Source organism: Passer domesticus, chromosome 2 (assembly GCF_036417665.1).
Source record: "Passer domesticus isolate bPasDom1 chromosome 2, bPasDom1.hap1, whole genome shotgun sequence".
Taxonomy (NCBI): Eukaryota; Metazoa; Chordata; class Aves; order Passeriformes; family Passeridae; genus Passer; species Passer domesticus.
The window spans coordinates 42,357,843-43,287,041 of record NC_087475.1 but is presented as its reverse complement, the minus strand read 5'-3'; the positions used below and the strand labels follow the sequence as shown (position 1 = coordinate 43,287,041).

Sequence of the window (929,199 nt, the reverse complement as noted above, 5' to 3'; positions counted from 1 at the left end):
CTGAGGGAGCTGGGATTGTTTAGCCTAGAGGAAAGGAGGCTCAGAGGAGATCTTATCACACTACAAATACCAGAGAAGAGGTTGTACAAAGGTGGAAGTCAGCCTCTCCTCCCAGGAAAGGAGCTACAGAATGAGGGGACACAGGCTCAAGTTGTGCCAAGAAAAGTTAGATTGTATATCAGGTGTAATTTCTTCATAGAAAGGGTTGTTGCACATTGGAATGGACTGCCCAGTGAGTTGGTGGAATCACTATCCCCAGAGATATTTAAAAGACTTGTAGATGTGACACTTAGGGACATGGTTTAGTGGCAGACTTGGCAGTGCTGGGTTAACAGTCGGATGGACTCAAGGATCTCAAGGCTCTTTTCCAGGCTAAATGATTCTGTAATTCTTGACTTTCAATTTTTATTTTCTGTAGATGTATCTGTGTTTTTAAATGTACTTGTATCTCCTGGGGAAAAGGTACTGACTGGAGTACTTATTCTCATAACTAATGTCCTAGCACTTTAAATAAACATTTCAAGGTGACAACTTTTCCTCTGTGTAGCTGGTGAAAGAGAAAAAGAAGCATCTGTTTCCTTGGAAAGCAAATATCATGGTTCCTTTAATGAATAATAAAAGATTATGCATAATTACAGCTATGTAAAAGGTTACCTTTTTATTTCTTTCTGTAGATAGATATGCATATAACTACTTTACTACTCTGTACCTGTATATTTATATGCTAAAATAATATTCTTGCTGAGATTATAACAGGATTTAGATTAACCTGGTGAAGATTTCAGATTAACCTTATTATTTCCATATCATCTTCTCAGGATAATGAATTAAAATATGTAATTGAAGCTATCTCTATTTTTTTTCTTTTATATTCAGTTCTTCTCTGAAATAATTGTGTAAGCATTAATCTTATTTAGAAAATTGTGTGCTTTTCTATGTGCTCTGAGTCACAACTGATTATAATAGGAATTAAAATAAAAGTTGTTTCTAACTATATTGCACTAAAAAAGCAAGAAAAATCCATATTTTCTTCTTGAAAATCTTAGAAAAATTAATTAAGTTTTAATTCTTTCTTCCTCGTGGTATATGAATAAATTTTGGGAGAAAATATTTGCATTTCAGGCAGTTAGAAACTTTATCTATTTATTTTAGTACTTTTTAATGTGAAATGCTGCAGACAGTATACCTGGTACCCCATGAGGCTCTTTTCCAGTTCGCATTGAGGAGGAAGCTCATGCTGAGCTTCTGTGGCTGGGAGGACGCGGTCGATGCCATCCCATCACCCCTCACAGTGCAGAGGGCTGTGCTCAGATCACCTGCTGTGCATGCCTAATTTAGGTGTCACAACGAAGTCTCTCCAGGTTTGTCAAGCAGTCCAAATCAATTGTTAGTGTCTTGAATGTAAGTCACACGGAGGTCTTTCTCTGTGGCAGTTTCTGATTTTCCTGCTCCTCTCAATGTCACTCTCTTTCCCATTTGAGCTGCTACAAGAGCTTACAGGATCACACAGTGAAACTAGTCGGGGTGTTTCTGACTCAAAGGATCTCCTTGATCCAGTTCACCTTGCATCTTCAAAGACAATGCTTCAAAGACAATGGATGGTGTGGCCATAGTGCTCCTGGAATTTTAGCCACATATTTATAGCAGGTGGACAGAACATTAGGGACAATAAAACCACTTAACACAGAAACATACTGCAAAGTTGTTTTCATAACTGAGTTATGTACAAGTATTCGTACTTCAGTATGCAAAGCAGGATATGGCCATTAAAAAAAATCATAGTAAAGTCTAATTTTATTCATGCTACACATGAAAGTGTGTAACAGATCTCTTTTGCTGATGGGCAAAAACATACTGCTCAATACATACATCAGTGTGCCTTACCATGAGTAATTTCTCTTCTTTGTCCCCTGTATCTGTCTTTAGGGGATCAGAATTGTATAGAATGTGCTTTCCTGTTTAGTTTCAGTTCATCTTGTTTATAAGTATAGCTAACACCTTTGTGATGGCTGTTAAAAATATTTTTCCTGTCTGTTTACATCCCTGCTTTTTGGCAGACAGAGGTGTTCATGAAACCCATGTATTTCACCATCTGTATTTAAAAAGCCCAAACAAACACAGTTTATCAACTGAAAAAAAAAAAATAATAATACCAGGCCTTCAGAAAGGTAAAAAGCAACATCATCCTGAAGCATAAAGGTTACTTGTCATGTATATCTTTAGCAAGCTATAAAAAATATGTTATTTTTAGTTTCAAAACAATACTAGACTGGAAATTAGTGCACGGGCCAGCTCCTTCTTTTAGACATTTGCAATGCTACTGAATTCCGTGGATATAATTCCGTGGATATAAACATACTTTGACTTTGTATTATCTACATGCAAAATTGAATTGATGCACTTAATACAATAAGACTGTTTTCAGAAAAGCATCACAAAATTACAGGTAATAGCAATTTGTATTTCTCTGCTCTCTCCTGGTTATATGCCATACAAATAAAAAATTTAGAAAATAAAGATTTGTATTGTGAACACTTACCTCTCTGGCTCTTTGGAAAAAGCATGAAACATGTAACTTTGTGATAAATTTCAGCATTTCAGTAATCTAAATATCATGGGAAAGAGGAAATTACATAGTTTTAATCTTTTTTTATAACTTTATAGTCAGCCTTCCACTCTTTGTATGGGTCATAAAACTGGCAATTTCAGAATGCAGAATAGGGGTTATGTTGGGTGGGCAACATCTGGGGTGCTTCGAAGGGAAGAATATTACATTGATTCTTTATTCTCTTGCACTTCAGGATTGACTTTGTCATTATGTTTGCTAATATGCTTTTATACCTTTGCTCTTCCTTCATTCATCTGTTGCTCCAGATTACCTCTGAATCTAATACATATGGTGCCATTTACATATGTTAGATGCTACCTCTTGGTTCTCTTTGTTACCCTCAAAACTATTTTTTTTTTCCTGCTCCAGAGCAGGTCTTCTTCAAAGACCAAGGGTCTGTTGTTTATAGCTATGGGGTCTCCAGTAGCAACCCTGTTCCCCATTCTCTGGCATCCCATGTATGTTCTTCCTCTACACCACAATTTGTGTCTGCAGTTCTCTGCTCTTGCACTAAGCCTCTATTTCTCTGTGTTATAACATTGTCTTAGAGCCATAAATATCTCATTCTGCATGGAATGGCTCCTTGTTACTGCTATCTATATAAAACTATTCTTGTCCCATGCAAAGGTAAATGAAAGTAAACCCAATTTTCCATAGTCATCAGGTCAGTCAGGAAAAAACCTTCTTTGTCACAGCTAAAGTGAACAAAACAAAGCTGCAGGCAAGTAAGGAAACATTCAGACAACCAGTCTGAGAAGTGCCAGTCTGGAGGGATTGACAGCTCCATGCAAAGCCATAAGGGCCACTTTAGCCATGGCAGTGCCATATTCCAAGGCTATACATTTATACAAAGATGGTCTGAGACATCTGCCTCAGCATGGCCAGACCAACTGAGTTGTCAGGATCAAAGGGTCATCTTGAAAGTGTGATTCCTCTCATTCTGAGAAAGGAATCTAGGATCACATATGTTTCTTTTGGTAAAGAAGAGATTAGTTCAGGGATATCTAAAAATTAATATATGAATTTACATGAGAAAAAATTTACTTTTATGATGGGATTCAATCCAGATAAGTCCTTCAAACTTTTCCTTCTAGAACAAAAACTTCTTAAGTGTTACCTCTCTTCATTACTTGCACAGGGAATTTGAATACCTAACATAGCAGGACTAGTCCTCTACATCCCTTGATACCAAGGCACCATCTAGATCTGCTGTATAGTCTTCTACAGCAGCATGGGCTTAAAACTGTTTAAAGCTTGAAACTAAGTAAAAATAATTATGGATGTAAAAATAATTACGGAATAATTTGTTTTTAATGTGAGAAAGGCAGGGGAAGGTACTCTCCATACATTTCTGGAAAACTACTGGAATTTCAAATAATATTTAAGAGTTTATAAACCCATGAACATAATTGCTTATCTAAGCAATTATCAGTTCTGTTTCAAATATAGATACATAATAACAAAGAAAATAAACCATTCTGTACGATAAGCAAGGGAAATTTGCTTGTGCCTAATAAGATTTTATCTTTAGTATTACTTTAATGTAATGAAAAATCTTGAACTAAAATTTACTGATTTACAATAAATTTACTAATTGATCAACAAAATCATAGCCAAAAACCAAACCAAACTCAAAACGAAACGAAACCAAAAACAACAACAACAACAACAAAAACAACAACAAAAAATCCTTCAACATGACATTATTCCAATACTTAGAAATCTGTGATGGACATCCTGACAAATCTCATTCCTGCTCCCTAAGTGGTTTCTGCATTTTAAGTGCAATTGTTCCCAGATAAAATCCTGACACAGTCCAGAGAGAAGACAGCAAGATTTCATACTCTCTGTGAACAAATTCACTGTCTCTGAGCTCGGATGGTGGAGAAGCTTTTTTGTTATTGCTTCTAAAAGCTATTGTTGTCCTCCTAGAATGTATCATGTCTGCTCCTGAGTTGCCACAGCTTACAGCCTAGCAATTTGCAGAAACACATTAGGGTCTAAATTGCTGTGGCACGGACAAACACTCATATCACTGCTGAAAACACAGAGATCTCCAGGATAGAAGAACCTGTAATTTCTCTGGAGGTAGTGGAAGCTCTCTTTTAATGGGAATCAGAGTTCTCAGTATTGAAACTCTAGCCAAGCACTGCTTTCACATGAAATTAGAAAAGTAAAATTGTGTGATGTACATATATATATATATATATATATATATATATATATACACACTTGCCTGTATACCTAAACAAGCAGATAATGATCAGCAGCACAGTCTTTTTTTGGGTTTAGGGGTTTTTTTGTTTAACAAATGGTATCTTTAAGTCATAAAATTATTTTGGAAGAGAATCTTTCTGTTTTAGAAAAAAAGGCAATTTATAACTGATTGAACACTCAGGAAAGAAAGATGATAAAAATATTTATCTTTACATTTTATTGCTAAAGCAATAGCATACTTCATAGCTATTTCAGTTAGGAGCCCATGTACCAATATTTAACAAAAAAGCATTGCTTCATAGTGCATGAAAACATCTGGTTTCAAAGGCTGTCATCTGACTCTGAAAAAGATCCAATGTTGTCAATATCCACTGCTCTTATTTTTCCCACTAAAACTTAAACAACAGTGGGCAAAAGTAGTAATTAACATGCAAAACAATGTTACTGTAAATGTTTTTTAAATCCCTGCACAAATATGAACTCTATCTATTCTCTGGAAAAACAGATGAAAGCACAGATGTATAAACACTAACTGGTATGTGCATAGTTCATCCCCACAACTGCATAAGCATTTTGCTTTCCCTCTCACATTATACCCTATTGCTCTTTTTGCATGCTAATTTTATCTACTATTCTATATAATTGTCAATTTCAGCATTTTTTTCTAAACTGATTGTAGAATTGCAGAGATGTCAATTTTTTGCAGGTTTGTTCATGGCCTCTTGAAGGGGTATCCCAATGTTATTAGGCTTGGAGAGTCTACTTCAAAAATTTATGCTTAAAAAACTACTATGATGAGGGAAAACCTCATGACATTGGATACAGGATGCTATTGCTGGCATGCAAAACTCAACCTTTGCTTCCATACAGATACTTTATTTAACATCAATTTCTAATTTTAATTGACTTCAGGTGAGAAATTAGAAGAATCATCTAAATTCAGAGAACTGAATTTATTAATCAGATTTCCTAATGAGGCAAATGGGAAAAACATTTAAACCCCAAACCTGAACACCATGTTTTTCATATAGACCTGGATATGTTTAGGGAAGTGATTATATGATTTGGATTGCCTCAGCTAGTGAGGAGCTACATGTCATGGAACAGAGGTATTTCCCAGTCATAACAGTTCAAAGCTGCTTTCAAACTCCATGATCCAGCGCCCAACTTACAATTTCTGATTCTCCTACAATGACTCTCAGAGGATATTTATTGCTCAAAACTGTTTAGAAAACCCATTGTTAAATAGGTATCAAACCCTTGAGGATAAGCCAAGTAACATTGTGGAATTTCAAATAGTTCAGACACTATTCGATCTCAGAAGAAAAATAACCTCTTTTCATCCATTGCTAAGTGGCTAGATAATTTACACTCTCCATATGATACATATTTTTTCAGCATTAATGTTTGGCATTTCTGTTTCCATACACTATCTTCTTCATCGCAGTGATTTTTTCCACTTTCACTCTACTTTCATTTATTAAGGTAATACCAAATATCCTATGAGAGACCCTAGAAATGAACGACAAATTTAATTCTGTGATATGCCAGCCTTTTTCAGGGAATGTTGTCACAGGAGTCAAGGAACTGAAAAGGTGATTAAGAGCTATTTCAGCTTTAGTACATTTAAGCAAATAAGGAGCACCACCATTTGCTTTATTTGATAGCTTTTTGCTGGACAACATTGAAGAACACTGCAGGTTTAGGCACTCAGTGACTAGTGCACTATCTGATTGGCAGTTTCAGCAATGAGGCTGAGGTTTGAGCAAGCAGCAGCTGAACTACACCAACCTCTCTCACTGATTCATTCAGAATGGAGCTGGAGAAAAGTCTTTGACAGGGTGATGTCAGGAAGCCTGCAGTGCTGCTGTGGATGTTTGTTCAGTGTCTAGATAAAAGCCATTGGATTCCTGCACTGTTGTTATGATCCGAATAGAAGAGACGCCCCCGCGCGAATTAAGGTGCAAGCAAGAACATATGCCAAAGTCACCAGTGCAAATTTTATTTAAGAGAAAATGTGAGATAGAGACATAGAAAGAAATAGGAAGGGGTGGGAGAGAGGGGTAGAGAGAGATATTAAGTAAATATATCACCACCACAAGCAGCATTCTGCTGATCCCTGAGTCATTCTTCTGGAGGCACCATGTTTATATAGTCCATGTCCTGGGTATGCATGGGGTGAAGATGCCATTCCCATAACTAGAGATGGCATGTGCATAAGCATTTTCTTCTTTTTCCAACAGCTTGCCACAGTGGGAATTTTTTATCTGGATGCTAACCAAACTTTTAACTCCACTAGGCCTGCCTTTAACTCTATTAGGGCTGGAATTAACTGTTTCCTGCTGTGCACTATTTGTTTACCTCAAGTTCCATTGTGGTGACTTATATTATGCGGACAGTGTTTTCAGACATGCAATTGCATTCTTTAAGTCCTTACAACTGTCAGTTTGACACATTTCAGAAAAAAAAATGTTTTATTGAAAAGACCCATAAAGCTATCAAATGATAAGGCAAAATTAAATTTACATTTCATGAAGGTTAGTAATTATCATTTCTCAAACATTGCTAGATGTTTTAAACAAAATGCTCTTGAGGATCTGTGATCCATGGCACATTGTATTGAAATGGCTTTGCATCAAAACCCAACACTGGTTTTTCACCAAATTATATCTTTGCTGTATGATATATGTGCATGAAGACTCTCTCAGATTGTGAGGTTAAAAAGAAACTTAGCTTTGCCCTTTATTTCTCTTCCCTTCAGGCTGTATCTCATTTTTTCAAAAAGCTTCAAAATAGTGAGTCTCTGAAAAGAATTGAATTTGTCAAATTCAAATATCCCTTTTAATGTTGCCCTACCCTTTATGACACAGTAAGTACATTATGAGATCTTATAGACCCTTTTTCATAAAAAGACTCAACTTGAAAAAGAAATTCCATAGCACAGTGTAAGCAATATCTAGTTTCTTGTGCTGACAGCCTCGAGCAGATAAAAATTCCCGTAAAGCTCTCTCTTAGCACCTCTAAGAGAAGAAGCTATCTTCATTCCTTGATGCCATACAGGCACATGGCCCAGATTTAGATGATGAAAAGAGTCATGTATGAAATTACTCCAATCCAGCATCCAGGAGGCCACGAAGAATGTAATAGCAATCTTTTTTCCACAGATTAAAAATTATTGTACCCATAACTTGCAATGTGTTCTATGAAGTCCTATTAATTTCCAGATGTAGGAAGTTACTAAGGTGTTATGTGTGGGATCTGGGATTTTTCTGAACTGGTTAAGTCTTTAAACACAAATATGTAGTACTTGGTATTTCCTCCCATGAAAAGACTGAATTTATTTATTGTTTGTCTATGGTAAGATTATATTTAATCCTTAACACTGTGTGCATTTAGTCAGTACTCAGGATTTTTATCATACCTCCTGATCTGTTTTATAGTTCATGTTTTAATTAGAACTTTGAAAGCATGCTAAGGTTTCTCTCTACCTCTGAATGTCAATTTACATTTATAGTGGGGCATTGTGAATGGGTGAACATTTTAGAATATCAAAATAGTCCCCTACTCCCAACTACAGCTAAAAGGTTTTTGAGAAATAAAAATAAGCTTTAAGAAAATTTATCCACTACTTCATTTGAAAATAACTTAGAATAACAGGATCAGTGTGAAAGGCTTCTGGCTCCCAAGCCTACAAACCACTAGATTATACGCAATCTTTCTAGACACCATTAAACTGCACTTCCTCCAATGCACAAGGTGCAGCCTAACTCACACAGCCCTCTATTCTACACCAGGGAGTAATAGCTTAGCTAATAATGAAGTTAAGAAGACTTAATTTTTATTCAGTGGATAAAAAAATTTGAGTTCTTGAACAAAGACTTAAAGAAATCAATTCTAGAAGGAAAATTCATATTTCTTTTCCACCAAAGATCAAAACTTCAATGATTTGGACTTGTTTTTGTCTTGTTCAAAGGAAGCATACTATTCACAGAAAACTACCATAATAAAACTTGTATTTTTAAATCTTTGAATGAATACCTTGTCAAAGACCTTGCTGGGAGTGTAAAATAAATTGAACTTGTTGGAGAAGATATAGAAGTCATCTCACCTAAGTTCATTCTTCCAAAAATAAAGTATTTGGTCCAAGTTTGTCCAAACATTCTCTCAATCGTCTGTGAAATATTTGTAGCACATTTTAATACCATGTTATATGACAGGAAAAATGAACTGCCCCCTGGAGATGCATATCTCCTTCAACTCTCTCTAGAAAGAATTTAGATGACTAAATTACATAAGGTACTGAAGTTTTTGGATAGTAAATAAAAAGACTCATCCCTACCTCACATGTTCAGCAGGAGTGAGAGAAGTAACACTGCCTTAATGACCACAAGGAATTCAAAATATAATTATTAAAATTGTTTTTAGAAAGGTGATTATTGTTATTATGCAAGGAAATTAAATTAATGATAAATGTAAGGGTTAAAAATTTTGCTGCCTTTCCAAGGTCTAAAGACTAAATAAAAAACACTGACCTAACTGCGTCTATGAGCTCGGGTTTTGTCCAATCTGTTGGTTACAGCCAGCCAACTCTGCAGCTACATCAGCCCCACAGCAGTAATGACCTGGGAACAGGACTTTGGATTAGCTATATTCATGAGGACATGATTTGAAAAGGAAAAGAAAAAAGAAACCTGGCCTTCCAGCTTTCAACAATTAGCTTTGCTACAAACCCAGTTTGACAGGAGCACACATAAATTCTGCTTTCTGCTACTAAGTGTAAACTTAAAAAAAAACCAAAGACATTTCCAAGGGATATTAATGGAGATGGTCTGGATCTAAATGGGAAGGTTGGTGCATTTTAGATCTTTGTTAATGAAATTAATGAACAAAGCCATAATGTGTAATGGATTAAATATTACATTAGCAGTCCATTTCCAAAGGATTGATGAGCTTCTTTCTTGTTTCAGACACTATTTACTACTGACAAGTAAGACTGGCTAAGAATCTGAAGATCTGAACATGTCTCATTTTGTTTTCCAAACTGTAATATAAAAAGCACCAAATCCACCACAACAAACAAAACAAAACAGAAATAACAAAAGGTTTTTGCTCGTAAAGTTCTGCTTGAAGCAAGACTACAAAGATGCTGCCCCAGGATATGATTCAGTATTGGAGATGCTTTATACAAAGGCTAATGAGCCTGTACTGAAAACACTATTTGCCAGTGGCAAAAATAACAGTAATTCTATATTACTGCTAATTTGCTGGCTATTTTTCTTCATTCAATAGCTGATAAATTCCAACAGTGTTGCTTCTAGGGAAATATCAATTGCTATGAAAATGGCATGTAAAAATGTCATAACTCTAAGTGCTTTTGTGACAGGATTATTAATATTTCCAATTCATATTTATCATTGAAGATACAAAAGTTAAACTTTTCCAAAACATTGAGTCAAGGAAATCTGTTTGCTTGGATATAGAAATTAAGAATAAAGAAGACAACATGATAATCCAAAATGGTTTTAATATTTTGAAGTGATTTTTAGTTTAATTCCTTAAGAGAAGGAAAAAGGCTAATGGCTTGCCCACTCCAAACAGAAAAATGTTCCTGAAAACACCACTATCACGAATATCTTCTCAAAAGGTAAATAATTTTTTTATTTCTGTAAGATGTGCTTTTTTAAACTGTTGCTACGCTTAATGAAGGATAATTCCCTTAAAAAAAAGAATATAAAATTTAGTGGCAGGAAGTGGTTTTTATATCGAGCAACTGTTTTACTAGGACAGAGTAGAAATGAGCAAAGAGAGTTATTTTCATTACCCTGTGTTGTATCTCCAAAAAACTCTCTCTGTTAAACAGTCAAGATCAGCTTGTACAAAAAACATAATGTGAATTTAATGATACATACTAAGCAATCAATTTTTTATTGGAACAGATTGTTTTATGTCTAAATTTAGAGACCCGTCTCTGCCAAAAAAGTACAGTTGACAATGTATTTTCTTCCTTCCCATAAAAGTTACCATATATCCAGGGAAATTTTTTTTGTGACACCTATTAAGAGCTGTTGACAAATGAGAGAGGTGTGGCAGCAGGAAGGAGAAGGGTGGGAAGGAGAGGATAGAAGGGAGAGAGAGAAGGAGAGAGAGGAAAATTGAGAGGATGGACGGGGCAGAGAACAAAAGAGGGAAAGGTAGAGGTGAGTGAAAGGAAGGGAGGAGAGAAGGTAAGGCAAGCAAAGGCAAGGAAAGTAAAGAGGACAAAAGAAAGAAGGGGAAGGGAGAGGAGAGGAGAGGAGAGGAGAGGAGAGGAGAGGAGAGGAGAGGAGAGGAGAGGAGAGGAGAGGAGAGGAGAGGAGAGGAGAGGAGAGGAGAGGAGAGGAGAGGAGAGGAGAGGAGAGGAGAGGAGAGGAGAGGAGAGGAGAGGAGAGGAGAGGAGAGGAGAGGAGAGGAGAGGAGAGGAGAGGAGAGGAGAGGAGAGGAGAGGAGAGGAGAGGAGAGGAGAGGAGAGGAGAGGAGAGGAGAGGAGAGGAGAGGAGAGGAGATTTCTCTTGACCATCTATGTCAGAATATTTTTCATCATTTCCCTTGACTATCTATGTCAGAATATTTTTCATATAAACATCCCACTCTCTGGATTTTGTTAAGATTTTGCCTTGGTGGTATTGTGAACAACTGATATTCTATTGGTTGATAGTGCATTTCACAGAATTGTAGACTTCAACAAGTTTAGAAGAGACCTTCTAAAGGTCATCTCGTCCAACCATCAACACCACTATTCACCTATAATCCCTAAGCCCACGTGCCACATCCAGACGCCTCTTGAACACTTTCAGAAACAGTGACTGGGTCATGTCCCTGGGCAATTTGTCACAATGCCTAACACTCTTTCTGTGATTTTTTTTCTAATATCTAATCTGAACCTCCCTTAGTGCAACATATGCCATTTCCTCTTTTCCTCTTACTTGAGTCATGGTAGAGTGACCAATCCCCACTCAATGAAAACAATTATATCTTTGATTTTAAAGCTAATGACATTCTATAAGCAACAGTAACTTTTATTTTCTCTACACATTTACACTGTCACAGAAGAGAGCCAACCTCCATTTTCCTTTCTCTGCTGCCTTCAGAGGTAGGATAAGCCTATTAATTAGGAATTCACTGGCACCTTTTATATTTTTCCCTTTAGGACCTACAGTGGATGGCTAATGTTGCAAGATGTCAGGTAACATGGCACAAAAATAACATATTGCAATAAAAGAGACAAATAATACAAAATAAGATTTAACAGTTTTTATAAAGCAGGTAAGACTATATTAAATACTTTGAGGATGAATTTAGCATACGTATTATAGTTCACAATCCAAACTCCTGTAAAAAGCAACCACAAAATCCTATAGCTCCCTCATGAAATGGAAATACAGAAAATGTTTCAATAAAAACATTTATCCTTGGATAATAGGTTAAAAACCCCCTATATTTTCTTTTTTTCAAGTAAAATGAAAATGTCTGTTGAGTTGTCTAAAATTTTAAGCAGTGTGTTTTGCCTGTTTACTTTTGACTTAATTAAAAGCTCTCAAAACATTTGTGAATCCTTTTGTTTGTATTTCTTGCATACGAGATATTGAGACAAGGAAGCTGTGGTAGATAACATGATGAACCCTATAAGTGCTTTCCATTTTGTGTAACCAAGATGTCTAGGGATATGTCTAAACAGCAAACTAAATGGAGATCACGGATTTGATTGAAAGAATTCCTGGCCAAAATGGGATACCTGGATGTGCATCACATGTGACACCGGTGAAAAATACTGAAAACATCTCTTTCTCCAGGGTGGCATCAGTTTTTCCACTGCTCAGCACACTTCAGTACATTCACCCACAGATCAGTGCTTCTTGGAAGAACCAAGTGACCGCACGGCACATTAAAGGTCTTCCTAATAAATCTTAGATAAATCAATCTAAGGATACCTTTCTGCCAACTTATTTGTTTGTTTTCTAATATAGCTTCCTGGTTCTGAAGACATCTGGGTCTCACAATAAGGACACTGTACATTTTGCAGATTCTTAATCTCTATTATCTGCATAGTTTTCTTTCAGTCATACTCTATTTTTCTGCTTACTCTATATTTCTGTTGATACATATCTGTCCTTATGAGATCCTGAAAAAATTAAATTTAAAACAGAATATGGTGTTTGCAAACAATGAAGGTATGTAGCATTTGTGGGCTTTTCTTCCTTCTTTTGTTTTAAATATTTTCTCTTTCAATTGTCATTTAGAAGGAAAATTTGCATTCTGTTTGTAAAGACAGAAGTGGAAAAATACAAAGTAATGTGCTATTACACAGGATGTACACTGCCTTCCACCAAAACTAAACTGCTATCACATTTAGGACTTCAAGAACAGCTCCCATTCCATATAACATCTGAAAAATATGACCAAATTTTTTTTTAATATGACTTCCAATTTGTCACATATTCAAATTATGTACATACACCTGCTTCATAAAAATCTACATAGCATCAAGGCTGTTATATATTGTCCATCTTACATTTAAAAACTACAGATTAACACCTTTGTCACTATAAGGTGATTTTTTGGTAGAAAATAAATGTTATCAATACAATATGAAAAATTAATGTAATGTGATTTCACTCTTTAATAGAAGACACAAATCAAGCAAAGTCAATCAAATACAATTGATTTTCAAATAATAGTAAGACACAAGAGAATCAGGTAGTAACAGCTCACTGATCTGGTACAAATACTGGTATATCATCATATTCATGAATTCACCTACACTGTTTGTGGATTCCTCTGTTACATTGTAAAAGAAAATCTCTATTCTCTGCCTTTCCTTTTATTCACTTATCAGAATATGGCAAGATATGTATTACTGCAGATACGTCTCGACTCCTGATGTACAAACATAAAGAAAAGAGATTGTTTTTTCCTTTTGATCCTTTTATTCTGCAAGGCTCCCTTACTGAAAGATTTCAAGTTTTGTCATATTATCTTTTGAGCTTACCTCCATTTGCAGCCATAACAGTTGTTCCTGGTAACAATCTACCCATCATACATGTGCTCCCTTATGTAGTTGCTCTTCAATAAAGCATAACACTTTTTTTTTTTCTAAATATGTTCAAATACACCAACTTCTGGTATTTGCTTTGCTGTTTTATTTCAGTTGTACTATTTACCTCATTTGCTCTTTTTTTCCTTCTATACTTGCTCAGTGTGATAAAGCGTGATCTGCTCTCTTCCTGTCCCCACTGGCAGTAAGGCTCCCTAAGTGCCGTGTGGGACAGTGTCCTGCTGAAAGTGCTAACCTCCTCCATGTCTGCAACAGCACATTTCCTCTGCCTCCTGCATTTTGGCTAGTCAAGCAGTGAGTCATGTCAATTTGTTGATTCCCTGGAAATTCAACCAGGTAAAAATCAACACTTGGTTTTGGTCTCAGTACCACTTTCTCTGGCAGCAACTGCTTGCAGGAGCAGCGCATCAGACCTAGAAATGCACAATATCCCCATCTTAGAATGGGGTTGGTTGTAGCTTGAGAAATTAGGTTAATGAGGATACTCACAGACCCTAAAGGACATGAAATTGGACCCTCATGGTTTGTAGATGTAAGAGTCCTTCAGAGATCCATCATTCTAACTGCTTCATTGCCAAGTAAGAGTGAACACATCACCTGTCATCACAGTCTCTGTAGTCAACTGGTACCCGTGGTTCACTTACCATCTCTGGCTCTTGAAGAGATAAAAATGCACAGACACAAACATATACATCCCTACAGGACACTGGGATTTCTGATATATGCCTGTCTTCACCTAAAACGCAGTTCCTTGCACAGTGTGTGGAATTTGAGGTCTTCATTTGTATTACACAATGAAAATAGCTACTCAAAAAAATTTGCAGTCTTAAATGTCAGGCATTATAGGAAATTTTTAAATGCCTATTTGAATATTTTACTCCAAGAATCAAGAACTTGGTGTTACCTTTAATTTGTTTAATTTGTCATTCATCATATCAGTCCCTTCGTAGAATAGTATAATTTTCTTTTAGAGCTCCTTCAGAATCAGAGGGAGGAAAATTCATCACACCTAAAGCTCTAAATGCTGTACCTATTTTCTGTCTTTAGACTGTGATCTTTCCATCAGCATCCATCTTTGGAAGTCTGACATGCTGACAGTAAAATTATCTTGTGTTTTGTCATTCATAAACTTTTTTTTAATCTTTCTGCAATATGGTCACTGACTACCCTAATTTAATTTCACATTCACCCTTTTTGAAGCACTCTATATAACTCCACCTTCTCTGCTACCTCTCATTTTTATTTCTTTCTGTTAAAATCAAAGAATTTTTGTCCTGACACAATCCACCATTCATGTTCTATTAAACAACATTCTGTGTTGCAAGAGCAAGCTGATAATAATCTGCTATGTGACCTTCTCCTTTGTCAAATTGCTCCCTGAACCCCACTTACACTGTGAGAACTGTTCTCCCTGCTAAGTGTATTGTTATGTGCTTCCATTGTCCATTACTTGCATTCATTGCAATGAATGTACCTTAATGGTCTGTACAGCACTACTATAATGAGTACATTTTTTGCATGTCTTGGCATTCTCCATGGTCACTGAAATCAGTATTTTTTTTCTTTTTTTTTCTTTTTTTCTTATTTTTTTCCAGGGATTCCAGTGCTTCAGTCCTTGAATTAGGACTTTTTGCTTACTTTCCATGAACAGCAACTTTGTCTTTTGGATATGACATTTGCACTCAATGTACTATTAGACACTGGGCACCATGTGGTAGGGTAAGTCATCTCAGCAGGGGAGAAGGAAAAAGAAGGGAACATTCTCTCCATATTTTGAGTGAAACCCTGTTAAAGATGGATGTACTTAGAGGACACTTATAAATGTCTTAAAGAATATAAAAAAGGGCTGCCTTCTTAGAAAACATGGTCACTGAAAAACTTTACCATAGTGCATTAGGACACTTTAGCAGAAAATCGTTCTGCAAAAGGTGAGCATCTTATTGACATACCTGTCTGGTACCATTTGGTCTCTTCAGCTGTTCATTAAGTAATGCTGTTATTTTAAGTGTTGGTACTGATAGTATTGCTCCAAGTGCTCTTGTTTGAAATGTTTCCCCATAAAAAAAAGAGAGGCTTTTCATCAGATAAAGGCTGAAAGGGAAAGAAACAGGAAGGTGAAATAATAGTTAATAAAAATGTTAATAAATAATAACTAAATAATTACTTAAAAGAGTAATTTAATAATCACCATGATTTTAGCTGAAACAATCTTCGTTTACATTGTCTAGAATTGTCTAGAATATGGGTTCTGCTATATCAATTCCTAACACATATTGCCAATTTTTAATATTTATAAATGCTTTAAAGTGTATTTTGGGGAAAGGTGAATTTTATATTATGAGTTTTCTTGTTTTTCATATGCATATTTTAACAAGGCTTGAGCTGGCATTTGATAAACTTTACTTCCTTGAAACATTTCTTACTAGAATACGTGATTTTATTTGGTGTTTTGTCAGAATACAATTTAAAGTAAGCCCCAAAGTGAACTCTATTTGAATTCAGAGCAATTTAAGATCAGGCTTATGCGTTAGGTCAATATCATAGAACAGTTTCTTCCTTCTTTACAACAGCTATCATTTTTTTAAATTGAGTGTAAAGTAAAATTTATTATACCCTGTGTGCCTATAAGCAATCTCTAGTGAATATGATTGTTTATTCAAATAACTGTGTTTTCCTTGTCCATTTTATTTTGCACTCTTTTGGAACATTACAGTGGAAAAAATTTCCTGGAGAGAGACCTAGTTCATGTTTTATGAGACAGACAACTTCCAGAATTCCTTTTGAGCTTTGCAAAATTGAGCATGGGAGAATAAAGTTGTCAGGTGTCAGAGCAGTGGAGCATTTTTTCCAGTCTGGTTTGGAGGATGAAACCACATGGTGCTGTTCTGGGAAAACTGATTTTTGTCACTGTAAAGTGCATCGTTATTATTCAGTCTGATTGATCAAGGTAAGTATATTCACTTCATTTAGATCAAATAAAGTCACAAAAAAATTATTCTGTGCACAGTCAGGTGCATGCCATCTATCTAATCTAAAACATTTTTCTATTTTGTTACAAAAAAAAGGTGGACTGGTTGCCACAACACAGATGTAGTAAGTGAGTGATAACTAACTCAATGACTTTCAGGCTGTATGAGCAGGAAAAATTAAATAATAGGAGAATAAAAAATAGAAAACCCCTAAATCTTGCAAGTCACATGGAGGAAAAGAGGCTTTTCATAAAATTTTATTTGAAATATTGCTGGTATTGGTAAATTAGGTGTCCCTTCTGCCAAACTGTTCACCAAGTTTGGAAAGCTGATGGAAGATTTTGATATTATCAGAATGACTAGTTGAGAAATAGTAAAATTTAGCTATTTGGAAACAACCTTTATTCATTCCATTATTTCATTAGACAACTTTCAAAGAGACTTGACACATTGTAGGATTTGGCTTTGGATATGAATAGAAAATTTCCTGGCTCCTGAAGTGCTGGATTGAAAGACAAGCCTGACAGAGTTCAAGAAGGGTTTGGACAATGGTCTGAGGCACATGGTGTGGTTTTATGGGATGGTGCTGTGCAGGTCAAGAGTTGGACTCGATGGTCTTAGAGGGTTCCTTTGACTCAGCACATTCTTTGTGACTCTTTGATTCTGTGATTATGGCTATAACAGTTGAGAGGAAGTGCCAAACATGGTGAAACTACTGTTTATCCACAGTGATGAAATTCCTAACAATAATAATAATAATATTATTTTGTGCTTTTATGGATGCCTGTATGAGTAAGAATATGTTTTCTTATGAATATTTAGGTCAAGAAGGGCTTATTTATGCTTCCTGGCTTGGTCTGGTGTTGAGAGCTTTGTAACAAGCTGGCTCCGAGCTAAAGGTCACAGTGAGATTAATTTGACTGAGATAGAGAATGAGGGGAGTTGCCATTCCAATAAAACTGTGTCCTTGTCCCACGGATGAAGTAATGCACAAAACAGGTGGTAAAGCAAAACAGCTTGGGAAAGTAGTAGTAGTTGCATCAAAACAGCATGTGGATAGCTGATAACTAATTAGCCAATGGTGAGCTGGGATTTTGCATTATGCATGAGCTAATTAAAAGGTGTATAATAATTGGCGATTCAGGAATAAAGATGAGACTTGTAGATCATCATCTGGTGAACGAGTCTCCCTTCTCCGTCAGACTGGTATATTTAATAAATAACTCTGTTGTTTCCACTGTGAGGAAGATGGGGTGAGTTTGACAGGGAATGGATGCAAAGGGGCCAGGAACAAACCTTACAAATGTTAGAAGGTGTAGCTGGTACACTTTTTTAAGAAAGTTAAGCAGTTCAGAAAAGTACAACCTCATTTATTCTTACCCAAAACATGGGAAAACAGGAAAGAACAGTCCTTGATACTTTATTCCAGCCAGACAGTAAAGGCAAAAATTTAGAAATAAAAAACCCTACTTGAACAACTAGTTTATGATTAGTCTAGCTATGTCAAGAATAACTGGGTGACCGATTTTATTTAGCTGTGTTTCCTGGTGTCAGTATGGATACAATAAACTTTCCTCCCAGTAACTTTTACAGTGCTGTGTTTATTAAGATGAGAACAATAACACACTGATATTTTAGTTATTACTAAGTAGTGCTTACTCTAAGACAAGGGCTCTTACACTTATTACATTGCCCTGCCAGTGAGGAGGTTGCTGCGCACAAGAAGTTGGGAAGATCCATAGCCAGGACAAAAGGAATACTCCCTAGGAAATGAATTTAAACTAGGGGAAAAGTTGGCCAGAAGCTGCTGCTCAGAGTAAGGATGGAAACTGTTCAGCAGGAGGTGAGCAATTGTGTTGTTCATCACTTCTTTTGTATAATTCCTTTGTTGTTGTTTGTTGTTAGTTGGAGTAGTAGTAGTAGTAATAATAATTATTTTCTGTGCTATTAAACTGTCTATCTCAACTCCTCACTCTTTTTTTTTCTGATTCTCTCCCTATCCCACTTTAAGGCCAGGATCTAAGAAAATGAATGTGTGGAGTTAGCTGCCTGCCATGTTAAATCATGGCATCAGGATATAGATGTTTTCTTCACCCAATATGGTCAACAGGTTGTGATCTTTATACATAATTAATCTTTTTAATCTACGGATGTCCTTTAGTATATCTCATCCCTCATGCCATGCAACTTACCTTAAAATAAAATAAAAAAAATTAAAACAAACCAACAATTATAACCAAAAAAAGCCCCCTCAAAATCTTCCAAAAGCAAGTCTGTATAGCCTATGCAGAAACACGCAAAATAAGTAGTTTGCAAAAGCTGATCAGTGATACACATGGCTTATGACAGATATTGTTTAAAGATTGACAGTATTTCTATATTTAATATTTCATATAATCAGGATGAATACATAAATGAGTTTTTGAATATTTTTTTTGCATGACATGAATTGTTAGATGTAGAGCTCCTATTAAAGGAGTTTTTCATTAGGCTTATCATTCTGAAATTGCTGCAGCAACTGCTAGCACTACCAGTGAACAGCGAAATTGAGAAGGGTACAGCTGATAGGTTTTACCCTTTATCAGCCTCATGCTAATTTAATGCAACACAGAATATTATTTGCATTACTTCAAAAGTAAAAAGATGCTCCCCATGGGATTACATCACTATTAGACATTTCTTACTCTATTATGTGTGAGTCAACACAGCATTAAAAACAGGAATTGTACAAACTTCATTTGTGATAATAAACTTAATGAGCAGCACTAAGAAATGTCTGAAGAGCTGAATTATGATGACATAGTATTTGCAAAATAGAGCTTTGTATATTTTTTTGTATGGTGTTTCACTAAAGACATACCAGCTTTTTTGGCATGCAATGGAAAATAAGAATACCAATGTGCATTTTAAACATCTGTCATGGTAGGCAATCACTGGAAGAGGAACAATCTCTAAAAACATGCAAGATGCAAAATTAGAACACTCAAACTTGTTACTTTTGAAATAAGATGGTTATAGTGCTTTGTGATATTTTCTGTTGCCATCAGTAAAATTCCTCAGTTTTACTGCACATCAATAACAGGGAAAGGAAGGAGTAAAATAAATACAGATTTATTTCATTAGAAGATGTAATTATAATAGCCTAGTTTATTTAGTACCGGACAGAATGGCTGAAAATGCTGGTACACCAACCAAAGTGAATGGCACCTAACTTGGTCATTATAGAAATAACCCCAGAAAAAGCCAAAGAAAAGTCTTATAAAGATTTATATGTAGAGGCTGGATTTTGCCAGGTACCCCATAATCCTTATGGATTCAGCCCCGACAGGGATTCTCTCACACTGAAACTACCTAAAGTTGAAAATTTTAAAATAGTTTTGGTTTTATTTTTCAAAACTGTAACAGACTTTAAAAAAATAAAAATAATATTTCTTTTTTTACTTATTGTGTCTGACAGTCTTCCCTCTGTCATTTCATTTTCTATTTTGATGTTTATAACCACACTCTCACTGTCCTCATCCTTTTGTTCCCATTTCTGTCAATCTGCTCTCCACACACATAAGCACATTGTCACCTATTTGCTCTGAATGAAAGAACCAGCATGGTGGGCCTTGGACCTGTCAATAATTTATATTGCACAGCAAAAAGGAGTTGATAAATACTTGTGATCTCTGTAAATCACCTTGAAAACTGATTATATCTAGGATGATAGAGATCAGAATGACCTGTAAAACTGCATTTGGGGACAAAAAGGTGAAACGAGTTTTCCTAGTATGAAAGACAAACCCATATTTTTTAAAATTTCTTTCGTAGAAATGTTTGTGCAACTTCACCTGGTATGGCTTTTTTCCAGTCACTTCCCCTAACTAATATTCTATTACTTCTAAGTTATCGAGTAAAAAAAAAAAAAACAAAACAAAACAAAAACTATCAAAACGAAACAAAACTCCGAAACCAATAAACAAGCAAAACCCAACAATGCCATAATACGGAGAATAATTTCAGATGGCTTTGTTCACCTGTGATTTTGCTGCTGGATATGTACGTCTTAATTTTTTCTAGTTGTGTTTTGCTTTGTTTCACAGAACTTTGACAAGGCTGTATGTAATGAATCAGTGTCTTCTGTTCAATATCAAATGTTTCTGAAATTTACTTCTTTGCTTTCCTTAATTTGTTAAACCCATTAACTATTTTTCTTGACACAAATTAGTCTGTCTTGTGTAGAATGTGCTGAAGACAAAGAATTCTTGAGTGGAATACACACAAGGTACTCATTTTCGACTGAAACAGCAGAAGGCTGTAGCAGATATTCAGTAGGGAAAACTCTAAAGAAGCAGTTGTGAATTAATGGAGCTGTGATCTTTGTGATCTATTATGATCTTCTAAAGACCCAAAAAATTATGTGTTATAAAGTAACAAACACAGTTAACACTATTGATGGTAATCACAAAAGAAAAGCTAAAAGCTAAACCGTATGATGGGATATTTTTAAAATTTGCTTCTCTGATTCAAGGTTGAGATCATTTGGCACATGACCCTTGTTATTTGTATCTTAATTACCTCTGCCCATGTTATAGTGATAAAAGCTTTGATCTACAAACTTTTCATTTAGTTCATCACCAAATTCCATCTGTGTCAAGCAAATAAAAGCCACGTCTACACTACTGCAAAAGACATCTTTTCTCTGGTTGTTGTGTCTTGAATGATCAAGCCATACCCCAGCCACATAGTAGGACAAGTTATTAGTGTGTAAAAGCCTTCTCCTGTACTCCCAGTTAGACCAAAGTGGATCTTTGGAGCACAGGAGACATCATCTGTTAAAGGAGTACATGCCTGCTTGTCCAGGACACCAGGCTTCGGAATGCAACAACAGCAAGGCTGGTGACAGCTGCAGAAAGCTAAAAGACAAGGACCAGTGCTGAAAAAAGCCAAAAGTTTCTTTTTTCTCTGCATACATGCTTTGAGTCTACTGTAAGAGAAAGTGAGGGCAGGAGCACTTCAGAACTCCAGATTTAATTACCTTCACTCTGAAAACAAACAAGTAATGGATATAGGGTAACAAAGAGCAGAAGTCAATCTGTGCTAGAATGGAGTCAAGAAGGGTTGTCTCCTGTTAATAAACAAATGATTTACACTATTTCAAAAATTTCTGTGGTACATCTGCAGTGCAGACTTCCCTAGGGAAGCTCTTCCATATGCACAAAAGTGGAAAATATTCAGATGCTTTTTATTAAGTAAGAAAACATGTAAAGAAGGACATACTGTATCAATGTCATACCTATAGCCCTAATTTTGCTGTAATGAGATTAGATAAAAAATAATTGTGTCCAGGCCCAAATTTGCCCTATTCAATGAAGCATGGCTATCATATTTTTTCCTAATATTTATCTGCTGTTTAATATCAGGTGCCAAAACTCTTCTGTTACTTTCTTGTACCAATATTCTTTTGATTTAATGACATGACATCCAATGGCATGGGTTATCCCTTGGATCTGTTGGGATCAGCTGTACCAGCTGTTTTCCCTCCCATTTTCGTGTGAGCCCCCAGCCTTCTCACTGACATGGCTGCATGGGAAACAGGAAAGGCCATTACTCTGCGCAAGCGCTGCTCAGCAGTGGCTAGAGCAGAACTGGCTTATCAACACTTTTTTCAGTATAAATCCAAAACAAAGCCCCATACAAGCTACTGTGAAAAAAACTAACTCTAGCCAAACTAGTTTTGTGGCCAACACCAGGACACCACTGCACAGCAGGGACAAATATAATGCTGTATTAGCAGAATACAATTTTTGAGTGTACACCATGCATAGGGACTGTTATCATAATCTGCCAGTAGCTAAGTATTTCAGATTTATTAACTTGTTTGTTCATCTTCAAACCTGGTTAGGGAAACCTAACAAGAGCATCTTTTTTATCTGTTATGACTGATAATCTTGGGGAGTTTTTTATATGTCATTAATATATGTAGAACTATTTAGATAATCCTGACATGAATTTTACAGCAAAAAACAATGAAACTAATTGTTTCATTCTTGCTTTTGTTGAAATAATAAAATTATACTCAACAATATTAATACCCCAATTCATAAGCTTTTGCTTTCCAACACACCAACCCATATTTTGGAATATGTAAGTATATAAAAACTGAGCTACACTGTGTCAGTATGATGCAATTCTGGGAAGTCATCCAAATTTGGGAATGCTAGTTTATATTTATACTAGCACATAAAAAATGGACAGATAACTCATTTAATAATCAACTAAGAAAAGAATATAACCAAAGAGTTTGAAGTTGAGACTTTGTATTTTACAAAAATGATGCAAGAGACTTTCCTATTTCCTTACTAATAGCACCAAAGTTTGTATTCTTTGAAAGACCCTTTTCCATTTACAGTTGATTTATTAATGGGCAATACAGCTCAAACAGCTTTTTATGCAGCCAAGATTTCTTCTACACAGATATTAAAATTTGTGGACAGAAGCAGCACAAGACAGAGTGGTGTTGTCTACAGTTTCAAATTTGCCATAGCAAAGCTGCAATTAAACAATGTCTCATTACTTGCAAAGTCTTTTCAGTCTAACAATCTTTCTGCTTTGGTAGTTTAGTGATTTCCTCTTCCTGGAATCCAAAGATTATTTGAAAAGAAGCAGACAGACAATTTGTCTTTGCAGGAGGAGCAGATTAGAGAAACAGTTTAGAAAGGATGAACTCTGGAAGTGGCAGATTTGAGTGTCTAAAATAATATTGAAAATTGTTTTCAAGAACATGCAGGGCAAGATGACGAGTGTCAGCAAATAAACATGACAACTCCAACGGGGAGTCATGAAATGGCAGTAAAAACACCTGGCAATAGTACCCAGAAATCCCAGAACTTCCAAATCATAAATTTGTAACAACTGACGAAGTAGCAAGATACTGAATGTGCAGCCACTCTTTCACACATCTGTAGCAGGTTACTTGGCACGGGAAATAAGCTGCAACTCAGGTTATCTTGTTACTGAGCATTCTGCCTTTCTGATATTTGTGCTTGTATGATACCCGGAATACAGTCCCACTTTTCAGGTTACGTTACCATTCACCGAGGTTTTACCAATGAATCACCTTAAATAATATACTTGGCTTAAATACAACACACAGTAATTGAAAATGGTTGTCTCAAATCTTCTGTTCAGCCCTTAAACTATTTCTTGCAACTGAAAGGGTCATTATACAGGAAGAAAATAATTTAATCTTCTCAAGTACAATTTGGTCTGTGCAGATCACCCCTGTCAGAAGATGAAATGCACGTGTTTTATTATTTTTGCTAGCAAATGAACGATAAAATCCAGACTTTAATCCAGAGAATAAAGTCCTCTGAAAGCATAAAGGGACAAAAGTCACAAGTGCTCTATACCTAAACGTTTTGGAATAATATACTGAACATAATACACACATGCACACACAAAATTCAAAACTCAGTAACCTCCAATAAAGATAAAATCTAAAGTCTTTTTTTGAGAGTCTAATAAAACAGAAAAGAAAAAAACCCAAAACATTGGATGAACTTGACTCAAATCATCATTTGTTTCTTGTCATGGGGTTTAAATTAAATTCAAATCAATTTCTGATCTCATCTTCCCATCACATTCTGTGAGGGCATTTTGAACCTGAGGCTAAAATTGATGGAACCAATAATGTGTAGAACAACTTGCGTTACCTTTAAGAAGGCTTGTGCATATCAAAGCAATCAGAAGATAAAGGGCTGGGGACAGAGACACACAGGAGAAAATGGTAATAGGGCTGCGTATTGTCTATTCTTTGGTAATGTAGTTTTTGTGTTACATTTCATCTCCCAAAAATAAATGTCATTTAAAATACTGAAATGACCAACAAGTAATGAGAAACTGTGCCCTGGATATATGACTAAAGCATAGGTGAGATGGGGCAAGAAAAAAGAGGAAGAGAGTGAGAGGGGAGAGGTAGCTTGGGAAAGGAGGAGGGGAGAGGGAAGAAGAAGGGGAAGAGTAGGAAAGGGAAGGATTATTTCTAGTTCTGCTTTCTAATTCTGCACATTACAGTGTGCATCTAATAATGTTATTCCATGTACTGTTTGAAACTATAGAAGACACTGACCTCATTAGAGAGGAAATCAGGAATAAGACATCTGTATGGTGCATTTCAAGGTTAAGAAAACCGTAGCAGATGCTATACAGCATAACATGGATGGAATATCATTTTAGCAATATAATTCAAACTGCGGGTATTATAGTCAAATGGGAAGTTAAGAATGCCAGTTACATTTTGAAAGCGACAGAAAGAAGCTGAACCTGAAGGCTTTATTTCCACATTAATTTCTGAGGAGTTATCTATGTACTGCAGCAGCTGTATATGAATACAGGATTCTGAATCCTATGTTATGAATCATTGAATGTTCTGATAAGCAAGGTAAAGGTGGTGACTAATTATATACAAATGCCTTTTTATTCATTACAAACTTAGAAAATGCATTTATTAGTGAAAATAGATGTTGTCATGGGGAAGATATTTACATCAATAGAGACAACTTATAGTGAAAGTTACAGTACAGAAGGAAAACATGACAAGGTATGTGTATCTCAGAAATGTACTGCAGAATGAAATAAGGAAGATAGCAAGTGAACTGAATTTGTTAATGGTAAAGAATAAAAGTGACATCCCAGGTGCTATTTTACATCAGGACTCTTCTTTCCCTCTTTTTTCCCAATTTTTGTTTAAAACCTTTCATATGTCCATTTCAAGATGCTGAAAGAGGATTTCCTAACTTTTTTTGTGGAAATTACTTCAATTAGAGTAGTCAAGATTATTAACTTGTGTAGACTAACCAATGATCCTTTAAAAAAACCATTTTTTTTGTGTGCTGTGTACTTTGCTCTGCTTCAGGAATATTGTTTTTATGTTAAATAAAACCTTTTTATTTTAAATTATCTTCCAGAAATGCCATTCACGGTATTAAAATGGTAAATGGACAAAGAGCAACTGTTCCCTTTAAATGGTCAATATGGCAAATGCAAAAGAGAGATCTCTTTTCGAAATTTTGTTGATTTACAGGGCCTGAGTATCTGACCCAATACAGAAATATTTGTTTCTTTGATTTTGCCTTTACTTTTGTCATGAATAAGGAAACATATGGGAAAAAAAAAAAATTGGAAGTCACCCAGACTCTTGTTTTCTCCAGATGTTGCTCAGGAATGCAGAAGGAAAAGAGAAAGAAATTGTTGTTAGAAATAAGGAAATAATTTACAAACAAAAAAGCCAAAACCACCATTCCCATGAAACCCTGCAATAGAAGTTTGGCCTGCTCAGAAACTTCTGGGTAATTTGAGATTGAACAGTAACTTCAGAAACGCAGAAGTAAACATCAAAGTGTACTTGAGGCTATATTGTTAATCATGCTACCAATCTCATTTATATTTTTCTCTTGAAAAAGCTTTAATGGGAATGAAGTTGTTACATTCTAAGAGATACATTTTAGGCAAAACAAAAAATAGATTCAAAATCAGCAGAGCTTACTCAAAATCACAAAAATGCTTTTCCCTTTTCTGAAAGAAGATGGATTCAATGGGTGCAATGTTCCCATGTCTTGCAAAGTTTTGCAATAACTAATGGTGAAGACAGAAGGAAATGTGGCTATGGGCAGAAAAGTCTTACACAGAAAAAAACCACAGTAGAAGCACTATCCTAGTTCAGCACAACCTGGAAAACCAAACTCTAAAACAAGTAGAGGGAACTATCTTTTCAAAGTGCTTAAAATGACCAAATAACTATGAAAAATATGAAAAATTATCTCATTCAGATTTTACACAGGATTACCTGAGTTAAATTTGGGGTTCAACCTCAAAATCAAGACTTAAAGACATGATTTGCAACTGAGTTGCATATTTACTCTTTTCTGTCCAGTACAATCAGTATATTTCTTTGCAGGCCATTGGTAAAAAATACTCCTTATTGAATCATTCTTTTTCTGCTTATAAGAATGGGCCAAGGTAATGAAAACTTTATGCAGGCCATTTTATCTTCCTAAATTAGGTACTACCATATTTGAAAAGCAGTTGTTAATTGTGAACCATGGGTATTCTGATAATCTAACTCTTCTGCCTAGGTTTTTCACAAAGTCAATATAGAGAAAAAGTAGCTTTGATGTTTGAATCTTTTGACTAATCTAAATTAGATTACTCGAATGAAATCATCTGGGCAACACCTCTAAGAGATTAAAATTCAGAAAGCCCAGAAGTTATTAGATTGCAAACTGAAATAATATATTTTGGGGGAAAGTTTTGTTTTCTGCTTTATGGTTGTAAAAGAGATTCTTTCATATTACTCAGGAGTTAAAGCATCAGTGAGGGACATGTTATTCCTTCATCAAGGTCTGCATCTTTGTCTCTTTTTGATACTGCAAGTCCTCTGTTGGATATATAGGTATGTTGCTTCAGTGCATGGCATGTAAAGGATATTCTTTTAATTCTCTTAGTCTACAGACTGCTAGTTATGTCATCACCTAAAAAAATCCATGCTTTAGCTTACTTGAGCACTTCTTATAATGCCTGCAGCAATGAGACAATTTTAAAGCCGACCAGGCTATGTCTCAAGGGTAGACCGTCTGTGTTGTTAGCTAGGGCTGAACCTCCAACCTTCCACTTCTGACCTCAGTGCAGTCAGAACTATTTTGCCTGGATCTAGCCTACTGGAATTAATCCATTTGCTAGCAAAGCAATGGATGGCTCAGAATTCTTCTGCTAATCTGGAGCTGCTCTGAACCTTTTTTAAGATATTCAGCAATTTACATGAAATCTGATTTGTCTCATTTAGGTTTTGAGAAACTAGAAGTATAAGCCAAAGAGTAGTCAATATCTCGTATTTGCCTTATGCTTCTACAGTTGTTTTCCTTACCCTCTGCAACTAGAAAGGAAATAAAATCTCTCGTGTTTCTCAAAGATTCTTCTTACATGGAAGATGAAATCACACTCATAGAGGCCAGAAAAGATCTGCTGATGTCATGTAGTCCAATCTCTTACTCAGAGCACATCCAGCAGACCATGTCCAGTCGATTTTTAAATATCTCAGAAAACGCGGGTTCCACAGTCTCTCTGGAAAGCCTGTTACAGTACTTGACCACATTTATGGCATTTTTTTCTTACCTAGAAACATTTTATTTCATTTTCTTATGCTATTTTCCAGCTTGTGTCTGTTTTCTCTTGCTTTCCATCAGCATACCTGAAAAGTTTGACTCTATCTTTACTTTCTTGCATCAGGTGCTTGTAGGTCTAGCCCTAGCCTCTCTTCTCCAGGATCAATATTCCCCATTCTTTCAGCATTTTCCCGCATGGTGCATGGATCAATCTCCTTAACAATCTTGATATTTCCCTGCTGATCTCACTCCAAAATGTCTTCCCTTTATGTCTTGGCCTCTTCTGTGTATGTTCTTAATCAAAATAAAAAAAAATATTCAGTCTTTTGATTGAAGTCTTCTTGGATTGTTTACCAGGAAGACCTTCTGCTCACCACTCCTAATAGAAAAGGGGTTAAACATGCTTTTTTATTACACAATGTGCACATGTCACAAAAACTCTTGAAGAAATTGTCCCACAAAGTATTTTGAACAAATTAGGCTGAATTAGTCTGAGTATACTCAGAATATTGTATGCTTTTATTCTTCTGATTGTTACATACAGCAGAATTACTGATTCATTACAAACATACATATATGAACAACTTTAATTTGAATTTTCCTTTAATTTCAGTTCAAGTAAGCTAGAATAGCTCAGACTCGTTGGAGCCAAAGTTTAATGAAGTGCTATAGCTTAGGCTAGTTACATTATTTCTAAATTTAGCTCTAGTATTAAACACTGAAATAATGGGGTGTTTTAACAGCATCATCTTAACTATTGCTAAATAAATTATTTGTATGAGCCTACACAGAATGCAAAACAGAAAACAACTAAAAAAGGGTCCCTTTTACAAATCAGTTGCAGTTTTAATAGCCACATTTCTTTAAACCAAGAGTATACTTATTCTGTAAGATTTCTGGATTGTGAATGCTTGGTATATTTAATGAGCTATGAGACTCCATAAATTTTAGAATTGAATCATACAATCACAGAACGATTTGTGTTGGGAGAGACCTTAAATAATGTCTGTTTCAAACCCCCTGCGATGAGAACAGACATCTTTGAGCAACATGGTCTATAGTAGAAGGTGTTCCTGGCCATGGTAGAGGAGTGGCAAAGTGAATTGTCTTTAAGGTCACTTCTAATCCAGGCCATTCTGTGATCTCTTGCTCTAGTGACAACTTAAGTGAGCCATATATTTACACAGCTAAAAAATCAGTCTGATCATCTAGTCTTCCTATATGATTTGTATAACTTTCATGTAAATAATATCACAGTTATCCATTACTCCAGAGAAATGCAACAAGAAATCAAGGGGTTTATAAAATAATTTATTGATGTTTTTTAAAATCATATCTAGACTCACAATCACAATAATTTACTATACAGTTTCTGCTGTCTTATTTATATTAACAGACTCTACCTCTGTAAATGTTACCCCCATTAAAGTAAAATTTTAAAATACAAAACCCCCAATTTTTTGGTAAAATCTGCAAGCAGTTCTATATCCCAGATGATACGCCAATTTGAACAGTGGTTATAATGCAAACCACTTAGTATTGACTCTGAGTTAAGTATTCTATTGATAATAGTAAATATATCATCTATCATATCAGAAGATCTGCAAAGAGCTCAGACAACTGTAGAAAATTGAAAAGTTTGATTTAGATCTTAATATTAGTTGAGAGTACAAGGTTTTACTGTTCAGTAATAGGTAACCAAAATGTTTTATCAACAAAACAAAGCATGAAAATATGAAAAAAATTAGATCTGACATTTTTTACATCTGATTTCTACCAAAAACATTTGTATACTTGATCAAGGTTTGTGTAATCTCTAATGGCAAAATTTCTTTTTTCCTATGTTACATTCTTTACTGGACAGAAACTCAAGGCACTGCCAGGTGATAACTTGGTCATTTTGTGCAAATGAAATGTCTATACAGTAATTTCAGATAGCTAAGCTGAGAAACATCCCATCTAGTTTTGGGCAGATACTCAAGGTGCTTCTTCTTTAGCTTGATGTTGATTCTTTCCAAGACTATGCCTGAAGGGAACACAAACCTGATGCTAAGATAAAATACTGCCTTTGGCTCTTCTTCAGCTCCCTGGACAGAAAGGGGGAGCCTAGAACATTAAATGCACAATGGTATGATCTGTAGGCAAGATTTGGCCAGGACAGCTCATGAGAGTTCAGTTTCTAAGAAATTAATTTAGAAAACCAATATGAAGTGAAAAAATAAATATAATCTAAGATTAGTGTTCTGGCAGAAGAGCTTGATGAGCTTCAATATTAAAGGGAAACTCAACTTTTCTTCAAAAAATTGTTTAAAGAGTGTAGTTTATGTAGGAAAATCATGCATCTTCAAATGTTCTGCTGGTTGTTAAGGTCAAAATTAAAAAGCTCTCACTCAAAGACAAACCGCTATTTCACAAGACCAAAAAATTAAAGAAGGCATAATAAATAATGAAAACATTTAGTTACACAGCAGTTTCAAAGCAGTAATTCTCAGACATGAGTCAGAAATCCCCTGGAGAGAAGCAAACTTCACTTTTTAAATCACCTGTTTCTTCATCTCAGATTTTGAAAGGACAGACTGTTAAGAAGGGAGATGTTGTATTGCATCTGTTCCACAGGGATCATACTGCAGCTACTTCCACCAGAAAAAAAGCTAAAAGTAGTTGCACTAGTACTGAAGTTCAATATTTAATCTTTGAAGACCTTAGTTAATTGAAATCAAAGAGGAAGGTGAATACTAAATATTGAGTTAAAGATTCATGGTTGAACATATATTTAATTAAATAAATATTGTGTTCTATATATCATACCTATTACAACTATGATACCTGTTGCTATGAAGGTGCTTAAATAATTAATATTTAATATTGAAATAATTAAATAATAATTTATATGTCTAATTACTAATAAAGGATAGCCAAAAATCATTCTATTAATAAAACTGCTTCATTTATTAAAAACTCTTTGTGCTCTTTTCTCTGTCACTCTATTTCAGACATTTCATGGAATTTCAATGTTTTTTCTTTTATTGACAAGTTATTTTGAGATGTAATAGTAAAAAATAAGTAATGCATTTAAAATTACTAATATTCCATGCACTGTTTACTTGATTGTAATATATCTATGCCAATTTTATTTAATAAAATGTTAGATTACTTTTTTTATTCTGCAGAAACTGCCATCTTATTATTTTCAGGGAAAACATAAGTCAAGAGAGATTAGTACTAAGAAGGTAATTTGTAAAAACTAATTAGACAAATGAAGTAGTAGTTTGGGTTCTATTCCCATTTCTTTTTCCATAAATATCTGTGTTTTTCAGAGCATTCTATCTTACTACACTATGTGTTTGTTCTTGCATTTTTCAGTCGTAGAGTGAAGCAAACAAATAGGACTGAAATCTTTTATTTGAGCTGCTGCCATGTGATAGCCTACTGTAGACTGCAAATAGCACTGGTTCAAATCCCACTTTTGTGAGTGGAATAAGAAGGAAACTTGCAGAATTATCATATAGACACGCTATCTTCCACTTCTCGGGGTTTGTGTGAGGCTTTCTAAGCAAGTGTCTCTTATTGGAATATTGAAAGCTTGCAAAATAAATCTCTCTGTAACTGAACATAATCTCAAAGTTCATGATTTCAAATTAAATTAATTCAAAATAATTCTAGGCTAATTCATTCAAATAAGTACTAGTTTATAGTTTTCCAACTGAACAGGCCCTTTCAAGACTCAAGAATTTGAGTCTCAGTCACTAGGGTTTGGCAGAAGAGTCAGAAATAGAATTTTTTTGCTTTAAAATAATGCAAGCAGTTCATGAAACACTGCATCCTTTCATCCATTTTAATACACATACTAATCTCAGTTTTATGATTATGTACAACTGTATGTGTTGAGACAAGTCCTATGGATTAAAACTTGTTCTATTTACAGCATGTGACTTAGGTGCAAATTAATATATCCAGCAACAATTTATTTTACACATAAATTCAGTTTCAAGTGTAATTCAGAAATTTCCTTCCTATAGCTGTTTTCAGAAAACATATACGAAATTGTCTGAAAGACAGCTGATAAGGAAACAAGAAACCAATACAGAATTATCAATTTGATTGAAATATTAAAACCCACAATAAATAATTATGTGTTCCTCATATATTTTCCCATCCTGAATACTGTAAGCATCTAAGTTCATTATCATTATCTAATGATAATGAACTTATCATTCAATCAAATATTTGAAGACATTGTTATAGTTACCTTTTCACTCCTGGTGTGTTTCCTTCTCTTCAAGTATTGACAATTCTTCAATTATTGCAAACAGCCTTCAAGGTAATGAGTGATCAGAACCTTTAATCACAATTCTGATTGCCCTTCTTACAAGTTATCATTGTTACATCTACAGAAAAAGACTTGCAGTTTCATGCAGGATGAGTCTAAGACACTGATTTATCTTTTAAAAGCAAAACTAACAATCTAAGGCATTCAAAAGCAGAAACATCAGTGAAGTCTGCCTTTCCTGTCTGGAAAAAAAAAAAAAAAGGCAGACATCACTCACACTCCTTTTTAGGGCAGACAAGAAGGCAGACTCACTTCAAAACCTGGAAAGGCTATGGGCTAAATTCTCCAGGAAACCTTGGCAAGGCACATGATGAACAAGATATGAGGAACCATGGGCAAACCATGCCTAAGGGTCTGTTTGTCAGGGGTGGGACCAGAAAAAATTCTGTACCTCCTACCACTCCCCTGCAAGCAAGGTGAAAATGCCTGAGTGAGAGCCTTCTGAGGGGCTAAGGTGACAGCCAAGTGCCTTTTATTATATGTAAAATAATTTAACATTCAGCATAACATCTTATGTCGCCATAAGAGAGAGGGAAAACAGAAAATTGATTTTCAAGTTCGTATTTCTGGTTTACAAGACCCAGTTGCCACAGAGGTCATATTTAAGCTATGTGAGAATGCATATGGGAAGAACCCAATCCCAATGATGTTCTCCTTTTTAAAAACCTGCTAAAAGTTCAGGAGCTATTTCAGATTCAGGAACAAAGTCCTATCAAAAACTTTTTCAAGCTAAAAAATGATAAAATATAAAAGCTTGATTTCCCTCTCTTTTTTTTCTGAAGTAGATAATAAAGCTGAAAGAAAAGTCTATCTTTTTTCTGCTTCATGCTAGTCTTAAATACATACAATATACTAGTCTTGATGAAAACCTCTTATGCAGAAACATTTTGTGGAAAAATGCAAAAGAAAGTCCTTTTCATAATCTTTCAAAATTAAACATAGGTTTGAACTAGAATTAAAATGGATAAAATTCTTATCTGTGGGCATCATTAACTTCTTGATTTCATCATTAGTCCCTGTAGTTATAGGTTTCAATATAGCAGGCATTCCTGACACATCTTGTCTGATCTTCAGAGCTACTGCAAGAGCAAAACCAGTGTTTCAGAAAGTTCCGCTTTGTTCTGTGAATGAGCCTTTTCAGATAACTTTGGAACAGGTGATCAGAACATAAGACAATTAAATTCTGTTCATTGTGTAATGCCTTGGGTAATTAAAAATAATTGAAATATTAGTAAGGAGAGATAGTCTTATCTGAGAAGGTATTTTTCTAATGGACTTTTGGAATGAAATCATCAGTAACAATTTGGACATCTGAAGATGTGTCAATACCTCAGCTCATTTCAAGAACCTCCTCACCTCCAGAATTAAGCGATCAAGGAGAAATCTCTTTCATACTTTTACTTTCTAAGGAGCTGCACTAAAATGGGTATACTTATGTAATAATAATTTATCAAATTCTATATAGAACCTGCATAATGCATTAAAGGAAAGCACATTTTTTAAATCATATATAACTCAGCAATGCACTCATGTATAGACCTAATTTTTAAGAAAGCGGCATTACATATAAACTTCGTCTTCTACCTATATATTTGATTTTTTGGCACTTTATTAATCTAAGTGCCAAAAATATTTAGTCTGATTATACATCTCAGTGTATTTCAGGTATCAAAAATGTTATGTCTTGTAGCAACTCCACTGGTAGGTTTTCCCTTCTGCATATTTTTTAGGTTGGAAAATAAAGTTGACTTACTTCACACAGAACATCTCAAGATAGACACCAGAGGCAAATTAATATTTGCAGGTTTCCTGTATCTCATATCTTCCTATGAGATCTTTCCTACCTTCAGACTCTGCTCGGTATGTGGTACTCTGAACATCTGACACATCCTTCTCTGACACTTTGTGAGGTAGTTGTACATCAGCAGCATACTCTTATGGGGACTGCTACCACTCTCATCTACTTCAGGGCTAAGCGAAGCCTCCTGGTGCACGTGGAGTTACTGGGGTCCTTGTCTTGACATTGCTCCCATTGCTCCTCCACTCCTCAGCAGGCCTTAATGGCTGTGCTGATACAACAGTATTCAAATTCTAAATCTTGGAAGATTATTTGGTCATATTGGAGGCACAGGGTACACGGGGTACTGAGGAATATTGTTGGGAGCTTGGGAGTAGAAAGGGCCAGTGCTTCAGCTGTGAGGTAGGGGCAATTCCCACGAAGAAATGTCTAGCTCATTTTAGAAAGGAACTAAAAGGGAAAGAATTGAAGTAAAGCTCTCTGAAGCAAGGGACTCAGGGAATGAGGATGGTTTCCTGGGTCACATGATGGTGGTGACAGAGATTGCCACAGCTGGTCCAGCTGTCGGGAAGGAGCCATTTACCTCTTCTTGACCCCAGAGCTCTGTCTGAAAAACGGAAACAATAATATTGCACTATAAAAGTTTGAAAAATGCAAAATATCTGATAGATACTTCGAAATTATGCTGCTACTGTAAAAAAAAGAAGAAAGTGCTTTTAATAGTGAACAATGTTTCTTTATCTATGTTATCAAAGCTATTTAGATCTCAGGTACACTAAGTCCCATGTCTCCTACTCTGCATGTTTGGTTCCCATGTGAAAAACAGCATGAGACAGTGGAGTTTTAGAATTCACTTAGAATGTCAGTGGATTTGGAACTGGGAAGAACACTCCGCAGAGAATTTACAGTGTCTTATTCAAGAGCTTAGAACACTCTTGTACATGGAGTAGGTAATAATATGTGTCAGCTTTGAGATATTTTGGGGAGAAAGTTTCAGTCATAGTAAGGCTGGGCTCCACATTTTACTTTTTTTCCTCCAGCTAGTGCAAAAGAAAGGATAGGAAGCAAGATAATCTTTAACACAAATCTTGAAACACCAAGACTTTCAAAGGAACTATGACAATTGTGATGTGTACTGAGAACACACAGATTTATTTCAATGACTCACTTCCTGGTACATTGAAAGAAAGTATTTCCTGTCGGGAAAGATTAAATAACTTTTTATAGAGAACTACAGAAGGCAAAAACAAAAAAAAATTGAAGTTGCTTAAAAAAAGTATTGTATCAGGGTGTTCCTCTACCCACAGTAATTAGAAAAGTACTGCACGAGCCAAGAAGAAAGCACCTGTTTTTAGGGAAAAAATAAACAAATAAACAGACAGACAAATGTTTTCTTTTATAATTAAATAATTAAATAATAATAACTACTCCATTAAAAATATCTATTTCATTAAAAATGTTCCCAGTGAATATTTCCCACAAAGTACACTAAGATTTATGAGAAGCAGCTGATGTCTATATTAATATAGCAAATACCAACTCAATGACACAGAAATTCCTTCTTTGCATCTCATGGAAGTACTGTATATTGTGACATTTGAAAGAAATATCATAAGTGAAATTAGTCACAAACTTTCATGTGAAATTTTTCAATTTAGAAAGTAATGATTTATTGAAACAATCTCTTAATAAAATTGTCACTGAATTTTCTGGGTAAAAATAAATTTATGACTGTTAAAATTTTATAGCTTTTTAAAATCTATTTTCAAGTCTTCAGAAAAAAACACTTTTAATATCAAAACATAAATTAATTTATGAAGTAAGAAGTAAAAGCCAAAACTCAGAAGAAATGTCTTAGAAATAACTATAGCAGAATGTTTTGATTAATCTTTACAGATGTTTTCTTTCTTGCACTTTCATTATGACATATTTCTCATACATTCAGTGTTTATTTCCAACTCAGAAAAAACAAATTTGGTTCTTTAAAAGTGGGTAACTAATGTTATTATAGATGCCCTATTATTTTTCCAGATAGTTACATGGAGCTAGAATCATTTAAGGAGAGGAGCAGCAAATGGGTACTTGAAAGAGCTCTGCAAGTCTACATTTAGGAAACAGAATCCTGCTTTTTGAGACCATGGTAAGCAAAATTACTTTATGAACATATGTAAACACCCATTCACATTCAACTATGTTACTTCTCCTGACTTCCGTTTTCTTCTTCTCAGAAACCAAATGTAAAGCTGCACTCTCCTTAAGTGTAATGCTAAACAAGCAAGGGAATTTGCATAAAGATTACTACTTCTACTCTGATCAAGTTAAAAGAATGTTTCCACTGTTTGACTATTTTTAAATACTTTATTATATTGATCCAAGGTTTTGATGGGTATGACATGCAAATGAAAACTTTAACATCACAGTATTATTCTTTACAAAGTAAGAGGAAAAATCACCAGGAATTAAGGAGAAAAGCTAAATGATTCTGAAGAATGTTGCTCTGAATTTAGATGTCATATCTATCCATAATTTGATACTATTAAATACAAAATTTCAATATACAAGGAAATCAACTATTGGACCTCTCTTTTTTGTTTATAGGAAGAAAAAGAAGTAAAAATATTTGCAATAAATCAAGTAAAAAACCCCAAAACAACAAAAAAAAAACCCTGGCCTTTTTGTGCTTAGTGGTTTGTGTTGTTCATAAATGTTTTCCTTATGAGTATCTGAAATTAAAATTGGAACAGTTAAAAAAAAATATTTTATGCTTACATCAATGCTTGCTACAAATCAAGACTGCCTGAGACCAGTACTCATATTTCAGCCATAGCAAAGTAAAACAAAACAGAAATACAACATTAACTGTAGAAACTTGTTTTCATTTTACCTTTAAACCTACTTTGTTTCTAGTAGTTTACCTTTTTAAGGATTTATCTAACCTTAATTTTAAACAGACCCTTTCTTGGATGTATATGTGTCTCAAATACAGACATGGACACACATATACTGAATCAGCAAAACAACTGCCAGTGCAATCAGAAAGAGTTAGAAGGTTATCCTCACAATAACCAGATCACTCAGGAGAATATTGTAATTGCAGAAACCAGCATTATAATTCCTCAGAACCACAGAAAATATGAAAACTATGAAAAAAAATTAAGAATTTGTTAATATTTTCTTCCCATTCCTTGGAAAAAAAATGTTTTGCAACTCTAATTTTTTTTCCTTGAACAATTTGAGAAGATCCAGTTTATTATGCACTAAAAAATTAAGTACATCCTCCACATTTGTTTCATTCAAATTAATGATTGCTCGTAACTAAAATCCCCAATCTTAATATATATTTATCTTCACTTTACATAGAATTGCAACTTGACAATGTAGTTTTTAATGTCTATCACAGGCCAGCCCACAGTTCTGTCTCAGCTTTTAGCAGCTTTGGACAACCGAGAGCACAGCACAACTTTGTAGGGCTAACTTCTATTGTAAACTGTACAATACTGATATATTCAGATATCCTCACTTGTTCAGAACTAAAAACGAGACATGTATTTCCAAACAAATAAACTTCTTTTGTAAATGTAGTGCCTTTCCAGTCAGAAAAGCAAAGCTCCAAGCCTACTAGCATTTATGACAGGTTTGACAGAAATAAAAAAAAAAAAAAACAAAAAGCCTTGACTGTGTTTAATAAAAGGATAAATGCTTTACAATATGCACCATTATATCTATAATGACAAACAAATGTTTCTAAAAATGTACTGGAACTGAAATAACTTGTTGAAGAACTTGAAGGTCAGTTTGATACAAGGGACTTAGTAAATGAAAGCAGTCACATCGCCCACAGAGTTGTCTTGTCATATGTAGTATGACATTCCAGCACTCAAACACTTCTTTTCTAGCAGAATGCATCCTTGATTTGTCAGGAATGTGACACACTCTATTAGAAGAGGATACTAGCAAGTGTCTTCACAGAGCAAGTTCTGCCGAGCAGCCTGCAGAAGTGTCACATTTTGTTAGAACTGCTACCCTGTCCTCATGTCTCATTACATGTGGAACACTATACTGGAGGGTATCTCTTAATGAAATTAATGCTGAAAATGAAACAAAACCCGAGATGATTGCATGACAATGACACAATACCTCTGCCTACTTTAGAACATGTGACAGGTGAAGGTACATATCTCATTATTTCAACTGTCTTCATTGTATTATAAGTGTTTTTGATATACTTGCAAATCACTTTAAATGATTGCAGAAGAAAATTTTCCTTTTGTTGTTGAATTTACATAAACATGCCTGAATTTACTATTCTCCTTTCCCTCTCCTTTATATTTCTCTGTCTTTTTAACCTTCTATTGTGACTTTTTAGACAAAGGCTTCTTCTAGTATTTACATTCCTTAGCTTGCCTACGCTGGCTGGAATAATCTGAATCTAAAATGCTTTGGAACTCACTGGTATCTCTCACAATATATTAAAAGGTAACAACAGGAAACAAAGGAGAATATAATACAAAATATAGGAAGGTCCATAATACAGTTCTAGTCACACTAAAGTTGTTCTACCTGAATATTCTATGTGGCTGTTTCAGAGTTTTTCATTCTTGAAAGAAGGATCTGTCCACAGACGTGTCTGATAGATCATATCTAAGACAACATTCAGGCTGGCTTTAGTAATGTCAGAATGTTACTAGAGCTCCTGAACAGAGTGACCTTCATCAGCAACAGCTACTCTTTGCAGCATTTAGGCAAGGAAGTGTCGTCCAGCACCTTCAATGCAACAGATCAATCCTGGGGGAGTTGAAGGGCATCCACGAGTTGCACAAAATGGGCTGATTTGTATGGTCTCTCTAAATGACAACTCCTACTGCTCTTGGATTAAAACAGAACCTTTGGTTTGTCTTGAGAGAGGATTTCTTGTGTTCTTGTGAAACCCAAATTCACCCAAATAATGTCCTCTTTCATCTACCCTACACTCAGTTTGAAAGATTGTAATGGAGGGGCAAGCATAGAGAAGACTTCCTGTTGAAAGTACAGCATTCAAATGCTAAGAAGAGATTCACAGCATAAAAGGGATCTTCAGTTCATAGTGTGGTGCTTAAAACATTTTGCCAGCCTGTGGACCCCTGGATTCTGTTCCTGTTTTGTGCTCTACTTTTAAGAGTCATTGATTTTAAAACACACATAGTGGTTTAAAAGAGTGTCTCCCATCTGGGTTTGTAGCCATTAGGATACTTAATAATGCTTTGGGGCCTTTAGTTATGAAGAGGGGCAGTGAAGTGTTCTGGCACTGTTGTTAAATAATGATATAGGTTCTTTAGGTTTTAAACTTGGATCCTACATGGCTCTGTCCTACTGAGATAATAATTTATGATAGTCATAATCTTTGTTATCATCATGCAATTCATTTCATTTTGCTCTTAGCTCAGCACTCACGATTATAACTTTTATAAAGTAATTTTAGTTAGTATTCTGCAGGACCTTGATTCAGAAGGGCATACAGGAATGGGAAAGAGGATGTAATATAATACTTTAAAATTCCAGCTATATTTTCCTTGGTTGTTTAGCTCATTTCCTTTTCTACTGAGTCAACATATGTATTCTGCTGGATGCTTTCTCTCTCCTTGTCTTACACAACATGGGAGGAAAGTAATTTCACAGTGTACAGCATATTTTCATCTGTTGTTTCTCAGGTAATGAATGAAGTTATGCACACTTGTCATTTATTCAGCTTGCTCATATGTGTTAGATTGTACTGTTTGAATAATCCAGTATGCTACTTACACTCCTGTAGACAAATCAGAGTAGGTAAGCGAGTCTGCAGAGAGACATGCAACTGTCAGTGAGTTGCTATCCTCTGAGCAGAGGTTGTGAACAAAATGGAGCCCCTAGTAAACTAAACATGTAAAAATGGTGCAGAAATTCAAGATCATTCCTATAAAAGCTGTACATCAAGGGATTCACAACAAGAAAATTTCATTATGCAATTCTCTCAACAGAAAGGTCATAAGATTTTAGAAGATAGTACTACAGAAACATGACAATTGTTAGGCCAGTGCCTCTCAAGCACAGCATTTTTAAATCAGAAAGCTAACTACTGTTCTAAAAATACAAAATTTATCTTGTGCAATATTGGAAAAATGGGTTTTATCTACATCATACAAAAAAACCTAAACCTAGCATGGGATGCTTAAATTTTGTTTTTGCATTTTTCCATTTAAATTGTTTCATTGCTGTTTGTGAGCACAAACTGTTTAGTGAACCACTTGCTCAGATCCCACAGATCACTGATAATACAGAGACCATGAGTTGAGAAATAGCCTTGGATTTGCCTACTCCTGCACCTCCTTTGATTAGTCCTACTCAGATGAAGAGTCACAAGTAAACCTAGAGGAGTTATTCTGGTTTTTGCTAGAAGCTGTCTGAGGAAGCAAGGGACCAAGATCACTGTTCTGCTAAATTGTTATTGCATACTGCTCATCTTCACGCAGATATACAAATACACATGCAGGTATTTCACAATATTTTTTCTTCAGGTTTGATGGAAGCTGATCAGTTAAATAGGTGCTCTTTGTCACTTGGTCCTAATATATTAATGGTCTCTTTGAAAGTACGAAGGGTTTAAAATATGTAAAATGCACCTATATCATATTACACCTGATCCCACGTTTAGAAGTGCATTTCTGCAACTATGAAATCCATTATTTTTCTGACAGACTTCATGGAAAATGAACTGTATTCTTATATCAAAGTAAAGAGGGTTAGCAGAAAGATTGACATTCATGTGAATTCATAAAGTACTGGAAACTAATAATTATTTCATTCTATACTCAATATATTATGAGATGGACTTTTGTACTGTTTTAACAATTGTGCAAGAAATAGCATGACATGAGGGAAATATTTCCTGTTAAAATCCCCATAGAGCTCATTATACAGATGAAGTGATTACAATTCTGAAAAAAAGAATGAAAAATTAGCCTGAAAACAAAAGTGAATATCACATGGGATTTGGCCTTATGTTTTAGGGCTTCTTTTTAATATGTTTTTGTTTCATCATATTTTGACATTTCTGATAAGTGGTCATCACTAAAAATTTATTCGTGGTGCCAGAGAAAACTTGGAAAGCAGCAGAAGGGCTGAGAGAAGTGTTATATAGAACTCAATAAGCTGAACTGGTGTTTTGGGGGAAAGTGGATTTTCATATTCTCTTCAGTGACACTTTTAATTGGTAATTCTATAAAACATGATCCTTACTGCAGTCACAATTTCAAAATATGAGGGAAAAAAAAGAAAAACAAAATAAAAATACTACAGTATTTTCCAAACACAAAACTAAATTTCAGGTGGTAAGGGAAAAGTATTTATAAGATTTTTATTTCTGTTTGTGACTTTGCTTGTGAAATCTAGGACAATTGATTCTAAGTGACCCTGATTGAGCAGGGAGGTTATACAAGATCACCTTCAGAGGCCCCTTGCAACCTCAATATTTCTGTGATTCTGTTGTTAAGAACATTAACTACATTTGTGTTTGACACAAGTCAATGAACTATAGATTTTTTTATTATTATCATTTCTCTTTAGTTAACTGTAAGGACAATTCAGAGGAAAGTCAAATTTGTGTCATTTACTCTGTTCAGAAAAATGTGAGTAGCCAGGGCGTATAGCTGGACTTATTGTGAAGATGCCTTTCAATTCCATAAGAAATGGGGTTTGGTATGACACAAAAAAATGTTTTCACCTCAGCAAAATAGTGAAGTATTCTTCAACAAAGTGAAATGGTTATGAAGTGCAGAATTTCCCTGTCACATTCACTTGCTTCAAACCCTTATAAGGACTTTTACATAACGTGATTCTGAATTGCTGCAATGTAGGAGAGAGGAAGAACAGTCTTACAGTCAATTCATAAGATCTTTAGAAGGCAACCACGACCCTCATCTGCCTTCATCTATATTAGTAGATCAAATTAGTAGGCCAAATGTATTCATATACTGTTATCATAATGATTTTTCAAGTTATTTTCATAGTGAATATATTTATATAAATACATATATACATATAAAAGCGCTTAATGATGATGTGAAAAAAGATAAAAACCTTTTGACATAAATTATAAACTATGAGAATATTTTAATTATTTTTAAATGTTTTTTATGGATTTCATTTTAAATTCTGTTTATTATACTACATTACGCTCACTTGTCTATGAATGAACATTTTATTATGCTTAGTCATATCTATATCCAAGTGTATTTTTTATTTCCTATCAATATTAATTCCCTTTAATCAGTATGGAACACCATTATAAATAAGATCAATTTGTATTAACATATTAAGAATATATTCTGTGTAATGCAGTAGCACATTCAGGCACAGCACCATCAGCCTGTTGAAGGAAGTGATTGTCCCCATCTCCTCTGCCCTCATACAGCCTTACCTTGAATAGTGTTTTGGGCACCACAATGTAAAAAAGACATTAAGGTCTTGGAGGGTGTCCAGAGGAGGGCCATGAGGATGAAAGGCCTAGAGGGGAAGCCACATGAGGAGCAGCTGAGGTCACTTGGTCTGTTCAGCCTGGAGGAGACTGAGGGGAGACCCCAGTGCAGTTACAGCTTCCTCATGAGGGGAAGAGAAGGGGCAGGCACTGATCTCTTCTCTGGACAGTGACAGGACTGAGGGAATGGCCTGGAGTTGCATCAGGGGAAGTTCAGGTTGGATATTAGGAAAAGGTTCTTCCCCCAGAGGGTGTTTGGGCACTGGAACAGGCTCCCAGGGCAGTGCTCACAGCACCAGCCTGACAGAGCTCAACAGGCATTTGGAAAATGCTCTCAGGGACAGGGTGTGACTCTTGGGATGTCCTGTGCAGGGCCAGGAGTTGGACTTAATGATCTTTGTGGGTCACTTAACATTCACCTAAGGGATTCTGTAGTTCTCCAAAATACAAGTATTGAAAGATTTTATGTTAATGCATATCATATATTTTTAGGGTCAGATTCAATTCACCAAACAGACTTCAAGTGCCATTTGAGCTTCTGTGGAATAGTCCTCCTGGTCTACAGACATTTTAAAATCTATCCATAGATCCCATATCAGCCGGCCCTGTGTAGATAGCTGAAAAGCACATGAATATTCAAAATGGTACTTGATACCTGTATACAGGCACTCAAATCTTAATCTAAAGTTATTGTTCACTTAAGCACCTGCCTTTCTATTACAGAGGGAGCTGGCATCATTTCATCAGTTGGATCATTCTGTAGACTACTGGCTGTAAAGCAGTTGAAAAGACATTGATGACTGACACCATTCGAAATACCATACTTTGTTCTATTCATCCTTTACTCCTGCAAAAGACATGGGACTTCTGTAGACCTCTTGTAATATTTGTCAGTGTGACAAACCAAAAGGCACTGAGAGCCTTTGAATGGGCATCTGAATCAAAACTAAAATCTTCTAAAAATACAGTGGTATCTTGGACACTAGCTTGCAAATTGACACCTAAATGTAGGTGTCTAAATCTTTGCAGCACCTCCACATTGGGAGTTGTCTTATTTTCTCCATAAAGATGAACACAAAAAAAGCTGGTTTAAAATTGAAGACATTACATTTAATGTGTCTACAGTGCACAGTGTTTGTGTTACTGTTGTGTAGTCACTGGCTAGCAAGTCCCTATGAATTGAAATCAGAGCATCAGCTCACACTACACAAAATTATTCTTAAGACAAAAATTATAGTAGAATGAAAAGTAAAACATAATCAAAACTGTTATTAAAACTATCTCTTTTACAGGAAAAAAGCTTACTTGTAATGCAGTCTAAATTTAGATACTGTTAATTACAGATCCAAGATTACAGGAAGCATTAAGCATGGAGACCTTCTCAATTACATTACAATAAATTTCTCAATCACTTTGCCTAGAACTCCTTATTTTTATCTCATGGAATTTGTGCTTAACAACATCTTGTATCTGTTGGTTTAAAAGCAAAAATATTTCTTTTCTTGTTTATTTTAAATTATCAAAAGATGAAATTTATTTTATCAATTCATCTTTTGAATTTCTTGTTCAATTTGAAGTAAATAGGAAAGTGAATCTTTTATTCATTATGCTAGATAGTCACCACTTTATATGCACCACAACAACTAAAGTATAGTAAGTACCTGCAGCTGTTTTGTAGCAGATGGTTATAGTCAGCATCTGATTTTTTTTACTGCTAGCAAGTGCACAGCACTTGATTCAATGGCCCAATTAAAAAAAAAAAAAAAAACCAACCAAAAACCCACAGATCATTTTAGAAGATTGAGTTTGTCTTGTCTTTCTTTCTTTCTTTCCTTTCTTTTCTTTCTTTCTTTTCTTTCTTTCTCCTTATAATTTCCCCATAGTTTCATTGTATTGCATGCTCATCTTAGTTAAGATTTTTGGCATTGATATTTTTCGGCATTGATATTTTTCAGGACTCCTGCTTGATAGTTTTTAAATTAGCATTGTATGCACCTCCTACAGATATCCTCTCCTCTGAAGGGAACTTATGCTGATATTCTTAAGACTTCATTTCACACCTTGAAAAAACTTACAGATGTTTCCATCTTGTTTGGAGAAGAGCTGGGAATCTGGAAGATAATAATCATGCTAGATTTCTTCCAAGCACACGATAAACCTAAAAATGAACCCTTTTCACTGAAACACTGGAAAATTAGTCCAAGCTACTTTACTCAGCTTCAACCCCATTCCACTTGGAAGGAAGGTGGGACTCAGATTATGAGAGGTTGCTCTACAACCTTAAAAAATAGTCTGTAGTCAGCTGTAGATCAGTAATGAGAATTAAAGCTGATCAAAACTATATTGTTCTCAAAGCTGTTTTTTTTAAAAAGTTTTATACACAACTGCCTATAAAATTGTTTATCTTAATTGTATCTCTGTAGTTTCAACAACATTTTAATAAAATTTTTAAAGTTTCTTGAGAATTCAGTTATTACTCCCCCTCCCACCCAGTAGATGAACTAACCTAACACAGAAATCAAAATCAGGATTCTATTATGGAAGCTGCCACAATAAATTTGGGAAGAGCTACTTTAAAAAGTAGCTTACTATCTTGGAAAAATATCTTATTATCACTTGGGAAAATGTGGTACTTCTTTGAGTTGGATTTTTGAGAAAATATCCTCCAGAGGTCCTTTCCAAGTAAATAACTTATGAATCTGTGATTCTAAAGCCTTTTTTATCTTTCAAGGAGTTTGTGACTTAATTGAACACAAATCACAAGGGCCCATCCAAGAAATAAAGTAAGGATCAGAGGAAAACAAAACAAATTACATTATGCAATGGTCTTCACATGCAAGTCAGGGAGAATGATTACAAGGAAAGTGAGCTATAAGACTAATTTGTTCAACTGGAAAATTATATCAATAACTGTTCCCTGTTTAAATCAGGGTTTATGCACAGTTGAAAAAAGGGCAGACTTGAGTGCAAAGTCTTGTGACAGGACTACTGAGAGCTGTCAGGCTTGTTACTTCACTGACAAATCCACTGAAACTCAAGACTACTACTTCCAAATATGTAAGGACCCTGGCAGACACCACTGCATTGGCTGGTCTTATGCAGGCTTTTAGTACCTTATTTAGTGTTGTGTGGATTAGAAACTGGGCATAAAAAGAAGAGAGATTATTTTCCCTTCTTTTCATAGCCTTCTTTTGTCTTTAATGAAAAGTGGACACTTCAAAATTCCTTCAGAATCAGAAAGACCTAAGCTTAAGTTTAATCTTCCCTTGGAATTTCAAAATATGATGACTGTAATAGAAATATTTTTTTCCTTTAAAGCACGTATCATTTTTATGCTGTTCTCATGTACAAGACATAATTTACTATCTTGCATAACAATACTCAACCCCATTGATCTACTTGCACTGTATCTTCCCATCACCGTCTAGTTAAGAGTAAACTAAATAATTTCATTCAGTAGGAGCAGACTTACTTGAACATGGTTCTCTGAAATTGTTATGGGTGCTTGAGTGATAATGATTGGATGACCTACCTACACTCTAATAATGAACAGACTATAGAAAGTAGTACAGCATATTAAATTGAGGATATAAATCTCTTTCTATTACTACTGTCTTCCTCAACACTAATGGAAAGTTCAGCTTTTTATGGCAGCTTAAATAAGAGCTGGAAAATGATGGAGCAGGCAGGATTAATTGAATGCCCAGGAGATATGGCTTTTGCTGGTCTACCTGCTCATGTTGGTCTCCTGGACTCAACTTACAGTACATCTGTGCATTCACCCTCTATTTAAATTGCATATTTGTGGTAGATTTGGATTAAGATTTTTATGCCTTTTTGACAAGATTATTTTTCTACAAATATCAGGACCCATTATTTTGTTAACATTAAATGCTTGTGTGTAAAACTCAGAATTTCCATTTAGAATACTTCCTCAGTCTGTAACTCTGACAAATCAGCAGAGTCAGACAAAAAGTTTTGTTTCTGAAAAAAGGTTGTGGTGGTTCTGGGTCCACTACAAAACTGTCTCTCAAACTTTTTCTTTAACTCCTCAGATGCATAAACCCTCATCAAAACTTAATTTTCATACATTTACACTGAATAATATCCCATCTGATGTGCATATAAATTAACTCTGAAGAAAAAACACAATTTTTGAAGATTAAAAGAAACAACTATATTCAAAGCTGTCAGTTTACTGTTTTATAGAAGCTTTTCTGACTTTTTTCCCCCAGGGTTAATTTGGCTTTGGTAATAATAAAGGTCTTTGCTGCCTTATTAAACTCTTTTGTTGTAGTATATTGACTTAAGGTTTCACACCAACAGTCAAGGTAAAAGTTAATTACTATTCAGTACCTTTAATTGCAAGCTACAGTTCAAATACTTCAGGACAAGGTAAAGCAAATAACACTTGTCACCAGTAATTACAGCCAGTTTTTACCACCCTGTCTTAAAGGCACTTCGCTGCTGCTTTCTTAAGAGGTCACAAAAGATAAATGATGAAAAAGATCACACTTCCCAAATATCCAAATTATACTTCACTTTGGTAAATCTTCTCTTATCTGCAATTATGCTTACATTCACCATTAAAATTAAGACAAAAAAAAAAAAAAGCCCTTTTATTCTTCTGTTGCTGTGCATTTGAAGAAGCCTCCAAACAATTAATTTTTACTTACCATGTAATACTCACATACCTCACCAAAGTCTGAGTTTAGGAATAATTTGGTGGTTGTGATTTTTTTGTCTTTAACAAACTGCCATAAAGACCTAGCAGGTAAAGCACACACTTATAAGAAAAATACACAAGAGAAAAATAAACAGAAAGCTGTATAAAATGAAATGGTCAAAGGGAGACTGGCATAGTTTCTAAAATTCACAGATACCTCTTTTTCTCCTATGAGCTTATGTGAAAAACATAAGCAAGTAAATGGAAGAAGAAAATTTACATCAAGCTGTTTCTTAATTGAGCTTTAATGGATCCCCTTTGAGACTCAACATAACAGAGAAATTCATATATAGTCTGATTTGCATCTGTGCATTGAATTGGCTCACAGGTGTTTACCTTTGCTGTCTAGCAAAAACAGACCGTTTTTATGACTGGCTGGCAACCTAAATCTTCCTCTCATCTCTTCTAAGAAGCATAGCCCAGAGCTTCAAAAATGAGTTTGCTGATTATTCTCTGTGAAACATATTTCCCTTTAATATCTGCACCTAAGAAGTACACTTTTTTAACTGTACCTTGTGAGTTTCCTCACAAAGTATCTGTGATGTATATCTGAGGTAAGCTAGATAGTTACGAGTAGAAAACAGAAAATAAAAAAAAAATCTCTGCTAAACAGGCTCTATCATCAACAACAGCTTTAGCTGCTTACTAGTGATTATAAATTCACAGACAGAATTGAGTGTGTGGTTTCAAGGCCAGTGTCCAATGAAATAGAGAACATTGTAAATTCACATTTGCAATATATTTGTCATTTTGCTGTGTGTGCTGGTGTGTTTCCATTGCACACACAGCAATTTAAATGATTCTTGAAACAGCCTGATCTGAAAAATTTTCATCCTGTTGGGAGATAAAATACTGCAAAAGGGATAGGTAGAGCTGATATTGCCATTGCAACCACTCCGTGTCTAAAGAGAATACATTTGTGTGCTGAACTTCCCTCGCTTAATGGCCACAAACTACACGAATTTCCTGCAATTATTGGCACCTCCGTATGAGGTTCTTAGTTGACTTTGTTCAGATCATTTAAGGTATGGTCTGCTAGCACAAGCTCTTAAATACTGCTGCACATAAAAGGAAACCTACCTAGCTTTTGGACTGGTCAGTGCTCATTTCCTTGGGTCATTTCTTTCCCTTGAACTTTCACTGGCCCCGACAGCTCAGCTGTCCAGAGAAAGGAGTTAGTTGCAAGCCAGTCTAAAAGAAATAGCAGGACATATTGGCAGGTTTAGAACCAAAATGTCCTCTTCTTATATGAGGTCTTTTGAGTGCTTTTCTTCAAGCTTCATCATCTAACTTTATTTTGAGATTATTTAGGTACCTGAGAGATTCAAATCTACAGTTAATACTTTGTTTGAAAGGACATAATTTCACCCAGTTAAATAATCCCTATGAAAGTCTTTTTGATGCAAACATAAATTGAAAGTTCAGAAGAATTGCTAGAGTTAAATTCATTTCATAAATATAGGACTAATAGTGATTTGGAATTGTGGAGATCATCACGTTTTTATATATATATAATCTTAAATATGTCTTATCTATAGATTTCTTTGATTTTTCCATTAAAAAAATAAAAATAAAATTTGTGCAGAATTATATGGGGTCAGATCCTTGGAGAAGAACACATGTGAAAGTTTGGAGAGGAAGGGAATGTCTGTTTATCTAGGCATTTAAACTGTATCTTTGTTAGAGATGTAGAAGATGTTTGTATGTCAAGCAGGAAGTATTTAAGTTAATCAGTTTATTGAAAGAGTTTTATTCTAATGGATTGTCAAAAGCAAATAATAATGTGTTTTAACTGCAGTAGACAACTAGCATAGTTTCCTTAGAGATCTGGAGATCCCAAGTATTGAATCCCATTAATAGTTTTCATTTAAGTAAAAAGAAAATCACGGAACTGGAAATGGAATCCAGAAGTTTAAAACTAAATTATGTGACTGCAAGAATTTTGAGCTTGTTTTCAACACAAATAAGTGAAGGTGCTGAAGGTGCTAGTCTCAAGTCCTGGCAGTAATCAAAGTAGAATGTGTTTCAGGTGCTAAGGATGTATTATAATGCCTCTGCCAATTCAGTACTTAGATAAAAGATATCAGAGTCATTGTTTTCTTAGTGACTAAAGTACATTAAAAAAACAACTTTCAATAATGTGTACCACAAGCATTTTTAGAGACCTAAAAGTATCTTTTTCCTCTTTCATCTTCCTTGCTTTTTATATAGAGACAATCATGCATAAATTGTCCAAAGACTTGGACATAGATTAAGAGAATGAAGAGATCCTTGAAAAATAACAGGATTTAAGATGGCACACTAGTCTCAGACTCAATTTTTTCATCCTGTGAGTTTCTATGCTTCACCTTTGCTGCGTGAGACTCTTCAGCACCCACAGCAGATTAAAACTTACATGGTGCTGACTACACACCAAATGCGAGCACAGAAGAGGTATCAACAAATCTGAGCTGATGCCTTCAATCACTGGTTTGGTTACACCAAGTGCTTTGTCAGCAGAGCCCCCAGTGTGCATGCAGAGCATGGCAGCAGAAAGTGCTTTTCTGCCATCATAGTCCCACTAATCCTCTCAATGACATAAACTAAGTATGACAACGACTCTGTCAGCATAAATGTCTCTGCATAAGGTATTTTTCTAGCATAACAGTGTTATGTTTTCTAACATAACAGTAAGGAGTGAGATTTTTTCACACCCTCCGCTATGAAAGCTCTACTGATTAAAATTATGAGCGTTATTTTGATGGAGATGCAAGACTAAGAAATCAACCTTAAAATAGCTAGGAAACCTGTCTCTCTTCCATCTGCCCAGAAAAAAAGCTGAGATGGCAGGAGCAGGATTTGTGAGCCACAGAAGAATCAAGATGAATTTTTTGTGGGGCTGTAAAATTACATGGTCATGTCAGTCATGTCACCCTCATTTGAAGATGATGTCAAGGAGTTTGGAGAGAATTAAGTAGTGTTTGGGGACTGTAATGATGTTAATCTGCAGTATGTTTATCAAGATACTCCTTTCTGTATCTCGATATAGTGGAAAGTTGTTTTTAGGAAATTGTCCATATAATGTAAGCTCTTTTCCATTGCTTTCTATAGGACACCACTGGGCCTGTTGCCATTGCTCCAAGTAGACTGTCAGTAACAGTGCTCTGTAGTATAAACTGAATTTATTATGAATAATAAGAATAAATTATTATAATGAACAAAAAATTATTTCATATCTTTCCAGTCTAAGTTACAAAAAGTGTGTACTTTATTGGTACATGACAATAAGGTAAAATAATGTATATACTTTGATATTATATATAGTATATGGGAAGATGTGCATATATATATCTACATCATGCCTCAAGATGCTAAGATTTAGATAAATTTTTAGACTAATTCAGATAAGCATAAAATGTAATTTTGCTGGGAAAACCCTGATGTTCTACTCCCTTAAGTGACAGATCTATTCCACTAGAGATACTCTAAGGTCTGAGCCACAAAATTTGAGCATGTCAGTTAGTGAAGTTTTTGTTATAATTACCATTATACTCAAATATACAGCCTTGTACCAATACATTCAAGAGAGCACAATTTCTTCGCAAACAGCTTTTTTTCATATGCTGCATTTAATTTTAAACCTGTAAAGTATCTTCCTAAGATGCAATTGAGAGATTCTTCTGCCTAAATTAACGGGCAAAAAAGGCCACATACTGAAGGTAATAGTATGGATTTTATTTAGCATTAAATGTGAGGTAGAGAGATAGAAAGAAATATAAAAGTAGGAGGGGTGGTTGAGAGAAAGAGAGCAGGGAGAGAGAGAGGTCATGAGAAGATAGTTAGAGATTCTTCACCCTGGGCTCCCTGGTAGCAGTGGTCCTAAAGTTGTTCAAAACATCTCAATATTTATACATTTTTCAAAACAAAGGAATTAATGTCCAAATAGTTCTCTTATTCTATTGGCTGAATGATTCCCTCCCTTCTATTGCTAATTAATCCCCATGCTCAATTTTTCTCTTCTTGTGAGTTGGTGGGTTTCTGAGTCAGCGGGTGTGTGCTTGGCAGTCATGATCTACTCCTGGTGAATTACCTTTTACTCAGCCTGAGCTCTGTGTCTTTACATATCCCTAGAATAATTCTAGCAAAGTTCAAGCATTTTGCCCTCATTGTCTGCAATTACAGTTCACATTTAATAGTTCTATTAAAACACATTTCTTTATTCATAGCATTCACTCAGATTTTCAATTTTCTGCATGTTTGCCTTTGACTTCAGGTGCTTTATATTAACTATTTGTATTTATTTAACTTGGCATGGCTGTTTTATCTGCAATTCATATACACTTAATTACTGCAATTAGGTGATTGAACTTATGAACTTGAATGTATCACATGGGTAGGAAGTAATAGATTTTCTGGCTTGAGTGTTTCCTTCTTTGTGTGTTTTCTTCTAGACTGCATATTTATTGCCTGAGTAGCTGTTCTAGTCATTGTTATTCTCCTGAGAGTCTTCTGACACTACTGCCACATGTTCGCTCACATGCAGATCTGGCTTCTGACACCTGTTCACTAAGGACTCTTCATTTCAGACAGTGTCTAGTAGTATAGAAGTTGTTTTTACACTCAGACTATACAACCAGCTATTCTCTTCTCGCTGCTCATCTCTGGCTCAATATCTCCTATATCGCAGGTTACAGAGGTAAAGAGGTATTCAAAAGTAGAACAGAAAAGTTTGGTCTTCAAAATGCTTTATTACTTAGGATACTGCCTTAGGAGGGGACAGAAGAGATTGAGACTCCTCCAGGGAAAGCTGATACACAAATGTGGAAACTTAGAATCTTTGTGAGTTATTTCAGACTCTCATTCTCTAGAGCATGAATAGTAGAGAATAGACTAGACTAAACTAGATGGGAAGTAGAACAGAATGGGTTGGAAGGAACCTTAAGATCCTCTAATTTAACACCCCTACCATGGTCAGGGACACCTTCTACTAGATTAAGTTGCTCAAAGCCCCATCCAAGCTTGCCTTGATCACTGCCAGGGATGGGGCATTCACAGCTTCTCTGAACAATCTGTTCCCATGCTTCATCACTCTTACACTTAATCTGGGATAAGCCAGTCCTTTGTGTTGGGTGTGGAAGGTCCTTCCTCAGCTGGAGGATTTGCAGCATTCTCCAGAGGAAGCTACCTGATCTCTCCCTGGCCTAGAGATGATAGTCTAAATACCAAACCTCTGAGGTCTAAATCATCACCTAGTGACAGATTCCTCATGAATGTGTCTAGTTGGATAAATTAATCTTACCTTTGGCTGATAGAATATACAATAGATTGTCATTTAATGAGGCACTTAACTGTGCTATTCATCCAGTTAAACTAATATATTGTTGTCAAGAAATTATTGCCTTTAATGAAAAAATGTATGGTCTTGAATGCAATACATAGAAGTTTTTAGTAAAGTTTTTATTTTACTGCTGCAAATATTCAATGTGCAACTTCTCTTACATTTTTTCATGTTGTATTTCTAGACAAAGAATGGGGCATTTTTAGTTCTCTATACATAAATAGTGTAGTAGCTTAGATAATACTGCTTTTATTGTTAATACATAATTATGAAATGCTTATCAACACTCTTAAATTAGCAAAGGCTTACTGCTTACAAAGTTCAAATCTTTCTTCAGGGATGCACAGGTGCTTTTCATTAGGTTTAACAATAATTTTAACATCAATAAAATCTCAAGTGCACCAAGATTTGCGCTAAGTTACTCTGGCCTGCATTTCAGGTTCAGATTTGAAATTACATAAACAGACAACAAGGTCATTAGTCACTTTAAAACGTGGGGATAAAAGGAAAAGGGAAGGGCTGTCCTTAGGTCAGCTCCTCCTAGTGTTTGAAATCTGTGGAAATTCCTGCTACAGCTTTAAATCTCATGAGCACAAAGAGTATATATTGTACATTATTCATCCTCAGAAACAGAGCTGAACAAAAGTGCCCTCCTGAAGAGCTCCTCACATGAGAATGCATAATTTATATTTGCACTGCACAGCACAGCACAATGCCAGGCAGAGGCTGTGTCCCAGCTAGCTCTGAAATGGAGGCACCTTTGTGCTGTGCCTCTGCCTGCCAGGGGTTACCTTAGTGTACTTACGTTGCTTTCAAGGTCTAACGTAGCATAAATCTGCATTCAGAGTATGGTACTGCACTGTGCAGTCACATTGCATCATTTAGAGCTAGCTGAGGTGTTCATAACACTGGGTATTACTTCTTGTTAGCTTGTCTTTAAAGCCCTGGAAGCCTGGACTGAAGTCAATTCATCTGAGACACTTGACACCTCTATTGGCTACAATGACAATGTTATGCCATAGTGTGATAGTATTCCTGAATGCAATTTCTTCCTAGAAAGTAGAAATGCCAGTTCTGTGGATGGACATTGCTCTTGGTTCCCTAATGTGCCACATTAAGGAGAATCTTGAAAATCATGGACTGTTAGTACAAGCATGGTTTCCATATTGTGCAATAAGAATTTAAAAGAAAACTTAATCTAATTGTTTCCTTATGAATATAATCAAGTAGATTTTTAATTATATTTCAATAATTTCACAAGAACATGTAGACTGTTTCTTTTTCATGTGCATGTAGCTACAAGATCACCATTCTATCAGCATATTTTATATTATATTTAATAGAGCTTATTAGACTCCATTATCTGTCTGTTCCGACCAGGTACAATGCCAGCCTTGCATGTGTGTTTTGATTTGTATCTTCTGATCATGGTTGTTGGGATGGTGTCCTTGTTACAATCTCTGTATGTGAGACAGTATAGGCAGTATTTTCTTGAACTGCAACAGGAAAATTTTACAATTCACTTTCAATACTCTGTCTCTCATTTCTTATAACAATTACTTAAATAAATATTTCATTTCTCATATCTGTGGAGTTATGATTTACTTTCATCCTGACAGAGTATTGTTCTCGTTCTACTAGTGTTGGAAACACTGTTCATAACTTTTTCCTCCATCAAGTAGAATTTCTACATGTAATCTAAAAATGAGATACTGATGATATATGTAATAGATTTTTTGCATGCATTATTGCAGGCAATAAATAGCTTAGTGTCTACTGAAACCTTTATAAAAGTTTCCTAATTGTTTCTGGGAATGCCACACAGTATCACTTTTAAATTAATATTTTTCAGGAACCTATATCTCTTTCAATATGCCTAAACATCGACAACTGCTATGATCTGAGACTACATGAAAGATTTGCACAGAGCTGGCAGACAAATATGATGGTAGACGATGTGGGCAGGCCTGCTCCTCTGGAGAGGCAAAAAAGGGCCGGGCATCATGTTTCCTGATTAAAAAAATGACATACCTTAAAGCACCTGAAGCAGTCCCTAGCTGTTATTTTGCCATGCACTTAAAATATTTGAATAACTGTAGTTTCAAAACAAGATTTAAAAGCTTAAATCATTTAAAATTTCATACATTGAAAAGTATTACCATAAAAGAAATTTTATGAGTATTTTACACTAAATACTTTTTTTTCCCCTTGGATTTTATTAAAATATACAGGGCAATGTGTCTTGTGTATTTATATGCATTAGCCACTTAATGGAAAAATATGCACAGATTATTTCTGCAGTAAAAAATTTACACATCTGAAAAAAAAAAGTACACACCTTTGAAAATTAGAGATAAAAACTATGTATCAAACAGTAACCAAATAAGCCTGTGCAATTCTACTTGTACAGGGACAACTGAGAACAAAGTTTTTCTTGAGAATGTTGGAAGGTGATGAGATGTATTATAGATTAAATAATTACAATTAACTTTTTCCAACAAAAAATTCTTTACTACAATAAATTCAGTATTTGATCTTGATGTCCCAGTTCTGTACTGAACTCAATTTATAGTTCACTTAGCACTTCTGAAATGTTCTGAAATGAACCATTTATACCTGCGACAATGCTCTGTAATTAAACTGTTCCATGATCTCTGTTACCTGCCTTACAGAAAGGTTCAGGAGCGTAATTAACACTCTTTACAATGGCAAAAAGAGTTATTAATCAACAACAAAATAAACACATGGAAACAATTGTAAATTAATAGGTTTAGCAATTAATTGGTGTGTAACATGAAGACCAGTAAAAATTAGCAGCTGTTTGAGAAATTACTGTAAAAACACTGCAGTATTTTTACATTTCTTATATCAAAGGTAGACTTAATTAGCAAAGGTGATCCTAACAGCAAATTCAGACCTAATAGTCAAGAGTCTTGTCTTAGGTAGCTAGACAAACACTGCTGACTTAAATTTAAACACAAAGCTGAATATCTGGTTGGTTAGCATTATCTCAGTCATTTTATTTGTTAATACAAATGATAATCTTGAACGGTTTATATTTATATACTGAGAGGTATCTCAGTAGTCATGTGGGATTTAAAGCATTTTTCAACCAGCCTGTAGATTCAACTGTAGGTAAAATGAATATATCACCGAGCACAAATTTTCACTTGACTTGACTAATTTCTATTATAAAATTTTAATTTTCTAGGTTTCTGCGTAAGGTCATAGCATTTTTTATCTAAATTGTTTGGGTGGAGTTTTTTTTCTAAGTTCTTTTTCTGCGTTTCTTGGCTTTTGGTCTACAGATTTCATAGAATGAGGGCAGAAGGAAGTACTACTGCCTACTTACTGTAGTTAAGTGCCCTTCCTGTGCTTTAATATTACCCTGAGTTCATTGCCCCTGACATGAACATGAGCCATCGTTTCATTAATGGCCTTATTGGGAAAAGGCCAAGGCTGTCATCACAGGGGTTCTGTAGCTCCCTTCCTTTCTAGAGGTCAGGCTGTGTTCAAAGCCAGTGGTGATATGGTGCAGCTGCCTAATATTTCAACAAATCAGTGGGAGAGGACTGTGGGTGGCAGAAGGAGCTCATGGAGGCCTTGCTGGGGGCCTCTACCCCACAGCACTGAAGCTGCACTCTGCTCAGACCCACAGTCATGGCCTTTGCCTGAGCTGTGCTGTGGGTATGGCCATGCAAACCTGCTGGCTCAGCTCCATGTGCCCACTCCTGCAGACAGCACAGTGACTGCAGGGCTTGTCTGACCACAGGAACAATCAGTGGTCCTGCTCTGCTCTTTTTGCTCACATAATGCTGGGCCCTTTCCTCCCCAGCAATAGCCACTGCCCTGTCTACCTGTCTTTGAAATTGGCAAAAAAGCAAAATCCAAACTGGGTACTGTTATTTTATCACAAAAGTGTCATACCTTCTAGGTGATTTTTTTCACAGGCAGCTCAACACAGCTAACAGACACCACTTTTCTTCCAAGTCAGCTAACCCACTCTTTTATAGCACTCATCCTTATTGGACACGGCTGTGTCCTAATCTTTGGTAATTAATACAGCTGCAAATCCTGTAGGGTGGGATTGCCTTCTGCACTATCTCTATTCTCTTACATTCTATTCCCCCACAGCAGGGAGTAGGGGCAATAACATTGAGAGGAGCCACTACTGCTCTCACCACTCAACTCCTGGGTTGGGAAGTTTTCCTTGCACAGGTGAAGAAGGGCAAGGGCTTAAATACATGTCCTGAACAACGAAATGAGGAGTGCTCAGTGAACTACATGGCAGGTAGCTAAATCATTGTCCAAAACTGCAGACCACCGTTTCTCTCACTAATGATTTACCAGAACTACTACTTTTCCTTTTTACCTTTTTCCTTTTGTATTTGTCTTCTCATCTCCAGATAAAATAATCTGTTATTGGTATGGTGTTGTCATTCTCTGGCATTCAAAAATCATTCTGAATCATAAGGTAAAAGCAGCTCTGTTCTGCTTTTGCCTTTAGTCCTCTTGATTTATGTATTAAAGCTTTTCTGTCTGATAATTTTTTAATTTCATGTTTTCTTACCTCTTTTTGGTTAGAAGCACACATTCTTAGGTAATAATAGAAAGTGAGAACATAGGAAATGAAAATAATTGATTTTATGAAATCCAGTGGGTCTGAGTAATGGTTGCATGGACTTTGCTGGTGTAACATTTTGGAAAAATCCTTTACCCAGAATTATACAATGCTTCCTCATCTCTACTATGCCATATTGTTAACGTTAATTTTATTTTCTATGAAAAAAGTTTTCATTCAAGTACTTGTCTCTCCTATGCACTCAGCATAGGAGTCATTTTGTCAGCATTCAGCTGACAAAAGGGTTGATACTCTAAATGATTCCATATTTCTCTGAAATTGTTTAAAGCCAAATCAGCTGAGTAGACAATGTTTATGTAGACCAGCTGATGATGCTGTTACAAGAGAATCTATTTTTGCTTTTAGCCTCGCCTCAAACATGAGCTAGCAGCAGCTCTGCCAGTCAAGGCAAATGTATAAAAATAGCATAAAACTGGAGGTTTGTAAAAAAAAGTTTCATTTTAAGTGTCTGTCCGTAAGTAAGAGAAGATACACACAGAAATTAGATGTTAGATAGGTTCCATTACATTTTTAAGTGTGCAATGTATCAGTTTTATTTCCCTGGAGCAGTATAAAAAGAACACATTACATGGTTTAAAAATTTGGACAAATATTCTAGATATAATTACTCAACTTTGTGAACACCATAATAATCCATTATGAACATGGTATCCTGAACAAAGCATTCAGTCTCTTTTTGTTGGTTTGGATTGGATTTTTTTTTTTTTTTTACAATAAAGGTATACAGTTAACACATAGGTTCATGTTGTTCTAATTGTGGTTTTATGAAGAAATAAATAGTTAAACATTCAATCACAAAGAACTGGGAAAATTAATAGTGTCAACAACAGGTCTCCCACAACATCTGGAAACTTCTTCCTCCCTCATATTTTATTTTTAGCAGCAATTTTACTCCAGTGTCCTGGGGTGCTTTGAGAGATCTGGGCTTGAATGTTCAGGGCACACAGGGGACTCAGAGGTCCACACCAAGTGCACACATAGTAGGGAACAGGACTGAGAATAGAGGAACTTCCCATTATTATTCACTGGTGCACCCATTTCTTCAATGCCCCTGTTACCTATGGGTTGGTTCTCTGTTGCATAATCCTAAGTATATGAACATCAGGGTTATATATAAAATGCTATATTTTGTTTTAATTTATAGAAGTTTACTTTTTCCTATTCTGTATTTTAAACTCTGTTTGGTTTTGTCTAGGAATTACCTAAAAGCAAGATAATATGGAAGTACAATTGGGAAATGATGGGAATATTTATTTCATTTGATTAATACTTGAACTCTTTTTTTCCTTAATACAAGTACAACCAGTGATTAGGCTCTAATGAGTGCAATCTGATTTAAATATGAATGAGAAAGTTTTTGACACTGTAACTTTTAAAAATATAGTCTGTGTGACCAATATTCCTAATTTTCGTTGATCTCTTTATTTTTTTTACCAGAGAAGTTGCCTTGTTACAATAAAAAAAGTTTAGGGATAACTTAATCTCTTCTTTTACCTGAATATCTGTAATGATTTACTTCCTTGCAAAACAGTGGATGACAGTAGATACAAATGAAAACCATTAATCTCTGTATAACGGATGCCAAGTTTGGACTGTATCCAGGAAGTATCTTACTTAAATATACTGGTCAAGGCAAAAATCTTTGAAAATTACTCTTACTAAGGTTTTAATACAATAAAATAAGAAGCAGCTGTCCCATTTCTTCAAGTTACCAGAGAAGATGTGCCTTTCCAAAATCTTTATGTCTAAATTCAGGTGTAAGCATTATATGTTGATATCTTTCCACTTTAATTATCTTGCTTCCACAAAAAATGGATGGGTAAACAGTTAACATTAGTAGCAACCAAGATCAAAACATGTACAGCAGATGCAGTAATGCTCATTGTTGCAAATAATCATCATCTGGATGATTTTATTGAGACTACTCTATTTCCTGCATGCTACATAAGTCCATTGAATAGGCCTGCACTTGAGTAGGGTGTTTGTGGGGAGTTTGGAATTGGGATTTTTGATTTGTTTTCTTGTTTGTTTTGTTTGTTTGCTTTTGTTTGGGATGGGTAATTTATTATTTTTTTTTATTAAAAATTTTTTTCACTAATTCCCTTCCTATCTCTGTAGATCAATGTAAGTTTTCTGTTGGCTAATATCTCACACGTTTATCTTATAGATACTTGATTATTCGGGTCCCATGACAAAAATGATCAAGTGTTTCTGACTTTAGACATTGCATCTTTGGCTTTGACTTTGTGCATGGACACTCGCATTTCCATGTGCTGTTCCACACACATTTTATGCTGTCTGCCTAAGAGCAAATGCAGGGGGCCAGTACATGGGCTTTGGTCGAGTGCAGTGCTAATGCAGTTGGACTGCTTCTGGTCTGTGAGATAGGTCTTTCAAGCTGGGTTAAGTCAGTTTTGTTGGGTTTTGTTTGGTTGCTTGTTTTTTGTTTGGTGGGGTTTTTTAATTCATGTTTATTTATAAAACTAAAATGGCCTTGGGGTTTTGTTCTTATTCTATTTGAAGCAGTCTAGCTTGGACTTACAGAAAAAATATGTACCTATATGTACTACTTTTCTTTCCTAGCTAGTGTTTTCTTCCTTCCTCCTTTCAAGCATGCTCCTGACAGCCTTACAGTTGATTTTTCAGTGATAAAAGGCCATAATGACTTTCCACAATTTTTTTTTCTAGGACTATGATCATTTTTTTGAATGTGAAGGAGTCCCAGAATTTCTGTGAATCAATATGCTTAGTTCCTCCATTAGCATCACTAATTCCATAAATTCACTGAAATCTGACCACTTCAAGCCAAAAACATTTGGTAACATTTGCAGAACTCTTTTTTTATTCATATAATTCATTTAAATTTACTTTTTAAAGGTTATTCTCTATTAAATCATTACAAGGCTATCCAGATCAGTATAAACTTAACACTGTTGATTTCTAATCACTTAGCAATGAAATCTGCCAGCTGTCATAAATCTGAATAGCCAAGGCTATTCAATATTAATATTATTATCAGTTTCATTTGTTCTCCAACACTGTGTTTAGGAAGTTAAATACTTCTGTAATGATACTGTTCCCAATTCACCATCTGTTGAATGATGATAAGTCTTTATAAAACACTTACAGCAAAAATTAATATTGAAGTATTCTATGGTGATTAAAAAATTGCTTTTTTTTGAGACATCAGCCCCACAGTTTCACAAACATGTCTTTATAAAGATAAGGGTGAGAAAACAGCCTAAAAGAAGATTGTAAACAAATCAGACAATACTGCAGAAAATGTAAATCAGAATACGCTGGTGAAAAAAGCTAAAAGACACAGCCTAAAAAATAAGGAAACTTATTAGGATTGTCCAAAATCCCAATAACAGAGAAGTAGGAATCAAATTCTTGTAACAGCAAATTGGATACTCTGCTTAAACATGTTAGAAAGAAAATGAGAGACAACACACATTCCTAAATTACCTAAGACACATTGAGGATCTTCAGGAAGTACTTCAAGGATTATCTGCTTTTGCATTTTCTTGCCTTAAAGTTTCCTTTGTAATATTTTCTTTAACATAATGGTATTTTTTATTTTTAATCCCCATCAGCACAGAGCAGTTTTTTTGAGATCTGACAACGTCATATTGGTAAAAGAAGAATGGTGGCTGGGTAAGCAGAGAACTCGTTCTCCAGCTGAAGCCTGATACACTGCTCAAGGGTATTTGCCTAATTAATTTCTTTATGTTCTCTCAGGCTTATATGAGGAAGGAGGGTTCTAGAGACCTGGTACATCTGCCTCCAGATACAAAGGATCATTTTGGAGTGGGACTTCCCAAATGTCTAAGTTGTGGAGGGCTTTTAAATGTTGTTTTGACAGACAAAAGGAGTCTCAAAATGACTGGGATGTATCCAGTACAATGGACGTGAGCAGACTCATGAAACAAAACAGTAAAATTTCCTTTGCTATTTTTTATTCTTTTGTCCCCAAAAGATTGTCCACTATTCTCATATTCTGTGCACTGGTGCTTCTCAGGCAAGTAGGATTCTTGCAAGAGAGTTTCTGATAAAATGAAATGTTTAACAGAAGCATCAATTGGAATGAGTGATAAAGGAACATCCATATTTTCAAGAGCTAAATCTTTTGAGATCAAAATTCCTGAAACAAGCTAATTTGTCTTCAAAATATGCATTAAACATAAGCCTGTACTATTTTCAGGACTCAACCTCTGTGTCAGACATAGATTTCCTAACCTGCTGTGATAAAGCAATTACCTCAGGCTTTGAAGTCAGCTATGAGAAACTTTTTAAGGATTCCATAGTCTGGTGGAGACATCTGGCTGGAAAACAGAAATTAGTGCAAATTTATTGCATTAACCTAAGAAATATTTGAGCCAAAACCCTCAACAGAACAACTGATACTCTTTAAGGCTGAAAATGTATTTCAGAAAGTAGAATGTCTATAAATACAGTGGATGTTTAGACTCTAAAAATAAATGAAGTTATTTTGAATTGTCTTTTCTTTTGAATTGTCTCAACCACCTTCTGTTAGCCACTGACTATAAGAAGCCACTGAGATAACTCTCCAGTAAAATGTAAATGCTATTTATCCAATTTGTGTTTTACCTGTTGTATTTTGTCTGACAGATGGAGTTAATTTTCCCCATAGCAGCTCACATCCTGCTGTGCTTTGGAGTGGAAGCTGGAAAGGTGTTGGCAACACACACCAGTGTTTTGGCTTTGACTGAGCAGAGCTTGCATACCATCAAGGCTGTATCTCCAACCTTACTCTCTCACTCCAGGAGGCTGGGAGTAGGCAAGATCTTAGGAGGGGACACAGCCAGGATATCTGATCCCAGCTGGCCAAAAAGTTATTCTATACCATATGGTGTCTGCTCAGCAATAAAAACTAGGAGAAAAGAAGTTGGGAGGCAGGGGGGTGGCATTTGCTATTATGATGATTGACTTACAGGACAAATGTTATGTGCACTGAAGCCCTGCTTCCAGGGAAGTGGCTGGACATTACCTGCTGTTGGGTAATAGAGAATAAATAATTTGGGTTTTCTTTTCTTCCACACACAGCCTTTTTTTTTTTCCTTTATTTATCTGCCTTTATCTTGAACCATGGGGTTTTCCTCATGTTTTCTCCTCCACCCTGCCCTGATGAGGAACGTAATGACAGCACATATTAGTAGTCCAGCCAAAATCAACACACCACAGTACTTTTTGGCTCACAAGCAGGGACATGAGGAATTTAACATAAGGCAGCGGCAAAGGGTGGAATGTATTTGGGTTTTGTGGCAGGATTTTGGTAGCAGGGTGTCTTCTGTAAGAAGCTGCTTGAAGCTTCCCCTACATTTGACAGAACCAATGTCAACCAGCTCCAAGACAGGGCCACTGCTGGCCAAGGCAGAGCCCATCAGTGATGCTGGGATGAAGAAGGGGGAAAAGCCCTGTGAAATTCAGCCAAAGGAGAGAGAACATGAGAGTAACAGCCCTGCAGACACCAAGGTCAGAGAAAGAGGCAGGGCAGGAGGTGCTCCAGGTACCTGAGCCAATTCCCCCACAGCCTGTGGTGCAGACCATAGTGAAGCAGCTGTGCCCCAGCAGCCCATTTCATTATCATACTCTGATTTAATTGACACTAAATTAAACTAATTTCTCCAAGTAAAGTCGTCTCTGCCTGTGACAGTAACTGGTGAGTGATCTCTCCTTGTCCATATCTCAATCCATGAGCTCTGTGTTTTTTTCATTCCCTTTTCCAGTTGAGAAGAGTGATAGAGTTGTTTTGGTGAGTGCCTGGCATTCAGACACCTGATATTATTCTTCCTTTATATTTATTAAAAGCAGAACAAATATATTCATAACAGCATGAGAATCCTCCTGATACAATGATTTTCAGATACACTAGTTGGGATACATTTTAAACTTTATTTGCTTTTGTCTAGAAATTACCTAAAAGCAAGAAAATACTAATGTGGAAGTTTAATTCAATTACTAGATTTTTTTTTTTTATGATCTCTCTGTGTCTCACTTATGAAATTAAGCTTTCATATACAGTTTAAAATAAATAAACCCCCATTTTCAGAGGGTTAAATCTTAGTGAGAAAGATTTCAGCTTTACTGATATTTGTAAATTTTTCCAATTTTTTCTTTTACATTTGTGTAAACATTTTGTCATAGTGCTTAAAGCAATGTATCTTGATTTCTTTCTTTCAAAGAAAATTAAGAGTCAGATGATGCCATCTGTAGAAGATAAAATTCATAATCTGTAACCCCCTCATCTACTAAAAATATATTACAAACTATGCAAAGGCAGCAAAATACCAAACTCCACATAAACCCACAACAAAGCAAAATTAAACCCACAATTATTTTCTTAATCTGCAAATACACTTTTATGGAAAACTTAAAGGTTTTGTGTCTTCACTAACCAAGAAATCAACCATTTCATCTGAGCAAATATATGGGAAAGATGAGATCATAGATGTAATCTGAAAGATTTCCTCTTTACCTTCAGATTTTAAACCTTCTTCAATCCTTGGCTTAATCCTAAAATTTTACCCTTTTAACATTCCTTTTCCATAGATTTTTAACTTGACCCATTTTTTTCCCACCATGAATGACTCCTAAAATAAATGTTACTATTTTTTCTTTTAAGTAATCTAACCCATTTCCCTTCTAAAATTTCTACTAACAGTCAGTGATGGTGACAGGACTATACTAGAGCTTTCAGAGATTATTTCCTTTGGGTGGTTACCTTTTCAGAAGCAGAATAGCTTAATCTTTACTTTTTAATTTAGTGATTAACTGAAGGTTAAAGGTTGATTCAAAGTCTTGGAGCTGGTTCTATTTCCACCAAAAAATTGTTTCAATGAACAATTAATTATTATATTACAATGATTTCATAGTTTTGATGGAAAGTATTTTTTCTTAAGGCAAAAAAAATCTACTAATTTAATTATATTATTATATTCATAAGGGGCTTGTTTAAAATCTATATTTGGGGTGACATGCCAGTTATGTGAGACTGCTATATTGTGTGTGCTTCTTTCTTTCAGATAAAAAGTATTCAATGGACTTCTCTAGTGGAACTTTGGATAATCTATTTTTCCTTTAATCTCCATTTACACAGTCTCTGCTGGCAGAGAGAGGAGTTGATATGCAATTAGCTATTCACTTAGAGCACCTTTGAACTTATCACCTTGCTATCTTAAGAAAAAACAACATGATAATAAAAAAGTGTCATTTTCTTCATGCTGTGCATAACTGGTAGTTACAAGAGAGGTGCACAGGCTAACAACTCTGAAAGAATCCTTATTTTCTGAAGTGAATCTGTTGACCTTGAAATATGGTGAACTATTTCTAAAAAGCATTATGGACTTTTAAAAAAAATGTTAATCGCTTCTGAAAAATCTGTGCCTTATTTTGAAGTGACTAATGGGTTTCCTTGAAATTAAAACTTTTAGCTCTCTGTATCTTTAATTTTTAACTGTATACATTTAAAATTTAACTTTTAACTTTATACTTATAATTTTTAAGTGTACACTGTGTCAGCTTTTAGTCTAAGTGATTCAAATGCTACTACCAGGCTGAAAAAATACAAATAATCTAATATAATTTGATCTTTTAAAAGCACTATTAATTTTAGATTAAAAAGAGTTATGTATTTTCATCAATTGTAGAGGCAGAATGTTATAAACTTCTGAAATTTGTAAAAAAAATTGTATTCCTCTGATTATTGGAAACATAAGAAATTAAAAAAATTTGATAGAATACTTCAGGGCTAAAGAATGGACATTTGGGTTGATCCAAAACCATAGGTTTTGACTCTGCAGTAATTTTTAACAAGAAATTGTATCTAAGTACTCTGCTTTAAACTTGACCAAAAAATTTTGTTTAAAAAAGGAAAAAGAACATAAACAACCTCGACAAGGAGATGAACCCAAGTTGGTTTAGCAATACAAGCTTGCTTACATGGTTAGCATGAAAATCCTTTTGCCAATACAAGAGATAAGGGAGTGGGCTAAGCTGGTTGATAGTTTTCCAGGATAAACTGAAAAGCTTGAAGTGTACATAAAGACTGGAATCTGGGGAAGGTTTTTGACAAGTCTTACATATTTTACTGTGTGTTCACTTTTGTTAAAAGGCAAGTCTTCAGGGAATATCTCAATAGTGCTAACAAAGTCCAGTCCCTTGTATAATTGATTGAGAGAAAGGCAGGATCCTTCTTTGAATCACCCTCTGTAAGAACCCAACTTTATAGACTAAATTAGCAGCTGAGAAGCCTTTGTCTCTCTTCATTGACTATTAAAGAAGAAATGAAGATCAGTGTCTCCAAGCACAAATTAATCCTTAAGAAGACCTTTCACTTAATTGAACCATGACTCTAGATGATGTCACATCGTGGGATGGTTCTTCAGTAGTTCTTAATGCAGGCAGCCCTGTGTGACAGCTGGTTCTAGGGACAGAGCTGCAAAAGGATGGGCAGAGGGAAAAGCAGGATATATCTTGGACTGAAAGGAAAGGACAAAAGCAGTGTATTTCAAAATTATGAGAACTGAGTGCTTTGGAGCACAGGACTCATTCAGAAGCACAGCTTCAGATTGTCAAGCCTTTCTGCTTGTTTATTCCAGTTGTGTAGAGAGAAACAGGCCTGTGAACATGTTTTTTCTAAATAACCAATATTGTACTGAAAAAATACACAGCTACCACTTCCAGAGGATCCAATCAAATGTAAATTAATTGCATATGCTTATGGCAAATATTTTCAAGACAGCTGATAATCTAAAATTTGTTTTCAACATGATTCTATGAACTTAGAGCTGCATTGAATGTTTTCCTTCATGATTGGAAAGATTGAAATGCTCTGCTTTGGATGTTGTTTTCTTCTGAGGCAGTTGGAATAAGATACATTTTTAGTCAGTGATACAGGAATTTGGAACTGCACTGAATATGCATTCAATCGCACACAGAGAAATGAAGGCTGCTTTCAGATGGAAGGGATTTTTCTCCAGTGGCACTCAATTCTGCATTTTTATGAAAATACAGGGGTGAATGTATGATGTCTGTAAGCAGTCTTAATAATCCATGTCTCTGACACAGATACAAAGATTTTTATACATATTTTTCCTGCTAGTATATCCTGTCAAGACACTCACTAATTACTTTCAGAAAATAAGCATTTCACTAACAGCAAGGTCACTTGCATAGAAATTTTCATATTTGGTTATATCTATGCTTATGCAGGCAAGCTATAATACATGACAAATTCACCAGGTCACTGTATCCATGATTCACCAACCAAAATAGCCGTCCTGTGGAACTGTATCATTACTGACAAAATTTGGGAAGTTTTCTTGCCAGACACCCTAACCAGATAGGTTATAATCATGTGTCCCACTACATCAGGCTATGGCTACCAGCCACCTGCTGTGGAAAGCAGAAGCAAAATGTCAAACCTGCAGTAGTCAAGGACTTTAAGCTCTTGGTTCTGCATCAACTAGGACTCCCTGCTGCCCATAAGTGAGCTTCTCTTTCTGACTGGAAATAGGATTTCATTCTGACATCCTGAAGTGCTCCTATTGCACATTTTTGCTCAGCTCTAGAAAGGTCATTTTGTGCCAACAGAATAAACCCTTACAATAGAAATACATTATATTCTATTTAGAACATATTTATACCTTTTTAAACCCTTAATTGTACAAGAAATAATATACATTACAAAATTATCATCTTTTGATATCATCTAATAAAATACAAAGTAAATCACACTTCAGTCTTAAGATGTGTAAAGGATATAATTAATGGTGCTAAAAGTTAATGACAATTATTTCATTGATGTAGGACTAATATTATGCAGCTCTTTATGTTCCTCAGTCTGTTTATAATAGGATGTGTGCGCCTTTACCTGCAGGAGAACATGGTTGTAAGCAACAAAATCATGTTTTTAAAATGATTTTTTTTTTGTCAGGAATACTAAGACAGACATCATTCTGTTCTAACACAGTTCTTTTAATGATTTTGTGTGTGTGTGTGAGTGTGTGTGTGTGTGTGTGCGTGTGTGTGTGTTATTTAGCCCAACAGTAAACATATTCTTATAAAGAGTCTCAAGTGACAATTTCAGTTATTAGTAATGCTTATATTATATGACAGTATTGTGAACTTTATTAATGTCTCAATTTGACTGGAGTTGATCTGTTAATCTGAGTGCATAACTATGGATAATACTGGGAAGCCTTGCATATCAAAAAATAGTCTTTCTCTAAAGAGATAATGCTCATGACTAACTAAGATCAATTAATTGAAATGAAACAATGACATTTTCTCTGTTTATTAATGAACATTGATTTGTTGAGTGGCTTCAGACATCTAATGCCCAGTCAGTTTCTAAGTAATTAAACAGCATTTGAATAAAGGAAAGAATTTTTGGACTATGAAAAGGAAAACAATGGACTACATTCTCTGCATATGTTTGTATGACTGTAACTGGGAAAAAAAGAAGACAATAAATTTAGGAGTAATGTATATGAAAAGGAGAAATATAATGTGTTGTATGATTCTTGGGTGTTTTATCAGCTATATCCCTAAGTCAAAACAACAGCTGTGAAAATGAACATATTGAAAGTAACAGTCTGTCCCATTTGTAAATTCCTATGTTAACATTCATATTAGAGACAATCACTTTATTTCTTAATAATAAATTTTAACAAACTTTAAAAAGACTATATATCAAAGCTCTTTCTGGACTATCTTTGCTTTTCACTGCAGCAAAAAGCACACTTTTTAAGAATTTATCAGCAGAAAAGAAAATAAATATAATAAAACCTGAGCATGTCTCAGTGGAGATGAGTAAAAGTTAAGTTAATACAACAAACATTACATTGAACTAAGTCAAGTCATTGCATGCTGGAAACACTTGAAAAAAGTCTCCACTGAACTACCTCCATATTTAAGCCTCTTTGAACTACCCGTGACAATGGTGGAGACATTGTCCCAAATGTGGGCAGCACCAATTCTCACACCAAGGAGAGGTATTTCTGGTCTTCATTCTAGTTGGCACAAAGCTGGGTGGTAACCAACAAATGGCTAACTTACCTATCATCAAAACCTTACACTATTTATACAATTTAACAAACAGATGCATTGGCATTTATTGGTTGTGGGGTACATAACTGTTATTAATGAGAACTCAAACCCCTATTTGCCAGCTATATCTCTCATTTCCCATGCTAATTAGTCCTCACATGCAGTTCTTTCTTCCATTTGAGTCTGGGGTCCATTTTGAGAAGGCAGTCAATAAGTTGGTGGCTACAAACCCACCCTTCCAAGCTTACCTTTCCCCCAGCTACTGATCAGTTCTGCTCCACAGTGCACCACACACTCCTGGTGTCTCATCCAGACATCTTGGGATTGTCCTCACTCCTCCTTAAAACCAAAGGTAGCCGAGTGTACAGTGTTCACAGTGCAATTGCTTTGTCATAACTGCTCATCTGTAGCTAATGACTAACAACTAAAAAACCTGCAAAGTTTGATCTAAATCTTTAGGGGCTCAAATCTTGCAGGGCTTGATATCAGAAATACTCCCTTTGGTACTGCTGCTGGGCATCAATTCTCATACAATTGACGTCAAAATAATCAGGACTGTTGCTCACCTGAAGATAAACCCCTTGCAAGCAACCATTGCAATGCACATTGAATAAGTTTCTTATAAGGGAAGACAATAAAATGGCACAAATCTCTCCATTCTCATATCTGTGCTGTGGTTCAACTCATCCTATATAAGTGTCAAAACCAGAATAATTCTTCCTAAAAGTGTTCAGCCTGGACTTAGGCATCCAAAATTAAGAAGTATATATATCACCCTGTTGGAGTTTGAAACAAGTTCTATTTAGGCTGTTCCTCTTACTGAGTATCTACCAGCAAGGAAGTTTTTTCAGCAGTGAAACATTTTGTCCTGGTGGGTAGGATATGTCTCACTTAAGTTTAGACAACAACAATTGAAGTAGTTTGCAATGCTTACTTAAGAGTTAATAGAGATAAATAGGCATCTTGAATCAGACTCATTGCCTATGAAGACAGTCTGGACAAATAATCAAATGTAGACATTCTAATTCACTTAAGGAAGGATTTAAAATGCCTTCCTGATTGCAGATACAATGTTTGCAGTGACAAACAAAGGCATCTCTCTTTTCTTTTTCCCTCTCCTCACAAATTCTTATTCCTCACTATATTATGAAGATACTTTGCAGTCCTATTAAGAGTGATTAAATACTTGCTTAAGTAGATAATCAATGTCTGCTGAGACAAATTACCTTATTAAAGAGAAATTTAATTTTAACCATCTCCAAAAATTGGGACATAGTATAGAATAAAAACCCAGGGCAGCCATCAAGGTCATGGTCAGAATGAAATGCATCAGTTCAAGCATAAGCAGAAATAACTACACACAAACAGCCCAGGTAAAAGTAAAAAGCACAGACATGGGGGTAATTTATGTCTCAACACAGGCAGAGCAAGACTATGTTTTATGAATCTCTTGCTTAACTTTAAATGACCTCTTCGCTCTGCAATTAAATTATCCAGAAAGGAAGAACATTTAATTCATTATAAGAGGGAATGGGTTTTTTTGCTATGCTAATGACAAGGCTTGTACTGAGACATAATCAGTTACTTCAGCTGACTGCTTAAATTCCAAGTATTTTCTTTCTCTCTGACTAATGGAAGTTACTTTTTTTTTTTTTATGTCTTCAGACATCATCTGATATGTTTCTTTAATGACACCAAATTCATCTGACATTTCTCTCCCTCTGGCATACAGGTGGCTCCCAAAGAAAACTTTTTAATGAACCCTATTTTGTGCTTAAAAAGCAAACCAAATGATGGGTAAGAATTTGTGTACCATGAAACTGGACAAATCCTGACATTTTCTTTGTTCAGAATCCTTTTGTGCATTAATAATACCTTGATAAGAGCTGGCTGTAGGGGTTAACTTGAAAGTCACAGCTGCCCAGACATTATCCTCCTTGATTTTAATGGCCCAGAGGAAAGGATTGGATCACAGAGGATGCACCAGAAATTCAACTCTCAGCTGATCTGCTGGAGGTTGTTGGCAGGTCTTTGCCTTTTAGTCTGTCTCAGCCCTGCTCAAAGGATGAGAACTTCTGCAGAGAGAAGATACAAGATCATAGATTCATACAATCATAGAATCATTTACATTGAAAAAGACCTCCAAGATTGGGTCCAACTGTTAACAAAACACTGCCAAGATTACCCTGAAACCATATCTCTAAGTGCCACATCTCCACATATTTTAAATACCTCCAGGGAGGGTGACTTCCCTGAGCAGCCTGTTCCAATTCCAGACAAACCTTTCAGAGAAGAAGTTTCTCCTAATATCCAATCTACATCTCCCCTGGTGCAGCCTGGGGCTGTTTCCTCTCATTCTGTCACTTGAGACTTGGGAGAAGAGACTGACACCATATCACTGTAACTTCCTTTCAGGTTGCTGTAAAGAGCAGTAAGGTCTCCCCTGAGCCTCTTTTCTCCAGGGATTTTTTGGAATTGCCCATGACTCTGCATTCAGTACCTTAAAATTTCACTTCCCCAAATTCAGATCTCCTGTGTACCTCACAGCCTTGTAACTTCTACATCTGCAAATGGATGTGGCAGCAAATGAATAAACAAAAATCAGGAAAGGTATTTGTGTCTTTCCACCCATACACCACCTGTGATTCTCATGTCTTTAAGGCTTTCTATAGACAGTGTTCAGAGGTAGACGGTGAAGGGAGCACATCTCACAGGATCGGATGGCATCGTTGTTAAACAACTGGCTTCCACAGGCTACCTGCAAACTGATACTGCTTAAAATTTAGAAATAAGAAGGTTGTTTTTCTTAAGGCAGGAGATGGCATACAAGACCAAAAATTTTAGTCCGCAGCTTCCCCACATATTTTGGCATAGATCGCCACAGCCTCTGACACTTTAAAGTGAACTAAGGCAACGTTACAAAAATACACCTTTTGTCTCTGATATTTGTACAATCAAGGTCATTCTACAACATGGGTAGAAACTTCTAAAGGCTGACAGATAGAATAGATACAATTTTTTACACCTGTCTGCTGCTTCTATTGCTTATTTCTATAGGGAGATGTATCTTACCCATGCCTCCATCTGCAGAACTATCACCTTTACACTGATTTCTGTGACAGAGAACTCTGATAACTGGCAGATCCATTTGCCTTCAATCAAATGTACAGATGGGAAAGAAACTTTTCTTTTGAAGGCTTAATGCTTGGAATAATAATCTTTTATTTGAAGTTTCACGGAATAATATGGCTATATATGATCTAGAATACTGATATCTCCTTCTACTCCTTCTCCCTCTCACACAGTATCTCCCTAATGTATCTCTTTTTTTAATATACTTCAGTTATGTTGTTAAGAAGATGTAGTCTGTGTCTGCTTTTATTAGGCAGTGGATGGGAGAGGAGGAAAAGACTCTCTGCAACAAACAGGCACACAGAATGGTTTTTCATGAAGTTATCAAAAGGAAATATTTGAACAGATTTTGGTATCATTTATGAGTAAAAGCATGTTGAGCAATAGACAACTGTGATCTGTTGTCCAACAAGTGAATAAGATAGAGGCAGATGGCAATACATTAACTCTGGCGTGTTTGTTCCAAGGAGCCCGGTGCCAGCTGCACTCACCAGAACTTCCCAGTATTAACTTCCTTCTCCTTCATTGCCACATGCCACCTAGTGACTTAACACCGAACCACAGCTTTAAAGCTACTAACACTGAGAATTACAGCGTGCCGCGGGGACACGTGCGTGTTTCTGAATGCTTAAGGACGTAAAACTGGCCATGGAAACAGCTGAATGCAGAGCATGAAGCACAGATTTACTCTGAGAGCAATTTGTCTCCCAAGGACAGAGAAGCAAAACAAAAAAATCTGGTGTACCTGAATGATGCAAATTTTTGTCTTTCAGTACTTGTGGATGTGGAGCACTAAAACAGAGATCAGTAGATTCAGCCATTAAAATAACAACAACAAAAAAAGCAAGCCAGCATATCTGCTAAAACAACAAAGAATAAATTTAGTCAATGTCTAAAAATAACAAACATTCCCTTCTGACTTGGACTCCCTAAACATTTTAGTTAACTTTCTTCTTAATTTCCATATATTTTAAACTCTTAAAGTCGTGATTTTAGTCATATGAGTTCTGGGTTTTGGGTTGTTTTTCATTTTTACATTCTCAGAGAACACAAAAAGTGGTGAAGTGCACCTCTTCCTGACTACAATCTAAGGGCAGGTTACAGATATATTTTGCTTTTTGAACACATTATCACACTTCTTACAAAGAATAGTGAGGGTATGTTTTTTGTTGGCTAAAATTAGAGATGTTGATATAGTTATTTTAACAGCTTTACCAGTAACAGCAGCCCCAGAAACTGATTCTTTGTAATAGCTTTAAAATAAAAACTCTTGTGCTTCAGCAGGTAGTTCTAAGAAGAAGAGATGTGGTGATCTCTGGATTCTTCCTGTTAGGAAACAAAAAATCCAAATAAAATAACACTATAGGGTACTAGTGATGCTTATCAAAATACTGTGTCTGCTTTCTCTCAAGTGTATTTTGATTGAACACTGTCTGAGAGGTTCTTCATTACACAGGCAGTCCAGACATTAGAGATTCAGCATGACTTTATATAATGCAGATCAGAAAGCATTTGATGGCAACTTAATATTTGAAATGCAATGAATAATTCACTATGTGGATCCAGAACACCATTTTCCAACTTGCTACGTTAATAAAATTAAACTGCAAGGAATTATTGTCTCAAGACAGAACAGTATACCAGACCAAATCAAAATGGCATTTATCATACACAACTGTTAAAAGATCTTGTAAATGAATACTTAATATATTCTCCTTTGAGGGCATGTTACTGTGTGACTGGTTACATAGTATTATGCCATGTTTGTGAATAATATTTTTTTCATCTGAAAACTCCTGGCCTGCTACCCTAGAAGAAACTTCCCTAATCAGCATCAGGGAAGCTGAGGTCATAAGAAACCAAGGAACTGTTAATTATTTCCCTCTTGCCTGATTCACCTGCAACCACATAATAGTCAAACCCGCCTGTATTATAACAAGATTTAGAAATTCAGATCTGAAATATTTTTTCCTGCTCTGTGGGTTTTTTAAAGGTTCATGCATACCATGACTCCACAGTTTTAATGATATTGCAAAGTATTTGAATGCTTACAGATGTTCCAGGCAGCATTCCACAAACAGGAGTATCCATAATCCTATGTCCTGCCATGAGCAAGTGTAACTGCATTTTAGAATTTGACCACTTGGTCTTATTTGCGCTGGATAGGACCAACCAAAATTCCTTTCATTACAGTATTTGAGCTCAAGTCTTCCTCATCTATGAAGTCTAAGGTTTACAAACGTACCTAACATGTAATTCTGAGAGTAGATAAAAAATTCTCAAACTGAAAGCAAATTTATAATGCTGCAAACAACCTGGACTGGTGCTACAGACCTAGGCTGATGTTTTATTAGTATTGACAAAAGAAAGAGTGGGGGACAGGAAGTTTTGTGAAAACTTAGGCACTGATGGCAAACATTCAAAATGCTAGTTTAATTCAGAGGCTAAATATTCTCCCACAACTGTTGGTTCTCCTTCAGCCTGTCATGGGTATCAGCCTTGATAAATGGGAGGATAGGAATGATTCATCCTTCCTAATGCTGTGCTATACAGCCGACCTCAGCCTCTCCTGAGAGTTCCTAGAGTCTGCTGAATTTACTGGTATAACCTATGGTTCATAACTAAAATTTTGAAATAATTTTTTTACTCCAACTTAAATATGTTATATATATATGTATCTCAGTGAAGTGATATCAGAGAAGCTAATGAGGGCAACAAACATTGCTTTGTGAAGGGAATCTGCCTTTGAAAGGCTGTTTGTTCATTTGGTGTTTAAAAACCATCTGTTTTACAGGAGCAGGCAGCAGCACACAGTGTAATACACCACAGGCTGTCAGTTCTGTATTTAGTAGACAAGGACAATGCCACTCTAATTTTAATGATAAGCTATTCTCATTGAAGCTAGACAGAACAGCTTCCTCCAGCTTCTTTGCAGGTGTGGCAGTTTGGAGAAAATCTCCCAGGGTTTGACAAACTAACAGTTGTCAATATCTTCCAGAAACCTCACAGAGAAAAAGAAGAAGGAGAAACAGAAGGAGAAAGAGGAAGAGAGAGGTTTTCTGCTTTCATTACCAGCTGTGGCAGGAGAATAGGATCTTGAGCTCCTTGAAGCCTATTTACCCAAACATTGGAGAGTTTTGCCAAATTATAAACAAACTGTGGCAAGTCTTGCTTGGGATCTGTTATTTTTTGGTTCATGGCAGCAGCATTGTGTCTCACTTAGGCCCTCAGAGGGATGAAATGTAATAATCCTTGTAACAGTGTGAAACTGCATGTCAAACTACCAGGGAATCACTTTATTTGCCTAAAAGGTAAAGTTCAGACCTTTTTACAAATAAGTAGTAGGTTATTAACATGATTCAGGCCACCTATTTTTCCTCAGTCCTAAAGAGGAGCTACATGTTGTCTGTGTTGGAAAGCACAAGAAGCTGGGGAGCAAACTCAAGCACTCTCTCACATAACCAAAAACACCCCACTAGCTCACTATTCAACTATACCAGCCAGCTTTTTTCCACGATTAAACCTGAATTGGAGGAGGGATGTAGTCAATTCCCAAATACATAAGGATAAATCTACACTAGGGTTGCTTTCCTCCCCTCTTAAATCTTTCAACACAGTCCAAGGACACCATGCAGTCTCAAACACACCTGAAGCTCTAATCCCTTCCCCAAGGCATGCAAACAACACCTTTAGTATCTCACTAAGACACCACGGGTGAGCTGCATCACAGCCCTACACTAATTCAGACACTCCTGGTAGAAATGGAGGTGTGGGTAGTGCAGACTGTATGCGTAGACTGTATGTAAACTCTGTGGGACCATACCCTATAGGGAAGTCCAGTCTTCCCTTTCTACACTACCCATGTCCAGGACATTTAAAATAAATTAATCATGCTGTACTTAAGGAAAATTATCTTGCTTGTGCTATGTTGCAGTTCAGTGATGGAAGTGGAAGAGCCTAAATTGCTTTTCAGCCTCTGCTGCTTAGGATAAAACTGGAAAGCTCAAAGCAAGTTCACATGAAATGTAACACAGCCTGGGAACACAAAATACACAAGTGACACTAAGTAAATAGCATCAGAGCAGTGTGAAGAAGGCACATCCCAAAGATCTAACCTTTTTTCAGGTGGCAAGCTTGGAGTTAAGGAATAATGCCATCTACCACAAGTGACTAGTTACATAAAGCTTGTGTGTGAAACTTTACCAGGCTGTGTCCTAAAGAAAGTATGAATTGAAAAGGTGGGTTGTATAAAATGTAAAGAGTACTAAATAAACTGCTTTTAGGCTGACTCATTATTAATATTCAATATCACTACTATGTATCACTAAACATACACATTAGTAATCTAACACTGAACAAAATAATATGCATCAGTTAAGAACATCAAATGGAATCAACATAACAACCATGAATAAGTGTTTTCTTTTTTAAATACAGTAGTGTAATGCAGTTTAGGCAGAGAAAATTAAACAGTAAAACATAGCAGGGAAACAGTGTATTAATTATGCATTTACAACCTATGATGCTTACTATATCAAAACAGTAGATTTCAAGGCACAGTAAAGGGCTGATGTAAATGAACAAGTTGTGGTGCAACAGTTTCACTCATCTCACCTGATTTGTGGTAGCTGCTTGAATAGAGGCTCTTAGCTGAAGTAACTCTAGCTAGCTTAGCCTTGTCTCATTAACTTTCTACACTGTAGGAACTTTTTTCATGTATCTGAACTTTCCCGTGACACCTAACTTTCAGGTTAATGCACAGCACTGAAACATCACAGCCAGAGAGTTACAAAAGCTTACCCAGATTTAAAAACATGAACATTATTTTAACCTATATTGATGGAAAGAAGATGTTTATCTGGGAAAAATAATCAAACCATATGACAAAGTGAAAGAAAATCAAAAAGACAGTGAAAATATGCTGCACATATTTCACTAAACCAGGGGATATTGTGGTAAGAGCAGTGCTCTCTAACACTGTTAAAACTTCTCACCTTATGAAGCTGTCTTTAAGGACACAACAGAAGGACAGGATGCTGTCTAGAGGGAGAAACTTGAGATGTGAGCCCACAAGAATCTCATGAAGTTTGGTGTGTCTAAGTACAAGATCTGGGTTGGAATGGTCCCAGATATGGGTACAGATTGGGGGAATAAGTGATTGAGAGCAGCCCTGTGGAGACGGTTTTGGTGGCTGTCATGGATGAAAAGCTGAACATGAGCTGACAGTGTGTGCTCACAGCCTGGAAGGCAAATCACAACCTGGGCTGCATCAAAAGAAGTGTGGGCATGAGGTTGAGCAAGGGGATTTTTCCCCTACATTGCTCTTGTGACACTGTACTGTGTACAAGTCTGGGATCATCAGCAAAAGAAAGATGTGGACTCGTTATTGCTGGTCCAGGAAAGGGCCATGAAGGTGATGAGAGGGATGAAGCACCTCTCTTATGAAAACAGATTGAGAGAGTTATGGTTGTTCAGCCAGAAGGAAAGGAGGGAGAAACCTCATTGCTGCCTCTCAGTACCTTAAGGGGTCTTCAGTGGTAAGCATTCTATAACGTATATAGCTTCAGTACTTTAAATAGCCCACTGTTTTTATATTTTTTTAATAATTTATTTAGACAAGTCAGCCAAATCTTTTATACTGATCTCTATAGCTTTGTTTTCTTCTCCCATAAATGCAGTCTCTTTTTTTCTGCAACACTACTGCATGTGAAAATTTCTAATACATGGCACCTTCCTCTTAATCCCTCAATCAAGATGCAAACCATCTTCAGATCATATTTTGAAAGGATATTCTCTCTGAAATAATCCTTAACTGGCATCGGCATCTATTAGCTACCCAGAGAAGTTTTGATTTTCCCAACAAATCTAAACTGTTAAAAATATGTGATTTTGCGCTAAGCTAACTATATTTTAAATATGCATTATTTAAACTACCTCCTGTTATGATATAAAAAAAAGTTTTTAGAAGACAACAGCACTTCAGTGTTACCTCTGTAGAACATTTCTGTAGCTGTTCCTTTAAGTAAAATGGACATGGACCAAATGAAAATATTTATGTCTAAGCAGAACCTCGCAAAAATATTTTATATATGACTAGGAAAGGAAAAATGAGCAGGGCTTGGAAGAATAACAGCAACAAGAGATATCACTATCAGAAATAAAATTAAATGTAGACAGGAACATCAAACAAGAATGTTGTATTATAAATAACCATGTCCCTAACTGAATTCATAAATCAGACTTTACTTATCTTTAATCTCTCTCTTGAGCATTGTAGATGTAGCATCAGCTGCCTAACTACAGCCCTGACTGGCATTTGATCCCTGGGACAGTCTGGTCAGCCTTGAAGCAGTGCATTCTTCCTCGCATTAATCCACGCCCTGGACCAGATTGAGGCTTCATTTCTACTCTAAGCCATATCTCTTCCCAGGCTGCTTTCAAATGACTTTCCCAGTTCACCTCAAGAAAAATTTTGAGGCTGTGCATTCTGCAGGGTTCCTCGGCAATTGTCATGCAGCCAGCGCAGTCCACCCTGGCACCGGCCCATTAAGGCTCCAGTCGTGCCTCCAAGGTCTGCCCCTGTCGGCATTTCATCTTCAGCTCCCACTTCAGCCCAACTGCCTCTGCCAGTTCCATGAGCCTTGAAGGTCACTTGGTCAATAAAAAGATCAAAAGTGAATAATGAAGCCTAAATGTACAAAAAGGCAGAGGAAGAAAGCAATACAATTGTATGGCAGGAAATAACTGACACAACTTTTGCCAGAGAAGTGGTTATAATGTCAGTTACAGCTAATAAATAGACAGCTGCCTTTATTACTTACAGATTTCTTATGTATAATCTTAGCTGATGCTTTCCTTATCCATCTGCAAAATAAAACAAGTAAACAACTTGATTTCATTTTTTTCATCTCTCACTACCATTAAGAATCTTATTTTTTGCCCTTAAAATAGCAGTATTGGCCAAAAATATTCATTCTAAGTGCTCCTGCAAACTCCCTGCTTCTCTGAATTCCTTATCTGACTACCCATTCTTAGCTCAAATATAAACAATTTGTCTTTCATAAAAACTATATGTGTACATTGAACTGCATTTTGTGATATCCTGAATACCTAGCCATCAATACATTCAGGCAAGCCCCATAAACTGTTCAAAACATCTGTTTCTTAGCACTGTTTGTTTCAAGTTACCTATAACTGTTAATTATTGCTGAAATACAACTAATTCAAAAATGAATGATAGAAATAAAGGAAAGCTTGTGCACAATAGAACTGAAGAAAAATCAAACCCAAAGATTTGTCTCCTGTTGTGCATTACCTATTTTTAAAACAACACTGACATGCCTTCTTTACATTAAAAAAAACCTTTGGTGGAAAATTATCTGAACTAATTGCACCACAACTTTAATAATACTATACCTATAAATAACCACATTAAAGTTACATTAAATTAAATATAAAAAAAGAAAGTTCTGATTTATTAGGTCTCTAAGTGGTGAACTGCTATAAAGTCATAGAATAGAAACAATGATCAAGCTAATAAGTAAAAATGAAGTATGGAAAAGAGAGAAATATAAGATGAAAGAAAGGATTAAATATACTACATCTAGGTTCATTAGTTCTTAATTTAAATTGATAAATACTGTATGCACAGATTTAAAACAATAATTGCCCCCAGCATAACAAAAAATCTGAATGCAAAAGTTATGCACCTCTATCCTATTTTAAGCACTCCTCTCTAGTCCTTCCCAATCTGCAAAGTCATTGGAATGAAAGCTCAAGAAATACAAGGAACTCCTGGAGCAAGAGGCCACAAAGATGATGAGAGGTCTGGAGCACCTCTCTTAAAAGGAGGCACTGCTGAATCTGGGCCTGTTTAGTCTAGAGAAGAGAAGACTAGGAGGGAATCTCATCAATGCACATGAATACTTCAAAGGTGTGTGTCAAGAGGATGGTGCCAGACTGTTTTCAATAGTGCCCAGTGACAGGATGAGGAACAATAAACTAAAACACAGGAAGTTTCACCTCAAATGAGGAAGAACTTCTTTACACTGAGGGTGGCAGAGCACTGGAACAGGCTGCCAAGGGAGACCCTCTCTGAACATTGTCAAAACCCACCTGGACACGTTCCTGTGTAACCTGCTCTAGGTGACCCTGCCTTGGCAGGGGGATTGGTCTAGATAATCTCCAGAGGTCCTTCCCAACCCTAAAAATTCTGTGCTTTTGTGTTTCTGTGAATGAGGCAACAGAAAGTAATAAATATTAAATCAAGGTATTAGGTTTTGAGGAATGTTTTCAGCAGAAGTCATATGAAGAACATGACATGTCAATGGAAAAATTTCACTAACAAATGTAAAGAAGAGTGGCAGTTTTGTCATCAAATTTTATAATGTTGTGGATTGAAGAAAAAAGAATATACAACAAGACTTAAAATCACTTAGTTTTATCAAACCAAGTGTAAATGAGAAAAAGACAAACCATAATAGACACGTACTTCAGCTACATGTATCAATAAAGAAATCCAGCATCAGGATTCCTCTGTGGATTATCACATTTTATGACTCTTGGAGATTATATGAACTTTGTGGATTCTATTTAATTTTATTCTGAAGTTAACTTAGCCATTTGCTTTCCTAAATGAAGTTGTACCTGCGTTTTGCGTATCTTCCCCATAACAGAAGACAAAGATGCATTTTCCTCATGTGTTTCATTATTATTAACAAACACATTTGTGATCAGTTTTTGATTAACAAACATATTCAGTGATCAGTTTTCTGCATTTCTTCCTAAAGCAAAGTAGTGAAAAAGGCTGCCAGCAGTTAAAGTACTTCAACATTAGTAGTCAATTTTAAATAAATGAGCACAGGAATAAGGTCTTGATGCAACTCAATACCTAGGGCTGGACAATCTCAAAGTGAAGTGGAAGAATTATTTCACGAAGCTTAGTGTCCAATAAGGACAATTTGACAGCAAGAATGCAGATATTTGCTAAATATGTAAAATGAATCTTCACTTGTTGCACATTCTATCCAACAGATGCCTTTGTCCTGAAAGACTGAATATTATGTCAGTGAAAATAAAACAGACTGGCTATCTGCACTATATTCCTATATTTTTCAAAATATTTTTCTGCCAAAACACAAGTAGAAAAATAATTTTTTTTAAATTTTGCTTTATTAGTGGAAAGTCTTGAATTGCTATTTGAGACAACAAACATCAAGAATATTTGAGCCAAACAAATTGCCATATCGGAGAACTGCAAGAGTTAATCCCATAATGAAAAAGTGTGTGTAGGATTAGAGCAAGATTGCACCAAGTTATTTGACAAGTGAACAAGAGTCAACTCCTGAACTTGGAACTCAAGTAATGTATTTTCTGTCTGGGCCTTAACATCCATGACTGCTGAATACTCATTCAGAAAATTCATGACAAAAGACTAATTCAGTCCTCTTACAGTCACTTTTGATAGATGAATAGGTTTTATTCTGACACAGCCATTAAAATCAACTTGGAAAATTGAAAAAAAGAGCGCTTTTGATTGTCATATAGACAGTTGTTCTCTGATAGCTCCAATTCCAATTTGCAAACGTCTTTATTGCAGACCTTCAGTTTCCTTGCCATTTTATTTGCAAGATTAATTAACAAACACACATAATGAATGCATAATTAACAGATGCATTTGCTTTTATGTTACTGTAGATATGAAACTTCAGGAGAAAACCATAAGCTTATTGTAAATGTTATGGAACAAAAGGGTAAGCACATACTTAAATGTCAAAAAATTATTCTCAGTGTGTCTCAAGGCAGTTTTAAATGCCTGGTTTTGTTAATGTGATTAATGTGCTACCTTTGAAAAGATATTCACAGACAAATAGTGTGGCAATAAATTTGATTACAAGTATCTAGAAATATTTCTGGTTCTGTTCTTGATTTACATTAACTCTACCTCTAATCCCTGACAAAATATTTGTCCTTTAAAAGTTCCAAAATGCAGATTCTGTAGTTTCCTCAGTATTTAAATTGGGACATTTTCATATTGTAAAGTAAATCTCTTAAATTAAAATGAAAGCCCACACAGTCTGTGTATTAAACAGATGGAAAATGTTTTTCTTCACATCTAGCACTCGCAATTGTACCTTAGCATGCTTGCACTGCATTACGGGAGCATTTCACTGAAGGATCATTACAACTGCAGCCTTCTGGACTCTCTCTACCTGGTGTTTATCTACTCTACAGTGAAGGTGAAAGCATTTCTGCCTTGACCACACAGAAAAGAGCAAAAAGGGGTACATCCTGTGCCATTGGGACAATTTTCCTATTTTTATTTCCTGATAAAAAATGATGATTACATTTTTTGCAATTGTGTTACATTAGTTATGTTTGGTGCGCCAGCTATGGCTGGGCTATTCCCCTCAGGGCAGAAGCCTAGCAGGGAATGCCGGCCGGCCAGGATAGCTCACGGAGGTCCAGGATCGCCCAGTGGGGGGCTCAGGCAACCCAGGCAAGCTATAGTGATTTGCAGCTCAGCTCTTTAGTGATTTCAGCTCTTTTAGCTCGCCTGGGGCCGTCGGTACTGCTGCCGCAGCAGACGCAGAGAGAGAGGGAGCAGCGCTGTGTGGGTTCCGCAGGGTTCTTTTATTGGGGTCTCCGCGAAGGGTCCAGTGACAGCTCTCCTCTCCCGAACCGGGCAGAGTTAGGGGTTTTTATACCTTACAGGGGTATTGAAAACTGTCCAATAGTAAGGGTCAGGGGAAAAGTGACCTATGGATATACAGGGAGATAAACAGGGTCCCAAAGGCGGAAGAGAGGGGTTTCTAAAACCTTAGTCATGCTGACTTTGGCATTTCCTAGTTCAGGCTTCTGATCTCCAGGGAGGCCGTGCAGGCCCTGTGCCTGCTACAATTAGTCACTGTTGTTTATCTTCGAGCTTAATACATTTTTGTATAATGCTACCAAGGCTAGCATTCTCATTTCAGTCAAGTAATGCAAAATTTGGAGAACTGTTCCCTCTTTGAATTCAGGATCAGTTTCCAAATTATGCAGTTTATCAAGAAAATTATGGGTTTAAATCTTATCCAACAGTGTGCTTTGAGAAATTCCAAGGTGATAAAGATATATTTTCCTCTATCTTTAGTACTGAGAATTTATTTTTCCAAAATGAAATATTTAGACAATATTCTAAATAATGGAGATAGAAAAGAACTTTTCTGAAATAGCACATTAATAAGGTGATATATGATCAATGTTAGTGCTCAATACTTAATTCAGCAAGGAATGACACTTTGGAGTAGTCAAAATAATTTACTAATTTAGACTAATTTAAATAAAAACATTAAAAGGTCTTGTTTTCAGAATTAGTTGTTCTGTCTTCAAACCAATATATGTCATATTTTAAATTAAGAGTTTTAACATACTGTTTCTTTTGAATATTTATCTCCATTTAAACCAGAAAGAGCTCAATAACTTGAAAATGAAACAAATGTTTTAATATGACAAAAAGAAAGTGCAGATTAGTCAGATTATCATAGTTATTAGTCAGATTAGCATAGTTAACATGTTTCAAAAAGAAAAGGGAGGAAACACAGCAGTTTGACGCATGAGAAATGTATTTCCCACAGCTATTTTGATAAATATTTAGTATTAAACAAACATTTTAAAAATGTTGCCTTATTTAACTTACATATTATATTTTCATTGTCACATCACAGTGTTGAAATCAGACAATTTCCATTCACATTTTTAAAATACTGGTAATTGTAAAATTAGTATTTTTACAGTCATATACTTGGACAGAAACCATGTCAGATATTTTGAATAATATTTTTAATAATACAGTTCAATTCTAGGATCAAACATTAAGGCAGATATAACTAAGATAATCATTCATTTTCTTCTTCTCTGTTCTCCTAGTAAATATTCTGCTACTGCTACCTCAGAATAAATGTTGCAGTTAGTCAAATAAAGATATAAAAGATTTTATTGGAATAAATAGAAAAACAATATCATAAAATCAGCCCAGTGTGCAAACACTGCTGCACCTTTTGTGGCAAGTCTTATTTAATTATGGACTGACTGTTGAATTTGGAATAGTGACAAACAACAACCAATTCACCACAGCAGTAGCTAATTCCTCATCATCCATTCCTTTTGTTCCATTTGCTTTGGTCTGAGGACTCACCTGCACACCCAAGCAAGCGACTCTCCTTCCACTATCACCACTAGAGGAGCAAGGGCTCCTTGGCAAATGGCAACAGGGCTTTTCCCTGTCCCAAGCCCTGTCAGAGCAGTGACACAGCCGTGCAGGTGACAATCCCGCTGTGGGACACAGGAGCCCAGCACATCTCCCAGCTGCACGTCTGGGAAAGCCTTGGGCACCTTCATGGCCCTTACAGTTGCCACTGGGCAACCTCTTTTGCGATCACAGGTGCAGAAAAGGAGACTTCAGTGAGTTCTAACAGTTCTTTTGGTGAGAGACTAGGACTGCAAAATTACCTGGGGAGCTAAATGTAGCTCAAAAGCAGTCAGAGACAATGCAGTCAATGCATTAATTTATGCATTTTAGTTTTATAATTTCAAGACAGCATTATGAACTGGCAGCAAAGTTTTCCTGCATTTAATAGTTTCAGATGTTTGCAAGGTGACTGCAGTCATTTGGTCACAGTGAAGAGAGGACGACTGCAGGAGCACTAGCCAGTAGTACAACAATTATCTACAACTGAAATATTTGCCACAATTGATTGTGTAGAAAAAGCAGATATTTATGAATATTTTAGGACACAAGTCCTAACATTAAAAAAAAGTTTGAGTACAGGTCTTCATCACAACAAGAAAGGCTTAGCCATGACCTGGGACTGTACATTTACCATATAATAGACAAGTAATATGTGGTTATTCCTGGGAGCAGCAATCTGAGAACTTAGAAACACACTGTATCTCTGTGTGGCAATTAATTCAGCTAGAGTCTTGTTAAACTAATGTGCTGCTCTTTCCTGAGTGCTGCTGATACTGACTGCTTTGAATTGTTCTAAGGAAAAGACAAAGGACCATTTATAGTTAACCACCTATGGAAATGAACGGTGTGAAATCATGAAATTAATTGCTGAATTCCTACATTTCACTTCTTAGATTTCAACAGCACCTTCCCTTGAAGATACCATGAGCTATGTAAGAATTTGTAGCTATCATCAACAGATCTTATTCCCATATAAAAGCAGAGCTATTTCCCATTATGATTTCCTCCTGGAAATACTCCCTGCAGGAGGATAAACATATGGTAAATGTGAAAAAGTTAATTGCCTATATATTGGCTGTAAAAGTTAATTAGCTGCATAGTCTTCCATATATTGGTATTTTAACAATTTACCTTCAGATGTCAAAACTGATGCTTTCATTTTCCTAGGTCTGTTACCTCAAAATTAGCTTTCAAGAAAGTTCAATGCAATAAAAAGATCTTTCTGTCCAGAGACTGCATGCACCTTACAGAGTAGTTACACTCTTTTTGTCAGTCGTCCCAGTGAAAAGAAGTTCATCCTTGGGACTCTTTGCACCTGATTGTGAACAGTCAGTCAAAAGCTAACCTGAAAAAAATATTTTTTAAGCCAAGTCAGTTGCCTGAAGAAATTGCTTGTCTGGCCATATAACCATAATAGCTCAGGAAGAAAAGGGAGAAAAATAGTGTCAGACTTGATTTGTGTGGCCCTAATCCACCAAGAAGACACATCTTAGTTCTCATATTCTTTTGTTGTGACCTCCTGTGCTCAACTTTAAATTAGTCTTGTATCCAGACTTTAAGCAAGCACCAAAACATGGAGTGTGTGAGAGAGAGGAGAGTTTCAGCACCCAAAACCCCTTAGGACAGACAGTGTGTCAAAGACCAAACTGAGATATGCACATACCTGGTAAGGGCCACAGCCTTTTCCAATTCTCATGCTGTCTACAAATACAACACATGGCTAATATCAGGCAGAAAACTATCACTCTTCTTCATTAAAGGTCCTGTAGGACATACCAGATTTTTGAAATTCTGGATAGCAGAACAGAAACTTTCTGTAGACCCATGCCCTTTGAGAGTCCTTTAGTTATGCTTCTGGGAAGGGCTGCTTAGGTAGGACGATGTGGATCCCACTGAATATGCCAGATACTTGAAAATGAGGCGCTAAATCATCTAACACTGTACCTTCTACTGGGTTTAGGCCCTACCATTGTCTAGAATCCAAATTTTGATACAAAGTTGGTGCTTTTAATTTTGGCACCATTCTGAATGTCACACTGATCAAAATTCTGGGCAATGCCAACAAACACTGTCAGGACAGAACTTACAACTTAGCCCTTCATCATGTGTGCCACTTGTGTTTTAAACCATTGCTTCATGTCTTTTATGGACTGCTCTAGCTAGCTGTTTCCAAGACAAAACTGCTGTAGAGACAGATAGAATCAAGAGGCCTGGAGGCAAGACAGTCTGCATCACTTGGCTCTGATGTTATTTTTAAATATTATAATAACTTATTATAACAGTATAATAATCAATTGTTTCTCTTTTACTTACTGGAGCCTCTGGACCTCTCAATGAGACTCCTGAGATTTTTAATTAGCAAGAAATGGACAACCTAGATAAAGCCTGGTAAAATTAGGTCTTTGGGAAGGTTCTTTACTTCTCTTTCTTTTGAGAAAAAGTTGAAAGGGTACTGCAATTAAAAAAAAAATATTTTGCATTTACAATGGTTTTTTTATGTAAAAACATTACAGTAGTTATGAATTTCATGTACCTGTACAACATACACCTGGAAGTTCACATTTCCTTTGTGGCTAATGGCTTAGCCAATGGCAGAACATGCTCCAGATCACCACATACTCCTCCTGATGTCAGTTAACTAATTTTTTCAGATGGAATAAAAAACACTGGAAGGTACAAGTTCTTAATTTGGACTTGACCTCAACTTTCATCAAAGATGGAACTTCATTTGTAATAAAATTTTTAAGAGTTAATAGGAATTCTCTTCATAATTTCTTCAACTTCACATGTATTTTTTATACTATTGATAAATGTTTCTGCAGTTACGTTTCAAATGAAAACATTATCCCATCAGAATCTGAAAACTCAAAGACCGAGCATCTTTTCCATTCCATTAGATGCCTTAGTTATCATGAAACTGAGAAAAATAAATGACTATCACTGACTACCCATCTCTTAACACCACTGCCTCTAGTCTGACTTAACTAGCTAGCAATTGCATTATAAGTGCTTTCTGCAGATTTTAATTCCTTCTTTCTATGCAGATTATTCCCAAAGAAACAGTAAAATTTTCTAAAGCACGTTAACTCTGTTTATTTCTGCATACTTGAAACAATTCTCATTAGATCTTATACTCAATTCCAGTAAGCTTTTAAGGAATTTACATAGCTGAGAAAATCTTCCTTTTTTACTGCTCCACTGGCAAGTCTGGAGTACTGTAAAATGATCTTGTGATAGTCAAACAAAGCACTGACCTATTTGTTCCATATTTGCTTGTCTTTGACAAAGACATGCTGGACTAGAGACAGTTGAGTCAGAAGACAAATCTGGACCAGCATGAAGAAAGGCTTATTCTTCTTAAATCAGTATAAGGCAAATGTAAGTGCCCAGGTGCAAAATTAAGAGTTGGCCATCTCTACAAGTGCTTACAGCTGGGCACTACTTTGTCTACATCTGAGGGTTTCACCATCAAGTTGGCTTTGCAGCAGCAGCAACAGCACTTCAGATCCCTGCAAGCCCAATGAAGAAGCTGTGCTTTAAACACATTTTGTACACAGACCAAAGGAAAATTATTTCCTTTAAAAAATTCTAAGGATGAATACACCCACTAGCATACCAAACAGATGTAGGTGATCTCCTCCATGAAACTAAGGAGTGATAAATCCACATCTTAAAGCTACTATTTAAGCATCAAGAGAGAATCTAGTTCCCATTCTATACAATGAGGATGTGGCAGTATAGAATACAAAGGTGAAGAGGCTGTGGCAGTTGAAAAATATAAAGTTCCAGGGGCCAGAAAACAAGAGATGTTTCTTCACTGTGAGATGATGCTCTCAATTAATTTTATCTGAGCAGGGAATAGACTCCAAACTTTTTATTTTGTGGTTGAATGGTTTAATTATTTTGTGAAAGAAAGACTAGAAAGTGTGTCACAGCCACATCCTCCTGACCCTTCATCAGCTCACTGGAGTCTTTCAGTCCTCCAACAAGAAGTCTAGTTAGGACCTTCACAAAAAACTGATTAAACAAAACAAACAAAAAAATCCAACCAACAACCAAAAATGCAAGTCCCTGTACGCTGAGATGCTGAATGTAAAGAGAAAGCCCCTAACCTTCAGTAAAAGCTACCTGTCCTACAGATGGGCTGTGGGAACCTGTACGTCATTCTGTTATTAATTGCTCCTCACAAACACACTTGGAGGAGCCCCCAAAGCGCTAAAAGCCACCGTGGTCAGATTATCCTGAATTTGTATGTGTCAATGACTTTTTAAGAAACAGAGGCTGGTTCAATCTTTCCCATGAGTGATGTAAAAGATCTTGTGGGTTTGCCAAGTCAATCTGCCCATCTCCAACATGAAGGAAAGCTCTCCTTCTACTGCCTGGATGAAGTCCTCAGGTACTATCAGTAGAGATTTGTGACCAATTTCAGGGTCTCAAGAGAAGGCTATTAGCACCTCTCAAGAGAAGATCAATTTTATCAATCTCTCCTCAGCTGGTACATATTTCTGTAGGGTTACTGAGACTCATTACCAAGTCAGGCAGGCAAACAGGGCAGGTAGCCCCAAGATGATCTAAAAGCCCACTATCATAATTCAGAGAGGATACTAGACTGGGCAGAATGGGACAGAGATGCAGATCAGAAATGTTGCCTGAAGGAACCAAAAGCTGCGTCGTAAGGGAGTTATTAGTAAGCATTTATATATTATTTTGTTTTGCTGGAACATAACTGAAGTTAGTAACATTAGATCCAGCTGGTCTAGTGCTTGGACACTTTGACACTTTGAACTTCAGAAAGCTGCCACTGGACTCTGGGTCTGATATTTATTTCCATGCCTCTAGGTTCGAGAATAACGGAGCTATTAATTCTTGCTGGTTTTGCATATTATGGATAAACATGATCTTATTATAAACTGCAATTTATTTGGTTTAGCTGTATTTCCAGAGTGGAGGCTAATCTTTGCTTTTGATATGCTTTCCCTGTTTATACTTCTACATGCTATGAGTCGGACAGTGTGAATGTAGAGTACTTGAGTTATTGAAAGGCAGTCAAATACTCTCATCCCAAGTCATCCAGCTGTAAATCTGAAAATATAACTTGTATTTATGTTGAGAAACACATGCATATTCTTAAATCTGAGTGCTTTAATTGCTGTAGTATTATTACTGGCCATGTTGCCTTTTTGACTTCTATTTGTCGTTTTATTGGGAGACAGTAGTGAAATGGTTAGCAGCATTGAACAGGAGCTCCTAATGCTTGCATCTCATAATCACAAAAGAAAACCTATTTAGATATAATTCTCTTCTTTATTCTCTTTTTGCCCATCGTGTCTTTCAAAGCAGCTATGTTTTCCAAAGACATATGTAAAAATAATGGCAGTAATATTGATCCTCTGTTCCAAATTCTTAAGTACCATAATCATTCTAAGAAATATATTTAGGTAGGAAAAGATCTCTTCCACCCCCAATTTGATTTGGGCAGGTAGTCTGGGATTGTTTTGCAGTTCAGGATGAAAAAAAATAACATCTGAGATAGCAACATTTCATGGATGTCTAAATAAAACACTCTTGTTCTAAAAATAGAAAGTGCATATGCAGACTGCACAAAAAAATAAAGAAAAACATTATTTCAATTCTTGTTAGGCTGACAAACTAAAAATAAGTCACTCTCAAGCTAAAATTGCTTAAGTATTAGTAAGGGGTAAAATCAATGCTGAACTGAGAGTAGCAAAACCCCAGAAACTCAGAACTAATTTGTTTTCCAGAGTTTAGGAAAAATGGAAAACTGAAATAAGGTGCAGCTTATCATAGGTACAAATTTGTTTTTAAATTTTTTTATTATTTTCTTTTTACTGAGATGCACAACCTTTCCACTCTATAGTAAACCTGCTAAATTTAGAAGCTTGCAGAATTATTATGGATATTACATTTTTTTAAAAAAAATATATTAATACTTTTTGAAGTAACTTTTTGGACAAAAAAAGGACACTGATACCACTAGGGCTCTATTTGGAAATATAAAACTGTCAGATATAGGAAGGAATAACTTTCTTGTTGGTGTACTGGTTTATCATTCCTTCTATTTATAGGCTGGTGAAAAACTCATTCTATTTGGTCATAGAAAAATGAAAATAAAATTCTTAGGTTACATCTACGAGATTACACATTTGACATGAATGGGATCAAGCTGTGTTTTTTACTTTCCTTGTTGAAGAGTTTTGGCAGGTCTCACAGTTAGTATCAACAATTTTTCCAAAAGGATCTACTGGCGCTGAGATTGAATTTCACAATTCATCGTGGCCCACTGCTGATGCAAGTTTGTGTGGCTCATTGATTGCTCCCTGTGTTAAACATACTTGGTCATGCTGACTTTTTCCCAGCTCCTTCAAATCATGATGTGATGCATTTACTCCTATATATTTCAACTTTTTTATTTTATGAACTATGATGAATAGGGAATTTATAAAGCTAAAATAACAGACATAGGAAAGCAGGAAAGTAAGTGTGATTTGACGAAGGTCAACTGTATGGTCATTTCAATTTTCAATAATGTGTCTTAATTTTGAGGTTTTGATTCAAATCTTGGAAGGAATTAAGATTTTGTACTGATTTTGTCATTTCAGAAGGTCAGTTTATAGGAAGGTCAAGATTCAGCAGCCAAGACCATTACTCTTTTCGCAATTTAACACATATGTACAAAAATTCATAGTTGAGTAAAATGTTATCTTCCAGTTTTTCTGTGCTTCCACCTAACGGCAATGAATGAGAAAATAAGCTGACAAAATTTTGTGAATATTTCTTGATGAATTTGTTTTTATTAAACCATAAAATTATTTCAATATAGATATTTTTTCATGTTTTTCTTTAGAAAGAAGGATATTACTACATACTGAACTCAGAATTCAGATGACTTCTAGCTGCTGTAAATATTTGGTTTATTTTATTTAAAGACCAAACTATGCTTATACTTTGGAAGATGGGTATTGTCAAAGAATTTCCAGTTATTCAAAATCAATTCCAAATAGGAGAAAAGCAAATATTTAAAATTATGTTAAGATTACTTTTCTGTATGTACTATCCCCACATATTACTAGAAAAAAAAGGATCTCATTCTTTTAATATAGAGTGAATGTTTTTAATAATGTGTTCTGCTTTCTAAAGATAGAATCAGGCTAATCAGCTTGCTGAAGTTTAATTTGTAATCTGGTGATGTCCATTTTGCATATTTGGATACTATTTGCATAAATAATGTAGCTCCTATTATCAGCTTTTCCCAAAAGATTACAAAAATAATAATTAATCCAATTTACATGAGGATAGAGATAGTTACCTGAGCATATTTTCTTTTTTTCCCCCTTTTTTTAATGATAGTAAAAAGCATTTTTCTTTTTTTTTTTTTTTAGATTCACACTGTACCCTTACAGTATTGTGTTCTAATAAGCATTGTTGTTTGAAGTTTTCAAAGATAGGGCTCAATTCCTTCAAAATGGATTATTCTGTGATTACATTGCCTGGATATTGACTAATATGAGGCACCCATTCAGATGAAAATAAAATCTTGGAGTCCTGAGCCCTCTCAGCACTATAAATAGCCTCCTTTTGGTCTTATATTCTCACATGCTCATAAATGAGAAATTTGTGGAACAGGTTAACCCCACTGCTGTGTTTGCCTTTGGAAACTGGATTTCTCTTTTATTTATTTTTTAAAAAAAAAAAATTTTGTGCTTCTGGATATCTCTATATTCATGTTTTTCAAAAAGGAAGTGCAAGGCTATATTAAAATTTGTGGGAGTGAAATAGCAGGGTTTGATAGATTTAAATCCCTGGATGATTGACAGGTACCATCTTCACATTCAGCGTCACTGCAGTCACAGAGCTGGAGAGTTTCAGAGAGACTCAAAAAAAGATCGTACCTGAAGGATTGCTTCTCCCAGTACTAGCAATAATAACCCTCAGTTTTGTCCTCAGGCAACACACATGAAAACAAAAACAAAAGTAAAAAGGAGTACATAAATTATTTACAAGTATTAAACATTAAAACAGCAAAGGGATTTTTTTTTTTTCAGGGGATTTGATGTGTCAACAAAATAACAAAAAAGGAATAACAGCCTACTTTGCTGTATTCTCCTACTGACATCCAAATTGAAGGGAAAATGGCAAGGACAGAATTTCTATAGATTGTCTGTATGTAGTTACTTGAGCTAAAAATGTGGGTGCAAATTAGTGTAACTCAATCCTTCTGTTACATGCGGTGCAACCTTTTTCCACTGGTACACAGGTCACATTGTTTTGTGGGTTTATGGGATCTCTCACTGCTTTCCCAGGCATAACAGAATTGGCTATGTCTGAATAAGTAACTTCTCCTGATTTTTGGCAATGTCTGCATGTCACAGATATGAAGCAACTAGCAATTTTATCCTGCTGCAGAGATGGAACAGTTGGTGCACAGGGCTAAGCTGAATCCAGCACTGTTTGTAGTGGCACCAGGTATACATCCCTTAGTGTGAAGTCTCCTGGTTTTGCCTACCCAGACAAGATCTCACTGTTCTGTTATTTTTGGGTCAGACCTTCTGTAGTGTCTCTTGTACTGTACTGGTGGTTACTGTGATGGGCTGGCCCCTGAGATTCTGCAAGGATACTGGAGCAGACTGATGAGACAACTTTCCTAATGCCAGCAGAAACAAGGTTTTCTAAGGATGTGAAAAGAAGGCAAATATGCATGTCCACCTCATCTTTCTTTAAAAGGAACTTATTCTTTAGACAATGTACTTTTTTGCCAGTCTCGTTCATATGGCATTGTGGACAATTAAGCATGAATCATCACAGTCTTTGACTTTTTTCTTGCCTTTAAAAATATCAAAAGTGTTTTTCTGTACAGCTTTTTTCAACCTGCCGTTTATAATTCCTGTTCCTTTCCTGAAAACTCAGTGGGCTCCCTCCAATACCATGCACAGTACCAAGGCATTTCAGAGATGCTGCACCCTTCTACCTGATTCTTCTTCCCTTGCCCCAGATTTTCCCAGACTGCTTGCTTTTGGTGGCATTTTTTTAGAAGGAAAGCAAGGAGGCAAGTTTTCAGCAGGAGCAGGTCGCTGAATAAATAGGTATGCTGCATTGTTTCTGACGGACTAATACTCAGAGGGGTAGGACGTGATGGAAGAATGATCAGGTTTTGGCAATTATGTGGCAAATAAACGGGTTTTCTAGTTAATAATCTTTCCATGTGGAATTGTGGAATAGCTCCATGTTTATAAAGAAGCAATTATCTTGTCTTATTGGTGTAATTTACTAATGATTTTTCATTTAGTCTAACATTGAATGAAAAAAGCTAAAATTGCTTTGGTTTAGAATAAATAGAGATCATTTTATTGGAATAAAATTGCAGCATGGATTTTAAGATGTCCTAAGATTGGCTTTATTAATAAGCAATGCCTTTTCATGCAGCAGATATATTTTACATTCATCTGTTGTGTAAAGACTTATCTCTGGAGAATTGTCTCAGCTTGCTTATTGGTCTGCCACTCGTCTCATGTCTGAAGTAGTGTCCTGATTTCAGCCAAGGACAGAGGGAATTTTTTGCAGTAGGTGTGAGGGGCCAGAGGCTGGAGCTGTGTGGGAATGACCGAGACCCTACTGTTATCTGGTGTTACCTCATGCCATTGCCAAAGGATGAGGAAAGGCACTCTCTCTCCCTGCCAAGAAGAGCATTCCTTTCTGGTGAAGCAAGTGGGGTGAACAGAGTGGTGGGGTAACACTGGTCCTGACTGGAGGGAGTGGTTTGGGTACTGTGGCTGTGGTGGGGTTGAGTTCCACACTCTTTCATTTGCACACTTTTGTTGCCAATATTGTTGCTATTACTGTTTGTTTTCCTATCTTACTGCTGTTTCCAGTAAACTCTTCTAATTTCAAACTGTCATCTTTGCATTTTGTGTTTCCAGCAGGAGAGGAAGCGAGTGGTGGCGTGGGGGTTTTTTTTAGCAGGACTACTAAATTGGAGAATGCCATTCCTAACCCACAAGTACCTCTGTGAAGCTTCAGCCTGGACTACAAGGACAAAAAACCAAAGCATGTGAAGCCAGAATAAGAAGATGAATAGTATATTGTCAAATATAGTATTTGACAACAGGGCAGGACAGAATAAAGGTAACAGGGCAGAATAAGATTCATCTTCAGTAAGATGAATCTTTACTTGTTATTTTTAACTGTGGTTTTAGTCATAGCTTAGTTTATTAGAAATTTAAATTTTTGGTCCTTTTCTGCATTATATGCTAAAATAAAGCACCAAAAGGAAGAACCCTACATTTGTCATGATTTTTAAATAATATTATTTGAAAAAAAACCCAACAAACCAACCAAGAAAAAAAAACAAAACAATGAAAATATCCAACCAAATCACAGATCCATGACTCCTTGGAGGGACTACGAATGTCTTAGTTGTGTCATTTTAGGTGGGTTTTTTTAAATGTTAAATTATAATGCTTTCTGAGTTTTGTCCTGTTTTGAGCCTTAAGTTGCTGCAGGATAGTACATAGCAGCACAGTAACCAAGGCAGGTTAGAACTTCAGTCTGTTCTCCAAAACTCTCCCTGACAATGCTGACATTGCCAGACATTCCTGGAATTTGTCATTTGTCATATGTTGGTTAAGCTGCAAATGCTCTCAAGAGCACAAATCCAGCATGCCAGCAAATAGTGCTCTGCTTTTGAGTGTGGACAGTAGAGTCACAAGCATCCCTGAGCAGCAGTTGCAAGGAGAATTTCTAGAAGGCTTTGAGATACTGAAACTCCTAGGGATGAAGCAGGAACTATATGTCTGAAAGCCAGAAAAAGTTCTTTGAATGAGAAGCATTGTCAGAACTAATAAAGCAACAACAACAGGGTTAATTTCCTATTTTATACTGCCTTAATTTTAATTTCATTTGCTCAAAAGAAGAATAAAAGAACAAGTGAGAAAATTCAAATGAATTATATAAAACTTGAAGGCTGCTTAGATCATGAGAAATAATGTACATGTAAGCTTTTCAAATACATCTATTAAGTATTTTTTCAAGACAAAAAGACGAAATACAAAAAAAAATTTTTTTAGTGGTCTTCTAGTCTTAAAAACATGAGGCACCCATTAGTACCTTATTTCCTTATTTCAGTGAGATAATTTCATGCATGCACTGTGTGGCTTGTACACATGCATTTACTTGGAATATATGCAGAAATTGTGTTGTCAACTTGTTGACAAGTTATTTCCTACGACTTGGTATGTGTTCGGGAGGCTGCAAGTGTGGCAGCCAGAGTGAGCCTTGAGCTTTAGAAAAATCATTGGTATGTTTGATTTGCAAAGTTTGAGAGGCTTTACTTGGTGTAAAGAGATTATTTAATAATGTGTGTTTGCAATTATAAACATGAAAAACATAGCTCGGTGTTTCCAGGTTTCCTATCTGTCCCAATGACAAATCAAGTCCTTGGTTTTACTCATTACAGATCCTGTGTATTTTTACAGAATTTGCATTATGCAAGTAGGTCACCAACAACCTCAAAGTTTCTGTGCTGTTTGAATCCTGTTGTGTGAACAAAAAATGGAAATTCATTTGAAGATATGTGATTTGCTAAAGGGGTTTGGGAAAATCATGAAATTATGCAAATGTTTTGTGCTGTACTGCATCCTTTTTTTTATTCTTTCTCTCCCTTACTGAAATAAGATTGAATGGTCAACATGGTAAATTATCTGAATCAGCTAATATTAAATTTCTGTTAATTAAACTGCTTTACAACTTTACCTAATGATTTTTATTAAGGTCAGCTCATATTTTTCATTGTTGCTTGATTAACAATTCTATCTCCCCATTTACTAGATGAACTCTGAATGTTCAGTAAAAGGAAGTATTTCAAAGTATCCTGGTTATATCTTTTAAATCCCCCCAGTCTATTTAACTGAATCCACAACGTATTTTATGTCAATAAGTGATAGTCTTTACAACCTCACAGTACAGCCAAGGATAAAATGTTACATGGATATGAAGTAAATTGATTTGAAATATTGTTCTGTTATGGCAAGAATGAGTTACTGGTGTTTCTCTCAAGGGTTTGATTTTGTGTGTTGTCTTATGCTGCCAATGTATTTTTACATTATGTACTGCCCAGTGAGTTGTTTTCTGTTATCTTCTTATTGCTGACTGAAACATAGCAAGTGCTGAGTTAAAATTTCATTATGTCAGACTGTGTCAGGTAAGTGAATAGTCTCTCTGTTGTTTTTGTTGTACTGAACACATATTTGAACCGCAAATTGTAAGAACAGGATAAAGAAATCCCAGCCTCAAAAAGTATTCAATATTGCCTGTAAAAATTCTCAAAAATCAGAGAACCCAAGACTGACCAGGTGGTTCAAGTCTGTCTCTTCTCAGCAGACAAAAGGGAAGTGTCGCTATTCAGGATAATAAGGAGTAGGTGTGGAAAGATGTATAACAAGTTTTCTGATTTGGGACTGCTGATGTCTCTAAAAAATCTTTCCTGTACATTTTTAATGCACTGATTATCACACTTCAGCTACTGGATTGCTTTGCAAAATCATATTTCATAAACTGATTAATCTGATAAAATCTGTTTTGTAAAGCATAATACTCTATCTTTTGACCTATTTTAACTATTACCTTTAACTCTGAAAAGGTTAGTGTGTTAATATGTGACACATTATAACAACCTGGTACTGCAAGCTGCAGCCGCCGAGGTTACAGCAGGGACAGATGGTAAATTATCTGAATCAGCTTGCAGGGAAAAGTTTAGGGAGGGAGTGGATCTGTGTCAAGAGGATGCTCCCTTTGCCACCACTGAGGGGAAGAGAAGAAAACTTGACAGAGGGCTGGGTGGGAAGAGGAATTGTTCCCTCTCCCATTATAGTGACTACTGGCTATCATGTTTTTCTGCTGCTTGGCATTTGTTGACAAAAGAGGCGCTCAGACTTGCTGGCTGTTCGTGGAAATCCAGCTTGCTTTAATTAGGATGCATTCCCTTCAGTAGGGCATATGCATAAATCCATATTTTCATTCAAGTTTTCCTGGGTAGAAAAACAGGATGCAGGCCCACCTGTATCATAGTAGCCCTTTTCCTTCTTTTTACATTTTTGGGTTTCCATCACTTCTTTTTTCTAATGTATGATCAAAGTTTATTTTGTGACATTATGGAACTGCAGAAGGACATCAGTTGGGAGAGCGACCTATGCTGGTGATCCACAGAGTGGAAAGAGCATGAGAGAGAATGGGGTGGGAGTAATGAAAACACCTTTGGTTAATCCTCACCTTGAGGCAGAGTGAGATATATGATTACATCCTCAGGAAAGATGAAAAAGAGACATTTAAGAAAGACTTAAAGATCTAAAAAAACATACCTAGCAGAATTTGTCCAAATTCTCTAAAATGTGCACAGTATGAAGAAAACAAAAGCCACCTCTTGTAAAAGACTTTAAAAAGTGGGACTTCTCCCAGAACAAACCATACTATGTCTGCTAGGCAAAAGTATGAGAAAGGACAATGAACCCTTGTTTCGCACGACAATCATGCTGGATTGATCAGGCACAAAAAACAATGTAAAGTGTGCTCTGCTGCTGGGGTAATGTTTTCAGTCACTGATGCTCTCACCTGCTCGCTGTGAGCATGTCAGAAGGCTTCACTCTATCAGGGAGAGAGAAGGGGCTTACATCCACCCTGGCAGAGCACATGAATATGATAAATTCTGTTTTCTATCTGTGAAGAGGACTACTACCACTGGTAGTTTCTGCCACAGCTCAGTTATAGGCAAATGAAGTCTTAAAAAAAAGTGAAAGCAGGAAGAGTGCTGCCAATGTAAAATTTATTTTCTGTGTCTCCTGTATCAAAGAGATGGGATGTAATCATTGACACTTGTGCCTGTGTTGGAACTCTGAATGATTTTTAAGTTGGGATTTGGTGTACTAAACCACCTCAGATGAGTAATAAAATTGAGATGATTTAACACTATGTACTTTTGTTGGCTGCTTTAAATAGGTAAATATTTGTCAGTAAAACTGTCCTTTTCCAGCATCTGCAGAAATATGCTGTGACTCAAATGGCATTATTCTACCACCCACAGAATGTTTTTTCTCAGAGATCACAGAGATTAAGATGATAAAAACATATTCTAGTAATAAATATGTTACAGGAACATTTCTATTGCATGGATGCTAAAACTTGAATGAAAAGAACATCTACCTTAAGCACTTTTTTTTCCACCCCCCAAAGAAGATTATCTCCTGCTTTGTTTTTTTAATGAAGGTCTAGCAAAGAAAAGGATTGGTTCATCCTTTATAGTATGACTTCTGAGGAATAAATATTTTTTCTCCATTTTCTTCCTGTAATCCAAGGTTTTGATCTCTTGCTGTGAATATTCATTTTATATATTTTCAATTGTAATAGTAAAATGAATATTGTTATTAGTCTGTCAACATTTCATTTCATCAGCATACTCCTTAGTGAGAAGTAGCATCTTGAATGAATTTAAGACAGTTAGTTTTAAAAGGATTTTTTTTTCCTGAAAAGTTATTTTTTAAGCTGATTAAACTCTGTACCTTATGTTTTGTGGCATTCACAGAACACCATCTATAAGAAAACCAGAAAAGGTTTTCTTATAGATGGTGTTCTGCCACCAAATAGCTCTGATCTGATGAAGTGTGGCCCCCCAGAAAGAATATTAGTTCCACATATATTACATGCAGTCTTTTCCTTCAAAAGTACAAGATGAGAAAACAGATACTGGGAGCTTTATACAATGAATGACTTATCCATTTATGTTTTGTGGAATGATTTAGGTGAAAATGTCTGGATTCACTCATCAACTAAAGTCACTAACATTCTAGATTTGACCATTTGGAGATTCAGATGTATTTTGTGATTTAATAGATAAAGCGAAGTGGAAATATATGGGGTCACAGTGTGAGGTTGTAGAATATGTCACTAAAGTTTTGTAAACAGTGATTTAAACTGAGGTCACTGTCTTCCTATTCAGATACTTTATGTAAGCAACATCATCTCCTATTGAGCCTGAACATCCTGACTCCTTTGGAAAATAACTTTTCTGTAAAATTCCCAAGTGCTAATTCTTTAGCCAAGATTTGCTAGCTGCAGAACATCTCACCTACTGCTAAACTAATACCTTCATAAATATTTCCAGGTACAGGGCTGATGGTTATTTTACACAGAGAATATTTTTGCAGTGATCACTGTCAGGAGAGATAGGGTCTGATTAACACTGGTCACCTTTGCCAGCTGGATCTTTAATCACAGACTCTGCAATAAACAGAGAAATGTAATCAATAAAATTGCAGATACTATGAAGAAATATAGGTGGGGACTAAAAGTCTGTTGATAAAATCTGGTGATTATTTCTCATCAAGATTTTAAGCTGTTACCTTCTTTACCTGTAGCACTACCTAGCAGAAATGAGTGGCCAATTATTAATAAACATTGCAAAGGAAAAAACCTAATAGATTCTCTAAGCTATGTTTTTTAAAAATTACTTTTATTTTCTTGAAGTATCTTTTTTTCTGTATGTATTTCTTCTGCTTCTTACCATGGGTTCATTTGGTAGACAAATGAGTTATGCACACTAATTAGAAATTTGCACCATTCCTCACTATAACTTCATTGTAACTTAACATTTCAGGTAACCACATAACTTAAAGCCTTTCTAGAAAGTGATCAATTACTTTCATTTAACAAACATATTATATATATGTTTTGCTTTTCAACTGATAACTAATTTTATCCTATTATTATACATAAATTTTATATAAAACCCCAATTTCCCAAAATTTATAAAATAATCTAACTTCCCTATGTTTTCTTAAGTCTGAAATTTCTTTTTCCTCCCTCATTTTTTTTAAGTCTTGGAGAAAAGAAACCCCAATCCCAAACAAGAACAACAACAAAATCAAATAAAACTCCCATGTACTAAATGTGGTAAGTGACATTTTGACTTACAACTCTTCTGTTTCTTTTCATAGTAGTTGCATGCAACCGTCAAGGATTTTCAGGGAAAGAAAAATGGATACATGTCTTAAGTTTGACTCGTTCATTAGCCAAAAATTTAGGAATAAATCTCTCTATGTAAAAAATGCCCAAACTCAGATAAGAATACAAAGTTAATATACAAATTTAATTTAATGCATCATGTATAGAATACATGTTTGAAAACTTTAAACCTAAAGCATAATTTTAAAGAAGTAATTTTATCATTCAAATCACCTTTGAAATGAAGGAATGGCACCATTTCTCTTGATGATTTGGAACATATTTTCTTGATTTTTTTTTATCAAATAAAAAAAAATATGATAATTATGTCTATAGCTTCATAAATTCATGGTAAACTGTCATTCTTTTCTGAGAACAATTTACCATTAATAATCTAAGCCAGCAATTTGAGCATAAACTTCTTAGGCTTCAGCATGGTTTCTGTAAGGACAATTACAGGCATATTTGCAATATTCAAGGCAGTATTCAATAATTTGTCATTAATTATCTTTAAACCAATATCCTAATATATTTGAATGTTCAGAAACCTGACACTATCTCTGCAGGTGCAAAGCAGAATTCTTTCTTGTGTTATCTGTGCTTGCTTCCACATTTATTTTAAAAAATATGCAGTTGTGGTTTTCAAATTCAGATGATCTGCCACTTTTATGAGAGCACATAAACATATTTCTAGAAGCTCTGCAAATGTATTTCAGGGATGAATTCAGTATAACAATGGAGTTAGTGAGTGAAATCTTTCTTACCCACCACAGCAGAAAATGTACACGGCATGGGATTCATCATGCTCATTTTCACTCCAGTAATCACCCTCTATTTCAAAGTGCCAGTGTAACTTTATTACCAACTAACAAAAAAAAAAATAAAAAAAAAAAAAAATCATGTGGTGGACAGGTAACATAAGGGGTATGGAAATGTGCTCTTCAGCTAAATACTTGCATGTGCCTTACACGTCCCCGGTGTTTTGACTTATGTTATTAAGTCCTTCGCTTAATCCCTGCATTTTTGCAAGATGTGCATGGTTTGGTATTCAAGTGATGTTCAGACTTGTAGATTAGAGATATAATGCAGCGAAGCTCTGCCCTAAGCTTCTCTGACAAGATGGTATGAAGTTTTTAGGTTGCATGCAGATGTAGTCCTTGAGTTGATGCGCAGAAGGGAATTTCTAGGACTCAGGACATGGACAAACACAACTTCAGGGGCTCCTCAAAGCTCTTGGGTGTAGCCCTAGGGATTAGGGGCATGACACTTCCTTATCAGAAACAAGGGCTGGATGGGTTTGGAACACTGGTTTCAAATAAACACTTGTTTGGAACACTGGTTTCTTCACTGAAAGAATGCACAGACTCATTAGGAAGAGGAATGGACACATTCTAGCAATAACAAGGAATCTTTTTGCATTTTCATTCCTTTTCATTCTTCACATATTTTGTTCTATTGTCTGGTTAGATATGGAAGGTGCATTAGCCCATTCTATACATGTCAGTTTTTCTAGTTGTTACTATCCATTGTTTGGTAATATGCTTTTGCCTGTTGTTACTTATCTGAGTTTTCTCTGGCTATTGATCTGCAATTTTTCAGCAGCTGGAGTCATAAGACCTCAGTAAATCTAAACTGAAATCCAAACAAAAGGACTCTGCACGTGGATGGTTTATGTACACCCAAATGCGATCTACCGCACGTGGCCAGGCTAACTATACAACATTTAGCATATTCATTTAAACATATGCAATTTGCATACATCTAGTAAATTACAAGCAGGGACAGTATCTGTGAGGAAATAAATTGCCATAGTTCTACTGAGATTAGAGTATTTTGATTTTTTTTTAAACTCATGATTTCTGGAAGAGTTTTGCTTGATTTTTCAAGCTTTGCTTTTTTTTTAACTTTGCATTTAAAAAAAGAAAAGATACATGATGTAGGAAAAGCATCATAAGATGATTCTGTAACACTTCTCTGGAAATAACAAATTTACAAAAGGATCTGCACAATGTATGTGCCAAGATACCAAGGCTCACTTAAACTGACATTGAGATACGTGTGCTTTCTAAGGAGGTCTCCAAAGCCACTCTTAAGAATTGTGAGCTTTATCAGTTGTGAATTTTGCAAATATTTATTGTGGTAGTATTTATACTCATTTTAACTTGAAAGCAAGCAGCATGAGGCCTTTCTAGGTAGACAGAGGAGCACACTTATTAAGGAAGCATAAGAAAGGTATGAGGTAAAGCTTTTTTCTTGAATTGAGAAGAGTCCAGTCACCACATGTGCACTGAAAGAAAATAAGATCCAATTAAAAAGTCCAGAAAGAAAAATAAATAAATACAGAAGGCTGGATTCTAGGTGTAGACATCACAGCACTGCTCTTGTGCTTAACCTCAAAAAAGTATGCACCAGTTTCAGTCTTCCCAAGCCAGTTTCATTGTTCCAGTTCCACAAGCCACAAGAAAGAAGCCATCACTGTCATGCTTGTGACTCCTATAGGTGACATCTATCCTATGGAAGAACAAAGAAATATGGAGCTGAGTGCCAAGATATTTTCAAAATTTTCAGAATTTTTTTTTCTTTGTACAACTTTATTTCTCACGCAGGAATTAGAATATCACATTGAGGACTTGGAATTATAGAATAATATATGTTACAAGGGAGTTCAGAAAGTCATCTGCCCCCCCTTCTCTACTGAAAATAGCAATACTGAAGTGTAAGAATCACAATTTTTTTTCCAACAATAATGGAAAACAATACAAACAGGCTTAATGACTTTCTGCATATTCATCAATCTTCATACACAAAACTCCCACTGGAATTACAGATAACACAGAGAAATTTCTTTTACATTTTTTTTTTTGGTTTATACTTAAGGAATTGATACCTGAGATTTTCTGACTGCAGAGAAGCTTCTCTTCAGAGATTTGAGGCTGAAAGCAACTCCAGAGCCACAAATTTCTAGGCTCTCTCTTCAGCACTTTCTCTTTACTAGCGAGCAAAGGGTGCAACCCTGCTGTCTTCACAAATACACAACTCTAAGACTTTGCCAGACAACTCAAGTGTGTTAGTCAATTATCTGTGCCTTGTCAGGTTAGGCAAATGGTCTTTCAAAGGTTGCCTGGAGGCAACTGGCCACCTGTCATGCTGCCTTACGTGCCCACAGGGTCTTATGCTCCTTAGGTGTCACTGGGGAACAAACCATTCATAAGAAGTAGATAGATTGATGGTTCCTATACTAATATTCTTCCCTTTATCTGCTGCGTTCCCACAATCTCTCTACTGTGTTTTATCTGCTTTGGAACGGATGTATTTTTAAGGGTCGCAATTTTGTACTTGCTGCAGAGGAAACTGCAGTGGGAAATCAAAGTGTCCCCTTTTTATTTTTCCTTTTTTTTTTTCTTTCTTTTCCTTCTTGCTTTCTGCAAATAAACTCCTGCCCTTCCCTCTCTTAGCACTCTTTTGAAATCTTAACATTAAGACACTGAGCTCTAAGAAGAAAAAAAAGGTGATGCTATGGTTATACTAATGATAATTTTGCTGACAGAGGTGAAAATTATCAAACGAAGATAAGCTGTAGCATTTTGATGAAGGGTTCATGTGAGGACAATAAAAATAATCTCCAGAGAAAAAGGCATTCTCCTAAAACCTGTGAGCCTGGAAATAAAAATAAAGCATCTGAGTTGTTTAACAAATGCACATTTTATAATTAAAGCCAGCTACTGTCTGAAGATTGGAGGGAAGCTGAATACAATGTCTAAGTTTAACAGAAGGGTTAAAGGTAATGCTGGGAACTACAAAGCAGTGTTGAAGCAGTACAGGAAAAGCTAGCTGCCACTAAATTAACCAACAAAGAATTGAATAAGGACAGATCAATACCCATAACTGATTTTTCTGTATCAGAACTGTAAATCAACAGAACTCCCTGAACATGAGCATTGTTAAGAGAATACAGACCTTTTCTTTGTAATATCTGCAAAAAGTTTTCTGAAGAAAGTGGGGAAAACTTTGCATTAATTTTTTTTCCCTCTCTAAGATTGGATTTGTAGTTTCCTGAACAGCAACATAAGGTTATTTATCTGAAAAGTGTGCAGGTAAATATAAAAGAGAGTTTATGCGAGCCTTAGGAGAAGCGATTCTTCTATTTAACTACATATGTGGGATTTAGTGTCCTGAGGACAGAAAAAAACCCCAAAAATCTAAGACTTATACACTCATATTATATAAAACCTTCTGAGTTTTGCCATTTAAAGGTCAAACAGACATGAGCTGTGTTGAATCAAGCTACAAAGTACTTCTGGGACTTAGGAAAGTTTCCCTTCCATGGAATACTACTCAGGAACAAGTCACAAGGAGTTGAAAAGGAGTTGATATGGAGGAACTGTGCTTTCCCATGAAGCAAAACATACTTTTAGAAGGAAGTGACTGTTGAACCAGGGATCTTGTAGAATACGGTAATTCCTGTGAACTGCCCTGACTGTGGGAAGTGGAAAAAAGGATAGGTTTTGACAACCTCTGTAACACTCGCAGGGTGTAGTTGGTAAAACTGGAGGTTTATGAGGGATTTACAAGGCATGAATATCCAGTGGAGCTCTGCACTGCTTCCTGCTGGAGGCTGCATTCATTGAAGGCACCTTATAAAGTGGTAATTTTCCCAGATCCAAAGATATAAACATTTACTTTATTTTTAGGTTATCTTCTGTTTTAGGTACCTAAGATCAAAACCAAATTAAGAACGTAATGTTTGGATGGTTGTATTGTCTGTAACCAGAGGGTAGACCTAAAAGGCTGTATCTTTTCCAACAGTGTCCCAAAGCACATGCCAATGGAAAGGGCGAATTTCTACAGATAATGTTTCATCTTGGCCATTTAGTTGCTGAACTTATTCCTGAGCCAGAAGTCAGCTGTGTATTTAGCAATTCTTAGATAATTTCTTTTCCATTGTCTAATCTCCCATGGACCCAGGTAAATCTGTATTAAACATCCACAGGTAGCAATTCTTTTACATGCTATACAATATTTTGATTATGGCATGTCATGCCCATGCATGACAACAAGGTGATGACATCATTCCATTTAGAGTACCAAGGAAAATGAAATTACATTACTGTGCCTGAGGTGTATCTTCCTTTACTCTTCACGTTTCTTGCCTGTCTTTAACTAAGAATGTGGCTTTTCTTCTTTCACAGCCTTTCAGAACACGTGTGTGTACGGGAATGAATGTACCATTGCAACCTCCTCCCACCCTTCATTTGCTGATATTCCTAAAATATATTTTGGTTTAGAAAACTGAAAAACCCAAGAAGACTGACAAGGTAAGCATGCCAAGAAATAAAAGAAAATTTACTCTCCAGCAAAACTGCAGCTATTATCATAATGCACATTCCAAGTCAAGTCTAAGATGTCCCGTATTTTTGCTGAATGTATCAGCTTGTGTGACTCGTTAGGCTCCCATTCATTATGGAAATAGACCAGTAAATTACAGCTTTTGCAAATGAAATCATTATAGCTGTAACTTACAAAATATATTAAGCCCTTTGATCTTTGTCAGAGAACATATCATATACTTTTAAACACATTGCTCGGAAACGGTAATTCAGAAACTATAAACCTTACATTCACAGCTTTAATGCATATATTATGCTGTATATCTATATCAGAAATAATGCCCATATTCTGTCTATTGAAAATTATCACCTTAAATTTCAGCTGAACAGAAAAAAAAATTATATTGCAAATTGATAAAATATGAATGAAAATTGTCCCCAATGAATACCTATGGGTTTTAGCATTACTCAAGACTATGATCTAAACATAGCTACCTTTTTTTCTAGTGATAAGGTATTGTAAATTAAATAAAGCTAATTTTTTTTTCTAGTGATAAGATATTGCAAATTGAATGTTTTGACTCTGTGATTTTGCTTCAGTGCACTCTGTAGTTCAGTATTTTATACATCGAGGTTTAGGCAGATTAAATGACACTACCTTAAGTAGATAGGAAAAAAAAAATTAAGAAAATTTATGCTATGAACAACAGCCCCGGATTGTTTGCAGTAATCCTCATCTGAAAGGAGTGACGGTTCTGTCCAGGTATTTTGATTTACCCATTCAGTTTCTGTGCATGAACTTCAACTATTTGTTCACAAAAGGTTTCATAAAATGAACAGCTAATATAAAAAGCGGCTATTTTCCCAAAATAGCATAGCCTGCAGATTTCAAGAGCAACCACTACTTCTTATTGCCTGTAATTAATATGACATCACTGATTACCACTTATAAACCTTTTTTATGGGAGCCTAAGCCTCCTATATTATGCATAACTGAGCATATGGAATCTTAGATCATTTTTTGCCTTCTGTCTCTGAAAATTTTCAGAAGAAAGAAAGCTAATCATATTTCAATATTCTGTGTATGTAGCAGGTCTGTTTTCTTGGCCAGGAATCTGAAAACATTTTCTAAGAGGACTTACCTAGCAGCTGTGTTGACAATTCTATTTTTTGAGTGCAACTTCTAGAGAAAGATGAGTTTTTCACACCTGTGCCTCTGGAGCTCACTTCTTGGAAACAACTGGGCTTTGCATTAATTTTGCAGCAAACACCAATCAGTACAAAGAAAAAACCTAAAGTTTCACCTTCTAGCACAGACTGCTATATGGAGAAAGTTTTTCAATGAAGGCTCTGGACAGAACATGAACAGTTAAGAGGCACCTTTTGATGCTGCAATGTATGCCTTCATTGAACTTCTTTTTGGTAAGTTTTACTGGGATAAACTCATAGCTCAGTTTCAACCTCATTATTATGCAGCTAATAATTTCTGGACTTTTAAAGAACAACATCCACCTGGAGAAGACATTGTAGACCTAAAAAAACCAAGTGCCTTCATACCTCTCCTCATGGTAAAACGAGCATGTTTGGATTTCCCTTTTGGTGTGCAAAGCCTAGAGTGTGAGTGACTTGGTCCTCAATATCAAGGATGTGTTCTGTTCTCTAAATACTTTGGCAACCTGTGTGTGGATGGATCTTCACCTAAAATTAAGGCAAAATCCTAAAAGCCCTCCCATCCCCAGAGCAGCTGCAATGGTGCAGGGCTGGTGCTGTGTACAGAAGCCATCGTTTGCCCCAGAAATAACTGGAATGTCAGAGCCACTTCCCCAACAGGAATTCTGTCAGACATCTGAGAATCTTACTGATTATTTCCTCAACCAGTGAAACATTAATGATAAAAATCCATTATGTGAAAGCTGCAAATCTACTGAGTGCATAGGTTTAATGGAGAATGGAGAAGTCAACTTCTCTTTTTTGTGAAGCTGAGTTATGGAGCGTTTTGACATTTGCCAAAGCTTTATTGTCAAGTCAGGTGAAAGATGCTTTTGTCTATGCAGTCCCCTTAATACCCATGACAACAAGGAGAGTTTTTTGATAACACCTGAAAATAAATCAGCGTATCTTTCAAAGTAACATCATTTATCCTGTTTCTAAAGGGAAATAACTCAAAAACATGAAAAAAGGAGCAAAAATTCCTTCTACAATCTCAATCTCATACCTATGTACTACACTGTGTAGTACACTAAACATTTAACATCTATAATCGTGTTTTTCCACTATGTCCTTGAATTGTTTGGAGCTCAAGATGAATGCTGCTTTGCAAATGATGCAGCAATTCAATACTTATTTTTTTCCTTATTGTTTAGAGGTTCTGTAAGTCCTTTACTGCATGCCACGAAACTGTCTCAGCCACATAAGGTGTAGTATTCCAGTGGATGAAGGAAATAATGTTGGCTGCTGTTCCACTTTCAATTGATGTTTTTATTATGATTGGGTGTGAATGATTCGTTTTAATTCATTTTTTATATAAGTGTTTGAAAACAAAGGTTAAAAATCATGTCTTCTATACTTTTTGCAGATCTTTAGGATAAACTTTGCAAAACAATCAGTTAGTAGAACTTGAAATGAATGAACACGTATTTGGAATAACTTGAGGAAAAAAAAGCCCACTTGTGGTAAACGTGGCCAGCAGATACATTGCAAAGTCTTCATTCTAAGCAATCATCTATGTTACCACATTGAATGTGTTTGATGAAGGGGGCTCTCCAAGAGAGTAAAAGATTGATTTTCAGTCTGACTGCCAAGTATGAAAACTATTAAAAATTTATTTTTAAGTGCTATTATATCTTTCCAGAAAAATACAAAAGACACAGAAACTTTCCCCGGTGATCAAAATATTCCATACAACTAAAATAAAAGGTTTATTTTCATGCTTATGCAAATGAATTGAGTTGTTGAAAAGTGCTCCTACCCAAAATTAATGTGGGAAAAGCCAACATTTTACCCAACAACTTAGCAGTCTAAGCTCTCTCACTGATGCACACCAACTCAAGAAGAAGTCCATCTCTGCCAGAGAATGCTTTAAGTTGGAAGATGCTAATCACCATGTCCAGAGGAAGGAAGGAAAGCTTTAAAACAAAGTTAGAGATCTTGTCATGAGTTGTGAAACACACTAGTTTGATGGTTTATTTACGTGGTTCAGCTGGAAAAGGATGAATATGATGTGGCCACCTCAAACAGTCCTCTCCTTTCAGGACTCCTGTGAGTCCTGAAATAGGAGAGCTTTTAGCTCATGCCTATGATCTGCCTGGCAGAAGGTGTTATGTTTCTAAGTGATTGCTAAAGCCACTGGCTTAGAGTGCACTCCAACCTGGGCTTTCTTTGGAGCTCCTCCACTTGGTAGAAAATTAATTACAAGCATACTGAGTACACAAAATGATTCTCCCATGTGATGAGTAGGAGATTTGTTGAAGCCAAAGAAATACCCGTGTTTAAATGTGAGCTCCTGGAGAGTCAGGCATTCCTTCCACATTCAGGACTACAACACAACTGGCTGTCTAGGCCATTTGCATCTGAGGCAGGATTCAAAGGTGGAACTGAGCCTGAGCTTCCCATAGCAAGTTTCCCATGTTATATAAAGGTTAGATCATGCTGTCATTGCCTTATGCAAAAGTCTAATTACACTAACAATGGCATGAATTCAACCGGTATTTGCAAAAAATGCAGGAGTGAACATGCTGCATTTTTTTTCTGGCAGATTTACATTTTTCTTACAAAACAATTACCTAGAGACATCTCTAAATTAATCACAGGATCTCTTTTGCTCTTTTATGATGATTTGTGCACTTCAAAACAGTTTGCTGATTTTTTTATTTGCATATTTGAATCTGTGTCAACTGATTTTCCTGTGGGTTGGAGAAATGCTGAAGATTGGATTGTGGGGGAGTGTGTCATGCTGAATATGTGGTAAACTAATGCTTGGCTTTGACCACAACATAGAAGACAGTTGGAGCGATCCAGAGGAAATGAGGTAAATTTAACATTTGTAACACCCTTCTGATCCTGTCCTGGGGTGAACTGAGTGCATCTTCCATGTATCTTGCACACCCTGAGATCTTATATACAGATCTGTCAAAACATTTCTTCACAGTAAATACACAAACCATGTCTAACTTTTCACTGATACGGGGCACTAACATGTACTAACAGCTTGTTCTTGGTAGTGGGCTGGTTGAGACAATGAGCTCTCCATTTGTAGGTTGTTATAGAGGGGTTCACTTGCATCCAGTGCTCTGGTGGAAGTGATAGCACTTGACACTGTTGCAATACACACAAATACTGCTTACCCACTGTGTGCACAAGCAGTGTCAGAGCAGCATCATTCTGTTGGGGAATGGGAGGGAAAAGGAGAGGGAAGAAGAAGGAATGACAGTGTGGGAGAGGTAAACCCAGGAAGGGAGGCTGGAGGAACACAGAACTCCAGGTGTGACCCAGAACTTACACCGCAGCTAATGTGACACCCCAGCAGCACTGGCACCCAAAAATTCCTATCTAAATGTGAAAGTATCTTGAATTATGATATGTTATGGTACTGCTCTGTGGCTTCTCACTGATAAGTCAGTCTGCAAGATCATGGTCTTTTATTTCTTCTGTTGGGCCTTCTTCATTTCATCCCGTATCTGACACATCTCCCTCTATACTTTGGACAAGCTATCACACTTCTCTACAGTACTCATAAAAAGCACTGCAATATCTTTTAAAACTGTAAGTTTTGAATTTCCTACCAAATACTTTACAGATTATTTTTCTGTCTCCCAACCCAAGACAAATTAACCTTGCAGGAATTTTCTTCACTTCCCCCATTCAGTTTTTTGCAGATGCTCATTTGCGGAAAGGAAATTTATGGTTTTGTTCCCCTGCTCACCTCTCCTAGGTTGGCAGGAATTATTCAGGTCAAGGACTATCTTTCTTGTTTTCTCATTCTTTGTGTGATGCACAGAAACACCTTTCCTTTTCTTTTTCCTTTAGACGATGGACTAATCCTCATTCTAGCTTGTCAGCTCAGTTATTTATGTGTGCAACAAACAATAATGGGGAAAAAGTATTTAAGGGGCCAGTCTAACCCTGGTACTACAGAGAGCAATACTGCCGAGGAGTAGTACCTTTTTGACGTCTTGCTAGCAGGCAATTTGTAATTTTGGGTCCAGGAGCAGCTGGATTTGTGGTGAGGAGGAAGTTTTCAGGGCTGAGGGTGCTTTTCCTTCCTTCTGCCAGAAAACAGCGATCCATGCCAGGATTTGCTTTCTGCTCCTATATTCAGGATTTCTGCGATGCAATGTGTAGCACGTTTCTCTCTCTCTCTCTCTGTGTGTGTGTGTGTGTGTGTGTGTGTGTGTGTGTGTGTGTGCGTGTGTGCATGTGCCGCTCTCCCTCGCTGTGTCTTGTCTCCAGGATTTCTCCCTGCCTGGCTCCGGAGGCTGCTCCAGCGCTGCGCGGAGCAGAGGTTTCCCCGGCTCCCGTAAATACAGGCACACGCATCCAGTGCACCACACGCACGCACACCACACACACACAGAGGCACACAGGCACGCTCCGAGCCGCTGTCCAGTCCATCCCCACGCCGGCTGCTTTCCCACCGTCTCCATCCAGCCGGGCAGAGGCGGCAGGCACAGCTCCGCGGCGGATCGCGCTGACGCTGCCCCGGGACTCCGCTCGCAGCAACGCGCCCGCGGTTTCAATCTTCACAAGCTTCAGAGAGATTTTACCTTCTTTTTTTCCTTTGCCTTTTTTCTTTTTTTCTTTTGGTTGTGTGGTTTTGGTTTGGGGTTTCCCCCCGCCTTTATTTTTTTTTTTTTTTTTCTTTTGGCGTGGGGCGAGCGCTCTACGCTTGGAGAAGGAGCCGGAGGGACAAGGCTACCGCTCTCCTGCCCCCGCCGCGCGCGCATGTGTGTGTGTGCGCGCCCATCTCCCCCCCGCCTCGCAAAAGTTTGCCTGGGCGGCCGGGGGGCTCCCGGGCCGCCGCCCCCGCAGCCGAGGGGCGCGGCGGAGGCGCGGCGGAGCGGCGGCGGCGCGGGACTTGCGCGCCGCGCGGGAGTTGCGCTCCGCGCCATGCCGGCGGCGCGGGGGGCTGCGCGGCGCTGCGCCCTGGCGGGGCCGCTGCTGCCGGTGCCGCCGCCGCCGCCGCCGCCGCTCCTGCTGCTGCTGCTGCTGCTGCTGGTGCTGCCGGTGCTGCCGGCCGCGGGGACCGAGGGCAAGGCGCGGAGCTGCGGCGAGGTGCGGCAGGCGTACAGCGCCAAGGGCTTCAGCCTGGCCAGCGTGCCCTACCAGGAGATCGCAGGTGAGGACGGGGCCGGGCGCGGCGGGGAGCGGGCAGCGGCCGCGGAGCGGGGCCGGCGCTGCTGCCGCCGCCGGGCTGCGCGCACGCCCCAGCGGAGCGCGGCCGGGGATCGCGGCGGTGTGAGCGCGGAGCGGAGCGGCTCTGCCGGCCCCGGTGGCACCGGGGGCTTCCCGGAGGAGCGTGTGTGTGCGTGTAGATAAAGATTAAATACATACAGAAACTAAAGGGGTGGGGGGTTAAAAAAAAAAAAAGGATGACAATGACGGGGATGCAGGTAGGCTCAGCCGCGTTTCTGTTCGCTGGCTGAAACTTCTTGAGAGTTGCAGCCGGGCGGCGATAGGCAGCGGGCAGGTCCGCAGTGGCGGCTGTCCCCGCTGCCGCCCTGTGTGGGGGAGAAAACTTTGCCCTCTGCCCGCGGGCACAGGGCGTGAAGGAGGCGGAGGAGGAGGAGGGAGAGGAGGGCAGCCCTGCTCCCCTCCGCGCCCCTCCGCGGAGCCAGGCCGGGCGGGTCGCCCCTGGGAGGCGCCTCCGCCGCAGCACGGATGGAGCAGAGGCACCGGCTGCCGGGGAGAGGCACCCACACATATCCACACACTCCCGCCCGGCAGCCCCGGCAGCCTGTTACTTGGCTCTTCCGTCTGTTGAAACATGCCTACAACAGGTTATATCGCAACCCGCCTACGAAGGTGTTGGGAACAGTTTTTTGTTGTAATTATTTTCCCCTACTTTTCCATACAACATTATCGGTATTGCATCTTGAACACTGAATGAATAAAAATACGTTTGGGGCTGAAATTCACTTAGCGATCAGAGAGCACCACAAAAAGAGAGCTATTATACGTGAAGATATGAGCCTAAAGGCTGCTTAAATCGGACTGCCTGAGCCCTCAAAAAAGGTTTATGCTTCGCCACTGGCACTTTGCTGTTAGGTCCTGCTATTTGTAGAGTGAATTAGATGCTCCTCGGTTTGCTCGCTTCCTCTTGAAAGTTGGAAGCAGTAGATTTATCTTCCTTGAGGTGAAATAATGCCACAGTTATTCACTGTGTAACATTTAGCACTTTACATGAGCAATGATAAATGTAGAAAATCTGAGGACAGCGAGGCTGTAGTTCACAAAGATACAAGGAAGGTTGTTCCATGTTGCACCTTCATCCCTCAGTCTCACTGATTCTCTGGTCTTTCTGTGCTTTTTCCTGTAATTTATATTCAGGTTGCTCATCAGTTATATGAAATCATGAAATCTCTCCTGTGAGCCACAGATCCTTTGAATATGCAGTCATGCTTTCCCTTTGCTCACTGTTACACCAGCTGCTTTCAGACAGAATGGTAGGATATCCTCTGTTACATTAGAAAAAGAAATTCTAGTAAATTTCAGGCTTCTAATAACTTTGGGTAAACACTTGTTGCTTTCAGCTCACTGAGAAGTTTTATTGTTTCATGTATTTTCTGAATGTACAGTGCAAAGTTGACATGCAACTTTTAAGTAAGCCTAGCATTTACAAGTTTCTGTTGACATGTATCAGTACAGAAAGACTCAGAGTAATTTAATATTTAATAGTAGTTCGATCCAAAATTACTCCACAGTTTCCTACTAAGTTTCATAAGTAAATCTGCTTTTATGATTAAGTACATGATTTATGGGGGAGTGAGTTATTTTTCTGAGCTTCCTGTTGAAAGAGTTTGGTCTTTTTGTGGTTTATCTTTCTTATTTCTAGTTAGTATATCAGCTTTTGAGCAGTTCTGTTTGTAGCTGTTCAAGTGATTTGTTGTAAGACTAGGATTGCTTTAAAGTGTGTTTCTAAGTGTGTTCTTGTACAGTGCTGCAAGGTGGGGTAATAGCTGTTTATTCAGCATGGGCTCTTGTTAATGTTAAAGCTCTGTATTTGCTGCCTGGTACGATGTTGGAAATGTAGTTAAAGCAATCAGTGGATAGGTTTGAGAAGTTTTTTTCTTCTTCTTTTTTTTTTTTTCATTCTGTCTTTTTTCCATCATTCTGACTTGGTTAAGGAAGCAATGTGTTAGTGTTACAGAAGTGTAGTCTGTCAAAGGCCTCATGTTTTAAAGGAGTTCAAAGAACTTTATTACAGTCTTATTTCTGAACAAACATTGTATTTTAAAAATATTTTGCATCAATGTCTTAATAATATGACAATAAATAGTAGTACACTGTGGTTTATGTGTTTTGATTTAACAGTAGTCATATTTTTTGTTGTAGTTTGTTTAAAAGCTATTTTCTAGCTACGAGTTTTGAAAGGGTAAACTGAAGACTGTGTACTGAGGCAAAGTGTGTACATACTGATGTAAAGAGCTGTGAAGAATCTGTTTAAATTATAGAAGCTGTGGACATAGAGGGATGTCTCTGTTGAATGGAACTGCAGTGCAAGAGACTTGTTAGATAACTTCTGTAACATTGTTTATACTGTCACTCACTTTTGCACAGAGATGGTAGAAGTTACAGATGAAAAAGGTTGTCAGTTTTCGCTCTGTAAGGAAGAGTTTTCCTACAGTATTTTGTTGCACGTGAAATATGTTGAAGTTGGCAGTAATGTGACTACAGTTGTTCACAGTACTTTTACAGCAATGCTAAATTGTTCTGTGTGATTGTGTAGAACATATTTGTAATCATCCTTCTGTTTCTGACGTCTTGTCTAATAACCACATTCTGGTGCTGTGACCTTCACTAGAGTACAGCACATAAAGTTGTTTTCTGATGTAGCTTAGCAAAGCAAGTCCTCAATAAAGGAACTTTACCTGGGAATGGGGGCAGAGGAAGAAAATTTGAAGTATACTTGATGTGCTGCTGTGGGCTTAATTCTGTGCATTAGTCACATACAGGGTGAGTAGCCAGAGCTTGCAGTGTGTGCTGGGCTCTCCTTGTAACGGGCTCCTCCCTGAGAGGAGCTACTCAAGGCTGCTCTCTAAGTGGAGTATCCTGTGGGTTAAAAAGAGTTCTACTGTGAGACTCAGGTTGCCATGACCCAGCATTCAGGAGTGTTAGTGGAGCTCCTGAGGACTTTGCAGGAAATATTTTGCTGTAGGAAAATCTGTAATTTGAAAGTCAGCACACAACAGCAAAATCATAGAATACATCTTTTGGCAGTACTTGTTTAACTCCAGCCGTGCCTTCAGTAACTCACGTCGTCTTAGAGGAAGCCATGAAAATGAAATGTCAAAGTTGGATTGTGCCCTTGCCTCAGAATTTTCTGAATGAAAGTGAATGTCTGATTGTGTAAAGTAGTATATGTGTCTGCTTTGTGCCTTTCCACTTCCAAGGTGAAGGGTGTGGGGGTTTTGTGTGTTGTGGTTTTGCTTGGGATTTGGTTTTTTGTTTTGTTTGTGGGGGGGTTTACTGATATGCTTTATATGCTGAATAATAGTTTATTCAGATAAAAGCTAGAACTGTTCTGATAAAGCATCCAGCAGTAAAGATGTTGAATTCTAAATGCTGTGTAAGAAGCATGTGAACTTTGTTCCCCTGCACAGATGATGGACGAGGTGAGATTCTGGCAGCACAGTCACCATAGTCAAAGTGACTGAAATGAAAGCAGAAGCAAACCCTTCATTTTGAAGGTCAGGAGTCACTTGAAATTGTGCTTTGATGAATAGGCTTTATACTGGCATAATACAGAGGCGTTGACTGAAGCGAGCAAACGTTCATAACACAGTTGCTTGTAGGACCTAAGTTGTAATAATAACAACAATGATAATAATAATAATAATAATAATTATCATCATCATACCTCAGTAGTTACCCATGCAATGGAGCTGTTAGTTCATGTCAGATGTTCCCAAGATATTCTTTCTGAATGTTTTGCTTTCATACTCTAAAATGAAGTAATAGATTTACAGAATAGGGAAAATCTTCCTGACTGAGTCTGTATTCAAGTACTTGTTCATTAATACCTTCTTTTACTGTTTCTCTGCTGCCCTCACTGAGAGCTATGTGAAGAAAGTGTCTGTAGACCAGGAGGTAGATGGGGATTCACAGACAAACACCTTGTGAGGTTACCTCATCAGTGTTAAAAAAGAAATAGCCTCGCTAAAATAAATACTATATTCAGTGCAAATTTGTGAAATCTGTTTTGGGCCTTTATACATTAATTCACTCCTGATCTCCATGATAGCAGTGAAGATGAACATAGAATATCATGTAAACTTTAAACTTCCTTTTTGTTTGAACACTGTTGTAGTTGTATCCTCCACATTGTGTGTGACACCCCTCTCACCTCTGTTTGCAGTTGCAGTAATTGCATCATCATGTGTCTCTTTGGTCACCTCTCTTTATGGCTTCCCTTATTTTCCAGTTGTGAGTGCATGGTGCATGCTAATAAATTGGCATGTGCATGTAGGTAGGAGGAAGTGCAGCTTTCCTAAGACCTATCTTTGCAGTCACTTCTGTACATCTTTATTGGCTTGTATGTGACTGATGGCCTTAAAGGGAATACAACTTATGTATACACATCTAAAACCTAAAGGTGATGTTTGTAAGATCAGGGCCTTTGAGAAGGAATAGCATGTTTTGAATGCTCATAAATAATTCAATTTTGAATGAGAATTTTATATCTCAGCATCTGGAGTTTCCCAGTGTGACTTTATGCTAGAGTATTTTGGAAAGAGGGACTTTAAAATAGAAAAGGCAATGCTTTAATAATAAATGTAATTATGAACTTCAGTGTGTAGTTTCTAATCACCTCTTTTATTTCTGTTGTCAGTCTGATTTATAATCAAAAAACACACCTAAAGTATAATATTTTCTACATGTCTAAGTGCTAGTGTGTTAAACTCTTCTAAAGCTGTATTAGTACTTGTTTCATCATATGCTGAAATACTCCTGAGATTAGGTGGTGTTCAGACACCAGAGGTCAAGCACTATGTTAAAAGCTCAGGCCATTCTTTTTTATATTACTGCAATAAAGAATATATTCATTTCATTTATATTACCACTTGGCTCTCATAAAAGGTCAGTTTCAGCTGAATGTACAATTACTTGCAAATGGCAAATCTTATAACAAGCGATCAACAATAAAAGCTTTTCTGGGTAATTTGTCTTTAAAACTACTACCTGCCATTTCTTTTGAATGACTTGAGCATCTTGCAGTATCACTTGGAGATATCTGTCTTATTCCCCATGATACATGTAAGAAAACTGTGCATACTAATCTTCCTTTCTGCTTAGTAAAGTAAAAATCCATAATTACATTAAAATTTCTAGTTGAAATAACAGGCTTGGTGCTTAAAACACCATTATGGTATCAAAGTATCAGCACTCCCATTATTAGCAGAATGAAATTACTTTTCTAGTGAACTATGACTGTATGCCCCCTTTTGTACCTGGTTAATGGGTGCTATCTCCCTATGAAGGGAACCCACATTCCATGGTTTTGACTGTTCATGCTACCAGGCATAATTATTTTAGCAGTTTAAATATGTGTAAAAGAATTAACGCTTCTTCAGAAATTCCTAAGAATAGCATATAAAGGTTGGTGTTTAAAGGCAAAATTGTTATTATGCTAAAGAGAGAGAATACATTATAAGATGCAAAAGGAATTTAAAAAGTGTTGCAGATGGCAAGAAACCATATGCTGGTAAAATTCATAGCGCTTTATTCCTCTGTATGTAAAAAAGGTCTAAAAACTTACTGAAACCAAGATTTGCTTTCTTCACTACCTATTGCTCTAGAACTCCAGCACACACACAAAAAATGAGCTCCCCTGATAAGAACATTTCTAGCTCTTGTTATAAGAGGCTGTCACAAAGACCATCAGCTCTCTCCAGCAGGTTTCTTTTGGCTAACGTGACCTTTTCCTTGCAGCAAAGTGGAACAGCAGCACTTTATTCTGTTGAGCAATTGTGGAACACAGAAGACACATGGCATTTGGAGGCAGGTGCTGCCAAAGATGTGCTGGAAGAGGTTCCCTCTGACTGCACAGGTGACAGCAATTTGTGTCCTACTGTGACATCCGCCCAGCAGAGCCATTCTCTGTGGGCAAAGTCAGGGGTTGTGGGTCGTGCTGGGAGGGTTGCTGTCCCCTCCAGCCCCTGTGAAACCTGAATGTGCAGGGAGAGGCTCTGCAGCACAACTCCAGCTCTGAGATGGAATGGAGATCTGCTGGCCACTCTTTCTGGTCCTGATTTTCAGGGTTGGGTAGAGGATCTGCTTTCAGTGCACCAGAATGAAGCGGCCAGGGCTGCTTCTACTCCTAATGCAAACAGCAAATTGCTCTCCAGCTCACCTGGCCTGTGAGGTCTGTCACCTTGTGCTTCTAATGGCCTTTTAACTGTGTCTCCAGCTGAGCAGCAGATGTAAAGGGTTCTGAGCATCTCGAGCTGTTTTTTTTTTTCCTCCTGAAAGAAGCATTTCTACAGATGCTCGACAAACAGTGGAGCCGTGAACCTGCTCACTGACCTGTTGAGTTTAAAATAGCAGGGCAAATCTCCCCAAAATAAGTGGAAGCGTCGACTGCTTTTAACGGGTGCTGTGGAGTGGCATTAAATAAGTTTGCTTACAGAGTAACACACAGTATCTCTGTGTGTGCATGTGTGTGCATGCAGAGGTAAAGTTATGGCTTTTACCTGGGGCAGCTTCAAAGTCACATTTAAGGACTGAAAGAGCTAGAGAAGTTGCACATTACCAGAACAGGTGCTTGCAAACCAGGTTGAAACTTTGTTTTATGGGCCCATCTGACCAACACCTGAATTCAAACATTAGGCACAATAAAGAACTACACAGGACTCGCTTCATATATGTCAGAAAGATCAAAGGCTAAGTCAGCCATGCTATTCCTACTGTTTGGGAAGTCCAATTAGTTCAAGATTGATGCTTGAGTAAGCAGTAGGTCCTATAACCTGCCTTGTAAGTCAAAAGCCAGACTTCTCTGTTGCCAGAAACAGTTTCTTTGCCAGTCTGCGCAGCTCTTGATGTGTTTGTAATAGTAACAACATATTTATCTGATGTTTTAAACCATGTTGAGTTTCTAACATGTAGGATCATCTTTTTGGCATTTGTATGAGTTGGCCTTGGAGGGAAGTCAATGCATGGGGTGAGGCTTTCGTACATCTCAGTATCAGATTGTGATGTGCTACAGTGGGAGCGTGTATGTGGATACTGCTGTGGCTGGAGAACTGTGGAGGAATGTGGAAGTACTCCAGACATGACAAAATAAAGTCTGTAAATGCCTCACTATGGTTCTCATATCAAATGTCTGTGAGTGGTTTCTGAGTTATTGTTGGTATCCCTTACAACCTTGGAGTTTGTCTTTTAAAGCAGTAATTAATACAGGAACTAAAATGGCTTTTTTTTTAGCAGGATTTATGTTTTAAGAAATGAAGCATAACAGTGGGGAGCAGATCTTTATTGCAGTGTATTGTCCTACTAAGGATATGTATTATCCTGCCAAAAGTACGACAGTACTTTTTGACTGATGGTCACATGGCCAAGGAGACTCTTGTCATATCCTGTGTACATTTCCTGTAAGTTCTTTCCAGTTCAGGATTCAGGTTTCCCGTCTTCAGGAAATATTTCTCTGAGATGCTGATCTGAACTGAAAAACTGATCTGACAGCAAATCCACCAAAAACCATCTTGAAGTTGCTCAAGATGGTATGTGGGAATGTGAGAATAACTGAAGTCATGATGAGAACATGGGGCTCACAATGTTTTGGTCTCCTTCAGGGAGATGTCTTACAATTTTGTTGAAACTGCTAGAGAAAGATTGTCCATCTTTTCTCATGTGTCACTGAAACACAACATGGCAGTAGTATAGTGTTCTTAGCAGTATAGTTCAGAAGAAACCATTAGTACCTGAACATTCTTGGATATTATCTGTGGATAGATAGAAGGCAGGAGACTAGAGATAGTGGTGAAAGTAATCTCACCCCTAAAGAGTTACAGCTGTGCCAATTATCAAGCATTAAGAACAAGCCTGCCCTTAATAGGCCACAGCTGGATCCAATTAAGACGGGTATTATAAAAGAGCAGGTTGGTCAGTCGAGATGAGAGATGGAGTTTGTTGGCTCTGCTGAGAAGAAGGAGTCAGTGCTGTGAGGAGCTGCCCATGAGAAACCTGGGAGAAGGTATGAAACCATTGCAATAGACGGCAACAATTATCTCCACATTTGTTCTTGGCTTTCTAACTGCATCACCATGAACTCTACAAGCCATACTAGCATAGTCATCTGTTCTCCAAAACTGATGGAGCTGAACATTTGCCTGGGATGAGGAAAAATACTTAGAGGATGTTACTACCTTAGGGAAACTCTTGTTTGTTATCATGTCAGTGTGTGATAGTTAATGTGGTCAGTTTAGTGGGTGTCTGCTGATTTTATGGCATGTTGAATTTGGTGTTAGGAGGCAAAGGGATTAGGTTGTTAGACCTCATGTTTGTATACTGTTATTTATTGCTGTTTTTGTGTTTCAAATCTTTTCTACACCTGAGGGTGCTCATTCCCAACTCTATGCACCTTTGACCTTACAATTGTGCTCACAGTAGCACTGAAATAGAGATGGTTAAAAGCAGTGGCAAAATGCTTCTTTGTATGTCCTAAGTATCCAATTGTCAGCCATGAAACTTCAGATGTTGAACAATTTCTAAATGCCTTCCAGTTTCTAAGTAACCTTGTTTTTAAATGAGTGCTTGTCCTTATAAAGTGTAAACAATGTAGTGACAAATCAAAGGCAAGGGCTTGTGAACAGCAGTGTCCAGTGGCTCAACCTGATCTGTTTTTTATCTTTTCTCCTAAACTGATGTAGTGTTTCAGAGGGAAGGGAGCTGTGAATGCAAACAGCAGCTTCATCTTCTTTTGTTACACAGAATTGATTCACAGAGTAAACACAAAATATGAATATTTAGTTCTCTGATATTAGCTTTTTGGTTTTACAACTTTAGCACATAAGTAAATGCTGCAGATAAGCAATTTAGGCTCCTTGGATGAGAATAGATATATATCATTTAATCTGTCAGCACTCTGTTGTAGAGAAACATGGAAAATACCTATTGAATAGTTTCTCACTCAGGCCATTTTCCCTTTAACCAGTTAGAATAATTTTGAGTTACAGTATTCTTATCTCGTCCAATCTTTGCATAGCATGCATATATTTAAATCTGTTTCAAAAATTTGATGCCAACTCACAGTAAAACATTCGTTAATAAAACAGTTTTTATTTTGTGAAGTAGTCTATCCTTGCCTATCAGTCCTGTTGCAAAATAAAGCTGGGAGGACAGGTGATGCAAATCAAAATTGCAAAGTAAGTTGTGTTGGCTTGACCTAGAATTTTAGGTAGTTTTGAGCAGAAAATCAAAATCTAATTTAAAAATGAAAGTATTTAAAAGAGTGGCAGACGAGATGTTTATTTATTGAATTGGTAACAAGCAGGAGCAGTATTCCATGACCATTACTATTCTGTACTATGTTTTTGTGCTGACTGTGGCCTGGCAATAAGCACTGTTGATGGAATACCTGGAACTTAGCTAATATTCACTGATTAAAGACAAACACCTGTCTTTGCCATGTAGCATGGCTGATGAAGTGGAAGGACTTCCAGAAAGGACTTCCTGAAACTGAATGCTGAAACGGTGATTAGCTTGTTCTTAAAGCTGATCTTCAGAAGTCCTGTACTGTTCCTTAAATGAGAACTCCAAAGCCTCTTTCTTCTTTAACTACTGAGACAGCATACTAAAAGCTGTGTTTGAATTGATTGTAGTCAGATTGGCTCTGAGGCACGTGCACGCTTCTGTTTTTAGTTTTTTGAGTTAAAGGCCCCCCTCCAAACCTGATTTTTGCCTATCTGCCTCCATTGAATGCAGCTGATGGAGGAATTTGATTGAGGATTAATTGGAGAGGTTCTTTTTACAAAAGTAAATAGAGCAGTAAATGATCAAAATTTAAAATTGCAATTTAATTGTGAGAAGCACTGAAGAAATGCAAGGAGAAAACAGTCCTATCTCCAAAGAGGTTCCATTTTACATTTATTTCAGTATTTCTTCATGACTTACAAAATCATAATGCCATAGTTATGTACGTACTGTTTAAACATTTCTCTTTTACATAGACATCAAATATAATACAAATAAATCTGCTGTTTAATTTTTCAGTTGTCTTTCTGAAAGACGCCAGCTTCATATCCTGGTGAGATTCAACAGTAATTGATGGATCGTTTGTGGATGCATCTTTGTACCTTGTTAATTAGTAATTTAGAGTTTGAGTTTGCTTTTTAAAGCTGCTCCAGCTGGACACCGTAAATCATTGTCTAAAGCACAGTCTATGCTCAGTACAGAAACTGGCCAAACCACTAACTCTTTCCACCTTGTATACCAAAATCTGGTTGCTGGCGAATACTTAAACACATAAATACAGATCAGTGCTGAAGTAAAGCTTTTTGTATCTGATGATTGTATTTAAATTGCTCCTCTCACAGTCTGCCCAATTCTGTCTCTTCAGCCTAGAGGAATCCATGGAAGTATTATGTCCACAGTGTATGAACATATATATGTATGTATATGTATATATATAAACCCCTGTACCCAAACAGCTCCTTAGATTCAAAAAGTCTGTTGAGATTGTATTGCATTCTGAGGCATAAGTAACAGTATGGATAACAAGTAGATTACAAATTTGGATTATAAGCGAGGTCCAATTGGCTTTTTAATAGTCACATCATTTTCCTGTCATTGTTAGTTTTTTTCTTCTTTGAGTGTTCTAGAGTAATTTCCATTTTTCAGTGACAGGATGGTCACTGATGCCATTACCTCCATGCCTATTAGACCTCCAGCTAAATCTGATTTTGACCAAAGAGGAAATACTACAGAAGTTCCCAATCCATTTCAACTGTAAGAAGAGCAAAAAGCCAACTCAAGATGAAGAAAATTCTGCACTTAATTTGGATTAATCCAAATTTTATTCTGTAATGCCAAACAAATCTGATATCAGTCCATAAAATTCAGCTGGGTTAAAGAATCATGTGTGTCACTTTGCTATTGACTTATAAACTTTTAGGTTATTTTTATAGTTCTTTCATCATCATTATTACATTTATTGTACAGCATGGACAATAAACCTTTCTAGAAAGAGTAACGACATTGGTAAATTAGGATCATCATCATTTTAGTGGCTGTTACCTAAATGCTCATCTTTTTGTTCCATTCTGTGGCTTGCCTGATGTTTGGAGCCAATCAACCTGTTGCATCCAGTGACTATCCAGATGAGTCATAAGAAAAGGACTGACATAGCAAAATAAAACTTCTCAAAATGGATATTAAGGTTTCTATACCTTTATGTAAATCCAATATAGGGATATAGAGATACAAAATCTTATTCAGTTGAAACAGGCAAATATGATATGAGCCATTTAAAATTTTCAACAATAAGCATTTTGGGAAGTTGATACTAACAGCTAGCAGCCACATTTTCTGATTAATACATATTTGTATTTTTGACACGCTCATATGAAAGGCAAATTTATAAACATTACCAATATTTATTCCACAAATATTTGTCTCATTTTTATTTCACCCTGCTGCGATCTGCAAGTGCTAATCATTGGAACCCTTTGGAGCAAAGGAACTTATCAAGTTGCATTAGATATAACAGGAACAAAATATTCAAACAAATTTTTGTGGAAAAAGTGTCTTGGTTGATCTAATTTTACAAGTGAGCTGCAGGCATGTCTTTCAACATGAGGAGTTAATTTGCAAAGGCGAGTTATAGAATATATTCTGAACATTTTTGCAGTTCCTTACAGGGAACTTCTCTCTTCTAAATTGTTATTTTCCATTCTATTCACACCACTTCTTGTTTATGCTACACAGACACATACATACATCCTCATTTCAAAATAAGAAAAAAATAACAGATAATTCAGTTTTTAAAGTTACTTGTCATTGCAGAAATACTTATTGCTTCCACAAAGAGCTTCCACTGTTTTTACTGGTACAGTCCCTTATTTTAGGCAGCTTCCTGCCTTGCAGGATAATTTCTCATACGGGTGCTTAAGGCTACAGGATACAATGCATGAGGGAAGTTAGAACAACTGTAATCAGCCAGTGAATGGGAGGTAGGACAAAAACCCGGTGTGTGATGCTTGCTGATGAGTGAGAGAGTTGAGTCCTCCCTCCACCTTTTGAGACAACATTTTCAAGGCAGTTTTTTTGGAGGGATTGCTTCTTTTTGAAGCAATTCCATGTGCATTAATAGTATTGCATAATAACAAGAAATAACGTGAGAGTGGAGGGGGACGTTTTACAATATGCATGCAGTGATAGGACAAGGAGCAGTGGCTTTAAGGTGAAAAGGATAGGTTTAGATTAGATATTAGGAAGAAACTCCTTACTGTGAGGGTGGTGAGGCACAGAAAAATGTTGCCCAGTAGAGTTATGTATGCTCCATCCCTGGAAGTGTTCATGGCCAGCCTATATGGGACTTTGAAGAACCTGATTTAATGAAAAGTGTCCCTACCCATGGCAGGGGGTTGGAACTGGATAATTTTCAAGGTTCCTTCCAACCCAAATAATTTAACGAATCTATGATTCTGTGTTCATTGAGACAGAGAGGATGCTTTATGTGCCTGTTTTTTAGCACATCGCAGTTAACTATTGGACGTGCACATGATTGTTGTTGAAGTTGAGTTTTGGGTAGGCTGTAGTTCCAAAAATGGCCTGGTCATTCCTTAAACATGTGCATGAAACAGAAAACATTCTTGGAAGATGTTTTTATTTCCCTGTTAGTGGGAGTGGGTGGTGGTGTAGAACAGTTCCTTCTATACCCTGATGAGGGGTTTAACATTTTGTGTTCTATAAATATGTATTTTTTAGGAATATTAATATTTTAGGAGTAATACTGCAAAAACAAACAAAAATGTCCCATGGAGAGTCAGCAGCAGAAATCCTGGTGTTGTCTGATAAAGATGAAGCTGTTCTCCTAAGGAGTTCCACTAAGGTTAAGGTACAAGAGAGAGGTCTTGAACATCCTGTGGGTTCTATCTGTTTCTGCTACAAGTTTTATTTTCTTTATGAGCCTAGATATAAACTTGGTACTGGGAATAGTAGCAGCTTTAAAACTTTCTCCTGGGGAAATTGTTTGACTTTTGAAGCACCTTAGAAGGTTGCAAAGGTATTGCTGGCCAACAGGCACAAAATAATTTGATATAAAACTGAGCTCTGGGTTGCTGTTGGAAACCACCAAGATAATAATAAGTCAGTTTTAGAAAAAAACAGGTTCATTATTTTTTAATTGGGCTGCTCATCAGAAATGCAAGAGGTGTTCCAAATATCATGAAGTTTAAGGAAATTAAGTTCTGATGAATTCCATATAAATAACATGATGAATCTATTGATTATACAATGCTGACCCTCCTTTTCAAATGTCTTCTCAGGTGAAAAACAACGCAAACATCAATTTAAGCAGTATACAAATACAAAATCAAGTAAGTACTTAAAATGAAACTTTAACAAGACCAAAAGCATTTTGGCAAGATTATTTCAGGGAACAGTTAAAATAAATAAGAACAGCTTTCCTTTGTGATTAACACCATTATATTCTCATTCATTTATGACATTATATTAATTCAGGATATTATATTCATTCAAGACTTATGCAGCAATTTTCAGAGGAGCAGTGTAACAACAAAATTAGAAAAGCAATAAAAGACACAGAACTAATAATACATTTGATATTAAGAGAAAGGAGGATGCAGAGTGGGCTGGGAAGATTGGGGCATATCTACATTCAGTTTGCTTCAGAGCTCTGATGTAGGAAGTAAGGAAGCATTTCTTGTGCAGTTACATGGACATAACAGTGACAGAGGAGGTGGGTATTTGGTGGAATGCTGATGAGTGGACTTACAAGGCTTTCTGAGATTAGTTTTTTACTTTCAGTGTAAATTCTCTTCTTGTTGCCATCAATCCTGAAAATAAAACCAGGATAAAAACTCTCATAATTTTGTAGTCATTTCATAGGGGCTTAGTTAGTTAGTACTGAACTCAAAAGTGAGCATGACACTTCTATCACTTATCTGACTGTGTGTTTGTGGGTGACTAACAACTGCCGCAGTGTTGTGTGATGTCTTTCTCAAAGTCCCTCCCCTTAGTGTCTCGTCTTTTTCTTTAGTCCTTCCCTGAACATCCCCTAGGCTTTCAGCATCTCTGCATCCCCCCTTTAGCACATCTCAAACAGCTTGATACAGTCTCAAAATGCTCTTGCCTCTGCAAGCATCCTGTCAGCAGTCCTTCACTTCTCTACACAATTACCCTGTTCCGTGTCCACAGCATGCTGGGGGAAGAGTTTCTTTCTTTGACTTCTTTTTTTTGTTTAATATCAGATACAACAATCTCATCAAGAAATCATTCTTCTTGGGCACTCATGAGTAGCTGACTCAGTGTCCTCTAGTTTTCACTGACTAGGTTACTAGAATTCTTTCACCTTTATTGTTTATTTGGTCCTTCCCAGGAGTTAGTATTTAATTTGTGTTGCCTTATTATAAAGATAACATGACAGTAGATTTCCAACAGCTTCGCTCCATGTTACTTTTTCCCAGTTACTTGATCTTTTTGTTGGGTTTTTTTGGTGTATGCCTATGTCCTGGCCCTGCCTGCCCCCCTCTCCCTTCCCCTCCTACTTTTTAAAATTTCTTTAGTATTGTGCTTCTGCAACTTCAGACTGTAGTTTTATCCGCCTGTAGTTTTATCTTCTGAAAAGAAGATACCATTTAGTGTGGTCTTCTTATATTTAGGGTTTAGACTCCTTTCAGTGAATTTTCTGTCAGCCTTTTCTTGGAGCACTTTCTGACTAAAGCCTGTCAAGATTGTTGGATTTTAGAAGGGCCATGACTTCTTTCTTTTCCCAGAATTTTATTTTCTGTACTATTTATTTTGGAAGATCATTTTCTTGAAAGTTAAGCCATATGTAAGAAACTCCTGGTGATACGGAGAGGAGTCCAGTCAGTTCAGTCTTTGAGAAGGAACAAAGCAATGGGGAACAAAAGTATGAGGCACACAAGTTTGCTTCTGCAGAGCTGTGTAAAAGTAAAGAAACACAGGCTGAGTTTTTCAATATCTGCTGGAATATAATACATAATAACTAAAGTAATATTTTATAATTTTTGCATGTTTTAATGCAGCAATTCTGCTTAAATTTGGGCTAACAGAGTCTTGTTTACAAGCTCTAATTTTACAGCTCATCTGTAATTAGTATTTTATTTTAGACTGTGGAAGTTAAAACCCATGGAATTTCTTTTAAAAAAATGAACACCACTAGCTGTCCATCCATATTCTTGCCACAGCAGAGGTCCCAGGAATTTTCTGCTAAAATTCTCATGTACTCACAAGAACTGCAGAGTCATCCTTTGTGAGCCAGCAGATGGGGCATCTCTGTGACAGCTTCAGGTAGGAAGGAGATGGCAACAGCTTCACAGTGGTCCCCTTGCTCTGCTATGAGGTGAGTAATGAAAAAAATCATGGAATGTTTTTTTAACCATAAAAATCACCTAGTTCCAGCCTGCCTTTTCTTAGGCTGGGACACCTTCCAGTAGACAATGTTGCTCAGAGCCCAAACTAAACCGGCCTTGAACAGTTGGAGGGATGCGGCAGTCACAGCTTCTCTGGGCAACCTGTTCCAGTGTCTCACCACCCTCACAATGAAGAATGTCTTCCTAACATCTAATCTTTAGATTAGATATTTCAATTTAAAGCCATTCCCCCCTTGTTCTGTTGCTGATGTCCTTGTAAAAAGTCCCTCTCCAGCTTTTCTATAGGCCCTCTTTAGATACTGGAAGGTTGCTATAAGTTTTCTGAGAAGGCTTCTCTTCTTCAGACTGAACAGCCCCAGGTCTCTTAGCCTGTCTTCACAGGAGAGGTGCTTCAGCCCTGTGATTATTTTCATGCTGTCCTCTGGACATTATCCAGCAATCCATGTCCTTCATATGAATCATTACTGTAATGAGCTTCCCCTGGCATCTCATTCCCCTGGCAGCACTCCAGGAACCAGTGCCTTGCAGCCCACCTACAAATGATGTGGTGTGGTCCAGGTGGGTCAGGATGCCTTACCTGACCTGACTTTCATTGAGTGACAGCACCTGTTGCCTTGTGAAGTAATTTAATACTGTGTGGAGTAGAAGAAGGTATTGGATTGGTTTGGATTTGGGTATAGGACATGACTTCAGATAAAGATGTTAGGAATGAGAGGTTTATTGAACTTTTTCTTCCTCACTTCTGGAGGAGGGAGAAATATCAATAGCAAACAGTTGTACAGATGTATTTTTGCTTCTCAATCATCAACAGTTTGGGAAGAATACAGGCAAAGGACAAAACAAGAAAAAAGCAGCCGCGAGGTAGAAGTGACGGGGTGTGCTGAAAAGCACTGCCTTTGCCATTCTGCTATAGGCAGAAAAGTCAAAATCCACATCAGAATGCAGGAATGAAAAATGACAGCCTCTAGACTGAAGCCTGACAAAATTGCAGTGAATATAAGCTAATTCAAGCAAAGCACTGCTTATCTACCATTTACTGTGATATTGACTCTTAAGATGAAAATTGTGATACTGTATTTGGGCAGTGGAAAATTAGGTTTTTTTCATTAGCATGACAGTTTTTAATGTAATTATTTCATAATTACTCGACAAAGTTTAGAGTAGGGACATTTACCATTGCCGGTAGCTTTTTCATCTTATCAAATTGCACTGAAAAGGAATCAACATAATGAAATCTAAAGATAAAATTAATATGAAATTGCAAAAGATTTGGCTTTTTTGATTGTTTTGTTTTGATTTGATTTAAACAGATACACAGGCTTTGACAAAAAGGTTTTTCTAATTAAAAATAATTTTAGAAAAGGTACAGTTTCAGAGTAATGCAATGGAATAAGTTGCTGCTGCCTAAAAGTGTGGAACACCAGAGGTAAGTGCAGCTTCAGTCTAAATCAGGACTGAGGAAGCACATAGTGTGTGGCACCACAGGGCTCACTGATATATTTACTACTGCTCTAATCTCCTTTACTGGACTGCACATGGCCAACAGGCAAAAACTTTATTTGTTGACATTTTTTATGTTAACTGTGCTTTTACTAGCAGCAAATAAATCCAAAATTAGGAAAGAAACACCAAAACAAGTTTTTTAATAGTGTAAATAAAATGTGATTTAACATAGTAGCATATTGTGACTATAACCTGATGTGAAAAGTATTATATCAGCAAAATTATTCTTATGTTATATTGTGGGGTTGACAATAAATGGTGGTAAGGACTCAAGGACTGAAATTGTGAAATATAAATTGTTCATGATCCTGTATGCAAATAGTGATGGTACTCCTTGACACTGTTTTTCCCTGTGACTAATTTTCATTTATAATCACAATATAAAAACCCCCCATGGTCAAGATACAGCTATTTTAGTAACTCAGGTAGGCAGAACAGCCTGGAGTTTTTTCTTTGGCATCATGCAGTAGAGCAAGGAAATTGCTTATTTAAAAATGAATAATCCACTTATTCTTTACAGAAAGTTGGTAGTTACCAGTGATGCAGATTCTGTACATAAATGCAACAAATACACTTAATGAACCAGGTATTGTGATGACTGTTGCTTAAAACTTATTTCTTGCACTGTGGCACATGAGCAGATACTGGTAGAAAAAGCTATACTTTGAACAGAACCAGAGCTGGATGAAAAACCAGGACAGAAGTCTGTGAATTGGGGCTGAGATATTGATTTGATAAAACCAGAGATATTTGTATTTCTGTATGATGCTAGGGACAAGTAAAAGGGATGGATCCAAAAATAATGTACTTGAAAGCCCATTGGCGATAGGATCAAAAGGAAAGTAAATGGGAAATAAAGAGGAGAGTGAGGGAGACGAGGTGCTCCGTGACAACGTGCAGCAGCTTGTGGAGGTGAAGGAAATGTCATGTGGCAGCTTCCCTTCAGATGTGAGTCTTTAATCTTTTTTTGCATTTTTTGCACATGAATTCTGTAGAATTTTATTTGCTTTCAAAATTTCACCAGGCACAAGTGGTTGTTGGAGTATTTCTGACAGTATTCCTAGTGTTTGAACTTCATAGTTGTCATTAGTTCCTTCAGTAAATATTCCCTGCTGTTGCTTTGATTTTCATAATTAGTCACTCTCAGTCAAGTACGTTTCTCAAGGACTGAAATTGTGAAATATAAATTCTTCATGATCCCATAATGAAAAGACAATTTTAAAGGTTTTGATTCACAGTATATGTTTCAGCTAAGAAAAGAACTTGACTATGTGAGAAAGAACAAAGAGCCAGGCTCCAAGATACTTCCATTTTAGTATGGTTTAGGGAATTTTTTTATACCTTCTTAAGGTATCAAGATACCCAAATACTTGAAAAACTTGGAATGGATTTATGAAAGATGGAAGTCTGTATGCTATTTGTGAGGTGCATATTTATATATATAATGTCCCTCTATCTATCTATCTACAGATGATTAAAGCAAAGCTGTTAATTTGCTTTCATTTGTGAAACAATATTTTTTTACTATATATATGACATCAGAAGGTTTCAGCATATGAAGTGATGTGTGATTCTAGCAAAAAAAGGCCAAGTGAAGTGAAAGGTGTTGTTCTACTCATAAGTGAAGGCTACATTGCAAGTATTTGATTGCATGCAGATCCAGTAATACACTTTTACAGAAATTATGAATATGCAGACCTCCAAAAGGTCCTAGAAGGATTTTATCAAGGATTTAGATACTACAAGCTTAGAAAGCAGTTTGAGGCAGTGTCTTTTTAAGAACCCAAAGATCTCTGTAAAAAACCCATAAAAAACAGCTCCCCTGCCCCAAGGAGTTGTATTGGCTGTTCTGAGGCAGAAACTTCAACTTGCTAGCCATGAGAGAGGAGTGCTATTCTCCTGTGTATGTTCATTACACAAAAAGAAGCGTTTGTCATTTTGAATCCAGCTGGATTTAGGCATCTGCTTAATCAGGTTTATGAACCTGGTATTTTGATGTGTGGATATCCTGCAGTTTCCCTTGGAAATCTACAGATTTCTATGGTCTTTGTTTTCTTTTTTCTTGTTATAGTACATGACAAGAAAATAGATAATATGTGTCTTTTTTTTCCTTTTCTGTTGTAGTAAACTTCTAGTAAATGGAGAAGGGAAGACTTCTAATTAAGATGTTCTACATAATTCCCTGGAAGCATTCAGGGAACATACCTGCATTAGCATTTTGGTATATGAATTAGGTACGTGCTTTTGAAGTAAAGCTCCCCATTGTCTCTACTTGCTGTGCTTGGATTCACATTATAAAATGATCTTGGAGAACACAAGGTGGACTTTTTTGGGGGTAACCAGACAATATGCTCCAACCATTTCCAGATAATCAAATTCCTCGTTCCAGATCAAAATAAATCCAAACCCTTTAATGGGTACAGTGTGGATGTCAGTTTCTCATCAGCCATGCATTACCCTAAGGAGCTGCTTCCATTGAACTGCTCTGCTTGCTTCTGTAGGTGCAAGCATGAATTTCTTCAAAGCTTTCCCTCTTTTAGCTACAGGGTGAGTCTGGATCCTCAGCAGAGGTAGTCAGAATCACTTTGCTGCAGGAAGGTGCCTAAATTTGAGGCACTGAAAGCTCATATTAGCTGTCTAAAAGCAGGTGATATAAATACTGTTCATAGTGATTGTATCATAAAATAGAGCAAGGCAGTGCAGGCAGCAGCTGTGCAGCACCTCTTACTTCAGGTCCCTCTGGGCAGGATTGTGATGGGGATTGCACCCCCTCTGTGCTAATCCAGCTCTTGGCTGTTTGTTGTTTTAGAGAGATGTGATAATATTACCAGAAAAAGGAAACAATAGAAAATAGGCAAAATCCTCCTTTTTTTTTTTTTTTGGAACACACCCTTCCCCACATTTCAGCTGTTTGTAATCACTAGGCTAGTGCAAAACAAATACTTTGATCTTGTACTAGGACTACGTAGTAAACCTGCTAAATTGTTTAGAGCATTTAACTCCGGGTTTCTAGCATGTTCTCTCAAAAGCTGCTTGGTAAATCTTGTCTTACTGTCAATTTAGACATTATTTCTCCCTCCCAGAAAACAGAGACATCTCAGTTAATTCAGAGAATACTTTATAAATTCATATTTCTTATGTCAAGGCCATAATAAATCAAGTATGGAATGGTGCAGACTTATGTCATGTACTTTTTCCATTACTTTATGATTTTCTCAGCATTTCTAGCATATATTTCTGCTTAAAACACCAAAAATACTAGCTCACCTCTAAAATAGAGGAAAAAACTTAAAAGACACTATGCCAGCATACTATTAGAAATTTAGAATTGTAACATCAAACATTAAAAATAGAGATAACTACGATTGTTGCAGGAGCTTTGTTTGGCTACCTATGAGTAAAGATAGTCCTAGAAGTATACTCATGCACAAATCCTCATACAGGATCACTTATTGTACTTAGGCAATTAATTATTTTCTCTGTTGTATACTATATCTTATTCAAATTCTGTTGTGAAGATAAGCTATAGCTCTCATAGCCTCTTCTCTTACAACTACTATTTCTAGAAACTTAATTAAATCCTTTTATTTTCATAATCTGTCCTGAGCTATTATTTTCCTTTTACATGTGAGAAAGAAATGCATTTTAAAATATTCAGATGCTCAACTTGTGTTGTAAAAGTACTTAGCACTTTGTATTTCCAGAGTGTCACTGACTGGCTTTAGCTGCAGTCTCCAAGCAGCTCTTCTGCATAACAGGCTCTGTTGCGTCTGTTTTTGGACACCAGGAAGTGATTAATGTAAATGGAGAATCATTTGTGAAAGTCTGGCTGAGATACAGGAACCTATAGGAGGAGGAATGCTACCAAGCAGTTCTCCATGGAAATGCTCTTGCTGTGATACTCGTGAGATTTTCATTTTTGTAGCTGCAACTCTCATCTTGATTCACTAAGCACTTTCCAAGTTTGCAAAAAAAAAATAAAACAGCTTTTATCCTACAGACTGAACACTACCCATCTTGCTTACTCTAAACCTGTACCATCCACCATTGTGATGCAAATATGTGCAGGACAGTAGGTATGGGGTTTTTTGTATGAATGTTTCCTTTCCTGTCTTCATTATATTTTAACAAGACTCCTTAGATGCATATCAAAGGTACTGTGCAGGTGTCTGAATTTAGGCTTTCTTATTGCCATGTCAACTTTCTGTATAAAATTTACTCTGCATCTTCTTCCCTGTGGTCTTTGTTCTGCCCAAAACACATCTTGATTCCTTTTAAAAATTCCTTTTTGGACCTTTCCTGGTATTCATACAGTAGCAGCTTAATGGAACTGTATAAATATAGGTAGGAAATATTATTGAAATAATTCATTCATTAAAAAATGTGAGATTAGATGCACACTGAAGTATTCTGTGACTTTGACTGTTGATAGGATTGGAGCTTCAAACGATACCCAAAACAGCACCACTGGATACACTACAGCTGTCTTACCCTAGCAAAGTTAGGATGAACCCTAGAAGCACATTTACAAGAAAAAAACCCCAAACACCTGGTGTAGAGTTTGATTCTCTTGAGCATCAGACTTTGGATTCAGGTGCATAAATTCATTAAGAGGGTGGTTTGGGATTTGACTCGCAGGTCCTCTTCTTCATGAAGCCTATTCTGCTGCAAGAGTGTTTGTCACTGAGGGCCCAAGAGACAGCAAATGTGAACACAGGGTTTGCCTGTGGAGTGGAGTTGTCAGCAGAAAGACTAGGCAAGGCACGGTTGAAAAACGAATGTTTGGTTTATGTCTGAGTTCATCTAGAGAGGGGAAAACCACAGTTTGTTCAGATGAAGTGGCAGCTGCTGAAGCACTGCTGTAAGTGTATTCAAGTGCCAGGTTCATATGGGACGCAGACTTATTTTAAACACTCCATGAAAATGAGAACAGTTCTTCAAAGTTGAAAGCTAAAGCATTCATTTATTTTAAATGTTTCTCTTGGAACGATTTAGTAGACTAGACTCTTGGTTTACTATTGAGTAGTTTATTATTATTTCTGTTTCCTTCTGAGGGTTGCTTTAGATATTGTACTGCAAAGTTCAGAACTTCTTGAAAATTCCAACAGAGAGAGAAGCCTGGCTTATCTCCTTCTCCTTGCTGTTTAGTGATGTTACAGCTGTGATTGAATTACATGAGATGAAGATTTGGCAAGGTTTAGGAGACATACCATATTGTGATCCCCCTCATCTAATATCTTTGACTTAGTACAAAACTCTCCTGTATTACTGATTACCACTTTTCCCATTTCACATATCTGCTTAAGAAGCTTTTTTCTTTTTATTTTTTCAGTCTTGTTAACGTTTTGTTTTCAGTGTTCTTGGGAGCATTTTGCATTCTAGTGAAGTTTGCAGCATGGAATGCAGCTTCTATCTGTAGTACCATGACCTTGCACCAACCAACAATGTGCTGTCAGTAACAGGTGTCACTCACTGGCAACAGATGCTCCTCCCTCATAATTTTACCCAGCTCCACAGAAACTGCTAGCTCAGATGGATTTCCCAGAAGCAGAACTTTAGTGTTGAAGGCTTAATTTCAAATTATAATTCTAAAATGTGTGTGCTGCCCACATCTAATTCCATTTGTGCCTTCCCTGACTGCTGAAGAAATTTTATCTTCTCTCTTCTCCCGCCCCTGTTTTCTGACATAATTGTAGTAGCTGCTGCCCCAGTAGATTTCAAGGAGCATACTAGAGGCAAAAAGGCAAACAAACAAATCAAAACAAAATAAAAAACACCCTAATATGTTTTTTCCCTTTAGCTTCCATCCATAATCCCTATAATCACAAACAACTGAATATAGGCAGAAACATCCTGAAAAGGCAGAAGTAAATCACAACTAGATGGTTTAGTCCAAGACATGCATACAGCAGACAGTATTGGTAAAATAAAATATAAGGCTGTCTTTTTTTCTTTTAATTCAAGTTTCTTAACCTATTTAATCTTCTCAAAGACAAAGTTAACTCATAGTATTCTCTATGTCTTTGCTGAATATACCATCTTGTTGAAATTGTGCAGATGTTTTGCATTGTAAGGTTACATAGTAAATAATTTTCTCTTTTGCTCTTGTTTCTTGCTGCCTAATAATTCCTAAAATTCTATTTTGTTTTTAACATCTGTTGGGCATGAAGAACAGTAATCAAAGGGTTTAAATTGACTGTTGATACTAATGAAAGTTGCAGCAGTCCATGACTTTCTGTGGTTAGAACTGTCCTTTCTTGCCCTGCATGCGCAGTACTTTGCAAGTAACTAATCTGAATTTCATCTGTAATTTGTTTGCCAAGTGATTAAGTATTGTAAGATCCTCAAAGACAATTTTATTTACTCTTCTTCTGGTTAATTCTTTACTATCAGACTTTCCTTTCACGTACCATTCTCATTTCTCAGATGGTAAAAAAGAAAGTTCAGTGTCATGAGACCAGAGAGAAGTTGATGGGAATGCTTCCTTCTCTGTTGTGAATAGTGACCCTTTTATTCCTAATGTGCTTCATGTCTGCTAGCCAGTTGCCAGGCCAGATGACACTCTTGACTCTCCTCCCACAATACTCAGGTTTAAGGCTCTTCTAAGTATGCTATCTGAAAGAAGGCTTTTGGAAATTCAACTCCTTTTTGCAAATCAGTTGCATCATATGCAAACTTTATTTACTCTTCCAGAGAAGTAGTAATTTGTGAGACAGGACTTGTCATGCAATCAACCATTTTCTGCTCATTTGGTTCCTTAAGTAAACTTTTGTTGGTATATCTGATACAGAAGTTTGGATTCCTCTTGTAGTGTTTATTAAGCAGTACATACTGCCTCTAAACTCCCTCCTCACTAAACTCCGTCTTCTGAGGGAGATTAAAAAGCCACCTCTTCTACATCGGCAGCCTTACTTTGACACAGAGCTTGATTTTACTGACAAAACCAGTTGCATTATGTGCTTTCACATCTTAGACTAGTTTAGAGTGCAGTCCAAGTTACAGAAGAAAGAAGCAGAGATGTCTGAAGAATTAGGAAACCACTGTTTTGTGGGCTGAGCATTACCAGAGATCTCATTATTCATTCAGAGGAAAGTTATGTCAAACAGGAAGCTGAACTCATCCCAGTCATGATTAGGCATAAAAAGTGCAATTCCTTTTAGAAAAGCTAGAATCGTACACTAATCTCCATGATAAATAAAAAGAAACATAGTTTTTAGAAGACCAGTGGGAAGGACTCGTTGTAGATACATGACTTAGCACAGGAGTAGGAAGTGAAATTGCCACCCTGTCTTCCAAGCATGTTCAAAGAAAAGCTTTTTTCTTAGAATTGACAATATTAAGTTTAGTCTTAGGGTTGCTTCTTTTATTTCAAAACAGAAAAGTGAAAAACTTGGAATGTTTTTCTTATAGACCTATGAAGAGCAGAGTGAGCTCCCCAGAGAAACCACTCTAAGGAGATCCGTTTGTCTAGAGAAGTATGGTCATGGTCTTCAAACAAACATCTTTTTAGAAGCTGGAAGCATTCACCAAAAAAAATATGGGATCACATTATTTATTCAGGTGAATACTTGCTGTAACTAATTTAAAATTAATTTTCAAAGTAAATCCAAATAGCTTTCTTCCTTTCAGGTAAGCATCAGAGCTTTTGTAACAGCACTATCAATCTGAGGCACAGGAGTCATGACTTCTATTTGGAGATCAATGGGAGTGAATACATGGCTACCAGTACAGTAATTTACTGTTCTGCTATTGGTCATACCAGGTAGAGGAAAATAGAAATTGTATATTATTTAGAAAGTTTGTTTCAAATTTTCATACTGGAGTAGGAACTTGCTTTCCAAGCAAGATAAGTCTTTCCAAGCTCATAACTGTGAAAAATTGCTCCACAGTTGATTTATGGACCAGTGTGATGGAAGGTAGAAGTGTATAACTGTGCTTACTTGGAGATTTCCTTTCTTCAGCAACAAAAGTCTTCAGATAGAATATTCTAGAATTGCTGTGTAGAAATATAGAGATTTATGTTCTGAAGTAGTAGAAAGATTTTTCTTTTTCCTCAGTTCTTTTGTTATTTAGTAACATTGAATTAACTTTTCTGTGAAAATGCTGATACCATGCAAAACTTGAGGGAGTGAGACATGGTGTCATTTGTTTGTCTTCTTGTAGGGACCAATCTGTGTCAGTCTTAAGAGGCTTGTGAATTTCTAAGAAAGGGAAATTTCATTGTTTTTTTCTGATTTAGGGTTTCCATACTTTAACCTGTTTATTAAAAAAACCCCACAGGTATGTGAGGCCCATTGAATAGCCCTACATCACTCTTAATTCTTTCTAAGTGCCTGAAATGATGGCACTAGAAGACATATGGAACTTTCAAATGTATATAAACTTATATATCTGTTTCTGGGAGAATTTTATGACAATATCCAACTGTGGTGTGTTTGCTTTGTTGAAGCTTTTATTAAATGGCTTGCATGTATGGTATTTTTCCCCCTGGACTTCCACCTTCCATCCTTTGTCAATAATGCAGTATGTTAAACTGGGGATTTAGCCAGCATTAATGGTAATCTGCTTTCAGTGTGTTTTTATGTGGCCACATCTGAAGTGCTGATAAAAAGTTACAAGTTCCACAAGATGAGGACATAAAAGATGCAAAATCCAATCCTCTACCTCCTAGTCTTTTAACCACAATATTATCTGAATCAAGGACACTATCATTATGTGCCATAAACCCAGTATTTTTAAAGACTATTTCCCAAAGTAATTCTAACAGATTTGATAGATGTAATCTTTTTACCTGGTCATCACCTACCAGGGGTTTTGAAATATATATATATATGTCATTAGACATAGTAAAATAGTGAAAGGGAGACCCAATGCTGTAGGTACTACAACAGCTATCGTGGTGATCTGGGCTCTAGGTGAGCCTTTCTCAGGAGTACTGCAGCACAAACTAGTTGGAAAGCTACCATGCCTGGTAGAGATTAAAGCAATTGCTGTGGCTTAGTACAACAGGTATATGTCCTAGCCTAGCACAGAATGGTTTGTCATGATGGAGTCTAGTTAAGGCGGTTTAAAATAGTCTTGGAGCAAGAGGCTATTTAAACACTGTATAATTAGTGCTTTACTTCACTACATAGCCCTCTATTTTATTCTGTAAGTTATTTTATTTTGCTATAAATGCTAAATCCCAAATATATGGAGAGCACTGCTAGGTGATTTAGTGGCCCTAAATCTTTCCCCCTAGCACTAACACTGAAATTTATCCTCCTTCCCCAACATTGTGATAGTGCTGCCCCCCTCCCCCTTTGACAGTCAGCTGAACACTCTTTCCCTCTCGGGAGGAAATACCTCTCCTTGTTTTGCTTTTTTTTTCTGTCAGTATTAACACTTCCCCTGCAGTCCCTCCTTTCTTGGGCATCTTTTCTACCTTCCAGTAAATATAACCTTGATCAGCATCCAGTCAGTTAATTTCCAAAGAAACTTCTCTTAGTCCTCAGCAACTTCTTTAATACCAGCTCATGAAAACAGTTCATAGTCTAAAATAAATCTAAAATCTTTCTTCAGACACTGTGGAACAATTGCTCTCATTTACCCATATTTGTGAGTGTAACAGGGGTCATGGAGAGGGACCAGATATCCCTTGTGGGTGGAATCTTCACACTTGCCCCCAGTTTGTAGGGTCTTGGGACCACTAGACAATCCTTGTATAAACACTTGTCCTGAATCAAAAGATCCTATCCCTAGTCCTAGCCAGCAGGACCATGTAACTCTGTGGCTAAAATGCTCTGAACTGGTCACTTAGAAATAGACCTCCTAATGGTTTCCATTAGGAAACTTTGGAATAGATATCTATAGGTTTGTATATGAATATGTACATACATCCATACATATATGTATATATGTGTATCTACATATACCTATATATCTAAATGTGTGTAGAATCATACCTCTACTATGAAGACAGGCTGAGCAAACTGGGGTTGTTCAATCTGAAGAGAAGGCTCTGGGAAGACCCTAAAACAGTGTTCCATTACCTAAAGGGGAGCCCCAGGAATGCTGGAAAGGGACTTTTTACAAGGGCGTGTAGTGATAGGGCAAGGGGAGTGGCTTTAAGCTGAAAATGGGTATCTTTAGATAATATATCAGGAAGAAATTAATTTCTCTGAAGGTAGCGAGACACTGGAAATGGTTGCCCAGAGAACCTGTGGATGTCCTGTTGTCACCAAAACCTGGGAAATAGACTCTCCAACCAGGCTATTATGCTAGAAAGTTGACATTATTCAGCACTGAGGTAGATGGGGATTGCTCCACCTAATATGTACACCAGTTGTCAAAAGTTTTGATTACTTATGCATTTTAGTAAACAAAGGAATTAGTGTTCACTGGAATTAGTATTCACTAGATAGAAGTTAAAAGTTCTCTTGGTATTTAGTATTCTAGGTTCTATTGGTTTATGATTCTCTCACTTCTCATGCTGATTAAGTTTACATGCTCAGTTTCTCTCTTCTTTGGGGTTGGTGGGTTTCCTGGATCAGTGGTCTGTGGGTTGGTCACTGCAGATCCCCACTGCCAGAATTACCTTCTACCCACTTGGAGCTGATTTCAGATGAATTTCTTCCTTATTTTGGGAGTCCTGCCAAATATCTTTGTTGCCCATAAATTCTCCATTCTTTGTGTCCATTATCAGAGTTGCATTCCTTCTTCCTATGTTAGCCTCCTCCCCCAGCTCTCAGATCACTGGAGCATGTCAAGTCCTAAGCTCTAATTTGTAGCACATGGACATCACTTCGAGGCTGCTTTGTTAGCTGCTATGGCTTTCATGGACTAAACCTTCTTCTTGGTTAGGTCCCAGCATTTCCCTCCAGTGCTGTATGGGCTCTTTTTTAAAATAAATACAGCTTGTTTGGCAACACCATCCCTAGGAGTGTTCAAGACCACACTGGATGGAGCTTTGAACAATCTAGTCTTGTGGAAGATGCCTTTGTCCATAGCAGAGGAGGGTCTTTAAGGATCCCTACAACCCAAACCATTCCTATGTTTCTATCATATATGCAACATCAAAAGATAGTGTTTTCACCTGGGATGCCACTGGCCACAGATCAGACGTAGTAGGAAGGACCTCACTCATCAGGCTGAGAAAATAAATGGCTAAAATCCCTTTTTTTTTAAGGCAGGAAATATATCTAAGAAACTCCTCATCCTTTCCTTCTTTCTCCTGCCAAAACTTTTTTACAGAGAAGTCCTCTCTGCCTCTTTCTCTGATGCTGGTCCCTTGCAGTTTTCTTAGCAGGCAGTCAGAGTTCCTTGCCGATTTCTGGAACCAGCAAAGGGTTTGCTGTAGGATCAAAGCTTCTTTAAGGGACTCGGGTGCAGTGCTTCACTGACCATTATTGAAACCAAGTTAACTGTGGAGGATGGATCTTCTTTAGTAATGAAATTACCAATTTTCAAATACATAAATTCTTTGAGAAGAAATGGTTTTTAGTTGCAGTGAACTTGTGAGCAGCAAAAATGCATACCTGTGATGGGGACTGTGCAGGCAGAGCGAGTACAGTGATGTGTGGTGTTCTCAGTGTAATGGTGTTTCATACATGGATGCTACAGCTGGTGACTGCACAAGAATGAGGTTAAAAACAGTGAAATGTCTGACGTCAGGTAATGGGATGGAGATCAGAAAAAAATTTAATCTAGTTAGACCAGTTTCTTGCTAAAAGGCTGGACAGGATTCCAAATTCTTGGTGGAAATCTTGGAGATAGGGAGGGTGGTGGAGGTTGTACACGTCTCAAAATTTTATTAGCTTGTTTTAAATCTTCTCTCTGTCATATACTAGCTCAGCTTTTAAGTATGTACTGTATTTCTGTGCAATGTGCTGGAGAGATTTTCCTCCCCATTGACAGGAAACTGTTGGAAAATGCTTCTTCTTTCTTTCCTGTTTTTTGTTGTGCTGATTCTTAAAATATCCCATTCTAAAAAAATATGGTTTTTATTCCCTGGATGCCTTTGAAGTAGTTCATTGTGGGGATGGACTCTCTTAAATGTTTCAGTATATGTGTACTGTGTTCCTTCGTCAGGAATTTCTTCTTGTTTGTCAGGTCACCCAGCCAGTGTTTCCACTTTAAGGACTAAATAAAATGTCTGTAAAATATAAATTTGCAGAAATGGGACCTAAATACTGAATGATGCATTAATTATATACAGAATTAAGACTGTGCTCAATAAGAGCATTCTTTCCTGTTACAGCCTCTCTGAAGATTTCATTGCTCTTGCTTGTTGTCAATACTGATTCTCCCTCTGTGAATTGAAGCAGACCCTTGATAGTTTGGTTACATGGAAGAGATTGTCTCCAAGTAAAAGCTACTGCTGTCCTGAGCTAGAATGTTCTGTTTACTCACTGAAGAAGTGAAAGGATTACTTTACTTTCTTCATAAGGTTCTTGGAGTAATGATTCAGTGGCTGCTTACTTCAGAGTTGTGAAAAAGCAGTTCCTGATGAGACATGTGTGCTTAATTCATAACAGAACCATTTCTAAGACAATTTGTAAATATTTTCCTGGGATTAATGGACTTAATAATATGACTTTCATTCACAGAAAAGTGAATTTTGTGCCTTTTCTTTTGTATAAAAAATATAATGACTCAACAGAGGTTCTAAGCTATGGCACAATATGTGGGTTTGGAGTTTCTTTAGGTCTTTAAGATTATATATCTTTAGCTTTTATGCACCTTAGAAAACAAAATGTTAAAGCAAGTGCACAACCTCAGACTGGAAAAAAATAATGTAAAAGTAAAACCAAGAAAGTCTGAAGGTGTAAAAATTTGTGAAATGTACATAAACGTAGAAAAAAAATCTTGATTAACTATCAGTAATGCAGGTGTTGTATCTTTCCATATTTTATTTCTGAATATTGATAAACCATTTTAGCAACTGGGAATATTCACCTTCAACCACTGTTTTGCTTCTGTATATTTCTTGGCAGTGGCTCAGTAAATTAGGTCACAGAGGTTCACCCATTTTTGTCTGGCAACTCTTCAAAGCCAGCAAGTCCACAATCACAAGAATACACAAGGAAAACCCTTATCACTGAGTCCCTCAAGTTAGTGCAAGTCATAATAAACCTATTGGGAAACCCACCTTGCATTGCCTCCATATTTATTTAGGTTAGGCAGGTGCTGGTGCAGCTCAGCTGATTGCAGGAGGTGGAGAAGAATTGCATGACTGTTGTAATTCTTCAGTTTCAGCCAGCGGGTCTTAAAATGGCAGTGTCAATGGGCAAGCAATATTAAAATAAGGCAAAACTAAGCAAACTTCCTTCTTCACCAACAAAAACCATTTAGGAACACAGATTTCTCACAAAATTGAAGTGATGATCTAATGTCAGTTTTTGCAACAAGATGGAATAAAAACATACCCTGTGTCTACCTTTAGATCCCTTTCAAAACCATTTGAGAATAGATGGAATTTCAACAGAATTTTCTATGATTGCTTGCTGTGAATAGAATGCACTGCTTTTAAATGGCAAAAAAACTCTGTCCCTTCATATACATGTGTAGTTCCTAAAAAAAAGAGATGTCTCTATAGAAAGAAGTTTATTGAAAAGGTTTTCAGGTGCTGAGAGGCTTTGAAAGAAATGGTTGATGAACCATTACTGGCGACCTAAAAGCTGTGCTTTCAGGATGGAGTTTTCAAAAGCTCTTATTTGGAACCTCCAAAAAACTTGTGGGAACAAAAGTAATTATCTTCTGAAAATCTGCCCTAAATATATGAACTTTCCAGGTACCATTCTGCCCAAGAAAAGCCTGTGTGACGACTACTGATACGCCCTTACTCTGTCATGGGGCTTTTCTGCATTCTGCAAGCAAGTGCAGAAATGGAAATTGCCACAGCATCCAAGGACTGTCATAAAATTAAAAATTAGCAATTGAACTCATGTGGAATCAACTCAGTTTTCGGTTGTCTGCTTCTGTCTAACAAGCAAAGCGTGTTATTCCTTCATGAAAATGAATTTCTAGTGTAATTGCTTTAATTAAATGGTACTAGATCACTAGCCATATAGAATAAAACCACTGCCATATTAGACATTCAGGAGCATACAGACATTCAAAAGAGCCTTGGGCAAAAGTTGAAATTGTGGTCTTTTCTGAATTTGTATTTATTATTAGCATCATCACGCAAAGCTCACTGTGCCTCCTCAAAATACTGCAAACTGTCATTCCTTCTTCCTGAGCCTCATCTCTTGGGGAGCCCTGGGCTGTATTTATGATTTCTTTTTTTCTGGCTTGGTTGTTTTTGTTTGGTTTTTTTTGCTCATTTGTGATTTTTTTTCCTTATTATTTAAATTTCTCAGTATTTTTTCTAACTTGAAATGTTGTCATTGCTATGGAGACAGTGGAGTGCATAGTGGAATGGCCACTTTTGGTTGGATTTAATAATATCTGGGAGGACCGTGTGAGGTCCATTTATAAATTATAGCAGCTTGAGAATCTTTGTGTATGATAGCTTGGGAAATAGAGCAGATGTATTGCCCAAGTTCAAGAGCACTTGATTAAAATACTATCCAGAGAAACATACTTACTGGAGTGCAGTAACTCTTAGTCAGTGCTTAAATTCCATTTTCCTGACTGCTAGATCCAACTGTCGTCTCTCATTCTCTATATGCATCATGAAAGCTGCATGAATGTGTTGCTGTTTCTCCCAGCCTGATAAAGCCTGGAGCCTTGGTCAGTGACACTAGGTTTCATCAAGTTCTTGATAATAAATGTATCACACAATGAGAGGAGCAGTCAGTACCTATTACATATATTTTGTAGTGGTTGTGTCTTTCATCATTACACTATGCTTTGTGTTTATCTTTTAACTCCTCATGCTACCTGAAGTATTTTGTCTCCTGCATTATGTATTGGGTTTAAAATACTATATTGATAAGTATTTAAATATTTTATAAACATACAAGCTTTCTAGTTAATATTGTTCTTGCTCTTTCTGCTAGTTGACATAGATTATTTGCTCTTTCTAGACAGGAAAACACTCTAACTCTGAGGATTACTCACATGGGCTCCAGCGCTCAAATGGGATCCACAAAGTGCAGAGGACATTCAGTGGATTTCAGTAAACCTGTTGTCTAATCATGGGGGAATGATGGTAGCTGTGGACTGCACATCAGCACCCATTTTTCAGCTATCCTAACTTTCTAAGATGAAATCAAGTATGCAGCAAGTTAAATACAGTATCCTACAGGCCTCAGTGTCTGTAAAAACCCTGTCTGCAGATCTCTCTTTCAAGTGCCACTGTCAGTGTCACTGCTTTTATTCCCAGCAAATATATATTTTATTCCAAGCCTTCTGTACTTTTCACGACTGCTAATTCTGTCTCTTTTATAATGTTGTTATGTTATCTATTTCCGTGGATGGCTTTTTTAAGGAGGCTGGAAATAAAGTTGCTTTTCCCATCATGAGAAGAATTTTTAAAACCCAAGAAACCAAAACACCCACAAATAAAAGGAAGATTTGGCTTCTGAGGTGCTGAGCATAGCCACTGACTAATATTTAAATGTCAAGATTAGAAGTTTTGTTAGCAGCTCTTTATCTTGTCCTCAAGAAAGTATAGGCTGCAAGGGTGAGAACTGAGTGCAAGGCAGCAGAGCTGCTTGGGGCAAACACGGAGTCAAGGGCTTTAAACCTGCCTCTCGGATCTGTCTAGTGCCTTATGCTCACCAGTTACTGAATATATTTCATAAACAGTTATGGCAGAAGGATCTGGAGCGTACTTCTCTCTCACACAGCTGCTCTACCCTTGTAGCTACAGAATCATGCTCTTTTTTTCTTTCTCGTCTTGACTAAGGAAAGGCTGGAGGGAGCTCTTTCCCAGCCAGAATAATGTACAGCCCATTTGTGAAGACACTTTCCAGGGAAATTAGATGTTGCAGATAAAGCTTCAGTTCTCCCACCTCAAAGAAGCAGTGAATCCATTAGACAAGTGTATGTAGGGGACCTGAAAACATCAGATGGATTTTTACCAGTGCTGCCTGAAGGAAAAGAGTGATCCCAAGCACATTTTTAAATGAAGGAGTTTCTTCATCTCAGGAAAGTTGCTTTTATATCTCTGTAGTGATCTAGAGAGAGATAGCACTTAAGATATGTATGGGTCTCCTTTGCTAATTGCTGGCTACTTTTGGGCAACTTCAGCACAGTTCTCTGAGGTTAATTGGATCCTCCATCAGCCTGGATTGGGTATCTGCTTCTGTCATAATACAGTGTACAGTGTAAGGAGCTGTGCATCCCATACCTGATTTCTCTCTCAGGTCACATAGCCTGATGCTTTGCATAACCTGCAGAGTAGTAGGAGACAGCAGCTTGAATTGCAGTAGCCAGAGAAAGGAGCTGAACCTGAACTGCTATGTCTGAAAATATCCTGAGTATATCCTTGACTGAGAGTATATCCACTGAATAAAGATTCTGAATTTTTTTCAAATGCTATTTTGGCTGAGATGTATATCCATCCATAGCAAACTTAAGTCTTATTGATGATTGGGATGCTCTTAGTTATTCTTTATGGATTACACCAAGACAGTCTGTTCTTGTATAATGCCTGCAGACTACAAATTGGATATAGGCTCAGCTACATCCAGCTACTGAAAAAAAAGGGGAACCAGCACTTTGAGTTGCATTTTAAATCTTGGTTAACACTGTACTTCAGATGTGCTTGATCATGATCCTGTCATAAAAATATCTAATGAATTCAGTTTTTCATGGAAGGTAGGCAGGAGATTATGAACTTGATTTTTATGTTTCATTTTAGCTAAATGCTGGTTTCTTTGCATTCCCAAACCTGGAAAATATCTGTGGATGTATTAAAGGGATATTTTAGGCACATAGGAACTTTCGAATAGTAAAATTCGATTGCTTGAGTAAACTTTCATCTGAGTTCAGGCCTTCTGGATTACTTTCTTGACTAGAGGCAATTCTGTTTTTTACTGAGCCTTATTTAACTGCTTGATATCCTTCTTCACTTCTTTTAGTTTTTTTTCGATTTGGAGTGACATGAATTAACCTTAAAGTATGCCTACAAATGAGTGAATTAATACCTAGACTACGCTAATGGTGTTGCATTTACTGCTGAACTAGGAAGGAGAATTAGGTACCTTAGTGTCTGCCTGTCTGTGATCTGGCAGCAGGCTTAATTGGACAGCAGCAAGCTCCTTGAATTAACAAGTCCTGCTGGCAGCACACACCTGATTCCCAGCATGAGCAGAGGGGATGCAAGGGAAAAGAGATCTGACCCCCCCCCCCCCCCCCCAAAAAAAAAGAAAAAAAAAAGTTGCTGCAAAAATCAGAGAAAAATGAAGGTATTTAGGTATTTTTTTTCCATTTTTAATTTTTTTTCCCTTCATAATTATTAGGTAATGATCAAACATTAACTATATTTCAGGAGCTGCTAGCTGAGAAATACTTTCTAGATTTTGAAATTTTTTGGCAGAAAGCTCAGAATTTGTATTTTTCTTGTGAAATCTTGGAACAGAACAGTCTCATTTATAGTAAACACTGACAGAACATTGGATATATAATGAACAATTATGCTACTTTGTGTAACAAATAACTTTTTATACCACTTTCTTTATTCAATGTATGGATTTTGACAGTGACTTAGTGAGTATTTGGTGGTTTTTGAAGCATTTTTCACACAGGCAAGGAGAAATTATGGCATAGATAATTATGCTAGACCATGTCAAACTAATCACTCAAGAGCTGTAAAAATGGTTTTGGTGGAGGAGTCCCAGTTCTTTAACCATTATGTGTTTCCTTGGCTGTGGAATATAGGAAATTAAAATGATTTTCAGCCTTATGTCATTTTTATCTGCATCAAAAAGCTGAATCATTCAATATGTTAGTTAGTTGCAGCTAAATGTGATGCTCATAATCTCCTCCTGTATCTGTGTTTGTCTGTGTATATGTATGTGTAGGACTTCTGAACCTGGTAAAATTTTCAATGTATTTAAATGTAGGACATAACCTTAAAAGCTGTCTATCCTTATAATATAGAAACTTATAAACTCTCTATTCCACCAATTTACTTTTCTCTTTTGCTATAGTATGGATTTTGTATGCTTTTGGTTTTCATTTAAACTGTTCCTTATTTTTGTTTAATTTTTCGCCCTCATCAGCCTGGTATCTTGGCTGTCTAGTTAAAAGAGAAAAGGCCTAAAAAAACCAAAATTGAAGAGGACCAATTTCCTGTGGATTTATGTCCCTTGGTTAATAATTGAATTACAGAGGTCTTCTTTTATCTCTGAGTATGCATATATTCTGGTGATGGTATGCTGGCTGCCACACTTGACAGCAGAAATGGGCTGATAAGATTGTTAGCACCCTGCATGTTAATACAAGGATCCTGGTCTCTCTTCTCTCCAGCAGCTGCTGCTTTCAAAATTTATAAGAGTATAACTATCTTTGAGATTTCTACCTCCTCAGTCATATTTAGTTGAAATCAGGCTACTTAGTTCAGAAATTACAAGGAGAGGACACACAGACTGTGTTATATTGTTGCTCAGTCTTGTTTCCATAGGAAACCAGGCTAAAAACAGCCTGAAAAAAGTCAGCTTTATCTTTTGCTAAAAAAAAAAAAAAAAAAAAAAAATCCCCTCCCAATTTGAATGCTGTAGATCATAAGATAGTTGAGGACACTCAGGAGAAATTACTTTAAGGTAAATTAGTTTTATTGTATACCTAATCACATATCACCTTCTGTTAGAAAGAAGCTTTTCACCTGACCAGGAGTAGGTAGGAGTAATCCAGCTGTGGAAAGCCTTTCCTGCTCACATATTTCCATGTGTTCTCCCATGGATGAAGCCTGACATTGTGTTACATGCATCTATGAGGAGGAAAAGTAGAGGAAGGAAGGGAGGACTACATAAAGGTAAAACATTGTTTCTTCTCTACCTGCTGTTGAAGACACAGATAAGTCTTTTCTTCTGCCTGCACTCTGCCTCTGTTCAAAGCTCCATTTCTCTACAGGTGTGCAGGGAACATTATTAAACTAATTGGAAATACATGATGAAAGAAATCAAAGGTACAGCCTTCCAGTTTCATACTGCAGCAAGAAAAAACCTTGGTTGTAGAATTTAATATAATACATATGTCAAAATGAAAGAAGGAATATTTGCCTAATCCTAAAAGACCTATCAAAATGCAGCATCCCACAGAGATGCATGATTCGGGAAAGAGGAAATTCTAAGAATAGTTTGACCTCAGAATACTATTATATACAAACCAGTGTGGAATTGTTTAATAACATTACTTTGGACATCTCACGTCATATTTTCAGGATAAAAAAATAAAAAAAAATTACCATTAAAACAATTTTTAATGGTAAAAATGAAACTGAATTAAATGCACTCAAAGTCTATTTGCCAAATACAAATAAACCAATAAATCAATAAATCAAAGTAGAACAGCTTAACCTGATCACTACAGAATTTGAAGACTTTTGGTTTGGCAGGCTTATTAGCACTTGTCTAAGTGCTAATTTCTTCTGTGTTTTTTCCTGGGTACAACATCTTTTTTTTCTGGTCTGTTAGTGAAGTATGGAGTCTTTGGAGTAAGTATTGGTCACTCAGGTCTCACAAAAATAGCATACATTTTATGTTCAGTACATGTAACAAGCAAGCTGTACATAGACCAGCTTACTACCTACAAACACATGCAAACTAAAAGCTTAGCAAACTGAAAGCATGCCTACATTTTTAGAAATTCAAATAATGATTGTTTATATAGTAATACATTCAGAAGTATAAAGGTCTGAAAATTACCTAGTAAGTGAAAACACTCTTAAATTGAATACAGCCATAGATAATCCCCCTAATTGGTATTGGATGGGCTGAGTGCAGTTGGTTGTTTAAGGGTTAAGCATCAAGCCTCAAGTGAGTTGCAGTTACCTCAGCTCCTTCTGTAGGCAGTGGAGAGAAAGGGGCATCTCCAGAATATGGCTCATCCTTTGCTAAGTGTGTGACTGGCATGAGTGTGGGAAAGAGTGAAAAAGAGAGATAATCTTATTCTGAAGATAGGGAGAATTTAAAAAAATTGTCACTGCTTTTAAAGCATATGTTTCACCTTTAGAGCTGGAGTTCATACATGTGGTGAGTTTTTCTGTGACATCTGTAGCGTGTCACGTACAAGCACATTAAGATGTGTTTAGGCAGTGGCATAGGAACTGTGTCAGGTAAGGGGTTTTTTTCTATAGCATTTTGCAAATGGACCAAGGTTATGACAAGATGCAGGTAGGATATATCTTTCTCTCCAGGTTGCTCAGTGATAGTTTGATTGGCTTATTGAGTTCTAAAAAGCCTTTTCCTCTATTATTATTTAATCAAGCTTAGTACTAGCAAATATATTCAATAGCAGTTTTACTATCTGAGGAGCAGACTCTGATTGCTGATTCCCACAGTAACACATCCAAGAGATCACATTATGACAGACACCATTTTTATTTCATTGATTGAGGACAGTAATGAGGTCAAAATCATACGTCTAAAACTGGTTCATTTAAGCTTCTAATGAGCTGTGTGATGTGTAAGCTTTTTCCATGTCTTACAGTATAGACACTGTGCAGTAGGAAAAATACAGATAAGCAAAACATCTGAAAGAAGGACATAATTTTAAAGGCTTAATGTTTAGAATTTTTTAACCATTCTAGTAAATCCATGGTTGATGAAGTAGTAGTAACTTCAGTAACATGAGGCTGCAATGCCACGCTAGCTTGCAGCCAGAAATGATTGGCCACCATCACCCAAGGAAGGTAAGTGCACTTAAGCATGTGTTTATGGAGTTTGTTGGTGCCCACTGGTCACACTCTGTATGGTCAGGAGTGCCTGTTTGGAGACCTGGGAGGTGCAGATCAGAAAGCAATGCTGTTGTTGCAGTCTCATACAAGATGTGATTAAAGAGGTAGGAGATGCTCCTAGGACAACTGAGGGCAGGAAGCTTCCAGTACCAGGGAAACAAAGCCATGAAAACTAGCTCTGTGCAGAAGTATCACGTGCATGTTTTTATTCATTTACTTATCTGTGTGCCATTTTTAATAATTTTTCAAACTTTATTGTAAGATGTTACAACACAGGCCCTTACTTATTTATCCATTAAGAGACAAGTGTGTTCATTTACCAAATCAATATGTATGTAATTTTTCAGGTATATCACTCAGCTCTTACAGGTTTGCATTCCCTTGGTGTGCAGTTTCTAATGGGCTGGTATGCCAGTTATTGCTACTGAACTGAAATACATAAACTTTAGTATATTGCAGTAGAACTGCAGATATGTGTTACTTCGGAAGAGCTTGTCTTGAAACAACCCTTCCCTTGGTTTGGTATCTTGCTTCTTGAATTTATGGGGTGTAAAACAGTCTGTGAAATTAATTACAGCTAAAAGAATTGCAGTTCAGCTGTATTGTGTAGGCTAAAACCTGCATTTATCCATGCAATGTAACAGCTACCCAGGAAGTCTGGTCTGCTAGTCCCAAAATACTAATGGGTTCATTCAAATGTTCCAAATTCCATGAAGAACAAGACCAGAGACTCGTTTTGTTGGTATTTTATCTTAAAAGTAAGAAGATAGTAAAAGATCTGTATCTCTCCAGTCTTAATAGTTATAATAAGAACAATTAAAAAAAAGCCAAACCAAAGCAAAACCAACCACCAAGCCCACAGGCTTGAAATTTCTCCAAGTAGTAACACTGTCAATGTCACATCTGCCACTATTTGTCTTTAAAATTACTTCACCACAGTATTTTATTCTTTATTCTCTTCCCTTCCCATCACTGCTTTTTCCCTGTCTTCTAAGGAGATCTCAATCTCCTTATCCAAACTTTTTTCTAGCAGCTCGACCTGACATTTTTCTCCATAACTCATCTTTATACATTTTTTTAAAAATGTATTTCAGGTAGATATTCTTGACACATGTTGTTTTCCTCTCAAATGCCAGTTGTAGTGTGGATAACAAATTAAAAACTGTTTAAATTCATGTTGATAAATGAAAGTCAACAACTGTTTCCTTCACCTATTTTCTTTGGGTGATGGATTGTAATGCAAAATATATTAACTATTTCAGTACTGGGTTTCAAAACAATTACATTATGTTCCAATCCTGAAACCTGCTTTTTGCATTTAAAAAAATCCCATTGAATCAATGCCAAGTTGACTGTATTTAGCTCTTTGGAGAGGACTTCTGAAGGCCTGTCTTGCAATGTAGAGCCAGGCTGTCACTGTTTGTGTTATACATGCCTCACTGATTTTTGTGGGACCACAAGGCACTGGAAGATTTCTGTCCTTAGGCAGCATACTAGCCATTATTGCAGGACCATTCTGTTTATTTCAGCCTCTTCCTGTGCTTTCTGTGTCCAGGTTACCAGCCTGACCTGCCACAGAGGCCAAGCAGAAGTCATCCCCTTTCCTGAGCAGGGCCTGGACACAGGGCAAAAGGAGAGGAAGCAGCCAGTTCCATTGTGACAGAAAGCTGCAAGACCAGAAAAAGCCTGGCATTTTTGTGGTGGTGTTTTCCCCATTGCCAGTTTTTCTTTTTGAAAACTCATTAACATTGTAAGTTCATTTGCCTCTTTATCCTTGGCTCTCCACACTTGAAAGAGGAGAGGGAAAATTATGAGCATTTTGAGCCAAGCTCTCTCCAGGCCTGAGGAGAGGTCCAGGATGATTATGGATGAAGGTGGATGTGTTGGGTAGGGATGTAGATAGCCTGAATGTTTCCAGGTGTGGGGGATCCACCACTTCTCTGGGTAATATGTTTGAGTCTTCACCACCTCATTATCAATTTATTTTTTCTTTTCTTCTATATATTATGTAACAGCTCTCTTTTAATTTAAAACCTTTGCTCCTTGGGCTATTGTTACCAGTCCTACTAATGTCCTGATTAACCACAGTGGCTTTGAACGAGGGCACATTCAAGCACTGAGGGACTTCTTGGAGCATCTAGTTGTCAAATCCATTTCCACAGTGCGTGTCAGGAGAGAAATCTTCCAGAAAAGTTTGTGTTTTGTTCAGAGGCAGTAGTTTTTTTTTTCCTGCGGAATGCAAAAAGCAGCTTTGTTGACACATTTTGGTTTGCTGCTGCTCCAGAGTGTGAAGTGACAAGTTATCTGATGAGACCGGAGAGGAAATTTATAAAGCTATTGCATAGCAAATCTTTTCTGCCTTTTCTGATCTGATTTCAGTCTGGAATGGAATATCGGAAAAATTGCTGCATACTTAAACAACAGACGTCAACCAGATATAAGTTTAAAGATTTTTTTATGTGGAAAATTTATTGCCAAAATTTGAAATTCCCAAAAATAAAGGAATGCCGTAGAAGATTTTGAGCAATACAAAGGCTGAAACTTCCCATCTCCATTAAATAGCTCCATGAATTTGCTTTTAGCAGTGTCTCTGGAAATAATGAGAAATAACACAGAAGATTAATGACAGTGCCATTATCATAGTGCTGATTATAATTGGATACACATTAGAATAGCTTCACATTGTGATTAGCTGTTCAGATTAGGATTATTATAGGTTTAGAGTTTTTGAATTTTAAAAACTTTTACCATGGTAGTTAGTTGCTTTCTGTGACATATTTATCATAGGTTTACCAAAATTTAACAGAGAGAAGTGAAACAAAAACTGTTCTTCCTTTGTGCAGACTGCTGTTTTTTCATTTTCTGTTTATACACTTATAGAAGTGTCAGAGTAGTATACCAATAAAAAACCCTTTTGTATCATACATGTTAAAGACATTCGTAAAATCACTGCATGTCAAATCACTCTTAGTAACAATATCTACCAGCTGTAACAAGATTATTACAAGGCTTCTGTTAATGATTAGTCCACTTGCCAGCTCCTTTGAACTTACTTTTAACATGTGGATATGCACATGTAAATTTGTATTAGTAAAATCTTTCTTGGTTTCTAAGAATTGCTGGAGAGAGACAGAGTAAGAGAGACAGGTGGCTCTAATATTGCACAGTTTGTGTCTGAGTGTCACGTGTATGATCGGGGATATAATTTTTAATGTATTCAGCATAATACAAGGTAGATGTTTTTCAATAAACATGAAAATGCTTTTCTCAGATGTTTCCTTGCAGAATTTTAATTTAGTTGCTAGTAATTCCCTGAATCCTTTGGAAACCTGTATTTTTCAGCTACGTTAATCTCTACCACTCTGTTTTCAAACTCCTGTTTTCCAAGGGGAGTTCAGAAACACAGCAGAAAGTTTTAACAACCTTATTGGAAAACTAGTACTAAACAATACCATAAATTTTACCTATCCCCACCAAAGCGATGCTTCATATGAAAAAGTATAATAAACTGGTAATTCTTTAGTGTGAAGATACCATTTTTCTCATGCAAACTTGCTTTTGAATAGAAATACAGTCCTTCAAAGCATTTTTATTAATAGTTTGTTTATGTTCAGAGAACTATAGGGAATGTATATAAAGAGAATTTTAGAGATTTGTTAAAACACTGTATTACTAGGTCTTACCTCCTGAGTAAGCATGTCCAGGATCTACCACAGTACGAAGATTTTGTGGTCCCTTTTGTAAATATACTGTCATATTTTCAAAATAATGAACACATTTTGCCCACTTACATTTTTTTTATCCTTCATGCCTACCCCATTGTCGTGGTTTAGGAATGACATTCCAAGACATGAGCTGCTCCTCCCCCACCTTCCTATGGGAGACAAAAGGCAGAGATTATGGGATGAGATAATAAAAATATATTGGAAGCAGCAATGAGATAGGAAAACTATAATGGCAACAATATTATAACAAAAGTATACAAGGAGAGGTTGATTTACACGCAAAATTGCTCACCAAGCCTAGGACAATGAGAAACGATGGTGGACAGGCCCTACATGATCAGTTGCAAGCCATGCAGCTTCTTCTTGGAGGTGGGAGAGTCCCTTTCTCCTGTCCATGACACAGGGTGCTGTCAGATAACGCAATATCTTGTGTTATCTTGGCTGTGGCCAGATGGCTCCAGGCTGCACCCATCATGCCCTCTCACCCTGTACTTGGTTGAAATGAAGACATCTATTCAATCTATGTGGCTGTCAGACAAAACTATTCCAAACAGGATCCATTATGAAAGAGTATAGACTCTTCAATTTGTTTTCTGGTCCATGTACTCCCAAGATACTCCTAGCTTTTGTTTGGCAGCCTTTTTTTTTTTTTTTTCTTCTGCTTCATGATCATGTTGCCACCTCCTAATCTTCTGGGCTGGATTTCATAATGAGTCACCTAAAAGGTGAGCATCCTCTCTAAAACAGTAGTTGAAGAGGAGAGAAAAAGACGGACATCTAGTGTGTATGATTCATCCCACCTCAGATTTCAGTTTTAGTTCAGTATGAATCATGAGCTAAAGATACTCTCACTAAATGCAGAGAAACCCTTCATGACTGGCTGAGGCTAGACATCTTTTAGATGTCTGAGCTGGATCAGTTATGTATGATGGTCTGTGATAACTTCAACACAAAGACTTTCTTGCTTCTCTTGGCCACAAAGACAGCTTGCTTGTGCAAGGCAATAAATAAACCTGTGTGAAGTATTCTGCCAAGCAAAAAAGTTATGCAAGAGCCAGAGCATCATTGCCTTTATTCTTGCATCTCTCTTCCCTCTTCACAGGGCCATGTGGCACCAGCAATGCTGGAATTGTCAGTCTACTGAAAACATGATTGCTGTCAGATTTTGAAATAGCACACCACACTTCTAATAAAATATTTTTTTCTGTATATAGAGTTTCTCTCCAAGATTATTCTTGGGATAAAGTGGTGGATTTAACCTAACATGACAGCCTGCAAAGGGATACATGGGAAGATAGAATACTGCTATCATTCTGAATAACTGAATTCAATACAAAGAATCTGCATCTAGAACTCTCTGATGTTTTTCACAATTTTACAAATTTTTCAGCCTTACCGATGCCTCACATTGCAGAAATGTTTATGAGTTTTTCCTATTGCTTTATATATTATTACCAACATAAAATATACTATTTAAAACTTAAATAATTGTTAGACTGTGTAAAATAATGTTTTAACATCGGCAGATTTCAAATAAGTTACTATTTTTTTAAACTCTTGGAGAGCTCATTCTTGTCTCCAGAAGCCTGGCAGCTTGTTTAAACAGTGCCAGATTATTAACTAACTTCCCAATTAAAATCAGCACTTGATAGTTAAATGCTGATACTAAATTGATAACCAGTTATGATGTGAAATGACCTTGCAGGTTCTATACATAGAACAGTCTTCTTTGTACTTGATGATGACATTTTAAAGTATTGCTGTTTTAGAATTTGCTATATTAGAAGCAGGAACTTTTATTTCAATATTGAAGCATTCATTAGATACAGGAAGAATTTCCTGTAGAAATATAATATTGCAGATAAGAACTGTCTAGAACTGTAAGCACTTTAGGTTTTGAATAGAGAATATAATTCTTTTGGGCAATATTATGTCTAGGTCATCTAAAAGTTGTACACATACAAAAGAGTGCATCTTAAATATCAGTTAGCCTTAGAGCAGCTCATGATAAGGTAACTTTAGAAATCAGCACTTAGAAGAATAAACTTAATTCTTACATAGCAACCAAAAATAAGTCCTATCTAACTTGCAGTTACAAGAAATAATGATGTGTTGGTATTTCCCTTTAACCAGGCAAATGCTGTCATTCCCATATTAAAATGGTCTCATCTATACTATTCTAATTTTCCACTAGTTTGCAAATACTTGAAGACTAGCACATAGTTAAAAAAATCTGTAGCTACGATTTTTTAATCTCTTGTGCCCGGATGATGGCAGGGGATCAAGACAACAAAGCTTCATGACTCTTGTCTGTCAAGCGAGCTGTGGGAAGTCTCTGTAGCCACAGTCATCTGCACTTGAGAAGTAAAATACACAACCTTAAACCAGAGGTACTCAACCTTTCTAATTAGGTAGAAAATGCTTTTTAAAGGGCCCTAATGACTTCGTTAAGAGGCACCCTTTAGGTGAGCAACACTAGTAGGAACTAGGACAGAAGAGGGCTACAGAGCTGGAGATGTTCTCATGGCCATAAAATATGGTAACTTTTTCTTTATTCAGGTGTTTGCTTAAACCCCTTTGGAGTAGGTGGTGTCAATTTTAGCTTTTAAGTGTGACACCTGAGTAAAGTACTTTTTTCTGACTTTCCATCACTTTGCAGGTGGCAGCATCTGTTTTTATGTGGTGTCTTGTGCTCTTCACTCATAGAATATCCTTGGAAGAGATAAGAGTTGGAAGAGGCCATCAAAGTCCAACTCCTGGCCTTGCACAAAACCACCCACAAATCAACAGTGAAAAAGTCATCAAACCTTAGTCTTTTTATTACATGTTAAATGTGCTGGCATGAGATTCAATATGAGGTTTGTGAAGCCAGTGGGATCTCTCCAAGCTTTCCTGGCAGTGCTGATCTCATGGTTATAATTTCTTCACTACCATTGCTACAAGGTCACCTGGAATAAAGGTAATGTGAGCATTTCTGTCCTGATTGTAAGGAGAGCAGTGTGCACTGTGTACAAATGTTCTGTTCCCAGTTGTGGGTCATCAGCTTGTCTTTCATAGTAGTTGGGAGTGTTGTTTTGGTTGGCAGAGAGATGGTGTTCATAGGAGGTGATCAAAAACTGTTCTTCAGTTTCTATATGAAAAATTATTTTTTTAAGTTTGACACAAATTTGGAGTTTTCTCTTGTAACTGACCTTTGGTATGTGCAATTAAAAAGCTCTGCTTGTGCCAGGGTTTGTTTTTTTAAATTTCTTTTGAAAGTCCTAGTTCTTTTTATGCTTAGAAAAGAGAGCTGGTATGTTCTATGTGCTGGTTATCTTTTTTATTTTTATAAGTTTAATTTTAGATCATGTCCGTATCCATACATATATTATTCTGTATTGCTGTTTCATGGAAATATGACAGTACTTGTGCTTGGATTAATCAGCTCATCACTCAGTCATCACTCATAATTATGCACAGTAAAATAACTTCATGCATTTGCGTCTGCATTTTTTTAAAAAATCCATTTAAGCCCCAGGGTGAAGCCACAGCCTCCATAAAGATATGTTGCATGTCTGTTTAGAAAGAAGAATATTTAAATTCTGTTTAGTTTTGGGGGTTTTTAAGAGAGAAAAGTGTAAATATAGCCATACAGATAGAACCACAAATTTGTTTACTTAAAAAAGCTGAAGTATTACATGTTTTGGATAATCCAGATTGTCTGTCCAGGTGACTGAGAGTATTCTCAAGAGACCTGTTGAAAACAGTTTAAAAATATAACAAAAATGAATACAGTATTGATACAGAAAAGTATAGAAACAACTCTATAAGGGAAAGCACTTGACACTGACATTGGTGAAGCTGCAGAGTGCTTGTTTGTACTTTCCTCCAAGTGGACGAGCAGGCAAATTACTGGTAAGGGTGATATAGAACTGAGAGATGTGGAGACATACAAAATAGTAGGGATCATTCAGCATTACTTTTGTGGAAGAACGTTGCATCACTGAACTCTAAAAGTTTTCTGAAGGAATTAAAGGAGCATGCTGAGAAGTTTTTGTGTTATTAGTAATGAACAAAGAGAAGTGTTGTATCACCTGCAGGCAGGCCCGTGGACATCACTACGAGCTCCTACAGAGCAAAATAACTGAGTGGTGTGCTTATCTGCTTTAAGAAAAGCAGATAAGTTGGTCACTACTCTGGGAAGAGATAAACTGATATAGGACTGCCATGGTACTGAGGTTTGCATCAACAATAACAGAGAGGAATGAAGGAGAATACAAATAGTTTGACTGTCTTCATGAAAAAATATTTTGAAATAGTTTTTGTTTCAATTTTTGGAATTACTTTTGCTAATATCATTCTCATTATTTGGGATGTAAAATGCATGTAAGTTGGTGGAGATAATTCTCCAAGGAGCGTTCTCTTCTTTCTTCATATGGTAGTTTACTGTCCTTCCATGGTTTCAAATTGTAGTGAGATTTAAATATAGCAGGTATTTTACTGTAATCAAAACAGCAGTGGCTTCAGTGTAGCTGAAGAGATTGATGAAGGAGGTCACAGTTCCTGTAGTACAGAGGTTTATGTGCAGAGCTCTTCTACCCTTCCTGTACTTGCATATACGTGTCATGGAGAATGTTGCTGAGATGCCTTCTTCAATTCATGGCAGAGAAGCTTGTTGAAACAAATCCTAGGAGGGCACAAATTCTGTTTTTCTTGATGTTATGCCCTATGTTATTGTCAAGGTTGGACTTGAAGATCTAGGAGAGCTTTCCCAACCTTAATAATTCTGTAATTGTATGATTCTGTGATTATGTCTGTGGTGGTTTATAAAAACCAAATGGTAATTAATCTTCAAAGAAGCTGTTCCCCTTCTCCTTGCCCCTCTCTGGTGAGAGAGGGACAAAGGCAGAGACTATATGTTGAGATAACCTTTTTCTGAAAACAAACACCAATGGAATGAGAAAACACAGTATCGCAATAATATTAATAACAAATGTGTACAAGAGAAGGTGCTTTACACACAAAAAGTGTTCACCACCTCTACTTAGTTCTGTATGGCCGCCAAGACAAAAACAAGATGGTGGATGCTCTCCATTGCTCATGTTCCCCATCCCTGAGCCTGAGACAATGAAGAATAATGATGAACAAACCTCCCAAAAGCCAGTTTGTCCATTCTGCACCACCCAATTCTGGACCACTGGGCTTGGCTGTGGCTGGCAGTATTTGTCTTTCCTTATCTCCACTTGGATTCGGCTCCACCAGGCTTGGGCTTGTCTCCAGCTCTCTCTGTTCCCCATGTCTGTTTCCTGCACTGACACCCCAGGGCTCCCCTGGGCTCAGCTGTGTTTGCCACTTAGAGCTGTGTTCTTCCTGAGGGAAGTCTAAGGATGGGCAGCAGTGGGAGAAGAATGGAGTCTGCAAGGCTGGTAATGGCAGTTTCCCTTGGAAGAAAGAGGAATAAAATGGCACTGCTTCCAGGGCGTGCTCACTTTTTCTTCTCCCTGAAGCTATGCCTCAGGGATGAGTGGGTGGTATAGAATAGCAGTATAGCCACACCCACACTGTTTTAGGCTGTGGCCCTTCTTGGCAGGTGCAGGCATTCCTAGGACAGGTCATATATCATACCTGATCTAGGATTAATCTTGGCAAACCCAAATGCTTGTTCTTGTATTTCCAGTACTCACCTGTAATGCTAGCTGCATTAACCTTTATTCAGAAGTAGTACTCTTTCCTCATGTTCCTCCAGAAAGTATCTATCGGGAAAAAAAATTCTGTTTTTTGAAGCGTCCTTTGCACTTCAAATTATTGTCTTCAAATTCATTACAAGATTTGTAAAATCTTTCATTGCAACATTGATTGCTTCATGTTTTCCTTATTCTGATCTATTCTTTTTACTTTTTTTTTTTGTATTTTTTTAGATTGTAGATTTTTAGAATGAAATAATATAAACAAAAGTTATAAATCAGAATGTCCTAATTGTGAAATTTTACTAAAACTTCTATTGCATATAAGTCATAATGGAAGAAAGACTATATATTTATCTGTTTAGGAAAGGATTGTTGATCTGTCGGCACCAAAGGCCAGTGTTTTCTTGAATGCTCCTTTCTTTTATATGTGTACTTTATAGTAATAAATAAATAAATACATTCAGTTTTGATAATATAAGAAGGAAAAGCCAAGGTAAAATTTTGAATTAGTTATGTTATGGTATACCATCATGAATTTATTTTCAGCAAATTACTGTGAGTGTTTTTACATAGGCATAGCATACTTCCTAAAATGTACTCTAGTTATATGCTGGTCTGGACTTTGCTGGGATTTATTGGTTTTTTTATAAATACTGCTATTTATAGAAATTGTATTAGTATGTTGCTGCATTTTCATTTACATTTGATTTACTGGATTTACTCAAACTGACTAGGTACTTTAAACAAATAATTAATCAGAATCCTCTGCTGTTTGCAATTTAAGCAAAAAAAATTGAATTATTTCCAATCTTCTTGGGTAATTGTGTTCAAATATTATTTTTCAAAGTGTAAATTACAACGGTGAAAAAATACTTTTTAAAAAGATTTCAATCCTGATATTATGTAGGTGTTATTGGTTTAAATGATGTTGTCTCTGAAAGGTGAACAAGTAAAATGCAGCAAATCTAGTTTCAAGACTGATCCCTTAGATTTAAATTTTTTGTGATACTTTCTGTTCAGTTATATCAATGGCAATTCTACTGATTTTCCAGGAATTTAGATTACATTCTTTAGGAACCAATTATTCTGAAAGTATCGGCCCATTGCGCTGACCCATCCCTTGGTGACCCTTCTACTTATTTTTACCTCAGACTCAATTTGACCTGAACAACACAAAAACAGATTTTATATAACATGATTAAGGGGAAATTGCACTGGGGGAGGGGGAGGATTGTATTACCTGAAGTGGTAGCAGGGTAAATAAATACACTGCTGATATCTCCTGTTAGCTTTCACTGCTTCATGATTTGTGTGTTATGGCTTAAAAAAGTAATAATAAATAAAAAAGGACACAAAAAATGCCCCTTAGCAAGACCAATTGAAAAAGCCTATAACTGCAAGTTCAGTTTGGTTATTTTCATTGTGTAGTACAACAGTAGTTGTTGGTTGCAGTTAATGCTCTTAGGCAGCAAACACTGATCTGCCAGCATCTCTGTTGGTTTGATGTAAGGTTGAGAGCACAACTGTTACTTCCAGTAACTGGAGGGAAGTTAGAATTCATATTTTCAGTTCCTATGAACTATACAGAAGGATTTTAACCTCTCAAATCCCCCTTGTTTGGTTTGGTTGTATAAAAATAAAATAGACACTGATTTTCTTAGAGTTGTTGCAGGTTTTTCTTTTTCCCCATCTGCAATGAAACACAATGTTGAAATGGACATAGGACTTGTGCACAGGATTTCAAGCCATCATGCTTAGCAAAATGGGGCACCAAAATGTAGGACAAGGATGATGTCTTGATAGCTGGTCCCTGAAGTTGGCCTGGCTTTGGCTTATAGAAGGTGGTGAAGCCCACTAGAGGGCTCACAGTGTGTAAAGACACCCAGCTTTCCTGTCAAGTCAACATCTTCCCTGTACTTCCCTGCAAGATGGGACTGAGCTGGGAAGGAACCCACTAGCATCTGCAATATAGGCGTAGTGAGTACGACTAGAGAACTCTCAATTTGTTTTAAGGAGTACTATTGACTACAAATCCCCAGTACTTTGGCGAGTGTACCAAGCCTCTGGAGTACCCTTGTACATTCTGCATGCACTGGTGCACATGGCATTGTCCCTTGCCAGCAGCAGTTCAGTTTTCTGCTCTGCCTTCTACCACAGGATTGAAGATTCAGTAAAGGCTTTATTCAGCTTCAAAATAGAAATCTGAGTGTGAACCAGAGGTCCAGGCTTCTTGTACAGAAAGCACACTATTAGGCAAACCAGTCATCATGGCCAGGAACACTAATTGGGCTACAGTAAAGTTAACACAATGAGTATGATTCAGTTGGCTTCAGTGGTGCCATTTGAGATGCCCAGATACTAGTTTAGCAGGTTATGTGTGTCCTACCTGCATCAGCTGTGTTGGAGTGGTTTGGATTGCTATAAAACCTTAGAACACAACTCCAGTGGAGGCAGCTAAAGCAATTGCTTGTGGTCAGCTGGGTAACTCATAGGGTTTGGTAAGACATTTCTAGACATTATGACTAGTAGAGTATCTATCTCAGTATGCATACAGTTTCTAAGCAACACTAAAGCAATTTCTTACAATTTCTTTCTACCCCTCTACTGGTGTCCACCAAGAATAAATTATGCACATGCTTAATTCATAAGTATCTTTGGTATAATAAGTCTTTGTTTATTATCAGAGCAAAACATGTTGCTGGTACAGTGAGAGGACTGGAGCTCCTTATCGCAACTATCCCAACTGTCTTCCCCACAACCAAGGTAAAGATAAGCAGTTCTTTGGAGAAGACTTCCTATTTCATTCAGGATGGCTATATGCTAAACAGGTGCAGTGGGTTCATCAGGACTGACAATACATTAACACCTTTGTATTGTATACCAACACAGTTTGGCCTTCTTGACTAAAAAAGAGCATCTTTTTTAGCCAGAAAAGCCTTACATATCTTTGAATAACATTCAAAGTATTGCCACAATAATTCCAAGTCCCTCTGCTTCCATCTGAAAATTGAAATATGAGTGCTTGGAAAATCTATAGATGTTGATAAGTATCTAAATGTTTATACATATATATAATCTGATATGGAAAGGCACTTCAGATATCAAAGTAAGACACAAAGAGCCATGGTTAGTTTGTTCCTATTTATACTAATGATACTATTTTAATTTTTAATGCTTTTTCTTTACAAGAAAAAGCTGCTGTGTACTTAGAAGGGAGCAAAACTTATCTTAAGTATCTTCTAAACAATTTCTGCTTGAGAAAGAAAAGGATTTCTAAGCCCTGAAAAAAGCATTTGGAAGCATATGAATGAAGAACTAGAATAAAGTCAGGATAATCCTCTGTCCTTTATTATGCAGAAGGTCAGATTAGAGGATCACTGAGATCTTTGTGGCTTTATAATCTATGATTAACATTAATTTTTAACTGTGTGCTTTGTATCAGTTCTCTGCAACAATCTACTTTTAAAAAAACCCAAAAACCAAAACTATTCCTCCTAAATAAAACTTAATATATTTCTTAATTAATAAAATTGTTTATTTAAACAAAGAAAAAGTACTAAAACCTTGACACTTTTACTTCTTTTTATTTTTCTAAATAAAGTGAAAATCAAGAAGAGCACTACTCAAAAAAATATACTTTAGTGCATACATTCTGAAAGACTAAGAGAGTTCAGGGTGTCAGGAGTCAAGCTCCAGTCTGCAAATTTGATTTTAACACCTGCCTGATTTTAACACCTTGCTTCTGCTCCACCTGCTCCAAATAAAGACAATGGACACGTGGCACTTAGGGATAGTTCAGTGATAGGCTTGGCAGTACTGGGTTAACCTTTGGATTCAGTGATCTTAAAGGTCTTTTCCAACCAAAATGATTGACTCTATGACTAATTCTCCAGATGTGTGTTGGGGTTATTGCTTCCATTATGCAGTGCCTGTGCCGGTTAAAATCAGTAAATTCATAGCAGAGTGGTGCACCTTGAAACATATCAAGAAGAGAAATAATAAATACATAAGCCAATAGTAAAAGGACCTACATCTTCCTGTAGGAAGGATTCATCTCTCCATCTTTCATCCCTGCTGCCTTTGTTTCTGTAGTTTATGTCTCTCAGAATGTTTCTATTACAACTAGAGTTATAAATGTAATTCATAGACAGTGATATGATCAACGAATTGCTTTGCATTTGCTAAGTTTCTGTCAAGATTTCTGGCACTGATTTGTCATTCATACACCCAGTACTTCCACATAACTTTTTTGTGTCATCTGTCTTCAAGAATCTCAGATGAGCTTGGTTTACAGGGTTCTCAGCCATTTTTTAGCTGCTGCTCTAGCCACTGCCAGTGTTTCAGTTACCCAGCTGCTACGAGTGGGATAGCTGCATCTATGCTGGTGAAATACACACTTTCTGACAAACTTTGTCGTTTCTGCCATCACAGAATTCTCTCACAGTTTTGTCCCATTTCCATTGGTCTCCTTTCCTACCATGTCTTATCTTTCTCCCAGTTCTCACTGTATTTTATCCCTTCTGTCCTCACTTCCACTTGTCATAGATTTTTTCCTGAAACTTCATTTTCCTGCTTGCTTGTTGGATAGTTCTGCATGTGTGTACCATTTTGCTCCCTGCAAAGCCACCTTTACATGTTGACCAAAAACCTGTTGACTAAAAACTCAGCCACAAGATAATGAACAAGAGAATTAGCAGAATTTATATAAAAATGTAGGTGATTCCAGATGGCTGGCTGATTTGTAAAACCAGCCAGTGAGTGCCTTAAGATGTTATGGCAATGAATAGTTTTTGAGTTTTTTGTGTAAACAAGTTCTGGGTTTGGAGCTGGTGAGCTGTATGAATATCAACTGAGACGCTATTCGGGACTGTGCACAGACAGCAGTGAGGGGGAAAAGAAAAGCATAGAAACAGCAAGAGAGTTTGTCCTGCATGCCTCTACCTTTTGGCAAAATTGCACTTTTACACTGGTGATGTTGATTTGTGATTCTTAGCAACTCTACATTAGCAGTCCAAAAGTCTGCTCCAGAGTTAAGGTTGCCAAGGGCATTTTCAGCTCCTGTGTTCAATTACTTTAAACTCTCATACAATACAGTAGTATATTTTATAACACCAGAAAATGATGAATTAAAGTAGTGTTGACTTCAGTTTATGAAAAGCACTTCCAGGTATGCCCCAAAATAATCCAAGGCTGCCCTCCTGAATAGACAGGTAGTTACTGGGAAAAGCAATAGTTGTACAACAGTACACCTAAACAGCAGCGGATTTACTTGTGTTGTGTGTCAAGTTTTCCAGTTCAGCATATGCCTTGTTTGTTATCCAACTTCACAGTATTGAGCTCAGATGTACTGAAGAGTGGGGGATTGGTTGAAGGAGCTTGTCAGTGCTGTGAATAAACATGGAAGCCTGAGGCTTCAAGTTATCATCACCTAAATACGAGTGTCTACAAGTGAACTCCACGAGCAAGGGCAGATCTGGACTCAGTTACGTTGGTTTAGGTGTTGAATACTATTTGAGCTGTCCTGCCATATCTGAGGCAGGAATGTAGGGCTAATGAATGTGACAAGGCCCAGATGGAGGTTGGAGTAGTGAACCCATGCTTTCCTCTGTGTCTTCAGGTGCAGAATTTTTTATCTTGAGTTGTAGTTGAGGTAGCGCAGTTCATCCCAGTGATGGGAATCTAATAAATACTAATGAAACTTAGAGGTCTTTGCAGAGCCTGTGTTTTATCATCTCCATGCATGTGTTAAGGGTGCCACACAGCTTCTCAAATTATTTTAGATGCTTGTATTGAAGTGTTTAATTCTGTCCATAACTGTTTATAATAGTGGGAACTTGTGCACCTAAATGTATATCAATGAAGACATCTAAATTTATATCAATGAAGAACTACATATGTCTGACAGTACTAAGATTCCATATCACCAATAAAACTAGGGTGTCATGTATAAATTGGGAAGGAATACAAAGTAGTCATAGCAATGATTGAGATCTCTGCAATAACATAGAGGCAGTTAAGGAAAATATTCTTGAGCAAAGGAGAAATGATGAAATTTGCAAGGGCTGTTTGATGAGTGTTAGATTTAGAGTGGAAACCATACTTAAGTGAGTGGCTTTCTTTTAGCTTGTGCCTAATGCACTCCTCTTGATTTCACAGTGATTTCTTTCCCCATGTTTTTTCTAAACCATTCTGCAGCATCTGAAGTGGAAATGTTCTGACCCCATTATTAAAGAGGGCAGAATTGAGGTTAACATTGTTAAATATTCTTTCTTTGATTTTTCTAGAGGCTTTTGGATATTTTAGGTCAGATGTGACATTATTAGGTGACCCTGACTGTGCATGAGCTGGTGGGTTAACTTTAGCCACAAATCCCATGCCCACCCTGTTCTCTTGCCGCAGAGTCCATCCCCTGCAGCCTCTCACATCTACACAAGCCTTGGGAGCATACCCAGTACAGTCAGAAGTAGTATATTCCTTTTTGTGCTGATGCAGGAAATATCTGTTCTTCCCTTTGTTCCCTGTAGTTGTTTGAAAATTGTTCTGATGGCCAGAATTAATCCTTTTTCTGCTTACACTTTTATGTCTACTTAGTTTTTGACCTTCCTCTTTTGAGGTGAGGAAGTGGTGTGAGTACGTAGTGTTTGATGAACTAAAGAAAAGAGACAAAGAAATTACTGAGTGATATGAGGGGTGACATACTATGTGCAGGAATGGAAGGGAAAGGGAAATTGTTGTGACAGGTACATCTCACATGTCCAGACTCACTCTCCCCTTCATACTGTCCTGTGTTGTGCTGGCCATAACCATATCCCATGAAGCAATTGCTTTCTAGCAGTTAGAAGAAAAAGGGAAATTGGGGTTTCTTTGCTCTAATCACAGAGCAAGAAATGATTCTCACAAGATATGCTGAAACTGATGCTGAAATTAAAAAAAATAAGACAAATAGTATTTCTAAACTTGTATACATTAACAGTTTCATGTTTGTTTTTTAATATTTGTAGTTTTTCTCAGCCAGAATTACTAGAGAGCAAAGGCTAGTTTTGATGGGCTGTAGATACAGAGTATTTCTGAAAATCTACTTCATCATGATAATAACTATCCTGGATTTTGAGCCCTGCCTCGCAGCTTTGTGGGGAGTCCTAAGTCAGGTTCACATTGATAGAAGAGTATGATGTTGCTTTGTCAGTATGGCAGTGGAAAATTATTAATGATCTCTTTTGAAAGTGCTTGTGTGCAATTTAGGTGTGTTTCTTTAAAGTATGTTCTTGTATTTTTATACAGTTTGTTTGTGGAAGGATTTTGTATTAATATACAAAGTATCTTTTGAGAAAAAAAATAATAAGACAAATCTGGATTTTTAAAATAATCTATTTAAAACTTTAAATTTCAGATTCTTGAATATATATGCAGTACTGAACACTGGAATATTTTCATGTTTAATCATCTTCTTTATTGCACTATGTTGCCTTGCAGAGAACCATAGTAGTTTATGTACATGGTGGGAAAGGGATACAACCATTCAATTTTAATCTGGAGGGGAAAAAAACCCAAACCAACCATGTGAATACAGCTATAGCATGTTTTCTTGTTGTGCCTTAAAATAAACATTTTCAATTGCATCATGAATTAGGTTATTTCAGCATCAGTAATATAGTTATTCATACCAGGATACAGGCTATGGTCTCAAATGATAGCTGGCATTTTCTCCATTCTCTCAAGACATGATACAGAGAGCTTCGATCATTTTCTTTTCACACAAGCAGGAATTTCCCATCAGTAGCTTTACAAGGTTATCTGTTTATAATCCCTCCTCACTTCTTGAACATAATTTTGCTCTTAATGATAATGCTGAATCTTCTTGTAAGGATTGTCTTCAGCTTTTGTTAGAGGGGTTTTAAGTAGGGTAATAAAATCTAGTGATGTGGTCATGGTTGTGTACTAAAAGCCTAGAGTACGACAACTTCTGCCAGAAGCAAAATTGGAAGCATTATCAATGATGATGTTTTGTAAGATAAGATGGGTTTAATTATATTTTATAAGCATAGATGAGGAAAAAATGTACTTGTTAACTACCATTTCATTCCATTTATTCACTACCCTTTGTCCAGTGTACTGTATATATTTCACAAGAAGCTCTCCAAAGACAATATTTTGAAATTAATTATTGTTATGGCCTAGGCTTTTTGCTTTTTAAGAAATAGCACTTCAGAGAATCCTTGGACTTTCTAAGGGCACTGCACTGTGAGGCCCTATGATGCAACGACGCTTGCAGGACAGTAAAATTGCAGATGGTGCTTTTTCCTGTTTACACACCCTTTAGAAAGAAAAGATCAGTGAAACTATTGCTTAGCATCTGGTTGTTGGCTGTGTCCAAAGGGGGTAATTCCTATTACTCCTTGTCAGCAAAGAACTGCTTTGTTGAATTTGATTTTTCTGAATTGGTGATGCACTTCTTGGTTTACCTATTTTCCTTCCCCCTTCCTGAAAATGCTAGGTCCATTAACTGTTGTTCAGTGAATACTTTTGTTACCTATTTTATGTTCTGCATCATAAAGCTTGCAACAAAAGGTCTAAAATTCTCAGAAAATATAAATATTTTTAGCAGGGATGAAAGACTACTAGGAACTAAGTAAGTTAATGCCTTGATTTTTCTTCTTATAATTTGATAAGTAGGTTAAATTTTGAACTCTATCTTCACAAAATATTCCCAGTGTATTAGTTTATACAGCACTCTTCAGATGAACACTATGTTTGCCAGAAGTTCAGCTTCTGTTGGCTAAGCAGTAATGGTAGCAAAATAACAAAACCCAAGAACACTTCTCACCTTACTTTAGATGGCTGCATCAGAGATAAACTGTAAATGACTTGTAATGGAAATAAATAACTGCCTCTGATTTTTAGCAGAATTCCAGGTTGCTCCAGTTGATCTTTGGTGATCTGGTCATCTTTAGGACGGGATGCCTTTTTCCCTTCTGTGACTGGAAAAAGTGCCTGTGATTAATTCCTTAAAGGTAGATGTGTATGGCATAGATATTGGGACAGATAAATTCCCATTCCAAACTTCATGACACTTCATTAAAGCTAAATTATATTTTGCATAAATAGAGGCAAATAGACATACATAACCTATATTTTTGTGCAATTTAGGAGATATTTTTCTTCTTACTAGAAATTCTATTTAAAGATGAGTGCTTCTGAAAATCAGTTTTCAGTATGTTTATGGGAGGATTGATTGAGTTGAGCAGATTCTGCATTTAATGACAAAATAACTTAAAGTTATAATATTTTCATTCCAACCTAAGCCTACTTTGTAAAATACTTTAAATATTATTGGAATGCAAAAGGAGGTTATTATTAAATGAAATGGAAGTGTTTTAGTGACACAGAAGCACTAGGTAGTAAGCAACAGAGTATGGATAGGGAACTAAATCAAGATCCACACTCTTTTCCAGAAAACATAAAAGATTACAAGCTCCTGTTTTTTAAGAATGTGTACATCAGGTTAAATACGGTATGAATGTAAACAAATTAGCAAAGTTTATATTACTTGCATCTTCTGAAAACTTATGGCCATGTGTCAAATATATGTGGAGAAAATGACATGTTTAGCTTTGAATTAAAAAAAATTATTTTAAATCACTTTTTCCTCTTTTTTGAGATAAAGAAGAGGGTTTTTTATGGAATACTTGAAATTAGAATGAATCAAATGCAACAAATTGAATTCTGTGATTACATAAGGTAGCAATCATACTTTTCAAACAGGGACCCTGAACCAAAAATATGTTTTAGGAAAACTCTTAAGGTTATTGGCAAAGCCATTCATGTAGATACCAGAAAGGTCATGTTTTTAATGTAAGTTTAGTTTAGTAGACATGTCTAGCAATTTGAAATTTCTTCAACAAGTTGTTTTTTTCCAAGTTGACAAATTCCAAGAGCAGCAATTTTCAAAATGTCTTCTGGCTAAGTGTGAAACTATGGTAAAGCTTCATATATCAATAATTAAGTGTCCTTTACAAAATATTTCTAATCTATCAAGAGCCATCAGAACCCTTTCTGCAGGGGAAAAAAACTGCATGGCTTGTCCCTGGTCTTCCTGGCTGTCCAGGATAAACAAGGTATGAGCCAAAACCCATGGAAGTTACCAGAAGGATTCCCTTGTACCTCAGCACCTTGGATTTGGCTTTCTGCCTCTTGACTCATCAGAACTTGCTGCATGATTTAATTAATGCTTATCCAATGGCAAGAAGCTTTTCTGTGCAATGAAGAAGAGGAAGTAGCAGCATTTCTTCTTCAGCGTGGCCTGCTTTCCTCTCCAAATCACGCTGTGCTTTTCATCTTTCAGGAGCTGTTCCCAAGCCAAGCAAAGTGGTTGTAGTGCTGATGGAGGCATTGCTTTTCTCATCAGACTGGCATGTGTCAGGTTCTGGAAAAAAGGAATAGATGAATATGGAGTCTTACTTCTCTACTTCATTTGAACATTTCTTGGCCTTCTGGTTGCCATATGACAAGCTTCTGGGTTGGGAAGGAGCTTAGGTATCTAAATCAAACCTGACATTAATAGTTCATGTTTGATTTTGTGCCCTTTAAATCACAGAATAATACAACAGCACAGGTTGGAAGGGACCTTGAAACACCATTTGCTCCAGTTTTTAGCAGAATCACAGATTGCTCCACTTGATCTCTGTAGACCTGTAATACTGGTCCTTATCATAAACACTCCCATTGACTGATTTTTAACTACCACTTGTTGAAAAGACTGAGACTGTCCTCTGGTGCAGCATCAAGGAACTTTTCACAATCACAGAATCTCAGAATGGTGATTTTCCACATGAATCTGACCCAACACCAGTTGGTAGCATCGTACAAGTGGTGTAGCAGCATGTGGCCATGCTACTATCAGTCTGAAGCCTTCATTGGGTCAGTTTTGTGCCCCAGCTGATAAACTTTAGTTCTCCATTGCTGGTGTCCCCAGGCAGATTGTTGCAGCTCTCTGTAAAACCATTCTACTTTGCTCTCTGGTGGTAAAACCATTCACCTGGCTTGAACCAGTCTTTGCATCTTCCTTGATACTGGTACCTTTAGCTCATGTTCTGCCTACAACTCCATGTAGGCATTTGCTCATTTGAGGTGTGCTCAAGCATCTGTCTCTGTCTGTCCATCTGTCTATTTGCATGTTGCTCTTACTGCTGATGGATGTATCATCTTCTAAGCCACTATTATCTTCATTTACAATTATGTACTGCAAACTGGCAATTTTGCATAAATGTAACATATATAAATGACATACATAAATCACATAAAATATGACACTGCAGGTTTTTGACAGACCTGTATCTACGATCCAGTTAACACAGGAAACATTTATAAAGCATCCCAGAGAAGTTTTCAGTTGAAGTAAAAGACCGGAGAAAAACTCTTTGGAAACTGAAATTAAAAAACTGGTGCTCTATGATGGAGAAAAAATTTACAGGGTATTAAATATATGTTTACTTGTAGTTTTATGTCTTGATCATATCATTAATGAACAGGATACAAATAAAATTTTCTTCATGCAGTCTGGACTACTGAATAAAAAATGTACCTGCTTAGGGATCATTCTCACCCCTTCTGCTAACATCAATCAAAGGCTAAACATTTTTTGTAGAATCAGATGTGCTTCCTAATAATCATTTGCATGTAACTGTGCACTTCTTCACTTGATTTGTGTGAAGGTTCAAACATGGATCTTGTTCATATATGCACTGATGATAAATTGGGTTAAGGATTGAAAGGAGCATCTGATCTTATTGATAAAAGCTTGTTGGTTTTATTAACAGCTGAATACTTCCGCTGCTTCAGATGAACGCTGCCTTAATTCTCAGGGCATTTTACTGAAATGAACAGGCTTTCCTCCTGAAAGAAGATGACAAATATGGTAGAAAGCAGACCTTAATTTTCCCTGATAAGATGAAAATATATCATTTATTTTATACTTATTACTCTAATTCTCCAAATGTTTTGAGAAATAACAATAAAGCATACATCCTTTAACAGATTTTACTAGAGTGTATATATGCTTTGCATGTATATTTGTGCAATTAGCTGCTGGAAGTGGGCAGCAAAATGGCTATTACATACTCTCCTTTCCATATGAATATGAATTTCAGAATTAAATTTAGCTTATTGCAGAGGAAATGTGCTGATCCACTGGCAGAGGAGTGTCATCGGTACGAATGACTGTCGGCTCCTCAGCAGAGCAGGGTCAGTGGTAGTGCTGGCATGGTGGCCAGCAGCAGCACCTGAGAAGCACAGAAACACTGGCAGCAGAAGAAGAGAGGCCGGGCAACACAGAAACAGTATTTATTCTCAGAGAGAAAGATAATAGATTTTAGCATGGCTTTTTAATTATTATCTTTTCTCTTCTGAGATCATGCATGAGAAGAAGAGTTAAAACATACTCAACCTGAATCAAAAGATAAACAGAGTCTACTTGGCACCAATCTGCAAAGGGACTAGAAAATGTCCTAGGATAGAGAGGAGAACGTCCTGGCATGTATGCATCCAGCCTCTGGTACAATGCAGGCTTCTAGTTCAATGGCACATATGAAAACAAATTCACTTTCCTTAATACTGATTTAGCCTATACTCTGTAAGTCTTGGCCTTCAAAAGCTTTTAATGCTTTTTTTCTGAATCTACTCCACTCTCTTTCATCAGAAAAAAAACTATGCTAGTCAAAAAGACATGTAATTTATGCAAGTAACTCCTGAACACTCTCCTCTCTTAGGAGTTCTCAAGGCACTAGCCATAGCCGCTGCTCCCACTAAATTCACAAAATTGTAGTACTCTAAATCCCCCATCATCTTTCTCTCAGAGGAATAGGAAAATGTATGAGTTTTATTTGATACTATTCTAATATTTAAGATACTTCTGTGGAAATTCCACCTTGGACAAAAGCTTACTGCAGTAATAAAAAAATGGAAAAAAGCATGTCGGAAATTATGTGCAGCTCCAATGAAGGGGATAATAGTTTATCCCCATCCACACAGGAATAATAGTTTATAAAACTTCCATAATAAACTTCATAATGATGTTACTTTTTAAATCACAAGTTGGACATTACATGTAAGTACTGTGATGACAGTACTTACAATATTTGTCGACAGAAATCCTGCTTTGATGCGTCTCGACAGGCATGAGGTGGAATGGCTCACAGGATTAGAAATGGGATAAAGAACAGTAAGCTTTGCATTCGTAATTCAGGAATGTCTTTTATTAGTACTTCTTATTGGTATCATATAATTTGGGGGTTCAGGTAATTTGCCATAGAAGCTATTGTATGTAAGCAAATATTCATATTGCAACTCATAAGTTCCTCAGGCAGCTGAGATCATTAAATCACAGAAATCTAAAGCTCAAACTGTCTTGAAGAAATCATCTAATTCATCACCTCTGCTGAAAGCAGGATCAAGTACATCCATATGTGACAGATGCTGGTGTATATTCTGTTCCTAAAGTGAGAAAGCTTTTCCTGAGATCCAACATAAATCTTCTTTGCTGCAAATTAAGATAATCTCTTGTTATCTGCCATGGTCACAAGGAATAGATGGTCCTTTTTTTTCTACTGCAGCTTCTGCCTACTCTACTCAAACACCTCTTCCCTTGCTCCTTCCTGCTGCCACTTCTACACATTGTGAGCTTCGTTTGGCTTTCCTTCACTAAAATTGCATGTTTTGGTCTTTTAGTGTCTTCTTGTTTTCATTTGGGCCCTTTCAATTAGTCTTCTAGGCTAAATTGCCCCAAAACAGTGACAGTTCTCTGGAAAAGGTCCACCAGTGATAAGTAGAAGAAAGTAAATATTTCCAGTGTGTCATGAAATACTTGTCAGTTAATAAAGCCAAAGGACCCTGCTTTTGTTCTGCAGCAGTGACATGTACAGGTTGTCATCACTCATACATTTAGGGAGACATTTTAAATCCCCACGCCCTTTCTGTCCTTCTGCTGAGCATCCAGGCTGTTGCCATTTGATCATTTGTTGTTATACTTGACACCCTTCCCCTAAACCCCCTTTTCTTTAGTGTCACACTTGGGTCTGTGGCAGTAGACTTCTTAGGCTCACCAGGTTTCTGTGGCATTCTGGTTGTCTGGATGATTTTGCAGAACCTTGCCCAGAGTCAGTGAACACTGTAAGCCAAGTCTCCTCTGCACCACTGCTGCAGGAAGCTGGGTCAGAGCAAACTTGGGTGGTTGTGGTTACCCAGTGTCCACAGCTCAATGAAGAAACAGCAGCAACATTTCTTGCGTTGTTTTTCAATGTGTTTTGAACACATTGTGGTCTGGGGCTATGCTCACTTGTACCATGTAGACATTAGATTTGTTTGAGAGATCCTGTGTTTTCTGCCTGGCTTTCAGATGCTACATCTTGTGGCCAAGCAGGGTAGGCTGCTCCTGGTAGGTCTGTGTCATATCTGTGAGCCTTGTCTTGTCTCTGGAGACTTAGCGTGTTGGGATACCCAACCCTATTTAAAAACAAATAATATTTGCCATGACTGGACTTTTGTTTTCTCACAGTGTCAAAATATACGTATGTATAATTTGAGACATCTGGCACATTTTCTTATTTTCCTCAAAAGTGGATAAAGAAGCTTTTGCTCCAGATTTTTATTCTTACATGTTTTGTTAAGATCAGCTGGTAAAGATTTTACATTACCCCATTAATTTCTTGGAGTCACATTATTTAAAAATAAATATTATTTGGCCTAGATACTAGAAGTATGCTTTGTATTTTATTTCCTCATCATTATACAAAAATCATTGTGCACAAAACATTTAAGTAACTTAACTGAATTATTGTTAGACTGAAATGTCTTATGTACAGAGTTGTGACACAGAAGTAAAAATTGAAATAATTAATACAAGATAAATTTCTACTTTTCTCACTTTAATTTTTGTTTACCTTTGAAAAGAATTAAGTGCTTTCAGAAGAGATCCTTTCAAACTATGTATAATCCCTGTGTTGTAAAGACAGTCAGCAAAGCTGATAAAGATAATTTTAGAAGTGAAGCTGAGTGGCTCAGTTTTTGCTGTGAAAGATGTAACTTCAATAAATGAGAAAATTTATATGTGGCTTGTGGGAAGAACCTTTTGATTTAGTTGAGGCAGTTGTTGCTGATCTTACAGTTTAATTTCTTAATATAAATTGAAACATTCCAGTAATTACATGTATGTTGATATTAAACCTTTCACTGAAGATAGTAATCATATTGAAATAAATACGTTGCACAAGGATAGTAAAACTTGAAGTAGAGTTTTTTATGTTAATCCAAAATGAATGGCTAGAAATAAGTTGAAAACCACTTATTTTTTCAATATAATTTGAAATAATAGGGATTGTTTGAACCTTTTTTATCAGTATGGCTCCAGAATACATGCATTAATTTTAAATCCCTTTGACGATGATTGCCACAGGAAATTAGCCTTTATTATTGCATTGGCCTTATGCAGCTGAATAAAGCTTGAAAAAACAAAGATCAAAAAAGAAAAAAAGTACTTTTCCTACTACATTTTCACTGCCTTCTCCATTGTTTTTTGATGGAAACCATTCGTTTACTTCTGGTGAAATTGCTTCCTTCTGACTGAGCAGTGTTGTTAAAGTATGTTTGGGATTAAATGAGCTAGCTATATATTGGGTAGATACTGCTGAGGCTTAGAAGTTGGAATCTTTTAAATATTTGAATGGGGTCCTATTACTGAACCTGAGAAAGCTTTGTCAAACATTAGGAGTTACCATGCATATAAAGAAATTTTTACCATGCCAAATCACTTTTGGTTTCAAGCGTTAAAACTCCATGTAAACTAAGGGGAAAAAAAAAAAGAGCAGAGGGACATCTGAAGGTAAATTAATACTGTGCTTCTTGGTATGTTCTAAAGTATGGCTGAATTTTATTTGCAGTGTCTTCACTGTTTCTTCTGAGACATTCATGTTTACAGACTTTTTAAAGCACCTGTACAACAGACATAAAGCAAAACATACTGTTGTCATTTAGCAAATTCTGAGAACCTTTCTACCAATGTACTGGGGAAGTATTCATGGGAAAAAAAAAGAGAGAGACCAAATGTAGTTCAAAGGACATTTTCTGGCTGCCTTGGTGGGCTCCAGCCCTAATTCGTATTCTGTGAGCTGTAGTGGGAAAGTGTGACTTATGACTGATGAAGTGGATTAATGTTACTATATTCAGAGGCTTCAAAAAATCATTCTGTCTGTGGAGACAGTGGATTGCAGTCTGGCAGGTGGTGGTGGTGAAAGGGCAGAGAGCCCTCTGGGATGTACCATATTCAGACAGTTAAACAACATAACAGGCTGTCTTCGGGTTCCTGGGTCCCATCTCACCTGTCATTTGTTTTGACTTCTGTTATTTACTCATTTCCAGTGGTTGGCAAAATCCTTGCAAAATACTTTAAGTTGTACATGCGTGAGGAAAAAAATAACTTCATATGATACTTCCTAAAAAAACCTCAGTTATATCATGACCTTACAGACCCTTACATTGGTTCTAGTGCAGCAGTAAATATTCAATTTTGCAAAGAAAAAAAAAATCGTTTTTCTGCAAAGATAGTTGTGCATTTTAGATATGGGTGCCTCAGTTTTACATTCTTCATTGTGGTATTATGCCATAGAGATTATGTTTTAACAAAGATACTTCAATAGTAAAGTTTTCTTTCATTTTTACTTACTTTACTCATGGTTTAGGTAGAATGTTAAGTTTCTCTTTGCCATAACTGGAATATTTTAATTATGAGTCCTAAACATATTAGCCCCTGGCAGGTATTGCAATTGCCTGGAGGAACTTTTTGAAGAGTTTTAAAGTGCAGTGTTGGGAGTAGATGGGTTTGCAGTATCCCACTTTCCCTTTTGAGCTTGACTTTGAAATGTACAAGGTTCTGTGTTTGTGCACAAGAGTAAATGTTACTTTCCCTGTTCAGCAACTGATCTCACCCAAGTGGAGGAAAGGCAGCTGGCAGGCTGGGGGCATGGCCACACTTCAGAGGGCTTTCACTAGCCCAGGTTGCTCAGGTGTCCCTGCCCATGGCAGGGGGCTGGGACTAGATGATCTTTCAGGTGCTTTCCAACACCAACCATTCGGTGATCTGTGATTCTGAGTTTGCCCCTACCTGTAGGACGTTCCAGAGAAAACAGACTTTCAGCAGTGGGTAATGGAAGGATGAAAAGCAGCTGTCACAAACTGCAGTGCAAAAGATTTCAGCCAAGTATAAGGAATAGCAATAATTTAGGGAAAAAGTGGTTTACAGTGAGAAAAAAAAACTGAACAGGGAGGCGGTGAAATCAACTTCAGTCTATTCCCTGGAGAATTTCAAGCCTGCTGACTTGAAGCACTGAGCAATCTCATCCAGTTTTTCCATTAAGTGCTGTTTTGAGCAGAAGCTTGGGACTAATCCCCTCCAGAGGTCCCTCCCAGCCTCCATCTCTCTGTGGTTCTTTGAAGGCAGCTAGCAGGAAGCCTCTAGAAAATGTAGTTGAAAATATGAAGGGGGTTTGCTCTCACTTTCTTTAACCTGCTTAGGGAGGACATAACATGATTTATTACATCAAGAAACAGAAAGTGCAGATCATAATAAAACCAATAAATTATAAGAGAACAAACTAGTAGGGCTGATGAGTCAGGTCTCATTGCAAATAAATCTAAGAGAAAAGCATTTACAAGCACTGGCAGTTCCCCCCAGAAATTATATTTAAGGGAGAAGCACAAACCATTTCAATACTTGTGAAGCCTAGGAAGTAGCTCCCATAAGTAAGCCTTGACTGTAGTGGCCTAAGGCCCAGAGGAAAAAAAAAGCCCTCAGAAAGTGGAAACTAGGTCAAATTACCAAATTATTGTAGATGAAGTAGCACTAATAGGAAGGGTGATGAAACTAGAAAGGCCAATACACAAAATTATGCATGAATAAGAAAAAGGACATAAAAGGCCTATGCCATAAATGGCATAATTACTAAATAACTTTATAAAAACATTAATCACAGCAAGGTAAATAAAAAGGTTTATATGCTATCAAACAGTGAAGGAAATAAATTGAAAAATGGTATTAAACCTGAAAAAATGTTTCATTTCTTTCTCGGTTTTCCTTAGTTGGAGCTACTGTGCATTAATGCAACTACTAAGCCTATGAAAGGGCTAAGATGTGAGATTGGAATGCTGAAAGAGCTTCCTGATGAATATATAGAACAATTACATATTTGAAAACAATCCAGGTTTAATGAAGTTTATTGTACAATATTTAAGTAACTAGATGAAGCCTTCTCAAGATCCATTAGCAGTTCTCAGTAGTGAAGAATGGAGAAAGTTTCAGAAAATTCAAGAAGAGCTGACTCAGTGCCTGCCTTCATAAACAAGAGGAAGGAAGAGCTGTGGAATTGCAGACCCATCAGCATAATTTAAATGTCATAAAAAAACCCCAAACAACTGGAACAAATAAATCAAATTAACTGTAAGCACCTGCAGAATAGTGGGGAGATGAGTTATAGCCGAAATGAATTTATCAAGGAGAAATTATGTAATTCCAGTCCCATATCCTTTTGTGACAGAATAACAGTTCTTGCAAGGTGATGAACCAGGAGATGTCATCTGTCTTGACAAGTAAATCTTCTGACATTATTTCACATGACATTTTCATAAGAAGGTGTAAAAAAAAATACATTCTATTATGTGATCATATAATTAGTACGGAAGCTGTGCAGAGTGTGTTGTTCCCTGTCAAGCTGACGTGTGTCCTGTAGGAATATGCCCTCAATCTTGTACTATTGCACATTTTTAGTAATGGTGTGGACAGTGAAATAAAGACTAATCTAATGGAATTTCCACTAAAAATCAGTGGGAGAGAAGGATAATCAGCAACATGGATGAGAATTCAAAAATGTATAAATTTAGAAAAACACCAAACCACTAAACACCACAATTCTATGATGACGTAGGCAAGTTCTTATTTTAAGTGAAAAAAAATCCTAATAGAAATACAAACACAAACATGTTTAGAATTGAACTTTCAGTGACCTGGGTTTCTCTCTTACAGTCATTAATGTTGACTCCATTATTGCAATGATAACTCTTAATTTCTTGTTTTTAAGAAAAGTTTCAAGTAATGTAAATGAATACTTTTACAGTACATAATTCATTATGAAGGTACATAGGGGAAAATTATATATAGATCTTCCAATGTCCGTAACTTTGATCTTATTACAGGTGTTTCTGTAAGAGAGATGGAATTTAAGCTTTTGAATTTTAGGAAAACATACTTTGCCTTTTTCCAAACTTAGCATCCAGCACATTTTCATCCTACCCTCATAACATTTTGATTTCTAGATTTTTACAATCTTTCCTGTGCTCCTCTTGAACAATTATGCCTAGTTTTTATAGTTGTTGAGTTCAGAATACAACATCACAATATTTTTAATAACTAACAAAAAACAGTTCAGGTAACATAATTTTTTTCAGTCAAGAGTTTTCAAAAATATATTCCTGAGGAATGTTAAGGGCCCAGAATTTTTATCGAATCTTAATAGATACCCTAGAAATTCTCTCTGGTGGATGCAAACCCAGATTTTTTGGGCATGAATTTTCACCATTAGTAAAAGACTGTAATAATCTTTACATCATTACAGTCTTTTATTAATTGAATCAGTATTAATTCTGTTAAGATGATATTTATATATATGTGGTTGTTATAGACTTTATTGTTTACATTTTCCCACTCCTACACATATACTGTCATTGCTTTTTTTGTCCTGTTTTCATACTATAGCCAGCTTGAGCAGTGTATTTCCAAGAGATATCTCATATAAAATACAAAAGAAAAAGTAAAAATTGCATATTAAGCTTACCTAGACTGAAAAAGGTGCATCAAATAAAGCAATACAATTTGCTGGTGCTCTTAAATTTTATTGAAGCTTAGGTAACCTTACTGTAATGTGAGCAAAGTAAGAAAATTGTCAATATAAGAATTCTGCAGTCTCTGTTCAAGTAAATGATAAATTTAGAAAAGAGGCATTATCTCTGGTTCATATTTGTTAGTTAAATATTCTTTAAAAGGAGACAAAGCATTCACTTCTAATTGCTCCATATTTGAAGCCAGGGCAGCGGAAAAAGGGTGAATCAAGGTGCTTTCCTTTTACTTTCCTGTTCTAGAATGTATGTACATGCAGACAGTTGAACATTTTTTAGAAATCTTTGAGCAGGATGTGCAGAGAACCAGGAAGAGAAACCAAAAGCTCACTGGTACAGTCAAGAAGAATTTTATCAGATTAGTGACATCCAGGTTAGATTCTGGGACCTGGATTTACATCACCCAGTTTTAGATATGAAGGTATCACACCTCATTTAAGTCAGGCTGGCCACTGTCTGTAAAAAAAAATCTTTCAAAAGTGCAGTATAGAGACCAGGCACCCCCAAATAAATACATAAAAATAATGGTGTTGCTCTACGATAAGAACTTAATCATTAACAATTCCCTTGGAATTCGTTTCAATAAAGTTAATCATGAAGTACTCAGTTGGGATTAATATGGATGAAGTACTTAAAGGATTTCAGTGTTAATTGACCATTATAATGAAATGTCTCTACAAGAATTTTGAGCATGAGAGCATCACAGTAAAGATGGCTTGGTGTAAGTTAGCTGTAGAGCTACAGAGGTGTGAGCATGCGATTTAGATCTGGGGATGGTTCTACATCCTTACTGCGCGAACTGAAATCCACGTGTAACGTCCTTTGTGGTTTGCTTTGGAACTTAATTTAAGTTGCTGGATCAATTAATGTACATCTGTTTAAGTCAGTGAGTGCCTGTGCATAAAGAGATGGTAAGTTTGACCAGCAGGAGTGAGGCATTTACAGTTAAATTACCTAGATTTTGCAGAAGTTACCAACCACGGGCTTTTGAATGTTGCTTTGCTTTGAATTGAATTTGTCTTGAAACTAAGCCACATAGGGTCAATATGGATATTTGAACTGTGAAAATTGTCCTTTTGATTCAGGTACAGCTTCTTTCATACTGAGCACCTGTCAATGGGCAGTAGATTCAGATAATCTGAAATCAAAAGGAACTGTGGTGGTAATAGCTGCAAGTGGTTATCTCTAAGGTTGCAGATTGGTTTTATATCTACCTCCTTCTTTTGATTATCTCATTCTCATATCTTACCGAAAATATCTCTTGGATTGTGCAAATTTAAGATTTTGTGAATACATTTTTTCAATTCCTGTTTTGGAGAATCTTCAGTGAAGTTTGAGGTCTTCCTATGAAGTGACACTTTTTACCCTAAGGTCATTATTCATCTTCTGTCTTTTATGATTTCTAGAGAATTGGGGAATGTTTGCAATTGTCTGAATTCTATCCGTTTTTATAGACTAGCCAAAGGTAGAAATACTCTGTGGAACAGAATACAGAACAAAAATTACTAACCTTAATCTGACTTGCATCTACCACATGTCACAGTGTAGTGCTCTACAGAGGCACCAGCTGGTATCCCAAAATGTATATTAACTGCAACAGCTAAAATAGCCACCATTTGTAACAGAGGTATTGAAAGAGAAATGTGCTTTCCAGAACTGAGGTTGAAAATGGTATGGGGGGGAAATATAAAACTAGTAAACTCCAAAATTCATGCTTGGCAAGTCATTGAGGGGATTTTTGGAGGGTACTAGAGAAGCTAAAAGAAGAGGTTATCAGCTGTTTTGTCCAGAAAACAGAAAGATTATAGGGGTTTTTTTCCTCCATTATTTGAAAGGCAGTCTGCAGTTTGTATGTGAGTAAGAATATATGTGGTGCTCTGTGTTTTGGGGCTGAAGTAATGGAATTTGTCTTTCGCAATCGAAAAAGCTGGAAAGCAGACTAAACCCATAAAACATTAGTGTTCCTTTGTTTTGAAATCTTTTGCATTTAATTGTGTAGTTGTCAATCTTATGTGATTGACAGCTGAGAAGAAACCCGAGCAAAATTCAGCACTTGCAATGTTGTGATTAAAAACAAAATCAGAAGCTTAAGATTGCGCTTTTTAAAAATTTTCTCAGTTATCAAAGTCCATGGGCAGAGCAGAGTGAGCTGTCCATTTCTTTAATAGATTAAACAATAAATACAAGTCTCGTCCAGGGTGACTAACCTGAATTTAGAAATTTTAGACAATAATTCAGGTCAGATTTGGTATAGTGTGAAATATTATTTAGGAAAGCAGAGAGCACTATTTATAGTTTTCCAGATTCCCTACTTTACTCATTTTGCCAAACTCCTTCTCTACTGTAACATGGAGCAATAAATGTTTCAGGTTAGACTTTATGAAGAAATGAAGCGTTAAATTGCATTATGTTTTGTATTATCTCTGTCTGCCACTAAACAATGCAGCATCAAATTGAGCTCATATGTACAACAGCTTTTACTAGAAAAAAACATTAGTTCTGATAAACTCATTCTGTAAATGGCAGGTTTTCTGACTCATGCAATCTCAAGTTGTTTTTTGCTGAACTTTGTGAGTGTGTTGCACAGGATTGTGAGCCCAGGTTCATTACTTTTTGAGGTCTGTGAAGACACTTCATTTAGTGCATCAAATGCAGTCAGTCCTCCAGTTCCTGGGAGCTGCTTGGAATGAGGAGGGAGGATGCTGTGGTCCAAGTTAATCGTGCTTGCTGTAGCATTCCATTGAATGTCCTCTAATATTGTGGGCCCTTACTGCTCATTTGCTCTGTGAGCAGCATATATATATATCTATCTATCTATCTATATCTATATATGCACACACACACATATATATGTATTTTATATATATTATATATATTATATATATATATATATATATATATATATATATATATATATATACACACACACATATATGTATATGTACAGGCATCAGTGCTAACAGCTCCAGTGCTGGATGGCTGCTGCAGCTTTCATCTTGTGTCAGGAAAGGGGCTACAACCCACCATATCCTGATGAGGAGATATGTGACTCTGAAAGTCAAAGCAGCTGAGCCAAGAGTAAGAATTTAAAATGCATTAGTTGGGCAATGCAAAGTCCCTGTTTGTTAAATTAAGTAGTCTTTCTTCTGAAGAAACTGGTCTATATCTATCTGGTTGCATGTACATATGTATTCAACATGTATTAAAGATACACTCAACTGGCTTAATGTCCCATCTAGAAAAAAATGATTTGCTGTGGAAAAAAAAAAAAGGTGTAAAGACCAGGCTGTTCACTTCCACTAAGCCCTTGCAAATGTCAGAGCAATCATACAGCTGTTGTCTGTAGTTACTCCTTTATCTGCCCCTAAGCAGGTCAGTCTCCCCAAACTGCAAGAAGAGCAGGATTTATTCTAGGCAGATAAATAAGAGGAGCTGGAATTAAACCCCTGACTGTGATGTACTGTTTAATATACACTCTGTCCATAGTGACTCACAAGTTAGAGATGACCAATTCCAGTCATCCCGAGTACATTATTCTTCATTACCACCCATTTAAAGATTATTACAGTGTAAGTAAAAAGGACTTCTGGAAAGAAAGAGAAATGACTGAAACTTAAAACGGTAAGCACACAGAGGTTTTTATGTTTCCTTGCTCTGTGACACTTTTCAGCGGCCCTTAGGACACTTTTTCTTCCATTAAGCAAATCACTTGCAAAAATTTGCTACATCTTTCACCTCTGGAAATGAAGATGCAGGGCTCTATATCTCAGGTCACAAAAAGAAGGACCTTGAAAGCCTTTTCTTGACAAAATCCTTTCAACCTGTGGGAGAGGAAGACATGAAAATAAATTTACATTGGTTTTCTAAGAAGAATTTTCTTTTTCACATGTCTTTCTGCTGGGCATGTAATTTTCACAACTTCTTTATACATGTTCTAGAAACTTTTATTGTTTTCAGTTATTTCAAAAAATATTGGTAAAGAAGCCTATTAAGAGCAAACATATTGGCCAGCCGTACAGCTATTATTAGAAATTAAAAATTGGTTTTTATAAATAAAAACCTTGTAGCAAAATCATGCTCTGGAACCTGCAGTACTTGAGCAGAGAACCTCTACTGATGGAAACAGTTTAACTATAAAACAGCTGTGTGCACTGATGGCTGAAGAAATTCCCATTTTAGTGTAATGGCTCATATTGTTGAAAAACTCCACTAAAGATGATGAAAAAAAGAACAGTAAATGTTTTTTTATTATAAAATATGATTAACTTTTCACATGATTGGGCCATATGAAAGAGATGGAAGAGGAAAAGGTAATTTAAAAAATAATTAAAATTGATATTTGCTGAAGGTTTATTACCTTGATTTTTAATAAGGTTTTCTACTAGCTGCTCTACTCCCTGCTGTTCCAGATTTTTCTGCTAGAAATCAGTCACAGATTTTAACAGTAATTCACCTGTCACCAGGAATTTTAATTGTCAGTATGATCATTTATTAAAAACCAGAGGTTGATCTGCCTTCTGCTATGCAGGCTGCATTTCCATAGATTCAAATTAAAGCAATTGTGCAAGCATGTTTTATACAGTAGAAATAATACAGCGGGAAGAAAAACTGCTGTGTATAGATAATTCTCTAGTGCTAGTAATGCTGAGGGTGGAGATAGCAGTGAGGGGGTCTAGTACTATGGGCTATGGTATACACTGCCTTGGAGGAGCTTCTTTTGTGCCACTATGGATATTTGAAAAGTCTTTTCACTGGAGGAGACAATGCACTAAGGAAGAAAAGGGACTTTTAGAGAAGCTGCCCTGTATCCCAGCTCTGCTCAAGGCAGAAATAGGGCAGGAGCTGGATAGGGACAGCTCCTGCTCTCCTGAGCAGAAATGTTTGGGTTTGGGATTTGAAATCCACAATCTGGTCTAAGAGACCACATGGTTAAATATATATGTTGTCACCAATAAATGCTGGAACTACGTTACTTTTTGCAGGGTTTAAAATGAAAAGGACCCATAATGAGTAGTAAATAAAGATGATATGTTCTAGTAAATAGTAAATAAGAATTACTATTTAATAGTAATAGTAGATTAATATTTAGTAAATCATGAATTTTTAAATTGAGTAAATAGTAAATGAAGACTAAATCAAGATCTTTCATCTTTTAGTCTTGTTCTTTAATCATGGGAAAATAACTGTTTCACCTTTTCCTATATTAATTAATACTTAAAATATAATTTTAGTACCAAACCTGCATGTATAAGGAAACATGAACTCTTTCTAACACAAGCCATTCTCATCCTTAACTTTACTTAAGGCACCTGCTTGGGTCGCTGTCTCTAGAAGGGTACTTTGCTGTGAGCTCTGCCATTAGAAGAGAGAATCACAGCCTGAGATGCTTTGAGAAAGACTTGTATATCCATCTTCACTGGCCCTAGAAGGAACTTCAGGTCTTTAAAATTCAAACTTAGATGGCCCAGATTTTGTAAATGTTGGTCATTGTAGCCACATTTGGGACACTGCACTCTGTGGCTCTGTATGGAAATTTTTATTCTCTACATTTTCCACCTCTTTCCTGTAAGTTCTCCTCTGTGTTGACAGGAACAATGATGAGAGAATACAAGATTATATAATATATTTTCAAGGCTTTATACACAATGATGACTTAATGAAAACTATGCAAGTATTCTTGAGAGCAGAGTATCTCTTTGCTCACTAATGAATGGAGAAACCAGCATGCACATCCAGCCATACAAAGTCTGAGACTGACTCTGAAGCTTGTTAATTTATGGCGATTGCTGGTCCCTCTTTCATGTTCTCATTACAACAGCCTTAACACTGGTCTGATTCTGCTAAATCAAGTGGAATCACTGAAGTTAAACTGCATCAGCACAGGTGCAATCCAACACAGTCCTTTGAAATCATACAAAGGTATTTAATTAAAACAAATAATTTCATATTAAACATGAAAATGATCAGGTATCATTATTTAGTGACCAAGAGTCTTATCTTTTAGCATAATCCTCTGTACCTGTGGATGTTATAACTTTCTGTAGAAAAGGCTTCCTTTCATGGTGGACTTGGTGGAGTCCTTTCTAGAACCAGAAGTCTGCACTGTAATAGAAGGATGATATTGAATGTGAAGGATTAAAGCACTCCTGACAAGTTCTCAAGAAATGTGAATGCAAAGGACAGATAATAACCAACAGCTAGGAGAGCTGGTATTTAACATCTTCCAGCAGGAACCTCTTTTTTGAGGTTTTCTTTCACCAGAGATCCCCCACCTCTAGCAGAGGGGATTATTTAGGCACTATAATTTATTTAGGCACAACTGCCCTATGAAATAGAGTAAAACTCATCTGATGGCCTGAATTTACCAAGTTTTGTGTAGCAGGATATTTAAACTGCAGAGTCTAAAACATCCCTTCAGCAGAGGTTTGTGTTAGACTGGCAACACTGATACCCAGATAAAAAATACTACTCTGCAGTGTGATGTCTGGAGCCTGCAGAATACAGAATGAGTTCAAAAAGCTTCTCTTTTCACCTTTGGACACTCACCAGGTTTATGTTTTCCTCTCTGTTAGTGGACATTCCTTTTTGTTGTTCTTTTTTAATTCTTTTATGCTTCAATAGGTTTGTCTTGCAGTATACACTGAGGCCAGGTTCACACACAGTCACTTGGGTGACTTCCAGGCCCTCAGAATTTCACTTAAGCAACAAAATAATCTAGTTCTGATCAGGAAAACTATGTTATTCATGGAAGTGGTAGTTTGGCAAATTCAAAGAGGAGCATTTATTAAACCCTCTCCCTTTCAAAGTCTGGGTTTAAATTAAAACCAAAGGATTCTGTAATCTGTTTTATTATTTGTATGGAGCATTGCTTCAGTTAAAATTAAAAGGAAATGCCATTAAATTAAGCAGCAGTCTAAGTCATTTTTATATGACTCCTAGCTCTTAATAAAAACATAACTGTTCGTGTAATTCACTATGATGTTGGATAGCAATAAAACGTCTTCCTCATTACAATCAATACCTATGAATAGCAAAGACCTGCAGCGTGCCATGGCCTTTCTCAACAGGCAGCCTCACTTGGTGGTGAGGCAAATTGCTATCGTCTCATATGAAACCATTTCAACATCACCCTGAGCTTAATAGAGCAGTCTTTCATTGCCTGTTAACAAGCTGAGCTATTGCCAGGAAGTGTTTAAACTGACAAATGTTGTCAACGCTCTTTCCTTGCAAAGATTAATCCTTTTGGGGTGTGTAGTGTGTTAACATTAGTTTGATTTCTATCAAAACATGTGTTGATTATTTTGTTTGACAAAGCAGTCTGTTAGTTCAGGAGGACACAGAAGGTCTCTCACTAACAACAGGCAGGTATGAGCACACCCTTGATAAGTGGAAGTCCCTGTGTTTGTGCTTAAATTCATCGTAAATTCAGGTGCAGATGCAAACGTTAGGGGCTGCATTGTGCAGCTCAGCCCTGTGCTCAGAAGTTGTTCATGCAATATACAAGACTTTGCTATTATAGTAGCAACCCACATATATCAAATGTGATGGAGTGACAAACGTCTCGTAAAGGCCAGACGTGCTGACATTATACAGGCATTTATACTCCTGTATGTACTTGCAGCTGCACAGAATGCATACTGATAATTGCATACATAAAACAGGACAAATGAAGGTACACGATATTTATAGAGGTTTTGTGTGAGGTGAATGGTCACATAAAGAAATTCAGGAAAAGGATTGTTGCATTACTCTGTGTTCTGGAAAGGAAAAGATCAATCCAAAGAAATTTGTTAACAGGAGAAAAATGAAACGTAGGCTTTTTGGGAACATACATCAGTTTTATGGTTTCAGCAGTTGGGGTTATAATACGGATGAATTCTTTGTGCTGCAAGATCTTCCAAATTCCAGAAATGGTCAAGCAGACTTTGCCCATCTGCGTTCCAATTTTGTAGTGCTTCCATAGGCAGTTAAGAGACAATAAGAGGCAAAAGGAAATACTGAAGAAGAATACAGGCTGGTGTGTGCTGCTGTAGGCACCTTCCTTCTTTTTTATTTTATTGCAACCATAATTTATCACAAGGTAACCCCTTTCAACTCTCATGGCACAAAGCTGTGCTGTACTTATCCTGCTGCCTCTTTTGCTGAGTGTCTTCAGGTAGACCCAGTGGATAATACCTATTATTTTTGAGTGTCATAGTGTCATACTCTTTTTGAGTGTTGTGATTTGGCTTCTAAGTCTTACAATTAGGATTTTACTTTTAGGTAAATCAAATGGAGTTGGATGTGAAGGGAAAGGATGATGCAGTTAGTTGTCTGGACATTCTAATTTCAACTGGTTTTCATGAAATAATTAGCAATTTCACAATATCTCTTGAACTGGAACAGTTATTAGGCTCTTCAGATAGAATCTTCTATTTTCATGAAATCCAGAAGCAACCAAAAACCCCCTTGAAATAAAGTAAGAGCCCCCTTGAAATAAAGTAAGAACACCCTTGAAATAAAGTAAGAAGCTGTCCTTGAGTTTTTGCTTTTTCATTCTGTTTGCCAATATAAACTTAAGTTGTAGCTTTTCTGCAACATATAGTTAGTGTATGGGGAAAAGTTACTTTTAAAATATAATATATTTATGCTTTTCTTTATGTTTTTCTTTATGCTTGAAAGAATGGTTGGAATACTACAGTGACTAAAAAGGAAGAAAAATAATTAATTAATAATTTTCTGATGCCAGCTGTGGCTTCAAATCCATATTTCTTGCTACTATTCTCAAGATACACAGACCTAGAAATACGGTTTCAGAGTAAGAAAAATAGCAAAAATATAAAGAAATACAGAATCTCACAAAGTGAGGGATTGTCTTCTTTTTTACTTGAAAAATCTCATGGAATCAAAAGCAGGACAGAGCAGTGCTCTACAGTGCCCTGAAAAACAGTCCTCCTCTATATCCTGGAGAGGGAGGATTTTGCATCAAAATCAGGCTCATGCTACAGTAAGTCTCAATGCAAGCACTGTATTAGTTGAGACATGGGGAAAATGAGAGGAGGGAGGAATGAAAAGGAAAACATACAGGAAACTCCCACTTAATTTAAGACGCTTCCAAATTACCAAGTTCCTGAAATAACGTTGGAGACAACTCTGAAATTTCATGCATTCTAATTACGTACTGCAAAATAGGATGAAGATTTTTCAAGAATCTGTTCCTGATTTTCCCTTTCCACGTCTGCGAAATGCAATGATTGTTAAATGTACTGCCCTCTAGATCAGGAGACCAAGTTCAATTGAGTGCTGTCACTGCATAATAACAATGTTCTTCTTCATCAAGCATTTGTTATTTTGTGGGCCAAAGGTTTCCTGTTTCCCTGAGCTGTGGGGTTTAGCACAGTTGTGTCAGTTCTGAGAATTTTATGCAAGAGTCAGTGGTTTTGCTCCTGATATAGACATATCAGAATGTTTAACTAGCTATACTTCATGCAGCTCATGAGAAAAAATTGGGCACACATAATTTAATTTATAGCTCTTTACAGGCAGGGTTTGGAAGATAGTTTCCAAAATGCCAAGCTGTTTTGTTTTTTTGGAAATAAAAAATATTTTTGCTAGTTTATAGCTTTTTAACTGAAGGTGTAAATGAGAAATGGCCCAAACCAAATGATAAAAAATAATGCCTATGGGTACACCACGTACATAGAACGTACAGGGTTAGTATATTCTAAAAAGTTTACATACCAGTGGGGATGAAACCAACGTTTTTGTCATCTGGTCCTCATGACTATTTAAAAAAAATGCAGAAGGCGTTTCTATGTAATATACCATAAAACAGTTTGGAAGCAGAAATCTTTTTGTTCATAATCACATAATTGTACTTCTGTTCCAAAATGTGTTTATCCGTACTCTGAAGCTTTGGAGTCTTCCTTGTTATAAGTCCTGGACTTCTAAACATTTACACTTAATTTGAGCAGATTTTAATTTTTGTAGAAGATTCTAAATGCTAAGCAGAAGCATTTTCACCGAGGATTGCATTTGCTGTAAAGGAACAGCAAATGAGTGTTAATACCAGTGAAAATATTTACACATGGAGAATTTTCTTGGGTTTTTTGTTAAGTTTGCATAATGTCTCTGGAACATTTCTCCCCTTATCTTCCTGCACCAGTACATTAAAGCCTTGCAGAACAGCAGGGATGCTGTATTGGCATTTGCATTGTGTTAATAAAATTATCATCAGATTCCTTTTGTTCCAGTAGATCTCATATGATCTTTCTTAATAGCTGAAGAAATAAAATCAGCTTGCTGGCAAAAGGGAAGGATTTGCTGGGAATCAGAGGGTGGTCGTAGCAGAAGAGTAGTGCTAGGGGGTTTAATCCAGATCAAATAGAAATCTCAAAAGCGTGAGGAACATGGACAAACGTAGGAGCTCTGTCTTCTGAGAACTAGACTGAATCCCTTTATTGAAGTCTGCTCTGATAATTGCTTAAGAAATCTCTTTTAAATTTTTTTTTACTGCATGCAGGTGAAACTTCATTAATTTAAAAAGTGATTAAAAAAGGCACCCATTGTAGTTTCAAGTACTTTGTGGTCAGTCTTTAGGTTTTGCTGTTTTATGCATTAATCTGTAAGCAATGTAGCTGTCTATAAAAAGGGATATGCAAAAAATCCTATGGTTTGGAAGCAGATAGCTGAAACAATATACCTTTATTTTCCTGCTTCAGTCGTTTAGTATTGTTTGGAGAAATAATTCAGCAGTGTGATTAAAAGAAAATATATGCACAATTTAATGTGCGTAACCAAGGTAATGCTGAGGTCTGCTAGGAAGGAAGAGGATTTATTTTGGAGCCTGTTTATAAAAATGTGTATTAATTGGTATCTCAGGATTGTGTCTGAAATTCAGTTTCCTGTTTTGACTTCCAGTTTCCCAGAATCTGCCTGTGTGAGAGCTGAATCGCTCAAAAATGCTGACATTAATTTTTAGGCTTTGAATCCAATTTTGAAGGAAGCTTTTACTGCAGGGAGTTGAATTAGGGCCTATAAACTGTACAGTCTGTGATGACACACGGAAAAGATGTGGTAGCTTTTTATAATAAGAGCTTGTGTTTTCAAATACTTGACACTTTTTGAAAGTTTAAAACTGTAGGTTCTCTTTCAATTGTCCTCTGAATTCTTTCTGCCCCATGTATACTTTGCCTGGTTAAAAAAAAAAATATTCTGTTCTTCTCTTCCCATCTGGAAATATTGAGTGGAAACATAAGGCTGTTTTACTCATAGATAAGTGTCCAGGATTTCAGAACAGGTTTCAGGGAGAAGTTAAAGGTCCAGCCTTGCACTGAAAGGTTGAATTTAGTGCTGTTAAAAGGCATGCTGTCCTGTTGCATTGCATTTAGGAATGGAGTTGCAGTAGTATGTTCCAAAATGTCTGCTACTTTTCTTCTCATTTTCATTTAAGGATTGTTTATCATGGCTGACTCAAAATCTGTAGCTTGTGGATCTCAAGCAGACTTCTGCCCTTTCTGTAGTCTTCTGTTTAGCTCTGATAGTATATCTATTAATTTAATAATAAGAATGCAATCGTGAGCAATGGTCATGCTGGAAAAACTTGGAACTGTGCAATGGCATGGCTTCTGAAATTGCTGCCTAAAATCAGATATTCACATCTAGTGTTTTCAAGGTCAGCCATCTGAAGCAATTACATCATTTTGCATTGATGAAATATTGCATTAATAATATATATATGTTGATGAAGTGTTATTGACAGTCATTGGTAGCTTGCTTTTGCTGCTACTGCTAAAAACTGTGTATGTCTGCAGACTTCTTATAGCGCAGGTAAACAGTTTTACATAAAAATTCAGTGATCACATAGAGAGCTGCTTACAAATATGTTAACTAATGATTCAATTGTGTCTCATTTATAAAATATGAGAAGGCTTTTTTTTTTGTGAGATAAATTCTTTTTTTTTAGGGATTTGTGGAAATGAATTCATGATACTCAGTTCACTAAACATACTGACATAAATATAATTTTGTTTCAAGCACAAAATAAGTTGTCCACTTCGATGGGACAGGTCTGGTGGGAGGTGACTCTGGCTCCCTCAGGGTGGTTGGAACTAGATGATCATTAAGGTCCCTTCTAACCCTAACCATTCTATGATTCTGTGATTATCAAATCTGTCATTATAGAAATGCAGTGAGCAGATCTTAATCCATCTGTTAAGAAAAGATCCAAAACCAGCTCCTTGGAGTGCTTTGGATTCCCCAGTGTAAAGCTCTGTTTTATAGTCACTGAAAGACACATCTTCATACCTCAACTGTATTGCTGGAAGCTGTGAAGCTGATCTAGGTATTTTTTAAGACTTTTTTTGTGGTACTTTGAATATTCTGAAATTGTGTGGAAGAGATAAAGCATTTGTTAGCATGTCACAATACCCACTTAGAAATCTGCTAAGCAGTCCTAGATGAAAAATCCTGGCAAGTACGCCTAGCTCAAATCTGTGTAAATTAAAAACGTTTTAAAAAAGTTGGTTCCCATGCTGTCTATTTTGCATGTTGTAAATGTTTCTAAAAACTGATCAGTAAGTGAAAGAAAAAAAAAAACACTTTGTTTTTTGATTTCAGCATTAAAACTGAAAGGTGTCTCTATGTCCGTATACATTACATAGCGGATTATACTTTCTACATGCCATTCAGGTTCCTGTTGAGAGACACTGCTTCCTAGCAGAAGTGTTTGTTTTATAGCTACCCTTTCTAGATTATGAGTAGGCATCTGGATAGATTTACTTGTTTTCCTTCAGTTCCTCCTGCCTTATTAACTTTTACTTTTGTAGGACCCAGTTTTACTCTTCCTCCAACTGAAACAGACATTTCCTTAAGGGAGCAAAAATAACTGTGTTGAGTCAGGTAGCAATTCCTGTGTTTGATGGTTACCTCTGAGTGAATGAGATGGGCTCTTGCACTGCCCTCCTGTCTGGTGACCTGCTGAAAAGTGTCTCCAGCCAACAGACTTAATGTTTTCTTTGTCCACTTATGCCATCTGTGAATCTATGCACTAAGAATGCAATTGATGCAAACATGTATGTGTAATGTATGTACACACAATAATGTGTGTACACACAATAATGTGTGTAGTTATTACTGAGTCATGATAGTTCCTAGACCAGTGATAGCTATCCACTTTGAGAGGACAAGCAATTTCTATCCTTGTCGATCTCTACCCTATCTTTTCTAAATATACCATTCTGAATTCCATGACCCAGTGATGAATCTAAAATCTAAGAGATAGCTCTAAGGTTCATAACACTTGAATGTGTGTTAACACAAAGTGTTGCAGTATGAAAACTGCAATGGGAATATGTGAATAACCATAATTTACTCTTAAGGTGTCTGAAATGTTTAGACATGAAATGATGCCATAGTTTAACTTAAGTAGTAAGAGAGTGAAGAGGACTTGTCTCAACAAGACAGATGAGGGAGAGTAATGTGGAATGACAGCACTAAATTCAGCAAGATTCAGCTGGAAAGTGAAAGAGATCACAGCATCTTTTGTTTATACTGTCCTTGCTTGCCTTTTTGCCTTTTCCTCAGCCAGAGAGGTAAAACATGAAGATCCGTGTAGTGTACTGTGCACTTCTGGGGGCAACCTCATGAAGCAGATTAAGGGACCCCATTAGTGCTTGTCACATCATCCCATTGCGTAGCACTGGAGAGCCTGGTTTAGTCCCTTTCCCTCTTCCAAGCTAGTTTGAAGATCTCTCAATGAGCCACACCTAGTTCCTGTACTAGAGATATTTCTCCCCTCTGAATATGTGCATTACATCAGGTGTCCATAGGCCAGGTGTTGAGTAGGTCATCCCCTGGGTATTTATCCTATTTGAAAAGTTAGATTGTAAATGTAACTACATTTTTTTTTTCAAAGAATGCTCTTGTGTACCCATTCCTAAGTAGCACATGAGATTTAAATTCAGATTTGCTGAGGACAATTTGGTTATTGCCTATGGGGATTGCAGTCAAAGGTCATGTCTGACTGCAAGTTTGGGAAGATACTTTTTGGTTTTTTTTCTATGCCAGGAAAGCTGGAAAATGAATGAGTTATCCTAGAACTAGTTGGAAACATGACTGCTTCATATTTATACATGAAGAGAGCAAGAAAGGAATACTTCTGGTGATCTGAGGGGGAAAACATTCACTAAATTCTTAAAGTTACTTGGAATTCTCATGAATGCCATCAGGTGCCCAAGTTTTTAAATTGCATACTTTAGGAATCCAGTCAATCATATTTCAGTAGTGCTTTCTATCTGTACTTTTCACTTTATGCTCTAAATAGAGGAATGAATTTGTACTTAAAGGAAGACTATAAACATTCTGATTGCCTGTAACAGGAGTGATAGATTTTATGTTGTATATTTTGTCAGAGAGTTTTCACAGGGACCCTTCCCCTCCACAGTATTTTAGGATTTTATGGATTGATTACTAAAGCTAAAAAAAAAAATAAATCTGCTACATCTTGCTCTTCTGTCAAATTGATATATGTACTTCCAGGACTTTGGTGAAAGGAACTTTGAGATACATGAAAATGGACTGTTCAAACTCTTCCTTCCCTAGTGTAAAGTGTATGTAATTATTTTAATAAATTTTTGGTTTTTACTATGAAAAGAGTTATATTATAGAGAGGTGAATAAGCAGATGAAGCAGCACTTAAAAGGGATGAAGAAAAAGAAGTTGCACCCATAAAGGCACAGGGTCAGAATCTGAGGAATGCGGAGGTTGTGTGTTTGTATGGGAAGGACTACATCTCTTAAAAAATTTGATGAAATAGTCTGAAAGGTGAAGATACATTCTGAGTACAGGGAACTAGACTCAACACTTGAGACAAGTTATAGGCTTTATATCTGAGGATGGAACTATTCACAGATATAGAGAGAAGAAAGTGAAGATCTCACAGGCCAGAAAGTAAAATTAAGAGTTCTCTTTTGAGCCATTATTATCTTAAGTCAGCAGTTAAGACCTTCTTGAAATATATTGGTATTGTCCTAAAGCAAAATTAGAGAAGTAGGAATAAAGGCCAAAAGGGGTGATCCCAAAAACTATAACATGACTATATGTAAAGAAAAAAATCTTGTACCAGAAGCATTTGAAGATTAGGAGGGTGAAAATTAAGCATTGATTTTGCTTTTGGCTAAGAAAAAACATAAACATTCTTTCTGAGAAAGTTGTGTGAATATATGGACAGTAGTTATGCTGAAGTAGAGAAGCTAGAGACACTAAGAGTAATTAGAGAAAAATAAGAACTCAGAGATAACTATACAAAAATGTTTAAGGTGCTGGCATCAGCAAATGTAGGTGGTTGATTATGACTTGTTTCTGTTGCAGTTTTTATCAAACTGAAATGACTGAACATTTGGACAGATAGGCTGTGCCTAAAGAAGTTACCATATTAGTCTTTTGTCTTCAAATGCTGTGAGAAGGACTGGAAAATAGCATCTGCAAGTATTAGTTTCCTTCATATTGCACCTCCATGATCCAGAGCACTATTAAGTACACTACTACTACTACTACTACTACTATTGTTAATAATAGTAATGATGATGATGATAGTAACAATAACAAGAGCAACTCTGTTGGCAATAAGAACATATAAGTGATAGCACTGGATGAATCTGGAGAGACCAGTTGCTGAAGGAAGAGTGGAAGTTCTAGGGAGCATAGAGTGGTGTTTGTGTACTTGCTCAGCCTCCGGCAATTTATAGCTCTTAGGGTTTTGTTTTTCGTGTTTTATTAATATTTCTTAAATTAATTTATTCTATGATTTGGGCAGCATTGCATTTCACATTTCAGTGAATTAGATGATGGGCATAGCCTGACATAGCCAGTCATTTTTCTGTGGAAATGATAGTTACAATCTGACATACACCTCACTTGTGGTCCTCCCTAACTTCTCCTTGCAGCAGAGGACTTTCTTTTAAAGATGTTGTCTCAGTCCATTTGTTTTTGCATGATTTCCTTGTATAAAGTACTGTTCTTTTTCTCTTACTGTGATTTACCATGTTCAGAAAAGGCAGGAGAGACAACAGGATTTCAAAGGGTGACCAAAGATAAGGGTATCGTGGCTTTGTTTTGTGAAAGATGAGAAAGTAAAAGATAGTTCTTACAGAAAAGATTGTGTCACTGCATGTTCTTTTTACATATCTTTGTAACTTTGGACTTTAATAACTGTGGTTACATAGCTAAATACTTGTCAGATTTCAAAGATTTGGTCTAAGAATCAGTATTTTAGTGTCAGACTTTAAAACCTATTTAAAGCAGTTGAATGATGTAGGACATTTCATACTGCTCCGGTCTGGAAATAGAATGAATCTGCTTTTTTTTATTATTATTATTTTTTAAGAGGGATTTTGACTGTGTTATTTTAAGTAGCTTTAGTTTTAGTTAGTTGGTTTTATTTTTTAAAAATCTGTTAAAGCTTAAGCTGAGTCATTTCTCAGGAGTGACTTTCTGAGTGTTTTTTTTTGAAAGCAAACTCATTACTGTTTCTTAAACCAACTGGCTTTCAAGTCCATTCTACAGCCTAACATTCTACACTGTGAAGCAGCTAATGTGCTATCTGAGCACACAGTGCTTGAATATCATATAACAGCAAATTCTTCCTTCTATCTTACTTTGGTGGAGTTGATATCTCTCTTTTATTTTTCTTTTCTTTTTTTTTTTTTTTTTTACAGGGAAGTTCTATGTATTTAATTGGAAGTATTATAGGGTAAAGACTTGGAGAGGTGAAGAGCGTTGTGTGCTTTGGAACTCTGCTTTGCCATCTTTGCTGAATCACAAATATGTATCCAATGCTCCCAAAGTCAGGGTATATGGGCAGTCCAACATAATGTATTAAGAATTGCTTAGGATCTCCTGTGCTTTGTCAGTGAATGTTGTAGTGAGCTAAATTTAAGGAAGCTAAGTCTATAAAACCAATCAATCTCTTTTGAGCAAGATGTGACAGAAAGAGCACTAATCCATGGCATTGATAGCAGATAGGCCCTGTACTTGAGTGAAGTTAGCAAATTCACTTCGGTATTGATAAATCTGGTCACATTGATAAGGAAATGTTTTTGAAGCCATACACTTCCAATTTTGACTTTTTTCCCACTGCTTCAAAGAAGTGATATGGCTAATGCAGTCAGAAGTCTGGTTTGGTTTCGTTTGGTTAGGTTTGGTTTGGTTTGGTTTGATATGAACTCATAAATACTAATTCGGTCATGGAACTTTAGCTGAGTCATGTCCATGTATTTTTGGTTATATCCACATTTGGCCTAAGTAAGCTGATACAGGGAAGCACCATGTTGAACAGAAGATGTGTTTGAAAAATACCTCTCTCCCACCAACAGTGGGACTGCCAGCTTTAATGTGTTACTGGGAATCAAAATGAGAGACTCTAATGTAGGACACAAAAAGCTTGAAATGCTATGGGATTCATTCATTCTTAAAGAAACAAAACCCCTCTTTTTGTAATTTCAGTGTAGGAATCTTCATTTTTGGTAAACAGTAACTGTAGAAGTAAGGAGAAAGCAAATATAGTGGGACTAATAAAATATATAGGAACTAAAGATTAGTATATGAATAACATGACTTTCTTTATGTGATCATGAAAAACACAACAGCCAGTTTTTTCACTCATTTAAATGCAAAACAAGCTATGTAGCTGGAAAAATACATTGCCAATAATAAAAGTCAATGCTGCAAAGTAGCAGGCGTTGCAAATTCCTGAAGCTGTCACAAACAAAGGATGGATAGTTTCTGCCACATGTATAAGTTACTTGAAGAGCCTCTAGTAAACGTTTGTACATACAAGAAAAATGGTATTTGGATCCATTTATTTCCATGTCTCTTAAGGTCATTCTTTGGAGATACTGAATCATTTTCATTGTGTTCAGCCTGTTTTAGGGTATTTTTATGTTAGCTGCCAGACAACACTTAAAATTAATTTAAGGAAGTTGATAACATTTGGTTGTATTTTATTGACAGAATATGCTTGATTTATAACTAGCTGTTCTATTAACACCATGGCAATAATAGCCTGTTTGCTTGGAGGGCTTTTAAGTTATATAAAGCAATTATTTTACTTTGCTACATACAGAATCTGTAAAACTGTTAACCTACAATTTGAGGAAGTCCTTAATCACTTGGAAACTCCTTAGAGGCAGCAGAGAACCTGGCAAAGCCTCTGAAGATTCTTACCACATATGTAAGTTGTTTCCTCAAGGCAGGCAACTTTCCAGTTTTTTGTAATGACTTGAAACTGTCATTCTGGGGTATTTTGTGTTTTCTTATGCCCTTTTTGCATTATTTTATAACCTGCAGGAGCCAAAGTGATGGCCTGTAGGAGGGTATTAAGGCCCCTGGCTCATGTTCACAGATAGTTTTCAGCATAACTAAAAATGTTTATTTTTTTCCTTAACTGCCATACCTAACACTCAGCTTTACTAATGTAAAGAGCTGTTGCTTTTAGCTTAGAAAATACACAGAACTGTGAAGACCAGTGGAGTGGGAAGGTTTCCCTTTCTGCTAACACAGGGTTCCCTGTGAACTTCCAGCTGTGAGAGGAGTGTACAGCCAGGATGATCCCTGCTTCAGCCATTTCAACACATGCCATTTGGAAGCATTCCCCATGCAAGCCTGAGTCCTGGTTTTTAACCCCCTGAAACACTGCTTTTTGGTGCTGAATTCTCAGGTTTTCTCTACTCTACTACACTGTAATCACATCTATCATGAGAAATTCTCTGTTTCTTTCATTAATGAAACTTTGCTTTTCAATACAGAAAAGTCTTCTAAGTGGTGAGTTCAGTTGCTTCTGCAGATTTTCTGAAAAGCATAAAATCACATTATTAAAGTCACCCAGGTGTGAAAGTACTAGATATTGCTTGTATTTTTATATCTCCGTCTTCAAACAGAAGATAAGCTTTGAGAAAATTGTCTGCCACCTTTTTGTTCCTGTTTGAAATTGTAGGATGTGGCTTAAATATACGAGCATATATGGGTGAAGCACTAAAAACACTGCAAATGGATCTAGACAAGCTAAATTAATTTGTCTTGCAGTTGTAAAAACTATCAAGTGCTATTAAAAGCAATGATCTGAAAAAAAACCCAACAAAAAAACAGATACACGTCATGAGATAAGGCAGTGAAATTGTCTTTTAAGGTAACTTAGTAGCATTGTAATTTCCATCAAGAAAATTGAATGATTATTTGATTTCTGCATATTCAGGAGCTGGTAAATAACATTTTTTTCCTAGTGCCATGAAAGAATACCCATTTAAAAACATTTTATGCATACCCTCTTGTATGATTTTTTTAAGATTTCTTTTTTCTGTACTGATGCTTTTAAGTAGAATAAATCAGAATTTCTAATGAAAAGTAAAATAGTTCTGCAATGGTTTAATAACAAGAATAGAAAAAGAAGTTATTTTATTCTACTCTGAATGTGCTGAGAGAAAAGTCTACTTTTACAATACTGCTTATATTTTTACACTATCTGCATATAGTCAGATTATCTGAATATCTAAAACACATATATTTCTGGGAATTGCTTTATAGTTCAGTACAATTAGATGTTTCAAAATGAAAAGTACTGGTGTAAAATATTTACATCAGACATGAAGATAAACCAACCTCTAAAATTGCCTCTGAACATAATGGTGCCTATAATTTATTTTCATGTTTGTGGTGCTGTGAGAATCACTGTAGGGTCATTGTTGGCCATGTGCTTAAATGTTGTTTCCAGTATTGCTGCTTTTTGATCTGACATATATAACGCAATCTTAAAATCACTGTCAAGATCAATTTCTACATGAGGGCACTTGTAATACTTTTGTGCATACCTTGTGGAGGAGATGGTATTTTCAGAAAGGTATTCAAGAAGGACATGATTTGCATTGTCACTTGAAATATTCAAGTATCTTGTCTGCTAGTCATATCCTGTTGGAATTTTTTTGCACCCTTTTGTTCTTGGCATCTCAGCTATGTGTTATGCAGCTCAGAAACCGTAACACAGTTTTTGGCATTTTTTAAGTAACTTTGATTTTTTTTTCTTTATATACGCATCATTTAGTGAGCATATGATAATTGAATTCCTACAAGTTTTCTTTTCAAGTAATTTTAAAATTACTCAATCCTTTCTATGATCAAAAAATATGAGAAATTATGAGAGATACTCTAAAATAACATATTCTTTGGAAGAATTTTGAAGAAATTCTATGAATTAATTTCACATCTGTTAAACATACTGTTCAAGTGAGTAGCATGATAAAATCAGTTTTATTGCTGACCTCGATATGTAACTTTTAGGTGAAAGAGCAGCAATCTGTCTCATGTGGAAAGCTAAAACAGTAAAGGCAATACAGTAGGGTGTTTGAGGAACGGGCACTTTCTGGTGCTGTAGCCCAATACAAACTTATTTCTGTACTTGAAAAAACCAAAAAAATCTGAAAAAATGTAAGTTAGTGTCCTGGCCAGGTTGTGCTCTGATTCTTAAGTCTATTTACTTGCCTCCCACTACATGAATGAACCCATGGACCAGGGTGGTTTGCTACCTGCAGATCTCTGCCAGAAATGGATCTCAACCTGCAGGATCCATTACCAGAAGCAATAGCCTAGCACACTTGTTACTGCTTCCAGCCAGAAGCTACGTGCCTTTTCCAGCTGCTTTATTTGGAATTACAGGTTTCAAGCTCAGTGCCATCCTCCCTAATTAGGAGGCCCTGAAGATCTTAGCCTGAGGGTTGTTCAAGCAAAAGCTATTCTCCAGCACAAACATATTTTTATCTCCAATACAAGTCTGCTTTCAGGGCCTAACTGCATTTAGTTATTACAGTCATACACATTTAGCTTTGGGCAAACACTGTGAGCAGCATTTGTATTCAAGACAATAGGCACTCATCAGTGTAAATTCCTGTCTACTATGCAAGGTGCATCTTTTTGATCTTTTAGAAAGAGCTGGAAAATAGGATGGTATTTGCAAACGTCTTTCAGCAGAGCAATGTCAATAAAATAATCATGTTGAGACCAGTACGTGGAATCGACTTCTTGGAGGGGCCACGGGGATGGTTATAGGTGCAGGAATGAGTTGTGTAGCTTTTGATTACCTACTCCGAAGCTCATAGATGAGAAATTGTGCAAAGGCTCAGCATCTCCAGGGTGTATCAGTCTCTCATTTGACATTGCAAATTGAAGGTTTTCCCACTTTTTTTTTTAATTCAATGTGTGTGGAAGCACTTTGTGCATACTTTGCCTTCAGCACACTATTAAATACATAAAGGCAACAGTGAAATGCAATTGCACTGCTCTGGCTGGTGCATGTTAACAAATGGGAGTAAATATGAAGTTTAATTTCTTACTAAAGCATTGTTTCACAGGCTGGCTCCCCACAAACACTTCCCGTGCAGAGTTTTGCAGATCTGCAGTTTGCAATGTTTAATGTATCTCTCTACTGTCACTGCTGCCTAGCCACACTACTTCCATAAATCCATAGAATTCTTATTCTTCTTATTATTATTAATCTATTGCATGTGTTTGTTGTTAATCAATTAACTTCAGCACATTGTGGTTTTTGTTTTTTGGATTTTGTTTTTTAGTTTTTTTAATACATCTGGAAGAAGCACAATAATGAGTATATGTAAATCTTGTCTCCTTCCTAAACTTTGCTACTTAGAATGCAGCCTTATTCAAAGTTCATTCTTTTAAGAACCTTATAAAGGTGTCAGGATGTTTGTGACGTACAAATGCAAGTGCTGTACTCAGAGTGATAGTGCAGAATTGCCATGCTAAGCTTATGATTCATTTAAAACCTGGTTTTAATATGAGAGAGAAGTAATCAAGAAGCAGAAATGAGAAAGTAATCCAAATGAAAAAACAGGGCAAGGAAAAAAAAAGAAAAATACTTAATGGAATATATCTTTTTGGTGCTTTCCTTTTTAGAAAGTGAGTGTGTCATATGTAAGAAGAAGGAAGCAGTAGATTGGTAAGTCCACTGCTAGAAATACAAAATACAGGTTTTTCTGGTATCAAATTAGGATCTTCAATTTTAGTGATAGGAGTCTTCTTTGTTGTACCTTATGTAGGAATTTAACAGTGCTTCCTTAAGCTGCAGAGAAGCTCTTAAAAATAAACCTTCTTTTGTTTTCATGTTATTATATTTCTGTAAGTTTCAGTAAAGTATTTTTCAGGGAAAGGCTTCTTCTTCAGTGACCATAGAGGAGAGAAGCTAGTGACGATACAACAGTTGTTGGACATAGATTTTTTAAAACATGACATCTAATGATTGAGACTGTTTTCATTTGGTTGGTTGGTTGGCTGTTTTTTTCAGTACAGTGTATCTGTTTAGCTACAGGATGTATCCATTTTCTCTTTGAAATTTTTACATGTGAGTTCTGGAATAGAAGAAGTTCATATTTGAATTTGTTCCTATATGTATTAGACAAAGGTAATGATTTAAAAATAGCAAAACCCAGGAGATGTGTAGTTTTACAATGCTTGGACATTTCAAAGCACAAGACAGTGGCATAAGAACATATTCAGGTTCATACAAGAGTGCACCTAATATTCAGCCAATTCAAATCTTGAATAAAATGGATTAGTAATATGGTATTGACAACCTAAGGAAGAGTCTAAACTGGAAGTAACATCGCACAGAAATTTTTCCAGGGCTTCCTGAGCCATAATGGTAGTTTTGTGTTGAATGATTCCAAACTAAGCCTTTTTTCCATTAATTTTTCCTGTCAGTTTTGAAACACTGTAAAAATTTACAAGTACTTTCTCACCTTAATTTGCTGTGTGATACAAGTTACGTTTGTTTTCCTTCCTTGTTTTTTCTGGGGTTGTGTTTTTGGTGGTTGGTTTTGGTAGTAAGTCATTCCCTTACTCCCTGTATGAGAAAAAAAGAATGAACAGTCTGTATGTACCTTCTTCAAACTGCTTTGAATTTAAGAGACCTCTATTATATCTCTCTCCTCCATTTATCTCTCATCCAGCTTGAAGCATCCTTGACTGTTAGGTAGTTCCAGGTACAGAAAAGCGTAAAGAAGATTAATATGTTAGGTGAAATTTAATAACTCAAAAAGGCAAAGCTACATATTTTAAGCAGCTGAATTAAAGAGATCTGTTGGCTTTTAGAATTCTCTCAAGCATTATTAGCTGGTATTGCTCACTGGAAGTTTACTCAATACTGCAGTGCTCATTTAGGAAGTGTATACATCTGTAAGTCTGGTCTTTATAGTTCTTCCTAGAAGTATAGGATTGATAATAAGACACAGAAGATCTCCATGATTCAAATGTGGTCTTTGTGATAATTCAAAATCTAAAAAATATCAGAGAGTCCTTTAACTTTTCCCTTTGACATGCACGTACCAAATAGGGCAGGATTATCTTATATACACTGAAGTTTATTAACTGACATGGTGTGCTATTAACAGTGTTGCTTCCAAATTTGATGTTACTGATAGGGGCTCTATTACTTAATTTAATTGTTCAGACTTCATGGTTTGGACACATGTGTCTGATAGTTCCTGTGAAAATGTAGATGGAAATCAACAATGAGAGTAGAAGGACTAAAAAAAAAAAAAAAGAACTTTATTGGATTTTAAGGTTTGGGGGTTTTTAACAATACAGAGTAAAGCAGAATTAGGGAGATTATGTTTGTTGGCAGATGTCATGCAGGATTTGCCATTTCCATGTTCCTCACTTTGTGCTGGATCTTGTTAAACAAATACTACTAAGCTCTCAGTTTCCAAATTTGAGCTGGATTTTAAATACAATGTTTCCTACTCTTTCTGTATATAATCTTATGGTTTTATGGATTCTGTGGAAACACAAAATATGGGAAGGTGAGAAACAGAGTTAGTCATTCCGCACTTCTTGTCTTGCTGTGATTCCTTACCACAACACATCCTTCTTGGGTGTGCTGTGGGAAAAATGATGTTAACACTTTCCCCCAGCTCTTTGGAGAATTTGGAGATCCACACCTTCTCTGAATGACTGTGCTTTGATGCTAAGTATTGTGACATGTATAGTGGACAAAATACTTACTTAAAAAACAAAACAAAACAAAAAACCACACCAAACTTTGGACCATGGCATTCTGTGATACTTGGGTTCGGAATGAAATCACCCAAAACATCTGGTCTGGTTGGAAATGGGAAACTCTCCTTATTGCAAAAGTCTGCTATGGACATCTTGGACAAGACTCCCCAAACCACTCTTCTGCTGGCTTGTGGTACTACTTGGCAACCCCAGTGCCTGCATGGTGCATTTTCAGGCGCTATCTCAAGTGACATAGAAACACCTTCCAGCCATCGCAAAAGAATGTGCTAAAGACTGTCCTGCCAGGACATTTCTGTGTCTGTAGCAAGTTTCTACAGGCTGTTTTCATGTGGCTTACCTACAGATGATGGGATTAAATCCCCAGTAGGATCCAACTGGGAGACTATACTCAGGACATTAATCAAGACATTTAAGCTCACAAATTGAACAAAGCACTGAAGGAACTGCCTGGGGGAATCTCTACAACCCTTTAAAATTCCTCCATGGAGTGCTCACTTACCTGCAGTTCTTCAGTCACATAATTGATTGTGACAGAAGGTGGCTCGAAGATCAGTCAGTCACTTAGCTTGAAGTCAGTCCCTTGTCCCCAGCCAGTCCATTAGCTCACCGGTGTACAAGACTGGTCTTGGAAGTCCTTAGTTTCTCAGGGAATTCGTTGCTGGTTGTGAATGAAGGCACAGCTGTGATATCCAGCTGCAACGGTGCAATGGTGGATAAACTTGAACATCATACTTGAAGTTTAACTTCCATAGCTTGTGCCCCCGAGGAGCAGCAGGGAAGGTGGCTCATCAGGAAGGGACACGGAAATGCAACAGTCAGGGCTTTCTGCTCCTTCAAATCTCCTGCAAACTCTTTCCTAATATCTGCAATCAAATGGCTGCTCCTTCTGCAAACCTAAAATACTTCGGTTTCTTCCATTTTATTCACTAATGTGATGGTGTTTCTATTTTTAGCAACTGTAAAAAGACTCAATATCCCATCAAAGTCTTTCCTCAGGACCATCTGTGTTAAGGGAAAATTCTGGATTGCTCTTAATTGTAGAATTGCCAGGGTTGAAAGGAACTTTAAAGATCATCAAGTTCCAGTCTCCCTGCCATGGAAAGGAATACCTTTCCTAATAGTTACACTGGCATTATTGGAGGTCTATCTTCAGGTTTAGAGGATTAATTAGATAATGGCTGGAAGTTCTTTTTGCTAAATTAAGTGAGTTTTGCCAGTTATCAGCCTAGTGGGTGCAAAAAATTGTGAGTATGAGAAACAGCAGTGAAGTCTTTTAGGGCTGTTACATCACTGAGGGCACGTCTCCTTGTTTATCTTGAAAATCAGTTTTGGAATAAAATGCCCATTCTTTATGCTGGTTTTGGCTAGAGTAGAATTAAATCTTCATAGTAACACAGATAGTTAAGTCTGTGTTTTGGATTTGTGACCAAGACAGTGTAACAACAAAGTCAACAAAATAACAGTGGTGTATTTTAGCTGTTGCTGAGCAGTGAGCAGGCTGGGGGTGGGGTGAGAGACAGAAAAGGCTTTGTCCCAGGACACAGCTGGGACAGGTGACCCCAGCTGACACAGGGGATATTCCCTACCATGTGGCACCCACCAAGCTTGGCATATGAAGCTGGGGAAAGAAGGAGTAAAGGGAGAACATTGGAGTAATGGCCTTTTCTAATCCTAATAATCTGTTCCATGTGGTGGAGCCTGGCTTTCCTGGAGATGGCCAAACACCTGCCTGCCCTTGGGAAGGCGTGAATGAATTCCTTGGTTTGCTTTGTTTCTCTGCATGGCTTTTGCTTTATCTATTAAACTGTCTTTTATCTTAACCCATGAGTTTTCTCAAATTTACCCTTCCAATTCTCTCTCCCATCCTGCCATGATGGCAGCATGGGATCTAGTTGCTGGCTGGGGTTAACCCACAACATTTCAGGCAATTGCCTCCCTACTGAAATTTGACCCACGTTTTATTTAGGATTTTATGGAAACCTACAATTTCCCATTTGCTGCTTAAAATCATGGTTCTTTAACTGTTAGATTGGTGACAAGATGCCATGTATGGAATATTTGTTATCTCAAAAAATATCCTGCAAGCCGTGTATTCTTCTGGGACTGTGAGCTCCTATTTACTACACTGAGCTTCAGAAACAGGCTTGTAACATGCCACAGCTGAATTATCATCAGACAGGAATGCTGGTTAAGTGCATGCCTTCCTGTCAACAATTTTAGTTGACGCAGTAACTTTTTTTTTTAATCTGAACAAAATTTAAGTTTAACATAACCTGGAAAGTTGACCTCTTCCTAATTGGCTGATATGCCTGGGAAATGCTGTAGCTTGTATGCCAGAGAAAAAGCACAAAGTCTGCCAATGAATATAAGTTGATAGGAATTACCACACATGTTTGCCTATATTAAGAGTATGTCTCTGTAAGAGTGTGCCTGTGATATATTTAAGCAATTAGCTGTATTTCTGGTCCAAAGGCCTCTATAACTTTGTCATTTTTTTGTTTTGTTTTTCTTTGTGTTGTTTTGTCTGACCAATCTCCTTGTAATTTTTTTTTATTTTTATTTTTAAACAGATGATCCCAGTCTTGCTGCTGTGTCACTAATTAGTTTTGTTGCTGAAGTAGCATGATCTAAGATAAAACATTCTGTACTTGAAAAAAGGACATCTCACATATGCTTCACTATTACTAGGGACATACTCCTGTGCATTTTTAAAACCTGTACAAACCCTTCCTTCAATTGCCAAAATCTTTTGAATTAGGGCAGAATATACTTACTGGTCTGTGAGGCTTTTTTCATTATTGATTTTTTTTGTATACGTACTTCTAATGAGTGGTGGTATAGCAATATTAAATCTTGGCAGCCCAATTATGCAACACTTTATACAAAATGCTTCCAGTGTCCCACATTTCCTAACTTGGATAATAACATCTCGTAAGCAGTTTCAAGTTCACAGCCTGCAGCCAGAACTCCTTGCATACATTTTTTTCCTTCCTCCTCCCCCATTCCATATGATTGGGGTCCTCATGTGCCAGCCCTCCAACTCACCGCCACGCTTTATCCTGCTGAAGTGCAGCATCTCCTGATTTTCCACCTCTGCTTCCTCCATTCCCACCTCTCTCTCCCTTGCTATTGCAGCACCAAGGTGAGGAGCTCCATGTAAGCATCCTTCCCTCCAGTGCTGTTTAAACCCCTCCCCTTCTGTTTTCAACCTCCCCACCTCTTTTCAGGGTTCTTCTTTGCTCCCCTGTTGGGATGTCCAAAAACTCAGAAGTACCTCCATACAACAGCTTTCCCTGACACAGATTCCTGAGTCTGCCTCACTTGGGTCATGTGGAAATCTCCCATTCCCCATGTCCTTAGAGATGGTGACCATGCAGAGTGGTCTCTCAAGATTCATTCAACTAAAAGATAAAAGGTTTTCTTTGGACAACTCATTCTTTTCTGACACTCTTCCGCCATTTTTCTGCTGGGAAAGGGAGACCAAAGTTTGTGTTAGTGCCTTCTAGTTTTACCTAAGACAGTGTTCCTTATTGAACAGAACTTTTTTTCTCTAAACAAAGATCGTAAAAAATACTCCCATAATAGGCACAAAATTTGAGGTATAACGTATGAATCTGTAAAGTAAGTTCTTAAAAGTCATGAAAATTTTGTAAATATGAGCAAAAATGAAGATTTTATTTTCTGTCTGTGTATATTTTGGTTAAGCTGTTTTCACTGAATAATGTAATGAGAGTAATAATATTTGAGTGAAATTGCAGTTGTTTTTTATAAAGAAATGGAGGAAATCTGGTTTGGATTGAACAGCCAGAAGAAGACACTGAGTAGATAAAAACTGCATAAAGTAGAAATCCATATGGGGTGATAGGAATTGATCTGACACTTATTGCCAGAAACATAAACATGAAAATGCCTCCCACAAACACATCTATACTTGCAAATACACCAAAGCAAATATGTCAGCATATAGAACAGAAGAAACTTTGGTTTTTTTAATTGATGGTAGGACAGTTGCTCAGAATACAGATGGTCTCAAGTAAAATAAAGACATTTTTCCAAGCCTAATCTAATCTAGCATTGACAGCACTGGACAACTGTAGTGCTTAATCGTAGCCACTGCAGAAGTGCTGAAGCTGGCAACATCTCACACCAGCTCTGGAGTCATGGGATATAACATACAACTAAGTAATTTAAAAGCAGTGCAACTGAATTTGTATGATGCCACATCCAAACAGTTTTCCTGCTGAGAAATCTTTTATTTTAGGTGTAATGTTACGTTTTTATTAGAACATGTGCACCATACTGAGCTGCCTCGAGCAGACACAGGAGCTTGGTCAGCATTAGCTTCAGGACCTCAGTGATTTGCAGCATGGTGGAAGGATGCCCTGTGGAGTCCCTTGCTTTTACATTAGAGTGTTTTCTCTGACTCTTCCAAAAAAAGATGTGTTTATTGAGTGTGCCACTGAGAAGTCAGTGTGATAATACTTCCCTTTACTTTCATATTTATGATGAATTATGTTATCAATATTCTCAACAGTTAATTGCTGTTAAAAGTCTCTGAGTCATCTAAATCTGAAAAGAAACTTATTTTCTGTTCTCCAGCAGAACATTCATCTTTGCTGAACTGCATTTTGACAAGACCTCCACAGTATTTTTCACTCTCACAGGACAGTGTCCCACTGGGAGACATCAGCAAGATAAATACTGTACTGGGAAAAAAATAAAGCTAAATTGTTTCTCTTTATGTTTATATTAACCTTTGCATTTATCTTCTCCCCTCTAACTCCCTGATTCAAATTTCTCTGCCTGTCATTTAGCATACAATGTACAGAATCTTGTAGCACAGTGAACTGGGATGTGAATCGAATTGTGCAGAGAGCCAGGCTTTTGTGATGGGACAGTGGTTCCTGAAGGACACAGTGATCTGTGCATTGTGTTTCTATGTAATTCTGCTGTGACTAGACAGATGGGTGGCTGTAAATGAAGTATCTTCCTATTCCCTCTGAGATGTATGTGGTAATGTCCTTCTTTAGATGTTCTGTCATGGCAGTGCACACAATTAGCTACAGAATATTAGTTACTCTGCAGGATGCAAATCAACATCTTTCTGTAAGTGTGGTAAAGGCACAAACCTATCAAATGGTATCAAGCTTGTATTAGTGATTTGGTTGTTCATCAGCTGAGTCTGGGGAAGAGAATATAACAAATGGACAGTCCTATGTTTGTTTGCAATGAACCACGATTTAATGTTTTCATCTCCTTGCCCATTTAAATGCAAAAGAGCACATTTCACTTTGCAATATACCACATACACTTATGTACAACTCCAATGAAGTATCAGTTTCTTCCAAAGCTTCTCATTGAGATGCAATAGCATCACAGTGGAGAATGACATTGTGGTTAAACACCAGTAAGGATCTAAGTCAGAAATAAACTCTTCTTTAATGTTCTTTATATAAAGAGAAATACATTCTCCTATTAACTTTAATATTTTTTCAATCATGAGGATTTCCCTGAAATTCCTTGCAACCCTAGCTGCACCAATAGGTGTTTGACTGTTAGGAGGTACCTAGGCAAATTGTTTTAATTTAAAAATAGATGAGTTTGATTAAACACCTTAATCTGATATGTGTATGTAAAGAATGACCTGACCTCTGTCAAAGATCATCAACACACTGTGGACCTGTTACTTTGTTCTTAGAGAAATTTTAACTCATTTGTGTTGTTAAATCTGAATCTGAATTCCAATTTGAATGCCCAGGTGCGTTGCACTCCTGAGAATTAAACTCAACTGGGACTTGGAACCCAGAATACGACCTAATATCGAAAGCACAGAAGGCCTTTGATGGCATCTGTAAAATTCCTACTTTTCTCACTTATTGTGAAAATTTAGCAATTCTGTTCACACTTATTTTCTTGTGAGCCATGTTATGGAAAGTTCTAGATCACTCTTCTTGCATCAGTTCTGTCTTAAGCTGTTAAGGCATCTCACATTTCTCAGACAAAATAAAATTAATAACCCTCTGGAGGAGCTAATTTATCTCTATTGATTTTAAGGTAGCATAGGGATGACAGGCTAGACAAAGGTGTCTGAACGCTTGTTGTATAAATTAGTGTTTATAATACTTAACTTTGAATGCAGAAAAATTGTTAATGACAGCAGTCTGTGTCTCCATAATCAACTTTCTGTTAGCATTTCTTGCAACAGAAAAATATGTTTTTCCAAAAGCCTGAGTATGGCTTTTGGAAGGACTATGTCACCAGAAATTCTTAAATCATAATACAAGTTCGTAACATTCTTTGTTCAAACCATTTTTCATTGCATGTGGCAGTACCCATAGCCCTAAACAGATCTTCCTCTCACCCACTCCTAGATAAGACTTCTGAATATTTAGTTCTACTTTAAGCTTTCTCCTGATGTGTCATGAATCATTGAAATTTTGCATCCAAATATTGCAATTTACTTCATATTAAGCCCTAAAAAAAGACAGACAATATTATGCTGTTAACAATCCACTTTTTTCTTGCTTCTACAAGAACTTGCTGATGAGTCTTGATGATGTTGTAAAAGTAGGAGAGAGAAAATAAATTCATAGCATTTGAAATGAAAAGGCCTTTGTGAAATTGAATCTTCAGCATGTTATGCCAGGAAGGGTCTTGAGCATTTACTCAATACTTCTGGAAAACCAGAAAACTGCTCTTCATGAGAAAATCAGATAGAGGCCTTTTATAGCAATGCAAGACAAATTTTAAGACACTTCAGGGAGTCTAAGAATGGATTAAGCAGTTCATTTAAAGATCCCTATTACACTCTCCTTTTCCTGTTGGAAATTTTGATTGAGTGACTCCTAGTAGGTTAAAGTCACTATGATTTCTAAGCATTTCTCTATTTTTTCTTTTTTATATTTACTAACAAATCTGTCAGTGTTTTGAGGTGTTGGTTGGTTGATTAGTTTGGTCTGTTTGTTTCTTGCATGCCTATTTTGCAGTATACTTGCGTTTGTTTTGGAAAAAGATTCTGTTCTGTGATTGTGGAGACAAGTAGCCATGTTTTGAGAGGGAAAAGTGTTCCTTGTAATGATTAATTGTTTTTTCTTCTACTTTTTTCTTCTACTTAGAGTAATATTTGTGGTTGTCCAGTGGGTAAAGAAAGCTTTAGCTTTATCCTACTTAGTTACATTCATGCAACACTGTAAAATTTCTTTTAAGTTCCTTCTAAGATTCTTCAGTTGACACAGCTCTTGAAAGGGAATAGAGTTCACCCTGGCCCCAAGCTTCTCCCAACATAGATAACACTGAAAGCAGTGAAGCAGTGTATTAACTTGAGCCTTACCATCATCTTGTGTTGGATTTTCTTCTTAAAAAAAATCCAAAACCAACAAAACAAAAACACCAAAAAAACCTCCCAGAAAACAACAATAAAAACACCAAACAAAACAAAATCTTCACTGAAATCTAATAATTGCTTCCTTGTGCTCTATTTTTTTTCCAGCTCTAGAAAGGTCTTGAAAGCAGGAATGCTGAAACAGAAGCACCTGCAAGAGTTCTCTTAAGAAATTAATTTTCTCTGTGCATAACAGAAGTGGTTTCTCATGCAGTCTGTGCTTAAATTGATGAGAGCATGGCAAACTCAAATCTACATTAGTAAGAATAGAATATGTAAAGCTCTTAATTTCTGCAAGGATCCACTGAATCTATTCATGTTCATACCAAATTAACACCACCTCAGTGTTCATTTTGTATGGTAAAGTCAGTGTGAATCACTACTTTGAAACAAACTGGGTCTATTTCCATTCAGTTTGAAGATGGATAAATTGCCTCACATAAGTTTTAAATATGTTGCTTCTAGTATAGATAGTGTACATAAGCTTTGTCTAGGCATTACTAACCAGGCTAAAAGTAGCAAGAAGTCATCCAGTGATTCTTTACTTAATTCTTTGAATGCATATAGGCCTGGTAGTGAGTATACCCTGCTGAATTTGTCAGTACAGCCTTCACATTCATTTCTCTTGCCTGACAGCAGCTTTATTCTCTTGCTTGGTCTTTGGCCAACTCAAATTAACTGCTTAGACTGAGGCATCTATAACAAGGATTGTGCCAGATATGCATAGTATTGGCAAGTTTTTGGAGACTGCCTTGTGCCCTAGAGGTCTAACATGTTTAGCTGATTAGGAGTGACTGTTAGGAACCCCATTCCTGATCCCTACAACCATTTTTTTTCTGGCTATAATTCAAAGAAAGCTCTTCCTCTGGCAAAAGAAAAAATAAAGAAAAGGAGGAAAAAAAAGGTTTCAGTTGGAACAGCCACATGTCTCTTCCTTTGAGTGTCAGTGTATTATGAATAGATGTCTTTTATAAATATAAAATCTGTTAAAGAACTGTGGCAAGCTCAATTTTGTATCCAGATGACTGACTTACACTGTATTCATGAAACATGATTTCTGAGCTTTGAAGTTCAAGTTATAGGTCACTTCCATTAGCAAATTCAGAACAAAAGTTTGACTAGCATTGGTTAATTCACAGAAAACTTTTAAAGTTGTGACAGGCAGTCTGCTGGTCACTTCATCAGCTCCTCTGATGCTTTTCTACTGATGCCTTTGATAACAGCTAATCCAACAAAGGTTTAAAGCTGTTTTCAAAGTCAGCTTCTCTTTTTCTCAGAAATCACCAGATGCTGCTTTGATCCCCTTTTGCACCTCTTGTCTTTTAGTCTTATATAAAATTACTGTGTCTGTTTTGGAGTTTTTTAAACATGCTGGCATCTGCTCTTTTGTGGTTCATCAGAAAAACCTGCTCACAGTTTTATCTTCTTAAAAATAAATTCCATGACTCCTACCAGCATTTCCCTTTCTTGATGCGAGAAGCTAGCTAGTAATTAGAGTCCTGAGGATCCTTTGTTGTAGAGGAGAAAATGACAATAAGGTTGAATCTCTCTTTGTACTTGCTTTGTGAAATAAATAGGGTTGTGTCAAAGTACTGTTCCTGAAGCTCAGTATGTAAGATGTGCTTTTATTCACAGATTCCATTCTTCCACCTGGCTGCTTTGTTGCCTGCTGCCTCTGTTTCACTCTGCATTTTTTTAATCACCCCACCTCAGAGATGGGCAGGCCTTTACATCATCCAGAAGAGCTGTTGAAGCACCGTGTCCATCTCTGCCTGGCACCTGCCTTTGCTCAGGGAAGTGGCCTGGGTTTGTCCTGCCCTGACTCTCCTGTTTCAGCATTCTCCTTCCCAAGAACTGCTCAGGGTCTGTCCCAGCTGTCAGGGAAATGGAGCTTTGAGAACAGCTCTCCAGTCCCCAGTCATTTCACCAAAGCATAACCTACCTGAGAACCTCTTTCGGGATTGGGCAAAATGATCTGCAAAGGTCCCTTCCAAGCTCAACCAATCTCTAACTAATTCTGGGATTGTCATCAAGCACTGTAGAGAAGTGGGAAATGTGGCTCTTAGCTATCCCCATAAAAAGTGGAGCCAGATACACATCTCTACACAGTGACCTACTGAAGATCTAATTGCTCTTAGCAAAACACTGCCTTTCTCTTTGTTGACAGCAGTGGAAATGTCCCAGCTACCTCCTTGTCAGCACTTCCTTTAGGTTGCATAAATCTCCCTTGATCTCCAGGTATAGATGTAGGTATTGGAGTAGTATATCTGCATAAATTTGAAGGGACATCTGATTTTAAGAGACATGCTTAAATAATTCCAATTACACTGTGAAACAGTGGACCTAGGAGCTGTGTATCTTAATTTATATTCTCATCCGGTCTGATGACTAAATAAATATGTCTTCATCCCCTCCTTCATACCTGAAATTTAATCTGTTCATTTGTTTTATTCTTCTGGTATTCTGCACATTTTTTGGTATTAAAAAATTGTCTTAGTTGGTCTAAGTAAGGGAACAAAATAAAAAGCAAATGCTAAGTAATCTGTAGACAATTTAGAGTATAAAATTATATAGTTTAGATGAACATTCATAGCATTAATTTCTTTTTTCATAATACCCTATCTTGATAATTTAAGAATAGAAAGCAGATTGTAAGTTATATAAACTTATTTTCAGGATTTTTCTGTATCTGTAGGTAATATTTGAGTCTTGAAAGCAAAGCAAAGAAGAAAGAAATTTTGCATTCCTAAGACACTTCTGCTATTTCAAAGTTTTTCCCGGTACTATATTGGAGTATAACCAATATCTTTGGAATGAAAAGAAGAATATAAAGATGATGTTGCATATGTGAATCAGGGAGAACAGCAGTATCAACCTGTCTCAAACTTCACATATGAGCTCTGTGACCAGCTGCTTACTGGCCATAGATCTATGTGTTGCACCTTTTCACAAGGCATTGTAACTTTGCTAAAAGCAGCACCTCATCCCTCTGGAGAGTTTTGGTTCTGCAAGCCAAATGAGAACTGAATTTTGATTGAAAATTCTCACTGCTTTCATCTGCAATATCTTCCTTTGAAATACCAGCCTAATTGAGCATAGAAAAATGGACATCCATGCTTTTATCTTTTGTTGCTTTTAAATATGTTTTAAGTATAAGTTTCACATGCTACTACCTGGAAGAAAGACAAAACCAAAAGCTGCTTCTTCAAATTCCCTTGTGTAGTTTCTCCCCAGTCTTTAACTGGTTTTAGTCAGTTGTTCTGTTTCCATGGAGCTGTATGAATTAGTAGATATCTGGGTATGGAAACAAGAAAAGAGGTACAAAACCAGAGCACGTATCTTATCTGACATTTTCAGAAGAAAAACACTATGTTTCCTTTCACTATCAGGAGTGTAAAAATGGGCACGTCTTGAGTGTTTTGAAAGTTTCAGTTACTCTTCAGGCAGAAGGATCATTACCAGAGCACTTCAACACAGCTCTTTTCTCCCCATTGAATTGTAAGTGCTCAGCAGATTATGGCAGCTGAAACAGGGTCTAGACTTCATCCCTTTTGTGGAGAGCAAAATGCTTCCCTTTCAGCAAAAATAACATTAACAATACTTCTCTATATTTGTGATACTTTTATGATCTTTTTGTTGTTGAGGACACTGTTTGTCACACAAGTTTCCTTGTCATTCAGGTATGCTGTGGCATGATCACAGTGGAAGGATTCATCAATCAATCAGTCAATCAATCAATCAAGAAATCCATCCATCCATCTCTGTATGCCTATGCAGTGATTCATCAGTTAATCAGTGTGCTTATTTAATTGCTACTTGCCCCTTAGCAGGTTAGTAAAAATGCCATTGTGGGCCCCATAAATTAAAAATAGTATTGTGCTAATATAACAGCAGTTGTGATTAATCATTCATAAATTCTTATTTGTATGATTATTCTTCTGACTGTTATGTAAATGATATTTAAACCCTAGGATCTATTTTTGGGAAACTTAATGACAAAGAAAGAACTTCAGTTTAATCTGAGGTGAATTGAATCTTCAAAGAATAAAGTGACAAAAATAAAAAGAACCGTGATCCACATCCTATTCTTTTCTTCAGTCCATGGACCATTACATAGTGAAAAGGTTAACCATTTACCTCTAGAATAACAAGCTTCAATTTTTTTCTGCTTTAAAAATGCATTTGTTCTCTTCTCAAGTACTTAAAACTACACAGATGACTTTTATGTCCTTATAGCCAACAATACAGAGACTACAAAGAAAGCAAAAGGGTGGGAGTTGTACCCATTAAAAATAATTCAGGACAGAAATACCTAAGTAGTGGTGTCAAAGTAAGACTCTGTCTGTGTATATTTGTGCTTTTCAGTGATTTTCTGCTGATTTTAGTAGGAATTATCTCTTGTAGCAAGGTAGGGCTCTCCCTGCTACCCTGACACTTCCACCCATGGAGGATGCAAAGAAACCCAGAGGTATTTTATTGCTGCCACATATATAAAGGAGGCATACACAATATTTCTGTATTTTTGGGATTTGGAATAATAACATCTGGAATGCTGGAAGGTACTAGATTTTATACAGGGTGAAGACTGATCTGGGTCCTTTATTCATGTGGACAGTGTGGATAATTTCTTCAGCAGTATTAAGGTGCCTTTCAGGCCAGGGCATGTCCCTTGATCCAGAATCCAGAGCTATAGTATAACTTTGTCTTTCAATTCCATTTTCCTTTTCCTTTATATTCCTCAAGGAAAAATGACCAAAGTTTTCCTGAAAATTGCATCAGCTGCTCAAAATGGCATGTTTTAATTGCACTCACTTCTTAGCTCTCATTAGTTCCTGGAGAATTTTATCAGAAATCCAGGTTGATGGAAAGCACAAAGTGCTTTGGAAGAAGTGTTAAAATGACACACACAGTAAAGAAAAGTATCTGCTGGACATAGTGGCCTAAAATGAGCTGAACAAAGGAAGATTTTCATCTGCTACTCAAATTTAGTTTTGCCAGCTCTCTTAGAGTGACTATCCACAGTATTTCCACTACATTAAAAGCAGTGAAGACCTGATCCCCAGGAATACACTTCTTCTAAGACCTGGCAAGTACTTCAAGTAATACAGTAAAATTAAATCTCTTCAGTGGGAATTACCAGACCTATAATGGGTACATGATTTTTATGAAGAGTCTGCAAAATCTTACCTGCTTCTTCTTCTTTGCTATGATATATGCATGCTGTTTTTCTAAAAGAAATGCATAATATAACTATGTTATAGGAAAAAAACTAGGTTTTCTCTTCTTGATTAAAAGAAGCACCTCACATTTGTCCTGCACTGCCCAAAGTGCAATTTCAGGTCCTTCATACGCTCTTCTTTTGAATTAGAAGCACTATATCTTTTCCCACTGGCAGCACAAGAACAGTGGAGTTTTGGTTTTTCTTCCTATCAGCATTAGAAATAACTCTTTTTCCCCAGCTGCAATTTAAAGGAAAAAAGTTAGAGATATAATGTAATTACCAGCACTGGAGTCTTGCCAGGATACTGGGCCTCTACTTCCTTGAACTCCTCAAAAAAAAAGTGTTCCAGGACCATCTAATTATAAGTAACCAGGACCATAGTTCCATATCTGGCATGAAGGACTCTGCCTCTAGCAACACAGATCATCAGTATGGGCATTTCCTCAGAACTGACTCAAAATTGCCTCCTAATGACTCATATTTTCTGTTGATTTTGTTAGTTTGAAAGTTTTTTAATAAACTTTGTGATGTATGTAGAGCTTGTCAAAATATCTTAATGACCAACATATGTACATTTTACAGCACGCTGCTTTGCAGTCGGTAAAACAAGATCAGCCAGTACACATAATCCAGCCTACACACCTTAACACCATTAAGGAGTGTACTTACTCCTGGAGTGTGGAAAATTCAGGACAATGTTCTTTTCTTTGTTCATGTGAGTTCATGTGATAGAAAGTAGAATGAAAATGGTATTTTAATTGCAAGGAGTTTTAATGACATTCATGTTTGATAAACAGTTACAAAGTAAACAGAAAAGAACTGTAAGTTAGAAACAAATATCCCATCATATTATCCTGGCTATGAAATGTGTCAGAGACTCTGTTTTAAAACATATTGAGAAAAGTTATATCCATGCTCCAATAGCAAAGCTGATCAACATCAACCAATAAAAAAACTTAATCCTGTGAAATTTGAATTTCATTACAAGTTTGGTATAGCAAGCCGTTACTCCTGTGCAAAAAAAGGACTCTGGTATTTCAAAGAGGAGGACAATAAAAAGAACCAACCAACCAACCAAATAAACAAAAAATAAAACACACACACAAAAAAAAAAAAAAAAAAACCCAAATAAAACAAAAAGCCCCAAAGGAAGTAAAAAAGGAAATGGAGTGGGCTTGCTCTCATAATTATTTTTATAATGTACATCAAATAGTTGACAACATAGAATAAATAAAACATGGTTCATCTGTCAGTTCAGTGAAATACCTTTTTAAATCTCTGAGATGAGGTGTCTGGCTGGAAGGAAGCATATTTTTGTGAAAATCTTCCCATCCTTAACTATAGAGGTCTATTTTTTATCTGCAAAACGGACCACTGTTAATAGAATATTAATTGCAGAAAGCCTAAAAAATATGTTTATATACATACTAACTAATTAGAGGAAAACACAGAAGTTTTTAGATAGAACATGTACTTACTTATAATTGATCTCATTTTCATTAATATGCAGAAGATGTGGTGAAATCAATGATCTGCATGAGTAAATGAAATCAGCATCAACATGCTGACTTCATCAACATAAGAACAAAATCATCAGCAGCAAGGCTTAGTGAAAGTTGATTTTTGAGGTTGTTTGCCATTTTAGAAATCATGCAATGTATGTTTTCCTTCTCTAAATTTCCTGTCAAGCTGTTAACTATATAAAATAGGAAAATCCTAGTTAGTGGATGCCTGGAGTGAAGGAGGAGGGCATTTCCATTATTTTCCTGTGTCAAGGACTGTGCATAAGGAGGTTCCTTTTTTTCATATGAGGAATCTGTAATGATTTTAACCCTCTATTTATTCTTCTTCCCTGACTATTGACTTAGCTTAAGTTGGGCTTGGTTTGGGTTTACAGTAAGTCAGCTTCTATACGTGTAAGGCAATAACAACATACTCTTGTGTAATAACCATTTAAACAGTAGTTCCATCACTTCTGTAAAACTGGTTTAAGACAGCTGTGGTAAGAATATTGTGTCTAGTAAGATTAGAGGCTGTGTGATTGCCTTCAATATCTCTTGAGTTTTTGGCCAGTGCTCAGTGCATTAGAGCCTTTTTGAGGTGATGTCGAAGTGCAGGAGACATCACTACCCTTAAAAACTGATCATATTGTCTTTGGCTTTAGAATTTAGAAGGATCAGATCCCTAGTTTATACTCAAAGTCCTTTAAAGCAGCTTGCTTATATGAAAATAGAACAGAATAAGATAGTATTTAAATTTAATAGGGTTTTTTGGCAGAAATTTGCTGTAGCAGTATGGTTATCCGGGCAAATTCTTTTCTGTTGTATCAAATAAATTTAGATTATATTCCTCTTTGTGGGGATGTCAGGCTGAATGCAGGTCAGAACATGTATTCACAGATGTAATTCTCAAATTTTCAGGATGTATGTAGGTGGCCTTCTGTGAGGGTGACCAAAATTTAACAGGCTAATAACAGATGAATAGGAAAAATGGCATTCAGCAGAAATGCAATTATATGTTGTGTAAAAATTTTAATAGTTTCAAAAAAGAAGCCTGACAGCATGATGTTATAGGGATAGTAATACCAAGTGCCTCCATATGCTTCGTTGAAATAAGGGTTGTTTTTGTTACTACATTGCTGACTTTTAATCAAACTATAACCTAGTTTTGGAGCATTACCACAGTAATGCCCCACAAAGAGATTTAACTGGAATAAATATATGTTAGGCCATTAACGGTTCTTTTGCTTCACTGGATGAGCAAAAGAAAAGGGCAAGTAATGAAAGATGGGCTTTGATGAGGGGACCCACCTCCTCATTTAGTCAGCCAAGGGTTGTTATCCCTTTATTACCCTGTAACTTGAGGGCAAGTTCAGTGAATAACTGTGGAGACCGCTAGGAGCTATCATGGAGAATTTATTTGCCTCTGAATAGAAGGTGGGTGCAGTAGGGTAGAGGCTGTGTACTTCAAAATGGGTAATTCTCCTTTTGCAAGCTTTATAATACTATGTTTATTGTTTCCTAGTACATCTCCCTAGACTGTTTTTTGTTGCCTTTGTGCCTCTTGTCAGGAATAAAATTTATAGAAGTGTGGCCCAGGAGAACCAGTCTTATTTTGTGTAGTGACTATGCTAGCGGCTCAGAGTATTTCTGGAGATTTGCAAAAAACAGTAAAATCCACAACTCTTCAGAGGCTAAAGATCTGGTGACATTTTTTCCTTTATTGCTATAAAATACAGGTAGCTGTGGTAAAATAGACTCTTTCTTCTAGTGTTTTAACTCCAAAGCAAGTCTCATAAAAATTTGTAAAAGCCAATTAGTTAGATGAGTTGCTACATCCCAGTTTGTCAGTGCGAGCTTCTGACTTTTTAGGAAGCAGTTATTGCTCGTGCATTTTCTGAAGTGTAATAGACACCTTGAATACAAGAGAAAAGCTTGGTCCTTGCTTTGAATAATGCATTATATGAACTTAAAAGACATGAGAAGATACGATAAGTTAGAAAAGAGACTGATACATTAATTCCATTGTGGATGCAGAGACATTTATCCTGAAAGAACCTGCTCAAAAAAGTGGAAATAAGAATTTTGCTCAGTGTTTTGAAGGCAGACATGGGAGAGAGACAGGGATATCCTTTGCTAGGAGACAGTTTATATTGGATGTGAAAAATATCTCTAAGTAAAGACGCAATTTCTAAAACTCCTTTCACCAGTACTCTTAGGTAATTCACATGTCCTGTGGCTGTGTTGTGTTGCAGGAGTGTTTGTGAAATGTATTTTATTTATTCAAAGTGGAATTAATCCTTGAATTTTGATCTGCTTTAGAGGCATGCAATTTCCTTACCAGCAAATGCAAATGTCTCAGAGAAAGAAAATTAAAACCCATAGATGAATATGAAAGTATCTTAAAAAAAAAAAGTTTTCAGATACAAAGTCAGTGGGTTCAAATGGTCATCTAGGCTTAGGTCTGAGTCATGTATTTCTCTTGATTTTACTTTGGTTACCATTCAGTATTCTAAATACATGGGATCTTATTGTGACATTGATACTATTTACTCAAATAAATATAAATTGACAGTTGCAATACATTTGTGTGCATTTATACCAACTAACCCATCCTTCTAAATAATTTATCAAAAGGGAGATTTTTAAATGAATATTTGTTTCTTCACTATAAGGTTTACTCTCAGAATTCAAATACTGCTTTCTTTCCTGAAAAGTGTAGCATTGTTGAAATATTGCTGAATGAATCTAAATCCTCTAAAAATTCTAGCTGAGTAAGTCTCTGCTGAATTTAATCTAAAAAATAAATGTTTCCAGATACACAAAATATTCTTGTTCATAGATATATTTATGGCCTAGCAATGCTCCATATTTATGACATGAACTCTTAATGAGCTTGATATACAAAATCTTGTAGTCCAGTCGATGTACACACTCCCAAGTATTTTTTTATATGTTCAGCTGCATTCAATAAATTACAAAGATTCTGGCACTATTTTTTAAAATTTGGTTTATTAAGAAGAAAGAATTAATATGCACTTATTCCTTTTAAAGTACCTAGACATTATTTAAAATGTTTCTTTCAACTCCTAGCTTTTAAGGCATACATTTCCATTCTGCTTTTCTTCTAGTTTTCCTTTCTTCTTTCATCTTCATTATTTTAAACAATTTCTAGAGGCAGTAGCAGAGGTTTCTTGTGATGTTATTGATAGCCTTGAGGGCAGTGTATGGAACAGCAATAGGAGATATAGTCAAAGGTAGAATTATAACTATTTTAAAATTTAAATTACTTGATCTTCCAAAGGACAAGCAACAGTCATTTACTAACCATGAGCTATCAGTGGAAAGGTTATTGTGGTGGTTTTTTTAATTCTATCCCAAACTCTCTGTGGCAAAGAGTTGCCTAAAGGTATCTATGAAGCTGTTATCCTCTGTGTTGTCCTGGTGAAGAAGAGCAATTCCTCAGTGAGCAGTGTGATCACCTAGTGGTAAATGATCAAATCAGTAATGGAAGAAGAAAAGAGAAACCCCTGAATGTATGATCAGGCATTATCTGACACTACCAAGTCATCATGACCTTACCTTTCACATACTCATTGGTTCAGCTGTTGTCATTTGTAGGCAACATCTGCAAGGGTAAATGCACATGTTCCTGAAGCTTTTCCAGCTCCTCAGAGGAGGAATGCAAGGTGGTCTGACCCATGCCAATCACAGTTAGGCTCTGCTGAAGGGGAGTGATGATAGAGTGTGAGACAGTGCTTGGCTGTGGAGATGTCTGAGCCCTGCATGTTGCCCCATGATCCTACTAGCATAACATTTATCATGTATGTATAAGCATTGTGCATGTGGGAGACAAAAGCTCTTGTCAGTTTAAAGTATTATTTTTCATTACAGTGTTTTTACAGCAACATGTGGAAGGTACCGTGCTAAAAGCCTGGCAATCCACTTTTTCCATATGTTGAAAGTAGAATCCAGTTGCTCCTGTGCTACTCTGCACTGTGCATAACCTCTGCTAGAGGCACTGAGTTGCGTTCCCGGTACTTATGTTTTAAAGCAAACAGCAGTGGGCTGCTGGTAGTCATTCTCATATTTCCCAGGTCGGCTGCTCCTTTACATACTTTACATACACTCACTCCCACAGGGTGTGATTAAGGGCAGCAGGAGATGGCATTTCCCCAGTAACACTGTGAGCAGTGTTGGAGCTGTTGGTGGAGCTCATTGCCATCATTACCAGCAACCACAATTTTCCTACCGTGGCACTATTCCCCTGCTGCTGTCCCTGACCTTTGTTGTGAAACCCTCTGCTCCTACCCTCACATTTTACAGAGCTGCTGGCAGAACAGATACATTACTTGCACAACTGGTTCCTGCAGCTTCAGTGGAAAAGGATGCCTTGTATGTGTTGGCATTGTCAAATAAATCAAATGCTTCTTTGTGAAGTGGTGTTACGTTACTTGATTCTTAGGCTCTCTGGTGAAGCAAATCAAAGTGTTTCTTCCCTCCAAGGTGAACCCAGGTGCAGTTCAAGAGAAGCTTCTTCCTGAGGACAAATCATTCCTCAGCCAGAACTATGCCAGGTTTGGTTTCCTCTGCCCTACACAGTCCTCTACACCATCCCAACAGGCCATGTACTTTGAAACACACCATATGTTCTGATGCCATATCCTTCATTCCCTCAGCAGCATGCTGTGTACACACCGTTCTGTGCTGACAGATTGCACGACAGCCTTCCTGTTATTTCAGGTATTCAAACTGAAACATCTTAAAGCCCAAACAATTATTTCTAAAAGGCAGAAAGATGGCATGAGCAAGTGGGACTGGGCTGTGGGCTGTCATACTTCCAGCCCAACCAAGAAGTTTATTCACTGCATGGCCTGGGGCACAGGGATGTTTAGCAGAATAGATGTAGTTTTGTCCCTAACTGGCAGATGCAATTAATCTATCTACTGCAGGATATTTACTTGGACAGTGTAGCTCTGTTAGCAGCATGATGCGAAAAAGTGTATTGTGTATTAGAGGGGGAATATCTTTACAGTGACTCCTTTTTTTCAGCTGTCCACATTCCAGTGTAGGTGGCCAGTAGTAGAAAGATCTTCTTAGACCTCCTCACCTCCTTTATATCAGTGGGAAGAAGTAGGGCTTGCAATCCAGACCTGAAAGAATAGCTGCTTTGAAGTCACGCTCATACATTATGCCTTTTAATTGTCTGATTTTCATAGAATGGGTTGCTCTTGCATGTCCGCAGGGCATACAAGGTCACTTTACGGTGCATCATAGCCCCATAGTGCACTCAGAGGGAAAACCACTCATTAAAAAGATGAACACTGCCTGCTTTTCAGCACCTATTACTATCAAGATGTCTGAAATATGCAACGCACATTCTTAATGGGTACTGACGAAGTACTTTAAAGCACACTGATGTTTTAAATGTATATTTAGACTAATGAACAGGATGTAGCTGAAGATTAACCTTTTGAGTCTATCAAACCAGTGGTATAGCCCTCTCTGCTCCTGAATCCCACTGTTTTCTTTCTTAATGTTTCGTCCATACAGTGATACATTAGGGAGATAGTGAGGGTACAGCCCTCCATGAAGCATCCCAGATTATAGAGAGAAAGAGTAATAGTTTACCAGGGTAAAAAAGAACCTGCATATTAATGACATAAAGGACAGATTATTCAAATTATGATTTTGACCTCGGCAGTGGTTTTGCAAGAATGGCATTGTAGACCTCCATATTTCATGTATCTTCCGTATTTTTCAGCTAAAACTTGCTTAGCTGGGGAGTGAAGTGATCTTACTCTTCTAGATCAGCCAGCCCTACTGACTCTGCCCCAGCTCTGCTGGTCCAGCTGAGCTTTCTCTGGTAGAAACCCCCTTAGCAGTAAGAGCACTTAAACACCTACTGCTTACCACCCCTATTTACCACCACCCAGCTATTTGTAACCTTCACCTAAGGGTTTATTTTCTGCAGTTCCTGTAAAAGCCCACTGCAGGGTTACAGTCATGCTCTCACTGTACTTGATGGATGGGCATGAGAACAATATGTTTAGTGATGCCTTGAGTAGGACTAGCAGGCTTTGGGAAGGTGTAGATAGAAGGGGAGTTGATATTGATGGCAAGGCATGATGTGAGCAATCTGTCTGGGATTTTTCTGTCTCTGTGGGAGAGACTGAGGGCACAATTTGTCCTGGCATGCAACCCACATGCACACACTTAGTTGGAAAAGAGAAGGGAACTTCAAGTGCTTGACACTAAAAATGGAGAGAGAGCCTGTTCAGTCTGAAGTACTGTTAGATGTATAAGTCCAAAGTAAGAGTTCCATGTTAGAGTCTTTTTGTCTAAATATGAGTGGGGGAAGATCAGCTCTCCTAATTTCTTTTCTTTGTTGTTGAAAGTTAAGCGTTCTTGCAAATTTCTAGACCCTGCTTTCTGATACAGTTCACACTTCCCTGTACTGCTGTGTGTTTGTAAAACAGGCCATGCTGGGACTTCTAATGCTTGGATCACCTGTTGTAAATGCATGATCACACACCAGGATAACATGATGTGGAAGACTGCCTAGACCATCAGTGATATTGGGGTTCAGGCTACTTGGAGATAAGCCTTGAAAATATGTGAATTGGTTTACTTAGCTCTCTCCTTTATTTGTTATCTTAATAGAACTTTTCATCACACACACACACACCTAGTTTTAGGAATATTTTTGATATTCTCAAATGAGGAGATAATCTGCCCTAGGCCTGCTTAGTAATAGCTGACAGAGACAAGAATTTTTAACAGACATTTTGTGCTTAAATGTAAACATTAAATTTTGTGTTTTCTTTATCACTGCAGAGGAAAAGTAGAAGTGGTTTTAGAATAGGCATTATTAAAACATGTGCCCTGGGGACTCTCATGCTAAGGCTCGCTGTGGTGGATCATCTGTGTGTTTGAATTCTCAAAGATACAGAAGTAGGAGTCTTGTGACCTAGCTGGATCCCTCTGAATATTAGTAAAATAGCTCACAATATATTAATAACTGTTTTAACGGCATGGGGCTTTTACATTTGTTGTGATAGTAAAACATGAACATTCTAATTAAGTACCTAAACTCTTATAAAAGTATATATGTGATATTCTTATCCATTTGTTTTTTAAGGCAGGGAACAGGAGGGGCTTCAGTAGTATTGCATTCACTGGATATTTGGGAGTTACATTTACAATATTGATGTTTATTTCCAGTATCTCACATGCTTAATGAATAGTTTTTCTTTATGCACATTTTTCTCCTAATTACTTTCCTAATAAAATGCAGAAGATATATGGGGTTTCTTTTCAATCCCATTTGTGTTATCTTGTATCTTTATAAAAACCAAAACAAGCTACAGAGAAAAGGTCCCCAGAGCATGCAAATTTCATTGCAAAAAAATCCTATTGCAAAAAATGTCAGTGAAATTGACACAAAAATCAATATGAAATTTGGATCTTTCAAATTCTTCTCTTGCATTTTGAAAAATTGTGGAAATCTGAAATTGAATCTGAAATTGCACTGAAGTTTTGTAAAATAGTCATACCAATATATCTTAATTCCACAAAATCTACTTTTTTTTTAAACTTACACATGTTGTTTACTGATAAGTTTAATGTAATTTCTGGATAAATGTCCTATTTCAAGCTAGAAGTATTAGAATTATTTTGTTGCTGATACAAATGATCATTTACTTTACCAGAAATTGGTGTTTCTCATTTAGTCTCCTATCCTTTGCAAATCTGTGTGAAGTTATTTACAATCTTCCATACTTCATTAACTGAAATGATTACCTGCAGGCTTCAACTATTTAGTCAACTTTCTCTTGCAGTACACTAATGAATAGATCTACTCAGCATATTGACATTAACTATCTCGTTCAGAAGAACAGTATTTTTAAATACCACAGGATTTTAATTTATTTTTTTATTTACTTGATAAGTGACAGTCTCACAAAATTATTATTTTTAATACTCTTTTGCATGCTAGGCCACATTTTGTTTGCATCTTTTTCTAAAAAGAAGCAGGCACTCTACTGTTGAGTCTGTAATGCAATACAGTATATATTCACTGCAGAGGAGTAAGAATATTTTCTTTGTGCTGAATAGATAGACAAAAAGGACTTCCATTGAAATAGGGCCTTAATCCATGATAGTTGCATGAGTCAAAAAATGTGTTTTTGGCTTGGTTTGATTTTAGTTTTTTTGCAGCTGTGAGCACAAGGACTGATCTAATTTGTTCCAATAGCCTGTCTCAGGAGCTATGGACACTTCTCCTTTGTAACGATGTTGCCCTTATATTTCTTCCATGATTTGAGGTTTCATGGCATAACCAAATCTGTAGTGAATAATCTTTTTACAGAGCTATCCAAGTATCTGATCAGCACTCAGTAATTTGCTGCACTTAAGGTTCTCACTAGGGATTTCCGTTTCTAAGGATCAGTTCCTGAAAAATATCTTCAAGAGAGCATACAACTCCTCTCCCACTGTTGAAGACTGACAGGAAAAAAAAAGCCACTGTGTTTGTTAACCATCTCTTTTAGATAAGTATTTCTTCATTTGAATGTCACTTACTACATTTTCCCAGGTGTATTTAAAAAACTCTCAAACTTACTTTGCCATTAGTTTTGTGGTATTGTTTGTCTTGTTAAATACCGTAATCTGTGACATCCATTTTCTGTGATCTTCATTGCTCTTGATAAATCCCTATGTCTGCACGGTTCTACTTTCTTTTTTCTACTTCAGGGGTCATTAGGAATTTTAGTCTGCGCAGTGATTTTAAGGTGAAGGAAATAGGAAGAGAGGTCATTGCTCGGCAGCAAACTCCTTATTAAGGGAGGAACAGAGTAAGGTAAAAAAGCATGTGCAGTAGTTGCCATCATCATACTTCAACCTTTTGCTTTTTAAGTTATCAGTTCATTTCAGATATAACTTCCTCTCATTGGAACAGTACCTTCTCTTACAATGGGAGCAACTCTGGGTGTATATGAAGTTTGTTATCATTGATTTCTTAATGGTCACTCAAAACCGGCATCATCAGAAGACTTTAGATAGAAATTGCAAGCTTGTTACCCAAATGATGTGCAACTAATGTGTGATTTATTTTACTCAGAGCTCCATTTTACTTTGGTTTACATTTTCTACTTAATGTCTCCTAACTGGTATGGATGAAGGGGAGGAACTGTATGAAAAATAACTGGACAGTTTAATATCTTGACCAGTTATTTCTTTCTTTATGTCATGCCACTATATGGCTGATCTGATCTGAGTCATGACATTTGCATGTGTTGAATTGATGGAAGGAGTGTAGGTTGCACTAGTACTTCTAAGGCACTAATATTTCTCTTCCAGGAGAGGAACCTTAAAACCCACCTGGGATCCAACAGGGATGTATCATGTACACGGAAGAGACAGTAGGTTGAACCTTTCCTACTAGCTCTGGTTCAATCTTGTTTTGGGCCTGAATTAGTCAGTAATGGGGCTCCTGTGCCTACGCCTTGCACTTGCTCACTCTGTAAGAGAACTTTTGGCAGAGCTCCTGCTGACAGGGGCCTTTGTTCTGCTGTCACTGAGATTGAAACCTGCCTATAAACGTGACAAATGTCTCCCAGGCGTCATTCCCCTGGCTTCAATAGAGTTACACAAGGGATGATTTTGGACATTTTCAGCAGTACTTTGTGGTTTTAGTACCTGTATGCATACAGTTTGGAGCACGTATTTAATCTGCACAATCAATTTGATAGGTGTCCCAGAAAGATAAGTCACCTTTTGTCAGAATTATTGCTCTGTATATTCCACAGTTAAGAGACTATTAAATCATTTTCTCTAAAAGCTTAACATTTTCCAACTTTGAGACTTTGCTTCTTTCAAGGAAATATAATGTCTAGTCCAGTATATTACAATTTTTTCCCCTTTTTTTAAAATAAATTCTTGAGGAACTAAATAATGCTGTAGTTGGTTTAGGACCTACAACAAACACAGTTTATTAAGCCAAAGACCAGAAATGCAAAAGTTATTTTTTTCTTGGAGTGATGTGTTTCAGGGTATTTGTTAAACTGTTGTCTGATATCCACCAGTCTTGAGAATAAACCCAATTTCCATATCAAATCCTCTGTATGCGACCAGAGCCAGGAGAAAGCTAACAATTAAGCAATTAAATGGGTGTTGAGAGTTCCTGTGACTGAGCTTTCTCCTTGCCCTCTTGTAGTTTGCAATATGAATGTACTCAATTATTCAATCACAAAAGCTTTTAAGCTTACTGTGTCTGGACACAGTGGGCATTTTTAGGTCTATGAAGCCAAGTCTCAGGTTCAGAAATCCTTTCAGTGTCCCCTTCTATCACTGAATAGCAATGCCTCAGTTCTGAAAAATAATTTCTGATACTTCTTGGTCCTCCTAAGGGTTGCAGTCAGGTTTGTGACACTCTGGAAATTCAGCCTGATTTATTACCGTAAAGATCACAGGCAGTAAAATAAGGCTTAGCAAAGGTTTATTCACTGATACTTTGCCCTTAAAACATTAAAACATTTTTTATTATCCCATATTGTTCTATTGCTGGCCCTTCAGTGAGTGTGATGGTTGCATTTTGGGCATAGGAGACACCAATGAGTCCTTGCTTCCTTTGAAGCTGTTGGGAAGCCAGGAGTGCTTGGACTTGCCTTTAAAGATACATTTTTTTAATACCAGCAGCTGTAAATTTGGGAATGTGCCAAGCAGTCCTACTCATAATATTCCTCACACTGCCATCTATAAGAGCAGATGCTTTTTTGTTGTGGTGTTTGTTTTTTAATATTTTCCTTTTTCCCAGGAAGTTCAGTGAGGAAAGAGCAGTAGTAGCTTTTAGGCTATTTTTTAGCCTTTTCATAAATGACCAGTGTGATTTCCAGGGTTGAGAAGGTGCTTAATGTGTTTTCAAGGTTATATAGGCCTGCAGAGTCACAGTGTGCCAACACTCCCATCTCAGACTCACAAGATACAGCAGATATGAGGGCGACCTGTGCTGTAACACTTGCTTCTCTTCCTATCAGTGTTACAGCCCCTAAATCACTCTGAGCTGGCTGAAGAGTGGATGTACTTCATCCAGGTACAGGGTGTGACAAGTCAAAAAATTTATTGCTTTCAGTGAATTTTTGTCAGAAAACTGCAAAGGAACAGTCCTAGAAACATGATAAAGAACTTAAGGAGGCAAAGCTGCTGGAGCAGAAGTAAAAGTTTTGTGACCATTAGCAGCAGCAATGCTGACTATTCATTAGGATTCTTCAGCTCACTGGTACACTGCATGGGAACAGTTTATTTTGTATTCTGGGTTTAATTACCGCATTAGACCTTAGACCTCTCAGCAAATGAAAGCTTCCTGCCATTCTGACAGCTGATTTGATAGCAATGATTGTTAACCTTGAAGGCACCTTAAATGACATTTGAATAGTGTTTATGGATTTATGCCGCTCATCACGCTGTTTTGCTCGCTCTCCATTAAAACAAACGAGACACCTCCAGAAGCCTGTATTGATTCTTGACCACAGATCCTGGCCCTGCAGGATACCAGTCTATTCTTCAGAAAGGTCATGCTCTCTCAGAAGTCTTTTTTTGCAGAAAACACACATTGCACTGCAGCCAAGAACTACGCAGATGACCACATAACCAAGTTTTAATGAAGGTTACTGTCCTTCTGCTCTTGCTACATCAATAGTGCAACACCTTTTAAAAATGTATGCATACAGGATTTTTTCAAATTCAGCTTTATTAGTCTAACAAGTGGCAGACATATTAAACCTGTTGTCATTTTGTACATGCTTCAGTGAGCTCTACATGAATTTTAGGAATAGAAACATGTCCCTTGAATTGAAGCTTTTTTTCTGTTGCCCTTTAGCTCTGCCAGGCAACACTTCTTCCTGTGTCTGTAATCTTTTCCTGTTTATGTTCTATTTCTTCGCCCTTGAAAGAAAATACTGGGAGAAGCTACTACTCTGATCGCTTTTGACTCACCTTACAAAGGAGAAATGTACCTTTTTAAATTCTTCTGTGCTTTGGAGAGGTTTGAAGGCTTTTCTGCATTAAATGTGCCCTATAGACATTTGCATCTAGACTTTCTTCACAATTAGGAACTCCATGTTGAAATAAATGGTTTGTGAAACATATTTTACCATACAGCAACACATAAGAGTAAACAAGGCAGAAGAAAATAGACAATCATATTAAAGATAAATACCTTCCTGGATTTTATTTTTATTTCTCTGTATTCAAACTACAGGCATTTCAGCTTTGTAGCCTCAGCTTTTTCTTCCTGTAAGAGGCACTGCATTACCCATTCAGACAGCTCCTAATATATCCCATCCCAGTATAAATTTAACCTCTCATTTTCACAAAAGAGATGACTTTGAATTCCACTGTAAACTATCCAGACACTTCTGATGGACATTTCAAAACACAGGTACATTTTTGGCTTTCTAGGCTATACATACCAGTCACGAAAATGAACCCTTCACTTGTATGGCACAGATTCTGCTGCAGGTGTCTAGATAGATGTCAAATTATGTGTCCAGTTCTGGGTCCCTCAAATCAGGAAGGACATTGAGGTGCTGGAGTGAGTCCAGAGACAGGAAACAAGCTGGTGAAGGGTTTGAAAGATAAGTCCTATGAAGAGTGACAGAGGGAGATGGGGTTGTTTAGCCTGGAAAAAAAGGAGTCTCAGGGGAGACCTTACGATGTTCTACAACTGCCTGGTTGTAGCCAGGTAAGGGTCAGCCTCTTCTCCCAGGAAATCAGTGACGTGACAAGAGGACATAGTCTCAAGCTGTGCTAGGGGAGGGTTATGTTGGGCATTAGGAAAAATTTCTTCACAGAAGTGGTCATTGGGCATTGGAATGGGCTGACCAGGGAACTGGTGGAGTCATTGTCCTTGAAGGTATTCAAGAAATGACTGGACATGGCACTTAATACCACAGTCTAGTTGACAAGGTGGTGTTCAGTCATGGGACTCAATAACCTCAAAGTCCTTTCCAACCTAATTGATTCTGTGAGTCTGTGATAATACCATTTCCTAAATTATTTTATAATCCCATTCCACTGCACTAACAAAATCTTCAATATTCTGTCAAAACAAATTTAGTTTTCAAAAGAACTTACTAGTCCTTAAATTACGTGTCCCAATTGACTGTTCAAGTTGGTGATTCTTAATGCAGCAGCCACTGCTGCATAAAATGGTATCAGAGAATGAGTAGCAGTACTCAGGATGTTGAAGTTTGATATTCAGAATTACTGACTGCTAGCTCTTTACTTCTGCCAGTGCTTTTTACCATGCATTATCACTATTTTTAAATATTATATTAATTATAATACTAAGATAATTTAGAAACACTTTATTTTTTTTACAGATGTACTAGCAGGTTTTCAATTACTATGCAGCAGTAGGCTACAAGTTGGTCTGCTAAAATTTTCTAAAATCTGCTTAAAATTGTTGCTAAAGCAGTATCTTGGAAAATATCTTCTATGGATGGCAAGGCATGTTTATTGTAGAGTTTTAGAGCAGCCATGGGCATATTGCAGTTCCCTACTAGCAATCAGGGACCTCTGTGACCTTTTAGTAGTGTTTATCAAGCTTAGTCCTGAAGTTTTGGTGTAAAGCAGCTATCAAGAATGAAGACAATGAACAGAAGTGTGTGAGTGTTGATGAATAAAAAGAAAAAATTGTCTACTAGGCAACAAGGAAACAGAAAAGCATTTTCTAGAACATGTTCAGGTTAGTTTTCTTATTTTGATGTTGTAGTCAAGCAAAGAAACTTAAAAAAAATGCTTCTACACTGATAACACAAGTTTGTGCAGTTTGATGGAACACAAATCAAGAAAGTAGAAAGTTTCTAAAGTTATTTTTTCTTTAAAAAGTTATTCCAAAGAAAATTATTTTGAACTGCAGCCTTTATATTTTCCATCTGCTATCTATATAAATATGTGTTCATTTGTTTTGAAACTAATGATATCATTTCCCTATTTATAATAAACTAATGTGATAAGTGTAGTGAATCATGAGTTTTATTTCCCCAAGCTCTGAAGTCCTTTGTATGTAAACTGAAGCAGTTGCTGATATAAACAAAATAATCAAAGCTACTAATCTGAACATCAGGCCTGAATTAAGGCCATTAAGTAAAACAATAACATTAGAGAGCTGAACTATAATTTACTTTAAATTAAATTAAATTGAAAATGTTAGCATTATTATGATGTGAGAAATTAAATACTTCTACCTTCTAGATATGCACAAATGCTGGTGAATTTTTGTAACTGTTTTTTATTGTTATTGTTCTAGGAAAAAATGCAGTGAAACACAGGTTTAAAAAAGCAGGCATTATACGTGATTCCTGCCTGTTGAATAACGCTGTTATAGAAAGATGAAAAAATGGGGAATAGTTATAGATCGCAAATTGCTTAAATCAAATATTCTTAGAGAAAAACATTATTGTTTTCCTTTTCTACATAGGGCTGCTAATTATGGTATAAAGTTAGCCAGTTATGGTTAAAAAATTCCCAATTTTAAAAAATTTTATAAAATGAGTTTATTAGAAAATGCTGAATTTACCTATGAACAATAATGGAGGAAAAAAAAAAGTTGGTCATTCTTTCATACTTTGGTAAATTAAAATATTCTTTCACTTTTAACCTTTAACTTTGAATTCTTTCACTTTTATATATAAAAATATAAATTATATATAAAATATAAATTATTAAATATATTAAATATATTATGAAATACAGGAACATGTTTCTCTTTTCTCCCGCAGTTATTTTTCTAACCAAGAATCCCAAGCATTTTTCAACCACACTTTTCAGAATTTTAAAGAAAAATTTTGAAAATCTTGAAGATTTCTCAGATATTTGTTCAGGTTGCTTTATACTTTGGGGTATGGGTAACCATATAATTTTAACATTGGTGACTGGCTATTTGTAGAAAGAAAGAAAGAAAGAAAGAAAGAAAGAAAGAAAGAAAGAAAGAAAGAAAGAAAGAAAGAAAAGAAAGAAAGAAAGAAAGAAAGAAAGAAAGAAAGAAAGAAAGAAAGAAAGAAAGAAAGAAAGAAAGAAAGAAAGAAAGAAAGAAAGAAAGAAAGAAAGAAAGAAAGAAAGAAAGAAAGAAAGAAAGAAAGAAAGAAAGAAAGAAAGAAAGAAAGAAAGAAAGAAGAAAGAAAGAAAGAAAGAAAGAAAGAAAGAAAGAAAGATTATTTCTATGTAGAATTCAGAAACAGTTGTTTTGCTTCTAATGTTTCCCAGGCTGTCCCTTGGGATAATGCCAGTGCAGGCAAGCTTTTCCACCATCACTTCTGTGCTTAACAAAAAACAGTGAAACTCTTTTGTCAAGAGGATTGGTCCTTCTGCTCAGAATTTGGCCATGCTGCAGACAAAATGTTTATGTGAGTTGGGGAAAAAAAATCTGTGGAGATCATGTTGAAACAAAAGGACTGTTCAGCTGCAATCACAGCCTGCTTCTCTTTTCCTGGTGACATAGTTGTTTGAGGCATCCAGTGGTTTATAAAATTCCTCTGGTGTCTCCTTGACTCTTCACAATCCTTTCCAAAAACTCTCAGTTACACACTGGAGAGATGTCTGAGAATTACAAAAATATCCTTATTAAAAAAAAGCCACCTCTGTCCATGGCACCTGTGATAACATGTAGAGGCTTGCACGTGGCTTGGTTAAATGACAATTTACATTGACAACACAGGCACAGATTTTTCTTCTGTTGCTATCCCTACTGCAGTTTACATTGTGAATCTGCTTCCAGTGTTACAAATAAAGCTAACATCACCAGATTAAAAGGTACAGACAATACTTAACTGGAAACACTGCACAAACATTCCTGGAAGTGCTGGGTTAGCAGTTGGACTTCATGATCTTGGAGGCCTTTTCCAACCTAAAATGATTATATATTTCTGTGATTCTGTAACATAAATGTGGTGATTATATCCTGCCAGCAGATAAAGGCAAATTTGTAGAATTGGGACAATAGCTCACTCTTAATAAATGCTTTACCTAGTTGAACCTCAGTGAGCATGTTTGCTCCTTTGTATGAGGAAGGCAATTATAATCAGTGAAGGAAGCATTGACCTGCAATACTGAAACAACCATGCATTGTATGTAATTAGTAATAAATGTAATAGTTAAAATAAGGAAGAAAAAAGAAGGAGTAAAATGGAATAAGTGATGAGAATAATTAAGTATCCTCTTCTAATAGTTATGTATTTACAATTGATTTTTATGAGTTTCTCAGAAGAAACTGAATTTGTCTGGCCAAATAGAAATTAGTCTTCTGATAAAAAAAAAAAAAAAAAAAAAAAAAAAAAACCAAACAAAAACTATATGACCAAACCATACGACCAAAAGAAAAACTATAAAGACCTTATGTCTTTATCGCAAAAAATCTTTCATCTATTTATTTATTCTTTGCACTTTTTATTAGTCTTTCAGATGAGGGAAGCACACCAGGTCATGATGCTCTGAGCATGCTGTTTCTATACACACCTTGCACATCAAGCAGCCCAGAGGCACTGGAGTTTGTGTGCAGCAGTTCTTAGTTCTGTAGATTCGTCTTGGGCATTTAGGAAAGTTGCTGGTGACATTTAAGAGACAGAGTCTTTCTGGGGTCGGCAGCTGGAGGCCACGAGGGTTTGGTTCCCTGGGACATGCACCAGACATGTGTGTGCAAGGAACTGAACTGAACACTTGCTTAATACTGAGGAAAAAGCATGACCCTTGAGGTCCAGGAGTATTTAGCCCATGGCTGACCCTGCCTTGGGGTGGTGGTCAGACAGATCTTTGCTGTTTCCTTCCAAACTGAATTATCATGGGATTCTATAGAAAGAAGTTAAATTTTGCTTTTGCACTGGTTTCTGATTACAGAATATCTAGGGTGGAGATGTTCCTGAGATTTGGGTATTAACATAGAGTTTAAATTCCTAGAGGAGACTGTCCTTCAAGCCTGCTTGTCTTATTTTAGTACTCATGTTTATGCATAAGTGAAATTAGTGACTCTGGGATTATGCACGGATTCTACATCACTCTTGTCCCCTCTGCTGGGATACTGAAATGAATGGTTTGTGCTTTTCCACTGAAACCAGAATTATATGTTACAGTCCTTCCAGTCTCTGTTGGCAAGCCCACCCAAACACTGCAAGAAAGGCACAGGCAAGACCTGTCACTGGTCAGCAGTAATGGTTTCCTCTCACTGCTGCAGAAAGTTATCTCAGATAAACAGCTTGCTAACTCTATTTCTTTTAAGTGCCTCGAGGAGGATTGCCGTCATACAGCAGAAAAACTTCCTGGAAGGAAACGACAATAAACTAAATTGAACTGTGCTCCTATCGTGAAAATACAGCCAATATGAGCAGTCAGATATGCTTAGTTAATTAATCACTGCCTGATGAATGGCATTCTTCTGTTCATTTCTTTTTAGCTGAGCAATAACTTGGTCAAGAGTGGATTGATATTTTCAAAAACACACACCTGAATTTTCTAATATCTGTAATTGACTTGTGGATAAAGTGTAAACTTATTTCTGCTAAAAAAAAGAAATCACCTCATATCACTTCAAATAATTGAGCCAATAAAAGCAGCAAGAATGCTGCAACTGTAAAAAACTGAAACAAAGGGTACTACTACATTGTGCACGAGGGCAGTAAAATGTCAGCAGAAACAAATAGTTCATACGGTAAGTATTTACAGAGCAGAGGTGTTTCACACTCCTGGTCATTTCTGATGTCAGCAGTTCTGCCAAGATGTGCACAGAGGGGCCCTGTAGGGATTGCCAGAAGAGATCTTGGGAGGCCAGGAAGATAAGCTGGGTCATTTTAATGCCATGCCTGCTGTCTTCAGAGATTCTTTCTCATCCTTAGAGAATGGTGGGTTATGAAATAAGTAATTGTCATCACTATTAAAAAAAAAAAACAAATTTCAAAATGGTGCTATGGAAATCTGTGTTTAGTAGTTAATTGGTTGTATAGGGGAATATCAAGGGGAAAAAAAACCTCTAAACTACTAGATATTATATTTGAGATTATAGACCTTGCTGAAATCTTTTTCATAACTCAAGAGAAGAGCTTAAAATATTTTTTTAATCTAAATATACTCAGCTTTCAAGTAATTTGGACATTGATATTCCTTTTTACTGAGAATTTTTAAAGGAAATGTTATAAGAATTTTTATTTTCATAATGGTGCCAGAACTCTCTGTCCAGGATCTGGCCTTACTACTGTGGGGTAGAAGTTTAAGGTACAAGTGCAATGTGATTCTTTAATAATTTTATTTGCTGTTCTAGGAAACTTTATACAGTGATTTAAGACAGATATATTTGTGAATGACATTGCTGTTTGAACACTCTTACAAAAGTACAGAAAGTAACATGCTCATTTTAGCAAATGATGACAATTATTATAGACACCTTGTTATTTATTAGACAATTTTGAGCTTATTTTTTTATTCTAACAAGTAAGCATTCTCATAACTTTAGTGATAAAGATATATCTTTTATTCATTTGAGTAAGCATTCTCATAACTTTAGTGATAAAGATATATCTTTTATTCATTTGAGAAAAAAAATGTTTGATATTAATCTGTTCTGGTGTGCTTCTGGGTTTTGCTATACCATAAAGACATATGGAAATAGAAGACTATTTAATCACAGGTAGATAATTAATAATATCTGTAACTAAGCCAAACTTTTTGGGATGCTTAATTATATTTTTTTAAAATAGGCAGTTTGAGGTCAGTGAAAGAATTCATGAATATGGGTCAAAACTGGTGAGCAGTTTTCCCCAAGACATAAAAAAAATTTAAAAGCCCCTCATTTTGTGAAGACATCTCGAAGTTCCATAGCAAAGTATTTTTAGCCACTAGCTAACAATCTAACTAATTTACTTCATTAAAAATCTTTACACAAAACTTTTTAGGGAAATCAGTTACACCAGATGTTGGTTGGAAATGAAGAATGTGAAAAAGGATTTTAGTTGTGAAATTGAAGACAAGGCTATCATCATACTGCAATGAAAATTAAGCAGTGCTTGTTTTTTCCTAGTTTTAGAATCACAATACTTAATACACTGAGCTCCTACCCAGAATGTTCAATTAGCAGATCTCAATGCATCTAGTGAGGATTTAATTGCGATTACATTAATTCCATCAAAAACCTCTTAAAATAACCCAAGTATTAAAAATCTAAAAACACAAAAGAAATCAAGGAAATCTCTAATGAGACTTTAGGTCTACCTCCTGAAGGCAATTTCTGCCTGGGACAAATTTTGTGCAGAGGTTTTTTCCAAACTCTCAGAAGCAGGGGAAAAAAATCTCATGCTTTGTCTTTGTAAAACCTCTTTTGTCAGCGTCTTCAGGCAAAGGCATGCACATCAAAAAAAAAGATCTGTGACCACACATTTAGTCTTTAAAGCACTAATCAGAAGTTACATATATAAAAGTAACTGACTGACCACATTGCACTGCTGAACATTCTCTCTGTACTAATTTCTGTACTCATGATTTATCTTATTTATCAATTATGCTTGAAGCTTGCAAATAAAAGCTATCATTTATCATACTGGTAATACAGGTATTATGCTTGACTGTGAGATCTCTCAGCACACAGTGTTGGCAAAGGCATGAGGCAAAGTGGGTCCAAAAGTATCACACATACAAAATACAGCTGCAGAGTTACGGAAGCTTGTAAATTATGTTCTACTGTGAGAAGAGTTCAGTTAAGCAAACCTTTTTTCTGTATATAAATGTTGTTTGTAAAGATCTTTCATCCAGCTGCCATATGAAGGACAAAAATGTAAAATCATGTCCCCTGCTGTCATATTCTGGACTTTGCTAATATATGAAGACTAAGGAAAATAAACTAATGGGAAAAATTCTGTTTATGGCCTATATTTATTTTTCTCTTAAGCCACTATTTACCTATGTAATTTACCTTTGTTCTTAAAGCTTTTTCAGAGCCATATCTTTAAGTAATATCCACACTGCACTTCAGAATAACTCTCTAATGCAATTACACCTCAGTTAGCTAACATGTTCTTTTTTTTTCACTACAAATAACAAAAAAAATATATTTCAAAACAATATCTAGGCAGGAAGTCCATCACAACATTCTTGGGATATTAGTAGCAACAGTATTTTTTGTGCCTGTTAGAAACTTCGGCCACCTTCAAAAATCTAACTTGATACATTTGTTGCTTCATTGTTGTAAAATCTTGGTAAGTTTAAGATGATAACCTGATTGTAGAGAACTCTGAAAGGAGGTTTATTCAGTCACACAGTTTTCACACTTGTGTCTGAAGCCCACTTGCTAATTTCCACATGAGTTTAAAGCATAGCAGAAGTCTCACAAGTCAAACTCACAAATAGGGGGTAATTTCATTGGTAGACAATAAGGAATTACCCAAAATTTATTACATTGGTGCAGTATTGGAGAGAATTCAGCCTGGCAGTGTCTGGCTGTGCAGTTTTGCCCACTGCACAGCACTCCAGTGGACATGGAGAAGGAGGTAAAGCTTGCTGTGCTGAAGGAGAAAAACACAGATATTCTGTAGTTCCTACTGCTTGCAAACAACACGTTACTCTTCAGTGCTGTTTTTCCAGAGGTACCACAGAGGTGCACCTGGCTCCAGTATTTATATGGAGTCTATCCACTGGAGTGTTAACTATATGATGAGCATAGAGCATCATATTGAAGTGTGAAGTGGCAGGAGTTTATTAATTCAGGTGTGGGCAATTCAGGGAGATCAATAGGTTCCTGACCACATAATTGATTGTGGGAGCACCAAAACACTCTGCTCAATTACTATTTTTGTTGCCATCTGCCAATTTTAACGGCTTCTCTGGGTAGTCAACTGAAAGCCTCTTTAAAATTAATGTATAGGTTACAATCTGTAGGTCTTCCACAGGTGATTACCATTTGAAATCAAGAGTTAGGCCAGAAATCAATTTCCTCCAGGTTAAAAAAAAATACTAATGAAGAAATGAGCAAGAAAAGAAAAGTCTTTTTTTTTTTTTTTTCACAATGATATTTTATATGCAATAAAAACTGTGGCGTGGTTAGGGATGAAACAACCTTCATACACAAATATATCCACAATTGTTCTGAGAGCCAGTTCATGTCATTTAACAGAAGTGAAAAACCAGTGAAAAAATGCCTCTGCCTCTGTCATTTATTGGAGATCTACCTGTTGAGCTATTCATAAAGCAAGCTTTATTGGTGAAAGACGTAGTTACATATTAGGGAGCTCATAGCCTCAAGATCTGGTGTAGAGCTGTAATTAAAGTGAATACTAAATGAAGTTCATTCAGCTTATTTCATACACTATGCCAATGATTGATTTTCACACTCAGGCTAATAGAACAGTTTTCATCAGTCCTGCTATTACATTACTGTTAGAGCATTTTAATTTTTTTTTTTCTTCTGATATTATAGATTTAATAGAATTTCTGAGTCTCTTTTCTTACTTGTAAATTTCAATTTAATTGGATCATGAGATCTCAATATTGAAATTTTAATCTTTTATTCTTTGGAAGTAGAACTGCTTTTTTTGTATTCCCACCTCCTCAACTGACTAACCTCAAAAGGGTAATAAATGCTTTCATGATGGCAGATATTTGAAAAATTAAAAATGGCTTAAATGCAGTCAGATGGTTCACTTATGCTTTATGAAGATTTAAAAAAGTCTCTGTCTTTTTAAGTGAATTTGCAAGTCTGCATGTTTGTGTCACAATTTTTAATGAGAAGATATTTTGTCATGTTCTTTAAGTGAACCTCAGACATTGAACAATCAGTATGTGTTTTTAACAGTTCTCTTGAAAACATGCTTTTTATTTTTTTAATAGCACAGATGAAACTGGTTCATATCAGAAAGATATCAGACCAAAGAAAAATAAATTATTTCAGACTGATTAAAAATTTAGCAATGATACATGAGATGTTGTTGGCTCTGAAAAATCAACTGATCAGTCATGTTGTATTGTCAGGGACATATGTATGGAGAACCTGCATATTTGTTTACTGAAAAAGTAGCAGGAAAATTCCTGTTGTTACATTGCTGTGTTATACATAGTATTCTTGTTAGAGTGTCAGTCAATGCTGATATCTTTTCCTACAAAGCATTAAAAGCAAGAGTTCTCAAAGAGTTGCATAGTAATCAATTAATTGAAATAATGTTGAAATAGTATTTTGATTTTTTTCAAAGCATAGGCATCATGAAGCAAAGAGATTTAGAAGTGCTACCTGCAATGTCATCACAATCCAGAGCATAGATAGAACACCCTGCATGGTGAAAAAACAGAATGTCTCCTTTGGAGTCACTTGATCTCTGTGGTTTATAAACCATGAAAGCTGAGAAAGTGCTGAATGAGAGGGGAATGTGTGTAGGCATTGAAGATAAATTCTTCAAAGGGAATACAGATTATGGATTGGCTTGTCTAAAAAGTACAAATGATCACTGACAAAAGGGTTTTCATATACTAAAGCAAAACATTTTGTGCTTCATTCTAAAGACCCTGGCACAAATAAGAAGGTAAAAACAAAACTAAAAAATATCATGGCTCACACGGTAAGTTTTACAAGACCTGAGAGTAGGTTCTGTATTCTTTTCAGATAGATGGAGAGAAATGAGTCTCGGTATGATTTGGAGACTAAGCTATGCAAATGCATTGGGAATATCATCTGTGCATTTGCCAGAGGAAGTAGCATGACCTTTTCAAAAAGTATTTGGGTCTGCTCCCCAGCTTATGAATGACACAAGACCATCTTCATGTGTGTTTGCAGATTGTATTAGAAGGTGTTTAAAATTACAAAGATGTCACTGTTTTGAAAAATAAAGCAAAGGAATTTAATCTTTTAATGTAAAAATTTGCACCTACATGATGCAATTAGCTGTATGATGTAATGTGAAGGGAAATACTGAAAGCAAAAAAAGTCAATATATTTTTTTAGTGATTGTATGTCACAGCTATGAATAGTTTGGGTTCCTTGTCCAAGAAATAGCTGTAACATGATACAAGACAGCACAGCAGTTCAACATGATCAGTAAAAGGGAGAACACTTATGAGCCTGTTTGTGTTTTCTCTGAGTTCCCTCATGGCCATCTCTCAATTTCCACAGCTGCCTGCATCAGGAAGAGATCTTTGCTTTCTAGCCAAGGGACACAGGGAGCCTTGGTGTGCCTGCTGAGTTTGACCAGCAGGACTGTGTTGCTGCTGCAGAAGTGGCATCTGTGCCCTGTGTGCTTCGGTGCAACGACTGCCTCATGGCTGTGTCTTGAAGTCCCTGAAATAAAGTGAAGGCCTAAATGCAGCTCAGCAAAGTGCTGATTTCTGAGTGGAATGGTCAGTGCTGCATTGCCTGTCTTGAGATGTGTCCTGAGAAGCGCAGTGGCTCAAGGTCTGGTGGTAAAATGTCAAAGTGCAGTGGATAGAGCAAAGGAGCCACATCTACAATCCCAGTCGTCTGTCCTCCAGGACTGGAGAAAGGGAGATCCTGTCGACTTCACTGACAAAAGGGGGTCTCAGTGAGAAAGTTAAAGATTTTAAAAAAAAATCAAAGAGAACATCAACATAAACCAAGAAAGAGATTGCTCTTTGTGGATTACCTTATAGACTGTAAAAATGCTTGCCATGGGCCATTATGGATACCAAACCTGTGCAAGAGTGCAAGGGGCAATTTCATTAAAAACCTGATGAAATGTATTCCATCAAGAGTTTCTCAATGCAGAGGTGTCATCCCAGAATTGGGAAACCTGTGTGCTGCAGAAACACAAGGGCTGACTGAGTGTCATGGGTGTCTCTCTGTGTGCTTACCCGAGCCATACAGTTTGATTTTGGACATTGTTGGAAACAGCTGATAGGGCTAAATAGAGTGGCTTATGTTGCTATGTTCAACTCTGTCAAGGTTTTCTCCTGTGTATTTTGGTTCTTCAGATGGAAAAGACCTTTGTTACCTGTGTTTGCTTTTTGCTGAATTTAAGAGGGAACTCCTTATCTACATGACCCAGAAGAAGATACTGCAGTAATTATTTAGGAAGAAGGGCAGACCTGAGGGCTGCACTGAAAAGGCTACAGAATTTTGAAACTGTGTTTCGCAGTTTTCTCTGGGAACAGAGAACTGTTTAAATTAGTAAAAGAAGATGTCCTGTGGGTAGTTAAATGAGGAGCAGACACTGGGAAAGCAGCAATTGGTCAGTAACAACTCTAGTATGCCCTTGGGCAACAAAAGTGAAAATCTGCTTTCCAGAAGATATGAAATGTGTTTTAAGAAGAGGAAAGGTAAAGGGGCATGAATTTTACAGAACATGGAGCAACTAGCACTCCTTTTCTTGGGACTGAATTTTGGGAAAAGATGTCTCTATACGTCTTTTGCTTTAAATCAAGTACCTCAGTTATAATGTGAACAACACAGGACATCCTTTAACTCAAAATGTTTGTTTACAAACTTTTAAATACATTAATTGTGGTAGCAGTTGTAGATTTAAACAATACTTAAAGTTTTATTTAATATTTAGTATTGATTAAAATATAAAAGTGAAATAAGTTTACAGCCAAGGCCAGCTTGCAGACACAGACCTTTAAAGTATTAAAAACTTATTTTATTTAAAGTTTTAAATACTTTCAAATACTTAAAAGTATTTTTTTCAAGCCATCCCAAAAAGAAAAAGATAAAGTACCTCATATTCAGGAATTCTGAAATATTCTGAGTAATTATTTGTCATAACACTATGGGGATAATATATATGTTCAGCACACATGAAAATCAAGTGTCTTATTGAGGATATAATTGCTTTGTATATTTTTCAGTGGAGGACATGTGCAGCTAACTTCAGAAAGGTTGGTAAAAATCTTATTCAAGTTTTTCTTGGTAGTTAGGCATCCAGATACATTTTTTAATTGTCACTGTGGGACCAGCAAAATAATCATAAGCCTTTTAAGGCTCTTAAGTATTAGAGTACTTAATCATAAGTACTCTAAAGTACTCTTGAGAGTTAAAGAAGGCATGATGTATGTGGAAAGTGATGTATGTGTCAAAAATGGACAAAAATGAGAAAAAGAAACTTTCAGTATAGAATTCTAAAAACATATTTCATGAAATGAAGGTTCCTGAGAAAGTTGGTTCGCTAGAAACTAGAAGATGATTGCAACAGACAACAAGATGGATAGATGCAATTAGCCATGGATTGAGGAGACAGTAAATGAAGGTGTATGTGTCGTTTCCTGAGCACCACAGTAAACATGGAGCAGGCTGTCAGGGAGACTGCCTGCTCTAAAAAACGTGAACTGAAAACAGCTGGAACTAACTTTAATTTGCTGCCTCATAAGATGAGATGATGCTTTGCTTTTAATATTATGAGGATGTAGCTGTAGCTTGCTTCAGTTAATGCAAATATTCAGACAAGTTAATATAAGTACAGTGAAGACTTACCAAAATAATAAATTAATGTGCTTTTGAAGTAGTCATATATTGGTGTATTTAAAAGGAAAATATGGATGTAAAAAGAACGAGATTTTCATGTAATTTTTATATAATTTTATATTTGCAAGAAACCATTAAAAAAATGGGAGGAAAACAGGTTTCTGAGAATACAAATATGAGTGTAAGTCAGGAAGGCTCTTTGGAAACAACAGTGCCAAGCTAGGAGATTTTTAATATTTTTTTCCTGTAAAAGTCAAAAATGTACATTTGTCATTTAGAAAATAGAGAAAAAGAAAGATGCTCTCAGGCAATGGGTCAGAGAACCAAATCCAGATGTAAAGTATTTGCTATGCTGTCAAGTTTAACTGGTGATTGAAGCAATTTATCTAAGGTTGTTTTCATGTTTCCATTTTACTTTATTTTGAGTAATACAATTTAAAATCCATCCAGATACTTTTCCCTGACATAAGAGGAGGAAAGGCTAGGTAAACATTTCATATCCTAGAGGCTGGTATCATGAATTACAGGCTTTAGTAAGGCCCAATAAAACCCTTCCTATTCTGACCCTGGTTGTGCATCTTCTTTCCAGCACTGCAATGTTCCTGAGTTTGGAAAGTGCCTGCTGGAAAAATGCATAGAGTTTTGTATATATGTAATGTCAGTTTGTTCTCATATCACGTTAAATCCTCTCTTGGTGTTTCCCCAAACCATGATATTCAAACTCTGTTTTATAAGGGCTCAGAAGGAGGAAGATGTCTGCTGGGATGGAAAAAATCTGTCAGTGTCAGTGCCTAAAGTGTAGATATCATCTTTTGCTTTGGAGTTCTCATCTCTCTGAAATCCTGGCAGATTGGCTATTTTAGGTCAAAATGCATTTAGTACTTCAAGGTAGGTAGGGAAGTTTCTTTCCTTGTTCAGCATGTGTTTGTTCAAATGCTGGTTCAAAATGTTGTTTTGTGGAAATTATTACCCACAGAACTCCCAAACTTCCTTTTTTTCCTTTTTTAATACCCATTGGGAAACCTGACCTCATTCTCTAAGACTGTTCAGTATACTAAATTTGTATCTACGTTTTCAGACTGTTTAATAGCATGAACTGAGCATCATGATGCAATTTTATTTGGTGCTGTAAAAACACAGATGGAAAAAGCAGGTCCCCAAAATATGCAAAAGACAACTACCAGATGGACAAATTTCAGTTGTGGAATATAAGGACTGAATTAGCCAATGCAAGTTCATATTGCTGTCAGAGGTTTCACTGCAGTCTTGGGTTAGAGAGTGACTTAAAATTAAAGGTTGTTTCTAATCTGAAAGTGTAGTTGGTAGGGTGAATCTGAGGGTGATGCTGGTGAATCTGGGTGCAATTTGACTCTCAAAAATTGTCCATCTGTGCAGTTTCTAAATTTCTGCTTTCTAAGTTTTTGTGGTCTTTCTAAATGTGTAAATGGTTTCCTTGCTCAAGTTTTGTATTCAGATTATGATGTGTCATGAATTAGTAGCAAAAAGAAGAAAGCTGCAGGTTGCCTGAGTGTTCTGAAGGCAAAATGAAGTAGAAAATTAAAGATATTTATCTCCATTATTCTGTTTTAAACATATTATTAACAAATCTGAAGGTACAAAGAAATTGATAAGTTATTATTCAGACTGTGAGAGCAATATATATTTTAATAGGAAGAAAAAAGTAGCCTACTGCTTGCATATTGTGATCCTCTCTGCTTTTTTTCTGGAATAAATGAGATTGTGACTGTTCTGTGCACATCCCTGCCTAATCCAAGCAGTTGCTAGATGCTGTGATGTGTTTTCATAGCAGACGGTACCAGTTGATGCCAAGAGAGAGGTCAGTAATAACCAAAGTAGATTTCCAGTGACAAGCAAACATGGATTTCCTCACAAGCTCAAACTATTAATGACAGTAAGCCATGAATTTTTCAAATATATCAAAATGATAGGTAAATTTTAAAGGAAAAAAAAAAAGAGAGAAAAAAAAGAGAGATACAGTAAAAATTATACCTGAATATGTGATGTGTGGCATGACATTCTTATATTCAGTGCTGCTTCCCTTGCAAGCTGCACTCAGTGAAGAGCTTGTTATAATTTGGTTGACAGCTTTTTCCCTGCCTCAGAAGGAAAGCTGTAGACTGTTTCTCTGCTCTTGGAATCTCTAAGTCGTGCTTGCTGGGTAGGTTTACAAACATACTTCAGCAGCCAGTACTCCAGACTGTCTCCATGTGTGCTGATTCTTCTGCTCTTCTTGTGGGACCCCCAGAGCCCTGGAAATGTCGCTGGTCCTGCAGGGACCTCAGAGGGAGTTGGGTGTTACCAAGGAGTCTCCAGGACATGAAACCAGGTCTCTCAAATCTGCTGTCTTTTGCTTGCTGATTCCTCATATTAACTCAGTGAGTATTTGGTTCCTCAGTAAAGGAAGGATGCTAGTCATGTGGGCTAGAAATGCTTTGAGATCCCTGGGCTCAAAACCACCCAAAACTTTTCTGTCTCTCTAGGCTGCACGCTGCCCAAAAGACAGAAACATAGACCATTGTTGAAAGTATTTCCATGTTTTACCAATGCATTAGTACTCATTTCTCTACTTTTAGAGAATTAGTAGCAGTTGTGCTTAACCTGCTTGTTGTCAATTCAGCCATCTCAGCTGGCATCTTTTTGTCAGTGTATGTTGACTGCCCAGCTGCAAACAAGCTTTCTTTGGTCAAAACAGCTATGAGAATAACCCCTGAAAATTGTTTCAGCTCGTATTGTACTGATTCAATTACTGCATATTCTACTGTTAAATGTAATTTGTAAACCTTGGTTGTAATGTTCCATATTAATACTTTAAAAATACTCTAGATTAATTGTTTGTTGTCGAGGAACATTGGACTATCAGGTAATCCTGATGGATTAATGTGTTTGTTATAAGCGTAATGAGGCATATTTTACCTGAAAAGGTTTTAATTAGGAAAGCATCAGAGGTTTGTATAATGCAAAACCATTAATCTGAAAATTAAATCATAACAAAACCATACGAACACACCTCAGCAACTCAAATTTGCTGTAATTATAGAAAATTACATAGTCTGTTTAATACATAAATTGCAAGATAATGAAATTAGGGGTCATCTGTTTGAGTAACAGTGATTGCTTTTGGAAAAGAGGACACTGGTACACACATGATGGAGTGGAAAAAGGATTATGATAAAAGCTTATCAAAGAGTCTCTGCTGATGCTTGTAAGTTGAAAAACACAAGCATGATCTTGAATATTTCTAGAAAGACATTAAATCATAATAATTGTAGAGTATACTGCAGTGCTCACAGTATGTTAGATTGAAGAAGTTTTGGCAATTCTAAAACAAAGATGTTTTATAAATGGTCTCAAGGATCATATTCTGAAAATTATTTTCCTTTATTCTAATTTTTTTCAGTAATAAAATGCACAAGAGAAGGGCAAAAATTTCACTAATGGAAGGAGTGACTTAGTGACAAGTAACTGACTTTCAAAGAGAAAGGCTAAATGTGCTAATGATAACAGTTAAAAGTGTTTGTTCTGTAAACTCTATATTGTTTGCTTATTTAATGAAAATCATTTCTTTGAATATCCAATTAGATCGCAAAATAATTACTGTTTTGTATAACCAAGAGAGTTCAAAAGACCTGAGATGATTTGTAGCTTTTTGTTTAATTATCAGGGGTTGACTACTCGTGAAATTTGTTCTGTAGCTTCCACACATCTTGTAGAGGTTTTGGAAAAGTTGGTGTATTTTTCTCTGTAGCATAGATCTTTGAAAAGCAATAAAATGTTCTGTCGCTTTTGCCCAGGTACAGTGACCTAGGTAAGAAAAATGATGCAGCAGGTGACCTCAGGCAAGGTTTTGGGACTCACTGTGATTCTGATGCAGGGCCAGATTCTGAGTCACTATTTCCTTTCTGCACTACACCAGTGGTTAATGCCCATGTCCAGATGTTCTGCGGCTTTATCTCTACTGCTAACCTAAGCAGGCTTGTATTTTATTTTGGGGGATAAGAGTAAAATATAGTATCTATCCCAGTGGTCTAGATACTATCAGCATTGTCTAAACTTGGCAGGTTATTGAAAAGCTTGGCATAAAACAAAGACTTTTGATAAGTTTTGACCACATTCAAGACAAATTATCTGAAGCTGTGTCAGCAGCTGTAATTCAGCTACACAGTAATGTGCTACATATTTGAAATTACTAAATCTGTAATACTGATTATCAGAATCCTTTTGTAAGTTGTAAAGGGATAGCATAACTAGATACACAGCATGCAAATCCTTGAAAAGAATGAAAATGTCTTCAAAGGCCTGGGTTTCCTTTCATGTTACAGCAGATTGGTGGAGCACCTTCTCAAAGTACATATTTTTCATCAGAAAGAAAATTAAGCAATACGGTATCAGAATTCAATCTTTATACATAATTTTCCTTACTTTAAAAATGTGTGTGTATAAATATACACACACACATATATAATGTATATTATATACACATTTTTCTTGCCCACTACAAATATATATGTATACTTAGACATACTTTCCTAAATCAAGTAAAACCCATTAAGTGGAAGGTGGCATGTTTTGAGATTGCAAATGATTGATCAGAAGAAATACAAGCATGAAATCAAGAGACATTAAGAAGTATTCTAAACTATACAGTCTGGTTCTAAAGACATCACAGCAGCTACACAAACATAATTGTATTAAAATGCCTTGGCACAAAAATGCTATCTCAGCATATTACTTTCTGAAGACCTCTTGCCTTGTAATATTGTTACAGAACTGCCAATGCAGTAAGTTCTTTGAAAAATCATCCTTCAATATTTTGTATGCCTCAGTGGTTCATATGCCAAATGAAATTACCATACATGCTGTAACAGAGGAGAAAATATTTTATTCATTGAACTTTTTATGACAGTGCTGAACGGTATTTATTTTCAACTGCTAATTTTTTTTGCTTTCCCTTATTCCATTCAAATCAATCATTCAAGCTTATTTAACTTAGATAAAATGACTAATGGAAAGGAAAGGTAAAATACTTAGGTATCACTATAAAATTGTACATATGTTTAAAATGTATACATAAACATATGTATAAAATTACACACATATACAATGTATGTGTGTAAGATCTCTCCTCTGAATATGTTGGTCAGCCATTCAAATATTCAGTGTAATGGTATTTCAATTTCCTGGAACGTCGTAGCTGGTGTCCAGAAAGTCTTGGTGCTCACATTGTACCTCTGTAGTATCTGTGGCTGGCTCAGGTACCCCAGGGCCTCTCAAGCAGGACTACATGCCTGTATTTAGGTGGATAATCCAGCACTGGAGTTTGTAAGGTGGAGCTGAATTGCACCCAAGGTGGCATTATTTTGACACACATTATCAGCCTTTACCGGGAGCAGATCTGTGGTCAGGCTTTCTGCCTTGGTCATAGATACATCTGGTTGATTTTGGGGTGCTCTGTGTTGTTTGTATTGTGTTTTTACAGCACAGTTTTTCTCAAAGTGATAAGCATGATGGTAGAACTTAAGCAGATAAAGAAAAGGTGTACAGTTACATCATGCTTGGGAAAACTAAGAAAATTGTCAGCTAAATTACAGAAATATTGGATGATCACAACTGCTTTGAAAAGGACTGAGATTTCTTGTGTGTTTGTTCAGGTTGCCTACTTTAGGTCTATAGCATTTATAATGGGTTTAGATTATTTCATCCTGATGAGCTTCAATTTTATATATAAGCAGTAATATTGCTTCCATTTTTTCTACAAACCACAGCACCTGAGAGACAGAGATGTTCAGCCTCAATATCATGATTTGGGAAGAATTTTGATTCTTCCACTCACTAATGGAAATAAAAAAGAACCCCAAACAAGGCTGAAAATTGATCCAGAATACACAATTCCTACATTATTTCTTTTCTTTTTTTTTTTTTTTTTTTTTTTTTTTTTGGTCTGTTCAGGGTACTCATGGTGATTTACATGGTGATTCATTTCTCCTGAGTACCAAAAAATGGGCCAGCTAAGGTCATACAGAAAAAGTTCAAACAGGCATTGGTAAGGAAGAGAGATAGAAATGATGTTAAAATTATGTGAGTTACTATGTGAATGCAAATTATTAGATATTCTACAATTTTTTTTCCTTCCTTTTAAGGAATTGTCTCAGTTTAGAGACAAGCTTAGGAGAAAAACACTCTAGAATTAATGTTTCCTCTAAAAAAGGGTTCCAACAATCCGTTTCCACCAATAAGGAATGAATACTAGTGGATGAAAGTGAAAAAAAACCCCAATTGTTTATCGGCAAATGGGGTACCCACACAGCATGGGAAGAAGGTAAATAAATGCTAGTTATTGAACTGTCAGATCCGTCACACACACATCCCAGAAAAAAAAAAAATCCCAAAATGCCAGGGACAAATGGCTGCTGAAGAGCCCCAAAGCTCCCTCCACACCCACTGTAAAGATGCTGCAACCATTTTTGTACATAAAACAGACCATCAGGGTCCACCAGACCACTATCATTAAATCGCCCCAAGACAGAAGTGTCATAAATATTATAAGAAATCTTAAGTGCAGAGAGCTGCTTTAGAACTTCATCACGTGCATGTTTGTCCATGATGCCTTCAGGACAAAGTGTTAATCAAATGTAGTAATGTTTATTGCTGCTTTAGTATTTTTCTTCTCTCATTTGCGTAAGATGTCTCCTGCACACTTATTTAGTCTAGTTCCTCCAGGCTAGTGACATGTTAAAGTTGCTACAGAAAGGTAATAAAACATATGGGTTGACTCTGCATAGTATTAAATAAATTGATTTTTTTTTCTTTCAAATCAACCAGGGGATATTTATTTCATTGTCTTCCATTAACAGTTACATAAACAGATATTCTCAGTCTCAGATCTACAAGATGGTCTGTCCCTTTTTTCCTTAACTTACTTTATTTCAGTCTAGACTATAGTTTATTTGGAAAAAAATTCTGTCTTGCTAGATGGTAGCTCTGTGAGCCTCATCTTTAAATTAAAAATTTATTTTCTCTTTAGATTAAAAATTTATTTTCTATTCCAGTGTAATTCTAATGTTGACTTTTCCATTAGAAGTAGGATTTTAGGTTAATGTTAAAGTAGACAATATATCATGAATAATTTTAAAGCTTTTGGGTCATCTTGATCTTGTCCTTAGCAATGAAGGGTTTAGCACAGGATGTAAAACTTGACTAAGAAGCAGATGGACTCTTCATAATGCAATGTGCATCATCTTGTGTCATCATGGCCTGAGCTGAATGAAATTGTAAACTACATCATGGACTGCAAACCATACAGTTGTATTTTTATTCTTACTCTTCCTATCAGTTCAGTTCTCAGCCATCTGGAACTGTGTATGAGTTCATATAAATTCTGAGTTAAAATTTGACAGAAAGCACTGACTCTCCTAGGAGGAAAGTTTTGTTACTAGGAACTGTTCCTCAATTAGCCTTCTGTACACCAGTTTCCTTTGCTCATTGATTTGGGGTTTGCATATGCAAATGTCAGCCTCCTGTAATGTCTACAAAAATCTGTGCACAGGTCAACCAGGGATGAGTGCTTAGCCTTCCCTGTCAGTCAAACATGGATAACTGGAACATGCAAGTGTTTCATGGACACCAGTATTGGTTCATAACCTTTTGACAATGATGTAAGTTTGCCTTCACAGCAGTAATTGAAAACATGTCCCAGGAACGGCAGCTAAAAAGAGCTGCATATAAAAATAGCAGCATTTTAGAGTTTCCTCTCAAACCAAAATATTCTCATGCCTTTAATCTTTTCCAAAAGCCCTTGCCACTTTCCCTCTTTAGGACAGTTTATGAAAGAGAGTCAGACAAAAAAAAAAAAAAGAGGAAGTAATCAGAAAAAGTCTGTGTTCAAGGTCTTAAAATTTAAACAATTTGTGAATCTACATCCAGAAAATTCCATAGCAAATGTAAATGGTCTAAAACAGAGAACTGTATAATAATTAATGTAACTGTAATAGATATTGGAGAAACTCAGGAATTTATGGTCCATTTGAGGTCATTTTAGAATACACCTTAATTACAGAGAAGCAGTCAATCAGCTAAACAGCGCAGTTCTTTGAGCACTCCAGAATTCACAGTACACACCAAAATGTGATGCCCATCATAATTCAGATTGTTGTCTTTGTTTATATTGTTGTATTCATGGACATGGTTAAAAAAAAGAGAAAGATATTCTACTGACAAAGTTATTTCTGGTTATTTCAGAGAGTAAAATATAAGTAACAGGTCCAGCAATCCTTCTAAATATAAGTCTATTCATATATGCAAAGTCTTTATGTAAAGATTAAAATGTTTTGTTTTATAGAGATTTTATACTAAATACACTAAGATGTACCCATTAGAGGAATGTAATGTGTGGAAAAAATGTCACAGAATGGTTCTGTATATTATTAATAGTGAAATAAAAATATTCAGGATGACAGGACAAGAATGAAAGATGGAAAAACTGTGTGCAGTGTGGTAGGCAAAAAATGTGAGTTTTCATAAATTTGTTTTTATTTTTTCCCCTGATATTTTTCATTGAAGAATAGTTCTAAGATGCCTGAAATGTTGTCAAATGTAACTCAGAGTGTCTGAAAAGTTCACCACATGCTATATTTTTACATTATTTCTTGAAGCTTCAGAAAACACTATGGATGCCTGTAGACAGCCATCATTTAGCTCTCCTGGGAGAGTAGCAAGAGTAGATCACATGTAGACATAATGATGCTTTGTTGCCAAAGGAAAGCATGTAGACAGAGTTTACAGTCTCCTGGATCTCAGCAGTAAAAATATCTGTCATGATCTGTGTCAAGCCTTTCACACTATCCTGATTGTTCCAGATGAACTGGGAAGATATTTGGATTTCATGCTTTAACTGAGAGAGGCATTTTCAGCATTTTTTTGCTAGCATCTTACTGAGGTTATTTGTCTACTCACCTGGCGAAGTTCTCAAACCTGTCACTCATGAGACTCTACTTAGAAGGCATGATTAGATAGCCCCTAGAAATGAAAGATGTAAACAGTGTCATAAATGATTACTGTCTCCTGAGACATCCTCATCTTGCCAGAGGAGTAGAATGTTGCAGCTGGACAAGTGCAGCCTCATTCTTGATTTCAACCGTGATGACTTGCAAATACAGGAAATAGGTAAACATGCTGTGTCCGGAGGGCACATAAATATGATCCAGTGATAATAAGCAGCAAGTCTCATTCACTATATCTCAGAAACAGTTCTTCTTTATAAAAATTCAAGGTGAGATAACAAGTGGCAAAATGCCTGTAGCATGCTTAAGGCTGGTACAATGTTTTCTGTTTTTTCATTTGCTGGGTATCCTAACAGACACCCAGCAAATGAAAATTTATAGATTTGCTGTGTCTTCAGTCAAAATTAAAGGTTGTATGGCCTGTTAGCTCTGATAGCTGTTAATAGATTTAATATTTTTCTTTTTTCCCTTCATTTCTCCAAATTGTCACTTAAATGCAGGACCTTTAGTTTTCTAAAATAAATGTAATTTTTAAAGATAAAGGATGAAATCTTGGCCAACAGAGTTATCTGTGACTGCAGTATACATATATAGGATGTATATCAAGTTGCTGAGTCTTCCTTTAAGGACAAAAGTACAGATTCTGAAGCAATTAATAGAGCACCAGGAGGTATTAAAAGAACATGTTATTTATTTTTAGCAGCAAAACACAATGAAGAGTTGTAGAATGCACCAAATGCACCAAAGAGAAAAACCATCCAAACTTTAGATTTCCTCAGTCTTATCACTCTAGGAGACTTGAAATATGGAGTTCTTTTTATCTTAGAGCAGGTTTTAGTTTGGTTTTAGCCTTTTAGCTCAATGTATTCAGCAGGTTTTCAAGATTTCAGCGTTTACAGTCAGGCCAAAGATCATGATAAGTTCAGCTGTTGTATTCAGCACCTGAAAGGAAGTTTTTTACATAGAATCACAGAAAGGATTGGAAGGGACCTTGAAGATCCTGCAGTTCCTGCCTCCCTGCTGTGGGAAATGACATCTTCTACTAGATGCAAGGTTGCTCAAGACCCCGTCCAAGCTGGGGTTGGCCACTTCCAGAGATTAGGCATCCACAGCTTCTCTGGGAAACCTGCTTCAGTGCCTCACTGCCCTTACAGCAAAGCATTTCTGCCTAATATCTAATCTAAATCTACTCTCTCTTAGCTTAAAGCCATTCTTCCTTGTCCTTGTAAAAAGACCCTCTCCAGCATTCCTGTAGGGGTCCTTTAGGAAGTGAAAGGCCACTAAAAGGTCTCTGGGGAGTCTTCTCCTAGATGATCAGTACCAACTCTCCCAGCCTGTATTCATAGGAGAGGTACTCCAGCCCTCTGATCATCTTTGTGGCCTTCTCTGGACTCATTTCAAGAAATCCATGTCTTTCTTGTGTTGGGTGAATTTTAATGCAACCCAGATAAAATGGGAATGCAAGCAAATTTACAGTTTTCTAATAATATTCCTAGAAAATCTGATATACCAGAATGTTAACTAGGACAGACCTGAAAACCAGCAGGAAAGATTAACCGATAGTTTTACAGAAAGTGTCTTTTGACAAAATATGAGTAAGAATCAACTCAGCCTTAAACATAATTAGTTTAAATCTGTAGGGGGAAAAAAGGCATTCTAGAATTTATTTTGATCTTTCATGATTCATTAAAAAGCCTTGACTTGCTTTCCTGTAGAAATATACCTGAAAAGATGGACAGCAGAATGACAGAGCTGTTCAGCTTTTTATAATTTTGTCTTCATCATATGAGGGAAGAGTGTGAGTGTGTGAATCAGCACATAGAGGTAGCCAAGGCAACCACCAAGCCAGAGCAAAAATGCGAGGAGTAGATTTATTTCATTACCTTGCTGGCAATGCTGGGCAGCAGAGACACATGGGGACACAGGCTCCCATAGGCTTAGTTCATCCCAGCACCAAGCACTGGGGAGAGGCAGACCTCAGTGCCTGCCCCAAGATAACAAAAGGCTTCCATGTGTCTGTGAGAATGTGTTATCTCTCTACAAGAATTCTGCTCCTCAAAACAGGCAGAGGATAAACCACATTAAGCATAAAAAGTGGGGCTTTCCCATGCTGCATTTTTATTTATATACAATTTTTAGCATTCCCAGCTGCAAGGTTAGTTAGAGTGAGACTATTCCCTTCTCCTCACCAAATCTTCCAGTTTTAACCCTTTCCTCCCAACAATGAGGTTGAACACCACAAAACTTTTGGCTTTTCTGTGTTTTTGTTCAGAATTGTGGTTGGATTAAACACTTCTGAATTTGATAGATTAATAAATGACACAGTCTTGAGGTGATCTTTTCAGATCTACCCATCAGCTTTAGGTGTGTTCCCACTGCTACTGTTATGAGCTGCTTTGGGCAAAGGTTGATTGTTGAAATGCTAGTTTGTGGTCTGTGAAACTTGAAGCAACCACAGCAACATCAAATTCACCTTTACCTTTTTCCTTAGGGCTTAAACTTCAAATCCAGAAGTGGAAATGGTATTGTGACTCTGCAAGTCTCAGTTATAATGTCGCATTTAGTGGTGGAGACTCCATTTCCTAATATCTGTATCCTCCTATGGAAGTTAAAGCTTTATACTGGTTTTCACTCATCATCAGAAATAAATGGCCAAACTTTTTGAGTTAAGGATGGGTAGAAAGAGATCTAAGATCTACACATTTATACTGTGCACATAAGTATTCTCATGACAGTTACAGATATCAAAAGGTTCCTAGAGTTGTAATTTTTATGTGTGTGGGGGAAATCACTGTAAATCCATACATTTGTGTATAGATGAAGAGATGTCAAAAAAGCCATCATTACATTCAAGAGGAAAATTATTCAGGACACCATCAGTGCACAAAAATGAGCAAGAGGAGGCTATTTACATTCTGAAATCAGGTGTAAGTTTTTTACTCAGTAGCTTTCAACCCATCTCTTGAAATGAATTACTCAACAATATTGTGGGTTGCCATTTATTCTTCCTTTTTTTTTTTTTATTCTCTACTGAGAAGAGAAAAGAACTATGGAACAGTTATTTTCATGACACTGAACAGTTGATTTTTGTTCCTTTTTCTACTATATGGACCACTGTAGTGATATATAAATAAAAGTACTCTCCTCTAGAAAAGCCAGAATTTAGGAAAACAGTAAAGCCCTTTTGTTCAAATGAATGATGAAAATGTCCTTTTTGTCTGGAGATTTTAATGGTAAATCTTCTTTCTCTGTTCTTTGACATTTAGCTGGTAAATTCAATAGCTTTCATTAGGAAGAAGGTACTATTTCTGAAGAAGAATGTGACTCTTACTTTCCTTTTGCCTTAAAATTTGGCACTGGCATTATTTATACTTTTATCCAATAAAGGGAAGCTTTCTGGAAAGTGATTCATGTTCTGTCTGTTTAAAGAACACAGTGGCATATACTCCCCTCAAAGGGAAAAAAAGAAGGGTTTTTAGGCTTTTTTATGTCATGTCTCTACTCTTTATATCATTTTAATGGTTCCTTCAGTTTTTATGAAATGGAAGCGTGATTGACTAGTCAGCCTAAAACACAGCGCTAAATATTATATATGAGCTAAATAAGTTGATTGTTATTTTGCCAACTAAATGTCTGAAAAATATGAAACTCCCCATTGTGATCATCTAAGGAGGAATCTCATTTAGTCTCTGAGCAACCTATTGCGATGCTACGTTTTGGTTTTGTTTGCATTTATTGCCAGAAGTGAACTGAAGAAGTACAAAAAAAATCAGGAGACAAAAACCAATATTTTAGGGAAATTAATTATTGCTTTAATTTAAATAATAGTTCATTCCTTCCATTTTTGAGGTTTTTTTAATAGATGGACCTTCCTTCTCCAAAACAGTGGGTTGCAGAGGCAAAATGCATTCTTCCTTTATATATATCCTCATGGTATAGCAAGAGTTAATATTGGCTGTTTGCCTGCTGTTTTCCTTTTCCAAAAACACCCCTTAAACTTGCTAGTTCCTTGCAAATAGTAAGGAAATAACAGAAGCCTCCAGACACACAACAGGCTAAGCTAATTCTAACACTTGAGCTACCATATTTTTAGAATAACAACTGTAGTAGTCCTTAGGACAGCAAAACAAGGGAAAGATTTTCCAGCTAAGGAAAGAAAACTCTTGCTAAAAGGGTAAAGGCTACTGCTGTAAATGAACTTACTTGCAGATGGAACTTAGGTGTTCCTTGTGTGCAGAAGAGTTTTTTAAGGTCTCTGTGGAAGAGTTAACAGCTGCAGGGTTCCAGTGTTGGTGAAGCTGGGCATTTAGTTTCTGTCTGCAGAACCAGACTACCAGTCAACTAGAAAAATTTTTAAAAAATTGGACCATTAAGAGAAATGTTTCCTTTTTAGGGAATTAAAATGCACAGTATCAAGTTTTGTATACAACTGAGTTGATTAATCTTTTCTTCAAAGAAAACTGCAGGGATTATGTAATCATGTGACTGCAGATGCCAGTGGCTCTAAGGAAAACATTAAATACTATAAACCCACAGGAATGGCTGCCCTACAGCAGAGACTGTGAGGCCTGCATTACTTCAACTTAAAACAGGAATTATCAATTAAAAGAGTTTCCTGAACCAGAACATGCCTTATTCTGCTGAAGAAGAAAAATTCACACCCTTTTGCATGAGAACAGAAATGGAGGAAAAGGCCAAAGTTCACTGGAATCCTAGAAGGTTCTTTAGGAAATCACAGAATATTTGAGTTTCAAAGGTGCCTCTGGAGATCAACTACCCCAACTCCACTTCTCAAACCAAGGTCAGCTACAGCACATAGCTCATGTTGAATTTTGAGGATTTTTGAAAACAGAGACTCCACAAATTCACTGGCCAATATGTGTGAGTGCTTTGTCACCCTTACAGTGAGAAAGTAATTCCTAATGTTCAGAGAGAACCTCCTGTGTTTCAGGTTTTGCCTATTGTCTCTTTCATTGAGCACTGCTCAGCAGAGCCTGTCTCTCTCCTCTTTACACGCTCCCTTCAATTATTTCCATTCATTGATAAGATCTTTCTGAGCCTTCTCTTCTTCGACAGTCCCTTCTCTTCAGGCTGAACAGTCCCATTTCTTGCAACCTTTCCTTACACAAAAGATACTCCAAAACCTTGGTCACTTTTGTGGCCATTTTTGAACGTGGCAACTTTCAAACTGCTAGGGTTTTCTCAAGGACGTATATACAGGTAGTAGTCAAAGCCACTCTATAAGGCTTATTGTAAGAGGAGTAAGGCAAATTACAAATGCTTGCTTTTCAAGAATCAAACTGTATCTTCATTAAGTTTTAATGTACTGATAGACTTTGCATGCTGTTAAGCAGTCTTTTGTCACTTGGAAAGCCAAAAGAATGGCAGGGTGAATTTGGTGAGAGAATCTTTTTGTGTCTGGGAGGAAGCAAAGGAAAAGTTATTAATTCATAAAGAAGGCAGGGCCCAGACTTAGCATCGTTGAAGCTCTTTCAAACTCTTTCTTAATTCCTTTTCAAGGAGTACTGAGTTTTGAAATGAGCTGTGAAGGGTTCATGTATGGATATGTCTAAGACTCATATCAAGAGAAATGTTCATAGCTTCTTGCACGTTTAAAGGGCCTTGTAAATCCCTGGTTCTTACTGAGAGTGTTTATTTAAAAAGGGCTTAAGGTACTACTTTTTCCTGAGGTGAGCACACAGGAGAAACACAACAAAGTGCTCAGGAGGTTGAAAAACCAAACTTTACTGGCAAACTTTAGAAGGTCAGAAAGTTGGCAAAATTTAAAGCAAACATTCAATCAAAACAAAGCATTTCACAAAACATTGACTTAGCAAACTCTAACCCATCCAACCTTAAGCAGAAATAAGGAGCAGTAAAGGACAGAAATAGATAAAGAGAGAAAACAAGATACGGCAACTGCTTCTTGGATCCTAGCATGGATAATGGAAACAGTGCTTGATTGTAGAAAGTGAAGGATTTTTGGATGAAGCTTAACCAGATTTTTTTTGCAAATCCTATGTGTACCACAGGAATGAACTAGAATAAATGTGTAGTGAAAGCTTCTTAAAACTCAACAGGAAGTGTTTTTCTCTTCAGAAAACCTTGTTGCAGTGCACTGAATTGCTAATGTAAAAGACAATGTGCTTGCACATGCCCAGGAACTAATATTCTGTGTCATCCACGGACAGACCATTTGAAGGTGGAAATCCCCATCTTTTTAAGAGAGACATTGACCAGGTGATGGATCATTTGTAGTAGCTGCTGCTTTGTAACTAAAACAATACAAAGTGTTCAGATTAAGCTTGCAGGTTACAATTCAGTCAGCGCAGAAGGTGACTTCACAGCATGTGGGCCACTGGTTGATTTCCTTCAATACTGGTGGTGTACATTTGGGGATATGGTTTGTTTTCTTTGCAAATGTTGACACTGTTAAACTAATGATCTGAGTAAATTTAACATATTTATGTGTATGAGTAAATATGTACATGCACACACATACTATAGACACGTGCACACCAAACATGCTGTGGTGTTCATAAAGCACTCTACTCTGCCTTTCTTCAAGTGTTTTATCACAGAAATCTTGCTGAAGGAACTTTTGCTGGTGCACGTGAAAAAAAAAAAATCAGTGTCCTCAAACAGCTGTTTCTATGCAAAATACATTAATGTAGTTAATTAGTATTGACCTTTTAGAATATTCATCATGCCATTGCTTTATTATCTTGAAAGTTCACTTTAAAGGAAGTATAGCTGGTCCTGCAGGGAGAGGCTGAAAGAAAACACGGTTGGGTTTTAATTTTATGCTAAAGTAACTGGTTTCTGCTGGATAGCCTTAATTTGCATCATCATTATACATACCATATTTATTTTGTGCTGCTGTAAACTTTCTTAGACTATATTATTCTTTAGATGGTTACTGCAGTAGAACACGAAAGTTGCTTTTACTGAAATGGCTCAGTAGTCATACTTTAGCATATTTTCATGCAAAACCAAATGTTTTCATCCAAATAAGCAAATGAATGAAGATTCCTCAAATACCATCACCTGTCCATTGAAGAATAATCATCAGGATTACTATTAAGAGTCTATTTAATACCTTATGTGAATAATTGCTTATGAGTGTTCTGTCTCTTTCTGTAAAGATGCATGAGGTTATTGTTGTTGTTTACTTAAGTTTCCCTGTTTTCTGGTAATATTTTTCTAGAGCTCTACTGCTCAGGCTTCATCTGCTGTTTTAGAAAGAAACTCAAGCATTATTATCTAATAATAAGCCTATCAAAAAAAGAACTGATGCAGGTCATAGCCATGGATATTTTTTGGTTTTCCCTGTTTAGCTGTTCCACGTGAAATTGAAAAATCTTTGACAAACTGTTTCTATATCCAAGTTACAAACAAGAGGTGCAGACAAATGACTGAAAATCTACATGGATTCTTATATATATATTCCTCTTTTTCAGAGTTTTCAGAGTGCTTCCCACTGCATAAGAGGCATGCACCTTGCAAAATGCTAGTCTGGGTTACTGCAGTTTTAAAATTAGTACTGCTATATTTGGGTTATTCTGGTGCATCTTGCCTAGCTAGCTGGTGGCACTACTAATTTTTCCAGTTTACAAGTTACTAACTACCAAAGATAGGTTTAAGGAACAGTCACATCCAAACAGTGGCCATCTCAACAGGGTTAATTCAAGAGCTTGATATTTATCTATGAGGTCATGTAGTGAAATAAACACATTTGTCTTGTTTTCATATTAGTTTCAAGTATATTTGATAATCTCCAAGCTACCATAAAAAATGCATCTGATTTTATAACTGTAAACAGAGCCAGTGAAAATTCTGCTCTGACATTTTTACACAGGCTGGAGAAGGAATTATTCATAAGTCAAAAGGCTTGTAGTGGGTCATGCGAGTGCAGGAAGCGACAGTGTTCTGCCGCAGCAGTGTTTCCATCTCCACAGCAGCTGCAGGACAAACTTCCTTTGGATGGGAGGGCTGTCTTTATCATCTCGCCAATAAGTCAAAGAGGTAAATAAATGTGGGAATTGGGAAGAAGTGAATGTGTATATAACTCCAGGAGAGCACACAGAGAAATAGTCTATAAACCCAGTATGTTTAATTAGGAACAGATGCTCATTAAGGACATACAGTGGGAATGGAGGACAGCAGGATTCCTGAGACTGCGTCTGGGAACTGGATATACAGAGAAATCTGTTAGATTGGGTGTTCATTCATATAGCTTAAATATAGATTACTGTAAACATTTGCAACTGTTTTGTGCTTTACATTTGCTTTAAAGTTTTGTTTGTTTTTTTTATTCTACCCTGAGTTAAAGAAAATGTTGAGGTGTGTCAAAATGCTTCTCATACATTTTAAGGGAGGGGGAAGGCTTGAACACAAAACCTGGAATGCTGGAGACAGTTTTTATGATATCCTGCCTTTGCAACAAGTTATTTTCAGGTTTGACACATAGGCATAACTTGTCTCTGTCTGAAAATCAGAATCTCAGAAGCCAGGAAAGGGACTTTCTCAGTTACAGATAGGTGACATTTGGGAAGGTTCTTTTAATGTGAAAGTAATAGAAAGTTCACATGAATGTCCCAAACCACAAAGGTCCTTATAGTTGTTCATACTTGAAAATAGAAATACAGCCCTTTACTAAGTGTATTTTCAAAACTTACCACAGAGGGGCCACACTTTGCCCCGAGCCTCTGTGTGCTGCTGCTGTGCTGTACAAAACCATTTCGGCTGAACCACATGAGAGTAGAAGTGGGAAATTTGGGCAGAGCTAGGCAGGTAAATACAAGGATGCATAGAAATACCCATTCCCCTGAACTAATTTGTTCTGCAGTGTGTGGTTTAGGTTCCAGCATCAGGCATGAAATAAAGCATAATTAAAACTCCTAACCTGATTTTGCCACTGCTGTTTCTGCTACTGCCATTCATACTGTCCAAGGATAATTAATCTCATTGATGGAATGGAAGTGCTTTTTAGGGGGATGCAAATTCAATGCATCTTACTCAGCACTTGTTCTGTCATAAAGGTAAGCAATCTCTGACTGTATGTGAAGAGTTTATACTTCCCATGGGCAGTAAAGAAGTGAAGTTTTATCTAGTGTCGTGCTTCTTTCTGTACCTGATGATTAATGTGGTGGTAAAAACTTCATGCACACTTAATCATTCATAACCAAATATAACTGATTCTGTGCTGCTAAAAGCTTCAGCATTTATAATTAAATGACAACAGTGGAAAGAAACCTGCAAAATCTGGAACTAGACAATTTGAAAGCTTAACAATAATGTTTAAGTGTTCCTCCATAATGCACAAAGGTATTTAAGGGCATTTCTTGGTGGGTTTTATAATGAGGGAGGGACAGCTCCTTCACAGTATTTTCTTGGGTACACTCTGTTTCCTTGGCTAGGGATTAAAAAAAACTGGGGCAGTGTAAGAGCTGCCTAAACATCTTTACAGAAATACATATTGCAAAGTTTGTTTGAAGCCATGGGTATGAATTTTCAGCATGTGAGCTTGAAGAAAATGCTCAAGAAGACAGATTGTTGGCTGTGGAGATTGTAATGGGGAGGGGAGGGGCAGTCTTGAGATTCTGCTTTCTCATCTAGGAACTGTCTTTTACTAAATTATGTTGTTTGTTTCATCAGAAATAAATTATTGCCAACATTACAAGACAGTCCTATCAGTTCTTCCTTCACCTGCCTCACCTTAAAAGAGAAGGAAATTTAACTTTAATCTCACAGCATGTGAGAGGGGGCTTCAGACTGTGAAGGACTGGATAGAAGCATGAGCATGTTCTCAGGTCACAACCTGAGTACAAGCTCGGATTAGTAAAAAGACAGTTCATGAATTTTGGCTAAATTTAGATTGACCTTCTCTTTCTCATAAATTCAAGAATGGAGATTCATTATTTTTCAAACTGTTCCTTCCTGTAACTTTTATGATTTAACATAACTCATCGAAAGTTGTTTATCTTAGATAAAAACTGAGCATTACCTAAAACATATATATGTATTTAAGGCAATTTGCCTATGGATATAAACTGTTTTCTGAGCATGTTTGGCATTATACTTTCAGTATTTTCATATAATCCAATCAAAGAAATGAATAAACCCACTTTTAAATTCATGTCTTTAATCAGGCTTTTTACTGTTCACTCAGCTGGGAAGATGTCAAGCAGTTACCGAGGGGAATAAATTACAAGATGTTTCCACCTTGTGGGGTTGGTTTTTTTCCATTTTTTTCTTTTCCCCCAAAACAGGTGTAATAGATGGATCAGTGGTCTAATTCATTAATTCCCTGAAGCTTGAAAGAGATATCTTAGGGCAAAAGAATGTGGAAGCTATCCAAAGCAATGCAGTATTCAATTATTTATTTGCCTCTGTCCTTAAAAACTTCTCCAGTTCCAGATCTTCCCATTTCTCTTATATAATTAATGGGAGTATAAAATACAGCTCAGAGAAACTTGGCTGGATTTGAAAGCACGTGTACTTTTTGTTCACCATAGGAAGTACATAGGCATATGCACACCAGCTTCTGCTTGTTTGGTCAGCAAATACTTGATGTATGTCATGTGTTTCACTGTGTCCTGAAAGCAAAGACACCTGTTTCACCAAACACATTAGCTATAATGGCAATTTGCAGAAAAATATCTGCAGAGATGTATAAAATATGTTATAAATTTGCAACTGTGTTTATAATGCATTTTTTAGGCCTAAAGCATTATTTTAACTTAGTCATTCTGCGATAGACCTCAGAAAGTGACATATTCCTATCAGTTTAGTCACCATAGGCAATGCTTTCAAAAGGAACAGAAATCTTCACTCCAAAATACAGGATGGATGATGGCATGTTCTTGGAAGGTAAAAGGTTTGGGTATATTCTTCTGGTTGAAGAGAGTGTTGAACCCAGATCCTCCATTTAATGGTAGACTCCAAGGTGAGAACTATCACTGCGTTCATCAGATGCTTCTTGGCTTCTTTTTCTTGAAAAAAATTAAAAAATCAACTAATTGCCTCAAGTGAGATGTGTAAAATCATTGTGTGTCATTGTAGAAATTTCAAGTTGTTCATCCCACCCTTCAAAAATCCCCAAATTAGATACTAGACCCCATTTCTTTTCTGCTTTTGTTTGTTTTTTAACTTGTCATAATCAACAATCGATAGATGCCTTATTCCTAGACACACTCTTTGTCCTCATCAGTGGGAAAGCCCAGGTCAGAGTTGGTAGCTACCAACTCACACAACCCATGCTCTGAACCAACTTGGCATCAGACTGTGAAATTAAAACTCTCAAAATTCAATGGCTAGACTTCTGAAAGCATGTATGTGCCAAAGATTATTTTAAATGTCAGGTTTTGTATAGCTGAGGATGTAAATATAACAAATGTCAGCTGAGGATATCACTGTTTGATACCTGTAGAACTTTGGCTCCTAAAGACACAGGGGACTGTGAAAAGCATTGACTTGTGCATCCATTCAGGGCAGGAAGTTGTAGATATTTGTTATATTATAATAAAAGTTAGCCTGGTGTCAAGTAAGACTTTAAAAATATAGCAAATGATTGTGAACTTTAGTTTTTAGTTTTTATGAATTTTTTTTAAAGTTAATGTTGGAGATAGATAAGTGTGATAAAGAATATTTAAAACATTGTTACTAGATTAGTCATGGATGTCACATATATTATTACACATACTGAGAAAAAAATGTGTGTGTTTATGAAATTAATTAACTGATTTGTAGACTAGGACTTCTGCAAGAAAAATAAAAAACTAAGTTATATGATAGGACACAGAATGCACTTTGTATTTGCATTCCCTGTGTAGTTTTAGATAAGTAAAATGCAATATATATAGCATTTCACTACTGATGAAGTCTTCGGTTTCTAGAAGTCACCCATCTCCAGTAACTGAATACTGACCAGTCCAGCTGGGGATACTTACATACACTGTTTGCCACTACAAATATTTCAAAATGCAGTGCATGCTTCTTTCTTCTATCTAGGAACCTGTGATATAAGAAAATGTGCCCATGGATAAATGCATTCTGTTTGAAAGCATCCCTCTCCCAGGCTCGCTAGACTGATCTGCATAACTCACAAGATTCTCTGCAAGGAGACAAATGTTCTATTCAGGTCGCAAGGACTTCTGTTTCCTTAAAATTCAAGTCCTGTTTTACACTCTGATTTACTAATCTGAGCCTTTCAACAGGAGAAAATGGATGCAAAAATCATACTATTAAGTATGGTAAATATAGTAATTTATAGGATTCAGCCCTTGCAAGTTTCCTATACAGAGGTTAACAAAATTACTTATTTCTCTGTGTCTGAGGCTGATTTAGTACTAGAAACACCAAAGTAAATACAGTTTGCCCTTGAAAAGTGCCATGGTTTAGGAATGTAAGGCAGTATCTTTATTTTGAAAACTGTGTGTGCTCTGTGGATAACAGGTTTCTCAATTTGCACACATTAAGTAGACCTTTCATGTTGTTTTGAATGTTTAGTTTACAGTAACCCAGGTCATGACGTGTGACTCTGGGAGCAGAGTAAATGAAAGCACAACTTTTCCTTCCCGTTTGTGAGAAAAGAAAGAGCAGGGAGGAGGGTGCCTTAGCAGCTGTCATTGCCAAAGATTATTTAAAAGCTGTAAAAGCCTTCATTTGCCTTCAGGAGTTGTGACATATGGTCAGAAATAGTTTGATGATTTATTGTCATCTTTGTTGGATGAGATTCAAAGTGTTCTTTAACAAGGATCTTGTCCCTCATCATCCTTGGAAAAATCCTTCAGAAATTGTAAAGCATACAGAAAACAGACAGAACATCTGAGTTTTTAATGATTTTTTAAATTTTTTTTTTCAGGAAAGGCATTAAGTAGGGTTACCAGATGAAGGAAAGGGAATATTCACGGTAAAAGTGAACCTTATTTTTCACTTGCAATCCATTTTTTTTAAGTGAGACCATTTCATCACATGCATTAATGACAGATTGTTCCCTACACAGTTAATTAAAATTTCAGGTGCAGACTGTGCACACTACATGTCACAAAGCCATCCAGTTGTGATTTGAAAGCATAAAGCTTCTCCATGCAATTACAGCTATCCATTTTGTCTGGACCCCCCTTCCCCAATAGTTAGCAGATGAGTATTTCATTTTTGAAGGCATGATGAGACCTTTCTGCCCATAAAAGCCTATCAAAACTTGTGTGGCCAAGAAAGCACCGGGAAGGTACCAAATGACAGGCTGCATGATCAAGCAGAGTAAAGGCTAATAGCAAAGGGAAGACAATTGCCTGAGCAGAGAAATACTTAGAACCAAAAATAGCCCCAATTGCAGGTCTGCAAATGGTAATGGACAAATCATCTCTAACTTAATTTTCCAAGTTGAAGGTATGTGGAACAGTGCTGTGCCTGCTCTCATTCCCACTGCCTGCTACACCTGTGGGGATTCAGAATAAAGCCTGACACAATGAATATTGAAGGCACATTGATCTCTAGGTATATGAGGTACCAGTGAGATATGGCAAAGGGCACCTTTCTCATCCCTCTCAAATTTTGCATAAGTCAGACTGATTTAAGCTTTAGCTGAATAAAATCCTCCAATCTTAGCAGGCTTGACAAGAATTTATTGTGTTCAGCAAGAGAATAACATGGAAACATAATACTCCAATCATATTTTTAAAGGTAACTTCACAGTGTAAAGTTATGGTGCTTGCATGGTAGAATTATAGTTACTTTCAGATTCAGTGTCCTTGGCTGTTTTCTGAGTAACAATAATATATCACATAAGTGGGAAGTGACTGTTTACATATGTAAAACTTCTCACTGTCTCGTAAATTCAGGATGCTGCCACGTTGTTGCTCACAGTGGGAGGAGGTGGAAGGCACCGTGCACGCCTTTCACACTTTCATGATGTGTGAGGACCATGAGGAAAGTGATCTGGTAGTAGTGGCGGGTGGAGAAGCCAAGTAAATTCATTTTCACCAGGGCTTCTTGGAGCACTTGGAAAAAGAAGATCAGTAAGAGGAAGACAGACTTGATCTGACTCTTGGACAGGGAATTTTATCACTCCTTTGATTGCGTTGCTGTTGTCACTCATCCTTTTTGTAGGAGGGAAGGTATGACTAACTTCTTGTCATGCTCTTTGCTGTGTCTCCAGGTAGAGTGAAATCTCAGTCAGAATTACATAAGAATAAAACCACTCATTCCATTTGCAATCCAGGAAAAAGGAAAAAAAAAATTTTGAACAAAAACTATTTCATCTATGTTCATCTTTTATGTTCTGGCTACATAAGTGATGACAAATTAGGTCTGTCCAGAGCTGTCCTCTGGCAGGGTGGCCATCACACATATTCAGTTCTCTACCTCAAGGTGTTGCTTCACAAAACATGCCCATGGACACAGTGGCTGCTCTGTGCCACTCCTAACTCCATTTTTTCCATACATGCCACTGCGGAAAGGAAAGTGGTCCATAATTGTCTTGCTTTGGGGTTTTTCTGTGTTTTTTACCTGTTTTAGTCTTTCTTCAAGTGCCCCAAACTTTCTACAGAGCTTCATTCTTCCTGGCAGGAGGTATATTTTCCTGGCAGCAAGACCTTCCTAACCCTGAGACTGTATTTTTTTAGTCTTAATTTGCATAAAGTTGCAAAAACCTACCAATGTGGGGCTTCCCATCTGCTTGCACTATTATCAGTGAGTGGTAGGAATAACACAAATGTTCAAAACAGAGCTGCCAGACCTGCCTGAGATGCTCCTCTCTCACGCAGGGGCTGCTGCAGTGCAGCAAGTTGAAACCAGACTTCCAGGCATGAGTGCCCCTCACCACTGTGAAAAATGCACCCTTCCAGTCCATCCAAGGGTTCAGACTGACAAATGTGTTACTGGAGGAGCACAAATGTGGTGGGAATGTCACCATCGAGCAGAAGTCAAGCAGTATGGGTCCTCAAAGAGTGTCACTGGACTCCTGATTGTGTGGGCAGGGAATTCCCTGCTGTTAGAGGCATGGCTGTGCCAAATACCTGAGTGTCAAGGCCACTGGAGAGGGATGCCATCCTAGTGCCCATCTCCACATCAGAACTATGGAATGGAAATCAGGAAGGAGTTCCTAGTAACAGAGAAGTTTTCTGCAGAGTGGGAGGGGAACCAGCCTTGATAAGGAGTAAAATGAATCCTTTTCTTTCCACACCCACATTCTGAATAACTAGGATGAGCTATCCAAGGTGGTAGTGAAGCAGCCTCCACTGCTGCTTTTCTTTGACATCAGAAGGATGAATCAATGCAGGCCCATGTATGGTGCCTCAGAAATTGCTCCAACAGGATATGCCTCGCGGTTTCTGAGATGCAGAACTAAGCCCTAACAGTTTTCTGAATCACTTGAGATTTGTTCCTTATTAGTGCTAATTTAAATTTTCTCGAGAACGTTGGTAGTGAGTCTGTCACAGGCAGAAAGTCATCCTTTTTATTTTTAAGGATGGAAGGATTATACTTGGAAGGAAATCTTAGTCCTTTACATTTGATTTTTACATGAATCACTCAGGTACCACTCCATTATTTAAATTAACCTTGTTGCTACAGTTACATAGATATTCATGCTCTCTGATGGCTTTTAATTCCTAGTCTATCTTCAAACACCTATTTTTGAGCACAGAGCCGAGGCATATATATGACATATACCAGCTCAAAAGTATTACTGGGAACTTCTAATAACCTGTCCCATGGATACTTATTGTCTCATTAAATAACTTATGAAAAGGAGTTTGAATTATCCACATTAAATGATAGCTAGGAGACCTGCATAATGAATTTATAAGTTTATCCTAATCAAATGCTGTTTTCCAGATATAATTTCTTGACTGAGCCTTGGGCTAAGGACAGCTCAGTAGGGGTCTAATTATAGTGATGCTTCTAGTATGAGAAATAGTTGCTTTCCCTTATGGGAAAGTTTCTGTAGACTACTAGGTCAAGATAATGAAGCACTGTTTGTAAGTCTGGAAAACTGCAAGTAATAGCTGCTTTTCTTAGAAGCTGATGTGGATGGTTTTGAGGAAGTTTGTGAAATACTGTGAAGTACTTGTCATTGCTTCCAGAAAGTATTTCCAGTGAGTAGGATGTACTTTATTTAATATACTGCATTAGAAATGTCAGCAGGCATGAGAATAACAGATCATGTGGCTGAAGGAACTTATTGCTTCTAGAAGAAAATCAATATATAACCATTAAAATAAAGCCTCTTTTCAGTATAATGGGGGACAACATTTTCAAAGAGTCTATAATATGCCTACAAAATGCATTCACTCCAAGAATAGGTGCTATAACTGATCTTGCCATTCAGGCACCTTAAAACCCTTTAGTCTCTTACATTTTCGGTTTACACAGTGAGCTGTAGGTCTGTAAATACAAATGAAAATGGAAAATTCTGTGCACCTATACAAATAATTAATTCCATTGTTGTGCGTACATTTTAAGAAATAAGCAGAATAATAGAGTTAGACTCTGAATCTGTGGCATTAGGCATTTTGAAGAAAGCTGAATTATGTGGGTTACAGAACATTGGAACAATCAGGCATTTTGACTTAGGCCTTAACTGCTGCACCGCTATTAGCATGTTGCATACCAGAGTCAGGGAAGTTTTCTTTCTCTGGTGTGAAGACATGTGGTCTCAGAAGAGGAAAAGGCAAGCAGATCTGTGTTTGAATCCTTAGGTACTGATTTGAGGCAGGGTTCTGCAATTATTTTGCATGGCTTTTGTTGCCACTGCATCTATTCTGTTTTCAGTTTTAGTTTAGGGAATAGCTTAATATAGTGGTATCAGTGGAGCATTTCTTTCCCATTAAACACTGCCATAATTTGCAGAACCGAATGTAAAGTTGATGAAAAAATACTGGTATGTGGTTTTCTAACATCAGCTATAGTTGATTATAGATTCCTTAAGAAAATTAGGAAGGCAGTCAGAAATTATGAGAAAACAACATGATCTTCCCAATAGGTAAAAAAAAATAAACGTCAGGGAAATTCTTTCTTACTATTGATTTGGCTCTGATAGAGTCTCCCATATTTTTTCTCACATCCCATGTCATTGAGAACTATTTCTTAGAATAGGTTTTAGATAAGTTGTCTGACTCAATCCTTCTAATTGTTAGAGAATGTTGGGGTAATGTTGACTTTTGTCTAACAAAATTACAAAATTGGACCTTTGAGATGTGTAGGCTTCAGTTTCTTTTACCTCTTACTGGAGGGTGTAAAGATAAAAAGGCTGATAAGATACAGGGCCATTAGCAGCTTGGAATGCAGGGCAGTTTTCTGATTTCAATACATAACCTGAAGTGTATATGAGGAGAACAAATGCAAAAATAAGAAACCACATAAATACAGTACAAACTATTTTATTATACTCCCAGAATTCCTGCTTTACTCCCATAATTCCTGCTTTACCTTAGGAATTCTATGAATGGTCATTTTTGCTTCTGTTCTACAATCAATGAAAAATGTACTTGTAAGAGATGGACAAAAACCTCAGGAAAAGGAAAGTGGAAAAATGGAAAATGAAGTCACTTATGTTAGATGAGCATAAAATAGACACTTGATCTTTGTTTTGGTGTTTTTGATAGTCTTCCTAGGACTTCACTGCACAGTTCTGAGGGTTTCTTTGCTGCAAAGTTTAGACCACATGCAATTTTGACGAACTATAGCTCACTCCTCGCTGGATTTGAATGTCAGTAAGAGCAGTGGTGACTTAGCATTTGACATTTTAGTTTAAAGAAATTTGAAGGTAATTAGTGTATGTTTTTCTCCTTGGTGCCCAGGCAGAACTGAGCTTTGGAGATACTGAGTTTTGAAGCAAACCCATTTTCTTTCAACAGTATGAAAAACACACTGATGTGTGAGTCTCTACAGTACAGGCAGGTATGAGTAACCCTGTCAGATTTACTCTTTCAGCATTCAGCAGACTACTTAAGGAAAGATATTAATTCATTTTTAATGTTAGGAAAATACAGTCATTAAAAAGTAGATAACATAAAATGCCAGAAATGCTTTTAACATTACACGAAGTGCTCTACTTGCCTAAATAGCTTGCTACTTTTGGAGATCTAGATATGCTGTGGTATTAAATATTAAAATAGAGGTTGCTTTTTAAAATGCAGTGTTTCTTATCAGAAAAACAGTTTGAGCAAGCAGTGCTGTTGTATAATGCATGATGTTGCTAATAAGAGAGTCTTGGAAAATAATTTTTCATGCTGTAAGAGTGACTAGTGTTCTGAATAAGAAAGATTCTTTCTCTGTTCATGTTCTCTTAACATATATATATAAGAGTACTGTCAAGCTGCATGGAATTATAAATTTACAACACAGTCTGAGTCACAGGAGGTCCATTCTGGGCTTTTATCCTGTTTTTGTTTATTTACTGCTTATCAGCTCTGTTATCTGGCTATGCATAACCTTGATTGGAAAGTCATTCTCAATGAGTCGTTATCAGCACTTCAGTGGTGGTTTATATGAATGTGTTGGAAGGGTTCTGCAGTGTCTGTACTATGTCTGGTGTTATTTAATATTAATGGTATTGATTTGGATGAGACAATAGGAGCAATACTTATTCAATTTTCCAATGATACTAACCTGTACACAGTTGAGCCTTCAACATCAAAGGAAAAGACTTAGCAGAAATGATTGGGAAGAAAATAGGGGGAATATAAACGAGAAAAGGAAATCTGGGAGAAAAAGCAGTGTAAGTACAGGCTAGGGAAATGTTGATTATGAAAATGTACCATTTTAAAGACAAAGATTTTTTTTTTATAATAAAAGTAGAAAAAGTCAAAATGGCATGCCATATTGCCAGAAAAATCCCGAATTATGTAGTGAGATGGGTGCACAGAAGCACTTTTGGAAATATACATATGTCTATATATATATATATATATATATCCCTTGTGCTGTGAGGCAGGGACATTTTGTCCAGACTTGAGTATAACCAAGTAACAGCAATTGGAGATAGGCTATACAGAGCAATAAGAATTATGACACCTGTGAGAAAAGGTGAAGGAAATTTATGTTTCTCAATTAAGAGAATAATCTTCAAATACAAAAAAAAAATAAATTCAAATAAGTTCTCAAAGTTTACAAAAGGAAAATTACATAGGCATTTCAGAATCACAAATTTTCTAATACTAGGGCAATTGAAGCATTGGAGTAAGAATTCGTGAGCAGATTAGACAAAAATCTTTCAATGAAGGCACAGACGCTGAGAAATAGGAGATGGATGAGAGTGATGTGTTTGGTTCTCAGAGAAAATTCATCGTCACAAAGAGCAGTTCTTGTCTACCCCAGATACCATTCTTCTTCTTCTTGCAAAAGACAGTAAGCCAAAGTCTCACCTCAGGATGGACTTTGTATTGATTAGAGTGCCCAAACCTTGACTTCATAAATCAGTGATGTTTAAACTTTACTGTGATTGTTTAATGGTAGAAGTATGTGTTAATAAAAATTAAGTAGTGTAACTATGTGGGCTTTTTGGGTGGGACTTTGTATTCAAACGGAGAGGCAAACACACTTTTTATCTATTCACATGTGGTTTTAAGGAAATTCCCAAGGCATTTGTAAAATTTTCAGACAACATAATAAGACATGTGAAGCAGATGGGAATAATGTATTTGTTACTGTGAAAGTCTGTGTGAATTTTTTTCTCCTGTGGTTTGGTTTGTCTTGGTGACAGCACAGTGATATGGCTTGAGAACAAGTACAGTAACATTTTCCACATTAACCAATAAATGATCACTATCATAGAAAACTGAGGGGCTTCAAATAGGCCATGTGATAACATGGAGCTAAATCACTTGGGAGGAAGGGATATTAGACTGAAAGGATCTGCCTTTTTTTTTTTTTTTTTGCCCTTGACTTGTCACTGACTGAGAGTAAAATTTTTTGCCCAGGCTAACTCTTTAGAAAGTAGTGCAAGATGCAAACATGCATCTCACTGCATGTTTAACAGCATGACCACCCTTGTTCCACTGGGTACTCTAGGGAACTATTATTATTTAATAACAAAAACAATGTAAGGCAGAAAAGGAAAGGCTGTAAGGTGCAATACACATGTAGTCTGGTTAAACATGAGGTCTTGCAGTGAAAGACTAGTACTATTCAGCCAGAATCTGTTTTTGCTTATTCCCTTTAAAATATTAATATCCTTCACTTACAGTGTTATTCACAGCAACAACAATAAAAAGGAACTGAATAAGATTTTTTGTAATACTGACTCCAATAGTCTGCATCTATTTCTTGTGTCATCCAAGTCTTGTTATCTCTCATCTCTTCTAGCATTATAAAAGCATTATAAAACACTTTTTCATCTATATATTTCAATTGACATGCAAACTTAATGCTTTAACTGTTAACACTGGACATTGTGTGATAGCTCAAAGAAGGCAGACATATCATCCCCCGACCATTTTATACATACTGGTTTATATTTACATTTTGCATGCGTTTTTGTTCTGAATCAGAAATGCTAATGTGATAGTTTCATAATGTATTGGTTTTAAAGTCTGTAATTCATAGTAAACATAAATTTTGCAGTGATCCATTAGCGGCAAGCACTGTAAGGGAAAATTTGCCTGCACATGAAAGGGATGAAATTCCTTGAGACAATTTTTGGTTAACAAAGTTCCCTCAGTATAATATTCAGGTAGAGTAGCTTTTCTGAATTATTTCAGTAGACTAATGCTTCCAACCTAATCAGTTTTGCTGATTTAAGTGGCCCTCTTGGGAGCCTATTGTGAGTCACAGTCAGGATTTTCAGATAGGACAACATGTAGGCATCAATAATATTCTGGATTCTGGTGCATTCTTGACCAGTACTTGAACTGTAAAGCATTAGAATTAACTATTCAAGAAGAATATTAAAGTTTATAAGATTGTATTAACCTTCTGTGAAAAGAATTCTAATTGGATCTGAACTATATAAAAATAATTATATAAATATCTTGGCTTTTATATAGCATATAGCATTTGGAGGAAAGAGAAGAAATTCCAGAAGAATAATTTGCAATTATACTGTCTGTTTTCATTTGTTTCTTTCCAAAAATTAGTAATACTGATACATGGGATGGGGGTGAATGGAAAACCTGAGATCTTTACTAATGGTTGATTGAATATTTACTACTGCTAGTGTGTCAGCACAGGGAGATCTAATATTCCACCTAGTCCAGTTTTCTGCTGCACCTTCGATCTGCTCACGATTTTTCATTAAGAAGACAGGGGCTGACCTGCAAGTTCAATTTCAGTCTTCAACTAGCCTTTCTGAATTGAATGAAAACACAGTGGCTGAGGAGTCCTGTGCTCTCAAAATAGGTCCACTGACACTGCATTCAGTAGGACTATATCAAAGTGGTAATGAAGCAAGAAGCTTTTCAGATCATACTCTGACTAAAGTCTTCAAAAACTGACAGATTTCTTAGGGGAAATATATCTCTTTTCTAACATTTTGATATTGCTTTTAAAATTTGGATGGTACTTGTACAAGGTTTTTTTTTAAAAAGGCTCACTGTTTCAGCCATTCATAATTCAAATTGCTCTCAAACTTTTTAATATATAATAAAATTTCTCTCAAGATTAATGTTTACTTTCTGTGATAGCCACATACTATAGACTGTTTCAGCTTGGTGGTTTTACCTTCACATCAAGTGCCAGTTGTTTGAACAGTCTTGTATCTTGCAGTCACCATGAATAACTTCGCACCATAATTCAAGCAACTATAATTTTAATGTTCAAGCTTGAAGTCCCAGCTTCCCTTTACAGTCAAGGAAGAGGTATTTCCAGAGAGTAATTAATCTCATCCTGAAATAGGTATCTGTGGGGGTCAAACAAATTTCATTCAGGAGAAGTATAGTTGTCTTCATTGTTGTATGTATCCAAACACCAAATGTGGATATTTAATTTCTAGATGTCCAAAATGAGAGAAAATAAAACTTACCCCTTTAGACAATCTGTACTACACAGAGAAAAAAATTTATTTATTTAACAGAAAAAGCCTTACCTGTAATTTCAGCTGTGTTTCTTGGTGGCTTCATTACTCATTGGCTGAATTTCTGATGAAATCATACCTTGTACTGAGAACAACCTGCAGTATTCAACAGCTGACAAACATTCTGATTTTCTGCTCTGAATTATTGGAAGTCGCTTATTCCCAAGATTATATCGTATGCCTGTGTTGATGAAAATTTTTCATGGCCAATTTCCAAAGATGAGAAAGTCATATTTTTGTTTTGTATCAACAAAGGAAGTAGGATTTGATTTTCTACTCTTTCAATTGGTAGTCATTTACATGTGTGCCAAGAACAGAACTTTAGCAAGTCGAAACAGTTGGCTTGATGCTGCTCAGATCTGTCAAATCTCATGCACTGAGCATGAGAGTCCTGCCCTTCTGTTTTGATTATTTTCCTGTCCTTCTTTACCACTATATCTGTGCTTTTGCCATGTGTTGCTGTGGTCTCTCTCCTACTCCATGAGTCCCTGCACAAATGCTGCACTTCCTGGTCAGGGATCTACTGACCAGCTGCAGATACAAAATGAGTCAATAGAGAAATAAATTATTATAAAGTACCATACTGCTGCCAGGGCATTTCTTGTAGCCTGGTTTTGTTTCAAGGGACTGACAAAAAGCCATTTTCCCTTTTTAGAGCCCTGTGTGCAGTTGTGTAGATGTTGTGATAACATATAGAACATATATAACTTATATAACATATATAACGTGAATAATTTGCTATAATATTGTAGGAGAAAGCTAAGAAAAGTGTACATTTCTCTTTACTGCAGAGATGAAAATGGCAACTAAAGGTATAACAAAGACTCCAGTGACTCAGATCCAAACAATTTTCTGAGATTTTATGGCAATACAGATATAAAAAAAAAGAAACTAAAGTCTTTGATTCTCTGTGAAACAGTACATTTATGATGTTTTCCCATATCTAGGTAGCAGTATGTGGCTGAAAGAGGCCATGAGATGTATGAAAATACAGAAAAAAGAAATTGGTAAAGGAGAGAAACTGAGAGAAGTCCCTCAATTCAAAGCAGAACTACTGCATAATCACCCAAGACCCAAAAGCATAGCTGTTCAAAAGAGAAATCAGGGTGAAATCTACCCACAAGAAACATTTCTTCTGTGCATGAAAAAGAAATAAATGGAATGTTCGAATAATGGAAAAATCTGCATATTCATCACTTATATGGAAATGAAATTTGCTATGCAGTCATGATAAGACCTGCATTTCAGTAGCATTGATAAGCGAATGTCAAAGCATACATTTTTAGGAGACAATCTGGTTACTTTGGCAACTCAAGCAGTATTAGTCACTTCTGATAAAGCATCCTTCTTTCATTACCACCTGTGGCCTTTGTCACTCTGTTTCCTAGTAACATCAAGTTGTTTTGATAAAAAGTAATTAACATATTCAGTTGTAACAAGACTGTACATAAATTTGATGGTTCTTTTTTTTTCTTTTCAAGACAGCATAATGAAATTGAAAAGTAAGCTTTGTTTCTTCCTCTTTTTTCCTAACCAAGCTGAGCAAATCACACTAAATTACTGAATCATCTATATATCGAATCCCATTAAAATAATATAATTAGGTTTAAAAGTGCTAGTTAGGATTGCTGCTTTGGATCAGGGGATATTTGATTAACAAGGAGAAAAAATAGCCTTAAGTTATAATGAAATAAGAAATTATTATTTTGCATCTTTGAAAAAATCGCAACAATTCAGCGATGCAGAAAATATTTTAAAGTCCTTTCAAAACGAAATTTTGAGTGATTTCTGTTGTAAATTACCATGATTTTGTTAACTACTTTTTAAAGTCCTGATAGTCCTAGGTCATGAAAAACACTAAGTTTTTAAAAACTTTTATACAAAAAATATTGTTAGATTTTATTCAGATGATGACTCATGTTGACACACAGAAAAAGAAAAAAAATACAGATTACTGTGCATATAAGCATGTGCTAGGGACTCTGTTTCAAGATGTAAGGTTTTTTCCTTGCTGGAGAAAAAGTCAAGCCAGAGAAACTATACTTCTCATGGCAGCAGCAATTCCCTGCATTAAATTACTGATGGCTTCAATATATTACAGAATTTCAGAATGGCTGAGGTTGGACAGAGTCTTTAAAGAGAGTCTAGTCCAACACCTCTGCTTCAAAACAGTCAACAAGAGCAATTTGCCAAGGATGGAGTCCAGCTGGGCTTTGCATAATGTCAAGGTTGGAGTCTCCACAACCTCTCTGGGCAACTCCTTTCACTCACCCTTTCAGTAGAAGGTTTTTTTACTGTTTAAACAAAGTGTATCAGTTTGTGTTCTTTGCCTTTTGTTCTACAAATGGACACTGCTGAAAAGTGTTTGGCTCAGTCTTCTTTACTCCTGTCAAATCCCCTGGGAAGATCACCCTGAACCTTCCTTCTCCCGTTAAACAGTTGTGGCTCTCTCAGCCTCTCCTCATATGACAGATGCTCCAATCCCTTAATCATCTTTGTGGGCATTTGCTGTACTCCCTCTTCTGTTTCCATGTTCCTCTTGCACTGGATAATCAGAACTCAACACAGCACTCCAGGTGTGGACTCACCAGGGCTGAGCAGAGGGCAAGGTCACTTTCCCTCAGCTTGCTGGCAACACTCATAATAATGCCCTGGGAAGCTGTTGGGATTTTTTTTTTTTTCTTTTTTTTTTTTTTCTGCAATGGCACACTGCTGGTTCTTATTCAACTTCTTGTCTGAAAAGCTTCTGGCCAGTCAGCCCAGTCCTTCCCCACATACAGGACTTTATTTCCCTTTCATGAACTTCATGAGGTTCCTGTTAGTCCATTTCTTCACCCTTTGAAGTCCCTCTGGATGGCAGCACAACCATCTGGTGTACCAGATAATCCTCTTTGCTTCTTGTAATCTGCACATTTCCAAAGGGTTGTCCCATCATCCAGGTCATGTCTTTGCTGAAGTCAAGATAAAATACATCATGGTTCTTCCTACATCCAGAGTTCTAGTACTTTCACTTTTGAAAGTTACTGTTTTGATCAAGCATGCTTTTCCCTTCATAATTCTATGCTGACTACACCGTCACCTTCTTGTTCTTCCTATGTTTAGAAGTGGCTTTCAAGATTGTTTGCTTTATCACCTGCCCAGATACTGAGGTGAGACTGGAGGACCCCTGGGTCCTCCTTCTTGCACTTCTTCAAGGTAGAAATGACATTTGCTTCTTCTGTGCCTCAGAAACCCCTCTGTGTAAAAAAAAAGATTTTTGAGAGAGGTTTTGAGTGGTGGCAGCCATCTCCCTCTGCACTCATGGCTGCATCCCATCCAGACAGAGACTGAGTTTAAATGTTCCCTGGCTTGATCCTCCTCCACCAACCTTTCATCTTCTTGTTCCAATAGGTCTCAAGGTGGGGATTAATGAAGGCTGGTCTTACCAAGATCACCTTGTCAAGGTTAGGAAGGTGTTGAACACCTCAGCTGGTGTTCAACACATGGGCCCATGTGCTATGTCACGAGGCACCCATTCCCATTTGGCAGTGGGCCCACACTTTTTCATTTGCTGTTGATAGACCTCTAGAAGTCCTTGTAGCCTGACCTGCAAGTTTTCAGATTCAGCTTCAGATAGGGTCTTGAGTTTCCCAGAAAATTGTACCTTTATTTGAAAATGGCTAAAATCTTTAGAAGAAAAAATTATGCAAAATATGTTAGTGTATACGTGGGTGTATATTTATGTGCATTAGTGTTTGTATATGCATATGAACCTGTATATATTTACATTGGTAAATTCTAGTGGCTATTCAAATATTAAAATAAATGTTGGCCAATTCTACATATATCACAGATTTCAGGGGGCTAAAAGAGACCCTAAAAATTAGTGCAGATAAAAGAACTGAGTTTTGACTGGCCACCAGATTTCTGGTGTAGCAAGAAGTAACTACGCGATGTCCTTGAAAGGTGACCTTCCTGCCCTCGAAAAGTTGGTGTCAAGAAGGGATTTACCCTTGGAATTCATTTGAAATTTAGATAGGTGTAATTCAATTTGTAATGTGAAAACAGCAACTCAACAACTAGTTAGTCAATACCTTATATGTTTAGGTACTATATTTATGGAACACACAAAATAGAGAGTTTGTGTCCCTATATGAGTGTGATTTTGTACTCTAGAGTGTATTAGAGTGTTGCCAGTATATATGCCATTGATTATAATCCAATAGCACACATAAATAGTGCAGAGAGTTAAAAGATTTTTTTTCATTTTTTATTTTCAGATATATTAAATGTTTTCAGTTTGCCAGTGTTTCATTTTGAGAAAAGTGAGAAAATTTGAATATGTTTATTCATAAAATAAAGCACTCTATTAAGACATTGTCAAAATATTTACCATTTTATGATATTGCATGATTTTTTGAAAGCTGTTATACACATTTGGTTTTTATTTTCCCTTTTTTTTTTTTGATTTATTAGTTGCTAGAAAGTCCTGCAAATTGTGATCATGTCATCTTCTGATCGGCATCTTTTATGAATACTCAATGATTTTATTTATCTTTCCAGAAATTTGTCAGTACATGCCTACTGAGATTCAGCACTTGCTGGATATTGATACTGATTGTGCTGGATTTTTTTGGTCTGCAACTGAGTTACCAAAGACTGAAAATATTAAAAAACAAAGAAACCTGTGAACAGTCTACCTGAAACCTGTACAATGGAATGGGATAGAATAAGAGTTCCTTTTGATGCTGCTGCTGAATACTGTTTATTTTTAAATACAATTTATTGCTACACTTCCATGATGAAATAGTTTTCAGAAGTCTGATTCTGAATTTCCATGTCTTTGTGCTACTTTTTTAATTACCCAGGGGAAAAAAGAGTCTCTGTATTCTTTGGAAGAATGAAAGGAAACAGGTCATTTTATGTTACAGGAGCAAGGTAATTGCTTGCCATTATCACTTTTATTTCATATTGTTAATAATTGGAAACATAATGGTATTTGTAGTAACTATTAAGTAAGTTTCTTAAAAAAAAAAAAAAAAAAAAAAAAAAAAAACAGAGCCAGAATATTTTTTTTCTAACTAGATATTTCTCATTTTGAACTATTGCTGCAACTGAACTGCAAAGAAGTGTAATGCAATTTGTGAATTGTGTACAAATGTTACACATTATTTCCAGAAAAGGAAACACTGCAATTTTAATTTTTCACAAGCTATTTCTTTCACTCATAAAATATAATGTAAATTTCTAGTCAAAATCTGTTAAAAACAGAAATACTAAAATATCAAATCAGTAATAAATCTTTCATAACACAACAAAAAATGTCATAAATGTTATGTAGCTCAGACTTGATTGTTGTCAAGTCTTTGAAGGGTATGAAGGGTATGAAGCCTTCTTGGCTAGAGAAAAGGACTAAATAAATCAAATAAATTGTTCATTCCAAGTTATTTCTAAGCTCTAGTGACATCATGGAGAATAATTATTTTTATTTTTCAGGCCAAACTAAATTCAGTGCATTAATATTTGAATTTTATATTCTGAATTAATTGAGTCTTCATTAGGAAGGTCAATGGAAAAAAAACAATTTAAGACCTTGGTCCTGGTAGCTTGTACTTAAAAAGAGGCTCTTGAATCCTTTAAACTAGATTCTTCCCAGTCTAAGTCACTACAGGAAAGGCTGGTGAAAGTTCAGAGTAATGTTGCAGCAGTGATAAACATGGGAACAACTTCTACTCAGCAATTGAATACAAAATTTTTATGTTGTTTTACACAGGAAAAATCACTGGTTCAAATATGACTGAGATCAGCAGAGGTCCATACTGTCTGTGGAAGTATTGACTTTGGGCCTGAAGCAGTTAGGAATGATTCAAATGCACACTAGCATATGTTCAAAAAGACATATTTTTCTTCTCTTTTCTGGAAGTGAGCACTGTGCTTCAGTTCATCTAATCTGTAATCCATTTAAATTACTCATTTCGTCTAAGTTGTCAGCTATGTTTTTGTAAATAGGAGAGACAGTAAGGAACTTCTGAAAGCAACTAAGTTATCCCCATTAACTACAGAGAGATTACAGTGATGGATGCATATATATATATATATATATATATATATATATCTATCTAAAAATCTGGCAGAAGAGAACCAAAAGATGCTCTATTGGGTTTGTATGGCCAGTTTTTGGTGGGGGCGGGGAGGTCTATAGGGGTGGGTTCTGTGAGAACCTGCCAGAAGCTTCCCCCATGTCTGGCAGAGTCAATGCCAGCAAGACATACTATACAAGATATAATTATGGTTCAGGACTTATAATTGGAAGCAATAATCAAACAAACTTGTCAACCTCAAGCAAACCAATCTCAGTATTGGAAAAATGTTTCCCATTAGACTGGAAATTTTTTTTTAGCAACCACTATTTTGTGGCAATAAGCTCAGGTACACTTTTAATTCAGAAAATAAGTTACTTAAATAAGGTAGTAACTACAGTACTTACTTTTCCAAAGAGTAAGGGGATGGGGGAAGAATTGAATATTTATGTATTTGAGGGGAAATGCTATTAATATTCCATAATTTAATATGTCAAAGTTAATAATTCCTATGTTTATCCATTTGAAAATGATCATTTCTACATGTGTTCCTATAGAGGGGCTGATTAACTTCCCTCTTATGTTTCTAAGTCCTATTTCATTGAAAGGAATCCATTCAAATGCCACTCTGTGTTGAAGCAGAGATTTGATTTAAAAGCTACGTGTACTAACAGTCTTCAGGTTTTCAGCAGTAAAAATATCTATTATCAAAAAGAATATCTGTGCTTTGAAATGTTTTTCTTTCTCAGTAACAAGATTATTTTTTGGTTTGAATTTTGTTTAAATAAGTGAAAGTATCTCATGGACAATATTTACAAAAGGAGTGCTGAAGACAGGGATGGCATCAAAATAATGAGAAAACAGCTGAGTATGGTTAATGCAGATTGAGAGGCTGTATTCAGGGGCAGCAGGGCTTAGGAAATCTGAACTATAAGTAGTTGTTTAGAAAGAATAAGGAGTCTGGTAGGTAAACAGATACTCAGCTTTATTCTCCTGTGTTCCTGGGAGTTGATGTAGTGGAACAGAGTACTCTGCTGGGATCAAGGAGAGATGACATGGCCATCATCAGTAAGATGAGATGCAGCTGACTCAAGAAATTTTCTTTGTAAATAAATCAGCCTTCCAGGCTAAGAAAGTAGTTTCGCAAATACTCTGTCACTGCAAAAACACAATGCTCCTGCCTCATCTGTGGGTATGGTCAAACTCTTTGATGGGCAGGAAGCTCATTTATCTCCACTGACTGATAAACAGGGAGTACCAGCTTCAGGAGGCCCAAGCGATGAAAAAGAGCAAATAATGATTTTGGGTGCCCCATTCCTGGCAGTGTTCAAGGCCAGATTGGATGGGGATTTTGAGCAACCTGATCTAGGTGTCTCTGCCTATGGTTAGGAGGTTAGAACAAGATGATCTTAGGGTCTTTCCCAACCCAAACCACTCAATGATTTTATGAATGAAACAAGAAATAAAAGATGAATAAGTTTTTGTTTAGAATTTAGTATATTATGGTTTTACTACTTCCTCGTTAGGTTCTGATTTGGAATATTTCTCTACACACTTTTGAAAAACATGCCAGAGGAAAATACAACCAAAAGTGAGAAAATTTGAATTGCAGTTGAGTGATGCCAGAACAGCAGTTCATAGCTAAATTACTTTCCTGTTTATTTAATTTTACTGGTTTTGTTTTCTTGGATGGAGTTAGATGGAATTGCCTTAACTTTACATGCTAGCAAAAAGTACTGTTAAAAACTAATAGGAATTGTATACACTCCTGCTTACATTTCCCCATTTCTAGTGTAATGGGTGATGGCAACTGGAAAATTGATGTTTAGACATGACCTTAAAAGGCTGAAGCTTATGAAACTTGTGCTCTTTAGCCTCTCTATAACTGACCAAAATAAAATTTTAAAAAAGGTAGCAGAAGGCACATAAAACTAAAGTGATTATCAGTCCTTTCAAATGAAGGATAACGAATTAAAATAAAGCTAATTAATCTATATTTTACTTATAACGTTATGTAGCAATAAGAAAGTACACAATTATGATCTATAGATTAGATATTACTTTTCAGGAAAGAGTTTATTAGAGGACAGTTATTAAACCTCACTTCTCAACAGCTGTTAAAAAGACAAAATCTATGGGATTTTTAAGAATGGCACCTCAAAAAGAAGCATTACTATTCTAGTATCCAAACAAATGTTTTGCCTTCATCTTGAACATTACATTCAATTCTGCTCATATCTAAGTTAAAAAAAAATAAAAAAAAACAAGCCACATTAAAAAAAAAAACCTAAAAAACCAAACCACTCCAACACCACAAAAAAGCCCAAAACCAAAACAACAACCAAAAAACCACACAGAAACACCCCTAAATGTCTCATAAGTGTGCAAAGGTGCTTGGAAAAAGATCATTAGAAATACAGACTGTCATGTGAACAGAATTATTAAGAGTATTCAACATTGAAAGGAAATTATTGATTCAGGTCAAAGTTGATGCTGGAGATCTCTGTAATAGATGGAGAAAATAGCCAGGTCATTGTGGGTCATCATGTTTTATTGTACAAGGAAAAGTTATTGACATTCAATTAAATTGTTGGGCATAAAGTTGGAGAGAAACACAGGTACATTTGTCACAGTTGGAAAAGTGTTGAAGAAAAGTATTGCTGTACACTTCCCCTGCTCTTATGCTTCTCCAAGTAATCTGCTGTTTAATGGCCTAAGGCTCTGAAGGTTAACTAGCTCATAGCTCCTATCCATTTTTGTACTAGTCCTTCCAGAGCAGATTGGCAAAGTCCCTTCTCAGCTCCATGTGGTGCTCCTGTGGCCCTAGCACACAATTCTTATCTTGTGTCTGTGTGCATGCTTTTTTTATTTACTAAGAGTGTCTGAAATAACAAGGACTGCATTGTAACCTGCCAGGCTCTTCAGGTGTACTGCAGAGAATACGGGTTGCATGGCATCAGCTATGGAAAATAATTACTCCCTCTACTCTGCAACCATAAGGAAAACTGTGTCCACTTTTAGGCTACCCAGTGTAAAACAGACATTGTTGTGTTGACATGTCATCTACCAGGACCCTGAAGCCATCTTCAGGATTGCTGCAGTTGCATGTTGTTGTTGCACTCTAAGATGAACGAGCTTGTTATTTGTCTTTGCCAAATTTAATGAAGTTTATGATGGCTTTTTCTCCATCTCTCTTTCTGAACAGTATCTCTGAAATTAAGCAATCACATGTTCCCCCACCTGCCATTTGTTAATGTACTGGAGGTTTGTTCTGAACAATCATTCACATCACTGACAAAGAGCCATTGAGTCATTCAGCTGAGTCATTAGCCTCAGAATCAACTCTTGAGAAACAGTACCCCAGACTTGTTGCCTGTTAGACTTTGAACTATTAGACTTGATTCTAATTTGCACAGCCAGATTTTCATCCACCCTGCAGTTTACTAATCCAGCCCATCTTCGCCCAGTTTGGCCACAAGGAGACTTGTCAAAAGCTCTACTAAAATAATAAAAAAAAACTTTCCAATGCTTCCTCCCAACCAGCTCCATGATCCGCAAGGCTGTTAACACCTCACAGAAAGCAATCAGGTTGGTCAAGTGCAGCTTGCTCTTTGTAGGTCTGTGATGGCTATCCACAGTCACTTGTTGTCCTTAATGTCTTGGAAATGGATCCGCGGGGACTTGTTCCATAAACTTCACAAGGCTTTCATATTTTCAGATTAAATGTAAATGAAAGTAAAAATTCCCTTCTAAAAACTCTTCTTTCATCCAGGTAGCACTGCTTCAGACATATTCTAGCTTACATTCATCTTTTTCTTTTTGTAAATAATGAATTATGCATGGAGTATTCTAGATAAGGTTAAATATTATTCTTCACAAAGTTGCAATAATACTTTCCTTCAATTCTGCAAATACATAGTGTGACACATTATATATGCATGCTGCAGCCTTCATTATGCTGGCCTTTTTAGTTATCCTCTCTTCCATGAGTAAACCTATTTCAGTCATGTATTTTGCTATTCCTCTCAGTAATATTATTTCCTAATTGTGTTACCTGTCTTCCTAACTCTGTTATTTCTGAAGATTTACATCTCACTCTATGGTATTCATATCTTCCTGTCTTGTTTCTTGAAAAACATTCTTGAGTGTATTTCTGCTCTTATTGCCAAAATCACTATTTAAAATATTCTTAAGGAACTTATGAGTAACTTCCTTCCAGCAAAATATGGTGCTTTTCTCCCTTGAATTAATTTTGTCTCCATCTCAATTACTGTCATAATAAATGTTAAACATTTATGTAAAATGTTAAACATTTTATGTAAACTTGTTGTCATCTTATTGCAAAAGTTTCATATCTTCTTGGTAAGTTCTCATGGGCAGCTCCTTGCAGTACTGATCCCTCTTCCTCATAGCACAGCCAAGAACCTCTAACTAACTTCTCCACCAGCCAACCTACTCTTTTATAATATCCATCCTAACTGGACCTAGCTATTAAGAGCAGGCCTGTTCCTAATTCTTGGTAATTAGTGCAGCTGTAATTCCTTAGGGGTGACATTGCCTTCATCATTATCTCTTTTCTCCTACATTCCATCTGTCCACATAAACTAACAATTTTTAAAGTGTTATGTATAACGCTTAAGGAAATTTTAAAAAAAGTTTGTATTTTCCAAAATATATTAATATTTTCTAAATAATTTATTTTCTAGATGTAAAGCCAGTCTGACCTCTATTCTTAGCCCATAAATTTTATAATATTTTTTATTGCAAGCATTCTTTTAAAAGATTATTTCTTTCAAAAATTACTCTAAAACATACTTTTTAAACATTCATCTTTCAGGCATATACATTCTTACAAGTCTTTCTTTCTCTTCCTCATAAGTTTTATGATGTCTAGTCATGTGAGACACTGTCCAATATACTGATATTTCTTGCTAGACAAGTGAGACCATCACAAAAAAGCAAGATAGAGAATTACAAAGTTTCTTCCTGAAGAAAATCTGGGATTGGGTAGGAGAAATCAGTGGGATAGCTTTTGTCCCAGTGAACATTGGCAAGAGGAGGCAAATCTGCCCTCAGTCAACAGACAAGTCAGATCTGTTGAGGAATTTGTCTTGTTTTCACTTACCTTGAAAGACTGAGAACTACTATAACTTCTTTAAACCTGCATGATGGATGCACCTATTTGTCAGACCCCAGAGGAGGTTTAGGGGACAGAGAGCGTATGTGTGAGTGTCAGGCTTTTCTCACTGATGCCTACAAGTGCAGCACAGTAGTGTGTTGTGCTTGTAGCTACACAGATGCTGGGTACAAACTGAGACTCCACCCAGTACCAAGCTAGGACTGGTTTAACTGGCCTCACAGAGCAGGCAGGATCACAGGGGTGAAGAGAAGTGGTATATTGCAGATCTCAGGTCTGTAGGCATGCCTGGGATATCTCACTGAAGATCAACACCTGAAATTTAACAGGATCTTGACCCACACTTACCAAAATATGTACATTACTTGGCATCCCATGGCTGTGCTAGCAAAATGGCAACAGTGCAGGTATACCAGCAATAGCATTTTGTCCTTAATTAATTCAGGGTGAGTTTCACCATTTAGGTCAGAGACTAAGACACATCATGATTTTGAAGAACTCACCTGGCATTAAAATATTTACACTTCTATTTTCTGGAATTATTAATCAGCAATAACATGCAAATGATAATAAACAGAAAATATGTTTGAGAATTGCTTTGACTACACTTCCCAGATGCCGTTTTCGCATATAAAGAAATCCAGAAAAAAAAAATCAGAACATTTCCTTGTGGCCAAAACAATATTATCTTGCTAGCTTTTCTGACAAAATACCAGCTTATCAAATTTACATTCAAACAGTGAAGTGGAAGTAAAAGTAACAGGGTTATTGGGTTCTTTTATAATTGTGTGAAAGGAGCAATCACGTCACTTTATGAACAGCAAGTTCTTAGGTCAGGGAGCATTCAGAGACAAGTCATAAAATAAAGAGCAATATAGTGAGGATTTCAGTAAAATAGTAGAATCAGCACTTCTTACTCTATTTAACTGGAAAAGGATGAGGTCTGCCTTGGGAGCTAATGCTTCTTAACAGTATTTGGGCAGAGAGCCAAGAGGAAAATGCATTTCAGAAAGAAAAGGACAGACCAGTAGTTGGTAGGATAGGTAACCACAGCAAGCCACCCTAAAGCACCTAAATCCAGGATTTTAAATTGAGCATGAATGAGACTTTGAAGCCCTTGTGGCTGAAACTGGAAATCAGTAGTGTATTTATCAGATTACTAGTGAAACTGAAGCTTGAATTTTAGAGATCACTTACTCTATAATGCAAAATTGAATTCATGTAAGTAACCTAACTGGTTAAATAGAAGTGTTTTTATAAAAATACTGGCCTTGATACTCAGATCTGCATGGGTTTTGCAAGACGTAACAGGAAGATATATTGCTTCAAAGATATGTCCATCCCTGTACAATGCATGAAGGGTTCAGAAAATCATTTGTCAGCGTGTTCCTGCTTTGTTTCATTGTGTAGTTTCTTTATTTAAAATGTATTATAAAGAGCAATCCATTAAAATAGCCTAAGTATAAATGCAGATTAATCGCCCTTCGTCATTTTCTTCCTCAAGTTGTTTTCAACTTTAATCCAAGATTATAAGTGCTTTCATAAAAAGCAGCAAACATAACTTTTTAGGCATACTTTAGGGATTTTTTTTTTCTCAAATGCAACCTAATTTCCCAGTTCAAACACATATGAAGAGCTGTTGGAACAGAAATCTATGTTCATGCTGATGAAAATCTTACTGTAGTAGCAGTAAGTGCTCTTACGATACATAAATAGCAAAGGTAACACCTGAAAACTGCTGGTATTAGAAAGAGTGATAATTGGGGAACAAGATAATATTTGAATATTTATTTCCTTTTAAGAAATATTTGCCATTGCTTTTGGCTCCCTAATAGTGTTGGACATTAATTAACTTTGACATCAAGACTAATTTTGGCTCTTACATTTTGGTCTTTTTAAATAGATTATGTTTTGTTTGTCTTTATTCATATGCCTATAAGCAGCAAACACAAGAAGAAATCTAAGCATTTCCAGTCTAAATCCATCCTTGGATGCCTTGGACATTGAAAAGCATTTTAACTTTCATACCTTTCTGTCAAATAACAAGTCCCCTAATATGTTGCACATTTCTTTTTAGAGAGTCTTACGTGATTATAGTACATGTTTTCACTGTTTTAATGCAGAATATTTACCCTACCATTCAAAAACTATGCATTTTTAAGATAAGAATTTTTAGGCATTCAGTTAGTATTAATTTATCTTGAAACCACATTATTTTTTTCTACAGCAAAGTCATAATAATCCTTCAGTCTGCTACCAATAGTTCTGTTTTCAGAGAGAGACTCAAAATAATCCTGAATGCTACATATACTTCAAAGCACCATATTACCTCCTTAATATCCCAAACTGCATTGCATCTTATGCACACTCTCCCTGAAGGAACAGTATCTGGATCATAGAAGACTATGATGTAATTTCTCATTTGGAAGAGAGGAAAAGAAAAAGCAGCAGCCAACATTGAGAATTTCACAGCATCTATAATTTTTTCTTCTGCATAAAGGTGCAGTTTTCCTTGTCATTGAAAGTGATCATATAACCATAGCTGTCACAAAAAAAATAGAAATAAATAGGCATATCTGTCATCAGTGGGTCTTCAGAGTTGAAAGATTCACAGTACTCTAAATTACTAGTGATGTTTTTAAACATTATTATCAAGTTCTGATTTTCAAAATTGCCCTGTGTTTATTTGCATTCACATTGAAAGATAATGAAAAATAATGCAAGCAGACTTTCCTTTTTAAAGAATTTCTTGTGGGTTCATTATATTCTCATGATAGTAATTTTCATACTAAAGTGTATAATCTATTTTCATTTTTTTGCCACTTAGTATCCACCTTACTCAAATCTAAACATCGGTCCTTTGATTTCATTAATTTGTGTAAATCTGCACAGGCACAGGAAGAAGCTAACATACAGCTGTATCAAATACATGTTGTAGATAATGGGGAAACCAATAAATTTCTTATGGTTTTCTCTTGGGAATGGTGCAGGCATTGCACTCTTTGTTTTTTCTACAAGGAACCAAACAACAAGGCTGAACAAGTACCTAGAAATTTTCAAGACTCTAATGTTAAAGTAGATAATTATCCCTGGATTTTTGGCCCTCTCCCTCATTTAAAAAAATACTGTGTATTTTCTAGCGAAATATTCTGAAGGATTGTCATGATTTTTAAACGTGTTACCCTCATATTCAGTTTTATTTGTCTCATGGCTTATAAAGACTTGAACTGTTCTTCATTTTGGGAAAAGTATCAAAAGCTACTAATCCAGATCTTAGTAGAGGTCTTAAGGGATAAATGTACTTATCTCTCCTGATTTGTATTGTAAGTATGCTATAACCTTTCTGCTGAGATCAGCTGCTTTACAGGTTCATCTTTCATTATCTTCTTAAGTAAACCATTAAGGAAGCAATTGATTATGAGAGATTGTATAAACAGCTAAATTTTGAACTTTTTTAGCTATTATTTCAGATGAGCTGTATGTATTATGCTGCTAGAACAATTGTGAAAAAGAACAGAGTTTAACAATCCTTTCTACCCATTTTATTCAAAAGAAATATCAAAATTAGTTATGTGGCTTTATTGTTAATGTTTCTTTTGCTTTACAATTATTTTAAAAGATATTCAGTAGGCACAGAAATAGCATGCAAAAATATTCATGTGTAAACAGTAAAAATTAGTTTCACAGCAGTCTTTTGTATGCACCTGTAGGAGAAATAAAACAATACTTTAAGTATGAGAGAAAATTACAAGTATTGCCCATAAACACTCATTTAAACAAAGGCTCTCATTTTATAAAATTGTCTAAATATTTTCTAATCATTAGCTTTTTCTCCATAGGATTTCCTGTGTATTATAAACTGTGGTGCAGCACAAATGCTTGAATGCTGTCATCATCTGTCTTACATAAGATGTTTTATATATCTTACATGTCTTACATATGTCAAGCTGTTCCATAGAATATAGTTTTAGGAGGAGAGACTGATAGAGAACGAACCTTTGGCATTAAATATCCTGCCTGGAATTCAACTCATGAAACTTTAGGCAATAAACAGACATTAAAGATTTCAGCAGTAATTTAGTTAATAGAAAGACTTAGCTGATGGCAAAGAAATAGAAATAGCCTGTGTTAAAGGACTCCATCCAAAAGTGGTCATCAAGAATAGGTTGCTGTTGTAGGTGTTGGCATTGACAATTAACAATATTTGTACCACTGAATATGGGCGAGATATATCCAGAATGAATAATGTGACTACCAGAAGAATTTGGATCAGGTTCAGTTCTCTACCTCATGCAGAGGTAGAGAACTAAACTTCTCTTTCATCTGGAGTAACTGTCCAGTTAAATACTGACAAAGAAGCATTTCTTAAAGCACATACTCACTTCAGTCATTTAAGGAACACAAGGGGAGGAATACTGAGCTTGTGAGCCCAGCAGTGGTTATCCCTGTGCCAGAAACCTGCCTGCTTGCTTTGCTCAGAATCTGCAGTCTGAGTGTGCTCAGAATGGGAGGCTGCACAGCTGGAAACACACCCGTGGGACTCCAGAGCCCTGGGGAGGTCATGTACTGCTGCTGTTAGGCAGCACTGCTCTCTGGGTTTTGAGGAGCTTAGTTTTCAATCTAGGTATTTCAGAAAACGGCACCTGAATGCTTATGTCCATTTGGAACATTTGCATCCCTCTGTGTTAATGAACTGAATTTGTTCTACCACTTTCCTAAATCAAGTGAGCACAAAAAGTCATTGTTTGACATATTATTTCTGATTTCTTTGGTGTGGGATTTTTGGCATACCTTATTGCATTCTGGAAAGATGATCATAAGAAACTGTATTATTTAGTCCCTATCAAAAAAAGGACTGCTTTTTTTTGTGTGTGTATTTTTGGTGGTTTTGTTTGTTTGGGCTCTTTTTTTGGGTTTGGGTTAGGTTTTTTGGCAGTTTTTTGTTTGCTTCTTGTTGGATTTTTTGTTGTTTTGAGGTTTTTTGTTTTGGGGGGGGTTGTTTTTTTGGGGCTTTTTGGTGTTTTTGTTTTTTTTTTTTTGTTAAGGAAGTACATCCAGCGACTGTAAGTATATTTGAATATGTCTTTAACAAAGAAATAGGCAATGGGACAGCTCTTTGCTTTGGCCACTAAAATCAACAATTACAGTTTAGTCATTGAAATTGTAGACTATACTGTAGACTTGTGTGTGCTTCATGCAGTCATCTTTACACCCTGAGTTCAGGAAACCTAATGGACTAATTTTGGATGGTGCACTTGAAACTAGGAACACATCAGCTTAATGCTTCTGATTGCGTCTCTTACTCTTCAGTCCTCAGTGATGGTTTTGGAGAGGGTCTTGGGAGGCTGGGAACCATCACTTAACATAGGTCCCCTGTCTTGACATTTGCAGAATATTTTGACAGCCTCATTTCTTCCCTCAAATAATTTCATACTGAGTATTCAGAAGGATAGCAATTCTCCAGCTAATCTTGATCTCTCACATTAATTTTATTCTCAGTTGCCAAGCCAAGGACTATTTTCCTTGGCTACATTTTCTTTAGTCCTACACCCTAGTAAGCAATAACAATAAAAAATAAGTATGGGAAGGTGAATGATAAAGAACAAAATAGCATACAGAAAACTAATATCTAGTGGAGCAGTTCAGATGTCAATATTTGGTGCCATTATCTTCTCTCTCAGATCATTAAACAGCTGATGATACTGAAATGGAGCAAAGAACTGCTTTGACAGTATTTTGTCTGTAACTATTATGTTTCCCTTCCTAGACCATTTGCAAAAGCATTGGGTGGATTTCTTTCTTGCCCCAAGGAAAACTTCCTTTACAATTTAATAAGTAGATATTAAATGCCCAATGATTTTCAAACTTTCTGGATATTTATGGGCTGAGTCACTACTAAAAGCTTTACAAATGTATAGACATTTGAATAAAAGACAGCTAGGGTTTACTTTTCCATTTTCTAGAGAAGACAGTATATAAGAAGCAACAAATAAATATTGAATGAAGCATGTGAGTTATAACTAACTGGGAAATGAAAACACTGAAGTAAAATGGTAACAAAGTAACAAGAAAGGTAAAACTATGCCTGTTAACTGCAATAGTACCATAACTAATGGAAACTCAGTCTGTAAAGCTGTGATCTAATAGAGTAAAAACTTACTTTAAGATGGACTTTCAAAAGAAACCTGAGATATTAAAGAAAAATATATTTAGGAGCCTGTATGTTAAAGAAGGAAGTGCCTGGAAAGAGCAATTATGCCAGGAATTTCAGGAAAATGCCAGTACCATTTGGGGCTGGATTTAAAACCAGTGCTGGAGTCCATTTTAGGTATAAATCAAAGTTTTAGAATATAAGTTTTTACAGTGAAAAAATGATAGGGTTCCTGGCATATAACATGGTGTTGTCATCTAAATTTCTCAAACTGTCAGTGGGACTGCAATGTTTGTGTCCTTCTCATTCTCACGTGTCCTTCCCGTTTTCAGTGAATGAGTACAACTCCATCAAATTCTGCTCATCTCCTCTCTGTCCCATGTTTCAGAAAATACTAGCTGGATTGTTTCTAAGAGGTCTTTTAGCCTAATGTAGGCTTAGCGATGCACTAAACACTCTTGTAAGGCTTTATGAATGAACTAAAATTATGATATAAGCAAGAAATTACATAATAATAAACTGACCTACTAGATAAAATTTGGAATAGACAAAATTGCTCCCCAAATTGAAAATAAGGAACTTAGATTATAAAAGTGCAGTTCCTTGCTTTAGAGCTGTTGAACTGAAGAGATAAATAGGAAAAGAGTCTCCCCCTCTGGAAACCCCAGCCTTCTAGAAGGAACTTCAAAGGTTCATGTTCCCCATTTTGATCCAACAGAGTCCTATACTTGTAAAACTGCACATGTAACCTTTTATGATTTCACAATTTGCACAGACAATCTATTCCTGTATTCAAATAGCTTTACTCTTAGAGAATGTTCATATTTCTTAACTAAATTTTTCTTGCTGAAGTGTAGTAACATTATTTCTTTTCTTATACACTGAGGGCATGGAAAGTAGCTTATTTCCTTTCTCTTTACAACTGCTTCTTAATACTGGAGATCATTCTTATATTCCAGTGATTTTTCTTCTATGAACAACAAATGTAGTTGTTTCTGTAGGTTATGATTATTAGACATCTGGGTGCTACCCTGTAGGATCTCTCTAAGTGGGCAATTTTTTTTTAAATGCGAGGGCCAAAACTACTCTGTAGAGATAACAGGCTTTGCCAATCCAAAAGAATTATTCCATGTGGCTTGCAAAAATATTTCTCTTTATATGTCTCAGTATGATAGCCTTTTACCACTCAGCTGGCATTGACAGCTTGCTGTCACCTGAGAATTCGTTATATGCCTTAGATTTTTCCTTTTACAGCTGCCGCCCTGACACTTGTTTCCCAACTAGTATTTTTGCAACTTTTTTTTTTGCCTCGCTGGAGAGCATTGCATAGGGATTTTTTTCGTAATGAATCCCATCCTCTTTCATTCAGACCACTTTGTCAGTTCTTTGGTTTTGTTTTCTAAAACATTTTTTCATTTTGATGCCTGTGAATTCAATAGATATATTCTCTGCTCTGTCACTATGTTGTCAATTAAGTATGAGGACTATTGATGTAGTGCTGTATCTATATCTGTTGACTGTCATATATGTTCCAGTCCTGCAATGAACTATTGATAACTGCTCCCTGAGTGCAGTTCTGAAAGGGATATTGCATGGGTCTAAGAATATCTTTGTCTGTAACATTCTTTGCTTAGCAAAATGTCTCTTGGAGCAATGACAAAAGTATTTTTTCAGTTAGTGTATTTTCTGCTTTTTTATAAGGCCTTATTCTTAGAAGGAAAATTGAATTGGTTTTGTTCTTGATAAATATGTGTTGGCTGCTGTTCAACTTCATGTTATCTTTCAAGTTTCTAAAATTCTTAATTTCTTCCAGTATCGTTTCAGGTACTGAACATAAGTTGAGTAGTTAGTTTATAATTCCTTTTCTCTTCCTTTTGCCACTTTCTAGAGATTAAGGTTGTGCTTGACCTTTTTAAATCTCATGAAATGTCATTGTTCTCTCAAAATTCTGAAAGATAACTACAAATGCTTCTGACATTGTGGTAGTCACTGTTTCATGTACTCTGAGGCAAAATTCCTGAGTTTCAGTTGATTTGGCAACATCTAATTAAGCCAGATATTTCCTCCTCAGTTCTTTCTCTGTTCTCACCTGATTGCTTGTCCCTCTGTTAAAAATGTTAGCTGCCTCATACATATCAGGTAAATGCAGTAACCACTTCAGATTTCTCCAGTAGCAATGGGATAGGCTGGCACTTAGGAAATCAATACAGACTGATCTTCAGTGTTCTTGTATCTCCTTAATCCAAATCTGAACCCCTGCTTACAGATGGTTTTCATGCTCAGATAGGACTAATCTCCCTCCAGAGAGCCATCAAAGATATTTCTAAAAGCAGGCAGAAACTTCCTCAAGGTCCCTGATAAAACGTTGTTGGTTTCATTTTGCTGATTTTTTTTTTGTTGTTGTTGTTGTTATTTGGTTTTTGGGGAATTTTTGTTTGGTTGGGTTTTTTTTTTTACTGAAGTTCAATCGCTGAAATTAAGCATATCTCTAAATTTCTAAATTGTTATTAAAGTAAGACTGTGACTCAAGCACCTCCTTGGAGGTACTCAATCCACCCGCCTAACATAAATGGTCAGCTTTTTCTGATACCTGCTGCAAAATTCAGAACACAGGACTTTGGTCTTTGAGTGTCTGCTCAGTTCAGGTACCTGGTACCAGCTGAAATGTCCTACTGCATCCTGCTTGACTTCAGCTGCTAATTCAGACAGTCACACATCTCCCCTGTGTCTTCTCTCCTATTTGATAGCTCATGAAGATATCTGAGGCATGACAAAATGTCTCAGATGAAGCCTAGCCCCTACATTTAGGCAGCTGATTTCACACACACACACACACACCCACACACACCCACACACACACACACACACACACACCCACCCACCCCTATAGCCTGTAAATTAGGTGTTTGATGTATAAATTGAATCCCACTCTAGATTTCATAATAATATCATTGTTACTGGTTAGAAATAATCCTACTTTTTGTGAAAATGCTTGCATGCCTTTTCTTCAGAAACTGTTCTATGATTGTATGTATTTGATTATTTTCCTGTATTCTTTAGTACTATGGAAATTAAGTAAGACCACCCTTCCCCCAGGCTGTTTCTAAAACTTAATCTTCTTGCTGCTCTTTTGTACACTAAAGTCATAATCCTGTATTTGTGGTGCCTGAACTGGTTACTGTGGAAATAATTACACTGTTACAAACCTGATTAAGAGTTCAGGTACAGAAGCAGGTGGAGAAACAAACAAATTCTTGGAAATAAATATTCTAACTTAACATTAACATCCTTGGTAAGGAATAAATATTAAAACACAATTTTTCTAAAAAGAATATCTTTTTCCAAATTTCTCCAAGATTTAGGATTCTTTTTTCAGCCATCATCAGACTCTTTTTTCCCCCCCATAATTTTATGTATCTTTAATAAGATAAAAAGAAACAAAACAGAGTACAATGAACAAAAGTCTTTCTAATATATATTCTGAAGTGATACAAAAAATCCCTGAGCTACAGTTGCTGCTGGCATGAATTATTTCTCTCCTCTTGCTGCAGATTAAAATATCCAAAAGTATTTTTCTCTTAATCCCTTTTTTCAGGTTAGTGACTTTTTTGAGAAAGCATATGGTTTTCTTCATGTGTGATAAGCCTAAAATTAATATGAAAAAGAATTTAAAAAAAAAAGAAAGTAAGACTAGAAAATAGAACTTTAATAGAAAACTGCAATAGGGAAAAAATTTTCTTAATTAGCATCCCAAAAGCACTTTTTACTTTAGGTTAAAATGAGTAATGTTGCTCATTTATCATAGTATGTAAATAATATTGGCAGGCCTATCTCTTGTATGCTGAGAGCTCCACTGGATATTCAGTCACAGAGGTTTACACTAAAACACTTTGACAGCTTGCAGACATTTTAACCCAGAGACAAGTATCTCTGTGTGACCACTAATGATTCTGATGCATGGAAAAGCAGCAGTTGAGCTGAAACAGTAAGAGAAGTAGATAAAGCTACTAAATTAGAACTAGCAATCAGATTCTTGAGAGCATCGCTTAACAGTTTCTCTGTAGTAGGTGCACACACTAATTGTGAAGCCTGAGATCCAGACTCCCAAGTGCATATCATTTATTTGTACATAGAAAGTAAATCATGTTGATGTCTTGTGCATTACTTTGGCTAAATGGGTAAGTCAAGAGGAGATGAAGTCTGAGGTTTTGTTTGATCAGGTGAGCTTAGCAAACAAATGTCGGAGAATGAAAGCTTTCAGTAATAGCCTTTAACACTTAACTGAACTGACTGATCAAGTGTAATTAACATGGAATCCAGATTTAAATACACTGCATCCTCCAACTGTAAAGGAATATTACATGTTCTGTTTGAGAAGGAACCGTATTCAGCAATCCACTGAACAATAAAGGAACCTCTTTCCAACATGGAGGAATTTACATTGCAGTCAGGTTAACTTCTTCCTGTTCCTTTGTTCCCTTTGGTTGTCAGAATCTTTGCTCCTCTGTACCTCTGTTAGTCTCCCGCTTCTGTGTCAGTGCAACTTCAGCTCCAGCTGTAGATGTTTTGCAGACACGCACAAAGAATGAGTCCCAGGGATCGGAGAATACAAAGACAAAATGAAATGTGAAGGCTGGAAAGAGACAGAATCTAAAAAATGTGGGAGAAAGGGGCTGTTATGAGTCATCTGTGTTTCATCTGTGCAAATTTATATTCTGGACCAGGCATTAAAGACAAACTTCTGAAAATCATAGCAGTTTAAGCTGTGCTAGGCTCCCTCCTCTGTTGCTGGTCACAGAGCAAGGCTGTATTTCTAGTCTTAGAGTTTGTGTAGCAGCACCTAATCACTATAAATCTGCATCTTTCAGACTGTGCTGGCTTAAAAAATCTCTACAAGTTTCTGTGTAAATTACGAGACTGGAAGATTTATTTATGAGGAACAAACTTTAGCTTTCCTACCAATGCATGTAGCCAATGTAAAATTTCTAATACTCGTGGAGCAATAGTGACCAATCTTCCTTCCTCAAATTTCAACAGCCTTCTTTAATGAAATCTGTGCGTAATTGACCAAGGAAGCTAAAATGTGGAACAAATTTCAGTTTATTGACTGCATTGGCAGTCAAGTAATATTGTCACACCTTTATTAGGAGCATGTTTGGCTGTGGAGCACCTACAGAGAAGTAATAATCTGAGCTCCTTTTAATTTGGAATGTGTAATATCTTGAATATGTAGTAGATCTTGATTTATCAGTTCCTGGTGGAACAACATGAAAAGACTAGGCCAAACCTAAATATAAATATAAATATAAATATAAATATAAATATAAATATAAATATAAATATAAATATAAATATAAATATAAATATAAATATAAATATAAATATAAATATAAATATAAATTGAATTAGTGTAGATAAAATATATTCTTTCTTAAGCTGTGTACCAAATTTTCATTTAAGTTAAGGAAATGTTTGGTCGTTGCAACCAGCTTGTTCACACATGCCTTAATTGCTCCCTTGGGATCTTGTCTGTAATTTGTAATTGCTGGCCCTGGTTGTCAGTGGTGCCTTTTAAATTTGTGACTTCTAGCATAGCCAAGAGAAGGTTCGTCATTAACTTTCCCATCACTGCTTTCATTTTGAGCCTTCTGATTTTTCTTCTTTTTTCTTTCATTTAATTTTATCAAAGTCAAAATGAAACAAAACAGCTCATTATTGGTTAGCAAGAAGTGCAGTCCAGTAAGAGCCCATCTGTAAAGTGCAATAGTTGCTGCTGCGGATCTGATGTCTACATTATATGCATTTTCAGGGTGTTTATTTCACTTGTACTGTAATGGTTCTGTGGACTGTATTTGTCTTAGATATTTATGGTAAAGTCTTGGAGTGCAACTTTTCCCTTGCTGCAGTTTAACTGGAAGGAAATGCAAGTTGTGCCTGTTGTCTGATGTGTGACATGAACCAAAGCATCACAGGTGCAGAGACTGCAATATGCTATTCAAAATTCTCCTTCCTGGTCCAAACCAAAATGCTAAAGGAGCACACCCAAGGACTAAATGTGTAGGATCTCAACAAGGCAAAAATACCTGAGGAGTAAATGCTCTTTTTTCAGAAGAAAAAAGATCCCCTGATTGTTGATAAAAGCATAGCAACTCCAAAATGTCAGCCTGTGTTCAAGGTGCTGTTCAGCTGCGTGTAGAGTCATGCAACAGCACTGAAAAACTTGCTTAACTCTGTACTTGGTGGATGGTGTTTTGCTCCACCTTGAGATTGCTAGAAAATGTTTGCTAGGCACCACTGGAAAGCCATCTTTCAAGTTATGGTCATTAAGCAAATCACATAGCTAGGGAACTCTGAATCTCCCAGATCTATTGAAACTGAATTCATGGTACTCAGCTTGAAAGAGAAAAGGAGTTTGTGACGTGCTTGACAAAAATGGTACAGTAATGTGACAAGCATGGAATGACCTGTCCACTGGTTTGATTTGCTGATAGCCTGCAATCTGGGTGCTTTCTGAGCAGGAAATTGCATCTGTGTCAATATGTTCTGCAGACATCTTATTTGTCCAATAACTCCTGAACCCTTATAGAATTTTTCCACTCAAATGAAACGTACCAATGAGCCAAATACAGAAAATCTGCTTTTTAAAGTCAGATTGACTTGATGCTTTCTGGTTTTTGTAACATAGGACGTGCCTTCTATAGCAAGTAGTACAGTGGAATGAAAGTGAATATGTAGAATGAAATTATTCAGGCTGATGACCTGATATCCTACAATATGCATTTGAAGGGATTTTACATCAAGCTAACTGTAGTCTAGTTACATGCACACCTGTTAGTGGTTGACTCATTTTAGGTGAGTATATGGAGTGCATCTTTCAGTTTATTTTCCTTTCAAATAATCTATTTCATGTGGATTGAAGCTCTTCTGTAGTGTGAACCAAAGAGTATATTTGGTTCAAGTACTCTCCAGATCAAAACAAAACACTGATGTATATTTACATTGCTGGTAAGAGTTCCCTGCTCTTCTCTCTGTTATTTGTCATCTTCCAGATCTGCCTCACAATTTCCTCAGTAATCTCTTTTCCTAGCTGTAGAGTCCTAGTTTATCAATTTCCTCCTTGTATGAAAATATTCCATTCCTTCTAACATTTTTTTGTCCCCTTCTTAATTGTATTGTCTCCTTGGGAGCTGAACTGCAAATGTCAAATCCTTCACCACTACAAGGCCTCTCTGACTGCAACAGGGTTGAACAAGGGTTGCCCCACTTGTGGGAACCTGGAGTCAGTCCCTGAAAATGAAGGTTTATCCTGTTCTTGTTCCTTAGCTTGGTACCTGATCAGTGTGGAGTAAAAGCCTCGTTCAAATATTAGGACAAAGTGGAGGAGAAGTGGAAGGAGGCAGTCAAGTAACTGGCAATTTGCAGGACTAAAGTAGCAAAAATGACAAGGGAAAGTTAAGTACGTTACAGGTAAGGGAAAAGGAAAGGCGAGAGCAGGGATGTCTATAGTCCCATATTTCTTTCAGAATGTCATAGAAATAAACAATATTCCTCTGCAAAATATCTGTCAAACAGACTTCCAAAATAGCATCCTGCTTGCACAATTGATTCTGTTAGGTTGTGCCCATGTTTACTGCTTGCTTTGAAGCAGAACTGAAATTGTGGGTAGAGCTCACAGGTCATCCCCACGTGTTGCACATCAGAGAGCTGAGTCACAGAGCTGTTTGTATTTTCAGTGGAAAGCAATAAAATCTTGAAAGCATACCCTCTCCATAAAAGCCTGACTCAGGTGCAAATAGCCAAATAGAGTCTGCCCCTTTTTGGAGAGCAAGGGCTGTTACCAATGACCTGTCCTTTGGATCAGTTGGTTTCCATGTCCTTGGTGCGAGCACTCAGTCCAGGGAACTGGATTCATCTTATCTGAGATAAAACTCTTGTACTAGATATATCATTGCAGGGGCCACAGTGCTATCTGTTTTGATTAGCTGATCCTGTTCTGTTGCTCCAATTTACCTGTTAGCATATATGTACCCTGCAAAAGCAACTGATAATTAGCTTGAACGTCCAGTGCATCTAACATTTAGTGCAGGGCTCATTATGGTTTCACAAAGCATATGTGACATTTACTTTCCTTTGTTTGTATACAGCAAAAAAAGTGACTTTTAAAAGAGCATTAGACTCCTGTAAACAGGGTCTGGAAAGGCTTGAAAGCCACATCCTCAAATGTTAGGAAATGTCAGCATTATGGCTGCAGAAGTGCCCAGCAGTCACAGCTGCAAGTCAGTTAGAGCAATATGACGCATATTAAGTGTAATGCTCTTAAAATTCAGGTGCTGCATAGCATTAAGAAAAAATGTAATGCAAAGTCTGGATGTTTTTCCTTTCTCTTTAGCAAAGTGCTAATTGCTGTTAGTTCTCTAGCACTTTCAGAGCAAGTCTGGTGTAAGGGAAGTGGGTATATACCGTGGCATAGGCATAAACAGATAGCTCTGTGAGTTTTACCTTCTTGGTCATGGGGTAATCCATACCAAATTGCAATGACCATTTTTGAAGTACAGCCAAGCTATCACAGGAGTTAGAATAGCCCTAAATAAAAACCAAGTTGTTCTGCTGTGCTGATGTGATCGTATCTGCCCTCCTGATGGAATTGTGCACTAATGCTGTGAGGGCACTGCTGCTTGGTTATGGTTTGATGTTCTTGAGCCCCACCAAACACAGACTCCACTGGCACTTCCCATCCTGAGCCTGTAATTTATTTTTCAGTTAAAAACCACCTTTTTTTATTCATGACTCCCAAAGTGAGCCCATTGTGCCCATATTTAAACATGTGATCTTCCTGTGGTATTTATATTCTAGCTAAGATGAGGGGAAGATAATAGAGAAACGGGCAAGGGGCTGATGTTCTCAGATTCTCTATTATGTCTTGATATTTTTTCCAGCACTAAGATTATCTGAATTGACAGTATCATCATGTCAATTTTTCAATCTCTTTATAGACATACTGTGGAATTCTTAATTTTGCCTAGCAGTACGATTAAGCACAGCAAAGTGAGCCAAGAGTTTTGGCTTGAATTTCTCCTCTTGTCTGTAATTTGCAATTTGTATTAATGTTCCCAAGATGGACTTTGCTGTAGTGGACACAAATTAAAAATATACACACACAAATTAATCTAAATATTATTTGGGTCTAATGGGGTTTTTGGGAGTAGTAAAATGCACAGTCTATGTCAGGTTATGAAGGGGCCTTCAATCAGAATTTTTAAACAGGCAACAGAAACATATGTACTTTTTCAGAGAGACACTTCTAAAAAGGATGTTTAAATTAATCTTTTGTTTATGTAGTTTCAGAACAGAATTACAAATCAAATTGTTCTGAATACTTTTGTAAGTCAATTAGAAGACATCTAAATATTTTTTGTGTGGAGATGAAATTTCTGTGATCTCATTTTAATTTGCCATAGTAAATTGACTCTTTTTATTTGCTTCTGGTTTGCATAATAGATACTTCTGCTCAAACTGTTATCCTGCTCTAAAGGAGGGTTTGCAGATGGTATAAGCACTTTGATTTTTTTCATGACATATTGGCTGAAATGCTTTCATAAGGCAGTATAAAGATAACATTTTGGTAAGCACACTCATGCCAAAGAATCAAGGTGTTTTTTTAAGATGTAAAAATCTTAATTGCTCTTTCACTGTGGATGTTCAGGTATAATAATTAAAAAGAACCCCATATTTTTGATTTTGTCTGTTTCTTTCCATTTTAATCCACTGTGTAAACAAATTCAACAATCCATATTGAAAAGAAATCAACTTTGTGGGAAAATATATGCTATACCCATTCATCTAACAATACGTAATCCAAGTGCCAGACAATGTTGTAGCAAGATGCTACAAGAAGTTTGCTCTAACCAGAAATACTTGGTATATCAAGCATCATACTTTTTTTTTCTTGTACAACTCTTTTCTATCTTTTGTTTTTTTGTCTTGATGTGTTTCTTTATTTGTTAAAAAATATCTGATTAGAAAACCTCCTGTAACATGAAATTACCATTTAAATCTGCTTTGTTAAAACACATGCTTTTTAAATTACATGCCTCTGTTCTTCACAGTCTCCTGACAGTTTGACTTTCACATAAATCTCAAGCCGTGCCACCCCAGTTTCATCAGTGATGTCAGTCCTAAAGCCCAGCTGCTCTTCTGTCACTTTTGTTGTGTCTTTGCATGCCTCTGCAATGCACTGATTATGTTCCCACTGAAACACATCAAGAACAGCCATCTGCTTATGCAAACACAACAGGAAAACCTCTCTCATCTTCCTGTCGCTTGAAGCAATTCTAATACCATGTCTCTGCTTTCTTGTTTGTGCAAAAAAGTGAGTTGAAAAGGAACAAAATATCCCCAAGTTATTGCCTCAAAGTATTTTCCAAGGTTGTCCATTCTTAATCCAAAATTTTCATACTCTGAGTGTGGCCATTCGGCCTCTCACCAGGGACTTGCTTCCACTTGAACAGCAATTTATTATTCCCTATATAGTCCCAGAGTGACTCTGTAATATGTGTGATTCTAAATCAATCTCTTCATCTTCACAACAACTATATATGCAAAAGTTTACCAACACACCCTGGCAGAGGTGATTATACCACCCCAGCCATGTCATATTTTGGCTTGCATTGCTTTTTCTCATATAACCAATGCCAATAAAATAAATAATGTATTTTAATACTGTTGACAGAATCATCTCTATCTATGTTTAAAAGATTCTGTAGCTGTCCGGTCTGTTGGGTGAAGAACTGCTATTGTCTGTCATCCCCAAAACAGAAAATCAGGAGGTCAAGTTAGGCCCAAATATATTGCTATTCTGGAAGAGAGTGGTACCCCAGATCTCAGGGGAGACCTAATTTGTTTTCAGAAAAGTGACTATGGAACTTCTAAAAAAAGTGTGTCCAGGAAGAAAGAAGTGAGAAAATTTAGATTTGAGGGAACAGTAGGAGTAGATAGATGTCTTAGAGAAGATCCACAGAGGCTCCAGCTACCCTGATGCCATAGAGATATCCACAGCTGTCACCACTTCAGGATATAGAATAGTGCATCCTTAGGGACAGGACCCTTCCTCAATGGACACATGCTCACTGTCCAAAAGTGCACGTAGAGGAGCAGTGTTTGCTGTCACAACAGAAAATTGTCCATGTAAGAGAGTTATGTGGAGATCAGAAATCCCTTTTTCAAGGGGGCCTGGGGGCAACAGCTGCCCTTTTTTTTCCCCAACACTTAAAACTGAAAAAATGTACTTGCAATAGTCAGGCTATCATCTTAAATGGACAGCTCAGGTATTTTGTGGGACCGGGTATGCCAAAAGAGAAGGGGTTCAGTGAGGGGATATCCTAATGCCATCTACTAGTAAGAAGGAAAGTTCATATGTGATGAAGGAATTATCTCACTATACAAAAAAAGTATTTAAAAACAAGCTTCAGCATGCAATCAATGCAAATCTTAGAGTAACGACTGAAACTATTCTTTTAAAAAAACAGTGTAGTTCCAAATACATATTTTTATTTTATCTACTTCTCAACATTAATCTTTCTTTCATTTTCTGTTATTTTATGTAATCAATTATATTACATCTAATTATGTGTTAAGTGTAAGTACAAGTCATCAGAGAAGTAGACCTTTTAATTACAAAATAATTATGAAGTTATTGTGGTGTAAAATTACATTCATCCTCATTAAGAATACCACACAGGGTATGCATAAGCAGAATTTCTTTTGAAGTTCAGTATTTTCATAATTTTAAAATGTCAAGAATAATTAGTCTAAATTATATTTTTCATTTCCTTACATAACGGAATGCTTACAAAATCTCAACATGGGACTGTATAGTTGAGTTTCATTTTGATTTCCTACCATGGGAAAAAAAACGCTTGACACAAGAGTCAGAATTTTTTGCCTTTTCAAACTTTTAGCTTTATATAATTATTTTCAAAATGTCTTTCAGGAGGGTCAAGTTTGCAGCAATATTGAGGTATAGCTAGTGCTCAAGATCATGAAATAGTATCTGGCATTTTGTTTAGAAAGGCAGTGGCATGGAGCTGCAGGACCCACTGGAGAGCTGTGTGTCTGTTCTCCCAGCCCTGCTTTGAAACGCAGCCACTGCAGCCGCGCACTGCAATCCTCAGAGCAGTTATAACCGGGGATACTTCTCAGCAGCTTCAAAGAGCAGGTCCAAACCAGCCCACCAGCAGATGGGCTTCCTGACTTGATGTGCAGAAGATCCCCAAACCCCTGCCGTCACAATTTGTTTTGTTCCTACTGGCTACTGTATTTCAGACCATGCTCACAGTTGACAAAAAATTTACAGCAAGTGATTAGTGTTGATGAATGTTTGTTACTCTTAATACTTTGTTGCATACCCTTATTACATCTCCATTGTGGCGATTCAAGCAAACTTTTTAGTTAAAGATTTGAAAGGAAATCATTTGGACTGAAATCCCCATTTTGTAATACATATGAGTTTTGAAGCATTCAGGGCTGTAGCTTTGTTCTAAATGTGGGAGTAGCAAGAATTGAAAGTTTAATGGTGGTTGCTGTCTTAAAAATATATAATCTAAGTAATAACTTGAATGGTTTCAAACTGAAATACAAATGCCCAAAAAATAGCTGTAATAGTAATATTTTAATTGTTACACTAATTTATCTGTGATGAAAATCCCAGTTTTTATTGATAGTGATTTTCGGGATAGTAGCCTTCAGCTATCATTTTGAAAGAACATTTTTGTACAAACTTCAAGGAGTAATCTCAGTCTTTGACTCTTTCAGAGGGAGTTAACTTGTTTGGCATATTGTGCAAAGAGATAAAGCCCCTCATTAAGGAAAATAAACAAAATTACCATATTGCTATTTCTCTGTATACCAGTACAAACCTTTCATCTAGGACCCAGGGCAGATTACATTATCATTTGCAGATATGAAGAGAAGAGTTAATAACAAATTTTTGGTGACTGGAAATTAAGGCTTTTTTTTTGTTTTTTTCATGCATGTTTATGTGGATGAGATGCCTAAAAATGATCACAATATTACTGTGGGTGAGCAACTGTATTTCCAGTTTTTGTGGCAAAGAATGAGAAAGTAAGTGTTCAAAAATGCCAAAGGTTCACTGAAAGAAGCTGGATAACAACTTGTCCAATGATGATTTCAGGTGTGATTATGATTATAATTGTTGTTGTCAAACATTTACTTCAGTAAAAGTAGGTATGTAGGTCAGTGAAAACTTCATGACAGATTTGATCTAACCTGGGAATCACTCACGCTGTGCAAAAAAGCCCACCAGAGAAATAAAATGAATGAATGAAGGAAAACTATTATTTCACTTGCTTGGCTGCCAAATAAAGAAATACAGTGTTCCTGCATTAAAGCATTGTCTGATGTATTTGATATTCTGTAGACACTCTACAGTAAAAAATTTATGCTCTCAACAAATGGGTTTTTTCCATTTAGATGGAATCTAGACCAGTTGGGAACCTGCCCTGAAGGTTACTGGTTAACACAGTGCTAATAAGAAGGGGAAAATGTTGAATAACATGTTTTTCTCTTAAGAGAAAAGCTGGTTTTTTCAGTGATCTTACAAGGGAAGTGTAAAGAACTATGAAGGAGACAAAAAGTGAAATCAAATCCTTTAAGTGAAAAAAAAAAAAAAACCAAAAAACCTTTAACAAAAGTCTTCACAGTAGTTTGCTGGAACTGTCAGTTGAGAATGGTAAACGAAACCAATCACCTGCACTAATTGTTTTGCACTGCTTGAAATATATATTTGGAGGAAAAAAGCCAAAACATACAAAATCAAAAAATAGTGAAAGATACATCTGGTACCTTGAGAAGTTCTTTTTTCTGTAGAAAAAGTTGAAGATGAAGGATGTTTTTTTAAATTAGCAAACACCTTTTTTGTTCTATTTTAGCTTAGCTTCTTTATAAATTTAATGCAGTTGAATCTTACTGAAAAAAAACCCAAACAAACAAACAAACAAAAAAACCCTGAAAGCTTTGATCAGTCTTTTGAAAGGTAAGCCCTATGTCAGTAGTATGAAGCCTGGGTTTTGCTTACTTTAACCTGCCCTGCTGGCAGCTACAGCTGATGAGTTAAAGTGGTTATATAATTCAAATTTTGCAATTTAAGCTGAGTACTAAAATGCTACCAGTAGAATTTTCTTTTGGGTACAAAAAAATGGTTTTGGTAATGACCACTCAAGCCTTTTAAGATATTATATTTCATATAATTCTGCTTGTCTCTTGAGTACTTTTGAGTCTCTAATACTATTACTTGATCTTTCTGATAGTCAAAATTCTGTTATTCGACTTCTGACAGTATTAGTATAGAAAAATGATTGGCAATGAGCTTGAATCTGTCATAGAATTACAATTTTTTTCTTTTAGTAATGAATGAAAATCACATAATAAGCAAGTATGTTTCAAAGTGCTTATTAGTGCCCTAATTATACCTAAAAGCTTTTAATAGTTGTAATAAGAAGTTGATGATTTGGTGAACTGATTACCTTCTGCAAACAGTGCTTAATGGACCAGTTTTGCTTCAGTTTTCTGACTCCTTCTACTAGGAAACTTACTACTTTAAGGCTGCTTTAAAAACCTTGATGATAGAATGATAGAATGACCAAAAGCTTACATTCTAGTGTAAAACTTAGATTCTAGTTTAATTAGAGAATATACACATATACATGGTCAAAGACAAACTGACACACAGGCTCATGCATATATGTGTACATCCATGCACCTCTCAATGAACACATATTTCTGTGATCAAAGAGGAATTTAGATAACATCTATGATATCATCATCATGTGAAGTTGAAGACTATAATAAAAGACTGCATGCAAAGGAAGTAGTACTTGTAATATCCAGACTGGTTTGGATATTGATGAAAGCAAAATCCCCATTGTTTAGAAGAGCACTTATCGATGGGAAGAGTTAAGTGACTGAAAATCTATTTGGTTTAGTTCAGCATCCCCAAAGCAGGAAGATGCATGTAGAAAAACTCTTGGAAAAATTAGAAATAAAGGAAAATCATTAACGTTACAGTATCTTAAATCCCTGAAATCCACCTGAGGCACTGAGAATTGAGATGAACTCTACATTTCAAAGACGCTATAAAGTTTGAACACCATTAGCTTAACTTCTGCCAAACACCCCCAAAACCTAAGATTCCACCTCTGCTTGTAACTATTAGTATGGCAGACAATAATGTTAACAATAAATAATGACTGCTCTTTTGCAATGGGGAATTAGTTGCACAGAACAATATCTTTATTAACTACATTTTTTAAAAGCTGAAAACACTGTGCAAGGTCTCTTCATAGACCAGTCCAGGGTATGTGTGGAGCTCAGGATGAAAACTAGATGAGAATTTCCTGGCTATAAATCAAAACAATAAATCAAGTTGAAGTCTGCTACGTTTGTGTCAGTGGAGAATATACACATCAGAGGTAGAGAACCACCCATGTAAAAATGCATTTGAGAATGCCTGCACATTTCTTTTGGGTTCTCCTTAACCTCTTCATCCCACAAGTGATGTAGTGTTAAAAACAACAACAACTTGGTGTTTAATTAACGGCAAATATGCAACTTTGTGGAATTCTGAAGAGTGGATTTCAGAGTAGAAGGCTTGCAACTAAACTTCAGTTGTCCTGTTCCTGGACCAATGTCCTTTGTTCAAAGCATGAACAAAGCATATTGGAGAAGTATTAGCTGTCTACAGGTCTATCCAACAAATAGGGAGAGTCCTCTTTTTGGAGACAGACCCTGATTCTGCAAGAACAAGGACATCAGCACAGATAGTGATGGTTTTGACAATGCTGCTTCTTCACTGTCTTAACTGCTGCTGCTGGCTATTTCACTGCCGTTCATAAAAGGCTTTGTTTATTTTCTTTATTTGTAACTGCTACTCTACTGTGATTTAAAAAAATGTCTCTGAGTTGATAACTTACACCCTTCAATATGGGTGTAAGAAGCAAGAAAGAGAAAGTTGTAGATACATGATACTTGCAGGCAAGTAGAAGGTACTTCTTGGATTTAGGGAAATGTTCTGGTTTTGGCTGGAGTAGAGTTAATTTTTGTCACCATGGCTGGTATGGGATTTATTTGTGCTGAATACAATGTTGATAATGTAGAGATATTTTTGTTATTGCTGAGCAGGGGGTTACACAGAGCCAAAGCCTTTTCTGATTTTCTTACTGCCACACTGGTGTGGAGACTGGGGCTGCTTGGGAGGCTGGGAGGAGATACAGCCAGGACAAGTGGCCCAAACTGACCATGGGGATAGTCCAGACCATAGGACATCATGATCAGTACATAAAGTAGGGGGAAGAGGGAAGAATGGGAAGAATTTGGAGTGATTGAATTTTGTCTTCCCATGTTACACATGATGGAGCCCTGCTTTTGTGGGACAAATAAATTCCTTGTTTTGCTTTGTTTGCCTATGTGGCTTTTGCTTTTCCTATTAAACTATCTCAACCCATGAATTCTCTTGCTTTTACTGTTCCTGTTATCTCCCTGGTCCCACTGCTGGTGGAGCAAACAAGCAGCTGTGTGGGGCTTGAATGCCGCCTAGGGTTAAACTGTGAAAAGTTATTAAAGTATTTCTTTTGGTAAAAAAAGAAAGATAATTTTGTTGGACTAATCTCAACTGATATGGCCATTATGATATTCTGGAGAAGAGAATATGTCTCATTTTTTTCAGGAAAATGTATTTGTTGATTCATAATGAAATAAAAAATAATCAGAGGCATCTGTTAAAAGTGTAGATGAAGCTTAATGTGGTAACCATACATGTATATTCTGCAACCTTATGAGAGACCATGAAGGAAAGCATTGTTCAGATGTAGCTCTGAGAGGGGAATTTTCAGTTGGTTTTTTATTTTTCTTTTTCTACATGCACTTAGAACTGGATCAGGAAAAGAAAATAGTATTTTGCAATTTTGTAATGTTTTTTTGTTTCCAATGCCTTCATATCAATCTAATGACACTGTTTACTGGTGAATTCTATATGCAGTACAAAATTGGTCAAAGTGCCAGACAGAGGATTCAACTTCTAAGCCTGTGGAACATTCTCTTCTACCTGAATAATCAAAGCACAAACCTGAGAGATGTAAAAATATGCTTTCTATATTTATGCCACATAAAATGACACTTTTTTTTCTTAGTTAACTTTTTTAAGACAATGTAGAAGTGTGCTTTATATAGAGAAAATACCATATTGCAAGGAAAGTATTGAATATGCAGGTTCCCAGAGACTGTTTTTGCAGTAAAATAAATAATTTGTTCTGTAATAACCAGTGCCAGTTCACAACATATGTACTAAAATGTGTTAAATTACAGTTTACTATATTATCCAAAGAACTTTTTTCCCTCATCCAGTGGGATTGTTCAAAACTCTTTTATCATATATGATATTATGATTTTTTTGTAACTAATAATCAATAATCAGGAATAACACTGTTACACAATACCTTTGGCTAACATGGATGGTATTTTATTTCCTGGCAGGCAGAAGAAAATAAGGTTTTAGAACATAACTGATAGCTATATAGAAGTAGTTTTAGAATGTGTATATGGGTTTTAATTTTAAAATATTGTTGCAGTAATCTAAATGTTTCATAACTTTTTAATGAAGAGTCCTAAATAGTCAGAATTTATTTATACAATTAGTCATAAACTTTCAGAATATTCTGTTAAAAAAATAATCCCTCCGTCACTTTGTCATGTGGCTGTAAAGCTCCATCATCAACCATCAAATCATAGTCCTAATCTATAATAGCAGAGAGCCATTGGCTTTTGTTGGGATAGTACAAATTGAGGATAAGAACATTTAATTTTCAATCAAGTGCTATGTGCAGACTGCTCTGCACTGATCTCCCATAAGGTAGTCTAATATAAAGAATTACAGTTTTAGTTCTATATTTAAACAGTATTGACAGTGAGATGTACTTACAAGCAATGAGGTATACTTTTAATATATCATCATACATATTATTTCAAAACAGGACTTAAAAAATTATGTGTTCATGGGGCTGTCTTTTTTTGTCTGTGTAATACTCTCAGTGAACATCTGGAATTTACCATATTTTGCATGAAGATGAAGTTTTTAAGCTTTTTAAAATAAAATAAAATGTTCAATGGAAAAGAAATTGCCATGTACCAATAAATTACAAAATATACATAGTTTCAAATTGTTCACAAAAGTTGCTGTAAGTTACACTGCAACTCTTATTTTGATGTTAGGAGTTAATGCCAAAGTACTGTTGACTTTAATGGAAGCAAAGTTGGCTTCACATCTGTTAAGGCAATGCAAGCTAAATAAAATAAATTAAACAATATCAAGAAATCTGACTAGGGAGTAGTGTTGCACCAAGCAGAACTTTTCCTATTAAAAAAAATCAAGGCAAACACAGAAATTTTGGAGGTTGTGTAACATCAGAGGCAGCCTGTGAAACTGTCTTAACTGACTTATTTAAATTTTTAACTTAACAAAATAAATTTAATACATTTTAAAAATTTATTTATAGTGATCCTTATAGCAGATGAGTCAAAACAAAATATTACTCTCAATTTTTTATGACTATCCAAATATAAAAAATAATTCTTGAGACCTATGTGAAATTATATTTCCATTGGATTAGTACACAGTAAATAGCATTTACCTTAAATTTATTTATTTATGAAGAATTATTTTTTTAGCATTTTTCCCATGTGTCTTGCTTTCTTTTCAGCATACTCATTTATACAATTTATCCTATATTGTCAAAACCATGAGTACATCCTCCAAGACCAAAACTTAAACATGTCAGTAGAGTGCTGTTTATTGCCACAAAGACTTTGCCTTATGGTGTTGTCTCTTTTCTTTTTTTGTCATCTACTGAATAAACAGGTTTTTGGTCTTCACTGTTTCAGTAGTGTTAGATGACAAGCCAGCTATTCACCACTGTGCCTAGGAAATACCAACAATTTACCACTGATAGAACTTTCTGATCTTCTGAGAATATCCAGGTTTGCATGTAAACACTTATGAACTGAAAGAACATATGTAGGTTTCTCTCAGCTGCCAGTATTTTGCATTTGTAGTGCAAATTTGCTCACATTTGATTTTTGACATTTGTGATTCTGTATTCTTACCATGCCAATGTAAATAAATACATGAACAATCACCTAATTGCTGAGAAAGAGCAAATTCTCAGAAAAAAAATTCCTTATTGCTGTGTAACTCTGAAAACAAGTCTTCATTTTCTGCTGAGCTTTATATCAAGGTTAACACAAATGAAAAATGTTGCCTAACCTCGAGATTTTTTACAGAGCTGGTTGTCAAAATAATAACAGAAACATATTTTTTCTCTGTAGTGACTGAGACATAATTTAGTAGTTAGACAGTAACTGGTGATCCAGCATGATTCCCAATTCAGGGACAGAATGTCAAGGAAGCTTTGGAAACTTCCTAAACTGTGTGGGGCTCCCCACAGAACTCTTGCACTATACCTGGGGAGATGTTCTTCTCCTAACTACCAGGACTTGCATGTGTTTGAGTGTTCATTGATTGAGAGTGTTCACACAGAAAAAATGTATTCCAGTACCTCACAAATTGTATGGGCTCACAAACCATCATGAAATGAAATCATAACCTTCTCAAGTGCTGTATATTCAAACTGGGCAATATAGGTTTCTTTTTAGATATTTCTTAAGAGAACATAGTCTCTTATTTGCTTCCTTGTTGATAGCATGGTTTTTGTTTTAAAATGTTTATTTTAGTTTATTGATATGATCTTTTTTTTTTTCCTCTACCATTTATTTCTTTCTGAATGCTTAGCAAACTCCTCCTTCCAGTGCAGGAACTTGCAGTAAATACAAAGTAAATAGAGTTTTTTGTAATGCCTTTAAGTGCCTGAAGGAAATTATATAGAAAACTTATGCAGGTTTTTATTTTTTATTTTAGAATTTAAAATCATTTAAATTCACATTTCAATACATTGCAAACTGAAAATATCTTCAACTTTCTAATGTTTTTTAAAAATAAGTTTGGACCAGTATTAGCTTTTACTTTCTTGCACTTGTATTCTTCACAAAAATACTTTGATATGAATCTTTGCACTTTGCTCTGGGAAGATGCAAGTCCTCATAAATTTATTGTTTAAGACACCATTTCCAAAAAAAGCCAACTAATCTTTTATCTAAACACTTCTGAGAATTACCTGTCAATTAAATTGAAATCATCCAGATCCTCTAATGTGTAGTGGATGCAAAACTTTAGGCAGACAATATGTGAAAACTTCTTTGCAAGTATGATGCACTCTTTTGTTTCAAGGACAGTGAGATAAAACAAAAACAATACAATAATTTTCAACATCAAAACAAGTTTCTGAATATTTATGAGACACGTAACATGGATAGAGGTGAGCCCAGTAGACTACCACTTTAATAGACAGCTCATTTTAGTCAGATGTAAAAAAGTTTAAAAAGAATTGAAAATGTTCAGATCTCCCTTTTATTTAAATGTATTGCTTAGAATGAATTGCAGACCAGTCCCAAGTGAATATACAAACTGTTGGCTGTTTTCTGAAAGAAAAATGGAAACAGTACTATGAGCCAGAAAGGCAGTTTTTCCAAGGTGGCATAAGGAGAAAAATGCATTTGGAAAATATTTGTGCAGAAGGGGTTTCAGAAAGTTGAAGATCTTGAAAACTGGTAAGAGAAAAAGGTTTGCAATCTTGTAGGTCTTTCAGTTTTTCCAGTGAGTCCTGCCAATCATTGTATCTGAAGTCTGTTCTACAGAATGGAACTGAAGATTCAGACCAGAAAACTCTTTTCTTTCTATTTGCATCAAATATTACTCAGTTAAAAAAAGTTCGTACACTGAGAAGAAAAATACCTCTTTATTTTATCCCATCAATTCTTGGGGAAACTTAAAAGCATTTTAATTTAATTTGTGAGTGAAGCGTACAAGGCAGCATTGTCGCTGAAGATTTCTGCAATAGCACTACCAAAACCATGGTAGTGGAAATCTACCAGTGGAAATGGTAGCAGCATGGAAATCTTTGCATCTTGTTCAGACACTGTCCTTACCATGAAAACTCCTGTCTTTATTTTAATTTCTTAGAGGCAGAAAATTGTGATTAAGGAAAATAAATTTTAGTTTGCAGCAGTACTAAAGTATATTATTTTAAAATACTGTATGATGAGCTGTAATGTTTTTACCCACAGCTTTTATGAAGACCTACTTGCTTTAATTGTAATTTAACAGCTCAGTTGCTTGGGGGATGTGTGGAGATACATTTGGGTTTTTTTGAGTATCTGTCTAAAATTGAGCTTTAATTCATATTTTTAAAGTTTCATCTTGCTACCATTAGGTAACTTACAATTTCAAAACACTAATCGTCCTTGAACTTAGCAGAATGTGGCAGATTTCAGTGAGACTTAGTAGTCAGTTTTGAAGATTGAACGGATATGTATGTAGGGCAATAAGATTAAGAAAGACTGTATATGAAGATTTTATTGTATTTTTGAAGTTCTCTGTATTTGGTTCTGTTCTTGTGGTACACTGATATATAAGAACACAGATCTGAACGTGCAACTGAGGGCACAGGCATCAATCACTAAAGTCAAAATATCTGAATGAGATTTTTTAAATGAATTCTAGAAATCTGGACTGCTGCAGATTACATCTAGAAAAACATCACCACATTTTTCACTTTTCATTGTCTCAAAAAAAGGCTAAATTTTGTATGAAGTGTTATCTGCTAGCTCTTCTTCAATGATTTCACTTCTCTTTTTCACACTCCATATGTCTGATTTGTCACCCATATGCACTATACAAGCTTGCTGTTATCCTCTTTTGGCTGTGTTTTGGCATGAAAAAAAAAAAGCTAATTGACATAACCTCTTAAAAGTTGCTGTAGAAACAAGGGTTCTATGGAAAAATACCAATGTATTGCGTTCACAGCAAAGCTGTGCAACACTGAGCAAAATCTTGAAAGCATAACTACCAGCTACAGTGTGTTTGTGGATGTGGGTGTTGCAGAGTGATCCTGCAGGAAGGACAACTGACACTTCCTAGAGGTCTCCAACTGTAAAAAGCTTCTTTAAGATCCAAACCCTTCATCCTGACTCTGGATCAAACTTTCTTAAGAACCATGTCTGAATCAGGAAGATGTAGAAGACCAGGAGATATGTTGTGCTTGTCTGCCTGGCTTAACCAAAAAACTGCTAGGCAAATGGGCTGATATGCAGCCCCAAAGTATGTGGCATAGTCAAGCTCATACTCACATTACTCTACCTCTTTAGGAGCAGAAGCTGCCTTCTTATCCCACACTTCATGTTCCTTAACCTTCATTCTTCTGCCATCCCATAAGATGATAATGCTGTGGCATTATTGGTGCATTTATTCAGGTGACATTATTTCAGTTCAAAGTATCTGAAATAATATGAGGTTTTGTTCTGTCTAAATAATTAGTGTGATTTGCTTTTATATTCTATTTTAGTTGAGAGCTTATGAAAATTAAAATAGCAATGATATGGTTCTTTCTGGACAAATGTTACATTATTTATACCCTCATTATTAATACACTTTGACTGTCTCTTTCTTTTCATTTCCCTTTCTTTCAGTCACTGTTACCTTCTCATATTTCAAAAGCACTAGACCTTTGACAATTTAATTACACTATCCAAAATAAAACTGAGACAATCTAACGGTTGCAGTCCAATCCTAGTTAAGTCTCATAGTTATGCAAACTTATGCATTGAGTAAGTGAGTAAGTAAAGAAAATTTTTTTGCATTTTTTAGAGGGTTGTGGGATCATTCAAACTTGCAGAACGGCAATTTAGGCACATCAGAGCTGAAGATTATATTAGCTTGACTCTGTGAAACAAAAGGGGTGAACTTTGTTCATTTCTAAGCAGCAGAAATAAAGCACAAAAATGATCATGCCATGCTACGGGAACATTTAATAAAGTAAGATGTAGTCACTTGGGGAATGTCATGGTACCATTGTATTTCTTTGATCAATCCCACTTTCACTGGTGTGGATGTCATTCTCTGTAGTACTTCTACTTTTCGTCTAATTAACCTGTTCTGATGATACAGCCCCTTGTAAAGGATATTCTGCAACATTCAGAGACCTGATTTGCTCATAAAATAACTGACACAATTTCAGTTTGATCATTTTGTATTTAGAGTGTGTCTTGTCAAACAAGTCTTACATGCTATCTCAACTCTGAATGATGTTTCAAATTAGCATTAAATCACTGATTGCTGCTTCTCTTTGCAGTCTGTACTCACAGATCTCCAGCTTGACATGAAGTATGCAGCATCTACCTTTAAAAATGCAGGGAGCTCACTTCTTCATTCTAGAATTCATTCCTGATAGAAACAGACTAGTTAAAGCTTTGAACTTTTTTTTTTTTATTACTTATTTCATCTTTCATCTTTTATTACTTATTTCATACTTATTTCATCTTACTTAGATCTTCATAGATCTACTATATTGCAAATCAACTTAGAATTATTGTGTGACCTTACAAGATTCTGTCACTAGCATATGTGCCTAAGTCTTTATTATTATATGGCTTGCATTTTTTAATCTTTTAAACAAAATTTTATGATAGTGGCAATAGTAATAATAATTTCAGATTGTTATAGGAACTTCAGCAGGAAGCTGATCACACTGGATTTCTAGTTTCTTGCTCTGGAAGCTCTTAAGTATCACTTGAATGAAGAAGACAGTGAAGGTGCTTTATTTGCTGTTTTCTTACATATCTTAGAAATCAATACATTAAGGTTGCCTTAACTGAATTTATCATCTGATCATGAGTAAGTAGTCACACATTTATGTGTTATAACAGGGAAAGGTTGCATCAAGGGCTGTAATCATTTGATAGGTGAATCATTCTACTTCATTGTATGCCAAATACAACTTTAACTCTAAGCAAACATGTTTGATTCATTTTAGCTCCTCTTTGCACAAATCATGAGTGTGGAGCTCATGATCACATCCAAATTGTCCTGTATTTTTGTAGCTGTATAAAAGGAAAATCAGTAATTTGATAATCAATAAATGATGAGTAATAATGCAATTATAAATTTAAACTCATAATAACAATAAAAATATTTTTTTCAGCAGCTTGTCCTAATTAGTTTTAATGCTGGCAGTTTTTATGGGTGAAGGGCTCCAGGTGTGTAAGTTATCACATCGAGTTTAGTGGTACTTTGAGGTGAAAAAGTTATTGCAGAATTTATTACTGTCATTGTCATCATCATCATCATAATTTAAGAGTTCTTGTTAGATGTTGTGGGTAGCTTTCACTTTTTAGGAAGTAATGTTATCCTGTGGTAGTTACTTTATGAGTTGTCAGATACTAGTGAATTATTAAATGACAGCACAGAGTAGCCTAGATAGCTGTTTTGTGACTTGTTTTTAATTAGTTTTTGTGTAGTTTTAGAACTTGGTCTGAGACCATGCAGCATTAATTTTGTATGACAACTCCATTAAGATAGAACTTAACTTTTGTGTTGGGTTTGCATGGCCAGGTTTTGGTAGCAGGAGTGCTCCAGGGGTGGTTTCTGTGAGAAGCTGCCAGAAGCTTCCCCCATGTCCAGAAGAGCCAGTGGCAGCTCGCTCCAGGGCAGCTCTGCTGGCCAAGGCCAAGTTAATCAGGAATGGTGGTGGCACCTCTGTGATAACATATTAAACAATGGGGAAGAAAAGTTGCTGTGCAGTTGTAATGGGTGCCAGAGAATAGCAGAGTGAGAGCATGCGCCAGGAAAAACTCTGCAGACACCAAGGTCAGAGCAGAAGGAGGGGCAGGAGGTGCTGCAGGGGCCAGAGCTGAGATTCCCTGCAGCCCCTGGTGCAGCCCATGGGGAGGCAGCTGTGTCCCTGCAGCCCATGGAGGTCCATGGGGATACAGAGATCCACCCTCAGTTCATGAAGCAGACCCACATGGAATGCCCAAAAGATGCCCATGGCTGCCCAAAAGAAGGTTGTGAGCCTGTGGGAGGTCTGTGATGGAGCAGGGTCCTGGCAGGGATCTTCTTGCACTTCATGGGGGAGGAGACAGAGCTGGGAAGGAGGGAGAGGTTAGGGGAAGGTGTTTTTGAGATATATTTTACTTCTCATTAACCCGCTCTGACTTTGTTAATGATAAATTCAGTTCATATCCCCAAACTGAGTCCGTTTTGCCCATACTGGCAATCAGTGAGTCCTGTCCTTAACTCATAAACTCTCTCCTGTCCACTTGCAGAGAGGAGTGATAGAGCAGCTTTGGTGAGTGTCTGGCATCCAGCCAGGATCTACCCACCACAGCTCTAGATACTTTGCAACCGTATTGTGAGGAAGGCTAAATCTATTTAAATGTGCTATATAGATTTTAAAAGGCATTCTGCTCTGTGGAAGGGGATTTAGAGTGTTCCTAAAGTGATGTTAAAAGAATGCTGTAGTAATCTGATTCTCCCTTTAGGACATTAATCTTTTAACAGTAGTATCAGCTAAGATTGGCATTGATAATTCAATCACTCAAGTACTTGCGTTTGCATTTGGCAGAAAATGGCTGGAAACATCTGCAACAAGTGCTCAAAACTACTGTTGCAGTTGAGCAACTGCTGTCACTGAATGGATGTAGAAAATAGCCATAAACTTTAAAAAAATATTCATTAAACACAGTACTCACTGGGCAATTTGGGAGCTGCACCACATTAATTACACTACTTAGAAATTGCCTTGAAATAGGGGCTTTTTTCCTTAGAAAACAGTAGACAAGAAAACAAATTACAAAAGTTTTGGTATTTTCTGTTTAATCAGGATGTAAAGGATTTCCTTTTCCTTTTTTTCACAAGACTTTTAGTGAAGTTAATAGCACCTGCATTATATTATTCCTCATTATAAATCTATAAATCTCTTTCAGAAACATAAAATGCTGTGAAACCTGTCAACTGGTAGTATATTGTATTTATTAGGATCATGAATCCCTAATTTGTAATTTAGAAAACTGCCAGCTCAGTGAAGACGTTATTTACTGGCAGATGTGTATATTTTGTGTATGACTTTTTCATAAAGCATTCTGGCTTGTTTGCTGATGACTTCTTTTGCAGAATGTAATTTGTTGCCTTATCTCATAAGCCCTCTATGAGCACACTGATCTTGATATATTTTTTATCACAGAAGCAGCCAAACCACTCCAATTTTTCAGAGAATGGCTTTCAGCAATTTCAAAAGAAGAAAAAAAATCTTTTTGTCACTACATGCTTTTAATTGCATGCTCATTGTTGTGTAAATCTTCACAACTTGTCCATACTATTTCCAGTTTGATTGTGTAAATCACCACCTCAGAGCAAGGTTCCATCTCCTGGGTCTCCTTATTGCCCATGAGTCAAACCAGGAAAGAGAGACTTTGCAGGCTGATGTTAAAGGATTGTGACGGAGTTCTGCAGTAACTTATAACACATGTAGAAATGACAGTGAGTGGAGATGTACTTTTAGATGCTTTGCACATTTTATCACGTAACTTTTCCTTTTGTCCTTGGTAGTTGCAGACATTACCTTTACTTGCATGTACTCTGTGAAGGCTAGGAAAGACAGTTTGATGTTTTTCCACCTATAGTTTACTGGGCGTATTCCTTAACTGAAACTTGTCAGTCATCTTTTACAACTCTATTTGTGATATACAAGGAAAATACAGTATCTGTTACTTACTTTTGATAATCAATGCAGACAGTGATAAGGAAAAAGATAATATGAGTTTTATTAGGACATTTTCTATTTTAAATAATAGTAAGGACAGTAAAAGTCAATACTATTGCTGAAAATGCCAACTTTATAGACTTTAGAAATTACTAGTAACTAATATTTGAAGAATGATATATTGCCTAGAACTATTTTCTTCTTTACAATTTTTTTGCCAAGGTGAAGAAACCAGAAATATTCTAGACCCAAGATTTTAGGCCTATATTAGTCCAACAGAGCACCAAAAAGTGCTGTAATATAATTACTACTAGTGCTGTTGGGCCCGGGGTTGAAATATAGTTCACAGTTGATTAAAAAAAAATCTCAAAATATTGCTCTTTTCCTAAATATACATGATTCATATTGGAATTATGTGCATGTTGCCTAGCTTTTATTTTAGAGATTTATTCTTGCTGTTTGCAGGGATTTCTATAGATAATCACAGTCACTCCCTATTAGGGGTGTAAATAAGCACCACTTTTGACCAGATGGCACAATCCCAGAGCCAGAGGGTTCTCTCCAAAGAGCAGGAGAAGGGAGGAAGAGGGTAAAGGAAGGCAAATTCAAACAGTTTAACCCAAAGCATCCAGGGAAGGCAATGGGCCCTTCCACAGCGAATGAGAAATGCTTACTTTTAGAACTTCAGAGACAATAACAAAACCTGGAATCATCATATCTACATCTGCAGATTTATGAATTTTATAGCTGTTTATACCAGTTTTTGGGATAAGGTGGGCAGTCATTTGAGGTTTGTACAGACATCCTCAGAGACTTCTTTACATTTTTACCTGTCATTACTGTTATACCTTAATTTGGCTCCATCCATGCAACGTAGGACAGGGAATACTTTATTCTGAGTAGCTTCTGAGAGAAGGAGCTAAGAGACAAATGTACTCAAGCTGATCTGAGTTCAGACAGATGCCTCAGAGTCTTATTTATACTAAAGGCAAAAAGCACAAAGGACTTTGACATACTGTTTGCCAAATTTCTTTCTGGCTCAATCTGCCAGAGATCTGCAAAGAGTTTTCTCCAAGAGACAAGTACTCACTTTGGGTAGTATATCTCAGCCAAAGTACACAGAGTAAATAGTAACAGAGTGCCTCAATATTCTTTATAGGAAACAGACCGTTTAATCATAATGAAGAATTATTAAGGTTCTTCAAGGAAAATATGATGCCTATCATATCCTGAAGATGATTTTCTTTCAATAATTTTTTTTTTAAAGTTTGGTTGTTGTTTTGGGAATTTTGGGTTTTTTTAGTGAGGCTTATAAAATAACCACAAATTAACAGGAGGCTGGTCACTGCCAGTCAAAAGCTGTGATTGTACTAAAGAAATGGGCCCCAAAAAAGTATATTAAGAAGGTAAAAGTAATTATCTAAAGGACTGATAGAAAGAAGTATAGCTTATTGCTTTATTCTTCTATATTTAAATGCTTTGATTAACTTTGTAAAAGTGCACCAAAGCCTTTTAATTTACACAGTCAAAAATGTCCATTCAAAAATGTGATTACATAAGAGAAGACTTCAGACACCTAAAGAGATTTCCTTTCAAGCTGGTCTTTAATCATAAAGGTCAAACCTTTAACATTAAAACACTTGAAGAGCGAGAAACATTCAGTTATTGATTTTGAAGACCCTGAATCTTGCCAAGTATTTCAGTCCATAGAGGGTATTGATAGAAGTACAATAATAAAAAAGCTAAAAAAAAATTGTTCAGACTCATTTTGTGTCTAAATGCAGGGGAAAAAACCAAAAGAAAACCAAACCCAAACAAGAAGTCCCACAGGAACAAAAAACAAAATGCCCACTCTGTAGGGCTAACAATAGATTAGATCTCAAACACTATTGGGAATAGTGGAAAAGGGAAGTTGTTGTGGCTAGCTGCTATCCTCTAAAAAGCTTTCTTTTTCCTTTTGGCAGTGATTACTGTGGCTGGATGATATTATGGAAGCATAGTTTCTGTTAATTAGAGTGAGCTTTGAGTTTTTTCAGAGCAAACAGTATTCTGCTGGAAAATATTGATTGAAAAAACACCATGATGTAGCAAACAGGTTTTTCTATTACACTGCATTCATTACACTGCCTACATTCTCAAGCTTGCAGCCTCAGCAATGCAGGGCACACCTGCCCTGTATCCTCCTTCAAGCTGGGAAACCACTTAAAGTCAAGGACGATGTCATGCCTGCTCTGCCAACACCTCTGAAGCACCCCTCTCTAATTCATTGTTAGAATTATAGAATCATTGGAAAAGACCATGAAGAGAGACCAACTGATAACTCAGCACTGCCAAGGCCACCAAAATCCATGTCCCTAAGAGCCACATCTGCACATCTTTTAAGTATGTCCTGAAATGGCAATTCAAGCATTTCCCGGGGCAGCCTGTTACGGGGCTTGACAACACTTTCCATGGAGAAATTTTTTCTAATATCCGTCTAAACCTACACTGGCACAACTTAAGGCCATTCCTCTTGTCCTGATACTTGTTATCTGGGAGAAGACACCAAATTCCACTTTGTTATACCCTCCTTTCAGGCAGTTGTAGAGTCTATCCTGAGCCTCCTTTTCCCCAGTCTAAACACCTGCCACTCCCTCAGCCATTCCTCACAGGACTTGTGCTCTAGAGCCTTCATCAGTTCTGTTGCCCTTCTCTGGACACACTCCAGGATCTCAAAGTCTTTCTCCCAGTGTGGGACCCAGGACTGGACACAGGACTCAAGGTGTGGTCTCACCAGAGCTGAGTACAAGCAGACAATCCATGCCCTGCTCCTGCTGGCCACACTATTGCTGATACAGGCCAGGATGCCATTGGCCTTCTTGGCCACCTGGGCACACACTGGCTCATGTTCATCTGACTGTTGACCATCACCCCCAGGTCCTTTTCCAGTGGGCAGCTCTTTGGCCAGTCTGCTCCCAGTCTGTAGCAGTGAGTGGGATTGCTGGGACCCAGGTGCAGGAACTTTGCCTTGTTGAACCTCAATACCACTGGCCTTTCCTATCCATCCAGCCTTTCCAGATCCCACTCTAGAGCAGAGGGATCCTAAAGTCAAGCAAAGCAACAATCCTTCCTGTCAGGATTTTTGTTTGAAAATGGGCTAATAAATTAGCTCAAGACCTCTCCCAAAATTTCTAGGTGATTTTCCCTTAGAAGCATGGCAGCAAGCACCTCTAACCATACATATCAGTGCTTAGGTCCTTTTTGTTAAGGGATATAGCTATAGCCCTTAGAAAGAGACAGACTCATGGAAAGAGACAGAAACTTAAAAACTTGACTGAACCAGCAGCTAAGAGAATTTCTATCTCCTATAATGTAGAAACCTCAGAGGTTATGAAAATTGACAAGCTCTAAGACAGCACTGGGCCTGTAACAGGAAAGAAACCATGTAGTCCATGCTCAGGAGCCCTTCAAAACTTTCCAAACTTCTGCTGAAGAATGACAGCACTTCTTTCTGAACCACCTTTGGTCCAAACCCATCCCATGCAACTTTAGTTGCACACACACCAACTGTGTCCCATGCCCATGAGTCCAGCTTGTCTGAAAGATGGGAGGATCTGGACACCCCCACCCAGGTTCTACAAGATGTGACAGCAAGTTATTGAAACTGAGAATCTGAAAGCAGTAATTAGCAGGATTTCAAGAATGTCAGGTCTCACTGCTGAACCCTGAGATTCCTAAGGAAATATAATTTATTGAAAACATTTCAGAATTTCTTGCATATTCATAAAACATTTGCCTATCCATGGTTTTAATAATGTAGAATTTCTATTTGCATTATACAGCTGACAATATTCAGTGAGAAACCTTTGTTTCATATTGATAATTAGAAGCTTTGTAATTCAGAGTATTTTTATGCATGCTTTAACACATGGTTATTTTCAGTTCCATGAAGTTAAATTTGTCACATAAGTGAATCAAAACAGTCTGAAAGTAGTCAATAGGAAAAAAAAATCTTTCATGAGAGGACTTCCCTCTGGCACATTGTCTCTGGATGTCTGTACTGTATTTCTTCCTCCTGTCTCAGCTGGTAGGCTCTATTATTGAAGAGTCATTTCAGCAGCGTTGATTTTCATCAGAGTGGGCAGAAATGGTCTGAATTCCTTACTTGCATAAGATTTACTGTGGGAAGTCACAGTACATTCTCTTCTGCACCTTTAGGAAAGACCTAAATACTTATTTTTGTAGTTCTAAGACTCTCTCACCTGAAGGAGAGGCCACATGCAGATAAGTCACCCACCTACTGTGGTATCTTCTACTTGTCTGATCAGGTGGAGCATCTGGGGAAGTTTTTCCCGTGACCCCTGGGAGTCAAGGCTCCCAGAGTCACTGCAGAGTATTTCCAGCTAGGACCGATGAGCTATGAGGCTAAGCAATAGATTGTTACCATCAGTGATAAATCACCTGATAACTCTCAGGTTAGTAAGACTGACTCTCAGTCATCATTTAGGTCAGGAATTAGCTGATTTTCCTTGTTTTTTCATCACCACCCTCCAGTTCGTCACATTTTTCCTGTAGGGTTTTACACCTTCCCACATCAGTAGTTTTCTTGAATCTCCTACAATTCTGTGTGCCTTGCTTCCAGTACCTTATTTGACTTTAGCAGGGACTTTCCCACGTTGTAGCAGCATATAAAGTCAAAGATACAGAAACTTGGAGAAAGTGCTTTGCTTCTTGCCTTACAACTTGTGTCCCAGTAAGTTTAATGCTAAGGAACTGGTAGAGGCATTTTGCTTTTCACAGTGGATGGCTCCAAACAGAAATTAAAGGACAAATGCTAGCATTTCTGGCCTTAAATTTCATGGGTAGACCTTGAGTTGGTATGATAACAGGACTCTCAGATCTTTACAAATTGTAGCTTCTCTTTTTGTGCTGTGTTTTTCCTGAAGGAGCTAAGAAAAAGATTAGGCTGAAAAATATTTCAATAAAGAGTTTATGGCGGAGGCACCAAAGTATTAACCACTGGTGTATCCATTACAGCCTATGACTTATGACCAACTCAACATTATCATGTTTGTCTTCCTGAGCTGTTTCTGTGACTGGCATTGCAGGAAAGCATGTCATTATTAATCAGAAGACAAAAACGTAGATTAATCTATTTAACGGTAGCACAAAAAGGTTTCACTGGGCTGATTGAAGGCATCAATATAAGAGAATAAGAGGAGAGCACTTGGATTAATGACTCTTAAACAGTTGTTGTTAAGTTTAGTATTTTAGAAGCATGGATTTTATGCATGACAATACAGTGATTGGCAAGGGATCTGCACAGCTTTAAAATGCCCTTGACAATTCAATCAAATGGCATGACTGTATCCCAGTCAGCTTTAAACTTTGATGAATGTATATTAGTAATGTTATAACTATCTTAAGAACTGATTTGGGCAGTACAGCATACCCAGTTAATCTCAGGAAGCTAAGTCCAGCACACTCACCTACTGCAACAGCATTTCCGGGGGTATATGACCTAAGTGGCATAAATCTGTCTTTGATCCACCGTGTGCTGCAGTCACATTTTTGGGTTTCAGTTTTACATGAAGAATGTTGATTAAAATATTTATAAATACATGAATGTGTACAGTCTTATCCTGCTATCTTAATCATTAAATTGTTCTGAGGGCTGATTAAATTTAAAGCCTGCCTTGCATTGTGTTTTTTGGTCATGGTAAAGAAATGTGCTGCTTGTGTTCTACTTCTCACTATAATGCTATATGAGATATTTCTGCTGTTATAGCAGGGAACATAATAAACAGCAAAAATCAGTTCAGGGGGAGGGGGATTTGGCTGCTGTTCCCAGGTGGAAGCATGCTTTGAAATCAGAAAATTGCAGCCATGTAGCCCATGAGATGATGAAACTATTGGTGCTGAATCACAGCCTTGCTGTTTGCTTTCCACAAGGCACTGAGCACAAAGCCAGTAATACACTCTCCAAGAAGTAACTAGAAATTCTTCTCACAAACTGTGTTATCAAAAAACAATTTGTCTGACTGTGTATGCTTGGAAAATAAAATGATCCTGAGCGTTGGAGTAGTGGTACTGCTTCTAGTAGTTTAGTTGGGAATACTCAAGGGACTTCAGTTCTTTCTTTAGCATCTGTGTAGTCTTAGTCTGAACAAGTTTGCCTTGGCCTCAGCTTCGGTAACTTATTACTGAAATCTTCCCAAGGACAACAGGGTCAGGGCTTCTTGTAAATGAATGTTCCCTGTGGGACCTGTAATGAAGAGACTGTTAACTAATTATCAGTCTGTTTGGAAGGCATTCATCTTTTAATTGACCTCAAAGAAATCAAGGAACAAAAGGAATCTGAGCAAAGATGATTTGAGTTCTGAGGCAAAAAAATGAGTCAGTTTTATTCTTGGGGTAGATGCACAGGTTTATTGGAGCCCACCAGACATAAAAGGTTTTCAAGTTCAATATTCCTTTGATTAAAATTAGGAGAGCTGTGCCTGATGGCACGATCTGTGTGTTACAGACAGGTTTCCCTCCCTTCCTCCAGCTGTCATTTTCTGTGCAAATATTGCTCCTGTCATCACTTGTCAGGCCAATATTACGATGGAATTAATTTAAAACATAATCTGTTTCCTTTTAGTTTGAGAAGGAAAGTTCAATCTGTGACTTGAATGTCAGGTGCAGTTTTACAGAGGCTGCTTGCAGGGCTGTTATACCCCACAGAGAAGATAATTACAAAGTCAGAAGGAGCCTTAGGACTTTTTGGTTAGAGAACAGGCTTTTGTCCAACAAAATGATATTTTAATTTTTGCTGTTTGAATATTGCCTGAAATGCTAAAATTCATGTTTCTAATTTATTTTTAATTGCTAAAAAAATTAATACAGAAAACATGATAGTGCTGCTTGGGTTTTTTTTCAAATTAAAGATGATTGTCAGTCAAATTCTTCTACAGCACTGTTTCCTGTTTGCAGATGTGTGACGGAATGTTGTAAGTGTATTGGAGAACTATAGCTTTCACTAATAGAAAATTTATAATGTGATCATTAAGAGTTTCCTATGCTCCTGATTTCACCAGAGAACTTAAATTGAAAACTTCAAAAAGTTGGCATTCAGAATCTTCATCACCCATACTGAAAATGATCCAAATCTCAAAACAGTGGGCAAGGGTTAAAGTTGAATGAGGTTTTTCTTTCAACTCTAATTATCATTGTTTTTAAAATAATCTTTTACAATAATAAAAAACACAGAAAACTGGGTGGTCACAGAACCACAGAAGAACCCACTTTGAAAGGAATGCTGGCAGATCATCTGGTCTCAGGTACTGAGGGAAAGGGAGCCCCCTGTCCAATCAAATCTTGAAAACTTCCAGCAATGAGGCATCCACCATGTCCCTGGGGAGGTTGTCCCAGTGACTAGTCAGTCAGTTCTCACTTTAAGAAGTTTCTTTCTTATGCCAAGATGAAAATTCTCCTGGTACAATTTGTATCTTTTGCCGCTTGCCTTCTCCATGTGGGTCCTTGTGAAGAAAGATACCGCATCCTCTACCTTCCCTTTAAGTACTGTAATACCTTGATTGGGTCCCACCTGAGCCTCCTCTTTCTCCAGGGGAAAAAATACACCTGACTCTTTCAGTCTTTCCTTACACTCCAGTCTTTTGATAATCTTCTTGATGTTCCTTTGGACCCTCTCCAGTCTGCATCTTTCTTGTGTTGTGGGGATCAGAATGGGGCACGGTGCTCCAGGTGCAGTGTGACAAGCACGGAGCATAGTGGGATGATCATGTCTCTACCTCTGCTAGAAATGCCCCTGGATATGCAACCCAGTATCAGATTTGCATCTGCTGCTGCTGCCGGGTGTTGTTGTCTCACGTTGGCTGGGTGTCCCCCAGGAGCCCCCATCCTTTTCAGCAAGGCAGCTCCCCAGCCACACAGGTGTCAGCATGTACTGGGCTCTTTTACTGTTCTGTTCCAGGTGCAGGACTAGATACTTGTCTTTGTTAAAGCTCATACTGTTAATAAATTCCACTGCTTTATCCACAAGTGGCTGAATATGTGCAGGTCTGAAGCAAGTATTTCAAGTTTCAAAGAGCACAGCTAATGACAAAGCCAAATCACATCAATGTAACCTGCAAGATGAAGAATGTAGAGATACCTTTTCTTCTTTTAGGCTCTGTTGATGCATACAAGGTGATCAAGTTTGAAAGCACATCTTTAATTTACCCCTTTTATTTAATAATTTTTATTCCTTGCTGGATTTATGAAGCAGGGTGGTTACTCTGTTTCTGTTTTCCCCAGTCATACAGTTAGTCCTACCATTCTGTGAACAGACCACTATCAGGGCTTTAAATTTATGATTAGAGTAGAAACTATAAAATTTTGACTGCCTAAGAAAGAATTGCTTCCAAAATTGCTAAACTTGCAACATGACCCATAAAAAATTCTGCCTGATAATAAATATGTTATGTGATAATATTTCCATTTCTAATGATATAACCAAGGTGTTCAGGAAATCTGGTGGTTAAATTGTTGAGGGTAATGTTATATTCCATAGGGTTTACTGATCCTTCAGACTGTATCTTCCTCAAGCAGTTACCACTCTCAGATCAGTTCTGGCATTTTGATATGCAGTAAAAGCATTTATTCAGCTTCAGAGCTGTAAGTTGCAATTTTTTAAAGACTTCTGAGTTTTGTAGCACATTTTAAGGACACCAAACAGTAATACATCTGAATATAAAACAAGTGCTTTATAAATTGCTTTATCACACTTCAAAGCAGCATTGCCAGCAGGATTGCCAGATTCAACTGCAAAACTTGCCAATTTGGATCATGTGAAGGCAGGTGTGAGATTACAGCTGTAATAAAACTGAAATTGAATACTGGTAGCTGAATTTGTAGTAGGCAATTGATTTGATTTATATAACATAGGCCACATGAGGAGAGATATGTAGGTCAGCATCTTCAGCTGGAAACAGTGGATAGAAGAGTTGTGGTAGGTCGCTGGAAATATTGAGTTAGTAGCTGTTCATCCTGGCAGAATGCTGGTGCAGTGTAACTACATTTGTGTCAAACTCGTTTGGGGAGACACCATTTGCAACAAGGTAAAACTAGTCAGTTATAACCAATGCCACTTGTGCCATAAAAATCGTTGCTAAAATTAGCATAAGAACCTAGACCATATGGAGTTTCCCAGGGCAAGAACTGGTACATTAGTTATGAGCACATTTTCAGCCTGCAAAATACTTGAGGTGTGTAAATACACAAATTAGTGATTAAACACTTTCTATGGTAATAGAACAATGTTTTACAAAATGCAAATGGTAAATGATCCAATTCAAAAAATCAGAGGAAGTACAATCAAATTGTCCTGCAGAGTTATTCCCAATCCAAACAGCCCCTTAGGTCACAGATTTGCACAAAAGAAGAAAAAAATTCCAAAATGAAGCACACAGCCCTTAATTAAAAATATCCAAGCTAACAACAACAACAAACCAAAAAACCAAACAAAAAACCAATACACCCCCCCCAGCAAAACACAACGTAAAAACACAACAAACAAACCCCCTACTTTTATGTTAAGAAAAGTGTGTCCTTTTTTTTTTTTAACAGGGAGTGAACTAATGACCTGGCAATTCCAGCATTAGTTGGTGGTTTGATAATAACAAGGACAAAACGAGAATCATGCTTTTAAAAAGGAAAAGAAAAGATTAAGCATACAGAAATTACTTTGTCAGAGAGTTTCCCTTTGCCCTTCCCAGGAACGCCCATGATCTTTTGTCCAAGTTATGAACTTCTGGAAACTGCAGTCAGTCATGGCCAGTAAAAACATCGCAGGGCTTATGAGCAAAACTTTCAAAAGCTTTATTTTTACAAAATTTACTTGAACATCTTAAGCATATAAATATTCCATTGGTGTGGATCAGTGGAAAATGCTTTTTCTTTTACTTTATCTATCGTCAGACCTCATCCTCCAGTGTAGGAGAGAGAAGGAAGCAAAAATCTTGAAACAGAATATGAAAAGTAGCAAAATATTTCCATTATTATTTCTTTCTACAGAAAGTTGACAGAAAATATATGGACAGGGAAGAGAGAGGAATTAGAAATGTCTTTTGTAGAAAGACATTTCATTATTCTACAGCAAATTTTTTGTGATGAGGGCAGTTGGCTAGATGATTTAGGAAGACATTTTGTCGGGAGAAAAAGTCAATGAGATAATGTAGGAGTTGTGAGTGTTTCTGATAAATGTGAGTTTCTACAGTCAAGAGCCTCATGAATGAAGGAATAATCAGTGAACTAAAGGGAAGAAACTTAATGAAAATACATGTAAAAGAAAGCAATGCACTAGGAGTCTGAATGATTTTGTAGCAGGCAAAGTGAGAAATAATTTTTGTAGCAAAGCAAAACTAAGACTCTAAATAAATCAGAGGAAGAGAAAATTACTATTCCTTCAAAAATGACCATTCAATACAATTTAATTTGTCATAATACTCAGCCTAATATAGTGTCTTAGAAAATTTGGACTCATGGCTGTTACTTACTAAGCACAGTGCAATGATTATTACTATTACCAGCTTATAACCTGACAATTCTGAGAAACAAACAGAGCCAGACAAAAAAGCATAAGAACTTCAGATGAAGAGAGAAGAGAAAAGTGAATTTTATAAAAATTCTCAGTTGCAATGGCACCAGACGTTATTATCATAACAAAAAGCATAAACTATCGCTCTGACTTGAGCTGGGAAAGTAGGTATTTTCAATAAGGAAAAAACCCCTGGATTTATTGAGGAAAGGGGGTTGCAGACATTATGGATGGGGTATTTTTTTATTTAATCAAGCACACAGCACTGCTTCTAATGATACAATATTTCAACTTTACTTGTCTTTCTGACATCTAATAAAAACTCACATTGCTGTTACTGAAATAACCTTTATTGTTTCTTATTATGGCGCCTCCCTTACCTGTTGAATAGTTGCAGTTTAATGTGACAGAGATGTAGAGGGTAAGGCAAACATTAGTCTGCCACTATCTTTTATGTTTGACAGCAGCTGGCTCACCAGTCCCTGTATGTGTTGTTTATGGCTTAGATGTGTGACTTTGAGGATAGAAAGGAATTAATTTCTTTGTGGTGGGAGGGTGTAGCAGACACGGGAAGCAATCCTTACAATATTTTGATGGTCATGGGATATATTTTTTTTCCCACTTTTATACAAAGTTTTATATCATGGTTCATTTGGACATGACTGGGATTTGTAGGTAGTACTGCCCAACAGTAACTGATAATAATAAAATGATCCTTTCTGAAGATGTATAGCTGTGAGCTTTTAAAAAGTCTTGAGGCTGCTAAAAGAAATCTCATGGCATTATAATTCATATATTACGAACTCTTCCAGAAAAAACAAATTAAGATGGGGTGAGGAGTCAGGGTTGAGGAATGACTAAATTTCAAGACTTAAAAGACTTCATTCGAGAACAGAAACATAAATTCGAATAAGGTGAGGGCAAACTCAAGACAGTGTTTATTCTAAGCATGTGCAGACCTCTTTTTGATTCTGTCTTCAAAATGATGCAGCAGCTAAATGTATTATACCCCTGGGAAGCATAAAACTTAGGGCCTGCTTCTCCTCACTACATAATAAGAATGGTGAAAAGCAGCCTTAAAGTAGATATAAATTGCATTTAAGTCTTCTTTATGGCTCAGCAGTGGTAGAAAGGAGCCTCAATAGAAATGAGAATCAGGTCCCCGGTATTTATTTAACCCTTGGGCTTTGTATATCATTTTATTTGCACCTTTAAGAGATTTGCAGAGGGATTTTTAATCAGGATTCGGTGTACAGAAAGCTAAATGTTTTCATTGCCTTACAAGTAACTTTAATCATACAGGCAGATCATTCTCTTTATTTCTCAAGAGGAAATGGTAAAATTTTCTGCCTTTGTACAAACCAAGCTAAATGTTTCTGACACCCTTAGTACAGTGTCAATTGGAAATTCACATTTTATGTAATAACAGACCATTTTAATTTCATGAGCTGAAGAATTGGTTTCCACGTGCAAATTGTACTAAAGAAAGCAATATTGTCAGAAGAAATGGCAGAGTGCTTCAAGAGATAAATCTATTGAATTAAATAAGAGGCTTTCATTACTTTTTACATTGCATTTCCATATAATATAAGCATTAATTAAACTCTTCACTGCTTTTTCCTATTCAGCAGAGCACTTGCTCAGTCTGACAAGAAATGCTGCCCAAGAAAACCCAAACACAATCATTAAAATACACTTAAGAAGAGGGGAAGGAAGGGGAGAAGGAAAAAATGTTTTGGTGGACTTGGGCAAGTGGGACCTGGCTACAAAAATGCATAATTTCTTTTGTACAGGTTTTGACAACAAATGCATAATTTTTGTTTTGCAATTTTTGACAGATCCTGTGGCTTGTAATATGTCATCTCACTAGATATTTCTCCAGGCAATTTGAATACAAACAGAAAGCAAGCAATTGTTTTTTTTCAAATTTTAAGTATGCTTCAGTAAATGTGGAAGGCTTCTTCAGGGTGGGAGAACACTTTTGGTGTGAGGCAATTTTACTTTTTGAAGTATAAAAACAACTCTGCAACGTGTTTCTCCTCTCCCCTGTGAGAAATACCCAGCCATAGCAAAGTTGTTGATACAAATTCGAGATGTCTCCTGTCAAGCTCTTTAAGTCGAGCCTTAAAGAGCTCCCTGGGTAGCCCACAAAAACTGAAGACCCATCATGTGTGTTTTGGTTCTGGCACATTTCTATCTGTAATCAAACATTTCTAATTTCTTATTTTCTTGTGATTCCAGGGGAACATTTGAGAATCTGCCCTCAGGAATATACATGCTGCACCTCAGAAATGGAGGACAAATTAAGCCAACAGAGCAAACTGGAATTTGAAAACTTAGTGGAGGAGACAAGTCACTTTGTACGCACGACTTTCGTATCCCGGCACAAGAAGTTTGACGGTAGGCTGGATATAATTTACTTATTTTCAAGGTTATTGGATTTAAAAGCCATAATATCCATAATAAATTCCAATGTTCTTTTCTTTACAATTAGATATCACATTTGCAGTTGTCAGTTTTGCTAAGATAAGGGTTAATATACAGCTGGTATGCTTATCAGCCTTGTGAGTATTGCCTTTAATTACAATGACATCAAGAATCAGACTGTTAAGTGCCTGCAGGCTTGGCTAATGTTGAAAAAAGAGATTAGATATGCATAGAGAGGTTTATAATTTTTGTCTCCTAGTTTCAAATGCAAAATTTAGGTTTGTAATTATGTTCACTGTTGCAAGATGAACGGTGGATCTCCCCTGATTTTTGTTATTGCAGAGCAGTATTTGTGTAGTCTGCCTTTCTATAGCCTTAAGGCTGTTGTTTTTTTCTGCATGATCTTCTTGTCATGTACAGAGGCTCTAAGAGGGCTTCTGGCTTCCAAACACTAAGGCCTCAAGTTGTGTTTGAGAGAGATTATCATGCAAACCACTTAAGCAGTACTGAACACATCTACTCTACCTATAAAGAACAGAAAAGAGCAATTTGAGGGTTTTATTTCCTTGTGATCAGCCTTTATAAGATCTTTTCAAGATCAAGGTTATGGTGTGACAATTTGCTAAGTGTTTGTCTTTGATACTGAACATTAAACTGTTTTTATGGTTGTGTCCATGTTTTCAAATTATGGTTTTATCTAAATATAAAATCTGTATTTGTATTGAAAGTGTCACCCTGAGCATTTCTGCATGTGTAAGTTGAAAAGAGTATGGCATTAAGAGGTGTAAATCAGCATTGCAAAGGGAATTGCAGAACTGCATGTGGGTGGAAAGCCTGAAAATAGGTGGGTAAAGCTGGCTAACCCCAGGTAATGGATCATATGCTGCACACATATAGGAGAATTGTGGAAGTGTTATTTCTGAACTTGGAAGCTTGCTTCAAAACTCTTCAGTCCAATTCAGAAAGAAGTGAAAACTCCTTAGGGTAATTCTGTATTATTATCCAATTAAAGATTTTTTTTTTCTAATATTGATTCTCTCAATGTGACACAGAGGAAAAAATGAATTATAAGAAAAGGGAATGGGAAAAGTGTAGTATGAAGATGAGCTGGAGGAAAGTCTCTAGCAGATCAGATGCTAATGTAATTTAGAGAATGTCCTTGGAAGGTGGGCATGACGGTGCACTGCTCTGATGTGATGACTTCCGTTTTTAATGTAAAAGTGTAATCTTTTAAAGTAGTGGATTTAAAAAAAAACTAGTTGTTTTCAAAGGATCTTTAAAAAATCGAGAATTTGTATGTAGTATTACAGGATGAGTGTGCAAACAGAACAGACATTTCAAACCATCTAGAGCATGCACAGGGCTTTTTTTTTCCTAGAAGGAAACCGGGGTGATTGCTGGTGTTCAGTGACCATGCAGCACACTGAAAACACTGGGCTCATTGACCACAGAGCTCAGACAGCACTTTGCTAATTCTTTGCCAACTTCAGGCCTTTCTGTATTGTACTGAGTTTAAAGACATTATGGCTTTTTCAGTAATCTGAAGTTCTGTGTTTTAATACTGATGGTAAGGTATGGCTTAAAGTTCCTGACTGGGTGTAAATACTCCCCTCTGGGATCTGCTCCACAGAAAATTGGAATAAAAGATTAAGTTGTTTCTTCTATCTTATTATTGATGTTTTAAAGAGAATTTGCAATGTGATTTCTTATCAGAGAGCATTTGAACTTTGTGTATGCTTTCAGAATTTCAATGCTATTTTAAAGCTATTCAAAATTTGTTCACTTGTATGGAAAAACTGCTTATTTCCAGAAGGGCAAAGACATTAATAGAAAAATATATTCACCTAATAGACTTCCAGTGTAAAATCAGCTAGATTTCTTGCAGTTTAAAATGCTAAGATGCTTTTCCATATAAAACAATAGCTAATGTCCATTTTTTAGCTGTTTGAGCATAATCCATTTTTTGTTGTTTTTTAATTTGGTACTGTGATTGCACAAAGGAATTCTGATACATGATTCTGCCATTTAATGATAGTACACCACAAATAGCAAAACAGATACAGCCAATTGTGATGATTTTATGGAAGTTTTCTTTATTACCTGTGCAACAAATATATGAATATCTAAGTAATGCTGAGATAGATATCAGTGTTGGTCCCTTGAGGAGTTAATTTCAACTGTAGCTGCTGCCAAGCTCTTTTTTTGTTCAGATGTTCATATAATTTTGAGAACTCATGAAAGTACATCAAAGGAATATCTTGTAGATTTTACAGTGGTTTTTTTTTAATGCTGTACTAGATGTCTTAGGGTAATACTAAGTTTTGCAACATAAGACTTTTTAGAGGTGTGCTCTTCAGATTTTTGATCTGACCTTCATAAGCCTTATCTTTCTTAATTTGTTTTCTGCCCCACAACCACAGAGCTTAGATATGATAACTTAAGCATAGATATGATGTTAAGATTTCTATTTTGAGAGGCAAATTGAGATCTGTTTTCCTTTTCAGGATTTTTCCCAGATTCCTATTCATGATCTAGTCTAAAAGGAAATTCAATCTACTGTAACTTGAACAATGTCTATTTAGCCTCTGATGAGACAAACATTTTTACACAGAATCACAGAATCTGAGCATGGCTGAGACGTGATGGGGGTGGCTTTGTCAACCCTCCTGCTCCAAGCAGGCTCAGCTATCACAGATCATCCAAAATCATGTGCAGCTGTATTTTTAATATCTCTATGGATAGAGAATGCACAGCATCTTTGAGCAGCTTGTGTCAGTGTTTGACTATCTTCACAATAAAGTGTTTTCTTGTGTTTACATTGAATTTCCTGATTTGTTTTGTTTTGTTTTTCTTAGTTTTTACCCATTGCTGTCACTGGGCTATATATCCCCCCACTAGATATTTATGCACATTGATGATATCCCCTGTGCCTTCTCTCTTCTCTTCTCTTCTCTTCTCTTCTCTTCTCTTCTCTTCTCTTCTCTTCTCTTCTCTTCTCTTCTCTTCTCTTCTCTTCTCTTCTCTTCTCTTCTCTTCTCTTCTCTTCTCTTCTCTTCTCTTCTCTTCTCTGGTTTGAACGGTCCCAATTCTCTCTGCCTCTGCTTTTAGATTAGGTAGTTCAGTCCCTTCATCATCTTACTGCCCCTTGCTTGGATTGCACCAGTGTGTCCATATCTCTCTTGTACTGGGGAGTGCACACCTGGACCTAACTCTCCATGTGTGGCTTTATCAATGCTGACCTGAGATGAAGATTCCCTTCCCTCAGCTTGCTGGCTACCTGTATATTTTCTGTGTCAGTTTTATATTTTGTTTCACCTAAAGTGTGATACTTCCAAATCTATACAAGAAATAAATGTTTGTAATGATTAAAAGCAGAAGTAGCTCAAGATTAAATTTGTAACAGAGATCTTCAGAAGTTACTAAACAATTTGGTGCCATTTATGATCAGAAAAATTATACCTTTCTTTTAATTGCCTATCAGTTCTTGTATCCTTAAGCCCTTCATAATCTTTCATTTCCTACTCATTTGTACTCCACATTTCTACAGATCTGTAACTGTATTGGGACTTTTGACTGCTCCATTCTTCTAGATGCATTTGTTTCTCATGGTATATGAGATTCAAAGATGTCTCAGAACCAAAGATCTGATAATATAATTCTTCCTTCAGTTTCCATGTTCTAGACAAGTGGTATACATTAGCATAAGTCACTACACAACACAATGCCAGCTGCCAGTTTTTTCTTGGCTGAGCCTTATGTGCAGATGTTTACATCTGTATTGCCACCATCATATTGCATGTTTGTCATTGCATTGACATACAGGATGGTCATTTCAAGCAAAATCAGTTTCTGGGATTTCACTAATAGGTGTGTGAGGATCCACAGAATCTTCTCCTAAGAATTTTGCCAAATAAATAAAGCCTTGAAATGAGGAAAGTTACTATGAAACAACAAATGGTCCTGGCAGAGAGCACAATACCTGTTTCAGCAGTGGGACACACATACCTGTCCAAACACTAGGAAAAGAAACAAAAAGCCTTTCCAGCAGATAGGAAACACACCGAAAGTGAAAAATTCCAGCAGATGTGAATTTTTCTCTTACCTCAAAGTTTTGTGTAATACTAACCCCTATGAGCAGACACTTAATGATCAGCTGTTTCCTATTCCTAACAACAGACAAGTAATCATGCTCCACTTCTTGGACCTCCACCGTATACCTCAAAGCAGCTTAAAATATATTATGCTCCCAGTGTAGCTGTAATAGTATCATCTTATTATCACCAATTCCCTTGCATAGTGACATTGCTGAGCAGCTGTTTCACACACAAGCCAATTTCTTTTAAGTATTGCTCCATCAGCAACTGAAACCAGCCCAGCCGGAAGGTTTTGCCATGAATGTTAATGAGGACACAAGTAGCTGCTGTGTGACATTTTCTCACTAATCCTTTGAATAAGCATAGGGAAAAATATAACAAAGAGTTTTAATTTAAGCTAGATAGATCAGAACCTGATAAAAGACACACTGTCTCTTCATTCTCATTAAAAATTACACTAGCATCTTAGCAGTGGTGTTAAAAATGAAGGAATGTAAGAATAGCTATCATGAACTTGAATGGATATGGATAGCCTTCAGCAGAATGTGTGAGGCATGATGCCTTTTAAGGAAAATAACCTGAATAGCCTAAGGACCAATCTGCAGCTGCATTGATCTATCATACAGTGTCATCATTCCCTGTGCTCCTTTTATTTGCAGTCTAGGAGAACAGTGATCCATACCCATTAGTGCTGCTCACATATATCTTACAGTCATTACCAGCAGCACTGGTGTAAATTACAGGGCAGCAAAGAAAGTTTCACAGATGATCTCCCATAATAATACCTAAAAGAATAGCTAACATCCCAGACATCCTGTATTCCCTTTTCTTGCACACTTTATGAAAGAACTTGGAGAAAAATGGCAAGTTTGAATCTTTCCTTGATACTAGAGCTGAAAAAAATATGTTTTTTGAAGTTGGTTTCCAAAAATGTAAGAACTTTTCAAATGGATGAACTATTATAGCCAGGTATAACTGTCTCTAATTAAACTTGGCAAAAAAAAAAAAGTGTGAAAAGTGAAATAAGGGAGGTGCTTGAAATTGCAATACACTGAAGTTCAGCTTCATGATCAGTGTAAGTCTTCTGCCTTTTGCTCCCTCTTCCTGCTATTCTTGCCGTCCAGCCAGCCAGCCTACCTTGAGCTACAGCTCATGCCTACAGGCTCACTGACCTCTGTGGATTTCTGCAGAGGAGGGGGAATACAGCAACGCAGAAGGACACTTGTACACTGGTGCTGTTGTGGTCAGCAGGTAAAGGATGGCCTTCCAGCAGGATATTTTTTAATGATCTGCTTTCCATGCATCCAAAGTGAAAGGGCAGGGTTTCCACATGAAGATTTTTGGCTTGATTGTTTGGTTTCTGGAAGCAGGAAGTCATGAAGGACTGCCTTTTCAACAGACCTGTTTAGGAGGCAGGAGGCTTCTCCTGGGTGTGGGAAAGTCAAATAAATAAATACTTACATTATTCTAGTGCTACCATGCCCGAGGCAGCATATAGGCTACACCATACCAAAGCTGGATTACTAGATATTTTGGGGCTTCCTTCTGGGCAAGACGGTTGTGGTTTGTTTGTTTGTTTTACTTTGTTTCTTTGACAATATTTCAGTGTTGCTTTGCAACATGTTTCAAATGCAAAATCCACTGCAGGATAGGTGGATTTTTTAAATCCACAACTACTCTGCTTTAACAATGCTAGCAGGGCTACAGTTTACAATTCATCTATTGGTTTAACACACTGCATAACTTCTGTGTTTGCCAAAATACAGACCATAGAGCAAATAGAAAACTTAAAGAAATGCAACATCTGTTGACTTGTAGCATGTAACGGCTTGCAAGCCTTCATTGGACATCTGGCACAAGTTTCTAAGCATTAAAGAGATTCTTAATAAGAGATACCATACCTTAAATTTGACAGGAAACACAAATTCGAAAATAAAATATTCTACACCTGATCAAAATCCTATCAGAGCTGATGGTAGTCTAAGGGAAACCTCTATTGTCGACAAACAATTTTGGCTCTAATCCTGTAAGATTTGCCTTGAGATTACTGTTTATCAGTTTCACATGTTATGTCAAAATTTGTGAACTACATTAAACCAATTTTTTCATGTTTTTAATTAACCAAGAGAGGAGAAGTGGCAAACCTACAAAACTTGGATAGGAATGATTTGCCTAGTTATAAGAACAGTTTTCAGTCAGGGATGCTAATTCCTGTCACCTGGCCAAGTCCAGTACTGAAAGGCAACATTCTGAGATTGTGTGTCTTCCGCTCACTCCCTGCAATTGGAAATGCACTTGCAGCATTTGGATGGGCTCTGCTCTTCCTCAGTTTCATTTGCTAAGTGCAGCTGGTCAGAGGAACAGTAATATTTGAACCAGCTGCATCAAATTTATGAAGCTGCAAAGCAAAGAACAAGCTGCTACCCTGAGCTGGAGTAGGTGGGCATCACCCACTCTCAAATAGATCTCGTTGGAAAACACTGTGCAGGTGTAGCCAAATCCAAACAGGCTTTGAGAGGGCAGAATTTGAGAAAGCAGAATTTGCCTTGCTGGTGGTTAGATATCCAGAATATAAAGCGTTCCTGTAGGTTCCCTGGGCAGTCAACAGGGAGTGAAGGGGTGCAAGTCACATTAGTGTAAAGTTTACACCTCAAATAAGTCTGGAAAAATCTTTCCCTGGAGTACATATTTCTGTGGATGGATTAGAAAGGGTATTTAGTTATGACATAGATGCCTATACTTTGGACTTATGCATTTGTTCAGATAAATTCCACCCCAAGGAACAGAATAAAGGAGTGAAACATCTAAAACACTTCTGAGATGCTCCTCTGTGGGTTTTTTTGCCTCTTTTGCAAAAGTCATCCTGTCTTTTTTGGTTTTTTGGCTTGTTTTGTTTTGCTTTGCTTTGTTTTTGTTTAGTATCCTGTAAGGAAAAAGACATTTAAAATACTGAGACAGGTAGGCACTATAGAGGTCAGTCATTATCTTATGCTGGTTTAAAAAAACCACTATCCTGTTGAATTCAAATGACATTTAATCTTCAGCAAAGCTCTGAACAGTGTATAATTTTTAATATTTTATTACGAAAATTGTTCTCTAAGTGTCCAATCCTTTAAAATATCAACCCATAAGTAAAATTACTGATTTACAAATACTAAACCCCTGCGATTAAAGATGCTTCAGATGCATGTGGACAAGAATAGAATTTACATGCTCCATAATACTGATGTCTTCTTGCAATTGTCCAAAGGAGACGGTCTTACCCCTACGTGATTCTTTCTCTGATGGTAGCTGCTTACCTGACACACAGCAAGGACAAAACCATGCTGTGAGAATCAAAAATAGCCGCTGTACATAAAACCCAAGCTATGAAAAAATGCCATACATACATATTGTCAGCACTTTGGATAATAGGAACTGTAGCCTTATAATTTCTCATTTGTTGTCCTCAACCCTCATTAAATACAGAAATACTGTTTTTTAGATTAATCTCATGGCTGTTATAAACAGGCATTGTTATCTTTTTGCTGACCTTCTTTCCCTAATTCTTTTGCCTGTGCATCCAAACAACTGGGAAATTAAAAGGAAACTTAGTGTATCATGAAAAGGTTCCTGTAATACTGAAAAATGATTTAATGACTCTCTGTTTCTCTGCTTACCTAAAATACTTTTTAGAGTTTATTTGAAATAGTTTGGGGTTTTTTGTGGTTTTTTTTTTTCCTTTTACCTTTGTTTTATGTTTTACAAGAAAAAGATGGAAGTGGATCTTTTTCTGGGGGGCAGTATCTGTGGTGACTGTCACTTTTTCTGGGAGGACAGTCACTTTCAGCAGTAATATAGGTACAAAAGTGAGCTGTATGCCTAAACGCTTGTGTGCCATAGGAATACTTCTAGAGACAACTTAAAAGAGGCATAGGAATGTCCACTTGTCCTATACTTAGTGGCAACTATGAAAATTGCATACATAGATCTACCAGACTTCAGGAAGGAGATAGGGAAGATGTGGCAAAGACGCATCTCTTCTCAAGTCTTCCTTGCTTGCTTTACATCAGCTCTCGTTCCATACTAACATCTGAGAGGTAAAAATGAATATATGCTGCCTTGACTCCCCAAGTGTAATCTTGTCTGTGTGGGTACTGGTAGAAAGTAGCAGCCACCCTTCTCTTCATGGACAGCTCTGCTGGGTGCTGGTGAGGGCTGACAAAGCTGGTTAGTGCCACACCATGGTCACCACCAAGTTGGTGTTAAATGTGGCATCACCATAAGGAGTGCAGTTTCTGCTGGCCAGGCTGTCACAGGTAAAATAAACACAGATCACAAAGACACAAACCCCACAGATCACAAAGACACAAACCCACAAACATATACTACAGTGTTTCTTGCTTGTTTTACTGTGCATGAACATTCAGATATTGTTTCTGAAAACTTTGAACTTAAAGCAATGCATGGCACCTGTATTATTGAAATATTCCAGTTTTCCTAAATACCTTGAAACTCTAAATTTCACTGATTCTCCACAATGTAGGTTTTTTTTGTGGATTATTTTACTGAATATTTCTGATACAGTTCCCACTCATTCAATTCTTAAGATTTTTACATAAACAGGAATCTTTATTTTCAACTTTCTCATCTTTTCAAAGTTATACTGAAATGCTTTTGCTTAGTGTGTTTATTGCATATGGATCACATGTTTACTCTGGGATATTGTTTGTTGATATATATTGTTTTTTAAGCTTTATCAAAAATAAAGCCTTTAATTTTCTTCTAGTTGTAACCCATGTACTTTATGCATTCAGAACGACACAGCACTAAAATGTCAAGTGTTTCAGCAGTGCACGGGTCAGTTACCTGTCATTAACAGCAGAAACTGGAAGGGCAAAGCATAGAGCAGGAGATGAGCTGACAAAAGCTGGGGGGGAGGGGGACAGAGAGAAAGGACCAAAAATACAGTGTCATGAGCTATCTGTTAAACTGTAGTCATGTAAAGAACAGTATATAGCTTGCAGGAACAATCTGAGTGGTAACAATGCAGCTTCTGTGGAAGAGTCTTCACACTGGTGATGGTGGACACCATTGCTGCTTGAAATCTGCTTTGAATCCCTACAAAGACTCTTAATAAAAAGAAAACCAAACCTTAAGCCCTGAAATATATCTTCTTTAATATATGGCAGATTCTTAATTTAACATTCCTGGGTGAAATTATTTACTGCAAATTGATACTCCTCTTGTGTTATTATGGGAGCATCTAGAAGCCATTCACCATTCCTGAGTTAGGAAATTCATCAACTCACAGCTAAAAGGCTGTCCTTGCTCTTGAAGAGCTATACTCATAGTGAAAACATTAGGCATATATAAAGCAGGAAGGAGGTGAAAACAACTCATTCCAGAAATGTAGGACACCTTCAGTCAATGCAATCTCAGCAAGATCATGTCCAGGAGAAGGCAGCAGCAGATACTTGTTGAATGCTAACATCAGTGAGTGGGTACAACGTATGCGAATTAATTTTTACTCTGATAAGAGCAACTGGTTTGCACAGGTGCTAAAACTGTGCTGAGGAAATCAATTCTGTTGTTATCTTCTTTTCCCTTTTTCTGACATTGAAGCAGTTTCACAGGGGATATGCAGCTTAAGAAAGGCATCAATTTATACAAGCTTGTTGTATAAAAGTTGAACCAAAGTTTGGTAGGTGGAAGACAAGGTGATTTCTGCTTGATGTGAACTAGTTTTTGGAGCATGTAAAACCTCTTAAGGGAAAAATGCAATAAGCTTTCAAAGCATAACAAGAAATGAATGTATGTGAAGGTATGCAGACTAGGAAATCTACTGTAGCTATTGAAGCTAAGCAAATATAGACAATCTGGGCTGTTTAATTTTCAAAGGCTGGAAACAATTGGAGAAAGCACCTTTTTCAAGCACCACAAAGCAAGAAGCAAGATTTGAAGCTGAAATATGTATTTCATGTATACAAAATACTATACAGATTTAATTTTGAATTTCAGTAAAATCAGGTATTTTGAAAGATTTCAAATGAATGCTAAAGGTTATTTTCAGCTGAAAAACCTATCATGTTCCGGTTAAATGTGAAGAAACAAATTATTATCAAATCTTTTCCAACAGTATGTTTTGTGGTACAGTGAAGTTCTGTGAGTTTGTGAAAAAACATCAGCACTGCATTTTTTAATTTTTACAAGTTTCTGATGTTAACACTTGGTCAGCTTTACAAGCAAATCTGAAACACTCCCAAAAAAGCAGTGCTTTTTTCAGTGTCTACTGTTGTATGCATCTCCATAAATTTCCTGGGACTCCTACAAGTAAATAATAAATTAATTTAATATCTCATTAAATAACTTGCAGGGGGAAGCTTGTCCCACCTTCTAGGGTAGATAAAGAAGTTTCAGTACAGGCCATGAGCTGAAGATGCTTTTAGGCTATGAGGAATGGATCCCAGAGCCTCAGATATCTTGGGATCATTTTTGGGCTCTACCCAGACCTGGCTAGGTGGGATCTGCTGCCTAGTGAGCTACAGCTAGTGGGGAGCTACAGCTTTGAAATTACTCTGCTTCTTAGTTCAATGCCCAGAGACATCTTTTTCCTACATGTAGTTGATATTTGGAATTCAGCTTCCTTTTTTCATAACAAAGAATACATGATACGACATTTTAAAAGGCCACTGTGTACTTGTAAGCATATTTGTATTCAGCTTCTAAAAGTTGTGATTTATTCATTCACAGATTGAATTTTAAGTCTAAATAAAGACATAGAGGCTGAACCATTCTAGTCTAATTGTATATCAATGAGAAGTTAAATAGAAAGTGAACATTAAGGAAATTTAAATTAAGAACTTATACAGCTTAAATTAGAAATTACCCTACAAAAGACTTTTCTACCCACCCCCCCCCCCCCACCACATTAGTAGCATCACACTTCTTGAATAAATATGGGCATATCTTTAATATTTTTAGCAGTCTAAGTGTCATGTAATCTCCATACAGATGGAGTCATTGAATCATGACCTGTCTGCATATCCTTGTACAACAACTTCTTTTTATGCCAAAACAAAATATGATGAAAATAAGAGATTTTAGAAAATGACAGAGATCTAGAAAGAAGTTTCTAAATGGCTTATCACCAATTCTCCTTGTTGTGGGAAGGAAGGCACTACTGGTGTCAGGAGTCTGAGTGTACCTGAATTCTCTTTTTCTTTAATTTTACATCATTCTTTGAAAATAAAGAAATATTGTTGTTTGTTCGAAGTAATAATCAACCAGTTCTAACAACAGAGCCAGAGAGAAAGTACTATACATGCCAGGATAATATCGTGCTCAACTGTTCAAAGGGAACACTAAAAGCATAGTGATTTATTTGGATTTTCTGGCATCTTACATTCCTACATTCTCTTCCTTAATGTGACTGGCTTTTTGAACTGCTTTCTTTTGCATGCATGGAAATCCACGGCTATATAAAACTAGAGAAATCCTTGTTCTGTTCTTAGCCCAAGGATAAGCCTGTGCTGGGCCTAAGTATACACAGGCTTAATGCCAGGACTTTGCATGGGGATCAACTACATTTTCAGCTAATGCTTGAAATAAAATGCAACAAGCCAAAGCAGTGTTGTGCCCACCATTTACAAAAAAAAGCCCTTTGAAATGAAAGTCCTTATCCTCACCTTCACCTGGGCTGTGCTTGTGATTTATGTAGCTGTGCTGCTGAGAGGTGCATTTCTCAAGCGTGATCTGGTTTTCTACTTACGCATCAGTAAGTTGCTTGCTGAAACTTTATCACTGTTGCAGTGCTGTGCCTAGGAGGAAATGGTTTTGTTCATCTGGTGCATGGAAGAAGAGCAATGCAGAAGAGGAAGGGAAGTTCAGAGGTGAGAAAAGGACAGATGAGACCTGACTATACTTTTATGGTGGCCTTAGCCCCATGAAAGGATGGGTAAATGTTGAAACCCGAAGGCCCCCTCTGCAAAGGTCTCTCACTGAGCAATTCACGGGGCTTAACTGCTCTTGCAGCCTAGGGATTTATTTGTTTAAATTGTCAGGATCTGGTGAATTGTCTAAAGGTATGAGCAGGAGTAGGCGGCTGTTGCCTGAGGATTGTTTACCAGCAGGGAGTTGTAGTTGTTATGGAATATTATCTAGGACATAAATCTGCCCCCCTCCTGGCACCTGCTTTTCCTCTTCAACTCGGAAGAGACTGCAGAATGCAAGTATCTGTAATTAGGCCTTCAAATGCACAGCTTGAAAGGAAACAATCTTAGCACAGCATAAAGACAATAGCACTTCCCTGGTTTGACTAAAATTTCTAAATGTCTTAATCTCCTTAATTTGCATCTCTAATGATGCTTTTTGCAAATTCCCTAAATAGAAACTGTGTTAATATGCAGATTGACAATGCCCTTATTGATACTCTGCATTGTATTTGTTTATTTTTTGCTATTTTAAGCATAGCCAGGAAAGCTATAATCCATATTTTATTTTGGAATAGCAATGATATGAGAGGCTTTTTAGGTAATCTCTGGAACAAAAACATATACAACATTATGGGGGGAAGGACAGAACCAGTTACCATTTACAGGGATGATCTGTGCATCCCTAGTGCAAAGTAGTGCAAAATCCCTAGTATAGCTGTGCAAAACAAGGTATCCCCAGATCAGGGATTTGCAGTTCTCAAATTAAGATTCAGGTGATAATATTGCTTGTGAGCTTGTGCAGTGCTTTTAATTTTACATAAAGAGATAAATATTGATCTTTCATTTTAATTGTTGCATCATTACTAGACCTACAGGTAGTAAGATAATTTTCTGATGGCTAAAGGCTGCACAGATAAAGGGAAAAACAAGTCATCTTGTAAGAAGAATATTTTTAGATCAAAATGTTAGAATTAATTTAAAATAACAAGCTTCCAATGAAAAGTTAAAATTATTTTTGCTTGCAAAGATTTATGAGCTACTGCCTGAAGTTACTCTTGTTTGAGCCAATGACCTTTGTTTTCTTTGCCTAAGACTTGTGTAGAGTTTCTGAAAATTCTATTTAACATCTCCTTTTGCTGCTCAGGCCTGATATTGTCCCTACTTGAAATTTCCTTCATGATAAACATGTGTAGTCTGGTTATAGTTAAACTCTTGCTGTTCAAGATTGTAGGTGCTGAAGCTTAGGGTCAACCACAAGACCACCTTAGTTTGGTGATGGTCATGCATACCACCAGTCAACTTTAAACCAACTAAACTGGCTTAGCTTGTAAAATCAGCAAAAAAAAATGCACTGTGGCTCCTTCATATAAAAGAATGGGGTGGAAGAGATGAAACGACAATGGTGAAAATTGAGTGATCTGTCCATGTAGTATGGCAAGTAACTCTTGGACATGAGAGCAAAACACTGTCAAGGGAGTAACAAAACTAGGAGATCAAAATTTTGAGAAGGAGATAGGTGTTTATGTTCATCTGTGACATAGGAATAGCAGATTTCAAGCTCCTAGGAAAGGGCCAGACACTACTCCCACAATGCCTTAGCACTTAGTCTGTTTAAAAGACTTCATTAGACTACCCAGAAAAACAGCACACTATCAAATTCTCTAATAGACCATCTGTGAACAAGTGCAGCAAGTTCTGCAACAGCTAAAAGGTTTCTTCTCAGCTTCTGTTTGCAAAACATGTGTGAGTTAATGGAGTATCACATTCACATGGTGCATTGACCTGGAGTCTCTTCAGGAAATAGATCTAGGTTTTATGCAGATGTACTGTGCTTTACAATGGGAATAGCCACATTTTCTAATAAGACAATAGTGTTATTTGTTATACTTATTGCTATTTACTATGCTGTTCCTTCTTGGAGGGCAGTTATCTTTCATATAAGTCTCATTTCTTTTTGTTTGCCAGCTTAAGTACCAAGTAATCCAGGGTCAGGGCAGCTCAAGATTTTGAGTAATGATGCCAGTTTGTGTGACTAGGGGAAAGAAAATAACCTGATTTGTTTCCAAAGAGTTCATTGTCATTTGGGAAGGAATTTAGAGATCAGTTTAGAAATGTCTAGATAGTAGAGCACTTCCAAGGCCATGTTCCTTGTGAAAGCATGCTTCTGAGATTATTCACACTGATAGTGAAGAAACAGAACTATTTCTGATGCTGCTGTAAATCTATCTGTAATATTTTAACTGTTGATTATAGAACACACTTATGGATTGTCAGGATTTCCTGTTAATGCCTTCGTGTCTTCTTTGGTGACATATGAAGGAAGGATGAAAACAGGTTTAGCAATTATAATTCGACAGCTAAATAAACATGGTCTGAAAATTGCTATCCCCTACCTATCCATTATCTAAGAAGGCCATTATGATTTTTAGATCCATTTTCTGAACGACAGGCTTTACTTTCAACTCTGCATCCGCTTCAACCTTTTTGAGATTTGGACTCAAAACATTTTGTTGAAAAGAAAATTTATAGTCAGATTTTTCAGAGCTGTGCTGCATTGTCATATTTTAACCAAACACATAATTCTCTTTAGTCACATAGGAAGACTTCATACAGATTATTCACAGAAGGATGAATATGCAAAAGATCATTTTCCCAGAATGACTGAGATGGAAATCATGTGTGTTAAATGAGAACATAAATCACAGATCTCTAAATCTTTGAACGTTGATGATGCTAACTTTTAAACAGTGAAACCTACCCAGATATTGACAGATCTTTTGTATATAAAAATACCTCAGATATATTTTTCACTCCCTTTATTTTTATTCTACTATTTATATATTACCTTAGATTTTCAAAATAATCTAAATCAAGGTTAGTTAATTAAAGTCTTCTAACTTCTCTGTGAAATGAAAAAAATTCTTACTATATATATTGCATATATTCTTACAATATGTATTGTACTTAAATTCATATAATTATAGAGGTGATGAAGAAACTGAGGCATCTAAAGGCAATCTAACTTGCCTGATGTCACGAAATTTGGTAGTGACAAAATTGCAAATGGAACAGTCTGTTTTTCATCTGCATTTTCTCGGGCTTTATATATACGCCAACCTTCTTGATGTTAATGCCATAAAATTTCTAGGGAAAACATGGTTTTTCTTAGTTTTCATTGATCCAAGCTTTTGCTGTAAACAAACATTCTTTTTTTTTTCTTTTCTCTTATAAGTTTGAATTTCTTTTATAGGCACTTCTTATTACTTTTTAGTAAATTACTTTCAGGTCAGAATTTTGCTGTAGAAATGTCCAGACCTATACACAATATTCAGTGAGTGCACCATGTTGCAATAATATAGGTTTCTTGTGTGCAATATTTTTTACTTTATGAAATGAAACTGATTTTTTTCCACGCTGCTACCGTGTTACAACTTCACATTACATTTAGGTAATTGTCCCACAGGTATTCCTGTTAAAATTTTTCTCATTAGCCTTTAATGCATTCACTTGCATTTCTCCAGATAAAACCTACTTCACTAGTGACTGCCAGCTTTTATTTTCAGTCATTACAGGCTTTTTGTTTTCTCTCTATATAAGTTGTTGTAACACCTCCCATTTTCAAATAATCTTTACAAATTTAATTACTGTGCTGCTTAGACTCTCATTCAGGTGATTATTAGATGATTCATTTGCGTAATAAAACCCCTATTCTTTATCTGACACAAGCTCTTTGGAATATACTACTAACATCTCTAATTATGTTGCTGAAATTCTGCCATAATCTCCTCTTGTCATTGATCTTTCAAAACAACACTGCTCTCATATCAAATTTCTGCTCCTCAACTTCATGACAGCTTCCCACAGCTGAAGTGGATCATTGAACCCCAGTTATTTATCAAAGCAAGCAGGCTTCTTTTTTTTTTCAGATCTGTTACCAAATTGCAGTAGACTTGCAGCCTTTTTTAGATTCATTTCTCATGAAAACATTTAAGGTTGTCTGTCACTAAAAATGTTTCCAGGAATACCATTACTGCATTGACCACTCTATTTTCTGGTTATTAAAGTGCCTAGTGTATATCTCTAAAACAGTAAAAGGCTACTCATACTTAATTTCCTCAAACTTTCTCCAAAATGAACAAATAAATCCATTCTTTCACTAGGACTAGTTGGGTTTTGATTTTAACCAATGAATTCTGCCCCAGGCACCAAGACATGATCCTGTAGTGAGCTAACTGTAAATTAGGAATATTGAAGTTAAGCATATTTTTCAGCACTTCTTATCTGCCAGGCAGAACCTCCTGACTATAAGTTCTGTAGGTAAGGACTTCAAATACAGTTTATCTTTTAAAAATTTTGCTGGTAAAATTTGTTGTGGTAAAAATATTTACTATATTGTTATATAGAACTGGAAAACCAAAGTTATATCTAACAACAGTGAAAAGTTCAGTGAAAAGTTCAGACCTAATTATTACTCCTCTTAAGATTTTCTTTTTCATAAAGGCAAGAGAGATCTGCCTTTTAAACTGGAGAGAGATTTTATGGTTCTGTCTTCTGGTAGGTGCATGATTTCCAAGATCCAGCTTTGTCCATAAATTTCAGAGGTGGAAGAAAGGTATTGCTTATCAACGCATGCACTTAGTAGAAAAGATTCTGGCATTTATTCTTTCTCCCTCCTCTCCAACTATGACATGTTATTTGTTATTATATACTCTAGGAATGTGTTCCCATACCACAGGTATAGAAAAGTGGCAGCTGTTGTTGAATAATATTTTTTGAATGATAAGGACACTATCTGAGAGAACTATTACATTAATTGTTTCCTTGATGTGATATAAATAGTTGTGATTGCATACTCAGGATGTCGACATACCACGTAAGACAAACAGACAAAACAGTTAACAAAAAATATTTACAGAAAGAATAGAAAAGAAAAAATCAGCCATTTCATCCCCTTAGTGAGTCCAGAGGCAAAATCAAAGGTGTACCTAGCAAAGCACAGGTATGGTTATGAAGATGGTTTTCAGCACAAAATTCCAGAAATATGGAAAAATGCATGTATTCTATGTCTTCAGCAGATGAAGATGATAGGAAATTTGTTTGCAGATACTACAAATACACCTGAACATCCATTTCCTCAAGTGACAGCATAAAATACATGTTATTAGTTTGCTGGCTGGCCTAGCACCTGCCTGTTACAGCACTTAACTCTGAGCTATCCAGCATCTTAAAGCCTTGTTTTCTGAGGACTGATGGGAATTGGATGTCATTTTCAGCCTTTTCTCTTTAAATGTCTGTGCAGAGAATGCAAAGCTAAATGTTTTTCTATTCCTTGTACAGCCTGAAGATGGCTTATTAGTGAAATGATTGATTTATGCTTTGACCTTTAATGCTCAGTTACTGATCTGTTTCTCTTTGCCTCTGAAAGACAGAAATGCATCCATGTCTTATAAAGTAGCCCTGACACAAATTCAAAACCTGCAATTTTAAATGGAAACAATGAAACCTGGTATTTGAAAATGTTCCATGAAGGATATCTTAATGAAAGTGATGGCATTAACAAAAATACCAACAGTAATTACTTGGATATACCTTTATGTGACCTGGAAAACTGTCCCAGATGTAAATGTATTGCATATAGCTCTATAGTCTTGTAAGAATGAGCAGTTGTTATCATTCACACAAAATTGCGGTAAGAAATGCTTTTAATCAGACATCATAACAAATGTGTAGAATATCTGAATGACTCTAAAAACACTTTCTGTCTTTATTACTGAGTAGTTTCAAGTTAGTTTTACTTAGTTTGAAGGCTTGATTTCAGAAATAAAAAGACACTCCCAAAGAATGAATGTGTCGATATTAAAGAATTTAGTATTTCTGTTGCTGCTTGTTAATTTGCAAGTGTGATCTTCAGAGTCTTTTGCTATCCCTAGAAACAGCACTGTGAAAAAAAAAAAAAAAAAAAGAATACAAATCTAGGATGTCCTGAAGTGCAGCAGGTGTTAGCTGTGTCATTTCAACATCAGTTTGGGGCTCAACAGCCTTGCAGGACTGAGATTGTCAGTTTGCAGGTGTTAAATTTAAAAGACTGTGAGGCCAGCTGCATTCAGGCACCACAAGTGTTCACGGCAGGCATTCGAGGGCAAATCATGCTTGAGCAACCTGATTGCCTCTACAGCTAAATGACTGGCTCTGCAGATGAGAAAAGAGGCGTGGAGGTAATATACCTTGACTTTGGTAAGGGTTTTGACACTGTCTCCCACAGTGTTCTCATTTGATAGCTGAGGAGACCCTGGCTGCCTAATCTGATTGCTATGTGAGTAGAAAATGGTCTGGGCTATCAGGCTCAAAGGGCAGTGATCAGTGGTTCCATGGCCAGCAGGCAGGTGCTGAAGAGAGGGTACCCAGCACTCCAGGGGACGAGTGCTGGAGCCCTTACTGTTCATCTGTGACCTAGGTGGTGACACAGAACACACTTTTTACACGGCACAAAGTTAAGGGAAGTGGCTGTCATTAGGCATTTGAACTTTGGTCCAAAGGCTTATTACAGCAAACCTGTCCATGCTTTTTCCAGAAGCAGTTCAATCACTGGCCTATCACTTTCTGTTAATTAAGGTATTTATGTTGGCTGCTTTTGTTCCCCTTTCCTGATGATTCTCTTTCTTCTTTACATGGGACTTAAATGTTAAAGGTTAGTGTTAAGATCCAGTTATTAAAATTATGAGAGAGATGTCTGTGCCCAAATTAAGGTACAAACAAGACCATATGCCAAAGTCAGTAGTACAGGTTTTTTTAACTGTGAATGTGAGGTAGAGAGGTATGTGGGGAAAAGAGAGACAAGAAATCAGAAAGAAAGAGAGCGACAGAGAAACAGATCAAGTAGAAAAGAAAAAATCACACTCCATGAATCTGGCAACATCCTATTGGTCCTTCAGACTGGGCATGAAGTGATAGAAGGTCCACCAAACACCAGGTCCATAGGGTTTATATTATGCTGAGAGTAGGTGGAAAATATCCCCATGAGTCTTTGAGCCCTGCTAAGATGTTGTAGCCATCTCTTATGTCAGTGTAGAGTTGATCATGGCCCATAATACCCAACCAGCTGAGATGAAGACCCTCATCCTATGTGTGATGCCCCTGTACTAGAGAGGGGATAACTTGAGTGGTTACTACAAGTGGTCAAATGTTTGAGTAATTTAGCAGTCCAGTCTCTCACAGTCACCCTTCTCACACTAGACCTTTTCCATTTATATTAGTTCCTTGTCCTCTGTACCTTTGGTTCCTCTCCTTCTCTCTCCTTTTCTCCCTCTCTTTCTCTTTCCCTCTCTTTTTTTTATTCTGAATGGGGATGTCAGCCAGTGTGTGGCTGGCTTCATCTGAGCAAATTGTCTCAACTCCCTTGATAGTGGAGGGAAATAGGAAGTCCCGGGGTACAGCATATTTCCTAATTTAGAACAGGTTAGATGAATACATCTTACAAGTGGCTCCTTTCCTCTATTGACTGTGCAAGAAATGAAGATGAAGCATATCAAATGCATGACACAGGTATCTAAAGTTAGGTACAGTGATATCACAATATATCAGAATGATCACAACCAGAAAGAATGATGTTGCCACTATCCCATGATAATAGAAGCTATTTCTTCTTCATGTTTTAAGGACATGTCATTCCTTCCATGTTCAGAATCCTCTACCTAAATTTCTGTGAGGGCTTTTGTTTTTTCATGTTTTTGTTTTTGTTTTTTTTTTTCTAACTCATGGACACAGTATATGGGGACATTACTCTGCTTCTATTTGTGCATATATCAGAAGATTTCAGGTCCTAAAATTGCTTCTCATACTCAAAAAACTGGTTGAAGGATGACGGTACTGGATATCTCACTGTTGGATTTCCAGATGCAGGAACAGAATAGATTAAATACTAATTTTCTGGTTATTTTCTTATAGTCTTTTACATTGCAGTTAACACATTAGCCTCTGTTATGTTGAATACTATCAATGCTCCCCAGTCTGAGAGATATTATAATGCATCTGGCTGGTACAAAATGCTTCTGCTGTGTTTTAAGTATAACATTATGCAGCCAATGAGATTTTAATGGCTCTTTATCACAGCTGGACTCCAGTAATAAGTGCATCAAGACTTCAGACACATTCTCCTTATATGTGACTGAGGACAGTGAAGGAACCCAAATACATGGGACATATAATAAGATTATTTTGATCTACAATAGAATAGCCAATGCCATAGCACTATTTTCAAGCTCCTTGGATTTAAACTTGGCTCACTTCAGATTGTAATGCAACAGAAAATTGATATTAGGCTAATTTTATAGATATAGCAGCAAACCTTCAAATTTTTTCTCTCCAGATATTCATGAAATCTCTGATCATTGAGCTTTTTCAATCACAAATGATAATGAAGCCATCTGCTTTAGAGATGTAATAGATCATCAGGTATCAGGTTTCCTATTCTTTCAGATTTCATTAGAACTACAATTTCAAAGAGGAGAATTTGACCTAGAATTTTTTTATTAATTTGGTGACTGTTTTTTGACTTTTTTATTGTAGGTGTTTAAACCCTTTTTAAATCATCCTTACTGCACAAAATACAGATTTGCGTGCATGTGTGGGCACAAGCTTAGGTCTATTGTGAAATAACATTGTATAAATATGAACACATTTGTCTTTCACTTTTATTGAAGAGTATGGAATTGAAAAAGTAAACTTAGAGCAATTCCTGGCCTGCAAGTTATTGCATGTTTTAGATCATTGAAATAAAAGCCATTTTCAGTGACAGTGTAAACAAAGTTAAATGTGAAAGAGCAACTTAGCTCTTTTCACATTGCATTTTACAAAACAGCCTGATAAAAGCAGTTTTGTTCTACCTTTTATGAATATCATGTAAGCAACACATTCAGAGATGGTTGCAAGTCACAGAAAATACAGGAAAATCTCTCAAAAAAGGAAAATTTCTCATCTCTTTTGGTAAACAGTAATAACTTTACCTCTAAGGTAACACAATTCTCAATGGTTCATTCCCATTTAACTCATTGAGATATAGAACTAAAGGCTACAAGGCTGTCTATTTTGCATTTGGCTTCTTGGTAAAATGTTAGAGTGTGAAAGTAGAAGGAATTTGATGCTGTAATGCTGCTGTAGAGTAATGCTGGATGCTACACTGGAGGTACTTGATATTTATCTTTCTCAGAAACAATGATGCAGGTATGTATTTGGGTTAGCCCCATGTTTTGGACTCAGGAAGTGTCTACATTCATATTGACTTAGATTTTCACCACAGAGAAAAATATCTCTTAGTCCTTTTTTGAAGAATGCATATATGAATCTATGTTTATCTCTTCTGCATAGCAGTGTTGTCTGGATGAATAATTTCTGGGTTTTGTAGTTTGTTTTTTAGTTGCTTTTTTTTTAATAAATGTGTATTCTGTGTAAAATGCATAGAAGGCATTTTACACAGAATGCATAGAATAAGTCTATTCTATGGTATTTTAATGTTTCTACTTTCAGTCAAATTTTATGCCCCCAAGCAGTGCTGGTGGCAAGTATTGCAGAGCTTAAGCATTACTGCTGTGGCTTCTCCAGCCCATCCTGTCAGGAAGATTCCACTCTTCCTGAGCAAGGAAGGGCCTTTATTCATTGTAAGGGTGGTCTGCCCTGTGGGAATGGCAGAACAATCCTGCACAAGCCTTGTGCACCAGAAGAGACACCGAATATTTTGAAGTCCATACCATAACTGACAATATGATAAGTGAGTATTTCATGAGAGGCAAGGTGGTCAGTCAGTGTTTATAACACTGCTTTTATGACTTAAATTAACCAAGCCTCTGCTTCCTTACAACTTCTGAAATAGCTGGGGTGCTTTCTATGAATAACACCCTAGTCTGAAGGCCATTTTCCCTTGCCTTTCTTATTGTTATATATTGTTGTAAGTAGTTTGACTGGAAGTTAATGCTTAACCACAGCAAGGTGTTCTTCTGCAGGACACAAAAACAGAGAGGTTAACATATTTTTGAAAATGGTACTTTAATCTCTTACCCCTGGGAAGCATAATGTAAAAAACAAGAAGCTCTGTCCTGGCTGGAGCTATCCATGCTCATTGTCCACAGTACTTATGGCATACAGTGGCAGTGTCATTCAGCAACCAATATTATAAAATTCAACATTACAGACTTTTCTCACACAAAAATCAAATCCCCTTGAGGTACCTACACGTTTCCCATCCCTCTACATTACTCATAATCACAATTGTCATGGAATGTGGGGGAAAATGAGCAAGTTTTTGGGAAAATTCTTGCTTCACTGATTTGGAAGTTCACTCCTGATCAACTACAAGATTCTGTTAAAGTGACAGAATATTTGCAAGGACATTTGCATTTTGGCCTTAAAGGAAAATTCTGTTGTTGTTTTTTGCTTTTTTTTTTTTTTTTTTTTTTTTTTAATGAAAATTTGGATTTAGGAAAATACACTGTAATTAAATTGTCTTGTTATCTGCTGTTTGCTGTTATGCTAAATGGTTATCAAAGTTAATCAAATATGTTTAAACTGTGTTGTTGAGAAAAATGTTCCCATGGTTAGCTTTTTATTCTTTCAGATTCTCAAGATGTTATTTTCCCTCCAGATTGCACACACTGAATTACAAGGGGGGGAATTCACTCACCTTACAATAGACATGTGTGCCATTTGAGATGTTTCAGCATTCCCAAGACACATGCAGAGGTTAGGCAAATATGATACAAGTGGAAGGAACAATTTCATATTGTTGAAAATAATAGCATATCTTTATATTTCAGCAACTGATTCATATGCTGAATGTCTGCTTATGAGGAACATTTTTTAATAAATACTCCTCATGCCCTCTGAAATGCCACCAGATACCTCTTCAAAAGGACATGGTTGAGACAGTTGTCCCATGTAAGCCTCATTAGCTCTGTGGGGACAACTTAAATGTGCTAAAAAACCTCAAATGGCACCAGACTCCTCTACATTAATAACTGAAGTGAGGATCAGCTTTTTCAATGCAGAATAAGAGATAAGGACTGAAAACCTAGGAATGATGGTTATCTTCAGCATAAATGGAAAAGGCAGTTTCTCTGTGATCAAATGGCTAAAGAAAGGATACATCAGCCCAAAACACAGCAGACAAGGTTTTTGAGGTGTCTGTGGAGTAGTCAGGTGTGCCACGTGGATTTACCAGCACATGGCAAACACAGCACAGCAGAAATGGATTGACATTTCTGTTTTGGATTGGTGAGTATGGAAGGTATGAAAGTTTCAGCTGATGTCTGTGGAATATTTACATTAATACCAAGGAGTCCCATGCTGAGGATGCTGCAGTGAATCCAAACTGGAGTTGTCTAAGCTACATTAAAGAGCTGCAGCATCCAAGGACATTTGTCTGCATGCCATTCTTCGTGTTGTGGAAGATGGAGAGGTGGAAGTTAGATACTACTTTTCAAGCTAGAGAGAGTAAAGTATGATCTCAGAGTCCTGAGCCGTGGAGGTCAGGAGGATTAATAACTTAGAGCAATAAGCAGTAGGGATAAGCCGGAAGGAAAGTAATGAGAAGAAGACAAATTGGATGTTTTGAGATTTTTTTCGTCAGTAAAAAAAAATGGCAATAAAATAAATCTTCTTGAGAAGGTGGGGTTGCTCATCAGTAGGAAGCTAATTTGTGCTTGATTATACCTGACATTTTTTCTTCCTGAGTTTTTTGGAGGGATTTTTTTTTTAAAAGCAGTGTTTATTTTCCTGCTCAGATTTGAAATAATGCATTTTCACTGATGTAAAAGCCAGAATATGCACGTAAATGGCAGCCTTTCAACATCATCACAGGAAAATTTCATTTTCTCATCCAAGGATGATATTATTACATATACTTAATACTGAATGAAGTATAAACCAGAATATTTTATTTAAATGCAAATTTTAAAAAATGACTGCAACAGTATCTCCGAGTTCATTTAGTATCAAAATGCTGTTATTAGGTAAAATGGATAAACACTTCACCAAACAATAACTCAGTTTCTCTCTCTCTCTACATATATATATATATATATTTTAACATAAATTTTTTGAACTAGTCTAAAAGCTAAACTAGTCAAAATATCTTTATTTATGAGAAGCAATTTTTGAACAGAACATAATTCTGTAAGTATTTAATTTCATTTTGGATTCTGTTTGAGAAATAAAAGTATGAATGTTCGGTGCCCTTGTATATGAGATATTTATCAAGGAAATTGCCATTGGTATATCTGCCAGAATGGTGCAAGGACATTGCTTGTCTTAATCCCAATTTCCCTCCCACTGATTATTACTACATATTTTCCTTGTTCTTGGCACCTGATATTGTTTACTTGATGTTGGAGTTAATATTCTGAGCTAGAAAACAATTTTTGTGTGTTAGTTTGTTGATTTTGTGGGGTTTTTTCGTGCATTTTTATTTAAAGAAAGAAGTATTTTGACTTGTTGAACCCAAATGAGGACTCATCCAAGAGCAATAAAATAGTAGTGCTCCACTTTTTTCTAATTTTTTTAAATTAAAAAAGATGCTTCAGTAATAGTTTCTGGTATACTAAAATTAAAGTAATTAAAGTAATTAATGTACCACTTTCAGTACTCTTTTCTTCATTCTGTTCTTTTTCCAGTACTCATAAAGCTGGTGAAGGGTCTGGAGCACAAGTCTTATGAGGATTGGCAGAGGGAACTGGGGGTGTTTAGCCTGGAGAAAAGGGGGCTGGGGAGAGTCTCTATAACTGCCTGAAAAAAAGCTGCAGCAAGGTGGGTTGGTCTCTTCTCCCAGGTAACAAGGGACAGGACAGGAAGAAATTACCTCAAGTTGTGCCAGGGTAGGTTTATATTGGATATTAGAAAACATTTCTTCATTAAAAGGGTTGTCAAGCCATGTGTCCAGTCTGCCCAGGGAAACACTGGAGTCACCATCCCTGGAGATATTTATAAGACATGCAGATGTGGTACTTAGGGACATGGCTCAGTGGTGAGCTTGGCAGTGCTGAGTTGATGGTTGGGCTCTGTTAAGGATCTTACCCAAGTTAAATGATTCTGTGGTTCTAGTCTTAATTATGACACTTCTTCAGTGTGCTGCTCACAGTCATACCTGGTGTTTTCTATTTGTCATTTTTAAATTGGGATAGTATTTAGTAACTTTATTAAACCCATGACACACCTGGGCTGAAAGAGACTGCTGAGTACTGCCAATGCCTTTTTCCTGTCTTTAATGATTCAAGAACCACTTTTTGGTACTAAAAAGAATGAAGTTGCTAAAATTTGATGCTTTGCATCTGTAAACAGTAATTAAACATCTGTGAATAAGTGTACATTAACAGACTAGCATCGAATTTAAACAAAAAATAGAACAGTGTCATTAAAACACAAATTGTAGCGATGCACAACTATAAAATTCTTCATTGTTGTAAAATAACAATAACAAAAAACAGCTGCCTTTCAGAGGGATTAGTGTTGATGTCATTACAGCTTTCTCACTTTCTCTGTTTTGCAGTGGCATATGATGGTCTACTCCTATTAACTCTTCATCTGGCACCATTACTGGATTTATCATATGCCAAGTCTTATAAATGCACATACCTTTAATGTAAAATCAGTAAATCACTGGGTCTGCCACCCATTCCTGTGAGTAGAGACACATTTTGTTTAGAAAACAAAGCCTTCAGTAGATGGCTTTGAGAGCCTTGTAAGAGTATCCTCCATTTCTTTTGAATTCTTCAAGGATGGGTGGTTCAGCATCTGACTCCATTAGATATCTGAGAGGGTCCAATCCTTATGTAAGAAAGATAAATAAATATCTTGTTGGACCATAAGGGAAGCTTTACAAGACAAAATAAACCAACCAAACAAACAAGAAAATAACGCTAGACCAACAGTGTCTGTCATAATGAATATTGTGTGACAAATATTCTTTGTTCTAGCAGTCTTTTGGAGAACTGCAGTATATATGATTATCTCCTGTTTGTGTGTCATTTTTTCCTTTATTTCTTTAGAAAATCTAAATCAGTGCTTGGATCAAATAATGAATGAATATATTTCAGTAGCAATGACTACAGTTTTCAAGTGTCAGGTAATCTTGACACATGACATTTCTCAGAAACCTATTGCAATACAAGGAGCAAGCAGAAGCAAAAGGAAATAACAATTATGCTGTGAAAAGTTATAAAAATTGTCATTAATGAATGTCTTTGGCATAAACAGTCTTGGCCTTGAGAATTTGAGTCCAATCTTTTTACAGTAAACAGCAGTCTTTATACTTATATCTTTGAATTATTTCTTGCTGTACAGGCATGAAGAGACGATATTAGAAATACCTGTGCTTAGGAGGGGACCTTTCAAATCCATGGGTTTTGCTTTCAGTTTATTAGGATAACACAGATTAATGTTTGAGCCAACTGTAAGCTGCTAACAGCATCTGTATTATAGAAAGTTCTGCAACTTATCGAAAAACTTCAAGCTTCATAAGCTCTACTTAGTAAGCTCCTGTTCTGTTATAAATTACCAACTCCAGTATTATTGCAAATCCAAATAAACTCCCTGGTGATTACAGATTACAGTCACAAATCCAAAAGGTACAGCACAATATACTTTTCTTAGCTAAATTAATTATTTCAGTTCTGGGCATCTCAATAGTGAGAACTGAACCACCAGCTGGCTAATATGTAGAGTCAAAACATTTAGCAGCAGGTTTTTGCATTAGTAACAGCAAGAATCCATTTCACAGAAGACAACAGAGAATAAATGATTCTCATTTTAAGAGTCCTTAAGGCTATAGTGCTTTATCCTCCTTAAATGTTCTGACTAACTAGCACCACATGATGTCATCAAGATTAATTTTATGTAGGTAGTTTCTTCTGTAGAAATACTGTGGAAATGTGTACAAGACTATGGGAAGTAAGAAAGACAGAGGAGAACAATTCATGCAAAATAAAATTTTCCAGCTTCATAACCAAGCCTTATAAGTCTTTGTTCTCCTTGGAGTGTGAAGAAATCTGCTTTTTCTAGTTGCTGATGTTGTGATTGTAAGCACAAGTTCCTTCAAAGATGGAAGGAACTAAATTGTTTCCTGTTCTCAGAAATTTTCTTTTCCATGAGTCTGTATATAGGCTAGACTTTTTTTAGAGAGGAATTTGCAAAGAAATGATACAGCTATTTTTTAGAAAGCATACAATGTGCAATGCTGGTTTTCTATTCAACTGGACTATCAAAATACTTTGCAGATTGGGTTATGGTGAAGTATTTTGGTTTTGTCCCATCCCCACACTCCCCACCTCCCTGGAAAAATATTTTATCACATAATTTGAGGAAACGACATTAATTGTAAAAAGCCTTCTTATTCAATGGCACAACCAGTAGTGCTTTTACTATCTGAACTTCCAATGAAGTCAAAGGAGGCACAAATTTGTTCTGTAAGCATCAGTGTCCAGTTTCATTGGGAAAAGAGACCCTCCAGAATACCCAAAACTTATCAGAATAGTAGGTATGACACAAGACATGTTACAGACATTGATGAGTCTGATTTGTTTCATGTTGGTTTTTTTCATGAGGTCCCCAATCCAGGCTTGTTGCAATTGACAGGAATTGGTCCATTAATTGCAATGGAAAGATAAGACACAGGACATTTTGGAGACCCACATTCTTCTGGTGTGACAGTTTGAGGCTAGGAAGATTACAGTAATGCATTTCAAATGACAGTAGTTGCCTGTGATAAAGAAGTTGAACTGAGTGCTTGCAATTTAGCCAAAATCATTGGTGGATGTTGTCATTTTTTCAGCTATACAGTGAGATAAACTAGCTCTCCACATCCACTGCTTTTCTTGCCTGAGCATAACTTAGCTAAACACACATAGAAATGTTGGACAGTCATCTACCTGCCTGTGTCAAATTCTGTCTGAGATGGCCTGAGTGTTCCAGGATATATTCTCCATTATCTCAATGGTTTTAGCAACTGGTTATCAGCAACCAAATTGAGACCCATAAATTTCCCAGATCTTCATTTAATATAACAGGAGTCTTCCACATTCCCAGACGATGTCACAAGTGTGTTGGGGCGTTTTGAATTAGACCTTTTATTAGACACTTGCTGTAGCGGCATCTACATTTATATTTTTCTTGTCTAAGGCTAATATTGGTGTGGGCACCAAGAGATGCATTTGGTGATTTAATTTAATATATTCAGAGCTTGATATTCCCTAAAACTCACTGTAGTCAATGAGGAAAATAAGATCTTACAAAAAGAATTTCAGACTAGACATATTAAATAGATATTTTTTGCATATTATGCAGAAAACCTGGAGCTAAGATGAGCAGAGTCATTTGTCCAGCTGGAGTCTTCGAAATTCCCTGGATTATCTGTGACATTGTTATGGGACTGACAGATAAACCCCAGGTACACTGGAAATCTACAGTATTCTGACATGGTAGCTAGAAGCCAGGCATAACATTTTGAGGGGTGTCAAGACACTAGAAACACTTGACAGACACTATGTCCAGGCATTCTTTCCTCTCACATGTAAAAATTTCCCCTTCCAGCCCAAGCCTTTCTATGAATCTGTGAAATTCTGTTGTCCCAGAGAGACGCCCCAAAGAATGGTGCAATTTATGAGTGCAAAGCCGTTATCTGCTGACTGATACACACAACAGATAACTGGCACTAATGAGCTGCTAGGCTAGACACTAACATGATTCTGCAATGAGATATCCTAGGCTGGGTATCTCAGCTGGGTGAACACTCAGCCTGTAGATGTGGGACAGGCTGATGCTCAGCACTGCTGGGTTACCATTTCTGCTTTTTGCCTTTGTGATTTATACCTTCCTATGTCAGATTTTCTTCTTCTCAAGTCCTTCATCAGCTAAACAATTGCTTATTAATTGCTCAGCTGTCTCTGGTTTTGCTTTCCTTATATTGCATGTCCTAGCTAATGAACATTTCTCCATCAGGCTGGGGCAAACCAGTCATGTCTTATAGAGAGCAGTCTGCCTGGGCTCAGGATTACAAAATTGAGTACAAGGGCTCCAGGAGAGTTGCCTTTTTCTGGAAGTTAGCTGTAGGCCAGGAAGAATACCTGGCTGAAATAGTACAGGTCAGTATTCCTCCATATGCTAGTTCTATGATTAGTGCAGTCCTAGTGAAGTCACTAGAACTTTGTCCAGCCTAAAACTGAAACTCTGAAAAATTGTGTTTGGAAATCCTAATTTTGGAGCAACATTGATAAATTAATTGTACAGTTATTCTTATTGAAAATAGTTGCAGGAAGGAATAAAGATATTTCCTCCTTTTTTTTTTTTTTTTTTTTTTTTTCTGAAGAACACTGTATGTATTTTAAAACCAAAACGTCACAGTGAGAAGTACTGGCAAAGAAGAAAATGAAAATATTTCGGTGTGACAAAAATGAACAGGCAAATCTTTAAAAATATGTTCAAAACAGTATATTCAGAATGCAACTGGTACTTGATGTAGCTGACATTCCTCTAACTATTCATGAAATATCTCTACAGACATTTTTTACTTGACAGAGGAGTACTGTTTTGTCTGTTAAAAGAAGGGTCTGGGAATATGGCACGAAGTGCCAGTGATTATGATTACATTTTCACTGAGAATAGCAATAATTAATATATTATTTGTTTATTGTTTTATAAACTTGCCTGTGTAATACCCAAATATGTGCAGCTTAAAATATTGACAAATTAAATTTTTCCCACAACTAACCCACTGGCTATGAAATTATGATACATAGATGTATTAAATAAACTTTTCACAGAACATTAGAAGAAGTGGAATCTGATGGAGGCGTTTATTAAAATAATTTTCTGGCCTACTGTTTGAAAACACTGATGGCCTGGCTTTTATTTTCATCACTGGGAGAGGACATGCTTCCATTTCATGAAGAGTGGAATGGAAATTAATGGAAATTTTTTATTTTGCTATGGTATTTTTACCAGGATTATTTTTAATGTTATCATAATGATGTGGATATTATTATGATCTTTTTTCTTATATTTTGTTTTACTCCATAGATGTAGAATATGTTATATAGACATCCAGATAGATTTCAGAGTTGGGGAAATGACAAAGCTTAAAGATGTTTTGATTGTGCAGGGACAAAAACATCAAGGGCAAGATGCTGTGTTGCTTAAGCATGCACTTTTATCTCACAGGAATCAGTGGGCTATGGAAAGATGATTAAAGTATTACTTGCATGCATTCCTTGAAGATGAAATGTGGAATTCTGGCCTAGCCTGTCCTGTCCTATTCTAATCACATTTATAGTTTTCCCTTTATTTGAAAGGTGATTAGACAAAATATGTGTGGGGAGGATGCATCAGTTGAACAGTGTATTTTTTTCTGCAAATTTTTAATGAATTTGAAAATTAATAGCTTTAAATTGAAAATTTTGAATTAAATATTTTGTGGGGAATTTGGTTATTTTAAAATGTTTAAAATAGTTTTTCTGAGATTACAAAGCACTAAATAATCTCAACTTAAAATAAAAATATATCACTTTATTTTGTTTTATTTTTTTTTCTTTTCTTTCTGAGTCAAGTCATTTACTTTGCTTTGAATTCAAAGAATGTTTTGCTTTAGATAAACTTTGTATTTCTCACAAAATAAAGATTAATCCAGTGCTTACATTTTGCCAGTTTTAGCATGCTGAACTAGTTTGCCAATTTGATGGGTCAGTGTTTCAAATATGTCAGGGATTGAATCCCAAAGTCAATTTTCCAGATATTTGGGCAATAAGACACTGGAAGGGAATTCAGAGCTTCTCTGGGAAAGATAAAAAAATCTGAAAATTAGTGTTGTCATTGAATGTAAAACATTTCCAAATATTGAAATAGAAGACAAAGATGAACACCAGGTGCAGGAAATCATAGTAGATAGATGTTTAGAGCAAGAAAATATGTGAAGAACAGAGACTGTGGAAGGATACCCTGTCCACCTCAAAACCTATGTGGCCAACATTATTCTTACAGCCTTTCAAAGAAAGGCAGCTGAGAACTTTTACTCCGCTTAAACAGATTTGGTGTTTCATGCAAATTTTTTTTTTGGGCAAACCCAAACCTTTCATACCAAGCCAGAAATATATTGTGAGCATGGTGCAAGGGTTACCAGTTAACCAAATAATTGTTGCTCTTCCAGGTACAGAAAAGAACACAATCATAGAAAAATAGCCCAATACTAATACAATTTAAAATGCTACTCTCCCAGTAGGGGTTCATGTGTAAATGTGCCTCTTTTCCCTGGGGATATGCTTACCCTTCCTCTGCTCCTCTGGTTCTAAGGGCAACCAGCACTCATCTTCCTCAAGAGTGACATCAGCATTGCAGCTTTGTACTGCAGAGGGCTGCTGCAGGTGCTGGGCAATGCTTCCTCCATGGTCCTGTTTTTTCTTGGGAGGGTATTTGCTTGCAAGTTTTCCTAAATCTTCTGTTGAGTTTACTTGCTTTTTCTTCCTTCACTAGGTCCCAAGACAAATACATAAGTATTCCTGACCTTTGCTTGTTGTTGCTCTTGAACTGAAGTCAGCTTTACCTAGCTCCTGAGTCTGAATCCCTGTAGTGACCAGGAGCAAACCATTGGTGATTTATTTGTAAGTCTAGGGCCTGTCTTATCCTCCTCCTATATCAGCACCTTCACAGTCTATGCCACCATCCTGTGCTTGCACCACTCTACACAATGCTTTATTCTAGAGTCAAAGATACTTTTTTTTCTGTGCCATTTATGTTTTAAAACCATGGATAATGTTAATTCAATACAAAACTTACTGCTTGCTCTTACTATCCTTTAATCACAGGGGTGTGTATGTGTGTGTGTGTGCGTGTATGAGTCAACATTATGATAAATTTTTCTGTGCCACCACAGATCTAAAGCTAGCTAGAGATAAACCAAATCAAGGTCAAGGCTGGAAAGGTAATCCCCTATCAAATGGAATAATGTCACAATCACTTTGCTAAATGAAGAAATTAAAATGTTAATTGTAATCTAATCCTGGGCTTCTAGAAAAACAAAATAAGAGACCCTTGTCCAGTTTTGACTCCTCTAAAGAAGAATGTATCTCATTTTGGTATTTTCGGTCTCAGGACAGAGAGATGGAAAAAGATTTTTAAAAATTGCACTAATAAATGTCAAATTAGCAGATGCTCAATGGGCAACTAACAGCAAATGCTGGAAAAATGCTTTCAGAGATACAGAGAGAGCTGTAGATCAAGGCAGTGAAATCAGATCATGGAGTTAGACTATTGTAAGGAAGATTTTAAAGAATATAACAATTTAGCACACCACTTATATAAATATTGAAGATCTGTAGTGTGTCTCCTTTCTCTTTCATATAATTGTGTGCAAATCCGTTACATCATTAATATTCCATATTTATATGTCATGTGGGATTATATGACAATAAAATGATGACCATTTGGCCTCATACAGAAAGCAAAAAATAAAATTGAAAATCTACAGATATGGAGTGTTTTTAAACATATCACATAGTTTTATAGAGAAAAGTTTTTTCTTTAAAAAAAAGGTATAAGTCAAAATGAAAAAATAAAATACTTATGCTGTTGCACATAGGGGATTTTGGTTCCTTTTCCATTGCTTAACTCAAGTTTTTCATTATATAGGTTTCATATTTAGACAGTCTCACCTTTGGATAAGAGAAGGAAGAAGGCATGGATTTGATATTGAAGGAAGAAATTTCACAAACATAGAAAGTTTACAAAGTAAAATCCCTTAAGCCATTTCAAAGGGCCATAGTACCTTAAACTCCAAGAAGTTAAAGCTTTCTGATAGTTTTGACCTTTTGGTTATATTTCTCCAGAGTGTTATCCCACTGTAATTTGTTTTTAGAAGGATAAAGAAAAACAAGCATCTCATGCAGTTCAACAAACACAGGTGTAAAGCCCTGTGCCCTGGGAATAACAACGCCATGGATGAGTATAGGTTGAGGAAGGACTGAATGGAAACCAACTTTGCAGAAAAGCACCTGGACCTGTAAGACATCAGCACACTGGAGCAAGCCCAGCGAATAATTAGTAAGATGATTAAAAGGCTGGAGCATTAGAGATATGTGAAGAAGCTGAGAGAGCTGGGACAGCTTTGGCATGGAGCAGAGAAGGTTGTGTCCAGGGGGAGGATTGTATCAACTTGTACAAAGTTGAAGGGAGGGTGCAAAGAGGATGAAGATGGTGCAAAGAGGCTCCTCTTAGCACCAGGACTAGAGGCAATGGGTGCAAACTGAAAGAAAAGAGGTTCCCTCTGGATATTAGGAAACACTTTTTGACTGTGAGGGTAACCAAGCACTGTCACTGGGTGCCCATGGAGTAGAGTGTCCATGCTTGGAGACACTTAAAATTTGTCTGGACACAGTCATGGGCAACCTGCTCTAGATGGCCCCACATGAATAGAAAGGTTGGTCCAGTTGACCTTGAGCAGTCCATTTAAACCTCAGCTATTCTCTGATGTTGTGATCATAGTGCCTTGATGTTGGTGATTTGTGCAACTGTCTCTTATGTAATGAGAGAAAAAAGAGTAAAATTTCTGAAGAGTTTTTAAAAGGCTTTTTATAGGAAGTCTTTGCCAACTGTTGACACTTGAATAAAATTTCCACATCACAGCAAGAAACTAGAAAGTATTTTATTATGAAGGAACTTTAAAGGTAAAATACTATTATCTCCGCCAATGCGGGTTTTTTGGGGTTTTTTTTGCTTACTAGAATGTTCTGTGATAGCAAAGGTACAAAATGAAGTTGCTGTAAGAGATCCAGAATTCCAGGATGTACAGCTGCCCATAGATGGAAGTGTGTAGTCATCTGGTGATCTTTCGGTACTCAGAAGACTGAGTACAACTTCCATCAGCACTTTTAGTTTGGACAAACAGCTTCAGAAAATGCAGTTGTATGGATAGTAATCAAGATTTCTCAGCAGTATTTTGTACTACAATTGTAATTTTGTGCTGGTGTTCTATATAGCAGAGATTTTTGTCTGATTAATTTGAATGAAACAGCTGTTGCTGGGTCAGAACAAGCAAAGTCAGAAATTGAAGCAGGTCCCTTCCATCACACTGTGAAATACAAGTATTCTCTTTCATCTTATAATTTAAATTCTTGTGAGAAAAGTTCCAGGCGAGCAAGGAATAGATGTACTTCTATAGAAGTACAAAGTAGGTACATTTAACTTTGAATGTCATGCAGCAAAAATGCTTTTCAGTGTGTCTTTCAATTCATGCCAATTTGCATTAGAAAAGTGTCTAAGTAGTTAACTTATTTAAATAAGAGCTTTGAAGAGAGGCTCAAAATTCTGTATAAAAGATAGGTATTCAGCAGTGTTTACTGAATTAAAGAAAGTATCTTTCAAGAAGAAAATCTATTTCTTCACATATATGCTATGCCTGAAGATTTATTATGGGGACACTATGCTGAATGGTTGAATTTGAGTTGATAATTTACAAAGACAAACAGTATAAAAGTAATTTTTAAAAGGCTGTGTAATTAAGCATGTCAAAAGCAGCTCCGGTAATATTTGGCTTTATTTTTGTAACTGTGTTTATTCATGGAAATGAAGGTTGCTGAGAAACCACAAGATTTTAAATTTAGATTTTAAAATTTTTAAAAAATATATTTTTTTAAAAATTGGTTAAGTTTAATTATTATTAATATGACCATTGTTGAAAGAGTCTCTTTGAGACACCACTTGTATTTCAAAAAGATAATTAGCAGAGCCCCATCAGTGTATATTAAATATTTGTGTTAGTGCATCCACTTCAAATGTAAATACTGTTTTGAAGAAAAGCTTGCACACTGTGAGTAGATGATATACACGTTTGATTGTATCCTGTTGACCCCATTTTGATGGGACATTAACTTCTATTATGCAGTTCACTTGTGTTTCGCCTGACACATCAGCTGCAGTCTGTAGTAAAGGGTCAAAGCTTCACAGAGTATTCAGATAATATAGCCAAGATTTGCTGGGAGATCAAGACGAAGTATTTTCTCTGAAGCACAAAACAGAATGGTTTTAGTGTAAATAAAGTTGTGCACAGAAGCATGAAATTGAGAAAGTTCTTGAAGCCTCTGGGAATGGAGGGAGCTAGTGTTTCTGCCACATTTGACACCCTTGGTTGGGTGATTTCTCTTTAAAATGGGGTGAAATAGGATAAGAAATCAAGAAGTGTCCATTATGCAGACCCTTTAATTTCTTAGAAGGCTGTAACATTGAGAGCCAGTAAAATGCATGACCAAAGGAAAAACTATTCTCTCAGTAAAATATTACCGTGACATAAAGTGTATCAAGAACTTCGCTGCAGTTTCATTTTAGCTGGTAGAGGTTTTGTTGTTTGTTTGGGGTTTTTTTTAATAGAATATATTTTATTACTAGCAAAATTCCTATTATTAGTGCTCTTTTATTTTAATTCTCTAAAGCAGTTCAAAAGTAGTACTTATAAATTGTTTCACAGAGCTTTGAATGGGTTCCTTGTTGACTAGGCATGAATCTTCAGCTCAGCTAGAGCATGGAATAAACTAATTAACCTATGTTTTCCAAAAGAGGCAATTTTAGAGTGTCTGAAGAAAATGCATCTGTTTAAAGTGATACAAGGTAGCAAATGTGCAGGGTGTTAGTTGGAGAGAGCTCATCCAGTTGTAGATTTAATCTCGAGAGATGTTTGAGGTCCTAACATGTCATTCAGAATGGATAAGCAATAATTCTAAATGAATTAATTCATAATAAATGAGAATTTTTGAGGTTCTGTGTCTTGTATTTTAATAAATAGAGCTTATGTTCTTAATAGTTTTGTTTGGAAGTCAAGATAAATATAAACTTATTTGCTGGTCTTCTCTATAGGCTTTCTGCCTTTATTTTGGAACATTTCACTTCTTGGCATCTAGCCATGCATGATTTTTGGGAGCTTCAAAACTAAAAATTCTGTGATCACATTGAATAATAAAATGTAGATGGCTTAATTAGAGAACCTATATGTTGCAACCTAGTACCGTTTGAATTACAAAAAACTTTTTCAGCTTCCAGCTCTTACTTGAGAAAAGCATAGTCCTTGTTATAACCCATGATGTAAGGTCTCATGTCTTGACTATCACAGAACATTGCAAATAACACTAGACATCTTTATTTAGTCACCTGAATTGACATCAAAGTTATATTACACTCTTGGAGAAGGATAGAGTTGCTTATGTATAGGGAATGTTATTCTTCGCGTGAGATTCTAGTTGTAAACTAGAAGGCTCAAATTTAGTTGTGTACTACACAGGTGCTTGCAAGCAAGACAAGTTCTGACTTCCCATCCCAGTCAGAAGACATCTAGCAAATACAGGCAATAGATTCCAACAACCTATTTATTAGTGTCAAATCAGTGCGCCTACTTGACATCTCAGAAGGTAGTAGACACTGCTTTGGTAGTTGAAACAGGAATTAGCTGTCAAGGCACTGACTGAATTGGCCAAAGACACCTTCTGGTTCCTGTACAGAGGTGTTTGGTGTTGCTTAAGCCACTGTAGGCTTTCTGGGACATTTTTCCAGGGCTGCCAGATAAAAGACAGCATTTATGTCACTTCTGGAGTAGCAGCTGAAGGGCAGGTGGGACACATTACTAAATTTCAAATGGTGCTGATTACTTAGGTTCAGGCAAATTTATTAAAATTTTCATCCCTGTTGATGAAAGTAAGAGCCAGGGCATGTAAATAAATATGGGTATCTTTATGTGAGAGTTGGATTTCATCCTTCATGTCTGGATTATTTTGCTCTATGACACTGCCTGTCCTTTAGCTGCCAGCCCAAAAGGACATGAATCTCTCAGAGATCTTGCATTGCTTCAACCAGGATCATGCCAATATCTCAGATAAAGGGACATATTGAAGGGCCCTAGACACTTCAGGCAACTGAGGGAAATCTTTAAATATATATGTCAAAGAAGTGATAATATTTCAGGAGCTTCACAATCTGAAAGTGATCCTGAATTGAAGTATAAAGGAAATAGTTTGTAAGTATTAGTAAGCTTGTTAAAACCTCAGGGTATTTAGAAACCCTAAATTTTTTTATGGGGAGAAAAAAAAAATAAAATCAGTGTTACATACCTATACTTAAAAAATAGTAATTGCAATTCTTAAAAGTGTTATCTTTTCAAAAAATTAGGTAAGTCAGGTGTCCCCTAGGTAGAATTTACTAAGATTTTCGCAACAAAAATAAGCAAACCATCATACACAATATATGTGAAATTCACATATTTGCTTACTTTGTAAACAACTCAAGATTCTATTACCTGAGAAATAATCAAATCAAAACACTAAAGACCCAAAAGGAAAGAGACTACTATTCCTTACAGAAGTGTTACTATTTAAAAAGTTAAGTGATAATCTGGAATACTTAAAGAGCACAAACTGAGGAGTATAAGGACAGGTAATAGTTTTCCCACTAAATGAGGGGTTCAGTGCTGCCAGCTTCACTCTTGGCTGTATTTGCTGTAGCATTCTCTGTCAAAGTACTTAAGAAAAGACTTGAATCTTATCTGGCAACATACGAGAAATGAACTGTGACTTTCCTAGAAGGTATTGGAAAGAAAGAGCACTGATACCAGTGATTTTTCTAGACAGAAGAAAAGAGTTTGTGTTTGAATAAAATGTTGATACCTGGGTACACTATTTAGCGCACATGCTGATTTTCATGTTTCCTGATAGAGTTGGGCATTTATTATTTATTTATTACATAACATGCATTGTTATTGGCATGGTGTCGACTAACTGAGAATATTTTTTTTTACCTAGCCAGAGACGTTAAAATTTTAAATAAAGATAGAGAATTTGTGAAAGGAGAAAAAGAAAATCAGATATTGATATGCATAAAAATAGATTTGAGTATAAGGACATTGCTTTTTCTGAGTTCAGCGGTCTGTGTCTTTTACTTCACAAATACTTGCCACCATAAGTACCTGTCAAGATTCCAAGTCTCTGGCAGCATGAATTCTAACCTCAGACGTTCTTTTCCTTTTGCTGCTACTTGGAAGAGTCTATGGTTTCATTACATTCCAGCACAGAGCTACTGGAATGCATTATAACCCATCCATTACTAGTAATTTCAAATTGCTGCCTATTTCACTGCAGTTAACCTGGCAGAAAGTGCCTTAAGTTCTCAACAGTCCCTTGCCTTTGCCACATTTATTGACTTTGATTGATTGGCTAAGTGTTTTCCATGCTCCCATGTCCCTGTTGGTTTTGTTCCTTTGAGTCTGTCATAATCTCACAGATGGACTCTATGGTAATGATTTGGACTTGACATCTTTCCCGTGTGTCCTGAGGTTTCTGGCATGCAGCATTTAGCTTGGTACAAAAGCTTGGCTCCCAGCAGCAGCTCCCTCCATCGTACAGACAGGATTCAGCTATACTTAGCTGCTTATCTGTAGGTGACTTTAGACCCTGACTGGCATTTGTAATATACTGCCTGATTTGCAAGCTGTACATCTGTCTTTCGACAAAAAGGATCACTTTTATAATTAGACTACAACTTATTTTCATTACTTATAGCAAAGCTTTTCTGGTAAAAATGAGGAAAAATAAATCCTCTGTTTGACTACAGAGGGACTAAAATAAATCCACAGTGTTTGGCGCTGATCTGATAATTTTCCATTTGTGTTTTGTTTTCATTTCCTTAAATTGGCTCTTTTTAATACTGAATTAATGGGCTGTCTCTCCCTTGGTCCTAATTTCTGCATCAGAAATTCTGTTTCTAATGCCACACATTGTTGTATTTCCAAACTCCTGCTATTCTGGCAGATGTGATTTGATACCGTGTGTGAAGGACTTGGATCAAAGTAGACTTTTATTTATACAAGGCGGGGAGACTATATCCAGTGAGACTCAGAGGCTTATCCTTATTCATTTAGTTTTAGTTAAATAATTATGTTTTGATACACAGTCTTTAAGATTCTTTATTCTTAAATGGGAATTAGAAAATCGTGCCTAAATGACTTAATAGCATGTACATTTTCTGCTTTTTCGTTGCCTGCTCTGCATAGGAGCAATCTATAGCCCAGTTGCCTGTGGCTGGAGTCTCATTGTTTGGAGACTTCTGCCACATTGCTATAGAAAGCCTGACTCCTCTGTCAGCTCACTTTCCACTACAGGGATTCTCAGGAAATAGAAGCATTGATTATACTAAGCCTTCTCAATCTCTTTCATAGCAGGGGATGACTAAATAAAAGAGTATGTGAGTGCCATGAGGTGTTAAAAATGTGTAAGCCCTTCCAGAAGGTTTAACTCTTTGGTGATGCAATAGAGCTGCTGCTGAAAAGAGACTGGGGTGTCCTCTGCAAGCTCTGCATTGCGTGTCTTATATTTGTAAGTGCATGGAGATATCTACTGTTGGCTGTAACAAACTTCAAAATGTCATCTCTAATCTCGTGCAATTGTTTTGTTCTGCTCTGTGTTGCTTTGCTTTGAATGGTATTTTTTAAAGCAATGCCTTAATCTGAATTGCTTTCAAGGTAGAGAGACACAGATGGCTGTGAACTGATCTTGTTAGACTTTGTTAAAATAAAATGACAGATGTACTTTAGAAATTGAATACAGGTGCTGCAAAGAGAAAGTTATTACTTTGTACCTGACTTTGTCTGGAGACAGCTGGTGCTACAACTTTTTGGTGTCTTGTTGATAATGGGGATTCAGACATTTTATTTATTTTCATCTGATATGTCACTTTTAAAATATAGTTAAATGACTCTGAGGATGTTATCAACTGTAATAAATAGGAAAGGACTTGATTTGCCAAGTTGCAGAGTTGCCAAGTATTGTAGATTCTCAGAATCATACCATGTTTTAGGTTGGAAGGAACCTTAAATGCCATCTAGTTCTACCCACCTCTGCCATGGATAGAGACACCTTCCATTAGACCAGGACCTCATCCAACTTATCCAGCTTGGCCTTGAACACTTCCACAACTTGCAGTGATTTCAGTATGTTTTTTGTTTTGGTTTTTTGCGGTTTTTTTGGTTGGTTTTTTTTTGTTTGTTTGTTTGTTTTTTGGGGGGTTTTTTGGGTTTTTTTCGGGGTTTTTTTGGGGTTTTTTTGGTTTTTTTAATGGAGTACCTCAAACAAATAAAAAAATAGAGTGAAAGCATTTTGTTCCAAGTATTTTTTCTGAATTTGCTCCTGAGTCCAGACTAATCAGTATAAACATAATTAGGCATAATGCCTATATATATTTTGCAAAGGAGATTTTTTTTTTTGTATATTGAAATACTGAAAATTAAATTCTTCTGTACATCCTTCGTGGTACTTCATATCATATCTTCAACTCCTATTTAACTTCTTACCCTGAACAGAGCTAACTACAAATTAATACCTTTTATTAAACCAATTCAGGAAGATTTTCTGGGACTGTGTGCCCATATGTCATCACAATTTAATCAGGAAAAAGAAAAAAAAAAAAAAAGAAGAAGAAGAAAATATGTGTCTTTTGTTAGATTGACTGACTTAGCTGACATGTTTGAGTGGGTGCTTGAACATGTTTAGATGTGAACCAGAAAGAGGAAAGTGAAAAATTAGCTAGTTGTGTTTGGTTGTGTCATTCTGCTAACCAGTAAAGTAATTTGAGAGAAAAGGGTGTATGACAGTTGATGAAAGAAGGGCAGGTTAATAAAGCAGAGGTGGAAAGATCATTATTCTGCATGGAGCTGACAGAAGCAGGTGGTGAATGCCTATGCAACATTCAGGGCTATCTGGCTGGGTGTCACTGGGAAAAATGGAATGTGCAATATCTTTATTCAGTCCATAACTTTTACTGTCCAATATAAAAAATGAGTTTTAGCTTCCAGGCTCATATGTTAAAGGTATTTTATAGGTCTCACTTAAGGCACAGAGAGAACAGTGATAGACTGTTTCAGGAAAAAATGGTGTCTGATGACAATTGGATGTTTCTGTCCTCTGCCAGTTGGCTTTTCTCTCTGAGATGTAGTGTTTGTTTGGTTTCAAGTGTATGGCTTCTACAATGACATTCTGCACAGTGACTGAAATGTGTTACAATCTGGGATGAATGGCTGTAGGGCATGTAGCTTTTGATGACTATGTGTCCAACTATTTAAATGTTAGCTTAGAGTGTAAATTGAAAAGTTTTATTCCATAATGGTCTCGTGTCATTGATATTTGTTAGTTTTGGGCAATTATCCCTCTGATCGTGTTGCGTAAAGTTAAAAGATGCTTTTTAGTCTAGGAAAGGGCAGAATGCAGGAAATTTTCTTGTGATGCATGAAACTTTTCTGGATCAGTTGGTACAGCTTAATTACTTTTTTAAAAATAGATTTCAGAGAAGAGTAATAGGTAACACTAAAAATGCTCAGTTAAATTTGCTAAGAAAGTTTTTTCATAGCAGAGGGCAGTAGTATAAGGCTATATAGAATTAATGTATAATTTAGATACAAAGATGTTCTAAGATACAAACCTGTTTTGCCAGGGGAGTACTGGCTGAAGGTCATATTGTAGTTATTAGAATCACGGAATCATAAAATGGCTTGAGTTATAAAGGACCTTAAAGATCATCTAGATCCAACCACTCTGCCATGATCAAGGACACTAAATCAGGTTGCTCAAAGCCCCATCCAACCTGGCCTTGGACCCTTTCAGGAATGGGGCATCCACAACTTCTCTGGACAATGTGTTCCAGCCCCTCAGCACCTTCACAGGAAAGAATAGCTTCCTGATACCTAATCTAAACCTACAATTTAAGCCCTTTGCCCTTGTCCAGTCAGTACATGCCCTTGAAAAAAGTGCCCTTCTGTCTGTAGTCTCTCTTCAGGTACTGGAAGGCCACCTCAAAGTCTTCTCCAGCCAGAGCAATGGCATCTTTCCTCATAGGAGAGGTGCTCCACCCCTCTGATTAACTTGGTGGCCTCCCCTGGACTTGCTCCAACAGGTCCATGTCCTTCTTGTGCTGGGACCCCAGAGCTGGATGGAGCCAGAGCAGAGGGGCAGAATCCCCTCCCTGTCCCTGCTGCCCTTGCTGCTTTGGATGCAGCCCAGAACATGTTTGGCTTTCTGGGCTGTGAGTGCAAATTGCTGGGCAATGTGCAGCCTCTCACCCACCAGCTCCCCCAAGTCCTTCTTGGCAGGGCTGCTCTGGATCCGTTCATCCCCAGCCTGTGCTGATACTAGGGGTTGTCCCAGTCCAGGTGCAGCACCTTGCCCTTGATCTTGTTAAACCTCCTGAGATTCCCATGGGCCCATTTCTTGACCTTGTCCAGGTCCCACTGGATGGCATCCTATCCCTAAGGTATGGCAACTGCATTGATCAGTTCAGTGTCCTCTGCAACCTTGCTGAGGGTGCACTTGATCCCTTTGTCTTTGTCATTAAGGATTAAATAGCGCTGGTGTCAGCATGGACCCTGACAGACACCATTTGTCACCGCTGTTCACCAAGACTCTGAGCCACGGACCTCTACCCTCTGAATGTGACTCTCCAACCGATCCTTACCGAACTGTCCACCAATCAAAACCACCTGTCACCAGTTTAGAGGGAAGGTTGTTATGGGGAATTGTGTCAAAGGCTTTACAGAAATCCAGGTAAATTACTTCTGTAGTGCTTCCCTTGTCCACTGATGCGATCACTCGATTACAGAAGCTCACTAGCTGGGTTAAGCAGGACTTGCCCTTGGAGAAGTCATGCTGCTGTCTCAGATCACCACCCTGTCCCTCCATGGCACAGCTTCTAGGAGGATCTGTTTCATGACCTTCTCAAGCACAGAGGTGAGGCTGACAGGTCGATAATTCCCCAAATACTGTCTGTTCTAATAAGGTAGTGTTTTCATAAAATCAAATGCTCTTATGTTGCTTTTTCTTTGTTTTGTTGGTGTGGTTACTGGTACTATAACTGCATAATATTCCAAGAGAGGCTTACAGGTGTTCAGCTGTGCACTGAAATTTAAGAAATATCCTATTAATGCTGCAGAAAGACCTCAGGGCAAATACTTAAATAGTTAAAATGAATGCATCGGAAATGATCAGTCCTCTTTGAAACATAGCAGCTTATTAATCATTAATGCACTGAAGTTTATTTAGAACTTAGTATATAGAAATTGTGAAATTCTTATTTTGTCTTCTAAATTTTCTTGTATTTTTTTCATTTGATAGAAATCAACATCACTTACATTTTTAAAAAAATTAAATACTCTTTGTGTAAAATGCTGAAAGTTTTGAAATAGTGGTAAAAAATATATTCTCGTTACTGAACTGTCTCTGATAATGATGCTGGCAGCTCTGGATAAAATAATACACTTGGGGTAGTGCTATGTCTCACTGGGTGTTTTAATTAACCACTGGAATTAGCAGAGCTCTTTGAAGCACTGGTAATGCAATACCTGTATTCATAAGCACAATAGATAAAAAGAACCCAGAAGTTATATTCAGTTTTCCACCTAGGTTTGGTATAAGTGCTATAGATCAGGAAATACTACAATAGAAGGAAGATTATCAGAAGCTTTTTTTTTTTTTTTGGGGGGGGGTGGTTTTGTTGTTTGTTTTTTTGTTTGTTTGTTTGTTTGTTTTTAATTCATGATGATTGGTAGTACCTAAAATCTGTTAATGCTAGACATAAATTATTGGGTTGTAACTTTCTATTTAGTTTAGCTGTATTTTTCAGCCCTGATTCATAGTTGTTATGCTGGGAATAATATTTCCAACTAGAAGGAGGCAGAAGTTGCTTTTAAGCCTGTTCATTAGTCACTTTGAATATTCTTTGTTCCTGTTTCTAAAATGATAGCATAAAATCTGTTTCCTGTAAGGCTAGTGATTATAAAAAGTGAAACTAATTTTTTAGTAATCTCACACTGTTCTTAATATGTGTCTGAATTGGCCTGTACCCAGCAGCTGAAGACTTGCTCTCCTTTACAGTTGTTACCTTTCCCATTACCCACAAATGCTTTAAAGGATTTAAGGGAATGAATATTAGTAACAAAAGCTTGAGAAGTAGTTTACTTGTTAAAAGTGATAATTGAAAAACTCACCATCCATCTGAATTCTAAAATTACCAAAATTAACATTTCACTATGACAAATCTACTGCGGTGAAGCTTCTGGAAATTAAGAGAGGCAATGCAGTGCTCAGTAGTAACCAAACAAATGAGGAGCTTCAAGGCAAGCTCAAGGAGGTTACAGAGAGATGCATGTTCACTTAACTACATCTAGTACACTTCAGACTCTGGATCTCCGTAAATGATTAAAGTGGTGATAAAGGCCTGATATAGGCCTTTGAAGTTATAATGATAATAATCTTTTAAATGTCATAGATAAATGGCTAGGGAAAAGGCAGGAAAAAAGTACATTGTATTTTTAGTTTCTTCACTGCATTCTTTTACATATATATAAGTGTGTGTGTAAGATGATGGCTGGGAAGAATTTTTAGCAGTTGAACTGAAGGTCAACAGCACCAATTCACTCATTCTTGCCTTGGAAAATCTTAGCCAATTTGACAGGATTCACACCTTCTAATCCCCTTTAACAAGGATGAGTTTAACACTGCATTCTTGCCTCAATAATTTCATTAAAAACAAGAGATTGTGAAACCAGATTAGAGTTGCCCATAGCATTGAGATAATGCCAGTATCATTGTAAAAGTTTATATCTGTATCTGCTTTTGTATGAACACAACATACATCTTCTTGTTGGGAAAGTTACTTAAATTCCTTAATAATGAAGGTCACCTGAGCCTGTGGTTTCAGGACTCACAAGGACACTGCTTCATACTCTTTGATCTGAAGTCCTCTGGAGTTACTGGAAGCCTTTAGTGTAATTTCCATTTGACTCATATGCTGTTATAAGCTCTTGTGTAAAGAAATTAGAACAAACAGTTACTTTTCATTTTTTTAAAGTGTGATGACTGTTGGCAAATTCAGTTTCAATAAAAAGGAAGACTGCTTTGGGAGAGAGATTTGAGAAAGCCGGGTGGATCTAAGTACTGGCAAGGAGAAGTGGGCTTGAACCTTATTCTTTTCCTTCTTTAACTCAGCCAGGATCATTTACCATCTACTGCTCTTGCCTTTCTAGAATATGATACCATGACTGAAGTGCCAAAAGGCTGTATGCATATTGTTCTAGACCATGACTGTTGGCAAATGTGTTTTGCTTTTGTGGAATTTGAAGATTACTTTGGAGGCAAATGTGTCTTCACTCATATTTTTCAAAGGGTTTTTCTATTTCTTTTTTACTTTGCCTTTTCCGTTTACCTTTTTCTTCCTCTGCTCTGTTATGCAGAGCCAGGAAATTTTCTTTGGTCCCTTCATATTTCATTAATTGTGACAGTGTGCCTCAGGAGGCTGCATCACTCCAGGTAATTTCATCAGTGTCAAAATGGATGTTAGCCAGTGGCCTTGACACTGCAAGTTAATCTTTTATGAAAGATTTAAACAGACAACAATAAGGTGTGGGGTGGTACCTTTATACTTGACTGGGCAGAATTCAAATGTTAAAAGCATACAGCATTCTCTATAGTGGTTTTCAAATATTCTTGAATTTCATTTGCAACAAGAAACATACTTTGAAAAATCAAAGCTGTACTGGTAATTTTCAGTGAGTTGTCAAATTTACATTTCAGAATCTCTCTTTCTCTCCCCTTGTTTGGATGTAATGAAATGCCATAAAGTCTGACAGTCACCCATACATACTAATATAATAAGTGCTTGAAAAATAAACCCACAAACTTATAATAAAAGTGCTGACTTTTATTTCTGAAAGTGCTGTGTAGTAAGCACACAAATGCAGTATTTTATTTATAGAGTAAAAAGCTTAATATTTGAAATGTGACAATACTGAAAACAATTCTGAGTCTTTACAGTATTTAAAATGAAATGTAATTATATATTACTTGATTTATGTAATTAATACAAAAGACAAAAAGACTTTTACAACTGAGATGCCTGTGATGTGTGTTGCTGGAATTTTGTATGGTTTTTTCCCCATTTTGTAATAAAAATGCATCCAAAATGTGCCTTTCTATGTAACATTTCAGAATATTTTCAGTAATAATCTGATTTTTTTGCATGTCCTGATAATTCTTCAGATAAACAAAGAGACAAGTGATCTCAAGTTGCATAAAAATATCTGAGGGTTTTTTTTGCTACACTTCAGTAATTTAGTTTCATTCATTAAGTTTGTTTTCTGTAATAATTTCCACAAAGTCCATTAATTACAAATTATCTGGGTGTGCAAATAAGGACTTACACAAGCTTATCTCATTACAGAATGAAACTACAGTAATTTTTTTTAAGGAAACTCACTGTACAATAGTTTGCTTCTTTATAGGCATCAGTAAGTGCTGGATGTGCAGCCCTACTTGATTAGGGCTGTAGATGCAGGGGAAAAAAAAAAAAAAAAAAAAGGTGAATGTATGTTCAAGATAAGATTTTGTTTAAGAAACAGATGTGGGTTTTCAGTCTCCTTACAAGGTTCTGTTCATGTAACTTAACTTTATATCAAGAGCTGTCTAAGGTTTAAAATAATAATTATAAACTATCAAATAATAGAAAAACAGTCCAGATATATATTATCTATGTTATTTAGACAACTGGCTTCCAGGGGGATCTCAGAAGATGAGACAGAATGGTGACTGGAGGACCACTTTATCCGAAGTATCATCTTTTGTATCTGCTGTCTTACTTTATGTTTTGCCAACTTGATTTACATACTTAAAAATAATTTTCTTTTCATCAGTTTTGATTGCGAGACTAACTTTAATATGGGGCCCCTGTTTTTGATGCGTTAATAAGCCTCCATCTGTTAGAACTATTACTGTTACATTAGTTGGTTGCTATGGAAAAATTGTTCACAGTGTGTCTAGGCCTAAAGAGTGGTATGTACCCATTGCTGATCTGAACAGATCCCTTCTTTTATTAATTACCCATAGCACTCACTTCAAGAGCACTGGCATCTTGTATTTGAATCTCAGTTTTGGATATTTATCCAGTAATTCTACAGTCCCCTTTTACACCTTCAAGCACAGTTATGCTACACGGATTTGCTTTTATTACTATAACGTTATATTTAGGTAATTATATCAGTGTTAAAAGTATCAATGTACAGTAATGACCATCTCTTGTAAAAGATGGGAGTTTTTGTTTTGATGGTCACAAAACCAGCAAGAGAGCTTTAAAGTATGCCATATCTATTTTGAAAAGCAGTATGTATTTGTAGTTAGTCCTTCCACCAAAGTGACATGTAGCAGTAGTGTGAGAGGATACGGAACGTGACAATTCAGACTGAAACCCATGTCCAGCTCACCCAGTGAGCTGTAGAGCCTGTTGACTGACAGATGAATGACAGCAGTGAACAAGGAGCTTTTGTGTAATCAGGCCCTTGCTGGGGCATTCTTTTCCCTTGTAAGTCTGTTTTATTACTACATTTTCAAAAGACTGGACAAAAGAAGATGCCATCACAAATCTTTCTTCCTTGGAATTATTTACTTCCAAATGTAGGCAGGTGAACATTACTTGTTAGCATGTGATATGTGTGCATTTTCAGGATGTTTGGTCATTTTCTGGGTGAAAGACATTCACCCAGATTAAACTTTTATCTGTATAAGTTATATAAGGATATATTAAAACTTACTTAAAAATAATTAAAAACAAAACAAAAAAAATATAATTTCAAGTGGTACGGATATAACCCCTCACTATGAAGCTTCTGATTCAGGTATTGCTGACACCATGCAAATCACATTCTGCCTTCCCATGATGAGTTCCAGGCTCATCACAAGACATCTGTAAAAGGAGTTTTCTCTATCCAATCCTCCTCTTCATTTCCTATATTGAGCTCTTAAATTTTCATTGTTGTGGTTTATCCTTTTGACATATTTATGTGTGAAAATAATACTGTATTCTCTCAGCTACTGCAATTATATTTACAATTTATATCCATTTTAATGATGGAAAGAAAGACACAGAAAAACAGTGATTTTTCAAAGAACAGGAAAAATGAATGTGTGTTTCACTTGTTTCTAAGGGTGTAGAGAATTTAGTAGCAAGAATGGATATACTTCCATGTGTTTTAAACAAAAAGTCAGGGGAAGAAAAACCCAAAAACAAGAAAACAAAACTGAAAGAGAAATTAATCTGCCTGGGCTTGACAACATCCAAAGCATAGGTGTGTAAATATCAGCCAGTTCCCATGGTTTCTTTTAAAGTCAGCAGAGATAAACATTCCAGAGAGTAATTTATCTTACTCTTCTTAGATGCCTTTATTAGCATGAGATTAATTTCCCTTTGTTGTTGATTGTAAAGTGAGACTAGAATGACTTGTTGAGACTTAAAAGCCCAATGTAGAGATGTGTAAACTAGGGCTAACTAATCTGTCCCATCATATAAAGCAGAAGGCAGTGTTAGACGGTTAAGTCTGAATTTCTACATATTACATTTCACTCAGTAACTGAATCCAGCAACTTCAGCTAAAGCTGACATAAAGCTGAGCCAATATTAAGGGCAGCTTTAGCTCATTTATTGCAAAGGGTCCTGTCATCATGTACCAATCTGAATTCTAAAACCTGTATTATAATATGCGCTTCCACAGGAAATGCATAAGTGAACTCAGCCTTCTATTTTTCTATCTCAAATCCTGAACTGTGACATAAATTGTCCCCTATGCAAGTGATCCAGGTTTTCTGATTATAAGTGATGAATGTAGCTACTAACACCCTCTTTCATTCTAGTTGTTTGTCTTTCCTACTTGTCACCTGGTTCCAGATTTGAAATCATTGTTGGAAATAATTGCTCAGCTTCAAACAGTTTTTTGTCCATTGCATGTGCAGCAGCTTTGTTCACTCCCAGACAATAACTTTCAATAGCCTCTCAATATACCATTTCCAGGTTTAAGGTGTGAAAAATTCCTTCTGAAAGCTATGGGTTTTAATCTATTTTTGAGAATCAGGTGCTCTGAGAATCAGGTATTTTAAGTCTCATTTTCTCACCTTCAAAATATTGCCATATTGAGAATCAGTTAATAACAAATGCAGCAGCTTAAATCCTGTCCTATTGATCTCTCATTACATTACATCTGTTAAAAAAATCTCTGTATTAGCTTTCTGTAAAATTTCTTACAGACTTAAAAGTGGCTCTTTTTCCCCCTTAGAAATACTTCCACAATAGTGCTCCAGGTACGCTGGGGCTCTCTGACCACTTTTTACCACATGTGACTAGTTTCCATACAGGCATGTATGCATGAGACTGTTCTTTTAAATGTCCTCATTATCAGCTGGATTTACTTTTTTGCAGCTGTAACTTTGACTGTAGAGTTAGCCTATGATCCAAATTTAGCAAACTGACACTATCCTGTCTTTCCAACCTGCATGTATGAAAAATATGCTGGAGATTTTTAATGAGTTTTTAGCCTGCCAAGTACAAAGTGTCTACTGTGAAGAAAGCCATTGAAGTCTGTGATTTTAGTACTGAGAATATCTAAGATTTAATTTATGATGTAATAGTAATCAGACAAAATCACATGACATGTTTTGGGTTGGTTCTTAAAACGTGCAGTTTCAGTAAATCATGGAATTTTTCTGCTATCTGAGATATGGGAAATTGAAAAGATTGATTGATCATCTAGTATTATTGTCTCAAAATATAGGATCATTTAAAATATGCAACAGTTACAATGATCTGAAGGTTTTCCCAGGTAGACAGCTGATGAGCTTCCTATGTCTTTTTTTTTTTTTTTTTTAATTTCTCTCATTGTCTGTCTTGCTCATTGTCTGCCTTGGTTTTGCACTGGACTGCAAGTATGGCAACATTATTTTTTTTCCTATCGAACAAGTTCAGCCAAATTCTGACTCCTCCTAGCAGAGTTTCACCACTAGAATGGGCACAAGCTGCCTGCAGACACCTATGCAAATTTCAAATGTAGCATTCTGGCTTTGCTTAACTAGGATTTGATGAACTAGATAGCTTGCTCTTGTTCAGCCTCCTCTTCATCCTCTGGCTTGCTCAGCTTTCACAGAGCAGCACAGTCTTTCCCAGCCTCATCAGCCATCACTGCCACATGTACAGAAGGAATGCAGTGGTATTTACAGCCCTTTCACCCCTGGTTGCTATCCTACTTGATAAATATCAACAGCTATACACACTTGGAGTCATGGAGTTCATCAGGGCTCAGGTTTCTGCCAAACTTCAGCCCTGCAGATAGTATTTATGTGAGTATTGCAGGACACAGAGAGAAACATTTTATGAAAAAACATTTTCTCCTCTTTAGCCTTTACAGTATTTTAGTTACTGTTTTCCCTTCTTTCCTTTTACTCAAGTTCTGATCTATTTATTCTGACATAAGAATTGCATCTGTCAAAAAGCAATCACATTAGCAGCCTGTGACATGGAGAGAGAGGGGATTTCCTGTGGCACTTGCTAGTAGAAAGCTCTCACTTGGAAGACAGCAGCTTTTCCTTCCCCCTGGCAGTAGCTGGGGCACTATTGGGAAAAGTAGATGCATAGCTATGGGGAAAAACAAGGATCTACTTATGACTAAATGAGAAATATAGAAGAGTATATTGAATCTACCAGGTCTGTATATCTTCAGAAGTCAAAGAAACCCAGACAGCCACATATAAATCAAAATCAGAAGTGTTGGGGGGAAGATGATGGTGGGCAATAACAGGTGGTAAGTAACAAATAACATAAATTCAGGAGAGGGTTAACAGAAGGTTGTCTGTCAGCTGGTCTGGTTAGTTCTTATTTAGCTGAAATACAAGTAGCTGGTACATGTAGGAAGTTATGTTTTCTTTGACACAGCAGTTCCCTTTCTACTTGTCAGTGTATTCTGACTTCCTTTTCAACTTAATTCATTTGCTATTTATTTATTAATTCAAAAGACAATGTGTTTCATGCTAATCAATAAGAATGGTAATACCAAAATATCTATACAAATATACTTCAAGGTGATTCAATGAGATTTGCTTATGTTTACAGCTAGTCAATATAAACATACAAATGAGAGTATAGGTCTGTTTATAGTTTGTGATATGAATTTTTACATATAAATGTGAAAACGCTCTAATAAAACTATAGCTGTGGACATTAAGGATTTTTATTTGGAATTAGGTTTGAGAATACCTAGCATTAAGGAATGCTAAATTAAGATCTGCACACATGAATGATAATACAGTCTTTGCTTTTATGATCATATACATTTTTAACAGAAGCCTTTATCAAATGCCTTGTTCTCTCAGGCTGCATTGAAAGAAAATGCTCTCTGTAGGATGTCTGATTCATTTATTTCTGGTTAGAAGATGTGTAACACTAGAGATGGAACTGATGACTGTGAAACAGAATGATACCACTACTAATGCAGCTATGTTAAAAGTAGTATCTATATAAGTAGAAAAATTAGACAAGCTTTCAGGAAGATATGCCCTTTTTCCATTCTTAAATTGAAGCAGAAGGTTTTAAAGTTGAATACTCCTGTTGAATTTGTACTATTTGTACAACTTCTGAGAGAAGTGTACCTTCTGAGAATGTACAATTTCTCAGATATCTCTCAGACCATCTCTGTAGGAAGAGGAGGCCTGCAGAGCAGAGAGCCACAAGAGGTAGTAAACTAGTTGTCTCTTAGGGGAAAGAGAGAAAGAAAGATGAAAACATGACAGAGTCTGGAGGGAAGAAAAAGGAAATTCCTGGAACCTACACCTAAATTTCAAAAAGATATCTTTCATCTAAAGCGTGATATTTCTATCTTTCTGGGTACACCAAGAAAAATATGGGGTCAGATTTGAAGAACTATTATATTTCCAGTTGTAGAGAAACTCAATTAGAACTGCTCTGATGATGACAATGTTATAAATTAGTGTATGAACAAGTCAGGTCTCAAGTGATCAAAACTATATACCCAAACCTAGTAGGCATCTTAGTAAAACTGTTAATTTTCAAGCTGAAAAACGGCTGTAACTAATTGAGTCTTATGAATTTCTAGTTATGGAGTTTTCATTCACCTTTCATTCACTATAGCTAACCCACCATGGAAACAGTCCTGAAGAAAATAATTTTACTTTCCATTCAAGCTTTGAATAATGTCTGCTAAAGAAGGTATGGGGTCAAACAGACACCAAATAAAGAAAAGAACAAAAAATACTACCTTGAATAGCAATATATACAACTAAAGATTTAGAGGAAGAAATATAATGAGTCAGGTAACTGAAATATTATGATGGATGTTTCAAAGAGGCTGTAAAGTTGCATATGTATAGGCAATTTTTCTGACAAACTTCTGAGTGCTTGAATACATAACTGTGACATTCTGCTCACAAAGGGGTGTGCATACTGCAGATTAATAGAATTCTGCATATTTCTAACTTCTTAGAAAACATTCTGCCATCTGATCAGCTATAATTGTGTTGGTAATGAATTAGGATCATCACCATTTTTCCAAGCAGTGCCACAGACTGCTTCAGCTTCAGGCAGTAGAGTAAGAAGTAGAAGTAGTAGACTATGCACCATGTATGGATAATGTGACATAAGGTATCCAGAATATAAAGATAATAATGATTTTTGAAGTTCAGTTACTATTTCCTTAAGGAAATGTACTTTACTGATTAGGGCACTTCTGCCCATATAATGTTTTTATGCACTTCACACCTCTTGTCAGTCAAAATCAGATACTTCATTGCATTAATCCCATGTCCTGTGATGAACATTCATTGTGCTTAAAACCTTGTAGACTAAAATCTCACTCTAAAGCTCTGATCTTTGACTCATAATTACAAGTTGTATTAGAATGTTTCTTTCAAAATCTTGGAAAACTGAAATTATTTTGCATTATGTTTGGTACTAGCCAATTGTTCTGGGAAATCTTTTTTCCCCTCTTTAATCATATAATCCATCACTCTCACCCCTCTTAATGGGTGAGATATCAGTATTTTATTTGGGTTATTTTATGGAAGGAGGGAAGCCTCTTCCCAATCCCTTTAAATCCAATTTGTATTTGTTTTACTTTGCTATATGCAAACAGGAAATTTTTTAATGCATTTATTATTTTGTGTGCTATGTACCCTGCATGTTAAAATGTAAGTCACAATGCAATGAGAAAGAGTTTAATTCAGAGAATTATTAAATATATCAATTGCCTAAAGTAATATCCAAATTGTTGTCATGTTTGAGTTTCATCTTCTTCAATGTTACAGTCTTGATTCAAACAATATTATAAAAAGGGGAAGTAACCAACTGGAATATTGTATTGAAATTTAATAAATAAATAAATAAAGTAACAATTGTGTTACAAATCCACTCTTAAATAAACTGATATTTCTTTTGTTAAGAAGGCAACATAAAGACATTATTAAAGGCTGCTTAACGGACTCCTAAATCAGTCTATTTCCATCAGCTTAGCAAAGTGCCACAAATCTCTAAAGTTGCTGAACCATGACGCAAGAGAGCTATCTCTATTATGGAACAAAGATGTGCTGCTAGCATCAGATGTGTAAGTTTTGGTAGAAAAAGCAGTGGAAAATATTACCTGTTACAGCACAGTGTATCTACTAAAGATCACAGAGCTTAAGCCCACAAAATTCAGTTAAATATCCAATCTGGCCTTTAGGTCTCTCTCTTGGCAATATCTGAGCCTTCAGTAGATCTCAAGACCTCCAATGCAGTGCAAATATTTGTCTATAAAGCTGTATGTGACACCATAAGACTTGTGCAAGACATTAGCTGGATAGAAACATTTGGAAGACTAGGCAGCATGCCAAAGGAAGGAAACGGTGTGCAGTCAGAAATGCATCAAAGGAAGATTATTTAGATGAGATGTGCAAGATGTCATTTTGGCAAATACTGCCTTTTGGAAGAAAAAGAGGGGGAAAAGAATTTCAGATTCTTTGCCTAGAGAGGGGAAGAGATTTCTTTCAGATCCCAAATTAGCAACCAGTATGATCTTGAATTTTTGGGGGGCATTTATGTCAAGAGTCAAGCATTCTAGTTATGATAAGCCAAAAATGCTGTATGGAAAAAACTCTTCTTCTGGCAGTTGCTGGTAAAAGCCACCCAATATTTCCAAAAGCTGAGGTGGCTTCATGATTCCCTCTGTGTATCTAGCATGAAGAGTAGGTGGTAGCAATATTCTGAAAATATAATTATAAAAGGGAATATAAATTGCAGACATGCATTAAATCTGCATGCTCTTTCCTGTCCTCCATGTTGCACTCATTTTCACATACCATGATGTACTGCTGGGTGAAATCAATCTTATTGGGGATCATAGTTACTCAGTAAGAGAGGGACTTTTAAAAATGCTGCTCCAAATTTGAAAGTAGCTCTTCAGGAAACTTGTGTGTGATGGACAATTAAGCAAAGAAGGTTACAAATGTGATTTAACACTGCTCTTCAGTACCCTTATGAACCTTTCATGTTTTCATTTCATTTCAGAACTGTAAAGTTGGGTAAGCCTGATGAGGTTTCAGGAAGATTTCCAAACCCCTGACATTTATTGCTATGGTCTCTGAATCCAGGTGTAAATGTGCTAGTGTATGTTGGCTCATCCAGACTTTTGACAATGTCTGGGATTCGTTCAGTTCCTCCTCCTGTGTGTATTCTGGCAATGCCAGCGGGCTGGGCAACCATATGCTCCTACATTAATTTTGGCAAGGCTAGCACTGCTTCAGTGAAAATTCCACAACACATTCATAACATAGAGCCCACTGATGTCCCAGTGGTGCTGCTGGTGACATTGCTTTGGAATCCTAGAAGTAAGGCAATGGGGATCTTTTTTTTTATGGTCTTGGAACAGGGAGTATGGTTTGGTTTTTTGGGTTTTTTTGGGTTTTTTTGGGTTTGTTTTTTTTTTTTTGGTTGTTTTTTGGGGTTTTTTTTGGGGGGGGGGGTGTTTGGTTCTTTTGTTGTTGTTGTTTGTTTGGTTTGGTTTGGTTTGGTTTTTGTTGGTTGGTTGGTTGGTTTGTTTTTGTTTTGGTTTGGTTTGGGTTTTTTGCTAGTTATTTCTACCGAACATGTAAACTCAAAATCTTAGTTTTGCCTTTGGATATGAAGTGTATTACAAGTCAATGCAGTTGAAGCTATACCTTGGCTGTCAGAACCAGTGCTGTTAGTGAATTTCCTGGGATTTAAGATAGAAAAGGCTTAGAGTTTTACTGCTTATCCTTGTTCCTATTAAAGCTAAACCTCTTCTTTTTCTTAAATATCCTTTCACACAAAATAGGCTTCTGTCCATAAAACTTTGCTAGTTGAACTACATTAACTGTTGTTCACATAAAAAGATACAAATAAATCTGGGAAAAGGATTATTTTAATAGTATTTCACAACTATCTAAAGAGGTCAGATGGATAAAAATGAAATTTTGATTGATGAAAAACCACTATGTCTGATTCAGAAAGATTCCTTATCAAATAATGATGATAATTGATACTTTCTGTAAAATAATAATGATTTCTGAAAGCAAGTTATACAGCAGAGTGGGGAAAAATATAATGGATTAAACTGTTCTTGTAGATTTCTACTTTTCCTGAACAATGCTGAACATAAAAACAAATTCAGATTGACTGTGGGAGCTGTGGTTTATGACTTGGTCTCTAGGTGTTCATAGAAAGTGATTTCAGGGAGCACTTTATTTTAAAGGTATTTCATTCTTAGCATGTCTCCTTTGAAGGTAGTTTTTATTTAAATAAGAACTGTCCATTTTATTTTATTGTACATGTAGTTAAGAAAAAGGTAGCATTTTCATGCTGTATGAAAAATAATGCTACTGAGAAGCTGAACATATACTTGAAGAAACTAGAAAAATCTGGTTACTGAAGCATAATAATTTTACTTCTTGGCTTGGCTTTTACTGGAATGTGAAGAAACCAGCAGTGTGTCTTAAAACACCGTGGAGGGTGTTTTAAGGGATATCTTGGAACTTACTCTTCTCTACAGAATTCCACTCTTTGCCAGAGTTGTATAACATTAATGCAAACATTTTCCTGGCTACCTGATTCACTTCCTTCTCAGTAATGGAAGGTACAGACTGTAGCAATCAACTTTTTCAGAAGCACGACCACTGTTGAGAAGACTAGGCCATAGCAAAGAAGCAGCATATTCTTTCTGTTGGAAGAAAGATATTCAATTGCATGGTTTAGTATCCATGGTAATGAATATTTAAAGAATCTTTCTGAAGTTTCAGAAAGAAAAGAAATGCACACTGTATTTTTAAAATGTTCTTTGTTTATTTCTTCAACACAAAACATTTGCTTTTAACTTATGCGTAGTACCTGGAAGGAATGTCACTCATCAATCCTCTCTTGAAGTTGATCCAAATTTCTTAATTTGTGGAATGGCTCAGAGAGGAAAATCTACCTGACATTTGTCTCTGCAAATTAATGCAAGTTTTAGTGTGGTTAGATAAAATCCAGTTTCCATATATGCCTTATTAAACTAAGGGGAACTGTAGAACTGTATTTTCAAAAGTGTAAAAATGTCAAAGCAAAAATGTGCAATCATTCAGAGGAGCAGAATATATAGGTCTGCCATCCATGAGAATTATCTGGGGTAAGAATATTATATTGACCTTCCTTCTCTGTTAGGATTTAGCACCACAGACTTCCAGCTGACATTTTCTTGTATTTTAAGCTCTTGCTGTTAAATGGGTACTGGCTCAAGACCTCTTAGGAGTAAGGCTGTGAGAGTCATTGAATCTTCCATTTTGAGCACAACAGCTAGAGAAGTATGTTTAGTCTTGCTGTCTTCCTCTATTGCATAACCCCACTTTTAATCATTTTTATTTTCCAGCAAGTAGCAATGACAAGGACTAGTGCGAAATTCACCCAGAGATATGTGCTAGGCTGGGTGAATATTTGAAAGAAAGTCTTTGGAACCACAACTGAACCGGTCATTTCCTATTAAGTTTGAATTTTGATTTGTAATATGAAGTAAATCTTACCACTGAGCATTGAAAATGAGGTTACACAGGAAAATATTTGCTAAGATATATGTCTATTTTAACTAGTACTGAGAGCAAAATAAAGGTAAAACCCATTCTCTGTGGCTGGGTAGCTCTGTCCAATATAAATGAGTTTGCAATTTGCTAAGCCATGACACTGAGGAATAAGGAACCATAAAATGCCTTATCACAAACCAAATGGAGTTCATCGAAGAGAGGACAGACTCCACAGCATTTTGTGACTTTACAGGGTGGAAAGGCAGTGGCTAGGTGACAGTCTCTTATCTGTGAGGTTATAGATTCAGAACAGAACACTACTCTTCAAATTGTGCTGAATATCTAGTGTGTAGCTTATGAAGACCAAAATTCCCCGCAGTCAGTTTTCTTTCAAATCATTTCAGGTTATTGTTCAATTGCCTAATTTCCAGTAGTGAAGCAATTTAAAAAGGAGTATATTAGGTGCAAAATTCCCTTGACATTTTCTTTCTCCTTGATTCTGTCCTTATAATGCTACTGTTGATTGTTCCTTCTCTGACATTTATTTTATTACCTTTGGTAGTTTTATAATTCTGTGAAGAAAGTAACAGGTTAACAGGTTGCCTCTCTTAGTTTAATGCAGTATTATGTTTTATTAGCAGCACTGCTTATTATTTGGATGAAAGATGTTTATCTTGCTTCCTGTCCAGAAAATACATGTTAGTTAAATGATGGAAACCCAGTGGGGTAAGCTAGTCTAATTCTCAAATGTTTATATTAATCCAAACAGGTAAATTTGTTTAACCACAGTGATGCATCCACAGCCTCAAGTTAGGAAGAACTGGGACCTTTCTCTAATTAACAATGACCTTAAGAGTCTTTATGTTTAAAAATGGATTAAAGATAATGCACTGCTACGCTCAGTAAGTCAGATTCAGTTCATGGGAACTCAAAACAAAAATGGGGGTGATACATAATACATTTTTCTTTAGTTGTTTTAATAACAATGAAGATACAGCCTTCAAAACTTAATTGGGAAATCCAGAGGAGCACAAGGACATTTTTATTTCCAGAAGACTGAATTGGATTACCTTTTTTGTTTTCTTGCTTTAAATTATCTATATGATTCCACATAGACTGCCCTGTGAGCTTTCAATTTAAAAGAAAGAAAGAAAGAAAGAAAGAAAGAAAGAAAGAAAGAAAGAAAGAAAGAAAGAAAGAAAGAAAGAAAGAAAGAAAGAAAGAAGCAAACAACAAAAACAAAAAAAAAACAAAACCAAAAATAAAGAAAAACCCCAAAAACCAAAACCACAACCCTTTGGTTTTCTCTATTTAATTGTCCTGTGGTTTAGTCTTAACACTGACTTTTGGAAGCCATAATTTTGACTTCCAAACTTCAGAAGGCATAATTGTCTGTTGAAATACTATATTTTCCCAAGCATCTTATGCAGTTTGATTTATCAAACCTTTTTAAGTCCCATGAGGTCTTTTTGCTTGTGAGAGCAGTGAAATATCTGTTTTTTTCTATGGACAAAAAGGAAGGGGAAGGGGAAAAGGAAGAGGAAAGAAAAGGGAATGGAAGGGGGAAAGGGAAGGGAAAGGACAGGAATTTTCAAATAAAAATATCCCACTATTTTATGTGCTTGTCATCTCTTTTTTCTTTTCCCAAAAGCTGTAAAGTATTTGGAAACTCCATTCCTTCCATGAAAACTACCAGAGGTACCTCTGTGTGTTGTATTTTACAGTTAAATGGCATCTTAACTCTAAGACAAATATTCTAAATATAATTTTGAGGAATGAATGTTGTTCAGTATCTGCATTCTTTCTATCTATATATTTTTATCTATTTAAAAGGATAGGCATTAGCAGTCCCTTTACTGAAAATTTTATTTCCTCTCCTTTAATGTATAGAACCTATTGCTCAACTGCACCATAGATGTATTTGAAAATAGCTTTTGAAATGAGCTACTGTGCTTATTGACTCTAACATACAGATATTCTAGTACTTGAAACAAAGTTCAATAAAATATTTTTTATTTATGTTCTGTTTTCTCTTCTTAATACATAAATACATCACTGAAAGGATTTGTTTTTCTCCAGTCATCCTAAAGGTATAGAAAATTATGCTTCTTGTATTTTCAAAAAGGAAGATGAGTTTTTGGAAGATTTATCGAGTAATTTTCTGAGCTCCAGTTTCCTGAGAGGTTCAGCTGGTTTTGGTATTTTAGACACATGGGAGAGCTACCAACTACATACAGCAAGTTGAAGGAATCTCAGTGTCAAAGAGCAGAGAGCCTTCTTTCAACTGGCTCCCTAGTCTGAAACTGTTCAGTCTGCTTTAGTTCCTTACAGCCTGTGCAGAGCAGGACCTTTATAGGCACGTATCTCCTCCTTATCTACACTCCATAAATACACCTCGATGTCTAATGGAGAAACAAAATGTTTTCCAGAGACTCTATACTTCTTCTACCCTTGGAAATTTTCAGAATGTTTTACAGACACAGAAAGGTATGATTGGTGATGCATAAATGTGTGGCAGCACCTTTTATACAAAAGTGAAGCTTAGCAGGAATGAGGGTGTCAGAAGAGGGAACAAAAGCTGACTGGGATGTAGGCAGGGTGTGGAAAATTTTCACACCTTCTCTTAGAGAATTTTCATTGTTAAAAAAATGTATTCAAGTGCTGTTAAGCTAAAGAAAGAGTATAAAAGGAAACATGAAGCTGTGACACAGTAATTAAGGAAAGAATCTATAATAAAGGACTTCTAGTGGTACTTGATGGTAGAATTAACTTTTGTATATTATATAAAACAGTCATGGCAGAAAATATAAAAATCAATAACTATTTCTAACCAGTTTAAAAGAAAAATAAGTTCTCTGAAAGGTTTGCCAAAGATTGATGTGTATACTGATGGAAGCAAGTGAACAAAGAGTTTTTCCCAAAGTCCAGAGTATAGTATCCATTCAAGTTCCATAAAAGCAAGGATAAGAAAATACTGAAGAGATGCCCACTGCACAATGTTTCCCACAGCCTGGCTCAGACTGAGCTTCAGCATGCTGGTTTGCCTGGACCTCCTTGTCTTTTAATGTTCTAATAACAGCAATTAAAGCTCATTAAATTGTTCTTAGGAAATAATATATAATGACATCTAATATATAGGTACAAAATCTTCTTCTAGGCTGTCATCTTACCGTTGTTTGACAGGTAACATTTCCTAGAGCAGGTGACATATCTAAAAACCTATGCCTACAAACATAATTACTTCTTTTATTTCCCTTTGTGGAAGGGTCTTCAAAAATGTTGAGATCAGGGGATTAAAAAAATAAATAATGGCAAGGAAATATTAAAAAATAATTAATAAATAGTGGAATTGGACCGTAATCCAGCAGTCAGATTTTTATGGCTACATAGGTGTCCCTGTAGAGATCCTGCTGTACAAATGGCAATTTGTCATGATACAACTTTAAAAGGCATCAGGGTGTTTTTTAAACAAACAAAGTTTCTCCCTAATTAGACAAAGTGATTGAATGTAACAAAATGCATCTTAATGCTATTGAGATGACTTACAAAAATCAAATAAAAATCATAAATGAAGATAGTTCTCTAAAACCTGAAATGTTGCCCAGTTCTTTAAACAACTGAAGTCAGTCATACTGTGTATGGCCACAGGCTTAGTTCCTGTAAAAAGAAATTACTGATATTTAAACCAGATTAATTGCAGACTGGTGTACTTAGTAAATTACATTCATTTTGACTCTTATTCATCTTTATCTGCTCTCTCAAAAAACTCTCGACCCATCATGTAGGAAAAATATATTCTTTCACTGAATTTTGGGGCAAGGGATGTGCTTCTAAACTTCTCTTGCTCAGACAGCATAGGGGGTTGAGGTCACTGTGGCTTGTGACTTATCTCCAAGGGAGAAGAAGCTACTGCAGTAGCAGGAGGGTTTCAGCATGAAGGTTGCTGTGACCAAGAAAAAAGCAGAGATGGAGAGTTCTGTAAAATTCCTTCCAAGGAGTGGACAAGCAGAAGGGCTATGGTGGTGCTCCTAAAAACATTGTTTAAAAAAGAACATTTTTTTAATACTAATAAATTCTGAAATAGCATTTGGATGACTTAGGTGTTATAAGAGTAGTGTATTATAAAATGGGGCATATGATTCTACATTATTCAGTACCTTTTCCTAACCTGGGAGAAAATTTAAAAGATAAAAAGAAGCGGGAAAAAAAAAAAATGGAGATACAAAATAAATATAAAAAATAACCATGGAATGATCAGTTATCTTTGATCTTAGAACTGCAGTTTTATTTGAGGAGAATCTGCTATACTTTAGTTAAATATATTTTTAAAATTCCTTAAAATAAACACTAAATATTGTTACTGCTAGATGCATCCTCATATGTAATGACAGTGAAAAGGATCTTGAGGTCAACCTTGAAAATTAGTTACCAATGTAGGACTACAGAAGGAGTATTACTTAGTATTCAGCATCAGTGACATTGTGGGTCACGAGATTCAGTTATGGTGATGATGCTGTAAAAGCTGTTGATGGAGGTGAATTATGAGAGGATTAAAAGAATGGTTAAATTCAGATTTATCTCTCATATTATGAATTTAAAATAGTTCTCTAGTTTAACAAATGAAAAGTGAAGGGTGTCTCATTCTAAGGCTCAAAAAGAATTTGATCCAAACTATTTTGGGCAATAAACAGTTCTGTAATACAGCAGAAGTAAAATAGCATGTACATGGAAACTGAAACTTTGATAAAAAATCAGTCTAGATAAAGGCAATATACTTCCACATGAAGTCTGTGGGAAAATGTGTTCAGTGATATTGTAGTTACTCCATGACTTCAGCCACGACATTTCTCTCAGACACATACAATAACCCTAAGGAATGAAGCTCTTAATTCCTGAATTACTGCATGACTTTTTTATAGCCTGTGTTATGAAAAGACCAGATGACTGTAAGAGTTCCTCCTGGCCTTTAAATCTTAAACCTCTGTGAAGAGGACACTGAAAGGAGAGTTCACAGATTTTGGAACTGACATGGAAATCTTAACCCCATGAAAAAAAAGTGAATGAATTATTGGTCTGCTGAAAAAGACAAAAATTCACTTGTATTTGCTAATTTCATCTCACATGCCCAAGCTTTTTAATTATAGCTCAAATACATAGAAAAAAATGACTGCTTTTTGCTGATCAGCAGAGCTCAACAGCATGTAGTCATTTAATTAAATTTGCTTCTAGATCTGCCTTTATTACTTGTGTTAGCTAAAATCAAAAAAGGATTCATATTTGTAAAAAAAATCACAATTATCAGATGTCAGATGGATTTGTGGATTTTTTTTGGCTGAATTAAATAATTTCCTGTTGAAAATTTCTTAGAAAGATGAGCTGAGACATTTGAAGTTTTTGTCAGGAAGCTGAGGCTGTCTGGTCAAACTTGCACTTTTCAGATGGTGTTGCTGCTGTGTCTAGCCATGGTTTATACATGAACAATAACTAAATTTTTACTATGTTGCTCATGATCCATCAAACATGAATGTAGATACAGTGAATTAGTGTTTCTTACATAAAAAGAGACAAGTTCAGTAGTGTTTATTTTCCTAATTTGATGAGCATAGTTTCTCCAGTAGTAGCAGAAGTACTGATGTAAACCAGGAAAGAGACTCCCATTTTATGCTAATTAAAATCACCTTGACAACTGAAGAAATTCTTTTATAAAGTTAGAATTCATTTACATGTAATTAATCAAAATGTTATTTGAGAAGACTTAAATTCATTTCAAGGAAATACACAAGTGTTATTTCCTCCTTTAAAAGTGTGTTTGAAGCATTGTATGAAGTGCAAAATTTTTGCTAGTGACGCAGGTTTCCAAAACTTCTTTTCTGTAAGCAAATGAAAAGGCAGTGGGATGCTTTTGCCAATGATATTTTAAAAATCTTGTTAATTAATAGCTATTTTCTCTTTTATGGAATACTTACAGCATACTTAATGACATAACCAGATACATAAGATAATTCTAAAGATCATGCTATTCAGATGAGCATATTTAAAAAAAAAAACAAAACTGCTATTTATCTCCTACAACAGGATTTGCAACCTATGCCACTTGTTTACTTTCCACAAGCCCACAGTCCACAAGATTGAAAAATCTATTGAAAGTCACATGTGAGTGAACCCACTAGCCTTTAATGTGCAAGAATACTCATCAATCATTTCTTTATCCCTTCTTTGTTCTAGTTTTACCACCTAGGAGTGAGTGCTGCATGAGTATTGTTATACACAGGATTACCTGTTTCAGTGGCTGAGCCCCTCAGAGTTAGTACTGCTATATGAAAGCCATGCAATGCACAGCCTTCTGTAGTTTTGCAGCTTTTCATGTTCAAAGTAATGTCTGCCCCTCCCAGCTTAATTTTTTCTGTGATAATCCAATAATTTTTCATAAAGCCTAATTAATTTTATGGTTGGATATAGAGTTAGTCTTTTGTTGTTCTGTAGAAACAAGGCAGGCTTCATGGTGTCAGAAACAGTTTGTAATTCTAAACCAGGTGTAATATAAACAAATAAGATGTGTCAAGAAAGTGGAACTAAAGCTTATTGGAGAGAATATAATTTCACATTCTCTTTAATGTGTCAAAAACTTTATTGTGTCAAAAGAAAGAGCTATATAGCTGTCATGAATGGGCATTCATGGAAGAATAGAAGTTGTTTTCTTCTCTTTTAGATCAAGATTTTGCAGTACTTCACACTGTTTCCCAACAATCCTCTGATCCATAATCAGGTACTGCATAAGAGTATTGTCTTTGTATTAAGTCACTTAGTAGATTTTTATTTCCACCCATAGGGCTCTTTTTGATGATAGACAGGTAAAATTGGGTCAACAGGTTCTAAAGAAGTGCAAATGAAGGAAAAGGACCTCCCAAGTATAGGAAGGAGAATTTAGGGAAACTGTTTTAAAAGTTTTCCCTTCTGTTCCTACACAACACTAGTGAGCTTTCAAAATAAACTGAACATATAAATATGAAAACTAAATATAATCATCTATATTACCTTCACTGAAATGTGGCTATTCCAGCAGCTCATGTCATCAGTATGAAAAGATTGGCAGGAAATCAATTCAATACCCCTTTGAGCAGCAACCAAGTGTATTTGCAGTTACCAAAGGCTAAATTCCTGTATTTGTCAATGATACAAGAGCTGATGCCTTTAAATGAAAACATGTAGTGCAGTTTTACTTAAGTCAGCTTGGCCAGCTCTGGGATTGTATTTCACACCTGAAATAAGACGTCCCCCACATCACCATCCTGATGCTGCTTTCTGCATCTGACAGGTGTTTTATCACAACAGAGGAGAAGCCATACGGCTGGGCACAGAGGTCTGTCTAGCCCAGAATTTGTCTTGACAGTTGCCAGTAATGGATGATTACAAGTGTGGGACAAACAGTGATCACTCACCACCTTGTTTAGGTTTTAGCCCACCACAGAAAATAGCTGTACTGCAGACTAACATACTGCATTTTGACATATTTTAAAGCTAGTGCTTTAGAAACCACAGGTACCACTTCAGCTTTTTTCTTGAGCAGTAGGAATGCTGACAGCAGCTGTACACTGAAATCTGATCTAACCACTGTACAGTCCCCCTGTTTGGCAAAGTGTTAGCTGCTGGTATTTAGGGACTCCTCATTTCTATTTATTTTTTATATGATCTGCTTTTGTAAGTTGGACTGAGTAATTTTCCCCCCACAGCTTCTAATGATAAACACCAGCTGTCAACAGTGAATGCAGTGACATGAGAAGCATACAATGATTTTCAAGACAAGGTCAAATGGCAGGTAGTTAAATAATGTAGAAAGGATAATCTTCTGAACAAGCAAAAATCTGAGGCTGGCACAGTGTTTTTTGCAAAATTTGCAATCACCAGATGGCAATGCAGAGGTCAAGCTTCCAGACGAAATATATCATGTAGCTGAATAAATAATTTGTGTATTAATGATACTCTATGAAAACTAATTTTTGCTATTGAGGTACCTACTTGACCTTGTAATGTTACTGTTAACACTCTTTAAAATTTTTTGAACACTTTTTTTTAATTGTTGTTTGAGTTGCTTTATAAGGTACTACTTGAAATCATATGCTGCTACTAAAGTAAAAAATTATATTGTTACACATCTATAAAGGTCTCATGATTTTGAAACCTAAGACTTTCTTTTCTGTGCTGGTGTGTGTGCTTAAAAGTGTCTTATGATGGGAACATGACAGAAATCATATTCTTGAGAATGTAAGCAAAATTTAGCTGCTTCTGGGATTTTATCTGGCCAGTCTCATGTCTTTCCTGGCACATTCCCTTTTCACTTGCGCCTGGCTTTCTGTGTTACATAGTGTCTCTTGAGAAGTATTCCTTTACATTGTCCAAAAGCCTACTTTTAACCAGCTAATAAAATTAGCAAAAAGATTTTATACCACTTTAGAGCCTAATTTCAATTTTCCCTTAAGCATGAGGTTCTTTAAATTTCTTTAAATTAACAGCACCACACTTATTATGCAAAAGTTTAATTGAATTCAGTAAATATCTTTTCATTACTCCTTTAGACCAAAAACAAATTAATGTTTCTCTAAAGTGAACCTCTATGTATGTTAAAAGACATGCAGTAAAGTGATAATCTAAAATCAGTATGTAACCATAGAACCCACAGTGAGCTGTCACAGACATAATAATATAACACTAGAAGATTTTTTAATGGAAATGTCAAATACAATTGTATTAATAGGAAGTTAGCTCCCTATGACGATGTGGGTATAATTTCATTTTTGGTTGGGAGCTTAAAAGATTCCTTTCCATTTATATATTATATTTTAATAAAGGAAATTAAAACATCAATCAAAATCAATGCTGAAATCATGTTGAACTTTTTGAGGACCTAGGCAATGTAGGAAAATTCACAGATAACGCTGCCACAATATCCAGAGATTAAAAACAGTGACACAACCCCCAGGAGTTGCTTGCCTTCCATGAATTGTCAGTTGATGAGAGATGAGGTGATAGGAAAGTGAAATATTTCTTCCCAGTGAGCTGAAGGTGTGATATTGACTTTTGAAGGTGCAAAGATAACTTGATTATACTGAATTTATTCTGAATTTGCTTTCTAGTTTTAAAGAGACAATCTCCCATTGAGTTAATGGAATACTAGTAAGCAGAACCTCATACATATATTACATTGTTTTCAACATCCAGATCATTCTCCAAAAGTATGGAAGGATTTACAAATTAGTGCCACTACGCTGATTTCAAAGATTACAAAAACTTCTTTGACCACCCTGACAGAGAAGATAGTTTTGAGGATGGGCTTCATAGCTATTTTACTGTTCGGATAATAATCTTATGACCTTGCTTTTGAAAAAGAAGTATGAAGAAGTGGTGAAATTTTTCTCAGTAGCCAAAAATAAATGATGCTGCATTCTTTCTCTGCAGTCTCTTTGTACTAGTCATATTCCTTCTTTTAGTCAGAATAAAATGTAGGATTTGCATCCAGAAAAACAAGAAAAAAATTCAATTATTGAAATTTTTGCAATTATCAAATTATTGAAAGCTTGGAACATATAAAACATACTGCCTATGAAAGTCAAGTAGTTAGGTAATTTAGAGGAAACTTGTTGCAAAAATGACATTTTTCTCTAGTACTAAAACAAGTCTTTTGCAATACCAATGTTAGTAGCTACAACTTGTTCAAATGCAATTCATTATTATTTGCCTTTTTGTAACATTCAAATAGGAAGAGCAAGATCCATCTCACTGAAATAAAAAGTATGAATTGTATTGTAATGTTATGTATACCAAGAGAAGCATAGAAGGTGTCATCAGGGTCTAATATTACTATTTCTGGCATTTGAAGATGACCTCTAGTAGTTTAGTATGTGACATTTTTATGAGCATTGCTAGCTGGAAGCAGATAAATTTTTTTATATATGTCTGTCTCTGCTGAAAAGGTTTGAGACTTTGAATTAGTTTTTACTTTATAATACATGCTTTTTTGCCATTGAACTTGTTCCACAATTCTTTCAAACTGAAATTTCAAACAACCTGATGGTAAAATAATAATTTGGTATTGGACATACATTTCCATTGCTACTATCAACACTTTTAAATTATCTACTTATTAGCATAGATTGTAAATTATTGAAAATCATGTTGTAATGAGAAGGGCATTCTTGTAAGCAATACTTCTATTTTCATACTTTCCCTTTTATGATCTTCGCTGCTGGCTGACACAACTTGTGTGTTCCTGACAATCCTGAGCTGGTAAAAAGGAACTGGGGCAGGAACAACGGGATTCAACTGATGAATTTTGTATCTTGATTTTTTGATTAGAAGACAGTTTTTTAAAACTCTATTTCCTCCACTGTTACATAAAATACATGCAGATCACATTTTAAGATCTAATAGATGAATCATTATCTAATTATCTAATAAGGAAACATTATCCTCTTATTTATTTATTTCTTTATTTTAATTCTATGTCATCATATCTATTTTCCAACTAAAATTGGCAATGATTATTGAAAAAAGATGAACAGGATAGAATTGTAGCCTCATTAGAAGTAAAATTCATAGTGATTTAATTACTCTGTTTTTTCCCCATTTATACATTTTGATGAACTTTATGGCCCTGAGACCTCAAATGAAAGTCCTAAAGAATGAAGTCTTCTATTTTGCTAAAAAATACTTATAGTACAGAAGGAAAAAAACATGCAAAACACAATAATTGAAATTACTTTCTCTCCTTTGCAGTACCTGCTAAGAGCAGTGAGACAAAGCAATGGAAGGAAGATTTAACCCAGCAGTGCATTGTGGCTAGTGTGGCTGCGGATAGTTGGAACCTGATGGAATGCTTTCAGGGGCTGTTAGCTTTTGCAAACCTTCCTCATATAGAATTGTGGTGACGGGGATATTTACCTTCAAATTTGCAGATTAAGATTTATACAAGAAACATTTTAGCATTAGATTGCTATGGACATCTAATCAAGTAAGTCAGTAGGAAACAATCAACTTAACATTTTAATCTGACATGTCAGGGAATTCTTTCAACCTCCTGCCTTAAAACTAAAAACTAATTATTGTTAAAGCCTTTCTGTTGCTCCAAAGCAGATTCTCTAATACTGCCAATAGTGTCAGTCTTTCTCTCTTGACTCAGTGTCGAGCCTGCATGATCAGTTTTGGGTGACTAGTGTCAATTATAGGAAAAGCATAATTAGCAAATTTATCCAAATCTCTTTTGTTAATCAATGTGCACCAATGCATTCTTTTGAAACTGGAATCTTGAAACATAGGAATGGTGTTTTCAAAAGAGTGATTTATAGCCATATATGACACCTTTACTTAAGATACTATTAAAATACTTTATGATACTGTTTTTAAATATAGAGGTTTTTCTCCCAACATTTATGATAATTTCCCATTTTTCATTTATGATAATGTTCACATTTGACTTTCTAAAATTCAAAATTCTTTTCAGATATATTTTTCTCAAGATTTGTTTTTCCTTTCATGGAGCCACACATTAACTTTAGGTATAATGGTTCATTATCATGCTGGAAATTAAAGAAGTAGCCTTCCAATATTTAGTCGAGGTTTTACATCTTGTAAAAGAAAAACATGAGAGCAAGAAAAAGTCTTTGCTGTTGCATGATGAGTTAAATAGCTGTATGAATTCCTGAATGTTTAAAGAATACAGAAATATAAGGTCCAACTTGCAATACAAAAGATGAATCTACAAAGAGATAATTATCAGTTCAGAAAGACAAAATGACAAACAGTTGTGAAATCAGGCTGATTTAAAAGAATAATCAAAACAAAAATAGTAGTTTCCTATGAAAAACGTCACATGAATAGTGAGTATGTAGGCAAAAGTGTTCACTTAATGTGCTTATTAAAAAATATTTTTCAAAATGAAATTTAAAAAGAAAAATATTTTCATGGCATTGTTTCTTTTAATTACCCCTTATTCACATGAAACTGAAAAAAATTAACTTGAAAGCAACTGAAAACCAACAACAAAGAAACATAAACAAACAAACAAAAACTTTTAACAAGGTAACAGAATCAAACAGCTTGTAAACAAAATCATTTTGTAATCCTGAAATAAAGCAAAGATAAGCAAACCTAGTGGCATCTTACTGAAATTCAGGCTAGAATACGGTTAAATATATGCTGGGAATTATCAGGAAAAGCCATTCTTTTACCATTTTCAGAATATAGCTCATGTATGCTCCAGTTATGCTGATTTACAGGGTAGGATGTTTCAGGAACAACAGCCCTGTTCCACTGCCATTTCATCTGTCAGAAATGTTTGCACTGTGTGGCGGAAGGGATGTGGTTTAGGCTGGATAAAAATCACACTTTTTCCTATTTCCCACAGAGGAAACTGTACAGTCGAAGTATAGTTTCTATCTTCATTTTCTTCTGTGGTGAAATCCTGACTAAAACATGGCTAGAATTTTACTTTATCATTCACTCTGGGACTATCTGGAGTGCGGGAGATAGCAAGGGAGGAGAAGTATGTAATTTTGTGGTGGTTATGATTCTGTACTTCAAGGTAGTCTATAAAGCGACTTGAAAGGATGCAAGGAAGTCTCAACTCGTTTCATACACTGAACCCTGTATTCACAATTCTTCAGAAGCAAAAAGTTTCTATCTTCTTATCTGCCTTTAGCACCAAGTGGCTAAACTGGCTAAAATTTTAACATGCATGGTCTCACCTCTAACTGAATACATTTTGTTTGGCAAGCTGCCTTCACATCCTTTGCAGTCACATTTTTTTTCTATGGTTTAAGTGTTTTTAGTTGTGCATAGAGAACATTTATGTACAAAAATATCCTTGTAAAATGGGTAGTGTTCTCTTCTATTTTTATTCCTTTAAGACATTCTAAATATAAATGCACAGAAAAAAATAGAAGTAAAAAGGCACAAGGAAATAGAAAGCAAGATAAAAATACTTTATCAGCAAAGAAGATACTGAGTCAGAAAAGTGGAAATTATACTTCTTGTCATACGTCACTCTGAATCTTTGGAGAACACTTAGATAATATTGTGATGGGCATTAGTCTAAGAATACAAATATAATTGCTATTAAAATCCATCAGTGGAATCCATCCACTTCCTTTATATAAGAAACTCTGGTTTAATTTATTAACAGTTTCTAGGGTAATAAAGAAGTAAGAGAAAAGAGAAAGCTCTTTTTCTTCAGTCAGCATTGTAGTTGGGGAACTGAGTGAAAACGCACACTTTGTTCCTATTGTAATTTGTAAACATATCATTACTAAGTCTTATACTTCAGTTATTGGTATATCCAAGTAATTAGTGTTAGTATCTCAGAAAATCAGAGCATCCAAGGGTGTTCTAATTAAACAGTTCAAAGAAGATCTGAGGGCACTGATCTAGGACATAATACAGGTAAAATTTATAATGGAAGCATATAATCATATGCTTGGGATCCAAAACAAAGTAATCATCATCACATACACAGATTTCTTTGTCTGATTTTTTATATGTTCGTATGGGCTGCGTGCAACTAGTGAAAGCTATATACCTTCCTTGTTGGTTTGAAACAAGGGGTTAGTCTGAAACTGAGCCACCACACCTGGTGCGTTTATACTTCCCAAAGCAGCATTTACAGGAAAAACTGCAAACTTTATCTAGGCCACTGTCAGAAAGTGATGAATGAGGTCAGTGATGGTGTAACCCCAATTCTTTTCCCATGGGTGCAATTGGCTCCCTTGGAAGCACTTGCTAGCTGGTTTCAGAATATACAAGGGTTCCTACCAAATCTGTAGACTAATAGCTTTTGCAGGACTTCTGAAATGTTGTCTTGTCAACATTGAATTGGGAATATTTGAAACATTGAAGGCAGCAGTGTACTGTTTGCAAGATGCTATATAGGACTACATGTCATTAATAGACATAGGAAGTACTGCTTGTTAATGTGTGAACACGTCAAAATTCCCTCTCCTACCAACTTTTAAAACTATCATCTGCATTACAGTAAATCTGAAATTTGACATTTGAATAATTTTAAAGCAGTCTGCTAGCTGCTTCTCATGACTTTTTGAAATACCAACTTTATGCTATAATCAACGGAGTTGTGATAAAAATTGCAGAGAGAAACTGATATAGCAAATTTCCCATAACATTAACTAATGTACATTTTTCTCAGCTGTGAAAAGTAGCAATTAACTAGCCAATCTTGTATATGATTTTTGAGTTTCCCCTTTGGTAGCAAGAGGCCATATTTATGCAGTAGCATAAATGAAGTACAGGCAAATACAAAATGAAGGTTTAGTTTGCATTTTGGCTGTAGTCAGATGAAAGTTTAAAGGAGATTAAAAGTTCAAAAGATTTTAGCACCATAGGACCTTAAATATAGTGCTCCTTTGTTGTGTTGATTTCAGATCAGTGTAATTCTCTAAGTAAAATGGGTGTTTATGTGCCGAACAAAACAAGAGTAAATACTATTTTCTCTGAGAAGTCCTACGCTGGAATAATGCATTTCATGTTCATACAATTTAGGTCCACATAAGGTGTCTAAAAAGCATCAGTATTGTAAATAAGCATATGGAAAATAAGTGATGTTGATCTATGTTTATGTATACAAAACACATCTAAATTCTTGTGATAATCAACTTTGTATTTACCAATGAATAGCAATGCTCCCTAACTGTGCTCTACTGCTAGGAATGTTTTATCATTGCCAAAAACCTTAGCTTTACAAGGAGAAAACAAATCAGATGATAAAAAATTAATGCATTCATATAGTGGCCCTTTTTGTCCCTACCAAAGAAATGAAGCACCAGTTAATAGTACTTAGGAAAAAGGAAGAGGGAGGGAAAATGTAATTTCACTGCACTATCCATTAGCAGGATAGTGCAACAGAAAGATGAGAGCATCCTTTGATTTCTTCCATGCCTATGGAGGAAACAAGAGAAATTTAAAGTGAAATCAGTATCTCTGTTTATATGGTGATCATGTAGCTTTTTAAAAGGAATCTTTAACGGATTTTTTTAGAGTACCTTATCGTCTTCATTCAAAATAAAAAAGCGCAATGCAAACAAAACCCAATCAAAATAGATAAATCAAAATTAAAAAAAAAAAAGTACTGATTTTTAACAGGTTGATGAAGGCCAGAGTAAGTTACTTTAAAGTTATCTCCAAAGGTACACAACATTTTAACTTCCACCCTCTCTTTTGGAAGATTTTTAAATTTAAAAAAGAATGAAAAAATAAGGAAGAGAGGAAAGAAGGCAGACATGACTAAATGGAGGTCAGGTCCACATCCTGCATTTCCAAAGCCCTTCTGACTGGTTCTGCCAATTAGTGATGTGCACTCTGTGTCCAGGTAAAAGCTGCAGCAGTCACCAAAAGCTCATACTCTGGTACTGTTGTGCTCTGTAATGCATAAGGGCAAGTATGATTATGTTGTTATCAGTATCAGCAGATTCAGATGTTAACTGACAGAAATACAGTGAAATATTACTTTCCACAGCAAAATAACAACAGGTAGAAGCATCCTTTGTGATGCTGAAAATTGAATCTTTCCACCAACTTTTAATAAATTCAGAAACAATGGCACCTTTTTGTTGCTGAATTTGCTTTCTGTTGGTCTTATTTTCTTCTGTGAAAATGTAATAACACACCCTACACTCTTTTTGCAGGATGTTTGTGTGTTTTGGCAATGTAAAAACCCTTTTCACCCCCCCACCCAGTGGCATAGAGCTTTGCTTCATTATCCCAAATCTTCAAAATTGTGGTCACTGGGAAATGCCTGGCTTAGTTTTCAGCCTCCTCACTTTTTACTCAGTTCTGCATAGTAGTATATATTGATGGCAAATAGATTATCTGTTTACTCTTTAAAAAAATAAGGTTCATATTCTCAGTTTATGTTCTGTTTCACCTAAGAGATTGCTCACCCTTTTGTGCTGTTGGTATAGGCATATATATATATATGCAATGTACAGTCAGATGGAAAGTATGGAATTGAAAGTCCTTGTTCAATCAAATGATGCTGAAGATTAATGAAGAGTTCACTGTTCCTGTTCATTTGTGTTATAAAAGATCTTCAAATTACATATTCTGACATCTAGAAAGATTTTATTCAATTTTTTATTGAAGATGAGACCTCATAATTTTAAAATCATTCCTAACATTTTTTTCTTCTATTTTAACTTGCCCTTTTGAATGCATCTCTTTCTTCCTGTACTCAGCCTTTTTGTAGCAAGTCCCTCGAGTCAGAAAGAACCAACATGACCTTGAACACATATCAAAGCAGATGGAGTAAATTTACATAGCATCATGCAGTTTTCGTTGAAAATATATCACCTAGTGGAAAATGGGGACCTACTTGTGCCCAGACAACATGAAATGAAGGATAGCTTTGGCCAGAGGTCTTTGACATATTAAACTGTTCTTCATGAGAAATTACAACTTTTTGTGCAGCCTTTTTTTTCCCTCTGAAACTAAAGTCACTGGGTTGGTGTGCTGAAAATGTGGTGCTCAGTGAGACTTATACACAAAGAAGAACCACAAAGTTTCTGGAAATCTGGGCTATCTGACCTCAGATTTTAAAATTAAATGGCTTAAATCAGTCCCTTTTTCCCATTGCTGCCCCTCTTTCCTTAGTGCAACATGCACACACCAATAACCAAAATAGTTTTTTACATTTATTTTCATGGTCTCTTTAATTAAATGCAACTGTGAGCTTATATATTTTTTCCTGCTGACTGAGGACTGCAGCAGCAGACTGACATCATGATGTGTGCTGGTGTATACCAGTTGGGTGATTACAGACCTTGTGAAATGAGTTGGGATAAAACCTACATATTTTTTTGTGTTAATCCCACTACACCACATGCCCTTTAGACCATACTCAGTATCTGGAATATTTCTGGTGTCAGAAAAACAAGAAGAAAGCACGTCTCCTGTGGCTACACAGGGTATCCCAGAAGTACCTCCAAAATCCGGTTGTGTTATGAAGGTTCAGATAGGTCCAGCTGGCTCAAGTCTGTCTGTGATTAATATTATTAGTAGCAGGTGATCTCCCACTGCGTCTGATGTCCATAGTTCCTCAGATATTTGGAGAGAAGAAGAAAAGCCGAAGATGTCACAGGTGGGTGAGCAGGATTAGATGCAGTTGAATCAAGTCAATGAAGACTGCTAGCTTTGACACAGTGCAGTTGTGTGTTACATCAATGCAATGCCTCAGCCAGTCAAAAGCATAGTTGGCAGAAGATAGCACACTGAAATATCTACACCAGTTTTGGGGTTTTTTATATGCTTTGGCTATAGTGGTAAGGAAACAGAAATAGGCAATATTTAGCAGCTGAATTGTGTGCATGAAAAGCTACAGGGTTAAGCACTGACCTTCATTTTGGGTAACTGTCACCTTTTCCCCTGTGGGCTGACTAGAACTTATCATTTTGCAAAAGGGAGTGTGGAAACTGCTCTTTACACTTCAGGTCTTAAAAAGTGAAAAGCTGATATATTAATGTTATAGGTCAGTGGAAGCTGTCAAGATTTGTGACAGCCAGTGCCATTTACAGATGTCTTGCTTCTGCCTTTGCTTTTGTTTTTTACTCTACTCCTGAAATAGGAGGCAACCAAACATAGTAGAGAGCTCAGTTTTCGGCCAACAGAGTTGTATTTGTGTAGTAAGTATACTGAGCTGTAGCTGGTTATTCCTGCAGGATATAAGGGAGATAAAATTAGTGTTCTTCTTGAAATAGATTGGTACAGATGTTTCTGTGTTATAGGTACTTTAAAACACCAAATGCCAAACTCCTTTGAAACCAACAATGCTTGTTGTAGAAATTCTACACAAGCAAATTGTGTACTGAAGAGGAGGAATATGACAAGAGTCTGAGGATTATTAGCATATTTGAACAAATCATTTCTTGTTTCAACATATTTGGCTATGATATGATGTTTTCCTGTGCAGTTTCTGAAGTAGATTAACACAGATAGAGACTGAAAAATACATTTAAAATTCTGTGCAGGTTTAACATTAACAGGCATTCGAAACAGAGAATAAGTTGGTGCTGGCTAATCAGGTACTCTCTCTATACCAGGCATTTGTTTCTTTTAAACATGTAACCCTGCATTCTTTTTCAGGGTACATTAAATTGGTTAGTTCTGGCAACAGTATTGAATTGTCTCTATTCTATGAGGATCTCATCCAATACCCAGTAAAGACTGGGATGAGATACTAACAGAAAACTGGCCAGCTCCCCCAAGACTCCATTTCTGTAAGTACCATCTGAAGAAATGAACCTGGTTCATGGTTTTGTGGGGGGCAAAAAAAGCACTTGGGAATTAAAAAAATAAGGAAAAAAGAAAATGTATTTGTGTCTCATTTGAATTTTCTTGCAGAAAGAGCTTAGAAATTCCTACCAATTGAAAGATTTGGTAACTTCATAAAGATATTGGAAACTACTGCTGTTTAGCTATGTCACAAAGTTTTCATGTTTTATCATGTTTTCATGTTTCATGTCTTATCCTGGGATAGATCCCTTTTCATTAATTGTTCTTCACATAACTATTTATCTGCCAGCAGTTATTTTTATTATGTCACAGGCTTCCAGGGAGCTGAACTTCTGTGGTAAACTAAGCTGTCACAGAGGCAAATATACTTTTGTATTTATATTTTCTTTTATTATTTTATCCATGTAATGCAACTTTACCCCGGCACAGGTATTCTCCACTCTTAATCAGAGAAACCTTTAAGACAGATTGTGCTGGCCAGAGAGTTGTGGCTGGTTTTGACTTAAAAGAAGATGGGTCATTTAGACAAAAATCCTTAGGAGGGACATGAAGACAGAACTGATACTTTGCTTATTGCGGGGAATGAATGTGTGAAAAACTCTGAACTTCATTGTTGCTAGTGGGGGAGAGGAGGAGGAGGAGGAAGAGCAATTTCAGCATCTTTGTTCCTTGGTTTCTAGCAGTGAATCATGTGTTCCCTCTTTAGAAACTTAAGCAATCATGGACTGATGTCTTCTTAAAACTGTGAAGTGACAGCCCCATGAGCAGTTGGTCAACTGCTTCAAAGAGAATAGAATTTAGTCAAATTCTGTCAAAGTCAAACTGAGGCCCTTCTTTATCAGGTTTATGGACAGAACAACATCAAGGCCAGAGCTTGATGAGTGGAAGACCAGTGAGAAATGACAGGGATTTTCTATCCTGTGCTACCCTGGCCTGGGAGAGAGCAAGGCTGAGCCTTATAGACAAAGCAAGAGAGCTGAATCAGAGAGAAGCACTTCTTGTCCCTGGGAACAAGTGACATGGACTGCCTCACAGCTATACTGCCTATGACTTCACTACCTCCCACACCATTCCCTTCTTGCAAAAAACTGTTTTTAACAGTCCAAAATGGAATAAGAAAGTAGACTAATAACAAGACAATCTGGGTGTCTGATGACTTGACTTCCTTGACCTTTTATTTATGCCTTTATGCCTGGCCTCAGAGGGACCCTAATGTCTATATCCCCAGCTGCAGCTGACTCATCTATTCAGGCCTTCTCGGAGCCTCTCTTCTTCCTAGGTAGTCTCTTTGCCAATCACATCACTTGACAGTGCATACCCCTGCCTCAAGTACTTGGACACATTTCAACAAAAGAAGTTTGGCTGTTGCTACCATGACAGCTTGACTCTGATTTCATTTTGTGAGTCTCCATAGTATCTAGATGTATTTCATCCTCTGTGCTTCTGTGCATACCTGTGCTGGTATGCTTTTTCATCTTACATGCGCACTTTTGGCTATGATGTCTTAAGGACTCTCTTTATAGAACCTAGAGTGTACTTCATCACATTAGAGAACTGGCTAGATTTGGTAACCTACTAAGCCTTTCCCATCTCTCTTACTAAAAAGAAAATCACCATTTTCTGCAGCTACAAGTTTATGTTCACCTCTGTGTTGAGAATGGAGATCTGTATGAGCACCCTTCTTTGTTTTGTAAAGGTTTCTTAATCATCATCAAAACTATTGTAATAAAAGGTCAGGGCAGAGCCTGGTGGTTTCCATTTGGAAGAAATCTTGTTATGTAGCTCTGTCTGCAAAAGGACCTTCTACATCTTCAATAGCAGCACTAGCCTCATAACCTGCAGCTACACTAATGTAAAGAAAAATTCCTTCCTCTACTACATCTCTTCCTTTGCTACAGGAAATTACCTTTTAAGCTTTAAACATTGACATTGTCCTGTAGTCTTTTGTGTTGCTAACACACTCATCATAGCAAGTGCCACGTACTGTGCTTGGAACAGCACACACTCTTAGAAATTTTTTTCCAGATAGCATCACTGTTCCTGATCTCTCCTCTGTAGCCCAGGACAAAAATGTTACAGTGCAGTGGATTAATCTGCAGGGTTTAGAGCATCTCTTATGCACAGCTTTGTAGCCCTGAATGACAGCAAGACCTGCAAGATGTGGCCAAGGTAGAGCTGTGCACTCAGAAAACTGGCCAGCACTCTTCCTGCCTGTGGGTTAGTGGTGACATGTAGAACATTTTATATAACCAAAGACAGCCAAGTTTCAGAATCTTCCTCCAAAGAGGCATCAGTTTCATTATGGATTTCCACAACTCAGGGGTTTTTAGGAACACTGTACTACTTTTATGGGTATTGTAGCCAATTTGTGATGGCCAGTGAATCAAGAAACCCAGCAGTTCTCTCCTACTTCCAGCCATACTATTTTCCAGCACTGAGTTCTTGTACCAGGAAAATCTATTGCTCACCAAATATGAACAAATACAGTTGTTTGCTTGGATTTTTTTTTCTTGAGAGAACTCATTGAAAGCATACTGAATATTTTTAGACACACATAATAATGAGTATATGTAGAAATTAATTAAATTATCTTTCTGAATAGGATACTAGCAGATTAAAACATAATTATGAAGTCAAATATAATTTTCAGTACATAGATCAATTTTTAATTGCTAGACTAATTAGAGAAAGACAAGAGACCTTTGAAATCATTTGACTGAACAATTAATCAAATGCAGGGTTTGCATTTTTCCACTCTGGTCCCTGTTCCTTTGCAATTAATACCAGTCTTCCCATAGTCATATAATAGAAGCTTTTGATTTAGTCATTTAGAAGTTTAACTTCTTGAATAAGACCAATGAACCATTGCATTAATATGCTAATTGAAACTGTAAGGGGTCTGGAAATTATTAAAGTCTTAAAATATTTATTGCTGTTTTGCTTTCAGCCAGTGCAGGAAGTGAGCACAGAGTCTAAGTTTAAAGATTTGGTTTTGAAAAGATTTTAAAATGGGAAGAACTTTTAATAGTATTACAAAAAAACATTTCTGATTTGGATATTTCAGCTGCTTGAATATTTTTGACTGAAAAAAGACATTCCCAGTTGTGTATAATTTAATTCCTTTGGGATGTTTTTGCTAATTAAGCAAGCTGAAATGTGAGACAGTGTCATGCAGCAACTCAGACCTTTTTCTCTAACTATGAAAAATAACACAGAATGTTGAAGAATTACATGATCTATTGTAGTGACAGACTTTTCCATCAGTCCATAAATTAGAGTGTCTATGAGGCTCTGCCAGAACTCATGAACATCATAGGGTACCAACATTTTACAGAAGGAGTTATAATTAGATCACAGAGATAAGTTTGAACATAACATATTTTACAGCTATGGGAAAAGTAGCTGCCTTATGAAAATCAGGATCAGGTTGAGTTTTGAATTTCTTTTAAAAACTGAAAATTAGATTGTATTTTCTTAACAGATTTTGAATAATCTTTGGCTTAACAGTCAGTTCTCTTAAACAGCAAATAATTACTTAAAATAGGCACTGTAGGATTCACTTTCATTAAAAGGTACAACTTAAGGTCCTTTAATCTGGTTACATAAGACCATCTCTACAGAACTGTCTCCTTTCTGAACCTGTTTGAAATTGTACACTTAATATACAAGGATCATGCTTCAGCTCTTGCTGGTTTGTGAGAGGTGGTGCCTTTTTTCAGAGGGAGATACAGGTGTGCTGGTTTGCAGATTGCAGAGAGGGAAATATAAGAGACAGATGTTGACTATGATAAGGAGATGATGATGTATATATGATTAATATATCACTAAGTATGTTTTGGGACAGTTTGAATGACCTCTTTATTCAGATTAAAATCATGTGCTCTAAATAACAGTAGGCTTTTAATTTAATCAGTGTTTGTCTTTATACTGCCAGGACTCAAATGAAAATGTCATGGGCATTTAGTTTGATGGGACCTTGCAGCTACTACATCATTCTTGTTACAAACAGTAAATGACTCCATATTTGACCTTTCCAGCTATATCCAGTTACACTGTAGACAGAAAAATTATAGGAGTGTAAATGTTGTCATTATGTGCTTTGATAATACAAATCAAATCCTAGTTTGTGGAGATCAATTACATTGTTATCCTTTAATGCTATCATTTGTTGTTCACATGAAATCATAGCCCACCCTGATTTCATGAAACCAAATTTAAATGTATATGAATATATATGTATATGATATGTATACTATTTAACATAAATGCTGTGTGTCAGTTATGAGTGAAGTGAGGTATCAGAAGTTTGATATCCCAATACAAGATCTCTCATAAACCCAGCAGAAATTACATGCCTTGGAAATTAATTTCCATGTCTTGACTTTAAAGTCTTGACTTTTATTGAAATCCAACTTAAAAATAAATTACAAATATAAGACTTCATCTTACTTCAAAACACATATAAAAACATGTTGTTCATGACAGAATTTTGAGATTTGTGGTTTTTTAGTCCAACATCATTCAAAATCTATCTTGATAGACAGGAAAACCGCAGTCAGCTTCATTATGTCATGAGAGTTATATCATGATATATGCATAATTCAAGCAAACCCCCTATCTTTTAGGGGCTAAACATACTGATAGAGCTTTGATGCTCTAGTAGAAGTCAGCTGAGTGTGCACCTTTGTGACAATGCAGCCTGCTTCTAAAAACCTAAGCGACAACTTCTGCAGTCTCATAACATGCCACTACCTTGGATAAATGGAGGTGTCTAAGGGTAAATGCACACTTTTCAATTAGCCAAATCTAAATTATGTCATAGTTAATCAAAATCCAGAAAAGGTTCAGTTACCTAACCACAAGGTCAAATGCCATATGGTCTGTTCTTTGATACCTGTTCTCACACCAGATATTTCTTCAGGGTGTTTTTATAGATCTTGAACCAAAGTCTTGTGTGACTGTTCAGGATATGGCAGGGTTTCTCAATTGGCACTGGAAGCCTGCCTTTATAATTAAGAGAGTGACTCATCTACTTGATTGTGGGAGAAAGGATCCCTACAAATGCTTCCAAAGCCAATTGCAAGAAATGGGTAACATAAGTGAAAAAACTACACAGGGTCCTATTTTTTTTTTTGTCCTGTTCTGGACAAAATTTCAGGACATTTAATTTATAACTTTTGCCTTTTTTTCTCTGCTTCTAACAGAAAACACCACACCACTGATCTAATAATTTGTTTTCCAACCCAAATTATAGAAAACATTATGATTCTTGAAAGAATTTACTTCATACCAAGTGGGGTTTTTGCACAATGGAATTTTTCTTATTCACCATCAAATTTCTTTTTAAAAAAATATGCTTATGCAAATCACTTTTACTTTATATCTCCTTTCATCTTCATGGCTCTCATTTGAAACTCTAATGCAGATAAAGAAATATTTCAATCATAATGCACTGTGTGAAATTTCAATAAGCAAAAGAAGTCAAAGGGAATTTAAAATTGGACAACCAATCATAAGACATTAGTTACTGAGAATACAAATGCAGTGATCACAGAGAGGGAGAATGGGACAAATCACTTTTCTGAGCTAAGAGTTCTCAGAGGTAAAAACAGAGAGGAGGTTTTCCCTGGCCTTTCTGCAGATAAAGATTTTTCTTTTATATATAAAACATGCAATTTTATCACTCAATCAATTTTTCCAAAATAGGGTCTTTGGAAATACTTCTGGGTTTCCTTTTATCTTGAGATGATGTAGAAAGTCACTGTGGGCAAAGGGACTGTCATGACACTGTTTATGCCAGAAGTATAGGAAAAGAGACTAAATCATGAAATGTCTGAATATATTTATAAGGTTTTCAAGAGACCAGAAAATAATAAAGTTCATGCAGGCTTTAATTATACAATCCTTCTGTGAGCATTGTCAGACTAAATACTGCAGTAGGAGGTAGATTTGGGTTTTGGGTTGTTTTTGGGAGTTTTTTTTTCTTTTTTACTTTAATAACATGAAAGAAAAATCTATTTAAGAAAATATAAAAGCATGAGTTTATGAATTTCAATTAATTTGTATTTGACAAAATTGTTTTATGCTATTTATTCTGAGAAAATAGTCTTCCTAATTGCTTCAAACTTAATAAGAAGTTTGAAGAGTACAGACCTCTCTAGCTCTGCTTATATGGATTTCTCTCTTCAGATTAAATTTGAACTTGTATAATATTGAGAAAACTTCAGAGGTCCTGTCAAATACAATAGAACAGATGCAAGTTAGGTACAGATCTACTTAAAATCATGAAAATACTCTCTAAAAAGACAAATACCATATGTCTGTATCAACAGTTTGACGTGAAGCTATTCTTCATTTTAATGTTTCTCATTATAACATCTTATATTTTATTAGTGTTTAAAAAGTTTAGTTTTTCATTTACTGAGGGAAATCTCATAGTTTCTTTCCTTCCATGCTTTTCAGTTGTGATAAAAATGAGCATAACTTTGTGTCTGTGTTGTTTTAAGACAATTTAAAGAGGTGAGAAAATGGCATCAGAATGAGAGATAGGTCAGACTTAGCAGAGTGATGTCTGGGTTTTGCAGCCTGCACCCACATAAATGCAGAGTGCATGCCTATCTTCATGATGAATTGAAGAGCAGATCAGAGTAGCTACTTCCTGCTGCTCAAACCATTCCCTTCCCTCTTCTGTGGCATCATCCTATCTTACCCTGTATCCTCCATCAATCCACAGCTAAGCCTTCTAGAGCTGTACTAAGGTTATACCAATTGATGGCTTCATAAATTTCTCTCCCTTTTGGTTAACTTTCTTCAGACAGATCTTGACTCACAGCAATAAGAATTCTCCAGCAGAAGAACTTACAGTTGAAAGTGCATTCTGTGTTTTCCAAGATGAAATAAATATTGGAGAAATAAAAGTAGAGGTCTAGAATGGTTAGTTTTTAGTTTAGGATTGTAGAAAGATTTTATGAGCACAGACTGAATAATATGAATTATCTGTCTCTTGCTGGGTTTTGGTGCAGTGGGCTGTTCTGCTGTGCTTGTCATTAAGCTTTCTTCTGCCATATTAATAATGGAGCAGGGAACTTCAATGTAGAACTCACTTAACCTGTTCCACAACTTGAAGCTTTACAGTTGTTCTGGTATAGAACTGAACTCCAAACTCATCAAAACAACTTCTAGGCAGCAAAGGTAACTAGGACCATGCTAATGAATTTAGAGTGCTTTGGGACTTCAGGTGTTCAGATTTTTTTTTTTTTTTGAGCTGGTGCTGCACCAGCTTCATGTTATCTGTCTCCTTTAAGGATGTTTTATATGCTTCTGTACCATTTAAAAATACTGAATATGCTAAAGGAAATGGGATTGAGTGCTCACAAATATGTTTGTCATAGATTAAAATATGAATGCATGATGAAATACTGCTTTAAGAAAAATAAGCAGGGTTCCTCTGTTCATTAATTAAGAGGTGAAATGCTTTTGGCTGATTTATGAAGCTCTGGAGTAACACCCAGATGTGTAAATGTGTATATGCACCACTTGTGGGTGAATTAATTTCACCCACAGTAGCTGAAGAGAGATATCTAAAATATAGATATCTGCATCTGAGTTAATCATGCTTACTTCCTCTTAGAATCTGTGGAGAGCAACAGAACTTCTCTAGTGTGATTCACTGCATCCCAAAATAGTCTTCTAAATCTGACTATAGGATTGCACTGACTGTTTCTCCCCATAAACCATACAAGAATCCTACAGTGACTAGAACGGATATAAATTACATTGCACGTATCTTAGGTCAGAAATCCCATCCTAAAGCACCAAAATAGATTCTCTCTTAGCACATATTATAAGGGTCTGAGTTTCCCTGGAAATAATGTGATAATGAATAATCAGTGTAGGCATCAAAATAACTAATTAACTCTATAACGATAACATGCCTGCTGTGCATTTGCCGAAGTGCTTATAATAATGCTAACTACTTTTAACCTTTTTTTTTAAATGTATGTTAGGTTTTCTTCAAATTGTATTGAGAAGTTTTCAAAGCAAAATACCTGTACCACGCTGTATCAATGTGGTATTGCTTTCAAACAATTCAGGTGGGTCAGCTTGAGTGAATCTGAGTGCCTGTGATGATAATAGTATTGATAATAACATTATAAAGCAGTAATACGTAGCAAAATTAGAGGAATTGTTATAAAAATGTGGTAAAGGACTGTGTGATTTTTGTATTCCCTGCTATCTGGACTAAAGGGTGACTTCTCTGTTAACAAAGATTTCTGTCTATGCTGAGGTAACCTAGGACTAGGCCATATCCCTTTTTTTCTCACACATACTTTCCCAGTGTTGAAGTAGTTGATTCAGGGATGGGATCATCTTTATGAAGAGCAGCATGGTTCATCAAAAGAGAGTGAGGAAGACTGTTTCCAGAACAAATAATAGTGTTTATGAGTGTATTGATTATTTATTTCCAGTATGCAGGATTATCTGATTTGGAAGTATTATTCCAAATTTATGGAATTCAGGTAAAGAATTTAAGTTTAAGGCGGGTATGTCTAAAAGCCTTTCCCTATTGGAACTCTTATTTTAGAATAAATTATTTCCTTTTAGATCATCTATTTGTCTGCAGAGAGCATGAGGAGAGTTTAGGTTAGTAGTTTGCAGTGGGTAGCATAAATATCCCTATTCACTGGAAATAGCATGCCCAAGGCATGATTAGGTGTCTTAAGGCCATTCAAATTACTAGGAGTCAGTACCACATTAATTTCCATATGTATTATCACTTTCCTCTCCAAGCCTGAGTTGGGAAACCTTGAAAATTATGCCAAGAGCAAAGTGATCAGACTTATAGAATTTAGGGTTATAAATTATCCAGAATGGGGCATGAACTACCTCTTCAGGCAATTGTTTATATTAGAGAGTTTCTTAGTGGTTCTCTATCATAGGATGGAGAGTTTATTCTTTCTTTTTCCAGTACGCTTTTCAAGCTTATCTACCTACATCTCACTTTTAGCTGCTTTCCTTTTCTTTTGCTGAGTGTAGTTAACATAATTTCCTGGATCCTTTTCTATACAGGAAAACACTGCTGTTCTATATACAGTCCAGCAGTGATTTTGTGCACTTGAGTTCAAATACCTCAACTTCTTTTATCAGTGTCTGTCATGAGATTTTGGGGGGAGGGAGTGGGGGGGGGGGGGGTGGTGTTTGGTTTTTTGGGATTTTTTGAAGGTTTTGTTTTTTTGTTTGTTTTACAAAAAGGACAAATGGCTGCTTTAGACATTGCTTGTCATACTGGAGAAATTAACACTGAAAATACAAACAAGCTGTCTTGTGGTGATTGTAAATCTCAGGGGGTTGAACTAAAACTATAATGTGTTTTCATAATCATTGCATAAAAGAGAATGATGATAATGATAATGATAATAAAAGAAGCCTTGGGAATAAATGATAGCTAAAATGATTTTAATCTCTGATATTAAGTAGTCTCCTAACATCCCCTTTTAACATTCTTTCTCATAAATCCTATACCTAGTTTAGAGCAATGACAGCATTTTTAAAAGGAAAAAGTCTTTGGCTGTAACCAATAATGTAATAAACAATGATAGAGATTGTGTCTTGTCCAGTCTTAAGATCCAGTATTTATATTGCTTAGTGCCCAAGCAGAGAGCACGTCAGTTGAGTGAATCTTCAGCAGAAATCAATATCTGCTTTGTATACAGAGGTAAATATAGAAAGGGTTACAAATAAATGAAGTGAATACTAGAACTCATATGGTTTCTGGCTGAATTTGCTGTCAGTCAGTGCTGACAGTGGTGCTAAAGTTTCCTATTACAATCAGGATTTTCAGTAAGTTGCGTAGCTATGAGACAGATAAGGCGGATATTAGCCTTTTGAAAGTTTTATCAAGCTTTATTTATAGCCCTTTCCATGCCTTACTTTCTTGAATTTGAAGTATTACTCTCCTTATGAGAAGGGTGAAGTTTTCTTATTTTCTTATTTTAATAGCAGCAAACTTCAATAAATGGGAAAATACCTTATTATAGATAACAATCAAAATATGTGCAGTGTTTGCTGTGCATTTTCCTACTGAAATACCTAAAAAACATGAACATTTGATTTCAAAAGAAAAAAAAAAAAAAGAAGTAAAAATGTCATTATGAAAAAATTTATAGTGCCAGAATATTTTGCTGGATTATTTTCTAAAGACTTATAACATAATTTACGTGCTGAACCAAATTTTCACTTTTTTAATTGAAATCACTTAATATACTTAGCCCCTCTCTTGCACTCTCTCTTTAAATGCTTATCTTCAGTAAATAGATTCTATAGACTTATTTAGTTTTGCCTCCGAATAGCAGGTTCTATCCTTGCAGCTTGAAAGGGTGACTTTTCAGGTGCCATTGTGCATTCCTTTTGCTACTCACACCTTTGGAAACCTTCTCTAATAAAGAGTTTTCATTATTTATTGTAGCTGATATTTCACTGCACAATGTTACACTAATAGAAATGCACAAATAAAAAGATCTCTTTGCCTGGTAGTAGATGGAAATATTAAAAGTAAGGCTTGCCTTTTGTGTTAAAATAAAACACCTTACTGCTTCACAAAAGCTCCTGTAATTGTAATGTGTGGTAACATTTGAAGGATGAGAAGACATTTCATCTGGATATGCTATCAAAGGGATTTTACTGATACCATAAGTGAAAAGGGAAAAATACTGTGAAGTATTAAGAATACTAAATCTCTTCAGAGAAATCAGCTCACTCATCTAATGACACGTGTGGTTAACTTTGGAAAGAGAAATTAACAAATACCAAATTACTCTGTAAACTGAAGTTGCCAGGAAATAAATGCTTTCTTGTGGATAAATCTCATTCTTTTAATAGGAAGGGGAAAACAGCTCATTCTGTGGTGTAGCGATGCCTTTTCTGCCCAAGTGGTCAGAGCATTGTGTTTCTCTCATTAACTCTTGCCACTCTTCAGATATACTGTCTGCACAAGGGACAGAACATCAGGTAACCTGTTTTCCAAATTGAATCTGTTCTTCTGTTGCTGTTGTGATATCCTGCCTGATTTCGGTGGCCATGGTAAATACTGATTTTTGTTAGGGAATGAAGGAAAAATTCCACAAACAGATTATCTTCTTATACCAGCCACAGGCAAGCCAGACTAAAATATGAAGTGTTTTATGGAGCACTAAATTGAAACTGTCTTCACTAAAATACAGTCAAATGACAGTGCACAGGCATGCTTTATTTTAGTTCATTTCCAGTCTGTCAGAAAAAATTGGGGATATCAGTCCTCCTCTTCTTTTGATTATTCCATTATCAAAAGAATGGGGAGTGCCAGAAACATACATGTTGATTTAGTGTTGCACTGATGAAACCATTCTGTTTGTGTGATGTGTCATTTTTCATTGCTTTCTTATCAAGGTGTTTCAGCTGCACCCATCCCACGTCTTGTAATTGCTTCAGTTGCTTGTGGCAAAGTTATGTCAATGTCAATTGCTAAATAACTTTTGACTGCTCCATGTTGGATCTGTTAAAAGAGAAAGACAGTGCAGGATGGACTTTTACATGCTGATGGTGTCATTCTGGGTTGCAAATGAAGTCTTTCTACCAAAGAACATGACTGCTAGTAAACATATTAAATGTAAAGTATTAAACATGAAGCCCTGGTAGAATGCTTATTATAGTGAAAAAATACCTGTATGTTAAAAATAGCTGTAAAGTCATGTGATGACACATCCATAGAATATCCAGTAGAAATCTGAAGGCAAACCTTGTTACCCATACTAGGTAGAACTCCTGAATTTCAGCAAAAGGTCTGTCCCCAGTTAAGACTCAATGGACCCACAGTGGTCCCCCAAATGCAGAGATAACACTCATTTGAGCCCTGCCCACAGCCATTCCTGCACTGCTTTGAAATGAGGTGGCCGTGCCACAGGATAGGGTTGTGCATCAGTGGTAATTAGCAGTTACTGGAATGTGGAAGCTTGTTCCTCCTGCTGTGTAGACAGCTGCTGAAACAGATTTGGGAAGACACCACAATTTTTCCTGAAGCCCATTAGGTACAGATTTCAGATTCTTGTATAAGCTATACATTATTTTAAAATCATATATCCAAATTAAAATTAAGTCTAAAAACTTAATATATCATGTGTCAGGCAAATTAACTCAATATAGTATTTCTCTCTTAAAATAGTCATGTTAAGTATTTAGCATACCAAAATACAAGGTCATATGTGTGCTTTCTATAAGAAAGAGATAAGCACAACTAACTGGTTTGCTATGTGACAAGTTTAGAACTAACAAGTTGACCATCAGTTCTCAACTTACATTTTTCAGTGACTTTATGTCAGAAAACCAATTGGAATATGTTACCAAAAATACCATTTTTGTACCGCTCTGAATTTTTCATACCTTTGACGTTTACAAACTGCTGCAGCTCAGGTAAGACCAAACTCTGCTCAACATGATTATGTTTAGGAGCCAAGAAGTTCTGACATGCCAAAAACTGGGGTCCCAAGCTGTTGAGAAAACATGGCAGCAGAGGCAGATATGGAAAATCTGTGGGAGGAAAGGCAGAGGAAAAAAAGTAAGGGGCAATGTAAGACTGGTTTTCAATATCTGCCTTTGCTTTGAAGGTGTGCTTTGTAAGTATATTGGGTGCTCTGAAGTCAGAAAGAGAAACAGATTTATTGACGTCACCACCACTGGTGTGACCATCTACACCATTCAGTTACCTTTGCTGCTAGCAGTTCAGATTTTTTCTACATTCTGGGTTTGGCATAGCTTAGGACTGAAAGCTGCTCAGATTTTGCTTCAGAGACCCTGAAGACTGAAAGAGAAATTAACTGACCCTGAATCACTAAGTTGTCAGGCTGATCACAAAATAAAAATAATAAACAGATAATCCTGCAGAATTTGTAGGTGTCTCTGCACCCTTGTTTGAGAGGGAGAGAGCTCCTGTGTGATGGAACCCACAGGGCTTGCTGAATACCACTCTTCCCTGTTTTCTTCACATCCAGTGGGAGACACTGCATTTACAAAGTAGCTCTTGTAAGTAGCTCCTTACATTTACTGTGAAATTTGGGACTGATTAAAAATTATGCTCCCAGGCCATCCAGGGTCAGTATGACAGCATTGCCTTCTGTGTTTGTGCTTAGCAACCCACTGGTGATGCACAAAGTGCACACAAATGATCTGTTCTCAATTTCCTGATGACACCAGAAACATATTCTTCTTAATTTCTCCAAAACAGCTAAGTGTCTTTCAGAATCCACCAGTTTTTATGTAACCCACTATTTTATTTGCAGGGCTCCACGAAGGAAGCAGTGATGAATCTGACTCCATGTCCTTAGAAGGCTAATTCATTATTTTATGATACTATATTATGTTTAAAGAATACTGAACTACACTATACTAAACTATACTAAAGAATACAGAAAGGATACTTACAGAAGGTTAAAAAGATAATAATGAAGATTCGTACTTTTTCCAGAGCCCTGACACAGCTTGACCATAATTGGCCAGTAAGTCAAAACAATTCATATGAAACCAATGAAACAATCACCAGTTGGATAAATAATCTCCAACCACATTCCAAAGCAGCAAAACACAGGAAAAGCAAATGAGATAATATTGTTTTCCTTTTTCTCTGAGACTTCTCAGCTTCCCAGGAGAAGAATCCTGGGCAAAAGGATTTTTCCAGAAAATTTGACTGCCACAATCCTCCTGGAGACCCATTTTAGTTTTTGCTGTTGTTGTAAATTATTATTGCATATATGTGGAGCATATGTTATCCCCTAAAGTAAAATCAGTAGTGCCATTGAAGGTACTAATGTAAAGACATGGACTGTGTTCAGGACCCCTGAGTAAGGATCTATGTTTGTGCCCTGTTGACAACTTTTCCACACTGCAACAACATTCAGGATCCTGTTGCTGTAAGAAATAGTACCATTTCATACTTAGATGATCTTTATATCCAAAATTAACATGAAAAAGGCCAATAGCTTCTGTTGCCAACTTGGCAGAAATTTAAACTTTAATTACAGGAAGATATTTTAAAATTCCTTTAAAACTTCTTTTAAAAATCGTTCTGAATTATAGGCTTGTCATATTCGTTCCAGACGTGTGGTTTCTAAAAGGATATCCTTCAGTTTTTAACTGAATAGAAAATAAGTATTTCATTCTGTCTTCTGTGGCAGGATTTCATTTTTGATTGTTCATTTAGCATTTCTCTTAAGTCTTCAAAAGTTCCTCATTTCTGATCCATGAGATCTTACAGAAACAAAGCAAGCTATGTCAGTTGGTCAATACAATAAAATATTTTTATTGTGTTAGTTGCTTTCAATTTTCTGTATTCTTTTAGTCCCAGAGTTCCACGAAATTTTACTTTTCAAGTTTTATAGCACTTAACTTTCCCATACATTGACAGTATACATTGTGCACTTCAGTGACTTCAAGACTAATTTTGTGTGCTCAATTTTCTTTTGATTGCTTTGATACCTTTTTGTTCACTTAAATCCAGTTAATAGTATTGATTTTTTTTTTTAAGTCAATAGTTTTAGGACACATTTTCAGTTCTATGCTTGAATAAACTTTTTTTTTCCTGGTGATTTTTAAATGCCTTGTTTATTTTGATGTGCAAAAATTTGTACATGCTCCAAGATGTCTATAAAGATTTTGGAGACTAAGAGAAAAATGAGAGATGTAGGTATCTCTTTCTAATCTGCATCTACTTTTAAGCTAAAGAAGCTGTAAGGACAATCATATGTTTTGTTTCTTAGACATATTTCAGTCTGCCTTATCAATAGTTTTCCTACAAGCTATGAAAACACTTCAAAATTTTAAAAATGTTAAAAATATTTTGTTTTAGTTGCCTGTCTTTCACGTAATATGAACTTCTCAGCTCTTCAGAGTGGTTGATAGGTATTTCTACAGCAGAGGACTGAATTTCTCTTTCTTCTTAATTGTTGCCCTCACAGGTCCAATTTGTCATTATCCTTCTTCTGAGAGGGAAGCATTTAAAAAGGTGTAAAATGCTGAACAGATGTGGACATTGATGTCCTTTCAATAACCATAACTGAATTAATAAAACTTTGCTATAAATTAAATATTAACCTTCATGTATAAGATTAATGAATATAATATATTGTTATAATTTTAAGACCTTATCTTTAAAAGATGAATAGCAAATTTTTAGATGTTGTGTAAATTGCATAGGACAAGATCTTGTAATTGTTCCAAACAGCAAGAAAATTGTAGACAAATACATATTTTATTGCATGTTGTAATGAAGTTTTGAGGATGACTTAGTAAGATTTTAATTATGATTGGAGTCACACATTTTAGCCTTCCTTCAAGATCAGGCAGGAGGGATGTGTGACGAGAGAAATCAATTATGCCAGTGCTGTGGATTTATGCTGCTGTCACAGAAGCTGCATCTACACTGTCAGCTTGAATCATTCAATTTTTCAGTCCAGAAACCTGTTCTTCCTGGTTGTTCACACTTCATGCATGCAGAATCACTCCTGGAATCCCTTTTGGAGAGGACCAACCATGTTCTGCCTGCAGATAAGCATCAGCAAGGTCTCTCTGCAGGCTGGCCCATGGATGGCTCCAGCAGGCCAGGAGGGCTGCCATGCTTTTTGGTATACAGCTGTTACTTTCAGCTTCCAGACACCAAATCAAAAACTTGACAGGTACCAAGGAAGCCATTTAGCATGTCCCTTCCATATAGAAATATTAATTTTTAAAGAATTGTAAAAATACTGCTACAATGCTTCATACCCTGAAATTAAATTGACCTCAGATAAGTCCTTTATGACGGCTGGTGTCACACAGCAAGAGAAATGCTATCCATGGTGTTCTGAGTATCCTGAAAAGGCTTACCTGGCATACCTATTACAGCCAAATTATATATAGCCTGGAGATGCATGCAGACTAATTCAGAAAGAGCAGGATGGGCTTGAATCATTCAGGACTCATTTGGTTAGGGGAAGGGTCACTCCCTGGAGCATATCACAGGAATCACATGACCCAAATGTGTACATATATCTATATATATATCTGTATATGCTTATAAACAGAAGGGCAAAGCTTGGGTTTAAAATTCTACAAATGAGGCAGGCATGAAGAACTGAATGGTTCTTTTTCTTGCATTAAGAGTGAAATATCAGTTTCATGGGCATCTAAAAAATTCATAATAATGTAAATGTGACTTACATTTTTAGAGAACTTTTAGACGTTTTCCCTTCCACCTGTGATTTTGCTGTTAGTAAGGTTCATTTGCTCATCAGAGGTAACAATAAATGTTTCACCAGATTCATTAACTTAATTAACTTATGATGATACACTTGTTTTATCTATAGAAGCTGAGCCAGAACCAACCCTTAGACATCCAGAGAGAAAATAGTTTATCTGGAAGTAAGAACACTGATCTCATCAATGGATCAAGAATGGCAGGTTTTTGGCAAAAGCTTAGAAATTCATGTAGAAACATATACTTCTTTTTAAGTATGTAGGGCTAAAATTAGCCAGTTAATCTTAGCAGACTATTAATAGTGCTCCTTAAACATAGTGCTAAGCAACAGTGCTATATATCACCACTGATTACCATTAAACTGTTTTAAAATTCAGTACTAACAATTTAAAAACATTGTATAGAAAAGATTTTGATTAGAAAGCAAACAATGAGGGAAAGGCTGCAGAGAACCTTCCTTGGAACATGTCTAGGACAGTGGCTGCCTTGTTCTGATTGTTGAGGTGATATAATTTGCAGGTGTCACTCTTTTGCTTCATAACTTTATGTTTCTGCACATGTACTTATGCATAGCTTAGTGCCTTGACTTATTTATCTTTAAATTTCACTAGACAGAGCATGAATTCACAAAATAAACAACTTCCTGAGCCGACTAACTACAACATATATATTTACATAAGTATATTTTTTTTTCTATTTTGCATGTGTATAGATGTTTTCTATAATAAAAAAAGATTTAATAGATTAAAGTGGTGGATGAGGAGAAACTCGATGTCATAATCCATTTTCACTTTGAGAGAGACAAGAGACTCCAATGAGATACTACATAAGTGGCTGGTAGCAGTAGGATATCAAGCATAAGGTTCAGAAATAACTTCAGTAATGTCAGACTAGTAATTGAGAAGAAAGATTTCCATACTTGAAGGTGATAAAAAATTATTGAGGCTATGTAAAAAAAAAAATAAAAAAAGGGTAGAACCTCAAAGAAAGCTAGACAGATTAAGGAAATGGAACCATGGTTTCAGATAAGTTCACTGCTGAGAAATGCTAGGGAATCTGCTTAAAGAATATGTGAGGTGTTTAACTGGCTCAAACTTAATTGCTCTAGATTTAGTAAAAAGAGGAGACCAAAAGACCTAATAACTTATGTTGAAGAAATCAGAGAGAATAATGGAATGGACTAGAGCTGATAAAGCTATTAAAATTAAAAATTGAAAAAAAAGAGCTACTCCCATACAAATGAAAGGATTAAAATTCTGCAAAGGGAAGGGAAGAAGTGATAAAGACAGGTAGAATACAGGAATACAGAAATTTTCAGAAACTGTGGATAAGACACAATTATCTGTTCTATACTTTAGAAGTTGCAAGCTTAAAAAATAGTAAAATTTGGTTGAAGCAAAAAAATAAAGATTGTCTCAACCTAGAAACTATATAGGTACATTTTCTTTCAGTTGTCCCAGGGAAATTGAATTTAAAACTGCAAGAAATGTGTGTATATGTTTGCAGAAATCCTCACACTGGCAGTGGTTTACCCAAATTATTATTCTCTCTGTCTCTTTTGTTTACCAGCCTGGGAACTGTAGCAAAATCTTGTGGCATTCATCATCACACAAGTAGAAGAACAGCAGACTTTTGTTGCATGCCACAGAATAAAAGTCATAATCTAATAGGGAGAGATATTTTTTTCCATAAATGTCCACACACAGACTTATGTCAGCTTAGAACTATGAACTTTATTTGCAGATAAATGAAAAGTGAAAGAGAAGTTAAATTTATCCAATAAATTGTTAATTTTAAATGAGAATGCCTTAACAGTATATCACCTTTATTCACTGAAATTGCATGTGAACTGAAAATATTTTATATGAGTGGGAAACTGATAAAATTTCCTGCTTCATAGTTACAGTTTTTATGTCTGTGCATGGGCATATTATTTTCCCCTTCCCTTTCTTTCTTTCTTCCCATGTCCACAAAGGAAAAATGCTTGGGCCCACCATCAGTAGATGTGGAATGTTGTAGTATTTTCAATCCTTATTTCAATAACTCTCCCAAAAAAAATGCCAAAAAACCAAACCCAAGCCCAAAGCGTGCTTGCTGGCTCTTTGAATAGTCCTTGGATTTTTAAATCTTAAGAGAAAACTTTAAATATTTACAAAAGCACAGTGTATTATAAATATATAAAAGAATAAAAGAGGCATTTGCATAAATCTATATATCAGTTGATATTGATTTCTCTTTATGTTTTCAAAGGAGCTTTAACAGTAATCAGAATAATAAAGAAAAGTCAATAGCTGAGTCCCCAGCTTTTCTTTTTGCTGCCTACTTCAATCATGCCTGAGCTGAATTGGTTTCTTATTTCTGTTTTAAGAAAATTTTGCTCGTCTGTGTACAGGAGAAAAAGACGTTGTTTTGAAAAATTTGAGTTATTTAAAAATTATTAAAATATTAAAATTATTTAAATTATTAAATGTTTGTGAAAATTATTGAATCATTTAAATATTAAATAAGTATTAATATTATTAGTTATTTAAAATCTGAGTTATTTTAAAATTACATTTATTCTATCCATGAACCCCAAAATATTTATAGCTATAAATACTTTCATCAGGTTGTGTTGGAAGTTATTTGCTCCTGTTTCTTTTACACATAAACATGAAAAGTGTTATCATGATGAACTCATTCTTCCTGATGTCATCATTGTGAACCACTGTGGACCATGTATGACAACATACTCGTGAAGAAATATGTTCTCCATAATGTATTATTTATATGGAAGTGTAGATTCACTTTTCTATTAAACACCTGGGAGCCTGAAGGGAAGGCCTGGGATTTGGTTTGCCCTGGTAGCCTCAGGACTGGACATCCTCATCTGTGCTTTGAGAGGTGCAATTGCCCCCTTTGCTGCTCCTTGACACACACCTTGCACCAGCACAGAGCCCCCTGCCAGGCACCCTGCAGCCACCTGCAGCAGGGTCTCACAGGGCCTCAGCCTGGATTTTCAACACCAGGGTGAAATTCTGCATTTGAAGAAACCATTTTTGTGTGCAGGAATGCACTGCAAGGCTGCAGACCAGCTGTAGATATATTGGACATTTTTACCCAGAAGGAGCCTTTTGTGTGCCTTCTTTGTTGTCTCTAAAAATACAACTCTGGGAGCAGAGTCCTTTAGATATTCCATCTAACAATCTTCTTTTTTTTTTCTTAATTTACTGGGTCAGTCATCTGTATGCACACTACAATACAATTAAGGTTCTTTATATATTCATTACACAATTATTTTTCTTTATGATGTAGGTATTGGTGGGTTTGGGTACTATTTTATTAAAAAGGGCAAGTTTAAGAAAAAAGTTTATTTATTAAAATGTATATTAAAAATGTTAAGCTTATGCTGTTAATATTCTAATAGCTGAGGCTGAGGTATTTTTGTCTATGAAAATGTATTCAAAAGCATGCAGTAGTTTGCTGCTAGGCTTAAGGTATAAGAGTTTCTGAACAGTCTGTAATGAACATGTAATCCAGGAAAATTACTCATTCTTAAGCATGGGTTCTTTAATACAGTTTTGTAACCTCCTGAATATGGTGAGTGTACTTGAAAGGATAGAAATCATTATTTCCCAGAGACATAAATGTTTCTCTTGCTGAGACTTGGAAAATTCTGAATAATTGGGGATTAATGGAATAGATGGGAAAGTCATAAACTCTTCTGTTACACACAGCTTAACTCATTAACTACCTGGAATGACTTTATGGAAAAGACACTTTTAAACTTCTAACTTTTAGAAGTTAGAAGTTTAAATTATGATGACCATTTACCATATGAGCTTGAAACACAGTATTGATAAATATTCTGATTTAGAAAGATATTTCCACTGAAGAAAACATATGCAAAGATGCTTAAAGTAAACTGACTTGAAGTTCAGCTAGAAGTAACTTAACTGAAAGCATGCCAGTAAATTCTTCTTTGGTTTAGGGAAGTTTGTACACCTCTGCTTTACACTCAAGTATATGTTAATTTTTTTCCTAAATATATGTGAAAAATCACATGCCTAAACCAGGGACTGCTGCCCATGCCACACAATTTTTTATGGCTAATACACATAAATGAACTAAATTTATTTTGCTTTTTTTAGGGAATGACACCATGCATGAGAAGGAACTAACTTTCCAAAAAGTGTCAAGCTCTCAGATGAAACTTTCAACAGGGTAGCACTAAACTCAATTCCAAACCATGTTGTGCCATCAGAGGACATTTCATGATTTAAGAAAAGTTTTTCTTTTCCTTGACAAAACTTGATCCATTTCCTTTTCCCATCCTGATGCTTTGATTAGGGAACCCTACAGAAAAATTGTTACTGCCTTATTAATTCTGGAGGGTCACTTGACTTTTTAAAATTTTTATACCTGCAAATATTACTCCCAAATTGTAGCTGTCCTGACAGCCTTGAAAATTTTTTAATATATATGATGGGACAAGAAATCCTCATTAAAGAGAAGATTTTTTTTTTTCTTAGACCAGCTTTGAAGGTTACTAAATAAACAGATTTTTGAGAAGTGAAATCTGTACTTATCAAGACAGCTTGTTCAGAATGTGACATTTTATGGAGCTGGTACCACATACACTGGCTTTGACTGTGCTCATCAGATGGCTTACCCCTTTGCTGCTGCATCAATGCAGAGTAGCATTTGGGAGGCCTTTGGATCCGTTTCTCCTTTGTCATTTGAAACTTGAATTGAATTTAATTTTACATTGTTTTGAAAATAGCAATCAAGACTTCAAGTATGAGGACATCATAAAAGGGGGTTGTTAACATTTAGCAGAGAGCATTTAAGGTTTCTCAAGTGCCACTACAAAATATTCTAGAAATTGATCTACCCAGTATGGTACCAGCACTATAAAACTAATCTATATAAAAAAGAAATAAATTAAGGCATGATTGGCAAGAGTTGAGCAAGTCTGGTGATGGATAGATGACAGACAGACTGGTAGAGAGAGGTGTACACATGTGCATGCACATATGAGCACATGAATGTGTCCTGCTAGGTGTCCCGTTATGCATTTCATTTTAGCACTTTGTGTATGTCTCTCACCCCTTCTCTTTCTGACAGGAGCTTTTGAAGATATTAACTGCATAGAGACTGCAGAAGCATCAGTATTTCCTGTTAAAAAAAAAAAAAAAGACAAAACCAACAAGCAAACCATCAAATTTTTAAGCTGCTCTTGCCTTGATAATTCACACTTTATAATTTTTATTAGGATTTAAATTCAAAGGGGACTTTAAGACTGCTCTGTGCAGGTCTATGATTGCAATAGAGAAGAGTATTGCTAAGAAAACAGTCAACAATGCTTAAAACTGAAAATAAAAATAAGCCTTATCTTTTTATTTATTTTCATATTTTGGATCTTGTCTTGTTTCTTTATATTTGAAAACGTGCAATCAGTTGTGTTCCAACTACAAGATTCTCATTACTATTTGAACCAGAAAAAAATCAAATAAAAACAAATAAAAAACAAATTTAAAAAAATAATAAAAGAAGCATGTTCAATCTAGGAAGATTTCCTTTTAATCAAAAAAGGGCAATAGTCTATAATGTCTTATCAATTTCCAGATTTTTCAGAATATAGAACAGAAGAACACTGATATCAACCTTAACTTATCTGTCTTCAAACAACTGGATAAAAGGATAGAAAAGGATAGAAATAGGAAATAGGAAAGACAAAGTGTGTATAAAAATAACAAGGTCTGATCTGAACAATTGTCTGCATTTCTAAACATTACAAATGCTAGTGGTAGTGCACATCTGGACCTTGTATCAGTTTCAAGTAAAGGGCTTAGTTGCACCCCTCTTTATTATGTGTTGCACATGTGATACTTTCATAGAAGACGTAAATTGATTTAGAGAGTTTGATTAATGTTGGGAGTTGATTTATTGGCTTTGCATATATTTTCCTAAGTATCTGTGTCTTTTTATTTCACTCTATTTCTTCAAGCATCCCGTATCTACTTCTTTCTTAGAAAAGTTCTAACTTCTTCCTGCATCTGTTTTTTACTGATTTAACCACCAGGTTTACCCAAGTCTCTACTTTTGACTAATAACTATGTCTGTACTGTATAAAGCATGGCCGTAGGGTGGATGTGAGAACTGGAGTGCTGCTCATTCCTGGCATGGTTCCTGCCCCTACCACCTAGTCCTTTCTTTGCAAGACAGTGTCCCAGACCTGTTTGTGGAGAATGCCTGAAGAGCAGTTCCCAGTGCATGGTGTGAGAAGGATTGCACCAGTCCTGGCTTTCTGCAGCCTACACACTCCCACAGCAACACCAGTAGTGTCCCACCCATCCTCATGCTGCCCTCTGGCACTTGGAAAACAAATCAAAAACATAGCATGGTTGGGTTAGAAGGGACACTAGACATCTCTAGCTGCAGCCCACCTGATATGGACCAGGACTCCTTCCACTAGACAATCCTCAGATTAAGTCTTTGCTATAAAAATGTCACTCTAGATGATGGAACATCAGTGCTCTATCATACAGTTTGAAATGAAAAGCCCCACCCTTACAAATGGCAGTATAATGTAAAAGAGCAGCAACCAGATAACAACCAGTAGATGGGTTTATGCAGTATGTCAGTTTATGCCATTTGTCTTTAAGGGCAGAGGACTCTCTGTAACCTTGTTTTATTCAGCATTGTAGGTATTGCCTCTTTGTGCTCAGTGGAATTAATCCTATTGTACTGTAAAAGCCTAATTTGGATTAGCTGAATTCTGCTGCAGGGGAGGCTATTAGCTGAGTTTGGTTGAGGTCAGTCCCACTCCAGGTGCTCTGGTTCTCTTGCTATATGTTTTTGTGTGTTTTTTGTTTTGTACAGAGGTGGGACTCCTAAGGGCTTTTACACAGTCCTTTACAATAGCTATTTGGATTTCTCCTGTTGGGAGAACTGTGCTTTTTCAGAAGTGTTCCTTTGGAAAGTACATTATATACTGCGAGTCTGCTGGTAACCGCCGTATTTCTCTGTTTGTACAGACGAAGGTTTGCCCTTGCTTGAGAATGGGAAATTCCAAAAACAAATTTCCAATTGCACTGTCTCAGGTGTTGAATCTTATCTTATTGGAACAAATGTACTGATAAACCCCTATGGTGTGGTCTCGGGTTCAGCAAACAGCTTAGTTATTAAGGTTAAGCAATGCACCTGAGAGATATGCTAACGTCCGCCTCATTTTAACAAACATAGTTTGAACAGTTTTGCAGTCTGAAGACACACTGGGTTAGACTGGCTCACACAGAGATGATTAACAGTTGGATCTAGCACTTGAAAATACAAGGGTCTTTTGAAAAATTATTTTAAAATAAGAGGTTTATTAAGCAGATATCCTGTAAGCAAAAATGCTTACAATCCTCAGGTTTACGTACTATATATCTTTACATACATGTAATATTTTAACTATATTTTTCTTATTATACTTTACTTTTGTATATTATGTACATTTTTATTCATAAGTATTTGACTTAGTAACTAAAATATCCTATTTCTTTTCTTAGTCTGAATAAATACTGAAAAATATACAGCTTTATTATGAAATTTAAATTATGTAGCAATTCAAAAAATTCAGTACTGAATCTGGTGCAAAAAGTAAAAGATTTTCTAATATTTATGCTATGTCAGTGGTGGTATATAAATCCAGAGCAAAACTATTGTAGCAGGTAAAACACAAGTTTTAAAACTTTTAACATAATGTTATTGTGTGCCTTATTACAGAAAACATAGCTACACTCTAACAAATATTGATAACCTCAGTTCTTAAATAGCATTCTTTTGAGTGCTAATTCTTTCTTTAAAATATTCTTGGCTACAGGGAATTATTTGGCAGATTTCTAATGTCTGATGAAGCAAGATATCCTTCTAGGCTGGAGATATGACAGCATGAATTGCTGAAGAGCAACCAAATCTTCAGTTGTGTAAAGAGAGGATATAGATTGAACAGTAGTTTCCTAAAAAATGCATAAGGGAATTCATCAGTTTTCATGTCTGTTTGGTTCTTTTAGACAAGTTGGTCTTTTACATAAAAAGAGGTGATTTTTTAATTGTCAAAGCTGCAGAATAACATCAGTCTCCAGTCATCAAAATAAACTGTCTTCCTGCCATGCACCTGTTGTCAGAAGGCAGCTGAGGAGTTGCACAAGTTTTGTTTTCAACCTCTGCAACTGTTGTACATCAGGATTATAGATCAGTAATGTACATTATCACTCCAGTGTAACAGAGCAACACAAATTTTGTAGGCATGACCAACCACTTTTTCATTCTTGATGGACTTGCTTTAGTGACAGAGGCTTGTCCACGAAGATGTTGCCTTATTACAGTGGGGAGATAATTTTAGGACAAGCAGACAATGTCAGATCATCATCTATCAAGAGTATATTCTTCTCATCAATGTTGGTGATATTTTCATTAATTTTTAAAATTTTCTTTACCAAGGAGCAGACAGATATTTTCTAAACTGTGGATCAAACTAACCAGTTTTGGACATGTGCTTTAAAAGAAAGGCAATCCTACTGCAGCTAATTTTTCCCTGTATCTTTCCTTAGCACATTCCTCACTGTATGTATACCATTCTTTTCATGTTAACATGATCTTTTCCTGGGCGTTCTTTATTTATTTATTTTGGTTTTATAAGAAAGGGGACTTTTGGAAGAAGAATTTAAACTAAAAGTACAGTTTCTTCTTCCCTGAAGAAGTATACTGCTCTTTTAATTTTGTAAATTATTTATCTATGTGCTTAGCTGTGCACTGAACAACCCATTCATTTTATTGATGCACCTTTTAAGAATGTTTAAGAACAGCTACAATATATTTGCAGAAGGAGTACACAAGTTTCAGAACAATATCTTAATATTGTATGCTTTGGGATGCTGAAAAGGACACCTGAGTGGGGAAAGCAGTTAGCTTCTTCAAGGAGACAGCCATGTTTTCTCCAGGTTTATTTTATCAAAGGAGAACACTCATGCAGGCAAAGCTTAGAAGAAGCATTTGTAGAAGATCAGTCAATAGCACTAATTGGAATTTAAAAGAATGAACAGATGGTCTTTGTGTGACTGGAAGTAGCAGGATAAAAATTAGCTCTTGTTTGCTAAGACAGCTCAGAGTCGAGAAAACACACCTGTTTATTTTTCTGATAACAGAAATATTGTTCATACAATTTTTATTTACAATTATCTTTGCAGTTAAATTACTCTGCAGTGTTTTAGTCCCTTTTGTAATCGGACAGATAATCAGCTTTAAACTACTTAATATTATTCATATAAGTGTTTTTCCCCATGGGTCCAATAACATTATTCATAATATCAGAATAGCAAGGTGATCTTTCCAGTTTCCTTAATCCTATTTACACCATATGGCAAACACAGTTTGACTAGAAAAACAAATGCTATATCTTCACAACTGGAAACAGAGTTTTCCAAGCAATAGCAAAGGAAGTTCCAGTTTTCTCTAGAAGATATTGATGATAGATCCTCATATGGCTTGTCTTCCTAATGAAAATTCCCTAAAATCAAAAGAATAGGCATTAAATAGCTTTCCTCACCTAAGCCAGTACACAAGTGGTGCTCTGACAAAAAAAGTTTCACTCTGTATGCCCCTTCCTAAAAGGCATCTGCCATCAAGGGGTTTGCTGTGGTAAGGCCTCAAAGCAGTCCTTGGAATTTAGTGGAAAGCAAGACCCAATTCCAAGGACTTCTAAGCTCATTTTGAGTTTCAGAAACCTGAGAAGTGTGGCTGCAGCATGGCTTTGTTTGGAAACAGATTGCTTTGTATGTTCAAATGGCCTTGTGTGCTAAAGTGAGTGAAAACAACTTGACTACACAGCAAATACCATAGTATTTAACTTCTGACTTTGAAGCACAATTTCAAGGAGGAAGATAAAATAGCATGAATTTCTGGGTGCCTCGCTGAACTCATGAAGGTCTTCCTTTGTTGCTTTCACACTTCTGGAAATTTTGAGCAAGTTGGAATTGTTACTACAGAGTTTTCTGAAACTGCATTTTCTTACTGAAATTGTTCAGGATATAAAACTTGTCTACTACCTTACTCATGGCTTTTAAGAAATTCCTTCTAGTTCATATTTATTTTTTAATTCAATCAGAATTTAACATTCCTAAACAATACCTCTTAAATATGTGCAATTCAAAGCTCTCCTGAGCTCTGGGCTCTTTTGGCATGAGGGTCTATAAGAGGAAAAAATGCACATGTATTGTCCCTTTTTGACTAGGGAACTTCCTTGAATATGCCTTTAATCATATTTCTTAGTTTGCCTTTTCATACTTTGTTCATACTACTCAAGGCATTTTCAAATGTAATAAGCAGCAAATAATAGTAAATGCTATGTAACAATAATACAAATTCATAAATAAATTTTATCTTTTCATGGGAGTTGTCTGCCATACTTGATAATAAAATAATGTTCTAGTCATTAATTATTAGAATTATATGAAGATTATATCAGTTAGCCATATAATTAACCAATTAGGCATTAGAGCATACTTTTCCTTTAACTGATTTCCTACATTTCTTTTACCAGTGTCATGGTCTAATTCCAGCTGTCTAAGTTCTGAGGTCTGATTTACATTTCACTGCATGAAAAAAACCTTGATTCCTAATACAAGTATTATTTCTAAGACACTGCATATTTTAAAAAAATGAAAACCGAATACTTTCCAGCTCACAGAAATTCCTCAGTAAGAAAACAGTTAAAGCTAATTTATAATTAGATCAGTGTCAGTTAACGTGGCAAAACTTCATGGTTCTTTGAATCATTGGTCCCATTTCAGGCAAACAGTTCAGAAATCTGGTCAGGAGCAAATCAAAAATACATATCATGCCTTCAAGCCAGGAAATATGTTTGCTATATAATTTACTAAACTTCATTAAATTACTTACAGGCATGGGTAGGAAATTGTAGCAAAAAATAAAAAACCAAAAAGCCACAAAAATACCCAAAAAACCTAAACAAAAACAACAAAAAAAAAAACCAAAATGTCTAAAAAAACAGAATAGAACAAAAGTAATTAGAAGACACTTTAGCCCCGCATATGCCCCACAGAGCTTAGCAGTTGGAGACCAGCTCACACTGTGAGTGAATCTCATTTAAGCTTCCTTATCTTGTTTTGGAAATTAGAGAGTGAAAAAAATATACCTTGTTGATAGACATCAGACTACATTTCACCCCACTGAAAATTTTCCTTATCATATGCTAAATCTTATTATCCATATGGTTGTCATTTAGGCCATAGCTAACCCATTTATCGTTTATTGTTCTTTAATTTCATCCATACATAACAGAATTTCAGAAAACTTAATTCTTGTCATTTATCACTACAAGTAACAAGCATAAAATTAACTAAAAAAAACCATAGCTTTGCACAGATGGCCAAGTGCTGTCGGGTAATGGTTCACATGTTGTCTTTCATCACCACCTCAATGTATATTGCCTCTTAAGTAAAATATAAATACATATGCATAAATGCATAAATACTGAAATGCTCTCATCTGCCTGGCATGAAACCTGATTGTGCTATCCAGATCAGCTTTTTTTTTTTTTTTTTTTAATCCACCGTATATCTACAGTTCTACAAAGCACTTAAGTCAGAGATAAAATTAAGAATTTAATTTATTTAATTAATCTATGGAATTACACATAGGATAGAGGCAAAATGTATTCAAAATTGGAAGCTTTCCTTTGAAAGTGTTTGGATCTTAATGTTAAAAATGCCTTAAGTGTTTTATTGAATCAGAACTGCTAGGGAGAAGTTCAGAGAGCAAAGTAATTACCTCCTTCTTCTAAATTTGATACTGTTCCATTTGGCTCTACACAGCAATCATGATGGCTTGCAGGAATTCTTGACAGATAGAGAACCCATCCAGTCAATTAAGTAATTATCATCTCATCACTCTTTGTTTCACTTATAGCTCATTTTTGAAAATAAGTTTATATTTTCAGTCTCTTTAAATGCTTTTAGCAGTGCTCAAAAGATGTTCTTCAGCAATTGCCCATGGGATTAATATATGCTTTATGTATTATTTCCATGGTAACTTGAGATAACAGGAACAGGGGTTTATGCTATGTTACATCCATCTTAATTTAGTTTAGGACATGTTGTTTTTAGGTGTTTTTTCCCTAGGATCCGTTTTCATTTAACAAAATATTAAACAGCCTGTAAAATGAAGATTGGAAAGGTAAATGTCCTTTAATATATTACTGTACTGAAGTCCTTTTTCACAGTACATTTGCTTTGATCTTAAAGTAAAATAAAAGGAACCTTTATTTTTATTATTCTTATTTCTAGCAAAAACTGGTATCTCTTGTAAGTGTTCTGTGATGATTTGAAATTTATCCTGAATATCTTGGAAACTTGCTTCTTGACCTTCTTTTCCTGTGCTATTCATACTTAATAAAAGTACTAGTAATGGACAGAGGAGACTTTTTCTAAGTGAATCCAAAAGCCGATTGCATTGATAGATTTTCAGGAGACATCTTCAGGAGCATCTTTGTTTGCTTCTTTTGAAATTACAGTATTGAAACAGTTTTCTCTTTCTTTTCTGGCTATATTTTGGCTCCCAATTCTACACAGAATTACTTATATATATATATATATATATATATATATATATATTTGTGTGTGTGTGTGTGTGTATGTATGTGTGTATCTAAATGAGACTCCCTATCCAGCTACTGTGGTTACATAGTATTTTTGCACAGGTAATATAATATTCTCCAGAGTCAGACTTATTCTTGTTTGCTTCATATTTATATCCTTTGGTCAAACATGTATTCACTTCTAAGTACTACTTCTAAGTACTACATGTATCTACTTCTAAGTAGATTCCACATGAAGTATTGAGATAATTAAGAAGCTGTAAGAAATGAAGCTACAAGAAATGAAACCAGCAAGTACTACTGTTGGAGCTAGTGGCATGCTAGCAAGAGACATTCATTAAAAGATCAGGTTTCATTTCGCTGTTTGCACGTGTTGCCCCATAAACATTAAGAAATACTATGTCACACACCATACAACTTCATCATGAAGCTGTCAGGTGAAAAAGCACGCTTTGCAGATCCAGAAATGTACTGGATGGAAGGCATTTTTACAAAATATCAATAGAATATATACTTCAGGGAACAGTTGTGCTGTGTAGAGACAGAATTACATTATAGTCATCTCCATTAAGTTGTCAGCAGTCACAGATTGATTCCATGAAGTCATTTCCTGTTTGCAACAGGGGGAATAGCAATCAGCTGTATGATGGAAACAACTGCATTTAGTTATACAGAAAGTTAACTTATCAGCAGTTTAATGCCAATCGCCATATCTCAACTTCAGAATATTTGCATATTTCCTTCACAGTGGGGCCAGTTTTCACTGGAAAGCCTTGTCGGGTATAAATAAAATAACACTTCATTTTGAAATTCTAAGTGATTTGGAATTTAGGCTGGAATTTTTCAAGAAGGGTAAATGAGTTAAAATTAAAGCATTTTAACAAAGCATTTCAAACCTGAACCTGAACTTCTCTTATTGTTCTAATTTCTGTAGGGGAAATACACTTGAAATTCCTAATTTGTTGATTCTTTTTTTTTCCATCTTTGAAGTGTTCCTATATGTTTCTTACTCACTACTGTTTTAGAATGCACTGATTTTGGCACATAGCTTCAAGCCTGGGAAAAAAAATGTGGTTTTGGTTGCAGTAGGAAAACATGAAGATAGCACTTTGTAGAAAGCGTTTTCCATAGGAAATGATACCTTCATCCATAAAGATACTTCTGGCTTTCCTCATGTCCCTTCTCTTACTACTTACATCCTCTTCTCAGTTCTTGGTTTCACTGTTTCCTCAACTTGGTGCCTATAAGGGGACGATGGAAAGGCTTGAGTATATTTTTTCTCATTATATGCCCTTTATTTTGTGTTTCCTTCTCATGTTGTATTTGGGGTTAAATAAGGGACAGAAGAGCACAGCTGACATACAGGCTCACTTTCCTATGGAAAATGATCTCTCATGAGTAGTTTTCAAAGGCAAAGTCAGGAGCTGAACTTCCATGATCCTTAAGGGTCCCTTGCCTCTCAGGATATTCCAGGGCATTGAAAGCAGGGTTATGACCTGTCCATGGTTATTGTTTTGGAAAAGTAGAGGAAAGAATCAAGATAATTATCAGTGGAGGCACCACATTCATATATTGCATATCTCACAGGACCCACAAGGTTTCATGGTAAAGCAAAAAAACTAGTACCAAACAGAATATCAGAGAAAAGGATATCAGAGATTTTTATTTTCTTTTTGAGTCATTGTGAATAGGTCTACTGCCTATCCAGAAAAATATCTTCGTTGAGCAAAATGAAACTTCAACATGAGACTGAAATCAACAGAAACCTAATATTTTGTTGCTTTACTTAAAACATTTGATTTAGCTATTTCTTGGAAATTCATGTTTCCTTGTTCATGTGCAGGCAGACTGAGAATCTACATTAAATTTCTTCAGTTTTGTGAAATGCAATTTTTGTTTGTCCTGAGTTTTTTCTAAAATCATAGTTAGGTGGTAATTATTAACTTTTAACCAAGGTAACATTAAAACAACATGTGGGATTACATTTTCTTTAAAGTGCATGCAAACTGACTACAGACATCTTCCAAAGATCACAGGCTTGAAATAATTTGATTTCACATAATCTGTGCCTTTCAAAATGACTGCCTCACTCTTTTATTTGAAAAAGCCACTAGAGAAGGCATCTGATATCTTTTATCATGTCTTTTATCATTCTATTTATCATAGAATCATAGGAGCATTTAGGTTGAAATGAATCCTTAAGATCATTAAGTCAAAAATTCCAGCATTTAAGGGTGTGTGATGAAAAGTGGCAGACCTGGATCATCTTACCTGCATATTCTATGAGAATTTAATTTCGTATTTCCCAGGTCTGGAGTAAATTCTTCTTGAAGCTGAGCCTTCTATTATCAGAAATGTAAGTTATATGGGGCCATGAAGTGATGTCTCTGGAATCCTGACTTGGTAACACTGTATGCAGATAGCAAGATTGCCTTTCAGCTCCTGAACCCTCAGAGCAAAGAGCAATGGATGTCTGCAGTGCAGATCATAACAGAGCATGGCATTTCTCCATGGGACCCTTTCACTCTCATAGCTATTCCTTTTTGGTGCAAGGATTGTGTGAAATATCTTGTTCTTGCACATTTAATGATTATTGTACCATGTGAAGAGACAAAACCAGCTTGCTACTGCCTGCTGGAGAGCATAACCCAGAGGAGACCTCCAAAGTCACCCCCACCTACCCACAGCAACCACAAATTTGAGCTGGAAGTTGAGGAATTCCTGAGGAACTCTGCATTGTGCCATGCCCATATAGATAAAATCACCTGAGAATTTAGGAGTCAAGAATTTAAGCATTTACTAAATGTACAAAAAAATATTTTTTCATAACTCTGTAATTTTAACTGAATGTGGGCAGATCTATATTAGCAGTGACAGAAATTCCTCACTGACACAGAGACTATGCAGATTCCTCTCCACGTCCTTGCACTAGGCTGGAAGTGGGATCTGTATTTCCAGTTTCAACTTTTCTTCGAGCTTCTAAAATTATTTCTGCCCTCTATATTTTGTCTTCTATATCATCTTTTGGGGCCACTCTTACCTGCAGTGCCAAGTCTCGTTCAGAGATATTTACTACCATTTGCAAAAGTAAAAGTGTGCCACTAATTCTCCCTAACAGTGTGACCTCATTTGTATATTGAGAGGGTGCTGCTGCTGCTGCCAGTACCAGTGCTTTCCTCCTGAAGGTGACAAAATGCCTTGAAGATGCTAATGAAGTGCAAGTCCCAACACCCCTGCATGATAATAAGATAACTTAATTCTACAGTATTGATGGAAGAAGTTCAGGTGCAGAGGGACCTGGTGGTTGTCTCCAAAGGGCATAATATTTTGAGATGTAATAACTTATAGGGCAAGATTTGAACAAAGGCTTCTTTGTAGCACTGTTTATTCCCATCATAAAAAGATAGTACTGTGGCACATTCTTGATGTGAGAATGTTTCCTGCTTTTCCAATAATCTCCTGCAAATTCAAATGCATATCAACATACTTTGAATTGCCAAAAAATTAGACCTATTTCCATCATTCTTCTTCAGTCTAACTTAAATGAAATTACATAAATCTTCATCTCCATCTGTGGAGATTTTCAAAACCTAGATAAAGACTGGATAAAGCTCAGAGTCCATAACCTTACCTGACTTCATGGATGACCTTACTTTGAGTAGGAAATTGGACTAGAGACCTCCCGAATCTCCCTACGTACCAATGTTTTTGTGCTGCTTGCTATTAGAAGTTGCATGCATATGACAATTACATACATGTATTATTAGCATAATATTGTGTGTAGGAAATGAATATTTAAAATAGGGATAATGGAGAATGCATTATATTTTATTGTTATATAACCATAATAGTGGAACTTCTTGGTCTTATTGTAGAACCTCTCCTGCATTAAATAAGCATATTATTTAATTACAACTAAAATCTTTCCTAATGAAGACAGAAAATTGTTGTGCAAGCTGAAACTAGAGGATGGCTCAGAAACTATTCTGGGTACCTGTAGTGCATACTTTCAAGTTGATTTTAAAAAGATTAGGAAATTAAAATCAAATTATAATTAATGGATTGCTTCCATAATAATTGTAGAATATGTTTTATCGGTGAAGTTTCAAGAAGTTATGCATAACATTTTTGTAATGAGTGTAGATGAGTTTACATTGGGTATAAATTTATCATTAGCTTGCATCATCCAAACCCTAGAAGCCTAGAGACTGCAGCCCAAATACCATATCCTTTCTGCAGATTAATGCATTAATTGGCACACAGTGTACATAAGCTTATTTATTTAATGAAGTCTGTGATGGTCTCTGTGGGTGAATGCACACATTAAAATATTGAACAACACGCCTAATACTTTTCCTTCCCTTAATTCTTAGAACTTTTTTGTATTAATTCGTGATTATTTTCTGAACTCTTCAAGCTTAAGGCAGAGCTAATCCATAATAAGGAAATCCAGGGAACCTCTGGAGTCAAGGCTGTGCTCTCTGTTTCTCAGCCTGACTTGCACTGTGTCAATAGGGAACTGAGAAGAAGCTCTCGTGACACTCTGTGAAGTTTCAGCAGATGAGGATGCTGCCCTTTGTATTTAAAAGATGATTTCACCTCCTGCCTGTATAGGAAAGCTAGCTTAAAAGTCGGCTGTCTGAGGGTGAATAACTAGATCCAGGCTCTTTTTCAAGGTCTTTTCACAGACAGGAAGACAAAGAAAAAGACCTAGTGCCCCCATTTGAATGAGCAGTTCACAGTGCAAAACTGCAGCCTGTCAATCTAGGAAGAAAATTCTGCCTGTGAAAGTTGCTAGAGAAATCAGTACAAAGAGACTGCCAGTATAGTAGCATACTCCAGAAAGTAAAATAAAGGAGAAGTTAAAGGAACAAAAATGTTCCTGCACCAGGGCATGCATGCACTGCCAGTTGCTGTAGCATGTTACTTGCAAAACTTTATCCAGAGTTTGACCTCATTTAGGGGTGAATACTTGTATCAGGATCTGTTTGTTCTTCAGTGAAGGACTGTAAAGCATCTGAGAAGCTACCAGGGAAAAAAATAGGCTGACTCTGATAAATCTCAACTTTATCATCAATCCTCAGTTGTCCAAGTAAAAGCAGGGAGCAGTATCTGATTTTGTTTACACCAAAGAGAGAATATTTAGAAGAGCTAAAAGAGAAAAACAGAATGCAATACGGTTTCCTCCTTTGATTTCACTTACATGAAATATTTATAACTTGCATTCACTTTGTGATTTCCACTCATGTTGAAAGCGTACAGCTGAATACTGATGTGAAAAACATAGATGTTAGTATTTGTCATCTTGTGAATGGACCACAGTAAAATCTGACCTCCTGTCTGTTGTCTGGTTACTTAAGTGGAACTGTTGTGGGACAACCCTGCATACAGAAAAATAATTGAAATGCTCTAATTTTTAGCATGTCTTATATATTTTTAGCTTGTCTTATATATTTAGCATTATATTTGATAATACTGACAGGACTGTAAATACAGGGTATAAGCACAGTCCAGATCATGGCCATACAGTTGTGGCCAGCTGGAAGCTTCTTTTTCCTAAAGGGAGAAATTTGGATGCTGTAGCTCCCCCAGTTGGAGCGTGCCTTGTTCAGGCACTGAGCAGCTGACTGCCCAGCTTGGTTACCCTATCCTGTTCATTAGATATTCTATGAGTGCATCAGGACAATATGGATATTAGTCTGCAAAGAACCCGTGCCTGTTTAACACTTAACAGACTTTCAGGGTCAGGTCCAATTAACTTAAAACCCTGGTGGCAGCTAGCAAGAAACCTGTGTTGGGGCATTGACCTTGAAGAGGTTGGCTTCACAGCAAGATTTAACGATTTTTTTTTCCTCAATAAAGAGCAAGATAACAGGAGGTGAATACAATTAATGACAAAATTAATCTTCAGCGCAGATTCTCTTTAATGTTTCTTCTGGCACAGCTGCACCAGCCCAAACAAGGTTTTCTCCTACCACCTCTAGTTTTCCTCATTTTCCATGTGCAGCTCTGGCAACTGTGTCCTTCTGCCTTCCACAGTTTCTCTCTTTTGCCTTCCCCTACCCATGGAGAGGAGGCACAGTGACTTTCATTGAAAGCCCTCTGGATTTGGAATATGCAGCCTGAGCAGCCTCCTAACTCCTGGTTGTTTGGTAGCTCTTCAGAGAGCAGACCAAGAAAGAGCAACAGGCAACAGAAACCACTGGTCTGCACGCTCCCTTCAGGCAAGGTATTTGGTCCCCATCCCCCTGGGGATTAGAGGGTTTTGTTGGGATAGGGATGACTTCAAAAAGTCGCTTCATGGATCTCATGTGAAGATTCTCCAACCCACAAAAGGATCCTGTGGTGGTGCATGAATCTCTCCTACTTTTTTTCTGTAGCAGCCAGCACTTACAGTATAGATCAATAAATTTCAATTAGCTACAGGGGCTTAAAATAACCAGGCTTAAAATCTGTAGAGCAGCTTTTAGCACTTCCCTTTGTCATTTTTTATCTTTAAAAAAAAGCTTTTTTATCTTAAAAAGTGAAAGTGAGGTAGAAAGTATAAGTATAATGCAGTTAGATGAAAAAGTTTTTCATTTGGTTTCTTTCAGTCTTTTTACTAGTACAATTTTGGTTTAACAAGACACCACTGTGCTCCTGTAGAAAACCAGCATGCAACAAGCAAACTGTTCTTTGCAACCAGCTGGGCTTGGTGGGTGTATTTCTGTTTTCTAATGGGATTAAACTGGAGATCAGACTACACATGGGCTGAGGTGAGGCTTTATACACAATACTGTTGGACTTTCTGCTCTATCAAATAAAGCTGATATGAAAGGTTTAGCAGAGACATTGCATGTGTTTCTCTGAGAAGAGATTATTAAAGGAATAGGAGAAATAATCAAAATCCAACATTTACTTAAATGGTGGGTGACATAAATATTTTATTTCATGGCTACTGGCATCTTGCATTTATATCCTGGTCATACCTCTGACTTTATGGAAATTCTTATAAAAAACTAGAATTTATCTTTTGACAATTGACACATGTATTAATTTTCTTCTGTTTTTTAGAGCACCAACTTGATAGCTGGGCATCCTGCTCTTCATGAGGTTTCCATAGTCTCATGGATCTGACCATCTAGAGACTTTCAAAGGAAATAGGTTTCAGCACAGTGGAGAGCTGCTACTGTGGGGAGTTGTTTTTTTCTTTTTCTCTAGAATGGGAAATCTTCCTTCTCGGGATTTATCTTCAGTAGGATCTTTCTCATTGCTGGATATCCCCCTTGAGTTAGAAAGGCAGAAGCTTAAACAACAACCTATAGTAACAACACTGTACTACTTAATGTTTGTTTCTATTCTTTCCACTTGAATGTATTTCAAAGTTCATGTAAGTTTACCATATGTCTAAGTAAACTTTGGCAAATAGAACAGTGGATCAGATACTAATCCTTCTGAATTCTCATCATGATCCTGTAAATTTAAAATGGTCCTTTGTCCTTAACAGGGTTTGTTTTTTTTAATGTAGAACATAGACAATAATTTGTTGACATGGATGGAGTATATTATATTGAGGAAATATCCATATTAGCTGGCAAAACTGAGTCACTATCCATTCTAATCTCAGGTGGTGGAGGGAATAAGAGTGACATGGTGTCCTTTCCTATCCTTACCCAAATTCCATTCCTCACATATTTTCAAAGGCTGTGTCTGTTGATATTTACTGTTGTTTCACAGTTTCCAAATCACTGGTCTCAGTACACTGCTTTCCATTTTTAATAACCCACAGCTAACTGAATCATCAATTATCAATCAATAATGTTCCCTTATCTTTGTTAAAAACATGCACATGGTTGTGTTATTTGTAGTATGGCAAGTTTGCTGTTTCTGAGACCCTTTGATTTGTCATGCTGGGTGAAGCACCAGTTGTTTAGAAAACAGTCTCTGCCTCCTATTGCAAAAAAGCCACTTACACAAAGAACTGCCTGCAATGTGTGGATAGTGGGTCAGTGATCAAGCCAAACTATACTTCAAATTTATGTCTCAGAAACTTTACTATTAATAATTTTTACTGTCAGGTTTTAATATCAAAGAAGAAAGTACAGCACAGTGTTTTAACACACTCCAGAACACTTTATTAAATAGCATTGCAGTATGCTGTTGTAAATTGAGGTCAGGAGGAAGGGTAGCAGTACTTTACAAGCTTAGGAACACAGTATTTTGGCATACTGCTGGGATAAGAGTCTCTTTTCCAAGAGTGTTTGCAGCTGGTAATGTGTTGTGGCGTAACCCCAGCCTGCAACTAAGCCCTAAGAGCCGCTTGCTCACTCCCCCACCAGTGGGATGGGGGAGACAACCAGAGGGGTCAAAGTGAGAAAACTCATGGGGTGAGATAAAGACAGTTTAATAGGTAAAGCAAAAGCTGTGCACAAGCAAAGAAAAACAACAAATTCTTTCACCACTTTGCCTGGACAGGCAGGTGATTGGCCATGTCTAGGAAAGCAGAGTTCCATCACAGCTCATGCTGAATTGGGAAGATGAACTCCATCACTCCAAGCATCCCCCATTCCTTCTTCTTCCCCCAGCTTTATATGCTGAACATGATGTCATATGGTGTGGGATATCCCTTTGGTCATTTGGGGTCAGCTGTCCCAGCTGTGTCACCCCCCATGTCCCTATGCAGCCTCAGCCTCCTCATGGGTGGGCTGAGGAGAGGAAAGGCCTTGACTTTGTGCAAAAATTGCTCAGCAATAACTAAAGCATCCCCTCGTTATCAGCAGTTTCCAGCACAAATCCAAAACACAGCACCATACAAGCAACTGCGCAGAAAATACACCCCATCCCAGTCAAAACCAGTTCACGCTGCAATCAACTACTCCAGCTCATTATGACAATGACAATAAGAATAATAATAATAAAAAAAAACCAACAAGTAATTATCAGAGATATAGGTAAAAACAATGATTTTGTTTATTTCAAGCAATAAAGGCATCCAAAAGGGATCCCTGGGACACCTGAGGGAAGAAACACTAATGCTAATTGGCATGATTTAAAAAGATGACTCTGTTATTGCCAACAGTCTAATTAAGTCATTATCTCCCCAATGTTGAGGCAATCACACCAGTTATAATTTTAATAGATGGTTAACAAGGTATGCCTCAGTGTACAGACGTATATACAAGAAGATAGGCTAGAAGAAAGTGAAAACAGCTTTCTAATAAATACATTCTAGCTACATGTCTATCTTTTTATGAAACACCACTCCTTAATGTTATTTGTCTGGTGAATGAGCTTCATTATATTTTATGCAAATATACAGAAGCAATTTGTCATGAGACCACAGAAAACCAGCAAGAGAAAACAAAACTCTACTTATCCTTAATTTCACCATTTCTCACATTAAAAGGTTTATATTTTTAGAGAAAACAAGTAGTTGTTAAAGGGAAATAGTTTTGTCTTTTTTCCTCCCTACACTGTATGTTGGCTTTTCAGCAAATGCCACTATATTGAAGATCTCTTTCTGGTATTCACCCAGAAATTTTCAAGGCTGTAAGAATTAAAAAGCAGATGTATTTACTCAAAGATTTGCTGCAATGCTTTCCTCACATCTGTTCTGAGTACACTTCCCACTCTGAAAATGTCCTATCAATAGCATGCATTTTTACTAAACTATTTAAGTGTCCTGTAATATGTTACTTCTGCTCTCACCAGCCTTTTTGCTAAATCATATGTCCTTCAAATGAAGAGTGAAGGAAGAGAAAAAAGACTATATATAAAAAATATTTGGTGCAACTCAAAATACCCATTGCCGTAAGGATAGGCTTTGAGAGAGGAGAGAGCCTTTAACTTTAGTAAGTGTTTGGAGTGCATTCTGCTCATACAACACTGAGATGCTGAAAGTAGCAGTAACTTTATTTCCATTAAAGAAGAGAGTTCTGACCTTGAAACAGGATTTTCTTCTTTGCAAGGGTTGTTCTTGCCCTGTGTGGCCCTTCTGCTGCACACTTTGCTTGACATTTGTCAGGAAGGGGACAAATACAGCCCCCAATACCACAGATATTCTGCCACCCCAAAAAGAGAGCCCATCATGGTTTGTTTGTTTCTTTACCAAAAATGCTGATGCTTTGAAATCGAGACTCTTGTTTCCTTGTGTCACACAAGGAACAAATATCTGAATGACAGGGGGAGTAGCCAAAAGCTCCAATGATAAAGTGTTCTTTCTCCATGTAGAGATCAGAGGTTCAGTCTTTACTTTGAATCAAGCAAGGTACAAACAGAAATGTATACTAATCTGTTTCCAGATTTTTAGATGTAAAATTCCTAGAGGTCAATTTCAAAAATTCTAAGTGGTCTTATTAAACTAGAGGGGGGGGGGGGGGGAAGTGGTGCCCTCAAAAAGACTGAAGTTTGAAATTGCATGTTTAATTCTAATACCCAGTTATTTTTGTTTACACTTTATTTCGAGCAGAACAACATAAAAATACTAAAGATGAGCTTTTGAAAGACATCTCTTGTTTGCTTAACTGTTAGCTGCCAAGAGAGCTAGCAAATTTGATAGAATTAATTCACTTCCATGACATTACTACAATTTATCTCTGGATGGGATAAATGGGCTTTAGAAAATGACACTGCCAGGATTGGATTAGGACAATTAACTTGCATAAGGAGTCAAATCACTGACCTCTACTTTGCTTCACCTCTCCTGATTGCCACAATCTACTGGTAGAAAGATGGAAGTGATAGCCTTTACAGAGCAGAGCAGATGAGTGCTCTTGTACAGAGAACAGCTTTTGAGGAGTTGGATTTCATGTGCGTCACTCCTGTCACAATTTACTGCTGTCTACTGCTACAGCAATTTGCATAGGGGAGATTTTTATATAGCTTGTTAAAACAAGTGTAAGGGAATCACAGTTAGACAGGAGACTATATAACGGGAATGTTAACAAGCCAGCAACCTGTCATTTGCTCTCTGATAAGTTTTCGTAGTAATCTTAAAGCATAAACTAGTCATAATCTACTATGTAGAGAATAAACAAATATCATACTATCCTTTATTCCACACAAATGCCTCCAGCTCTGGAAGAGTAGCACTACTGTAAAAAGGAGCCGGTAAAGCAGAAGCCATGTCCATGCAGTGGTTCTCCCTGTCACTGAAAAATTTGCCAGTGTGCTTTGCTGGTGCCTTCAAAAGGAGAAGGAGAAGTAGTAAGGAGAGGAGGAGAGTTCTGCAATTGCAAACACAGTCAGGGTTGAATTTCCATGAGGTGCCCAGCTCTAGAAGTGTAAAAACTTGCACAATGTGGATGAAATAATAGTCATTTTAGCAGGAGTTTAAAAAAAAAGAAATCACAGTTGGATTTCAGCAAACTATTTTTATCCCTTGATGTTAATACTTTTCCTGTAGATAGTGCATGTGTAACAGAGGGATACAAAAAATTATATGCTTTCTGATGTTTGAACCACGGAATGCTGTGGCTGATTGGGGAAACACGTCTGTACCTTATGTAAGGGGACATTTGTAAAGATTTCTTTTTTGCTCTTTTGTAGGGCTGTAATTAATTTCTTTTTAGTTTAGAGAGGGATTGAGCTATAACTTGAATCTAACAGTTCTGATATTCATAGTTGTATATCATGACAACTGCTGAATTTTGACTCCAGGAAACAGTTTCTCTTTTTTTTCAGAAAATGTGTCCATTCTGCTGAGAGGAAAATTCCATTCTTTGGGCAAAGGAATCCCTCAGCCTTGCTGAAGTTCCCTGCCTGGTGGGCCCTCAGTGGCTCTAGAGCACACCTGCCCTGCTATAGTTTTGTTTATGCAACTGCTCTGTAGTAAAACAGTTTCTTTGGTGAGCTTGTTATTTTATTTATGTACTTGGAGGGGAGCCATCCTCCACATTCATGCTGTCACAGCTCACTTGCCCCATGACTGGTGTTCCTAGTCCTAATCTCCAGCTAGAGCAGTGCACAGCTCGTGCTGTGTTAGCTGCACACACCTGAACCTATCAGTTAGCATCTAGTATGAGTGGCCATAATACAGAGACAAAGTACTTCCCAACACCAAAGCAAATTCTAACTTGTCATTCAAAGTTAAACCATGACTCCTTTCACTTATTTCATGCTGTCCCATAGATCAAACATCTTGGGCTTGATGAGAAAGGAAGGATATGAAATTATGTTAATCTCTAACCATTAACAACTAACTCCCTGCAGCTTTCAGCTTTCTGGTGTGGGCAGCACCTGTACTCTGCAAAGTTTCACACCTCTCAGTGATCTCCTAGATAAACCACCCCCTGCACTGCCTGGGTGCACTGCAGCTTTGTCTTTTCCTAATCACACTTTGGGATTTACATATGATGTGCAAACGTGGGGAATGGGTCACTTACTTTTCAGAAGTGGTCTAATCCAATATAGCCACCTTAATGAAATTCTAGGTATGCTGGTCCTACTATTGTCATAAAGTGTTAGGAGATTGTAGGAAAATATGACCTTCTATAAAAAGCTCTCTAAATTATCTTTCTGGAGCTTGTAGGGTATTACTGATGATTAAAAAGGGAAAGTGGTTTTGAGGCTTATTTTTTTTCCATAGAAGTTTTTAATTGGGAAAGAATTAGAGCTCATGCTTGTGTTATTCTTTATTAAGTAAAGCCTGTAAGAAGTCACTTATATCCTAGATGATTATTTTGAAGGACAAAATTTCCACAAAATTGCACTTCAGAAAACAGTTTTTCTGGATTCCTATTAAACAGAAATAAAATAAATAAAAATACATATTGACTGTTTTTGATAAGGGGACATACTATAGCCAATACCTAAAGGACATTAGCATAATACCTTCAAAATATGTGAAGGGTTGTATAGGCATGCAATAATTATGCTGCCTTGGAAACTTAGAAATCCACCTGGCTGCCAACAAGTAAGGGTCAGAACAACACACTGTGCTCAAGGATATGTATTTATATGTATACATTTGCATTTTAAAGTTACAAAAATGTTCATACACTTCAAAGATCCACAACCCACTTAAAATTGTATTTTTTTACAGTATGTGAGCTAATGCAATTTAATTGCTACAGTTAAAATACAGGCTTCTTTCTGAAAGAAATCTAATTATGACAGTGACCTAATCCTTAATTTCTTCTTTCTCAACTGTTGACATCAGGTGGCACCAGGGAAGGTTTAGACTTGAACGTTAGGAAAAATTTCTTCAAGAGTTGTCAAGCACTGGAACAGACTGCCCAGGGAACTGGTTGAGTCACCATCTCTGGAGGTGTTTCAAGATGTGTGGATGTGGCACTTGCCGACATGGTTTAGTGATGGACTTGTCAGTCCCTGGTTAACAAGGACTAAATGATCCTAAAGGTCTTTTCCACACCAAATGATTTTACTAATATTTGAGTTGTCATCATTTGTACAGTGCCTATAACAGTCGTGGCCCCTGTTCCAGAGGTGTTTAAGCACCGGGAGAATTTATACAGTTATTCATGGTAATTATAGAAGATGTGTGCTTAAGAAAGCACAGTGCAACCGTTGCACAACACATGACTAGGGCACTGCCAGTGGTAAAACAGTAACAAACAAATGGGGCAACAGCCTTGTTTTAATGTACTACATTATGAGATGGGAAAGATAAGCCTGAGTGCAAGCAGATAAACAATCCAATACTCCACTGGGATATTGTGCATCAGAGACAGAATGCAGAGCAGATCCTTTGAGATAAGAGTCATCTCATCATATTTCTTGAGTCTCAGCAGAAAATGAAGAGCAGTACATTTAAGCATGCAGATAGATAAGCTGAATTTAGAAACTGTGTTGAATGTCAGCAAGAAGTGGATAAGGTAGAAATATGAAAGTAGGGAGAACATGATTTTCTCATGTTCTTCATGCACTAAGGCAGAAGAAAATCTTACCCTATGGCTATGTTCATCTGAGAAATATATTTATTATGATCAAATGCAGTCTTCCTTATATGTGAAAACCTGCAAATATTCGCAGACCAACTGCACCATTTTGGTGTATGGTAGATTAAACCATATATTTAGTAATAAATGTTTTTAAACATTTTATTTATACAATTAATTGCATCACCATTTATGAGATACATTTGGGGAGAAAAAAAAACCCCTACCAGTTATACTTTGAATTTTCAGCCTTTGAATTTTTAACTGATAGTGGTGGTAAGCCAATACAACTTCAGAATATTTTAATGGTTTCATGAAATGCAGGGAAAAATGAAATAAGAAAGTAATGACACTTCTTCACATTTTCCATTTCATTTCCTCCATAAGAAGAAATTTGAGACCATTAGCTGTTAAAGTGACCTGCATATGATAGAATCATTAAATGGTTTGGATTAGAAGGGACCTTAAAGATCTTTCTAGATCATCATATCCATAGCACCTGATACTTATTTCCAGTAAGATACTGCAGATTATTCTCACATAAAAGGTTAAATATGTGCATAAGTGTTTGCAGGAAAAAGGTATTAAAATGTGCACTTTGTGTGCCCCGGTAGCAAACCTTGAAGAAAAATGAGACAGAAAAAATTCCATTCTTTAGACCTTGCTGCTTATCTGGCAATTTTTAGTTGTCAGTTCATACAACCAGTCTGGAGAAACACTGTCAAACAGAAGGAGAGAAATCAGCATTATAACTATTTGGAATATTTCTTATCAAAACTTATAAAATTACAAAGAAACAATCAGGACCAACGTCTCACTGCTAATACATGATTTGCCTCTTCAAGGTTGAATGCACTTTGCTCTCAGTGATACCAGAAGAAGGATACTGAATTATGTGCCTTTTGCCATAGGTGAACAGTTGTTCTGCATCAGCCAACACACTGTTGACATTCTTGCATGTTAAACCCTGCAGATATTGTTTTCAACCCACCGCCCAACACAAGTGATCACACAGTCCATTCTCACCTGCAACTAGCAGTTTCCTCATCTTAATTTCCCTCCTAAAACATTTTAGAATCCCCAAATCCACCAAGTAAAATATCTTTACTTTTTTATTTTGAAGACAAGTAGATGAATTCAAAAGCATGTGTAGAAGCATGAGCTGCAAAAGCTCAGTGCAGAAGGCCTCTGATTCTAGTAGGTGTGATAGGATTTTATGTAAGTATAAATATTTTCACTGCTTTTGTTATAATCAGATCACAAATGGAAGATGGATCCTACCTCCTGCACTTCTGCCTTTAGAGTTCTCCTCAGAAGAATGCCGCAACAACAAAACACACTAGTTAGTGTATGTCAGACTAAAATGTTTGATTTCTTAATTGCTGTACTGTCTTGGTACATTGTACAGAAAGCATTCCAGCCTTCAAGTGTTTTCCACATATCTCAGTGTCCTAGTTTTATTCCTTTGTTTGGTCTGGTTTGGCTTTGAAACTAGTCTTATTAAATATTCTTTTTTCCAAATTAAGCTATGACTTTCTCTTTTCACATCTACTTGACAGAAGAAATTGAGAACATTGGTTGATCTGTCTAATGAAATATCTAGGTAACAGTGTGCCAATCTTTCAAAACACATCTTGTGAATCTGCATTTGCCTGATGAGGTTTGCTTTCTTTTCTTTTCTTCCTGAGCCACCACAAATACAGGGGAATAACTTGACTGCAGGCACAAACCAGTCTGTCTAAGGCTGTAGGGTCTTAACATAAAAAGACTAAACCCAGTGCAGCTGGTGGGGATTTTCCTAAGGCACTTACAGCCCTCATCATGCTAATATACTGCAAAACACTTAACAGCTTTATAGGCAGCATACTTGTTAGACATAGAGCAAAGTCCCCAGTATATGAGAAGATGCCATACAGTTTGTGATAGCAGGAATGGGCACAGCATCAAACCACTTTTCACACAGCTGTGCCCACACAACTGAGCAGCTACAGCCACTTCAGATTCAAACACTAAGACCCAAGTCTCTTGTGATAAGCTGCCATCATAGAAACTACCTTTCTCCTTTAATTAAACATGACAAAAGAAAAAAATCTCTTGCATTCTGGTGTTCTACAGATTTTCTAGAATAAAAAAATCCTTTCTACTCCACATTTTTTGGGTAGTAATGCTGATAGTCATTACTGTAAGAGGTTAGCTGAGAAGGACAGCAACATTCACTACTCCAGTTGTGTCTAGTTTCCTAGAAGACTAAATAAATCAAACAGATGCAGAAGTGAGAGAAACAGGGCGGAAAATACAGCATAAGTGGTGAGGGCTGAATTGTGCATCATTGCTTTTGAAAGAAAGACAGGTATTACACACAATCTAGTCAGCTAGTCTGACACTTGACAAACTTGTGGTAGTGTCAAGCTTTTTGAGATATTATCATTAGCTGCCTTTCTAGTGATAAGCTTATTGCAACTGAACAAAAATAGAACATTTTGAGAGGCTAAGGCTAGCAGTCTCGCAATGAAACGGATTAGAACTCATAATCTGCTGTACACGTCTGTTTTGACATTGCCTGTTAACAAAGTGTGACTACTCAGCATGTAGCTGTGGTAGCTGAAAAAGAGATATTTTGGCCATTAGCAAGAAACAAAACCCACTGTGCTGAGTGTTTCTAGCACCCAAGTCTATGAAGAAAACCTGTACTCTTTTGTTATTGTGCTGTTTATCACATCAATAAGACACTGAGTTGGTGATTGCAGTTGTACAGAGCTCTGGTCAACTCTTTCTCCCTTCTTGTTTTACTTGATCGTAATTTTACATGTATTTTCCACTGCAGTGTTTTTCATGCTGAATGCATACATGTTCAGGGTTGCTGGTGTGACTCTGCAGCTGGAAAGGTTTGAAGATGAGAAATATGAAATAAATATGAAAAGGATACAGGAAAGCAAGTGAAGTTAGGAACCTAAGTGTCACCTTTCACATAAAGCTGAAGATCTGACTGAGGCAGGCAAAGAGAAGCAATCCTCTATGTGCTTTTTTGGTTTTGGTCTGATCAGGTCGTTTCTAAGTGTAAGGGTGAGGAAGAGTGGTGTTAGGTTGGGTAGGAGAAAAGATAGAAGAAACTTCAGGAGGTGGCAGGATCTCTGGGCATTCTCATTGCTTTACTGTCAGATTATAAAACCTGATGACTGGTACACTCCCTCCTCCTTTGTTCACTCATTAGATCCTATATTTTATATAAATTTAAAGTAAATATAAACTCATTTCATAGCTATTTGGTGATAGATGTTAAAAATTTGGCTTGGGTTTCGTATTGCGATTGCTAACTGACTTTATAAATTACTTCCTGCAAGTAGATGAGTTGGGGATTTTTGTTATTTCGGACAACTAAAAGAATTTTTCAAAAATATAGTCTCCTTTAGTTCTCTGCTGTGAATTTCTCTACAGTTTCATTTGAATACAGTTAGAGTAGACACCATTTCCTCTGTAGTCTCTCTGAAAGACTGGGAAATAATCCAACCACATGCAAGATAAAACTACTTAACAAAGAATAAACCCAAGTTTAGCATTATAATTAGGTCAATGTAAAATTGACAGAAACCCAACATAATGACAGCCCCTAGGTATTGGATTCAAGACAGAAAAGTATGCCAACAGAAGAATGCTTGCTAAAACTGAGAGGGGAGAAGACACCTAGAAGAATATTCTGCCTGTACTCTGAAGCACCAAGCCACCAAGTCCTGCAAGAGGTCTTGCTGATTCAACAGGTGAAAAGTCCAGGAAAAATAATTGCCATTATAATCCCTCTACTGAAAATAGCAGGGAATTCTCATCAAATCATGTGAGAAGGCCCTTTGTCACCTGGAGAGAGGTAGACTGATGGAAAAGCTTTTAGCTTTTTATATGTTTATATATAAAGTGATATGTTACTTCTTAACCCATAGGTCCCCAGAGAGGTTATTTGCAAGCAAGTCCAGAGCACTGGCTAAAATGTAGAGAAGGGATAGACTACTATTTACAGAGAAGAAAAAAGCTATTAAAAACCTGCAGGAGTTATAAAAGAACTATCAGAGGGAGGATTGAAATTATAGTATAGAAGAAATGTTTTGTTATTCCACTCCAACTAATAGTGAGAGAGTCTGAAATTGAACATCAGCATCCTTTATTTTTTTAAATTATTTTGACGTTTTGAATTCTTGTTTCTATAAGTTGTAAACACTTTACGCAATGAGTCTTGGGTATATATAATACTCCTTGTCATTGGGTTAGTACATATTATTTTTATAAAGTCAATTATTTCTGGACAGGATGTTTCATGACCATTTTAAGAACCTCTTAAGACTAACAGTCTGCTGGGATTAAATGCAGCTTTTAGCTCTTCCCAAAACACACCCTAGGCCTGTTGTGTTTGAAACCCCAATTGATCAAATCCCTCTCTACCCAAGCCTGAGACTTGCTTAGGAGTGCACTTGATCTTTATGCTCTCCTTAATATTATGTCTCCAGCTGCAAGCAGTATTAAATTCCCTTTGTAAAATCAATAATGATAAAGGAAGCATGCAAAGATGCATCATCCATGTTTCACTCCAATGAAGCACCCTGTCCTTCTATTTTTCTGTGCATCACTGCCTTAAATCTCAACAACTTGAAATGCCATGTCATTAAGGTATCAATCTGACTCCTTCTGTTTTATAGAGATATGTAAGATTTGTGGACAATAAGGAGAAATCTATAAGCAGAGATTCATGGTGAAGTCCAAGGATAAATAAGTATGTCTAACTGTTTATTTAAAAGATTGATTTGACGGAGAAAAAGATCTCTATTTTGTAAAAAAATTAAAGAATTTAAAAATTGAAAATGCACAGGGTCAAGAATTAAAGAGACACAAGCCAGGCCATAGAGAAAAAGGTTTATCCTTAAAGTAAATAGTAATTCCAAATTTTCTGCTTTCTGAGAAATGAATGAAATTATTTAATCTCTGGCTCACTCCAAGGTTTATTACCCAGTAAACATATAGAAATATTTTAGGGAAAAAAGTAAAAATTAGTAATAGCTTATTCATTTTTCTCTAAGAGCCACTGGAAAAGCTGTATATTCTGTGTTTATTAATAAATGAAATTATAGTTAATTTCTTGGTTTAGCTTGGAAGAGATCACCTTTTTCTGTGACACTTTTGATGAGAACAAACCATCTCGCCACTAGACAACCTTCTGCTGGAAATGATTAACACTCAGAAATATAACAAAGCAAAGAAAAATAAAACAAATATGTTTTGCATAGCTTTAGTTTAGCATAGTAGTCTCAACTTATATCTTCTTTCACAGCAAGGCTATATTTTTGTACTTGTAAAGGCCTCACAATTTTGACAGAATTCTAACAACCGTAATGCATAATTTACTTTTCATTATAAATTTTAAAAACTTTCCAAAGATGTAAAAAAAAATATTGGATGCTTTTTCAGTGTTATAAATAGATGGAAAACAAACCTCAAGATTTTTAATACTTCTGTTATTTCTTTGAGACAATTGTATTGTGCATGACTGGTGTAGGGCAGTATCTTTTCACACATTTCAGTATCAATGCATGCTAGTTGTATTCATGTGTAGTTGCTCACAGCTATAATTATATTTCTTTGCTTTTTTGTTGCTGGTTTGGTCTGGCTTGGTTTTGGTTTTGTTGAAGGATGGTGTCTTGGTGTTGACTTCATATCACATGTACCACAACATGCTAGAGACAGAAATAATATAAAAAATCTCCAATATAAGACTATTGTCTCCATTCAACACACTGAAAAAACACTCTTTCAAATAGTGTATTTTACTAGTATTGTGTAATTAATGTGTTATGTGTCAGTAATTTATGAACACTCACATATTTGTGAAATATGAAATCATTTTCATCTGGGAGTTCGAAACATCAGAAGTGTGTTATTCTGCATCACTTCAGCATCTAGACCAGTATTATCATCTTTAAAAATCAATTACATGCTTTGTGACATCAAAAATTGCACAGATTTTGCCACTAACATAAACCAGGACAAATATATGTGTATTAAGAGGATCTGACTCCCAATATAATCTATCCATATTGTTTCATTAATTGAATAAAGTATTAAGCTTTGCAAATTGTGATTAATTTTAAAAGCTACCCTAAAATAGCAGTATTATATTGCAAATGGTAACATCTGTCCTTCAGACTTCAATGTGTGTAATCTCTAGTGCCCAAAAACATTTAATTGAATTCAGCTCAGCAAGTCACACATACAAATTCTGTATTGGCTGAAGTGCTTGCTGGATCAAGCCATTGTTTGGCTTGAATTACACATCCAAATATTTGTCATTTTGTTGCCAGTTTCTACCAAGATATACCCCAGAAATACTGACCTTATTTACAGGCCACTTGCCATTTTGTCCATTTCACATCAAACCAAGTGTCACATACGTTTAAAATATTTACACTTCTTGAAATTGAATTTTACTTTATGATGTGACTCTGTAGAACCTTATGCAGTGAATAAAATAGCTAAGTTCAAAGTTAAGATGGCATACATGAGTACACTCATAGCATCAGGCTTGGCATTTGTTCTTGTGGAGGAATAAGAGTAATTCTGTTTCCTGACTTGTGTTTGAGTCACTGCTGTGCCTATCAATAGGGAGCTTGTCTAATTATTCTCTGAATTGACATGAGGCTTGGGTTTCCATCATACAGCTGATATAAATTCACCACAGCAATATTGTAAAATAGAGGCACTATTTCTAGTAATTAGTTCCAATCAAAGGGTTATTCCCTAAACTGCACATACTTGCTTCTCACAATCTATCAGACCAGTTGCCAATGGACATAATTCTGTTTGCTTTTCATTTGTTTACCTGGTCCCATCACACTGATACTTGTAAATATTTGTGAATCAATGTTTACAAGCTCTTCCACAGGGCTTGAGTCTAAATCTTACATGATTCTTGGACAAATTATTGCACATTATGATAAGCATTAAAAATTGACTATTGTTAATTTACCCTGCAGTCATCTTACATTCTATTAGACATATATTAAAAATCTCACTTGGGCAGTCTTCGAGAAAATCAAGGTTGTAAGGTCACAGATTTCATGTTCAGCAAACCCCATATTAGTTACAGAAGAGAGAGCCTGCAGCTGTGCAAGATCTTGTGATTAGGGGTTCTTTTGAGATCAGCCATTACAATACAGCATTTGCATCTTGAAACTCTATTTTAGTAGTGGTTTCTTAAGGTTAATCTGTACAGAAACTGAGTTTTCTTCAGCTAATTTTTATTCAGTGAATGACCTGACTTGCAATGCTGAAGAATCCTTAATCAAGTAGGTTTTGCATTCCAAGTCTTGATGTGAAAAAGAACTGGTCAAGTTTGAAAAGGAATTTTAGATTATTTTCTCTCTCTTCCCTGGACCCAGAATAGAAAGATAAATTATTCCAAATCTCATCAAGGGGCGTGACAATTACTGCTAAGATAGATACTTGCAGTGACACAGTTATTAGGAAATGTTACAGCATGACTGGGCAATGTACCTTTCAAACCTACTACAGAAATTTGTGAATTAATGCTCAAATCAACACAGTAAACTTTAATACATTAACCTGTATCTAGTCTTAGTATTTGAGATGGAATTGATCCAGAAATTGTTTTGTGAATATTAGAAGGGTCTTCATGAAAAAGTTTTGTTTGTTTATTTTAGCTGGAAAATCCAATTAATCAAAACAGAAACTCATTATTGGTTTGTGCCATTATAAAAAGGTTTTCCTGGCACAGCCTTCTCAGCTCCACAGTGGAATTCCTGGTCAAAACCAGGATGAGTAATGAGAGAGAAACCGTATTTCAGTCTCAAGCTGTGCCAAGAGAAATGTAGGTTGGATATTAGGAAGAAGATTTTTACAGAAAAGGTGATAAAGTTCTGGAATGGCCTGCCTGGAAATGTGGTGGAGTCACCATCCCTGGGTATGTTTAAGAAAAGACTGGATGTGACACTCAGTGCCATGGTTTAGTTGAGGTGTTAGGGCATGAGTTGGACTCAATGATCTTGAAGGTCTCTTCCAACCTAGTCATTCTATGAATTCTGTGTGGAGGATTGCGGTCTCCAACGTGAGAAGAGAATGCCATGATGAACATATTTGTTATTCTGGATTTGTTTTTCCAGGTTTTCCTGCTGAAACCATTCTACTTCATGTGCCTCATCAGATACTATTTTTTGAGTCAGAATCATCAATGTGCCAAATAACTCCCCTGCCTACTGAATTTATCCTTAATAAGTTTATAAGTTTTTCAAAAAGGAATAGACAGTATAAATAAAATAGATCCAAATCCCATAACTTCATCAAACGGAACATCTCTGAATGGGAAAACAAAACTGGACTTGGGCCAGCCAGAGGCAGCAGGAAGCATTGGTATTATTCAGATCATACTGATGGCTGGAAACAGCACATCAAAGCAGTGATGGCAGTAGGACTGAAGCAGAGAAGTTAACTCAAGTGAAGATAATACTGTATGACACCTGAGATAGCAAAAAATTAAACTCAACCTAATTTGACACTGTTCAAAATTAGTCCACTTAATGAGGATTCCTACGCAATGCCTTTTCAGCCTTCAGCAATGACTGCTCTAATAAGGATTGCTGCCATGTATTATGCCCCCGACTTTATTTCCCAGCCTTCCTTTCTTAACAGATTGAGGCATTTTTGCTGACACCCATTGATCAAGATTTTTGCTCTGCTCTCACGCAACAAAATATGAAAGAACTTGAATTTTGGGAACTAAAGCTCGAAGTAATCTACTAAGTGGGTTTAGCAGACTGACTGCTGGATCCTGGCTGAGCTGCTTCCCCGAATAATGAATATAGATTAAATGTCATAATAACAGCTGTCAACAAGCAGTGTGCAAAAGAGGTTTTCTTTTTGAAGTCACCATTAGTCAACAACCTCTGCTCGCGTTGCGTAGCAGAGACGCGTTTGATGTGCCGTCTGTGGCCCTCCCACCCAGCAGTGTCGCAGCTCTGGGCACCACACATTGCAAGATGAGTCATGCAGCTCAGCAGAGCATATTCTTCAGCTGTGGAAATGAATAAAAGTCATACCAGCATGCTGGCTACATGGGATGTACTAAAACCAGAGCTTACTCAGTTCAGCAGGAAGCTGATTTCCTTTGCATTTGGGATTGGTGTTGGCAGGAGTTTGGAAGTGACCACTCCATGATAGCTTTTGTCTGTAATTGGCCTTTGATATCCTGACATAGTTGAGCTCAGTGGGAATAATTAATCTTTCACCCACTTAGGACATTGGCTGGATAGTTGAGCTTAGAAACATCATCTAGAATTGCTCTGAGTCACAAAAACATTGGCACAGGAGGAGGTGAAATGAGGAAGGATAGAAGTCTTCTACAGTCATCAGTGCAAGACCATGAAGGGAAAGAAAATAGTGCATTCCTCTGCTTTCTTTACAGAGTAGCTGAAAAGTGTTTTCTAAATAACAGTCTAAAATACTGGGTTGATTAAGGTCTAATATATGGAAAAAAATGTTATTTGTTCTGTTTAGAAGGCAGATGTCTAACACTGAAAAGAGAAACATGATTTTCCTGGCTTAAAAAATGATAAGAGAGTTGCCTAAAAATAGGTTGCCTGGAAGACGATTTTTAAAGAAAAATATACAAAACTTGTTACATCTCCAGTAATGTATTTTCTTGCTGTTGAGTCTCTCTGAATTTAAATACCATCATTTCAAGTTTTTAAAATGACATATAAATCAAGAAATCCAGTATTCTGGGAATGTCTAATGTGCATGAGGATACACATTTTGACAGTGCAGTAAGCAATATTGATTCAGCCAATTCTCAAGAAGCAAATGCAAGAGGAAAAGTCTCCCAAATGTTGTTTCTTGTGCTCCCTATGTTTCAGTCTTACACAAGGAAATCCATTTGCAGGTGTGGGCATTACTGTTTTGGACCCCTGTTACATTTCCGCAGGTGCTGTAAGCAGCCAGAGGTGACTAAGAAGGGAAAAGATGTGTTTTTAACATTTAGTTATTGCTGAATCCCAAAGATGAGGCTACCCACCACCACAGGGAGTGGCAGATCCTTTCGTCTGTCTGAAAATGTTAGTGAGGCTATGGAAATCAGAGCCGCTGTCCTTCAGCCTGAGCAGACCAGGACACACTGTATTGATTGCCTTATGTTAAAATTTGTTTTAACTCTTCATAAGCTAGTGGGACTTCCTTACAGATCTAAAAGCAAGAAGAAAAATGGGAGAAAGAGTAAAGAAAGAGTTTAAATACCCTCTACCCATCTAAAATTCGAATGCATCCAGAAGTCCTCCTTGTACCTATGGGAATTTGGATGGAAACATGGTCAAAAGTTTTCTAAACTAATCTTCCTGTCTGAGTAACTAGGATTTTCTATACCCAGTTTCAGTAAAAGCATCTTAACAAACAAAATAAAACTAAATAAAACTAATTTTTTTAAATTAGTTGTCATTCATCCTAAGCATGCATGACAGAATGGATTTGACTTAGTTCTCTTCTTTATAGATAATACACCATTAAATTGACTTAGAATTGTGGGCTGGTCCTGAACTGAACTTTTTTGGTTTGAATTATTTTCAGTCTTTGTTCCAAGATCATTTTTCATTTAAATTCCTTTCATTTTTTATTAACTGAAATTTAGAGTTAATTTTTTAATTAGATCTTACTTCCAACATGAAGTATATTTTTCCTTGATCAAAAGTTTATGAAATACTCAGTACAAATAGATTTTCCATTTTTTGATGTGATTTGCCAGCTCAGCACAAAGGTATTTTTTTCCAAGCTCCTGTCACAAAATATTTAGTGCATCCTACATTAATAGTACAACGTGATTTTTTTACTTTTTTGTAAGTTTGGATCTGAACACATTGCTCTTTTTATTTCCAGGAAAACTCCAAGAGCTTAAATGCACATAAAATACTGTTACAAGAAATACATATTTTTGTCTTTGGTTTCTCTCATTTAAACATACTGGTCCTTCTAGCTGCACTAATGTCAACAAATTAACAGACATTGAAAAGTTTGGTTTGGGGAGGGTTGTGGGAAGGAGAAAAATGTTTATTCTCAGAACTTACACATTTAATTTTTTTTCAAGTTATTTTAAACAATTAAAAGATTTCTTTCAGTGAAATGATGAAATGGTTAAACCTTCTGGATTAACTCTTTCACCTCAGCAAGTATGCATAGCATATAGGGGTAGTTGCATGGTGGATTCATACATTATCTTGTAAATGAAAGCCATACAGTCTTCATAAACTAATAGATAATCATAGTAGGAACAAGAGATAACTAAAAAAAAAAAAAAACAACCACTGCAGTAACAATAAAAGAACATACAGAGCTATACAGAATTCAGTAATTTCAATTTATATGGTATTCTGTTCTATTTCTGCTCTTTCGAGTTCTGATTAATAGTATGTCTATTAAAACAGTTAGTTTTTTTAACTGTCCAATTAAAGAACGGTATTTTGTTGAGAACTCAACAAAATCTGGCCAGGTTATCCAGGGTTCAGATGTAGCTCATAAAAATGAAACTTTATATCTGATATTTTTTAAGTCTTAGCAACATCGATTCTTACCTTTTTGTCTAAGCTTCCTTGGAGATCTTGTTAAAGTTTCACAACTTGTTCCTTCCTCCCTGCTGAGGTTTGTTGTTTCTCTGTGCTTTTAACAAATAAGGTGTTCAAACTTTGAGGTTTGGGATTTCTCTAGGGTGTGAATTAAGGAATTCAGGTTTCTTTCCAAAATCTTCTCCATGGACTTCCAGCAACTTGTTCCTATTGCAGAGTCACATCTTCCATTACTGTAAAAAGCAAGAATCTACTTTTATAGTGGCCCACTATTAAGGTAAAGAAAAAACACATGCTAGGAGATGAAAGTTAGAAACCTGGTATGCCCTCTGGCCATGTCAAATCTATTAAGTCTCCATCATAAAAGTAATCTTTTGCTATTTTTCCCCTGAAGCAATAGACTGTGATCTCATTGTGTTCTATAAACCAAGAAAGGTCAGGCCAGCCTCCCCAGTCTTTGGATGAATGAAATCCTAAGAACTCATCTGTGCTTAGGATGATGCTGATTAAGTTAGTGCAGAAACAAACAAGATCTAGCTAGAACAGTTGGAATTTACTTTTCACAGCTGCTTATTGCTGCTTCTCCAGGTAATCATTACAGCCCCCACAGCTGAGGCCCAGTAACAGCATGTGGGAGTCCTCCCACTCTGTTTCAGGGCAAACCAGCTGTATTGACTTAAGTCACTGTGGAAGATGGCTCAGGCCAGCCCAAATGGTGACTCATTAGTGCAGCTCAGCATGGGGATAATGAGGAGCAACTGTTAGCCCTGAGAGCTAAAGCTCCTACTGCTGTCTTCAAGGAGAGTATTTTATGGTTCTGGAAGCGACACTGCTACCAAAAATGCAATGGATAGAAGAAGTTCTTGAACATCCCAGGTTGTACTGGGAGATGTGATTCTTATTCTTGAAAGCTTTGGCCCTATAAACAGGAAAATTAAGACTTCTATGTAGTTAATAAAGTTGTCATAGTGGATCATATAGTATAATGCTTTTCTTTTGGTTAAAAGAGTGGGCCCTCTCTTTTTATCAATATCAAAAAAAAAATTCAAAGAGAAAATAGTTTTAAGTAAAATTAAAATTTTTTCATTGTTATTACTTTGGTTTTATAAGCTATTTTACAAAAAAAAAAAATTGAGGCCGTGTCTTCAAAAACAATTTAATTTTTATTTTACATATTTCTTGTCCATGGCTAATGCTAATTTTCTGATCAAATTTGAACTGAAATACAGTTAATTATTTTGTTTGGGAATATCCAGCTTTACATAAATGGAAAAATAAAATTTCTTTTTCACAGTACTGCATTCTGCTGTTGGATGCTATACATAGCATAAACTATCAAAGATGTCTACATTGCTAAATAAAAGAGACCAAGGAAATCAGCCTGAGTATTCAACCCCTGTTGATCCCTACCATTTGTTTTTAAGGGTAGTCTTCTGATCTCTTTAGGACCTTTTTAACTCGCTCTCTCAGGTAATCTTAGGTGTTGTGACCACGCAACTTAAGAACAGCAACTATTTTCTTTTTCTTCCCTCATTAAATGTTGATATTTTAGTGTGAGTAAGAGAAGCTATGCAATCAGTTTATTAGACTACTTGTGCATCTGTTCACTAAAGTTCAGCTATGTCCTGTCATACAGTGTCTAATCCTCTTTTTTATTGGTTTCCTGAAAATCATCTCTGTCTTGTGACATCCATTGCCTCTCTATGTATGAAACTTTTACTTACAGAGAACAAGAAGGAGGAGGTGAAGCTCTGCCTTAGATCATTTGTGTGGAGCCAGGGACAGATGATAGCTCTTTTGACTCTCACAAATGAAGAAGTATGTGCAATCTTTGCAGTAATGTCATTACTTATTATTTATTATGTGAGAGAGACACCACGCCTCTGGCAAATGACAGATTGAGTTGCTGCCAGTACCGTGTTTCCTCTGGCCATTGCTGAAGGGCACATATTTATTTCTTCCCAAGCTATTTTTATCACTGCTTCCTATGCAAGGAAACTAGAAAAAGATATCTGATAAGTCTTTCCCATGTGATCTCAAAGAACACTACAAGGAGGATTTCTTAATTTCATTTATAATGACTGAATTGCAATTTCTTAATTGGTAAATGGTTAATTACTAAATGGCTATTTAGTAATTAAGAAATTGCAATCTGTATGCAATGTGTATGCATATGTATCTGCACACAAATATGTATATATGTACTAAATGTGTATATATACAAACATATGTATATATACACATTTAGTACATATATACATATTTGTGTGCAGATATATATGCATACACATATCACTATCCATGTGTTTCTCTGAGAAGTTATGTTGACATGAGGGAAATAAGTGTCTGGTAATAGGTACTGTTCCTTTTCTCCTAAACAATTTTTTTAAAATTGACAATAGCATGTGGTTAATGCTGATATTCAATTAATGATGTAGTTTAGAGTCTAGATTTCAACTAAAATTCTGCTAATTTATTCTTGTTTCTCTCAGACTGGGGAGAGAGCCTGCAATACTCTGTGGATCATTTTGTTCCTTTATTTTGTGGCACTGATGAACAGCAGCTCCATGATCCACCTGTGTGGAAGGGTTCATACTAATTGTGATTCATAAATGTTATCCTCCGTTGTGCTATTTTAGAGCAATACTCAATCCAGGTAATTACGCTCCGTTGCCTCTGCTGCAAGCAGACACTCTATAAATCCTTCAGCCAAGGTGGGCTTGTCAGGCTGAGAATAATGTGCAGGTCCTCAGAAAGGATTTATATTCAAGGTCCATTTGATAGGTGTGTTTTCCAGTTTTTCATTTCTCAGAACCGATGACAAGCCGAACTATTTGGTTATTCCCTACTGATGCTGCTCCAGTGATGGGATGATCGAAAATCTGTGATTAATTTAGAGTCACTTGTATGCTAGTACTAGGCAATTTTGACAGCCTTACTTTCGGTATCGATTTCGTGTATAATTTACAAAAGAGAGGCATACCAGGGACGATGATGCTTTGAAAGTTGTTTGCATTCTTCTTGTAGACACACACCTCCCCACCACATCAGAAAAGTCCCAGTGATATAAAACACATTTGAATCAAATAGTCTTACCACTGCTCCCCTGTCTTTTAAGTTTAAAAATAAATTAAAACAATGTTTCCACAGTGTATTAATGAGACTCTATCCTAGGCAGTTAGTGTACAAGGGGTGCTATAGTTTTATAAGACCTCACAGTCTCAAAGTCTGAGAGATCAAGGGATGGTTTTCTTTTTTTTATACTTTCAAACAAAAAACCTTTTTTGGTCAGCATAACTAAGGAAGAACATAATGCCATTTAACAAATAAATGCATGTTATGGTCATGTTTTAGAAATATCAATTTTAGCAATCTTTTCTTTCCTAGAAAAAATTTAGTGTTTAATTTAGTTTTCTGCTTTTAAAAAAAGTGCATTTTCTTTTGAAATCCATGGTATTACTATGTGATAAAAATATAAATTAGTATTATATGAGAGTGTATTGTTGAAGCACATGAAAATTCATCTGATGGGAATGAAGGATTCTAAAAATTGTTGTAGAGAACACAGGATATCATTTTAGATAACACCTTCTATTTGGAAGTACAACAGTGTGAAAGGTTTAGTGAGGCCTGAGGAGAACAACCTTCAGTACATGAAAAAAAATAGTGAGTCAGTTAGAGCAAAGAAATCTTCCTCTCTGGTAATTGTGATAAATGGGTTGGGTTAATCTTCCCTGACATCTTCAAAACTGTGAATTTTTTTTTTTTAGGCAAATAGAAGAGATTAGTGTTGAAAATGAAACTAATTCACTTTCCTTTCTTATTACTGAAATCATCAAGATATGTAGTGTATGATATGCAACATATGTTAATAATTTTGCAAAATAATTCCCTTTTGAGAAATTTGCTAAAATGTTTTAATTCTTTTTTTTGTTTCAATTTTAATAATAAAATTATTTACATTAATCTAGATAATAACAAAAACACCTGTAGCATTATATGCAAAAAATGGAAGTTGTTTTAACTGAAAATGAAATAATTGTGCTAATATTAAAACAATTAGCTCATTATTTGTTCTGATTTGTGCATTTTTTGGATTCTGTAAACTGCCCTGTGGGACATGAAAAGAATACAGGAAAAGGTTGGTTTGGAGTGCTCTGACTGATTGTTTGTTTCTTTGATTTTTTAAATTTTTTTTTTGTCATCAGATATTAAGCCGAATATATTAGTACCTCCATCCTGCTGTTTTACTAATATGCATCAAACTGTATTCCATGTAATAAAATACACTGTGTCACATGAACAGCAGGTAAATATTCACCTGTATATACAAAATGAAATGAGAATGCAATCTGCAATTTTGGATGGCATGATCTGCAATCAAGCCATCAAAACCCATTGGGAATAGGGATATATTTCATGTGATCTGTAAAACTGACATTTTCAGCAAGAAAAATGATACATTTTCAGCCAAGGTGCAATATATGCAAAAATATCCATCTCATGGTGGGCTTTCCCTGTGACTAGTTTTGATGAAATTTTCTTTTAGCTATCCTTGACCCAACTGAAGGCATCAGCCAGTTGGCTGATGAGGACTGTCCTCAGTGAGAAGGACTGCTGCCCACTACAAAGGCTAAGTTTAAAATATGTTACTGGGGTAAGGGAAGGTCCCAGATCAGGAGTTAGTGGCTCAGGTGGTAACAGAGTATTGTGATCATGCCTTTCACTGGTACAACAGTTTCTTAACTTCTTTCCTAAGTGTGAATTTACCTGCTGCTTTCACAAACATGCAGATCTCTATGTGTCCTGCTCTACTCTGGGATCATGAGCCCTCACCTCGATTCTTCTGTGCCATTTTGGACACCACAATATAAAAAATATGTAAAATTATTAGAGAGCATCCAAAGGAGGACCTATGAAGATGGTAAAGAGTCCAAAGGAAGCCTTATGAGGAATGTCTGAGGTCACTTGGGTTGTTCAACCTGGAGATAGTACAGACTGAAGAAAAACCATATCGTGATCTTCAATATCCTCACAAGGGGAAGCAGAGGGACAGGAACTGATCTCTTCCCCCGGTGACCAGTGGTAGAGGACCCAAGGGAATGCCATGAAGCTGTGTCAGGGAAGATTTAGGTTAGGTATTGAGAAAAGTTTTTGCACTGGAACAGCGGGAAGCAGTCCTTGCATCAAGCCTGACAAAGTTCAAGCATTGTTTGGACAAGTCACATGGTATGACTCTTGGGGTTGTCTTGTGCAGGAGGCCAGGAGCTGGCCTTTGATGATCCTAGTGGGTTTTTTCCAATTCAGGATATTTTGTGGCTCTATGATCTCAAGTGACCAAGGCTGCACCATGTGTCTGTGTGGCACAAAGGGAGCATGGACTCAAATATTGCTCACTTTATTTGAAAATATTGTAACAAAAATTTTGTGTTACAGTGGCAAAGAAGGTCCTGCATTATCCACATTTTGTTGTTCATTATCTGTGATATCAAATCTGATTCTCTGATCACACCACTATTTTTTGTCTGGCGTGATCACAAAGAGAACAGCACTGCATGATATTGTAAACAGTATAGAAACTTTTCATAGCACTAGATTTATATTATATTTAGAAGGACTTGACTCATAGGAATCCTTATTATCTTCACTGATGCACTGGACCCAAAGATAATTCTAAGTAATCTAGGCATCTTTCCAGAACATAGAAATCAGAAAACCTTTCCCCTAGAACCTGACAAAGTCAATGAGGAGAAAAAGAGATGCACTTCTAGAGATTCAGATCTTATATTTCAGCAGATTGAAGAAACTCCATATCGTAGAAGAGCTCTACAGAAGTTCTTAATTTAAACTCCTGAAAGGTGGGTGCAACTGGTGGATCTGATGCCACTGTATAATGATGTTTTTGAACACCCATATTATAATTACAGCAACTGAAATAATTTGTAGGACTTAACTGAAGGTACTCTCAATCACACTGAACATAAGATTTGTTTCAAAATTCCGAGGCAGGCATATCTCTATGCCTCACAAATTACACTAGAGAAATGTATGTATATATTCAGTCAACTAACATATGATGGCCTCAAAAGTATCACAGCTGAGTGGATCACTAACAGAAAGGTCTGTTTAAAAATGTGTACATCAAACTTTTCAGAGCAAGTGACTTAAACTGTCAATGGAATTACACTTTATGTTGTAGGAGGGTTCATAGAATTAATGAAATGAGCAGGCTGGGTACTGATTTTCAAGACAGAACTGATATTTTTCTAGTTCTATCTAGCAGCTGCTTTTCTTTTTTGTCACAGCCTACTTTTGAGTGCTGGGCAGCTGTGTAAGGGATTTGCACAGACAGAGGAAAAGGAAGCTAAGGGTTATGACAGCAGTGACCACAACAGCATGAACATCCCAGCCAGGGAATTTCATTACAATATAAGTTCATACTTAGTGTTGTTCCAGAATGATTTTATTTTAGTCATTCTAACACTTTTTTCCTATTAAAGCAAAGAAAAGTATGAGATTTTGCATTTTGTTTCTTTATTTCTTTGTAAGTCTAACAAAAACAAAAGGTGAAATGGAATTGACAACATTTAAAGGGAAGATGGGACTGACAGGAAGGTTAAGGATGCTTTTATCTTCAACATGGGTACAGCAGCCGAAGTATTTAACACATTTACCAGGGTGTGCAAGTAGAAGTCCATCTGATAGTCCAATAATGAAATGACATGCAATATTCCGTGATTGCCCTCAATTACCCTATGCAAAGCAAGAATTAATTACTAGCATTGAAAAAATTCACCTTTGTCCCTCATTTCAGGCTCTCATTTATAGTGAGTGTTTCTCAGATAGTTTTAATAGAGGTCCAAGTACTTGATAGCTGTGTTTTTTCCCTTCTTTTTCCTTGTAATGGAGTCAATCCTCTTACATGATAACTGTAGTCTAATCAATCAGTGGCTGAAGTAAGCATTAAGGTATATACAAAACATTTTGAAAGTGGTGAACCCACCCATGTACTGTTTGGCACTTTGTTGTCCAGAGCTGTAGTACACATGATAGTTAATTTGATCCATTTGTTTTGCAACAAAGACTGCCACCACCAAGTTATTTGAATGTAATGTTATAAATCAACTTGAAGGCTACATAAAAAAAATAAATAAGCCAAATAAAAGCAACATAGAGATTTATCACGTTTTGTCTGTTTTCCCTCATTGAATCAGGAAATCAAGAAATGAATTTCTAAACAAAAAGCAATGCTAAATGATCATTACCCAAGATTCCCTTTGATTCCCAAGTTGCCAATGTAGTATTATATTGGTGGAAGGAACTGCTTGCATGTCATTTTAAACTACATTCTCTCTCTACGTATTTAGTACAAGTCTAGTCATAAATGCAGAGCCAGAACCAGAAATTTAAAGGGAAATTACTCAAAAACATTTATGAGATTATTATTTCTCCATTTTATGTTTATTTTATAATTACTTTTACTCTTTATTAAAGGTCTAATTTAACAGATAGAAGTGATGCTGTAGTAATGAAAGAGAATGTCATGATACAGAAGAATGGACACTACTATCTTTATGTGGTTCTAGACATTTTCTTCCAAATAAAAAAGCCTTAGGAGGTGTGTATCCATACAATTATAGATGTTTCTGAGTTATACTGAGATTTTTTTTTTTGTGTTCTCTGATATAGCAGTGAGGTGCATGCTAAGACTGAAGACAAGTGCACAAAGGGGAAAGGTAGAAGATGAGAAATCAGTTCCAGAGAGTCAGTAACAGAAATTTCCAGTGCCCAGTGTCAGCTGGAGAGTGCTAGTAGTGAACCGCTGGTGAAGTGAGAACAGTTTCCGAAATCAGTTGTTCAAATTAACCTGCTTGACTTTACTGTGAAAGGTACTGTAAATACTCATTCACTCAGGAAAGTGTAGGAGGAAATTTCAAAAGCTCTCTTTTCTCTTTCAACAAAAATCCATGGAAAGAGATCTCTCATCCACCTAGACACTTCTAATGCATTGACAGTATCTGAAGTAGTCATTCAAGGTTCCTTTATAGAAAAAGAATAGGTACTTCTAGAGTGTCATTCTCTTCCTTTCATAGGTAGAGATCTGGTACAAAGTACTTTAATAGCTCTATAAAAGTTCCTACTTCTCACTAACACAAAAAAAAGGAGGCCTGGAAAACCAAATTTGTTGTAGATGTCTACAGTGATCTATAGGTAGATGAGATAAATTCCATCTCCATGACTTGAGTGCTTCGATCCCATTTGGTGCTAAGTCAAACTAGTTATTTGAGTTATAACTGGAGATTTAGGAGGCTGATCCTAGCCATTTCTAACAGTTAGAAGATTTCAGCTGAAAGGAATTTAAAATAAGCTGTTTGCCTTTGCACTGGAGGAGAATGAAATCTGTCACATACCAGCTGCATCTCCCATCAAGAAAGCTGTGTTTTACTGTAACATACTGGATGGGCATCCGTGTCAATTTGGCATATTAACCCCACATATTGGGAATGAGTTCCAGACAGACAGCCAACTCACCTAATCCTGTAAGTGTATTTTTAATTACTTTCTAAATAAATGGTCACAGAAAAGGTGCTTCAGCAACACAAAGTCACAATTAGACACCAGTCATAATAAAGACTCCCTCACTGAAGGCTCCCTTCATTTTATGTATGCACTGCATTTTTTCTCTTCTTCAGCTTTTTTTAGATTAATATTAGTGAAAGACCATAAAATTTGAATTTTTTCTTTTTCTAAAACCTCTGTATTTTCTTCAAATTCTATGACCACACTTTCTTACATTTCAAGGTAAGGAATTTTTTTCAGGATTTTTTTTTCCGCTGAAGGGAAATATTATTTTCTTTTCAGAAAAGTAGAAGTATATAAACCCAAAGGATTATAGAAGTCAGGCCACAACTCTGGAGTTGGGGTTCTATTTTCACAGAAAGGAGGATTAAAATCCTTCTTTTTCCCACATTACAAATTGAAGTAAGTTTCTAACCTAAACTTCAGCCTTCACAGAAACAGCTACAGTTGTGGAAGAAGACAAGCTCAGTGGCTGTGCATGGGGGTTTTGTTGTTGTCTCCCCTTGTTTTCTACCTATATTATTATTAAGCTAGTTGGAGACAATATATATTCAAGACTGTAATTTGTTTTAATCAATTGTGAAATCTGCAGGACCTGCACTGACCAGCTTCACAGATAGACACACTAAAAGCCTTGCTGAGCTGAGGCATTTTTAACAGAAACACCAACCCAGAAAAGTAAAAAAATAAACAGGAAGAACCTATATCCGTAGATTTTGTATGCCTGTGGCTGAATATCCCCAACATAGTAAATTGTTATTCTACACAAGAAAATTATGGGTCTAAGTTTTTTTTCCTGACTTGACTTACTAAAGAAAAGCACTGGGCTTGGTGAGAGAGCCAGGCTGGCACACTGGTTGATGTGAGGTTATGCACAGGAGTGGTGCTAACTCAGAGAGAGGAGGTACAGTGGGTATCTGCAGAGGATCATGTAAGAACACTGAATGAGGCAAAACCACAGCGCTTTCTCCCTGGGCAATTTGTGGTGTTAAAAGCTTCTCTTTAAAGAAGAGTGGGAGAGAGGAGTGAAAGGGGAGCAGCTGCCTATGTTCACAGAAGCACGTGGCTTGGTGTGGTAGATCAGTGGAAGCATTTCACTTGTGCTCGCCCTAGGAATACAGAAGTGCTGAGGTGAGTAGAGACCCTCACTGAAAATCTGATTATCTTAGTGTCTGAATTACTCCTTTTTTTAAGACAATATATGCTGGTAAAAGCTGGAGGATTTGTAGCATTCAGATGATAAATGTTTGTAAATTGTTGGTTATGACATCATTGTGGTTTACAGAGTAAAGAACAAATATGAAGCATGGTCCTGAAAAAGCAGTAAATATTTATCTGCCCTTCAGGATGAGGCTAAGGTGAAACTTCAAGGAAAAATTAAATGTATTATTACAACATTGTTAATATCTGACCTGTAAATGAATAGGCTTCTACATACTAGTAAGAATATAAATTGCTGAAAGAGTAGGTTGTTTTCCATTGGTTTACAGGAATCTTTATATTCAGTGAACCATCCCTAATGAATGTTCAATCTGAACACAAAACAGTTAAATGAGTGAAAGTTAACAGCAGTAAATTGTGGCCTACATTGATTTTCTGGCCTGCATACACAGTAAATTTTTCACATTGAGGCTACCCACAAAGTCTTTTGTTTTCCACTTCTCAGATTTCAGTTTGAAATAACTGAGAGAAAGCTTTCAGAATCTCCTTTCAGAGCCATCTTTTGGAGGTGACCTTTGACTTGAAAGGGACAGTTAAAGCAGGACTTCAAATATCAGAAAATTACATCATTTTCAGGGTTCTTTTACTGTTTGGCCTAGTAGCTGACATGGTGAAAATATAGTATTAAAATTAAAATTGCCTGGAAAATCAGTAATTACTTGGTTTTAAGATTTCTTGGACAATGATTGAGGAAGAAATTAAAAATGCTACATTCTCACTGAAAAGTCAAGATCCCTCCAGTTATTTTTCTTTTATAATCTGTGTGTCATTGACACAAGGGTCCTGTACATAAAGGTTTTGATCAGGATGTAGAGAAGAATGAAACAAAAATGGATGTCAAGGCAGAAAGCAAAATTTTGTGTGAATGCTTAATTTTTCAAGAGAGGCAGCTACTTTCTATCCAAAATATCAGTCTTTTAGTTTTGTAGTTTTTGAATAGTGTCCACTTCAAGGGATTCCATCCCTTGAAAGCTTATAGGAAGGCAGGAAGCTTTTTGGTCTTCATATTGCAAATAACCAATTTCAATGCAACTGTTCAGATCTGGCTCTTTTGCTATTTAAGTTTTGGGAAAACAGCCTGTCATTTTCATTGCTGACTTAGGATGAGAGTTTTGACAAAATTACATGTTTTTAATATTTTTCACTTTTCATCATAGGAAACTAGACTTCAAGAATTTCTGCAAAACTAGAGGAAAATAAAAAATAGGACTAAAACTGAATATTGAGTGCATTACCTTTGTGAGAAAACTCTTTCCTGTTCTGTAAAAACAGGTGATTATTGAGACATATTGAGCACATTTTCATGCATGTACACTGTGTTTTGGTGGAAGAGGGCAGTTGTAGGGCTAGTCTGTTAATTAGTTTCTCTCTAGAAGGGATTGTAAATATCATTTAGGTCTTCACTGTCAAAAGTTGGGCTGTTGTCATGGGGTAACTATCACATATTAGATGCAAAGTATAATACTAAGATGAAAACAAAGTGTCATTTAGTTCAGAACTAAATTAAGTGAGTGCTCTAAATGATTAATAATGGACAAGAACAGGAAATTAATTCTATTAATTCTAAAGTCAGGTAGTGAGGAGTAGTATGTGAACAGTCCCTAGGTAAGGAAAAACAAAATCTTTATTTCATCTAGAAGACAGGACTAAAATTTATTTTATTGTGTTTTTTTTTTTTTTTCTTTAATCATGCTGCACCTATACTGACATTCAGAGCAAAGTTCAAGTTTTGGTTAGTTCCTCAAATGCTTTCCATTCTGTGAGTGAAATTTTTCACTGAGTTAAAAGAAAGAGGCTTCTTGCAGCTTAGCAAACACTGCATTTGGACTAGATGATCATTGTAGGTCCGTTCCAATTGAAATAGTCTGATCTATTTTATTTACTAGGGAATTAATCTTTTTTTTTTCTCATGACCACATTCTAAGGTGCTTGAAACCTGTGACCTGAAACAGTCTCCATCCCCCAGGAATCAGCTGCTAGCAGGATGATCCCTTCCCTTTACTGCTCCCAGTTCTGATAGAAGATTGTTACAGAGCCTTGTTCCTTGGCTGCATTTACTGTTAACTGCTTTTTTATTTCCATATCTATATATGTCCAGTTGCTGCTCTTCCATATTGCACCCATATGGACTTTAAGATCAAATAATTATTTTCCATCCCTCTCTAAAGGTATAGAGCCATATACTGCAAATATACTACTTTCTGCATATATAGTATTTATGTGTAGCATAAAGAACAAAAGTACAGAACTATTTCTTGGTAGGGGGTTTAAAGCCCGTAAAGTATTTGCATTTTTTTGACTCTGAATCATAGCTAGGAATTAGTTTGCAGCTACCAATCAGCTGTTAACTGGTGAAAGAGTTTATGCAGCAGGGAATTTTATATGTATTTGTTGTTCATGAATAGCACTTCAAAACTACTTATTGTGCAGAAACATAGTGTTGCTTTCGTCCTGGTTAACTTCTGAAATGTGTGTCTTCTCTGGCTCTGATATGCCTCTGAGCCATTTGGACTAAGTCCAGGTAAAATATTTTCAATTCAAAAAATCAGCTTCCTTCTCTTTTACATTGCTAGGAAGTATTGAAAAGTGCTCTCATACTTGTAAATAACAACAGATCATATGAAAATTACTAATCTGCAATTTTTTTTTCATGTAAACCAAAGTATTCATTTCAATCTTCACATACACATGGTAAGAATTCCAGCATTTAGACAGACCTGGTAATAGAGGTATGAAATTCTATGGATTAGATCTTTAAATGTAAAAGTCACTGGATCTTAATTTTATACTAAAAAATTGTCTGAACTTTCATGATTAAGGTGATATTTCAGGAATACAGAGAAGCAAGCAAAATATGTCTAGAGCCATTCCAAAAGACAACAAGGAAAAGATGCTGGAGTTTGGAATCTGACTTTTGAAATACAAAACTATACTCTTCTGCTGACATTTCCAGTGACTGTACCCAGGTCAAGAGGATCTCAGAGGCCTAAGCTCCAAAATGTTGATAAAAATCTTTATATTTATGAAGAACAGTTTATGTCTTTTGAATATTCACAGTACTCTTTTAAACTAGTCCTTTTTTACATGAGTTCTTTTTTTAATTGTTGGTGTAATATAAAATAAGGAGAGCAAAACAAAGTGATTTTTTCTTGAAGATACCAATTCACTGGTGGAAGTGCATTATAGCATCATTTGCCCACTTATAAAAGATGTGAATAGTCAGAGCCCCCAGATGCAACATCTTGCAAGGTGGTTTGGCTTTTTTAAAACCAAAATCCAGCTAAAAGATTTGAGAGCATTTAAGTATGTGCATTTTAATTTGTGATTCTGAGGTTTTACATGGTTTTGCTGCCCTGTTCTTGGAGAAATAGAGCTTCCATCATGCACACCTTACTTTCTGACCTTCAACTTTTGCACTTCCACGCCTCTGAAAATAGCACAGACCAAATCAGAACCACAAAACACAGGTACTCCTCCAAATCACCAAAACTTGCAGAAAATGGTTAATTGTAGAACATCCTTAGTGCAGCCTATAAAATGTGGCTCCACCAAAAAGGCCACAGTGATTTCTGCCTCACATCACAGTGCTTCTGCTGTAAGTGTTGATAGCTGTAGCACTTTCCTAGAAAAACCTGCCTTCTGCACCTGCTTTGGCAGGCATGGATACAGCTCTGTGTTGCTCAGGTCCTGAGGATATTGGTGTTTCAATACCAGTGGATTGGTGTTTCTTCTCTGGTTCTACAGAGAAATCAGAGAGGGAACCTATGTATAGGAAGGCTGAGTTATAAGAAAGGACTGACATTTCAGCCTCCTTTCATTCTACAACATCATTACTGTGGGAAGCATTTTCCTAACTATGGGGTTCTCATGTAATGCTTAATGGTGTCAGAAATCCCAGTTCAACTCCAAATTTCTTGTATTCAATCTTCTGGCCTTGGCTCAGATGTCTCAAAAGACAGATGAATGCTGCCCATCGGGCTTGCCATTGATTAACCTGCTGCTGAGTAAGGTAATTGGGATATGTGTTTTGCATATGATTTAGCAGAGGTGTCATTTCTCCCACTGTGAGTAGCTGGATTTTGGATCTCTCCACAAGCCTTCACAAACCCAGCCCTTAAAAAGTTTCTATTCAGTGTATTTCATAGGGCTAAAGAACAGAAATGCCCATTATTACAGCAATTTGCCTGCATTTTGAATTTTGTTTAAGGGTTTGGTTTTTTTGGGTTGTTTATGAGAAAGGATAGCTGCTCATAGTTGATAGGCACATTTTAAAGTAATTACATTTTAGCCTGAATAGCTGACATTAGTTGGAAATAAAATGCTAGACATAAACATAATTTGTGTTGAGAGGAACCTGACCACACTGTAACCAAAAATTAGTAATTAGCACTCTTTCTTATTTTTCAAAAATGCCTTGCCATGATAAGCATTCAATAGGTATTCTTTAATGTGGATCCTCTTCCTGAGTATATCAGTCATGACTTTACAGTGTATACTTATTAAGTCATGGAAACATGTTACTAAAATGAATTTTTTCCTCTATTGCCCACTTGACTGATGAGAATATGAAAAACTCTGTTCACTTGAAGCCATTCTGCTGATTGCTTAGGTATTGGAATGTAGAGGTCATTCACTGTTACTTTTGAAGGCAGATCAAACTAGCTTTGGTGCTAAAATTTTTTTGCACACTGACAGTGAAGAGACACCTGTAAGAAAGACAGTACAAAGAAATGCTTCCAGGTAAAATAAATTCCTTTTGTTTTTAAGTAGGTTACCTCTTCAAAGTTCATTTCATTGCTCTTCTTACCCCCTTAAATGTATTTTAAGAAAATGAATATGAAATGAAGAGGCAGACTGAAAAAGGTCACTGCCAAGCACTTTCTGTTATCATGTTCTTTTAGAACAGTTGGTTTGAACCTTGAAAAGAAGAAATACTGCTCTATGCCTTTAACTTTTGATGCTGTAGATGTGTTATAATATTGCCAACCACATGTCAAGAAGGAATATTTAAATTGTTTGAATATTGAATACTCTAGGGCAGACAAACATATTGACATCCAAGACTGAACCCATTAGATTAATGTACTTAAAATGCTATGTCACATAACAGTAATGTAATAGAAATGGTTGTTACTCTTGCAGCTCATATCAGTTCTTGTCTATATCAAGCATCAAGGCTGGATGGAGGTCTGAGCAACCTGGCCTAGTATAAGGTGCCCCTGAGCACAGGGGAGGGGTTGGAACTAGATGATCTTTAAGGTTCCTTCCAATCCAGGCCATTCTATGAATCTATGATTTAATTATTATATTATTTTATACATTTCTTGTAATGTACTTCATTATTTTGTACTTTTGCACATGTTACACTGTTTTTAAAGATTATATTTTTAAGAAAACATATAATTCTACCTCATATCTTGTCTTGTAGTGGACTCTTAGTGATTTACCACAACTCAAAATTCTATCCGTGTAAGTTCTCAAATCCTTAGAAAGTAGAGTCTGAACAGTTGCAATCAAAGAAATCAGCACTTTTCTTCACAGTAAAGGCAAGAGCATCTCTGAATGCACTGCCATGGGAGCTCATTTCAGGGTTACTTTGTTAGATGGTTTGCTATCAAGTTTGATTGTCATCCAGCATTTGATGTGGGTTATGATGTGCAACTGGGAATCCTTTTGTGCTTCCTATTTCATAGGATTCTAGTATCAATAGCTACTTTGGGGGTTTAGCATCCATTTCACGTCTTCCTGTACGTATATTTCAGCAGTATTAGATTAAAGAAAAAAAATTGAGTGTTTTGTTGAGTGGGTTTTTTTGCCTTGGTAATTTTGCTGGTTTCCCTCACTCAAGAAGTCTTGGTGAAAGGGAAGAAAACTGGAATTATCAAAACCAATGCACTCTTAGTGGGTTCAGGTATATTGAGCATCTGTGCTGAAAAGGTTTGCATGGAGAAATATTTAGCACTATAGAAAGATGTGTGATAATTTACATATAAATTGATTTCTTTAAAGGAAAAGGTTAGCTTTCAAGAATTTGAAGGAAGAGTCATAATGCAAATAATATTTTGTTGACTGCTGAAAAAGCTTAAAAATTAAATTATAAAAGATGAAATTATTAAAAAACTGAAGACATTTAGGAAATGCGTTTACACAAAATATGCTGAAATTAGTTGTTAAAACAATAGGCCTTAACTTTCAGAGCTTTGACAAAAGTAGAAGTTCAGAGTCTTTCATGCCTGTAAGGTTTCAGAAATTGTGAGGAATATATTCTAATACTGGTGAAATGTGCAGTGCATAGCATTTTATTTTCTGTGAAGTGTTAGATTTCTTTTTAATAATATATGAAAATGTTTAATGCAAGTGTTCTGGATATGGAGCCAACCCTAACACAAAACTTTCAGACTAATTATGAGGATTTGGGGCTTGTTTTGGTTTTGGGTTTCGTTTGTTTTTTGGTTTTGGTTTTTTTTTGGTTTTTTGTTAATTTTTTGTTGTTGTGCTATTATGTTTTGGAGGTTTTTGTTGGTGTTTTCCATCACATATCTTTATTTAGGAATGTTGATTATGTTTCTGTAAAATAACAACTTGCAAAGTGTAGAAGATTGTTCAGAGGTTACATTATAGAAAAAGTAATATCTCAGCATCATACCTATGTTCTTTGAGAAATGAAATAAAGAAGTAATATCCAAGAGAATAGCAACCCCTTTATTTCCCCTACAGAAGGACACAATCTTTTCCTAGTCTCACTTCTAAGAATCTGTGCCAAATCACATTACCTCTCCCTGTACCACACTGTAGATTTACTATGATTAAAAGAGCTAAGAAATTTTATGTTACTAAAAAAATCCAGCTAGTCAGAGGTTTAGTGCATATTTTGAAAGACATTTTCATATTTTTCAGGTCTTTGTTTCTAGATTTTAAATTTCCTGTACCTCGTTTCTTTTTGTTGGTTTCTTCTTATAAGCCACACTGCACTTCCAGTTCTCTCCAGTCTTCTCTTCCTCCCTCTGCCCTTTTCCCTCCTTTCTTTTTCTTATCCTTCACACAAAGCCTTCAGGGTAAGGCTTGATGTCAATGCATTGTAACTGGAGAAATTGAACAAGCAGCTGAAGTCAGATACTGAAATGGAAATGTGACTGGTTTTCCTAGGCAATATCCATGTGAAAAGCCAGCTCTTGCTGCCCTCTTCCAACCACCACCATGTCCAGAGAGGGAGCTCATTGCTCTTTGCTGCTGCTAGCCTGGTTTTCTTTTCAGTTTTTCACATCAATTGCTGGCCAGCAGGTCCCAGAGAAGCACTTCTCTTTTCTATGACAAACCTGATGCCTCACTGAAAGCCGTGCAAGTGTTGCTAAGGAGTGATAAAAATAACAACCCCCTTCAGGGTTTTTTTTCTGAAAGCTCTGGAGCTACACTCCCTAGCTCACCTCTTAACACTTCACAAGTTCTTCTAAGAATATTTTACTGAAAACCTGGGATAGGTCCTTATCCAGTATGTATACTCCTAAGTCAGAAGGGGGGATTGATGTTATGCCAAGAGTTAGTGTTGGAGTTGTATATAACAGGGAATGTGCCTGGGATTAGCTACCAGCTCAAACTTTGTAGTGGAAATAGGGAAGCTCATTTTATGCCTACCAGAGCTGCTTGCAATGTGATGCTTTTCAGAGGGTTTGGGAAATCCTTACAGGACAGTGTGGCTAACTTGGGGAAAATTACCTATTTTAAAAGAGATTCACTCAGTAAACATGGCACTAGAAGTTGCAGAGAAGCATCTCTAACACAGTCCAAATTAAAAACTGAAAAATAAGTTTTCTGGTGGTGATGGTGACTGGATAAAGACAGCTAGCTTGTAAGCAAAGTGATTTTTGGTGCTTTCTGAGCCCTGTGGCTCTTGCAAAAGCTCCTGCTTTTTGATAAATAAAAGGGCTCTTGAAACAAACCTATGTCATTGTATTTTTTTTGTTGCTAATGCTAGCAATTCCCCGCCACCTTGGAGTACAATTTACCACTTTTAATAAGAACAAAAGTCCTAAATAACCACTTTTAGCTTCTTCTTACTGAGTAGGACAAATATGGAAAAGAAGATTACTGTCAGGGCAGGGTTGTTATTTCCCCATGGTAATTTTAAGCATTTCAGAAAAATACTGGGCTAAGTATTCTATGTCATTCTTTCTGTTTTCTAATCTGAACCTGAGATCTGTGTGTTATTATTGTTGTACACATCTAATTTCAAGCAGGACAGCCAAAGTTCCTAGTTACCTGTTCAATTCTCAGTTTTCAATTACACAAACAGCATGTCATGTTTCCCAGTGTGTAGCTATATAGGTCTTTCTGAACATGACAGGAATGAATACTCACTGAGAATTCTAATCTCAACCACTATGCAGCAGATCTTATTTTTTCTTCCTCCTTCAAAGCTTTGAAGTTTAGAATTGCTATTAAGGATAACAGGTTTGAGTTTTAAATCCTTTAAAATCAGGTCAAGGAACCAACACCTTGTAAAACCAAGATTAAAGAGCAAGTGATAATGTTTAATCCAATTCTGTTAGATTTTACAACAGAAGAAACACATAAGCAGTGGTGCTACATTTTACTCCAAGGCCCCGATTTGTTTGCCGTTCCTTCCTCAAGCTATATGAAAAGTATTAAAGCTTGGTTGCTGTAAATGTTTGTATAGTGCTTAACTTTTAACTTCCTGAAGTATGTTTTATGATTTCTGTCTCTGTAATGCATAAGTACTTCATAGACTGGTTGGCTATGTTGTTAAAGCTTTCAAATCCTCTCTCAGGCACACAGAGTCTGGTTAGCCCCATTACGCTGATGAGGAAATAAGCATAAAGTTATGTATAGATCTTTTGCAAGCAGACATCTCACTCTGCTGGGCCAACAAATAGCCTCCTGAGTTGGATCTTTAGGAAAAGTCAATGTACTGCAGCACCTTGGCAGCTGCCAAAGCAGAATGCAGACAGACAATACTTGTCTGCTTGGGGGAGGTTGTGTGCTAAGCTGCAGAGAAAATCAAAGAAAGAGCTAGGATTTCAGCACTGGACACCTACATCTGAGGCTACATGAGTGCCTGATAATCTTTTTCTCTGGTGTTGTGTAAAATGAGACAGGGGTACTTGCTTGCCACATGCAGCAATAAAAATAGCCATATAGTACTGAAGGGCAGTAATATGAAGTGCTGCATATAATGGGATTTCCATACCTACATGCATTAAAGGGATGAGTTGTCACCTTTTATGGTCAATATATGCTCTGGAAGTGTACAGAAACATCCTTTTCTGGTTATTGTGATTTCACTCACATTTTATTATGTATGGTAGCAAGTCACTACCTTTTCCAAAGATTTTGACCCAATGGTAATTGAAATAATATATAGAATCTCATCATAAAAGGCCTTTCCATAGATACAGCTTATTTCTGAGACAAAATCACTACTCATCACCATTTCCTTAAATTTTAAGCCACCATTGCTTATATGGGCTGTCTTAGTGCTTCTGGTTTTAGCCACCCAGTCAGAGATCTGGGCTTTTTGTGTTCTCATGATAGTACATCAGAGAAACCTACTAATGATAAATAGGTACCACGATCACCAAGCTGAAAAAAAAATAAAAAGAGAAAATTTGCAAAGGATAAAACTTTTCTTATGCTAAGTTTTTACTTTGTGCTATAGAAGAAAAAAAACACCCAACCAAACCCAAAAACAAACCAACAAACAAACAAATAAATGTAGAATTTAGGAGCTAATACATATCTTTTTTCCTTCTTGTGCATTGCTATTCTGTCTACATTTTAGTTCTTAGTAGCTTTTGTTTGTGGATGTATGTCTTTGGAAGGACCAGATGTTGCATCACAATTGCTGTTGATTTCTCATAGGGTATCACACTGTTGTAAAATCCTAACTGCACATGTTTTTCACAGTTCCTGAAGCTAAATGATGATTTTTGCTACTGCAACTTCTTTGTTTCTTTCTTTCTTGCATACTGTGGGAACTTCACATCTTTTAGCAAAAATGTATACAAATACACAAATTGAAATACACAAATTCAGTCACATAACTAAAAAATAGTAAAAGGCTTTTTTCTTGGCTGAGATCCAGTTACCAGCTGGAGCAGGTTAGTTATGCTCACAGAGAACATCTTCTGGTTTGGTCTTATTTCAAAAGACTCCAGTTGCACAGTCAGGCAAGACCATCCTGCCATGTGAAGGAAGGTGTGGGTATGTGTATTGAAAGAGTATGCCTGATCCAAAATAAAACATCTAAGGCAGATCCCCACCCCGAAATGTAGATAATAATGCCCCCAGACAGACACAAGCTTCCTTCTTCTGGAATCTACTAGCTTATCACAAGTATTAACTCTTAAAAGTAGTGGAGTTTTGGATGAGAAAGTGAGATCCTGACCTCACCTGTGAGGTATAGAAGAGACCACTTGAGTATGCTATCAATATGCTGAGGCTTGTCAGAAAGTGTCTTAAGTAATTACTGTAGGGCAGGAAAACTTGAATCTCATATGCAAAAGAGATTACAAAAAGATGACAGTGAGCAATGCAATCCAACTGAAATACTAGTCAGTACTTGGAGGGAATATTTTATGAAATGGTAAATTTTCTAAAATATACTTTGCCTCAGTTACACCTACAAAAATGTGGAGCTTTTTCTTTTATTTTTTGTCTGCGAACCAAGTATGTGAAATGTGTTATGTAAAATAAGGACAATTAATAGTGTAAACAAAGTCTGTGTTAACATCATAAGTAATAGGTTAAAAAACTGGCTTCATTTTAGTTAGAAAACTGGCTTAATTTTATTCTATGCATATTTCTTGTTCTCATAAGCAAATAATTAATCTTGAAAATAGTTTAAAATATTTACAAAAATAGACAAAATATTTCATCCATTTCAATTTAATAAGTAAAAAAATCTGGTTTTGTCTACTAAGGGATCACTGTCTTCTCCTGACTCAAGCAAAGGAAACTAGACAGAAAAATAGTCTTTCTTTTATGTGTGTATTATAGTGTTGTCAGTGTTTTCCAACTGTCACAATATTAGTGGGTAAAGATAATTTGGTTTTTTTAACCATTTGTAATGGAATAATTTGTATAGTTAATACTCATCAGTTTTCAGTGTAAATCTAAATACCATGTCTTCCATGTCTACAGGACAAACTCCTTTTCTTCCTCAGCCTTATTGTCTAGTTGCTTTTATTGGAAATTTTGTGTAGAAACTCTCTATTCTGTTTAATAGAAGTAATCTAATTCATAGACAAGTTGAATTAATGGCCTTTTGTTATTATGCCTGTTTTATCCATTATCTTAAATACCTCTATTTTCTCCCGGGTGTTTAACACTCATATGTACTAGAGAGTAATCATATCTGGCCCTGACCCAACCTTCATAATGTTAGGTTAAGCATGACATGCTCTTTTAGAGTCCTGTGCTATGACAGGTTCTCTGTTCTCTTGCTTATCCCAACGATCGCATGAAAATGACCAATGAATCCCTTGCTGATAATTTTAATTTGTTATTATATTTCTTCCCAAAGTGTTGAGAAGACAACCATAGAAACATTAAATCCATTTATTGCACATTCCTTTCAATTGACCTTTCTGCCTGTCCTTATTTTAATAGAAAACCAGATTCCCTAACTAGCAAATAACCCCTGCTCAATTATGACATTCATAAACTGTGGTTGTAATCAAATGAACATCAGGAGGCAGCTGTGATTCACCAGCTTGTTGCTGCCTACTGGGACCCTCTTCTCTTTATCAGCCGTCAAATCAGCAACTGCTAGAGCCTTTCACACAAATGTAACTCCAGTACAACAAATTTCACCTTATTTTAATCCAACCCCAGCACAGCAATTCCTTGACAGTTTGTTTCCCAAACTGCTATCACCTACTGTATTTTCCAGCTACAGATCAACAAAGTCTGTTTCATGGAAAATCCCCAAACTAATAGTTAGCCTGAAGTTAGAAACAATGTTTCTGTTCCCTGCAGGGAATGGCTCGTGTCACAAAAGCAGATTTGCTGGTCCATCAAATCAATTAGCACATCCCTACATGCCTTTCCTGTCCTCCAGGACTTGCAAAGTGTCCTGTCATCCTGAGACATATTTCCAAGACTGTGATTGTCATTTTTTAGAAACATTGACCAGAAGCATAAGTTGCAGAATCAAAATCCCAGTGGTAATACCATAAAAAGTACAAACAACTGCCAGAGCTAACATTTTGGTTTGGTTTCAGATTTTGTTTTGGTTTGGGTTTTTTGGGTTTTGTTCCTTTATAGAAAAGCTTCAGAAGCTCCCATAGTTGAAAGTAGCTTCTAATATGCTTGAATGCCCTTGGAAGGAAAAATTTGAGAACACAACTTGGACCCTTAACATGAGACCAAGTTTTATCTGAGCATTCTGGATAGATCAAGTAAATAAAAGGGCTGGAGTCTTTGACAGTTAATGACAACCTTTGCTTTCAAATAGGAAAAGCAAACACTGAGTGGGATTCACATGGCCATGTACATGCACTGCTCACTCTTGGTACTTTTATGTCAATTGAGACAAACAGGCACTTCAGGGTTCCATTTCTATGTCTTTAGATTGCATTCCACATCTGCATTCTAAGAAGCACTAGCTAAACTCACTAACTAAATAGGGACTCTACTGTGACCAATTTGGATACATGTATTGGCACTAACAGCATGTCAAGTTAGGTGATGTGAAACTGATCTTTTAAATAATTAAGTCACAAATCAAACCTTTTCTCAAACTCACTTTTTACCTTGCAGTATAAACACGGACTTGTTTAAATGAATACTACATTATCTGTGTCCCTGTGTCATGAATTGTGACAAAGTAATGGAAATAGGAATTTCATATCAGACAGCAAGCATGTCTTTACTGAACCATGCAGAATTAGCACAAGCTTCACACATCTTTATACCCTGAGCACATTTCTTCCCCGTGCAACAGTTTACTGTTAGCTAAATACAAAATCATAGAACAGTTAGGGTTGAAAGGTACCCTAAAGATCATCTAATCCCAAACCCCTTGCCATGGGCAGGGACAGTTTCCACTAGAACAGGTTGTTCTGAGCTTCATCCAACCTGCCCTTGAACACTTCCAGGCATGGGGCATCCACTGCTTCTCTGAGCAACCTATCCACCACCTCAAAGTGAAGAATTTCTTCCTAATATTTTGCCTAAATCCACCCACTTTATGGGTAAATTCTGACATGAAAGGAAGAGATAAAGGAAAGTTTGGGCATTTTTTTTCTAGTATTATCAGTAACCAAAGATATTTTTTTACTAGCTTTTACCTCTACTAATTTTATTAGTGCTTTCTTTCTTGTTTACAAGCTGATAATTTTAACCTGGATTCTCTGGAGGTATAATAGATAAGCATATAGGGAAATACTATTCTCTATCACTCTCATTAAATAATTCACCAGACATAGTTTAGAAGTCCTGTATTGGGGAAATAAATACTGAGAATAAAAGAGGAAAGGGGAGTCATAAGAGGTTAAGAACTCAATGAAAATTTAACTTTCAGTCTCTGACTATGAAGATGTAAAGTACTATGCATGATGATGAATGAAAAAAAGATGCCAATCTGGAAATAACAAATCAGTCACAAATTCTAATGATGTATTTGTAAAAATAAACATTTTCTTGCTATTTAGGCACTTTTATGAAAAGGAATTAATTTTAAAATGTTGTAGTCTGAACAGTTAGAAGAGGCCTAGAATGCATGTCACTCCATGGTGGTCAGGTTAAGATTTTTACTGCTACCTTTATTTTGTCATGAACAGGTATGCACTTAAAGTTTAAAAGTGTGGATTTCTAGGAACAGTAGTCTTAAAATATGTCAATGAGTTGGTAATCATGTCTATTTTTACCAATCATAAGTTTATTGATTTCTGAGGTTTCATGAAAAATATAAAGAAATATTCTGATTGATGCACAGTTCTGTATTTTTATGCTTACTTACTAAAGATTACTGTGGTTAAGTATATTAGTGTTTATAAAAATATATAACACTAATTTTAAAAATTATGTCTCTAGCATACACATAAACATCCACACATGTGAGCTTAGCATGGAAATTATACGATAATGTTAGGGTGATCAGTAGTATATTATCTGTTTTCCCCAGAGTTTTAGAGTCACATAATCTTGTACCACTGACTTTACTGGGGTAAGTTGTATGTTAGGAGTCATACTGAGTGGGAAATGAGAAAGAATCAACTGCTTTGATTCTTTGATTCTGCACAGTTCAGGTTCATTTGGGCTTCTTCCGCAGTTCCTGGTTTCTTGGTTTTTATTTGTTTGTTTGTGGCACAGGTTTTTGTGGAGGTTACTTTTTCTGTGTGGAAAGAGTCGGTCACATGCTTAGTAAAAAAAAAGATAAAATTCTTCCCAACTGATGGTGTTTTTCACTGGTTTGGATAGTGCTGAACTTTTCCTTCAAGGTTCCAGAGTTACAGCTCCAAAAGAACTGTCTGAATGATATTATTTCTATAATTTAGTATAATCGTTGCATTTTATTTAAAAAATGCTTTTCTTTTTCCTTTTATTTATGCACATCTTGAATTAGGAACATTTTTAGCAAACTTTCATGGGGGAAAGTATGCTTTACTCAAAATTAATACTATATGATCCTCCATGGCAAAGGGATTGGAACTAGATGATCTCTAAGGTCTCTTCCAACTGAACCATTCTGTGATTCTGTGATTCTCTATGTGATTTGAGTCACTATGCTGAGGTAGCCCTTACTCTGAAAACCACACATAATAATTCCATCATTTCATTAAGAGACACGGTGAAGTGAAACTCTGTCTTGGTATTTATGTGGAGAATAAATCTTGCCACAGGTCTGCAATGCTTGCTTTTTGTCCACATGGTGAATTGAAGAGACCGTGGGAGCTTTGGCTCATACTGCTGACCTTGCAGCTCATCTATTAAAGACAGCCAAACTCAGGTTGCAGGACTTGATGTGCAAATGAGAAGCAGAATGGAACAGCAAATGAGTAAAAGACCTGACAACTTTGAAAGGTAGGAAACAGCTCTGGCACTTCAGAGGACCAGCATCCTCCTTTTTCCCTTCTCTGATCTTCCTTTTCCCCCTAGCCAATCCCCAAAGTGCATAAGAGACAGTTTCCCACATCACATCATTGAAACACACTCAGGAATTTAAAAGCATGTCATTAGCAGTTTCCTGAAATAGTAGATAAAAAATAAAATAAAAATCAATTCAAATGCCAAGATCAATATGTTCTTAGACAAGGTAGGAAAGAAAAAGGAATAGTTTTCAGGATGGTTTTTGATTTCCTTCAGAAATGGTAGGATAATTTACAACAGTGAAAGTACATACACAGTATGTTTTCTGAGCTTTTTAAACCCGTGTTTAAAATTCTCTTTAATAATAACTGCTTTGTAGCACTTACTAGTTATTGCAATGAATTTTTGTCATTTTGTAGTTCAGTCTAGGATAAATGTATCAATTTGAGGGGCATACGTTTATCATCAAATCCCCATTTGTTCATTTCTTTGTTTATTTTCTGAAATTATGAGGTTTATGAAATAATTATGAGTTTAAGAAATATGGTTGGGTTCTTTGGTTTGGTTTTTTTCTGTTGTTGATGTGATTTGACCAAAGTTTTACCAGACATGTGAGCCTAAGATGATATGTGCCTTAAGCACAAGTTTACCAGCAGTGTTCATTTTGGTTCTGAATAACTTTTCCAGCATTTGCTCAAATGCCTGTGGCCAAACGAAAAACTGATCTCGGAATATTGTGCTAACAAGAGGCATTGCCAAATGATAAAATATTAATTCTTTTATTTCACATGCAGATACTAGAGAAGCAGCAATTACCTCTACTTTAATTGTTTCATAGATTAATACAATTATTATGTTATTCATTCCATTTGCAGACTGAATGTAAAAAATAACATCAACATCATATAGTCAGACAGTTCATTCTAAAGTAAACCTTACCAATGTTAGATATATTAAAGCAATAAACCAAGAGATTAAACTTTCATAAACTGTAAGAGCTCATTGTTTTGTAAATGGATGCATAACGTGTTTGTAGCTGAAATGAAACTGTAAAACTGACTGGGTGCTTTAGTCTTTCTGCAAACTTTTGATTTATCTTTTTAATCACTTGTTAGGTTGTTTTTTTTAATGGCAATTAAACACTGGAAATGGCTTGAGCTTTCTTACTGCTTAGTCTCCTCTCATTGAACTGCTGTCTTTTCTTTATGGTGACAAGCAATTTAAAGGGGCAAAACCAAACCAGTTAAAGTGTATGTGGCTCCTGCTGCTACAGGTGTTTGTTACTAATGAAAGAAGTGATAGGTGTTGTTGGATTGTGAGATTTATCTTTGTCACTCGTGCAGCAGAGAGGAGAATGAGTTACCTTGGAAAAGCTGGTATGAACAGTCCACAATCACAGAAAGGCTGTAGCGAGACTTTATGTCTGTAATACCAGAGTTATTGTTAGGGAATATTAAATAAAATTTGTTAGCTAGATTGCAATTTTGAACCTTACTGCAGCTACAAATAAAAGAATGCAATACAACAAGTGTTAAGATCCATCCATTACAGGCATCTGCTAACATTCCAAACAGGAGTTTTAAAAACCCATCTAATACTTAGATATACACAATTAAGAAAATGAAATATGATGAATGATAAAGACCATAACTGCTCTAAAATAATTGAACGTACTATAAAACTGCTTGCACAGGCACAGTCTCCTGATTGCACAGGTAATGTTATACACATTGCTAGCAGTAGCTATACCTAGAACTAGGAAGCAGTTCCTGGGAATCCCCATCATTTTCTAGTGCAACCATCTTTTTTTTTTCTTTTTTTTTTTTTCAGAGGGAGGGAGGGAGGGAGGGAGAGACTGTTGGTGCCTAACAAAAGTTACTAGTAGATTCTTGCCCCCTCTGTCATGTTATTGCTTCAGGGCTAACAGGACTAAAGAGTGCTAAGAACATATTTTGTCATTGAACAAATCTGTTGACTCAAACTGCCATTTTTTGTGGTGACTTCTAAGAGTCAAACAGCACCCTAGAGAAAACTACTCTCTGGAAGAAGAAAAGTAACAACAGCAGCAGAATTTCTCTTCTCATTTCCCACTGCCATCCAGATACATAAAAAAATATTTTCTATCTCTGTACCCAGTCCACACTGAAGGACACAATTTTAACCTGGGAATATTTCAGTGCTGATAGGAGTGAGTCTTTCCACAGTGACTTTTTTGTTTCTTAATTTGCTGTTTATGTCCAATATCTTGTTTCCTTTTTTTTATTTTTATTTCAAATTCATGTATTTCAAAAGCATTATTTTAATCTATCCTGTCAATTACTATCTGCATCCATTAATGATTTTTTCTGCCAAATATAATCAGCCTGGCTCTGCAAAGAAGCATGACCTAAAAATAAACCAGAGAATTTACATCTAGATACCATGGAAGAAGGCAGTAAATATTGAAACAACATCAACTTCACATTTTGCTTCTTTAGATGACTTTCCATCCACACTTTGCATCAGTCAGTCTTTGTGTTGCTAGGGCATCCCTACTGCTTGGTATTAATTTTAATAATTTTAGTGGTGTGCTGTTTATATAAAACAGAGTGAACAAAGGACAATTTCAGGGATGAGTCTGAGATTTTGCCTTTCATTTGTTTTAGCTGCAGACCCTATTTGCATGTAGCTTTTGTGGTATAATTGTTTTTAGTTCTGCTGACATTGTGGCAGGATAGCAGCACAGATAATAACAGATGATGTTTCCTTTTGTGGAAGTTAAGAACTAGCTGATTAATTGTTATTATGTTACACTCTAGAGGAAACATTGTAATTAAACCACAAAAAGCTACATTAACATAATGGTAGGGGTCTGACTTAATCCCACGAAAGCAAGAAAATTCAAAGTTAACGATGAAGAGGGTAATGTTATGTGTTTTAGGCCAAGTGCTGTTCTTTAGAAAAGAGCTTAGTCTGGCTATTTCTGACTATCGTGGTTGTTTCTCTGTCATCAGGGCAGCTACATTTAAATCAAATTAAGTCCTTTGACTTTTCATTGTGTGTGCTTGCAGATCAGGCTTCATAAAAAAAAGGTTATTGAGCAGTCAGCTCAGCAGTTATCTTTGGAAGTAGGTCTGATGCTCGATTTCATGCTTCCAGGCAGCTGGTCCTGACTTTAAAGCTGAGGATGAGCTCCTCAGTAATTTTTTTATTTGCAGGTATACTGTAGTTCCTGACAGCTTGCCAGAGTAGTATTGGTACTTTTATGTGGCATATTTTGATTTGCAGTAAAATTCTATTTCTTTATTTGTAAAAATTGGAAGAAACACCTGGTTTATTTGAATGACTGCTTTCCTGAAAGCTAAAATCTTCCAAGTTTTAATATACACTCTATTCAGTATATAATTTAAAATTATTTCCACAGTCACACTTCCCTGTCCTGCTTTATGTATCTTCAGCTTTTTTATCTCTCCCACATAGACTGTCTGAAGATTTCAAAGCCTGTGGTATGCAGACATGCTATCAGGACGAAACATACCAGTAAAAATTCCATAATTAAAAGTTTGAGGCAAGTCAGGGATTAGTCTGACAGGGTGATCACAGTGACTGCTTCCTCCATCCTGGCCCCTCACTGATGGAGAGCTACAGCCTGGGTTGTTAGCTCTCACACGCATCTCCATGGCAGCTGATTGGGATCCTTGATACTCCTGAAAGATCTTGATTTGATGTAGTCCGCTTTTGTGTGAACAATTCAGGTAACACAGAACTTAATTCTCTATTCTCCAGTCTGTATGATCCTGTGGGAATTTAATAGCCCATTTTGCATCTATTATGGGTAGAAAATTGCATACAGGTTGATAGAGTTGGTAGTGAAGTGGCAAAGACAGATGATTACCTGAAAAATTCATATCCTCTAACTAAAAGATTTCAGTCCTCAAGTATGGATTCCACCTTGCATGCCTAAAGATTACTTTTGCATATATTTCCAGAAAATTAATGCCTAGCTTCTAGGGCTGGGGCAAGAGAAAGAGACACATAAATGTATAAGTTCCTGAATCAATCACAGGGTTCATATGTTGTCAGTTATTTCTGGAATTTTTAAAAGTGTGTACTATAAAATTAGTTTCAAGAGCTTCTTACTATAAAGGACAACAATGACAAGTGAACTGTCTGTATGAAAACTTAATGAAAACAGAAACAGTTTTGAAATATTAAGAACTCACTCAATTATGAAATTTAAACATTGTAAATAGACTCCAGAGATATGATTGCAATTCTAGGAATAGACTAGTTTATGAGCTGTCACAGTTAAAGCATCCAAAATGAGAATACATTTTTCATGTAGTTCTAAGGCTTTAAAAGCAGTAAAAAAAATCTTGAACTTTATTTTCCAATTTCCAGGTTTCAGAGTTAGTCCAGTACACATTTTAGATGCAGATGCCATGAAATCTGTCCTACTTAGTTGTCATGCAAACTCATCAGCCACTGAATTTTAAATACAGTGAAGTCATCCTTGTTTTGGGAAACTAAAAGCATGCAATCTTACCTCCAAATGGTTTGTTGTTCTAAACTTCTAAACTCTCACCCCTATAACAAATATGCAAGAGGCAAGTTCTGTAGGAAAAAAAGGCAGGGTTTAATATTTCTGAGCATTTTTATTTTTTAATTCCTAGAGCATACTCTTTTGCAGTGCTGTCCTGGATTGGAGCATAAAACACCCCTCTGACTTTCTGTGAGCTTTCCCTGGTTCTCTTCATGTGCTTATGATGCTTTTTCTCCTCTCTTTCTCTCTCTCTCTCAGAGAGAAGTCCAGCTGCTAGCATCTGTGCACACAAAACAGCCTCCAAATTCCTGGCTAACTCACTGATGTGCTGTAGCTTGTGTGCAATTCATACACCTGCAGCTTTAGCTGTCTGGTTTATATGGGCCTTTTAAGTATTTTTATCCTTCTCCTAAATAAAGGCCAGACATTATGCTTGCTGGCTTCAACAATATTTGTTCTCTAAGCAATCTAGTTGTAATAATTTAATTTTGCTCTATTAAACAACAGATCTAGGTCAAGTGGTATATTTAATAGCAGAAAGTTACAACCATAAAAGTTGCAGGAAATTTCACATATTTTTCCTTTAAGGGATTCTATTTCCTATATGTAACACCACAGCTGTCATCTGGAGGAATCTTTTTTTAGCACTTGTAAGAGCCTTATCTTCATTGCCTGTAGATACCTGACTTAAATATTTGATTTGTAAACACTTTTGCATAGAAGGCTTTGACAAGCACATTAAAAATGGTTGCTCACAAGGTACAAATCTCTTAAGTTACAGCGACTGCATATATTGCACAGCTGGCTGTCATGATGCTAGCAAGATTTTTACTCTTTGATCTAAAAGGAGTTTAAAATTCAAAGTGTTCAAGATGTTTATCATGACTGTCATTTCTGAAAATGCTAAGAAAAGCTTTCCCACCATCCAAGCACCACCCCCAGAAGATGAACTTTCAGTAAAGTTGCCAGCTCCATGCAGAATGAGTTCCTTGCTATTTTTGCTTAAGCCAGACCCTTGCCGAACTCTGCCTGTTGGTGCCCACTTAATATGAAATAGTTGGAGCACTGCACAGAAACCAGATGCAGAAGGACACAAAAACTACATTGGCAAATGATCTGTCAAGTGACCCATGAACAAAATCGAGATTGAGTTGCCCTTTGAAATAAACCTATTTGAATTTTATTATCTCTAGAGCACCTTGTGTCTCTAATCTTGTGAAAGGTTAGTATTCCATCCATCAGAGCAAGATTAGAGCTCCAGTTGATGCCTGTGCTTGATGATAACTGAATGCAGCAGTTGGGGCTGGAGGAAGGAGATTCATTACCATCAGCAGTTCAAAAAAGATTGGGTAAACTTGCTTCATGTTATAGACCACGTACAGCCCAGGTCTGGATAGCAGAAATGAAAGGAGGAGAATATCAGCAAAGATTTAAACCTATTAACAATAATCTAAATGAAACAATATTATCTTATTCCCATCCTTTTTTTTTCATATCACAGATTAGCTGATCCAAATGGCTGCTGCCTGCTAGGCTACAATGTTAGTCACTTTCTCAATGTATGTCTCAAGAAGAAGCTGAGGAGTAAATGAGACAATAATAAAATAGAAAGATCCAGGGTTCATGACCCTCATATGCATAGATAGAAGTGAAGAATGCAGATTCTGTGATGTTAAAAAAAAAAGAACATTCTGGTTTTATTAATTTAGATGTTCTTCCTCTCCTACATCTGTTTAAAAAAAGATTTCTCTACTTTTATGTCTTTTTAAAGCTTACCTGACATTTTGGAAAAAGCTTTAGTGAACAGGCTTTTTTCCATGTCCTTGTTTGCCTGAACTTTCTAAATTTTATATTATACTCTGAATTATATATGTGATTAAATTAATAACATTGATGACCTTACTTCTTGTATTAAAAAAAGAAATATTATTAAATTCTGCATTTTCCTGTGTCAAGTCAAGGCCTATGCATTGCTTCAAGAATATGGAAGTAATTCAAAGGATTAAAATGTGTATGTTTTTCTAATCCTTTAGTTCCTCTTGGTGGGTCTGAATTTGTGCCTCTGGGTTTTCTATCCGTGCAGAGCAGACCATGTATTTATGTTCTCACGTTTGGCTTTGAAGGATAACAAGAGGCCCTTTGGACCTGATGCCAATGTATCAGCCAGCAGCAAAACAACATGAGACTGAATATTTTATTTCCTGTCAAACTTCTTAACTTCACGGAGGAAAAAGAAAGGGAGGGTAGGTCTGAGATTTTTCAGAGACAGAGGTATGTTATAGCAGTAGAAATAGTTGCTCTGCAAAGTAGGAACCTGTTTATTTCTTAGGTAAGACCCACAGTGTAACAAATTAAAAAACAAATTAACAAACAACCTCCCAAAAAACAAAGTAAAATAATGCCAAAGCATATTTGCATTTCAATAAGTTATGTTGATGTTCAGAGTATAAGAAATCACTATGAAAATTATTTTCAGCTAGATTAGAATTATACAGAACCTGTGACAGGTGTACAAATTTTGATGGCTCCTCAGAATAAGTAAAAATATTTAGAGGAGACCAATTTTAAAATAAAACCAGATTGTAGCAACAAGAAGAAAAAATGCAGGATATTCATGGTGTTATGAAATATTTCAGTATGTCTTTATAAAAGCTGCTGTTTCTGTGTAATCAACAAAAAATATTTTTCAGTACCCTCTACAATTACATTTTCAGCTACTTAATTGAGTTTTACTATATTAAGTGACTTACAGTATGAACTATACCTAATACATTATACTAATTAATGTTCTTAATGAATAAATATGGATTAGGTAGGCAGTATGACACCTATTGCTGTGGCAATAGGTGTCATATGTATGCTATTAAAACATTAAAAAATTCAAATAAAATATATTATATATGCACATATTATGGGCAAGTCTGAGTGAACATATGGTCTTTGAAAGAAAGGGACGTGTGACTAACAAAATAATGTTTCTTCAGTGAAAATGGAGAATATTTTCTGGATAATGGGTATACAATTTAAGGCTGAACCCTAATATAAAAGTCCCCTATTGGAAACACATTTCTAATTACATGGTTTGTAAATGTGGAAGCACTTAAAATCTAAGGCCATCCAGGCTACATAAAATTATAATGTACTTATGAAACTTATTATTATGGCAGAGGAGCAGGGTAATTAGTCTCACCTAACATGCAACATCCCTAACATTTACATTTTTCAGAAGTTATCGATGTTTTATTGTGAGTTTGAAAGTCCTTCCACAATTATTAATGTCCTCATTAAAGAATGTTGAATGGTGTCTCAATTAAAAAACAGGAAGCATGTTCTCTCTTATGTCCTTTTCAAAGGAATCCTTATTTCTGTTTGAAATATACTGTTTGACCCTTATCCTGTGCAATGGCTGAAAGTTTCTACCAAATGACTAAGAAAATATACATTAGGGAAACTAATAAAGAAAGAAGTTATTGGATAAAATATTTTACAACAATCTCTTAAAATAAGTATTCATTTTGATTCTGTATTTCATCAGACCACTAAAAACTTCAGTCATTCAGATAATGCAGTTATGGAAGACCTAAAATCACATTATCAAGAAATAACACATGTATTTTTACATGCAGTAAATTAAAATATTAGCCCTAATCCAGTGAGGTTGATATAAAGGACAGGTTCCTGCAGGACATGGAGGTGAGCCCCCAGTTTAAAGCCCAAGACAGACTTTTGATCTAAATTCTTCCCCATGGAAAACATAAAGGCAAAGCTGGAGCAAGGCTTCATGCCAAGGTTCCTTGGTTGGGTATCTGGAGTGAATCAATGTGTAGCCTGGACGTTCAGTTTTTGAGACCCTTGTTCTGCCGGTGTGTTCAAAGGTGCTGGTTTTGGCAGTGTTGAGAGACTCTGTCTGAGAAACATTTGGAAAACTTAAGTTGAGCTCTCTTCTTATCACTGTCTGTTTCATTCAGTTGCCATTTCCCTGTTTCTCTATCTTCTCTCCAACTATTATTCTCCTCTCTGATTTTGCTTTCCTGTTTCACCTATACTGCCTCAGTACACACATAAGGGAGGATAAGCACTTTGTGCTTATCCTCCCTTATTTTAAGGTTTCTGCAGTAGTGTAGTGCAGGAAAACAAGTACAATGCCTTCAGTCAGTGCAGGTCACCATAGCCCCTTCACTGCCTGCTGCCCAGTGGGATTGATCAGCTTTTCAACCTGCTCTTCAAATCTTATCTCAGAGGGCTGTATTCTCTGCTGGCAAGATTTATAGGAGAAAAGCGGTTAGTGGGGTTTTCTTCGCAAATGTTCACGCCACAGTGTTACTGTTGCGGCCAAACAAGCAAAACACCCGAATATTACACAAAGAAATCGTGTCCAGCAACTGTTCTGGGGACTGAATGAAAAAAACCTTGCCACCAGAAGTGACACAGAGTGTCCACTTCACTTCCAGCTCAGGAGGAAGCACTGGACACTAATGTGGAAAACATGGCTTATGCCTACAATCCCTATCAAGCTCTCTGCTAAAAAGCCTGTAATGTGAGGACTGAGAGAGCGGGATGAGGACTGTATAGCAAAGAAGACAGCCAATAAGGTCTCAAGATTGCAGATAAGATGGAAGAAGGAGTAAAAGGCAGAGGGACTGGAATTCCAGTGGCTTCTGCACAAAAAACCCCTACCAACAGACAAATAAAGACCCTACACAAAAATCCAGAAATATTTTCTAAAGATCCTACCTCCCACTGAGCCACCCTATTTCTCACAAAACCCTAGGAAGCAGTAAAGTTTGCTTAAGCAGTAATTTGTTTGCTTAGAGAGTCAACAGCTTGTGGGTTCATTGAAATATTCTTGTCAATATATTCAGCAACTTACCAGCACACCAACAGCAGAAGTCTGAAACTTCATGGCTATGAAGTCCTACATGGACATATCCACTTAGGTGAAAACATCATATGCAACAAAGCAGCTATATAAATGGAAACAATTCCTCAAATAAACTTGGCCTAGGAGTTTTAAGGCCACTCTTGTATAGTTCAGTCAAATAAAAATTAAGTTATATTGTCTGAAATCTAACATAACCCTAAAAATATACCAACCTTGTAAAGCTGTTTTTTCAGTTCACTGTGCCATATCTGAGATATCAGTTTCTTTCTGACTGGAAAGCTTTCCCACTAGACAGCCTTGTAAAAGAAAAAAACTTCCTGTTGAGAAGGTAGGTCAGATAAAAATCAATCATGCGGCATCTTGATCCAGTGAACTGATGTCTGTAGATGAAGATTTGTGTTGTCTTTAAAGCTATTCAAATACTGACTTCATTTTTTAATCCCTGATCTTTGAAACATTCAGGTAGGAAAGTTTATTGACTTCACAAACCTCCTTAGGGGACCCAAAGTCTTTCTATCAGCACATGAATGCAGATCCAGAATCTGAAAGACTGTTTTCTTCTGAAAGTAGTATCTTTTTTTTTTTTTTTTACATTTGTAGCTTATTTGAGGCCAACACTTTTATCATTAACCTTATCCATAATCTAGGATTTTATGCATTGCCTTGTTTTAAGTCACTGATTGCCCAAATCTGATCTCTAGGACCATTCCTGGTCCTTAACCTTCCTACTATTGCCTTGGAAAAAAAAGTAAGATCATCCCTCTAATAAATTGAGAACATTTAAGTTAGCTTAATTTGCTGTCATAAAACTAAGTTTGTTGCTTCAGTGAAGTTTGAACATGTGTCACAATTTACAAGCAAGAAATTCAATCACATCGGCGTTATGTCAGTAACAAAAAGTAATGTGCTCAGTGTCCAAATAGTCAAGAAACAACTGGGAAACCAGCTGGAATTTAATACTGCTTGACCTTAATGGTACCTAGGGTTCCCTTGAGTGTAGGTGTAGAAAAATTGGATAAGCTCAAAAATAGGTAAATTTTCTTGGAGGCAGTTTTATATTTTTTGTTAGTAGTGCTAAATCATAACAGGACTTATTAGCTGCATTCAGAGGTGTCTGGAAAAACTATCAACATGACTTCATTACCTCTTAAGCTGCAGACTTTTATACAAAATTGATTTTATGTACATAGTAATTTCCATAGGAAATCAAACTTCCATCTACTCTTACATCAGGCTTCTGCTGGTTAGCTCAAATAGAAGTCTTTGTAGTTATTTCAGTAGTGTCTGTCTCAGGTCAAAAATCTAAAGATTTTGGTGGTTTATATGGAATAAACTGATTTGTTTGTAAATACTAAAATGAGCCTTCTTCAAAAAGGGGAAAAGGTGAAATAAGATTGAAAAGGCAAACAGCAACTGATTTCCTGCAGTTGCATTATATAAATACAACTGTGCAAATATATTTTAGCTCTCTGGACTTACAGCTGTGACATGAAAGTAGCTGCAGTTCTACTTTTAAACGTGTTGTGATGCAGCCAGTTAGACCTGTTTAAACCCCATCTTTCTACACTTGGATTCACACCTGCACTTTCTACTGGGTACTTCCCTGAATGGATCTAATTCTCTAGATGCTTCAGAAAACACCTCTTTCTTGAAGCTGAGTAATGCTCAAGACTTTGTTTTCAAATACCTCAATGACAGTTCTGCACAGTAGTCTGTTTTGTTTAAAGTGGGAGGAAGAAAACAAAGACACTATGCTAAAAGAGGTGAGCAGGCCCTCTTCAATCCCACACTTCCCTAAACCCAGGCTGAGATTTCTGCCTCCAAAGCGCAGTGTCACTGCTGTCAAATTCTGGCTGATCATCCCATTATAAATAAAAGTCTATGAAGGTTTCCATGTTTTCCTCTGGCCAGCCAGGGACTCCTTCCTCATGTGTGACTCCTTCCTGCAGTCAGTTCAAGTTGTCTACTCTGAGAACAGATGTGAAGGCGCACAGTGACTTCAGGGCCACATTCCTCCCCAGCACAACTCCTGTGACCTCTGAGCAGCACAGGAGTGAGTCTGGTGATAGCAAATGCTGCCTCTGGTTTCAGACCTTCTTGTCCAAAAATTGCCTCCTTTTTTAAAAATTTTTGGTTTTCTGATAGAATATATAAATTATCCTGAATTAAATTTTATCTAGACTGTTACAAGGCCATTTGTTGTTAATTTTCCCCTATGTCTTCTGTTCCACCTTATAATTCTTTGTATTAAGAGACAACAAACTTATAATACATTTAGAAGATAGTTGTAGATTATAGGCATGGCAAGGAAGTTTAATGCAAAATTTCAGATGATAAATCTCTTTAACTATTGCACTAGGTGTTTAATAGTCTCTAGTGATATGTAGAGAAAAATGGTACAGTCTCTATATTTTAAAACAATTGTTGCATTGAGTCCCATAGTTTATATATTGTTAATATTTTCATGAAAGCTTTAAATGTTTTTCAGAAGAAACTGTGGTGACTTATGAATCTTTCATGAGGTGTTATGCATTTTTATGAACATATGATGTAAAATTCATCATTCTGAAATTCACAGATATCCATGAAGTGCTACACGTCTCTCTTTGGTCATGGATATTCATGACAATACCACTTCTGTAAGCATTTAAATGTCCTTTCATAAATATTCTAGAATGTAATCTTCTGATGCCATGTAACATTTTGCTTACGTTTTATGAGTACTTCACTTGGGCATTTTCCACTTGATAATGAAAGCAAAACCTTTAGGGACAGTTATTGGTGTATCTATAAATTATATGTAAAACTATCTCATTGCTTTGTTTTTATTCCTAGCATTTTCTTTCTTTGTTATTGCTCCAAGTTCAATTAATTCTTTGAGGGCATCTTGAGAATTTCAGGTTTCGTATTTATAGCCAAGGATATGTTATCAGTATAAAGTACCACATGCAACAGAAATGAGATTCTAGAGTGTGGTAAAGACTTTGAAAAGTGTATGCAATATCTAATATTCCTCGTGCGAAACTATGTGTTTCAGCTAGTTGCAGGAGTGTCTGTATAGAATCACTGGCAGGATGAAGTCTCCCTTTCATACATACTCAAATGACCTTTTGCAATGAAAGAAGAGTAGATTTAGCATTTGAAGGTTGCACCTGCATCCCTGAAGTTGTTGATAATCTTCCTATTGATTTTGGCGTTGCAGAATAAAGTCTTATAAGCCTTTATCGATGCATGTAATCAGCTTTGAGTAGATGACAGATCCTTTAACTCTCTATTAATGTTCATTTGTACAAGAGATCCTTTGTGCTTTGGCATTAAATAATGCCTTAAATTCTTTGTCAAATTAGATTCCCATTCTGATAATGGCATTTGATATTTAAAAAGCAGCATAGGTTTTTTTCCTTTTTGCTGCACTGGATCCATCCTGTCCAACCCATCCCATCATAGACGTGTTTGTGTTTCTTTCCCATCCTCATGTCCCTCATTTTAGCTTAGGACAGTCCTGCTTGCATTGGCTCTGTGCTCCGCAGTGAGGAGTGATTAAGGATAAAGCCTCAATGGTTTCCCCTCTCTCTGTGTCTCATTTTTTTCTTGCAATTTCCTGACCCATAAGGGGGAAGAAGTCACAGGCTCTGGATGGGGGTCAGGGAGAAGACCACGGTGAATTCTGCTGTTAACAAGTCTTGCAGTAGCCTGAGAAATGGAGGGATTAAAGAGGGAAGAGACTCTCACCCTTACTCACAACCTTTGAGACTGCACTTCTAAAAAATTTAGTAGCATCCAAAAGATTTTTTAATATCATGATATTTACAGGTCTGGGACAGTCTAGAAAGCTATCCATTAACAGCTAGATAATTTCACATGTACCCAAAATGTAACTGGAGTGTATAAATCACCTATTCTGAAATTTGCAATTATAGGGCACATTTAATTATTGGATTTGTATTTCTTGTCTTTAAATGCAATGTATATATATTCCAAATGAGTTAAAAAGAGAGAACAGTTTTCAACAAATCTCATCACTCTGTGGATTTTGGTTTTTTCTAATGTAAAATCAAATTTTTTTTTAAGTTGTGACTCTTGAGTGTTTTTAAAGGTCAAAGCTATAAGGGAATTTTAAAATTAGTCATTCAGGCTGACTAAAAAGCAATACCAGTGCACTAGTGGCCTTATGCAAGCAATTTGTTTGCTCTTGAATATAAAACAAATGTAATGTCAAAACTGAGAAAGAAAAATAATATGCTGTAAATATTCTCCTATCGCATTTTTTTTCTCAATCAGGAAGTTAAATTGAGTTCTTTTTGCTGTGTAAGGTTAGTTATTGTTTAAAGAAAGTCTCCAGAAACCTAAAGCAGTTGGAAAACTAAAAGACATAAAACCCACAGAGGTTAATTTCACTTGAATTTCCTTGAGATAAATCACAACTTTCACTAATTGATGCCATTGTGGAATATATTTAAAGAAAGAGAAAAGAAAAGAATAAAGCCATTGCAACAAAAAAGATGAAGATTTCACCAAAATATTTTTGTTTCGTTAATGACTTCCTGAACAAAGAAGGACAGAAATAGGATGCAGGAAAAGGCTGAGCTTGGTATTTGTAATGAATGCAAATGAACCCCCAAAGACTTTCTCTCAAAAAGCATAGTCCATTTACATGAGTTCTAATATTCTCTTACCATCAGCCCATTAGGACTGGGAAGTTCAACAATTTGCAATAAAGTTAGGTACACTAAGTCTGCACAGGGTATAAATACATGCACATCTTCACAGTAAATGGAAGATCATGGTAGAATGGTAAAGACTGGTAGAATTTACGTATCTAAATCCATAGAACTCTTGGAAAAGCAAATCCCCCACAAGAAGAACAAGGCTATGATGGGGAACTGCCACTAGGGTTTGGGTGTTGTTAGTGAATGATAGATGAAATCAGGATGTCACCCTGAGCAGTGTTTCATGTAAAGACCGGTGTAAAATCAGGCATGTATCGCTGTCCAGAGCTCTGTGCAGCTGTTTCTCAGCTAACCATGTGTCAGGTGCACCATAGTCTGTCTTCAGGTCTCAAGTTCTGCTAAAAAGGAAAGCTGTGCAGATCACATGATAATTAAATGAAATTATCTTTTTTTCTTTTTTTGTCTTAGAGCTCATGAATATCTTTTTGGTTTTAGGAATTAGAAAACAAACTATTTCTACCTTTGCATCTTGTCCCAGAGTCAGAAATTGCTTTTGCTTATTACAGAGGGAAAGAAAATGCAAGGAAACTTATCAGGCTGGTAATGATCATAGAATACCCACTCAAACACAACACAAATTTGTGTCTGTAAAAAATGCCTCTAGGTATTTAGGCATATATTTTGTTAAAAGCAATTATTACATCAGTCATGCTGCAATATTATCCTGAATCTTGATCCACTGACTTACAGTGACAACTAGTTATCACTTTGGAAAAAGACCAGCTCCCATGTTTAATTGCATTATGACACTAATTTACCTATGTCAAAATAGTGTGAGAATGTCAACTTGCAGTTGGCAAAGTGCTGTGAGAGTTAACAAGACATTATTTTTAATCTGTGAGCTGTTCCTTCCTTTCAGTAATGGACTCTAGCAATTCTGCCCTTTCACTTTGTGATTGAGTTGTCTTATCATGGCCAAAACAATTCAAATTTCATTTATAGACTGTTACTATCTACTTTGAATCCTAAGTTTACAAATAATGTTTAAAACTGAAAACCAGCTAAAGTGTGATCCATGGACTGGAAACCCACCATTTGAGCGCATACAGAGCATGTAATGGCTTGCAATAGCAATCTTCTCTCCATCTTTTCAGTATCTCAGTGTGCCCTAGGCCTTATTCTTTTCAACTACCTCGTAGAAGTGAACAGGCTTCCTGAGACCCTCTAGTTAATAAATTAAATCACTACGAAAACGTGCTGGCAACAAAAGACATACATAGGACATATACTTTCATATGAATGAATCATCGCTTAAAATTATTTCCACTGCTCATGACAACCTATTTTGGCAGCAAAAAAAATCACAAGATATATATTTTAAAACAGAGCACAGCTCTGTCTCACATAGATTCCCCTCTCCCACCCTAGTACTTGAGTGCCTTCCAGAAGCACATTAAGCAACGTGACTAATGTCTGTCTCATCTTCATTCTTTTACTTGAAGCTGAAAAATTACATTATTTTTCAAAAGCTACCTGCAAGTTGATGAAATATCATCTTTGCAATGAACATAAAATGTTTACGTTACTGTGAAGACCATGACAAAATTTGACCTTTGCAGAAGCACATACAGCTTCTACTGATGTAAGTGAGCAAGTGCTCAGTTATGCCAGGACACAGTTTCTATCCATAAGCACTGCAAAGCAGACTACCTTCTTGATATGTGGGAAATTCGCACACTAAAACAGCAAGCAATCCTTTACAGCAGCATTCATTTTGCTGGATGGGAGTTGATTGAGAAATTAGCACATCATGGGAGATCTCTTCTGTCTGGAACTAAAAAGATATCCAATTTTGTAGTTGCTGTTGATTTATTATTCTGATCCTGCATGGGGTTACTGATGCAGATAGCTCTCTTAACTGTCTTTTGTGTCGAAGTGTACAAAAGACTAACACTCCAACTTTTTAATGGCATAATTTACCTTTAGCAGTAGCTCTCAAAGACTGGAGACCAGTAAGAAGACTAAAAATTAAATAACTGTGCTGCTGCTTAAAGGACATTAGTTTTCCTACAGCATTAATATGTATGGCTTCACATTTGGGACTAGCATGAAATTTAAGCTTGTAGAGTTACTGGAAATGTTTATACCACAGTATAAATAAAGATTGTGATCAGCATGGACCACATCATGCTGGATGCTGTACAAGCAGAGAATAAATATCTACCCCTCCCTGAAAAGTTTGGTTGGCTTCCAACAAGCTGACTGTGAGACTGCTAAATAATACACCCACACAAAGAAAGAATAAGCTAATAATCTCAGACAAGTGGAGCTGTCAGCAAACTCTGTTAAGCTTTGCTGTGACTGACTTATGCAGTGGCATGATCCTTTAAAATAAAGAGTGGGATTCCCAGTATAGCTATGGATTGTGAGGAGCCAGCGTGTGAGTTGTTTATAGCAGCCTCCCAGCATATATAGGCTGTTTTCATTCAATTGCACTGGTGGGAAAGCCTGTCTCCAGCCTTAAAACAAATTTTAATTTGAGCCCCAGGTTCTCTGCTATGTTTTTGCTTTCTGGATTGTGTGACTAGAGAATTAGATGTATTCAGCAGTGCAGTCAGTATGCATTATTTCTAGAAGAAGAAATGCTGAATGCACAAAACAGTAATCATGGTGATTTAGATGTCAAAGACACCACTAGATCAGGGCTAGCAGTGAAAACAGCTTTGTTTCACTTTTCTCTTAAACAGAAGCCTATATGTTGTAGACATCAAATTATTGCATTTGGAAACAAATTTTTTATTGTGGGTGTCTTTTTTCCCCCTTTTTTTTCTTTTTTTTTTTTTTTCTATTCACTACCTAAACTATTTGGCAAAAGCATATCCCTTTGCAAAAGTAATGTATTCTTTATGAAGAGCTGCAGTTTTAATGACAGTTTAGACATTTATATATTTATTAGACTATATTTTCCCTTTAATAAATGCTTTGATGTAGCAAGTATGTACTCAGTGTTCTGTGTACACATTTCCATAATAACCTCTTTTCAGTTATCTGGGAGATCAAAGGCTGCAGCTATGTACAACTTCTGCCAAAAATAAGACATTCTTTTCTTACTGAGTCTTTGTAGACTGGTCCACAGTGTTTGGTGGGTTCTATTTTCATCTCATCACAGTTGCAAACCCCCAAATTTAGTGTCAGTTTTTTCTTACTTAGTCTTAATTTCTGTCCTGTCCTTAGCATTGCAGTGGTTCTACATTTTTATGTCACTGTAGCCATAGCAGGGCCCTGTGTTAAAGGAGTATTCACATGATAGCATTAGCCAAGAGTGTGAGAAGTCAGCACATCCCTGCAGTTAGCACACACAGATGTGTCTGTGGGCAGTGTCCACAAATTAAGAATCTGGTATCCCACACTTGGTGTGTGATGGATCCTGCTTCACTGCAAATCACTTAATTGCAGCCAATACACGTTTTGCCAAGGGTATTGCCATCTCTGCCTCACTGTCTGCAATGCCTCATTTACAAACCACAGGGTTCTTTTCCAAAGTGGTTTAAGAAGGTTGACAGCAAGCCCTGTAAAAAGATGAGGTCTTCTGAAAGCCAGGAGATACTATTTCTCCTTTGGTCAGCTGGGGTTTAAAGAACTGTTGTGCATGCTCAGTGATTTTTTTTGGGAAATCCTAAGTACCATATTGCAATTAAAAAATCTGAACAGAAGAGATGATTAAATATTTTTACTTTATCCCATGAGCTCAGTTTCTATCTAGTAAGAATAATTTCCACAAGCCAAAATTTAGAAATTGTTTATGGTTTAGGCCTCAGTAGATAAAAGGCATGGAAGAAATTGTCTGAAATCCTTTCAAGAAAACCTTAATGCCTGCATCTCCAAAATAAAAAACTAGCACAGACTGGAATTAGCAGGATGGTTGTGACATGACTGGTGAAGGGTTCTAGCACTGCTCTTCAGTAGAGTAAAAAATTATTGAAGACACTACCATATTTTTACCATTACCTAGACATGTGACACTTTAAAGAAGGATCCTTCTCATTTCCATTCAAGTCTCTTTCAAGTTCTCTTCAAGAATATATGCAAATAAGTATTCAGATCTATTTCAAGGGTTTGCTTCTACATTGTAAAGGCTTGACCAAAGTGGAATCTGAAGTCTAAAATTATTACATTTTCAGTTAAATCATCATATTAATGACTTTACTTTTGGCTTAGAAGATTTAGTGTAATGGCTGTGGAGGGACAGGGATTGCTATGTTCAAATAGTACATGAAGAAGTGGAACTACCCTCACTGAGGTTCTTTTGAATGGGTTTTTCTGCTCAGTGTTATAGGTTTTACATCTTTCGACCTTGATAGGGAATTCAGTTTATACTCCATTTTTCTTTACTTCCAAATTATGAATTTCACTAGTAAAGTGCTGTGGTATCAGCATATTAAGACAAATGATGATGAGTTAGAAATGCAATAAGAAGACCCTTCGTACCTTGCCGTTATGGCCAGTAACACCTGGTTGTTTTCCCTGCAGAGTTTTTCCGAGAACTTCTGGAGAACGCGGAGCGATCCTTGAACGACATGTTTGTCCGGACGTACGGCATGCTGTACATGCAGAACTCTGAGGTGTTCCAGGACCTCTTCACGGAGCTGAAGCGCTATTACACAGGAGGCAACGTGAACCTGGAGGAAATGCTGAACGACTTCTGGGCTCGGCTGCTGGAGCGCATGTTCCAGCTTATAAACCCCCAGTACCATTTCAGTGAGGACTACCTGGAGTGTGTGAGCAAGTACACAGACCAGCTGAAGCCCTTTGGAGATGTGCCCAGGAAGCTGAAGGTTCAAGTGACTAGAGCGTTCATTGCTGCACGCACCTTTGTTCAGGGGCTGACAGTAGGCAGAGAGGTTGCGAACAGAGTATCCAAGGTAATCTGAAATCAGGGTGGGGTTTTTTTAGCTTAATTTGTTCTCAACCTGCCAGACAATTGAAATCTATCTTTGTGCACTTTTTTTAAAATTTTTTTTCTTTTTTTTTCTTTTTTTTTTTAGTAAAAGGAAATGTGTTTGGTTGGTTTTTATGCCTACCAATATGCCCATCTTAAGTTCATAAATAGGGGCAACAGTTGTTTTCAGTTCCTTCTGGGGATATTGAGGCAATACTGACTGGAAAGCATTTCTCTGTGCTTAGGACACAGTGAAATTCCAATATACATCAATGTTATAGCATGGTAATGATTGTCATTTGTAATTCAAAACTGGCTACATATATAAAAGATGGGGATTAGATCAGAATTTAAATGTTTCAAGCAAATTTATTCTGCTGTTCATTAGGAAAGCACAGCCCTCACAGCATTCATTTATCATGCAGCTGGGTGATGGATTTTGTTAGAAATGTCTAGTCATGTTTCTGATGAGAAAATAGACAAACAGTGACACCTCTGAAGCTTGAGCTTTCCCAAAGGATGGTTTGATTCACATTTATTTTAGGTTTAATTATTTATCTATGCAAATATTTATGACAATTATAGTCCTTGAGGGCTTCGCATAATTAAAGAAAAAACAGTGCAAAAATAACCCATCTGGGCACCACAAATGTGCCTGAATGACTTTCTCTCACACAATATTTCAAAATCAGGTATATTTTTCTGAATTGGTGTTCCAGCTAGATAGTTGCTCTGTGATCTCACTGTTTCACAGTCCTTGTAGTGTATTTGGACCTTGAATTCTGAACTACTCTCATGAGATCCACTCAAATACTTCTGAACAATAAGTGCGTTGAGTGATTTGGATGCTTGGCCCATCCAATACTTTCCCACATTTACAAGCCTAAGCCACTCCTCTGCCTCAAGAGGACCATCTCATTTCTTCATTAAAACCACCGTCAGAAGATGAGGTAGAGCCTATACATTGTACAGTAGACTGCAACTCAAGCACTCAACAAGATGGGGCTTTTAAACTTTTCTTAACCTGTGTTATGTGATATTTTGCAATTGCAAGTTGAAGAGCCGTGGAGCTACAAATGTAGTCAGGAAGGGAGAGCCTGATTTTATGTCTAGGAGACTGCATGGGAGAAAAAGGTCATTTTGCACTTAAAATTCAGTGGATGATGTATGTGATCCTTGCTAGTCAGCTAGAACCAAAGTCTCTTCCTCCAAGTGCCTTCCTGAGCTTCAGGGTTGCCTTTCTGTGATTTCTGGCACTGTCAGTTCTGGCAGTCTTTCTGAATGGTGGCAGGGTATCTCTGTGAAACTCTGCGCTGCCTGGTCTAGCTGGGGCAGCTTTTCAGCCTCCAAATGTGCAGAATGCATACATCTACAGCCCCAGATTTCCTCTGAAGAGCGATGATGTCCCCATGGGTCAGGTTCTAAGTGAAAGCACAGAGCTTTGATGTCACTGTTGTCAGCAGGCATTAGGTCTTGCTGGATCAGACTGGAGAGAGTAATCTATGTAATTCATGTAATAGATGCATAATTTGTGAATCCCTCACAGATTAAGGTCTGAATTTCTGCTGAGATGTCACTTTCCCTGTGTATGTACATGACTGTACAGACTGTGCAGGTGTCTTCTCTGTCACATATCCAGGAAATGTTTTCCTCTCAGCCTCTGGGTTTTGGGTACATAAGCCCTCTGAAGAAAAGGGTTTACAAAAAGATCACTACATGATCCTATGATCCTATAATGAGAGCTGCTAGCTCTGCAGTGATACAGTGGGTCTTTTCGTAGTGTCAGTTGAAGATGATAACAGTAGCTCAATGCTACTGTTCAGCATTCAGTGCTTCTATTGTTTTGTTTTTTTCTTGTAACATGAATGAAACACTTGAAATCATTAAAAGGGTTCAGTGGGTGGTGCAAGACGCAATAGTGTCTTTATAGACACATAGTGATACTCCATTAGACTACATCTAGAAGACTGTGTTCAGTTTTTGGCCCTTCCTGCACAAAAAAGACACTGATAAATTGAAGAAAGTTCAGTGGAGGCCACCATCAGGATCTGGAGTGGATTATTTGTCCTTGAGCCTGTGGGACTGGGACTTCTTCATTCTGGAGAAGTGGCTACTTCAAGGACACGTAGCAGTTGCTCCTGGTGCCTCTAGGGAGGTCATTAAAGAAATGCAGCAAAGCTCTTCACAGTGGGGCATGGTGTGATATGATGGGCATGAGTTGAAGCATTTCCCCTTGTCCTATCACAGTAGACCCTAATGAAAATCCCATTCCCATCTTCTTATAAATGTCCTTTAAGTGGTAGAAGGTTGCTAATAAGATTTGCCTGGAGCTTCTCTTCTCCAGGTTGAACAACCCCAAATCCCTCATGTCTTCATAGGAGAGGTGCTCCAGGCTTCTGACTATTTTTGAGGCCCTCCTCTGGACCCAGTACAGGTCCATGTCTTTCCTGTGATGCTGAGGATTCCAGAGCTGGATTTATTAATCCAGGTGGGATCTTCCAAGAGCAGAGTACAGGTGACCTGTTGGTCACATTTCTTTAGGATCATTATCCTATGATCCTATTAAAAATTAATAAAATCAAAATTTTGCTTAAATGTGGAATATACTTTGATTGCATGACTACATTTGGTATTAAAATTTTGATGCCTGTATTCATACCCACAGCATATGCAAAACAATTTCTGGCCTTAGGGATTTCTGTTACATGCAGTGTGGTGAGGCAGATATGAAGAGCCCCAAGTGGCACCAAATATTCAAGATTAATAATTGTCCTGTGGAAAGGCTCTGATTACTCTAAGGAAGAATCGTTTGTTGCATATCATAACTGTGGACTTTTATGCTGGTTTATATACTGTAGAAAATGTCAAATTCTTTTCTTAAAACATAATTTTAAAAGACTATGACCATTTTTTAGAGTTCGAACATAACTGCAGCCAAAAATGAGACAGGTAAACATCTTTTGTTGCTATTTTGAATGTCATCCAAATTCTGCACATATTTCTTTCTCATTGTACTCTAATATTGAGAGATTCTGCGATAAGAATGCCATGTCTGGATAAGTCAGAAGAAATTAATAAAGACAGAAAATGAAAGGAAGAACTGTTGTAGTTCTTCTACAAAATCCTTTGTCCATTCTCTGTTCTGGCAGGGAACAGAGGGGGATCTTCTACCTGCAACATCACAAGCTTAAAAGATTTTTTTGCTTTCTATTTGTGGACCCATTATTTCACTGAACTGCCAGTGACATAGAGAAATGTTGAGCCTACACCTTAAACACCATGAGAAAGAGAGTGACTAATGAGAAAGTTGGTAACATCTCCTTTGGGCCTTTATTGTCTCATCATCTTCTGGACCATTTCTGTAGAGGGTTGGTGGGTCACACACAAAGGATTTGTTCCCTCTAATGTCAGGGACATATCCTTTCTAATTTTTCCTTAGAGAGGTTGTAGTGTCTTAAAACAATGCAGTTGGTGTATTCTTTGCAAAGGAGCTACAATTCCTTTTTTTCAATGAGCTGTGCACTCAAGCACACTCAAAGGAGGCAACACATCGCAAACATTTTCCTCTTACAATAGGATTTTGCTGTTGAGTAATTTGCTTGCCAGTGGGATTATAATTTAGTAAATCACACTTAGATAAATGGGGAGGGAGGGTGGTTAGGACATCTTATTTTTGTAATTTTTTTCTAATATTATATTTCAGTTGCAAGCAGACACAGTTGCTTCCATCTGCCTGAAGTTTTATTACGCTGTTTTAGTTGAACAGTATTTTCATGATCTCTAAGTCTAATTACAATTTTTAATCTTCAGAGATTTTTAAATCTTTTTATTTCTCATTCTAATGCATTAAATTTCTCAGTGCTATGTTCCTATGCTGCTTAAATCTTCACTCAGTGCAGTTTTTCGCTGGCTTGAATGGACTGGCTTGCTAAATTATATATATGTTCCAGAAAGTTGTATAGGCATATGAGCAAAAAGTAATTATTTCTTAAACTGAGGATATTATCTCTTAATTTAAATCAATTTATTCATTAATATAGAAGAATTCCTAAAATATCTCAAGTTGAAAGGGCCCTGTAAAGATCATTGAGTCCAAGTCCCTGCTGCTTGCAGGACTAACTAGAAATAAACGATATGACTAAAAGCTTTATCCAGACACTCCTTCAGCTCTGACAGGCTTGGTTCCATGACCTCTTTCCTGGGGAGACTGTTCCAGTTACCAGCCATCCTCTCTTGAAAAACCTTTTCCTGATGTCCAATCTGAACTTGCCCTGATGCAGGTTCAATATGTAATATTCAATATGCAACATCAGAACTGCCATTTTTGGTATGTCAAAGGTCTGTTTAGTTGATTTTACCTCAGTGGCAGTAGTTTAAAGGTCAGTATAGGAGCAGAGCTACTAAACTACTATACTTTCTTAAGCTGTAGGTAATAGATGTTTATGGACATTTTGAACTACAGTTTCAGAAATAATTAGTTAAATTTTCTACTACCCTTTTTTCAGTACTTTTTTAGATTCTAAAAACTGACTTTTCTGTTTTGATATCATTTGGTTAAAAAAAATAGTTCTGTCCTTCCTTGTTCCTCTGTAAAAATATAGCATATTAACATGTTACTGTTATTAAATTTGCTTGTTTTCAACTATTTTCCTAGATAAAATAAATAAATAAACCAAAAAAAACCAAAAAACCCCACCAAACAAAAAAATAACCAACAAAACAAAAACAAACAAACAAACAAAAAACCCCCACAAATGAAAAAAAAAAAATTTAAAAAAAAAAAAGCCTTCCTGACAAACTTGTGATTTAGTATCTAATGTTAAGCTGGAGAAGCTGCTTAAAATATTTCCGTAGTTGCTCTTAGCTGTGATTACCAATAATGTGATAGAAAAGACATATGCATACTTTTCATGTTCATTTTTTCTGTGTCTGAGCTCTGGACACTTTGTGAGAAAATAATGCTAAGTTATTCTCTCTGACTCCAAACAAAGCATTCTCAGTTATGGCAGTAATCCCTTTGAACTGTCACCGAGTGGTGGAGGGTGTAAAAACACATGGGGAATTAAAATTTTTAAACAGGAGGGTCCAGGATTTCCAGGAACATGTGTTTCCTGAAATACTTTTTCCAAATGTATTAACAGCTGAATTACAACAATTATCACTCAATCTTTCCTTGGGAACTGGTTCTGTTTTATGCATGCCATGTTTGTTTCCGAACACTTGCTTATTTAATGAAAAAAAACATCTTCATTGGCTCTTGCACTAAACCTGCCTCACTAGGACAGCAAGTGAGTGCAAAATACTTTTATTTACAGAGATCTAGGGGTTTAGTTATTCTTTGCTAGTTTTGCTTTTCTCTAAGTTTGGCCATTTTGTTTTTTTTTTTTTTTTTTTCTGAATTTGAGTAATTTCTTCCCATTGTATATTGGGATAAGGACAAGAAGAATTATTCTGAGTTTGGCTTTGACTTTCACACTTGAAAATTCATGCTACCAGCAACCAAAGTGGTTTTTATACCAGGAGTAAAGTGAAGCTTAGCTCAGGGGCATCATTAAGAGCAGTTAGTGATTTTGTTAGTGGCATAAACATCAAAGATTTGTGACCCAGCCACTAAGAACTTATTTCATTAATGCATTTAAATATTAATTATCATTTATTACAAAATAAAAAGAGGCTGTTACAATACTTTTCTAATTGTATGGCATAGGCTATATATCTCCTTCTTTTTAAACCAATTAAAACCATTCATCCCCTGAATATTATTAAATTATGTTAATATCAGACTTCTTATTAGGAACCTAGTGATATATGAGCAAAGTGAAATAAATTCAGTAATACAATTATAAGGTTAAACCCAAGATTAGTAGTGAAAAGCAGTCTCTAGTAATTGCCTGTGATTACTTCTACTTGCAGAATGCCAGGCCACTGCTTTTCTAATGTGCTGAATCAATATTCTTACAAACTCTGCTTTTCATGGTTTATAAATAAACATTCAACATTTTGTGAGAGGCATAAATAAAGGCCAATATTGAATGACACAGTAATTCAGAATGTAATTATTGCAGGGAGGAGGGAATATGACATGGTGATAAGTCAGGTAATTAAAAGCCAAAACAAATTGTACTTTAAGCCTGGAAAATGTGATTTGCAGGGTGTGACAGATAAAGAGCAATGTGTCCTGTGTATTTTAACTTCATTGGCTGAAGAGATTTGGCTTGTTAAAGCCATAGAAGAAAAGGAAATCTAAAAAGACTATGGTATTCAGCAAACTTTAATCCTCAATTCAAATTGTTGGTTTAGGAACAGCCCAGCTGAGCAAGCAGAGCTTTTATGATTGCGTCACTGTCTGTTGTTTTAAGGGTTTTTTCAGTAATTAATTCTTTGAATTTTCATTGAGTTAACATGTATTTACAATTACTGGATCACACTGTGACATGAATGGGGCCACATTCTTTTTTCCTCTTCCTCTCCCTTGGTGTTCTTCAGTTGGGAGCCCAAGGATGAGGATGACCCAGCCAGGGGAGTTTCAGAGCTGTGATGTGTCTGTGGCACAAAAGCAGGAGTGAATTATATCCACACTTGAGTTCTTTCTGGGAAGTATCCTTTGAACTGAGGTTCTTTAGCTGTGCTGAATACCTTTCTTTCTTTTTTTTGAAAGAAAAGACACATAAACTGATCTAGTTAATTGCACACATTGCATGGAGAAATAAAACAGATGCCTTCCACATATCCCAGACATACTGCAGGTGCACTGATCTATTTTCCACTTTGTGTGCACTGGAATCATCAGATGTTCCAGAAGAGCAGTTCAGGAGAAAAGGCCTAAAATGAAACAGCAGCTTCAACAAAATCCAAAAGGCAGTAGGAGGTGTACAAAAGCTGTGGTCTATGTTCTACCTATGAGAATTGTCAGATATAATCCAGCCTGGCCTCTCCATTTCATAGGTCTTTAAATAACATTCAGCTACCTTGGTATTGAACTTAACAACCCAAGTTTAACTGAGTCATGCTGCTCAGTAGGACAGTCAGTCTATCCCTCAGGTAGTTCTGCTGTTCGGGTTTATTCCAGCTGTGTGCCACATCACATCTCAGAATCCAAAGCAGTCCTGTCATTTTGGATTTTTTTGTATCATTCATAAACAGAGATCTTCTAATTGCAGTTTTTTTGCTCAGTTTGTGGTTTGGGTTTTGCACAATGCCTACTGCATAGCAAATACCCCTTAGTTCAGCTTTGCATGAAACTTCTAACTATAAATTAAGAACTGTAATGGCACTATTTTAGTTTAGCAACATTATTAAACACTGTAATGACCCATTAGAAAATTAATTGTTTTAATCAAGGTTTTGTGCAGGATTGCTGAAATGCACATTTTACACACAATCCTTCAAAATTTTCTGTCAGATGTATTTACTACCTACAAAAGATGTTGATATGGCACCTGAAGAAAATATATTAAGAAAAATATTAGAACTTTTTAGAGACATTCCTGGAAAAAAGGATGTATCCTAATGCATATCATGATACATGGTCAAGTCATGATAAAAATAATGGTGAAGAAACAAAACTCATCTAGGAGCTTGCTGACACCACTATATTTAGAAATTCTGTAATTAATCTTGAAGCAGGTTTTACATTTTTGCTGTTTTAGCACAGGGCATTGAAAGAAAATTCAGAAGAATCAAATGGAAAGAAGAAGGAGATTAAAAAGTCTGTAGGTTAACCAATGCAAGGAGATCTAGATCAACTTACAACTTGCTGACTTTTTAGAATGACTCCTTTTACAGATTGTCTTAATTCTGTTTCAAAGACAGCCTATGGAAGCACTGTTTTTCAATCATGATTTGAGAAAAGCAATTAATTTTATTTCTCATGTGAGCCTGAAGCAGAAAACAAATCCTAATAAGTTATTTGGCTTCAGGTTTCTATGGAAAACATTAGCCAAGAAACTATCTGATTTACCTAAAATGCATCAAGCATGCTAACTGGAATTTAAATTCATATCTGCTTTAGTGTTGTAGTCAACAAAGTCATCAGCAAAATAGTGAAGAAGTCAAATTTCCTTGAGACTTTCAGATAATTAAGTCTGAAATCAACAATGTGGATCTAAGTTCAATTCTCAGTTATTCAGGCGTCAGTTACAATTCACTTCATTGTCTGCTTAAGCCTTGCATCTCAAAATCTATCTCGGACCAAAAAAAAAATGGTGTGAGCATAGGAATACAAAATGAAGAACTTAATTGTCAGGAAAATAATTCTGGTCATCTGTGAAATTTTAAACTTATCCACATACTCCAGTGTGTGCTTTTTATGGGAGATTTTGTGATGCAAGCTTGCTGAGTTTTTTCCATAATCTTTTCTGGAAAAGATAAAAACATCACTTTCATTTGGTCCACATATTTAAGAACATCTTTACTCTTGCTTCTTCTCTTCTCCTCCTTCTCCTTTTGTTTTACTTTTAAGCCCTTAAAAAGAATTGAGTTCTTGAGAAAAAGTTAAATGTTCCAGACCAAACTGGGGAATAAAAGAGCTTTGAATAAGATAGGAAGATTTAGCTGACCTCAGATGAATACCTGTCACCTTTAAGTGGCCAAGAGCAAAAATTAAGAATATAGAGTGAGGATTGTAATGCAACATGTGCCTGCTTGTCCTTCATAATTTATTGGTATCCTTTGGTCACTGATGTAAAAGACTCTGCTGTTGTCCAACACCTCAGTGCAGTTTTAGCCTACAAACAGCTTCCCCATTCTTGAAAATGTTTCTTTTTTTTTCTTTTAAAACTGCCAGAGATGTTCTGATATTCTGGACTGTCCCAATACTGTACAAGTCTAGCTTCTGGTCTTTGATTTTAGAAGGTTTAGCAATTTTTTATGAATAGAGCAGTGAATAATTGCTTGATTTCTCCAGGAAGCACATACAGGCTCTCCTCTTCACTTACGTGATCTTCGGTATCAATCAGCAGCAGAATTGCATCTACACTTGCCTATTGTGTTCTTCATCCCACAGTCCTTTCATTCATGTTGTGTTGGCACTCTCTGTGGATACAGAAGTGAGTGTGTTTAAGGGAATTGCTGGCAAGCTGACAAAGCTGAGCAGGACTAGTGCACTCTAATTTGCAGTTCCTGAGTCAGCTCTCTGCATGCTGAGTTGTTATGCAGAACCATCAGCAGCTCTCTCCACAGAGAAGACACCAATCTAATTGTCCTATTTCAAAGGAGGTTTTATGCATCTAATTGGTAGAGAGAAGCCTGAGAAGCCTAAGATACCACTTGAATTTCACAAAAGTAGCCTTACATGTTTAAGTACCAGAAAGTGAGAAATGGCAAACTGTGTTCTTCTTCCCTCCAGCAATTTGCTGATTCAGGTGTATCACCACTCTCTGTAGCTGTGATGGAACACCAAGTCAGCTGTTATGAACCCTGTTTTTCAGACATGTCCCAAAACAAGTGAATGCATGTGGATCTAAGTGCTCAGTCTTCTCTGTTCAGGAAATGCAATGATTGACCTATTTTGGTCTGTGGCATCCAAGCTGCATTAACTCCCACCAGCTCAAGCCTAGGAGCCATGGGACCTTGTATGGAAAAGCTGCTCAGCTCAGCTGCTGTCTTCTTTTAGGTCTAAGGTCTTCTATGAGAATTAGGTTGGATCTGGCCACAATGCCTTTTATGCCTGCCTATTTCCTAGTCAATTAAAGAACTATTGGAAGTATTTACTTGTCTGATTTCTTCAGGCTAAATCTATATTTTGTTGTTGCTGGCTTTACCTGATTATATTAATATTAGAGTGCCATTGAATCCATTGTTTATTTGAAACGACTATTTAATTTTGTGTGCTACTATGAAAAGGATAGCATGAATGGGGAAAATAAATCAGTTTTCCTCCCAAGTGTTAGTTTTGAATTTGCACTGACATTTTCTTTGAATAAGTAGTGTCTACTTTAACACTTAGCTTGAAATTCAGCAGAGAGACAGCTCACAGCACACTGTCGTCTTTGGTCCTTGAGATCTTAAGGTAAACTAGAAGACAAACTGATACCACATAGGGTATAGGAAGACCAAAACAAGTTCAGAAAGCACCTGGAAGCCTATCCATCATGAGTAAGGTGTAGTTTTATAGGAAAAATAAACCACTGTATATCTTTCACGTTCCACATCTGTTTGTAAGTGCACATCTGCTTTTCAAGGACATTGTATAGAAACCAAAACACAAGAAAAACCACCCTCAGAAACTTTCATGCTGGTCCTCAAAACTGATTTTTTTTTTGTGAGCCCTCTGGATGTTTCCTAGCCATAAGTGCAAAGTTAAAGAAATCTCTTAATACGACATTTTTATTGTTACAGATTTTTTTTTCTATCATCGACATATAAAGCTATGATAGAATATGCCAAATGGAAATTAATGTAATTCAGTTTTTCACTTAAATCAGAGTTAAAATTTTGGGTGAAGAATGTTTGCAGATTTATTTATATCCTGCAGTCTCCAAAGTTAACAGAGGAAGCTGGCTGCCAGTCTCTACCACTATGCAAATACTTTTTCTTCCATATGGTTGCAGAAATATATTAAAAAATATTAGGGGTATGAAATAATAATTTATACATTAAATTTTATTCAAAATAAGAAAAGAGGGAGAGGAGTAGGGACCCAGACGGTGAAATGTTAACAACAAAATAGCTCATCTGTCTTACTGTTATCCTGACCCCAAAGAAAGGATCCTATGGCCATATCATATTTTCAGTCTGATTCCTTAAAACTGCTTTTGAGAGAAATGTCTTCTATACTTAGACTAGTACTGAAGGAATATATGAATACACATATATTCCTACAATGCATATTTTACATGTAAAAGTCTATTCTCTATTTAAGATTCAGTGTGTGCCTCCTGCTCTTCCTCCCACTTTCACTCCTTTTGACTGAATCAGTAAAAAGTACCTTAGACATTGGCTTCAATGTGAACTTGATTAGGGTCTGATTGTTCAGGTTTATATAAAATCAGGTCGAAAACAAAGGTTTTAAGGCAAAGGTCTTTAGAGGGAGATTGAAGAACTTACTGATGGAAATATTGCTGAAGAAATCTGGATAGAATAAGAGATTTTCAGTTAAGAAATGACCATTTAAAGGCATAAGAACAACATTACATGTAAACATAGATAAAAAGTTTATAAACTATCTGTATTTAGTATAATTTGCATAAAATAATCATGAGTGGAATTTCACACCCATGATATTTTAACATACTGTCAAAGTTTAATGCATTTCTGAAGCTTATAGCCTTACCTGCCACCAGGAGCATGCCCCAACAGGGGAGCACAGTGTTCACAGTTTCTAAGGGCAATTCCTGTGGTTGCCTGTGAACTGAGTATGGGCTGACAGTGTGCCCAAGTGGCCAAGAAGGCCAGTGGCATCCTGGTTTGTATCAGCAATAGTGCGGCCAGCAGGACCAGGGCAGTGATTGTGCCTCTGTACTTGACAGTGCTAAGGCCACATCTCCAATTCTGTGTTCAGTTCTGGGCCTCTCACTACAAAGAGACACTGAGGAGCTGGAGCATGTCCAGAGAAGGGAAATGAAGCTGGTGAAGGGTCTAGAGCACAAGTCCTGTGAGGAGCAGATTGGGGAGCTGGGGTTCTTTAGCTGGAAAAAAGGATGTTCAGGGGAGACTTATCACAATCTGCAACCGCCTGAAGGGAGGCTGCAGCCAGGTAGGGGTTAGTCTCCTCCTCCAAGTAAGAAGCAATGGGATGAGAGGAAATGTCCTCAAGTTGCACAAGAGAACGTTTAGACTGGATATTTGATTTTCTTAGTAATCATTACAGAAAACAATTTCTAAACTGGTGACATTAAAACATAACAAATGTAATAGACAAAAAACTTACAGCTGTTGGTTAATACCTTTGGAGACATGCAATGCCTGATTATAGAATCTTTTTCAGTGTTAATATTATTGACTTACTCTTTTCCAAAGATAGGAAGCTATATCCTAGGACACAACTAATTTTGTTCTGATTGCTGTCAAAAATACTTCCTGATTTTTGGCATGAGGTAAAGGGAGGATTTTTGAGCTGTGCCCTCAATTGAAAGGGTGGTCAGAGAGCAATAACAGCAGGAAAAAGTGAAAATCTCACTTCCCCATCTCTTAACTGTGAATGAAGTGTGTCACAAATAGACTCTGGCATGTATCAGCCATAAAGCAGCCAAGAACTGCCCTTATAAATATTCAAATGGAAGTGTTTCCTGCTGGTAGGATCTGAAAACAGGTGTAATTTGAACTATTTGTAAGACCAAAATGTAAGATTCTTCAAAACAAATATACACACTATAAAAAAAAAAAAAATGTGTGCTGATTAATTGTACAGATAAATTGGTTACTTCAATATCGAGTACATTTCTGCCTTGGTGTTTTGTCTTTTCCAAATACTTATGCTCTATTTAGCCAGATAGATTTGCTTTTGAATATTATTTACTTTGAGGAGAGTGGCTGTTTTCCACCCTGGTACCTAATTTCCTTTTCGTGTTTCTTTGGCTTCTTTGTTTACTTTGGTTTTGGATTGGGTTTTTTTGTAGTTTGTTAGGTTTTTTTGTTCATTTTTATAAGAGTTGATAGATTGCTGGGTTTTCCTTTTTTATGGAACATGAAATGAACCTGGCAAAGGAGTTACTGCCTCAGTAAATCTGAACAGCCATTTTTGGGATCTGCTTGGAAATTTGAATGGGTCTCATCTCAAAGCATGTGGTTCAGCTAATGAGAGAATTGACTTCAGATTCCATATATTGTATCCTGGCTTAGTCAGAAAGGTGTAAACTGATTTAGTGTGAGAGAAATCTCTTTTGCCTCAGGAAGCTTTGAAGATGGTAGACCTTGGAATATCAGCCACCATTTCACGGTGTTCAAAAGGGAGCTGTAGTTGGAGGTAATAGCCTTCGCTAGCTTGGCCTTACTGTGAGAGGGAAGAATCTGTTTGATCATGTAGTCTCATCTCCACACCTTATCAGTCATCCTGCTCTTATAAGGTAGTGGACTAAAAAGCACTCAGAAAATTTTTCATTGGTCTGATAATATTGTATATGTCTGATAATATACCTTGAGTCATTTATTTAAGGGACTAAAACTTTACATTGCACCAAAACTTACTTTCTGAGCTAATTAATTACACAAATTGAGAGATTTCTTACCTGTTTGTTTCAATAACTTGTAAAAAATGCATTCCTGTTTCTCTTATACAGATTTTATACACTTTATTCTAGTTTTAGTTCATATTTTTTCATCAAAAGAATAAAAAATCTCGGTGACATTACTAAGCTAAGAAACAAAGACTTGTAGTTGAAAGCCGATCTTATTGGCTTATTTATTTTTGTAGAGATTTATTCAGAATCATATTTCTTCAAATCTGGAGGCACTTGGGTTGGCCCAGCTAGCCTGGTTCATTAAGCCAAAGTGTACTACCTTGTGTAAGAGAATTGCAGAAGATCCTTACTTTTGGTGAACCAAGGTACCTTATGTTTGGAGTATATTTGTCCTAGGCTTCTTCAAATGAGCAATGAGAAGAGTTAAGCATCTCCAAAAAGCAGTTTTTATCTCCAGACACATTGATTAACGTTACGACATTGGTCTCTTTCTTTACCAACTATAGAGAAGAGAACAACTCTTCTTTACATTCTTTATCTATATGCATGGCATTAGATGGGGAGAAAATCCAGTCTGTTGATATTAATGTGCAATATAGTATTTTGTAGCTGTTAAATTAGAGATTGTTAGGATTTTTAAATTAAATATTATTAGGATTTTATCTTAGGTACTTACATTAAATCTACTCCTTCTTAAATGACATAAATACAATTTTAATGACATTTTATTCAGCATTTATTGGTCAGTCATTGTGGAAATTATTCTGAAAGGAGAACAGACCAAGGTAATGGCTTTCTGTAGAAACTGGCTGCTTTAAAGACAACAAATGTACAGTTTTAATGTAGTTCAGTGTTTTGGTGCATTAATAGAGTTGACTGAATAATAAAAGATAAATGGTTGAATATGTTTGAGTAAAAGTGGACCAATTTTTCTTTATGTAAATTAGTATTTCTGAAAATGCTCAGTTTTGGAAATTGTAAATTAGTTAATCACAGTATTTATGTGAGGAACCTGCTGTTAGTTGGTCAGCAGCTGAAGAATTTTGCTTTTACATAAGAGATCTAAATACATGGCTAACTAGTCAGGCATAAAATTGTCTAATTAAAATACACAGTCTGTAAATAAGTAAATTGTAAACATAATTTCCTAAATTCTGGTTGCAAATAGTACTGAATAATGAGAATATCAACACAAATAGAAAATTATCAGCATTAGAAAATCCTCCTGAATCCCATAACCTGTAAAACTTGCAATGGTATTTTGTCACGTATCTTGATTAGGGTTATGACATAGAGTTTGTATGTAGTTCTAGCCATGAAAGTTGTTTAGTAATATATTCTCTGTTTTCATCATAATCTGTAACTCACATTCTCCCTGTTGCTTCTCCACATACTAGATGACTCACACAGTAATTAAGTTGCATTTTTTTGTGGGGGGAGTGGGGGGGTTGGGTTTTTTCAGTTTGGTTTGGTTTGTTTTTTGTGGGTTTTTGTTTTGCTGTTTGGTTTTTTGTTTGTTTTGTTTTGTTTTTTTTTAAGAACCTGATAACTCAAATAAGTTTAGATGGCTTATTGACTGGAAGCTCAGTTACTCAATCAGCACCATGGACATTAATCACTTGTAGCAATGCTGCAGATAAGTCATGAAATAGATCAAGACCAGGATATGCGTTTATGCAGGACTGCTGCAGTACCTCACTTGTTGATCACATTGGATGTGTTTAGATGTCATTCATCTTTTTACTGCTGGCTTTTGCTGTGTTCGTGGTGAACACTGCAATTAGCACAGAGGTCTTTGTAGCACTTACATTAAAAGCATAACATTAGCATGAGTGTTAAGTATCCTGGGAATACAGTTCATGTCTGTACAACTTAAGAATTTATATTGCTGGGAAGGTTTTTAAAACCCAGCTTTAAAGAGTTATGTAAAAAGTTATGTAAGTACATAAAAGGATACATAACTTTGGTTGGCAAAAAAAGTCATGACCAATAAGAGCTGGAAACATGACTAAGGTGCAAATATTGTATCTACTGAAGTCTTTTTTATATCTAGTATCCCATAATCAGTCACAGCATGTGCTTAGAAATTTTTCCCAAGCAAACGTGATCTGTGAATTCTGTGTTCTTTTCCAATAGCATATAAGTGCTTGAGACAGTTTTCTCCCATAAATATACATTTGTGAGCACTTGATGATTGTGCCCTTTGTTGGACATGCTGGACACCAGTGTTCTTCATGGGCTGCTCAGGATACCTACAGTATTTCACCCTCTGGCAGAGTGAAGTGCCTGAAACCACCACACCATCCTCTCTTCTATTGTTCCTGTATCTCATTTTGGCTTGGGCACTTGGCACTGGCATGCCACTCTCTGAGGAAACAATGTTCTTCATGCAGATGGGATGGCCTTGGCAGCTCAGTATACCCTCACCACCTCAACCCACAGTTGACTGGCAGCTGTGTCCTGGAAAACTGGCATATTACCTTGCAAGGGGCACGCTGCCATCCATAGACAATCAGGCACCTCGGCAGCAAAATGATCACAAATGAATATCAGCTGTTAACGTTCAAGGACTTATTCCAAGTCATTTGGGTTGGCTAGAAGCATGAAGTCTTTATTCTCTTTATTGCTAAATACAGAAGTCTCTATTGCACACTGCCTGCTGTCTTACCCATAAATAAGTCTAAATTGAAGAGTAATTCTCCATATAGTATTTACAGCACAGATATCTGTGGTCTTTCATAAATACACAGCGATAGGCACTTTTCAGGAATATTTCAAATTGAAAAATCAGAAAATACACTGAACATTTTTGCCTTTGATATCATATCTTACCCATGTTCTGAGAAGCAGTCTGTGGTCAGTAGTGAATTAGACTGTTCTCAAAGTTAATAAAGAAATGTTTCATACCACTGCCTTTTCAGAACAAAAAGTAGGACAGAAATGAATGATCTGACTCTTGCACATAGTCATGAATGCAGACCATACCTTTCTTAACCAGGAAATCAGATAGTGCAATGAAATAATGCAATGAAAAGCATGTAGTAGGAAAACTTAGCTACCGTTTAAAAATGTAAGTTTGATCTGAAAAATGTGTCAGGAGGCATTTTGAATTAATTTTTCTTCATAGATTATTTATCATATTTTAACAGATTTCCTAAAATAAAATAGAAGGAGCTTTGAATTAGCAAACCTGAATGTTAAAATAAGCTCAGTTTGGCTCATATGAAGATTTACTGAGCCAGGGTCCTTACATAGTTCTGTCTTGTCTCCAGCTGAATGGGACATTTGCAGAAAAGATTAGGATGCTACACTGAACAGTTATGGAGACCTAAAAGCACGAATAAAGTTGAATTTATTATCTTTATTTCTGTGCAGTTTGTAGGGCTAAGAAGAGTGAAAAAGACCAATTTTTTGATTTTTCTTGCCAGACACTGAATGCATATAGCCGGTTGGAATGCTAATACCATGATGACATTTTTGCATACTGTATTCTCAGACTAGAAATGAATTCTGATTTATCACACAACTTTTAGGGCAATTTTATTTGACCTTTTCTAAATACTACATCCATTTATCTCTGGGCAGCTGACAAAGTCTCTTTTCCCTGTGACATGGTATTTGTTAGAAAATATGAAAGTTGAGGTTGGTTTTAAATTACTGGCTTCACAAAGTTTTATTATGATAAAGGCTAATAAAGTGTCCTTCCCATCCCAGTTGTTCAATATTGTTGGAACATTTTAATTGTGGGTTTTTTTCATTGTTTCATTTTTCCCAGGTACTTTTAGCCAAGGTAGGTAGATAAATAAAAAAGAACGGGGGAGTGAACCCTGCCTTCAAAGTGGCACAAATTAACTCACATTAACAGGCCCATCACCATGCAGGGTGAATGATATCTCTACACATTTATCCACAAAATAAATTTCTTTTTTTTAACAAGGATGAGTAACCTTGGACCCAGGGAGGGAAAAATGGTGCAGGAGGAATGGTATGTGTCAGTTTTCAGCACCTCTGTGTCCTTTCACAGCAAAATGTTCTCAGGATCATCATGTTGAATTTCGGCTGGGCTTTGTGTTGCAACTGCCAGCAGAGCAGTGATACACAATAAGCTGGCTGCCAGCTGGGCTGAGAAGACACACAGCAGGGTGAGCAAGAACACGAGAACCCCGTGTGGAAGGACATATCCAAAATGCGGCTCTCATCCAGCCGCTCTGAGGATCTCGGGAGTGCAGTCTCTCCAGCTGCAGGTTTCTCACAAATACAGAGCAAACGGTGTGAAATCTTTGGGTATTCCAGTAAGCAACAAATTTATAAAGGGGAAAGAATATGCTGTCAGCACTTTGCTCATAGTGAATTGTAAGGTTATGAGAAATCAGGCTTAAAAACCATAGGACTGTAATTTTTTAAAAATAACTGAAATCTCAGTAGGTGGAGGTGTTCAAGTTTATGTCCCTCTGTTTTATAAAGTCAGCCCACATTACTAAGCTCACAAGGTGAACTCATGTGAAAATTAGCATTTACTGTTTGCCAAGTTTTCTAGGCCTTTATTTCAGGGAGCAGAGATGATGCTAATTGTAGGGAGTGGGGCTGTGCATCCAAGGAGATATGGGAGTGATATTGTGTGAAGGTACCTATTCTACATTCTAATGGGAAGGTTAAACATTCTCTGCTCCCATCATGATAAATCCTTGTCTGTCTGGACCACTGAGCCGGTCCTCCAAGAGAGACATCATGCCTATGAATAATTCTGGCAACATTTTGAAGCAAATTAGAGTATGGCTTTATGGCATTTTCCACACTGTCCTCACACAGAAAGGATTATAGATGTCAATTATTTTATCTTTTAAAGAGAGAGATGAGATTGCCTGTACATTTCTTGATCCACTGCATAGATGAAAATGCTGTTATGATGAGTTTACAAGACCTCTAAGGCTGATTAATTGCACATAAAATAGTAGTATGAGAGAATCCTGTTAAGAACAAAGAAACTATAAAATTATCCAGATGCAGCTGCATCTCAGCATTACTTCATATGCTGGCTGTTAAACATCTTGCAAATGCTGTTGACTCCTTTTGAATGCAGTTCTTGTTAACTGTACACTAATCCTATTTGTATTCAGTGGCTATGTAAATTTCTTTTTGTAGGGTTGTTTGTTGGTTTTTTTTTATTTCCCTGGAAAATTGCACTTGTATACAAGAGATCCTGATGATGTTATTCACATAAGGAACCAATATATTACACACCAAGAGGCATGACAATCAATGCAAAACAGTATTATGAATCTCAGGCGAATATCTGAGACAATGTTATAGCTTAAAAGAAACAGAATAATCTCTTAATAAACTTATTCTCTGAATGTAAAATTCAAGACATATATTATTGATCTATCTAATGAGCATTCTGTGGTATTTTGTACTTGCTGTTCTGCTACTGTTTGTGGCATGTATCAGTATGTTGACTTCGTACGTTAGTTCTGACCTGGCAAAAGACCTAAAAACATACTTATCTTTAAATCTGAGATACTAATTCAAAACTAAGTGCATCATTTAAATACTTTTCTTAATCAGGGCCAGAGACTCCACAACCAAAATGTAATATGAGTATTGAATTTGCAGAAATAGATTTTTCCTTTTAAAAGTGAATGAGATTTATTACTTTTACACAGTGCTTTTGGAGTGTTTCACTACTATTTAGCAAAAAACACATGGAAAGAATAAGTATTTTTTCTACAACCAGTGATTCATGGTTTTTAGCATGTCAGTGCAAGATGGCATTTTTGTCAGAAGTAATGTTAAATAATTAGTGATCTGAGAGTGCTGTCATGCTCATTGCTATGGCAGATTAGTAAGGATTACAGATAAAGTATATTTATTTTTTTTATTATATAGATAAAAAGAAAAAAATATTACCAAGTCTAAATCCCTCCTATTTTAAACTATAAAATTTCTTTTTTAGGCTAGTGTGCTCAAGAAATGGGACTACTATAATACTTACAATAAAATGATTGAAAATATACATGATTGAATTATGTAAACTGATGTTTTGTTAAAAAGGAGATTTTTCTAGAATTTGAGAGAAGCCTGCATCTCTCTAATACAAGGTTTTACTCTTCCATTTTGGCGTGATTTAGGAATGGTGTTCTCCAGTTTATTGCTCCCACTAAAACAATGGTGCTGCTTTCTCCCTCTCCGTGTCCCCCCTTCCCATTGTGGGTGACTGGAGAAGAGAATTTTAGGCACAAAAGGTAAAGATTATGGGTTGAGATAAGAACACTTTACTGGAAATAGCAATGAAGTAAGAAAACCTCATAACATACAGCTATAGAATAGTAATAGCAACAATACTAATAACAGAAGTGTCCAAAGACTGATTTGATTCATGTGCAAAATTCTCCTTAGAGCCTGATCCAGCACACTACCCTGACTGGAAGAGACCCCTTCTCCTGGAAAGAGCTCCCTTCACCCCACCCCTGTCAATAACATTATGTGGAGTAGAATAACCTCAGTGCCATTGACATGCCCGCTCCTGGGTACTGCAAAAAACCAACTCTGTCCTGGTTGGAACCAGGTCACATTGCAATCACAAAAGATTCACTTTTCGATATTACACAGATGCCATTAAGGCTAAGAATATTAAAACAGGTAGAGATTTGGGTGGTTTGGTTTGAGATACCACTGAAGTGGATTTCCATGCATATTGAAACTACTCAATTTATAAAGATTAGGAAACTGTAGTGCTCTTTCTCTGGGCATCTGGTTCTTCGAATTGCACTAAATTACTGTCTAGAGACAGAGGTGATTTTTTTTTTTTTCCCGAGACTATGTAAACCTTAGTTTAGAAAATTCCAAACTGTCAGGAGTAGAGCCATACCTATACTTCTGATCTATATTTATTTCACTGGGCCTTGCAAGCTCACCTGATGCTTTGAGAAGTTCTCTTTCTCCTTGTTTTGAAATTATTTGTGTATGTACACCTGACAGTCTCAGAGCATTCTTCTCCCAGAACAGTTAAGTAACACGTTGGGGTGTTTTGAGAACCAGCAGCTGGTGATTAGAGGGGGAGGATCTTAGAATAAAGCTAGTTTTGACTGATATGTCCACTTTGACTTCTTCTTTGTTTTGTTTCTCCTACATCAAGCCAAGCTAAAAGCATAGACTTCTTATTGATTAATTATGAATTGTTCTATCTATAAAAATTGGTCTGCTGCCCTTAGAAGAACAGAGTTGGATCTCTAGAGAGAGAAAACTTATGGCAGCATGGCTATAGTGAAAGAAACCTTTTCAAATGATTGTTTGTAAAATACAGAGAAAATTTGAGAAGGAGCATAAGGTGCTCCCTTCCTATGTGGAAAGCTCAGAAATTAGAATTCTGTTTCTGAAGAATAGCTGTTAGCAACTTTGTAACTCTGAAAGGTTGCTCTAGAATAAAAAGGATTGAGTATTGACAAATAAACATTAACTGATCATAAAATGAAAGGATAACAGTTCTTAGATATGAGTTGGTGTAACTGTGTTGTATTTAGTCCAGTCTGAAAAAGGTTTGAGCACATCCTAGATTGGTTTGAAAAATGTTCCCAGTTTCCATGTGTCCACAAACAAAAAAAGATACTGAGAGAGTGATGAAGAATGTCATAATAATATTTAGAAGTAATTAAAATATGTCCCATAGGAAGAGAGTGAAGGAGCAAAGCCTATTTCTTTGGGGGGGAAGGGGGGGGAGTATAAAAGGTGGATTAATCATGGATTTTACACACACAAGTGTGGAACAGTATTTTGATGATTTCTCTTAATTGACTAAGACACATAAAGATCCTCTGGCTGGAAGCTGAAACTACACAAATTCAGGCTCTATTCACTACACACATTTTTAATTGCGAGGGTAATTATCCATAGAAACAGCTATTCAAAGGCTATGATGGCCTCCCTAGCACTTGAAGTTTTGAATATTAAATTGGGTATTTTTTTGAAATAGCTTTCTCAATAAGCTCTGCTGTGTTTTTAACCTAGTTTTTTCTTGGCTTTGTTTTGCTCGTCTTGACATCAGATGGCTGCAATGACCCCTTCTGGGTTTAAAATTTTACCAATATAAAGGGGAAGTACTGAACTTTAATAAGTGAAAGCTTCGTCTGATCAAAGTAATTTGCTAAATAGTGTGGCCCTACTTGGAGCACCTACATAAGACAGCACAGAATAGGTTCAGGGAGGAAGATTTGTCTTGAAGTAATTTTTGTAGCATTTTTATCCTATACTCAAGGGAACGGAAAGACCCTCAGAGAATAATTTAACATGTGATACAGTAGAAGGTATGTAAGCTGTGTAGACTGTCTGATATTATTACTAATCATAGAAACACATAATAAACATGATGTAGTTTCAACACCCCTGACATAGACAAGGACACCTTCTATTAGACCACGTTGGTCAAAGCTCCATCCAGCCTGGCCTTGAACATTCACCCTCACAATAAAGAATTTTTTCCTAATATCTAATGTATCCCTACTTTTTTTCAGTTTAAAACCTTTTCCCCTTGTCCTATCACCACTTGCCTGCATGAAAAGTGCCTCTTCATATTTGTTTTAAGCCCCCTTTAGGTACTGGAAGGTGCCCTAAGATCTTCCCAGTGTTTTCTTCTCCTGTCTGAACAATCTCAACTCTCTCAACTCTAGTCTGTAATTTTATATCATGTATAAGACCTCAGTCCTAAAACTACAGACCCCATGTGTTTGATACTATACAAATATGGATTTTTGCTTCACAGACTCTGTGTATGGAGGTAAAAATCTTCATCTTGTTTTGTCTGTATACCTATGCCAGGACAAAGCATGTCTCTTCAAACCAAAGCCTATGCCTCATGTTGTTTTTAATTCAGGGATATTGTTTTCCATCCAGGCTAAGTGGATGGAAACAGCTGCAGCCATGACCCATGAAATAAAAAAACCTCTTCCTATTGCTTTTAATTTCATAATGTGAAATAGTTCTTTAGATCATGGAGAACATAATCTCCAAGACCTCATCTCCAGAGTAAGCCTGGTGGTAAGATGTAGGGCCTTCCTGTTTACTCAGCAGGAGCTGTGGAGCTGTAGTGCAGGGTATAACCTGCATTTACTCAGCAGAGTAACCCTGCTGGAAGTTTCAAAGCATACACTGGTTGGGAAAGTGTATTATCAAAGAAAACTTTAGAACAATAAAAACTTTTCGATTTTGATATAACCTTTGCTTGAATGAAAAGAAAGAATAACTCATCTCTCAGTACAGTTAAACCTTTCCAACAGTTCAGCCAAATGGGAAATGTCTTTATTAAAATTCCTCCCTGGTTCAAGGGGGCTGGTTATGACCCCTTTTTGTTGGAAAAATCACCTTGATATTTGAGAAACCCCTGTGATATCTGAAGTATACATATTTTTTGTTCTTGCACTGTAAGGGGCACAAGCTGCATGCTGGAGTTAAAGGGTAGGATGATTATGGAGTCAACTGATCTAGAAAGATGTCTCCATGGAAGGCAAATTAGTGTAAAAGATACTTTGAATATGCATTTAGCATCAGTGACTAGTCAAAAATGGATATTTGAATCAGACAAACAATTTGTTATTTATGAATATCAGATTACAAAAATAATTTGAATTTATGACACTAGGGTTTAAACAAACATCAACCTAAATGTATGTAAGCCTGAAAGTCCTTATGACGCCATCCTTGGTACTTCAAAAAACCAGGTCACTTATTTTTGCACCAGTAATGATATAGGAGATTTGAATGAGGCGCTTTTATTAAAATGCTTGCATAGGGTATTAAAAAGACTTATGTAAATGGCATTTGCAAATACACAGAACCACAGAATGGTTTCATTTGGAAGAGACATTAAAGATCATCTAGTTTATTAAAAGTAAATATAATCTATACTGCAATGTGTGGTGCTGTTGTACATCTTGTTGCATTTGCCTGAGAAGCAAGCATGTAAAACTTTGTCTCTTTGCTTATCATTTTCAGCACAAAAAGTACATAATAAAAAAATGGTAATATTTGTATTGTTTGCTGAGAAACAGCAGGATTTTTTTTAAGTTGAAAGGAAGACAGAGTCAGGGCTCTGTGGGAGACTGTAGACACTGAATTATCATATATTTGGAAGTACTCAATAATCAGTTGTGTGCAGACTAAAGCTATGACTAAAGCTTTTTTGAATGCTCTAGGTGCAACAGCAAGCATAATTTTCAGTCCTCTGCTCATTCTAAAAGAGAATAAAGGGTTGAAATTATTGAAAAACATGCAGTTAGCTTCAAAACAGTTACTCTTCAATGTATTTAACATACAAGTATTTGAAATGTCGTTAAATATTAGCAAAGTAAAAGGCCAGTTGTTCCTTACAGGGTCTTTCTTAAGTAAGCCACACAGAAACAAGGTAGGAAGAAAGACAAATAGGTAACTATCTTAAAGTACTCAGATAATGTTATTTCAGAAACATTTATGATCATTATATGTGTTTTTATTTTCTTCTGTATTTGTAAGTTTGAAAAGTAGTTCTACTGAAATAAGTGATGATGTAGGGAAGAGATGCTGGCTGATTTGATGTAAATCCCTCCAATCATATAAATAAAGCTTAAAACTTTGGTCTGTACTAGTCATAGAACTTGTGGGGGCATATTTTCAACAGCAACACCTTAAAAAGCAGAATTACCAAGTGCTGTCACCTTGTCCACTGCAGGACATGGAAACAGTACCAGGTAACCTTTAATACTGCAAGATGTGATTGCACTTGTCCTTAATGAGGTTCAGGCTGAACTTTCTTATATAACCTTGGGACCCTTCACTCCCAAGCTGTCTCTGGACAGGAGCACTAATTTTGTTTCATTATTCTAATATGTGGCTCTGTTTACATCATGCTTTTCAGCAAAGGTTCAGCTGTGGGCTATGGCCCTACCAGGTGGGAGCACATCCAAAGTCAGCAGGGAGGCAGATGGCAGCAGATTCTCTGGGCTGTGGCAACCATTAGTAACTGTCAGTTTTCAGCTCAGAACTGCATAGTTCCCTGTTTCCAGATGGCTCTGTTAAAGCATTCAGATGTGTTGCTGGTTGTTTCTCAGGAGCAGTGTGGGAACAAAACCTTTGCACAGTGAGGCTGAGGTATCAGCCTGGGTGCTGTAAAATCAGCTGCCTTCCAGGGCAGGAGCCTGATGACACTCTTCCACTCTTCCTCTGCTCTGTGCCTGAGACCTTTCTCTTCAAGCAGTAGTCTCAGATTAAAGAGGCAGTTAGCAATTGTCTGCTGAGAATGGAAATGCTTCTGTAGTCATGTCCTCTTCTCTATTGGGAAAAGACAGATAAGAGCTGAGGTCAGATGAGAGCTGAGAATTGGCATCTACTCTGTGTATTAGAGCTTGACTGGATGGCAGGTTTGCCTTGTTGTCTCCAGACATTACAACATGGATGCTTAAGTGCCTAGCAATCAAATGGTGTACACTCTTAACAAATTAGGATCTAAGCCCAAACGGTGCTCATTGTAAATATGGTGGTAAATATTATAAAACTATAAATGTATATTAATAATTATATTAATTATAGCACTGCAACAGTCATATAATCTTTAGTTCTCATCCAGGGCATTCCTCCCTGCTAACATATTTTTTTATTGTAATCACCACCCCATTCCCCTCTTGCATGCTTGCATCCTCTCATGTGAATCTTCTTGGACATTGAATCGTCTGAGAATATGCTTTTCCTTACCCATTTCATTAGCTGCACCCCCAGCCTTATCTCCAGCCTGTGTTATTTTCTCTGTCACTGTATTGCTTCTTGCCCTTGACTACAAACCCTCTGCAACTGAAGAGTAGTTTGGAAAGTATCTTTCACACTGTGAATCAGTTGTAATAAAAACATTGTTTTTCCAACATAATGTCCCTTGACACAGAACAGTTTATGTTCCTGGAGTGCTTTCTTGCCTTTCCCTCTGTTTCCTTTCTGTCATCCCTATTTAATTAAGACTTTTTGCCCTCTGTCCTGTTTCTTTCCATCTGGTAATTGGTCATTAATACATGTATCCAATTAAATATCAGAGTGGCTTTTATGTCAAGTGGGACATCCTAAAGTCAGTAACAGACTCTCTGATTTCTGTTCTTCCAGTGTCTACACTACTAACATCATCTTTTTGTCAGTGTTTCCATAATCACGTTTTAAATTATGAATATTATTATTTTCCTGTTTTCTAGATATATTTTCAGTTAGACAAGTTAGACTTTTTAAATTCCTTACTTTTGGCCTTCTCAACAGTTAACCTCAGTCTCAAGTGCTGGATTTTGCTCGTAGTTTCAAACACCAGATATCACTTCAGAGTTTAAATCAGTATCACTATTCTGTGCTACAGATGCACTCTCCTCATGCTCTATAGGTTGTCAAGCTTGGTTAAGAAATCAGAAGGAATTGCTATTAACCATAGATAAACTGAGGACTTCACTTCTCTGAATTTCATCTGGTCAATTGGCAATAGATCCTCTTTCCAAAAAACTAATCCTACTGTCCTCACTGGTCATTTTGTACAAGTGTTTTGAGAGGGACTATTCTTTGTAGTTATCCTGTGTTGAAAACCACTGTGCTATTTACAGGTTCCTGTCTGGTGCTTTTTTTTTAAGGTTAACAAAATGGAAGCTACTTCATTTCAGTCAGAAGAATAGTGAAGATAATCTTTCTTAACTTCAAGATAAAACTATTTTTACAGTATCAGTGTGAAACGCTTTTGGTCTCACTTTATCATTTTTTGCCTTTCTGCACAAGGAGAAAGGGCAGCTAATGCAGTATTGCTATCCTGTTATTCCTTCCTCCTACAAAACATCTATTTCTACTGGAGGTGGCAGTTAACATTGTTTGTCCCACTTTACCTCGATTAAAGTAGCGGGAGGAAATCATGTGTCCTGGGGAGCTGCTCTTTCTCTATTAAGCCAGTGAGTGGGCTGCACCTGGAGTTATAACATGCTTGCTTTCTTCTGCTTCAAGGTCAGTGGGACTGCCTGATTGATAAATAATGTCTTTGTCCACTGCTGTCATGCAGTTCAAAATGCAGCTTCTCAGAAGGGATGACAATCAGGAGCAAATTGAGTCTTCTTTATTTTTATATGAAGAACAGTAAATTATTATAGTAACATTATATGACCATTTGTTATATTAGAGCTACTTGCAAAGCCTAGTGCCTCAACAGGAATGGCAGAATGTGATATATTATTTGTGGAATGGGAAATGCATCATTGTCATTATGACTCTGTTGAAACAAACCTTCTAGTAAGTAATAAAAGATACACAATGAAATTATGAAAGGAACTTACTCAGGAAAATAATCAGAGAGATGGAGCACCTCTCCTATCAGCAAAGGCTGAGGGAGTGTTTTTCAGCCTGGAGATGACAAAGCTCTGAACAGACTTTATTGAGGCTTTTAGGTATTTAAAGGGGACTTCTAAGAAAGATAGGGTCAAACATTTCAGTTGGGGCTGTAGGACAAGAGGTGATGGTTTTAAAATAAAATCGGGTAGGTTCAGAGGAGACAGAAGGAAGTAATTTTTTCTTGTGAGGGTGGTGAAATACTGAAAGAGGTTGCCCTGCCACCTGGAGGTGATAGATGCCTCATCCCTGGATACATTCAAGGTCAGGTTGGATGAGGCTCTGAGCAGCCTGTTTTGCTTGAAGATACCTCTCCTCATTGCAGGAAAGTTGGACTAGATGTCACCTTCCACTAGACCAGGTTGCTTAAAGCCCCATCCAATCTGGCCTTGAACACTTCCAGGCACTGGGCATCCTCAGCTTCTCTGGGCAGCCATGTCCATGTCACCGACAATGTTCAACAGCGCTGTTCCCAGTACTGACCCCTGAGGCACGCCACTTCTCACTGGTCTCCACCGTCATCTATTAAATCCATGTCTCTCCATTTTAGAGTAAAGGATGTTGTGCAGAGAAATGTCAAATGTTTTACACAAGTCCAGGTAAAAGGCATCAGTCACTCTTCCAGTATCCACCAGTGCTGTAACACTGTCATTGAAATTTGCCATAGAATTTGTCAAACACCATTTGCCCTTGGTGAAGCCATGTTGGCTGTCACCAGCCTGTCACCTCTGTTTTCCTTGTGCCCTATCATCATTCCAGGGGGTTCTGCTCCTTGAATTGGCCAGGCACAGAATTGAGACTGATTGACATGTACTTTTTTCCTTTATAAAAATGGGGTTATATTTCTTATTTTGCTGTCAGGGGAACTTCACCAGCATGCCATGACTTCTCAAACATGGCTAGTGGCTTAGCACCTTCATTACAAGTTCCCTCCAGATCTTCAGATGCATCTCATCAGGTCCCGTTGGCTTGTACACATTCCAGTTCCTTAGATGGCCTAGAGCTTGATCTTCTCCTCTGGTGGGCAGTAATTAATTCTGCCAGTCCCAGCCTTTCAGTTCTCTAAACTGGGTGATGTGGTGAGGGCATGTGCTAGTAAAGAATGAAGGGAAAATAATTTTTGCGTCTCCAAGGTTTATGTCTGCAATGGACAGGAAACAATTCCAGTGATGGTTTCTTTTAACATATGTGTATGTCTATGTCTACTCACTGAATGTCAAACTTCTGCAGTCTGGAGGGGGATCTCACCAACTCAGAAATAATTTTTTGCGAACTTCATCTATTTTACTTGTTGGTTGGATCCTGTGCTATGACATCTGAAACACTAACCTCAGATATCTTTGGAGTTAGTGCCTATGTGGCATCAAAATTAAAGAAAATAAGTTTATTAATTTTCATATTTTGCGTATTTATAAACCCACCATTTTTCTGTATCACAAAAAACTGGGTGCAGAGAAAAATGAGCCTGTCTCCATTGTTTTTAAAGAGCCTGATATGACTGACACTAGCAGAGATTTTGGCCTGCTGTGTTTAGCTCTGGTTTACACTGAGTCACATAAAGCCAGGAAACATGATGTTGCAAGTGCTTAGAAGTGTTTTAAATCTTCTCTTGAGAAGCTTCTGCACAACAGTACTAATTTCAAGTCTGTGAAACTTTACAATCAAAAGAACTGGCATCAAGCAAAAGCAGCACTGGACCTATGAAATAAGCCTGAAAATTATTTCTAGCAGAGAGTACTGGGACGTAGCTAGTAAAAACTGCCACAGGACCTGAAGTTACACTGCTGTGGCTACTGCATAAGTGGAATGGGACCGCCAAGATACGTTTCTGCTGGAATATTATTTCTTGATTTATTTTTCATCTTCCCCTGCAGCTGGAGACTCTCCCTCCGTTTTAATGAAAATAAAAACACAGCTGGATAGGAACATGATCTCCTGGAAAACAATGAATTCTTCACACTTCATGAAATAACATAAAAAAAGAGAACCTACAGTAGGGTATCAAAGATTACACAGAGGAGTCACGACTGACAGAAATAAAGTAGGGAGGGCTGGCTGAAAACACAGGCTTGGGGAAACACAGTCTCACAGGAGGTTTTTCTGAGGAATAATGAGGGTGGCTCCAAACACAGTTTCCTGGGGAAGGGATGAGGTGAAGTGTATAACTGCAAGAACACTGATGTGCAGGCTCACGTTGTTCTGGTCACCTGCCAAACCAGGACATCCCTGAAGGATGTGATAAGGGATTCAGGAATGGTAGCTGCTGCTGGCAACCAAATAACTGATCCTCATGGACTTTACTGCAGGTGTTTCCATGTGCATGCCTGTGAATATACGTGTTCATTATATACAAATATGCACACACGTGTATATTGTTTGTGGGACTATCAAAGGTTTAACAGTGTAATAAAATAGGTGGAAGTACTGTGTTACTGACAGGAGTGCTTGATATTAATAGATTTAAGCATTAGTTTTGAGGACATTCTGAACTTGAAATCTCACTGCATCTCAAAATATTTTTCCTGTTTAAAGGCATATGTTAACATATGATAACTATAAGGTAATAGAGCTTGAAATATTTCAGCTGTTGTTCTGTTTATTTAGCATGTGTGACAGCATTTCATATATAGTGGGTTTCCCCACCTACCCAGTGTCACCTTTAGTTGTAGAGATCTTGTTCAAAGCAAAGAGGAAAATAATTTTCAAGGGGAAAATTTTTGTGTCTTTCTCTCTTTACTACCTGTCCTTGATCCAGATTTATTTTAAAACCTGGCTCTAAATGTAAGCATAAAAAAAGCTGAGGAAAATTATATTGGTTGCATGCTTCAAAAAATAACATTTCTGCATAAGTTCTCCTCTAGATCAGGCCCATTGCCAGGGTAATTAATGGACAGATGCAGTCCTTGGAACTACTTTTAACTCATCTCTTGAAACTGATTCAATTTTAATTTGATGATCTTCCTTTAATGGTGCTTACTGTACAGTCAGTGCTAGTTAATATGAGTATTCCCTTCTTAGCCAGGAAGTGGTTTCATAGAAGGTATTTAGGGATATCTCAGACCTCATGTCAGATATTATGATACCTGAGAATTTATTATTGCCTTCTTAAATGCAGTAGTCCCTTGAATAAAATCGTTGAATAGTTTAGGGAAAAAAAATGTTGTATTATTTTTCAAATATGTGGCAATATCACAGAAGGAAATAGCACTGTCATTACACATTTAACAAGGCAGCTCACATTTCTTCCATTTTTACAGCTGAAAATGAGCCTGGTTCTATGATTATATCTTCTGATCCTTTTTATGGGACAAAAGGGCATATTTAAATTTCATCCATCATGATTAACTAAAGCCAAGCCTCAGGAAATACTTGTAGTTGCTAGAGGTGACCTTTAGTTTGCACCAGGAAGAAACTGCGGCTTTGGTTGTCCAAGGGTGGATTGCCTTTTGGAAGCAGAGCTGAGTCCATACAGCTGTGTTTAAGATCCGAGTGTGGTAATGGTTCAAAAATGTAGAGGAAAGGAGGCAAGTGATTCTGAGAAGGAAATGGACTGAAGTTTATTTTTTCTTGAAACAGTGTGAGATTTGGCTCTGCTCTGTACCTTCACAACAGAACCTTGATTATACTCTCAGGAATGGTGGTTTTACTGTCAACTTCCAAGGCAGTTTTTCAGCAACATCTCTGGTTAGTTTTCCTCTTCTTTCTCATTTTTAATGACTCTTTGAAAGACGACTACTAACATTCCTAGCTACATTTGAAATTCTCAGGTCAAATAATGAGAAGAAATAATTTCTTTTCTTTTTCTCATAATTATATCCCTTATATTGAATTTTTTGACTCTGTTTAGGCAAAGTATTTCCCAAATTATGGAATATTACAGTGTTATTTGTAAATGGAGCAATTGTAGTTTGTACCTCGTCAACCAATTTGTTGCAAGTCATTTGTTCAATAAGACTGTGGGAGGAATGATTGTGGAGTAAATGATCTGCATGGAAGAAAGTAATGGGAACAGACTATGAATTACTTTGCTGTGAACAGAAAAGCTTCTGTTCTTCTTAATCTCTTCAGAAAAAAAAAAAAAGCAATCTGTCTACGTTCTATATGGTTTATTTCCTTTTTATTTTGAGATGCAGTTCACATCTCAGAGACCATTTGCCCTCTTGGCATTAGTTAATGTTTCTATTTTATCTCTGTATTTAAATAATTGACAAATCTCCAGAGATCAGGGTAGTTAGGAAGTTGAACTTGAACTGCTGCTTCAGCCTGGCTTCAAAATAATAATATTAGAAAAGTGCAGTGTTTCATTACACAGCAGTCAAACTACTGTCAGCCAGACAAAATATGAATTTTGTATTCCAGGTTTTGTTTACATAAAAAAAATAGGTAGAAAACAGGAAATAATTTTTTAATTACATTTTTATTTAAATGGCACATCTTAAAAGGCTGTTTGCTTCAGCAGATTCAAAATATAATTTATACATTATGTTTGCTTTATAGCATTAGGCTGACCACAGCAATAACAGCCAGCAGCTGAAGTAAAATGTGTCATCAAGCAAATAGGGAAAGAGGGAATTAAAGGGAACACCTGTGTCTTGTTGTTAGCAATCATATCCATGCTGAACTTGTAATATCCTAAATAATACAAATCTAGCTAGAAGTAACAAAGCAGATGGAAACATCTGTATATTGTATGTGATGACAGTTATTGGTAGAGTATCTGGCCCTGGTTTTCCTCTCAGTAAACATTATTTGCATAGTAGTTTTCATCCTTTGCATCCTTAGCTTGTGAAAAAAAAATTGATGTCTGATGAAGACAGAATAGTTTCCTATTAGAGCATTAGTACAGGGAGACAGTCTGGCCCTGATACAAATACACAGGTACAGATGTAAGTCATGTACATGTCTAGCACGGACTTAAAATGAACATTCTAATGAGCATTTGTGGAAATTATTTGAACTTTATTCAATGTACCACCTTCCCACTAAGGGAAAAACTTATGAGAAAGTGTTGCAATGCCAGGGATTGCTGAGATGTCAAACAGCACATCAAATGCAGCCAGGCTGCCACATCCCCATAAGTGAAAGTCAAAGGAATTTAGTTCTCCCTAACATCAAGGATCTATGCAGGAGGCACAGGCCATGCAAGCACTCTGTCCCATTCTACTCTGCAGGCAAAGGAAGGGACAGCCATTCAGCTGGGCAGGTGTCAGTGTCTGTTTCTGTGTAACCTCAATATGTCTGCAGCCTCCATCAACTGCAGTACTGACAAGGCTCCTCTGGCTGCTGCAGGAGCTTGGACAGACTTCCCTTACAGGCACATAGGTGATAAGGCATTTGAAGCTGAATGTCTGAACCCCCAAGCTGAATCTTCCTTTTGTAGTTCCTTTACTCACAGATTCATTTCGTAATATGACAGCCTTTGCAGTATAACGCCACCATAACTCTGTCTTAACTTTTAAGAGAACTCAGATGTCACCTGACTATGGTTGAAAAAGATTTTTCTTCTGCTAGTCGTTTTTGTACCCACACATTTATTACATACTTTTTTTTTATCTTACCCAGCCAAGCTTTCCTTGGAGAATGGAAAGAAATCCAAATGCAACAGTAAAAATAGATGATATGCAAAGGGAAATGCATACAGGACTTTTAAATTAAATTTATGGTGCTTTGTAAAATCAATTTGAGTGAAAATTCTGCAAAGGAGAATTCTTTAAAAGTCTCCTCTCTTTATAAAATACTGAAAGAAATCCAGTGCAATTAATCTCTTAGACCCAGATTTTCTTTTTCATCCTTCTAAGATGCATGATAAATATGAATCCTTTTTTTCAGTTGCAAGGTGTTCTGCCAGCAGGCTGAGGTGGTTGGACACTGGGTGCATTGGGCTTGCACATCTCTAAGATGCTACAATGGTAGATGCAACACCAACTTTGGGATAGCTGAAGTTAACCATATGTGGAATTATGATAAAATACTTTTCTGCAAGTGCTTGATGACAGGTATTGTTCTTTTTGGGACGTGAAATTTTTCCAAGATTGTGTATTTGGAGTGTGACTCAGTACTGACTTCTTGCCTATATGAACAAGTGAAGCTTTCAAATTGCTGTTCTTCTTCACTCTAGGTGGTTTACACCTTATGCTTCCAAAGAAAATGTTGCCTAATCCAGCTATCCAACTGTGGAACTTCTGACAAAATAATTTCTTCCTCAGATCATCCATTCAATCCATTATTGCTTCAGCTTTCTGAATTAATTAATTTTCAGAATTAATTTCTGTAGATTTTTGAGTAAGTGGAATGTTTTCAGAACTTGCTGCTGTTCCTGTAGATACCATATCCTTTTTAAATTGTCTCAGTGTAGTTTTCTCAATGACTTCTTACAGATGAACTACAAAAATTCTCTTCACTTAATTTGATGCTTCCAGTTGCTAGCTGGGGATATCTTTGTCTGAGCACTCTCACTGCTAAGAGATTCTTGTGATACAAGAAGAACAATCACTGAAATTGCAGAAACAGTAATTTATTTTTCTGTAGCTTTTCTCTTAATTCTGCTCAGTTTATTAGTAAGAAAGTCACACACTCTTCTATTCTTCATCCAGCTATTGAGTATGTAATATAATAAAAAGGAAATATTCAAATAATGAAATTAAATTTCTTAATGCATTATTCACCAATCTCCAGAGTTTTAATGCTCATTTGTATTGCTAAACACTTACTGTATTAATTATTTAACATGCAACCAAAATGCAGATAAACCAGGCCATTTGGGTGGTCAGTCAGAAGGCAGAGAATATGAATCAGTCAAAGAATGTCTTTTCATATCAAATCTAACTATGCTCTCTCACCAAATTTTCAGAAACTCTGCAAAGACAAAACCTCTTTCTAAAATAAAACAAAAAAGTCTTGCATCTGTTGTATTCTCTCCCATTTAGCTTATTCCTCATTTGTAGGGTAGCCATGGCTCTCTCCCATCATTAGGTTCTCTTATCTTATCCTCTGCATTTCCAAGACACTAAACATCTTCATAGATAGATCTCTTATTTTCTGCTCATACATATCAATTACAGTTTTCGACAGATTCTGCCTATAAGCCTCTGAGTATGTTCTTTAAATCCTTGGTGGCAACCAAACTGGTAAAACAATTAGGCAGGAAAACTAGAAAAGGAAGAAGATTTAAGACAAAAAAATAGTAATGTTTTGTCTAATCCAGTGAAGGTTACTGTTGGAAAGGGGAAATTTTATGTCTCTAGTGTTTTGTATCACTTGTGTGTAGCCTGTGATTCGTACATCACATGGTGCCTAAATGTCTCCAATAATGACACTATCCAGTTACATTTTTATGGAAACAGGGTTTCATCCAGACCGTGTTGTGGATGAGCTATGCTTCCTTACAGCTTGAGTAACCACTCTTTGTGTTTCAGTTAGGGTGTAACACTCCTCTAAGGACTACAGTCTTCAAAATATTTTGAGATGGCCCATGTCCTAGACACTGTATGTGGATTTTTTTTATTTAGTTGAGAACCAAACTTCCAAGATATTTCTTTATTAAATCACTATAAAGCCTAAAATTCTTCCCACTTGAAAACTCTTTTCATGTGAGATGGTATGTTTGAGGCTGTCATGTTCCTTTGTCTTCAGAAAATCTCAGGGCAGTGACATACCATTCCTGTACCCAGGTCCTTTCTGCCTTAGCTTGTTCCACCATTATTTCATAGAATCATGAAATATGCTGATTTGGAAGGGATCCATTAGGATCATTGAGTCCAACTCCTGGCCCTTTGCAGGACACCCCTGGAGTCATACCATGTGCCTGAGAGTATTGTCCAAATACTTGAACATTTGGACAGACAATACCTGTTAGGCTTGGTGCTCTGAACATTTCCTTGGGGAGCTTGTTACAGTGCTCAGCCCTCCCTTTTCCTTATATCCTACACCCACGCCAACTGAGCTTCATGCCTTCCTTGAATCTTGTCACTGGTGACAAGACTGAAGAGATTCAGGTCAGCCCTTCCACTTCACCTGATGAGGATGTTGAAGGACTCAATGAGTCCTTCTGTCAGTCTCCTTCTCCAGGCTGAGCAGACCAAGTGATCTCAGCTACTCCTCATACGGCTTCCCCTTCAGACCCTTCACTGTACTTGCTGCCCTCCTTTGGACACTCATAGCTTAATGTCATTTTTATATTGTGACACCCAAAACTGCCCCCAGTACTCAAGGTGAGGCCACCCCAGTGCAGAGCAGAGCAGGACAATCCCCTCCCTTGCCTGGCTGGTGATGCTGTCCCTCATGACCCCCAGGACACGTTTGTCCCTCCTGGCTGCCAGGGCACTGCTGACTCACATTTGTCTTGCCATCAGCCAGGACCCCCAGGTCCCTTTCTCAAGTGCTGCTCTCCAGCCTCTGGTTCCCTGGTCTATACACACAACCAAGGTTGCCCCAGTCCAGGTGCAGAACCCAGCTCTTCCCCTTGTTAAGTTTCATGCAGCTGGTGACTGCCCAGCTCTCTTATTTGTTGAGGTCTCTCTGCAGGGCCTCCCTGCCCTTGAAGGAGTTGACAGCTCCTCCTGGTAGTATTATCAGAAAACTCACTTAGTATCCCCTTGAGTCCTGCACCCAGGTCATAACTCAATATTTTGAAGAGCACGAGGCCTAAGATGGAGGCCCGAGGAGCCCCACTGGTGACAGACCAGTGACAGGTCACCTGTCTGATGTCACCCCATTCACTGTAACCCTTTGTACCTGACACATGAGCCAGCTGCTCACCCATATGTTTATCCAGCTGTGTGCTGAACACTGTCCAGAAGGATCCTATGAAACACAATATCAAAAGCCTTGCTGAAGCTGAATCCAAAAAGATTGTATTTACTGGCTTCCCTTGATCAGGTTATCCTGTCATAGAAGGAAGTCAGGTTCAACAAGCAGTGTTCATCAGGAACAATCAGGAAGCTGCACCAGGTGTGACTGATGACTGCGTTGCCCTCCAGGTGTTTTTCAATACCTCCCAGAATATTTTTTTCTATGATTTTACTGGGCACTGAAGTGAGACTCATGGATCTGTAGTTTCCAGGGTCCTCCTTCTTACCGTTCTTGAAAATTGGGACAACATTCACCAGCTTCCAGTCAGCTGGGACCTCTCTGTTTTCCAAAGACTGCTCAAAAATTATCAACAAAGGCTTTGCAGCATCAGCCAGCTCTTTTAAGGTTCTCCAGTGAATCCCATCAGACCCCATAGATTTCTAGGGATCCAGCTGTAGCAGTAAATCCCACATTAGTTCAGGAACAGCTGAGATTTTATCTTTCTTACAGTCATGGTCATGCATCTCAGAGCACTGAGACCTGCCTCTGTCACCAGTGTTGAAGATGGAGGTGAAAATTGCACTGAACACCTCTTCCTTTCTCTGTCCCTGTTTGCAAGGACAACTCATCCTGTATTGGCCTAATGTTATTTCCACGTTGCCTTTCAACATTAATGTATTTGAAAAAAATATTTGTTTATATTTTTGTTCCTATAATGCTCTGAATTATATTTTATTCCTCTGTGTGCCCTTTTCTGATCATGGTGTGTCTTCTAAAAATCCACTGTCTGTTGACCTATGTGTTAGAATGTTAGCTTTCACCTGAAAATATTTTTTAACTTTTGTAATTCATGGGGGAAGATATTTTTTTAACCTTTGTAATTAATGGAACCACAACTGTGGCTGCTTTAAGACCCAGAGATTCCAAAACTCAAAGAGGAAGACCCCAAAGCCCTCAGCATTTTACCCAAATGTAAAACATAAAAAGCTGTTGAATAACATTGAGCCTGATTTTAGAAGAACTGACCCACAGTTGCTGAAGGCTCCTGGCCTTCAAGGCATCAGTGGGAGCACCTGCAGTGGAGCCCCTGCTGTGCCATTAGCCTACTGCCACTTCTTTCCCTGTGTGGTGGTACCAGCAGAAGCTGCGAATGCTCCACTGGGATTCCTGTTAGGTAAGTGTCAATGTATTTCATTTTGCAGGTGAGCTCCAGAGAAAATTATATTAACAAGGACTCCCAAAATGGGTATTTGGGAAGGACAGCATTAGAGCATAAAGATGGATATTGCAATGGATATGCTAATACCTAATTAGATAGCCTACTTCTAGACATCTCTATAGCACTCATTACCAGAGCAGCTGTGATATGATTATATCAGCAAGCAGAACTTTATCAAATCATTAACTTATGGTATTAGTAATTTCAGAAGAGAACCACAAAATAAATGGCCTTTCTGGCATTGCTGTTATTGTAATACATGACATAGGACAGTTGCAACTGATAATTAACCATGTGATCAATCCTTATTGAGACTAACACCTGTATGATTGTCAGCCGTGGAGTATTGTAGTTTTCTATAACTTAACACTTAGAACTTCATAATCTGTCTGAAATATAATCTCTTGGGAAGAAGCTTTATAACTGTGAATAACATTTGTTGGGAGGCAGAGTGCACTGCATGGGTTACCATGTACCTTGTGATATAGTTGCAGGTGGTAAATGAAATAACAGGGCCCCTGTTTGGCAATGTCACCTGGAATAGGTGCCAGAAAAAATGTGTGTTTAGCAGTCTGTCAAAGAACTCACACAAACCTGGTGGGATTCATGTGTTCCAGAAAACATCTAAAATGTGTCTGATATTGCTATAATTTAGGAAATCTGGAAGGATGTGGGTTGGAAAGCACACTTCTTTTCACTTTCTGTCAGCTGCAGTGAAGTTGTGTGTTGCTGTGCTGATGGATAGTGCACTGGACTGGCACTTTAGAAATTCTCTTCAGTACCTACTGGCATCAGGTCTGGAGGGCAACACTCAGGTAGGGCTGCAGTCTGGTGTCTGTTTCTCCAAATCCCTCATGTTGCCATTCAAGAACATTATTTTCTCCTGGAAGTGAATTGCATCATTTAAGGTTACAGATTGATTCAGCTTTCGGCTAACATTCCCTGAGTGAAATGTACCACTTCTGAAAGAGTGTTAGACTCACAGCAGTAGAAGACAAAACCATTTGCTTATCCACAAAAGTTTCTGTAGAATCAGTGTCACCACATTTGCCAACACACGTATCTAGTCATGGTTTGATGTTTCTTTTTTACACTTGGAAAACGCAATGTCTAAAGTGCAGCTTAATGATCCATGGCTTGCTGGTCATTCAACTTCAGGTCTGCAGCAATCTCACCTGTTTTTTTTTTTTTTTTGAGTGAAACAAAAGAAGCTGATTTATTGAACTGACACCATCAAATAATTTTATATCTGTTCCTAAACATGCCTTGCTCTCAAATATCATGAGAGAACTAACCTTGTGAAGGATAAGTTGTCACATTATTTACTGCCTTACTTCAGCAGATTCAATATTTTTCATGTTGTCCTCTTTGTAGCCTTTCTAAAAGAAGACTGAAAAGGACAGCATGATTGTTAGCATATTCACAATCTATATCCTCATTCAGCTCTTCTTCATTTAATCTTTAATATCTATTCTTTTAATCCAGAAAAAGACTTTCTTTCCTGTCTGCACTCCCTGAAAGATATTAATTCAAAATCACATTAAGGCAAAAGCCCAGGTCACTCAACAGGAATAAAGATATGAATTTCCACTGATCGCATTCTCCCTTCCCAGCACTGTGGTTCCCCAGTGAAATGGAAAGAACCAGACATCCCACTGGGTCTTTTATAAAACTGTGCTAACATTACATAATCCCAAAGGCACAGGAAAATGTGATAAAACTTTAAGATAAAGCCAATGTTTTATCTGTTCATGAGAAACCCATATGTGCCTGTGACACTCAGGCTTTTCTCTCATGCTTGAAAATCCTTCTATCCTTGGAAATTAGCAGAAAATTTCTGACCATCATTTTGACCCTCAGTGTCCAACTGAAAAGATTACTTTCGTACACATCTGAGGCTGGCAGAGCTTGTTTTTTGGTTGACTTTGCAAAAGTGCTGTCATTTGTAAATTTCCTATCTCATGCAACAAATGGGGGTCTTGCAATTCTGTTATTTTTAGTGAGTATTTTGTGAAGGTTCATCAGTTTAAGTGAACCATAGGCAGTCACTGCTCAGTGGATGTTGTGGTGCTTGCAATGATGCTGGCAGGTTTTTGTGACTGGATGACATAAACATTCATATTAAAGGAACTCTTAATGGCCCTGAGCCAATAAAATGTTAATAGGAGTCTAATAGCAAGAGCCAACATTGTCTTAGTGATTTCAATAAGATAATACAACAATTAATTGTTTTATGAACACAGACTAGAATAGATTGCTGCATATAGATTGGACTGAAATGCATTCTCCATAGTTATTGTCTTTATTTTTTTCAATTTTCAATTTTTTATATATATATTTTTGGGAGTGGAGAACATTTCTAGATGCTTATGCAAACATTTTGTTTTGCCTAATGTATTTTCTAAGAAAGAAAGAAAGATCAAAACTACCACTCCCAAATTAAATTTGCAGTTACTATTTAAAAAATGCAAAAGGATGATTTTTGTGCATTTACCACTCAACTAAAAGCTAATCCCGCCTCTGCCCTATGAACACCTATTATCTTTTCATGTGGAGTAGGTGACTAAAACCATGACATTTGAGGGAAACTACTTTAAAAAAGAAGGACAATGGTAGGTTACCTGAGTACCAGATTCTTAGTTCCATTCAGATGCCACAAGCAAAAAGAGAACGAATATCTATGTTCATAATATCTATCTCACAGTTTACACTCTTGAAACTAAGATCAGGTTCCTCTTCACATTTCATTGGGAGGGGGAAAAAAAAACAAACAAACAAACAAACAAACAAAAAAAACCCCAGTGAAAGTCATCCATTAGCATCACTAGGGAGACAGTATTTTGGTTTTGCAATGAAGTCCAACTCCAAGAAGGCTCATTCCAGGGAGTACTTTGTGCATACAGTTATTCTCGTTAGCAAAATTAAACAAGATCCTTAAACAAGGTTTAATACTGTGCTAAATAGTTTATTACTTTGAGTCAAAATTGAGAATATTTGAGAAACTCTTAAACAGGATATGGGAAAGAAAGTTACCTTACATCCCATGCATGTTCTTCTAAAGATGGCTCCAGGGTTACTAAGGGACACTGTAGAAAAACTTCCTAGGTGTGTTTGAGTACTGATGTGAGGGGTGTGCATGGGCTCTCAGAACCCTTCACACTGATCAGCTTCAAATTCTCTCTGCTTTACAGTTATAATAGGAAATAACTTCACCATGTAATGCCACAGCAACTGATTGGCCTGTTTCATAGGTTTTACTTCAAAGAGGAAAATGAATAATCTTGAATAAAAATGACAGTTGGGGGTGTGAGTTCTCTTTAAAAATGTGAGGACCCAAGAAATGCTGTGCACTATTACTTTGCAGTAGGCTTGGTGGGGTTTTTCTCTTCTAGCATTTGTATTTCTCTTGCTAGTCTGCCATCCATACCAGGTGCCACTGCAGAAATGAGCAGTTTGTGAGTGAGGAAAAATGAGAAGTTATCATCAGGGAGATGGCACAGAAATCCAAAAATGTGGAATGGAATAAATGGCAAAATCTTCTCTTTGGTTACAAGCCAAATTCTAACTTAGGAAATCAACTGCAGCTTGAAAAGATTCCTGCCAGAAAATTTCTGCAATCAAATCAAAATTCAAACATTGTATTGGAGACCCTGTGATTTTATTGCTACTCATGTGCATCTCAAGTAAGCCTTCAGTGTCTAAACATGTCATACACCAGACAATTTGTCAGATTCTGAAGATGACGCCATAATTCCAATAGCATATTTTTTGTACTGAGTAATGTTTTCTGCACCTCATTCAGTACCGTGTGTTCTGCATACAAGTAAGCTCTAACATTAAGTGCTTCAGTGAAGTGCTTTTTGCCTTATTTGTAAATAACTTGAGAACAATAGGGACAGATGGGGGTGAGTAAGGGAAGGAGCTTCTGTTTCCAGTAAGTAACACATGAAAAATGCAATCATCTCCTGACTTTCTGCAGACAAACAAATTTCCTTTCATGTTCTCTGAATACCAACTTTGAGCAATACTGATACTGGGACAGGCAAGGCAGACCAGAAGACCCCAAATAGTAGATAGGAGGGGACAGCCCCTCAAAACTCCATGGACACTGTTTTTCCATATAGAGGAGGAATAGATGCACATTGAACATCACAGAAGTGCTGTGTGTTCATTCCTTTAACTGATTCTCGAGTTTTCAGTCAGTTGAAATATGGCCTTAAGACAGCTCAACATTCATGTGAATGGAACACCATTAAAGCACATTTTGTAGTATGTTGCAGATGTCTTTAGTTTTGGGGGAGGTTATACTGCTCAAACTAGAAACCAAGTTTTAGAAATACAACATTAACATGTCTAGTTTTGTAATGAATTTCTCCAATATCCCTTTCAAAGGTTGTCATAAATCTGAGTTTCCTCTGTTAAGTGTTAAAAATTAAATTATTTAGCCTCACGACTGACCCACAAGATGTGTGTTTGCATTTTATCATGTTTCCAGAAATTTACCCTTCAACCTTGCTGTGAGGCAGTTGTAGGACATGGGCACATCTTCTTCTTTCTTCCTTTAAGTAGAGTAAAGTTCACAATTGTTTCAGGTCATAGAAACAAATCAACAAATTATTCTTTCAGCTGTGGGAATGTTTTCTTGCAAGACTGCAGTAAAGTATGTAGTCTTCTGAAGTTTACAAAACTGCATACTGTAATTGAATTTATTCGGATTATCCTAAGCAAAATTGTTTTCCTATATTCTAATATCAGAAAGGTTGCTAGGACCACACACACACACACACACACACACACACACACACACACATATATATATTTATATATATATGTATATATAGTGTTTGAATATTATTTAAAGTTGTTTTAAGAATTAGAACATCCAAATGGTTAGGTATTTCATATGACACCAGTGGCAGCCATCTAAAAATCTTTTAATTCCTTCAAAAAGTTATGGTAGGTTTTGAAACAAGTCTGCTCAAAACTTTGCAACATAAGTAGAAATTAAAATCCAAGTGCTTGCAGTAAAGTACACTGTGCAGAGCTGAAAAACAAAAGATTAATCTTGTTTGCATAATAGAGCTTTAAAAAACCTGATGATGTTCAGTTGACCAAAAATGTTCCAGTTTTGTTAACCTATATATTTTAACAAAAACTCCTCTAAGGAATGCACTTTTGTAAATTGTAAATAAAATTATTCATAATGAGAATTAATGTAGTATATGTTACTATGGAGACCATTTGAGAATAGAGGCATTAAATTGTAGTTTGCTTTCTTCCAGGAACTGAAACAAATGCTTATGAAAACCTTTAAAGGAATTAATTCATCTCTAGTACTTGAAAGAATTATGTAATAGAAAACGTATATCTATTTATTCACAGAATTCACAAAGTGAGAAGATCTTGGTGACAGAATTATGTTTTTGGTGGTGGGGAAAGTAGGCATTTTTTATTTGTCTAGCTAAAAGTGATGGAAAACATTGTTGTCTACAGAAGTGGAGTATTCAGAAACAATTCATAGGGAGAGGTTTGACAATCCAAGTAATGATTATAGGAAACTATTTTCAAAGCTCATTTATTTGCTCATTTATTTGCTGGATATGTATGACTGCTATATGTACTCTGAGAAATTTCTCTAAATGGATAAAACCTGACAACTGGAAGAAAAAAGTAGATATGCATTTTTTAAGGGCCCTCTAAAAAATTAATTTGTATTAGCCTGTCCTTATTCCGTGGCATAAGAGATCACAAGTAGCATAATATGTCATTTTATATTTTTGTTTTCTCATTAGGCTTGATAGAGAAAGATCCCACTGTTCACTGGGAACACTGTGGGAACCAGTAAGTAGTGTAGAGAAGGAATATGTATTTGAAACCAACACATGCTGTTACAAAATGCTATGGTGTGAGAAGGGAATTTGGAGAAAAAATATAAGTAAAAAAATAAAAGAGAAAGTTACAAAAAATGCAAGAGTGAAAGTAAAAGAAAGCAAGGGAAAAGGAAGATAAAAGATGAAGTTTTATTGAAAGCTATTTCAAATCTTCACTTCTGCAATGGTAATTTCTAGTCTTCGTTTGATTTTAATTCTTTTTTCAATGGACTTTCTCTGTGCCATTTCTCTTTCCTGGGTGTTCAAATAGCTCAGAGATGCTTCTCTCAATTTTTCTTATTATGATTTCCTCACATTTGTCATCTCTTCTCTGAAGAAAGATGTGGCTCCTGAGGGTATTTCTTCGCTTGTTTTTCAGGATTCTGCTAATGAAAGGGTGGTTTCTTTTGAGCTCTGATAACCAAACCCAATTGTTCCTCTGCCCAGTTTTCTACCTGATTTTCAACATACTTTCACTCTGGAGGTTTTTTGGGATCTATATTTCTGTTATTGAGTGTATGGGACTCTATTTTCTGTTCAGGCTAGTTTAGCATCTTTCCAGTCCTACAGTCTTAGTAATTTTGAAGAGGACCTGAGTAAGAGTTCCAACCTTTCTTATTTGAAGGCCACATACTGAAAATGTTAAGCCTGTCTTCTGGTTCAGATATAAAGGCCATGGGTACAGCTCACATGGGGCAGGGAAAATTAAATCTCCACAAGGATTTCCAAACTAGAGAGAACAGTGATTCTCATGTTGTCATACCAGAACACTGAGGCAGGGGTTTTTTGGGTCCCAGGATGGCTGACCTGAAACACCATCCCCACCTTCTACGTGTGGACATGACTTTATGCAGAAGCACATTGCATAAAAAAAAGCATGGAAAAGCATCTTTGTGAGAAGCACAGCAGACCACATACAAAGGCTTTATATTTTGGCTGAAGGCTCACCAGTTAAGATACTTTTTGCCCACTTGGTAGATCAGCTGAAATGAGTTGACCTTTTGTCAAACCGAGTAATATAATTTTGTATATGCTAGAGATCAAGAGTCTGCACTTGTCCACATGGAGTGATAATGACAGCTGAAACTGGAATATTTATTTTTTTAGGTAAAATGTAATTTATTTTGCATTAGCTTCAACATTTCCCATGTCATAAATGGAAACAAATTCATTTTAAGCCAAAAGATATCACTTTAGTTACTTGGGTCACTAAATTTAGTCCTGCAGGTTCTTTATTTTTAATCTTAAACTGGGTAGCTCAGCATTCTTTTGAGAACAAAATGGTAGTCAAGAAGAGAATGAATTGTGAGGTACTTGAGAGGGAAATAACTGAAACTATCTATTGAAAGCATAGAAAAGGAAATGCAGCACAGTTGACTGTGAAGTACTTTATATTCAAAGCAGAGATGAAAGCATTGTGAATTTAAATTAGTGTAATGACCTACAGAAACTACGTCAAGGTCTCTGGAATTATTCAGCCCTGGCAACCAGAAGGTGAACACTAGATTTTATTTTATCTAGAGTTCAAATGAAGCCCAAGCACTGGTAGCAGTTATTTCACACTTTGCATGGAGGGAGCGTTGTGGAGAGCTTTATATAACTGAGTAGAGCCTGTCGCAGTAGTCCACTTTGTGCTATTGGCAAAATGTGTTGCTCTTCACCCCCTTTTTTAATTTTTTATTTTTTCCTCAGTATTTTTTTCTCTCTTTTCCATTACTCTTTCCTAGAATCATAGAATCAAGCACAGAAAAGTCCACGTTGAAAGGGCCCCCAGTAGACCATTTGGTTCAGAAATTTGTGGGAAAGGGAGCCTAGATGGGATTAATTAGCACCTGCTGCAATCAGATTTTGATTCAGCAATGGGGCCTCCACCACGTCCCTGGTGAGGCTGTTGCATAGACTGACTCTTCTCACTGTAAAAATTTCTTTCTTATGTCAGTGTGAAGCCTCCTTATGCAACCTCACACCTGCTGTCCCATGTGTTCTCCAGGTGGCTCCTTGTGGAGAGAGACCTTCTGCCCACTTTGGCCTTTCATGGTAGAAGACTGTGGTGAGGTCCTGACTTATATTTCTGTTCTCCATGGAGGAAAAGCATAACTCAATCAGTCTTTCTTCAAAAGGAAGGTTCTGCAGTGCTTTGATGATCTTCATAGCCCTTCTTTGGACCCTCTCCAGTCTGTACACATCTTGAATTGTGGGGATCGGTGTTCCAGGGGTACTCCTCTTTCTTCTTTCACTTTATTTTTTTACTGAAATAAAGAGCTGTGCTTGACTATTTTTCTTTAGTTTTATCTTTTCAGAGGGATAACTCAGACTTTTAAGTATCTGAAGGTGGATAAATAAGCCATCCCCTCATTATTTCAGCAGTCCATTGAACACTTGTTAAAAGTCTTGGGGTTTTTTTCATGTGGGTTGCAAGTCTCTGGAGCCTAGTTCAGAAAGTTTAAATAGATAAGGTTGGCAATACTGGGAATCAAGCTTTTGAAATGTTTCAAAGAGAATGATTTGTCATTTCTTATGGTTTATCACTGAAGAAATATGAGAGATGTTCTTCTTTAAAATAAAGCAAAATATATCGGAGTGTTATGATAAAATAATAAATTCTTGTAAGGCTAAAGAGTGCAAGTTTTGCAATGAAATCAAAAAAGACACTTTGATTGGAAAAAAGTTTAGAGCTTTAATTTGTTTCTTTCACAAGAAGATGTATGTCTGCACAGCCAACTTGTAATTAGCAGCATTAAGGGGCACAGTATCCAGACCAGCACAGATGAGCTGTTTGGGGATGACATCTACACTATTTGTACATGTGATTAAGTTCTGAATTAGCTGTAATCTCTCAGAGGAAAAAAAAAACCCTAAAATGTCACCATGGACAGTTCAATGGAGACATCTGTTCAATGCACACCTGCAGCCAAAGGAGAAATGTTCTGTGCCTTTTATTTCAGTGGAAGCCTTGCAGATGAGATAATGACAGGAGCAGGCTCAGGGTGCTGAACACCTGCTTGAGAGGTCTTGTCTTTGCTCTGGTAAGAGAGAGGATATGAGACTATGTGACCGGTTGTTTTGTCCCAGGGTGGCAATTTTTATGTTCCCATCATGAAAGGAACAAAACCTTCTGTGAAAGAAAAAGCAAAGAGATCTGCAGATAATAGCCAATTAGTGGTTCAAAGGCTAATTAGATAAGTTCTCAAATAAAGTTTTGAAGGTGATACAGTCAGCTAAGCTGGGAATTATAATCAGAGAGGATAATGATGCTCTCTGAACAGCTCAGGAAAGGACAATCAAATACCCTCAGTGGCGCTTGAAATGGTAAGAAAAAGAAATATGCTTAAATAAACATACAAAAAAATTCCTTAAATCAGTGGTTCTAGGAGTCACTGGGGGAATTTGGACCAAATGAAGGATGAGAGTGATCTATTTGACTTAAAAATAACTCATATTCTGTTGCTCATTTCTTAATTGATTTGAGATTAATCAGCAAACAGTGGAACATGAGCTATTTAATGCAAATACATACAGAGACTGACATGCATGCACACACAGTCACATACACACCTTGGCTGCAGTTATTCTGAGGTTTATTATTTGAGACTGAAGTCCTAAGGCTCAGTTCACCCCGGCATTAATAGCTGGATGACTAGGTAACATTTAGAGATGCTGTACTCAAACAGTAAGGTAACTTGCAGATTGATTTATTCAACTTTTACAGAACCTTACTACTTTAATGACAATATATCTTCTGGAAGGTGTGAATTTTGAGTGGAAAGAGCGTTATTCTGTTTGCAACTGCAAGCATTAAACATCCATGCAATTGTTAGCGAAAAGTAGTGCCTAAATCAATAACTTTGTGTTCTTCCTTCTTTAGCCAGCCAAATTTACAAACTTTTGGCTTTTGCATACTCTGGTTCCTTTTCCTACTTGCAGCCAATATTTGGGTTTTTATATGGTAATCCCCTTTAAAAGAAGCAAATAATGGAATATATAATATTTATGAGGTTTTATAGTCTGGCTCCAAAAGTCACCATGTGAATTAATGTCCTCTGTGGTTCAGTGCTACAGCATGAAGTACTAAATTGTTAAGATGTTAACATACATCAGCCTCCATTAAGCTAATAATCAGAGATAACAAGAGAGCTAAATTACACTCAAACATGCTGAATGTTTCACTGACTGTGATTTTTAAAAACTAAGTCATTTCAGAACTTTATCTGCTCTAAAACTTTGCAAAATTGAATTTTTGAATTTTGTCTTTGTTGATGTGTTTTGTTATTCACATCATTACTAAGTTCATTTCTTATTAAAGAGTGTGCTATAGTGCAGAGTGTGTGGAATCACTATTCCTTCTAACCAAGGGAATGGTTTAGTAACTCAGCCCTGGGTTCCCCAAGGACAGAAAGTGCTTCTAAGATGTGGTGTCCTCCATCTTGCCTAAAGGTCCTTGTGACTGTCAAGCATAACTGCTGGACTTCTTCATGGGTTTTTTGTTTGTTTATTTGGTTTTTTGGGGTTTTCTTTGTTTGGGTTTTTTTGTTTTGATTTGTTCTTATGTTTTTTTGTCACATTCATTCAAACATAAGAAAGTGTTTGGCATTAGAGAAAACTTACTGCCTGAGCTCTGTGCTTGCAAACTTGACATGCTCAGAAATATATCTATCACCCACAATATGTTCAATTTTTTTATTTAAAATACATAGTGTATCTGTTTTGCAATTACTTTCTTGAAATCTGGGTCCCCAAAAGTGGAGTTTAGGAAAAATTTATGGGCTGAAACTCATATCAATGCAGAAATTCTTTCCATAAAATTTTATCCTAGAAATTGCTTGTGAACATAGTAAGTATATATCTACGAGACATATTCCAATGTGTACAAGCAAAGTTATTCATGTAAGAGAAAGCCTAAATGTGTGTAATGCTTTGCATTCTTTATATGCTGAGAAACCTCCTAACATCTCTTTTGAGCTTTTTAATGCAAATTATAACACCTGGATAAATTAAGATGGTTCTAGCCTCATCCAGTAATACTGAAAATTATTTCTTCACTCCTCTTAGAATTACAACAGGTTCACTGAATGTGTAATTTATTTTTCAAGGCCCTGCACAAACTTTTAAAAGTAAATTTGTGCACTCTTGAAGGTGATGCAACTGTGTGCAGGAAGGATGTGCCATAAAAGATGCCATTATCCTTCAAAGTTAGATATATTTTCTTGTCATAAGAAAAAGAGATACGTGGCATTTTTAATATGTTGCTCAATTCCAGCAATTTTATGGAGCATTGCAACTGTTTCAGTGTAGTGCTATTTCATTCTGAAATATTGTTTTCTTCTTTATAAATACCCCATTAATAGCCTTTCCACTACCACTCTCTTTTCTGGACCAGTCATAATTACACCTCTCCTCTATGGACGGATTGCAACTATTATTGAGATGTTTATGTCTTTAAAAGCTGTTTCTCTTTCTCATAAACAAACCTTTAATCTTCCTACTTTTACATGCAATATTTGAGGAAAAATAGGGGAGTAACAGCTTTATTTTCAAAGTTTTCTGTTAAAAGTGGTTTTTTCCTGAGTTCAGACTTAAGCAACTTCACCTGAAAAGCAGATCAGAAATATAAACCCTGAAATGAAGGTCAATATTTAAGCAGCTCAAGGTATAAGGCAAAACTGAAGAATAAAAGACATTGTTTCTGTTTTGATCACTGGACACTAACTTAAATTTTAGAGACATAGTGTAATACTATGCTAAGACTATGTAGCAAAAAAATGCTTTTAATTTGGTTGATGGGATCATGTGCTTTTCAGTTTTCTCTTCAAAAGAAAAGATAAAGGTAGAATCAAAAATATAACTACTTTTGATTTTTATTTCAAATAAGACTACAAAGCCTGTTGTAAAGCACTGTTGGTACAAATGAAAATTTAAAAATAAAGATAATAAATTGTTTCTTAAAGCAGAAGGATATTTAAGTGAAAGGAAGGAGAACAAGGCAATTTTTGGATCTTGGTTTTGGGGAAAAATCAATGAGTTGGCTTAGGTCAGGGCCACATTACATATAGGCCAATGATCTGGATGAGAGAGTATGCAATGAGTTGAATATTTGCTAATAACAGTCTTTAAGGTTTTTTACTTAATTACCATAATTTGGCAATTAAAGTCCAGAGCTATGCAGATGCAGACACCAGACACCCTGCCCCTGAGCAGCATGATGCTTATGAAATTCAACCAAGTATAATGTTCATGGGTGAAAATAACGGATTTTTTGTGGGTTTGTTATGTAGGGGTTTTGTGGGTTTATTTTAATCTGAAAGAAGAGAAGGGATAGACAGAATGGCTTTTCTAGGGAAAAAGCTTTCCTGTGTGAGTTTTCTGCTTTTTGTGACAGTTTAGCTAAAAAAAAACACAGAGGATTTTCTCAAACGAGAAAATAATTTTTTTAAAAGACAAAAAGTGATAAAGTCATAACAATGACATTTTGATTGAAATAATATTACTCTCTTGCTTCATTATGTCTTATAACTTTGATCCTATGATTTTAAGGCAAATGGTGCTGTGACTGAAACAATTGTCTTACAAAGATGTATATAAAATACATAATATCACCCAGGAATGCTTTAGTCTCATGAGCAGTTATTATATGCCTGGAAAAAAAAAAAAATAACAGAAAATCAAACCAAGACTCCCTTCACATTATTAAAGCAGTCATAGCTATGGAAAATGACAGGAAGAAAAATGAATCATTTATATTCTTGAGTGGGAAGTGGGGCTGTTACCCTACCAAAAGCACAAGAAACCCTTTGGTAAATTTAATGAGGACGTGGTGGGTGAAGCCTATAGAAGGCACAGATGACAGTTTGCCAGAGACTGTCCTTGGATCCTGCACTCACTGATATGAGTGGTTTTGATTTCTGTGAATTTATGCATGACCCACTTCACAACACTTGTTTCCATGTCGGGAAGGAAGAATCAGGTTGAATAAAGAGCATCTGGTTTTGCATATAAGAATTTCTGACTTGATATCTATTACTTCTTTAGTTAAAGAAGCAAAAGCAAAGTCGTAATAAAATCCTAAGCTTCAGGGAAATAATCCATCACCTACAGAGGCCAGGAAGGAATTTTCCCTTTGCTACGAAGAATATTGCCTTGGGTACACCAGGCATACTTCGTCTTGCTCAAGAGCATGAAGCATTTGATCATTGCCAGTGGCAGGCAGGGTGCTGTGATAGACCAGTTGTCTGATCCAGTCTGACAAATGCTGTGTTCTAGGTTTAATTTATTCAGGTTTAAGGTTTGCTTATGAAGTTGATAGGGGCATAGCAACTAGAGAGACAATATTGTTCAACTTGTCCTGGAGAAACAGTTACAGTTTCAGAACACACAGACTCTAATTAGAGTGAATTACTCCTGATGGAATAAGCAATCTGAGAAAAGGAGGAAGAAAAAGTGAGTGTAATTTCTAATGCCACAGGGAGGTCTTGACTGTACAAAAGCTGTCTTTAAATCTTAGGAGCTTTGCTTTGAAGCAATAGCTAATAGTGCAGGGCAAGAAATAAGCCTGATTAACATTTTATTAGTAACTTTAACTACAAAAAATGGATTTTCAACAATAGCCAAGACTTATCATGTTCAACTGAATTTGGCATTTATTTAAGAAAAAAGGTAAATTGAAGCCATTAAAGTGCCATTAAATAAATTAGGGTGTTCATTCTGTACATTGCTTCTCATTTTCTCATTTAAAATATTATGTTTGGAGATTGCCAGATCTAATTAAAGGGGAGGGGTATCCAGTGGCTTAAACAGATTGTGACGCATTTATATCTATGTTATTCACCAGTTAATATTAATTCATATCACAACAATCTCTGCTGCACTTGAATACAGCAAATCAATCAGCAATATCTACAATTAAAGGTCTGGGAGAGATCTATTAGGTCTATTGCAAACAATTTACGTCTGTAACCTTAAGGCCTTTTACTACAGGATTGATTTGAATACATTGCACTTGATGAGGCAGTAGTTACGATTTTTTTTTCTGCCCTACAGAATAATTCAATGTAAAATTTGGATGGGCCCCATCTTTTTGGATTCTCATGGTACCACTACAGTACATAAACCCATTCACAAGGATGAATTTTTGAAGGGAAATAGGCTTTCTTATTGTTCTTGATTTAGAGTTTGTTTTCATATTTTTAATAAGCAATTGCTCTCCTATTTGGATTTTTTGTTGTTGTTCAATATCTTTTAGCTCAATTTTGTGTGGAACGCAGAAGACAATAAGGGAAGTGACACAAGAGTGAAGAGAAACAATAACTGTAGGTGGAAGAGAATAATCCCCTCTAAACCTATAATCAGTATATGTCCAAAGGCAAAAACTTCATGTGAGCATACTGCTTAGTTTTAGACATGGGTTTTCAGACATTTGAGAAAGAAGAGAAAGATTGAGAGAGGCAAACTTTAAGAATATATTTTGTAGACTTGTACACAACTCACTGTCCTGCACTGGAAATTTTAAAAAGGTAAAAAAAAAAAAAAAAAAAAAAAAAAAAAGGTTTAAATAGGTGGAAAGGAATGGAAATAAAAACTGTTGAGGTGGATGAACACTAAGGTATTCATCAGTGTGAGGTTTTCTTCCTGGAGGTTGTGTTTTTTCCTTACTGTTTTACAGTTTTCTGGTCGTTTTGCTGTTACATGGGATTTGGTCTCTGTTTTTTTTCAGTAGGCTGGACATGACTCGCTGATTCCCCTCAGTATTCTCAATTCCCCTGGCTGCCCATGGACCTCTCATTTCTGTCTGGAGGAGGTGTCTGAAGGCTGAGTGGCAGTAGCAAGAAATCTGTTTTTGCACTCAGGAACAGGCAGTTATAGACTGATAATAATAAATATGCATTCCTCTTTAATGTAAATTTCAGGCTTTATGTTTTGTTTTCAGCTTTATATATATGTATTAACATAGTTCTCCAGGAACTTATTTCCTAGGACTCACTGTGTTTCAGGTGCGCAGTGTACTGACTCTGTTCAAGTCCCCAGAGACTGGTTTGTTTAACCTAATCTTCCCATGCACAAATATGAACTCTTCTAGCCAGATGTTTAAATCTGTGGCTTGAAATGTTTAATAGGACCTTACAAACTTTTTTCCCCCCAAGTATTAGCATTCCTTTCATTTAAAATTGGTGCCAGGGGGTTTGTAAAAACACCGACTACTTCTGTTTCAAGTCATTAATTATTCAAGTTTCCTCCATTTACTTTATATTTCAGTCTGAAGGAATTCTGACTTATCAATGAATAAAGGGATCAAAAAAAATAAAAAACCCACCCTTGAACTGTTGGTATCAACACAGTACTTTTTAGTACTCAGGACTGCATTCCATTCAGAGAATGGGTGTAACTGTACCACCTTCCTCCTCCTAAAAGAATTGACAAAGCATGCAGCCAGTTAACAGCTGAAATTTAACTTTTTGTTGATACAGTGTTTTTCATCTCTGAATAAATGATGTTCAGCAAGTGCATAAGGGAATATGATCATTAGCTTGCATGTGTACAGTATGTGTATACTGCCCTAGGGCTGGTGAAACTTTGGTTTGAGTCCCACAAGGACACTTCTAAACAAACTTTCCAACAGGTCTCTAGTCTCAATCAACATCAGTTTTACTCTTATATTAAGAATTACCAGAATGAATAAGAGTTTGCTCTATTTTCATACATCCTTATTTAAAAGATTAATGTGGAGCTGGATTTCCAACAAAATTGAGTTGTTTTGACTTGGTCACGCACTAGAGGATTATACCTGCAGACACAGACGAAAGGCTGTTTTCTCTAGTTTTAGGTTGAACCTGACATATAGCCTTGTCAAAAATAGCATTCTAATTTGTCAATATGTGAAGTTTCATACGGTGCTATATGCAAGTGTCTGTGTGCATACTCTAAAGGTTCAAAGGTTATATTAATTTCTTAAGGGGAAACAAGTCATATTCAAATGGTTATCCTCAAGTAGTTGTGTTTGTATTGTGAAACAAGGCAGTAATTCTGTATTCTGTCCTTGTCTATCTCAGTTGAAATTAGATGCTTGAAGGGAATAAGATTTCTTCTTCTGATATTTCTTCTCTTATCTACAGATTTTGTAAAGTATTTTTTGCTCAGTATATTTTGCCTTTTGCTGCCAGCTTAGTTATAAAAAGAAAGTCAGACTATGACTGCAAACAGGCAAACCTGACCCAAAATCTTCAAGAATGCTGTAAGTGTTATATTGCAGAATACCTGTAGCCTAACTTGAGGCTAAAACCTGGATGACATGATGATAGGCACTAACTGTGCCAGGGAGAAGGGAGGATACAGAATCTGCAGATAATGGCCCCTGCATTGACACTGTTTAGTGCAAAGATTCTTTTTCTCTATCCCCTAGTCCATAGACCATAGATCTTATTGCAGGCTAATACACACTCTTCCTTCCTGGATGTCTGTACCTTAGGGCATGGAAATGTATATCCATTGCAAGCAAAATACGTCTTTTGCACTGTCCTACCCATAAAGGAAGAAACCCCTCAAAAGAGAAAGCATAGAGGGCAAGTTCAGCTTTAAACTGCAGCATTTAAATGAACAGCTGGTGTTATCACTGAATCAGTGAGTCTCTCAATAGTTTCAAATGGTCAGACAAGAGGATTCCTATTTGGGGCTATTTGTAGATCCCCTAAATCATGAATTCTGAAAGTCTCTTATACTTGTCCTCACTTGCAGTTATTCTCTCCAGATCAGATCTGCCCTGGGGTCGAAGTCGAGTGAAAGGAATGTTTTATTCGAGCATTTCAGAAAACTAGGAGTTGGATTTGTTTCTGAGTTTGACCTTTCAGAAAAAGGAATTGGCTGTCCTCATTACTGACTGTAGGATTTTCTTAACAACGTGGATGGTTGGGTCAAAAGGTGAGAGATACCGAGGCATACAGAACATAGATGAGAATCAAATATCATCATTGGCTGCTTCTTTCTGTTCTGTTGCCTTGAAAAAAAGAAATCAGTCATCAGAAAGTCTATACAGTGCACAGAGCTACAAAATTCTGGAGCTATGCTCTTTTTATTAAACCGAGTGTGGGAAGTATAAGAGAACAGGGAATCCAGAATCCCTTCACTTGCCATCTTGGACGTGGTAGTGTCGCCTAATCTATGCTTTAAATATAGTTAAGCCATTTTATTGTATCTGTTTGGGAGGTCCATCACATTCTCAGATGAGTTGAAATTTTTTTTTCAGTATGTTAAACTCAAAATATCTTTTCTTTTATATTACAAATGCAATCTAGGATTGAGATTACCCTGTAATTTGTATGGATTGGTTCTTTGAGTAAGACAAGATACCCTAAAGGCAGGTGTTAAGCTTGCATTGCATGATGAATCCTGGAGCAGAGACCTCTAGAGCCAGGAGCAGCCCAGGTGTAGCTGCACCACACTCTGAGGCAATTAACCTATGGAAAGGAGAACTTCTTTCAAGGGAAGGCACAACATCAATCAGAGAAACACTGCTGGGTTTGCTTGTTTTGTTGTCTCTTCTATATATGTATATATAGAATTGAATGTTTTTTAACTTAGGCAGACACTCCCTGTTAGTGTTTAACTATGCAGTTCTGCAAGGGCTGGAGTTGATTCCCCGTTGTATTCTCTATATCATAACTCTGATAAAATGTTTGGAAAAGCTTTTCTCTTGTGTTTGCCTCTCTTGGTGTTAGTAGGATTGATCTTTTCCTTGCTGTCGTTGCATTTTGGACATTCAATGAGCAGCACTAAAAGCAGGGGGAGAAAGAAGATGGTGTCAAAGACATGAATCATTTCCTTCCTATGCCTATGGACAGACAAGCATCCTCTTGATGAGCTGGAAGGTCTAATTACACGGGAGTACAGTGAAAACTGTACTCCACTGAGGATACTAATGCTCTTTGGAAAAAACAATACAATTTAAGAATAGTCCTCAACACTCTCACACAGGGAAAAAAAAAATCATCATTTAAAACAAATAGGATTCCCTATACTAAAATGTCCCTTCCCTCTCCAATCACCAGGTAACAATTGATACTTTTTTCAGTGAAAGTGGAGGGTTGACAAATCCAGACTGTGGAAGTGACAAGCAGATTTCAAAGAAATCCAGCAGAAAGCCTTCTATAACTCCTGTCAGTGAGCTATAACTTTACTTTCGTAAGAATCTGTTTATGAAACAATTTATTCATGTGAACATCTGCACAAATTTGTGTTATAGTGAATGTTATGCATAAAGAGCAAAATAGTACAAAGATTAAATAATGATAATACTTAACTCATCGATAACAAAATGAATTATGCAACATCTAATAGAATTTTCAATTTTTAGTTTAGAATTCTCCACTTAAATTGCTGAACAATTTTTTTTCTAGATTCGTGTTTTTCCTGGGTTCATCTCTGTCTGTGTGCTTTTCAGTCAATCACATATTTATATTTCTGTCTTAATAACATTTTCTATAATCTTTGTATTTTATTTTTCTTTCTCATAATTCATCCCAAAAGGAAGTCTTTGCACTGCAGTTTAGTTTGGATTATCAGTTATTTCTCTTCTCTTGTTGTCCATTAGGGAGATGCTATTTATGCTAGAGATCATTTAGCCCCCCCATAACAGAAATCCAAGAGAGACAGCAAAGTTTCATTTCCTTCATGAAAGAACACAGAGGGGAATAACAAAATTATTTCTGGTATTAGTCCTAGCCTGTGAACGGTGCTCCTGTGGGGAGCTTCTAACTGGCCACCAATCCATCTATTAAGCCTCAAATTTGATCAAGTCAGTGCTGACTTATATGTGTCCAGTAAAGGTGTACCCCCTGACAGGTTGCTCCGGCTGGGAAAAAAAAAAAAAAAAAAAAAAAAAAAAAAAAAAAAAAAAAAAAAAAATATTCTTTAAAAGCTCATTATCTCCTTTGAACCAGCACTGGTATGATCAATGACTAGACTTAGAAGTTTAAAATAAAACTTTTACAGTGCTTTTAAACTACTCAGAAATGTTTTAGAGTGACAAATTAAAAATAATTTTTTTTTCACTATTGCAGTTGTCTTGCAGTTGTCCTAACAAAGCATAACCTGTGCAAGGGAGTAAAGTCACTTAATCTACAAGCAGTAGTGGGTTTACAAGATTAGTTGGCAGTAAAGAATTTCCACTTTTTTTTAAGTCTTTCTTCTTCACTATTAAAAATTGGAATGCATTTTACTTAGAAGATAAATTTGATCCTGAAAATGTGGAGGGTCCTTTATTTTCTGGGCACAGTCATTTATTCACTGGAAGCAGTAGTTTTACAGGTGGTCACTTTTTAATCCAAGAGTGCAAAAGTAAGTAAATATTTTATTAACTTTTTTATTTGTCTATTTCACCTACTATGTTTGTGGATATGAGGTAGGGAGTGTTGTTTGTTCAATCTTGAGATGACAGGGCTTTGCAGGAATTCTCTTGTTGGCCGCTAATACTCAATAGAGCAAAAGGCTACAAACCCAGTTGCAACACTGTAAATTTTATTTATGCATTAGAAATTTTTTTCCCATGATGGAGGTCAGCCCCAGAAAAGGTTTTCTTAGGAGGCTGTGGAATTTCTGTCCTTAGAAATGTTCAAAAGAAATAAATATTTTTAACATTATCTCAATTGTGTAATAATAAGTCACCATTAGTGACATAACACCTGTATCTTCAGTTCTGCAGGCAATATATTTAGGAGTTTGTTCTACAAGATAGTTAGAGCAGCTGGATTTCAAAGTTATAATTTTATTAGTAGCAGTGAGCTAGCAGGCTTTGTTTAGAGGTTCTCAGGAAATTAAATAGTTCATCGATTGCTCCTCAGTGACTATCTTCAGGTCACTGTAAATAAACAAGCTGTACAATGTGATTAAATCATACTTTTTATGCATTATTGCCTTTCAACTTTAAGTACTTAGTTTATAGAAAAGTGAGGGTTTGTAACTTGCCAGGAAAATTAGGGGTCACAGAGAATGCTGAGCACCTTTGCACACCAGTAGCAGACCTATTGCAATCCAAGGCAGTCACCTTGTGAGATTCTCTGGAGCCATCATGGCAATTCTAAGGAATTTCATAACTTTGTATACAAAAGGAAGAGAGTGCCAGTGGCATCTCTGCTCTTCATGTGAAACTGAACTGAGTTTAAGAATTGAGATTATTTCTTTTTGTTTCTTGGACTTCTGCCTATTTTAAAACTGTGCTCAAAGTCACCAAGAAGGGTTGGTTTTGTTGGTTTTTTGTGTAATGTCCATAATCCTTATCTCAATCTCCAAGACTCCACATCTTCTTGCACTGGTCAAGCCCTGATGTGAGCTGGTTCCAGTGTGTTTATGCTTGTCCTGTGCAGATTGCACTGATTCTGCATCAGTACTGAGCACAGTGTGGGGCAGTGGCTGTAAAGAAGGCTTGCAAATCCTTCCTCTTCTTTCCCATGCTCTCTGTAAAATCCTGATGTAAGTGGCTCAAACAGAAAAACATGAGATGCTGCAGAGATGCCTTGTATTTTCCATTGACCAGACCAGATACAGGCATCTACACTGGAGACATCAGAAATGAGGAACAACAAACTGGCACTCAAGGGAAATAAATAGATAAAAGTTTAATCAACCTAGAAGCAGCAAGCAAATATCACTGTGTCAAGCAGCCTGTTTTGCTCCATAAAGCAAACCAAAAACAGGTTGAAGGGAGATGACAGAAGTAAAGAATGGAATTAAAACTATGAGAACAAACAGTACAAAGTAATATATATCACAAGCTCCACAAAAGAATAAAAAGAATAAAAAATAAGGTAGAAGAGGACTCAAATTTATATTTTACAGTGCAAGGAAATATAAGCAGGCTGTAGAGCTGTTCTGTACAAAGCTTCATAGCTGTCTCATATATTTTAATCATACCTCATTTTGGAAAATATTATGTCTTATATCCAAATAAAACTAGCATGTTTTTTTAATTAGCTACAATGACTTTAATTGAATGAGAACAGAAAGAACACAGGATGACTGCTGAAATGAATCAGTCAAGTCAAATTTCACTGGTACATTACCACCAGTGCATTTCAGTTGAAAGGAAGTCTGTAGCTAGGCAGGGGCTGCCCCTAATAACCTGGTTTTCATCACCAGGGCAGAAAGCCCTGCAACAGTCACCACACTTCAGGCAGTTATGGAGGGGAAAGAAAGCCTCAAAAGAATTGGTACAAATTGTTATGTTCATGTAAAGCAGGCAGAAGAAAAAGTGGCCTTTCAGCTGCATTTTGGTTGTGATCCTGGGAGACTGAGGTCCTGAGTGCCTGTGCCCTGAAGTGAAACTGTAAAAGGCATCCTTGAACATTTAGTCCTTAAGTGTCCTTTCATTTCAGTGAGACTCCTTTTCTTGAAATGCTCTTTATGCATTATACATCATCAGTACTATTTTTGTTTAGACACATCAGGAATCATCCCACAGTGATTAAAAATCATTATTCCATTAAGTTTCCTGCATAGAAAAAAATAATGACTCCATGAATCATAATTAAAGCTTCCACTTCTTTCAGCAAGCAGAAAGCCAGACATTCAACAGACCTTCTTGTTATCTATTTTGGCTATTCTAATGCTTCATTTGTCATCTTGCTTTCATGCTAAGTGAGATATCCATGCTTTGCCTTCATGTTTGTTTCCCTTACATGGCTGTGAAGTTTTTTGAGCTGCAGAGTGCAACTGATGCTGTATGGATAGGCAAGGTACTTTGGGTATTTTTCTAGTGTTTTGCTGAGTGCAAGAACAGGCAGTTTTGGTGGTTTTGGCTTTTTAAAATTATTATTTCATTTTATTTTATATTTAAATGTAAGGTTGCAAGATTTTTTAGATTTTTGCTCTATTTTGCCAGATGAACAGGCTGATTATTCATCTTACTCTTGTCCTGCTGCTTTTCCCCAGCAGTCAGTGTTTTATCAAATACATTTGTCAGCAAGGTCATAGTTATATCTGATGAAAGCATGTGCTATCACCACTTGTGTATGAGCAGGCAACCAGCAGCCTTAAAAGTATTCAAAGTTACTGATTTCAAATATTTGCAGGTATTCATAAATACATCTAAATTAATTGGAGGAAGCATCAACCAAATATTAATCAAAAATTTCCTGAAAGTATTTTGAGAAAAATTAGCTGTGGTCCAATGCAGTGACATGCTTTGAAGTTCAGGGGGAAAAGCATGTATATTCAATTTTTTAAAAAAGCAAAGGGATATTTGTCTTTATCATACCAGTCTAAGGAAAAGCATAATAAATGCTAATCTGTATAATCACTTGATTTTCCACAAATCAGATATTCTTGAGAAACAAACTCTTGTAAATCATTGGCCCTCAGCTATAACCTGTGCAATGATCCTTTCCTCTTGAAACCTTCTTTCCTTTCCACTTCTCTGTTTACCTTCTGCATCTTCCACCATTTCCTGGTAGCCCTGTGAGTCCAGCTGCCTCAGCCTTCCTTGAGGGAGTCGCTGGTGAAAGTCAAGCTCTAGTAATGTAACACCCAGCATGATGAAGGCCATGACCTGCAGTTGCTTGTAAATAATTGTGCTGTATTTCTGAAATAAGAGTAAAAACCCCAGTGCCTGGAGCTGATGGACCTGCCCTGCTGAGGAGGCATCAGGCTGTTACCTGCTAAAGGTCAACTTGCAATTGATATTATTGTGTTTTTCAATTGCAGTGTAGGATTTGGGGTTTTTTTTCCCTCAAATATTATTAATCACAACACACATGTATATATAATTAAAATTATTATTATGGAGTTTTTACACAAAATAATTAGCTATAATAAGATATTGGTGATACTGGCAAAGATGGGGTCTCTTTCTTGAAATGTTTTTCACTGTGAATGGCAGGAATCACTCATTTATCTCAATTACCACCTTCTTAGTGCATTTTTTCCTCAGTGTAACAGATCAAGCCTAGCAGCGTTACCCTCTGCTAATTTTATATTTCTTTCTCTTTTTCTTCTTCATAAATAAGACATTTGTGAAGTTTTTTCAAACTAGCAACTCAAAGCCTTCTGTGAAGATACTTCCCTCTGCTGAAGAGGAGAACCTGCCTCATATGCTCTGCTGCTACAAATCCTTTTTCCACATTAATTGCAAAGAAGGAGACTCCTGAAGAACTGTGTTTTAGAGAGTGGTTCTTTCTCACCATTGTTTTAGTTGGTGGTGATGCAGGCTTTTTTCCTGCAGTGCTCTAAGACGTGAATACAAATTATCTGTGGTCTTTTTCCCAGATGCCCAGTGAATCCAGAGTAACAAACTCACTTTGTCTAGTCAAGCAGGAATTTACAGACCTGCCTTTGTAGCACCATAGTGAGGGCTGTCTGCATCCCGGCTGATGTCCATAATTCTTCTCTGGTTGAAGAGTTTTACAGAGACATTCAACACATCATCCATAAGTCTTGGCTCCCGAGTGACAAAGCACAAAGAAGGGTTTGATTCACTTACCACCTGACAATACTTTTTATTGACAAGCTAAACAAGTGTTGCCAACACAGAGAAGAGATCAAACCACTCCAGTGTCTCAGTGAAGGTACAGTCTGGTCACAATACAGTTTCCTGGGATGTCTGGATTTTTTCCCCTCTCCATTGGCATCTATTACCATTTTGGTGGAAACCTGATACAAGGTTTGCCTTCTTAATCCCCCTTCCTATTCTTCTCAGAATTATTAACACTGTTCAGAGTGATGTTCAGTGAAAATCTAGTCTCAACATTTTCTATATATTTAAAAAGAGAAACCTAAATTTTGTCAGAGATAAAACTCAGTAATTTATTATGTCAAGTGTGGAAGTTAGCTGCTACCATAGTCAAATATCTTTTCTATCATCTGGAGTTGCCACTCAGAGAACTTTTTTCAGCAATAACTTGAATAAATATTATGAGCTGCCAGTTATAGTTTCTTTCCCTTTGGGACACAAAAATCTAGTAAAGAACTTACCATACACATTTCTCTAAGCTGCTATTCTGAAGGGAACAATATACTCTAAATTCTTTGGAAGATACAACAATGGCTCAAAAAAAAATTAATAGGAGGACAATGAAAGATCCCCCATCCCCTGCCTTTTCTTCCTCCCCCAGTAAAACTGAACATTTTCTAAGTTTCATCACAGCAGCTTTCAGCAGAGATGATTTCTTGCCCAAAGGCACAGGAAGATTAACCAGCTATATCCAACTGCTCAACCAATAACTCATCAGAAAAGGAGTCTAAAGAGCATATTGTAAGCTTCACAAATGCAATCAGTTTATCAAGGTCAAATGAGGACAAGAGCCTCAAAAGATGTGATTCAGGATAAAAACTGAACAGATAACTGATACTCTGCAATTAGAAACCAAATGAGGCTACCTGCTGAATCGCAGGGGTGAAATACCACATTCTGCAAAAATTCACTGTCAATAGAACATACACAGCCTGAAATCCCTGCTGATGAGGAGAAATTAACTTTGTAGTCTAAAAATTTATTGATGCTTTCATTTTACAACTGTATAGTGGAATTGGAGAGATTAGGAGGGAATTTGTAATGCATAAATGAAGAGCTTTTATGCACATTTTTTATCACATCAGTAAAATGACAGTATGTCGCTGACAATGACCTCTGGTATAATCATCATTAGTGATGGAGCAAGATGGTATCTGCTGAGAGGCTGACACCTGACAGGTGAAATATATGTATTTTTTCTGAAATTGAGGGCAACATTTTAATGGCAAAAATGCTGCATAGATAAAGTCAGAAAATTAAATTCCTGTACAATCTTGAATGCGTAAAACTGGGAAAAAAGTAACCTATTGTTCAGAAGATATGAGGCAAGAAGGAAGGGCAAGAGAGAAGAAAACCTAGAGTCAAAAGAATGTGTCATGGCCAATGTGCCATTCAGCAACTGTAGAAAACAACAAAGAGGCAATGGAAAGTTAAAAATATTTCTGATCTTTGCAAATCTTGTTTGTAAAAATCAACTGCTTTTTTTTAGTTATCACTTTTTAATTTGTAATTCACAAGAACAGATGGCTTGGTATGTCCTAAATAAAGGTCCTTATCCTTAGATAATATTTTTGCTGTAGTGTTGATTGTCCCTTGGAATAGTTGCAAATGAACATGCAAGCTGTCAATTTGCTGTGGTGCTGTGCTCATATACGTGATTCACTGGGACTTCAGGGTTCAAACTGCCATCACCAAAAAAAAAAAATTTTTATATATATATAATATATAATCTTTCCCTGAGGCTTTTTGCCTTTTTGGCATATGGGTGTATTGTAGAAATGCAGGAGAGAAGCTGACTCAACATTTGAATCAACATTGTCTTTCTTCGAACCAGCTGCCTGGGTGCATAACCACCTGTATTCCCCAAAGCATTTCATGATTTGGCAGAAAAACACAGCTAAAGTCACCTTTATGTGGTGTCATAAAGGTTTGTTCACTGGAGATGTGCAACTGTGATACCACAAAGAATGCTGTGAAACTCCTCTTCAGTCCAGTTAAAGTTTGGTTAAAGCTTATAGGGTTTTAGAAAGTAAAGATGAAGTAACTGCTCGCCAGTGCCTCTTACTGTTTCACATTAGAAATGTGTCATAATAGTGTGCATATGGACAAAAACTTACCATCTAAAGACTGGTTTAAAATAATGTGTTAAATTCCTTCTTACTAATTAATCTTGTAGGCAAACCATCAGTGAGTAGGCATACTCACTGTGAGTGTAATCAACACCCTTTTTGCTGCTTACCTACTGAGTGTCCTTCATTTTCTGGAAGCACTGATAGTAACACTGTGGTTTTCTGTTACAAGTTTGATCTTTACATGACATGTTTTCAGTCTCTCAAAGAGCAACTTGCTTCATGAAGGTGTTCTAGAATGGTCTTCAGCCAGATTTGTGTGTGCATACATTGTGCGTGCAGTACAGTGAGACTGAGATTAGTCAGAGATTAGTTTGGCAAGAGGTTTTTGAAATCAAAGGCATAGAAGGAAAGTATTTCCTTTCCACTATTATTCAGATGCTCAATTTCCTTTCTCTGTCAGTAAAACCTCGGCCATTACAACCTTTTAGAAAATAGTGCTGTTTTCATTTATATATCAGCTGCAGAAAATTTGATAGTTCTTCATTCAAAATGGAGTTCTTACAAATGCAACTTAAAATCATGTGAAATATGTTGTTATTCTGTCATTGAAAGTGTATTTGTAGACACAGAAGACAAAATCTGAAATTTGGTTTATATTGCTGAAAGAAAAAAATTACCTTAGGAGAACACAATGAAAAAGATCTGTATATGGAATTTAAAAGCCAAAAAATTGAAATTCTCTACATCTTTACCAAAAGGTATAGTCATAATGAGAAAGACATTCTTGACTGTAAAGGCTGTATAGTTCAGTCAGGGGTTTGAAGATGTACGTCAGCTTCATTTTTAAAACTTTCATACTTCAAAGTACTGGTGCTCTGAAAATTTTCATAGATGCAAGATTGTTTCAAATACTTGAAAACATACAGTGATATAAGTGAGTAGTTACATCAGTGAAACTTAACTCTGCTATTAAGTTTTTATAAATTCCCATTATTCTCTTTCTGACTAAACTTGTTGATTTCTGGAAAAATACCAATGCAATGGTCTCTTGCTCACTGGATTCAAGTAATTGTAAGCATGCATGGAAACTGTAGTAACCTTAAGTAAACCTTAACCTTTTTTTGTTTAATTTAGTTTTGAAAATTCTTAATTTTCTAAGACAAGCAAAAGAAAAAGTTATTAGACCATAAAAACCAAAAATTTTTGGACTAAACACATACTGGTTAGAAATATACTAGCTTTAAAAAAGCTGCAAATCTTTGAATGTCTTCTCAGCGTCATGTGGACCAACCCTTCAGCAGAACTGTGAGAGGAACACTGAAGCTTAGCCCTTCATTTGCAACAGGGGCAACATTTGAGCATTTTTCTTTCTTTTGGTACAGGTGCAGATCAGGCAGAGATAAAAGCAAAACAGATATGACAGTTTCAGATAATAATAGAAGTTGATGTTTTGTGCAGTGGACCGATGCTGATACGATGGTATTCAGGTGTCAGACTTGTGCTGTGCTAGGAAAATCACTGCTTCACAGTTAAAATCATTGCAGTTCTGTACAAAAATGGTATATAATGAAAAAATAATGTAGGAAACAGCCCCTTAAGTGCTCATAAAATTTGCAAGCACTGCAACAGCTACTGTTCAGTTTGCTGTGCACAGCAAGGGTGCTTTGGTGTCTGAAATGAATCAGTTCAGGGCACCCAAAGCAGACCTGCAGCAGCAGGTGGTCAGGTAGTTTTTAAAATAAAATATAGTAATAGCTTAATGTAGATATTGTTACAAATTCTCTTTTATTGCTATCACGATTTTTGATAATGAAAGATTTTTTTTCTCATGCACAATAGGTATTTCATCCCTCTGCCCTATAGCCACTCCTTATATGAAGAGGAAAGGCAGGTAAAAATATTAGGAGAGGCAGACCAAGGGTATAGAAACAAAAAATGTAACTATTGAAACCTGTGCTTAAGTTAGTACAAAAAAAATTTCTAATGCCGAAAAAAATTCAGACTCCTTAGTCCACTTCCCAGAGACATTATAGTCAAAGCCAACTCATGGAATAACATGGAAGAGGAGAGAACAATAACCTGGAGCAAGATTTACACATATCTTTGAGGAAGGATTTCTGCCCTAATTTGTGCATATAATTGCTCTTTGTCTATGTTCCACTTCAAGTCAATTGAAGCTCCTTCCAGAGTGTGATTCATTATCTCCTAAAATAGATCTGATAAATTATCTAGAAAGAGAGCCTAAGGTAAGTTGCTCACAATTAGATGTCTAATTTTTGAGCAGCTGAATCTCACTTAATGCTGACAGTAAAGTAAGATCAGAGAGTACATGCATGGCAATTGCCTTGTTCTTTCCTGTAACCTCTATCCCACTCTAATGAAACAGCCCTCATGAGAATGATTTTTCCAAGCTGAATTATGCTATAAGGATTAGTTTTTACCTCCTATCTTTTTCTCACTCTTAGCACTTCTATCTCCTTCTTCTTGAAATCTTTTCAATCTCTGCTCCCAGGTCTGTGTTCTTTTCTTATTCTTTGCTTCTTTATTTCCTTTCCAATGTACTAGTTTTAGCTGAAGGTCCTCTAGGGTCTGTGGAGTCTGTCCATTCCCTCCTTCCACTATGCCATACCTCAGGGTAATCTCATCTAACAGCAATCCAATGTACCATTTCTTTTTCTACTGGGAAGGTGTGTAATTTACTATCAATACCAATCCTGTTTCCTTCTACTCAAGCTAAAACCTTGTTTTTCTGATACCTCCAGGTAAGAACATGATCTGTTCTAAAGTTTACCTGCATTACCTATCTCTGCAGCAGCATCTCTCCTTTTAAAAGGTGTTGTATGAACTGCAGATATCAGTCTCTGTTTGCAATTTCTTCCAGACTACATCCAAATATTATAAACTAATTGTACATTATGCCAAATAAAACTCTTTTTTCTTGCAGTGACATACTTTTACCCAGGCTCCCAGCATCATGTGCCATCCTTTTCTTGCTTCTGCTCAGCAGTCTTGCTAATGTTTTCAGAATGCTGTAAGGATTGTTTTTCCTCTGTTTTTGAGGTTTTTAAATTTCCCTTTGTGTCTATTCATTGGATCTCCCTTTTTATTAATTAAAATAAGCTTTCTGTTAACTTCATAGCCTATCCCTTCTTCTCATCATTTCAAAGAGATGACTGTCTCACAACCAGAATCCATCATTGTTCTTGATCTTAATTCATATTAGAAGCATTCTAAAGCAAACCTCTTTCATCATTTTGCTGAAATTACATCCACAAAGAAACAGCAAAATTGTCATCATCTGTGCTACATATTTCTATTGTCTATTATTCTTCCCAATTTTAGTTTCTCTTCTTCTGAATAACAGTTTATCTCCATTCTCCTATAATGTTCAATCTTTATAATTTCTTTAATTTCTTTTCTCCTGTTTTTTTCTCCCAGTCTTTTTTTTTTTTTATCAGTCTTGATTTATAGTTAGAGTTCATGGTAGTAATATTAATTAAAAGAAAGAAAAATAGGGAACAACTACAGGGTTTGGTGTAATATAAATTGATACACTGTTAACAGGCTGGGACTAAAACTAATTGTCAATATTTTGCATAAAAACCTACAATTTTTTTACTTTTGATGGCCAAGGAATATTTAAATGATGTTGCAATACTGTAGTTTCATTTTTCTCAATGAAAAATTCTGTTGAAAAATTTTACTGTCAAGAAAAATAGAATAATGAAAAAAGGAGTGTATGCAGATTCATAATCTTGAAAATGTACAAGCATGGTTAAAAGTGATCATATGTTTCTTTCAACATGACAAGTTTGTCCCAGCCCTCATAGTTCCTGAAGTGGCAATATCTACTCTGGCTGGTTGACAGTGGATTCAGAATATTATTCTACACAGCTCAGCTGTGTTGTGTTGTATTTATTATAACTTGATTCTTTTCTGTGTGCAGTGCTATATAGTGCAGCAAGAACTCCTCCAGTCAAAAAAAGAGTTATTTCTGAATTACTATTCTTCAATAACAGAATTCAGCAACCATGCTTATTAAATCAAAACTTTGGAAAAGGAAGCATAAACCCAATAGTCCATATAGATGAGAAATATGTTTCTCAATATTTGAATTGCTCAGATGTGAAAATCAGTGCAAGCTATACAATCACTCTTATAATGTGCTTATAAAGGGATTTTCATAACAATGCAGTCTTACCAGTTGCATGGTTTATTTCTTCAGGATAACAGTACGGACTAATTTCAAATTATTTGTGTAGGGTGAAGGTATAAATCAGAAAACCTTACATCCTGTGAAGCACAAGGAAGGGTTCCATAACTGAAGCTACTTTACAGCAATGGGCTACTCCATCAAATTAGAGAGGTTTTTTTCGCTCCCAAAATTTGGAAGGAAGCTGTGAAACTAATCTGAAGTTTTAGCACATAAACCTTTGAGAGTTAGATACTCTGATCGTAGTTTGATCATTTCTTGGAATGGACAAACTTTTTCTCTCTACGTCTGATTTAAAAGCATAATTCAACTTCCATTTTTCTTTCTTTTCCTACTTTTAAACAAGTAGATGTCTACCGACAAGATCTTTTTACTGTATTATCAATTTGTTAGAATTCCTTTGCCCTCCTAATATTTTTTTTTAGTATTCATGAAAAGTCACTTTGAACTGGAGTCAAGTTGTTATACAACAGAATTTGGAGGGCCTTGGAAGAAGGCAAAACAAGCTAATTTATTTATTTCATAAACTGCCTATGAACAATAATTCCAGCACATTCAGACGAAGGCAGGCAATTCTCCAAATCTAGGCAAAAATTAACTGATTTAGTCATGGTATAAATTAAATTTTATAAACTATTTTAGCTCTCCTTTATATGTACTACATTTATTCTGTAGTCTTGTTTAAGTAAACTCATATTTCACAATCAGAATAGTGCAATGTCTAATTTAGTATTTTAGAAAGAGATGTCATTTCAATAACTCTTGTCATTTCCCTACTGCACTGTTTGGTTAGTTAAATTCCCTGCTATAACTATTTTGCTTGCCCATCTAAAGATTTCTTTGCACTCATTCCTCTCTTAAATCTGAGGATTCCTTAAAAAAAACAAACCAGAGCCAACCTCCCTGAAAAAAAGAAGAAGAAAACAAACCAACAAACAAGTAAACAAAAAAAACCCAAAAAGCAAGCAACAAAAACCCCACATGTGAGGCTACATTCTCTAGGAGGAAAATTGAGTTTAAAATTCATGTGCAAAATTAAATTCTCGTCGGTAGTGTATGCCCAATGCATGACTCTAGATCACCATTTTGTAACATATCTTATCAATACAAGTGCTTTATAGCAATTGCAGTTGCTCAGCCACCTAAATGTTCACAATGAGCTAGCACCAAAATGCAAAGGAGCAGTGGGTGTGATAAAGGCTATATTCCTGCAAACACCCTATTCCAGTATTTCCCTCCTGACTTCCCTAGCTCCACACCCTCACTTTCCCAGCTGCAGGCTGGTCTGCCAGAGATACTTGTCCTGAGTAAAGTTTTTGTCAGTGAGCTGGGAAGATAGCTGGAGCCACAAGCATTGTGGAACATCAATCCCTAGCCCTCTTTTACTTCACAAACCAGAGAGTTCAGGTCTCTGCCTTTCTGCTCTTGTGGCACAGCTGACCAGCTTTGCAGGAACAAGGAAATATTTTCCAGGAGTGTTGTGGTGTAAGGTGGAAATGGGGATAGCAAACGAAGTGTGAAGAACTGCAGGGATAGCAGTTTTGTACTTTTGATGCATAAACAATTTAGGAGGCTTCCCATATACTTTGTGTTTTTCTACTGCTCTGGGCCTGTGAAACACCAGGAGTATGACCTGTCTTCTGACTGACGGGTTAGCTCATTGTGAACATAACAAGCAAATGTGTTGGGAGGACTATTGTAAGCAAATACAAAAATAGAGTACTTAACTTTGGGGTAGGATGATCACTTCAGAGAAGCTTCAAGTTTAATTACTTCCAATACCCTGAAAGCAAGCAGGAAAACATAAAACATCGACTTTGGTATGTTCTGTGTGTTTAGTTTTCCTGAGTCTTATGCCTGCGGTTTTTAAAGATACATGGAAATGTTAAACCACAAACCAGCAAAAGCAGTGAAAAAGTAATTCTGAGGAATGGATGTGTTCTGTCCTTTTCTTTCCCAACGAGAGACGCATTTTAAATTGAGTGGTCCATACTTGAGTTCTGCAATTTGTACCATAATAGCTAACTACTGCTAGCAACACCAAATATTCAAGGACATTTCTCTGCTTTGTGGACTGGGTTGGATGGTTTCAAGATTATATTGTTCATATTTATAGACCAGATGTTATAGGGAAAAAAATTAAGCAACCAAGCCAAAAGAAAAAACACCCAGTTTTAATTTAATCTGATTCATCTTATGAATTCCTTTCAGAGTTGGTTTTTTTTTTTTTCTTTTTAACAAAAAGGTATTCAACATATTTATTTGTCCAATGAATTTAAAATTAAAAACCACCAAACAAACCTGTGCTAAGATGCAGAAGGAAGAAAAAAAAATTAATTTTTTCTAAACTCTTTTCATAATATACTTGGACTATTAGTACTATTTACTAAATAGCATGCAGAGAAAGTAAGAACCTATTGAAAATTCTTCACAGACATATCTCCTGATGAAAAAGTAACTTTTAGAATTTAGTACAAGCATATAGGTGGCTAATCTAATGTTTCTGCCAGCTATCTTGCCCAGGGATCAAGCAATCATGGGAACTGAAACCATTTTAAGGAGGAATTATCACAGTTGCTGTACCTTCCATAAGAATAAGGACAACTGTCCCTTTCTGACATTACCCTGCTGGGTGACAGAGTATTATGTAGTCCTGAAATGCTGTGACTATTAAACTCTACAATCCTATTCTTACAGGTCACTGAAAACACTTTGAAATGCTTTTTCATAGCTCAGCCACAGATAAATGAAGCAGAAAATGTCTTTGTTAGAGACTTGTCAATTAAAGAAGAAAAAAAAATTTGCTTTTCTTGCCCTTGTTTTGACAGATTAATTTTTATTTCTCTAGTAGAGGATTTGTTTTTCTTTAGAATTTAAAAGACTGAATGTGTGGAAATGAAGCCTTCAGTTTTGAACAAGGGAATAGAATTTCTGCAATGTACAAGCATGTGAGATTTGCTAAAATATTTTGCAGTCCTCTCAGTGGTACTGTTTTACCTCTAAATTTTGTTGCCTGATGCATTAAGGAGTAAGGTACATGTGTTCTGTGCAGTTGCTTTGAATTTTTGACATACAAGTGTTTTTAAAAATGTACCGTGGGCCAATGTCTATTGGGACATGCACAGGACTAAACTACAATCCACACAAGAGCTGCAATGAAAGAATGTTTGTACAGATATGACAACCCTCTCCTCTCCTCTCCTCTCCTCTCCTCTCCTCTCCTCTCCTCTCCTCTCCTCTCCTCTCCTCTCCTCTCCTCTCCTCTCCTCTCCTCTCCTCTCCTCTCCTCTCCTCTCCTCTCCTCTCCTCTCCTCTCCTCTCCTCTCCTCTCCTCTCCTCTCCTCTCCTCTCCTCTCCTCTCCTCTCCTCTCCTCTCCTCTCCTCTCCTCTCCTCTCCTCTCTCTTTCAGGTTTTTTGTTTCACTAATTTACAGGACATTATAAATTAATTTTAGTAAAAACACTGACAAAACAGGTAGTGTTAGTGTAAATCATTCCCGTAAACTCTACAGGTAGTTCACAGCTCATTATTTATATTATCGTGTCAGTATGGACAATCCCTACACTTTCCAGCTTGAGTCCATGGACATGGACCTTGGGATCTTATGACTGAGCTTCCTCTTCCAGATTCTGAGCATGAATTGAAAATGTTCTGCATGATATGATCTTTACACTGGGTTAACTGGTGTAACAGTTCCCTTTACAGTGAAGAGCATTTTTAGGCCCAAGTTCACTGTCATTGGTATTGTCTTAAAAAGATTGCTGGAAAGCCTATTCTATTACTTCTAAGTCATATTCTGCTAGGTAACAATGGAGTCAGAAGTCCGTATATGAGAAATTTCTTTTTCAAATTAAGTCTTGAGGGATACTAGATGCAGTTGGTTCAAGGGCAAGTTTCTGTAGCTTCCTATCTGCTCTCTCTTCTACAGTGTGTCCTATGAACCAGTGCAGTATAACTCAGTCTAACAGGAGACTGTAGGATTCATCAAGAAGAAAAATTATTCCTTGCCTTGTCTGATCATGTGTATTTTCTCATATATGTTTGAAGACCCTGTGATACTTGGCAGAATTTAAAGTCTCACTAGAGAAGTCCCACTGAAAACATGAAGGACAAGTGGCAGATTTTAGTCTGTTTTCAAAAAACAGGAGCTAACTATAGATGGGATTTACATACACAGTTTCCTCTGTTTTCTTTCAAAAGCTGGAATGACAGAAACCAAGTTTCTTGCAACAGACAACTATCTGTTTCTCCTCTCTTCAACCCATTTCTATCCCGCTGAGGTTATGTGGGTGCATTATCTATACATATTCTGTATTAAGATATCTGTATTCTGCATGTTTCTCTATGAAAGAGTGAGGAAATCATTTAATAATACTGCCTAGAGCTTTCCATTTAAATTTTCATTGCATCTGGTAAAGCTGCTAAGTGAACGAGCATTGACTTTCTGAGATAAAAATAAACCCATCGTGCTTTAATTTTTTTTGGCAAAGAACCAGCATTTCATAATTTCATCCTTTTGGTTTGTTATGGGCTATAACTCAACTTTAATGATCTGATTCAGTGAAGTAATAAAATCCCAGCTTCACTTCAGCTTTTTTTCTTTATAATAACCAGATTTATTGGTTCATACATGGTTTTTAACATCTGCAGGTCAGAAACTGTCAAATTGCTTAGACCAAGGCATGTGTTTTTCACTTGAGCACAAGTGAACACATAGATTTCTGTATTAGAATTATCAAAAGACTGATGATTATATCACTAGTGATGTATGACTCCATGGTTCTCTGCCAGGTTTTCTATTTACTTCTTAGGTACTGTCACCCATATTTTAGTACAGAAGAAAACAGTTTAATCAGAGCCAAAAGGACAAAGAGGTGTTTGAGGAACTAATAGAATTTCTACATATGTGAGGAAGATGAAGAAGATAATATATTGAATATTATAGTTTAAATTATGCTTATTTAGAAAATTGATAGAAATAAGAAAAATGTCTAATATTTCAGTTAGATATAAAAAATACATAAGAAGGCACAGAATAAACTGATTTACAATCAAAATTGAGAGGAAAAGTGTAGTTGCCAATATTTACTTCCCTTGACTAATTTATATTGTTTTTCATCTAATTAGGGGTAGATAGGTAAGGTAAAATTAGAGGGGAAGGATCATGTCCCTTGTCCTGCTGGCCATGATTTTCCTAATGAAGCCCAGAAGTCTGCTGGCCATCTTTGCCCTGGGAACACATTACTGTTTCCTACCAGCTTGGCCCACAGGGTCTTCTTTGCAAAGCTTCTTTCCACCTTTTAGTCCCCAGTGTAACCTGTCTGAGGTTATTCCTTCTTACAGGCAGGACTTTGCATGTACCAAGAGGGTGGTCAAACTTGGAGCCAGAGAGGCTTCCTAGAGAGCTGGTCAATGGCCCAAAGCTGTCAATGGTTGAGAGACATTTGGACAAGGCCCTTAGTAATACACTTTAACTTTTAGTCAGCCTGAGATAGTCAGGCAGTTGTACTGGGTGATTTTCTCTTCCAGCTGAGATGGGGAAATACAGTGGCAGAGGATGAGGAAGAGGCTGGGGTACTTAATGCCTTCTTTGCCTCAGTCTTTAAAAGTAAGATCAGTAGTTCTCAGGGTACGCAGCCCCCTGGGCTGGAAGACAGGGGTGAGGAGGAGAATGATGCCCCCCTAATCTAAGGGAAAATGGTCAGCAGCCTGTTACACCACTCAGACACACAAAAGTCTAAGTGGCTGGATGGGATCTGCCCGAGTGTACTGAGGGACCTGGCAGAAGGACTCTCTGGGCTAATTTTCACCATTTACTGGCAATCCTGACTAACCAGGGAGGCCTCAGTTGACTGGAGGTCAGTTAATGTAAAACCCATCTACAAGAAAGGCTGTAGGGAGGATCTGGGGATATACAGATTTCCTCTCCAGCAGAGAAAAACAGCTTTCCTGGAGCTCTAGAGGCTAAAATTATTTGCTCCTAAACATTTGAAAGTACTATCCAGGAAAGTGGTAGAGTCACTGGAAGTATTCAAGAAATGACCTGATGTGGCATTTAGTGCACTGGTCTAGTTGATATAGTGGCATTCAATCAAGGGTTGGACTTGATATTTTAAGTATTTTCTGTGATCATATGTCAAGACATGAGATCATACTTACATTCCAAGGAAAAAAATTATGAAAGGAAAAGCTAATGAAACACATCATAATCGTATAGTGAGTATGAAGAGGGGCTGTGTTGTTTCTGTTCTTTTAATGAAGCAGTTCAATCACCTGTAATTTCTGCTTCAAAATATCCAGTTACTAAAAACATAAAAAACATGGGCTGGGGGCTTTTTGCCTTGACTTGTAAATAACATTTGACCAACAAGTTGTATGCAGGAGCAAAGACTATGCACCACTGTGTTTGATCTTCAGATGGTAGAATTAAATCCTAAAATCCATTTTCCTGCAGCCAGTGAAAATCATGTATTCAGCTCCTACAGTCAGCACCTGCATTTTCAAAATTAGCAAACATTTTGAGATAGCTACACACATATCACCAAATCGTGTGTCTAGTATCTGTCTTTCATTGAGCAGTATTTTATTTTTAGCACACTATTCTTTTCTCTTTTCAGAAACAGAATTTCAAGGCAGAAGTCATAAAGACTCCCCATGTGACGGGTGCAGACACCTGTGCACTTACGCAGGCATGCATATATGCATTTAACACACACCACGCACACTGCATACAATTTTTTTTGTCATTCAAATAAGAAACAGAAAAGAACATCAGGAGGGATGTGGTTCAATAATTACCTCTTTTTTTAACACAGCATTAAGCTTTTCCCAGAACTTGCACATGGATAATTCTCATCTACCCTGCAAGTGCGTGAGTTTTCCAGTAACTTCCTTCTGTGGTTTTGTGCACATCATTCTTTAAATAGGGGAAGAAACAGGCATTTTGGGAGTCCATTTTGGGGTCCATTTAACAGATTCATATTTGAAGAATCAAAGGTTTGTAAGGTTCAATTTCCATTTAAAATTCAAAGTCAGTTTCATTCTTATGAAATAAGTATTGATTTTCTGCAGAGAAATGCTAATCAGAATGCTGCTGAAAAAGGAAATTGAGTGTAGAAGAAAGGCACTGTGAAAGAAGATAGGAAATTTAGTGCCTCCTCTTTTTCTGAAGGGAATATTCTTCTTGGAGCTTTGAGCTTGATGTCCAAGATTCTAAAAAGCAGAGTCTATGACAATAAATATCTGCCATTTCAGATACTTTTCTTGATGTCATGCTTTTGTTGTAGTGACATACTTCAAACTACAGGGATTATTGCAACTGTTGACATTATGAATGCTTTTATGAGGTTTAAGACCAATCCTTAAATCTAGTCTCCTGTCTCCAGGAGCTTTGCATAAGACCTGGAAAATATTAGGAATTCTTGTTTACTAATTCAAGAAGATATAGGCAATTCACGAGGTCAGTATGAGAAGGAACCACTGAGATCAATGGATGTTGGTCCTGGAGTCAAACTTCCACAGAACTTACATCTTGTGATGGATAGTCTTGTTCAGCCTCTCTCTTCTAGAGAGGGAGATGCTGAACAAGAGCAGGACATTTTTTTCAGATTACCTTCCAGAGGTGCCTCCAAATTTAATTTTTTCCTTGATCTTATGGTAATCAGTGAAAATGAAGCTAGAGGACAGAACCCAGCAGCTACCAACTCTGCACACCTAGTCTGCCTCCCAGCTCCACGTCAAGTTAAATTTTGGACAAGTTTCCCTTCTTCCTCCATTTCATAACTTTCCAGTTCCCATTTGTAAAGACCTGGTGAAAGCAGCAGTGTGATCCAACAAGTTCCAGCTTGAGAAGAGCTGGTTTTCTTTAGCAGAACTAGGTTTGTCTGTTGATTGTTACCTTAATGTAATGTATTTGAGCTTCTCTGTCTAAAAAATATGACTTTCCCAGTGGCTGTAGCTACACAGTGTTTGTAATCACGGTCAGCAGCAAAGAAGTTAAAAGACCAGAAAAATGCAAACTGTCACTCCACCTCCCCCGCCACCAGCAGGCTTTATGAATGGTCTTTTATGAATGTTGTTGGCTTTCCAGCTACAAGACATTTTAAATGATGGATGAACAAAGGCATCATCTGTGCAAACACTGGGAAGTTTGAACCCAGAGGAAGGTTCAATAATTAGTCATGCAGAATATTAGTAACGCCCTTTGGTCATATTCCAGGTTCCTCCTGGATTACAGCACAATGTCACAAATCATCAGCTGCTGCAACTGGTGTTTTCACAAAGGAAAATCTTCCTGGTGGTAATACTGAACTGAGGAATAATATTTAACTCTGCCTCTTCCCTAAAACCTGGTAGTGTCCAGGGACCATTTAACTCTACAAACAGCTTTTTCTAGTTATACTTCAGGAAAATGGACTATTTTTAAAATCATCTTTCCTTTCCAATCCTGTCATCCTTACAGAACTGAATGTGTTCAGCAGTAGAAAAGTGAGACAGTTTCCTACTATTTATGTCATCAGCATGAGTATGAACAGTTAAATATGCAGTGTCCTCTCTGTTATAGCTTCACGCAAGTACTAAGAAGTTCCTTTCCAAACCCACTGTGGACCTAGGCTACATGGAGGGAGGTAAATGATGGCAAGATTTGAAAGCAATGCTTTGTCTTTCACAGTTGTACCAGAAGGAAGCATTTGCCCAGCAGAAGGGTTTTCAGATTGTATTGTGCATATATGAAACAACAGTTTACTTTCCAGACTCCTGGAAGGTTTTTAGAACAGATGCATAGAAAAAAATGACATTTTAGTCAGCAAGCTAAGAAAATTTTATCTGGAAATCATTGGGGTATAACAAATAGATAACTTTATGCAATCATTTTTTTGCAAACGCATTTTTAAAGTAGGACTGCACTTTAAATTGTTCAGTGTCAAATAGAACTAGACTGTAGGGACAGTATGGAGCTAGAGATTATGTAAAGAGCGCTAAAAAAAGTTAAAATGCCTTTCTCTTCAGCTCTAAGGTTCTCCAGCACATAGCAGATATCACAGTCACTGTTATTGGCAGCAAATTGTGTTAAAGATACCCATACAGTGCTGCACATTACTAAAAAAAAATCCTATTCACGTAACATTCTACTTTTATACTGGATCATTGTGCACTTAGTATCACTTCAAGATAAAAAAGCATTTTGGGCAGACAGATTTTAAATGGAACTCAGTCAAGCAACTTTCCTGGATGAATCAAGTTAACTTCAATGTGCACATAGATGAAACCTCCTGTGATTAAATATTAGGTATGTACAGCAAGGCATTCTGGCTGTGACTTCAATTGTCTGTTTTAAAACACAAGCCTCCTGCAGAAAAAAAATTATTTAGTTAGCTAAATAAAGTGCTTGTTGAAAATCCAAAGAAATCATTTGTGTGATAAATAAGATTGCTTATTACCAAGCTAGGATGATTATAGCTATTTTATGAAATTTTAATTACATTATGTGGCTGCTCAAATATTGGTTTTGAACATTAATCAAGTTACTTGGGAAGCATTTCAGAAGGGAAAATAAAAATGAAATGGCTTATTTACTAATCCCAATGTATTAAGAAAAAAAAAAATCAGTGGGGAAATCATGAAAAAGCCATCAGGGAGAAAGCACTGCCTAAGAGTGTTCACAGTCAATAGAAATCTGAAGCAAATTTTCACTTGGATGCTCCTCCAGTGCTGTCTCAGTAGTATCTCTATGCTCCAGACAACATGGTGTACTTTAAAAGCCACGTGTATAATTTTATAGGTAACTTTATAGCCTCAAGCATTACTATTTTTTACATATTTAGGAAACAATAAGATATTCTCATGTTACTAGATAAACAAGATATCTACCAATTTTGTTATTCAAAATATAAAGCTTTTTATGGGCTCTGAAAAATCCATAAAAATTCTTAGACAGAAAGAAAGTTTGCAGTGAAGAAAAGCAAATATAAGCCTGAATTAATTAGACAGATATGGATTGATGCTGAACTGATGTGACAAGTGCCCATGTTTTGCCACTGCATATGTTTTCTGTCTCAGTGATTTATTTCCTGTGGTAAATTGCACAGGACAGAGATGTCACCTGAAGTCTGCTGAATTATTTCATTTTACATTTTTATTACCCCTTAGAAATATTCCAGATTTGTATTAACATTGGCATCTTGAATAGCAGTTCAAGGGCATTATCTGTGCATGCAGTTTTACTAAGTACATATCAGCACTGAGGGTAGCAAACATCTCTTGTTGGTGCTTCATCATAGGCATCCACAAACTCACAGCTGTATTCAACAGAGCCCTTTACACAGAGATTCAGGGGAGCATCTCTTCTGTAATGCATTACCTAACTCTGCTTTTTCCTCATCCACAATTGGAGCAATGTGGAAAAAAATAAGCCTTTTCCCTTCATTTTCTCCCTTGCAGAAGCTGAATAAAGGCCCAGCATATTTCTGCCCAGGAACTGCAGTTTATTGTTTTCTCAAGTCCATAAGGAAGAGGGAAAGGACGGAAACAAGGCAGCAGATGCTGTTTTGCATTTCTGTCCAGCTGCATGAATAAAACATGCCTTGGGTCTTGAAGCTGGTGCTATAGTACAGTACATGCTCTTTACTCATCAGGAGCCCCAAAAGCTGTTCCTTCATTCAGTTACCTTCACATCAGACCCTTGGACAAACTTTTCCAGCCAAGGGCTCATTTAGAACCTCTACAGTAGGATACTGTTTGTATTAAATGGATGGGACAACATGCAGTCAGAAACACAGCTAGTTACTTTACAATACTTTGATTTCAACTTAAAAGAGCAGTGATTACCTTTCCTGCATAAATAGCTCTGCAAAGGTGGTTGTGGGTCAACAAAAGTGGTGAGAAAATAACATAAAGGAACGTATCGTAAATGTTCTCACATGATAAAATCTAATCTGTACCAAAGTTATCTCTTAATCTCTGTAGTTTTATTTCAAACTAGTTGAAATTTTAATATAAATCATATGTTTCAATGAAGAAATTATAACACTACATTAGTTTTTTGGCAATGATAATTCCCTATTGTTACAAGTCTTGTTCTCAGGCCCTTTAAATGTAATTCAATGTTCTTCCCAAAGTATTTCACTTCTGTTGCGCAATACATACCTTACCAAGATAACATATTTCTATGTATTGATAATAACTTCAATACTAATATCTGATATAATTTGTGACATTTATTTTCTCTTTTGACAAGACACAATGCCTGACAAGAGAAAAAAACCAAGTGGAACAATCTGGGGTCCAATCAATTTGAGTCTGAATATTTTTGTTGCAGCAAAGTTTGAGATAGCATGCAAACCCAAGAGACAACATAGATATTCTCAGCATGTTTTATATAAATATTAAACCCAGAAAGCTCTGACTATTTAATCTCTGTCCCAGGGCTGACTGTCAGCTGCTTGTTTATGAAGATCAAAATATTATCCAGATCACTTCTAAATTGTTGCCCTTCTCATGCTGCATTTTCATTAAATATCAGCTCAGATATTTTCTACTCTTAAAAATGATGGTATTCAGTACTGAACATTTGTATCACCAAAGCATGAATATGGTCTAAGTGGGGATAGTGTATCTTTGAATGTATAAAGACACACATTCATTTTACTTCTAATTTATACAAATTGCATTAAACAGACTTAGTAATCAATGATCCTTTTAGGTCCCGTCCAGCTCAGCATAGTCTGTGATTCTGTGAAATATTCATCTTTCTTAAGAAGACTTACCTATATTTAACCGTACACAAAATGTTTTGTACCTATATGTGTAAGCTTGTCTCCTTAGTGGAGTTTTAATTCCCAGTATAAAAGTTTTGATTCTGTGAGATCCAGTAAAAAATGTCTCACTTTTGTTGATTTATTTTTAGTCTAAATTGTTTACTTGGATATGTCAAGCAAACTCCATGTACTTGCCTGGATTATCACCATTGAACATTTTGTTTATAGGAGGTACAAAATTTTTGAGCACTTCTGTGTATGTGTGTTTCAGCTCCTCATATACCTATTTAGCCAAAGTGAAGCATGATAAATCTTACAATGAACAGTAAAATAGATTTACTGAAGACTGCTGAGGGCTATGCAGCATTTCATAACTTTCAAAGACACCATTAGAGATAGTACTTGTACCATTGCATTTCAGCAGGGTATGTTTTAAATTAACTTTGAGTAGATGGACATTGAGGGAAAAGAAAGACCTTCAAAGAAAATTAAATTTTCAATGCAAGGACCATCCAGGTCCAAGGACATCCACATTTTTGTCCTTTGCACTTTTCAAAATTCAATTGAATAAGAGTTGAGTAAGAGTATTTTATGTTCAGATAATTATGTAATTATTTTGTTTTATAATACCTTTCATTCTGAAGAATCCCATGAAGCTTCAATATCCCTACAAAGGAACTGGGAGATATTTTGCTGAAGGATAACCGAGTATAACTGGAGAGCAAATAGCTTTCTGCCAAGTCAAAGTTTCATGATGTAGAAAATTTTCTCCAGTCTTATCCTCTCACTAGATTAGTGACCAGTGAATTTATATGAATGAGAAAGACTGATTTGTAATCCATGTACTTTAGCTACACCTTCTTCGTTCCAAATGAAATCCATAACCAGGGAGGAAAGGAAATTGCAACCTCTCCCACTGGAACTATTCCACCTTGGATAAGTAATGAACCCTTTCCTTAAAAAGGTTTTTGACTGTTTACTTCCACAATTCAAGATAACTCTCTAGGTTCTAAGAGTTAGAATTAATTTTTCCTATGTTTTCTCTGCACTAATGAGAGTTTAGCTGAACGTATAAACTAGAAAAAACACCAGCAAGAGAGAGATTGTCAGAACTGACTGGAAAAGGAATAATCCCTTGCTTTTATTTTATTACAAAACCTAATATTTGCCCTCAAAATGTCCTTGTTATAACCATTTTATCGGTGTGGTGGGTTAACCCTGGCTGTTAATTCACCACCTTCTCAGTCACTCATCCACTAGTCCTCAATCAGAATGGAGACAACAGTTTGAAGAGCAAAAGCAAGAATGCTTTTGGATCAAGATAAAGACAATTTAATAGTGATGGAAATATTAAAAGAATACCCAACCAAACATAGAGATTGAAAAGACAATAAATTCCCATGCCACAGACAAACTGAGGAATAGCCAGTCTCTGAATGTCTCTGTGGTCAGCTGTCCCGGCTGTGTCCTCTCCCAGCCTCCTGCCTACACCTGGGCTACTGAATGGTGAGGCAACATGAGGAACAAAAAAGTCTCAATGCTGTGTTGGCACTGCTCAGCAATAGCTGAAACTGGTGTATTATCAACACTATTTCGGTCTCAAAACCAAAATACAGCACTACATGGGCCACTGAATTTTAGCTTCACCCCAGCCAGATCCACTATAATCACATAAAGCAAGAGATCTCAATTTTGATAACTCAGCATTTCCCAATGGAAAAGTTAGTTTACTGGAAAAAATCCTAAATTTGGGTAAGATATCCAAACATTCCCCAACAACTTGGTAAGGTCTCAGTCCAATTAAAATTCAGTAGAAAGGAAGCACATCCATATTTATGATGTTTCTCTATCTAAATGTATTTTTAAGTGGTATTCCTTTTTTAAGCTATTTTCCAAAATAGTGTGGTGCCTCTGAGATGAAAACTGTGATCCATGGTGACTTCCTTCTCAAGCTAGATTTTTATCATTGGGCTAATGAAATATACTAGCACAACAATAAAAACTAAGATATGTTTTCAAAAATTTTTAAATCCTAAAACATAGAGCCAAACAAATTGCTAATCTGAAATAGTGTTTACCCTGGGGAAGATTCTTGAGATTTTTCTCTCAGTTGATTTATATGTCCTAATACCTGACTGGTATATCAAACCTGGACATGTCCATCTCTCTCATTTGGCATTTAGATGGTTTCAGGTGCCTGAATTAACACTTCGAGTTCTGGTGCAGTATCAGCACACTGATTTTGCAAAGTGAAATTCAAATTGCTTCTGCTTTGTTGTCCCGTGAAGCAGCCTCATTTCCATTTAATCTGTCTACCCTGAAATACTATTATCTATTTCAACATCTCCTCCAAATTGTTTTCTGAGAACAGTCATTGTATTTTCTTAAACTAAATGTCAACAGGAAATGCTTTTAAATTGTTTTTGATTATTGTGTGAAACTTTGTTGGCAAAAAGAAACATTGATACAGTGTGCCTAAAACATTCAGTGTTGAGAATATTTTAGCTGAAAATGGAGAAATGCAAAGAGTGAAAGAGATATCTGGGAAAAGGGAGACACGCAAGGACAGAGAGGATTAATCAAGATTCAGATTAAAGCTAGTGTTGTCCAATTTACTAATTCCATTCCAAATTGTGTTTCTTCAAGAATGACATTTTTCATCTGTCCTTGTATTTTCTCCATTTGTCTGAACAAGACAGTGGAAGGAAAATAAGATTGCAGCTTATGATAAAGCAGAAAAAAATCCAAGACTGTTGTGCCTATTCACGTGTTAAAGATTCATATTTGATCCCGCAATTTAGGTGAAATGTGACAGTTATTACACAACCTCATTTCAAGAAAATTGGAAAAAAAGTTGAACAAAATGGTCCTAATAGCTTTTTATGCTACCTTAAGCTTCTAAACCTCTTCCAAATATCCTATCATGGTGAGTTCTTATGCCTTCAGATTTGAAGGGGCTGTACTTGCTGCTTTTTGAATTTCCTTGCACGACCTAATGAAAGATGAGGCAGCTACCAGGCCACAACATTGTAATTATTGGAGTAACAGATATTTTTCCAACAGCACTGCTTTATTTGGTCTCTGGAGCAGCTGTCATTCTCCTTGTAGAAAAGAAAGAGAAAACACTGTTCTTGCTCGCTCAGATGGAAAGGGAACTTGTTAATTTAATTTCTTTAGGGAAACAGGATGGATACACACATTACAACTAAAAAAAGAGCAAACAGCATCAGTGATTCAGTATATACTTCTGTAATTTATTCCCATTGTAGTAGTTACATTTTGAAGCAGCTTCACTTCATGATCCTCAAGGACAATATGAAGTCTTATCCCTATAGATATATCTCTTATATTATATCCCTGTGTTGAAAGGACACCAATTTTCTGTATAAAAATAATTTTTTTTTTTTCAAAATCATGAGAGTTTCCAGGTTGAGCTCCTATATTACACGTGCATTTGCTTTTGATATATAGTCATATGCTGTATCTCTTCTGAGAGCAGTTGATCTAATAAACTTACTTTCATTTTCTGAAGAAAACATCTTATCAACCAGGAAAAGCAAAGCCTTTGAAAGAGTTGCTTAGTTTTCTGTAGCATGTCGTAGAAGGAGAATGCCAGGCTGTCTGTCACTGCTACCAACTCGACTGGATCAAACCATTGTGGGCAAGGATTCAATAGTTAGCAGAATCACGTTGGCAGGTACTGATTGGAGCTATTAATACTGCTTTTGCTGAGAAAATCAGTATGAGCACATAGAACACATAGTATAGGGAGGGAGAAGTCTGAATTGATTGCCTGTGGCTGTCTCTGCCATTTCAGTTGGTTTTATTGCAATTCTGTTTAAATCACATGCTTTTTTCCACACTCCTTGCTATTTCAGTTTTTATTGTGTTCTCTTTTGTAACTTGTAAGGTGTTTTACATACGTTAAAGACCCATTTCATATAGATCTAATTCGTGAACCAATTTGGTATTACTTAGTCAGTTATCAGTGAAACAAGAATTAAAGAGACTCTTGGCCTATACAATAACAACTTGCTTATACTATTTCCAAAATAAGATTTACTGTGAAGGTAAAGGATGGTATTATATTACACTAGAATTTTTATAGAAACAGAGTTCAGCAGATTTTCCACATAGTAAGGGTTTTCTTTGTTTCCCTACATTCCCATTTTTTCTCTTACAGGGTCTTTAATTTTTCTTCTATCACAACTACACTCATTCTTACAGCTCAGTCCAGGGATGTCTTCAGTATTTATGGCTGTATTTCATATTGTGTGTTAAATTTAAATGTATTTTCTATAAATTCCCAAACCCTGTAAAGCTTTGTTCCAATTATTTATATTCTTGCCTGGACAGTCTTCTTTTTTTTTGCAGGACTTACATTAAAATGAGTGATAAAATTATATGAACAGGCTTTCAAAGATGCTAGACAGACAAAGATTATATTGCCTTCAACAGCAGCTTTGTGCAGGTTCTTCAAAAAACCTAGTTTTTTGAAGTCCTAGTTGAAGAATGTTTTACTACAAGTTATTAAAAATTTCAAGACTGTACGGATGTGGTATTTGAATGTTAAGACACTGAAATAGGTGATTCTTGTCGTTTGAGAAGGAGGATGAAGCAGTACATGTCTTCAGCAACTACAATGACCACCAGAAATGAAATGGTGTTTTACTTATGTGAAATTGAAAGCTGGATGGGGTTTTACTGTGTATGTGTAAAATAAGTTAGTGTTATTGATAGACCTATTTTTGACATCTTTTTGTTGTTCATCTTGTTTCTTTCCATTTTGTGGCAGCGCTTGACAACCAAAATTGGTTTTACTTCATCCATCCTTCATTTCAGAGAAATGAAATAGCAAGTGCTGACATGTCGAAGGCAAGTTTATCTATGTGATATCACTTCTCTTTCATTTTGATCTGAAGCTTTGTTTTCATTCCACACTCATCTTCACTCTCAATGAAGAGAATGCCATAGTTCTGATAACTGAATACAGAAAACTAAGTTCTGTCATCAGTTATGCCTCATCTAGCTCCAGTGATGAAACACATTTGAAAACATGATTTGCATTCCATTTTAAAATATGGGTTTTTCTAAATGTGTTTCATTTCCAGTGTGCTTACTTAAAGACTACACTTTGATGGGTTTTTGGCTTTGATGGTTGTCTGTTTATGACAGGTGAATGTTAAAGTTGTACCCTATTGTTGAAGTCATATATATGTGAAGGAATTGTTATATTTTTCCTTATGTCTATGACTATTTCCTCTTTATATCTGGACTCTTTAGGACTGATTTTCAAATTTTCAAAACAGAACATATTTGTGTAGCTGCATGTTTGTGTGCATGTGGCAGAGAGCAAGAGACAGAAACTGACCTACCGTGCATTATCTGACTGATAAATACTGCTAAATTTCTCATCAGTGAAGATAATTTCCTTTTAGGACACTAACATTACCACAATCATAAGTATTTTCTGTAGCAACCTTTGCAGAGAATTCAGCAAGAACAAGTGGGGCTTAAGTACCATTAGGTACCCCAAACAGGCGTAAATTATACTATATATTCATAGTACATAGTTCATAGGACATGTGTTCAGAGTCAGACTCAAAGAGAAGGCTCTTTTCTTCTTTTTTCTTCTTTTTTTTTTCTTAATTAATATGGGGAAAATTCTTTTAATCTTAATAAAATCATCAGGTGTAGTCCCAAAATTTAAATTGCATTAATATCAATCAATATCAGTAGGAAAATGCCTTTGCAATAAGTTGATGGCTTGGGTGGTTTTGGTTTGGGTTTGGTTTTTGGGTTTTTGGGGGTTTTTTTGAGGGGGCTGGGGGGTGAGGCTTCAATAAATTTCAGCTGTATGCTATATGCCTGTGTGAAGACATATGTTTATATTTCACTTTATATCCAAGTGAAGGCTAGTAGAATTTTTCCACTCCTGTGCCACAGATCACTTGAATACTAGATGAAAGACAGGTAGAAAAACTGCATATATTTTAAACAATTTTAGCAAAAAACAGTAGCATTTTTTTCCTGCTGTATTAGACAATCACCAGGGAAACACAGTAAATATTTAGGCAAAAGTTTATTAGTCTTGGTCTTGTTCATATCTAAGCCTTTTGTTTAAATCTAAGCACAGAGCACAGAGATTAAATGAATTAAATATTTGCAGTTATTGCATTTTCATTAAACCACTCCTCCTGGGATTTTTGCTTTTGGAGGAGCTCATTTGACTCTACAGGTGCATTCCCCAAGTCATATTTTACCTTCTAAAGGAAGGCAAAAGAATAGATATGAAACATATATTTTAGTCAAAGGCAGATTCCTACAGTGCTTCTGGAATTACTTCAAGAGGTCTATTGTGCTAATTTATTATGGATAGTGGATGGAGTATGTGCTAGAAAGAGTGCACTATTTGTCACCTAATGACCATTGTTTTTTATTATGCTATTTTTAAAATATCTGGATTGTATAAATGAAAGAAAAATAATTTAAAGTTTCTGTCTAAACTTGTATTGCTATTCATTCATACACAATTAAATTTGTTTTAAACAAAACTGAGGGAGCTATATTGATATTCTATATTTTTACCTCTTCAGTAATTATCTTATCCTTGTCAATATTTTCATGAATTGCAGTGCAAATGTTTCCTTGAGCTTTACTTTGCATGTTTTGAAACTATCATTGACTTTTTTCCTAATTTATTCCTTGTCATTTTTCATTTAGAAAATCCTTCAGAAATGTTTTTCTATCACTCTAGAACTGCACTGATCAAAATTTTACATTTTTGGACATTCATTATTGCTTCCAGGATTGGCAAGGAGAACTAGATTTTCTTAACAGTTTACTTTCAAAGGCAACAAGAACTTCCACATACAGAGTAAAGGGGAAAGGGAAAAAAAATAAAGGTCATCTGGATAAGCACTAGTGCACTAATCATCCTGTAGTCTGTTAGCTCTCTGGAGGATTTCTTGGCAAGGCAGAGCTATGCATTGTGCCTGTATTTGTTAAAAGCACTTTGATAAAAATGGAAGCATTCTAATTATTGAAGCCTAATTTCTGCAAGCACCAGGTGTGACAGGCACCATGTGATGAAAAACATATTCCATATTTCCAAATGTCATGAGCTCTCATGATACAAAGTTCAAGTAATATCATCTGTGGCTTTGGCTGATGATAGAAATCCATACAGGAAATTTTGTAATTGTTACCATCTTGGTGTTTTGGTAGTATTGCAAGCATTGCTGAGAGAGATAGATGGATAGATGGATAGATGGATAGATAGATAGATATAGATAGATAGATAGATAGATAGATAGATAGATAGATAGACAGATGCAAAGCCACACACTTGTGTGTGTGTTTATATTTTTTTATGCTGTTAAATTTTATGTTTAGGGAGATGCATGTTTGCTCTTGGATCATCTCCCTCAACCAGATGGTAACGTTGTGATTGTTGTGACACTTCATTGTTGCTGCCGGCTGATGACTCACCAAAGGAAAATCCCAGCACACCCAGTAGGAGAAAATAAGGCTGCTTGGTGTTCTTTGCTACATCTAATTTTCTAACAGAATTTCGACAGATGTGACAATTTTGCTGAAATGTTGTCAAAATAATAGCAACAAGTTGACAAATCAAATCTGGCTCATGTTCAGTCCCCTGGTATTATACTGGTTCATCTGCAATAACAAGGGAATTTATATCAGTGTCATCCTTGACAACTTGATCATTTTAGATGGCACATTATCAATTTTTCATCCTTCTCTATGTCTTGCATTTTTCTCTTTTTTTTTCTTTTTTTTTCTTTTTTAATTTTTGCTGTATGCTACTCTCTCTGGTATTTCTTTGCAAATTATTATTACCAAGTGTTTCCTGATCCCCAGCTGGAAGTAAAGAAATACAATAAGCAAATCATAAGCATAGGAACTTCAAGTCTAACATCAAAATGTGAAAGAAACTAAGCTTTAGGAGAGAATTTTCCTATGTTGTGCTGTTAACAAAAGTAAAACTGGGAACAGCAAAACCAAATATACCCAATATATGTTGTGGTAGAGTTCCACACTTGAAAAATGCCAAAGAGAGATCTTTAGGAATGCAGCCTGGTTATGGCAGCTAATGAAATACAGTAAACAGGCTTTGTGAAAGAACCTGTTTTGCTCACTCCACAAAGTATTTCTATGTAGAGGTATTTTTGCATATGTATTTGGAAACCCATGATGAGAATTTTTTTGTGAAACTTTTTCCTCTTTTCCGCTAACAAATCTGATTTTAACAAAGATTTTGCTGAAAATCTTTACACAAGGTAAGGCACAGAATCCAAAAAGATGTATGGCTTCTTTGAAGAATAGCTGTAACTTTGAAGAATAATGCAGATTCCTGCTGTGTCTGAATCGGAACTCAGAGGCACCAAAATTTCACTGTCCACTGCCTGAATAAGAGATTTACAATACATTCGCTGTTTCTTAGCTTTGTAGCTGTTTTATTTTATAAGGAAGATTAAAAAGCCATTAGGCAGAGGCAAAAACACCCTTACTTCATAAAACTGATGGTCATTTGGGATTTGAAGCTTAGCCTTTCAGGCTCTGAAACTGCTCTTACAGTTTCTTACAGACTCAGCTACTCTGTGTTGTTTTGTACAACTGCTGAATTCTCCAGGTCTTTTTCAGGGTGAAATCAAGAGTCATCAATGCTCTGTGTCAATGTGCAAATTCACAACAGCATCTTTAAATGACTGAAAGGATATAAATCAACCGAAACCCCCCACATAAAGAGCTATTAATTAATCAATAAGCCATTCCAAAGAATGAAGGGGGATCCATATATTGGAAATGGAACTGAGCTTTTCTTTCTTTTTTTCTCCACCCATATTGTATTAAGATTTCAGGGTGATGGGTAAAATAATCCACACCAGTCTGAAGCCTGAAGTGTTGCTTGAATTCTTTGCCCAATGCAATTTACTTTTGAAAAGAAACCACTGTATTCACAATCTTTTTTTTAATTTATTTAGTAAAGTCAGTAAGTATTTCTATGAACGCATTCTGGTAAGCTATAACTACTCTGCTGTCCATCCAGGTCTCAGTGCAAAAACATCAAGATCAGAAGTTACACTGGTAGGTACATTTGTTGTCACATTCTACAGACAGGTTAAGGGCTGAATAGCCATTTCTATTTCACAGCCATAGCAGTAGCCTTTTCTTTGAGGTATTTTGACAGATACATTTTTTGCAGCAGTGAAAACTGAATGCAAATTTTTAGAGAAAAGAAAAAGTGATGTTGACAAATTTGACTGAGGCAAAAAGTATGCTATGGAAAAGCTAGTGCATTTAAATATCAGTGTTCTGCACTCAAATGATGCAAGGAAATCTGAAACAAATGTAGGTTGCTTGACCGTAGAGAAATTGACCGTCCACATTAGGAGTAAAAATGAGTATGAACTTGTTTGATATGTGGTATAATTTCTATAAACAAATAAAAAGCTTGTCCTCCCAGCTGACAACTCATTACTATGTAAAATAACAGTTTTGTACATAAAATGCAAATGGAGATTTAAAACAGATCTGGTACTTGCTTTTCTACAGCACAGGGGGTAACATCAAAAATATCCTTTACAATGGTTTGGGATCTCTAAATATAATTACAGTATACCATTTTCTGTACAATATCTTGTGGTCAACTGAAGTCAATCTGATCATGACTAGGTCATGTCATGGCAGTCAGCTAGGGGCAGCATACTAACACAATTCATGGCGGGGAAGTAAAAGATGAAATTAGGAAAAATTAATCTGAAATATTTATTGTGACCCAGAATAAGGGCCTTAACTCTTTACATACACAGTATCCTTCCCTCTTTTTGTGGTATTAATTGCAAAATGGAATTTGGAACATGTCAGACATACTGATTAAAATGTTTGAAATTAAATATTATTATATTTTTAAACATGGATAAGAACAGGTTTGTGTTAAAAAGTAGTCTTGAATTTAAGTCAGATTAGGCTTGTATTACAGTCACAGGTGGCACCATGTGCAGCATTATTATCCCTGTCTCAAAGACCTTCCAAAAGCCAAAAGAAGGGCAGACCCAGCACTGGAGTTTCATGCTCTTTGTGCTGTGTTTCATCACTAGCTCTGTGGAGAATCCAGCAAGAGCATTTGAGAATTGGATAAAATTTCCAAAAGTGTTCCAGTCACTTGAAGCTTAATCTCTCAAAAATGAATAGGTTTTAAATTCATAAATTACTTTGATTTAGAATCTTCTGAATGTTTTTTTAGAATTTTCATTGGATATTTTCCAACATTTTCTCTCCTTTTATTTCTTGTGCATCACCCTCTTGGTCCATGTAGACAGAAACATCACAGACAGGCCATTAATAACAATTTAATAACAAATGCAGTGAGGGTGGAGCCTTGCAGGAGCTCAAGGACTAGAACTACAATTTTGTGGCATTTTGAAAGCTTTAACCATTATTAGAAACAGAGAAAGATTTATGTGAATCACTGTGACTCACGGAACCTGCTGTTCTGGTCTCATGAAGCATGGAGAAAAGTCTGTGTTTTTCATCTACAAAGAAATAAATATTTTTAACATCCTTCTTTTAAATTCTGCAGGAAATCATCAGGCTTCATTTATCAATTTTCTTTTTCCTTTTCATTGTTCTATTCATCAGAAAAGAGTGGTTGTTGACTATATTTATAGCTTTTGAATTATTTTTTTTACTTCATCTTGTATCTTCTTCATGATCGTGGTCATTTAATGGCAAGGCAATGCAAATATGACAGAAGATAATAGAAAAATAGAGTTAAGGCAAACATCATATTTGGTCTCTTGAATTTCGTTTACATTGCAAGGAAAATCTTCATAATAGAGATAATGGTCTGAGAGCAGCTGAGGATGCTTTTTGCCTACATGGTAGAGCTGGGAGGAGGAAAGTGACTGGATCATGACCTCTCCTCCTCAGGGTGCTGACTGTGTGAAATTAGAAGTCTCCCCTTGTTGGTTAATCCTTGAAGTAACTGTCATTGCTCAGAACAAAGTGAAATAGGTCAAAGCATTGGTGACATGGAGGGGAGAACTTTCACTGACTCCTGATTGACCTTTGGGCCTCACCACAGACGGAGGCTCAAGTCTGACCTGTGGTATTTCCATCTTTTTCTATGTGCCTATAACACGAGTTTGCTTTGTAAAAATAACATTTCCCGTAATGGACGTACCAAGGGAACATATTTGCCAATGCCAGGGGCAGTGAACTTATCTGCCTTTTTCTAGTTCTTTACTAATCTGTATTTATGTCGTCAGGGCAGGCAAATCTTTTGAGACTCACAGACTCATTTGAAGGATAACCATGTCAGCAGCATCATTGCATGTGAAATTTGAAAATTTAGAAGAAATGCAGATAGAAATGTGTTAAAAGCAAATATGCAGAATGCAGTTCTGCACCGAGAACTTGAAATAAAACAGGACTTGAACACAGAATGCTAGTTATTGAAGTTATTAATATTTTTGCAGTGCATGCAATATTCCAGAGAGTTCACTATTCTCATGATTATAATCCCTGGTCCTGTAAAACAGTGAAACAAATTTTAGCTATTACTCAGTAAAAGAAATGAAAGGAATTAAGTAAAAATAGGTAGGCAGAAGCGTGGCAGTAAGGGATATAAAGGAAATAAGGATGCATCAGTGTGTATTTTTTCCAAAGCTTTAACTTCATATTGGAAGTTTTAAAAAAGCAGGATGTCCTAAAAAAAGCATGACTTATTTTAAAACATCTGCCTTAGTGGCTCAATATTTCTGTGCATAAGCTCACTCATAAAACTGAATATCTAAAAAGAGAAGTATCCCAGTTCTACACTTTTCACATTGTAGATGTGTGTAAATATTGTGCAGAGAGCTCCGCAATATATTACATTTTCCTTGGTGTTTGTCCTCAAGTGGGAACATAAGTGCTACCAGGGGAGGGCTGCATGATCTGTTTCTTCTGGTTTGGTGTCACCTGAAGCTGTCTGGTACACTTATAACAAAAGGTTATTTAGCTGAGCTGACAGAATTATGCTCCCAGTTCCAGAGTTTATCTTCTAGCTGAAGAGTCCCCGTGGTCAATGGCAAGCTGAATATGAGTCAGCAGTGCCCTGGTAGCCAGGAGGGCCTGAAAAATTCCTGGTATATCTCACCAGAATGATTTCACTAAAGCCAAGAACCTTTGCATGCTATCATGAACATGCTGTGTGTTTCGATGTATCACATCATCTTTCATCTCTCCTGTTATTTCTTTTGCTGCCACAATGTATTTACTTTTCAGCTGTGTCTTAAGGTGACTTGTGTTTGATCTTAAACTGTAATAAACGCATGTGAGAAATTAGTCAGAATCGGAGATCAGGTAGAGTTGAACATGCCAATATTCTGATTTGTTTAAATCTATATGTGCCTGGAAAGAGCAAGAATTGTCATTTTCAGTCAATAATGACCTTGTTTGAGTGACCTTTAAGGCAAACTGGTGTGTTTCTGAAAGCACCATTTCCATGCCTGCTATTTTTTTTCTTTTCTTTCTGTCTATTTTTTTAATTGACATCTCTCAGTAAAAAGTGACTGAAGACTGCTCAGAAACTTCCCAGTGCAAGGGATCCATAAAACCCAGACAGTTGCAGGTGACACCAAATCAGAGGGAACAGCTCATACAGAACTTGCCTGGTAGCACCTATGTTCCCTCAAGAGATCAAACACCAATATGTCCCCAAAACCCCCAGGAAAGGAGCATGACATGAAACCAGGCACCGCTGGCAATCACCTGCTGGTGCCCAGAGTCAGGATTGTCACAGACATTCCTCTTTTGCCCTCCCACTGCATGATCATCACTGTGTGGGATGAGTGCTGGCCACTAGGAGCTGCCTCAGGCAGCCCAAACCCACTCCCTACAGCCAGGGCTGGCCTCCTGGGTGTCAGGTTTTGCAAAGAAACAAAACTGTTTCCTTTACCATGCTTGAGCTTGGTCCAGTGGGTAGAGCTAAGCTCCTTGATTTAAGTGTGTGATGTTGCAGAATTTCCTTCTCTTCTTGGGGGTCAGAGCATTCAGGTGGTTTGCAAAAGTCTAGAAATGCCCTTTTTTCCTTGTGAATTTTTTGGGAGGTTATAAACTAAGGAAGTAGACTAAGGAAGTTGATTATGATAAAATATTGTTTCAGTGAGACTGACTGCACAAATAGGCTCAGAATAAGGGAGCCAGGATGTGGCCATCTGGTGTTATGGCTGGTGAAACGTGCTCATGCTGTTGGAGAGGTGTAAACAGCTTGAACAAGTGTCGTGTTTTGAAAGCAGCATTTCAAACAGTTTGTAAAGTGGACGGAACAAATTTGGATTTCATTTGACATTAATACAGAGGTAACAAAGATCTGGTAAAAGAATAAGCTGCATACTCTAGGATAAAAGTTCTGAGCTTTCACATCTGGAACCTCTTTAAAGGGGACACAGTCTGCTGTCACACAAAGTTAGGTAAGATAATGGGCAAAAATGCTTTGGAAGTTTTTCATCAAAATGCCTCATCCATATACAACTAATATGCTGTGTTAGACAGTGTCACCTGACCTTGTTATATCTTATTCATTCCTAATTAGAAACGAAGCATCCAGATGTGAAAGGTCATCATACTAGATTCTATGACACCTATCATGGCATATTTCTGTCACCTAGATTTTTATTAGAAATGCACTGAACAAGCCCAGCACTCTCTGCCATATGTTTATTGCCATGTTCAAGGACCTGCAGGTAAAAAGAATATTTTATCTACCCAGATGGTTATTGCCACATTTGGTTTTAAACTTCCACAGCATCTCATAGTGCTAATTGGTTCACACTCTGATGCCAGTTTACAGAGATGTTATTTTTGGTAATAACACCATTGACAGCAATTTCTCTCCAAGAAACATCTCTTTAAGGAATAAAAGAAAAAAATTAGGGACTTTCCCAGCCAAAAGCAAAGTTCTTTTTTTATTTTTAAATGCTGATTCATATAAAGTGTGTTTTAAGTGTATCCTCATTTAAGACTATGAATTGTAGGGTTTGCTTTTCCCTTTTTTTTCCCCATTGTATCTTTTTGAAAAATCATTTCATCCATGTTTATTGAAGTGCTCAAAAGACCTAAAGCAATAAAATTATAAAACCACTAAAAGACTACTTTTAAAAAATTTATTTGTCTTTACACAAGAACATTTATGATTTTTAAAAACCTTAGTTTTGCATTTCAGCATATATGGAATGTCTGGTAGTCATCATTTTTTTTTGTTTTGTTTTCAGTTATGGAAGGTGACTTCTGATATCCCATTTAGCCTGAAGAGCTTCTTATTTGGCAACTAATACCATTAAAATCAATTGCACCACTTGCTAAAAAGGCACCATTCCACCTGCATCCAGGGTAACAGAATCTGGCTCAGAACTGATACTGTCAAAATTGATTGATTTTGCTTTTGTCTCAAACCTACTTGAATACCAAAAAAAAAAAAAAAAATCAGAGGCTTTTCAAAGTTGAGCATCAATAAACATCAGCAAGTCAGCAAATTACTTATCCAATGTTAATATTTGGGTGTTTTATTATGTTCTCCCTTTTCCTTAAAAGAAAGATAGACCCGGTTATCTGTAGGATTAACATATATCCATCTATTTTTTCCAAAGTAACAGAATATGATTGGTGACCAAATTCTCAGGTAATTTTCAAATATGTTTGCTTCATTTTCTCAGGGTTTCAGTATGCGATAAAATTATGGTGCATATCAATCCTTATTACAGTACAGCAGAGAGTTTTGGCTCAGACATCCAGGCTCTTGCTGTGATAAAGTTTATATGTTACATGAATCATGTATGGCAACAGAAGCCTAAATGAGACTGAAACCCATTTCGTTCAGACAGAATGTTCACAGTGTCTACCCCCATAGATTAGCAAGTTCACTGCTGAGGAGAACAAATGACAACACTGCCCTTTTTGCAGCTCAGTCAAATCCACATAGATTTTCCCAAAGATAACCACAGATATTTTTCCAATCTCTTCCAAATTTCAGATACTATATGCAAGCAGTAGAAGTATATAAAAGACTGCTTTTTGAGGGTCTTTAAATCCAGAAATATGTTTACAGTCCCAAGGGTTGGCTAACCTCAACAGGAAGTCATTTGACTGAATCAGTGATAGGGATGTCCCCAACAGATATTTGTGATATTAAGCATCAAAGTAGGCATCAAAGAAAAAATTCTTCTAGATTTTTCTTTCCAAACCAATTTACAGCACAATAAGTTGAGAGCACTTTTATGGGTGTGTAACTAAATGAACTCATATCCATGAAAACCAAGGGGAAAAGGTGATCTAAATCTTCAGGTTATAATTTAAAAATAAAACCAGATGTGATGATAAGGCAGCAACTCTCCTGCATTAGCAATGCCACAAAACATTAGCTTGATGACTGTTATATGGAAAATCAACAATTTCTTACCCATATGAATTCAAACTTTAAAAAATAAAAACTTCAGCATGTATTTTGTTGTTAGCTATAAGAGTTACTTAGCTGTAGGTGAAACCTTGTGGTTTTTCAGTATTTGCTGTCTTCAGGAACGCCTTTCAAGAAAAGCTGAACATTGAACTTAAATTTTACTTACCACAGATAAAACTGTGTCTGAATGAGGAATTTAACTGAACAAAAGTTTTATTAGCTCTTCAAATAATGAAAATTTTCATGAATATTATGCTATGTAGATAGTCTGTAAGAAATCACATTTTACTACAAATGTGAAAGGTAGTTATTTCTCTGAGCACATACCATTTGCATTAGTGTAATTTCCAAATTTGAGGATTTTTCAAATGTCTTGGTGTTTATTTTAAACTACTCATGTATTTTTAATAAAACCTGTTTAAGAAATCTCTCAGATGTCTGAAGAACTCCTGTACAGATTTTGAGTTATTGACTACAGCAGCTTCAGGGTGTTTTTCAAATTTATTTTCAAACATCAGTTGGGTTTTCTAAGGACATCAAAATGTTGATCATTCTGACTGAAGTTTTCTTTTGCATTTCCTATTTCCCTTGGTTTTAGGGAGAAAAAAACATAAAAGGAAATGTGGCTTGAATTTTTATATTACATAGCCATGCTGTAATTATCACAATTTGTGGAGACTGACGTAGTACTTTTGAGTAGCCAATGGGTTATAATCACAGGTCAATTTTTTTATGGGTAGGATGTTGGTCAGAAGGTTGTTATTTCATATTAAAAATGTAAAGGGGAGAGGAATTACTGTCTAATTTATTAGCTTCGAGATTGTGAAACAAATTATGAAGAAAAAAAACACTTTTTTTTTTTGCTGCTAGTAAGTGCATCACCTATATAGCAGTTATTTCCTGTGGTGTGGATCAGTTTGGTCTAAGATCAGAGGCACAAGAGAGAATGAAGTCAGTATTTTTCCAAGATATATGGCAGCCTGGATTCACTTAAAAAGGAAAATTTTAGTTCTCCTTCTCTTCTAGCTCCATTCATCTTCACTTAAAAGAATGTTGTGTTAGTATTGGACCTGGAACACAGTCAAAACACTGGATTTAGAGGCAAACAGGAATGCTAGATCTCCATGTCAGCAAATACGTGACTTGAGCCAGAAGAACATACTTCCTTTAAAACAAGTTTAGCAGCCTCTAAATTATCATGTTTTGTATAAAATGTACATGTGTACATTTCCTCTCAGTCTTGAAAGCTGAAAAATAAGAAATAACTTGCTGGCTTTCCCATTACCCACCTCCTCAGCAGCATTGTAACAATCAGGGAGAGACTGGTTATGTCAAATGGCACAAGATTCACCATCAGCTAACTTTGCAAAGTTTGTTAGGCTGTATATGGAGACCATTTCCAGAAACTGGCAGTGTAAATTACACTCCTTCCTTTTTTAGGTTCCTTGCTATTGGAAAATAATTATTTTCTTTGGGTTTTCCATGAAGAGTGAGCAGTTCTCAGTGCCATAGAAAAATGGGAAGCTATAGAGCACGTGCAAGATTTTCTGCCTCAGTCTAGATGAAATAATCTTTTGTTTCCATATACTCTGCTTAGAAATTCTTGAAGTAACTCTGGTAAAGCTCTGTCCAGAAATTGTACAGAATGCCATTTTTGTGATATTTTTCCAGAAACAAGTTCTACAGTGATAGAAATGCTAAAACTAAAGGTGATTAAAATCCTCTCCATTTTCTATAGATGGGACAAGTACTAAAAAATATTTGGTGAAGGTGAACAAGAAGGCATTTAATGTTAAGAGACATATCAGTGTCTCTGGGCTTTTCATGTTAATCATCCTTCAATTGTGTTATACATGGTCATATTTTAACTCCAACTCAAAAATGAGACAGCTTTTCTACCTTGCTCCATAACTCCTAGTCAGCTAACCTAAAAGTGCTGGTTTAGTGTTTCTAAATCCTTTCCCATCAAAGCTCTACCAACCTAAAATAAAAAATTGATTGAAATACATTATAGGAAACTTAACGTGTTCCACAGATCTGCAGCTGCTCTCTTTGAAAACATTAGCAAATGACATAATGCACCTCCTTTCACACAAGATTTAGCCAAGTTCCTGGTTAAAGGGGGTATCTGGTGGCACTGATACCACCTGAGGTGGCATAACTGCAGGTATAGAATATTGGAGTCTGGCAAACAGATGAGAAAATAGAATACAGAAATTGTTATGGGAGTGGAAGGAACATATGTCTTAAAATCTTGGCAAATATTTTATCTCATTTTCTTTTCTGGTTGCAAACTGTGCTTCAGTTACAGCAGCCATAGTTTTTTGTCCAGGTTTAAATGTTGAAAGATAAGATGAGGTGGGAAGGAAGGCAAGGAAGGGTTTCTCTCCTATCATTGCACAAATGACATTTCATCTCTCTTTGTAAATAAAATTACCAAATATTTCAGATAATTTTAGAAGTAGATCAATGAAATTGACTGGCATTTGTTTCATTAGATCTTGATTATCATTACTAATTGAAAGTCAGATGCAGAAATTGTATTTTAGTGGCAATCACTCACACAGGTTTGTGTTTGACCACAAGATGTGTTTGACAGAATTTATCCACTGATTCACACAAATTTACCAGTGTAGGTTCATTTTTCTCTGTTCCCAAGCATAATAATTTTATTACCATGGTGGAAGTTGGAAATGCTTGAGGAAATAAGGATCACTGGAATTTGAAATTTTGAGCTTTTGAGCTGATACACAGCAAACCTGAAGATTTTATCTAGTACTTCATAATTGCTTGGAGTTTCATTTCAAATATTTGACAAGTACTTCGGTTCAATGGTAAATGCTATGGAACTGGGGCCAAGACTTTAAGGAATAACAATCTTTGACACACTTTATGGGTTATTATTCCAAGTGATATTCCTATCCCATCAGTTTTGATTTAGGACTTCATTAAATATTAAACTGAATGAATTTGCTTTTAAGTTTCTACCTAGTTTAAAAAATAAGTGGTCCTCATTTTTCTTTCTCTGTTTAAATTAGCTGATATACATTTGTATATGGAAATAAATGTCTTTGCAAATGAATGTTTTCTGAAATCCTATGAGCAAGTATTAAAACCAGCATTAGGATCCTAAAGAGGCTGTGGCAATCTTAATTAATTTTATGGACTGAATCCAATTATTCTTTATTGGAAACCATGCTGTGTAATTCCAGTGCTTGCTCTTGGTAAAGAATTTACTTCAACTATTAAAAAAAAAGTAAGTACTTGCAAGAGGTTATCAAAATATTCTTTCTACAACTGGAGAGCTGTTTTCATGAAGGTGATGCCTGTCATTTTGACAGAATGCCAGGGATCTCCAGGACTGAAAACCATGAACTGTCACAGTTTAAGAGGAAGAGCCAGGGTCATAACACTGAGGACGGTCATGCCCTGCATCTCATGCAGACCAACCTGCCACAGCAGCGCACACTCTGCAGTGTGTCACCTTTTTGGCTACCCAATAAGTCCTTTCTCAGCATTTAGGACCTACTGCTCGTGTAATTCCAGGTGATCTCCCCATCAAGAGACCTCCAGATGGCCAGCACTAGGGGCTGAGGCACAGATCTCCAAAGGTAGTAGCACAGGCCACTCACTGCTCTTGGGTGTAAAACGTGCTGAGGGTAGGAAGAGTTGAGGGTTGGTATGAACTCCTGCCATCTTTGGAAGAGCATCAACTCCTGTCATCTGCTGCATAGCAAAACCAGTAGTTTATATTTAAGTTTTCAGTTCTAATGAAGAAGCTAAGATTGCCTGCAATTTAACAGAGACCTGATCAGCTTTGTTGTCTCTGAGTAGTGAGAATTCAATCTTTTGCTATTCAAATACTAATTTAAAAAAGTTTTCCACTGATTCCAGTGATAATAAATTCACTAGATATCTTTTCTTTATGGGGCTGAATGTCTTAACATTTAATTACTGTTAACAAGATCTTTATGGGAAGAATAGAAAATTTCATGCACTGTAATAGCATTAGCATATTAAATGTAACCATCAGGTGGCCCTCTTAGGATTACTGCTCCTGATTGAAGCCTATTTAGCTTTTTCTTAATTGTCATTTAAACATCATTAAGTATATAAATTCTTTTTTTTTTCCTCCTTTCCATGGCAGCCTTGCAGTTGAAGTTGTGTAAGCTGACAATTCCTTTGGTTTATCAATAGAAATTTAATGTGATTACATTCTGATTTGGAATGGTCTGAAGGGTGAGCTGGATTTTTCAAAGACAAAATAAGAATAGAAACGGTTGTTCTATGTAGAAACAAACAAATTAGAAATTATTAGATTTTTTTTTCTTTCAAGATATTCATAGAATTTGTTTATAGACTTTTTCCCTTCAGTGTACCATGTTTAATATAGCTTAACTTTTCTTATAACCTGATTCTGTTTTGGAAGGGCAACCCTGATTAGGAAAAGGAAGAAACATTTTTAAAAGTCATTCTAAAGGTTATAAAGTGTGACCAAATTTGAGGTCCTACAGAATCAAAGTTTCTGTTACTAAGTAAACATTTCAACCTTCCAGATACAGTGTAGTAGTGAATTTCACTGCTTCTGTGGTTAACATAGAAAAAATAGGATGAGAAATTGTTTCCTTAAGAACAGCATGCAACATTCTCCATGCTGCACTACTGTCAAGAAGCTTCTGACCCTTGGAAGAAGAGACCAAAACATCAATAACACCGACCTTTATAACAAGAGGTTACTTTTCAGTTCTTCTGCCACTAATTAGTATCAACATCTCAACATTACTTTGCATTGTTTTAATTGTCAGTTCTACTACAATTAGCACAAAAAGCAGGTGATATTGTCATGCCTAACTGCTTTGCTATTATTTCTGCCAGTCTCTCTCTGTTTTGCTTTGCCAAACAACAACATGCAGGTTTCCTCATCTTGTGAGGCAAGCCCAGCAACTCATATTTCAGGTGGCAGAACACATTCCAGTTTAGAGCAATGAAAAATATGCACATTTTTTATGTCTGATTTGATTTTCACAGCTCCTGATGTTCTGTAACGAAGCAGTGAATGATTTGCTTTCAGAAGATGGTAGTTTTGGAGCACAAGGCCATGTTTGTATCAGGGAAGAATTCATATGGAGCAGTGATCATGCACCAGCCTGCAAAAGTGTAGTGTGCACAGGCAAAAGGTCTTGGTTTCAGTGTCACAAAAAGAAAGCCCAGGCTGCTGCAACAAGTGTTGATATTTGATAAAAATAAAGTTTCCTTTTCTTGCCTTCAGTTTTAAGTATTTTTTTTATTTAGCTTGGTTCAGTTAGGGTTTGGTTTGGAGTATTTTGCAAAGAAGCATTTTCTTTCTGCAGTTTAATCTGTCTTTGCCATTTGTAGCTTTGCACTGTAGGGAAGAAACATTTTTTTATCCAAATGTATATATTTTATTTTCAAGAGAGCAGCAGCTGATTATTTTTTTTCTTGTGATTCTTATTTAAACTTTTTCAGTTGTGTCAGTTTGAGTAAAAAGGACAAAGACTTTGATGGATAAAACAAGTTATCTTAATTGCATAGCTAGTATTCTATTCCAACAAAATATAGCTAAATAAGAGGGAAACAAAGATTGCCACGAAAACACTGATTTCTTTCATGTGGAAAAGGTAGTGATTGTTATTATCTAGTTATTTTACATGACATGCCATCAAAACATCTCAGTTATTTCTCTCTGTATGTGCTGGTGCCTGTGGCTTAGCTGGGCATTCATGAACATCAAACAGACCTTTTCCAATATTCCAGATTTTTTCCCACAGCCTTGGCATGGACACCATGGTGGATGTGGCATTTTGCATTTTCATCATCATCATCACTTCACTTGGTGAAAGTGAAATTATTTACCTGAAACTAGCAATTTGGATTCTTTTTGCCTTAGCTAAGAGCATTAATCATAACAGTGATATGATCCACTGGCCCGTAGTCCAACAGCCTGTGTGGAAATACTCAAAGTCATTTGGGATTCATTTTGTCTCTTTTTTCTTCATAGGAAGTGAGTAAAACTCAGTTTGTCTGCAAACAAAATGCGCACAAATACCCTCAGAATGACAGCAAAGAAAAAAATGTCCCAAAATGCTGCTGTCTGCTTGAAAAACCAGTGAAATTTGCTTCCCCTCTTTAGGGGAAAGGAGGAAGGAAAGGAGGAATTTGACAAAAGGAAAGTAGAAGGAAAGGAGGAATTTGACTATAGAGATCATTCTGGAAACTTCCTTATCTCTGAGCTCCTAAAATGAGGCTTCTAATAAATTTTGTTAGTAGGAACTAAATATAATTGGTGGTTAAAAGTTCAAGGGACATGGAAACCACCATCATAATATTGTGTTCTCCTGAAAGAGCACAGAAAAAAGAAAGGGCAAATTCAGGTAAAATCATTCATGTTTCAGAGGACACTATTATGCTAATCAAGTAACTTCTAGTACAAAAGTATCTCAGAGACAGAAGTAACACTTGGTGAAATGTGTAGGTGTCTTAGCCTGGGAGAAAGGTGGAGAAATAATTATAGCTAATAGAAAGAGATTGAAAACATAGTCAAAATGTCATTTTCTAAGGGTTCATAAGGAAAATAAACAATCACACAAACAAATAAATCAAATTCCCTGGCAAAAAATGTTGAAATTAAAGCCATTTCATGAACAATAAAATTATATAAAATAATATTTCTTTTTTAAAAATGAACAAGCTAATGAACATGAGTTTACTCACTATGTTAGACAAAAATGTATAATGTAAAGAGCTAAATTTCAAACAGAAAGACAAGTTATTTAGTAATTGTCATAAGGGTATAAAAACTAGGTAGGAAACATAACTGAGAAAAGAAAACTTTGTTCCACACCTTAAGTAAAACTTCCTACCTAGATTTGTATTAACCTTCCAAACATGGTGAAGAATTAACTTCTTCCTGCAGGAGAGTCATGAAGTGGGTTAGGACTGAGAAAAAAAATTGGACTCTCAAGAACATGGGTGAGATGGCCAAGAGTTTTCGGTCTTTAGCGTTAGAAGATTTCTTGAAAAATATATTTTTAATAAATTATCCTAAATATATATTGCATCATTTGTAATTTGGAAATAGTAGAAAACAACCATCTATCTGTAAATCTCTACAAAGAAAATTGATCTGTAGTTTATTTTATTCTATTTTATGGTTATTGTAAAAAAACTATCCAGAAACTTCAAAGCAGGAAAGATTCATTTCACCATCCCACAATTCTTTGCCATTTTATCCCAACGAATTGAGTTGTAAGTCATTTTCAGGTGGTTTGTCCGATAAGCTTAGGCAAGTGTAATTTCATGCAGTGCAATTCAGACTTACATTCCTATTGTGGAAGAGAGCTCATTGGTCTGTCTTCTTGGACAGAAAGGCAAAACCCTTCAGAATTACTTACTGTCAGGTATATTTTCTTTGCAGCCTAGCATAACTCTTCCCCAGGAATGGAATATACCATGTGTTCGTTTCCATTTTTGGCTAAGTTCAACCAATGCAATTTTAACAAAGCTTTTATAAGCATTTAGAGAACTACATAGTTACAAACTGTGCCAATGTTAATATCACAGTGAAGTAAATGCTCTGTTTAGCCAAAGAATGAAGGCAGCAGTGAAAGTCTTTATATCTGCCTGTTTGGGGTTTTTTTCTGAAGATTGGTATGGGTAACAGACAGATTCAGCATCCACTATAGGAATTTCCAGCTAGTTTGCCAGCCAGAGCCCCATTTAATGCAAAACTTGGTGGTGGTGAGAGAAACAGAACTCACTAACTTGTCTCCTTGTCTCACACTGGCCTCCCAACAGCCATCAGATGGTGTGAGCACCAGCCAGGATCCTGCAATGGTGTTTCCAGGGGGAAAAGGCTTTGCAGGACCAGGACCATAATATGACCATTATTAGTCTGCCTTCCCACTGGAGACTGAAAATGAGATCGTATTTATTTTCTCATTCAAGCCCAAGATTGTCACACTGATTTTTTAAGATTTGCTAAGCCTTCTGATGTTTGCATTCTTGTAGCAAACTTTCTCACATATTTTCTGTAAACAACTTATTGTTTTACATTCTTTTATGGAGGAGGAGAAATTTGATGGACTGTTGGTTTATCCAGTGTCATTGGAGAGATGGCACTTGCACTCTGCAATCCACTGTCACCTTTAGAAATCTATAAATATTAGAGTCAGAAAATAAACTTCCCTTTTCTACCTTGAGAACAGCAGCGTGTTCGCATTGTGTTGTTTCGTATCCTATAGTGACACAAGATGTCAGGGCTGCTTGTAGGAAGATTTTGTTTGCTTCTTGTAAATCACACAAGAATGAGAAAAAAGAAGTTGATCACTGGATTAGTCTTTAAAATGGTCAATGTTTGGAGAATTTTGTCAAGCTGATACTCCTCTTTTGTTAAGGAGGAGTATCAACTAAGACATACCAATCTTTTGTAACTCATTAAAAAGGGAAAGAGAGAGTTCATTCCATATTATTTTCACATTGTTACCTTATTTTTAATTACTATAATATTCCTAATTTCATTTAATTATTTCATCTTTTATTCTAAAATTTTCACTTTTAGAGAAAGGATAATAAAATCATAGAACTTCAGGGTAGAGGACAAGAATAAGAAATTATGGCAGAGGATTTTCATTTGATGTTTCAATATTATTTTTGATTATCATGTGACATGTAGGAAGTTATATGCATTTATGTGAAGATTAATTGCTTTTCATCCAATAACCTTGTAAAGACACGGGGTGGGGGGGGCGGAAATGAGGTTATAGATCAACCATTCTGCTTTTGTTCTCAAACTAATAATAACATCATGTTGTGATGTATGTTGAGTGAGTTATCACAGATATTTCCAGTATTAAATTAAATAATTAAATTACATTTTATGAAAACTGCATTAAGATAAGAGAAACACATGTTAAAAAAATTGAATTCTCTGAAGTTAAGAAAGCTGATTAAGTGGCTTATTTTCATGAGGTATTGGCAGGAATGAGGAAATTCTAAAAAAGGTAGGAAAATCATGTAACAAAAGCGAAGATACAAGGTAAACTTATCTGTATAAGAGAAGGTTGGTAGGAGGTATTGTGGCATCAGAGGATGGATTCAAAATATGAAGAAAGCTGTTTGCAATAATTTTGTCATGTGGGTTTAATTTCGTTGTGCTTGGGAAAACAGTTTTCATACACTTGTTTTAGCTGTTTGAAAATAATTCTTAAAATGTTTGTAGATTAAGTCCTGGTGCCTAAAGGGCCCACTGCCATCTCAAAACATAAAGACCACTATGCCTCACCCCAAAAGCTTCTCATGTGTATAACAGATGTGTGCAAACAGCAAGGAAAGAGTAGTCAAAAAGAGCATTTGGAAGTCTTGGTTCCACTGGAGAACCTGAGGAGGGCTTTTCACAGGAGATCCCCTTGGTTTCAGGGATTTGGGTGGGTGAGAGGGGTGAGGTTCTTTAATTTGGACAAAATGAGAAGAGGTTCTAGACAAAAACAGCCAACTCCATAGGCCTGCACACACTGCAGTCATACTACTCACACCTACAACTCTGGAACAGTTTCACTTCTCTGAAACTACTTTTTTCCTTCTTGGGACATAACCATACTACTGTCATTGGTCACTTACCCCCTATATATACAATCACTTCTTCTACTGCTCTATTTCTCTCATTTTTCAGGGAATTTTATTAAATTTGTGGCACCATAAATGGTTGTATCACTCAAAAACATTTTACCTGTGTGCATTATGGTAGCCTGTTTTATACTACAGCTCATTGCACTCTAAAAGCATAAAAGCTTTCAAGGCTGTTAATTCTGTTAAAGCTGCATTTGCCTGTTGCGTTGGACACTGTACACTTACAGCATAAAACAGCCGAGAATCATTTACACTAAAGTAGTCTTTCTCTAACTTTATGTGATACTTCTATGAAGTGTTTTCTCAGTTGTCATGGGGGGTTTCTATGTGTCATTTTTGTTTTGATTTCCTCACACTTTTAAATGATAGTCTTGTTTTTAATTCTATCAACCAGTCAATGTCTTTTCCAATGGAAGAATATTGCTTACTGGAAAATGTTGGGGTTGTTCGTGCGTTTCCTGTTTTATTATATGAGACTGATGGTCTTAACCACAAATTTGGATTCCTAAGTTTAATTATCTAGATTTCACAAAAAGTAAGCAGTCTGTTCCATGCTCCTTAGTAGTATTTTCTAGATGCCTGGTCAGTTTGAAATTAGTAAAAAAACTCAACTTTGTTCCAAGTTCATAGTTATTTTGTTAGTTGTTTTTTAAACCTAGGTCTACATACCTAGCTCAATTTTCACATAAATTAGGACTTGCAATTTTATGGAGAGCTTGTAATTTATCATCTGTTCCTCTTAACACCCACCTTGTCCTCATCATTTACAGATGATAATCAAAAAAGCACAAAACTTGGCATCAAGCGTAAAGAAAATCAAATTTAAATTAAATAACACTAGAGGGGAATTGTTATCATGCCAGAATGAAAAAAAAAAAAATGGGCCTGTAAAATGAGATGCATTAAATATATACAGTAGCACCCTCCAGACAAAGTGCAAAATTTGCAAATCCTTTTTCTCCTCTTTGAAATATAAGTGTATTTCACTTCAACAAAGAGATGTGCCTTTTTATCTTCTTTATTAGGTGTCATATGCGTTGTCTAATGTAAATGAAAAATTGTATCATGTGGGCTCAAAATTCCTTTTTCTTTCATGCACATGGCATCTTTGCTTCTGAAATCTAATGCAGATAAATCATAATGTCAATGAAAACCAATAATCTGCACAGAAAAAAAAAAGAAAAAAGAAGTGGTGGGGATGGTGTAAGTGGTTAGAATGTGCATCTTTGTGAGTTTAAGAAATCACAGCACTTCTTCTTTCAGTACTCAGGATCTATTCCCATTTGCCTCAAGAGGGACTTCTGCTTCAATTATTTAACTGCAGAGATCTTTTTTAACAGCTTAGATGAATTTCCAAATGGACCTGGCAGTCTGGCCCTTGAGGCCAGATGATGTCTTCCTCTCAAATTCACATGTGTCAGGATTTCATTCTTAGAACCTCTTTGGTTCTTCTGGTGGTTTACATCTTCTGTGCATGTGAAGGACTTCCTGTTACACCTGCAGCATGCAAGAGTTACCAGCAGGGTTGCAGTTCTCTTTCAAAATCTGCATCCCCTTCCACTACAGCTGTTTCTGTCCTGCACAGGATGCTTATGAGATACAATTTTTGGTATGTGTGTATAGCATAACAGTTATGTCTAATGGCTTGGAAGATATTGTTACTTGGGATTCTAATAGTTCTAGTCCTCAGAAGTTCTGGGTGGATCAACTGTCATGCATTTTTCTAATTCTCCTCTTAGCATTTCTCAATTATTTTTGCATTTGCTTCCAGGTTGCTTATCTCTGAAACAATAAATATTACCGGATGTTGAAGGTGTGATTTCATTCACATCTTTTTTATTTTCCTGACCCAATGAAGACTGTTGTATCACCACTCTTGCCATAACTTCTGTGTATGTTCAACCTCAAGCTTTCAGTAACAGGTCATGTTAATCCTAGGGAAAGGGCTCCCTCAATACAGTAGTCCATTGACACCAGAGCAAACTTCTGACAATTCCACAGGGAGACCTCAGTCAGGGCAGATTGTTCTGAGCACAATCTGTCTGGGTGAACAATCTGTTCTCTGTCTGGGATCTCCCTAAGCACAAATACAATATTGACTTGTATTAAGAACTAGCCTTCTTTTTTTCTTTTTTTTTTTCCTTCAGTTGCATAAAGTCCAGGCTTATTGCAGATCTTATTTGAGCATGGCCATAAAATTTATGCCATAAACCAGACACTGGCTGCTGCATACAAAGTGAGCCAGCTGTGCATTTGGGGCATTTCATTGTCTGGCAACATTAGTCTTAGGTTTTCTGTCATGGGTTTGCAGCTTTTTTTAATCTGCTGTTGTGAGGGGTTAGCCTGCTTATACAGCTACTGTATTTGCTTCAGAGGGAAACCTCTCCCTAAATGCCTTCCAGGCACTGGAAACTGCATGTCAGTCAGCTTGCAGGAGGGCTCTTGTTCTCATAAGGGACCCCAGGGGTATGTAAGCCCTTTGAAGAGACCAGGACAACTATTTCAGAACCTGATCTTCAGACCACAAGCAAAAAGGAAATGCAGGAAGGAGACACTGGAAATTGCAGACACTGGAAATTTGGCCCTTCCTTAATGCAACCTGAAAAAGGGCAGGTTTACACTATATTGTCTTCAGTGAATAGTTCTGTTTTGTATCTGCAGAATAAGGATAATGGAGATAAGAATGTGAATTTTAAAATAGAATTTATGAGGCATAAGTTGTTGTGCTCAATTTCACGTAAATGCTCAGATTAAAAATAAAAGCATGTTGCAAAAACTTTTAACTTCCACATATGACAATCAGAAGTTTATTATAGTGAGGTGTCTGTTGTTCATCTTTTTAAAAATGTTTTGTTACCTGAAAGTTGACAGCAGAAGAATTATTCTATATTTAGATAAGCTTGTTTGACATGAAATCTTTATTGAGTATAAAGATTCTCTATAAAACAAAATTCAAACATCATGGCAGTTTCACAGGTTTTCCTACTATAATTACTTTTTTCTGCTTTTCATGGAGTTAGTGTATACATAACAATGGGGAAATAGACTCTGGCAGCTATCAGTGGTAGAAGAAATGCATTTGAAGAGCATAATAAGGAGGATTCCTAAGGAATTGAAGTAACATATTTGGTACAAGCGGCTTTTCTGCAAGTTTGTTGTTTCTTGCTGAATAGCAGCCATTGGCTGCCACACATGGCTGACTTCATGAAGAGTTCTAGGAGGGTTTGATTCATTGTTGTGACTTTATTAATACAAAATCATGAACCTGAATTAACCAACCAATTTAGATAAGACCATCTGTTGTCTAATAAGATGTGACTGTAATTTGAATAGTGGTTTTATAATAAGTATATTACGGGATGAAGGACAAGCAGATATTAGCTTTGTCTCATTAGCTTAGAAAAAAAAAAAGTAGTTAGTTTGCCACTGTAGAACATGGAATATTTTTCTTCAAGTCTTAGCGCAGTTCTGTGTACAAATATACCCCCCTGCCTGTATCTTCTCTACTACACAATAACGTCAAAACTAAAAAGAAAATGGGATTCAATGCACCTTCTGGAATACTCTTGTGGTACCTCTTTGGTGGCAATAAATCCATTTTGTTCTTGCTTGGTTCTTCATGGTGCTACCGGATACTCTGACTGCTGTGAAGACGAAAATGCTGCTAGATTGCCTTCTAGTTTATCAACATTATGTCAATGTCATCTGGTTTTGCTTTATTTAGTTGCCCTGCCTGGTCTATTACAAGAATGGAATGTCAGCTAAGTACTGAGAAAACCTGTCCTTTTCTGCATGTCTGGCAATGAGAAAAGGGACAAAGCACATTGTAAAACTGACTTGTCAACTCAAACTCTCCCTAAAGCTTTCTTATGTTTTTATATGGATGTTAGATAGTACTGTAGAGTATATTAAGCTTTACTACTCACCATTTTGCTTTTATTGAACCACTAAAACTGAATATTATAGAACCATTGTCCAGTTAAGGAACAAGGATAAACCTTTTCTTTGGTCATAAAAACCCAAGCATTAATCCATATGAATGAAGATTAAGACAGAAATAAGTGCAGATTTGTCTGTCACTGATTTTCTAAAAAAAAAAAGAATGTTGTGTATTTTGTATAGTTTCTGGTTGAGCTGTTGCTTCCTCTCATATCTGAGTGATCTTGAATCCAGGAAAGCAAAGAATATAATTAACAAGGAATATAGTACTACTAATTAGAAGGGTGCATTAAAACACCAGACAGTGGTGCAGTCAGCATGCTGGAGAGAAAGAATGCCATTCAGATGGACCTTGACAGGCTTGAGAAGTGGGCCTGTGTGAACTTCATGAAGTTCAGTAAGGCCAGCTTAGAGGTCCTGCACCTGGCTTGGGGCAATCCCAAGCAGAAATACAGGCTGGGCAGAGAGTGGATCAAGAAGAGCCCTGCTGAGAAGAGCACAGAGTGTTTGTGGATAAGATCAACATGAGCCAGCCATGTGCATTCACAGCCCAGAAAGCCAAACACATTCTGGGCTGCATCAAAAGAATCAAATGAAAAACCTTTTCCTGATATCCAACCTAAACTTCCCCTAACAGAGTTTAAAGCCATTTCCTCAGGTCCTGTAACTTCTCACAGCAGACAAGAGATCAGCAGATTAAGGGAGGTCATTTTCCCCCTCTACTCTGCTCCTGTGAGACCCCACCTGGAGTACTGTGTCCAGCTTTGGGGTCCTAACACAGGAAGGATGTGGACCTGCTCAGGCAAGTCCAGAGGAGGGCCAGGTAGGTGACCACAGGGCTGGAGCACCTCCCATACTCAGCACAAGGCTGAGTTGCTCACTCCAGAGGAGAGAAGGCTCCAAGAGAACTTAGGGCAGCCTTCCAGGAACTCACAGAAAAGCTGGAAAGAGCCTTTTTTCAAGGGCCTGCGATAGCATAAGGGAATGGGCTTTAAACTGAAAAAGGGTAGGTTTAGATTATACCTAAGGAAGAACTGTGCAGGTAGAGAGTCACTGGAACAGAGAGTTTGCCAGAGAACTTCTGGGTGCCACATGACTGAAAGTGTTCAAGGCAAGCCTGGGTGGGTCTTTAAACAACCCAGTGTAGTGAAAGGTGTCCTGCCCATGGCAGGGAGTTTGGAAACAGATGATCCCATCCAAAGGTCCCATCCAAACCAAGCCATTAAAAAAAACTCAAGAGTTCCTTGATGTGGATATTATGATGTGAAAAATTACATCAACAGGTTTTGCACTTGCATGTTTCACAACATGTAGACATGGGAACATAAATGAGCAATTAAATACAAAGCTCTGTCTCTGCTCTGTTGCTACTGCCTTCAGAGTCTGAATGCTGAGCTTCAGGGACAATGCTGAGTCTGAAAACTAAGGCACCTTTTTGGTAGTCAGCTGGCTATGCCATCGCTTAGTCAAAGACAGAAAAAAAATCCAGTATCTAAGAGAGAACAGTTCTGGCACCAGGCTAGAGGTGAGCTGTAACACGCAGGATAAGATACCCTTGGATATTGGAACAAGAAGGCAGCAAGGGCACACTGAGCTTCAAAAGCCAGAGGGCTTTTAATCCTCCAGGAAAGCAAAGAATCTGAAACTGATTCTTTTTATGAAAAGATCCAGTTATTGTATTGACTTTTTCAGAGAGGGCGGACAATGAGTTTTCTGTATGATTTAATGAAGTATCACCAGAAAAGAAATTACATAATATGAAATCTTTAGACAAGATTGAAAGAGCGCATTTTGTATTTCCAGAATGATAAGGATTCATTGCAGCTTCACATTTCCTAACAAACCCTGAAGTGAAAACCATGTCTCTCTATAAATCCTACTGTATCATTTGGACAGGGAGCTGCTTTATGTTTGCATTCATATGGTTTTAAAGCTATAAAATAGTATCCACAAAAATTTCTGAAGCATTTAATTTTTTAGTAAATCTGTAAAGAGTTGTAAGGAGTGGGAAGCCTTTTGTATTTGCAAGAGCAGAAAATCTCAGGCAGCAAGTACAATCTAAGCAAAAGAAAAATGTATTGCAGGTGCTGGTTGTTGACTGGGAGAAGATCAGAAGGTTCTTTGCACATGAAAAAAAAATACACATCACCAGCAGGATCACAAGTTTGAAAGTAATACTGCAGCATGTTAGTCATGTTCAGTTTATTTTCTCTGTGTCTCTGTATGGTTTTTTTATTAATAATACTTTTTTGGATTTATGACTGCAATCAAAATGCAGTATTTACTTCCAAGGAATATGCAAGGCTTAAACTAAAAGGAAATTGTTTTCCAGCAAAGGCTCAGATAAGTTAAACATGTAAGAGTTTCATTTAATGGTTTTATGCGGAAGATACTTTTGAGCAAGGCTTGTTACATCTGTTACACTTTTAAAGTGGAATATCATATCTTGTAGATGTGAATTCTGTTGAATACCATTAATCCCAGGAAGCCTTTGGAAAGGGGAAGGTAAAAAACCCTTGTATTTTAAAGGGAAGGTTATAGTCGAGGTTAATTCAGGGTGCCATGAAAGTGTGACTGTGACAAGATTTAGTGACAATGTAAGGCCAAATTAATGCAAGATCAGTGGCCTGACTATTGATTCTTATCATGGGATCCTGCTGAAATGAAGTCATTATTTAATTATACTTTTACTTACACTATAAATGGTTCCCAGAATAGACTGCACTTGATTTTGATGTGTGCAGCTCCATCTTCACTGTTCCTTCCATAAATAAGTAGAGAATTAATATAAGCACTCCACAAAATTTTCATTTACTTTACATGCTGTCATTTTCCCAGTGTTTTGATTCTTCCATTCAGAACATTTTGTGATATCAAATAATTCTGGGTACAGAAGCCTCTGAAGATTGTGAAACTAAAATTTCTTTAGATGTGATTTTAAAAAATCAATATTTGAAGGGTTTTCCTCTTCTTATTGAGTGATTTAAAATATTTTCTTTTACTGTCTCTTGAAGTAGACTAAGCTTACTGCTCATACTAAAAGAAGTAACTTAACTGGGACCTAGAAGAAGCTAATAAGTGCTTTATTGGGACTTAAGATACAATAGCAAGGGCTTTGCTGTAGAAATAAATATGGGGAAGTTCAAGCACCTACAAAATATCAGCAACATTCACTGGACAGTCAAAATTGCATTGTTTCCCTATTATATTATCTTTTTAAATATAAAATATAAAATTAAATATAAAAATATTTTCCCTATTTATATTATCAATTACCCATATCAAATATTTATATTTTATTCTCTTTATTCTGAATCAGATCTGTTTGGCAAATTTGTTACTAATAAAAACTTGTAATTACTTTGGGTGTAATTTGTCTTGTGGACCAAGCCCCATATTTTTATCAAATTACAGAGATTTGAAGACCCAGCAATTGAGAAAAATAATTGCAGTGGTTCTATGTTAATAGTTGGACTCTTAGACATTTTTTCCAACCTTATGATGCCATGAAAATGTGACTGGTTGTCATTGTAATGCTGCTGTTTGAAAAGCAGCATGTGAAAATGGGAAGAATTCACATTTTAAATGCAGGATTAAGTTTGTCATTTTTAGAACATGGAAGTACCTACTTCTCTGCTTCTATAATGCAGTGAAAACACAGTCTTGCTCAGAACAAGAATCATAAATAAATAGCAATTCTGAGGGGAAAAAAAATCTCAGCTCAGTGGAATAAAGTTTCATAAAAAGTCGGTGAGAGATTTAGAATCACAGAATATTGAGTTGAAAGTGACCCAAAAGGGCACAGCTAGTGGTCTCATATAGGACCACCCCAGGAATCACAAGATGTGCCTGAGAGCATTTTCCAAACGCCTCTTGAGCTCTGTCAGGCTGGTGCTGTGAGCACTGCCCTGGGAGCCTGTTCCAGTGCCCAAACACCCTCTGGGGGAAGAACCTTTTCCTAATATCCAACCTGAACTTCCCCTGACCCAACTCCAGGCCATTCCCTCAGTCCTGCCACTGTCCAGAGAAGAGATCAGTGTCTGCCCCTTCTCTTCCCCTCATGAGGAAGCTGTAACTGCAATGGGGTCTCCCCTCAGTCTCCTCCAGGCTGAACAGACCAAGTGACCTCAGCTGCTCCTCATATGGCTTCCCCTCTAGGCCCTTCACCATCTTTGTGACACCTCCTTTGGACACCCTCTAATAGCTCTATATCTTTCTTTTATTGTGGTGCCCAAGACTGCACACAGGATTTGAGGAGAGGCTGCACCAACTAAGACTACAGCAGAACAATCTCCTCCTTTGACTAGCTGGTAATTCCAATTAATCAGATAAAGGGAGCAAAATTAACTTTTTTAGTTTTGATCAAAGCAATGAGTAAAATCAATCTGCAGAATTTAATCTGCTTTTCATTGTATGCAACCATATTTCCAAAAGCCTCATCTCCACAACATATTTTTTTTGTTTTGTACACTATATTTTTTTTCTTTTTAAATAAAAGAATATAAACCTATCTCTTTTTTAGAGCAGAAAAGATAAACATGTAAATGAAACAAACCCAGCCTCTGCAAGACTGTACTGTACTCTAAGATACCTAACTGTTACTTAGCTCATATTGTGGACTTTTCTGCTTGGAACATTATGCTCATTTTAAAACTTCTCTTATGAGAGAGAAAGAGGAAAATCAGCTTCTTAGATGAGTAAGTAATGAAATAGCTTCCTTTAATAACCATCCCTAGTTATCACTTGGTATTTAGGCATTCAAAAAATAAACAAATAAAATGCAGTACATAAGGGGTTTGCTTGCTCCTTCAGTAGCATGTGATTAGCCATTAAATGATAATATAGCAAGACCATTATGTTAAAACCCATAATATTGAAGAAATTTCTTTTCTCTCTTGTGCACCTATGTTCATAAGTAATAGTATTAAAATTTTCACATTTTCAACTACTACAGAGGGAATATATAGATTTTAATTGGAGTGATAATACGTGAAGCATTTTGTTAGTACTTTTCCTCTGAATGAAGAAATTCAGCTATAGTGAATTTTTTTCTCATTCAGCTTGTCTTTCAGTGCCCTTGACAACTGTAGGGTGAGAGAGAGGAGTGGGAACAGAGGCTGATTCCTGTGCTTCAGGATCTCAGTCTTGGCTCGTGTGTTTTCTTTTGTCCTTTTTTTTTTCATTTCTCGAACTTTTTCTTGTCATAATCAGTGCCCAGCAGTATTTTTGTTCCATCTCTAGCAGCAGCAATGTCACTGATCTCACCATTTTGTAAGTGTGTCCAACAGCCAGCCAGGAGTCTTATAGGTAGAACAAGATATAGGAATGGGAATGAGATATATGGGTTGTAAAGGGCTGGTTATAGTAAGAGCCCACTTCCTGGAGTCATCTTGTGCAAGGGAGCATTTCTGCAACATTATTTTGTACATTTTTGTTCCAATGTTATTTGCCAAAGCTGTCTTTTTAAAGCAGTTCTGATTTCACAGTGGTATTCCTGTTGTCTTCTTCACTCAAGGTGAATAATATTGCTGCACTGAATAATATTACATCTCTCCCATCTTGTGAAATACCTTTGTGGTTTGGACACAACAGACTTTCCTTACTTTTAAAAGGTTTGGAAAGAGGTTGTGGTAGAGGAGCTGACAGTTCATCCATACCGGAGATGATAAGGATGAGACATCATTCTGCAGGCATTATAAATGGATATCTGGTGCTGAGAGTGCCTTTATGGTTTGAGAGTGTTTATCCCTGTGGTTCTGGAAACCAGACCACTAGGTGGATTATATTGCTGCACATAAATTGTATTCCAGCATGTTTAATAAATCAGGTGGCTTAATCAAATAAAGACAAATGGCAATGGAATAGCTTAAATACAAATTTACTGCCAGGTAGCCATTAAAAAGCATTAGATATATTTTCCTTTTGCAGGGTTTTCTGACTTAGCCTGCAATAAATTCAGTCATTTTTCAATTAGAGACATGGGTCAAATTGTCATTCAGTCCAATCTGTGTGGTCTTTTGAGGTTCAAGATGAATAGGTTTTTTTCATCCAGCAGGGATTGACATCTTATTTTACAAGCTGTAGAGCTTCTTTCACTTTCTTAAAGGAGAACTTGGTGTGCTGAGAGAGAAATACAAAAATCCTTTCCTTGGTCTGGTTGCACATATGTTAAGGACCAGTGCAGTCAACAGTAAAATCAAGACTGCCCTATTTATTTTTTTTTTAGAAAGACTGTGACAGTCAGTTGGGAAGAATGACACCAGCAGGGACAAGGGCAGTCCCAGGTACAAACCTTCCCCCTTTTTCACTGTATCTCAGGCTGAGATTTCAGGAGTTCTCCATGGAGAGCATAGCTGCAGCAGCTGCATCAGGCCCTCAGTCAAGGGCTGGTATTGTGGCCATTAACTGCATCACCAGAGGAGCTGTGGAAGCATGACAGATCCAGTGTCCACCTAAAAAAAGATAAAAGCACACAGGGTGGTTTTCTGCACAAATATCACCTCCTCACAGGCACTCACGATGTGACCACAATAGCTGGAAGCGCTGCACTTCTGGGTTGATGCGTGGAGTGGATGGAGGAAATGATTACTCCTTCCCATGTCTTCCAAATCCATTTAATATAAAATCTTTAAGCTGGGGATGTATCAGATAATAAAGTGGTAAGAAAAGATTATGCACTTGATCTTAGCCAACAGCTGGGAAGTGTACATCTGGGACAGGGGCTTCAGTGCATTCTGCAGAGCACTTCTGCCCACTGAGGATGATATAGGATCAGCACTTCCAAGGGCTGCTGACAGATCTAAAAGATGACACATAAAAGAGTGATTTCTTCACCTGAGAAAGTAAGAACTGTAAATCAATACAATTACAGTAGTTCATAGAGATAACTGAAATTGATGGGTTTAAATTACTCTTGAAAAATTTCTGAGAAAAAAAAAAATTAAGCTATATTGTTTACCTCCTCAATATCTTCTTTTATTTTTCTTATCTATTTTCTCATTTCTGCCTCTTAGACACTAGTCAGCCTTACACAAAATGAATTTTCTTGCTCAGTTTTGGGTAAAGGAAAAAGTAATCTGAATAACATCTTACCTGATGAGAATTTATGAGGAAGAAGATATTAAAAATATTTTCATATGGTTGTAGACACTATTTCTGGTTTGTACATCAACCTAAATTTCAGGGTAGGTTAAATGAAGATTTAATCACAAATTTCACATACATTCCATCTCTAAATGAAAGAAAAAGTAAATCTGATTGTCAGATATATTTTAATAGATTAGGTTTGATCTGCTTCCTGCAGGCATAAACAAATAACCAGCTTAAACTTGACAAATTGTCTTTTATTTGGTACTTGCTTCTTTCAAACTGATGCTATAATGTCCTTACTTTCCATTGGAATTATTTCCCAAAAATTGCAGTACCCAAAGTATATTATTTTAATACTAGGTATCATAAAAGCAATTTGCTGCTGCAGTTCACCCTTCTGCTATCAGGGAAAAGACAATGTGGCTAATTTTAGTTTTTTCATAGATGATTTCAGGTCTTCTTATGTTTATGTGGATCTGAGTGTGAAGAAGGAAGGAAGTTGAATCTTTTACACAGGATTAGCTTGTTTTAATATGTAAAACATTCTCTGGGAAATTATATACTTGACTTCATATCATGTACTCAACCAGGGCTAGTACTTTGGACCATGTTTTTCTTTAATATACAACTCAGAGACAAAATGCTGAGAAGGATCCTTGTTCATAGAAACATTTGTATTCCTAAATATTCTTGTTTTAATCACCTCCCTATGTTGTAGTGTCTTGGAAGCAGGACACACAGACACTAGGGAGGATCCCTCTGTTTTTATGTTTTGTGTCTATAGGTAAGGAGTTAAGAGGAAGGGATTAAAAGGGAAATATAAGAAAATAAAATTGTGAGAAGATTTACTCTCAGCTATGCAGTTCTAAAAACTGCAAGTGTGATACTCAGCAGAAATGTGAGCACACATCCCATAGACAGGTCATTCCAGACCATAGTCATCATCCCAAGGTGCACTTGAGCATCTGCTAAATATTTCATATATGGTACTTATATTTACAAGTAGCTCTCTGAAAAGCTAACAAGAGTATTAGAAAGACCATAAAGGAGGAAATGTTAACATGGAGATGTAGGGTGATCTCCCATGACTTGGGCCCACGTAATGCAGTGGGCATTTATGGATCCTATAAATAGATGGTAAAAGTATCACTCTCTTTCTGTGCTACACTGAATATATTACCAAGACTTTGTGACTGATTATTGGAAGACAGCAATGTATCTGACTAGATCCTTGCTGGGATACTTTCAAGATCTGACATCCTTCTTCCCTTTAGAACTCAAGGAAATCATTAAATATTTCTGTATATCTGTAAATATTTCTGTACTTGCATATGATTCACACAGAACTTGTTTTACCATCCTGTTTTGGTCCATCTTGTGCTTAATTCCCATGATGACATTAAAAAGGAGAATAAGCAAAATATTATATTCTATTTGGTCCCAGAAAATTGACATCTTGCTTTTTACTGGGCTGCAGGGTCTTCAGAAAACAGTCCCTCTTTAAAGCAGACTTCTCATTCCTTAGTGCCTTGATGCATGTGTGTTGTACGTAACCTGTCTCTGACACGGTGTGACCAGCTTATTGGGAATAATCAGAGTGAATTTTTTGTTTCAAAACTGGGCACTCTTTATTTGGTCTTTTGATTCTCATGGAGAAAGACCAAGAACATGAGCAACTTGAAAAATCTTCTTTCTATGGATATTCCTTAGCCTTCTTTCCCCAATAGCCCAGGGCTAGTAATGAAATTTTACCACTTGAATTTACCTGAAAAATGTGCAATATAGGAATATGATGAGGCTTAACAAGTAGCCAAAACCATCAAACTTGAACTTTCCTGCTTCATTACTCCTACTATTTTATTTCTTTCTCTAGTAAAAATCCTTTTAGTACTGATCTACCCAGTTCCTACCTCTTGTCACTGTGAATATGCAGCCCAGACAATTTACCGATTACACAGGAAAACAGCTGGAAGGAATCTACACATCCTTACTCGCTGTTTCTAGGAGATTGCCAGTCAACTAATTCCAATAATAATCACATTACTGTTTAGTGACCTCCTTACTATAAATTTTTAAGTGTCTTTTGCGTCTTGACTCCATGTTTCTTAGAGCAGGAAGGAGCGGGAACAAGTTGGGTCAATCTGTTGTCACTTGTCACCTCGAATTATTGCATAACTTATCAACAGCCAAGACTGCCAATATTATGTATACATTTATTTCTTTCTCATGAGTGTTGTTGCTGACACCGCACAAATAAGACATCCCACAGCCCTTTCCACCACTCTGATTCACGGCCTTTTTAAGTCGGTGAAACAATTCACACATCAGTAGACAGTGAAGGAGAGGTGCTTGTGAGTACTTGTGAGTGATCAGAGCAGTTTTGCCTCTCTCTCTCTCTCTGAGAGAACTGCTTTTCTTCGCAGGTGCTTTTTTCGTTGGCATGGTGAATCATAGGCAATCAGCAAGAATGCTCTCAGGTATATAGTCTGCATTTCAAACTTCGTGGGTGTTGCGAGTAGAATGACTTTGACCATTCTTCACATCACTTTCTTATCCAGATACTGCTGCACAAAACGTCTAAGTGCACGATTTGATCATTATCTCCTGCTGTGACAGTTCTCCCTCTCTGAGTTTTTCCTTCTGCTTATATGGGGGTTTGATTTCCAGATTATCAAGGACTTCCCTTTCTATTTATGATCTGTACCTGGGCAATACTTAACCTACTTCTCTACAGCAGGTTTGTTGTTTTGTTTTTTTTCCTCACAGGGAGCACGAATCTGAAAGAAATGAGCCCACTCTCTTTTAAGTGAGAAGCAGTTTAGATTTTTTGCTCTGAGAAGAAAGCAGAGTAGCTACTTTTTATTAAGAGAGTGTCTAAAAGTTCATGTTCCAGAAGAAATTATAGGTTTTGAAAGCCTAATAGCTGTGAGATTCCTTCTTTGTTTCTGTGTGTTGGAAAACTTTTCATCCTTTGGGAGTGGATGGAAGAAATTATTTCTGAGATTTTTCACCTAGTGCTGTCCTCAAAATTCTAGGAAAATAACAGATGGAATCTGTACTTTAAATTCTGTTTAATGTGGGATTGCTCTAAAAACAGATGAGAAAGATAAATATTCTTACACAAAATTTGCAGGGCAGATTTTTCAGCTCAGTGATATCTCATGGGATGTAAATCCTTGTATCCTAGAGTATTTTCTCAGCTTGCGTGTTTGTAATTCAACTAAATTTTCACTTCCACCCAGTTTGTTTCAATTTAATTATGTTTCTGATAGGTAAAACAGGATTTAAGAACATTTTAATATTTATATCGGAGTATTCAAACATTTTATTTCATAAAAAAATTCTTTAAAGTGTCATTCAGAAGTGAATCAAGAGATTAAAAAAATAAGCTTTACACAAAATATCTTGTGACTGCCGCTTTTCAAGTGGTTTTCTAAATTTAGATTTTCTGTATTCAGATCACCCGAAAAGTAATTTTCCTAGTTTCCTAAAAATAGGAGAGGCTATTCTTTTTCTCTGTAAATAGAGCTTTGGTCTCACCCAAGTAAACATCTGAACATTTTGTCCTTGTCTTTTTTTGCTCTTGACTTCTGCAGGGAAATTGTGAAATTCCACAACTCACCTCTCCAACAGTTATTTATTATTTGATGTTCAACCTCCTGCTGTAATCTCTTAGACACTTCCAGCCATTATTTTCATATGGCCACTTTCACAATTACATGTTGTGATAACTTAGGCAAATTATAGATAAGAGTGATGCCGTAGGTAGTGTTCAAAAATTTCAATGCTTAAATTTTAGGGGTTTATATACTTAAATCTGTTTATAAAGGAATTCCTTTATTCCTTGTAATATTTCATGGTTTCTCATCTGCTAAATAGAGGGGCAATATTAGTACACCTCCCAGAATTATGCACATACTGGAACACAACTGAGCTGACAAAATAAGTAAGAAAAATGCCTCAAATACTGATAGGCGTTAGAAAGAAAAGTAGTTGCCATGTTTCTCTTGATTTCAAAGTCATGGACACTGGCAAAGGACATCTCAGTTGGACAAGAACAATGGCTAAAATTTTCTCTTTCTTAGTGCTGCATGGTTTGTTATCAGGTAGTAAATGTGTCATTTTTATTGTTACATTATAAAACTTATCTAGGGTACAACTATATTGACTTAAATTTTTTCTAATTAATAAATGAACATCATGTACTATACATTATACATTTGCTAGAAAAATATTTTCTGGGATATTAATATATAAAAATTTAAATTACTGTATTTTGTCTCATCATATTAATGAGATATACTATCCCAGGATTGTGGGAATCTTGCAGCTGCTTAAGAGGTTGAAGTTTTTTATTTTCAGTTTGATATAATTCAAGCACATAGTCACTAGTACAAAGCTGTAGTACTTAAACCAGCTCTTCTCGCTTTCAGTCAGCTGGAATGAAATTATTAAAAAGACAGCTGTTTTTGTCTTTAGGAGGTTAGTATTAGACAAGACTTTTGGTTGATATAAGGAAATATTCTCAAATTTACCTTCTACAACATAAATTCCTAATTAGGTATGGCTGATGCAATACTTCTATTTTTATATCATATTGTGCTATAAAGGCAGTGAACTGAGGTCTTAGCTTCTATGAGCCAGTCTGAAGCAATGAGAAGTACTTCAATAGAGCATTCAAAATCTTATTAATATTTCTATGTAGTTATAATTGGATACATACAGACATAATTTCAGCTGAAATCCACTGAAAAGAACTTTCTTGATACCTTGACTGTTAAATTAAATCAGCAATAACACATTGTTCATGAAAACAGCCAAAATATGGACAAAAAGAAAATTTAATTACTTGGATCCAACAGTGAGCAGATATTTTCTGAAGAAAAGAAAGAGGAAAAGGAACAAAACCATCATTACCAGCTAAGCTTTACCTGCTTTTCCTAGTAATAAAAACAAACAACAAAAAATCAATAGGGAGTAATTGTAACATGTGGAGAAGATCATTTCAAAGGTATATGGCAAAAAATAGCCACTGATTGCACTAAAGTTTAGTCATTGTCCTGAAGTTAATTAAAGATGAAATTCAAGAAAAAGCTCTTAGGATGTGTGATCCAAAGGTTTCTAATAATCTTATGTGCCATAAAAGTGTGCTTTGTGATACATCTCAGTCTGATCCTGGTTACATCATTGTTATGATGAGTGGTCAGAAATTACAGGCTTTGTGCTTAGGAGAAATTTCCTCAGTACTAGCCCATTGAATGCAATTCTTAATTAAAGATTTTTTTTCTTCTTCCTTTTCTTCTGAAATCGCAAGCATGAACTAATCCTTATGTCGCCTTTGATTTTTAAATAGAACATTTGATAGGAATGCTAGAATTAAACTGTGGAGGATTTTGGGACAGGAGTCCCTAGAATTGTACCATCGAATTCTCTACAGATTAACTTTCTGGTAAAAGGGTGTAGAGAGACTTCTTGAAGTTAGTCAAGACATTCTAATTTTTCAAGTTAAAAACTCTGACCTGACAACACACATGAGCATTTTATTGTGTGAGGATGATGAAGGGCCTAGAGGGGAAACCACATGAGGAGCAGCTGAGGTCACTTGGTCTGTTCAGCCTGGAGGAGACTGAAGGGAGACCCCAGTGCAGTTACAGCTTCCTCATGAGGGGAAGAGAAGGGGCAGACACTGATCTCTTCTCTGGACAGTGGCAGGACTGAGGGAATGGCCTGGAGTTGTGTCAGGGGAAGTTCAGGTTGGATATTAGGAAAAGGTTCTTCCCCCAGAGGGTGTTTGGGCACTGGAACAGGCTCCCCAGGGCAATGGTCACAACACCAGCCTGACAGAATTCAAGAAACTTTTGGACAATGCACTCAGGTGTGACTCTTGGGGATGGTGCTGTGCAGGGCCAGGAGTTGGACTCAATGATCTTGATAGGTCCTTTCCAACTCAACATATTCTATGATTCTGTGACTCTAGTCCTATATAAACTCTTGAGATAATTATTCCATGAATAAAATAATGCTTGGGAAACGTATTCATTTTTCTATCATTAAGTAGATGGACTATACAGAGATCCAAAAATAATTTAAGGGTTCCAGTACCTCAGTTTCTCAGACTGTGCACCATTCCTTTGCTGGACATACATGAGCTTGCTGAGTGGAAAGCTGCATGATTTAGCCAACACTCAAGTGTTAAAGACAGTGATTCCTTTCAAAATTGTCTCCACTTATGCACCATTTACTTGGGATTGCAGGAATACATCTCACCCTCATCTTGAACACCAAATGGGAAAGAAGTAAAAATCTCCAGTTTTAATCCAGCAGTTTGAATGTCAATGCATTTGTAAAGCTTGTGAAGAATAAAATCTAATCCTCTTCTCCTTCAAGCTGTGGGCTGTTGTAGAGGGATTTTTAAAGAGTATCTATTTCTGTAGCCAATTGTCTAGATTGGCTGGTTCCTCCCAGCAGTTTCCCCTACAAGGTCTTCATGCTAAAGAATGACTCCATGGTTTCAAATGGGAGTCCCTTTGGATGCCCAGGAAACATAGAAGTATGTGTGTTCCCTGCTGTGATCTCAGTAGTGATTCACTTTGTTCGTATTTGACAAATTTTATTTAATGCCAAGAAATGACAGGGTTTGGACCTAAGTATGGTGTATGGACTTACTCTGTGAGTTTCAGTACATTCAATACAACTTTGGAAGAATGCCCTTACCTTATTACCAGACAACATATACCAGCTACTCTGGTAAGAAATCTCCTATAAATAAAAGAGAAACCGTGTCTCAACATATTTGATCCTTCTAAAGGTAACCAGCTGTTTAATAAGAGTCTCTGATTTTTTGTATCAGAAAAAAAGATTTATGTTTGTATACTTGACAAAGGCAAGGATTTTGATTATAAAAACAGGTCAAACATATTACAAAGCAGTCTGCAAATGCAGTGTTACGAGAGAGTAAAATTTCCTGGCTTTTACCCAAATAAGTTCCCTCCTCAATTATTTATATTTGCAAGTTCACCATTGCAAAATCTATCTTTTAGATGAAATAATATTCCTCCTAGACTTTCTGAAGGGAGAAAACAAGTGTTCAGTAATGAAGCCCTTAAGAATATTGCTTTTGGGGGGTTTTGCATGTATGCAAAAACATGCATTTAGGTAAAGCTGAAGCTGTCAGAAAATGTTACAAAATGCAGTAATGTAAAATGTCCTCAAGCTATTAGGCTCAATCAAAGCTCGGAAAGGCACTTTTCTGATGTGCTGTATTCCACGTACACTTATGCTAAAATGAAGCTGTCCTAGTCAGTCAGGGAGTCAGCACGCTGTAGTTAATGCCTCCTCTGTAGCAGTTTCCCCAGTTATGTCATTCAGTGTGATCCAACTGATTTATATGATTTACGTATGAACCAGTTACTTCTAAACTTTGAAGTCTATGCAAATTTCTCTGCTGTGATTATTGTAGAGCCAATTGCAGCATGTTTGAAAAGACAAAAAAGAAAAAAACCCCCAAAGTTTAACCCATCCAAAAATGTTACTTACAGAAAAAAAACATTGAAAGTCCTGAGCTGAGAAACAGCTCTCCTCAGGAAATGTAGGTTTTGACGTTTTGAATACCTCTGAATGAAATTGATATCTGTTTTTTGGCGGGTCTGCAGAAAAGTACTTAAGTGTGAGAGACTTTGAATATTATTTTCTTTTAAGATGGAAATGAGAAATGGGCTTTCAAAATGCATTTCATAGCGTTTTCCCACAGCAAGAAAATCAACTTTCTGTGATAATCTCCAGATTTAATGAGTTCATGGCTTTCTAAAAGCCATGGCTTTCTTACTCATACTCTAAGTTGGATTCTTTTTATATTTTGGTTCTTTCCAAGATTTCAGAATCTTAGACCAAAATTTGACTATTTTTTGCATGAGAGATAAGTCAGTTGTTGTTGAGGGAAGAAAAAGGTCTAACTGTATTCTTTGAAAACAAAGGTACAGAAAAGCAGCTGAAGCTGAGAACTGAAATCTGGCTGCTTGCTGAAGACTAGGTTCAGCAAAGAACTTAACTGCTGTAATACAGTATTTAACTTTTAGCCTTCAGAATTCTAAAGTAGCTGTGCTATTGGTAATATTTCCCTTAGCCACAGTTTGGATACCTAAAGGCACACCAGTACTGCTAAGTGACAGGTGAATAGGGAACAGGATTGAGAAGGAGACTCATCCCTTGCTTGAGTCATAACTTAATTGTTGGCCCTTATCACAGATGTGTTTTGGACCTCTCCACTTGTCTCTCCATGCAATACACTTTTAGCAGGATAGACACTGTCTCCAGAAACCTGCATGAAGCAGGTTTTTGTCTTGTTGTGGCCCCCTCCCTTCTTTCAACGCTGAGAAGAGTTGAAGAGTTGAAGTTCTAAGCCCTATGAAACCTCCGGTCTCACTTCAAAACACACAACATTATATTTAGCTTCCTTTTACTCCCATTGCCTGCACTACTGACTCCAATTATTCAGAACACTTTGAGCTGAAAAATAACCACCTAAAATAATGATTGTGTATGTTAGGCACTAAGTGGAACCCAGGGGAGGTGTAATGCCAATACGAGGTGGTAGTATGGGATGTGGCCAGCTTGGAGCAGAAGGTGTGAGCAGGAAGGGAAGTGAATGCAAGCTAGCAGGCAGAGCAATTCATCTATGCTTGTATTTTATGTCACCAGTGTAGCATATTCTGAAACCAAAGTTCTGCAACATGCAGCTTGATCAGCAAGGATCTGCTTGTGCTAGCCTTTGTCTGAGGATAACATAGATAAGTCAGATGAAGATATAAATAATATGACAGAGGCTTCTGTAGAAACCTTCTTCATCTGCTCTTGGCTTGGACCCACCTCTTGGCTTCTTCTCTTAAAAAAGATATTACTTCACTAATATAAGCAGAGGACCTTGCTTTCTTGTAAAATGCTGTTAATGATGCCACAATTTTGTATGTGATATTAAGACACTCAGGCAAGATATGAGACACCTGGGTCTTGCTCATTCTTTTTGAGTGGTTAGAAGTTATCCTGACTTCTTCACAGTGGAGTGTGACCAGAAGTACTCTGTTAAAGGACTTGTGTAATGTGACAAGAATTTCAGATTCAGAGGGCCTGTGCAAATAGCTACTCTAACTGGCCTTTAGGGTCCTGCCCTAGCAGATCTGGGACATGATCTGGATCTCTGGCAGAGTAAAGCATGATCACTAGTTTCCTCTCAGATTGCTCTCGTTATAAAATAAGGCTCACATAAATATTGATGGTATCTGCTCTATATAAAGACAATATAAGAAAGGTAATACATAATATAAAGACAGGGACTGTCTTCTCTCTTTTACATATGTTTTTCAATAATTAGATTGACAGTTTAGGAAGTTTTTGTTTAAGATGAAGATCTTATAGGTATATGTCAGCACAAGTACCAAAGTGGATTTGGGAAGGTGTAGATGGGAAAACTTGTGGATTCCAGCTGAATTTAAGGGTCAAATAGGTGCTGATAACTTGGCATTGACAAGACTACTGGAATAGGGAAGAAGCATAACTTTAGGCATGAAAGGAACCTAACTGATAAAACTCTCAGTACTCACAAATGGAAATGTCTCTGGCTTTAAGCAGCAATTTCAATATAAATTTGAAGATTCTGTTGTTGACTGTAAATATGACTATTCTGCTTTCTTCCTTCTGTGGTGCTAGTCTTTTTGAAAAAAATTGACCTGTTCTAGGTTTGGAGGTATACAGCAGTCGGATAAGTGACTCTAAAAAGTAGTTCTGAGCAGTGAAAATAATAAAGTCCACCTTTTTTTTTTTTATTTGGATTTTCTGCTATTCAATAAGGTGTTCAATAAGGAAGTTTCCCCTTGTGTTTTTTCTAACCAATGGGTCATTCATAGCATCATTTTCAATGTGGATTCTTTTATACCTCTGAGGAACTGACCTCATGTTTCACCCTTTTCCTCAGTAAAGGCAATAATAGAGCCTCTCTCCTCTTTTTCTCTCAGCTGTCTATTTAAAAGAAAAAACATGTAGGATCTTAATGTTCTGAGACCTGAAGTGCTCAGTTAAATTTGATTGAAACTGGCTGATGGTTCAAAAGCTATTGGAAAAGGATGGATAAATATACCTTCACACATACCATCAGTGTTCTGCTGGTAAAGTGCAGAAGTTAGTCCCTAGGAAACTAAAGCAAAAATCCCTTCTGAGCATATTCAGAAGCATGTGATATATCTCAGAACCATTTTAATTTAAAAATGTCCTGTGTAAAGACTATGTTCTGTATAATTCTCTAAAAATCAATGATTTAACATCAAAAAGGGAGAAACAAATTCCAGAGAAAAAGAAAAGAAACACAGTTTTAGTACAATCCTGATAATACGAGCGACATCAATCAGCTCAGCCCGTACCACTGTAGTGCAAAGTTAGATTCATGCTTGCAGCACAAGTTACCATTATTATGGAAAAATAGTTTAATCCCTTCAAATTCGTATCAGTAGAGTTGCATTTATTCATAAAGCAACAGGTGGAGTGTAAGGAGTGCCATTGCTTTGCAATCTCCTGTCCAGGAATCTTGAAATCACTGAGGAACCTGCAGCTCTTTGTCATTGCTCTAGATTGTCAGTCCAGCATGGGATACTTGTGCTCCACTGCACCATGGCAGGATGCTAATGTGAGTAGTAACTAGCGTGCATTTTTAATCCAAGTTAGAACCTCTGGCCTGAAAATGTATATTTTACTAGTACATATGACTTTTAAAGTCTGATATTAGAAAATTAAATACAGAAGAGAAATTCACACATGCTGACATGTGCCATGCTGATGTGAAAATTGAAATGCATTAGATTGTCTGCAATGCTTTTTATCACTTGAGATATTGAAAGCATACGAAAAAAAAAGAAAAACCCCAAACAAACCCTGTCTGATCTCTTTATGAATTTGTCTGAAAAGAAGAAAGGGTGTTTTTGTCTGAAAACAGAATAATATCCCTTTGTCATCGTGTAGTTCAGAATAAATTTATAGAAACCATCAAGATTATCCTGGATTTACTGTGCTTTAATAAAGAGGAGATTTTAATCCAGTGCTGGTGTGACTGACAGTTCTACTTTACATAGGAAGAGTGAGAAGCCTCCTCAGGATCCTCCATGCTAGGATCAGTCAGTTACTACCCAGCTGATTCCCTGGATGTTTTTCCTTTGCTTTTCCAGGAGATTTTGTTTGGGAGGGCTGGGGAGGCAAGCACTGCTGTCAGTAGGGGAGTGTTGATTTTTGCATTCCTGAAAGTCGCTGCTGTGATAATTGGCAGGAATCGATTAGCTTTATAGGAGGGTGTTCTTAAGGGTTGAGCTCTTTTCACAAATTGCCCCTTCTGCACTTACTGCTTGAGAGGCATAATCTCAGCCATCCCAAAATTCACAGAACAGGAGATTGATTTCCTCCTTTTTCTTTTTCTTTCCCTGCCTTAAACTCTGCAGGTCAGTCCCACCCCAGGGTGCATCCGGGCGTTAATGAAGATGTTGTACTGCCCTTACTGCAGAGGACTTCCCACTGTGAAACCTTGCAACAACTATTGCCTCAATGTAATGAAGGGCTGCCTAGCAAATCAGGCTGATTTGGATACTGAGTGGAATCTGTTCATAGGTAAGAAGAGTTTAAATACTAGTGGAAGGAAACTCTGGTAATATCAAATCTCTGCAGGGTTCTGTGAGGTTAGAGGACACTGTTGGTCAATATTCAGAATGAAGCAACTGCAGATGCAGCTCGCTTTCTAATTGAACTTCATGGCTTGCAGTAAGAAATGACTGCTCGCCGTGCCCTAAGCCAGTCACGTTTCACATTTCATGTTTCTAAAGAAATGGTGTGGTGTTACAGCTCCTGAGCTGAATTATTACATGCTATTTGAAATGTTGAGTAAGATTTGGTTGAGGATTTGATAACAAGCTTAACATGGCAGAAGTAGTGTGTATTACAACTGAAAACCAGGCTCTTGCAAGCTGAGACGATAATAACATTGTATAACACCCAGCCAACATAAATCACAACAGCTGTTGTTCTTAATTCTTGTAGTACATAGTCAAAAACCTTTAAAAGTTGCATATATGAGAAATCATTAATTCCTTATTCTTGCTTAAAATATGCAACCTTCTCCCTTCCAATATACTGAACAGAAAATACCAAACATGCAACCCAATGTCAGAGTGGAGCATAGAATATATATATATTTAAGAAAAACTGCTCCCACAATTTATTTACATATTTCTTCACTCAAATAAACTAAGAATAAAAAAGAAATAATTGTCCCTTAAAAAGCCATTCCGCTATCCTGTAGCAAAAGAAAAGAAAACAAAAAACCAACCAACAAAAAAAACCAAAAACCCACAACAAAAAAAAAAACCTCCCAGAAGAGTAACATATAACAAGAAATATTACTTTTAAGTTGCCTTTGGTGATAGGATAGGATAACAATTAGATAAGGCTGATGATAATATGTAAGGAATGGAACAGCTAGTTAGCCTAGACACTAATGAGTGTCATTGTCTAGACTGGATTTCGGAAAAATAAATGCAGCTGGAAAAAATGGAATAACACTTTATTTCAGCTGAAGAAAGGAAATTTATTTTCTATTTTTGGAAAGATAAAACATAAGCAATCTCATTCTGCTTAATTTCAAAGCCCACTGACCAATGTGACTTTGAAAATTTGACTCTGACTCATTCATGGATTTTTGCTTTACTCAGCAGTGCAAGATGGATAGGGAGAAGAAAACAGGACAAAAAATGAATCAGAGTATGAAAAGTGAAAATGAGCATTGAGCATGCTATAAAAATAGCATGCAAACAACAGTATTAAACAAATGATGCAGATATGTTTGCTTTCTCAGGCCTCTTGTGCTGGTTAGAGGAGTTGACATCAGAAACATTGCTGTAGGTAGGGATACTCATGGGATTACTGGAGTAAAAAAGAGAATCTAAACATCCTCAGAAAGCTAAGTAGGAGCTGATGGGAAAAAAATTCTGACCTGTTAAGGACATTGCAAAAGCTACTTCCCTTGCCATTGAATGATAAGCAAGTGCTGAAAAGTCACTAATTCTGATTTTTTTAAAAATGTATACTTTTAAGAAAAGAACCCCAAACATTTGAACTAATATTAAGAAAACCACAAGTTTAAATCAAAAGGTGGAAGTTAAGGTTTGAGCTGTTAAGATTTCGTTTTCTGGTGCTTTAAATTCAGTGAGAGTGCTGGGTATGGTGAGACGTGTTGGAAAGTGTGGAAATGCTTACAGATTCAGACTTTCAGAATCTTTGCTGCAAAGCCCTTGTCTGCATCAATGTCTCTTTGGTTTTGATTGTTCTTGCTCTCAGAAAATAAAAACTGCATGAAAGCTTGTTATTTTAAAACTTAGTGCTAATTTATTAAATACCATGTCAGGCAGGCTACTGTGCAATTATCCCTGCAGGTCAGTGATGACAAGGCAGTATACAGTACAAATACATGAAATCATATTTCCTCTTTCTTCTAAATAAACAACTTTCCCTCTGTATGGGGAGGAAAATAGAGGAGATACAAAGATTTTCATGTATTTGGAAAAGGTATTCTGTTTTATCCCATTTTTCAGGCCTCTGACAGCTTTGCTGAAGATGAGGGTCCTTCCTTTATGAAAGACTGAAATGAGGCAAGTTGTCTCTGTCTCTGACAGCTGTCAGAGGCTTTCTAATAACACATGCAATTCCCTTAGTGGTAAGGACAACAAAACTACTCACTGAATTAAAACGAACAGCAGCATTTTACAGCACCGCTGAGCTATGAAAGATTGGAAATTACGCATGAGCAGTTTTTATCCCTGTTCCAATACTAGGAACCATGCACTAGTGAAAAAAAAAAGATAATTTTGTGCATTAACAGTCTCTGCCTAGGCAGGAATCCCAAATGTTAGTGCATATTCATACACAAGATAGGTTTTCTTAGCTCATAATCTGAGCATTGCAAAATAGTTTTGCTTAGTTCATAATCTGTGCATTGCAAGGTTGTTTTGATAGAAGTTGGTACTAGGAGAAAACTCTCAGATATGTTTGTCAGTAACTAAGTAAATCCTGTGGTTTGGACTGCATGTCCTGATATTGTTCTGTAGTTACAGCAATGGTCCAGCAACAGACAAGATCTGCAGGTGAGGAGGAGCAGAGGAAAGTAAATGAGCTGTTTGACAACAGGATGTGTTGCATGTTTCACCTAGTTTATAAATATAGAAGTCAGGACTGAAATCACATATATATAGCACTAATAAATCTTGCCTCTACTTTCAAAGCTAGGGAGAGTGGGACAACTTCCCCTAAACATCTGGTGCTTTCCAAGATTTTATAGACTGTGAAAATTGGTAGGAGGTGAAACAGCTGCAAGAGCATGAAACATGGCTTATTATATATTTCCTGGTTTGCCACCTTAAAGTCTGTGTCCTTTTTGTGTAACATTTCATTATAGGCTTTTTGTGTTTTGTTGCCTATATTACTATGTGATAAAATTCAAGTGTTGCATATCTCATTCTAGCAGATCATCTGCACCTCAGAATTTTGCCTGAGAAAGGAAGGCAATCTTTAATATCATATTATAATTATAAAACTGTAATGAAGAAATGCTCCTTCCAGGTATCTATATAAAATATTTAAGAGGTATTTAAAAGTAAACCCACCACACTGACTTTAAAAATGTGTATTTTGCAAAGCTTGCTTCTGATGTTTTGCCTGTCAGTTACCCATCATAATCTCCTTTGCACCCGTCTCAAGCAAAGTTAGCAAATGCAAGATAAAAAGCATGAGCAGAGGAACTGTACTGTTGAGGAAGGAGATTGCCTCAGGGAGGAGTTGACTGATTCTGTGGAGTTGGGAAAAGGGGATTTTCTCTCTCATGGCCCAACAGATATAGTCAAAATTATTCTTCTCTCCATGGAGCTATACCAATTAACAGCAATAAGAATCAGGCATCCCACTGTTCATTCTGTCACAGAAACAGACAAGATGGATAAAATTATTCCCACTAAAAAAAATGTAAAGCCCCTGTATCTTAGGGAATGGCATCCAATTTTAGCAATACTGTTGTTACTCCTCTTTCTCTTACTAACCTGTATTTAAGTCCCTGTTCTTACCTTGAGATTCTTTGACTTTTCATAACCTTAGCTTTCCCTATAATTGGTCATTTATTTCCCTTCAACTCTCTTTCTCTCAAGCAAGAATGTCAGTTGAGGAATGAGCTCACCTCAGTGGACACCACACTTTCTCTTGGTATCCTCATTCAGGTTCAGAATCAACAGCTGTAAAAAAATTATTTCCATGAAAGCAAGTGCATCTCATTCTGACAGCTGCCTTAATTACAGGTTCAGGATGGCAAAGTGGCCATAACCCATTTATTTTTTTGAGAATTTCTTTCACAATTAGCCTTAAGTTTCTTCTGTCTTGAGACAAAAACATAGATGATACTAACCTGAAAATCTAGCAAGATTGTGGGCCAAATATGATAATCCTTATAGAAGTAATTCAGCAGAACAGAAGAATAAAAATCCAGGTAGTTGTTTTAATCACAGTAGTTACTGTATCTGAGCTTTTTTTGTGGAAATCCAAAGTAATTGATAAATGCTTTGTTGCTGTAGTTAGTGATGAAGTGTGATGCCTATGTAGCAGTGTATTAAATGCAATCCATGAAGGTTTTACACTGCTTGGCTATTTATAATAGCAGAAATTAAAAGGGTTATTTTCCCCTACAAATTATTCAATGATAAATCAGACTCACCTCAACTATACTCCCATGTTTTATTAGGCAGGAGATTGTGGGAAAACACTTCAGAAGTTGTGCAGTAGCACAGACTGCATCCCTGCCTGTGAAAAGGAGCCAAGAGTTTATGTCCACAGCCACCCCTCTGCTTAGAGTGGGGAGAAGTGGCTTTGCTCTGTGTGTTCCATATTTGATAAGCTCTACTGTGCAGTAAGGCAGGTCAGCATGCAGGGTGTTCTCACCGCAGGATTCAAGGCCTGCAGAGCTGAGAGTCAGACACCTACTGCCTCCATCCTGCCACACCAAAGGAGAAAATCATATCTGTGAGGCTTCAGCAAAAGACTCTCCTGCCAGTGTTAAAATTATTTTTCTTACTGTCATTACCACAGCTCTGCATTACTAACTAAATTTCTTCTTGTTGTGCTTTAAGAATCCCGTTTTTCTTCACATCAGTATGACTCAGACACTTACCTTGGAGTTCTCCTGAAGGAGTATACCATGTAGTCTTAGAGCAACTAGATTATTTTCAGAAAAAGTACGCAACGAAATCTTAACTACTAACTCCTAGTGAAAGTTTTAGTGATGAAAATATGCAATCAATTTCCTTTACTACTTACAAAAGTCCTCAGATCTCTGTGCTTTCTCTGTTCCATGTGCAAGGATAAACATTTTCTTTTAATGCTTCAAGAGGCTGCCCTGATTTGATTTTGTAATGGCTTGTTACAGGAATAACTGTGTCTTCAAGATTCACTTTGGTTCAGAGAAAAATCTGTCTCTAATATTAATAGTAATCCTTTATTATTTTCTTGTGATTTTTATGAGGTCTCAAGGCAACCTGGTCTTCTCCAGGCTGAACAGCCCCAGCTTATTCAGCCTGTCTTTGTAGGGAAGGTGCTCCAGTCTTATGAATTTTGTGGTCCTCTGGATGTGCTCCAACCATATTCTGGGGACACCAGAGCTGGAGGCAGCACTCCAGGTAGGGTCTCAGAAGAGCAGAGAGAAGGAGCAGAATCCCCTCCCTCACCATGCTGGCCATGCTGCTTTTAATGCAGCCCAGGGTTCTACTGGCTCACAATGAGGTTTTATGATCCAGCACACCCAAGTCCTTCTCTGCAGGGCTGCTGTCAATCACCTCTCCAGCCAATCTGTGTCTGGCACTGCCACCATCCAGCTGCAGAACCTGGTGCCTGGCCTTGCTGAATTTCACTGTGTTCATGCAGACCCACTTCTCAAGCTTGTCAAGGCCCCTCTGAGCCCCTGGATGGCACAGCCCTTCCCTCCAGCATGCTGACCACACCACATACCACCTTGGCATTGTCACACACACAAACTTGGTGTCACCAGCAAACTTGCTGGGGGTGCACTCAATCCCCCTGTCCATGTCACCTACAAAGAAATTGGACAGAAATTGGACAGGATCTGTCTCAGTACTGACCCCTGAGGAACAGGACTCATCATTGGGATCCACATGGACAATGAGGCATTGACCACAACTCTGTGTGTGGCCATCCAGCCAGTTCTTCTTCCACCGAATGGTCCATCCATGAGACCCATGTCTCTCCAATTTGGAGACAAGGATGTCATGCAGGACAGTGTCCAACCCTTTGCATGAGTCCATGCAGATGATGTCAGTCACTCTGCCCTATGCTGTAGCCTTGTCATAGAAGGTTGACAATTTGTCAGGCATGATTTCCCCTTCATACAGCAATACTGGCTCTCACCAATTACCTCTTTGTTCTCCATGTGATTCAACATCGTTTCCAGGAGAATCTGTTCCATCTTTCCTTTTTATTTATCTTTGCATAGTGCAGAGCAAAAGGCTCTGTACAACAGTCTGTTGTAATGCTCAGTAGGCAAAAGTCTTGTTCTGGCTTAGTCATGGTAAGTAAGAGCTAAATCAGAGTTTTTATCACCTTTAGTTACCTGGAGCTTTAATATCTTTTCTCAACTACCCTCCTCCTTAATTGTTATATGAAAGTATACTATGCTGTTTTTTATATGTTAGCCTTTCACAAAGACAGAAAAATAAGTTTTATTATTTCCTCCATGGAGAGGCATCGCAAAAGATTCCTGCAGCCCTGGGGTACCATTATCCCAAATTCAGAATTTCTGGTAGAAATTCATCAATTTTCGTTTGATAAGCATAGAATGGACGCTTGAATATGAACACTAAAAGTGTGTAATTTGCATCTTGTGCTGATATAAAAAACTGATAGAATTCATGGTCAAGACAGCCTTAAACTCAAACCCAGAATATAAAACCTTATTTTCAGTTATTATAGGATTTCTAAGTATTTAAAATTTTAGCAAGTATTTAAAAGTATTTAAAATTCAAGTGAAACCACCTTTGCCAACCATCAGAATGAAAATAGGGAAAATTATCTTAACCTAATGCCTTTCATCTTTTCTACTTACTTCTTAAAACAACTTGAGCACCTCCAGAGTTTGCAGAAGTAATAGTCTCTTCGTTGTACATAGTATAGTATCTATTATACACCAATATCTATTCCCCTAGTTGAAGTGTCAGGGTTTGGTGAATGGCTCTAAGAGTGTGAAGCCATATTGTGATTATATATAAAAAAATGAGATCCCTAGTTCAGAATTATTATTCCCTACTTTAGCTTATTTTTGACAAAAACAAGGGAAAATTAGTAGAGTGCTCTGATATGTAATACAACTGCAAAACCAAATCTGGTTGATCATATGTTGAGAACAAGATGTGCAGATGCAAATCTAATATTTTTTATGAAAAAACCTTTTGTGTGCTTCAGGCCAATTAGTCTCCATAATGCATAGGTAGCAACATGAAGGAATTTGCAGTGCTATTAAAAACACAGGCTTAACACCTGTTAACAATTACATCAATTCAGGTTAAAGATCTGTAATTGTACAAATGAAAAGTGAATTCAGCTTGACAATGCCTAATTAAAAGTATTATATTTTTTTAATTCTCTGGTAAGCAGTAACCTCCATGATCCCATATTTTCCTGTTGTTTTCCAAAAATAGTATAATCAGTGCCTACAATTTAAATACAATACCAAGATCTGATGGTTTAGAGTACACAGGAGCACCCCTGAAATAAAGGGGGCATCACCATTCAGTAAGGTAAATAATGTGGAGAAGAGGAGACCAGTATTTGTTATTTCCCACTGCTTTTCTTACCTCAGAAGTATAAAGGATAGGCAACCTGTGTGTGCAATTCCGTGGATGGAAATGAATTCAGCCTGAGAGAAGCTCTCTGAAGTTGTGGGACTACCAGCAGAATGCAAAAAGCGCCAGCCCTTGCCTGCTGCTTAAACTCTACTTATTCTGCCAAATGTCTGTGCTCCCCCTGGGGCAGTATAGATTCTTACAAGCAGCTCACAGCATCCATTGCCCTGTATGTTTGCTTTAGGATGTGTCACTGAAGAGAGAGATTCCCTCCTACAGGACTGTGGGGATTGTGCTCCTATTACTGGATCAAAAGAGCTGGGACTCATCTGGCCTGATCTTGCCAGTGACAGCATTGGCAGCTTGTTACTTGGGGGTGCATCCTGGAAGGGTGCTAGTGGTTTCACTCAGAGTGACTCCTGAAGACTGCAGCTCCTAAAGAGGGACTGTGGATTTCTGAAAATGCAAATGTTTAGTTGAATGATAGCAGCAGATCTCTTGGGACCGTGAGCTTTGACATGTCTTGTGGAAATCACATATGGAGATTAACTATGCCATCCTCTTTAAGGTACAAAAGATATTAGTGCCCATCACCCATCACATACGTCAGCTACAAATACAGGATCAAATTCAGCCATTCTAGAATTCTGCCTTTGGCATGCAAACACAATTCTCTTGAACTCTATGATTTCTCCATATGCAGGAAAAAGCTTCTCAAAATTTGAAGTGATAAAAAATTTGAGTCACATACTCAGCATTTTCAGCAGGCCCCATGTTGACTGCAGCACTTAGATACTACAGCTTCTTTTGAAAATAGCAAGACTGATCAGCATTGTCAAAAAGTTTAAAAGATTTTATAATAAAACCACTGGATTCAAATGATGACTCTTTAGTTCCATTTTCATTCCTCACCTCGAACTCCTTCATATTATTTCACATCAAAGGGAAATGTCTGTCTAGTACACATGGACACAGTTTGGAAGTTGCGGAGAACGGCAAATTTCTCTCTGTTTAGATTCAGGGGAAGTGCTGGGGAAGCTGTTTTGCCACTGCCCTTAAAATGCTATGAATTAACCAAGGGATGTTGCATAAGATATATCTTGAAACAGGAAATATGTTCATTATTTATTGCTCAAATACTATGTGGTTCTAGGACTATTATTTCATACTGTTCCAAGTCCATAGCTATGCCTTCCCAAAGGACACCTTGCTTCCAGGAGAGCAGTAAACAGTGCTGCTGTTTCTGTCCTAGGTTTCGATACATATTAGCACCTCAAAGAGTTTTCTCTTCAGTGGAGGATTTGATGTCTCAATTAATTGCATTTATGTAGATCTCAATCCCTGTTTACCTGTTGGGATATCCCTCAGGCACATCACTGTGCTGATCCCCCTGTTTCACAGGCAGGAGACAGCTGGAGAATATTGTGCCTCTTACCTGATCGGGTTTCCCTTCTGGTTTGGGGGATTTGGGGCAGCAGGTCTCTCTGGCATACAACTGTGAATGAAGCACACACCCGGACTACAGAACTTGGCCATGTTTTTATAGTTCAGTTACCTGAAAGTGCTACCTCTATGCAATTGTACTTTTTTTATTTTTTTTTAAGGATTACAAATCCAAATGAATATGTGAGTTTCATTTTACCCAAAGCAGGTGAGACTAAATATCATTTTAATTGGCTTGAAGTTGCTATTTTGGCTGTGCTTTATTGAGGCAATGCTGTATTATACTAGGTGAAAATTCTGTTATTTCTAAAAACATATCTTCAGTTAAAACACCATTTGACTTGGTCAGTATTGATAAACGAGATAATCTGAATTCTGTTTTTGGCTAACACCCCTATTTTTAGGGGAAAAAATAATTGTGCAATAATTAAAATGTCTCCCAGAGGAGTACCGATGGTTTTATTTCAACTTTAGTTGAAATAAAATTTATCTCTCTGTCCATGTTTTTCCATTTTGTTTCTGCTTGTATTCAGCTGCACTTAAAACCATATATCTGAGGAAAGTACTGGTTGCACCATGACTCCATTTTATACATTTAAAGTATTTTATCTTGGAATCTGCATCCATTTTAGAAAACTGTATAAATAAGAAAGAGTTTTCATATGCTGAAAATAAACTTGAAACTATGTAATATCTTGAATTATGTGTTTTTTCTGATAAATTGATTTACTAACTACTTTATATTCTCTAAACTTCATATTAGAAACAAATGCCAAATTATTCTAATCTCCATTACTCAGGCAAATTTAATGGAGAGATAAATGTAACTCAGAGCAAATTTGTTCTTCAAGTAACTATCAAAACAATTGATTATATCTGAAAATACTTTTATGAGTTTATTATACAGTATCAATAAAAGGTGATCCCTTACCACAATGATCTCAAAGCAAAACTGACATTGATTTGCTTTGTATTTTAGTTTTGAGCCATCGCTTGATAAGGGCTAATCTGTTTATGATAATGTCTTAGGTAGCACATTATCCATTTAGAATCACAAATTTTTTTTGGAATAAAGAAATAAAGTAGTGCTGACAATTAATTTTAATTTCTCCTTACAAATAAACCCTAATGATGCAAATGAACAATACACACACAGATAAACACATGCTCACAAAAATTGATTTTTGATTATAATCATTCTGTCAGATTCCATTTATGAAAAGTCTTGGGGTTTTTTAGTATCAGTTTCTTTTGCTTTTTTACTTCTTGAATTTCAGAGAAAGTTTCAATTTTTCTTGAAGATGAAAAATTAACACGAAACTCATCTCATTAAAACAATTCAAATGTGTAGACACTCTCAGCCTAAATCACTGAATTTTCTTTTACTTTTTGACTGCTTTTTCAGGTCTTTTCCGAGCTATGCAAATATTATCCTAATTTGCCAAAAGCTCTAAACATTATGAGCAATGTGTAAAACCTACTCAATAATCTTGTATTAATATTACATTTTATATATCTATAATACATATTCTACATATTATGAATGTATATTATGATGTGTAATATTAATACAAGAATAATGTTCTTAATGTAAACAATGTTTACATTAATGTAAAATGTTCTTGTTCCTTAATGTCAACAAAATGTCCTCTTTTTTTCTAATGAAGTGACACAGATATACAAGGGCATTGATTAGACTCAGTCACTTTACTTGTTTTGGAAAGACATTTTAAAGATAAGCTAATAGAAGAAGGTGAAGAGTGTTTGGCTGAGCTATAAATGTCTCATAACTTAAGTTATGACACTGTGATAAAGATCCCTAGGTAGTAGCCCATATCAGTGCCAGATTTCGTGGAGAAAAACTTGAAATCATTGGAAAGATTAAAATTTCAGTAAAACAAAAGATTCAGGAATTATTTCTTTCTGATAAGGGTCCTATGGAATCCCTTCTTGTAATATGTTAACCCTCCATTTTTTCTTGTAAAGAATGTCTTATCAGAAGCAGGAAATACTAGGAGAAATATTTTCCCCCCCTCCGCCTTATCAACAGAAGACTTTACCATTTCCAAAGTCAAGAGAGGTAGTTTGATTCAGAGTGCTCTGACAGTTGTATTTTGGTATGGCCAAAATTCATTGAGCATTTTTGCAAGAGTGGAATCTAAAATTGTTCTGATGCATTTGGGAAATTTCAATGTGTTTAGAAAGTAATGTGAAAAACTCCACTCTTATATTTCTTATTTCTCTGTGTTACTCAGTGTCACCTGCCCTGCAATATAACATTCAACATCCTTTAATGTCATTTATATTGCAAGTTAACCTACGGGAGTTTAAACTCCCGTAACATGTATTTTTCATTTAGGCACCAGAACTTTCCATGTCAGTAGGAACTCACCTTCATAAGATCAGACTTCAATTTGCAGCAGCAAAGAGCCTTTTTACCTGTCTTGTCTTGTTAACTCTTAAAATATATTTAACTGTGAAGGAGAAACTAGCAGCTTGAAAAATAAAGAATGCAATTTTGGTTCTGCTGAATATTTGTTGCTGACCTCAGAAGAGAGTCCAATTTTTCAACTAAATGATGCATCTGACTGTAATGTCAGAAAATGAGATGAAGGTCAGTCTTTCCTCTCAGTGTATAGGTTACAACACCATCTTGCACTTAATTTAACTGTAGAATAAGATGAAAACCATCACTAAAACAAATGATGGGCCATGGAGAAAGGACAGTGCCAAAAAGGCAAGAAATTGTCCTGAGCATGAGATAAAAAAACATAGAGCACTCACAAGATTCTAGCTTGGATTTCAGAAATGAAATTATACAAAAAGTCTGCCAGTAGATTTAACTCCTTTAATAAATAGAATCACATCCACTGGCCTTTAGTTATACTTCAGCTTCCTTATTTTTGTATATTGATGAAAAGAAGGAAATTAACAGGATATAGAATCTTTCTACTCTAGGAACAGGAATGACAGTTCTGGCCACACACAGCTACAGTTTGTGATTTGTGTTTCATTTGTACACTCAAAAGAAGTGCTTTATGTATTTCTTATGACAAACTAAAAATTAATCCATTAATATTTTGTCAGCTGAAATTTTGGTAACATCTGCAGTGCTGACAACATACTTTAAATCAGGTTCTCCTCTTTGAACTTCATTGACTATTTGGTTAGCTTTTTATAAAAATTAGAAAATGAGATATTTGTGTTTCCTTTCTAATTTTTCCTGGGAGACTTTCTGTCAGGAAAATATTTTCTATGTAAGTAATAAGAGATGGCTGCTCCAAGTTACATTGATGGCTAAAAAGACATTTCAGTAATATGGAAATTGTCTATTCTAGATATTAATGACTGATATTCTCAGTTTAGTATGTTGACTGCACCCAATAAATCACTTTCAAATTATTAGACAGTTTTGAGGCATCTCATATTTAGTTTGCTTTTCTTCTCCATATACTATTAATATATTCTTACAGTATCTTTCAATCTTTCATTGATACAAGAGTATGTTTGGTAGGGTTTTTTTTCAAATGTAACTGCTAGAAAAATACACATAGAGCCTAGCTTTGCAACTGATGTGTGTTTTAAAGAGTGTAAATATAAAGTAATATTTTAAAAATTAAAAAGAAGCAAAATTATGGTAATATGCAAGTCATTTTAAGAAGCCTCTGAAATTTCCATTCTGATCAAACTTTTCTATAAAAGCATAATAAAACAATTGTAAATTACTCAGGTCAAAATACGGAAGGACAGTGTGGCAGAACTTTAACTGATGCAAATAATCTGCTAATGGAAGTATGTCAGTGAAAAATACATGAAGATCTAATTCCACTTATGCTGAGTGTATCAATAAAGAAATAATTCTGAAATTACTTCATTTTGTCAAGCTACATGTTACTGAGGTGAGAAAAGCAAGTACTTATTTTTCTTTGTATAAAAGCACCTCCAAGCTCCTCATCAAGTCTGTCAGTTTCAAGATGTGGAGGAATTCTCTCCCATTACAAAAATAAATTTGTTAGTAAGAATATCTAGTTACATAGGCCATGAATTCTAAAGCAGAATTACTGAATAAAGTCCAGTGTATAGGGTAAGGGTATATAATGCATGTATACTGTTAAATGTTTCGAGTTGTATAATGTTTCAAGTTGGATTCACATTTGCTTGAAATCTGGTGATGGTAAACCCAAGCACAAGTCCAGACAGAGCTGACGTGGAGATACCACAGATTATTTTCCAAGAAAGAACAGGCTCCAGGGCCCAAACAATGGGCAGCTACTCTTTACAGGGAGATAAATCATCAAATTCATGTTACTTGCACTCTTTGGAGAATGAACATCTCAGAGTGAAGCAAGAGATTACAAATACCTTTTTCCAAAGTGTTTGACACTGAATTTTCATTTTGTTTTCCTGTCTTATTTGGCCCAAATGGTCCAAATTGTGTAGTCTTGTGGCTTTATAGTGCTCTGTAAGTGACAAGAATGCAGTCCTTTCCTGCTATTCCATTTCATTGGTGGTATTTGTGGGGTTTTTTTCCAGTTTTGTTTACCTCTTACTTTTTTTAGTCTTCTAAATAAATAGGCAAAGCATGTTGCACACAGGATTCGTGTAGTGTAACTTAATCAGCATTGTAGGAAATGTGTTTCTATTTGCCACAATTCATGGCTTATTTTTCTAAAAGCATTCTATTTTATTGTCACTTTCACCTCTGTGGACTTCTGAAACAAATGTTTAAACTGAATAACAATGCATTTGTTATGCATGAAAATAATAAGCATTTATGAGGAACAGTAATACATCTTTCAGCTTTTAAGCTGGTCACAAAACCTCTGTGTTATCAGAAGTCTTTCTTGTTCAAATTTTTGAATGCCTCTCCATAAATCTACACCACAGTTTGAGGGATCTGGGAATACCATACAAAATAAATAGTTCCGTCAAAAATGAGTCTTCATTTATCTCCTGTACTATTTTGGTATTCCAGTTCAGTTTATTTGCTGACGTCTTTTTCTTGGAAAAGGAGTCTCAATATATCCTACACATATGTGCTGAGCTGTTATAAAAGAGACAATAGTCAGATCTCTGACTTACTGTGTTTCAGGAGAGAATGTTTTGAGGGTAAGAGGGTAGATTTTTCTGAAAAATTTCCCACCAGTTCAGAGTATTTCTCTGGGTAGACTGCAAGACCTTCAGGCATAAAAGTATTATTCCAAGAATTGAAAATCCCTAATACGAATAGGAAAAAACTAATTAGCTTTTCCTGTAGATCAAATTGCTTTTCAATCCTTGTAAAAAAATAAAGTGTAAAGAAAAAGTAAAAATGGTACTGAATTAGTAGTTACTGGATGTGCAGTCTCTGCTTTTCATTACTTTATACAAAAATTCTATTTAAATTAATAGAATAAATAACTATTACATTGCCACAGAAGACCTTGCAGAATAGTTAGGATTCAAGGCAAATAGGTTCGTTATGAAATATCAATATTTTCAATGGAAAGTGGGTAGCTATTGAAACTCCATCAAGTCTGAATTCCATAGCTATTCAAAGCTTTGGTTATGTGTCAGATTCCTCTATATTAAACAGATACAGATAAGATATAAAAATTATTTTGTTTGACTTGTTTTGGATGACTGAATATTTCTCTGAAGCATTTGAACAAGATCACCAAATTTAAACAATTATAGGTGGTCTCATTCAAGAATAAATAGAAAAATTTATATAATGCTTATGAAAGGTAAGAGAAAAGGTGCAGAGTTGAGCTATTCCATGTAATATACATGGATGTATTTAATTTATATTTCTTACTTAGTGAATGAAAGGGTATGAGAGCTGAATGAACTCCCAGAAGTGCATTACGCAACATTTCAAGCAACAAAATTTTAAAATGTTAAACCATTCTTATGTTAAAAAACTGTATTTCAGTGGAGGCAGCAAGCTGATGTTTAAAGAATAGCAGCTGTAATTGTTTATTTGGGGGAAATGGAGCAACTACCTTCATATGTATTAGAGAAGTGCCAAGAATATGAATGGGCACCATCCCAACCAAAACATTTTTTACAAAATTATTGTTTGAAAGAAAGAATGAATTGACACTGCAAGTACTATGTGTCATCTTTTAGTGAGTTAAAGAAATGGAGATGGATGAAAGAAAAGGCTATCACAGCTCACAGTATTAACAGGAATCACAATTTTTTCTTTAGTTGACCATTGGTCAGTAAAACAGCAGGTTTTATCCTGTTTTTCTAATGTGTAAACTAGAAAATTTTCACAGCATTCATGGAGTCATCTGGATGATCAGACTGACTGCTTGGATTAACGCAATATATTTTCTGACTATTGCAGCAAACTGTGGGGTGAATTGCTGTCATTTGGGAATGTCACGATGACCCACACATCCCTTCCTACTATTTGAACATGAAGTGGGAGATTGTTTGCCTAGTGAGAATGGCACCTTGTTTTATCAACACATGTCAATTCCCAAAAAAGCTTGCTGGAAAAGACAAGTTTGCATGGGCTGAAAATGCAGGCCACATGAAAAAAAGCTTTATTGTTAAAAGAACAGTAAACACAGATATCAATAGGATGCTTTATCACAGGTTTTTACTGCAATTAAGGCGCAGCTTGAGTTTTATTTAGTTTAGGTACTGAAATCTGGTTTATGTACTAACTACAATAAAAAATGGTAGCACAGATTTGAGCCTAAGCTTGCTATCTGTATTTTTCTGAGCACCCAAGTGGATCCTGTAACCTGAGTTCACTGATGGCCCAGCCACATCTCTTATCTATAAAGCTGAAATGGATATTTCCAAGCAGAATACCATCTTTCCTCTTGCTACAGAGACTGACTTTTTTAAGGAAAGAAACACACAGCGAGAAAAGAAGTTGAATAACAATCTTAATCCAATCAAATCTTAATTTGATTTCCAATATGTATACTTCCTGCAAGTATAAACCTGAAAAGAGATTAAGTATCACAGTTCGCAGCTTATGTTCTCATAAACTGCTACTAAGGAATCTCAAAATTCCCAGAATTATTCAGACTCTGTCTCTACATCTATGACTTTCAATCTGAAAAGACTTATTCAATTAATGCTTTTAAGGCCATAATTTTCCATGTGCACTCAGAGAAATTATCATAACTATCTGAACTTTCTAATCACTGTGGGTAATTTTGTCTTTAGGAAGCTCTCACCTGAGACAGCTGAATTACTTTTCTTCTCTGCAGAAACTCACTGTGTACATGATGTTTGTATCCAAAAGAGCATAGGAAGAAAACAATACAGATCTTATGGGGTCTGAGCAGCTGCTGACCAATGAAGATTGCACCCAAGCACTTGAGTAGATGTGCATTTTTACATGCTTTTTATGCAAAATTCTGAATGTTGCCTGAAGTGTGGCTTCATTATTAGGTGACCTAATGATGCTGCTTCAGAAAACAGTGATGACAGACAGTCTTCCCTGCACTTTCCTGTGTTCCAGTCCCAGCACTGAAGGCCAGAGAGCTGATCTCTATAAAAAAACATATACTTTCTTTTCTACTTTTTCAGTAAATGTGCTTAGCTGAATTTGTTCTCTGGTTTGTCTCACCCTGTAACACAGTGGGCTCTGGCACCATGGCAAGGGAGGGGATGTGGGGTGAGCCAGGAGACATCAAATAATAATAAAACAACAACCTAAAATGCTCTGTGTTCTCAATGTTTTGTATTAGTCATCCTAATTTCTCAGAATTCACAGAGTTCACAGAATGACCAGGTTGGAAGAGACCTTCAAGATCATCGAGTTCAACCCGTGCCCCAACACCTCAACTAAACCATGGCACCGAGTGCCACATCCAGTCTATTTTTAAACACATCCAGGGATGGTGACTCCACCACCTCCCTGGGCAGACCATTCCAGTACTTTATCACTCTTTCTGTGAAAAACTTTTTCCTAATATCCAACCTATATTTCCCTTGATGCAGCTTGAGACTGTGTCCTCTGGTTCTGTCAGCTGCTGCCTGGTGAAAGAGACCAACCCCCACCTGACTGCAGCCACTTTTCAGGGAGCTGAAGAGAATGATAAGGTCACCCCTGAGTCTCTTTTTCTCCAGGCTAAACAACCCAAACTCCCTCAGTCATTCCTCATAGGGATTGTGTTCCAAGCTCCTCACCAACCTAGTTGCCCTCCTCTGGATGCAAACCAAAACTCCCTAGATTTTCACTTTAAAACTTTTCATCCTTTTTCCTCACAACAGCCAGACCCTCCTCAGGAATTCACTAGAATGAGGTGTAGTCATAGCCCAGTCACCTCTTGATACTCAGGAATCAAGACAATACCTGAAAACTAACTGAGCTCCCTCAGAGGAGACAAGGAGCCTGAAAGCCTCCATCTGTGATTCCTGATGGGTGAAGGAGCAAGGAGCTGCCACTGCTGTTCCTACTGTCTTGTATGGGAGGGGTGACTGGGGCTGGTGCTTTGTTTTCTGCTAAGCATATGGGCTAGCACAGAGTGGGAAAGTGTGACAGAAAACACTTCTAGTCCTGTGAAGGCAGTGTGTGAGCAAGCTACATTTGGGAATCACTATCTGGTCACGCTTTCACATTTGGCACCCATCCTGCTTAAGCCAGCCCAGGCAGTCCCCACATGGCAGCCAGCTGTGTTTGTACCAGTGTGCCATCACAGTGCCCTGATCGTGGGATCCTCCACAGAAACAAACAGGGACAGGCAGCATGGTGGGAATGAGCTGGTGGGAGGAGAGTGTCAGGGAGAGAAAAAGAGCTCCCTAGGCCAGTGATGTCAATGGAAATATCAGCCAGGTTGTGATTTAAGAGATTAGTTTGATGCTACAGAGATATGAAACCATGGACAGCTGCCGTGAACAGGTCAGTCACATTTCTGGCCCTGCCACAGGTTTCTGCCATGCCTTTTCCAGCAGCAGTGGGGCAGCCAGCCTTGGGAGAACTGACTGGGACCAGGAACAGCAGGAAGCTAGCCCAGCCACAAAATTAGGATAGGCTTTCAACTGGGATAGCCCTCAGCTACCTGATGTAACTCATATGCCACTATATTGACTTACATCAAAGAGAAATAATTGAGGACAAGAAGTGGAATGATAATTTCATCTTCATCAGTAGATCTTTAGGTGCATTTTGAACATCCTAAAGGGGAAGCGTCCTGAAGAGCCAGTACAAGAGCTAGAACCTATCAAAGTCAGAGAACTCATTCCCAGCCGTGTCTTCCTTCTCCTTCCAATCTGCTGACCTGCTTCCTAAGCTTTCTTCAGCCTACTAACCTGGTAGAAAATTCACTGGGAGGGGAAATGTTTGAAATTCTCAGCCAGAGCAGCATCCATTCAAGAAGTGGACAACTCAAGTAGAAATGCAAATCCTAACTTTACATGAGACGACTGTGGTCACCGTTGCTGAAAAGGTGTCTTGTAATTTATTCCTTCTCCATCCATTTGACTATGTGGCTGCATATTTGCACTGATTCCTTTGCACTCGTTTGGATGCTGATAAGGTGTTTTCTGAACAGGACCAGTGCTCAAGCGTAAAATCATGATGCCTGCCGCTTTTTCTTTCTGTTTGGTTGTTGTTGTTGTTGTTTTAAATCAGTTTTTTTCTCAGTGTTCATTGAGTTATCTTGGCTCTATTGCCCCCTTTGATCACCGTCCAAGGCATAGTATGGCCAAAGTAAAAGATGTGGGTGCTCATAAAAGGGAAGCCAGTTGAGGAGTGGGATAAGAGAGTAAGATGTCCTTCTAGCCTTTTACTACCAGGTAGTAAAAGCTCTCACCTGTTGCTCCATCTTAAGCGTTTGCTTTTAGTCCTTCATTAGATTGTATGCAGCACAATAGTGAAAAGCATGTATCTCCTTAGAGAAAATAAAGTGTCAAATACTTCAAATGTTCACTATATCTACCACTTCATTATTCTAGGTTTAATAATTGTTAGATAACTAGCTCACAGCTTCCTTTAAAAAAGGATAAAATTAGTTATGTATAAATTTGTGCTTTTGCATTTCTGTCATTTGTATTGTTTCATGATCTAGTATGAAGAAATGTGATTTTGTTTTAACTTTCAAGTGATCTCATTAAAGACTTCTCACAATACTGAAAGATGCAAATATGATGTTCCTACATCCTCCTACACGTTATGGATAAAAATATTTTAAAGACTTTAATAAAAATGTCTTAAAGGCCTAACTATAAATACATTTATGAACTGGAAATAATTAAAAATAGGTAAGAAAAAGAGCAATTAAAATAATGAAAAATGATAACATAAAAAGTTTTCTTCTGCAATTTAGAACAGTGGGCTGGTAAGCAGGGATATGTAGAAAAGCTGACAGAGGTGGCAAAATCTCTCTTTAAGAAGGCTCCTGTGTGAATAACAGTAATAAAATGAAAAGGAAAAAAAAAGGCAGAGAATAAAAAGGTATTAGACAGAAGGAATGGTGAAATATGATGCACAACCAAAGTCTGTGTGGTTCCTTGCAGTAAATTACACAAGTCAGTTTATTACACAAGATCAGCTTTAATTAGGATCCTGAAAATAATGCCATTTTTAATATATTTTCATTTCATTGTATCAATAAAAAAATAGCAAAATAGTTGTGAATACAGGTCAACAGTGGAGAAAGCTCTGTGAAATGCAGCTTCAGCCCATCTCAGAACTGCAGACAATCCTTGTTCGTTGTGTTTTTGAGGGGTTTTAGCAAGGAATTCAAAACCCTAATAGCAGGTTTGGATGATTGGTGCTGACAGCAAAACTGCGTGAAGGCATTGCTAAAGGAGCTGAAAATGAAAACTGTAATTAAATGCACGAGTAAAAAGTTTATAACTTAGAAAGAAGAAATCCTCTCCATCTTCCATATTATTACTATTTTGGGTAATTAAATGTTATTTCCTCATAGGTATGCTTTAAAGATCTGAACTGCTCTTTGCATAGATATTAGGGAGAGCTAGAACACAATGACAAGTGTCTGTACACATGAGGAATTGCCATTTCCAATGAAACTTACCCAAGAAGGATAAAGCACAATTTCTTGCCAAAGCAGACAATGTGCACTTCTAAGTAGTTACATTAACAATCTCCAGAGATGGTTGAGGAGGAAATGGGGATTTCCCATGTTTCTTGGAGTAACCTAGACTATATTGATGCCTTTTTCCCCCTAATATTAGCATATTTTCTCTTCACTTTTTAAAGCCACAATTTCAGCCTGATTTTTATAGGAAAAATTTTAACATTTTAAGGTTTCATTGAGCCATACACTGTCTTTAAAAGTTTTTTGTACAAATGAAATGATGCTACAGCCTTATAAATTGCAGTAATATTACATTTCATTAACTACAGAGAGCTTCTGGATTAGATATTTTAGTTTACAGTGTTCTGTGTTACCTCCTAAATAAACATGAGGTCTTCTGTTACCAGAATGTTGAACTGTAACAGAGTTCTTAGAGAAGAGTGAGCACAAGGAGCACTGTAATTACAGCAATTATGGAAAAGTAATTTACTAGTTGTGCAAACTGAACAGCTTTGAAAGAGGCTGGATTGACCATAAAAAGAAGTTCAATATTGAAAATAAATATTTTGGAATCTCTAAAATGGTTGTAATGTGGATAAGCAAACTGTAAACATTTTGTCTAAAGTGATATATTTTCATTTTAAAGGCCTTTATAAATATAACTTTGTGTTTTTATAAAAAGACTTAAAGATGTCAGAATTATGCATAGATATGCAGATCTGTCATTTCCCATCTGGTATATACTCAGAGCTTACTAAAAAAACAAATAAATACAGCTGAATTGACATGTCTTTGGGGGAAAAGGATGAAACCCAAACTTTTACATTTTGAAACAGGTGAAGTGATAATTCATTTAAAAGGAAATAGGTTAATGACAAAGGATGCAGTAATGAATAGAGTTAGCTAGAGAGAAATTTGATCAAAAATGTCTCCCAAAATGTAGATGTTATGTTTTAGCCCAAGAATACTCATACTTATTTTTTCAATGCTTAGTCAAGAGAACAACAGGGTTTTGTCAGCTGTTTCTGAAGACTCCACATAATGGGCTTAAGGAAAGCAAGACCATGTATCCCACATGAAATTTCTAAACAGTTCTGCCCCTTCACCAAATGTCTTACTCAAATTTTAAAGAGTATATAAATAGAAGGATGAAAACCATGTGCTACCTGAAGTTTTTTATCAAATCAGGCCCATTTTTGCCATGGCAAAAGCTAGGGCCATGCTGTGGGTAGCTGTGCTAGGCAGCACACCTCTGGGCATTCTGCCTCCTGCCAAGGTGCCAGAATATATCTTTGTGCCTTCATCCTTCCTAAGAAAGTCAGAAGTTAGGGAAAAGGCCTTTATATCTGCAGTCCATCCCAGATGGAGAAGTTGCACAGACTGTCTGCATCCCCACGGCCTCAGGGACTCTCCAGCATCTCACGTTTAAGCAATAAACTTGCAGTTAAAATGGCAGCATTTAGATCTCGCTTGCCTGTCAAGGCAGAGCAGCTCAAAACCTAATGTAATTGAGTGGATAATAATAGCAATATTTCTCTGATCTGATTCCTGAGAATGGATGTTCTGACTATCAGTTATTACCTGCACTTTGTGATTTTACATTCACGTTTGTCTCTGAATAATAGCATCTATTACAAGCACTGGCTGTATTCTGCAGTCAAATTAAGCCACATGGCAATTGTATGTTCCATTACTTTGTAGTAAGTCACAGCATTTAATTGCATTTTCACAATACTGAGTCATTACAAGCAAGTCAGAAGCAAATAACAAGGCCTGAATAAGTATTTATAGTCATTCAAGCTTTGAGGACCATTACATGAGAAACTGTCACTTATGCTTTGCAGGGAGAAAGTTAAGACTTCTGTCTATGAGTTAAATGCTTGAAAACTAAAGGGCTGGGCCAAAGCCATTATAGAAAATAAACTGCTTCTGTAACAACCCTGCTGCTGTAAATGCTTCTTTTTATATTAAGCATTTGACTTAAATGGATTGAAGTTACTCTTGACAGTATGAAAGAAGGTACCCTAAAACATTTTAAAAAGCTCTTGTATTCCACCTTTAAAGCTTTGGTGTATTAACTTGGCAGAAAATGGCTTATAAGAAAACCTTACTTATATGAATGACAAAGCTGAAGAGGTCTGTATGCTAGGAAAAGAATACATCACTTTGTCAGTGGGAAAGAACACAGGTATCATCTGGGGCTCATAAAATAAAGACAGAGGATGCAAAAGGATAAAATACCATAACCCTTGGTCTTTTATTTTGTTACATGTCCAGAAATTTTTCACTCCTGTTTATAACACATGCTTTTCTGTGAAAAAAGGAAAATAAGCGAAAAGATTACCTATTTGTACCTTGCTAAAAATTCTCATTCAATACATCTGATTTCTTAATTGCTTCTTTCTGTAGCAATGGGTGTGGAAGTACCAAGCAAGGCTCTGCAAAAATCTAGCAGGTATTGTATGCAGTACCAGGAGATCCTACTTAATGAGATCTGCACTATAATGTTGCTGGATTTAACTGGAGTTAGATTCTATACCACAGAAGGTAAAATGCAGTTATAAAATGCATAGGATGACTCAAAGCATTTATGATTTTTTCAGAATAGAAATTCTTGTGTTGTCTTTAATGTATATGTGTCTTATTTCGTTTGCTTTGAACTAACTACTTTCAAATAAACAACTATCCTACTATAAGAATAGTTTTCTAATTAAACTTAAATAAAAATATACACCAGGAAGATAAGCCCAGCTCTATAGCAGAAATAATCTTAAGCTTTTTATGAAAACACATAAGCATAACCAAATCTCCTTTCATATCCCAAAATTTTATCGTTATGTTCAGAATACCCTCCCTAAGTACTATTTACTTAGGGAGTAAGTAAATATTCCAATTTTTTCCAGATGTCTGGGGCTCAACAGGCCAAAGGTATCCGTAATAAAGTAGAATTTGAATTTCTCTTGAAGAACCTGAAAAACAATCCCATTATTGGCAGCCTCTTCTAATGTTTAACTAGCTTTTTCTTGATAGGTTTCTGTGATGGAAGTAAGTGAAAAGGATTGCTATGTGTTGTTTTTGTAGACAATGTTTTTGCATAAAATGCTGATGCATTTTAAGTCAACTGAAAAATAAGACACAAGTTCTTGCAGTGGAGAATTAGAAGATATTGTCATTTTCCATTTCTTCCTTAAGCAGGAGATTTATTCCATAAAATCTTATTAGAAGAACCACTAAAATAAAGATAATTTTCATGTTTAATTTGTTGTAGAAAGCACAAACAGTAATATGCCTTTGTATCATTTTACATTCAACTTTTTCCAAAACATTTATTTTCTTAACAATGCTGAAGTGTATGTACCAAAAATTGCAGGAAGCTGTTGCAAGGTTAGTTTGAGGGTGACTAAACAAACATTCATTTGTTGGATAAACTATAAGGAATAAATTGAGTCAGGTTATTAGGAGACATATATGAAGGTGAAAAAATTCTGATGAGGTTTATAGAGGTATAAAGTTGATGAGCTGGAAAAATGCAGAATGCTCTGGTAAATGCTAGCAGGAAGGGATGAGGACAGACTGTGAATGTTAGTGTAAACTGAAAGAAATACAGTCTGATTTGGATAATAGGAGAAAACCAGAAATCAAAAGCAAACAATTTAGCTCAGTGTTGAATAACTTGTCACCATGATAAACAAATCTTTAAAAGAGTAGCTGTGGCTCTGAAGGTCACAGTTTATCTGGGATAAAGGAACTCAATGCTTTGTTTGGAGGTAACTCTGATTATTTCCATCTTCTGTAGGCTGGACAGGTTACTTCTGCTCCTTCTCCCAGACAGAATTTTTTAAGAGCCAAAAGTCTGCTGCTTTCTTTTCACATAGGAAAGTCTACCAAATGACAACCTCCAGGCAGCCTCGGAGAGGTCAGAGCTCTGTATGGCTCTGGGGGTGAGGAGGGACAATGCTGCAAGCCCAGGCTGCCTCCCATCCCAGTCTGGCAAGTCACACCCTGTAGATGGAAAGCATTTTCAGTCCAGCAACATAGGCCATACAGGGCAGGACATGTGAAAAATTCAAAAGGTGGATGAAATTAAGGCTTTTACAGAATTTGTGGATGTCCTAAGTAAAAAAGTCTATCTGTATACTGAAAACACAATCAGATTAATTAATCATGAGGGGAATGATACCCAGGTGATGCAGTAGCAAGGCAAATTAGAGTCAGAATATTACTTCTAAACTATTTATACAGTAAATGTGTGGGGCAAAGATTGTGCTTCTAATGCAATTATGAGTTGTCTTCCTTGACATCAAATTATCTGCTTGTGGAATAAAATTTTTACCAAAAAAAAAGAATTAGAAGAACATCAGCATTTACAAGATGATTAAAGCATTCCAGAGGCATAGAAACAATTGGCCAAAAGCCTTTCTTTCTATAGAGTCAAGGTAGAAGATTTGAATATAGGAAACTCACAGTGGTTGAAAAGAGATTTCTTATACATTTCAGACTTGGTCAAGTTCATAAGAGTCACAAGCAGTTTCCTCAAGGGCTTAGTCTCTCTAATGGAATTTTACTGAAGATTGATTACACTACCTTAATAATTAGAAGGTCTTAATAAGCGGTTTACCTTTGATAAATAGAATTGTTAGAAACTACCGTACTCTTGTAGTAAGCTAATAAGGTTGAAGTGTCAAGTTTTAGAATGCATTTTAATCTTGGTGTTACATGGTAATTAAAGGTAATTAATAATCCAGAAATAATCACTAACGAAAACTGCAATCCCTTTTCCTTGTTTAAGAAATTCTTTACAGAGGGTAGATGAGGAAAAGACAGTTTCCCTCATTTTTAATCAGCCACTGGGAGGAGGGAAATGAGCAATAAGACCAAGGGCTGGACACTGAAAGATCTGTAGAGGAGCAGGGAGTGCAGGGAGACCCAGAGGCAGCAGGGCCATGGGCTGAATCCACACACTCCCACATTACAGAGCTGTGGTGCCATGAAGCACCTCCACTTCTATGAAGTAGCTGAGCTGCTGCCAGGATGAAAAACCACACCTGATGTGCAGACTGTGCCACAGACTCTCAGCTTCTTCTCAAGGTGACATGTCTGCCTTTCTAATTTTAAAGAAGTAGAAGAAAATGTTCATCATCCTGTAGCTGTGTAAAATAAAAGTACTCTCCTTCCTCACAGCCACACCAGGTCTCCTGTGCAGTTCATAAAACAGGTAGTCACCTTTTGCAGTAATACAATATGTCTTAAATATTGAGTGAAGAAAGAATCCCTTGCAGGGTAATTAAATATGCTAATTCCCCTCGGTGTCCCAAAGGGATTGATTATGACTCTTAAGTGGGCAAATTTAATTTTCTTTATTTAAAAGCAGATGCAGTATAATCAATGCTAAATTTCCTGATTAACCATAAAAGCCCTGTTTGAATAAGTGATTCTTGGCATTTTAATAGGTTCTGATATAACTACAGTGTGTAGGCAGGGTACATTAATACCATAGGACTGGAAGCATAGTGTGATATGGGTAGAAATGGTTCCTGTTTTGTAAAAATGTTAATATTCTGTATAGATGACCTTGTACCTCCTTTCACATGTATTTTAGCTCAAGGCAGCAAGAGAAATTTAAAGCCTAACTACAAATAACAGTGTGTCAGAAAAAGTAACGTTGATTTGTGAGGAATCAAAGTGGGATTTTATGTCATTATGAACATGTATATATAATTACATGTCTTAAAAGCTAAACTGTGCAACAAAGATAAGGTAGGAAACATAAAAAGAAGTAGACAGCATTACAGTTTCACTAAATATGTACGCTAAATATGTGCATAGTGTAACCCAGGCAGAGAGTTCCCTAAATCTTTGGGATTTGTGGGCAAGCAAGGCAACTCACTTTGCAGGTGGAGGGTCACATAAAAGTAGTTTCAATAACAACATTTTATTTTAAAAGCTTGCTAAATTTTTTTCCTTTAATGTTGCTGAGATATACTCCGGGTGGCATGACTGAAATACAGCAGCGCACATTACTGTGAAAGTTGTTTTGCCACTTGTTTGGGATGACCTACATAACTCACAGGTGACGTGGTGGCAGTAAAGCCTTTATGGCTCTCTGCTCCATTGCTGATTCCAGCCATATGCTGATACTTGCACTGGTGTGCACTGTAAAGCACAGGCCTTGTGTAACCTTAACAAGACAAATGTCTGCGGAACTTAACAATGGCGACAAACTTCACCAACATCAAATCTGCAAACTTCCGTTTCACACTATAAAGTCAGCTGGAAGAAGAGCTGGGTACAAGTAACTAAGATCAGTCTGGCCCTTGCATGGAGTGAAATGTTTAGGTAGACTGTCTTAAGCATTTTATCTGCTCCTCCTACAAACCCTTATGGCATTGCAGATAGATTACATATTTTAAAATAAAGTATTTCAAATGTCAGCAGTCCCGTTTCCATTCTCACAGTAGAACTGATCCTGGGAAGATGAGGCACTAGAAGTGCTTACCTAAAGCTTGCCTTGCAGAAATACTGAGGAGCAAGGATGTTTGATTCTCCATCCTCGCCACTCAAGTGGCTGCAGGAAGAAAACTTGCCTTCCCTAGAAAGTGAATCTGCGGTGTGGCAGAACACATGCAGCTCCATCTTGTCCTTCATAGCACTCCACAGCCTCATTTACCATAGATGCATTTGAGAACTGAATGGAATTATTTTTATTGGTTTTTTAATCAGCGCATGTTAGTTGATTAAGCAACTGAAATGTTTTCAGGGAAGATACAACTTCGCTTTAAACTTCACCAGCGTGTGTTCTCTCAGGAGCACTACATCAGATATGAGGGTCTGAAGTCCATCATTTGTAGAGGCACGTAATAACATGGTGGTTTTGTTCTTTTTCTTTCTTGGTGAAAAGTGACATGCAGTTTCAGGACAAACACAATATGGAGTGATGAAATTTTTGAAATAATTAAATTTTACACATGATGAGGAATTGATTTTCTATGCATTTCTAGTTACTTCTCCTCAAACTGTCCCAGGAGGAACTGATTAGTAAGGGTAGAGTTTTGACAATGAGGGATTTCCTTGCCAGTAGCATGACGATGAATGTCCTTCTAAGTGGGTGCATCTTTAATTAAAAGTGAATACATAAAGAAAATAACAATTTCTGGAGTACTTAAAATGGCTTGTTTCAGTATCTGTGTGTTTATACCATAAAGAACCTTAGCTAGTGCTGTCACTTGTTACTCAGTACATACTTAATGAGACAGGCAATCAGAGGAATGGAGCAGCAGCAATATGTTTCATCAAAGTTTTTAAGAAGAGTTAAGGAAAAGAAACCTGACTAAAGTAATTGTGCATCTGTTAACACACCACAGTTCCAAAGACTCTATGCCTTTTATCTTGTACAAATATTGGTAGAAGAGTAATTTATCATTGCTAAAGGGAAAAGAGACACAGCTGATTTGGAAACCTGGACCTAGTGACCTAGACTATAGCTAGAGTCTTGTTTTGGCCTTTTCATATCTTCATTTAAGTATGTGGTTAGATTAAGGATCCTTGCTGTCCTACTGGCTCAGTCTTAATTATTTAGACCATCAGTTTTCAAGGCCAGCATGTAATCTAAGTAGAACGTGCCCAACCATGCCATGAACTCATTTATTTCTTCTTCTGTTAGCATGTGTACGTACTACTACTCAGAATCATGTTTTTCAAGAAAATTAAAACAGTAAGGAACTGATAAAGTTAGTCTGCTAGTTTTATGATTTTGTGCACATCCATATTGCATCTTTGGACTGTGGCATATCTCATGTTTAGTGGGATGTCACACAAAGAGGATTAATGGAAAATAATGCCTTTGCAGAAGTAAAGAATTGCTGTATTTCCTAATTGTAGTTGAATCAGAAATAATAGTGAAATTATTAAGTGCATGCCTTCATCTTAGGCACAGAGTTTTTCTTTTCAGAAAAATTATGCAAACACTTTTCATAAAATGGATGCTGGCATGCCTCCTCTTCCCCATTTACTACTTGTTATCATTCCTTTTAAGGTTAGGGACTGTGGTGGGTTAACCTCAGCCAGCAGCCAGACCCCTTCTCGCTCCCCTTCCTTTTCAGGACTCAGGATGTGAGGCAAAAGTTCAAGGGTCAAGATAAAGACAGGGATAGTGCTTATCAATTACTATCATGGGCAAAACTCAAATGTGGAAAATTAATTTAAGTTACTGACAATTAAAACAGGTTTCAAAAGAATCAAAGAGAAACATTTAAACAACGCATTTCTTCCCCACTTTCCCACATCAGCTCCACTCCAGACTCCAAACTCCTCTACTTCCCCCAACCCCAAGGAGCACAGGAGGAGTGAGGAGGGGTTATGTTCCATGTAAAGGTTTGGATCTCTGCCCATACCTCCCTTTCATGTGTTTACCTGCTCCAGCGTGGAATCTTCATGAGCTACAGCCCTTCAAGAAAAAGCCTTCTCCAGTAGGGGTGTCCCCCATGGGCTGCAGGGGACTTTGTCCCAATGCTTGGAGCACATTCCTCCCATTCTCCTTTCTGGCCTTGACCTCCACAGAGCTGTTTTTCCCTTTGCCTAACTGGTGTTTTTAGCCCTCCTTAAATCTGCCTTACCCGAGGTTCAGCAATCATAGCTGAGGGTTCAGCTGTGCCCTGCAGTGGGCTGGTTGAAGACAGCTGTGTCTGGCATGGGGCAGCCCCTGGGCACTTCCCACAGAGGCCACCACTGTCACCAGCACAACCTCAACACTACAGCCAATATAGGAATAAAGCTGGTGAGTCTACTTTAGCATGTAGTTTTCCTCAATGTTCTGTATAATCAATGGAGACAGATGGGTATCTCTAAGGAGTAATTCAAGTCCTGGAGAATCACACACCAGAGATATGCAAGTCTCTCCTCTTTTTCTATAATACTGCAATCATTTCTTTTAAATTGAACAAAGTAGATCTCCAGAGCAGAGTACACAATACCTTCCGAGATCTATTTATCCCTTGCACATATTCAATGAAACAAAAAAAACAAATTATAGACACTGAACTAGTTGACACAAATATGCCACCAAGCTACCTTAATCAAACATAGTTATATCTTTTTATTTGCTTTAAATTTGCCTAAAGGTGCAATAAAATAAAAACATGTATACAGTGGAGGGTATTTGTAATACTAGCAGGGATGCCAAGCAGGCTGTAAAAAACCATGTAATAGTTTTCAAAGCACTGAGCCAGATTAGCATGGATTACCACATTTGTTTGAAAACCCATGGCAGGAACCATTGTAAGTGCTTGGCGCATCACCCCTTATTACATTGCTTATTTTTTCAGCAAAGTAAGCATTGCACAAAAATAAAAACACTTTGTTGCATATTGCAGTTTCCCACAAAAGGAAATTGTTAAACAAGATGAGGAGGTCATTGTGTGCAATGCTGAAAAAACAATAGTGGCACATTCATAGTTTACATTCATAGTCCAGGTGCTTTTTAATGAGCGCACTATGGAATGCTGTTGTGGTTGAACAGAAGGAGTTTGTATTCACTTTTTTTTTCTTTTTTGAAAAAGAAGCAACTAAATATAAAAGCATAATGGATATTTAGAAAGTTGCAAAATGAGAAGTATCAAGCCACTTGTCATCAGAATGTAAGCTGTTCATACCATCTGATTTTTCCCAAAATTTTTCATCACAAACTTCTTTCCAGATGAGAGTCTCATGTTGTTCAGGGTGTGGGAGCCAATATGACCAGGGACGGCCTGTAGCAGCCCTGCTTCATTTGATTTAGCAGTTAAAAAAAGGTTCAATATAAATCTTAATAAGTAATTTAAAGAAAAGAAGCATTTTAAATAGGTGCGCTAAGTATGTTAATGTTGCAATAATTGCACTCATTCACAGATTTTGGTGCATCAGAGCTGTTCTGATAGGATTTAACCAGCCAAGTTCAAATGCAGTAGCTGTGTGTTCATGTAATAGTAGTAATTTGCATTCAGTAAAGTTGTGTCCAAACTAATAATCCCAACAAAAAGCATGGTGTGATGCTGAATTAATATTAATATCTAGCATCCAGACTCAAACTGACCCCAGGGTCCCAGATAAAGAGGCACCAAATGGCAGAAAGTAGCAACAGCAAATAAAAAATTAAGGGTATGTTCTAGGTTGGTCACCTTTTAAGTGTTTCTTTCTATCCCAGTAACTTTATTTGTCTTTTCCCTCTGCAAGGTGCCAAAACAGTGAATTGAGTTCCTGATTTAAAAAAGATTCAGCACCCATGGTTTTGTGGTGAATGCAGATTTTGATCTCAGTTTCATCAAGGTCTTTTTTCCCATTTGGCTCTGGAAGCTCACTGAAAATTTTCATTTATCTGCAGGTGGCAATTTCCCCATCATCCTGTCCAAAAAGTCTGTAAACAAGAATTTTTTTCAGGTTTCCACATTGTGTCTTCAGATACCAAGTACTTATTTTGATATCTGCACAACAGAAATAAAGACCATACACAAATTCAGCTCACTTTACTAAGACATGAGCTATTGTATGTTATCAAAAAACACACAGGATAAATTCATAGAAGAAAGCTGATGGCCATTAAGTAAAAAAATCCCATCACTCCTGTATCAGGAAGTCTCAGAGTCAGACACCACTCAAGACTGAAATATTCTCCAGAAAATATTAGGATATTTACAAAGACTATGTGTTTATATCACTACAGGCTTTGCCTGTCCTCGCAGACTGTCCTGTTGGCTCCCCAAGGTCACAGACAGGATGCAAGCTTACAGTCTGATCTGAACATCCTTCTGTTCATCACATTTGAAAGAAATGTATCATGTCAGAACACATGCCTGGCAGTCAGGTGGTCCTAAATTACAACCCTTCATTTACTGCTGAGCCCATATGTTGCCCACAAAGACTTTGTCTCTGTTCCTCCAGCTGTGAAATACATAATGTCATATTGGAGATGAAATGATTGGTCACAGTCTTCCAGCTTCTTGAGTGATGGGCTGAAAAGCTTGTAAAGGCTGACTTGTAATTTCACAAAAAATATTAAACCACTTCCTGAGGAAGTATCTTGAGCGATATCCATTGCGCACTTTAGATGAAACAGGTCTGCTTTGGGAAAAAGAATGTGTGGGTATGGCATTAAAAATGGTCATACCATGTGTGCACAGAGGGCAGCAATAGATTTAAAGTTTTGTGTGTTACTTTAATTATAAAATTTCCTAGTTTTCAAGTTTTGCCATTGCAGCTGTAATACTTTATAACATATCCTTATAAAAGCAGAAAATTAACATAGAACCATGCCTTTAGAATGTTGCAGAGAGATTTTAGAATCAACACATGTAAATGCAGGGAGAACAACCATTTTTTTCAAGTGTGATAGCATGGGTCAGTGCACCACACTTAGGCCAATGGTATACCTTCATTTATCCTTTTCAGCGATTTGTGTGACAGCTACAGATATGTCTTATATCCTGCAGATGCTTGATACTACCTCCTGAATAAGGAAGGAAAAGTAAAATTAAATTATGGTAAAAGTAAAACTTACGCCAGGCTGTTTTCTCTGACCTGAGCAGTAAACAAATATCTTTCTAGCAAGGTCACAAAGCTAGCCTTTATGTTTAAAACTAAGGAAATGTTTTGTTAGATAAGTCTGCTCTTTTCTTTAAACAGAGCCTCTCCAACTCACTTCTCTTCATTCCTTTGGGAAGCTGTAAACCCTGCTGTTCCATGCTGCCCATGTTGCATACCTCCTTTGTGTCACTACTACTGCTCCATTGGCTATCCTGTCCAGAATGGTCGCTTTCTCTCTCTCTTTTTCCCCCTCTCTTCACTTTACTTGCAGGTGTTCTACAACAGTCCCCATGTGCACCTTTCATATCTGTAAAATGTGTAAAATTAATTTCAAGTACAATTCTGGAAAGGACCACTGGATTTTGGAACCACTGTCCTACAATCTCTGGCAAACATTACCTGTCATATTCATGGAAATTAAGAGCACTGTCCAAGATAAGTTCTTGGACTCTCTCAGTATGGAAAAACTGAAGAAAAGCTTTTTGGTGGAAAATTCCCCCATCCTCACTCTGTCTGTAAAATACTTGTGGTTTTCCAAGTGACCTTAGAATAGTTTTCCAATATTTAGTTGCTTAAATGCAACCATTGTGATAGACCTGTGTCTTAATCAAGGTGGGTCCAAAGAATGTTTTCTTCAGTTGCAAACATCTGTAATCACAGATTAAAATGAGTGTTTGTTAAAATGCATTAATCCACTTCTAATTGGAAACAAATTTTTAATACTGGGGGAGGGAGTCCTGACTCTTCTAGGTTTTCTGAAAGCAAACCTTGTTTCTTAACTTAGAAAAGAGGCTGGTTGCCAAGCACTACTTTCCTTAAACCAACTTGTAGCTGTAACCATGCACATTATTTTGAAGTGCCAGTAGTCATAAATGTTTTTGTATCGCTGGGAAAAGCAGGAGTACTGGCAACAACAAAAGTGTATTTTGACAAACTGTTGAAATCAAAATCAAAGCTCTGGTAACATTTGGTGCCTCACTGCTGTAAACTAGTACTTGCTCAGGGCCTCCTACCAACATGGAAAACCTTGTTTAAAAGCACAGGCCAAAATTTTATAAAGTGCTGCAATGTTTATAGAGTTCCTAGTAATGTGAGACCTTCTCATAACACTGGAAAGTGTGGTACTTATTTTTCCAGTAAGAATAAACTAACTCTAGCACCAAGAACTGGACTAAAGGGAACAGAGCTCTTAGGTTACTATAATTGCAACACAGTGTAACTTTGGCAACACTTCTCTTTCCATCCCTGATCCTCTTTCCTTAGTTCTAATACATATTTATCCTTTCACCTGTAAATTAATCCTTTTCAAAGGCATACTGTTAGCACTTCATGAATTCTTCCCAGTTGGGCATTTATTTAATGTAGAAATGCTCATTTTATTTTTTAAAAAATGAGTTCAGAGTTCAGTATTGCAAGTTGTAAATGGTTTGTCAAGCTGAACCCGAACTTATAATTTCCTTTACTGTTCTCAAGATGAAGGAGTTTTAACTGCATTTATTTTATTCCTAAAATTTACAGATCAAATGCTTTTGAAAAAAAAAAATTCCCTTAAGTAATTTTATGATTCCATTTAGAATGGTGATTTTCATTTATTGAATCCCTAATTTAATATGAATTTATGGTTGTCATTTGATCCCAGCCAGCAGCTAAGTATCCACGTATCAGCTTTCCAACAGTGAGACAGGAGAGAGAATCAGAAGAGAAAAAGGGAGAAAATTTTGGGGTCGAATTAAAGACAAGTAAAGGAAAGAGGAAAGAAATCCACCACAATTGTTGCAATGACAGTCAGTCACCACTTCCCACAGGGAGCCTGGTGCCATCCAGTCTCCAAGCTACGGCCACCATGGCAGACAAGCACACTCAGTTTTATTGCTGAGCACGATTCATATGGAATGGGATGGAATATCCCGTGGGCCAGTTCAGATCAGCTGGCCGTGTTACCTCCTGGCCTCTTACCCACCCCAGCCCCTCACTGAGGGGCAGACTGAGCAATGGAGAAAGCCTCACACTGTGCAAGCAATGTTCAGCCACAGCCAAAACTGTGGTTTGTGATCGCCACTCTTTCAGTCCTGAATCTGGAATGCAGCATCATAAATACTGATACCAAGAAAGGTAACTCTGTCCCAGCTAGACCGAGAACATTTAGCTATTTAAATAAATTAGAAATATATTTATTACTATTTCCTGATGGCACTTGTGCACTTTAACTACTACATTGCTTTTTTTTTTCCTTTGAAAAGAGAGACTAATTGGTAGCAACCTATATTACTAATTTGCTTAAACAGTCAGAACAGTGTATCTGCAGTCCCATCTGCAGCCTCAGCAATGGAAAGGAAATCTATATGCAGCAATATAAATATTATATTGCATAAGCTTTGATGGTATATAATTTCATGTCTGTGCATTACTTGCAGTAATAAAACACATATTTTTAAGACATTTGGAAAATCATACAATATTTTAAAGAAACAAGACAGTAAAAAAACTGGAGTGGCATTTTTTTCTAGCACAGGCGCTCTTTAAATTTTTTTACAATTTTGCATTAATTGAGGAAGAAAAGGTATACTGGAGCCCTCACGTAAAAATGCAAATTTTTCACATCTCTGATGCTGTTCTAGTATGGCTGGTAGAAATGAAAGGAGAACCCAGAAGCAGAAAAGCAAAAGAGCAAATGCTCAGACGAAGCACAGCACCAGGAAAGCACAAAGCACTTGAGGGTTTTTAAAGTAACTGAGTAATCCAAACCTGAGGTAGTACAAGATTTTGCAGATGAATTACTGAAAACAAAATTCCATCACAAAGATTGCTTCTATTACTAGTTGTGATCACTTGCCTCTTTTTCATTCTTTCTTCTAAATTGTGGCAATATTCTCAGCAATAATAAAGAATTCAAGGGGACAAACAGTGCTGAATTGTACAAAAGTTGAATCCGTTCATATACAATAAGCTACCCTAACAGATTGCCAGATGAAGCATTTGAATGGATTTTACTTCATTTGAGAAGGCCTTAGGGAGCTGAGAAAACAAGTTAAGGCATTCATTCTCTGGGAACTCGGGAAATCTAGCATAATTTTCTTGCTTCAGGTTAGTGAAGTCATCTAAATCCATCCTTCATGTGCTTTCAACAGTGCTATGGCTATTGACACGTGTCCTTGTCCTTGCAATCAAAGCAAACTTCCATCACATCCATTTGCAGTGAATCATGGCATCAAAGAACCATAGACATAGAACGTCCTGAGTTGGAAGGGACCCACAAGGATTGAAAAAGTGCAACTCCAGCACAGGTCAGCCCCTAGAATCACACAATGTGCCTGAAAGTGTTGTCCAAATGCTTTTGAACAGGATTGTTGCTGTGATCACTTCCCTGGGGAGCCTGTTCCAGTGCCCAGCCACCCTCTGGATGAAAAACCTTCTCCTGATATCCAACCTAAACCTCTCCTGGCACAATTTCAGTCCGTTCCCTCAGTCCTGTCACTGGTCACCACAGAGGAGAGATCAGTGCTTGCCCCTCTGCCCCCCTTGTGAGGAAGATGCAGACAGCTATGAGGTCTCCCCTCAGTCTTCCAGAAGATCTCTCGATGGGAATGGGATATTACCACTGAGCCCAGGAAGTGCATTTGCTTGGCTACAATAGTGAGGGTTAGCTGTGTTGGCTGTGACATTTGCACAGTTCTCCCACATATTACTTATGTCAGACTGGCAGGCTGTCTTTCTGCATTCTGAATTATCTACTCACTTTTGCACAAATCTTAACATTTTGGAAGCTATGCAGAGTGAACAGAACAAATGCCCTGCACATGTCAAAGAGAATTAGAAAAGTGTCTCATGTTAAGTATTTTGATGAAATATTGGACACATGTCTGCATTTTTCTTCTTGGTGGAAAACTTTGTAAGTGAAAAAATAATGGAAGGAAAGGATATGGAAAATTTTCAGTGCATGCAAAAGTACCTCTGAATAATAAGCAATAACAAAATAACACCTTTTCATGCATAACTCTACAAATACTGTCTGGACTAATGGTGTCTAAAATTGCATTGAATACATTGTAACTTTTAATTCATTTTAAAATCACTGTTACTATAAAAACTTCTTGGACCATGGCAATTATACTAAAATGGACACATTTTTCTCCAGTTTTTTCCCAGAGAGATTTTGCCATCAAAATGCATGGAGGTACTATAAATTCTTACATGTTCTCCCTGGTTTTTAATGGCATTTTAAGCTTTACATAACATAACAGTTTGAATCACAAAGCAAATATAAAGAGGTAAAGAAGTATTTAGAACATTCCCAGCCTTGTTAAAATATACAAAAAAATGGCCAGATTTTCAACAATACTCTGCAAGCAATTTTTAATTGTCTTTTTAGGATTTTCTGGACATATGAAATTAAATTATAGGAATTCTAGAGGTGATGTGTTCATGTGGATGGAAGGACTGGGCAAATTTTGGTGCTCGCTTTGCTACCAAAGCATGCGTCCAGTACTTATATCAGCAGCCTGATTTTCCTGAAAGACCAGTACTCAAGGCCTTTGTCAGGTCTCTCTGACAGCTTTCAGACAGCTTGGCACTTCTGTGCCTCACAGCTGGGGCATTGGTCGGAGGGGTCCTTCTCTTGTTACCATCTGTAAATGGCATATGTTTATCCATTCAGGCTTTTCCATTTCCCTGCCCTCCCCTCCAAATCAAGCAAACATTTTCAACTCAGGCTAATAGCATTTTATCTGGGATATAGTGCTTAATCAATGTATGGAATCTGTGTCTCACACCAGACAGCAAAGGAGATATCCACTTGTTCTTAATCCAAACTCCAGCATGATGAATGAGCATTTTATAGTGTATTTTATTCTTCTCAATACAAAGTATCAGTGCAGTGTGATCATAATGTAACAGAAGAACAGGAGGAACAAAAGGATATGGCTGTTGGAACATTTTTTTTTAGAATATACTTTTTTTAAGTGTGGCATGCTTTTGCTATTAAATACACTATATAAAATATCTCCTCATTAGATAACCATGGATTAATCAGAATCTGCACTATTTTTTCTTTAAAAGTGAAATATTAAAATATATATATTCTTTTCATGCTAGAAGCTGCTCCTGTAAATGGAATTTCATCACATTGGTGCATGCATACTACTGCTAAGCTGTGTGGAAAACCAAAGAGGACTCTGCATACAAGCCTAATTATACCAAGAGCAGTGTCAATGACACCAGAGTAATCTTGAACAGAACACTCACAAAAAAATGGAGGTGTTCTTCTGGGACCTTCGGCAGTATTAATAAGGCCTTCATCAAATCAAGAGATCTTATTAAAGAGATGTGCTGTATATATCTTAATGACAGACTATTTAGGAGCCTATCAGGATCCCAAATGAGAACAGTAATTGCCTTAAAGGGATGCTGATTCTTTCCAGACACAGGACAGTAGCTGTTGGAAGTAATGACTTTGTCTCTTAGGTTTTATTTTTACTTTCTGTAATAAAATAAGAAATGCAATTCCTGTTACTATAAAAATAAAAATAATTGATCCTTTAAAGTTTAGTCATTACAGTGCTCCATTAAAATATCTGACCTAAACTACTATTTACCCTTTTTATTTAGTCTGAGTTGAGTTTAAACTGAATTTATTGGATGGGATATACTACTAAATTGTTAGGGACCAAGGCTATTGCTTCTATTCTGTTTTAATCATCTTGATTCTCTTAGAAGGACTGTCTTCTGCAGTAAAGAAAATTCCAGTTTTATCCCAGGAGTATCATTTTGTTTCCAATTATGTATAATGTCTGTAGTGAAATTTAGATTATTTGAGGAAATGTCAACCAAAGCTGTGCTAGAGAGATACTATATGGATATTTGCAGAAAAGGACCTACAAAGAAGAGGAAGAAAATGTTTTTTGAAGTCCAGTTCACTAGTGTAATCTTTTCCTCTGATTTATCATTTGCTGATGTTATTACAGTTTTCCCAGCATTCAATGAGCTTTAAAAGAAATCCTGTATAATACCATAACTGTGCTTGGGACAAAGGAGGAAAATATTACAATTACTGTTGTAACAGTAAACACACAATAACTCTGTTAAGGCCATGTGTATAAAAAATATCTTCACATCTGACCTTTAATTCTGAAAATGTACTGATTTTCCCATTCTTCATTATTTCTGAAAGTCTGAAAACGAGGGGAAAGGGTAGTAGTAGATGAGAACTTGCACTGTTAAGCTGTATTTTGCTCCAAAGGATCTTCATCAGCTGCTGACAGATGAGAAGGCCAAAAAAAGTTTCCTTTACATAACCCTTCATAATAGTACAGTATCTGAGATGGAAAAAAAAAGAGCTGGTCTCAAAACACTTGTGGTAAAGGCTATGTAACTACTAATTCAAAAATGCATGAGGTGAAGATGCAGCATCATTTTAACTGACCTCAGAAATGCCCTCATTTAGTTTAAACCAAATATGAGAAGTCAAACGATTCATTATTTTTTGCCCATGTCCATGAAACTATTGACCTGTGACATGGTTTTTATTAGAACATCGTTTACATTTCATCCTCAAAATTTCATGTAGTCATTACTCATTAAAATATGAAAGAAAAAATGATGATCAGAAGAGAGAAGAGCATGTTTCTTCTCCAGGTATTGACAAGATGAGGTGAGCTGAGATCCTTTTCTCCTAATCCCAGTGCTGCCAGATTCTGCAAGGAGTCGCTGAATTTCATTCTCAGAAACAAAGCACAATTCCTTTTTAAAATATCTTTGGCAGAGGAATGTTCACAGCTGCAAAGAAAAGTGCCATTTGCTCAAGGTGGTATTACCTCTGCACTGCTGTCCTTGTGGGGCATTCCTGGGCTTACTTCTCACTCTGTCACTCAGTCCCAGGAAGTAAAAACCAAGATGATAAATCTGTGTGAGGTCCCCAGCTTCTTCAGCTTCCTCCTTTACACTGACAGAGCTCTGCTTCCCTCTTCCCTCATCATTTTTCTCAGGAAGTTTTATGGATCGTGTACTTTTTTATCAGCTTCTTACTTGATTTCACCAGCTTTACTGTTTTGTATTGCGGTGTGATTATTTTTTTTTTTCTGGAGTCACTGTGCATTTATTTTGAAGCAATGCAGAAAATTGGTGTGAATGATTTTCCTTCACTCTCCTCTCAGTTAAGGCATGTGTATATTGATAATGATGGAAGAAATGGTGGTTGTCTGAGTTGTGGGGTTGGTTGGTTGGTTTTTTCATGGATTTATTTTTCTGATGCAACAGGTATCTGTGTATTGATGTTGTCACAGCTTTGCTCAAACCTTGTACAGTCAGTAGTGCAGGCAAGATTACAGGGGGGCGTTTGCATTCAGATAACCTATTGAGCCCAGCACCTATTACTTATCTGCAGGCTAACCATATGTCAGGAGTGCTGACTTGCTTAATTTAAAGACTGTTCCAGAAATCTTGTGCTCCCTTGTTTGCTGCACACTCACTGACTGACAGAGTGGCTACTTACACCTATTTAACAGGTGCTGCTAACCTCACCCTATAAATATCATGCATCCTTTTGCAATCATTAGATATCATATCTAGTTACAATCTCTTGCTAAAACCAGAATTTTCCTATATACAGACAGGATTATATCAGTCTCTTCCATGGCCAACAGACAGAAGTTACTTCTGGAAGTTACTGCCTTTTTGGTTTTGGTTTGGTTTTTTTTACAATTTTGGACCATTTATTAAATGGGCAGAAATAATTGGATTAATAGATAATTACCAGTAAAATATCCCCAGCTTCTTTCCCTCATCTGACAACAAGAATAGAAGAATCAATCACTGAGCAATGATTAATCAAGCCAAAAGAGGAGTCTGCCACAGAGAAGTCTACCACATCCCAAAAATCTGGCTGGAATATGTTACTAGGACAGGTCTATGTTCAGTGCTTGCTCAGGCAGAAATGCACAATTCCTAGCCAGAATTACTCTTTCTCCATCTTCCACAGTTTGGGGTTTTTTGCATTATTTTTACCCATAGCTTTGTGGGGGGGATTTTGTTGGGTGAAGGCCACTTTGATTTCACAGGACTCACATGATATCAGCAACCATCATTTTTCTCAACAAAAAGCTACCATTAAGTTTCTGAAAGATGGAAAAGAAAACTTGGTTATATTAATCTGTTAGGTGTTTGGTTCTTCATCTTTATTTTGACCCTCTTAAGAACCACCAGGGCTTTCCTGAAGTACATTTTTGCTTATTTGCAGTGGAAGATACAATTACAGAGCAATTTAGTTCTTAGGCAGCAGAAAGATGTTGTGTAAGCAGAAGGCAACGACAGCTGAAGGTTTTTATGTGGTTCTGTAATTCACTAATTAAAAAAGATCATTCTAGCAAACAGAACTGCCTCTTGAGATAATGCTTAATGAACATTTCAGTGACTGGATACCTTTAAACTCCGGTCAAGATTGCTGTGGCTCGTAAGATTGCATTCAAGAAAACTGAATGATATAGCACACAAATTAGTTTTAGCTTTCATCAAAGAATTTTGAACTGCTTAGCATATTTATATCTCTTGTATTTACATTTGCTGAAAAAGTGAATTTATAACCACTGAAAGCCCAGGCAGATCTCCTTAACGGTGTGTATTGATTGTTACACAACATCAGTTTTACCTCATTAATAATAGAGTCTTTTGACGTAATGACTCCATATAGATACTGTCTGTCATTCTTTTGGGAATTTGCTGGTTTGGAAGATATACCCAGACTTCTTACAGTGTGACATGTACAATGCCAATGACTGAATCTTAATAAAGTAAGCTTTCTAGGGGAGCAACCAGCAACTTCGGGAAGACTCCTTGCAGAAAATGCCTGGTAGGGTTTGGTGAGGTGAAAATAAGCCTTCTCACAAGCACTCATGAAGATGACTGAACTTTCTTGATGATTTTTGTAGAATTCGCTGTTTCTTGGAGGGGAATTAAGAACAATATGCTGCCTAAATTAAAAGCAGAATGATATAATGCCAGTGGCCATTAATGTGCCAAAGCAGCTGTTCTTCTCATCTTCTGGGATACAGTCTGGGGCTCAGCAGCTAATTGCTGATACTGCACCACTACCAGAAGGAGCAGGGGACTTCTGTTTGCTCAGATTATAGAATTCCTATTTAGGACACAATGAACTTTAGCATTGAGGAGCTGAGGATTTCAAGGCATCATGGACTGGTAGTTGTTGCCACAGTGGAGCTTCACCACATGCTATGTCTTAGCAACAGCCCGTGTAGGATGATGCATATAGCAAGCCTCCAGTGAAACAATTGCGGTGTGATTTACACTTCATCAAGGGGGCTGCAAAAAAAAGAAAACAAGCTTATTAGGCACAATATATGTAGAAATTTGTCAGATCAGAAGTGACTGAAGATAGCTGTTATGGAAATAATATGATACTAATGTAGTTGTTCTTTCTTTTCCTGTCAGGATAATTGGAATACTTTAAAGAAAAAGCAATCTCATGGGTATGAAAGCAATGCTCCAATTTTAACACTCTATTATGCCTCATCTATTTTTTTTTCTTTTTCCAGAGTTCCTTATGTCTGTGCCTAGAAGGATTGATACAAACTTGGTATTCAGTCAGAAAAGTAGCACATTTGAGATAATTTCCTTTCTAATTAATTTTTTATTAATTTTCATCATAAAGATTGCCTTACTCCTGCAGTTTTTAAATAATGGCTGTTCCCATTCATGGAAAAGGAACCCTCATTTTTTGCAAACCTAGCAGTGAGTCTTACCAAAGCACACAGGTTAGGATTCTCAATGTTTTTCACTCAACCATATGAAATTTAAATTGCACAAACAACTTCAGTGCAGGGAGTATCATTATATCTGATTTTCAGGTATCTGGCTCCCAGGATGCCACTACCTATACAGAGAATACAGGAAAAGATACATGGAAAAATATTCCTCATCAGCCAGTGTGCTAAATGTCTGAACTGCCTGAGATGCCTCTTGTTATGGATAGTGCTTCAACATTGCTTCAGGTTTGAGATTCCTCCTCCCTCCAATTTAAATGGACCGTTAATTTCAAAAAGATACAAGCATCTTAGTATCATTTTTGGATTTAGGCCTAAGTGGAAGAGTGGTTTTTTGCACTGCATGTTTTGCTAGATGTAAAGCAATGGCAGCACAAAAACTATTTGCAGTTTGGCTTTGATGGTAATATAGAGCTAACATTTGGGTTTGAAGCCCCTTTTTGTTCTGGCAGGGCTTTTTTGTTTTTCTTTCCGGTCATGTAACTTTAAATCACACTCCCTTAGCTTATTCTGCTTGTCTCTTTTCCTTATCCATGTATTCTCCACATAAATATCTAATAAAAAAAATGCTAATTCAAGGCTTAAGAAAGCCAAATTTAGGGTAAAACTCCAAATCTCCTTACTTTCACACAGCTTTTAATTCATAATTATTTTACCATTAATAATTTCAACAGAGCTGGAGATTAAATAGAACAATTATTAATTAAAATGGTTTCAAGTATAAATGCATAATGTGCCTTTATAAAATAAAAAGTATTAAATAGAAATGAAATATAATAATTGGAAATTATTCTTGTGTCTGCCATATGAAATTAGTCCATTTTAATAAAACCAGGATGGAAACAGCAGGAAACTATGTGAAGCAATGAGCATCACTAGGAACTTCTACAAAAGTGTAGAAGCGCTGTTGGTGCTGCTTTTTGTTTCTCACCTTGCAGATCGGGCCGTGATTTCTTAACTGGGTGGGTTATTCTGCTTTTCACCCAAAGATGGAGCTGACTTATTTAAACTGGAGGCTGAAATGAAAAGGGACAGGAATCACCCTTATGATTGCATTTTAGGAGTGTGCAGAGCCCGATTTTCTGCCCTTGTTTTCTGACTGACATTTGACGTGTGGGTAAAGCACATTGAAATCCAGTGTGCATGATTTTATACATCTGTGCCTCTTGCTCTACATGGCTGACCACTCACAGATCAGTGTGAATTCAGATCTGGTTTTTGCAGGACAGGGTGGGTGATAAAAAACCCAGATGAAGTAAGAAACCTTGCTTGCATTTTGCTGCTTGGGCCAGGTACTGTGTTCCCTGTGCTGCCCCAGAGCATCTCTCCCAGGGCCTCCACAGGCCAGAGGCTTTCCAAGGCTGAGGCTTGTGGTTGATGAAGTGCAGATTCTCCACTCTTGGCAGAAGCCTCCTTTGTTTCTCCTTCTGTGAATAATTTCTATTTCCATACTTTGTTGCTTTATCTTGCTGCCCCAAAAAGAAAGTTTGCTGTTGCTTTAGCTTGCTGCCCCAAAAAGAAAATTGGGTTTTTTACCTTTTGTTCTGTTTTATAGAAAAGGAGAAAGGGGGAAAAAATAATACTCTTGGACCTTTAACTGGCCTCCTTGTCTTCTGTGTAGACAGGGTGATCATTAAGGTTAATGACTCATCATTGTCCGTAATCTGGTGAGTGGTAAAGGACTTTTCATTCTACATTCACAGATTGAAATAAGAAACCACAGACTTTTTACAGCAGTATTAAACAAATGACTAGATCTCATAACTTGTTCATTGGCAGAATCCCAAATCATCAAAGCAAAGAAATTGGAAAGCATTTATCCAAGATAAAAGGATGCAAGTGCTTTCTGCACTTCAGCTGTCCAGGGTATTTTGGGTCACTGGGCATTTCCAGTGTTCCCTGCTGCCTTTTCTGGATGTTGCATCTGTAAAATACCACAAAACATATTTTGTGTGTTGAGCATAAAGTGATGAAAGTTAACAGAGTATGGCTGGGTTGATTCCCTTTTGTGGCAGGGTGCTGAATATAATTATGTACAGTGAACTTGAACTCAGCATATATAAATTAGTAGACTGAAAATTACCTTTGAGATTCAGTTTAAACCTACAGGGTCTTGAGGGACTATACGGAGAAGCACTTGTCAGTCTCAAAACATCTGCAGCAAGGATGCCTGAGCAGAAGGGCAAATTACCATATCTTCTGAGAGTGTAAGTGTATCTGAGTAGCTGAAGTATAATGTTAAGAAATGCCTAATAAAACTCAAAATAAACTTGTGTAATCTGTTAATCTTCAGAATTTGCCTTACATAGGTCAGGATGAGCCCTCAATGTGCTGAACAAAAGTTTAGTGCTTTTGACTTGAAATTATGTGCCAGTGACCCAAGTCAAACAAATGAAGAAAGGCCTTAGTGAGCAATGTCTGAAGATAAGTAGTTTGGATTCTGCTTAGAATTTGGCAGTTTTCAAAGTTCAGATCCTTTGCTGTTTGGAACAAAATAGAAGTGCTGCCATTTGAGCTTAAAAAAAAATCTCATAAGAGAGAACTGCAGGCACTGCAAGACAGACAGATTGATTGCTTGCACTCATCAGAGACATAGTGTGTGGGATCTTTGCCCTGGCTGCTGCTCCAGGGAAATAAGCCAGGAGGAGGGATTGGTCTAACACCTCTCACCAGGGGCTGACAGTGAGGCAGCTCCTGGTGGGTCTGTGCTGGTCCACATGTGGGTCAGCCCCACCTGATGCTGCTGGGACTGCCATGTGGGGTACAGGAGTCATGGACAACTGGAGGAAAGGGATGCTAAGATGGTTAGGTGTCGAGGAGAGGAGAGGAGAGGAGAGGAGAGGAGAGGAGAGGAGAGGAGAGGAGAGGAGAGGAGAGGAGAGGAGAGGAGAGGAGAGGAGAGGAGAGGAGAGGAGAGGAGAGGAGAGGAGAGGAGAGGAGAGGAGAGGAGAGGAGAGGAGAGGAGAGGAGAGGAGAGGAGAGGAGAGGAGAGGAGAGGAGAGGAGAGGAGAGGAGAGGAGAGGAGAGGAGAGGAGAGGAGAGGAGAGGACTGCGACTGTTCAACCTGTAGAAGAGAAAGCTCAGGGGAGAACTCATCAGCATATATAAATTCTTAAAGTGAGGGAAGTTAAGAAATTGGAGCCAGGCTCTTCCCTCTGGTGCCCCATTATTTATGAATAAGAAGAAAATAATTTACTACGACAATGGTAAAACACTGGTGCAGGTTGTCCAGAGAGGTAGTCTCTATCTATGGAGATATATTCAAAACTCATCAGGGCAAGGTGCTGGCCAACCTGCTGCAGCTGACCCTGCTCTGAGCCAGGTGCTGGACAAGGGCATGTCCAGAGGTGCTTGCCCATCTCAGTAATCCTCTGGGATCCACCTAAGCAGTTCCTTAGGGAAGCAAACGTGGGTCCTCTGCAGGAGGGTGACCAGCCTGACCCTCTGTGGTGTTACGGGCAGGCTTTAGTCGAAGGGCAGAGTAAACATCAGCAGCAAGGAAAGAAAGGTGCACAGGCACATATCCCCCAGGTGCTGCAAGTGCACAAGTTTCAGCTAAAAAGCAAGATTTGTACAGATTTTGAGAAAGCACCTAAAAACAGCACTTTTGTTTCCTACATAAAGGCTGTTGCTCTTTACAGAACCAGTCTGTAAATATGTCACACCAGGAAGAAAGCAGTGAGATCCTTCTCTCTACTCCAAATCTCTGCTCCAGAAGAAAAATACTATGTGTGTAGGTGTTCTGCACATACATACATTTTTCAAGTTGTAAAAAGTAAACACATTTTTGTTACAGCAAGAAGGTAATGGTGAAATCTTTAAGAAATTGCTTCTTAGAGAGAGAAATGGCACAGCAGGATCCAGCAAAATCCTAAAAGGATAATTCAGCAATAAACTTTCTGGGGCATGAGAGTTATTTAATTTTTAAATTGCTATCACAAGTTTTTTTAATTAAATAAAAACTTTCATATTTTCAATCATGTTAAATAAATCTTTCCTGTGTCTCAGTTATATGTGCTGGAAGTGCTTGGGAGGTTTTTCAAAGATTCCTTATAGATTTGCCTGCTTCCTGATAGAAATCTCAGTGATGGGATGCTGAAACCCTTGCCCACACAAGCTGTCATATTGCTAGCAGCAGAGCTATGGGTGTGTCAAAGGCATTGTGCAGAGGTAAGGCTTTGCAGAACAGGGCCTCCTGAGACCCGTGAAAAGTGATCCTTTCCAAATGATCTACAGAAAATTTCTTGACAGGTACAGGGGATGCAGGTTGCGATCAGTTTGTCATCCATTGTCTCTGCCACTCTTTTGTCCACAGGGGGAGGACTCCTTACACTGTCCCTGTCCAGCACAAGGTCCCTCCCACAGGAGACAATCCTACACAAACCACTCCAACTCATTCATTTGCCCCCCAAAATGAGCCTTCTTCCTTCCCCTCTCCTACATCTGCCTTCTTCGTTATTTATCCCTTGCTTCTTGCTTCAAAGGAAATTCTTCCCCCCACTCTTTGTGTCCCAGAGCAGAAGTACCCATGAGAGCACATTAAAAAGCAGAATTAATAGATGTGTGGCAGTATCATGAAATAATCCAAACATCATTTGCCTACAAACTGTGAGTAAAATCCTAAAACTACTGAGTGAAAGGAACTTTTCCCTTTGACTTCAGCTGAGCCAAGACTGTAGGCCAGGTGCTCCCTATTCATTGGTTAGATTCATTACTTGCAGAGAGCCACAACCATTTAAATCCATTTTAAAAAATGAGGGATTGACTATTTTGCCAAAAAAAAATATAAAATACAAAGCTATGATGTAACAGAAAATGTTGATGGAATTGCTGGACTTTTAATTGCTCAGCAGGGTTTTAGAACATTTTATTTTTGTGTGTGTTAGTTTTGGAAGAAAGTGTTAAAATAGTTCAGCTTCTGGCACTCTAATTTCTTTATGCTTTTGGTTATGCAGGCCTACATACACAATGCTATTAGGCAGTAGATCTCAAGGTGGAACAAAACAACACCAGGACCTATTTACACAGGATGCTTTTGCATAAAAGAATGCAACGTTGCAAAAGGAAAGCAAAAAGATACATTCTTTTTGTAAAGTATGTTGATACATTCTAGTTTCCTTGTAATTAATCATATTTCACTTTGGTCTGTGGATTCCGAATATCACTACTGAATACAGAAATTTTGGAGGTTTATGGTTAATACTGACTATTCAAAGCAAAAACACTTCTGCCCAGAAATAACCCAAATTTAACAAGCAGTAGTTTCTCGCCTGTATTCCTCATTTGAAGGGGAAAGTATACTTACAAGAGTGTACTATAATCTAGCTTTAGTATAAATAATAATGGAAACACATACATAGTTAATTACTGTTCTCCATCTTCTTTTTAAGAGCTGCTTTCCCTCACTCCAATATACTGTGCTCAACTGTCTTTTGGTTTTGAAGGTGTTTTTCCCTATCAGTTAGTGTATCCACTTGGAGAACCTTAACCACCTCTGCACTCAGAAATTATGTTTCATATACTGCTTTTCTACTTACAGTAAGTAGACCATTGCAGCGATCTGGCATTTGAATTTGGATAAATTATGCTAAATAACAAATATAGCAATTAATCAGAGACTTCCTTATGAAGCAAAAATTGAGGATAATCAATCTTCAAACATTCTACCTTACCTTGCAGTTTTCCAGTTTTGTTTAGCAAATGCACTGCAAACCCCTGTTGTGCCTAGCAAATCTGTATTTCCAGAGCTATCTAGCAGAAATCAGACAAAATCTCGAAGATACATACTTATTTATGCATAATTCAACAACTGTTGAGGCTTTTGAATGGAGAGCCACAAGCCTTTTTTAAATGTGAGTCACCTCTAGAGAGAGATGTGTTTCTAGGCTGTATTCCTAAATTCAGCAGGTTCCTACAAATTTGCTATAATTCAATTCACTCCATAAATTTAGTTGCAATAAACTTGGGATCATCTTAAATTACATTTGCAAATCCCAACTAGTCTCTGAGTTACAGAAAGTCACCTTAAAACTCAAAAAAAACCTGGGGACTGACCCGACTGTAGAAAAAAATGTTTCACTGTTACGGTAGTCTGGCATTGGAATATGCTGCCCAGGGAGGTTGTGGAGTCACAATCCCTGGAGGTGTTTAGGAGGTGTCTGGGTCCAGCACTGGGTGGTTTAGGTGCTACAGAGGTAGTGCTGGGTTAATGGTTGGCCTTGCTGATCTTAAAGGTCTGTCCCAACCTTGGTGACCTATGATTCTATAAAATGTTTATGAAACAGCTAATTTGTATATACCCAGTTACTCAAATATGATTCAGGCTTTACATTTTCTAATTTGCATATTACCCTTTTTCAAACCAGATTTACATTCTAGGACTTGCATCAGATTCCAGAAGAAAATTGAAATTACTAATGCAGTATTTAACAACCTTAACCATTCTTTCCTTTAATTAAAGTACCAAGATAATGATGATTCCCTTTTGTGACAGCTGTGACCTCAGGTTTTGTTAGCAGTGTGTGATTTTGCCGAAATTGGATTGAATCTTTGACAGTAAATAATGACCTTCAGTCAAGAACAATCCAAATCTTTGCTAATGACAATCTACAACTTATTCTTCATGTTAATTGTTCAATTTAATGTCTTTATTTTCCATGCCCCACAGTTCTCTTTCTTAACTTGTGAGCTCTTGTGCTTTTTTAGTGTAAAATATTTTGGGTTGGTTTCTTCCACTAAATTTTAGTCTGATATCTGTGAGATGTAATTTATCAAAAGACATTTGAAGTAAAAGGCACAAAGCAGCAGCAAGTCTATTTTTTTGCTTGGAAAACAATATATCCAAAAGCTGTCTTGTCTACTTGTTTTTCATGCCATGCAGTTTAATATTATAATTCACAGTTATGCATCTAACTGAGAGAGGGAACCCACAGAGTATATATTTATACTTTTGTTTAATGCAAGATATGTCATTGCCACTAAAGCTATTAGTATTTGGCAATGCACAAAGTCATGATTATGCATACCTTTAATGATTTGTTCTTCTGTTTTCAGTATTTCAATTACTTGGACAATGTTTCTCCTATGCAAGCAAATAATATAAAAAATTCTAAAAACATTTTTCATTTTTCTAAAATGCTTCCAAATTTATACTAAAATTAAGTTAGGGGTTTGTGCACCACAGATGATGTCATAAGGAATATAAGAAGTTGTGACAGAGATGAGGGTGAGGGAGCAAACTCAAAATAAACACGTAGGTCAGGGAGCTAAACCTATCAGAGCCTGAAAGTGTTAGCTGTCTTTTCCCCTGGCTTTGTAGACAAAAAAAAGGAAAAAAAAAAAAATTTGCCCTTGACCTAAGTAATCACTTGAATGAATTTGCTCAAACTGATTCTTCACAGGAATTTTTTTGGGGGAAACACATTTTCTGATGAAGTAGAACAGTAAGAAAAACCCTGAGTACTCCACATGGGGTATAAAAGAGAAGAGTAATGGAGGAAAATTACCTTCCTTAACCTGCTAGCCACACTTTTTATGCAACAGTTTTTCTGGGCTGCATGTTGCTGACTCATGTCAAATTTTTCACCCACCAGTATGCACAAATCCTTCTCCAGAGGGCTACTTCTTACACTTTTGTTTGACCAGGAGATCCTTTGTCAGCCTTGCTGATCTCCTGCCTTCCTTTTCTGATTTCCTCCCTTTGGGAATTGAGAGCTCTAAGAAAAATATCCTTAAAGAGCTGACAGCTCTGCTCATCTCTTTATTCTGTGGACAAATTCCCAGGACAGTCCATCCACTAATTACTTTAACAACTAAAAGCTCAGTCTCCTAAACATCAAGGTTCTGGCTCTACTCTTCACCTAGCCCATATACCTCAAGACTGGGATGCCTCAAGCCCAGGCTGCCACCTATCTTAACATTTCTAATTAGTTCCACCATGCTGGTAAGCAACTGGTTTCCTCTCCAGTGGGATTGAGAGCTGAACCCAGAAAAGCATATTAAGACACCTGGAAATACTTTCCTGCTTGTATTTTCGATATCTGTCCTGGGCTACATTACAATGCACACCAGAAAAGCCTGTTCTCAGAGCTGTGTCACTGCACCCTCCACCACTGGGAGAAGATGGGAGCTGTTCCATGTACCAGGCATAGAAGTGGCACATAGAATGTGTGACTGCACGTTGGATGTTTGCTGCTGAGGGGTGGCTTTTAGTCAACCTCCTGTATTATGTGTTTATCTCAATTTCTCTTCAGCTTTTTTCATTGTATTAGTTTATTATTTTAACACTTTGTACCCTCTCTGTATCTGAAGTCCACTTGTATATACTAAAAATGTCTTTAAAAGAAATTAATAACATCAATATTTCTTTCAAAACACATATAGTTGGACTGCATGATTTGTCTCTTCCTACCTTCACCAACACTTTCTTTATCAAATCCCTTTAAAGAAGGTAGCCAAGAAGCCCATATTGACATTTTTTTCTCTATTTTTTCTTTGCACCATGTAGTCTTAAAGTTGTTATTACTATTAATTTATTACATAGTATTTAATTTGCTTACAATTACTGGCAATCAAAGTAGGGCCATGATATTATTATTATTAAAAATAAAAGCATTTTAAGTTATTCACTGGAATTCAATTATTTCTCCTTTATTTGCATTACTCATAGTCCTGAAATTTTCACTTCTGTTTCCATTCAATTGTGGTTTTTTTTCTGTTATTCAACTTGCAAATTAAATTATGCTTGTGTAAGGACTGGATGGCCAGAAACCTGATACTTGAACAGGTTCAAAACTTACAAGACCTGTGTCTTGCACAGACCACAGTCCTGTGCTACTGAATATAAATAGAAGAGGCATGCTGACCTTTAAAAATAAAGGATACAATAAGGAATGTTTGAGGATATATTGAAAATTATGAGAAGGCACAAAAAATAATTCTTCAGAATAAAATAAATATTAGAATGGGGAACTGATATGTCAGCCTGTACATCAAGATTTGGGTAAGACAAGAGGTAGCAGGCATGGAAAAATTTGACAGTTTTCTCACATAAGTAATTAGAGGGCTCTCATATTTCACTGACCATGCACATTTTAATTGTATCTCAAAGAATAAACTGAAAATCAGGATGTAGCATCTCTAACTTGCTCATTTAGTCTGACAGAATGTCTGACAGAAATCTGATCTAAAGGGAGCTTTTCCTTCAACTTTCAAACATAATTAAAACTATGCAATAAATTAATAATAATGATTGCAAATATTTTAAAATAACCTTAAACTAAAATCTTCACCTAAAGAGGACAGATGCTTTCCCTTCATTAGTAGTCACATGGAGAGGACAAGAAGAAATGGGTACAAGTTGTACTAGAAGGGGTTTTACCTTCATTTGAGCAATCAGTCATTGGGACAACCTTACCAGGGACGTTTTCAAGACATTTTTAGAGATGGTGCTAGATAATCTCATCTAGGCTCTCCTTCCCATGAAATGTTGGGCCAGGGGCTCTTTCAAGGTCCCTTTCAGCCTGGGCTATCTGTGGTTCTGTCATTTGATTCTTGGTTTCTATTTTATATCTTTCTTTAGATAATTAAAACTTTTTAAAAACCACAAACTTTGGCTTACCTTAATATGTCTTATTCCCTTCAGGGCTCTTTCTGGGATTTTGCCAGTTCAGAGTCAGCCCTCGGCAGTATCTAGATGAAATATCCATTGACTCTTTCAATTACATTCAGCAGAAAAGTGGTGGTGGGAAAAGAGAGACAGAGACTGAGGGTGTGGAACACAGCACGAGGCACGCTGGTGTGTAGAGAAATGCCAGAAAGTGACTGACAGACACACTGACCTCATTAGTTCTGCTACTCATGAAACAACTGTTGATAGCTGATATTTCATAGTAACACATTGCTGTTGAGTTAAAGAGCTACACAAGGATCTTCTTGTTTCTTTCGAATTATATACAGAATTAATGAGTTGCAAATTGTAAAACAATCCCGCTTCAGTAAATATCACCATGAGCAGCACTAGGTTTACCTACAGAAATGTTCAAAACAAAATTACTCAGTGAGTACAAATAAGATTTAGAGCAGTTATGCTCCCTAAAATATAAGTGCTTAAGGAGAAACTTACCATGTGTTTAAAATTATCTGTAGTTCCATTTGAGATCTGTGATAACAGTGCATATATTTTCTGGATTGTAGCACTTTAGAGGTTTTCCATTTTATTTTATAGTGTTAGTGTAAAATTCACCTCTAGCAATTTATAGTAAGACTCTAAAAATTCAAATAATAGAGAGCTTCTTTCTATGGCTGTGAGTAGTAATTTAACTATACATTAAAATGTTCTCTACAAAGAAGCCAAACATAGCTATTGCTGACAAGTTTAGCAAATTGTATTTGTGCTTCAGTGCAATGCTAAATTCCAACTAGTGCATAGTGTTCTAGGACTATCAGAGATGTTTTTTTTTTTTAATGGTGCATTTATGATAACATGTCTACTCATGCACAATATGGGACTTTCTTTTCTTCTCTGAAATCCACAGAGAATGTGATATACTGGTAATCTGCAGTTTCTAACTTCTCTGAGCGACCTGAACCTCTTCATAGTCTGGTATGAGTCTCCTTCTCTTTTCTCTGGTAACTCTGCACAGAAGCAGAGGTCAGTAAACATTTCCACATGAACGCAATTACTTGCAAGTGCTTCTACTCCACAGAAAGACAGCTATTTCCAGAGAAAAAAAACACCTATCTATCCAGATTTAGCAATGCAATGGACAATTTACATCAATGCTCCCCGACTCAGTCCACAAGCCGTCCATCCCATAAAGCTTAGAGGCAAGCAGGCAGTTCCTTGACCTGACTCCATCAGCATTTGCCATGCTCAGTGAGCTGTTCACTGCAGCATCACTGGAGCCTTGATGCCAGAGAAGCCTCTCAGTGAGAGAACACAACTCAGGAAAATAAATTGCGCTGTACAAAGATCATTTGCTTTGCAAAAATGAGGTACAAAATTACTACTCTTTTTTTTTTTTTTTTTTTTAATAGCATCAGTACCAGTCTACTTTGTAAACATGTACTTCTCTGTAAATTCCACCTAAGTCATCCAAGAATGTGCCTGAATGGTACAGACCAAGAATGTAAGGAAAGGTATTGTCAATATGAGATCTGCCATGCTTACCATCCTGGTTGCCACACTGCCTACTTCAGGTCTACTCACTTTGGAACCATTCAAGAAAGATTCTGATAATCTAAAAATAGAAATATGCTATGTTTGGGGACTGTGAAACCATAGATTCTAGATTTGCTACTTATTCACTTACAAAAATTACCACTTTTGTTTGTATTGATAAGAGTGTGATTTTTAAATAATGTATTCTTTTCTGCCATTGATTCATAAGCTACTGGGATGAAAATGACACTCCATCTTCTGACTGAAAAGTAAGAAAGAATATTTCTCATAAAGCATGAAGTCTCTTTAAAATACTCAGTTTTCTTCTGTAAAATATCAACCATGTGTGACGAACTGATGTGGCAAGAAACTTTTATATTTACTTGAGGTGATGAGTTTACAATGTTTTCCTGAATTTGCCCTGAAGAACCCATTGATCAGATCATTATAATTGAACAGATTATGTCTGTGTTCTGTGCTATATCTTTTAGTGTATTATTACTGAGCGAAGAGAGGCATGCAGATTAGAAATGTATTTATAGGCACACCTTTATGTCCAGGGGAAAATACTTTTTAATTCTTGTGCAGGCAGACAGAGGTTCTTTCTTCAGTAGTTAAATAGCTTTATATAAACTAAAGGTGAATTATTTTGTCATTACTAATGAATAAGGTTATAAAAACCTCACTGTCCACCTATGAAACAGTCTGTCTTCTATGCTTTTCATCATCCCTGAAATTCAGTTCAGCATCTACCTGGGAATTTTCCCCTGGAGTATATGATTAGAAAGAACAGTTCAGTAAACTGTTATTTAAATTCTCTGTTTCAACTTTATTGTCTGATACCAAACAACCTCAAAAATCTTTAATATCCAGTTTGAACCTTTATAATTGTACTCTATGAGTTTGAGTAGTTTTGTGGTTCTCTCCACAGGAATTCTTCAGGCATCCCAGGGGCCAGATTAACCCATGTATTGATAGAAGTCTTCACCTGCCATAGTATTTAATAGTGCCTCATCAAAATCAGAATGCGTAGTGGGATATTTAGGAGACTATAAAACTTTATGCCCTTAGGATAAAACAGTCAATCTATCTTTGACTATACCTATTATGTCCCTTCCTCATCCCAGCTACCTAATTCCTCCCTGTGAGCAATGTTTTTCTGATGTTTTTCTTGGAACCATGCTAGGTACAAAATCTAGATTTGCAAAATGCTTTAATTGTACTTCAAATCTAACATCAGTGTTGGTCCTTTTGTTTATTTTTATTTTCTCCCCTACTTTATTCTTCATTTCAAAGACTCTCACATATAAGAAACTATGCTGGTTCCTAAAAGGCTAGATTACTTCAGTGAAGTGATTTTCATTAAAGTGTTTGTGCCTTCCAGCCCCTAAATAAATGCAAAGTATAGAGAGGTATGTTATTTTTCTGGTGAACAAATACTTTTTAATATAAAAAAATCACAAAGTGTTGAAAAAAAGGTAAGCTTCATTCTGATTTGGTGAATCAAAGTAGATGTAACTTTAACTGTTCTGAAAACAGGGTCCTTGTCTTGAGTAACAATAAATTCTTGCTGCTTTAGTGGATTAAGAGCTATGTTAAAGGAGATATTTATGTCAGCATAGTTCTGTTGGTGTGTGTAAATACTGTATACATCAGGGTCCTGAGCTGGCTGACTAAATAAATATGGTTTATGGTTTTAAAATCAGATCCAAAGTGACTTATTCACTAAAATAACAGTTAAAATCTGAAGGATCTCCCAGGAGCCCTACCTCAACACCCTCTGTAAAGTTTCTGCTACTGTTTTCCAGGATCTAAATAGCAGATTTTATTTGTTTGTCACATTTGTACCCTTCTGCACTCTTCTTCCCTGAAGAATATGAAAGCTCATATGTACATCTACATTTCTCATTGTCTGAAATTAAAAGAAGGAGTTTATTTTTAGTGTCACTGGGACTTGGCCTTTGCTTTGAGGCATCCAGATTTAGGAAAATCATTGAAACATGATTCTGTTTCTCTGCATTGATGATCCCCTTTTCACCAGTGCTGATTGCAGGATATTTTAGTGGCATTTCATTACAGAGTCAAAAGGACTTTTTATCTAAGAGGCTTTTTTTGTATATCTTTTTGTTCCAGAGGAGACAGTGTGAAGATAAAGTGGCTGAACACTAGCTTGATGTGAATATTCCTGAAAGTCGCATCCACCCTTGCCCAAACTGAGACAATGTCCTGGTTTGAGCTGCAGTAGAGCTAATTTTCTTCCTAGCAGCCTGTATGGTGCTGTGTTTTGGATTTAGGATGGAAATAATATTGATAACATGGGGATGTTTTATCTGTTGCTGAGCAGTGCTTATACAGAGTGTAGGAATTGAAAGTTTCCCACTGCACCCCACCAGGGAGCAGGCTGGGGGTGCACAGGAAGCTGGGAGGGGACACAGCAGGACAGCAGACCAAAACTGGCCAAAGAGATAGCCATATCTGTCAGTACATAACCTTGGAAAAGCAGGCTAGTGGCAGCTGCTCAGGAACTGGCTGGGCATCAGTCAGCAGCTGGTGAGTTCTCTTCACAGGAATTCTTCTGACAATGCATTTGCATTGTACATCACTTATTTTGCAGTATTAGTGTTCATATTATTGTCCCTCATGGTTCTATCCTATTAAACTGTCATTATCTCAACCTGCAGATTTTACTTTTTTTGTTGTTCTTGTTGTCCCCATTCTCTTCCCTGTCCTACTTGGGGAGAAGCGAGTGAGTGGCTGTATGGTGTTTAACCACCTACCCATAAATACCAAGCTAATAAACATAATACACAAGCCTTTTTTTTTTTTTAACAAGGAAAAAAAATGCTCTTGGAACTTTAGGCTGGTATTGATAATGAAGGGGGGAAAAATCCTGAAGGAAAATCTGAATACATTAACAGTAGAATATATGGAAGGAAGGCTGCAAACGAGCTAGACAATACTCTCAAATGCAAGCTAAAGTTCTTGGACAGTCACTGCAGATAAGAACTCTGGTGAAGAAGTTGCTTTTATGGTTCCTACTAGTTTTCCTTTGAGAAGCCAATATGTAGGACTTGCTTCATACTCTTTTTCTACTCCTTTTTCAGCTGAAATGTCATGCTGACATCTTTTCTATATATGCTTTTTAAAAATTTACTTATTTTTATTTAGATGAGCAGCTCTCCTGGTTTTCTTAGATTCATTTTCCCAGGCACAAATGAGTATCTGGACAGAATACAAGGGACGAGGTTTAGTTGGATCACAACATTGCTATTTAATTAATTTACAGTCTGTCAAGCAATGAATTTTCCAGTGCACTTCCTTTCTGACTGGCTTCCAGCTGGTGGAGCTCATCTGTCTGCTCACAGCCCACTGCCCTGTGTCCTTTCACATCTAGCCTGGTCTGAAGCCACCTCACCTTATTTCCAATTTTAAGGTTAACAGACTGAGGAAAGAAGATTATATCAGACAATGAGAACTCATCTCCTTTCTTGCCTTCACTGGGGAATGTCTTATCCCAAATCCAGTGCTGTCAGCTAACAAAATGTCTAATACTGAAGGCCTCTCAGACATGGGTGATGACCTTGAGTTCCCCTATGGCTCATTATAGCTTGTGGCTTCTGCTGTCTCGTACTGTATAGATTTATGGATTTATAATAGGGTGTTTGGAAGGGTTGTGATATTGTGGTTTGGAAGGTAAATGGAGTTGATGTTATATTACAGCGTTATCTTAATCAGGGCTGGGGAAGCACAGGACAACAGGAAAGATTCAGTGGCCCGAGAAATGCTTTTCCAGCTGAACACACCTCTATCAGATAAATGCCTATCATGAGCAATAACACAGCCAGGACAACAGGGCCCTCGATTTAAGTTACCACAGTTTAGCTGCTCTTCAGAGCTTATTATAGAGTGATGTAATGGAAAAATCTATTTTTTATTATAAAGAAAATCTGTTGCAACCACTAAAGTGTGCTGTGACCAGTAATGTCCCTTAGGATAATAAATACATCATTGTACAGAATAATAAGAGACTTATTAGAGTGTATTTTCTGCTTTGATATCCTCATGCTTTTTTAAGCATAATTTATAAAATGCAGAGGTTTGTATCTATCACTCAACATAAAGGACACCTTAATTCAGTCAAATGTCTCTGTGTCAGCTCAGAGCTTCTGGTCTTCTGAATCACAAGAACACAGAATCATAAAATAATATCCACACATAAATTGGTACAAATAGTAGTTGCAATGGTTGGAGTGTTTTCTACTGGCTTTCATAATTATGCTCAAAAATAGAACATTGGACTTAATGATTAGTTAATACTAAATATCATACCTAGTTTTCAACTTTGGAAAGCAGAAATTATTCATTTAGTCAGATACAAAACTATGCTGTCAGAAATCCCTTGGCTGATATGTTTCTAGCAAAAGCTGCTTTATTCCAGATGTTACAGAACATATGCGTATATGCACAGTGCAGCAGAGAAGATTTGTACAATATGCCACAAATTACTGGTGAAGACTTAAAATGTTATTGCAGGATATCCTTTGACCTTTCTGATTTCATCATTAAATTGTTTTAAGTGTCATCTTAGAAGGTTTTTTAATACAAAATCAACCCAGATAATTTATTTTCAGTTTATGTATGTACCTCAATGTTTGACAAAAACTCCTTTTTTTGTTCATTTATAAATCCTACTAGAAATGTTAAGACTCAACTGTGTTGTGACAGACTTCACTCACATGTTAGGGCTCTGTTCATTGTCTCTGTGAGTTGGTGGCTGCACTTAGATTAATGGTTTTGGACCTGGTGATTTGGCACAAGAATTCTGGGGGTATTTGATTATCTACAAACCTACATATGTGTAACTCTGCAGTCCTAACACTTTTAGCTAGGTTACCATGCCATTCACAATCTATATATTAAGGAAACTTCCCACCATTCACGGGCTCCCCACCAGTCACACTCCCCAAGGCCAGATTTCCAGCGCTGGCACCGAAGCCCCTTCCCAGCAGGCAGCTCCAGTGACCTGCTGGGAGCCCCGCTTGGCTCCCCACTCACCCCACTCCCACAGACAGACCAGGTTTCCATGTTGTCTTGGATGTCTTGTTTAATTTTTTCCTGGCACACTACCAGAGACACAGCCCAAGCTGGTGGCTCCAAGGAGGAACCTTGAACAAAGGATCCCCCTGGTCTTTTATCCCCTCCAAGTCCAAGCACACATGACTCGATCTCGTTCATCTTCCTGAGTGTTTGGCTCCTGCTGTGTCTTTCAGTGTCCATTCACCTGGCTGGCAGCACCCATCTTCCTGCCCTTTGTTATCCCAAAAGCTGACAGCTCCCAGCTTCTTGTCTCAGGCTCCCACCCAGAACTCAACCTGCATCTCAATATTCATCTCAACGTGCAGCTTGCAAGCCCAGCTACCTGCACCAGATGTATTCCTCAACATATACGCCCTTCCCCTAGGGATCAACAAGTAATTAAAATAGTGCCTGAAAGCTGCATCAAACAAGGCAGTAGGTGATTCTGAAAGGAAATTTTTCATACACTAATCAGGCACCCTTTCCCCACACCCAGCCATAACAGATGTATTTCTGATCTGGAAAAGCCCAGCTTCCTCCAGCATCTTCTCATTTTCTCTGTCCTTGCCAATCAACTCCCAATGACAACCACTGCCTCGTTCCCAAGCCACTGTAGGAAGTTTAGGTTTAAGATGTCTTACTTGCTCCTAAGAATAAACTAGATGAAAATAAATAGTTTCCTAAACGAACGACAAAAGTTTTATTGTTTCTTAAAAAAATAATTCCTTTTTTTATTTTCTTACTTGTTCTTTCAGAAAACACTATGATCTAAGTACAGGCATTCATCCTATAAGATGTAGCATAGATAAATTGGAACATATATGACACTTATTTGAAAAACCATAACCCTATTCTATACGTGTATAGAGCTGAGAAAAAAAGCAAATCCATATGTGTAAGTCTAAACATTTTATACTTTTCTTACTATTAAAAATTATTTCAATAGTTTCTGAGCCTATTCCTTGAAAATTAGCAAATGAAATACAGACTGTATTTCTGAATCTGATTTTGATCCAATATTTATGGGCAAGAAGTGAATCTTCTGAAGTCAGTGAAGAGCCACAAGAAGTGTAGATTAAATTAATTCTGTTTTGGCCACCAGGTCTCTACATTCACTTTATAATCAGCTAATGCTAAATTGCATCAGTTTATCTGCACATGAAAAACTTTTAATTTCAATTTACTCTTGAAGGAAGCTTCAAGAGTAATATCTGGAAATGTTTAATATCTCTTTTTGTCTGGATGAAAAACTAAAGTTTTGTATAAAGCCGTTTAGCCCATCTGAGTAGAATTGCTGCTTAAGCTCCCGGAGTGAAACACATTATTCTATGAACATGAACATGAGAGAGTTTTCCCTAACTACAGCATATATTGACAGCTACTGTGGCCACTGTCCAAACATCTTAATGCATACATTTAAGGCTTTTCTCTTTCTAATGGTATAGAATTTTCTCTAAATTAATTTTTGTGGGCCAGAGTCTACATTATGTTACATATAGAATCTGTCTTTCTTAAAGCAGCTAATTTTACTGACATATGGAATAAATAGGCTTAATTTTGGCAATTAAATCAGTCATATTTCAAATATGTTTACTGGCCATTAGCACAAATTTCCTTGGGCTGGGTACATTTACAAAATAGATTATTTTTGCCAGGAGAATCCAAGAAACATCTTGTTTACTGGACTAGGAAAAACCAGCATCAAAATGATTTTTATTTCATATAGAACAAGTAAAATCCAGTTAATATGACTCGGTGACCATTCTCTGATGACCAATAAAACAGTATTTTTTGTGTGTGTGGTGTTATTCAGGACTGCTGAATGCAGAGCCATGAGTTGGATTTCAGTGGTCCTTGTGCATCCCTTCCAGTGTAGGATATTCTGTGATTCTATAATTCTAATAAAGTAGCAACATGCAAACAAGTCAAAATTCTAGTCTGAACCCAGTTGTTGCAGAAAGCTGAGTGACTACTCATGCAAGATTATTTGAAAATTGGCCACTGAAGCTGAAGAGGTCAATAAGAAATGCTCTGAAATTTGATTCTTAGCAGATTGTTCTAGATTTAGATCTGCTGTACAAGTATATTTTAAAGACTGTTGTGTTATTAATGTTCAAGTAACACTAAGTTTCTACAGGTTTTAACCAAGCTTCTTAGGAATGACAGAATTTTGGAGTACTAAACCTAATGCAGATAAAAAAGGTGTGAATTTACAAACAGGCTTCTCAGATGATGCCAAACAAAATGCCCTAATAAATGATACAAACCATGGAACTGCTCCAGCATCAGCCAAAGCCACTGGGAACATTTCCATTCAATTTAGGGGGTGTTGGAATCATGCTCATTTGCAATTTAGGAGCATTATTAGACAGTATCAATGTTAAATGAGTCAAGGCAGTTAACCAAATTTAGCTAAACAAGTCAGACCCCTTGGATGATAAAAAATTCAGCAACAAACAAACCATTGAAATAGATCTGATTGCTGATGTCAGTATGCCTTTCTTTTTATGTGAAAATTTTATTTAATTCACATCTCAAAATGCTTTAAAAGTCACATTATATTTGGGAAACTAATTGGACTAGTTAATTCTTCCTTAAAGATACTTTTCAGGGTTTCTCTCACTTTCAAATTCTGATTTGAAACCATATAGTACAAAATGCTTGGCCTGACCTGCTCTTTCCTTGTCTAGAACATTATATGTTATATGGCATTCAGTTTTCTTTCTTCCTACATGATTAAGTAGCATAATTTGAGATACTTAGAGGTCATGACACATTACTGGAAAGATTAAACTGCAGTATTATTTATTAATATCAAAGCTATAAAAATTAACTTGGTTTTACTCTTGTTTTTGACCAAAACTATAAATCATAACATTTTGACAGAGCCAGCATAGCTATACTAATTTAATTAGTAATCACTGTATTTCAATTATCCTTGTGAAGAGAGATATGTAACAAAAAAGTGTTTCCTTTCCATGAAGGACAGAATGGTGTTAGAGCATAAAAACTTCATTCTTGTGACTAATCAATTCTATGAAAATTTATAGACCTAATGTAATAAAGGACCAAAGGTAAGAAAAAAGATCATAAACTAATGAAACTAATAATATTAACAAAGTATTAAGGCAATCAATTACTAAAGAGACGTAAAGGTTAACTGCCCGTGAAATGAACATACTAATTCAGTGTTATTATATGATGTACTTACAATTTGTTTCTAAATTTACTTCAGTAGCTCAGGAGAAAATTTACTTACTCTTACTTGTGTTGCATTAAAAATACCTTCAGTTCAGATCTATGGTAAGCAGATATGCTGGTGATTGTGACAACACCTTCTGTCAGGATAGAATTTTCTCCATATTGCTCCTTCAAGCTGAGCTGCTTCCCAATCCCTTTGATATCCAGGCAGCCAAACTCAATTTTCTTTTAATTAGGTACCTAACTTTGTGTGAGGTGGACATAGGCCCAAGCTCTAAAATCTTCCAACACCTCCACCTATGAGCCATGTTCCCAGAAAGTTTATCACCTTTCACACAGCAGCAAACAGACTGAGATACTTGCAAATACAACCCCAAAAAAAGTGTCCTTAAGTAAACTCCTGCATGAAAACTGAAATCACTTACAAAACTATTCACCTAAGTTAATTTTTTTCCTGTTTGGGATAAGAACATCATGTTTGATTGCCAAGGTATGGTTTTGTTCATTTTCACTGGAAATGCTGTTGTCTCAGGTTTGTGAAGATTGGTTCAAAGACAGGCAATGACAACACATAGTAACACTGAAAAGCAGAAATTATAATCTATCCTTGCCAAATTAATGAGGTATTGAAAGAAAGATAAGAACAACTCTACTGCGCCTGGCTACTTTCCCAGCATTACCCAGACTGGGAAGGACCTCAAGAGGTCTTGCCCAGCCTCCTGCTCTAGGCATGGCCAGCTGTGAGATTACACCAGACTGACTTGGGCTGTAAAGGGCTCTCATATGTGTGCAATATAGCAAACATTTCTGTCTGTCAAATACACATTAGCTGCAAATCCATTTCTTTAAAAAGAAGTGTATTATAAAATATATGTTCTGGATCCATAAAGAAAAATAAGTGGTGTGCATTATTATGTAGTTACATGGATAGATAAATACATACATGTGTGCTAAATTAATGCAGCAGATTTTAAGTCTAGTCCATAATCAACTGCCCATATCCTGCAGCCTGGCACTGCACAAGTTTCTCGGCTGAGGATGATATACGGCTGTCAGTGCTGCTTGAAGGAAGAGTCTGTGCAGGGCAGGTGGGTACACATTTAATGGACCATGGCAGATGAAAGGATGCAAATAGGTAGGAACAGTTGCTAAGTTCAGTGTGAAAGGCAAGACTGTTATCCCTGACCAAGGAAAATATTCACCTACCACACCTTCTCTGTTATCTAAGGGTCATTTAGCTGGACACTTAAGAAAATTAAGGCTTCCTGCATCTGTTTTCCCCAAAGATCTATGGTGCTACATTATTTGATAGCTTGGATCCAATCTTTTTTATCTCAAAAATATCTCAAAACTGAGATAAATACTGCCAAGAATGGTGATTAGAGAGGACCCAAGTGACTAGTGTACCTTTGCCATATAATAAACTAAATTATTGCTTTGGCTTGCCTGTGTTTTTTTAGGTACTTGAGAAATAGAAAACCAATGAATGCTTGTGTCTTGGGGCTGAGCAGAGCAAAAATAGTACAGATTAGTGACAACTCTGGGAGGCACATAATTGCAAGTGGACTCAGTTTTTGAGTATCACCCATTAACAGCAGTGCACACAGGTACTGTTGGTTTCATTTGCTATTTCATTAAAAGCTGTGGCCAAGAGAAGCACCTCCCAATGGCCACAGCAGCACCACCGTTTTGATTGTTTTTTCTCTCACTCTACCTCTCACATATTAGTAGAAATTTCCAGCCTGCACTAGCTTTCCTGTTTCCATTCTTTGTCTGACTCCTGTCCCTCTGCAACAGAGGAAGCTGATTCCAGTCTCCCTCAGGTGATGTCTGCTCAGCATTTCTTTTTTTCCTTCTCTCTTCATTCTTATTAAGAATTGGACCTGAAAACTAGCTCATGTCTTGGTTCATCCACCACTTTGCTTCCTGATGTGGGAGCATTTTCTCACTCATGTGAGAACATTTGTTCATCTGAGGGGAGAGGCTCAGCACAGTGCACTGTTCCTGCACTTGCCCCAGAGGGCAGTTATGCCTCACCACCTCCCTGCTGTCAAAAATCACTCGATTTGTATCCTGTCATGGCATAGCTCCACTACTACAAGCTATTTATCACCTCTTCAGTGTAATTTTGTTTCCTGAGCCAATTGCCACAGAAGGTGCTTCTGCCTTTACTTCTCTCCCTCCCCAGCTCTCATTATTCATTTGGTCCAAACCACACTCCTGAATTGCCCTACTTGACCAGGGAAAGAAAAAAAGGCCAAAAAGATGTGGTTTGTGAAGAGGAGTCTGTAAAATAAGGAAAATCTAGTTTCTGGCAGGAACCACATCTTTTCAGCCTGCATCTCTCGTGCTGCTGTCTGAACTGCACTAATGTCTGTATAACTCCCTTCCTACTAAGTGTAGAAACAGCAGGTCTTTGAAAGCTGATATAGCATGATTTGCAAGATATCATGTTCACCTAGTTGCCTCCCTACTGGTCATTATTTGAAAATAGATATGCAAATCTGGAAATTATACCATTTCCCAGTTACAATAGGAGAAGGCCAGAACTGGATCTTTGCTCTCTATACCTTTTACATTCTCTCCTACCACAGAAATTTGCATAAGATTCTCTCCTGCAAGTAAACAGAGGACTGTGGGTGCTTTTCCTCAAAATCTCTTGCAAATTTACTTTCTTCTGACTGAACTATATAATTTTTGCTGTACCAGTAGACCTACTAGAGCCAAAGTCAACTTAATTAGTACGTTTCATCAGAGATTGCATTTCCAATGCAAAAGCTCCTAGGTCTGGTAGTTTTCCCCATTATCCTTGTTTCTGCAGCAGAGACAGGTGGATTGCACAGGCACAGATGTCTGGCATCTGGCTTTAAATGTGCTCCTCTATTCACATCTGAGCAAGCAATGCATCCCAATGAATTGGCTTCAAAAAGAGCAACTCTAAACAGAAAGATTGACATTTCCTCCCATTTCATACTGCCACTGCCTACTGCAGAGATCGCTGATCTGTACCTAACACCAAGGAGTTGGCACAGGCGGGTTCTGGATGGTGGAGTTTGGAGCTACAGCCTACTGAGAGAGAAAAGCAGGGAGTCTCTTCAAGTTCCCCAACTCAGCAAAAACAGAACAATAAGTCAGTGCCAGGAGAACAGATCCTTTGAAAAGAAGCATCTGTTCAGCTCCCACGTAATAAATCTCTGATATAATCTGGTATTTGGCCTCTGAAAGATTGTCAGCTGTCAGTCTTCTTGGGTTAGCTGTGAAAATTGCATATTTTTTCCAGAAACTTAGGGGATTGGTGGTCTGGGTAGTTTTATGTACTAAAGAAAGCCTTTTCATTTGAAGTCAGTGGGTTTTATAAAAAGCCTGAAATCATTTTTTTCCAACAGGGTTTTGACCTGTTCAATCAAAAAGCCCTTGAATGACAAGAAAAAGCTTGCACAAAATGAAGGTATTTCTACTGTCATTGAAGTATCTCAGAGGGAGAAAAATATAACTTACTCATATCTTTTCTGTTTGTTTACTCCACACAGTGTTTAAACTGTCCAGTGGAGTTTTTCTCTAAGAAGGTATGTGCATTTCTTTCTGGTATTTCAGAAAGAAATTCACAAAGGGGTCAACTTAATTTCTATCTGATAAAAAGGCATAGTTGCTTTAATAGTGAAGAGCAACGGCAAAACCAGAAGTGATAGCTCTTTTATGATGGTCAGCTGGTATTAGTTTATACTTTATAGCAGGTTTTTGTTTAATCAAAGAAGTGAGGAAAATGTCTCATGCAGCTCCTTCTGAAGAGCAAACTAATATAAGATGGTAGTTTCAGGTATCACCGGCAAAGTTAATTAACTTCACAGGCCTGTCACTGTATATTTCCCACATACCTTGTAGGAAGAAACTCAGACTAATTATGTGAAAAAGAGCACAGGCACTGCAGTTGCACAGTGCTTATGTAAGAGAACCTTACCTTTGAGGTGGTGCATAGCACCTTTTGAAAGCAACTGCGGAACCAGCCAATGGTCTGACTTCTGCTCTAGTCCAGGAACTCTTAGGACAACAAATATTGCAAGGGGAAAAGCTCTGACCTTTAATTAACCCACTGTTTGAATGGCAGATACTAGTTTCTTCATCCTATGCCTCAGAGCTGAACAAAGGCTATGATCACCTAGAGAAGAATTCATCTCCTTAATTTTCTTCAGCCATCCAAAACCTGGATATTTTATCCAAGGTGTCTACCTGCCTTCACAGTGAATGGAGACAGATGGGTGAGTAAGACTGATGAGATGGATCTGCCCCTGGAACTGCTTGCTCCTCTGCTCCATTCTTCATGTTTTTGCAGAGGATGGTGTTTTTATACCAGACACAAATTTCAGACTATTAAAGTTAATCTTTCCAGAAAGAGTAAACAGTTTAATATGCATAACACCAAATGTTGTGCAGTTGTTATAACCAAGGTTCTTTTTTTAGTATTACAATACACGATTGCCCTAAAAAAATCTTCCTCAATATCCTTTGCTGTTGAAGCCAGGGAAGCTTTATATGACAGCTATGTTCTGTATTTTCCCATAATAAGAACAGTTTATACATGCCAATATTCTAATGAAGAAAATGGTAGGAATCCAAAGTGTCCATAAAACCATCTGTGCATGTGCTGTCAATCTGGACTGTACTGTATGTGCACAGATCTGCTCATGCCTGAAAGTCACAAATGAAACCAGTCTCCATGTGGGCTGGTACGAGATATCTGCACTGAATTCAAAGTGTCCAGGTTGTGTTTGATTTGGTACACAGAGAACATGGATATAGTTTGGGTGCAGAGAGCGACTACTAATTTTAAATTCCTGGATGACCAGACACCAAGTGTGCTGCACAGTCACAAGCCTGGTAGTTTGTTGCTGAAAGTCGGATGATACATTATTGCTAAGTGTAGTAAAACTGACAGTATGAAAGATAAATTTCTATCATCAAATGATAAGACTGTTTGAGTAAAAAAAACTATGAAGACCCAGCACTTTGCAGTAGTAGGGTCCTGCAAAAAAAAAGTTCAGCTGTATACTGAAAGTGTGTCCGGTCTGTGAAGGGCTGCAAGGAATGACATGAAGGATAGAAACACTGAACCTTGGTGGGCTTTTATGAATCCAAGTGGAAAAAAATCAGATGTGCCAAGAGGAATAAAAATTTGTCATTTGCTGTCATTTTGCAAAAAAATAAAAATAAAAAATTACTTCCTCTTAAGTCAGTTCAAGTCCAGCATATCAAAACCAAAGTGAGGCCACTTCTTAACCCTGCATGAAATACACAGTGCCCAAGTCGGTACATGACCTTCTTTACCAAATATACCAATTTTAGTAACACCTCTTCAATTCATAGCAAATCTCAGAAGTAATGACTTGTCCTAAAACAATTTCTCTAAATTGCTCAGTGGTCACTGCTGGGATTCGCCAGTTGACCGCAGCCACCTGAGACAATTTGTGTTGCTGAGGTGGGAAAGCATATTGAAAAGGGAAGCTAAGACTCCTCATGCAGTGCAGTTCAGCTTGCTAGCCTGCTCTCTGCCCAACATGTCACACAGAGCAGGTCAGGAGTGCAAAGCAGATGGCTTGGGCAGCTACAATGGACTGGACCTCTGCACCCAACAGATGGCATCAACAGGGTACAAGAAAATCATTGGTGTCCTTGTGGACCTGGGAGCACAACAGGACTGGTTTCACATGAAGCACCAGTTAAACTTTTCTGAAAATACATTCTGAGATCATCTCATTGTGATTTGTGGGAGGGAGTGAAAATAGAGATAATAAATAGAGTAATGAGAAATTAAATAAATGCAAATTATTTTATAAAAACATGGTGTTCTAATTACAAAGATTTTAATTGCAAATGTTGGTAATAAGAAAAATAATTAGTGGTGGAATTATGCCTGAGGATAGCAGTCAGAAGTTATCTCATGATGCTATCTGTTCGCAAGATAAGACTTAGGATAAGTGTTGGATACTCAGTGCTTTTCTGCTTTCCCTGTTTTGTGAGGTGTTAAAACAACCAAATTTGCAGTCAGACCATATAGCATCTACAGATGCAATTTCATATGCAGATCAAGAGGATAAAGATACAATCCCTGTCTCAATAAATATAACATTTACATTCCAGTTACATAGGAAGTAGAAGGGTGTGATGCTTTGTGTGCTTGATAAATACCTTGAAATTACTTTTTGGGCACACTATTATCTGCATAACAAATTCCTGAAATACATTTTCATAGATATATGCTCACAGCTCCTCCCAGCTAAAAGAAGTTGGATGGGATGCGTGGGTGGTCTTGGTAAAGGAAATTTGGATGCTTGCATTGTAAACTTTGTAGAAATCTATTTTATTTAGGTTTTTAAGTTCTTGTGGCAAATTTTTTTATGACAAAGTGCTCACAAGTCACTTAGCAAAGTGACACTGTAGGCTTACATTGAACCAATGTATGAACAACTATATCAGGAGCGATTTATGCAGAGAGTCAAATATCTGCTGTTCACTGAAAATTTTCAGAGGTGAATTCACTGCAAACCTTTGGTTCTCACTGAAGCAAAGCCAGTGAGAGCAGCTGTACACATGAGCCTTCAGGAAATCTTGGAGTCATGACTCTGCTCTTGGAAGTCTCTGTTGTTCTCTCACTCTGTGACCATTTTCAGGTGGATAATGTCAGTGTGGCCTAGCAGTGGAGTGGGATTTTTTATAAATACTAGGAGTAGTAAATAAGTAATAAAAGTAAGCATAAAAACATTGTCTTTCCTACAGCCTGAAAAAATGTTGCAGTACTCTAATCAAGGATCCAAAAGAAAACTATAGATTTTCATGCTTGATGCTGACATCTGTGAATATGGGGTATCCTCAGTCCCTCCATGACATTGCAATGTGTCACCCCAGTCACTACAAAAACACTTTTAACACTAAGGCAGTTGAGACCTGCAAATCAGGTTGTTACCAGTGGCCTAGTGAATGAAGGGGAAAGCAGAATGGTCATCTGCTGGTTTTATTACCCCCTGGTCTTGTTTTTCTCTGAAGTTCATTCTGAAATGCAAGACACATCATCAGGTTTATGATTTTTACAACATCTGCCTTGACAAAAATATGACTGCAATGAGAATAATATGGTTGTGGTGCCAGAACAGTAAGAACAGTAATAATAATAGCCTCTCTGTTCATTATGATCATCATTTTATTCTCACTATTACACCAAACAGTATAATTTATTGCAGTAATATGGCCTGGCTATGAGTGATTATATAAATACATATGTTATCTTTTTCAGGGGTTTTACATATTCATGCTTTCCTGATGAAAATATATTATTTACCAACAAGGAGAAGGTCTTAGACAAGAATAAAAGCAAATTTATTCTCTTTGGCAGCTATCCATTTCAGATCCAAGCAGGGTATGAGAAATGCATGCAAATGTGACAGCTGCCTGTTGATACTAGTATTCCTATGGATCATCTATTAAAGCAGCAGTTTGTTATCATCTTCTGCATTCTGATCCTGAACTGTGTGAATTCACACTTCATAACAGATGAATATAACTTTAAAATATATCCAGCTGCTAAAGACAGAAAATAATCCCTCAGGTAATGCATCTCAAATATTCAGAGCAAAAAGAACCGAGGCTGATTTACCATCTAAATAGACTTTAAAACACTGAATTCTTATGGTATTTCTTAGAGTTTGGGGACGTTTCTTTCTATAAAGAATGTCAGCAGTTGAAAAAAAAATTAAATTTGTAACTGAAATATATCTTCATATACCAATCTCTGCTGGTCTCCATTTCACAAGAGATGGAACCAATTTTGAGGATATTTGAGCATCCAAGTAATTCTATTCAATGGCAAACTGTCTGCAGTACTCAGTTATTTTACTCATATATGTCAGAAGCAAGAATTTTCACTTGATCAAGAACTTTAGGATCAAAGTGTCTAAACTGCAAAACACCTTACTGTAGTACAGATTTTCATTTTGTCTTTTGGAAGAAGTTAATTCTTATATTGTTTTTTAGACCAGAGCTTTACAAATTCATTTTCCATCTAAGAAAATAAATTTAAGATTTGCTGAGCCTTTATCTATTGTGTGATCATTATAATGAAGAATTGGGTACAAGGAGACTTCAGACAAAGTTCATGTTATTACAGTCAGTATGTCAGTACATATTCTAGGCTCTTCAATTAATTATGTGAAGCATTACATTTCTTGGGCACATAGTGTCTGGCATCCAAAAGGCAGATTCTAAATATTTTGAAAGCTATTTAGAATCTAGTTCTACCTGACACAAATTTATCAATTTATTATAAGTAATATTTGGAAGGCTGCTGTAACACAGTTCTAAATTAAAAGTAAACTACCAATGATAAAGCTATTCAGCAAGCTTATAAGTAAATATTGAGCTTAAACCGAAACTAATGTTTTATATATATGAGTGCTGAATTTTGCTTGATAAATTCCACATTTACATTTGTCACTCTAGCAAAGCATGTGTATATTGTTCCTAAAAGAAAATTGTTAGTCAGGTTTTTTGGGAGGTTTGTATTGTTTTGTTTTTTGTTTGTTTGTTTTAATTGTTAATCCTGAGAATAAAATTGTGAACTTCTTGCAAATAATACAGCTTTGCTGCACTCATAATTTTCAGGCATACTCATCCAACCTGACCATGGTCTCATTATTGGGAACTGTGAAGTGCTCACTGCAGCAGAGCTGTGCTGGCCCTGTGAACAATTGAGATATCACCTGAGAGCTGTTTTCCACTGGAAAAATCAGTCTCCAGGTGATGAAAAGAAAAGAAATCAGCTGTTTTAATAGTTGACCTGAAGTATTTCTTGAGGGCCTGGTAATAAGAGAAGAAAGGGACGTGGCCCTTATGTGAATTAGCTAATACCTTTCTCTTGGTTACACTGATTCCACAGAATCACAGTGTGATCAGAGAGGGGTGAGCGAGCAGCGCTGCTCCCTGGGCACCTGATCACTGCAGAGCATCCAGGGGCAGACAGCACGGCTGGGATAGACAGCTTGACTTTCCAGGGAAATCAGAATCTTTCTTGGCTCCTACAAGCAGTGAGGGAAGGTTTAACACAGTTTTTAGCTATTGTAAAGTTGAACCAAAGTGTTTGGAGTGACAGTCATGTTTCTAGTAGTGGTCTCTGCTCTGTTTTCAATTACAAACCCTCTCTCTTACAGTATTCCTGGCAAAATGTTTGTTGGTGATAAGTATGTTCCCTAACAACTTCCTAAACATTGGAAAGGGAGTAGTGACAGTAGCAATTTGGGGGGAAAAAAAAGGATCCCATAGTCATTAATTGATATCTCTTTGGTTTTGAGCACTCAAAGGTGCTTTCAACTGCAGCTTTCATCAGGCCTCCGTTTTGGTCTTTAACTTCCCAAAATTTATTGACTTAGTTTAAAATAATAAAAAAGTCTTATAAGATATATAACATTATTGATTGTGTTGAGATTAAAGGGAATTTGGCAAATACAAGAATCTGAAAAAATGGCACTCTGCAATGCTTTCTCATTAAAGATGTCATGGGGTTTTTTTGAGAACCTTGCATAATGCTGAAAAAATAAAACTATGACATGCTGAACACTAGTTTTAAATATTGATATTCACATAAACTGAACTTTGCTGATTTATAGTCATAGCATTAAAATTTATTTCTGTGTAATCACACAACTGCAAATATCAGAAAATTAAAAAACACAGAAGTAATGTTATGCCGTAAATGCTTATATAGGCCATTATACTATTTAGAATACATCTGCATTTGAAATTAAGTAGACTGCTCCCAAAAGAGAAAAGCTATATATCCTTTCCCTTCCCTTCTATTTTAGACCAGTGCTGCTGTTAATTCTAATACTTCTTCTATAGGGGACAGATGTTGGGAAAGGAAAAATAATATTCTAGCCTACTGAGAAATGTAGAGGAAACACAAATATGTTTCATTTAAACTGTGTCTTTTAGGACCTTTTCCCTGATTCTAGCTGTAGGTTTACACCCTAACTGTGCAGATCAGGAGGAAAAATAATTTTCTCCTCCTGCTCTTAGTGAAGAAAAAGGCTCTCCAGGTGACATAGCAGGTCCTTAGCCCTGGGAGGTCAAGATTGGGATGTGCCATAGCATTTCCTGCCCTGTGGCTCTTGCTTGAGTGACAAGCCCCAGATTGCTTCATCTGGAAGTTAGCCTTCCCCCTTTTTATCATTCACCCTAGCTTTGGTCTTCCTCCTACAGTACCAGTAATAATTTTAAAGCTTCTTAAAGATCTTTGATAAATACATGATGTGTCCAAGTGCCAAGAAACAGTCCCTAAGTGAGTTCAGTGAAAGGATTTGATGATGAATAAGAACACTTTCAATTTGCATTGACATTTTGAGACCTATCATTTAGCCATCTTTAATAATTTTAAAATAGCCTTTGCAGAGCTTTGAAATAATGTTTTAATTAAAGTGTCATGTTACATCAAGTCAAATGCCTCTATAAGTTTAATTCAAGTTTACCATCTTCACTGATCTTATGACTCGTGAAAAAAATCTTCAAATTTGATCTCCATAAGTGCACTGACTGAAAAACTGTAGTTCCATCTTTTAGTTCTTTATTTACTAGGTCTGCAGTACTCACACAATTATTTTCTCTGAATTATTTCTTCAGCTACCTTTCTTTGTATGTTTCATCTTATTTAAAAATGGCTTAAATTTATATAGAGGTGTCCGTTTCTGAATTGCTTCGCTACTTCTTTCCCCTCTTCCTTAATTATCCTTTTTATAGCCTTATTTATTTTATATTTCTAGTTCAAATGGGTTTAATTTCTTAATAAAATTTTCATTTGAAATATCTATAAAGTTAGGCAAAATGTGTTGTAGCATTGTGATTATCAAACTTCCATTGTGAAAACTACAAATGTTTTCTAGTTAGAAGTTAAAAAAACAAAATTTCAACTTTTCAGATTGGTTGTGACCCTTTAATCAATACACACAAGCAATTCCTCTTTTTAAGAATATAATTGCTCTGAAAAATCTTACAACAAGGCTTTATAGAACAGAAGAGAAATTATGTGTGCACTGTATACTTTTACACAGGAGGAATTTGAGTTATATGGACTCTTACTAGTGCAACAAAACCTTTTCATTGCCAAAAATGCAAGTCTTGAAAGACATATCAGGATTTACATTTGGCTTCAAGTTTGAGAAATGGCAGCTCTTCAAGTAAATTATCACTAGCTTTGTAATCTATGATGTGCTGCTTTTTACCTTCTTGAACAGAGATCATAACTAAAGTTATGCCTTGAGGCATCTGAATTTTAAATCTGGAGATTAATATACTGCACAAAGAATTATTTTTTTAAAATGTACTCTCTTCTATGTTTAATTTATAACTGTCATTAGCAGCAATAGGAGCTTGATTTGCACACTGAAATAGAAGAAATCATGTGGTTTTAGTTCTGACTGTGTGTAAATAGAAAAGATTAAATTACTAGTAGATAATGAATATCACTAGGAAGGAGAAAAAAACCCCAAACTTTCTTGCATCCTAATTAATTTTGCATTTAAACCAGTGTATTGATTTCCCTACTGGTTTTTAATACTGGTGTTAATTTTAGTGCAACAAAACCTTGACTTAATACATCTTGTGTACAACAACATAAACCCTTTAAACTTTAGAGCTGTCTATGGGTATACTGGAGCAATGCAAGGTACTGTACTATCCAGCCACCTGAACACTGTCAGGTGAATGAAAATTTCATAGCAGGACTAAGTTTCAGCATTTCTTTAAATTATTTCTCTATTGTTGTCATTTCCAGGTGACTTATGTGCACCAATTTTGGCATTTGAGTTTTGCAAAGATGTCAGGGCAGGATTTGTCATAGCAATTCTAAGGAATAAAAAGATGTTACTTGAGAAGTGTCCTATGAAATTTCAGGGCATGTTACAATCAAATGCACAAAATCAAATCAACTTAGCATAGGAAAGCAGCTCTGTTATTATTTGTAAAGTGATTGCCTGTGGTTCAGAGTAGATTTTCAGAAGGTATCTTAGAAGATAGGACTACAGACAGGGTGAAGAAATGCTCTTTCAAATTCACTATTTAAACTATAGATAAAAGATCATCTGCCAATGCCAGCCCAAAAAAAGTCTTAGCATATGCTTATGAGTTCTAGTAATAATAAGAAAAAAAATTGGAGATTGTGTTCCCTTCTACTAAAGCATAAGGAAATTGCTTTTCAGACATGAAACACACAGAAATAAAAACAATATTGGGAGACAAAATCTTGTTGCTAGTTTTACCAATACGCCTCTCAACATACCAAGGCTAGGCAAATCCGTTTCTCTCCCTTTCACATAAATTGTGAACTTTCTTTACCTAAGTCTTAAAAGGCACATTAATAGACCAGATTTAGTGTCCATATTCTGAAATTGCTTTGTTCCCCCTAGCACAGACCCCTAAGGGGAGAATCTAACAATTCAAGGCATACTGTGGGTACTTCCAGTGGGCAGTCCAGGCCTTGGCTTTGCTGAATGGTTTTCCAGAGTACCTGTTTCTCTGCAAGGATAACTTCTATTCCCTCTGTAGACTGCTCCTCCAGCTTACAAAAATGTTCCATCACTGGAAGTGTTCAAGGCCAGGTTGGATGGGGCTCTGAGCAAGCTGGTCTAGTCAAAAATGTCCCTGGCCATGGTGGGGAGGTCGGAATTAGATGATCTTTGAGGTCCCTTCCAACCCAAACTGCTCAATGATTCTACAGTTCTAAAATCAATGGAAAGGCAGGGGAGGGCTTGTATTTTCAAACATTTTTATCTGCAAATTATTTCCTAACAACTGATTCTGCTCAGAGTGGGAAACAGATGATGACAGACTGCTGAGGCACTCTTCAGACACCCTGGGGCTTCTCCCTAAGGAATCTAACTGACACTCCAGTGTTGGAAAAATAATTAAAAACCATGTTGGGAGATGAGAAGAGAGCATACAAGCTGAGAAAAGGGTGGGAAAGGGAATATTGCTGATTTTAATGTGTTGCCTTGATCTTAGTCGCATAACTATCACTGCCCAGCAGGAGCTGATTGCTTTAGTGGAGTTTGGGCATCTTTGCTTGTGTACAGGTACTGTGGTAATATATTGCATAGACATAACTTTAGTGCTGGCTGCAGATTTTCCTAAAGCAGGGATTTTAGAGGCACAGGCCTAATAGCATTGAGAAAAGAGAGTTCTTCAGCTAATCAACAGATATCCTCTTGTGGACATCTTGCTACCATTGGGTTAATTAGAAAACAGCTGGCACTGACTGGGGAGAAGAGGGAGGTACAGGGTGGTGGAGTTTGCTGAATCCCTATAATTCTTTATTATCTTTCTCTAACCTTTTAGCCTTAATTGCCATTTTAGGAACTTAATGAGATGCATGTTTTCAGAGCTATACCCCTCAAGTGGTAGGAAATGGGTTTGCTTGGGTAAGTGTGTTTAATCCTCTGGGGTTTCCTTTGAACTATTCAATTTAATTGGATTACACCAGGGGTCTGACTGGGTGTGATGAGGGCCCTCTTCACAAGCCCTTGATTGCTTCACATTGTGTTCATCCTCTTTGACTTCAGCCCAGTGAGTTGTAAAATGTGACACACTGTATGTCTTTAGACTTAGTAAAATGTAAAGTTTGCAACTGGGGCAGGTTATGCTGATTTCCAAAGGAAGACAGTTAAAAAGAAATATGGATACATACAGTATCTACATTAACTGAAGTATCTGAAAGGAGTATAGTTTTTTGAGCTTGTGAACTGAGTTATCACATTCCCTGATGCCTAGAACAACCATTTCATAGCAAGGATATGTGGAAAAGATGAGAACAGTAAGAATAAGATCAAGAGTTCCTGGGTTTAGAGCTAGTAAGAGAGGACAGAGTGACAGAAAAAGAGGGAAGATGCTGAGGAAAGATCTTAATAGATACCAAGCCACACAGAAACTTTCAACTCCCTGTCAGTGTGATGGTCAAAAAGGTGCTCTGCTGGGAAGGAAACCTGAAGAGGTAAAAATTAAAACCTTCTAGAAATAAGCACAGCTGTATACAAGAAGAAACATTATGTGGACCACAAATTCATGCCAAAAATGCCTGCAGGTTACATGGCTGTTAGTCTAACTCACTTGCAATTATAAGGGATATAAATGTTTTAAAACATGGTGCAGAAGCCACTGCCTTGAGGCACAGAAAACATAAATGGGGTGAGCTAATGTGGTGTGGACAGACAATATATCCAAATTTTCTGAGCAGGATTTCAAAGAGAAAGTCACACATGTATATACTGCTTTCTTCCCTCTTCACCTCCCAGAGTTACCCCATTTCCCTATGGCATGAATAGCCATAGACACACACATGCAGGCCCAGTCCTACTGCAGAAATTGATAAAGGGAAATAAACATAACAAGGCTGTCACTGAAAAGCACAAAAATTAATATTTTACTGCAGGAATGGATTGGGTCTTGCAATGAAGAGACTACAAGATTTCAAATCATTCTTAGTATTTTCGGAACTTCATTAAATCTTGTTGCAAAGTAAAGTTGGCAATGACGTTTCAGGTGAATTGTTTTGAAGTTACTGCATCATTAACTGTGAGGTTAAAACTGGTGTATGTGGGAATAAGGCAACCCAGTAATTTATCTCAGAGTCTCTAGGTCTTGGTGGCTAAAAATCTGAAGAAAAATGCAATAGGATAATTTTCTAAGAAACAGGATAATTTTCTGGACACACAGTCACAAGTATGATTGAGATATGAAATTAGAAAATATTCAGTCTCTTTAAATCTTTTCTGGTCTTCAAAGATGTAATAGGTAAAAGAACTGACATCTGGGTTGTTGAAGTGCATTAGCCTGAAATAACAGCAGGAAGGAGCTGAATAGCAAGAGCAGTATGCTTGCAGAAACCATCTGCTTTAAACAAGGGAAACTTGCCTAAATGAGGATGCAGAAACAAATATGAAAACACAACACTGTGGGGTTGGGGTTTTTTTTGCTCTAGCTGTGCACAACTAGATGATCTCTGAGTTGTCTTCCAGCCCAAATCATTCCATGCTTCCATGATAAATTTGCATAGAAGCATCAAGTGTTCTGATTTACCTACTGGTATGGTGGTATAAGTGACTGCAGTCATTACTTTAAAGCCATACAATAGAATATTCCTGAATATTCCTGAAAATTTTTTATTTTGCCTGTACATGGCAATAACAATGATATTCTCACCATGGCAAAGACTTTTGGGTGCATGCAAATAAACAAGCCATGTGAAAAAAATAGTTAAAGATTGATCAGATGAATGATGGGAAAGTCTACAAAGGATTGATATAAAAAACAAAGGTTGAGAGGAGAAAAATTTCATGCAAGTGTCATTTGGAACGAAGAGCAGATTTTGAATAACCATGTAAGACAAATTTTAAAAACGTCCAACAACTAGAAAGATTTTAAGGGAGATATGGTTGTAATATTTTTGTTAATAAAAGTGCAAACATAGTTTATGTTTAAAAATGTCACAGTAAAAGTAATTTATTAGATTTTACAATGAAATCAGAGGGGAAAAAAGAATAAAAAACAGACATATTTATAGTTGTCATTTGAAAAAACATACAGCAATATATAGGACTTGTAAACACTACATTATCTAAAGCAAATTGTTAAAGTTATGAATTAGTACATTCAGGCTCATTGGATAAGATAAATAAATCAAGAGATGTTTAATTCTGTGGTTAAAGCACAGCACTATACTATATATGCAGTAGGGAAAAAGGAAGAATTTAGAAGAAAAAATCAATCTCTGGCTAGGTCTGTGTGTGGTAAATATAAAAGGGTTGCAGAAGTGCAAGGGCTCTTTGCAATTGTGTTCATAACCTAATTAGGGTGGTAATTAGGACACAGGTAAAACCACAAAAGGAAAAAAAAAAGAAGGATTTTAAATTTCAAAGAGTGAGTTTCAGAAGAATGTAAAAGCACAGGATGAAATCAAGTAGGATAAATCAATAGAGATAAAGGACACAGAGGGAAATGGAAAACATTCAAAGATAAATTAATGTATGCCCAAGGGTTGTGCATGTAATCTAGCTAAAAATACACCAGAAATAAAGAAGGCTAATGTTGATGAACAAAGAAGCCTTAGCCTGAAAATATACACTCTAGTAATAGCCAAGGGACTATATGAAATGAATATAGCTGAAAAACAAAAGGTCAGGGATGAAGCTCATAGCACATTCAACAAATTTTAAGATTCATTTTCCATTAAAAATATATACAAATCTCAGGGAGGAAAAAAAAACCTCTTAAATTTGGAAGTAATCAGAAGATAAAGAACAAAATAATTACTGGGAGAGATATATTAAGTGCAAGATACTGAAAGAAGGAACAAACGCTATCAAAGATGTTTTGGGTTCAAAGCAGAAATTTTCATTCTAGAGGACTGCAACTCTGATATTTGCTTTTTACAATACTTCATTAGCATACTGCAAGGGACTGTATGAATCCTAAAATTAGTTCTAAATTTCTCTTGTAAATTCAGCCATTTGAGCAGCCAATTTGTGGGTATATAGATTTATAGGTAGCAGGTACATTATTAGGAGATTGACCATTTGCAATTAATGATTTCTATCCTGGTTTTGGGCCCAACATCCTCATAAAAATAACAGTAGAAAATTGCAGTTAAATAACACAAATCCTCAGAGTTTCACTGTATATATGTATTTTCCATGTAACTTTGACTAACATCAGAAACTGTGAAAGCTCAAAATCTTCCAAAGTTTCAACCTAGAAAAAGGAGTAAAACTAGGAAAATTTAAAATAAATTTCAAGAAGTGCCAGATTTTCCAGAACTGGAATTCAAAACAGTGTGTCAGTTACGTCTCTCTCTGGTAATGACCATGGCCAAAACCAAACCTGCCTGATTTAAGTTTTTCATGGAGGTCTCCTATTGTCCAAATTTCCCTGACAGCTCCATTTCTTCTTCCCCCAAGTATAAAGGGAAGATCTGTACTGAGAAGACCAAATAGGATTACAGCTTACACACTTAACTGAGATGCCTAAAGGAGTGGGAGGTTAAATCAGATCTAAATATAGTTTTATTACCATAATTACAAAAAAACAATTGCTCTCTATACAGAATAATGAAATGAGAAAATCGAATGACTAACTGCCTGAATTAAGTTGATAAATGCACTACAATATAGTAGGTGGAATGGATCCAGTGAGATAGCTGGTTGAAAATGAGTAATTGATAATCATTTTACACCAGTAGTTCTCACTTGCTACAGCCCATAAACTGTCTTTCTGTAATTTTCCCAGGTATATGACCTTCTTTTTTTTTTCTTTTTTTTTTTTAACCAAGTTAGAAAATATCTTGGCTTGAGCAGAAATTCTGTTCATCCCTGATAAAAAGTAATTAAAAAGCTAAAGTACAGGGCAAGAAAAATGTATATTCCAGGAAGCAAGAACTCAGAAATCTCCCTAGCAGGAGGAAGAAGGAGAGGGAATCAAGTTTATGTTTTCATTTTGAGTCTGATACTCTTGGTCATTTCTTTACCATTTCATGTTAATATGTCCAAAAAATCAGATTTATCCTCAGATCTGAAAAACACCCCAAATTAAAATTATTAAACTATCTAATAAAAACTAGGAAAAAAGCGAGGTGGAAATAGAGGCTCTTAAGAAAACCATTCCCAAGTGGCAAAATAATCCAAAAGAACTATTCATACTACCTAATATTAAGAGCTCCAGATTCAGACAACTTAAATGCCTATGATGTAAGTGTCTACATGTATATTTGTCTGAATTTTGAGCTGAATCAAGGTTTTATCTTGGGACTGAAGTAACCATGTATTCCCAAAAAAAAAAAAAAAAAAAAAAGAAAAAAAAAAAAAGACAATTTTAATCATTTACATTAGGTGAGATGAACCCTGCCCTAGCAGTGCATATCTTTCTCTATGGACTAAGAGGGAGAAATGATGCCAAAATAAATCTATATTTTGTCAGAGGCATCTCAGCTGTACATTTTTTGTGAGACAACACACCCAGGTCAAATTCTTCATGACAAGCAAGAGTCCAGACCCACTGACTAAGCAGCCATGGTTCATTTTGGAGTTTGTAATGGTTCATAGTAGCCACACTATGCTTTTCCCTTCACCATAACATTTGTGTTATCCTCCTTGTTTTTCACAAAATCTGACCGTTAAAAACCTGAAGCACATGGCTGAAGAATTCATGCTTGGCTCTGTCCAAAGTACCACTGATGTGTCAGAGATTTGAATCCTGACCTCCCTGTACAGTTCTTTCAAAATGTGTGAGCAAGCACAAATCTTTCCTTCAAAGTGTATGCCAGTATAAAACAAAACACTAGTAAATTATTTGACCTTTAGCAGAGTCAACACACCTCTGATAACATAAACAAATCAACATTTTCCCTTTCTTTGAGCTGTGCTGCCCAAAGAAATACTTTGCATTATTCGCAGTCACAAGAAGTAGCAATCAGAAACTGAGTGGGATTCATATAGTGCAATGAAAAAGAAAACTGCACCCTGGGGTGTATCAGAAGAAATACTTTCACTAGGAAAAAAATTAAATAAAAGAAAGAAAGAAATTCAGTTTTTCATCAGGAAAAAGGGTCCAAAATTGAATATACAAAGAATGGCTGAATATGTTCCAGCATTAACAAGAGTTACAAAAATCAAGCCTGGAAGAGAGTAAGAAAATGCTTTTGTTGTTGGTCTTGGTGCTTGGATGACCTTGGCCAACAGCTGAGCACCCACCCAGCCATTCATGGAAAGAGAATTGGAAGGAAAGCTGAAAAACTGGGGGGGAAGATAAAAACAGTTTAATAGATGAAGCAAAGCTGCATGTGAAGCAGTGCAAAATAAGTTATTAATTCCCTGCTTCCCACCAGGAGGAAGATGGTTGGTCATTTCCAGGAAAGACAGCCCTCATCAGAGGTAGTGGTTACTTGTGAAGACAAAAGCCACAACTGTGAATGTCTCTTTCCTCTCATTTCCTTGAGCTTTTATTGCTGAGTGTTACATTACAGGCCCTGGAATATCCTTCTAGTCAGTTGGGGTTTGATGTCCCAACTGTGTCCCATCCCAGCCCCTTGCCCACCCCAGCCCCTTCACTGGAGGAGGCAGCGTGAGAAACTGAGAAAGCTGAAATGCCATGCAGGCACTGTTCAGCAATAGCCAAAACACTGGTGTGCTATCAGCACTGTTTCAGTCTCAAATCAAAACAAATCACCATATGGGCCACTTTGAGGAATATTAACTCCATCCCACTCAGAACCAACTAGTACATTATCTCACAAACAAGAATAAGGAAAGAAAATAGAAATTTAAGTTGGAAGATAAACAATATTTCTTTCTGGAACTTAAAGAAAGACTTTGCAAAATTAGAGCAATGAGATTCTGGAATTCCTCCTCATTCAAATAGGGAGGACAAAATTAATTGCTTTTAAGGTGCAGCCTCATAATTTTATGAAAAGCTTTATATCGTAAGAGTCTTGAAATACCAATTCTCAGTGACCAACACCTCTTCCAGTCCATTGTAGTTTGTTGTCTGGAGAAGTTTTTAAGAAAATATATTTACATTAATAAACTGCTTTTATTCCCTTTTCTTTTCAAGAATGATAAACAAACAGCAAATCTGAAGCACAGTCTGCAGGTAATTTGGAATTAACTGAGCTATTTTATATCTATTTTCTCAGACACTGATAGCTGTTTAGCTGAGGTAGCAGAAATAGGAATGGCCTTGGAAGAGCCACCCATCAAGAGAAGTAAAATATTCTATCAGCATGTGCTGGGCTCCCTGCTGCTGAATACTGACACTAATTTCAAATATTTTAAGTGTATGTGCAATGACTGCAGGCCAGATATAAGCTAAAGACAAAAGAGGAAAGGAACTTCCTTCCCAGCCAAAGTGTGACCAAAGACCTCTTCTAGGCAGCTGAGGATCAGCAGCATGCAGCAAGAAGCTCCTTGAGATAGCACTCCTGGCACATCTCCTCACTGATGCCCAAATGGAGATGGAAACTTTCTTTAATCTTCTGAAACGTGCAATTTGTCTCCAGTCATTCTAGACAACTTCATTCTACACACTCAATCTATTTACAGTAGTTCAAATAGGCTAAAGCAATTTAGAGTCTCTGTGGAAGATGGAAATTCCTATTCTTTATTGCAGAGAGAAACACTTCTCAACTCCCCCCTAAGCTCTCTGACAGCCTTCTCACTCCTCCCCATTTTTTCAATGGGAGATAGCACATCATTTATAAGTTGTTCTAATGGGGTATCACACTGTTTTTAAGAGGATATTTGGAGGAAGAGAAATCTTTAGGGCTGCTTTGTGAGAGAAACCTGACAGCAAAACTGAACTACACACATGGAAGAGAGGGGTTTTTTCATATTTGTCATGCTCTTATATTTTTAGAAAGCAAAATTCAACAATAAAACTTTACAAAGTAAAAAAAGTTATATAGCTCTTCACCCTCTTGTTTTTGAGAGCTGAATTCAGATGAAGTGGGAATTTCCTATGAAGCCTGTCTTCTATTGAAGGACTTCATTAACATGCCTCAGATAAAGTTTACCACTGCTTTCTTAAAAAAGAGCATTGTAATGACAGGAGAATATATATTATTACCATATTCACAAACAGAAAATAAGATTGTCAATCTGATTGAAAATGAATACGACAGTCTTTTCCCGGGGATTCTCTTCTGGATGATAAGCACTCACAAAAATATTTTGGGTAAAAACAAAAAGCTCTCTGAATTAATATGAATTATTTTCTCCTAGCAGCTTTCCCTGTATAAATACTTTCTCTTCTAAGGTGCTACACATCTTCATAGCTTTGGAAAACCTTTGCTGAAAGAATAAGAGATTCTGGAATTTATGGCCTGGCACTCTTCTAGAGATGTTGGTACTCCCTTTGCAGTGCACAAAAACTGGCCAGTGCTTCAGGCAAACAAATCCTTCTCTTCACTAGGAGTACCTTTAGCAGATATTCACTTTGATGTTGCTAGTTCTTCACAGTCAGCATGAGGATGATGTGCTGAGAAGAGATAAATCAGTTTTTGTTGACAGCTGGAAGAAAAAGGCTGAAAAATCAGTCATAAAAGCATTTCTTAATTTTGGGTTTTCCCTGAATTTCCTTTAATCTAGAACAGATAATTCCACAAACTTGGATTGATCAGGAGTGGATAATGCTTCTAGAAGTCTCTTCTTTGCACTAGGATGCATCAGTTTCAATGGGTATAAGTTTTACTCCAAAGGAAAGTTAAGATATACCCACAAGAAGGAAAAAGGAGAAAGCCTTCTATATGTATAATGAACAAATGCATTAGAAAATTTTCAAAAAAAATTGAAAAATAAAGGATTATTTTAGAGAGGTATTTTCTAAGGTCACATATGTCATACAAAGAGAAAGAATGTCATGCAGCAAATTTGAGATCTCAGCTCTCTCAAGATATATGTAGAGAGATCAGTGTTGCAGAAATACCTAAAATTCAACATTACAATGTAAGATTCCCAAAGCTTCATGTTCCCCTGGATGCATGTGATATACATTCCAGCCTCTGTTACAGTAAAATAACATTTAAATTAATGTTAGGCTTTGTTTCACATAAACTTTCCCCTTCACATGTGTCATTGAGCTTTTTCAACACTTATGTAGGACCCATTCAATGACTGAATTTTGCAAACCTAATTTTGAATAAACTAGTTTTTTAATGCTCTCTCAACATTTCAGTGCACCCAAGACTCTATCAGAAAACTGACAACATTAGAAAAGTGAGGCATGAGAAGAGGCTTCCCAGCACAAAAGTTCAAGAGTTAACATACAGCTGTTGATGTGGAGTTTGATAAAAGAGTTTGATGCAGTAAGATGTAACCTTTAAGATTTTTTTCAAGTACATGAATTTAATAATTTAGTTTGTCTTTTGTTCTTGTACTCCTAAATGGGCAGTAATGCTCATTGGCAGTCAGCAAGCAGCAGGTTGTATTCCACTTTTGCTGGCTCTGCTCTGGCATGACCCATTTATCTCCAGAAACACTATAAATTAAAGACCTCCTGTCATAGGCTTCTCTTCAAAAACATTTTAAACTTATTTTCAAAAAATAACGGTATAATTTAGAGATATTTTAATGTCTTTTGAGCAGACTTCAGATACATAATTGGGGTAGAAGAATGCTGACTGCCCTCTATGGAGCCAGGGAAAAGGAGGCTCTCTTTATAGCCTCCAGACCAGTAATGGCTAGTTACCCTGAAGCCAAATGTTTTGTGCAATCATCCTCAAGTTACCCCTCTACTAGACAGCTATTCCTAGGCAAGAAATATCACTGCCCATTGCACTAAGTCTGGATCCCTTTGGTCTGTGGTAACAAGCAGCCTCCCATTAAATTCCTTGGCACAATTTGTCTGAGAGAGTCCACAGATTTTTTCCAATTTGCAGAAAAGCATAAAGGAAACCTTTGAGGTAGCCCTTACTGGCTGGTCCTACTCACTGCTCTTTCAAAGTTCCAGAAACTGGAAAATTGGAGTTTTTACTCAGAAAAAGCATTTCTTCCCCAAACATTAGTTGATAAGTATCCCCAAAACCGAGCTTCATTTCAGAAAGGAATTTATCAGCTGACCACAAGTAAGGACGATGAGGATACCTGAAATAGACAAAATAATTGAACAGTTAATGAGAGTCACTGTCATGTCTGGTGTAGCCAACAAGGCAGGTAGACCACAGCTGATTTTAGCAGAGCCCTTCAGGTGTCTGTCCCAGACTCCCACTCCAGCAGTGTGTACCAGTTCAGCCATGGCACTGGATCCATGCTGGCTCTGTACTGCAGTTCCTCTTCTCCATTTTAGCCATAACCCCTTGGACCAGGAGCACTGCTGGAAAGCAGCACAGAGGCATAGAGAAATAAAACTCTATGAGCTATAATGCAGTGCCCATCAAACTCTACCCCTTCTCCAAGTCAGCCGTGCCAGGCTTGGACCAGCTCCATCCAGAGATCTTTGGTTGACTCTGCATGGTGCAGGGAGGCCAAGTGATTTTAGTTTAGGCTCTGTAAACTGGTTCAGGTCCAACTTGACCCTGAAAACTGTAAACCACTGTCCCGTAGCACTCTATGGTAGCATATAATTCTTGCCAGACCAGAGTTTTCTCTGCAAGGAGCCAGCTCAGTGTCCCTGCATCTGCAGTTCAACTAACCCACAACTTGTAAACCACTCACAAATAGTTCAGAGTTGATGGAGTAGAATTCATTTCATCCATGTAAATTCTCATTAATCTGCAATTTCTAAGCAGGAAACTGAGGGGAGGGAGGATAAAGGACATTTTACTGAAGTGAATCCAAGTGAGACATTAAGAAAGTCATTACATTAAATTGCAGGAATAATACATGAAGCAGGATGGTTTTGGAAATTAAACAAGCCTCTGCTCTCATAGGCTATGGTATGAATTATATTTGGTCATTTTCTGTGTGGCTTCTTGGGTTGGGATAAGTGGAAGAAACTTGGTACAAGGACTGGAACAAAATGGATTCTTTATCACAACTGTCAAACCCAAAACAATCTGGCCAAATGCTGTCACTCATTTAACAACCAAAGTTCTGAAAATAATTCTTGGATTTATTATTGAACAGCCTTCTCTGCTGAGCAGAGCTGCTTTACACAATCACTCACTTATGTAATTTCTGCATGTGTACGAAAACAGCCATTCACTCCTCAGTGGTCCTATTTATTCTCAACAGTGTATTTAAGTGCTTTCCAATGTCCTTCATCTCAGAGCAGGGAACTCACAGTACCTACTGGCAATCCCTACTTGGTGTGGCATAACTAGCCAACTGGCTTTTAAGAGGTGGTGGTTGGGCAACTCTTCTCAAAAACAGTCGATAAATGACAGTGTAGTTCCTGTTTCTATGGGAATATGGCACCAAACTTTAAAAAATTATCCCATATGTGTCAAGCAACAGACCTCAAAGGGAACAGAAAATAACTTCTGGGATGTTAGCATGTAGACTAGGATTGACTGGAAAGGCAAAGCTGCTAATTATAAATAAGAAAAAAAATGCTTGGATTCCCTGATCCTTTATGAGAAATGGCTCAGTTGCTAAGAATATATTTGACATTTCATAGGACCTTGGTCTCTTTATTCAGCATAAAAGGCAACAAATGTGTTATTTATACATAAAAGCATCCAAATGGCAGCACCTTTGTGCCCTAAATTAATTTTGGAGAAACTAAAGAAAACAAATATAATCCTCTACTTATTTTTTCATGCTAGTTAAAAATGTCAGTGCTGAAAAGAAGTGATGAAGTTGCAACAAACATTCAACTGTACTAAATTCCTGGACAGTATCCATTCTAACAACAAGCCAGTCTTATCAAAGGGGAGAGGAGCTGCATGTATTCTTATGTGAAGGTGTTGTCCTGTGAAGATGCCAATAAAAAAAAAAAAAAATAAAAAAATAAAAAAAAAAAGTAGAGCTTTTCCAGTACATATGGTGTAACTTTGAAGAGCAGCCTTCAAAATTTATTTTTTATATGTCTGCAAGACAGATTACTCATGTTAAAGCAAATCAAATCCTTAAGAGATCCCCTATAAATAAATTACTGATTTATGTTCCAATATTTCTATTCCCAATGAAGGCAATGATCAGACTTGTTCACTGGCAGAAGATAATCTGAGCACATTTATGAAGAAAAAACATTGGTATCTTAGAAATAGCTACAGAACTACAGGTACCTGTCTTGATATCTTTGAAGGGATGAAACCTCCTGCTGTGGAGTATTTGTGGGGCACTCATTTTCCTCTCTTTCCCCGAGGAAGTCTGCTGACATAGGCCTTGAGTGCTAATGAGTTCCTGCAATTCCCATAACTGGTATAACAGATGCAAAATCCCATCCGAATCAAATGTTTGGCTACAGCAGGAGCAGGAAAAAGCAGCTGGTTTTTGGCAAATGAAGCACTGCTCAGCATTTCAGTGCAGGGGGTGAAAAAAAACCACAGTGAAACACTAGCCTAAGGTACACTTTCATATTCAGCATTACAAAAGATGCGGTTATTTTAAAGCAATAATGAGCAAAGCCACACACCTTAAGAAATATCACTCAATGCAATGAAAATCTTCTTTCTTATACATGCTGACACTAAAAGCAAAACCTTTGGATTCAGTGTACAAGACATCAGCATGATGCAGCTTCGTGTTTAGACAGTGCTGCTACTGACTGGGAATATTTCTGCGAAAACAAACAAAATTAAATGAAGGGGTAATAAGAAAAAGCCATTTTGACTCATCAGACAATTGCTTTTCAGAAAGAGTATGACAACCAGGAGAGAACCGTTTTTAACCTAGCAGCTCCTCTGGCAAAGGTGTCATGGCATTCATATGAGCTCTGGGAAATGTGTCATTTATATATAGCTCTTAGCACTTTTTTGCTCACTGGCAATACTGTTGCTGATATCCTGGTGATCTGGAAGAACAGAACACCATGCAATGTTGATTCACTATAAATTCAGCTCTGATAAATTGCTTTACTACAATATGACACCTTACAATACAATCCTTGCCAGTGTGGAGTTTTACTTGATCAGAAAAAGAACTTGAAAGGAGACATATGAAGGCAAGTGTCTTTTAAAGAGTTCTTTGGTTTGCATTACAAGAAAGGATTTAAAAAATAAATCTGTGGTTGCAGCCTTAATATTTGATTTGTAAGAACTTCTGCTGAGTTCTTGAATAGTTTTGCTAAACCTCTATTGAGTTCAGTTTCTGCAACTTTTTTCCAAATTCCTTTGGGGTTTTGAGTTCCTACTGCTTCAAACAGAAACCTGTATGATTCTCAGCTCAGACTGGATATTCATTTTGTCATCTACTCTCCACTTGCTGGTGATCCTGTGCAACCCAGCATACTTTAGTAATAATCACAGCACGCACATTCCTGTGTAATGGGGGTCACAGGCTCCAGTATAGGCAGGATTGCTCTGCTCTGCTCTGCCTGATCACCATAAATCTGTACCCGCTCAAACTGCTTCCTGTGAGCTGAAAGGAGAGGGGAAATGATGCACATGGACATCTACCACTATTTGGTGTTCTTATTTAACTCCTTTGAAAGGCGCAGTTACAAGGTTCAGTTGGCTTAATGAGGGCCAAATCCTTTTGATTTGATTTGTTTCTGGTGATATTACCCACCCTAGAGTACCCATGCCTAACTGGCCTAATTTTCCCTTCCAAATATATAGTGGAAGGCAATGAACCATTCTACCACAGAGGATGATGATATAACTGTATCTGTACCCACTAGCTTGGCTACAGCTCTGATGATACTGCAAAAACATTTTCTGCTACTGAATTTTATATATATATATATATATATATATGTTGCTTTTGCAGCATTTTCCCAACCCTATTCTGACTATTTGGCATAATTTGGAATCATCCATAACATGTGTAATGTTTGCAGTGTCTGTAATTTCTTTGAAGCTGTTCCAGATATGCAGCTATACCACAATTCCTCTTTCTTTCCTGTTCTTTCATTTGCAATGCATTCTTCTTCTGTGAAATAAAGATCAAATGTAGCTACAACAGTAGGTTTAAAACTGAGCTGGGGACATCAGACTCTATCTGCCTGAACTCTTAGCTATCACTAGCTACTTATCAGTAAGGTATAATTGAGTACCCATAACACCCATTATTTCAGCAAAATTATATAAAAAACGACTGTAGCAACTCTTGTCCTCAGGTTTAAGGGAATTTCTTGTGGTTTTTGTCTCTTTTTTCTTTAATGAGTAGAACTGAAAAAGCTAATTGTATTATCATATAATTATATATGATGATATATCATATATCATATATCATCACATTACTAAACTATGCCAAGGAAATATTAACAGGTTGTTGGGGTTTTATTTAGGTGCTCCCTGACCTTCTTTCTCATGTTGAATGCTGCCTATCAAATGAAGGTCTGTAGGATATTGTTGCTAACAGAAGTCTTATCTCTGTTTTTCTATATTTTGTAATGTCTGCAGATGCAGCAGACTTTTTACTGATGTCCCAGACAGGCTATTCAGAACTCAGTTGAACTTGGCCCATAAGCAACCCAAGCTACTTTTGAAGTAGTATCTGTGGTATCTCAAAGTTACCCCAAATGACCTCTAGATGCTCCTTTAACTCCAACTAATATGACGCCTAACATCCTAGTAACTCGTGAATTAAGAAATTTCTTCTGAAGTTTTGGTTCATTAAATCTCTCAGACTTGAGGAAAAGGCAGGCTATCCAGGATGTTTCTGAGACCCTGTGATCAGGGGTGGTTTTATGGTTTTGTACAGTATGGTTTTTATGGTTTTATAGTTTTGTACAGTATGATCACTGGGCTGTAACTTTTAGTGCTTAAGGGCGAGATGCTGTCAAGGGAGACTTGGAAAGCTCTCTATCTTACCTGTTCCTTTATGTATTTCTTTCAGATATGTAACTTGTGGCCTTTTCTACTCCTTAAACTTTGCTTTAAGATTAATTAATCAAATTAAATGTGCATTACTACATATATAAACTGGGCACATTATTTTTAATGTTTATATTATAATATAGATTATTCTGGTAAAGATGGCTAAAATAAGTCTAATTGTGGTTGTTTGTCTCAAATGACAGCAGACACTCCCTAGATTAAGAGTTTAGCTCAGCTCTAAACATCTACATTACAGGTTCCTGAAGTTAGGTGAGATAGATTCCATCTAAGATTCTGGGTAATGATTAGAATCATGCACCTTGAGAGAATATGTATTCTGTGGACATTTCTAAGCCCTATTGCTTAGGTTTTTTGTAACTGTGTCAGGGTGATTAATTTTCAGTTCAGGAAGTCTTTGGTCAGAGGCCATAGCAAACCATGTCCAGAAGTAATTTTGCTAGAAAATTCTATTTTCCATTCCCTCTCCTGCTGCATATGGACTGTTGCATGTTTTGGGGAAAGGGCTTGATTTACAGGTACTGAAAACTGCATGCACTGCTGAAGAAAGAACTATATGTTTGGTGGTGATTATTTAAAGGAAAAAGTATTCTTCATTCCAGGCTTCTGATTAAGTTTTCAGCTGGAATTCAGGAAAACATTCTCTTTTGACCACTTTATTGGTTACATCTACTATGTGTTAGAAAAGTAAGATGTCGAGGTATGGATTGCCTCATCATCATACACACAGTCACAAGATTTCTTATGAGAATCTTAATGTGGTAGAGAAGGACTTAGAAACTGGCTGTCTGCCAAAATGATACTGTCTCTGGCTTGGTTTTGATCACACCCTGAGATCCACAGTCTTTTCCACTATCAGCCTTAGACACTAGTTGTAATTTTTATAAAAGTGAATACAGTCAAACTCCTGAATGCAGGAAAGCTTAGAGTATAGCTCAAGTCTTGTTGTCTTTTGGGGAGGTGGAAGGAATACTTAGCTCATCTGGAGAGAGTTGTTCCTTCATTTTGGCTTTGCTCCCCTTTTAGATGTTGTTATGTCCCTCTTCTATTTCTTTGCTTCTTACATGCATCCAGGACTGAAGCTGTGCAAATTCTTCACTGTAAAATGGAATGAATTAAAATCTCCTTGCTTCAAATTTTCTTATATTACTGAAAATTGAACCCAGATAAATCAAAATAAATTAATCTCCTTTCTCAGTAAGGATTTAGTTTGAAAATCAGTGCAACAGTACACAGATGGAAGAAGAAAACAAACTTGCTCCTTTCACTTAGCTCAGTACTAAAAAGAAAAATTTCTCTGATGCCTCTGTTCAGGAATGCAGAATGAAACAAAAACAGCTGTCTACCTTACTGGAAACTGAATCCACTGAGCTCTAATAGTCATCCCCCTTCCTTTCAGCTGTTCACCAATTTTATGTTTGTAACCAAGAAACATGTAAACAGCGGAAAAGAAACATTGCATTTCGAATTTTCAATGCTAGATAAATTTGCATTTACTTCACTTCTTAACTTTTTCTCTCACTTCGGTTTTCTCTGTTGTGACAGCAACAGCAGTAACATTAATACATAATTAGATGGGTAGGAATGTGCTCAAAGTCAATAGCTTGTAATAGCTCCTTTGGAGCCATAGTAAAGTATCTCCTATAGCAAATACATGGTTATGGACTTGTTAAAACAGACATTAGTTATCCAGTAGTCCATTATGGCTCCTTGTAGTCTACCAGTTGAGTAGCTCTATATTTAGAGTCATATTGATCAGTAATTAAGAGATAGCATGGTGGAAAAAGAGAAATATATGATACATAATCTTAAAGAAATAATTTATAAAACTGGTAGAATCATCAGGAACTGGCAAACATCTTTTTTACTATGTTAGTTTTCATATAGAATCCAATAAACTCAATAAAATTATAACTGATTTTGTGAAATTCCCTTGTGTAGGATAAGAATCTTACTTCATCCAGAATTAATTTTTTAAAACACATCTATCAAAACTAGGAAGGAGTCAGGCAGGTCACCACCATGTGTGCAGTTTTCATCCCATAAAAATTAACAGTAGTGAATGTATGCACTGGTAGAGGGAATTCAGCCACTTTTAATTTTATTCACCTGGAGCTTTCCCATCTTTCATTAGTCTGTAATACCATGCAGGTGAGTTTATCCAATTTTCTCTTTTACAACTATATTCACTGAAATGCAATTATAATAATCAACTAGTTACAAATGGTTACGTCTCTATTAGAATATGCCTTGAAAAGATGTTCAGGCGTGATAATCTTTTAGACTATTTGAAGTGCCACAGCAGCACTAATCCCTTACGGTTTTCCCGTGATACTCAGGATACTGGGACACAATTACATATAAACCCAGAAAGAACAGCTATTCCTTACTTGTTTTACATTTCCCTCCACAAGGGGACTGCAATATTATTACTTGTGTTGTGTGTAATAGCATTGTTTAATTCACAATAGCTCTTACAAATGCGAAGATCTAGTTTCCGTGCTTGTACTAACTGAGCAAAAGAGGAATGTTCTGCTGTGAACCTGTTCTTCTAATTGTTACAATCCCTGCATTAACATTAATTAGCAAATTTGTCTTTAAGTCTCTCCCACATGAGGCATGTTCAGTCAGGGTTGGGTCAGTAGGGAATTTAATTAATTTATCAGCAAATTGGATTTTTTCACCAGGTGTCCTTGCTTTGGCTTTCTTTTGGTTGTTTTTTTTTTTTTTGGTGGGGGTATTTTTACCCAGAAATTTCTGATGGTTTATAAAACTGCAGATTTTTTTTCATGATACAGAGGTTGTTAATAGAATTATATTGAAAAGAGATGCTGCATTTGTAAAGAGTATCAAAAATAGAGGTACTGTCTGCCTTGCTGGTAATTTGTAAGCAGGTAGTTCTGCTGTAGTAAACTTTTTCCCGTGTAGACTTTCAGTCTAGTGGGAATATTACTTTACAGTAAACCTGCCAATAGCTGGATGTAGAAATGCCTGATATTTATGGCCAAAGCAGAAAGGGTATCAGTGTGTGAGAATTCAATTCAGCAAGGCTAATCTCAAATGCAATTAATGTTCACGTTCTTTATGTGCCCCTATGGTAGACCGTTTGCCCAAGGAATTTATTGGAAGTGATACATTTAATTAAACTTCTTGAAACACTTGGGCAATGATATCATTTATGTGATAAGGCTTTTGGAAAATGGAAAGAGGAACAGCATGATTGTTATATACAATCTCTACTGCTTTACGTTTAACACAGGGTAGGTGGGCTCATGGAGACTGCATAACAAGTGCTGCTCGGAAAAGGTGATTTCCTCATGTTCTACCAATTTCTAAATAAAAGTCAGCAATGTTTTGATCTTGTGTCCATTTTGATTTAGCTTTATGTACTGTGTGAAAGAAAAGGAAATTTGCTGAACTGCTTGTAGGAAAAAAATGTGGCTTTCTGTATTTCATTGGGATTATAACTTTACTAGTATGAAAGCAAATTTTCTGCCTACTCAGCATCTATTCTTTAACTTGTTAACCACAAAGTTGTAACCATAACATAAGCAGTGCCAGGGATGATCATGGAGCAGATTGTCCTAAGTGCTGTCACACGGCACATGCAGAATGACCAGGGGTTCAGGCCCAGCCAGCATGGGTATGTGAAAGGCAGGTCCTGCTTAACCAGCCTGATCTCCTTCTATGGCAAGGTGAGCTGTGGATGTCATGTAAAGACTTTGACACAGCCTCCCACAGCATTCTCCAGGGGAAACTGGCTGTTCATGGTTTGAAAGGGTGCACTGTTCACTGGGTTGAAAACTGGCTGGGTGGCCAGGCCCAAAGAGTGGTGGTGACTGGAGTGACATCCAGCTGGTGGCCGGTCACCAGAGGTGTTCCCTAGGGTTCAGTATCAGGGCCAGCCCTGCTTAATACCCTTAGTGATTATCTGGATGAGGGGATCAATGGCACCTTCAGTCAGTTTGACAACAGCCCCAGGTGGGAGTGTTGAGCTTGTAGAGGGCAGAAAGGCTCTGCAGAGGGATCTGGACACACCAGATCAATGACCCAAGCCAATTGCATGAGGTTCAACAAGACCAGGGGCCAGGTCCTGCCCTTGAATTACAACAACTCCATGCTGTCCTATAGGATTGGGGAAGAGTGGCTGGAAAGCTACCTGGCAGAAAATGACCTGAAGTGCTGGTCAATAGAGGCCAGACATGAGCCAGTGTGTGCCCTGGTGGCCAAGAAGGCCAATAGCATCCTGGCTCAGCAACCGTGTGGCCAGCAGACCAGGGCAGTGATTCTCTCTCTGTACTCAGCACTGGTGAGGTCACATCCCTGAGTCCTGCATCCAGTTTTGGATCACTCACTGGAAGGACATTAGGGTGCCTGGAGGATGCTCTGTGAAGGCACTGGAGCTGATGAAGTGTCTGAAGCACAAGTCCTGTGAGGAGTGGCTCAGGGAGCTGGGGATGTTTCGTACCAAGGGAAGAAGGCTGAAGGAGAACCTTGTCACTCTCTACAACTACCTGAAAGTAGGGTGTAATGAGGTGGGGGTCAGTCTCTTCTGCCAAGTTACAAGAGATAGGAGAGAGGAAATGGCCTCAAGATATTAGGAAAAAATTCTCCACTGAAAGGGTTGTCAGGCATTGGGACAGGCAGCCAAGGGAACTGGTGGAGTTACCATCCCTGGCAAAAATTCAGTATTTAAAGTAAATGTAGATGTGGCACGCAGGGACATGGTTTAGTGGTGGACTTGGCAGTGCTGAGTTAACAGTTTAATTTGAGCTCTTGGAGAGCTTTTAAAATCTAAATGATCCCATAGAACTTCAATTAAAGAGAGACCATGTCTTGCTACCAAGCCATCTTCTACTTGATGTTAAAATGTGTGTGGTTGCACAAATAAATACTCATAAAAAGTATAAATACAAATAAATACTCATAGAAAGTATAAATACTCATAGAAAGAACTCTCATAGAAATTTTTTTTGTAGTTTCTTGTGCTTTTTTTGGATAAATTTAGTCCCTACTAGCTCACTCTATGCTGATTCTGCTCAAGTATGATATTCTAAGATAAATTATGCAATGCAATAAACTATTGTCAGTGTTTGTCTTTAATATATCTGTTTTCACAGTGTTCTAAGAGCTCAGCACTACAAGTGAAATTTGTGAAGACTGGGAAATTCACAAAATTTCCTTTGTGAACTGTATGTCTAAGGAATTCAGGACATTTTTAATCCACACAGCCTGAGTTTTGTCTCCCACTGTTTGAAAATTCTCTACAGAAGAAAGAGAGGATAAAAAAAAAAGATATGTAGGTAGACCTCTGAAGGGAAAGAGAGGAAAGAGGAATTTTAGTTAATTGTTTGCATGGATCTTATAGATTGTGAATTATTTCAGAACTTTTCTACAATGACCCCCATACATGAAGTGAGACATCTCTGTTGAGATGGCTAGGAAATTTTGTTCTGAGCCTATAACTCCTTATAAAAATCAATTCATATGTCAATATACTTTCTTTACAATTAAAATGTCTTCTGAATTCTCATAAAATAGAAAACTGAAAACATAAAATAACAGCAAAAACACTATTGATAAGATACATGAGCAGAGTTCCAATTCAGGCAGTGAATTCTGCAGTGACATCAGTGCACCAAACATATCCTTTCAGGGAATGAAAGCGTAAGACTTGTGATATGTTAGTTTTTTGGGGTTTTTTTACAGAAGCATTTACATTAGATTTTTCAAACACAGATGAAGATACAGTCCCAAAATAATAATTGTGAGAATCATAAAAAAGCTTATTCTCTTGCATAAATGTAATTGTTCTCCCCCATCTTGTATGCATTTGTTTGTATGTCATTCAAAGACATATAAAATGTCAAATATTTGTAATAAAAAATTGCTGTTTTTTCACATATATGTATCAGAAAGAATATATATGGAGTACTTAATGCTTTTAAATCAGAGTAAGAAATGCTTTTTCCAGGGTGCACTAAAGTGAAATTTTATATTAAGCATGGGAAAACCTTCAAATGTCAATTCTGAACATGCACTGTCTCTTCAAGTCTGTCCAGACTCAGTTGGACAGGAAGGTAGATGGTTCTTGAATAATATGAAAGCATTCTCTTCTTTTGCCTATGTACTTTCACTGTTTCCATGATACAAAATAGCATGGAGATCTTACTTATGTTTTAGAAATGCCATATTTCTCCTGAAACTAAACACAGGTTACTGTTAGGGGTTACTCTTGTCTGTAGGTAAATAAGCATAGAGAAAATTTTCATCTTTGAGAAAATCTCCTCATACTTGATTTTAAAAAAACAATAAGGAATGGGGATTAAAGAGACAATAACAAATGAGAATGTGTGTGCTAATTGCATCCTAGCACGAGTCCATGCATCTTACCAGGTGTTAGCGTGCCAGTCAGAATTCAATCTGGCAGAGCTTCACTGACAGTAAGGGTGTAAGGTATCCTTCTTTCTGGTTAGTTAGACTGTCTGTTCATCATGGGGAAATGATGGATGCTGAATTCTAATGGAAGATTTCAGACACACAGATAGGGTCTGCTGAAATTACTTTGACAGGATTTGTTCTTAAGTATTACTTTAATCTATGCAAAAATCTTCAAAATTTTCAAAGTATTACATTCAATCAGCCAGAATTCCTTCTTTTTGAAGGAACCAGATCATAGGCTGGACCTCTTCTACTAGGACCACTCTTCTCTTGGACCTTTTTTGTTGCATTTCTAGCCCAAGTGTGATTCAGAGATACTTAAGAGCCCCAAACATTTCACAAATTCTCTGTGATTTATGCAAACATAGGACAGAAAAAAATTATCTTCCACTGACTTGATGAGGACTTTTCATTTAATGTCTTAGGAATCTTAGGAAGGACAAGGATAATTACATTGTCTTCTACTATGGTACTCTGGGAGAGCTGTTTAAAGTCACTTGTTCAATTTGTATAGTCACTGGAGTGGTAAAAGAGTGCTTTATTACACAAAAGAGACAAGTCTGGGAAGTTTTATTGTCGTTTCTTTTTTTCTTAGATAAATACAGATACATCTCACTGCCTCTTAAAAATTCATGCAAAGATAATAACACTTACTTATTGGAGACTTTTAATGAAGCTTAGCATTTGCTTCTGTGGTGAAACGTAGAAGCATAATTATCCTGCCATTGTAGAAAGAGCATAACTCACCAAGTGGGAGATATTCAGATATTACCCAGAAATTAGAGCATCCATGAAAAGAAAAGTATTGGTAAAATGATCCTAGTAAATATCATCAGAATGACAAGACATCCTGTCATGGAGGCAGGAGGCAGGAATCTCATTTTCAAGGGAGTAACCTGATAATATGGAGATAAGTCTGATTCAAGCCTTGACTCAAGGGCTCCTGAGCACAGTCCAGCTGAGACCAGCATCCAAGTACTGCCCTTTGTGATGGCCTCTGCTTGGAGGGTGGAACATCATATACAAAACTAATGGCTAGTTCTTCAAAACAGAATGAGAAACAGCTATTGTGAGATTTAAATTGTACTGGTAGATAAACTCGAGGAACATAATTTTATATTCTGACTTTTCTGTAGCTGAATGCTAAGAACAAGTAGATAAATGCTCAATTTAAGTAAATAAATATGGTAATGTGAAGCATTAGAATCCGAGGAACTTGGGTGGTAAATCATTCTCAGTTAATCATAATTGTGTCTGTTACCACTGAGCATCATTTAATGGTATTTTAAGGTTTCATTTTATATGAATAATAAATAGGAATTTAGGATGAACATGCATCTTGAAAAAAATTACACTTTGAAAATTCTTTGCCACTTTTTTTATTACATGGCAATTTTGCAGTAGAATCTCTAAAGAAGACCTAAATTTTCTTGGGGTTTTTTTAAGCAGGTATGAGTATCAAAGGTGTTCATCATTGCTACTGTTAGTCCAACTTTAGGCAATAAAAATAGTTGCTACCTCTTTCTTCAGTCAGTTCAAGGGCTGGGACACTGGTCACCTTGGCTGTGGCATTCATCCCCCTTGTTCCTCCTTCCCATGTAAGCAGGCTGAACTTCTTGTGTCTAATCACTGCTGTACTCTCCAGTACTCTCAGGTCAGCTGAGATCTGTCAGTGTGCTGACCACAGACACCACTTCCTGGTGCTGAAATCAAGGGGTTTTCAGTCTAAATGGCCCAGCTGTTCTCAGGCTGCACTAGTCCCTAGGAGGCAGAGGGCACACAAGGTGTCAATGAGTGGCACTGAAATCAAAATCAGTTTGAACAGAAGGCTCCTGTAACTGGAGGGAAAGTAGTGTATTTCACACCTGCTGAATGTCACTCCTGCAGAATGGATCATCATTTAAATTTACATGGAAGAGGTGAGCCTGCATATGCTGTTTTTATCAGACCCAGATAATTTTGTGTTTTGTTCTTCTCCAGTGCAGTCTCAAGTTGGTGTTGCAGGTGAGGTAATACAAACTCTGGACAAAGAAAATCTTAAGGTGTAACATAAGGTAGCATATCACTTGCAAAGCAATCTCTCAGCATCTCATTGAAGAAAAAATATTTAATATGCCACAAAAAGCTATTTATTCAAACTGATGGTATTCATGCTGTCACTGGAATTATTTAGAGCATTCAGGCTAACTGTCCCTAGAATTACATATCAGAGAGAACCAAATATAGCTGTGTTTTTGTCACCTTTTCATGTTCAAGAATGACCCCAAAAAATGAGATTTGTTTTCCAATGTCACATGAGAGATCATCTGAAAATAAATCCTGAGTAACAGCCACAGGTTTCCTGAACAAGTCTGTCACTGAACTCACTTCCTGCCTCTGAACTCAGATAACACCACCTTTTCAGAGTATAAACAGACAGTGCTAAGAGTTCTTCCACACAGGAGAAAGTCTTTGGGATAATATGTAGTTAAATAAAATATCAACAGTATAAAATATGAAACCACATTGAAGGTGTGATGTGTTTTATGAAACATATAATTCACCACACAGGCAGCAAAATGTTTTAGCTACAAACTGGTCACATAAATTGGCCCTGGGGTCTATAATGCTAGCAAAATACAAAAAAAAAAAAATAATAATTGCACTGTGTCTCTACACACTCTATTCTAAATCAGATGTTTGCTCAGAAGCCAGTAGGTTATCACTCAGCTTTGCATCTAAGCTGAAATGCTAGCTGATGTTAAATACTCTGTAGAGCTTTGGCTTCCCAGTCTTGAAAAAGCTTTAGTAAAACTAAATGTGATACATAACAGAGCAAAGGGAAATAGGAATTCTTCCATGCTAGGAATCACTCTGTGGACCAACACATTTCATCTTGGAATAGAAACATCTCCAGGGAGATACTGCAGTGACCTATAAAACCCCAAGGGGAAGGTGTACAGAGAAATTATTTCCGTCCCTCATAGTACAAGAGGCGATAAATATCTGATTAAATCGACAGATAGCAGATTGCAAATCAGCAGAAGTGTGCTTGTCCACACATGTCATGGCTGAGCCTCAGACCTTAGTGCCAGATGGTGGTGTGGTTCCCAGAGTTTACATGAGTTTAGAAAAGAGGTTAAGCAGACGTCTTAAAGTAAAATCAGATAAGGGCTTTGAAATAAAAATATGCTCCTCACTATGTGCCTGACCTGCTCTTCCATGCTTTCCTAGCCATCTGCTGCTACTCACTGTCAGAGCTTATTAAATTATGTAAACCTTTGACCTGATACAGCCATTTACAGCTCCTAAAACTATATTAGCATCCACAAAACTTAAACCACCTGCTTATGTATTTAATGCCACATAAATCAGTGTAGCAATTATGTATGTGTCATATACAGTGCAAAGCAATATTTTTGTATCATCTTTCATTTGCATGAAACTTGGTAACTCTCCTCCATTATATCCCATCCCATTTCGTATTTCTATATAATTTCAATAGCTGCAATTTCTTCCATTTATAATAGTGGGAGACAATAATGTAAATCCTTGTGTTCAGGTATAGAATAGGCCCCCACAGCCTATTCCTTTGAAGAATAATATGGCATTACCAAACTGTGAAGTAAACCTATAAAATATTAATGATGGATTGATTCAGTCCTGCTGGAATTCAGCATTAACGGTTTCATTTAGCGTTACCTAGGTTTTCTAAATTATGGCAGAAACAGTGTAGGAAGTCACAAATGGAACTGAGGAATGTGTTTTAACTCTTCATCTCTAGAAACCTGAGGTCAAAATCCCATTTTCCCATGCAGACATGACAGCAGTGTCAACCTCTGCTCTTATGAATGTTGGTGTGGAGCATAAAGCTACTGCACAACAGGGGTAGAAATGAAGAGTGAAGTCTGCTGTGGGTCAAGAGTGCAGTGCACTGAGGAGAGCTTTTAAATTATCTATTTTATGAGTTGTTCTCAAATTAGTCTGAAAACTGAGAGCACTTCTAAGTGACGAAAAGTGAAGCAAAATACCAACTTTGTCAGCATGCCCCATTGTTATACTGGACAATTTCCAAAGCTATTAAGCAATACAGAACTTCATATAACTCTGGTTCTTGTTTCTTTCTGGTACTTTGTGCCATCAAATGGACAGCCATGTTAGTATTACAACACTGTAGTTCCATTAGCAACTGTTGAAATAAATTAAACCCCCAAGTGCTGTTTTTTAGGTATTTGGCTGAAATACCTTTTGGAGAATGGAAATCCTCCCTTGTTCTCTCTAAGGACTTTCTCGGTAGTTTCAGTGGCACACAGACACACTGGGCAGCTGCACAGCAGCTTCACCTTGTAGATCAGCCCTTCAACAAATCCAGACCATGCAACTGCAAACAGATGGCTCAGACCTTTGGTCATCCAGACTGGGGACCTGTGGCAATGCACCGTGACCCTCATTTGATCACATCTTTGATTTCGTTTCCATGTAAACCAGCAAATAGAAGGGGCAGAAATGCAAGCTTGAGGTTTATCCCGGTGTGAAGACATGGGATGCAATCCCAAACTTACAGAAGCAAGATACAAAACCTGGGAAACATTTTGATTTCATGCCAGGCTTATTTTTCAGTCATAAAAATTAGAAGTCTGTGGAGTTTTGAATGGTATGTCTCTGAAACGGAGACAGGAGGCACAAGCATACATTTTCATGGACACCAGGAATGAAAGACCTGCTATTTTTTCATACTGTTATGCAAGTTAAACAGGATTGTTTGTTTGGGTTGTTTTTTTGTTTGGGGGGTTGTTTGTTTTGGTTTGTTTTGTTTATTTGGCAATGTCTTTATACCCATATAAGGACCGCATAATTTATGTCAGTAAAAACTTAGGCACATTAGACAAGATTTAGGCTGAGAAGTTTGAAAATACACTAAATCTCACATTATGAAATTTGTATGTTCATTTTGCAGATTTTATTATTTTAATTTATAATTTTACTGTATATATAAAACATTTGGGTTTCTAATATCAACAATATATTTTTAAATGTGGGTTTGTTGTATTTTTTTGGTACTGAAGTAAAATGCTGTAAAGTACAGATCAGATTTACAGCCAGTGGAAGAAAGATTAGTACTTCTCTCCATTCCTCAGCTAAATTTCCTGTATTGTCTTTAAAACCTTACCATGGTCAAAATGACCAGCTTTGTAAAACAGTTAAAGCATTTGCTTTTATAAAGGGAAAATTTGATGAGGAGTTTGTGGAACCAAGTTGTCTCAAGTTTGGGAAAGTAAGGTCTATAACATCAAAGAATATATCTGAGTCTGCATTTTTTAAGATGACCATATTTCTTCTGCCATTTAACATGACATCTGCAAAGAAAATATGAAAGAGGAGGTATCCCAGCTGGCCAAGCATGCTGACATTGAAATGTGAATTATTTCCTCAAAGAAAACATACCTTTACCTTTCGTAAAGCCAGGCTAACAATGACATATATTGGACATTCAACTTTCAATTACTTAGATGCCATTAAAATCAAATTTGTTTTCTTCTCTTCTCCTATAATTAGCATGAGTGTCTTCTGAATGTAATATTTACCTTCCAGTCAAATATGAAGAAGTCAATAATTGAGACAGGTAGCTTCAATAGTAGTAGTCTAAGACTTTTAAAATGTGTATGATTTAGTTGACAATTTAAGAGACAGGGAAACAAGATTTAAAAAGAAAAAAACCCTAACAATTTTTCAAGGTCTAATGCACAAATACTCTGCTTCAGTTTTGCCATTAAAAAAAAGAATATTTGAAAAAGCTTTTTAGCACACATTTAGTGAGAAAGATATGAATGTGTTGTTATTATTATTTTAATATATATGAGTCTATAGTGTTTGTCCTTCAACCTCAGATGTTGTAGGGTTTTTTAAATCATAGAAAAAAATAATGTGAAAGGAAGTTATAGGAGCAATACATTTTAAATGTATTATATTCAATTAATTTTTTTATCTTAGTTTTTGATTTGTTTTTGTTATGAACTTCCCATTAAAAGAAACAAAGGACAGCTTAAAAGACATTTGGTAATGAAAAATCTGTACTCAGTGTCATCATTTATCTTTTGTTTTTGCTTATCTTGCTCTTATAAAATGCATACTGTTATGTTACTTAACATTTGTAGTGGAAGGATTTTTAAATAGCTTTTGATAATTAAACTGCAAGATAAACAAAATATTATATTGTTTAAGATAGTAGTTTCTAGTCTCATAAAACAAGCAGGGGCTGCAGAATAAAGAACATTCTGGTTTACTTTTGGTTTTTTTAATATATTTTATGAGCTATTTTAAGTTGTCTGGCACACAACACAGAATCACAAAATAAATTAAAATGGTCCTCTGGTTAATTGTGATCTATGGATAAAAATCTCTTTACTTTTATTGCACATGTGTATTATCTGGAAATGAAACACCAGCTTTCTTGAAAGCAGCAGAAGTTTAGCTATTTGTTTCAACAGAGGCAGATTTAATTCTGGAGGAATATCTACAGTTGCAGCTGCTTTGTTTGTCATATAAATGTATACAGGTTAGAGCACTCACCCCTGAACATTTTTTTCTGTTCTTGCTTCACTACTTGTCACAGTCAGAAGTGACTCCCACCTAATCTCTCCTCAGAATTGTTTTCCTTGTTTTCACATCCTAGGAAATCCCATCCAAGATGTCTTAACTACTCTTTAGATCCATAACCAATATTAATGATCTCTTTTCACATAGCCTGCCTTAAACTGTTGTAAGAACTTTCTACTTTTCCTCTTCAGCCATGCAGAACAGCCCTTTGCTTCACCTCTTTTTCCCACGTTTCTGATATTAGTTCAAAACTTATATCTTCTCCTGGGCTCTTGGTGTTATCTCATTGTGCTTCTTGTCATTTTGACACTTTATAAGCGATCATTTATGCCAAAGAAAGTGCCACTATTTATGGTTGTAAATTCACTATTATTTTTTCAAGTAAAGTTGGCCTATCCTTTTCACAAAGTGCTGGTTCTAACAAGAAGACCTTGGAAGAGTCTTTTCATTAAAAAAGAACTTTTAAAAGTGTATTTCAAAGTGAAAGAGTCAAAACCATTCACATGCAAATATTTCAGTAGAAAAATGTGATTACACGCATATAAAAATTTCTATTTTTGCTTAGGAGTGAGTACACAGAGAGGAACTGGAGCCAAGAAGTTCAAATAAGTTTCTGCAGAAGAATTTCAAACAGCATCATTTTAGAAACAGAAAAATATCTCTAGTGCAGGCAGATTCCTTTGGATGGATAGACCAGCTTTTTTTCAAATTAGTCTCTTATTTATAGAGGACTGACTTCTCCATTTATCCTTCAAAAACCTCTTTCATAAGAAAATGTTTAGTTTAGACCTCAATTTAAATTATAACAGGAACCAGCAAAATTTCTCCCTTTTTATTTGGTTGCATTCCAACTAAAATAAAATAAGTTTCCAGCCTAGGTGTTGTACATACACACAAAATTGTCACCAATTCCCATCACATCATCCAATATAAATCTGCATTTACAATCTCCGTCCTAGAAAGTGCTCTGAGTGTCTAAATATGTTGTCACTGGCATTAAGATTAACAACAGGACTTCTTCCAGCAGTGGTAACCTCAGAGAGCTTGTAAAGCATTTTTTAATGACACAAAAATCTATATTTTGCAGAAAAATAGTCCTGTTTTCAAAATTTTTATACACTTCCAGCTTATTAAGAGACTGAGGACCACTAGTGCAATGTATTCAAACAACCAGCATGAAATGGATCAGATTCAAACATTGCAAACACATTTTTTTCTCTTAAAAAGCAAATTTGAAGTGCTTTCAGGATACTTTTTCATCAGAAAGACTTTAAATACAAAATAAAAAATGAAAATAATAACATATAACTACCTATTTTAAGATTAAAATTTTAAGTTGAAAAACTGCTTCTGCTGAAGATTCCAAAAGAAAACTTGCAGCCAGATTAAAGTGTGGTCTCAACTGTTTTATTGGTGTATAGCCAGTACTGTTACAAATTGTTAAAAGCACATCTGAATCAAATTCTGAAATAGGCATCATATATATTTTCACAATCTGAACTGAGTCTTGATACATATGGAACAAAAGAGTTTGGCAGTGTACACTTTGCCAGCTCAATGAATAGCTCAGAAAACAAACAAATAACAATAGTTCCCTCATTTTAGGAGAAGTTATGGTAGTAGGATCCCATACATTTTTCCCCATGAAAGGAGAAAACCAGTGTCAGCATGAAAAGCCCCCAAGAGTTCAGAAACTATTCCATCCAAAAGTTTCAAAGGAGAAAAATGAGTTTATTCAGCTCCTAATGCTATGCTCAAAACAGTCCTTTGAATTTTGCATTTGTCTCTTTGCTGAAACAAGGGCTTGCTGAGAAGCTATTTGTGAAAAATAATCATCATTCTTTCCCTTAATCAGTGCATGTTGTTGATGAACTTCTACATAGGCAGTTGATGGAAAATTCAAAGTTAAGTAACTTTGTTGACCATGAAATAAATATTGACTTAATTTATTATAGTCATGATTTCTTGTTGCTTGCCTTCTGTTCAGAGGGCACTGATGTTCACTCTCTCACTGTGAATTGTTCAAATTCTCCAGGTTTTAAGGGAATGTCCAGCTGGTATCTTACAGAGAAAAGAGACACTAAAATACTTTCAGGGTAGCTCCTCAAATTAGAACCAACAAAGAGGTACACTTACTGTTTATGAAGAAAAGAAACAGGTCTTTGATCATTTATTGCGATTAATCATTTTTTATTTAAATGCCAGGAGTTTAAAAGTTGCCTTCCAAGCCTTTATCATTCTTTGACAGAAGATCAACAGATCTGTACTCCAAAGATTCACCAACTTGAAAGACTTTTCAATGTGCAGCATAAAAGGTCACCATCTCTTGATGAACAGGCTGAGGAAGAGAGAGTGTCCATATCAGCCAATATTTATTTTCTTTGATCATGTATAAACACCATTTGGCTGCACATTGTTTTCTTATTGCAAGGTTTCCCTGGTTAACTGCAGTTGTCATCCTAGAACAATAATTATGATTTAGGCTTTGTGTAGGTAGCTCACTTCAGTATGTGGAGGTAAATCCTACAGCTTCAAGTGCCTTCTTTGATGTTAATAGAATTATTTTATGAGCATAAGTTAGGGAATAATATGATCCATTCTGTTTCATCTTCTGCCTTTTTAAGTGGATAGCAACTTTATCAGACCATCTGTTTTCCATAAAATATTTATACGTACATAAGAGAGAGAGAGAGAGAGAGTAGGAGACAGAGAGGGAGGGAAGTAGGACACCACAGAAACAGAAGAAGAGTATCTGAGGAGAGCTTTAAAAATGCAGTATATGTAAAATTTTTTTGATAAAACATAAGTATGAATTAAAAGTAAGATGTGAAACCCTCTGAAAAGGGTTTTATTTTATGATCATCAATACGTGCTAAAGGGAGTTCTAGTGCATGTTTTTTCTTTTGAAAGGAGAACAATCTCACTAGTAGTATTGATCTGTTATGCCCAAAAGAAAAGTTAGTAGGCAAATCAACATATTCATTTTTTTTAATTATCATGTCTGCTCAAAATAATTAATTGATTAAAGGGAGTTCAAAAGCAAAGCTTCCACCACTCAGTAAGGAAGCTGAACTCCACTGCAACTTGCACCCAAACTTTAGGTATTGATTTAGCTCCAGGCATAAACAGTTCTATTCCTGGTCTAGATAGTGGTTCTGAAAATATCTCAGGAGAAATCTTGCCAGACTGGTTATGGTATCTGGGTTTAGGCAGGCAGAGATCTCCTTCCAGAGGCCTCTGCTGACACACCTCACCTTTGACTGAAGATCAAATTCTGTGCACAGAATGTTCATTCTGTATCAGCCAGAAGTGTGGACCGATAGAAGGAGCTTTGCAAAGCAAACCAGCTGGTGCAGAGGGCCTGACATTCACATTCAAAGCATGCACAGTTCAAAGCTGTGCCCTGGTCCTGAGCACCAGTGTCCAGTGATGCTGGGAATGCAGGGAATGTGATCCTGAAGTACATCTTCCCGTACTGCTGCCTCTCAAAGGGATCCAGTTTGTGTTTCCCTGAGCCCACCCTGCAAAGTGAACCAAAGTGAGGACAGGCAAGAAATGTACTTAAATGGAGTCATCTTGATCTGCATCAAAATGCCAGAATAAACATTCCACTGCATTTCAACTGTTTCACTGGACAGCAAAATCTTCTGTTCAAACTGGATACCTAAAATAGGATGGCATTTCATGTATGTATTCAAAACTAAAATTGTTGTAGTTTAATATTCAAATACTAAAAAGAGCTAAAGAGATTTGGCTTCATACTTTTTCTTTTACTAGAATATAATCTTATGTCTTTTTGTAACATTTTTCATACACCTTTATTTCATTGCCTAAGAAAAGGAGTATCAAAATTGCATGTAGTAAGTATTATCAAACAAAATTGGCTTTAGTCAGCAATGGAACACTTTCCATGCCCATTTTACAGCAACTGAAATGAATAACAAAGCTTGCTGCTGCAGATTTTAGAGCTTTGTTCTTGGGTACCTTGGATATGGCCCTTACAGCCCTTACTATCTCTCTCCTCTATATTTCAATATGGTGCAAATTTAAGACTCTTCAAAGGACTACTGAGTGTGTTTATCTATTTTTTTAGAAATTGTCTCCTACAATTTGCGCCCATTTTGAAAAGAAACCTCCTTGTACTATATTCCCTTACAACCCTTCCATTTTTTCTAGTCAAAGCCTCTGCTTCTTATATCCTCCTTCAAAACCAATCATTCTAATAACATACCCAAGAAAGGCCAGTTTTACTCTTATAAGGTAATCATATGGGATATTTGTTCTCATGATGGGGATAACAACAAAAAAAGCAGAGGCTTCATCATCTTTCAAAGAGTTTCAGGAAGCAGCTGAACCTGTAGCAGAAAAGCAAGGCAGTACATAAAAAATTAGTTTGCATCATTTTTTTCTTTATTCTCAACCTAGCCCATGTTTAAGTAACAGATCATAGAAGCAGAGAAAAAGGAAGGGAGTTAAAATTGAAGTTATTAGGAACACAGTGGCTGCAGGTCTTCCACAGAAACAGCTGTCACTGGAAAAAAAGAAAAAAAAAACAAAACATTTTTTTTAAGAGGGAACTAACCTGATGAAAGAAGAAGGGCACAAGTTGTTTTCAAACTTGGGTTTCACTTGACAATTTGCTTGACAGATTAGCCGAAAGAGATCATTTAACAGAGGAAAATCAAGAAGGCAGCTGAATTTTTGCTTGCCACTGCCTTGCTGAGCAACCCATTCTCACAGCAGTCTTGCTGCACTTCTATCTAGCTAACTTAGCTTGAGTAGGCATAACACTTGGTTTACCTGTACAGCCAAGCATAAGTGCAAAATGATGACCACTAAAAAAAAAAAGGAAAATAACCCCACACAGTCATTGGTGTCAGTGACTTTTTAATACACATGCTGATTTAGTCCAGTGTTAAACCCATGTACTTCAGTTCAGTGCCTAAGCTTGAGCAGGATAAATCAAAGCAGAAGAGAAAGGTAGAGATGAGATGGGAGGAGGAAGAGGTGTAACAGGTTTAGACTCAGCAGGGATTGTGCAGGGAGGCACTGCATGTCAGCCATCCTGGAACGGGGACTTGCAAAGGCTGCCCACAACCTCTCCGTGCTGGGTGGTGGGTGATGGCTCCAGGGCCACTCTGAGTTACAGCCTCACACAATAAAGGATCACTCCAGTCATGTGGGAAGCTGGGCTTGAGCTTCTGGGGCTCAGCCATGCACGAGGAGCATGAGGAACACTAAGAAATTCCTGAGCACTTCCTGGGGAAAAGGTGGGGTCTCACTGCACCTGGTGCTCAAGAGCATCACAGTTACCACTCATGGCCCTCATGCATGTGGGAAGAGCAGTGAGGGAGAGGCCACAAAGAGATGTCCAACTTCATGCACAGCATTCCCACTGCCAGCAGGAAGCCACTTCCTTTTCCAATCAGTGGGTGTCAACAGTCAGAGGTAGCTAATGCCCAAGGCTCCTGCCTTTTGGATGCCCCTCTGGAGCTTGGCTCCTAGGGTGAAACATCAAAGAGAAACATCCAGCAGCAGCTTGTACTGCCCTAAGACTCTTAATTCTCATTTCATGGCTAAAGAAACCTACTTACTCTGAGCCTACACCATCACAGCCTTGGAAGAAAATTGATATTTATATAATACTAGTGAATTTAAAATGCAAATAGAATAAATCTCCTATTACTGATGAACAAGTTTGACATTTGTGTTGGTTACGCAGTTTTACTTTTGACTTCACAGAATCACAGAATCATTTAGGTTGGAAAATATCATTATCAAGTTCAGCTCTTGCTTCCCATTGCACATGGACCACAATTCCAGTTCTTGCTTGCACTGTCTTCTGCCTGCAGTCAGGAAAGTGTTGCAGAGTAAGCATTTAATTCATTTTGATCAAAGTCTGCACCTTGTACCTTCAATCAAAGTGAAAGTACTTATCCAGATGCAGCGTTCAGTAATCAGTAGGGATAATGCACAAGCAATCCATCAGTGCTTAAAGCTGTTCTCTATGAGCCCTCTCATGGCCCTAAATTGTTTTTCATGGGCAGAATTGATGCATTACATTTTGTTCCCAACATTTCTAAAAAATAATGAAGTCATTTCTAGAATTATTCCAACATACCAGACCTGTACCTAGTTTTGAATCAAGGTTGTATTGTATAGATAGGGTTCTAATATTCTATGACATAAAACAACCTCTGCATCCCCTCTGCAGCCTTGGTGGGAAACAAATGCACACCCATCTGCATGTCCTGACACACACCAGAGCTCAGCTGTAAGGGCTGTCATTGCTCAGCTCACCCTTTATATTGCAGTGGTTTTTTTACATTGAAAATCCATTGAAGGGGAAAAAATGCAGAACTCTGCATTCTGTAAACCTCTGTGAGCAGGAGAAGTTAGGTGAAGACTTCTTCTCCCTTCCCTGCCAGTATGGCTATTAATTAACATCCATAATGACTTAATAGCTTCATTTTTACACACACTTGGACATGGTCTCTTGAGAGCTATACATTGAGCTGGAGAGTGTTGTTCAGCTCCCAACTGGACTGAATAACAAAATGCTTGACAAAAATAGCCCTTATGGCAAAGCAGTTTCTCAAAAAAAAAAAAAAATAACCAGATGTGTCACATATAGGAAGCCTGCCATATGAGAAAAGCCTTAGAGAACTGGGTTTGCTCAGCCTTGAGAAAAGAAGGCTTAGAGGAGACCTTCTCACCATGTTCCAATATTTATGGGATGGGTACAAAAATAGACTCCCTTTTTACAAAAAGTTTCATGGAAAGGACAAGGAATAATGGGTACAAATTTCCCCTGGGGAAATTCTGAGTGAACACAAGAGGGCAGTTTCTCACAATGAGAGCAATCAGCCATAGGAAAAAACTCCCCAGGGAAGTGGTGGATTTCCCAACACGGGACAATTTTAAAATTCACCTGGACAGGATGCTGGGCCATCTTGTTTAGATTGTGCTACTGCTGAGAAAGGTTAGACCTGACCATTCTTGAGGTCCCTTTCATATTTCATCTCCATTTTACAGCTTTAACAATTTGGATGTTTATGTGCTTCATTCTGTGGGACTCTGCTTTACGTGTGCAGGACTGGGTTCATTAATACACAAAAGCATGCAGACATATGCACATTTTCTAGGATGCACATTAATCTCACATGGATTATTTGGCTCAGCCCTGGCTTGCAAACTACCTACACAGAGATTCTAATGCCAGTGCAGCTTTTGCCTGTTCTCAGGGCCAGGCAACTCATGATGTCCCAGCTCTAGGCAGGGGGTTGACAAGATATGGCTTCTCCATTATGAGAAAGGGAATACTCTGCCATCCAGCTGGAGAGATTTTCCACTGCCCCATCCTGTAATGTGTGGAACTAGAGCAGATAATTGCTCCATTTTGCAAATTATGAATCTGAAACCATTAAATAATTCATCTCGTTATTTTCTGTAGTGTTTTCCCTTTTCTGTGGGTAGTAGTTGTAAATCATAATAATGTACAAGCCAAAAGCACATTTGCAAGATTCTTGAATTATCCAGGGATGAAAACCCATCTCTCTGCTCAGTTTCTTTGCTGGACTCATGTGCTGGTCAGTTTTAAGCAGCATAAATAATCAGACCCTGCAAAAACACAAAATATACCAACAACATTTAAGGTGGATAAATCTGTCTCATCCTGTCCTTCATCTCTTACAAATTTAACAGAAGAATGGAACCATAATTCCTCCATTAAATAAATCCAAGCCAAACTGTAAACAGCAGCAAAAAGTCACTAAGTGGCTTTTTGAGCCTGTATTTTTACAGAGCTGGAAGTTTCCGTGGAAATTAATAGAACGTACTGTAGCTTTTGAGTTTATTTGCTGTAGCTTGGTAATAGCAACTAGCAAACAGATACTGGATTTTGCAGACAGATATTCATCTGTGTGTCTAAAGGGTTTATTTACTTGCACTTTCAATTCTAAAATTTGTATGCACATGTTGGCAGATGTACATGTGTGTGCACACAAGCATGTAAACAGTTGTACACATATAAAGCACAGCCCTACAAAATACAGGTGTGTATACATCCAAGTGGGTAAAACTCCAGTATTCTTTATAGAAATACTGTAAACAGTCAAATCCTCAGTAATCTAAATGATGAAAATAGGTCTCACCAAAGTCAATATAAAGAAGAAATTATTTTATCACTCTTCACTGTGCATTTTAAGTAACAGATGAATCAAAGCAGACTTTGCAGTTATAATTCTTTGATCTTTTTGTTTAAAACAAATGATGACAGCTGAAGACAGGATCTCATGACGTGTGCCATTAATAGTGCATTATGGACAGCATGAAACATGAAATAAAATCATTAAAACAAAGGTGTTAAGCTTTTAAAACTGTTACAAGACAGATGGATCATTACTTGGAGAAAGCCCTCTGTTCTGCAGTTCTGTGCTGCAGGATTCATCAGCTCTGGCTAGAGAGATGCTTTACCTAACAGCTGCAAGACATTTATCCCCATAACACAGCCCTAATCCTTGTCCTCTGCAGTTCTCTGCAGTCTGCTGCATTTTCCAGTAGATCTCTGGCTCCTTTGGTGACATTTCTAGTGAGAGTGGAATAATAACTCTTTTCTGGGAGATGCAGCTGATAATGTGATTCTTTGAGTGGCCCTCCCTCCTTCTCCTGGATGAACTTTTCTCATGGTGTATGTGCAACATACAAGATTTGCTATCCACATGCCTTGTGGTACACTGTAGAGAGGCATTTTATAGAAAGCTTAAGGACTGAAAGACACCTGTCTTTTGCTATGAAAACAAACATTTTACCCAGTAATTCAGTAGCCTTGGATATGTGGGTTCTTATACTTCTCTCCCATCTGGAAAAAAAGAAGAGTCTATTTATTCTCTTGCCTCAAACTCAGATTTGCTTAACTCTTGTTAAGCAAAATGTCTTTCTGGTGACCTCATCCAATTTGCACATAATATCTGGGGGGAAATGGGATGTGAAGAAAATTGCTGTTAATTTTAAAACAATATTAAATGCACTGTAAAGCTTCCAGTAATATCTAGGAAGATAGTAATATCTTGTTCAGTGTGTGATCAAAGAGTTAAAAATGCAATTGCCATCAGACACTTTTCCCTAAACTATGTGTGCACTGCTTGCTGCAGGAAACCAGTAGGAAGAGACAAGTTCCTGTACACTTCAGACTGGGCTATCATTATCTTATTTCCCATGCCATCAAACAGTGCGTTGGGTAAGATGGAATTGGAAATTGATGCTGTGTACTTTTGAGAGAAAAGAAAGAAATACAAAGCACACAAAACCCCATGTTTTGGTTTTGGTTTTTTAATTAATGACTTATCTAAGAGTTCAGGACAATGTGAGGAAGTGATTTGTATAAACTGGAGAGCTGAGTGTGAAACAATGAAGCTGAATGTGAGCAAGGGTATTTTATCTGATTCTCAAGAACATGCACAACGCAGTGCAATCTCTTTGGTAAGCAAATCATGAAACTGCTAATCAAGGAGTATGCCCTAATGGCAAAGGGATAAATAACTGCATAATGGCAGTATTTATCTTAGAAATTAGATTCTTTCAAACAGCATGAAGCTCTACAAAGCAATCACATATCAGAAACCCTTAGATGTATCATTAGTGACAATAAATATAAAAAATCCATCTTTAACTGAACAACAACAACAAAAAAAGTTCAGAATAAATATGTCTTTAATGGCCTGTGTCTCCATGAATAAATAATTGTTTTGTTCTTTAGTGTGAACAGGATAGAGATCCCTCCAGTCATCCCCTATGGTGCAGAATTTTTTTTTTAGTCATCTAGAAGAAACCATCAATCTACTATCAAAACATGCTCACCATTTTCACAAGCAAATGAAGTTAGGGAGCTGAAAAGAACATAAGCTAGTACATAACTCATTATACCCTTTCCAATCAGTATTTATTGTTGTACTTTCCTGCTTCTTCAGAAAATAAAAAGAACTAAAAATCATTGACTGTTTTTTAAACCAAGAAAGATTTATGGGCATTTTTTTAAAACCAAATAATTTTTACATCCGGCATTCACTGAAAGGCATATATTTGTCTTAACATAACAAGATGTCATTTTACTGATATTTGCTTTTTAAATTGTTCTGTGGAGGCATTCAAAACTCCCTAAGGATTTTCAAAGCACACAGTGGTTACTGTAGAAAAACAGAAGTCTAAGAATAGCAGATGAGCAGAAGGGCCCGCTGGCGAGAAAGAGGCTAGAACTTTTTCATGAAACTTTTCACAGTGCCCTGGTGCCATTCAGTCAACCCTTTGCAGTGGCTCCTGTTTTGCAGCTGGTTCACATTGCCATAACAGTTCTGGCTTTGGCTGCTGTTCCCAGCACCTTGGCAATCCTCTGTATCAGAACATTGGCACAGCAGCCTCTCTCCAGCATGCTGTTCCCACCACATCCTTCTGGAAATGTTTCTCCCCACAGCATGCACATCCTTTTCCAGAGCTGTGCTTGGTGCTACAGAGGAAGTCAGTAGCACTCACATGGTCAGAGCCATCCAACCCCCCGCAGTGTGCTGCTGGGTGTACCCATGGTCCAGGTCTGCAGGCACCTCTTTCCTGCAAGCACCTGGGCTGGTGAGAGCCACCTGAGAACCTGGCAGAGATGGCAGGACCACTCTGAACACAGCAAAAGCCACTCTAATGCAAACTGCCCTTTGTAAGGCAAGCTTCTTCCCATTCCCATCATCCTTCTGTCTGCTCTGCAGCAGATCTCATCATGCTGAAAATGCACCCAAGATTGTTTCCAACCACCTCCGTCCCTCCCTGAATTGTTCTCTATTCCATGGACATCAGTGCTGGCACAGAGCAGGATGAAATTTTGGCCCCAGTGGTGTAAAGGAGATAAGTCCTTTTTTCTGTTGACTTAAATGGGGTTTATGCCTGTATCCTGAGTTGAGCAGCATATTTGGACTGTCTTCTGACACTGCTTTCTCATTTTTGAACTCTTGGAAGTTATCCTCCTCCATGTATACAATCCAATTCCTCTTTTTCACTACACCATGTAGATAACCAGACTGTTTCATGCATCCAGGATAGCAGAAGGACAGGAGAAAGTGCCTGAGGAGACAAAGCACTCCTGTGTTCCTTGTAGTTCCTTCAGGCAGCTATCCAGAAGTATGCGATCATGTTGTGACTGCAATCTTTATTCACTACATTTCAAAGAACAGATTTTATAAAGAGAAGAGAATTTTCAGTTCTACTGAACCATTTACACTACAAGGAAACCACAAGTATGAGTTATAGACATCTGGCATGGCTTTTTTTGTTTGTTTGTTTGGGTTTTTTTGTTGTTTTTTTTTCTTTTTTGTAACTGGCCACTTACCTCACACCAAATGTATTTCCAGTCCTTGATTAGATATTCTAGCCTTCCAATAGGAGTGAAAGAAGGAAAAGCTTTGTAGTAAGAGGTGTAGTAGAGGTATGGATATTTTTCATATTCTTTCCTTGTCAGACCCTTTTCCATTTTAAATTAGTGAGATTCATTCTTATCAAACAAAAAAGTAAGGACTGTCTTTTTATATATTTTCTTTTTTACATCTAAGTGACTGATGTTTTTAGTAAAAATTTTGGCTCATTTCCATCAAGAAATTGTGGTCTTGAACCTGTGACAAGGCTGAACAAATTCATCTGAATCACAGACACAATGATTTGTTTGTGAATGGGAGCTCCTCTACAGATATTTGTGCAAACTAACACTAAACACACAAATATTTGCACAAAAAATAAATAAATAAAAAAAGTTAAACAATAAAGTTAGGGCAAGGGGTAGGTTGAATTTATTGTCTATTATGTTTCCATAGAGAGAGAGAGAAATGTTTGAAATAATCAAAGTAAATATTTCTGTTCCATGGTTTGAGTAAATATCACCAAAAGGACAGGTTTGTTCTAGTTGCATTTGTGCAAATCACTTTTGAAATGGGAAGTTGTCTAACTTGCTGTTCCAAAAGAAAATATAATTGAATAAAAGAATGGTTTGTTTTGGAAGGGACCTTAAAGACCACTTAGTTCCAGTGTCCTGCCGTAGGCAAGGACACCTCCCACTTAACCAGGATGCTCAGGGCCCCATCCAACCTGCCCTTGAACACTTCCAGGAATGGGACACCCACAGCTTCTCTGGACAACATGTTCTAGTGCCTCACACCCCTTGTTTCCTAATAGGAAAAATTTCTTCCTAATATCTATTCTGAACAAACTCTTGTTCAGTTCAAAGCCATGACCCTTTGTCCAATCAGGACATGCCCTTGTGAAAATTTCCTCTCCAGCTTTCTTGCAGGCCCCTTTAGGTACTGGGAAGCTGCTCTAAGGTCAAACTATAGCCTTGTCTTTTCCAAGATGAACCTCAACTTCACAGCTCTGATCTGGACCCACCCCAACAGGCCCAGGCCTTCCTTATGTTGGGAGCCCCAGATTTGGGTGCTACATGCTGGGTCTCACAAGTGCAGAGACCCCACCTGAGGGTGGGATATTTAAATGGTATCTGCCTGCTTTAGGTGAAAAGGTGTTGCTAGGCTGATGTAAGTATTATAAAGGCCTTTTGGTTTTCCTTCCTGGTTGGCAGAGGAATATGATACTACCAAGTTAATCATCATTATTTGTATTGTTAGCTCTTATCTTTCTGTATAAAGCATGTGGGAAATAGTGGGGACAAAACATACGTCTTAAATTTTCCTTTAACTGAAGCAGAATACATTTGACTTTGAAGGCCTCTTTTAGTTACAGAATATCAGCGATGTTAAGTGTCTGTGAAAAGATTTCCCTGGAGAGCAGATAGAATCCAGTGTACACTGCAGCATATATCACTGTCAGATGATGTCATTTTTCCTAATTTTTTCTTGAAAAATATGATACATGTAAACAGGATTTTAAGAAAGCAGTCATTTTGGTAGCAACTTTTAGAATACTGTTTGTTGTTCTTTATTCTGTCTTCTCACATTTTTTTTTCTCTTCTGAAACCATGAAAACAATTTGCTCCATAGATACCGTCCTATTCCATTTGACAAACATTGATTTTTTTTCCACCCATATTTTGAATAGAGCCAAAACTGGCATGACTTATTGTGTTTAATAGGAACAAAATCATCAACTTCATTACCACCTAGTCCTGTCGTGCCAAAACACGCTCATTTCTGAACAGTAATGTCCACACATATCAGTGCAGAAATGGGAATAATAGTCATTTCCTTCCATACACTCAGCCAACTGGAAAAAAATTGGATACTTTCATAACAATTTGAGAACAGGAATGAAGAGTCTTCTCCAAAACAAATTGTTGAAAAGATGCTTTGTGCCTTTATTAGGCCTAGGGTCATGTCCTATTTTCAGCAGATACAAGTATTAATAATAATGTCTTCTTTAAAATATATAGCATTAAGCATTTATGTATTTGGGTTTACACTATCACATTTAGAAAATCTGAAGTCAGTGTTATTTCTTTACAGCAACAAACTGTGAGTACAACAGCATAGTACAGAGCCTAACATTTCTTCCTTAATATGCTACTGGATCTGCACCATGTTTTTCCTTATTTCTGGAAAGACTAAGAAGAAATACCATTAAATCAGTGTTCATATCCCAGACCTAGAGCTGGGTTAGTGATAGCAGAATTTTATCAGCATTTGTTATTCTAGTAAGAAGAGGAGCTGGGATTCAGTGGATGCACACAAAGATGAGGAATTTCATGAAGGCTGGTCTCCAGCACAGACCAGTGGCAGAGGAGGAGCTCAGTTGGAAAAGGAGGGTGGGGCACAGCTGTGCAGAGGCTTGAATGCACAAAGCTGCTGCTTTAGCCAGGCAGCTCTTAAAGAGTGGATGCATTAGGGAAAAGTTCACAGCAAACTTAACCGCTAAATATACTGGGAGGATGGAATATCTCTCCAGAGGTCTCCAGTGCTGGCTACATCTCATTTGGTGTTCAGGGAGCCAGGGAGGATGGTTCTACTAAGTGCATAGAATGGAAAGAACAGGTTAAAACTCAAAATTATAGAAAGTCCATCCCAAAACATCCCTATATCTCCCTAGATTTCATAGTCCATTTTTAGGGCATACATCTATGGGGAAATAGAGTTAATTCATATTCATAAATCCCCATTGGATGAAACTGGAGCTGTTGGATGAATTTTTTGTTGTTGATTTTTTACAGGGACAATTAATACAATGGTTCCCTGGCTACTGGCCTGGAAGCCTCAGCAATGTACACCCAGACAGCAATCTCTCTGTAGAAAATGTTCCATTTTTTAATTTTTCACCCTCTATTAAATTTTTTTTTAATATTTTACCCTCTATTTTTTTTTTCCTGCTGTGAAAGTTTTAGTGGGAACAGACTTTTTATTTTCTGCAAAACACTGTTGTGTGTTATTATTAATATTTATGATGATTACAGCATATCAGACAAATGGCCTTGTGATGAACATTAAATTTTTATAGTACTTTGACCTTCTCTAGACTGGACAAACATTTTTACTCTTGATCTCCCAATCATCTAAAAGATCAGGACACTGATAACTTGGAAGAATTAAGGAGCTCCAGTGTTTTTACAATGTTGCCCCTATGCTATTGATTAGTTTTGTTACATCCCAATATTATAGTTAGTGCAGCTAGGCAAACATAGAGAAATTGCTCTTTCCTTTCAAGAGGAATGTCAAAACAATAAATAGATTAGTCATGCCAACAGCATTGATTTGTGACAGCCTTGATGTATGCAGTCATTTGGGATTCAAACATTTATCAGTGGGGGAAAAAAAACCCACTGTTTTCATTTGCTGCATTGAGACTTGCTGGGAGAAAATGCTATTAGGCATCTCAAAATTCTCTGCATAGTGGCAGGCTTTTAAATGCAATGAGATATCCGCAGTACATTTCCATATTAATCAATAAAATGAAAGGCAAAAATCAATTTTGTCTGTGCAACTGTGTGTGACACCTCCCTAAGAGCTGCTCCATTGGGATGGATTCATGCCAGCAAAGATGGTCATAGGCTGATTGTTTATTTATGGCAAGGAAAGGCATAAAGTCATCTTACTGACAAAGTAGCAGGAAAGATGTTACTCGTAGGATGTCTATTCAAAAGCCTGGCACTGGTACCTGGGAAGTTTGGATTTCAGACTTTAATAGCAACTGTGGCTTCCCACATGAAACACGGGCAATGATTTTCTTTGATTCAGAGGAAATAAAGGTTGAATTTACCAAAGAAACTGAGGATCATCCAGTTATTCTCTGAAAAGATGACAACACTGAGGAATTTGCTATATATACTTGGAATTAACAAATTATCATTATTGTAACTTCAATAAATTAATAAAGTGTGATCCACTAGTTTTGTATTGTACGTCACTTTTCCTGTACTGGAATAAGCACTGAACCTTAAGACACCCCCATGTCATCCACAATTTGGCTGGCCACTGTTGTATCCTCTGAAAATTTTTCTAATTCAGGATTGTATGATATTAGATTATGGTTTGTGCCATATCTTCAAGCTTTCATTTATCACTTCTGCAATGTGCTATCCATGATGTTATTTTACTGTAGATTTATTTGTAACTATGAACATATTTTTTTTGTGCTCTTTTCTTTCTCTAGTTATTCTCCAAAGATTCAGTGTGAGATTTTCTGATTATTGCTAAGACAATGGTATAATAGCATAAACTGAAAAGCTTGATTTTGAGTGACAATAGTCATCTCAAAACCCTTGTTGCCTAAAATATATTGGGATTTTTTTTTGTTTTCTTATACTCATCAGTTGATTCTATTTTATTGCTCAGTCGTTCAGTATCATGAGGTCCTTCTCAGATTTTCTACGCCAGTCTTCATATTTACTCTCCTGAATAGTAACACTAGTGTCTGTTTTCACCTTACTGTTTACCCTCAGTCCCATTTTATTAAAAAGATAACAACAAGAACTTGGGTTGGGGTCCTGTTCAGTCTGTTAAAAATATCTCTGGAGCAAAAGTTATCTCCAAAATTTTCATCATCTAGCTGGTCATCCACTGGACACTTTTAACCCAAAAAAATGGCTAAAAATTCATTGATAATGCAACACTGAAGATGCATTACATCTAGTGGCATACAGAGACTATAAAGCAGAAAAAAAAATATTAATATAAAAGAAAAAAACAGAATTATGACCAATGCCCTTCCATAAGGCAGTAAACTGCCAATAGGAACATCAGTTTATTAGGTTTAAAACCAGATTGTTGTAGAAGACATTAATGTCATAGATACCACCACACTAAGCAGTTGAAAGATTATGAAAGATTATGAAAGGTCGTGGCTTTTTACAACAGCATGAAGTGTCAGAACAAGGGGAAGTGGCTTCAAACTGAGAGAAAATAGGTCTAGATTGGATATTAGAAAAAAATTATTTCCTGTGAGGGTAGTGAGGCAATGGAACAGTTTGCCCAAAGAAATGGTAGGTTTTCCATCCCTGGGAGTGTTCAAGGCCAGGCTGGATGGGCTTTGAGCAACCTGGTCAAGTGAAAGATGTCCCTGCCCATGGGAGGGGGCTGGAATTTTACGGTTTTTAAGGTCCCTTCCCATCCAATCCAATCCATGCTATGATAAGATGATAAGACAAGATTCTATGCTATGTGTAGATTAGATAGTGTTAAAGGGTGAAGTTATTCTTGAAATAACAACAAGTTTTTTGAAACAAACTTCTTATAAAAGTAAAATATGTGTCAATTTTCCAGAAGAGATAATGGACAGGTCATTAATTATGTGTTAAAAAAGGTACCATAAATTCTGCTAAGGCTGGAAAAATCTCTACTGCACAAAATTTAGAATTAGAAGTGGGGAAGAAACTAAAAAAGAGTGTAGAAATTATATTCACTGTAAATTCGGAATATAAGGAGTCATTTGAAAAATGTGCCAGGACTGACATGGGAAATATGAATTATAAATCAGTTGTGATGAAGGGGATAAGGAAATCAGATACATCAAGGGAATCAAGAAAGATTTCTGAGTCAGACATATGGAGCAAAAAGGACCTCTGCAAAACAACATTAATGAGATCCAGTTCTAAAAGTTTAATTAGTCCTAGGCACCACAATACTAGAGAATTCTTTTAAAGGCAATAAAGAAAACAGGAAAAGACCTGAGGAAATCACTTATGAAAACAGAATAAGAAAATTAACATGGAAAATATGACCAAGCACAAACTAAAAGACATGATAAATATCTACATATATCTGAGGGATTTTACAAAGAAATAATCAAAGTGTTTAAAGTTATATGAAGCAGCTTATTAGAAATAGTTGAGTTAAATTAAGCAGCAGAAAAAATATACCACATAGCTGGACAAATATTCTGATAGTGATGTATGGCAGACAGTGAAATAGCTTTCGTAAAAAAAAAAAGTCAGAAGAATATAGCAAAGCTATTTTAAATTTTTTTCTGCACTGAGCTCTAGGGATTTTATACATGGGAATTTATATCTAGGGTTGTAACTCTGCATGGGCTTTGGAATGGTTGAAAAGATCTTTGAGTTTCTAATGTCTTTGACCGTATAAAGATACTGCAAACTATATACCCAGGAGATTTTCACTAAGGATACCTTTAAATGTAGTAGGAAATATCAGGCTATGATTTGTTCTTTTTCAACCATTTCAGCCTATCTCATCAAGAAAGAGTCAGAGATAGACTTTTTCCAGTGTTCCAAACTCCACCTGTCTTTAAAAAATTATGCACACTAACCCATGTTAATACAAATTTAAATTAACTATGGAAGGTAGCATACAGGCATGCATCAATGGGATTCTCTTATTTACTAACATTTCCTGTGACAGACCATTTAAACCTCTCTTGGCATATTATAAAAGCAACAAAACAAAGGTTTTAAAAATGTATTATGTTTTATTAATTGATGCATGTCAAATATTTAGACAGAATTGTCAACACTTAGCAATAATGTTAGCTAAAATTCCAGTTCAGAACAATGTCTTGCATTCAGTTACTATAGGAAGAATAAGAGTAATAGACAAAGATTACCATTTTGCCCAGTCTTTGCTATTTTCTTTTTGCATACAAGAACAAAATAAGACATGATCTAATAACAGTGTATAAACTATTTAGAATAAACTATTTAGAATTCCTCAAAGTTATAGAAAGACATAGAAAAAGAATAATTTTATATAGGCATTTTTTTCAATACGTGGAAGAAAAACATATGGTATGTGAAATACTCAAAAACTACAGTTCACCCAACAAAACTCATTTTGCTTCCATCAGATGCAAAAAGATGACAATTGCATGTCAATAACTCTTCATACATATATCATAATTTCTTGAGCTGTTCTGCCTAAGAGAGAGCAAGATACAATCCCAACAGGAATAATAAAATATCCTTTCAGTTTATTCATACCATTGACAATTCTTTTTTTCCTTTTTATTTTGAAGGAAAAGTAAGTGATACTGCCATAAACTGACATGGCTACATAGCTGATTAGAAATATAAAAAAACACAATTTAATTCTTAAATCTGTACATTCTTGTAATTAAAACATAGATAATAAATAACTAGATCTGAACCTCTACACTCATTTTTAAATTTGCCTTTTAATTAGCTGGGGATTAAACTGGCAAGGACAATTCTGTATTCCAGTCCTTCCTGAAAGAACTTAGGACATAATTTCTTTACATCATCCTTCAGACATCAGCCCTACCAGCATAAATCAGAAAACTGGATTCTGTCTTAAATACCAATCTTTCTGTCCAGAATAGCTAAGAATGCCATGGAAATAGCTTTAAAAGAGAGCTATTGGGCACTTTAGAATAGCAGAGGTGGTTAAGGTGTTTTTCCAACAGGTAAAATTTTGAGACTGCTCACAGCAGGAAAAGAAATTGAAATGGAGTTTTCCATGTCTTGGTTGTACTGTGTACAGTTAGAAACCTTCAGGAGTGCATCCTTCTGCACTCCTTTGAAGAATTCCATGCTCAATCATCTCTCTGTGCAGAAATGAGAGGCTCAGAAGGGATAAGAGGGTGAATGGATCCCTGTCAGACTGTCCCTGTGGCAGTTCATTTGGGAGCTACGTGCAGCCCCCTTTAGTCATACACACACATCTTGAACCAACTCCTTTGAACCACAGCCTGGAGCTCAAGACTGTCCAGAATCTGCACGCAGTCTATACCAAAGGTCCAGCAGAAACCTCAGGTCTTACCTGCTGCTGGTCTCCTACTCACAGGACCAATGGCTTGAAGCTTGCTAGCAGCGTCTTACACACACACACACACAGACACACACACACACACACACACAAGGAGAGAATATTCTGCACAGCCATGCTGTGATTCTCAACCAGAAAATGGTTAAGAATAGAGTTTAATAAGGATATAGAGCAGACTGCAGTGATCAAGCCTCTGACAAGTTTGCTGACCAGTGGTTTTTCCAGATGGCCTCTTTCATCTGCCCTCTTCCACCTATTTTCCCATGTTTGTTCCTTAGCTCACCTTAATCCATCTTTCTTTGCCCTTGTTTTCTCCCATGTAAACAACCCACCCCAGACATGTTTTCCTTACTGCTCCCTGTTTTGTTCAGCTTCAGCTTCACATGCTGACAATTTTCACCTCCAGAAAAATCTTACCCCACATGCAGCAGTTTCTCATGCAAGGACTGACAAGTCATTTGCCTGCATATCTCCAGAGAGAAGCTTAACTGGTTATTGTTAACTGAATATCCAAATTAAAATATTGCTATTTCTTCTGCACAAGTGCAACATGAATTTCAAGAAAAGTACCTTCTCCCATGAAACAAAAATGAACAAATAAAAAAAAAACACAAAACCACAAAAAAATAAAATAAAGCAGGGTGTAGAAAATTGTAATATTATTCCATAGTATGAAGTGTGTGTGGAGCTTAATGGTACTCAGACAGGAAATCTGTAATGTGTCAGTTTAGCCTCATCAGGATAGAGCCATATAGAGTTCTAATATGAATAATATTTTGAAAAAGGGATTGTGGACCCTAAGGAAAACAGCAGTTTTGGCATCTCTGCCATGCCTTATTCTGTTTTCCTGAGAAGAGTTCTTATCACCTCCTTTAAATGTGAGGTAGAGATTTACTTTCCTCTTCTTGAATTTTTTTAGTAAATCATAATCTAGCAGTAAAACTTTTGGCAGATTATTACAGGGATGTATTTTCACTGATACTATATTTGTAAAAAGCCAATATGTACCCATATTTCACTTTTCAATTTTTAGTTTTTAATTTGTTTCATTAGTTTACCATCTAATGCTCTAAAGATTTTATGATCACTATTTATGTTTAGTGTCATGATGGAAAGCTCACTGAGTTTTACCTACATGACCTAGTAAATACAATCCAGACTCCTGCCTCCCCTTGCCCTTGGTCAGAAGGTTGGGAAGCTACCAAATGATCTCTGCCTTGCAGCCCAGCATATCAACAATTATATCCTATCCCAAAACAGTCATTGCCACTCTCAAGGTCATAGTCAACTGCGACAGGTTTCTCACTCTGTTTTACAACTATTCAATCTGAAATCCATGGTCTTGTCCATAGATAAATCCTTTGCAATTTCACAAATAAAAACTTATCCTTTGTTTTGTTTACCAGCAGCTTTGGGAAGAAGCACTTTACAGTTCTCCATAAACAAGTGTAAGACCACATACCTAGAAGAAAAATAGAGAACTCTTAATGAAGAATTTAAAATGAGATCTTCTTCCTTTTTTTCCCAAAACAAAATATACCTTACAGTTTTGTGAAGGACATGCAACTTAGTATTTTACCATTCTTTGTTTCCATGAACAACAATTATAGACTTCATCCATAGATTCTCTCTTGGATTCCCCTGGGGGAAGCTCAGCCACTGCTGGAATCTCACTGATAATTTTGAAGTAGAGAAGCAACAATGCATGAAAAGAAAAACTGATGTCACAGCCAAATTAACAGAGACCCTAAAAATGCCTTTTCTTATCAGCATCCCAAATTCTCCCTATCAGAGTGTCTTTGCATTTTCTGGATGATAGAAAGAGGGCAAGAAAAAGGAGGCACTGATGGTTCTTGCCAGAACATTGTATTTCAGCCTAGTTTAGAGGGGGTTATATCTTGTCAGAAGTGTCATACATCAGTTTCATTTTCTCTGCTCCTTTTATTTCAATCTGGAATTCAGGAAGTTTTCTGGGAAACTGCACTGAAAGAAATATAACACAAACAGGAACACATCACTTTTGGTATCAAGATTATAGGAGGGTGGCTTAATGCATTTCCAAGGAAACAGAGACAGATTCTTATCTATTTGTATTGTTAGTCTATCCATTACTTTACCTGTGGACACCTAGGGCTCATAAAGTATTTCCATATCTTGAAATTCACACTTGGTCTTCTGAATGCTTAAGTTATACAATCAATCACTTAGCATGATGACGAGCTTTCTCCTGTGTTTCTCATTAAAATGGCACCTATGAAACTTAAAAAAAAAAAAAAACTATAAAGCAAACTAAAAATTTCTTCAGGATCTCTTTCTTAAATACTGCTTAAAATGAAACAAGGTCCTTCTAAAAGCCACTGACAAATACCTGTGGGTTTTTTTTTATAAGGAAAACAGAATATAAAGCATTTAAAGAGAACTGCTGTTCTCAGCTGGCAGACACGTTGGGGGCCCTTGGACTACACCCTAGGCCTTCAGTAGCCTTTGGGGGGTTACTGCATCAGGAAGGTCCCCACTCCTGTTTTCAGCATCCAGGAGAGGCTGAGAGCAGCAGCACTGATGGTGACCCTGGTGTGCCATATGCTCTGCACTTTCTCAGGGCCATTGGCAAGCCTGTGTCCTCAAGTGAGCAATTAGTCACATCTATTGTTTCCTAGTCCCTGATAAACCCACAGCACAAGAATTACTGACCTAAACCGAGCTCCTGATCCACTCACCCCAGCTGGCAGCAAGATGCCAGCTTTTTGCCAGATGCTGTAGTACATGAAGAACACATACTGAACCTAAGAAAGCAGATTTGGAAAAATACAAAAGAAGAAAAATCAAGAACATATGTAGTTGAACAACACAGTCCAAGTATATTAACAGCATAAAAAAGCAAGTGAGTCAATCACCCAGTTTTCAGATTTTTTTATAGCACAAACAATAATTAAGTTCCAAATATCTACTATTTGAGGTGATTGAGAAATTATTAAGCCCACTCAGATTTACACTGAACTCAACCAGGCTTTTGTCCGTTCAAGGGTCTGTTCTTGAGAATTAGGATTTCAAGACTAAAGCATCTAGATTTTCTGAAATTCATATTGAAATCTTTCCAGATTCCTCATGTAATAATATTCACAATATTTTTAGAAGAAAAAAAAGGACTTGGGGCAGCAGTGTTGTGTTTGTCGATACACAATTACACAATTAGAGATTTGAAGAGCTACAGTCTGGTGAGGACCATTACAACATTTTGACTGTCCTGTCATAAATCTCAGCTTATTGCATTTTATCTGATTTTCACTGTATTCAACCTAACAGCTTCCATTTCACTCAATTGCACAGGGTAGCTGGTACGTATGTGCTCATATGGACCTGTACAAGTGAATAATAAAGTTTATCACTGTAGTGAGAGTTAAGGTTGGCAAAAAAGAGAATTCCACCTAATGACCTGAGGAAATATTTTCCAAGACAGCAACTCACTTTAAAACTGTACAGTGTTTCTTCCTAGAAATCAATGTTATGGATGAAAAATTCAGTCTTAATTTAAATCTGAGGCCTAACTCAAAAAATTTATAGTATCAAGCTAGTTAAATACAGAAGTGAGTTTGTTCCCAAGGGGCCTGAACATCCACAATAATAAGACTACCTTGTTCTTCCAGGCTTCTCTCAGCCTGTGGCTCTCAGGTATCATCGGGATAAGTTTGATTTAGTCAGGAACAGCATGATGGTTAGAAAAAGGGTAGAAGGAAGAGCCCAGTCAGACAGAGGCTAAGAAAATAATTTTGGCATTCACAGAAGTGCCACTTGTTCATCCTCTTTTGCTAGACTGAGCTTGTAGTACTCCTATCAGAAGGTGACAAGAATAACCCAGCAGCCTGGTCACTGCTAAATCAGCCATAGTCCCACAGTGCTGCTGGAACTGAAGTAAAAATGAGTCCTCAAACATTAATTTGTGCAAGAACTCATCTGAACTGTGCAATTGTCCAAGACTTCTAGTCTGGGCTGATCCCTAAAATGAGCATTAACTGGAAGTACAACTTGCGTCAGCCTCAGAAATAATGTTGAAGGAGGAACCTGTTTTACTTCAGCCCTTCAAGCATCTCTTGTCACAGCATTCAATCCATTTCTCAGACTCTTCCTCTTCAAATATATCCCTGTATAGGCCTCTACTTCGGCATTAGTCCTATCTCACATCCTAAACCCCAAAACAAAAATACAAACTGCTGATATAAAGATGTACCTGTCATCAATAAGGGTGTGGATATTTCAAATTATATTTTTCCTTTAACCCCTTGCTCCCCAGGCATATCCTTCAGATCCAATTAAATAAAAGATCACAAGTCTCTAATGTCAAATGTCACTGTGGGCTTATAGCTTCTCACTGCTCCACAGACTTAAGTTATGAATAACTGCCTGGAGTGGTCCAGATTCATTCCAAGCCAGAGAAGGAGACAGAAATTAAAGAATATGGACAAGCAGAGATTTACTGTTTGATTTTTCTTTCTTGTTTTCTTTTATTTTCTCTTTTTTTCATCCTTTCCTTTATGTAGAGCAATAGCTTAAAGCTATAGCCCATGTGATTGAAATATAAACTTGACTCTAACGTAAATTGAACCCCAGCTTTGAAAGCATCATCAATATACCATACCATATGAAAGAAGGAACTCAAAATAACAAAAAGCTCACCTTTGGCAGCCAGGAATTATCCACATTCCCCAGTCTTTTTCCTCTTCGTTAACAATGACTAATAGATAGATAGATAGATATAGATATAGATATAGATATAGATATAGATGATATAGATATAGATAGATACAGATGTATATGTATATATAAAGACTAAATCTATGAATAAGCATAATAGAAGCTGATTAGCTAAAAGTTATCTTTCTACAGATACAAAGTGTTTAAGCCAAGAACAGATTTTTTGTTTGCATCTCCTAGAGCTATTCATTTTGGAGTTGAAGGCACTTTCCTTGAGGAAAGGCTGTTCTTAAACTGAAACTGTGGTTCTTGTTCAGTTATAGGTGGTACACTTTTCTGACACATAGCTGAGATTTCACTTCAAGGTTTAATTCAGGATGTCCCATGCCATCAGAAGAAGCAGCAAGTACGCTGGAGCCACCACCCATTCTCACAAGAGATCTCCAGCAATTATATATTTACTGAACTCTGCTTCAGCACAGTCCCTGAACACATACTGGGGCTTAACACTAGACTTTTCCAACCTTCTAGTTGCCAAAATAAAGTGGATTCATATAAAGAGGCACCTGTCCTTAACTTAAAATGTAATCTACTCCTACCAAAAACCCGAAACAAAACAAACAAACAACCCAACAAACAAACAAAAAAGAAAATAAAAAGAAAACCCAAAAAATCTTTTCACTGTTTTATGCAGTAACCCTAATCTTAATCCTGTTCCTGAAGTAAACTACCAAAATCCAGCCACCAAGACCTGTGCTCTAAAAAGGCCTAGTACTGGTTGTGGCACCGAGGATTTAAGCTGATCACATTGCTCACAAAGTACTAAACCATAAATGTTTTATACAAGGCATTCTGAACATGAGGAAGAAAATAAGAGTCCACACTTACAAATTCTCTTTGTAATTTTTTTTTTCATTTAGAAAAAACTGCTAACTTATTGCTGTAATCTGTAACTGTGTGTGCATGTGTGTATGTATGTATGTGTCTTTGTGTGTATGAAAACTGTTTTCTCTATCAGAGGTAGTTCCTATTTTCACCACTTCACACTGGAAAGGCTATAAACTACAGAATTCTAAAATCAGGTGCAGGTAAAGTAACACCTCTGCTTGAAACCAATTTCCTGTCATCTGTCCATTTCTCACAGTTAGCAACAAGTGCTTTACACCTCACTCCAAATAACTGGCATTACTCTTTCCAGCCTAAAAGTACTGTGAAATATTAGATGTAAATTTGCAAAAGCGCTTTGGTGCTACATGCCAAGCAATTCCAGTTTCAGTGGGATTTCTGGGTATGCACTGGCAGCATATAAACAACTTAATGCAGTCCTTAGGTGAGACTGTGCATGGAGGTGTTTGTCTAACTGCTAGAGTGAGACACAAGCCACATTTTCCCATACCTCCATGCACTTGTGTCTTTATGGGGAAGGAGAAAATGTCCATCTTGGAATAAACCTCTGTGACTTGCAGCCAAGTGTAAAGCTAACAAGTACTGCTGTCAGATCTATGGAGAACTCCATGCCTTCTCCACACAGCTGCTGTGGGATTGGTGCTTAAAATAGCAAAGCAGGCATGGGTCTGTTTCAGAAGGAAGTCTTCTTGGCACTTTCTGGATCTTAGGTCTGGCATATAAAGAAGAGAGCATGTGAAGATTTTTGTTTATTGTGTTAAGGTTACAAGCATCAGCTGCTTAAAGCTAATTAGTTTCTGAAAACTTTAAATCTAACATAGAAGACAAGGATCCTGTTCATATGCTGTTGAAAGATGTACTGTAAATCCATTTTATCACATAGCTATTGCCATGTAAATTATGATAAATTTGTGTCTGTGTATAGACAAATATATCTGATTCATGGCAAAACCTTTTTTATTGCCATGAATTTCTGTTCAATTGCTTGTTTTTCACTTGTTAATGAACATTAAAAGATTAAATTATTTTGCAGAGAAGCTCTATTGGAAGTTAAGCAAACTTTTTTTGTTTTAATCCAAAACACTCAAACACTATATTTCTACATACAACTTACAGCCATGTTTTGAAAATGTAGCAAGGCAAACACAGTTTATACCTATAGAGTATGGCAGAAATCCAATATTCATCTGCTGTTCATATTGCAAGAAAATGAGATCATTAAGGTCAGAAAGAACAGCTGCTTTAATTATAACACCCCAATACATCATATCAAAATTTTCATCATCTCACACAAATTCTAAGAACATACCCCGAGGATTCATTTCTATCATCCTGCTTTTTCTTGGGAAGGAGATTACATAAGTACACTCCAAAGCACTGGCTGCTTCGAGAAGCTGTGTAAAATAATTTTACCCCAAGCTCGATAGTGTTATGGCAACTAGTATTAATCTAACTTTTAAAGTCTTTATTCCTCTTTCTATGGTGGCAGCAGTAGGGGAAGATATTTTGACAGCTGGGAAGCTGCCCTGCAGGCTTCACAGTGCTGCTGCCACACATCCCCCCAGACTCCTGCTGAGGAGTGCTCAGTATCCACACCTACAGCTGGCAGTGCTGGTGTGCCTGAGGAACCCAAAGGTATCCCTTCTTTAAGGGCATGGCTGCTTTGTGTTTTAACAGATGCTATGCTTCTGGTAGCGGAGAGATTAGAGGGACCATTCAACATTGAATCAGTCATGGATCCTATTGATGTCAAGATTTCTGAAGCCATCATGAACATGCAAGAGAACAGCATGCAGGTGTCAGCAAAGGTACTGTGTCAGTCGTGCCTTCTCTGAATGTTGTTGAATGTCACAAGTGGGGGGAAAAACATCTCCACCAATTTTTCTGTCTAGACTTTAAGAAAGATTGTCCAGACCACCAGAAATCACTTTTGCTTGTTCAACAATTCACCAGACTGGCTTTGAATTCCTCATTAAACTAGTTAAACAAACTTGAATTTTTCCAAGGAAAGGGAAAGTGGAAGGGAGAAAGCTACCATTCATTAAACTTCAAAGTAAAAGCTGTAAGAGATTTAAGGAAAATAGAGTGTTCTGAAAACCAGTGGTAACTCTGTAAGCATTATCCTGCAGAGAATACTTGGTAACTTCCACTCGTGTCTCATCTGTGATTCTTCATATTAACTTCCAAACACATTTTGATTTATCTAGGTCAGACTGAGCACAATGTGTTTGAGGTGAATACACAAAATGTTTCATTTGACCTCCTTTAATAGCCACTCTAGGGAAATGCTACATTGGCCAGTCTCTGATTACCAGACCTCCGTTTGATAGAGTTTTGTCTGGATTCTGACACAAAGATAAACTGAGCTAATGATACTGGCTGCCTCCTTTCCATTTTTAATGTGTGTGTGTATACAGAGGTCACCACCACCTCCGAACCCCCTGTTAATAAGATCCTTCAAATTCAGTAGCAGGTGCTGTTGAGCCAATAGTCAACAATTAATGGCTTTGCCTTAATATTCATCTGTGCACTGTGGCTGAAATTCTAAAGTCAAGTTTGCCAAGCTATCTGCATTAGGAGCTTCTATCTCCCATTTAACTCCCAGTAGTCAGTCAGGTGCTGGCCAGACTGCCATCTAAGTCAGTGATTTTCCATTGCCTGGAAGGAAGCTGCTGTAGCTGGGAAAAAAAAAAAAAAGTGGGGACAAAAAGCAGGAGACTGAGGTTTACTTTCTTCCTGTCAACCCAAAATTAGATGCTTTTTATGGCCCCAGTGCTGCAGGTTGCTAAGAATTTCCCTCAATATGCCTTTTGCTTTCAACCTACATGACGTTCCTTGGATTTTAAAGGCAGTCTACATCCTGCAGGATGAGACTTTATTCTGGCACCAGTCATCAAGGTGTTTAACAGCCAAATATTTTGGGAATTAAAGGTTAGCTTCAGCAAACTCAGCCCTTACCTCAAAAAAGAAACAAAAAATATTTTCACTTAAAACTCACCCCAGGCCCAGGTGTATTTTGTTTTCCTTTTAACTTTTTACTTTTTACTTTTTACTGTTTGGTTTTCACAGTTTTTCCATTTGCTGGAAAGCTGCATCCCCTGCCAGAGTCCAATGATGTTTTGGCATGAGCTCATTTCAGTACTTGCTCACAGCAGAGCAGACTGTTTCTCCTGTCCCTCACAAGTATTTTATTTGCTGTAAAGATTAATAACAATGCCATCTGCAATGCAATAGTTTTACCTCTAAAAGAAACTTTAGACAATATTATTTTTAATCTTGTAGAACAGAAAAGAAATTATATCAGCAAAATTTATTTCATTCTAATTTCACAGATAACAGAGCTGTCTATCCTTGATGGAACTTCGTATATTCTCTGTAAACCATTATTCTCATGAAATGTGATTTCCTTGATCTCCTAGGATATAGCCATCTTTTTTCATGTAACATGGAAATGCTTTACCTTTTTATAAAAAAGGCAAAGGCTTTAGGTATAGTGCCGTCCTCTTCTGTGCCAGGTCAGACTTGCAGAGGTGATATACAAGCAGACTTTGATCCATCCTCTGTCATCTAATTTTGCCTCCTTATACATATTGACCACTTAGAGCTTCAGTGGAAATGACAGAGACCTCACCAGATGTAGTGGGGTGCATGGAATGCAACTGCAGACCTAATGTGGGAGAAAAGCCTCTCTCATCAATTAATCTGAGATGCCACTCAGAAAGCTTCAAGCAGGGTGTTGGAATCATGATCTTTTCTGTTTTCTCATTTTTCAGACCATTTTGTACCTTTTATTCGACTGTACCTATTGAAAAATGTGGTGACTAAGAATCATAGGTATTTTTCCACAAGTCACTCAGTGCCTTTTTACAGTGGAAAAATGGTGATGCACTAATAATGTTATGCCTAAAACACCCACATGCACATAGATTGTTTTTCACCGCTGACATGCAGCCTTTTCTATCTAAAAACCTGGTTGATGTCTGGGAGAAGACACAATGCTGTATTCAGAAGAATTTTCAGCCATGTTATATAATGTTGTTTTTTCTTTAGGAAAAGAAAAAGGGATTGGAAAAAACGAAAACAAAAGGTTTCTTCCTTAAGGAACTCTCACTTACTTATCCTCTTTGTAGGCAGAAGATTCAGAGTTTATTTAATCCAAAATCCAGTGCTCCTGTTTCAAATAGTAATATAAAATTGCCCTATTCCAAAAGTCCAAGAAAAAGCCAATGACTTAACTGATTAATCATTGCAGAAAGTCAAGGCTTATTGCTTGAGTTCACTTCTTGTCTTTCATTTCTTTAGAAGACACAAACCCTCTGTCTTCCTCTTTTGATAGCTGTATGTCAATACTGAGACAGAGACTTAAAGAGATACCACATGTACCTCTTCAATCTTTGTCCTGCTGACCAAGGACATTCAAACTCAGACATATTCCAGTATCTCACACTGCATAAAATGGAGCATCTCTCTTCCTAGACCATTAGCTTTTCTTGTTTGTGTGGTGATTTTGGTCGATTCTTCTAGCACGGTTCACATTAAACATGTGCTAGTATTATGTTAAAAACCTCCAATTCTTGCTGAGGCTGCAATCTTTCTCTGTTTTCTTGGTATTTCTCAGCAGTTTATATTCAGCACTGCCTGTCCAGGAAGTATGATCACAAATCTATAGGCTTCTTGGCTGCTCACCTTGCACACCTGTCATGTCCCTTAATGACAGCCACACAAGGTCCTTATTTTGCCCCAGGGAAAGTCCCATTCCTGACAGCTGTGACACCTGGAGATGCTTGTCAAAAAAGAGCAACAGTATAGAAAGTCTCTCCCTAAGGCCCAAGGCCTTTCTGCTGGAAGGATCTATATGCTCTGAATATGCCCAAACTTTCCTTTCTCCAAGAGAAGACAAAGACTGCTGATTATCAAAACCAGTTTCCATAAATTCATCAACTAGCACCTGCAGCAATTTTTACAGAGTACCTTCCACAAACCACATCACAGAAAGTGCAAAGCAATCAGCCTGGGCTGCCTGAGATGCCTCCCAAAGGCATCGGTACCTTTTAAGAACAGGCCTTGCAGTCTGGGTCTACCCAGACTAGAGTAATGTTCCCTGAAGGTTGCCTCTGGCAGAAGTCATGGTGCAGTAGATTTACCTTGGATTTCTGCTTATAATAGCTGAGACAGGATGTCTTCTTTATTGAAATCTCTTTGTAATTCTCCAGTGACACCTTTTTGGTATTTGAACAATATAGTGCCAAATTCAGTGCTCAGCAACATGTTGATTGTTTCTCAGGCAAAATTTTTACATTTTGTGCATTGTTTCCCAAAGTTCAGCTCATATCCAAGACTTAGTCATAGCATACATTTACCTTATTCTCATTGTCATTCTCCCTGAGGTAATTCAGGTAGTCATATTCAGAGTCATAACATATAAATGCTCATTTCAATCTTGGCCAAAACAAGCTTGTTTTGAGAGCCTTCACAATTTTCTCACAAGGCTGTCAGTACCAACATCTTCGGTTCCTGCTTCGAGTCAAAAAGTAAATGCTACATCTGCTTCATTTTAAAAACATGAATATTTACTAGTTGATACCTAATTGATAGAGATTTCTTATTCACAAGTGTAGGAAAACACAAAAAACAGCACAAAAGATGTTACAACATCCATTTTTATTCACCGTGGAGAAATTTACTAATCTGATTGCATCAGCATAATCATGTCTCCATTGCTGCTCAAAACACAACATATTGAACTATTTTCTGCAATGGTCTGGTCCTATACAAGTATGTTAGACTGTTGGAAGAGTCATGTGGCTGCCATGACCATATTTTTCCACTTTCATATAGTCTATCCCATAACTGAGTTTCCCCTTAGTAAGTCTTAAATCTGCTTTTATCTGAGTTGATGGATGTGCCATTTTAACCTATAAATATATGTTCCTTCTCAGCAATTACTTCAGCTAAATGGATGAATGAGCTCCATGACATAGCAGACCACCTATGCATTATTTATAAGGAGGATATCTTCACAGGACTACATCCAAGGTTCTTCTTAAAATAGTCCACAAGTTTCATACTAAGAAAACCTCTTAATTTATCTGTGTTCTTTCCAGAGCTCTGTGCAGGAAAAATATAATGGCATTTCAGGTAAAAAAATCAATGCTGCTCTATCTGAAGAGTCAATGGAGCAGAATCATATAGAGACACTCAACTGGAAACACTGAGCACTAGCACATGGCTAAATAACAGTATGACCCAAGAGAACAGACTAGTCTTCCATAAAAATTCAAAACGTCAAATTCTCCTGGGAAAAGGGCTCTTTTTTCTACAGTATGTACATCCTAGTCCTGAAGTAGGTACTTCCATTTAGTCAGCTCAAGAGATTTAATTCTTCACTAGCTCTGTTGACTTGTTCTCACGGCTTGGTTCATATCCCTGACCGTAGAGATTTGGTCCATTTGAGCTTTAACAGCAGTTCAGCTAGGAATGGTTTTGTGTTATAAAATCTTAACAGGCGTCTCAGATATCCCAGAACATCCCAAACAGCTGTAGATGCTGATGAGAGAGAAACAGAAGAAAACTTTTGATCTCCCCTATTTTAGATGTATAGCCTAAATGTAGACGCGTACACGATGACAACTAAATTTATCTTTCTTAATTTCAAATGGAATCTGTTCTTTAAATTTTGATGAAAGTGACTGCACCAATTATATATAAAATACACTTTTTTAGGGAGTGGGTTTATGCTACCAATTCACAGCATGTGTAATGAAACACCTGAGTATTTTTCCAGAAATTGTTCAATACCTCTGAGTAGCATTGTAAAGAAAGTATTTCATGTGCTTCTTCTTGGGAAGCATTTGTAAATATCAGTTATCATCTTTACATTTTGTGTTCTGTCATTTAATAACAGGATGCAAATTTTTAAATGTCTCTTTTGCACTGAAAATTCAGTTACTGAATATTGTATCCTTACTGCATTTCCATTAGGTCATTTAAAAAGCAAGTTGTTTCTTTTTCTGTCATGTAAATATTACTGTCTAGTTTCCATCTCTATTATTGTCTGACTGTATGTAAATTTGTTTGTATAAAACCACTTGCTGAAACTATTTGTATGAAGATAAATGCCACAAAGTCTCTGATGGGTTTTTTTCAGTACATCATAAGAAAGATGTAATATAAATTATGTAGACTTGCAGTTGCACCACATGGCCGTACAAGTAGCTTAACAATCACACACTGGGACTTTTAAGGAGACATTCCCTCACTTTCCTTTCTCCTGAGAATCTAGTTGTATGTTTTGTATAATTGTCACTTGCTTTATAGGCAAATACTCAATGCTTAATTGAGTAAATGGGATTTTATAGATATCTAAATAAATAATTATGTTTTCAGTGCATAACTTATCTCGAGTCAGAAGAAACTTAAGTAAACTTTTGTAAGTATAATTCATGCTCTTAGCATATAGATTCACCCTTTAAATTATACTGTATCCTACACAATCATGTACAAATCTTGAATATTAATCTTAGTTGAATTTTCTTTACAAAGGAAAAATAAGATTCTTTCCTGACAAAAGGTTTAGAGTTTTACAAGCTAAAATCAATTTTCTTGGTTGATTGAATTAATTCGTTGTCCAATAGTCCTCAGAACTAGGGAGGCTTGAAACTCTTAAACAGATATTCTCAAACCAGACCAAACAGTATTCTATTCATAAATTAAAAATTCCAATGGCCATACAACAGCTGACTTACTGGACTTTGAGCCAAAGCAGACCTGATGTCTGGACATATATTTAGTAGTAATCAGCTTCTTTCAGCAAATTTTGAATAATTTGGGGTCTTGAAATTAATATCAGGAAACCTGAGAGGCAATTTAATGTACCCTGAAAAAACAGAAGTTGCACCATGGACTTGGGTCACTCTTCCACGAGGTGCAGTCCTGCAGGCACAGCCTGCTCCAGTGTGGGTCCCTTCACAGGCTCACAAGTCCTGCCAGCAAACCTGCTCCAGAGTGGGCTCCTCTCTCCACAGGTCTGCAGGACCCTGCTCCAGCACAGGCCTCCCACGGGGTCACAGCCTCCTCCCAGGAACCCACCTGCCCTGGTGTGGGTGTCCTCCATGGGCTGAGGGTGGATCTCTGTATCCCCAGGGACCTCCATGGGCTGCAGGGGCACAGCTGCGTCACCATGGGCTGCACCAGGGGCTGCAGGGAATCTCAGCTCTGGCCCCTGCAGCACCTCCTGCCCCTCCTTCTGCTCTGACCTTGGTGTCTGCCGAGTTCCTCCTCTCACCCTGCTCTTCTCTGGCCACAATTTTATCTGCACAGTTACTTTCTTTTCCTTCTTAACGATGCAATCACAGAGGCATTGCTGTCATTTCTGACAGGCCCAGCCTTGGCCAGCAGAGCTGTCCTGGAGCCGGCTGCCGCTGGCTCTGCCGGACACGGGGGAAGCTGCTGGCAGCTTCTCACAGAAACCACCCCTGTAGTGCCCCCACTACCAAAACCTGGCCGCAGAAACCAACATAGTCAACCGTACAAAAAGGAGTCATTTGGTCCTACAACCAAAACACAGCATTTATAGGGTTATCACCCCCACAAAGCTCATTCAAACAGTCTGTGTATGGCATTACAGTTTTGTATAATATATCTTATGAGAAATTCTGACATTCAATTCTTTTTCTTTTGAATGGGGGAAAATGTTGAAACACTCACAAAAACAGGAGGGTGATTCTAAAACTGAAAAATTTGGTGTGAAGGCAAACACTAGGATTCTACTTCATGAGAGCACTTCAAAATTTTAACTCAGTGGATTTTCTACCTCTTTACGGATGTTCAACTTGTGTGAAAATGCCTCTGGGAAATATGCTTGATATCCAGTAGTCAAAAGTGTCCTCTGTGTCCTTTAGTACCCACCAGATACACAACACTGAAACTTTTTTCCAGATGGAAGTATATGAAAAGTTTAATAACTGGAAGCATTATTTTCTATACCCAGAAAACAAACACACTAGCAGAAAATAATTATCTCTGTTGCCCAGTCAGTCTGCCTCACCCTTCTAGGGAGAGATTGGTAGGGAATAAGAAAGTTATCCAAGTTACAAAACTATTTCATCATTGACCTTTTCTCTAAGACTACAAATAAGATTGCAAGGTACAAAGAGCTGTAGGTAGGGATTATGGATGACCTGTGATTCTGGGTAAATACTGCATTTTAACAAAACTGAAAACAGCTATCAACTGTGTCCTGCCACAAAGGACATCCTTTTGTGTATTTTTCTTCCTGGAAAGACAGCAATTAAGATGCTTTCAGATGTTAATTTCTCATAATAATCACCTTCTTAAATTAAGGGGGTTTTAAGGTCCCTATATGTTTCCATACCCTCACCAAGTGATTAATAATGCTAAATTATTAACCTGAGTTTTAATGCAGGCCAAGCACTCGATTCAGTATTATAAAAATGTCAATCAAATCTTGTTTCAAGAATACAGAAAGAGAATGAAGAGGCTACAAAATATCAGCTTTCCATTTTTTATGATTCTCATTTAACGAACATATAACCAAGAATGTCTTTTTTCAGGTTTTCCAAGGATGTGGCCAACCTAAACCAGCACCTGCCCTGAGATCTTCCCGTTCTGTCCCTGACAACTTCAATACCCGGTTTAGACCATATGTCCCAGAGGAGAGACCTACAACTGCTGCTGGCACAAGTTTGGATAGGCTGGTAAGGCAAAACATATTCTAGTTTCAGATTAGTACGAAAGGCTTGGCTATATACTAGAAAGTGGTCATCTCCTGATTTAATAATTATATAATCACTCTTTATAGTTTCTTTGCCAGCTGTTCCAGCATTCAGTAAAGTTTTTTTCTTCACTGGAAATGGTATAGAATTTCATTGTAGGAGAGCAGTATAGCTCAGTTTTTATGTATTAGGCTTGTTAGAAGAGAATAAATTCTTTCCTACAGGTCAGAAGCCACATAAGCCTTTGCAGGTACTTTGCAGTATAAATTATGCATCAAAAGTGGTCTACAGCAATATTTTGTATTTTTTTTATTTTATAAAAAAGTTATGTATTAACACCATTTTTATCACCTAGTTCTTTAACTGACACACTTTCAAAGGCACCTCAATTTGTTTCACTTCTTTACTTAATTATAAAATTGCCACTGCTTTATTTCCATCCATCTTAACAATTTACTTTAATCAGCTAAAACTTCAGTGATCGTTAATCTTGCTTTACTTATTCAATCATTTTGGGAAAAAAATACTTTAACATAAGATTATTTTCTTTACTACCAATCATTGGATTCACATTTCAGACTTCAATGTTCCTGCTATTTATACATCTATAGATTTGTAGAGGGATAATTACTACAGCTGTACCATCCCAGCAATCATCTGTAGGTAAAACCAATGAGCAAAACTGAAGAGCTTCTGATTTTAAAAAGGCTGTATCACAGCTAATTGCTGCACACTTGCAGAGCACTGGTCTGTCTTGCCAAAGAGAGTACCCAAATATACCAATGCAGATGAGGACCCAGGTATCTTCTTGACGCCATCATTCATCAAATTCATGGGATGTCACAGTAGCTTTTCACAGTGCCAAGTCTTTCCAATCACTCCTGTCTATGTTGTACTCTATGTACTCTATTCTGTCAATTTTCATGGCAACCCAATAGGAAAATAACATGGCATTTCTAGTCAAGTCATGGGATTACCCTGCAGCAAAAAGAAACATTTGTTAGTTCTCCACTCTTCTGGAAATATTGTAGCCTGGTTATCCTGAAAGGAGAAGCAGAGAAGATGCTTACCTCCATTGTAGGTCAAACCACAGCAGGATCATAGTGCAGTGCAACATCTCGGGCTAAAAATCTGAGTAGCAATACTCAATCTGTATTTGATGGGATCATAATTTTACCCTTTCACTTTATACTCAGAGAACTAGTCCTTCTGCACTGCTCGGAGCAGAGGCTTGGATCTTAATGTAGAATTGGCCAATGTGAAGTGAAAGGTCACCAAAGCCTTTAGGTTTCCATCATGCTTTGTCAAATCTGAAAGTTGCAAACAGCTGAAATGGGAGGAAGAGCATGAAAAGGAAGGGGCTGGAAGCATGGCTCAACTTGGATTAGTTTGATGATGTAAGAACAGTTCAAGCATTTTTGTAATGAAAAAGGAAGGTTTAAGATGCATTACATATTGACATAAGAAAGATACTTCTGAACACATCAAAATACTAACTTGCAAAATACTGAACAGCACACTGAATAAAGCAGAGATGTGTCCTATACTGCTAGCCTGTAAAGGCTGAAACTAATGAACGTTGCTAATACAGATAATTCTTTATGACTTCTAGAGTCTGAAAGGGGAACTTATCTTCATATGATTTAACTAGTCTTGTTCATGCAGTATTTCAAGAAAAAAACCAAGGAGTTTAGTATTGCTGCTGTTCATTTAAAAAATGTTCAAATCAAATTCCTATTTCCTGTTCTTGCTGATGGCATCTAAAATAATTACTATTTATGGTCTGTTAATGATGAGTTTTGGTAGTAAATCCATCTTCAAATGGCAGTGATGAATGTGTTGTCTCCTTCTGGGCTGGGACCAGCCATCTCTCAATTCAGAGATGGCTGCTGATCTCAGTGGAGCTAGGAAAGGTAGTTCATTTGGATTAGAGCAGACGGCCTTATTTCAGAGCTGTAATCCCTTAGCAGCTCTTAGGAAAGGTCACTGCCAGCATCTCACACCATCTTAGGTAATTTTATCCAGAAGGATATAAATGCTACACTCCTGCCTCACACAAACACCATTTAACCTGTGTTGGAACCTCAGCTTTCCATGTGCTGAATCATTCCCTGAATGACATCTCTCTTTATGAACTGTAGCCAGATCTTGGAGGACCAGCTTCATTTGGATACTCTTAACCCTTGCATTGTTAACAGGGTGCAACATGCACAGCAGTTTTCTTGTCTACACACTGATCATTTTCTGTTGCTTACTTCATATAAATACACTGCAATACTAGTATTTTGTTGGTATTTTCAAACACTCGAGACCATTTTGATTATTATGGATACAAGAATAGTCTTTTCTTGTGATTCAGAAGACTGTTCAGTGTTACATTAATGCTTTTAGAAGTCTATTCTTGAGTGTGTAGTCATGAAACACTGTCAGACCACTTGACTTTAAACTGTCACCACAAAGTCCAAGCACACATTACAAAAACCTCAAAAGAAGTGACAAACTATTCTGTTTTTGACAGCAGAAGACACGACGTTTAGAAAATATTTCCTGTGCATCTCAGTGTTATACAAACATGCAGCATATCTGAACTGAATTCTGTTTTAGTCCTGCTGCTATCCTCACTTATAAACTTAATTCAGTTGGGCATATTTTATCAGGTATGTTGCACAAAGCTCTCATAAGAAGTCTGTGCTGAAATCACCAGGTACTGAGCACATCTGAGAAAGTGCTCCTTCATCCTTGCCTGAGCTCATGCTATTAATCCAGATATTCCACTTCAAAAGGAGGGAAAGTGATTTCTCTGTGTTATTGTCATAGCTGTAACAAGTAAGGCTTAACAAATAAGAAATAGATCAAAATTACTTCTAAGAAATGTGGAAAAATCTAAATATCCCCCAAAAGCATATGGGGTTTTAAAGCATCTGATGTATTTTGGAAGCTATGTGGATCTTGAGAGACTTGTCTAAGCATGGATGAAAAGCACCATCTGAGACATGCTAGAGTATCTGAAATATGGGACCAGCAGAGGTCTCAAGGAGTCCAGTGCACTTCTGGAGCAGCAGAGGGGAGCTGGCTTGAATATACTACAGAAGCTCAAACAATTCAAGACACTCATGCTCAGACAATTCAATGACATCTTCACAGCACTGGGCCTAAAAGTCAGGCTCTTTCTGAAGCCAATGGAGAGAGACACATCTTTGGAGAGTGATTCACCTCATCTGTCACACACATCTCTCAAAGAGAGGGAAATAAAACACTCAATTGGAACATCCACATGTAGATAGACAAGACTGAAATGCCTTGGGGTATTTAAGTCATCTAACTGAGCTGGAAGATAGAAAACTAATTTGAGATGCTTATGCTCCCCTGGACTGTCATCTGAAGTCTGGATAGAACACCTTAGAGGATGTTCACTGTGAGGCATCCAAGTGGGAGAACAGAACTGAGCACCAGCTGTTCTCTGCAAGTTGCACCATGTGAAATTCAGCTGCATAAATATAGTCACCTAATGCTCTTTGAGATGCCTGTGCTTTTCAAGATGTCCAAAGGTGAAAGCAAGGTTACAGGAGACCTGGTTGGAAGTTAAATGGAATATCTCAGAGGTGCTAAATTGACTTGCTCTGCCTACATTTCAATAGCTGTATTCCACCTCATACTGACTGCAACAGTAGCAAAAATGAGGACTTTTCTGATTCAGTGTAGAAATCCATAGTGCAGATACCTAGAACCAGCTACCTTGATTTGAGTCCAGATGACTGTCATTTTTACTGTTAACAGAGAGAAATAAAGGCCTTAGCTCAGTTATCTAAGCATGGGTTTAGGCAACTGATTTGAGATCACATATTTCTAAAGAACAATTCATCTCATCCTAAAGTGTACATTTGAACAGCTCAGAGAAATATTTCCTTACCCCTCTACTACAAAGTGCCAAAAAGTGACAATCTTAGTCCAAGAATCTAGCAAGTACACCTGAAGATCAGTACATTTTAAAAATGGTCAAAAATTAAATAGTTTTAACACCTGCTTCTGTAGAGCATGATCTAAAGTTTCTCATTTAAAATCAACTGCTTATAAAGACTCGTTATCTTCTCTGTGGTTGCCTGTTTGGTATAACCTGTGGTTTATTTTGTTTTGTTTTGTTTTGTTTTTCTGTTCCCTGAATCTGTTTCCCTCTTGCTTCCCAGAGGACTATCTGGAGGACAATGCAACATGGTGTAAGCTTTGGTATTCTTATTCTTCACTTCATTCCCATTTGTCTTTGTACAATGATGGACAAAACACTCATTTAAGTTTCATCTTCACCATCTTTACTTTGTGTGTGTGTGTCTTGTAGGCTAAAATATTAGCAGTTCTTTCTGTAATTTTGCATTCTAATTTCATTTTGCCATGTGCCCAGAGCTGCTGCTGCCTTCCAGTATTTTTCTCTCAGCTCAAGGATGATGCCTCATCCCCAGAAAGGATGCACTAGAAACTGGTGTAAGCACTAGAAACTGGTGTAAGCATCCCCATAGCCTCACACCCCACAAGGGCATGTAGAGCAATGCAGACACTGCAGTAGCATTCAGCTCTGAGTCCTGTGCCTGGAGCAATGGAAATGAGCTCACAAGCCTTCCTGGGCTCTCTCCCTAAAAACGCCCCTGTCTTGCTGGCCAATCTCCTTATGCTTTACAGCTTCATAAGTTTTTGTGGCTGTTAGAGGTCCCTGGTTCCAGGCAGAAAAGCCTTCCTCAGCAGAGCTCATTCAGCACAGCCCAAGGGGAAGGCGCAGATTTGCATTTAGCATGGACTTAATAGTCCAGCTCCTTAGCAGGACTAATTAGTCTACAGAGAGCACCATGCTGATACAGCCATGCTGCTTCCTGTGTTTGAGCTGCCCCAAGTACCTCTGTATCCACCACATCACTGTACAGCAGTGCTGTCTTAATTCAGCTGGAATTTCTCCTGAGAACATACTGCAGCCTGACCTGGCTGGACGTGTATAAAATAATTCCACATTTTCTTTCAGGAGGACACGGAAGTTTTCTTGATTTTTCACCAGGGAGCTGATGCACTATTAAACATATAATACATAATGCACATGCATACTGTGGAGACAGGCAACTAAGAAATTTGCCGTGGCATTCATGGGTGATTTGCATTCACACACAGTACAGTGGCTGCATAGATTAGTGGATGAGCATGCACCCCATCTGAGAAAGAACACCTTTTATGCTCTTTACCCCAGGGAGGGGAATATACTGTGTCACACTTTGTGGGAAAATGTGCTTTTAGAGTCCCTTCTGATTTCCTTAAAGTAAAAGCAGATAAAGCAATTTCCATGAGGAAGATACCCTGAACTACCCTTTTTAAGAATTAATTCCAATGTACTTTAAGTCTCTTTTTAACTTTTTTATTCCACTCTGCTATGGTTTCTGTTACAGTGAAGAAATGTGATTGTAATATAACAAATCAGTTGTGCGCAACTTTTTGCCACTGCTACAAAGCTACATGAAATAGAAAATATTACTTAAAAATATATAATCTCCTTTGCATTTTAACTATAAAAGACTAAAAGTAACAAGACTGTAGACAAATCAGACATTGATCTGAATTGGCCAGGGAATCATCCAGGGCATTCCTAAAAGTGAAGTTTTCATTTCAGGTTTGTTAGACTGTTTGGTCCACAATCTTGAACTGTTAAATGTATGCCATGACAGCACAATTTTCCTGGGATAGAATGTTTAGCCTCAAGACTTTTTTTTGTCAAGAGACCCTAGAATAAAATCCAAAAGGTATAAGTCTTAAAGGGCTTAAAGTTCTGAGATTAATTTTCCAAGTATCTTCTGCATACTGAGACCATGGGATAAGGTACAAACAATGAACCTGAACAATACATCATAACTGGAGTTTTGGGCCACACTCTGAAGGCTGAAGATGACAGGCTTGCACAAGTGTTTTAGAAGCCTCCTGGCTTCCCACAGGCTACTACCCCAAAACCCTTAGATGCTTTGCTGTTGGATTTGATAACCCTGTGTGATGCTAATCAGCAGATGATTCCTGAAATATACAGCTCCTTCTGTTTTACATTTTGCATGTTTAGACAGAGTCCTGTTTCTTATTAGCTGTTTGGATACAATACGCAAAATGAATAAATATATTTTACCACATTTGTTGTGGTCATTTGAATTTAGGCTTTGATTGGTTCTCCAAAATAAGTGTTTGCTTAGTATCAAGTTTTGTTTAGTCTCAGTTTCTGTCTCTCTGCAATATCTGAGTTTAAGTCTGTGCAATCATTTTTTCCCTCATGGTTAATACCAGTTCCAGGTGGCAAAGGTGGATGAATGATGGTGGCTGTCAGAACCCTCCTGGGAGACCTGACAGAGTCCTGTTTTTAAAAATGGTGATATTATTCCATCCCCAGGTGAATGGTTGTGCATGCTGTTGTATCCGACGCATTGCATTCCGAACGTGCGTGAGGTGGTTGCTAAGACAGAGCTTTGTTACAGTGGTTGCCTCTGTCTTCAGGTGGAATGGGTCTGCCTGCTGCTCAGACCCTGACTAGCACGGGCAAGGAAAGGCCATTTCCCAACAGTGGCAGGAGCCACAGATGTCTATGTTAATTAGTTATCAAAGAAAATGCACAAATCTTGACTGCCATGCAGTTTCTACCTTGCCTGAAGAGTGATGTCTCATGGAACACAGTGACTGCATGATCATCTTCTAAAATGGACTTTTTTATACTAGTTGAACTTCCTTTACCTAATAGGTGTGAAGACCCTTTGGGAGTCATCTTCTCATTTCCAGGAAAGTCATAGGGGTGTGAATGGTACTATGGATCACCATTAGAAAGGTAGGGAATAAAAAAAAACTGCAGATAGAATCCTCTCCTAATCACCAGACTTTCAGCAAACAGTAAAATGAAGAAATGACACATTTATGGGTCTTCACTTGGTGTACATTAAGAAAGTATGTGATTGCTGAATTTGGCTGTTAGGATAAAGAAAAGCAAAATATCTAGGATAAAGTTTGCCTATCTGTGCCCTATCAAACCAGATAAACATGAAGTGGGATTTATTTGTCCAAGCTTTTCATGTTTCTAGTGTTACAATTGAAGTTTGAGCAATCACTTCATTCCTTTACTAATAGATGGACATAGCACCTCCAGAGCTTGCTTAAAATACTCATTTAGAGAAGACAAGAATCTGAATTACCCTCTTCTCCCCACTGAGGATGAAGAGAATCTGGATGATTAATTCAGAGATCCAGTTTGTAGATGTCTAAATGTAACCATAACCCTTGGGTTGGAGCTAGGCTCTATAGATCAGATGTGCACAAAGGAGATTTTGGTCTATAAGACATATCGATACATAGTTCATATCATACTGCTAATCATACTCATTGCCATGATATCATCAGGTACCTAGAAGGATAGCTAGATTCAAATGAAAATGGTTAATTTGAAGGCTGCACAACTTCTATTCAATTGAAATTTCACCTTGTAAATCTGGATTAATACACAATGCTTCTATAATGCAAAGCTGCATATAAACAGCAAATCTTGGGTGGATAGTTACAGATGTTTGATGGGAAAGCCAAGATAATTAATAATATTGGGGAAGGGAAAAGCATGGGTTCACCACATCAAATTGTATCTATCATTAACAGAGGACAACCCTAAGACTGTGCATCTCTGAGCAAACCAAACATAATTTTCTGGATCCTAGGTATGGATGTAGATCCTAGCAACTTCAGAGGTCCACATGAGGTCAAAATAAGTAGGTAGCATATTATCAATTCAGATACTTAGTCAACATGGAAAATGGGAGATTACCTGCAATACACTTCAACAGATCCCATTCTGGACACTGCCAAGTACTGAGGTACACAGTAACAGAGAACTCCTCCTACAGGATTCGGAATGAGGAGGATGGACTCCTTGCACAGCTGGTTAAGAAAACAGGCATTTTCAGAGGGTAACTCCCAGTCTAATGCAGATATCTGCCAGAGATTACATTTATAGCTCTGTGGAAGCGCCAATGTTCCTCTGTCAGCTATGAAGAACTTTATGCTTGACAAGATATTTAGGTTGTAGAGGGCTAGAGCTGAGTTAATCTAACTCCTTCTGAGCAGTCAATACCTAACTTCTCCTCAAACAGGCCTACCAAAGTGAAAGTGACTAAGACTACTAGAATTAAGGACTTAGATGTGGTCAACTGGGGACTCAGTAGAAGCTCACAATTTCACCCTGTTCCAGTGGCTTTGTGATCTGGTGGCAGCAATCATAAATTACCATCGTGTACATGTCTTTTTGGTTTTCTTGGGTCTTGCTGCTTCTGTAATGAATGTATGTCATGTAAATGTTATTTCTGGTACAAAAGAAATGGAATTCACTCTGCCTGATCCAGTGTCTCTAATACAGGTGCTCTGTGGAGCTGGATTTATTACTCTTCCATGGTAGCAGTGGAGAGCTAGTCAAGGGGGTCAATAACAGGCAGAAACCATTGGCTGAAACACAAGTGTCATGACAAGTGACATGCCCTGAACTATCTAGGCATCTGCAAAGAGCTGAGAGATGTGATAAAGGCCTTACAGAAGTTCTTCCATCTTCTGGATGTTCTAGAGGAGTCCAACATGGCATTTCATTCATTTGTATCTATATTGAATGAGGGAGCTGGGAACTACTCATAAGATCTTGAATTAGGCCAAAATGAGACAGCTGGCAACTTGAATAACTGCCTAGATGCCACTGACTAAGAAGTCACAGCCTTTCCAGAGAAAAACTTCACGTGAGGGTCCCAGGTATGGTGCAGGACCTATTTAACATCTGTTCTGGAAGAGAGAGAAGGTTTCCAAAGAAGTGGATATCTGTCTGCAGGCAGCTGAACCTCACTCCAGGTCTCCACCATCTGTGGTGGGTTCATGACACCCAGCTGACATGTCAGTACACGCACTGATAAAGTTAAACTCAGGCAAGACTAATGCACTGCCAGATCCTGATGGACAGCTGCCATTGCTGCTCATTTGTATGGGAGCAAACCACGCTGCTGATACTCAACCAGCTCTTAACAGTCCCTAGGATAATTGCCTTTGCTTTAAAGTGCTGAGACTTTTCCTTTCCTATTATATATTTGGACAGCATAAATACTGTGTAGGAACACAAATGAAAACAGACCAGAATGAAAGTTGTTTTTGCTCTTGAAGCATTCAAGGCCATAAAAATATCCAGTACATAATAACAACTGTGTTACCTAAGTAACTGCTAGAGAAAGTAAAGTAAAAAGCTAATTGCTTAAAGTGCATTGTGTTTTTAATATAACACACCTACAGTGCTCCTATATTAAAGTGTGATATATATGGAGAAATAACAGGAATTTGAGTAATGTATTTCTTCTGCTAAAAAAAAGCATCAGTCATTTAGAGGAAAAAAGTCACTGCATAATAAATGAACTTGCAAGAAACTTACTTTTCTGTGATCTCACAATGAATGTTAATGGGCTTAAAAATCAGAGAACATTTATAATATTAGAAATAATTTTTACATTAAAAAATCAGGGAACATTTATAATATCAGAAATAATTTGTACATTAAAATATTTTCAACTCTTATTCCCTCATTCAGACAAAATCCAGTTGACCAAATGGGGGTATCTAACCTCAGAGCCAGAGAGATAATGTATCCTTTGGTGTCAGCTGAGAGAAATAGGCACTTTCAGGACACAGTTGATCTGAGCTTCTTTAAAAGTCTTTGCTGGATTAAGTAGCACTTGTACTCTTCAGTTCCTGCTTCTCACCATTGTCTGCAGAAGAAGAGTTTGTAGCTCAGACAGGAACAATGACATCATGTGAGATGAATTTCATTCACAGATTATTCTTTCTGGAGCTCATGGTCTGGATAGACTAGGAAATTACTATCATACATTTTGATGGTATTTCTACTTGGTTTGGCAAGAAGGGGTCACACTGTACTTGGCATTGAACACACGTTAGAATTCAGGTCCTGTCTTGAACACCTTAATGAGTTCTATCTTTCAGATCTTTTCTTCTGAAGTTGAAGCTGCAGGATTCCCAGTCACTGCTCATTGCCTCTATATGTTTTTTTAACCATTCATTTGCACTGTGGGAATGGAGTGATCCAGAAAAACAAATTAGCTGTTCCTGTAAAGGGTGATATTCCTAATATCCAAGTTAACAAAATCTGAACTGTAACCTATTTGCCTCATAAGAGAAAGAGGAGAAAGTGTACATAGTCTTCCTCTTGTCACTTATGCTCAGGCAATCTCCAAGTGCAGAGCGGTAGAGATGGAATACTGTCCAGGGTGGAAGACTCCCAGAGACTGGTTATATCCTCCTCTTTGTCAGGTACAGAGCATTTTCACATGTAGTGATAGGACTGGAAAGACATGGCTGCTTTTAACTGTAGCCCATGTCTCCCAGATTATAATGCTTGCATAGGTGGGAAAGAAAAGAGGATAGCGCCTGTCTCAATCCCATTCAGATTCTTATTCTCAGTCCAACTTTAGTTCTCCTAGGTGGAGACCTTCACTGTTAAATGGAAAATGGATAACTCAGCTCTTTTCTGTCTGCGGAGAGAGACCTAGATTCATCATCCTTTTATCAAGTCACCCCTTGCTTGATAAAAATCAATGTGGCAAAACCGGATCCCTTAAAAATCTCTTTTATCATTAAATCAGCTGGATATAGACATATAGGAGAAAGATGGATTGGAAAAAAAGTACTGCCTGTAAAACATGCAGCTCACTTGGGAATGTGACTAGCTGAAAATTGACTTGGTAATGTTCGGGGACAAAACCCCTGGAATTCTCAAGCTAGTTGTGGAAGTACTTTTAAGAAATCCTATTTTCCACAGGTTGTAATGTTGATTTATTTCTGTGCTAAAATGTGAAATAATATGGCTGGCAAACACGCTTTCAGAAATCTAGAAAATAGTTAGTGATATATAGGGACATATTCTTCAATGCCATTTGTTCCTTAATGTGTCCCCATGGCAAAGGCACCATAATCAGTTCAAGGCCACTCATTCCCATGCTACAACATTCTCTCTGCTCTCAGCCATTCACTTCATCAGAGAAAACAGAGATTAGAAGGGCATCATTATAAAAGGAAGATCTGAGCAAGATATTTATGTCTTATAACCACCCAAAATTTAACTCTGGCCTCCTAGACCTGGGTGGCCAAAGCCAGACTCTCACTGCAGGATATGAGTCATCTCTAGAGGTACTCAGGGGATGCTAAGGACACAAGCCAGTTGCTGAACTTTGCATCCAGAAAGGAGCCCCCACAAACTCCGTAAGCTCTCCAACAAAAGAAAGTGAACTTACCAGGCTTTCAGGAAGGGCTCTGATGCTGCATGGTGATCACACAGCTGAGTTTAGATGCACACCTAAATATTTTTTCCCCATTTGAAGCACTAGAGTGTCTGCTGCTTAGAACCTCTGAATTTGTTTTACACTTTTTCAGGTAGCCATTCTCTAAAGGAACTGGGAACTGGGAATCCTTTTACACTATTAGTGGTGACACATAACAGGACTAACATTAAGGTTCTCTTTAGGATTTATGGCACTTCTGAATGCAATGTTATCTGATTTTGAGATCTTACTCCTCTAGCTGTTGGCTTGCTGAAGTGTTTTCTAACAAAGAAAGTAATACTCACACTATGATCCAGACCAATGATTAATTTCCAGCAAGGAGTCCAAGTCTTAGACTTCATTTCCACAATTCACCATTTAATTTTAATGGATTAAATTGCATAGTTGGGGGAAAGAAGCAATGATAAGAACATATCTGTTAATTCTTGCTGCAGTGGTGGAAGTTGCCATAGTAACTTATCAGGATTAGTTAATCAAGCTTTGCCTGTTATCAGAAATCAGGCAGGGCAAAGACTCCAAACTATGGATCTTTAAGCAGTTATTAAAAGTCAAATTGATGTTCAGCTAGAGGTAAATAGGGCAAGGGTGCAAGGGCCTGTCAGATAGAAATTGTAGGCATAATATGTTGCTATAAAGGAATTACAGAGAAAAATGGGGTTATGAGGCACAGCAAGAAGTGTTTTAAATTTCTATTCATAATATTCAAATATTATTCTGGTTCAGAAAGTATGTTTATTTAAATAAGGTTCTGATATTCCATATGGTTTGCTCCATCCCTTATATGAGTAATGTCATATTTACTTAGTCACAGCTATTTGTCTTCTCCAGTCTTCCAGGGGGGAGCCTAGCAAATGAAAATCAAATTGTCCTAGTCATCTTTCATATGCCATCATTTACAACCTGAAGGAACCTACCTGTCTTTCTTTTACTGTACCTGTCTATGCCTGGGGGGTCATTTGTGAAGGAGAAAAGCAATATGATTCTCATGGGCCAGTGTGGGGATCAAAACTTGTTTCATGGACTATTGACAACAGAGAAAGGTGCTACATTTTCCACCAAGGGTGCACTGGAGAGAGGAGGGGGACACTAGGGAAAAGTCTGTTTCTCTATGTCTGAACATGCAGGCCAAGAAGTTCAAGATGGCCAGGAATTTCAGTTCTGGGATTTGACTGTATGCTCAGGTACAGGTTCAGGGAACACTAAAACTCTTGAGACCTTTTCTTGGAAATGCAAAGTGTGTGCTCCTCTCCTATTCCCAGCAGCCAAAGAGGGCATGCAGTAAAGTTTTTACTTTTCCCCTGTACGTAGAATATTTTGTTTGCCTGTAGGCTTCATATATGAAAGGCCATGACAGTATGGGCAGCACAAGACAGTGTTTAGTGCCCTGCACCTGCTGTCTATCCCATAAGGGATGGCAGCAGAAGCACTGCAGACTGGTAAATATCCCCCAATTTTAAGTGTGGAGCATGCTATGCTGGCTGGTAGCAGAGCAGCAAGCTGTTACCCTGCACTGCAAATTCAGGGGAGGGAGGCCAAAATCATGAGCCTTGTGGAGGGTTATCAGTATAGAGGAAAAGCCAAGAGGTGCTTTTCACCAGCACAGTCACCAGCTATGCCTTTGGGGTGCATAGTACAAGAGAGCTTGAGATAACTTCACTCTTCATCAGAAGAGGTACTAGTCCTGAAAGGATCCACAGGCATCAAATAAATTTGAATTTCAACAAGCTAATCAGAAAACCTAAGGTTAGCCTGGCTTGGGAACCTTGGGAACTTGCTGTTTTATCCCTGTGGGTCCACTTGTTACTAAGCATCCATCTAGTTTCCATGAAGAGCACTCATCTGCACATTTTCTTTTTGATAGTTTGCCAGGTTTTCCTAAGTAGGAAAATAAATGAGATAAAAATTGCTAAAACCACCTTGAAAGGAAGTGTAAACATCACAGAGATTTGGCTTGCATAGAACATTTCTTAAAGGGCTGGAAGCCATCTGTGGAATGATGTGAGGCAAGTTATATCTTCTGAAAATAATTGAACCCAAGAAGCATAAGAGCATAAGAGAAGATGGGTAATCCAGTTCAGATAAAATGAAAAGTGATTTTACCTTTTCTCCCACACCTCATTGAATTAAACCATTTTGCACATTGAAAAAAATCATGCTGCTTTTTTCTTATTTGTTTTTATGGATACAATTCTTTTTAGATTCCTGACAAGAGGGGTCTATATTATCTATGAGTTATACAAACATATAGCTGTGGCACCAAGAGCTTGAGTCAGAAATTAATTCAGATGTCAACCACCCCAACCCTCAGCTATCAAACCACTTGTTCTTTGAAAAGAGGCAGGGGACATGAGTAAGGCAGATAATTCTTTTTTGTTTCCTGTTTATCTGGGTTTGGTCAGGACTACAAATAAATAAGCAAATAAATTAAGTAAAGCAAGCTTCTGACATAGATTGCTATCTGAGGTTGAAGTAGAATTGCAGCTATATTTTACAGATTTCAAAGGTTCAGAAACATTAAGTACTCTGATGTTGGTGTGGTTCTTTAAAGTGCAGCTTTAAAAAATAATCACCACTGGGTATCTCCTTGCTTTGGTGCATAGCACTGCAGAAGCTGGAACACATCTGAAGGTCTGCATAGTCCAAACAAGAATCCCAGAGAATGTCACTCTTATTTAAGAGACCAGCTGCAGGATTGCTCTGAGAGCACTCCACTGATTGCTCTGTTACTTTTCACCTTTCTGGTTCTTCTCTATTTCTGCTGTTTTTCAGATTGTCTTCATGCATATTGTAATTCTTAAAGAAGTTGTAGTAAGAATGGTAAAGTTCCCCTGGATTTTAATGATTTAAGGCTCCTTCAGGGATTTTATTGGTGGCTTGGGGTTTGGGTTGGTTTTTTTTTTGTTAACTCTTTTGACACAGATTTCATTTCCTCTGTAACCTACAGCGGAGTTCTATCCCTTTGCCTTTTCCATCACAGAATGAAGTCATGCATACTGTAGCTGAGTTATAAATTCAGCTTCACAAGCAGTTGTACTGTAGAATAAAATAAGGCAGGCAAAGCACCTGTAAGAATCAAAACTTGTTTAGATGTAAGTGGCTTTGATCAGCAAATGTGGCAAGGGCATGAGGAAAATAAATAGGTTTGTCTTAAAATAGGACATAGTTTAAAGTCATTCCCAGTGTGAAAGTATTCTCTTTGCACAGCTGAAACATAAATAATGTAAGATCAATGTTAGATGTTGGCTGATCTATTCTGAAAATGAGACGGTAGAAACTGTGCAAACCAACCACCACCAATAAGTTTGCTTTGCTGTATGCCCCAAGACAGAGAAATTGAAAGAACATGTAGAACTAGGCATGAGTTGATGGAGAAATGAAACTACAAAATGACAGGAAGACAGGAGATGTAATGACCAGCACAGACTGGTTCGACGGGTTGTTTGAATTAAAATGATTACATATGCAGCCTCAGGAAATAAAAGCTCCCATTCCATTCAACACAGTTTATAAAGTTTTGCTCCAGTAATGAAAAATGGAAATTAGCCTCTCTAATGAATTATAGCAATTATCTCTCTGCTGGGGCAAGACAACTCTGAATCCACTTGTATTCCCCCAAGAAAAGAAGCACTGTGTGCTGTTATTCACCACACACCTTGAGAAATTCAACAACATTTTCTTGTTATTGTTTTTCTGAAGCACAAGGCTTCTGAGCTGCCAGCTCATGGTGCCTCTGGGTTTCACACTATGAGCAGCCTTCACTTACTGAAGTATGTTTGCATGAGGATCTCTCTGTGTATGAGCAGCAGACTGATACAGAATAAGGTTGATTTCTTACGCTGCTACGTGGCCATAACTTTTTCGGATTGTAAATCTGGTTAAAATAAAATCCAAGTTGTTTCTCATTTACAGACCTTAGCTGATTTGTGCAAAAAGAAAATAGAGCAAATCATATTTTAAACAAATCATTGCTTTTCCGTACCACCTGTCATGGAAGAAAAGCAATGCTGGTATTTCTGTGTTAGTAGAACTTTATTTAGATTTCCTGATTGGCATAAGTGATGTACTAAAAGTACTATGGTTAAATCAAATTGTACTTCATTTTACCACACATGTACATTTTCTCACACACAAAACATTTACATTCAAATTGCCTCAAATACATTTTTGTTCAAAACCATTGTCTAAAAATTGGGGATTTTGCCCGGGAAATTGCACTTGAATTGAGTAAAAAGTGAACTATTATGGGTAAATAACATTTCTTTCAAGTTAAAAAGTGTGTTATCTCTTGGGCATTTTTTTCCAAAAAAGAGCATATTCAATGTGTCCCCTCCTATAGAATTAACTTGATGTCCATTTAAATCAATAAAAACTGAAAAACTGCATTTTTTTTTCTGTGAGATCACTATTCAGAGATTTATACAAGCTGTTCACTGCCAATGCATCACAGCTAGGCTGGATCATTATTTTTAGGAAAGATATTAGGTTAAATCCAAGGCATTGGGAGCATCTGGAAAGTCTTTATCTGAATGTTTTTGTGATAAAGGCACAGATATATTTGTATCATATAAGAACAACATATGTTCATATAGCTGAGTTTTTCAGAACTTACAGACTGAAAACTTCACAGTCTAAACAGAGATGTTTGAGCACCCAGAAAAGAAATTTTTTGACATCCCATTCCTGTACCTCTATTCAACTGAGAACAACCTCTGCAATTAACTGTTTAAAATGAACAGAGCCTGTTTTCTCTCTTTATTTTGACAGTGACAGATTCTTTGCATCATGAACAGCCCTAGCTATAAATCTCACTTAAGGCCAAAGCTGTGCATCATCTCATTGTCAGTGTTCAGCCACAGCATGCTGCATTCACAGGCTCCGAGTTCAAGTCTCAAAATTCACAGTCTTTCGTAAAAACTGTATCAGCAGCTTTTGCCTCAACACACCAGGATAACCCTAGGTTCTGGAGGCAAGCAGGTGTCATCCTTCAGGGTGAGTGTTCCCAAATGGTGGCTGGGGGAGCCTGTGGCCACCAGCTAATCAAGAGGCTTACAAATGCTGCGGAGCAGAACAAAACAAGCAGGAGAGTTGTGTGCCTCGGGAGTTTTCACAGCACCTTGTACTGTAAAACAGGGAGAGCTGGGAACAGTGAGACTGGCTAATTTCCAGTACCCTTCCATAATAGTTTATAGGCCTGAACAGAGAAGGGAATAAGCCTGAGGTTTCATCTGAGGAAAGCAGAGTCTTTTTGTGACAAGACTTCATCCTGTGGCTGCTGTTTTAGCCCTGTGGGTCCACTTGCTATTACTGACCATGAGTAACCTACTGGCAAGTTGCCATCTCTTTCAGCTCTTTTTTTTTTTCCCTCTCTTTATGCACAGTCTTTAATGGTTTCTGATCTCTCAGGGAGATATCACTGCTCTCTTCCCTCCCATTTTGAACTTTACAAGTAAAAATGTGTTACAGGTCAGCTCTGTGCTCTGCAGTAACACAGCCTAAAAAGTCAGAAGTCAGCTCTGAGTGAGCTGGTGTAACCCTGCCACTCACCATGCCACAGCATGGGAAGCTGCCAGCTCACTGGAAGCAATAAAGATATTTTAGCATCATTCTGCAGCTCTTGACCTGCCTCTCTGCAGGACTAATTCATTCGATTGACATGTCTCTGCCACCCAGCCACCAGGTCCATAATGAGCCTGGCTGGGGTGATCTCAAGGATCTCTGCCATGATGTAGCTGTGTTCCTTGTCCATCCTCTTTCCCATTCAATCGTCTCCAAATAAGGGCTTTCTATGTATTTTTTTTTTTTAATTTATAGCTTTTGTGTCTCCTAAAGGAACATGATGTTTTTTTGTTAGACAGCACTGCTGTACCCAAGCATGTATTGGGCAGCGCCTGGTTTTGGTATGCCCAGCTAGATATGTGAATTGTAAATTAGCTTAGATAACTCACCCATGGTATGGACATCACCAGCAGGGTGGTGTGGTATTTGCTGGGGTCCCCAGGATGAAGGAAGAATGATTGAATCTGACTCCATGTTCTTAGAAGGCCAATTTATTATTTTATTATATCATTGAAGAATGCTATACTAAAACTGTACTAAAGAATAGAGAAAGGATACAGACAGAGGCTACAAAGAATGATAATGAAAACTTGTGACTGCTTCGAGTCCCGACACAGCTGGGCTGTGATTGGTCATTAAGTTAAAACAATTCACATGAGACCAATAAAACAATAACCAGTTGGTAAACAATCTCCAGACCACATTCCAAAGCAGCAAAAACAGGAGAAGCAATCAGATAATTATTGTTTTCATTCCTCTCTGAGGCTTCTCATCTTCCCAGGAGAAGAAATCCTGGTGAAGGGATTTTTCAGAAAATATCACGGTGACAGGGTGGCTCTTTCCATAGTCTGAGATGGAATCATGGAGTTCCTGACTCAGGAAGAGCTCAGTAGAAATGTAATGAGCCAAGAACTTGGAACAATCATGGTGTTAAATCTAGCCAAGCTTGGTGGCCTCATGAAGACTGTTTCTCAGCATAATACCCAGCCTACAACAATTCCCAAACCATGCCAAAAAATTGGTCTGGAGAGCTGGCCCATGCCAAAACTGTTCCTGTGACTCATCTCACACTTTATCTGTATGGACAATCAATCTTTAGTCTCCAGGGATGCTCCTGGCACTCTTACTGAAGAAAAAACTACCAGAATGTAGCTAGGCCCCAGAATGTAGCAGTGGTAAAGAGTTTTGTTTGATCCCTCATGACCCAGTGATTCTTTCTCTGTCCTGTATTTCTTTTCCAAAAATAAAATAAAATAAAATAAAAATAATAAAAAAGGCAAGTAAAAAATATCCAACAAAACAACCATCTGTAGATGAAGGCAGTGTCCAGAGACCTCAGTCCACAGATGCAGTGAAATGGGGAGAGTGCAGAAATGAACTCTCTGGTGGGGATAGTGTAGGATTCACTAGAAAATAAAATTGCTGAGGGACAAAAATGCAGATATCCAGTGATTTTGAAAAATCCGATTTAGCCCAGTTATACAAAAGGACTGAAGAGCATGCAGTAGGTCATCAGACAATGAGCAAGAAAAGCAAACGTGAGCTTGTGAGCTTGTGAAAGTATGGAAAAATTTTCTCATAAGGTAAGGTAGACAACTAAGGGCTTTGACTGCTAAAATAATAAATAAAATTAAATTATTTCTGAAAAGATATCTCAATTATGGAAATTTAAAAAAGCATTGACATGGAAGACAGACTAAAATTACAATATTAAGCATATAAAATTAGCAACTCCAAAGGGTTATTGACAGAGGCTGATTTCATTTTAAAATATAGACAAGAAATTACTGTTCCACTAAAAATTACTTCAGGAAAAGAAGTACAGCAACAGTTTGACACTATTTCTTTTAAGCATAGAGCTGCTTAGATAGTCAGAATCCCTATACAGAACTTATGGTTCAAGATCAGTCTTGTAGAAAATGCAAAACTCTTGTACAGTTGCCTATAAAAAACCCAAAAACATGAGAACAATGCTATGAAGGCAACAGTTTGCAGATGACAACTCAGAATATCTCTGTCTGCTGTTGTTTTTCACAAAGATCAGTTCTGTAATCTAGCTTAGTAATGCATCCCTGTTATTTTAAGTGACAACTACAGTATCCTGCTTTAATATCTTCCTTTAAAAAGCATGGAGAAAACATATATTAAAAAGCTTTAGAATGGAGTCAGATTTTTCAAGATGTATAAGCACTTCCTGTAATTTCAAAAAGAAGTATCTGGACTGACTAGCTGGCTTACTGATCTCAGCAAATAGAGGGAATCACCATTTTTCCAAGCAACTGTGTTCTTCTACATAACCATTTGGTCCTGTGCAACTGTGAAAACCAGTTACAGATCTTGTAGCATTCAGTGTTTATGTTGCTAAATTCAATATGAGCTTTACATGTAACACAGACTGGTCCCATAATATATATTTGAGAGACTAGGACAGCCCAGTAGAGTGATCTAAATCACCTATGATTTTAGTCCGTTTAGATAAAACATATTTTGATAGAGCCGGATACGAGGTCATGTGTATGGGAACAATGACTATGTGCCAGACCCAAAAAATGTGAGACTATCTTCCAAAGGAAAGGCTTAAGAGACCTGAGGAGACAGCAGGAAAAAAAACCAAGAAATGTCCAGCTGCTGTTGCAAGAAAGATTAGCCATCACACATCAATCATGAGGTGCAACTGAGGATTTATGTCTTTTTCTGAATATGGAACTGATGGGTCTACTTGGATCACTGAACAAAAAAAGGGCTGGACCAAGGGTTGCTCACGCTGATGGCTGATTCATCAGCTGATGGTGGCTGATTCATTCCCCACCACACTTTTGGCCCACACCAATAAATATCCTCCAAGACATGGATGTAGCTTGAAGGATATCAGGAACCATTCCCCAAACCCAGCAGACGGGGCACAAAGTCCAACTACCTTTGACCTCCCAATCCAGCATCTTTTTCCAACTCCATCTTATCATCTGCTATCCCAGTATAATCTTCAGAATACTCTGCCCAGATACCTGGCACTCCTAAGTGTATGTAACATACAGGCCATGGGAAGCCCTGCCCCAAATGCTGTTTAAAACAGATGCAGGGAGTTTCTGCCACTTGCATCAGGGCCAAACTCTTGAGATCTTTTCTAGAAAGAGTTATATTCTTCCTCTGTCATTTTCTAGCCTTTTTTCATGTCTAGAAAAATCCAGAACAAAGAGAGAAAGTTCTTTTCCAAGAGGTTAAGACTGTCTGTAACATCAACAAATCCAGGGCTGTTAATTCAAAAAAGAAAGAATATTCCTTCCAGCAGAATGGATAAAATTTGGAATAGATCTTGATAAAAGGTTCACTGATAGTATAATAGTACATCAAACCCCAAAGCAATATGTAATGCATTCTTGGCATAGCATTCAGCTTAGTAAGCAGTGAGTCTGATGTTATATTCCATACTTGCTCCATTTTCCAAGTGAATTCTATATTTCACTCTAAATAGAGTACACTACAATAATCCAGTCTTGAACTGACAAAGGTATGTGGCAAGTTTTTTTTTGAGGTGGAGAGGTTGTGTTTGCCTTTACAGGCAAAGATAGTTATATTATTTGGGGCTGTATTGGAAGCTAGGCATGCAGGAGATTGTTAAGGTCTTATATCACACCCGAATAGCCACCTGCCACCTCCCAGAGCACAGTCACACTCCTTCAGTTTTGATGCTGATCTAATATTTGATCAGCATCTCACCTGAACTTTGCAGTTTGCCCAAGTTGTCTCAGGTGATGTGTAACACATCTGCAGGCAGCTAATCGTCTTCAGCAGCCTTGCTCATGGGGGTGCTCTGTGTTAGTTGGCTCCTTGTACCAGCTGGAGCCAATGGGACAGATATGGAAAGTTTCATCAACATGCTGTGTGCAGGCACAAAGTCCCCAGTCCCGCTTTGAGCTAGCTCAGTTGTTTCTTTATTGTGCCTGTAATGCAATTCATTCAGAGCAGGAAATAATCCCCAAGTTAGAAATAAAGTGCTTGACTTTCACGTTTCAAGGGAGGGCTGCTAATTAGCTAAAAATCTCACACCATTTTATTTATATAGAAAGCAAATTTGATTTTGAAACCACTGAGAAGCAATAAGCACAGAACTTTATGATGTCACTATTAAAGAGATGTTTTTTCAGGCTTTATTTATGACCTAATTTTATACAAAGCGCCTGCAGTGTTGTGGGCATGTAGGAATACCAACTAAGTGCAGGCAAATCAGAGGCCATTTGAAAAAGTCATTTGCTCAGTGATCCCCATGGGCTGATTCCAGTAGAGGATTCAGGTACTTGTAAATTATGGCACAGAAACACCAAACTTTCAAGCATTCAAGTGGCTGGATCCTGGTGATGAGTCAAGGAGGGGGGAAAAAAAGGAGGCAAAGCCAAAGAAACTTAGAAGTATGATTTAAAATATGTGCACTAAGTGATGAAAGTGCATTGACAGGTGGCTTGAACTGGCCAAAGGACTATTCTGTACCACAGAACATCATGTTCAGTATGTAGAATGTGGGGGAGTTGGCTGGAAGGGGCTGATCACTGCTCAGGGATGAGGTGGGCATAGGCCAGTGGGTGGTGCACAATTGCACTGTACATTACTCATTTCTCTTGGGTTTTATTTCTCTCTTTCCTTTTCCTTTTCATCATCTTTTTTTTTTTTTTTTTATTATTGTTCACATATTAAACTGTTCTTATTTCAAACCACGGGCTTTATCTTTTTCCAATTTTGTCTCCTATCCTACCAGGAGGAGGGCAGAGGGGAAGTGAGCTAGCAGCTGCATGGTACCTCATTGCCAGCTGGGATTAAATCATGGCAGTAGCCAAATTACCTTCTGAGGGGAGTAATATACATTTGAGTCCACTGTTTCTCTTTGAAAAAAAGTCCAGCTTGCCATAGGACCTACATACCTCAGTATATAATATATACTAACAATGGCTGTAAATATATTAACAATGGTTCAACCACTGCTTTGCAGAGTGGGGTACATACCCACTGTGCCCACATTTCTAGCTGGCTAGGTTCAGGGGGCCTCACCTTCCACAGTGTGGATTTTAGGGTAGCCTTTGAGACACACCTGGCTTTGCTGAGCTGTGTACTCCAACAAATCTCTCTCTCGCTTTCTAACGTGCAACACTTTTTAATGCTACAGTAGAAACAGACGCACCAGTTCCCACCCAGATGCCTGTAAAAGCTCTTCTGGGGTGACTATGCCTCTTTTCAAGCAGGTCTTGAATTATTTCTTAATTTAGAAAAAGAGGGAGAGCAATTCTTTACATGGGCAGATTTTGATAGGACAAGGGAGAACAGTTTTAAATTAAAAGAGGAGAAATTTAGGTTTGATGTTAAGAAGAAATTCTGTGAGGGTGATGAAACTCTGGAAGAGCTTTCCCAGAGAAGCTGTGGAGGTCTCATCCCAGCTGTGACCTGGAAGTATCCAAGGCCAGGGTGGATGGGGCTTTGGGCAACGTGGTCTGGTGGAAGGGGTCCCTGCCAAGAGCAGAAGGTTGGAACAAAATGATCTTTTAAGGTCCCTGTCAACCCAAACCACTCAGTGATTTTATGATTCTATTATTCCTGGATAGCTGTAATAAGTAATAGAAGAGAGATAAGTATCTTGGTGAAGATTACTCTCCCTCACACCCTAACTCCAGGCCCAGGACCCACTTTCCATTCAGCCCACTTTCCATTCAGAAGGGATGTAAATGCAAAGCATACAGCTCTGCAGGCTGGTTGTAACCATATCTCACAGCTTATTTTGGTTATCAGCCAAATGATAATGACAGGTTATCAGCTTGTATGTCACACAGACTCCATGGAGTCAGCTTTCCTCTGTGTAAAGTCTAAAACAGAGAACAGAGAACCTCTGGGAAGTGAGATACATTTCTCACAAGTAAAGCATACTCTGAACCATGCAAAACCATCTCTTGATTTTTTTAAGGGTTTACTGTTTAAACCATTTTGGTCATTTGGAGCCTAAAAAGCAAACACTGTCTCCAGACACTTCTCTTCTGGAAAGGTATAAAGTCACTTGTCCCAGGAGGGAGAACAAGTCATCCCCGCATCTCCACTCAAGGCAATGTTCAAAGGTTTTATTCATATATACATCAGCTTAAATCTCGGCTTCAAGTGGTATGACCCAGCTGCAAAAGCTGCCAACTCCCAGATGTTTTTTGTCTCCGGCTGTATACTTATCTCTCAGAAGACTACCCTGGGTCAGGGGATGGCAGTGATTATCCATATTTTTTTCCTACATCCAAAGCAATAATTTTAAAGCTGCACAGCCTTTCTCACAAGCCCTTGTCTGGGTCTTGTCTAGGTCATATATTACTACTCCCTATGAAAACTGCAGAGTCTTACTAGATTGACTATAAAATATCTTCAGGTTGCTGCAGGTTTTTGATTTGTTACACAGTACTAGATGAAAATCCTTTCAGCTAAATATGAATGAAAACTCCAGGTTTATATAGCAGCCTTGCAAGAAGAGAAGGTCATCATAACTCTGTCTTCTGAAAAGAAAATGAGGGCAAAAGGAGTGTAATTAAGAATTTTTTCTGCAAGTAGAAAGTAATCTCTGTATTCAAATGGTTTGAGGGAGTGATGGCAACCACTGACACTTATCACACATTTTGTTTTGACGGGTATTTGGGGTGGTGCCAGCAGTAATTTTTAAATATTTAAAAATATATTTGACACCAGCTGACAAAAAAAGGTCCATTATTAGTGTTTTAAGAGAAAGGGAATGGACTGCAAATCATTTATCATTGCAAACCTGAGAGAGGCTCTGTGATCTTCATTTGAGGATTTGTTATCAGAACCGAGCACAATGCTCAATGTCATGAAAAATCACCAAGAGAGCCATCATGCCAGTAACATACACAGGTAGCTAGGGCAAAGTTACTCCTTCTCAGGTAGGCTGGCAGCACATTTCAGGAGAGGCAGGAGGACTCCCATCCAGCTGGGGTCCAACTACCCCCATGCAGAGGGTGGAGTGTTTTGGGAGGCTTCTGCCTGAGCTGCTCCTCAGGACACATGGCATCAAGGCTTCTACATGGACACATGGACTTCTTCTACCAGAGATTTTTTTTCCCCAGTTTTTTACCCCCTCCTTGTCCTAACACTGTTCTTACACAGACAGACATTCTCAGATGCATCATAGAAGAAGAAATATTGCAGATTTGAGCTGGATTTATTTTTTATAGCTGCTGTCAGCAGCTGTGTTTGCTGTACAATCTGCTGGCCACAACCACTGCCCTGCTGAGCTACCCCTGCCCACCAACTCCGCCACAGGGCTTCAGTTCTTTTAGGACGGAATAATTTGCAACATGATTTTTATATAAGCTTTGCAACAAAAGAGAAATTTCCCTTGCTCTTCTTAACAAAAATAAAAAAGCAGCAAAATCTGAACCCTTCTAACAGTCTCATCCTACTGATTAATGCAGGGTGAATTAAGGTGCATTTGTCTTGGCCAGACTGCTAATGTTTCTAAATGCAGGGGCTGTGGCTGTCTTTCATCCCCTAAATACCTCAATAGTCACTAAAGCACTAACACACCTTGTCTTGTCCGGTTAGAAGCCCACAGACACACTAACACTACTCAGAGAGCTCTCTCCAATCCCTGAAAGAAGGGCTGCCCACTCATTTTCTTTACTCTTCCAAGACCTCCAAGAAGTAGCTTACACAGAGAATATAAAATTGTCAACTTTTTGTGTCTGTAAAGCACCTGGGTATAGAATTTTCCAGAAAACATTACTGATACACATGAAATTTATTTCATTCACATACGCAGTTAAAACATAGAGAATAAATTATTTTTTTAATTTATTTTCAAGTTTAATTTCTAGTTACAAAAGACAAGATGATGATTATTGCAGTATTATTATTATTCCCATGTCAAAAAAGATTAAAGACTTCAGCAGCACATATAAACCCAGTGCACTCCTTCCATACCATATTTTTTATCACCATGGCTACATAGAGTCATTAACAGTTATTTAGCTTTATGGCACTGTAAATTTGTGTGGACCTCCTTTTTCTCAGAATTCCTTCAGAATTTTGTCAAAGAAAACTGTCAAAACATTTCTGAGATACACTTTTCCTTCCCTGTGTTTTCAATCCATAGTAAGTATGCTTGTATACAATTTTAGAAAGCAATATCCGGTAATATCTATTCCTTTAATTCTTGTACGGCCATTTAAGTTTCCACACATGGAGAGTGTGGTCTTTCTTCTAAAAGAATATAATGGAACTATATCCTTCTTATCAGAGTATTCTTCTCCACAGAAACAAAGAGAGGATTCTGTTTTACATTTCAGACACTAAGTACTTTAACTGTTTGAGATTATGACTTAGCACTAAGTAATTCTTTTGTTAGGTTAGGAAGTTTAGTTTGGAGCTCTTGTCCTCAAAGGTACACATTTTCAGATAGATATAGATTTGTGTAACACACTTGTATCAGCTGGTGCTTGTGGCCCGCCTGTATTTCCTAAGACTTGGAATTGTTTTAGTACCTAAAAGAGTAATTGTAAGGACCGTGAGCAATCACCAAACAGATTATTTCAAACTTTTCCCTCATGGTAAGCGAAAAGTGCGCAAAACTCTAAAAGGCATTGGAGCAAAACTTAATCCTTGGACACTATGCATATATTAACCTCTACAAAGACTTTGATCAAACCCTTAAATGTCATCAGCCCCCTCTGTGTTTCTTCCGGGCCATATAACATCAGACACATCACGAGAATTGACCTTTATTGTTTGCAGGCATGCCCGAGGATATTTACATCACCCACACACAGCCCAGAAATACCAGCCTCTGTTCCTTACAAGATCTAAATAACTCACAGTGCATGGAAAGCAGAATTGCATACCTATACAATAATTTTGATTAAAAGGCACTCCTGGAGGTCATCTGGTTCACACCTGCCACCTCCTCTTCACATCCCCATTTGGTTCAAAGCAGAGACAGCTTCAAAGATAGGTCTATCTCCAAGTCAGATCAGGTTGCTCAGGGCCTTGCCTACATCAGGTCAATGAATATCTCCAAAGAGGGAGGTACCACAAGTTCTCAACAGTCTGTTCTGATACTCATTCACCTTCACTGCACCAAAAAAAAATTCCTAAAATCTAATTGGATTTTCCTGTACTGCCACTTGTGTCCACTGTCTTTCATTCTTTGGCCATGGAGCTACAATGAGGATATGGCTCCATATTCTTAGTAACCTTTCATGAGGTAGTTGAAGGCAGCAACAAGATTCTGTATTTGCTTCCACCTCTTCAGCCTGAGGAATGCTTCTCTCCTTTCCTTGCATGCCATGTGCTCCAGCCCCCTGACTACCTTGTGGTTAGAATTAGTTGGAGGCTTGTATGGGAAGTCCCCTCTTTCCTATGGCAGTGAAAACAGCAGCCATTGAATGGATTGTTAATTGGATAGAGAACCCATTTGGTTGGACAGGTGAGAGACTTATTATTTACATTTGCCGTCCTTTTAACTATAAGGAAAGGCATTACTGTGAGGAATTTTGTGTGTGTGTGTGTATGTGAAGGAAGATAGATAACAAGATACTCTGAGGAATGCCTAATTTCAAGCAAAGCCAGCCTCAAATTGCATTCCCTAACTTTTCTTAAAACTAGGCTTTGAACTACACAGATTATCATTGGTTTGAAACACAGCAATTTTTTTTGATAACAGCAAACCTATGATGCTCACAATCTTGCAGACAACTGTACATATACCCATAAAATATAAATATTGAAAAATGCCATATATATATATGTATATATAAATACACATACATAAATACATATATAAATACATCTGTCTTTTTGTTGCACCAGCAAAATATATATGGGGATCAAGCATTAAAGACCAGTGTAGTCATCCATATGTAGGCATATCTTTTTCATATTCAGACTATTCTTTGAAAGCCTTAAAAATAGTATTTGGCTGTTGTCCCCACCCCAGACAAGAACATTAGAGTCAGGTGAAGATGAAATGGTAACAAAGACAGCTAGCTTTTTTCTCTGAATATTTTTTGGCTGATGTTTGTCTCCTTTTGTGAAGAAGCAAGAGACTGAGCAAATAGCTCCTCTGCCACCTTTCATGTCAGCGTGAAAAGCGATACAATCGAAGTGATAGCTAATGGTCAGAATCCTTTAAATAGCTCTGTCAGGCGTGCTTGAGCTATCTGACTGATTTTTATTTTGGCTTTTTGACTCATTTGTCCATAATGGTTTGCTTTTGCATCCAGGAGGAATGTGATGCTCAATTAGGACTCAATCATGTGGTGCACTGAGAGGAAAGTTACTTACGTGTTCAGTAATTGAAGGTGTTTGACACGTGTTACCTCTGTGTGCATTTTGCTCAGCATGGAGGGGTGCAAATGTGCTTGCCCAAGGGAGATGTGTCCCAGCAGTGCCTGCTGGGCAGGGGAGAGTGACAGCAGCATCATCTACTAAGAGCAGTGAGTGAAGCAGGTTTCTGGTTCCTTTTGTTTTAAGACAAAACAATTTGAATGAGCTCTCAGCAGTATGGAAACCCTGGGGATGCAGATATGAATTGACCTGGCCATCATTACAAAGGTGTTCTGTGTGTGATGCCCCTTGAGCAAAATCTGACACATCTTGCTTGTGCTGTCTACTGAGGGCTTCATGGATAGACACCTCCACCTCTGAAAAAAGGAACAGAATAATCAACATTCAGAGCTTCCATTCATGCTCTGTGGAGAAAATGCTTTTGGATATTTCCAGCTGCTGTTCTCTGCGGGCAGCATGGGCAGCAGTGATATAGTGCTCTTAGAGCATATGCTGATATCAAAGCACTGGCTTCAGCGTGAAATTAAGGGGACAGTTTCTGGTTTTGCTTTTGTCCATGACTATGTTGTTTTTGATGGATGAGTTGGAAAAGTTGCTTGTGCTAGATATTGAAATGCTGCTGTGGGGAATTTGTACTCTTTCACATGTCCAACCAATTGGGTTCTCTATCCTGGTAGCAACAGATTCATTGACCTGATGTAGGCAAGGCCCTGAGCAACCTGATCTGACTTGGAGATAGACCTATCTTTGAAGCTGTCTCTGCTTTGAACTAAATGGGGATGTGAAGAGGAGGTGGCAGGTGTGAACCAGATGACCTCCAGGAGTGCCTTTTAATCAAAATTATTGTATAGGTATGCAATTCTGCTTTCCATGTACTGTGAGTTATTTAGATCTTGTAAGGAACAGAGACTGGTATTTCTGGGCTGTGTGTGGGTGATGTAAATATCCTCGGGCATGCCTGCAAACAATAAAGGTCAATTCTCGTGATGTGTCTGATGTTATATGGCCCGGAAGAAACACAGAGGGGGCTGATGACATTTAAGGGTTTGATCAAAGTCTTTGTAGAGGTTAATATATGCATAGTGTCCAAGGATTAAGCTTTGCTCCAATGCCTTTTAGAGATTTTAAAACCAAATCACTTCCCTCTTTTGACTCTTGGCTGAACCTCCTATTTTACTGAGGTTATGTCCTTTCTGTCTCTCAATTTATATTCTTTCTTTTCTTCTCAAAAAATTAGCTATTAAAGTCTTCATTTTCAAAAATTAAATGTTTATCCTTTTTGTAATTTATCTCATCAGTACTGCTCAATGTAAACATCAGTGATGTAACTTGAATGACAGTTTTGAGGCTTTGTGTATCTCTCTGTTCATTAGGACATGGCCCAGTGCCAATAGCAATCTGTCAGTGAATTTTGAATCAGATCTTGTAGAGCTAGATGCAAAAACAGTGGACACACTGAGTGAGCCCCAAGCTGAATCCAAACCTTTGAGTCAGGCATTAGCACTTGTGTCTGAGGACAGATTTGTACCTCATTGTGAGATGTGACACAAGTTCCAGGGCTTAAACCAACAGTCTGCAAGCCTGGTCTTTAAACATATTTAAAAAATCCATTTAGAATTTTTTCAGTAATTTGTTTCTAAGGAAGAAAAATTACCCATGGGAAAGCAGACCTTAGCAGTGATTTGTTGGCTGAAAATATCTGGGAGTCACTAGCTAGAAATAGCCAGTCATTGCTTAGGGCAGGCTAATGTTTTAGATCTTGACTTCCTTGACATATTTGGTGTTTTACCCACCAGCACCAGGAAGCACCTCCACAGATAACCTGGATCATAAATTTATATCTGTTCACCATAGCGTCACCTTGAAGCACTAGCAGAGGTTGTCTTCCAAAATGGACATCACGAGTGACAAAGCTCATTATGACAGCATTCACAGGCACATGGAAAGTCCAGGTTTAATTCCTTTCCCTGGCTGATGAGACTGCAACCTCCCATCTTCCTAGAAAGGGGCTTATCCATCACCTGTTGTCCATCCTAATACAAGAACATCCTCCTTGATGAACTCTGTAGCATTGAAATGTCTTGGGATAAAGTGTGGGAGTGTGAATGATCCTGGCTGTGAAGTTCAGTGATTAGAAATCTCCTATACCTCCTACTAATGCCAGTTAGTTAGCATTTAAGGTGACTTACCCTCCTTTCAGTTTCCAGCTGTTCTTTGGTTGTTGGTCTCTGGACCAACAGCTTGGTTTGTACTTGATGTAAGAACTGAGAGCTTGAGCACTTGAACCATCCTTGGAAGCAGATTCCATATACTTTACTATCACCCCTTTTACCCGAAGTATGGACAAATACAGCACAGTAAGAGTGACAAATCCAAGTTTCTTTTACTGTTTATCAGTGGAACACTGATTGTTTCAGTGTTGTTATTAAAGAATATTAAAACTTGCCAATAAAGTTTCTTATTTGTTAGAGTTTGGAATGCAGATGAAATGTGTTACTAAATTGTGAATGCATCATCAGTGTTGTCTATTCTATTAGAACTAATGATAGGCAGAAAAGATAGAAAAGTGTAGCGTAAAAATTATATTGTCCATTTTTGACAAATTGTAGGTTTATGGTACCTGTCATTTTGGAATGCCTTCAATTTTGAGGAACAGTAAGATGAGGTCATTTAGATATTATTGACTCTACCATTATGGCATCAGTCATAAGTATTTAAAGCATTTAACCCTCTATGAGGAGCATTGAACTATAAAAGTTATTCTGCAATAAGGACAGCCTGCTGTTGTATAGCAGTGACACCAGATGTGTGGTCCCTTCCATGGCTGCCTCTACTGCCACAGGAACTTCTGTGGGTCTCATGGTGCTTGGAACAGCACTTTCATTGAAGACAGTGAAACTATACTCATATTAGGATATAGCAAGCATCTTTTTATTTGCCTATATATTTAAACTCATTCTAGCTAGATTGAACCATCTTTTCTAGAGTAATGTTAATGGAGTTTGGAATCAGTGAGCAAACTAACAAACTCTTGTTCCAGGTAAACAGGAGGTGCAGAATACATATTAATAAAAGACACCACATTCCGTTAGTAGAGCCCACAATTAGGCTAATAATACTATACTCAGCTTTTTCAGCAAATGGCCTTGTTTTTCAGCAGGCCTGAGCACTGACTGTTACAGTGATTTTGCAGGAAGCCTCTGCTCATTCATCCAAAGCATGCAAATGTGGACATAGCACATTAACTCAGACACCCTCTAAAAACAAACCTGGGCATAATGTTCACAAATCAAACTGTACATAGAAAAAGAAACCTAGAGCCTAATATTAAGTTCAGTGAGGTCAATATAAAAATGTCCACCCATTTTCTTAGGTTTTCGGTGAGTCACAATGAAGATTCAGTAGGTGTTCAGAGCATGAAGTTTGGAATTTCTTGTGGTCTAAGTGTAAACCCCAAAGTACAAATCAAAATGCTAAACACATTCCATTCACAGAGATAGCCTTTCCACTCACCACTAGCCTTTCCAATTTAACATATACCAGCAATTAAGTTTTCATCCCAGTTTGCCTTAAGTAAGCTTGACTTTTTTACCATTTGCAATTTCTAACTCTCTGTGAACTTCATAGTTCCAGCTTTCCTACTTGTGTCCATCTGTAGTCTGTACTGAGCCTGCAGACCACCTCTTCTGAGTTACTGGCAAAGAAGCACTCCCCTGATGTTGTTCATCAGTGTCAGACAAGCATGAGATACATAGATATCAGATATTTGAGCTTTTAGAATGCACCTTTTTCACTGTCAGAGCTCAATGCATTTGTTACATATGGTACCTACTGCCATTTGAAATTATGCAGATCATGTGAGACACCTGCATGTGGCACAAGCTATGTGTCCCAGCAGTGCTTCAGCATGATAGCAGTCATGCACCCTTCTGAAACCACACCCAACATCCAGGTAGTGTTCTCTGGGGCATCTCCAACAGCAATGGCAACACTGGGGCAATTGGATCACATCCACCAAGTTAGGCAAAGGAGTTTCCATATATATTGCAAATATCAGCCTGGGCTGCCTATAAGGGTGTATTGATGCCACTAAATAGAGAACAGGCTAGGATATGATCCTGGCATTTTGAGGCTATGCAATGTAAACTGTGCCTTGTTCACACTGGTGAGGACTCATTTCCACAGAAGCAAACTGCCTGCACCCACAGACCACACCTCTTGGTCCTGGACCTCCTGTGGTCATGCATTGTGCTGCTGTAGTCTTAGAAAATACTGACTGTGTGTGTCTGCAGTTCAAACAATCTGAAATAATGTGAGAGCTGTGCATGATCCATCCGTGTGGCAGCACTGAACTGGGCATATGTGTCACTGCACCCTTGAACATGACAGGAAAGATGTATGGCTGTGCAAGAGAAGGCAAAGCCTGCCAGGATAGCATTAGAGAGCTGTACAGAGCACAGGGTATCATAAATATGCAGTCTCATGTGCATTGCCTGCTGGGAGCCATCTCTGGAATGAACTCTCCACCAAGCCATAGCAGGACACTGCAATGGAGAAAGCACTTGGGGTGGTTGAGCACAGTTCCAGGAAACATGTTAACAATTTAGCACCATGAACTGCCTGAGGTCCCATGTTTGGGCCATTTCCTATTTTTATGAAGTAATGTAGATTTATCTTTAGTGGCTACAGGTTAGTATTATTGAAAAATGTATGCTTATACATACTTACATTTGTAACTTTTAAAATATAGGAGAAATATCAACTAGACTGTGCTTGAAATTCTGGTATTATTTTATCCTGGACTGTGTCAGGATAAAGAAGGACTGGGGTGAACAATTCTGCTTAGTCTTCCCAGAACTTAGCATGCCAACTCTCTTAGCAGACCATATAAAGCACCATGTTCAACAGCACTCCTGCCTAAGATATGTGAGACTGGTGTACTCATTGATGTAACCTACATCTCATGGAGAGTAGATGATCTGTGGATAACGTGTATGCCCCTAAAAAACTAGAGTCAGTGAGAATTAAGCACTTAATACTGGCTAAAATCTGTTCCTGGCTCCAATAAAGCTAATCTAAATGAGCATTATGATGCACTACTACTTTAATTTTCAGCAGCCTTCCTGTTGTGGGAGTGAGAGTGCTCTGGGGAAGCAAATCATCAGGACATTGATTTAATATCAGTTTTGATTTAAGTTTCTTGCAACACAGTAGGTTATGCTGACTCTCAGCCTGCGTGTGTTGTTATTTGGATTCTGGATAAACAAAGCAGTGTTCATTAGAAAGACATTAGTACTTTTGTTTTGATGCTCAGGAGAGGAGGAAGGGGGAATATGCCTTACATTTGCTGTCATTTTTAAAATTTTAAACACTGAAAATCATTGGTAATTCATATCTGATGTATTTCCATATCAGCTCAAAATATACTTCATGAATATAACTGCTGGTAGAGGAGTCATGCTTTCATATGGCTTTGCTGTTCGTAAACAAGTTTTCTTTTTACAAGTGAATACACAGATCATTTTGTGACTACTGTACTGCAAGCTTCCCACAAACCTGAGTATTTGTGCCTTTCACGGTATCATTACTTTTCTGTGTGAGGCATCTCATCCACACATGTCTGCAGGATGTCAGTGTGCATTGTGAATATTTTGCTTGTTATGAGGGAATATCTCTTGGGTTTTCAAGGGTGCTTTAATCCCCAAGTATGGATTACTACTATTTTTTTGAACAGTGTTTTTTCTTTGCTGAGGTAAACACCTAGGAATCATCTGTCTGCTGAGAGAAAGCAGCTTAGCTTGTTGTCCCTAAGGACAATCAGAGCTATCTGCTCCCAGTATTGTATTGGGAAAATTATGCTTATGTTGAAAATAACATTGGTCTGAGCTGTAATGGAAGGTACCACTCATCATATTCAAGCAAGACCAACTCTTGGTGTTTGGAGTCAAATTAATGCAAGGAGGAATTATTTCATGCTATGAATTTAGTCTGAACAAAATAATTTTGTTCTTCATTGCATAGGATTACACATAGCCACTGTACATTCATCAAAAGGAATTTTTAATTCTGTTCTTAGAGTTATCAGACACGTCTTTCTTTTTGTAATTGAATTTATTTACAGCTTTTATGCTGGACTCACTTAAACTGGCCCTGTGCATTTTTTGCCCCATCCCTAGTATTATAACATCTTGTTTCGTTTTTGGTAAGAATATTCTGTGTATTTTTCATAAATCTGTGCTATCCTTATGGGAGGTTGTTCAATCTGGTTTGTTTTTGTTTTTGTTTTTGTTTTGTTTTCCTTTTTTTTATGTTTTCTACTTACTTAATTGCTTTTGAATTTCAGAATAAAATAAAGACCCTAGCACTGATACCTGTCTGTTGTCTGGTTTGGAAGGAAAAATTAAATCATCTACAAACTGTCCCAAGAATCTGAATCCATAGGCTAGGCAGCATCACTGACTCTAGCTTGTCAAGCCTTTAAAAAATATTGAAGTATAGAGCTTTAATTGGGTTTTGTTTTGCAGTGAAGATGTTTCTCAGAAAGTCATTCAAAAGTAGCATCTGTGACCAACAAAATATTTTGGAAAAGCAGTTAACAGAAATATCACCAAGATTACACTGCTCTGAAATTCTTGTTCAACTACTTTTTCATTATTACAGCATGATCATCCAATGGATTGATATGAAAACAGACAGAAAATATATTTTGTGCACTAAGGTTTGTGTTGCTCCTGGAAGAGTTTAAAAGTAGGATTTTCAGTGCCTGTAGCTTCCAGCCATATTCAAGGGCACCTTGATTTAACTGTAAGCAGTGCCCCAGTGTATAGTCATAGGGTTATTTCTGTTCTTTGGGGAGAAAATCAGGCTGCAAATGCACACATCCTTCATGGCAGAATATCTGTCTAGAGAGAGGAAAGCAGATATATGTATAAGGGTAAAAATCCCAAATATAGCCTCTAATAGGTGTGATAATTATTTTCAGGAAAAAGTGATAAGATGCAGTTTAAATCCATTGGGCACATTGTTCCAATGAATGTGCAGTGTATTTATTAGGGTACTCAAAGGATTTATAGCTGCTCCAAAGAAGTACATCTGCTCTATGACTACAGGCAACTTTAGTTTCTAGGGAAAGTTTCTTGAAACTTTTTAAATATGCTTTAACCTCTTGCATGCTGACTTGACATACCTAAAAGTGAGTTGCCTCACACAGCCTTCACAGGAAATGGCTCAACAATAGCATCCATCTGCTCTGGATGCTCACACCAGGCATCTAACACCTCTGGCCTGACACCATCTCCAAGTATACACCTCCCAAAACTTTTGTAATTCCTGGTTTCTGGGAAAGGAAATCAGGGTATGAAGACTGGATGGAATTATAGTTTTTCCTGTAGTATCTGATTTAGATGACTTCAGCATGCAGCAGCAGTTAGGCACAGAGGAGTATATAAATATGTACACACACGGAATGATCTGCTGGTCCTAAAAAATGGGTATCCTCGGCAAACAGCCCAGCAGGAGCCCATGTCTACATTGTACAGCCCTACATGATTTGACCCAACAAATCTCCTGCCCTTTAGCTGTGCTCACACTGGCAGACCTGTAGTGTGGGGTGCCAAGGAAGAGTCTCTTAAGCCTCCTCTCATGCCTGCAAGGGTTCACTCATGCTTCCCCTCAGGTGTCCACAGACCAAAGCTGGAGCTATCGCAACCCTGGGAGCTGGTTACCAGACCACAGCCTCCTGGTTTCCCCAGCCACACAGGACAGACAGAGTCAACTGAGACAGCAGAAGAATGAGATACTGTGCTGCACAAAGGAAGAAGAAAATGAGATAGAGATAAAATTGAAAAATCAAAAGGAAAAAAATATCCCAGTAAAATAAGAAGTAATTAATTTTTCATTACATTCCAGTGCAAGTTATTACCACTGTGACAAAAAAAAAACATTTTGAACCTCATCGCCTCTTCTCATAGTTGCTGAATAACTTGCCCTCCTCATATGTGCCCATTTGTGGCTCAAGATGTGAACCAGAGAGAATGAAACTGCTTGCTTGATATTTAGGGCAGGGTAGTCAACAACTGCTTGCTCTGCTGGCAAATGACCCATAGGTCAGGCCCAGATGGATGTTGCCATTCAGAGTGCTGACTCAGGGAGAGCAGGAATGCCAAATGAATGAGCAATCATCTTCGTATTTTGTTTAGCATGGAAAATTCAATTAGAATTCTGTACTTCTCCTGCTTCTTGTTCTTCCTTGTGGCAATCTTTTTACACAACAGCAAGATGTTAACAGTGCAGAATAAAAGGCATGCTAATAAGTATAATTTTCCTTTTATTTTTTTTCCCCTGAACACCGCATTTGCTTCATGTTCTTTATTCCATTGTACATAGCAATTAAATAAAGAAAAACTGGTGCTGGGCTGTTTCTTTCTACAGGGATTTTAAATTTTCCAAGCCACTCCTCTCCGAGCATTTGTACATTTGAAAGCAATTGTACATTTGCTCCCTTTCCTCCACAAACACCAGGTCCCCTCTAGGAAACTGCTGTCTTTGTATGCAAAAATGTAAGGGCAGTGAATAGCGGTGGAATAGTCTGTCTGAAACCCATTTTCATCTGCTTCTTTCCTTCTTTTATCCCAAGTGTTATCTTACTCATTATAAAATATTTCTGTTCCTCTATTATATTTTTTCAGGTTCTTTTTTTCTTTTTCAAATTCTCTGTGTTTACACAGGGTAGATGTGGCTCTGATGGACATATGATATACGATAGTTTGAGACACATCTGACAGAATATGACTTTGGCCTGCATAAATTACTGTCAGGGAATTTTCAAGGAAGTATTGAAATAAATTTGCAGTGACTCAAAAATGTGTTATAAATTATAACATAATCCGCACCGTGGAATGATTTGATGCTTAAAACAATTAAGTGAGTTTTTTAGTTTAGGTATATCCTCATAGTTTAAACTTCTCAAACTGCACTGAGCCCTTTGAGGAAAATATTTTAGAAGGGAAAATTTTCCCTCTCCCTTGATAAAAATCATATTTCTTTTCTGTCAGGCTTGTGTCTCTACTCTCACAGGTAGTTCAGAGATGGCAAGGTTTGGCCTTTCCTCACATACTTGTATCAACTCCTACAGAGGGTAACTAGGATCCTTCTACATTGTGCCACTACCTTCCAGATCCTCTTCTACTCCAAGTCACCAAATCCTAGCTTTTCAAATGACATTCTAGAAGTACTCCAATTAAGAGGATAAGAAGTGAGAGTTTGTGAAGCTCAAAATCCTTATGGGATCTTGAAAATATTCTTCAGGCAGTGGCCTATATTTTATGCATTCAGTATCAATGGTAGCTTTGACTCAGTGAGAGTAATCTCTTCTGTCTGTTGAAGAGCTCCTGACTGGAAAATAACTGAAATAGACAGAAAATGTGAATGTTTCTATTATTATCTTTAGCTCCCTTATGACACTATACTTTGTTAGGGTGTATATTCTTTTTTTTTCCATTTTGAGTTTTTTCTACACTGTGAAGAACTCTGGAGTTATTTTTATAAACAAAATTGCAAATTTTCTAGATTTTTCACTCCCAATCCTCTGACACTGCTTTTCTTAAAATCTGCAGTTTCACTCTTATAGTAAAACACATCCAAATTTCCAGTTTTTGTGACTATTACTAAAGTCCCTGAAACATGGATTTCAAAGCTTCTAGATTTTGGAGGCAAATAAACCGCAGCACTCTTTACTTTTATAATGTCATTGTTTTTATGATAGACTCCTGACCATGATCCCTAAATGCCTGCTGATGCTGAAAAGCATCAGCAGACAAAGGTGGGGTAGGCATTTCAAAAAAAAAGCTGAACAAATAACCAGTGCACAGCTGCCTCCATCACGAGGGGGCTGGCACAGGAGCTGGGCTGCTTTCAAGCTCCGGTGTGCGAGGAGCAAGCATCGATCTTCTGTCCAACTACTTGCTTCCATCAGGAGCAGTAACTGGCAGGAGGCTGCCTGCCAGCTACAGGCAGCTCTGCAGCTCGGCTGTACCTGTTTGTTCTCAGAGACAGCTGTGAAGAACAGGCGGGATTGCCTGGGCTTCGAGGGAAGAATGAGACAAGAATATTTTACTGCTCTTTGTGAAGTGACTCACTAGATATCCATTGCAAATTGATTGCTTTGAGTCCTGTAGCTTTCCTTTCGCCACCCACCCTGCCCTCACAGCCCACAGCAGAAGATGCAGAACAGATGCATTCCCATTTTCCATTTGTGTTTGGAAATATCCCAGTGACAGCATCTTTGTCCCTGCAGAACCATGCAGGCTGTCTTCTCCCTACAGCCTCTGTGATGCTGGGGCCTCTTGCATCAGCACTGAAGGGAAGGGGAAGGTGCAAGCACAGAAAGGTGGAAAGAAAAAAATTAACAAAATCAAGTTTACATTCATAGCTTCTTCTTGACTCGGGCCTCCTCCCTTGGTAGCACCCAGAAAGTGTGTCCCCCTCAGCAGTGTGGTGACACAGAGTTCCCAGATGCCAGCAGCATGCTTGTGGTGGCAAGGAGATGGTGACAAGCTACAAAGCCCGCCCAAGAGCCACAACAAATACTCAAGCAGTAACACCAAGCCTAGGTTGCATGCTGTGTTTACCTGATTGATTTAAATATAGCTTGAATTGTGCTATATTATCACTGTTGTTAGGCAGACATGTTGGGAGAAGTGGGGAGATTTTTTACCTGATGCAGAATTCAAGAAGGGAAAATAGAGTTTTCATTGTAAGGAAAGTACTAGAGATGTAGGGGAATGCTTTGCTTATCCAGTGACACTCTGATTTCAAGTAATTTGCTTGGTATATTATTATTTTTCGTCTATATGGGGTGTTCCTTTCTTCTCTTCATTTTTCTATTTGGAATAAAAACTCTTTGGGACAGAGAGCTCATTCAAATTCACAGAGTATGCCTCAAATGCTGGAAACTGTGTTCATTCTTATCCATCAGTGTTTGCTCTTTAAATTGGCCAGATTAGATTTCACAAATGGTTTTGCAGTGTATTGAATTTATGGCAGAGGTGAGCTGTGCACCTTGAATTCATACTGCTCACCAAGTCACAGGGCTCAGACTGAGGACTCCAGATATACATATCTGCTGCAAAGAGAACCAAAGAAGGGTCCATTTCCTGATTCAGGATTAGACTGAGCACCAATTTTGAAAGAATATCTAAATTCATGACTTTCCACCCAGCCGTGACAGAAAACAGGGAATTGATTAGTCTCATAAGATTTTTGCTGCTTTAGGATAAAATCTTATGAGAACACTCCGTTAGTTTACTATACTTCAATCTGGACTTAAATTTTGTCCCTCTCTTGGAGTGATTCTTGAACAGCAGCAGTAGCTGGACCCACACCCAGCCCCTCCATCTCCTGTCTGCATCCACCTGGGTCCCTGGTAGCCCTGAGGAAGCTGTGTGCAGTTGTTCTGTGAGGATCCAGTAATTTGGGCACTTAACCCTATCGTGAAAGGACAAGAGAGTGCAAGTCCACCTCAGCTCCCCTGCTCAGTAGGACGTCAGTGAAAGCCATTAGTATATTGACACAGCAGATTGACACTACCAGGCTCTCTCTGACTCTGATTGTTTTCCTGATAAGCACTTTCCCTGCTGAGCCTACTCATCCTGCTAGAAATATCTTTTTACATAACTTTGTGTCTCTGAAAACATTACCTTTTTCATTCTCGATATTTTGTGATTTTCACTTAGAACTTAGATGTTTTAACAATTTATATTGCATGTGATTTAACACCAATTTGTTGATATCTTTCTCATCCCTGAAACAACTCTGAAAATGAAATCGTGGCATCTTCCTTGGAGAGTCTGGAAAGAAAATTTAGCAAAAAAAATACAAAACTACACATCACTACAATGAGCAATTGCAACATCACAAAGCCTCTATGCTGACTTTTCATTTTTTCCTGACTGTATATATTCACCACTTGTAACAATGTGGATTTGTATGTATTTGGATTAAAATAATCCAGAAGGAAAATATCCAGGCCATTGAAATGAAGCTCCACCTCCAGAAGAGAATGACTGGCAACTAGAAGAGTTAGGGGACTGAAATCTAGCAGGCATTAATTTTGGATGGAATAAATTGTGGTGTTAGAACAAGCAGGAGTTTGCATGGTATGGCTGTAAGTTTGGGGTGTTCCCATAGAACATTAATAATGGGAACATTATAAATCTAGATTATGATGTGGAGAAGAGCACTCTCCTGTTCTAATGCCTTGCTCTCTGCAGCTGCTCTCCCTTGGGCTGAGTCTGTGGGACCTAGGGATCCCCTGGGATAATAGAGACTGAAAAGTTTGGCTTTGAATCATTGAGAGTCCTCTGAGAACTTCTTCAGTTTGGAAAGCTATGTCAAGAAGTAACTACTGGAAGAAGTGAAGTTAAATGTAAGGCTACTTCAAGTATGAAGTACAATTATCCTTGCTCTGTTATGAAAGGACATACCCCAGCTCTTGCTGCCCTTTGAAATCTCACACTTCTCACGGCTCTTAGGAGGCTTCAACTATTTTTCTGCTGTAACACACGCAGTTCCTTTTAAACCCTTGAGTTTTAAGAGAAGAAACAGCCACTCCAGGTACCAGATAAACATTTCCAGGACAAATGAAACTCTATGTAAGCTTGAAATACTCTATTAGTAATTGTTTACATTAGCTATTAACATTTTTGCTTGGAGAGATGAAGGATTGTTCAGAAAGAATCAGTGCTTAACAGCTTAGCCTTGCCACAGAAAAGCCTCTGGCATTTTATCTTTAAGATTCCAACATATTTCTGTTGCTACTTTAATGCTTATCTGCAATAAAAAGCTGATTCCTCCAAGTGCTTTGGATTTGCTTGAATCAGATTTATAGACCAGCCTTTTAGCGCTGCTCCTAGGTATTGCAGGGAAAGAGAAATCTGCTTCAGGTCCTACAGATTTCCATTCCAGGGCACCAAGTTTCCAGTACCTTCTACCTTCCAAAAGCAATTTTTTTTATTTACTGGGGGTCAAAGTGTAGAGTTTAAATGGACACATTTATGGAAAGGAGGACACATTTATGGAAATTATATTTGGGCCAGGTTGCTCCACCATTGAACAGACTTCTGCCCTTCATCTCTCCCCAGCCAAAATGAATGTTGAATGTGGCAGGAGTTGTGTGTCAGGCTTTACCAGACTGTAAGCAAAAATGTCAGTGTTTTATTAAAATGGAAAGGTCCATTTGATGATGTGAGACAACATTGTGCTCTCTGCAGAGCTGTGGAGACTGCTGGAGGTAGGATCCCCGGGTGAGGGTTAAGACACAGAAAGGTAGCAATGCCAAAGGCACATACCTGTTTGCTTGTACTCTTTTGGACTACAAGGCTGTCAGCTCTGAGCAGTGACTGTCTAGCCCCTACACGAGCCATAGCACCTGCCCCTGGAGCCAGCAAACCTGCGATGTGACACGCCAGCATTTCTGGGCCACAGATGGCAAGGAGCCTTCTGCGAGATAATGTCAGCTCTCACACAGACCTGCAAATTATTTTCCTGAAAAACATGCAGTAGGCAACCTGGATTGTTTTAAAATGCCTGTTTCAAGTCAAAGCTCAATGAAACAAAATTCAGTTAGGTCATCCAAGACAGCACCCTGGGCGGTCACATATAAATCACAAGTTACAGGAGACTTGCCCAGATCCCTGCAGGTGTCTCAAATGGCACTAGAAACTTAAGTGAGTCTGTGTTGGTTTCTGGGGTTGTGACATGAATGTAGATACATAAGTGTAGGAGGTAGGAGTATTAGTGTGGAAGCTGAACGCACCCTAACTCTCTGAAATTATATATGTGTTATTCTGAGAATTCTGTAAGGTTAATAGCCATTCTTTACTGTTATTAAAGGACTTAACTTTTTTCTTGTCAGAGAGGCAATAGCTCTCAGAGACAATGACAGCAAAAAATCCTTTCATTTTACTCAAATACTCTGATGAGAAAAGTCTTGCTTTGTAAAGTCACCTGGCTCATTTGTTTTATTTCACAAATTACCCAGGCACTCATTTGTGCTTTATAACTGGAATTCTGTATTAGTTCTTGATTAGAAGAGCTGTCATCTGCTTTTCTGCAGATTCAGAAACATGAATCATGAGCAGGCAGTTATTGGTAAAACTCCAGACTATTTCAAGTCACAAAGTCAGGGGGCAAAAAAAAAACCTGTGGAAAACAAAAAGCATTTGTTGAGCAAGAAGACATGGGTGAAATTCTCAGAACTTCTCTGCCCTGAGAAAGTATCAATAACCATAAAATTTCACAGCCCCCTTTTTAGAACCGCAGCCTTAATGTTTTGTAGGGAAAATAAAGCTTTGGTTAACCTTGGCACTGGCAGACCTCATTAAAATAACAGCCTGTCACTTTCGAGTTTAAAATAACAGGGTTGTCAGTTTTATATTCAGCGGAACAATCTACGGTCTTATTCTCTGGGAAACACAGCGGGTGTGCTGAGGGGGGCTGGCAGCAGCGTCAAGACTGAGCAACACTGCCATCTCGAGGGCCCCCCAACCCAGGGTGCTCCCTGGCAGCTGGGGCAACGCGATGCTCAAATCCTGCTGAGTCCATGTGGCACACGCCTCACTTTTTAAAAAGCTGAAAATAATCCGCCGTCAAGTGCATGGTGGTTTGGCAACTGCTTGGCATTTAAATTTATTTTGTGAGAAAGTATGGAAATGTATAATGTATGAAAAGAAAAATTTCCATATAGAGCAAATAAAGTTCTGCCTCGCTTGTTTTATAATCTAAGCAAGTCACCCTTACTGAGGTACCTAGTGTGCATTGAAATTTTGGGTACCTAATGAGCCATTCTAAACAAAAATGTGCACCTAAGCTCCCTACATCTAATCAGTGGAGAAATGAAGGTGCCTTTAATAAAATGTCTGAGAGAGATCCTGTTTAGCTAAATTGCTGGATGAGAATAGAGGAAGCCTGGTTCAGTTGCTCATACATAAATGGCTAGTGCCTCCAAAATATCTATATGAAGATGAGAGAAGTAACAAAGGACACACAGGAGACATGTCTTTCTTGGGGGATAGTCCCTAAAACTTAGTGAACTGCTTTTCAATAAGCCCATTTTTCAAGGAAAACTGTGTGTCAGTTAAAATACCCAGCTGTCCTATACTATGCTGGTTGCGACATATGATTCTTGCCCTGACTGTGACACACACGTGCAGCAGACATATAAACATAACTTAGTTAGAGACAGTATATAATAAGTGCTTGCTAGCCTAGTTCTTTTAAACAAATTGTTAGCTGTTAGTCTTAGAATGCTTTCAGGTTAAATCCCTAATGGACATAAATTGATGTATGAAAGTCTGGTGCAGTTTTCTGCTGGTGTGGCAGAACACAAATCAAATGGTGAACTGTTTGTTCTTCCTACCTGGCCATGCCCATGATGAAGGGCATGCCTCTGACAATTCCACATGCAGCTCAGGTGCTCAAGCACCATATCCACAAATCCATTATCCAGCTGCCACCATTATACAAGGTCTACATTATTTTTAATAAAGACTGCAAGGGTGCTGAGTGTGTGGCTGGGTGTCTTAGTTCCAGGGCTAAGCAAGCAGCAGGCAAACAAAAAGCTTGTCTGGTGTTTCGCTGGAAAACAATGTAGCACGAAGAAGTGGCATTAGTTAAATGTTGCTTCCGAATGAAAGGGCAAAGGAGTCTGTGACTAAAGAAACTGAACAGACGTGAACATGGCTCGTGATGGCTGCTTTCATGTCTGCTCTCTGAAACAAAATGTCAGACCTCTTTGCACTGGCTGTCTGTAGCTGTTCTGTCAGTGTGACACACTGTTAGAATATACTTTACATACACGGCCTGAAGTCCCTGAAATCACAGCACCCCTTCACAAGCAGCCACTCAAAACATCTGCCAAGTGTCTTTGCTGCCACATACAACCCACAGACAACATCTGGGCTGGCACCCTGGTACCTCAGAGAAGCAACTTCCAGTGAACAACCAGAAAGATTTGTACATTTTTCCAGGTCATAAAGACTTAATTCACAATGGATGTTGCATCAAGACATTTCTGAGCATCCACAAGGAGAAGGTGTTGACAGAAAGGCAGGCTGAATATTCTGATTTTACTTCAAAAGGAAAATCTTTCCAAATTGCAGAATAAACAAGAAAAAATGCAATTCAAAAACATCTTGAAGAAGAAAGAGAGATTAACGGGAAACATTTCTTCTTAACATAAAGACTCCATATTATTTTATTTCATTTATTGCATTGAACCTATGTCAGATTTGTGTGCATTTCACCATCTTTGAACACAATTTTAGCATCTTGTGATAGTCCTTTATCTTTGAAAGTAGAATTGTATGGGTGGGGATGATAAATCTGGAAGGAATATGAGATGGTCTTGGCAGGGGAAGATTTGACAGAGTAGGACAAAAAAAAAAAAAAATTTACTTTTAAAAAATTATTTTAGGCACTCCACATTTAAAATTTGCTTTTTTTCCCCAATTGCTTTTGATCACACTGCCAAACATGCATTCTTCCACCAGAAATTAAACCAGTTATTCCATTGGCGATTGCCTGCCTCATTCACAAGCAAGGGTCTTTCTGCAATTTTTCATGCCTTATGAAACTGATATTCAGCATACTTTTTTTTTTACATGGTATATTCAAAACTTACTTTGAATTCTCATTTTATCCAAATGTCCTGAAGTAAAGCAAGGATTCCCACTAAAGTGACGGGCTTGCTTTTAGCTCACTTCCTGACTTTGACATGCAAGGTGAGTAAAAACAGAAACATGGGTCAGTTTTATTTACCTTACAACTGAGCCCATGCTGAAAGGTCTGGAACTGAGCTCATGGGTGCCCTTCCAAATTCTCCTGAGGAATTGCATGAGATACATGACTGACTTGGTTGCGTAAAAAGTCAGTGGCAGAAATACAAAATAAACTGTGTTTCTCAGTGAAGGGTGTGGAGCTAAACCATTACTGTAACTCTGGATATGAGTTTCTCTTTGCAAATTATGCAAATACTTAACTTTTCTCACTTACACATTAATGCCTTTCTTCTGTTAGCAATTATAGATCAAGACAAGTCTATTTTAATATCCATTCTTTTATGTCTCCAATAAATTAAAAAATTTACTTTTTGCGTGTTTCTTGCAATATCTATTTTCATATGAGAAAGTATTGTGATTCAGAACAAGTTTCATACCTCCAAAGTAGCTGGAAAAAAGGGTATTTCAATATATCAGGGCTATGTCAGGAAGTTAACTAGGGAAATTCAGGCTAGCTACAGCCAAAAATATCTAGCTGTCTTAATCCCTATAAATCTCTGCTAGAGCAAGTGGAAAGAAAATATGTAAAATATCAAAACTGTATGTGTCTCATATTTAAATGTTTCCACAGAAGTCTAACCAAGCTTGAAAGTTAATCTTTAATTCAAAGAATAGGAAATACCGAGGAATCATTTACAAGGCCACAGGTCACTAGGGAATACAGTAGTCTGACTTCATAAATCACAAGCAAGCAATGTTAACTGAGTCCTTAGTGGGTTCTATCTCATTTTCAAGGGTCTATACATCTGTTACATATTTTTTAAATGCTGGTGGCGATCAAAACAATGTACACAGGAACATGTGTAACCATGAGGACTAATAAGAGAATTTCTGTGGTCATGCTTGACAAGATCCCAGAACTGAAGCCTCTGAAATTCACAGGCAAAAGTTTAACATGTCATGGCAGGCATTACATCTCCTAATTCTGTTCTGCATTTAAATTTACATTAAAAGTACTCCAAAGTCATTTCCTGCCCAAATATTCATCTCACAGAAGTGGCCATTAGGCTACTCCCTAAAATAGGAGGTGAATCGATCAGTGTTCAGAATTCCTTTAGCAAAGCCATCAGACACCACAGTGCACTTCCAGAAAGTTTCAGGATGAGGTTCAAGGAACCAGTTAGACCGATGTGCAAACTCCAGTGCTAAAAACTGAGAATTAACAGAGGTCTGGTCAGACAGCAGGAAATGGCAATAGTCCAGCGACTGAGTCCACACAAGTTGTGTAAAACTCCATGGTGAAATAAAGCATTAGGAAGGTGTGAGGTGGGAGATAGCTGTGAAGGGAAATTTCTGAAGGACATAAAAAAATTTTAAAATGCATCTGAATCGAAGGCATCTTGAGAGGCTGTAAATGGTAACATTTCCCTAAGCTGAAGTAATTTTTACTATTGCTGCCTTTTGTGAGTCATGCCAATGTCTGCTTCCCCCCAGGCTCTAAAACAGGAGTTACACCTCAGAAGGATGCCTCTGAGATTTAATTAGTTGTCATTTACCAACGATCCTGAGTAAAGTAAGACCATCTTACTTTATCAGGTGTATCTCCTTAACACAAATTAAAAAGAAAATCCATTAGGACGTTTAATGATTTGTTATCTAATATAGAGTATGCAGACACCATTTAATATCTTCAGAAGAGACTGGGGAATGGGAGTCCTTATTTTGATTTTCAGGGAGTATCTGGAGAGCATGTTCAGCATGTAAGCTATAAGAATCTCTCTCCAACCTTTTACTGGCTTCTATGAAAAGGAAAGGCTTCTACTCCAAATTACAGCCCTTAGAAGGGCTGGGGGGAAAATCACTTTCCAATAGGTATTGCATCATTTGTTGAAAACAGAAGTCTGCAAGTCCTAGAGCACCAGCTCTAATTGGAATATGGGCAAAATCTGAATGTAACTCCAAACATATGAGTTTTGAAGAACTTTACATAACTTCCAGCAAGCAATGAAGTTACTGCTCTGAAAGCTAACTACTCACAACCAATATCAATCAGATTATTTGTGTAAATAGTCATCCAGGCAAAAGCAATAATAAGAAAATCTATCCCTTTGACTTTCATGTTCAGCAAACTTATATTAATGGATCCTCCACCCTTTAATCTTTATTCCTTATACTTTCTATAGAATTCCTCTATTCTCACTGTGTCCTAGCAGGAATTTACACACCATGAACAATGGGCAGTTTAACTGAGTTGCTTGTACTGGTTTGCTGTCCCAGTAGAGACCTTGCGGTTTTTACCCCCAGCATGGGCAGAAAAGGAAAGGGGATTGCTATCTCCCCAAAAACCCTGGTCCTATGGACCAAAAACATCAGAAAGGCCAGGCACCCTGAGACCATCTCCACTTCTGCCAAAGCCTTGCTCACAGCCTGTAAACTGGAATTTATTTTTTGGCTTGACAGGGCTCCCCTATTGAGACTTTAAAGGCTTGCAAATGCCAGTAGTATCTCATGTGAAAACAAAGCAACTAGGGCTTGGCAAGGGGTGTGGAGAGATTTATAAGGTGTCTATCATGGCAAGAAACACTGTCAACAACCCAGACAGAAAAATACTGTCCTACTTATTTCTTGTGGATGAAAATTCAAACAGTGCTTCTGAAATAACATCCTCAGCTGTTTCTATCTCCTGGCTTATAAAGTGACATTCTGCAGAGTTTAAGCATGGCAAAGCAGCATAGGCCATTTGTGAGGAGAGCTATCATGTCCTGAGAAAAAAGATAAAAGAGATAAATAGCCAAGTAGAATATTGTACCTCAACAAGCTAAAAGACAACCTCAAAACTGAATGGAGGAATGGAGAGCTTTTATTTCTTGGTTTTTTAAAGAACAAAGCTTAGCGATTTCCTTTAAAAGCTATTCAACAAGCTCCCCTAAATCCTATTACAACTTAATGTGAAATGCATCTGTTTCCATAAGACCCACACTGGTATCATTCATCCTTTGTAGTTTGTCCTTTGTTGTTTTTTCTATCTATTCTTGTAGATTTCTCCACTCTAGTATACTATACACAAAACAAGAGCTGATAAAATTTTAGTCAGAGCATTTATTTATTAAGTTGATGCTGGAAATTCAGTTTGTTCCTGCTTGCCACCTGAATCATGCTAAATTAAATTATTGTTCAAGGAATTTATAAGGTAAAGAAACAGTTTTGATACTATCCCAACATTTCTTGCATGCGGATTCTGTAGTCAGCTACAGATATTTAGCTACACATAATAGCAAAGATGAATATAGTCTCTGCATGACTTCTCACTGCAACTGAGTTCCAAATGTACTGCAATGTATTCAGCCCGTGTATCTTAAATCAGTTCAACATCAGCTCAGCACTGCACCATTTTTTTAGAACCTGCACATGTAGCTGTCTATATAATTTTTTTCTAAGACATGACCAAGCTGGTGGGTTTATCTGATGTACACTATTTAACTGAATTCACATTCAGCACACTGTGAAGCATATTAATTCTTAAAAAGGTGTATATTTAGAAAATCTTAGATAAATAGAAACCAGGAAGCGCAAGATGCAACATGCTTTTATTAGTGTTTTGCCTGTGGAAAAAGGTGACTTTGATTGTTTGTATGTTCTGAACTCAAATGCTGGGTGTCTTGTTTTTAAACACAAGGAAATTGAGTTGTAGCACCTTTAGCTTTTTTAACCTTCACCATCATCACCATTACAAATTTATACAATGTATTGTTTAACATTATAATTAGTGTGGCTGATGTTTTTTAATCTGTTTTCCCTCTCATTGTCTCTTAATCAGGTAACAGACATTAAAGAAAAGCTAAAGCTCTCTAAAAAGTTCTGGTCAACACTGCCCTACACAATCTGCAAGGACGAGCGAGTGACAGCGGGTCCATCCGTCGAGGAGGACTGCTGGAATGGCCACACCAAGGCGAGGTGAGGTGGACCCCTCTCCACCCCACCCGGTCCAAATCCCCGTCTGGCCTGAAGCATTCATGAAACTGGGGGTATTTCACAAAACTGTTTGTGAGGGCGAAACAGAAATGGGGAGAACAAGTCATTGTCCGCACGCCGCTTGTAGCCAAGATTACTTATTGTCAAAATGCCATTAAAGCCAGAGTGTGAGCCAGGGTAAATGTGCACAGAGGGTCAGCATGTGAAGGCAGAAAATGTGCATTGGTTCAGCTCCAGAAGGATAATTTATACTGAGATTTCAAAAAGCTCTTTAGGTCCATTTAGCATCCCTGTGTTGGGACTGACAGCTTGTGGAGCAATTGCACTCTCGGGATACCATACTGGGATGAAACAGAAATTGGAATTTCAACTCTACTTGCTATTGGCTGGCAAAGCTTAGGGCTATTTACAGGGGTTGGGGGGGAGGGCAGCAAAAAATGAAAAATCACCACCAGAGAGTAAATGTAGCACTCCTACTTAGCTTGTGTAAAGATTTGACCTTATGTTACTTCTTCAGAGATAACTGTGATCATCTGCCCGTGTTTGTGATGAGTATTCTGTGAGTTTTAATTTTGAAGCTTACTTGGCCCTGGCTGCAGCAGAGCAGGAGCCAGCAGATGAGCAGGTGTCTCCAAAAGTCCCAGTGTGGATTCATCAGCTGACAGAGGAGAGGATCTGATTATCCCTGCTGAGAGGGGGAGGATTTGGCTCAAGGACCATGCCAGGGGCATGGTTTCAGGTGTGCAGCAGTATCCTGTGCTTTTGGGTAGACATGGGAAGTGGGGAGGTTTGAGTGTCTGGTGACAGCTGAATCTCCAGAGAAGTGACACATTCTGGCACTCAGGGACTGGAATCTTTATTTTCCTTTTACCTGAAGATACCTATGAAGACAGAATATAAAAATGAGCCAAAAAGAAAAATAACAACTAACCAATTAAACAAACAATAGAAAAACATGATACAAGCATGTAAAATATAAAAACAGTGAAAATAAGACAACATAGGGAAAAAGAAATGTGCTCAGTGTCATTTTGAATGGGTGTATAGATGGACAGATGCATAATTAGGTTGCACCCACTTCACCATGTCATCATCTGATCATTTTGATGAGGAGCACAGTTTGCAGGAGGATGTTTCACACTGAATACACACCATTTTTTCCTAGTCTTACAACATAGCCTTCAAAGGAATTCATTTTACAGACAGGAGGAGGGGGCTGTTTTGGAATACTGCTAGTCCCTTGAATCCACTTATGGATGCATGTGAACAAATCTGTCCAAAAGCATGAGCCACTGCTTAGCTGCTAAGCCCCAGATCCAGAGAAAGCCCCTGGGGATTCAGAGAAATATTAGGAGGAGTGTCTATTACAGGAGCAGCTATTACAGGACTCATCATAAAGGAACAGTGTGAAAAGAGAAACAAAATGTGCGGTTTCTCTTTCTCTATTTTATCCTTTCTTGTTATTGAGCTTTAAAAGACATGAGCTCAGGTCTGTGCACTGCCAGCAGTTAAGCAGAGTTTCAAGGCATGCCAGCTAAATGCCATGAGCCACATCAGGGTGCATGCATCAGTAAGAGATATATGCTGCTCTTTCTGCAAAAGAAATATCCCTTAATATCTATCTATTCCTCCTGGTATCCGTGCTTAACACTAGTGTGTGTACCACATCTGGCAAATACTTGGCAGCTCTCTTCTGCTGCACTGAAAGGCTTGGCACAGCTTCCACATTTGTTGGGAGTTAAGGAGGTACATTTTATGCATACAGTTTTTCACCCATCTTTTGCAGAATTTATCTTATGAGAAACCTGGGTTTCTTCATTATGACTTCTGAGATTAATGTTCTGGAGAGAGAAGAGCAGTCCTCTGTTAATCTCCTTAGTAATTGAGCACAGATGTTTCATTGGATGTAGAGTGACAGCTTCAAAATATCACCTGAAGATACCATTTCAGCAAGTCCAGCCACTGCTTCTCTGCCCAGTTTCTGTTTAATATCCATTCACAAAGGAAATGTATAGTCATAGTCTTAGTAACAGAATTCAATAAATTCTTCAGGTGGAGGCAATAGTAATAAATCAGAGAAACACCCCAGAATGCCATGGCTGTATATGAAATAGTATTAAAAACAATATTGAAAATAACTAGCTCTAAATGCAAAATCACCTCTTGCCAGTAGACTGCTTTCACTGCAGCAGAAAAAAAATAAAGGTTTCCTTGATCAGACTGATTAGTATCTGATATCAAATGATAGCTCACAGGAACCAGCATCTGGCCAATATTCATATATATATATATATATGTGTGTGTGTGTGTGTGTGTGTGTGTTCACTGTGTCAGCTATCATAAGCACCCCTGTGCTATATGAGGAGCTGCATGTTGAATTCCAGAGAATATGACAAAACCTGTGATAGAAAAAAAAAAGAAACTTAGCCACCTCCTGTCTTCCTAGACATTAATGCTGTAAGTAAGAAAAAAGCATGGTGTTGGCTACCACTGGGAAAGGAAATTATTGCTAGGGTTTTAATCAAATCCTGTTCTGGAATAAAGAATTAGAAACTTTGAATTGCCAGATAGATATTATGCCTTATGTTTCACTTTACACATCACCTTTTGATGCTGCTTTTGCAGGGGAAAAGAGTTACAAACCTGAGATCACAGAGAATGAGAGCTTGGCTTTCTCCTGAGAGAGGCATTACACCAAGGTCATTTGTGGTTATTACACTCCCTAAATATCACTTTGCTGCCATGATTAATTTACAGTGACACCAGGTCACCAACTGAAGGTCGCCAATTCACAAGTAATCATGGCGTAACAGAGTCATCCATTTGGTGTTCTGGAAGGGTGCTCTTGGCTCATTGCTGATCCTGTACAAATAATGGTTTTAATCGGGTCACATCACGTAGAAACCAAGTGCTGTGGAAATGGGAAAATATTTATTAGATGGATTAATCTCTTTTTTTGAAAAATTCATATTAAGGATAATAATAATAGCTACTTCAGACAAAGTGCCTTTTAGAGAGATGCCCAGCAGGATTTCTCCATCAAATTTGTATTCACCAAAGAACGTGAACATAATTTTATGTTTAAAGAATTAACATCTTCTACCAGATGTGCAGAAACAGATTTCTGAAAGCTATTTAGGATCTAAAAAACAACATTAAGATCAAACTTTGAAAATTTACCTCCCTCCCTACATGCAATTAAATTCTTAACAACAGCTGATGGCATCTTCACTAATAGGTATTCTTCAGAATTAAGAAATTTTCCCAAGAATGATGGAAAATCAGGCTTTAGGACTTAAACCAAGTCCAAGGTATTAATCCTTGAATATGTGACTTTTACAGAAGAACAGCAACCAAATCTGGAACCCTCTGATGTTCAGGAGAATAACCTTGGATTGCTCCAACCAACTCAGGCAGCTCATTCCAACCAAAGCATCTGAGAGATTGTGCTCATGCACTATCATCCTGGTGCTCATGCTCACCAGGGCTATAGACTTACTAACATGTCTTAGCTCTGAAAAGCTGTAATCCATGGAATAGATGATACCTGCATTCCTTTCCACAAGGAGCCTATCACTCCTCCAAACAGAAGAAGAAATAGAATGATATATGAGATAAAAATAAAACAAACAGAAAAACATAGAGAAAGGTAACGAATAAAAGGAAAAATGAACCTTATAGTTTTCAATATCTAGCTCAAAACTACAAGGTATGTCACCAAAGCAAACACAGGATAGATTCTCAGCTGTCCTGACATTCTCTTCTTCTCCTGCCACATATGTGGGAGTGTCTACTTCTGTGGCAGAGAGCTTTTAATTTCTGGTGAAATTCAGTGGGAAGAAAGACTCACCAGGTCAGTGTTTGCCCTGAGAAAGTTGCTCACTGCTGTCCAGCAAAGCTTGCAGTGACAATGAGTTTAGTGTCCTTTAGCTGGATGTAGGCACAGATGACTGTTCAGCATCACTAGTGAAAGGGGGAATAAACCACTTCTCACTAAGTGTGGAAACTGCCTAATCTTAATTGATGGCTCTAGTTTATTTTTATATCTTAAAAAAAAAAAAAAACACACAGTGAGGCTTTTTTTCCTCTCCTTGTGTCTGCTCAAGGTTTTCTCCAAGATAGAGGGGAAAAACCAAACTGAAAATATCCTATGGGGATTACCTCCTGAGAAAACAGAATCAGATGAGGTGAACTAGTTGGCCAAACAAGCCAGTTTTCCACTGCACTTATCTTTCAGGACCAGATGTGACTGGCTAAACCCAGCCCAGCCTAAGCCTCTGCTGTATTTTGTATTCTATTGCCTACAATTCTGTGCACCTGGAATAACTCCAGTACTGCCTAGGTGGCATGCCCCAGTTGTACTGTAAGCAGCTGCTGTGGCAGCAAAGTATGGAGAATGTTGCCCTTAAAGACAGATCCTTTTTAAAAATTAGATGCCTCCTTTTTTTTTTTTCTTTTTCTTTTTTTTTTTTTTATTGGACAGGGTGGGGGGGTGTCAACTCTACAGGCTTTATATATGTGACCTGAAAGATTCATCAATCATTTTAAGACTTGAAAAGGAAGCAGACACTATGGAACATTAACAGGTTATTAAAAAAAATATGAGGGGGAAAAGAGAAGTGGTTTTAAATAGGCCTTGTGGTACTTGGCTATGATGTGCCAAAAGACATCTTTGCTGTGTCTGCTGAGACAAGCAAGAACTGTGGAAAGGCTAAGAGGAACAGAAAGCATTAATATTTTAGAAAACAACGTAAATTACACTAAAATCCTGACATAGCTGAGCAAGGAGCAAACACCAGAAAACAAACAAACAGTATTGTTCAGCTTCTCTATAATCAGAGGGCTAAGGAAGCTTGCTTCCTTTTATTTTTTTTTTCCTTTGCTAGGAGGACAGAAAGAACAGACACTGATTCAGGTTGGCACTTCTCTTCATTTATAATGGGCATACAGTTCTTGTAATGGCCAGGCCTGCAAAGAAATCATTAAGGAGAGCAGAAGCAGCAGCAGAGCTTAAAATTCACAAGGGTGTCTCAACTTACGGAACTGCAGCAAAAGCAGCTGTGTTCAACAACTTTGCCCAGCCAGCAACAAATCTTCTGTCAAATCATGGTCCCAAGACATGGCTTCCTGTTTGGTGTGACTTAACCCTAACCCACACACATCAAAATGTTTTTGTCAGAACATGTGCTGGGCTGCCTCTCCGAGGCTGCCACTCACAAAACACCTTGGGCTGCATGTTCTCATATCTGCATCAGTCCTTTAAAGAAAGGAAAACTATTCAAAGATATTTCATTCCAGATAGACTTTTCTGTCTTTCCTCTCCCCCTGCAAAGAAGGAGGTGAACTAGTTCAGTAATGAGGGCAGAATCCAGCTACACATTCAAATGTGTAAATTCAGGTACTTAAATAAGGAGTAGGACAACAAGGAGTGTGTTGCCCAAGCAGTTGTAGTATCATTGCAGACTCTCTGGCCGTCTGGGATGAGTGTGACACAGGACACTGCCTCCCCTCTGGACCAGAGTCTGGGCTAAAACTGCTTGAGCATTTTTGAATGCACCAATGTTAAGATGCCTGAAGAGACCCCCAATATCCTGTCAGTGTATTCAAAGAGGCAGTTTGCCACTGCCAGAATACACTTACCTACTGCTATGTAACATGGTCTGAGTAGTCATGACACCTTCATGAAACTGGGAAATTAGACCCTGGAGCCAGTGGATATTCAAACCCTACTGGAGTGGCAGCATGATGCCAAGCAGCTCACATCCTAGTGGCTAAAGTGGCATTCAAGACTCAATTCAGCTGCCTTAATACACACACTATAACTTTATATGCCCCAGATGTCCAGGACCCCCCCTAAAGCCTGCAGATATGATCCAGAAAGCCTCACCTTTCAGAGCTCACCTTTCAGAGCTAGTGACAAGAAGAGGAGGAATAACTAAGAGCATTCAAATGGCACCAGCTGTCTATGTTTATGCAAGGAAATCCCAGCAGATGAAACATAATGAACTAGTCATTTGGCCAAAGGCACATGGGACTCTAACAGCTGTCCCTGCTCCACTGATGAATAAACTCCTGACTAGCTGTGACTGGATCTGGTGGTGGCTAGATCTGGTGAGAGTGGGACTCTGCTTATGCACAGACACTTGCATTTGAACACACGAGGTTTGGTATGTGTGTAAACCTAAAGATTAATTTTCAGCCTTTTTGATTCTTTTGCTATTATGTCCTAAATGCCAAGGGAATTTAAGCATCCAACTAACTGCTAGGCAGTGTTAGGGCCATGGATTTCTTGTGACCTACATCAAGTATGTGTCTCTTACACACCTAAGAGAAGTACACTTACCAGGAATGCTTTGGGGGTCACCAGATCCTGGGCAGATAAAGCAGAGTGTGTGGCAGTTTGACAAAATCACTGAATGGGCTGCCTCATGTAAAGCTAGACAATCCTGAGAAGGACATCAGATGCACACTAGTCACAGTGCAAAATACAAACCTCCGTGAAATGCGCACACCACAGCACTTTCTAATTGCTTTAAGTCAGTACATTCTTCCTTTATTATTGATGGTAAAACAAAACGAAATCAGACAGAAATCAGTCAAAGAAAGCCTGTGAGCTGCCCTTCAGAGCTGTCCCTAGCTTGTCATGGACAGCTTGCAATAAAGAGCTGCTAACCCTTCATAAACAAGGAAAGCAATCCACATGAATATTTAGCAATTTCAGATCACTTGTAGCTGGTAACAGCTATGGCCATCATCATGGACAGGATACGGAGCAAGACAATCATCCTGTCTGAGGCAGTAGTTCGATTCTTACATTCTTGCTTTTTTAATCAACTGCACCTTGAAATTGCTGATTTACTACTAGGCTGAGTAATTTATCTACAGCAGCCCTTTCATTTGTAGAGACGTGTGACAGATGGAGATGCTGTTCCTTTGCAGTCCAGAGCATCCCTGCTTGCCAAGGTCTCCATCCTACTGCCTCCAGGCAGCTCTGCAGAATTATTTTCTATTCTGTCTTTAGTGATTCATAACACCAGGGCCTGCAGTCTTCCATACTGGGGGAGTAGCTCTGTGTTCTCACCACAGTAAATCTGACTGCAGGAGCCTGGATGGGATCCCCACAGCAATGTTATTTCTTGTCATGGTACTAGTGAAACAACAGGACATGCAGCTTGAAGCTGGGTATTTTGGCAATCATGTTTGGTTCTTCGGTGTTCACACACCCCCAGGATTATTGTCATGTAAACCTTCAAAGGCCACTGGTGGCAAATGAGTCTCATCTTGCAAAGTGGGGGCCCATTATGCTGAGACTAAGCCCTTCCTTGGCGCAACAAAGCACCTGTTGTCTTATGAACCTCCAGAAGCAATGCAGAGCTTATTTTCCCTTCACCATGAATTCAACAGAGAAAATCTTTTCATCTCCCTTACTTTCACATTTATTTTCCAGAGATATTTCTTTTTCCAGACCAATACAATGCTGTCATCAATGCCAACCTTCAGTGCTGGTAGAGAACTGGGCACACACAAGTGAGAGTGATGTGAAATATTCTCAACCTATATTTGGTACCAGGCATTGTGAAAGTTTGTCTTTAGTAGGCTAGACTGTGCCATCATTGTCTGAGCACGCAAGCACACAAGGACTCCCACAAACATCAGTAGGGCAGCCTGGTATGCAAACTAATTACAAAATAGATCATATCCTTATAAAGAATGTAAACAAAGGATAGATCTGCCCCAAATCCCTTGCAGCCTAAATATGAGACAAAGATAGTAGGAAAGGTAGACAAGAGAGAAGAGGGAAGCTGTGATGCACTATCTTCTTAGGGTACCATGCCAGCATAGAGAAATAATGTCAACCTTTTTTCAGCCTGGCAGCTGTAAAATGCACTGATAATTTTTGACTGAAATTTGAAGCAGGAAAAAATGTAGCTTTGCAAAAGCCTACAAGAAAGCTTCCTGAGAACAAAAAACAGCAGGGGACAAAGAGTGCATCTTTAACACAGGGTAATGGAGATTTTTACTGTAGGATGATTGGAGGCATGGGCTGCTTTTTGTAGGGGAAAGATGTGCAAAAGCACACTTGCTGCCTGCAAGCAGCCTAAGACTGCATTATTCAAGGTCAGAGAAAGGAATGCTGCAGTAATCAAGAAATTATAAGGTAAGAGCCTGAATAAAATATTCAGATTTGTGGATGGACAGGAAATGCCATACACTAAATGTTATGCACAAAGTACATGAGACATGAAAGCACAGCCTGGTTTAAAGAAATAATAACCAAATCAAAGAGAATACTGGAGTTAGGTAAAATTATAATGCTTTTTATGGGACTGGATGCCATGTAGACTGGAGACGTTTTTCATGGTTGTCTAAAAAAGAGATGCAAGGAAAAATTGGAGAAGAAAATTAAGTGCTCTTTTAAACTAAGAAAGCCATAACCCCTCAAGATAGGCTTCTAAACTGTCTCAGAACAACAAATATGCTATATACAACAAAGGACTTCATATTTTTAAGCAGAAAGAAATAAAAACAGCACAATGCACTGTTAGATGCTTAATTTAGTGTGCAGCCATTCATGTCAGCAGAGGATATGAATATGTGCTGACTTACTGCTGGCTTGCAAACCTTTTCCATAGTTCACACAGTCATTGCTCTTGCTGGGAAGTATATGGAGAGTTAGGAGGTTGAAAAACCTAAATTCTTTCTGCTCCCTATGCAGCTGTGCTACTAAACAGATCCTTTGGAGTCAGTAAAATTAAAAACTATATTTTTAAAACAGTTTTAATGGATCTGTTTAAGAACTGCACATTGAATTTCTTAGCACATCATTTACTGTACAGTGTTTTATTTCTGGAATTACTGTGTCTCAAACTAATCTTTCATTCTGCTGTATAGATATTTGCCTGAGATTATGAACGATGGCTTGACCAACCAGATCAACAATCCAGAAGTAGATGTGGACATCACAAGGCCAGACACCTTCATTCGACAGCAAATCATGGCCTTACGTGTCATGACTAACAAACTGAAGAACGCATACAATGGGAATGATGTCAACTTCCAGGATACGAGTAAGAAACCATTAATGTCATTACATAACTGTAACTTTGGAACCCATTTATAAATTGGCTCTGTTGCAATGACTTTCTGCGGTCTTTGTGCTCTGCGCTGCTGACAACATAAAAAGTCTTTTTTCTGTTCCATGAAATTCCAGTTATATAATTGTTTCTTTTGCTTCTCTTGCTTATCTTCATGTTTAATACATCCAGACACTGAAGGCTTTCCATAATGCCAGCAGTCTGATCCTTTTTCAGAAGAGCATTTAATCACCTAATTAAGTCACAGTGGGTTTCATTTGGAAGCTTTACTGATTGAAATTTAGCACCACCAACACTTCCTCATTCCCAATGTGTTCATTCCCGCTGGGGTGCCAAGTGGAAGGGAGAAAAGGGATGAAAGCTGCAAGCTGTATCACTCACGCTGTCTCCCTCACTCCTTTGTGCCAGGTGACGAAACCAGCGGCTCAGGCAGCGGGAGCGGCTGCACAGACGACATCTGTCCCACCGAGTTTGACTTTGTCACCACCGAAGCACCGCCTGTCGACTCGGACAGGAGAGAGGTGGAGGCTTCAGCCACACAGCCTGGCTGGTCACTGCAGACATTGCTCATCATCTTCCTCAGCCTCGTACTGCAGAGACAGTGGAGATAATCCTGGATCTAGTCAGAGAAACTGTGTTTTAGCTACAGAAACAGCCTACTTTCTTCTTTTCTTATACTCTTGGACAATGGACCATGCCACAAACACTTGCAGTTTTCTACAAGATGGCAGTTATTGCAACCTGCTTCCCATTTTAGTTTTCCCAAAGAGTACCAGGTGCCAGACTGAACTGCTTCCTGTTTTTTTCAGATATCTCTGAAGACAATATCCACTCTTGAGAGAATTCTTTCTCAATCCTTTATTACAGGAGACTTTGTGAGCTTCATTTCCTTTTATGCTGCAAAAGGGAAAAAAGATCTTACAGTGTGTTTTTCCCCAGTGAGAAAAAAGACGGGGGAAGAAACCAAGAAAGTTTTCTTTCTGAATCAAGCCTGACTCAAGGCTGCTGCATTTCAACAGAATATCAACAAAACAAAACAAAAAAAAGACAAGAAAGGAACAAAAAAAAATGCAACTGTTCTTCACTGACAGCCAGGTTTCCTTTAGGAACTTCTGTAGGATGATTCAGGTCATCAGAATGATCACTGTTATAGGGAGGAAGGCTGAATTTTTTTTCCCCAACACTAAAAAAGTATGTCTCAGCAGTGAATGTCTTGCACTCCATCTGCCAACCACATCAGATTGGTATGAAGGTAGAGAAGCTGAAAAATAAGTTTATCTTTTAGTATGGTAGTAGCTCCACTAGCTTCAGAATGTCATGTTACAGTTGCTTAGGATTTGAATCTTAATGCCCAGTAAAAATATGAGTAGTAGCACGATTTCACCTAGTTTCTTTTAGGATTTATCCATGTTATAGAATAGTCAGTTTTCCACTTAGCTCACCCCTGTGAGCTCACCAGCCATGATGGTAATGTTAAACAACTCTCTTGACCCCTCACGGGTTCAGACAGAAAATAATCTCTTGTGATGTAATCTTTTTCCTTTTGTTGCTGTTCTGACATCGATTAGAACTTTTTGCTACTATGTCCATTACCCTACCAAGACAGCAATTCACTAACAGACTAACAGCAACTGGATCAATAGTGTGTTTCACACCTAACTACATCTTTCATATCAGTTAATTTCAGTGTCACAAAAATTTATTCTACAAAATTTCAGATCAAACAAATATATAGTACTGACATGGAGATTTCTTTCACTTTTTTAGTCTTAGTATGATCATCTATTTTTATATATATAAATATATATAAATCACAGATTTTAACTTCTTAATTACAAGCTCAGGGTTGACACTTTATAAGAAAAAAATGTTTGGTCAACCAACTCTTCTTTTTGCTGCTCTGAAAAGTAACCCTCTAATGACTGGTGAGCATGAAAATCAAAGAAGAGAATTTTTTACATATCCAGTTGTCCATTTCCTAACAAGTTTGCAGGTTGGTGAAGAAAACCTCTCTCATATATGTGTATTTGGTGGAGGGGGAAGGGGGGAGCATGTGAGTTTGTATGATAAGCCTAGAGAAGGACATGGATGTTAATTGTGATGGTAATTGTACTTCAGATTCTTCAAGGATACATTGCTTTAATAATCATTGTCTAAAAGTTATGGTCTGGGATAGAGTTTTCCTAATTCACATCTGGTCATAAAAGCCAAGATGGAAGCTGTTTAAAAACTGGACAAATGTGTGTCAATAATTAGACATCAAAATCTTCCTTTTTTTATCAAACACAGACGAAGGATTTTTGGGGCAATTCTGTGTGGTGTCGAAATAATTCGCCATAAATTTATTTCTGATTCTTATATTGACTCTGGAAATGGTATACACAAACTGTGGTAACACTGTAAGGCCAGCCAACCATATTCCAATTTAGCAGCAGAACAGGTAGATCGTATCCATTGCAATTGCTTTTTCTTGTCAAATTATAATTAGCTATTGATTTAGGCATGAAATTAAAATAGAAAACACACAGCACGTTAGAATAAAGTATACTTAAGCACTTTTACAAAAAAATATTTACAAGCTATTTATATAGTATGTCTAATAACAAAAAGCATAAGTTTTGAGCCACTTGTATTCAATTCCTTTTCTTCCCCATTTGTTTACTTTGAAATATAATGATAGATAGCGTCATAGAATCATAGAATCATGGAGTGGTCTGGGTTGGAAGGGACCTTAAAGATTATCTAGTTGCATCCCTCCCTGCCATGGGCAGGGATGCCATTCACCAGACAAAGTTGCTCAGGGCCCCATCCAGCCTGGCCCTGACAGGTAGTATGTCACTGTCTAAGTGTGCAGATCACACAGGTCTTACATGGCCATAGCAATGCTTCCTGCTTCTTCATATGTTCCCCCTGGAGCAGGTCTTCTGATTGAGCATTTACTGTATCCAGGAAGTTTAAGACAATGCTCATAGGCTTTTTCTTTTGCCCTGGTACAGCAGGTATCAAGCAGAAGGTCTTTGCTTTTAATTTTTTTCCTGAACTTGAACATGCAGTTTTCTATAAGGAGAACCCTTCAAAAATCTTCCCTGATCCATGTCTTTCTACCCATCTCCACATCCTCTCTACATCCTCAGCAACCTTCTTTCAGGAGGAGTTAAGCTTGATTTTGATTTCTCTGGTTGTGTGTTTACTCAGTGGTAACTGATTCTATTTCCATCTGATTATTCTAGTTCTGAAAGCTTATTGACAGGCAAAAGTGTCCAAGCCCTCGGAAGCAAGTCCTCTGCTGTACTTTCTCCATTCTGCTAGTGAAGGAGCTGATGGACTCATCGGGTTTTTGGGTTAGCCTTGGCACACATGTAGGTGATCTGATTATTGTTTTCAGCTGCTGCAACCAAGGTGTGTGTCCAGGGTTCTCGCATCTATTTGCAGACTTCCATGGACTTTTAGACAAGAAGTAAGTTGGATCCTTTTAGACAAGGAGTAAGAAAGAACTAGAGGTTCACAGAAGGCGCTCATCACTGGAGGAGCTTGCCCTGCTCTTCTTGAACTGGATCTTATAAACTGCTGTTCAAACAACACACCAGCTTAATCTTTGCCAAAATGTGATTTTTGCAGGAGTTCTGCCAGAAATTTTTGTCTTCCATATTATTATTTCACCTCTTATTTTGCTACTATGCGTGATGATATTTTGTCAGGAGATGGAGATGCCTTTGCGTGAAGTTACGGTATATACATTTCTTTAATAGTCCCTAAAGGTTGAATACACTCTTCATACATTGCATTTTTCTGAGATTAAGAGAGCTATTAAATCTACAGAGAAAATTAAATTGGGAATGAAGGAGAGAAAAGAAAAAACATTCATGTTCATAAATGTGAGAATCTACATAATTTCCAATTATTCTATTCACACATCCTTTGCATCCAATAGCTCTTCTTCTGAGGTAATGTTTTGGTATGCCACAATTTCAGTATTTCTGTTAGCAGCATATAAAGTAAAAAATTATAAAGAAGACAATTACATGTTCAAGAAAAAGGAGCTAAGTCCTAAGGAAAAGTCCTTTGATTGTGTAAACCCTCTATACTGGGCAATCTAGAAGTTTTTCAAACATAATGTTCTTTTAAAGCAGAGGCTAATAAAATATTAGCTGCAACTGATTACATAACCATTGCTGTAGACCTCTGTGAGGTTTTATCTTTTTTATATTAACTGAGTTGTTTTCACATCATCCCTAATTTTTTCATGTTCATTGTACTGCAGATTTTTCTACTGATAACTCAGTACACAGTACTGTAAATGCAGTACAGACTACCTGGACTCTGGCCAAACTTAGGCATTTCAAAAAAGACAATCAGAAAAAATTGAAAAAAGAGAATAGAGATTTCCTGGAAAAGAGGAAGAGGAAAGGAAACTGTGCCTCGGTGTTCTGGTAAAGGTTGATCTATCCCAGTTCCCTAAGAGGCATCACAGATCTCTGTCCATGTAAAGCTCCAAAAATCTGAGTCTCAGATAGACTTAGTCATTCCCAGTTCTGTGGGACTTTTAGGAAGAATGATTCCCATAGATGTTTCAGGAAGAATGATTCCCATCAATTGATGAGAACCAATTTGAGCTGCTTCCCTGCAAAATGGCTTTACTGTGCATGTGACTGAGCACTGGCACAGATTGCTCAGAGAGGCTGTGGAGTCTCCCTCATGGGAGATATTCAAGAACCATCTGGACACAATCCTGTGCCATGTGCTCCAGGATGAACCTGCTTGAGCAGGGAGGTTGGACCAGATGACCCCCTGTGGTCCCTTCCAACCTGACCCATTCTGTGATTCTGTGATTCTATAAGCTGGAGCTGTTCTTGGGAGGTGGACTCTATGTGCAGTGTCTCAGCAGGCAGCAGTTGCCTTCAGTTTACTAACTGATTCTGAATCATTATCAAATGTAACTATACTTATTCACTGAAACTTTTATTATTTCAACATAAAAAATAAATTACAGCACTGATGCAAGTTGTGTTTTTTGTTTTTAATTTGCTTCCAAAGATAGCCCATTAGAACTGAATACAGAAAATTTTAGAACGATTATGCAGGTTTCTGTAGATTTCATTATGGATATTTAGAAGAAATCCAGGTTTCAACGACCTCAAAACTATGTTTACTATATTAACCCACAATTGTTCAAACTTGGTAGAGGAGAATGGAGAGAGTTAACAACAGTGCAATGTTACATAAAATTGAAAAAAGCCATAATTTTAAAGAGAAATTCAGCAGTCAAAGGCTAAGTCAGTACTGAGATTATGTTGTCAAAATATAATAGACTCAGCAATGCCTACTTTCAAGAAAAATAGGGCAGGAAATGCACTGAACATGGCAATGTTTTCATTACAACTACTCAGATGGACTGTGAGGATCATATTAATATGGGTAATTATGACCCTTTTTGGATAAGATAATGATAAAGACCAGAGTACCATCGTAGTAGGGTGTGTGAAGGATAAATGTTATGATAGTAAAAATTTCCTCCTCTGTTAAACCATGCAGAAGACATAATGGAGAATGAAAAGCTTTGATTTTTAAAATAAAGTTCCAACATCAGACAAGAGTGATGATCTCAAATTAACTTATTCTGAACATTTTGCAACAGTCTGTCCTATTCAAATCTGCTGACCAATACAAACAAGCAATCACTTGAGGGTAATTTGCCAACATAACATGAAGTGCTCACTTACAGTATCTACTTACTTTTCCTACTAAGCTGAGTATATAGTTTATGATTCTGATTGTGCATCATATGAGGTCATAACCAGACTTGTGCATTGCATCTGTTTGAAATCCTGGTGCCATGACGAAGCAAATGGGAGCTTTGTCATTTACAAGGATTTTGACTCTAATTGGGGAGAAAAAGTTAATTCCTTTTTTTCCAGAAGCTGTTCATATGTGGTTTATTTCTGACTCTTAATAAAACAACAACACTGTCCATAAAAGTAGTGACATTAGCATTGTCACCTGCAAGTTTTCAACATCTGCTCCAAAGCAGTTGCAGTCTTTCTGTCTGGTTTCCCCACAGCCAAGGTCTCTGGACTCTCCAGGAGTTCAAGAAAGTCATATGTGTTTGTCCATAGCTAAAAGTCTACACAGTTAAATCAAATAATTTCAAGAAATTGGTCAGTATTTCAGTCAGCTCTTATTTCACCTTCATATTTAATTATGTAGCACTGATAATTAACAATATAACGCACATGAAAGGCTTTTGTTTCACACTGATGAAAAAAAGTCTTCCTTTTCCTCCTTTATTCTGGCAACAAGAAATCTGTGTGGCTTAATACTTAAAGCAGTTGGCAGCATCTGGTGTGTAGTTTGTTTATTAAATTCAGAACAGCTGTATTACTAAGAGGAGTTGTCTTTTTCTTGGGAGGGAAGAGGGAAAGAGTGTGTCCATTTATCATTAGCAAAAAAAGATGTACAGAATGTTGACTATTTATCTTAGATATAGCGGAGGTCCATCTGTCAGCATTTCTGAAGATGTTTTAAAGTCAAATTTCCAGGGAAGACAAATCTACTCCCACTAAAGCATAAATCAGTATGATTTTCTTCCATGAAAATAATACAGAATATGTGGCTTTCAGTTCCAAGCACTGAGGAAGTTAGAAAGAAATTTGATTTCTCCAAAGCGGGAAACTAGCCATTTAGACAACTCTCCTTCTCTCATCTCCTGCAGCTCTTTTGTAGCTCTCCAGGGATCTCCTGAGCCCCCACACAGATGCCTGAGGCAGGGAGCCTCCTGGGTAAGCAAGCTGTCCCTGCTAACAATGGAGTTTGTTTTTCCAAGATGAATAGAAAGACACCTGAGGAATGAGTCAGGGCAGAGTAACTTCAACAGTGAGACCCAGCAGATATATATGGCTGTGGGGGATTAACAATAAAATCAGGTGAGGGACAGCTGGAGCTCTTCACATCTGCCCAGCTCTTCTTTTCAACCTACTGCCTGTGAATTTTCAGAGTCGTCTGATTATAAAGTTTGCCTTCGTGTTTCCTGATGATAAATAATTCTAACTAATGCTTCCTGTGTGCCACATGTCCTGTCTTTGAGTCACCAGTGTTGGCTATGACAATTTTCTTCTCCAGGCTGAACTGTCTTTTCTGTCATTTTTAGCTCACTGGATTTTCTATCTCCCTTCACCAGATTTCTGTGCCTTTGGTAGCAACTACATCTTCTATTTTCAGACAGAGGAAGTAGCAACAGGGAGATTTGGTTCACTTATTTGGGAGGTTTCCATTGGGCTTTATCAGACCCCACCTTTAGCTTTTATTCTCTATTCTAAACACACTTGTGTGGATGTATGCTCTGGATTATCTGACATAAATCCTGCTGACTCTTTTGTCCATCTATAATATCTTATAGAGTATATTTGGGATTATTCATTCAGCTGTGGCAAAATTCTACTTCTTTCTTATAAATATAGCCTGAAATTTCTGTTTTGTTATTGTTTGGTATGCTGATGAGCCAGTAAGGCCAATGCCAAAGATCTTGTGGATTTTCTATAGCCAGATTAACTGAATGGGCAACAACTTCTGAAAACAGCTCATATTGCTTCTGTAATTGATTATTTTGAGGTCTGGTGTTGGGTATTTTTTATTTTATTTTAACCTTGTGGGCTTCATTTCATTTACTTCACACATCGGCTACAAGTATATTACATTGTACACAAATAATGTAACTACAGATAAATTTTTCAGGCTTTAGATCACACAGAAGATTTTTAAGCAATTGGTTGATCTTAGGGTTTTTTTTAAGAGTGATCAGATCAGTAGATCAGTCTCAAAAATTTGCCCAAAGAGTAGTCGGAGGTCTTCAGATTTCAGCTTCATGCTATTAGTTGAGTTTGAGGCTCCAATAATATTTTGTAAATAATTTGTGAATATGTGTGTGTACTTGACAGGGAAGAAGGGAACATTTGCATCTCTGAAATATTCTGATGCTTCTTTTAAACTACTGCCTAATCTGAACACAAATCTACAAATTCACATTCAGATGTTCAGGGAAGTCGAACTAAATCAATTGATGGACATTTATAGACAGACTCCCCCCAGGTTACGTTTTCATGCTGATGAGCAACATCATTTAATTTCCACTAGCAATTTTGTTACATTTCTCAAATTCAAAGAAAGGGTGTTGTTAAGTAGCTCAGATTTCTTGGTTTGGGTATCAATTGACATTTATACATGTTTGTTAAACTTTTATGACTTCAGACATATGAACATTGCTTGAAAGCATGCAAATTGTTAGCTCTGGGTTTTATGCTATATTTCTAGATTAGTATTTAACATAGCTAAATGTGAATTTATAGGGATGATATATGAATGCAAATCAACTTTAGAATAAAATTAGTTTAGAAATGGAGTTGGGTTGAAAAGATATTATTAAACTTTAAACCTGCTTTTCTACTGATCTGGTTCTAACATTTCAGCTTCTGGCACAACAAAAACCCAAAACCAACTTATAGCTCATACCTGAAACTAAATAGTAGTTTCAAATTTGGGGGTTTACAACAAAAAATGAAAGTTAGAGAAAAATCCCAAGTTCTCCCATCTCCAAGCACTACTTACAAAGATAGAATATTGAGCAGCATATGGCAGTGTATGTGTGTATATATAGCAGTATATCAAGGCAGGGTTTGAACTTTTAAGGGAAAGATTCTTTATGGCTTTGTAACTTCAGAGAAGTATTGTACCACAGAAATAGACAGAAATAGAAAAATATATACAATTGTTTTGATACATTTGTGAAATAGGTTTCACAGAACCTGATATTTTTTGTGCAAAATGCCTTAAATCACTTTATGTAGGGCTAACGCAATTGAATTTATTTCTGTATATAGCCTTTTATAGTAAATACTTCGGATGCAACACTAGACTTTTCTTTCCACTGCAATGATATACAGCCTTATGATTACAAACTATAACAGAGAGACAATGAAAGCTCTGCTTTACTAGCTGTGAATGCACTTTCAGTCCACTTGTAGACTGAGAGACTGGAAGCAAGAAGTGGTGACAGTGCCAAGAGCACCAAGACCTTCCTGATGGGCAATGTCTACCTTCTCTCAGTCCTTTGCAACTAACTCTTTTACCTCTCATGCCATCTGTCTTCATGAAAATCAGCTGTGACCTAGGGCCTCAGATCATCCCACCAAGCACTTCAGGGAGCACACTGTCTTTGTAGTCTCTATTCAGTCAGCAGAGATGGGCACCTCTATACCTGGGAAGGGGCTTGCCTCCCTTCCCACCACAGGCTGCCTGGGATGACAAGGTTTGTCGTGGAGAAATCTCACTTAAGTGCCTGGAGGTAGATGCCACTAGTGAGACAACAGGTCCAAACTTCACCCAGACCCTCTCCTGTGGTTTTTTTTTGTTGGCCCAATGATGCCTCTTCTTCACACCTGGGCTGGAGTGAGTAGCCCGGAGAAGAACTCCACCTGGAGAAATCATGGTACAATAACTTTGTTTCTGGGCCAAACCAACCCTGGTGATTTGCCTCATACAACCAACATGCATTTGTGGCTCTGAATGCTGCCTGACACTGCTGTGTTTTTATGCTTACTAATAAGACATTGGAACCAGTCAAATGTCCTAGATTGAAACAGGAAAGGAGACTGCCTTCAATGCACATATGCACAAGGGATGGAGCTCAAACAGGTCTTTTCTGAAATCTCAGATGTCTTTGCAAGGCTGGTAAAAGCAGTGCACAGGGCTAAAGCCAGCTCAGACAGTTAGCAAAGATTATGATGCACATAGCCAAAGGACAGAAAGCAAATTAATGCAGTGTCTCAAAGAGTGAGGAACTGAGATAAAAACACCCTTTGGGTTGAATCATTAATGCACTTAGTTGTTTGTCAGTCTCAGCCCTTACTGCATCAGTAAGGAAAATCAGAAAGGAAAATACACATCTAAGAGGTCAGTAGAGAAAGCAAGGTTAATACTTACAGGTTAATGCTGACAAACCACTAACACACCTCTTAAAAATAGCTGAATGGTATGACAGAAACAACTCATTAAAAGCTGAACTAAGCACAGCTTCATCTGTATCCCCTCCATCTCTCGAGACTCTAAATGAGGAAATTATTTTTTCTTCCCCAGAATACTTCTTGGGGGTACTTGAAATGTGGCAGAAACCAAAAGCCCTAGCTGTGAAGCACCCATTTCAGTCCAATACTCTTGGCCTCCTGCTCTTGTTTTCCTTTTGCATTTCTGAGAATGGCATATGCACATAGTGCATGTGAAGATGCATGTTTTCCCCATATGCACATTTATGTGTGCATATAGACATATATATGTATCTCTACAAATACAACCATAGACCAGTAAATTTCAAGCACATATGCTATAAGAGAGTATTGGAAAGGCTCCATTCACCACAATACTTGGCATAGCATAATGAGAAGAATCCCAGGCAGGGACTTGTGCTTTAAATATGTTTATACCTTGTGTCTCTATGAGTGTTGATGAAATTTTCTGAAATAACTGTAAAAGGGTGAGCCTGCAGAACTTAATTTGGCAACATCTGCTGCTACTAGTAACGAACAGATAAAACCCACAATTTTCCAGATAAAAACAGCAACCTACATGGTATTTTGGGGCTTTGCTGATACAAATTTCATTATTCCTTGGTTTCTATTTCAGCAAAAAAAAAAAACCTGTAGAAGCTCACCAAGCTTTTCAGAACATCTACTTCCTCCTTTCAGACTACAATAGTGGTTAAACGATGACTTTTCTACATTTATGGAAGTATGTTCTTTAAATATGAGTTGGGTAAAATACTGGTGATCAAAACCATCATCCCAGTTGGTGGGGATTTTTATAAAAAGTTAATTCATAATGCATGGAAAGTGGCTCTTACTTTTAATGATATCATCTGGCCCCCCTTAACTAAATTACAGCTTTATAATCATATTGCCACTGTCCATCACCCAAGAATGACATGTCACAATACCCAAAGGATTACCCCTACAGCAATTGGGTCTTTTTAATTTCTTTTTTCTCCACATACTTTCCTCCAGGAAGTTTTGATTAGTAGAAATGCATTCAGATTTCCCTGTGGATAAAAAGAAGGGAAGTGTTTGACATTTTCCAGGCAATCTCAGACGGCACTGCTCAGCCCATTGCTTTTCCATTTCCCCCCGAGTCTTTACTAAGTCCAGTGCACAACAGCTAATGTGGTTTTCACAAAACAATGATCAGTAATGTAAATACCATTTCTTCCCTCAAGATTTATAATGAATTCTGTGTTTCTGAAGCTTGTTTCTCTCACAGTTTTTGACGTTAAAGATGATATTTGGAAATCACAGAACAGTTAAAACATAAACCATTGTGTTTCTGTTCATAAGTAAGAAAAACTTGACTGCAGGGATATTTTCTTGGCAGGGTTATATTAACAGTCATTTACATGCATTTATACTTACACATGTATATGTAGAGCTGCACCTGCTTCTTTCATATAGCTTAAAATTACTACCAGATAATGAATGTCCTCCTATTGAACTCATTTTTTTTGTATAGCATCTTCCTGAAATATAGACATTAGAAGACCTTGCTGCTCAGCCAAGGCAATTTTGCCTGGTGCAATATTATGTTAGTAGAAAAAGGCATTTGAAATATCATACATTTTATTTTCTGAATCAATACTTCTTTTGCTGCCTACTGAAAAATCCTTTTTTCATGCTTACAACACATCTGAGAGCTGGAATAGGATTGTAATATTCAGTAACAGACTGAAACAATAACTAGCATTCTTAAAGATTAATTTTATTTGCCCTGCCTTTTGCCTGCAAACATTATCCACATAATGCTTTTCAGACAGATTTTACCTTGTTAGCTTTCCTGCTTCATAGTATACATATATTAATGAATATGTATTTCCATTGGTGACAGTGTAAGGCAAGTTATTTCTCTCATAGTGTTATTCTACTGTTTATTCATGTGCATATTTTAAATTTGCAATGGCTTGTTGGAAAGTCTAATTGATTGTCACTGACTACTAGCCAGAGTTTTCTTTTGTTAAGACACCATTATATAAAATTCTGATCATTACATGAGAATTCACTTTTGATTGTTAGATCTAAATTATATCCTTTTCAAAATCACAGCAAACTCCTTATCAATGAATTTCCACTAAAACATTGTCAGAAAACATAGTTTTTCCAATTGTCTTTATAATAAGAAAGAAATAGATTTTCTGAGTTAAACAAGATATATTGACCTTTATATGAATCTTGCCATAATTGGCAAAGCATTAAAATTATAGAACTCACAATTCACTAACTCTCTGTACAGAGAGAAAAATAGCTCAGCTAGAAAATACCAGATTGCTTGTCAGGGAAGTCTTATTGATGCAACACACAAAGTCACTTGCAAACCATCTATAGGTATCTTATAGGTACTATAACTGTAGGTATCTATAGGTATCCTATAGGTAGTATAACTACTGTGAGATGTAGTAGAGACAGTCAAACTCTCTCCTTCCCAGTGTCATGAGATTTCAACTGTCTATATAATCAACAGACAGAAACAGGGAAACACATTCTTTCCACCTGCTGTAACTACATATACTGTATGTTGCTCTGACTTCTCTCTTGGGTAAAGACAGTAAAGGGTATTCTTGATCTAGCATCATGGCATGACAAGCTCTGTGACTGATTCATTGCCATCTTCATCTTAGAAACTTTTCAATACATGCACAATGCCATAGGAGGTGGTTAGCACCCAGCCCATTAATCCAAGTATTAAGAGATAGGTGACCAGAAGTAGTTATTTTTGCTGAGGTTACTAAGTATATGGATTAAGACTTCCCAATGTAACTCATTTAAATTCAAAGTTTAAAAGTGTTCCAACAACCTTGACAATGTAATTTATGCTGTGTGAGGACTATGCAATGGAGGATCAGAAACACCTTCCCCAGCCTCTCTGGTCCTCCTCCCAGTGAAGTTAGTGAGAGTTTGCCATTGGCTCCAGTACCAGGAAAAGCACATCTAACAAGTTTGATACTAACCATTTAAATCTCTGTTTATATCTCAGTGTCTATCTCTGAAACAACACTGGTGACACTAGTTCATAATTAAAACAGAAATAAAGTGTGGGACTATCTTTTACACTGTTACTTAATATTCAGTACTGTATGTATATATCTACTTGACACCTCAGTGAAGACTTTGACATGCCTTATTCATTCTAGTTATTTTTATGGTATTGGTTTTGTTAGATTGCTCTCCCATATAAAGAATAAAACTATAACTGTTCTGACTTTAAATTGTCCAATTCATTTTTATCCAAGTTTTGTTAAATCTAAATCACATTCATCAGTTCTTCTCATTCCCATCACCCTTCACTCACACTAGGAAGGCAATGTATATTGGTGGTTTAAAAACAGGTATTTGATATTCTCTGATGGACTACAATAAATATCTGAAGTAAGAACCTGCCTCATGTCTTGTGGTTTCTTGTCTGCAGAATGAAAAGTGCTCTCTGCAGACCAGCAGTGTTAATCCTGTGATTGTCAGCTATTGGAGAATCACGAGGTCAAATGAATCTTTAAAATAACTTGTGAGGACTTAATTCTACAGCATTCCTTTTTTCAGCTATATTTATGTGCCAGTCATATTCCCCTAAAATCTGTCAGAAAAGTGAAAAATATCATGGAAGTGTCCAAAGTCATGACATCTAAGGATAAATTTCAGGCAGGAGTCTTTTATTTACTCTTTTGCGAAAGGTGAGATCTTTCTATGTCTACACATAAAATACTTCTAAAAATTATACTTGATTGTTATTTTTACTTACTTATTAGTTCTAAGTCAATCATATTAGGAGATAATGTAATGTTAGTGTTTTATTGAAATAGTTGAACACTTTTTTTTTTTTTTTTGAGTGCCCATGATCTAAGAGTCTTAAAATGTAAATCAGTCTTGGTCTTTAAGAAATGTAGGATCTGGCAAGTTAGAGGGGTCTCTTTCTCCTTTTTAGTTTGGCTTATTTTAATTTGTTCAGTGGAGTCTAAGATTTCATGCTAGGTTTTCAAACTGTCAGCACAGCCTCTTTAAAATTCTTCTCTTGATTAGGTTTCAAGTTTAGGGGTTTGTTCAGATGCCTACATACTGTTATCTGGCATCACTTGAAACACTTTAAGTTAGCCAAGGCATCTGCCCAGAGCCAGCAGACATGACACAGGACCTGCAGAGCCCTGCGTCCTTCCAGACTGGCAATTAGTTGTCCAAATGGGATGGTCTCATGAACCTTGAATGAAATTAAAGGCCTACATTTAGGCAAGAGAACCAATTTCCTAAATTCAGGTGAGCTGAATCCCACTCTAACCTGGTAAAAACCTAGATTTGGGCAAATTAAATCTCACTCTCAGAAAAGGTTTAGTTGCTTAAATAGAGGCAACGTTGTGATTCTGGGTATGGCAGGGTTTGCTTCAGCTGCCTATTTTACATCTTCTAGTCCCGCTGCCTTGGAATATCTAGGATATATCAAAGAGCAGTGGACACTTCTGTGAGGCTCAGTGAGTCATAGCTTGCATTCAAGATATGTTTGTGTAGCTGGCAAACACACAGAGCAGCAGGAAATCCCTGGCTTCCTGGGATAGCGGCTGGAGCCAGTGCAGGGCACGCTAAGAATCTCCAGAGGCGCTGTGTCATCTGCCTCTGGCTACCCACACCAACTCTCCAAGACAGGGGAAGCCTGACACCTTCTGGGCGTGTCTATCATTGAACTGAGAGAAACCAGCTCGTTTTAAAAATGATCCCGTGAAGAAATTGTTTGGGTAAGTTTGGGAAATGTACTCCTTTCTTTAAAGCACACTGCTGTGTTCCCCATCCTAAACCAAAACACTGTGTTTTCAAGGAGGAAAAAAATAGAAGACTGAAGAATGATTTCCAGCTACTAATAATTTTGTAGTATTCTTTAGCTTATTAACACAAAACAAACCTTACTGTGCATGTTTCCTGACAAGGTAAAAACAATTGCTGGTCATAGAAGACTTTAATGAAGCTTTAAATTCTAGTACTTCCTTGAAGAGATGATACCTGAAGCCATGCATAGAGTCTTCTGTGAATCATGGAAAATCTGACAATAATAACTTATTTTAATTATTATTCCTTTCCTGTGCACCTACAAGAAGATTCTGTTAATTAATAGTGCTTCGCTTTAAATTCTGCTGGAACAGAAGGAAAATATGAATCACTAGGGATTCAATTCTCTTAAGTGACAAAAATTTACCTGCCTATTCAAACAGCACTGAATCCTTTAGTCTAGAAATACCATCACAACAATTTTCTGTGCCAAACTTCTGATACTTGTTTCATGACTGTATGAAATATTGCAAGTCTATTTTGATTCTTTTGTCTCATCAGAATGCAAATAAAATTCAAGGAGAATGGAATGTGAGAAACTATTTTTAAAAGTGAAAATACAACCATCTAACTGTTTGAAAACAACAGATGCTTTTATTTGAATGGCAAGTAAAGGTTCTGGTCGGTTGTCTTACAATTTAGAGATGATATTTGAACACCAGACTTGGCACTGAAATTATAGTAATATACTAAATTCTGAGGCTTTGCTGAATTTATTAGCAAATTTATCTCTTGGTGTAATACAGTATTGAACCTAATATTACATTTGCATATGTGGAATGCATATCCATTTACCTGAATGTTCAGGTAGTGTCTATGGCAAATATTAATAAATCCAAACTGTTGAAGTTAATCCAGGGAAAACTGTGGCCTAAGAAAATGTTTTCTGATGCATTGCTAAGCTGAGGCATACCAGAGAGCTACCAGATACAGATTTCCAGCTAATATAAAGAATGTGGAGGTGTCGAGTTCTTGCAATATGAGGTAAATGCAAAATACCTCCCCTGGGACTGGGATCTGCATGAGGAATGAAGTTGTCTTATAAAGAGAGGGATGATGGCCCATTTTTGAGCAGCTGATGTGGTGGATGATTCTCACTTCTGCCATCAGCTTCACCTCTCCAAGCCCAGCTCAGGGAGGAAGCAGAGGGCAGGGCAGCCCATGCAGGCAGGAGCTCTGGGGACAGGGCAGTGGGGGAGCATGAGGGATAGGAGGGGCTTGGAGAAAATACCAGTATACAGAAACAAGACATCTTTGGTATTTATAGTTACTTCAAATAAATTATTTTATGAGATAAAGAGCATGGGAGAAAGAGGAGAGTAAAATTAAACAAGTCCAAGAGCTATAGAATAATGGAATTAAGAGGAAAGATTTGAAGTGAGTATCAGTAAAAATATCCTTAAAGGGAAACAGATAAAGATGCCTAGTCTGGCTCCTGATGTTAATTTTTGTGATGAAGTTTCTCTTTTTTCTGGTTAATTATTTTCTTCAATAATGCATTTATTTAGTTTTTATAGACATATTAATTAATTCAAAACAATCAATAAAATTATAAATACAGAAACTTTTCACACACTATTAGATGTTTAAAACTTCCATCTTTCAACTGCAGCCCTATACAGCACAGTATACACGATACAAATGGTTAGTACATGGGACAACTATTTGTGCTACTCAATTTATGAGGCTTCTTTAAAATACAGCCTAGGTTTAAGCATCATTCTATTTTCTCCCACTGGAATGAATGCTAATGGATAAGTTAGAGGAGGGTGAAATAGATATATCTGGCAAACAAGGCAGAAAGAACCAAAAGGACAAGAAAAGCAATGTGGAAGAGAGGAGGGAGATTGGAGAAGTCTCTAGAGGAACAAACAGAAGTGAAATCTCTGGGTACCTCCCAGCAGAAAAGAGAACTGGGACAACCCTGCGCTGCAATGCAAACATGCTGGAAATTCAGACTGGATTTTTTTCTTTCCCGAGCTGTTTTTCCCTGAAATACTGAAATATTTGAGGGACTCCTCCCTGAAACAATTTCAAAGTTCCTTAACCATGCCACAGGCACAACTGAAGACTAAGGGATTCTACTCCAGGGCAAGCAGCTCCACTGCACATTCCATGAAATGTAGAAGGAAAAAAGTCTGACATTCCCTGGCTGAAAATTGAATTTATGGACACTTTTCAGGCAAAGGCAATATTCCAAGTAGTCATTTTGTTGCTCAATAAATTCCCATTGCCATACACTTTGCTGTGTAAAACCTGCCCCTACCTTGTGTCCAAATGAAATAAATCATGGTATATTAGAGAAAAGAAGAGAGAGCAATTTTGTGAAGTGCTACTAGAGATGTGTTTTCCAGATAAAAACCATACCAATACTGAGAGACTAACAGCAACTAAAGCAAAAATGAGCATGAGACAGGCTGTTGTGATGAGCTGACACAAATTCATCTGTCTGAATAACACAATTAAGTATACATCACAAAAGCACAACTAGCAATCCCCCGACCAAGCTAAAAAATTTAGATATAGGCAAGACTGAAACGAAAAGTACCATTTTTTCCCTGCCTTTTCAATTTTAAGTAGAAATATACCTTTTATCCTTATGTTTGTCTGTCCTAGCACAGCCACCAGGGTATACTTCTTTCTTACCAGCAGATACACATAGTGTAAATGAGCACTGAGCTCTGTAATCTCTCTCTATATGTTTCATGTCCCTGATCAAATATTTTTATTTGGGAGTTGATTTAAAAACAAAAAATTCTATATTAAAACAAATGCTCTCATTGCTTTTGCAAAATCAACTTTTCCTAAGATTACATGTGGAAAATGTTGGAGGAAAACAAGAAGGGCTTTTCCTTCTGTTAAAAAAAACCAGCTTCTTCTTTCCCCAGGAAAGATTGTGCTCTGCCTTCACAAGTGGTATTTCTCAAAGCCCTGAGCTGAATTCTGAATCCATAGGGTTTGGAGTGCAGAGCGGGTGCACACCTCTGCAGGGGAAGCAGGCTTTCTGCAGCTCACCACGGCTCCAACTCCAGCCTTGGGGAGGGCGTGCAGCCACCCTGGGATGTGACACGCATCCCAACAGCCTTGGAGCTGCTCTCAGAGGAGCTGTTGGCTCGCAGCCATGCCAAGGGGACCAGTGAGAGCACAGAGTGCCGGGCAGGAGAGCACCTGCCAGCCATGAACCCGGCTGTTGACATTGGTCCCGAGGACTGGGAGCAGATTTGGTGTTCATCTGCAAGGGCTGAGTACAGCAGCTCTACTGGCAATGCCCTGGCCTGTTGGGAAGGATGAAAGTTTGACAAGAAAGTCTCACAGATATGTATGCTTAGTAGAAAGATTTTTGAATGTAGAAACTGAGGAAGGAATAGAGATGGAAGCAAGTTTTGATATAGAAGAAAAGAATTGCTGAGCCAGTCTTACTGGATAACCAAGGAGGCAAAGGGTATGTTAGTTAGAAGGGGGTTTTTATGACTTAGAACAAAGGATAAACCCACCTCAAACAAGAAGATGTTTTTACTAAGCAGAAAGATAGCACAGGCAAACAAGTCAGCAAATGTTGCAAGTAGAAAAAAGGTCTCAGAATTTTCCACTGCAAGAAAACTGAAGAACAACTTCTAGCTTAAAGTGTAATGTACTAACATTTAGTGATTGGAGAATAGTAACATGAATATGGTAATTGTATTAGTTATGATAGGCTATAGATAAAAGTTAAGGTATAGATTGGTTCTACTGTATTAAGATGCTCAGCAAAGAAAAGTATATAATGCATTTGTAACCTAAACTAAGGGTCTCCAGGCCTGCCTGCAGCTGCAGCTGACAGCTCTAGGCACAGGCTCTGTCACCCATGACCCTGGACTGCTCTAACATCTTGCATGTAATAAACTGCATTTTGGAAGAGCCGCCTGGAGTCCCACATCTCTCATTTAGGCTCTTACTGGCCCTGCACAACCCACTGCAGCACCACGGGAAGAAGCAGCTCTCTGGCAAGGTCTCTCCATCCTGAGCAGCTACTGACCACGGGATGGCAGCATGAAAGAGAGTGAAAAAATTTACTCATACAAACTGGGCTGGAGTTTGGAAGTCTCTGGTAAAAATGAAAAAGAATCCCAGTGAAGAAGGCTTAATAAGCACTTCAGGCTCTATCTGGAACTGGTGGCACCTTGACCCAACACCAGCCTTATTGCTGACAAGAACAGCTTCTGATCATTTCACATGTTTAGCAGCTTCCCATTTAACTCAAGCAGAAGAGGCAACTGTGAAACTCTTACAGATACTTGAACAATAATGTTTCCACATAAATATGAAGCCACTGAAAGATGTTTTCAAGTAGAAGGCATGCAGCAGGGGAAAAAATGAAAGAAATCTTAGGAGACTTTCTTCTAAGTCAGAAATAAAAGAAAATCTGGTAAGAGACAGAATAGACCAAACAGAGATGGATGGCAGGGAAATGGGCCTGGAAGTAGCCTGGATGTAGCAATGAAATCACCCAATGAAGGAAGCTGCAAGGGAGATTTTGTGGCTTTACCACTAAACATTTAAGCATTTGTCTCCCAGTCATAAATACACATAACACAACTCATCATTTCCAGAACAGACAACTGAGCTCTCTGCTACAGAGTCACAGAAAATCAGGAGCCACAGAAGGAGATCCATGACAGGCAAAATGATGGTACTGGAAAGGATCTTTTTAATTTAATCTGTGAGAAAGCCTGAGGACAGAGATAAGGGCTGGAGACTCCATGACTGCCTCCTTTATTCAGGCACTTGGGAATGCTGCCAAGGGCAGTGGCTGCAGCACACCCATACTTTCTTTCCCTCCCGCCTGTTGAAGTTGCTCCAGGGTTCATCAGCTTGTCATGAGGCCAGAGAGAGCAAGGCAGTGAAGGGAGGAGAGACAAACAGGGATGGATTATGTGATGTGGAAGAGACCTGATGGTTTATTTGGTCTCTATTGAAAAGCTTGGTGTGTTGAGGTTTCTCACTCTCACAGTCAGATTTAACTAGCTTTGTCACTATCCTGCAAAACCCATCTATCCTGGCCCAAGGACAAATGAGACCTGTAAAGTGGGAACACATGGCAATGGCAACATCATAAGTGCAGACAGGATTCATGATGAAGAAGATCAGGACAGGCAAAATAACCTGCAGATTCTGCAGTTAGGTGAATACCTGGAGCTTTCTTTTCATGTTTCATCCACACCCTGCTGGTCATGGAGCATGGTTTTGGATCTATACAGTGCAATGGTTTATATGTTGTCTTAATTTGTGTAGAGGTACTTTTGCTGTCCATGGAAGAGAAGGTGAATGCCCCTTCATGAGAAGAAGCTGGTGTGTAAAAAAGATGTGCAGCATTGTTACCACTTTGTCTGGCCACCCAGGTCTTGGAAAGCCTAGTTTCAGTAAAAAGCCCTGGATAATGAATATCTGCTGTCTCTCAGCTGCAGGAGCACTGGAGCAGAGCAGGATCACAGACACAGCTTTGTTCATAACCTGACTCAGTCCAGGCGCCTGTGTACGGGGCACATCACTGGCTTCATGCAGTGCAGAACAGGGCACAGCCAGTATTTCAGGAAAAAAATTTCCTTCCTGGCAGCTATCAGCCTACATGCCTAGTTCTGTAAGTGTATACCTTCCCTACTAAATTTAGCTGATAGTCTTTCAATTTGCTTCTTTTCGTTCTCTTTTCTGCCATCACAAGCATAGACATGTGTATGCCCCAAAAGAAAGTCAGTAATGATATTGCCACTTAAAATTTTACAGTAATAGCCATGAGACATGGGAGCTTTACGTCACTTCTTTCCTAAATCAGGACAAAATTGGAGCAAATTCCATTTCAAGCATTTAGCTAAACAGACAGGAATGAGATTTAATTTTATTCAGAAAACAGGGTCTCACTAATTCTTAAGAATATTTTCATGATAATAATTTTTACAAAAGCACAGGCCATGACTGACAGAGATGATGTGGCTTTCATCAGCTCACTGCAGTGTCAAAATTTAGGCACCTAATCTACTGAGCGACTCAGAAAGAGGCATGAGCTGCCCACAGATCCGGTACAGCCAGGTGAGAAAGCAATTAACTAGTGACCAGAGAGCATTAAACTCCTCAGAAAGATGATCCACTCAAAACCCTACATAAAAAGCTGAAAGCAGCACGGGTCTAGCTAACAAAAAAGGCTGAGGAAGGGATGTTTTTGAGTACTTCTCCAGGGCTCAAACATCTCATTTGTAGCTCCTGTGTGCAGTTTCTCAGAAGAAAGCAGCAATTCAGTAAGAATTATTTTAGAGGGGGCAGGGGTGGTGATGATTACACCCATCTCAGCTTGAAGCCATTCAGCAGTGCACCTCCCATCTGTTAGCTTATAGCCTTGAGTAAAAAGCACAAAAAGACAGATGTGCTGATCCTTCATCTTTCCTCCCTGGGCTGGACTGGCTGTGTAATTATGAATGTGAAGGGGAAAAGTAAAGGGCAGAGGAGGTCCATGGGCACCAGCTGAGGTTATGCTTTGCACTGATTTGTAGGATGAAAATCCCAGGATGTACTGGGCTATGTGGAGATTTGGGATACTAAGTTTTCAGCATTCTTTCCAGCAGTTTAGGCATCTGTGGGAGTTTTTGAGCATCCCTCTTCATCCCACCCCAGCAGCTTCAGGACAACCTATGAAACAAGAGATGGTAGATATTTCATAACATCTGCATAAAATAGCAACAAAAAATGAATCTTGTGTTGTTTGGGATGAATAGAATATCAAAGCATGTAAAACCAACCTTTAGATTCAGACTTGTTGGAGGATTTCCTCCATCCATTCTTTAAAGTGCCCGTGCTCAGCTTCCTTTCTTTTTAAGCATTTCATGCAAAGATGACCTGTGCTTCTTTCCTTCACCAAAGACACAACTTTTCTTGGTTGCTAGAACAATACTGTACTTTTTTAAGAGGGACAAAAGGAGTTTTCTGGTGTCACCAGTAATATTCCAGTAAGCCACGAGAGGGCAGGTTGTGCTCTCGATACAGCTGCAGATTTTTATAAGCAGCTCTTAAGTCCCCTCACATTTTCAAAGCCCTAATTACCAAACCAAGCTCCAGCCAGTGAAAAGAGGAATTCATGGGTCTTTGACCCTGGAACTTGTTACGAGCATAGCCTCAATCTAATGCCCTCATTGCTCTTCTGGAAAGGGAAATACCTTTCCACTCAGACAACAACTATCCTTTGCTTTACCCACAGGCTCTTAGGCAAAATCTGTTCTAACAAGTTAGCTGCTGTGCTACATTTTTTACATTTCTCCCTCTTTCTTTCCATCCTCTACCCCACTTCCGCTATCACAAGCCCCTAACCAGGGCATACCCTTGGGACAGCAGCATCCAGACCTCCTGATGAAGCTGATGAAGCTAGCTGGGCACCCTGTGAGCCCAAGGAAAATTCTCATCCACCCTTGGAAACAGCAGTCTAGAGTGCCTCCTAAATTTTGGCACCCAAATCCCACAAAGGACAAAAATGTGTCCATCTCCATCCAACAGCAGCTCTCTAAATCAGTGTTTAGCACGAAGTGGTGCATGTTCTAGTTGTCCAGCTTGGAGGAGAGAACGCTCCAGGGAGACCTTGCTGCAGTCTTTCAATGCTCAAACAGGGCTTATAAGTAAGATGGGGACAAAATTTTTAATGGGGCCTGTTGCATTAGGACAAGGGGTAATGGCTTCAAACTAAAAGAGTGTAGATTTAGACTGGACATAAGGAATAAATTTATTACAATGAGGATAGTAAAAAACTGTCATAGGTTGCCCAGAGAGCCGGTGGAAGTCTCATTGATGTTCCTGTGAACATTAAAGGTCAGGTTGAATAGGACTCTAAGCATCCTAATCTAAAGATGTTCACGCTCACTGCAGAGGAGCTGGACCCAAAGGGTTCTGTGATTCTATATGAACACCCTTGCAGTGCTGGAAAACAGCTGACAGCTCCTTGAGAAAGGCACATGGAGATCTCAGACCTAGCCACCTTCTGACACACATCAGGGTCAACTAATGCGACACGTGTTAGCTCGATCTCTGGAGACCTCATCTGTTATCTTCAACATCAGACAACACCAGTCCCTAAATAACAAAACCCCCCAGAGGCAGCCTGATTTGGGAACTAAGGTACTGAGCTGAGCTGCTGTTGGGACCCAGGACATTCCTCTGGCTGCCCTGGATGACTCGAGACCCTGGCAAGGGGCTCAGAGACCTTGGCACAGAGTCAAAAACACCTGTGCCTTCAATTTTAGTCCATAGAAAAAACTACCAACTTTGTGTGAAGATTTACAAGCCACCAAAGTTCGAGCAGAATGATAGTTAATTTGTCACAGGGTGAAAAAGTAGAATTTTGAGGTTTTAGAATGGAGGTTCAAGAGGCAAGATGGAAGAATCTAAGCCTATCCTGCCCTTCATTTCCATCTTCTTACCCTCCATATTCTGCTGTGATGGTGACACTTCTTGATTAGTTTAGAGTAGAAACAAACTTCTAACATAAGTGATAAGTATTACAAAATTATTATAAAGTACACATAGTTCTTAGTATAAAAAGCTACCACAACCCCAAAAGCAAGCAGTGTGCCACAATCAGACCTGCAAAATAGATCTCAGCAAGTCAAAGAAAGAATGCAATAAGTAAGAAAAAATAAACAACCTTAAAAAGCAGAACCAACAAATCTCGACTTCTTCAGTCACAAAGCTGGGAAAAAAAGAGACTTTCTAACACCTCAGAGTAATCTCAACCTCAGAAACCCATGAAGCTGCTGTACAAAAAGTGCTTCAGCCTTTGACATCTTGGATATAATCCAGGAACAAGTGCACTGGGATCCTCCAAAGGCACCATAAAACAGCAGAAATGGCAGCAGATGCTGTCCTCCTGATGGAGCAAAGGCTATCTGAATGTGTGGTGAGCAACTTTGTTTGACCCAAAAAGTCTGTATTTTAGAGGTAAGCTTTGTGAGTTACACGTATTCAAACCTAAGTATAAGTGAAAACCATCTTCTTTCTAGTCCACACAGGTGGCATTTAGCAAGCCTAAAAGAAATGCCAGAAAATGTTACTAACTGATTTTTTTTATTCAAGGCTAAAAAAGCAAAGGTTTTATAAGACTCCACAATACACAAAGTCTGAATACTCCATTAATGTAATATATCAAGCACCAAAGCTGACAGGATCTGTTCAAGATGTCATTTGCTATGTAAAAAGACCTGTTCCAAGATAACACTGGAGAACCACACAAATGGGCTTCAAATCTCTGTCTAAATAAAGAAATATATAGGAAATGTATAATGGAATGTTCAGGATAGGGTCTAGCAACTGCCACATCCAAACCTGATTTCCCATCTGCACATCTGAGTAATTCAAGCTATCTTAATCTTGTTACCTTGAGTCCTGTATCCTAGACTTTGGAAATTTGGAATTTTATGTCTAGATTCATAGAACAGTGCATCAGAGACAAAAAATTAAGTCCCACTTTCAACTTCTGTCCAAGGTCCCTAACACAGAGGTAAAACACAAGTGTATATCCAGGTGTCAGGGAACTCCTGGTCTTAAATGTTAGGAGCTGGAGTTTTGGACTTTACCTATTGCTGTCATCAACTTTATTGGAAATAACATACAAAATTGATCATGTTTCTAAATAAACTGTAACCAGGGTATTATTTTGTCAAATAATATTTTGTCAAACTGCATGAAACATTATGAACCTTAAAACAAGACTATGTTATTCAGAATATTTATTGATAACTGTAAAATAATCTATTATTCAACTATACATGTACAATTAATAACTTTCAGCACATCTCAGCTACTAAATGAAATCAAGAACACATTGAGGTGAAAAATTATCTTGGTTATTCAAGCTGGTTTTCTCCTATTTGGATTCTCAGCTGTCTTGATCTAAATCTATAGAGGATGATTTACAAGTGTCACACACTCCAGATAACATTTAGTCATGAGAAAAATCTAGCCTGACTTGGGCCTTTCTTATACATACCCAGAGACTTCACACATTACAATTCACAAGATAACGGGGAAAAACCTGAATGAGAACAATTTAGTCAGCTGTCAAAGGAGTTTGTGATAAAGTCTCAGCTAAGATACCAGTAAGGCAATCAAGGTCACTTCCTACAAGAGCAAGCAAAGAAAGTGAAGGCACTAGGCCTCTCCCATGTACTTCTTGGGGCTGAAGCTCACATTCATCAGGGGTTCAAAACCTCTTCTGTGCCTTCGGTGCTGGAAAAGTACAAGCAGCAGAACAAGCACAGCCAGAGCTACAAGTGCTCCTCCAATTGTGGATCCAACCATGATAGCCCATGCTTGGGTTTCGTCAAGGGAATCTGGAAATATGAAACAACTGAAGTGAGGACCACCTAAAATTCAATTTTGCAAATCACACAGAAGACCTAACAATTCCTTCATGCTGATAATTATAATTACTTGTGCAGCTTAGTGACCTACGGGCCACAGGCAAAATTCATAACTCACCACATAACTGAGACATATACCAGAGATGGAGATGTTTCCTGCCAGAGAAGTCTACAGTTGAATTTAAACTTCAACAATTCGTACAAATTTAAGTGTTCGGAATGGAAAAGATTAACACTGACAAGACAAAAAGACCATTCTTTCATCTAATTTGGCCAAAATTATGCATGATCTAAGAAATTCTTTCTATAGTGACATTTCGAGTCAGCTGCTTCCAAGCTATTTTGGTCAAGAGAAAACCCTCAAATTTTAAAGACCACAAAGCAGCCTACTGTCAAACTTTTAACTGAAAACACTACTTAGTGTGCTTCTGCTGACCAGCTCCAGATCGCATCTGCTGATTTTGAACCACTTCTGAAGAACCATTATCTTCAAAGATAACATTGCTCATTCCTATAATAACACTGCTCCACTTGACTAAATGTTTGTGTTTTCATTTATGCTTTCAGAAGTAAAAATTGCCTGCCCTCCTTTTCTGAAGAATGTTACATATACTGAGATGGCAATAATAATATTTGATGAAACAATCACCAAAAAAAAATAAAACCTCTCAAGAGGACTGCACATATTTAAAAGTTATTTAGATATATGTGTTAGAGGAGACAGTTGGCTAAGGGAGATGTCACACTGACTACAAAAGCAACTAAAAGTCTTGTGCCCCAATCAGCAGTCTTCAAAAAGGTCAAGTGCAATCATTTGAAAAATTAGTGAAGTCCCAAAATGGATTGTTTACTGCTTTATCACCTTTCAAATAAGAACCAGCAATGTATTAATATATGTTTATTTCCAATGTGACTACCTGAAGTACAATTAACAAATTATTATTTTAGCTGAAAGAGAAGGGTTTGAATGTAAAAGCTGTATTGTCTGAACATAGGCTATGCAGACAGGGATAGATACACTCCTTCACAAAGAGCTAAAAATTTATTTAAGTGTGAGTCAGAGGCCACAGAGTCACAAGCTACCCATGTTTCTCTCTGGATGCCTCATGCCAAAGGGGCATCCACATTTGCAAAGCAGGAGTGGGGGACAGTAATACCAAAGGGAGGAAAACTTAAATTCCATAAGAGGGGAAGTTTAAATTTTCAGGGAAAATTCTGGAGATGTCCTTGAGAAAAGCACTGCAGAAACAGCTAGTATGCCTCCACAAATCAGGGCCCCCCTGCATGAATGCAGCCTGAGGGCAAGAGTTTCAATCTTTTGCAGTCTATAGACCTTTAAATAGTCTCCACAGATTAAAAACAGAGATGTATGGTAAGCATTTAGAAGAAATTCCTGCCCACACAGGTTAGATAAGCACCTTATGCTTCTCAGAGTAATACTGAAATGGAGAAAGAAATTACTCAGATTTAATCTTTGGAAAAGCAACTGAAGCATGGTTTTCATGCAGATCTTACTCTTCTGCTTTTAACAAATATTTTAATATCTTGTTGCAAAACTTGGATTTTCTGCATAAATACTTTGCTCTCTTGCTATTTTGTCTTTGTCTGATTTGTGTCAAGGGTAATTTCAAATGAATAGACAAACACTAAGGAAGATCCCAGCTATGGACATGGAAAATCTTTAAAATTGGGGGTTTACAACAAAAAACACCCAGGTACATCTCTCCAGGTATCCAAATATTAATGTTGGGCAGTGAGCCAGTGAATAGACCTGTGCATTTTGTGAAAGGTTCCTTATTTTATATTTGCCTGTGCCATGGAAAATGTGAGCTGTCTCATCACCTGCTCAGGAACAGCATGCTGGGACATACCTGGCAGGTCGATGGCGTAGGTGTAGCCGAGCTGCTCAGCAGTTTGGAAGAGCTGGTCGTTGGTCACAGGGGGGAAAAAGGGGACCATGTTATACAGCCGGTTGTGCCCGATGGGAGCCAGCTGCTCGGGCCAAGCCTTGTCAGGGGGCTTGAAACGCTTCATCCACTCATCAAAGATGGCATCAGTAAAGGAGTGAAGAACCTGTAAATCCAGGCATGGACATGTGCATTTATTAAGCTCTTTCAATCAACCACCTTTAAAACATGGGAAAACAAGAGAGGTGGCTGGAGCTTTTGAAAGAGAGAGAAGAGGCTAATTTAATTTAGATGGGATTTACAGAATAGGAAATCAGGAAAGCTCATGAGAAGACTAAACCGATCTTCTGCGTGGGAACTTTTGCTTTATACACCCTTGTTGCTGCTTGTTCACAATAAGATCTTTCTCCAGACAGTTTAACACCAGCTGACATCAAATGGACAAGTCAGTCTTCTTCACAGGTGAGGAGCCACTCCACTCATTCAGGTGAATGTGCCTTTCAAAATTATTTTAACCTTTCTCGTCTCTGAACAAGTATGGAAAGTTGCAGGAAATTTTACTCCATCATGCTCATTTTAGAGCATGCGCCACCAGCTCCACAGGTGCAGGTGCTCATGGCTTTGATCAGGTGAGTTTATGGATCTAAAATTAACTAAAGCAGGAAAGTTGTTTTAGACAACTATTACAAATGTCTGAAACTAATTTCTGATGTATTCATGTTTTTTTAATTACAACCCTGGAAAAACCTTGGAAAATAATCTATAGAAAATAATATTTTAAATAATAAAAATAAAATAAAAATAATATTTAAAATAATAAAATTACAGCATAGTGAAATTAATTTCACTGTGTAAAAAAGAAAATAATGCAGGAATTAAAGAACTATTAAAGAAACAATCTGAAGAACCACTGCAAAAGTATTTGGACTAATTTCTCCAAAATAAAAGGTGGAAAATTTAAAGGTAAGAATAAAATATTTCTACATAATATATAGATATAATATATAAAGAATTAATATATGTAATGTAAACACTGTGGTTTAATCTAACAAAGAGGAGAATAAATTTGCATGAATTTACTAGAGGAGAAAAATGTATAAGCAGAGTTAACTACTGGCTTTTGCACAATGGTGTTTGTGCTGCTCATGGCAGTACTGCACTATTTCAATGCACCACTGAAATAATTTTCTTTCTATTTCCCAAGACACCCTGACTTCCTTTTAGCCTGTAAATTTTAAAACAAAGAAAAAACCACTCAACCTATTGCTTTAAAATAACTATCTCCACTTTCACCTTACCTTATTGCTGTAAAATAAGTTTTTGTTGTTGTGCGACATAAGCCATTAGATTTAGATACCACCTAATTAAATTATTCAAGGCAGCATGACTTGGAATAGCAGCTCTTCTCCCTAGAATCTTATTTTATATTTTACAAATTACCCTGAGATTTTTTCTTTTTATTCAGCTTTTATGCAGGTGTGGCAGTGTTAATAAAAGATAAAGGATTCCTCCTTTTCTATTTAAATAACTATTTCTTAGGGAATTCACTTTACTTGTTCTTCAAATCCCTTGTGATAAAGGTGCCTTTGTCAATCACGCTGGGGGTAAGTGACATACCACAAAGATGGGATCATTGGCAGCTGCGTGAGGGAGAGCACTGGTCCCATTCAGGAAAGAGTGAACCAGATTATGAAGGCTCAGCATGGGCGAGTCAAGGGCTCCATCTGGTTTATCAAAACCCTCCAGCGCATTCCTGCGGACGGGTAAAAGCACCATCAAGTAACCACATTTTGCTGACAAATGTGCTCATAAAAAAAAACAGTGACCCAGCCAGCTCTAGAGGAGCTGAAGGACAAACCTGAAACTGAAACTGGAATTGCGGAAAAAGGGGGGTCTGTCGAACTCCTGCAGGGAAAGGCACCTCCTGACATCTTCCACAGTGGGTAGCTGCTCGCTGGAGCCGCGGGGCGGCCTCCGCCGCAGCGGCCCCTCATCAGTGCCATTGCACAGCGTGACCAGGCGGTTGTAGTCATCCAAACTGAGCGTGGAACAGGAAGAAGCACAAGTCAGAAGAAGGTGAGCACTTGTTTGTTGGCTTTTCTCCATGCAGTACAAAGAGGCCTTGGCTATACGTGTGAGAGAGCAGAGGTTTGGGATGGACACCTCCTGGGGCAGATCAGTTCACCTCCCACAGCCTGGCAGGTGAATTTATTGCAGGACAGTCACCATGACATGGTTTTCTGTGGCTCTGCATCCTCCGTGGACCAAGAGTCATTTAGACCAAAAGTTACCAGGTTCATCATCCACAGAGAGAGAATGCTTTCAAAAAAGCAAGCACAACTCCCATTATGCCTTCTCCCCTCCCAAGGGCTTTGGAAGAATTTTTTGTCAGGAAAAGTAAAACATAATTTTCAATTTTGAATTGACATCCTTTCAGTCCTGATTACAGACTATTTTTTAAACTCTTAACAAAAAAAAAGGAGAAAATGAGCTGAGAAAACAAAAGAAATTACAGAAAATAGGTTTTCACTTGCCATCTCTCATCCACTTTAGAAGAAAAGCAAGAGCAATGCATTGCATCCTCTTTTTTCAGGGCCTTCAAGAACAACCCGCTGTTGCAGGGGTTACCCAGTAACTAATGGGGAGCAAATCTTTTATACCAGGGAGAGAAAGAGGGAAGAAAAACACTGTAACAGTGGTGAAACAAAAAAATCTGCTCTATTCAGTGTGAAATGAAACAGCATTTTCAGAAACTTTTGAAGTAGACAAAAGCTCTTCTCAGTTTAACCTTGGTGAAACAAAAGTTAGGTCACTTCATTTTTCAAGAAAAAATCCAAAGCCCTATGTATCTTTGAGGAAAGAATAGGGGCAAGACTTAAAGCCAGCTGGTGCCTAAAGCTGGAATTTCAAATGTCTTTTTAGTTATCCAGAAAAAAAGACTATTTTGAAAAACCCTGAGCTTTTGGTACCTGTGTCTGACGAACTGCACACTGCCCCTGAGCTGAGAAAAGAATGATGTATGGGTATTGTAACCAACAGCATTTTATGTCTCAGCACCCTGATCCCACATCTGAATCCTCTGTCAAAGCCCTGCTCTCACACAAGTCAGCACATTCCCACAGGGAGCTGGCAGCAAGCTCCTGGCTGGCTCTGTGCTGTTTTTCATGTGAAATCTCAGATATTTGAAAGTCAATCCCCAAACTGCATTAAATATATCAGGGTTAAAGTCTCATCCAAAACAAGGTAGCAGACTTTCCAGCCTATCTCTAGCTTCCTACATGCCAAAACAATTTTATTTTTCTGCTGCTGAGATCAGTTGGGTGTATGTAATATAGAACCAACACACAGGCATTTCTTTTTTAGAAAGATACTTGCCAGTTGGGAAACTCTTCAGAGTTTTGGCAGCCATAAATTCTCTAAATCAACTAAAATCCTGTTTTTTTTAAAGATGATTCCTGGAAGAATCATCTTTAAAAAATACACTTCCAGAATATGAGAAGGTATACACAGAACCATCTACCCATAAACTGATGGCAATCTTCAGCTTTAAAGAAGACATTTTGGCTCTTTTCCTGCCACTCACTCAAACTGAGAGAGCAGCCCATGCTGTCGATGCTGAATGACAGCAAGGTTTTGTCCATATGTGAGCTTGCCCTGGGTACTCCCCTACCTGTTACAAACCACTTGCCACCGGGAGAACCTGGAGCTCAGGTTGATCAGGCCCGGGTCGTCGGGCCGCGATGCCCCAAAGAGCTGGTCCGTGCAGATGTCACACTCGTTCCTGCCCGTGGCGAAGTTCCAGTACGGCAGCGCAAAGGACTCGTTGCCCGTCAGGCGCTGCAAGGGACAGAAATGTGTTAGTTGGGAATCAGCTCCAAAGGGAAGAGAAAGAAAGGGACTCCTTCAAGCTCTTTGACTGGATATTTCACTGAATATTCAGCTTTTCATTCTGCATTTCAACAACCTGCATTTCACAGTGCCGCTCCAACTCCTTCCAAAAGATTGTGGCATTAAATCAGTCCAAGCAAAGACACTGTCACTAGTTTCCCTACTGTGAGACTGCACTTCTTTTGGCCATGTTAGGCTTTCTGCCAACTCAGAGACCAGGCAGGAGAGCAGGAGCAGAGATGAATTGAGCCTTAAGCAAGTAACAGGCTTTGAGTGATGTAAGTGGGTAATGGGTAAAATTGTGCGCGTGGTTGGCTTTCGTTCCAGAAAACTGGCCCTGGGGAGGAATCTGAACTTGTGTTAATAGGGGAGTACAGTGCATTTGATTGAGCTTGCTTGCCAGATACAATTTCACACAAGCAAGATCCTGCAGCTATTTTGATAAGCAACCATTTTCATTAGAGATCTGTAAGGCTGAAATACAGCAACACTGCCAATATAGAAGTCATGCAAATGGAAATGAGTCTATGCTTCTGAAACTGACTCACAGGCATGTTAACATATATTAGTTTAAAAGGCATATTGCTAAATATATGTATGTATTAAATGTATAATATGTCATATTTAAGGGGAGTAATATTTAGAGCTTTCATAGGAAACAGCAGAGGTTTCATAGGAACAGCATCTTCAACATCAGCCAACAATATCTGTTTTACATGAAGGTGTTGCTTCAATTTTATTAATAAATACTGTTACTTTACATCTTCTATCCTCTGTCGTGGAGATGAAAGGAAAAAAATCTCCATGATAACCTTCACATCACTGCTCATGGTGAGAAACCATTCAGTCCTCAGCACTCAGAAAGCACTAATTTCACTTAAAACAAAACAAAACAAAACAAAATTATCAATGAGCAAATACTCCTGGGATTTTGGATGGGAAACTATCCTAGGAGGTAGCTTATCCTTGGCTGGCTCAACAAAGTGACAGTGAAAAAGAGAGAAGCTGTGCAAGGAAAAGGAAAGGCTGTTCAACTAACCTGCAATTCCCTCTCCAGCCACAGCAAGTGGTACCTATGCCAAGTAACAAAGGCAGGTCCTTGGTGGGAGAAATCAATACCTTTGAAGGGGCGGCCAGGACCTACAAAGGGATGATAAAACAAGCATTTAGGCATCAAACGAGGCTGGAGAGAAAGACATCACTTCCTCTTATTGCCTGGAGTGGAGTTAAACAAGAACCTTCAGCTCTGCGTCTTTGAAAAAAAGTGAACACATCAGAAGCTACATTACTTACTTGGGACAAGTGAAACAAACTCCTCTGTGGATATTTGCTTCAATGCTTATCAAAACTTCACATTCCCTAAAAAGCTGGATATTACGAAGATTTCTTCTCACTTTGGTGGATTTTGACTTTAAAAAGCCATTTTACTTTCTAAAACCCTATCTCCTTGCTAATATGTGCATTACCTCATTCTCTTGCTCAGCTGCAAGACTTACACCATGTAAGACTTACACCATATATCTATCAAGAGAACCTCAGCATTTTCCATGCCAATAGTAATCCAGAATCCTTTGCCAAATTTCTTCAAATTGTGCTTGTTATTTCTTGTACAGTGTTTTTGCTGGGTGAGAGGTGAGAGGCTTCAAACCACATATAGATTTGTTTATCACTGTAGAAACCTTCAACCCATATATGCATTTATTTACCATTGCAGCAGCACTAGAAGTTTCCCCTTTCCCTTTCCACAGGAATGTCCTGTCCCGTGAAGAACCTTTGCTCACACTATGCCAGAGGCTGATTCCTTCAGCCCTGCAAAAGGGAGCTGTGTCAGAGGGGCAAACTGAGTGATACCCACTGCAGAGCAGCAGTCGCCCTCCAGCAAGGAGATAGACATGGGCTGTTCAGCTTGCACATGGGACTGCCAGGTAGAAAAGCCATCACTGGTTGGTGCACCTCCTACAAGAAGCAGACTTTGTGAAATGGGGCTGGCATAGGTACTTCTGTCTAGAAAAGAAATGAGGCCTAGGAATCTGAATTTGGGAGAAAGCATGGGGTTAGATACCCAAACCTCTAATCTAACCCCATGGGATTTGCCTGACTATCCACCCCATGGATAGTCAGGCAAATCCCATCATTGGGAACTTGGTGACTTGCTGAAAGCCACAGAAAGCAGTAGCACTCTGATCCTGAATATCTCTGCATGGCCTGTGGCTTCATCACTGCAGACCCCCTTTCCCACTGCCACTGCATCTACCTTGTACTATGGACTGGGAACGTCTTTTTGAAATCAGTCGCTGCATGGCCACACTTCAGTTCACTCAAATGCAGACTGTGCATTGCTCCCTGTCAGACTGAAGATGCACCAGGAGTGCAACTGGTATGCTCCAGCTGCCATGGGGTGTGGGACCAGACCATAGCAGGCCAAAGGACATCTCCCTTGAGTACTGATGGCCACCAGCTTCTCACCACCAACTGTTTCACTCCACAGCTCTGTGCCTACTACTGGGACCCTTGTTCAGCAGTGGTATTTTCATCCTTTTCTTTACCTGCAGATCCCATTGGAAAAGAAAAGCACTTACCCAAGAGTGTGTCTCTGACTGAGTAGTAATGAAGCCAAACAAAGTAGTTATAGATACTGCAGTTGGCAATCTGTGGTTCCTGTCCACTTGGACCAAGCAGACTTCTCCAATGCTGAGTTGCAATGACATAGTCCGGGTGAATGGTTGTCTTGGCACGGTCTAGAGCATCAAAGAACTGCTCTCGCTCCTCTGCTGTCAGGGAGTGGATGTCCTTCCTGACAACTGCTGGCTTCCTCCTGTTGCATTCGGGACCGGTCCAGCCAAACTTGCATTCACCACAGTTGTACCCACCAAAGTTTCCTGGATCAAGAGGGTACAATCAGTCATGATATTATGAATCAGGGAAAACTAACAGTACAATGTAGAAGAATGAAGAATTAGTGCTCTTCTTCCCCAGAGATGCCAGTTCCTGGAAAGGACAGCAGCTGAGCAGACTTGCAGCTTTGCCAATTGACTAACCAGAAGGATGACTGGCTCGATTCCCAGAGCCACAACAGAGCCAAGAATCACAGTCAGCCAGCTGGGGAAGTGCTGGGTAATGGGCTTGACGCCCTGAGGTGCTCAGAGCTCTGCAAAGTCCTCAGGCACGTGAGGACTCCCACTGAACAGAGAGCTGAGCAATTGAGGTTAAGCCGGTGATGAAGTGCTTTGCTCGACTGGCTCTCAAGTACTCCTGTACTTCCAGGATCAAACCCAAACAGGGTCAGTTCACATGGATCCTTAAGCTCAGAAAAAAATCCCTAAACAAAACAGTTCTCTTAAGAACAAAACTTATGTGAAACTAGTGCCTCTTAACAGTGTATCTGGGGCCCAACACAAACCAGGACAAGCACCAGGGCTGCTGCTGGTCACACTTTAAACATTATTAAATAGTGCTGCAATAACAGCCCGAGAAACACTGCACTACTGTCATTCCCTGCTGGCATCAATCCTAAGGCAAGTAATCAGGTCTGCTCTAGGATATTAGATCAGACTCTCTGATGAGATGGAAGAGCCCAGGAAAGCAGAGCTTGCTTTAAGTGTGGCCTCCTGCATGCTGTGGCAGACAGCTGGCAGCAGCAGAAAGTCCCCACTGGATCTTGCTCCCCCGTTTCTGGGGGAGCCAAGGAACAACCAGCCATTCCCGCAGTACACACCTGCCCCCTGCCTGTGTGCTGGCAGGCTGCACCAGTGTGGGACATGGGGCAATCTTGCCAGGGGCAGGGGGGAGCAGATGGCAACAGGGTTCCTCTGGGATCTCCACACTGCTGTCAAAAATCTGCACTGACTCCTTAACCTGTTCTCAACCTCCCCTCCAACTCCCCACACACGCATTCCACAACAACCATGACAACTGTTTTCCAAAATGCCACAGAATCTCACTGCTCACCACACATATTGGTCCTGGACTAACACAGGGATGAGGAAGTATCTTATGAAATTTTCCCAGATGGGCAGATGTCCCTAGGCTGAAGGCTTGAGCCTATGACCAGGACAGCAATTAACATTAAACCAAGATTTCAGACTGTTGGAGGCTCCAGGGCTTATTACCAAATTCAAGGTTACAAGGGCTGTTACCAACAAGTCCATGAAGCTTATGTCTAGCTTTTAGGGTAAGAGCTGCTGAAATGTAAACATCTGTGGCAGACTCCTGTGAGACCTGCAAAGGATATATGGGGACTCTTACTGCAGAGTTTGGACCAAATGTAGGTTGGTTATGGTTGCTTCAGAGACCCTGAGATCTCTAAGTTTACATGTTGTCATGAAGCTGAGGATCAGTGCTCAGTTTAGGGACCACAAGAATGAAGGCTTCATTGGGGTTTCGGATCATGCACATCCCAGTGGTATCCCATGAGGGCCATTTCCAAATATATGGTTTATATTTTGGCATGAAGCAAGTAGAAGCAGCTGGGTTCAGCTGCCATATTCCAGCTATGAGGGAAGGCACCCAAAGCCAGGGGTCTGAACTGGCTAAAAGGGATGAAGACATACACCAGAAAAAGCAAGTAGGTTGTAGTTATGAAACCAAGCAAATTGTGTGGGTTGTATGGACTGGGGCAGGGGGGTGGTAAGCAACATGGAAGATTTATTTGATCACAGTACCCTAAGGGTCCCATCAGAACAGCACAATTACTGCAATTACTGTTATCAATTCAGTATACTCCACTATCTGTGTCTTGTTCATTCTCCATGACTCAGCCTAGCTATTAGGGCCCATCACAGACTCCAGCCTGAACTGAGCAGATGACAAATATTAAGAATATCTTATGACATTGCCTAGTTAGGCCATGTATACTGCTCAAGTTTCAGTCATGGACCATGAACTTCTGGAAAGCACCTATTGACCCCTCACACTCAGGTACAATTCAATCCTTAAGAGAAGGAGGAAAAAGCAGGAATTAACCATGAAAAGATCTGTCAACAACCTCTTTTAAGATTGGCAGTTATTCCTCCAGTCATTTAAAGGACCCATTTACTCACAATGCTGGATAACCACTTGCCAGGTCGGCTGTTACTTGTCTCCGCCCCAACATGGGAAAAGGTGGTTCTGGGCAGGCCGCGCTCTCGAAGAAGGAGTCTGGACTCTTGCTTTAGGTCTTCAGTCGAGTTTATTATTTCTTATCTACAAAGATTTTCTGTCTGTCCAGCCGAGGTCTGATCAACAAGACAGCGAAAGGCACTCTCTCCCGCCCATGAGGCGGTTGTCTCTTTTATAGTAAAAACTACGTATTAGATATTTACCTTTAATTCCAATACTTTCTGCCCTTGTTGGCAAGTACTTTCTCTATGAATCAATCCACACATGCCAACATCATCCTGAACATGGATGCCAAGGAGAAGAAAGAAAAAGGACAGGGCACACCCAAATTCCTCCATCTTGGGACTCCTGATCCCTGCACAGAATTCTAGACCCCCCTGTACAACACATAAAACCCCCCTGTACAATGCATTCTAACTTAAGTTCTAACAAGTGAATAACATCCCCTCACCATTCAGACCTGAAATTCTCTCATTTCCTCACATTCAGGTGTCATTTCTTTAAAAGGATCAAAGTCAAGCCACCAGGTACTTTTGGCAACATTCCAGGGCCTCCGAGCCCCCCAAGGGTTGTCTCGGTAGCTCTGGACATCTGGAGTGATGTACTGAGTTCCCACAAGCACTAACAGAACCAGAGACAGTGCAGGACCAGGTTTGTGCTGTCTGGGTTGGTACCAGAACAAGACACTCTCAGTCACTTGAGACTCTCATGGTGCCTATTCCTCTCTCAGGAAGGGCCCTTGGGAATCTGCAGGTCTTGATGCCTGAAATAATTTCATCAGACAATATCTGTATTTTGGGTACACACAAATGGTATGTATGGGTATGAGGGTATGCACCTCCTCAGACTCTGACAATTTGCAAAGGCCTGAAATTATGTGTTATCTTCATGGGAAGATAGCTTTCCTCCAACTGTATGTATCTGGAGCCAGGTGGACCAGTGACCTGTCACCTGCTTCCCTCAGGCAGGTACTAAATAAATCCAATTGATGCTCTGCAGGATTGTCTCCCTTAACCACCCTATCTATGAAGGAATCCAAGGGCTCCATTCTTTCCATCATTTCCCCAGTCACTTTTCTATGGGGCATCAGCTTTTACTAAGTGAGGAGGACTGCAGTGGAGACTTGCAAACAGGAGACAATTTCCAGGCAAAGTGGTATTTCACATTGCAATATTTCTGCCAATTGTGTTGAACATTTTTGTCACATCCTCAGGTCTATTTGGCAATGTGTCATTGTCAGAAACACACAAAACCACAAAAATTCATTATGTCAAAACTTGCTTTTTGCCATTTTCTTTCAACAGGCTCTATGCATCACAGGACTGCCGCTATGCAGCAGCTGAAATGGCAAGAAAATGATGGAGGTCTATGGGATTTCCCATAACTCAAAGATAAATTACTGCAGTAATCAAACACATCTTTTTTTATGACCCACCCAAACACTTTTTCAGCATTTGTTTCTAAAGCATTCTGCCAGGCCACTGACCTGGAAATTATGCATTACTGTTTCCAGAAAGTTCATTTACTGCCATGTGCACTTCCCACATGACAGCATTGTGAAATGCTGGTCTCTTAACTTCCCTGTCTGCCATGCTAGTGATGGTGGACTTCAATGGTACAGCTTTATGAAAGCAGGAAAAATAATCTCCTGATAGCAGGATATAGTGCCCAGTAGATATTTTCAGTAAGGCAGTGAAACCCTTTCAAGACTCTTTTGCACACAGGAACTCTAGGAACATGCAAGGATTCATGCCTTAGCATTATTTCACCTTCAGTGATTAACACATAGTGCACAACCCCCCTGAGGCTCTGCCAGGGACAACTGAGATTATTATCATCTCTTGTGGTTTCCAGAGAATATAGTGTGGGAGGTCATTCTGGTACACAGGAAGGAGATCAAATCACTCCTGGCTTCCACTGTTTCCAGGAATGTCCACTGTACTGCCGCTGGTCAAAGTATCATCTGTGTATTCTCCATTAACCCTTTTGTCTGGAGATGGGATCACATGTCTGGGGAGCTGCCTTCTTCTGTGCTCAATCTCAGCAACACTTAAAGTGCTTTTTCTCAGTCAAGTTGGGTGAATCTGACTGTTTCTGTAGGTACTATGGCCATGCTGCTTCTCCCAGTGAGTCAATCCATGGGCATGGCACTGAGAAGAATACACTTATGACCTGTCACTTGGTATGTGCTCACACACATCACTGGTGTATGCTAACACCAGTCATCACACACCACTGTAGCTGCTTCTCAAGTCTGGGCGTTGCCTGAGCTCATGGATTTTCTACCTCTTAATGGTTGTAACATGTGGTTGGCCTTCAGTCACCAAGCATAACACAAATTAATAACTTCATCAACTTAGTGTCTTTTCTTCCGTAAAAATGAACCCACTCAACATTTATCATCTTCTGCCTTGTTTTAGTGCACCAAGATGACACCCAGGCAGCTGCCATGCCTCTTCCTTCTATAGAGACCAGTTCAAATTAATGCCCATCATTTATTGGATGGGGAGAAAGGACTCCTTTCCAGACTTCTTTAGCTATTGCATTAAAACAGAACTTACATTGGATTTGGAACACCTGCATACTGCAATTTCTCAGGGCTGGGATCAGGACTGCTAACATGTGGAACAAATGGATAGCTCTTCTCTCTTTTCTAGCTCTTCATTTGGACACACTCACAGGCTGTAGGATGTGGAAGATCTGTACCTACACTGGATTTAATAGGGTCATGAAGGTATGGCTATAATTTAGTATTGTCCCACAGACACATTAACCTACAACATGTAAATTAAATTTATTTTGTAACCACTTCAAAAGCCCAATTTTTACTTCACGGGGTAGCCACCATATCAGTTGTACGGCTTAACTGATAATTTGATTACAGATAAAGAATAGATGTTAAATCATCAGTCCCCAGCTTGAATATATTGCACAGGAATTCAAAAGGATTTTCTTTCTTTTTCTCAAAAAACTTCAATTAAAAAATAGAGTAATGTTCAGCACATGCCCATATGTAAAACTTAGAAAGTAGGAGGAGAAAAAAAGAATGATAATTATGTTTAATTCCTCAGTGAACTCAAACTACGTCATTGTTTAATCACTGTCACAATCTGTACTAGCCACCACATGACTGACTGCAGTGGTTTTTCACAATAGTCTTCTGTACTGAGTTTTTAAATGCTATACCAGATCTGTATCCCAGCAGCACAATGTTATCGTTTGGAACTCAAAATAGCATTTAATTCACAAGTCTTCTAAAATAGTTTTCTTCTAAACTAAATCTCACTATCTCACTGAGACACTGCTTTGTTGTGTAAACAGCTACAAGTCCCAATATTCAAGGTTGGACTTGCATATCCATCACTTGGTCTAATTCAACACGTACACCTTAAAAACAAATTAGCACATTCCCCTTCACACACACTGCATGCTGTCAGGATCTGTCGGGAGTTTCAGTTTAAGAATTTATATAAATTGAATAATATGAGGGGCACCCAAATCAATTGTAAAACACATTCAATGGATTCAAAACTGAAATAAGTCAAGAACTAAAAACTCTTTGCTACCTTCCAACTACATTCATGCCATAACCCCATATTTTTTACAAAGATGATATTTTTGCTGCAACCAATACATTGACTGAAATGTTCAGGATCCTGACAACAAACCTGCAATTGTTTATTGACCATGGCCTTTGGCACAGAAAGTGGAAAGCAAAGCTGGAGCTTTCTTTTGTTCTAATCTTATTCAATTTGTCCTCAGTTGAAGAAAAACTTATGCATATTATCTGCTGAAGCCTAAAAATGGAAAAAAAATCAACTGATCCCATTTAAGGCATTCATCCATATTTGTGTTTGGGATTTTCTTTTTTCTTTTTAGTTTGTTAGGCTATTTGGGAGGAAGGGGCGTCCATAAATATTCAGTATCCAGACCTGGACAGATATGACATTAAGGTATTCTTTGTCAGTGAATGGCTTCAATAAATGGAAAAATTTTCAGTTTCTTTTCTCCTTAGATACTAAGCTTTTAGCAAAAAGAAAAATTTATTGTAAAAACTCCAGAATCCCACCACTGGAAAATCTCAGCCCCTGTTCCTCACCATTCCTCCAGTTTCCTTACCACATAGCCATCAGCTATGTGACACGTTCAGTTTGCCCTGTCTAACCAAATAATCAGCTACATGGTTGTTGGATTTCCCATAGCTTATCATTCTAAACTATAAAGATGCAACACAACTGTTTGTATTGTTAAAGTGCAAGAAGGAGCCTTGGTGGGGTTGGAGTTTGCACAATACAGGAACTATTCCAAACAGGCAGTTTGCAATTTGGAAAATAAGACACCGTAACAGCAGAGATGTGTGCTGTTCCATGTCCCTTTGAATGGGCATGTTTAATTCCTGTTACCCTATGTTACCTAGCATTATGTTACACAGGTAGCAGAGCTCTGGATGCCTAATGAACACCACACATCACACCACGTACAGCTGGTGTGCAGACAACCAACCAGTGTATTAAACCAAGTGGAAAAAAACCCACAAAAAAACCCTAATAGACACAGAGCCACGATCACCAGCATTGTAAAAGCATCAAATCTAATTCAAATCCCAGACAGCTGTGAACTTTTTAGCATTCTCCCAGAAATGGTTTTGCATACAGCATCAAGCAGAGTACAGCCCAGGAAAGCTTTCTGAAAATCATGCTTAAGGATATGTTTCACTTACTGTTCTATCACTGGTATATTCAGATTTTTAAGAACTGCAAGGAGAAAGAGGAATCCAAGTGATTTAAAGAGACAAGGAAAGCAGCCAGCTCAGAAGAAGTAAATCTGAAGGAAAGGACAGTACATTCTGCTCATGTAACTTGGGATCCACTCCTGCAAACATCAAATACCAGTGCTTATCTCTACTTGGACAAGAAAATTAATGTCTGCCTATGCAGAGCATGTCTGTCTCCACTGCTCTTCAATTTACTCCCAGGTTTTGATGCTCTAATGACTTTAATTGAGTAAATATTGATGCATTGCCAATGTGCTCCAGTGTTCTTCTGACACAAGATCTGTGTCTGTATGTGACACCTGACTTAAGTTTTGGAGAAGAACATTTATATAAGAACCTTTAAGAAAAAAAAATGTGCATCCAATTTCTTTTTTTTTTTTTTTGCAAACCATCTTGAAAAGTCCTTTCGCACAAGCATTTGAAATCCAGTCAAAGAAAGAGATAAAAACTGATGTATACTATAAAGCCTATTATTATTATTATTTTGAGGAGTTTTGGTAACACCATGTATCCATTTAAGTCATCTGCCACTACCTCTCTGTTTCCAGTTGATAACTGCACTGGAAAATTTAACCTCTTCAGCTGAAATTCTCTGCAGTGCTGCCTTCCCAGACTGACCTGGGCTTTCTTGGCAGCGCGAGCCAAGGTATACATTTTAGACACAGCAGTTCAGCTCGTTGTATCAGGCTGATGCAAAGCAGTTTATTCTTCTCATGTTAGAAAATTCAAACTTGATGTTTTCAACAAGAAATCCCAGGTTTCATTTGAAATGTGCCTAGAAAGAGACTTCAGTGCCTATGATGTGCCTTTTGCCCTACTAGTGGTGCCATCTCCTGCCAGCCCTGCACAGAAATCTGAGCTGGGGCTGCAGTTCCTGCTTACTTTAGCCCCTCTTCAACCAATGCTGTTGCTGAGAAAGGGTCCTGTCACCTCATTCTGTCCTGAGCTCACCTTCCTGCTCACTGCCTCCTGCCAGCATTAGGGAAGTGGTCTCATTAGAATCTTATCCCTTTGGCCAGGTTAGCCTTCAAGCACATCTCCTCCCAGATCCGTTTCACCTCCAGCATGCAAACTCAGGAGCCCATGTAAAGTCACTGTGAGAAGTAGCAGCGGGAGATGGATGAGGAGGAAAAGGATGGGATGGCCTCTTTGGTGGTTGTACCGACACACATTGGATCACTGTAAGATGTAAATTTAGTTAACACACCTGGGAAACACCCTGGCCTGACATGGGGAGACTTTCAGTGCACAGGGCTGTGTCATGCTGCAAAGTACTCATCCGTGAGGAATAAAGCTTCAAACAACGCACACTGATCCAGGTTCAGTGCACTGTAGATAGCACTGACAGAGGTTTGAAAGCAGCACTGAAGGGTCCAAAACCCTGTGGAGAAAGGGGATTGCCGGCCACAGGGACAACTCCATGGGTAAAGAGGAAAACACGAAAGTTCACATGAGAGAAAACACTTTGACCCTGCTGCTCTGAAAAAGTACTTAACAGTATTTTTTCATATCATGAATACTTCCATATCATGAGTACTTCCATATCATGAATATAGAACTTTTCAGATAATGGTAATATTTGAAGCCTTCTTGATGCTTTATACCACCAGGAATGTCTCTGGCCTTTGGAGCAGACCCCTTCATCCCCATCCCCTCTCCCCAGCACCCATCTCACCTGTGCAGTGACAGCTGTAGTTGAAGAACTTGAGGGGCCACCGTTCACGGTCATCCACATTTTGGAGAGTGTAGGGGCCACTCCAGGGCTGAGTGTCTGCCTGCACCTCCTCACACCGTCCCCTGCCCTGCAGGGACCCGCAGATATTGCCTGGCTCTGTCCCCAGGGCCGGGCAGCAGCGTTTCAGGTGAAGGGCTTCCACCGTCATGCAGGCACGGGGAAACTGTGCCTGTGCCTGTGGGGGACAGCAGCAGGTCAGGCAGCCCAGCCCAGCCCAGAAAAGCCACCTCAGGGCTCCCATTACTGCTGTTTGCCTCCCTGCTGGACCTGACTGCGAAGAGCAGGGAGCTGTGCACGGTGGGACAACCTGGCCTCACCACAGCTCCATGCCCCAGCCAACCAGGATAATAACCCTTGCTGCTGAGGATGCTGGTGTTGGGTGTTTGTTTAATCCCAGCCTCTAATTGCCTCGAATGCAGTTCAAAAGACGGGTGCTTTGACTCTGTGGTGCCTGCCCAGCAGCCACAGCTTTGAGCAGGGTTTATATAGAGGCTGGGAGAAGCCCTCATTAGAGGGATTAGCACAGCACAAATCCTCGTGTTTTGCACATGACATCAAGGGCAGAAAAGATGCCAGTGTGAGAGCAAGGCTCTGGCAGCTTGTCAGGAAAGTGAATGCCTCAGATTTATTTCTCCAAGTCTTTTATGAGCTTTGAGAAATTGATGGTCTTGTTTTAGATGAGGTGGCTGGAGAAACACATTTATTCTTTTAATCAAAACCCTGTAAACAGATGATAAATAGAAGAGGAAACCTCTTCTCTTTTAGTTCATTCACTGCAAGGTAATACTTTCCATTAAAGCAATAGCAGTGGCAAAGTAACTGGAAGCGCAGAGGATAGAGATCCACCATTAACAAAAATTAATAAATGTGGTAATATAAATTTGGGGTGGAGATTCCACCTGCCAATTGCTGAACTTTAGTTCTTGCACTGAAAACATCTGAGTGGCAAGTGGGGAAGGGTTTCTTTTCTAATAGCCTTTTTTGCATGCAAAATTAATCATTTAATTATTTTAAAGAGTGAATGGTCCTTATTTGCTCTGTAATCCTTTCCCCATCATTACACCAGAGATTGTTGTAGAGATGGTCTGGCTGTTAGACTTGCAGAACTGCCACAGCTGAGCATTTATTACCCACCTGACAGGAGACAGTCTATGAGATCAATACACACACCAGACATGCACTTAAGTGGTTCTGTTCAGTACACTGACAAAATATCTTTAAAAAGCTCCCAGTATGCAACAGTTCTTGCCCTCAATGCAACTCCTACAGTAATAAAATTAATAAACAAAAATGAAGTAGTGATAAGTGATTCCGTGAGTCTGAAGCAATAGCTATTAGTGCAGGTCCACCATGCTAAACAAAAACTGGCAACTCCCCCTGCTTCACTGAAAGCTTTCACTACCTTCCCCCTCCACCTTCCCCAGCTCTGTTGTTTAGCCATTTTTATAAGCATATATAATGAAAAAGCCATGGTTGTGTAAGTGGTATTCAATACTTCCATGATATTCAACCTCATCATTCTGCTACAAAAAGTTTTTGATCAATGAAGCAAATTATTGCCATCAGGTAGCTAAAGAATTCATCCACACCATGGACACTGTCATCAGCATTTTTAGGTGCTCAGATTTTTATATCAAAAACTTGTTTGACAGACAAACTGAAATATGATTCTACCTCATTTATGGAGGCATACAGCATATTAGCAATACCATGTATTCTGAAATGGGTTTCAACTCACCTCACTTTGGATTCAATTTACCTGGAACTGGCTTTCGTCTGCTGCTCTTGACACAACGTGTGAAAAAGACTGAAAGGGTAAATAGCTGCTGAAAAAATATGTTGAAGAAGCTCAGGAGTTATAAAGGAAAGAACTGGCTCAAAAAACCCTCTGAAAAACACTCCTCTCTATCCTACTCAGCACCCAAATGCTTCTCTTTTGCTGTGTGAAGGATCTATGTTAGACAATGTCCTGTACCAAAATTACCCACATAATATCTGAAAGTAATTAAGTAAAACACTCACTTATCAGCATCACCAATATTAAATCAAAATATACAGATAGCATTCAGCTAACCAATCAAACCCCTGAACTGGTGGGTCTATATGCAAAATATGTGTCCAAGCAACCATTTTAATCAAAGCTGGCTCAATTCAGACACTGATACGAAGGTTTCTACAGCTACTTGAAACCCTATATGAGACAGAAAGAGTAAGCACAGAGAAAGGTGAGGTACTGAGGCAGGCAAGATAAGTTAAGGCAAGAAAATAGGTTTCTAATGTCGTACATGAGGAAGAAGAATCTAATCTGCTGTTTTCAGAGAAGTTGTAGTGTGGAAACGGAACAGCAGGTAGAGGATGATATGGGAAATTACTTAGTTTGCAGGGTAAATAAAACTGTGAGTAGAAGAGTGGCACGTGTAGATTTTATTATGATTACTTCCCTCCATCACAACCACGTAATTCTACAACACCGGGAGCACACTACAGCATGCAGTCCTGGCATAGATGTAACAGTAGTCAGTAGTATCTTGTCCTCAGTAATGCCTTAGCATTTTAGGAGTGCCTCCCCTGGCTGAGGGGGAACACCCAGACAAACAGAAGGATGCACAGATCCCACATCCTGGCATCACTGCGTCACCACCAATGGTGGTTTTCTGCTGCTGCATGACACGCCATGAGGAACACACTGAAGAAAATTACAAAAAGACAGTTGTATTTCTATTAGTCACTGGAAAACAGCAAGTACTGTCCATTCTTTAGTGTGTCACTACTGAGAAGTTCCTCTGTTTTTCCCATGCAATCACACCTTCAATAAAGGAGCTGTTGTTGAGGCTGCACAGAATCAGCACTATACCAGTTTACAAATTAGTACCCTGAATGACTTTCTATTTACTACTGAGTTTCACTATGTCTTGAAAAATGGTGGTGCTGTGTGTTGGTATTACTGCCCGGAACCATCAAAGTACTTTTCAGGCAGCAGATCTGAGCATATGAGCCATCAGGCAGCAGATCTGAGCATATGAGCCATGCCAATGATCCAAACTGTGACTGCACTCCCTTTTCCACAAGCACTGGGCTTGCACGACACAGTTTGGCAGATGGGGGAGCTACAGGAGTGGATTCTGTGAGAAGCTTCTAGAAATTTCCCCCATGTCCAAGAGAGCCAAAGCCAGCTGGCTCCAAGACAAGCCACCACTGGCCAAGGCCTGAGCCCATCAGTGAAGGTGGCAGCACTTTGGGGATAACAGATTTAAAAGGGGGAAAAGAAATTACTGCATAATGGCAACTGCAGACAGAGAGGAGAGAAAATATGTGAGAGGGACAGCCCTGCAGACACCAAGGTCAGAGGAGAGGCAGGAGGTGCTGCAGGTAAAAGAGCTGAGATTCCCCTGGTGCAGCCCATGGGGAGGCAGCTGGGACCCTGCAGCCCATGGAGGCCTGGGGGGACCAGAGATCCTCCAGCAGCCTGGGGAGAACTCCACACCAGAGAAGGAGGGTGCCTGAAGGAGGCTGTGATCCTTTGGGAAGTAGGCTCCTGGCAGGACCTGTGGAGAGAGGAGGAGCCTGTGCTGTAAACAGGGCTGCTGGCAGGACCTGTGACCCTGCAGGGACCCACACTGGAGCAGTCTTCTCCTGCATGACTTCACCTGTGGGAAGGACTCCTACTGGAGAAATTCATGGAGGACTGTCTCCTGTGGGAGACACCCCAGCAGAAGCAGGGGTAGACTGTGAGGAGTCCTCCCACTGAGGCGGAAGGAACAGAAGAGACATGATAGACTAAACCACAGCTCCCACTCACTGTCTCCCTGCACTGCTGGTGGGGTGAAGGCAGAGAAATTGGGAGTGAAGTTAAGCCCAGGAAGGGAGGAGATATGAGGGGGAGGTGTTTTTCAAGATTTTATTTTATTTCTCATTGCCCCAATCTGATTTGACTGGTAATAAATTACACTAATTTCCCTGAGTCTGTTGTGCCCATGATAATAATTGCTGAATGATCTCTTCTTGCTCTTATCTCAACCCACAAGCCTTTCTCTACTTTCTCTCTCCCCCATCCTGCTAAGGAGGGCAGTGACAGAGTGGCTTTGGAGGGTGTCTGGCATCCAGCGAGGGTAAACCCAACATACCACACATCTCAGCTACTGGATCAGGCTACCACACCTGAAACTGTGTTCAATTTTTAATTACCTTATTTAGGATTTACTGTGAAAGCACAGATAAATAGCATTTCAGCTACCTTGTAGTCTGGATTCATGCAGAGGGTGACCCCCTACAGAAAACTTCTCAGCCGGTCATCAAAGGCTGGCAAAGAAGTATATCCATATGCCAACACATTTTTTGGACAAATACATTCACATATTTTTGTGGCAAGAGAGGAAATAAAGAAAAAGAATACTCAAATGTACAGGCAAAGAAATCACTAAACACAATTCACACAAGTAATACAGAATTCCTGAGTAGTAAGTAGGCAGCAAGTTCACTTTTTTTTTCTCAATGACACTATTGTTTCTCAGGCTCCTTCTACTGTACTCAAGCACAGATTAGTATCAAGCCAGAAAAGTATTTGGCCTTTGGAATTTTGGAAAGAATTTTGGTCAAAATAAAACATTCTACATATAAACTGGTGTGGAAACCAGAAGAATTATATAAACAGAAGAATAAATAAATTACACAATAATTCATAATTACTCTAGAGATAACAAGAAAGATCATTTTATAAGGAAACCTGTAGCAGAGGTTTTCAGACACCTGTTCATGTTCTACGTTTCCACAATCTCCTAACAATCTTATATCTTTGGGATCTTTCAACAAAATCTACTGCCCTGTCACCACCTTACCCTTTGTCTCCCTGTCCACTTTGTGGGAGAATGCGGCCAAAGTCTGGGAATGTCAAAGCAGCTCTGAAGATCTCATGATCCTGCCATTGCACAGAAGCCCTCTTCCTATGAACAGTCTCATTATCTCCTGGCTTCTCGTATTTAAGTTATTTATCCAGTCCTTTCCTAATGCATGGAATTATTTTCCTGAAAACCAATTTATATGCTACAACATGTTCACGTGTTAGAAGAGAAGAGCAACTCAGAGAACAATATGCATGAGAAGTCCACATTTAGACAGAAGAATTCCCTCCAGATTCTTCATGGATTCCTCACCAGGATTTGTGGTCCAGCTGAACTCGCCTCCCAGAAGTCTGGAGCAGACTGCAGTGGGAATTCCTCATTGCTTAAAGACACACACAGTTCCAAAGCTCTGAATTTGGTGGCACTTTGCTTCTCCTCTCCCCAAGGATTCATGCTAGCTGAAGCATGTACTCTGCACAACTTGCATTGGAAGGTCCTACACTCCTACACTGCTTTGGTACAGCACATGCCTGTGTCAACTCTGCCAGATTTTTCCACAGCCTTAAGTAAACATTATTTGCAGACACATTTTTACACTTTTAGGTCAGGTGTTGACTTACTGTGGTTTTATTCATTTCTCTCTGAGATAATGATTGAGCGCTTCCATTTCTTTTGTAAGATCTTTCTTTCATCCTACTCCTTCATTCAAGATGTCTGACAAACTTCTTCAGTGACCACAACTGAGTTGGTCATTGGTTTATGAGACTCAGTACTCTATCACTTCCCAAATAAACAAGCACAATTTTTCCAGTGCCCATATTATGTAGGAACATGGATATAAGTTTAAGCCATTTATAATTTAGATAAAAACAAGGCTGACTGGCAGATTAAACTGCTGCTGTGGTGACCACCTACCCAAAGACAGTTTTATCTTCAGAATTATTTAATCAGATTCTAGCCTGGGCTTACTATAAAGGCAGTCATAGAATATAAAGTAAGATTCACTAAAGGAAGCCAGAATCTGGAAAGTAAGAAAACTAAATCTCTGTTACCCTGATGTTCACCAGCACTCTATGAAGGGAAAGAAGCAACTCCAGGGAACAGCACACCCCATTCTCAGACAGGCATCTTAGCAGTCTTCTGTCCTAATTTGTCTACCTTGATCTTAAAAGGAGGTGAGGGTGACTAGTTTGACTTCGGACAGACACTGAAATTCTAAATGTCACTTATATCAAATGAATGTCACTAAATGGTTGTGGTAGGGGAGGGCCTGATCAACATGGAGTAGATTTAGCCAGTTTACAAAATATGAAGTGAAATAAGTAGGTCTCTCGTCTCAACAATTCAGCTATGCAACAAGTTGCCTTGTCATAGGGGAAGAAATATTAAGAAGGAAATACAGATCTGACTGTGTACTACATTAAAAAAATCTGAAAGATAGGACAAGCATTTGAAATAATATCTGAAATTACAGAGTCATAGTGTAGTTTGGTTTGGAATCTTATATTCAGCTTTCCAGAGCCTGATCCAGAAGACATTCTTCTCTCATAATTTTTATTCAAAATACTAATGCTACTAGTTATCCCAACAGAAAATATAAAATGGAATAAAATGTATTCAACCCTCATGTCATGTGGCCTAAATTCCAAGAACATTGTGGACAAAGTAATGAATGCTCCCTTGCTTTAAGCAAGAGGATGTGTGTATGTACATTTAAACAAAAAATATAATGTTCCCTGTGGGGTTCACCGAGGGATAAAGATAGCATTGATGACCTTTGCAAGACTGAAGGCTAAACTTTCACTTAACTGCCCCAAATTTGCCTTGGTAACTGTACCATAAATTCAATAGTTTTACATATAATAGAATAAGAGTCCTATATTACCAGAAAAGCATAAAGTAGGAACTCTGGAATAAATCACTGAGGAAAAAAAATAAAAAGGAGGAGGAAAAAAAAAATCACAGCCCAAAACTCCCAAGGAATGGGATCAAATGAGGTTCCTCAGCATAACTCAAACAGGATAAAGCTCTCCTAAACTGCTCACTCATGGGGGAACAGGGGAAATAAAAGACTTGAATGTAAACTATCGGATTCTAGAAATGCATCATCAGCTGAAAATTGTTGTTGCCTTTTTAACTGCATTTATTTCCCAGAAAATTGAAAAAACACCATTCTAGCTCTTCTACAGGATCAGAAACCAGAGATTATAACTAATATTTGTTATTAAAAACATAAAAAATCTAAATGTGACTCCTGATTCATGTTTTCTAAACCCCTTGTATCTGTAACACTATGTAAATAAATGGGATTTACCAGATGTCTGTAAACAGTGAAGGAGACAAAGTCAGAAATCTTTCAGTCAAGATACAGAAACAAATATTTTCTATTAAACAAACCCAATTTTTAATCCAAAGAGAAGGAAATTCTACTGCCGAGAGGTAGACAAGACAGTAACAAATATCAAGTGCAGAAATTCCTGCAGGGACAAGGAGGAGACTTTTTAAATTATGTAGATGTGCAGCTCAGGGGACGTGGAAGAAAAGGAGGAGCATTTTGCACAAGGAACACCTGAACTTGAGCCTACGGACAATACCAGGCACAGCAACTTTGTCCCACCTGTCACCATCATATTTTCTGGAAAAATCCCTTTGCCAGGATTTCTCCTTCTAGGAAGCTGAGAAGCCTCAGAGAAAAATTAAAACAATTATTATCTGATTTGCTTCTCCTGTGTTTTGCTTCTTTGGAATGTGTTTGGACATTGTTTACCAACTGGTGATTGTTTCATTGGTTTCATGTGAATTGTTTTTGACTTATTGGCCAATTATGGACAAGCTGTGTCGGACTCTGGAAAGAGAGTTACAGGTTTTTCATTAGTATCCTTTTAGCCTTCTGTCTGTATCTTTTCTGGATTCTTTAGTATAGTTTAGTATAGTATACTTTAACATAATATAATAAAATAATAAATTAGCCTTATAAAGACATGCAGTCAGATTCATCATTCCTTTCTTCATCTGGGAACCCCGCAAACACAAGACCCACCACTGTCAGAAATTCCAAATAGAGATATTTCACAGTAAAGCTTTAAGCTTCTTCATTATTTGTCATGTTCCATGACTGCAAGTTGTTGCAGCCTGCAGCAGAGCTAGAATGTGAGATATGCCTTTCTCTGATCCCCTCCTTCTGCCTCAGTTTTCATTCACTTAAAACAGGAGCCAAGGATGACCATGCAAAAAGGATGTGAACCAAATCCACCAGATTTTGAATCTTTGCCTAAGGCTGAAAGCACATGAAAAGTTTTTTTTTCCTCTGAATCCCTGCCAGGTATCAACTTCAGTATTAGGTGTACATTTAAGAAAGCATATGTGAGTGTATCTGTAGTAGCAGAGAAGCTTCCCAGTTGCAGAGAAGGAACTTTGTGACTAAATCATAAAGGCCTAGTTTGACAGCCTGTATTTGAGTCCTAGCAGGGGGTTCATCTTGAGGGAAGAAGCTGATAGAAAAATAAATGGAAATGTTTGCCGGCAAGAAGAGGCCTAGAGTGCAGAAAAAAAAAAAAAGATTGTGTAAAGAAGGTACAGCTGAATGAAAAAATGCCTGAATATTCTGTGACAAGCAATAAAGCAGAAACACTTGAGGTTATTTTCACAGAACCTGCCAAATCACATTAGAAATCTGCATCAAGCCCGCAAAATCAAACAGACAGGAGTTAAAAAGTTCCAGAATTGAGGTTATCTCTTAATTTATCCCCTTCTTTCACATAAGACTTCAGGCCATACTCAATGTGTGCAACCTAAATCCCACACCAAACAAAAAATGAGATTTTCTTCTCACTCTTCCCATGGCTACCACCATTAGTATTTCAGTGCTCCACAAAATTTCTGTTTAACATCACAAAAGCTCTGAGATTGGAACTGCCATTACAGGTAATATTATCTTTATCAATAAAATAGAAATTTCAGACACTAACATAACACATATTTGTCATAGATCCTTGTGCCTGGGTGCTCCTGCCAAAAATCAGACCCTTTGAGGGGTGAGGTTGACCCACGCCCTTCCTGGCCCTCAAGGAACTCAGAAGCAGAGGGGATCAAACCTCCAGGGCAGCACTGGGAGGTTATAGCCAGAGCACTGCATAAAAGCAGCCCCTTCATGGCAAATGACCTCGGGCAGAGCTGTCTCTCAGGGTGCTAGAGCACAAGCCAAGCAGAGAGTCAGCGGTCTGACACCCAAGCTTGCACTATGACTCTCTTTTATTCAGCAGTGTGAAAAAGGCCAAAAAGTAAACAGCCCTTCTCTGGTTTTGCTTCTTTGATACATATCTGCAGGAAATTAATACCTCCCTAACTCTTCCTCAAAGCAGTATAAAAGTCTTTGATGAATAATTGAGCACTTTTGGCAAAAAAAAAAAAAAAAAAAAAGCTACTTAACATTTCCTTCCGTCCCTGAGTACTCAAGTATGCAGTCTTAATGTTATTTCAAAACCTTAAAAAACCTTTAGGAAAAATAGTAATATAAGCAGTTACACTACCCCTTATATGTCTTATCAGTAAGGATCTAAGTAACACTGCCCTTTGCAGTAATAAGATATTAATCTGCAGTGAGTGTTCCTTGTATTGGACAAGTAATTCCATATCAATGTTTGTTGTGATTAGAAAAGGACTAGCGACACCTTCTCATGAAGAGATGAAAGCTGCTGAACAGGGAAGTAAAGGAGATGTTTACTGCTGTGTTTTGCACTTGTGACATCAATATTGAAAGTCCTTCTTCTGTGTATTGTTCTGGTGTCAGTGTATTTAAAAGGTCACCAAAAAAAAATTACCGGAAAGCAGGAGAAAATGTCTTAAAGACACAAAGAATTTAATTTCTTTAGCTTACCAATACAAAGATGGGTGCTGACTTGACAGTTTCGTGATGACCAAAATGCCAGGTACCAAGAAAGATCTCTGATTTAGCAGAGAAAAGGTTTAACAAAGGGTAGATCCAGATTAAAGGTATGTATTTTTTGAAATTGCAATAAATTGCCAAAGTCAACCAATGTACTGTCCTCCTCTTCATGTCTTCAAATCAAAACCAGACACCCTCCTTAAAAATATGCTCCAGAAAATCCAAGTTATTTTTCTCAACTTACAAGTAAAGAAAGGAACGGGAAGACACAGATGAACGGCAAAGACTGGGTGACATTAATTACCGGCTTTCCTGGCCTTTCCTTTGGCTTTTTGTGCAGTAAAATAGTTTCAGCCATCTATTGACAGTACAGGAGCAGTGAGGTCCGGGAAGTTTTGAACTGCTCTTCAGATTTTGGCAAGAAACAACTTCTAATCGTTCTGTCCCTGTCCCCGTCCCACCTAGCGCCACTCTTTGCCCCGCTGTCCCTTCGCTCCCGGTCACCGCTCCTCACGCAGTTTCACTTTCTCTTCTCCCGTCCCTGCCGCCGTGAGAGAGCGCAGGGCAGACCGGGAAAGGCAATGAAGCTCGCTCCTTTCACTTCCTCCACCCTAAATAAATAGCTTAAACTTAGATGAGCTGAAAAGGGAAACGGGAGTGCAGAGCACGCTGCGCCGGGAGCGACGCTGTCGGTACGAGCCCGGCAGGGGAATTCCCAGGCGCTGCAGCAGCTCCGGGGCGCTCGGAGCCCGCGGGCCGGCCCGCAGCAGGAGCTGCTCGCCACCTCCCGGGAGGGCGAGGGAAAACAGGAAAACGGATCTGCCGAAACCCGGGATCGAACCAGGGACCTTTAGATCTTCAGTCTAACGCTCTCCCAACTGAGCTATTTCGGCTGCCGTGCTGCACGGTGTTTGGTAGGATAACACTAATCCGTTCTTCCACACGCATTACCCGGTGGTTCATACCCGATAGTCTAAATAAAATAGTTGTTATTAGCCCTGCGGCTCTGGATGCCACAAACGAGCCAATGACGGGTCCCCGCAAACAAAATTACACCGTAAGCCAAATACAAATCAGCAGTAACACAAAATTGTGCATATACAAACATCTATGCACAAGACACACATCAGAATGAAGGTGTTTTGACAGTGGCTCCCTGAATTATTGGGGGAGCTAACAGGAACTAGAACATTATGTGGGACTCGGGAGCATGAAATTGGCAGCATTTTACCTTCAGTTTTCAGGGATTTGATTTTAAAGCCTGACAAAATGTGCGCAGAGATGATGGTGTCACAAAAATACATGAACAGGAAGGGCACCTGCGCCTTCTTGTGCCCATGGTCTTCCACTGAAGAAGCTCCCTGTGTCCACATAAATCACAAATCCTGACTAAGTAGTGTAATAAGAAAAAAACAGTTTACATTCACGTTGTTGATTAGGCATTGATTTCAACAGGCAACTGGTAGCACACGCAGGGAAAAGGTAGAGGATGCATCAGAATGCCCACGTTAGTGCCTGTGGTGGGCACTGACATCTCGAGTTTGTGTTGATTTGCACAGCCCATGGTCTAGAAAAGCCACCTGTGAGGGCATCTCCCACTGACACTTTCTGTGCCCTGTGAGGGGAGAGAGGCTGCTTTGTAAAATTGTCCACTGCTGCTCCCTCCTGTTAGCAAAAACACCAAGACTCTCTTCCAGCCACGTGAATATTTGGTAACATAAATCACCCTGTTTCCTTTTATTTTCAGAGTGTATTTTTCCTCATGTTGTCCCACATTTGTGGGTTCTTCAGGAGCTGATACGTTTTCAGGAGTCAAATACTTGTTTTCAGACGTACAAAGGATGAGGACTGAGCCAGTTTAGTGACTGAAACCAAAAACTCTTCACAAAAAAATTCAGTTAGGGAGAGGTTAAAAAAATCCACCCACACTTGTGTTTAAGAGGTGTGTGAACAACATACTGATACAAAATCTCATCTTCTCATGATTTGCCATTGCCACTGGCAATGATCGTTTTGCTGAGAAATGATGAATATAATCCCTTAACAAGAATGCCTCCTACTGATGCAGCTAACACAATCTGTGATCTTTGGTGCAGATAAACTCCAAATGTGTCACGGCATGCACAGAAGTCAAAACACTATTGACTTAAGAGTTTTCATACATTACCACAACAATCAGAGGTATGATGGAGCAATGGGTTATTCCGATTCTTATTTTTAGAAATCTCTGTTTTGCCAGGTGAAATGGAAATGACAATGGGAATAAAAACAAAAACTAAAGGTAATGCAAAACAAAATTAAGTAAAACAGAAGGACAATTCAGTCTCAGACATAGCATATTTAATAAAAGAGTCAGCTTTTCCCCTAACAGAATTTGGCAAGGGGGTTTATATTAAAAGTTCCTCCTTCTGTAGAAAGATATTTGCATTTCATGCCTGTCTAATGAGCATAAGAACCCAGTTTCAGCAAAATGGAGGATTCTGAGTCAAAAAAACCCACAAACCAATAAAAAACTCCCACATTTTTCATCCACAGCCTTTCTCCTACATCAAAGAAAGTACACGGTGGACAAACCAAAGGTACTTTCTAGTCCATCACCTTATAACAGTGTAAACCAGCCTAAACCACAGCTGACACCCCTTAATGCAAGCAGCACACAAATCTGAGCAAGTGCCGAGGTCAGACCAGAGAAAGCCTTGGAGAAAGTAAGAACTCTCTTTGTTGCATAAAGTGGAGCTGATACACACACACCACAAATGCCCCACAGGCGTGGCAGGGTAAGCTGTGGCTGCCCCATCCCTGGCAGTGCTCAAGGCCAGGCTGGACAGGACTCTCTTGTCCCTGCACATGGCAAGTTCCTTGAACTTGAAGGCTCCTTTCCCGGCTGAACCACTCTGATTCTGTGAGTGCAGACAGCCCTGCCTCAGCTGCCCACTCCAGTGTCTTCCAAATCCTTTCACTTGCTGCTGGCAAGGGATGCACTGAGTAGCAGCTGTGGTACACCAAGACAGTGAGGTAGCAATGCTGTTTTTCCCCAATGCACCAGGGATTTCAGGAGCTGCTTCCCAAAGATCTGATCAAATTCAGAACAGTAATCCCAAAAAGAGAAGCAAACCACTCAAGTTCCTGATAGAACCTGAATCAAAACCATTGCCAAAGTCCAGCCCTTCTACCTTAGAGAGTTTTGGCAGTTGACATACACATTTACTCCATTTATTTTCTTGCTGGTGTGGCCTCACTTTGCTCTATGACTTGACTACTCTTGAAAGAGTAGACTGAAAGATTAGAGTGTTCACAGTATTTTACATCACTACCTCTGCCTCCTCCAGAAATACTTCCCAGTAAAATCAGTGAGGAAAAAAAACGGAAAGCATCACACTTCTCCACACTGACAGTTTACTAGTTGATCCTTTGTCCTTTTTTCCTATAGAAGCCAGAAGGCTAATGGCAAAATAAGCTGTTTTCTGTAACAGAAAATACTTTTCCCTGTGAAAGAAATGCTCCTACCAAATCACTCACCTGCTAAGAAAATCTGATCTACAGTAAAGTGGCTCAAAGCAAAAACCTCCTACATTTCTTAAATATATACATTTCAATATTTTAAAATGTGCATTTATTTATATATAAGTAGTAACACAAAAATCGCAAACACTTGGATGAATTAAATCTTCAAAAATATTTAAATAAACTAGAACAGCTCACACTAAAAAATTAGTAGATCTGATTGAAAATCCACCCCAGGTAATATTACTTCTCTGGAGACTCATATAAATATCAATGCTTGCATCTTCAGCATCTATACATTAAGAACAACTTTCAAAAGTTCTGTTCAACAAACCAATCACTCCCTACTGCTTTCTTCTGTGTATTTCTGATAACACTGTTTTTAGTGTTCCAAAGACACTTTACCTATTTTGAAAGGCTTAAAATAGTTATAAATTAAGGTTTATGCGTGTTTAAAATGGTAAGATGTTAGTTATCTGTAATCTCTACTCTTAAAAACACAACACAGCCAGTATTCCAGTATAAGGAGATGTGAAAGACACATATTTTCATGCAACCCACTCAAAGCAGCTGTCACAGCAATCACAAATACAGCTAAGACAGATCTTTCCAGCACTTGAGCTATTTCTGGTACTGACTTTTACAAAATACAGAACAGCAAGACAGATATTGTAAGGAAGGATGCACATTGTAAGGAAAAGTATAAAAATTAAGGAAATCTTTGACTATAGTCAGCAACGTGCGTTTGACAATGACATTTCAGTGATTCATCCACAGAAACACATCTGGTAAGCCAAGTACGCAACAGATCATTACATACAAAATCCTGTAACTTCTATCTGTCCCAAATGGAGACTTTTACTTCCAAATCAAGCATCAGTAACTGCCACATAATTCTAGTATTATTATCCCACTGTGTCACAGAAAACCCACCTTCAATTACAGGCTCCCAGATTTTAAAACCCATACTTGGCACTGCAGTAAGCCTATAAACTTCCTGATTACCCTTCTTTTAGAGTGACTCTTGCCAGCCACAAGTGGCACTTCATCAACAGCGCCACGTACCACAAGGTGTGATGAAGCTGGGAACACTTGTGTTTCATGAGCTATCTCCCAGTTTCTGAGACCCTTTAGGAGTCACAGCTTTTTCTGAGTACACCACAGCATCCCAGTCCTGTGCTGCTTGCAGCTCTGCCCAGGGCCCACAGAGGATGAGGGACTGGGCCAACTACAGAAGCTGAAGTGATAAAACCAAGAACAGTGGTTCTTCTTACGTTTGCCAGATCACCTCAAAGACAAAAAAGTGAAGGTAATATTTTCAGAGTAGAGGAAGAGCAAAGAATTTTTTTTTTAAAAAAACCCACCAGCTACTTTTTCAGCATGTTCTTCTTAATTACGAGAAACCAGTTACACCGTAGTATTTATTATTAAATCAACTTTGAACAAGATTCATTGACATATTTCTAGAATTAGAGTTTTTTTTCAAATTTTATAATAAAACTCACATACAGTTTTATCTTTAAAATGTTTATTACAGAAAAAATGCTGATACACTGCATTGATTAAGGTCTGTCAACCCACAATTCACAGAAAAATAAGAGTTTTAAAAAAATTTCTCCATAAGTAGCCTTCATATCACAGGAAATAAGATCATTGGAATGTTAACTGTCTTCCAGTATTCCAAGTTTGTTACAATTACAGCTAAGAAAGAGGAGTTAACATGTAATAGACAGTAATACAGTAAAAGGAGTACAAAGTTTAAGGAAATACTTCTGGAAATCTCATCGAGAACACCTGCTACTTCTTGACATCATCCCTCCCCCCTTGTTGCCCTTGAAAGGGGCATTTTAAGTTACAGAGTAGGTAAGTTTGATCAGTCAACTACAAAGCTAAAAGTGCACCAGCAGAGAAATGGACGGAACCATAGAGGTGCTATGTCCAGCTTTTGTCAATTTATAGTCTCCAAAAAATATATAATTTCTCCCCTTGATTAAAAATAAAACCCAACCCGCTGAAGTGACAAAAAATTATATATATTACACTGTAAAAACAAACTAATACAGATGAATAATTCCAGAACAAAACCAAATTTAACTCCAAGTCTCAAAAACTGCAATCACAGTTAATTATTCTTAATAAGGCAGATTTTATTTCAGTACACTAATTTATAACACTATAACATTATAAATATTCTTCACTCCATACAGTTTTTTAAAATCAATACCTAGTGAGAATAGAGTATTGCACCAAGAGCTGAAATTAAGAGGTTCAACAAATAAAGTGCTGAAACCATTCCAAAGCTGTGCCATACTGTGGTTCTTTACTCATCATGGTTCATGTATCTTGAATACATTAAGAGTCCAGCGTAGCCATTTGATTGCAGGCTTTGAAGAAAAGACCATATGAGGTAGAAAAAACTCCTTCAGGTTCTGTGCCACACTATGGACCACTGAGCTGGGCAAACGGGTCTGTCAGAGGAAAGGGCTCCAAAGCTTTCTCCGAGTTTTTCCAGTTGTGGAAATTTTCTTTGTACCATTCAACTAATATAGAAAGAATGTTGATGAGTTAAGCTGACCAGAGATAACAGGGAAATCCAAATATTCCACAGATATACAACTAACAACATGCTAATTGTTCTTTATGGAAGACTTTAGCCCATAATATTACAAAAAAATCTAGTTTAAACTTTGTAAGTTCTTTATGCAAGACTTATTCTAGCTGTAAAAAGTGATTATCCTTTTTATTTTACGTCATGTAAATTCACTGTTTTAGAAAGCAGCCAATTTTATGTAAATTCAAATGTTACATTCAATCTCTTCAGCTCCTCATTAACTAAGCTACTATACATTCATTTCCCCCTTTTCCCTCTCCCTCCTCCCACCACTCCTAAATCAGTGTAAAAGTCATCAGTCTTACTTGTTTTCGTTATTCCTTCTTCCCAAGGCACTTTGGGTCTCCAGCCTAAGTTGTGCATTTTTTCTGAACTCATTGGATATCTGAGGTCATTTGTAGGCCTGATGAAGTATAAAATGCACACGGAAAAAAATCTGATTATACTGCTTCCTTAATTAGTCATGTAGTACCTCACACTGTCTTCCAAGGAATATTAGATATGCTTCAATTTTGAAAATTCCCATCAACATAAACAGGTTGCATTGCCTTCAAAAAATACGTGGCAGCTGAGTGCAGCTACAACAACACAATTCAGTTTGTACAGTCAACTACTTGAAATTGACTAGAATAAATATTAATTAGTATTTTACTGGCACAAAAACACAAAAATCACTGCCAACGCATTTGTGCAAATCGGTGCATTTGCAACACAGAGCCAGCATTTTCTAATATTAGCATTTACGTTTTTCATCCTGAAAACCCAAAAATTTACACATACTTCAGATTTAAAACACACAGGCTTCCAAAGGGGCATCGTTACAGTGGCTCATTAGCTACAGGAACTTTGTAATACTGAATATGTAGAATCCCAAGCTGCAAGATTCAACACAGAAAGATATATCTGATATTTAAGCACGGCAGAAATTTTCACTTGCACAGTCTGGCAGATAGGTAGCCCAGTCTAGCATCCTGCACTACTGGCACTGGCATACTGAACAGTCAAGGTACATGTGCAGGCACAAACTGAGCACTTATCACTGTTACTGTAACATGCTAATCCGAAGCAGAACTAATTTTTCCATAGCAAGTAACCCCCACAACCTTTAAGTCACTCATTATAGAATTATATAGTCATAAATAAAGTACATTAACAATCTTTTATACGACCTCAACACGTATTCCTACGTGGTTAGTTTTCCCAAGCCCATTTATGTTTAAACATTAGCAGACAGGGCCCAATACACACAAAGAAACATCTCAAACTGAATTACACTGAGAACTCCTAAACACTCACATCATGTGAGCCAAAGGCAATTCATTCAAAGTCCTGTAATACATTGAGAAAGGATTCTGAAGAACATTTCCTTTTAAAAACAAAAGTTAGCACATTTTTAAAGACACTTCAGTTGCCATGATAACAATCTAAATGCGATCAGAAAGTGAGAATTCTAAGGGCCATAATACTTAACTGCTATCAGTAGACACATCATTTCTAATCACTCTGGAGAGAGTGATATCTAAAGTAAGCAGAGATTCATTGTTGCTGCAGAAAAGAAATGGATATAAAAGAGCAGAGCCAAACCAAGCCTGAAATTAAGGATGGAAACACACAGCAAAAGCATATCTATAAAAGCTACCCATTTTTCCACTACCCTAACTTTGGCACCTTAGAGCTTTACATCTACTTTTGAGATAGCAGCTTCAGCTTAAGATAGAAATCAAAAGTTAACTACACTCCACAGGCACATATTTCTGCCTGGGGAGACTGGGTCTTACTACAAAGGACATCTAAGTCTGAATTAGTCACATTAATGCCAAAATACTAAAGTTAGGCAAGAGACGATGGGATTCATCTCACTCAGTGATGCTGAATAAAAAATACACTGAATAAACTGTCCAAGCTACCGTGAAGAAAAGATTTAGTTGCTCTGTAAAACTTTTCCTCTTCCCAGAGTAGACTTCAGTAATGACAAGTATGAAGAATGTTTGAAGACGGAGATTAGCATTGCATGGCTCCCCTTCAAATCATTCATTCTGACCTACAGATCCAAATAATAAATGAAAGTCCTGTTTTCTATACAGAACCCTGATCATAGATATCAAAAAAAAAAAAAAAAAATCAGAGAGCAAAACAGTTCTTACTCCCTCAAAAGTGTTCCCTTCTTTAGTGCAGAAACACCTTCACAAAAAACTATTTGGTTAAGAGTCTCAGAAAACCTGCAGGACAAGACTATCCTGCATGGGCAGCACATCCTGCATGTCCTCCACATCCCTCACCTGTCTTTGACATAATCCATCCAGTGCTCCATTTCAGACTCTGAACTGGTCTTCTTTATCTGTCAAGAAGAAAAACAAGTATCACTCCCATATATCTTGGACTATCTAAACATATATTTAAAAAACAGTTTTTTCCTTAACAAACTTAAATCTTATTAAAAACCCCCACCAAATAAAAAAATATAAACCACAAACAGAAATGGTCTTTTGTATATTGAGTCTTCAAACCACCGAAATTATCAAAATTATCTAGAACAACTCCAACCTATCTCCTTCACCCAGAGCACTGCCAGAACATCCATAATCAAACTGTTAGATTTTAATAGTGCCACATTCTCCAACCAAAACTAAAGCAGCCAGCATGGAAAAGAAATGGTAATTAATCATGACCCCAGCCAGGATATGTCCCAGTGAGGAAAACTGATGCAGCAGCCCAGCACACAATAGCCCATACGGGAAACTTGCACAGTCCAGCTGCCACAGAAAGGGTAGCACATCATTCTGCTGCAAGGATCTTCCAATACCCACCACAAGTCTAAGCTCTTTCAGAGCTACAGAAGGTCTGTGTAATTATTTGTATGTGCAAGGAAAACCAGTAAAGAAAAGCATGAGAACTCTTTACTCACTAAATGGATTAGCTCCTTAGCAAGCTGGGCAATGGACATCTCAAAGTTAGTTCCAATGTTATAAATTTCACCTGGTTTCCCCTCCTTCAGGACAGTAAGGAATGCTTCTACCACATCAGTTGCATAAAGGAAATTCCTTCTCTGAAGTCCAGAACCATGAATACAGCTTAAAACAAGAAAAAGACAAAAAATGTTTTTAGTCCTCAAATAGACACATTCACTTTACTGGACTGTGTTTTTTAGCAGTTTTGCTGTTAAGATGGATGCCTGAAGGTACCTTAAGTAGCTGACAGGCAAACAATCCTTGACTTTAAGGAAATCCTGCTATTAAAATAAGAACTTTGTTATGTAATTATCATTTTATAAACTTGCACATATTTATAACTGCAATTACAGTTTTATAGCACAAATACTACCAAAAATGTGAATTACCTACCATTTTCTGTTCTGTTGCAACAAAGATATAAACTTTGGAATAACCTAAGGAATTGAAAAACAACAAAAAAAATTACTCCACTATTTTAGAAGCTGTTATTCTACAAAGAATAAGGAACAGTTATGAAACATTAAGTATTTTAATAAGATCCTTTAAATACTTCTAAGTTTTCTTAAATATAACGAAAGAATGTATCAAGCCTAGAAAATGCAAGGATTTTGGTTTGTAAGAGTACACACCTCTACTGCAGTGTAAGCCTTATCTTTCTGGCTGTTACAACAGTTTTTGAAAAACAAAAAAAAAATCCACTACTTTTGCACATGGCAGTCCATCACAATCCAACTGGAAATAATACTACCAACAGTTCAGAACAAGGTTTAACATCCAGCAAACTGCAGTAATTCTAGAAACAAAGAGTTGTTAAAGTAGTTAAATTTGGAAGAAAATCAACAGAGAATTTTAAGATAACGTGGATAAACACAGATCAAGTGACAGTGTGCTTGCTGCACAAAGATTTACATTATGTTCATCTAAATGCTTAGATCCTTTCATAATGCCCCAGATACTTCAGAACAGTTACCCCCACTATTAAAATCCTTAAACTGAAGCCATTAGAAAACTATTCAAATTACTTAAATTTAACTTCCTGCTCTAAAGACAGGAGCAGAATACTAGATAAAACTGAAGGTTCATGTAGCCTAGTGCTGTGTCTTTAGCAGTAACTACAATTTGGTATGTGAAGAAGAATATATGTAAGTCAAAAGCTAGCAAATATGTCCCCTAATACACCCCTAACAATCATGCAACCTGTAGCAAGACACAGATCAATGAAAAATGTAATCTAAAAGCCATTGCTTATCCACCTGCAATAATGCAAGTGAAAATAAATTTATTTGGGAAAAAAAACTCACAAAAGGTGAAAAACAATTTAAATCAAAAAACAACTCTATGGAACTGTAAAATATAGCTGCATTTTCCAGCAGTTCCAAACTCCAGAGAGTACATGGGATGATTGCTTTCATTTCAACAGTGTATTTACATTCACTAACCAAGCAGATTCAGGTATTGACTTAAAAAGGCAACTCCTTCTCACAAACCACTGTTTTAAATAGTTACCCTGCAAGGTTTGTATGAACACATGCAAAGACAAGTCACTTTACACTGCTTTTCATCTTATATATGAATGTTATAGCTCCATCTTACTTATTTTCTGTGCAGGCTGGAACACTCCTTTCTATACCAGACATTGTATTCTCAGTTTACTTTTTGAAATGTTTCCCTTAGGTATTAAACACTCATGATTACAAAACATGATGTGAGTTAATGTAATTTGTAGGGGAACTCTGTCAAAATATCCTTTGAAAAATAGAAAAGCTACAAAACAAAGTTGCTGTCATAAAATTTATTTAAACTACAAGTTAAAACCTCAAAATTGAAGTTTTATCAACAACCAAAAAATATGTGTTCAGGGTAAGACACGTTAGTGTAAGCTCAAAATATATAATCACATTAATTGCAAGAGTGCTTTTTTCAAAGCACTCTTTCACACACTTTTTCATCCCATGCACATGAGAAAAAATTAACATCACGGCAACCCTGAATTCTGGTACACTGAAGCTCAGCGTAAAGCACAGTTTAACTTACTTTTTCTGGATACTGATGTGGTCCATAAACATTACTGCTCCGTGTGATGACAACAGGGAACTGGAGAGCATTAAACACACATGTGATTACATAAGAAAGCATATACCAGTAAAAATCTGTAACCTGCTGCTAATCCATAAGCAAACCAACACATGCACAGTGATTACTCAAAAATCTGCAAGCCCTTACAAACGTTACTGAATTAAACTCTCTGTAATTCTCTCGAACAGGCAAGAGCCTCCAGCCTTCTCAGCCTGTTAGGAGCACCACAAGTGACAAATGCTAGAAACCTCTCTTATCCTGGAATCACCACAGGACACTGCATATGTGTATCTGGTTGACTGAAGAGTGGCTTACTCCTACTTATTCCAATATGTTTCACAGGTCTTTAACATCCTGTTCTTGTCCACTTTATAGCAAAAGCATCATATATCAAGAACAGAAGTCTGAAGTATCCAAAATACTAAATATGTTTGCTTAGCGCTGGTTTTTAAATTTCTAATGTTCTCTCTCACTATTTTATCAAAGAACATTTTTAGATATTACAGTTCAGATTTAAAAAATATAACTTAAAAATGTCTTATCTGTCCCCACTGTCTTGCAATGTATCTTCACAACTGACTTTTGGAGATTCTCTAACACATCCAGACTACAAGACTAACAATAAGGAAAGAAGTGGCACTATATGGACTAGTACTGATTTTTCTTTTATACTCTTACATTCATAATACAGACACTTAATTACAGGCTTCAGAGTTTTTGAAGCTTCCACGGACTTACTTGGTACCTTTCCCAGTAAGACTGAACAAAACACTCTGCAGCTGCTTTAGAGGAGGCATAGGGATTTGTTGGACGTTTTGGTGAGGATTCATCAAATTCCTAAAATGAAAAGAAAATTTGCATTGCTCAATTTCTTTTGCCCAGATAAGCCTTAAAGTTACAAAAGAAATAAAAATCCTTAAATATCCAAGCACATCAGTCTAAAAAAGACCCCTTACAACAGAAGTCCATAACAAAAGACAGCCTATTTACTGAACACGGGAGGCAGACAAATTACCAGCAGTAATATTTTTATACCTGCAACAGAGTTACTTCACAGCAGCAGGTCCTCAGATTTTTATCTTATTAAATAATCACTGTTGCTAACAGAGAGGCTTAATATTTTTGGGGTTCATATTGCCTCAGAGAACAATTGGGCCACCACTAGCAAATTCACCTTTCAGTCCTAAATAAAAGGGATCTTCTCTTAAATTTTTGTTTAACTTTATTTCTGTAAAAAATGTAGAATTGCAACCCAAAAGCTTCCAAAGCAAGACTTCAACAATTCTGACCAGTTCCAGAACAGGTATCTTCCAGACTATCCTGACACTTGAATCTACTTCTCACTTGAAGAGAGAAAGAAACAAACCAAGAGAAGGAGGGATACTACCCAAGGTGTGATTGGTACCAATCACCTTAACATGATTAAAACACTTGCTGGTCTTGTCCGACCGTTGCCTCTGAAATTAAATGGCCTTCCTCCCCTCAAAAAAAACTCCACAAGAACTTCTAGTGTGATTCACAAAGAGAAGAAAAAATAGATTAAAGTTTTCTTTTCAAGGCCCAGAGACAGAAAAATTTCACTTGAAGGTATCAGCCAAGCCACGGGTCTACACACAAGAAAACATCATCCTTGGGTGTCCTAAAAGCCTACAGATGGAAGTTGTGTTGAAGGAACTGAAAAAGACTCTATGATAATAAGAAAGTGCACAGAACTCTTCTGAAGTACATTAATATTTCCAGGGACTATGGCAAAAGGCTCCTTGACTTTATTTATACCTTTAAAAAGATCAACATGCATAATTTGCCTTTTTACTGAGCTAAATTACATTTCCTGAATTAAGGTCAAGTATAAATTCTCAAAAATCAAAGATGTACACATAACAAGAAACATCTGAATATTTATTACAGTAATACAGGAATTGTTTTCTATTTGAACTGTCACTACCTACAGTTCTGTTAATATTTTAGCTAGAATATAAGGCAGTTCCCCTCCTACTAAGCTGTGCACATTACTGAAGTCTCATGAATACTCCAGGATAAAACCTGTACAATACACTCCTTTGATACCTTCTCTGAGTAGTGACATCATTAATGACCCAAATCTCACTGCTTTAGACAATAAACATTCAATATAAAACAAGCTATGAAAAAAAGGACAATTTTGATATTCAGCTTTCTAGAAGCTACCAGTGCTTACTTAAAGTCAAACATTTAGAGAGGCCAAGGAAAGTTAGACTCAACTTTGTTTTCACTATTAAAAGCAGGTAAACTAGAAAAATCCTCAAGCATTTTCAAACTCACCTCATCAGTGCTACCTCCATATACTTCATCTGTACTAACATAGACAAACTTCTCCACATTGGCTTCATGTGCAGCAGCAACCAGCACATTCGTGCCATAAACATTCACGTAGGTGAATTCCAGGGCATGCCAAAATGAAAGATCTACATCAAAAAATGCAGACAATTCTGATTAAATTTGGGCAAGACAGGGCTATAGGTTCCACTTGAAGGCTGCAGTACAGACCTGTCAGACAGCAAGGTGCCTTGTTAAATGAAGGCACCTTCTACACTTACACAAAGACAGAAATCCTTGTTCTCAACAAGGGGCTGGAATCATGAACAAAAGCTTGTTGGTTATGGATTTTTCTAATCTAAAATAGCATTGGCTAAATACAGTAAGAAAAGTGTCATTCAAAGACAGTTGCAAGATGCAGTAATATGGACACATGATTAATAACTCATCAGCAGCTGTTTTCATTCTTACAACTGTTCCTGTGACCTAATGACTTTGTGCCTATCAAATGTGACAATTCCAATAAGTATTTTCCTGGAGAATTCTTTGAGGATTTTTTTCTCATGATGGATGGAGTATGGTGGGGATTGCTCTTACTAACAGTGATACTGAAAAGCAGCCATCTGAAATAGGCACTTTATAATTCATTCTCTCTTTTAAGCATGAAGACAAGATTCCAGCGGGATTTATGCCTAATCCTTCAGCTTTCACACTGCTTGTACATGTGACATGGAGCCAATTAAGTAAAAACTTCAGACTATGTACAAAGCCCCTCTCCACTGTCTTTATGACTCCCTCAGTACACTGTCCGCTACATGTCAGTCTAGATGGAATTTAAAAATGTAATGCAGACAAAAAGGTACATTACCATTTATGTGCAATGAAAACAAGACAACAGTCAAATGAAGAACTTTTTAAATCAAGGCTTTGAATCTCTCTGAGTTAAAAAGGCCACCAGACAATCACTCATGTGATTTGTAGAGACAAATTGGATCCTTGGTTTATATGAAGGGAAAAGACAAAAGGTATACTGGCATATATTTCAAGCAGGTATAGCCATGGAAAATAACACCAAAACATGCAGCAATGCTCACCTACATGTGTTTGGGCTGCAAAATGAAGGACTATATCTATTTTCTCCGTTTCAAAGAGCTGCTTTATAAAATCAGGTTCACAAATATCCCCCTAAACAAGAAAGGAAAAAAAAAAAGGCAAATTATTTTTGCTAGAAAATAGTTAGCTTCCTTTTATACCAAGTGTCACATAAGAAACCATTACAAAGGCAACACAGGATACAAATACAGCAATATCAACTGAGTTCTGGGCCACTTATCAATGCCTTGTCTAAAATAAGACCATACATAAAATTTCACCCATTTTTTAAAAAACCCTAAATGAAACTTATTTCAGAGTTTATATTACTATTAACACTAGAAATAGCAATGTGTCAAAAAATACACACAACAAAAGTACAGCGTGCAGCTCCAACATTGAGGCTGAAATGCCAAGTTCCCAGAGCAAGTAGGAGTTCCCAGTCTGGCAAGCTGGTAGGGACATCTAGTGGCACTGCAAAAGGAGAAGCAGATTCCCACTAAGGGGGATTAGATTATGTCTTGCAAGGGCTTTGCTGCTTGCTGTTTATTCCAGTAATTTATTTTTTAATTGACATATTTTTTAAAAAGAGACATTATTTTGAACTAAATGGCTAGCTACTGATTTTTTTTAAACTGAAATTCAAGCTTAGTACATCTATGCTGAACAGCAACAGAAATTGTGACTGAAATGTATCTTTCATACAGCCCCTGAGTCAAATTTTCTAAACTTACTGTTCTACTTTCCAAAACAGACTTCCTTTCTATAGCACCACTAGAGAATATATCCTTCCTGCTGTCTCCTATGGTCAGGACCAACGTTACAGTTCTAATTATAAGGGCTGCACATTAGAAATTATCTTTTCCAGCACATTTCCTGTCAGTGTAAACTGCTTGGTTGTATACCAGCTGGATGTTAAGCTGTGATCAACTGTCCCTAAAAAGAAAAAACAGAAACAAACCCAAATCACAAAAAAAAAAAAAGAAGAAACAACCACAGTGAAAAGTTGGAATTATTTATACTGATGTAAGTTTTGTGACAAGAGATTCTAACCCTTGTTCAAAATCAGAATAGCTACATCAGTCCTAGTTACTGTTCCTCTGCTTCACATAGGCATCTGCCTGTTTAAAGAATATCTTGTAGTACTCCAAGCTTTTCCCAGCAATTAAATGTTAGTATCTCCTCAGGTAACAAGGCTTTTGTAGGGCATTAGCACATTTCATATTGCACTCCGGAAATAATCAAAGACCTTAGGAAAATAACCAAAAAGCCACTTTGGTCATGCTGAAACTGCACACATGTGCATGTCTACATACAGAATGTAACTTTTATCCCAAAAGTTCTGATATAGTCCCTTACGGAAATAAAGAGGTGATTCACAAAAACATGAACAGTCATGGGGGTCACCAACAGGCCAGGACAAGTTCAGCTTCCAGCCTCACCTGGATCTAAGGAAAGAGGCAAGTTTACAGTTTACATCTACTGCCTCTGAGAAAGGTGCTGCTTCAGCAAACTGAACTATATGCATTTCTCAGATGTCCTGCAGCCTTGGGCAGACCCCAAGACAGAGAGGTGAGCATCAGCACTGCCTTTTGTAGACAGGAGGAACCTCAGCATACAAGCCCAGCAAGTCCAAATATTGATCTGCACAATAAATCAAAATCCATCCCCTGTCTGAAGACAAAACTGGGGAAGCAGTAACACCAAAAATGGTAACACCAAAAATCTGTAAGAAGTCACATTTTGTGGAATAGAAGGCTCTATCACCTGGATAAACTTGTAGTTTTCCTTCCCAGAGACAGTTTCAAGATTCTTTAAGCTTGCACAGTAGTCGAGCTAAAGAGAAATATCACACAACATCAGTAAGTGGGCTTTGTGGAAGCAAAAAGGCTAACTCAAACCCAGCCTGGTTTCCAAACTGGAAAGTCTGAGAATAAAGTAAAAACTTATTTTAAAAAAATCTACTTCACAAGCAGATGTGAAGCTTTAAAAGCACAAATCTCCAAAAGATACCCTAACTGCAAAAATTCTTAAACAGATGTTTAGAGCTTGAAAAGTTTTGTTCTTTTTCTGAACACCAGTTGACTTTTTTTTCCACAAGAACAAATGGAAAATGAAACGAAAATTAGTAACTAACAATAAGCCATATAAGTTTCAACATATTATAGATTGCATTATAAATCACTTAAAACAGTTGTCCATATCAAGAAAGAAAACAAAGTATTACCTTATCCAGATTTATAATCAGATAGTTTGGATAGTTTTTCACAAGAGAGACGACTACATGTGAAGCACTGCAGGATAGAAGAAAAATACATTTTACAATTATATACTGGACTTTAAGGTAACGAAGAGATGACAAATTCCAAATAAATTCAGCAATATTAACAGTTTTGGGGGAAGAATGGGATACATTCAAGATGGATAAAAGACAAATTCAAAGATATTACGATAACATATAGAATATGTATTAATATTGAAATAGTGTTAAAATATTTTCTGTATGTAAGTGCATATGGTTAAGAAACTAAAAATCAGAACAAAAGTTCGTCCTCTAATGAATAAGCACTGCCCACAGTCACATTAAAAAAAAAAAAAAAACAAACCTGTTACAGGCTATATTGAATTGCCATTGTAAAATACTTTTGCACTCAAAAGCTTACAAATTAGGTATCAGGGAGAACCAAACAGTCAACACTCCTAACCCACGACAGTGACTGCCATCACTCACGACATTACTGCTAGGTGTAAGAAATGACAACCAGACAACCAGGTGGCACTGCCCCTTCGGCACGACCTTGTGTACATGACGCTTATTCTGAGAGGTCAGGTTAGTTCAGGGTTATTGACACACAGAAATTTAACCCTCTCACAGCTTCCGCACACTGAGGGGCCCAAGCTAAAGACGGGCCAGACGCTGCTCTGCCTCAAACTGAGCCCACAGCACTGGGGGCTGATACGGGAAACTGCAGCTGGCCCGAAGCCCTGCCACCTTCAACCCAAGGAATCCATTAGGCTGGAAAAGATCTGAGATCATCGAGCCCAAACGACCAAACACAAGGGTTAACCCCTTGTTAACCAGACCATGGCACTAAGCGCCATGTCCAGTCGTTCCTGCACACCTGCAGGGACAGTAACTCCTGACCTCCCTGGGCAGCCCATTCCAATATCTGCTCATCTTTTCTATGAATAATTTCTTTCTAGCGTCCACCCTAAACCTCCGCAGCTTAGACTGTGTCCTCTCGTCCTGTCACTTGCTGCCTGGGAGATGAGGCTGAACCCCACCTGGCTTTCAGGGAGTGGAAGAGAGCGATGAGGTTGTTTTGCCTGAGGCTCCACGCAAAACAGCCCCAGCTCCCTCAGCCGCTCCTCACAAGGTTTGTGCTCCAGGCCCTTCCCCTGCCCGGCTCTGGGCAGTCCCGTCCCGGCTGAGGCCGAGCACCGACTGCCAGCGCCTCCTTCCCCCCTCGCCGGCCGCAGGCGAAGGGCGGCGGGGCAGGCTCCGGGCTCGCTCCCAGCACCTACCGCCCCGGCACCCAGACACGGGCGAGTCACCGGCAGCCCCCGAGCGAGCGCGGCCCGAGCCGGCGGCGCCGAGGAACCGGCCCGGGATGGGCAAGAGGCGGCGGCACCGCGGCCCCGCCCGGCACGTCTCGCCCGCCGCGGCGCTCACTCACATGAAGCCGGCGCCGCCCGTCACCAGGACCCGCTTCTCGAACATCCTCCGCCTCGCGGCACCGGCCCCTCGCTCCCTTCCCCCGCGGCTGCGCGCGAGCGGCACCGGCCCCCGGGTTTCACGGGCAGAGTGGCAGCGCCTGCAAGAGGCTCATTGAAAGACCGCCTTCCTCGCTCCCCGCGCGGCCCCAACAACGGAGCTGTCACCGTCTCGGAGGCCGCCGGCAGCGGGGCGGGCGCGGCGTGCGAACGGAGCCAATGCTTCGCCTCCGCTTTCGGCGGCAACTGGCGGCCGTCCCTTTTACGACTCTGAGTCTCTCAACTTACGGCCGGACCCGTCAACGGGACACGTTGCCGCAGGGGCGGGGCCTGCCGCTCGGTCACGCCCCCGGGGGCGGGCGCGCTCTCTCATTGGCTCTCCCGCCCAGCGCGGCGGGAGGCGTCACGTGCGCGGCGGGGCAGGCGGGAGGGGCCGGAGGGCGGCGGCGTCCGGCGGCTCCCGGGATGCGGTGGCGGCTCCTGTGGCTGCTCAGCGCCGCCGCCGCCGCCGGCTGCTGGGGCCCCGCCGCGGGCAAGACGCTGCGCGGCGGCTTCGCCAGCGCCGCCGCCCGCCGCGAGCCGTGGCGGCCCGTGGCGCGCTTCCAGTTCCACGGTGGGTGCCCCGAGGGCAGGAGAGCGCGGCGGCAGCGGCTGTGCCGTCCCGGAGCGGGGCCGTGGGGACGGCGGCGGCCGTGAGGAGCCGTTGGGGCGCGGGGGGACCGGCGGCGGCCGGAGGGGCCGCGGGGCGGGGAGCGGGCTCAGCCCTGCAGCGCTCCGTCCTTCGCTCCTTCTCTCTCCTCCTCTGCCGGGACGTGCCACAGGTCCCACCCGCTGTCCGGGCCGCGCCGCAGCGGGGCCGGGGGCCCGGCCAGCAGCGGGACGTGCCGCGGGGCTCGGGGGGAGCGCTGTGCCTCCCTTGGCGGCCCGCAGCCCCTGCGGGCACTCCCGGCGGAGCAGAGGCGCTGCCGCTGCCGGGCGCATCGCTCCTTGCCTCCCGGAACTGCCCCATGGCAGCGGTCACTGACGGCGCCCTGCGGTCGTGGTGGCACCGCGCGCCAGGATGTGAAATTCTCACCTGGTTGTTCCCAATGGCTTTTCTTTCCCGTGTTAAAAACTCCTTGTTAGTAATAATTCCTGACTGTTAGTCCGTAGTAATAATGCCTGATGAAAGAGAGCCCTAGCAGTGGCTCGCTGTGCTTGCTGGAGAAGTTTTAATTACAGAAAAGATACGTGTAGCCGTGACAAGTGCCGTGTCCAGCCGGGCCGTGCTGGTCAGCCTGCTTTTCCTGTGTGCTCAGCGTTTCAGTAGCTTAGGCTCTTTTTCTTTCCCATTGAGCTTCGTGGCAGAGCAGTTCTGCACAGTGCTTCCAAATCTAACGGGAAGCAGGAAAACGTGACATAAGCAAAACAGAGCTGGAGCACGACCTTCCAGTACTGAATGAGGAATGACAGATAGGGTGGAGATAGCTTATGAAGTGACTTGAAAGCAGTTAATTAGCATTGTCCTAGAAGTTAACTGTACGAGTGCTCTAAATAGATCTGAAGGGAAAAACTGCGCTGTTTAAATCTGAGAAAAGACTGTCAAAACAGAAGATGAGCGCTGTAGTTGGTCAGATATAATTGTATAAATTGATGTTGCGTATTTGCGTAGAAATACTTGTCTTCCTGCATGAATACCAACAACTATTTTGGGTCTTAGCAAAGCTTTCTTTAGAACCTTCTGTTAATGTTTCAAAATTTTAGCTAAACTGTAGTTCATATAAAATTTAATTACTTTTCTTCTCCACTAAATTCTACCTTTTAATTTAGGATACTCCTAGGTTAAAGAAGTCTATCGCAGTATATGAAAGAAATTATGAAAACAAAGTGGAATTACTCAGGCAAGATAAATTTTGTCAAATGAGCTAGTTCTAAAAGGACTAAAATATTTCTGTGTGTCAAGATGCAGCCTATAGTGTCAGGACAAGGGGGAATTGTTTCAGACTGAAAAAAAAGTAGGTTTAGATTAGATATTAGGAAAAAATATTTACGGTGAGGCTGGTGAGGCACTGGAACAGGTTGCCTAGACATGTTGTGGATGCCCCATCCCTGGAAGTTTTTAAAGACAGCCTGGATGGGGCTTTGTGCAACCTGGTTTTGTGGAAAGTGTGCCTGTCCACAGCAGGGGGGTTGGAAACTGAGTAGTCTTTCAAGTCCCTTCCAGCCCAGGCCATTCTGCTATTCTGTGATTCTGCAGAGTAGCAGAATGACACATTAGAGAACACTTTTGAGGTTTGATTTTCTTTGCACCAATCTGTCATCTGTAATTAAGTATTTTAGCTCTAATCCATCCATAACATGCAAGTCCATTCACATAAGTTCTTCTGTTGTTAGACTTAAGAGCTACCTTGTGGTGCTCATAGTCATTCCACAGAGATCATAAAATACTAGACTTTGAACAAGTTATTGAGGCTATTGAAGCACTGTCTTTAACTTGGAAACAATAAAATTTGGGGTGGGAGGGAGGAAAGTAAAAAACATTATCTGGAATCTGTTTTGAAAAAGAGGGGAGAGGGAAGGCTGTTTGTAGTAGAGAAGGTTAATGACACTTATGCTATAGTTAAGGTTTGTTTAAGTACCATCATAGACAATTGTACATTCACTGGTTTCTTAATGAGAGACACAGAAATTATTTCTGAAAGACCATAAATCATTCTAGCAGGAAGTAGTGGTAATAAATTAAGGATAATATGAAGGTGTATTGCAGCTACGTGCAAGAAAAATCTGTGCCACACTGTTTGCTTGTAACTAACATCAAGACAGAATAGTTGATTTTGTTTTTTAAATATTAAGGTGACCATGCTGTTCTGTGTGTCAGAATCAAGAATGTAGCAGAAGCTGTGGCAAAATCAGCTAGACTTCACCTCTTTCAAGCACAGGAATGGCAGAAGCTGGAGAACAGTGTCCAAGATGACAGCTGTACTGAGAAGTTCTCTAAAGCTCAGCTGACAAGTGAGTTACTGGGGTTTTTTTCTCCTTGCAGAGTTGCTGTATATTTAGAACTCTGTTAAGTTATCTATGTGTTTAGAATATTCATTTCAGTGAATTTGGGCTTTGCATCAACTCGGAATTTGATCTTCTACAATTAAAAATACTACAAGGAAATAAGATTTCTTTCTTTGTATCACTTCAGAAGAATTTGTTTGCAAGTTATGATTGAATGTGCTGCTGGAAAATTAAATCCATGACAAGCAATGGCATTAGTGGAAACAGCCAAACTTTATGACCAGTTCCAGTTCATGCTTTCACATGTTCACAACTCAGAGAGGGTACATACTTGGCTGAAGTTTTCATTTAGTCATTCAGTACGGAGAAATTTTTTTTAGCTGTGCTTGGAGTAAATTTATTTCTTTTTGTTTGGTTGGGGTTTTTTTTAATCTCAAATTTTCCATAAAATAGATTGTCTTGGGTATGAGAGAGAATTTATGAAGAATACCCTTGCACGAAGAAACTGAAGAATTAAAGAATCTGAATGTTTGGGACAGTCAGATGTTTGACTTGTTTGAGGTGTGACTTGAGCTGTGACTTGTTTGAGTTTGAATTGTAACTTTCATTGCAGTGGAATGAAAAACAAACTACAGGCAAAGTGATGGAACCTGCTGCAGTTGCCTCTAAACTTGTGAAGCAAATTCTTGTAAGGTGGTAGTGTGTAGCCCAAGTACTAAGTAAAAGGGTAATTTTGTAAACCTACTCTTTCACTACCTCATGATAAGTCTTTATTCCCTATAAAAATTAATCTGCGTCATGCTACCTTACTTTATAACTTTCCTCTATTATAACGTAATGCTATTTCACCCTTTACTTTTATAACTTGGTATTTGTTACTGAATCTCGCATTCAGCTGTTTTTAATGTTTGAGCTAAGAGTTATACCAGTATAGAATATGTAGATTGCCTTTTTGTCTCTTGCTTACAAAGGAACATTTCTCACTTGTCAGGAAGCTCCCATTCTCCAATTCCACAGAAATGGCATTTTTCAAAGCGGAGAAAACAAAAATAAAATTATATCTTCATGATAGCAAAAATCTGTCATGCTTCAATCTATAAAACATGTTAGAAAAATTGTAATACAGTATTAAAGATGAGCTAATCAGGATAAAGCTTAACTTGAATATCCATCTAAATGTGACAGAAAAGTAAAACACTGGCGCATTGAGTTATGTAACTAGAAGACAGACTGAAATAATAATTTTTGCACCATTTGTTTATCATAGTGGTACTTAAAGCATAAATTTTCCTCTGAGAAGTTAAATCAGTATTAGATGCTTCATTCAAATGTATTTAAAAGAGAAGCTGTAGTCACTTAAAATACATTTCCTTTGTGCAGTCAGAATCCCAAGAGTAACAGGTCGACCATGTAACATTTGTCGTAATGAAACCTTACACAGATGTCACTTGTAGGGATGTGGTTTCCTTACCCTTCATCAGAGCTGGATAAAAGTGCTACTGGAATAACTGGCAGTTGGTCTGTCTTTCCTGACTTGTCCCAGCAGTGTACTCACTGTTTTCTGCTCTGTTAGGGGTTGTATGACCACAGGTTGTATGACCACAGTTGGATTTCTTTGCTGATCTTGGGCAAAATCAGTTGCTTTTCTACTTCTGAATCAGATACAGATTTGACAGAGAACTGATTAAACACCCTCTGTGTGATCTCTTACTCTTGGTGCAAATAACACAGTGTCAAGCTGAGCTGAGAGGTGACATGGGGAGTAAAGCCGCTCCTGTCAGCCACAGTTTACCTCTCTTTGGATTAAGCACATATGGAATACTGGTTTGTGTGTCATCCAAATCTGTACCTCATGACAGTTGCTGCAAGGACACATACACTACAATTCTTCCTGGATTCTAATGTTTCTCCGTTCATACCTTAAGAGAGCAGAAAATAACTTTTTGTACTTGAAACATATTTATTGGAATTGCATAGAAGTTTTTCACAGGTAGGCTTCAAGTTAGAAATTTTTTCTAAATTTTGTCTACAAAATATTTAGGGAACATGAGGTTTTATGTTTGCAGCTCTTATTTAGAAAGGCCATTTACAAAAAAAAAAGTTTTTTGGGTTTTTAATGAAATTTTTATTCATCCTTAGCCATTGTCATCTTTACCTATTAAGGTGAGTTATTCTGTTATTATTATTTCTCCTGCAGAGAAATGATTGAGCTGATTAGCACTCAAGTTCAGTAGTCAGTGTGACAATGCTTGCGTTTCTTGTAGTTTCAGCCAAACACAGAGAGCCACAGGTTTCATTTGCATCAAGAGTTTGTTTTGAAGAGACTCTGCTTGGTTAACTGTTGATTTTAGGCAAAAATAGTACATGTAAACCTACTCTTTCACTACCTCATGATAAGTCTTTATTCCCTATAAAAATTAATCTGCATCATGCTACCTTACTTTATAACTTTCCTCTATTATAACGTATTGCTATTTCACCCTTTACTTTTATAACTTGGTATTTGTTACTGAATCTCGCATTCAGCAGCAAGAAGATAAAACATGAGTATCTTATGTAGTAATTTTTAAATGTAATCTAATTTGAAATATGCAGTTTGATTACACAATGGTTTCAGATCTCAACGGTCAATTGAAATACAGTATGTTACAGTTTGGAGAAGATCCTGTGAAATAATACTGGTTTGCACCTTTAAAGCTTGCATTATGTTGAGCTCACATGCAGCTGTTCCTGTTTGGTGCTCTAAATCTCTTCAAAAGCAAAGTCAAATAAATTTCACAAAGGTATTTTTCATGCTGCAGAAGTAGCTGGTGGGTAGTATGGAATAGCTAATCCTGTCAATACAGAGCTAGAGGATGGAAATGTGCTAAGCAAAGGACATACTTTGCACTTTCTGGCTTCTAGACGGAGAGAGCCCTCCCAGCAGAGCTGAAAGGTAGGATGCAGTGTCCTTACCAACACTTGCCTGCACCTACTTGAAACAAAAAAGTTGGAGGTCTGGTTTCTGGTGTTACAGATAGCTTTCAAAACTCAATATGTTTTCTACTGTGTATAGTTTATAACCTGTATATGATGCTGTGGATTTAAGTTTTATATTCATTGAAACATGTGTTTTCTAAAACCAAACAAATCAAGTATTTACTCCTATTTTTGGGTTTTTTTTGCTTTCTTCCAAAGTGACTGTGAACCACACAGAGCAAAATCTGACAGTGTCCCAGATTCCTTATCCGGAAACATGGTATGTGTTTTATGTAGACAAGTTTACCTGCGAAGAGAATTATTCTGAATCCGAGGATATTCAGTTTGAAATGGTCTTACTAAACCCAGATGCAGAAGGGAATCCATTAGATCACTTTAGCGCAGGGGAATCTGGTAAGATTTTTTTTCTTAAAATTAGATTTGTAAGTTAAGGATCTGATTACTCAGATCAGTACTTATTGTGCTTGGAAGAGTATGGGGAATGGATAGCAGAGCCTCTTATATTTCTTATTCTGTTTTTGTACAAAGAGTAAACTTGAGTTCATTTTCTGTCATCACAGAAAGTTTCCTTTCCCTAGACTGACTTTCCAAAACTTGCCTAACTAGAAGTGTAGGTGCACAAGAAAAGGCAGTGTTCAAATCTTTGCTGGTAGTTATTTTGAGCATGTTAAAACTGTAATCTTCCACTTGAATGTAAACTTAACACCTGATTTTAATTAATTAGTGAAATTCCTTAAGTGTGTGAAACTTGTTTCTGTGCAGCAAGAGCACATACACGGTAAAACACTTTGCTGGTACAATTTCAGTTCAGTGTTTAGATCTTTATAAGTGTCTTAGTCTCTGGCTGTAGATGAAGTTTGTCAGGCCTGATTTTGTTACAATTTAGAAATGTAATTTTAAATCTTTAAGCACCCAAAGAAAAACTCAAGACAGCAGCTAAAGAAATGCCTACATAAAATTATATGCTTTGGACAATCCAGCCTAATGTATTCTTGGTTGCAGTGAGTAGCATCACTGCTCTGGGAGGTCTCATCAGCTTGTCACTCACCTGGGTCTGTTGTGAGGAAAGGGCTCTGTAGGCTTAGTCTTTCCTATACAGAGTGAACCTGAATATACCAAGGATGAGCCTAATTGCTGTGCTTGGAATCAAATGCCCTGATGTCACTCATGACCTCAAGAGAATGTAGAGGGAACAAAGGCAGCTGAGTTTTTGAAAGGAAGAAAATATTCATTGGAATATTTAGCAGAATCTGCAAGAAAGTAGCATGTTAATAATCAGAATTTCAAGGCTTATAATCAGACTTAACCTCTCTCAAGTTCTATAAACTTGACAATTTTTATTTGGTGAATTTGGCCTTCAGAAGTGAATTCTAGGTTAATTTACTTACTCTCAAAGAAGATTAAAACCCAAAGAGTAATTGCTAAATCCAGGGACGAAGCAGCTATGGCATTATATGGCCCACTGAAGTGATGCAGAGACCTCCTACAGAGGCATCTCAGCTCTGTATTAATTTTGTTGGGAGACTGATCACTGGGAAGCAGAACTCTGAACAGCTTATGTGCTGAGTAAGGAGGTGTGCAAATGTGCTGGATTTTAGTATTTAGGTCTAACAAGTAGGAAGCAAGGCGAGCTGTACATGCCAGGTCTTCCAGAGTTGCAGAGGAACACTTATTTTGATTCAGAATTAAAACTTGCAGTGTTGCCATGAATCCTGAAGCTACATGGTTTCAAACAGCTGAGGAGCATTTCTTCTCTCTGTCATTCTCTCTCTTTTTTAATTTAATCTGAGAAATAATCTTTGCCATTTTTCCACAGAAACTTAGAATGAGAGGGTATCAGAGAGAAGATCCAGCTTCATTTCTTGCTTATTGCATGCAGGCAACTAAAAATTATATAGTTGCAGAAGGTTTTAGTTAGGTCTTCCTTCACTTGGAGTTACACTGGCACAGGACATCTCAAAAATTAAATGCATAATAAGGAAAGCATGGGAAAGAACTTGAGGCTGTTACTTTGTCATTGTTTTCCTTCAGAGATGAGGGGGCCTGACTTCTGATCCCTGGCAAATAATCTTATTTTATATGGTAGGGGTTGTCTATATAAGATACGGTGTCAGTGGAATCCAGGATTTCTAAAGGCAGCTGAACAGGTAGCATTTTGAAGAGCTTTGAAGTAAGATATTTCAAGTAATATTTTACTTTGTCTGTCAGCTAGGTTCCTTGGAAGTCAGGAAACTTACAGGGGACAGGTTGAAATTTTATTTATTTATTTATTTGTTTGTTTGTTTGTTTGTTTATTATAGTTGGTTTTCAATGCAGCTCTCTCCTAACCCCTTTTGGTCTCAAACCAATAATCTGCACTGTGTCTGTGGTTGGAAGGAGTCTTCTATCATAAATGCTTAGGGTTTGTTAAAAGCTAGTTGATTTTCCTAAAGAGTTTTCCAGGGGTTCTCACTCATCATGGTGAGAAATAACTTTTACCTGCAAAGTCCTTGCCAGCTTCAGTGGGTATCTTTGGAAGCAGAAAAAAAATTTGATCTATACCTCATACTTTTTTCATTGATAAATCATGCTCATGTATTGGTGTAGAAGAGAAGCAGAGTCGCCTGGAATTTTTAATCCTATTAATTACCTTATGCTCTTTTTCTCCCATTTTCCTGTGTGTATGTCTAAAATGCTTCATTTCAGTCAAATAATCTATAATGTTAGCTACTATTCAGAACTCATCCAGTTCTAATGTTTTTCAGCTCAGATATTGAAATGTGTATACTTGCTCTTCCCAGTCTCTGGGGGGAGCTGGCTGGAAGCTTTTACCAGAGTTATTTTGCTGCTGGAAAAAAAGCTTTTTTTAGAATCTGATTCTATGGGCACCATTAAATTTCAAGAAAGGCTGGAAAATGAAAATAAGGTTTCTATGAGAAGTGTTTGTGTACCTGTTTTTACTTATTTCTCACTGGCTTTCACCCTTTGAAAGCTCCTGATGGGTTGCAAAGCTTACTGACAATAGAAAAAATTTCCAGGATCCAGGTCTTAAGGGAAGCCAGACTGAAATAGATATATTTAACATATATATGTAACATATATATATATATGACATATATTATCTAAAAAAAATTGGGAAATTTTTTTTAGACACATGCAAAAAAATGCATGTTAAGAACTGATTACTGTTTTCTGTGATCGTTTCTATCTGTAAGTTTTCAGACTTGATCAGTTGTGCTTCTTAAGCTGCTTTATGTGGAGGAAGGGTGACACCCAGTGGTTAAAAAGATTAAATAGAAATCTGTTTGGGGTTTGTCTCACCTCAGATTGTGCCAGAATCAAACAAACAAGCAAAAAGAGCTAAAAATGTGTCCTTTAATAAATATATTTCTTCCTGATCAAATGAGCTACAATTGCTTACTGTGTATCAAGAAACTGTGTCACTTTATACTGGTCTGGTAATTGCTGCAAACCTCTCTGCTCAGAAAAGGTGTTGTTGATTAAAAACACTTTGTCAGATCAAATAGTAATCAGTTGTTTCGTAAAATTCACCGATTTTATTGGATAAAACTGAGTAGAATTTAGACCTTTTATGTGTACTACCATTTTCAGGTAACACTTGCTCAGTATTTCCCAATGATTGTATTAATCCCAAAGATTGTAATGATTGCACTGTTTTTTTGGTTATTTGCCCTAGTAGCAACGTTTTTTTGTAAAATTAAGCTGTATTTTCTTTCCCCACAGGATTACATGAATTCTTTTTCCTGCTTGTCCTAGCATACTTCGTAACTGCATGCATATATGCACAGTCCCTGTGGCAAACAATTAGGAAGCGTGGACCTATGCATGGTGTATTAAAGGTGTTGACAATTGCATTACTGTTGCAGGCTGGTTCAGCATTTGCCAACTACCTGCATTTCTCAAGGTACCTTTGCTCCTTTTCTGCTTTCAGTCTTTAAACTTGAAGAGCAATGTGTTGTAAAGATCAGTACGTTATTTGCCTGGGAGGGATTGTGGCAAAACATAGGACTGAGTTTTGAGCAGCATCATTACCTAAATGTACTTGTGAGAGAAAACACTCCTTGTGAGAGAGAACACCCATTTAAGACACACCCACTTAAAATACAATCTTTTTCTTCTTTTTTCAGTTATTCTAGAGATGGGATAGGAGCTCCTTTTATGGGAAGTCTGGCAGAATGTGAGTCCCCTGTTTCTTACATATTCCTACCTGTGAATCTGTATCATATATTATTAGCAAATGCTGTTGCTGGATTATACTTATATTGGATCACATAGTTTGATTTTTAATACGAAATACTGAAAATTGCTTCTCCAGAAAAAAAAATGTTTTATGTGTTTTCAATAACTGTATTTGAAGTTATACATCTGTGATATTGTTTAGGATTTTTCAAAGGATTTTTTTGTCTCTAGATTCCTTGCTATGAACACTCAGACATGAATATCACCTGAACAGATTTTTCAGTACATTGAAGAGTTTTATGGAGTTAGATCTAGAAAGCCAAGCTTTTTAGGAAACTTAATTATATTTTATAGAATTTGTCATTTCACTGACAAATTTAACAATTATTAAGTGGAAAAGTATTTTACAGCACAAATTTTATTATTAGCATGATGCAAAAAATGCTTATGTGGAGGTTTGATGCTAACAAAGCATTTTTCTCCACTCTGTATAGATATTCCAGGTTCTCACTGGAACTAAATTCCTGTAGCATACCTTTCCAAAATGCACTAACTTAATCTTGTTCCATTTTTCATTCTCCATTGTTGTTGGCTATTTTGGGTTTTTTGTTTTTTTTTCCCTGCAGTTCACCTTTGAAGAATTGGGGGTTCATTCCAACCAAATACATTTCCTTTTGACTGGCTTGAAGCACCCCAAGAAAGTACTACTGCAGTAGTGTGATAGTGTTGTGGAGTAACAGCCTGTACAGAGAAACATTTCCCTTTGCAGAGTTCATTTAGAAGGCTGCAGTTGGAATTATCAGCCTCTTGATGGCACCTGGCACCACAATAATTGCCTCTTTCTTGTTTTAACCATTTGAGCTGGCAGCTCCTTGCTGCCTCTCCAGCAACTGTGTAATAAAACATACCTTCTCATCTCATCTCATGAAATAAAATGGAGAAGATGGAGGTAGTCATAACTCCACCCCAGTGATAACTATCCAGACAGAACTTCAGAGAGAATAACTTCATGTTAGATTTTTAGATTTTTTTTATATGGGTGGTAGTCAAAAAACCCACTTTTATTTATATAAGATTATAATGAATATTATTTTTGAACAGTAGCTGAATTTCTTAAATTCAGCTAGGAAAGTTTTTACTTGCTTGCTATCCCTGAAGTTGGTGGTTTCCAAAATAGTAAGAGAGCAGAAGTAATAGAAATGTGGAAAGCTTCTGTGGCAATTACATTTCTGAAGAATGGCTGATGGCAAGTAGTAGTTTGAAGGGGAATAGTATAGTTTGAAGGGGAAAGATGATACCATTTTTCCTATATGGCAGCAGAAATCTGAGTTAAAAATAAATGTTAAAATTTCTATTAATTGCTGTGTGGCCAGAATATCTTTCTAAAAACCTGTTCCGATCTCAAGCAATTATTCTTTTCCTAGTATAAGGTAGTATTTACCACGTATAAAGAGCTGATCCTCAGTCTAATTAACCACCTAACCCAATCACATAAATCACACAAATAATGCTGGGGCTCAGAAGCATTGCAAATGCTGTCCTTTTAACTTTTGGTAAGAGTAAAATGTGAAAAGTCAAAGACCATTATTGTGTCTGTTGAATAGTCAAAAAAGATTAATTGTGATGAAATCAGACAATTAGTATCAGCTCAGTAACATGACTTTACCCTGACCTTGAATATTGTGGGATTATTGTAACATTTAAAATTTTTCTCACCCTTTTTCTTTCCAGCAAAGTATATGGGATGTCAAAGATTAAAGCTGGTTGAGGATTTTTGTCTTGCATGAATTTGTGTGGGAATCCACTTGAATTGTTAGCACACTGAAGCAGAGCAGTAGCTATATCCACGATATGATGGAGAGATGATGTCTGGCTATACCTTATAGGGCAGCTTATCTTAAGGAATGACAGAAAAGAAAATGCTCCCTGTAACACACAGAATTATTCAGTCATTTTTCTGGTTTGGATTTGTGACACTGGTTTGGCATGCCTTTGGTTCATGTAACAATTCTTTTTCTAGTGACTATTGTCTCTCAATAAGATAGCATTGGAAAATAATTCTGTTACCTTTTTTTTTCCCAAAATCAGTGCTGGTTGGTTTTATTAAAGAATTAACAATTTTGTATTTACTAAAAGCTCTTGACAGATCTTAAACAGCAAAGGTGTCTTAATACATTAAGAAGCATTTAAGCATGTAAGCCCTGAGAATACCAAGCATATCCCAGGAATTACATTCTGAAGTCTGATTTATACTCTTTATTTTGCTAGTATTGCTAGATGTCAGGGAAATACTGTAGATGATCTTCTTTTGACACACTTCCCTTGTATCCATATTCATTTCTATATAGTGGCAACATTTCCTGTGCCAATATTTTTAGTAAATGTGGTATTTATCTTTTTTAATACAGTCCAGTTGTGCCAAAGTAGGGCTTTGCTTTTTCTGTGACAGAAATATTATTCTTGTACCTGATAGTGTAAGTGAAAATTACAGATAAGGAACAAATTTAATTGAACTAAAATAGTAATGAAGCAAAAAAGAAAGTATTGCTGTGTGTAGTGCCCAATGTCTAGTTTCTGAACCAAATTTACAATATACATAGTGTAATAATCTATTTTTCTTTTACATCGCTGCTATGCCAGTACAATGAGTCAGATCCCAACACCAGCTTTAAAATCGTTCATTAAGTCTAAAACTTACCAGGTCTAAAGCTAACAATCACCCAGAAAGAAATCTTCAGGTTTTTCTACTGTCAGTAGCGCTGCAACAAGCCTACAAATAAAGGCTTTAATACATCCTAGCTTAAAGTTTTCTTTATTCTGATGCAGCTTCAAACACAGGTTTGAGACACTGATTAAGAATGTAACTTTATAGAGTATGTGTTAATTATTCCCAAACAGAGGTAAAAATGGACATAGCAAAATGAGGCAAAGGTACTTTGCATTTAATAAAATAAAATACAGACAACTTGTTGATCTAAATGAAGTTTCTGTTAGGGTTATTCATTATATTTTCCCCTTTTAAGTATCTCAGAGTGGAATTTGTCCTAAATATTTGTGCTTTCTTCTGGAAGCTACTACATCCTCAAGACAAAGTGCAATTAATTCAAAGTACAATGTAACTATCTGATTTTTGAACAAAAGTTCTTGAGAGTAAAGAAAGGAGTTCATTTCATCGTGTTGCATATTTGCACTACAATTAACATACATATGATTTTAGTTCTTTAGCATTTATAAGTCTGTTTATGCAGATGGACTCCTGAGCCCAGACTGTTCTGACAGAAGAGTGGAATTTGGAAAGACATGGCGCTGTGCCCATGTTATTGCAGATCTGCAGCATAGCTGCAGGAAAGCTGATAGTGATCTGTTTGGTCACTGGAAACTCCACAAAATAGCCACATTTTGTACCAAAACAACCTCATCTAATCTAACTCATCCAAATTAAAAGGTGATACAGAGCCATAACCATCCATCATTCATTTGTGGGTATATATAGAACATTTCTCTTTGATATAGGAAAAAACCCAAAACTTTATCTTTGTTTTAATTTTATTTGTTTTTCTTTTGTTTTCAATAGTCTGTGACATAGTTTCACAGATACAAATGCTGTACTTATTGTTGAGTCTGTGTATGGGTTGGACAATAGGCAGAATGAAGAAATCTCATGGCAGACCTCTTCAGTGGGATTCCAGTCCAGCGTCTACCGGCATTGCTGTAGTAGTTGTTGTTACACAGGTTTGTATTTCATATTCATTCTTACACTGAAGTATACAGCTGCTATTAGGTATGACAGAACTGTGAACCAAATTATTTCAATATTTTAATTTTATGAGGGAGGGAGTATTAAGACTGGAAAAAAGCCCACAGCATAATGTGCACCCAGTATGTCTAATAGGTAACCACCACCTTCTCTTTACTGTAGCAATTTAAGATGTAGCTCCACAGTATGTTTTTGTCTAGCAGTAAAACCACTTAAGAAGTTCCCACAGTTTCCCAAACTCCTGATTGTGCCAATTGTTTGTAGTGTTATACAGCGAACCAGATTAGTGGAACAACCTAGACTGAAAAAAAAATATTTTTTTTTTGCACAGTCATTTTATTGATATGATTTGTAATGTGGTCCTGTAAATAATTGTAATCAGTGCATCTGAGGCATTGTGAACTACATTATGCAGGCTGACAACCAGCAGCATAGGAGGAAAGACAAGAAAAGCTGCTGTGACAAAGTCTTTGTTATGAAAACACGGAAATCGTCAGTGCCCTCCTTTTGGAAGCACTCAAATAGAATGTCTAATGGTCCTTTCAATCAATATAAGGAAGGGAATTCTTGAAAGGTTCATGTGCAGGATTGGTCTTGCAAATATACAAATGGTCTGACACATAATTTCATTCAAATATTTTCCATTAGTATAAATTAGAAAGTTAAGTAAATCAGCAGCTTAAAAGTAAATTGTAATGGAAATCATTCAACCCTGGTGGTGCCTTTTGTAAACAAATTTTTTTAAATCGCATCATAAAGACGAGAATCTGAAAACCATTGAGAAAGAGAAGAACAGGGAAAAACTGGAGACAGTAATGAGGAAGAGATTATACTGAAGATTTTTGTGCCATTTGGGTAGTATCTGTAATTAGTGCTGCTTCTAAACTAAATAAGTGGACTTCTAGAACATTAAGAATAGCTGGGAGCTGGCATTTCTTGCTAATTAAGAATATAAACCAAAGGCTGTTAAGGTCAATGGGACTGTTGAAATTTAAAGATGGGTGTTAAAGTAAGGTGGAATGAACCTATCCAGCACCAGAAATTTTACATGGTGGCTGTAAAGAAGACTTCTAAAGTATTTAATTTCATTCATGCCTCTGCATATGTATGGGTATGTTAGTACTCTGCCGCTTGAGACTGGAAACTTTTTCATTGTTGTTTCCTTTTACTATACATAGAAAAGACAGTATAATCAGCTTGCTCTTGTTTTGGTTGTTACTTGTGGTAAAAGTGGGGCAGGCATCATACATGTGAGCTGCTTCCCCCAACACTGGTCCATTGGACATCTTTTGGCTCTTGGAGCAGCACTGGAGCTGCATTAGCACACAGTTGTCTATCTTACTTTTCACCAGTACGACACAGCTCTACCACATCTCCTCCTGGTACCATTGTGAGTGTCAGGTTCGGCAGGAGTCTTGTAGGAACACAATATGGATATTGGAATATGTCCTGCCTAAGTGGTTTTGCACCTCCATATCAGTGTCTACTGTCTCCAGGAAAATTTCCCTCACACCAAGAGTATCCCTTCGGGAGAGGATATTTTCCATCTCGTGGTTCAGTACATACAATTACAGAGTGCAGCTGTTGGGCTCAGGAAAACAGGATTTAGACAGTTTTTCACTGGTCTGTCTAGATTGACATGGATGTTTGACCTGCTATAAACACTCAATGGGGCCTTTCAATGGCTAAAAATGTAGAATAACCTTCTTCCTGTTCTGATCTTTCCCAGAGATTCTTATGGGAGAACCAGCTTCCTCTTATGCCAGAGATTGGACAAACTTCATGTGGATAATCAGAGATGTTCTGAGGACTTGCTGTGGAGGCTGCTGGAAACTATGTGCATTAACCTAATGCAGCAGATAGAGATTGCACCATGTTAGTTTTACTGACATTCTCCCATACTTGTCCTCATCTTCAGGGAAGCCAAGAAAGTGGACAACCTGAGAAAACATGTTATTCTTCAACTCAGCTTGCTAGCCAAAACTGCATTTATCTGAGCCTGTTTGCCTACTACTAGTTCAAATTGCTCAGCAGATTTTCAGGGGTTTTTCTCCTCTTGGAACTGATGCCATGGATTTTTTTTCTTATTGTTCTTTCAGAACCACTAGCAATTTCCTGGGCTATATTTATGGGTTGCCTTCAGTGTCAGGTGGACACAGCCTCCTAGTCAGCAAATGTCTTGTGGTCTTTGCAGCTGCAAAGAGGTAGCATCTCAAAGGAGGGACAAGTCTGCCATTTAGCATCTCCTTTTGCCTTAACTTGTTCTTTATTTCAGCCACAGAGTAAAAGATTCCCAGGCTGCTGTGCATTCATTAAAAATTCTGCTTTCTGCTGCTGAGGCACAAACCTTGTACACAACCTTGTTGATGGCAGGCCCTTCCCATCACATAGACCTAAGCAGTTTCAACTTTCAAGGCTGACCAGACTGTAGGCAATGATTCTGGGAAGATAGGTGATTGCTCTGAGCCTGATCAGAATGGCATAGAATCTTACTGCATTAAACATTGCCCTACACAGGGGTTCTTAGGTATGCTCACAATGAGCTCTGCCTCTGACCTTAGATCTAAACCATTTTTTGCTGTACTGCATTGCATGACATCAGATAACTCAGTACTAGATATGATTGGAAACAGCTAGTTTGCCTTGCTGCTCCTTCTAATTTCCCTTTTGCTTCCCCCTTCCCCTTGCCTCTCAGGGGTGATCTGTCCCATGAGAACCTGTCTTTGCTGGAGATTGATACCTTATCTTGGCTTGTCATACAGTCAGTGTTGGCATCGTGAAGGGAAGGAGGAGTTCTACCATAATTGTTTTCTCATGACATAAAGGAAGAGTGTCTGGTTCTTCTTCCTATGGATGTGGAGGTTCTGCTTGTATATCTGGAACATCAGGATGATATCTGTGGCCACCATTCCTCTAGTATTTGAAGAGGAAGGCCAGTACTGGACAGTGCTTGGTGTCCCCTGTGAGCCAGGATAGGTCAGGATTATATACAAGTAAAATCAGGCATTTTGAACAGTGTATTATGTGAACAAGGAGATGGTCATTCTGTTTCATCTTATGAAGAAGCAGTGACTTTAATGTTGGACATAGTATAGTGTGAGTCAGCTCTTTAGCTTCCTCTCTCATCCAGTTCTTTTGTCTACAGCCTAAGTACAGTTGTTCTTCTGGATAACAATTAGAATTGTCCTCTCCTGATTTCTTCTCAGAGCTCAAACATAATTTTGCTGACTGCCAACAAAATAGGTGTCTGATGTCTACTTCAGCAGGCTGATGTCTGGTGTTTTTAAGTTTGTTCCTGATATTGCAGCTAAGTGAGCTGATACTTGACTTTCTGTGGTCAAGGTAAGGGACCTTAGGGTTCCTTGACCTTGATTTCTCAAATTTTAATTTTTTTTATATTTCACAACTAAAGAGATTTTAACTTCAACATCATGCTTGTCTATGAAGGTTTTTCTTAATTGAAAACAGATTGTCTAATCCATTTTTACCTAGAAACACTTGATAGCACAGTTCTCTATAGGATCCTGCTTTGCCCAGGGGATTGAGAACAGCCCCAGCTCACAGAAAGGGCAATGATGCATTTACTTTGTCCAAGTTTACAGTGTGTTGCACTGACAGTTCCATCTCTGCCTCTAACACCTCTGCCTTCTGCTTATTTTGGAATAATCTAATGAAGCTGAAGGGAACTGGACTTCTGTGATCTCACATTCCTGTCACCATACACCGCCTTTGATCAGCTGATGTTGTGTTGTTTACACTCTTTAAAGGGCTGGTCCAGAACATATTCTGCTGTCAGACACTATTATCCTATGAGGATTTGGGCTTTGTTCTCAAGATCCCTTTACTCCAGCTCCTTGTCATCTTCCCATGAAAGTGGCTTTTTTCTTTGCTGTTTCTCTTGGTGTAGACTAAGGAAAATTCAGGCCTTTGTGAGCTCTGTTTTTTAAGGTAAGGTAGGTTCCAGTGATATTTTCTTCTTAGAGCAGTGTCACAGTTCTGTCTCCATCAGCCTATCTGGGTTCCCCCCAGGTGCTCGAGTCAGGAAGATTCTATACCTTAAGTTCAGGGAGTCTTTTATTTTCTCAAGCAGATTATGTATGGTCCAGGGAAGTTAAATATTTTGGCTGTTCCCAAATGTAAATATCAAAAGGGACTCACAAAACTGCAGTGGTTCTGTAACTGGTAGAACTGTTGTTCATAGTCTGAGCATGTTCTGACTGGACTGAAATAACTTCTGTGATAGGAATTCATCAATTTCTTGCCAAAACTAGTGCTGTAGAGACAGCACAGTGTTTGGTAGCATTGTATCTCAGTGATTTGGGAGCAGTTTAGTCTTAATTCAGTCTTTCTCTTTGACAGAATTCTTAGTCAAGTAACTTAATCATTTGAAGATGTTTGCTTGAAATCACTCTTTTTCTGAGCATTATGGTGAGAACATTCAAAGCCTGTTGGTCAGATTGTTTGCTAGTAGTCAGTGATGTTGAAAACACGCATGCTTTATGTCTGTCCCTCTCCCATCCTTCCATTTTCCATCCAGGTGGTTGAGGAGTGACTGAAGTGAGAGCAGCTGTGAAATGACAGGGCTGTGTCCCCCTTAGGTAAGGGAGGGGGAAAGCAGGAGACTACTCTGTGGATATTCTAAGTACAAATTATTCTAATACTCAACTGATGAGACTCAAGGCCACCCATCTTTGGAAGGCACAGGTGGATTACGCATTTTTTAAAAAGTTAATATTAGGAACCTTTTTGTCTTTATGTAGTGAGAAAGTCTTTGAATGTGTTCAGAAAGGAATTTGACTAATTTATATTTCTAAATTGAGCCATACAATGTCTGCTTCTGAGACCTTCAGAGCTACTTTACTCATCAAATTTGCCTACCTTTCTTTAAAAAACCTGCTTTATTAGGCACCTGAAGCCTCAGTGCAGGTTAGATATGTGCAGTAGGTGGACTGGATTCCAGTGTATATTCAAGTTTTAAAATGCCATTCATCTGCTGCATGATGCTCTGAGAGACTAAACTTTGTGTATTCTAATTTATAATGTTAGCATTCCCAAAGTCCAGAAAAGGTGTTCTTCAGCAAGACACATTTTCTTTATGCAGCTGGTTGGCGCCTTCTTCACATCTAATATTCAGAAATTAGGTGCTTGTTAGTCTGTTTTTCCTTGGAAAATATCAATATTGTTTCTCACAGTGCTCCCAGAAAATTGGATTCCACAGCAGATGGATACAATGCTGAAAGTTAAGGAGGGGGTTACTATCTTTTATGTAGTTATCTTTGGCTAGAGTGCTCGGCCAGATGCTGGAATGGCATTTGGAGCCTGTGACACTCCCTTTCCTAGACCCTAGGAGGTTTCTGAGCCAGGTGTTTGCAGAGTCAGGCTCGCTCACAGTTTCTGACCTAGCTGATGCTGAATTCTTTTCTCCACAATGGCACAGCTTCAATAGAAGGGGTGGAGAGTGGCCCACCCAAGAACACTCTATAGCCTGGCAGTTGCAGCACTCTCCAAGGAGGTGGGAGATGTGAATTGGATATCCTTTAGGCAAAGAAGGGAATTGTGGGAGATCCAAGTTCAACCTGGGTGAATGTTTGAGCCTTAAGGCTATTGTATAAAAGGGGCAGCAGCACCACCCTCTTACTTCCCCATCTTTGAAAAGAAAAGTGAATCCTGTTAGGATTTTGAAAGAAAAGGCGTAGTCGCCTGCCTTTGAAACAAGCTTTACAGGTTGTGGATCACAAGTGAAAGGAGACACCTCCCTGTAGCTCTGTGAAATCATTTCAGTGGTCTTCCTGTAGAGTAGGACGAGTGTGCAGGTGATTATTTCACTTTTTTTTTCTAAGGTGCTACATTGCCTCTATCCAAATTAGAGGAAACTTTAACTTGTCAAGCTTTCTAAAAGTTACAGAATCCAAGAAGTGAGACTCTGTTTCTGGCAGTTGCAGTTGGAGTAATAGGTCACAGCAAAAAGCGTTTCAGACTAGGGTTTGTTGGGTTTTTTTGCTTAGCATGGCAGTCCCTGACAAGTAGAGTAGAGCATTACCAGGTAACTTAATCTGTGATGGAAAGGTTAATTGAGACTTAATGTAACCTGGTTTATTCTAAGTGCACTTTGCTGTTGTTCTTTTTCAGAGCTTTTTGTTAATTTGGGAGCAGCTTGAAGATACAGATCACCACAGCTACCACTCGCACCATGGCTTGGCAAGCGGGCTGCTCATTGGCCTCAGAGTCTGCCTAGCTCTGTCCCTGGCTGCTGGGCTGTACCAGATTATCACAGTGGAGAGAAGCACACTGAAAAGGGAGTTCTACATCACCTTTGCCAAAGTAGGGGTTACATCAAACAAACTGATCCCTTCGTCTGTAAATATAATGGTGGCATGCAGTTGACTGAAGCACTAAACTCTTTCCCTCCATAGGAAAGTTAAAGTGTCTGATTTGATTACATTGCACCCTGTCATCATACTCTAAAGTAGGCATTTTAATTTGACAAGGAGTATAGAGCTTTTTAAAACAGAAATCCCACCTTTCATTGTGTGGTTTTCGTTATGTTGATTGAAAATTAAACAATGGATTCATAAAATAGACAGAAATGTAAATGTAGTTCCTGTAACTGTCATCTCTTTCTTCTAAGCTGGCATGTAGTCATTTTACAACTTACACTCATCTTCTTTTTTAGGCCTGCATTCTCTGGTTTCTGTGCCACCCATGTCTTGCAACCATTGCTGTAATATTCAGAGAATATCAAAGAGAAAAGGTATGTACAGGGAAGATAAAAGAGATGAAATTTGAATAGTAGTTGTTCTTCATGTTTAATGTTTGTTAGCAAACTCGTGCTCTTAGGCTGTTAATCCTGTGACCCCAAAGCAACTTGAAAAGTCTTAGTCACACAGCTCTCATTGATGCTAACGTGAGTCATATTTTACAAAGGCATACAGGGCTCAAATCATCTAAGGGTAATCATTTCTAGGTTAAGGGAGGGAGAGGGGGAGATTAAGTTAAAGGAAAATGTGGAGGGGGTGTTTTGTTTTATTGTTTGCTTGTTTGCTTTTAATTAAAAACACCTTGGAGATTCTTTTAACAAAGGGAGTAGAAAGATAAATCGGTGGATTTTTTGTTGTTGTTGTTGTTTGCTTTTTAGTCTTCATCCTTTAAAAGCTTTGTGTGGCTAAATAGGTCAGGGAACCTGTAGCTGAACTGTATTCTTTAGATCAAGAAGTCTGTCCAAATATGTTGTTCAGTTTGTAAGCTCTAAACAGTTAAAAACAGAGGTGGACTTGCTGAGTTTCTTGGTTGCTTAAACGCATTGGGAAGTGGAGAACTGTGTGTGTGTAGCCTGCCATGTTCAGATTAAGTGCACCACTATTCTCAGGTGATTGACTACCTCATTCCAGCATAGGGTTTGCTTCTTTTCTTTATGCTTATAACCATCTGTGCATTTGTATGCAAATATATTCAGAAAATGAGCTTTTATTTGTGTAGAGGATATGTAAGGGAAAGAAAAAGGTTTTATTAAATATAAATAATAAATTAAATTCTGTGTTTGATTTACAAAAAAAAAAGGAAATCTAGGCAGAAAAAAATTGATTCCTCTAGAGTTACTAATGAAAAGACTTTTTGTTTTGCTTGATGAAAACATCCTCAGGGCAGGAGAACAGTCTCTAGAGGTAGGATCAGTAAAGTAGTATTTTTGCAGTATTTTGAGCTTACTAAAGGAAGAGTACAATTGCTCTGCTCTTGCATTTGAGCAACTTTAACCATTATATGCAGCTGCAGTTCCTACACTATGATAATTCAGCTGTGTTTGCTTCTTCAAATGCACCTCAATACAATAAAATGCACAATCAATAAATATCATACTTATTTAAGAAAAACATGCATTTTAAAGAATTCCCTGTACATAAACTGAAGACTTGTGCTTTCTCAGAAACAAGTTACACCTTTAGGCATTTGATAAATACTTACACAGCTTTTGCAGATGAAGAGACTTGAACTGAAAGAGATCTGGCTCAGTGAGATTGATAAATCACTATCCTCAGCTCCATGATTGTGCTAGTGCAAAGTGTTTCCAAGCTTTCTTTTTTTCCTACCCCCCCCCCCCAACTCTGTTTGTTGTAAGAATAGAATATCTAAACATCACCTCTGCTTGTGAAACTGCATGGGTGGTGAATTGCAAGTCTGAAATTCCCCAGAACAGAGACTGCCAGAAGGGTTATGTGACTTGCCCAGGGCTATCTACTCATTTAAAAACACCCAGGTGTGAGAGTCTGATTCCTGGACTTAAAATGCATGTTCAAATCTTTTGTAACTGCAGCAGTGTTAAATGGTTTAAAAGTTAAACCTCGAGCACTCATGCTGATAGAAATTTATTGTGGCTTGTTTAGTGAGAGTGTCTTTTTCACTTACTATTTCTTTCTCTCTCTTTTTTTGTCTCTAGATTATTACCATAGGTGTTATCCTCTGTCAGTGCGTCTCCATGGTTATCCTCTACAGACTTTTTCTGTCTCATAGTCTATATTGGGAAGTATCTTCATTGTCATCGGTGACATTGCCACTAACAATATCCTCTGGACATAAAAATCGACATCACTTCTGAGATGTTTAGGAAGAATACATTATGTAATAAATGTGCAATAATGACTTGAATATACAGGTATTTTTGTCACAAGTGTATGATACATTGGTTTCACTGGAAAACTGAGTGATAATATCAAAGCACTTCACAGACTTTTGGTCTGACAAGATTCCTAGATTAATGTGTTAAAAATATTGTGGAGTGTAAAAATCCATAATTTGAAGAGTTTTATAGATACTATTTAACAAGTGGTGCTGAGTTGTATCACAGAAGAGTACAATGAGTCTTTCCTCTCCCATTCACGGACACCAAAAATGCCATTACTTTGTGTCAGTACTAGGTTTGAAGGTCTTATAAAATGGAGTTCTTAAAACATCTGCATGCTCAAACAAGTTTAAAATAGGCCAGTTGTGAAATTGGTGTGATGAATAACGATGAGTAAAAGGGTTTTTTATTTTCATGCTTTAGAGAAAATGCATTTTATGTATCAGTGTAAAAGATGGGGAAAGAAAGGAGGGAGAATGATCTAGAAAACATATGTAAAGTGTTCACAACTGACTGCAAGAAACTTTCCTTTATCATGGGTATAAAAGAAAAGCCTTTTTTTGCATCTAATGTTCATACTGGTTAAAATCCTAATGGGAATGTAAATAGGGTTTATGTCTTCCTTTAAAAAAAAAGTAAATATAACTAAATATTTCATCCAGTAATCAAGGTCTGAACAGTTTTTCAGGCTTGGAATACATAGCAACATAAAGGTAATTAAAACAGCAGCCTTGCATCTTTTAAAGGAGAAAAAAAAAGGCAAAGAAAATGGAATGGGTGATGTGGTACTAGAATTTTAATCCTGATATAATTCATTTCTGTTACATTGAGGATTCAATCATAATTAAGCCATATACACAGATTAAATTAACAGAAGCATTTCAAATAAATGTTGGTTTCAGTCATCAACTACCCATGAATTCCTGCCCAAGGATACTTAATCAGGATTAAATTTTCTATGAATAATTGAAAAACAAAATACTCACTGGATTTGTTATAATCCATGTTGGCACTGGGTTCTAAGTAGTTGCCATCTTCCATCCATTGTAATAAAGCCATTCTACTTTGTGATGCCCTAGCATCCAGAAAGCCAGTGTAAATATATACTTTATTGAAGTGCCTATTTATAGAGTATGATTAAATCATGCTGACACTTTTTTTCTTTCATAATATGAACATACCTATTGCCATTGTGAGTGAAATTTTTCATTTTGGATTTAGCTTAGTTTAGACTTCATATATGTATGTTTCTTCACAAAATGAATTTTATTTTGTAGTAAATCAGTGTTTGCTTCTTCTTAACAGGGTGTATTTGATTATGTGTCTGTGAAAATGTGAAGACACTGGTTCTAGCTTTAAAATAGCCCTAAGTTTTCCATTTATCTTTGCCTCAGTTATGAGCATAGTTGAAACATAAGTCTGTTCCATTTTAGTTTAGGGGCAAAATTAGATATTTGCCTTTGACTAAGGCAAAATGGCAACATGACAAAGTTGCTCATTAAATCATCTCCTTTCTTATTGTTTGTAATTCAGATCAAGAATGGCAGGTTGAGGCTGGAAAAGATGAGATATTATGATTTCACACCATCTTTAGAATGATTAAAAGATTAATTATTACATTCCTCTGATAACCACACAAAAATATTATTGGTTAAAACTTCAGTCTTTATTTCCTTGCTTATCTCTGTACTTTTCATCTTCTCAAGAAAAAAGCGTCTTGGTTTTGATAAGTCTCCAATAATGTAGTAAAAGAGTTCTATCTGTCCTCATGTATAAGGCTTCAAATTCACACATAAAATAGAATTTTCTGATAGACACAAGTACTGCTTTACACTTCATGATCCATCATGATAAAAGTTTTAATCTATGCAAAAAACCTCTATGTGACTTTCAGAAGAGGCACTCCATTTGTTTTGTTCTCCAGCAGTATTGTCTTACTTCCTGTAGTTCTTGTGACTTGACTTGGTCAGTGTTATGATACCATTCACCTTATTTTCACTTTATAGATACACCCCACAACAAATCATGGTTCATTGGTGTAAGTGTGAAACGTAAGGTGTTGTCTTTTGCATCCTTTCCACATTGCCCCATAAGTCAACAGGTAACAGTTTCTTAGTTTGGCCTTGGATCCAGTTACTTGAAAATAAATTTTAATTTTGCTCTTAATGTACTGTAGCAATGAAGTATCACTTTCTCATGGGAAGTGGTACAAAGGGCCTCTTAGCAGATAAGCAGTGCTCACCAGTTTGGTGTTATTAAATAATAAATGCACACTATAGCAGTATGTCACTATGACTGCAGTAATATTCAGTTAATTTTGTGCAGGATATCTTGGGGAGGTGGGAAATCTTCAGGTGTGACTAATGGACAAAGCCTCATACTTAACCTGTACTCTGTGTTGTAACTTACTGCCTCTGATCATGCCTGAGGAGTGGTTCAAGTATGTAAAAGTCTCTCTCTTCTTTCTAACTTACATCTCCTGGGAGAACAGCTGATAAGACCTTGCTTTTTTCATGCTTATCCACACTGTTACCCATTCTATCAATTTGATTTCATAACTTCGTCTTGAAAAAATAGCTTCCAGCCTTCTTCCAGTTGTCCTCAATCCGTGCATCTCAACTTGAAAACTATCCTTCTAAAATGTGATTTCTGTCACCAAAAAAAAAAATTGTTTTCTGTCACAGACTGGGGCTTTTGTGTGCATCAGGGAGTGCTGTGCCCTACATTGGGACTGCATTAAGTGACAGCAGTGGACAGAAGCACTCCTTCAGTTGCCCCCATAGCCCCAGTGTGTACAAGGTGTGTGTTTGTGCCTGCTGAAAGCTGCTGCTCACCTGGGGAATGTTCGCAGAGAACTTCAGCAGTTCCAGGCTCCCTAATGCCTCACCACTGCACGGGGCTGAAGCAGGGTCCCCCTGCAGGCAGCACTGCCCTTGCTGACCATGCTGAGCAGCACTGCTGAGGTTAGAGGACAGCAGCTCACCTGAGAGTTTCTGTGCGTTCTGTTTAGATAAAGTTGGGGTTACCGTGTCTGTTCATTCTATTGCCTGTGTGTTTCAGTGCTTGCAAAATAGGAGTGTGTATTGACAAGACTGAAGTTGGTTGTGCTCTCAAGAAATCCACTTCTCTGTGTGAGAGGGCATCATTTGGCCGGCCATCACCATTTCTGCTAGTGCAGATGCCAGTTTGTGTCAGCTGTAATTTACTGGCTGGCAGGGAGGATCTCAGTGTGGTAGACAAAAGGGTGAAATCACCAACTTGATCTACAGGACCCCCCACAAGCTCTCAGGAGGGATCATCCTGCATTGCTCCTCACCAGCAATGTGGAGGCTGGAGCAGTTCTGGGGCTCATTGCGAGTCTCCTCAGCTATTCACTCCCCTTCCATGTAGACTGTGTTTATTGTATATTTATTTAAAGTGCTTCAGGTAGGAAAATGAATATTTACAATTAAATATATGTAAATGGAAGTAGAAAGACTTGATTGGAAAAATACCAAGTTTCTAATACATATTACAATACTGAGACCTCCCACACAAGATAAACGTTTATAGCCAGATCTAAATGAATATTTCTGGTTCCTGTGCCAGTGGAAAGCCATGGAAGTATCAAGATCTTTTTGTTTGCATCTCAATCCTCTACAGAACTGAAAGAATGCTTTATTTGATTTGGTTTTAGTTTATTCTGTGCAATGTCCTGCCTCTAATTGATAGAATAAATGTTTATGGGGCTGGCCAATGCTGATGTTAGGCCAATGCTGTTTAACTCTTTGTGTGACTATGCAACGTACAAAGAGCAGGTTCTCCTTGCGAATGTCAAACATGAAAAGAGAAACTACTGAGCTGGCTTTCAAAGGATCCTTCTTTTCTAACTGCACTGATCTGACCAGGCTGTGGTTTTCCAGTGAACACTACATTCCTATTCCAGTTTTCCTTAAACCATTATTTTCTGCAAATCTATTTCCTGCCTCGTGAATTCTCTCTCCCACTGTGCTCTCTCTGCCCTCCCCTCTCCCCCTCTCTCATACATATGATTTTGAGTGTAATGGGTGTCATTTCTCTCTCTATCTCTCCATCTGTTCCCACGATCAACACTCACAGTCCAGCCCCTGCTTTGCATGTAGTGTATGTGTATTCTCTTTATCCCTGGCCTGTTTTGATTTTGCGCTTTTCCTGTCTCTCCTTTGCCCTCTGTGCCATCTTTCTAGTCTCCATAGCCATCAGAGACCTGAGGGTGTGGTTTGACATTGCAGCTAATTTGGGCTGTTAGCTGTCAAAAATAGTGTCCCTGTTCCCCTGGCTACACACTGCTCTCACTTCCCTTGAACTGACACTGGCTGTCACCTCGCAGTTTGGGTGAGAAATTGAGGAGTTAAACTGGTAAAAAAATCAGTCTTTAGCAGCAGCCAAGGAAAAAACAATTTAGTTCTCAATGATTTTAGGTCACCAAACCAGGTCCAACAAGCTTTGTTGAGTGCTGGTGACACTGCTGGAGATGGGGTTGGAAAGGCACATTGAAGAGAGGCCAGGACCCCTTTAGAAGTCTGGCTGCAAGGTTGGTCAGTTTTTCACAAGCTGTCAGCCCTTTAATTCCTCCATCTCTCTTCTCTAGGTCTGCTGCGTTTTGCATGCTGAGGGTTGGACTGTCCCTGCCCTCAACCATTGTCTCTCAACAGGAGTGTGTTGTTAGGGGCAGAGGAGTTCCAGCAAAAGAAAAACACTTCATCTGCTTTAAAGTGTTTTAACTTGAATTAAAGTTGTGCCTTTGCAGCCTTAAAAAGCAGCTGGGAGGTGTCACAAGCAGCCCCCAGTTTAAGGAAGTATTTTTGAGGAGAGAAAAGCCATGAAAACAGACACGACTGGAGTGGGTGCCATTTTTTTCAACAGATGGTAACACTGTGGTGGTAGAAGGCAACCAAGGACATCCTATGGCTTTTCACAAGGTCTGCCTGTGGGTAAGGAGAGACTTAATCCAAACAGCTGCAACCCAAAGAGCAAAGGTTTCCAGCAGCGGGTGCTCTGGAAGGTTGCCTTTATCTCTCGGCTGAGATGCATGACTTCAGGAGGCTCTGGTGGGATGGGGAGGATCTGTCTCACCCTGTGTTCAAGTGCTTCTGAGTTTGTCCAGTCTGGTGAGTGAGCTTGGCTTCTAATGCTTCTGCAACACCCCCCTCCAAAAAAATGAATTAATGGAATCTGCAAACAAGGTATCTCAGTAATCTCTCCTTTAATACAGTAGCCACAGCTAAAACAGTGTGTGTGCACCTTGTTAGTGTATACTTGTTTTTGCTTAGTTTCTCACCCTTCCAGCCTCTTTTAAAACAATGGCATTATTTTCAAATCAAATTTTATAAAATGAACATTGGAGTTGTTAAGAAGAGATCAAAATTTACATAAGACTTCTATGTAACCTATTACCTATGAAAATTTACTTCAGGCTGAAACATGTTTTCCAAAGTTTACAGCATACAAAACAAATGGGGTTTTAAAATTTCTTTACTTATGATTACCTTAAATTGTGTTTTCTAAAAGGGAAGGGGAAAAAAAACCTTGGAACCTTACCAGTTTAATTTGCATTTTGGCTCTGATGTAACTCAAAATAGATTAGATTAAAAAAGGAAATTTGGCAAGTGATTACTCAATTACATGATTTTACTGCTTTGGTATTTTGAAAATAAAAATGAACAGATCTGTTTTACTTTGAAAAGCGCCTGGTGCACGTGTGCTGTAACCACTTTTCAGAAACCATATGGAAGGTTCCCTACGCTGCATATGGCAATCCTACCCAGAGCTCAGATATGTATTTCTGTGATAGACTACACAGGATTCAGTCGGATCAGGGATATTAATGTCTACATTCAGATAGTGCTGTATCAAAGCACAGCAACCCTGCTGTAATGACTTTGGTGTAAAACATGGCAAGTTCCCAGTGACAGAGCTGTATGGCTCCTTTTTCATAAGAAGGAACTAAAATTGTTTGGAGCTAGTGCCAGGCCAGGAAGTTTGGAGGAATTTCAGGAAGGGTTACAATTACTATTTTGCAAGATAGAAAAGGTGAGCAGGATCAATAGATACTTTCAAAATATTTCATCATCTAGAGCTGCTCATCTCTAGCCTGCATGCCAAGGGTAGGAAGCCTCTGCTGGCCCCTGGAAGACCAAGCAAGTGGTGACAAACTCCCTGGAGTAAAAAAGCATTGATCCTCCACGTGGTGAGGGATGGGGTAGTACTGTGTCTTAAACTGGGTATCATCAGGATTGTCTGTAATTCCCATCACCCTCTTTTCATTAGCAAACTGGTAGGAGAAGATGGACCATCTGTCTTCCTGTCACTGATGTGTCCCCTTGGAGTCCCTAGGGCTATTTGTGGTTTTTCAGGTCTCCGAGAAATACAACGCTTTTGCAAATGTTTGTTTGGTGCCATGATCTGATCACTTGCCTGTCCTGCTCTGTAAAGCTGCTTGTGTCCTTAAAAGTTCCTCCACGTGCATGTGTGCAGCTGTCCCCTCAGTGCAAACATTACTGTGTGTCTGTTCCTTCACACAAAGGCAGCATCCCTGGCAAGGGATTTCACCAAAACAACCACAACTTCAAATGACAGAAACCTTACTTAGTGCCATCGCTGCCCTGACAAACTGTAGCACTTCATTTCAGTGAGGATTAAGACCTTCAGAACACTAATCTTGATGTAGTAATGATGATACAGACCCAAAGTCCTGACACACAAAGAGCAGAATATGCTGGGAAGTTAGAAATTAATAAATTCCTTATGAAAGAGTGGTGTGGAATGGAGGTGATGGGCTACAGGATTTCACTGTGGACTGCTGAGCCTGTGGATCTCCAGCAAAGCAGCCCTGTCTGAAGAGGGGTCAGTCACTACCTAGATGTCCCTCACACAAATGGCTGTTGCAGAGGGACAAGTGTTCTGCTGTTGCAGCAGGGAGACCCTGCTTCCATCCACCTCAATGTATTTCATTACATGGCATGTGAGTCTTGGTTGTCCTCTGCATCTTTGGTTTCATCTTTCTGCCTCTTACAAGTGACTGGGTTTGGGTACTATACACCTGATGTTTAACATACCTGTTTCTGAGAAATCTGTTAGATGGATCTTTGCTGTCTAAAATAAAGCACTTCTCAAGACCCTGAATTTCCTCATGTCTTTACTTTTCTCCTGTTTAAATGTGAAGCAATGGCCTTCATGGCCCTTCACTGCTGTGCCATTGTCTCCAATGGCATCAGTACAGGAAGATTGTTTCTGCTTCTCAGGATTTGAATATGTTTTGGTTTTCCCTCCTTCCTACTTTTGTGGGATGAGCTCAAACCTGGTCTCCGTCCCTCCAGGTCAGTGCTGGCACTGTCAATAGCCTGAGTCATCCCTGACAGTGGACAAAGCATGAAGCCTTTACTCAGTGACATGAGAGGAGCTGAGAGCTGCCATCATCCTCAAGTAATTCCAAGGGGGGAACGGCCATGCACTTACCAGAAGGGTTGATCACCTTCAAAGAAAAAGAAAAGCAAGCTTTTCCTACTACTGAGTTTGAGATATGTAGACAGTGAGTTTCAGTTTCTTATCTCTGAGGTCAGGGACCAGAATGTGCAGCGGTGTGTGTGTGAGCGGATGTCACTATTGTGACTTTATAAGTTCTGTGCTGGGGGAAGCAGCAAACCTAGGGCTTCTGTTCTGGAGATGAAAATAGGATGATAGAACCAGGGCAGGAAGAAACCGCTTCCCGGTCACCATATCCTGGTGGAATTGTTGCAATTCATGTATTATTCAAAGTCTAGATTTCGTGGCCAAGTCTTAAATTAACCTTTGAGTTATCTGGAAAGCCTCTTCTTCGCTGTCGAGTATGAGGCTTTCCCAAGCAAACGCCCTCACTCCTCACACACCTCACCCCCAGTCACGGCTGTTACTGCTCCAGAGGGAAAGAAATGCAAGCGGCGTCGCGGCTGAAAAGCTGCCTTAGGAGTCTATCCAGGTTAATTCCACGGAGCACGGCTGTGGCCGTGCAGGGCCCGTGAGCACCCACACCTCCCTCTCCTCAAGGCCGGGTCTGTAGCCGCGGTTTCCCGCGGAGAGGAAGGAAGCCCCCGCGAAAGGAAGCCTCTCGCCCGGGGAAGGCGGCTGCGGGCGGAGTCCCCGGGGCTCGGCGGGGCGCGGAGCGGGAGCGCGGCGGGCCGAGCCGTGCCGTGCCGGGCCGGGCCGTGCCGTGCCGGGCCGGGCCGTACCGTGCCGTGCCGTGCCGTGCCGGGCCGTGCCGTGCCGTGCCGTGCCGTGCCGGGCCGGGCCGTGCCGTGCCGGGCCGTGCCGTGCCGTGCCGTGCCGGGCCGGGCCGTGCCGTGCCGGGCCGTGCCGAGCCGGGCCGGGCGGTGCCGCCAGGGGGGGCCCTTGGGCCGCGGCCGCAGCCCCGGGGAAGCGGCTGCGAGCGGCCCCGGCCCCGCGAATCCAGCGGGACACGGCGCGGCCGGGCCGGGCGAGCAGCCTGCCCCGCGTCCTCTCCTAGCTTCGGGGGCCCGCGATCATTTATGATTTAGCTGTCTTCTTATTTTCTTTTCCCTTTTTTTTTTTTTTTTCCCACCAGCCGACGATTATTTCTATACACCTGACCCGCTATTTCACAGGCTCGGGAAAGCCCAGAGCGCGGCTGACAGCGAGTCCCAGCGAGTGAGGGGGAGAGGATGTGAGCAGAGAAGTTTAGGAAGATAAGTGTGAGAGAGGAAAAAATAAAACACCACCAACAAAAGCAACAAACAAAACGAATCTTTAGAAAAATCCCGAATGTCTGAACGTGTGTGTGCGTGTGTGTGTATATGTGTGATGCGTGTTTTCCTTCCTGCCAAAGCAGGATGTCAAATACTGTCCTTTCCCCCTCTTTTTTTAAAGCACGCTGAAAGGAAAATTCTTCACAGAATCTTAAAGAACTTTTTGACACAACAGCTGCAAAATCTATTTTCTAAACAAAGATTTATACATATTTATACGAGCTTAATCCAGATTTTTTTTTTAATAAATCATTCTCAGAACTGCAGAGGTAAACTATATGTAAATACCTCAAGTAATAGGCTTGTAGTGCAAATCACATCATTTTATCTTCAATTTTGCATTCGTTTTTCTGGCTTAAAGGTGCATCAGAGATATGCATTTTAGCATATTCAGAACACGGGGCGTGAAATTAAATGTTTGACAGAGTGAGAAAAATATACAGACTTTGGAGATGCCTTAAAAATAGTAATTTATGCAGATCTAGAGGAGTGAAATCATTTGCAATGGAGTGACCCTCTCTCCAGGAATTTTTTGCTCAGTGTTCTTCTCTAATCTCCTGCTGTATCTTCATTTTTCATTGAACTAGCCAGTTTTCTGCGAAGCAGTCTTGTAGATAAGGGAAGTGCTAAAAGAAGAAGAAAGAAGAAGCTCAGTGGGTCCGTTTCCATTGCACTTTTACCCAAGGCAATGGGCAGAATTTAACGGATTCCTTCCAACATATGTTTTTGCCAGATAAGTAAACAGTGTGTGTCGGAAATGAAAAAGCATTTGCAATTTAATGACATTACAGCTCTCAGCTTAGGCTGGCGTGCTGCGAGGCGAAAAGCAGAAAGAGAGAGGAGAGTAGAAAGAGAAAAAGAACAAAGTTCATCTTCCCTTTTGTGCATTTTTATCAAGGAAAATATTACTTCTTTCCCCCTCTTGTTCTCTTTTCTTTTTCTCTTTGCTTTTTTGTCTCACTCATCTACATTTTTTTCTTTTCTCTCCTTTTGTCTCCTCTGTTCACTTTTACCTTTTTCTTCCACTGCCACCGACTCGTTTCCTTTCACCACCCCCCCATTCCATTGTGTCGCCTTATTCATCTATTTGGCCCATTCAGTTTTTACCTATAAGGAGCTGTTTATCCAACAATGTATCTTTTTTTCTTTTTTTTTTTTTTTTCTGCCGTGTTGTACTCCCGGCGCTACAGCTCACAGTCAACAGGATTGTTGGAGGGATTATAACGTTTCATTTCAAAGCGCGACAAATCTGCTCGCCTTCCCTCTGTCCCCGCTCTCCCCAGACTCGCCGGTCCCCCGCAGATGCGCGGCACCCTCGGGGCCGGGATCGCCCCCACGTCCCCCCGGCAAACCCCGTCTGGGCCACCCCCGGGGCCGCCCCGCTCGGCACGGCGGCGGGGGAGCGGGGGCACCCCCGGGAAGGGGCAGGGGTGCGGGAAGGGCAGGGCAGGGAGAGCCTCCGCGCCCGCCGCCGCCGCCGCGGGACGCGCCCGCACCTCATCCCCCCGCTTCCCCCAGCCCCCATTAGGTGAGCGCTGCGAAGTGACGGGCTCCCACCCCAGGCTTTCCCTGGAGCTCGGGTGTAATTGAAAAAATACCTCCAGTCAGTGGCAAGTCCTATCTTACAGGCACATATCTGAAACGATGTTTAAACCAAAAAAAAAAAAAAAAAAAAAAAAAAAAAAAAAAAAAAAAAAAAAAAGATAAAACCACCAAAACAAAAAAGTGTTGTCTAAAAGATCCGTGCATGGGTTGGTTTGGGGTTGGGCTGGCTGGTTTGGTGGTTTTTCTTTATTTTATTTTCCTTTTTTTTTTTTTTTTTTTTTTTTTTTTTACCATGAAATTACATCTTCCGCATCTCCCAGATCCGGTACTTGGTAAGTAAAAAGGGAAATCTGTTTGGACATAAGGAGGTAAAGTAGCTAGAGGAGGTAATTTAATCATCCGAGGATATATTTCAATGTTTTTTCTGGTCTTCTAGGCATTAGCACTTTAAATTCATTATGTCTGTTTGACAGATATATGCAGCCTTAAGGATCTAAAAATGAAATCCAAGAAGTATAGCCTGCTAGAGGACATATATTGAAGTTAAGAGATTAAAACGGTCTAACCATTGCAAACAGAATGGAACATCTCGCATTTCTCATTCCTTATAAGCATGACTATTTTGCAGATGTTAAATACGGTCTGCTCTAATTATGAAGGAGGGGAGGGGGGGGTACCCGCTCAAGAGCCGAGGCTTTCTAACTTTTACATTGATGAAGTGGATATTAGAAAGACAATATTAGCTCCTGTGCTGTGTCTCGGGCTCGGGAAGTTTTACATGGGGGATTTTCTCTATCAATAATTTAATAAGGAGGGTGCAGTAGCAGGAGCAGCAGCCTCTCCTACATGCTTTAAAGACTCAAGAATCGTGCGTGAATTTCCTATAAGGCAAATAACAAAAGAGCCAAATGAGAAGAGCGGGTCTTTTTTCTGTCTAACTGGGACACAGAGGACTCTGTGTCATTACAGTAATTTAGCAATGTTAATGATCTGTAATATTAATACATCATACTTGAAAATGGGGAAGAGTTGTCATAATTAAATGCATTAAGCCACAATTAAAAAGTCATCTAAGCAGTTGTAAAGATACCAGCGACGATAAAGCTGTTCATTACACTGTGAACCTCTCTGCCCATGAAAGCTCTCCCTGGCAGGGCTGGAGCAGCAGCCGCGCAGGAAGGCGATGGGGCGCGCAGCCTGCGCGGCCTGATCAGCACATCGCCTCCGGAGGCGGGGGTGAGGGGGCTGGACCAGCGAGCCCTTTGACGGATCTGCCTCAGCTCTTCAGGAGCGGGGGGAAGGGAGGGAGACAGCGCGGGAGTCTCATCCCAGACATTCCCTTTTGAAAGCATGTCCCCAGACGCGCTGAAACGCAGGTTTCGGGCGCGAAGCCGGTGTGAGGCTCAGGAATAGTCCCGAGCAGGTTCCCTCTCTCCCGGGGGCCGGGCGCCGCCGCCGTGCGCTCCCCGCCTGCCGCGGACACGGGCGGGTCCCGTCGGAGCGGGTCCGGGCCGGGCGCTGGCACCCTCGGCTCTGCCGGCTGCTGAACCCCTGAGCCCGGGGACTGAGCTCTGAACAGCGGACGGAGCGCCCCACCTGTGGGGCTGCCTCCTCGACCCCCGGCGCTGCCTCTGCCCGCCGTCTGCCTCGCACTGCCGGCTTCCCAGGGAGTCAGCTCCCGGCTTCCCAGGGAGTCAGCTCCCGGCTTCCCAGGGAGTCAGAGCGCTCCCTGTACCGCGGGAAGCCGCGCAGACACCTGGGGCTGAGGGGTGGGCAGACACAGCCTGATGCTGTGCGCTGTTAAGCCTGGCCCTTTTGCTGCCCAGGTGCTGCCAGCCATCCCACGGGGGCAACATCCCCACGCATTCATTTCCTCGTATAACTCGTGAGAACATCATCCCCAAACTAGTTTTGGTGAAAATCTCATCCCTAGCCTCTTCTGCTAGAAAGATCCAACTCTAAAACAATATATATATTTTTTTTAATCACATTCTACCAGATCACGGCTGATTGTCAGAGTGTTTCTTCTTCCATCTCTGTCAGATTTTCTATCTCATAGATATCTCTTGATTTTCAGACTGGTTTAGTAATGGAGAAGAGGTTGCACTCTCTGACAGTGTGCTTATGCAGGGCTCTCTGGTGGTCCCCTCCTGAAAACGTCTCATCTCTTTGGACAAATTCAGGAAAATCTGGCTGAGGGAAGATGATCTCGCAGCCCTTTATTATGGAAATGGGCAGTTGGGTAAAGAAGGAAAACACAGTCTGGCGATTCCAGAGGGAAAGACTAACACCAGCTCAATCCTATGAATCAGTCACAGAGATGAGTCTTCCAATACAAGGAAAAGTTTTGGACAGATCTCATAGTTCCAAAAATTAGGCCTATTTCCAGCCATAATCCACAACTCCATGCAAATGTAGGCTTGCCCAGGAGAGGTACAGCACTGTATGGACACTGTCATCTACATGGAGCCCTGAGAGGAGAGCTGCATATTGCAACTGCTTATACTGCTTATACCTTTCCCTCCCCTGTTGATATCAATGATAAATGTGATCACCAAAAATAAGAGGGAATAGAATTAATGCCAAATATACAGGTAGGAGTAAAGACTATTAAGTAAAAGCAACACAAATGACTCAACCTTCAAATACAGCATTTTGGTAATGGCAGCAATTTTGTATTTTGTTTTCTATTGCTGTTAATTCAAACACCCTGCAAATGCACAAGATCAAGATCTTGGTTTGATATTACTATTTACACCAATATATTAATGAAAATAATTTACATACATAATTTACATATATATGTCCAACTTTCATATACGGTTGAGTGTGATTCCTTGGAGGCCCTTGCCTTCCATGGGAATGTTGCTTCTTTGAATGACAGGATGATGATGAGAAAGTCTTCATTTGGATTTGTAAAAAATCTACAGGTAGGAAATAGATTTATCTTGCAGATAAAATGCAGGTGAAATGACAATGCCAAAGTGATGGAACTTTAGCTTTTGTGAGTATGGATTTCTTAAAGGACTAAGGCAGCTTTGTCTCCTCTTCCCCTCCTGCATCCATTGATACTGCACATCCAAACTTTGTGAGAGGGTCACAGCTGTATGACTGCATGGCTTCCCATTTAGTGGATCAATTTTTCTTCTGTGTTTGTCCATCAGAAGAATCTCATGCACCCTCACCTTCCTGTTTCATAGCTTTCCTAAGTTTGCTTAAAGCCCATGTTTGACCCCAGCCAGAGGCAAAATAACCTTGGACTTGAGCTTGCATTTATGTCCATTGTTAGAATTCCTTGAAAACACTCAAAATAATCTTGACTTCAGTTAGGAAGGAGCTGTTACCTTTGAAAATGGGAATGGACCTTCAATGGTCTGAGGCCAACACTGTGTCTCAGAACCCTGTTTGTGGTCTGTTTGTCTAAACATGACATGGGCATGTTTCATAATGTATCTTAATGCAGAAGAATAATACCCTACAAACCTTATGTCCTGGAGAAGACTATTTCCAACAGTGAAATCCCAGAAAATACCTTCCCTGGCATTCAGCCCTGAAAATATTAATCTGAACCCAGGCTCCCTATCTTTATGATCATCCCCACTGTCTTTTGCAGGGCTGGGATTCTGAGTCCAAGCTCTAGGGTCATGCCTTGGGGTCCATGGTCCTGGGCTTGTGTGGGAGGAGAAAATGTCTCACAGCCACATGTTCTGGGAGCTTCCAAAGTGCCTGGGGACAGTCCTTGAAGAAGCCCATTAAAGAACAGCATTTACCTCATCAACTGCAGGATGCAAGGTGTATTTTTTTACTTGGAAATATTACATTTTGGTGTTCTAAAGGGAATTTATTTCTTTAAAAATGTCCAGGCTGTGGAGAAATATTTTTTACGGAGATGAA

At 37.3% G+C, this 929,199-nt stretch overlaps 4 protein-coding genes, 6 long non-coding RNA genes and 2 other non-coding genes across 16 annotated transcripts; 5 read left to right on the top strand and 7 right to left on the bottom strand.

Moving 5' to 3' along the window:
- Positions 1-44,570: 44,570 nt before the first annotated feature.
- Positions 44,571-56,657, bottom strand: LOC135295351 (uncharacterized). The gene is made up of 3 exons (XR_010357413.1): positions 56,616-56,657; positions 47,322-47,412; positions 44,571-44,756 (listed from the first exon to the last, which is right to left on the bottom strand). It is a non-coding gene; the product is annotated as an uncharacterized LOC135295351 (long non-coding RNA).
- A 140-nt stretch (positions 56,658-56,797) lies between these two features.
- LOC135295350 (uncharacterized) lies at positions 56,798-61,929 on the top strand. Its single transcript, XR_010357412.1, has 3 exons — positions 56,798-56,979; positions 60,927-60,987; positions 61,072-61,929. It is a non-coding gene; the product is annotated as an uncharacterized LOC135295350 (long non-coding RNA).
- Positions 61,930-84,006: 22,077 nt separating this feature from the next.
- On the bottom strand, positions 84,007-87,122 carry LOC135293843 (uncharacterized). Its single transcript, XR_010355929.1, has 3 exons — positions 87,019-87,122; positions 85,428-85,527; positions 84,007-85,109 (listed from the first exon to the last, which is right to left on the bottom strand). It is a non-coding gene; the product is annotated as an uncharacterized LOC135293843 (long non-coding RNA).
- A 23,426-nt stretch (positions 87,123-110,548) lies between these two features.
- GPC6 (glypican 6) lies at positions 110,549-835,314 on the top strand. 2 transcript variants are annotated; one of them, XM_064408448.1, is made up of 10 exons: positions 110,549-111,430; positions 330,032-330,190; positions 503,247-503,638; positions 629,142-629,307; positions 756,728-756,858; positions 764,623-764,766; positions 768,969-768,998; positions 812,613-812,749; positions 821,660-821,835; positions 822,271-835,314. In XM_064408448.1, the coding sequence occupies exons 1-10, from the start codon at positions 111,037-111,039 to the stop codon at positions 822,471-822,473; spliced, it is 1,932 nt and encodes a 643-aa protein (XP_064264518.1). In that variant the 5' UTR covers positions 110,549-111,036; the 3' UTR covers positions 822,474-835,314. The 2 variants fall into 2 exon arrangements, with proteins under 2 accessions (XP_064264518.1, XP_064264519.1); XM_064408449.1 differs by lacking the exon at positions 768,969-768,998 and having other exon boundaries at positions 110,550-111,430.
- On the top strand, positions 119,435-145,632 carry LOC135295349 (uncharacterized). The gene is made up of 4 exons (XR_010357411.1): positions 119,435-119,503; positions 124,237-124,366; positions 124,797-124,847; positions 143,402-145,632. It is a non-coding gene; the product is annotated as an uncharacterized LOC135295349 (long non-coding RNA).
- LOC135295348 (uncharacterized) lies at positions 126,812-142,346 on the top strand. The gene is made up of 3 exons (XR_010357410.1): positions 126,812-126,856; positions 135,801-135,950; positions 142,162-142,346. It is a non-coding gene; the product is annotated as an uncharacterized LOC135295348 (long non-coding RNA).
- On the bottom strand, positions 456,529-460,338 carry LOC135293842 (uncharacterized). Of its 3 annotated transcripts, none has more exons than XR_010355927.1 (3): positions 460,111-460,338; positions 459,803-460,026; positions 456,529-457,260 (listed from the first exon to the last, which is right to left on the bottom strand). It is a non-coding gene; the product is annotated as an uncharacterized LOC135293842 (long non-coding RNA). The 3 variants fall into 3 exon arrangements; XR_010355928.1 differs by lacking the exon at positions 456,529-457,260 and adding an exon at positions 458,307-458,426; XR_010355926.1 differs by lacking the exon at positions 456,529-457,260 and adding an exon at positions 458,954-459,512.
- On the bottom strand, positions 617,097-617,285 carry LOC135295682 (U2 spliceosomal RNA). Its single transcript, XR_010357823.1, has one exon. It is a non-coding gene; the product is annotated as a U2 spliceosomal RNA (small nuclear RNA).
- A 10,403-nt stretch (positions 835,315-845,717) lies between the features above and the next one.
- Positions 845,718-874,703, bottom strand: DCT (dopachrome tautomerase). Its single transcript, XM_064408447.1, has 9 exons — positions 874,489-874,703; positions 864,462-864,696; positions 855,495-855,794; positions 853,955-854,055; positions 852,698-852,864; positions 850,886-851,065; positions 850,645-850,780; positions 848,992-849,193; positions 845,718-847,090 (listed from the first exon to the last, which is right to left on the bottom strand). The coding sequence occupies exons 1-9, from the start codon at positions 874,600-874,602 to the stop codon at positions 846,909-846,911; spliced, it is 1,617 nt and encodes a 538-aa protein (XP_064264517.1). The 5' UTR covers positions 874,603-874,703; the 3' UTR covers positions 845,718-846,908.
- Positions 874,704-875,064: 361 nt separating this feature from the next.
- Positions 875,065-875,137, bottom strand: TRNAF-GAA (transfer RNA phenylalanine (anticodon GAA)). Its single transcript has one exon. It is a non-coding gene; the product is annotated as a tRNA-Phe (tRNA).
- Positions 875,138-879,254: 4,117 nt separating this feature from the next.
- Positions 879,255-892,766, bottom strand: TGDS (TDP-glucose 4,6-dehydratase). 2 transcript variants are annotated; one of them, XM_064408446.1, is made up of 13 exons: positions 891,001-891,073; positions 890,541-890,609; positions 889,508-889,709; positions 889,144-889,247; positions 888,776-888,866; positions 887,688-887,830; positions 886,125-886,223; positions 885,345-885,404; positions 883,701-883,744; positions 883,265-883,430; positions 882,639-882,697; positions 880,665-880,762; positions 879,255-880,288 (listed from the first exon to the last, which is right to left on the bottom strand). In XM_064408446.1, coding segments are annotated over exons 3-13 (966 nt in total). In that variant the 5' UTR covers positions 889,509-889,709; positions 890,541-890,609; positions 891,001-891,073; the 3' UTR covers positions 879,255-880,187. The 2 variants fall into 2 exon arrangements, with proteins under 2 accessions (XP_064264516.1, XP_064264515.1); XM_064408445.1 differs by lacking the exons at positions 889,144-889,247; positions 889,508-889,709 and adding an exon at positions 892,451-892,766 and having other exon boundaries at positions 891,001-891,067.
- GPR180 (G protein-coupled receptor 180) lies at positions 892,692-915,027 on the top strand. The gene is made up of 9 exons (XM_064408444.1): positions 892,692-893,100; positions 895,320-895,478; positions 898,650-898,844; positions 902,175-902,355; positions 902,579-902,628; positions 906,205-906,362; positions 912,517-912,708; positions 913,061-913,138; positions 914,819-915,027. The coding sequence occupies exons 1-9, from the start codon at positions 892,707-892,709 to the stop codon at positions 914,975-914,977; spliced, it is 1,566 nt and encodes a 521-aa protein (XP_064264514.1). The 5' UTR covers positions 892,692-892,706; the 3' UTR covers positions 914,978-915,027.
- The last annotated feature ends 14,172 nt before the right edge of the window (positions 915,028-929,199 follow it).

Coding starts and splice junctions, on each gene's coding strand:
- DCT (XM_064408447.1), bottom strand. CDS start 874,602: ATGGCTGAAACTATTTTACTGCACAAAAAGCCAAAGGAAAGGCCAGGA. Junction 864,697..874,488: donor TCCCGTTCCTTTCTTTACTT/GTAAGTTGAGAA, acceptor TGTCCCCCACAG/GCACAGGCACAGTTTCCCCG. Junction 849,194..850,644: donor CCAATGATCCCATCTTTGTG/GTATGTCACTTA, acceptor CTGGATTTACAG/GTTCTTCACTCCTTTACTGA.
- GPR180 (XM_064408444.1), top strand. CDS start 892,707: ATGCTTCGCCTCCGCTTTCGGCGGCAACTGGCGGCCGTCCCTTTTACG. Junction 893,101..895,319: donor GGCGCGCTTCCAGTTCCACG/GTGGGTGCCCCG, acceptor TTAAATATTAAG/GTGACCATGCTGTTCTGTGT. Junction 912,709..913,060: donor TCTACATCACCTTTGCCAAA/GTAGGGGTTACA, acceptor CTTCTTTTTTAG/GCCTGCATTCTCTGGTTTCT.
- TGDS (XM_064408445.1), bottom strand. CDS start 892,494: ATGTTCGAGAAGCGGGTCCTGGTGACGGGCGGCGCCGGCTTCAT. Junction 890,610..891,000: donor TGATTATAAATCTGGATAAG/GTAATACTTTGT, acceptor ATTTCTCTTTAG/CTCGACTACTGTGCAAGCTT. Junction 885,405..886,124: donor CTTACTGGGAAAGGTACCAA/GTAAGTCCGTGG, acceptor AATGCTCTCCAG/TTCCCTGTTGTCATCACACG.
- GPC6 (XM_064408448.1), top strand. CDS start 111,037: ATGTGTGTGTGTGCGCGCCCATCTCCCCCCCGCCTCGCAAAAGTTTGC. Junction 756,859..764,622: donor GCATGCAGGTGTCAGCAAAG/GTACTGTGTCAG, acceptor GTCTTTTTTCAG/GTTTTCCAAGGATGTGGCCA. Junction 764,767..768,968: donor GCACAAGTTTGGATAGGCTG/GTAAGGCAAAAC, acceptor CTTGCTTCCCAG/AGGACTATCTGGAGGACAAT.